The sequence below is a fragment of the Ambystoma mexicanum genome, chromosome 1p, assembly GCF_040938575.1.
Source record: "Ambystoma mexicanum isolate Mex_15411 chromosome 1p, UKY_AmexF1_1, whole genome shotgun sequence".
NCBI classification, from domain to species: Eukaryota; Metazoa; Chordata; class Amphibia; order Caudata; family Ambystomatidae; genus Ambystoma; species Ambystoma mexicanum.
This window is the reverse complement of record NC_090921.1, coordinates 1,291,483,412-1,292,636,844: the sequence shown is the minus strand read 5'-3', so window position 1 is coordinate 1,292,636,844 and position 1,153,433 is coordinate 1,291,483,412. Positions and strand designations below refer to the sequence as shown.

General features: G+C 46.4%; 3 protein-coding genes, 1 long non-coding RNA gene and 1 other non-coding gene across 15 annotated transcripts; 1 reads left to right on the top strand and 4 right to left on the bottom strand.

Annotated features, from left to right (window-relative positions):
- Positions 1–87,475: 87,475 nt before the first annotated feature.
- LOC138453062 (MOB kinase activator 2-like) lies at positions 87,476–182,483 on the top strand. 4 transcript variants are annotated; one of them, XM_069605574.1, is made up of 6 exons: positions 87,476–87,626; positions 142,730–142,926; positions 143,306–143,472; positions 167,269–167,362; positions 172,113–172,237; positions 179,022–182,483. In XM_069605574.1, exons 2-6 carry the CDS (start codon positions 142,883–142,885, stop codon positions 179,297–179,299), a joined length of 708 nt encoding a protein of 235 aa, XP_069461675.1. In that variant the 5' UTR covers positions 87,476–87,626; positions 142,730–142,882; the 3' UTR covers positions 179,300–182,483. The 4 variants fall into 4 exon arrangements, with proteins under 4 accessions (XP_069461675.1, XP_069461656.1, XP_069461666.1 ...); XM_069605555.1 differs by having other exon boundaries at positions 143,303–143,472; XM_069605565.1 differs by lacking the exon at positions 87,476–87,626 and adding an exon at positions 131,773–132,048.
- LOC138453087 (uncharacterized) lies at positions 101,389–106,597 on the bottom strand. The gene is made up of 3 exons (XR_011260363.1): positions 106,447–106,597; positions 102,720–102,870; positions 101,389–101,877 (listed from the first exon to the last, which is right to left on the bottom strand). It is a non-coding gene; the product is annotated as an uncharacterized lncRNA (long non-coding RNA).
- Positions 182,484–214,631: 32,148 nt separating the features above from the next.
- MED25 (mediator complex subunit 25) lies at positions 214,632–827,704 on the bottom strand. 4 transcript variants are annotated; one of them, XM_069605505.1, is made up of 21 exons: positions 827,612–827,704; positions 797,369–797,557; positions 793,709–793,754; positions 793,064–793,188; positions 762,953–763,051; positions 762,409–762,529; positions 731,779–731,935; positions 719,109–719,242; positions 690,970–691,057; positions 689,836–690,077; positions 589,457–589,546; positions 586,337–586,474; positions 585,612–585,697; positions 501,694–501,751; positions 454,237–454,344; positions 321,807–321,995; positions 321,105–321,212; positions 292,560–292,643; positions 292,224–292,460; positions 260,572–260,779; positions 214,632–215,527 (listed from the first exon to the last, which is right to left on the bottom strand). In XM_069605505.1, exons 2-21 carry the CDS (start codon positions 797,506–797,508, stop codon positions 215,418–215,420), a joined length of 2,568 nt encoding a protein of 855 aa, XP_069461606.1. In that variant the 5' UTR covers positions 797,509–797,557; positions 827,612–827,704; the 3' UTR covers positions 214,632–215,417. The 4 variants fall into 4 exon arrangements, with proteins under 4 accessions (XP_069461606.1, XP_069461632.1, XP_069461623.1 ...); XM_069605531.1 differs by having other exon boundaries at positions 585,612–585,694; XM_069605522.1 differs by lacking the exon at positions 827,612–827,704 and adding an exon at positions 827,458–827,550.
- Positions 827,705–945,433: 117,729 nt separating this feature from the next.
- Positions 945,434–1,116,361, bottom strand: LOC138453031 (protein kinase C and casein kinase substrate in neurons protein 3-like). 5 transcript variants are annotated; one of them, XM_069605493.1, is made up of 10 exons: positions 1,116,209–1,116,361; positions 1,028,803–1,028,890; positions 1,019,397–1,019,553; positions 994,894–995,129; positions 976,969–977,124; positions 976,425–976,600; positions 975,151–975,271; positions 973,937–974,034; positions 952,764–952,858; positions 945,434–946,599 (listed from the first exon to the last, which is right to left on the bottom strand). In XM_069605493.1, exons 2-10 carry the CDS (start codon positions 1,028,860–1,028,862, stop codon positions 946,484–946,486), a joined length of 1,215 nt encoding a protein of 404 aa, XP_069461594.1. In that variant the 5' UTR covers positions 1,028,863–1,028,890; positions 1,116,209–1,116,361; the 3' UTR covers positions 945,434–946,483. The 5 variants fall into 5 exon arrangements, 4 of the variants coding, with proteins under 4 accessions (XP_069461594.1, XP_069461559.1, XP_069461580.1 ...); XM_069605458.1 differs by lacking the exon at positions 1,116,209–1,116,361 and adding an exon at positions 1,115,394–1,115,509; XM_069605468.1 differs by lacking the exon at positions 1,116,209–1,116,361 and adding an exon at positions 1,075,011–1,075,031 and having other exon boundaries at positions 946,341–946,599.
- Positions 990,074–990,145, bottom strand: TRNAE-UUC (transfer RNA glutamic acid (anticodon UUC)). Its single transcript has one exon. It is a non-coding gene; the product is annotated as a tRNA-Glu (tRNA).
- Positions 1,116,362–1,153,433: the final 37,072 nt, after the last annotated feature.

Below are 1,153,433 nucleotides of genomic sequence, written 5' to 3'. Positions count from 1 at the left end.
ACAAAAGAACAATGTGAACATCTGATTGGCTGATGCCTACAGTCCCCTTTCCATGCTGGATTTGCTGTAGAACCCCGTATGTGACACGTCCTACCCGCAGACAAGCGTTGTCTACGTGCGGCACGTAACTCTTAGCCAGTCCTTCTACCCTTTCTACATCACTCGCGAATCCATTCCTCCATTGGACACAGCTAAGCAGTCACACAACCATCCACCAATCATATTCAACATCTCTACATCTAACTCCGTCATCAAAATTTTGCACTTCAAATGCACTATTGATCACTCTGAATGCAAGATGCATATCATTGCAAAGCACCTACTTCGAAAACTACTGTGCCAGTGTCGCAGATATCTATGTACAGCTCCATGCATGCGCACATGCATGAGTATAAAGTACAGGTATGCATATTTTAATCAGAGAACATGTGCAACCCTTATGATTTCATTTAAACAAATTAATGCCACTAACTCTGCATAGCCGATACATACCAACACTCCCCCTTTAAGTGCAAGATGTCTGATTTTTCATTGCCAAACCGCACTACTTCTTACTGTCTCCCGCATAACCTATACATACGTTACAACCCTCCCTATTTAGCGCAAAACTTGATTTTCCATTAGTAAATGTCACAATTTGTTACTGTGTACCACCTACATTAATGCTACTTCCAATGCGATCGTAAGAGAAAATTAAATGCTCCCGATTGCTGTGGTGACATGTCCCTCTGAGGGTCTCCCGATTTTTCGGATTCGTACTTATAATATGAAAGTAGTTACATTTTTCCCATCTACTATAATGACCTATCACTTACAAACCTCTCTGCTATGGATAACACAACTTAAAAAAAACAAGACATTTCCATAACCTAAAAATTGTACTCATTTCTGATTCACATGCAACTAACATACTGCAAATAACATACAAAGGCAGTACATAGTGAAGTGAAATGTACACATGCACTGTGTTGAAATGTCAAAGGAGAATACTCCGACGAAAGATGCTAAATTAACGTGTACAGTAACATCACTGCTTTGAACACACAAAGTTACTAACTTCTTCTTTTTACAATCGCAGTGAAGACTACTCTCCTGAAAATCAACAGCATCTACACTGCAAACGACATATCCGAAGAAACCAGGTCATTCTGCAAAAAAAAGTAAGTACAGTACTACCTATATATTCTACCTATTCCTCAAAGAGACTGTGTGGGTTATTTATTTAATTTGCGCACCAAAACAAACATTGATTTCTGAACCATTCTACTCACAAATCCCCATTTATTAAACAAAGAATAACAGGATAATGGCTCACAAATCCCTGTGTTTTTGGAACTCAAATAACATACAGAAGCCTTAGAATGTTAGTACTAGAAAACAAATAGCTGTTTCAATTTTATACCATTACGTTCACTATTAATGCTTCTCCTCACCACTAGCTCACTTTGTACTCTCATCTGAAGCACATTGTAGTAGTATACAAACAGAAAAATAGCCTTCCCAAATCATTGTAAGAGACCAATGCACATTCATAGACCACCACAAAGAGCTTCCCCATCAAACTCATGCACGCATGCACACAACACACATACATTGCACAACAGACCAAACCATGCCTTCTTTTTTTCAACGGACCCCAAAGAATGCCTACCAAAAAGCAAGTCCGTAGAAAGGAACGCAGAAATAGGGCAAATAAAAATAAAAGTGTCCAAACTAAGCATCCATCTGTAGCAGAGTTTGTACAGAACGTTGGAACAAAACAGCTAATACAGTCATTTAGCGAAACAAAGGAAGCTTCAACTACCGAAACTTTACCTCCTCCATCAAAATGTGGCACAAAACACAAAACTCTTTACAAAAAATCGGCTACCAGTACTGCTAAAAAATGCTCCTATTAATCCTGATATAGTAACAAGAACCCATAGTAAAAAATGTATTTTAGCAAAAATGTTTCACCACAGAGTCCTTCAGAATCTAATAAGAAAAGGACCAAAATCATCCTCAACCCTTAAAACCTACCGTAGAAAATTAATCCTGCAAGCTCTCGTGGACAGTGCAATCCTTCTCAAAAGGAAGTTGTTTATATTAGTGTTAAATAGAATGAAACCACTAACAAAACTAAGTATCAAACTACAAAAGAAACTTATCAATAAAATGGAATGTCAACAAAAATAACTTCTTACATATTTGTGTAGGTGAATGGAGTCACACAACAACCACAGAACCATATTTTAATGAAGAAGCATACAAACAAAATCAAACAAACACAATTGGCATCCATAGCATTGGACGAGGGCATGAAAAAATAAATAATACCATCATGGAACAAGAAACACTGCTTAGAAATTATCCCCTGAAAACTCAGAATTACCTCTCGATTTGACTGAACCAGACCGTCAGTATACAAATGGCCGTGCTCGTCAATGGGTGCCATTCCTAACAAACCTTTCAAATCTTTACGTCAGTTCCTCAATCAGTATGTGAAAGGTAAAGACAAAATTAAAATTAAAGTGCTGCAAAATATGGATATCTGTCCAGTGCGCAAATACACAGGACTACAAGGACATTCATTAGTCTGCATTTCAGGACCTATTTTCAAAAGCACCTTCCATGATATCAAAAGTATATCAATACATCATTCAAATGTAAGAAATCTAGTTTATAAAATGTACTATGCTAAAAGTCCAGCTTCAGATTTAGCCAATTTTAAATAACACTCTTCTGCATGGTACACCCAAATACCTAAAAGAAGAAATCGACCGTATCGAGAGAAAATATTTTGGAAGTGAAAGCCACTTACAAAATGCAATCGTTTTTGAACAGACTAGCAACAATTCTGCACATAGCAACCTTCTATTACACACATACAAAAAAGAAATACTAAAATTTAAAAGTGCATCGGCTGAAGTACCAAACCATGTGTGTGTTGCCGCAGAACGTTTTACAAAAGATACACAAACAATATAGATATAGAATACAAAATAGAAGACAATGAAGATTCCAAATGGTTTGAATTAGCTCTCTACCTTTTAGCAGAAAACAAATACCAAATAAGTGAACCCCTAATATGTTGCAGCTACTGCAGTACAAAACTGGACAACAACCAAACTCCTTCACGTGCTATCACAAATAATTTGGAATTGTTCCCACTACCAAAAACCCTGCAACAACTCAATTTGTATGAGAGCATCATAATTCAAACAGTTCACCCATTTCAAGCAATTATACGCCTTCCACCAAAAACAGCAAAATTACCTCCCTCTGAATTGGTGAAAGGCATTTGTGGCAAAGTAGTTTATTTGCCATTAGATCTAACAGAAAATGTACACACTCTACGAGTGCAACGTTCAATAGAGCATTCTTTAATTGTCTTGGTAAATGATGTACCAACAAAAGACAAAAAAATTGGCAACAACTGGTGGAGTTACACAAAGTTAGACAAGCCTTGCAATATCTAAAAGACAATAATGAATACTACAAGGAAATAAATATTGAAGAAAGCTTAAGGGAAACAACTGAAATAATTCTACAGTCATCAGAAACTGGACAGTTTGAACTTCTGGATCCTGCTGCAGTATCCACTCTTTTGGACCATTACACAATTCATCCATTGCATTCCAATGAAAGCATAGATGATGCACTAGAAACCTACCAAATGCAACAAACCAAAGGGTCACCAATGAGCATATGGGAAAAAAGTATAGAAGCACGTGCTTTTCCACTACTATTTCCTACTGGCAAAGGTGGAAGATAAAATGATAGACCCACTCAGATTACAGCATCAGAATACCGCTCATTACAAATGTATTCGCAAGATCCCAGATTTAGACAAAGGGCCTCATTACGACCCTGGCGGTAAGGGGTTTACGCCAGCGTTAGCTGCGCCGACCCCTTACCGCCAATTACGAGGTCCCTTAGCGCCATGGCGCTTTTAACACCTGCTTTTAGCAGGTGTTAAAATCCATGGCGCTAAGGGACCATGGAGTTAATTACGCCACCGTAATTTACGGTGGCGTAATTAACGCCTTCCCCACTCCCATTATGCCCTATGGGGCAAAAATGGGAATGGGGAAGGGTAAATGGGGATTGGGGACTTACCGCCCCGCCGACCTCGGAATGGGGCGGTAAGTCCGCCAACCACCATGGCGTAAACGTAGTTTACGCCATGGTGGTAAAGTCACGGCCCAGGCGGTAACTTACCGCCTGGGTCGTAATGAGGCCCAAAATGTGGAATACATATTCCACCTACTCTTTGAAAGTGAACTAGCAACCCTAGGTTACGGAGTAGCACACATTTTGAAATCTGAAACCCACTTTCAAAATATGTCAGCTACGCAATTAAAACAAAAAGTACAAGAAAAAGATGATGTTTTACAATCAAGTATAACAAATCTGTTTGCAAACATGTGTGATACAAAAGAATACTGGTTCCGACGGCACGGAGACGTATGTTGTGATCAGAAACCTTGGACCACCGACTTGGTTTGTTACACTAAGTTGTGCAGAATATGCATGGGAAGATTTACAAGAGTTCCTACGCATATCAAACAACAACAAAACCAACATAGATATATTAACACCCGGAGAACTTTGCTCTCTAGATCCAGTTAATGTGTCAAGATATGTCCATCATCGTTTCATTGCTATGCTATACTTTATTTGCAATAAAACTGTTCCTCCCCTTAGAGAAGTGCAACACTTCTTTTGGAGAAAAGAATACCAAGCGAGAGGAGCACCACATATTCACATGCTTTTATGGATCAAAGGTGCACCTAAATTTGGTCACGACAGTGATGCCACTGTTTTGCAGTTCATCCAAAAATATGTAACTTGTGAAATCCCTTCACAGCAGACACATAGTGACCTGCATGGGCAGATTTTACAATTTCAAAGACACAAATGTGGCAAATATTGTCGTTGCAAACACAAAAACAAAGGGAAATACTACACTAAGGGCCTCATTACACGGTAGGCGGTAAGGGTTTACCGGTACCGGTATTTTACTGGTACCGGTAATCCCTTACCGCCTTACTACGAGGTCCCTTTGCGGGTTGGGGAATTTAACGCCTGCTTTTTGCAGGCGGTAAAATCCAACCCGCAAAGGGACCAGGGAGCTAATTACGGTACTGCAATTTGTGGTACCATAATTAGCGCCTTCCTCATTCCCGTAGAGCCCTATGGGGCAAAAATGGGAATGGGGAAGGGCAATGGGGGAAGGGGGAATTACTGCCCCACCAACCTTGGAATAGGGCGATAATTCCCCTTTCCACCAAGGCGGTGCCGGTATTTTACCGGCATGGACCAAGGTGCTAATAGCACCTTGGTCCACCGCCATCCGTGTAATGAGGCCCTAAATGTCGCTTTGGTTTCCCTAGACCAGTTACAGAAACAAGTGAAGTGAACAACTTCATCTCTTCAGTGTGACATAGTGTTAAAGGTAAATCACCTAAGAACACGTATTACATAAAAAGAACAGAAGAATCAAAATATATGAATGATTACAATGCAATCATTGCCCTCTTATGGAATGCAAATATAGATGTGCAGTACATTGCAGACAGTTCCACTGCTGTTGCACGATATGTTACAGCCTACTTAACAAAAGCAGAAAAAACAGAGCTTCAAGACCTCTGGGATGATCTAGCATCAGACAAAACACTATCTCAGAAATTGTACAGCCTTGGCATAAAAATGCTCTCTCATAGAGAATGTGGCGCCTATGAAGCGGCAGATCATTTAACCGGTAGTGCTTTGTATGGAAAATTAGACAACATAGTATGGCTAAGTCTTGGTCCTGCCAAATCTAGAAAAAGAGTTCTGAAATCATATGAGGACATAGAAACAATTGCCAGAAATGATCCCAACAGCCAAGACATTTTAAAAAACAATTTACTGGACACATACTATCCGAACAGGAGTAGCACTTTGGAAAGCATGTGTCTATACCACATAGCTCAAAACTTTGCATACAAAAATAATATAAAACCCAATGAAAGCAAATGGAGATATAGAGTGACAGATTGTGAAGGCAGCTTAGTGAAACTTACCAAACAAAGCTTAATTAATCATGTCAAATTGTCATTAAAAACTCCTCAACAGAAAGAACTATATTACATGTCTCTGCTACAACTTTTTAAACCATGGAGAAAAGAGGAAGAGATACTAGATAACTATAACTGCTATGAAGATGCTTTCAAAGTAAATGTAAGCGCTATCACCGATGTACGCAGTACAAAACAATGTTGCACAATGAACAGCAACACGAAGAAGAACTTCAGGCCCAACTAGATAAGGACTCTTCCGACAGTAGTCAACCTTCTGTAACAGGAAGCCAAGAACCACTAGGACAGCCACTAATAGCAAATGAGGCAGAATTAGCTATTACAGAAGTGGAAAACACCATGTCTCACTATCAAGAAGATATAGAAGACTTTACAACAAGCAAAACTTAACAAAGACAGCGCACCATTTTTGAAGATGTAACAAAACAAATTGCACATGGTGTACAACACGAAAATAAAGAATGTACCTGCCAAAGTTACAAACCTATGCTGCTATACGTCAGTGGTGAAGCTGGGTCAGGAAAAACATTCTTAATCAAAATCATCAGCAAGTTCCTTCAACAATTGACAAACAACAAACTGTCAGCTGTTGTAACTGCCCCACAGGTTTAGCTGCCTACAACATAGGCGGTGTCACTTTACACCGATTACTACTCCTTCCAGTAGAACACCAAAACAAATCAGACTATTACAAACTTTCTGCAGAAGCTGCAATGGAACTATGCAGAGTATTAAAACAAATGAAATTGCTACTAATAGATGAAGTGAGCATGGCCTCCAACCTAATGTTGGCTTTGATTCACCTCATATTGCAAGAAGTACTTAAAACAAACTAGGAAGAACTCTTTGCAGGGAAACACATTATCGTTTTTGGAGATCTTCTACAATTGACACCAGTGAAAGGTGAACCTATTTTTAAAACCTTAGGACACAAACTCTGCCGTAAAACTGTTGGCAGCATAGGAAATGTCAACCTTTGGCAACATTTCCAATACAGAGAATTAACAGAAAACATGTGGCAATCTGCAGATCTCACTTATGCCAACATCTTAAAATGTATTAGAGTTGGTGTACTATCTCAAGAAGCACAAGCAATATTGAAAAACCAGCACATTGATGCACTTTATGGTGATAATGCATGTGCTACTGATGTTATGGAACAATTAGCGCACAAAAATATCAACTGTATGGCCTTAATGACAACTCTTCAAATTCAATGAAACAATGTTAAATAAAGAAATGCAACCAATAATGGAAATTTGCGCCACAGACAAACTAGACGTACATGGTATGACACTACCCATGTGTGAGCAAGCCACAACAAGACTAAATAGCTTAGAAAATTCAATCTCCAACACAACTGGGTTGGAAAAAATATTAAAATTATCCTTAAATTGTAGAGTAATGCTTAAACGTAACCTTGACGTGGAACAAGGGCTGGTTAATGGGGCACTGGGTATAGTTGTTGGCTTTCAAACATACCCACGTGACAACAACATTCAGTTTGTCAATATTCGCTTTGACAAACTTTCAGAAGTGAAAAGGATAGGGTGCTAAACTGCTTGATTCCTTCTCTTCAAAGACATGTGTGTACGTAGAGAACAATCTTCTGTAACTCTTGCATATGCAGTCACCATTCATAAATCCCAAGGACTTACCCTAGACAAAGCATTGATAGATATAGGAAACACAGGCCCTCATTACAACCCCGGCGCTAAACCATGGCGCTAATAGCACCATGGTTGGTGCCGGTGTTGTAACGAGTCCGCCATGGTGAAATGGGGAAATACCGCCCCATTCCAAGGTTGGCGGAGCGGTATTTCCCCGTTTCACCATGGCCCTTCCCCATTCCCATTTTCGCCCCATACGGCTCATTGGGACTGGGAAGGCGCTAAGTACGGTACCGCAAATTGCGGTACCGTAATTAGCACTGAGGTCCCTTTGCGGCACCCTACTTTAACGGCTGGTAAAACCAGCCATTAACGTCGGGTCCCGCAAAGGGACCTCGTAATCAGGCGTTAAGGGTTTAACGGCGCCGACACCTTTTACGGCGCCGTTAAACCCTTATCGCCAGGGTCGTAATGACCCCCACAGTCTTTAAAGAAGGCATGAGCTACGTAGCACTATCACACTTACGTACACTTCACGGTCTATTTCTAATTAACTTTGATGCAAGTAAACTGAACGCTGATATTCCTTGCATTGTAGAATACAATAGACTGCGTTCACTGTACACCGCCCATCTGAAACAACATCCTGTTCCAGAAAAAGTAAAACTTGGTAAAAGAAAACTAATTCAAACAGAAATGCAACAGAATCTGACGGCAAATCCTACAAAGAAAGCAAAAGAAGCTAAAACTTCAATTACCACAAGCAAAGAAGAACCTATATGGGAAGGTAAACCAGGTACTTCTTCAAAGAAGGAACAGAAACTCCGAAAAAAGCACTCAGATACAGAACTATCTGGTTCATTAAAATTTTCAAATGAAGCTGGTGTAAGTTGCTATGCAAATGTAGCAATGAATATTCTATTTCAATTGCCACCAATTGTTAACAATATTTACTTACATAGTACAGACCAATTGTGTTTGTAAATGTTAGTCCTTCATAGAAACGCAAAAACAATCCTGACAACACGTACAGTGTTCACGGAATAAGACAAGAATTGGACTACTGTGCTGGAATGGTGAAATTCACTACAAACTCACAAGAAGATCCACAAGAACTTCTAATGCACTTACTACAAGTACTGGAAAACAAAAGCATACCTATAAATGAAATCTTCCAGATTTCATACATGTGGAAACATACATGCACTCTCTGTAACAATGTGATACAGGAACAAATCCCAAATGAACGATTTGTGTATGTATCCATGCCTAATTGTGAATCCATTCCATTTCAGCAACTTGTACAGAATCCAAACCATGGTAGATTATGTACTATGTGCAATTCAGATAATCGCTCCACCTTACTGACTGATACAAACACATAGTAACTACATAATACTTATGCTTCTACTTTATAATGCAGATGGTACCAAGAACAACTGCAAGCTGACTGGATTCACACACGGTCAAGTGTCACTTGGAAAGAAAACCTTTACAACAATAGGTATAATCTATCACACAGGAGTTAGAACCAATGCAGGTCACTACACTGCATACATTAAAAAGAAATGTGGATGGTTGGAATGTAATGATACCACCATTACTCTAAAGCAGAGATGGCCAGCTAATCTTACAAATGCGTATTTAATCTTCTTAAAGCCAAAATGTAATAACTAATGTGTACTTCAACTTTACCAAAAAATCAAGTAAAAGACTATAAACAGTTAGAATACGCCAACAGGTATCTAACTGCCCAAGAGTGTATAACAACGACACAGATAAATGAATACCACAGATCCGTAACAACAAATGCACAGTTAGAATACACCAACAGGTATCTAACTGTTGTTAAAAATCTCCAACAAGACAATAGACATAACATTAATCAGAAAGAACATGGAAACACTCAAAGAAAACAAAGAAATAGTTTTTAGCATAGCAAATAAAGTTTTTTTTTAATCCGACAAGGATCTTTTTTCCCCCAGACCCAAGGATTTGAAAAACAAACACAGAAACTTAGCAAAATGCATAGTACACTGGTTTGTAAACTAAATATGAGGGTTACAAAAAAAAGCTAAACTGTCTATTATACAATGTAATAAGTCTTCAGAAAATGCAAACACTAACATGCTTTTTTCTTTTATCACAGAAAAGAAAAAAGGATATTTCAGCCAAGTACTAAAGTCATGTAAAACATATATGGATTCTGAACAAAGTAAACAGTAATTATAATTACAGTCATGTCATACATATTCAAATGTACACATCTAAACTATGGCAGTAATATGGTGCAGTGGCTATAGGCTGGCCCTAGCATCTTCAATGTATAACCTACCACCTACACCCTACGGCCAAGCAACCAAGACTATAGGTCCTACCCACAACCATCGCAGCATATGAAAACCATGGTGCTTGCAATTTCACTATTTATAAGTTTCCTCTTGGGCGCATGGTCTGCAGCCATGCACCCAAGATGCTAGGTCGTGCACACAACCACCGCACCATAGCACACCCATGTTCACTTATAACCTCACTGCTTATGACTTCAGTCTTGGGTGCATGGCGTTTGGCCATGCACCCAAGACTCTGGGTCCTGGCCAGAACCACCACAGCATATCGCACCCATTGTGGCTTCTAATTTCACTACGTATAAAGTTGGTTTTGGGAGCATGGCCTTCGGCCATGCACCCAAAACGCTGCGCCCTCCCCACAACCACCTGAATGATGTTTGATAGTATGAGTGTACCTATACCTGTAATATGCTGCAGTAGTTATGACCACAGGCTACAGTTTTGAGTGTAAGGCCATGTATTTTTCAATGTATGGGTATGCAGTATATACAATCCATAGTGGCTTATAACTGCAGTGCTTATAACTTTCTTCTTGGGTGCATGGCCTTTGACCCATGAGTGCAGGCCCTCCCCTCAGCCACCTGAGTGATGTTCAATACTACGGGTGTATCTATAGCTGTGATATGCTGCAGTGGTTGTGGTCAGGGCCTAAAGTCTTAGGTGTATGTCCATACATATTTCAATGTATGGGTGTGAAGTGGCTTATAACTCTAGTGCTTATAACTTTGTTCTTGGGTGCATGGCCTTAGGCCATGCAGGCAAGACTCTACACACTCCCCGCAACCATCTGATCGATAATGAATATTACACTTGTATCCATTGCTGTGACATGCTGCGGTGGTTGTGGCCAGGGCCTAGAGTCTTGGAAGTATGGCCTACGGCCTACAGCCTACAGCCATGCACCCAAGACTCTAGGCCTTGGCCACAACCACCGCAGCATATTACACCCATCGTCGCTTATAAATCAGTAGCACACCCATAGAATGAAACATTGTAACTGTAGCATGTACTCAATTTCTACCTTGGACTCCAGGCCCTGCCCACACCTACCAGATACATAATCGATTGTATAGGTGTGATGTATGAATCTGATATGCTGCAGTGGTTGTGGGCAGGGTGTACACATTTCGGTGAATGGCATACAGCCTGCAGCCATGCACCCAAAAGTCTACGTCCTGACCACAACCACCGCACTATATAAAACCCATGTAGGCTTATAAGTTAAGAGGTTATAACTTTGTTCTTGGCTGCATGCCCTACACCACAACCACCTGATTGATGCCATGCACCCAAGTCTCTACACACTCACCACAACCATCTGATCCGTAAGCAATATTACAGGTGTATCCATTGCTGTGAAATGCTGCGGTGGTTGTGATCAGGGTCTAGAGTCTTGGAAGTATGGCCTACGGCCTACGGCCTACGGCCATGCACCCAAGACTCTAGGCTCTGACCACAAACACAGCAGCATATTACACCCATGGTCGCTTATAAATCATTAGCACACCCATAGAATGAAACATTAAAACTGTAGCATGTACTCAATTTGGACCCAGATACATAATCGATTGTAATGGGTGTGATGTATGAATATGATATCCTGCAGTGCTTTTAGGCAGGGACTACACTCTTGGGTGTATGGCCTACAGCCTGCAGCCATGCACCCAAAAGTCTACGTCCTGCCCACAACCACCGCACTATATAAAACCCATGTTGGCTTATAACTTTAGAGCTTATAAGTTTGTTCTTGGGTGCATGGCCTTCGGCCATTCATCCAAGACTGTACACACTCCCCACAACCATCTGATAGATAAGCAATACTACAGGTGTATCCATTGCTGTGACATGCTGTGGTGGTTGTGGCCAGGGCCTAGAGTCTTGGAAGTATAGCCTTCGGCCTACGGCCATGGATCCAAGCCTCTAGGCCCTGGCCACAACCACTGCAGCATGTCACACCCATGGCGGCGTACAAATCAATAGCACACCTATAGAAAAAAATAATTAAATTACAGCATGTACTCAATTTCAATGTTCGCTAACACCACGCGTGTCCTTAGAATAGTTTCAAGTTGCCTGCGCACAGCATGGACTGAAATACTACCCTTATGAGGACCCTCATTTTCTGTACTTACAAACATCCCGAACAAGGCGGGCATAGGGAATACATCATTAACACCTACCGCCTGAACAAATACATTTTTTCACTCATCTCTTACTGTCTGAACCTCCCCAAGCACTCTCACACAGCAAAACAGTTTTCGAAATAGCATTTTGCTGCTGGTCGCTGCTGCGTTGTCGGCGGATCCAAGATGTCGGGAGCATCCAAACAATCTGACGCAGAACACGGCTCACTGCAGCCAATCGGCAAAGACGTTGCATGTCCACGGTCATGACGCCAGCCCCTTAGCCAATCGGTATCTTGTCCGCGGAGCGAACAGGGAAGTGTGACCGTGGAGCGGACATAGGGCCTCATTACGACCCAGGCGGAGGACCATGGTGCTATTAGCACCATGGTCCATGCCGGTGTCCGCCATGGCGGAATGGGGAATTACCACCCCATTCCAAGGTTGGCGGGGCGGTAATTCCCCATACCGCCATGGCCCTTCCCCATTCCCATTTTTGCCCCATAGGGCTCAATGGGAATGGGGAAGGCGCTAATTACGGTACCGCTATTAGCGGTACCGTAATTATCGCCAAGGTCCCTTTGCGGCACCCTACTTTAACGGCTGGTAAAACCAGCCGTTAAGGTCGGGCCCCGCAAAGGGACCTCGTAATTAGGCGCTAATAGGTTAACGGCGCCGCAGCCTTTTACGGCGCCGTTAACCCATTAGCACCTGGGTCGTAATGAGGCCCATAGATATCACACATTTTTTTAGACCTACTTTTTGGTCGTTTTAAAGAAAAGTACTGCACGGATTGTCACCAAATTTACAAAAGCACGCTTTCGGGACCAAGCCCCTGCCGCTAATTTGGTGAAAATCCGTCCAGCAGTTTGGCCTGTAGCCATGCGCAAAGTTTTGCCCCCCATTCAGTCTATGGGAAAAAAAGATGTTTTGGGACCCCCCCTATAACTTTTCCCCCCCTGGACGAATCCTCACCAGACTTTGCAAAACAATTCAGAGTGGCCCATATACTTTTTTTGCTAAGTTTGGTGAGGATTCGTCCAGGGAGAGCGGAGTTACAAGCCGCCCAAAAAGTGCTCTTCCTATGGAGACAGCAACTTAACCATAACTACACAGCCACTATTGTGGCTGTGTAATATTCCAACGCGCATATAATTCGGAACTACAGATGAGGTATGTTTTGACTGTGAAAAGAAATTAATGTGGTTTTTATGCCCGCTGAGGAGGGCTAACAATGGCCAGTAATAGCCCGCCAGCCTGAGCTAAGGCCGGCCCGAGCAAAGCGTGACTCACTAATAGAAAGTCATCACTGGGCCTCATTACGAGTTTGGGGGTAGCCATGCCCTTAATAAGGGCATGGCTACCCCTAAACTCGGGTCCGGGTCTGGGTCCCGCAAAAGTTGACTTACCGGGCCATTCCGACCTTGGAGGGCCCGGTAATTCCCTTTTGTGGGACCCGGAGCCGGTACGTCCCCATTCCCATTTGAGCCCCCATAGGGCTCAATGGGAATGGGGAGGATGGTAGCAGCGGTACCGTTCATAACGGTACCGCTGCTACCATCCTGTGCTGCTCGCAGGTGCCGCTCTGCACGCCTGGTCTGACCAGGCGTGCAGAGCGGCCGCCGCAAGCAGACTCGTACTGTGGCGGCCCGGTATGAACGGTGCCGGTGCCTTACCGGCACTGTTCATCCCATGGCCGCCACAGACGTAATGAGGCCCATTGACTGACACTTTACATTGTGTGAGGTGGCGGGGCCCTTTATCTGGAACACCGGTGTGCTACTGCACAACTTGATCGCCCCTTGAGCCGGCTCTGCCTCTTTGGGACATGCAGACAAAGGAAGAAGTGCAGCCCCTGCAGCCAGGCAGACAAAGATCCTCCTGTCTGGACGCAGCACAGACCCTGCAGCCTCTGCAGCCCGACAGACAAAAGATCCTCCTGCCCGGAAGCAGCGCAGCCCTTGCAGCTCAGCAGACAAAAGACCCTCCTGCCCGGAAGTACTGCAGACTCTGCAGATGGGCAGACAAAAGATCCTCCTGCCTGGAAGCAGCGCAGACCCTGCAGCCGGGCAGACAAAGGATCCTCCGGCCTGGAAGCAGGGCAGCCTCTACAGCCAGGCAGACAAAAGATCCTCCTGTCTGGAAGCAGCGCAGACCCTGCAGCCGGCAGACAAAGGATCCTCCTGCCCACAAGCAGCGCCGTCCCTGCACCCGGGCAGACAAAAGATCCTCCTGCCCGCAAGCAGCACAGCCCCTGCAGCCGGGCAGACAAAAGATCTTCCTGCCCGGAAACATCCCAGCTCCTGCAGCCCGGCAGACAAAGGATCCTCCTGCCTGGAAGCAGCGCAGCCCCTGCAGCCGGGCAGACAAAAGATCCTCCTGCCTGGAAGCAGTGCAGCCCCTGCAGCCGGGCAGACAAAAGATCCTCCTTCCCGGAAGCAGCGCAGCCCCTGCAGCCAGGCAGACTAAAGATCCTCCTGCCCGGAAGCAGCGCAGCCCATGCAGCCGGGCAGACAAAGGATCCTCCTGCCCGGAAGCAGCGCAGTCCCTACAGCCGGGCAGACAAAGGATCCTCCTGCCTGGAAGCAGAGCAGCCCCTGCAGCCATGCAGACAAAAGATCCTCCTGTCTGGAAGCAGCACAGACCCTGCAGCCGGGCAGACAAAGGTTCCTCCTGCCCGCAAGCAGTGCAGTCCCTGCAGCGGCCAGACAAAAGATCCTCCTGTCCGCAAGCAGCGCAGCCCCTGCAGCCGGGCAGACAAAAGATCTTCCTGCCTGGAAGCAGCCCAGCCCCTGCAGCCAGGCAGACAAAGGATCCTCCTGCCCGGAAGCAGCGCAACCCCTGCAGCCGGGCGGACAAAAGATCCTCCTGCCCGGAAGCAGCGCAGACCCTGTAGCCGGGCACACAAAGGATCCTCCTGCCCGCAAGCAGCACAGTCCCTGCAGCCGGGCAGACAAAAAATCCTCCTGCCCACAAGCAGCGCAGCCCCTGCAGCCGGGCAGACAAAAGATCTTCCTGCCCGAAAGCATCCCAGCCCCTGCAGCCGGGCAGACAAAGGATCCTCCTGCCCGGAAGCAGCACAGTCCCTGCAGCCGGGTAGACAAAGGATCCTCCTGCCTGGAAGCAGCACAGTCCCTGCAGCCGGGTAGACAAAGGATCCTCCTGCCCGGAAGCAGCACAGCCCCTACAGGCGGGCAGACAAAAGATCCTCCTGTCTGGAAGCAGCGCAGACCCTGAAGCCAATTAGTTATCCCATTGTGAAGGAAGGGTTTGGGCAGAAGCTCATGAAGCCTGTGCTGTTAGCAGCACTAAAATGCTAAATGTGTGTAGCACGATACCATTTGCAGCTTGAAAATGTTATTGTGCTGCTTTAAACTTGCTGTCAATCGGAGAATGGTGGATTCATTTGCAGTAGCACCGGACTTGACAGGGACAAACACCCTTGTCCCCTTCTGAAATTATGCCAACGCAAGCGGGCTTAATGGGGAAGTTCACTCAGGAATGTTATTGTCCCAATGGATAGCATACATTGAATGATCCTAAAACCTTTTCCAATGCACCTTACCAGAGATTTTGTCACATTTACATATGTGAAACTCACGCTTTGGAAACCGCCAGCATGCGCTAAGTGATTCGTGGCATTCAGGGTGCTGAGAAGAGGAGCTGATTGTATTCAGCTTTGCAGCTTGGATGGGCTCCATCCTGTCACCTGGGAAACTAAGCAGGATCAGCCTTGGTTGGTTTGCAGATGGGCGATGTTGACATGCACTGGCCTTGTGACAAGGGGCATAAGCTTCTAATGATGTCAGCTTGAGGGTCAGGTGTTATGATTTACTGCCACGGGGTCACTTGAACTGTGACAAAATCTAAGGTACAATGCATTGGAATTTTTTTTAGGATCGATCGATATATGCTAAAAAATACATGCCCTATCCAGTGGGACAATACAATTCCTGTGGGAACTTCTGCTTCAAGTATAAGCAAGCATGCAGGCAACAGATTACACTGATGAAGGCCTGAGGGGCACAGACGCAGCTTCTGATTGCTTCCCCCCAACGCCACCTCCTAGCCTATAATCTCCCAGCAACAGGGCCCCCTCATCTCCCTGAGCTGACTCTGCAGGCGTGTCTTCTGGTGCTGACACTGCTTCCTCAGGTGCGGTCATGGAAGATGCTTTTTCCAGTGCTGACTCTTCAGAGGCCCATGCCCTGCTGACATCCCAGACTGTTTTCACATGCTCTTGAGGCCCTGACACTGCAGCTCCTTCTTCCCATGCCCACAGAGCAGAAAATAGTTTTTCCGTTGCAAGAGTTTGAGCCGATAAGGCCAATACAGAAAGCTCTTTTTCAGAGCAGTAAAATAAGAGGCACCTGAAACTAAAGATATATAAAAGTGAAGCCCGAAGTATTCTTCAGTTGCACCAGGCTGCAAAGAGGGACATCTGATTCTCGAGTTAATTTCTCAACTGTTGTTTAATATGCATATAGACTGTGTTGCGCATTTCCTAATGTCTTTCAATAATCAGTAGGATGTCCTTTAGTTAACACGTGTTTCGGCCTATGGGCCTTTCTCAAAACAGGACTATATCCTAGAAGTCATTTGCAATTCTGTCTTGCTATGCGTGAATAGTAGTTGGTTGTTTTTAAGTTGTAGAACATTCCTGGCTTATATAATTGAGACGTGATGGGGAGTGGAATTGATTGCAAGACTAAAGAAACAGGGAACAAACCCAGGAACGTTCTACATCTTAAAAACAACCAACTACTATTCACGCATAGCAAGCCAGAATTGCAAATGACTGTTCTAGGATATAGTCCTGTTTTGAGAAAGGCCCATAAGCCGAAACACGTGTTAACTAAAGGACATCCTACTGATTATTGAAAGACATTAGGATATGTGCAACACAGTGTATATGCACATTAAAAAAACGTTTGAAGAATTAACTCTTGAGAATCTGATGACGCTCTTTGACTTTTATACATGAAGGAAGGGCCAATAGTTCTTTGTATTCACAAGTGCAACAGGCACCACTGACAAACTGAGAGTGTCCAAGTCGCAAGGTGATAGTCTAAATACTCCAATTTTCGAGTTAAAGAGATATAAAGTTCTGCGACAACTGCCCACAATGTGGTTGAGTAGCTTGGTGAGTGATCTGACAGAAAACCTATACCACGAGTCTGTGCAATTAATACTTCAAACCCTCATCAAACAAATGCTCACACGTTAAATTAAGCTAAATAGATTGTGTCAGGGGTCGGTCTCATGGCATGTGGGGACTCATTACGAGTATGGCGGTGAGGGGGAAAAGTGTAGGTAGCGGAATTACCACCAATTTCCCCCCTAAACTCTACTCCGAGCATGACCCTGGAGTGGGGGATTCACCTCCAGCATCATGCTGGAAGCAAATTCTCCCACTTTCCACTGAAATATTTAGCAAAATCGGCGGTATTGCTGTGGCAGTAATTCTGCCGAAATCCCAGACGGATTCATATGGACTCCAAATTAATGGGGACTCACACCGCCACCACTTGTAATCTGGCGGTAAATCTGCCAGACCAAGTGGCGGTAACAGTCATTCTGTTGGGCGGTATTCCAGTGGATTTTCTGCCAGAATACTGCCCAACTTGTAATGAGGCGTTTGGCAGAAATTCTATGATTTTTTGTGTGGAATTACTGCCAACCTCAATTAGCATTGCCGCCACTCAGTCTGATAGATTTACCGTTAGAAGGAAATTGTTTCGGAGAAGCCACTTCCCACATTTGTGAAGATATTTTTGTATGGAAGATAAAGGCTTGTGTTGTCTGCTACTTTTAACGCCGTTGCATGATGCCTGAAAAAGTAAAAAGAGGTCCTTATTGAGCGAATACAAAAGGCCACATTGGCCTACCCCGACCATAACGGCCTGCTGCTCGAGTTAAATTTGGTCCCTTTATGAAGACTGCAGGTACAGTTACTGGCCTCCATGGCCTGGTGAGGCATGTTTAATTGTGACAAGTTTTTGTGCATTCGTTTTGTATAGAGAGAGCACACCTGTTGACCAAAACCAAATAAACTACCAATAAAGATGGCTGCCATGAAAAATGAATTCGGAGCTGCAGGAAGAGCCTTTATCCTATTTTTATGGGGTTCACAGTGTCCAGGTAAAGCCACGGTTGGCAGAGGCGGTGGAAAGAAGTGAGATAGCAGGTACGTTTGAAATTAATTTTTATTTGCAGGGCAAGATGTGAGCGGTTTGGCGCAAGTGATTACGAACAGCAGCAAGGTCAGAACATGGGCATGTACTGCTATATAAAGCGCACTGATTGGTTGGGGTTCCCATAAAAGGTGTTTATGGTAGTTATTCACTGCTCCCTAAGCATGGGAGCTAGCCACAAACCTATCACTGGATAGAGTATGCCAGGTTTACAGATGATGTCCACTGCTATGCATGCATGCAAACTATTATTTGTGGACCTCAGATTACATAGGTCAAGGTGATGTTAATGTGGCAATGCAACTTTTATTGATATTGTCTTCACTTAAAAGAGAAATACTGGAAATGGTCTGCCCAAGCATGGGGGACCCTGCCATAGAAGCACACATCATCTGTACACCCACATTCCTTCTAGGGGCACCTGTCCTCCTTACTACTCCACAGGTTTCAAAGCACTTTCAACTCCTCTAGCAGAGAAAGACAGAGAGACAGAGAGAGGGACCCATCATGTGGCTTTGCTCATAAATCTAGTAAAAAATGCAATGCCACAGAAATCAAACATCAATAAAGGCCAATATGGCCATATCAGAATTTATTGGAGATGGTTTTCTAAGTCCATGGAGCACAAAACAGCATCTTAACTTCAAGGTGTAAACAGTCAATGCCTTGACTTTCTTTTTATTGTGTAAATGTTTGTAAGTAAACCATACATAAATGTTATAGTACACATAGAGAACATACAATACATACCTAGCCATATTAAAATTAAATAAATATGTTCAATTCATTAAAGCAGAACATGTATAGTTTCATATACTTCATGAAAATCCTGTAATATCAACAGAGAAAGAATGGAAGAAATCATCTCAAGAAAGTCACTATAACCTATGAGCCCCTATAGAGGTCCAATCTAAATTCCTAAAAGTGTAACGAGTTTCAAGTAAAAATACATAAAGGTTCTACAATAACTAACCATCTCCAAGGACTCCTACTAAATAATTGACGTATATGAAGTTAAAAATCTCTTGCACACCTCTAATAGCAGCCAGAGAAAGGGGTACACGCTCCCCTGCAATTATCTAATTCCAGAAATATGATTGTACATATAACTTCCTTTCTTGAATTAACCTGGCAAAATGTTGGAGTCTTAGCAGCAGTGTGTTTGGACATTCTGTTAACAAATGTTCTAGTGACTCGATCACACCCACCTCATGACAGAACCTGTAGACCCCTTTATCTCGGTGAACTCCCAATCGAGCCCGCTGAACCTCCAAAGAAGGCCACAGGATAAATCCCAATCTTAAAAACACCTGTCTCCATTTCGGGCAAGGGAATCTCTTAACATAAGGCTTTAAAAGTAGTAAGCCTTCTCTTTTCGTAGTAAATCACGATAGAGTATATATATATATATCTCTAGTATTGTTCCAAATGAATTCCCATTACGCTCGCTTTACTTTATGGGGTGTAACCAGGAGAATTTCCTTAGATATATTCATTCTATCCAGAAGCGAGTCACATTCTTTCACCCAATGTGTTCAGTATAAAGAGTTATTCTTAAGCAACAGATCATTAAGTTTCGAGAACATTTATTATTTGGGGGGAATTCAAAATATTTCTTAATATAGCCACATTTCTCCACTTAATTGAAATAGCCATCGATAGGAGGTCAAATTCATACCTTATAGTACAAACAGGGACACAGTTTGGAAGTCCCAGGACTTTTCGCCATATGAACCGCTCCAGTTTTTGCGATTCAGAGTCTGAGTGATTAAAAGGAATTTGCGTGTCATATAATAAATCCTGAATAACCTTAGCTCGATAATACTGTACCACGGTCTAAGGGAGTATCTACCATATCTCCCATTAACCATTCTAATTCAGGCTACTTTGTGGTATAACTTTGCAGCCTATGGTACAACTGATGGCGAGCTGGTTATGAGAGAGTATTGTCAATTTTTTGTCTGAGATAAATTGGGTGCTGCTAAGAAATTACTAGACGGCTCAGACTGCTGAGTGTAACAGAAATTGGAGGTAAGTTTAAAGTTGATAGTCACAAGATCTTTCGCACCTTTTAGTATGTTTTCACACCAATAGTTAATGAGATGCTTGAGGCTTGATATAATTGTCAAAAAGAAACATTTTAATTGATTTGATATTTCAATATTCCCTCGACACGTGTTTCCCCAAGTGCATTGGTTCTTCAGGAGGGTGTGAACAGTTTGATTTCATTCCATTGTATTCTTTCCATACAATAATCAATTATCTGTTAAAAATGTTAACCAAAAATAAAGTGAATTTCAAATTACACAATGTGCTCATACAAACGTTTTAGGTGAATACATTGATCAGTAAAATTTTGATCAATACACTATTGTTTAAAGATAGAGAGAACTAGGCAGTTAATTTGGTTTGACTAATTGCATTTTCTTATGAATACACACAGGTCGAAAAAACGTTCTAATGGTTGTAACTTCCAAACGCAATTAAACAGAACTTTAAGTTGAAAATTCTCATTGTAGCATTCTCACCTTAATTAGTGCAATAAGAATTATTGTTTGTATTAATTCGCAGGAACCTGAAATTTGGAGAATGGTTTTGTGGATGCCCCTGTTTCTATTCAAAAGTATTCGAGTTTAGGATCAACGTTGCTTCCTTCGTTATACATTGCGTGGTTACGCGCAATGGTCTAGAGAAAGGAACAGGATATTTCGTTAGGGTTTGCAAACTCATCTGAATCCTAGTGATTAGAATTCAAAGACAGCTACACATATCCCACATTTCTTTTTCAGTTTATAAAGATGCTTGGTAGGCTGAGGCAGGCTGAGGCCGATTGTAAATATTGAATTCCAAGTAGGTGGAATTCAATATTTCAATATTTCAATAGGTGAACTGGACTACTGTATCCATTATTTCCCCATTAATTTTCCAGCTAAAATGCGGCTTATTCATTTTACTGGAATACATGATCATTTTTTATTTTTGAGTATTAACAGCCAAATCCAGATTCTGCATGTCGATGTAAAGGGCATCTAAGATTCGCTGTCATCCTATAGGGGTCTGATCTAGAATAACCTGATCATCAGCGTAAGCAAGATACTGCATTCCCAATGTAACTAGATGGGGAGGGAATGCTCTAGCCAGTTTAAGATGGTCATCCAAATCAGCCAAGTACAGATTCAAGAGTGCAGGAACGAGGGCCCAACCCTGACGGCTCTCCCTATAAGTGTTAACAGGGTCTCATATGTGCCCCTCACCACCCAGTCGCACTCTGACGCTCATGGACATATGAATAGCATTTACAATTTCTAAAATATGTTTCGGGATCCTCCAGCTCTTCAATTTTTCCCACAATAGATTCTGATTCACTCGGTCGATCTATAAATGCTCGATAAAGTGGTCGTTTCTCTATCCAGCTGCGGTTCATCGAGAGTGATAAAAGGAATTCATTACGCTGAGTGCCCAGACGCTGATGAAAACCTGCCTGGTGAACGCCCTCCCTGTCTGTCTCCATAGACCAAGCATTCAAAGAACGCAATAAAATTGAGAAGATTTTGCTGCCCACGTCCAATAGCGCAATCAGATGTTAATTCTGAGGAGACAGCCTATTGCCCTTCTTAAAGATAGGAATCAGGAGGATGGAACAGTGTTAGTCTTCATAATGTTTACAAATAATGTATAGAGAATATCTTCCAACATAGCAGAGTTTCCCTTAAAAAACAAGTTTGACAGGCCATCAGGACCAGGAGCTCTGGATGGGTTAGGCTTCTTCATAAATTGCTCTAAATCCTCAATATGGAAGGCCAATTCCCGGGGCACAGAGATCCTAGGCGGATCAATTGATTTAGGGGCATGATTATCACTGCATAGATCTAACAAGAGGTTCATCCATCCAATCTCCGTAATGAGGTTTAGTTGTTTATGAGCCTGAGAACTTGGGTCAGCTTCCAGAAGTTGTTTGTATTGTTAGATAAAAGCACATTTAGCATAGTTGGGCCCTCAGTTTGGTAGCGTATGATTTCTTGACCCTTTAACCAATTTGTTTGCGTTTCTCGATCCTATCCCAATTCCCATCGTAAGAATGGCCAGCCTTTTTTAGATCCCACAGTTGTCATCTGTAGGCCCATTTCTCTTCCGGAAACCTTACCATCCTATATAGGTTCCCCATTGTTCCCTGAAAAGCCCACAGCCCGATTAATCCCATTTTTAGCAAAGATTTTGTCTCTTTAAAAAAGTAGCAAAGGAAAGGACAGACAAAAGTTCAATTTCTCTTCTAAGGAAAGGTGACAACATGAATTTAGGAGATCATTGTTAAAATGTTCGACAACCAAAAGGGTGCATTTTAGACGCCTCCAAAAAGGAATGGTTAGCACCTGCAAGATAGAAGATTTTTTCCTAGACCAGGAGGGATAATTCAAAGCACTTCCTAATATAAAATGGTCACTTTGAGTGGATTCAAACATGTTGAATCCTTTACATTTATTCAACAACGCCTGAGAAGTAAATGTATAATCTAATGTAGAGGTAGAGTTATCCCAACTCCACGTGTACTCCAGTACATTATTCTCTGAGAAATCCATGCTGATACGTGCCTTATCCTATTCCTTCATGAGGTCCCTCCATCTTGTGGCACTGGACAGCACCCTACTATCGCCCCTTCTTTTCAGTGGATTTACTGTTAATAGTGCCAAAATAATTGCAGTTTAGATCGCCGACAATAAGCACATTTGGGGCTTTGTTGCCACTGTACCACTCCACCAGAGGACTCGCTATACAGTCTACTAAGTCACCCTGTAGTTGGGTCGAGAGGTACCAATATATGTTAATAATAAGAAGCACTCTCACAGGGTCTGGGTAAGCATCAGGGGAACCGTTACAATTCCTGGATGAGGTGTAGACCACATCTTCCCCATCATTCTTAAGTCGGTCTTGACTGCAGTGAGGAGGCCACCATACCGGCGCCCCCACAGGTTTGTGCATCTCGTTGATAGAAAATTTGGAAACCATCCAAAAACGGCCTTTCTCTTATCCAGACCTCCTGCAGATTAATAATGTGAAATTTAGTTAATGTAGCCATACCCTTACCATCTTTTTACAGATGGCTGAAGCCTCGAGAGTTCCATGAGGCTATCAGCCAATACCGCTCCAATGATTTGGTTTTAATCCCTCCCCCGGTTCTATCAGCAGCTTGACATTTCAGGATCCAGGACCAGTCCTCCTTCCAGATGACTGACACTCTCTCCGCTTCTGAACATGAGCAATCAATCTCTCACTTACAGTCCCTCCCCCCAGACCTACCCTGGACTTTCCGTTCAACATTAGATGTCATGGCAGGCGTTTGATATTTAAAAATTTCACAGCCCATCATTAACAAAGTTCCAATATCTGCAAGTAGCAGATCATAAACAAGTTTTGTTTATACATGCAACCATACACAATCCACCCTCTTTTGGTCCAGAAACGCCACTGAGGCAAATATAAATTCCTAAGAGCAAGGTTATACAACAGCAGCCCTAAATCATAGTGCCTATTCAATGCAATATTGGCACCTGGATTCATAATGTATTTAAGTCCCAGTATGCCAAATACACCCCCTTGATCTGTTGCAATGATAGGGCTTCTGATACATATTACCCTTCTCCCATGTGGCCATTGTTTGCCCTCTTAGACTAGTACTAGCTAGCTGTTTGTGAGTTAAGGTCACCGTTCTCATAAAGGGGCTCAGGACCTGTAAGAATTGCTGCCAAGTCCAGACCTTCATTCAATAAATCTCTGGTATCCCTTTTATCAGAAATTCATTCTATTTTTTTTTAATACTTTATTTATGATTTACATACAGAAAAGCAATAACAATAATAGGTGCAAATATATACGAATTACAAGAATAAACCATTATAACATAATAACTCCAAAATCTCTAACCACAGAGTGTTCTTCGTTATCTATCGCCTCATAAGTGGAGAAGTTTAATGTCTCTGTAGGTGAGTCGTGTGGCTTAACCTTTATTATAAAGGGCAAAATAGTTCCTTCCACTACTTTGGTAGAAAAGCCTTGTTGCTTTTTGGCAGGTTTTTCCATTTGCCTCTTTTTTCTGCTTGTTTTTTGTGTTGCACATTGACAACTCCTCTGGATTTCCATCTTTAAGCTGAGCTGAGCAAAGTTGTTGTCTCATGGTACTTAGACATTTTCTTGAGCCACCATGTTTCTTATGTCTATAGCACATTTTGCTCTTTGATTATTTTATTTTTGGGTTCAGAGCAATCTCCATTTCCACTGTACTTGCCAAAGTACTTGCCTCAGGAACATTCTTTCATTTTTTTTGTTTTTGGTCTCGGGCTGTCTCCACTTCCAAAGGACATGCCGAACTAGTTATCCCAGGTGCACTCAATTCCTGAGGCACAGGGCGTATGATGATGGGTTGCTCCTGTGTATGTCTTTCTCCCTCTTAGTTAGCTGCCTCTCTCTAGTGAGGGTGAGCTCCACAGACCACCTTGTACCCCACTCTACTCCACCTTATCCATCTTAAAATCTACATGAGGTGATGTGACTAATGACTTGGGTCTAGAGCAACGTCCCTCATCCGGCAAATCGGACCAGTGCCTCCTCTCGTATTGTGCATTTAAATGAATATACTCTGGAAGAAGATGAAGAAATAAAGAAACGAGATGAAATGAGGAGAAAAAAATTAAAGAATGGACTGATTACAAAAGGAGAGCAAAAGGTAATAAAATTAAGGTAGGAGAAAATGTATTAGTACGGCAAAGAGCGTGTTCCAAATTGGACTCAAGATACAAACCAATAATTTGGAAAGTAAAGAGAGTGAAGGGACCCATGATCACTGTTAACTGTTGTATTGTTATTAGCTGAAGGAATGTGGAATGATAACAGGTCACTATTGGAATATGGAATGTAATGAATGAGGATGGAATGTAAAGGGTCAGTTATAAAAAGATGATTAAAGGCACGGTTTGATCATGAATGGTTTCCTTCATTATATGATAATCTAATATAAAACAATGGCGACGAGGATGAACGCGACACTGAAGAACATTTAGCAGAAAATACTTTGAAGCAGGAGTAAAACGAAAACACGTGTGAGCGTAGAAAATTGAAAGGTGAGCCAGAAAGGAGAAACAGGCGAACGCACATAAACAGTGGGCACGAATATCGAGCAGCACGAATATCAAACATTGTTTCTTGGGCAAATGTATTATAGGTGAAAATGTAGCAGAAAAGGCATTGCGCATAGCAGGCAAACTGATGCGTCATTTGAATAACATATAACGACTTACATTAGAGCGAGGCAGAGTGCGAGCCAAGGTGCGGACTGTGAACATGCCTAATGACGTAGGATCAAAATATTAGAAATAGCACCTAAAAACGTAATAAAACGTGCCGCCATTTTAGGTAACACTGCAATGTTAGAGTTACTATAGCAACTCGGCGCCGGCAACAACATGAAAGTAAAAGATTAATGAAGTGAGGAAACGTGAACACAATGATGCGCTGCATAATAAAAAATGCAATTTAATGGAAAACTGATAAAAGATTGATCATAACAGCCAGTAGACACAACACCTACATTTACTGACTCAAAAAGAAAAAAAGAAAAAAAAAGAGATAGTCTATAAACAATATTACGGACAAGGAAGGTAAAACCAATTCTGGTGTTTGATATGAAAACAACTCTGTGCGTCTGGCATACCCACGTGACACTGGCCCAGGAAATTACCGCTACAATATAATAGAGCCCCATAGCAAATAGCCAATAGCCAATAGCAACAAAAGGCAAAGAAGAGACATTTACAAAGAGACGACAATAATAACAAAACAACATTACACAAGGAAACCAAAAAGATGTCTTCTAACAATGCAAGTGGAGACACAAGTACCTCTTCATAGGTCACACCAGGAATACCAGTTATTTCAACAGACCCAACCAATTTTTTGAGGAAGCCAACTCTGTTCAATCTAGAACCGCAGGATAATCAAGGTCAGAGATGGAAGGAGTGGTTAGATGATTTCGAGGAATTTTTGAGAGCGGTAGGAAATCAAAATGCTGTCAATAAATTAGATATTTTTACAAATTTAGTAGGAAGATAAATGAAAAATGTTATTAAAACAATACCTCCAGAAGAAAAGGCGACCTACCAACAGCTGATAACGGCAATAAAGGCAAGAATTATTGTACCACCAAATCGAGACTATGAGCTCTACATCGTTAATCAATGCACTCAAAGCCCAAATTAAACTATTGCACAATTTGCTTTATGGCTGCAACGGAAAGCAATATATTGTGATTTCTTATTTCTTGCATTTCAATGATGATGAGGCAATTAGTCTGAGGATTATTGAAGGGAGTCTGTCATCACAGTTTAGAAAACATTTACTAAATAAGTCTCTTCCACTGAAAGAAGTACTTGAATTGGCACGAATTTATGAAAGGGTGGATACGCAAGCAGCTAACATAGAAAATCCCAAAGGACTGGATACCATTGCTATTATAAAACAAAGACAAAATGCACAATGGCAAAGAAGAAATCCAAGTGAATCTTATTGGAACGGTGGTCGCAAAATTAGTGGAGAAAGGCAGTGTTACAGATGTGGTTTTGAATTTCCACATAGAGGTCAATGTCCAGCGTTAGGTCACATGTGTCTACGTTGTGGGCAAGAAAACCATTTTCAAAATATGTGTAGAGAAGGGTTGCCCTGGACATCTGTACAGAAATCAAATGTACAAATAATTCCAGCTAGAAGATATGAAAGCCAAAGACAATTTAATATGAGAACAAGCACAGAAAGACTGAGTGGAAATATGAGACCAAGTTTAAATCAACCAGGATTCCGACCAGGATTGTAAGAACAATGGACGCTCTGGAAATTGATGAGACTAGACAGACAGGGTCTGAAAAGGCACTTATGCCACTGATGGAAAATGATCAACTGTCTGCAAAAGAAATATACAATGATCCTTATGAGAATCCTCAAATAGATGATGGAAAAGATAGAAACATGAATGCAGACATAAATAATGAATATCTAGACTACGACATGTACAACAAAGAATATGTATGACTAATATGTGATATATCAGATGGAAACAAAGCTATAAAAATAACCATAAGTCTAGGAAATCAAAACATACCATTTTTGGTGGACACTGGTGCCATGGTAAATGTAATAAGCAATAAAATATATGAGAAAATAGCACAGTTATACCCTTTACGACCATCAAAAGCCAACATATTTCAATGGGGAGCCATAAAACCGTTGGTTGTAAAAGGGAAATTCATATGTGATTTAATACACAAGGATGTTCATATACCTGTTGAAATGTTTGTAATAGACAGTCGTGTAGAAGGGAGATGTCTCATAAGTTGCAAAACTGCGACGAGTTTGAAAATCATCAATGTGAACTACAACAAATCTGAGATGATAAAAGGTATACCATCACAAAGACAAGAGATACAAACTATAAGAGAAAGCAACATGAACATAGAGATACTCAATGAAAATGTTTCCAATTTGTTCAAAGGAGTAGGGAAGTTGAAAGGAGATCTGATACATCTTCATATTGACTCACAGATGATTCAGCCGGTTCCCCAACATCCAAGGAGGATAGGGTTCCACCTTCAGGAGAGAGTGTCTAAAGAATTAAAACAATTAATTGACAAAGATATAATTCAAAAAGTGGAAAGTGGACCCACCCCATGGGTGTCGCCATTGGTAGTGGTTCCAAAGGCTGATGGACGCATACGCTTATGTGTAGACATGAGAATCCCGAATGTGGCGATACAAAGAGAAAGGCATCCAGGACCTAGCATTGAAGATATGATCATAAGATTAAATCGAGCAACTAGATTCACAAAGCTTGATCTAAATCAAGGATATCACCAGCTTGAAATTAATTCTAAGTCAAGATATATAACTACATTTACAACTCATGAAGGTCTATATAGATATAAGAGGTTGAGCTTTGGAATATCATCGGCAGCAGAAATATTCCAAGAAGCAATCAGGAAGGTTATCGCACCTGTAAAAAATGCATTTAAATACAGTGATGACATACTAGTATATGGCACATCTCAAAAACAACATGATGATGCATTAGAAAAATGAGGTGTCATATTTGTCTGCTAGTGCTTTACCACCAACAATATCAAGAGTAAAGTTTGCTGAGAAAAGTAAAACTGATCCAACAATTCAAATGGCTATAAGTTTAACTACGTCTGGCCAATGGAAAAGAGTGCTAAAGGAACAAGAAGTTGAAAAAGGAGTGTACATAAAGGAATTAGAGAGACTGGCGAGAATCAGTGGAGAATTGGCATCAACAGATGATGGTATGCTCCTGAGAGAAAATAGGCTAGTGGCACCTAAAAGTATAAGAAAAACGCTGGTGATGCTAGCACATGAAGGTCATAGAGGAATAACAAATGCAAAGAAAATATTAAGGAATCAAGTATGGTTCCCGTGGATGGATGCAATGGTCGAAGACATAGTAAAGAATGGTTTTGCGTGTCAGGTGTCTGCAGCTGATAGCAATGTTGGTCCACTTCAAATTGTTCCATTACCAGATGCACCTTGGAGCAGAGTGTCCATGGATTTCTATGGACCTTTGGAAGAAGGGGGATATTTATTAGTAATACTGGATGAATAGTCCCGATTCCCTCTGGTGAAGCATGTGATGTCAACAGCCTTCCCTCATGTAGTTGGGCTCCTGGATGAGGTGTTCAGCGAATGGGGAATTCCTAAAACAGTTAAAACAGATAATGGTCCTCCGTTTCACGGACATCAGTTTGAGAGATTTGCAGCATATTTAGGATTTAAGCAGCATCAAAAGATTACTCCATTGTGGCCACAGGCCAATAGAATGGTTGAGAAGTTCATGCTTAATTTAAAAAGAACGAGACAAAGAGCTGTGGTGGATAACATGTCAGTGGGCCTCATTACGAGGTTGGAGGCAGCCATGGAGCTATTAGCTCCATGGCTGCCCTCAAAACCCTACCGACTCAGCCCTGGTGAATGGAGCAATAACCGGCCCATTCCAAGGTTGGCGGGACCGGTAATTCCCCATTCACCAGGGCCCTTCCCCATTCCCATTTGAGCCCCCATAGGGCTCAATGGGAATGGGGAAGGCGCTAATAACTGTACCGCAAATTGCGGTACCGTTATTAACTCCAGAGTCCCTTTGCGCGTCCCGTCCTTAACGCTTGTAAAAACCAGGCGTTAAGGGAGGACCTGCAAAGGGAACTCGTAGTAGGACTCAAGCGGTGTCACAAATGCTTAGAAGTTACCGAAATACTCTGCATGAAATGACGGGGTAGTCGCCGTCTGAACTGATGATCCGACATAAGCCTCGAACTCGTATTCTGCATTTAAATGAATATACTCTGGAAGAAGATGAAGAAATAAGGAAACAAGATGAAATGAGGAGAAAAAAAATTAAAGAATGGACTGATTACAAAAGGAGAGCAAACGACAATAAAATTAAGGTAGGAGAAAGTGTATTAGTACTGTAAAGAGCGTGTTTCAAATTGGACTCAAGATACAAACCAATAATTTGGAATGTGAAGAGAGTGAAGAGACCCATGATCACTGCCGTTGATGAGGACAATCATGAAGTTACAAGGAAAGCTTCATTTTATAGAAGGATGTTTCAAGGGAATCTTGATGATGATGCAGAAACTGAAACAGAGTATGGTCCTATTGGGGAAGTAATTGATAATTCAATGTGGGATGACATTTCTGTGAACTCAAGAGCTCTTCAAGCCAGTGAAGAAGTGACTAGACATGTGGGTAGTAATGAAAATGGCAATGGTGGTTTGGGTTCTGTTGCAGATGTGTCACATCCTGATGAGTTAGAGTGTGGTGGAGGATATAATTGTGAAAATATACTGGTGAGAGATCGTCCTCATCGAATGATTCGTAAACCAGATCGGTTAATTGAGGAAATGTAGATGTTAATTCATCGAACTGTAAGTACAAGTTAAACAATATTATATATATTGCTGATGCATAGTTAATGATTTTGAATAGTGCACATTATTGATAAGTTTAATGATAAGTAAGGGGGGATTGTTGTATTGTTATTAGCTGAAGGAATGTGGAATGATAATAGGTCACTATTGGAATATGGAATGTAATGAATGAGGATGGAATGTAAAGGGTCAGTTATAAAAAGATGATTAAAGGCACAGTTTGCTATTGAATGGCTCATTAAATGATAATCTAATATAAAATACTTATCGATCTTAAAATCTACATGAGGTGATGTGACTAATGACTTGGGTCTAGAGCAACGTCCCTCATCCGACAAATCGGACTGGCGCCTCCTCTCACTGTTTTGTGCTGTAATGATGCCTTCCATGAAGCTCATCTTATTATTCATGGTTTTTAATTGTATTTTGAGCTCTCTCATGTCGCAATTTATATGTTCAGAAACCAGCAGAAGTGAGTTCAGAACAAGGTTTAATGCAGATATTGTGGGACCCATTGCTTTATCCTTGGGGGTATGAGGAGTATACTTCCCCTGGGTGTCATCATGAATATTTGTGGTCGCATTGCTCAAGTCCAGATTTGACAGTCTGATGATGTAAACAAATCAGGTTTTTTTCCATCGAATTCGATGGTTGTATGGCAATCGGCGGGAGCGGCAGGATTTTATTTACATTTGAGCCCATAGTAGTGATTCCTTCAGGGAAATTAACATTGGTGAGATCATTCGGGCCAACTCCTGTGAAATTGCCAGAGCCATAAGAGATGTATCTGAAATTAAGTCTTCTAGGTGCGTAGAAGGATGTTCTAGCTCTTGCTCATTTGAGCACCCACTATTAACCCCTCCTCCACATTAAAAGCTTGGGAGGAGTTATGTTTTTCACATATAGATCCTTGTGAAGTATTGGCAATTTTATGAAAAAAGCATGTTATTTTTGGAGTCACATCCCCAAGCAAGAAACAAGTTAAAGATTTACTGCATCTATGCTTCGCTCTTAGTCCTGGTTGGGCCAGTTTTACTTCGGAGAACGTAAGTAGACATTTATAGTCGAAGGACTTACCCAGATCCTCTTTGTCATCTGAATCAACTGCAATAACTGCACTTAAAGTGCACTTCACCAGAGCTTTGCGCCGCACTCTGGTTTAAGAGGGCTTCCTCTTCCTCCTTTCTTCTAGTTGTCAAAAACAAAGGAGGGACAATGAGTAGTTCTCCTAACGATATGCCGGTCTCTCCCACAGCTTCACAAGCAAAGACGTGTTCAAAGGTCAAGCATAGCATAATTTAATAATAATAATTTTTATAATTGGTCATTTATAACATGTTTAGTGCCCAGAGGTTTCTAAGCGTGGGCACAGGGATCGAACCTGTGTTGCTCTGTGTCGTCTTGCTTCCAGGGCAAGCGTGTTGGCCTGAGCTATCCCACCGAAACACCTATCACTGCAATAACTGCACTTATTTATTTTATTTATTTATTGAGCATTCATAAGGCACACTGTGCAACAGAGGCAAAGTGGGGTGGGGAAACAACAGGGACATAAAACAACAGTGCCGGCCCTACTAGGCCTTGTGGCATTCAGATCATGCAAGTGCAGGAATAACTGCTGGGGCTAGAATAGTGGTGGAATGAGGGAGGTTGCAGGGGCGGGGGGAATGGGCCAAGCCCAAAAGCAAGACACGTGGTCAGGGGGGTGGCCCAGACCAGGGGCAAGACAAGTGCTCAGGAGGGGAACAGGGGAGGGCCTCTATTTTAGTGCAAGAGGGGGAGTTGTACTCAGTGGGGGGAGTGCCAATCCATCAGGATGGTCAAGGAAGGAGATGGCAGGGGATAGGCCGAGCCCGTAGGGCAGGCAAGTGCTCGTTAGGGGGGTGCTGGTGTAGACTGTTGAGGGAGGGCCTCGTACACTGTGTAACTCATAAGTGCACCGGGCCATCAATCACAGCGGTTGTAGGGGATTTTAGCAAGGGAGGGGGATGGGGAAAGAGGTAGAGAAGAGCAGAGTCTTGAGAAGCTTCTGTAAATTAAGCAGGTGTGGCTCAAGTCTGAGAGGGACAGGGAGGCCATTCCAGAGGGAAGCACCTGTCGAAGAGAGAGATCTACCTCCCACTCTCTGCTTGGAAAAACATCTGATCTGCAGAGAGTTAGAGCTAGAGGTATTAAAGGAGAAATATTTGGATATAGTAGGGTCCCAGGCCCCAGAGGTCCTTGTGGATGAGGCAGAGGGTCTTGAATTTGATCCTTACAGCCACAGGGAGCCAGTGCAGATATTTAAGGGCCACAGAGATGTGATCCCTGGGCTTGAGGCCAAGGATAAGTCTTGCAGTCCTATTGTGGATATTGTGGATAAGCTGAAAGGAGCGAAGAGTGGAGAGAGATAGATGGAGGAAGAGGCTATTGCAGTAGTCCAGCCTAGAGAGAACCAGAGCTCTGGAGACATTGAGTTTCTGGGGGAAAGCAAGGAAATCAAGAATACCTCTGAGGAGGTGAAGTTGAAAGTAGGCCTTCTTGGCAAGTTCAGTAATGTGAGGGGAGAAGGAGAGAGTGGAGTCAAAGATGGCACCAAGGTTTTTTGCCTCACTAGATAATGAGGGGAGGGGACACAAGAGGGTGGCCAGAGAGAGGGAGGTAAGCAGGGGGCAGTGGACCCAGTTCCAATGAGAAGGATCTTAGTCTTCCTGGCAATCAGACAGAGATCATTAGCAGAGAACAAGGCCTGAGTAGCAGACAGACAGTGCACTTAGAGTACAATTCGTGGGCGCTTTGCGGTCTGGTTTAGGAGGGATTTCTCTTCCCCCTTTCTCGTAGTTGTCAGAAACAAAGGAGGGACAACGAGTAGTTCTACAAACAATATGTCGGGTCTCTCCCACGGCTTCACAAGCAATGAAGGGTTTACATCCCAAGAACAGCAGTCAGATGGAACCTCCACTCACTGCCATAACTGCAATTAGAGTACACTTTGCGGAGGTGCTTTGTGCTGCAGTCTGGATTAAGCGGGCTTCCTCTATCTCCTTTATCGTAGCTGTCAGAAACAAAGGAGGGACAATGCTGGTTCTCCAAATGATATGTTGGTCTCTCCCACAGCTTCACAAGCAACAAAGGGTTCACAGCCCAATCACAGCTATAGCTGGGGATCAATGGTGACATCTGGTGTTGGGACAGTGTCCTGAGGAGCAGCACTCTGCTTTGTGCCATGGTGACCATGTTGGTTTGCACCCTCCATGGGGCCATCACCTTCGCCTTTATCCCCATCTTCATCCTCTATAGTGTCAACTCCATCCCCTGTGAATGAGAAAACAATGTCAATGTGGCAGGTACACTGAAGAATGTATGTACCATACAGATTTACAGCCCACATGCATGCTAGATAGGAAGGGTACTAGCCCATTTATTTGCAGGCCCATTCGTTCGAGGCCCATTTGTTTGAGGGTGGCTAGAGATGCGGGAGGTGCCCCCACTTTTTTGCAGTGAAATGTGTAAAAGAAAAAAGAAAACATTTGAGTAAATGGGCCTCAAACTCATTTTTTCGAGGAAAAAACATAGAACCGAAAAGAACTACACTGTAAATTGTCCACTGGATGGTTTGTTGCTGGAGAAATGTGTGCACACAATAATGGGCATGTTTATAGGTGGGAGATGCCCATGAGAGACTCTATTGTACAGGATGCAAGCACTGTGTTGCATTCTGTGTGGAGGCACACAGAGCATGTATGTATGTTGTGCATATGTTAGACATGGGGCATTTAAAACCATTCCACCAGATGGACATCATCATATGCATTGATTTAGCATTCCTGCAGCTGCCAATACCCCATCACATGCATCCACTCAGTAGACATGTGTAGAGGTGGAGTCAAGTACCTCCATCAAAAGCTACGCCCCCATGTTGCCCATATGTTGGAAACCGGAAATTGCTACACGAGCAGTGCCAGTAAGAATGCCTGTACCACAAAGAACCTTTGAGACAAGGTACCGATGGAGAAAAGCATATATAAATGCATGTAGAAATGGTGCCTGTCTGGCTGAATTGCAAGAAGAAATGTGTATTTGAACAAGAAAGGAGACTGATGACATCATGCAAGTCCCAAGTAAATAGCCCCATTCTAATGTTGGTCTTCATGATGGTTATGAGCCTGGTGCCAAAGGCGACAGGACTAACTCCAAGAGAGTCTTGGATGAGGTTTTAAGGCCTTTGACCTGATATCCATGGGGACGCCACCCAGCCCTGGCTGGATGACTTGCACTCTCGAACCCTCTCCCGGTCCCTTGTCAAGGCCTCTGGTTAAAGATGGGTCTTGATATTGTAAAAGGTGGATTCTCCGTCCTGCTCCTCGTGGCACGGGCGCGTAGATGTGTGGGGCGAGCAGCGACCAAGTTACTTCACTGGTGCAAGCCCCCCTGTGGGAATCCAGGCCTGCTGCGACTCCGTAGGTTTGCTGCTTTACAGTCTTTATATGCAGTTCTTATGTTCCTCTTATTTCGAATCATAATGTCTTGCTTCTTTCCTTTAGGTATGGAAAGGTATTTTGGTGTTGTCATGCAGTTTGAAGATGAGCATGGGCCGGTAGGCGAAAGCGCGGTGTGGCAATGCTGTCCGGTGAGTAATGTGCGATGCGCGGTGCTGTTTCGCCTTTTATATTGCTAACCTGTGTCTTTTCTCTCCTTGCAGGTTGTGATGTTCCTCGCCGAGCGCTGTAATGTTCCAGCAATGATACTGACCAGGAGATGACTACCCAGGTAAGAATTGTGTGGCTTTCTTCATTCGGGAGGAAACGCGAGTCAAGGCTTACTAATGCTGTCTTTCTTTCTCCTCTTTCCAGGTTATGGTATTCCAGGATGCATGCGGTGCCGGATGATGGAATTTGTACCTTCAGGTGAGTGGAACTGAAGTCGGCGATGGATTGAAGACAGGATACTCTTCCAGGTGAGTTTCGTAGTGTTCTTTCTCTCTCTGCAGGTCCTTGGTTTCAGGTAAGCTGGGATCAAAGAACTGGACACGGTGAGCGTTACGCTGCCCACAGCAGAATAATGCAAGGCATGTTCTGCTGTTTGGGTGCGGTTTAAATAGTCTCAGGTAAAGTAGTCCAGGTAAAATAGTCCCAGGTCTGCCACACCCAAAGTAGTCCAGGTAAAGTAGTCCCAGGCCTGCTACACCCAAAAGACTAGACCGCATAGCTCAGTTCCTTGTAACTGAGCTATGTGTGTGCCTCCATGTTGGCCTAACCCCCCCCCCAAGTTAAATAGTCCCAAGTAAATAGCCCCATTCTAATGTTGGTCTTCATGATGGTTATGAGCCTGGTGCCAGGACTGACTCCAAGAGAGTCTTGGATGAGGTTTTAAGGCCTTTGACCTGGCCCTAGCTGGAAGGCTGACTTGCCAGTGAGGGCCAGGGGCAAGGGTCATGACAGCACTCTCCCCTAAGGCCCCTCTCACAGTGGCACTTCTGCCTGGTCCTGGTTTGGCTGGGTAATTCTGATGGAACTTTTTAATTAAGCGAGGTGAGGTACATGGATGTATTCACTAGGTTCCCATGATCTGTCTTGAGGGTCGTATCCCTTCCAATCAACTAAGTAGTATAGTTTGGATCGGGTGTATTTTGAGTCTAGGATATCCTTTACTTCAAACTCTGGTTCTCTGTCAATTAATACTGGTGTTGGTGGTGTTGTAACCCGAGTCCCGGTTTGTACCGGTTTCAGGAGTGATACGTGAAACACAGGATGAATCTGCATAGTGGGTGGTAGAGCTAATTTAACTGCCACTGGATTTATTATGGATTCAATAAAATAAGGTCCCAGATATCGGGAACAAAATGTCCGAGTCCCTTTTATGGGCACATATTTTGATGCTAACCAGACCTTCTCTCCAATTTGATAGTCGGGGGCTTTACTACGATGTTGGTTAGAAAATGTCTTTTGTCTGTTCTTGGCTTGGAGTAAATGTTCTGCTGCTCCTTTGAAGACCTGGGCAATAGTCGTATGTAAGGTTTTAACCGCTGGCATTTCAAAAGCGGTTGGGAGATCCAATTCTAAAGTACGTGGATGTTTACCATATAGAGTGTAGAAAGGGGTTTGTCCAGTGCTGGTGTGTAATGAATTATTATAGGCATATTCAGCTATCCATAACAAGTCCTTCCAATTTCTTTCCACTTGATGTAACATGCAACGTAAGTATTGCTAGAGGGTTTGGTTTGTTCTTTCTGTTTGGCCATCTGTTTGGGGATGGTGACTTGTGGATAGTTGAATGTCAATTTGGGACATTGAACAGCATTTCCTCCAGAAATTGGATACGAACTGACTACCATGATCTGAGATCAAGACCGATGGAAAGCCATGTAGCCGTATGATTTCTTCCAGGAATACTTTTGCTAAATTGGATGCATTTGGAAGACCCTTAAAAGGAATAAAGTGTGCCATTTTATAGAACAAGTCTACAACTACTAAGATGGTGTTGAATCCTTGACTGGGCGGTAGATCTGTAATTAAATCAAGGAGAAGTGTGTGCCATGGTACGGGAGGAATTTCCAATGGTTGGAGAAGACCAGCTGGTTTCTGCTTTTGGGACTTGTTTTGTGCACACACACCGCAAGATTGGACAAATTGTATGATGTCTTTACGCCATGTGGGCCACCAATAGTTTTGTTTTGCTTTAGAGTTTTGGCAATTCCAGGATGACTTTCAAATCAGGGAGTCATGATAACCCAATATAACCTGCTCTTGTAAATCTTTACTTCGCAAGTATAGACGGTTCCTAAAATATGGTAACTGGTCTTTAATGGTGTAATGTTCTCCTTGACTACACCACTTTTGTGAGAAAGTGGGATCCATTATGAGTTGGATCTTGTTTTGGAGTTCACCATGTGTCAATGTGGTCATAAGACCCAGGAGTTTGTCTTCTGGAATGATGGCTACCAGATCTGGAGTTATGTATACCGTTTCTTCAACAACCATGTGGGACAAGGCGTCAGCCTTTCTGTTTCAGACTCCTGGCCGGTAGGTGATCACATAGTCATATTCAGCGAAGAAAAGAGCCCACTGCAGTTGACAGGATGATTGAGTCTTTGCTGTTTTTAGATATGTGCAGGTTTCAATGATCAGTTATGACCGTGACAGTATGTCTAGCACCAAGGAGATAGTGTTGCCATGCCTTGAAAGCTGATTTTATAGCCAAGAGCTCTTTGTCTGTGATAGCATAGTTGAGTTTGGGAGGTGAGAATTTACGTGACCAGAAGGGCACAGGGTGTAACTGGCCAGTTCCTGAGTCCCTTTGTGAGAGAATAGCTCCCATAGCCATGCTAGAGGCATCTGTTTCAACCATATAAGGGAGGTCTGGGTGAGGATACCGTAGAACTGGAGCAGAAGTGAATTTTTTCTTAAGTTCTTGAAAGGCCTTCTCTGTTTCATCGGTCCAATGGAACCTTTTATTGTTTTCCTCAATAGTGATGTAATTGGATGCACTATTTGGGAAAAATCTGGGATGAGTCGGCGGTAAAAGTTTGCAAAGCCCAACATACTCTGTATTCCTTTAAATGAAGTTGGTGATGGTCAGTTAAGAATGGCATCTACCTTGTGCCTATCCATTCTGATACCTTTTGGTGTGAGGATATAACCGAGGAATTCCACTTAGGTGACATGAATAGAGCATTTTCCGAGTTTAGCATACAGTTTATGTTGGCAGAGTTTAGTAAGCACGGAGCGGGCATTCCTGACATGGGGCCTCATTACGAGGTTGGAGGTAGCCATGGAGCTATTAGCTATTAGCTCCATGGCTGCCTCCAAAACCCTTCCGACTCCGCCCTGGTGAATGGAGCAATTACCGGTCCATTTCGAGGTCGAATGGGCCGGTAATTACCCATTTACCAGGGCCATTCCCCATTCCCATTGAGCCCACATAGGGCTCAATGGGAATGGGGAAGGCGCTAATAACGGTACCGCAAATTGCCCATGATCTTCTTTTGTAGCAGAATACATTAAGATGTCATCAATGTAAACCAGGGCGCAAACGTTGATTAACTCCTGCAAAGCATCATTCATAAAGTACTGGAATGCAGCAGGAGTGTTGCAAAGTCCAAAAGGCATTACCTGGTATTCATACAAGCCTTATTTGTAACGAAAGCCAGTTTTCCATTCGTCTCCTTTCTTGACTCGAACAAGATGGTACGCCTCCCTAAGGTCCAGTTTGGTATAGATTTGGGAATCTTTTCTTTGACTTGATCCAAAAATTCGGGAATAAGGGGCAGTGGATAACGTTTTTTTACTGTGATCTGGTTTAATGCGCGATAGTCGATGCAAGTCCTCAAATCTCCTTCCTTCTTTGGTACGAAGAATAAGGGACTGGCTGCCGGTGATTTAGATGAGCGGATAAATCCAATCAATTGCCAGGTACTGATCAAGATAAGATTTCAAATGGAGGTTTAATGGTTCAGTAAGTGCATAGATTCGACCACAAGGAATTTGCGCACCATGTATGAGATCGATCTGACAATTGTAGGGCCTGTGCGGTGGTAGAGTATTGGCTTGTTCTTTCTGGAACACATCTTGAAAATCTTGGTATTCATTTGGTAGAGTACTAGTCACACCTAGTACAATCGCAGCCGTACTGGGAGTAGCAGATGTAAATAAGTCTGTTTTCCCCTTTACTTGGTAATAACAGGTGCAAGAACAATCATCGGAAAAGGCCAACTTCTTGGCACGCCTATCTATTAGAGTGTTGTGAGCTACCAACCATGGCATTCCTAAGATTAGTCAAAACTGAGGAGCTTTGATGAGATCGAATGCAATAGATTCTCGGTGTCCATCCGGGCACAGTAGGGTTAGTGCTGCTGTGCATTGGGTTACTGGTCCGGAAGCTATTTCTGTCCCATCAACAGTAGTTACTTTTTCAGTAGTTGATTTAGAGCATAAGGGAAGCCCCATCTCTGCAGCCAGATCTTGGTCTACATAATTCCCAACTGCTCAGCTGTCTATGTATGCTTCGACAGCATGCATCCAAGACGGTTGTTGGTGATTGATCAAAATTACTCGTAATGCAAAGTGTGAGGTCTGTGGCTCATACTTCTCGCTCGACAAGCGGACATCTACGCTTGCCGGGCTTGGTAGTTTTCTGGCTCCTTGTTATTATCTTCCTTCTCTGTGGTTCCAACAGTTCTCCTTGGTGGTTTCACTGGACATTCTTTGAGGAAGTGGCCTGATTTTCCGCAATATAAGCATAATTGTTGTTGCCTTCTCTTGTCTCTTTCAGTTTTAATTAAAGGGGGGGCCGTACACCTCCGATTTGCATGGGTTCTACCGTGTTTCCCAATGTACGTGGAACATTATCCTTTGACCGGACATACACAGCTCGAGTGTCTAACCTTATCTGGTCCGCTTTTCGGTCTTGTAATCTGTGATCTAATTGTACCACAAGGTTGATTAATTCTCCACAGTCTTTAGGTGGGTTAACCACTTGAGCAAGGACATGCTTTAGTTCCCCTCGTAGACCCTGATGAAATAGTGTGGTCCTTTTTTCTGCAGGGCACCCAGCTTCAACGACTCGCCTGTTAAAGGTTGCTATATATGTAAGCAAGTCTTGACTTCCTTGACGGAGTGACAAATGTTTGTTGTCTAATGCTTGGCCTTAGGTATGACGAGCAAAGAGTTTTTCCATTTCCATCTGGAAACCCCCAAAGTCATGTAACAACAGGTTATCCTGACTTACCAATGGTACCGACCAATCCACAGCACTGCCACTCAGATATGACAAGACAAAAGCAACCTGCGCTTGGTCGTTAGGAAAAGCCCCAGGTCTGCAAAGGAAATGAAGACGACACTGGTTCATGAACGTTGTGTACTTCTTGGGTCCCCTGTAAATCGTTCAGGTGGAGCTAAAGGAACTGCCCCAGGAAGGGTTATTTGTACTGGATTGGTGGAAAATGTTGGTACAGGTGCTGGCGGAATGTTCCCATGCAATGGGGTCTGTCCTGCCTGTGATTGGAGCAATTGTCTACTTATTTCGTCGGTACGATCTTTAGTAACAATCAAATCCCTCCTAAGAGCGTTGGTTTCTTGCCTGGCTGAATGTACTTCAGCGTGTAATTGTCCCAACAACTGAACTAACTGGTCAATCTCACGCTTACTCTCTTCTTTACACCACCACTCAACTAGAACACAGAGATACTATGACACCATTTGGTATAACTGTTCTCATAACAACATCTCCCGCTCACTCCCCATCACTCTAAGTAAACACTGCTGGTTTCACACCCCCCAGCCAGGCGTTCTCCTCAGGCCTAACGCAGCCACACTCGGTCTGGATAAATCCTGCCAGAGCGAACACATACTCCTGATCTCTCAACCACCACACCTACCGCTAAGAAGCAGCTACCACACGAATTCCGCACCAGCTGCACACATACCTGGTGCGCACACGCACCTTTGAATTCTCTCTACTCTCTCTACTGACCCGAACTTCGGTTCCCAAGGGCGTTCAACCTACCAGCGCCTTCAGACCATACCAATGGTATATAAGGCGCTATATAAATGCAAAATAATATAACATAACATAACAAGTCTCCATTACGCCCAGGTGGATAATATTATAGTGGCTTTGCGTTCTGTTACGCTCACCTGGTATCCACGGGGACTCCACCCAGCCCTGGTTGGATGATTTTCACTCTCGAACTCTCTCCCGGTCCCTTGGTAAGGCCTCTGGTTAAAGATGGGTCAGCAATATAGGAGAGCTGGATTCAATACCAGATTGTCTTTATGTTTTCCCACCTCCCTTGGCCTCAACTCCTTCCTCCCCCCTAGGCCTTCTCCTCACCTTAATATTGTAAAAGGGGGATTCTCTGTCCTGCTCCTCGTGGCAGGGGTGCGTAGATGTGGGGGGCGAGCAGCGACCAAGTTACTTCACTGGTGCAAGCCTCCCTGTGACAATCCAGGCCTGCTGCGACTCCGTCGGTTTGCTGCTTTACATTCTTTATATGCAGTTCTTATGTTCCTCTTAGTTCGAATAATAATGTCTTGCTTCTTTCCTATTAGGTATGGAAAGGTATTTTGGTGTTGTCATGCAGTTTGAAGATGAGCATGAGCCGGTAGGCGAAAGCGCGGTGTGCGCAATGCTGTCCGTTGAGTAATGCGCGATGCGCGGTGCTGTTTCTCCTTTTATTTTGCTAACCAGTGTCTTTTCTCTCCTTGCAGGTTGTGATGTTCCTCGCCGAGCGCTGTAATGTTCCAGCAATTATACTGACCAGGAGATGACTATCAAGGTAAGAATTGTGTGGCTTTCTTCATTCGGGAGGAAACGTGAGTCAACGCTTACTAATGCTGTCTTTCTTTCTTTCTCCTCTTTCCAGGTTATGGTATTCCAGGATGCATGCGGTGCCGGATGATGGAGTTTGTACCTTCAGGTGAGTGGAACTGGAGTCAGTGATGGATTGAAGACAGGATACTGTTCAGGTAAGTTTCGTAGTGTTCTTTCTCTCTCTGCAGGTCCTTGGTTTCAGGTAAACTGGCATCAAAGAACTGGACACGTGAGCGTTACGCTGCCCACAGCAGAATAACGCAAAGCATGTTCTGCTGTTTGGGTGAGGTTTAAATAGTCTCAGGTAAAGTAGTCCAGGTAAAATAGTCCCAGGCCTGCCACACCCAAAGTAGTCCAGGTAAAGAAGTCCCAGGCCTGCCACACCCAAAAGACTAGACCGCATAGCTCAGTTCCTTGAAACTGAGCTATGGGTGTGTCTCCATGTTGGCTGAACCCCCCCTCCCCCACAAGTTAAATAGTCCCAAGTAAATTGTCCCATTCTAATGTTGTCCTTCATGTTGGTTATGAGCCTGGTGCCAAAGGCGCCAGAACTGACTCCAAGAGAGTCGTGGATGAGGTTTTAAAGCCTTTGACCTGGCCCTAACTGAAAGGCTGCCTTGCCAGTGAGGGCCAGGGCAAGGGTCATGACAATAATCAGAGAAACTTTCAAAGTAATCAACAACTTTTTCAGAACAAACAAGGTGGCAATCAAGGCATGCAGGATGGGCAAGTTAGAAGATTCCCTCCTATCTGTTGGACATGTGGAATGACAGGACATATAGCGCAAACATGTGGGAGCCAAGGGTATGTACAGAATGGGCAATTCTCAAGAGGGGGGGATAGCTTATCTTCCAGCATATATCCCACAAAGCAGGGACTTGTTCGACCAAGACCAGACAGTGTATCAGACACAAGCACTGCAAACACAACAGGCTTTGCAATCACAGCAAGCACCATTGAGTCCGCAACAAGGACAGTCACAGCACGCACCCATGCAGATACAGCAAAGTGCAAATACAGGGCAGTTACTGACCCCTAGGGTAGGGGGGGTTACCGTCGAGGGTGGGAATCCTTTCACAGGTATGGGAATAAGTATATACCCGCAAAAGGACAGATCACTGGGTGACTTGATGTGTTCAGTACTGTCTGTGACGCCTAATCCTCAAGAGGAACCAAGGGTTGACGTCACGATAGGAGGCAAATCCTTTTCTTTTTTAGAAGACACTGGGGTGACTCGCTCATGTATACGAGAGGGAGGAACATTTTTATTGTCGGGTAATGCCATGAATGCTCAAAGATTCTCAGGAGCTACAAGTAGAGTTCCTTGTACTGAGGAATTGCCAGTTTCTATAGGAGGATGTGCTATGTCTGTTCCATTATTGTATTTGAAACAGATGCCAGTTAATATACTGGGTCGAGATTTAATGACGAAGTTAAATATGACAATTTCTTTCCCTGATGAAGGCATAGTGTGTTCAACACCAGGAATACATTATTTGAATGTAAGTGAATTAATTATGGCATTCAGAGGGCAAATAGCTTTGTGAGGAACGTCGCTAGAGCCCAAGGTTTTTCACTATGGGCTATGCATTTTGTTAACATGGCTACCTGGACTAATGGGTACGATTATGGGAATACCTGATGAATTTTTATTTAGACCACAGATACCTATGGACGAAGAGGGGGGACAGTTATTTCCCTTGGAATTACAGGCAGCCATAGTGCTAAGGATTCGATGATGAGGGCAGGCCATGGAGGACAGTGATTGCTATTGGGGAAGGATATAAATTGACTGATGTCATTGATGAGGATATGGTTAGAGACGACCCGTCAGATGAAGTAGTATTTGAGATGAGCATCACTTATTGGATTAAGACAGAGAAACGAGAAGTCCCCCAGCGAATGGTGATTGTGCGGCAGCGTCCACCATTTTTTGATAAGAACTTGGAGAAAATACCAATCTCCATGTGGACTACGGGCCCCTATGACGTAAGCCTGTTGAAAGGGGTGGGAGAAGTCAAGATTAAGCTGAAGCCAGAAGCCATTTTACCTCCAGCGAGGCAGTATCCAATGTCTCGAGAGGCAGATGATGGGATTTTTAATACTATATCAGCCATGATGGATCAAGGCATCTTAGTGATGTCAGAGTCACCATGCAATACCGCAGTGTACCCTATCAAAAAATCAAAGGGTGGGGTGTGGTGTTTAATTCCGGAAATGAGGCCGATTAACCAGATTGTAGAGGCCGAGTTTCCTCTAGTTCCAAATCCGGCGATGATACTATGTAGTAGCCCTGTTGAATCACGATATTTCACTGTGATTTACTTGAAAAATGTGTTTTTCTCAATCCCATTTCATGAAGATTCCCAAGATCTTAGGTCATTCACTTGCCGTCAGACTAAGCTGAAAAGCACACGTTTGCCTCAAAGATATTGTGAGTCTCCATCGATCTTTAAAAAGGTCCTACAGATGGACCTAAGCAATATTGATTTGCTGAGTGTTGTGTTGCAGTACGTAGATGACATTTTAGTTTGCAGCACAACGAGGATGAGTGCAGATGAGATTCGATTCATTTAATGATTATCCTAGCAGAGAAAGGATATAAAGTGAACAAAGAGAAATTACGGTATTGCCAGGAAGAGATGTTGTACATAGGTCAGGTAATCTCGCAAGAAGGGAAGAAAGTTACACGTGAAAGGGCTGAGGCAATTCAGAAAATGTCAAAACCACATATGATAAAGCAAATGCAACAGTTTTTGGGACTATGTAATTATGTAAGAGCATTGGTATTTGAGACCCTTGTTGCAGGCACTGAAAAAGGCACAGGGGAATAGAGAAAAGATTGAATGGACTAAGGAGATGTAGGAGGGGTTTGATGAGTGGAAATAAACAATTTGCATGGCTCCAGTTTTAGGAATTCCCAATTATTCTGCAGAGATCTTTTTATTTTTGCACACGAATGGAACAGTCATGCAGCAGTACTCACGCAGAGAACTACATTGGGGTACAATCCCTTAGCATATTACAGTGGGATTTTAGACCCAGTAATGAGGGGTCACTTCCCTTGCGAACAATCATTGGCTGCAGCCACGTTCGCTATTGAGGAATCTGCAAGCATAGTAATGGGGTGTTCTATGGTATTGTTTGTTGAGCATGCTTTATTTGCTGTTCTGGAGAACCCTAAGGGTACGCTGACATCTCAAAGAGCCTCTTCTTATGAGGTGATTATATCAAATCCTGCCATTAAAATAGTCAGGTGCAGAATAGTGAACCCTGCCACGTTTGTAGCCGAACCTGTGGCATAGGGTGAGCATGTGCATGATTGCACCAGTCCGCAACTTTCCCTGCCATTTCCAGAGCTGTCTGTATGGACTCCTGCTACTGTCTCCCCTGTCTGACCGGGGATTACTTGTCTGGCACAAAATGACAAGCACCATATTTATCCAATCAGTCTAAGCCACACGTCAAACCACAAGACCTACTTCCAAGCAGAAGCGTTGCTAGGTGGAGTTTGAGAGAGCTATAGCCGAGGGTCTTTGGGTTGTAGCCTCGGATAGGAGCTCATGGGCTACAACCAAAAGGCTAGCTAGCCCCGAGTCCCAGCAGTCCCAACATAGGCATAGCCCCAGATCTTTTACAAGCCTAGAAACACCCCAAGTTAACCGTTTTTGCATCCATTTGACAAAAGGCTTGAATTTGATGGAAAAGTGATGCTTGGGGTGCTCACAGTGCTGATGGGTTGAAAGGGAAGCGATGTACGCTGAATATCACAAAGCCGCTTGTTACATTCTGTGCAGCTGTCCCGGCTCATTACACCTCATGCTCGCCTAGTTGTCATTTTTCCCTTTCTCCCTGCCACCATCCTTACCTTACCTGAGGATGCTGGAAACAGAAACCTCAGGTAGGATCTTGAAGTGGCTGGACGCACACTTTGGGGCACACCTGTAAAAAATAAAGCTCCATTCATACTACACTGGATTCACTCATTATTCATATGACACCCCTCAATATAGTGCCCCCCTACTGCCCAAACGGGGCTCAAGCAGTCGCAACAGCCAGCGAACTCAGACACACATTTCAGGAATTCTGGATCCATCCATAAAAGAGCCAAAAGGACAAAGTACAAATTATTAATATTATTCTTTTTGAATACTGCATGACACATGGCATGTGTCATGCAGCAAGGTACTTTCTGCAGTGAACTATTCAGCACGCCTGTATCATATCTTTGTTATATTTTCACAGTCAGGGAAGGACTGGCACCGTGAAATTCTCTGGCCAAGCCCACAATGAAAAAGTCTCAACTTCCAGAACAACCCAACTCAATGCCAACCTCTCCCCCAGCCACACATATATATATAGTATATATAGTAGACATTATTGACATTACTTTCCGTCTATGCAAAATATCTTTCAGTTATGTTTGTAATTTCTTTTAGACCTGGGCCCTGGGAAATCTTCAACTCATACCAAACACAGTAAAATCATTTTGGTGAAATGGGAAAGCTGGGATTTGAGCCCAGGATTCCATGTGTCCCAGTTTAAAATTTGAAAGTAGGCCATATCTCCTCTCATTTCATCCCATCCTATTTTTCTTTTAGCCCCACATAAAGAGGTGGAAAGGCTAGAGGATCCATTGGTAGAGTCAAATCATAGCTGAACCAGAGGGTCTGGCTTTGGTGTAAGAATGAAACAGGATCCGGCACACCAAAAGACTCAAACCTGGCTTCCTGCCTACCCACAACACAAACCCCATACCTGAAACACTGTCTACCCCACCTCTGTATCCCCCAGTCCCAACATAAGATCCCCACTTTGCATCCTGCCTCCCCACCAGTACACATTATATACATTCTTAATATCATTATTTCTATAGTAACACTATAGATTAAAACCCATCTGAGTGAGACATTCCCTACATATAGTTAAGTAAAGTAAGGCACAGTAATCAAAAGTGGTTTCTCAGGATCACTTAATGTGTGATGTTTGGCAGGCAGGACTTGGGCCTTGGCCTCCTGGTTCCACTTGTTTCAATTCATACAGAAGGGGACACTACATCTTTTCCTAGTTCATCTTTACTATTAAAACCAGAACACCACTTTCTAAAAAAAAGTTGCTATTCAACAGCTAAACGAGTACACTTTTCAATAAAGCTTGCTTTTAAAGCACCAAGTTACATAATGAAGCTACCTGACAAAATATATGAGACGTCTTAATTGAAACATATGTTCATAAAGCAAGTATGCATCACTTTGTTAGAACAAGAAAGGAGTTGAGCCAGTCTGACAATCAGGAGCATCGCCTTGCATGCATGCCATGCAGAGATCTGAGCAACAGTCACTCAGTCTGCTAACCTACCTTTCTAGATTTGTACCTCTGTCTCATTTACCCAATTTTCCTTATACATCACCGTCCCATGTACTTCCTTTGTACCACATCTTCTTCACCCTCCTCTTTCTTGCAATTTACTTTCAGACCTATGTTCCCCTTTTGCACCATCCCTTAACTCTATTTATTTCCCTTACCTGACCCACAACCCCTTCCTTTGCCCCATTGCTCAGTCACTAATTCCTTGTCACTGACCCCCTTCTATTGCTCTGGCTCTCATGTAGATGGTAGATCCCCTATGTTTACCAGTCAGCGTCTGCGAGACATGACAAGAAGTTGTGGTCAGGGTCTTACTGGTAATTGAAGTTATGGGGTCTGCACTTCAACAACGCAGCGTGAAAGACGTAGCGTGGACTTGGCGTTTTTTGTGCTCCCAGATTGCACTTACCATTGGATGCACATTTCAATTAATTGAAGCAGAGGGAACTGTGTTTGGAGTCCACCTGGGATCTGGTAATTGATCATATTTATTTTTGGTTTCAAGGTAGCATAGGAGCTTCCCTTCAAAACAGTTTTAAAAAGTGTTTAGAAAGTGAGTTTATGGCCCTTGGACCGTGCATCTGTTGCTGGATGGGATTACACTGGAATAATTCTGAGTCCAAATAACCGGAAAAACTCAAAAAGATTGCAGGTTGCTGTTTTATTAGCAATAATCTAAAACAGGGAGTTAACAACAAACATCAATGACATACGCTCATTCTCAGCGATTTCCACAAAAAACACAATTATATACTCCTTTATGCGTCAGAATGACATCATGCCATGTAGCAATAGTGAAAAACCTATCAAGGGTTGGGATTGGTTAAGGGACACATCTAGATATATAATCATAAAGGAACTAGGTCTGCTATTGGCTGTCCATTATCAGGTGGACAATGTATGCCTACCTCTTCTCTTCATATGTGTCATTTAAGAAAAATCAGTTACGCAGTGTTTCATTGGTTTCTCAAACTATAAGGTCCTTCGTTATATGGACTTATACAATTGGTTTGGCACGCTTGTGCCATGTCTGGTACATTCAGTTCAATAAGCAGCACGTAAGCCAAAACCCAGGTACAAGTAAATAGGACATGAAGCTGCCCTACCATCCAATTAGCCCACCATCACTCATCACGCATGCCTTCCGCCATGAAATTCTCTTTGTACTTGGCCTTGCAGAGTATTCTTGTCCTGGGAATGCAACAGGAGTGAGGGCACTCACTATCATGTCTGGAACTCCAAGTTCATGTCCTATTTTCAGCCTTGACTCACATGGCAAGAGACCACGATTCTGTTCATTCTGCAAGCTTTTAAATGGTTTAATGAATTAAGACTTGGCCTCCTTTGTGTTCTTTCTTGCACCTTAATGTGAGAGGATTAATCTTCCGCACACATGTTCCTCTTCAGCATAGATAGCTGACCTTGACTTCTCAGTTCTTTACTTCAGGCCAGACAGCCTCCCAACGTATCTCCAACAACCTGCTATTCTACTGCAACACAGCCTTCCTTTTTCTCTTCATGATTCTTTGGCTTACCTATTTCATGATACCAATGTCCAGTTTCTGTACAATGGCGGCTCTGCATGCATTCTATTCACTCCTTATAGCCAGCCTATACAATGACTGGATCTATCTTGCATTTCAGCATATGTACATTGTTTATACTTCTGATTTCTGCAGCACTTTTTACTGTGTAGTGTTCTTCTTTAACACCTTAAAGGTTCACTTGATTCTTTACTTCGTCATTTCTCCTCTAGGATCCATACATTGCATTCATTCAGTATTTCAGGACGTTGTGCACACGTTCTTCTGACATCATCAGTCCATCTTCTTAGCTCTTTCTCATATTCCTTCAGGAATCTCCTCCTGCAGGCTGTCATTAACTTGAGGGTACATTCAATATGGTTGTCTTAATGGATAACATCTTGCAAGTACTCACTGCGGTATTGGTACGATAGCTGGTGTTAGACATGGCACGGTCTCATGTCTCCAATACAGGGGAGGTAGGGGGTAGGATCTCCTGCGGATGTGTACATCTGCTCCTCTACATTCCCCCCACCCTCCCCTCTGGTCGAGTCCTCAACCACCTCCTCAAGTTTTCTTGCTTCTTAGAATCTATTCTTGAAGAAGAATTTCTTTGGTTCCATATCTTCGTCACTCCCCTGAGGAGGCCCTCATTTTTGATGTGTTCATCCACACTCCAGGTCATGTGATTACATTCTCCACTTGGGGTACAGAAGACCCAATGGCCCACATAATTCTTATAATCTCTTGGGTACAGTTACTTCGTTCTTTCAGGTGCCACAATACTTGCTTTTATGTGGTCTCTAATGGCACTTTCAGTCTGCCTGTTGTCTGCTGTTTTATCCTTCACATCAATCATGATCTTCATTCCCACTGCTTTCTTTGCTGTTTTCTGACATTGTCCAATTATTATCCTTATAACACAGAATCATTATCATTACCAATATTGCTCCAAGGAACTTGAACACATTTGCCATCCAGTCAGGAATCCATGCAAACAGAAATGAGAACCAATGGTCATCTCCAATAGCCTCTGCCTCCTCCTCCATTTTCGTGTGCTGTTCTGTCAACATGGTTATGGCATCCGTCAGAGTCGCATTCTCACCATCATGAGATGGTATGAAAGTACAGCAAGAAGGCCCGACCTTGGTGCAAACACCTCCTTCCATTGCTGTAATCATGTCATGGACATACCTGTTCTGGTGGGTCATTAACCTTATGGCCCTCAACTCTTCCTTTATGGCGTTAAATCCTTTTACAGTGGTGTTGATTGTCTGTAACAGCTCCCAACTGTTGATCTGCAGCCATTTGGCATTCACTACTGTTTGGAGTCCAGGCATAAATATAGATGTCATAATCATAGCAGTCTTGCTGAACACCTTGTGTTCATCAGGAATGTCTTCAGAAGCCTTAATTGATTTTGATGAGAAATAATTCTCTCATTTCATCCGCTGGAGTGCAAGTGACCTTCTTTTTCTCAAGTGCTTATCCACTTTTGGAAATCCCTCAATGTTCAGGTCGCTCTGGGGAATCACCAAGTCTGGAACATGGATGAGTACAATGGAACACACCCATCCCCAGTTCCTGGGCACATTCATATATGCTTTGGATCCATAGGCCCAATATCAATCCATTAGGACAGCAATTCCTCTCCTCATACCTGGGATATCAATTATGTTCTTGCACCCTTTAGTCTCAGTCTTTGGTGCATTTGCTTGGATACCACCACCCTGATGCTTATCATGGCATGCACTTAAAACTCAAAGTTAAAATATGGACTGATCTTTGACAAAACTTGGCATAAAGTTTTCATATTACCAATTGGATTTTCATCACTATACTAAACCATTGGACAAAATAAGAAATTTCTTTTGAAAGAAGGAATTAAAAGAATATTGGAATATCTTTTTCTCTCCTAATGAACCATTGCTACAAACAATGGGGAAACACGTGTTGAGAGATTATTGAGAGATTATCATTACCTATACAAGCTAAAATAAGCAACACTTGCTATACTTGCTAGACAAAGATACACTGTGGTTAAATCCAAATTCCTTGTTTGTTTGAATGGGGTGTGATGTAACACCCAACAATTTTCTTCGACTTTGCAACCAACAATTTAAATTGGATCATTCCATTTTTTGAATCTCAAAAAAGTTTGGATGTTTAATTTCCTTAATTGGCTCACCAACCAATCTTTCACAAACTAGGTTGGCACACTTGAGTTTCTTTCTCATCACTACCTATTTACCCTTTAGTCTCTCCAACTTGGGCTTTACCTTTGCTTCGAAAGCACATTGCCGCATTAATCATTGGGATTACAATTACTGGTCCCGATTTATCATCTACCCATGTCAGCAGTTTAGAGTTCTTGGCCCATGACTTTAGGCACTCGTCGTTCGCTTTCTGCACCTTGTGTACTGGTTCCTTCCTTAGTTGATGAGCTGCACAGGATATCATCCCATCTTCCCACCCTTTGGTCGTAATCACTCATCCATAGATTAACAGCTTGAGCGCTCCCAGTATCCAGGCATTCCAGTCTTTTCAATTTTATGAGAGCAATTCATCCTCTTAATTTCTTCAATTATTGCTTTGTCTTATCCCAAGGAAGGATACACAAGCATCTTGTCTGTCCATCCAGGCTCTTTTGACATTTGCGTTGTCTTGATATAATCATCCTGGTATGGGAATGTCTGTCTTGATCGCCATTGCATTGTTGCCCAGCTCCCTTGGAACTGTCCTTTAGTAGTACATGCTGCTAAGTGGCTGAGGCGCTTTGCGTCATGTGCAAACATCTCTTTTGAAATGAATGTTATTACTGTACTCGTGGCATAGCGGATGAGAGAGCAGACATAACAGCTCTCATCAGATGCTCTATTGACAATTTATTTTTCATATGCTGGTACCACATATTATTCCCCAAGTGAACCAAATTATCAAGATACTTATGTACCCACTGGTTATCTTCTTCTGCATCCCTCTTATGGTGTTGGACATGCCCAAATAGGTCAAAGAAATTATCATCATTTGTACTTATACAGGGTGAAAATCATATGCGTTGTGTTTTCAATTGAACCATCAGAATGATAAAGATTTTGGAATGTAAGATACACAAAGAAGAAAAGAAAGCACATGCATATGTGTATCAGGCATAAGAGTCTAGAAAAACATTTTGTGTGCCACGCCATTTCTTGTTGAACTGCTAGTCTTCCTGCAACTGCATTTTCTTCTTCCTGAATCATTTTTGCTACACATACTCAAATGACATTCATAGTTGCACAATTTGCTCGATCATTGCAATCAAAAGCCTTCTTATAACTGGGCTGTTCTTTGGACCGTGTAGAACAGTGAGAATATTAACATCTCTCCTAATGAGGGTAGGGTATGACTGAATTATAAACTCAAAAACTGCAACCACAAACCTACGTGTGTCACTATCGAATGGTGTCATGTGTTATTCTTAAAATATACATTTTCCCAAAAATGTATCGGGTATTGATCTCTCTTCCAGTTTTTAATAAGGAATTGGCACTTGGACATAGTGCCGACATGCTTTTTACTTTTTCAAGAATCTCTAAAACGTATGTTTAAACTTTGGAGTTCTATGCAAGTCCATGCACTTCCTGCTAATATTTTAAGGAGTGTCCAATGAATTGCAGTCCAAAAGAAATGTTCTTTTAATTACACCCTGTTTTATCGTCCTTCTTCTTGGTCATCGATCGAGTCAGCACACGCAGCAATTCTTCTTGTCTTCCTTTCCAGTCAGCGGGCACTAGGGGGAGGGTCTCACCTTTGTAGATCTTTACCTATCCCAAATGTAACCAAGCTCTTCTTCCAGATACCCTAACTGCAGTAGGGGAAACTCCCTCTACTTGAAATGGTCCATTAAATCTTGGCTCATTCCATCTACATGTGACATTTTTAATAAGCACCTGATCTCCAACATACAACTTTGGTGGTGGCAATAATTTGCTTGGATCAGTTACTGGGCCATCCTCTTCCATGTTCCTCAAGCCCTCACTCTGATGCTTGACTTGATCTGAAATTAAAGAAACACTGGTATTCATACATGTCAAAGAATCGTGCATCTCATCACCTCGATTCTGCACTAGACTCTGGGCATCACTTCTAACTCTAGATGTAAGCATCCTCATGCAGCACCATGTTACTAATTTATGGGGCATAAAATGATGGTCTGAAACTGGCTGATTTAGAAGGGCATACAAGGCTAGGTGTAGGCAATATAGCCACACCTTTTTCAAAGGTGATCTGATCTTTGCTATGCTTTCCTTTAAGAGCCCATTGAGCCGCTCACATATCCTGTTTGCTTGTGGGTTATAAGCAGAAGAAAACATATACTTGATGTTCACTGAAAGCCCTCTTTGTTCGAATAGCTCATTGACAAAGTGTGGCCATTATCTGACCTTAATAATTTGCACACACCCCATTTTAGAAATGCTTTGCACACTAAGAACTTTGCTGCGCAGGTAGCATCAGGATGTGTACAAGGACCGGCTTCGATCCATCTAGAAAAGGGCTACACCACCACCAATAGATAGGTTATATGCGCGGGGTAATGCATCTGTTCAAGTGCGCCTTTTAGTAATGCTGCTGGCATTACTGGCTTTCCAGTGCTTTCCTGTCTCCATAATGCTTCTGTGGGGGATAAAGAACACCCCTGACATCTCCAAAGCTCCTGCTCTTACTGTGGGGCTCTACCTTGTATCGCAATTAGTTTCATAATTGACAGCATATTAAATCCCTCTTGTGCTAACATGCTTCTAGTTGATACTTCTTTGACATTTTCAGTTTCAAAACTCGAAATTTCAGAGGAATACGCAACAGTTTTGGTTTCTAGGTCTTGCAGCTTTGTTTCCGTGAGAAATAAAGTCTATTCGTTTAGTATGTGCTGCACATTTTACGACCACTTTGGTCACTTGGAGTTGTAGTGCCTTAATGACCCTGTCCAATAAAGACACATGTTGCACTGCAGTGCCGTCTGCATGGAGATAACCTCTCTTTTTCCAAAGTGACACCCCTGCGTGTATGGTTGTCATATAGACAGAGTCACTGTACACGTCACTTCCTGATCTTTGTGTTTCTCAAGCGCAACAATAAGCGCTACCAATTCTGCTGCATGTACTGAAAAATTGGACCGTTGTCTTGCACTCTCCACCACCATTTAATCTATATCTTACAACTGCGGATCCTGAATGCCTCTCCCCACTAGTTTGATTGATTTTTGACGACGAACCATCAATAAAAAAGAATCTCCCCTCCCACTAAAGCATTTTCTTTCACATGGGGTATATCAACATAAAATTCAACATAATTAGCGCAATTGTGTACATGATCACTTTCTTCTATAGGTTCAGCTACAAACGTGGCTGGATTCACTATTTTACACCTCACAATTTTAATTGCTGGATTAGAAATCATTACTTCATATTCGGATGCTCTTTGTGTCATCAATGTACCTTTGGGTTTCTCTAAAATGGCAAATAAGGCATGTTCCACATATAGCGTCATTGCACAGCCAATGGTAATACTTGTGAACTTCTCCATCGCAAATGCGGCAGCAGCCAAAGATTATTCGAATGGAAAATGTCCTCTCATAACTGGATCTAAAATCCCACTGTAATATGCCAATAGTTTATACCCTAGTGTTGTTCTTTGTGTGAGTACTGCTGTCATAACTGAACCATTGGTATGTGAAAACAATGCAATTCTTCACTATCATTGGGATTTCCCAAAACTGCAGCTGTACAAATGGCTCTTTTTAATTCCTCAAATCCTTCCTCCATTTTCTTCAGTCCATTCTTTCTCTTACCAACTTGTGCTTTCTGTTCTGAAGTGCTTGCAAAAGTGGTTTTGTGTACATGCTGCAGTCAAACACCCAGGCCCTGGAATAATTGCATAAACCCAGAAACTGCTGCATTTGCCTCACTGTATTTGGCTTTGATGTTTTCATGATAGACTCAGCTCTCTCAGGTGTCACTTTCTTTGCTTCATGTGAAATTAACTGGCCTATGTACAACACTTCTTCCTGGCAATACCACACTTTTTCCTTGTCTACTTTGTATCCCTTGTCTGCCAATACAGACATTAACTGAACAGAGTCCTGCCTACATTCATCCTCTGTTTCACTACAGATTAATATGTCATCTATGTACTGAATTACTGCGATTTTGAGTTCAATATTTCCTAAATCCATCTGTAGCAAACAAGTATGATTTAGTCTCTTTTGTCTGAATATAAAGGAAGTAAAATCTTGTGAGTCTTTGTGCAACAGGATTGAAAAAAAACACATTTTTCAAATCGATCACCATGAAATATTTAGCTTCAACAGGGATGCTACACAAAATTGTCGCCGTTTTTGGGACTAGTGGAAACTCTGCTTCTACAATCTGATTAAGAGGGCCCAAGTCCTGGATAAAGCTCCATGACCCCGCTTTAGATTTTTTAATCGGATACACCTCAGCATTGCATGAGGATTCTGATGGCACTAGGATTACGTCTCATCATTGCTGAAATAGTCTCAAATATGTCTTCATCAGCTTCTCAAGACATGGGATACTGTTTTGCTTGAGGTAAAATTTCTCTTGGCTTGCGTTTTATTTTAACTTCAATAGGCCAGAGTCATATGGGCCTGTAGTACAAAGGACACTTGACACCTATGTCTTCCTGAAAGAGCGCTGGTCTTTGCTGTATCAGTGCCATTCGCTGTGGGACTTTCCTTTTCTCAATCTTTATCCAATATCTAATGCTTATAAAAAACACTATATATTGATCTCTGAACATATATTCATCTGTTATGTCAGTCAATCTGTATCCCTCCTCAAGAGCTATCACTGATCTCAATGATCTGCCTTCATCATCTCCTCCTTCAAGCATTGCTATTTCCCCTCAGACTATAGCTGCTTCCAATTCTATGGGAATAGTCTGTCCTTCTTCCTCATCCATAGGTACTTGTGGTCTAAATAAAAATTCACCAGGTATCCTCACAATTTTCCCTACTAATCCAGGTAGCCATGGTAATAAAATGCTCACCCGATACATGAGGACTTCCGGATCTACAGGAACCCCTCATAGACTCCTGTAAGTGCAGTATAAACTCTCCTACATTTAAATAGTGTATTCCTAGAGTGGAGCACACTATTTCTTGATCAGTGAATGAAATCGTCATGTTACGTTTCGTCATCAAATCTCTATCCAAAATGTTAACTGGTGTTTGTCGCGAATATAACAAGGGGAGAGACATGTCACATTCCCCTTTAGAAAGAGGTAATTTATCAGTAAAAGGAACTTAATTCGTAGCTCTATAGAACCCTTGAGCATTCATGGAAACACCTGACATTGAGTAGCTTCCATCCCTTATACAAGAGCGAGTCGCCCCAGTGTCTACACGAAAAGAAAAAGATTTGCCTCTTATCGTCACATCGACCCATGGTTCCTCTTGGGGTCTGGAGTTAGTGATAGTACTGAACACATCAAGTCACCCTGTGAGCTTTCCTATTGAGGGTACAAATGCATCTGTGTCCCTGTGAAAGGGTCCCCTCCTACCACAGTGGCACCCAAATACTAGGTGCTAGTTTTTGCCCTATGTTTGCATTCCATTGTGTCTGCATAGGTGCTTGTTGTGATTGCCCTTGCATCGATGCATTTGCACTTGCCCCTGCTGCTGTGCCTGCTGTGCTTGTGGTGCCTGTGTCTGATAGGATGTGTAATCCTGGGCATAGCCCTCTTGCGTTTGTGTGCTGTATGGCAGTAGATGGCCTGTCCCTCCTCCCCACCTCACTGATGAGGCCCAACAAGTCTGAAACACGTGTCTGGGGTTGCTGTTGGTACTCTTGTTCAAAATAAGTTTGCCTGGCATTTCGGTGCTGGACTTCCTTTGTGGGTGGGACAAAGACTGATATGCAAATTCCTCCTTTGTAAAAAGTACAGTGAGCAAAAAGTGATGGCTGTGGACTCTCAAAGTGGGAAAAAAAACACAGAACGGGTTATCATGCCATGTTGTTTCTAAAGAGGGACACCTGCTACCTTTTTTAAATATTTTTACGAGGAACTTGGGGTTCCTCACTCTAAGTTACCTGGGGGAACCCAGACGTGGACCCCTTGCTCACTGTGCTCAGAGAGACACAGCTCGACCTTACTGATGAGGCCCAACAAGGCTGAAACACATGTCTGCTGTTGGTACTCTTGTTCAAAGGAGGTTTGCCTGGCATTTTGGTGCTGGACTGCCCTTGTGGGTGGGGCAAAGACTAATATGCAAATGTATATTCCTCCTTTGTAAAAAGTACAGTGAGCAAAAATCAATGGCTGCAGACTCTCAAAGAGGGAAAAAAAACAAAGAACACGTTATCATGCCATGTTGTTTCTAGAATTTGGCGGCTGCCACCTTTTTTGTATTTTTTGTGTGGCATGCATGTGTTTATAAGAATTATGCGCACTGATGACAAGGTGGGTTGTTAGGTCTATTCGAGATTGCTCCAAAACTGCGGCACTACATTGCCACAAATGTTATTATAAGTGTACTTATTTCTGAAGGATGTTCGGTTATTATGGTTACTGCTGAAACTTTTTCTTAGAGGGCCCATTTCATACTATTGGTTGGAGTGGTCTCTGCAATTGGATTGACCTGTTGGTTTCATGATGACATTTTTTATCTTTACGGTTTTCCACAGAGGATCATTTTACCACCTAGGTTTATTTTGCATCGAGGTTTACAATATATTTTCAAGTTTTGTTGTGCCGAGTGCAACACCTTTTTGTTCACCATCTGTGATTTTCATGCACAGCTTGAATTTGTCTTGCAGTGGCTGCTTCCTCAAAATATTTGGGTGCAGACGTCACAGTACTCAATCCGGTGAAGTCCTGCAGTTACTTCTTCATCACTAGATGAGAGGTCTCAAAAAGTCATAAATATGCCCTGCGAAGATTGGGCTAGGAATGCATCCTGACATCTTCTCTTTCATAGGAAAAGGAGGACTGAGGCAGAGTTTGGTAATAAGATCCCCTCAGGGAAGCTTTTGCATGCCACAAGCATCGGTTCCACAGGACGGGCGAGTCAGAGCAGTGTCTGGAGTGTTACAAAACCTTGCCTGTGGAAAGAAGCACAGGTCTGCACCGTGATTATCTGTCTGTAGTGGCAGAAGTGTGAAAAGTGCATTTGGCGTAGGCTCCGCATCTTTTCATCATTTTGAGGAAGTAACTTGGGACCAACACTAGAAATGGCCAGAACACAGTTGGCCCTGTTATCCTATTTGGTCCACCTGCTGGCCCTGCTCAGGGTGGAATGCTGAGATGTAATGGAATAGCGGTTAGGGGAGAATTTTGAGGATGTCAGTTGGACTCAAGGGTTACCACCAGAACTAAAGTTTCTCTAGTGTATGGTGAAGACATGTTGTATCTTCCCTAAGCCCCTCCTATCGCAACCATTGACAAAGATGGAATGATCTGAAGAAACCGGTAATAGTTCCCAGTTTGGTGGCAACAGCCATTTGCAATTAATGCTTGGTAGAGCAGGAGCCCCAAAACTTTGAGTGCAGCCTGTTAAATCCTGCCAGATATGGTGGTGTGAATCCCAGGACCGTGTAGTGGATCCCTAGGAGAGGTAGAAAGAATAGTAGAAGGCTTGTGGCCTGTATCTGTGAGGTTGATGACAGACGTTGAGGGTGTACCTGAACTTGAGAACTAAGCAGCAATGTAATGAGCATTGTTGGCAAAGCCCTATGATATCAGTGTACTCACAAGGACAATTGAGAGAGAAAGTATGGAAGAATGCTGTAGATTATAGCTTTAGAGCCGGCTGTATTGTGAAGTGTACAATCCGATAACACATGGTCACACTGGTCAAGCAAATTATCCTCCGGTATGGTGTTAGACCAGCAGTTTGGGTCTGAAAGCTACCGCTGCTGGAACTGCTGAGGTATTGGTCGGCATGTGACTACTGGTTCACTAGATTATCTCAAGATTTGAATATTGAGGACTGTTTAATTAGAAAGAAATTGCAAATTGTTTGAGAAAATTGAGCTAACATCTGTTTCGCAAAAGACTGCTTCGTCAGGAGTTATGAATACAGGTTTGTGTGCCGACCTCGGGCCTCGACACAACTAGCAATAGATTGTCAACCAGAATACATTTCACAGAAAGAGAATTCATTCTTAAATCATTAGCAAATATCACATATCTTAATAATATAAAAGGCCAGATGTATGTTTGTCCGATGCAGTCATGTACAGTAGAGACTGCCCGAACGTACAGAATGCTCCGCTAGAGGGAGTTGTTGCCTTATAGAAAAATATGGGAATCCGTTTGTTGCACCAGTTAAAGTTTGTTTTTAATTATAAACTTTCACAGTTAAACTGAAGAAGAGAAATTCCACCTCTAGCAATCTGAACTAAGTGGTGTACCAATATTGCTATTGAAGATAACCAAAATTGTATTTGGCAAATGGACTACATAACAGTATATCATTCCTCCTGATGAACAGCATAAATCAATGCAGGGAAACACGTGTTGAGGATAGTAAGGATACTATCAATAATTTTGAAGATGTTATCTTGAATATGAATTTGAATATTGACAAGAACTTGTAAACAAACTTTAACTGGCGCAACTAACGGATTCTGATTTTTTTCTAAAATTCTATTTTTTTTTCTACTGGGCTGCCTCAGTAGCAGGGATCCCACACTGTTGCCTTTTATCTTATCAAGATAACAATTTGTTCAATTCATTAATCTACCCCAAAGGATTCGCCCACGGTTGCCTTCAGACTGCTCACATTTCTCTACAGGAGCTGTTTGTCACCTTAGCAGTGGTCCAATACGCATAGCTTCGCCTGTTGTCACCACTAGAGCGAGCTGTTGCCTTAGGATATATAGTGGTCCTACTGTGTTAATAAAAACCTGCACTTTGGCCCATGTACACTAGTCACAAAATACCTCCCTTCTAAAATCACTAATATTATCACCGTGGTTAACAAGCAGATATCACAGTTTTAAATTGAAAAGTCACAACATTAAAATTTGACCTAGTTCACCACTTGAGCAGGGACCTGAAAAAAGCGTCATTGGGAAACATGCGTTGCATCAATTGTCAGTAACAAAAAAAACACATTTTTCCCATCGTCATAATCAACCAAAAACCAGTCTTGACAGCACTTTGTTACCTCATAATGCACAGTATGCAAATAAGATTGACCTACGCCAGAAAGCTCAATCCTGAAAATAAATCTATACAAATATTTCTCAACATACTATGGTCATACAAAAAATCTTTAACCAGGCGTTTGTGTGTGGCTCATCAGATGTTTTTGACTACGGCTCCCATGAGCCCTCATCATTGATTATGCCTACTAAATCTAGTGGGATTTGTAGTCCAAAGCATCTGGAGAAACAAAGTTTGCAACCCCCTGTGATTCAGCTTTGCCTATCCCGTCTATGCCTTGTTTCATAAGTTCAGTCTGAGAAAAGAGCCCAGGCTGCTTCAATCCATGTCCACTTGCTTCACTCGTAATGTGGGTACATGGGCCATAAGCAGAGGTTGACTGGGCTAGAGAGAAGTCTGGACATTTCCTGGTAGGCCTCTGCACCCTGCCTCTTTTGTGTGGTAGTCTATTTTATTTCCTCATTGAGAAAGGGTTGGGTTTGCTGAAAATGTGTTATATGGGGCCACTTTCAACATTATTTCCAGGGCCTCTTTTGGTTCCCAGTCCACCCCTGTCTATAAGGATAGGTTTTACATTTAACAGTATTGCATTTAGAGGTGGTAAGATACGTCTACTCACGGATGTGTATGCAGGAAGTATGATGCTTTATCTGTTTTGGGGGTATGATGCTGCAAGCTATACTGTGTAACCTCCATAGCATCAACCATTTTCTTTCATCTCTCTTTTTTGTTTTGTTTATACAGAGGGATATGATACATAAATTATAATACAGGGTACACCCGCAGGCCCTGTTCAGGGAGGGATGCAGTGATGTAATGTGAAAGAGAATGAGGGAGAATTCCATGGATGTCGGTTGGGGTGGAGGGGAACCAGACAGGCAGAGGGTTCTCTGGAGTGGGGGCGTCTATCAATAAAAGGCGAAACGTGCCTCAGCCTCCTCTTATTTCAGCGGCCGCTGCACGCGTTTAACCGTGGAGCCCTCCAGAGATGAGCCTGATGCCAGCCAGAACTGATTTTAATGTCATGGCCGAAATCCTATTCGTCAAGCACCGTTTCTTGGCAGGGAATCCCTTCTCGCCACAATGGATATGCAGGCGTTCTTTGTTTCCCTGCGGAGGATATCAGATGCCATCCTTTGTCTGGCAAGCGTGGCAGCAAAGCACTCGTCAGGAGGCTATTTATTGGACAGCAGCCAACCATTGACACGCCGCGAGCGTCCCTCGCTACGCAGCCATCTGCACCATGGCAGAGTTAAGAGGATCACCTTTGTAAAAATCATTTCTGGGCTTTTACAGCAAGTAACTCGGCCAGATGATTCCAGTCTCTGGGACATAGTATCTCATTATGGGTTTGCCAGTGTGAGAAAATTGATGGTAATTCTGGTAGCTGCACTTTTCCTGCACCGACAAAACACAAGTTTGCCTGTGGGGTAGCCAAGAGCTGGAGGTAAATCAGGCCCCCGCCAGCAAATCAATGCCACAATTACCAGCACCGGTATCACCGGTGCCAATAATTCCAGCAATCCCGACTCCTTTCTGCCACCTGGAATATCCCGGTAATACCAAGATATCAGGAGGCAGAAACGGTATCCTGACGAAATCACTGGCGGGATACCGGCAAACTTGTAATGAGAGCCTAAAAGAGCTCTATACATTTAAACTTCGAGGCCGAGCACCACAACACAATTTCTGATTTTGAAACTAGTTTTTTTACCCCTCACTTTCTCTCTTTCTCACCCTACCCCATCAAGTCAATCATTTTTTCTTCCTTTTGACATGTACTTCCTTTAATTAATACCTCATTTTTCTTTTCATTCAACAACAGCAGAATGCATTGATTTCCACTGTATTCCATCTTCCTGGGAGGATCCCTGTGCTCGGCACCACACTACCAAGAAAGTAGGGTCAGTTTGGAACTTCTCAGAAAGTCTCTTAGTTACAGTGGAAGTCAATCTAAACTTTCACTGGGTTCTGGATCCCTTCCAAATAGGGCAATGTGAAGTGTTCTGGAGCACAGTAGAAATCCTGAGGCCTACTATGTAGGATTAATCTGGGACAAGTGCCCTGCAATTGTTAAACGCTCTAGTACTCGGTAACGTGTGTTTTGTACAATTTGTGGCAAATGATCGGTAAGCGTACCAGCACTGTTGTTACCGGACCGGCACACTACGAGTTCTGAGGGCAGCTGCTGTCCCGCTCATGCCAGGTCAGACTTGGCGGGTGGGACAGCAGTCGCCCACAGACTTTGACAGAAGCACTGGCACTGTTGCACATGGTGCCGGTGCTTCCATCCTCCCCATTCCCATTTAATCCTATGGGACTGAAATGGGAATGGGGAGTGACATTTTCCAGCGCCTGGCTTCAGGGACGGCCTGATTCCCCAAAGCCAGGCGTGGAAAAAATACACAACTCCAGCGGCAGCCTGCTGTTTTTACCGGCACAGCTACTGCCAGAGTTGTAATGAGGCCCAAACAGTTGATCTGTAGTATGGAACGACTTAGTACGCGCCACGTAGAACTTGAGGGCGCACACCACATCCAGTTTATGCAGTGTCTGCTCCACTGGAGACGGCGGTGTGCCAAAGAATACGGGCAGATCCACTTGCTGATTGAGATGGAAAGAGGACGGTACCTTAGGCATAAAGGTCGGGTTAATATGTAGAATAACCTTGTCCTTGTGAAACGTCAAATAAGGCGGTTTGGAGGAGAATGCCTGGATTCCTCCCACTCGCCTGGCCGATGTTATGGCCCCCAAGAACGCTGTTTTCCATGACCAAAGCTTAATGCATGTTGGTGCATAGGCTCCAAAGGCCGCCTCATGAGCCTTGCGGGCAGCACATTTAGCTCCCACGCTGCAGCTGGGCGACAGACAGGTAGAAAAGACTTAAACAGCCCACGCAAGAACTCTTTCACCAGCCGGTGGGAACACAGGAATGGCACCCCTGCGGAGCGGTTGTACCTGGATATTGCCACCACGTGCATCTTAATCGAAGAATGCATCAATCCAGGCTGAGCCATGGACAACACATAAGGTAACAGATCTTCTGGCCGGCTGCTCCGAGGTCTTAGCTAATGGTCTCTGCTCCACACTTGAAAACGTTTGTATTTGCTCTGACAAGAGGACAAGGAGGTTGGAGTATCAAATCTGTCCCAGCCACGCAGGGACCACTAATATCAGTTTTCACTGATACAATCTGAAGGGGTGCAGGATTCGAGGCATTAGAGGAATTGGGGGAAATATATACAGAAACATCCCCTCCCATGGAAACGCAAAGGCGTCCCCCAAGCTCTCCGTATAGGGGAAGTGGTTGTAAAATGGCTTCCAGCGACTGTTGTGGCAGAAAGGTCGATCTCCAGAGTGCCCCATGTTTGAAACAATAGATGAAGTTGATCTTCCTGCAGCACCCACTCTTGGCAAGAGCGCAACTCCCTGCTGAGGGAGTCCGCCAGAGAGTTCTGAATTCCCAGCAGATGAAGGGGAACAGGAAACATGTTGTGCTGTAGAACCCAATGCCAGAGGGTTTGGGTCTCCCTGGAAAGCTCTGGGCACATTGTTCTTCCTTGCTTGCGGACATAAAACATTGATGCCGTGTTCTTGGTGTAAACCCGAACTACCTTCCCCGCCAGGAGGGGGAGAAAAGACTTCAGGGCCCAGAAGATTGCCCGAAGCGCCAGCAGGTTGATGTATTAGCTCTTTTCCTTCTCGGATCAAAGGCCTCTGGTGTGTTGGTCCTGACAGTGGGTGCTCCATCCCTCCAGTGAAGCATCCATCGTGACGGTGGCTTGATGGTCCGGTAACCTGAAATGGGCGCTTTGCACCTGATGTGCCCTCACCAACCACCAGCGAAGGCTCTGCCTGAAAACCTGTGTCACAACAACGCGGTCGTCCCAGGACCTTGAGGCTTGTATCCAACGGCATCCAGGAATTCCTGCACCGCCCTCATGTGTGGCCGGCAGTGGGTGATTAACGGGATGCACAATGACAACATCACCAGTAGAGATTTGTAATTGCAGACAGGGGCCACCTGGGCACTGCTGAGACAGTGCACCTTTTCCAGAAAAGCCACCACCCTTTCGTCCGAGGGCCTGGCGATGCAGGTTTGGGTGTCGAGTCTTGCCCCGACATAGAGTGCCTGCTGTGATGGAACCAGGTGCAACATTGGCAAGTTTATGGAGAAACCCAGTTGCTCTGGCCACTGGATGGTGGCTGCCGTGTTGATCTCTGCCAGAGGGCAGGAGGGGGCTCTTTCTGATATATGTTTAAAGTTGGGTTTGTTTTAAACATTATTGTTTCCCGTTTTGTAACAATTGTGAGTTTTTGAACAAAAAATGTATATGTTTTGTAATAAATCGTGAAAGGCACATTTGAGTTTACTGTTAGCTTTTATGCCCAATGAAGTTGAAAAATTGAGTAAGATGGCCCAGACAAATGTATAGATTCTGGGCACTTGTATATATGTGATGTTATCCTGAACACACAGAGAACATAGGGACACTATCTGGGAACATTGAGTAGAACATCCAGATAGGAGTGATCCTCTCCCTTTCACTTTTTGTGCCCTTTTTTTGTTCGGATAAAATGGGAGTGTAGGTAATTCATATACCACATTACCCATAGACCATTACCTGTGGGGACAAACTTTGCTGTGTTTTGTTGTAGCTTTTCTCCCAGTCCCGCACAGAGTAGGGAAGCAGCCCTCCAGTATATTTAAGTTGCTCACACAACAGCCTGACCCACTTTAGAAATTTCAGCCAAAAAACATCTGACTGACAATATCACCCAGACAAAATGCCAATATACTTAATCAAAGGCCATTTCAAAATCAACTAGCCATTCCCGGCGTAACATACACCGTTCTAGCATATCACAAAGGTCCATATCAGTCGCTAATTCATAGGGTCACTTCTGTCCCCCTTCTTAATTATTATCAGAATCACCACTGATCACTTCCAGGAAGGGGGCATAGGTCCCTGTGACTTATTGTCAACACTGATCGCTTCCAGGAATGGGACGTAGGTCCCTGTGTCTTATTAATGGTCATTCAAAAGGCTAAACATATAGGTAACTATCTTCTTTTGCATTTGGAAGGCATATTTGTATCAGATGGAATGAGAGGTATGCGCGGTATACAAACAGTATCTAAGTTCCATTGATTACACAGGTCTGTATGATGTGTCTTTGTAGAGGCGTAATTGTCAACGTTGTTCCATTGCAGAGTCCCTGTGATGGCATAAGATTGCGTAGTAGCATCATTACAGCACATACTTTCAGTTTTAGCTCGTGAGAAGCATTCATCCTACAGCGTTTCATTCTTTAGAGACTGAAACGTTGAGCTGGTAATTAACTGTTCGTTGACACTGGAACTGTCGTGCCCCGTATGAAGAGAAGTGGGGGTGGAAAGAAGTAACTTGAATTTATTCTGAATGTTTGCGATAGTGGAAGGTGAAGGTGACCGTGTAGAACTGTGCACATTCTGTTTGTTAAAATGATAGCTGATGTTGAAGTGGAATGGCACACAGAAGTGCACTTTGCCATATGTACAGCAGAGGATAACCTAATACTGATAAATTGCATCAGCTGAGTGCGGAAACATACCTAAGCATTTTATATTTATAGATGGCCACTAATGCTAGCGGTCCGGAGATACGGTCGGCCATATGCACGGCTACGTGGAGTCTGTGGATATTCATATGGGTCGCCCTGTCTGGAAAGAATCATTTTGATATGGATGGATCAATGCTGATATCACTGCATTCAGCCTCACAGCAAGGACATTAACTAGTATTTTAAACTACAAATTAAGGAGTGAACTAGGTCTATATGAGGTGCAATCCTCTAGTGGTTTTCCCTTTTTAGGGATGACTGTGACTGTGTCTCAACATCTAGTCCCCGTGTATTTCTTGTCCAGGTGGCCGGGGCATGGCCATCGCCTTTGGAACCGGTCCCTGTGGGTGGGCCAGGGTGGGAGGATCACTTGGGTGAGGTATCCTCGGGGAGTGAGGGTGGAGCGCCCAATGGTGAGACGCAGAATTCACCCCTTTTCAACACCGCTGCCCCATCCTATTTTTTAGGATACTCTGACTTCTCAACTCCCCCCCCCTCTTTTGCACAAAAACTGGGACGAGGAAAAGAGGGGTTGAGAGGAGGAAGAGTACTGAGAAACCCCACACTAAGACACAGAGGACAGACTCTCCCATTTTGGCAACAAGATGTCCGGTTAACAAGGACAGGCAAGGTCAGGCAGGCCCAACCCTGGCCTAACACCTCAAGCACATTAACCTCTGGCAGGTTTTTAAAAGGGCCTGAAGGGGAGGACAAGGAAGTTGCTCTTGGGAATAGAGGAGGGACACTGTTGCAAGGCTAAGTACGGAAGAGGATCCCTACCCAAATCCCAAGCACTCAAGGGGCAATCCTTGGCACGAGAAGGGGCAGCTCAGCAGGGGATGACAAGTACCAGGCAGCGAAGCACAGAAGGCTAAGGGGCTGTTCGAAAGCAAAGGAAAGCCAGACCGGAGAACCTTGCTTTTGAGATGCTGGAAGGGTTTGTGACATGGAGCCAAGGAGCTGGAGAAAGCATATATTTTTTGTTCCACGAAATGGGCCATTCTTCTCTTGGGTAAACAAGAGTGTTGGAGAGGATCAGAGAAGCTGATGTTGACAGCCTTGCCCCCAAACCAGCTGGAAGAAGTGGAAAGCCTGAATGCTACAAGTGGGTGAGTGAATGAAACAAGAGTCCGGTTGACGAAAGGCATCAAGGGTAAAGAGGCAAGAGCAAGGCCTTATGGGACTTGTAGTCCTGTTGGGAAAAGAGAGATACAGAGTAACTGAGTGGTCCGGCAGAGAATGATTGCCTAGTCAAATGTCTCAGCAAGGTGTCTTGATCTCATGAATGCAGCAAAGTGAGTGAAAAATGTAAGATATGTGAAATGAACTTTGTAACGCTAAATTGAAGTAATCCTGATGGGAAACCAAAAGAATACAAGAGTGAATGGAACTGATAACCGGCATTTTTTTAAAAAGAGACAACACAGAGTGTGGTATGCTGAATGCAAGGTTACCAGTTTATTGCATTATACTAGGGAAATAAATCAAGATTAAAAGCCAAGCTCTCACTCCAGAATTCTCCAACGTTTGAAAAAACAGGAGTTTATATAACATGGATGAGTCATTGTGATGTCACAGTTCTGAAAACTTATCACTCCTAATCATTGGCTCCCTCTACTAAACTACATATGGAACCTATATGTGCGTAACTAGGGATTGGACAATCGTTATCTAAAATCCCACCCATAGACCTTCCTCTAAAAAGTGCTACATCATCACATGTGGAAAATAATTTGTAGGCCCTAAATTACTTCTGCAGTGAAGAAAGACATATGCTAATGGGGTACTATTCATCAACTGGCTGAATGATGACACATTTGTGTAGGTGAGAGAGTGAGAGTGACAAGTGCATTGCCTAATTTTAATTAAATGAAATAGCCCATGTTTTACCTCCCATGCCATGAGTGCTGAGGCTCAAGGCCTTGTTCGCAATCCGTAATCGCATTCCTGCTCTTGACAAATTAATGAATAATTATTTTGTGAGTTATCCTGCTAAGATTTCATCGTGGCATTTTAGTTGTTTTTTCTTTAGCTGCTTCTTGCATTTTCCCTTCACACCTAACCGGGTGCGGAGTACATTAATCTGTCCACTCCTTCTGATTTCCTGGGATGCCCAGTTTTGTCCCACAAACTTGCTGTGTCTTTGAAACTTGATTTATCTGACAGCTGACCGAACACAATAATATCTTATTCCACCATGTACAATTCCTGAAAAGACTTGGCCCTGGTAGCCACCAACTAACCGGCTACAGCATTTTCTCTGATTTGTTCAAGCGTGCTCAACTGAGCTTTTCTTAAAGTAGCAAGCTGAATTCTCTACTGGTGCAATTTTAACATGGCACATTCATGTTTCTACTGCAGGACATATTTGCTCTGTATTTATTTGCTGCCTACCAAGAACCTGGTGCATGCCTGGCACATCTCAGTTCTACATGTAGGTACGCTGCAACCTCATCCCTACCTATAGAAATACTGCCCTACTAATGTTGTGAGTCCCTATCCTGGTACACGTTTTCCTGCCACCTAGTCTATTCTATTGAAAAGGACACACTAATTGTGTAAGCTAATGCCTCCTCCGTCCCTACTTGTGTAGCAAAACTAAATATTCTTTGTGCCAGCTGCATTTCCAGGAGGATTTAAAGTACAGTTTCAAATGTGTTATTTCTGATTTTGTCATTCTGTTTTTCTGGGGAAGCCAGGCGACATCTGTTTTCTAGACAACAATTGCCCCACTACATTCCCCCCTCTGGTCAAGTCATCAGCCACACCTTCATTTTTTCTCTTCATATTATAGCCATCCTTGGGCAGCCACACTTTGGTGACCCCCCCCTCATGTTACCACCTTGTGCTATGTATTCTGCTGAACTGCGTGTCATAAGCCAGCACTCCCCACTGTCTTCACTTTTCATCCACTGCTCATTGATCCAGGTTGTCTAGTTGGTGGCCCCTATGGGTAAACTTCATCCTCAGTTTGAGTGTACTGATGTACAGTGCCAGCCATATTAACCATTACTGTCATTTGGAGTGCCTTCTTGCTAGTCTTTTTACATTTGCTTATTGCTATTCTCAAGATGCAAAAAGCCATTAGGACTAGTACCAAAATTGCCAACAGAAATTTGAATGCATCTGTCAGCCATGTAGGCATCCAGGACAATAGATAACTGAACCACCTATCGTCCTCAATGTCAATTACTTCATTCTCCATTTTATCATACAGCGCCTTCAAGGAGTACATGATGGCCTCTTTCAAGGTCCCATTCTCCTCATCATGTGCGGGTACATATGCCACCCCAGTTGGGTGGAAGCTGCATATACGGTCTCGTACCGCAAGCCCAGTAATGGTTCATGAGTACAGCTGTGCCAACTTTTATACCTGGCAAATCCATAAAGCGTTTTCACCCGTCATTCTCACCAAGCTTTACTGAACCATTATTTCTAAAGCATAATGTTGGTGTTCATAGTTTGGTTATGGGTAGTGGCCCTGCTTCATCTTCTACCCATGTTAATATATTTTGCCGTTTCTTTCCATTCCTCATGGCAGTCTGTCCACATTTATTATCACTTCTATTTGCACAGTCCATACTGCCTCTGCTTTGCATCCCATTATTCCATCAACCCATCCCCCTGAGGAATACACCTTCCCTTTTTATTTGTAATTGTGGTATGTCAGCACAATGAGGTATCAAATTAAATTGGGCATCTGTACCCCTTAATATTAAGTGATCCACTACTTCAACATCTCCTCCTTTTTGACCTGATAGTATGGACTTGAGTACCTTGCTTTTCATTCTTATATTCTCTATCATATGTGCTTCTTTTACATAGCTGTCTAAGTATGGGAATTCTGATCCTGTGACATACTTTAACATGGCCTATTGTCCCTGAAATTGTCCTCTAGTCTGGCATACTGCGAGGTGTACCAAGCAGTGTGCTCTGTACTCAGGTACTTCTTGAAGTATAAATACGAGAGGCTGTCATGGCATAAGGGATAAGTGAGCAAACAAAACAGCTTTCCCTTGATCTCTCTCCCCACCTTCTCCATTGACCTATACCATGAGTTTTGTTCAATATTTATGGAATTATCAAAAACACCTTCTCATGAAATACTCATCTGTAATGCTTCTCCTAGCCCTTACTGTCTCCACAACTGGGTGAGATACCATGTCCTGCTCTAACTGGAAATCTACTTGTTTTCTAACTTCTTTACTAACATTATGCCATAGGGACACATTTATCATATCAGTTAAATGTAATGTGAGATAAAAAAAGAAATAAAACAACAAAAGAGAAAGGGACACAGAAATACTGCAATAGCCGTGGTGTCAATTGTTTGTAGAGGTGTCCTGCAGCGTGTTGATCAGGGTTTTATGAAGAGATCAGGTACATAAGAATATGAAAACATTTGTACAGTTTGCTTAGTACGGGGCAATTGTGAATCAATATTTTTACAAGTGAGTGAGACGAGCTGCATATACCTTTTTTTAAATCATTTTGCATCCAATGACAATAATAAAATATTTGATTGATTATTTTCAAACCACTTCCACTATTATGTTGTTCATTGACAAATATAAAAATATAAAAACAGTGCTGACAAAAACATAAAAATATAAAAAATGTGGAAATAGAAATATCCCAATAAAAATGCGAAAATAAAAAAGTAGGAACAACAGTCCGTTGTAGATGTATGATCTTGTGTAAAATAGTATAAAAAATAGTCCCAATAAAATGTAGAGATAGGAAAGTAGCGAGAATAGTCTATTACAGATGGTTGTTCTTGTGAAAGATAGTCTTCAGCAGCAGAAATACTTCAGCATCCTCAAGTGTGCATTGTCATTTATATCGCATTTACTCTCAAGTTCCATATTTCTTTTATTTTCTTTCTCAGCATGCACTTGAGCTGTTGTCCTGGGTCTGGTTTCATTCTCTTCTCCCTCGGGATCCTGGTAGCTGGGCCAGGAGGCAGCACTCTTTTATCATCTTCATGTTGGTTATGTTGACCCATAGAAAAAAGAAAAAAATGTTGACAACTGCCTTAGTATTTAAGGTTATCGTCTTTTTTCTGTGCCTTTTGTGATACCTCCCCGCCATTCCTTTCCTGTCAAGAACCGAAAGAGAGATTTATTTAGTCATGGACATCAAATAGTCCTGTAACACATTTACTAACAGTAACAGTGCTTTGGGAATTCTGCACGTGCATGGACAAGGTAATGGGCACATGCATCCCACTACCGGTCACCAACTCATAAGAAGAGAGGTGCAATCTTGCTAATCTTGCTACCCCGTGATGCCGGTGTGTAAGATAAAAAAAAGTAAATCTCCATGACCCTGCCTGGTATTTTTTCACTATATATACACAGCAAATGTACCCTCATCTGCTTCTTTGGACATTAGGGGACTGCTTTACTGAGGTGAAATTGCCCCTTTCTTTAACTTTATTTTGACCACTTCAATTCCTTTTAACAACCCCACAGCATATGGACTGGTCATTCATATTGTGTCTGGTTCCTTGCCAAATCCTTTTCCCATAATTGATGGTACCTTTTTGGCTAACATTATTTGTTGTAGCACCCCTGTATACTCTATTTTCAATTTAAGGCTTGTACATATTCTTTTTCTGTCTGGAAGTATATGCCTGGCGTACAGCATATTATGCTTTCCTCTGTTAATGATATTGACATATTGAATTTGAAGATAAGATCTCTTCCCAGTATGTTAACAGGTGTGAACTGGAGGGTTCCAGCCTTTTAAAACGAGGTAGCAATACCCTTGAGATGAATGGGGATGCAGAAGTTACTCAGACATAAATAATTGAAACGACTCAGGTAGTTGGCAAAAGGATAACTGTTTTAATATCAATTTTCTAAAACAGTGAGTACAACGGACATCAACGGACATCTCAGCGCAGGTTCTCTCAATGCATCTTAAAAGAATCATTCTTTTATAGGAAAAATCATCAGAGGTGATGTCAACTTAGGTATTACTAACGTCATCCTACGTGGCAAACTACAAAAACCTAGTGGCAATTGTGATAGGATCTAAGGGAATATCTAAGTATATGTTCCATACTAGTCTGAGGCAGTGAAAGAAAGTGATAGGTTTTTTAACATCAGGTGGGGCAACTAAGCCCTCCCCTTAAACAGGTCACTATGAACATCACCAAATACATGAAGTCCCATTGGCTACACAAACTATAGGGCCATTAATCATGCAGCCCCCATTCATTGGTTGGCACTCTAACCTCCGTCAGTACTTTTTCACCTATGTTAGCAGCACACAGGCCGAGCTTCCAGGTGCTGGTGAGATAGTCTTAACCATAGCTTCCCACCAATTAGCATAATCATATATCATCACCTCAGTGGTCTGCTGTCAGTTAGGGCTTTGAACTTGTCCTCCTTGGGAGTGTTCTTTTGCTCTGGAGGATTCAGGGGAGTGAAGGCATGCTCTGCCTCCATGCGTAGGTGTGGTCGTCATGCTCGTCCAACTTCATCCCTCCATGTGACTGAAGACCTTGAAATCGAGCTTCTGGTGCATTGAAATACTATTTTCTAATAGACCTGTGACGTCTTCTTGTTTTTGTCCATGGCTCCTATAATACTCACTCATATATATATATGTATAGGTTGACGCATGCTGCAATCTATTCACTATAAAGCTAACCTCAAGAATACTTAATCTGCTTGCGTTTCTTTGCATATGTACACATATAAAACAACTTGATATCTTCATCATTTTTGTAGCTTAAGCTTCTTCGTCTTGATCCCAAGATGTCACTTATCTTCGATACTTTCTTGATGCCTTATAGAATATATGCATTCTCTTGTTTCTGCATCTCTTCTATGCTCGTCTGTTCTGCTCTGTGTGACGTCACCATTCTTCTTTGCCATTCATTTGCTCCTTTCCTTCCGGGATTTCATTCAAATGGCCATCGTACTATCTGGTATGCAGGTATGGTTTCTCAATTGGAACCTTGCTTCCAGGATTCTCTTTGTATTATCGGTTTTTTAACTAGTACCACACATGGCTCACACTCTGGTTCCCAACATAAAGGCAATATGGGAAAAGTGGTTGAGGTGGGGTGCTTAGCTCCTTCTCTACACTCCCCCCTCTGGGCGATTCATCGACCACTATCCCATCATCCTTCACATCTAGAAGAAATGCTTCTTTGGGATCCATATCTTTATGACTCCCTTCGGGCATCCAGCTGATTTCACATGCTCATCCTTGTTCCAAGTCATGAGCATGCATTGTCCACTTGGACTGCATACTTCTTACGGTTCTTTGGATAGAGGAACTTTGTTCCCTCAGGTGCATGGATACTGGCATTCACAAAGTCTCTGATTTCTTTGTCTTTCAAATCTCTGGCCTTCCATCCTGATTCAACATCAATCATGATTTTCATCCTTATGGCTTTCTTTGCAGTTTTCTTGCACTGTGACAGTATTACCCTGCAATGCTAACACAATCAGGGCTCCAAGGAACTTAAACATATCTGCCATCCATTGTGGAACCCAAGAAAAGAATGACTCAAACCAGCTGTCATTGGCAATGTCTTCTACTTTCTCTATCATCTGGATGTGTAGCTTTGTTAGCATCTCTATGTCCTCTGTCAAGGTGCAATTCTCATCATCATGACAAGGTATCAACAAACACCTCCATCCATAGCTGTGATCATGTCCAGGACATATCTATTCTGAAGAGTCATCAGTCGTATGGCTCTCATCTCTTCTCTGATAGCATTGAATCCCTTTATGGTAGTGTTGATTGTCTGCAGCAATTGCCATCTGGTAATCTGCAGCCATTTGGTATTTGCTCCAAATTGGATTCTCGGCATGAAGATCATTGTGAATACTGACGAAGTCTGGCTGAACAGTCTGTGCTCACATGGGATGGAGTCAAAAGCTTCTATTGACTTGGCAGAGAAATAGTTCTCCATCTCCATTCGATTAATCAGCTCCACAGATCTCTTCCTCAGGTGAGCATCTGCTTTTGGGAAACTGTCAAGATTCAAATCACTTTTAGGAATCACCAACGCTGGAACATGAACATTCACTAGTGAGCATACTCCATCCCAATCCTTCGGTAACTTCATATATGCTTTGGATTCACAAGCCCAATAGTGGTCCATGATTACTGTTGTCCCAATGTTCATTCCTTGTGCCTTAAAGATTCGACCACAGTTCTGATTCTCTCCATTGTTTCTAAAGCACAGCTTTGCACTCTCCAAGGCACTGTCTGCAAGGGTCCTCCTCTGTCTTTGACCCAGATCAGCAGTTTAGCAAATTTCGACCATAGAGGCTTACACAGCATTTGTGCATTTTCAATAGTTGGCTGGTAGTGACCCATTATTACCCAGTCTCTGCAGAGCACCCTCTTCCCAACCATCTGGTGATAACACTGTTCCCCAAATCTGTATCTGGCCTCTGTTTTTCCATTTACGGAGGTCTTCTGCAGATTTTCCTGGACTCTCCAGTCGGTTATTTACTTCCCATCTGAAACCAGCTCCTTTTACTCCAGGTTTTCGATATTTGATCATGTGATTCTTAGTCTGATCTCTTAGCCTTGTCTTTGTATCTTGGACACAGTCGTCTTCATCTGTATCTGTCCATTCAGTTGCCCATTTGAGATAGGCTGTTCGACCCATGAACTGGCCTCTTGTACGACAGAATACCAGGTGTGATATGCAGTGCGCAGTCAGGACATCTATTGCAATAGCTATTAAGATCTTAGACTTCCTAATGCTATAAGGCAGGAGTGCAAACACAAAGCATCCCTCCTTTGAGGTCCTCCTTCCCACTTCTTTCATATGCTTATACCATGTTATTCCCCAAATGTGCAGTGCGATGCAGATAATCATTCAGCTCATGATCATCCTCCCTAGTACTTCTCTTAGGTCTCGTTCTTTTCTCATTAGCCTCTATAATTATCTCACGAAACATGGCAGCATACCTCTTCCTTACTGGGACAACAATAGGAACATTTGTCAGTGGACTTGGTGTTTTTACATGTGCTACCTGTGTAGGTTCACTCCTAGACAATCTCTTCCTTTGTCTCTCCTGTCGGGACTGTTTCTGGTGCTCAAGAACAATCTCCACAACACTTTTTTCTAAGGAAAGATGTCTGGTGACATTCGTCATAGACCCAGGCAATTTTACACTGTCTACCGGAATAGGGATGATTACATAGGGTCTTGGTTGCTTAGAAGTTGCCACGTCTGTATCCTCCTTTTGTACAGGAAGATGCACAGGAGCCTTTGCTCCATTTGTGTCTATATAGTAAACTGTGTATACTGTAAATGAGAGCAGTATCACTACAAACAAAATGCAAGTGTAAATCACACATAAGTAAAACCATTTACAACAATCGCTTCTTGTACATCGTGGACGTCTCTCAGGATCTGTCATAATGACATTGCCATTGATGCTGCCCATCTTACTCTTTTTTAAGGAAGGAAAAATTAATTTTTAATCGGGCAACATCACGCACTACTTCTGGAAGCTGCTGAGTCGGCTCCACAAGTTCCTCAAAAAGGCTGGGGATGAAGGGGATTCTCCAGCATAGATCTTCACGTCTCCAAGGAAAATCCAAGCGCGTCTGCCATGGACTTTGCCTGCAGATGGTGTTATGTCCTCCATTATGAAGGGGCCGTTAAAATGCAGCTTGTGCCACCTTCTAGTGAAATTGTGGATTAGGATACATCTCCGTGAAAACATTGGGAAGACATCATTTTTTAATTCCGATTGTTGGAGCATCTCCTTCTGTGTTCTGCACTGACCCACACCCCTCTGTCTTGAGCTGATCAGAAATGACCGAGAGACTTGAAGTCATGCAGGTAAGATAATCATGTAGCTCCTTTCCTAACAATTCTGCTGTTGTTTGGGCATCACTTATAGTTCTAGATGGAGGTGTGAGAGGTGTCCTCATTCGCCTCCCTGTCACTATTTTGTGGGGGGTAAGATGGTGGTCTGAACCTGGCTGATTTCTCAACACATACAATGCCAGTGGTAGACAATGCCACCATCCTTTCTTCAGGGTAAGCTTCAATTTGGCTATTCTCTCTTTTAGCAAGCCGTTGAGTCTCTCGCAGATTCCATCCACTTGTGGGTGATACGCCGATGAAAACGTGTGCTTTATAATAAGCAACAAGCTTATTTGTTCAAAGACTTCATTAACAAAATGAGGGCCATTATCTGATCTCAATACTTCACATATTCCTCATCTAGGAAACAGTTCTCCTACTAAACATTTTGCTGCATAGGTGGAGTCTGGGTGTGTACACGGTCCAGCTTCAATCCACCTTGAAAAGGGATATACCACTACAATCATATATCTGTCTGCATTACAAACTTGGAGCATGTCGACATAGTCGATATGTAAATGCTGAAAGGGACCTTTAAGTCTCGGAATAACTCCTCTAATTGTGTACAATTTGAGCCAGCAGTAAACTTTTGACATACAATACAATTTACTGCATAAAATGCAACATGTTCTACCAAATTTGGAACCAACTAATCCTCCGCAATTGTTGCAGCGAGGCTCTCTCTAGTAATGTGCGCAGGGTAGTGTAGCTGGTTCAACGCCACCCTTAATAAGGCTACAGTCATCACTGGTTTGCCAGTGGTGTCTTGTCACCACAGTGCTTCAGAGCGCCCTCACTGTGTCCACAGGTCTTTCTCATCCTGAGGCGCTTCCCCTTGGATCCCTACAAGCTGAGTCCTAGACAAGTCATTATAACAATTAGTTACACTCATCATCACCACCATGTTTTCATTCACATCAGGCGTATCTAATGACATAATAACTTCTGAACATGCAACTCGTTTTGTTTCCTCGTCTGCTTTTGATTTCCACGTGAGATAAAATCTGAGATAAAATCTGCTCTTTTAGCATGTGCTGTGCATTTAACTACTGCGAAGGCTACTGGGAGTTGTAGTGCTTTAATAAGTCTATCCAATAAGGCTGCGTGTTGCACTAGAGTGCCGTCCGCTCAGAGGTAGCCCCTCCTTTTCCAACGTGCTAGCCCTGCGTGTACTGTCGACATCACATAGGCGGAGTCACTTTACACCGTTACTTCCTGGTCTGCGTGTCTCTCGAGTGCGACAATCAGCGCCACTAATTCTGCAGCTTGTGCCAAAAAGTGACACGGTAGTCATGTACTTATCAATAATTCAAACTCTCCATTGGCCGTGTGCTTCACCAGAGCGGCACCTATATATCTGTTTCCATCATTTTGATTGATTCTAGAAGAACCGTCAATAAAGAGAATCTCCCCAGCTGCCAACACATTTTCCTTCATCCTTGGGAGCTCATCATAGAACTCCTCATAGTTCGAGCAATCATGGGCATGCTCATCCTCTGCCAGTGGTTCGGCTACAAACATGGCAGGATTCACTATTCTGCATCTGACTATTTTAATCACCAGATTCAATATCACTACCTAATCGGCAGAAGCCGTTTGAGATGTCAATGTACCTTTAAGTTTATCCAAAATAGCAAACAAAGCATGTTCAACAAATAACATCATGGGACACCCCATTACTATGCTGGCAGCCTTCTCGATGGCGAACGTGGTGGCTGCCAAAGATTGTTCGCAAGGAGAGTGACCCCTCATTACTGTGTCTAAAATCCCACTGTAATATGCAAGGGGTTTGTACCCCAACATTGTTCTCTGCGGGAGTACTGCCGTCATAACAGTGCCATTCGTGTGAAAACATAAAGAATTCCTCAGCATAATTGGGAATCCCTAAAACTGGAGCTGTGCAAATTGCCTTTTTCAACTCATCAAACCATTCCTCCATTTCCTCAGTCCAGACAATTTTTCCTGAGTTGCCTGTGCTTTCTTCAGAGCTTGCAAAAAGGGCCTTATGTATGAACTGTAATCAAAGACCCATGCTCTCACATCATTACACAGTACCAAAAATCTTTACATGTGCTTTATCGTGATCGGCTTTACTGTTTTCAACATAGCCTCAGCCCTTTAAGGAGTAACTTTCTTTCCCTCATGCAAAATTAACTAACCTATGTACAGCGCTTATTGTTGACAGTATTGTAATTTCTCCTTGTCTACTTAATATCCTTTGTCTGCAAAGATAACCATAAGGTGAACTGAATCACATCTGAACTCTTCCTCTGAGGTGCTACAGACCAATATGTCATCCACGTACTGCAACACAACACTTTCTAACTCAATATTGCTTAAGTCCATCTGCAGGACTCTATTAGAAATCGATGGGGACTCACAGTACCCATGGGGCAGGCAAGTGCTTTTTAGACAACTGTGTCTGAACGTAAATGATGTCAGATCTTGCATGTTTTTATGCAATAGGATTGAAAAAAACACATTTTTCAAGTCAATCACAGTGAAATATTGTGCTTCAACAGGTATATTACATAAGATTGTCGCAGGATTAGGAAATAGAGGGAACTCGGCCTCTACAATCTGGTTAATCAGGTGAAGATCTTGAATTAAACGCCATGATCCACCTTTCCCTTTTTAATCCCTTTTTAATCGGATAAATCATGGTATTACACAGTGACTCTGAAGCCACTAAGATTCCCTTGTCCCATCATGGCGGATATCGTCTTAAAAATACCTTCATCTGCCTCTCAAGATATGGGATACTGTCATGCTCGAGGTAAAATTGCTCCTGGCTTCAGTTTAATCTTCACTTCTCCAGCCCCCTTCAATAGGCCTCCATCATAGCGGCCTGTTGTGCATAATGCAGGTGGCACTTTTGCCATGTCTTCATCAAAATAATCAGGGCATTTCTGTGCTAACATCATTTTCTGAGGAACCTCTCGTTTTATTTGCTCGCACCCAGTAAGTAATACTTATCTCGAATATCACGTTGTCATCTGATGGATGATCTCCAAATATATCCTCATCAGTGACGTCAGTTAATCAATAACCTCCCCCAATGGCATTCGTCTATCATCATGGTCATTCCCATCAAGCAAAGCCATTTCTCATCGCACTATGGCTGCTTGTAATTCTAAAGGAAAGGTTTGCCCTTCCTCTTCATCCATAGGTATCTTTGGCCTGAATAAAAACTCATCAGGTATTCTCATAGTTCTGACCACCAAACCTGGTAGCCATGTTAACAGAATGCGTACTCCATAGTGAAAGACTTCTGGTTCTAACGGCACTCCTCGTATTGCCACTTGTCCTGCAAATGCCATAATAAACTCACTCACGTTTAAATAATGCATTCCTGGTGTTGAACACACAATGCCTTCATCAGTGAACGAAATCGTCATGTTCAACTTTGTCATTAAATCTCGACCTAATATATTGTGGATACATTCTCATCCCTTTACCTGTTAAAGGATTCCCTCCATCAACAGTAACACCCTGTATTCTAGGAGTCATTAACTGACCTGTGTTTGTGCTTTGCTGTATCTACATGGGGGACTGATGTGATTGCCCTTGTGGCGGATTCATTGGTGCCTGCTGCATTTGAAAGTCTTGCTGCATTCTCAGCGCTTGTGTTTGCTGCACTGTCTGATTTTGGGCAAACCCATCTCCATTCTGCTGCAAATTTACAGGCAGGTTTATAGTCTCCCCTCTTGAGAATTGCCCATTCTGCACGGATTCTTGGCTTCTACAAGTGCGAGCAAAACGCCTGAGATACCACATGTCCAACATATGGGAGGAGGTGTCCTAATTTGCCCCTCCTGTATGCCTGGACTATCGTTCTGTTTGTTCTAAAACCCACCTTGACTGTTCTGGAAATTAGCCTGATTATTCTGAAAGCCTCTACCTCCAAAGCCTCCCCTTGCCGTGGTGCAAATCCATTATTACTTTGATTGAACTGTCTTTGGTTATTCACCTGCGGCATGTTTGCTGCTTGCTGTGAACCTGACCCGTCTCCACTGGTCAACATTGCCCCTTCAATGGCGTACTTGGATAGTTTTTCCTGCACTAACTTTGCCGCTTCGCCTTTCCTAACATCGTCTTTCTTTCAATTCTTTTCTTGCAACAGCCTATAATAATGTGCAATGGTCAGCTGTATTTCTGTCCATGGCTTTGCTTCTATGACCACCAATGTCTTGAGCTGCTTCTGACTGCTTCTGGCAGCCCTTGGCACAATATATGATAAAATACAGGTCTAGATGTCCGCCAAGATTCCTGTGTCTCCAAGGCCCACTGCTCTTGGAAATTCTGAATGTAAACAAGAGGAACATCCCCTTCCTGTATCTTTCTTGCCATTATAGTTCCCCTATCTGACGTGTCCGGATACAGTACTCTAAGCGCTTTCAAGACCGCCACCCTACAGTTATTGAACGGTGCTCCATCCTGAGCAGTGTTTATCGTGGTAACACTAGAATACCCTGCTCTTGACCAAACGTCATCAGCCCTTTCCCCAAGGATAGCAAACAGGAGACCTTTAATGTCCCCAATAGCTAATGTGTTTCCTCCTGTCATTTTCTCTAACTCATGTATCAATTTCCCAGTGCCGGAAGTTAAACTTGGGAGTTCGTACCTTAAATTATCTTTATCCATCTGTGGCCAAGGTAAATATGTGGACTTGCTTCCCCTTTTCTAACAAAGGAAACTGTGAAATCCCAAACTCGCATTTGTCCCCCATTGTCTGTTTATTCATAACAGGGACAGTGGTTCTGTTCTGCTTTCTTCCTAGCAGCCACCTTAGCCTGCTTACATAGGGTGGCAAGCCCCCCTCTCACCATGGAATCGCCCTCTAGGTGGATCTAGCCGCATCAATGATCTTGACGCTTGAGATTTGGGTAGGTCTAGATCCGACCATCTTAGGTCCTTATCCATTGAAAAAGTTTGGATGCTTGCTTGGGTAGCTTCTCGCAGAGGTGTAATATCCTCAATTTTGACACGTCACACTTGACTGTCAATACTCACCTTTACACTTAGCAGATTTCAAAAGTATGTTTCAGAAAAACAAAACAATATGAGCATGCACCAATCTTTGCAGGCTCCAAACCCTCTATATCACGTTTTCTTTTACTTTAATCTACATTTTCACTAAACACCATCAGTTAAATCCCAACAAATAAAAAATTCATTCTCGACTCTCGTGTTTCCTTTTCACATTTATCAATTCTTTTGTTTTTTCACCATATACAGTCACATAAAACAAACATACAAACGAACGGACATACTCGACCGGACACATATATCTCAGTCTTCTCTTTAAGACTTCTTCTACCCCTAAAAAATATCCCGATTTGGGATGTGAAACATCCTCTTTAAACTGTCTCTAAACAAGTTTATAGCCTACGTCACCCGTAAATAGGGCTCTAAGACGGCTCCTTCTGTTACGTCTTTACCATGCAGGTAACTTGGGCGTACTCTTTATCGTGGCATCTCCTCACGATTCCTCTTAATTGCTTGGCCTCTCCTCAAGTCACTTTACTTAATAACTCAATTGCTTGGCCTCTCCCCAAGTCAATTTACTTAATAACTCAATTGCTTGGCCTCTCCCCAAGTCAATTTACTTAATATTCAACGCTCATTGTTCTCAAGTTACTTTACCCCAACCTCCCACCGTTACTGGTTTCCACACTTCCTTCACCCACTGCCCATTTACACTTTTGCCACCTCACTCAGTTTTACTCACCATTCTCTTTTTCGACTTCCGACTCTCGGGATCGTCTGCCACTTTACCAGCCTCTTCAACCTTCCATTCGTTCAGCTTCCTGGTACAGAAGAAATTATCCAAAATGGCAGTAGAAGGAGCGGTATTGATAAATACAGAAGATAGGAATAATGGACAGGGAGTTATCATGCCACAGCAGGGCATGGGTGGTTGCTTTGCAGGAAGAGGGGAGAGTCGTTTTTACCCCAGCGCAGGAAGAGCATTCATTCACAGAGGGAGAGGATTTTGGTTTGGTGGGAGGACAGCCCTGCTTTGGAGGCCCTAGGGGATCAGGAGCAGTATGTTGGACATGTGGGAAAATAGGACACATTTCATGAGTGTGTAGAAGTAGAGGAGAAATGCAGCAAGGTGCAATGCAGTATGGGCCAAGAGGGGGGATGGCGTATCCAGCACCATATGGTGCACCACAACAAAACTATGAGCACTATGACTACACACAATATTGACCAGATCAGGTACAAGCACAGCAGCTGCAGCAGCCCCAAGGGCTACCGACACAGCCACAGAAAGTGCCACAAGAACCACAGCAGACATTGACACAGAAACCCCAGAGTGCAGTGCAATCACAGCAATCCTCGAAGGATACAACATCTTCAGGAAAGACAGATTGGTATCTAAAGGAGGCAAAGTAGCCTTTATTGCCAAAAACCTCTTACCCATTAGAGAAACACATAACCAAACTATCAGCTCAGGCGAGCTGCTCTCGATCAAAAATGCCTTATCCGCTACAGCCACCCTTACGATCCACCCAATATACAGACCCCCAGGCCCACTGCTCTCCTTTGAGGAAGACATTGCGCAACTCCTCTCCACCAACACAAAGCCCTCCTTCAAAATCATGATCTTGGGGGATATCAACTTAGGCCTAAACAACCCATCTGTTTCCCATGCATACGGCCCTATCCAACACCATTGAATCCCTAGGCCTCTTCCACTGGATCTCAAGCCCCACCCATGATAAAGGCTGCACACTAGATTGGATAGCAGACCTCAACTGCAACACCAACATACTAGTTAATAATCCATGCCTCAGTATTACTGAGACAGCTCACACTGAGGTGTCATCCCAACCAGCAATGGCTTCCCTCTCGAAAAACTCACATAACATATCTCCAGTCAACCTGCTCCCCCTGTTGCTACCTCTAACAGCCCATTCACACGTAAACACTGAACCCCACATGCATGGTCGAGCTGTACAACCAAACCCTGCTCAAAGCCATCAACAAGATAGCACCTTTGAGCAACCGCAAACCCAAACCAAGTGCACCTTAATTATTGATGTACACCCAGTATCAAGACCCTACACACCTCAAAAAGAGCAGCATAGACTGTCTGGATAAAAACACCTTCAGACAAGAACAAACAGCACTTCACAGCCCTTTCCAAAAAGTACAAGCTATTCTGAAAACTAAAGGTGGCACATATTACAGGAAAATTGAAAAAGCATGCTTGGGCACAAGAGAGCTCTTCGCTATCTCGCATGAGCTTGAAACCACAGCCCTCCCACCTGATAACTGCACCAAAGATCTCAGCTGGCGCAAGAACATCCAAAACGCACTTCTGTATAAAGTGTCCCTCCTGCAAACTACAATCACTGCAAAAAACACAAAAACTCTTGCCAACTGACCAGACCCTGGACCACCCCCATCACCATTCCTTGGTTGGAATTCACCCTGGTCACGACCACGGAAACAACCAAAACTATCAAAGTCTTGAAACCTTCCAAATGCAAAGGAGACATATTTCCAGCCACCTTTATAAAGGATTGTGCTGAAGAGCTTGCCCTGTTCATCACAGCGATAATCAATAATTCCTTCTCAACTGGCAACGTCCCAGAGAATCTAAAAGGACCCTGGGTACTCCCCGAGTCAAGAAACCTACACTAAGACACTAACATTCCTACCAACTACCGCCCCATCACAACCGTACCTTTCTCCTCAAAACACTTGACAGAGCAACCAATCTGCAAATCCCAAATTATCTGGAAACCTACAATCTCCTCGGCCTGTGGCAATCAGGTTTCTTCCCTGAACACAGAACGAATACACCCGCTTGGACTTAAAAATCCAAATGGACGAAATCAAAGACAATGGCAACATGGCCATCCTCCTCCTACTTGACCTCTCAGCGGCCTTTGACTTGGTCAATCACAAAATACTCTGCCAACACCGCTCCACAGCTGGCCACTTGTCAGCCAAAGCCACAGCTTGGATAGAGTCCTTCTTAGCTAATCGCGCAATGAGAGTGTTCTCCACTTCAGCGGCAGCCTCCCTACCCCAGTCACCTGTGGAGTGCCACAAGGCTCATGTGTCTCAACAACCCTGTACAATATCTTAACCAAACCACTTTTTGACCTCTGATGACCTGGGTGTCATTTACACTAACTACACGGATGACACCCAAATCCTCCTACCCATCTCCAGCAACTATGACACTGACTCCCATGCACTAAGCAAATTATACCAAACCATTCAGGAATGGATGGCGCAATACGGACTATGTCGAAACGAGGAGAAAACCAAACTACTCCTTATTGGCACACAATTTCAGCTAAACACACTCAATGACTCATACAAATCTGTCCAATGGACGGGAACATCATCACCTTTGCTAAAGAGGTCAAAACTGTGGGAGTATACCTAGAGTTCACGTTATCACTAACTAGACAGGTAAACGCTATCGCATCAGCAGCAGCATACATAGCAAAATTGATCAATGCCCGCAGGCCATTCCTATCCACTAACAGCTGCATCACATTTGCTACAGGCCTCATACTATCCAGGTTTGACTATTGCAACTCCCTCTTTGCAGGCACCAATGCCTGCAATATAAATAAAACTACAGGTCATCCAGAATAATGCTGTAAGAGCAGCATTAAACATTTCTAAAACAGACCACAATTCGACAGCGACAAAACACCTACTGGATCACGTTCCTAGAATGCATCATATTGAAAACGCTCTCATTGACGCACAAATGTATTTCACTGCCCCTACCCACCTCTCCAGAAAAATCTCCAAGGCCCAATACTCCAGACCTACCCGGGCTGCCTACTCGCACTTACTCGACATTCTCAGATAGAGACGAAAGAAGGCAGGAGGCAGCAGCTTCCCTTTGATTGCAGCCAAACACTGGAATGCCCTCCCTTTAGCTCTAAGATCTGGTCCTTCTGGTCCAGAAGACTCATTTTGGTCCTTCCACAAAGTCCTCAAAACCTGGCTCTTTTTCCAAGACCTCAAAAATGCACTGAATCCGTCTAACCCAACAAACTTGTGGCACCACCACCTCCACTCAGATCAGAAACGTAGACCTAGGCACCATGTATGTACCATTCACGCTTGTAACCTGTGTAACCGTTACTTGTAAACTAATGCACCGCCTATGTCTGTAACCTTGTTGTAACCAGGTGTAACCACTGCCTTCATGTAAACCAGCACCCAGATGCCTTCGAGTTCGGTACCCTTTATAAATGTAAAAATAAATAAATAATGAAGTGTCAAAGTAAAATTCTAACCTTTCGTCTAGGTGACCCATTTGAAACCAAGTGTAGAAGATGCCCCTTGAGCGTGAAATTACTTTATGGGAATCGATGCACCGCCATGTGTGTTACCTGCACGTGGCCTCGGGCAGCCACACAAGGGTTAGGCTCATCGTCTGAGTTAGCCACCCTCGTCACCAGTTGTGAGGTCCTCAAGTGACCTGACACCCAGGACCATCATCAGGGCACAGCACTTCTCACAAAGACAATCAACACAGAATTCGAAAGCAACAAGGTAAGAATAAGCCGTACTAACCCAACCGTAAAACCTCAAGCTCTGCGTACACCTCTCAAATGCAAAGTAAACACAGCCACCTCTCTGCACAGCAATCCGCATGCACTTCACCACACTGCAACGACAAAACAACTCACACATAGCCCTGCACAACAGCACATGGGAAGCTACTGAGCCATAAATCGCACACAAGCTTAGCAAACGGTGCAAACTGAACTGAAGCTGTCAACAGGACATCACAACTGTCGCTCTACCTATTCCAGCTATACCCTACTAACCCACCCTCCCCCCCACACTCTTATCTTTCAGATCCACCAGAGCGACCGGGAACCACCTTGGTGGTGATAGTGTGCGGTACAAATGATTTTTAACATTAACATGAACCCCACCTACCCCTTCCTTCCGGTTCCAAGTGCCCCTTCATCTGGGCCTTGGCAGATTTGCTGAAGCATGCAAAGAATCTACATACACCAGAGATGGTCTCCGGGACTCTGAGTTCACGCGCTCCGCCTTTATTTTGCATGTTGTGGCTTCCGCGCAACACCACGTGAGAGGTTGAGGGCCCATGCCCATAAGCCTTGTGGTGGCCATGAAGGAAGGAAATACCCCCTTCCATACCAAAGGTAAAGGGGCTGCCAAAAGGCACTTTGCCACCTAGCCTGACACACGCAAGGAGGTGGCAGGAGCAAAAAAAAGGGGGCAGCAGACTGCCTGGTACCCGGACCGGGAAGCGAGGGCATGACAAGTTAGTAGTTTCCTACCCGGAATTCACATCCCCAGGAACAATGAGAACAAAGGGAGGCCACCAACTGGACAGGTTGGGGCCTCTGGTCACCCCCACATGCTAGCACCTAAGGTGCTTTTCTTCCCCCAGGCTTAGTTTTTATTATAAGAGGGGACAGCAAAAATATAGACGACACATGTTTCTTACTGTCCTCCTGCACGGAGAGGCTGCACACAGAGGCGCGTAAGAAGGACAAAAACACCCACCCTGACCGCCCAGGCAGCTAAGCAGGAAAACCAAAGTCAGAACATTCATGATATGATATGATAGTTAATTTGTATAGCGCCTATACACAGCGTGTTTCAAAGCGCTTCAAGGCAAGGGAGGGAACAAGGGTAAATACAATGACATTCTTACAGGCCATGAACAGTAAGGATGTGAAATTAACTATCGTACTCGGCCTGACGACATTTCATATAGTGCAAGCGCTAAGACATAGATAAGAAAGGGAGGGGGAGAGTGGGGTGAAAATGGAAACAGACATGCGACTACCGTACTAGGCCTGACGACATTTCTAGCAGAGCCGGAGGAAAAACAAAAGGAGAGGGAGAGGGGTGCAGAAAGGGAGTGGAGGAACAAAACAGGCCACTATCGTACTATGCCTGATGACATTCCAGATAGTGCGGGAGGGGGGGTAGACAAACGAGGTTGCTATCATACTAGGTCCAGGGACAATTCTGACAGAGTAAGTGCATAGAAGACAGGAAAAGGGAGAAAGGGAGAGGAGGAGAGAACAGATTAAGCAGTCAAAAAGAGTGTAGAAGCAAGAGGGGGAAGCAAGACGAAACGAAGCAACACAGGTTCCATTCCCGGGTCTGCACTTAGAAACCTTTGTGTATTTAAGCGTGTTATAAATATGCAACTAAGACAAACAACTACGCAACTCAAACAAACAATTCCTGTGACAGCGCCTCGATGCCCGCGGGCTGTGTGAGCGCTTTAAAAATGCAACAAATAAATAAATAAAAATAAACAGACCCCTGCAGAAGTAGGCTGGGGGCGGGAGCAGGGTAGGGTATAAGAATCAAGCAAAACAGGCTACACCTGTGTGCGCGAGGGAGGGGGGGGTGCACACAGAACATCACGGGGGACCAGGCTGGGTGGGGATGGCCTATGCGGACAGAGTGAGTAAACACACATTCATTTGGAAATGACTTACAAGGACCCAGAAAGGTTTTCAAGAAATGGAAAAAGCAGTCGTAAGCAGGAAGAACAGGGGCAAGCGGCACGCAACAGTCTTGAGTTGGCCCTTCGGTGGTGCAGGGCCCCCGCTTAACTGATCCTATGCTGCCAAAAAAGCCTATTCTAATTGTCGTATACCTCTTATGATGATTATTGTGTGTGTGATAATAAAGCTTACGGCCTATCGTTCCCACCTTATCTCGCTTCTGATGTATTATTGCCAGGACGCAATACAAGGTGCAATAAGAAGGGAGTGATTATCGCCAGGTGCTCTGCTAACTCATTTTTCCCGGCACTATGCCACATCCAGGCTTATGCTAACACGGCGCTCTCACAATCACTTCCGGTAAAAATTTAATATTGCGTGTATTCTTTGACAACATGTATTTAACTTGCCCGTCATGGCAATAAAGTAACTAGTGTTGTATTGAGGGGGTTAGCGTACAAAAAAAGACCACAATGTCTGTGCCACCCTCCAGTCCAGCGCAAACGTGGGGATATGTAACGAGAGGGCACGACCCACCCTTCCCCTGGTGAGCAGCGACAACGTAAGAGTACCACGAAGGCCTCGTTTCCTGGTGTGGGTGGAGTGGGGAATTCCCGGAGGCGGCGCAGACCCGACTTGCTCGGCCTTATGGGCACACGTGGAGGAGTACAGGAAACGGCGCAGACCTGACCACCAGTGCCCCCACCTTGAGGGAGGTGTAGGGGCAGTGGGGAGCAGCGTTTGAAGCTGGCAGGAACCGGCTGGGTTTGGCCTTGGGCTGGAATGCAGGTTTCTCCGCCCAGGTCTAGAGCGCACACACACGCACACACACACACAGCGCGTGAAAAGGTAAAGCAAACACAGAGGGAGGGAGAGAGGCACAAAGAGGAGAGCCAGAGCCAGGGGAGGAGCGCAGCGGGAGCCCAAGGCCACGAAGCCCCATTACAGCCCGCAGGCAGAGAGCACTTGGGCGCGGGGGAGCTGTCGGGGAAGTACCCCAAGGTACGTCTTCTGCACAGCCTGTTTTTGGCATCCATCCACCTCTTTACTGCGCTGCCTCTCCGCACGCTTTTCTAGTGTCCGCACTACTTTACCGCCTCTTCGACTTTCCCACTCCAGCCTCCATCCACCCATCGTTTTTGCTCGCCACTTCCTGCTGCTCCATGATGGGGTGCTGTGGCGGGAGAGCTTGGGGTAGGAACTTCTTCCTCAATTGGCAGTGCAGGGAAGCGTGTCGCCAAGTCTCCCACGGTTGCTAGATGTTTATATCACCTTTCGTTTCTGGTTTGATATGCAAGTTGCAACTTGTGTCTTCACCCCAGCCTGCGGGCACTCTTTCGGCGTTGGGTGTTTTTACACCGCTGTGAGGTTTTCTGCCAGTTAAACATTTCTTTCGGGTAATCATTTACTTCCCTGGGCTCCTCTGTTTTCCAGTGTTTTGATTCGATGCGGTCGTTGGGCTGGGATGTAGAGTTTGATTGTTTCCTTGGAGGGTTCGATATTTGGGTATATTTCCTTGAAGTGGCACCGGAGTATGGACACTTTTCCTCACTGCTCTTCCTGTGGCCATTGGGACGTGCAGGTCTTACGTGCAGTGAAAGGGTTAACCGTCCGCGCTCCTTTTATTCCCACTCGCTTAAGCACTCTTCCAGTTACACTGCAAACTATTCAAGCCTCCTTCCCGTCTATGGGTAACCAAATAAGCGTCTTCGTGTTTTCATCCTGCCAGAGACAACACTATTTACTACATATTGCAACATTTTCTGGCTCCTTTTTGTCTAGAAAAAAACAAAGAATATGACCAAATTTCAAACCGTACACCACGGCTGTAACGAGGTTACTCGTAATGAAGGATCATTTTTACTTTTTTTGCTATATTTAGGTGTTGTCCATTTAATGTTCTGCCTGTTAGTGCTGTTACCCCCAACAACAAAACGCCAGTACCTGTCGTCCTGTCTTAACACAACGCAAGAACTATACCTGACTTTTTACGGCCCCACCCGCAACAACACAAGACCATGCCTGGTATTTTGCTCCACCTCCCCACAAATCGAAACCCATACCTAGCGCCCCTCAAACCCCCATACCCATACTTGGCACCATGCCTCCCCACTCATCGAAACTCCATCCTCAAAGTGGCAATCTGTCTCCCCACCACGCACAACACAAGACTCATTGCTGGCATCCTGCCTCCCCACAACGCAAGACCCATGCTTGCGTTGTGCCTCACCACCTGCAAAAGGGTACACCTATACCTAGCAGCTGGCCTCCATTCCCTCTTACGCAGATCTGTCTTCTTTCCTTCCCTCCCTGCCTCAAAACCCATCCCGGGGGTCATGCCTTCTCGCCTACCACAAGATGAAACCCACACCCGATGTCCTGCCGCCCCACCCAGCACAACACAAAAACCCATGCTTGACGTTCCAATTTCAGCAAACATGTGAGATAACATGATTGCCCAGGATCACACACATTTGTTAAGAGCTGAAGCTGGGATTTGAGTGGAGTCTTCAATTTAACACTTAACCATAGAGCCCCTGGAGACCATACAAAGGGCTGCGGTGCCCAGTAGCCCAGTACAAATCCTAATAACACATATCCGCTTAGTTCTATTATCTTATAGTATGTTCCTTTTTTGATATCCCACAAGTAAAGCGCACTCTACTAACCCACTTCATTTCCCATAACTAACATGCGATCTCCCTAAACCCCTGAAGGTTATACAGCAAATACAAGAACCAGGCTCCCAAACAAAGCCACAATGTAACCAAAGGCCACTATACTAGAGAGCAACCCACATGGCCACCAGCTCAAATGTAAAGTAACATTCTTCAAACAGATAAACAACATACATATCCACTTCTGGTTACCCACAAGCCACGTCCAACGGGCTGCATACCCAAATCCCCATAAGCTTACCCGGGTTCCAGGCCACCTGCATTCTTGCCCTGCTCCCTCTGCTTCTACCAAAGCCCCATTTCCTCCTGCAGATACCAAGCGCCAGGATACCATGGAATGGCACCCATCGTGTGAGATACAACCCAGTAATGTAACTTATCGTAGTTAGTGAAAATATGTTCATTTTCTCCTTTTGCTCTGTGCTCTTAAAACCTATAGCCACATCCCCCCTCCAACCTAGAGAATATACCAGGGTTCCCCTATGAAAATATTCTGATTTATCTCTGGGGCCCATATTCACAAAAGTCCACTTGCTGTAAAAAAAAGAAATCCCACCCCCTTCGTGGCTCCCTTTCTCTCCTGGTAACTGGAATCAGAGCTCGCTGCAGTACCCTCAGTTCCTTGGGAGGCTGTGCCCCCCCCCCTGCCTTCCGCAGCCTCTGCACCCACATGATCCAAAACACCATCTGTATGTCAGGGAACAACAAGTCGATGGCGTCCATCTATATTTTTTCAGAAGGCGAGACAACTTCTTCCCTCCATCCCCCACCCCATCCCTGTATTTTTCAGGCCTTGAGTAAAAACAAGTTACACTGCGCTATTTCATCGAATATTTACAATAAGCCCTGTGTTCGCAACAGGGCCCCTACCGGGGAATCGAACCGCGGTCTCTTGTCGGATACTTCACCACTGGGCCATTTGATCAGAAGGCAGCGCACACATGACTGAAGCAGGTACAATGTCTCATACTAGGCCATTACTTTCCAGGGAACTTTTTGGGTACACATTGTTGGGCTTAAAACGTGGGTTTGGGTATACTTGCGCGAAAATATTTTACCGAATTTGATTTGCTTGTTTTTTGGTTGAAAATGTGGGGGAGGGGTGCCCGCAACTCCCCATCGATTTCCTTTCCCCACCCCATATATATATATATTTGACTGAATTTCAACCAACAAAACGATCAAAAAAATGCAGTCAAAAGTCAAATGTTTTCTGAACAAGTATGCTAATACCTAAAATGTGCACTTTTTAAAATAATATTCCAACAACGTTATAAGAAAAAGATTTTTTCTGTGTTGATATTTTGAAAAGAAAACACTCATTCGTTCTGTGCACTACGTCCGAATATGCAAAGCCAACTGAAGGCAATGTAACGTTTTCCTTTGATATGTTAATTTCCAATGACGTCACTTCCCAGTGCATATGCTAATGAGCCCCCACTTTTTTTTTTAAAGACTTGAATTCTGATGTAGATGGTTCACCAGTCCGCATACCCTCACCCACGAGAAACCTGCTGCCACCCCCCCCTCGGACCCCCTCCCCTGGCCATGCTTCACTTCCTGCTTCACTTCAGTTTCGCCAGGTATGCCACCCCTGCACCCAGGTCCGGACTAGCCTACAGGGCAAGAGGGCAATGCCTGAAACGAAAACACAAAATGCTGGTGTGGGTCACTTTTTTGGCCCATATAGGCCAGTTTGATCAGTTCCTTCACCATGCAGCTAGTAGTTTTCACCAGTGTTACTGAATACAAATTCTTTCCAATGTATAATTTGCATCCCATTTGATCAAAACCCTCCCCCTTGGGTACTACTCAGTCTGTCACAAAAGGAATGAATTTCCATTTGCAACTGTGGGCCATTTTCTCACTGGGGCCCGTGGCCATTTCATGCCCCAGTCTGACCCGGCCTGCACCTCTGCCACCCTATTACACCAGCTGGTCTCTAAACCAGTGACTTCGGGATATCCTCTGGGGTCGCCCCTGCGGTGACTGGAACCCCTGGATCTGGGCCCAACTAGGCTGCCCAGGGAATGGGAGTGAAAGTTCAACCATGGGACACGGAGTGCGACCTGGGCTGCCTCGCCCCTGTGCTCGACTCGTTTACATTGTTATCAATTTCAAGTGCAGGAGCACGCAAATATAATAACAATGGATCATGTTGCAGTCCTTAATGGAAAACAAAGGAGGTGATGGCTGGAGGGTTTGGAATTAATCCTAAACTCTGGCATTGCTCTGGGCCACCCTCCAGACCATCTTCTTCAGTCTGCCAAGCCATTATAAAAGGGGAAAGACCATATAAATCATTCTTGATCCAACCCCAAAAAGGGGCAGTCCAGCCCACACTGCTTGGTCACATCCCTTCTGCACAACACCACAAGCATCCCCAGACATGTTTCGGCCTCATTGGGCATCATCAGTGAGCTTTGCAGTCCTCAAAGGGGCATTTTATAGGGCCATGTAGGGGGTGGCAGCACCTGAACCTGACTTGCAGAGCACTCTTTTTTTTTGTATCCCAGGTTGACCTTGAACTTTTCTCCAGAAAGGTTTGCTGGACCAAAAATGCACGTGATCTGGAGATTCTTAGGATCGGTTCGCCCGTCAATACTATTGTCACAGGATTTAAAAGCTTAGCACGAGTGCTGGCCTGGGAGCATGCCACGAAGGGTGCGCCTTCCACGGATTGGCTTAAGCCTCTGTTGATGTGTTCCCAGAGACTCTTTGTTGCAAGTTCACTTCTTCAGTTCTCACATTCTGTGATCTTCAGGGCTTAGACTTTCGTGGAACTCTACTGCCAGGTGAGGGGCTTTCAGTGTAATGCTTGCCCCGTGCCACCATGGTGGTGCCTTTGATCACTGTGTTCTGAACACAGTGCCGTGAGGGAGGGCTCTCAGATAGTACCTCTGCAGAGTCCTCGAGTGCTTTACTTTAATCCTATCCCCCGCACTCTTTAAGGGATTCATAAAAATGGAGCAGAGTCCAGCTTCCAGGCACATGGCATCAAGAGCGAGGCGGATTTCAGGCACTGCCCAGGCTACCAATAGGTCTCACTAGCCATTAGGGCAGCCCCGCCACCCCCTCTCTGAAGACCAATTTTTCACCCAGCAATGGCAGGAAGACAAGTGGTCTCCAAAGATTTGACCGTCTAGGTGCTTACAGGTTGTGTGGCCCAGCACATAATCAAGTGGGGATGTGTGTCCACGTGCTCTGTGCGATTTCTGGCGCATAGTGTGGGCTCCTAGGCTCAATGCTACCCTTCTTTAGCAGAGTGGGCACTAGGCACCCTTGAGTAGTTGCCTGGTTGTACTCCAAATATCAAATCCCTGGTTTTTATTATTAAGTATAATATGTAACCTTTTATACAATAAAATCAACAATTGTATCAAATTGCATTGCAGACATTCTCTAATAATAGTGATCTAATGTACTAATTGCTCACAATTTATCAAAGCTGGCTCATCTCTTTTTCAATACTCTTCCGTAGCAACAGGGATTATAAAACCAGAACCACTCATGAAGTAATTCGAAATATTTTTCGGTGCAGAAAAAGAGAACTGCTTCCTGGTTTAAAATTCCTAGTCTAATCTCTACGATCGACAAGACAGAGCAAAAGTAAATGCCTAACAGTGTGACTTGTATCTCTGTTGCACCCGAGTCTGCAATGCCTACAAACCGTAGGAATATTCATCTGCGAAGCAATGGCTTCATGCATTGGTAATACATTTCGTAGCAAGCACATATTATCCCTACATTTTGCGTGCTTGGGCATTGTGCCACATATCCTGGACTAGTTCCAGCTGCAGGTAAGAATTTCACGTATTGTGCTCTAGACTTGGGGCCCGATTCATGGAATTTTTTGCACGGCTCAAAGTGGCTTTGCACTGCTGAAAAGTGACGTTCCACTACCCCCAGAGACCTTGATTCATGGAACTGTGCAAAGTGTATTTTTGCAGTTCAACATGACTTTGCACTGCAAAAATACACTTTGCACAGTTCCATGAATCAGGGTTTGTGTAGGCAGAGAAAAGTCACTTTTCAGCAGTGCAAAGTCACTTTGAACCGTGCACAAAATTCCATCGATCCGGCCCTTAGCCTTCAAGTGCATCGCACTGTTAATCCTACTTTATATTCAGCCAAAGCGGTGAGGGGGGTTATGGGGAGAATCCTGCCTCCTAGTCCCGTGATGTTCTCTCGGCAGGATCATAGGCCCATATCCCGCCTGGTGGCCGGTGGTACCTCAGGCCTGTTGCGCAGCCAATGCGTCTTGCATATGTGCCTGTAGCTCTCCTGCCCTTTACCTTAGAGGCAATTTGCCCAAACGCACATCCCACACTCCAGACTGGAATACCATGGCACGTGTATACTTGATTAGTATTACGGCTTTAAACGCGTGCCTAAGGAAATCACTGTTAACCCGGGGGCTCCTGGTTGAGTACAAGCCTAAGTTGCTGAGACCATTGATAATGATATTTTATTTGTATCGAGCTGTTTCAGAGCGCCACAAGGCAAGGGAGGGGAACAAGAGAGAACAAAAACAACGGTCATACTAGGCCCAGTGACATTGAGAACGCGCAGGTGCATAGAGAGAGAAAGGGGAAAGGTGCATGGAAGGGCGGAGAGGTGGAAAGTGCAGAGCAAAGGAAAAACAGATACAAAATAATAAATAAATAATGAAAGGCAACAAACAGTGCTAGTGCAAGTGGCAAGTGCTGGGTTTAAGGCAGCAGAGAGGGTATGTCTGATAAGTGCAGGAAAAAGTGCAGGGGGGACTGTATGGTTACAGATACAGATCCAGATCAAGGCAGCAGTGCGGGTGGGTGGCAGGGTGAGCAGGTACCTGGGCCCAGACGACAAAGGGTAGGCCAGGTGCACGGTGCAGAGAGAGAACAGATCAGCTGGGGAGAAGAGGGGCGAAGGCAGAAGCATAGAGGAAGGTCTTGAGGTGCTTTTGGAACCGGAGATGGTTCTCCTCAAGTTTCAGAGTGGCAGGGAGGCTGTTGCAGAGGGAGGCCCCGGCCAAAGGCAGAGATATACCCCAGCTTGTTTCTTTGAAAAACGACTGACCCTGAGGGAGATGGAGGCTGAGGAGCGAAGAGCTCGAGAGGGAAGTTATTTGCTGGGGGATAGCTGAAGGTATTTTGGACACAGGCCCCAGAAAGCCTTGTGGACAATGCAGAGGGTTTTGAATATAATCCTTGCATCCACTGGGAGCCAGTGGAGAGATTTCAGGGCTGGAGAGATACGATCCCAGGGCTTGAGGCCAAGGACAAGTCTCGCAGTCCTGTTCTGGATTAGTTTCAAAGGGCGGAGAGTAGATGCAGGCAGATTTAGAAAGAGGCTGTTACCATGGACCAAGTTTAATGGCGAAGTAGGATCATAAAAACCTATAAGCATCACTGCCTGCCATTGCGCTGTAGGCACACAACCTGTCAAACGCTGGTAGCTCTAAATGGTTTCTAGGGCTTCCCTTTGTCTTGCGTCGCTACTGTGCCCCAATACTCCAACCACAAGACTATTTGACTGTATTGCACTGATGAGATCTAATAAGGATGAACCCGGTATGTAGTTGTAGTTGTCTAAATCTTAGAGCGCTGTTTGTATTTGGATTGAAAAATGCTTTGGTTAAAGTAGCACTGCCCTATTGACAGACATTTGCCTTGAAATGTAAGCTAATTTGTATACCCAGAATGCATTATCCATCTTTCTCTAAACCGAAGGTGCGCGTCGAACGATGTCTACTACGTGATGCTATGCTGTGTGAAACTTTGCTCAAATGGCTTAATCTACTTTAGCTTTTCAGGTGGAAGTTTTTTCATGCCTTTTTAAACTCTCCATAACTTTTCTGGTGTGGCAGAGCAGGATAGTTAACAGAGTGTCTTCAAACCTTATTCCGCTATGCTTCACTTAGAGAAGGGGGTCTTCTGCCATTGGATCGCCAGATAATTTTTGGATTGCCTCTCCCAGTGAGCCTAGCCAGCACAGTACATTGCGAGGGATCATTGGACTTGTAGTCCAAAACATCCGGCGAGCCGCTGGTCGCAGACCTCACCGGATTATTTCCGGTCAAAGTGTAACTGCTCCACGAACTATGGAGACTCCCGGCACCCCTAAAGAGACCAGCTACCAACAGTATACTTTGAAACCTGGCCAGAACTGGGGAAGACGGCTCACTTCATTAAACATAACTTAGGCGACATTTAATTGCTATGTCCTTAGCAAGTGAGGTGTTGCGAGATGAAAATGGAGGGGCCCATGCCTTTAGCCGAAGTCCATCAAACCATTCTGGGCGACATAGCAGTTGGGCTGCTTCGACCACCTCAGAACGTGTGGATGGGCTTATTCTGAGCAACATAAAAGTTCAGCATGTGGTCTGATGCACCTATGCAAGACTATGAACCAGTTTCTTTTATTTTTTTAAAGATAATAATTCTACTGTTTAGTATTCGCTCATTTAATTGTTGCTTAATCGTCACCTATATATATATATAAGACAAAATGAACGTTATAGATGTATAGAGAAGACAGTTGACCTATTGGAAGCAGATATAGATTCTGGATGTCTATTGGCTGCACTGCTGAGTGTCTCACTTAGCAGCCATATTTATTTATTCATTTAATTGTTTTTTTTATAGCGTGCCTAATACCATACCTGAGTTAGGTTTTGAAGCGCAGGTGGTCTTGCTTCCAAGACCAGCACGTTGCCCCTGTGCTATCCTCAGAGTTAGCTGTTGTGTACTATTTGTATAGGCGTATGGGTTTTTAGGGTCCGGCAGCAGAAGTGCTGTTACTTGCACATGTGCTCTGGATGGCCCAATTGCAGTCGGGTATCCCCACGCCCGCCATAGTGATGCTGCAGGTAGCCCGGTAATGACATCGTGCAATTCTCCCAAAGGTGGAGATTGAAGGTTGGGTGGATGGAAGGATGTGGCCGCTCAGAGGATCCTGAGAAAGCAGCGAAAGGCCCTGCCATGAGGGTGTAGCCGTGGCTGATGGAGGCCTCATGCACCGGAAGTGGAGAATTGTAGAGAACGAGCAGCAGGGCTATGTTGTTCCCGGGGGCGAGGAGGCCACCACTGGGCCAGATAGGCGCAATACACAATGTCAAAGGGCAAATGGGATGGAAGAATGTGGGCACCTTGCATTGTAAGATGCCTCCCTGTCACTCACTCTGGAGCCGTATGCTCGTCCTAGACCTCGGGAGTCTTATAGCTGGCAGAAGGGCACACCCGATAGCTCTTCCTCCGTAGTGGCAGAAACGTAGTTATAGCAGAATGTTGTATGTATACCCCCTTCCTATTCTGTGTGTATTCTCCTTTCTCCACCCTGTACTACGCGAGTATCCCCTCCCCATCTAGTGTGAGTGACACCCCTGTCCACCACTACAACGAGGCAGATATGTTGCCAGTACTTGTTATGTTTACCCCTAAGGTTTTCAGTACTCGTCTAGGGCGGTTAGATTGTGCAGTAGTCCTTCTTTCAGTGCCGTCCATGCCCCTGTGCTGCATTTGTGGTGAAGGGGATTGGCCACCACTTGTCTTTTCCTTTTTTTCTAATGTCCTTGCGGGTAGAGTCTGCCTGCCTTTCTGCTTCATTGGTGGGGGCAAGAGTGGCCATCTGCAAATAGCAGCCATTTTATTTTAACTGAAATGAAGGTTAAGCTGAGCTTAGATTGCAACCCTGTTTAACTCCCAATTCCTGTCTGAGGGCCCTAGTTGTTCACGGGCTGATTGACATAAGCAGTTTAGATTTGATTTTTATATTTATATCACGCATAACCAAAGGAACCAAGCAATAAAATTGCATCTGGATGCAAATGATATAGTAGTAGTCGTGGGCGGTTATTCAAAAGGGGAGGTCTTCAGCTTTTTCCTAAATTCGCCCAAAGTTTCAATTGTCTGAAGATCAAGTGTTAGGGAATTCCAAGCACGGGGACCTGCAGAAGCGAAAAGTCTATCGCCCCAGGAAACTGACCTTGAAGGTGGAATTGCCCAAAGGTGTTGTCCTGAAGACCACAGACAATGATCGGGGTGTTGGGGAACAATCTTTGAGGAAAGATGTATAGATGTATAGGAGCAGCTCCTCTGAGACACTTAAGACCAAGCTAAGGACCTTAAACAGAACTCTTTGCTGTACCGATTGCTCCTGAACTGGGAAATGGGCGACCGTCTGGGCAGGGAGTAGACCAGCCTAACGGCTGCATTTTGAGCAACCTGCAGACACTGGGTTTGCTCTTTTGGAATACCCATTAACAGGGCATTGCAATTATTTGATCTGGAATTTACTGATTCGCAGACTATCAACGGGCTGTCTTTATCTGAAACAAGTGGCAACAGAGGTTTCAACAGTTTAAGGTGGTAGTAAACAGATTTTACAATTTCATTTACCTGTAGATTACGGCCTATATTTGTCTGCCAGGTTCAAACAAGGTTCTTTACCTTGGATGCAAAAGATACTGGGACCCGAAAATGTGCAGGGCAAGGGAGTATGCTGTGAAATTGTGGTCAATTTTGTCTTAGATCCAACTAGTATGATCTCTGCTTTGGCTGGGTTAAGTTGACGCTTATTGGCACGCACCCAACTTTTAATTCTCTTAGCCGAACATAGATCTGCATGTGGTTGGCATACGAGTGATGGCGCAAGTCAAATATCAGAAAAATGTCCAACAGGGGACGGATATAAATGTTGAATAACAATGGAGAGAGGTAGGAGCCCTGAGGCCCTCCACATGGTATGCAGTAATAAAATCACGGCAAAAATGTTGCCTTTACAAAAAAAAAAAATCGCAGCAAAAATGCTGTGGTTTGATCCGGTAAAGGTGTACCCCATTATACCATTTAAGAGGTGCAGGGGTGTCCCCCGCTCCCTTTAAATGGTATAATGGGTCTTTGGGTTGCAGGGGTATCCCCTGCATCCTTTGCATAGATTGCGGCGACAAAACCACAGCCTCTTTGCCGTGATTTTTTTGTGTAAACAGCCATTTTTGACGAGATTTTAACACATGGAACCCTCCACATTGGACCCAGTGTGACTTGCTGGGTTCAGTCAGAAAGAATGTGAACCATTTCAATGAATCATTGGATATTTTAGCCCCTGTAGATAGTCTCGAGATAAGAATCCACAAATCCACTGTATCCAAGGCCTTCAAAATATCGTCCCAAACAGACACCAGTGCTGTTACGGTCCCATGTCCTGGCCTGAATCCTGATTGGTACATATCCAATATCCCCTTACCCTCAAAAAACGCTTGCAATTGCACTGCAACCATTTTCCCAAGATTTTGGATGGCCAGGGTAGGCCTGCACTGGGTCGATAATTAGAAAATAGTTTTTGAGCTGGTGTGGGTTTTTTTTTCTTCAGAAGTGGTGTAAGATAGGATTTTTTTAGCTCCTTTAAAGGGCAGGATCACCCCCTGTTCCATCCTGCAGTAATGGGCTATTATGTCCTGGATGTCAGATGGAATCAAGTGCATCTCTGCAGGCAATGAAGATCACCATCATGGACACATGTTCACCCTCCCAACCCACCACTTGCCTTCCAAGGACTTCAATGGACTCACCCGCACAGGACCACTTTTGCCAACAGTCCGTGCATTCAGTAGCTTGTGACTTCAATGGGATGACTTGCTAAACACACGTGGTTGTACCCGCTTTCGAGAGTTGGTAGGTGGAGAGGTCTGAATTAGGCAAGCAAATCGTTTCCCTTGTTTTTTTAGTTTGGGATATTGGGTGGCGCGTGCCACTTTGCCGAAACCATTGCATTAGAGTAGAGATCGGGAGAAATGGCATATGAGACAGAACACACAGCTTGTAGGTGTTGTATGGCTATTTGACTGCCCATGCCAATGCTAATCCCTGTGGCCATTCCTACACAGTTCCTGCCCCTGCCCACTCAAAACACCTCCTCATGGAAACTCTTTGAGCTTTTTTTAATCAATCCTTACCATCAAACGTTGCGCAAGTGCCTGCCAGTGTTTTTTCAAAGCAGTCTTTCAGGAGTTAATTACTTAATTTAAGCTGTAAACACACTCCTGGTTTAAAAAAAAGCCTTCACCAGGTCTGCCTTCAGTCACTCGTATTATAAGCACCGTGCGTGTCCTTCACTGAAGTCCTGTTAAAAAGAAGCATTGACAAGGACAACCGTTTTGGTTTGTGTATAAGTATTAAACATCTGCCAGGCCCTGCTATTAGATGCCCAGGTACTCGCACAGCTGTTCACGTGCTACCAACAATGGCCAGTTAATAGCACTACGCAGTGCCTGGCAAATGCGTTCCCATACCTACAGAAACGCCCAAACAGTTGGCATTGCCAATGCTCGTCTTGCAATGTTTGCTGCTGAGCATACATTGTAGGTTGAAGACAAAACATAGGCTGCTGTTTAGGTTGTAGGCCTACCTGTTTTCTCGTTCTCTCTCCCCCTCTCTCTCTCTCTTTTCCTCTGCTTGTCTTTCTCTCGGTTTCCTTTTCTTCTTCCCCCACGCACCCCTCCCACCGCCCTGTCCTCCCCACCCTCCTGTCCCAGATCCGGCTCCTCTAGTTCTTGTCATAACACGCTTACCTTCCTGGGCCGCTGCACACTTGAAAACTGTGTTTGGTACCTGGCTGGTTTTCGTGATGAGCCCATCCCCCATTCTCCTCAGAAGGCCGAGACCGTGGGCCTCGAGGCTCGACCACAGGCATGCTGGGTGGTGGGCTGAGGGAAGTGGCGCCACACAGGGCAGAAGGAGGGGGACACCACCGCGCGCGGGGTACAGCGTGCAGATGCGAGGGGCGGTCTGGGAATACGTGAGAGGTGGGGGTGCGAGTTGGGGCCGAGCAACTCCCACCTTTAGTTTCAGAGATGCCCGAGTGCACAGGCAGGGCCAACTTAAATGGCACTTTGTAGCTAGCCTGGATGTGTTATTCCTGGCATCAGAGTGTCTTGTTATGCCCGAGAACAGAGCCGCCATTGTAATATGTGTCAGTGTGATCGTACTTCTGAACTCGCACTGCTTTTCAATTTCAGAGTGCTCGTCGGCCACCCTCTGCGACACCCCTTTCTCACTGCACCCCAGGCATAGTACCCTACCAAAAAAATCTGGATTGAAAGTGGATTGCTACTGGATTTTCCCAAACATTTAAATCCTCTTTAAATCCTATTTAACTCCAGAAACTCCCATTGTACTGAGAGGATTGCTTTTGGCTTCTTTTTGGCTTCATGCACCCTGAAATATGTTAATTAGCAATCCTCAGTGGAATGCAATCCCAAAACAATCCAAGCAATCCAATCCACTAAAAATCCAAAAACAATCCAATCCCCAAACAATCCACTAAAAATCCAAAAACAATCCAATCCCCAAACAATCCACTAAAAATCCAAAAACAATCCAATCCCCAAACAATCCACTAAAAATCCAAAAACAATCCAATCCCCAAACAATCCACTAAAAATCCAAAAACAATCCAACCCCCAAACAATCCACTAAAAATCTAAAAATCCAAAAACAATCCAACCCCCAAACAATCCACTAAAAATCCAAAAAGAATCCAATCCCCAAACAATCCAGCAAAAATCCCAAAACAATGCAATCCCCAAACAATCCTATAAAAATCCTAAAGCAGTGCCATCCCTAAATAAATACAAAAGCAACGGATTACATCTGGCTTCCTTTTGGCTAAATGTACCCTCGTAGAGATCCAAAAGCAATGCAATGCAATCCCCAAATAAACCTTTTGAAATCCAAAAGCAATTAATGTAGTCACCAAATAATACTTTACAAATCAAAACAACAAAGCAATCCCAAAAATATTCTTTAACAATATAGGCATTGTTTCGGTTTATGAGCTGGAAATAAATTTAGGAGTTTTAACAAAAATAATGTTTACTATAATCCTGAAAAGAAATGCTTAAAAACACATTTGGTGCACCTTGTTGAATTGGGCTTTAAAAGCGTCACTGTGGCTTAATTGCTGCCCATTTCAGAGAGTTGCATTTTGAATTGCCTTTAGAACAATAGTGATGACTAATTAGGTCACAGTCATTTAGGTAAAATGGCCATGAAAGTCAAGACCATGTAATGGCATATAAACTATATTTAAAAAGAAGCGACACGTTTTTTTTTCCCCGACTATATTTATTAAAAAGAGGCAGAGGTTCAATCGGACACTGTGTACATAGCACAAAAACACAACTGTAGCAATCCCAAACACGGGTGCTTCACAATTTAAAAATAAAGGGTGAGAGGGGACCCAGAACCAGTCAGGTTCGGTCCAGCCCAGGGAGCAAGGGTGATAGGGGACACGGAACCAGTCCAGGGGTGTCACACGAGTATACAGGCCCAGCCTAGGGAGCAAGCGAGTCCGGTGGGGACCAGCCCAGGGAGCAAGGTTGAGAGGGGAAAGAGAACCAGTCCAGGGAGTCACACTAGTATCCAGGACGAGGCAAAAGAGCAAGGGAATGTGGAACTACACTTGTGTAGAAAAGACGAGGTTTGGCTCCTTCTTCATCCGGTAGTTCCCAATTTTGTGTTGGAGGGCTTTTCTGCACTCGGATGCAGAGAGTACTGGAAAGCCCATTTCCCTGGCTTTAACATGGATACATTCTGAAACGCAAAAAAGATTTGTGTAAAAAGTTTGAAAAGAGCAAGCAAAGTACTTTTTGGTTGACACATGGCTGTGAGAAATAAAGCATAGGCAATTTTCACTGTACACCCTCTAATGTGCTTTCGTAATTCGAATTACTACATTTCTCAAAGCTGTAAATCTGGTTGAAACCATGGCAATTCCTTAGAATTTAATATAGATTAGTGTCACTTCCCCAGGAAGTGGCTCTCCGTTTATCTTCTTTCCATAATTGGTATATTGTGAAGAAATTACCAATCTCGTGTTTCCCCCATGGACAGTGCATTGGTAAAGGAGCCATACAAGCAAAACAAATACACAGGGTTTGAAATTGAGCGGAGCTGGGGGCTATTTAGCCCTGTTTGTAGCCTTGAAGAGCCTGGTTAGCTTTACACCATGCTTACCAGGAGCTAAATTTGGCTCCCGGGCCAACTGATGCCGATATTATATACCTATGGGAATTTAACTATGTGCGTGCTTGCTTTTGTAACAATCTAAAAAAATAACATAGGACACCACTATGACATTTGAAGCTTAACGGGTCATAAGTAATGGACAAAGCAATATGTTTGCATGTGGGCATATAATGAGTGATGGACAATAACCGGTTAATACATGAGCCACAGTATTTGAGCTACCTTTTCCCACCCTCTGACACAGTCGTCTAGAAGCCCTATGGCTTCATAGGAATGTTGGGGAGGAGGGTTTGAGATTGGGGTGGAGACACAGAAGCCTACAACCGATAGTATTTGGATAGAGAAAAAGCATTTATTTATTTCATAAGGGCACAAACCAACTTTTGGTTAACTCCAATGGCACTTACCTCTGATGCAGTTGATGGACCAGGGTTGGGATTTGTATCGGGAAAACTTTTTCTGTGGCTCCTGTCCGCCTCCTCTATATCCACTGAACGGCCAGTTCCAAGCAGTGCTCAACTGCTACCTGCTGACAGGAATCCACTGTGTCCCAGTATGCTGAAATAATAGCACAAATATTAATATTACACATTTTAATACAGTACGCATTCTAATGACAATTACCAAGACCCGGAACCAGCGCAGGGAGCCAGATGGGTACCCAGACACAGCCCAGCAAGTAAGGAAGTTTGTTAGGAACCCACCCATGGAAGTGTCTCGGGCAGGTGCCAGTCTTACCTGAACTTCTGAAATGGTGAACACCTAGGCACACAAAGCCAGTAGGCGTTTGGTTATTTGCCGAAATATTGACTGCCCATGGTCATTTTAATCCCTATGGCCATTTACACCCAGATCCTGCCCCTCCCAAAATACCTCCTTATGGGAACTTTGAGCTCACTTTAATCAAGCCTTATCAGACTTTGCGCTTAAAGTGCCTGCGCTTAAAGTGCCTGCCTGTGATTTTCAAAGCAGTATTCTAAGAGTTAATTACTTAATTGGAGTTGTAAACCCACTACTGCTGTGATAAAAAAAATGTCTTAACCAGGTCTGCCTTCAGCCACAAAGCAGTTCAACGAAGCAACTGAACAAGTCTGGAAGTGTTAAGATGAAAAAAGTAGGATATACCCTAAAGTATGGGTGCATAACATAAGGCCCGCGGGCCAGTTGCGGCCAGCCATGCCGTTTTGTCCGGCCCGCCAGCAACAAAGACTTTCCTAATGGAGGGCGGCCGGCAAGCAGCATCGGCCCCCTCCATTAGGAAAGTCTTTGTTGTCTTCCGAGCGTGTGTGTTTGTTGGATCTTTGTGCTGCTTGTATGTTGAGATCCGGGGGTGGGGTGTGTGTCGGGTCTGCCTGAATGTTTGTTTTTGTGTGCAAGTCCAGTGTATGTTGAGATGCGGGGTTGGGGTGTGTGTCGCGTCTGCCTGAACGTGTTTGTGTGCAAGTTCAGTGTATGTTGAGATGCGGGGTTGGGGTGTGTGTCGGGTCTGACTGAATGCGTTTGTGTGCAAGTGCAGTGTGTGTCGAGATGCGGAGGGGGTGTGTGTGTCGGGTCTGACTGAATGTGTTTGTGTGCAAGTTCAGTGTATGTTGAGATGCGGAGGGGGAGTGTGTGTCGCGACTGCCTGAATGTGCTTGCGAGTTTGTATGGTGAGTTGGGGGTCTGTATGCTTGTGAGTTTGTGTGCTGAGTTGGGGGTGGGAGTTCGGGTCTGTATGGGTGCATAGTGTATTGGTGTATGCTTGTGGGTTTGTGTGCTGAGTTGGGGGGTGGGGGGGTTCGAGTCTGTATGGGTGCATAGTGTATTGGTGTATGCTTGTGAGTTTGTGTGCCGAGTTGGGGGGTGGGGAGTTCGGGTCTGTATGGGTGCATAGTGTATTGGTGTATGCTTGTGAGTTTGTGTGCCGAGTTGGGTGTGGGGGGGTTTGGGTCTGTATGAGTATGTATGCATGGTGCATGCTTGGTGGCATGGGGCATAGTGTTTGGTTGAGGGGTGGGTGTCATGCGGCATAGTGTTTGGTTGGGGGTGGGGGGGCCATGGGGCATAGTGTTTGGTTGAGGGGTGGGGGAGCCATGGGGCATAGTGTTTGGTTGAGCGCCATGGGGCATAGTGTTTGGTTGAGGGGTGGGGCCAAGCTTCCCGCCACGCCTGCTGCGCCTACCGCCCCGCCCACATTTACTTTTCAGCCCACTATAGCCATCATGTAAGGTACTTTTGGCCAACTGTCAAAATCAGTTGTGCACCCCTGCCCTAAAGAATAACCATTTTACTCAAATGTATGTTGCTTTATAACTACTTCTGCTGTTCAAATACAACATTGTGCTTTTGTCAGGCTGATCCAACAAACTGAGCCAGGATAATAATAATAATAATTTAGCATTTATATAGTGCTACGAACCCTCAGGTATCCGAGTGCTGCTTATTATTACCCACGGTGTGTGGTGCTCATTTATCGACCTCGGAAGGATAAAAGGCTGAGTTTGGGGCTGCCGGGATTCGAACCTGCGTCAGCAGGCTCTGCACAGATGTCAAAGCGACTGCGGTTTGATCAATCATCTCCACCAGCTTTTCAGAGGTGCTGGGCATTCAGTGGAATGGACCTGGTCGTGAAATGGCACCATCAATGTGCAACCGCATTCATGTGCCATCGTTCAGGCCATTTGCCAAAAAAAATTGCAAAGACGAAAGCAAACCAGCCATTGCTAAGTGCTGAAGACAGACATGTTTACATTCCAGTGGTTGCGAATGTGCATGTTCCATGCCACAGGGGGGGGTCTTGCAACAGCCGATTAAGGAAAGCAGAAGGCAATATTTCTAAGGCATCTGGCAAGGGAGAGGCAGCCATGAATGTAGAGCATCAACAGGGAAGGGAAAGATGATTCAAGGGGAGATGGACCACCACGGCGCCTGCCCATTTTGCCCCATTTATCTATGGGGGCGCACTCCCAACACCCACAATTACTTAATTTTCCCCTACCCCAAACCCCATAACAAAAATGCAGCAAAAAAACCTGGCAAAACGGCCTTTCACCAAATGCAGTGAAACAGCTGTGACCAACTACACCCAGATGATGGCACACGATGTAGAGCTAATGTGTACTGTGTGAAACGCCTCAGGTTATCCTTGTGGCTATCTTTCCAAACCACCCCCCCCCCCCCACTTATTGTCCCATTCAAGTGCAGGCTCCCAAGTTAGACCTGGGGAAAAAGGGGCTACATATGCACGAACTTTCTTAATCTGTATGAATTTCTTAGAGGACAGCCAAATGCGGGTAAATTGAAAGGGATGTGGTCGTTTTGAATACAGTCGTGGCCTCAGTGAGCTTTCAAAATGCACAGTTGGGTCAACATATTCATTAAATTAGCCCCCCCCCCCCCATCGAACCCCACAGATGCTGCTCTAACTGCACAGCTTCCAAAGTAGGATTTACGACTGTAGGCTCCTTTTCTTTGAGGTGCCACCCATGCGTCATGTCCTATACATTGGCCCCTCCCGAAAACTCAGCTGGTTTTGTGATAAAGTGCAGTTGTGCCAGTAAATCAATTGCAGTAGGTCTAGGCGCGCCCACTGCACCCCTTCCCTCCCACACTGCCTATGATACACATACACCCAATCCCAGCTCCGAGTACAATTGCAGCTGCATGGTACGTTGATGTGTTTTGGACTGAAACTCCCAAAAGCCATAGCTGGCATATATGACGCTGGATCATTGAAGTCGTATGAAAACAATGGAGCACAATGTTGCAGACACGTGTGTATATTATATGTTCTCCTGTAAAGCTCTAGCCTGCTTGAATATCACTTGTAAAGCAGGTTAGAGCTGCGCCGTGTGAAAGTAATGAAATGTGCCAACAGCCTGTGCAGATAAACGCACTGTGCCGGCCTTTAGCAGGAGAACATATGATATACACCAAGGGTCTGCAACAGTGCTCCCTGCTTGGAGGCTCACGGAGAAATGGCGTCGCTGGTCCAAGGAGGCGGATGGGGGCGCTGGACGTGGGGAGCGCGCACTACAAAGGCAGAGTCTGCCTCATAAATCAACACAACCTGTGTGGCTCCCGAGAGACACACTCCTCACTATGCAAAAGGCTCACTCTGAAATAAAGCCTAAAACGTGTACATCAGCTCCTTACCCAATGATTCTGGCTTTGTTTATCGATCCCAGCAGCATGATCCACGCTCGAATCTCGTCCGCCATTGCTCAGCTGGTGTCCAGTGTTCCCAGGTGGAAGGAAAAAACGCGCTGCATCGCCGTACGAAAAAAGCCCAAAACAAGCTGACCCACCCAAATTAACCGAAAAAAGCAAGCGCACATGTAAACGCCATGAGTGGGTTTCAAAAGTAAGAAACAGCACAATTCAGAAACATAGAGAAAACACACATATACTAAGTTAAAATAAAAAGTAGTGTTAGTGGCTTGTTTTTACTGAGAAAGAAGTCAGTAAAAAAATCCCCAAAACTCCTGCAGCCCAAGACAAACAAATCGTTGCTTGGAAAAAATCCCCCAAATCCAAAATAAATGGAAAAAAAATCTGAAGCTTGAAAACTTTTAAATAAAGACACAATTCTCTCAGGTGTCACTTTGAACATTTCTCAAAACTGCCATTTTCTAATTTCTGAGCATTTCTCAAAACTCTGCCATTTCTGACTTACAAAAGTGTCTTTATGCTTTCAGTAAATCAGAAAAGTGGTACAGCCATCTGGGAAATGTGCAGCTTACATAGGAAAGACTTGCACAATAGATGTTAACGATACCTCACAGGCACCGTATTTTAACTCCTTTTCGCGCTCTGCAAGGAGAATCCCCAGGCAGTGCCTGTCCTGCACTCCTCAGAGGCACTATGGCCATTGTCAGGCCATATTAGGGACACTGGAAGCTTTGATGTCTGTACCCCCACATTCTTAATGTCACAGAATACGGTGCTTTTAGGAAAAGTGTTGTTCCACCAAGGAACAATACTTTTCCAATTTTACATGGACTTCAGAATTGGGCCCATGTTTCGGTAAAGTGAAAAGCAGTTTACATTTTAAAAATGGAGCACCTGCAGCCCAGCAGGTCTGCCAAGGCAACCTGACCCGAGATGAAAGCTACATGGAGACAGCCCAGTGAGGGAACTGCAAAGCCCTCCACCAATGGTCCCATGCCCTGACCTGCACGATTTCATATGAAGAGAGCCATGTCTACATTGCCGGGATGCTGCCAGGCCTGGACTGGCCTACAGGGCAATGCCTATATATTTTTTTATTTGTATTCCGGGATTTGTAGCGCCATTACAACGGCAAGACTACAAGTCCCAGAATGCAAACATAAAATTAGGACAGTTACACGTTTTCAACGATCTGTGTGTCCCGGATACGCATTTTTATTACACAGTGCTGTGTGTGTGTGTGTGTGTGTATATATATATATATATATTCATTCAATAAAAAACATTGTTAAGGGGACGTTATGGTTAATTTCCTATGGGTTTAGCAACTTAACCATAACTACATGGCCGCTACAGCAGGCCATGATATATATATATATATTGTGGTCGTACGCCATTTCAGGAAATCAGCCCATCAAACAACAGCAAGTTCGTTCACTTATCCAGTATATATATAATTTGATGTACAGGGTACAAATGGGGACAATGGTTATATGTTGCACAAGCGAAAACAGTAAGACTGGCTGTGTATGCATTTCAAATAGTGTTTTAATAGTCATAGTGCTGAACGTATTTAGAAGCTGCCATTTGCTGGACACATGAGTATGGTGTGCACGAACTGAAATAGTAACAAGTATTATTTTTTTTACAATTGTGTTCCTTTCGTATGCAGGCTATATTGAATCTGAACAAATATCAGGAAATATTTTACTTCATGAAACGTTTTGTTTTACATGTTCAATACATCTTGGATGTTTCCCGGTGCAGCACCCAGTACCAGGGGCGCCAACTTGTGGTTATCCCGGGGACAGCCGGCAGCGAAAAAAGCCCAATTTTAAGAATAGTTTGCGATACATAAACATGTTTCATGGTGATGCTCTTGTAGTAATCGGCAAGTCATCCCAGAATTATCCCCAAATCATCAGGGCTTAACATGCTCTTCAAGTAATCAGCAGGTCATCCCAGAATCATCTGGGGCAAACCTGTTGATGCTCTTGACGTAATCGGCAAGTCATCCTAAAATCATCAGGAACAAAGAGTTTTCTAAAATAGGGATGATGTTGGCATCATCAGCAAGTCATCCTAAACCCATCCCCAATTCATCACCCACCATTCTGAGACATTTGCTGATGACTTTAACAGCGTGATGACTTCTGATGATGTGGGAATGACTTCTAATGTAGTTTGATGATCATCGGATGACTCCAGGATGGTCTCTTAAGTCATCCTTTTAGACCTGGGTTTCTCGACCATGCACGTGCTGCCTGCCTGCTCTGAGCCACTGTCCTTTGATCCTACAGGCAGTGACACCCAGTACCCCATCTGACCCTTCTACAGGGTCATTGATTCTGGCAATTTCAGTACTGTGGTCAATGGCCGCAACATTTTGCAATGTGTTTTTACAATACATGCACGGTTTCTTCAAAGATCCAGCTCCGGTCACTGTGGTACTAAACTGTTTAGTGTTCAACCCTCAGGCGCAGCGTTTAGATGGTTTTAATGGCGCGCTGAACAGTTTGAAGTGAATAAGTAACGCATGACACAGGATAAGCTTCGCGTTCAAAGACAGCAGTGAGATTGAACTGCCATTCTCTTTTGCCCAGTAGACAGATGTTTACAGTTGTGCCCTGCCCTGGAAATGGGAGAAGGAGACATACGGGGAACCGGCTGTGCCATAAATCCCCAGTTCATAGTTGTGCTGGGCTAGATGGCGAGTGCGCCTGCTTGTGTTGACGGGTGAACTTTGTTTCTCGATCAGCACACTGCTCCGGGGCTCACCTCCTGAATTCCTCTCTAACCCTCCCTCAGCAGTCCCTCGGGCCACAGAATAAGTCCGTCAGAGCCTCCTTCCTTTCCAGCATGACTTTGAAATAAGATTATTTTTTTCCCGCATCTCCCCTCCATGCCCCTCGATATTCGTGGAGTGCGCAGTGCTCCAGATTGTGTCCAGATACACATCCACATAAATAAAGGTGCCCTAAACGTGTGCACACTTACCTCTGGTATGGTATTTATCTCGTTTTTCGTGCCCACAAGGAGCACGGCCACCATCGTATCTTCTTCTTCCGCCGCCATTGCTGCCCACGCTGCCAGGCCCGAGAAAAAAAAGCCAAATGACCCTGCAAAAGAAGCCCAAAACAAGCCGACTCCCAACTAAATAAGCAGGAAAGAGCACTCATTTAAAACGCTGTGGTAAGGTGTCAAAATTAAGACATTTAACAGAATACCATAACTATACATAGAACAGAGTGTATACCCAGCAAATGTAACCCCACTCTCCTCAGAAACTCTTTTTTAAAACACATTTTGTTATGAACAGCACAGTTAAATTGCATTCTCTTTATTAGTCAAACAATGACTAAATGTAGGTGACCATATTATTACCACAAAATACATTTTGTTGTGTGTCTAATCACATTTGCAAACCCCATGGAGCTTAAATACAAAAGAGGTAGCAGGCACACCTCTCTAGAATAAACATGGCATAATAACCTGTTCAATGGTTTTTACCCACTTGAGAGTCCGCAGCCATCACTTTTTGCTCACTGTACTTTTCACAAAGGAGGAATATCCATTTGCATATCAGTCTTTGTCCCGCCCACAAGGACACTACAGCACCAAAATGCCAGGCAAACCTCCTTTGAACAAGAGTACCAACAGCAACCCCATACACGTGTTTCAGCCTTGTTGGGTCCCATCAGTGAGGTGGAGCTGTGCCTCTCTGAGCACAGTGAGCAAGGGGTCCACGTCTGTGTTCTCCCAGGTAATGGAGGATGACCAACCCCAAGTTCCTTGAAAAAATACAAAAAAGGTAGCAGGCACTCCTCTCTAGAATGAACATGGCATGATAACCTGTTCAGTGGTTTTTACTTGGAGATTGGGCTTATATTACTTCTGGTACTTGTAGCTTTCCAGTGAAAATGGGGAGGAGGATGGGTTGGGGCAACAAAAATTGTTTTTTTTCTTTTTCGTGTTACACATATTTCTATAAGGAAATGTTTGTCAGCGTGGTTTATCATGTGATTTGCATACTTTTTAAGCCATCTCCATCAAAACCCAGACATGTCCACAAGCTGTAGCTGGGAAGATATGTGGTTAAGTACTTTAATTGCAAGACTGGACTCCAATCCTGATTTCACCACTTCCCTAAAGTGTCTTATCATGGGAAAATCATTTTGATCTTGCTGCCCCCAGTCTAGTATACCTTGAAATTCTGAGACGATAATAGTCTCCAGAGGCACAGTAAGTGTGTAATATACATTTAACAGTTGAGACACTGCAAATAGGCCCGTCAGCGATTTTGCAGTTTTACCAGTGCAATTTAGGGGAGAAGACAAGGGAGAACAGACAGAGGATCTTCAGGCACGTTGCATTTGCATCGTGCAAGTGCAATGGGAAAATCGGCAGCTATTAACCCATGGCTGTATTTCTTGCTCTCCATTATGATGTATGCACCCCACAGGTGCCTCAGACTGTTTTGCATTGTAAGCAAAGGGTCCCCCAACCATCATGTTGAATTAGGCCCCCATACCTCTTCGGCCAGGCCTGACTATAAGACTGGCCTACATTGTACATCCAGTTTGGACATGTTTTCTCACTGTGATATGGCATTTTTAAAGCTAAACCCAAAAGGAGTGTTTTCTTAGGTGGGGAGACTAGAGCTAGGAGATCCCAGCGGAGCTCGGGCCAGCACAAGCCTCACCTAGGACTCTGGCCTAACCCCCCATCGTGGCCCAGTGCCTGCCAGAAGCAAGTGCCGGCCACTAGCCCCACCTGGTAATCATATTATTTCTTTTCTGCTTCTTTTCTGCTTGGTTTACTTACATCTGCATAAGAAATGTAAATTATTTAAGAGTACCATACATAGTATTTATTGTTTGGGGTAGAGACAGTAGGCTATTCAGGCATGGTTTGCTGCCAATGATCCAAATGTCACAAGGCATAGCCGGAATGTTGTTATCTTTCTCCCTTGTTCTCTCCTGCCCCCTTTATTTTGTCTTGAGGTGCCTTGAAACACCATTTTATGTGTAGGGGACTTACAAAGTATCCAATAAATAAAAGAAAGAAATAAAATAGTAATTGCGGGTGCATTCTTTTTTTTCAAACGTAACAGAACAGATATACAGCCAGGGGTGGTAAACAGAGGAGCACAGAGGAGGGGTACAGCTGTACCGGGTGGCAGGCAGGAGACAGTCAGCCACCATCCAGCGAGTCAGGTGGCGCGATGGGAGATGGGATGGCCGAGGTGTTAGCATTCCTTCTACCCATTGCTGCAAATTGATACACCCTGAATGATAGCGACTGGGCATTATTTACTGGAGAAATTAGTTAAGTGCAGTTTGACATTATTTTTCCAACATTTAAATGAAGTAAAAATGTGTGCCTATGTTACTGGATTGTTTTTACAGAGATACAAGTTGGAAAAAATCAAAAATAAATCTTCCAATGTAGCCTTGCTTGCAAAAGAATCCAAAATAAATGCAGTAAAAATGTGTAGTGTTGCTGGATTGGTTCTATTGAGAAACAAGATGAAAAAAATACAAAATAAATCCTGTAGAAATGCCTGCCTGCCAATTAGTGTTAGTGGATTGTTTTTACTGAGAAACAAGTCAGTAAAACTCCAAAATAAATCCTTTAGAAATGCCTGCCTGCCAATTAGTGTTAGTGGATTGTTTTTACTGAGAAACAAGTCAGTAAAACTCCAAAATAAATCCTTTAGAAATGCCTGCCTGCCAATTAGTGTTAGTGGATTATTTTTACTGAGAAACAAGTCAGTAAAACTCCAAAATAAATCCTTTAGAAATGCCTGCCTGCCAATTAGTGTTAGTGGATTGTTCTTACTGAGAAACAAGTCAGTAAAACTCCAAAATAAATCCTTTAGAAATGCTTGCCTGCCAATTAGTGTTAGTGGATTGTTTTTACTGAGAAACAAGTCAGTAAAACTCCAAAATAAATCCTCCTACCCAAGGCAAATAAATCCTTGCTTGAAAAAATCCCCAAAAAATCCAAAATAAATCCAAAAAAAATCTGCAGCTTGAAAACAAGCCAGAAGCAATCCCAAAACAATCCAAAAAGTGGATTTCTTTTTTACTAGGGTAGGACACTTAAGTGTCCCAGAACTATCCAGTCTCCCAGCTGCAGGCTGGTTAACACCACAGTATCCTTCCTTCTTCTGACACCTGACTGACTCTGCCCCACGCTTTGCCAGCCTCCGGCAAGCACGCCTGATAGCTCACTGAATCTGGCTTGCCGATTTGCCAGAGAAAGGCACCTGTCGTATGAGTGACTCTATACCAGGCCTGTCTACTCGGAGACACCGACTACTCTCCTGTTTCCACAATAGTGCGTCTCACCCAGGTTGTTGAGGATGCATACACCAAGAGCAGAGTTTGGGCCTCATTATGAGTTTGGCGGTATGGTAAAAAACGGTGCTGATGCATCACCGCTGCATTACCACAGCAGCGAACTAGAGGTAAGCCAGAGTAAACACCTCCAGCAGAACGCATTTTGTTTGGTGGCAGCCGCACACCTTTTTCGTCAGATGAGCCCTCATATATAAACCCCCCATTTTGGCCTCAATACATCATAGTGAAACTGAACCCTTAGAATGAATAGAGGGTCCTTCCCTGTCCTCACAGAGCCTGTTGTAAGCAATACTAATACAATGAGTTACACACTACACAATATAAGGAGTCAGAAATTCGAGACGGACAAAAAGGTGTATTTTTCTCAAAGTTTGCCATTTATTAAAATTAAAAGGGGTGGGATAAATCTTTCCCTATCCTAACGAGTATTATAATGTAATTGTTCTTTTATAACACGCTTAATACCAGCAAGTAGTTTCTAAGGGCGGGATCAGAATTCGAACCTGTGTTGCGCTTGGTTGTCTTGCTTCCAGGACAAATGTCCCTATCTAGCAAACTAAACTAAAGAAAGAAGACCTAGTGCCCAACAACTCACACTAATGCATACATCAAAATCAAACCAGGAATATTTGGCTGTCTTTAGTTCAACAAAACAGAATGAAAGTTCAAACTCCTAGATTCTAGCAAGTACTCTTTGTGACCAGGGTTGAACTCCCTTCCCCTGGATCAATTCAGGAATATCCTTGACAAAGTTCTGGTTCAACAAAGTTTGGTTCAGTTCAACTACAAACATGTCTTTTCCTTCAGCTGCTTCCTTCCACTTAATGATGTAAAGACCTCTCTAACAAACTCTTGTTCAGAAATCAAACACTTGTTATCCTTCATATCCTTCACAGTATCCTTCTTGATGAGTCAAAAAGTCACTTTTACATATACCAAGGCAATTGTTTTCTCTAAGGTTCAAAGCAATCCTTAGCATGTCAGTTATTCTTCAGCTGTAATACTTTTTTCAGGATAGCACAACAACTACTTTTTGATGATGCCACAATTTGTCAAAATGATAACAAAGTTAATAACTTCTTTCACCACTTTTCTTTGCCTCTACCATACTGCTTCAAAACATATTCTTCTCTCCTGGTATACTCGCATGTCTGGACTAACTACTAATGGTCCCTTTCCTGGTTCTAAATCCTGCCAGGAAGAAAAGCTGCTACTACTTCTACAAGTAATTTCAGTGGCAAAATCTGTTCCAGAGTTCACCACATCAGGATCCCTTGTGAGGAGGGCTGAATATTGGTTGCCTCTTTTTATAGTGTCTTGGTTCTTAGCAATGTGAGATACAGGTTCCCCCAAACTGGTATCCCCAAAAAAAAGAAGATTGCGCCCAGGTTGCCTCCTCCTATCTTCTTGTTCACAACCTCTTGGCTGTTGGCAATGCGGGTTACAGGTTTACCCAGATAGGTATCCCTTGAAAGGGGAATTGCGCCCTTGGTGCCTCTGCATTTTGTATGTTCAGTATTAAAATCTATTGGGCACGGCACAGTGTAATGTTTGGAGCGCCCCAGGGCCACCTTTCATGTTAATGTTAAAGTATATTTGTACCGCGCACTATCACCACCTGAGTGGCCCCCAGGCGCTCTGGCGGCTCTGAAAAAGGGAAGGGGGTGAGTTAAGGGGAATAAGCTGGGAAAAGTCCAAGGGAGCAATGATGTGCTGTTGGCAGCCTCAGCCCGGTAACTCCATTGGCTGGGTTTGGGGTGTTTTATGGTCGGTAGTCGTTGTGTGCTATTGTGCGAGTCTGTGTGGTTTGTTTTGTTGTTGCTGTGTAGTGAAGTTTGTGTGGATTGTTGTGTTGTAGGCTTGTGGTTGTGTTTGGTTAGAGTTTGAGAGGTGTATGCAGAGGGGTGAAATAGTTAGTGGATTGGTTAATTGGGCCTGCTGTCTGGAAGCGAGGCTCAAAAACTCTCGTATTCTCTCCAGGTGGGGTGCGTAAGCATCTCTGCATCTCTGTCCAGATCTGGGGCCGTCCACTCACAGTGCCTTTCACACATGGCATCCACTCACATTTATAACCTTGCCCAAGTTTGGCCTTGGTCACCTACGTGACACCTGTCTATATGCGGGGCACGCATGCGTTTGTGCGTCCCTTCAAATCTGGGTCAGAGAGCATACGCAACCCAGTCGGTGTGCGTTATCGGCTAGCCAGGCTACTCCATCCATATCAGGCCAACTCACAGGTATTCTATGGCATCTCTGCTGCTTCTGCGGCTGACCTTTCGCTTTCTGCTGTTTCTGCTACCAGCTCCCATGTAAATTTAGCTGTCTGCAAGCCTCTTCGTTGGAGCTCTGACAGTTCTGTGGGGTCTCCGCTTTCACTTCTTCACAGGAGCGGTTCACGTTGCGTTGGGAGCTTGCCTCCCATGCAGCTGGGCTTTGCTTCCAGCAGCTTCCACAATGCTGCTTCCTGCTGCGCTCTCTCTGCATTGCCACACTCCTTCTTCTGCGTCGGCCTCAGCTGGCGCTCCTTCGGCTTTCACAGCAAACCCTGCATTCTGACCTGCAGCTGCCTCCAGTTCTCCTTCAGCTTCTTCTGTCAGCTGTAGCTTATCCTGGGATTTAAATGTCCCTCTCGGATGTTTCACATCACATTAAAACAACTAAACTGCTCATCATGTTGAATGGCACCTTTGATCCTCAGTAACTCTGAATCCCTCTTCCTCATCCCAGTACCACACGCATTATGGGCCTTGGAGTCCATAGTGGCATTGAGCCTTTTACAGTTATTTGGCTGTGAGTATGTGGTGAGCTGAGGTTGTTGGAGTCAGGGAATGTTATAGAAAAGGTTTGTGATTTAACATTGGTGTGAGGTCCTTTACATCAAACAGAATCGTGACAACGCGGGGATGTCGGATGTCATTCCTGAACTCCCAATGTACTTTTACTGTGAGTAGATGACTTTTCTTAGCATGTTCTTTGGGCATTCTCATGAGAGGGTTTTGTACAATGACAGCATTTCATTAGGTACTTGGGAATCATAAGGCTTTCATCCTCATAAGAGGTTGAATACTGCGTCTCTTCCAACGGAGTCATCACTTCCCCCTGACAGCCTTCTCCTCCCATGTGATCCTCCCTCATTATACCACCACCATGGTGAGGATCAGGTAGCGGCTGCCTTCCCTTGGTCATATGGTAGGAGACTTCAGGATGGGGTTTTGTGATTCGTATTTTGTTTATTTGATAAGCGCACCGGGCCCAAAGGCATCTGGGCGCATAGTGATGACTCAGCAGGATTCATCACAACACATTGCGAGTCTGAGTGATTATTCGATAGGCGTTCGTGTTCTGCCAATAGGTTCCTTTCACTACTCTACAGAGGTATTGCCCCTGAAGAAAATCCCCACACCTGAGAAGAGGAATCGAAACATGTATGGCCATCAATTCAGGGTTTAGGATTATCTGCAGTAAGACGCACAGAAGTGTGTGGGACCCTTGTCTTATCTATGTTCGCCATTTCTGTCAGAACGTGGTGATGAAAACCATGCTGCAAAAAATAAGAATAGGAGCGTAATTGCAACACTGTATTTTTTGCACTAGGGTTTGTGGCACCTGGTATGCACATTGTGAAGGGCCCATTTTATTACACACGTTTTGAATGTATTCATGCAGTTCTATATGTTTTTGGAAATGTATTACTTTCTTACGAGGTGACTATATTGTGTAGTCCACAGTGTTTCAAGGTATTATTAACACTGCTCCTTTGGGGTTGTATACATCACTGACTAGGGTATCTTTTGTTCGAGGTAATGTCTCCAGTTTACCAGCCAAATCGGCGGTATTACCGCCAGTGGTAATACTGCCAAAATCCCCATGGAGTCCTATTGACTCCTCTTTTTGGGGACTAACATCGCCTACCGCTGGACCAAGTGGTGATAACGGTAATACCATTTGTTGGTATTTCGGTGGTATTACTGCAAAGATACCACCAAACTCGTAATAAGGCTGTTTGACGGAAAAGAAGGGGGCACACCGTCTGCTTGGTTGGAAGGCCGTCTCAGCACTTTTCTCTATGCAGTCTCTGCTGGCACTCGTAGGTCGTGCTTTTTGCATTCAGGGATGGCGTCAGGGCCTCTCAACTATTTGGGTTCAAAGGGGGCCCCCGCAAAGCTGCTCCACGTTGGCAGTCTTGGGACACAGAAACATAGCCCTTTAATTTGGGAAATTACAGGCTGCATTTGCTGGTGCTCACTGGCTGTCCCCTCCCTAGCAGTGTGCATCAACGCTATTAGCACCGTCTTGCCCTTTTATTCCGGTTTCTCAGACATCAGACATTTTTAGTGTTTCATCTCTCTGCTTGCTGTTAAACCCGTGATACTCTACAACTATTAAACGCCTTGCTGCATTCTTTTGACTTCATTATAATGTAAGCACCCCGCAGGGGCCTCTTGCAGCTGCAAGGAAAGGTGGATCACCAAACATCGTGTTAAGATGGGCCCCACACCAGCCCAGACATGAGTTCATGCGGGCCTGGCTGCATTTGTGTGTGGCCGTCTTTTCCGCTGCCTGGCTGCCTATGTGTTTCTGCTCTGGACAATAACCTTGAAGCCTGTGTTTCTGCCACTGGTTTGTCTACAGTGGACAATAAGCTTAGATCTCATGTCCCTCCCTTTGTTTGATTCTAACTTTGTGCCTCTGTGGTGTGATCGCATTGGTTTTTGGTCTCTCAGGTTTTAGGCACTGGGGTTGGTCTCCTTTTCTGCGGTTTGAGTCTGTGTCTGTATTGTAATGGTAGGTCTGCCCATCTTTGCCTCTATGTTGTTGTATCCTTGAGTTTGTTGTTTCTAGGTTTTTAGCCATATATGCGTGTCTCTCTGTGGTTTTTGGCCTGTGTGTGTGTTTGTGCGGTTTATGACAGGAGTTGGCTGCCTCTATGGACTATGTCTCTGAGTTTCTCTGAGTCTCTCTTTCTGAGGTTTTCACCTTGGCATCTGTCTGTGGTTTTAGTCTTTGGGGCTGTCTGGGTGCTCTTAGTTCCTCTCTGTTTTAGACTTGCAGCCTGCTCCTCTGGTTCTACCTTTGGAAGCTGCGCGCTGGTACTGGCGTCCGTCTCTGTGGTTTTATGCGTCGGCATCTGTCTGTTCTTTGTCTGCCTGTGGGCTTTGCTGCTTCGGCCCCACTCTCTCGCAGATAATGATGACCTTGAAGCTTGTGTGTCTGCTCTTCCGGTCTCTCCTGGCTGCGCATTGTTGTCTGCGTGTCTCGCCTCCGCGGGGCCGCACCTTTTCTAAAGCTGAACCCTGCGAAGAGTGCCTGGAGCCGCTTCCTGGCTGTCTGCTTATCTCTCATCTGTCCTTCCACCTATGCCTCCTTTCTCTTTCCTGGTGAAATGCTAGACGCAGGGAAGGCTGCATTCCGGCCCTGGATTCTCTGTTTCACCTTTTTATGTTTTTATTTACCTTTCTCTTCTGTATGTGTGTCTTTTGTGCTGATCGAGGTTATGCCGCCTTGGCAGCCATTCGGAGCGGTAAGTATAGGCCCATTTGCCCTTTGTGGTCTCGGGAGGATAGCTCAGTGGCAACATGCTCGCCTTGGAAGCAAGACGGCAGAGAGCAACAAAGGTTTGATCCCCGGGTCCGCGCTTAGAAACCTCTGGATAAGCGCGTTATAAGTCATATATGATATATTCTGTACCCCTTCATCTTGAAGCTGACTTGAGGTCTGATAACCTAGTCTTTGTTTTCTGTTGAGCCTAATCGCACCACAAACGGGGGGTGGGCGGTACACGCCAGTCGGAGTCCACTCGCTGATTTTAGTTGGGGCAAGTGCTTAGTTTGTAAACACTTAATTTGTTAAAAAAAGAAGTGCCAGGGCCCAAATATTTTCTAGCACCCCCGTGACACTGCAGGGGGTTAACCACTGCTGCTCACCACAGTCTCGCCATGTTTAGTGTTACATTACAGCTCGCACCTGCATATTCTGGTTGATGGCTGCAGTGACTATCACCACTTCATAATTAAAGTGAGTCTGAGACAGTAAATGCTGGGGCGCAAAAATAAGTGCCAGGGCTCAGCCCTGGCAAACACCCCCACAGACTAAGCACTAGTTGGGGGGGATTTAGCCCCTGTGAAGCAGGCTGACGGAAGCAGGGATGCATATGCCTTTTCAATGATTGCTTGTTTGGCATGTACAAAACGTGTTTTTGTTGCGTTGAACTGCAGATTTAATTTCGTCACACATAACAGCAAGTTGCATGCCTATATCAAAGGAGGACTCCAAGCAGCTGCTGGCACGTCCTTTGATGGTCTAAGGCTTTAGTAGGAGGATTTAAAAGAGGTCTCAAGTTGTCTCTGGTCAGGAGTAAGTTGATCATCTAGTCCTTGCTATAAAGCTTAGATCACTTTATATTGTGGTACTGGCAGTCCTATGCTTATAAAAAGGGAAAATAACACTGTAATTGCAATGATTACAAATTACACAAATTGACAGCCAAAGGATGTATATTTTTTAGTGTTAGTTATCAGCTTGATGCTAGGTGAGAAAAATGGGGACTAGTTTGACAACATCCGTGGGTGCATTCGAGCTCAGAATGTCCCACCTCCACAGTTACAGAAGACAAAAACGTGTTCTACTGCCAATCAAACGCAAGCGGGCAGGTGCACCACATTTGCTTACGGAGTATGTCGTGTCCTCGCTGTGACTTCATGGCCTCTGACCTCACTTTCTGTGGTGCGGCGCATTCCGTATGCTAATTAGTTCCCACACTTCTTTTTCCAGGACTCGAGGCCTAACCTCTCATGTCCTCCCTGCTGTGGAACAACTTTCTTGATATAACTTCCTTACTTTGCCTCTCCACAAAAGGCCCGAAGCAGAAGCAATCGTCTGGCTTTGAGTGCGCGCGACAAAGAAAAAAAACACAAGTTGTGCTGTGCCACGTGGGGCTTATAAAGCACACCTCGGCCATTTCCGCGACCAAGGACATTGGGCTGGCTGGTTGTAACCCACTCCTCGTGGGGTTTAGAACTCAACCTTCTCAGATCTGTTACCATGGGCATTGCCACGGGTGTGATTTTTCTTGTGTGTGCCGTGAGCCTTACATCTCCAGGTCGCGTCAGGGAACATGAGGTATATTCATTCATGTTGCTTCACTGTGACTCAGTCAGGACCGGGGCGTATTTTTTTTTAAATTTTTTTTTAAGGTAGGCTTTCTCTCGCTTCTTTGTTTGACGGCTGCATGGTTCTCCTCTGGATCTGAGGTTTCTGGAGAGGGGGTGTAAAGGTGTCCGTTTTTTTCTTTGTTTGTGCGTAACACCCTGAACTCGACCCTGTGTTGACTGGAAACCAGCGTGGTGGAAGTGTACGAAAAGACGTAGTGGAACTATGTTCCCTGCTAGCCTGCCCCCGCTTCCCCACAAACCCCATCACCACGCCCCCTCTCACATGCAATCCAAACCCCCAAACAAACACACCTGATGTTTAAGGGAATCTTCAGTGCCAGTGGTGCAACTTCTTCCTACACTCTTATTTTAAAAGTAAACCATTCTGGGATTCTTCCTTTTAAAAAAAAGTATAGCAGCAGCAAACTTTATAAAAACAAAAAGTAGAGGACCTCCTCCCAACTGCTCCGCCCACTTAGACCCCTGCTGGAAACCAGTGGCGGTTTTTCAAGGCTGGTGTGTTGAGATCACGTTTCTTCAAGCCGAGGTATGTCCTGGATTCTGTCCTTTGCTTTTATAAAAATAAATAAATAAATAAAAGTGTTTCTTTGGCACCCGATATAGGCAACATTGCAGTCATCTTATTTCAATATCTTTCACACAGCCTTTCATCGTCTTTACTCCACTCTTTAGCCTTTTGTGTATTTTTAGTGCTGGACAATGCACTGCAGGTTAAGTTACTGGGGTTTATAGCGCACACACAGCGGCCATTTATTTGCATGTCTTAAGGCGCTCTCGTGGATCTGGAAGAGAGAAGGGGTGGCTTAGGTATGCCACCAGTGAGCCCTTCTTAGTGCTTGATGTACATGATCCAATGTATAGGGGCACCCGTAAAGAAAAGGTACAGGGCTTGCAGACAAGTACACCGAATCAGAGATGTTTTAATACGTAATTGTTTCCTGTCAAGCACAAACCACGGTACAAATATGGAACATACAATATGCCATGTTTAGAACACTAGGGCACCTGCTCGCTGTGCAAACCCCTTTATGTTTTGCCAAGAGGTAGTGGTAAAATATGGCATTTATAACGCGCCTGTACACAAGTGTTTCTAGGCGCGACAAGTAGGGGGAAACATAGGGAGGACAAAACAACGATCTTACTAGGCCCTGTGCCATTCAGATTGCGCAAGTGCAGGGAAGTGGAAGGGGAGAAGAGCTGAGGGGGTGAGGGGAGAAGTGCAGGGAACTCAAAAAGTGCAGCCAATGGGTGGCTCATAAGTGCAGAGAGAAGGGACTGTAGGGTTGCAGATACAGACCATACGTGCTGGGGGAGCACGGAGGCAGTGCAAAGTGCATCTGGACATGCAAGAGCCTGGGCCCAAGTTCAGAGGGTAGCCAGGTGACCAGTGCGTGGAGCAGTCGGGACATCAGCAGGGGAGAGGAAGAAAGAAAGCGGAAGCAAATAGGAAGGTCTTGAGTTGCTTCCGGAACTGAGGCGGTTCTGTTCAAGTTTGGGAGAGGCAAGGAGGCTGTTTCAGAGGGAAGCCCTACCCGACGAGAAAGATCTGCACCCGACTCTCTGGTTGGAAAAGCGACTGACCCTCAGAGAGTTGGAAGTGGATGAATGGAGAGCTCGAGTAGGGAGATGTTTAGGAAGAGGGAGTTGGAGGTAGTGCAGTATACAGAGGGTCTTGAACTTGATCCTTGCCGCCACTAGGAGCCAATGAAGAGATTTCAGAGCTGGAGAGATATAATCCCTGGGCTTGAGGCCAAGGACAAATCTCACAATTCTGTTCTGGATAAGTTGTAGATGTCGTAGAGTCAGGAAGATTTAGAAAGAGGCTGTTGCAGTAGTCCAGCCTAGAGAGGACCAGAGCTCAGGAGACAGTGAGCTTCTGGGTGAAAGTGAGGAAAGGAAGAATGCCTCTGAGGACGTGCAGCTGGTAGTTTGACTTCTTAGAGATGTCAGAGATGTGAGTAGAGAAGCAAAGGGTGGAGTTGAAGATGGTCCCGCGGTTCTTAGCCTCACCGGTAGGAGCAGGAAGAGAGCCCATAGAGGGCGGCCAGAGAGAGGAAAGGAGGGAGCAGGTGTGCCGATGAGAAGGATCTCTGTCTTACTGGCATTAAGGCAGTGATCACGGGCGGCGCACCACTCCTGAATTGCGGTCAGAAAATCTGGAATGGAAGAAAGAGATGAGGCGGCTGAGGGGACCCTGAAGGAGAGCTGGGTGTCATCCACATATCACTAGAAGTTGGAGCAGAAGGAAGCAATGAGGTGGGCAAGAGGTGCCAGGTGTTGGTTGAACAGCCAGGGAGAGAGGTGAGGCCAGTTTGTCAGAGGGTGCAGCTGATGCCCTCCACTTTCTCTCAGCCACCCTGCACTTGCGTTTGAGGGTGACGAGGTCAGAGTTGTACCAAGGGTTGGACTTGGATTTGGGCTTCAAGCGGTTCCTCATGACAGGACCAAGTACATCAAGATTGTGAGAGATAGAAAGATGAAGGTTAGATAGGGTTGTGTCAGGGTGTGAGTCAGCCGAAGGTGTAGAAGGAGCAGAGAAGGTAGCGGCGAAAGCCTCCGCTGACACGCCTTTCATGGGTCGGATAACCAAGAAGGTAGGTGGCAGTGCTAGATTCGGCTTGGCCTGAGGAGTAGGGTGAGAGAGGTGAGAGGAAAGGAGAAGGTGATCACTCCAGGTGAGGGAAGTGTGAGAGTTGGAGAGGGGGAGGTCTGAGGAGATCAGAACATCCAGGGTGTGCCCTACAGAGTGAGTCAGGCCAGAGGGAAGAATAGAGAGAGAGTCGCAGAGGTTGCACAATAGTCCTGAAGAAGGACAGGTAGCATCCAGGTGGATGTTAAGGTCTCTGAGGAGGAGAAATTGAGAGGTAGAGGCGAGGAGGAGAGGTCCGCCCACTCCGAGAGAAAGGCGCAACCTGGTCAGGAAGCCTGTAGATAGTTGCCACAGTGAGAGAACGGCCAGGAGAGATAGAGAGCCTGCAGACCAGGCATTCAAAGGAGGGGTAGTCCTGCATAGGAATGATAGAAGCAGGGATCCACTCCAGGAAGATCAAGGCTACACCCCCAATGGTACGGTTGGTTCTGGGTTCGGAGAGGATCTTGTAGCCATCAGGAAGGAGAGTGTCAAAGCTCTTGACAGAGCTGGCTGTAAACCAAGTCTCGATCACACTGAGTAGATCCAAATCAAGTTCTTCCAGCAGACGACAGATGTCAGACGAGTGTTTGCCAGCTGAGCGTGAGTTGAGAGTAGCAATGTGGAGTAGGTTGCCCCCTTTGAAGGACATCCGTGGAGGGGTACAGGTCAGAGGTATGCCCTGCAGTAGTGTTGCAGGTGCCCAAGGATGGGCAGAGCAGGAAGGAGGAGAAGGCAAGGTAGCCAGGGAGGAGGAGGTGAGTGCCAAAGGGGTGGTGGAGGAAGGAGGCAACAGGGTGGCCGGAGAAACACAGAGGCAGCTGTAGGGGTGGCAGAGAATGGAGGGGCAAGAGAGGGGAAAGAAGGAACAGTAGGAGAAGAAAGGAAGTTGATAAGGCACGGGAAGTGTCTATCAAAAAGGTGGAGGTGGGCCTGAGGGCCTTGGACCAAGCCGTGCCATTTAGGTAAACCTTAATGACGATATAGGGGGAGTGGAAAGGGGCCAGGAGGGTCTCCCACCGGGTGCCTCCATTAATGGGCGAAGAAAAAAAAAGGAGAGATAACCAAGACCATATTGGGGGTCCATAGGCCTGGAGAGGGAACGACAAAGAGGATGTCAGTAAGGGTCTGTCTGAAGGAAGCACTGGTATAGGTATCAGCAATGTGGAGGCCTGGGTTAGAGACCACGATGTCCCTTTTTAGCTTCTTCCTGCCAGACTTGGTGAGAGGGATAGGATAGTCGATAGAAAACCAGTTAGAGAAGATGGGTGAGACAGAGAGCACCATAGAGGGTGCAGAGAGGAAGGGGGGGAAGAAGAGAGGGGTAGCCCAGATAAGGAGGGGGTGAGTGGATAGCGCTGCGAAGCAGGCAGGAGGGACACAAGGGGAGGGACACGGAAGGAGGGGGAGCAGAGATAGGACACAAGACGGACTGAAAATCAGATGCAATGCATAGCCAAGTCAATCACCAATGGAACCTAGAAGTAAGGGATGAACACAGCAGGAATGCAGGCAATGCAATACAAGCCAACAACCTTGAAGAACAAAAAGTCAAGAAAAGTACAAAAAAGATCAGGAGGGGAGCTAAGAAGAGGGGAGGAAAAGACAAACATTATTTTTAATTTACATTTTTACACAGCCGTGTGTATTCTCAAACAGAATGAGGAACCCTGTGTTTGCACTTTATTTTGATCAATGTCTCATAAATAAAGGTGTTTGTGACATTTCACATGTAGTTGGCAGCTTACAATTGAGCACATAAACAATATTGCGATATATATCGTACATCACTATTCCACCCAAAAATATTGAGATATGACTTTTGATCCATATCGCCCAGCCCTACGGGTGACTATGATTATGAGGATGATGGGAAACGTCTGTCGATGTACTACTGAACCCACCTGCCACACAGCACTATATTTTGTACTGCATTTATTTGGTTGCTTTGTCAAACACTTTTACCAGAAGTGCTGTGCATAAAGCAATAAGCAGAGGGGCGATCCCCTTTTCAGTGTGCTTCTGCATAGTTTCTATGATTATATCGGTTCAAGCCACTCAGGTGGGGCAGCAGTGATTCGTTGAGACATGAAAGGGGGTGGGGGCCGGCTCTGGTGACTGTGAGACGTACATAGACCTAAAGCATTGCGGTAGAGCAGTCAGTGATTGGGGTGGGTGTAGGGGATGCCTCTGCACTGAAGGACAGGTGAAGCTTGGGCCTGGTCCTAAATACTTTTCTTTGATGTCATGGGGGACAGGTGCAATTACAGCATCCAGTAGAGGAAAGGAATGGGAGCAGTGTGGGTGGAGAAAAGTGACATTTCTGAGAGTACCATTGGAGAGTCCAAGCAGAATAGTAATAGTGGAGGATTTGTATTTAGTTTATTTGTAAAGCGCAACCAGGCCCGAAGGCATACGGGCGCATAATCTTGCATACAACAGTTACAGTACACATTAATGGAAAGGTAATCTAGCTCCACCTGTTTAAAAAATGATACAGAGGTGAGCTGGAGTCGCAATATGACATCATAAATTCAATATAATACAGTATTATACAGTGAGATAGAGTGACAGTGAAGATTAGGCAACAGGCCCAATACTCGGTGCGTCACATATTCTGTGTGAGGAGCCATGATTTAGTTTTATTCTTGAAGGCTTGGAAAGAAGGCTCAGTTCTGATGGGGACAGGAAGGGAGTTCCAGAGCTTCGTGGCCAAGACAGGGAAGCTTGCACCCCCAGCTTTTTGAAGTTCAAACCTGAGCAGGGAGAGGCTATGTATTTGGGCAGTTCTCATGGGTCGTGTGGACGTATGGAGAGTGAGACGGTTGGATAGGTAGGAAGGGGCCTTATTGGCCAGGCATTTGAGTGTCAAGACAAGAGTTTTCAGAGAGATTCTGTGTTTTACTGGGAGCCAAGGCAGATCAGTTCTGACGTTGGAGATATGGTGGTACCTAGGAATGGTGAGTGCTGCTCTGATGGCATTATTCTGGGTGGTTTGCAGTTTGTTGAGGTTAGACTGGCTAGTTCCCAGGTAGAGGGCACTGCAATAGTCAATCTTAGACATGATAAGAGTTCTTGACAATGTAATACAGTTAGGGGAATTCAAAAAAGGCCTACAGGCCATAATGAATTTGCAGGTATAGGCCGATGCCGACCTTACTACATTAGTTTGTATGTTCATTGATAGAGCAGAGTCAAGATAGACACCTAATGTTTTAGTGTCCTTAGAGACCTTAATGACATATTGCCATCAATGGTGAAAGACTTAAACGCCTGGTCTAATTTATTATGACGTTGAGATGAGCCTAGTATTAGGAGCTCAGTCTTGTCACCATTGAGGCAAAGTTCATGTTGTGCCATCCAGGCCTGAATGACCAGGTAGACGTCATTCAAGGATTTGGTGTCAGCTGTCTGATTGCCTGTAATAGGGACGAGTATCTGGGTGTCATCAGCATAATTAGTGTACGAGACACCCAGATAATCAAGAACATCAAAGAGAGGTTTGGTGAACACATTGTAGAGAGTAGGCGACACACAAGAGGCTTGGGGAATGCCGCAGTGAATGGGAGAGGCTGTAGGGGAAAAGACTTGCATGGATCTTTTGCTTAGAAATGAGCTGATCCATCCAGTGGCGGAGTCAGTGAAGTAGGCGGTGGATTTGAGATGCTGGCATAGGATTTGGTGATTGACCAGATCAAATGTGGCAGAGAGATTGAGAAGCAATAGCAGAGCCAATTTCCCATTATCTTTTAATATCTCAATTTGAGTTTTGAGATCAATCAATGATGTTTCGGTCCCATGTCTCGGGCGGAAACCAGATTGTCTCAGACCGAGGAGATTGTTGATTTCTTGGATCTGCAGGTAGGCTGCGCGATCTAATATCTTGAGCAAGAAAGGGACAGTAGTGATAGGTCTAAAGTTAGTTGGTATATTTGGGTCCAGGGATGGTTTTTTAAGCAGAGGGATCACCCATGCGTCCTTGAGATTGTCAGGGACTATACCAGTTTTGAGGGATGCGTTTATGAAGGCCGTGACGAAAGGGGCTAGGCCGTAAGAGGCTTCCTTGATGATAGTGGTAGGGCAAGAATCACCTTGACAATTGGAAGGTTTAAGTTTGTTTATAATTCCTTCTACTTCAACGATAGTAAGAGGGGGAGAAGGAGAAAGGTTTACAATTTGTGTTGCCGGGCGGTTAGCAATCATAGGAGTGGACTGAGGTTTATCAGTCTGTAGAGAGTTTTGTTTGCCTCTAATTTTAGTTTGGAGGGATGCAATTTTGTCCAGGAGTGCTGTCTGTATGTTAGTGCACCAATTGCTGTCTTTAGTGCGGGTGTCTGGGGGCAATGCCGGTGACTCAAGTTCCTTTAGAATTTTGAATAATTCTTTGGTATTAGATTGTGCTAGCATGATGCGATTATTATAAGACTCTTTTTTCGCCTGGAATGTGGCTTCTTTGTAGTCGAGGGAGGCTAGGAAGAGTCCGTCCTTGTGGGCATCGGAAGGATGACTTTTCCATCGAGTTTCCATGCTACGTTTAGATTTATGAAGCACTCTTAACTGTGGTGTGAACCACGAATAGAGGTGCACATGTGGTTTAGGTTTCCTGAGTTTAATGGGGGCGATGGAATTTAAAGCTGCAAGCACCACGTGGTTATAGGTGTCTACTAAGATTGTGGGATCCGAGCAGGAATCTGTGAAGTTATTAAGGGTAGGAAGAATGAGAGGGAGTAACATCTCCTTGGTCATGTCCCTTTTGTTTCTGGTAGGGATGGCAGGAGCAATAGATGGCGCCGGACGATGTACCTCCTCAATGTGGAAAGTAATAATATGGTGATCCGACCATGCACAAGGTGAATTGGATAGTAAAGTGATGTTACAGTTGGCGTCAGTTAACCAGTCAAGAGACCTCCCTTTGGTGTGAGTAGGTTCTTGGATGTGATGGGTGAATCCTAAATCGGTTAAGGTGTTAAAGTCTATAGCAGTAGGGTCATTAGGGTCTTGGTAGCCTAAGTTAAGGTCCCCAAGAAGGATGATTTGCAAATTAGTTTTGGCTTTGTCAAGTACTAAGGAAGTGATATCGTCCACAAATGATGTCACCGGGCCGGTGGTCTGTAGATTAAGTGTACAGTAGCTGTTTGGTTAGCAGATAGTGGTAGTTTGACCGAGAGTAGTTCAGCAGATTCAATGTTTGCACTAGGTAAGGCTCTCGGGCATAGTGAATTTTTATGGATAAAGGCAACTCCACCCCCTCTGTGGGTGCGGTCGCATCTAGTAATGGAGTAATCTAAAGGAATCGCTAGGGAGAGTGCAGGGCCGCAAGCAGCATGAAGCCAGGTTTCAGAAATAGCAATAAAGTCAAGCTCTTGTGTCTTGATAAGGTCAGCAATATCAAGTGCATGCGCTGAGAGAGACCGAGCATTGACCATAGCGCCCTTGATCTGTGTAACTTTGCCTGGTAGGGCTGGGAACATCTGAGTAGACTTATGAGTTGGTGTAGTGGGAATCTGGTAGATAGGGCTAGGCGTCGAACGTTTCGACCATGAGTAAGGATTCTAAGTGTGCCCACTCATGCGCAGGAATCTGGTTCCTAGTCTCTTGTTTCTAATGTGAATTGAGCAAGGTTGGTTAGGTGTAGGTTTCTTAGTGAAGTGATCTAACCATAGAGCAGGGGCATTAAGGTATATGTTGGTGGGACCAGTGTTGAAATGTGGCAGGTTATCGCATAGCACAGGTGGTCCCATAGTATCATTGTGCGGTAACACTATCTGTTTAGGTGGTTGGTTCTGATATCTGCTGAGTAGTGGAGGGCAGTATCACGCGTTTACTGCACCTACAAAAATACTGAATGCAAAAAATGGTGAACTTGTTTTCCAAATTTTGCAGCAATTATATGTGGGGGGTGCGTTAGGGTAATTAGGTAAGAAGAGTATTGGGGTCCCCCCTGCATATAATTGCGCAGAAAAAAAATGCGCATTCGGTATTTTATTTTCTCAAGGATCACACAGCTCAGCGAAAGGCTAGTTCATAGACAGACTTGAAGACAAGGAGTGCTTGAGCACGGAGCGTTTTTGTATGGAGAGCCACGCCAGCATGGTGATGGTATACTTTGGTGCGAAAGGATCTAGGCAGGTTGTAGAGAGGGTGTGTGGCAAAGTTGAGTACGTTGTGAAGGGGGGCAAAAGAGAAGCAGTGGACTTAGAAGAGTCCAGTTTGCTGAGGGCCAGCATTGAGAGATTATTTATGGAAGAGTAGTTGGTGAGGCGCTGGCAGGACTGCCAAATATTTAGAGGGTTGATCCTGGCCGCAGTGAGGAAGTGATTGTATCTGAGCTAGTTCTGGAAGGGCACCCTGAACTTGCGAACCTTGGACGATGGAGAGAGAGGAGTTCTGGCAGAAAATAGATTGAAGGGGGGGATTGGAGAATTGCAGGGCAGGAGAGAAAGGACTACCACCCTGGAAGAGTTTAACGCCCGGCCATCCAGTGATGGGGCAGAAGCAACTGATGATGTGTCCCGAGATGTCATGGGTGAAGGAGGGAGGGGAAGGAGAATTATATCTGTGTCATCGGCAAAGAGCCGAACGATGAGAGGCGCTTGCCCAGAGAAGAGGTGTCCCAGAGTGGGGAGGCATTGAAACCAAAGGAGGAAAGAGTTTCGAGGAAGGAGGGATGTCCACAGCATGCACTGCGAATGCTGGTTTACATTTCGTCGTTTAAATTAATAATTTCAGCAATCCCTACTGTGGTGCATGTTTTGGAAGTGGAAAGGAGACCATGTAATGTGTGCTTGTAAAGGGCTTACCCCCAGCCTGGACCAGGTTCGTAGCAGCAAGGTGTAATGGTAAGTGAGAGGCATGGAGGAATTGGCTATGGGAAGAGTGAGAGGTGCACATTTTTTTTTGGGGGGGGGGGTCTGGATATTGACTGGGAAGGACCATGGGAGCTACCATTTATGTGCATTGCTATCTAAGGGCGATTATTTTTTTTTATTTTTTTTATTGGCGCTCCCAGTTTCGTACCTTCACCTTTGGTAAAAATAATTGTAACTGTCACCCACTATGTACATAAATGGTTGGTATATCAATTAGGTACTTCCACTAATTTTATGTTGTCGGGGCATTAGTCTCAAACGTGGAAGAGGTAATACACCATAAGTCTAAAGGAGACTGGTTACCCCTCCCTTACTCAAAAATCACAACATGTCGGCTTTCATTTGGGCTTCCAGCTCAAGAGAAAATACAAAATATACGTCATACATTCATATTTTATTTACAAAGACATGGCCAATCGGAGATAAAAAAAACATGTACATACATATTAATCCAGTGTGATTATGCAATTCTGTTCCTATGGCAGTTCTACATAAAACATGTGGTGACTTTTGGTTAGTAAATGGGTGATCCTATGTCGTTTTCTCAGACACTTAATAGACAATGAAATGGTTCATTGTTCAGAGCACAAGATAGTAAAACTACACAGTTCCCTTATCTAGCTTGTCGACACTTGTTTCGGCTCTCTGTTCGTGTTGCACTGTACTCTAGTGTACACGATATACTGCTTATAGAGCTATCTTCAGGACATACATTCATTCCAAAAGCTCTGCCTCAACAGTCATTCAGCACATATCTGTTTTAGTAGAAGCCCTCGGGTGCAAGCAATACTATCAGCCATTAGGCGGGATATCCTTGTCCAATGTCTGTGTAAAAGAAGAAAAATAACAAACGTCTCGGAGCAAACATAATTATAATACTGTAGTTCTTAGAGATGGGCGCGCCTGGTCCAGCCTGGGCTCCAGCCCGACCCTCCTTTCGGGCTGGTACCCCTGGATGCGCGTGCCCTGCCATGCCTGCCCAGTGCAAAAAAAGCATTTCATTCCATTTTGCCTGCCCCACGCGGACAAAACGGAAAAAAATACCCATTTATTTGTTTTCAATAATTTGACCACTTTTTTCAATTTGTCCTCCGCTGCGCTGGCAAAATTGAAAGAAATGGCCAAATGTGGAAAAAAATAATTGCGACCCTGATGGTGGCTCGAGTGCCAAGAGGGCACCAGGCCACAGTTGACAATTTCTTTGCATTTGGCCTGCGCTACACGGGCAAAATGAAAAGACAGGCCCATATGGGAAAAATAATAAAAGCGGCCCTGATGTTGCTGCGTTTAATTTTTTTCCTTTTTCTGGGGAGCCAGGGATTTCATGGGCTTGTCCCGTGGTGGGCTCCTAGAGCCAGGCCGGACCCCCAGACTCGGCCCTACCCATGAAATCCCTGCCCCCCCACCCTCTTGTAGTATTTCTAGAATACTGTTCCTGCACTTCTCCCATATTATGGTTCATTTACCCATTATGACCATAGTTATCCAAATGCCTTTATGTCAACATTTTACAGTACAAATGAGATCGCCCTCCCTCGGGGGGCCATGGGCATTAACAAGTTCCAAGGCTTTGGCTTCTGGTCTCTCTTTCATTCGCGTTCTGTCTCTGTATTTTCCCTTCCTTCTTTTACCTCAACTCCTCTTCACATTTATTTAATTTTTCTTCCGCTCTCCCTTCTAGCATTTCAACCCACCCCATCCTTTTTATCATCGTTTTTCTTTCCCTTTCGTTGTATTTTTTTCAGTTGTTTCCCCTTCATCGTGCCTTTTACGCATTGGTCCCATCTTTGTCTAACGCTTCTGGTTTTCACGCCCTGCTTTACCTCACCCACTTCTTCCTCGTACCCCTTTTCGGTTTATTTCCAGTTTTTTCTTCCGCGTCAGCGTCTTCTTCCTCTGCCTCCGGCGCTCTCTCAAGTCCCCCTAATTTCCTTTCTCTTAGGGCTTGCTTTGTTTCCGCCTGTCCCCGATCCTAATTTCGGACGCTTATGATGTTCTCGTGTTCCCACCCCCTTCCCCTTCTTCCGGTCCTATTTTTTTCTTTTCTTCCAGTGCTCCTGTCTATCATGGATTCTCTGCCCCGTTTCGTGACCTTTGTTTTTCTTCCTCCTGTGTTTTACAGCAGGGGGGCGGGCTAGGGCGTGTACAGGAAGGGGCTCGTATCCTGGGGACGGGGAGGGGTGAGGGAAGGGTACAGGACGCCGGGGGCAGGGTCCCCGCAGTAGGGTGCACGCTACAGCCTTGTGTGTGTGAGGGGGCATTACCCCGGGAGATGAGGTGCTTCCTCGGTTGCCATGGAGAGGGCCGCCCCTGGCTCCCTGTGATTGGCGGAGGCCGGCTGTGGGCGGGGTTAAGCCTGTCTGGACTCGACTGTGAGGATTCTCCGGCTCGCGGCTTCTCGCTCTTTTGTCTGCCTCTTCCTCCCCGGTGCTTCGGGAGAGAGGGGACCGTGTGCCGCCTGCTCCCGGGACACTGATCGCTGCTGCGGCCGAACTTCCCGAGCTGCGTGCGTCCTCCTCCCCCCAACTCTGCGACCAGACCCTCGCTTGTGGGTAAGTGCAACTTGGCGCCCTCCTCGAGCCGGAGGTGAGTGCACCCACCCACTGCCCCTTTGTTCCGGTTCTCCACCAAGGCTTTGTCTTTTGGCTTTCCCCGGGGAGAAGAAGCGGGCTGGGATCTTTGGATAGTGGATTTGGTTCGCGCACCTGCTGCTCTCTGCACGCATGTGTATGCGTGGAGGTGGCAGGTGCGGGCCCACGGGGTGGCTGTCCAGCCTTTCAGCTTTACTAAATATGAACCAGGAATGTGATTGTAGCGCTTGGACTCCTATCCATACAAAGTTGATCAATTACGTTGGGTAATCACAAGCCTAGTTATAAAAGCGCCTAGGAGCTGGCGCTGTCCGACGCAGATTGCAGAGAACACGAAGTATTAGTAGAAGTGCCACAACTTATTATGCGAAGCACCTGGTAGATCTCTAACCACTGGGACGCGGGGGGGGGGGGGTGGCTATACTCGTCCCTAGTTAAATCGGCCACCCCTTGTGCTTGGAGCCCTCAATACTTCGCTGCCAGCCCCAGGCGAGATTGGCAATCCATTTTGAGAGCCCCCCTCCCTCGAGCTCATTGGGCATGCAATGGGAGTTAGGGGGTATAACCGGAGCTCACCCACAAAATGTGGCACACGCATATACGCACAGCCCACAGTGATAAACCCATGTACTAAAACAGTACTGTTTTTTGTGTTAAACGGTGTGTTTTTGTAAGTATCCCCGATAAAAATGGAGTAGAGCTGATGTTAAACCCCTTACGATACACCGCGGGCGTTACACGGACGAGGAGTACGACGACCAAGCACGTTCTAGCATCTATACTACAGACTGTAGCATGCACCCGCCGTCCATGTTTCCCCCCACAGGTCGGGGACCGCTCTCCGCCCCTTCCACGTGTTCCCAGGCCAGCGTGCACGGCCTGTTATGTGGGCAACATAAGCTTTGGGGGTTGCGCTGACTCGTTACAACCGCACCACTTGTGAAAAGGTCACACAGAGCTGCGACCCGAATGGCCCTTTCCCTGCACGACCCGAATGCCCCTTTCCCTACACAGTCGGGGCATTACCGTCGTGTTGTGGGTGTTGTAGCATTATTTTGGAAGTACACAGCTACCAGAGCAGCCTCGGTGCTGAAGAATATAAAACAGCCAGATTATGGATGTGGTGGGTGAATAGCGAGGCTTCTAGGCGGTTAGTGGTTACAACATGCGCTTTTATGAGCAGTGGAGTGCCACGCCAAGTGCGCTGATTAGAGGAACCGCCGTTTCGTCCAGCGCTGCTCTTTAGAGGATGGGTCGGTGACAGGTCTCTGGTGAGACAGTGATGCTCCAGATGGGGACTTGTGGCGTGAATCTGCGGGGCTAAAGGGAACTCGAGCGCGGCGACTGCACATGCTGTATTTTTGCGCAGCGTGAATGTCTCGTATGTACCATGCTCGTGCATTTATAGCGTACGCCATGCTGAAAGACCAGCGTTACAGGAAAGTAACTTCATTTGTTTGGTGGTAAATACGCAGATCTCTGCCTGCCAAATCTTTCCAGGAAGCGCGGGCTAGCAGCACGGATCGCCCCGGATCTCTGCACGTGACCGGCCTGGGGAATGAGGATCTGGCATTCCAGCAGGCGGCAGTTTCTGCCCGTATTGACACCCCTCTAACGATGTTTGGTTTGCAGCCTAGTGAACATAAATTTGTTTTTGGGGTACGTAACTGCCTGGCGTCATACCACGTGTGAGTCGTCACAAGCGTGTGGCCTTCTCCTTGACACGTGGCACTCTAAGCAGGTGATTTTAATAATTCTAAGTGGTTGTTTATAAAGCGCTTAATGCCGCGAGGTTTCTAAGCGCGGACTCGGGGCTCGATCCTTTGTGGCATCGTTTACAGGCGAGCGCGTTGCCCCTGAGCTATCCCCCTTAGACTACGTATGTGTGCACTGAACATAAGGCCTTCCGGGTGCACTGAAGGCACAAGATGCGGTGGGTACTATTGCACGGTTACCAAACACGCAGGACGATAGATAGTCGCATACACGGCAACACTGGTTCTGCACAGCCTTCTCTCCAACTGTCCTTCCCGGAACCCGACACTCCACCATGACACCCCAAGCACTCTGAGATCACGGACACTAGGTGTCCTGTTGAAACACACCAAGCTAGAACACCTCTCAATACAGAACCTGGACCCCCAACATGCACTTTTTTATTTTAGGGTACCACCCGGATCTGTGGCTTCCGTTAGAATACAATGTCGTGGTTGTGGGGGGGAGGGGGGGATTTGCAGGCCACCAAGATTGGCTTTTTCTCTCAACCCCAGGCAATGTTTGTCAAAGCAGCCAAAGTAGCGGCTATTCCAGAGGACTTTTTAGGGCGCCCATGTCTAGGCCTAGGTGCCTTTCCGGGGGGAGCCGAGTGAGACCACGTGTCAGCACCCCAGCTGCTGCCAGGCAACCCTGCATGGCTAGAGTGATGAGGGGTGCGACACTTGTCACCGTCCTGACTGCTGATAGGAAGGCCTCGCAGCGTTTTAGGGTGACGTGTAAGGCCATGTGCATTCTGGGGTGCGCTTGAGGCAACGTGCCAGCTAACACGTTGACTGTTGATAGCTGGGCGTCCTTCTAGGACGATGGGCGAGGCCTTGGTGCCGAATGGGTGTGTCGGCAGCAGCGCCCTGGCCGGTGCAGGTTGGGGCATGTGGGGCTGTGGAATGATGGTGCGATTATCCCTGGCAGACAGGGCGGACTCTCATGTTGCACTGCTCTTCCACCCTACCTCTGCCCACACACTTGCTGCAATGTACCCATGGGAGCCAAGTCGCACGTGCATCAGCGCCACCTCGTAACCATCACTGGAAGTTCACAGCCACATGAGCAAAGCATTATGGGTATGCAAATTAGCCCAAATGGAAGCCTTTTCTTCCAGAAAAATGTCTTTATCTTACAGGGCAGTGCTAGTTTATACATGCCTGTATCAAACCAAGACGCACATTGCGCAAGACTGCAGACGATTAGTTACCGCCGCGATTGGCGTCGAGTGGCGCTGCACGTATCCTGCGTACATATATAATTACCCAACTTCCTGGTACTCCACTTCTGAATTGATTTGATCGTGTTGCATACAAGATGAACTCAGATATCAGTTGCTAAAGCGTAGCACTCAAGTCGTTGATCGACACCCCCTCTCCCCCTCAAACCACCTAAGTAAGTTTGGGGCAGAGGTTGGCATGAGTATATTCTAGGCTCACTGCCCGTTCTGAGGCACCAGTCTCTCAGTGGCAATCTCGCCTTTTTACTGCATTAGCCAATCATTGTTGAGGGAACAAGGGTGTTCATTGGCCGGAGGGCAATCAAGAAGGTTGTGGTGCCATCTGGGATGATCCTGGGCGTTGTTCAGAGCAACACCTTTCCCGGCGCAAAGTGGGTGCCCAAGTGCTCTCTGAGGGTGAGCACTGGGAGTGTTGATGGTGGCTGTGTGTGCAAACAGCTTGCGGCAGTGAGGCTGCTTGTATGTTATGTTGCCGAGGTTTGTAAAGCGCTCGCTACTGCTGTTCACCTAGCCTCGTGGCACTGATTATCTTGGGTCATCCCTGAATCCTGGAACTGTGGCGAGGCCTGAAATTGTGCCTGGGGGGTTTTGGGGAGTGGGGCGGTACTAGCAAGGGGTGAAGGCCTAGTCACTAAATGGTGGAGAATCTTCTGCTCTGGGACCTATGATGAGAAGTGTGCCCGTCTGCCCGGTGCTTGTGTTGTACTGGCGGGTATGGACCCGCTACACCCCTTCCCCATGGTTTATAATGCGATGTGCGGATGGGTATTACTAGTTTGCGACAGTGGGCTTTAAGGATAGTCTGAGAAGGGACTTGGTAACACGTGACAGAGATGTGTCTTCTGAATGCAGCTGCTAGCCTTTACCTCTTAGTGCTCAGCCACTAGGCCACACCTCCCTGCGCTTAACCCTGAACTCACATGCCCCTGAAATTAAGCCCTGTGCCCCATCTCCTCCAGTTAAGGCAACGGGCCACATGTCCCTGCTTAACCACTAGTCCACGTGCCCCTGCTTAACCACTAGGCCACATGCCCCTGCTTAACCACTAGGCCACATGCCCCTGCTTAACCACTAGGCCACATGCCCCTGAACGCCACAATCGGACCTCGTCTTGTTTTATGTTTTGGCGGTGGTTTTATATAGCACAGCATTTTCCTTGCTTCTTTTCTCCACTGGAGATCTTTGTGGGTCAGGCACATTATGTGCTGTGTTGGCCAGCCTATTTTACCAGTGAGAGTAGTGTTGGCACAGGATGGTCCAATATTGGAACTCTCGCATCTCACTCCTGGATAGTCGCTTTTCGTACGTGCGATATCTAGGATCAGATCAACGCCACAGGGATTATCGTCCTCTGGGCCTTCAACTGCGCCTGAGCTTCAGTGTGCCTTTGTTTCTTTGTGTGTTCTCCAGCAGTGCTTCAATGGCTCTTGTTTACCTGCCACTCCTACTCGCCCTATCCCTGCACCCACTCAGTCCCTTGCAATCTTATAAAGTGGCCTCTGCAAACAGCTTAGGACCCTCTCTGCCATTCGCTATCTCTCTCTTCCCGCCTTTAGATAGTTGTGTCAGTTAATGGTGGGTGGAGGGGCTGCTTGGACACCCCCCTTGGCGCAGAGCTATGGCTTCTTGGAGACGGGACATGTTACCTGGAATGAAGAGTTCGGCGGGATATGCACCTGCGCGCCCCCTTTCTTTTGTGGTAAGCAGGAGGGTAGACGGAGACTGCTCCCAGAGCTCGTCCTACCTGCCACAGGTGCTGGGCCTCGTGAGCCTCCTGAATCTTCAGACCCCAGGGCCAGAGTTGGCCAGCCCTCGGTCCATGCTGGCGATGGACTTCCAGGCCAATCGGCTCCATAAACCTGCCGAATGCCTTCCAAGAGAAGTCGGCGGCGAGGGTTCCTCCATGTTGGAAGGTTGACTTTGGGTGTGGTGAGTGTGCCTCTATATGTGGTGAGAGAATACTTTAGTGTCCACGCGCATTTAACAGATAATTCACATACATCAGGTTTGGGTGCTGGTCTGAATGCTAGTAACACAACATGGGTGTCTTAATGTTCATTCTGAACTGTAGCGTGGGTGCTGTGCTTGGACTGTGTCTTGGCACCAGTGCAGAATTCCTGGTCACAGTCTCTGAGCCTCCCTTGTCCCCAGGTATTGAAGCTTTGTTGTGGGGGCGAATATTTAAATTACCACATTAGTTACTTGCGTTGGCACTACACAATGAGCTGGGATTCATATCTTTAAAATGCTGCGGTAAGTGGCGAATTTTCATCTTTTTTTGGGGGTACATTTGAATGGCTGGCCCCAGGACATTGTAGGAGCATCTGAAGTCTACTGTTGATATGAAAGTGTAACAGTAACTCAATTTGTTCTGTCTTGGCCATGGCTCTACTCGTGTAGAGTTGCTGAATGGGCCTAAGATTGTCTGGAACCCTGGCACTGGACAATGACTGCGGGAAAAATGCACAGCTGTGGCTCTTTGTCTCACCTGGCTGGCGACCATAAAAAGTTGGGTGTGTTGGTCCTGCTTTGTCAATTTATCCTGGCAAAGGAGCACGTGGTCTAGTCATGAGATTTAGATGGAACTGTGTTTTGACTATGAAAATCTTATATAGATGCAAGAGAATTCCGTTGGAAGAAACCATGTGCAGATTTTGCAAGACAGATCCAGAAAAATTGTTCCATTTAATGCTTGAATGTACCTCTTGTAGCCCCCTGCGTCTTGGCAATTCTAAGCAGTTTTTTTTAACTCTTTGGGTTTTATTGATAAGGACTGTTTTTGGGATCGATGGCTTAGGGGTGCAGTCACATCTGATTTGGTGGCAGTTTTTGGTATTTTGGTCGCCTTCTCTTTGGAATGAGTACAGTTAATTAATTTCTGGGAAATCTCTGTACTTTCATTTGTGGATGTGTGTACGCTTAGTACATGTTTTGATATTTGGATGAATTGCATATCTATTTATGTAATATGGTCATTTATTTGCTAAATGTTCAAGTGAACCAAGGACAATAATTACAACAAATAAGGGAAAAGGAAGAAAAGTTGTTAATTTGAGTAAAGGGCATTTTAACGACTAGACTATTAGAAATAATTTGAGCCTGTGTTTGCCCGAGAACCTTCGGGCCAGGAACTCTCATAGGGAGGAAAGCTGAGGATTAGGCGTCCATGGGGGGGGGCGGATGCTGACCACAGCTGTTTTGGAAATGTCAAATTGGCCATCACGTGATACTGATGGGCTTCTAGTCCATGGCACTGAGGTCTTATGGATGCTTTGGCCTGGGTCGAAATAGCCTGGGATGGTACAAAACCTATACATTTGCACAGTGTGGACTCAGAACGCGCAGCACTGGGTGGAATCTCACGGCCCAAGATCACACCAAGAATGTGTGTGGTCTATGAGGGCCGTGTTTGTCTGTAATGCTCGTTTTTACCAGTTTACTCCATTTTTAAAAAAAAAAAAAAACTTTCTGGGCACCCACTTGCGTTGCGGGCACTGTCAGATATGCCTGTGAGGGTTCGGTGGTTTCCACGGAGGGTCGTTTCAAGCATCCCTGCCGGCGGACTATGGTGTGCATCCTTCCGGGTTTTGTGCCTCGCCTCTGAGTCAGTCCTAGTTTCGAGCTTGTCGGGTTGGTGCAGATGTTGGGACTTGCCCTGTCAGGCGTCTGTCCTTTTGTTGCTCAGCCTGTCTGCTGAGGGTAATTTCACCTGGCTTTCCTGTCGCTTTCAGCCGTATCTGCCTCATAAAATCATAACCGAGGTATCCGCCTGGCCTGTTTTGATGACTCCTGTCAGCTGGTCTGCCTGGAGCGTGAACTTCCGGTTTTTTCGATTCTTTTCCTCTACACAAACCCGACTGTGGGCCCTGCGCTCATGCTGGGCTGATCTGGGATGTGATGACCCGATCCCTTTCCTGTCCCAGTGCTGAACTCCACCAATGCTTTCCCACTCCCTCTCTGGAATCTTCCTATTGACTCCCCTCCCGTTCCCCACAGCTTCAGTACTGATATGATATGGCATTTGTAACGTGCCTACGAGTGTTTCAAGGCCCTTCGAGGCAAGGAAGGGGGAACAGAGGTAGGACAGAGACAACAATCTTACTAGGCCAAGTGACATGAGATCGCGCAAGTGCAGGGGAGGGTGAGAGGGCGCAGTGCTGTACATGGGATCAAAACAATAACAAGAAGTGCGGCCAGCAGGTGGCAGGTGCAAGGGTAAGTGCTGACAGCAGCTGTCCAAAAGTGCAGGTAGGAGGACTGTAAGGTTACTGATACAGACCCAAGTGCAAGCGTTGCCGGGAGGCAGTGCAGGTGTGCAACTGGGCTGGCAGGGACCTGGGCCTGAAATCGGAGGGTAGCCAGGTGACCAGTGCAGTATCAGACAGGAAATCAGCGGGCAGAGGAAGAGAGAAGGCAGAAGCAAAGAGTAAGGTCTTGAGGTGCTTCCCGAAACAGAGGTGGTTCTCTTCAAGTTTCAGAGAGGCTGTTTCAGAGGGAGGCCCCAGCCGAAGGAGATCTACCACCCACTGGTTGCTTGTAGAAGCGACTGACTCAAGAGTCCTCCATTTCAGGCTGTTATTTACCATGTAAACATAACAACTGGGCACCTGTTTATTTGTGCCGTGCACCCCCACAGTACAGCAGTGGCGTCTTTCTGTGTGGATATATTCCAACCAAAATTTAGTGGGAAATAAAAAATACGTTTCTATAATTAGAATCGTGGAATCCTGGAGAGAGAAGAAATTAAAAATGGAATTCAACATTGCTTTTCAAAAGTCAGCAGTGGGAGGAACTGCTTGATGACTTTGAGCCTGTGGAGCATTCGAGCAGAACACCTTTGCTCGGGGCTGGGTTGGCCATTCAGCAGAGCTGGCTGTGCTTTAGCAACAGAGCCTCTTGGGCTGTTCCGCCTCCTGGTTCAGACTTATTGATTTATTTGTATACTTGTAAAGCGCCAAAGCCCGCGGGCATCAAGGCGCTTGACAAAATCATACAGGTGACACAACAAAAAGCATCTGGAACTGAACACAGATATCAGAAGGCCTAACTTAACCAGCAGACAATGGAAAACAAATTGAACATGGCCAGAGTGCTACAAGCAGAACAGATATGCATCAGAGCTAAAGTAGACTTGCTTCCTGTTTCGGACTTGCTTCCTTCCACCTGATGACTGGTCTCTCCCCATCCTCATCCAGGGTAGGGCTGTCTCACCGGAGTCAAAACGACACAATCCCATATTGTCTCAAGTACGTGGGGCACTTTCTGCAGTCCACCCTCCCACAGTCATAATTTTCAACAGAAGGCGGCACACTAGTATTCCACATCGGCCCACCTCGGGTTCACTTGCACGGCAGGTAGCTCGCTGGGTTTGGTGCGTGCTGGAAAGGTCTGTTCACATTGCATGGCAAATGCTCAAGTCCTGGAAGGACTAAGTTGGTGTTGATAAGTGGTGTGCCGTTAAAATGCTGTAACATTAACGTTGGTGCTTTGAAGCGGGGGTAGCAAATACTATTTTAAAAAGTTCATAGACTATCAGTGCCTTGGAACAAAATCTGATTCAGGCCAAAGTGTTTGAGAGAAATCGATCCATCCCCCGGCGGCGGAGCCATTTTACCAATGGGCTTATAAATCTTCTTTTGGAATGGCAGGGCTTCCGAGTGAAGAGGCACTCCCAATGCTGTCCCGGCGGCTGTGGGTTGGCATCCAAGTCCAACCCTGCCTTGGCTTCCTCTCATTGCAGTGAAGTACAAGTGGGTCTCACTTAGGCAGACCGGGGGCTTAGCAGTGCAGTGAGGAAGCTCGGATCACTGGAAACTCAGAGAAATATAGCTTCAATGGTAACCGCGCCAAGGCGCCATCCTGACTGAGACTGGGGCAGCCTCTATATTGACCTTTATCATCACATGTATGTAACTCTTTTGTAACTAAGACTGCCACGATGCCTTCGGGCTGTATGTGCGCTATATAAATGCAAAATAAATAAAAATGATATTGCCTGTCTGTCTTACTGAGTCCCAGCTCTCCATGTTATTGTGTCTCTACCCTGAACAGTCGAGCGGTCCAGTTGTACACTATTACTCCATCCCCTTGGTGTGAAGCTCGCCGCTGCTTCACGACTAGGTTTCTGCTAAATTAAGCAAAAACAAGGGGGGGGGTTCTGGGAGTTTCTCTACTACCAGCCTATATCCCGGGTTAGGGTCTCAGCCAGAGTCTTTAGCTCACATCCTTTCACAGAAGAGAAATTTCCACTACATATCAGTCTTTGTCCTGCCCAAGGGCAGTCCAGCACCGAAATGCCTGGCAATTCTCTTCTGAACAAGAGTACCAACAGCGACCTGACTAAATTAAACCATACGCATACAGCCATGCGTATGACCTCGAATGACCTTGCGGCAAGGGGCAGTAGAGGCTCTGAGAGCTGACCAGCCTGAACCCCACCTCTGCCTCCCCCACAGAGGTGCTGGATTCAGAGAGGACCGGCCCCCTTGTGCTGTTGACACAAGAGAACATGTTCTTTGCCTGTCGTCGCTTAGCAGAAGGCTGCGTTTTGGGCTCCTCCATTTGCTGGGCAGTTTTTGAATTCTTGGTGCGAGTTGTCTGTCGTGCGTACGCACGGCGCACACCGGGCTGCTCAGCAGTAGAGGAGCGCTGTACACAGCAAGGGCGTAAGCATTGGTGAGGTGGGATCCTTGGTGACGAGGGGAGGCGCGCTGGGGTTTGGGGGGGGTTGCTGCTCTGGGGCTCATGGCCCTCGCAGAGGAACTGTTAGATGAATGAGCTCATCGCGCATTTCCGGGACTGTTAGAGCTCTTGACGGGACATGGGATGCCAGCGTTTCCGTTTTAGACAAAAACAAGAGTGCTCATCTAATGGGCCCAAGGGAGCATTGTCCGGGCCCTCCTCTCCCTTCATTTATAGCTCTTGGGGGAGCGGGGGAGTGCTGATTAGGGATTATCAACAAACCTCTTTCTCCCATGCGTGTTCCTACATCTGAAACATGCAAAGAGCCATAACTAATCACTCAGCACAGACTGCGGTGATACCTTTAGAAGGTAGAGCAATTTCTTTTTCTCATGTGTACTTTGCAGTTGGTTTCCATGGAAACAGGCCTATTGAGCAACCTCTTTACCGAACACATTTCTGTCTTATTTCTGAACCAAGATAAGAAATTGCACTTTTTCTGAAAGTGTGCCCCTTCTACGAGTGTACTTTGTATACGAGTGTCCACTAAAGTATAGCGTGTGTGTGTGTGTGTGTTGCACGCATGTATACGTTGTTTATAAAGAAATGTGGCATGTGCGCGCATGCAGTGTAGGCGTACATTGGGCTGCCATCTTAATGCAGGCAGAGGAAGTGTGGATCGTACAGGGAATTGCAACCTGTTCCATTGTTAGTTTGTAAGCACAGAGTTGGGGAGGGGGGGGGGGGCTTCCGCAACCCTCTCCTTGTTACAACGGCACAGGCAGCCACAACCACGATTACTAAGATCATTGTTGTGTGTCCAGCAAAAAAGAATGCCCACCGGCAGGGACCCCCTCTGCAACGCAATCTTTATCTCGTGATCATTCAAGTCTACGCCCGAGTCTGACGCTACCCTCTTCCCCCCCTTCGCCTGTCTCACACGCCTGTCTCTTCCTCCCACAGACCCTCGCGTGACCTCCTGCCATGTTGCTCTGTGTGCCTAGCGGGTTTGCTGTGAGTACCTGATTGGACGTGGTGCCCCGCGAGATAGCTCCGAGAAGGCTCCAACACTCGAACGGCACTCCTTCCACGCTGGCCGGTACCCCGCCTGCTGCGATGGTGTTCCAAGCGGTGGGGAAGCTGCTGGGCTACAAGAAACAGTAAGTGTATTGAGAACATGGCACCGTGTGGTCCCGTCCGCTGTTTTACCTCTCCTTCCCCCTAAACTCAGAGAAATGGATCGAACATATGAGGGCTTTCATCAACCAGAAACATGTCTACTGAGCTCCTGGGCCATCATTGCTCATGGTGCAGGCCTGTGGGCAGGGCAGCGACTTAACTGTATTGCAAGAGTTTGGGGGGCTCGAGCGCATGCGAGGGGGGCCTTGTTGGCACATTGTATGTGGCACATTGTATGTGGACATTGCTTTGCAGAGCTTTTGTATTGCGGGAATACCTTCCATGACCTCCTAGTGGGTGCCTTGTCCCTTCCCCGCTACAGGTTTTTTACCGCTGACGTGTCCTTCTCTCTTCCAGCAGCAGCAGCAGCAGCAAGCCTCTGAAAGGCAAGAGGAAGCCAAACCCAGATGTCGACAGACTCTGCTTAGATCCACGCTACGTGTCTGCGCGAATCGTCGACACCGATATCCTGATGCTCGTGGCGCTGCCCAAGGGTGTGAACATGGATGAATGGCTGGCAACCAATGGTAAGAGCTCGCTTTCCCGCTCAGAGATGTATCGGCCTTCTGCTTCCCAGACTGGAGAGTGTGCCTCTGTTAGCGGTGGTAGTCCCTATGAGCAGCGCTGTCTGCTGTCGTTGGACAGCAGAACGGTCAGTGTTTTACTGTAACCCTCAACGCCTTGGTTTGCTTTTAAATGGCTGTTGGTGCAATGCCGGGCCCCCTCTCCTGTGATCTGTTGGAAAGTTGCAGCTGGACAGGGAGCCTCCCATGTGGAGCAGGCCATGGTGGTGTTTAATTCTTAGACGCGCACTTGCCAGATTTTGGGCATCCTGACTCAAGAGATTGTGGCTTGCCATGGTGTATGCAGCTCAGGATGACTTTTACCCATGCATGAGTCTGTACTGCAGGTCTGCATTGGCTAGGATGGAGGCCCATTGGTGACATTGGTATGTTTCCCTGGTCTAGAGTGCTTTACATGATAATGGTATCGTGCATGCCTCGTGCAGCCCTGTTTCTTGGAGCGGGCGACGGCCCGGGGTGCAGAGCTAAATAGCTGAGGGGATTGGGTGCCGGAAGGTGCTGGTGTGTGCAGGAAGGGGCCCACACACAAAGCTGCCATGAAGGTCGAGGTCCCAGGCGGCCATGGGAGACAGGAGGGTGACTTTGGTGCCTGGTAGGCACTTGCAGTGAGGGCTGGACAAAAGGACTGTGAGCGCCTTTTCGCCAGCACATGGGACACCGCCCCCACATCCCCCATCCACCGCAGCATCAAAGGGATGCTGCCAGGACATGCTAATGGGGGAAGTTATAGGGGTGGTGGGCAGTGGTATCTGCCACTTTAAAGTACCTTAAACGCACCTTTGGCATAGAGAACAGCACATTTACTTGTTTGGCTTGTGGCCTAGTCAACCAGATCCTGACATGTTAAGTTATGACATTTTCAACTGCATGAAACTGCTCGGTGGCTTTTCAGCGCTAGTACTCGGATCAAAGACATGAGACTAAATTTGGGTGGATACATTCTAAGCTGAAAAGAGGTGTGTTTAATAGTATTTTTCAAAAACAAGATGGTGAGTTATTTTCAAATGTAGCGGAAGATTGTTTCACAGTGGTGTGTGTGACTTGTGTGATGAAACCCCTACCGACCTTCCGAGATTTATTACGTCCGAATGAGTATGTATGGTTCATGCTTACAAGCATTTTAATGTTAGGGTGAGTGTAGTGAACCGTGATGTGATCACCAAGCCATGTGTCTGTTATGAATGTAGAGATTCACACATAGACCTTTTTATCACAGACTTGTTTATCAAATATAGAGATCTCTGATCACTGTTATGTTCCTGAAATGCTCTGTAATTTAATGCAAAGCATGCAAGAACCCTCATCTGTGCCGTTTGTCCCCTTTCCCACTCTGAGAGGTATTTTGAAACAGTACAGTAAGTGTGTACCAGACTGTCCGTCTTGGAATGATAACCTTCTATCAGAAATAATTCATATGGTTAGTCTAGTATTGTTGCCCCTTGCGAAATACAAGTGGGGTGGTACGAACAGAATGCCTGAAACACAGGGCAGCGGTCAATGGGCCCTCAGACCCCGGCAGGCTGGTCACACTGCAGTGTGCCAGTACGGATAGTTTGAAACTGCTTTCATGCAAGGCCTTCCTTAAGAGCAGGTGACAGAAGAATCTTACTTGGGCAGCAACAGCTGTGTTTTCACATAAGATTTTTTCTGTGAAGTAGTTGAATTACATTGTAATGAAACCAGCTTCATTTATATAGCAGATGTCACACGACACAAAGGTGTAGTTTAGGAGTGACATGTGCTTGTCTGGTGGGGAGGTGGGGGCACATTCTAGTGATTCGCCCTGGGCACCAAGTTGGCTAGAAACTGCCCTAGCCTTGTGAATAGCCGCTGGTGTTCAGCCCTGTGTATTGTCGCTGGATGCCCAAATCCCTTCTCCTCCCGCCCATTCCTCATTTGTCTCTTGTATATCAAACCTTGTTATGAGGCCTGTGCCGTCCTATGTGCCGACCCACGTTGACCTGGTGCCAAATTATCTCTGTTGCCCAGGTGCGATTCAAGGGCATCGTTAAGATGCGAATGTCTCTACATTGCATAATATCAGCATGTACACAATTTGGAAATCCCTTAAAAAAAAAAAAAGCACTTGCACTTAATCCAGAACCGAGGAAATGTCTTATTCGGTTTCCAGTCATGTGATGTTTGGGGCCAAGAGCACGATGGTGGGTTTGGCCAATGCTTTAAATGTCATGTGTATATTCCGTGCATGAGGGAAGCTTTTTGCTGTAGCTATTTTTGGTGTTAGAGATCTGTGATGGAGACATTTTTGGGGAGAGACTTTGTCTGGATACCCTTTGATATGTGGCACCTCCATCACTAATATTGCATGGTCCAGTAGGTTCCAAAAGTTGCCAAAGCATGTACGTCAACCGAGGTTCCGAGCCCGCCATGACGCTCTTGTCTCTCAGCCCATGCCACGTGCATAGCAGTTATTTCTCTACTCGTGTCTGGTTACATAACCTCCGTGTGGATTTGTCCCTGGAGTGTGATGTCATCAGGCGTCGTTGGGAGCACGCCAGAGGCTGCTGACATCCTGGAGCACCTCTTGTGAATAGTTACCTATAGGCCATTTCCTGGCCAGCACCTGGCCGCATTCCACTCCTCTCACTCCGCCTGCAGAGGTGACCGGGTGCATGAGGCTGGTTCAGGGATGACTACTCCATCTGCGCACCTGTGAAGTCAACCATTCTCCTGGATCAGCGCGTGGAGAGGCCATGCAGTGATTCACATGGGATCTCTGGCGTGAGTCGCGCGCAGGAGCCTCGGCAGTAGTCCGCGCGACGAGGCAGTGCATTGATCACATATTACAGCATTAATCTGATGCCAGCCTCTGGTTTATTCCCCTAAAATCTCCATCCACCCTTGTAAGCCCCATCCAAAGAAAATCCACCTCCCCTAAACTGAGCATAAACCAGGAGACCCGCTCTTGTATCTCATGTCCACCCAGAAAGTCTTGCTATGGTGGCCGGCTACGTTTCTGCGTGGGTGTCTTGTTGAGTAATGCAAATCAAAGTGGTCTTGTATAGCCTTACGTGTGCCATTTTGGTGACCCCTTGGAATAGAGGTGGGGAAAGAGGGTTAGTGCAGGGAGAGGGAAGCCAGTTCAAAGCATCTGGGTGCAGGCAAGAAGTCCCAGAGTGCTGAGCGGCATAGGCTCCGAGTTCATGGGATCAAAGAGGGGAACTGTCCCGAGTGCCCTCTCGGTTCCTTAGCAACGGGGTCAGGAACTTCACTTGTTTTCCGTTTCCAACTGTACATTCTAAATGAGATGGCGCAGCGTCCATGTCGCTCGAGATGAAAACACTGTTGGGTTCTGATTTTAAATTCTTTGAAAGTGGAGTGCGTCCTAAAGCGCACACCCTGAAAGGTAGCGCGACCCGTTTAGTGACCACTGCTAAATTGTGCCATGTTCAGAGCTGCCTGTAAATCCTATGGCTTGTTTTCCCATTCATTCTCAAAGATGCGTTGCATGAGGGGTTTGGGGTACATGATCGCTTGCTTTGCTCAGTCCCTTGCTCGTATGCAAGGCTGGGGAATTTCTGCCCCATGGTCGTAACCGGTGGGCCCAACACGTTAGTGACTGTACCACACGAAACATTGTGTAAGTGGTGGCCATAAAAGGCTGTGGGTTTTTTATTGCACATTACGTAATAATACACCAAACAATCATTCTAATAATACACAATGCATACTTTTGGGCACGAGGTTCCCATTCTTATTTCTAAAAACCCTGGCTGTTGCTCTGCCAGACAGTGTCTTGGCCCTCTCCCTTTCCTGTCCTGTCCTCCTTGGTGCCCCCTCCGCAGCGCTGATGAAAAACAAAATTTGGCACCCAGGCGAAGCAGGCATTGTTAATATGAAAGTGGGGACCCGCGTTTAAAAGCGGTTTCATTTCACTCACCAGTGGATGGCGTCATCGACGGCAGTGAGAGGCAGATCCTCCTCGGATTGGGCAGGCCGTGTCCCTAAGCAGAGTGGAGGGTCCAGGTGCGCTTTTCTTGCACTCAACATTAGGTTGCAGAAGGGAAAACATGGTAGCAACTGGAAACGGGTTAACTGCCAGGTTTAAAGCCCTTCATGGAAATTTGAGCTTTTTCCTAAATTGGCTATCATAAGAAATGTCGCACCTCGCCTACTCGGGCTCTGAACCATTACACCCACACTCCCGCCTTGCCCACGCCCCAACCTGCCAGCAGCATGGCTCGCATTCACCTCTGCGTCCTTGCTGGCTAAATGGAGGTCTGTGCCAGATGGGATGCAAAGCACACGTGTTAATCCCCTCCACCCGCGGTGCTTTTTGCAACTGCAGTAAGCGGCTTTCAAAGGTTTGGACTCCATTCTGCCCCTCCCCTCTCTCCCAACCCACCTCACACCTGCCTGACATTTGTGTTCACACCAGCTGTTGAAATCTAAGGACCACTTGGATGGTGTAGGGCACACATTGCAAGTTCATTTGTTCAGTGAAAACACTGAAGTCAAAGTGACATTATGGCTAAGGGTCACTTCAAAAAAATATTCATACTCGGTGAAAAAAACGTAAGAGGGTGTTCTGGTAGCTATGTAAAACCAGAACACTCTCAAAATGTGAACATTATGGTTTCTAAAGCAACAATAACGGGCAAATCGCCCTGCACTAATCACGTTTTTCTTTTCTTTTTTTTTTAGAGGGTAACTAAAGCATCAAGCCACTTAAACCTAAGTTTGTTTTTCACTGAATCTCAATTCCTTGATTTACAGTGCTCAAATGAAGCTCCACAAACGTTTCCATTGGTTGTGGCCTGTGACCATGCCCAGTGTCTATTGACTCAAGAACTTCCCCACTTTCTCCCCGCCGCCCACTGGGCATGGCCTGCTCCATTGCCCAGTGCGCATTTGCCAGGGCCCGTAGTCCATAGTGGCCAATGGCTTTGACCTGCAGCCCTGGCCACTGGGCCACTTGGCCCAAGTCACTGGCCTTGTCCTAGGCACCAATGGGGAGGGCCTGGCATGCGGCCATGGCCACTGACCTACTTGCTCCCCAAAGTGGCCACTGGCTCTATGTAGCCTGCACTCATATTCGGTGCCACTTTGGGTGGAGCAAGAAAAACGTGGCCATAACTTCTTCAACTAACTTTTTTTTTCACTGGCAAGATTACATATGCCCACAGCGTAGGCACAAAGTTGACATCTTTAGTCCTCGCTGAAGGTCACAGTAAGTGAGTTTGTGTACAAAAATAAATAAATAAATAATAAAATAATAATAAATAAAAGTATATTAAATAACAATAAAACACGAATATATACCATAATCGAGGTATTCTTCCTGAAAATTCCTTTCAATTTCAAACAAGCAATGGCAACAGTTTGGGCTTTTGTTGTAGGTATGGGGTAAGACGCCGTAGTGGTAATAACTGACCACTGATGGTATCAGGTGCAAAATGGTTTGAGTACCTGGGCATCCAATAGCAGTGCCTGGCAAATGCCTAATACTTATACACAAGCCAAAACTGCTATACACAAGCCAAAACTGCTGGCTTTACCAATGCTTGTTTTGAACAGGACTTCAGTGAAGGACACAGAGTGTCTGAAGGCAGACATGGTTAATTTGATTTTGATTTATTTCTTGAGCGCACCAGGCAGATAACTGCATTCGGGCGCAGATGTTAACTAAAAGTTGGACCAATCACTGTGGAGAGTTCGAAGTAGCAACGACCCTAAAGGAATAGGATCATTTAAACAGGAAGGTTTTCAATTCCTTTCTGAATCTTCCCAGCATAGTACAAGATGGAATACTAAGGGGCAGCTGATTCCAGAGCTTAGGCCCAAATACAGAGAACCTTCGGTCTCCTTTTGAGATGCATTTTGTCCTCGGGACACATAGCAGCAATTTATCTTCTGAACAAAGGACTCTGTTTGGATAATAGTGTTGAATTCTGGTGTTCAAATATCGAGGTGCAAGTTTGTGATAGCACTTGTACACCAGACATGCCACCTTAAATTTGATGTGATCTTCCACCATCAGCCAGTGTAGCGTTTTCCTGGCTGTGGAGACATGATCTCTTTTGCCCAATTGAGCTATTAGCCTGACGGCTGCATCCTGGGCCCTCTGCAATCTTAGCATTAGTTTCCTAGGGATCCCTGTCAAAAGACTGTTGCAATAGTCAAGGTGGGAGTTAACCAGGGCGCCCACCACTGCTGGGAGATCGTGAGATGATAGAAAAGGGAGCACATTTCTGAGCATTCGAAGAGAATAATATACTGACTTTACTTTTGCCCCTGTCTGGGCTTCACTAGCCAGGTTTTCCTGCCAAATGCACCCTAGATTTTTCACTTTCCTTGAGAATGGGATATTCACTCCCACGATTTGCGGGTTGTAGTTTGTATCTTCCTCTCTATTTCTTCTCTGATCTAAACAGAATTATTTCTGTTTTGCCTGCATTAAGTTGTAGTTGGTTGCAGGCCATACACTTTTTTACATCTTGCATGCAACGGTCTATCGTCTCAAAAGCCTCCGACAGATTATCCGTCTCCACATAAATCTGTGTGTCGTCCACATATGAGTGAAATCTTAGACCGTATCTCCTCAGGATGTCAAATAGTGGTCGAATGTATAAATTAAAGATCAGCGGGGAAAGTGCTGACCCCTGAGGGACTCCGCACCTCAATTGTATTAATTCTGAGAGAAATGCTCCCAGGGTTACCCGCTGTGTTCGAACCAGTCTACCACTACTTTGTCTGCCCTTCCGATGCTCTTAATCCGTTGAAGGACAGTCTTGTGGTTGGTTGTATCAAATGCTGCAGATAGGTCGAGCATCAACAATATTGAATTGCTTCCCCTATCTGCTGCTTCCAGTAGGTCATCCTGGACTGCTAACAACGCCGACTCCGTCCCATGGTTGGGGCGGAATCCTGATTGGTGTTCGTCCAATATGTCCTTACTGTCCACAAACTGTTGGAATTGGTTACAGACTATTTTCTCCAGGATTTTAGTGGGCCAGCATAGATTTACATCTCGATTACACCGTAGCGCCTTTACTGCTCCAAGTCATTAACTTTCAGAAGAATGCTTTGAAAAGTGGCAGGCACTTTGAACTCAAGTTTAATGGTAGTGCTGGGAAAAGCGAGGTCCAAGAAATCCTTGGAGGATGTGTTTTGGGCATGGAGGGGCAGGAAGTGAGTGGGAATGGTCATAGCTGTACTGTAATTGAATAGTTTTGGCTTATAGTTTGTGCTGCGCCACCTAAATGCTCAAACTATAAACAGCCCACAAAAAAAAGGGTTGAGTTAGGATAGGTGTAATGGAGTGTAACCAAGAGCCCATTGAGGGTAAGTGGGTGCCATTAACATAAGGGGAAATTGGAACCGTCACATTTGGGCTTTAATTTTTTTTATTTTTTTATACAAATTGCATAGATCCGAGTATGAAAACGTGCATATGCTATTAGTGAACTCCTGGTGGGTCCATAGATGTAGATTATGCACTGAAACTGTAGCCAGTATTTCATTTATGGGACCCGGTTAGCTATTAAATAAGGAAACGGTGCACATTTTTGCTGGTGAGACGTTTCCTTATGCAAGATATGTTTAAGCGGCACATGCCCTGGAAAGCAAATCAGTGGTGTGCTTTCCTGCACTATGGCTAACCGTGTCATGATCTAGATTATAATGGACAGCGCTCCATCATTGCCTGAGACCCATCCCTGCATCTAGGCTAGTCCCTTCTCCAAGGCCTATCCCATATCTGAGGCCCATCCCTGCCCACAGACCAGTCTCTGCCCTAGGCCCATCCCTGCCCGGGGACCACCCTCGTTGAGGTGTCCGTCCCTTCTCACCCAAATGGCATTGGTGGCGATGGAGGAAAAAAATGAGGACTTTAATGTAAAATATATATTTAACAGCGAGTACATTCATAATACCCTGTTGTTTCAAGGCAATGCACAATGTTTGTGAAATATTCATTTTTATATTTTGTGGTGTGCATCGTACCTATCCTCTTGACCTTGTGGCCACTTTAGAATAATTGCCCCCTGAGTGAAAGTTGTGAGGTTCGAAGTTATGTTGATTTATACCACACACACGTTACCATTTGCATGGTCTCCAGGCGCTCGCGTGGCTCTCTAAGAAAGTGGGTGGGACTGGTTAGTGAGGGAAGATGGATGGGATAGAGGTTGTTGCTCTTCTGTTGGTGCTTGTAGAACCAGTTTCTCCTGTGCGTGTCAGCTTTGAGTGTGTTTGGCTTGTGCGCACTGGTGTTATTGTGTCCGGAGGGGCAACGTTATGGTGACCAGACGTCCCGGTTTTCCTGGGACAGTTCGGGGAAATCGCCCTCTGTCCCGGGATTTTTTTAATTTTAAAAACCCTGTCTGGGGTGTACAAGGTGTGTGGCTACAGTCTGTTTTTGCCGGGACCCGATCCCGAAATCTGGTCCCAGCGCAACTCTTCTTGTGCGAATGGGGGCGAGAAAAGCATCATGCCCCCATTTCCTCCCCCGTCCCCGGTGCTCTCCTCCAATGAGAGGAGTGTGCCTGTGAGCACACACCCTTCCCGGCCCCAGCAAAAGGCCAGCGACATAGAAGTAGGACTACCGTTTTATTTGTATTTACGGTAGTCTACTTCTATGTCTATGGCCTGTCCGGGTTGTTTTTATTTTTTTATCTGGTCACATAAGGCAACGTCCAGTGTCTGGGTTGCTTGTTTGCAGCAGTTTGTTCTTATGGCGGGTGTGTGAGTTGTGTTTTGTGCGAGGTCGGGCTGTCCCCGTTAGTGTCTTTTGAGGCATGGGTGGGGTATGCTGGAGAGGCAGTGGTTGAAGTGTACGAAAAGAAGTAGTGGAACTATGTTCCCTGCTGGCCTGCACCCACCCCCCACAAACCTAATCACCACGTCCCCTCCCACACACAATACACACCCCCAAACCCTTGCAACTGCTGCTTAAGGAACGTTCAGGGCAGTGCACTGAAAGTGCAAGTTTCAACTTCTTCCTACACTTTTATTTTAAAACAAAACCATTCCGGAACGGTTTCTTTTTAAAATAAAAGTATAGGAGCTGTGAAAGGTAATTTTAAAAAGTAGAAGAGCACCGCTCCCGCTCACTTCGACCACTGTGGAGAGGAGTGAGGAGCCGGGATGGTTAGTCTCAGCAGAACTGTTTGCTGTTGTTGTAATGCTAGTGCTGTGCACTGTGCTTTTGGTGCAGGTTCATGCACTTTTCTGCTACACAGAATCACAAGTGTGCATTATTGTGATAGAATTATGATCATGTCACTCATGAAAATGACTGACGGTGCCACAAATGCAAGGCGTGCAAAGGTGGAAGGCAGTAAGTAGGTGGGATTGGGTGGTAAATGAGGGTTTACAGGGGCTAGGGCGTGGGGTCAGGGCGTGGGGTCAGGGCGCAGGGCCACTCCACCATTTAAGAAAAAGGACAACGTAAAAGCAGTGATTTAGCGCTTGGGGACTGTGCGCACGGATTAACGTTTGGTTGGCACTATACGTGTTGGGTTTAAAAAGGTGCCATCTTGGCAAGGCACTAAGTGCTGCAGCGGGGCGATGCTGTGCACTGTGCATGCGCTGAGTGCTGTAAGCATGTGAAAGTGGTAACATTGTTTGTGTGCCTGTTGTCTTGTGTTCTGCAGTTTTGCGATATGAAGGTGCTCGGTGCCGAGCTGCAGTGCTGAAGTTGTATATTATTTATTTCGCTCTTTTGTGGAGCGCAACAGGTCACCTTGCAGGCACTTCAGAGCACTTGTTAACATCAGAGTTTCAATGTAGTGTCGTTGAGCAGAGGGCTCCCTGATCAGTGGTCTTAAGTGTACGAAAAGAAGTAGCGGAACTATGTTCCCTGCTGGCCTGCCTCCCCATGACCACAAACCCTCCTACGCAAAAACCCAAACCCCCAAACAAACACAACTGCTTTTTAAGGCAACGTTCAGTGCAGTGCACTGAAGTGCAAGTTTCAACTTCTTCCTACACTTTTATTTTAAAATGAAACCATTCTTTAGAACATAATTGTATAGGAACAGTAAAACTTTAAAGAAGTAAATAAATACAGGAGCAGCGCTACTAACTGCTTCCACCCACATCGACCACTGTCCATGAGTTCAGGTCGGATGGATCCGCATGTTGGGGAGGTGCGTAGGTTGGGGGGAGGGGGGTCACATACCGGAATTTCTCTCTTTCCATTTATTTTTTGGTGTCTTTTTTTTTTTTTTGGGAGGATTAATAAAAGAACAGCAGTGCTGGGTTTTTGTGTGCATAGTGTACGAAATACCACTTTTTTTTTTTAATTTTAATAGGAATTTGTATTTTTGTTTGAATTTACACGCCTAAATGTGGAACTATTATTGCAATATAATGATTTAAATGCTAGACCTTCCAGATTTTTTTACATTTAATTTCCAGGTTTTGTGGCTTTTTTAGATTAGTATTTTGAACAGTGCGCGAAAACAAATTGTTAATTACAGGGATACTTGCCTTACTTGCCTTTCAGCTGGTAATTCGGTTGGAGATTTTGCGAACACAAACGTGGGTCTGTTGTGACCACGTGGCAGGCCTTCGGTTGTTAAACCGCGCCAACGCTACAGAGGCGCAGCCATGGAAAATGAGCCGCCGCCCCCCGTTTCTGCATCGTCGGAGCAGCGCGTGCTGGGGCCGAGCCAGGGACCTGCGGCTCGGATTGGCTCCGTGTCATGAGGGGCATATCGTTTCACCGAGCCTGGAAGCTTGGACGGAATGGGATTTTTACATTAACTCTGAGCACGGTCAAAAAAGCAACTCTCTCATGCTGCTCTCCACCACATGCAGAGTGTGTCATAAGTTTGGGCTTTTTCCGTGTGGTTTTGAAAACCGTTTCCTATACTATATCGGGATATTTTTAACTGGCCTGTTTTTCATAAAAACGTAATAAATGCCCTTTGCAATTGAATATATTCCATATGTAGTCCCGTTTAACTACTGAATGCATTTTTGAGTTGTCACATTACATGCCCATTCAGAAGCCAGCCCGGCTATCTATAGGCTGCGGGCAAGAGGAAAACGACTTACTCTGCCTTTTTTTTGGTAGGTCTTGGTTGCGGAAGGAGGCTTTAGCTCTCGACCAGAGATATTTTAGATGTTTAAAAAAAAAACATTGGCAAAGCCAACTGTTTGGGCTTTTGTGCAAGAATTGTCTAAGCATTTCACAGCCACTGGTATAATGCTACTGCCTGGACATAAAGATGACAAAATCTGTCATATGGTGTTAGGCTTTACCATATATGCCCAGGCTATCGGATACCTATACAAGAGCCAAACACATTGGCTTTGCCAATGCTTGTTTTTAACAGTAACTGCTAGCAAGAAAAATATGTTTCAACACGTGTATTGCATACGTATTGCATATTCATCCTATAGTTTAATGCACATTCGGTTGCCATGACCTGACAGAAGGCTGCTGAGAAAGAACAATAGTGTAGTGATGTGCTTCAATTCCCATGTGAATAAGTTTGACAAGTAGCTAGTTCTTAAAGCGCCATCTAATAGCCAAAACTAAAAAAGAGACTAGAACACGGGAAGAGGTAAAAAGCAGCCCCATGATATCATACCAGCAGAAGGCGCACCATTGTTCTCTGGTGATTCAGAGCAGTGCGTCTCCTTCCTTGAAGGAGTCTGGTTGTAGGGTGAGGAGGCACCAATCCATTCACTTCCCCAATGGCCGACGCCCTCCTCCTGCCCTTCCTGTTTGTGTCGGCTCATCTACATCCGAACTATCCCTGAACCCAAAGCCCCACCTGCAGGGCCCCACCAATGGCGTGTTAGTGGACTGGCGGGCGAGGCTGGGTGTTGCACAGCTGATTCATCTGGCATTTGTTCACAGAACTCGAGTCTGAGGCAAGTGCGTTTTTTGGGCGCATAGTGATGCAGGAGGGGATTATCTCAACATGGTCAGTGATCTGGTCTATTTAGCATGCACAACATAAAAGCACTACATCTCCCACAATGCATTATGCCAAGCTACTGGAGCACTATTTATTTCCTACTTTCCTTATACAGTTGTGGCTGGCAAATTGATCAGTAAAGGGCACCTTCCAAGACACTCTTTGCATACCTAGAACTGGAAAATGCACTGTTCAACCTTCTCGCTCTGCTGTCATGTTGGGTTCTGTCTGCGATGCAGCCATCAAGGCCATCTTCCTTCATAGCACGCTGAGCAGCCTTCGAAATGGAATTTGCCTTCTCCGCTAGTTGCATTACAGCCAGAAACTGTCCTCCAAAATTCAAGGTGCTAAATACTGGTGCACCTGCAACTGGGATCTGCGCCTTTCTGGTGCTGGATGCCATGGACTTAGCCACTGACCCTGTGGCACGGGGCCGCCGTTCGCACTCGTTTTCTCACAATAGAGCCAATGATTTCCAATTATTTTATTCGATTTTTCTCTTGTCTCGTTGCTACAAACATGCATCATTTTGGGGGGGATGGGGGTGTGCCCGTTTTCTTCCTTCAATAAAGCTTAATTGCATGGGCATATTTTTAGGGAGGGACAAGGGTGTTTAATGCCCCCCCAACCCCCAACTTTTTCCTTTGCAAACTTTGTTTATTAGAAATGAGCCATAGATACAGATCCAGAACATACATTGTCACCCATCCATTTCCTTATCTCCGCTGTCAGTTCATGCACTGACCGGCTTTGTTGCTTATGTGCTCATAACATTTTACATATTCCCCCCCCCCCCTTTTTAACACTCTAATGCAAGTTTAAGGTAAAACACCTTCCTCTGCTAGTGCCCTTTTCATTGTTCTTATCAAACAGAGCCCCCACTCCTAGGCCAGGTTTATTCCTCACCCCCCCCATCTTTTGTGGCACACCATTTTGTCCCACTCATTTGGCAGGTGCCCCTTTCATTTAGATGTCATGTCCGTCCGCCCCCCCACCCCCCCCCCAACATTCTCAGCAAAGTTACTGCACTGCTAGTATATAACACTGATGCCGTTTGCCTTCTTCACACCTGCACCTGATAACGTCCTTTCCTCTTTGGCGCTTGCACCCGTGCTACCAGCGCTGCACCGATAAGTCATGCGTTTTGCTTCAATACTGTTTCCTGGTCTGCGCTACGCATCTTAATGGGGTTCGGGATTAGAATGGCTGGAAGCTATTTAGCTCCTGCTTGTGTCCTAGAAGGGTCTGGTTTGCTTTGCACCAACAGCTCACAGGAGCAACTAGGGCCATACAAACATGACGTTAACTCACTCATAGGTGATCATTTTACAAAAAGTGGTAATTGCATGCAGGAGGCCGCCCACATCGGGACCTATGGGGTGCCGCCCATCCAGTGTGCCAGATTTGCAAATATGAGTGCAAATGCACACCATATAAGAAGACACACTCGCCTTCAGGCCTTTTATTGTCCTTTTTGTAAGAAATGTACAGTGGAAACCTTGGGTATGCTCCATGCCTTTTCTCTGCATCTAATAATGTGTAGGAAAGTCCCTGAATTTGCACACCTCCCATTTGCACTCCAGAACATAGGAAATGAACTTGCTGTGTGTGTGTGTGGCAGTCTGTATAAGGAAGCATTAGGATACGTCTAGACCTCATTTGACAGCACAGTGGGTGCTATATATTTTTAAAGAATGCCTAGTTTGCATCTCATGCGGAAGTCAAATTTGTTGCACGCACCCTGTTGGGGTAGCCCCTGCTTCCTGGATGATGTCTGATACTCTGGGGATGATTTTCCTTTCTGCGCCTCAAATCTATGAGCTGTGGCTGTGATGAATTGCCGTCTGGCAAGGGTGTGAAAACCCTGGCTTCTTATCATTTTTTTTTTTTAGTTAATAAAATGATGCAGGTAATGGATCAGATTCCCCTTCCATAAACTCCATGCCAAAAGCCTAGTGTATATCATCTGTCCTGCTGCATCAGTATCCTGATTTGCAGCACCTGCTCTACTAATGGCACAGGGCAGGTTCAGAAGTCACATTTGCTCATTTGACAGCTGCAGTGACAGCCAAGTCTCTGCAGCGCAGTGGCTGCATTCAAGATATGCCGCCCTGTACCAAATCCTATGATGATCATAAGTACCCACGTGATGGTGGCAGGCTGAACTCTAAGAATACAGCTAAGATGAGTTAAGGAATCGTGCATGGCACCTCATATGATCGTGGGAGCCACGTCCAGTTTGATATCACGTGTCTGCTCGTCAGCCAAGCTCAGCTGTGGAAGGTGATGTGCATTCGGGCCAGACGGATTGAGCCTGCCAAATGGCAAGGCAGCAGGTAACACCCTCTGCCGGGGAAAGCCACACTGCAGGCAGCTACCCTGGGCCAAGGCATCAAAGGAGCACACCCGCTCGTAGAGAGTAGCCTCACACCAGGCTGTGTTTCTAAAGGCCTTTGATCCTAGTGAAGAGGAAAGGGGACGGGGTAGAGTAATCGGGAGGGATCTGTTCAGTGGAAGTAAACTTCCACCATTTTCTTTCTTTCCTTCCTGTCCCCTCGACTTCCTCCGGGGCAAAGCACTTTGGGTGTGATGTCAGAAGGGCAAAGGCAACTTCTTTCAAGAATAGGTATTGGGGCTAAAGCAAACATCCCTTAGCTGCGCAGCCATCTTTTACCTTTAAAAGAAGGGTTCTCCCACCACTTTGTGGATTCACTCTGGAACAACACCTAAGGATTCACTGGACCTCTTTTGGGAGAGTTGCACATTCCAAACCCCTCAACCACTGAGGTGAGAAGGAGCAATCCAAGGCAGAGGGAAGCTCTGCTCCCTACCCACTCCCAGGGCACATTGGGGGTGACTCTTGCTGTGGATACAGACCTGCTGCTCTGCACCAGAATATTCTGGACCTGCCACTCTGCACCAGAATATCCTGTGGCTCAGAGAGCAGACCCTGAGAGGTCTCATCCTGTCCTAGAGCCCCTGCAGTGGGGCTCACAGCATATGGAGGCCTCCTGGTCTTCTGCAGCAAACTGATCGACCCGTTATCAAACCGCATTCGCTGAAACAAGGGGATCCTGCCGGTGCTGCCTTTGGCATGCCTCCCACTATTCGAACTGCATGGCCTGATTCTCAAACTAGCTCAGTGCTGAATCGTGCCCCTGCTAAACCCATCACCTGCTATGGTTTAATCAGATGCTCATTCCTGGGACCTGACTCGAACCGCTAGAGAGTCACCTGCCGACTTGAATCGGGGGTTACAGCAGGACTTGCTCTGACTCTCCTTTGAACTACCGTTTTGCAGAACCGCACACTGGAGCAACAGGATACATATTCGAATCATCACCATCTGTTGTTTCGAACCACAAGAGTCTCTTGTTAACCCTTCCCGATGGTTACAACGCATTTCGACCTGGCTCCACTTTGAACAGATCCTGGTGAGTGCCCCAACCGGCTTCGCCAAACGCTGCATCCGAATTGCAGAGAGCTATCGCATTTGAACTTGCTCGCTACCCTCTTGCTGCTGGGGCCCACATGATCCACTGTAACCAAACTGAGCCTGATCCGCTTGGATCACTGCTGAAAGGTGCTGAGAACTGCAAAAAGGTACTATTGACTATTAATTGCCCACTTTGTCCAGTTCTGGGCGCTAGAGACTGGTTAGGTCACTAATTCCCTTTTTGCATCCAAGAAACCTATTCTGTTTAAGGAACATTGTGGTTTTTACTTGCATTTGTGCTCCTGCTCGTCCTTGTATTGCTGCAGAGCAGATTCCAATTTGTCCACTGGCCAAATGTTTCTCTCAAGAGAGACATCGGTAGAACAAGTTTGAAGACCACTGCCGTACTAAAGTCTTTATGGGAGTGCTGTAGCTTTAAAGACACAGTCCTGTGCTTACCTCTCTCGTTAAGGCCTCTCACTGCCACTCACTTCACAAAGAGGCTGCATGGCGGGGAGATGCAGCTTGTGCTCTTGTGGTTCTGCTGCATGCGCAGCACAGAATGCACTTTGCCCTGTGGCCTTGCGTCCTCTGCTCAAGCCCTCAAACTGGGGCCCTGGACCTCTGCTCTGCGGCCTGGTTCCCTATGCACTTCATTAGCCCTGCTGGTTTCTTGCCTGCCCCACCCTCCAGCAGCCCCCTGGGTCTCCAACCCCTTTCAACAGAGGCCTCGTAGCCTGCATGACTGATGGCTGGTTTTTCCTTGCTGTGCTGCTCCTTGGCTAGCTGGGCCCCTCCACCTTCAGTCTGCTGGCACCATAGTTATTTTGGTGGGTGTGGTGCAATGGGTTTAGAGTGTGGGGTGTGGCGGCAGGAATGCTCTGTCTGTGCATGCCCGCCTTTGTTTCTGTGTGCCTGCCTTGGTGTTGCTGCTTGCACAGTGCGTGTGTGAGGAACTCTTCTATGACTGTTCTTTGTTTTAAAGAAAGCATCCACTCCAGCTGCCTGTGATGTATTGGGGGGGGGGGTGTGTGTGTGTGTGTGTGTGTGTGTGTCTGTCTGTGTGTCTGTCTGTGTGTGTGTGTGTCTGTGTCTGTGTGTGTGTCTGTGTGTGTGTCTGTGTCTGTGTCTGTCATTGTGAGTGTGTGTGTGTGGCATTGTGATATGAGTGCTGTAGGTGTCAAAGCCTCCACTCTGACAAGACGGAACTCCTCCTGGTAGGTTCTCCCGACACACTAAAAAATCTAGATGCCCAATTCAGTCACTTCACCATTGACTCCATCAAAATTCCTGTCTCAGATTCTGTCAAAACTCAGGGAGTCTACCTGGATTCCAGCCTATCCATGGATAGACAAGTCAACGCAATAGCCTCCGCAGCTGCATATCATGCCAAACTTTGAACGCTGTCAGACCTTTCTCTCCAAAGAGAACTGCACCAACATAGCCAGAGCCATCACCGGCTCTAGGCTAGACTAATGCAACGTACTCTTTCTAGGAACCTCCAACAAAAACTTAGACTACAAGTAATGCAGAACAACTCTCTCCGGGCAGCCCAAGGCGTTGCTAAAAGAGAACACATTTCTGAGGTTAGAAAACTAGCCCACTGGCTCCCAATAAAGGAAAGGATCGTATTCAAAGCCCTGACACTGACCCACAAGTGCATTCACCTCACTGCTCCTGCCTACCTCTCACAAAGGATACACCCCGCCTCCACTACCAGGCCAACCAGATCACCATACACCAACATGCTGTCTGTGCCACTAGTAAAAAGAGTCAGAGCGGGCGGATCCAGTTTCCCTTATCTCGCACCCACTCACTGGAACACCCTACCTCCCACTATCGGAGGTGAGGCCTCCCTCACCACCTTCCGCAAAACTCTGAAAACTATCCTCTTCACATAAGGCCCGACACACCAGCACGAATACCTATCATATTAGTTGTAATATATGACCAAATGCTATATCTGTAACAACAGTATGAAGTTTTGTAGTATTCATAATGTGTTTATCATGCCTGTACCCTCTAACCAAGTTATTGCAAGTAACAGCGCCTCAATGCCCCTGGGCTGCTTGCGCGCTATATAAATATAAATACATTTAAAAAAGCACTAGGCTCCACGAGTCTCAGGAAAAAGGAAGGTTGGAGGAGAAAAGTTTTGATTTTCTTTCCTAAACAGAAAGGTCAGTGATGAGACTAACCTCCTGCGGAAGACTGAACATCTGAAGATGTTCGGGGCTGAACATCTTCAGTGTGCCCCTCAGGCATCACTCTCCTGTCGTTCCATGTTTTCCCTCACATTTAAGGCTTGCCTAGAGCTCTCAATACAGTCCTGTTTTTTTTTTCTATGCACTCGACTTGTCGTTTTGTGTTATTCCTTTTATAAATGCAGGACCACACATTTCAGAACTCGGCAAAAACAAGCATTGGCAAAGAAAACAGTTTGGGCTTTGTACAGGCATGGGATAGGCATTTTGCACAAACTGCCATAATGGTACTACCTAGCCATAAGATGGCAAACCGTGTTTGTACCTCAGTATATCATGGCAGTGCCAGGCAAAAGCCTATCTAATGTCTAATCAAGAGTCAAAACAGTTGGCTTTGCCACTGTTTGTTTTTAGAAGGCTTCGAAAAGGTTATACCTGCATTCTTTGCGCCTTAAGCTGTATGGCATGGGCACAGTACTTCTTAGTTATTTTGCTTCACCTCTAGGAATGTACCTGCTGCCTACCTAAGAACAAAATGACATTTCCTGTTGCTCTTTCATCGTGCCCTAAACACCTGTCCTCCCCAATACCACATTAACACAACCTCCCCTCCCTTCCTTTCAATTTCCCCTCCTCGAAGCGCCTCAAAGTGAGCAGTTGTAGAGTTTGCCGCTATATACATTTCCAGTGAAATAACATATAGAATATAGTGTTTCACACTGTCTAAAAGAGTGTGCATTGGAGTGTTAGTGTCAGAATAATGAAAGACCTGGGCAAGGCTTATGTCACCCATGTACCGCATATCCACCCCTCCTCCGAAGTACGATACCGTGTTGTCCACATTGACAACAGCCACTCCCTATACACACCAAGTGAAAGGGCATCTTCTCAGTCGTCGAGCTTCTCTTTGAACTACATTTGGTGGGTTTTTGTTCTAATGCGCAAGTAGCAAAAGCATACAATGCACCAGGAAAAAAGAGTTGGGCAGGATTCTATATTGCAAGGGGCAGACAAGATATGAGGAATTCGACCATCCGCACAGTGCATGTGGGCTCACCCGGGCTTTTTTGAAATTTTTATATGAAATTGAATGATGGTAGATCAACCTCTGGAAAATGTGTGGTGGTAATCTGCACACCGTTTTCTTTGCTCACAGCACGACATACACATAGACATGTGTGCTGTAGGTGGACAGTCTACAGGCGCAGTCCTCCCTGTCATATTTAGTTGGGATCTCACAGATGGTGCATTTCAGAAGGGGGAGAGCCAAAACCTTCCACCTGCCATGGCCAGCCTAATTAACCATCGATGGCTCCATGGATCCGTCCTGTCCGTTTGTTAACCCCATGCAGATGGTGGCAACAATTAACATACTAATAGAGTACACTTCAAAAAGGCCCACATGGGGCATGGCTGCCGAGGTTTAACAAAGGAGACGGGAAACCCCACCAACCTTTGATATGCACTGTGTCAACCAGAAGCCAGCTCCCCCCTCTTGGTATCAAGGGCAGTGACCTTCATGTCTGGGACGATATGTTTGTAGTAGGCAAGACCCCCTTAAGAAGGTATGAGAATGTGGTGTGCAGGAGACAGAAGGTCTGTTCGTGCCGCAGCTTCGAGGAGGACCTGCTGCTTTAATCGGGAACCACAGAGAACTCCATTAACTAGAGATACCCTTTTATCCACAACAGACAGGAAGAAGGGTGGGACTTAGTATTACGTGTTTTCACCCTGTTACCTTTTGTGTTGCAAAGTACTCTGGTGATGAGGTACAAAAAAGAAGGTGGGTGAGGCGCGCACTCCCGGTCCTGGTCAATTAAACCTGTTGCAAAAAATAGGTAGCTGGGTCACATCCCAAAATGGACAAATATTCACAGGGTTAGATCCCTTCTGCTGAAAATCAGGTACTCGGTATTAACCGGGTTAGATCCCTTGCTGCAAATCAGGTAGTCAGTATTAACAGTGCTTTGGAGGGGTGTCGGTTGCTGGTCACCTGAACAGAAAAAAACGTTTTCACTACAGCTACCAGAATTCTTTGAGTCTAATTAGACACACCAGCTCAACAGCCTCCCTGATGATTATTTGAGATAAGAAAGCGCTAGGAGGAGAACAACTACAGACCACAGAACTGCAGCTGAGGGATTTAACCCTGTTATTACTGAGTACCTGATTTGCAGCAGAAGGGATCTAACCCTGTGAATATTTGTCCATTTTGGGATTTGACCCAGCTACTTATATTTTTTGCAACAGGTTCAATTGACCAGGACCGGGAGTGCGCGCCTCACCCACCTTCTTTTTTGTACTGAATACTCTGGTGATGACCTAATGCATACAGGAGATTGTTGGTGGAGACCCAGGATTGGTTCATTAAGGTAGGCTTAGCCTACAGCAATCACTGTGGCCCATTTGGTTTTAGAGGCGTGCTGAGCCCCTCTTTTGGGCAGATCATATGAAGACTTTGCAAGGAGTAACCAGAAGAACTCATTGGGACCCTAGCTGATGGTACAGCCTGCCTTACAGCTTCTGCCAGTGAAGAAAGGCCAGGATTTCCAAAGAGGGAAGCAAGATCCCTCCCTTAAATATCTTCCAGGGAACAGCGGGATATACTGGATCCTCCAGCATCTCCGGAACCCAGCAAGCACATAGCGTGCCCTGCTAGGCTCTGCAAGCAAGTTTCCTAGGTGAGAAGTGCCAGAAAGTCTCTGAACCAAACCAAGGACGTTGCCTGCAACACCCCCCTCAGCTTTGGGACGCCTGCCTTAAAGGATGACACAGGCTCAGTGAAGAAGCTAGGAGGAGTGCATCAACCAGCATTTCAAAGGACATTTTTGAGCTAGTCGAGCCCCTCGAGCTGAAACCGACTGCACCACTGACTTGTCATTTCACAAAATGGATGCGCCCATGTGCTTGCTTTTGCAAATTTTGAGCTTGAATTGCTCAAAATTTTACATAGGGACTTGGGGGGGGGGGGGGGGGAAATTGGCAATCGTTTATTTTTTTTATATTGCCTATCTTTTATTTAAATAAAAAATTTTACCGGACCATCCCTTTCATATCTTACTGTTGCCATTCAGAATACTCTTTAAAGGGTAAGTAAAAGGCAAACGTTATTAGAACACAAGAGACCACAAATATTCCAAAGCCGTGCAGTTACTTTTAGAGTTCACTAGAAGAGACATTCAATTCAATAGGCTAAGCCAAAGTCAATGGGCAAAAGTCTTGGATAGGATGAAGCACTTCTGGTAAGTAATGGAAATGTCTTTTCACAAGTCCTTGGGAGTCTTTGATGAAAAGAAGAATCAAATATAGGGCCACAAGCTGATTAGAGTTGTGGAAGTTACAAGCACTTCTACATAAGAGGTAAGTTCTCTTAGACTTGTTTTACAGTACCTTAGCAATGAAGTAAAAGATGCAGCTGATGACTTCTGTTCCTGTGCGGCTCTGCAGATCTCACTGTTCCTAGGCCTCAGTCATGTGGACAAGAGGGAGGACGTCGGGGGACTCCTGCACTGTCAAAACTGGCAACCGGCAGGCTGTTTCGCCTATCGGCTCCTTGCGGTACAGCAAATGGCAATAAGCGCGGTTCCTGTTTGTCAAGGTGGACTGTCCTTGCTTCTGCGGTCCCGCACTCCGCTGAGGGGGGTCGGACTTGGTCAGTCCAGCTTCGTGGGAGTCCAGAGGATCTTCCAAAAGCTTTAGGCCAGCTTAAAAGTAATGCACACAATCTGGTGTCCCTCTCCCTGGCTTTACAGTTCCTGCAGCACTGAGGAAATTCAACCAGCTTCGAGATGGGTGTCCGGGTGGCTTACTTTGGAGTTGATTGGTCCCACCAACTCAAAGGGAGAAGTCGTCCTTGCAGGGGCTTCTCTGTCGATGCGACCTTGGCAAGTAGTCACTGCAGCGGGGCTTCACCGGGCAAACCAACAGTCCAGGAGTTGCAGCAGGCGTCCTCTTCAAGCTCTTTTTCGGTTCCTTCGTCCAGTGGTCGACTCCGCCTTCCAAGCCAAAAGACTTGCCTTTTAAACCATTTTCTTCCATTCATTACATCCTAGCTGTCACTCACCCAGCAGGGTGGCTGTCCTTGCCGGACAGTCAGCGAGCCAATCACCACAGAGTGCATTTGGGCCTTCTAGGAGAGTAAGCACAGGGAGTTTCGGGCACCTCCCTCACTTCCTGCCTACCCAAGACACTCTGGAGCCAGAGGCGGGTTTCCTCTCAGAAACCCTTCCAAAGGCGAAATGAACAGAGACCAAACCTGGTTTGGCGCGCAGAGAAACTCTCTAGAAGGACCTTTCTACAAAGACCTGGCAAAAAAAGGAGTCGGGCCCATTTTAGCAAAGATGGCTGCACGCCATTTTTAAAAAGATGGCTCCTGCTGTTACTTTACCGGAGCCGCAAACGGTTGCAATAAATGCAAACCAAGGTAGTTCAAAACGAAACCACTGCCACCAGCCAGTCAATTGAGGAAAGGGTAACATAAAAAATGTTACATGAGCATTTAGACACAGGGGATACTAAGTAACCCCTCCAGCACTCTATTGTAAGATAGGGTGTGCTGGGTCTAGCAAATACAATGCTAAGTAAAGTCAATTTCACTTTACTGCTCTGGGAAACAGTAGCTGGTCCCAGAGAAAGTATTTAAATCTTGGAAAATCTGGAAAACTTCCCTGTGGCACTGCACTGAAGGTGCTTTGTGACACAATTGTAAAAGATGATGTCTCTGGAGTTGGTTAGACTCTATAACCAAAAAGAAACAGTGTATACAATCACATTAAAATACATGAGAGAGTGGGGAAAAAGGGTCTCACTCGCTCTAGGTTAAAAAAAAATCAAGTCCTCAAAATCCAGCAAAGTTGCTGGGGGTCTCTAAGCACATTTTTGAGAATTCTCCCTAACACCAACGAGCACTGAGACGATGATTCCTGGCCACAAGCTGCCGTGTAGGCCAGCCTGCAGCCATCGTCCAGCCTCGCTCTCCGAATTGCCTGCCGCCTGATACCCGCAGCTGTCTCCTGTCTTGAACTCTGTCGCAGAAGCTGCAAAGCAACCTGGAACTGACTCAACCCTGTCGAGCACCTAGAACTTCTACAAGCACATGTTACGTTGTGGTTCTATACCCTTGGTCCTTCTCTGAAGGTCCCTAGTGACATTTTACGACCCATTGCTCCCTTTGTGCTGAAACCAAGTATCCTTAAACTATTGTGATTCATTACTTTTCCGACTACCCTCTTGTCAGTACCCAGAGTGAATCCCTTTTCCTTCTTGAAACTGTCTGTCCCCTGCATTCCTTTACAGGGTGGGTTGTATTTTGTAGTGTTCTAGAAGAACTGTCTATTGAATAATAATAAAGTAGATATTTGTATTCAACCTTGACCGGACAGTCCCTTTTTATCATTGGGTAATAATTGTGTTTTTGCTGTGTTGCAACTAACCAACGATCCACGACTTTGCGGCAATAAGCCTGCCGTTCCGTCCACGTTACCAAAATTGGACAAGGAGGTTTACAATTGACTTGTTTCCAATCTGTTCAGATCCCTTCTGGTGTACTAGCGGTGTGGGGCTGATTGATGGTTTGGGGACCGATATTCATCCCTGGACCACTGGTGCCCTGAAAGTTGATTAGTCACACAAGACCCTGAGCTATGCGCCGTGTTTCAGCTGGAAGCTCTATGGGGGAATCTGGGAGAGTGCAATGTGTGCATCCTGGGCTGGGTTATGTGAGCGTGGGCTGTGGTCTACCTCTGGAGGAGTTATGGTTGGGATTCTAGCATGCGGATATGGGAATGAACTCCATTTGGATAGGTCTAGGGTGAGGTTTGTGCTCTCCGATCTGGGGGTCAGTGGGGTTAAAATCAGGGGAGACACAAGCCAGGTCCACTTCTGCATCAGAGCGCATACAGGAGGTTGCTTTCAATGATGCTTGGATTTAAGGAAGGGGGCGGAAGCACCTCCCACGTCTGAATTGGATAATGTTCACTGCGTGTTTCGATGTGAGTTCGGTGTGTACTGGAAGCTCCTTCCGCGCCTGCATTACATAATGATGGCTTGCACTTGAGGATGTGAAGGATTATGTTGCATTTTAATTAAGTGATGATGAAACGCGTCACTGTTCTGCCTTTTGAGGAAGGCTCCTGTGTGATCGCCATGTGGGTCGCTGCTGCTTGGTATTCAATGACGTGCGCCCTCTCCCTGTTTCTTTTTGCAGCCTCTGCCTTCTATAACCACGTGAGCCTGCTCTACGGCGCCATCTCCGAGTACTGCACAGTGGCCAATTGCCCCACGATGACGGCCTGGTACACGTAAGTCATAGGCTGTGTAGTGTGGGCTTCCCCTTGCTCTGGAATTAATTGCAGACAGTTTTGTTGTGGACAAATTATTGGCCGTAGGCATTTATTTTTCTACAGAAAATACACAACCAAAATTACATACAACATGTGTGCTTTTGGGCACACTGTGTCCAGGATTGGGGGGCCAGGAGTCCGGAAGAGCAGAATATGTAGCGAGTGACTGTGGATCAGATCAGTCTGTGCATGCAGTGGAGAGGGGAAATGGACAGGGGAGAAAAGCGAAGTGAATTCGGCAAATAAAGTGGGGTGGGAGCAACTGCAGTGGTTGTTGGGATGTGGAAGGCAGACACCAGACAGGCGAGAGGGGAGTAGGAGGGGCGTCGTCTTCAGATGGAATTAGAGAGTGCGGGACTTTAAGGACAGGGAAAAAGCAAGGGGTAGGGAATTGTACTAGGGCGTGAGGGGCAACGAGAGTGCGGTTACAAAGGGAGCTTAGGGCGCAGGAACTACAGAAAAGAGAAATGATTGGGGAGAGCATTAAATATTTAAGGGATGAAGCACGAGGGAAAAGAGAACCTAGGGGCAAGAGGCAACATGGGCAGCAGCAATAACGGGGGATTAGGAAACCTAAACAGCAGCTAGGTGAAAGGGGAGCAGGAACTGCTGGTGGGGGGGGGGCGTGGGGGAGGGCAGGGGAGGGCAAAGAGAGCAGGCAGAGGGGACAGGTACTGTATAAGGAAGCGGGGATTGGAGGAGGGCGAGCAGGATCTGCAAACAGGGGGTGGGGCGGGCTGCAGATGGGGCAGGACTGGGCCGAACATGATTTACAAATGTGGTGGGCATCGTGGAGAGTAAATCCCGCAGAGTGGCGAGGTGGGTAATAAAGGAGAACGTGGCATTCTGGGAGGCAAGCAGAGCAGGAAGTGGGATTAGGAGATGGAGGGCATGGACGGCAAAGGGTCGAGGGATTTCGCGTAGAGGCCCGCGAGGTAAAGCAGGAAGTGATGATAATAAAATAAGAGCAGGAACTAGAGTAGAGCAGACCGGGTGGAGAGAGGGGGGAGAAGGAAATGGCAACAGGACAACAGGAGCTGCTGCGGGCCAGACCCAGGGAGCCAGGGCTAGAAACGAGGGAAGAAGAAGAAGAAGAAGAAGAGGTGAGGGAGAAGGGCAGAGAGGCAGGCACCAACTGGCCTACAGGGCAGCGCAGCAATGCCAGAAGGGTTGGCCCTACAGTGCCAGTGTGCGCGGTTTTGGGGGCAAGTGTGTTCCAATTTGATGATTAATGTGCGTTCAAATGCTCCGGTTGGCACACAACTTCTTAAACACGCACCTCGCGGTACCACGTCAACCGTTTCTCATGAACGGTCACAAAATATGATTTGCCAACATGGACAACAGTAGAGGCCTGGGCAGCTACAAAAAAAAAAAAAAAATCATCCCGAGTCTAAGCGGGGAACCGCAGCGAAATCGCCAGAGGGGAGCTGGAAACGCTGCAGGTGTCGAGCCTGGCAGCTGTGAGCCCTTTACCCGCGCTTGGGGGGCTCCAGCCGGCCTTGTTTACAGCATGCACACACGCAGCCTATGTTGATAGAGAGTTGCTATGTAACCCGCGCACACAGAAGCAGCCGAGCGAGGCCTGGGTGTTTATAATTAGCCCAAGAGGCACCTGGCCTAGGCGGCTGAGCTCATAGCCCAGCCATTGCCTCATAAGCGCAGAGCATGCTGGGTCCGCAGCTGAACCACGGCTTCAAAGAGTCTCACGCGATCAACCATAGAGAGGTTCATAGTGATAAATTCGAAAACATTGTCGAAAGTCATAATGTCGAGAAAAAAAAGTCTATAAAAAAATGTATTTTTTTGGTTGCTTTTTGTTCGAAATGGGGGGGTTCCCCCACCCCACCCCCTTTTTTATTTTTATTTTACCCCGTTTTTTTAAAAAAAATTTTTTTACCTCCGGAACCCAAAAAAAACATGCAAATTAAAAAAGAAAGCATTTTTTTTTTTTTGACATTATGTCTTCGACTTATTCACTGCCTACCCCATAGAGAGGATAGTGGAAACCGAGCTCGCCCTAGACGGCCACATCAACAGGGAGGAAGAATGATGCTGGGATGCAAACCCACCCCCCCTACCCCGGGCCCCCTCACTAGCGTAAGAGGGGGGTTCGGCCTATTAAGCCCTTAGGATCTTTCCTTTTCCCTGTTTCAGACAAAAAAGAAACCCAGGACTGGTCGATTTGCAGGGTAAGGGCCACCTTATAGGGAAGGACTGGCCGGGGGCATTCTGAACAGAGCTTATTTCTGTCCTCCTTCGGTAGGGGCCTTCTGACCCAATGCCTAAGGAAGGCAAAGACCGCCCCGGGCGTGTGCCATTCCGCTGACCTGGGGTGCTGAATGAGGGCAGGATCGAAGAAAGGCAGACCAGAGTCATCGAGCAGCGGGACATCTTTACTCTGGGCGGGATCCAAAGGAACCCCTTTATTTTTACGTCGCTTAGGCCGGGAATCGAATCCTCCGAGGTATCATGCGAGGAGGGGGGGGGTATGGACGGGTTCCAACCCCTCCCCCCAAAACTAGCTTGGCCAAGATGGAAGGCTGTGGGAAAGCCCCTTATCCACTAACTTGCGCTTCAACGCCCTCCTCAGTAACCCCCTCCTGGGCAGGGGAACCAGGACCCTGAACCTCTTGCACCTGCAAATGCATGGATTTAGCTATGTCTGTTTATTTATGTTCCATTTGTATAGTGCACTTGCAGCCCAGAGGCATCGAGGCGCTGTTATAAAGTATTTGTAAGAATATTGAATTAGAGTTGACTTATGACACGGTGGTCTCTTAGGTACAGGTACATTGATGGCTTCAAAGGCAGATACAATAGTTACATACATTAATAGAATTTAGTTCACATAGTTTTTAATTAATTCTGCATCGCAGTCCTTATTATTACAGCATAGAATGGCGGACTCGTACAGTTTAGACAGAAAGCTTGGTTTTGATTGCTTTGCGGAAAGCTTGGTGGGATTCTATCTTAGGTGTGCAGGAAGGACATTCCAGTGGAGGGCGGCCATCGTGGCAAAGCTAGCAAGTTGACAAAGTACTTTTTTTTTGTTTGTTTGTTTAAAACATTTTTCACACATTCGGGGCAGCACACTTGCTATCGTGAATTGGACATTTCTTGGCTTTTCAAGGTGTGAAAAACATGCAAGTGTGAACCATTTTTTAAATTGGATATTTTTATACACGACACGAGGTCCCAGCAACCATATGTTGTGTTCTGACATAAACCACATCTAACAAAAACACTGATTCTTATGCCCCCCAGCTACCAATGTGAAAGGTCTAAAAAGAGCAATTTACATTCCAAGTAACTTATGTTATACTGTACATGTATGAATTGCAAGGTCGATATAAACACAATGAAATTGAATTACACAAATTATGTCGCCACTGTGAACACAGTGGCAGCACCTCATCAAAACCATACACAAATATGAAAAATATCTAGAGGAACACACACGTGAGGCTTAATCTGATCTCACACAGGACACTATAATGAATCGCCAGCTCAGCCAGGACTAGCCTTCTGGGCATCCAAGTGCAAATGGGGAAGGAAGGATAGCGAGACAATCTGCGCTTAGAAATCACACGCTGGTATTAATCGCGTTATAAAAGAACATTTATAATTGTACTCACTTGCGGGGACCCTGAGAGGGAGTGAAGACTCTAGGTTTGAATGAGGGTGGAAATCCGCCATTTTATTAATAAGCTTATCAAAGGCAGACGCTAGCATAAAGGCCATTAAGAGCCGAGTCTATTGTAGCCTGAATGACTGGCTACCGACACAGGGGCAGAAAGTGACTCCTCCTATGACATCTGTACAGAGCTTGGTGATGCAGGTTCGAATCCCTGCAGGGCCGAAATCAGCTTTTCATCCTTCTGAGGTCGATAAATGGGCACCAGCTTTTCATCCTTCTGAGGTCGATAAATGAGCACCACACACCGTGGGTAATTTATTTTTATAGTTTTAAAGCGCTCACGCAGCCCGCAGGCATTGAGGCGCTGTTAAAGGAACGTTTTTTTGTTTTTGTTTTTTAGTTGCGTAATTGTTTTTGTCTTAGTTACATATTTATAACACACTTAAACACCCAGAGGTCTCAAAGCGCGGACCCGGGTTCGAACCTGTGTTGCTTCCAAGGTGCGCACGTTGCAGCTGAGCTATCCTCCCGGTAATAATAAGCAGAGCTCAGACACCTGAGGGTTTGTAGCACTATATGAATGCTAAATTATTATTATGTGCGCATATTTTATGCAGACTGTAACCCTGACTCTATTGAGAGTTTGTCTTGTCACAAAGTTCTGGACTGCAACAGCAGCCCTGAAGCACACGCTATTGAAATCGTGAGGAAGGATAGCTCCGGGGCAATGTGTGTGTCTTAGTAGCAAGACCACACAGCACAACACAGGTTCGAATCTTGACCCTGCGCGTAGAAACCACTCACTGGTATTCGCGCGTTATGAAAAAAGAACAATTACAAAAATTCTCACTAGCTTGCAAAGAAATGGTCCCCGAGCACACAGTGGCCTCACTGCACGCATGCCAGAGGCCCCGAAGAACACGTAGACAAATAATTGGGCCCGAGTGCACTATAGTTTCACCGAGCACACCACAGGCCCCCCGGCCCCCCCCCCTGCGCAGACTGAAAACCTTTAACATTTCGCACGGCCCCTCATGACAGACCTGCTTTCCTTCTCTCCTTCTGCAGCCAGTTCCAGTGGACAGACGAGAAGGGCAGGAAGAGGAAGTGCTCCGCCCCACAGTACGCCGACTACGCAGCCACCATTGTGCAGAAACTGCTGACCGATGAGGAGCTTGTGCCAACCAAGCACTGTAAGTGACCCACTCCACAGGGATTTGTGGGTGGGAAGAGTACTGCGAGTGCCTGCCACACTAACGGGGCGAGGGAGACCTAGTGGCAGAGGCTGAGGGGCAGCCCTTCCCTCGTGCTCCTTTCAGATACAAATGCGCCACCCCCCCCCTTCACCCCCCCGCTGCGCAATGAAATGGTATTGACTGGGGCACCACGAATAACCCTTCATTCATCGCCATCTTTCTCCCCTGGCACCAACACTTTCCTCCACCAGCACTGTAAGTGACTAGGATGAAGGGGGGGGGGAGGGTACCCTGGACATGACCAGCACCCCATGGGAGCAGGATTGGGGGAAGCGGTTTAGTTTAGTTTAGTTTATTTATTTGTACCGCGCACCGAACCCTGGGGTAGCTGGGCGCCGGAGACTTAAAAACAGTTACAGCATGGCAAAAATATACAGTACAGATTGTGATAAAACAACAACGGTGTAGTAGACCGGGTTACAGGTGGTCAACAGAGGCAAGCAGAGAGGAAGTGCATTAAGCGGCGTTTTTGTTGGAAAGCCATGTTTTTGTTTTGGCTCTAAAAGTCCAAAATGAGGGTTCTGCTCTAAGGTGTGGTGGCAAAGCGTTCCATAGTTTGGCAGCTAGGACCGGGAAGCTGGCGCCGCCTGCTTTTTTTAGAGAGAATTTGGGAACGGAGAGGCAGTGTGCGTATGGTGTTCTAGTTGGTCTAGTTGAGGTGTGATTGTGGAACTTGTCTGCCAGGTATTTGGGTGCGTCGTTAGAGCGGCATTTATGGACGATGACGAGGGATCTGAGGGAGATTCTGTCTCGTACTGGGAGCCAGTGAGCATCTTGTCTGAAGCTGGAGATGTGGGCGTTTCGTGGGATACTGCGGGCAGCTCTGATGGCATTATTTTGCAGTACCTGTAGTTTGTTCAGGTTGTGTTCTGATGAGCCAAGAAAGAGGGTGTTGCAGTAGTCAATTTTTGAGAGCACTAACGCTCTGGCTAGTGTAATGCAGCTAGAGGGTGATAGGAAAGGTTTGCAGGCGTTGATGAGCTTATTGGTGTAAGCTGTTGAAGAGGCAGTTGCGTTCACCTGTCTTTTGAGTGAGAGAGTGGAGTCTAGATAAACCCCAAGGGTTTTAATTTCTTAGGCTACTGTGATTAGGTTACCGTCAATGTTGATGGACGCGTAACGGGGGTCTAGTTTGTTTAGCCGAGGTTGGGAGCCGACAATGGGGAGCTCAGTTTTCTCATCGTTGAGGCATAGGCCGTGCTCTGCCATCCAGGCTTGGATCTCTAAATAAAGGTTGTTGATTTTGGTGGAGTCCTCGTCGTAGCACCCTGATAGGGTGATGAGAACCTGGGTATCGTCAGCATAGTTTGTGTAAGTGACACCTAGATTATCTAGGCGGTCAAACAATAGCTTTGTGAAGATATTGTATAGAGTCGGCGAGACGCACGAGCCTTGAGGAACGCCGCAGGTGATGGGGACAGGGAGTGCTGATGCCCCTGGGGAGAAGACCCGGGTGGTTCGGTTGGTTAGGAAGGACTGGATCCAGGCAGTCGCCTGGTTAGAGAAGGCCGCTGAGGTCCTCAGATGTTCTGTGAGGATCTGATGGTCGACGAGGTCGAAGGCAGCTGATAGATCTAGCAGTAGGAGAATGGCTAGATTACCCTTGTCCTTTGCCTCGTCCATCTGGATTTTTAGGTCCAGTAGGGCTGACTCTGTTCCATGCCTTGGCCTGAAGCCGGATTGTCTGAGACCCAGGAGATTGTTGTCTTCCAGGTGCTTCTGTATTTGCAGGTAGGCCACTCTGTCTAGGATCTTCAGGATGTAGGGAACGGTGGTGATTGGCCTGTAATTAGTTGGGTTATTGGGGTCTAGATTAGGTTTTTTTAGAAGTGGCATGACCCAGGCCTCCTTGAGGCTACTGGGCACTGAGCTTGATTTGAAGGATGCATTGATGAGGGCTGTTATGAAGGGGGCCAGAGTGTTGGCGCCTTCTTGGATGATGGGGGCTGGGCATGAGTCCCCTTGGCATCTAGAGGGCTTGAGGCCCTTAATGATGCTTTCTACTTCTTTAGTGGAAACTGGTGAGAAGGAGAAGGGGGGGCAGGTAGGTGTTTTGGGGGTGGTGGGCGGAGGGCGGTTTGTTTTTTTGGATAGGCTGAGCTTTTTCTGTTCGATTTTGGATTGTAACATGGTGATTTTGTCTGCAAGGGCTTTTTGAATCCTCTCACACCAGTCTGCATCTTTCACGCAGGTTTCAGCCAGAGTGGGGGGGGATTCGAGTTCCCTAAGGATATTGAAGAGCTCTTTTGTTTTAGATTTGGCGTTCTCAATTCTGTTATCGTATGTCTCTTTTTTGGCCTTAAGGATAGCAGTTTTGTAGGTGGTGGCTGCTATCGAGAGTTGAGTTTTGTTGGAAAGGTTGGGCGTTTTTCTCCAGGTGGCTTCTGCGGCTCGTTTGGAGTTTCGGAGGATTTTTAGCTCTGGTGTGAACCATTTGTTCATATGGGCTGCCGGTTTGGCTTTGGTGAGTTTGAGTGGGGCGATGGTGTCTATTGCTGATTCTAACGTTTTGTTGTAGAGGTCAGCGAGTTTCTCTGCATCTAGGTTGGCGTAGTTTGTAGGGGTACAGATATTGTCTATAAGTGGGCAGAGGTTTTGTAAAGTAATGTTGCGGTTGTTTCTGGTGAGGGTTTGGGGGATGGTAGGGGTTGGAAAGTTTGGTTGTGATTTCCCTTGTATGGAGAAGGAGATGGCGTGGTGGTCAGACCAAGCAGTTTGCTCGTTTTTTGTAATGGTCGTAGAGCAGTTGAGATCCGCTAGCCAGTCCAGGGTCCTGCCTTTGTTGTGGGTAGGGTCTGTGATTCTGAGCTTGAACCCTAGTTGGGAGATGGTGCTTTCCAGGGAGAGCGCATTGGTATCGTTTGGGTCGCCGAGACCGAGGTTGAGGTCGCCAAGAAGGATAATTTGAGATCCTGTTTTGGTGTTGGTGGTCAAGAGGTCAGATATCTCTTCCTCAAATGTGGTGATGGGGCCTGGAGGTCTGTAAAGGAGGTGTAATAGTATGGTTTGTGTGGCAGAGAGTTGGAGCTTAGCTGACAGAAGTTCTGCAGATCGGAAGCTAGGCGGCGGGATTAATCTAAGTCCAAGGGATGTTTTAGCGATGAAGGCTACTCCTCCTCCTTTGCCTGTGTCCCGGTCTTTCCTTAGTATTGAATAACCTTCTGGGATGGCGAGGGATAAGGCTGGGCCTGCTGCTTGGTGCAGCCAAGTTTCCGTGATAGCCAGGAAGTGTAGATTGTTGACAGAGATGAAGTCTGCGATATCTAGCGCATGGGCGACCAGGGAGCGGGCATTGACAAGGGCGCCCTTGATTAGTGGTTGTTCAGATGTACTCAAGGGGGCTGATTGGGTGATGTTCAAAGTTTGAGTGGAGTTTGCTTGAATGTGTGCGGGATGAGAGGAGTGTTTTTTGGCGAGTGTTTTGGGGGTTATGAACCGAGAGCTGAGTCTCAGGTTTCTGTCTTTTAATGTGCATGGGTTCCAAGGAGTGGGTGGATTTGCTGGGCCTTTGCTGGGTCTGTGGTGGGTTCTGGCGCCAGGTCTAGAGTTCCGATCGGAGGGAATGAGGGTAGTGTTACGGGAGTTAGTTGGGTTAGCTAATGTGGAGGTGTTGTAGTCGATGGTATGGCATGATGCTCTCATGTTGATGCTCTCATGTTGATGGGGTTCTGCTTATGGACAGGTGTTGGTGATTGACACCCAAAAACATTATGAATGACTGGTGGCCTATAGTGTGGGGAACAAGAATTCGGAGTAACCCACTGTGTAGTGTAGGCACCTGCTGGGTAGGTGAATGACGAGGGGGCGCTGTGCGCATTAGGCACCCATTGGTTTGGAGGCGATGTGAAGAAGAACACTGCACACTTTCAAGGGGTAATGAGGCAGGCTGTGAATGGCAACTTAACTGTGCATAAAACTGGCCACACAAGTCTTTTGAAGCACATTTCTCCAACCAACACTTGGTTGAGAAGCCTTCCCAGTGTGGACATGTGTAAATAACCCATTTCTCCTGCTGTAAAACATACCCGTGTGTTCCCAGTGGACACACTGGATTCCCCGCAAACAAATGTTTGTGCAATGGGAGAAATTCCCCCTTGATACTTTGTGCTGCAGTGGGGAGAAAGCGCAACACAAATTATGTGCTGTGGAAATAACAGTAGTTTGGGAAATAGTGCCAGGTAATATTATAAAACTGTGTCCACAGTTCCTGTGGGAGAGAATATTCTGGCACAATCCCTGGCCCCAAAACTGAATTGGCAGAAATGCAGTCGTCAGGTGAGCGCAAGTCAGCCTTCAGTGGTGTAACGGAACACATTGAAGTGCAGAGTCCAAGCTTTCCAGTGCAAAAAATGCAAAGGCATAAAATCACCAGCAAAATTCAAACCTTATTGCAATAACAGTGACTTATCAAACGTACAATACACACATCTAGCGTTACATGGAGAGGGATATCCGAAACTCAAGTTAAAAAAAAAACACATACAAACAACCATTTGAAGAACCCTTTTAGTAAAGGTAAGCAGTAAAGGAAATCCTTTACTGTGAACTACGTTTGGCGGCCATGTTAGTCAGGTTGTGGAGAAGCGACTGCATCTATCTGCGAACCTATTGGGACACCCAGGGAGGCTGGAGGGAGAGATTAAACACGCTTTTTACAATGGCATAAGTAGCAGCCAGACAAATGGAAGATGGCGCTGTCTGTCTCCCTCTGTCTGGCTCAAATATGATTGGCCGGGACGACTGTCTCAGTTCCATTAGATCGCTTATCAAGCCTGGCATTCAGCCACTCATGAAAGGATCTAGTCCTTGTGGTCCTGGAGGCCTATTGTTCAGAGCAGCACCACACCTGGGATGGGGAAGCATTTCCCCCAAAGGCTAGAGGTAGAAAAGCTGAAGGCACATCCTTTGCATTTTAGCTCCATAATGTCATTTTGGACCCCAGTTTTGGTGAACTGCCCACTCTTCCTATCCTCAACCGCCATTTTCATGCACTGAACCTTTTTCCAATGGGTAAGGGGACTTTCAACGGTATCGAAAAAATGGGTCTCACATGGTCCCTCCTTCTTTGTCCCCAAAGTCCTCATTTATGGCTAAACTTCTAGGTACAGATAGTTAATCTTGTTCTGCGAAACCATCTTTTTGGGAAGTCCATCTGGTGCACAGCGTTCTTTTGACAATGAAAGCAGCGGAACGTATCCAGGCGTGGCCAATCCTGGTGGTATTGGCGAGCTAAGATACTGTAGCAGTGAAGCCGGAAGTCCGATACCCCACGGCACTGGTCTTGACATAACAGATGACCTTGAAAAACCTCATTAGCAGTTGTTAGTGAGTGGCGATATGTACACGAGCAGAAGATCCCGAGACCACTGTTGGCCCAAATCACCACCAGCAAAGTAAAACGGGAAAAATGTGTCTCAAATTCCACTCGCTAGTGGAGCAGATTTCGACACGAGTTTGCCACTATTGGGCAAAATCGCCATTTGGAGCCTTTTTGCTTTGGTTGCACGCATATTAAAATCTCTCTCCCTCTCCGTTTTGCGGCCACCTAATCGGCTGAAACATTTGGGCACCCAAAGCAAAAACAAGCGGAATTGCAAAACTTCTGGCAGAAAGTCATCAGAAATTCACAATTTCTCCCCACAGGCGAAATGACGAGGTGAGCAGGTACTACACAGAATTGGTTACATGCAGCGAATAATGCCTGTTTCAATCACCCTTACGCGAGACCTTTATCGTGAGAAAACAGGTCGACAAGAGTGCATATACCAACCCCAGTTTGCAACGGTTGCCAAACACGGCTTGCACTAGGTATACCTCAATGTTGCACAAAGACCCAGGCCAAACACAGTGGACCGTTTTTGATTATTCAGACTAGTACACACAGTAGGATCTACATGAAAATCACATTTCTTAAAACAATGTGGCAGAATACAGTCGAATGCTTCGCATTACAAAAATGTTGAGTGCATTTAAATAACAATTCCCCGCAACTCCTGATCCCCTTGCTAAGCAGTATGGGATTCAACATTTTTTACCATGCCGAATGCGCACAAAACGCGTATTCCGCAGTTCTGTTTCGTTCTTTTCAGCCATTACCCCCACAGTACACAGACAGCATTTGCTGGAAGATTTGATAGTTTGTGTGAGCTCGTGAGCAGTACATTGAGGGAGTTAGGAATGTGTTGTTCGCTTGACCGGCAATTATTTTTGCCTTTTTGGTTTTGTTTCATAGCGTGCCTCTCTATCAATGTGGATGTCATTTGTGATGTTCTGTACAATGTCACCAGATCTGCAAGGCTGGGTTCTTATATGGTGGCGTTGCTAATCACAACTAGGGAATTTCAGTGAATTTTAGGTTCTGCATTGCAACCGTAACATATAACTCCAAAGTTAGGCATAACTAACAAACTTGTTTTCATTAACGCATGTATGTGTAGTATAAAACCACTGTACGCTTATGAACTAGCCTTCCTAACCAGAGCAAGCATTTCCACTTTACAAATACCTGATTACTTAAGCGTGGTTTCCAACCTTCCGATCAAGATGTTTTGGACTACAACTCCCATCAGCTCTAGCCAGTATAGTCAATGGCAAGGATCAATGGAGTCGTAGTCCAAAACACCTGAACAGCTACAAGTTGCAGACTCTGATTAGCGTATGCATGTTCACTGTCGTCAACGTTTTCCCCATCATGTGTTCTCACCATATCCTCTTTCCTCAGGTAAAGAGTTTCCGAAAAGTTTTCGCCCGGCCATCCAGAAGATTTTCCGTCTGCTCTTCCACCTCCTGGGGCACATCTACACCTCACACTTCAAGGCCGTGTTGAAGCTGGAGTTGCACCCGCACCTCAACACTCTCTACCTGCACTTTCTGCTCTTTTGTGCCGAGTTCCATCTGCTGGACTCCAAGGAGATGGCGTTGAGCGAGGACCTGACGACGGCCCTCATCCGATCCAGCCCGCAGCCACGAAACTCTGGGGTCCAGCCATGGAAATCGTGAAGCCACGTGGCGTCGGAAGCCGGCACCCAACTTTTGCAAGGCCACCCATTTACTATTATGTTTGTATTGAGGACGATTGCATCATGTCCTGTTTTTCAAACGGGACTGGATCATGCGCCACGTTTCCAGGAAAACTGCTCTGAGGCGAGTCTGTTGGAAATGATCAGGAGAGTTGGTGCGGGGGTTCATTGCACTTTATCTCCAGCGTACCCCTGACAGCAGTGCATACCTAAGAGCATTGGATATAGGTGCATGGCTTTTGTTGAGGATCTGGACTGTTACAAAACATGAAAGTAGGTTGACAGACTCTTGACACGCTGGAACCATGGGATGTCGGACTCGGTGGCGAGGGAGATGTCTGCGAATCTATGGTCATATGAGGTCACAAGCCAAAGGTTTATCTTGCAAGTCCGTGCCACGCTGGATTACGTGGACACCCAACTTATTTGGAAACCAATGGCTCACAAATATATGTGGACACAGTTTCACCTGAAAGTTAATCGCGCCCCATCTTGTAGTCCGTGGCACTCTAGAGTCCATAAGCAATGTTTGTCCTTGGATTTTGTTGTACCCTAGAATTGTTGTTTTGTTTTTGTCAGAGAATCTATCGTGATTTATCTAAGAATCCATGCCATGCTGGAGTTCGTGGCATGGCTACTTTTCAGGTGTTAATCCATGGCACAAGGGAATCGAAGGCCGTCGGGTTACCTGAATCCCGGGCACCGGAGGAATCTGTGGACTCGTTTGCCTGAAATGCTTTTTGACATGCCTGGTGGGCACACGCTGTTTGAACTTGTTGTAACTGACCGAAGAGCGGTTCCATGGCATATCACAGTTGGTGGAATAATTCTAGTTTGAACGCTGCCAGAAGGCCCTACGTCGCCAGGGGTACTGTTCCGGGGATTCTTTGGGTCTCAACTTATTTACCACATTGGGGACTGCACGGGACACTGGCACTGCCACATCAAGGCTGCACAAGCTATAGACACGAAACGGAAAAACGGGGTGTATGTAAATCGTGATGTGCCCCGGCTCAGAGACTGGTCATGTGCACAAGGGATACTTTATACTGCTTGTGGATTTTTTTTTTTCTAGATTTTTATACCTTTTTACTATTGCTTTTTTTTTAAATACTTGGGATGGCGGTGTTTGCATTATTCCCCCCCGAAGTGTGGCTGGAGGGGGGGTTGGCGCTTGTGTCCGCACGGCTATTTTTCGTGCACTGCTGCTGGCTGGCACACACACATTGCAGAATGTCCCTCCGAGCTTCCCATTCCTGCAAGCCAGGAAGCCACGTGGCAGAGGTTTGGCAGCTGGCCTGCCTGCGTCATCCACATGAGCCTCGGAACAGAAACTCACCCCTAAACCAGAGCCACGCGACTGCACATAAGTGACCACCAAGCTTGAGAAGATCGCCGTTATCCTGTATGTGCCCCTGTTGGTTTTTAACACACTGATTTTTGTAAATTTAAGCTGAACACATTTTTTTTCTTGGCAAGGAGAGAACACTTCTGGGCACAGATTCTCACCCTGGGCACTCTTGACGTGCACGCCCTCCTCATCAGTCCAAGTCCTACTCCCTGAGGGCCCCAGGCAAGTGGCGCATTACAAAAATTAAAATAGACTATCAATGATAGTATCCTGCAGATGTGAGTGTGGCGGACAAGATAAGCGTGGCAGGCTGTCCACTTGACCAGGCCCATGCCCGATCAACATAGTGTCCTTTAACCATCTGCTCAAGTGACCCCCCCCCCCTCCCAAATCCACAGTCCACACACCCAGGATCCCTAGCTCCTGTTAGGGGGGGGGGCATCTCTGGCAATCATTGCAATAGGTGTGGGAGATCTTACAGTGGTGAGGCAGGAGCCTGCAACCAGCACAAATGAGAAACCCAGCGAAGCTTGGGTCTGCGGTCTGTGTGATTTTGGGGGGGGGGGGGGGGGGTCTGGGAGGGCGAGAACTGAAAAGGCCAGGCCCAGCAGCCAGCGAAGCAGAGGAATGGTGCTCTGGGGCGGTGTGAAAGAGTAGACACAGTGGGGATGAACTGCTGCCAGTGTTATAAGGGAGAGACCCAGAGGAGACTCTCTTGCCCGAGTATGGCAGAACCAAGGCTTACGGAGACAAGGCAGCCAGTGTGAGGCGAAGGTCCTGCGGTCAGCCAGTGCTCTTGGGAGTGGCCCCGAGAAGGGTAGGCAGCAGGATGACTGGGTTGGGTGCTAAGTTGTCCGGTCACGAATGACCAGAGACATGCCCAATAATATCTAGGCCCTGATGCCCGTGTATCATTGCATCATCATTGCATTGCGAGAGGCCAGACACTAGAGCCACTTCAACATTTGGTCTGGTGGGGGCAGATAGGACCGTAGCACCCGCCCCCCCAGCCCTTCACGTTTCATACCAACACTCATCACATCAAACCACGCAACCCGCATTCAGGGAGTGCTGACCATCTCTTGATGAAAGGGTGGAAGGGGCACCATTCCAACAGGGAATCTATTTCTTAATTTGTAATGCAACGTGCAACACTCGGCGTGATTTTGAAAAGTAGTGGCTGAAAAGCTCCTTTCTTCAGAGCCCAGCTGGACTGGGTCTCCCATACCATGTCCACCATTGGCATAGACTGTGCTAGGGCAAGAAGGCATTTGGGGTTAATGAGGTCCCTCTGCCAGTGATCGCCTATTGCCGGGGGTTATGAGGCTTTGTAGGTTGAGCCGGCTGAGAGGTTCTGTAGGAGAGAGCGCCTGTTGTGGGGGGTAAGGAGACGAAGCTTGTGAGTTGACCTCTCAAACTAATATTGCCCTTCTAGGGTTGAGCAGGCCTTTGGGCATGAGCCTATCGGTTCTTGTGGCATGTTGGCCTTACTGTGCATTTTGGTGAGGAGTCGTCTTGACCTGGCGCTGCTCATTCCTAATGAAGTCTCCGCTCGAGACTGCCGATTCCTGGGTCCAGAATACCTCTCTGCTTGCTACTGTCCTTTCCTGAGAAGGCCGCTTGGCCGAGACTAGCCCCTGCAAAGGGAGAGGATCTCTTAGGCCATGGCTGCCCGCTGAGGGAGCGAGGGAAGCTCCCGGACCGAGACTGCCACACACCAAGGGCTTGGCGAGTCCTTCTGAAATGCTTGTTTTGCGCTTCAAAAATGTATTTGTAACTTATTAATTTTATCAGTAAACAAAAAAACAAGAAATCCTTTTGTTTTGTAATGTGTTTTGTCTGGTGCCCTTTCTTTTCACAAACAGACCTGAAATATACACATTAGTGTGAAATGAGAATTTGAAATGATCTAGAAAATATGGTTGATGGACATAGACCTTCCTCACATACCAGCATCGCCTGAGAGCAGGTGCACATACACTTGTGTTCACCACCAGAACAAACCGCCCTGCAGCAGCAGGTGCATGTACAGAAAACTGCGGTCCACAGGAGCCCCGCCCTATGGTAAGTGCATATTTGCAAATCAGGTAACGCCTCCCAAAAGAAGCCGGAGCACACCACACCTCACCACACCACAGGAGCTCCCAACCTACATCAGGTGCATGAGCAAACCTAATCACTACACAGTAGCCCCCGTGCAAACCTGTCCACCACAAGACTCCTCAACCTTTTGCCAGTGGGAATGCACATGAGTTCACAAGAGAGGCCTCCTATCTGAAAACCGTGCATGTGCACTGAACGGCTCAGTGCGTGAGCCATCACAGTGTGGTAGGTTATGTACACTCCTGCTGTCCACAAGAGCCCCCATTTATCGCATGCGCCTGCATAACTGCTCGCCGCAGGTACAGGTGCACACCTGCTCACCACCGCAGCCCTGATGCGTGCAATACCAAGAAATAAAAGCCAGAGTATTTCTCCTGCACACCGCAAAGGGAACACACGCGCGTGTCACGCTTCCACAGAATTCCCTACCTTCTGTAGGCTGCCTCCACAAACTCAACATTAGGGTGACGTGGAATCATCTGAAACTAAGCTAGAGCAAAACGGATATTGTCTTATGCAGCAAGTAACCCGGAGGGGCATGGTACAGTACCCCCTCAAACCCTTGCTAGGTAGCCTGGCCCACGCCTTGTCCAAGCCAATGCAGCTAAAGCTCAGGGGTAAGTGGGTAGACACACAACCGGACTGGCCATCATACGACTCAAGTAAACCTTGTAATCCAGATCATCTGCTTGTTATTTCCACACTCATCTGTGCTCCTCTCCTATACCGTGCAATCCTCCAATGCTGGCCATACCTCACACCCTTTCAACCTTATCCATCTCCCCAACCTCATCCACCGTTCTTTACTCCACTACTCTCCCCATCCAAGCTCATCCCCTTTGTCACCGATAGGCCAGCTGTACCATAACCTCTTTCTCCCTACCCATGAAACCTCCTTGCGTTCATTCCCCACACGTCCTACCAGGGGGTCTAACCTCTCTCCTTGGCTATTTAACCACTAGCTGGCACCTCTGGCCCACTGCATCTCTACCTTCTGCTCCGCCAGTTTTATGCGGATGACACCGAGCTCTCCTTCAGGCTCCCATCAGCCTCTACTGCTCCTTCTCTCATACCAGACTGTCTGCAATTCAGGAATGGTGTGCCGCCAATGATCTCTGCCTTTACGCCAGTAAGACTGAGCTACTCATCGGGACACCTGCTCCCTCCTTTCCTCTCTCTCCCTCTCTGGCCGCCCACTCTGGGTCCTCTTCCTGCTCCTTCGTGTGAGGCTAAGAACCTTGGTATCATCTTTGACTCACCCGCCTCCATCCACAAGGCTTTCTGGGGCCGGAGACCACACTGCATCCAACTCTCTTCCTAAGCATCATCCTTCTCGAGCCCTCCACTCATCCACCTTCAACTCTCTGAGGGTCAGACGCTTCCAAGCAGAGAGTGGGGATAAATCTCTGTCCTCGGCTGGAGCCTCTGTATGCAACAGCCTCCCTGCCTCAAACTTGAGCAGGACCAGCTACGGTTCCAGAAGCAACTCAAGACCTTCCTTTTCACTTCCTCTCTCCATTGCTGATGTTGCTGTCTGCTGGCCATACTGATTACCTGGCCACCAACTGAACTCATGGGACCAGGCCCTTGCACTGCTTCCGGCCTCACAACCACTTAAGGGACTGTATCTGCAACCCTACAGTCCCCTGATTCTCTGCACTCATAAGCCACCTCCTGGCTGCACTTACTAGATAATGTGCACTCTTCCCTCCCCCCTGGCACTTCTCCCCCTCAACCCTCCCGCCCCCCGCACTTGTGCGGTCTGAATGACACATGGCCTAGTAAGATGTTTGTTTTGTCCTCCCTCTGTCCTACCTCCCTTGTCTTGTCACGCCTAGAAACACTTGTGTACAGGCACGTTATAAATTACTTGCATCATACCACAGCACTGCTGAACCAACCCACTCCTGCCAACCGCACCTCATCTCTTCACATCCACCCAGTCTGCCTCAACCTTTTACATCAATCCACCCTACCTCGCACCCTTCACAACCACCCTACCACATCCCCTTTCACTACCACTGCCGTACCTTGCCATTTACCTAGCCACTCACCCCGAATCATCCAACATCAACCCAATCCCATTTAGCCCCATCTTACCCTCTTTCACCTATCCGTTTTCACACCACCTGTGCCACCTCATCCCCTTTCACACCTTTTTATCTCTGACCTCACCCAGTTCCCAATTTCACCCCCACATCAACCTCTACACATTACCCTTTAACACCATCTGAATCCTTCAACCCATCACATGCAATTTCACCCCTCTAACTCTCTCCCTTTCCCCACCTGACCCCATTTTGCCCTCACACACTCCAAACGCACCCTGGTTCACCCACACCAAGCTCTCAACAGCATCCCTTTAATTTCACCCACACACTACCTCAAACCTTTTCACCTCCACCCACCCTTATGCCCACCCATCCACTGTACTTCACCCCTTTCAATGCCAACTCCACACCCTTTCACAAACTTCATCCTCTTTCCCCAGCCAACCTACCTTTTCCTCCCTCAATGTGGCCCGCCATACAGCACCCTCTTTAACCTCTGTCCCCATTCCTGGCCCAGTCTATCCTCACATTGTCCACCTCTCCCTCACTGCATTCCCTTGCTGTCTGTCCACTCTTGCCCACCCACACCCCACCCCCCCCCACTTGTACCCCATTTTCTCACTTCCACTGCTCAAACTACTTATTCCTCTCCTCTCATCTACTGTCTGGTCACTCTCCCTTGAGCAGTCGACCCCAGATATCCTCTTATAAGGGCAGAGAAGACAAGGGTGACACCTAAAGGCAACCCTGCTCAACTTGCCCCACCCAAGGGGTGCTATGGCCAGGAGCCCTGCCTTTGACAAAGCGAGTGGATCCCCAGACTTTGCACAACCCTCATTCTATGCCCTGAAGAGGGAGATTGGTAACACGTAACCTGGATGATTACCCTTCAGTCTAAACCCCCAGCTGTGGTGATGGTTCACCATAGATACCCACACAGCTAGAGGGCTTGCTTTTTCCAACACTTAGTTCACGCATACAGTAACAGTAAAAACAGGCACCATTTAGAAATACTGTCGGTTTTTATTGCTCGCCTCTCTCTGGCCAGAATTAGTGCATGCGGTATTCCAAGGGAATACCACATGTAGTAGTCGCCATGATATGCACTCAAATAGTGCCATTCTTAAAATCCAATTTGCATCTCCACCCAAGAGGGGAGAGGGTAAACATTATGAAACTGCCCTGACATTTAAAAAAAAAAAAATCGTGGACGTAAGTGTGGGTGTGACACAATCAATTCTGCAAAAAGTGTTTTTTTGCACCAGGATAATCAAAGGAGGCGAATCAGTGTGCAATTAATGATGATTGTCAGAGATATCACATTGGTTACTTAAAAAAATCCACAACCTTACTGCTTGTGCAATAATGAGTCAGATGTGCAGCTTTACGTGTGTTGGGCTGATCACTAGGGAAAAGCTGCAATAATGTAGGCCTTTAAAAGTATCGTTACTGTTTAGATGGCACACTCTGTTCCAGGTTCTCAGCGCAGCTAGGCCACACCTGGTAGGAAGCGTACTAGCATTGTTTCGTTTTGAAATCGTCCGGTTTGTGCCAATGTTCTCTCTAATTAATTATGCTTCTCAAAAGGAGGAAAGAAAGGTTGGCGGGCGAGCGAGCATGCGTGCGCGCAATATGTTCCATCTGCGTAACTGGCTAGCGAGGTAAGCCACTTAAGGAGCATCTGTAGTCCGCTGACCTTTCGCTAGAGAGTATGGAAGGGAATTTCTCTTTCTCCAACCAATGGAATTCTTTAACAATCCCTGCACAAAATGCATCTTGCGCCACTTTTTCCAAATATAGCTAAACAAATAAATGTTTAATAGGTTTTCCTAAGGGAGCTGATGAACGAATCCAAGACTTCAAGATCTGTCACAGTTCCAAAAGTACCCTGGTGCAGAAAATAATATACACGTACACACCAGAAATAAAGCACTGTGTGGGCAGCAAAACAATGGGTTTAGTTGTGATGATTCATTTGTGGAGTGGCAACCACTGCCTAGAGTCAATGAAGAACATGTTTTATGCTACTGGGGAAAAAAAACTCATCTGATTACTCCGAACTTGTGAGAACTTGTGTGGTTGCCATAAAATACAGACATGATAGCAAGAAGTAATAATGGCAACTAAAATGAGTGTGCCAGAGAACATGACAATAAGAGTTTGTGTGCCACTAGAATTAGGTCCTTCGTGGTCCAGTGGGACATGCCTCTCACAATTTAAGTGTCATGAGAATAATTCCTTCAGAATTTCTGCACCACAGAGTATGACTATGAAAATGTTTGTGTCATTGCATAACGGCACCATTATAATGATGGGAGAACAGAGCAATGACAGCACTTACTCAAAACACCGCCCTATAAAAAAAAAAGTAGTGGACCAGCCACTTTCATCACTAAAACTAGGAACATACAAAACAAATTACAAAATAAAGTTTGCATAAAAAATAATAAGAGTTAATTGCATTTGTATTCACCTAAAAAGTACACCAATTGACAATGAATTACATTTACTGAATCGGCCCGATTGGACTCACAAACCACCCCGGGCCCTCTTCCTTCTACCTGTGAGGCTAAGAACCTCGGGGTCAGCTTCGACTACACACTCTCCTTCTCTGCTCACATATCTGACGTCTCTAAGAAGTCAGATTACCAGCTGCACCTCCTCAGAGGTATTCTTCCCTTCCTCACTTTCCCCCAGAGTTCACTGTCTCCAGAGCTCTGGTTCTCTATAGGCTGGACTACTGCAACAGCCTATTTCTAAATCTCCCTGCCTCTACGCTCCGTCCTCTACATCTCATCCAGAACAGGACTGCAAGACTTGTCCTTGGCCTCAAACCCAGGGATCGTATCTCTCCAGGACTGAAATCTCTGCACTGGCTCCCAGTAGCTGCGAGGATTAAGTTCAAAACCCTCTGCATTGTCCACAATTCCTTCTGGGGCATGGGGCCTCAATACCTTCAACTCTCTCTTCCTAATTGTCTTCCTTCTTGAGCTCTTCGCTCATCCACCTCCAACTCCCACAGGGTCAGTCGCTTCTCCAAGCAACGAGTTGGTGGTAGATCTCTTTATTCAGCTGGGACCTCCCTGAAACTTGAGAACGATCCCTGGTTCCGGAAGCTCCTCAAAACCTTCCTCTTTGCTTCTGCTTTCTCTTCTACTCTCCCCTGCCGAACTCCTGGCTGAAACTGCACTGATCACCTGACTACCCTCTGATCTCGGGCCCAAGTCCCCTCCCCCACCAGTTGCACCGCTGCACTGCCTCCCTGGCATCCCCCGCACTTGGGGACTGTTTTCCGTATCCCTGCAACCCCCTACCAGCACTTGACACCTTATGGCTGCACTTACCCATGCTCTTGCCACCAGCTGGCCGCACTTTTACTTATTTCCTTATTCTATTTATTGTTACTGTTGTTCCCATGTACTGCACTGCCCCATTCCCCCCCTTCCCTTGTGCGATCTCAATGTCACCTGGCCTAATAAGATCATTGTCTCTGGCTTCCTTCTGTTCCCCCCTCCCTTGCCTCGTGGCGCCTTGAAACACTTGTGTATAGGCGCGTTATAAATGCCATATCATATCAATGAAAAGTTTAAATTAGTCTGGTAGGTATTCAGGCAGATTCTGCGAAAGTCAGGGATATCGTTAACAAAAATTCTAAAGCTTGGAAGAGGTCATAAAGGAAAGAGCGATCCTCATGGACAGAATCCTGAAATCACTAAAAGTGAAAGATGTCTGTGTCATCAGCAAGAGCAAGGGTAAGCTCAGCCAAGGATCCTCCAAAATTGAAAATCCCACACAACCAACAATGTGCAATACCTCCAGCAAACTGTCAGACCTGTGGACGGTGTAGGAAGCCGCATCATTTGGAGAGTTTATTGCTCCCATTTCCCGCAACAGCACTCAAGACCCAAACCAAAAGGGAGAGGCAAAACTGTACTAGGAGAAACCACTCATGTAAGTCCCAAAGGAGAGGAACGACACAAATAAAGCTGTTTTCTTCATATCCAGTTTTGTAATAGCCAGGCTAATACACAGAAGACCACTTCAATGCCCTATAATCATTCAAGGAGAGACGCACCCGTGTTAAGATACCAGGGCTTCAGTTAATGCCTTGGCTCACTTCGACTTTGATTTGTTACGCAAAGACACTGGCACCAACCAAAGTGAAAATGTATACATTTGGGGCTTAGTGACCTATTCTCCTGGAATTAATATTCACAGGAGAAATCAAATACGGACAACAGAAGATCAATACAAGATTTTACATCAAAAAAATAAATGAAGACACACGGTCAGGGTGTGAGGAGGTGGAGGCTCTTCTGATTGTGAATTTTGCATATGATAGCTAGATACACAAGCCACTAGAGCCTCCCAAAGAGAGCTCTGACTATGCAACATGCCTGCCAACTAGACAGTCAAGTCGGAATAGCAAACACACAGGATGGCCGTGGAGGTTGGGTGCAAAAACGCAAAGACAAAGTGGTAAGAAATCAACAAATACTTGAAAACCATTATAACCATACCTTAAAAATAACAACTTTCCCTATACTCAAATACAGAAACTCGCACAACCACCTCTCTGCACAGCAATCCACACGCACTTCCTCACACTGCAACAACAAACTAACACCACGTAACCTGCCACAACAGCACATGGGATTTCTTGCACCGATCTAAAAGCTCACTTAAGCTCTGCCAGTGGTGCAAACCGAACTGAAGCGGCCAACAGGACATCACAACTCTCACTTTCCTTCTCCCACTACACCTTACGAACCCCCCTTTTTTCATATTTGCCAGAGCGCCTGGGGATCACAGCAGTGATGACGGTGCGCGCTATAAAAACCTTTAACATTAACATATGATGTAGCCAGTCTAGTCCAAATTTATAAACCGATGTTTCAAGGATCTAAATCAAAAAGGGTCACCCATAAGGCTGCACACAGAGGACACAGTACAGCCAGTGGTGCTAAATAAAGCACCAGCTGGTTCCGTTTCACCTCCAAGGCAAGATGGAAGGGGCACTGTTGAATAAAGATATAGAAAAAGTTACTGGTCCCATTCCTGGGTATGCCCTGTTATAATATTTACTTAATTTATTTATATATTGCACATTTGTTAGGCACTTATACAACAAGAAAATAGTGTTTCAAAGCGTCCACAGGGAAACAGGGAGGGAAATAAGGGATTGAAAACAATATATAACTGGAGGATAAAAACAAACCTACTAGGCCTTGTGAGTATTCAGAACGTGCAAGTGCAGAGAGAGAAGAGGGAGGGGAGGGGTTAAGAGCTGGAAGTGTCTGTGGGTGAGCAGACCAAACATAAGCCACTGGGGTCCATGCATATCAGTTTCGACGTGCGCCTATTGAATACATTGATATAAAAGAGAAGGGCATTTAACCCCCACCATCGATGATGTAGTGGCAGCTCTTTAGGGTGCTACTTTCTGCTCGGAGCTGGACCTGAATGCTGTATTACATCAGGTAGTCCTCCACACTGAGTCCCGCTACATAACTTTCTTCACAAAAGGCAAGGTTTTTTACAGCTACAAGCGATTGAGTTTCAGAATATCGTCTGCTGCAGAGGTCTTCCTACACTTAACCTGAAGTGTGTGGGATGGCTTTGCAGAGTTGCTGAATATCATTGAAAATTGTAATTGTTTATTTATAGAACACTTATACACAAGTGAAGTGCTTCAAAGTGGACAGTCCGCATTCTTAGGCCTTGGAGATTCCAAATGATTTACAACAATAGCTAGCATGCTAGTGAAGTGCTTGACACAGAGTGAGGGAGAAAGAGAGGGGGCGGGGGATATGTTGGTGCATGCCTTCAGAGGCTGCACATCTGGATTGCTTTGTGAGTGTTGGCCAGGCTCCAGCAACACAGGTAGAGACTACATCCATGGTCTGCTACCTGCAGCTCTCCAGATGTTTTGGGCTATGACTACCATGACCCTCTCCCCATTGACTAAGATGGTCAGGACTGTTGGGATTTGTAGCCCAAAACAGCTGGAGAGCCAAAAGGCTGCCCACCCTGCTCTACATCACGACGCATGTCAGTTTCTCCGCACAAAGCTGGACATCTCTGGGTACGTTTTCCAAGCAGCATGATATCCCTGTAGGCTAAGCACCATTCCAAGGTGACGAGTTTCCTGGGGATGGTCACCCAATGCGGGCACGTCATCAAAAACCTGGCAACATTATCAGAACCATTAAGAAAACTCATTAAGAGAGACTCGGCGTGGGAATGGACTGTGCTAGAGGAGGACGCATTTCGGAAAATCACAAAGAAGCTGACATTCAATGTCACGATAGTGTTCTTTGACGCAGCCTGCCTGTCTCATCTTTTAAAAAGGAGTGGTCATCTCCATAGTTTACACCAGCGGGGCCTTAAGGGGGGCAGAACCGAGATACTCTCAAACTGGACGGAAGGCCCTTGCCATTCTATAGTGGTGCCGCTATTAACACATTTATTTTCACGGCACGCCCATATCTGTAGCGACAGACCATATACCCTTATTCAATATTGCCAGGAGCTGCCTTACACCCACCAGCCTGAATTGAAACGGGGCTTTTACAGCTGCAAGAATACATTTCTCTCAAATACTGACAAGGACGTGAGCCGCCCCCCCCCCCCCCCCCCCCCAAACACTTTAGGTGAAGGGCAGGGCACAGAGGAGTTGGAGGCAGAAGAACGTGTGTGCCAGCTCGCCTACCTAGAACACCAATTTCTCTGTCCATGACCCATCAAGAACCGGCAGCAGGCGCCCTGCAAGTGAGTGTTTCCAGTTGCTATTCGGAGACGTGCAAACTGGAGTCCGAACAGACACGATGAGCTCCCTGGATGCCGTCCACCAGTCGAGGGACTGTTTCTGAGTGACGTACACATCATACTGCCCTCCCCATCCCCACCCCTGTGCATAAAGTACTGAGTTTAGCACACAGGGTCATCAAAGGTCCGCCATGACGACGAAGACTGGGCCCAAACGGTGTGGTCTCCAAACCTGAAGGACTGGTCCAGAAATGCGTGTGCTGCCAAGCACCCTCACCACCAATGCACACCCACCCCCAATACAATCACCTACCAGAAGTGACCGGCTATGGGCACACCATCTGATCCTGGACTTCGGTACCATAAACGAGGGTCAACATTTCGTCATTGTAATTGCCCGGTGATCTAGGTAGATTTAATCAGATCACCACGCTAGAATAATACAGGGCCTTTATGAGCACCCAATACACACACAGGGTGTGAGCACGCTTGCTTCTAAACTCGTTCCTGCCCTCCTGACTTTAGCAGGCAGAGTCCATCCCTGCAAACACAAACCACCAATCTCACTTAAGCAACCGCCCAGAGCTGGGGAGGCGCCAACAGGACGCAGGGCTCTGCAGCACCGGGATAGATCGGTTTGGTTAAATACGTTGTTACCCGAAGCGCCGGAAAAAATGCAGTGCTTCGGTGACTTAGTTAATCAAACACTGGCAGCTTAGGGCACGGGGCTGTACTGTAACTACACACTCCATGCACAAATAGGTTGTTGTGTCTGCAACAGGCGCAAACAGGGCGCGCCTAAAAGGGACCTATGCTCAAAGTCCTTGAGGAAACGCCAGCACCCACGGCGCGGCGCCTAAACACGCAGTGGGGAGTACTTGGAGTAGGGGAGAAGCATGGCCGGAATACACGGCTTCGCTCCAAGTGTGTGAGTAAATTAACGGGTGTGTCTTCTTAAACGTGCGGTCCAGCACTGCCCCCCAGAGGGAACTATGGATTATTACACTCATTCGGTAAGTGAAAAGGATATAGGGACCGGTTCATGCAATTTTGTGCACGGTTCAAAGTAACTTTGCAGTGCCCACTCAAACCCCGATTCATGAAACTGTGCAAAGTGTATTTTTGCAGTGCAAAGTCAGTACAGAGTCGTTTCTGCAGTACACAATGACTTTGCACTGCAAAAATACACTTTGCACAGTTCCATGAATCGGGGGTTGAGTTGGCACTGCAAAGTCACTTTGAACCGTGCACAAAATTCCATGAATGGGGGCCAATATTCTCCAAGAATGTCTATGGTCACGCAGCGCTGCCACATGCCACCCCAGCAGCCAGTCGCAGGTAGATGCAGTCGATTTGCACATTTGCATCGGAATCACCCACTTTTGCATCTCGGAGATTGCATGAGAATGTTCTTGTATAGCTCACGCTCAAATGGATTTGCCTGTGTGAAGGGATTAAGAGGCGTGTCTGGGGGCAGTTCTGTGAATTGATTGGCTGTGGCGTGCTCGTTCGGGGAAGAACATGAACTTTACAGAATAAAGAGGCGCCAATGCCCCAGCCCCCAGACACACCCTTTCTCCCTTGGGCTTATTCGCTTGCCTGCGGCTGCATGGGTCACCCGTGCCCCGTGCTTTAGGAAATGGAGTTGAGCTCTGGCTTAGTACTGGGCATGGCCTAAAAAAAGATGGGCAGGTGGCCTAACGGCGGGAGGTGGGGGAGGGGGACTGGCAGGCGGCTTAGGAAAGGGCCACCGGCCCCAAACGATTCATCACGAGACCCTGCAGATATACATTTTGGGTCACTCAGAATGGTCACAAGTGGCTTGATTTACACCCATTCTCCATATTGTATGTACATCTCTCTCTGTTTGTTTGTTTATTTCATTTGTTACCCGCCCAGACCCTTGGGTATCACCTGGGTTGTAAATAAATCACTGCCTCAGTATATTGAACTCAATCTGTAAACAACATATAAGAAAAGGGCTGGAGGGGTCGGGGGGGGGGGGCAAAAGCACAGGACATAGGATTTTCTGGGCCTCGAGTGGCAAAATATGTGCAGGCCCCCTAATTTACACGCAGGGACATCCGTGCCATGACAGAAGATGACATCACAGAAGGAGTCTGATACTCAAAGGGATCATTGGCAATGGCATAAAAAGAGTTTGCCGGCAGTACGCCAGGAGACCCAATCTTTGTGGTGTCCACCATATGAATGGTCACTGGTATTATTATATATGGTTTATAGTGACTTTTTCAAATGCCATTTTCTCGACACAATTTTGCCGATTTTTTTTTCAAATGTTTCTTTTTTTAAATTTTATTTTTGAAATGGGGGGTTCCCCCCCAAACCCCCTTTTTAACACTTTTTTTTAACTTACGAAACAAAAAAAAAACAAAATAAAAAAAGAATAAATTTGAAAAAAAAAATTCAGCAAAATGTTTGACAAAATGGTGTTTCGAAAATAAGTTTTCGAAAAAATGACCGGATACCATTATAAATAGTGCAATATCGTGAGTGAGACTTTTTTGAGTAGTGGGCAGTGTCAGCTGAATCCAACTTCTCTATCAAGGGGGTGGAACGAGTCCCACATGCATGGTGTCCCCCTGGTGCTATCCCCCCCAGGGTTTTTGGCGATAAGCTATTGAATTTCCAAGATCGCGAATCAATATTACAGGTGGCACACAAGAAAAGCTCCCAGGAGCTACAGGGCACACAAGTTGCAGTGTTCCTGCATGTTACTATGTGGAAAAGGACGGACAACCTTTTGACGCAATTAAGAAGCGCCTTGCAGCCATGGACATCAAATATTCACTCACTTATTTTGCCAACTTGAAGATCCTCTCGTCTACTCCGCTCATTTCACATGAAGCTCCTGGAAAAGCTCTGGTCACTCCTCTTCTCTGTTCTTTTCTGAAGGAGTTTGGGTGCCATGACCCTTTTCAATCTGGATTTCGGCCCGGTTGTGGTACAGAATCGGTACTGGTGGTGGCTGATGATCTGGCCCAGATTGTGGATCCTGCTGTATCTCTCCGCCGCTTTCGACACTGTGGATCATAACATTCTGTTGAAGAGATTGCCCTCTGCCGGTTTCTCGGGCCAGGTCCTGGATCGGTTTGCTTCATTCCTCACTGGTCGGTCTCTTTCTCTTCCTCCTTTTATCTCTGCTGCTAAGCCTCTCACATGTGGTGCCCCTCAAGGCTCTGCTTTTTCTCCTCTTCTTTTCAATCTGTACATTCAGCCTCTCACTAACCTGATTAACTCTTTTGGTTTTCAGTGTTTTTCTTACGCTGACGAAACTCAGATTCTGCTGTGGCTAGACTGATCTCTTTCAGCCTCTACTGAACGCTGTCGTTCCTGCCTTCTGGTGATCCATCTGTGGATGGGCTTCAACTCAACAGCGATAAAACCTAAGTGCTGATAGTTGATTCCTCCCTGGCGTCTTCCGTTTGGTCCTGTGCTTTTTGGCTAACTGGACTTGGTCCTCTGACCAGGTCTTCTTCTGTTGTTAAGAACTTGGGGGACCAAGCTCTCCAACTCGCTATCTATGCAGAAGCAGATCAGTGCAGTCTGCCAGTCGGTTCATATCAAACTCTGCATACTGTGTAAAGTCCTCCCCTATCTTCCTGTTCATCTTCGCTCACTAGCCATGTCCTCTCTCATGTCCGGCTCTCTAGACTACTGTAATGTGCTGCGTCTTGCCCAGCCGGCTTACCTTCTTCAGCGGCTGCAAGTGCTGCAAAATTCTGCAGGCCGTTTAGCAATGGGGGCTCCTCGGTTCTGCCCGAACACCCCGATTCTTCTAAAACTGCACTGGCTTCCAGTGGCCAAGCATATTCAATTCAAGGCCGTTTGTGTGATCCACCAAGCATTCTACGGTTAACGGCCGGAAGCTTTGCAGGCTAAATTCAGACCTTACGTTCCTGCTCGGTGCCTGCGCTCTGCTTCTTTCCCGAGGATCACAGCCCCCGCCCTTTAAGCATGCTTGCATGGGTGGCCGTTCTTTCTCAGTTGCAGCGTCCTTCCTGTGGAACTCCATCTCTCTGTCCTTGCGTGCCACAGAGGACCATCTCTCTTTATGCCTGGCACTGAAGACCCATCTTTTCATAGTTTATCTTTTTGGCCCTTTTTTGCTTCAAGGTCTTTTCTTTTTCCCGTCTAGTCACCTGACCTTGTAGCACCACGATGCCCTAGTTGGTGTCGGTGCGCTCTATGCATTCTTTTTACATTACATACTCTACGATGGCCGGGCAAATCTCTTTACTGACCCTAAACAGGCGTGGGAGTGGATTCCACTGCACGAGAGACCAAGACCAGATTGCCAGCGATGGAAGAAGTGGACCAATGGCAAAGATTTGTCCCAAAGTCCTTCCAATGGGACACCGTCTGTTTAAGATGTGCTGCCGGACGAGGCTCGGGGGACTTGAGAGACCCACATATTCATGTGATATTTGCTGTGATTGATTGCGTGGGACCGCAGATGTGGACTGAGACGCCCATGGTTTTACTTGCATTTATATTGTCAGAGGGTGTGATCTTGTGGTACTCAAGGGTCTAAATGTATTGGGTAGCGCTGCTGCAAAGTGTAGAACCTATTATTCTTCTACTAGCTCTGGTCTCCATCATAATTGTGCAGTTTGTTTTCACTAATGTTTGGGCTAGAGATACGAAGTCCATGGCTGTTGGTGGGGAGGAATATGTTTTACAGTCGGTTTGTTTTTCGATCAGTAATCCATCTGTTTGGACACCGACTGCATTCATGAATAAGTGTTTCCATACAAGTTTACCACTGCCACCTTATGAGTGCTGCAAATGGATCCCATTGCTCTTGTCCGTCATGGAATGTTAACGTTATGGGCAACGCTCATGGTAGATGCACATAATCACTGAATAGGGAGCGGCCACAGACTAAATATATGACTTCCCGAGAGCTTCCGGCTGAGTGGATAAGTGGCGCATCTTGCGCCCACATGGGCCGAGTTATTTATTTCACTTTGGAGCGCACTCCTCCTTGTCCCGCAGTGATTGTTTTGTTATGCCATACACCAATCTCGTTAGCGCATATGCTATGCAATCCCTCCCTCGAGATATTTCAATTATTCCCCACTGCTCTATTTATACTTCACCCGTGGGCGCCCATTCGTACTGATTCCGTACTATTTAGGGTTTCCTGATATAATGGGAATATTTGCAGATAAAAAAAAAAACAGAATACTTCGAGCTGAACAATATGTCAATGGCAGATCCCTTGATCCTATGGGAGGACTTTAAGGCAGCGATTCTGGGTGAGGCCATCTCGGTCCTTGCAAGAGAAACTTGTGAATATAGAGGCAGACTTGACTGGATTTGAGCATTTTTTAACATTTCTGACCAATCTCCACTGATGCAAAGATGCTGCTGCAATCACTAGCCTCCTACAACAACTGTACAAACAGCACTGCCTGCCAATCATGCCTGGCCTCCTAAACTTGTTTGTAGGAGACCGTGGACAAAGCTGGTAGAATGCTAGTCTTGTGGGGGAGACGTGGGATCCCTCCTAGTCGTGTACACGTGGTGAAGTCAGCAATGGGCGAATCAGTCTCAGACAATAATGTCTGTGAGATCTTCACAGACTACTATAGGTGGCGGTATCCTTGTAATGACCTGTCAATCATTAAATCAAGGGAGAATGACATTCCTTGAAGGATATAAGAATTGGGTTACAACTCTAAGGATATTGATGGGTGACCATGTAGTCTTGGTAATTGCGGTTATGAAAATGCTGGAAGTCCTGTTAAAAAGCTAGAACATATGATGTTTTCCTTTATTCTGCTTAACTGTAAATGTTTGGAGAGGTTGGCTGAGGGATGTTGAAAGGATGGAGTTAATAATTTATGAAGTCTGATGAACAATGCATTTGTTTTTGATTATGAAACCAATAAAACATTTAAAAAGAAAATATATAAAAATAGGGAGCGGTATCAATCACGGACAGGATGGGGCGGTCCATCATATTCTGACCTCCTTTAAGAGACCCCCTTGCCTAATGTTTCACCCCAACAAAGAGTCCCTGAATTCCAACATTACCGAAGAGGAACTCTTGGCCATGGTTGCTTCACTCCAATTGGGTAAATCCCCAGGACCCAATGGATTCCCGGCGAAACTATGGAAAATATTGGACAATAATGTTGCTGGTCCAATGCTTTCCATGTTCCTGGCAAGTAGTGATGGGGGGAGTTGCCCCCGGATCTACGACAGACCAATATAAATTGTGATACCTAACTAAAGTAAAATCACCAGACAACTGTGCCTCCTATAGGCCTATCTTGCTCAATAATGCTGAGGCGAAAATATCAGCAAAAGTTCAATCATTATGTCTATCAACTATATTACCTTCTCTAGCTCACCCTGATTAAAGTGTTTTTTGACAGACAGAGCCACGCACATGAATATACATAGGGTACACATAGTTTTAGATAGAGCAGGCTCCATTATAGGCCCTCTCGTGATAGCGGCAATTGACTTTGAGAAGGGCTTCGACATAGTCTGTTGTGACTTCTTATGAGCCTAATGGGCAACATGGGTTTGGGGAGAATTGTGTACATTGAGCTAAATTGCTCTATAAACACCACACAGGCAACAATCTGGGTTAATGGGGTTACCATTTTCTTTGTAACGAGGGATGAGCTAGGGGTGGCCCCTCTCGCCGTTGCTCTTTATTCTGGCCAGGGAGCCACTGGCAAAATGCGTAATGGACGGTACCTTATTGGAAGGTCCCTTATTGGAAGACTTTGTATGGCCCTCAGGACATGAAGGCTGTCTCCGCCATAAGCGGATGTACTCCTTTATTCCGGGGGAACCCATGCAAATCCATTCCTAGCGTAATTGAGATCTTGCAGATCTATGAGCTTTCGGATGAACTGGAGGAAATTGACTGTTTCCAGTAAAGGACAGACCTGAGGCGATTCCAGTGGACTGCAGACGCCAAGTGGCCACTGTACATTTACATATCGGGGCATCCAAATAGGCTGCAACCTTGATGTTTTTCTCAGTTGCGTAACACAGAAATTCCTCACTGATAAGAAGTTCTGATAGGCTCTTCCCCTCTCTTTGCTTGGGTGTACAGCCCCATTTAAAATAATAACACTGCCTGGATACCATTAGGTCCTTCAGAATACTCCGGTTCACACACGTAAAGAGATTTGTATAAATATTGAGCAAACGCTGAGGAAAATGTTATGGCGAGTCTTGAAACCCAGGATTGCCATAGACACCCTATATATCTCGGTCTGGGAGGGCGTATTTGGCCTCCTTAATTTCAAAAAGTACTACTGGGCTTCCCAATTGGCAGTGGCCAAGGAGTGACTGCATGGCGATGGTTCCCTCCCTCACATCAACCTCGAGTGCTCCTGGTTTGTAGACAAAGACCTACTGCAAATGTTATAATATGGTCAGGACATTAGAAAGTTGTCGCTGGCGTCGCAGCAAATTGTTGGCACACATTGGGAGGTCACTAAACTAATGAGCTTTCGGGGGGATGGTATCCCGGAAGGCCCCTCTCTGACATAATAAAGATCTCCAGAAAGCCAGAAAACCAGGATTTGCCAGATGGATGAGAAACAACAGACTATTGGGTGATGTGATCTCCGAGGGCAGGATGCACTCATTTGCAACACTGCAACACTAACAAAACATTTTGAGCTAGTGGCTGTGTGAGGAATTCGACCATCCGCACAGGGAGTGTGCGCTCGCCTGTTCTTTCTTGATAATTAAAATTAATGATGGGAGATCAACCTCTGAAAAGGTATGAGCCATTCCACACCCATTTTCTCTTCTCACTGCACGAAACGCATAATCATGTGTACTTCGGGAGGACACAGCCTATAGGTGCCGTCCTCCCCCGTCATGTTCAGCTGGAATGTGATGGCCACGGGTACATCAAAACATCTCAAAAAGGGGGAAGGTACACCTTCATCTGGCCATGGGCAGCCTAATTAAAATATCATGGATCTGCCTTCCTATTGTGGTAGTTCGCCTGGTGGCAGAGCATACTAATGAGAGATAATTGAGGCAAGCCTGGAGGAGAGGCTTGGTTGCTGAACAGGAAGGCGGGGCTAACATCCCTTTGGTATGCAATGTGTCAACTTGAAACTAGTTCCTACCCATCTGTATGAAAGGTAGTGAATGGCATGTCTGGGTCCATTAGTTTTTTTTTTTTTTTAAATATATTTTTATTTTATTTTAAATGAAAACAGTACAAAACAAACTTGTGGCATTATGTACAATAGGACAATTGACACTTAAGAAAACACAACACTGCACTCCCCCCTCCCCCCCAAGAGCTTATCGACAGGGTAGTTCTGTATCGACCTGGAGTAGCCGGGTGTCTTCCTCCTCCGAGGCAGTAGGTTCCCCTTGCACCCCAAACAGACCAGTAACTAACAACCTCCAGGCTACTAGGTTGCCCACATCCTCCTCCCCGCATTTACTGCATGCCTCTTGCCAGACCATGGTTTCAGCTTCCGCCCATTTTTGCAGATCCCTCCACCACATCTCTATCCTGGGTTTGTGGCATTGCTTCCAGTTCATAGCTATCCTCCTCTTAGCGAGTATATACGCTAGGTCTCTCAGCTTCCCCAGATGTCTGGTGTTCTTCGGTCTGGGGAACCCCCCTAGGAGGCAAGCCCAGGCCGTGTCAATGCTTATCGGGACCCCTTTGCCTGCTAACTTCTGTGACACTTCTCCCCAGAAGACTTCGATTACTGGGCAGGACCAGAACATATGCGTCATGTCCGCGTCCTCCTCGTTACATTTCGGACATGCTTGTCTGCCTGTGTTCGCAAACTTAGCTATCCTTTTGGGGGTCATGTACGCTCTGTGCGTGATATATAGTTGGATTTGCTGTAATCTAGCATTTCTGGACACTCTTTTATGATATCCCATAGCCCGTTCCCACATCCCATCAGTCATCTGAGCCCCCACCTCCGTTTCCCATTCTAGTCTCAAATCCATCAGGTCCTTTCCCACCCGGGACATCACCACCTCATACAATCTGGAAATCTCGTGTCCGCCCTCTGATATATCATATATCGTGTCAATCAGGGCGTCCGGATCCTCCGCTAACACCGTCTCAGACCAAGATTTTCGGATAATCCGTACCAACCTGAGGTATGTAACGTATTGGCCCCCATGTAACCCAGTCTCCTCTTCTAGATCTGCAAAATCCTTGATGGCCCCATCCTGCCATATATCTCCTAACATGGCCAACCCAACCGATTCCCAGTATATTCTGATCATTTTCCTAAGTTGGCTATCCCCCGCAGTCAAGGCGACCAGTGGCACTTGCGGCGAACACGGGTCCAGGCTTTCCAGTAGCCGACATGCTCTACGCCACATTCTCCACCCAAGTAACAGCATGCCAGGGCGAAGATTTAAGTCCTGTCTAGGGACCCAGATGATCTCCTTCAAATAAAACGGGGTGCAATCTGTCCCAACCAACCTAGACTCGGGAGATTCCTCATCAGAGAGCCACTGTGTAACATATTGCAATTGGCTCGCTACATAATAGGCCTCAAAATGTGGTAATTTGATCCCTCCTTTATCATAAAAGTTTTGCAGCTTCCACAGTGCCACTCGGTTGCGAGTGCCGTGCCATAGGAAGTCCCTGCACACACTGTCGAGTTTGGTAAAGAACTTCCTAGGTATTAAGTATGGTATGTTGTTAAAGAAATGCAACAGTCTAGGCAGGACAACCATTTTAAGCAACGCCCCCCGCCCTATCATCGCCAGCGGCAGCTTCTCCCAAAATCGCATGGACGCACGGATTTTATCTACAGCAACTGCGGTATTGTGCAGATGTTCGTTTACCACAGTATGATATATGTCTATTCCGAGGTATCGGAAGGACTCGGCTGCCCAAGGCACGGGTAATACCGGTAAGCGTTCCGTGGGGACCCTCGAATAATACCCTAGGGGGAACATGCTCGACTTGCCGGGATTAACCGCTATGCCGGACAATTCGGCATACTTCTGCATGACCTCCAAAACATACTGGAGGTTCTCCTCCGGATATTTTAGGTACAGCAGCAAGTCATCGGCATATAGGGATATCAAGTGGCTCTCTCCTCCCACCTCGATGCCCACCAGGTCATATTGCTGTCTAAGATATACCGCTAAGGGTTCCAGGGCCAATATGTATAACATCGGGGACCAAGGACATCCCTGCCTAGTACCCCTACCTAGGCACCACTTATCGGATATCACCGATCCCGTGCGCACCCTAGCCGTTGGCTGGCTATACAGCAGCCTCGCCCATCTGATATAGCCTGGCCCGAACCCGTATTCCCCCAGGACCGCGAACAGCCACGGCCAACTCACCGAATCAAATGCCTTGACTGCGTCTAAGGAGATCACTGCCATTTCCTCATCTCTTCTGTTCCCTTCTTCGATCACCCGGTGGAGCCGCCTATGATTATGGGTTATATTCCTGCCAGGGACATAACCTGTCTGATCCGAGTGTATCAGTCTGCCGATGACCTTGCGTAGCCTGTCCGCCAGGACCGCTGTCAGGATCTTACTGTCTTGGTTCAACATCGACAGCGGTCTGTACGACCCGCAGTGTTGTCTCGGCTTGTTAGGCTTGGGTAGCGGCACGATCAGCGCCTCTCTGAGCGTGTCCGGCAATCGGCCTCCCTCAAATGATTCATTATACATCTCCAGCATAGGGGGGAGTATCTCTGCGCTATATGTTTTGTAGAACTCACTCGGGAGTCCATCAGTGCCCGGGGTCTTGCAAGTAGGCAGCCGTTTCACCACCTCTTCCAGTTCATCTAGCGTAATGGGACCATCTAACTCCTCCCTTTCCTCTGCACTAATTCTAGGCAATTCCATATCTTCCAGTGTGTCCCTGATTTTATCCAGATTGTCTTCCCCTTTGTCCTCATACAGCGCTTTATAATAATCTAAGAAAGCAGCGTTAACCTCTTCCTGAGTGTGAGCCTCCTCCCCATTTTCCCTTTCTATCATCATGATCGGGGCCCTAGGGGATTCCCTCTTATAAAGCCATGCCAGTAGGCGACCAGTTTTGTCACCGCCTGCATGCTGCCTCTCCGCGTATTTCCTGTAGTTGAGGTCACAAAACCGCTCTCAAAGCTCCGAGCATCGTTGCTGTAATTCGAGTACTAGATCTGTGTCCCCCCCCGCTCTGGTACATTCACGCTCCAATTCTTTCTCCACTTTCTCTAGCTCAGCTAGAACCCCCCCTGAAGGCCCTTTGATTTGGAAATAGCGTCGCCCCTCAGTACCACCTTGAAGGCCTCCCAAAGTGTACCAGCCGAATCTACACTGCCCGTGTTCTCCTCAAAGTACCTTATAATCGCCTCTCTAATATCCTCTCTGAAGACCGGGTCTCTGAGCGCCTCCGCCCGAAGGCGCCATGTTGGTATCCGCCCTCTGGGGCGGCCATATTGCCAGGCCATCACCAAGGGCGAATGGTCCGACAGGACCTTCGCTCTGTATTCAATCTGAGTAGTTGCTATCGCCACTTCTGGCGTGGCAAAGAAATAGTCTAGTCTCGTATGCAACTGTTGAGGGGCCGAATAATGAGAGTACTGCAAGGCAGTGGGGTGTTTCAATCTCCAGACATCTTCTAGTCCAAAATCGTCTAATAGTACCCGTAAAGCCCTAGCCGCCGGGGTGGGCCTGTCCACTTTACTGTCGGACCTATCTATCTTGGGGTCAAGAACACAGTTGAAGTCCCCCCCCCAGATAATCGGTTCCTCTGCGCACGGGCCTAGGCGTGTACATAAAGTCCTGAAGTATATAGCAGTATTCTGGTTGGGGGCATATATATTAATAATACTCAGTCCTCTGTTCTCAATCAGTGCCCTTAGTATTACCAGCCTACCCTCCGTATCTACCTCCTCTCGTACAATTCTGAGTGGGACATGCGGGGCCACCCAGATCAGCACACCCCTGGCATAGGCCGAGTACGGGGAGCCCACCACCGTGCCACCCCATTTTTTCTTTACAAGGTCTAGTTTATGTTGGGTCAGGTGCGTTTCTTGTAGCAGGGCAATGTCGATCTTCTGTCGTTTAAGATACAACATGACTTTATTTCTTTTCAGGTAATTATTGAGTCCGCGGACGTTCCAGGTGGCAATCTTAAGGTCACCCATGGCAATTATGTGTCTTCCCACCCCATTTGCAGGAACCTCCAGCAGTTCGCATGACACAGAAGGCGTCCCACTGCAGCCACTCCGCGAATAAGCTCATCCCCCAACTAACTACACACACAACCAAACCCCAACTCCCTTTCCCCTCCCTCACCCGCCCTCCCCCCAACACCACACACCCCAACTGTTGCCCAGCTTCAACAACAGAGCTCAGGCACCCCCACATCTAGTTCCGCAATCACCGATCAGTGCATGGAGCCCAGTAGGGTGAGGTCGCCCTAATGGCCACCTAACCTAAGCTATTGTGGGGAAAGAGTATCGCTCCATGGGGCTCCCGTTCGATAATAATCCCAGTGTTTGTGACAAACAGTACAACCAACTGACCTTCCATACCGAAGGTTCCGAACCGACTATAATCAAGTCTCAAAGTCCATGAGTCGCGCCATCTTGCGACGCCATTTTACGCCTTCCGCAGCTCTTCCGAGTCCTTCTGGGGCCGGTCCGCCGATTCCTGGGGGCACCCCTGTGTGTCGAGCCACTCCATGGCGTTCTCTGGGGTCTCGAAAAATAAAGTTTTATGCGCCTGTATAACCTTCAGTTTTGCAGGGTAAAGCAACATATATTTATAACCTGCCTCCCTCAGCCTCCGTTTCACAGTCCCAAAATTCATGCGGCTCCGCTGCACAGCTAGAGTGTAATCCGGATACGCCGTGATGTTTGCTGCTCCTCTCTTGATCGTGCCTCCTTTTCGAAAATGTTCCAATATTCTTTCCCGATCGCGGTAGTTAAGAATTTTGGCAATGATGGGTCTAGGCGGGTTTCCGGGAGGCGGCCTCCTCGTTAAGGCTCTATGCGCTCTTTCCACTGCGAAGCCTTGGGATAAGGCCCCTCCGGGTATCTCCTGCAGTAACATGGTCTCAACAAAGTCAGTAGGGTCACGGCCCTCCGTCCCCTCCGGTAGGCCCACAATGCGGATATTGTTGCGACGGGCTCGTCCTTCCGCCTCCTCCGCTCTACTTTCCAAGTTGCCCACCCTTTGAATTAGGGCGTGCAGTTTTGCCTTGTGGGTGGCGCAGTCCGCCGTATTCGGGCCAACTTCTTTTTCCAGGGACTCTGTGCGCTCTGCCAGAACCCTAACGCCCTGTCTCAGCAGATTGACGTCCTCCTGGACCTCCCCAACTTTGAGTTCCAATGCCGTTTTTAATTCAGAGACAGCCAGTTCTAATTTCGACTCCCAGGCTGCTCTCAGGTCCGCAATCGCCGCCAGGATTTCTTGATTAGAGCTCGAAGGCGTTGCGCCACCCACGGCCGATACATCTTTATTCTTGGTGGCGTCCGGGCCCGGGGACGTCTTGGTGAAGTCGTCCAGCGTGGGTTGTTTCGCCTTGGGTCGCACTGCCTTACTTGACATGGTTCTGGGGATGTGCAGGTCTTCCGAATGATGAGTGGGCGCACTGCACGCTGGCCTGGTTAGGTCTTCCCGCTACTCTTTTCTATTCCGTCTCGGGCCTATGTCGGCCATTTTGAGTCGCCCTTTGTCCTCAACGTCTCTCGACTTTTCTTCTCCAATCTTCGCCGCCGTAGCTACTATGTCCTCCAAAAGTTCACAGTGCATAGGTAGCACTTTCACACGCTGGCATGCGTATCGTCGGTATTCAATAAGCAGTCACACCGCACTAATTTGCCCGGATCTGTTCAGGATCTCAGGAGCTCCGCTGGAACACGTCCTCCTACATGGCTCTCGTAGCCACGCCCCCCTGTCTGGGTCCATTAGTTACCGCAGGTGTCCCTGCAGAGCGGACCCCTTTCAGAGGGATGAAGGATGTGATTTGGGGGAGACAGGAAGTCTGCTCCCATCACAAACTACAAGGGAGACCTGCGCTTTAATCAAGAGTCATAGAGGGCTTAGTTAACCAGGGAGACATTTTGATCTTCAACAGACAGGAAGATGGGTGGGACTTAGATATATATTGTCACCCCTTACCTTTCCTGTTGCAGAGCACTCTGGTCCTGACCTCATGCGTAACAGAAGATTGTTGGTGGGGACCGTTGATTGGTTCATTTAGGTAGGCTTAGCCTGCACCAATCACAGGGGCCATTTGGCTTTAAAAGAGGGCTGAACGCCTCACTTAGATCATCCGACGACTTCGAAAGGAGTAAGGAGGACTCATTTGGACCTGGGCTGAAGGTACAGTCTACCTTACATTTTCTGCCAGTGAAGGAAGGCCAGGAGTTCCCTCCCCTAAACATCTCCAAGGGAACAGAGGGAGATACCGGACTCTGAGGATCCATCCAGCAGCTCCAGAACCAGTACCCAGAGAGCAAAGTCTGCCCCGCTAGGTTCTGCCAGCATGCTTCCTAGGTGGGAAGTGCCGAAGAGTATCTGAACTAAGGACAAGGCCATTCCCTGCAACACTCTGCTGAGCTTTGGGCCATCCACCTTGAAAGGATGACACAAGCCCTGTGAAGAAGCTAGGATCGGTGCCACACAAGCATCAACCAGTGTCCATCTTTTAAGGGCATTTTCGAGACAGTCGAGTCCTCGAAACCGCAACTGGCTGCACCCCTGATGCTGTCACGCCGAAGTCGTTAGAGCCTTCCAAAATGCCTTGACCAGCACTCCGGATCCACCTTTTGTTATTATATCAGGTTATTAGTAATTTTACCCCTCATTCTTTCAAGAATTAGAAGTGGAAACTTGATGTGGGTCCTATGGAGATGCAGGATGGGTAAGAGGCCCTCATGTCTCCACAGAAAATGGCTAACCCGGCTCGACTAGACTGGCCCAACTGAAAAACATTCGTAGAATATACCATATCTGTGATTTCTTATTCAAATGCAGTTGGCCCACAATTCCCAATTGCTTGCTATATGCATTGTTTCACGTGGCACCTTCTATCATTTAATTGGGCAGTAATGCCCTATGCTGCAAAAATTCTGGTGCTCAATCTCAGGGCACCTGCCAAATATGCTTAATCAAACGGTGGCAATAAACCAAAATTCGCCTTGCTGGTCATCTGGGGGGGGGGGGATGGTTTGTGGGGAGGATACTACCAGGTCTGTATTAGTCAGTCTGTATTTCTGCATTTTGGGTAGGTTTGTTCTGTCGCCTTGCTATATTTAGCAACTTTTTTAGAGGGTTAAATAGGCACTATGAATTAACTGAAGTTTCACATTTCTGAACACTTATTTATGACAAGCTATCGCTCTACCCCAGACCTCATCTGACGATTGTTCCTGCAGGTCAGCTTCGCAGCTACGCCGGGTCTGCGCAAGCATGTCTCCCCACCTGGACTTCAATAACTCGTATATTCTTGACACTGCATGTCCACGCTTCTGAAAGATAATAAAATGTTTCTATAATTCCATCCTCTTGCAATTCCTTATATGTTTCAGGGCATTTCTGCTTTAGCTTAGTGAGGATTGACGTGTATATTATGTGCTGCCATACATGCAAGCTTGTTTCAGAGGTGAGTGCACTGAAGTCCATCGGTCTCCCTTCTCACAATAAATCCCCCAGCATTGCTACCCCTATGGGTTCCCAGTACTTTCTCTCATTTTGTCTGAATTGTGGGTCCTCTGCCTTTAATGATACTACTGGGATCTGAGGGGAGTAGAGTATACAGGTGTCGTCCCCCTTCATGTTCATATCTATCTCTCTCTCTCTCTCTCTCTCTCTCTCTCTTTGACTATCAGACGAACTTATATGAGAGAGAGAGAGTTTGTGACAAAATGAAGCTGGCTCGCCACACAATATGCTTCAAAATTGGGCATTTTTATAAAAAGCATCTAGGTATGTCGTGCGGGACATTAGTGAAGGAGCCTCGGAAGCACCACCATCTTTAACAGCGCAGCCCTGCCCATCAATGAGAGCGGCAATCTGGCCTAGAAGGTCATGGATTTCTAAATTTCATCTACCGCTTTTAAAGTGTTCTGGGTGTGTTCTGTCTTGGGAGTCATGGTAGATTTCTACTCCCAGGTATCTAAATGTGTTCACTCCCCCACTTAATCGACAGCACTGACGGTGTGATCAGGGGTCTCCGTCTATACCCAGTCAAAGGGAACAAGCACGATTTCTGCACGCTAATCATGATGCCTGAAAGGTCAGCATAGCGCTCAAACACATCCAAAATATACTGTAGGTTAGTTTCCGGGGGCTGTAAGTATAAAACCATGTCATCAGCATATAGGGAGATCAAGTGCCTACTGACATGTGCAACTATACCTGCATCTTGATATTCCTGCCGGAGATACACCACCAAGGGTTCTAAGGCCAATATGAATAACATAGGGGACCATGGGCAACCCTGCCGTGTGCCTTTACTTAGTAGCCATTGATCTGACATCTGGGTGCCTGTCTTGACACTCGCTATTGGACTGTTATACAGCAGCCGTACCCATTTATTAAATATAGGCCCCATGCCGAAACTCTTAAGCACCGCAAGCAACCATGGCCATCTGACCAAATGGAATGCCTTGACCGCATCTAGCGAGGCCACAGCATAATGATGCATACTATTAGGGGTATAGTCAATAATTTGATGTAACCTCCTCAGGTTACATGTAATATTCCTGTCCGGGGCGTATGCCGACCTGTCCGGGTGTATCAACTTGGATATTACTGGCTTGTGCCTATTGGCTAATAGGGCCGTAAGTATTTTCCCGTCCTGATTAAGTAATGAGCAAGGTCTAAGGTGCCTGTGTCTAGTGCTTCTTTAAGCATTGCCAAAAGTGGGGGCATAACATCTGCTATGAATTACTTGTAAAATTCACTGGGCAATCCATCCACCCCCAGAGCTTTGCCAGTAGGCAACCCTCTTATAGTGGTTTCTAGTTCATCTATGGTTATGGGAGCCTCCAGCCTACCGGCTGCCTCTGCATCCAGTTTCGGGAGATCTATCTGTGCTAGGGCCTCGTCAATCTCAGACAACTGTGCTACTGATGTCTCCGCATTTAACTCCTTGTAAAAGCTGTGGAAACATTTGTTTAGCCTTCTTGCGTCATACACACCTCCCCATTCCCCCCTACGATCGCCCGCATCATATCCTGCTTGAATTCGCTTTTATATAGCCAAGCCAGCAAGCGTCCTGGCTTATCCCCTTCTGCGTGTTGTCTCTCTACCTATTTCCTGTAGCTCAGCTTGCCCAATCTATCCCAGTGCTACAGGCATTCCTGCTTCAGGCGGATAACTTCTTGGGCTCGTTCCCTGGACGTGTCTCCAGAACAGTCTATGGCTTCTAATTCCGTTTCCACCTTGTGTAAATCTCTTTTTATCGTGGCTTGCATTCCCTTTGCTTTAGCTATTGCTCTCCCCCTAATCACTACTTTGAAGGCTTCCCATAATGTCCCGGCTGATTTTACGCTCCCCGTTTTATTTCACGCCCTCCCTTAGATGTTGCCGGAACCCTGCATCTTTCAGGGATTCACCTCTGAGCTTCCAGGTCGGATACGTACCCTGGGAGGAATGATCTGCCATATGACCAACAGGGGTGCATGGACTGATAATGCTTGTGCTTCCTATTCCGCTGTTTTCAATTGACCTAGGTTTTCTTCCCCTGTGAAGATATAGGGCCTCAAAACGAGTTTGGAGGTAGCCGTGCCGCCAAACTCGTGAAATTACCGGCACGCGGCAATGGGCAATTACCAGGGTATCCGACCCCAGCGGACCCGGTAATTACCCATTGCTGGGTGCCAGTACACATTACTCACCATTCCCACTTGAGCCCCATAGGGCTCAATGGGAATGGGGAGGTCGGACGCACCGGCACCATTCATGAATGGTGCCGGTGCATCTGTCGAGTTGTGCTCGCAGGTGCCGGTCTGCCCGCCAGATCAGACCTGTCGGGGAGAAAGGCACCAGCGAGCACAACTCGTAGTTTGCCAGTCCGGTAACAACGGTGCCGGTAGCTTACCGCCACCGTTGTTACCAGACCGGCAAACTCGTAATAAGGCCCATACTCTAGTCTGGTGTATAGGTCTATGGGGGCTGTGTAGTGTGCACAACCTAACCACGATTGTGGACGCAGGGCTCTCCATATGTCAGACAATGTGAATGCTCAAAGCAGTGTATTCAAGGCTTTGGCTGAAGGGGCCAGATGTGTACATTTATTGTCCAATCTATCCAGTTCCAGGTTTAATATACAATTAAAGTTGCCCCCCATACTAATGTGCCTTCCCTATAGGAGCCAATCTGGGGGTATAGCCTAGGAAAGTAGGCCACTGCATCGTGGTTTGGTGTGTAAGTGTTTATAATACAAAGCTCTCTCTGTTCTACCAATCCCTGCACTACAATCATCCTACCATCTTTATCCTTAAAAGTTTTGAGGACCCTGAATGGCACCGACAGCACCACCCATACCAAAACTACTCTGGCATATGCCGAATCCGCCGTGCCCACGGTTGTGCCAGGGCGGCTAGTTTCTCACCTGTGAGGTGCGTTTCCTGAAGGAGTGCTATGTCAATTTTTTGACAGCGCAAATATTTCATTATTCTATTTCGTTTGATGTAACTATTTAGCTCGCTTACCTTCCAGGCAGCCTTTTTAAGTTCACACATCGCAAATTAGGACATCTACATGACTCATCAGACTGCTGTGCATATCATACAAAACATGTGTGGATCCATAGGCTAGCTCCCTGCTAACTACCCCAACTCCCCTACCACCCCACGCCCAACAACTGCCCAGCTCAATACCTTGTGCTCAGGCATCCCCGCTTCTCACACCTGCCCCAGTTCCTCATCCTGGTGCCGGGAGTGCAGCAGGCGGATATGTAACGACTAGTATCCGAAAACAAAACCAATCTTGGGTAAAGGACGCTTCCTTGCAGCGTGCTCCTAACTATAGAGTCTACACTGCTAGCTCCTGCAGGCCACAGAGGTGTTGGTGCCTATGGCTTGTTCATAGAGGTCGGGTACAGTTGCAGACTGCCAGCTGTGCCCGGCAATATCCTTTCAGATTGCACAAAGTTCCATCAACATGTGTCCATCTTGCTTACTGTTTGGTTATCCGCTTCAGTTGGCAGGTTTTCCGTGTCCATCCACCTATGCACATCCTCAGGGGTGTCAAAGAAGATGGCTTGACCCTTGTTTATAACTTTCAACCTTGCCGAGTATAACAGCATGTGCTTGAGGTGTGCCTCCCGCAGCCTCCTCTTGACCGATGTGAAGTGCAGCCTCTGTTTCTGCACTTGCAATGTGTAGTCTGGATATGCAGTGATGTTGGCTGATGCCCGCTGTATCGTGCCGCCTTTCCGGAAGTGTTCAAGTATCTTATTTATTATTTAATATCCGGACTATTATTATGGGTCGTGGCTGGGCTCCTGGCAGTGGTTTCCACATCAGGGACAGGTGCGCCCTTTCCACTGTAAACCCCTGAGTGAGGGAGCATGGGCCTATTTCTTGTAACAGCATGTTCTCCACGAAATTGGTAGGGTTAGTACCCTCTTCACCCTCAGAGAGTCCTATGATTATGACGTTGTTGCGTCTGGCTCGCCCTTCTGCATCTTCAACTCTCCCTTCAAGGTTCTGCAGTTGTTGCTGCAGTATCGTAACATCTTTTGAGGTATCCTTCAGGCTGACTGTGTTTACAGAAACTTCCTTTTCAAGAGCTCCAGTGCGTTCTGCGAGCGAGCATCTTGCCTCAGGAGGTTCACATCCAGGCTGATGGCATCCATTTTGGATTCTAATGCAATCTCCAAGGCTGCATTGCTGCTAGGACCTGTTGGTCTCCCTTCATTTGGTCCTGCTCTGATTGTGATGATGGGATCACTGGCATGGTGCTTTCAATTGAGTTCGTAGGCTTAGTGAACATGTCTAACATAGGCTGCTTGTACTTGTTTTTGTGCGCCTTGGATGCCATGTCTAGATCTCCCAGTGCTGGTTTGTACACCGTCTGTTAGGTCCACCTTTGCATCGTCCGTATACTGCTAGTCATTAGCCTGTGCTGAATGGGGGCTACTTCCTATTACTGAGGCTTCAGTAATACCGATGTGGCACCCATTATGTGCTCAGCCGGTGTACGGCACCAACAGTCCCAGCCGTGATGGGCAGTGCTAGTGTGCTGCACTGGTAGGGTAGAGCTAGCTTCTGTCACTGCTTCGCCTCCAGTATTCCACCTCAGCTAGCATGTGCTTTGCGTGATGAGGGCTGTTAGCCAGAGCGGGGGTGGGAGGGATCCAGGTTCTAACACGTGCAGCCAAGTCTCCTGTGTGTTCCGGAGCACACTCCCCGCCCAGCTCTATCAGTGCGCCTGATGCTCTTCTTCAAAGTATAATGTCCCTGGGGCTACTACCGTCCCATTCAGACTCACTGCTACTGCTATGTTCTGCAGTGCCACCAGCAGTCCCGTGGTGACGGCAAGCGTTGTTCGCTGCCCCCCCACCGTTCGTTTGGCTCCTCCGCCTCCCTTCGCTCTCCGCAGCTGCTTCTTTCACAGCGGCAGACTCGCCTGCCTCCGCTGCCCAACCCAGCAGGTCTCGTCTTCACCGCGTATCATGTGGGGACCCAACTGTCTCTTGTCCGATGCGCCGGAACCTCTCAATGAGCTCAGAGGTTACTTCCTCGCTTACGCTGCCATTTTGAATACGCCGCTGCCTACTGGGTCGCATTCTTCCACCAACCCATTTGCAGCAATACACCCTCTGGTAGATCTCTGCTTGCACACACGTGTGCCTACACACTTCCCCGTCAACTGGTGCACAGTCAGGCATTAACGCACCCAGGAGCCAGTGTTTCAGGCTAGGATCTTGCCAGATCAGCAATAGCAGTAGGAAACACGTCCTCACTGCATGGCGACTTAGCCAAGCCCCCCTCTTCTGGTAAACTGTTGTGGAGCTTTAAATAGTTTGAAACCATTCTGAATCTGCACCAAAAGCCCACTGCATCCCTTTAGAACCAGTCTATTCACTACCCCTCAGATGAACCCAAACTGGCTTCTGATAGAGGCATAGTCTGGCTTTAGTCTGTAGCCATCTGCTCTGCTGTCTTTTAGTTCAAGGTACAAGGAAATTCCCTTCTTTCCTTTTTTGGAAAATCCTTTCAAAACCCTTGGAAACTGTTAGGCTTTCACGTCTGTTAAGTCTAGGAGAATAAATGAATTGTGTGCAGTCTTGGAGCACATTTCGACGTCATTCCTAGGGTTTCACTTTGTGTAGTCTTGCAGCACTGCATTTGTTTATGTTTGTGGTTTGCAAGATACCTCATTTGTTAAACGATACTTTGTTGTGTGGACGTTGTGTGCCTGCGTAGACCACTTCAGGAGCTGGCACTACCCTCTGTAAGCTACTTCTGTTTCAATAAGCATTGTGACAAATCCCGGTACCTCGGTGCATGCATGCTGCCATGTCTGATTATGTTGAGGGAGACAGTGGTGTTGGTTGTGTGTTTTGAAGTTGTGCTATACATCGAGGGAGACTGAGTGAGCAACACCATTGTTTGCGAGCATCCGCTGCTCAGGTGTTTTTTGGGGGTAGAGTTGCACTGTACTGAGAGGTACTTTACGGCGTCTAGTTTCCTAGATCTGTACTTGCACGTTTGTATATAAAGTGGAGATTCCTCTATTTGCGTGAGTGTTGCCCTGTTGCAGATGTGTGCAGGTAGAGCTGCTGTGGCATGTACTGTTTTTACATGAACGATTATGTGGCGAGTGCTGCAATACTAAACACAGATCCAAAACGAGAAATAAAATGACATTCCCCAACCTTGCTGCAAGACCCCACAACTGTACACTCAGCACTAGAAACTCTGCATGCTTCTTCAAGAATGCACAACAGTGCGATCTGAACAGCAACCTCCTCCAGAGTAAAAGGCTTTTCCTGGATCCCAAAGTTAAAAAAAACAATTTTAAACTGGAAAACTCTTGCTGATCCCATTTTAAAAAATTGATATGGGCCAACGCTACAGCACCAACAATCGTCAGCGTCATGACGATTACAAGAGCAAAATGCTCATCTGCCCGCTATCACCTCCACTGAGCAATATCTGGAGAAGACAAAGAGGCCTCTACCGAAAAAACCCTCATAGAAGGTGAGTCACTGTCCGCGGGTTGCAGGGTGCGACAGGAATACATTTTAGGAAATAGGGGGTTTACTTGTTGAAAAAGAAATAAAGTGGAAAAGCGAGCTGCTAGTTTTCTGGGGTCCTCTTAGTACAATCAGAAAATAGAACAGAGGCAGTGCTCTTGCTCCGCCCCATCATGCACTGCAACTAAGGGTTGACTCAACAGGTCAGTGTGGAACAATATAATGAATAAGTACTCCCTGCACCTGGTATATTTCACTAACCCATGGTATTTGCCTTATGCTCGCTTTTTTTTTTTTTACTTACAGTAAACCATTTGCCGCACATTTTCCTCAAAACGTGCCTTAGGTACTAAATACACCGGACAATACAAAAAGTCAACCAATACTTCTAAATTTAGGCCGCTCGTTTCTTGGTGCCAGTCCAATCCGGGTTGTGCCTGGACAAAATAAATAATTGTCCTTAATCCAGGCGAGATCGAACAGTTTGCCTTTTTCAAAATGGAAAACTTAATATTAGAGAATGCATATTTAAATTGGAAAATATAAGGAGTGTTTTTTAATTGATGGACATTATTTTCTGAAGAATGATCAGGGATTCTGCTGGTCCTTATGGGAATATCCTACAGGTTTTTAGAAATTATGATGAATGAGAATCCCATGACAGAGGAGGGCTGTGCTGACCTCACATTGATAAAGTGGATCCCATGCTTTATAATCGAGATGATGTCCCATATATTGAGGGTTGGGCTGCTGGGAACACTTAGGCCTTTATTCACAGAGCGTTTTCCAATGGGGGTTTGCCATTATAAAACGGTTCTGTGAATCAGGCCCATTGTCACAGAAAAAAAGGGTAGGAATTAAGCACGGAGACAACTGGTATTTGTGTTTATTCTTGCATGTAACAGTAGTATTTCTGGCTGGTTCGACAACAAAGATAAAAGCAATGGGAGAAGAACCACTTTGCAAAACCGCTTCTGTTTTTTCGAGACACTTCAGCTCGCTTAAAAAGAAAAGTCATTCCACAAAGACTAGGTGTGCTTCCTATCCAAATGCTTACGTGAAAGGGCCAACCAGTTAAGACTACACCATTTATAGCTCCCAGACCATGATTACGAGCCAATGGCGACTGGCAACCACATGTGCTTTGAATGCTCCACAACAGCACAGTGGACTAAGAGAAAGAGCAGACTGCCAGCAGAGACCTCCCTTAGCCATTCTAATCACAATAAATAAACTCATTCGATGCTCACTGATAGCATGGAGTAATGACAGGTAAGAAGGGGGCCCTGAAAATGATCATTGCACCCCCAGGTTTACTGTTTGGTACCTGCAGTAAGAAAGAGCGAGAGGATGGTGGGAGAAAGAAAAACACCACCCATCCATCCATCTTTCCTTAGCGGCATCAGGAAGTACAGTGGACAAATGTAAAACATATGGACTGACATGCCACAGACCCACCCGTCCCCCATGAGTAGGTCTATAAATAGTAACAATATCTTCTCCTGCTCCCGACTGGTAGACCAAACAAGAATTATTGATAAAGGTGGGTCTACAAAGAGGAAATGATGTCCCCCCTGTCCATAATCCTCCTGCCTGCTGGAAAGAGAGGAGAGGATCAGCACTGTGCAAGGAACCGCAATTATCAACGAGTTCTTCTTCAGATGAGATCCATCAGTATATCGTCCTCCATGACACTGGCCGCCTGCACTTGCTGCAGTCCTGGCTGCGGGATTGGTCCACGAGGCCCAGAACTCATCATCATCGGACCTACAAGCAAGAGAAGGCATAAAAAAAAAAGAAAAAAGGCCACAGCAATTAGTGGACACGGCAAGTACAGGCTGAAACTACAAAGCATACAGGGAAAACAGACTTTCATGAGGATACTGGCCCTCTAAGTCTTACTTTCGCTCCTTCCCAACTGATTTTGATGCCTCCACTAATAGAAAGCTGGGGAAAAGAAACTCAAAGAACAGGAATGTCACTGAGTTAAGACTATGTCCCTACAAGCCATGCTCCACCACTAGAAATAAATATATATGCACCACAAAATGCAGCCAACAGTTTCCTAACTTCGTTCCCCAGAGGAGTACTTTTGGAGCCTGGTGTATGGATGGGCACAGGGGATGGCAGCAGGGGGGTTGTGAACGAGAGAAAGAAACAGCTGACTATGTTCCTTTCTTTGGTGCCCTGCTCGAAATTCTAACCCGTTACAAACCTCTAAGAAAGACTAGCACCTAAAAGCCTGGAAAGGGGTCACAACATATACCAAACTTGTCGAACCGCAGAGAATCCCCAGCTCAACCCGGCCAAAAGCCAGCTCCCGTGTCAAAGCATTATCTAAAGAGTAACATGCAAGGGCGGCATCCACGTGCCCAACACGGCTGCCCTACACATTTCTGAGCTAAGGACGTGCGTGCCACGAGGCGGCCTTTGCTCTAGTGAAACTTCACAATCTCTGGAGTCGTTAATTCCTTGAAGCCGGAGGTACATGACAAAAATCCAGGAAGGGAGAGCTGCTGTCATCTTTGCAGGAGCAGATCACAAAAAGATCTAATCAAAAAGGTTGAATTCTCGGGAAGTCCAACGTTCAAAACGACAGAAAAATAAATTATGCACAGTTCCTCAAATCAGGAAGCACGAAGTAGGAGTTCAAAAACGATCAAAATAATGTTCATGATTAAGATGTAAGTCAAAGAACCTTAGGAATAAAAGAAGGGGCTGTATGAAGAACCACCTTGTTCATATACAATATAAGTAAGGTTTCTTGGAAGATGGAGCTTGTCGCTTAGTTTCCTTCTGTGGAAGTATTTTAGCTTGAGGAAGATACATGATACTTTGCGTATAAGCTTGTACCGGTTTCAAATGAACTTGCCAAGTACACACAGTCTGATATCTAGTCGTTTTTCAGGTGTATTTCAGGTTTTTTATTTTAATTCCTGTTATACATACATTTGAATAGATTGAATACAACAACTAGATGAACAGTACACTACTAACTTAGCACCCACAAGTCCCCCCACCCACCTTCATTATCTTAATTTAACACATTGATAAAACACGAAACAGATTCAAGTTAACACGCTAGAAACCTTCCCCATATATCCTCAAACATTTTATATTTCTTCTGACCTCTATAAATAACTCTCTCCAATAGTGACAATGTACTCATTTCATGGATCCACACTTCCACAGATCAGCATTTTAGCCATCAAGGCAGCTCTGAATAACTATTTCTTCTGGGAACTTGACAAATCATCCAACAGGGAATCCTACCCCAATATCAGGGTTTTCAAAATCATAGTACAAGGACATTCTTAGAACCTTGTTGAAACTATACACCCATTCAAACCAGAAAGACCTCACCTTAATGCACTCCCACAGCATATGATCCAATGTACCAGACCTATGCGTGCAGCCCTGACATGCATATGAATTATGAGGCCTCTCTTACATAAATGTTCTGGGGTCCAATATACCCTCTGCAATATTTTAAGCTGCCTTGACCTCTCGCCTAAATTTAGAGAGAAGGTGATGATACCACAAATCTTAGCCAAATGTGTGCAAGCCATCTCCTCTCTCAAACCTGAGGACATGTACTCAATAAAGTTTAGTTCCCCCCCTTAGATGACACAATCAGTTTATATAATTTAGAGGCCAGGTAACTGTGTTTATCAGCATTCATAATGGGTTCACCCACATTTTTCTCCTCTACTTCCTTTGGGGTGGCAACGGCTTTATAAAGCATATGGTAATCCCCAATTGGACAGCCAGGTAAATTCCTATCCAATTTGAGCTGGTTGTAAGTAATCCAAGACCTGTTAGCTGTTAGGTCACAAAGCCACTTAATCCCCCCCTATCTTTCTGGCCAAAACAGCATCTTATCCCTAACTTTAATAACCGGGTTAAACTAGATGGATGAATCAGCTGCGTGGTAGGGGTCATATCCTAAAGCAAAGGATATTTTCTTCCAAGCATCTCTCAGATGAGAATGCATTACTTACCGTAAAAGCATTTCTGATGGTTGTATCTGCTTAGATTCACATGCTGTGCATAGGTCCGACATCCAGTGGTCACTGCGGAGTATTGCATTTTGTTTTTCGTAGTCGAAAAGGGGACGTCGACAAGGCGTGTCTGAAACACTATCCCTATAGTGACGTGCGTTGTACCCACAATCCCTCACTCGTCGAGGTCCCTCTGTTTGTATTTTTCTGCCCTGAGGGAGCCTTCTAGACGTGAGTGAGTACAGAAAAGAGAGAGATATATAAAGGAAGTCTATGTTCCTTCCATCCGAGCGGGGAGGAAGGGTGGGCGCATGTGAATCTAAGCAGATACAACCATCAGAAATGCTTTTACGGTAAGTAATGCATTCTCTTCTGATGTTTGTTAATCTGCTTAGAATCACATGCTGTGCATAGACTAGCGAGCAGTACCCGGAGTTGGCGGTGGGTTATGAGAAGGAACAGTAGAGAAAAGGTGTCGTAATACTGCCTGTCCCACCTGGGAGTCAGATCTAGAGTGTGTATCTAGACAGTAGTGTTTTGTAAAGGTGTGCACAGAACTCCAGGTAGCCGCTTTGCAGATGGACTCAAGGGGAACATTTGCAATGAATGCTATGGATGCCCCTGTGCCTCGAGTAGAGTGTGCTCTTGGCCTAAAGGGCAGTTCTCTCTTAGCAAGAGTATAGCAGAGAGTGATGCATTGGACAATCCATCTAGAAATAGTGGATTTTGAAACCGCATCTCCTTCTCTTCCGGCTGCCACCGAGACGAAGAACTGATTAGTCTTCCTCAGGGGTCTGGTTCTTTCCATGTAGAACATGACCGCTCTGCGTACATCTAGTGCGTGCAGAGTCCTTTCTCCCAAATTGGAAGGATTTTGAAAGAACGTTGGTAGTTCTATAGATTGGTTTACGTGGAATTTAGAAATAAATTTCGGGGCAAACCTAGGGTGAGTGCGTAGAACCACCTTATCTTTGTGAACTGTAACGAAGGGGTCTAGAATAGAAAGAGCCTGAAGTTCACTTACTCTCCTGATGGAGGTGATAGCTATTAAAAAAGCAGTCTTAAGCGTGAGGTGTTTAAGAGATGCTTTGTGCATGGGTTCGAAAGGAGAGCCCATGAGTCTGGTAAGTACCACATTAAGGTCCCATCCGGGAGCTGGGTCAGCTATCGGGGGGGTGTATTCTCTTTACTCCCTCCATGAAGGCCTTTATAACAGGGATCCTCCACCACGACACTTTGAGTTGGGAAGTGGTGTATGCAGAAAGTGCCGCTAGGTGTACTTTAATGGAGTTAAACACTAGACCTGAATCCAATAGGTGGGTCAGGTATAGGACTACATGTGTGGGAGAGCAGTCAATAGGGTTGATGCTTTTACTCCTGCACCAGATGACAAATCTTTTCCACTTGCTAGAATAGCAGTGGCGAGTGTTCGGTTTTCTGGCTTCCCTGAGGATGTCCATGCATCTTTGCGGGAGTTGTAGATGTCCGAACTCTATGATCTCAGGAGCCAAGCTGCTAAGTTCATGTTCTGGGGGCATGGATGTAGAGTCCTGCCCTTGTCCTGAGACAGCATGTTGTACGGGCAGGGGAGTTTTACTGGGGGGGATAGAGACATCTCCATCAAGTGAGCGAACCATGGTTGTCGTGCCCACATTGGGGCCACTAGTATCATGGTCACTTGTTCCTGGTGCATCTTTTGCACCACTCTGTTGAGAAGGGGAGTCGGGGGAAAAGCGTAAACAAATTTCCCTGACCATTGCATCGACAGACCGTTCCCCTTGGATTGGTTCTGGGGGTACCTGGAGGCGTAACTTAGGCATTGTGAGTTTTCCAGGGTTGCGAACAGGTCTATTTCTGGGAATCCCCATTGTGTGAAGACGTCGAAGACGATGTCTTCGTGCAGGCGCCATTCGTACTCTTTGGGCAGGGGGAAATCTCTGCTGAGACTGTCTGCCAGCAGATTGAGTTCCCCGGGTACATGTAGTGATAGTAGGAACATGTCCTGTTTGAGAGCCCACTTCCATATATTCTGGGCCAGCTTGGACAGGCCTGGAGAGTGGGTGCCCCCTTGCTTGTTGATGTAGTACATGGCTGTGGTGCTGTCTGTAAGGACCATTACTGTTTTGCCTTGTAGGTGTTTCTGGAAGGCTTTTAGCGCCTTGAACACAGCTAGTAGCTCCAGAAGATTTATGTGTTTGGATGCTACGTTCGGAGTCCACACTCCGTGAGCAGTCTGATGGGATAGGTGCGCCCCCCATCCTGTGAGGGATGCGTCTGTGGTTAGAGTGGCTTCCGCCGCGGGTGTGGCAAAGGGTTTCCCTTTTTCCATGTTTTCCTTTGTCCACCACCGTAGCGAGAGAACCAAGGCTTGCGAGACCACAACTAGATCCTCCCATAGTCCGCTGGCCTGACACCACTGGCTGTTGAGCCACTCTTGCATTGGGCGCATGCGCAGGCGCGCGTGAGGTACCAAATAAATACACGACGCCATCATTCCTAGCAGGCGCATTGCTTTGCGTACCGTCACCTCTCGACCGGTTACATATTGAGGGATTTGAAACAGCATGTTTTGGACCCTCTCTTTGGAGGGGAAGACGAGGCCGTCCTTTGTTTGAATTAGAGCCCCTACGAAATGCTTGATTTGACTGGGGTCTAAACTGGACTTCTTTTCGTTGATGGAGAAGCCCAACTTGAACAAAAGGTCTACCGTCTTTTGGGTATTGGAGAAGCATGTTTTGTAAGAATCCCCTGTTATGAGCCAGTCGTCGAGGTAAGGGTAAACTGGGATGGACAACCTGCGCAGGTGGGCCGCTGCCACTGCCAGCACCTTCGTGAATACCCTTGGTGCTGATGCTATGCCGAAGGGTAGCACTTTGAACTGGTAGTGTTTGCCCTCTATCATGAACCTGAGGTATTTTCTGTGCGCTGGCAACATTAAAATATGAAAGTATGCATCTTTCATGTCCAATGTTGTCATGTAATCTCCCTGAGAAAGCAGTGGGATCACTTCCTGTAAGGTTACCATACGAAACTTTTGGGGTTTGATAAACTTGTTCGCTGGGCGCAGATCTAATACCGGGCGCATGGTTAGATCCTTTTTGGGTACAATGAAGTACACTGAATAAATACCTTCCGTTACCTGAGATAGAGGCACGACCTCTATGGCTCCTTTTTCCAGCAGTTGTTGTACTTCTTGGAGAAGGATGGCAAGATGTTCCGGTGTCATGCACGTCCCCTCGGGGGTCTGTAGGATGGGGTACTGTTGAATTCGATACAGTATCCGTGGGTTACGGTGGAAAGTACCCAACGGTCTGACGTTATCTCCTCCCATGCAGGAAGAAAGGATGTTATCCGGCCCCCGACCGGTGTTGCATGGGAGGGGACGCAAATCTTTGCGTCACTTGGAGATGTTGGGGGCTTGGGAGCCTCTGGGGGTGGATCCCCGACCTCTCCCCTTACCCCGGCGTTGGCCTCTTTGGCTGTACTGCCCACTATTGGTCTGGTAATTGGTGGCAGGGTATTGTTGATGCTGACTTTGTTGTTGTTGTTGGCGTTGGCCACGAAAAAAGCGTTTGTTGCCATAGCCGCGTCTGGTAGTGGGCTTAGAGATTTGGTCAAGAGTCTTGATAGTATCGAACTCTTTTTTCGCCATCTCTAGAGCTTCATCCACCGCTTTTCCGAATAGGTTAGAGTCTTCCACAGGTTTATTTATTAAAGACGCCTGTGTCTCCGGTTTAAACCCTGAGTTGCGCAGCCATACATGGCGTTTTAGGAGTATTCCCTGCACCAGGGAACGTCCCGCTGTTTCTGCCGCGTCCAGAGAGTTTTTTACAATGCTCTGGTTCACCTGGGTTCCTTCGCCAATAGTTGAAAGTAGGCGTGTACGTAAAGGCTCCGGTGCTTCCTCGGCGTCCTTGCGCAGTTTGGCCCACTGCGCGTCTGCATAGCTAGCAAGCAAAGAATTGTTGTTCGCAATTCTTGCTGAGAAGGCAGCCGAGGAAGTTACTCTTTTTGCAAGGGAATAAAGCCTTTTGCCCTCCTTGTCAGGGGGTGCCTCACTGGTGGAAAGTGGTACCCCTGCCCTCTTTCTAGTATTAGATACTACTAGGGAATCCGGAATGGAATGTCCCCTAATGTAGAGCGGGTCTGAGGGAGAAGGAGTGAAAAGTTTTTCAATTCTTGGATTGACCCCTCTGATCAATGCGGGAGTGGCCAGCGAAGGGATGATTCTTCTCTTCACTGAAGCTAGGAGGGGAATGGTCTGGCTGACCGGGGGTTTCTCTTTAATTACTTGTTCCACAAAGTCTAATTCTGGAGAGAGCTCCCCAGTGTCCAGTTCGAAATGTGCTGCTGCTCTGCGCAACAGATCATTGAAAGTGGGCTGATCGTCAATCGGAGACGTGTTCCTAACCGGTGAATTGTCAGGAGGATTTAGGTTTAGGACATCAGTGTCGGAATACACTGATGGGGATTGCCAGGGGTGCGAAGGTCCTTCTTCAGTGTCTTCTCGGAAGCCTTCTTCTATAATGTCTGGCGTGTCTTCCAGACATTCCTCCCGGTTCTGTCCTACTTGATCGTCTATAAAATCATCCTCCTCCTCCAAGTCTTCTTCCTCCCCAGTGAGGTCGTATACGTTATGGAAGTCTGAGGCTGTGTCCACCTGGGGATCGACTAGCCTCGGATTTTTGGCCCTGGGGTCCTCCTGAGGCCCTTCTCTAGTCCTCTTGGGAGTTTGAGAGGTCTGGGTATTCATAAACCTTTCCATCCTCTCCATACAGAGGTGGAGTCTTTCCATGGTTTCATGGGGTACCCCAGAGCGGTCTGGCGGGGGAAAAATAGGGTCCTCTAACTGGAAACGGCTCGACCTCTCCCAAAGCGTCGAGGAAAGTGTCCCGTCGCCCTCCGAAAAACCTTCAGGTGTGCTGGGTGACCCCCCGACAGAAGGGGGTAGTCCCTGCCTTTCTTCGGGCTTTTTCGGCGTGTCTTTCGACTTATGCGTAGCGCTCGACGTGTTCTTCGGCGTACGCTTTTGGGCGTCGGCTACAGCGATCCTCGCCAAGCTTTCGGCGACTCGTTTGTCGGCGGAAGCTTGCGTTTTCGACGCTATGGGTGTCGAACGCTCTACGGCGGTATGCGCCTTCTGTTGATGCGCGCCGGCCGATGGTTTGGGGGCGGCGCCATTATTTGCCGAAAGCCCAGTCGCTGGTCGCGGCTGCGAGAGGGGCTTCGAACCCGAACGGTCCGAGGAGGCCGCCGGTGGAACCTGCGTCTCCTTGGGCGCCGAAGCTCTTTTCGTCTTAGACGAAGAAGAGCCGTGGGTTGTGTGCTTATGTGAGTCTTTGTGTGCGTCAATGTCGCCGGGGTGTTCATCCCCATAAGCAGGGCGTGAGCCGAGCCCGTCGGGGCCGGGGACAGACGACGAAGCACGCAAGCGCTCCTTAGAGGGGGTTTCGACTTCCGTAGCGGAGGTCGTGTTATCGCGTTCCTCGTCACTGTCGGTGGTAGCAGCGGCGGGTGAACCTTCGGCCTTCGACATCGCGTAGGCCGCCCACCTTTTAACCCTACGGTCTTTTAGAGTTTTAGGCTTAAGAAGCCGACAAGCCGCGCAACCTTCCTCCTTGTGATCGAGGGGCAAGCAGCGGTTACACCGTGAATGCTTGTCCTTCCAAGTAAATTTGCCTTTTCAAAGCGGGCAAAACCTAAAGGGTGTCCTCTCCATAGCCGAGGCAATAAATCGCGATAAGCACCCCAAGGGAAAGGAAGGGGAAAGGGAAAGGCATTCTCAGAAAAGACCCAGAGATGTCCCACGACCCCACTCTCCCTACTGTATATGGCCTGCAAGGCCAGGCCACGTGTTCGGCTGCGCCGAAGGATTTCCTCCGCTCGACCCTCCGTCGAAGATCTTGCTCGGCGGAGAACAGCTTACACTGCGTCGAGGGAGGTATTTATTAATATTATGAGAAAAAAACGACCAAAGGTCGAGGAGTTGCAATGTCTCTCGAGGAGCTCCGCGTGAAGGCGACCAGAAGCTGGGAGGAAAAAAACAATCTGAGGGACCTCGACGCGTGAGGGATTGTGGGTACAACGCACGTCACTATAGGGATAGTGTTTCAGACACGCCTTGTCGACGTCCCCTTTTCGACTACGAAAAACAAAATGCAATACTCCGCAGTGACCACTGGATGTCGGACCTATGCACAGCATGTGATTCTAAGCAGATTAACAAACATCAGAAAACCTGTTATTGGAGAGGAATCTGACTTCTGAACAGTCTTCGTGGACAAAATCAACTGGTGGAGGGGGAGGCGGTCAAAGGACCAAGACTCTTCTTAAAAAGGCACCATGTGTCTTGCAACAAAAGCTAGGTGGTAAGCATTCAGTCTCCTTGGTTAGCAGGCAGTTGTATCCGTTTTTCAATATCACCCCATGCCTCTATCTGTAAACAAAGGAATCGTACTGGGATATAGTTGATTTTTGGTGCGCTGTTTCATCTTCAAAGCATTAACCTTCCTTCCACAATAACAAGTTAAGGAGTTTCCCTCATTATAGGTCAGACCTCAGGTTCTCCACAATAGTCTTCATGTTCTAATTAATAATTTCACGTAAGCCACATGCCCAGGCATGGAAACCAGTAAAACCCAAACACCATAAGGTCCATTGTATGCAAAACTTCAAGACCGGCATGGCTTTTGATTGAGACCTATATAATTTGCAGCTGGAGATTTCCTTGAAGCAATCAATTTGTTCCATAAGTGCCAGCAAATAACCCCCCTAATCTCTAAGGACTAACAAATGATCATTGGCATAGAGCCATGTTTTTGACATACTCCATCATATTTGATCCCTTCAATCCTCATATCGTTTCCGATTGCTATGGCAAGTGGTTCCATCGCCAACACGAATAACAACGGGGAGAGGGGACAAACCTTGTCGAGTTTCCCCCTCCCTAGTTTACGGACATCTGAGCAAAGACCATTTGTTGATACAGTGCCGTCGGCTCCATATACAGCAATTGAATCCAACTCAGGTATCCATCCGCAAAATCCATAGCCTTAAGTACCTTGAAAATAAAATCCCAATCAATCTGGTTAAATGCTTTCTCCTGTGTAATGAAAAAACACAGCCCCTTCATGCAGGCCGTTGTCCTCAGTAATCGTCTGAATGAGCCTCTACATATGTATTGTGGCATGCCTGCTCTTCAGAAAGCCTGTCTGATTCGGGATCACTTAGCCTTGGCAGGATATCTTCCATTCGTCATGCCAGAATCATATTACCGGTGTTGATCAGACGAAGAAGCCTGTAAAATATCTGACGCTTTGTTGGGAAGGACCCAGGGCCCTAATTTGTGTTAAAAATAGGACCAGCATGTTTTGGACGGCAAAGTGCATTTAGAAATAAAAACTATAAGTATTAAGTGTGGAAGAAACTACAGGACCCAGATAACTTTAGCGCACATGTGGAACCAAGTGAATGCATGAAGCCATCATCCAGAGCAAGCACGTTACTTTGCATACAGTTATCTGGCGACATTGTAGTGAGGTACCTGCTACAGCATGTTCTGTACTCTCTCGTTTGAGGGAAAGCCAGCTCCTCTATTTTGTTTAGGATAGCCCCTAGAAATTGTTCTATTTGGCTGGGGACTAGACTTGATTTCTTCTCGTTTATGGAGAAACCCAGATTGAAGAGAAGGTTATTGTCTTCTGCGTATTTAATTTGAAGATTTGAGGAGTTTCCCCAGTGATTAGCCTCTCGCCCAGATAAAGGTATACTGGGATGGACTTTCTGCGCAGGGGTGCTGCCACTACTGTGAGCACCATTGTGAATACTCTTGGTGCCGAGGTAATGCCGAATGGGAGTACTTTGAACTGGTAGTGTACTCCTGCCATCCTGAAACGCAGGTACTTTCTGTGAGCAGGGTGCATTGAAATATGAAAGTATGCATCTTTCATATCCAACATTGCCATATAGTCCCCCTCGTCCCAGGGGTGGGATCACCTCCTGGAGCGTGGTCATGTGAAACATTTGTGGCTTGACATATTTGTTTGCAGATCCAGTACTGGGCGCATGGTACGATCTTTCTTTGGCACAAGGAAGTACGTTGAAAAAATACCCTTGTTGACCTCATTTGGCAGGACGATGTCTATGGTGTCCTTGTCAATTAGCGCCGCTATTTCCTCACACTATGGATATTATTACTAAACACGCCCTGTCGAAGTCCGTTTGAGTTTCCAAAACAAATCATGTAATACTCTGAGTATTCCACTAGATGTTGCACTATGCCGAGCATGAGATCTAAGCAGATCAACAAGCTCCATATAATAATATATATATATATATGTATATATATATGTATATATATATATGGGATACATTACTCACTGTAATCGTATTTCTGATGCTTGTATCTGCTTAGATTCACATGCTGTGCATAGGCCAACATCTAGTGGAAGCTGCAGAGTATTACAGTTGTTGTTTTCGAAACTCAAAAAGGGACGTCAACAGGGCGTGCCAGTAATACTATCCCTAGTGTGACATCCACTGTACCCATGATCCCTCATGCGCCGAGGTGCCTCAGATTGTTATTTTTCTGACATGCGGCAGCATGAGGGGCAGTGTAAGCAATTATAAGTTGCTCACCATAGTGACTAACATACTCTTAGTCCATAGTCCCCTTTCCTCCATAATGTATGGGCGTCCCTTCCAAGGGACGGGAGACGGAACCTTTTTCACCAGGAAAAACTTTCTTCCCCTTTAAATTTAGAGGAGCGCGGGGGCACGACCCAGGGAGCATGCGCTGCCCTAACTCCGCCCTCCGGCACCACACCTCAGTCCCCATTGACGCATCGACAATAGATTTAACATTGCCTAATGACACGGGATTATTAGGGGGGGAGGTTGGTGGGACGTATGGAGAAAAGGGTACTATGGACTAAGAGTATGTTAGTCACTACGGTGAGTAACTTATAATTACTCTTACGTCTCGTCCCCTTTCTCCATACTGTATGGCCGATTACAACTGATTGTAGGCCAGGGTGGAGAGGAGACCCTCCTTAAGCAAATAGGTTCCTGAGAACCACCTGTCTGAAAGCCACATGAGATCTAGAGCCGGCATCCAAACAGTAATGCTTACAGAAAGCAGAGGGAGAGGCCCAAGTGACGCCCTGCTTATGACTTGCCAAGGGACATGGCGCTGGAATGCGATGGCCGCTGCCTTGGCCCTGACTGCGTGGGCATGCATGTTGGCCGGGAGCTGCTTGTGCTGGCCCTCATATGCTTCCTTGATGGCAGAGACCATCCAGCGGGATATGGAGGCCTTAGAGGCCTGATAGCCTGGCCTCGAGCCTCTGAAAGTGACAAACAGTGTCCGACTTGCAGAAGCCCTTGGTCCTGTCCAAGTAGAATTTTAGGGCACGCCTGACATCCAGGCAGTGCAGCACTCTCTGTGCTTCATCCTTGGGATCGGGAAAGAACATAGGAAGGACTATTTCTTCGTTCAATTGAAATGCAGATGGAACCTTGGGCAGAAATGCCGGGTGCGTCCACATGACTACCTTGTGAAAGGTGGTATATTGTTCGGAGGCGACCAACGCCTGGATCTCGCTGATTCTGCGAGCCGAGGTAAGAGCGACTAGTAAGGAGGTCTTGATGGTGACCAGCCTAATTTCCACAGATGCCCTTGGTTCGAATTGTTTGTGCACCAGGGCGCCCAAGACTATGTTAAGGTCCCACAAAGGGTGCGGTCTCTTGAAGTGCGGGTAGAGCCTAGCGAGACCAGTCAGATGTTTGACTATAGGGTTGGAGGAGGAAAAGATGCCTTCCTCGAGGTGCGCCGAATAGGAGAGCATGTCGTCCAAATTCCAGGCCAAGGGGTTGATTCCCCTGGAGTCTGCCCAGTGGCAGAATCTGGTCCATTTGCTTCTGTACTGGGCCTTGGTGGCCTTGTTCCTGGCGCCCTGTATGATGTCCAGATTGGCCTGTGAATGGCTAACGTGCCGAAGCGTTACCTGCTCAGGTACCACGCTGCGAGGGCTAGTTTTCCTGGGGCGGGGTGGATGATTCTGCCCACCTGCTGTGCCAGAAGGTGTATCGGGGGCAGCTCTGAGAGGCTAAGTAGTTCCGAAAACCATGGCCTAGCTGGCCACCATGGAGCTATTAGATTGATGCTGAGTCAGTGAGACTCCTTGATCTTGAAAATTACTCTGTGGATCAGGGGAGTAGGCGGAAAGGCGTAGGCTTTCATGCCTGTCCACTGGAGGTGAAATGCCTCGCCCAGAAAGCCGGAGCCCTGACCCAGCCAGGATGCGAACTGGGGGCACTTCTTGTTGTGCCAGGTGGCAAAGAGATCCACTTGGGGATGACCCCACCTGTTGAAGATCTCCTGAATAACAAGGTAGTTTAGCTGCCACTTGTAATTGTCCGCTCCCAGCCTGCTGAGCCTGTCCGCCTCCAGGTTGGATTCCCCGGGAGGTGGACTGCCGAGAGGTAAATGTCATTTTCCAGTACCAATCCCACATGCTGATCGCCAGCCTGCACAGAAGAGGGGATCTGGTGCCTCCCTGCTTGTTGACATGGTACATACTGGTCGAGTTGTCTGTCTGGATGAGGACAAGCTTTCCCTTGAGAAGTGGTAGGAATGCTCTGAACGCTAGCCAGATGGCGTTCAGCTCCCGCAAATTGATGTGGTATTCCTGCTCCTGTCGAGTCCAGGTGCCGTGGACCGAGAGATCGTCCAGGGTGGCTCCCCAGCCCTCGAGCAAGGAGTCTGCGGTGATGGTGGCCTGCGGAGAGGGCAGCCGAAAGGGCTTACCTGTCCGTAGGTTGCAGTCCATGGACCACCAAGTTAGGTCCAGGTGGAGAGACGTTAATCATCTCGGATTTGCACCGCTCCGGATTCCATGAGGCTGCAAAGTGCAGCTGAATCCCTCTCATCCTTAGTCTCGTGTGTGGCACTGCTAACAGGACCGCCGCTAGTAGACCAAGGAGATGTTGGTACAAGCATGCCGAGGTCCCCTCTCTACTGAGGAAATTGGCGGTGGCCCTCTTGATGGCTGAGATTTTGTCTTCCGATGGGGAAATCCCTCTCGGAGTGTTAGGCAGAATCCTGTGCAGTTCCCTTGGGGAACACTGCAAAAAGATTAGGACTACAGGAGTAAGCAGTAAACCCAATTGGTAGCAGTCTGTACCACCCAGATTTACCTGGTAGCTGTGGCTGAGCAGTCAGACTTCTCTCAAGAAGAGTTAGGCAGTATACAGAGGATACACAATAGGGGCAAAAACAAAGTAGAACAAGCAAACACTGACTAGAGCTTTGTATCAAAAGTATATAATTATTTATTTAACACACACTTTACAAAATACACTAGCACTATTAATCAAAGCAAGTTCAAAACACAATCAGAAAAGTATACACACCTCCCTTAAGAATTATTTAGACAAGTCTAAGTTAAAACACCACTTTTTGTCAAAACAGAGGTGAGCGTGTAACTTAGATGGCACTCCAATAATTAAATAACAGGGAGAGAAAAAGGCAGGTCATAAAGATAAAACAGTTCCCAACACTTTTAAGAGACAAACAACAAGTTAGTGAAGGCAGAGTCTACTGTAGAGCCAAAGTTCATAGGCCAGGCCCACTTTAAATGGAGCACAGTGAAATGTGCCCCAGATCACACAGTTGCGAAATGCATTCAAGTCTTTGTAGACATGTTCAAAAGAGGTTGGGGTAGTTGAAAAGATATAGTTAGAAGGTCTGGGGGCCAACCCAGTTGAAAAGCCAAGGATTTAAGGGTCACCTTGAGCAAACCGAAGAAAGGGAGGCCAGGTGGAACACAGTACCTTTAAAGTTGAGGAAGCTCCAGCGGTGGCAGTTGTTCCTGGCAGAGGGTGCAGTTCGTGATTTCGACTAGGGGAAGAAAGGATCTCGTCGAGGAGGAAACCTGGAGTCGCTGCACTGCCCAGTGAAGAAACCAGCCACAGATTTCGTCGGTTAAAAGGTGCGTTCCTGGTATTCGCGGTCACAGTGGTGCAGCTTGGCTATCCGGCCGCCGGGGTGCTTGGCACGGGCGATTCGACCAAGAGACGTCATGGAAGGCGAAATGGCAAACTGGTTGATCCCACCAGCTCAGAGGAAGAAGACTCTTTCAGCAGAAGATCTCTCATCTTCGGGAAAGTGGTGAGGTTGTTGCAGCAGGGCTCCACCGGCGGTGTCGTCGTTGCAGATGGCTCAGCTTCTCCCCTCTTCGGATTTCTTAGGTCCTGTGGCGACTTCTGAAGTTCCAGTCCCAAAAGCCCTGCTTTTATGCAGAAAAACCCCCATTCAACAGCCTAGCTGTCACTCAACATGCTAAGTGGTGAGCCGGGCGGCTCACCACTGGCCCAATCAGAACAGAGTATGACTTGGGTTGCTAAGGCAACGCAGTCCAGGGTGCCAATTCCCCCACCCACACATCCTGTGGAACCCAGACAGAGTGGCACCAGTTGGAGGGCTTCTGTGGAGAAGCCTGCCAAAAAGTAGAATAAAGGGCCCGACCCGTTTGGAGTTACAGAGACGGACACAAACGCCATTTTAGAAAAGAGTTCTGGCAAAAAGACCCAACCGGTGATATAATAGTAAATACATAAATCGGCGGTATCTTTAACATTGCACCAAAAAGTGGTGCGTTTAAAATCAATGGGAAAATCCCATAGGAAATATTCAGGTGGAATATTTTGCGTGGTAACCACTGCCACCAGAAAGGGGGGACTGGACAGTGCCTCCTTGAAAACAGACCCAGGGGCAATCGAATTAACCCCTTCCAGTACTTCCACAATATGATGGTTTGTACTGGTTCTGTTCACAATTTTGGACTAGTAAAGTCAATGGTGACTTTACATGCCCTGGGAGACAGTAGTCAGTCCCAGGGTATGGAGTCTATGTTTGGGGGTCACTATGACGCCCCTGTGTTACTGCACTGAGGGTGCTGTGTAACACATACACAAAAACAGATGATACCCTATGGAGTAAAAAACCCCATAGCCCATAAGCACACAAAAAGTCAAAGACAGGCCTCAAATCATGCCTAAGAGTGGGAGGAAAAGAGTCTCACTCTTAGCAGGAGAAACAAACAAACCCCAGAAATCCAGCAAAGCTGCTGGGGGACTCACTAGGTTTGGGAAATGAGCCTGATAAGAGAATTCTCCCCAACACTCGCCGCCCCTCCCCCGCCCAGACTAAGGGACAGGAGGTTTGAATCCACTCCTGGATGAATCTCATACCTCTAGTCGGTTACAAACATCCTAGAGAGGCCATCAGTATTTTGGTGGTGACACACTGACCTATGCTCAATGGTGAAATCAAACCCCTGGAGTCAGATTGACCATCTCAATAGTTTTGGGTTTTCCCCTTTCATTTGCATCAACCATCTCAAGGGTTGGTGGTCAGTCTGAATAACAAAAGTAGAACCATACAAGTGTGGCCTAAACTTCTTCAGAGCCCACACAATAGCAAAACACCCTCTTTCAATGGTTGCCCACCTTGTCTCAGGTTCCTTCAGTTTTCTACTGATGACGCAAATGAGGTGCTCCCTACCTTTCCCATCCAGTTGACTGAGGACTGTACCTATACCTGCATTAGAAGCATCTGTCTGTACAATGAAAGTTTGGTGGTAGTCAGGAGCTCTTAGCACTGGAGCTTGACAAAGGGCTTTCTCCAGGCTTTCAAAGGCCTGATTGCACTCCTCATTCCATCTGACCGTTTTAGGGAATTTAGGAGACAAGATCACATTCAGTGGAGAAGCTATGGTCCAATAGTTCTATATGAAATTCCTGTAGCACCCAGTGAGGCCTAAGAAGGCTCTCACCTGGGTCTGAGTAGTAGGTGTTGTCCAATTTTGCACAGCTTCAATCTTGCTGGGCAAAGGCCTCATTTCTCCACCTCCTACCTCATGTCCAAGGTAGACCACTTTACTCTGTCCAATCTGGCATTTACTTGCCTTTATGGTCAGATTGGCCTTCTCAAGAGCCTGCAAAACATGTCCTAGGTGGTCCACATGCTCTTCCCAGGAGTGGCTGAACACTGCAATGTCATCCAAGTATGCCATGCAGAAGTCCTCCGTCCCAGTCAGAACCTGATTTACCATCCTTTGGAATGTAGCAGGTGCATTTTTCAGTCCAAAAGGCATAACCTTAAATTGGTATAAGCCAACTGGGGTAGAAAATGCAGTTTTCTCCTTGGCATGGTCTGTCAGGGCTATTTGCCAATAGCCTGACGTCAGGTCAAATGTGCTGAGGTACTTGGATGAACCAAGTCTATCCACCAACTCATCTGTCCTTGGCAAAGGATGGGCATCAGTCTTGGTGACTGCATTAAGAGCTCTATAGTCCACACAGAATCACAACTCTTTGGATCCTGCCTTTGGTACTAACACAACTGGGCTAGGCCATGGGCTAGTAGAGGGTTCTATTACCCCGAGGTCAAGCATCTTTCTGACCTCTTCTTTGATGTGGGTCCTTACATTCTCTGACGTTCTGTACCCTCTGCTTTTTACAGGCAGACAGTCACCATTGAGTATATCATGCAGGCCCCAAGGGGTCAAGCCTGGTGAAAGTGAGAACAGGGAGGCAAACTGATTTAACATAGATTTGCACTCCTCTTGTTGTTCAGGTGTCAAGACTTGAAGAGAGATTAACTCCTTCAATCTTTTCATCCAAGGGTAAGCCTCTGAGGAGATCAGGGAGCGGTTCACTCTCTTCTTCCTCTTCTGCTGAAGCTAGAAGCAAGGTTCCTATTTCAAGTCTAGAGACATACGCTTTTAGTCTGTTGGTGTGGAAGACTCTGGGAGCCTCCTTGGGATTGCCCAAGTCCACCAGATAGTTCACCTCTCTAAGTTTTCCCACAACCTTGAAGGGTCCCATCCATTTGTCTTGCAAGGCCCTCTGCCTTGTTGGTATCATAACGAGAACTAGCTGGTCTTGAGTGAACTCAACCATGTTAGCCTTTTGATCATGCCAATGCTTGACTAAAGCTTGACCAGCCTTCAGGTTATCACTAGCTTGGGCCATCATCTGTGACATTCTCCTCTGGAGTCCCATCACGTAGTCCGTTACTCTGACTGGGCTTGGGGGTAGGAGCACTCTCCAACCCCTCCTTAATCAGGGCCAATGGACCTCTGACTGGATGGCCATAAAGAAGTTCAAAGGGACTATAACCTACTCCCTCCTGAGGGACTTCTCTATAAGCAAAGAGAAGGCATGGCAGTAGAAGATCCCACTTTCTCTTAAGGGGTTCTTCTAAAGCACCTATCATGCTCTTCATGGTCCTATTAAACCTTTCAAACAATCCATTTGTCTGAGGGTGGTAGGCGGTCGAGAACTTGTAGGTAACTCCACAGTTTTTCCACATGGCTTTCATGTAGTGGGACATAAAATGTGACCCCCTGTCAGAGATTACCTCCTTAGGAAACCCAACCCTGGAAAAATTACCAAGGAGGGCCTTAGCCACAGCTTGCGCTGTAACAGTCCTCATAGGAATTGTCTCAGGGTACCTAGTAGCATGGTCTACTACAACAAGGATAAACCTGTTGCCTGAGGAAGTTGGAGGATCAAGGGGACCAACAATGTCGATCCCTACTCTCTCAAATGGGACTCCCACTACTGGGAGAGGCACTAAAGGTGCCACATTCTTGGAACCACTCTTACCAGAAGTTTGGCAGGTGTGGCAGCTCTTGCAGAACCTATCTACCTCAGCCCCCATCTTTGGCCAATAAAAGTAGAGAGAGAGCCTTTCCTTGGTCTTCTTGAAACTCAAGTGACCAGCCAAAGAAATCTCATGGGCTAGTTGCAAGAACTGGAGTCTGTTTTCTTGAGGCACTACAAGTCACTTGTAGTCTCCAGTTGCAGACTCAGTCGGTTCACTACAGAAGAGGCCATCGTCCCAGTGCAACCTATACTTCCCAGGCTCTTTCCCATCAGCCTGAGAAGCTGCCTGGTGGCGAAGACTTTCCAGAGTTGGACATTCTCTTTGTCCCTTACTGAAGTCCGCCCTGTTGGGTCCACCTTCTGCCAGTAAAGACAGCAGCTCAGGATGGTCAACAGGGTCCAGATCTCCAATAAGCTCTTGGCCTTCTACTAGCTCTGTCTCTTCAGAGTCCGGTTCAACCACACAGGGTTGTACCTCCCTCTCAGCCTCAGCTGGAGGTGGAGTTACAGGTGTAACTTTGGACAACCTAGGGGAAGTCCTAGTTGGTAACACTGGAGTGCTTGCTGCTGGTTTCCTTCTAGAAGTCTTGGGATGCCCCTTTGCTTCTGGTTGCTCAGATATAGCAGAAAGTAGCTCCAGTGGGGTAGGAGTGATTTCTTTCCTCATCATCTCCTTGGGAGCACCTCTCATGGGCTTCTCCCTGGCAGGTCTGGTTAGCTCCTGTAACCTTTTACTAGGAGGTCTGGGGGTATGTGACACTACTCCAAGAGTTTTCAGGTCATTTCCCAACAGAACCCTTCCTGGTACCTCACATTGTACACTGACAGGTATGGTATCTTCACAGTCATATCATTGCACTGGATGAGAACTGGTAATTGGTGAAGCATCTGCACAGGCCCTCCAGCTAACTTGGTGAGGCGTTTGGGTGCCTTAGCAACATCCTCTGCCTTGAAAAAAGGTTCATCCACCACAGTTATGCTGGCCCCAGTATCCCTAATGGCAGGAGTCTCCTGACCATTCACCTGGACACTGTCCTTATAATACTCTTTAGTATTATCTGGGATAGAATTCTAGATGTCTAAATTCTGTTGTTCCCACAACCCTAGGGACACTAAAACACTAGCTGATACTCCTATGGGTTCATCAGCCAGTAATAGAAAGTTTCCACTGGCCATCTGTAATTCCTCCTCTGGAGCGAAGGCTAAGGAGAAAGTGTGGACCCCTGAAGGTTTACCCTTACATCTGGGATCCCCTTTCACATGGTCAGTAGATCCACAAACATAGCATTTTCCAAATGCCTTCACAAATGGTGGCTTGTTCTGACCTCCTTGTGGTTTGGGACCAGAAGGTACGCTAGCCTGATTTGGTTTCCCATGTGGCTTACCCTTATGGTTCTGTTTGGGGCCTTCTTTGGAATTGGAATTATTGGAATGCTCTTTGGAGTCCTTTTTAGGCTCTTTCCCCTCATCCTTTTTCTGAGTTACCCCAGAATCCTTGTGAGTGGCCCTGTTGGCAACCCACAAGTCAGCAGCCTTAGCTAGCTTCTTGGAATCTATTTCCTTTGGATCAGCCAAGTGCTGTCTGAGCTCAGGAGAGAAGGCATCATAAATTGACTCCAACATAACAAGATTTTTCATTCCTTCATAAGTGTTCACTCTGTAACCCTTAATCCATCCCTCTAAGTTCTTCAAACTTTCACTCACCCAGATAGCCCAAGGGGTGCCATCATGCCTTTTGAGGGTCCTAAACCTCTTAGGGTACTGGGAAGGGGTCTTCCCAAATCTAGCTTCACTCATTCATAGTCCATCCTATCCACCCCCCCCAACTCCATTACCACATCAGATGCAACAGGGGGGAGCCTAGAGAACAACCAGGGAAGCAACGGATTCCCTGTGATGTCCTGGAGCCCACGATTATACGCAAATATAGCCAACACATCCAACTTAGGTTCATACATACCCACAATCTCTTTAGGCATTCGGGGTCTTTTTGGACTGGAACTCCTAGAGGATCCGGGGAGAGAAGAATTTTCCACAGACAATTTCTTCATCTCTAGCTCATGTTTGAGCTCCATTTCTCTGAGTCTTAGTTCTTGGTGCTTTTGTTCAGATTGGGCACTCATTCTTTTGAACTCTAATTCAAGTCTCATTTTTTCTAGTTCAATGAATGCAGGACTTAATGTGGGACCTGACAAAGGTCCAGTAGACATAGCTTGAGGTGCTAGAGCAGGCAGAGGGCCAGTGGGGGCAGTTACATTGGCCTCACTGTCCTCATCTGACTCTACAACAATATTATCAACACTTTGATCAATATTAACTTCATTACTGTTGTCTACATTTGCTGGGGATGTAGGCTCATCTGAACCACTACCCAGACTTTGTTTTTCTAACAATCTTTCTATCAATTCCATTTTCTTGCCTTTTACAGGAAGATCCTTATGTCTACAAAGGACTCTTAAACAATCAGCAGTTTTTGCAGAAAGGGACTCCTGGCTGTAACTTTCCATGTTAGAAAATAAACTTTTTAGTGCTAAGCTTTGTGGTTAGTTGCACTAAAGTATTAGAACCACTTTACAATGTATCCTCAATACAAATCCCACCGCTGTACACCAGTGTTAGGCAGAATCCTGTGCAGTTCCCTTGGGGGACACTGCAAAAAGATTAAGACTACAGGAGTAAGCAGTAAACCCAATTGGTAGCAGTCTGTACCACCCAGATTTACCTGGTAGCTGTGGCTGAGCAGTCAGACTTCTCTCAAGAAGAGGTAGGCAGTATACAGAGGATACACAATAGGGCCAAAAACACAGTAGAACAAGCAAACGCTGACCAGAGCTTTGTAACAAAAGTATATCATTATTTATTAAACACATGCTTTACAAAATACACTAGCACTATTAATCAAAGCAAGTTCAAAACACAATCAGAAAAGTATACACACCTCCCTTAAGAATTATTTAGACAAGTCTAAGTTAAAACATCATTTTTCGTCAAAACAGAGGTGAGCGCATAACTTAGATGGCACTCCAATAATCAAATAAAAGGAAGAGAAAAAGGCAGGTCATAAAGATTAAACAGTGTTGGGAACCCAACACTTTTAAGAGACAAAAAACAAGTTAGTGAAGGCAGAGTCTACTGTAGAGCCAAAGTTCATAGGCCAGGCCCACTTTAAATGGAGCAAGGTGAAATGTGCCCAAGATCACACAGTTGCGAAATGCATTCAAGTCTTTGTAGAAATGTTCAAAAGAGGTTGGGGTGGTTCAAAAGATATAGTTAGAAGGTCTGGGGCCAACCCAGTTGGAAAGCCAAGGATTTAAGGGTCACCTTGAGCAAACCGAAGAAAGGGAGGCCAGGTGGAACACTACCTTTAAAGTTGAGGAAGCTCCAGCGGTGGCAGTTGTTCCTGGCAGCGGGTGCAGTTTGTGGTTTCGACCAGGGGAAGAGAGGATCTTGCCGAGGAGGAAACTTGGAGTCGTTGCACTTCCCAGGGAAGAAACCAGCCACTGAGTTTGTCGGTTAAAAGGTGCGTTCCTGGTATTCGCGGTCACAGTGGTGCAGCTTGGCTATCCGGCCGCCGGGGTGCTTGGCACAGGTGATTCGACCAAGTGACATCCTGGAAGATGAAATGGCGAACTGGTTGAACCCACCAGCTCAGAGGAAGAAGACTCTTTCAGCAGAAGATCTTCTCTTGTCGTTGGGAAAGTGGTGAGGTTGTTGCAGCAGGGCTCCACCGGCGTGTCATCGTTGCAGATGGCTCAGCTTCTCCCCTCTTCGGATTTCTTAGGTCCTGTGGCGACTTCTGAAGTTCCAGGCCCAAAAGCCCTGCTTTTATGCAGAAAAAACCCCATTCAACAGCCTAGCTGTCACTCAACATGCTAAGTGGTGAGCCGGACGGCTCACCACTGGCCCAATCAGAACAGAGTGTGACTTGGGTTGCTAAGGCAACGCAGTCCAGGGTGCCAATTCCCCCACCCACACATCCTGTGGAACCCAGACAGAGTGGCACCAGTTGGAGGGCTTCTGTGGAGAAGCCTGCCAAAAAGTAGAATAAAGGGCCCGACCCGTTTGTAGTTACAGAGACGGACACAAACGCCATTTTAGAAAAGAGTTCTGGCAAAAAGACCCAACCAGTGATTTAATATTAAATAAATAAACCAGCGGTATCTTTAACATTGCACCAAAAAGTGGTGCGTTTAAAATCAATGGGAAAATGCCATAGGAAATATTCAGGTGGAATATTTTGCGTGGTAACCACTGCCACCAGCCAGAATTTCGACAAGGGGGTTTGGACAGTGCCCCCTTGAAAACAGACCCAGGGGCAATCAAATTAACCCCTTCCAGTACTTCCACAATATGATGGTTTGTACTGGTTCTGTTCACAATTTTGGACTAGTAAAGTCAATTGGTGACTTTACATGCCCTGGGAGACAGTAGCCAGTCCCAGGATATGGAGTCTATGTTTGGGGTCACTATGACACCCCTGTGTTACTGCACTGAGGGTGCTGTGTAACACATACACAAAACAGATGACACCCTATGGAGTAAAAAAAAACATAGCCCATAAGCACACAAAAAGTCAAAGACATACCTCAAATCATGCCTAAGAGTGAGGGGAAGAGAGTCTCACTCTTAGCAGGAGAAAAGAACAAACCCCAAAAATCCAGCAAAGCTGCTGGGGGACTCACTAGGTTTGGGAAATTAGCCTTATAAGAGAATTCTCCCTAACACGGAGCACATGTCCCAAATGAGTCCCAGGAATGTCAGGGTCTGAGTATGGAGCAGCTGTGACTTCTTGGGGTTGAGCGAGAAGCCCAGGTCGCGCAGTGCTTTCGTAAGGGCATGGGAAGAGTGGTGAACCGCTTCAGGAGATGTAGCCCTGTCAAGCCAGTCGTCGAGGTATGGGTAGATGCGGAGGCCCTGCGCTCTGAGGAGGGCCGCTACAGCTTTCATGAGTCTGGTAAATACCCTGGGGGCCGAGTTGAGGCCAAATGGAAGGACATTGTATTGGAAATGGCAGGCCATGATCCTGAACCGTAAGAAAGAATGATGGGGCTGCCAAATCGTGACATGTAGGTAAGCGTCATTCAGGTCCAGGGAGCAGATCCAGTCTCCCTTGTCCAATGTCTCCGCCATAAAAGCTGGCGTAACCATCTTAAATGTTTGCAGGGGTAGGAAGAGGTTGAGGATGGAAAGGTCCAGCACAACTCTGCGGCCCGCCTGGTGGTTCTTCTGAATGGCGAAAATCCTGGCATAGAAGCCAAAGCCTCGCTGGGAGGCTGGGACTTCCTCCGCTGCCTGGCTCTCTACGAGCGACCGGATCTCAGCCAAAAGAGTTGCTGTCCCAACCTGTGGGAGTGAATGGGGAGGAGGGAGGAGAGGCTGGGATAGGAAGGCGGTACGCCGTGGATACTACGAAGAGGATCCAGGGGTCCGCAAAATTCTGGTGCCAGAATTGTGCATGGAGAGCAAGCCTGCCCCCCACCGGAGACACGTGGACACAAAGGGCCGTGTCATGCTTTCTTTCCCTCTGAGGCTGACGCTGAGCAGGGGGCCTGGAAAAAGCCATTACCCCTCCTACCCCCTTTTGTTGTTTGCGCCTGTTCTGAGACGGCGAGCGGTCCGGCTGCCTGGATCTGCGTTCCTGGAAGCCGCGGAAGCCTCCATATGTATGACCCTTTTCGGAGCGCTGCTGAGATTGGGTGCACGATTTGGGCGTTGCCCGGAGCCAGGCTGTTCTCATGTCCGTGACAATGTAGATGGCACGGCCTGAGGTATCGATATGAGCCACTGTGGATTCCATGAGGTCATGCGCCACGAGCTTGGCTTCCGCTAGCCCCGCCTTAAAGCATGATTGGCATTGGGTGGGGAGTTCCGGGAGGAAGTCCGCAATTTCCTGCCATAACCGTTGGTTGGCGACAGCCAGCATGGCGTCTGCGTTAGCCTGACGCAGGTGCAAGTAGGCAGAGTAGATCTTCTTGCCGTACGCCTCCAAGATCTTCTACTCCTTGCCTAGCAGCGCCCCAGTGGAGGAGGCTGAGGACGACTGAGGCTTGGAATATAGTGATGCTGCAGCGATCACTGAGGAGTGTGGCTGAGGATGGGTCGAGAGCAAGAGTGTATCCCCCTTCATCTGCCTGTACATCGCGCCCAGGTGTCGTTTGACCGGCTGGTCTGAGTGGGGCTTGAGCCAACCCTTCTTGGCCAGGGAGACATTGGTTTGTAGTGGAATCCCTGTGTTGGCAGAGGGGCATCTTGTGAGGACTTCAGCCAGAACCCCCTCTGCCGGCTGTTCGACCTCGGGTTGGGGGAAGCCCAGGTTCTCCGCCAGGCCAGCAAGACGTTCATGGAAGGCCCTGGCGGAGGATGGCGTGTCCGGATCCTCCTCCTCATCCGTATCCTGCGGATCTGGAGGATCTTGTGGAGGACGACGCTGGAGGCTGGGGTACAGGGACCAAAGCCAGAGGCTGAGTTGGCGGCGGGGGTTGCAGAGTTCGCTGCACCAGGGCATGAGGGCCCGATGAAGGCATCTGTGGTGCCTCTAGCATGGTGGGGAGGACTTCCCTGACTGCACCTTTGATGATAAGCCCCATCTGAGGAGACCTCATGAGGCAGATAAACTTCTCGAAGAGCACCTCCTCACTGACCAAAGAGGTGGCAGGGGGTACAGACAGGGAAGCAGGGGGCTGCTGGAGCCGCTGTGTACCCTGTCCTTATGGATGCAAAGGAAAGTTGCCCTGCGCAAATGAAGGGTAGACTGTAGGCCATGTACCTGGTTGAGGCCAGTCCCACCATGACACTCGTTCTTCGCTGAATTTGTCGAATGCTGGACGGGTGCCCCTTTCTGGCACGGCGGCCATTTGTCGAGCTGCCTGCAACGTGTTGCTCAACCCGCTCGGCCCAGCCTCGGCCAAGACTCTTGCGTGTGGATCACGAGGCCTACCCTGCTCCTTGGGCCTCGGCCCAGTAGGTGTAAGATCCTCGACCCGGGGGTCGGTAGAGCAGCCCCCTCGGACGTATTGCCGGTAATAGGACGTAGACCCTCAGACGTATTGCTGATGTTAGGGCATAGCCCCTCAGCCATTGTGCCGGTAAAAGGGCGTAGCACCTCGGGTGTAGACCCGGTACAAGAACCTTCCGGTCCCTCGATACTGCGCCCGGGAGGATCCGAGGACCCCTCTACCCGAAGGCCGGTAGCTGTAGCAGCCTTGGGGCACGTGCCGTTAGAAGGACCTGGGCGGTCCCCCCCGCGCGGGAGAGTCCCTGGGAAGGAGTCGCCCTTGCGGGTGCGCTGGACAATATTGGCCCTGCCTTGGACCTAGTTCGATGCTTCACGAAGTTCTTGAGATCCTCTGGAAGAGCGCCCTCCACCTGACTAGTCTGTTCTTCAGCGCTTTCGAGGACAGCAAGTCACACGCTGGACATGACTGCCAACTGTGGTCTGGGCCAAGGCAACGTAGGCAGAGGGCGTGGGGGTCTGAAATTGGGAAGAGCCTGTTCCAGGATGGACAGCTGCTGAAACCTGTAGAAGTCGACATGCGCCGGGGAGGAGTGACATGCCTCAGGACCGAGTACCTGAATGATAGATAAAACAAAAAAGACAAAGGGAAGAAGTATCCGCATGTGGAATTGCATGGCCGAAGCCAAACCCAGGAGCGCTGGTGAATTCGGCCCTTTCCCGTCGATGCGGAAAAGGGGACTGAGGTGTGGCGCCAGAGGGCAGAGTCAGGACTGCGCATGCTAATTGGGCCGAACGCCTCTAAATTTAAAGGGGAAGAAGGCTTTTTCTAGTGAAAAAGGTTCCGTCTCCCGTCCCTTGGAAGGGACGCCCATACAGTATGAGGAAAGGGGACGGGACGTAAGAGTACAGTTGTATCTAAGCAGATACATATCAGAAAAGCTCATACGCATCCATGGCCATCTCTTCGAGGGGAGGAAGGGTGGGTCACATGTGAATCTAAGCAGATACAAGCATCAGAAATACGATTACGGTGAGTATTGTATCCCTTCTGAGGCTTGTGGAATCTACTTAGATCACATGCTGTTCATAGATTAGCGAGCAGTGTATGAAGAAGCGGGTGGGATGTGAGAAGGTTCATGAGCGAACAAATGTCTTAGAACAGCTTGTCTCACTTGTGTATCTGTCTTGGAATGATTGTCAATGCAGTAGTCATGAGTGAAATTATGTATTGAGCTCCATGTAGCAGCTTTGCAAATACTGTCTAAAGGGATATTTGCAATGAAAGCTGGGGGGGGGGGGCTCCTGTGCCTCTTGTGGAGTGAGCCCTGGGCATAAAAGGCAGTGTCTTATTTGATAGGGAATAGCACAGTTGGATACATCTGACTATCCACCTAGTGATGGCATTTTTTAAATGCGGTCGCCTCCTCTGCCTGGCGCTAAGGAGACAAACAGTTGATCTGTTTTTCTAAGCGGTCTGGTCGTATCTACATAGTAGAGGACGGCCCTCCTCACATCCAATGTGTGGAGTTTTACCTCAGCTGAGCTGTTGGGTTCCTGGAAGAAAGCCGGTAGCTCGATTGACTGGTTTACATAAAATTTGGAGATGAATTTAGGGGAGAACCTAGGGCGAGTACGTATCACCAGCTTGACTTTGTGTACAACAAAGAAAGGATCCTGCACTGACAATGCTTGTATTTCACAAACTCTTCTTATGGAAGTGATAGCCACTAAGAAGGCAGTTTTGCAAGTCAGGTGTTTGAGACTGGACTTGTACATTGGCACGAAAGGGGGGCCCATGAGCTTAGCGAGTACAATATTAAGATCCCATCCTGGCGGTGTGTTTGAAATTGGAGGATAGAGTCTTTTTACTCCCTCCATGAATGCTTGATTACAGGTACCTTCCACCATGAGATCTTATTGTGGGAAGTGATGTAAGCTGACAAAGCCGCCAGGTGGACCTTCAAGGAGTTGAACATTAACCCTGCATCCAGCAAGTGGCGCATATTTGTCAGAATGTGGGAAGGAGTACATTCAATGGGGTTCATTTGTTTAGACTGGCACCAAATTATGAATCTTCTCCAATTGTCAAAATAACAGTGTCTAGTTTTAGGTTTTCTTGATTCCTTCAAGATGTCCATACATCTTTGAGGCAGGTTAAGATGACCAAACTCTATGACTTCCGGAGCCATGCTGCCAAGTTCATTAAGTGAGGTAGAGGGTGCACTGTTAGGCCCCCGTGATGGGAGAGCAGGTTGTACGGGCACAGGCTTTGACGGGATCGCACATCGCCAGTTTGCGCAGATGTGGATACCAGGGTTGTCTTGCCCACATAGGAGCAACTAGGATGAGCGTCATCTGTTCCTTGTGGATCTTGTTTACCGCCTTCCTCAGGGGAGGTGTTGGAGGGGGTGGGGGTTAAAGCGTTAAGCAAATTTCCCTGACCAGTTCATCCATAGGGCGTTCCCCTTGGATCCTGGCTGGGGAAACCTGGACGCGAAGTCTGGGCATTGCTTGTTTTCGCTTGTAGGAAACAAGTCTATTGTGGGGGAACTCCATAGAAAGAAGAAGTGTTCTACGACCTCTGTGTGAAGTTGCCCCCCCCCCCCCACCCAAGCCCCTCCAGACTAAGGGACAGGAGGATTTAATCCACTCCTGGATGAATCTCCTATTCCAGTCGGTCATATTTTCTGGAGAGACCATCAGTATTTTGGTTATTACACCCTAACCCAGTGGTATTCAAACTGTGGGTCGCGACCCCCTAGGGGTCCGCGGGTGCATCCCAGGGGGGCCCTGAGAGCTCAGCATGAAAAAAAGATTTTTTTATTTTTTTTTTTTTTTTTTAGATTGGAAGAAATGGGTAGGGGTGGCCCACATGGGCGGGCTGAAGCATGAAACTGTCTCAGGCAACAATGAAAAAGTGGCCCACAGTTGTAAATGGATATTCATTCCTTTAGTCACAGACTGGGCCTCATTACTACTATGGCGGACCATTAACAACGGTGCTGGTAAGCTACCGGCACCGTTGCTACCGTTCCGCCATAGTAAGAGTTGTACTCGTGGGTGCTTGACAGCCCCCGCCAGGTCTGACCTCAGCTCGTCGGATGCACCAGTACCGTTATTAACGGTGCCGGTGCATCCGAGCTCCCCCTTCCCATTTGAGCCATATGGGGATCTACCGGCACCTTCGAAAGGGCAATTATCATGTCCGCCTAACTCGGCATGACCTAGTAATTGCCAATTCGCGGGTGCCAGACCCGGATGCAACTCCAGTGGCAGCCGTGCCGGTTTTACCGGCACAGCTACCGCCAGAGTAGTTATGAAGCCCACTGTTTCAATAGTACCCAAAGGGGTGCTTTGTGTTAAAATGTAAGTAAATTGTGATATATTCAGCAACAATGGTCAAAAGATTCACCAGCCGCCACTGGCCCTCAGACTGTGTTGGGAACGGGATGGGGGAACCGAGGGACTATGGTGGGAGCACAATGGGCGGGAACCATGGGATAGTGATGGGAGCAGAGTGGGGAGAGCCCTGGGTGTGTGATGGGGTGGGGAGAGACCAGCGACTGGGTAGGAGTGGGATGAGGGAGCCCAGCGACTTTGATGGGAGCAGGTGACGGCGCGCAATATATACTGTCCATTTGGCATTTCTGGGGGGTCCCGACCTGCCCAAATTTTGCTCAGGGGGGCCCTGGCCAAAAAAGTTTGAAGACCACTGCCCTAACCTATGTTCTATAGTTAAATCAAACCCTTGGAGGCTGATTGACCATGAACAATTTTGGATTTTCCCCATTCATCTGCATTTACCATCTCAAGGGTTAGTGGTCTGTCTGAATAATAAAAGTAGAACCATACACGTATGGCCTGAACTTCTTCAGAGACCACACAATGGCAAAACATTCACGTTTTATGGTTGCCAACCTTGGTGCATGGTCCTTCAGCTTTCTGCGGTTGAAGCAGATTGGGTGTTCCCAGCCTTTGTCATCCAGTTGTCTCAAAACTGCACCTATCTCTGTATTAGAAGCATCTGTCTGTACAATGAAGAACTGGTTATAATCAGGAACTCTCAGGACTGGTGCTTGACAAAGGGCTTTTTTCAGTCCTTCAAAGGCCTTAGTGCACTCCTCATTTCACCTGACCTTCTTGGGGAATTTGGGTGAGGCCTGGTCCCATAGTTCTCTATGAAGTTCCTGTAATACCCACCGAGACCTAGGAAGGCTCTCACTTGGGTCTGAATAAGGGGTGACCCAGTCTTGTACAGTTTATACTTTGCTAGGCAATGACCTAATTATTCCACCTCCTACCTCATGCCCAAAGTAGACCACTTTATTGTGACCAATTTGACATGTACTAGCCTTTATTGTCGGATGGGCCTGTTCCACAGCTTGCAAAACATATCCTAGGTGGTGAAGATGCTCTTCCCAAGTGGGGCTGAACACTGCAATGTCATCCATGTATGCCATGCAGAAGTCCTCTAACCCATTCAGAACTTGATTCACCACCCTCTGAAATGTAGCAGGTGCATTCTTAAGTTCAAAAGGCATAACCGTAAACTGGTAGAAGTCTCCTGGGGTGGAGAATGCAGTTTTCTCCTTGGCAATGTCAGTCAGCGCTATTTGCCAATAACCTGAGGTCAGGTCAAATGCATTGAGGATCTTGGCTGAACCAAGTTTGTCCACCAGCTCATCCGTCCGGGGTAAAGGATGGGCATCAGTCGTGGTGTCTGCATTAAGAGCTCTATAGTCCACACAGAATCTCAACTCTTTGGTTCCTGATTTTGGTACTAGTACAACTGGACTAGCCCATGTACTGGTAGATGGCTTAATAACCCCATGGTCAAGCATCTTCTTGACCTCTTCTATTATGTGATATCTGACATGATCGGACATTCTGTAACCCCTGCTTTTGACAGGGAGACTAACCAGTGATGATATCATGTTGGCCCCAACGGGTCAAGCCTGGTGTCAGTGAAAGCAGAGAGGCAAACTGATTCAACAGAGCCTTGCACTTCTATTGTTGCAGAGTCAAATCTGAAGAGAGTTTCACTTCTTCAATTTTCTCATCTGAAGGTTGTCCCCTGAGGAGATCAGGGAGAGGCTCACTCTCCTCCTCCGCTTGATCAGAGGTTAGAAGCAAAGCTCCTAGTTCTGGTGTGTACACAAAAGCCTTCAGATGGTTAGTGTGGTAGACACCAGGGGACGCCTTGGGGTTGCCCAAATCCACTAAATAGTTGACCTCTCCAAGCTTGCCTACAATCATGAATGGTCCAATCCACTTGTCCTCTAAGGCCCTCTGCCTTGTAGGTACCATAACCAATACAAGCTGGTCTGGAGTAAACTCCACCATGTTGGCCTTCTGGTCGTGCCAATGCCTGACCAGAGCCTGACCTGCAGGTTTTCTGAAGCTTCTGTCATCAGTGCCATCCTCTTCCCGAGGCCGAGCACATAGTTTGTGACTCTCACTGGCTGTAGGGAAGGAGCACTCTCCAACCCTTCCTTGATCAGGGCCAAAGGGCATGTGACTGGATGACCGTAAAGAAGTTCAAAGGGTCTAAACCCACCCCCTTCCTGAGGCACTTCTCTATAAGCAAAGAGAAGGCATGGCAGTAAAAGGTTCCACTTTCTTCTAAGGGGTTCCCCTAAAGCACCCATCATGCTTTTCATAGTATGGTTAAACCTCTCCACCAACCCATTTGTTTGGGGGTGGTAGGCTGTTGAGAACTTGTACGTCACTCCACAGTTTTTCCACATGGTCTGCATGTAGTGGGACATACAATGTGATCCGCTGTCAGAGAGGACTTCCTTAGGAAAAGCTACCCTGGTAAAAATACCAAGGAGGGCCTTAGCCACGGCCTGAGCAGTAACAGTTCTCATAAGTATGTCCTCAGCATATCTGGTAGCATGGTCTACCGCAACCAATATAAATTGGTTGACTGAGGAAGGTGTAGGGTCTACAGGACCAACAATGTCAATCCCCACCCTCTTAAAAGGGACTCCCACCACAGGGAGGGGCACTGAAGGTACCACATTCTTGGATCGACTCTTACCAGAAGTCTGACGAGTGTGGCAGCGCCTATGTAATTTATCTACATCAGCCCCCATCGTGGGCCAGTAGAAGTACAGAGATAGCCTCTCTTTGGTCCTCTTGCAACTCAAGTGACCAGCCAGAGGGATGTCATGGGCTAACTGTAGGAATGTTTGTCTCATCTCCTGGTGCACTACCAGTCTCCTGTTGCTCCCTTGGGTAGATCCAGTAGGTTCACTGTAGAGGAGGGGATCCTCCCAGTAAAGCCTATGCTTCCCTGGCTCTTGCCCTTCCAGCTGGGAAGCTATATGCTGGCGCAGACATTCTAGAGGACTTTCTAGAGAGGGACACTATCTTTGTCCTCTGCTGGAGTCTGCCCTTCAGGTTCTACCTTCTGCAAGTAAAGTCTGCAGCTCAGGATGGTCTGTAGGATCCAGATATCCAACGCACGGAAGGTTTTATTCCAGCTCTGTGTCGCCAGTAGGTGATTCCACATTGGTTGGTCCTCCCACTCAGCATCAGCTGGGGAAGGGGTAACTGGGGTGACCTGGGACAGTCCTCTCAGGGATGTCCTTGTCTTATGTACAGGTTTAGATTCAAACCTTTCTTTTTACCCAGAGATCTTGGATTTCTCCTTAGTCTCTTTCTTTTCTTGGAAGTTGAAGGGTGTCCTTCCTGTGGACTGGAGGTATTTGACATCTCCTTAACCTCAAACGGAGAGCCTCTCTGGCCGATCTTGTTTGCTCCTGCTTCTTTTTGCTGGGAGGCCTGGGGTACTAGACACTACTCCAAGAGCTTTCAAGTCATTTCCCAACAGCACTCTCCGAGGCACTTCATTCTGTACACCAACAGGGATCCTAAAAGGGATCCCAAAAGTCATGCTATTGCGCTGGATGAGAGCTGACAGAATAGGAACCATTTGAAACCAGAGAGATTGGCGGCCAGGAGCAGGGGTGCCTCGCTGGACGTGAACAGCACACCAGCTAAGATTCCGGCTGGAGCGGGGAGGGCACTCACTGAATCGGACCAGAGAGCCTCTGTGCCGCCCCTGGTGAGGAGTGCGCTGTAACCCGGGGTGCGCGGAGCCATCTCCCCACGGTGCCTCTCGAGCTCCGATCCGTGTCTCCACACAGCGCTTCTCCCCCTCCCGGAGAGCGATCACGTTGGGGGCTGCTGGCCATATCCTGCGGTGGCAGCTCCCCAAGGACAGTGTGTGGTGCCAGTGCCTCGTGTGCCTGGGCGCGGGCAAGCTTCCCCCTGCAAGCCACTTTAATGTGGCAAAGTGAGCCGATCTGCACATGTAACGCTCACCTGATATCCACGGGGACGCCACTCAGCCGGTCCGGACTTCCGACCACTTCGAACCCTTCCCTGGACTTGCTCAACCAAGCACTGGGCCTGAAGCACAGTATTATCAGAGGTCAATTCCCTATTGGTCTTGCTTGTCTGGCCCCCCTTTTCTTCCCTGGGTCCCAACCTTCCCCCAGACCTCTCCTCACCTTGTTTTTTGATGTGGGGTGCCCTCCGTCCTGCCTTCGATGCAGAGGTGTGTTGGGTGATGCGGACTGGGCGGTGCCTAGTTGCTTCACTGGCACGGGCCCGGCGGACAGGGCTTGCTGCGGCTTCAGCCTGACCAGTAATTGGAATGAGTCTTACAAAAGTTCTGATGGCTCTCGTCCCTTTAATACTGTGTCTTTCTTTCCTTAGGTGATGAAGGTCTTGAGGATGGTGATGCGCTGCTGACGTAAGCAGGAATGCGGAGCGTGATGCTTATTGGCTTCCTTAGCACTAACCAATGTTCGTCCTTTCCTTGTCCTTTTAGGTGCCACAGTAACCCAGCATGGAAGTGAGCTGAGGAGATGAGCTGTGGTGAGAAAGCGCGATGTGCGGCGCCTCTTAAATGTTTTGCGCTAACCTGATGTGTCTTTTCCCCTTTTTCAGGTCGGCGGGATGCTCCGGAGCAAAAGTTGTCCGATCGAAGGGAGTTCAGGTAAGGATTAAACTCTATTTGCAAATTCGAGAGAGCTAAATATTGCAGAATGCTTACTAACGTCTTTTCTTCTATTCTTCTCCCCTTTGGTAGGGCGCGGCGTGCCGAGATGGAGATGACTCTGCCGTAGGAATCTGCAAGACTGGGAAGAGCTGGACAGAAGTTGGATGCTCTTTGAGGTGAGTATTGGCAACAAAGTTCTTATTCTTGCAGGTGCGCTGGCGCTGAAGAAAGAAGTGGGCCTCTTCAGGAGATCCGAGCACGGTGAGTCACGCTGCAGGTGCAGAGAAACGCAAAGCATGTTTCTCAGGCCGGGTGTGGTTTAAATAGTCTGTAGGTATCCCAGGTATCCCTGGGCTGAGCCACACCCGAAAGACTAGACCGCTCATCCAGTTCAAGGAACTGAATTACATGGGGGTATCCATTGCCCTATAATACATTGCAAGTCCAATACTAAGTGGATCTCAGGACTTTGTGTGAGCTTGGTGCCAAAGGCACCAAGTCAGAGTCCAAGTAGGTGTCTGGGGAGATGGAGAGGCCCTTAGGGGCCGAATAGGAGGCCGTGACCTGGCTCCAGCCTGATATGCCGGAGGGCTGGGGGCAGGAATCGTGACAGCACAGCAGGCATCCCAGGTAAGGTCCTCAAAGCATACGTGGCAGTCCAACTGTGCAAGCAACTGTAATACCTCGGCAAGCGCAGTTGGGATGGTTAAGCTTGCAAAGCCACATAGTGTACAATTGAACGGGGCTAGACGAAGCGCTGATAACTCCCTCAAGATTAAGGGAGGCTACTGACAAAAAGTCTGGGGCAGGGTTCGGGGTGTTACGGGAGCCACACTCTACGCCACCACGAGCTGCAAAATATTGAACTACTGAACTCTGTCTCTGAACACCACCACCTTTCACCGAGAATCTGCCCGCACTCAGACATTGGTTCCCCCGTACCAGGTGATCCTGGATCCACGCACCTTGAATAAGCTGTGTTCGTTCAGCCACCCATCTGAAGCCATAGAACACGAAGAGGTCTAAAGCTCCACAGAAATCCCAGGAAATTATTGTGATAGTGCCACTAGGTCGGACATTCGCCTGCTGTTGGGAGAGATCTGTTCCATCAAAACCAGCCTAACAGACTGTCACAGACCGATAGGCACGAATGGCCAAGATTGAAGATCGAATGGAAGCTGTGGAGCACAACCAGCAGTCCGCAGATATCACAACAATGACGGATGAGGCCAGATTTCTGGAACGCTTACCTTAGGTCTCAGCGGGAGCATAATGCCTTTTCAGCTGAGGACCGGTTGTCTGGGCAATGATTCTGTGGAAACAACAATTATAACAAAACCACTATTGTAATCCCGATCCACAAACTAAAACTGTGATACAGTGTACCTTGAAATAACCCACCCTTCTCGCCTGTGCTTTTGTTTTGTGGAGCTCTCCATCCTGTATTCTACAGGGACGCGTTGGGTAGGTGACCTTTAATTGGAGGGGGCTGTGGTGTTGAAAAACTCTTAACTGAACAATGTCCAAAACTTCTTCCAACGGTATCTTGGGCAAGTCTTTTGGTGAAAATACTGAAACTATCTCTTGTGTGGACCCCTTTGCATGGGAATCAGGGAAGTCGATTGTATATAGTTGGCCACGGGCCCGGCTGGTGCTGCCCGAAGAGAAGACTCTTAAAATGTGGTCACTGAGTCCCAAGAATGGGGGGTGGGGGGGTTGAAAGCATTAAAGCCTTATGACTCCGTTATATTTTGAAGTCGTTATGGGTGTGTGCCCAATGTATACTATATGCATAAGCTTGCTTTTCTTTTTTCTTGAAAACCAATAAAAATTGAATTTAAAAACAAAATAATAATAATTACATACAGTTCATCTGATACTGAATGGTCCCTACGTTGGAGATCTCTCCTGCTAGAATTTCCTTTAGTTTTTGCAGGTTCATGATTCCCTAACAAGGGCTGATGCTGTGGCATGGCTGCAGCTATACTCGTTTTGAGGAAACATTAATTTACGTCAGTTTGTCAAGAAAAATGAGTAATAGCTGCCTTCAGAAACAAGTGTGGTATGAAATAAGCGAAGAAAAGCCTTGCTGAGACTTCAGGTAAGCACATATGTAACTTCTTTCTACAAGTTCATTCATCCATTAAATACTTTTGTTTTGCAGGTCTTCGGAAAAACTGTTGAAGAAAATACCTTCGGACGATGCAGAGACTGCTGAGGAAAACTTTAAGAAGAATACACTGCGACCACGGACGAAAGCTGCTGAGAGAAGAAATGCTGTGGCTGCGACGGAGCTTCTGACAGAACAGCGGACTGAGGAAAATACTTGGAAAATACTTCCGCTCGTTAAGGCTTTACAATTGTACTGCTATTCTGTTGATTTTGCTGTGGAAATTAATATCTTTGACTCTTTTTCTTCTATTGACAGGTTCTGTCAGAGATCGTTGGAAGCGTTACCCGCTGTCAGCAGAGAAGACGCGAAGCGAGAGCTACGGCGGTGGCGGGGCTTAAGTAGCTCCCTCTGCAACAGGTATAGAATGCACTGTGAATTATCTATGGATTTAGCGCCGGCCATGTTGGGGGTAGGGAAGGCAACGTGAGTGTAATGAGCCTATGGGTACAATGCTAGGAGTGAGGTAAATGTCTCTTGCGCCAAGCTTGAAGCCACTGTTGACCCACTGATGGATATGAAGTTCCTTGCCTCCCTAGTTTTACTGAATGGAATCTGTATTCCTGTGCTGGGATCATGCCAATTTCAGGACCTGGAGTAAAAGGAGCGTGATATGCACCTCAAACTCGATGACCTGGAAAACCGGGAAAGACGGAACAACATCTGCATTATGGGCCTCGAAGAGAAACAGGGAGAGACAACCGCAGGCCTAGAGATTAAAGTAAAAGCGCTGATCTCCTCCCTCTTCGAGGAGTCCTCATCCCCATCCTGGAGTTCAATAAGATCCACAGAGCGGGCGGACCACCGAAAGGCCCACGCACCGTCTTGGTGAATGCCACTATTAGAAACAGAGGTAAGAGATCCTGCAGAGAGCCAGAAACCACGAGCCCATAGACTTCGAAGGATCGAGCGTCAAACTATTTCAGGATCTCTCTGCCACTACACAAAACTTGAGGAGTTGTCGTCCCCCAACAACGTGGCTACAGGAGCGTGGGATCCGGTACTGATGGGGCCACCCCTTTTCGCTGAGCTTTGAATATGATGGAGAAAGTTTCAGATATACAGAGGAGGTAGCCAAAAGCCACAAGCGACCACAGTGAACCCAGAGGGGGAAGCATCTAGAAAAATCATGGGCCGTCGCAAAAAAGCCTCCCAATGTCACCCAGGAGGGGGCGAGCCACCGCAAAGTGGAAATATAAAAGGCTCAACACACCATGAAAAATTACGTGTCCTTACTCCCTGGCATCCTGGAAGGCCCGCAAGCGGGCAAAGTCACCCTGGTGCGCAAGCCTCCCCAAGGAGGGGAAGGGGGGACATCCCACTGGTGATTCGGCCGAGTGAAATGTCGGTCATGAGCCACTAAAGGCTCCATTGGTCCTGTTTCTAATGCAAATGGCGGAAGTTATAGTTATGAGAGTTCTCTGCACATTGTTGTACACCGTAATGTTTCAGTAGTATTACACTGTTGTCAAGTTTGCCTGGAGAGGGGTACATGTAGTGTGGCCCTACTTTTTGGTTTTAGGGCGTCTTCATTTCTGGACAACGCCGACTATGGGTTTTTCTTTCACGGGGAAGGGTGGGGGACAACTCACATCCAGGGGAAGATTTGCCTTTGCACCACTTCTTAGCGACACCACACGCACTTCAAAGCCCAACATGAGACCGGTCACTGGCCACTTGTACACCCATCACACGACCCCGATTGTGATTACCCAGCGAGAGGACACAGCTTCGGCACAACCCAGCATGGCCTCACATGACAAAATAACATTTGGATCCCTTAATTTAAGGGCCTGTTACGCTCACTTGGTCTCTGCAGAGGCATAGGGGCACGGTTGCAGCCCTCCCGAGGGTGAGGTCGCTCAGGTCAGACTTCGCCCTCTGCGCTTATGTGGTGACTGGTGGTAATAGGTGATGCTGCTCGGGACTGCTCCTGCGTGGAGAATAGGGGGCGCGAGTACGCCAGCTTGTGCGCCCGATTCCCTTCCAGACTCTTTCTCCCAAACTGTGGAACCTGTGGGATGCGCAGTCGCTGGAAAGCTCACCTGTTGATTAGTTTTGGCGAGCACTCCATCCTGCTGCTTCTGGCAGGGGCGCTTGTATGATCTGGACCGAGTTCCTTCACTGGTCCCTTGCACGTGGTGGTCCAGTCCTGCTGCGACTAAGCCACTATACTTCAGTTAAGTGTTCCTGTTTGCCTTTGTCTTTCCTCTTCTATTTTTGTTGTATTGTAAAGTTTGTTGTCTTGTATTGCTGTCCGTTCCACTTTTGATGTTTGCTCTTTTGCTTTCTTCCCTTGTAGGTGATGCTGCCGGGCCGGCAGAGGCTGCGGAGCTCAAGGAGGTAGCCGGAGGGAATGAGGAACAAAGCTGCAGTGGTACAGTAGCTGGTAAGTTAACTAGGGGGTGCGCAGGGTTCAAATGCGGCGCGGCCCTAGGACGGATGTTCTAACATCGTCTTTCTTCTTCTTCACAGGGTCCGAGTTCATGGATACGGAGTACAGTGCTGCGGCGTCGGGATCAAGATCACTGGATTTCAGGAGAGGTGTCTGCAGATGAAGCACCAGTTTCCTGTAGGTGAGTGTGCAGGAGAACGCCTGGTTTCAAAGGTAAGTAAACTGGTCCAAGCAGCGGTGAGAGTCACTTTGCACGCGAGTGCACAGTAACGCGAAGCACCGGCCTTAAGGATGGAGCATCTTATATAGCTGAGCTTCTGAAGCCACGCCTACCAGGTTCAGCCTGCCTGCCACACCCTATGAGTCAGCACATGAAGACCACGCCTAGGGAGCCACACCCGATGAGTCAGCACATGATGATGTTCTCTGGAATAAAGGCTTTCAGCTCCTGGAAAGTTCTTGTAAAATAAAAGCACTCCTGCACTGAAATAAAGTAAAAGCACTCCTGCACTGAAATAAAGTGTTCCTGCTCAGATCTCTATATATGAGCCTGGCGCCTTACAGCCAGGGCCCCTGTGTTTATGGGTCCCAAAGGGACATAAGTGAGTCAAGTGACCCATTGCCCCCATCACTAGATGGTGTGGTGTTTGTGTTCTGGAGCCTGTGGCCATGACAGGCCTCAACTCGCCTCACAAACGCTCGATGCTAGCTCGGCTGTTCAAATTGTCGAACCTGGATGTACTGTTCATCCAAGAAACCAAATACACTCAGGGGGAGGCACGCAGGACGATAGGCAAGGACATCAGACACACGATTTGGGCTTTAGGGACAGAGTAGAAAGGAGGGGTCGGTATACTGTATAGGAGGCCCATCAACCTCCGAATACAGCTTGTCTATAAACATGACCTGGGTAGATACGCGGCCCTCAAGGGGACAGTGCGGTCACATACGGTCACCTTGTGTTCGGCCTATGCCCCAAACCAAGACCAATTACAGCTCAGTGAGTCTCTCCTTGATTTTCTCGAAAGCTGGAGAGAAGGCACACTGGTCTGCGGAGGAGACCTTAATATGATAGCGGAACCCGCTCAAGATTGGGAATCTGGAGTCTGCGAGGTCGATTGCCCAACTGCCAAGCCCCATACAAGTGGAAAAATGTCTAAATCTAAGGGAACACCATTTTAGACACTCCTGGAGGGCGACTCACCCTGAATGTCGGGCTTTCACTTTTTATTTCCCCCCCCAATCCCCCCACACCGGACGCATTCTCGAATTGACCATTTGCTAACTGGCGAGGAAAGCGAACACCTGGTGCTAGACGCCTCCATAGAGTTAACAGCATGGTCGGGACTTGGACCTGGGCCCGTACCACAGCACAGAGCGGAGATGGGTGTGCAATGATTATCTCTGCAAAGACCCAGTGTTGAAGGAAACAATCACAAAGGCAATCCGAAACCTATTTCGACTTAAACGACACAGGAGAGATCGCACCTAACATGGTATGGCAAGCGGGGAAGGCCACATTACGAGGGGTACTGATATCAGAGGGGGCGCACAGGAACATCCGGCTGAAAAGGGAGAAAGAGTTGAGAGCCGAGATCGCATATCACAAGCGCATACTTCGCATTTATAAAGTGGGGGCATACTCCATTCTGGATCAGGTCACAATGTTGTGGGAGAAATTGAAGGACATTTGGCAGAGAAGGGCACCAACGCTGTTGAGACTACTGAAACAGAAATTCTATGAAAGAGGCGATAAAGCCCATACTATGCTGGCCAACCGCTTACGGAAAAAGAGGGCACATAGAGCAGTGTACACAATTAAAGACAAGCAGGGACAACCCTTGACTAGCCTCAGGGACATAACTGATCGTTTTTCTAGATTTTACACTAGCCTATATGCAGCAGAAAACCAGAGCACAGAGTTAGAGATCAAGGAGTATCTGCCAAGCTTACCCCTACCCTCTATAGCACACGAACACCATACTGCCCTCAGCGCCCCAATATCAACTGAAGAGGTCAAAGATGCCATCTCCCACCTCAAAGCCAGCCCTGCAACCGGGCAGGACGGGTTCACCCCAGCCTTCTACAACGAAAATTCCTGTACCCTCACCCCTCACCTAGCTAAACTATTCAATTCGATACTGGAGACTGGGCAGGCCCCCGCCCCCGTCATTCGCAGAATCGAGAATAGTTGTGATCCCCGAAGTGGGCAAAGACGTCTCAGAGTGCACATCTTATCACCCGATCTCCCTCATAAATGTGGACACTTAACTCTACGCCAGCATTCTGGCCTTGCGGTTGGCTCAGGTCCTCCCCCAATAGGTCCACACAGATCAAGTGGGCTACATATAAGGTAGGCAAGGGGCAGATCATGTTCGGAAAACCCTAGACCTTATGGCACACCCCAATAAGGAGGAAGACTGTCTCACATTGATATCCATCGCGTCGAGTGGCCCTTCTTGATCGCGGTAATGAAATGGGCAGGCTTGGGGGAGGTCTGGGCCAGGGGTGCCAGTGCACTAAACCGCAATGCTACAGCAAAAGTACTTATTAATGGCATCTCCTCCGACCACTTTGCTCTATCCTGAGGCACTCGGCAGGGATGCCCCCTCTTCTCGTTATTGCCCTGGTAATCGAGCCCTTTGCACAGAAGGTGCGCGCAAACTCCCAAATTCACAGCATGCTAAGGGGAGGGAAAGAATATAAATTGGCGATGTTCGCGGACGACATCCTTACATACCTTACGCACCCGTCGGAATCTGTCACAGCCCTCTTTAAAACCATGCAGGAATATGGCAGATTGTCCGGATTCTGAGCCAATTTAAAGAAAACAATTACGATGCCCCTTCACCCGACCACCCCCTTACCATCTCAGCTAACAACAAAATGGGGATTCCAAATGCAGTCAGAGGCGATTAGATATCTGGGAGTGAACACCAGCCCGTAGCAATCTATTTCAAGCAAACTTCCCGCCCCTGTGGAATACTGTCAAATCCGATTTGACCAGATGGTCTAAGCTATCACTATCATGGGCAGCAAGGTTTACATCCATCAAAATTAACATTCTCCCTAGGTTTCTCTTCCTCTTCCAAACCCTGACAGTCATTTTCCCAGATACATTCTTAGTAGAAGTTAAGCGAACACTATTGACTTTCCTATGGGCAGACTGCAGGCCCAGAGTTCCTTACAAGACCCTAATCCTGCCAAAAGATGAGTGAGGCACAGGGTTCCCCGACTTCTCGGAATACTGTAGAGCTGCACAACTTGGGATCCTCCTTGACCACCTCTGGGAAATCCCTGAAAAACAGTGGGTCCCCTTGGAGAACTCCCTCTTCGCCCTGGTCACCTTAGGTGAACGGCTATGGGTCCCACTGACCTCCATGCCTCGCAGGGTCCGGGAACACCCAGTCTTGTCCGTACTATGGTCTACGTGGCGCCCCTCACAATTCACTAAGGGTATAACGACGTGGCCACCACCCTAAGTTGCATTTGGTCCCCGCCAATATGCAATTTCCTTAGTCAAGTACCCCTCTTCCAACCGCTATACGAGGAGGGCTTAGTACGAGCCGGGCAGATCTGGAAGAAGGGAGTGTACACCTCAGAAGAAGAGCTAGAACACGCGCTGCATGGCATTTTGATTCCACCCCTATTGTATTTGCAACTCAAAAGTACCCTGCACAATCCTCGATGGGGAGACTCCCTGCATCGCCCTCTCACTGCATTTGAGCAAGTTTTAGTGAAGAACAAAGGCACACAGGGACTGATTGCCGCTCTATACAAAGCACTCCTCACTAGGGGCCACCTGACACGGCCCACCTCAAAGGACAAATGGGACACAGATCTGGCACTTCACGATTCCCCGGGGTGTGTGGCAAGCAATCCATAGAGGGGTGTGGGGTTAAACTATCTCTATGCAATACAAAATGCACAATGTAAAATTGTTGTTAAGACGGCATTACAACACTCAACGGCTATCTAAAATGTTCCCAGGGACCTCCAAGTTTTGTTGGAGTGGGTGTGGGGAGGTGAGCAATCACTGGCACCAATGGTGGAACTGTGTACATGTTCAGACCTATTGAAGTGAAGTTCTAGGGTGGATTTGAATGTTGATGGGATCACCAGAACGCTTTCTCCGTTATTAGTTCTGTTTGGCATTGACCCGGAGGAGGAAGACATGTACACATTGTTAACGCACATGCCCCGCAACCTTTTTCTGGCAGCAAGGGTATGTTTGAAGATCAGGTGGAAGTGTGCTACCCTGCCCTCAAAGAGGGAATGGATCACCCAAGCACATACCATATATGAAATGGAAAGCCTCATCGCACCCCCCCAGCACGCCACATAAGATGGTGTGTGCTGGACCTGAAAACAAAAAAGGTAAGTAAAATCAATTTCACTTTACTATTCTTGGAAACTGTAGTTCACACAAGAAAAGGTAGTTAAACCTTTTGAGAAATCTAAAAGGATTTCTCTCCGACACTGCACTTAAAATGCTGTGTGTCACCATACAAAAAGTAGATGCCAATGGAGTTTGTCAGACTCCAAAAACAGTGAAAACACACAATCCAAATCAGGTCAAAACACATGAGAGTGAGAAAAAGGTCTAACTCACTCCAGGGTTAAAATAAAAAGGGCTAAGTCCAGCAAAAGAGCTGGGAGTCTCTATGGTTGAAGGGAATTAGCACAGAAATTAGAATTCTCCCAAAAGGGGGCTGGTCAGTCCACTGGGTGGTCCAGGGATACTTCGGAAGGCTTCCAAGGCGCGGATCTGATAGCAGGGGTCAAGACTGGTAGTTCCCAATGGTCCAAGGGTCGAAGCACCAACAAGGTTCTTCTGAGATGAAACAGAAGAGTAGGGCTTCACCGTACCAAACACTAGCTACAATGCTGGTCAACTGCAGGGGTCGCCCTCTGGTTATCACTGGGCTGCTCATTTTATCCAAGATTCAGGCTGTAGCTAGCCCGAACACGCCCACCAATAGTAAGCATTTGAAATATGCTAACAGCCCAGGGTTGTCCAATCCTGGACAACCACTGGTCATCACATCAGTCCAGCAACAGGCTTTAGAGCAACAGAGCAGTGGACTGCGACTAGACAGTCCCCCAAGCCCCTCTGGCTAACACACAAAAAGCCCACTTGCCGACACAAGCAGCAGCTTTCACTGGGAAAGGAGTTGCCATAGATGGCATTTCCTGACCTGAGAAGGCAGGAAGATGGCTAAAGGACAAGATGGCCAAAAAACAAGCAAAAATCTTGTGGCACATCCATTTTAGGGTGCTAGCCACCTTTAGTAGCCATGTGCGGTGAATGCAAAAGTGCACAAGAAAAGTATCACAAAAAAGGTTACAAAAAAAAAAAAAGAATTCACACAGCTGCCACCAACTTGTCTTAGGCACATCGTCAAAGTAAGCAAAAAGGCATCAGGTAAAACGTTTTAAGGCTACAAAGCATCCTAACTGCAGTTCACTATAAGCTGATGTGTGCAATTGTAAAAGCACAAGAATTCCAAAAGAGAGAGAACGTCTCTCAGTACTGAGTCTTCCAGACTAATCTGTTTACCCCTAAGACTGAGTAAAACAGATAAGGAAAGTAAAGCAGGAGCTTTACTGACCTCCATAAATCCGGGCTGGTTTAAAAATAAGCCAAAAGACTGGCAGTCCCATAGGACTCTGTGGAGGGAAAGAGGAAAGCTTTTCTTTTTGCTGAACACTCTGGTATGTCTCCTGCCCCATCCCACCCGTGAAGGGTCAAGCCTCTCACCCGGTCACACACTACTTAGCTGATATGTGTTTTTGCTAGTACTTGCATGACTTGGTCTTTTTACCCTATGTGACATTTAATAAATCATATTTATTTCTACGTACATTATGAGTGGTATAGATAGTTATGCTAATGTATAGACTAGTTCTCCTTTGGCACCATCCCATCCTCTCCTAAGAGTGAAGTTGATGGATACATCATCCTCCCACTAGAATAACATGGCTCTTCACACCCATCACAAAAGAGCTGTGAAAATAACCCTCCCTAACAGCCTTCCACTTTGATTACTGGTTCATTGGCCTCTGTGCGGACTACTAACAGGCATGCCATTGGTGATTCTTTCTTAAAGTGGATGAGTATGCAAAGGAGGAAATTAGACATCGGTTGGAAATGGGTAGAGAGTGGAGATCAAAGGGAAAATATTTCCCTAACATTGTAACCATTTCTTCATTATATCCATTATTTTCTCAGTTTACCAATAACTTGACCACTGCATTTTGACACAGGTAATGAATCACATTTGGCAATGAGTCGCTTTAGAGCAAGAGGGACATTTGTAGACGCCACAGCATCATTCCCTTTCAACTTTCACTCCTCCACATTTGAGCAATGTGAACATTTAGTACGAAAGGTTTTTCTGAACACATGGCCTCCTTCAAAGGTTGGCAACAATACTGAACCCTAAACTCTGTGCAGGGATGTCAATGTGTGGATATGGACAGGTGTTGCACAGTTTATAATCCACACATACCAAACACTTGTGCTGTCCCTTAGATGAAGCAACACTTACTGTGCAAACATGCATTATAGTTAAAACATTTATTATAACTAACAAAATATGAGTTTTAGCAGAGGCGGAGTTGATCGAGGCGGGACTCCCTTTCTCCTGCGCACCTCCTCTTATCTTGTTGCCGATTCTGACCAGCAGCCTTGATCCTGGTTTGTTGAGGAACCAACTCCGGGGTTCCTATTAAAATGTAAGAGTTGTGGGGATGACAAACTCTGGATCAGTTGGGCGCTGATAGGGTATGGTGGCCCAATGGTCGCTTATTGAGCGATTAGATCAATTATATGGTCCAGTCAGATCATAGTCATTAATTTGTTTATTTTTGGTTAGTTAGCACCAAAGAAAACATCATTGTATGAATGACAAGTTTTTGACATGGTAACTCGCTACACAGCCGACGCACGTTTCAACCGAAGTCTTTTTCAGGGCCAATTGAGTTAAAGGGTGGACATCAATTGCTGTAAACTGGTCCTCCCAGATAAGGGCGCCAGGGGGGCTGGATAGCCGATCGTTGGCCGGGTCCGGCGAGTTTGTTGCGACACAAACTCGCCGGACCCGGCAAACGATCGGCTTTCCAGCCCCCCTGGCGCCCTTATCTGGGAGGACCAGTTTACAGCAATTGATGTCCACCCTTTAACTCAATTGGTCTTGAAAAAGACTTAGGTTGAAACGCGCGTCGGCTGTGTAGCGAGTTACCATGTCAAAAACTTGTCATTCATTTCTACAATGATGTTTTCTTTGGTGCTAACTAACCAAAAATAAATTAATGACTATGACCTGACTGGACCATATAATTGATCTAATCGCTCAATAAGCGACCATTGAGCCACCATACCCTATCAGCGCCCAACTGATCCAGAGTTTGTCATCCCCACAACTCTAACAAAATATGAGGTTACCTACAAGATAGCAGAGGGCAACTTGCTTTCACTAGAGGCCACTGTGTACCCAAGAGCTTTGTTTTTTGCAGATCTTCTCGACTCCATTATCAAGCCTCAGCACAGTAATTGAGCGGTTCCCAATCTCAGGCCTGTTTCCCAGATGAGAGCTGCTTACCTGGCAGTGAGGACCGTGGACCTATTTGAGCACCCCACTGCTGCCCGACTGCCTGGTGCATAAGCGAAGGCCCTGGTATTTGGAGCTGGGGCTGTCCAGGTGGTTGATGAGGCATCTGTTGTCCCATAGATTGGTGTTGTATCATTCCCTGGGCCGCCTGCTGCATATGGTGTAAAGCCTGCTGTGACTGTGGGACTCCAGGCTGAGTCTGCCATTCAAGGGAGAGAGAGAGGGAACACATTACTAGATGCAGGGACAGAAAACAAGTGTTGGGCGAGGGGCATGACAAATAATGGCTAAAAGGAAGCAAATGAGATAGTGAATCGAAATGTTACTCACCGTAGTGAATACTGTACTCCTAGTCATAGCCCTTTTTGCCATACTCATTGCATATTGTACCCAGCAGGGATAGGCCCATAACAGTTTGTCAAGGCAGAAACTTAATTTGGAAAGGCAAATGCGAGGTGCATGCACAGCATTGACCATGCCTGTCTCTACGCCGGTCCAGCTTGGTCAGACAATCTCTTCCCATCCACCCAGTTTGAACCCCAGTAGATAACTAGGTTTTAGCAGGGATGGAGGTACAGCCACATGGATGGAACAGAACTATGGACTAAGGGTACAGCAATGTCTCCTTAGTCCTATCCCTTCTATGTGGAGAAGATCAAGTTACTCTCTTACCTGGTAACTTTCGTTCAATGGGATGGTCCGACGATGTATTCCATATCTATGACAGTAATCACCACAGCTGTGCTGCTTCGGAAAATTTTCGGCGTCTGCGTCCTGCGTCGATGCGCCGTCCTCGAGGACCTCCTCCGACGGCCGACGTCACCCGATGGGATAAGTAGGACGCATGACGCCTGTAGCCTCAGTTGTAGTTTTTTCCCCAGAACGTGTGCCACCAGTCTTCTGCCAATCTGACACACAAAGACTTGCGAAAAAAACGTAAGTTGCAATCGCATAAGAAATTCTGTAGCGGGGAAGGTAGGGTGGGAGCGATATGGAATACGTCGTCGGACCATCCCATCGAAAGAACGTTACCAAGGTAAGAGTAACTTGTTCTTCGAGGGGATTGGGTCCTCTGACATATTCCATATCTATGACAGACTCCCAAAGCAGTACCAATGCAAGTAGGTGGGAAAAGAATTTAGAAAACAGAAATTTAGCATGCCCAATCAAATTGCAGAGTAAAGGACCGCCTTGCCAAAGGCCAGATCCTGCCCCTGGATGGAATCGAGGGAATAGTGACGTACAAAAGTATGTACCGAAGCCCAGGTGGCTGCATCACAGATTTTGCGAATAGGAACACCCCTCTGCAGGGCGCTAGAGGCAGCCATACCCCTGGTAGAATGGGCCCGCAAGCTGACCGGGGGTCCTTACCCGCCAAGCGGTAACACTGAGAGATAGCCAAAATAATCCAGAGAGACAAAGTCTGTTTCGTCACAGCCTGTCCCAAACGCTTTCTAGTGTAACCAATAAAGAGCTGATCGTCCACTCTGACCCGGGACATGCGTGAAATCTAAATGCTCAAGGCTCTCCTAGGATCAAGCCTATGGAGCCTCTCCTCTTCCTTACCAGGATGTGGAGGAGAATAGAACGCCGGAAGAACAACCTTCTGGCTCAAATGAAATTCCAAAACCACCTTCGGAAGAAAGGAAGGACGAACTCTAAGGACAACCCTGTCCTTATGAAACACAGTGAAGGGTGGCTTAACTGAAAGTGCCTGTAACTCACTCACTCTACGAGCGGAAGTAACCGCAACCAAAAACACAGTTTTCAGAGTTAACAGTCTCAAAGGGCAAGAATGCAAGGGCTCAAACGGAGCACCCATAAGAAACTTAAGAACAAGGTTCAAATCCCAACCGGGCACCAGAAAAGGTGACGGAGGGAACACATTAGTGAGCCCTTTCAAAAACTGAGAAATTAAAGGAATCTTAAAATAGGAACATTCTTTAGACGAGCGCTTAAATATGGACAGCGCCGCCAGGTAACCTTTAATGGTCCCCACTTGCAAGCCCCTGTGGGCCAAGGAAAGCAAAAAAGACAGAACCATGGGAATGTCACACTCAAAAGGATCCACATTCTTAACTCTGCACCAGTCGCAGAACTTTCTCCAACGGCAACGGTACAGAGACTTTGTTGCCGGCCGCCTGGCCGAGAGCAACACCTCCATCACATCTTCAGGGAGGTCCCAATCCTTATACCTCAACCTTTCAGAAGCCAAGCGTGAAGATTGAGGGATCTGACCTCTGGATGGAGAACCTGACCCCCTCCCCTCCCGTGAGAGCAGATCGTCTCGGTAGGGAAGACAACGTGGAGGACAGATGGACAAGTCGATAAGGTCCAGGTACCACGTCCTCCGGGCCCACGCCGGAGCAATGAGGATCATCTGGGAACCAAACCTCCGCAGTACTTGCGGGATGATGGGGACTGGAGGAAACGCGTACAGCAGTGGGAATGACCACTCCACCACGAACGCGTCTCCTAAGGCTCCTTTTGGAGGAAATTCCCGCAAGCAGAACCTCTCGCACTTCCGGTTGACACTGGAGGCGAAGAGATCCACTTGAGGGGTCCCCCAAAGGGCGAAGATCTCCAGGAGAATCTCCTGAGCCAGCTCCCACTCGTGAGGGATCGTGCTCTGCCTGCTCAGAGCGTCCGCCGTCTCGTTGTCGTCTCCGGCCAGATGAACAGCCGAGATAGAAACTTCCAGCTGTATGGCCCAGAACTCAAGCTGCATCGCCTCCCTGCACAGAGGAAGTGACCCTGCCCCCCCCCCTTTTTGTTGAGGTAGTGCATGGCCACTGTGTTGTCCGTTAGAATCAGGACACTCTTTCCTCGCACAGTCGGCAGAAAAGCCTTCAGGGCAAGCCTGACGGCCCTCAACTCCAACAGATTGATATGGAGTCTGGACTCCGACGGAGACCAACGACCGCTGACTGTCAACTCGTTGGCATGAGCTCCCCATCCCGTGAGGGATGCGTCCGTCACGATCGTCACTTCCGGCCAGGGCAGCCAAAATGGGGCCCCCTTCATCAGAATGCCTTCGACGGCCCACCACAGAAGGTCCTGGGCGACCGAGGGCGGCACCTGAACAGGGTCCGATAGCCTGCCGGAGGACAGACCACTGAAGTTTGAGTGCCCACTGCAAAGATCTCATCCGCAGACGAGCCTCTGGCACCAGAAGAATGCAGGATGCCATGAGGCCGAGCAGTCTCAAGAACTCGGACGCTGGGAGATTCTGGGCAAGTTGAAACTTGTGCACCATCTGCTGAATGTGAAGAGCCCTCACCTGGGGGAGAAAACACTGCCCCAGGGATGTGTCGAGCACTGCTCCGATGTACTGGAGCCGCTGTGTTGGCGTCAAATGGGACTTCTTTAAATTGAGGGAGAAGCCCAGCTTGTGAAGGGAGTGGCAGGTGACGGACAGATGATCCAGGACTTGCTGGGGAGAGCTCCCCCTGATCAACCAATCGTCCAGGTAGGGGTAGACGTGAATCCTCCCTTTCCTGAGATGCGCTGTCACCACCACCATGAGCTTGGTGAAAACCCTCAGAGCGGAGGTCAATCTGAACGGCAGGACCCAAAACTGAAAGTGCGAGTCGCCAACCGCGAACCTCAGGTACTTCTTGTGCTTGGGATGGATCGGCATATGGAAGTAAGCGTCCTTGAGGTCGGGAGACACCAATCAGTCCTAAAATTGAAGGGCCTGGAGGACTTGAGAGTAACCATCTTGAACTTGTCCTTCCTGAGGAGTTTGTTCAAACCGCACAAGTCCATGATGGGTCTCAATCCCCTGTCTATCTTCGAAATCAAAAAATAAGGGGAATACCACCCCGTGTTCCTCTCCGCTACAGGCACCAGTTCTATGACACCTTTCTCCAGCAGGGCTTGAATTTCCTGCGCAAGGAGCGGATCCGGACTCTTCAAAGAGAGGTTCCCAGGTGGATTGTCGTGAGGCCTCTGCCGAAAGGGAAGACAGTAGCCGTGGGTTATGGTCTCCAGAACCCACACATCTGAAGTAATGGCACTACAAGATGCTGCGCCAGCCTTCCCCCAACCGGCGAACCATGGGACCTGGCCTCATGAACGAGTGGTAGCGGCTGCGGCGTTGCCTGAGGGCAAAGAGGCAACTGCCTGAGCGGCCTTGGCACCCCGAGAACCTTGTTTTCCACCTCTGGTACTCTTACGGTGGCCTCTTTGACTGACAACTCCTTTTGCTTTACTGAAGGACGAGTAATAGCGAAAGGAACCTCCCCTCCATTGTTGTCCCCTGAGACGAAAAGGCGGAGGTTGTCGAACTGCGGCGCCCAACGACTTCGCTGCAGCTTTGGAGGTCTGCAACCTCTCAAAGCTCTCGTCAGCCTTGCTGCCAAAAAGATGTTCCCCGTCAAAGGGCATGTTGAGGAGCCGGGCCTGCACATCTGGAGCAAACCCCGACTTCCTCAACCACGCAAACCTGCGTATCACGGTGCTCGCCGCCATGGACCGGCTGACGCAATCTGCCATGTCCAAACCCAACTGAACGGCCTCACACATAGCATCCTTGCCATCCTGAACCATGGCAAGGAAACCATCCCGTTCATCCCCTTCGGGAATATGTTCAGCCGCCAAGGAAACACAGTTCCACAGAGTGTGCGTGAAACGAGACAAGGCACAAATGGAGTTGGCCGCCTGAAGCACCATACCCCCTGCAGAAAACACTTTCTTCGCCCAGACGTCAAAACCCTTGTCGTCCCTATCAGGAGGGATGGTAGGGTACGACGCCTGCTTTGCCGGGGCCGTAGCCGCCTGCACCACCAAACTCTCTGGAGTAGGGTGCTTGGACAAGTAGCAGGGGTCACTATTGGCTTCTTTGCAGAGCCATATGGAATGGCAGTACCGGGTCAGTTGGTGGACCAATGTCGAGGATATCCGTAAGGTCATCCTGAACAAACTCCTCTGGGGGAGCAGACCATCCTAAGTACTCGGAGACCCGTGACATAAGTCGCCTGTACAAAGAATCAGCATGAGTGCCAGGCTCAGGCCTACAAAACTCCACCTCCGGAGAGGTGTCCAGCCCACTAGCATCATGTAGGGACTGCTTCAAGTCCTCAAACTGGCTATGGCCCGAGAGAATCTCGTCAGGCACCGTGTCAGGCACCATGCCATCATCAGAGCCCTCATCCACCTCTGAAATGAATTCTAGATGGCGATAAGAAGGCACAGAACTGGAACCAAAGCCATGCTTGACCTTGGCCAGAGCCTTCCTAGGTGGTTCCCCCGAGCCACGGGGTACCCCCGTCGACACAGCCCCGAAAGGCGTTGAGGGCATTGAGCGAATCTGCGTCGACGTCGAGAGAATCGGTGTCTATGACAGACGCGGCATCGACAGCATCGACACAGGCCTCGAAGGCGGAGCCCCGAGCGTGTTCCTCGACATCCTGGGTGTCGACGGCATCGACGACTTCCTCAGAGGCGGAGCCTCGAGAGAGTCCGTCGACGTCTTCATCGAAGACTTCACAGGTTCACGCGGTCTCGAGCGCGTCGAGGACCGGGACCTGGACCGGGCATGCCGAGAACGATTCCCCTTGTCCGAGTGGGACCTTTCCGGCGAATTTCGACAACCACACGAGCCCGAAGGCGTGCGAGCGGCATCTCTCGGCTGATCACGACCGACCCCACTCGGAGGCGCGGACGGACCAGTGCCCTGCGATTCGAGAATCGTCAATATTTTCTTCCCGAAGGAAGCCCATTCCTCCGGTGTCGCATGCTTGGTGGGGTAAGCGACCCGCCGACAGGCAGAGTCCTCGGATGAGGACGGGGAAGGCGACCGATGATGGCGCTTCCAGGAGTGCCTCGAAGAGGCAGAGGAGCGGCGAGACCGACTCCGGGACCGAGACCCACTGGACTTCCGACGACGCGGAGAGTCGCCCCTCGAAACGTCCGTCAAAAGCCCCGCAGACCTCGACTTCCGGGGCTTGGACACCTTACCTACCGATAACTTCTTCTTGCGCTCCTGCAAGGCTTTCGACGTGAGCGACTGGCAGTCGACACAGTCATCCGTGTCATGGGCCTCTCCGAGGCACCAGAGGCAGGCGTTGTGCGAGTCCGTGACCGACATCTTGGACAGTCCCTGCACTTCTTAAAGCCTGGACACGGTGTGGATGATGAGGTAGACATCTTCACAAAGAAAACGTACACAAACAGGTTCGAAGAACCGAGATGAACAACAGAAACTCCAAAGAGTCGAGGCTACCGAGATTCAGGAAGCGAACATGTTCGCGGAAAAAACGGAACTGAGGCTACGGGCGTCGTGCGTCCTACTTATCACATCGGGTGACGTCGGCCGTCGGAGGAGGTCCTCGAGGACGGCGCATCGACGTCATCGACGCAGGACGCAGAAAATATTCCGAAGCAGCACAGCTGTGGTGATTACTGTCATAGATATGGAATACGTCGGAGGACCCAATCCCCTCGAATAGAAAATTACTAATGTTCAGAGCAATACTAAACTAGGTAGCTAGATCAATATGGATCATAAGTAAAAAAGATATATAAACAAGCACATTTTGTGTGTTGTATTTTTAATGTATATGTTAAACGTTGAGTGATTGTTAATTATCTGTACTTGTGTTTTTCTATGGATAGTTTAAAAAAAAATATGTAAGCCTTTGTTTAATATAACTGAAATTATGAACTTTTCTTGGTCGCCAAATTAGTGCCATTAACTAGCTTTTGTAACAATTTGGTTAATAAGGAAAAATTACTTAATGACATCTAACAAGGACACACTTTTATAAGTCAGATTTAGTTTCAGAGCCATTGGCTGTAGAGCAGGAAGCCTTCATTTATATGATTGAAGTATGGAAGAATTGACAATCATGTGTGCAGTAATCCCATATAAATCTACATGGGGAAAAAGGAGGACCTAAATTAGGATGAGAAGTTTGACATCCGTTCATCAGTTTAGGACAGACGGGCAAAGGAAGTCCACCCTGGTGGCAGGGCCTGACAACCAGAGAGGACGAACCAAGAGGAGGGACTGGACAGCGCCAAATCCCACATCTGAACTGGAAGTCATTCTTCACCCCATTTGCCTGAAGAGAGAAGCAAAAGTTCCCTTACCCTATGGAGTGCCTGGAAGTTGTTTGCCAGAAAGCCGACTTTCAACCTCCTGAGGTAGCCTCTTTATTTTGCCTCTCAGCCAAGCTTACGCCAAACAGACTTGCCAAACTTTTGTGTGCTCAGCTTTAATAGTCATTATGACTCTCAAGGCTGGGGTACCCCCCAAAGTTGCCCTATAGTGTCCAAGAGAAGGTACCCTTTCTTTGTTGGCTTTGTCCCCTGTGTAATGTAACAGGGCTCCGAATAAGCCATGGGACTTAAGTTTTCAAATATTTTAATAAAAACAATATACAAAAAGAGAAATGTGGGGGTCCCAGTCTAGAGGTGGTCCCTATATCTTTTCCTTCATCCTTGAAGAAGGTGCCCAAACCCATTATTGTAGACATATTTGTCATGGTCAGCAAGGCCTCCCATCACTGATTCTACTTCACTGAGTTTAAATACAGTTATTCTTTCCCTAAAAATACGCATTTTACTAAAAAGAAGAATAACTATCAAGATATAAAACTGCTAAAATGACTGCAGCATTTTATAAATATGACAACTCAAGAAAATGTTTCCATGTTTTTTACGTGTGTGTTTCCGACACCAGTCTACCCCCTCTTCCTGATAAGGCCCAGCAAAAGATAGAGAATGACCACAGAGCCATGTAATTAGAAATAGCATAGTTTTATATCTTCTCAGCCACCCCAATTTCAATAGCCTAATTTTAGATTGATTTCTAAAATCAACGCAGAGGGTGGATTTTGGGAGGTCAACCTATCGTGGTAAAAAAGCAAAGGAAGCAAAGTCTAGCCAAACCCAATCTCGGTAGCAGAGCGGTAAGGCTTAGACTTGGAGAAGACAGAAAAGCACATGATTCAAAACAGCCAAGTAGATGGATACATAAAACACATTAGCAACACGTAGAATTCCCTAGCAGTCAGCAATTCCAGCACTAAGATGGACTGGGGTCTACTGCCATAACCAACAGTTCCACACTATCTATTTTTCAGGAAGGTTTACTATGCGATTAGACGATGCCAGTGGTTGCGATTCATGTGTTCCATAAATTAAGGAAAGTTCATTTAAGTAACTCTCTCAATCCCACTACACTAGGCCCAACGAGGGGATCCTTGACCAGCTCACCAATGATCTAAGTCAGGAATGAGATCGACAAGACTGTATGCCCATGTAACCCTAGGGAGGTTCTGGGGAAAGGAACAGGTGTGTTGACCTACCCTTCTTAATCAAATTTCTCCAGTGACCACTGTGAGGTTTAAGATTTTGTTGGGGACACATTCTTCCGTGCTTGGGCCAGTCGAGGCAGCCCCAGGGGGCACAAATGCAGAGATCCGTTTAAGACTCTGGAGTTAGTTTCGGTTGGTCGCTGTGCTTGAAACTCTGTTCCAGGCACCTTTCAGCTGAACACCCTTGGTACGAAATGAAAAAGACTTCTGTGGAGCACGCCGCCTCAGTGCACCTCCAAGGAGAGAAGATAATAGATTGCAATGGGAATCACCATGATCATGCAACGACAGGCGATATTCTATGGGAGACCAAAGGTGCAGGATCTGCACTGCTTCTGTTGGAATTAGAAGGCTGAACATGCAGGAGCAGGTGACTTGTAGCACAAGGTGAAGATCCTTCAGGTTCAAAGGAAGCACTCGAAACAGTGATACAGGCAGCAAGGTAGCCCAAGAGAGATGGTGAGTCCACTGGTTGTTTGAGGGACACTTTCCAAGGCTCAGAAGGCACATATTCTCAAGCAGGGGTCTTCTTGAGATCAGGCAGAGGAGCGAGGCTTCAGCAGGACATGACTGGAGCGGATGCTGGTCTGCAGCAAAGGTCGTCCTTGGGTCATCAGCAGCTGCACTTCTTCGTAGGGGTATGGGCTCCAACGATGATCTGTGGAATGGCTGCAGGAGTCCTTCTTTTAACCAAGATTTGGACCCAAGTCCACCAGTGGTAAGGATCTGCACCATTCAAACTGACAGTGGCTATCCAATCATGAATAGCCACAGGGCACACAATCTGCTCAGTAACACACATTCAGGCACCTGAATGTAGACTTGCACCAGACAGTCCCAGTCCCTGCATCCAGCAACACACACAGACCAACCCCTTGCCCAGGAAAGGGGAAGCTTTCTCCCCGGAGAGGGCACTCCATATATGGCAGTTCCTGATCAGAGTGGAAGGAAGAAAGCCAAAGAACAATGCGGCCCAAGGACAGGTGAAAGTCTTGTGGCATGGCCATTTTAGAGTGTAGCCACTTGCGGTAATTGCAGAAGTTCAATACATGACAGAAAAATATCTGCTGCTATCAGACCATCCCGGACATAATTCATTTGTAACCAAATTTGAAAAGTTTTATTAATAACCACAGTTCAGTTTAGGGTGATGCGTGCAGTAGTAACAATACAAGAAATCCACTAAGGTAGTCCCTCAGTACTGATAGCTTTACAAAGTTTCCACATTCAAATGAACGCAAAGCAAGGGAAGTAAAGCAAAAGTCAGGGCATTAGTCAAAGCAAAACGAAAGGGTGTCCAGTAAAAGTCTATTGGGGGAAAAGAAAACCTTTCCTAACACTTAGCAGAAGCCTTTGTCAGCAAAGGCCTGGGGTGAACTTGCATATCACAATTTGTGTCTGTTATGTTTGCAGAAGCAGGAAGGTGGCTGGTGGTTTCAAATGGAAACATTGAATATATGTTTAAATTGTCTGTTATCCATTTTCTATTTTCAAATTAGTCGGGTGGAAAATGAGGTACAAGGATAGTTTATTCCTTGAAGAGGGGACGTTGGACAGAAGTCAAGGCTCCAGAGGCCATGCTGAACGCATTAAATAGCGCCTCTCAATTTTGAACCCAGCATTCTGCCAGTGGGCAACAAGAGATGTGCAGCGTTTATGTTTTAAAGTAGATGGGTTATGTTTTAGTGCTCACATTAAGCAACATTAATTCCTCTCAAAAAGTGCTTACATTGAGTAACTTTCAGGTTTGGCCAACAAAGCACAAAGCATGCAAAGTACATAGTTGATATTCTGACACTTATAGGCACATTAAGCACTGCCAACTTATACCATAATGTAAATCATTTACAAGTCAGGCCATGAAACGACATGGCTTTTATTGGATATATTTGGTCAGTGGAAACATGATATGTGCAGAGTTTGAAAGCACATGGGGTAAGTTTTGTCACTCTTTCGCACACTAAGCAACATGACTTTCACAAAAGTGCTTAATGCACTTAATTTGCAGGTTGCCGTTATGTAATTTAACAAAGGTTGGGGAGTTGGAGACATGAAGCTTGCACAGTTTTGGAGGCATCTCGTTTATGTTTTGCCACTTTACAAGCTTCTAGCAACTCCAAGAGCTGGCAAGAAAGTGCTTAGTGTGACTAATCTGCAGGTTGTAGAACCAAATGACAGGGTAATTACAGGAGCTCTTTAGTCATTTTGAAACATGATGCATGAAAAGTGTTCTTGGGCATCGTTTATAATTTGACACATTTAGACACATTACTCATCATTAAGCACTCGCATAAAAGTGTTTAACGTGAAGACTGAAGTATATGGCATTTTAAGCAAGAAAAGTTCAGTTTGTTTTGCCACTTTAGGACACATTAAGCAACATTAAGCCCTGCCAACAAAGTGTGCAATGTGAAACATTTGCAGGTTGGGTCACCAAATGACAAGCAATTAAAAAGGATATATTTTGTCAGTTGGAAACATATGTGCAATGCATCAAGAGTACAGGGTTTATATTTCAGCACTTATAGTCAAATCAAGCAACATTATGCACTTGTGCACATTTCTTTAACATGAATAACTTGCAATCTGGGCCACCAAAGGCTATACAACTACATAGCATATGGTTTTAGATTCAGAAACAATTGAAGAGGAACCTTGACCTTGCGATTGGCCCCAAGACGAGGACTATCTGCCCGAGTGTAGCCTGAGGAACGTTGAGCACTCTGGCCCGAAACCTTCTAGAGTTCGAGGAGGCCAGTTGACCATAGGGCTTGTTTGCTAACTGGCCAAGTGATTTGAGAGTGTCGTATTCCTCTTTGCACTCTTAAGGGCATCCTCAACGGCCTTGCTGAATAATACATTAGGCTCCACCAGCAGGTTTATGAGGGTTGCCTGAGTTTCTAACTTAAACCCCGATTGTCTGAGCCAGGCGTGGCGCTTGAGAAGTGTACCCTCTACTATGATGCGTCCTGCATTATCTGCTGCATCAAGGTTATTTTTTATGATGCAGTTTTATATCTGTTTGCCTTCTATAATAGTCTACCAATTGAGCCTTTAGTGGTTCCGGGACAGCTTCAATTTGGTGTTCTAAGTCATCACATTTGCGGCAGCCGTGGCTAGAAGCATAGTCGTCTTGGCGATTCTGGTCTGGTATGCCGCAGAGAAGGCAACCTTTCTCCCGAAAGCATTTTTATTTGTTTTGCTCCTTGTCTGGCGGGGCCCCTGCCGACGCCAGAGGAGTGCCTGCCCTCTTTCTGGTGGTGGTGACCACTAATGAATCCGGTTTAAGCTGACCCCTAATATACAGGCGATCAGTGGGCGCCAGTCTGAATAGTTTTTCTATTCTAGGGTTTACCACCCGTGTGAGACTAGGCGCCAGTAGGGATGGCTGGATGAGTCTTTGTACCGACTGCAGGAGCAGAATAAACTGGGTGGCAGCCCTTTTGTCCCCCAGAACGTCTTCCACAAAGTCTTTGTTGACATGTGCTTCCTAAGTGTTGATGTTAGTGTTGTGCAGCCTTTAGTAGCAGTTCATTATATTGTGGTTGGTTATCAACGGGAGAATCTGCTACCAGCTGTTCCTGGGTCTGGTGAATGAACAAAAGGGCTCCTGGCTAAGCCCTGATCTACCCACGTGGGTTGATAATCAAATATTAAAGAAATTATCAGGGTGACTGAACTCACATACACACACGATTTTCACTTATAAAGTAAATGACATTGTTACAAATGGATGTATTCAAAAAGTTTTCTTTTTTACCAAATGCTTTAATGCATAAAAGTTGCTTTACAATTGTTTTTAACAGGACACAGATTGATGACCCAACAATATCCGTGAATGAGAATGTTTTTCTAGCCAAATTTCCTGGACCTAAATACAGGGTGACATCCCTTACAACATCTAGGGATTGCGGTGAACAGATTACATGTAGATAAAGTGTATAAAAATACAACGGTGTTACAGTGTTTACAAACACTGGGGGGGGGGGGGGGGCTTGTCGACACAACAGTGTTTCGGCCATTCATTAACTGATCTGTATAGCTGAGAAGTGTTTGGCCTTCATCAGGACGGGAAGAAAGTTGGAATGAAGGGGTCCTGTTTCTCTCGTGTTATAGTATTGCCACAGAGTAATTCAAAAAGTCATGACTCCTGATTATATCTATAAGACTGCTGACAATTTTTAGTATTTCTTGATTACCCAAGTTCCCTGTGTGTGAATCACGCTGGGTACAAGGCTAAATTTCCTCAACGGGCGTTTAGGACCGCATTCATGGTATATGCTGCTCGGTCGGAGCTGGTCCCATTACTTGAACAAATAATATATAGGTTCTTATACGTCTGGAGCAAAGAATCCTGCAGGGGGCCGCGCGAGGGTACAGCGGAGCCGCTGTGTCTCTGACTTTCTGCTTGGAAAGCCAGAGTAATGACGGGTTCGGTTTCGGAGGCCTGTCATGAGGCAAAGGCGTATAAGATGGCCCAGAGGGCAGTGAAGAACCTGAGGCTTTCTCCGCGGACACCACGTGGGCTTCGACGGTACTGTCGAAAGTCAGCCGTGGGTTATGTGTTTAGTGTCTTTATGCTGATATGTGCTCTGGCCATGCTGCAAAAGCATACAATAAGGAAAAAGTCTACAAGCAAACTTTCAGCTATTTAAAGCCATCATCCTGGACAAGAACTCTGCAGTTGCGACCAACTTCGATGGTGGAAAAAACAATCTGAGGTACCTCGATACGTGAAGGACCATGGGTACAGTACACGTCATGCTAGAGATAGTATTACCAACAAGCCCTGTCGACATCCGTTTTCGAGTTCCGAAAACAAATCTTGTAATACTCTGACTTCCGCTAGATGTCGGACTATGCAGAGCATGCGATCTAAGCAGATCCACAAGCTCCAGTAATATCATTACTAGCTTGGGCGATATACATATCAAACCCCTGAAAAGAAAGGTACAGGTAAGTATTTACACTACAATTCCACAGAGAATCAACCCTAGCTTCAGAAGTCCAACCCAATGTTGTCTGGGGCCTTGTGCCCAAAGGTTCAGCAAACTTTCATATAGTTTTTTGAAGCTGGAAAAAATGAAGGTAGGGTCTCTGGGGTCCAGTGAACAGTTCCAAGTGTCAGGGGACAAGTTAATCCAATTAATAAACATGTTCCCAACTTCCAGAGTGCTTGTGTGGACAAGCTATGGCAAAGCCAGCGTATTCGAAAAGTTTTGTAAAAGTTAGCAAACTTTTAAAGGGGAGTTTAGGGGGCAGGTAAGTATCGATACAACTCACCTCCTGTACTCCGATTCTTCTGGAAACTTGGCAGGTCGGTTGAAGAAGGTCTGAGGTCGCTTTTCCAGCCGTCAACCCCAGCCCTTGCTCGCCAGGGGTTGCAGGTTCGAGCAGATCTCTGGTCGGTGTCTGATGCTGGTACAAGGACTCTCAGTGGAAGAATGCAGGTAAGCAATTTGGGAAGAAGGCCACCTATGCAGCCAACACCAAGGGATTCACTTTCTAGACTTTCCCTCCTATCTCAGGTCCCCTTAATGCTAGGATCACAAATCTTTGCAGAGGTAAGCCTTGTAGCGCAAGGCGATGATCCCCCAACTTCCAGGCCACAACTCGGAACAGCAACGTCGGCAGCACGGTAGACTGAACTCCGAGCTGGCCAGCCACAGGGTGGACCCGGGGCACTTCCGAAGGCTCTTCTTTGCAGGAATCCGAGCTGACTTCGAAAATGGACGTTCACTCTACTCCAAGGGTCGCAGCTATTCGCAGGGCTCTCCCAGGACAGCAGCAGAAGTTGGTCGCCAAGCCTTCTTCCGACAAGTGTCTGGTTTCCCTGCGGGTCTTGCAGATGGGCAGCAGTCGTGTCTACTTCGGTTTCTTCTAGGATCTCTCCAGAGTGGGTGCAGGGGTCCTCTTCTTATGCTAAAAGAAGCCAGGTAAGAGCAGCAGCCCCCACTAGCCAATAGTAGATCTAACTAAACACAAACACACACCCAGCAGTGGTCCAATCAGGACGACTGGTGGCAAAACTCCCAGACACACTGGCAGCAGTAGATGGATTGGGACCAGACAGTGCCAGCCCACTTCATGGCAGCAAACACACATAGCCCTCCTGTAGCCCACCAAAAGCCTCTGCTTTCCCGGGCACTGGAAGTCCATATAAGGAAGAAGGCTAAAAGACAAGGTGGACAAAGGACAAGCGAAAAGTCTTGTGGCATGGCCATGTTTGGCCACTAGCTACAGTTAGTAGCCAAACGTGGTAAACACATTAAGGGTACAACGAAAAGTCCCAAAAAGAAGGAAAAGTTAACTGCTGCCACCAGCTTGTCCATTTAGCACACCTAGAGTAACCAAAAATCATCTGAGTGTAAGTCTAGGGTAAAACAAAAAGGGTACCCCATTGTAAGATGCGATGTACAATGAAAACAGTTGCCACACGTGATAACAAGTTACTAAAAGTAGTAACCACGTAACAAGACTAAGGGAAACAATGTTTCCCAGTACTGACAGCATGAAGGACATGTCAGTTACCCCATACCAGGTGAGCAAAAAGCCAGTGTAGTGAATCTTAAGACTTCACTGCACTGTAAAAAGAACAGGTCAAATTTAAAAATAAAAGCAAAAAGTTTGGGGGTCCATAAAAATGGAAGGAAAGGTACAGCAAAGACGAATCTTTCTTAACAAACAGGATTAACCATCTGTATAATGCTTGCTTTGTGACCGCCAGACCCAATTTGTGTCTGGTGTACCCCACAAAGAGTTGGTTATCTTGTCTTATCTTAGCCATTTGAGATGTATAAAAGCTAGTGCTCTTTTAGGGTCTAGCCTATGTAGTCTTTAGTTCTCCTTAACGGGGTGCAGAGGTGGATAAAATGTTGGCAGAAATATTGTTAGGGAGAATTCTCAGAAATGTGCTAATTCCCCTCTACCTTATAGACCCCCATCACTTTTGATGGATTTAGGACTTTTAATTTCTAATCTGGAGAGAGTGGGAACTTCTTCCCACTCACTCATATATGTTTTCTATGATTTAAACAGTTTCCTTTGGTTTTGGAGTCTGACAAACTCCATAGGCATCATCTTTTTACATTGTGGCACACAGCACCTTCAGTGCAGTGACACAGGGAAGTCTTTCAGATTTCCCAAAGGTTTAAATACTGTCTCTTGGATAAACTACTGTTTCAAAGACCAGTGAAGTGAAATTGACTTTACTTACATTTGTAACTTTCTAGACCCAGCACACACTATTTTACAATAGGGTGCGGGATGGGTTATTTAGTATCCCCTTTGTCTAGTTTCTCATGTAACATTTTTATGTTACCCTTTCTACAATTAATGGCTATTGGCAGTGATTTACTTTTTCGTACCACTGTGTGTTTTTACCGCGGACTGCTTTCGCAGCTGCAGTAAGGCACCCATGTGTGCCGATTTTGTCCAAATGGTCCTGTTGATTTTTTTGCCATTTCTTGCCCGAAAGGTCCTTTTTTTTAGATTTACTCTGCGTGCCAAACCAGGTTTGGTCCCTTTGTTTTGTCTTTAGCAGGAGAGCAGCCACCCTGCTGGGTGATTGACAGCAAGGCTGGAATGAATGGGAGAAACCTGCATAAAAGGCGAGGCTTTTTGGCTTGGAAGGCAGAGACGACCACTGGACAAATGAATCCGAAAAACTTGGAAGAGAAGCCTGCTGCAACTCCTGGACTGTTGGTTTGCCCAGTGAAGCCCTGCTGCTGTGCTGAAGCTCCAAATTCGCCTCGACTAGAAAAGCTCTGCAAGGACGACTTCTCCCCTTGGGTTGGTGGGACCAATCAACCCCAAAGAGAACTCGTCTGGACAGCCTCTCGAAGCTGGCTGCACTTCCACTGCTGCTGCTGGAACCGAAGTGCCAGGGAGAGGAACACCAGATTGAGTGCATTGCTTTTAAGTTGGACCCGAGCTCCAGGAAGATCCTCCGGACTCCCAGGAAGCAGGGCTGACCAAGCCTGAGCCACCTCAACACAGTGCTGGGCCCCAGATGCAAGGAAGTCCAGAGTGGTAGCCGAGAACCACAGTGGTGCTGTTTGCTGAGACGCAAAGAGCTGAAATTGCGAGGTACCACTGAATTGAAGTTTGCCCATTGCTGCCGCTGACCTTCCCATTGTAGTGCAGAAGTCCCCAGACGTCCTCCCTCTTGACTGAGGCCGAGGAACAACAGGACCTGCAGAGCTACACAGGAACAGAAGCCAGCTGGAACCATTTCTTCTAAACAAAGGTACTGTAAAACTAAGGGGACTTACCTCTTGCTGAAGTAGCCTTGCTTGTTCTCAGTTGAGACTTGTCTTGGTTGCTGTTGCAGAGTTGCTTGCAGCTTTGCCCCTCACAAGCTTCCCAGCGTGTGGCCCTACATTGATTCAACTTTTTCTACAAAGACTTCTAAAACATTGTGCAATACTTACTTACCTGCAAGAAGTGCCTCAGCTCACCTAGACTTTTGTTCAATTACTTTGGCTGTCTTGGCTCACTGAAAGACTCTTCTTACCTCTGACCTTGTAATTTGCCTTTCCTCCAGGAAAGGGTTAATTTACTTTGCATTGGGGGGTTTAAAAGTACTTACCTGCTTCAGAATATTTTTCTAACCTTTGCTTTGTTCCCAAACCCTTTTCTTTGACACCAAACTCACTATTGCTCCAAATGTACTAGTGCTATATCAATGTCCTTATTTAAGTCACCTGAGGGTGTAGGAAGTGTGTGTGCCAACCCAAAGGGTATCTACTGATTTACTGAAACTGAGAGGGTGTATTTTCATAATTGTTTAATCAAGAAACCACCTTGTGTGTAACAGTTTATTTGAATACTTGTCACTGTAAACCTCTGTGTAAGAACACTACTGCTCTGATTTACCCCTCTTGAGATAAGCCTGGCTGCTCACCCACACTACCAACCTGTGTAGTACAGACTTATACCAAAGGTTGGGTGCCTATTGCCAAGAGGTCAAGGTTGCTGTAGTCTCCCAAAGGGTACTGCACACAATCTTAACTAACACTGGTGGCAGGCGGTGAGGATCTATTGTAGAGTTGTTACATTGAGTGTTTGCTTTACTTTTGTACAACTAAATGCCTTCCCAAGACTAAGCTCCACTAGAACAGCAATTGTAACATGTCAAATATGGATAACTTCAGTCAGGAAGCCCTGATCATTTTAACAGTAGATCAACTGAAAAACATGTGTTAAGTCAGGAATCTCCATGTTAAAGGAATGAAAAATGAATTGATTGCAAGGTTGTTGAATCACCAACGTTTAGGTAGTAGGCCTGTCATACCTACTAACCAGGGGAATGTGGAAAATGATAACTAGGATAATTCAGAGTCTAACTCTAATGTCTTAGAGGAGGGAGAGGAGTCCCAGCAAGGGAGCCCCTCTTTACCTCAGCCTGCCCTTTGCCTCAACCTGTATCCACTGGGACCCCACAAGGTACATCACTGAGTCCAGAATATGTGTCTCTTGAAAGAATGAGACTTGAATTGGAATTTAAAAGGTTACAAGCCCAAGCTGAAGCCAAACATCGGGAAGTCAAGCTCAGGGAGTTGGAAATGCAACATGCTCTTGAAATGAAGAAATTGTCTCTTGAAACTGTTTCCCCCCCAGAGTCCTCTAGGTCTTCCAGTCCCAAGAGAACTCGCCTGCCCAAAGAAGCAGCGAGTATGTATGATGTGAAACCTGATATTTTGGATTGGTTGGGTGCTTTTGAATACAATCATGGGATTCAGGGTCTTATAGGGAACCAGTTGATTCCTTGGCTTTTGTTTAGGTTCCCCCAGGTTGCAACTGATGCTGTAATGGAGGTGGGGGAACTTGGAGTATGAGAATGTGAAGCTGGCTTTGATAGCCAGATTTGGGAAAACTCCTTCCCAGTACATTAAGAGGTTTAGGACCCTCAAAAAGACTGATAGTGCCCATTGGGCTACGTGGATGTGTGAATGTTTGAAAAACGTGTATGGATGGGTTAAGGGTTACACAGTGAACTCCTTTAAAGGAATGAGGAATCTGTATTTTTTTTTAACTATTCTTGATGCCTGCTCTCATCCTGAACAGAGACAGCACTTGGCTGACTCAAAAGAGATTGAGCCCAAGAAGTTAGCAAAGGCTGCTTACGTATGGGTTGCCAACAGGGCAACTCACTAGGATTCTGGGGCCACTCACAAAAAGGATGAGGGGAAGCAGCACAAGAAAGATGACAAAGATAATTCTAAATCCAACCACCCAAAAGAGGGCCACAAACATAAGAAGGGAAAGCCATATGGGAAACCAGGTCAGCCTCTAACCAGAGGGAGGTCAGCAGAAGCCCCCATTTGTCAGAACATTTTGAAAATGTTATGCGTGTGGGTCAACTGACCATGTGAAAGCGGATCCTAGATGCAAGAGTAAACTTTCAGGGGTCCACACTGCCTCCTTAGCCTTCATCCCTGAGGGAGAAGTTCATATGGCAAGTGGAAACTTCCACCTATTGGCTGAAGACCCCATTGGAGTCTCAGACCATGTTTCTTTAGTGTCCCTGGGTCTGTGGGAACAGCAGAATATGGATTAACTCTACTCCAGATAACACAAAAGAAAATTACAAACCCCTGCCATTAGAGACACTGGGGCCAGCATTACCGTGGTGGACGAAACCTTTTTCAAACATGAGGATGTTGCTAAGGCACCCAATGGCCCCACTAAGCTTGCTGGAAACCCTGTCCAGATGGTTCCAATACTACTAGCTCTCATCCAGTGCAACAACATGACTGTAAGAATACCTGTCAGTGTACAAAATGAGGTGCCTGGGAGAGTCCTGTTGGGGAATGACTTAAAAGCTCTTAGAGTTGTATCAAGCACCCCCAGGCCTCCCAGTAAAAGGAAGCAGGAACAGTCTAGACTGGCCAAGGTCTCAGGAAAGAATAAAGGTATCACACCTGTTCATAGGACAAGGACATCCCTGAGAGGAAAGTCCAAGGTCACACCTGTGACCCCCTCCACCAACTGAGGCTGAGTGGGAGGACCAACCAGAGGATAGTGAGCCAGCTACTGGTGAAACCTAGCTGGAAGTAGCCCTCCCTCCTGTTGGGGAACTGGAACCTGAAGACCATCCTGAGGTGCAGAATGTAGCACCTGTAGGGCAGACTTCAGCAGAGGTCAAAGAGTATGCTACTCTTGAAGGACTTCGCCAACAGGCAGCTTCCCAGCTGAAAGGGCAAGAGCCAGGGAAGCATAGGGAGGATGGGCTCCTTTACAGTGAGCCTATAGAGTCTACCTCAGGGGACTACAGAAGACTTGTAGTGCCTCAGGAGGTGAGACCTCATTTTCTACAGTTAGCCCATGAAATTCCTTTAGCTGGTCACTTAAGTTTTAAGAAGACCAAAAGAAGGATTTCTCTATATTTCTACTGGCCCAAGATGGGGTCAGATATAGATAAGTGTGACAGCTTCTACAGAGCCTATCATACATCTGGCAGGAGTGGAACCAAGAACGTGGCACCCTTGTTGACTCTCCCAGTGGTGAGAGTTCCTTTTGAGAGGGTAGGCATTTAACATTGTTGGTCCCCTAGACCCCCCCACATCTTCAGGCAACGGATTAATATTGCTTGTGGTAGACCATGCCACCAGGTATCCTGAAGCCATACCTATGAGGACTGTTACTGCTTGCTGAGGCAGTGGCTAAGGCACTCCTCGGTATTTTTCCCAGGGCTGGTTTTCCTAAGGAGGTTATCTCAGACAGGGGGACCAATTTTACGTCCTACTACATGCAAGCCATGTGGAAAAAAACTGTGGAGTGACCTACACATTCTCAACAGCCTATCATCCCCAGACCAATGGGTTGGTGGAGAGGTTTAATAGAACTGTGGAGAGGTTTAATAGAACTATGAAGAGCATGGTAGGTGCTTTAGAAGAAACCCTTAGAAGAAAGTGGGACCTTCTACTGCCATGCCTTCTCTTTGCTTATAGAGAAGTCCCTCAGGAAGAAGTTGGTTTCAGCCCCTTTGAGCTTCTCTATGGTCATCCGGTTAGAGGTGCAATTTGCCCTAATCAAGTAAGGGTTGTTCAGTGCTCCTTCCCTCAAACCAGTGAGAGTCACTGACTATGTGTTAGGTATCCGATGGAGTACGACACACATGATGACAGAAGCTTCTGATAACTTCAAAGCCGGTCAGGCTCTGGTTAAGCATTGGCATGACCAGAAGGCCAACATGGTTGAGTTTATTCAAAACCAGCTAGTTCTAGTTATGGTTCCTACAAGGCCGAGGGCCTTACAGGACAAATGGATTGGACCCTTCAAGGTTGTGGGCAAACTTCGGGAGGTCAATTATTTGGTGGACTTGAGCAATCCCAAGGAGGCCCCCGGGGTCTTTCACACCAACCGCTTAAAGGCATATGTATCCAGACCAGAACTAGGAGCTTTGCTCTTAGCATCTGATCAAGAGGAGGAGGAGGAGGAGGAGAGTGAACCTCTACCTGACCTTCTCAGGGGACAGCCTTTAAATGGAGTTAATCTCTCTGCTGATCTGAATCTTAACAGAGCTTTGCACGCCTCCTGTTGCAATCAGTTTGCCTCCCTGTTTTCACTAACAAGAGACTTGACCTCTTGGGGCCAGCATGATATCCTAACTGGTGACTGTCTCGCTGTCAAAAGCAGGGGTTACAAAACTTAAGACCATGTAAGAAACCACATAAAGAAAGGGGTCAAGAAGATGCTTGATCTTGGGGTAATAGAGCCATCTACAAGTCCATGGTCTAGTCCTGTTGTACTAGTGCCAAAGGCAGGATCCAAAGAGTTGAGATTCTGTGTGGACGATAGAGCTCTTAATGCAGACACCACGACCGATGCCCATGCTTTACCTATGACAGATAAACTGGTGGACAGACTTGGTTCAGCCAAGTTCCTCAGTACATTTGAGCTAACATCAGGCTACTGTTGATCGTCCACTCTGACCCAGGACATCCTAGAAATATAAAAGCTCAGAGCTCTCCTAGGGTCCAACCTATAGAGTCGCTCCTCTTCCTTACCAGGATGAGGAGGATAGAAAGAAGGCAGAACCACTTTCTGACTCAAATGAAATTCAGACACTACCTTAGGTAGGAAGGAAGGACGTACCCTCAGTACAACCCTGTCCTTGTGGAACACAGTAAAGGGCGACTTAGATGAAAGTGCCTGCAATTCACTCACTCTGCGAGCGGAAGTAACCACAACCAAGAACACTGTCTTAAAGGACAATAATCTCAAAGGACAAGAGTGCAAAGGTTCAAACGGAGCACCCATGAGAAACTTCAAAACCAAATTCAAATCCCAAACCAGCACCTGGAAAAGGGACGGCGGGAACACATTAGAGAGTCCTTTAAGAGGGAAATCAAAGGAATCTTAAAGTAAGAACATTCTTCAGATGAGCGCTTGAAGATAAACAGCGCGGCCAGGTAACCCTTAATGGTACTCACTTGAAGGCCCCTGTGCGCCAAAGAAAGCAACAAAAAGACAAAACCACTGGAATGGAACACTGAAAAGAATCAACATTCTGTCCTCTGCACCAGTCGCAAAATGTACACTAACGGCTACGGTACAGGGATTTTGTTGCCGGCCTCCTGGCCGAAAGCAACACCTCCATCACGTCATCCGGGAGGTCCCAATCCTTATACCTCAACCTTTCAGATACCAAGCATGAAGGTTGAGAGTCCTGACCTCTGGATGGAGAACCTGACCCCCCTTGCACGAGAGCAGATCCTCTCGGTAGGGAAGACGGCGTGGAGGGCAGATGGACATTTCTAGAAAGTCCAGGTACCACACTCTCCTGCCCAATCCAGAGCATTGAGGATCATGTGGGATCCGAACCTCTGTAACCTCCTTAACACTTGAGGAATGACGGGAACTGGAGAAAACGCATACAGCAGTGAGAATGACCAGTCCACTACGAATGCGTCTCCTAAGGCTCCTCTCGGAGGAAATTTCCTTGAGTAGAATCTCTTGCACTTCCAGTTGGCACTGGTGGTGAAGAGATCCACTGGTGGTGTTCCCCAAAGGACGAAGATCTCCAGAAGGACTTCGTGAGCCAACTTCCACTCGTGAGAGATCATGCTCTGCCTGCTCAGAGCGTCCGCCGCAGATTTTCCTCTCCGGCCAGATGAACTGCCGAGAGCGAAATTTCCTGCTGGATTGCCCAGAACCAGAGCTGCATTGCCTCCCTGCACAACAGGAGTGACCCTACCCCCCCTTTTTTGTTGAGGTAATGCATGGACACTGTGTTGTCCATCATGATCAGGACACACTTCCCCCGCACAGACGGCAGAAAAGCCTTCAGGGGCCAGCCTGATGGCCCTCAGCTCCAAATGGATGATGTGGAAGTTGGACTCCGACGGAGACCAACAACCACTGGTGGTCAAGTCTGCAGCATGAGCTCCCCATCCTGTGAAGGAAGCGTCCATCACTACAGTCACCTCCGGCCCTGGTTGCCAAAACTGCTCCCCCTTCATCAGGTTCCCCTCGTTGTCCCACCACAAAAGACCCTGGGAGACCGAGAGTGGAATCTGAACGGGATCCGACATCTTGCCTGAGAACTGCAACCACTGTATCTTGAGAACCCATTGCAGGGATCTCATCCTCAGCGAGTAGAGCACTTCCCCAAGGACGTGTCCAACACAGCCCGATGTACTGGAGCTGTTGGGAAGGTGTGAGATGCAACTTCTTGAAATTGAGGGAGAAGCCCAGCCTGTGGAGGGAGCGTCAGGTGAGACCGAGGTGATCCAATGCTTGCTCGGGAGTGCGTGCACGGATCAGCCAGTTGTCCAGGTAGGGGTGACTGAGATACGCTGCCACCACCACCATTCGCTTGGTGTAGACCCTCGGGCGGAGGTCAATCCAAATGGCAGGACCCGAAACTGAAAGTGCGAGTCGCCAGCCGCTAACCTCAGGTACTTTCTGTGCTTGGGATGAATCGGCACATGAAAATAAGCATCCTGTAGGTCCAGAGACACCAACCAATCCTGAAGTTTAAGGGCCAAGAGGAATTGAGAAAGAGTGTCCATCTTGAACTTGTCCTTCCTGAGAAGTTAGTTCAACCAACGCAAGTCCAGGATGGGTCTCAATCCTCCGTCTTTCTTTGGGATCAGAAAATAAGGGGAATACCATCCCTTGTTCCTCTTCGCTACAGGCACCAGTTCAATAGTGCCTTTCTCTAGCAGGGTCAAGATTTCTTGCACAAGGAGCGGATCTGGAAGCTTCAAAGAGATTTCCTGGTGGACTGTCGTGAGGCCACTTTATGAAGGGACAGCAGTAGCCAAGGGTGATTGTATCCAGAACCCACACATCCGAAGTAATGGCTTGCCATTCTTCGAGATGCTGAGATAGCTTGCCCCCCAACTGGCAAACCATAGGACATGGCCTCATGACTGTTTTGGCAGCAGCAGTGACTGAAGGCAAAGAGGCAGCTGCCTGAGCGGCTTTAGCACCCCTATTTCCCCTGACCACCACAGGTACCTTTACGCTGACCCCTTTGACTGGCGGCTCCTCACGCTCTACCAACGGAGTAGTAGTAACGAAAAGAGCCTCCCCTCCACTGCTGTCCCTAGGGCGAAAAGGCGTAGGTTGACGCACAGCTGCGCTTAAAATTTTGCCGCAGCTTTCGAGGTCTGCAACCTTTCAAGGCTCTCGTCAGCCGTGCTGCCAAACAAATGCGAGCCATCAAAGGGCATGTTCAAAAGACGGGCTTGCACATCCGGAGCAAAACCAGACTTCCGCAACCACGCAAACCTGCGTATAACGGTGCTCGCAGCCATGGACCGGCTAACACTGTCGGCCGTGCCCAAACCCAACTGAAGGGAGAAGGGATTCACACATAGCATCCTTGCCATCTTGCACGAGAGCAAGGAACCAATTCCTTTCTTCCCCCTCAGGAATATGCTCAGCCGCAAGAGAAACACAGTTCCACAGTGTGTGAAAATCTTGCCAAGGCACAGGTGGAGTTGGCTGATTTTAACACCATACTCCCCGCAGAAAACACCTTGCATGCCCAACCGTTGAAGCGCTTGTCGTCCCTATCAGGAGGGATGGTAGGGTATGCCGCCTGCCTCAAGGTGGCCGTAGCCGCCTGAACCACCAAACTCTCGGGAGTGGGGTGAGATGAAAGGTAGCTGGGGTCGCTACCGGAAGGGCAGTATTTTTTAGTTAATGATTTGTTAACTGCCAGAAGAGATTCTGGGGCCTGCCAAGCAGCCGCCACCCTTTTCTTCAAGGTCAAATGAAATGGCAACACTGGGTCAGAGGACGGATCATGATCCAAGATGTCGGTTAAGTCATCCTGAATGAAAACTTCAGGAGGACTGCACCAACCAAGGTATTCAGTTACTCTAGCCATAAGTCCCCTGTATGACGAGTCAGCATGAGCCCCAGGATCAGGCCTGCCAAATTCCACCTCAGGCGAAGTGTCCAGGCCACTAGCGTTATGAAGAGTTTGTCTCAAGTCTTCCAATTGGCTATTGCCTGAAAAGACAGGAGCCACATCAGGCTCAACAGGGTCAAGATCTAAATCTGACCTCTCCTCCTCATAGATGTCATCCAGAAGGAGCTAAAAGTCATGTCTCGGAACAGCCGAGGGTCTGGAGTCCATAACAGGCCTTACAGACTTGGAAGTAGCCTTCCTAGGAGGATCCACAGTAGCAGGGATCTCCGATGGTACATTTTTGCCAAAAAGCCTTGAAGGCGCCGATGGCTTCGACGTCGCCAATGGCTGATACGAAGGCAAAGCTTTGACGTCCATATCCGACGTACACAGCGCCGACAGAGTCGACGCCGACCACGAGCCCTTAGCAGGTTTATGCGGTCTCGCTGGGGACGAGGACCGAGACCTGGAAGCACGTCTCTTGCGACCATCCTGAGCCTTGTCCGAACGGGACCTCGAAGGTTCCCGATGAGGATCGTGCCGAGGACCCAAGCCTGAAGGCGCACGAGCCACGGATCGAGACCGTTAATTGCCGGCTTCAACAGAAGGTGCGGCCGAAACTGTGCCCTGCGATTGAAAAACCGCCAACATCTGCTCCCTGAAGGCAGCCCATTCCTCCGGAGTCGAGGACTTAGTTGGACAAGTCACTCTCCGCGTGGCTCCATTCTCAGAGGACGACGGGTAAGACGACCAGTGACGGCGCTTCCTAGAATGGCGAGACGAGGAGGACGAATGGCGGGAACCACTCCCAGACGGAGATCCCCGGGACTCCTATGGACGCACAGAGTCGCCCCTCGAATTGTCGGTGGACATACCCTTGGACTTAGATTTACGGGACTTACTGGGCTTAGAACCCTGACCTACCTGAAGCTTTCCCTTACGCTCCTGCAAGGCCTTAGCAGTTAGTGACTGGCATTTGGAACAGAGTCGTCGGTGTTGTGACTCTCACCCAAGCACCACAAACAAATGCGATGCAGGTCGGTAATCGACATTTTCGACTTGCTGTCCCGGCAAGTCTTGAAGCCAGATAGCGGAGTCGGAGGGGTTGAAGAAGAGACATATTCACGAGGAATACATGAGGCGTGCTGAGTCTCCGAAGCAAAGACGTTTGTGGAAAAAACAGAACTGAGGCTACATGCGCTGTGCGTCCTATTTATAACATCCGATGACGTTCCCCTCGACAGAGGCCTTTGAGGGACATCAACTTGACACCATCGACGCAGGGTGCCCTCTGCCGAAAAAGTTTCCGAACTACACAGCTGTGGACATTACATGTCAAAGATGTGGAATACGTTGGAGGACACAATCCAATCGAAAATGTTATTGAATATGTTGTAAACTATTGATTTGGGTACCTATAACTACAAGTCATAACTTCTCACTGACAACAGTTGATAGGTTGCAGGGAGCACAAGGTTTTTTTTAAAAAGGACCTTCTCTCTTTTCTTCAGTGTACTTACCTAAAGCTCACATCTTCCTCTTAAGATAAGCCGACTGCTCTGCCACTCTACCAAGGTCCTGAGTTGGTACAGACTGATACTAAGAGTTAGGGATCTACAAACCACTGGGATAGCTTACTAAAGTCTTACTATCAGTAGGACTTTAGGAAAACTCCCAACGCTCCTGAGTGAGTGGGACCTTTTACCACTCGCTCATTCTTTGTGCTCTGACTTGGGAACCCTGTTTTACTGCTACTGTAATTCGTTTTACTTTAATGGAGTCATGCGTTCCTCCATGCATTTCACTACAGGCATCTGTAATGGATTGTTGCAGGACACAGCACCCTATGTGCAGTGTTGTTGGGGAACGCCTTGGGGTACTATGTTTTAGTTTATTATCACTGTTCCCTGAGAACTACTGTTCCCAAGGATAGTAGGATACTTTTATCTTACTGGCATTTCTTTTTGTAGGATCAGCACCCTCCGCCTTATGTGGAGTGCTGAGCGGCTACATTACCTCCTTTACCACTGATCCTGTAACGTTTATAGGTACAGTAACAGACAAACCTAAATGGCTGGTGGCAGTGGATCAATTATTCTACCATTTATGTGATAGTAACTTGCAGGCTGCTTTCACAGCTGCTGTGCCCTTGGGTGACCATTTCCCCAAATTGCCCCAGTCTTCTTTTATCACCATTTTCATTTGTGTGTTCCTTTTTTAGCCTTTTCCTACCAGGTGGGGGTGGGTCCTCTTTCAGTTTTGCCTTTGGCGGTTTCCCTTTGTGAAGCCCGCCAAGGTCCCAGTGTGTCTGCTGAGGCAGAAAGTGAGGGAGAAGCCCGAAACTTCTCTGGTCTTTGTCTGAGGCTATGCCTGGCTGAAACCAGTTTGACCTGGGCGGCTGGCTGTCCTGGAGGACAGCCACCCCCAAGTGAATCACAGGTCCATAGGACTGAATGAATGGGTTTCTGCATAAAAGGCAAGGCGTTTGGGACAGAAAGCTAAGTCGACCACTGGAACAGAAACTCTGAAGAAGCCGACCAGAAACGCCTGTAGCACCTCCATTAACCGCAAAGCACAGCTGAAGTACCCCTGCTGTCCATGACCCCGTTTCTGAATCAACAGGGAAGATCCGACAAGGACGACTTCCTCCTTTGAGCTGGTGGGCATAAACAGCAAAGGACCAGGAAACCGGATTTGCAGCCGTGCATCCAGAAAGCGTTCAGCTGCATCATCTTCTCAACTCTCCAGGTACTGTGGGGGTCGGAGTAAACTTAAATTGAGCCATTTGCGTCACTCCTTTGCTTGTGGAGTACTATTAACCTCAGTGCCCCTACAGTAAGGCTTATCCAAAGGTCCTGTAACTTTTAAAAGAACAACTAACTTGCTACATACCTGTACTAAGAGGATGTACATCAGAATTGTCGCATTCCTACTGACTTGTTAATTGCAGGTTTCCCTAAACTAAATCTTTCATTCATACTTGCTTTGGCAATACCCGTTTTCCTCCAAAACCTGATCTGAAAACTCCTTTCCAGCTAGGGAAAATACTTCATAAACCATACTAAGAATTGCTACATTGTTGCTTGCCTGTTAATGTTGCTTCTTTACATTCGTGACTTACTTATAACACAATAATGCAGAGTTGATACAAATAAGTGCTTTTACTTTACTGAGTGAAGTCACTCGGTGTGTGGATAGAAAGAAACATGATCATTTACTCACCTGCTTTATTTCTCCTTATCCTAACATGTATTAATATTAGTTGATCCAGTATTTCTGTAAGTTAATACTTGCCTAGCCTATATATATATAAAAAAATATATCATTTTGATAACTAAGTGTATAAGTGTTTCTTTGGGTCCATGTAGGTTCTGATTTCTGTGTACCGATTGACAGCTCACATTCCTCCTCCTAAGATAAGCCTGGCTGCTCTGCCATTCTACCAAACCTAGGTCGTACAGGTCTATATTAGAAGCTGGGCCCCTAAAACCAAGGGATGAGTCTTATAGAGTTCAATCCCAACTGGACTTTAGAAAAACGTACCCAACAGTGTGAGAGAGGGGGGCGTGGCTAACCTAGCCATGGGATAAGCTGTGTCTTTGGAAGGCTCCTGCCGATCCTGTAAGACCCTGGTGTACACACATAAAGATGACAGTAAATACGATCAACAGCTAAACATACAACTGCATGAAGGTGAACAGCACGTAAAGTGCAACTTCTGGAACAAAACCGAAGCTGGGAACGAACGCTACACAAGAAAGGAATATAGCGAGAAAGTGTGGCGGCTCCAACAAAATGGCAGCGGCCCACGGACAAAGGGAGATGCAGCGGAGCCGGGGGAACAAATCATTGGAAACAACGCGCGCTTTGAGGTCCTAATGGCGGGAGTGCCTGGAACACAGGGAGGGACAGGCAGTCATACCCTGTTGCTGTAATTAACATTGGAATCGCTGGCTGATACTTGTGCGTGAGGCAATCCAGGTCCCTGCAACAAACCGCACACCGTATGGAAAGTTGACTCTTCCTCGCCAGAGCTGCGGCGGCTGTTGGCCATCTACTGCCATCGGAAGTGTGAGCCCTGGCAACGAAGACAGATGAGCTGTGGCCCAAGCCCGTCCGAGGAGCTATGCGAAGCAGCACGGCATCGCAGGCAGATATAGGCAAATGCAATGGAAACTCGGTCATTGTCTGGTGAGACCGAAAGCACGACCAAGCCCACAGACACACAGGTGAGCGAAAGCGGGACTGTATAAACTCAGCGTACAGTAAATGTAGTGGACGCAACGGCCCTCCCTACACTAATAAGCCGACTACTGCTTGGGGATGTTGCCTGTACTCAACAGATAAAACATAGACACAGAATCAGGGGGCAGGTCGGGTATAATAGAGCTACAAGACTCCATTGAGCGGCAATATTTTTACAAGCGAAAGCGCAAAGTGGGCGTCCTGCGCAGCATGAAACTGGCAGAGCCGAACACGGGAGGCCATCAGTAGTGCATGGGAACCAAGATTAGACACAACACCGGCGGAAGCACAATATTAACACCCCAGCTACGGATAAAATTGGAACGGACGATTGAGTGGGCTGAACACCCCATGGGGGGGAACGGAGAAAGACACATTTTAGTGCGTGCTTGCATTTGAGCCCAGAAAAAAGTTACTGTTGCAGGCGGATTTATCAAATAGCCAGGTGAAAGCAGAGTGTGGCATACAGGCTCAGTGCAATAGCCTGTACATGATCACAGAAGGTGGACCCAGAGCAGAAGTATAGAAGATGCGCAAACACTGGTATCACATGGTATGAAGCCGGTGGCCCGAAGAAGAAACAGACACTGGATCACCAAACCGAGCATCTAGGCCTGGACAAGGGGGAGGGTACCACGAGGTACGCTTGGTCTGCTGCAACTAAACTGTAGGGGAATAACAGCAACAGGGTCCACTGCACTGGGGAGGGTGCTAATGTGGAACTCCAGTGGTGCATTGAGTAAAGAATAAACGCAGAGCACAATCATAGCTGTGGCACATCTGGAACAGTGGTGCCCCCCTAAAAGCGACTTCAGACCGCTAAGATATACTGAAGGGAAGTTTACCGGGCTCTACGGCGAGACATAGAAGTCTGCACGAGCGACCGCAGGCTGAAACAATCATATAGCGACATGCTGAGAGGATTATGGTGTCTAAAATAAGTAAATGAAAGGCAAAGCAGCCACCAATAGCCATTTTTGTCAAATCAACCCAAGCAATAGTTGAGGCAAAGGCTCCGGAGCGAGGCACACAAGGAGAGGTAACGCCAGAGCATAATGACCAACAGATCCTGACTGCTATTGCAGAGCTGATGTCATCGTGGGGATCCAAGATTGACATTGCTATTGCGGAATTGAGGGCGGCGCTGGAAGTCAAGATCGATGCCGTCAGTGTGGACGTTAATCTCCTCAGATAGGATGTTAAGGTGCTATCCGAACGCACAAGAGCGCTGAAAAAAGAGGTAAAGCAAATACGATCACTTGTGCTACTAACGCCAAGGAAGTCAACACGCTCCAGCAGTAAGTGCGTAACCTGGAAAACAGAGGAGGAAGCAGAGGGATACGCACGCAGAAACACCGTTCACATTGTGGGACTGCCGGAGGGAGTAGAAAATCCAGACCCGACAAACTATATAGAAAACATGTTGCTGCAGGAAATAGGCACTGAAGTGCTCACCCATGGGTTCACTGTGAAGAGAGCGCACAGGGCCCAGACTAGGAAGCCACCACTGGGAGCCCCTCCACGGCCAATTATTGCCAAGATACTGAATTACAAAGACAGAGAGAAGGTCCTGGAGCACTTCCTCAAAGGAGGGACCATAAGTAGATCATCGGCGAAAATCACGGCGTACCCGGACTACACCTTCCTGATGCAGAGGCAACGTCTGTCGGTGAAAAGAAGGCTACAGGAGTCTGGATTTAAGTACTTGTTGCTGTATCCCGCAAAGCTGAAAGTACTGCACACGGATAAACCACGTTTCTTCAATATCCCGGAGGAGGTGACTACATGGTTGGACATGATAAACTGCCCAGCGGGTGCTGATGACCAGGCGGATAAAGGACAAGAGGAGTGAGTGGGTGGGTGTTCCTGCGGAGCCGTGACTGCGGACAGAGGGGCTACGGATGGAACGAACATTGATGGGTAACGCCTGAGATAAAGGCTTGTAGCCAGCCGTTCGACATAACTGAAAGTTAACATAACTATGCTGAGAAAAGGGTAAATTTGCACATGTGGGTTAGCATACATAATTTGTGTAACAAAACGTTCGATCGAAAGCAGGCAACACAGGGTTGCTCTGGAGTAGGCAATACTAGGGCATGAACTTTTGGACTAGAATATAAAAAATATTGCAGGAAGTTTAAAGCGACATGCGCACTGAAGAGGTTTAAGATGTAAGAGTGTGTGGTAAACTGTGAGACAAATGCACAGATGCGGAAGGAACACGTTATCACCCCCCAGTAGTTAGTTTAGTTGGGATACTAGTAGAGTGGTATCCCCCTGCAGAGCTCCGAGTATCGGCTGAGCCCGAGAAAAGGGCCTAGATGCGGGGTAGCCTGAGATCCAAGGAAGGAGCTGGGCAACAGTTTGGGATGGGTAGGGAGGGGGGAGGGAGCAGAAGGGGAGTTAGGTTGTTGAAAGGGAGAGGGGGAGGGAAGTTTGGGGAGAAAAAAAGAAAAAAGAAAACAGTGTGAGAGGAGGCGCATGGGGTATGCACCTTGACATTTTCTCTTTTGTTTTTTTTAATGTCCTTTTGTTGTGCAAAATACTCTGATCTTGTCCCCCATAGTGGTCTACGCCTCAGCAGAGTAGTGGAAAAGAGAAGTACTAGTACAGTAGAACCTAAGTGTTCTCTTTTTCACTTACACACAGATACTCCCAAATCAGCCAAGCTATGGGATCTTGGGCTGTTAACTGACACTCACCGGCTGCTGGTTGAGGAGAAGGCTGCGTAGTTGCGGGTTGGCCCCTGGGTTCTGTGCTCTCAGCATGGGCCCTGTCTGAGAAGGCTGGCCAGAGGCCTGCACGGATGATTGAGGAGGTTGTGGGTTGGCCTGTTGCTGCTGCTGCTGCTGCTGTTGCTGCTGCTGCTGTTGCTGCTGCTGCTGTTGCTGCTGCTGCTGCTGCTGCTGGGCTGCTTGTTGCTGGACTCTGAGCTGTAACTGTGAGCAGACAGAAAGTAAAATCGCATGATGTGTAGTGGTGCCCTACTGCTGAATGATACCAGTGTGTAATCTTAGCAGAATAAACAGGCAACTCACCAGGCTCTGTTGCCTCTGCTGTTCATCCATCATTGAAACCTGTCCAACAGAAGACATGCCTAGAGACACTTGCTGGCCAGCCAACTGTGAAAGCAGAAAGTTAGACACAGGTGAGGGCATCCAAAAGGGAAAATGAGTAAGGATGGAAAGACTTCAGGAAGGAAAGGGCAGGCCATTGAGAGTCGAGGGAGAGACCAAATGAAAACAAAAGAAAGAGGGAAAGTAGGGGAGAGTGTGGTATTGCCCATGTAAACCTGAACTCTGTTCCCTCAGGCCCCCCCAAATAAGATCTTTTGTGATAGAGGTTTTCTTTAAGCCCTGTGATGAGGATCTTTAGGAATGACTTCCTGACTTGGGTACCAACTATTCCATCAAGCTCACCTGGCTCTCTAAGTGGTACTTTGTCAGAGCGGACCAGGCCTAAATCATGAGGTGGAGTAGGGTGGCTAACAGTTCCAATACACAAAACTCACAAATGCCAAATGAGACACTGCCCACACTATAGTTTTTGTATTTGATGTTTGATGAATAGCTTGTTAGGCAAGAATTGATGTAGTAAACCTGTGGGAGACTACACCACCCTTGTCCTTTTGGTATTAGGTAACCCACCTATTGGTACAGGCTTGTACCACACAAGTTGGTAATGCGACTGAGCAGCCAGGCTCATCTCAATAGGGGTAAAAGTGAGCTGTAGCAATGAAATCCACAAATACAAGTATCAACGTAACACTTCAAAGGTTTTGTTATAAATAATTACTTAACATTAGTTTTTAAATAAGCATTCTTTAAAAAGGGCATTATGGGTAACAATCAAATATACTTTAAAATACTTTTCCAGAATCAACACAAAGCTAGCAGATACTCTTTAGAGATACTACTTACACACTTCCTACACCCTGAGGTGACTTCACGAACTAGGACAGTAATGACATTTATATATCACTAGCACACATTGTAGATTCTGAGGTTTGTAGTAAGGAAAGGTTATGGTAAGGAAAAAGGATAAACAGGTTCTCAGAGCATGTGAACACTTTAAATCTTCCAATGAAGTAGATATAAAAACTTTAAAGTCTTTGTTAGGGAGAATGTTCATTTTGGTGCTTAATTCCTCCCACCTTAGAGAACCCCAGCTCTTTTACTGGACTTCAGGACTTTCATTTTTAACCCAGGAGCGAGTGAGCCCTTTTCCTCACTCGCTCATGTATTTTGATCTGATTTGGATTATGTGTTTTCTTTGTTTTTGGAGTCTGAAACTCCATAGGCATCTACTTTTTGTATGGTGACACACAGCACCTTCAGTGCAGTGTCCCAGATAAATCCTTTAGATTTCTCATAAAGGTTAAATACAGTTTCTTGGATGAACTACAGTTCCCAAGAATAGCATAGTGAAATTGACTTTACTTACGGTTTTCCTATGTAGGTCCAGCACTCCCCATCTTATGTGGAGTGGATGGGGAGTGCTGGGGGTTACTAAGTAGCCCCTTTTCCAACTTACTCATGTAACCTTTTTTATGTTACCCTCACTAATTTATATGGCTGGTGGCAGTGGTTTTATTTTCCTGCCATTGTGCTTTTCTACCGCAGGCTGAATCCTCAGCTGCAGTGTAGCACCCATGGGTGACCATTGTGTCAAAATGACCTGGTCTTCTTTTTTCACCATTTCTTGCTTGCAAGTCCTTTCTTGGGTTTTACTCTGCGCGCCAAACCAGATTTAAGCACTTTGTTCGTTTTGCCTTTGGCAAACTTCAGTACTGAAACCCCTCTTCTGGCAGTGTGTCTGGCAGGGCAGGAAGTGAGGGAGGTGCCCGAAACTCGCCTGTCCTTAGTCTCCAGGGTAACCTGAATGCACCTAGTCCTGAGTGGCTGGCTGGCTGTCCTTGGAGGACAGCCACCCTGCTGTGTGAGTGACAGCTAGGCTGTGCATGAATGGGAGAAAGCTGCATAAAAGGTGAGGCTTCTTGGACTGAAGACAGAGTCGACCACTGGAAGAAACATCTGACAAAGGAATCGTGAAGAGAAGCTTGCTGCATCCTCTTGGACCATTGAACTGCTCGGTGAAGCCCTGCTGCTGTGCTGAAACTCTAAATCGACAAGAGAAGCTCCGGAAGGGACAACTTCTTCCCTTGGGTTAGTGGGACCAACTAACCTCGAGACAGACTTTGCTGGAGGAGCTTCCCCAACTGGCTGGACTTCTTTGCTGCTGCTGAAACTGAGTGCAAGACTTTTTGCTATCTAAGAAGTGCCTCAGCTCCATAGACTTTGTTCCAAGTTGACTTTGGCTGTCCTGGCTCCCTGCAGATTCTTCTAATCCATTAACTATGCTTCTTGCTGTCCCTCATAGGTGATACATTGGTTTTGAACTAATATTTGCTGGGAAAGCTGCAGGAAGATCCTGAGGGCCCTCCCGAAGCAGGACGACTCAAGGTCGAGTCACCTAACCAGAGTGCTGGACTCTAGGAGTGAAGGAAGCCCAACCGATGTCCAAGATCTGCAGTGGTGCTGTTTACTGCGTGCTGAAACTGAAAAGTGCCGCTGAATTGAAAAGAGTCTGTAGCTGCCGCCAACCTCCGAACTGCTGTACAGGAGTCCTCCAGACGTCCTCCCTCTTGTCTCCACGACTGAGGCCCAGGAAAACAGGATCTGCAAAACTGCAACCAAGACAGAAGCCAGATGGATCCTCTCCTTCTTACCTAAGGTACTGTTCTGACTAAGGGGTAGTTACCTCATCGTCTGTAGCTTGCTCTTCTCAGTTTAGACTTGCAGTAGCTGCTTTTTCTATAGTTGATCTCAGCTCTAACTTTCCCACGTGTAACAGCTTGTGGCCCAACAGTGATTTTCTACAACAACTCTCTAACTTTGTGCAAGACATTTTGCTATCTAAGAAGTGCCTCAGCTCCATAGACTTTGTTCCAAGTTGGCTTTGGCTGTCCTGGCTATTTACTATTCTAATCCATTGACTATGATTCTTACTGTCCCTCCTAGGTGATACATTGGTTTTGAACTAATATTTGCTGGGAAAGGTTTTTTTCTAGACTTCACTGGGAGATTTAAAAGTGCTCACATGCTCTGAGAACTTGTTAACCTTTTTCCTTTCTCTAACCTTTCCTTTTTGCCAACCGAATTTTACAAAGTACAAAAGTGATATATAAATGCCATTACTGTCCTAGTTAGTGAAGTCACCTACGGGTGTAGGAAGTGTGTATGAAGCATCTCTAAAGATTATCTACTTGCTTTGCTTGGATTCTGAGAAAGTATTTGGAAGTGTATTTTAATTGTTGCACATTGCCCTTTTTAAAGAAGGAACAAGTTACTTAACTGTAACTGTTGTTCTCCAGCATGGGTCTGGCATGGATTCACATGCTCATGAATATTCCCCGTCGTCAGGCTGGGAATCCTCGGTAAAGAAAAAATCAGTATCAGTTTCGCTTCTGATCTGTCTTTCTTAGTAGTAACCAAGCACTGATCTCTGGGTCAGACTGCCCTCAGTCAATGACTGCCCTCTCCCTAAACCCCTCCCCTGGCAGCCATCCTCAGATTTGGTAGCACGTAAAGTGGCAGTATGACCAAGTGAAGAGCCGCAGAGGGGAAGGAGGGAGGGTTCGCATGTGAATCCATGCCGGACCCATGCTGGAGAACAACAGTTACAGGTAAGTAACTGGTTCCTTCTCCAGCATGGGGTCTGGCATGGATTTACATGCTCATGAATATAAGAATACATAGCAGTATACACATGCACAACCACTGGAGGTGGCAACAGGCTCAACATTAAGCAATACAACAACTCAACATTAAGCATCTCTTACCTCCTCACCAGGCTCACCTTAAGCGAACAGGTTGCGCAGCACTGCTTGGCCGACCCTGGACTCCTCCCTGGAGTCCCGATCGACGCAGTAGAATCTTGTGAAGGTGTGTGTCAACCTCCACATAGCAGCCCTGCAGATGTCCAGCAGGGGCACACCAGACAGGAACGCCGTGGTAGCAGCGATCGCTCTGGTTGAATGGGCTGTCGGACGGCCGGGCAGCGGTTGGTTTGCCAACCGGTGACAGTGCATGATGCAGCCGGAGAGCCATCTGGAAATGGAAGCCTTCGAGAGAGCCTTCCCTTGATTCACAGGCCCAAAGTTCACAAACAGCTGTGATGTCTTCCGAAAACTCTTTGTGCGGTCCACGTAGAACTTCAGCGCTCTAGCTACGTCCAGCGAGTGCAGAGTCCTCTCGGCCTGCGACGAAGGCGACGGGAAGAAAACTGGCAAAACCAAGGGCTCGTTGAGGTGGAAGTCCGACGGCACCTTGGTCATAAAGGAGGGGTGCGTCCTCGGCACCACCCTCGTGTCGTGAAAAGTCAAGTATGGAGGCATGCAAGATAGGGCCTGGATCTGTCCCACTCGTCGTGCGGAGGCGATGGCCACGAGAAATGCTGTCTTCCATGACAGGAACTTCAATGGCGCCAAATGCATAGGCTCGAATGGGGCCCCTATGAGCCTGGTCAGCACCACGTATAGCTCCCACGCCGGGGCAGGGGCCTTCACCAGCGGGAACGATCGGAATAGTCCCTTCATAAATTCCTTCACCAGGCGATGAGACCACAAGGACGCCCGTCCTGTAGTTCTGGTGTATCGGGAGATGGCAGCCAGATGTATCTTGATGGAGGCGTGAGAAAGTCCAGCTTTGGCCAGCGACAGTAGGTACGGCAATACTTGAGGGGCCGTAATCCGCAGAGGGTTAATCTTCTGTCCACGGCACCAGACAGAGAACCTCTTCCACTTATGTCTATAGCACTTGAGAGTTGAGGACACCCTGGCTTTTGCAAGAACCTCTCTGCAGTCATCCAGGATATCGGATCCTCCAAACTCTAGTGCTGCAGGAGCCAAGCCTGCAAGTTCAGCAACTCCAGGTCGTGATGAAGAATGGTGCCTCCTTCTCTGGAGAGAAGATCCGCGTTCGTCGCCAGCTTGATAGGTGGGGACGTTGACAAGTCCAGAAGGTCCGGGAACCAGATCTGTCTCGGCCACGCCGGTGCGACGAGGATCATCCTGCACCTGGACCTCTTGAGCTGGTTGATAAAACGGAGCAGCAACGGCAACTGAGGGAACGCGAACAGGAACAGGCCGTCCCAAGCGAATGAGAAAGCATTGCCATGCTCCTCGGCTGTGTGAACCTGCTGGCGAACCTCTGGCACTTGGAGTTCGTCGCCGACACAAACAGGTTATTCTGGGGTTTGCCCCATCGTTGAAAGAGCCGATCCACCTGGTCCTGGCGTAGTTCCCAATCGTGGCACGAGCGCAGCTCCCTGCTGAGTGAGTCGGCGATGGTGTTTTTATTCCTGCCAAGTGGAAGGGAACCAGAAACATCCCCTGGGCGACGGCCCAGTGCCACAGATCCTGGGCCTCCTTGGATAGGGCTGGGGATCTGGTGCCTCCCTGCTTCCGGATATAGAACATCGTGGTGGTGTTGTCGGTGAAGATCCTCACCACTTTGTCTTTGAGGGATGGAAGGAACGATTTGAGCGCCTAGAACACGGCTCGTAGCTCCAGGATGTTGATGTGGAGAGACCTCTCCTCTGGGAGCCAGAGGCCTCTTGCGTGGAGATCTCCGGTGTGGGCCCCCCATCCCTCCAGGGAGGCGTCCGTCATCACTGTCTCCTGATACGCCGGCGTCTGAAAGTCTGTGCCTGCCGTGAGGTGCGCACGGGTACCCCACCATAGAATCGCCCGACGGAACTCCTCGTTGAGCGGGATCCTGTCTTTGAAGCTGCCCGCCGCTTGAATCCAGCGGGCGTCGAGGAACTCTTGTAGCAGACGCATCCGAAGTCTGCAAAGGGGCACAAGGTAGATGCATGAGGACATCACCTCGAGGAGAGACTTGATGGACCTCACCCTGGCCACATACGCGGCTAACAGGCGCTGCACCTTGCCCAAAATGGCCTTCGTCCTTTCTTCCGTCGGAGATGCCAATCGCTCCACGGTATCGAGCTTCGCTCCCAGAAACAGTGCTACCTGCGACTGAACCAGGTGGGATTTGGGGTAGTTGATGGCGAATCCCAGTTCCGTGAGCAGGCGGATGGCCCTCGCTGTGTGTTCGACGGCGAGTTCTCTTGACCTTGCACGGATTAGCCAGTCGTCCAGGTAGGGGTAGACGTGGATCCTCTGCAGGCGCAGCCGTGCCGCCACTGGAGCGAGGCACTTGGTGAACACCCTGGGTGCTGACTTTAATTCGAACGGCAGGGCTCTGAATTGTTAGTGACGCCCCTGGACTACGAATCTGAGGATCTCTGTCCTTTTAGAATGGGGATGTGGAAGTAAGCATCCTCCAGGTCCAACGACGATAGGAAGTCGCCCTCCTCCAGCACGTGCTGGAGGGTGACCATCCTTAATTTCTGTGCCTCGATGTACTTGTTTAACCGACGCAGGTCCAGGATGGGGTGCCAACCGCCTGTCTTCTTTCTGACAAGGAAGTACCTTGTGTATTCTCCGGAGCCCCGGAGTCTCTTGGGGATGAGCTCGATGGCACCTTTCTTGAGCATCGCCCTTACCTCCAACAGCAGTTGAGGGACACGATTCTCCTTCCTGGCCATGGAAGGAATGCGAGGACACTTCTTTTGAAATTCTAGCGAGTGTCGGCGGGCCAGGGTGTCCAGCACCCAACGGTCGGTGGAGATGGACTCCCACACGCTGACGAACTTCGTCAGCCGGCCCCCCAACGGGGTGCTTCGGTGGGGGCCCGACGGTACGGCCGGTCCTGCTTGGAAGAGGCCTTGCCGCCTTGGCCTCCTTGACAACGGCGGCAAGACCCTCCTTGCTTGCCGCGGCCTCTGTAGGCCTCCTGGGACGATGAGCGGGCCGCCTGGCGGTACGTAGAAGAGCCACCGCTGGATCCCTTGGAGGCTCCCTGTCTGCCTCCGGAGCTCCGAAAGGGCCGCCGTTGCTGAAGGACTCCTAGGGCTCGGGCTGTCTCTGTGTCGGTCTTGATGGCCTGGAGGGACTCATCCACCGTCTTCCCAAACAGGTTGTTGCCGTCGAACGGCATATCCAACACTCTGGTCTGGACGTCCTGGCGAAAGTCCGTAGCCCTGAGACATCGTCGTCGAAGGCAAACCCCATTGCCCAGCTGGCGAAATCCGATATCGGCAATGTCCGTTGCCACCATAATGGCGTGATCCGACGCCACCTCACCTTCTTGCAGAATCTGTAGGGCCTCTGCCCTCTTGTCGTCCGGTAGGAAGTCTAGCAGGGGAGCTATCCTGAACCAGAGCTCCCTGTCGTAACAGGCCACAATCGCTAAGGCATTGGCCGCCTTAATCGTCGTCGCCGCCGACGAGATGACTCGTCCCATGGAGTCCAACTTCTTGCCCTAGCTGTCCGGCGGGGAAGTGGAAGTTGAAGCTGCCGCACCCGCCGCTTTCTTCTTGGCCGCTGCCAAGACGACCGAATCCGGCGAAGGCTGGGCCCTGAGGCACAAGGGGATGGCGTCGGGGACCGTTAATTCTTCTCGTACCTGTCCCTCTTGGCGGGTGTCGTGGAAGGGTTCTTCAGGATAGCCAGCCCTTCGTCCCAGATGTCGTCGAGCAACGGTACCGCGAGGACCATCTTTCTCTTGGCCTCCCGCCGTTGGTAAAGAAAGCCTTCCTTTTTCTGTTCCTCAGGGCAGAGCTGGAAGAGCTCGGATGCCCTGGCTATCATGGCGTGGAAAGAGCCAATTTCGTCAGGCGGAGAGGCCCGAGGGGGGGGTGATGAAGGAATGTCCGTTGTATCATCGCCACCGTCGGCGTCCATCCCCGTCGCTGTATCCGTTGCCGTATCATCCCGAGGGTCAGGCGAGGGGTATGAGGGGTCCACAGGCCTTGTGGGGACAAAGGGCGGTGCGGACTCTCCTCCGCTTGTTCAGAGGGCTTCCCGACGGTCCAGGTTCTGGATCCTCCATCGGGGTCCGTGGTAACCTCGTCCTTATCTCAGTACATAAGGATTGGATCGCAAACAAAATGGCCGCCGAGCTATCCTGGGGCTCGGCCAATGGCGGCGACGGGTGGGATGGCTGCTCCACTGGGCCCTCGTCGTCGCCATCGTTGCTATCTTCGATCACATCAGCAGGATCCTTCTCCTGGGATCGAACCTTCTCGAACCTCTAGTTGAGGCCTTCGAACCTCTCGTTGAGGCCTTTCACGGTTTCCACCAGATCCTCCTCAGAGGCAGAATCCGAGTCTGTAATTGCCACCGGCCCCCCCCCCTCTTTTTCCACCGGGGTCTTCACGGGGTTCTTAACGATGGGCTGGAAAGAGGATTCCCTCCGCGATGGCAGGGAAACTCTGGACCCCGAGGCCGCCTCCACTGGCGTAGTCTTTGCCGGCTTCGCCAGGGCCGCTGCGACAACCTCGATAGAGGCCTTTGCCGGGTGGATCAAGGCCCTCACCACCTTAGGTGCGTCCTGGGCCTTCGCTTTGGGGGGAGGGTCATCACCTCGCTCCCCCTCGGCTCCCTTCGAGATCGACCGGGGCCTCTCCAGAAGCTTACCCGGGTTCTCGGACTTCCTCTTCCCCAAACCAGAGCGCTGGGTCACGGTTGATCGTGCCGGGGAAGTCGCGCCCTGCTTGGCAGCCGAAGAGCCCGACATTTCGGCGCTCCCAGTGCCCGCTGACTCGCGGTGCTTGGCCTTCTGTTGGGCCCCCGTTGCCGGGGCGCCCTCACAGGACTTAGAAGACCGCTCAGACTTTTTCTTCGCCTTCTCACCTGCTGTGCCCTTCTCCAGCCAGGCGGTGAGGCGGGAACGACGATCTTGCTTGGTCCGTTCCAACAGGTTCTTGCAGAACGCACAGTCCTTTTCCACGTGCGTCTTGTCCTCATGAAGGCAGTAGAGACATCTTGAATGCTCGTCCTCCTTGAGAACATTTTGCAATCTGCATCCCGGGCAGCTCCTGAACAGCTTGGATCCGGGAGTCGAGCTTCCCTTGTCCTGGGCCATGTCCGTTGAGGTAGGCCTCAGATCTTCTGGAACCTCCAAGAAGCGTAACTCGATGAAAACTTCACCCTTGAGGGGCGTAGAAGAAATCAGAAACGGGTCCCCGTTATCGGAAGTGGAAACGGTGGAGCTTGAGGCTCGATTAAACCGAAAAAATTAGAAAATCTCCTGAAAAAGCGCAAAACGCAGTAAATGCTCGAGAGCTAAAGCATGAGGACTCCCAACACTTGAACATGCGGAAAAATCTGAGGATGGCTGCCAGGGGAGGGGCTTAGGGAGAGGGCAGTCATTGGCTGGGGGCAGTATGACCCAGAGATCAGTGATTGGTTACTACTAAGAAAGTCAGATCAGAAATGAAACTGATACTGATTTTTTCTTTACTGAGGATTCCCAGCCTGACGACGGGGTTTATTCATGAGCATGTGAATCCATGCCAGACCCCATGCTGGAGAATGCTTATTTAAAACGGACCGTTAAATAAATAATTATTTTGCCAGAAAATCTTGGGTGTAAGTGTTATTTGGATACTTGCATTTGTGGATTTCGATGCTACAGCTCTACAGCTCACATTTACCCCTCTTGAGATAAGTTTGGCTGCTCAGTCACACTACCAACTTGTGTAGTGCAGACCTATACCAATGGGTGGGTTACCTAATACCAAGAGGACAAGACTTGCGTAGTCGCCCGCAGGGTTACTGCATCAATTCTTGCCTAGCAGTCCTAAAGTCCAGCAAAAGAGCTGGGGGTCTCTAAGGTTGAAGGGAATTAACACAGAAATTAGAATTCTCCCTAACAAGCTTTGATAATAAAACTTTACAAGGAACATAGGATTGAAAGTTGGAATGCGGCTTGAAGCACTAACCAGTTGAGGTAATACATTGTGATAAGTGGTGGTATACACAGGGAAAAAAAACCTAACAAGATGTACACATGGCGAGCTGAGGAAGGGAGTATAATCAGAGACATTATATTGCACAGGTGATGCATTGAAAAGGGGGTGCCCTTTCAAGGACGTATAGGTGTTTTATAGGGCTATTTTGGAAATTGCTGACATGGGAACAAACTTGATGCCTGTCCGCAGAGAGTTGTGTGCTCTAGCACCTTGAAGTGTATTTGTGTTAGATGAAATTACCAATAAAATGTCTCAGACCAAATAACCGGACAGACTCAAAGAAGATGGTAAAATACTGCTTTTATCTCAATGAAGGAAAGCATGGTAAATAGTCATTAATCAAATTGATTCCCAATGTTTTGATTATACTTGGTTTATTTAATGCTAAATGCGTCATCTAGGTCATCCTACGTGGAATATTACAAAAACCTATCGAAGTATCGAAGGGTGGGATTGATTTAGGGGAACTATATAGAATGCATGAGTATTAATCTCCCATTGGCGGTCCCTTGTCTGTAGGACAAGCCCTGAGCTACGTCTACACACATTGCACACTGTTTTCAGCAAAGAATATGGCAGCAGAATAATACTTGTAACATCGTATGTAAAAGTGCATGGCAAGCTTTTCTGATGGGTTGACGACCCAAATCCAACCTTGGACATTCGGCTCGATAGCTGCATGTACATAGAAACGAGACCCAGGTCCTTGGAGAAACATCAGCTCTCTCTGTGTTTTCCCAATTAGTCTACCCCCTCTCATCGGTAGTCCTCATGCCTGTCTCCTCTGTTTGAAGACTGACCTTGCCAGTCTGTACGGTCTCGGAACATTCAAGGGAGTGTAGGCACACCATTATCTGAGTTTCAAGCCTAATGAATAGCCCTTGTTTGCGAGCTCTTACAGATACACAAATGTAACCATTTTGACACTGTATTTAGCACTATGTGATTCAATTATACTGGGTGCAGTTGCTCCTCTTGGCCTTTAGTGACTTTCTCACTTTATCCCATATAAAACTTCATGCACTTTTAATTGTCCAATACTTGACAACTGTAAATGTTCTTATTCTTCCTAATTTTGAGAAATGTCCTTCGCACATGGTCTGCTCTTTGGATACCCTTTGTACTTTGCCTTCATCTCTCGAAATAGCATCCTTGGTCCTAGGCCAATGTACTCCTATTTTTCAAGGGAAAAACAACCTCTTTATTGTCTTTTCACTTCAGGATCCTGGACTGGTATTTTGAGGTAGCTGGGCTGATTGACATGAGCTGTTGTCCATCTTCTAATGGTCGTCCTAAACTTTAAATATATCAGTCACTTCTTTATGTTCATGACTCATGTATTGTTGGGTACATGTTTCTCTTACTGCTTCAGTTACATAGTCATCCTTATGTATTTTCATATCGTTTCGGCATAGGTTCTTACATCTTCTTTACGTCATTCTTTTTCTGTTGTCAGACTTTATTTTAACGCACATCCATTCTGTTCATGGCTGCATTTCAACAGCTCGGCAAAGGGCATCCTTCTTGGTATCTTTCCTCCACTATGTCAGCTTGTGGGTACACTCTAAATGGTTGCCTGAGCGCATATCGTTTCTCATATAATCTACGTGGTACAGAAATATAGCAAGGATTCATATATGGGTTCCCAATTGTGGCTCTTCGTTTGTCATTCCAATGGGATGGTGCCAAGGGGGCGGAGCCCAGGAGAAGAGAGAGGGAGAGGGGAAGAGAGAGAGAGAGAGAGAGAGAGAGAAAGAGAAAAGGTGGAAAGAGAGGGGGAGAGAGGGGAAATGATATGATATATTATATGATAGATTATAGGTTATTTATAACAGGCTTAATACCCAGAGGTTTCTAAGCGCAGACCCGGGGATCGAACCTCTGTTGCTCCGTGTCGTCTTGCTTCCAAGGCGAGCACGTTGCCGCTGAGCTATCCTCCCGTGGCAGGGCAGAGGGAGAAACTGTGTGCAGGGTGGAAATGTGTGGATAGCAGATGGGCAGATGAGTAAAGAAACATGCCACAGATAGATTTGATATACGAGTAGAATATCTTATCTGACCCTGTCAAGAAGGAGTGGGGGTCCCCCTTAACCTGGGGCAGAAGGTCTACCACTGGGTTTCCAAGAGCCAATCCTACTCTAGAGGCAGGGTTTAGCAGTTGGGAAGGCTCCAGTCCCTGTCTCTTCCACATACGTCTATCTGAACATGTCAAGTAAAACTGCCTCTCACTCCATAAACGTTGCGCACAAAGCTTGCCAGTGTTCCTTCTCTTCTTCTCAAGGACTGCATGTACCAGGATTCCTAGGAGGGGAGACCAAAAAGGCAGCTCACGAGAAGCAGGGGCAAGAAGAGCTGCTGAGTAACACGACACATCCCACCAGCAATACAGGTGCTTGAGTTAATCCAGTCACGGCCACTGAAAATTATCATTTGCAGCAGGCTATAATTTACCAAAGCTGGCGCACCTGTGTACGAAAAAGGGGTGGGGCTTAAGGCCCATTATAGGTCTTTTTGTGATTGTAACTTGCCACTAGAAAACAAGGGAGCCAACAGTTGACCAAGGGAATCAGCTGACTGGGAGAGCCAATATGAGGAAAGAAGATGAAGACAAACAAGGGGCAGGGAGAATAGGTCAGTGGGGTTTCTTCAGATGAGGCCGTGGGAGGAGGACCACCAAGAGACCAGCAGGAGCAAAGACTGTGCATCAGAGAATGGAGGAGAATTCTAAAAAGCGTGTGCAAGGTCAGGTATTGGTTGCTGAGAGAAAGTGATACTTGGATGTGGGAGTGCAGGTGAGTGAGGATAAGGTAGAGTGTACGGGTGCATGATTTAGAGTGGTTAAGAAGGATAATGGAAAGGAAAAGTAAGGTGACTTGGGTGTAGTGTGAGGAAAGTGTTGTGGAGTGGTATTAATGAAGGAAGGTTGTAGTAGTGGGAGGAAAGTGTTGTGGAGAGTAGTCATAGTAAAGAGGGAGGAGTGGAGAGTAGGGAAAAGTGAGAAGTGAATATGATTTGTGTTTGGAGGTAAGGAGAAGAGAGTGGGACATCAGAGGGATAGAAGAGGAAGTATGAGGGACAGATGTGAGAGATGGTGGGAGGAGTAGCAGGGAGAAGAGTAGGAAGCAGGGGAAGGCGATGGAGAGACGGTCATGGTTTTGTAGTCAAGGGCGTGAGGAGAAAGAGCAATTGGAGCCTGGATAATAGGAAGGTACTTACCCAGTCGTAACTTGGAACAGAGGAGTTCAATGAGTCATTACGATGTCATGCAATAAATAAGAATTTCAAAAGTATTATATATTCTCAAATATCACATTCAAAATTGTATTCAAAGGTTTGGATTTCTTTGGTGTATGATAGTGTGCAGGGAACACAAGTTTCCTTACACTGGGAACTTTATTTTCCTTCTCAGTCCATAAGACTATCAGTACTGAGTTACTAAGTCTTGTGAATTGCTGTTATTGTTAGAACTGCACATATCTCTGTAAAGTAAAGTGCAGTTGGTGAAGACCCTTGGCGCCAACTTCAAACCAAAGGGAAGGGCCTTGAATTGATAGTGCTGCCCCTGGACCACGAAGGGTAGAAACGTTCGATGCCCCTTGTGGATGGGGATGTGGAAATAAGAATCCTCCAGGTCCAGTGACAAAAGGAAATCCCCTTCCTCTAGTTGTCCCAGCACATGCTGAAGGGTGACCATCCGAAACTTCTGGGACTTGATGTATTTGTTGAGGCGGGGGAGATCCAGGATGGGCCGCCACCCACCGGTCTTCGTCCTGACGAGGAAGTACCACAAGTACACTCCTGAGCCCCGGAGCCTCTTAGGGACGAGATCTATCGTGCCCTTTTTTAGCATCGCTCGTACCTCTAGAAGCAGTTGTAGGATGTGGTTTTCTTGCCTGGCTACTGGTGGAACGTGAGGACACTTCCTTTGGAATTCCAGGGTGTGGGGGCCAGGGCGTCCAGCACCCAACGGTCAGTGGAGATGGACTTCCTCACGCCGACGAAGTTAGTCAGCCGGCCACCTACCAGGGTGCTTGCCTCGGCGTGGATGTGCCACTTTGGGAGCCTTGGCGACGACAACTGTTTCCTCTAGCTTTGCTGCGGCTCCTGTAGGCTTCCTGGGCCGAGGAACGGGGTGGTTGACGGTACGAAGAGAAGTTGCCACCAAATCCTTTGGAGGCACCATGAGTCTTGCCTCCCGAGGACCGAAAGTACAGCCGTCTCTGTTGGAGTGTGCCCAAGGCACGAGCCGTCTCGATATCTGCCTTGATGGCTTGCAGAGATTCGTCCACCGTCTTGCCGAACAAGTTGTCCCTGTCGAAGGGCATGTCCAGTACCCTTGTCTGGATGTCCTGATGGAAATTGGTGGCCTTCAGCCAACCTCGCCGATGAAGGCAAACGCCGTTGCCCATCTAGCAGAAGCCGGTGTCCGTGACGTCCGTGGTCACCGTGATGGCATGGTTCGATGCCACCTCGCCTTCTTGTAGCATTTCAAGGGCCTCTGCCCTCATATCGTCTGGAAGACAGTCCAGGAGAGAGGCGAACTTAAACCAAAGCTCCCTGTCGTAGCGGGCCACGATGGCGAGAGCGTTCACTGCCTTAATGGTCGTTGCCGCCGACGAGATGACCCGTCGTCCCATGGCGTCCAGCTTCTTCCCCTCACTGTCCGGTGGGGAAGTGGAAGTCGATGCCGCCCACCCTGCCGATTTCTTCATGGCCGCCGCCGAGACCACCGAGTCCGGGGACAGCTGAGATCTGAAACACTTCGGTGCAGAGTCTGGCACCCTGTATTTCTTCTTGTACCAGTCTCTCTTTGCCGGGGCCGAGGACGGGTTCTTCAGGAGGGACAGTCCTTTGTCCCAAATGTCGTCCAACAGCGGGATCGAGAGCACAGTCTTCCTCTTGGCCTCTCGGCGCTGATAAAGGAATGCCTCCTTTTTTTCCTTTGGGTTCAGTTGGAATAGCTCCGAGGCCCTAGAGATCATGGCATGGAACAAACCGATCTCGTCGGGTGGAGAAGCGCTGGGTACCGGCGACCGGAGGTCCGTTCCGTTGTTGTCCATACCCGTCGTCGCCGTCTCCGTCTCGTCCCTCAGCGAAGGGTATGGAGGTGAAGGATGGTAGGGTGGACAGCTCATCTTATGCGGCGGGTCCCCTGATGGACCAGGCGCCACGGGATCACCCGTCGGAGGCACGGGCATCCTTGTCCTCATCACTGAGCACAGGGTGTGCAGAGCGTGTAGGATGTCTGCCGACATGTCCGTCGGTGGTGGTGGCTGTTGCGACAGGAGCATTGGCAGTGGCATGGTGTCCTCTGGTTCCTCACTGCCCTGCCGCCCCTCGTCGGTTACCTCGTTGGGGTCCTTCCCGTAGGACCTGGCCTCGACAAACTTCTTGTCAAGCACTGTTTTCAGGCCAGAGAGCTCCTCCTCGGAAGAGATATCAGAGTACGGCTGGACTACCGTGCTCACCCCCCCCCCTCTTCTGGGCCAGAGGCAACAGCCTCGGGGAGATGATCGGCATCGTCTTCACGGGAGTCTTCTAAATGGGCAGGAAAGACTATTCCTCCGAGCAGGCAGGGACACTCTCGTCTTGGGGGTCATCTCCACTGGGACCACATCCGCGGCTTTCGCCAGCGACACCACCACTCCCTCAATAGACACCTTCGCCTGGCGAACCTGGGCCTTCACGACCCTGGGCGCGTCTGAGGCCTTCACCGTGGGGGGAGGGTCAATGCCCCGCCCCCCCTTGGCTTTCTCTGTCGGAGTCGACCGGGCCTTCTCCAGAAGCTTACCCGGGTGGTCTGACTTCCTTTTCTTCGCTGAGCCGGAGCGTTGGCTCGTGGTGGACGGCGTTGGCGATGCTGCGCCCGGCCTGGCTGCCGCGGAGCCCGTACCAACGGCACTCCCAGTGCCCGCGGACTTGCAGTGCTTTGCCTTATGTTGGGCCCCTGTCGTCGTAGCACCCTCAAAGGTCTTAAAAGACCGCTCAGACTTCCTCTTGGGAGAAGAATGCTGCCGGGGCTCACCCGCCGCCAGGGTCTTTGTCTGCAGCCACTCGGCAAGCCGCTTGCGACGGTCCTTCATGGTGCGTGGCACCATGTCCTTGCAGAACGCACAGGCCTACTCCATGTGCGAGCGGTCTGAATGTAGGCAATAAAGGCACAGGGAGTGCCCATCGTTCAGGAACATGTTCCGCAGTCCGCATCCTGGGCAGATCCTGAACAGAGGCGTAGAGTCTCCTTTATCCTCAGCCATGTCCATGCGGTGTAGGCCTCAAGAATCTTCTGGAATCCTCCAAGAAGGGAACTTGACGAAAAATCAACCTTGAGGGGTGTAGAAGGTGCCGAAAAACTGGTCCCCGTTAGTCGGATGATAGATCGATGGAGCTTGAGCAAAACTGTTACAAAAATCGTAAAACGCATTAAAAGCTCGAGAGCTATAGCACGAGGACTTCCAACACTTGAAGGTGCGGTAAAAATTTGAAGATGGCTGCAGAGGAAGTGCTTAGGTAGAGGGCAGTCATTGGCTGGGGCAGTATGACCCAGAGACCAGTGATTGGTTGTTAGGAGAAAGACAGTTCAGAAACTAAACTGAAACTGATTATTTCTTTACCGAGGTTTCATGAGCATGTGAATCCATGCCAGACCCCATGCTGGAGAAAAGGTGGACTCCTGCACCCATTCTTCAGATCATTGTTGGAGCCAAGTGCTCTAGATCAGACCGTTGATGAACCGAGGAAGACCCCATGCAATTGACCAGCACCAACTCACGTGATGTCCTAGTGAAGCCCTGTTCCTCTGCCTAATCTCAAGGACTCTTGTTGGTGCTTTGACCTTTGGACCAGTGTGAACAGCCTATCTTGACCCATGCTCGAGGATCTGTGTCTTGTGAGCCTTTGGAAGTATCCCTGGACCAACCTGTGGACTGACCAGCTCTCTTCTGGGTCAACTCACTGCAGCCATTCAGAGTGAATTCTTTGAACATGGAGGAACTTCAACTTGTATAACAAGATGCCTGCTCCTGCATATTCAGCAATTTTGTATCAACCAAAGCCTGCAGGACCTGCTTCTATGTTCATCCCCGGCAGATCACCTGACCATAGTGACCCCTCTATTGCAATACGTCTTCACATTCTGAGGTCACCTGCCCCTCAGAAGTCTTTTCCTTTTCTTTGTTTGGGTGTTCAGCTGGAAGGTGTCTGGAACCGATTCCTAAGCACCACAACCAACCAAAAGGAAATTGGGTCCAAATGTGATCTCTGCACCTGCAACAGCTGGGCCTTCATCCACCAAACGAAGCACAGAAGACTGCCCCAAACAGCAGTGGTCTCTGAAGTATTCAGAGTCAGCCGGTTAAGTTAGCATACCCGTTTATTTCCCCTTTGTTCTCCAAAGGGTTTTATGAACCTAAAGTTCTGCCCCAAAAATCTCTTAACCGATTTTGGTCAGTGGTGTCTTGAGCAAGGATTCCTTTCTAGGCGCATCCTAGTATCTGGGATTGAGCGAGTTTAATTACCTTTATGATTTTTATATCATCCAATCTCTTAGTAAACCTACCTGAAAAGTATAACTTTGGAATTCGTGACTGTAGGGCAGAAGGCCCCAAACCATCATAGGGCTGGACTCACTGGGCCTCATTAGGAGTTTGGAGGTAACCATGGCGCTATTAGCTGCCTCCAAATCCTTACCGACTCCGCCCTGGTGAATGGAGCCATTACCGTCCCATTCCAAGGTTGGCGGGGGCGGTAATTCCCCATTCACCAGGGCCCTTCCCCATTCCCATTTGAGCTCCCATAGGGTGCAAATTGCGGTACTGTTATTAGCACCAAAGTCCCTTTGCGGGTCCCGTCCTAAACACCTGGTAAAACCAGGCGTTAAGGGAGGACCCGCAAAGGGAACTCGTAATAGGGCGGTAAGGGATTACCGGTACTGGTGCCTTTACCGGTACCGGTAATTCATTACCGCCCACCTCGTAATTAGGCCCACTAAGTGTTAGAACTGTTCTGTGATTATTCCTAGCGTCTACTGATTTCATGCATCCGATTACTCAGTACTATACTGGTTATTGAATCAAATGTTCTCTTTCTTTCCCTAAGAGTGAATGTATAGGGGATACATTACTCACCGTAATCGTATTTCTGATGCTTGTATCTGCTTAGATTCACATGCTGTGCATAGGCTGACATCTACTGGAAGCTGCAGAGTATTACAGTTTGTTTTTCAAAACTCGAAAAGGGGCGAACTAGGGCGTGCCAGTAATACTATCCCTAGTGTGACGTCCACTGTACCCATGATCCCTCACGTGTGTAGGACCCTCAGATTGTATTTTTTCTGACATGAGGTAGCATGAGGAGTAGCGTGAGTACAGAGTATCCAAGCAGATAAGATAGATAAGACTACAAGCATCCATGCGCCTTCTCGGTGGGGAGGAAGGGCGGGTGCATGTGAATCTAGAAATACGATTACGGTGAGTAATGTATCCCTTCTGAGGCTTGTGGAATCTGCTTAGATCACATGCTGTGCATAGATTAGCGAGCAGTGTTAGAAGAAGTAGGTGGGATGTGAGAAGGGTCATGAGCGAACAAATGTCTTAGAACCGCTTGTCCCAATTGCGTATCTGTCTTGGAATGAGTGTCAATGCAGTAGTGCTGACTAAAGGTGTGAATAGAGCTCCATGTAGCTGCTTTGCGAATGGTGTCAAGGGTTACATGTGCAATGAAAGCCAGAGTGGCTCCAGTACCTCTTGTAGAGTGGGCCCTCTGCGTAAAAGGCAGTGCTTTATCTGAAAAGGAATAGCACAGTTGGATACATCCGACTATCCACTTAGAGATGCCATTCTTTGATACGCGATCTCCCTCTCTACCTGGAGCTATGGAGAGGAACAGTTGATCTGTCTTTCTTACCGGCCTGGTCTTGTCTACATAGTAGAGGGCCGCCCTCCTCACATCTAGTTTATGGAGTTTCACCTCAGCAGAGCTTTTGGGTTCTTGGAAGAAGGCCGGTAGCTCAACAGACTGGTTAACATGGAATTTGGAAATGAACTTAGGTGAGAACCTAGGGTGAGTGCGTAAAACCAGTTTATCCTTATGAACAGTAAAGAAAGGATCCTGCACTGACAGAGCTTGAATTTCACTGACCCTTCTTATGGATGTGATGTCTACTAAGAAGGCAGTTTTATAAGTCAAGTGTTTCAGACTAGACTTGTGCATGGGCTCAAAGGAGGGTCCCATGAGCTTAGCAAGTACCACATTAAGGTCCCAACCTGGTGGTGGGTTAGAAATTGGAGGGTGGAGTCTCTTTACCCCTTCCATAAATGCTTTGACAACTGGCATTTTCCACCATATCATCTTGTTCTAGGAAGTGGTGTAGGCTTATAAAGCTGCCATGTGCACTTTAAGTGAGTTAAACACTAACCACGCATCCAATCGGTGGAGCATATGAGTGACGACCTTACAAGGAGTACAGTCAAATGGGTTGATTTGCTTATTCTGGCACCAAATAACGAATCGTTTCCATTTGTCATAGTAACAGTGCCTTGTGTTGGGTTTTCTTGACTCTTTCAAGATATCCATACATCTCTGGGGTAAATTGAGATGTTCGAACTCTAGGACTTCAGGAGCCATGCTGCCAAGTTCATTGAGTTGGGCTGAGGATGCACGGTTAGGCCCTCCTGCTGGGAGAGTAGGTTGTACCGGCACAGGAGTTTCATGGGGTTGCACACCGCCAATTTGCGTAGGTGTGGGTACCACGGTTGTCTCGCCCACATAGGAGCAACTAGGATGAGCGTCATCGGTTCCCTGTGGATCTTGATGACCACCTTCCTCATCAGAGGGGTTGGTGGAAAAGCGTAGGCAAACATTCCTGACCAATTCATCCACAGGGCGTTCCCCTTGGAGCCTGGCTGGGGGAACCTGGCGGCGAAGTTTGGGCATTGCCTGTTTTTCGCTTGTGGCAAATAGGTCTATAGTGGGGAAACCCCACTCAGAGAAGAGGTCTCCTACGCCTTCTTCGTGTAGTGTCCATTTGTGTTCTTCTGGAATGGGATCCCTGCTCAGAGCATCTGCTAGGGAGTTGAGATACCCTAGAACATGTTGGGATGACAGGTAAATCTTCCGTTTGAGTGCCCATCTCCACATTTTCTGGCAAGCTTGGACAGATTTGGCGAACGAGTGCCCCCTTGTTTGTTTAAGTAAAACATTGCCGTTGTGCTGTCTGTTAGGATTTGCACTGACAGGTTGGATAGGAGGGGTCGAATGCCCGAAGTGCTCTGAAGACTGCCAGATGTTCTAGCAGAATGATGTGGTTCTGAGCCACTGTGTGAGGCCAGAGACCCTGCGCTGTGTGGTGAAGGTAGTGAGCTCCCCACCCTGCCAGGGAGGCATTTGTTGTGACGACGGCCTGTATCTCTGGATCATAGAAGGGTTTCCCCTTCATAAGATTCTCTTGTGCACCAGCGAAGACTCAGTGCTAGTGTTGGCGAAACGACCACTAGATCGTCCCACTAACCACTTGCTTCAGACCACTGTTTCACCAACCATTCCTGCATGGGTCGCATGGGCAGGCACGCGTGGGGAACCAAGTAAATGCAAGATGCCATCATGCCTAGCAAACACATCGCTTTGCGCACCCTTATTTGGCGACCGGCTTGATATTGAGGAATTTGTAGCAACAGATTCTGAATTCTTTCCTCTGATGGAAAGGCCAACCCCTCTTGGGTGTTTAGGACAGCTACTGGGAACTGTTTTGAGGTGCTTGGCACCAGGCTTGCTTTTTTCTCGTTGATTGAGAAGCCCAATTGGAAGAGGAGGCCGATTGTTCTTTGAATGTTTAGTCTGCAAATTACGGGGGTTTCCCCTTTGATGAGCCAGTCGTCCAGGTAAGGGTACACTGAGATTGCCTCCCTGCGTAGGTGCGCCACCACCACCGCCAGTACCTTGGTGAATACCCTTGGAGCCGAGGCTATTCCGAAGGGCAGCACCTTGAACTGGTAGTGCTGGTAGTCTATTTTGAAATGCAAGAACCTTCTGTGCGCTGGGAACATTCAAATATGAAAGTAGGCATCTTTCATATCCAATGTTGCCATGTAATCCCCCTTTTTTAGTAGGGGGATTACCTCTTGGAGTGTAGTCATGTGGAACCTTTGTGGCTTGACATACTTGTTTGCAGGGCGCAAATCTAATACTGGGCTCATTTTTAGATTTTTTTTGGCACAAGGAAGTAGGTTGAATAAATAACCCCGATTACCCGGGACAAGTTCTATGGCGTCCTTTGCAAGTAGAATGGTGATCTCCTCGAGAAGGATTTCTGGTGCTCCAACGAGTGTACCTTCTGTCTTGGAGGATGGTGGGGGCACTCTAGTAGTTCTATACAGTATCCTGCGGACAATGTGGACAGCACCCATCTGTCCGAGGTGATCCCTTCCCATGCATGGGTGAAGGTGGAAATGTGCCCTGCAAACAAGTGGGAGGGGACCCGAAGCGGAACGTCACTGTTTACTGGGTGGCGTACCACCTCTGGCTCTGCCTCTACACCTAGCGCGGCCTCTGCGCTGCCCTCTGGGGAATGCTTGTGACACTTGAAACTGATTCTTGCCCCATGAGGTTTCTTGATTTTGATAGTAATTCAAACCCCTCTGGGAGCTTTGGCCCCGAAAGCGACAAATTAGAATTTCCCCTCTGTCCTGAGGGTTTATTAGTAAGTTGTCCGAGAGAGTTTAGTGTCTCGTATTCGTCCTTAGCGGTCTTTAAGGCTTCCTCCACTGCCTTGCCGAATATTACGCCTGGTTCCACCGGCATGTCTATAAGCGTGGCTTGAGTCTCGGGTTTGAACCCTGATTGTCTTAACCAAGCATGACGTTTTAGCACAGTGCCTTCGGCAATTAATCTTACAGCATTATCTGCTGCATCAAAGTTTGTTTTCAGAATGCATCCTGAAACCGACCTTCCATCTGCTGCCAGCTGAGCCAACTGGCTCTTCAGTGGTTCAGGAGCGGAAGATACCAAAGCAGCTACTTGTTCCCACTGGTGGCAATTGTAGCTTGCCAAAAGGGTAGTGGTGTTTGCAATTCGTCGCTGATAGGCGGAAGTGGTAGCAACCTTCCTGCCGATAGTATATAGTCTCTTGCTCTCCTTTTCGGGAGGTGCTTCTGAAGAAGCGAGTGGTGTACCTGCCCTCTTTCAGGTGGTTGTTACTGCCAGGGAGTCGGGTTTTAATTGGCCCCTAATATATAGGGGATCAGAAGGTACGGGACAGAATCATTTTTCAACTCGTGGATTCACCGCACAAGTAAGATTTGGAGTTACCAGCGAGGGGTCAATTCTAGGCTCGACAGACTTTAGTATAGGGATAGCCTGACCAACGGCTCTTTTGTCACCCAGGATCTCTTCCGCAAAATCCCTGTCCTCTTGGACACCTTGAGTGTCAATTTGAAAATGGGCTGCTGCCTTAGCCAGTATCTCGTTGAGGAGTGGTTGATTATCAACCGGTGAGTTTTGCACCAGGCGTTCTTTAGGAATTGGTGTGGGGGGGTCAAGACTGTAGACTTCAGCCTCATCCTCCTCTTCCTCCTGGTCCTCATCATCCCCCGTAATAAGAGACCCCTGTTTGGTCTTCCATCATTTGTGGGTCTCATTCTTTGTATTCTATCTGTACTATGGATTAGGTCTGCTCCATAGCTCTTAAAGACATCTGTGTTTTTACTACTGCAGCAAAAAGTTCCTTATGGGCAGTGTTGCTGGGAACCCTTAGGGTCCTCTTAAGATTCCTTTTTCTATATCCCTGAGTAACTACAGTTCTTTGGGATATAAATATACTTAGTGTCTCTCCCAAAATTATATAGTCCAAGAGATTGGCACACACCACCTTCAGTGGCGCATCAAAAGGGATACCTAGTATCCCCCTTCTCTCTGCTCCCGTGACTTTTTAGTCAGATAGGCAATCCCCTAGTTATGGCTGGTGGCAGTGGACGTGTTGTAGCAACTATTGTGTAGTTTTTATAACGCAGGCTATGTCCATGGTCTTGGTGGTGCCCTATACAGGCACCCAAGTACCAACTTGAGGCCTCCCTTCTTTTTTCGCCATTACTAGTGTGGTTGTTCTTCGTTAGCCCTTCTACCATTCTGGGAGAGGGTGGTCAGTGTGTGGGTTTTGCCTTTGGCGGGAACCCTTGGGTGTCCCCGTCTAGGCTCCAGAATGTCTGGACACGCAGGACGTGGGGGAGGAGTCTTCCACCCCCCTGTCCTTTGTCTGCCAGAGTGCCCTGGACAGCCAAACGCCCCTTTCTGTAAAATGCTGAGAGAGATTGCAGCTGGAACTGTATAAAAGGTGAGGCTTCTGCAGTGTAAAGCAAGTCGACCATAGGAAACAGAAGTAACCCAAGAAGGCGAACAGAGACGCCTGCAGACCATTTGCAAGACTGAAGCAACCACTGCTGTCCTGACCCTGTTTTGTATGTGACACAGGAGCTCCGAAGAGGACTCCTTCCCTTTGGCTGGTGGGAACAACCAGTCCCAAGACGAACTTTGAATTGAGCCATCTCCTGAGGTCTTAGGTGTTTCTAGAGCTGCAGAACCCCTTTACCAGGAGACATGCTGCCCATTTTGTGTGCATCGTCGGAAAGGTTGAATCCGTCCAAATCTTTGCTGAACCCGTAAGGACACTCCAGAGATCCGATCCAACTCGCCCAGACACCATCAGAGTGTGGGACTGCAGGAAGCACAGAAGATTGACCGGGTGAGCCGTGTCCTTTGTTGGTGCTGCAGAAAAGGTGCCAAAACCACTGAGTGAACCAAGAAGTTGCTGAAAGTCGTCCCCCAGGTCCTCCCTCGAGACTGCTGCTGAGAGACCCTGTCCAGTGTCCTGCCTTTAGTCATCAGACCAAAGAATCCGGAGCTGCAACAACGCAGAGCATCCAGCATGAACATTTTGTTCTAACCTAAGGTACTGTCGGGAAAACAGTATTGCTTACCCGATTCGAAGAAGTCGCTCCAGAGCGTTGGAGTGCACCTAGAGGTCCAGGGTCACCCCCTCTTACCTCCGAATGAAGGCTCTGCTTGTGACCCTTCATCAAGTCCTTTTTCAGGTCTCCCTTGTTAGTTAATTTGCTGCTTCTATAATACTAGAGACTGGAAGAAATCCTCAGGAACTCTTCGTATTGTGCTGCTTGTCAAGACTTTGAGCCCTCTGTGAACTGCCTTTAGCTAGGGTTGCATTTTTGGACTTAAAAGACTTGCTGTATGAAGAACCTTGAACCAGGATAATGTTACACTAACTAGCTAACCATTTTCCTCCCTTTAAGTAACTTTACTATATGTGTTTGCAGAGTAAATGTATTACTGTATGAACTGTTAAAACCCGCAGGTGCGCGTAATAACCGATAATACAATAACATTGTCTTTTCCCTTCCCAACGTTGCCACAAATGTAACCACGAAGAAACACAAAAGGTAAAGTGTACTTTGAAGTGTGTTCTCAAGTATTCTGAAAGTGTTCTAGTATAAACGTCTGAAGTATTTAAAGTGATTCTGGTGTATATATAATACATATATAATTTTATATGAAATATACGTGTAAGAGTTTCTTTGATCTACAAGGCCTAATTAAGGTTCAGTGTACTTGCCTACAGCTCACATTTTCCTCTTAAGATAAGCCTGACTGTTGTGCCACTCTATCAAGGTCCTGAGTTAGTACTGACTGATAGTTGGAGATCTACAAACCACTTGGATAGCTCACTAAAATATTACCACCAGTAGGAATTTAGGAAAACTCCCCTAACAAGGAGGATTCCGGATTCCTGCGATGGCCATCCAGAAGCAAAAATCCCAACCTGTGGAGGGGTTCCAAGCCACTGCATTCAGCGAGTAAGGACACACAAGGGCTTAAAATGGTAACACGTGCAGGAAAGGGTGGGACATCCAATAGTTAAGTAAACCTGCTTCTTCTGGAAATTCACTAAGAGTAGCCACTGAGTTTCCCCTTGTTAGGACAGTTGTTCTTAGGTCCAACTAAGGGCTTAGTAAAATCATACAACTGAGACAGTACAAAACTCCACTCTTAGTATAAGGCTGTACCACCTTAGTATTTGTAGCATATACAGAGCAACTAGGCTTATCTTAGGTGGGAGAGAGGGCTGTAGCTTGTCACAAATATAAATAATAAAATGTACTATCACATTATTTATAAACACAGTTATAAAAACCAACTCAATAATTAAGGGATAAAACCCAAAGTATAAGCTTATTAAGAATATCAATCACCAGTTCAAGGTGAGCCAAACCTATAGCACATTAATAATACAATCAGCTATTCCTGGGGAGTAAAACCAGGTTACATATACTTTTTGAATACAGTCAGTAATTTAAGCGTAGTAGACCCCGTCGGTCATGCGGTGACACTCCGTTAAGGAATCACTTAGTAAACAAATCTTGTTACCAGGATACGTTTCTGAAAAGTGGAACACAAACTCATGGAACAGTATAAACCTATAACTACATTTAGGATAACCCTCAGTTATACCAGGTGAGTAAGACCTAATGTTGTAAAAACTATTACAGTTGCATTTCAGATCAGTTGAACACACATTAAGGTAACTCTCCATTATTTTAGGATTGCATCAGGCAGACCAAAGTCAGCTAAACCCACAGTACACTTATTCAGAATGGCACACAGCTAGTCCATGTAGGTAAAACCAAAGGCAGACATATTCTAAACAGGGTATACAGCAAGGTAAGGGAAGCAAGAACCAGTTGGTAAACGTATACACTTATATTTTGAAGAAAATAGTTAGGTGAAGCCAAGAGCATTCATTTTGGAGAAGAGGGAGACCCAATTTACAAGGGAGTAGAATAGTCGTATATACACTTTTAGGAATGGCAAAACACATTCAAAGGATAGTAAGAACTGTTGTAACTGCTCATATTTCAGAGGTACAGTTACCAACCAACTCTTTCACAAGTAACTGTTAAACATTTGTTATAATTTTCAAGACAGAATCCTTTCCTTATCCAGTCTTTCCCTAGTCTATTGCATGGGTTCTCTCAGGTGCAGAAGAGGGACCCTAGTGGTCTAGGTGCCTGCTGTAGGCAGGTTGATATAGAGTTCAATTGCAGGAGTTCCTGATGAAGTCTCTTCAGAACAAGTAAGAAGGTCGCTTTAGGGTTAGAAAGGGCCCAGGGACTTGAGAGAAGACACCCTAGAGGGATTCCAGCAGTGGGCCTGGGCAAACTGGATGAGAGGACTCCCAATCACATGTCTCACCCACAAAGCTTTACAGGAATCACAACGCTTAAGGTAAGTAACACCCCAGCACTAAAGAAGAGTTTGCAGCAGGACATCTTCAGGATCTGCAGCCTAAAACCTAGTTGATGAATTCCTTGTCATGAAGACTGAAGACGGGACACTGGAAGGAAATGTGCAGCAGGGATCAACTGGGAAGACTCCAGGCAAGAGTTTCTTCACGGCTGGATGCGGTTCTGGGCACCCGTTTCAGAAGCCAGGAGAAAAATCAATATCGCTGGTCGGATTTTCGGCGCTAATCTGGTCCATCACTCTGCTGAGGGGACTTCAAGGACTCAAATTGTGTCTCTGGAGAGCCAGGAGGAAGCCACCAAAGTTTCAGACGGATCCGGACTTCGGAAGACCATGAACCACACAATGGCTCGAAGTTGCAGGGTACTGGGGTATTGCAGCCCTGCAAGGTTGCAGCACGACCTGGGATGGCTCGAAATGCAGATCTTCTTGAGTCTAGTGGATCTCACCAGGCTCTGGGTCGTCGTTTTCGGGACCCTCCGGTAGATTGCAAGAAAGGGTCACAGCAGGCTCTGGTTACACAGCAGGCTTTCTGGTCGCTGGAAATAGCTACAGCCGTCTTTTCTTCATCTTCCTCTGAGGTTTTAGCTCCAGTGGTCGACTTGTCAGCAGCTTCCAGGTTCTGAGTATTTGTCAGTAACTACGGCACAACTTCTGGATTCTCTCCCTGCATTTTAGAGCAAGGGTGGTCTGGATGTCCAGTCCGGACAGCCAGCCCCCCCCCCTGAGACTTGGTCCTTTTCAGGCAAGGTGAAAGACAAAGGGCTGCAGAGTTTTGGACGTCCTGCCTTCTCAGACACTCTGGCGCCTGGGTGTGGAATCCAAAGGATTACCGCCAAAGACAAATCTTCCACTGAGGTTGTTCCCACCTAGAATGACAGAGGAAGATCTGAGAAACAGCAAGCAAACAAGAAACGGCGAAGAAAAAGAAGGAGCCCGCCATTTTAGAAAAATGGTGGCCCTCCAGTGCATTACCGAGGCTGAATGAACAGCCTGCGATTAAACATAACTAAAAGTCATAAAGATAAAACCACTGCCACCAGTCATTCATGTGAACACGCAATTGTAACAAAAATGTTACCAGGTAAGTAAGAAAGGGGATACATTGTATCCCCTAAGTACTCCACATAAGGTGGGGTGTGCTGGCTCACTTATACAAAATGTAAAGGGGATGAAAATCCCCCTTTACTACTTTGGAACAGTAGTTCACACAAGTACATGAAAGAAAAATGAACAGGGGAGTCCAAAGGGACGACACTTCTTAAACCCAAAAGTTGTAGGAAACTATAACTTCAACTATACACTATGGAGAGACATAATAAGGTCACCCACAGAAAGAGTAAAAGACTAGGTGAGAGGGGAAAAAGATGCCCCTTAACCTAGCGACAAGGTAAAATAGTTACCAAGTGCAAGCAAAAAGTTCTGGGGTTGACACAGGCCAGGCAGATTTATAATTATTATGAAAATCTTACCCACCACCAAGAATCACTACCCAGAGGGGCTGGCTGAAGCCTGCTCATCATTCACAAGAGCGGGCTAGGGACAAAGGTGTCAGGTGGCCAACCAATCTGGATCGCCCTTAGGACTTGCACACAACCCAGACCACCCCCAGAGGATGTGATAGGAACAGCGCAGGGGCAAATACTAGTTTTTAAAAAAACACTATGGAAGCTACCTAGTAGGCTCATAAAGGGTCCACATGTGCAGAACATCCATTTTAACCCTACTTAGTGGTTCCCTAGAACAAAGCAAGCCCTAAAATACAAAATGGCCGACAGGACTTAAAAAGTACATTGGTACCGCCCCGGCCCCCACAATGACTACCAAAAATGTACATTGGGACACCAATGGGGTAAAATGGTTTGCTCCACTGGCAAAGCAAAAAAACTAAATTGCAGCTACTCCCCAAAACCAATGTAGGGCGATTTATTCACCTTAAGCAAAAATAGGGTGCTTAGGAAGTACCGTTGGGACGAGGAGCCTTTTGGGGGGACACATGGGACTACACAAAAGTGAAAAAATAGTTGCACTGGCAGAGCGGCTTCTACTGAAGTTCATCTGACCACCATAATGAGGTCAGTGATCCAAAAAAATAAATTGGGAATAATACAAAAAATTAGGGGCCCTAAAAAGTGGCCCCAGGAACACCAAAATCAAATTCTGTCTCAACAATGCTTAAGATTACCAATCTATCCAAAATACTTTTGGAACAAGTCACCCAAGAAAACAAAATCTCCAAGATATAAAACAGAAGTGAACCTATCAAAAAAGGGAAAAAATTACCCAAGTCAGACTAGGCCATTCTGAGACTGGTCAGTGAAGATAAAGTTACACAAACACACAAAAGATTGTCAAGGCAACAATCAACTTTACCAAGGCAATACAATACTTTCCCATACCTGTTGCTGGACTCCCTGTGCCATCGGCAGAGCCCCAGGTTGTTTCTGGAGGAACCCCTGTGCACCTTGTGGCACGGAACCTGCAGCCATGGCCTGGGCATTTCCCATCTGCAGAACAGACGAATCGGGTCACTCAAAACATTTCTTAACAGATATCGAGAACAGGTTACAGAGATAGATGGAAAAGTTGATGCTGTGGTGAGCAAGACTGTGTGTGGGGGCAAAGTGGTCAAAAGGGAAATATCCCAGTTTGGACGAGGCAGAGACATATGATAATATATTTAGAGAGTAAGCAACTAGAGGAACTAAGCTCACAATTAGGGAGAGAATATGTATGTAGGGTACATTGTATTGCAGAATGAAGAAATTAATGGAGCCTAGGAAGTCGGGATATAGAATAAAAGTAATAAGAGTGAGGGCCATAATGCCCCCAAACATCTAGAGTTGGAGCAAATCACAATATCGGAAAAGTCAGGGTAAGGGCATGGGGTTAACTTTGGAAACAGGCTAGCTGACAAATGAGGGATTAGAGACCTTGGATAGAGGGATAAATGTGAGAAAGCTCCAGACAAAAAAAAAGAGAAAAGGAGAGAGAAAGTCAGGCCAGAGCGAAGGACCATGGAAGATGGCACTCGTACAACTTTGTGATGAAAAGCAAGAACACTGTACAGGAAGGAGGTTGTTCAGACATGGTTCCCTTACGCTGCGATGCTGGTCGATCTTCTGTTGCTGCACCTGCTTGTGATTGGTGATGACCTGTCGGATGCCATTGACAAATCCACTCTGGTCATAGGGTATGAGTCCCATGAATATCTTCTTCTTGGACGAATAGAGTAGCATGAGGACCCTCACCTCGCAGGGTGCCGTATGAGGGAAGTGCACACAACCCGCCTGAAAGCCAAGTAACACACATGAGAGACGGACAAAAGGACAAAGAACTGAAGCACAGAGCCCCTAATTGGGGTAGACAGTGCACACTCAAACATGTAAGGAGCTGGTTAGTGAGACAAGTGACAAGGCAAAAAGTGAAGGCATTGTTCAAAACACATACGACAAGACAATCGCCCCAGAACACTTACAAACACAGAAAAAGGCTAAAACCCCAGAGTACACAGACAAAGGATAGATAAAAAGTCGTCAGGTACACAAGGGCTGTAGTTAATTGAAAATCAAAGCACCTGTTAAAAAAAGAAGTGATATCAAGACAAACAAGAATTTGAAGTGCAGGCAACAAAGAAAGAAGAGATAGGGCGGAAGGAACCTATTGCATGGGAGGGGGATCTAAAGATCAAAACAGTGACTGATGTAAAGCCCTTGTGATTTTTGCTTTTCCCCAGGCCAGTTACTCGAATGTTCCCAGATGTGTCAATTGTAAACCTCAACACAGACACAAATATGATTATGTGCCCATGGGAGACCTCAAGTCTCTCTGTGCCCGGGCAACTGTGTGTGTTGTGTTCCCTTGGAGACCATATACCTCTCTGGGTGGGATGTTCCAAGGCAGGGGACTGCAACCTTTGCCTCTCCAGAGGTTTTGTACTACAACTCCTTTTAGCCCCTGTTGGTGTGTTCAGTAAAAGTACTCTCACACGACTGGCTTAGAGTACACTACTTGTTTGGTGGCAGAGTACTTAGTTTCTTTTTGGGTACATGTGGCTCTTCAGTAAAATCATATATGGTGTGGTGTTAAGATGGATTTTTGGAGGCCCCCCTATTATGGTGAACAGGGAGACATTCTGGACTAGCCAAACTCAATCAAAGTAAGATAACAGAGCGGGAAGTCTTGGTCTCAGGAGGGCTGTTGGAGTGGTCTAGGGCTTCAATAAGCTGCCACAGTACACCAATAATTCAAGTTAGACAGTTATGTACACATATCTACAATGTTTATTAGGCGTTTATAATACATACTTAGCAAGTAAAACCTCTAGTCAAATATTGTCACACAATTTCTCTAAAGCATATATGTACATTCACCATTAGGAAAAATTAGAAAGCATTTGACTGAATAACCAGTGAAACACTGCTACTCGGATGAATGCAATTCAGTAAAGGCACATAGAATAACCACAGAAGGGCTACCCTGAAACTTAGGGAGTTCAACCCCAAGATGTTTTGGGGCCTTGTGTCTGAAAGTCCCCAGTTCAGGATTTTTAATTTTTTAGGTAGGTTCATTAAGACATTTGGACTATACCAGTGGTTATGATCAAAAAGTTAGGTAAAGTTAAGGTAAGCAATTCCTTGCCAGCCACTAGGACAGATCTAGGAAGGGATCCTTGACCATGCCTCCACCGATCAAAGTCAGGAAAGAGTAGTTTAGGGACAGGACTTTGCCACCCTGTTCTCCCTAGGGCTACGTTGGTGTAAAAGAAACGGTATTAGCATACTTAGTCGAAACATAATTGACCTTTTACTTTTGACTGAATTTTGTTAATTTTATTTGGTCGAAATGCTGTCAAATTTAATGAAATATATATATGGGTTGTGGTAAGGGAATGGGGGGGCTGGTGGGGTTCTCCCCCCAAATTTCCTACCAAATTAAGAGCAAAAGACAGTTGGTCAAATGTGAAAAGGTCAAGTATTTTCGACCAAGTAGACCCAAACCAAAGAAACAGTATGTTAACTTACCCCCTTAACCTGGATTTTTCCAGAGACCAATGGTGGAAATGGAAATAAATTGAAGGGGGATCCCACAAAGGCCAAGGTGGGGGTGGAGTTTGGAGGAGTGGCAGAGTTCAGAGGAGGTGGAATTCCGAGGGGGTGGAGCTGGCAGTTGAACTCTGATCAAAAGATGCTCGAAATAATAGTTTAAAAATGGTGCAATTTCTTTCATAACTTCGAAAAGTACACAACCCATAGTAAGATACGCACACATCATATTTGTTTGTGTACTTTTCAAGCCATCTTCTCAAGACTACAAATGCCAGAATACATTTGGGGATGGCAATGATCACAGAGTCTCCAGCTTTGCGGGCTCGATAATGTTATCTGCTCTGTGTGCAGTGTACTCGCACAGAGCAGATTACATTACCGAGCCAGCCTGTGAAGATGGGGGCTTGGTAATCATTGCGATTTCTGGATTCTGCTCTGTGTGCATAGAGCGCTTTCTGCTCTGTCACAGGGTCCTTCACCCTCTGCAAGCCTCGGGGATGGCCTCAGCAGCAGAGTATCCAGCAGTGCAAGAGTGAGTGAGCGAGCCACGGAAAGAGTCCTGCTACTCCCCCCACAAATGCAGTGCGCGCAATTCCATACGGTCGCATTCATGCCCCCAAACCGGCCATCTCTGCCCCAATGTATTGTTTTGTTAACATTAGTGGCAGATAGCATTTTAACACACAACAAAAAAAATAACGGCAGGAAAATTACGGATGCAGGAAACTCATGTAAAGAGAGCTCTGTTCAGGCGCTCTGGGGAAAATACATGTAAACCTCCTAATTTGTATAGGATTTGCACCAACAGAAGTGACTTCACAGAAAAAGGACATTGCAAGGAGCATCGTCTTTGATACTTGGAAGCACCATGGAAATTACTTTAGAATAAATTGCCATAAGTAAGTCAAGTGGAAAATAACTGTGGTGCAACATATCAAAATTGCAATATTATTATATATGAAGTAACTCTATAGTCATTAGGCTTTTTTTATGATAGCATGATATATTAACATAAGCTATGAAGTGAACCAGAATCACTTACAAGACACAGTGTGATTAAATGAGTTGCCCAAGATCACCCCCTTTGGTTAAATGGTGAAACCGGGATGTGCACAATTTAGGCAACTGAGCACATCTTTCCAGGTTTAGTTGATATACGTTTTTATTAAGGGTTTGCTTTGCATTTCATGTGCTTAAATAATACTTTATCTATAGCAATGCCTTGGAAGCAAAGCACATTACATAATAAACTAGCCTTTCACAGTAAACTTACGATATGCATTGTCATAGAATATGTTGAGCAATAAGAGTATGGCTTTAGTTTTATTTTCTGAATCCTGCATGCAAAGTCACAATAGCATCATGCAGATGAACGTGAGCCTAAGAAATCCCGCTTGGGTTTTAAAGCCATAGTCATTATTTCATAAAGCATGCAACAATATGCACCCTACTAACTTATCACTCCCTCCCATTCCCAATTCTAAAAAGGACAAAAGTCCCTGCTAATAGGTTCCCTCTCCCTCCCATCAGTGCCTAATGGCTCACAATGAAATGCTCTCTTGCATCAGAGCAACGCGAGAGCCCCTCTGCTGCCCGGAGCTCCTTGTTTTGAAAGGAAAGGTCTCCTGCTTCCAGGACAATTATCGTACTGACAGGACAAATAAGCATGCAGAGCAGGAATTGCTAGGCACACGTTCTGCCAGCAGGACTCCTTTCAGGTTCGGGACCCCCATCGAGGTGCCAAACGGGAGAGGTGTCCCAATGATAAATGTCCTGGTCTGGTTCTGAAAAGAGCCACGGGGGGGGCAGCTTGCCCCCCCCCGTTCCACCGCCCGGTATGCCATTGGGCCTCTGATCTAATGCTGCTCTGTGTGAGTGCATTGTGCACAGGCTCTGTGTGCACAGTCCGCTCGGACAGAGCAGATAAGATCTCGTCTGAACGCACTGTGCACGATCACGTCCAAGCACACTGTGCATGGCTGTTTGCAGAGGCAAGCCGGATCCAGAGATCCAACTAGAGATTTGATGCCGTTGGCCAGAGCTGCCAGAGACCACTGCTGAGGTTTTGGAATACGTTGGGGACAGTCTTCCATGCTAGGTCCCGTCGAGGAAGTCCCAGGCCCAGGGGCCGCGGGTGCAGAGGTCACCTTCGGATGCAGGATTTACTTTCGGTCGATCGTGGTGCTTAGGAATCGGTTCCAGACATCTTCCAGCTGAACACGCAAACAAAAAACGATGAAAACTTCATGGCAAATGCTCTAAGGTCACATCTAGGATGCAAAGAAAATGGATTGCAACAGGAGTCACCATGGTCAATTGGCGACACGCAATCTTCCAGGGAAGAATAAAGGAGCAGGTCCTGTACAGCTTCTGTTGATGCATGAAGTCTGAAATTGCTGTAGCATTTACAATTTTAAGGTCCTCCAAGTTACAAGGATGCACTCTAAACAGCGACGGCTACACAGCGGTAGCCCAGGAGAGAGCTAGTCAGTCAACTGGTTTTTCCAGAGACACTTCCTAAGGCTCTGAAAGCACAGATTCTCGAGCAGGACTCAAGACTGGTTCCTCCTACCTGTCCAGGGGTCGAAGCACTGACTAGGGTCTTCTTGATCTCGAGTAGAGGAGCAGGGCTTCACTGAAACTTCACTGGAGTTGGTGCAGGTGAGCTGCAGGGGTCGTCCTCAGTTTTCAACGGCTGCTCTTCTTCGTAGAGAATGTGGCTCCGCAATGATCTGAAGAATGGCTGCAGGAGTCCTTTTACCCAAGATCTGGACTGAAAGCTTGCCCCTGTCCAACAATGGTAATGATCTGCACCCTTCAAACTGGCAGTGGATATCCAATCATGGATAGCCACGGCATCTGGACTGGCCAGCAACCAACATTCAGGCACCAGGATGTGTACTGGGAACAGACAATTCCAGCCCCCACATCCAGGCTCTCACACAAACTGCCCTTTTGCCTGCAAAAGCAGCAGCTTTCCCTGGGAGAGGGCATTCCATATATGGCATTTCCTGTCCCGAGATTGTAGGAAAAAACCCAAAGATCAATAGGGCCAAAAGATTAGCAAAAAACATGTGAAACAGCCATTTTAGGGTGTTGGCCACTGTTATTAGTCCTTTGTGGTAAATGCAAACGTTATTGAGTAAAATGTGTAAAGCCTGGTAGAAACAAAATATATGCTGCCACCAGCTCATCGTAGGCACATTGTAAAAGTAACCAAAAAACCATTATAGAAAAATGTATAAAGATACTTTGTATCTTAACTGCACTTCACTTTAGGGGAATAGTTTTTTCAGAAGAAACAATTGTTTGTTTCTTTCTTTATTTATATTGCGCGCCAGGCTATCAGGGCGCGGTGGTTACAAGAAGGCTCTCAGCTTAAGTTACACATGACAAGTATACAGATCAAGAAGTAAGGCAATGCAGTTACAAAGTATCACGTAAAGAGAATAAAAAAGTACAAGCAGAAACACTATACAGATATCATGAAAACAAACTCTGGAGATTATTTACAGTGCAGTAAATATGACAGGCCTTAGTGGTCATTGATTTTAAGCCAGTTGATACAGTTGTGTCTGAAATTCATGAATGATTGATCCGCTCGAAGGGAAGGAGGCAGGGAGTTCCACAGCTGAGCGGCTTTGACAGGAAAGCTAATGCCCCCGACCTTAGATAACTTAAATCTTGGGATGGTAAGGCAGTTAGTGTTAGCTGATCTAGTGGGTCTAGTAGAAGATTTTCTGTGGAATCTCTCAGTAAGGTAGCTGGGCGCAGCATTGTTCAGACATTTGTATGTAAGCGAAGCAGTTATCAGCTGGATTTTGTCATTGGTAGAAAGCCAGTTGTTTTGTCTCCTGATCTCAGAGATGTGCTCTCTCCTTGCTACGCCAAGGGCCACTCTAAGGGCATTGTTTTGGAATGTTTGAATTTTTCAGATAATGTACTTATTGGATCCAATGTAGAAGGAGTTACAGTAGTCCAATTTGGACAGGATGAGGGCTCTAGCAACTTCTTGGATTGAAATGGTTTGCCAGATCTGATGAGTTTGCATGTATATGCAGTGGCAGATGCCATGGAGTTGACTTGTTTGGTGAATGTGAGAGTGGAATCGAAGTAAAAGCCTAGGGTTTTTACCTCGTTGGCAACTTTGAGTTGTAACAATACAAGAAACTCTGTAAGAGAGTACTGATAGTCTCATGGACTTATTAGTTGCCCCATAAAAATGAGCAAAATGACAAGGTGAGTAGAGCAGAAGGCTTTACTTACCTCCAAAAAGTCAGATTAAAAGACCAAACACAAAGCAAAAAGAAAGGGTGTTCAATGCATGCAGTGGGCTTTCCTCACCTGACCAGATACCTGTTGGATAGGTGGTGGGTTGAAAGTCCTAAACTATAGCTCTGTCATGAGAAGCCTGAGTCTTTTGCTTTCCTTAAGTGGTTCACAGATGCATGTTCCCTCGTGAGACCTAATCCAAAGCCTCACACCAAGGGTGCAACTTTGTGTTGTGTTCCCTTGGGACACAATACACCTCTCTGGGTGGGATGCTCTAAGGCAGGGGACTGCACCCATTGGCACTCCAGAGGTTTTGTACTACAACTCCTTTTAGCCCCAGGTGCAAAGTTCATGATGTGGGATCATGGCAATCAATAGTCCAAAACACCTGGCGAGCAGACCCATGTGCTAAAGGAACCCAGTACTTTCCTGGGCACTAACCTTGCCCAGTTAGCAGAGAGTCCTAAAATGGTGCTGGCATCAATATTAAGTTCCAATTCGCTTATTCTGGCGAACAGTAGCCTGAACCCTGCCACATACACTCTTGGTGCCACACTTGCATTGGAAATTCCTAAAAAGTTCAATAGCTAAACTTGGTTTCCATAGCGAGAAAGGAGGACTGAACCATACATGCCATGGCTACGGGATGCCTGAAGCAAGGACATCCGGGACCAGATTTGGCCAGTGTGTGAATAGGATCTCTGCGGTACAAGGCTGAATCCACAGCGTTTGAGTGTTCAGTTGTTGGGGGTAAAAGCTGTAAATTGTGGCTCATAAATGAGCCCTATGGTCTTTTTGCTTATCCTCAATGGTTCACTCACCCTTTCCTTCAGCGAGTTAATGTCACAGGCCTCACTAAATGAACATTGTGGAAAGTGCCCCTACTTCTCCACAGAGAGACCCTAGGTCTCAGGTGGGGTGTACAAAGTTACCCGAGGTTTTCCTAAGCTACCAAAACAATCTAGTTAGCTGTGTGTGCCTCAAATATGGTGGCAGCAAGGAAGCATGACGAGTCGCCCAAAGCACTTGCTAAATAATTTTTAGTCAAAGAGTATTACAAAGACATATTTTTTCAGCTTTCTCGTTTCTTTTAATGGGACCTCCAGTTTCACTGCTAAATGTTTTGTGAGTTGTGTAACCTCACTCACTCACTTGCTTGCTTAATTTTCTTTTTGGGGCACTAGCCAGTCCTTAAGGCTACCAGTGCAGGGTGACATGTCCTCCCCCCCAATAGTGTCTATGGTATGCACCACAGACTCTTTTATAGAAAATATTGCAAGGACCATGACCTCCACCCCCTTTTATTTTACTGTATGTGCATTTTCCCTATACTCGGTGCATCCCAGACAGGCTGGTGGCAGTGGTAACTAATGTTTACACTTTTTGGGTGCAGGCCTACACACAATGGCCCAAAATAGCTAACCTTGTTGTTTAAGCCATACCTTTGTTGGCAGCCTTCCTCCTGGGTAGGGGTAGGAAATGGCTATACCAAGTAATTCTCTTTGCAGGTTCTGGAATAGGCTGGAAAGTAGGATTTGTGTGTGGAATTGGTTTAAACTATATATGGGGTTGTAGACAGCCCCAATACACATTCAAAACCAGAGTAATGTCGTGACTGCACTGGAGCTGCCGGTCTATGTTTGGATAACTACTCCAAAAGTTGAATGTTGTAAGTCCTTCGATAGGTGGGCTTGGGTCCTTTCAGTCCAGATTTTTGTATCTGGAGCCCTTCAGTAAGTCGACCACTGGAGCCAAAAATATGAATTACAAGAGGCTGCAAGGGGACGGCTAAGAAGCTGCTGCTGGGATAACCACTAGTCATGCAACTACCACAAGGGAAACCTAGTTGTTTCTTCGAACGTTGCCTCCCTCCTTTGAACTAGTGGACCCACCCAGTTCACAGTCTGGCATCAAGGACTGCCATCCTAGAGCTCAAAAGTGTCACAGGGGGCCACATCATCTGGAGTGGGGTACCTGCTTTGCCTGGACCTCATGTTAGCTCTGTGGCTGTGAATATTGTAGTGCACACTCATCATGGTATCTGGACCTCTAAGCCCTGCTGCTCTCTGCCAAGAGAGGAGAACTTCTAGAGCCAGAGGCCTGCGTCCATTTATCTTTGTGCTTGCAGACCCTGTGCTCAGTCACAACAGCTGCCTCTCATGACTGCGGAATCCTGGTTGCTCCAAATGTTATGGAATCCACAAATAGGGTCCTTCATCTTCTGCTAAACCCAGCAATTTTCAGAATGACAAGGTTGCGGAAAGAGACCTGAACCGCTTAGTCAACTTTCAAAAGAAGACCCCTCTGCTTCTACAACCTCGGAAGCCACAATGCAGCAACAACAGTGAGAGCAGTTGTCCGCAAATCCTAGATTCACCTAGGGTTGTTATCCATTGTTTAGATGGATTTGCAGAACCAGCCCTGGGGGAAGGTTCTGAGAGGCCACTCGAAGTTGAGGAACAGGGTAGTTGACACACCTACCAAAAATTCTATCAACGTAATCATGGACTGTGCAGTAAGGAAAGACTTATGGATATAGGGGGGTGGTGTAGTAGTACAGTTAACCAAAAATAAAGCACTCAAATAATTCCAGAAACAAAGGACAACATAAGGCTATTTGGTAGGCCTTTATATCTCTAAGTATGTAAAGGAAAAAGTATCTATCCCCAAGTCACTCTTTAAAAACTCATAATATGACAAACATTACATAGCTGTAATCATGTTTCTGATGCTTGTATCTGCTTAGATTCACATGTTTTGCACAGGCTGACATCTAGTGCTTGATGCAAAGTATTACATGATTTATTCCCGAATTCGAAAAGGGACGTCAACAGGGTGTTTCTGGAATACTATCCTTACTGTGACGTGTACTGTATCGATGATCCTTCACACATTGAGTTCCTCAGATTGTTATTTTCCTGACCCGAGGATGTATGAAGTGTATACTGAAATATGAATGAAGAATTGTGTTGAAATTCTACACATAAAACATGTTGTCTATGGTACCTTCTACTCCGAACGAGGGGAGGTTTGTTAGGCCCATGTGAATCTAAGCAGATAAAAGCATCATAAAAACGATTACAGGTATGCAATATTTGTCTTCTGAGGCTTGCAGATCTGCTTAGAATCACATGCTTTGCATAGACTACCAGTTAGTACCAGATGAAGGCATTGGGTTGATACAAGGAACAGAGGCAAATAAATGTTTCAACACTGCCTGTCCCATGTGCGAGTCATTTCTGGCTTGTGTTACAACACAATGTGTGAAAGTGTGCACTGAACTCCACGTGGCTGCCCTGCAATGTTAGGGAGAATCCACATTTCTGTGCTAAAATTCTTCAACCTTAGAGACCCCCCAGTTCTTTTGCTAGACTTTAGGACTTTTTAATTTTAACCCTGGAGAGAGTGAACCCCTTTTCTCCATATCTCGTGTATTTTGATCTGATTTGGATTATCCGTTTCCTTTGTTTTTGGAGTCGGACACACTCCATATGCATCTATTTTCAGTGCACTGTCACAGAGAAATCCTTTAGATGTCTCTTGAGGTTTAAATATATTTTCTTGGGTGAACTACAGTTCCCAAGAATAGTAAAGTGAAATTGACTTTACTTACCTTTCCTCTTTTTGTAGGTCCAGCACACACCATCTCATGTTGAGGGCTGAAGGGTTACTTGGTAGCCCCTTTTCCTACTTACTCATGTAAAACATGTTATGTTACCCTCACTACTTTAAATGGCTGGTGGCAATGGTTTAATGTTCCTACCAACTTACTTTTCTACCTTCGGCTGAATCCTCAGCTGCAGTATAGCACCCATGGGTGACCATTTTGTCACAATGGCCCCGGTCTTTTTTTGGCAGTTTGTTTGTGAGGTCTTTCTTGGGTTTTACTCTGCACGCCAAACCAGGTTTGAGCCCTTTGTTTGTTTTGCCTTTGGTGGGCTTCAGTACTGAAACCCGCCCTGGCTCTAGTATGTCTGGAAGGGCAGCAAGTTAGGGAGGTGCCCGAAACTCCCTGGTCCTTCATCTCTAGGGAAACCTGAATGCCCCCAGTCCTGATTCGCCGACTGGCTGTCTGTCCTTGCAGGACAGCAACCCTGCTGTTTGAGTGACAGCTAGGCTGTGTATGAATGGGACAAACCTGCTTAAAAGGCGAGGGTTTTGGGATTAGAGGCAGAGTCGACCACTGGGAAGAACTACCCGACGAAGAAACCGTGAACAAAGCTTGCTGCATATTCCAGGACCGTTGAACTGCTTTGTGAAGCCCTGCTGCTGTGATGAAACTCCTTCTTCTACTCGACAAGAGAAGCTCTCAAAGGAACAACTTCCTCCCTTGGGTTAGTGGGACCAACTAACCCTGAGACGAACTCTGAGGGAAGACCTTCCCCAACTGGCTGCACATCTTTGCTGCTGCAGGTACCGCGTGCCAGGGGTAGAGAAATCCATAGTAGAGTGCAACGTCTGTAAGCCGGCCAAAAGTTCCAGGAGTCTTCCCCAGGACCCCACAGAAGTAGGAGGATCCAAGCCCAAGTCACCTCACCAGAGTGCAGGACTCAATTCCACAGACGTCCTCCCTCTTGTCCCCACGACTGAAGCCCAGCAACACTGGATCTGCATTGCTGCAACCAGACAGGAGCCAGCTGGACCCTCTTCTTCTAACCAAAGGTACTGTTCTGACTTGGGGTACTTACCCCAGTGTATGTAGCTTGCTCTTCTGAGTTGAGACTTGCAGTAGCTGCTTTATCTAGAGGTGATCTCAGCTCTAACTTTCACAAGTGTAACAGCTTGTGACCCTACAGTTATTTATCAACAACAAACTCTCTAACTTTGTGCAAGACTTTTACGATCTAAGAAGTGCCTCCGCTCCATAGACTTTGCTCCGATTGACTTTGGCTGTCCTGGCTCCATGCAGACTCTTCTATTCCATTAACTTTGAGTCTTACTGTCCCTCATAGGTGATGCGTTGGTTTTAAACTTATATTGCTGGGAAAAGTTTTTATCTAGACTTCATTGGAAGATTTAAAGTGCTCACATGCTCTGAGAACCTGTTGAACGTTTTTCCTTCCTTTACCCTTTCCTTTCTACAAACCTCAGAATTTACAAAGTGTACTAGTGATTTATAAATCCCATTACTGTCCTAGTTAGTGAAGTCACCTCAAAGTGTAGGAAGTGTGTAAGAAGCATCTCCAAAGAGTATTTACTAACCGTATGTGAGTTCTGAATTCTGAATAAGTATTTTGAAGTGTATTTGATTAATGCATATATTGCCCTTTTTAAAGAAGGCTTATTTAAAAACCAAAACAAATAATTATCTTAACTAGAAACCTTGAGTGTAAGTGTTACATGGGTACTTGTTAGGCAAGATTGTATGCAGTACCCTTAGGGTGCACTACAACAACTCTGACCTCCTGCAATAGTAACCCAACCTTTGGTATAGGTCTGTACTAAAGTTTGGTAGTGTGGACGAGTAGCCACGCTTATCTCAAAAGGGGTCAATGTGAGCTGTAGGGGAGTTACACAGAGGTTCACATTGACAAGTATTCAAGCTAACACTTACACACATGGTTTCTTGGTAAACCAATTATTAATTTATTTACCAGTCAGTTAATGCCTTCTTCAGAAGGGAGCACTGTAAAACACCACACAAATATGCATCAAAATCATACACTCTCTTAAGTTCCGAATCAGTAAATACCCATTTGGGATGGCATACAGTAGAGACCTACACCCACAGGTGACTTCAATTGGTAGGGTGCTGTTGACATTAATGTATTACTCTTGGCATTCAGAATTAGTTAAGAGCAAGTAAAAAGGGAAAGATGATTACAGCAAACAAGGTACCATAAATATTTCTTAAGCAGGCAAATACTTCGAGATCCCCAATAAGAGTCATTCAGTTAAATCAGACTAAGCCAAGGTCAATAGGCAAGAGTCTATATGGGCTGAAGCCTTTCTTTGAAGGTTAGTAGAAAAGTCTTTGCACAATGTTTCAGAAGTCTTTGCAGAAAAAGATGAATCAATGTAGGGCCACAAGCTGTTAGACTTTTGAGTAGAAAAGATGCAAGCAACTCTACAGCAAGAGGTACGTTCTCTTAGACTTTGACCAGTACATTTAAAATGAAGAAAAGATGCAGCAGGTGACCCCTGTTCCTGTGCAGCTCTGCAGATTTCACTGTTCCTGGGCCTCAGTCGTGGGGACAAGAGGGAGGACATCGGGGGACTCCTGCACTGCACTGGGACGGTCAAAACTTGCAACTGGCAAACTTCACTTTCAGTGGCTGTTCAGTGTTTCAGCTCCTTGCATCTACCGCAAATAGCAACACCGCGGTTCCTGGCTGTTTAGATGGACTTTCCATGCTTCTGGGGTCCCGCACTGTGTTGAGGGGGCTCAGGCTCGGTCAGTCCTGCTTTCTGGGAGTCCGGAGGATCTTCCTGGAGCTCTTGGCCAACATAAAAGCAACGCACACAAACTGGTGTTCCTCTACCTGGCTCTACGGTTTCCAGCAGCAACTCTGTGGAAATTCTCCAAGAAGGATGTCCAGGTGGCTTACTTTGGAGTTGATTTGTCCCACCAACTCAAGGGGAGAAGTCGTTCTAGCAGGGGCTTCTCTGTTGATGCTTCGGCACTTCAGCAGGGCTTCACCGGGCAAACCAACGGTCCAGTAGTTGCAGCAGGCGTCCTCTTCAAGTTCCTCTTCGGTTCCTTCATCCAGTGGTCGACTCTGTCTTCCAAGCCAAAAGACTCGCCTTTTATACAGTTCTCTCCCCTTTCATTCCAGCCAAGCTGTCAGTCACCCAGCAGGGTGGCTGTCCTTACCGGATAGTCAGCCAGCCAATCATCACAGAGTTCATTTTGGTCTCCTAGGAGACTAAGCACTCAGAGTTTCGGGCACCTACCTCACTTTCTGCCTACCCCAGACACCATGGAGACAGAGGCGGGCTTCATTCGTGAATCCCACCAAAGACAAAATGAACAAAGTGACCAAACCTGATTTGGCGTGCAGAGTAAATCTAAAGAAGGACCTTTCCACAAAGAAATGGCGAAAAAAGAAGACCTGGGCCATTTTGACAAAAATGGCACCCTTGGGTGCTTTACTGCAGCTGCGAACGCAGCCCGTGGTAAATGCACAACATGGTAGCAAAAACGAAACCATTGCCACCAGCCATTCAGTGAGGAAAGGGTAACATTACATTTTTTACATGGGAAGCTAGACAAAGGGGATACTAAGTAACACCTCAAGCACCCTATGGTAAGATTGTGTGTGCTGGGTCTAGAAAGTTACAAATGTAAGTAAAGTCAATTTCACTTAACTGCTCTGGGAAACAGTAGTTTATCCCAGAGAAGGTATTTATACCTTGGGGAAATCTAAGAGACTTCCCTGTGTCACTGCACTAAAGGTGCTGTGTGACACAATGTAAAAGATGATGCCTATGGAGTTTGTCAGACTCCACAACCAAAACAAACAGAGTTCAGAAATCACATTAAAATACATGAGGGAGTGGGGAAAAAGGGTCTCACTCTCTCCAGGATTAAAAAAATCAAGTCCTCAAAATCCAGCAAAGTAGCTGGGGGTCTCTAACGTAGAGGGAATTGGCACATTTCTGAGAAATTCTCTAACAGTTGTATTGGTGGATTTCATTGCTACATATCTACACCTCACATTTACCCCTCTTGAGAGAAGTGTTTGCTCAGTCACACTACCAACTTGGGTAGTCCGACTTCTAACAATAGGTGAGCTACCTGATACAAAGAGGACAAGGGTTGTGTAGTCTCCCACAGCATTACTACATCAATTCTTGCCTAACATGCAGATAGCCTCCAATGGAACATTTTGGGATAAATGCCAATGTAACCCCTGTACTTCGTGCGGAGTAAACTTTAGGTGTAAATCGGCAGGGTTTTGTTTGACATCGTGTAACACTGCTGTATGAATCTTACAATCCATCTAGCAATGGTAGCCTTTGAGACAGGATTCCTTATTTCTCCCGGCTGCTAGAGACACAAGGAAGTTGTCTGTTTTTCTGAGTAGTTTTGACTTGTTGAGGTAGTACGTGACTGCTCTCCGAGTGTCTAGTTGTTGGGTAAGATTTTCATATCAATGTTACATCTTCCTGACCTGTGTCAACCCCAGAACATTTTGCTGGACTGGTAGATTATATTTCCCTATACACCAGTGAGTGGAAACCTTTTTCCACACTCAGTCTTGTACTCTTTTTATGGTGTCATTTTTAAGACTCTCCATAGTGTCTTTTTAATTTGATCCTCTGACAACTTTTGGCACATACTGCATATTGTTGCTGGGTTGCCCTTGGGGCTCCCCTTCTAACTTTCTATGACCGACCTTGTGAGAACTACAGTTGCCCATGGTAGAAAGGGTATTTGGATCCCTTTTACATTTTATTAGAGGAGATCAGCACCGTCCACCTTATGTAGAGCGCTAGGCAAATACTGGGTATCGCCTTTCTCATTCTAAATTTAACATTTATGTCACAAGGACAAACCTTACCTTTAATGGCTGGTGGCAGTGAACCTTTTTATTAATTCGGTGCCCCTTTACCGCAGGCTGTTTCCACAGCCCCGGTAAAGGCATCCATGGGTGTTCATTTTACTAAAATGACCCCGGTCTTCTTTCCTTCGCCATTTCACCATTCCTTGTCCTTTCTTGTTCCTTCCCCTGACATCCAGGCTGGGAAAATCCTTTGTGTAAACTTCATCTTCAGCGGGAGACCTTGGTCAAACCTGCCCAAGCACCAGAGTGTCTGTGAAGGCAGGAAGCAAGGGAGGAGTCCAAAACTTTGCACCCCTTTATCTTCCAGACTGACGGCGAGAATCCAGTTCAAACTGGGAGGATGGCTGTCCTGAAAGGAATGCCAACCCCAACAAGTTTTAATTTTGCATTGCAGTTTGATTGGCTGGGTCCCTGCATAGAAGTTTGATCCTAGAAGCTGAAGAGGTAGTCTAGCACTGGAACTGAAACCGAAGAGGATGAACAAAATACGGCTGAGTCGATTACCAGCTACCGGAAGCCTGCTGTGTAACCAGAGCCTGCCGTTAACCTTACTTCCAATCAACCTGGGGACTCTGAAAACTATGACCCAGAGCCCGGTGAGACCCAGTAGACTTGAGAGGACCTTCATTTTGAGCCGTCCCCAGTCATGCTGCGACCTTACAGGTCTTCAATACCACAATACCCTGGGACCTCGAGGCATCGTGCGGTGCATGGTATTCCGAATTCCGAATCTTTCTGAAACTGTGTGAACATCCTGCTGGACCTCCAGAGACATGAATGTAGTCTTAAAAATTCCCTCATCAGAGTGCTGGACCTTACAAACAACAAGAATCCGACCAGCGATATTAAGGCTTCTTCCTGGGTCCGGAAAGGGCACCAAAACCACAGAGCCGCATCCAGCCGTGAGGGAACTCTTGCCTGTAGCCCTCTCCTGTGATCCTTGCTGCAAATGAAGTCCTGCCTTCGGTCTTCTTGACAAAGGAAACCATCAACCAAGTTTTTGGCTGCAGATCCTTAAGTCTTCCTGCTGCAACTCTTTTTCTGTGCGGAGGTATTGTGTTGGCTGGGGTATTTTGCCTGCCTGAGTATTTATGATTTCTGTATAGCTTTGGGGTGTTTTCTGTGATTGGGAGGCCACTCATCCAGTTCACCCAGGTCCACTGCAGAACCCTCCTAGGGTGTCTTCTCCGAAGTCCCTGGACCCTCAACTAACTTTAAAGTGAAATACTTGTTTGAGCAGTCTTCCTCTGGAACTCTGACTTTGCCTGTAACTGAACCCCATCTCACCCTGCCTACAGCTGGCACCAAAACCACTACAGTCCCTCTACTGCTTCTGAATGAACTCATGCAATAGAATAAAGGAAAGACTGGATAAGAAAAGGGTTCTACCTTGAAATGAATAACAAGTGTTCCAAAGTTACTTTACCTGTAAAAGAAGTTGGTTGGTAACTGTAACTCTGATAGCGAACAGTTACAAAAGTTCATACTTACCTTGAATGTGTGTTGCACTGGTCTGAAAAGTATATATAAGGTTAATTTACGCACCTGTGAAATGGTTGTGACTGTTCCGCAAAGGTAATGCTGTTGGTTTCACTTTGCTATTCCTGCTAGGATAAAGGTATGAGTGTCCCCAATTCGGTCTTGCTTCCCCAGACTTGCTGTTGGCCTGTCCAGAATAAGTCTTCACACGGTTATACTTACCTTTAAGTTGCTGATAGCCCCTTTAAAAAGTATATAGGTTTTACTTAACTTGTGTTAGCTGTGTGCCATCCTAAAACAAGTAAAAGAGTTATTGCTTACCAGAATCTGTGTTGCACTGATCTGAAAATCAACTATAATATACTGTGTGCCATTCCTGAAAAATGTTCCTTTAGGTGTAGCGGCCCATGGTTTGCCTGCTGCATCCAAATTAGTCTAAAGAGATCTTGCTTATTGTAGACTGTGATCCACTGAGCGGAGAAGCAACTGTAATTGTATATTACACCAAAAAAGGTCTTTGGTGTAATGACCCAGTCTCTGGATTCCTCGGTGTTAGGTAGAGATCTGGGGTAGTACCCTTTGGATGGACTCCAACAACCTCAGCCGCCTGGCAATAGGACCCAACCTTTGGTATAAGTCTGAACTACACAGGTTGGTAGTGTGGCTGAGCAGCCAGGTTTATCTCAAGAGGGGTCAATATGAGCAGTAGTGAAGTTACACGGAGATTCACAGTGACAAGTATTCAAATAAACACTGATGCTCAAGGTTTCTTGATAAAACAATTATTAATTTATTTACCAGTCATTCAAACAAGCCTTCTTCAGAAGGATGCAATATAAAAGCAACACTCAAATACACTTAAAAAATACACACTCTTAGGTTTCTCAGAATCAGTAAAGACCCATTGAGGATGGCACACAGACAATTCCTACACCCTCAGGTGACTTAAATACCTAGGACACTGTGGACATTAATATATTACCGTTGCATTCAGAGTAGGCTTTGAGAGTGTCAAAAGAAAGAGGTATTACAACAAACAAGAGATCACAAATATTCCTTAACGAGGCCAATACTTTTGAACCCCCCCAATGCAGAGTAGTTAACCCCATCCTGGAAGGATAGGTGCAACACAATAACCGAGGAGAGAAGAGGCATTCAGGGAACCAGGCTAAGCCAATGTCAATGGGCAAAAGTCTATGTGGCTGAAGCACTTCTTGCAGGTCAGTAAAAGTCTTTGCACAATGTTTTTAGAAGTCTTTGGTGAAAAAGATAAATCAAATGTAGGGCCACAAGCCGGGAGACTTGTGAAGTAGAAAGCTACAAGCAAATCTACACAGATAGGTAAGTTCTCTCAGACTTTACAGTACCTTTAGGTTGAAGAAAAATGCAGCAGATGACTTCTGTTACTTTGCAGCTCTGCAGATCCTGTTGTTCCTGGGCCTCAGTCGTGGGGACAAGAGGGGGGACTTCTGGGGACTCCTGCACCACAATGGGACGGTCACCGACAGCAACCGGCAAACTTCAAACAAGTGTCACTTCGGTGTTTCAACTTCTCGCGTCTACCGCAAACAGCAACACTGCGGTGCTTGGCTGTCGAAGTGGGATTTCCTTGCTTCTGGGGTCCAGCACTCTGTTGAGGTGGCTGAGGCTCGGTCAGCCCTGATTCCTAGGAGTCTGGAGGATCATCCTGGAGCTTTTGGCCAACTTAAAAGCAACGCGCAAAAACTGGTGTTCCGCTCCCTGGCTATTCGGCTCCTGGGTTCCAGCAGCGACTGCAATGGAAATTCAACCAGCTCCGAGAGGATGTCCAGGTGGCTTACTTTGGAGTTGATTGGTCCCACCAACTCAAGGGGAGAAGTCGTGATTTCAGGGCTTCTCTGTCGATCCAAATATGGAGTTTCAGCACATCAGCAGGGCTTCACCGGGCAAACCAATAGCAGGCGTCCTCTTCAGATTCCTTCATCCAGTGGTCGACTCTGCCTTCCAAGCCAAAAAGCCTCACCTTTTAAGCAGCTTGTTCCCGTTTCATTCCAGCCTAGCTGTCAGTCACCCAGCAGGGTGGGTGGCTGTCCTTGCTGGACAGCCAGCTGGCCAATCAACTAAGTGTGCATTCCTGTCTCCTAGGAGACTAAGCACAGGGAGTTTCGGGCACCTCCCTTACTTCCTGCTCCCACCAGACATACTGGAGCCAGAGGCGAGTTTCACTCGTGAAGCCCGCCAAAGACAAAATGTACAAAGGGACCAAACCTGGTTTGGCGTGCAGAGTAAAACTCAAGAAGGACCTAAACAACAAGAAATGGTGAAAAAAGAAGACTGGGCCATTTTGACAAAAATGGCATCCTAGGGTGCTTTACTTCAGCTGCGAATGCAGCCCACTGTAAAGACACACCACGGTAGTAAAAAATAACCACTGCCCCGAGCCATTAATTGTGTAAAGGATAACATTAAAAATGTTACATGAGAAGCTATACAAAGGAGCTACTAAGTACCCCCTGCAGCACTCTATTGTAAAATAGTGTGTGCTGGGTCTAGAAAGTTACAACGTAGGCAAAGTCAATTTGACTTTACTGCTCTTGGGAACAGTAGTTCATCCAAGAGTACGGTGTCTAAACCTTGGGAAATCTAAAAGACTTTCCTGTGTCACTGCACTAAAGGTGCTGTGTGACACAATGCAAAAAGATGCCTATGGAGTTTGTCAGACTCCAAAAACCAAAAGAAACAGAGTTTAAATAACAAGAGAATACATAAGAGAGTTGGAAAAAGGTCTCACTCTCTCCACTTTGAAAATGAAAAAGTCCTAGAGTCCAGCAAAAGTGCTGGGGTTCTCTAAGGTAGAGAGGAATTACCACATTTCTGAGAATTCTCCCTAAAACTTGGTCTTGTGATGAGAGGATGATCTCTGACGGGGAGGTCTCAGCAGCAGTCTCGAGGCAGAGGACCCTTGGCACGGATCCCTTCAGCTTCTTGGGTCAGTCTGCAGTTTTGGTTCCTTTCTATCAGCACCATAAAGGATAGCATATCAATATTCTTTAAGTCCTGCACACTGGTGCGGGGACTTGGATGAGTCAGATCATTTTCTCTGGAGGTTAACCTGGAGCCCAGCAAAGACTTGAACGGATGTGGCCTCTCAAAGACAATGCACTGCAAATGGGTCAGAGGTTTCCTGGTATTCACGGTCTGCATCTCTGAAGAGGCACAGGAGATGGCTCAGTTTGTTGTTCGTCTCAGGGCTGGTTGGTCCCACCAGCCAAAGGGCAGGTGTCTCTGGTCGTCTTCTTCGGTTACTTCAGTTTTCACTGGTTGACTTGCCCTTCACCTCTGGAACCTCACCTTTTTCAGAACACACTTGTCTGCAATCGCTCTCAGCAGTTTACAGAAAGGGCGAGTGGCTGTCCAATCAGGATAGCCAGTCCCCCATTGGGAACTGGTTCCATTCAGGCAGACAAAGGGCAGGGGTAGTATATAGTATAACATTTTTAGGAGGAATACAAAGTATCCCTCTATCCTTAAGAACTATAGTTACTAGAGGATAAAACATATTCTCAAAGGGTTGCCAGAAACACTGCCCATAAGGAGATGAGTGCTGCAAAAGCTACACAGATGCCTTAAAAGAGATATGGAGGAAAGTAGACTCCAAAGTAAAGGTTAAACACAGAACAGACTTCCAAATGTAGAGGAGCAGTTAAATGCCTCTGCATGAAACCCCGCCCCCGACCACCTATATGTTGGAAGCCTGAGATTGTGCCATGCTTAACACCTGCATGTGTGAAAGGAATGCCAACCCCAACAAGTTTTAATTTTGCATTGCAGTTTGATTGGCTGGGTCCCTGCATAGAAGTTTGATCCTAGAAGCTGAAGAGGTAGTCTAGCACTGGAACTGAAACCGAAGAGGATGAACAAAATACGGCTGAGTCGATTACCAGCTACCGGAAGCCTGCTGTGTAACCAGAGCCTGCCGTTAACCTTACTTCCAATCAACCTGGGGACTCTGAAAACTATGACCCAGAGCCCGGTGAGACCCAGTAGACTTGAGGACCTTCATTTTGAGCCGTCCCCAGTCATGCTGCGACCTTACAGGTCTTCAATACCACAATACCCTGGGACCTCGAGGCATCGTGCGGTGCACGGTATTCCGAATTCCGAATCTTGCTGAAACTGTGTGAACATCCTGCTGGACCTCCAGAGACATGAATGTAGTCTTAAAAATTCCCTCATCAGAGTGCTGGACCTTACAAACAACAAGAATCCGACCAGCGATATTAAGGCTTCTTCCTGGGTCCGGAAAGGGCACCAAAACCACAGAGCCGCATCCAGCCGTGAGGGAACTCTTGCCTGTAGCCCTCTCCTGTGATCCTTGCTGCAAAAGAAGTCCTGCCTTCGGTCTTCTTGACAAAGGAAACCATCAACCAAGTTTTTGGCTGCAGATCCTTAAGTCTTCCTGCTGCAACTCTTTTTCTGTGCTGAGGTATTGTGTTGGCTGGGGTATTTTGCCTGCCTTGAGTATTTATGATTTCTGTATAGCTTTGGGGTGTTTTCTGTGATTGGGAGGCCACTCATCCAGTTCACCCAGGTCCACTGCAGAACCCTCCTAGGGTGTCTTCTCCGAAGTCCCTGGACCCTCAACTAACTTTAAAGTGAAATACTTGTTTGAGCAGTCTTCCTCTGGAACTCTGACTTTGCCTGTAACTGAACCCCATCTCACCCTGCCTACAGCTGGCACCAAAACCACTACAGTCCCTCTACTGCTTCTGAATGAACTCATGCAATAGAATAAGGGAAAGACTGGATAAGAAAAGGGTTCTACCTTGAAATGAATAACAAGTGTTCCAAAGTTACTTTACCTGTAAAAGAAGTTGGTTGGTAACTGTAACTCTGATAGCGAACAGTTGCAAAAGTTCATACTTACCTTGAATGTGTGTTGCACTGGTCTGAAAAGTATATATAAGGTTAATTTACGCACCTGTGAAATGGTTGTGACTGTTCCGTAAAGGTAATGCTGTTGGTTTCACTTTGCTATTCCTGCTAGGATAAAGGTATGAGTGTCCCCAATTCGGTCTTGCTTCCCCAGACTTGCTGTTGGCCTGTCCAGAATAAGTCTTCACACGGTTATACTTACCTTTAAGTTGCTGATAGCCCCTTTAAAAAGTATATAGGTTTTACTTAACTTGTGTTAGCTGTGTGCCATCCTAAAACAAGTAAAAGAGTTATTGCTTACCAGAATCTGTGTTGCACTGATCTGAAAATCAACTATAATATACTGTGTGCCATTCCTGAAAAATGTTCCTTTAGGTGTAGCGGCCCATGGTTTGCCTGCTGCATCCAAATTAGTCTAAAGAGATCTTGCTTATTGTAGACTGTGATCCACTGAGCAGAGAAGCAACTGTAATTGTATATTACACCAAAAAAGGTCTTTGGTGTAATGACCCAGTCTCTGGATTCCTCGGTGTTAGGTAGAGATCTGGGGTAGTACCCTTTGGATGGACTCCAACAACCTCAGCCGCCTGGCAATAGGACCCAACCTTTGGTATAAGTCTGAACTACACAGGTTGGTAGTGTGGCTGAGCAGCCAGGTTTATCTCAAGAGGGGTCAATATGAGCAGTAGTGAAGTTACACGGAGATTCACAGTGACAAGTATTCAAATAAACACTGATGCTCAAGGTTTCTTGATAAAACAATTATTGATTTATTTACCAGTCATTCAAACAAGCCTTCTTCAGAAGGATGCAATATAAAAGCAACACTCAAATACACTTAAAAAATACACACTCTTAGGTTTCTCAGAATCAGTAAAGACCCATTGAGGATGGCACACAGACAATTCCTACATCCTCAGGTGACTTAAATACCTAGGACACTGTGGACATTAATATATTACCGTTGCATTCAGAGTAGGCTTTGAGAGTGTCAAAAGAAAGAGGTATTACAACAACCAAGAGATCACAAATATTCCTTAACGAGGCCAATACTTTTGAACCCCCCCAATGCAGAGTAGTTAACCCCATCCTGGAAGGATAGGTGCAACACAATAACCAAGGAGAGAAGAGGCATTCAGGGAACCAGGCTAAGCCAATGTCAATGGGCAAAAGTCTATGTGGCTGAAGCACTTCTTGCAGGTCAGTAAAAGTCTTTGCACAATGTTTTTAGAAGTCTTTGGTGAAAAAGATAAATCAAATGTAGGGCCACAAGCCGGGAGACTTGTGAAGTAGAAAGCTACAAGCAAATCTACACAGATAGGTAAGTTCTCTCAGACTTTACAGTACCTTTAGGTTGAAGAAAAATGCAGCAGATGACTTCTGTTACTTTGCAGCTCTGCAGATCCTGTTGTTCCTGGGCCTCAGTCGTGGGGACAAGAGGGGGGACTTCTGGGGACTCCTGCACCACAATGGGACGGTCACCGACAGCAACCGGCAAACTTCAAACAAGTGTCACTTCGGTGTTTCAACTTCTCGCGTCTACCGCAAACAGCAACACTGCGGTGCTTGGCTGTCGAAGTGGGATTTCCTTGCTTCTGGGGTCCAGCACTCTGTTGAGGTGGCTGAGGCTCGGTCAGCCCTGATTCCTGGGAGTCTGGAGGATCATCCTGGAGCTTTTGGCCAACTTAAAAGCAACGCGCAAAAACTGGTGTTCCGCTCCCTGGCTATTCGGCTCCTGGGTTCCAGCAACGACTGCAATGGAAATTCAACCAGCTCCGAGAGGATGTCCAGGTGGATTACTTTGGAGTTGATTGGTCCCACCAACTCAAGGGGAGAAGTCGTGATTTCAGGGCTTCTCTGTCGATCCAAATATGGAGTTTCAGCACATCAGCAGGGCTTCACCGGGCAAACCAATAGCAGGCGTCCTCTTCAGATTCCTTCATCCAGTGGTCGACTCTGCCTTCCAAGCCAAAAAGCCTCACCTTTTAAGCAGCTTGTTCCCGTTTCATTCCAGCCTAGCTGTCAGTCACCCAGCAGGGTGGGTGGCTGTCCTTGCTGGACAGCCAGCTGGCCAATCAACTAAGTGTGCATTCCTGTCTCCTAGGAGACTAAGCACAGGGAGTTTCGGGCACCTCCCTTACTTCCTGCTCCCACCAGACATACTGGAGCCAGAGGCGAGTTTCACTCGTGAAGCCCGCCAAAGACAAAATGTACAAAGGGACCAAACCTGGTTTGGCGTGCAGAGTAAAACTCAAGAAGGACCTAAACAACAAGAAATGGTGAAAAAAGAAGACTGGGCCATTTTGACAAAAATGGCATCCTAGGGTGCTTTACTTCAGCTGCGAATGCAGCCCACGGTAAAGACACACCACGGTAGTAAAAAATAACCACTGCCCCGAGCCATTAATTGTGTAAAGGATAACATTAAAAATGTTACATGAGAAGCTATACAAAGGAGCTACTAAGTACCCCCTGCAGCACTCTATTGTAAAATAGTGTGTGCTGGGTCTAGAAAGTTACAACGTAGGCAAAGTCAATTTGACTTTACTGCTCTTGGGAACAGTAGTTCATCCAAGAGTACGGTGTCTAAACCTTGGGAAATCTAAAAGACTTTCCTGTGTCACTGCACTAAAGGTGCTGTGTGACACAATGCAAAAAGATGCCTATGGAGTTTGTCAGACTCCAAAAACCAAAAGAAACAGAGTTTAAATAACAAGAGAATACATAAGAGAGTTGGAAAAAGGTCTCACTCTCTCCACTTTGAAAATGAAAAAGTCCTAGAGTCCAGCAAAAGTGCTGGGGTTCTCTAAGGTAGAGAGGAATTACCACATTTCTGAGAATTCTCCCTAAAACTTGGTCTTGTGATGAGAGGATGATCTCTGACGGGGAGGTCTCAGCAGCAGTCTCGAGGCAGAGGACCCTTGGCACGGATCCCTTCAGCTTCTTGGGTCAGTCTGCAGTTTTGGTTCCTTTCTATCAGCACCATAAAGGATAGCATATCAATATTCTTTAAGTCCTGCACACTGGTGCGGGGACTTGGATGAGTCAGATCATTTCTCTGGAGGTTAACCTGGAGCCCAGCAAAGACTTGAACGGATGTGGCCTCTCAAAGACAATGCACTGCAAATGGGTCAGAGGTTTCCTGGTATTCACGGTCTGCATCTCTGAAGAGGCACAGGAGATGGCTCAGTTTGTTGTTCGTCTCAGGGCTGGTTGGTCCCACCAGCCAAAGGGCAGGTGTCTCTGGTCGTCTTCTTCGGTTACTTCAGTTTTCACTGGTTGACTTGCCCTTCACCTCTGGAACCTCACCTTTTTCAGAACACACTTGTCTGCAATCGCTCTCAGCAGTTTACAGAAAGGGCGAGTGGCTGTCCAATCAGGATAGCCAGTCCCCCATTGGGAACTGGTTCCATTCAGGCAGACAAAGGGCAGGGGTAGTATATAGTATAACATTTTTAGGAGGAATACAAAGTATCCCTCTATCCTTAAGAACTATAGTTACTAGAGGATAAAACATATTCTCAAAGGGTTGCCAGAAACACTGCCCATAAGGAGATGAGTGCTGCAAAAGCTACACAGATGCCTTAAAAGAGATATGGAGGAAAGTAGACTCCAAAGTAAAGGTTAAACACAGAACAGACTTCCAAATGTAGAGGAGCAGTTAAATGCCTCTGCATGAAACCCCGCCCCCGACCACCTATATGTTGGAAGCCTGAGATTGTGCCATGCTTAACACCTGCATGTGTGCCAATTCTGCAGCAAGTGTTTGAGAGAAGATATCCCCTGAGAAAGCCCTATCAAATGAATCGCTGAAGAGACGATAATCTGAGGGAGGAACTCTGTTAGGCAAGAATGTATGCAGTACCCTGTGGGAGACTGCACCAACCTTGTCCAATTGGCAATAGTTAACCCAACCTTTAGTAGAACAAGTTACTTTCTTACCTGGTAACGTTCTTTCGATGGGATGGTCCGACGATGTATTTCATATCTATGACAGGTAATGTCCACAGCTGTGCTGCTTCGGAAAATCTTTGGCGTCTGCGTCGTGCGTCGATGCGCCGTCCCAGAGGATCTCCTCCGACGGCCGACGTCACCCGATGTGATAAGTAGGATGCACGACGCCCATAGCCTCAGTTATAGTTTTTTCCCAGAACGTGTGCCACCAGTTTTCTGCCAGTCAGACACACAAGGCCTTGCGGAACGCAAGCTGCAATTGCAAAAGAAATTCTGCAGCGTGGAAGGCAGGGAGGGAGCGATATGGAATACGTTGTCGGACCATCCCATCGAAAGAACGTTACCAGGTAAGAAAGTAACTTGTTCTTCGAGGGGATTGGGTCCTCCGACGTATTCCATATCTATGACAGACTCCCAAAGCAGTACCAAGCAAGGAGGTGGGAAAGAATTTAGAATACAAATTTAGCATGCCCAATCAAAATGCGGAATAGAGAACTGCCTTGCCAAAGGCCAGATCTTGCCCCCTGATGGAATCGAGGGAATAGTGACGTACAAAAGTATGTACTGAAGCCCAGATGGCTGCATCACAGATGTGACGAATAGGAACTCCCCTTTGCAAGGCAGTAGACGCAGCCACTCCTCTGGTAGAATGGGCCCGCAAGCCAGCCGGAGAGTCCTTACCCGCCAAGCGGTAACACTCGGAGATAGCTAAAATAATCCGAGACAAAGTCTGTTTCGTCACAGCTTGTCCCAAACGCTTTCCAGCGTAACCAATGAAAAGTTGATCGTCCACTCTGACCCGGGACATGCGCGAGATATAAAAGCTCAACGCTCTCTTAGGATCAAGCCTATGGAGCCTCTCCTCTTCCTTACCAGGATGTGGAGGAGGATAGAACGCTGGAAGAACAACCTTCTGGCTCAAATGAAATTCCGAAACCACCTTCGGAAGAAAAGAAGGATGAACTCTAAGGACAACCCTGTCCTTATGAAATACAGTGAAGGGTGGCTTAACTGAAAGTGCCTGTAACTCACTCACTCACTCTGCGAGCGGAAGTAACCGCAACTAAAAACAAAGTTTTCAGAGTTAACAGCCTCAAAGGGCAAGAATGTAAAGGCTCAAACGGAGCACCCATAAGAAACTTAAGAACAAGGTTCAAATCCCAACCTGGCACCAAAAAAGGTGACGGAGGGAACACATTAGTGAGCCCTTTCAAAAACTGCGAAATTAGAGGAATCTTAAAATAGGAACACTCTTCAGACGCTTAAATATGGACAGCGCCGCCAGGTAACCTTTAATGGTCCCCACTTGCAAGCCCCTGTGGGCCAAAGAAAGCAAAAAAGACAAAACCATGGGAATGTCGCATTCAAAAGGATCCACATTCTGAACTCTGCACCAGTCGCAGAACTTTCTCCAACGGCAACGGTACAGAGACTTAGTTGCCGGCCGCCTGGCCGAGAGCAACACCTTCATCACGTCTTCAGGGAGGTCCCAATCCTTATACCTCAACCTTTCAGAAGCCAAGCGTGAAGATTGAGGGATCTGACCTCTGGATGGAGAACCTGACCCCCCCCCCCCCCTCCTGTGAGAGCAGATCGTCTCGGTAGGGAAGACGACGTGGAGGGCAGATGGACAAGTCTAAAAGGTCCGGGTACCACGTCCTCCGGGCCCACGCCGGAGCAATGAGGATCATCCAGGAACCGAACCTCCGTTACCTCCGCAACACTTGCGGGATGACGGGGACTGGAGGAAACGCGTACAGCAGTGGGAATGACCACTCCACCACGAACGCGTCTCCTAAGGCTCCTTTTGGAGGAAATTCCCACGAGCAAAATCTTTCGCACTTCCGGTTGACACTGGACGCAAAGAGATCCACTTGCGGGGTCCACCAAAGGGCGAAGATCTCCAGGAGAATCTCCTGAGCCAGCTCCCACTCGTGAGAGATCGTGCTCTGCTTGCTCAGAGCGTTCGCCGTCTCGTTGTCGTCTCTGGCCAGATGAACTGCCGAGATCGAAACTTCCTGCTGGATGGCCCAGAACTCGAGCTGCATCGCCTCCCTGCACAGCGGAAGTGACCCTGCCCCCCCTTTTTGTTGAGGTAGTGCATGGCGACCGTGTTGTCGGTCAGAATCAGGACACTCTTCCCGCGCACAGTCGGCAGAAAAGCCTTCAGGGCTAGCCTGACGGCCCTCAGCTCCAACAGATTGATATGTAGTCTGGACTCCGACGGAGACCAACGACCGCTGACTGTCAGCTCGTTGGCATGAGCTCCCCATCCCGTGAGGGATGCGTCCGTCACGATCGTCACCTCCGGCCCACCACAGAAGGTCCCGGGCTACCGAGGGCGGCACCTGAACAGGGTCCGACAGCCTGCCGGAGGACTGAGACCACTGGAGCTTGAGTGCCCACTGCAAAGATCTCATCTGCAGACGAGCCTCTGGCACCAGAAGAATGCAGGATGCCATGAGGCCGAGCAGTCTCAAGAACTCGGACGCTGGGAGAGTCTGGGCAAACTGAAACTTGTGCACCATCTGCTGAATGTGAAGAGCCCTCACCTGAGGAGGAAAACACTGCCCCAGGGACGTGTCGAGCACTGCTCCGATGTACTGGAGCTGCTGCGTTGGTGTCAAATGGGACTTCTTTAAATTGAGGGAGAAGCCCAGCCTGTGAAGGGAGTGGCAGGTGACGGACAGATGATCTAGGACTTGCTCGGGAGAGCTCCCCCTGATCAACCAATCGTCCAGGTAGGGGTAGACGTGAATCCCCCCTTTCCTGAGATGCGCTGCCACCACCACCATGAGCTTGGTGAAAACCCTCGGGGCGGAGGTCAATCCGAACGGCAGGACCCGAAACTGAAAGTGCGAGTCGCCAACCGCGAACCTCAGGTACTTCTTGTGCTTGGGATGGATCGGCACATGGAAGTAAGCATCCTTGAGGTCGAGAGACACCAACCAGTCCTGAAGCTGAAGGACCTGGAGGACTTGAGAAAGATTCACCATCTTGAACTTGTCCTTCCTGAGGAGTTTGTTCAAACCGCGCAAGTCCATGATGGGTCTCAATCCCCCGTCTTTCTTTGAAATCAAAAAATAAGGGGAATACCATCCCTTGTTCCTCTCCGAAACAGGCACCAGTTCTATGGCGCCTTTCTCCAGAAGGGCTTGAATTTCCTGCGCAAGGAGCGGATCCGGACTCTTCAAAGAGAGGTTCCCTGGTGGATTGTCCTGAGGCCTCTGCCGAAAAGGAAGACAGTAGCCGTGGGTTATGATCTCCAGAACCCACACATCCGAAGTAATGGCTTGCCACTCTACAAGATGCTGCGCCAGCCTTCCCCCAACCGGCGTACCATGGGACCTGGCCTCATGACTGAGTGGTAGCGGCTGCGACGTTGCCAGAAGGCAAAGAGGCAACTGCCCGAGCGGCCTTGGCACCTCGAGTACCTTTGTTTCCACCTCTGGCACTCTTACGATGGCCTCTTTGACTGCTAGCCCCTCTCGCTTTACTGAAGGACGAGTAATAGCGAAAGGAACCTCCCCTCCATTGCTGTCCCCTAGGATGAAAAGGCAGAGGTTGTCGAACTGCAACGCCCAACGACTTCGCTGCAGCATTGGAGGTCTGCAACCTCTCAAGGCTCTCGTCAGCCTTGCTGCCAAAAAGGTGTTCACCGTCAAAGGGCATGTTGAGGAGCCAGGACTGCACATCAGGAGCGAACCCAGACTTCCTCAACCACGCAAACCTGCGCATTACGGTGCTCGCCGCCATGGACCGGCTGACACAATCCGCCAAGTCCAAACCCGACTGAACGGCCTCACACATGGCATCCTTGCCATCCTGAACCATAGCAAGGAAACCATCCCGTTCGTCCCCTTCGGGAATATGATCAGCCGCTAATGCAACACAGTTCCACAGAGTGTGTGTGAAATGAGACAATGCACATATGGAGTTGGCCGCCTGAAGCTCCATACCCCCAGAAGAGAACACTTTCTTCGCCCAGCCGTCAAAACGTTTGTCGTCCCTATCCGGAGGGATGGTAGGATACAACGCCTGTTTTGCCGGGGCCGTAGCCGCCTGCACCACCAAACTCTCCAGGGTGGGGTGCCTAGACAAGTAGCAGGGGTCGCTACTGCCTGGACGGTATTTTTGCGACAAAGACTTGCCCACTGCCGGGAGACTCTCCGGAGCAGTCCAAGCCGCCGCCACCCTTCTCTGCAAAGCCATATGAAAAGGCAAAACCGGGTCAGTTGGTGGACCGAGATCAAGGATGTCCGTGAGATCATCCTGAACGAACTCCCTTGGGGGAGCCGACCAACCCAAGTACTCGGTAACCCGAGACATAAGGCGCCGATATGACGAATCGGCATGAGTGCCAGGCTCCGGCCAACAAAACTCCACCTCCGGAGAGGTGTCCAATCCACTGGCATCATGCAGTCACTGCCTCAGGTCATCAAACTGACTATGGCCCGAGATAAGTTCATCCAGAACCGGAACCGGACCCAGACCGCCATCAGAGCCTTCATCACCCTCTGAAATGTATTCCAGGAGGGGAGAGGAAGACCTCTGCGGAAACAAAGCAGTGCCGGACCTTAGCCATAGCCTTTTTAGGGGCAAACCCCGTGCCACGGGGACCCTCCGACACCACCTACCCCGAAAGGCGCGGGCGTTGACAGAAAAGGCATCGAGGGCGCCGACCGAGTCGGCGCGGGCGTTGACAGAAAAGGCGTCGACGTTGAGCGAATCGGCGTAGACGTCAGCTGCAACGCCTCCAGCATCGGCGGTGTCGACACAGTCCTCGAAGCCGGAGCTCCGAGCGTGTCTCTCGACAGCCTGGGCGCCGACGGCGTCGATGACCCCCTCGAAGACGGAACCTCGAGAGTAATCGTCGACGACCTCGGCGCCACAGGCGTCGACGTCTTCTTCAAAGACGGCACAGGATCACGCGGTCTCGAGCGCGTCGAGGACCGGGACCTGGAACGGGCATGGCGAGAACGGCTACCCTTGTCCAAGCGGGACCTCTCCCGCGAGCCGTGCCGACCACCCGAGCCCAAAGGCGTACGGGTGGTGTCTCTCGACCGGTGCCGACCGATCCCACTCAGAAGCGCAGCCGGACCGGTGCCCTGCGATTCCAGAATCGCTAGCATCTGCTTCCCGAAGGAAGCCCATTCCTCCGGTGTCGCTTGCATGGAGGGATAAGCGACCCGCCGACGGGCGGAGTCCTCGGAAGAGGACGGGGAAGGCGACCTATGCCGGCTCCTGCAATGCCTAGAAGAGGCGGAGGAGTGACGAGACCGACTCCTGGAAGGAGACCCACCGGACTTCCGACGACGACGCGGAGAGTCACCCCTCGAGTCATCGGTCGAAAGTCCTGCAGACCTCGACTTCTGGGGCTTAGACACCCGACCTACCGACAGTTTCTTCTTGCGTTCTCGCAAGGCCTTCGCAGTGAGCGACTGGCAGTCGACACAGTCGTTCGTATCGTGGGCCTCCCCGAGGCACCAGAGGCAGGCGTTGTGCGAGTCCGTGACCGACAATCTTGGACCCACAGTCCCCGCAGTTCTTGAAGCCCGGACGCGGGGTCGAAGATGAGAAAGACATCGCCACAAACAAACCGAACAGGTTCAACGAACCGAGAAAGGAAACAGTAACTCCAACGAGTCGAGGCATACCGAGATTCACGAAGCGAACACGTACGCGGAAAAAACGGAACTGAGGCTATGGGCGTCGTGCGTCCTACTTATCACATCGGGTGACGTCAGCCGTCGGAAGTCGTCCTCGGGGACGGCGCATCGACGTCAACGACGCAGGACGCAGACGCCAAAGATTTTCCGAAGCAGCACAGCTGTGGACATTACCTGTCATAGATATGGAATACGTTGGAGGACCCAATCCCCTCGAATAAGCATGTACTACACAAGTTGGTAGAGTGACTGAGCAGCCAGGCTTATCTCAAGAGGGGTCAATGTGAGCTGTAGTGATGTAACAGTGTTTCACAATGACAAGCATCCAAATAAAACATATGCTCAAGGTTTCTGGGTTAAACAATTATTTATTTAACAGTCAGTTTAAATAAGCCTTCTTCAGAATGGAGCAAATATGTAACACTTAAAATATACTTCAAAAATACACACTCTCAGTTCAGTAAATCAGTAGATGCCTATTGGGGATTGCACACAGATACTTCCTACACCCTGAGGTGACTTAAATAACTAGAACAATGTGGACATTGATATATCACTGGTACATTTAGAGCAATACTGTGTTTGATGTCAAAAGGAAAAGGATAGAGGGAGAAAACATTGGGCCTCATTACGAGAATCCCACTAAAAACGGGCCCATTACCAGCATGGAGGAAGTAGCAGGTCTGTGCTCCTTTGACGCCGCTAATAGCGGCTGATTTCAAGTGCGCAAGCACGCCCAATCCCCCATGCCTGTAATGGTCATACCGCAAAGCCGCTAAAGGCCCTACAACCCCCCGATAGCGGCATCACGGGACCCGCCGATACCGCTTCCGCCCAGGAGGCACCCCTTAATACCGACCCGGTAATAACACCATGTAAATACCGTGCTCGTAATATCGGACCCGGAAGTAACGTCATCGCGTCGGAACGGGAAATGCGCTGGTGGCCATCTTTAAAAACACAATCCATTGCAATCCTCCCAAACCACCAGTGTTGCATAGGAGAGACCACGGCCATTGAAAAGAACATGTCTAAGGCAACCCGAAAAACCAACCCCCGCCTGCGCAAGAAGCGTTTCTCAGGTGAGGAATTGAACATGTTGGCAGACACCCTTGCTGCCCATGCTGATGAGATCTTCACCCATAACCTCAAAAAGGGAGGTGCAGCAGAGGAAGGAGATATGGGAGGAGGTAGCCCGCAAGGTGTCTGCAGTCAGCACCACCCCACGCACAGTCAAAGACTGCAAGAAAAGGTGGGATGACCTCCGCCTCAGGGTCCGCAACATCCTGGCCAACAATCGTCAGGAGGCCATGGCAACAGGCGGGGGTGCCCACTCCCCGGTCAAACTCATGCACTGGGAGGAGACATGCAGCGCTACCATCCAGATGGAGTCGATAGAGGGCTTCGGGGCGATGGAGACGGGTGCCGTAACATCTGGAGATGGAGGTGAGTGACCCTGCAAACCCCAGTAGGGCAAACCATGACGTAGCACAAGTGATGTGGAATAGAGCCTAGGCAAGGCAATGCATGTCCCAACACACACACAGATTAACATATCCATGTCCAGATGGAGGCCCAAACCCTGCCACACTGAAGTGCATGCTGAGTGCCAATCCCATTACCAACATACAGCCAACACACAGGGACCATTCCCATGTCATACATCACACAAACCCCAATCCAACGGCATGCCACCTGGCATGCAGCATTGCCGAATTGAGACGTCACGGCTAATGCCAAAATGCTCACCTTCAAACTACCCTGTGTGACAGACCTGTAAGATATAAATGCATGAGAAATGAAAAACTCCACAGCACCATCTCATGCATCTTGCATGTAACACCATCACTGATACCCTGCATCTCTTCTTCCCCCCAGGCACTGATGGAGAAGATGGCAGCCACAAGGCCATCCACGTCCCAGGCCAAACCACTTGGCACTGGCAAAACCACCTCCGGGGCAGCACTGCGGCCCACAATACAAGCCAGGGCGAGTGCACAGGCCATGCCGGCACATGAGGTCCCCACAGCAGACTGCAAGCACAGAGCTGCCAACAACAGTGGGAGGGGGGAGGCCAGTGGCACCCATTCTGCTGCAACAAGTTCAGTGGGTGAGGCAGCAGCCACAGCCCCACTGAGTGATGTTGACATAGGAGCAGAGGAGTATGTGGACCAAGAAGGCACAATCCATGTGGCATGTCCACACACCCCAAGACGCCACTCAGGCCTCACTCTCCAGCCCCATGCTGGATTCTGCAGTTCTGCTACACAGCCCCGAACTCAGAACCACCCCAGAGGCCAGCCCTGCAATGCCATGCGCTGCCGCAGCACCGTCAACCTCTGCTGCTTCCACTGACTTGGAGGCACGGCTGTCAAGGGTGGAGTCAAGGCAGGACACCATGATTGACATTGTGCATCAATAAGGTGGGAGATCCGTCAGGCCATTGCAGGGAACACTGCCGCAATCAATGCCTGTGCTGCAATGATCCGTGACAGTTTGGGGGCAGTCACGCAGGTCCTGAAAGGCATACTGCAACACATGCAGCAACAACACGGCCACAATAGGTACTAAACTGGACTACTGTAATGCCCTATTCCTAGGCACCTCTGTTAACAATCTAAAAAAACTCCAAATCCCCCAAAACAATGCGCTCCGGGTACCGCTGACCATTCCCAAAAGGGAACACATCTCTAAAGCAAAGAAAGAGGACCATTGGCTACCGGTAAAGGAACATATACTCTTTAAAGCCATGGCCATCACACACAGATGCCTTACATCAGATGCCCCACCCTAGCTCTTAGATAGAATCACCCTCAACACCTAACAGACCCACTAGAGCCCACCGTGCCAACCAGATCTATGTTCCTACGTTAAAAAGAACTAAAACCGGAGGGTCTAGCTTCCAACCTCGCACCCAAAAATTGGAATGCCCTGCCAACCTTACTAAGGAATGAAAAATACAACACCACCTTCAGTAAAAACCTAAAAATCTTTTTGTACCGCTAATGTTTAAAACCAGCCCGCATAGATATGCTATTGCACTGCAACCATAGCAAAGCATAATATTTGACCGGCTTTATCTCTTACTATTTGTCATTCTCAATGCTGCACTCAAAGTATGTAATCTTTGTTATACTACTGCAACCGACTATGTTAAATAGTACCCATGTCAAGTTCAAGCTCGCTGTAACAGCGCCACGATGCCTCAGGGCCGTTTTGTGCGCTTTATAAATGCAAATAAATAAAAAACAACAACCTGCGCCAGCCATACCAATCCTTACGGCATCCACCCCATCCTACAGACCCGCATCTTCCCGCTCTGTGCGACTGACAAGGCGGAGTGCGAGGCAGTCCGAAATGCTGCCCCCGGACACAAAGAAAGCACGCAAATAGTGTGGGACAACAATGGGAGTGGGGGAGGTGGTGTCGGTGGTGTATAGGGGAATAAGGGGGTGTTCATTGGGGGAATGGGGAGTTCATTGGGGGTGTATGGGGAGTTCATTGGGGGAATGGGGAGTTAATTGGGGAATGGGGAGTTCATTGGGGGTATGGGGAGTTTTGGTGCGTTGGGGAGGGGGAGGGCATGTGGGTGGTGGAGGGGTGAGGCACTTTTCTGTAGTTTTCATTAATACACCCGTTGTGTAAATAATAATTGAATGCCTGGACATTGTTCATTTCGTGTGTATTAATTTTATTCATGACAGTGCACAGTGCCCAACTCCCCACATACCCTGTGTGCATGTCCACATGGACCCAGTGCTCAGTGTAGCACTGACACATATTCATCAACGTCCCTGTGGTTCAGAAGTATTCGTCAATCAGTGATTGGCGTACAGCACGGCCACCTTGTGCATCACGTATTGGCAGGGGTGCTGCTTCTCCTCCATCTTCATCCTCATCATCCTCACCCGGTGCATACATGTCAATGTCAGGTGGCAGTGGTACATTTCTCCGGATGCACATGTTGTGCAGCATGACACAGGCCATGGTGATCTTTGCCACCTTCTCAGGCCTATAAAGGAGTGGTCCACTAGACCTGCTTAGGCAGCGGAACCGCGCCTTCAACAGGCCAAAGGTCTGCTCAATCACGACACGGGTACGGGTATGAATCCGATTGTACTCCTCTTCATGCCTATTCCGCGGTTTCCGCATGGGGGTAAGTAGCCACGGCTTCAAGGGATATCCTCCATCACCTGCATGGGAGTACAAAGAGGTCTGTGGGAGTCATTCTGAGCTGCCACCTTCAGGAGACACTGCCATGGCCGCAGCTATTTTCTGTTGACATGCACATGTCCCTGTACATATGCACAAAGATTATTTGGATGCATTGTGTACTGCAATATGGTCTGCTAGTCTGGATGGCGTTGTACAGATGATGCAAAGTGTTAACTTGCATGCTGATGCGGAACAATGTGTTGCCTCCCATAATTGCAGTGTATGCTACTCTGTGCCTAATCACACTAGCGACATTGGCACATTTGTAATCATGTTTAGTCATGCATCGCTTGACATACCCATGGTGGCCTGGTTGTGCATCTTACATGTTGTCATTGATGTACGGCATTGGTCCAATGTGTGGCAGTGATGTGTCATGTTCGGGTTGGGAGGTTCAGGTCAGAAGTGTTTAGCTCCAAGTGCATTGTCCACTCACCGCCCATTCCCACCCAGGTGGAGTATGCATCCCCCCATATCACAACCCCGATGCACTGCCATGGGGCAGTCAGGCAACTCACCAAGCAGCCAGGCACGTCGTCCAGCATGTCGCTCCATGTGACAGGGTAGCATGGAGTTACGCAGCACCATGGCATCATGTGTCGTTCCGGGATATCAGGCACAACAATGTGTGATGATCTTGCTGGAGTCACATACCATCTGCACATTGATGGAGTGGTATTTATTGCTTGTGATTGTGGTACACCGCCTCTATGGCATGAGGGACTACCAATTCGACATGGGTGCAGTTGAGGGCACTGACGAAATTGGGCATGCCTGGCAGTGCATGGAAGCCTACTTTGGTGTCGGCAATCTCCTGGGCAGTCCGTGGTAGGGATATATGGGTGCTAGCGTGCTTCAGGAGGGCATCCAGCACTTGGGTCAGCATGCGTGAAAAGAGTGGTTGTGATATACCATGCAGCTGGCCCACTGTGTGCTGGTAGGTGCCTGTGGCCAGGAAGTGGAGCACAGACACCACCTTTAGTAGTGGGGGGGGGTGGTGGCAGTGCGTATTTCAATGAGGCTGACGATGTCGTGATGTATCATGTCCACAATGGTGGTGATGGTGTCCCGGTGTAACCGGTACAGGGTGTGGATCTGCTCAGAGGTTAGATTGAATGGACTGGGTCTGATGCGAGGGATTGGTGGCTGCCTACAAGGTACTACTGGATGCACTGGTGTTAATTGCTGGGCCTGTCTCACCCTCCTCCTCCTCCTGCATCTCATGCTGCCTGTTGTTGTGGCTGTAGTTTTTGTTGCTGTAGTTGTAGCAGTACAGGCATGTCCTCCAGCCTCATGATTGCAACAGCTAGCGGTATCATTCTGGTGTGAGAAGGGGTGTGGTGTGTGGGTATACTCCTTTTATACTGGGACAGGCCCCATTAACTCCACCTGTGGTGATTGTGTGCACCTGTGGCAGTTGCCTTCACTGCAGGTTGCTATTTACGGGTGGTCCGCAATGCCTGTATGGCTGCCGTCATGCAGGCCCTATTTACCACCTTCAGGATGCCGGTAAGTGCATGCCCGTGTAACTTGTCATGTCCTCCTATTACCGGCATCCCGGTATTACCTCCGTGAAGGGGCGCATCTACGCGTGCAAGCTGGTATGAAGAGGCACGGTATTGGTGGGTTGTCGGGTCGTAATGGTCGACGTCGGTAATACTATTCCGCCTTTCTATTTTCATTATCTCCATTCTTGTAATGAGGCCCATTAGTTAACAAGTTTCTCAAACTGGTAAGTACTTTTGAATCCCCCAATGCAATCCAGATTAACTCTTTCTCATCTACACAAGTAAAGAACACGTGTCTTTTTGGAGGGACAGATCAAAACACAAAGTCAGAGGTTAGAAGAGTCTATCAGGGAGCCAGGACAGCCAATGTCAATTGAGCAAAGTCTAGGGAAGCTGAAGTTCTTCTTGAAGGTAAGTAAACAGTCTTGCACAATGTTATAGAGAGTTTTTGTTGTAAAAGAAATCACTGTTGGGCCACAAGCTGGGAGGCTTGTGATGTGCAAATCGACAAGCAACTCTGCAAAAGGTAACAAAGGCAAGTCTCAACTGAGAACTAATAAGTTACACAACAAGAGGTAGGGACCCCTTAGTTTACAGTACCTTAGATCTGAAGAAATTGGTTCCAGCTGGCTTCTGGTCCTGTTGTAGTATGGCAGATCCTTGTGTTCCTGGGCCTCAGTTGTAGGGACAACAGGGAGGCCGTCTGGGGACTCCTGCACTACGGTTTGAAGGTCGGCAGCAGCAATGGGCAAACTTCTGATCAGCGGCACTTTGCGGTTTCAGCTTCTCACGAATAGCACCACCGCAGTTCTCAGACAAATGGTAGACTTTCCTTGCTTCTGGGGTCCAGCAGTCTGTTGAGGTGGCTCAGGCTTGGTTGGTCCTGCTTCATGGGAGTCCAGAGGAACTTCCTGGAGCGCGGGTCTGACTTAAAAACGATGCACTCAATTCTGGTGTTCCTCTCCCTGGCAATCGGTTCCTGCAGCATATTTGGAAGTACATCCAGCTTCGAGAGGATTTCAAGGTGAGTTTGTCCAATCCAAGTGGCGAAGTCGTCCTTTGCAGGGCTTCTCTAGTCGAGGCGAATTCGGAGCTTCAGCACTGCAGCAGGACTTCACCGGGCAAACCAACAGTCCAGGAGTTGCAGCAAGCGTCTCTTCCAAGTTCTGTTTCAGATTCCTTCGTCCAGTGGCCGACTCTGCCTTCCAAGCGAAAGACCTTGCCTTTTATGCAGGTTTCTCCCATTCATTCGCAGCCTAGCTGTCAATCACACAAAAGGGTGGCTATCCTCCAAGGACAGCCAGCCGGCCAATCGCCTTTGGGTGAATTCCTGTAACCAAGGAGACTAAGCACAGGGAGTTTTGGGAACCTCCCTTGCTTCCTGCCCTGCCAGACATGCTGGAGCCAGAGGCGGGCTTCACAAATGAATCCCGCCAAAAGACAAAACAAGCAAAGGGACCAAACCTGGTTTGGCGTGCAGAGTAAATTTCAAGAAGGACCTTTCCAACAAGAAATGGTCAAAAAAAGAAGACTGGGCCATTTTGACGATATGGGCACCCATGGGTGTCTTACTGCAGCTGCAATTGCAGCACACAGTAAAAAGTAAGATGGTCGGATTTGGAACAATCAAAGGATAGGACCCCAGATCCCATAGCATATCCAGAGCGTCCCTGAGGATGATTGTATAGTGAGAAGGGAGATTAACCGCCATATCTGAGCAGGTTAAGATCGTTACCGACAAGGAGACATGGATAGGCTAATGATGAGATCCAACTGTGGGGTAGGGTTAACGCTGTTTCCCTTATTGGAAAAAAGGGGGAGCAAGACCACAGTATATCCCTGTCACACACTCACCCTCACCCCTCAGTGTTCCCAGTGTTCCCCCTGCTCGTTTTCACACCTCCACCCCATCCTGTCCTCTTGCCAGGTTCCGGGACTCATTTGTGCTTTCCCCGAGTCCCCAGGTGCCACCGCGCATGGTTCGACATGTTGCCTACTCGCGGAGACGCCCGTTCCATTGGCGTGTCCCCTTGGCGATTGCGAGACCGGCTTCTTCCGCGTCACATGACCAGCATCTCCCGCTCACGTGTTTCTAAGTTACGCTCACGTGATGCGGTTGCGACTCATGTGACCGGAAGATAAAAGGCAGCGCCGGTATTTAAACAGCTGCATCGCAACACTTCGGTGCTTCACAGCTGTTTATTTGGACACCTGTTCGGCGCTACACTTATTCCTTCGGATTACTTGGACAATGACCTCGGATTACTCTACGGACTGCTATCAGATTTCCCCTAGCTTCTGGCTCTTGCTTCATTGGATTCCTTGTTACGATTCACGGACTGTCTTCTGGACATTCTACTTTCTTAATCCTTTGGTACTACGTTCTGCTCAGCTTCCTTGTCCGAATTCTGGCAGCAGGTGGGCCCAGCACATGCAGCTCAGTGACATCTACTGCCCTGCAAATGGAAACAGCCTTGCTGGGTCCCGGAAACTCCTCTATTGGTGCAGCAGATACTCCACGGCCACTTATTGGTAAGACCGTTCCACTTCCTTGTTGTCTGGTTTGTTATTGCTGTCTTAGGCTTGTTACTTAACCAGTGCTTTCTTTACAGTGGTTCGGGGTTCCCAGAGGTCCACGGTTCCGGAAGATCATCTCCCACCTGTGGCCTCAAAGGTTGTACAGAGAGTGATTTAGATTCTCTCTGTGCGGCACTTGTGGACAGAGGACTCTTCTGACTACACAACAGTCAAGACACAACAGACTCTGAAGCCATCCTGTCGTGTAGTCAATGGAGGGAGCCGCGGATGACCCCTTGGCCACTATGGTCCAAGCCATAACCATGTTACGTGCAGATATGGCCGCAGCAAACAATGCCATTCATCAACGTTTAGACAACATCCAAAACACTAAACACCCTCTGCCTCCAGATGCTGAGTTTGGGGCTACTTCACCAGCGTCATCAGCCCCACACCCTGTCCAGCCTCCTGTTCCATCCCCTCCGAATCCCATACCCGGGGTACTCCCCTCTCCTTTTCCATTGGCTGCCCCCGAGAGGTTTTATGGGGATCCTAGTAAGTTTAGAACTTTCTTGAATCAATGCAAACTGCATTTCTTGTGTAGGACCCAAGCCTTTCCAGATTCAACCACTAAAGCAGCATTCACCCTCTCACATCTAGCCGGTACAGCCGATGCCTGGGCTAACCTGCTCCTGGAAAATGATAACCCAGCACTTTATGATTTTGATTTACTGGTCACGGAAATGTCCCGGGTGTTTGACACTCGTCACAAGGTTCAGTCCCAAGATCTGGAACTCCTGGAACTGGGACAAGGGAGAGGGTCCTTAATCGAGTATATAACAAAGTTCAATCAGCTTGCAGCCGAGACCTCATGGCCTGAAAGTAAAAAGGCCGTTGTGTTTTATAGAGGCCTAAACAATGCTATTGAAGCATGAAGGATGCTCTTGCTGTTGTTTCCTCTTTGCCAACCTCTTACCAAGACTTAGTTGACCTAACCCTACAGTTGGATGCCACGCGTTCTGAACGCAGGGCTGAGGCTGGTTTTGCTCATATGTCAAACCCATCCGTCACCCCTGCTGCCTCCAACACAAGTCACAAACCCATGCAGATTATGGGCATAAGGAGCCCGATCACACCCATAGAAAGGGAACGCAGGAGGGTGGACAATGCATGCTGTTATTGCGGTATAACTGGTCATTTCGTGAAGGAGTGTCCCCGCCGGCCAAAGCTCAAGTCTTCCAGTTTTCGCAGTGCTCGACCCTAGAACCGGGGGCTGGGTTGAGCGCACCTTGTTACACCCCGAATCCTATTCCTGCATACGGTCGCATCAGGCCCATACATGTACAGGCTATTCTTCAACCCACGCCTGATGTCTCACACCCGGTTACTATTATCATCAACTCAGGGGCCATGGGTAATTATATTGACATTGCGCTTGCTCAAACCCTGAAACTACCTCTGCTAACTAAAACCAGGCCAGAACCAGTGCAGGCAGTCGATGGTACATCTCTGATTTCTGGGCCCATCAAACAGCAGACAACCCCTATGCTCCTGACCATACAGGCTATACACAAGGAAACTCTGAGCTTTGATCTCATCTCGATGACCCAGTTTGGCTTAATATTGGGGATACCTTGGAAACACTATTGTCTACCAGCAACCACTAGCAACAACACACCCGCTCAGGCTTTGGGGGCCATTGCTCACTTCACCATAGATGATTCTACGATTCCCCCCACAGAACAGAATATAGTAGGTCTGATCTCCACACTTGTTCCCACCCAATACCAGGATTACACAGGGGTGTTTGATCGTGGTTCATCTGAAGTACTTCCTCCACGCCGTTCTTACGACTGCCCAATAGACTTAGTTCCAGGCAGTGCTATTCCCACAGGCCGGATTTATTCTCGCTCGCCTACAGAAGACATAGCCCTGAAGGAGTACATCCAAAAGTTCCTCCGCCTAGGCCATATACGTCCTTCCACTTCTTCAGCAGCTAGCCCCATCTTCTTCGTCCCCAAAAAAAGAGGGCGATTTGCGGCCGTGCGTGGACTATCGTCAGCTAAATGCCATCACCAAAAAATACTGCTACCCCATTCCTCTAATCACACCTCTGCTAGACCACCTCACACACGCAACTGTCTTCACTAAATTGGATCTCTGTGGTGCTTACAATCTAGTCCGTGTGCGCCCTGGAGACGAATGGAAGACTGCCTTTTGCACCCGCTACGGATTGTATGAATATACGGTCATGCCATTCGGTCTATGCAATGCACCGGCCACGTTCTAGAGATTCATGAATGACATTTTTTCCGATATCCTGGAAGCGTTTGTCGTGGTCTATCTAGATGACATTATGATTTTTTCCCAGAATATGAAGGATCACGTACAACATGTTCGGGAAGTGCTTTCTCGTCTACAAAGACACTCCTTGTTTGCCAAACCCGAGAAGTGCCAGTTCCATGCAGATTCTGTAGAGTTCCTCGGTTTTCATATCACGTCTGGGGGGTTGGCCATGAATTCATCCAAGGTGCGGGCGGTGTTGGACTGGCCAGTCCCAAAAACCCTGAAGGCACTTCAGTCTTTTCTTGGCTTCGCTAATTTCTATAGGTGTTTTATCTCTGGGTTCTCGTCTCTAGTGGCGCCCCTCACTTCTTTGACGAGTCCTCACACTCCGTTCCTGTGGACAGAGTCACACCAACAAGCCTCTGAAAACGACCTTCACTACCGCCTCTATCCTACAACACCCGGACCCAGAACTACCGTTCATCGTGGAGGCTGACGCCTCTTCGTTCGCCTTGGGTGCGGTTTTGTCACAGACCTGCTCTGCCACCGGTCGTCTTCACCTCGTGGCCTTTCACTCCCGCAAATTCACTGATGCCGAATCCCACTACACTGTGACCGAAAAAGAATTGCTAGCTGTCATGGATGCTTTCCGTGTTTGGCAACGCCATCTCTTAGGTGCTAAGCACCGGGTCACGGTTTATTCAGATCATCAGAACCTGCAGGATCTAGCATCCTTGAAATGTATCAACAGCAGGCAGGTCAGATGGCATTTATTCTTTGCGGCTTATGGTTTTGTTATCAAGCATCGTTCAGGTTCAACCCACGGCAAGGCAGATGCATTGTCGCGTTCCCCTGGGAGGGTAGCTTTGCCGGTGTTTCCGGATACTCTTCTGGATGTCGGCAAGGTAGTTTGTTTGTGTACACCGACCTTGCCTTTACTCGAAGCTGTTCGGAGCTGGGTCACCCTACACCCAGGCCAGTTGTCCGAATGGGATCTTGTGATTCATGATGGACTATCCTTTGTTTCTGATCGCCTAATCTTGCCCACTGCAGATACCAGCAACATGGCCTTGGAGTGGTCCCACGATGCCCCTGTTCATGGACATCCCGGCCAGAAACGCACAATGGCGTTACTGAAAAGATGGTGCTGGTGGCCATCCATGAAGAGGGACGTGGAATGTTATGTCAACACCTGTGCAGTTTGCGCACAATGTAAACATTGTAGGGGTCGCCCTGTGGGTCTCCTGCTTCCTTTACCTGTCCCTCCCAGGCCCTGGCACACCTTGACCATGGATTTCGTCACCGATTTGCCCCGGGTCCAGGGCTTTGATACCTTGTGGGTGGTCATTGATTCCTTTTCTAAGATGGCTCGTTTCATTCCATGCAAGGGCATTCCCTCTGCTCCTACACTGGCCAGGCTGTTTTTTGAGAATGTTTTCTGTCTCTTCGGGCTTCCTTCGGTTCTCATCTCGGATAGGGGTTCCCAATTTACGTCACGCTTTTGGCGTGCTCTGATCAAACTACTTGGTATGGATGTCCGCTTCTCCTCAGCATATCACCCCGAGATGGACGGCCAGACTGAAAGGCTCAACCAAACCTTGGAGCAGTATCTACGCTGTCTAACCTTGCAGACAAACATCCTGGTTGAGAGTTCTGCATCTCGCGGAGTTTGCATACAACAACGCTGTGCATTCCTCCACGGGTTTCTCCCTCTTCTATGTCCTGTATGGTCAGCACCCTCGTGTTTTACCCTTCACAGACCTACCATCCTCTGTCAACCCAGCTGCCGCTGCTTGAGTTAGGGACCTGTCCTCCATCCACGCGCAGGTCTTGACACATCTCGTCGAGGCTCAGGCGTCCATGAAGGCACTGTCATGACCCATAGAACTTGCCCTTTCTGGACTTCCTGGTCCTTATCGCGACGGGGCTTGTATTCCTTGTTACTCCCAACATGGCCGTGCCAAGTGACTTGTCTCGCACCAGCCTTTACGTCGGACACGGCACGTTCTATAAATTGTCCACGCCCCCGCGGCCCGCGCATCTCAACGCTATCATTAGGTAGTGACTAGACGTGTGTGTGCGGTTCGGCGAATCCACTATTCCTAGTTTCCTGGTCCCTTCTTCCTTCCTTCCACCTTTTCCCCCTAAATCTGCTCCCGGAATCCTCAACCCTAGCGACCGCTACTCTCTTCCTGGACATCCTGGAACTGTGACCTTCCTGGAACTCTGAACACGCTCTGGAGCCGGACGAGACTCAAGCGAGCATATACAAGACCCGATCCGTCCACAAGAGGAATCCTCCGGCGGAACAGAACAAGACGCGATCCCAGGTGAGACGGGGAGATGTACGACAGTTTGAGATGCCAAACGACCGACACTGATACTGCTATGGAAAAAGCAGTCCAGGACCTCATGCGTGGCATGCAAGAACTAACAACTGAAGTACAGAACTTAAAAGTGGAGAATGCTGCGTTAAAGCAACTTGTTTTGTCTCGCGACTCCGCTAACAAGGAGAGTGTGTTACTGGGTGGAGTGGTAGACAAATATGATGGCTCAGTAAAGTCCTTACGTGGATTCCTGCTTGGTGCATTTTACTTTTAAGCCCTACTATTTTTCAACTTCCAGGACGAAGGTGGGCTTCATAATCTCGCACCTCACAGGGAACACGTTGACCTGGGCCACTCCCTTAGTCAACTCTGGAGATGCCCTCCTGGATGATTATGATGGATTTATTCAGGCACTCAAAACTATGTTCGACCGCCCAGAACAGGTTTATAGTGCTCAGGAACGGTTACTTGATTTCCAACAGGGATCCCAGGATATGCTAACGTATGTTACTAGATTCAAACAACTGGCCAAGAAAGCAGATTGGTCCTCAGAAGCAAGTTTCACTCTATTTTGCAGGGGTCTAAATGAGGATATAAAGGATGAATTAGCCAGAGTGGCTCGTCCTAGCTCATTCCAGGCTCTTATGGATCTAGCCATGCAAATATACTTCCGAATCCAGGAAAGAAAGGCTGAAAGAAGAAAGACCAAGATACCCTTTCAAAAGAACTCCCTTGAGACTTCTGTAAAGACCGATCCTGCCCCAACCCCTGACATAGATCCGGAACCCATGCAAATAGGAGCCTTCTGTGGACCTATTTCCCCACAAGAAAGGATGAGAAGGATCCACACAGGCCTGTGCATATATTGTGCCTCGGATAAACACCTTGTTAGAGAATGACCTCTAGCCCCGCCACGGCGTTCAGGAAATGCCAGCTCCCGATCCTAGATGGAGCGAGGTGTCGGGAGAGAGATGTTTGCTCCACATCAATTCCATCCTTGAACTCTCCTGGACAAAACAATTTGGTGATACTACAGGCCTTCCTGTCGCCCTCCAAGAATAAGACCTATTCCATTCTGGCCTTGGTGGACTGCAGAGCTATGGGAATTTTCATTGATCAAGACTGGGTTGTTAGTCATCATATTCCGTGCGAGACACGAAGCACCATGCAGCCGGTGGAAGCAATCGGCGGAAGACCCCTCTCTTCAGGACCCATAAGCCTGCAGACAAAAGAGATCCAACTTTCCATAAACCATCACCAAGAGCGGATTACATTCGACATCAGTAAGTCAGCCCATTACCCCATGGTATTGGGTATGCCCTGGTTACAAAAGCACAATCTGTATATCAATTGGACAGCAGGATCATTATTCCTGGGCTCAGAGTTTTGTATGTCCCACTGTCTATCCCTGGATCCCTCCTTGACACCTCCTAAATAACCACTAAGAGACCAGAAAACACCACTCATGGTTTCCAATATCATACAAGTCCCAGAGGCCTATCAGGGATATGCTGATGTATTTTCATCTGTCATAGTCCAGGCCTTAGCCCCTCACAGACCTGAAGACTGTGCCATAGATGCAGATCCTTCAGCAGTGATTCCCTTCGGCAGAATGTTCATTCTTTCAGAACCTGAGAAAAAGGCCCTCCGAGAATACCTGGACACCAATCTTGAAAACGGCACCATAAGACCCTCAAAATCTCCAGCGGGTGCTTCGTTGTTCTTTGTTCCCAAGAAGGACACCAAGAAACTCAGACCTTGCCTTGACTATCGTGGCTTAAATCAATGCACCCGCAAAGATCGGTACCCACTGCCCCTGATCTCGGATATCCTGTAAGCTGTGAGAGGCGCCGTAATATTCTCGAAGTTGGATCTCCGGGGTGCCTACCATTTAATCCGTGTCTGGGAAGGAGAAAAATGGAAAACAGCCTTTAGAACACCTTTTGGTCACTATGACTATCTAGTCATGCCCTTGAGACTAGCTAACGCCCCCGCAGTTTTCAACGTTTTATGGATAGGGTGTTTTCTGACATGTTATTCCTCTTCGTCAATGTCTATCTGGATGACATATTGATCTTTTCCAAGGATCCTCTAAAGCATGAAGAACATGTAAAGGCAGTATTACAACGACTCCGTGAACACAAGCTTTTAGCCAAACCCGAAAAATGCTCATTTCACGTTACTTCTGTTCACTACCTAGGATTCATCCTTAGCCCAGAAGGAATTGGTATGGACCCTTCAAAAGGTAAAAGCCATACTGGCTTGGCCCGCTCCCACATCTGTGAAACAAGTTCAATCCTTCCTGGGGCTTGCCAACTTCTACCGGAAGTTCATTTCTACTTTTTCCGAGATCGTTCAGCCGATCGTTGCTCTCTTGAAGAAAGACACCCCCTTTATCTGGTCTACACCGCAAGATAAAGCATTCCAACGATTGAAGACAGAGTTCACGCAAGCCCCCACCCTGGCTCAACCAGACATAAATCGCCCATTCCTAGTGGAAACGGATGCCTCTAACTACGCCATAGGACCGGTCTTGAAACAGGTACTTGAGGATAAACTGGAACACCCCATTGCTTACCTCTCACGAACCCTGACTCCCAGTGAGACACACTATTCCGTCCTGGAAAAGGAAATGTTAGCCATCCGCCAAGCCTTCACTGAATGGCGACATCTACTTCTGGGTGCTAGATATCCAGTTCAGGTCCGCACGGACCATCGGAATCTTCACATTCTACAGTCGGAGTGCAGGAACAGTCATCAGGCACGTTGGGCCTACTTCTTTGCCCAGTACCAATTCCAAATCACTCATGTTCCCGGATCACAAAACATGATTGCTGACGCCTTATCTCGATGTCCTGACTATGTAACCACTGAACACAAGGCCTATCCTAAGATGTTTCCCCACACGATCTTTGTAGCTCAAGCAGTCAACCTCCTGGAAGAAATCCGAGAGCAAACCCAGTCCTCTGACCTCTGGAAGGATATTTCAAGGAAGAATCCATGGAACCTAAGATTTAAGGAAGGATATTTATTCAAGGACAATGCACTGGTCATTCCTACACAGAAATTACAACAAAGAATGATAAATCTCTGCCATGATACCCTTCACTCCGGACATCGTGGCATAACTAACACCCTCCGTTTTATACAAAGACAGTTTTGGTGGCTTGGAATGAAGACCGACGTACAACAGTACATCAAAGCTTGTGCTGTCTGCAGTCAAAACAAACATGATAACAAGAGACCGGCGGGTCTTCTACTGCAACCATTGCTGCCAACAAGACCATGGGAATTCATTGCTACAGACTTCATTGTGGAATTACCACCTTCCCGAGGATACACGACCATCATGGTAACCATAGACTTGTTCACTCATACGGCTCATTTTACGCCTCTGTATAAACTACCATCCTCCTCAGAACTTGCTGGAATCTTCCTGGAGCACATTTTCCGTCTTCATGGACTTCCTTCCAAGATCATATCGGACCGAGGACCTCAATACGTCTCACAATTCTGGAAACATCTGTGTCGTATTCTAGGGATCCAACGCGCTCTCTCATCAGGTTATCACCCACAAACCAACGGAGCCACGGAACGTGTAAATCAGACTCTAGAGCAATATCTTCATTGTTTTGCCACCAAGGTTCAGGATCACTGGTCTCTCCTTATGACCTTGGCCAAGTTTGCCTACAACAATTCCGATCACTCAGCAGTCAAGGTCAGCCCTTTCTATTGCAGTCAAGGTTTTCAACCGTCCGTTTTACCCTCTGTTCTTCCACATCCCACACGAGTACCTACTCTCGACTCATAGATCGAGACTCTCATCAACATACACAAGGAAGCCATGGAACAATTGGAAGAGGCCCAGACACGCACTAAGCGTTATGCAGACTCCAAAAGAAGACCAGCGCCTTCTTATTCTGTTGGTGATCAAGTCTGGTTGTCCTCGAAACTATTACCACGACATCTACGGCCAAACAAATTAGCCCCCCGCTACTATGGACCATTTTCCATAAAGGAAATCATCAATCCTGTCTCATTCCAGCTCAAGCTACCAGACTCCTGGAAGAGAATGCACCCAGTCTTTCACACTTCTCTATTGAAACCCTACATCCGATCCACCCGGAAAACCTGCAGACCCAGTCCTGTGATTTTGGACAATCAACTGGAATATGAAGTGTCCAGAATATGCGATTCCAGGTATAAACGGGGTCGACTTCAATACCTGGTTGAATGGAAAGGATATCCTCCTAGCGAGAGAACCTGGGAACCAGTTTCTAACCTAAAAACCCCTCAATTGTTTAGAAGATTCCATCTCATACACCTGGGCAAACCTGGTGGAACAGGTTTTCGGAGGAGGCATGCTGTCATGACCCATAGAACTTGCCCTTTCTGGACTTCCTGGTCCTTATCGCAATGGGGCTTGTATTCCTTGTTACTCCCAACATGGCTGTGCCAAGTGACTTGCCTCGCACCAGCCTTTACGTCGGACATGGCACGTTCTATAAATTGGCCACGCCCCCGCGCGTCTCAACGCTATCATTAGGTAGTGACTAGACGTGTGTGTGCTGTTCGGCGAATCCACTATTCCTAGTTTCCTGGTCCCTTCTTCCTTCCTTCCACCTTTTCCTTCTAAATCTGCTCCCGGAATCCTCAACCCTAGCGACCGCTACTTTCTTCCTCGACATCCTGGAACGGAGACCTTCCTGGAACTCTGAACGCGCTCTGGAGCCGGACGAGACTCGAGCGAGCCTATACAAGACTCGATCCGTCCACAAGAGGAATCCTCCCGCGGAACAGAGCAAGAAGCGATCCCAGGTGAGACGGCGGAGATTTACGACAGGCACAGGCGGATAGGAAACGGGTGATGGCCCCGTTGTATTCCATGGGGTCCCGTGTCTGGTTGTCTACTTGTCACGGCTGGTGGGTTGCCGCAAGCTTTTGCCTCGTTTTGTAGGACCCTATGTAGTCACCCGAGTTATCAACCCTGTGACCTATCGTCTTGCACTGCCGGGATCCTGGTGGCTTCACCCAGTTTTCCATGTCTCCCTACTCAAGCCCTGTCCCGCTCCTATGCGGCTTCTTGTCCCTGTGGCTCCGGTGTCTCTGTCCGCCCCGGATGTGTTCGAGATCTCTGCTATCCTGGGCTCCCGTGTCTGTAGGGGTTGTCTTCAGTACCTTGTGGACTGGTCGTGGTATGGCCCGGCGGAAAGGTCTTGGGTCCCTGCTGTTGATGTCAATGCCCCCCGCCTGGTGGCACGTTTCCATAGGGACACTCCTTCGTGCCCACGGGGTCATGGGCCTTTGGGTGGGGGATCTGTCACACACTCACCCCTCAGTGTTCCTAGTGTTCCCCCTGCCCGTTCTCGCACCTCCACCCCGTCCCGTCCTCTTACCCGGTTCCGGGACTCACTTGTGCTTTCCCCGAGTCCCCAGGTGCCACCGCGCATGGTTCGACATGCTGCCTGCTCGCGGAGACGCCCGTTCCATTGGCGTGTCCCTTGGCGATTGCGAGACCGGATTCTTCCGCATCACATGACCAGCATCTCCCGCTCACGCGTTTCTAAGTTACGCTCACGTGATGCGGTTGCGACTCATGTGACCGGAAGGTAAAAGGCAGCGCTGGTATTTAAACAGCCACATCGCAACACTTCGGTGCTTTACAGCTGTTTATTTGGACACCTGTTCGGCGCTACACTTATTCCTTCGGATTACTTGGACACTGACCTCGGATTACTCTACGGACTGCTATCGGATTTCCCCTGGCTTCTGGCTCTTGCTTCATTGGATTCCTTGTTCATTTCACAGACTGCCTTCTGGACATTCTACTTCCTTAATCCTTTGGTACTACCTTCTGCTCAGCTTCCTTGTCCGAATTCTGGCAGCAGGTGGGCCCGGCAAACGCAGCTCAGTGACATCAACTGCCCTGCAAACGGAAACAGCCTTGCTGGGTCCCGGAACCTCCTCTATAGGTGCTGCAGATACTCCACGGCCACTTATTGGTAAGACCGTTGAACTTCCTTTTTGTCTGGTTTGTTATTGCTGTCTTAGGCTTGTTACTTAACCGGTGCTTTCTTTACAGTGGTTCGGGGTTCCCATAGGTCCACGGTTCCGGAAGTTCATCTGCCACCTGTGGCCTCAAAGGTTGTACAGAGAGTGATTTAGATTCTCTCTGTGCGGCACTTGTGGACAGAGGACTCTTCTGACTACACGACAGTCAAGACACAACAATCCCATTGCCGCAGATGGACAAGGATCATTTAATGTGCAAGTGCCAGTGTTTGACTTCAGGCGCTCGGAAATGGATATATGAATTAGAGAAAATGACACTAGGAAATACATTGGCCATAGGAGACATAAAAGGTCTCCTGGCAGCTATTCTTGGGGAACGAGCTTAGGACAGATGGAGGTGAGAGGGATATTCAAGAGCTACAGCGCATGACGGAGCACCATTTAATAATTGTAGAGAAGATGTATGGAGGGCTCTCTGGGTACAGTACCCCAATACATCAGATATTGGTGCAATTATGACACGTAAGATGAAGGAATATGAAGACCCTATTACTTACATTCAGGAGAAATGGCAACTGGAAACTTGCCAGCCGGGGGAAAAAACAGTGGTATTATTTTACCACATTTTATGCCAGGGGTTGCCTGAGACATTGCAGAGGCAGATGAAGAAACAAGTAGGGATGGAAGCAAAGCCTTGGGCTGAGATACAGCTGATGGTGGTCGGTCAAAATATCGAAAAAATAATCTCGAATGACAAAAAGGTCGAAAAACAAATCTCAAAAAAAAAGTTGAATTTATCTTTTGTTAATTATATATTTATTTTGGGGTTCGGGATTAAAAAAAATGGTAAAAAAAATAAAAATTAAAAAAAAAGGGGTTGAGGGGGAACCCCCGCATTTCGAATAAAAAACGTCATAAAAAAAAAAATTGACTTTTTTTCAGCCTTTTTTTTTTCCGAGATTTGTAAATTCGGTATTATGACCATAAACCACAGCTGATAGTGCACGATTGTCGGTTATTACAAGAGAAAAATAGGAAGAAAGATGAGACTAGGAAAATTGAGGAGGCCAAGTTAGTTCAGAAAAAATGGTCTAAATTTACCCTAGAAGGTACGATATTGACGAGCGGAGGAAGATTTGGAATGAAGGAAGCAGTGGGTACATCGCAGGCAAGTAACTTGCGCCTGATGGATCATGGTGGATATGGGTTTGTGCCACGAGGGAGCGGTATGGGCTACAGAGGAAGAGGCGGTGGATTTCAAAATAACCATTGTGGGTTTCAGAACACAGAGAATGAGAATCAGAGTACCCAGGGAGGACATAACCAAGGGGGACTTGTCAGACAAGCACCCCCAGTAAGTTTGTGGGATGACAGGGGACATTGCACGCGTATGTGGAAGCCAAGGGAATGTGCAAAATGGTCAATTTTCAAGAGGGGGGGGACAGCTTATCCTCCACCATATGCCACACAAACTAGGAAAGGGTTTGCCCTAGATTACACATTGTATCAGACGCAAGCGCCGCAAGTACAGCAGGTACAGCAACAAGAGCAAGTGCAAATCAATCCACCACAAGGGCAGTCGCAACAAGCCCCTATGCAGACACAGCAGTATGCAAACACAGGACAGCTGCTGACACCCAGAATAGGAGGTAATCCGTTCACAGGGACGGGGATGAGCCTATACCCACAATAGGACAGCTCACAGGGTGACTTAAGGTGTTCAGTACTATCTGGGACACCAGACCCCCAAGAGGAACCAAGGGTTTATGTGACGATAGGGGGCAAATCATTTTCTTTTTTAGTAGACACTGGGGCTACTCGTTCACGTATACGAGAGGGAAAATATCCAATGTCGGGAATTGCAATGACTGCTCAAGGGTTCTCTGGAGCTACAAGTCGAGTTCCTTTTACTAATGAATTACCAGTCTCTATAGGAGAGTGTGACCTGTCTGTTCCAATTCATGACAGACACTGGTTAACATTTTTGGAAGAGATTTGATGACGAAACTTAACATGACTATTTCATTCACTGATCAAGGGATAGTGTGTTCCACTCCAGGAATGCACTATTTAAACTTGGGCAACTGTATACTGGCATGCACAGGGCAAGTGGCTCTGCAAGGCGTTCCAGTAGATCCAGAGATTTTTCTATATGGAGTTAGCATCTTACTGACATGGCTACCTGGCTTAGTGGGGAAAATTGTGACGATACCTGATAAGTTTTTGTTCAGACCACTAATACCAATGGACAAAGAGGGGGGGACACACTTTCCCTATAGAATTAGAAGCAGCCATAGTACGAAGGGAAATGGCAATGCGCGAAGGAGTGGCAATGCTCGAAGGAGTAGATGATGAGGATGCACCATGGAGAACAAGAATAGCTCTCGAGGAAGGATACAGATTGACTGACATTACTGATGACGATATGTAGAGAAGACCAAACAGACGATGAAGTGGTGTTCTTTATGAGCATCACATAATGGATATGGATAGAAAAGAGGGAAGTCCCAAAGCGAATGGCGATAAAGCAGCAGCATCAATTTTTTCAGGAAGACTTGGAGAAGGTGCCAAGCGTCCTTTGGACCCCAGGCCCTTATAATGTAGGTTTATCAAAGAGAATAGGGGAAGTTAAAATAAAACTGAAGCCAGGAGCGATTTTACCTTGAGTAAGGAAGTACCCCATGACTCGAGAAGCTGATGAAGAAAGCAGACAAGTGAAAGCAGTCTGCACTCAGCGGCCCGTGTGTTCCATGAGTTGGGGAGGGGCTGGCTGTGCGTAAGACTTTGCCTCCCTGGCTCCAGGTTTCAGGCTATGAGTGGTAAAACATTGGAGACATTATAATCGTCTAGAATTTATTTTGTCCATCTCTCCCTCTTTTTGTTGCTACACCGTACTTCCAAAGACCGCTAAAAGATTTTGCTCATTGTGTAACCCGCATTTATATGGGCAGACACTGCAGGAAGGTTTCCTTTGATCTGTCATACATTTTCCACTGCGCTGACTGTATTTAGCCTGTGTTCCCCTGGCAATCCCACCATTGAGTAACTTTGAAGGCATATTGCATGGGCAGAGATTGCAGGAATGTTTCCTTTGATCTGCTATATAACTGCAACTGCACTGGTCGGATTTGGCTGGGTGTTTTCTATGACTCTTGTTTAAGTCCCATTGATTAAATTGCCTGAGGCGCACTGGATTACATTGCCTGGGGGATGCGAGTGTTCTCTCCCCCGGCAGCCAGGTGATAGGGTGACAGGGAAACAGAAGATTGCCCTTTGTAATCGGAACTGCTGTCACTTGTACTGGAGGCTATCGAAGGAGCCCTGGCTTGTTATCTGCGGACTACCAGCAGATTACAAGCACATTGGAACTTGCTCTTTCTCCCCCTTTCTTGGTTGTTGGAATTTGTAATGCTTTCTGTCTTGTGGTATCTGGGGGAAGACTTTCACTGTGCCTTTTACTCCGCTCAATCTGCAATCCTGCGAGGAACGGGACAAGTGGCTGCTGCCATGGGGAATGGCAATTTTGATTAAATCCTCCCTTAATTGTAATATAATGGAGAGGCAGTTGAAGAACCCTACCCCGCAATGCAGAGGCGTTGCTAGGGGGGGGCTAAGGGGGCTATAGCCCCTGGTCTTTTGGTTATAGCCCCGGATAGAATCTCAGGAGCTACAGCCAAAAGGCTAGCTAGCCCCCAGTCCTGACAGTTCTGACATTAGCATAGCCCCGGGTCTTTTCCAGACCTAGCAACACCCCTGCCGCAATGTGTGGCAACCTCATCCGAGTCTGGCCAGGATTTGCTTCTGGTTAACCTTTATAACAGCCCACATGTTCCTTAGGACTGTTTGGGGGCATTGAAGGAATTTCTCGAGTCAGATTATCTGTCCAAACTGAGTGAACAAACGATTGTGGCAATGGGAGGGGATTTTAATGCCAAGTTAGGAATGGGGATCCCAAGTGATATGGTAGACCCTGGTGAAGATTTTGCACATGGTATCCCTAGCCCTTAACTGTCCGATGAGAGAATGTGCTCTAGGGCTTTACAGTTGAATACATGGTTGTTAGACTGGGGATACCGTTCATTGAACGGATGTGTACCCTCGGATGTTCTGGGTAAGACCACATGTGTTGGCTCCCAGGGTAAATCTATAATTGATTACGTTTGTATTTGTGTCCAACATTGGCCATTAATTGTGGATTTCAATGTCATTGATGAGATTAATAGTGACCACTTCCCTCTGAGGTTGGTCTTGACTTTGGGTTCTCCTGTGATGCCGGTAATTATGTACCCACATTTGGATCTCTGTGACATCAACCCATTGTGCAAACGTAGGATAAAATGGGCTAAGTGTGAACTCAACCCAGTATAAGGCGATCCAGCCAAACCTGGACCACATTGCATGTATTTTGTCTGATGATGAATAAATGCAAAGTTATTAATGCATCACAAATATGGGATTCCTTAACAGAATTATTCCAACATGATTTCAAAAACAGAAAAAGTGTTGTGTACAGCTGGTTTGATGAATCGTGTAGGACAGCACAGAACAATCTGACGGGATAAGGCTAGCAACCAGAGGAGAGGTCATCGGCGCAAGAGCACGGTATATAAGTGCCCTCGTGTTAAGAAAGAACTCCCTAGAAAATCTTGTGTGGGAAGAACTTCTTTTGGCAGTCTTGAATAAGGATTCAAAAAATGTGGGGGAATTTGTCACATGTGGCCCAGCGTATAAGAGGGGTAAGCCCCATAGAGAAAATCATGCAAGTGCAAGGGCTTGGTCAGACCACTTTAAGCTATTGTTTAAATGCCAAGCAGTTAGATACCAGGACGGGGAGCAGTCCTCTACATTATGACTGACTGTGAAAGAGGTGCAAATTGTGGTTAGTCGACAAAGGGATAATCGGGCACCTGGCCCAGATGCAATCCCCGCTGATCTATTTAAGGAGGAAATAGAACGATGGGCTGCAGCCCTATTGACCAGATGTTTTAACTTCTATTTAAAATTGGGTGAATACCCACAGTCCTGGAAAAATGCTATAATCTACCCTATTCTCAAAAAGGGAGACCCAGAAAGCCCCATTTCATATAGGCCTATTTTATTGTTGGACACATTTTTTAAGATTTTTGGATGGGTAGTATTGCAGCATTTGGAACAGTGGATCTCTAATGATAGTCTTTCAGACATCCAATATGGTTTTCGGCCAGGTCTGGGGACGCAAGATCAGGCTCTAAAGCTGTATGTGGTTGGAGCATCCTCTATCTAGGTATGGGACGAACCAATCTATCTGGCATTCATGGACCTGAGCACAGCGTTTGATAGAGTTCATAGAGTAAGACTATGGCAAGTGCCTGGGTCCATGGGGTGTCCGGCTGAATTGGTAAAGGTGTTACAGGTCATTCATGAGGATACCAGAGCCTGTGTGAGGTTTGGAGAACACGGGCAATGTAAAGGTTTCTTTGAGGTGGCTTCCGGAGTACAACAAGGGTGCATTCTGGCACTGGTGCTATTTGCTCTTTATATTAATGGTTTATATAAGGCACTAGTTAAGACGATGGCTGATTCCCCCAAGTTGGGTGAAACGCCCCTCCCTGTACTGGCCTATGCTGACGATACGGTCCTGATCGCACATACCCCACTTGCCTTGCAACTTTTAATAGACACCTACACTGCTTTTATGTCTGACTTAAAATTATCTGTAAATACAAAAAAGTCATCAGTGATGGTATGTTCTAAAAGGGGTGGAAGGAGGATAAAAATGAGAAGAATTCTGAGCAATGGTGAAATCCTCCCACGTGTTGAACATTTTGATTATTTGGGCATCACCTTTAACGAAAATCGGTGGGGGGGTCTTGCACATAGAGAAACTGTCTCAGAATGAGGCAGGCCCTGGGGGGAATGTCTTGCTTCATGAATGTGTGACAGGGACAGCCGATTAAGCTTATTTTGGAAGTGTACAGAGCACAGACCAAGGCAGCAACGAATTACGGGGCTGCCTTGAGGGTCATTTAAAAAAAAAATCACTGCTATTGAAGTAACAGAGAATATTTTTTTCAAGAAACGTTTATGTCTCCCTAGTAGAGCACCAAATTTTGCTGTACATGGAACTAGGTACACCGCACATATGTGATTAGTGGCACAAGGCTCAGCTTTCGTATTTGTGGGGTGCATTTAAAGGCCCTAAACAGAAATCCTCTTCATTTGAAAAACTGCATTGAAACTCTACACCAAAAACGTCTGTGCTTTGCTTTCCTAGTCACGAGTGGCAAGCAGTTGAACACTGCAACCCAAAAATGACTCAGTGTTGCTTTTCTTTCACTTGAATCACTTGAAGTTATGCACTGCATCAAAAACGGAATTATTGTACTTTTCATTCACATGATGGGCAAGAATTTCAATTCAATGACCAGACACGGCTTTTGCTTTCCATTTCACTTGAACATCTGGCCTTTAAAACATTGTAAATGAAAAATGGCTTGGCCTTTTCTTTTATTCAGTGTCAAATCAAAGATCCCCGTGCAGGGTGCCTACCCCTCCGTGTCAATGGACCAACAGCAAATGCAAACTCACTCAAAAAGGACAAATTAAAGAATCCTTTGACATAGACAAGACAGGAGTTCAAACATCTGATGCAGAAACGGCATGCACACGTGTAAAAAAAGAAAAAATACTTTAAAAAGCCACCGTGAAAGGATAGCTTTGCTCGCACACAAATATCAATGAAATATGTTGTTGGGGGGCGTTGATTAAGCAATGTACATTATGTTTCCAACCCCAAGACTTCAGTCACCTTTGAAGAAGGCGCATAATACTGGAAAAAAACAGTTTGGGCTAAGGCAGGAAACGTCACAACTGAAAGCCCTGTTTCCCCCTGGAAGTCGCACCTACTAGTGAATCATCCCACAATGACATGTGATGTGACTAAGGGCGTCATAATTCCCTGCTCTGCCAGACTTCAAGGCAGGGACGACAAACAAAGCAAGTGTGTCTAAAACTTGACTGGGAGGTGTGAGCTCCTTCCTGCACCCACTACCAAAAATGAACTGACAGCTCCAAAAATGAACTGACAGCTGCAAAGGAGGTCTTGAAAATCTTTGGTCACCGGCTGTGGTGGATAAAGCGCCCCTCCTACAGAGGGGGACAGATCCTCCCAATTGGCATTAAAGGATTTACTTGATTTTTAGGCATTTTTGCAACAATTAGAATGAGAAATAATTTATTTGTATGCCATTTTACCATGTTATTTTCAGGCGGTTTTAAAGAGGCAAGGTGCATTTTCCTAGGACTTTGGGGACTGAAATGGCCAACTAAGACTTGTTTCTGGCTGCTTGGAACATGCAACAATTATGAGATTTGATGGACAGATGGAAGATGAAAATAGGAACATGCTTGATCCTTTGCAGAATCATAACTGTTATATATTTTATAAAAAAGACAAAAAAGGTGCCAAAGGGCCATGCTGCCTAGTACAGAGTTGGAGATCGGCTTACCTAATTCCCTATGAAAAAATTGAAACCGCCTATCTATTTCATATGGCCAGGGTTAGTAGAATTTTGAAGTTATGAGACATACTGTTTTTTTGCCCAAAGGTGGCCAGGAGAACAAAGAATAGTAATACATGCAAATAGACAGATGGTACGCTCTTCCCTTGAACCAATCACGCCAGGGGGTGGAGAGAGGAATGGTAAACTGTCCTATTCGAGCTGTAGAGACAATTATAGAGTACTCCCCCCTAGATTGTAAAGTTGGTGATGTCATGTGGGCTATATAAGGGCGACAGTACTAAGTCAGAGGACACACAAGAATCCGGGGAGACAGGAGAGGGAGGACTGAGAGGAGGCAGCTGAACCATACCAAGGCAGAGTGCAGTGACCAGGCCCCTTGCCTGGCTGTCCAGATTCCAAACCAAGGCAGAGTGCAGTGACTAGACCCCTTATCTAGCTGTCCAGAGTGTCCTGAGGTCCCACTGGCTTTCCAGAATCCCAAACCAAGGCGTACTTTGTAAGTAACAAATAACCCCAGCCCTCAATTGCATAAGCCCATTCTTTTTGTAGCAACACCCCACTGAAAACCCCAAATTGCTAGTGTAATTCAGAAACCTTCCCATAGAAGAATCTGTGTTTAGCCTGTGTATGTTAGCATCTTACCTTTGGTAAACCTCTAAGTGTATGTAAATCCTTAGCATATTTTTTAGTAAATCAATTAATTCCCCATTGAAATTCAAGGTACAAGTTGGTTGAAATTCGAAATTAACCACCTTGTCCCTGGTGTCTTTAATTACTATAATTAACGTGTTGCCTAAAAAGAATGTCTCCTTGTAACTAAAAACCGAGTCTGTCCGTGTATTGTGTGCATCACCCCCACAAATTCTTATTTGCACCTGTCCTATAAAAACCCCAAACCGTAGTTCCATTGAGAGCAATCCCTTTTGCCTACAAGTCTGTTATGTGTCCCTGCCCTTGTCATTGAAAACCGAATTTCCTAGCACAAGCAAAACCCCTTCCCTGCCTGTCATTGTAAAGCCCAGTGTAAAACGAATTTCATTTGCCACCGTATTTCTCCCTTCTGCATTTGCTTGTCATTTAAAATCGATTTTCATATTCTGAGCGACACCCCTTCCCTGCACTGACTGGAATTGTAAATCCTGTGTAAAATGAATTTTTTGCCCTTGTACATTTCCCTTTTGCTTTGCTTTCTCCCAAAACCGATTTTCCTATGTTATTTCTATTGTTGCCCTGGTGTGCTGAATAGTAGTCTCTAAACTTTCCTTATATCCTCAAGTGTAAGCTACACAAATTTCCTTTCATTCTGTCCCCTAGCCGTTGTGAGTAATCAAAATCCAATTCTGCCGTTTTGCTCCAAAAATGGGTTTTCACTTTCTTTGCTGGTCTCCCATCTTGGGGTGGTGGGCTTTACTCAAAATCCGATTTTCTCTCTCTATCCCTACTCCTTGCCACTGCCTTCCATTCAAAGGAATCAAGTTAGCTAATGTTTGGGGGTGAGTGTTGCAGGGGGAGTACTAAACCGTTGGTGTTCTCCTTCTAAAACTGCTCTTTTTCTGTGTTGCCATTAAAGACTGAGAATTGTAACAGGATATCTTAACCCAATTGTTTTGTAGAGATTAGTGCAATTGTGCACCACAACATTAGTGGCTGTAAAATTGTTTGATTGTCTGTTTTCATAATGAATAAATATCTTATTGATAACCGGCCTGATTCCTGGTCCATTGTGCTTGAAGAGGACACCTGCTGCAACTCCTGGACCATTGGTTTGCCCGGTGAAGCCCTGCTGCAGTGACTACTTGCCACCACCCGCCGGAGCAGGAGCTTTTAGGCTGCTTGTGCTGCAGGAGCAGCACCAACTACTTGAAGCTAGTGAAGCTGTGGTAAGCTTCACTATTGCCAGCTGCCTTGAAGGCAGTATCTCTCCCAGTAGCCCGCCGCTACCATCACTGCATGTGATGATGTCCATATAGATTTGTGCACCTGAAGTGCACCAAATCCCCATATTCGGGATTTCCTTGTTTGCTCGCCTCATCCGACCCGCGAGATGTGGGATGCAACATCTCCAAAGATGGCCGCCGCCGTGATGTGTTGCTTCGCCTGACTCTGTCCGCTGACACCAGGCACACAGTCCCCCCGATTGGCCCAGCCGCCGACAGACGGAAGCCGGCCGGCGGAGTAAGGCCCAGGAAGAAGGCTGACTGAGCTGACCAAGCGCAGTCGGCGCTCGGTGCCCATTCCTTTTTCACATTCACAAAGACGCTGCATACATAGTCTGCCGCAATATTCCTAAGGTGAGAAGGAAAGTAGGTGCTGCATTGAAACTGTCCCCATTCACGGACCTTGTGATTGCCCAGATATCGCAGCTAAACTGTATTTTGCAAATCCAAAATGGCGGCTCAATGTGCAATGAAGCACTGCCTAACATGTTGACCAGGCGCCTGTCGGCAACATAGCCTCTTTGACACTGCAACCAATTAAACTTACTGCTAATTCTCTACACAGCTTATATTATATGCTCTCCTTTATACCCTGTTCATTACCTTCTGCAAAACCGAATCTGGGTGACTGTATGTCCATTCTGAATTATCTCCCTTCTGGTTCTAACTACAAATATTTGCTTCAGTATGTGTGACACTTGCTTAGCCCCACAGCACAGCGCATGGTTACTACGCACCCACCTCTATCAGATCTGTTAAACTCATGTTGTTACACACAATAATGGCCTGCAGCCTGATGTTACAAACCACTAACGCCTGCACATGCACCTTAGCCCCAGTGTGAATTCTGTATCTAGGTGAGCCCTGTCTGCACATGCATTTTAACTCTAGTGTGAATTCTGTATCTAGGTGAGCCCTGCATGCACATGCATTTTAACCCTAGTGTGCATTCTGTGCCTAGGTGAGCCCTGTCTGTACATGTCTACTGAGTGAGGAACTTCTTGAGTGGGGATCTCATAAGGTGTACTCTCGCGACCCGTATGTTAGTGCTATTAAGGTTGGCAATGGTTTTCTTATTTTATTATTTTATTCTTGTGTCGCAAGGATGTAGGTCAACACGGAGACATAGAGTCCCTCAGCTCCGTTTGTAAAGTAAGCAGTAGTTTGTTTGTGCCTACACCTCTTTGCGCCAAATTTCTGTTGTAAATGAATAAAAGTACGTAGTCAAGTTTCTTCAAGTATATTTTCTTAATTTATTTGATATATGTTCTGCCCATATGGATGACACGTGTTTCAGCGTTTCATTGGCGCCTTTTTCAAATCGGGGCTGAATGCAAGCGTAACATGTAATAAAACAAAACACAAAATATAACATGAAATAGCATTTTAGCTTATTTTGTAACACATTTAGTAGTTAGAATAGTGACTTAGGCTGTGTAGTATATCCTTTTAGCATTCTCAAATTGCATGAACACCTAAAAGTGCAGCACCTCGTAGTTACCTCAAATGGTTAAAAATAAATCCATTACAGTGACTATGTTAGCTAACAATTTTTGGCTGTCAGAAAAGCATGTAAATTTGTTTTCTTACCCTTATTGAATGTAGTGCGAATCTCCCTTTCCTTATTTCCGGGAATTAGTTTTTAGTTGAAGTGTATCACGGTAGTTCCAGGGTTAAATCCCACCTAGAACAAGTTTGGTTGTTCTATTATGCTAACATTAGCCTTTTAACCTTCTATCTGGCATATATTTAGACACATTTTAAACTCTAGTAAGCATGACTAGTAACATCTTTCTCATTGCATTTATGTAAAAAGTGCTATTCATATTTGCAATCCTCCAATCGCATTACATATCCTTGGTCTCATGCATTCTGTTACTCAAGCGGTCACTAGGAATTACTTTTTCAGTTACAATGACTGGTAACCGATTTGCTCCCCATTTGTGTTTACCAAAACACCCTTTCGCGTGAGTTTGAAATCCCAACCAAAATATATTTTGTTTATGCTACTCGGCATCAAGCGTGCTGAATTCTACATTGAGCATGCTTGTAGCGGTGGTCTTTCCATCCCTTAAAAGCGCTTACCTACAAAATTCTCTTGCTCATGCCTCAAACATCGGGGGTCCTATTTTGGTACTGGCAAATCCTTGTTCATAAAGAGTTACAAATTGCTAGTCCCTCTTTCCTTTTGTTCATTTACAAAATTCGGCGCTCATACTTTGGGCTGAGTTTTAGTACATAAGTCCTTTTTTCCTTTTTGATGTTTAAAATGATCTGTTGCATTTGTGTTTAGTGTAACATTGATTTGAATTTAAACTTCCGTATTTATCTTGCGCGGCTGATCTGTTACTTATTATTATGTCCAAATTTACAAAAATTAAAGTTAAAGGAGTAACTAATTTTTCATTGTTCTATGTGGGATTTAATTTGCAAAGGTAGCGGGCGCCCCTCTCTCGACAGAACAAGGCCTGATAACCTGTTCAGTGGTTATTAACCACTTGAGAGTTCGCAGCCACTGCTTTTACTCACTGTGCCTTTCACAGATGGGAAATATCCATTTGCATATCAGTCTTTGTCCTGCCCAGGGGCAGTCCAGCACCGAAATGCAATGGCAATTCCAACCTGAACGAGAGTACCACCAGCAACCCCATACACGTGTTTCACCCTTGTTGGGGATCATCAGTGAGGTGAAGCTGATGCCTCTCTAAGCACAGTGAGAGGGAGACCACGTCTGGTTGCCCCCAGGAGACCTAGGGTTACCAATCCCAGGTTCCTTGAAATTTAGTTTGCAAAGGTAGCGGGCGCCCCTCTCTCGACAGAACAAGGCCTGATAACCTGTTCAGTGGTTATTAACCACTTGAGAGTTCGCAGCCACTGCTTTTACTCACTGTGCCTTTCACAGATGGGAAATATCCATTTGCATATCAGTCTTTGTCCTGCCCAGGGGCAGTCCAGCACCGAAATGCAATGGCAATTCCAACCTGAACGAGAGTACCACCAGCAACCCCATACACGTGTTTCTCCCTTGTTGGGGATCATCAGTGAGGTGAAGCTGATGCCTCTCTAAGCACAGTGAGAGGGAGACCACGTCTGGTTGCCCCCAGGAGACCTAGGGTTACCAATCCCAGGTTCCTTGAAATTTAGTTTGCAAAGGTAGCGGGCGCCCCTCTCTCGACAGAACAAGGCCTGATAACCTGTTCAGTGGTTATTAACCACTTGAGAGTTCGCAGCCACTGCTTTTACTCGCTGTGCCTTTCACAGATGGGAAATATCCATTTGCATATCAGTCTTTGTCCTGCCCAGGGGCAGTCCAGCACCGAAATGCAATGGCAATTCCAACCTGAACGAGAGTACCACCAGCAACCCCATACACGTGTTTCACCCTTGTTGGGGATCATCAGTGAGGTGAAGCTGATGCCTCTCTAAGCACAGTGAGAGGGAGACCACGTCTGGTTGCCCCCAGGAGACCTAGGGTTACCAATCCCAGGTTCCTTGAAATTTAGTTTGCAAAGGTAGCAGGCTGATGATCCCCAACAAGGGTGAAACACGTGTATGGGGTTGCTGGTGGTACTCTCGTTCAGATTGGAATTGCCATTGTATTTCGGTGCTGGACTGCCCCTGGGCAGGACAAAGACTGATATGCAAATGGATATTTCCCATCTGTGAAAGGCACAGTGAGTAAAAGCAGTGGCTGCGAACTCTCAAGTGGTTAATAACCACTGAACAGGTTATCATGTCTGTTCTTGCGAGAGAGGGGCGCCCGCTACCTTTGTAAAACTATTTGTTAAGGAACCTGGGATTGGTAACCCTAGGTCTCCTGGGGGCAACCAGACGTGGTCTCCCTCTCACTGTGCTTAGAGAGGCATCAGCTTCACCTCACTGATGATCCCCAACAAGGGTGAAACACGTGTATGGGGTTGCTGGTGGTACTCTCGTTCAGATTGGAATTGCCATTGTATTTCGGTGCTGGACTGCCCCTGGGCAGAACAAAGACTGATATGCAAATGGATATTTCCCATCTGTGAAAGGCACAGTGAGTAAAAGCAGTGGCTGCGAACTCTCAAGTGGTTAATAACCACTGAACAGGTTATCATGTCTGTTCTTGCGAGAGAGGGGCGCCCGCTACCTTTGTAAAACTATTTGTTAAGGAACCTGGGATTGGTAACCCTAGGTCTCCTGGGGGCAACCAGACGTGGTCTCCCTCTCACTGTGCTTAAAGAGGCATCAGCTTCACCTCACTGATGATCCCCAACAAGGGTGAAACACGTGTATGGGGTTGCTGGTGGTACTCTCGTTCAGATTGGAATTGCCATTGTATTTCGGTGCTGGACTGCCCCTGGGCAGGACAAAGACTGATATGCAAATGGATATTTCCCATCTGTGAAAGGCACAGTGAGTAAAAGCAGTGGCTGCGAACTCTCAAGTGGTTAATAACCACTGAACAGGTTATCATGTCTGTTCTTGCGAGAGAGGGGCGCCCGCTACCTTTGTAAAACTATTTGTTAAGGAACCTGGGATTGGTAACCCTAGGTCTCCTGGGGGCAACCAGACGTGGTCTCCCTCTCACTGTGCTTAGAGAGGCATCAGCTTCACCTCACTGATGATCCCCAACAAGGGTGAAACACGTGTATGGGGTTGCTGGTGGTACTCTCGTTCAGATTGGAATTGCCATTGTATTTCGGTGCTGGACTGCCCCTGGGCAGGACAAAGACTGATATGCAAATGGATATTTCCCATCTGTGAAAGGCACAGTGAGTAAAAGCAGTGGCTGCGAACTCTCAAGTGGTTAATAACCACTGAACAGGTTATCATGTCTGTTCTTGCGAGAGAGGGGCGCCCGCTACCTTTGTAAAACTATGTGGGATTTAACCCTGGAACTACCATGATACACTTCAACTAAAAACTAATTCCCGGAAATAAGGAAAGGGAGATTCGCACTACATTCAATAAGGGTAAGAAAACAAATTTACATGCTTTTCTGACAGCCAAAAATTGTTAGGTCCATGCCATCCCATACTTACTTCTTTTTCGGATTGCACAAATTTCATTTTAAAAAACTAACATAGTCACTGTAATGGATTTATTTTTAACCATTTGAGGTAACTAAGAGGTGCTGCACTTTTAGGTGTTCATGCAATTTGAGAATGCTAAAAGGATATACTACACAGCCTAAGTCACTATTCTAACTACTAAATGTGTTACAAAATAAGCTAAAATGCTATTTCATATGTTATATTTTGTGTTTTGTTTTATTACATGTTACGCTTGCATTCAGCCCGTATTTGAAAAAGGCGCCAATGAAACGCCGAAACACGTGTCATCCATATGGGCAGAACATATATCAATTAAATTAAGAAAATATACTTGAAGAAACTTGACTACATACTTTTATTCATTTACAACAGAAATTTGGCGCAAAGAGGTGTAGGCACAAACAAACTACTGCTGTCTGTACATGCATTTTAACCCTAGCGTGAATTCTGTATCCAGGTGAGCCCTGTCTGCACATGCATTTTAGCCCTAGCGTGAATTCTGTATCTAGGTGAGCCCTGTCTGCACATGCATTTTAGCCCTAGCGTGAATTCTGTATCCAGGTTAGCCCTGCCGGCATATGCATTTTAACTCTAGCGTGAATTCTATAAGAGGTGAACTGTGATTACATTTGCGTTTTGCATCCTTGATTTTAACTAGCGTGCCTCCCCTGTTTATTAACTGCCTTGCCTGCTCCTCTTAGTCACCATCATACTGCCCAACATGTTGCCTCAACTTCCAACTACCACGTGCACGACCTTACCTAACTCCATCTCATCCAACGGCATACCGCCAATGATAAGTGAGGCACCCTTTGTGCCACTAGTTAGCATCCCCTGCCCCACCATAGACAGGAATACTAGACTCAGAGCTAGATTAGCTAAAATCCACGAGCCACTCGCCCGTTCCTTGCCCACCACAACAAGACCTAGCACCACTCCCACCAACCCCACCAACTTCAAACTTGAATCATCTCTGAACCACCTTACAAAATACCCTCCTCACCCCACTAACCAGAGAAATACTAAACCCATACAGAAGTTGTCAGCCTCTACTTCCACTACACCCTTAGCGAGCCCCCAAATCAAGGGAGCGTTAATCAACGCCAGATCCCTAGTAGCTCACGCAACTGAAATTGCAAACCTAATTATTAATGAAGACCTAGACCTCCTTGCCATTACAGAGACCTGGCTCCATCCGGCAGCAGGCCCCATGCTTATGTTAGCAGTCTCTGATAATTACACTATCTTGAGACAAGACCGACCTAATTCCAGAGGAGGCGGTGTTGCCATCATACATAAATGTAGCCTTACTATTAGAGTAGCTACCACCATCAGCGTCCCCTCTTGCGAACTACTCTCAGCCAAAGTTCCCATTACCAACACCCAAACCCTTAACATCCATGTGATCTATCGCTCTCCAGGCCCATTAGGTACATTCGATGAGGATCTTAACACTATCCTATCGACTAACCTAAAAAACTCTACACAGGTGCTCACCTTGTGAGACTTCAATTTGGGTTTCAACGACCCCGACGACCAAGCCGCCATCACCACGCTGAACACCCTGACTGAATTTGGATTTACTCAAAGAAGCCTACAACCCACCCATGACAAGGGGCGAATACTTGACTTGGTGGCTGACTATAATTGCCTAGCTAACATCACTGACATCTCTCCACTAGCCTGGACCGACCACCACCTGGTATCATTCCTGCTGTCCACCACCAGACCCCCCTCCTATGCAGTCTAGTAGGGCCCCACCCACTCTCACGAGAATCAAAAAGAGCATCACGGCGGAGAGACTCATCCCCAACCTTCTCCCCACACTTAACTCACTCCCTGACAACCTGAATCCTGAGAGCCTAGTCGAGGAATATAAAAAAATTATGTCCACCTCCCTGGACTTAATCGCCCCTCTCAAACTTAGGTCAAGCAAGCCCAAAACACACTTGAACAACTGGTACACACCATTCCTCAAAAGCTTAAGACAGAAAAAAAGAAATTGTGAAACTATTTGGAAAAGAGACCCATCAGTAGCCAACAAAATCAAATTCACCAAACTAGCGGCCATGTATAAAAAAGAAATCATTTTAGCCAAACGCACATCCTTTGACTCCCGCATCTCCCAAGCCAGTTCAAACATGAAGGAACTATTTTCTATTCTGAAAGAAGTGGAAACCCCTATAGCACCACCAGACAACTGCATCAAGGATAAGAACTGGTACACCGACATCCAAAATGCCTTAGCTAACAAAATCGCCACGTCACAAAATAAAATATCCTGCAAAAAAGCATCTTTGAATATCCCTGCCCTGTCCAAGCTACCAGAGAAGCAGACTACAAGTGAACATACCCGATTCAATTTCACAAAAGTGACCATCCTCGAAGTCGAGAAAATCATCTTGTCACTGAAGCCTTCTAACTGCCAGGGAGACCTATGCCCAGCTCAGCTTGACGCTGCCCGTGACCTCTCCCCATTTATCACAAAGTTAATCAATGCCTCCTTCGCCACTGGGTCCATCCCAACTAATCTAAAACAATCCTGGGTTCTACCTTTACTAAAAAAAAACTACTCTTGAACCAGCTACCCCCACTAATTACAGACCCATAACAACGGTACCTTTCCTCCTGAAAATCCTGGTCAAGGTAGCCTATGTTCAAATACAGAAGCACTTGGACGAACACCACCTGTTAGGAGCCAGACAATCGGGCTTCCGACCCCAACATGGGACTTAGACAGCCATCATCGACCTTAAAACACAGATCGATCTGCTCAGAGACAATGGCCAAGCAGCGTTACTCTTCCTCCTTGACCTCTCTGCAGCTTTCGACCTGGTCGACCACTCGGTCCTTTGCACCCACCTACACACGGCTACCCATTTCTCCCCCGAGGCCATTACATGGATTAGATCCTTCCTCGATGGCAGAACCATGAGGGTTTGTTCGCCAATACATGCTGCAGACCCTATACCCATCACCTGTGGCGTACCTCAGGGCTCCTGTGTCTCCCCTACACTGTATAACATATTCACCAAGCCCCTTTTCGATGATCTGGATCATCTTGGTATCACCTACGCTAACTATGCAGATGATACTCAGATCCTCCTCACGCTTTCTGGAGATTATGGAAAGGATTTGGCCTTGGTGAAAAGGGTTTGCATCATCATCCAGGCATGGATGGCCATCCATGGTCTACGCCTGAATGATGATAAAACTGAACTCATCACCTTGGGTACCACTGCCAGCCTAAAGAAATTAAGCCCAGCTTACTCCTCCTTCATGATTGATGGCAACATCATCAGAGTGGGACATGAAGTCAAAACACTGGGCTTCTACTTGGATTCCAACTTCTCCTTTAATAGACAAGTGAACTCACTAGCCTCCTCCACGTCTTACACGTGCAAATTGATCCGCACAGCCAAACCCTTTCTATCGGTCACCAGCTGCCTAACCTTGGCCAGAGCCCTCATACTATCCCGCTTAGACTACTGTAACACGCTTTATCTTGGATCCTCCAAAGCCATTACTAGCAAGCTTCAAACCCTCCAGAATAATGCACTTAGAGCGGCTTTGCGCATCTCCAGAAGAGACCAAATAACATTATACAGCCAGCAGAACAATTGGACCCCCATTAAAGACAAAATCTCCCTTAAAATTGCCTCACTCACCCACAAGTCCCTTAATAACGCAGCCCCCATCTACTTGACGGACAGATTTCACAGACTGACATCCTCGAGACCGACAAGGTTAGCATATAGAGACTGCCTCTCCGTCCCTAACTACAAACGCTCTACCATAGGAGGCAACAGCTTTCCAGTGAAAGCGGCGAAACTGTGGAACTCCCTACCACCCACTCTTAGAATGGACTTACCCTACCAAAACTTCCGCTCCAAGTTGATGTCTTGGCTGAAGACACCCGCCATTTAATCATACTGAACCAGGACGCCTCTCCCTCCTTTCATCTGATTATGCAATTGTTAACTGTATATATGTATATACTGTGTGCTCTCCTACATTATTACTGCGTATATGCCATGTATATATTTTACTGTCTGTAACTAAGCTTCGCAAATTCTTGTATCTGCTGTGCCCTGTTACCCTTGGGTATTCCGGCGCATTACAAATAATAAACCAAACCAAACCAAACCAAGTTTGCATCGACAGAGAAGCCCCTGCAAGGACGGCTTCTCCTTTGAGTTGGTGGGACCAATCAACTGCAAAGTAAGCCACCTGGACACCCATCTCGGAGCTGGTTGAATTTCCTCAGAGTTGCTGCAGGAAACTGTATAGCCAGGGAGAAGGACACCAGATTGTGTGCGTTACTTTTAAGCTGGCCTAAAGGTTTTGGAAGATCCTCTGGACTCCCACGAAGCAGGACCGACCAAGCCTGAGCCCCCTCAGCAGAGTGCGGGACCCCAGAAGTCCACCATGACAGCCAGGAACCGCGCTTATTGCTATTTGCTGTACCTCAAGGAGCTGAAACACGAAACAGCCACTGAAAGTAAAGTTTGCCGGTTGCCAGGAACAGTGAGATCTGCAGAGCTGCACAGGAACAGAAGTCACTAGCTGCATCTTTTCTTCTTTACCAAGGTACTGTAAAACAAGTCTAAGAGAACCTACCTCTTACTGTAGAAGTACTTGTAACTTACACAACTCACAAGTATAATCAGCTTGTGGCCCTAACATTTGATTCTTCTTTTCATCAAAGACTCCTAAGAACTTGTGCAAAGACTTTTCCATTACTTACCAGAAGTGCATTATCCTATCCAAGACTTTTGCCCATTGATTTTGGCTTAGCCTATTGAATTGAATGACTCTTCTGGTGAACTCTAAAATTATTTGCACTGCTTCAGAATATTTGTGATCTCTTGTGTTCTACTAACCTTTGCCTTTTACCAACTTTTAAAGAGTATACTGAATGCCAACACTAAGGTATTAATGTCCCCAGCACCCTGGTTACTGAAGTCACCTGTGGGTCTAGGTTGTCTGTGGTCCATCCCAAAAGGGCCATGTCTGATTCTTAAACTCAAAGTGTACCGTATTGAAGTATATGTGTGTGTTACTATTCTATTGCTCCCTTCTAAAGAAGCCTTTATATCTGACTGATAAATTATTGTTTATGCAAGAAACCTTGAGTGTAAGAGTTTACTTGAATACCTGTAAGTGTGAATCTTTGTGTAACTCCACTACAGCTCACATTTCCCCTCTTGAGATAAGCCTGGCTGCTCAACACGCTACCAAAACTGTGTACTGGGAGTTCTCCCTGTACTACTATACTGGTTTATCAAACTTCACTCAAATACTTCGTAGAAGATAAAGATTACAGCCCAAGGGGGCACCACCATGCCCATAAAGACGTATTTAGGGATAAAACAGGGATGCAATCTTGCCGCAACATTTTTTAATCTATACGTGCCTGATCTTGGAGCGCTAAAAATCTATTTTCAGTAATATTTGGCACTATGCGCCTCCAATGGCTTGCATTTGCCGATGATGTAATTATTTTGGACTCTACGCCGGCTGGTCTTCAAGTAAAATTACAGTTGTTTGAGGAATTTGCAAATGCACATAATTTATCTCCAAATCCTGCAAAAACGGCCATTATGAGATTTGGGTGCTTTGAAAAGAATAGTCGCTACCAGTGGTATCCTAGAAAGAACATTCTTCAGCCAGTAGGTGAAAGTGGGCACTAGCCATTTGCACATCTCCCTCAGGGATGAAGGCTAAGGAGGCAGTGCTGACCTCTAAAGGTTTACCCTTGCATCTGGGATCTTCTTTCACATGGACTACAGACCCACCTACTGCTCAACACGCTACCAAAACTGTGTAGTACAAGCTTATACAAAAGGTTGGGTTGCCTATACCTGTAGTCACAGTTGTCTGTGGTGTTCCCAGAGGATACTGCATTCAAACTTTGCCTAACAACCACAATTTGAAAACCCAAATCCCCTGATAAAAAGTGATGAACAACCAGCTCAAAGCTTGCCCAATATTCAGAAAAAGGGTCAACAGCCGTTCCTCTCCATTCAGGTAAATGAGGGGGGAGCCTGTTCTCGCCAGAGTATGCCTGAATAATGGAAAAAGCTTAATCAGTGAAGCGTTATTCAGGAAACTCCCAAAAGATCAGACCATTCCCACATTTAAATTGTTTGATAAGTGGTAAAGGGGCCTGGAAACTCCCAATTCCAAATATCTCCTTCCTAGCATGTGTATACTCACAATTTCCATTGGTGATAAAAGTAGAGAGCATAATTGGTGGGTTGTGCGAGATGTGCTCTCTGCCTTCTACTTAGGCAGTGACATTCCAAATCGGTTCGCAATACATTTTTGACCTAATTTATTACAAAGCCTGGTCCCGACTGGGGGTTAACCCCATGGGCTTTGACAATCCTGAAAAGGCATTTTGGTCAGCCCAATTGCACTGTATGCAGTTCAAATTCAAATTGGAGAGGAGGTCACCACCCCAAGATAGACCTGACAATTCCCAATCTCCCTAAAAATGAAGAGAGAACAGAAACTCCAAAACCCGAATGCATATGTACATTTAAATCATCATCTCCAACAGCAAGGGTTGGGTTTGAACCCAACAGCACTAGTTGACTTAGAACACAACACCATTCCAATATTGGTGGATAACAGCGACCCCAGGAGTATCACTCTGGGCGCAGACACCTTTATTGGAATTACAGTTGATGACCAACATTTCTCCATTGACTTAGGGAATGAAATCATGGGACAGATCCCCAATGACTGCTACGACTGACAATGACTTACTGCCAGAAAAGACCTTCGCCCAGCAAGGGGGAAATTTCTTGGTGTACTCTTCCTGCACTTACGGGGGAGCAGAGAGGGAAAGATGACCTGTGACATCAGGAAGGATGAGTTGATATTCCAGGTCCACAGTGACTGCCTCTCCTACCTGAAATCTAAACCATAACCAGAGATCTCTCAACGCAGCTGGAGGAAACCGAGGAGATTGCAAAACCCGAGGGCTTTCCAGGCTTCAGGCAGATGGTTGAGGAATGGTCAACCCCGCTGATGCCTGGGAGACCGAGGAGCAAAAGCAAAAGCAGGTTTTTTTACATTTTCAAGAAATCTTTGCTGTGGACTGTTACGACTGTGGTCGCGCCGAGATACATTCTGCATCCATACCCACAGACCCTGGGATGACTCCCGTATTCGTGAAGCAATATCGGTTGCCTCACAGAAATCATAAAGATCCTAGAGTTCTGTGGGATAATTTGTCCAGTCCACAGTACCTTTAGCAATCCGGTAATGGGGATACTAAAACCTAATGGCCAATGGAGACTATGCGCAGAACTTAGGGAGCTGAACAAACGGGTCCACATGTCCCGATGGCCTCTTCCCTACATTGACCAGGGACTGGCCCTAATCCATGGGTCAAAGGTGTACACCGCCATTGACCTGACCAATGGAAACTGGACAGTACCCGTAAGTAGAGAAGACCAGTACAAGCTGGCCTTGACCTTCAGGGGGCAGCCGTACACATGGAACCGAACTCCCTTTGGATATATAAACTCCGGCAATTAATTAACATCTTTCTGCACAAGGCCATGCCCGACTTCGGTGAAAGGGGTAACCTGGCCGATGTGGATGACGTCCTAATTAAAAGCTCAAATGTGGAGGAACACATAGCGGAGATCCGCTATGTTCTGACCCAGTTGAAGAAAGCCAGAGCGAAACTGTCCTTCCAGAAGGCACAGTGGTGTAGGAATCGTGTGAACTTCATAGGGCATGAAATCAACCCTGAGGGTCTATGTCCCCAGGCGATAAAAGTGTACGCACTACTAAAATTGAAAGAAGCCACAACTCTGCGTGAACTAAGGAGCTTTCTTGGACTGACTAATTACAGTAGAAAGTTCAGAGGACTACGCAAAGTTCACAAGACCCCTGGTCCATTCATTAAAGGCTGGGGTCAAGTGGGAGTGTGGTCCAAAACAAGCAGAGGCAGTGAAACAACGGAAGAGAAGCCTCGCACAAGCGCCTTGTCTAGCTTATCCCGTCAAAAACAAGGAATTCTTCTTGAAGACATGGTTCTCGAATACGTGCTTAACAGCAGTATTATACCAGAAGCATGAGAAGGTCAATAAAGTCATCTCCTATGCGAGTAAGACTTTATCCTCTGTGGAGGAAAAATTCAACGATTGTGAGAAGACACTCCTGGCAACGGTCTGAGTATTGAAATCCAGGCAGGGAATTGCAGCAATTCCAGAATGACTTCCTGGATTCTGTCCATGCAAGGCTTTCCTGTGGAGTACAGATACGGCCAAAACAAGAAGAGTCCCCTTGCGCAAGGTTTGGCTGACTTGCATGATTATGCTCCAGAGAGCTGTCTCGAAGACGAAAGTCTCAAAAACACAAGACAACATGTAGGCGTACCTGAATTCCCTGCAAAACGTCTATGAAGAAGCTACGTGTCAGGGGATGCCCACCGTTTGTGGACGGGTGCTCCTACCAGGTTGATGACAACGTAGAAAAGGAACTTGTGGCCAGCGTTGGGAATGCCTGGGTGAATGATTCTCCGGAGACCTCAGCCGGGTACAAGATCGGTCCCTGAAGTAGTCGGGTGGCAGAGTTGATGACGGTTCATCAGGCCATTCTCACTGCCGTGCAACACCATCTCCAACTGGTCATAATCACTGATTCGATCATGTCCGGAACAGGTTCGTGGAGCACCTGATTAACTGGAAAACCAGAGGCATGCTGTGTGCAAACAAACCACTCAAGCATGGCAAACTAATAAAATCCATTGATGATCTGGTCACCTCTAATGAGACAACCTTCTACTGGAAAAAGATCAAGGACCATGCCAGAATAGAGGGACCAGGCAAAACTGGAAATGACCTGGGTGACCAAAACCGGAGCCATCCATGGAGATCTCCTTGAGGTCGAGTCCCTGTTGGGGGAAATTCAGGTCGCTGCTGTCACCAGGTCCCAAACACTTGCCCAAAATGAACTCACAACTGCCCAGTGGAGTAAGGAAACCCCAGATGCTGATCTGAATACAGCACAAAAAGGGGATCCGATTATTGGAATATTTTATCAACACATTGAAGACCCCGTGAATTTCCTCTGACCGAAACAGATTACATCGGGAAAGAAGATCTCCGGGTGTTGATGAAGTTTCCCAAAATGTTCAGAATCCAAGACTGTTTGTAAGGAGATCCATCTCTGGATGTGACCAGTGGGAGGTACCTACCTCATTCCGAAGCCTGATGCTAAGTCACGCCCATGATGCGCCCACAGCCAATCATCGGGGGTTTCATACTATTTTGGCAATCTTGCGAGAAGTCGCATACTGGCCACACATGGCTCAGGACCTCAACCAATATTTGAAGGGGTGTCTTGTGTGTGTACAATTTCAGCTAATTTCACTCACACACCAAGCTCACCTCCAGAAAAGGGGGGTGACACTGCCTTGGTCAGATTTACATGTAGATTTCATCGTGCCCGTGATTCGCTCTTCCATGTGAAACAAGTACATGTTAAAAGTAGCATGCTTGTTTACCAAATGGGTGGAATGTCTCCCGGCCCCAAAATGTAAGGCAGAAACAGTAGCTGCCCTGATGATCAACCACATCTTCTCGCGTTTAGGTCTATCCCAAAGAATTGAGTCGGACCGAGGAAGTCACTTCACCAGGGAGGCGATGACAAAGATGTGGGAGATACGAAGGGCGAAGAGAAAACTCCATATGGCCTACCACCCAGCCGCTATTGGGGAAGTTAAGAGGTACAATAAAAGAATTGTGAGCTTTCTTAAGAAGTTTGTGGCGGACTCTGGGCCTAGTTGGGACATCAGACTACCGCTTGTCCTGATGGCTATCAGGTCTACACCATCTGCTGCAACCAAAAGGTCTCCATTTGAGCTAATGACTGGAGGAAAAATGGTGCTACCGTAGCATCTGCTCTACAAAACACAAGAGCAGACACTAATTAACGCGCCCACAACCCATGAATATATTGAGAATCTGAGAAAACACCTTCAACATGCTTTTGAGTATGCTCAGCAGAATCTGGAATAATCGGCAGAGGGGATGAAAACCAACTACGATTTAAAGACTACTAAAAAGGAATATCAAGTAGGAGACAGGGTCTACTTGCACAATTTTCAGAGGCACCAGACCAAGGAGCGGAAATTCCTCCCCTCCTGCTGTGGCCTCTTTGAAATTGTAGACAAAATCTCACCTGTCGCCTATAAGATCTGCATCCCCAAAGGAAAACAGACAGAAGGAAAATGGGTCCACATCAATCAGTTGAAAAGCGGTCATCCCAGACATGCTTTGCGATTGATTGAGGAGCCAGATAAAAATCGAGCAGAGCAGAGCAGAGAAAGGAGGAAAAATCATATATATATATATATATATATATATATTTTTTTTTTTTTACACTGCCCGAGAAAGCGGCTGTGTAGTTATGGTTAAGTTGTTAAAACTCATAGGAAGAGCACTTTTTTGTAAAAAAAAGTATATGGGTGGCTCTGAATTTTTTCACCAAGTTGGGCGAGGTTTCGAGCGGGGGTGGGGAGAGAGTTATAGGGGGTCTCAACATTGTTTCCCCCCCCCCCATCTACAGGTCGAACGGCTGAACGGATTTTCACCAGATTTGCGCCAGGAGCGGGTTCTTGGGACAGAACACCGGTGGAAATCGGACCAGTAAAATTGTTACAAAACACTGAAATGTACATCCCAAAAAATGTGTGATATCTGTGTCCGCTCTGCGGACCCATTTCCCTGTTCACTCCGCAGACAGAAGTGTCATTGGATGGCGGTACGGCGTGGTGTTGGAGAAGTTTGGACGCGACCGGTGGTTTGGCTGGAAGGAAGCGTGCTGTGCGTCAATATTTTTTGGGAAAGCCGCCATGGTGTATTGGGGAACAATGCGGCAGTGGCAGGGTCGGCAGGGGATGCAAAATGTACCGTACGCATTGTGTCGTTGGCCATAAAGGAAGGAATGGCTGGGGGAGTGAGAAGTGGCTCATGTGACATACGTAGGCTAGTATTTTCTGTAGTGATTAGAGGTAGCTGTAGTAACGGTCCCTTTGTTTCTGCCGCAACCTGTTTGCAGGCAACTGTTTTAGTGGCGAGTGGTGGCAGCTCATTTGCAGATGAGGAGTGAATTGCACATGAGATAGGTTTTGTGGGAGCATGGGTGGCAATGAACTGCGGATGGAAAGCGGTAGTTGGGCACATGGAGGCATGCATGGGTGAATGAAGGTGCGGTGGGTCTGTGGAAGGATTATACTATTGGGTCCATGGGCGAAGGCCGTAGCCCGTAGGGCATGCACTGAGGAGCGTAGGGCTGTTTCATACACACCACAGGAAGGCACGTTTCAGTCTGCATCCGGTACAGGGAGGTGCTTGCAAAGTGCGGTGTGTGCCGATTGGTTGCAGTAGCGTTAGTGCTGCAAACTAATTGTGGGTAGGGTGGCAGTGATACAGTACTTTGTGAATGGCTGTGGGTAGAGGTGGTGGAGGATGTAGTATATTTGTGCATTCTGGTAAGTGAGACCCATGTTCATGATTGTGTGTTTTATGGTGTGGGGGCGTTGGGTTGAAGTGCTGCTACCTACGTGTGGTACGTTTGTGCAAAATGGTAGCTGCCCACGTGGCCATCATGTTAACTGTTGGCATTTGCTATTGCGTAGCGACATGGTGGTGTACAGGTTGGGTAGGAGTGTTGGTGGCAGTGGTGTCTATGTGCATTGTCGCAGAAGCTGACATGGAGACATGCATGTTGGCATTACGTTGCCATGAGTGTGTTCAATGCCTAGACCATTGGATGCATGGCCAAAGGTCATAGACCGTAGGCCATGCATTCAAGAGCCTAGGCCCCGAGGACATGCACGCCAGTAATGCATTTTTCAATGTGCTTGAGTAAGAGGGTGGTGGCATGTAAGGAATGGGTGTGGAGCCCATTTCAGCCATTATAGGCCCCTGTTGCAAGTAGATTGTGGGTAGGGTGGGAGTGGTGCAATACTTTGTGAATGGTAGTGGGTACGCCCATAGTGTGTGATTGAAAGTGCACAAAGATGAAGGAGAGTGTGTCTTGTTTGTACATTATGGTAACTGTTACAATTTGTTACTGCATACCTCCATGGCAGTGCTCTGTGGTTGGAGTTTCTGCAGAGAAAAGTCACGCTGTGTAGGCACTGGGTGCATTGCTTGTGCAAGTGGTGCATATGTGCATAGTGGTAGTTGGCGATATGCTGATATGTCTTGCTAAATTGGGGGGGGGGGGGAATGTCTGCAAGGAGCAGCCCCACTGGAGCAATCCAGGTTTGGAAGTGTATGCGGCACAGGGTGGTGTTCTTTGGGAAATGCGTTAGGAGCATATTGGCGACGTGCTACAGCAGGACAAGTGACTTGCAAAGCGTGAATTGTGCATACCATGGTTGTGGTAATAGTTGGAACAAGCCACAGCATTTGGTGTGCGCCAGGAGATGGTGCAGTGAGAAGTTGAGTAGTCTGGCCACAGGGTGCAGTGCATACGTAATGTGACTATGGAAGTGGATATGGTTGAAGGGCAGCTTATCTGTGGCGGTTTACTCTGCTGTTTGCAAATTTATCGAAGTAGGCCCAATGTTGTGAAGGTGGTGTACATAGGCTGGCAGTGACACAATTGTGTCTTTTCGGTAGTGCGTGGGGGGGTGATGCAGGCTGCACTATGGTTGTGGCTTCTGCTAAGTGTAACACGTTTGTGAATGAGTGTTTTATGGTTTGAGGGAGATGGGTAGAACTGGCACTGCGTATGTAACGTTTGTGCATAATGTTGGGTGCACACATGGTTGCTTGCTTGGATGTACAGTGTTGCGGTGGGTGTGGAAAGGGTTGCAATGTCTGCATACCTAAAGATGTGCTGGGGGCATATTAGGATGTTTGTGGATGCTGCAATACTGCCTTCTTTAGCAGACATTTCTGGTGGAGGGGATTTGCAAACAAACGGAACGTGTACTAAGAGTGTTAAATGGTAAAAAAAGAAGTGGTGTACAGAAATGACAGTATGCAATGCAGAGGTTTTGTATGCGATTGGTGCATGCGTGTTTTGAAATGTGGAAGCACCCAGTTTGGTGAGTGCTGCAAAAAGTGACCGTGCAAAGGGAAGAAGTATTGGCACAGCTTTATTGGGGTGTGGCCCTCACTGTAGATGGGGAAAGCGCATGTGCACATCTTCCCATTATGAGCAGGGTGGAAATGAAATTGTGGGAAACTAGATAATTAGGAGTTCAGGGCGTGGTTCATAGGAAGGGGCATTACCATTTCATCACACTACTGTGTCGTAAGGGTGGTCGACATGGAGAGACGCACTGTGCTTATCTTCGGTGATATCTTTGTGCGCCATCTGCACAGGTGTTGAGTGCAAAGAGGCGTTGCTGGTAATTTCGGGTTGGAAGGAGTGGACGCTTTCTGGGTCTGTCAGGGTGACTGCAGTTTCGGCAGGATGGTTCGCCTTTACAGATATGTGGCGTCCGTCACGAACGTGGACTGTGTTGTGGTGCACTATGGAAGTGTACATTTGGGTTACATGTGTGGATGATTAATAAGTCTACTGATGAGGTTGCTGACCGCAGTGATGCATATTTTCCCTACTGCCAAGGTGGTTTTCGCGTGCATCACACCAAGAGCAGTGTGGGTCTATGCCGGTGTAATTTGTCCCCAGCCAGCGGTCGGAAGGTGTGTTATAAACAGATTTATGCGTCGGTTTATGCAGACTGCTGGCATGTTCTCCACCCACTTTGAGATCATGAGGTCGCAAAATATGCAGTGGTTCTGTAGAAATGGCATTTATTTGAGCGCCAATGACAATGGCATTGTCTTTCACACTGTGCAAGAAGCATTGACCAGAATGTTGTAAAAATGTAAGGACAGGCAAACAAACGCATACTAAGAAAATACAGAAAAAATGTGCTTGCACGCACGTAACAAAAAAAAAGAAATGAAATAAAAAGGAAAAAATAAACTTTCACACATATACACTGGAGGACAATCCCCTGCCTAGTTTCATATTGTTTACCACCCATCACACCCCACCCACCTTCACTATCACGAAAAGGTAGTGGATTACACGGTACTTTGAGGATGGCACGTGCCACATCCTGGGTGGCCATGTGGATGTATTCGGATGGTGAAATCGTGCATACTTTCATTGAACTTTGCAGTGGATGTGCTTTGGAATTGCACGACATTTGTACTGTGAATGTGCAACGGTATATTTCAAGTGTTGCACAGCAGTGACAGTGTTCGATGATGGCGCCTTTAATCCGATTGGTGGATGAGTGTGTGTCTGTTTACCAGTAACCTAATGAGGTACAGCTGCAGAGAAGATGGTGCAAAGGGAAGGAGGACTATACCAGTTTTACAGGGCTGCGGCCCACGCGCTACTTTGAGAGGTGCATGTGGCACAATCTTCCCTTTACACCACCTTGCGCAATTGCCATGGCAGTGTGGGGATTAGCCAATGCAGTACAGTGGGTGTGGTTAACAAGAGGGGGAGGTGAAACAGTTGCACATTATACTCTGCGTACTGAGGGTGACTGACATGGCGAAATGTATTGTGTTGCCTGTAGGTGCTCCCTTTGTAATAGATGTGCACAACAGTGCTCTGCAAAGAAACTGGCTGCAATTTTGGTTTGAAAGGAGTGGACGCATTGTGGAACGCTGTGTATGAGTGCCATTTTGTCGATATGCATGCACTTTGCAAAGACCTAGCCGCATTTCCAGTAGTAGATGTTATCGTAATTTCTTACGGCGGCATGCATATGGGCCTCTGTCATCTACAATACCGCGAAGAGCATAGCCTACTGCTCATGGATGTTGTGCCGAGCCAGACGAAGGAAGGTGTCACATCAACAGAAGCATGTACACTTTTTTGTCCGCTCGTGGAATGTTCTTCTGCATTAGTGACCTTATTACTTGTGGACACGCAGAGTGTTTCTAAGAAAATGGCATTTTGCTGTCCTCCATTGGCAAAGCAGTTTCGTTTGCTCGTCTACAGGATGCGTTGAAGAGTTTACTGAACTAATGTGCGTAGAAGAAAACTCAAAAGCTACTGAAAACAGACAAAAAAAGGTGTTTTTGTAGAAAAATCTAAAAAAAAAAAAAGAAAAAAAAGACTTCAGAGTCGTCCCTTACTACAAACTCCCCTTGCCCTGGATGGAAGTTATTCCCCCATGGCCGCACGCAGCACAAATGTTCCATGAAGGGATTTTGCCGGAGGCGGCCACGAAAATGGAACCATGGGGATTGTCTAATGAGTTGCTTAGGAAGTGTGGCAATACAAGAGGGGCTCCTGCTGCACTGAGGACCGGCCCTTGACGTATTTGGGGACTACGTGCCACATTCGACGCTCGTCACCATGTTGCCCCATCATGTGCTGCTAAGGGTGTGCGTCAGAGGAACGCGTGCCAATAAGAAGGACTCCTCCGGCTTTACTGGGCCGTAGTCCTGGCAGTACTTGGAGAAAGGCACGTGCCACATTCTGCGTTTGTGAGCATGCTGGCCAATAGAAATGGGACTATGCCCTTTGGAGAATGAGGTGGTCAGGTTGTGCGTTACAGAAAAGAGCACCAATAGGGAGAAGAAGTCGTCCTGCTTCACCGGGGCGCCCCCCTCGCGGTGTTTGGGGAAAGGCATGTGCCACATTTTGCCCTTCTCACCATGTTGGCCAATGGAAATGGGACTATGGCCTTTGGCCAATCAGGTGCTCTGGGTGTGCGTCACAGGAAAGGGAGGCATTCACTTTTCCAGAACTTTGTGTACTGCGGCTGGCAAACATGTCAAGGTGCACAATTTTCGTCGTGGGTGATTACTTTGTGGAAGATCTGTGCGTGTATGCCCTCCAAGAAGAATTGTCTAGAAATTTAGGTTTGGAGGGAGTGGACGTTTTGTGGAGTGGTATGTAATTGTGCTGTGTAGGCAGACTGCTTCTAGAATGTCGATGCATGGCCCCTTCAGCAACTGTACATGTGATTGTGCACTTTGGAGGCGTCTTTTTGGGTTCCATGCCTTGTTCTCGTGTGTTCAGTCAACTGAAGATTTTGATGAAAGCAGTGCAGTGCATTTTTCCTACTGCCAAGGTGCTTTTCTTATGTATACTGCCGAGAATCGCTTGGCATTATTCCAATGGTTCCTGTCCTTAGCCAGAGGTCGGAAGGAGTCTCATCAACAGAAGCATGTGTGACTTCTTGAGTGCTGCTGGGATGTTCTCCTATGAGAATGAAAACATTATTTCCCGATGGATATAAACACCTTTTCAATGGAAATGGCATTTCTTTGTCAGCCAGTGGCAATGAAATGTTCGTGCACAATCTACAGACTGCACCGAAAACCTTACTGTAAGATTGTGAGCTGCAGTTCAAAACACACATTCACGTATGAAAACCGCAAAGAAAGTGTTTCTAGGGAAGCACCTTTACCAAAAAATTAAAAAATAAATAACAAAGGTTCTTTTAAGAGCCACCACACCCAACGACGTGCGCTCCCCTGGTACAAAGTTATTCCCCCACTCCCGTGCATGTTCAGCACGAAAAGTCAGCAAATATCGCAATAGTTGCAGGGTGGCACGTGGTACATACACCCCTTTTGGAGATGACGTCCATAGAAATGGGCCTGCAGAGGCTACAGGATTGGGCAATGAAGTTTGTGGGTGTGGTGTGTACGGCCCGACAGAGCTACACTGTTCACTTGTTCACAGAAATGCAGAGGGTGCCGTGTTGGGGGTGTGTTTTACGATGCAGTGTGTGGATTTCAGGGTATGCCGACATACATTCAGTGAAGGTGAATGCAAAACACTGCACTCGCTACTCATTTACCAATCTATGATGTACATGTGTACTGCTATGGACCAGGTACAATGAAGTGCCTGATTTTGGTTTGTGTGTGTGATAGGCAAACATGCAGACATTATTCTTGTTCATTGTGCAGGGAGCATTGCACAGCATGTTACAGGAGTTCCAGTACCGTTTGCGATGAAGGAGGCACTTGCCCAGTTAATGCGTCTATTTCCGATCTCTTGCATAACTTTCTATCGCAGTATGCAGCTACCAATGTGGCAGCGCCATATTCTATTTGGTTCATCAATGGAAACAGCGCGGTACATTGCAAAGAAGTGTATTTGTCCATTTCTTTGTCATGTGCCAATGGCATGCTTCGCCCATGCCATTATGACGTTTCACAGCACGAATACCTTTCCCTACCTACAACGCTCAACTTACTGTGCCAGCTATATCGATTTCTGCACACCAAATCTAAATTGGCTTGGTGCCTTTCTTGCAAGTAGTGATATTTCTTGCAGTAAGTTTTACGCTGTGACTGTCTTGAAAACGCTCTGCAACACGTAAAGAAACCTCTTTGTACAGCGCACTCCTTTCTAACCGACTGCACTACTGTTCTCCACAATGCCACGCCCTCCCGCCCTGCATGTGTGCTTTGGCAATTCCGTTGTTCATCTGTCAAAGGTGCTTTCTTTGTTTACATTTTTTCGTTCCCCAGTGCATCTTTATTTATTATCTTTTTCTCACACAGGCCACAGAAGGAAAGCCAGGAAAGGTCCGGTACAGAAGGGGGGGGGGAGGGGAGTACCTGCCTAGATACTATAAGGAGCGTGCCAGGAGATGGAATTATTGGGTGGCCATCACCTATATAGGGGGCACTCATTGTAATGCTCCTGTAACGACAGTTGCAATGTACTTCCAAGTACCTTCCCTGTGCACAGTAGCGCATTGTACTACATGTACAATACAATGCCCTTTGCCGGGTAAGGGTCTGTAGCGCAGCATATGCTTTGGAAAGGTTGTTTTACAGCTCTGCTGCCCTACAGGAGTGCCCCTCTTGTTGCCTGCAGCAGATGTGGCAAATGCTGTACATAAAAGTACCCAACGTCATTCTGTGAAAGGCGGTAGCCGGCCCACTGCTTCTTTGTCCTTCAATTTGAGTTGTCGTCACATGCAGTACAAACACTTTATGCTACGCCATTACTGTTAGCAGTACCATTCGCGGATAAACATACATTGTGGAATACAAGAATGTTTACAACAACGCCAACCACAGCTTCTTTACCTATGCCACAAAGCCATTTATTCTGTGCAACCCATGCACATACAGCGCTTTTCCAACCACCAGTAAACTTGTTTGCGCTCTGCATATTCTGCTGTTCCCTTATTTGCCTTTACATGCACTAGTATCGTGGACAAGCTGGTTCTTGACTAGTCCGACGCAGAGGCTTGCGCAAAAAGACTGACTACACACCAGTGTGCCCTTCCCACTACTGGCCACGCCCCTGCCCGCCTCCTTATTAACAACGACCATTGCGCACCCGCGCTGCGCACCTGAGCGAGTACCTCGAGTACTGTTTGCTGTCTGGACCTGCTGCCCGGTTCATCCCTGCTTTGTGTTGAAAAGTTTGCAGAAAATCGCCTGGCGGACGTCTCTTGCGGCAACACCTCGCCTGCCTGACCTTACACTCAGGAAATCAACAAAGGTGACTGTTGTGACACCTGTACTGGGGTGGGCGGTGCTTTGTGTTTACCCTTGTGGTGCCTCCTGCACATAGTGCTTTGAATGGGTGTATAGCAAAAGGACGCAACAAAAGGACGTTTGGTGCCTCCTGCACGTAGCGTGGAGTGGGCGTACTAGGATAATTACTCTGTGCCCAACTGTCCCTCTTACCCCTTCTTTTGTGGTTATTACTTTACAGGACTACACTCCAGTGTGCCCTTCCCACTACTGGCCGCGCCCCTCCCCGCCTCCTTATTAACAACGACCATTGTGCATCCGCGCTGCGCACCTGAGCGAGTACCTAGAGTACTGTTTGCTGTTCGCTGTGCGAGGTGCACGGGGCGCGAGTCAGACTTTAACCTTCTGTTGCCACCTAAGGTTCTTTGGCTTTTCTGAAATCGGAATCGGTTCATTCCAACCATATTATATCTGGACACCTAGTCCCCTTGGCGGGAAAGGGTACATTAGCATTCAATATTTACACAAGTAGTGTGATTCTTGCATTCACTAAAGTCAGTTCAGTGACAGCTACTACGCACATAAATTTAGTTTGTTGCTTTTCGCTTTGCGACCATTATCTGTCCAACTATAGATATGGCCTATCGGCTCATGACAAACATGCCACCACACATTTCAAATGTATATGACATACCTACAAGTCATGTGACACAAGCCACTCAAGACGAGGTCGGGATTCAACCACAAGATTTATATTCTGCCTACTCCTGTATTCCAACTGGCACTGCGTTACCCACAAAATCAAAGTTCACTTTTGATAACAACATAGATGAATCCATAGTCTCTATTTCTTCATTGTCAACTTCCCACTTAGGGAATATAAAAAAACTGGAGCATTCTGATATACGGGAAATATCTACTTCATTGAAAACTCCAAGCGTGCGAGCTAACCCGCAACCTCTTTCTGACATCACAATGTTAGCCTCCACAAGCAATTGTCCGCATCTCTCCTCTTCCCGCATTTTAATCTCTCCGATTACCTTTCCTTCGTTAGTGCAGGACCAAACGGGCCTATCCATTCATGCCAGTCAAAGTGAGTCCCCTATTCCATGGAGTACTACCGTTTATCCGATTGTTGACCCTTTAGGCAGCAAAAGTACTATGACCGACGAATCTTTGTCCAAATTCAAACATTCTATGCTACATTCATTTGCTTTACCCACACCAAGAACATCTAGAAAAGCTTCTACAGACCTATTTTTACAAGAAACTACCACGACTCAACCAGCTTTGATAACCATCAATACAACCATCAGGAGACTGTGCAAACTGTTTGAATCGCTGACACAAAAGTGTCACATCAATCCAGGCAATTCGATGACTTAATGAAATGGTTGTTAGTCCATTATAATTCCTCTCTCTCCAAAAATGTTTCTTTGCCCACTGGGTCTAGGACGCCAAACGAGCCAATTGAGGGGGAGCAGGCATGGAATTCAGCAACGCCCAAGTTCCCAATTCATAGTGTGGCTGATGCATCCACTTCGAAGGCTTGTGCATTACCCCTGATCACTGGCATCATTCGACCAATTGATCAATTACTTCACACGGAACCTTCGCTGGAAGGACTCGCATCTATCGGTCAATCATCTCAAACACCTGAGCCTGAAGTGCCATCCCCATCACCAGAGCTGTCTTGTGCATGAAAAAGTGGACAAGGACTCAGCCATCTAGATGCTCTGAAAGTTCGTAATCCAAAAGTTGCATCACAAAAACCATTGGCTTTAAAGAAAACAAAGAATATGGCAAGCCTTAAACAAACTAAAAAGACTTTGAATTATTTCTTTAAAGCCTTGGGCAAATCTACTGTTTTAAAAGAGAAAGCAACTATTCCTCCAGGACAAGTTAAGGTCCCTCCACCCTTATACGTTCCATCATTAGTCTCGGCTGGAGTGCCCCCGAGTAGTCATACATCAGCAGAGGCCGGTTTAGATTCTTTACCACCTTCCTTTACATCACTTCCTTTGCCCTCTGCAGTTTTGGTTGACATGACAAGAGCTACTTCGACACAAGACTCAACTCATTCGGCCCACTCAAAGCTACTTGGTGGGCCCCCTTTTATGCCCTCGAGGACAGCCAAACAGGATAATGATACACAAACTTGTGCTCCTTTATCTCCATTGACGCAGCTTGTGGTATCTATAGATCACAATATAGAGGCAGACAAACTAGCTGCCTTAAAAGCACAAAATGCTGCACACATGAGGTTCTTCTCGAAAGATTACACATTGGTATTAATGGGCTCTGGGCTGCCGAATACCAATGCCAATCGAGTAACAGTGGGTGCCCATCCAGACAAATTTCCATCGCCAGTTGCAGTGGTCCCTGCCAAAAAATCCAGTCTACAAAGCCAGCAGATCCGGGCAGACCCCACTGATGCTCCTGCGACCATGGCTCAGCTTGAGACTGTCAGACAAAAAAATTGATGAATATTTGGCTGCCAGCTTAGCAAAAGCACAACATTCCCTAGCCTCAGCTGCAGTTGTCTCTGATGACCAATTCGTTCCGAAACCTACTGATGCTTGACAAGTGGAGCAGGAAGCAGATTACCACACTCAAGCCAGTACTAATAACGACACTCCTTTTTTGCAATGGGCTCCACAGAAAGCTAATACTCAGGCTGTTTCACAGCATCTAAATCCACAACGTGGGCAATTTTTCACTCTCATTTTAAAATGTAGAGATGGAAAGTTCCCCAGTTATGATTTGAATCGGCAAAATGTTTTAAACATATTCAGAGACATTGCTGATTTAAGAAATCTGACATCCAATGACAGAGCAAATTGAATTAATCTTTGAACTGTCATGCTCAATTGTCAGATTGTGGATCCCTTCTGGCCTAGTTCGAGATTCTATCTGGCAATGCAGAATGCAATTGTTCAGTATGGGTTTTCTCATAGCAGAGGAACCTGAGAAAGCGCCGCCAAAAATTCAACATCTAATTCGCAAATCTAACATCTATTTCGGTGGGCAGAGGCAGACCGATGAGGCACAAAGTGAAGCAGTCAATCATCAGTAACCATCAACAGTCAGTGCCAAAGACTCAATTTGCTTTTTAAGCTGGAACACAAGGGGGCATACTCATCTGCACACCTCCATTGCCAAATTTGCCAACTTCCATCACCTGATAGCCTTACAGGAAACTTGGCTCATTACGTGTCCGGTCTGGGATGGTTAGGAGATGGCGCTTCTTCCAGCCATTCCGAGCAGTGGTCGACCTTCCTCGGGCCTTTTAGTGGGTGTCCATAGAGCCAGTGGCTTTACTATTACTCCCTGGGCCTCAGTAGGTGCCCAGATCCAGTTAGTTCTTATCTTGGGACATTCACAAGAACTGGCACCGGTAAACATCTATCGCAACATTTCCATTATGAGTGACGATGTATTCTATGATGGTCTGAATGAGATCTTAGACCTCATAACTTCCAGACATTCCATTACCCACACCATTGTTGCGGGAGATCTTAACTTGGACTGTTGAGATATAGCTGATCCCTCTCGGTCGGCCCAAAAATGGACAAACATTTTGTTTGACCGCAATCTACACAGTCTAAATGGTTCCGTTACGGGTGAGGTTCAATCAAATTATACTTGGCACCGTGGGTCCAGCACCAGCACTCTGGATTACATCTATATGAGTCCAAAACTGTTCCAAAATGTTCATCATCTTGCTATCAGTGCTCATCCTAATAGTGATCACTGTCTGCTGGTTGCACAGATAACATGGAATTTTGAGCATGTCCCTAATAGTCGAGTCTCACATGAGGTGGCAACAGTAAACACTGCAAGAAATCGTCTCAGATGGAATGTTAGCAAGATTCAGTCTCTAGCAAACATCTTAGAGGACAATGAGTGGCATTATAATGGTGTACAATATCCGGATCTCTTAAAACCTTTCAGGCACAATTTGACTATTTTGCGGCACAATTTTGGCTGCCACCCACACATCTTTGATCCTGAAATCAAGAACATGAAAACTGAATATAGAAAACTCAGGAAACAAATACTCTCCCAGAATGACCCATCATGTCGGCAACTCCTAAAAACTGCCAAATGCCGTTATAAAAACTGGCTCAGAAGCAGGAAATCGTCACAGTTCCAACGTGACAGCATCTCTATGCAAGCTGCCATGACAAATAAAAATTCGGCACTTATGTGGCAGTTACTAAACAATCAAAAGTCAAATCTACAGGGTGATGCACAAAGCAATGGCGTCTCTGAGGCTGATTGGATCAAACACTTTTCCGCCTTATATGCTGACCCAGCATTTGATGATCTAAGATACATCCCAACTACTAATTCTCCTTGGCAATTACAATTCTCTAAAACATCAATTCGCTCCATTATCATGCAAATTAGCTTATCAAAAGCGCAGGGTCCCGATGGGCTTTCCAATTTCATGTTTAAGGCCCATCCGAATGATTGGGCACACATCCTTTATCTTATCTTCAATGGATATTATACTTACTCGCACAATCCCCAGTTCCTGGAAAACATCCATCATAATCCCGATCTTCAAGAAGGGCAATCGCTGCCTCCCAGCCAACTATCGGCCGATTGCCCTTCTTGACGGTCCGGGAAAAGTATTAGCCAAAATGATCCTCGCTGAATTCAGTGACTGGACTCTGCTTTCACACTTGCGTGACCCGCATCAAACGGGTTTTGTCGCAGGTATGGGTACATCAATCAATTTATTCACGTTGAACTCAATTAAGTTACAATGCCACCTGCAAAAACAAGTATTTTATGACTTCATTGATCTCAATGCTGCATTCGATTCAGTAAGCCGCGTGCTTCTTATGGCGAAACTGCGGAGAGACCACTGTCCTGCAACCCTACTGGATGTGATATATGCCCTACATTCTCAAACATCGATTAAGGTTCACCTAACCTCAGATGGCATGTTGTCAAAGCAGATTCACACATCACGAGGTCTCAAACAGGGCTGTCTGTTGGCATCTGCCATCTTTAATTACTTCATACAAGATGTGAGACATGATCTGTCTACTGTGATTTCAGACTCCCCGAAATTGAATGGCCATACAATTCAAACTCTCTTATATGCCGATGATTTGGTACTCATATCTAAAACACCTCTGGAGTTACGATTGTTGAACGCCTTCTACACTTACACTCAGACTAACTAATTGAAAATAAACATATCCAAAACACAAATCGTAGTCTTTTCACCAAAAAGGCGATGCCCGCTCTCTTATGTGTGGTCCCTTAATCAAACCCCTATAATTAGAGCCCTTTTTACAATTATCTCGGCATTGTCTTTGAGAATTTAATTCATCCAACAGGCCATTCAATGAGGCTGGAATCAAGGTTAAAATCATTCATATCACAAGACACTATTCTAATGTATAAATATGGTACATTTTCGATCTTGCCAGCATGGCATTTTTGGACCGCGAAAACTGTTCCAGCTGTACTATATGGGCTGGAAACCTTTCAAGAAATACCCTCCTCACAATTGGCAAAATGGGAAGCAAAATATTGGCACCGAATACTACATCTCCCGAATTCCATCCCAGTTGCCTGGATAAGATACGAACTTGGTTTAGTCTCAGTACAGGCAATATTCAATTGGCGCAAATGTTCCTTTTTTAGAAAATGTTTGCTGTCAACAACATCTCAAGTTCTATTAAAACATGTTTAATCATACATTTTCTCATCAAAACAGTTGTTCATCAAATCTTGGTTGACGAGTGTCTATCGTGTGCTGATCCTGGCGGATATATCATTAGATCTACTACTGCAAAATCCAGACAAAGCAAAACTGAAAATATATCACACAGACTGGATTTTTAATAGAACTGTATGTCTGGTATATCAAGATGCTGATGAATTTCGATTTCCACATAAAAAATGCGAACATTATCAGCCTACTTAATTCGCTGTCCATCTCCCAAATATATCGGAACGAGATTTTAAGATTACGTTTCAATCTGTGGGTCACCAGAGTGTTACAAGTCAAAAGGAGACTGCTGAGTAGTTCGATGAATTATTGCCGCTTTTGCGATTCGAGGGACACTCGGGAGACCTTGATGCACCTCATCACGGAATGTACAGTTCTCCGTTATATGCGAGAAATTCATTTTGCGCGACATTGTAATTATTTACGTCTCGCCACTTATGACTTGACTTGGTCCCTAATTCTAGGCTCTGGTTATTTACCATTACAGATTGCTACTGTAAACTTTCTTTCAAGCCTAAATTTAGATATTCATTAATGGCTGTCACCATTCCTGAACTTTTTTTCTAATCGACAACCTCTGAGGTTTTCCTATGGTTCATTTTGTCACTGCTTGTTGTAAAATGGGGTCTAAAGACAAAGACTAGGATTAACAATCTTGTATGTTCCTTATTTTGGTATTTATCTTTATTATTTTATTACTTGTGTAAAATTTTATAAAGTTTTGTATGTATATGTATTTTATACCTGTATTTGAAAGGTTGATTTATTTTAACTAAATCAAATAAAAAAATGTAAAAAAAACTAGTATGTGCATGCGGAAGGTGCACTAGGTTTGCAATTTTGCAGCCTTATTACAGACTGTCCCACTTGCAGTTACATCTTTTCTTCAACTGTCTAAGCGGCAGGTGACCCGTTTCTACTTTCCATCTCCCTGCTCAGTGCACACACAATGTACCAGTTTCACGGGTCATGGAAAGGGAAGCAGCCTATAATCTAAGTAAAGGCACAGTTAACACGCCCACGTCACAGTGCAGGTTGTGGTTCTTTATTTAGCAATGGCCCTTATACAGTTAGGAGTACTTTAGCCACCCATTACTAAGTTTGCAGAGCCTCCCACGAAGTGGACAGCAATACTTTAAATGCAGAAGCCTACTGCATGAATACATAAGGCTGACAACAGGGGCGGCGTTATCAGCATACACTGCATGACTTATGCATGGGTCTAGGTGTGGAACGTAAACAGGTGTGCTTCCACAACTACTTAAAAGTGCAATTTCAAGATGCGGACACTAATGGAGTCCTACGGCTACTTGCCGTGTAATTGCACATACGCCAACCAGTTGAAGTCTATATATGTTACTAAAAGCCTTTTCTCTTTACTGACCAAACTACCGTAAAGCAACGTTATGCTTAAAGTGCCCCGCTAAAAACCTATGAAATTCACTAACACAAAACCTTGTTAAAGGGACGTTATGGTTAAGTTGCACTAGCAAAAACCTATGAAATGCAATGGAAAAACGTTGTTACAGGGACGTTATGGTTACAGATAAAACCAGAAAAAAAAACAAAATGCGACAGTTATGGTAAGCGAAGCAACCATAACTTGTGTCACCCTAACACCCATGACATCAAAGATGCCATCACAAATCTCCTTCATGACATCACTGATGAAATCACATGCACATTTACTTTTAATAGGAAGCCTCCACAAGGGATTGTAATTGTAATGGTGGCACAAAACTAACAAGGATTATTAGAAGAACTATCATGAGATAAGTAGGTAATGGAGGAATGCATTGCTATACACACCATTGTATTACACACTTCTTCACTGTACATGAAGGAACTCATGTGTAAACGTCGCCATTGTCTGCACCATGCCTCATGGAAGTGTAACCTTCAAAATCTTAACATGTTACATAGTGAAATCATGAATGCATTCATTTTACAGTGTTGGTTACTGTGAAACATGTAAGAAGTAACTACCATTGCCTTTATAACTACATAATTGCACTACTGCACAGAAACCATAAAGACACCACAATGCATACAAACATTACCATATACAAGGGAATTAAAGTAAGCTAAAAAAGGAGCAGTATTACCAGAAACTGTTCATAACATAACTCATTATCTTCATGCACAGAAACCAGTGCTGTGTTTTACGCTTCCCTCTTCCCTTACATGTATATGTATCACATGATGTCAGTGAACCGTAAGGAAAGTAGTGTAAGAACATATGAGAAGGGTGCCGTACACAAATATAGAACCTTTTGAATCGTTTGTTCCCGACTGTTAGTGAAGAAAAGCACGTGGCCTACTTATGGTAGTGAACAAAACAGAGGGAGCCACACATGTGATGTCATCAGTGATGTCATGAATGAGATTTGTGATGGCATCTTTGAATTTCGGGGGGTTTCAGTTTCACCTATAACCATAACGTCCCTGTAACAAATTCTTTGTAAATCTTCCAGGAAAAATGTTTTTAAAAAGTACTGAAACTTGTTTTTTTTATCTTATATTAGAGAACTAACATCCTGAAATTCCAGCTTCGAGTGGCCACTCCCTGAGGAAGGAAAATTACACAGAAGGAAACCCCACTCTGCCTACTCTTCCCCAACAAAAGGTCACGGAAGAGCAAGGGGGTGGTCTGTGGGGTGCATTGCATTTAAAGGCCCTAAACAGAAATCATCTTTATTTGAAAAATCGCATAGAAACTCTGCACCAAAAACAGCTGTGCTTTGCTTTCCCCGTCACATGAGTGGCAAGCAGTTGAACACAGCAACCCAAAAACGACCCAGCATTGCTGTTTCACTTGAATGACATGATGTTATGCACTGCATCAAAAACAGCATTATTGTACTTTTTATTCACATGAGGGGCAAGAATTTCAATCCTACAACCAGACACGGCTTTTGCTTTCCATTTCACTTGAACATGCGCCCTTTAAAACATTGAAAATGAAAAACGGCTCGGCTTTTTCTTTTATTCAGCGTCAAATACAGGAACCCTGTGCAGGGGGCCAACCCCTCCATGCCAATGGACCAACAGCAAATGCAAACTCACTCAAAAAGGAGAAATTAAAGAATCCTGTGACATAGACAAGACAGGAGTTCAAACATCAGACGCAGAAACGGCTTGAACATGTGTTAAAAGCCACCATGAAAGGATAGCTTTGCTCGCACAGAAATGTCAGTGAAATATGCTCTGGGAGGGTTGATTAAGCAATGTATGGGATACATTACTCACCATAATCATATTTCTGATGCTTGTATCTGCTTAGATTCACATGCTGTGCATAGGCCGACATCTAGTGCAAGCTGCAGCATATTACAGTTTGTTTTCGAAACTCGAAAAGGGATGTCGAACAAGGCGTGCCAGTAATACTATCCCTAGTGTGACGTCCCTTGTACCCATGATCTCGCACACATGTAGGACCCTCAGATTGTATTTTTTTTACATGAGGTAGCATGAGGAGTAGCGCGAGTACAGAGTATCCAAGCAGAGAAGATAGATAAGACTACAAGCATCCATGCGCCTTCTCTCAGAGGGGAGGAAGGGCGGGCGCATGTGTATCTAAGCAGATACAACAATCAGAAATACGATTACGGTGAGTAATGTATCCCTTCTGAGGCTTGTGGAATATGCTTAGATCACATGCTGTGCATAAGAAGGAGGCGGGATGTGAGAAGGGTCATGAGCGAACAAATGTCTGAGAACTGCTTGTCCCACTTGTGTATCTGTCTTGGAATGAGTGTCAATGCAGTAGTGCTGAGTAAAGGCGTGAATAGAGCTCCATGTAGCTGCTTTGCAAATACTGTCTAATGGGACATTTGCAATGAAAGCCAGAGTGGCTCCAGTACCTCTTTTAGAGTGGGCCCTTGGCGTAAAAGGCAGTGTTTTGTTTGAAAGGGATTAGCACAGTTGATACATCTGACTATCCACTTAGAGATGGCATTTTTAGAGACGCGATCTCCTTCTCTGCCTGGCGTTATGGAGACGAACAGTTGATCTGTTTTCCCTAGCGGTCTGGTCTTGTCTACGTAGTAGAGGACCGCTCTCCACACATCTAGTGTGTGGAGTTTCACCCCAGCAGAGCTTTTGGTGTCTTGGAAGAAAGCCGGTAGCTCAAAAGACTGGTTAACATGCAATTTGGAAATTAACTTAGGTGAGAACCTAGGGTGAGTGCGTAACACTAGTTTGTCCTTATGTATAGTAAAGAAAGGATCTTGCACTGACTGTTACGCTCACCTGGTATCCACAGGGACGCCACCCAGCCCTGGTTGGATGATTTGCACTCTCAAACCCTCTCCCGTCCCTTGGTAAGGCCTCTGGTTAAAGATGGGCCTGCAATATAGGAGAGCTGGATTCAATACCAGATTGTCTTTATGTTTTCCCACCTCCCTTGGCCTCAACTCCTTCCTCCCCCCTGGGCCTTCTCCTCACCTTAATATTGTAAAAGGTGGTTTCTCCGTCCTGCTCCTCGTGGCAGGGGCACGTAGATGTGGGGGCGAGCAGCGACCAAGTTATTTCAATGGTGCAAGCCCCCTTTTGGGAATCCAGATCTGCTGCGACTCCGTAGGTTTGCTGCTTTACAGACTTTACATGCAGTTCTTAAGTTCCTCTTAGTTCGAATAATAATGTCTTGCTTGTTTCGTTTTAGGTATGGAAAGGTATTTTGGTGTTGTCATGCAATTTGAAGAGGAGCATGGGCCGGTAGGCGAAAGCGCGGTGTGCACGCTGCTGCCCGGGAGTAATGCGCGATGCGCAGCGCTGTTTCGCCTTTTATATTGCTAACCTGTATCTTTTCTCTCCTTGCAGGTTGCGATGTTCCTCTTCGAGCGCCGTAATGATCCAGCAATGATACTGACCAGGAGATGACTAGCTGTCTTTCTTTCTCCTCTTTCCAGGTTATGGTATTCCAGGATGCATGCGATGCCGGATGATGGAGTTCGTACCTTCAGGTGAGTGGAACGGAAGTCAGCGATAAATTGAAGACAGGATACTGTTCCAAGTAAGTTTTGTAGTGTTCTTTCTCTCTCTCTGCAGGTCCTTGGTTTCAGGTAAGCTGGCATCAAAGAACTGGACACGGTGAGCATTACGCTGCCCACAGCAGAATAACGCAAAGCATGTTCTGCTGTTTGGGTGCGGTTTAAATAGTCTCAGGTAAAGCAGTCCAGGTAAAATAGTCCCAGGCCTGCCACACCCAAAAGACTAGACTGCATAGCTCATTTCCTTGTAACTGAGCAATGTGTGTACCTCCATGTTGGCTGAACCCCACCCCCCGTGAGTTAAATAGTCCCATTCTAATGTTGGTCTTCATGATGGTTAGGAGCCTGGCGCCAAAAGGTGCCAGAACTGACTCCAAGAGAGTCTTGGATGAGGTTTTAAGGCCTTTGACCTGGCCTTAACTGGAAGGCTGACTTGCCAGTGAGGTCCAGGGGCAAAAGTCATGACACTGACAGAGCTTGAATTTCACTGACCCTTCTTATGGAGGTGATGGCTACTAAGAAGGCAGTTTTATAAGGCAGGTGTTTGAGACTAGATTTGTGCATGGGCTCAAAGGGAGGTCGCATGAGCTTAGCAAGTACCGCATTAAGGTCCCAACCTGGTGGTGGGTTAGAAATTGGAGGGTGGAGTCTCTTTACACCTTCCATAAATGCATTGACAACTGGCACCTTCCACCATGGCACCCTGTTATGGGAAGTGGTGTAGGCTGATAAAGCTGCCAGTGAGTTAAACACTAACCCTGCATCCAGTAGGTGGAGCATATTTGTGACCACATTAGAAGGAGTACAATCAACGGGGCTGATTTGATTATTCTGGCACCAAATTATGAATCATTTCCATTTATTATAGTAACAGTGCCACGTGTTCGTTTTTTTTGACTCTTTCAAGATATCCATACAACTCTGAGGTAAACTCTATGACTTCTGGAGCCATACTGCCAAGATCATCGTGTTGGGCTAGGGATGCACTGTTAACCCCTCGTGCTGGGAGAGTAGGTTGTACCGGCATGGGAGTTTGATGGGGTCGCACACTGCCAATTTGCATAGGTGTGGATACCATGGTTGTCTCGCCCACATAGGAGCAACCAGGATGAGCGTCACCGGTTCCCTGTAGATCTTGTTCACCACTTTCCTCATCAGTGGGGTTGGTGGAAAAGTGTAGGCAAATATCCCTGACCAATTCATCCATAGGGCGTTCCCCCTTGGAGCCTGGCTGGGGGAACCTGGATGCGAAGTCTGGGCATTGCCTGTTTTCTCTTGTGGCAAACAGGTCTATAGTGGGGAAACCCCACTGAGAGAAGAGGTCTCCTACTACCTCTTCGTGTAGTCGCCACTCGTGTTCCTCTGGGAGAGGATCTCTGCTCAGAGCATCTGTTATCTAGTTGAGTTCCCCAAGAACATGTTGGGATGACAGGTAAATCTTCCGTTTGAGTGCCCATTTCCAAATTTTCTGGGCAAGCTTGGACAGATTGGGAGAACGAGTGCCCCCTTGTTTGTTTAAGTAAAACATTGCAGTCGTGCTGTCTGTTAGGATCTGCACTGACTGGTTGCATAGGAGGGGTTTGAATGTCCGAAGCACTCTGTAAACTGCAAGAAGGTCTAGCACATTGATGTGGTTCTGAGCCACTGTGTGAGACCAGAGACCCTGAGCTGTGTGGTGAAAGTAGTGAGCTCCCCAACCTGCAAGGGAGGCGTCTGTTGTGACGGCATGTATCTCTGGATCGTAGAAGGGTTTCCCCTTCGTAAGATTCTCTTTTGTCCACCAGCGAAGACTATGTACTAGTGTTGGCGAAACGACCACTAGATCATCCCACTGACCACTTGCTTGAGACCACTGTTTCGCCAACCATTCCTGCATGGGTCGCATGGGCAGGCGCGTGATGGGAACCAGGTAAATGCAAGATGCCATCATGCCTAGCAAACGCATAGCTTTGCGTACCATTATTTGTCGACCGACCTGATATTGAGGAATTTGCAGCAACAATTTTCGAATTCTTTCCACTGATGGAAAGGCCAACCCTCTTGGGTATTTAGGACAGCTCCCAAGAACTGTTTTGAGGTGCTTGGCACCAGGCTTGACTTTTTCTCGTTGATAGAGAAGCCCAATTGGAAGAGGAGGTTGAATGTTCTTTGGCTGTTTAGTCTGCAAATTAGGGGGGACTCCCCTGTAATGAGCCAGTCGTCCAGATAAGGGTACAATGGGATTGCCTCCCTGCGTAGGTGCGCCGCCACCACCGCCAGTACCTTGGTGAATACCTTTGGAGCCAAGGCTATTCCGAAGGGCAGCACCTTGAATTGGTAGCACTGGTTCTGTATCTTGAAACGCAAGAATCTTCTGTGCGCTGGGAACATTAAAATATGAAAATAGGCATCTTTCATATCCAATGTTGCCATGTAATCCCCTTTTTTAGTAGAGGGATTACTTCTTGTAGTGTAGTCATGCAGAATTTTTGTGGCTTGACATACTTGTTTGCAGGGTGCAAATCTAACACTGGGCGCATTGTCAGATCTTTTTTTGGCACAAAGAAGTAGGTTGAATAAATACCCCGGTTTACCTGGTTCACCGGGACGACTTCTATGACGTCCTTTGCTAGCAGAACGGCGATCTCCTCATGGAGGATCTTCTGATGTTCCAGCGAGTGTACTTTGTCGTGCAGGATGGTCGTGGGGGCGCCTTAGCAACTCTATGCAGTATCCTCCGGACACTGGACAGCACCCATCTGTCCGAAGTGATCCCCTCCCATGCGTGGGTGAAGGTGAAAATGCGCCCCCCCTACTGGGGATGCATGGGAGGGGACCTGAAGCGGAACGTCACTGCTCGTTGGATGGCGTACCACCTCTGGCAGGGCTGCCTCTACCCCTAGCGCGACCCCTGCATTGCCCTCTGGGGTAGCCCTGTGAGGATTGGAACTGATTGTTACCCCATGAGGTTCCCTGATTCTGGTAATAGTTTGAACCCCTTTGGGAACTTTGGCCCCGAAAACGGCGAAAATTGTTGTTATCCCTCTGTCCAGAGGGTTTATTGGTCAGTTGGCCAAAAGATTTTAGGGTCTCGCACTCATCCTTTGCCATCTATAAAGCTTCCTCTACTGCCTTGCAGAATAGTACATTGGGCTCCACAGGCATATCTATCAGGGTTGCTTGGGTCTCAGGTTTGAACCCTGACTGCCTTAGCCCAGCGTGACGTTTTAAGACAGTGCCTTCCGCGATCAACCTCCCAGCATTATCTGCTGCATCAAAGGTTGTTTTTAGCATGCAGTCTGATACAGACCTACCATCTGCTGCCAATCAAGCCAACTGGCTTTTTAAGGGTTCGGGTGCGCAGGATATCAAAGCGGATACCTCCTCCGACTGATGGCAATTGTAGCTTGCCAAAAGGGTTCTAAGCAGATTAACAAACATCAGAAATTCGTTTACTTTCCTTATCAGCAGGTTCTTCCAAAGAAGCAAGCGGTGTACCTGCCCTATTTCTGGTGGTTGTTACGACCAGGGAATCTGGCTTTAATTGGCCCCTAATGTACAGTGGATCGGAGGGTGCGGCACAGAACAATTTCTCGACTCGTAGATTAACCACTCGAGTGAGATTTGGGGTTTGCAGCGAGGGATCAATTCTATGCTGGATGGATTTTAACAGAGGGATAGCTTGAGTAATGGCTTTCCCGTCTCCTAGGACTTCTTCAGTGAGATCCATGTCTTCTTGGACACCCTGTGTGTCAATATGAAAATGGGCAGCTGCCTTAGCCAGTACCTCATTGAGGAGGGGTTGGTTATCTACGGGCGAGTCATGTACCGGGGGTCTTTAGAAATAGGGGAGTCAATGTTGTAGGCTTCAGCCTCATTCTCCTCCTCCTCCTCCTCCTCCTCCTCCTCCTCCTCCTTGTCCTCGTCATCCCCATAATAAGAGACATCCGCCAGTCATCCACCAATTGAGGTTCTGTTTCCTCACAATAAGAATCAGGGTGGTAAGGTTCAACCACAAAGGGGTCTGTGACCAAACCCTGAAATGGGGCGTCAGAGCGGAGTTTCTTAGCAGGGGGCTGAGAGTACTCAGGTGTTGCCTTGGCCCCCGAAGGAGTAGTGGTAGGAGGACTATTGGTGTAACTATGAAAGTAATTAGGGTCCTTTTCATAAAAGTCAGCCATGAATGAGGTCCTTTTCATGACCCTATCAATGTCTGCTGAGCACCATTGTTTACAGCTAGGAATAACAACAGGTACTGATTCCTCATCATTGCCCATATCCTCAGTAGTGGGAGGAATGAGTTGACCTTTAGTGGTAGGATCTGAGACCTTGGACTTCCCTGATGATTTAGGGGCTTTATGCTTCTCTTTATGAACATGGTGTTCAGAAGATGTCAGCCAGTCCTTCGGGGTTGGGGGCCTGCACGCGGGTGTTCGAAGTCACCCCTCTGCCCTCGCAGTCCGATTCGGCAGCGTTGCTGCCATCGCTGAATGTCCCCTCCACTTCCATGGCCTCTAGTTGCCTGGCGTAGTGGGCCTAGCGTTAAGTTGAGCGGTCCGTAAGTGTTTTTCGGCTTAAAGAGCTTGAAAGCTCGACAGGTAGCCGCCTTTGGATGGTCTTGTGGGAGACACATATTGCACGTATTGGGCTTAGCCACCCAGGTAAACTTCCTGTTACACTTAGGGCAGAATTTGAATGGAGTACTCTCCATACGTTACAAAATGGTAGCAGGCGGGTATATGTACGAAATGGTGGGAAAGAAGCCTGTATGACCACCCCCCACTCTCCCTACTGTACAGGGCCGAAGCCAGAAGCCTTCCAAGGCCCGAAGTCCGTTGTGGCAGTCCTCGATGGCCAACTTCCTTGATCTTCACCTGCGTCGATCTTCGGCGTACGGTAGAAGTGAAAGAGGAAGTATTAACAGTAATTGTTAACTCTACGTGGCTAAGCACCGAAGGAACTCCGCAACATGCGTCCGACTAGTATGGCGGAAAAAAACAATCTGAGGGTCCTACACGCCTGAGGGATAATGGGTACAGGGGACGTCACACTAGGTATAGTATTACTGGAACGCCCTGTTCGACGTCCCTTTTCGAGTTTCGAAAATACAAACTAATACTCTGCAGCTTCCACAAGATGTCGGCCTATGCACAGCATGTGATCTAAGCAGATTCCACAAGCCTCAGAAGTTATGTTTCCACCCACAAGACTTCAGTCACCTTTGAAGAAGGCACATAATACCGGAAAAAACAGTTTGGGCTAAGGCAGGAAACGTCACAATTGAAAGCCCTGTTTCCCTCTGGAAGTCGCACCTACCAGTGAATCATCCCGCAATGACATGTGATGTGACTAAGGGTGTCATAATTCCCTGCTCTGCCAGACTTCAAGGAAGGGGGCAGGGAGGACAAAGAAAGCAAGTGTGGCTAAAACCTGATTCGGAGGTGTGAGCTCCTTCCTGCACCCACTACCAAAATTGAACTGACAATTTCAAAGGAGGTCATGAAAATCTTTGGTCACCAGCTGTGGGGGATAAAGCACCCTTCCTACAGAGGGGGACAGATTCTCCCAATTGGCATTAAAGGATTGACTTAATTTTTAGGCATTTTTGCAACAATTAGAATGAGAAATAATTTCGTTGTATGCTATTTTGCTATGTTATTTTCAGGCGGTTTTAAAGAGACAAGGTGCATTTTCCTAGGACTTTGGGGACTGAAATGGTCAGCTAAGACTAGTTTCTGGCTGCTCGGAACATGCAACAATTATGAGATTTGATGGAAAGATGGAGGATGAAAATAGGACCATGCTTGATCATTTGCAGAATCATAACAGTTATATATTTAATGAAAAAGACAAGAAGGTGCCAAAGGGCCAAACTACCTCGTACGGAGTTGGAGATTGACTTACCCAATTCCCTATGAGCAACTGAAACCACCTATCTATTTCATATGGCCGGGGCTAGTCGAATTTTGAAGTTATGGGATATAACTGTTTTTTTGTCCAAAAGTGGCCAGGAGAACGATGAATAGTAATACATGCAAATAGACAGATGGTGCTCTCTTCCCTTGAACCAATCACGCCAGCGGGTGGAGCGAGGAATTATAAACTGTCCTATCCAAGCGGTAGAGATAATTATAGATTACTCCCCGCAGATTGTAAAGTTGGTGATGTCATGTGGGCTATATAAGGGCGACAGTACTAAGTCAGAGGACACACAAGAATCCGGGGAGACAGGAGAGGGAGGACTGAGAGGAGGCAGCTGAACCATACCAAGGCAGAGTGCAGTGACCAGAACCCTTGCCTGGTTGTTCAGATTCCAAGCCAAGGCCGAGTGCAGTGACCAGACCCCTTACCTAGCTGTCAAGAGTGTCCTGAGATCCTGCTGGCTTTCCAGAATCCCAAACCAAGGCGTACTTTGTAAGTAACAAATAACCCCAGCCCTCAATTGCTAAGCCCATTTTTTTGTAGCAAAACCTCATTGAAGAACCCAAATTGCTAGTGTAATTCAGTCACCTTCCCATAGAAGAATCTGTGTTTAGACTGTGCATGTTAGTGTCTATGTAAATCCTTAGCATATTTTTCAGTAAATCAATGAATTAACCATTGAAATTCACGGTACAAGTTGGTTGAAATTCAAAATTAACCACCTCGTCCCTGTTGTCTTTCTTTAATTACTATAGTCATTTAAGAGTTGCCTAAAAATAATTAGTCTCCTTGTAACTAAAAACCGAGTTTGTCCGTGTAGTGTGTGCTTAACCCCACAAATTCTTATTTGCATCTGTCCTATAAAATCCCCAAACCGTAGTCCCATTGAGAGCAATCCCTTTTGCCTACAAGTCTGTTATGTGTCCCTGTCCTCATCATTGAAAACCGATTTTCCTAGTACAAGCAAAACCACTTCCCTAAGCTGCCTGTCATTGTAAACCCCAGTGTAAAACGAATTGCATTTGCCACTGTATTTCTCCCTTCTGCATTTGTCATTTAAAACCGATTTTCATATTTTGAGCTACACCCCTTCCCTGCGCTGCCTGTCGTAAATCCTGTGTAAAATGAATTTTCATTTTCCCTCGTATGTTTCCCTTGTGGATTGCTTTCTCCCCAAACTGATTTTCCTACGGTATTTCTATTGTTGCCCTCGTGTGCTGAATAGTAGTCACTAAACTTTCCCCATCTACTCAAGTGTAAGCAACACAAATTTCCTTTCAGTCTGTCCCCTAGCCGTTGTGAGTAATTATCAAAATCCAATTCCGCCGTTTTGCTCCAAAAACGGGTTTTCACTTTCTATACTTGTCTCCCATCTTGGGGTGGTGGGCTTTACTACAAATCCAATTTTCTCTCTCTAACCCTACTCCTTGCCACTGCCTTCCATTCAAAGTAATCAAGTTAGCTAGTATTTGGGGGTGAGTGTTGCAGGGGGAGTGCTAAACTGTTGGTGTTATCTCTTTCTAAAATAGCTTTTTTTCTGTGTTGCCATTAAAGATTGTGAGAATTGTAACAGGATATCTTAACCTAATTGCTTTGTAGAGATTAGTACAGTTGTATACCACAACATCAGTGGCTGTAAAATTGTTTGATTTTCCGTTTTCATTGAATAATAAATTAATAATTATCTTATTGATACACACCGGCCTGATTCCTGGTCCATTATGACACGGGGTGTTTGTGGAGGTTGGGTGCAAGAAGGGTTGGAGGCCTACTCAAAAGAATCTGTGGTTTATTAAAAATAAAAAGCACTTTTTTGTACGCCACATTCATGGAGTCAGGGAAGGAGTCCATGGCTGGAGTGTGCCGTATAATAAAACCACAACACATTGGCTGGCAATTTGGTCAAATCCAAGAACTAAGTTGACGCACACAATCATCAAGGCCCTGATGCAGAGCTCATTCTGGCACAACATTCCTTGGCTACAATTTCTCTCAGTGCTTGTTACAGTTGAACACTCAAAGGTTGCAGTGTCCCAGTCTGCTCTCTTAACACTGGCTGCAGCTAACAAATATAAGCAGATGTTTGGTTCTTTAGTTATAGGCAACAGGGAAACATCTGGGCTCAGGATTTAATCTAATAGGAAACACTTGTTAATTTCAGACCCAGCTGGTGTCCAGTAATATCTTTTGCACAGTAATAAAGCGACAATTCGCTGGGCTCTGACTAAGGCCCGATTTAACCTTTTATGGCTTAAAGCAGTCACCAATAACTGGGAACCTCATGACCAGTCCACAGTTTGCCCAGTGTGAAGTGCTGCAAAAGAAGATCTGTTGCACTTTGTATTACTCTGTCCCCTTTATCATGTTAGAAAGAAAACTATCATTCCGTTGCTTAAAGCTACAAATTTTACTCAAGCCCGACCTGCATTGATTTATCTCCTATGTGCAGAAACAATACCAGTTGCATGGGGTTGCTTGGAATTTTTGAGAAAATCTTGGCATAATGGGAACATTTTTTAAACTTCTAGCACATATTTCAATTTTATATTGTGCGTTGACTATTCTTTTGATGTGTTGATGTACTTATATGTGGTTTATGAATTTTTTATCCGAATAAACTTTGATGATGATGATATTTCAGACCACTTCAGCATTAATGAAGCAAGGGATTCTGGTGCCATCGGAATCGTTGTGTAACGCTATCCTGTATCAGATCAAAAAATCTAAAGGAGGGTTGTGGAGATTTATACAAGATATGATACTATTGTAGATGCAGAGTTTCCTTTAGTTCCTAATCCAGCGACGATACTATGCAGCATTCTGGTGGAAGCTCAATATTTCATGATGATAGATTTGAAAAATGTGTTTTCTCAAGCCCGTTGCACAGGGACTCACAAAATGTGACTTCCATTACGTGCCGCCAAACTAGACTGAAACATACTTCTTTGCCCCAGGGATACTGTGAGTCCCCATCGATCTTTAACAGAGTCCTACAGATGGATTTAGGCAATATTGATCTTAAGAGTGCGGTGATACGACAAGTCAATGACATTTTAATTTGTAGCACCACGGAAGATGAGTGCAGACAAGATTCTATTCAGTTGATGACTATTCGAGCACACAAGGGATATAACGTAGACAAGTAGAAGTTACAATTCTGCCAGGAAGAGGTATTATACATAGGACAGCTGATTTCACATGAAGCAAAGAAGGTGACCCCTGAAAGAACTGAGGCGATTATGAAAACCTCAAAGCCAAATACAGTGAAACAGATGCAACAATATTTTCTATGCAACTATGTTAGAGCCTGGGTGTTTGATTACAGTGCATACACAAGACCTCTTTTGCAGGCTTTAAAGAAAGCACAAGTGGACAAAGTAAAAACAGAATCGACTGAAGAATTGGAGGAAGGGTTTGCCGAGCTGAAAAAGGCGATTTGTACAGCCCCCGTTTTACGAATTCACAATTCTGCTGAGGAATTGTATTTGTTTTGGATCTATGTGATCAGAGCGCGGCTGATTTTCCTGCGGCCGGAAAGTTTGCATGAGAAATGTGCGAACCACACAAGGTTTGCACATTTCCCATGCAAACACATGTTAAAAACCCCTACATACTCACACCCCCACCCACAACATAAACAAACCCTACTTACCTTTTTCTTCACGCTGAGTCCCTGTGGTGCCAGTTCCCTTTCACTTCCGTGATCGGGAACCGGCGCCGTAGGGTCTTTTTTTTCCAGGAGCTGCAGGGGTTTCCCTGCAACCCCCACTCACTATACTCTAAAGTATAGTGAGCGGGTGTTGCATGGGACACCCCTGCAGTCTTTTTTTTATATACTTGCCTACAATGCTACCAGCAAAGGTTCAAACTTTTGGTGTTTGAACCTTTGGTGGTAGCATTTCTGGCATTTTTTGTACATGCAAATCTTTAGATTCAGTAAAAACGTACACACCCTTTGTTTTTGCACACAAATGGGACAGTCATGACAGCAGTGCGTACACAAATAACTCCATTGGGCCCTCCAGCCTCACCTGACATAAGCCCCGCCCACCTGGTGCCCTCCTGGTTGCTGCTCTTTTTCCCTACTTAAGAGGAGTTAAGAGCTGACCAACCATATCCACTCTTCAGGAAAAACTTAATAAAGCATATCACTGCCACCAATCCTTAGTTACCCTTCACCCTTCCCTGAGGACACTATCCTGCAATCAAGAAACAGTATACCTTGCTATACTCTCTCTTTATGTAAATACTGCTGCCCATGCATGTGTACTCATATAAGTTTTATATCCTAGTGCACGCACCTCTGATCCAGCCCTATTGTTCATATTGTATATATCCTGTAATCATACTATACTGCCACAGCCCTATTGTTCATATTGTATTTTTCCCGCATTCATGCAAACTAGCCACAGTCCTATTGTTCATATTGTATATATCCTGTCTGTAACCTGTGTAATCATGTAAGCCTTGCATTTCCTTGTCATTGCGCCCTTTTACTTACGAGTCTGGTGCGCTTAACAAATGAATAAACAAACAAACAAACAAACAAGCCCTCCAGCCTCTTTTCCTTTGCAGATGGGGAGCAGGTGCAAGTGGATCTAGGTCACCTGGCCTAAGCATCACCCACCTTCTTAGTCCTGCCTCTTCCTTCCTGCTCTTAACTCTTAGATGAAGGGCGTCTCTCGCCCAGACGTCTGAAGTGAAGGGCAGACAAAGAAAAGGGCAATTCCTGTAAGGACGTGTTCAGACCAGGTGGACCCAGGGCCCAACCCCCTGCTCAGACAGCAGGTAAGCCTGCACCAGCATGTGTTTACTCGCTCTGTCTCCACAGGCCATCCCCATCGCCTCTGTTCCCCCTGTGATATTCCTTTGTGCCCCCCTCTCGCACACAGGTGTTGCCTGTTTTGCTTGATTCTTCTACCCTGCTCCTCCTCACCCCCTCCAGCCTACTTCTGCAGGAGTCTGTCCTGATACATTCTGGTTTTACCATCACCGTCTTGTGGCCAATGCTGGATTTGACTTTTATGGACTTCATTGATTCACGGTGCATCACGCTTTCCCAACTCTCATGCTGGACTTCCTTTGCATCTTGAACTCATGTTGGCCCTCAATCATGCTGTTCCCATCGTCTTCTTGTCTCCTGGCTTGCAGCATTATGTGTTACTACTGACTTCTGCAATTGTATTCACCCCCCTCTTGCTTCTCCACTCTTTTTGACTGCTTACTCTCTGTTCTCTCCTCCTCTCCCTTTCCCTATCTCGTCCCCTCCTCCCCTTACTTTCTTCTATGCACTTACTCTATCAGAATTGTCCCTGGACCTAATATGATAGCAACCTCGTCTGTCTCCTCCCCCCTCCCCTTACTTGTTTTTTTCCTCCCTGAAACACATTGTGTATAGGCGCTATATGAATAAACTATCATATCATACAAGCCTTTAGCATATTACAGTGGGATTTAAGACCCAGTTATCAGAGGAAACTTCCCTTGTGACAGTCATTGGCAGCCGCCGCGTTTGCAGTTGAGAAGTCTTCAAGTATTGTCATGGGCTGCTCTATGACCCTCTTTGTGGAGCATGCTATGTTTGCCATTTTAGAGAAACCCAAAGGCACATTGACATCCCAAAGAACTTCAGTTTATGAGGTAATGATTTCTAATCTGACGATTAAGATTGTGAGATGTAAAATGGTGAATTCTGCCACGTTTATAGCTGAGCCAATAGAAGAAGGTGATTATGTGCATGCCTGTGCAAATTATGTTGAATTTTATTATGATATACCCTGAGTGAAGGAAAATGCTTTAGCAGGAGGGGAAATTCTATTTGACGGTTTTTCGAAAATTGATCAGACAAGTGGGGAAAAGGCATTCAGGCGCAGCAGCAGTGAGACAGATTAAATGGAGAATTTGAAGTTGTAGCAAGTGCAAGGCTACCGTTTCACTTTTCAGCTCAAGTAGCAGAATCGGTAGCGCTCATTGTCACGCTCGAGAAACACGAAGGGAGGAAGTGACGGTGTAGTGACTCCGCCTACATGACGTCAACCGTACACGCAGGATTAGCACGTTGGAAAAAGAGGGGCAGTGCAGCACACATCCTTTTTGGACAGGCTTATTAAGGCACTACAACTCCCAGTGGCGATGGCGGTCGTTAAATGTGCAGCGCACACCAAGCAAACAGATTTTATCTCTTGCGGGAACGAAGTCGCAGAAGCCAAAAGGGTTGCATATTCCCCAGATATTTCGAGTTTTGATACTGAGAGAATTAAAGAAAAAGTAGTTTGAACCATGTTAGTGCAAGAAATAAGTTACTCAGCGTAGTGACTAACATACTCTTAGTCCTTAGTCCCCTTTCCTCCATACTGCATGGGCGTCCCTTCCAAGGGATGGGAGACGGAACTTTTTTGACCAGAAAAAACTTTCTTCCCCTTTAAATTTAAAGGCGCGCATGGGCTGCCCTGAATTCTCCCTCCGGCGCCACACCTCAGTCCCCATAGACGCATCGACAATAGATGCATTGCCTAATGACACCAGTATTATTAGGGGGGAGGATGGTGGGACGTATGGAGGAAAGGGGACTAAGGACTAGTCACTAAGGTGAGTAACTAATAATTACTCTGGCGTCCCGTCCCCTTTCCACCATACTGCATGAGCGGTTACAACTGAATGTAGCCCCAGGGTGGAGAGGAGAACCTCCCTAAGCAAATTGGTTCCTGAGAACCGCCTGTCCGAAAGCCGCATCAGATCTAGAGCAGTCATCTAAACAGTAATGCTTGCAGAAAGCCGAGGGAGTGGCCCATGTGGCCGCCCTGCTTATGATTGCCAAAAGACATGGCGCTGGAATGCGATGGCCGTTGCCTTGGCCGTGACTGCGTGGGCGTGCATGTTTGCCAGAAGAGGCTTGTGCTGCCCTTCGTATGCTTCTTTGATGACTGAGACCATCCAGCGGGATATGTAGGCCTTGGAGGCCTGGTAGCCTGGCCTTGCAACTTCAAAAGTGACAAATAGGGTGTCTGACTTGCGGAAGCCCTTGGTCCTGTCAAGGTAGAATTTCAGGGAACGCCGGTTCTCTAGTCAGTGCAGAACTCTCTGTCTCTCGTCCTTAGGATCGACAAGAAACGTAAGAAGCACTATTTCCCCGTTTAAATGGAAATCAGACGGCACCGTAGGCAGAAATAATGGGTGTGTCCGCAGGACTACTTTGTCCCTGTGAAAGGTAGTATATGGTTCTGAGGCAACCAGCCCCTGAATTTTGCTGAGTCTGCGAGCTGAGGTGAGGCCGACTAGTAAGGCCGTCTTAATGGTGACCAGCCTGATGTCCGCGGATGCCATTGGCCTAAATGGTTTGTGCGCTAGGGCGACCAAGACAATGTTCAGGTCCCACACCGGGTGTGGCCTCTTGATGGGCAGGTAGTGCCTTGCGAGCCCCGTCAAATGTTTCTTGACAATTGGATTGGAGGAGAAGAGCCCCTCCTCCGAGTTCCGGTAAGCCCAATGGCTGCGAGATAAGTGCGGCAGGTGTCCACCTGCAAGCCTGAGTGGGCGAGGTGCGCCGAGAAGGAGAGCACGTCGTTCAATGTACATGCCAGGGGGTCGATTTCCTTGGAGTCTGCCCAGTGGCAGAACCTGGTCCATTTACTTTTATACTGGGCCCTGGTAGCCTTGCTCCTTGTGCCCTGTATGATCTCCAGATTAGCCTGGTAGAGGCTGATTTGCCTTAGCGTGATCTGCTCAGGAACCACGCTGTGAGGGCCAGCTTCTGTGTTGCAGGATGTATGACCCTGCCCCCCTACTGTACCAGAAGATGTGCTGTGCCCGTCGGGAGGTGAATCGGTGGCATCTCCGAGAGGCTTAGCAGCTCAGAGAACCATGGCCTGGCTGGCCACCATGGAACTATTAGAATTATGTTGAGCTGGCGAGACTCTGATCTTGGAAATCACTCTGTGAATCAACAGAGTGGGCGGGAAGGTGTACGCTGTCATGCCGTTTCACTGACTCCGAAATGCGTTGCCCAGGGAACCGGGACCCCGTCCCCTGACAGGAGGCGAACTGAGGGCACTTCCTGTTATGCCATTTGGCAAAGACGTCCACCTGGGGTGATCTCCTGAAGAGCGAGCACAGATCTGGTAGCACAGATCTAATAGGTAAGCACCTAGAATTTTTTTGGTTATTAGCTCAATTTATTTCTATCTTGTGACACATGAGTGCACCTCTACAACCAGTCCATGCTGGCACTTCCTGTTTTGCCATTTAGCAAAGAGGTCCACCTGGGGTAATCTCCTGAAGAGCGAGGTCGTTTAGCTGCCACTCGTAATTGTCCGCTCCCAACTTGCTGAGCCTGTCCACCTCCAGGTTGGCTTTCCCCGGAAGGTGGACTGCCCTGAGGTAAATGTTGTCCAGGGCCCATTCCCACATGCCGATTGCCAGTCTGCACAGCAGGGGGAGGAGGGGTTGGGTGCCTCCCTGCTTGTTGACATAGTACATACTGGTAGAGTTGTCTGTCTGGATGAGGACAACCTAGCTCTTGATCAGTGGAAGGAACACCCTGAGTGTTAGCCAGATGGCGTTCAGTTCTAACCAGTTCATTGTAACTCCTGCTCCTGCCGGGTCCAGGTGCTGTGGACCGAGTGATTGTCCAGGGTGGCTCCCCATCCCTCGAGAGAGAGGAGTCCGTGGTGAAGGTAACCTGCGGACTGGGAAGCCGGAAGGGCTTGCCCATCCATAGGTTGCAGTCCATGGACCACCATGTGAGGTCGAGTGGCGAGATGGAGGAACGTTGATCATCTCGGATTGAGAGCCCAGCTCCTGGTTCCATGGTGCTGTGAAATGCAGCTGTATTCTCCTCATCCTGAGTCTCGTGTGGGGATGGCTAATAGGACTGTGTCAGAATGCACCAAAGTATCAACCGAAAAGGATACAATATTCAAAAGGATACAGGAGGTAGGGTCTTCCGGATCCCTGTTCACCCGACTTGATAGTCGTGAAGTCAACAAAGACCTTCCAAATGATACAACCCTCTGGCTGATAAAACAGGCAGAGCGATGGATCACTGGAAAGGGCGTGGGTAAGGTATAGTAATCCAGCCTAGGACAAATTAAAGTATCATGAATAACTGCTCCAACCTGAGTATGATGAGTTAGATAATGACAGGAATGATCACACTGACCTGTATCTCTGGGTAGAACAATCCAGAAGTCTCTTGATGGATTTGAAATGAAGAACAAAACGACAGGGAAGGGAAAATTAGTAAGGGAGACTTATCCCGGACGGAACGAGGCTCACGCTAGATACGGGTTGAATTCACCACAGGATAGCGTCCAAAGTTCAGTTCAAAGTCACTTCCAATAATCCTTGAAAGGCTTCCTTCCCACTTAGGGATCAATCCTTCTATTAGTTCCACAGATGCAGGAGTTAGAAGAAAATAGTGTTTGAAGACAACGTGAGCGTGTGGATTTACACGCGGGCAGGAATCGCGCAGCCTGGGCCAGCCGCGTGTGAAGACAACGTGCGCGTGTGGATTTACACGCGGGCAGGGTTCGCGCAGCCTTGGCCAGCCGCACTTGAAGACGAAGAGCGCGTGTGGATTTTACACGCGGGCAGGATTCACGCAGCCTGGGCCAGCCGCACTTGAAGACGAAGAGCGCGTGTGGATGTTACACGCGGGCAGGATTTACGCAGCCTTGGCCAGCCGCGTATGAAGACAAAGAGCGCGTGTGGACTTTACACGCGGGCAGGATTCACGCAGCCTGGGCCGGCCGCACTTGAAGACGAAGAGCGCGTGTGGATGTTACACGCGGGCAGGATTTACGCAGCCTTGGCCAGCCGCGTATGAAGACAAAGAGCGCGTGTGGACTTTACACGCGGGCAGGATTCATGCAGCCTGGGCCGGCCGCACTTGAAGACGAAGAGCGCGTGTGGATGTTACACGCGGGCAGGATTTACGCAGCCTTGGCCAGCCGCGTATGAAGACAAAGAGCGCGTGTGGATTTTACACGCGGGCAGGATTTACGCAGCCTGGGCCGGCCGCACTTGCAGACGAAGAGCGCGTGTGGAATAGCACGCGAAGGGATAGCTCCAGGAATCAGCGTGTGGCGGAACACACGCTATCGAAGGCCCAAAAGTAGCTGTAGGAATATACCAGGATGTAGATCAGAGGTTCAGCTACACGACGCCAATAGAGACGATCAGAAGCAGCGAGTGAAGTTTCTACGCTGCTTAAATACGTGATACCGTAGTTCACGTGACGAAGCAAAGTCACGTGAAGTTAGCGACGTGAAAAGTGTAAACGTCGTTTTCCCGGTAACGTATCGAATAGCCTCCATTTGGAGTAGAACGGTCTAGCTGTTCTACGAGCGTAGCGTCCAGCATGCATGACAGACTGCTGCCAAGAGACCCAGGAGGTGCTGGTACCACCACGCCAAGGTCACTTCTCCACTGAGGAAGTGAGTAGTGGCCCTCTTGATGGCTGTGATCTTGTCCTTTAACAGAAGCACCTTCTCTGAGCATGTGTCCCAGATGAGTCCCAAGAAGGTCAGAGTCTGCGTGGGCTGCAGCTGCGACTTAAGATTGAGCCAAAAGTCCAGTTCGTGCAGTGTGTTCATGAGCATCGGAAGTATGGTGCACTGCTTCCAGAGATGTAGCCCTGCCGAGCCAGTCGTCGAGGTATGGGTAGATGTGGAGGCCCTGGTTACTGAGGAGGGCAGCCACAGTATTCATGAGTATGGTAAAGACCCTGCGGGCCGAGTTGAGGCCAGAAGGAAGGACCTTGTATTGGAAATGGTAGCCCATGATCCTGAACCGGAGGAAAGAATGATGGGGCTGCCAAATCTGGACGTGCAAGTACGCGTCCTTCAGATCCAGGGAACATATCCAGTCTCCCTTGCACAATGTCTCTGCAATAAAAGCTGGCATAACCATATTGAATTTTTGTAGAGGTAAGGAGAGGTTGAGGGTGGAAAGGTCCAGCAAACTCCTCATCCTATCATTGCCTGTATTTTTACCTTATCGATTCTTGCCACTCTATGCCTGCTAGGCCTATCGCTTGTAATGTATCTGCCACCTATGTCCTATCTAATGTAATCTCGCATCATATGTATGTAACCACCATTCTCGTAAACTAGGTGGCAGTTACTTGCTTTACTTGCCCTGTATGTACGCACCATAACTATCTCTGTAACTAAGCTCTAAGTATACCTGCAATGTTAATTATCTCTGTAACCAAGCTCTAAGTATTCAGTACAAAAAAGAAGGTGGGTGAGGCGCGCACTCCCGGTCCTGGTCAATTGAACCTGTTGCAAAAAATATAATAAGTAGCTGGGTCAAATCCCAAAATGGACAAATATTCACAGGGTTAGATCCCTTCTGCTGCAAATCAGGTACTCAGTAATAACAGGGTTAGATCCCTTGCTGCAAATCAGGTGCTCAGTAATAACAGGGTTAAATCCCTCAGCTGCAGTTCTGTGGTCTGTAGTTGTTCTCCTCCTAGCGCTTTCTTATCTCAAATAATCATCAGGGAGGCTGTTGAGCAGGTGTGTCTAATTAGACTCAAAGGATTCTGGTAGCTGTAGTGAAAACGTTTTTTTCTGTTCAGGTGACCAGCAACCGACACCCCTCCAAAGCACAAGTCCTTCCCAAATTTGGGGGAGGGGAGAGGCAGCGCCACGGGGTGACTGTGCCCCACTTTGGAGAATCATAAAGATGGTTCTCTCCACTCCCCCAAATTTGGGAAGGACTTGTGCTTTGGAGGGGTGTCGGTTGCTGGTCACCTGAACAGAAAAAAACGTTTTCACTACAGCTACCAGAATCCTTTGAGTCTAATTAGACACACCTGCTCAACAGCCTCCCTGATGATTATTTGAGATAAGAAAGCGCTAGGAGGAGAACAACTACAGACCACAGAAATGCAGCCGAGGGATCTAACCCTGTTATTACTGAGTACCTGATTTGCAGCAAGGGATCTAACCCTGTTATTACTAAGTACCTGATTTGCAGCAGAAGGGATCTAACCCTGTGAATTTTTGTCAATTTTGGGATTTAACCCAGCTACTTATTTTTTACAACGGGTTTAATTGACCAGGACCGGGAATGCGCGCCTCACCCACCTTCTTTTTTGTACTGAATGCTATGGGAGTCCCGGGCTCCAGAGGCAGCGCCACGGGGTGACTGTGCCCCACTTTGGAGAATCATAAAGATGGTTCTCTCCCCTCCCCCAAATTTGGGAAGGACTTGTGCTTTGGAGGGGTGTCGGTTGCTGGTCACCTGAACAGAAAAAAACGTTTTCACTACAGCTACCAGAATCCTTTGAGTCTAATTAGACACACCTGCTCAACAGCCTCCCTGATGATTATTTGAGATAAGAAAGCGCTAGGAGGAGAACAACTACAGACCACAGAAATGCAGCAGAGGGATCTAACCCTGTTATTACTGAGTACCTGATTTGCAGCAAGGGATCTAACCCTGTTATTACTAAGTACCTGATTTGCAGCAGAAGGGAACTAACCCTGTGAATTTTTGTCCATTTTGGGATTTAACCCAGCTACTTATTTTTTACAACAGGTTTAATTGACCAGGACCGGGAGTGCGCGCCTCACCCACCTTCTTTTTTGTACTGCAAGCTCTAAGTATACCTGTAATGTTTGCGCCCAGCTACCTAAGGGTTTGGTTGCGCTTTATCAAACAAACAAACAAACAGCTCTCAAACAGCCTGGTTCTTTTTCTGAATGGCGAAAATCCTGGAGTAAAGGCCCAAGCCTCGCTGGGAGGCTGGGTCTTCCTCCGCGGCCTGGCCCTCTACGAGCAACCGGATCTCTGCCAGAAGAGTTGCTGTCCCAACTTGATGGAGTGGAGGGGAGGAGGGAGGAGAGGCTGGGATGGGTAGGCGGTACCCAGTGGATATTACAGAGAGGATGCACCGATGTGGAGACGGCGAGCGGTCCTGCTGCCTGGACCTCCGTTCTTGGAAGCCACGGATCCCTTCGTATGTACGCCCCTTGTCGGAGCGCTGCTGTGACTGGGTGTACAATTTGAGCTATCAGGATGGTAAAAGACTTTGCCGTTTGTGAGCTGTTTTTCTTTTTGTCCAGCTCCTCATCCGTGGTGGAGTGGAAGAGGTCACCTCTGTCGAACGGCAGGTCTAGTATGCGTTCAAGGCCATCCAGGTTAAATTTAGTTGCACAGAACCAGGTTGTTCTTCTCATGTCCATGGCGATGCAGATGGCCCGGCCAGAGGTGTCAATGTGGGCCACGGTGGACTCCAAGATGTCTTGCGCCACTGGCTTGGCCTCAGCCAGTCCCACCTTGAAACGTTATTGGCTCTGCGTTGGAAGTTTTGGGAGGAAATCCGCATTTTCCTGCCATAACCTCTGGTTAGCGGCCACCAGCATGTCGTCGGCCCGACAAAGATGCAAGAACGAGTTGGAATACAGTTTCTTCCGGTACGCCTCCAAGATCATCTTCTCCTCCTTGCCAAGCAGCGCCGCAGAGGAGGATGCTGAAGACGACTGAGGCTTGGAGTATAGAGATGCTGCGGCGATCACCGAGGAGTGTGGCTGAGGGTGGGCCGACAGCAAGAGTGACCGGCTGGACAATGGGGCTTGAGCCAACCCTTCTTGGCCAGGACAACTACCTTGGTCTGCAGTGGAATTTCCGTTTTAGCAGAGGGGCGTTGCGTGAGGACTTTTGCAAGGACCCCCCTCTGCTGGTTGCTCGACCTCGGGTTGAGGGAGGCCCAGGTACTCAGCCAGCCCTGCCAGGAGTTCATGGAAGGCCTTGGCTGACGAGGGCATGTCGGGGTCCTCCTCATCGTCTGTGTCCACCTGGGGGTCAGGAGGATCCTGCACAGGAGGAGTAGTGGCGGGAGCCGGAGGGTGGGGTACCAAGACCGGAGCCGGAGGCTGGTACAGAACCGCCTGAGGAATCGATTGGGGGCAGGAGGGCAATGGCTGCGCCGGGAGTTGATTGGTCCTACCAACTCAAAAGGGAGAAGTCGTCCTTTGCAGGGCTTCTCCGTCGATGCGAACTTGGACGTTCAGCGCAGCAGCAGGGCTTTCCGGGCAAACCAACGGTCCAGGAGTTGCAGGAGCCGTCCTCTTCAAGCTCTTCTCCGGTTCCTTTGTCCAGTGGTTGACTCTGCCTTCCAAGCCAAGAGACTCGCCTTTTATTCAGTTCTCTCCCATTCATTCCAGCCTAGCTCATTTGGGTCTCCTAGGCGACTAAGCACAGGGAGTTTCGGGCACCTCCCTCACTTCCTGCCTACCCCAGACACTCTGGAGCCAGAGGCGGGTTTCACTCCTGAAGCCCAAAGGCGAATGAACAAAAGAGACCAAATCTGGTTTGGCGCGCAGAGAAAAACTTGAGAAGGGCCTTTCCACAAAGAAATGGTGAAAAAAGAAGCCTGGGACCCGTTTTAACAAAGGAGGCTCAGACACCATCTTGAAAAACATGGTTCACGCGATTTAACGTTACCGGAGCTGCGAACAGTTCACGGTCGGGGTAAATCATGGTAGTTCATTGTAAAACCACTACCACCAGCCATTCTGAGATGAAAGGGTAACATTTGACTGTTACATGAGTTACTAGACATAGGGGATACTAAGTAACCCCTCCAGCATTCTATTGTAAGATAGGGTGTGCTGGGTCTAGAAATGTACAGGACTAAGTGAAGTCAATTTCACGCCACTGTTCTGGGAAACAGTAGTTGATCCTAGAGAAGGCATATAAACCTTGGGAAATCTGAAAGACTTCCCTGTGGTACTGCACTGAAGGTGCTTGTGTGACGATGCTCACACTCTTTCCAGGTAAAAAAAATCAAGTCCTCAAAATCCAGCAAAGGTGCTGGGGGTCTCTAAGGTGAAGGGAATAAGCACATTTCTGAGAATTCTCCCTAACACACACTACACACTATACAAAAAGTAGATGCAGATGGAATTTGTCAGACTACAAAAACAAAGGAAACACATAATCCAAATAAGATCAAAATACATGAGAGAGTGAGAAAAAGGGCTCACTCTTCAGGATACCAATTAAAACGTCCCAAAGTCCAGCAAAAGAGCTGGGGGTCTCTAGTGTGGGAGGAATCAAGCACTAAAATGAAAATTCTCCACAACACTCATCCCCCCACACTAAGGGACAGGAGGATCTAATCCTCATAAGGATGGATCTCCTGTTGCATGTTGGTTAAATTGTTTGCGGAGTCCACCAGCAATCTTTTGTAACCCTTGCTCTGGCACCTTTTAACATTGGTTTCCAATTGCAAACTATACGACTTACAAATACTGTTGGGTACATCTCTTGTTTAATGTATAGTGGATGTTGGGGAGAATTCTCAGAAATGTGCTAATTCCTCTCTACCTTGGAGACCCCCAGCTCTTTTGTTGGACTCTAGGATTTTTTTCATTTTTACCTGGAGACAGTGAGACCCTTTTTCCCACTCTCTCATGGATTTACATATCATTTTAACTCTGTGGTTCTGTTGGTTATGGAGTCTGACAAACTCCATATGCATCATCTTTTACATTGTGTCATACAGCACCTTCAGTGCAGTGGCACAGGGAAGTCCTTCAGATTTCCCAAGGTTTAAATACCTTCTCTGGGATAAACTACTGTTTCCCAGAGCAGTAAAGTGAAATTGACTTTACTTAGCATTGTAACTTGCTAGACCTAGCACACGCCATCTTACAATAGAGTGCTAGAGGGGTTACTTTGTATCCCCTGCATCTAGATGCTCATGTAACATTTTTACCTTACCCTTTCCTCACAGAATGGCTGATGGCAGCGGTTTCGTTTTGAACTACCATGGTTTGCATTTACTGCGGCTGTTCGCAGCTCTGTTAAAGCTAACCGCGGGAGCCATCTTTCAAAATGGCGCACAGCCATCTTTGACAAAATGGTCCCCGGTCTTCTTTTTTCGCCATGTCTTTGTGGAAAGATCCTTCTAGGCATTTTCTCCGCGCGCCAAACCAGGTTTGGTCTCTTTGTTCATTTCGCCTTTGGCTGGGTTTCTTGAGTGAAACCCGCCTCTAGCTCCAGAGTGTCTGGGGTAGGCAGGAAGTGAGGGAGGTGCCCGAAACTCTCTGTGCTAGTGTCCTAGGAAACCCAAATGCACTCTGTGGTGATTGGCTGGCTGACTGTCAGGCAAGGACAGCCACCCTGCTGGGTGAGTGACAGCTATGCTAGAATGAATGGGAGAGAACTGAATCAAAGACAAGACTTTTGGCTTGGAAGGCAGAGTCGACCACTGGACGAAAGAACCGAAGAAGAGCTTGAAGAGGACACCTGCTGCAACTCCTGGACCGTTGGTTTACCCTGTGAAGCCCTGCTGCAGTGCCGAAACGCCAAGTTCGCATCAAGAGAGAAGCCCCTGCAAGGACGACTTCTCCCTTTGAGTTGGTGGGGCCAATCAACTCCAAAGTAAGCCACCTGGACACCCATCTTGGAGCTGGTTGAATTTCCTCAGAGTTGCTGCAGGAAACTGTATAGCCAGGGAGAGGGACACCAGATTGTGTGCGTTAATATTTAGCTAGCCTAAAGATTTTGGAAGATCCTCCAGACTCCCACGAAGTAGGACTGACCAAGCCTGAGCCCCCTCAGCAGAGTGCGGGCCCCCAGAAGCAAAGACAGTCCACCTTGACAGCCAGGAACCGCATTGTTGCTATTTGTGCTAGCTAAAATGCAAAACAGCAACTGAAAGTGAAGTTTGACGGTTGTGGGTTTTGACAGTCCCAGTGCATTGCAGGAGTCCCCCGACGTCCTCCCTCTTGTCCCCACGACTGAGGCCAAGAAACAGTGACATCTGCAGAGCTGCACAGGAACAGAAGTCATCAGCTGCATCTTTTCTTCTTTACCAAGGTACTGTAAAACAAGTCTAAGAGAACTTACCTTTTAGTGTAGAAGTGCTTGTAACTTCCACAACTCAGAAGTCTAATCAGCTTGTGGCCCTACATGCGATTCTTCTTTTCATCAAAGACTCCTAAGAACTTGTGCAAAGACTTTTCTATTTACTTACCAGAAGTGCTTCATCCTATCCAAGACTTTTGAATTGAACGACTCTTCTAAGAATATCTAAAAGTAGTTACCTGCTTAGGAATATTGGTGGTCTCTTGTTGTTCTAATAACCTTTGCCTTTTACCAACTTTTAAGAGTATTCTGAATGCCAAAAGTAGGATATTAATGTCCCCATTACCCTTGTTGCTGAAGTCACCTGTGGGTGCAGGTTGTGTCTGTGGGCCATCCCAAAAGGGTATTGTCTGATTCAGAATCTCAAAGTGTACAGTATTGAAGTATATTTGTGTGTTACTATTCTATTGCTCCCTTCTAAAGGCTTTATAACTGACCAATAAATAAATTAATAATTGTTAATGCAAGAATACTTGATTGTAAGAGTTTACTTGACTACCTATAACTGTGAATCTTTGTGTAACTCCACTACAGCTCACATTTCCCCTCTTGAGATAAGCCTGGCTGCTCAACACGCTACCAAAACTGTGTACTGGGAGTTCCCCCTGTACTACTATACTGGTTCATCAAACTTCACACAAATACTTCGTACAAGATAAAGATTACAGCCGAAGGGGGCACCACCAAGCCCATAAAGACGTATTTAGGGATAAAACAGGGATGCAATCTTGCCGCAACATTTTTTAATCATATTCATGCCTGATCTTGGAGCGCTAAAAATATATTTTCAGTTAAATTTGGCACTATGCGCCTCCAATGGCTTGCATTTGCCGATGATGTAATTATTTTTGACCCTACGCCGGCTGGTCTTCAAGTAAAATTACAGTTGTTTGTGGAATTTGCAAATGCACATAATTTATCTACAAATCCTGCAAAAACGGCCATTATGAGATTTGGGTGCTTTGAAAAGAATAGTCGCTACCAGTGGTAGCTTAGAAAGAACATTCTTCAGCCAGTAGGTGAAAGTGGGCACTAGCCATTTGCACATCTCCCTCAGGGATGAAGGCTAAGGAGGCAGTGCTGACCTCTAAAGGTTTACCCTTGCATCTGGGATCTTCTTTCACACGGACTACAGACCCACAGACAAAGCATTTCCCAAATTCTCTCTGGAATGGGGGTTTCTGCTGACCTCCCCCTGGTTGGGCACAAGAGGGTTCATTAGATCCTACCAGGTTTCCCATTGGATGTACACTTATGTTATTTGTGGACCTCTTCTGGGTGGTGTGAATTAGAAATATCTTTATTCTCACCTTTGTGCTGATTTCCCTGCTCCTTTTTGTGAGTGGACCCAGAATCCTTATGAGTGGCTCTGTTGGCTACCCACGTGTCAACAGTTTGTGCTAGCTTTCAGCAATCAATTTCTTTTGAGTCAGCCAAGTGCTGACTCCGCTCAGGAGAGGGTGTATCAAAAATAGATTCTAGCAAAACAAGATATCTCCTTCCTTCAAAGGTGTGTACTCTGTACCCTGTACCCCTTAACGCAACCATCTACGTTTTTCAAACATTCACATACTCAGGTAGGCCAAGGGGTACCATCAGTCTTTTTGAGGGTCCTAAGGTACTGGCAATGAGTTTTCCCAAATCTGGCTATTAATGCCAGCTTTACTGATTCATAATCCTTTCTCTCAATGGCACCCAACTCCATCACAGCCATTCAGGAGGCGCCTAGACATGAGCCATGGAATTAAATCATTCTCACCGATTCCTTGAAGACCACAGGTGTATTCAAACGTACCCAGCCAATCCAACATCAAGTTTAGGCTCATACATACTCACTGCTTCTTTGGGCAGGCAAGGCTTCTTGGGTCTAGCAGACCTAGAGGACCCTGAAAGGGAAGCAAACTCAAGGGACATTCCTCTCATATCTATTTCATATGGCATCTCTCTTTCTCTTAGTTTCACCTCTTGATGTTTGGCTTCAGCTTGGGCATTTCGTTTCTTGAACTCGAACTCTAGTCTTAGTCTTTCAAGAGAAACATTCTGGGCTTAAAAGTGGACCTTGTGGGTTTCAATGGAAAATGGCTGAGGCATAAGGGTAGGCTGTGGCAGAGAGGGTCTCTCTTCCTGAGACTCTTCTACCTCCTCGTACTCCTCTTGCCGATTGGAGCTGGACTCTAAACTGGCATCCTCATCATTATCGTCCACATTACTTGGGTGAGTAGGTGTTACAGGCCTACTACACATACTGTAATCATTCATATTCTTTTCCTTTCAGAGTCAGAACCCTGGTTTTGCACATATCTTTCAATTGATCTACTGTCAGAACAATGAGGGCTGCCGCAATAAAGTAATCCATATTCGGCATGTTACAATTGCTTGACTTTTTGATGAAGCTTAGCCTTGTGGCTGGTTTAGATGGGCACAAGTACAGCAAATTATCAATGTAACCACTCTACGTCTATCCCACCGCTGCCACCAGTGTTGGGCAAGAATTGATGTAGTAACCCTGCAGGAGACCACACCAGCCTTGTCCTCTTGGTATTTGGTATCCACCTATTGGTATAGGTCTGTACTACACAAGTTGGTAGAGTGACTGAGCAGCCAGACTTATCTGAAGAGGTGTAAATGTGAGCTGTAGACCTGTAGCACTGAAATCCACAAATACAAGTATCCAAGTAACACTTGCAAGGTTTTCTAGTACAATAATTATTTATTTAACGGTCAGTTTTAAATAAGCATTCTTTAAAAAGAGCAATGTACAACAATAAAAATACACTTCAAAATACTTTTCCAGAATCAATGAAAAGCAAGTAGATACTCTTTAGAGATGCTTCATACACACTTCCTGCACCCTGATGTGACTTCACTAACCAGGACAGTAACATCATTTTTATATCACTTGTACACTTTGGTAGATTCGGAAGTTGTTAGAAAGGACGGGTTAAAGGAAGAAAACAGGTTAAACAGCTTCTCAGCATGTGAGCACTTTAAATCTTCCAATGAAGTCTAGATAAAAACCTTTCCCAGCAATATTAGATTAAAACTAATGCATCACATATGAGGGACAGTAAGAATCAAAGTCAATGGAATATAAGAGTCTGCAGGGAGCCAGGACAGCCAAAGTCCATTGGAGCAAAGTCTGTGGAGCCGAGGCACTTCTTAGATAGTAAAAGTCTTGCACAAAGTTAGAGAGTTTGTTGTTAGAAAAATCACTTTCGGGTCACAAGCTGTTACACTTGTGAAAGGTAGAGCCGAGAAACTCTAGAAAAGCAGCTACTGCAAGTCTAAACTGAGCAGAGCAAGCTACAGACTATGAGGTAAGTAGCCCAAAGTCAGGACAGTACATTTGGTTAGAAGAAGAGGGTCCAGCTGGCTCCTGAATGGTTGCAGCAATGCAGATCCTGTGTTCCTTGGCCTCAGTCTCGGGGACAAGAAGGATGACGTCTGGGGACCGCTGCAGCAGCTACGGCTCTTTTCGGATCAGCAGCTCGGTAAACAGTACCACTGCGGATCTTGGACTACGGCAGGGCTTCCTTCACTCCTTGTGTCTGGCACTCTGGTGAGGGGACTCTAGCTTTGGTCTTCCTGCTTCTGGAGGGTCCCGATGAGCTTCCTGGAGCTTTTGGCTGGCTTACAGACTATTAGGGAAAATTCTCAGAAATGTGCTAATTCCCTTCTACCTTAGAGACCCCCAGCACTTTTGCTGGACTTTAGGACATTTAATTTTTATCCTGGAGAGAATGAGACCTTGTTCCCACTCTCATGTATTTTTCTGCGATTTGGACAGTTTCTTTTGGTTTTGGAGTCTGACAAACTCCATAGGCATCATCTTTTTACATTGTGACACACAGCACCTTCAGTGCAGTGACACAGGGACGTCTTTTAGATTTCCCAAATGTTTGAATACCTTCTCTTGGATAACTACTGTTTCCAAGAACAGTTAAGTGAAATTGACTTTACTTACATTTGTAACTTTCTAGACCCAGCACACACTATCTTACAATAGGGTGCTGGAGGGGTTACTTATTATCTACTTTGTCTAGCTTCTCATGTAAAGTTTTTATGATACCCTTAATACAATTAATGGCTGGTGGCAGTGGTTTACTTTTTACTACCATTGAGCGTTTTCTCCGCGGGTTGCGTTCGCAGGTGCGGTAAGGCACCCATGGGTGCCCATTTTGTCAAAATGGCCCGGTCTTCTTTTTTCACCATTTATTGTTGTAAAGGTCCTTCTTGAGATTTACTCTGCACGCCAAATCAGGTTTGGTCCCTTTGTTCATTTTGTCTTTCGCGGGATTCACTCCCTGTGCTTAATCACCTTGGTTACAGGAATGCACCCAAAGGTGATTGGCCGGCAAGGACAGCCACCCTGCTGTGTGATTGACCCCTAGGCTGGAATGAATAGGAGAAACCTGCATAAAAAGCGACGTCTTTTGGCTTGGAAGGCAGAGTCGACCACTGGATGAAGGAATCCAAATAAGAACTTGGAAGAGACATCTGCAGCAACTCCTGGATCGTTGGTTTGCCCGGTGAAGCCCTGCTGCTGTGCTGAAGCTCCGAATTCGCCTCGACTATAGAAGCCCTGCAAGCACGACTTCTCCCCTTGGGTTGGTAGGACCAATCAACCCCAAAGTGAACTCGTCTGGATATCCTCTTGGAGCTGGCTGTACTTCCACTGCTGATGGAACCAAAGTGCCAGGGAGAGGAACACCAGATTGTGTGCATCGCTTTTAAGTCTGACCCCAGCTTCAGGAAGATCCTCCGGACTCTCAGGAAGCAGGACTGACCAAGCATGAGCCACCTGAACAAAGTGCTGGACCTCAGATGTGAGGAAAGTCTATAGTGGTATCTGAGAACCGCAGTAGTGCTATTTGGGAGGAGGTGAAACCGCAAAGTGCTGCTGATCTGAAGTTTGCCCATTGCTGCCGCCGTCATTCAATTCGTGGTGCAGGAGTACCCAGATGTCCTCCCTCTTGTCCCCACGACTGAGCCCCAGGAACACAGGATCTGAAAGCCTACAACTGGAACAGAAGCCAGCTGGAACCAATTTCCTCAGACCTAAGGTACTGTAAACTCAGGGGTTGCTTACTTCTTGTTGTGTAGCCTTGCTAGCTCTCAGTTGAGACTTGCCTTGGTTGCTTTTGCAGAGTTGCCTGCAGCTTTGCCCCTCACAGGCCTTCCAGCTTGTGGCCGTACAGTGATTTCATTTTCTACAAAGACTGCTAAAACATTGTGCAAGACGTTTTACTTACCTTCAAGAAGTGATTCAGCTCCCTAGACTTTGCTCAACTAACATTGGCTGTCCGGGCTCCCTGAAAGACTCTTCTTACCTATGACTTTGTGCTTTAACTATCCCTCATAAAAGTCTATACTTGTGTAGCTGGGAAAGGGTTAGTTTACTTTGCATTGGGGGTTCAAAAGTACTTACCTGCTTAAGAATATTTGTTAACCATTGTTTTATTCCCTCACCTTTTTATTTTGGCTCTAAACTCAGTATTGCTCTAAATATTCCATTGATATATCAATGTCCACAGTGCCGTAGTTATTTAAGTAACCTGAGGGTGTAGGAAGTGTGTGTGCCATCCTCAATGGGTATCTACTGATTTACTGAAACTGATAAGAGTGTTTTATTGAAGTATATTTTTGTGTTACACCTTTGCTCCCTTCTGGAGAAGGCTTATTCAAACTGACTGTTAAATGAACTCTGTGTTACCACCCTACAGCTCACATTGACCCCTCCCGTGATAAGCCTTGGCTGCTCAGCCATACTACCAACCTGTGTAGTACAGATTTATACCAAAGGTTGGGTTACTATTGCCAGGAAGACAAGGTTGGTGTAGTGTCCCAAAGGGTACTGCATAAAATCTTGCCTAACACAGGCGTTGCACTTTACTATGGATTTCTCGACCCCTGGCACTTGTTTCCTGTAGCAGCATAGCAGTACAGCCAGTCGGGTAAGGTCTTCCAGCAAAGTTAGTCTCAGAGTTAGTTGGTCCCACTAACCCAAGGGAAGAAGTTGTCCTTTCCGTAGCTTCTCCTGTTGAGTAGAAAAAGGAGTTTCAGCACACCAGCAGGGCTTCACCGGGCAGTTCATCGGTCCAGGAGGATGCAGCAAGCTTCGTTCACGGTTACTTCGTCGGGTTGTTCTTCCCAGTGGTCGACTGGGTATTCAGTCCCAAAACCCTCACTTATTAAGCAGGTTTCTCCCATTCATGCACAGACTAGTGGTCACTCACACAACAGGGTGGCTGTCCTGCAAGGACAGCCAGCCAGCCAATCAGGACTGGGTGTATTCATGTTGCCCTAGAGACGAAGGACAGGGGGGTTTCGGGCACTTCCCTCACTTCCTGCCCTCGCAGACAGACCCACTGGAGCCAGAGGTGGGTTTTAGTACTGAAGCCCGCCAAAGGCAAACGAACAAAGGGGTAAAACCTGGCTCGGCGTGCAGAGTAAAACCCAAGAAAGAATTCACAAACAGAAAATGGCAAAAACAGAAGACTGGGGCCCTTTTGACACAATGGTTTCCCATGGGTGCTATACTGCAGCTGAGGATTCAGCATGCGGTAGAAAAGCATAATGGTAGGAACATTAAACCACTCCCATCAGCCATTTAAAGTAGTGAGGGTAATATAACAAATGTAACATTAGTAAGCAGGAAAAGGTGCTACTAGGTACCTGTTAGGCAGAGTTTGTATGCAGTACCCTTTGGGACCACTACACACAACTAGGACTACAGGTGTAAGCAAAACCAACATTTGGTAGAAGTCTGTACTACATTGTTTTTGCTAGCGCAGCTGAGCAGCCAGGCTGATCTCAAGGGGGAATGTGAGCTGTAAGGATGTTACACAGAGGTCTACAATCACAAATATTCAAATAAACTCTTACACTCAAGGTTTCTTGGTTAAACACGTATTAATGTATTTAACAGTCAGTTATAAAACATTCACTAGAAGGAGGCAATCTATATCACACAACAATATACTTCAGTACTTTACACGGTATGGGTCTGAGGCATTTAAACTACTTTGAAGTAGGAGCAAAAAGGCATAGGGTAATAAAACGAATATTTACAGTTACTTTAGACAGTACAAATAGTTTGTGTTCATCAGAGGAGCCACTTCAATGCAATAGGTAAGGCCAAAGTCAATGGGTTAAAGTCTTGTATAGGATAAAGCAGTTCTGATAGTTAAACGGAAAAGTATTTTCCAAAGTTCTCAGAAGTAGTTCATAAAAGAAAGATTCATATGTTGGGAAACAAGCTGACTAGGCCTGCAAGTTGCAAAAGTTCCAAGCTCTTTCATAGTGAGAGGCAAGTTCTCTCCGTCGGGTTTTCACAGTATCTTACAATGAAGAAAAAGATGCAGCTGAAGACTTCTGTTCCTGGCAGTTCCTGCAGATCTTGCTGTTCCTGAGCCACAGTCGTGGGGACAAGAGGGAGGACGTCGGGGGACTCCTACACTGCACTGCACTGGGACTGGTCAAAACTGGCACTTGGCAAATCTTCAATTCCGGTAGCTGTAAGTAAAGCAAACAAACTGGTGTCCGTCTTCCTGGTTATTCGGTTTCCTGCAGCACTCTGAGGAAAATACAACCAGCTCTGAGAATGGTATCCAAGTGGCTTATGAGTTGATTGGTCCCACCAACTCAAAGGGAGAAGTAGTCCTTGCAGGGCTTCTCTGTCGAGATGAACTTTTCGGACCTGTAGCAGGGCTTCACCGGGCAAGCCAAAGGTCCAGGTGTTGCAGCAGCCGTCCTCTTCAAGCTGGTCTTCGGTTCTTTCGTTTCAGCGGTTGAGTTTCCTATACCTGTGGTCAGAGTTGTTTGTAGTGTTCCCATAGGGTACTGCATACAAACCTTGCCTAACACATACTCACTGCTTCTTTAGTCATGCAAGGTCTCTTTGGACTGGAAGACCTAGAAGACTCTGGGATATAAACCTTTTCAAGAGACAATTTCTTCATTTCAAGAGCATGTAGCATTTCCATTTCCAGAGTTGCAGCAGGCATCCTCTTCAAGTTCTTCTACGGGTCCTTCGTCCAGTGGTCAACTCTGCCTTCCAAGCCAAAAGCAGCAGGGTGGCTGTCTTTGCCGGACAGTCAGCCAGCCAATCACGGCAGAGTGCATTTCAGTCTCCTAGGAGACTAAGCACAGGGAGTTTCGGGCACCTCCCTCACTTCCTGCCCACCGCAGACACTTGGGCTTCAGTCCTGAAGCCCGCCAAATGCGAGGAAACAAAGGGACCCAACCTGGTTTGGCGCACAGGGCAAAAAACTCTTGAAGGACTTTTCCACAAAGAAATGGCAAAAAAAGAAGACCGGGTCTTGTTTAAACAAAGGGGGATCAGACGCCATCTTGAAAAACATGGTTCCTGCTATTTAATTCTAGCGGTGTTCGCGGTCGGGAAAAATCATGGTAGTTTTTTTTAAACCACTGGCACCAGCCATTTCGAGAGGAAAGGGTAGGATTTGACTGCTACAAGAGTTTCTAGACCAAGGGGATACTAGGTAGACCCTAATGCACTCTATAGTAAGATAGGGTGTGCTGGGTCTAGGAATTTGAAAAGACTAGTAAAGTCAATTGCACTTTACTTTCTCTGGGAAACAGTAGTTTATCCCAGAGTAGGTATTAAAACCTTGGGAAAGCCTGAAAGGCTTCCCTGTGCCACTGCACTGAGGGTGCTGTGTGAGACACATGAAAAGATGATGCCTATGACGTTCTCTAAAACTCCATAATCAAAAACACAAGAGTAAAACACACATCAAAATACATGAGAGAGTGAGAAAAAGGGTTCACTCTCTCCAAGATAAAAATGAATAAGTCCTAAAGTCCAGCAAAATAGCTGGGGGTCTCTAAGGTTGGAGGAATTAAGCACTAAAATGAACATTCTCCAGAACAAAGGCCAGGTCAGAACGAGAGCAGAGACGGAAAGGTACCAGTCTCATCTGGTGGCACGACCAAGCAGAACCTGTGGTGATCCGGGAGGCAAGTAAAATATGACGAGAACAGATGTTATGAGAGAGCCCGGATCCCTGAGCTCTGTGCATGTTGGACCGTAGCTACAGAGTTACGTAGCTACAAGGAAAGCAGATGAGGATTTGGGAACCTGAGCAGCCAGACGAAAGACATACAAGGTACGAAGATTACGAATAATAGCTGGGAAACAAATCTCGGTTATGAGAGCCTGAGAAAGCCAAATGTGCAGTATCACATAAAAGGGGCAGGGAGAGTAACACGAACATTGTGAAATCTCACTGGAAAAGCCATTTACGTTACAGGAGCCTGAGAAACCCAAGAGTAAAAAAATCCCATGAAAGAGAAAATGCACCTAACACATAAAAGGAGGAAAGAGGGAGATGTGAATAATTGAATTAAAAAGGAAGAGAGCCAGAAAGATTGTAAAACTTTGAACCACCAGGGCGGACTACCACCCTATGTAAAATAACTTGTGTGAAAGAAGAGAAGCTGTCTGAGGACTACAGCACTTTGGGGAGTCCCAGCGCCTCAAAGGAGGAAAGGGCAGCCACGTTTTATTTGTGGTTGTTCAAGCAATTCTGGAGAAATGGAATACCATTGTTTGCATTAACTAACAGTTTTCTTTATTAAAAGGAGAGACTGCAAAACTTCATTGGGTATCAAGGCTGGAACAAATATCCTGCTGGGGAAAAGGAACTTTAGAAGACTGGAAACAAGCCCAATATTAACTGGCCGAGGCAGAAGCCTTGCTGAGACTATTGCACCAAGCCCCCCCCTTTCCTTCTTTTAGTTAGGTTTTTTGTATAGTGGTAGGGAGCGAAGAGTTAATTTCGACTTTAGCATCCACCCTTAGTTTTTGGTTCGTTAGGTAGGGAACCTCCCTCATAGAAATAGGCTGTTAGTTGTTTGATTCCATTTCTTTTAATAAAACCATTGAAACATACCTCACAACCATGCAAGTACTTCTGGTTCAACACATACCCCAGGTACCACCCATGTCATCAATGGTACCACTATAACCCAATGCCTCCCAATATATTTGCTGGCAACAATTCCCTTTTCAGTTGCAGGACTCCACTCCCAGAGTGCAACTGGGAGCAACTAAGAAAAACCCATACAGAGAACTGAATCAAGCAGACGGGAAAGGGACTAGGAATTTCCAGGCCAAACGGAATTTTGACACCAAACACCAGACCTGCCAACCCCCGGCAGAAAACGGTGTCTCCTGTCCCCCTGCAGTCTCTCCACACTATTAAACTCTTCCCCAAACCAAAAAGACAACAAAACTCAGCATCTGAGAAAAGCCAAATAGATAAGGAAAAGCCTGAGCTCGTAGCTACTACACAACCATCAGAGACTGTTACCAAAACCATGCTAGAAGAGGCTTAGAGTGTATGTACAGCTGTCATGAGGGCCGGCTCGTGGAAGCTCTGGTTGCGGTGGAGGAGCCACCATTAATGTGCCATAGTGTTCTTCTGGTGACTGTCAAGTCATTCTGGGCGATTCCCTACTTCTGCTTCCTAGCCCCACCCCCCTGTGCGTTGCAACTCTAGGAGTTACTTGAACTTTGTTCCTGCTCGCTCTGCTTTTGCTGTTGGACTTTCCAGCCCTTTCTGTTTCTCTCTCTGTGTGTTGCCCTTTCATCTTATTCTTATTTTCTTGTCTGTTCATGCTGTTCGCAAGTCTGTCTCGTGCTCCTCTGCCTCTTGTGCTCTCCCACTTTCTCTCTCGCTCCCTTTCTTTCGTTCTTCCTTAACTTTCCTTTTTTTGCTTTCTGCCTTCAGTGTTTCCCTTCCGCCCTCCATTGGGCTTCCATCCGTTTCTGCCTTGACTCGGTTACGTTGCGGAAACGGGTTGCTGTCCCGGTTGGCTGCCTGACACTTTGGTTCGTGGAGGCTCATTTTCTGTGATATTTGGCCACGTAGCAGCGTTGGTGAGTTCCTTCTTCCCTCTCACCTGACCGTACTGGTACGCAACTTTTCTACTGAGCTTTCCTTTCCTCTGTACTTAATTTGCATTTTGTTTCACTTCTTTGGTGCTCCGTCTTTGTGGTATTTTCTCCGTGGTTACTCATTCTTCGTTTCTCCCTCCTCTCCACTACTTTTCGGCGTTCTATCCTTCCCCTGTGTACCTCCAAGCAGTATCTTCTTCCTGCTCTGACAAAGTTCTACGTGCAGCCCGCCTCTTTTGGACTCTTCCTTTGGTACATTGTATGAACAGCAGTGAGAGGATGAGAGTGTGTGAAGACAAAAAGGGAAGGGAGAAAGGGGAAAAGGAGCCAGGTAAGGGCAAGGGATAGGAGTGAAATAGAAGGATGGAGAGAAGAAGATAGGAAGGGAGAGGAGACGGTGAGAGAAAGGAAGAAAGCAGTGAGTAGAGGAGTGAAAGGGATCGCCTGAGTAAGACTGAACCAGAGCCCCTGGGATTTGCACTTTTCTATCAAGAAACATTGACAGACACTTAGGCCCACGGGAGAACAGAAAGCCACCACCCTCCAGCTGAGTTCATTACATTTAACAGCTGCCTATCATGACATTGAACAATCTAAACGTTTTAACAGTGAATAGTCTGCACAGTTTCCATTGTTCAACATTAAAAACTCTTAGAGAGACTGCAAATTCTTAAGGCAATCTGTAACAGGTATGCCAATCTCACATTTAAGAAGTGGTGACCATTATGTACATGTTTCAACAAGTTCCTGGTGCAATACAGAGCAGGACCAGTGCTTCCAAATTATGTTTCCGTCTAAGTAGGGAACATTATCAGGAGGAAGCTATGCAGTGAACATGAGTCTTATTAAACATTTCAGCTTTTAAATTCCCAGATCACACTGTCTAGGGCAAGGACCAGTCTACACAAGTCCAACACACTACTAAGGGTGCAGAGCTGTGCTAGGAGTAAGCCGAGGTGAACCCAACAGCCATTGAAGACTGGCTCATGGCTTTCTGAACAAAGGAATGACCAAAAACAAAACATTTCATTGTGCTGCTTGTGTGGTTAATCATGCTTCAACAGAATAAAAACAAAACTGCCACCACCATAAGCCAGAAAAATCACATTATTGTGATATAATCACCCTTGGGTCAAAGTGTCTGCTGAGGAAGCACCCCTGTCTACAGAGGCCTTTGGGCTACAATTGATCATGTACTAAGAAAAGGATGCTACCATACAATCTTATACTGAGAAACGATCTGCACCATTCAAACTGGGAGTGGCTATCCAATCATGGATCGTCACTGGCCACACATTCTTCCCATCAACAGACACACTGACACGGATGTGGACTGGGACCAGACAATCTTAGTCCCCACATCCTGCCACATAAACAGACCACCCCTTTGTCCGAGAAAGCAGACACTTTGCAAAGGGCAGTCCATATATGCCAATTCAGGGCCCGCGAGGGCAGGAAGAAGGCCAAAGGACAACATGGCATAAGAAAAGGCGGAAATCTCTTGGCACAGCAATTTTGTACAGTACTCTTTATGGCAATATGCGGTAAAGTGTAAAACTGCACAAGTTAAAAAGTCAAAAACACGATCCGCCGCCACCAGCACATCTTCGATACACTGCATTTGTAACCACAAAGTTACAACAGAAAGAGTTAAGGACACAAACTATACTAACCGTAGTTCACTGTAAGGTGATGTGTCCAGTTTTAACAATACAAGAAATTCACTAAGTGAAACAATGTCCCATTACGGATAGTCTTCCGAACTGATCAATTTCCCCATAGGAATGAGAAAAAAAGCAAAGGAAGTAACAGCAGGTGGTTTTACCTAGCGCCAAAAATTCTTGACACCTGTCAAAACAAAGGAAAAAGAAGGGATGTCTATGGGTGGAAAGCAGCAAAAAGAAAATCTTTCCCAACAGGAAGCTTCCGAAATGGGTGTTGTGCAAACCAGGAAGGGTCTGCAGGTGATGGTGGAAGAAAACAAAGGACTCCAGCTCAAATAAAGCACCTCTTCCTGTTGGGAAAGCAGCAGCAGAACCCCAGCTTTTGTGTCCCTCAACAAAGTAATCAAGCAAGTTGCACAACACTGGAGGCTGCACAAAATGCCAGCACAGAGGAGCCCCCACTGTGGATGATGCAGGCCTGCTACAGACCCACTGCTTCCACAAGCTTGGAGAGAAAGCCGGCAAAAGAGGTGCAGGAGTGTATACTGGTTATGCCCACCAGGTGAAGGTAAGGAGGCACCGGCCTGGCCTCTCCAGGTCGAAAGAGCAGTGCTTTGCCAAAAAGGAGTTGGCTTTGGCAGCGCTTATCACAGCAGCAGCTTCCTGGTGTACTTCTGTGGCCTGTCAGGATAAGGATTCCAAGTTCTAGTGGTCAACCTCCTGAACGGCTCCAGATCCTCCTGATATACAGAAACCTGAGTTGGGGTTGACCCGGGCCCAACTATCAGAGGGCCTGCAACATTCAAACTGAGTGGGCTATCCAATCATGGGCAGAACCCGAAAGAGCATTATCATATATAGGCATTTTTACCCGTGACCAGGTGGAAGCCAGGAGGAAGACTGGCAATGAAGGTCATGCGCCAAAAACACTGGGTTTAGTAAAGATCAGATTAGCCAAAGTTGCAACCAACATTGACAAAATAGATACCTTTCAGTAAGAAACTGAACAAGCACAGGATAGCACCACTAGCCTGTCTGGGCTATACAGGTTAAGAGAACAATAAAAACAAAATCGCGATGATGAAGGACGGCAGCAGACTCAAAGTGGATGTTGCAGTGAGCAGGTTGGGATGGGGACAGTGGTCTTACTGAGGGAAGCTGATGGGTGGTGACGACCAAAGAAGTGCAAGTACAATGTTTGTGGGTATAAGCAAGAAATTGTTGCTGAATGTGATAATGTATTAGTCCCACTGTGTGGTTTTAGTTTGCATTTATTTTTACATGTTTGATGATGGTTTGATTCATATGGCATTTATAACACGCTTATACACAAGTGTTTCAAGGCGTGACGAGGCAAGGGATAGGAACAGAGGGAAGACAGACAACAATCTTACTAGGCCAGGAGACATTGAGATCGTACAAGTGCAAGGGAGGGGTGAAGGGGAAAAGTGTGAGGGGCAAGGAGGAGGGGAAGTGCAGTACATAGGATTACAGTAAAGAAATAGAAACAATAAATAGGAACAATAAATAAAATGCAGCCAGCTGGTGGCAGGGGCAAGGGTAAGTGCAGGCATCAGGTGTCAAGTGCAGGTAGGGGGCTGTAGGGATACAGAAACAGCCCCAAAGTGCAAGGGTTTCCAGGGGGGCAGTGCCAGTGTGCATATGGCGGGGAGGGAACCTGGGCCTGAGATCAGAGGGTAGCCAGGTGACCAGTGTGGTTTAAACCAGGAGTTCAGCAGGGGAGAGGAGGATAGAAAGAAGAGGCAAAGAGGAAGGTCTTGAGCTGCTTCCGGAACAGGAGATGGTTCTCCTCAATTTTCAGAGAGGCAGGGATGTTGTTCCAGAGGGAGGCCCCAGCCGAAGAAAGATCAAACACCAACTTGTTGCTTGGAGAAGCGACTGACCTTGAGGGAGTTGGATGAGGATGAGCGAAGAGCTCGAAAAGGAAGATATTTAGGAAGAGAGAGATGAAGGTATTGAGGCCCCAGGCCCCAGAAAGCCTTGTGGACGATGCAGAGGGTTTTGACTTAATCCTCGATGCCACTGGGAGCCAGTGCAGAGATTTCAGTCCTGGAGAGATGCAATTTTATGATGTAAAATATTCAATAAAAACCACAATTCTCAAAAACAAATTGGGAACAAGGTTCCCCAAAACGAATGTCGTTAAGGTAAGTGATCGTGCTAAACGGACATCATTAGGAGACAGTGGAAAAAAATAATAAGTTACACAAGCGAACGAGGTCGTAAGGGTCTCACTAAAGCAATAGAACCCAAGAACCTAAGAAGTCACACTACCACCTGCACCTCCTCAGAGGTATTCTTCCCTTCCTCTCCTTCCCCCAGAAGCTCACTGTCTCCCGAGCCTTGGTTCTCTCGAAGCTGGACTACTGTAACAGCCTCTATCTTAATCTGCCTGCCTCCACTCTCCGCCCCTGCAACTCATCCAGAACAGAACTGCGAGACTTGTCCTTGGCCTCAAGCCCTGGCACCGTATCTCTCCAGGACTGAAATCTCTACACTTGCTCCCAGTGGCTGCGAGGATTAAGTTCAAAACCCTCTGCATTGTCCACAAGGCCTTCTGGGGCCTGGGGCCTAAATACCTTCAACTCTCTCTTTCTAAATATCTTCCCTCCCGAGCCCTTCGCTCATCCATCTCCAACTCCCTCAGGGTCAGCCGCTTCTCGAAGCAACGAGCTGGGGGTAGATCTCTCGCCGTGGCAGGGGCCTCCCTCTGGAACAGCCTTCCTGCCTCCCTGAAACTTGAGGAGAACCATCTCCGGTTCAGGAAGCACCTCAAAACCTTCCTCTTTGCTTCTGCTTTCTCTCTCCCTCTCCCCTGCTAAATTCTCGACTGAATCTGCACCTAATCTGCAACTGGGCCACTCTCACCGACCTCGGTCCTGGGCCCAGCCACTCTCCTCTTGCACTGCCTCCCTGGCAACCCCTGCACTGAGGGACTGTTTCTGTATCCCTACAGCCCCCCCCTTTCCCAGCACTTGTCTGCACTTACCTTGCACTTGCCACCAGCTGGCCCTATTTATTTACTTTATTCTACTTACTTGTACTGCACTTCCCCCCTCCCCTTGCACTTTTCCCTTCCCCCCCCTGCACTTGCGCGGTCTGAATGACACCTGGCCTAGTAGGATTGGTGTCTGTCTTCCCCTTGTTCCCCCCTCCCTGCATCGTCGCGCCTTGTGTATAGGCGCGTTACAAATGCCATATTATATCATATCAATGCATTACAAGTCGGGTACTACCCCTGCAGCGAGAGTTACAAGACCGAAACGAAGCTTTAACGTAGCCCAGGGGGCATTAACCAAACAGTAATGCCCCTCTCCAATGGTTCCATTGCTATTAGTACCCCGGCACGTTGTTCCAGGGTACTAATAGTATTTTTACTCGACCCGTTTCTCAACTCGAGCAACAACACAAAAAGCCAAAAATGGCCACCATGGATCAGGGCGAAGGGAAGGAACTTCGAGGAGGGCAGCACTCCGAACCATAGCAGGTAAATCTTTCTTGTGCGTGTAACAAGTGGCGAGAGCCAATCAGATCGACTGTTACAATCTGTTTGTCCCTCGCCAAGTATTCACTAAAATTAGGTAAGGATCACAAAGCAGTCAGCAGATAAGCTGATGGGAAAATCTGCAAAAAGAAAACTAATCCTAACACTATTAAAGAACTATAGCGGAGGGACTGCACCCAGAGAGCAAAAAGAGGAGAGAAAAAAGGGAACATATCAATGAGAAGGAAAGGACTTACAAATCCATTGCCCATGATCCTGTACAGGCCCTTCAGGGACTCCAAATCTTTATTGGTGAATTGGAACTGGACCATACGTGAATTCCGAAAGAGCGGTCCCAGAGTGGTCTGAAATGAAAAATGAAGGTGTTAACAGGTTGTTTTTAACTACAGAAGGGGAGGCAGTTAACCTACACTACATTGCACTAATATGGTAAAATACCTCAAGCTAGTCCACATATATTTTTACCAACTCTAAGTGATCCCTTAAGTAAACGCTGCGAAAAGCAATCCATGGTATACACATAACGAGGAAAAGACATCCAATTATCATTCATTCTCAAGGAAAGAAAATATCGATACATCTTTCTTCCGATCCCGGATATGGTCACCAAAACTCCACTCACTGGCAGAGAAAAAACAGAAGATCGATCCAACTACTCCCTAAGACGCACCTACAAATATGCAGGCATCGAATCCTAGGGTGGAAAGGGCACAGGGCTGCTTCTTCACATGGGCCTCTTAGCGTACTATAGGAAGAACGCAGGGAGACCATCTTAAGCAACCATGACCAACATCAACTACCTCTCTTGGGGAATGGATACCCACTGAATAACTCACCAAATGAGTCCCTAATTCTGATACCTGCATAGTTAAACACCAACAAAGCAATCAGGAATGTGCACTTCGGATTTTCAATGTCAACAACCCCCTTTACCCAACTCAAACGCCACCTATGGATCTGTACTAGGAAGCCTGACACATGACAAAATGACGCTTAATCAAAATGGTGTTTTTAGAGATCCTAGCCTAGCCCTACCACTCTAACGCTTCCTACCAAAAACGAAGGAGTGCCAGCTAAACATTTTGCTCAGCATACATTGGAGAAGCTAAGCATTGACTCTAGAGTAGTCCTTCAATACGCAATGCTTCTAGAAAGCATGTGGTGTCCCATGTAGCAAATATGCAGAACGCATCAAAAGGAATGTGCCATTGGAAAGAAACTTCATTTGCCTCCACCCAGACAACATGAAAAGAAGCCAATGTAGGATGCAGCCTTCCAGTGTAGATCTTGATGGCCGCCTTGGTTACCTAGGGTAGCCCCAACCCAGTAGCAATCAGCCCATTTGACCTTTTGACAGGTCGTCTGGTGAAGGATTTAGAAAACTCACCTGTAATGTTAGCACTTAGATGTGAAGAGCACTGGTGGTAAAACGCAGAGTGCGCGCACACACACAGACACACATGCGCAAACAAAGTGAAGTGTCCAAACAGTCCATGTAAATAAGTGAATCGAGAGATTTCACAATCAAACATAGGTACTTTAAATATAGAAATGAATTGTAAATAAAAAAATAATTCCGTGAACTGTTGCTAAAATCCCCAAACCAAACTAAAGATTTGAAGTCAAGATTGCAGACAAGTACGCCTTAAAGGCCATTTTAGAAAGTTTAGAAAAGTTTGCCTGTGGAAATTAAGTAAACAAAGTTAAAAGGCAGCTACCAGTTTTAGGAAAAATCTAGGTAAGACTTACCAGATTTGCAGGGTCACAGTAAAAATGCCAATCGCCAGATTGGTGATGATGAAGGACCCCACCACAGATTACAGTGTTGGAGCCAAGTAATTGATGAAGTGGATGTAGTGGTAAGGGGGCTCGGGAGAGAAGTCTAAAGGCACAGCCACCTTAGTCAAGGAAGATGCAAACCAGGTGCAAGAAGGAAGTAAGAGGATGCCCATGTGTTAGGTAAGAATTGGTGTAGTCACACTGTGTGAGACTACACAACACTTAACTGCTTGATATTAGGTAACCCACCTTTTGGTATAGGTCTGTACTACCCAAGCTGGTAGTGTGAATGAGAAGCCAGGCCTATCTCAAGAGAGGTAAATGTGAGTTGTAGAGCTGTAGCAATGAAATTCGTATTTACAAGTAAAAAAGCAACACTTACACTCAAGGTTTCTGTTATAAATAGTTATTTATGTATTTCACATCAATTTTTAAATAAGCATTCTTTAAAAGGGCAATTTAAGTAGCAATCAAATATACTTTAAAATACTTTTCAGGATCAGCACAAGTTACTGTATACTCTTTGGATATGCTTTTTCACACAATTCCTACACCCGAAGGTGACTCCACTCACAAGGGCAGTAATGGGATTTATATATCACTAGTTGTACATTGCAGATTTTGAGTTTGCACAAAGGAAAGGTTATAGGAAGGAAAAAGGTTAAACAGGTTCTCATGACATGCAAGTATACTTAAACCTTCAAATGAAGTCTAGACAAGTTTTTCCCAGCAATAATTGTCTAAACCCAGTTACCACCTATGAGGGACAGAAATATCAGAGTCAATGGACTAGAAGAGACTGCAGGGAGCCAGGACAGCCAAAGTCACCTGGAGCACAGTCTATGGAGCTGAGGCATTTCTTAGATAATAAAAGTCTTGCACAAAGTTAGAGAGTTTGTAGAAATCACTTGTAGGGTCACAAGCTGCGAACCCTGTTTAAAGCAGAGTTAGAACCAACTCTAAAAAGTAAATCAACGCAAGTCTCAACTGAGAAGAACACAGCTAACGAGACAATGAGGCAAGTACCCCAAGTCTCAACAGTACCTCTGGTTTGAAGAGTAGTCCAGCTGGATTCTGTCCTGTTGCAGAGGTGCAGACCCTGGGTTCCTGAGCCTCAGTCGTGGAGACAAGAGGGAGGACGTCTGGAGGGCTCCTGCGGCAGCAATTTGGAGGTCGTCGGCAGCTACAAGCTCTTTTCGGTTCAGCAGCACCACCGCAGATCTAGGATACCGGTTGGGCTTCTTTCACTCCTTGGGTCCTGCACTCTGGTGAGGACACTAGAGCTCGGGTTGTCCTGCTTCTGGAGGGTCGTTAGGAGACTCCTGGAACTTCTGGACGGATTGCAGATGTTGCACTCTAATTCAAATTTTTCGACCCGAAAGGCAAAACGAACAAAGGGCTCAAACCTGGCTTGGCGCGCAGAGTAAAACCCAAGAAAGACCTCACAAACAGAAAATGGCAAAAAAAAGAAGACCGGGCCATTTTGACGAAATGGTCACCCATGGGTGCTATACTGCAGCAGAGGATTCAGCCTGCGGTAGAAAAGCACAATGGTAGGAACATTAAACCACTGCCACCAGCCATTTAAAGTAGTGAGGGTAGCATATAAAATGGTCCATGAGAGTAGAATCAGAGGCTACTAAGTAACCCCCCTTCACTCCACATAAGATGGTGTGTGCTGGCCCTACTGAGAGAAAAGGTAAGTAAAGTTAATTTCACTTTACTATTCTTGGGAACAAAAGTTCACAAAAGAAAATGTATCTATACCTTCAGAGAAATCTAAAAGGAGTTCCCTGTGACACTGCACTGAAGGTGCTGCACTGTACAATGCCAATGCCAATGGAATTTGAGTCACTCAAATAACAGAGGAAGCATAATCTAAATCAGGTCAAAACACATGAGCGAATGAGAAAAAGGTCTCACTCATTCCAGGTTAAAAATGTAAAAGTCCTAAAGTCCAGCAAATGAGCTGGGGGTCTCGAAGGTTGAAGGGAATCACCACAGAAATGAGAATTCTCCCTAACACAATGATGTGGACCAGACTGCTGGAAGAGGTCAAGGAAATCTGGGTCATGGATGCAGACATGTCTGTGTTCGGGTGTTGGGTTTTAGTTTCTGTCATGTACCGGTACCTGAAGCAGGGTGACTGGAGATAACTGGGAGAAAAAGAAAAGAAAAACAAAGTCCATGTAACTGGAGCCCCCACATCCTTAATTGGACGACCCACAAGTGCTGGTCACGACAGCAACAGTGAGGAAGCACAATAGGACTCTTTGAAAGAGGTCAGTGGATGCTCCTGTTGACACAAAGGGCTGCACACAGGGGGGTCCCTCAAGGAAGAGCTGCCAGTGAAGCCCGACCAGTGCAATGCATCCACTAGAAAGTGTGTTAATTTGTGAAAAGTAGGAAACACTGCTCAGTTTCCACATGTGGGTTCTTGTGGAGAACTCAGGTTTAGGAGCTTTATGGGAGCACACGTGGTTACGAGCCAGAGGTGCAAAAAAGGAACAGTCACCCTGTTACTCTTGTTCAAAAGGGAATTGCCATAGCATTTCGGTGCTGGACTGCCCATGTGGGCGGGACAAAGACTGATATGCAAATGGATATTTCCCATCTGTGAAAGGTACAGTGAGCAGAAAGATGGCTGCGAACTCTCAACAGGTTATCATGCCATGTTCTTTCTGGAGAGGGGCGCCTGCTACCTTTTTTGAAAAATATTTACGAGCCAGAGGATTCAGCTGTTGTCAGAGCAGAGAGAGAGAGAGAAGCATAATTTGTCAGTCATGCTAAGGACTGGCACTGCCACAAGCCGAAGGAGATTATCAGCACTTCAATGTCTGGTAAGAAGCAATATATTAAAATTAAATTTTGTACCGGTGGGAAAGCAGGAACATATGGCCTCTTCAGTTTACAAACTTCATGACAGCTATCAGAAGAGTAATGCCATGTTGCTGGAAGCCTGGACAGATGCCATGGATTCTGAAATGACCAAGGCAAGATGGGCCTCTATTTGTGGGAACATTCCCAGATTGTCCTTTAGCATGGGTGAGACAGGTCAAATTGCTGAACCAGGTTTATTAGACCCCGGATAGGACGAAGGAATGTGGTTTCATTGACTCAGATGAATGGGGTTGCAAACATGTGTCCGTCTCCTTAGAGCATATGTTCTGGGACTGTCGGAAAGTGCGGAACCTGTAGTATGACATTGCAGGTTTGTTGAATAGAGTTTTGAGTGTGGCTCTAGAATATGACAGCCACGTTAATTTTGGGCGAAGGGACTTTGCTGGAGAGTCTTTCATATTCACAAAAGAGTCTGATTTTTAGGGCGTCACTGTGTGCTAAGAAGATCATTCTGCGAGAGTAGAGATTTCCCACCTATCGGGATAAATTGGCTTGATTACAGAAGAAGTATGCTTTATCTATCATGGAGAGGGTTGTGCAGAGAAAGAAAAGGAAAAGGAAAAGCAATGTTTTTTTTTACAGGGGCCTAGATTTCATCTGGAATTGGGGCAATGAAAAACAAATTAGAAAATCGACTTTGGCAATTTTTAGATATTAACATTTGAAATATTGCTATATATGAAAAAAGTGCAGAATGAATGTGCATATTTCTTTCAAACTGTACAGAGTTTTACAGTTTGTGTATTACACAATTACCGTCTCCTAAAAACTCACAAAGGCAAGTCTCAGTTGAGTTTGATGTTAGTTTTAAGGTGATGGAATAAATGTATACGTTCCATAAAAAAATATACACTTTTCATATGAAAATGTACACTTTGGGAAGCATACAATGCATGAGGAAAACGGTGGTACATTTTATATTAAAACCCTACATGTACATTTGTGATAGTAACATTGTGCATATGAACACTAATAATTTGTGATAGTAACATAGGTGCTCCTATGGCATGCGCACCTTACACACTGCCTTACTATACAACATGTGCTCTCACATACACCTACGAGACACGCTTGTTAGGCAAGATTCGTAGCAGTACCCTTTGGATGCACTACAACAACCTTGACCTCCTGTCAATAGGAACCCAACCTTTGGTATATGTCTGTACTACACTGGTTGGTAGTGTGGTTGAGCAGCCAGGCTCATCTCAAGAGGGGTCAATGTGAGCAGTAGGGTGGTTACACAAACATTCACAGTGACAAGTATCCAAATAAACTCTTATACTCAAGGCTTCTTGATTAAACAATGATTTATTTATTTAACAGTCAGTTTGAATAAGCATGCTTTAGAAGGGGCAATAATATTAACACCCAAATACACTCCAAAATACACACTCTTAGTTTCTCTAAATCAGCAAAAACCCATTGGGGATGGCACACAGACACTTCTGACACCCTCAGGTGACTTTAATAGCTAGGACACTGTGGGCATTAATACATTACTGTTGCATTTAGAGCAATACTGAGATGAGTGTCAAAGAAAAGGTTGTTAGAATAAAACAAGAGATCACACAAATATTCTGAAGCAGGCAAGTACTTTTGAAACCCCCCACTGCAAAGTAAGTTAACCCTTTCCTGGAAGGAAGGCAAAGCACACAATCAGAGAGGAGAAGAGTCATTAAGGGAGCCAGGCCAATGTCAATTGGGTAAAAGTCTAGGTGAGCTGAAGCACTTCTTGCAGGTAAGTACATGTCTTGCACAATGTTTTAGAAGTCTTTGTAGAAAATAAGAATCAATGTAGGGCCACAAGCTGTTAGACTTGTGAGTAGTAGAAGATGCAAGCAACTCTACAGAGCAACCAAGACAAGTCTCAAATGAGAATAAGCAAGGCTACACAACAAGAGATAAGTTTGTTTAGACAGTACAGTACCATTGGTTAGAAGAAAAAGGTGGCAGATTAATTCTGTTCCTGGGCCTCAGTCGTGAGGACAAGAGACTTCTGGGGACTCCTGCACAGCAACGGGATGGTCAAAGACAGCTACCGGCAACCTTCAAACAAGTGGCACTTTGGTGTTACAGCTACTCGCGTCTACCGCAAATAGCACCACTGCGGTTTCTGGCTGTCGACATGGGCTTTCCTTGCATCTGGGGTCCAGCACTCTGTTGAGGTGGCTCAGGCTCGGTCGGCCCTGCTTCCTGGGAGCCTGGAGGATCTTCCTGGAGCTCTTTGGCCAGCTTAAAAGTGATGCACTCCGAATCTGGAGTTCCTCTCCCTTGCACTTAGGTTCCTGCAGCAGCAAGGAAATACAGCCTGCTCCGAGAGGATGTCCAGATGAGTTCACTTTGGAGTTGATTGGTCCCACCAACTCAAGGGGAGAAGTCGTCCTTGTAGGGCTTCTCTAGTCAAGGTGAATTTGGAGTTTCAGCACAGCAGCAGGGCTTCACCGGGCAAACCAACGGTCCAGGAGTTGCAGCAGGCGTCTCTTCCAAGTTCTTCTTCGGATTCCTTCGTCCAGTGGTCGACTCTACCTTCCAAGCCAAAAAGCCTAGCCTTTTATGCAGGTTTCTCCCATTTATTCCAGCCTAGCTGCCAGTCAAAGAGCAGGGTGGCTGTCCTTGCTGGACAGCTAGCCGGCCAATCACCTTTGGGTGCATTCCTATAACCAAGGTGATTAAGCACAGGGAGTTTCGGGCACCTCCCTCACTTCCTGTCCCTGCCAGACACCCTGGAGCCAGAGGCGGGCTTCACTCATGAATCCGCCTAAGACAAAATGAACAAAGGTATCAAACTTGGTTTGGCGCGCAGAGTAAATCTCAAGAAGGACCTTTCCACAGAGAAATAGTGAAAAAAGACAACCAGGGCCATTTTGACAAAAATTGCACCCAAGGGTGCTTTACCGCAGCTGCAAATGCAGCCCGCGGTAAAGACACACCACAGTAGTCAAAGGTAAACCACTGCCACCAGCCATTAATCGCAGAAAGGTAACATTAAAAATGTTACATGAGAAGCTAGACAAAGGGGATACTAAGTAAACCCTCCAGCACCCTATTGTAAGATAGTGTGTGCTGGGTCTAGAAAGTTACAAAGGTAAGTAAAGTCAATTTCACTTTACTGCTCTTAGAAACAGTAGTTTATCCAAGAGAAGGTATTTAAACCTTTGGGAAATCTGAAAGACTACCCTGGGCCACTGCACTGAAGGTGCTGTGTGTCACAATTTAAAAATATGCCTTAGCTGTTTGTCAGACTCCAAAACCAAAAGAAACACAAGCGTTCAAATCACAAAAAAACACGAGAGAGTGGGAAAAACGTGTCTCACTCTCTCCAGGTAAAAATGAAAAAGTTCTAGAGTCCAGCAAAAGTTCTGGGGGTCTCTAGGGTAGAGAAGAATTAACACATTTCTGAGAATTATCCCTAACAGAACAGAACTGCAGGTAGCCGCTTTGCAAATAGAATCAAGAGGAACTATAAAAGCTATAGTGCCTCAAACAGAATGTGCTCTAGGTGAAAAGGGTAAATCTTTCCTAGCAAGAGAGTGACATAGCTGGATGCAATTTACAATCCATCTAGAAATTGCTGACTTAGAGACAGGATCCCCTTCTCTACCAGCGGCAACAGAGACAAAGTATTGGTCTGTCTTCCTTAGTGGTTTAGTCTTATCAAGGTAATACACCACTGCTTGTTAGGCAAGGTTTTTGCGCAGTACCCTTTGGGACCACTACACACAACTAGGACTACAGGTGTAAGCAAAACCAACCTTTGGTATAAGTCTGTACTACACAGTTTTGTGGTAGCACTGCTGAGCAGTTAGGCTTCTCTCAATCTCTCAAGAGGGAATGTGAGCTGTAAGGGTACACAGAGTCTATAATTACAAGTATTCAAATAGACTCTTATACTCAAGGTTTCTTGGTAAAATTAATTTATTTCACAGTCATTAATAAAACATTCACTAGAAGGAGGCATTCTATATCACACAAAAATATACTTCAGTACTTCACAAGATCCAGTTCTGAGGCATTTAAACTACTTTGAAGGAGGAACAAAAAGGCATTCAGAGCATTTGAAGTAGGAGCAAAAAGGCATAAGTTAATAAAACAAATATTATAGTTACTCTAAAACAGTGCAAATAGTTTGAGCTTACCAGAGGAGTCGATTCAATGCAATAGGTTAGGCCAAAGTCAATGGGCTAAAGTCTTGTATAAGATAAAGCAGTTCTGGAAGTTAAACGGAAACGTCTTTGCCAACGTTCTCAGAAGTAGTTTGTAAAAGAAAGATTCATATGTCATGTCACAAGCTGACTAGGCCTGCAAGTTGTCAAAGTTTCACACACTTTCGCATTGAGAGGTAAGTTCTCTCAGTAGGGTTTTCACAGTACCTTACAATGAAGAAAAAGATGCAGCTGAAGACGTCTGCTCCTGGCAGTTCCTGCAGATCTCGCTGTTCCTGAGCCTCAGTCGTGGGGACAAGCGGGAGGACTTTGGGGGACTCCTGCACTGCACTGGGACTGGTCAAAAAGCTGGCAAAGGAAAATCTTCAATTCCGGTAGCTGTAGTCAAGCACACAAACTGGTGTCCTTCTCCATGGCTATTCGGTTTCCTGCAGCACTCAGAGGAAAATACAACCAGCTCTGGTATCCAGGTGGCTTACGAGTTGATTGGTCCGACCAACTCAAAAGGGAGAAGTCATCCTTGAAGGGCTTCTCTGTCGAGATGAACTTGGCAATTCGGCCCTGCACAGGGCTTCACCAGGCAAACCAACGGTCCAGGAGTTTCAGCAGCCGTCCTCTTCCAGCTTGTCTTCGATTCTTTGGTTCCAGTGGTCGACTCTGCCTTCCAAGCCAAGAGACTCACCTTTTAAACAGTTTTCTCCCATCCATTCCAGCCTAGCTGCCACTCACCCAGCAGGGTGGCTGTCCTTGCCGGACAGTCAGCCAGCCAATCACGCCAGAGTGCATTTGGGTCTCCTAGGAGACTAAGCACAGGGAGTTTCAGGCACCTCCCTCACTTCCTGCCCACCCCAGACACTCGGGCGCCAGAGGCGGTCTTCAGTCCTGAAGCCCGCCAAAGGCGTAGGAACAAAGGGACCAAACCTGGTTTGACACACAGAGACAAACTCTAGAAGGACCTTTAAAAAGAAAAATGGCGAAAAAACAAGACTGGGACCCGTTTAAACAAAGGAGGCTCAGACGCCGTCTTGAAAAACATGGTTCCCGTAATTTAACGCTACCGGTGTGCGCGGTCGGGAAAAATTATGGTAGTTTGTTGTAAAACCACTGCCACCAGCCATTTCAAGAGGAAAGGATAGCTTTTGACTGCTACATAAGTTCCTAGACATAGGGGATACTAGGTAACCCCTCCAGCACTCTATTGGAAGATAGTGTGTGCTGGTTCTAGGAATTTGGAAAGACTAGTAAAGTCAATTTCACTTTACTTTCTCTGGGAAACAGTAGTTTATCCCAGAGAAGGTATTAAAACCATGGGACAAGCCCAAAAGGCTTCCCTTGTGTCACTGCACTGAGGGTGCTGTGTGACACATGAAAATATGATGCCTATGGAGTTGTCTAAAACTCCATAATCAAAGAACACAAGAGTAAAACACACATCAAAATACATGAGTGTGTGGGGGGAAAAAAGGCTCACACTCTCTCCAGGTAAAAAAATCAAGTCATCAAAATCCAGCAAAGTTGCAGGGAGTCTCTAAGGTGAAGGGAATTAGCACATTTATGAGAATTCTGCCTAACACTGCTCTCCTAACATCTAGTGTATGTAGGCTTCTATCAGCTAAATTAGTGGGATTTTGAAAGAAAGTTGGAAGTTCGATGGATTGGTTCATGTGGAACTTAGAAATGAATTTAGGCGCAAAGCATGGGCGTGAGCGCACCATCACTTTGTTTTTGTGAATTGTAACAACTGGATCTTGAACTGAGACAGCTTGCAGTTCACCAACTCTCGTAATATCTATCATCTGTAACAGCCACCAGAAAAGCAGTCTTATAGGTGAGAGCCTTACGCCTAAATCTATGCATTGGCTCAAAAGGTGGTACCATTATTCTTATAAAAAACATTCAAGTCCTGTCCGGGAGTTGGGTTAGAAATAGGAGGGTGACATCTTTTGACCCATTCCATTAATGCCTTAACTGGAATTTTCAGCCAGGAAACCTTAGTCTGAGATGTAGTGTACTTAGTGAGGGCAGCAAGGTGGACCTTTAGTGAATGGAAAACAAGTCCTGAATCTAAGAGGTGTGTTGGATAAAGGACTATATGTTTAGGTGAACAGTCAAGAGGGTTGACATTTTTAGTATTGCACCAAATTACAACTGTTTCCATTTATTGGAGTAGCAATGTCTGGTGTTCAGTTTATATTTGTATTTGTATTTCTTTATTTGTATAGCGTGCCATGCCCAAGGGCATCTGGGCGCTTGTTTTAAGGTTACAGAGACCTATGATACAATTTTCAGTACAATGAGGGACCGGTATAAAACACAGTAATAATAGGTACAAAAGTATATAGTGCAGGGAAAAAATAATAGATGTGCAGAGATGATTCATGGCTGTACAACATAAGTTCAAAATATATACAGAATGCAGATTGTCATCAATGAAGTGGCATGAACAAGGGCGATCTCAAGCAGTCAGAAGATTGACAGATGCCGCTAGCCACAGTTTGGTTTTGAGTTTAAAGGAGTGGAATGAGGGTTCCGATCTAAGCAGATTGGGCAGTGTATTCCATAGTTTGGAGGCTAGTGTAGGGAAGCTAGACCGACCCGCTTTCTCCAGTTTGAATCTGGGCAAAACAAGGCAGTTGGCCTGAGCAGATCTAAGAGGTCAGAGTAAAGTGTGACGTGTGAAGCAACAGGCAAGGTAGATGGACGGCTGGTTGTTTAGGCATTTATGGGTGAGGGCCAGTGTTTTCAAGGAAATTCTTTGACCTACTGAAAGCCAGCGTAAATTGCTTCTGTAAGAATGTCCATACATCTTTGAGGTAGTTGGAGGTGTCCAAACTCTGACTTCGGGAGCCAAGCTGTTAAGTTGAGCATTTGAGGGCACGGGTGTAGTGTTTTCCTTTGGTCTAGTGACAGCATGTTGTATGGCAAGGCAGTTTCCTGGGTGGGGAGACTGGCATTCTCATGAGATGAGGCAGCCATGGCTGTCGAGCCCACAATGGTGCAACCAGATCAGTGTGACTCGTTCCTGGGGCATTTCATGAATCATCCTATTGAGTTGGGGAATTGGAGGAAAAGCGTAGGCAAATCTCCCCAAGTAAATGTCTGGGTGACCCCATTGTGCAAAGACGTTGTGTAGAACGATTTCTTGCAAGTGCCACTCGTGCTCTATGGGCAGGCGCAAGTCTCTGCTGAGTATGTCTACCAGAAGACTGTTTCTCCCTGGAACATGTTGTGTTTGAGTGCCCATTTCCTAATGCGACAGTTTGGACGGCCCTGGAGAGGGAGTGCCCCCCCTGTTGGTTCAGGTAATTCATGGCAGTAGTGCTGTCTGTAAGGACCAGAACGGTCTTCCCCTGTAGTTGTGTATGAAAGGCTTTCAGGGCTTTGAGCACAATGAGTAGTTCCAACAGACTGATATGATTGGCTGCCACTGATTGAGACCACATGCCGTTCGCTGTCTGTTCTAGGAGGTGTGCTCCCCATCCGGACAGGGATGTGTCCGTTGTGAAAGTGGCTTTTACTGCGGAGGTGGTGAAGGATTTCCCCCTTCAGAAAGTTCTCCTTCGACCACCACTGCAGAGACTTAACGAGGGCTGTCAAGACAACCACTAGATTGTCCCACTGACCGCTTGCATGACACCATTGTCTCAAGAGCCAATCCTGCACAGGACGCATGCACAGACAGGCAGGTGGGACTAGGAAGATGCTGGATGCCATCATCCCCACCAGCCGCATGGCTATCCGTACGGTTACCTGACGGCTGGCTACATACTGAGGGATCTGGAACAACATGTTTTAACCCTCTCAATGGAGGGGAAGACGAGTCAGACTTCTGTTCAAATTAGTGCTCCTAGAAACTGTTTGACTTGACTGAGGACCAGATTTGACTTGACTTGACTTGACTTGACTTTCTCATTGAGAACCCCAGGTTGAAATGAACATTCAGTCTTTTGGGTGTTCTCTAGACACGCCTGCTGCGAGTATCCAGTTATGAGCCAGTTGTCAAGAAACGGGTACAGTGGAATAGAGTGCCTGTGCAGGTGAGTTGCCACAACTGCTAGTACCTGAGACTGAGGCGATGCCGAAGGGGAGTACTTTGAACCGATAGTGAGTGTTCTCTATCTTGAACCTGAGGTACTTTCTGTGCGCTGGCAGCATTGAAATATGAAAGTATGCATCTTTCATATCCAAGGTGGTCATGTAATCCCCCTGATGTAGCAGTGGGATTACCGCCTATAGAGTTGTCATCCTGAACTTTTGAGGTTTCACATACTTGTTCACAGGATGCAGATCTAAAACGGGGCGCATGGTTAGATCCTTTTTGGAGACAAGGAAGTATATTGAAGAAATATCCTAGTTTGGGAGGACCTCGATCGCTCCCCTCTGCAGTAGGGTCTGGACCGCTTCTATTCTTGTTCAGGGGTTTGAAGGCTGCCTCAAGCACCCTGGCCGGAACACCAGGGGGAACCTCTCGTTCCATCTGCACCTTGAGTTGAGCGGGAAAAGGTCTGCCCACGAAAGGACCAGCCGGTGTTAAAGACTCCAACTTGAACAAATGGTTTGGCCGAGATCTGATTTAGTGACTTCAAAGTTTCGTGTTTCGAGGGCTTCATCTACTGTTTTGCCGAAGAGGGCATAGTCTTCTACGGGTTTATTAATAAGTGATGCCTGGGTCTCAGGCTTGAAAACAGAATTCCTCAGCCACGCATGGAGCTTCAACAGGGTGCTTTCTGCTAGTACCCTTGCTGCAGTCTCTGCTGAGTCAAGGATATTTAATGTGTTTTGCATCACCTGACGCCCCTCGTTCATCACCGACAGAAGCTGTGATCCAGTAGGCTCTAGAATGTTTTGCAGACCTTCGTGCACTTGTCCCCATCGCATGTCGTTCTAGCTAGCCAGGACTGTAGTGTTTGCTATACGGGTGCTGTAAGCAGCTGAGGAAGTGATATGCTTTCCAAGGGCATAATGTTTCTTGCAGTCCTTGTCAGGAGGTGACTCGGACGAAGACAGTGGAACCCCCGCACGTTTCCTAGTTGTGGTCACGACCAGGGAGTCTGGGATGGCATGTCCTCTGATGTATAGAAGATCAGAAGACGCAGGGCGAAACATTTTCGACCCTCGGGTTGACGGCCCTAGTGAGGGAGGGCGTGAGTAAAGAGGGGGCGAGGCGCTTTTGACAGAGTTCAAAAGCGGAATGGCCTGGCTGACGGGGACCTTCTCCTTGAGGATATCCTCAACAAAATCTGAGTCAGGCACTTTCTTGTGTCACAGTTTTAAAGTGGGCCACAGGCTTGCAGAGGACAGTGTTAAACATCTGATCCTCAATTGGTGAAGCCTCTCGGGGTTGAGAGATGGGAGGACCGTCCAGGAATAGATTGACCAGTTGAGCCTCATTGGCAGGGGCAGTGGGTCAAATCCCCTGATCATCAGCGAGGTTCCAAGCATCTGGATCCTGAGAAACCGGGTCTTGAGAGATACCATTAGGATTTGGGACATATAGGCATCATTGTTTGGGTCCTATTGATCATCCTGGAAGATATCAGTAGAATCAGGTAAACGCTGCCTAGGCGCAGAGGAAAAGCACGCCCCAGGAGAGTGGGGCCTTGGGTACTTAGAGGGCCTTGGGCAGTCATCCATAAGCTGTGGCCTTTTAAGTAGGGCATCAAATTTGCGAGAAAAATTGATTAACTCAACATTTTATCCATGAAAGCCTCAAATCTCTACCCTGTCCATGCAGAGGAGGAGGGAAGAGGTGAATCAGATGGAACAGGGTCCTATTGTAGGGCCTGTGACAGAGGTGGAGAGGATGAAGAATACCCTACAGGCAAAGAAGAGGCCTTCTTTGGGCCCGAGCCATGAGAAGGGGCCCGGGAAAGCTTCTCCCGGAGTTTGGGAAGCGTTTTAAAAAGAGAAGTGCGTTTCAGCACATCTTTGAACACCCCCGCAACTTGTGCTTAAGTTTTAGTTATGACGCACTGTGATGCCGAAGCCTTGGGAACCTGTGCTGGCTGGGATGGCAGGGCCGTAGCGTGCCCTGAACCAAGAGGTTCAGTAGGCCCCACCAAAACATTCAACGGTCCTACGGGTGCCTATGGCTTTCTCGACGAATCCATCGAGGGAGGCCAAGGGACAGGGACACACGCGCCTTATGAGTAGCGCGTGTGTCCCTGTCGTCGGGGTGTGATTTCTCCATCGCACAGCCGACTGCATGCTTAGTGGGGTCGGGGACAGACCCTCGGGAGTCGGCAGGCTCCATAGTTAAGTCTACGAACTCCGAAACCGAGCCGCTGCTGCTTATGGACTCCTCGTCTAAGGCGATGGGGTGAGAGTGACTCTCGGCCTACAGAGCGTAGGCCGCCCACCGCTTGGTGCGCCTGTCCTTAAGGCTTTTGGCCCAAAAGAGTTTACAGGTCTTGCAATGCTGCTCGTCGTGGTCACGAGGGAGACACTGGTTACTCTGCCTTCGAGTGTCCTTCCAGGGAAAATTTGCCGTTGCACAATGGGCAACATTTAAAAGGCGTTCGCTCCATAACGGAGGGAAAAAGCAGAAGACGACGACAGATCAAAAGAAAAAGGCATTCTCAGAGAGAAGTGTCAGTAGAAAAACATACCCCCACCCTCCCTACTGTAAGGTCTGGCCGGAGGGCCGAGGCCGAGAAAACAGCTGTTGAGACCCCAAGAGGTACAGAACCGGCAAAACAGGATGAGCCGTCAAGTGTTTCATCGAACAGTCATTAAGGATGTCTGCCGATGGGTGCGCCGCCAAATACACAGGAACAGCAATATAATCTCGATACACAAGCTCCTTGTTAGGGGAGTTTTCCTAAAGTCCACTTGAGGTAAAACTTCATAAAACTATCCCTTGGCATAGGTCTCTCCAACTCTTAGTACAAGTCTGTACTACCCAAGGAACCTTGATAGAGTGGCAGAGCAGTCTGGCTCATCATAGGAGGAAGATTTGAGCTGTAGGTAAGTACATTGAACCCAGTAAATACCATAGTCCAAAGAAGCCCTTATATTATAATAAAACATTTTAAGTGTATCTTTATTATATTTACAAAAGCAAGGTAGTAAAATACTTAGCTCGATTAACCGACACACTTGGGAATACTTAAACGTTTCAAAGGCCACTGCTTCAGTGGTAGTTGCTCACGGTACAATTGACACTAATGACTGTTCTACCGTATTATCGGAACGACCGCGTACTCGCGTTAGGACAAAGATATGCAGTAATTGTATTTAGTTAGCAAAACCACATAAGATAATGTCTTATAAGAAGCAAAAAGGTTTGTTAATCACACAGATGTAGAGATAATGTTATAGAGACACCTTTTGGGCACACTACAGCTTTTAAAGTCCAATCCCTAACCATACGAGAAAGTCAGCTCAGAGTGGATTCAAAGTCTTAAGAAGCAGCAGAACAGCAGATGTTCCTCAGGATACTTTTAATCTCTAGGAAAAGAAACTTGGTAATTCAACACAACGATGGAGACCCTGCAAAACGACTCACAAAAGGGACACAAGCCGACAGCTTGCGTCAGAGGTAGAGTGGACACACTGGACACCTCTTCACACACTCCATTCACTTTGAAGCAACGTCTTGGTTAAAAGTAAGTTATACATTTTTATCCCACAGTACCTTAGGTTAAAAGAAATGCTCGTGGCTTGCTTCTCCTCTATGTAGCAACAACGGACCCGGTCACCTGCTTCCTCTGTCTGCTGATGAAAGGAAGGACTCTGAATGGGAGGTCTCAGCAGCAGTCTCGAGAGAGAGGATCCTAGGCACAGATTTCCTCAGTCTGCTTGGTCGGTCTGCGGTTTTGATGCCTTTTTCTCAACACCAGCAAAGTAATCGCCCAGTCAATCTTCAATTCTGGAGTTCTGCACTCTGATGAGGAGGCTTGCATTAGTCGGATTGGGTCTCTGGAGGTTCACCTGGAGCTCAGCAAAGACTTGGACGGATTTGGCCTTGAAAAGACGATGCACTTCAAATGGGTCAGAGGTCTCCTGGTTTTCGCGGTCTGCAGCTCTGGAGAGGCACAGCTCCTCAGGCGATGGCTCAATTTGTAGTTCGTCTCAGGGCGGGTTGGTCCCATCAACCAAAGGGCAGGAGTCATCCTCTTCGGAGCTCCTCTGTCAAGTAGAAAACAGGGTCAGGACAGCAGTGGACGCTTCACTGTGATAACAAGGTTCTGCATGCGTTCCATGTCGACGTCCCTTCTCGATCTCAGAAAGAAATGCGATACTCTGTGTTAGAGAGAATTCTCATTTCTGTGCTAATTCTGTTCACCTTTAGAGACCCCAGCTCTTTTGCTTGACTTCAGGACTTTTTCATTTGAACCCTCGAGCGAGTGAGACTTTTCTCGCTCCCTCGTGTGTTTGGACCTGATTTGGATTATGTGTTTCCTTTGTTTCTAAAGTCTGACTTCTAGGCATCTACTTTTTTATGGTGACACATAGCACCTTCAGTGCAGTGTCACAGAGAAATGTTTCAGATTTCTCTTAAGGTTTACATACCTTTTCTTGTGATAACTACTTTTCCCTAGAATAGTAAAGCGAAATTGATTTACTTACCTTTTCTCTTTGTAGGTCTAGAACACACCATCTTATGTGGAGTGCTGGGGGATACTTAGTAGCCCCTCATCCTACCTACTCATGTAATATTTTTTATGTTACCCTCACTACTTTAAATAGCTGGTGGCAGTGGTTTAAATTTTCCTACCATTGTGCTTTTCTACCACAGGCTGACTCCTCAGCTGCAGTATAGAACCCACCGGTGACCATTTTGTCAAAATGGCCCGGTCTTCTTTTTCCATCATTTTATGTTTGCGAGATCTTTCTTGGGTTTTACTCTGCGCGCCAAGCCAGTTTTGAGCCTTTGTTTGTTTTGCCTTTGGCGGGCTTCAGTATTGAAACCCGCCTCTGGCTCCAGTGTGTCTGGAAGGGCAGGAAGTGAGGGAGGTGCCCGAAACTCCCCTGTCCTTCGTATCTAGGGAAGCCTGAATGCACCCAGTCCTGATTGGCTGGCTGGCTGGCTGTCCTTGCAGGATAGCCACCCTGCTCTTTTAGTGACAGCCAGGCTGTGTACGAATGGGAGAAACCTGGTTAAAAGGCAAGGGTTTTGGGACTTGAAGCAGAGTCGACCTCTGGGAAGAACAACCCGACAAAGAAACTGTGAACAAAGCTTGCTGCATCCTCCTTGACCGTTGCACTGCCTGGTGAAGCTCTGCTGCAGTGCTGAAGCTCCAATTTTCATATCGACTAGAGACGCCCGGAACTAACAACTTGTTCCCTTGGGTCGGTGGGACCAACTGACGCCAAGACGAACTTGACTGGAACCCCTCTCCCTGCTGACTGTACTTCTTCTCTGCTGCTGGAACAGTGTGCCAGGGGACAGGAACAAGTGCATCGATTTTAAGCCGGACCCGAGCTCCAGGAAGATCCCAAGAACCCTCCCGAAGCAGGGTGACCCAAGCCTGAGCCACCGCAACAGAGTGCTGGACCCCAGAAGCCAGCGGAGCCCATAAGGTGTCCAAGAACGGTGGTGGTGCGATTGACCGGTAGCTGAAACCGCAAAGTGCAGCTGATCTGGAGTGAGTCCATTGCCGCCGCCGCCGACGACGACCTTCAAACTGCAGTGCACGAGTCCTACAGAAGTCCTCCCTCTTGCCCCCATGACTGAGGCACAGAAACACAGGAAATGCAGGAATACCTCAACTTTTCCACAACCTCAGTGTTGCATTAAGTGTTAAAAAGTGATATATTAATGTCCACAGTGTCCTAGCTATTGAAGTCACCTCGGGCTGTACGAAGTGGTCGTGTGATATCCCAAAAGGGTATCTACTTACTTAACTGAAACTGAAGGAGTGTATTTTTTAAGTGTATTTTTTGTTGCATATTCCCCTTTCTAAAGAACGCTTATTTTAAAACGGACTGTTAAATTAATAAATAATTATTTCAATAAGAAGCCTTGAGTACAAGTGTTATTTGACTACTTGTATTTGTGAACCACTATGTTACATCTCTACAGCTCACATTGACCCCTATTGAGCTAAGTCTGGCTGCTCAGTCACTCTACCAACTTGTGTAGTACACACCTATACCAAATATTGGGTTACCTACTGCCAAGAGGACAAGGCTGGTGTAGACTCCCACAGGGTTACTACATACAATCTTGCCTAACATACAACCAGAGCTCGAGTCACCTCACCAGAGTGCAGGACTCAAGGAGTGAAGGAAGCCCAACCAGTGTCCAAGATCTGCAGTGGTGCTATTTACCGTGCGCTGAAACAACGATGTGCTGCTGATCTGATTGAGTCTGTAGCTGCCGCTGACCTTTGATCAGCTGCCGCAGGAGTCCCCAGACATCCTCCCTCTTGTCCCCATGACCGAGGCCCAGGAACACAGGATCTGCATCGCTGTAACCAGACAGAAGCCAGCTGGATCCTCTTCTTCTAACCAAAGGTACTGTTCTGACTTTGGGTACTTACCTCTGTGTCTGTAGCTTGCTCTTCTCAGTTGAGACTTGCAGTAGCTGATTTTCTAAATTGATCTCAGCTCTAACTTTCACAAGTGTAACAGCTTGTGACTCTACAGTGATTTTTCTGTAACAAACTGTGCAAGACGTTTACTATCCAAGAAGTGCCTCAGCTCCATAGACTTTGCTCCTATTGACTTTGGCTGTCCTGGCTCCCTGCAGACTCTTCTATTCTATTGACTTTGATTCTTACTGTCCCTCATAAGTGATGCATTGGTTTTAAACTAATATTGCTCGGAAAGGTTTTTATCTAGACTACATTGGAAGATTTAAAGTGCTCACATGCTCTGAGAACCTGTTTAACCTTTTTCCTTCCTTTAACCTTTTCTTTCCACCAACCTGTTATGCTCACCTGGTATCCACAGGGACGCCACCCAGCCGGGTTACTCGCTGGTATGCTTCTCAGCTTTGCCCTGATGCGGTCTGCGGGGAAGGTTCTGCCTGAAAATACAGGAGGACTGTGTTCAAGACTGACCGACTGGGTAAGTATCCTCCCTCCACCCCTGTATGATTTCAGTCCCTCTGGAGCCCTCTCCTCACCTTGTGGTAGAATTAGGCGTGCTCTCCGTCCTGCCTTCTTTGCAGGGGCGCGTTGTCTTTCTTGGGTGAGTGCGGTCCAGTTACTTCACTGACGCCGGCCCATTTGATATTGTTCAGGTAGGTCTTATTGCTGTTCTTTAGTTTTACTGCTATCCTGCATGCCTTTCTTTGTTTAAAATGTTTCTTTTTTCTCCCTTAGGTATGCGGAGCATCAGCGCGGCGAACTGGCTTGGTTGAGCCCCGCTGGTAAATGATGGCGCATTAAGAGCTCTATGATGCGATAAGTAAGCGCTATGCGCAGCGCTGCGAAGTCTTGCCTTTGCTAACCTGTGTTTTCCTTCCTTGTACGTCGCAGTGTTCTTCAGCATGAGTGGAATGTCCGGAGTGGTGCCAGCCGAGAGGCGACCAGCCTGGTAAGCCTTTTGAGCAGTTCGTAATTTGTAAATGTCTCTACTGCTTTCTTTAATGTTGCCTCCATCTTCCTCTTTCAGGTCGTTCTGTCCGGGAGGCATGCAGATTCGAGGAAGCTGTTCTCAGTACCTGCGAGTGTTTAAAGATGAAGACTGCAGGTAAGATGCTGCTGTTAATGATGTTCCTTTTGTCTCCTTGCAGGCCCTGCTTCTCCGAGGTTCGAGGGAATAGCTGGACATGGTGAGCGTCATGTTGCAAGCTGCAAAGTAACGCAAAGCGTGTTGTCTTGCTCGGGTGTGGTTTAAATAGCCCCAACAAAATAGTCCAGGTAAAGTAGTCCCTAGGCTACCACACCCAAAACACTAGACCACATAGCTTGGTTCTTAGGAACCAAGCTATGTGGATGCCTCCATGTTGGCTGACAATACAATAAACTAGTTCCCAAGCACATTGTTTTTCATGGTGTATGAGCCTGGCGCCATAGGCGCCAGGACTGGCCCCATGAGGGCTTTTGAAGAGGATGCCAGGTTCTAGAGGCCCGAGTCCTGACTCCACCTGGCCAATGGGTTTGCCAGAGAGGGTTTTGGGCAAGGGTCGTGACAGCACCCCCCCCCCCCCCCAAGGCCCCTCCCATGGTGTTCCTTCTGTCTGGCCCAGGTTTGTTTGGGAAGTTCCGATGGAATTTCCTGATTAGACGTGGTGTGTGGATATTCTCACTGGGCTCCCAGGATCCATCTTGTGGTCCAAATCTTTTCCAATCGACGAGATAATATAGCTTGGTCCTAGAGTATTTAGAGCCCAAGATATCTTTGACTTTGAATTCTGGTTCTCCGTCAACAAGTATGGGCCTAGGAGGTGTCCCAATCCGTGTGTCGGGTTGTATTGGTTTCAAGATGGACACATGGAATACTGGGTGGATGTGTAGATTAGGTGGTAAATCCAGTTTCACGGCTGCTGGGTTGATGATTGCCTTAATGGTATAAGGTCCTAAGAATCTGAGATGAAAGGTCCGGGTTCCCTTGTTGGGTACGAATTTAGCGGCTAACCAAACTTTGTCTCCTACTTGATAATCAGGGGCCTTTTTCCGGTGTTGGTCGCGAATCTCTTGTTTTTCTTTGGCATGAATAAGGTGTTCCTTTGCCCTGTTGAAAGCCTGAGTAATGGTTGTGTGTAGAGTCTTTACCGCTGGCATTTCCAAGCTGGCTGGAAGGTCTAGTTCAGAGGTAAGTGGATGTCTGCCATAAAGAGTATAGAAGGGCGTTTGTCCCATGCTTGAATGCAAAGAATTGTTATATGCATATTCGGCTATCCATAGTAGGTCTTTCCAATTCCTTTGTTCGCGGTGCAGCATGCACCATAAATATTGCTAGAGTGTCTGATTGGTTCTCTCGGTTTGGCCGTCCATTTGGGGATGGTGACTGGTAGATAGCCAAACGTCGATCTGCGCCATTGCACAACATTTTTTCCAGATGTTTGAAACAAACTGGCTGCCTCGATCAGACCAGAACCGAAGGGAAGCCATGTAGCTTAACCACACCCTCCAGGAACACTTTTGCTAATGAGGCTGCGTCTGGGAGGCCTTTGAGAGGAATAAAATGGGCCATCTTCGAGAATAAGTCCACAACTACAAGGATGGTGTTGAACCCTTGGCTTGGAGGTAGATCAGTGATGAAGTCAAGGGAAAGAGTGTGCCATGGAACTGGAGGATTGTCCAATGGTTGTAGGAGACCAGGCGTTTGTTGTTTGTGATTTATTTTGTGCGCATACACCGCAGGACTGAATATACTGAATGATGTCCTTACGCCAGGTAGGCCACCAAAAGTTCTCTTTCACCTTAGCTAGGGTTTTGGCGATCCCAGGTTGCCCTTCGATCAATGAATCATGATAGTTTGAAATAATATGCTGTTGTTATTCCTTCTTGGGTACATATAGGCGATCTCTAAAAAAGGGTAGATGGTCCTTGATGGTATATTGTTCTCCTTGAGTTTGCCTTGCGAGGTAGGCATCAGGATTCATTGTCCGTTGGATTTCTTTTCGTAGTTCTGCTTGTGTTAAGGCTGTCGTGATACCCAAGAGTTTGTCTTCAGGTATAATAGGTACTGGGTCTGGAGTTGTATATACTATTTCATCTATGCCCATGCGAGATAAGCCATCCGCCTTTCCGTTTCTGACTTTTGGTCAAAATGTGATTACATAATCATATTCGACGAAGAAAAGGGCCCACCGTAATTGGCGCAACTGGGCCTTGGCTGTTGTGAGATATTGCAGGTTTTGGTGGTCTGTGATGACTGTAATGGTGTGTCTGGCCCCCAGAAGGTAATGCTTCCAGGCTTTAAAGGCGGATTTGATAGCCAGGAGTTCCTTGTCCGTGATGGCATAATTAATCTCTGAGAGGTGAGAACTTTTTCAACCAGAAGGCGACAGGATGTAGCTGGCCAGTTTCCGGGTCTCTCTGTGAAAGGACAGCCCCCATTGCGAGACTGGACGCATCAGTTTCAATGACATAAGGGAGGTCTGGACGAGGATGTCGCAGGATTGGAGCGGAGGTAAAGCTTTGTTTAAGTTCCTGAAAGGCTTCTTCTGCTTCTTCGGTCCAAGCAAACATTTTATTGTTTTTTCGTAATAGTACTGTGATTGGGTGCACAACCTGAGAGAAGTCTGGAATGAACCAGCAGTAGAAGTTTGCAAAGCCCAGCATGCTTTGCACCCCTTTCAGAGATGCCGGTGAAGGCCATTTCAGAATGGCATCTACCTTATGCACGTCCATTCTGATGCCTCCTGGAGTAAGGATAAAACCAAGAACTTCTACTTAAAGCATTTTTCAAGCTTTGCAAACAAGCGATGTTGACGGAGCTTGGTGAGGACTGAACAAACATACCTGACATGATCTTGTTCCGAGGATGAGTATACTAAGATGTCGTCTATGTACACTAAGGCGCACACATCAATTAACTCCCTTAAGATGTCATTCATGAAATACTGGAATGCCGCAGGAGCGTTGCATAACCCGAAGTGCATGACTTGAAATTCAAACAAGCCGTACTTAGTACGGAAGGCGGTTTTCCATTCATCTCCTTTTCTGACTCGGACCAGGTGGTACGCTCCTCGAAGGTCCAATTTGGTATAAATCTGGGCATCTTTAACTTGGTCTAGCATCTCAGGGATAAGTGGCAAGGGGTAGCGGTTCTTCACAGTGATCTGGTTCAATGCGCGGTAGTCAATAAAGGTTCTCAAGTCTCCTTCCTTTTTCGGTACGAAGAACAAAGGACTGGCTGCGGGGGACTTCGAAGGACGGATAAATCCGTTAGCAAGGTACTGGTCTAAATAGGATTTCAAATGAAGGTTTTCTGGTTCTGTGAGAGTGTAGATCCTGCCGCAAGGGATTTGTGAACCAGGAACAAGGTCGATCTGACAGTCATGGGGCCCGTGCGGCACCAATGTATTGGCTTGGTCCTTTCAGAAAACATCCTGGAAATCATGTTATTCACTTGGCAAGGTATTAGTTGCTCCCAGGGTTGATACCGTTGCTCCGGGAGTCATGGGGATACAGACGTCGGGTTTCTCCTCTTGGTAATAGCAGGCAGGGGAGCAGTCACCGGGGAAGGTTAATTTTCGTGCCCGCCAGTCTATCGAAGGGTTGTGAGCAACCAACCTTGGCATCCCTAGTATTAGCCTGAACTGAGGTGCCTTGATGAGATCGAATGAAATAGACTCCCGATGTCTGTCCTGGCACAGCAAGGTTACCCTGGCTGTGCACTGGGTTACTGGTCCGGAAGCAATTTCTGTCCCATCCACGGTGGTTACCTTGTCCATAGTTGGCTTAGAACACAAAGGAAGCCCCATCTCCGCTGCCAGTTCTTGATCAATATAATTTCCAATTGCTCTGCTATCGATGTATGCTTCAACGGCATGCATTCTTGACGACTGTTGGTGGCTAATTAAGATCACTGGTATTGCAAAGTGTGAGGTCAGCAACTCTTTCTTCTCACTCGACAAACGGACCTCTACATTTGTCGAGCTTGGTAGTTTTCCGATTCCTTAGCTTCATCCTTCTCTGTGGCCCCGACTGTTCTTCTTGGGGGTTTTACTAGACAGTCCTTCAGGAAATGTCCTGGTTTCCCACAATACAAACAAAGCTGTTGTCTTCTTTTGTCCCGCTCTTGTTTTGTTAATGGAGGCCGTATCCCTCCAATCTGCATGGGTTCTACAGCATTTTCAGTTACATGGGGTGTGTTTTCCCTTGGTCAAACATACACGGTCCGAGGGTCCGTCTTAGACTGGTCTGCCTTTCGGTCCTGCAACCGGTGGTCTAGCTGCACGACCAGATTTATTAATTCTGCACAGTCTCTGGGTGGATTAACCACCTGGGCTAAGACGTCCTTTAATTCGCCTCGTAAGCCTCGATGGAATAACGTGGTTCTTTTGTTTTCTGGCCACCTAGCTTCGGCAACCAGTCTGTTGAAGGTGGCAATGTACGTTAACAAGGCCTGATTCCCCTGTCGGAGGGACAAGAGTTCATTGTCTACTCCTTGTTCCTGGGTATGGCGAGCAAAACGTTTTTCCATTTCTCTCTGGAACCCCCCCAAAGTCATGTAATAGAGGATCGTCATGGGTTACCAACGGCACCAACCAATCTGCTGCACTACCACTCAGGTATGATAAGACAAAAGCTACCCGAGCTTGGTCTTTTGGAAATGCTCCAGGCCTACAAAGAAAATGAAGGCGGCACTGATTGATGAATGCCGCATGCTTCCATGGGTCGCCCGAGAACCTTTCTGGTGGTGCCTGGGGCACTGTTCCAGGTAACGTGATCTGTACCGGAGTGGGTGGTATGGTGGGGTTTTGCATCGTTGGATTGCTTCCAGGTAGAGGCGTCTGTCCTGCCTGTGATTGCCAGTATTGCCTGCTAATCTCTTCAGTGCATTCTTTGGTCACTATTAGGTCCCTCTGGAGGGCATTAGTCTCTTATCGGGCAGAACGAACCTCAGCATGAAGCTCTCCTAGTAATTGGGCCAATTGGTCCATTTCTGATGTCTCCATGGCACCCAGGTGGATTTGTTGTGGTAGGCTTCGCATTCTGTTACTGTTAGGGAGAATTCTCTTATAAGGCTAATTTCATAAACCTAGTGAGTCCCCCAGCAGCTTTGCTGGATTTTTGGGGTTTGTTTTTTTCTCCTGCTAAGAGTGAGACTCTTTTCCTCCCACTCTTAGGCATGATTTGAGGTAGGTCTCTGACTTTGTGTGCTTATGGGCTATGGGGTCTTTTACTCCATAGGGTATCATCTGTTTTTTGTGTATGTGTTACACAGCACCCTCAGTGCAGTAACACAGGGGTGTCATAGTGACCCCCAAGCATAGACTCCATACCCTGGGACTGACTACTGTCTCCCAGGGCATGTAAAGTCACCATTGACTTTACTAGTCCAAAATTGTGAACAGAACCAGTACAAACCATCATATTGTGGAAGTACTGGAAGGGGTTAATTAGATTGCCCCTGGGTCTGTTTTCAAGGGGGCACTGTCCAGTCCCCCCTTGTCGAGTTTCTGGCTGACGGCAGTGGTTACCACGCTAAATATTCCACCAGAATATTTCCCATGGGATTTTCCCAAGGATTTTAAACGCACCACTTTTTGGTGCAATGTTAAAGATACCGCCGGTTTATTTATTTAATATTAAATCACCGGTTGGGTATTTTTGCCAGAACTCTTTTCTAAAATGGCGTTCGTGTCCGTCTCTGTAGCTCCAACCAAGGTCGGGCCCTTTGCTCCACTTTTTTGGAGGGCTTCTCCACAGAAGCCCTCCAAATGGTGCCACAGGATTCTCTATTCTGATTGGCCGTGTGGTGAGCCGCCCGGCTCACCACTTAGCATGTGAGAGTGACAGCTAGGCTGTTGAATGGGTTTTTTTCTGCATAAAAGCAGGGCCTTTGGGACTGGAACTTCAGAAGTCGCCACAGGACCTAAAAATCCAAAGAGGGAAGAAGCTGAGCCATCTGCAACGAAGACACCACCGGTGGAGCCCTGCTGCAACAACCTCACCACTTTCCCAACGACAAGAGAAGATTTTCTGCTGGACGAGTCTTCTTCCTTTGAGCTGGTGGGACAACCAGTTTGCCCCTTTCACCTTCCAAAGACGTCTCTTGGTCGAATCGCCCGTGCCAAGCACCCCGGCGGCCGTATAGCCAAGCTTCACCACTTTGACTGCGAATAAAAGGAATGCACCTTTTAACCGAAAAACTCTGTGGCTGGTTTCATCCCTGGGCAGTGCAACGACTCCAAGTTTCCTCCTCGACGAGATCCTCTCTTCCCCTGGTCGAAACAATGAACTGCAACCACTGCCAGGAACAACTGCAACCGCTGGAGCTTCCTCTCTCTTCAAGGTACTGTGTTCTGCCTTGCCTCCCTTTCCACAGATTGCCCAAGGTGACCTTTAAATCCTTGGCTTTCCAACTGGGTTGGCCCCAGACCTTCTAACTTTACTTCTTGAATCACCCCAACATCTTTTGAACATTCTGCAAAGACTTTTAGTGCATTTTAAACTGTGTAATCTTGGGCACATTTCGCTTTGCTCCATTTAAAGTGGGCCTGGCCTATGAACTTTGGCTCTACAGTGTATACTGCCTTTACTCCCTTGCTTTGAACTTCTAAAAGTGTTGGGAACTGTTTTATTTTCATGCCCTGCCTTTTTCTCTCCCTTTAACTTAACTATTGGAGGGCCATCTAGGTTACGCGCTCACATCTGTTTTAACAAATAGTGGTGTTTTAACTCGGTCTTGTCTAATAGTTATCAAGGGAGGTGTCTATACTTTACCTGACTGTGTTTTAACTTGCTTTTGATTTAGAGTGCTAGTGTATTTCCTAAAGTGTATTTTAAATAATTAATTATATACTTTTGATACAAGGCTCTGCTTAGTGTTTGTTTGCTCTACTGTGTTTGTAGCCCTATTGTGTATACTCTATATACTGCCATACTCTTCTTGAGAGAAGTCTGACTGCTCAGCCGGTAAATCTGGGTGGTACAGACTGCTACCAATTGGGTTTACTGCTTACTCCTATAGTCTTGATCTTCTTGCAGTGGTCCCCAATGGAACTGCACAGGATTCTGCCTAACAGTTACGCGCACCTGGTATCCACAGGGACGCCACCCAGCCGGGTTACTCGCTGGTATGCTTCTCAGCTTTGCCCTGATGTGGTCTGCGGGGAAGGTTCTGCCTGAAAATACAGGAGGACTGTGTTCAAGACTGACCGACTGGGGTAAGTATCCTCCCACCACCCCCATATGATTTCAGTTCCTCTGGCACCCTCTCCTCACCTTGTGGTAGAATTAGGCGTGCTCTCCGTCCTGCCTTCTTTGCAGGGGCGCGTTGTCTTTCTTGGGCGAGTGCGGTCTAGTTACTTCACGGACACCGGCCCGTTTGATATTGTTCAGGTAGGTCTTATTGCTGTTCTTTAGTTTTGTTGCTATCCTGCATGCCTTTCCTTGTTTAAAATGTCTCTTTTTTCTCCCTTAGGTATGCAGAGCATCAGCGCGGCGAACTGGCTTGGTTGAGCCCCGCTGGTAAATGATGGCGCATTAAGAGCGCTATGATCCGGTAAGTAAGCGCTATGCGCAGCGCTGCGAAGTCTTGCCTTTGCTAACCTGTGTTTTCCTTCCTTGTAGGTCGCAGTGTTCTTCAGCTGAGAGGCGACCAGCCAGGTAAGCCTTTTGAGCAGTTCGTAATTTGTAAATGTCTCTACTGCTTTCTTTAATGTTGCCTCTATCTTCCTCTTTCAGGACGTTCTGTCCGGGAGGCGTGCAGATTCGAGGAAGCTGTTCTCAGTAGCTGCGAGTGTTTAAAGATGAAGACTGCAGGTAAGATGCTGCTGCTAATGACGTTCCTTTTGTCTCTTTGCAGGTTCTGCTTCTCCGAAGGTTCGAGGGAATAGCTGGACACAGTGAGCGTCATGTTGCAAGCTGCAAAGTAACGCGAAGCGTGTTGTCTTGCTCGGGTGTGGTTTAAATAGCCCCAACAAAATAGTCCAGATAAAGTAGTCCCTAGGCTACCACACCCAAAACACTAGACCACATAGCTTGGTTCTTAGGAACCAAGCTATGTGGATGCCTCCATGTTGGCTGACAATACAATAAAGTAGTTCCCAAGCACATTGTTTTTCATGGTGTATGAGCCTGGCGTCATAGGCGCCAGGACTGGCCCCATGAGGGCTTTTGAAGAGGATGCCAGGCTCTAGAGGCCCGAGTCCTGACTTCACCTGGCCAATGGGTTTGCCAGAGGGGGTTTTGGGCGAGGGTCGTGACACAACCTCAGAATCTACCAAGTGTACAAATGATCTATAAATGCCATTACTGTCCTAGTTGGTGAAGTCACCTCAGCGTGTAGGAAGGGTGTATGAAGCATCTCAAAAGAGTATGAGCATCTCGAAGAGTATCTACTAGCTTTGCATTGATTCTGGAAAAGTATTTTGAAGTGTATTTTTATTGTTGTACATTGCCCTTTTTAAAGAATGCTTATTTAAAACTGACCGTTAAATAATTATTTTACTAGAAAACCTTGAGTCTAAGTGTTACTTGGATACTTGTATTTGTGGATTTCATTGCTACAGCTTTACAGTTCACATTTACCCCTCTTGAGATAAGTCTGGCTGCTCCGTCACACTACCAACATGTGTGGTACAGACCTATACCAATAGGTGGGTTACCGATTACCAAGAGGACAAGGCTGGTGTAGTCTCCTATAGGGTTACTACATCAATTATTGCCTAACGGCCTTCCAGGTATCTCAGGCTTCCAACATATAGGAGGTCGGGTTGCGGAGTTTCCTGCAGAGGCTTTTAACTTTTTAACTTCTCTACATTCCCCCCCCCCCCACCATCCCCTTCTGGTCGAGTCATGGGCCACCTCTTCAATTGTCTCCACATCATGATATTTTCTCTTGTAATGCTTCTTTGGAGTCAAGATCTTCATCACCACCCTCAGGGTGCCGGCTGATTTAACATGTTCATCCACATGCCAGGTCATGTAGTTGCACTGTCCATTCGGATTACAGTAGACCCATCGTCCCACAAACTACTTGTGATTTTTTGGATACAGGAACTTCGTTCCTCCAGTTGCTACGATGCTAGCCTCTATGTATTTCTTGACCTCGTATTGCTTGACTTCGTATTTCTTGACCTCTTCATCAGTCAATTCCTTGGGTCCAAACCCTGATTCATGATTTTCATTCCTACTGGCTTATTTGCTGTTTTCTTATATTGTGCAATTATTATCTTGATCACAGAGATTACAAACATCACCATAACCAATATTGCTCCAAGAAACTTGAAGATGTTTGCCATGTGAAAAAGCAAAGATGCAAGCAACTCTGCAAAGGTCAGAAAATGCAAGTCTCCAGTGAGAGCAAGCAAACAACACAACAAGGAGGTAAGTACCGCTGGTTACACAGTACCTTGAGTCTGAAGAAAAGGGTCCAGCTGGCTTCTGTTCCTGTTGTAGTCCTGCAGATCCTGTTGTTCCTGGGCCTCAGTCATGGGGTTGAAGAGAGAGGACGTCTGGGGACTTCTGCACTACAGTTTGAAGGTCGGCGACAGCAATGGACTTACTCCAGATCAGCGGCACTTCGCAGTTTCAGCTACCAGCAAATAGCACCACCACGGTTCTTGAACACCTTGTGGGCTCCCCTCGCATCTGGGGTCCAGCACTCTGTTGAGGTGGCTCAGGCTTGGATTGTCCTGCTTCGAGGGAGTCCAGAGGATCTTCCTGGAGCTCGGGTCCAGCTTAAAAACGATGCACCCTATTCTAGTGTTCCTTTCCAGCAGCAGCAAAGAAGTACAGCCAGCAAGGAGAGGTGTTCCAGTGAAGTTAGTCTTGGGGTCAGTTGGTCCCACCAACCCAAGGGAAGAAGTTGTCCGTTCCGGGCTTCTCTACTCGATTGCAAAATTGGAGCTTCAGCACTGCAGCAGGGCTTCACTGCACAAACCAACGGTCCAGGAGGGTGCAGCAAGTTTCTCTTCCAGTTTCTTCTTCGGTTCTTCGTCCAGCGGTCGACTCTGCCTTCCTTGCAAAAGACCTCACCTTCTATGCAAATTTCTCCCATTAATTCATTCACAGCCTAGCTAACACTCACACAGCAGGGTGGCTGTTCTCAAAGGACATACAGCCGGCCAATCACCTTTGGGTGCATTCCTGTGTTAGGGAGAATTCTCAGAAATGTGCTAACTCCCTCCACCTTAGAGATCCCCAGCAACTTTGCTGGATTTTGACGATTTGATGTTTTTAACCTAGAGAGAGTGAGACCCTTTTTCCCACTCTCTCATGTATTTTGTTGTGATTTCTGAGCTTTGTCTTTCTTTTTACGTAGCCTGACAAACTCCATAGGCATCATCTTTTACATTGGGTCACACAGCACCTTCAGTGCAGTGGTCCAGGAAAGTCTTTCAGATTTCCCCAAGGTTTAAATACCCTCTCTTGGATAAACTACTGCTTCCAACAGCAGTAAAGTGAAATTGACTTTACTTACATTTGTAACTTTCTAGACCCAGCACACACCATCTCACAATAGGGTGCTGGAGGGGTTACCTAGAATCCCCTTTGTCTAGCTTCTCATGTAACTTTTTTTATGCTACCCTTTCCTCACTGAATGGCTGGTGGCAGTGGTTTCGTTTTAACTACCGTGGTGTGAATTTACTGCGAGCTGCGTTCACAGCTGCAGTAAAGCACCCAAGGATGCCCTTTTTGTCAAACTGGCCCCGGTCGTCTTTTTTCGCCATTTCTTTTTGGAAAGGTCCTTCTTGAGATTTACTCTGCGTGCCAAACCAGGATTGGTCCAATTGTTCGCTTTGCCTTTGGTGGGATTCACGAGTGAAGCCCGCCTCTGGCTCCAGGGTGTCTGGGGTAGGCAGGAAGTGAGGGAGGTGCCCGAAACTCCCTGTGCTTAGTCTCCTAGGAGACCCAAATGCACAGTGTGGTGATTGGCCGGCTGACTATCCGGCAAGGACAGCCACCCTGGTGGGTGACTGACAGCTAGGCTGGAATGAATGGGAGAGAACTGAATAAAAGGCAAGTCTTTTGGCTTGGAAGGCAGAGTCGACCACTGGATGAAGGAACCGAAGAAGAACTTGAGGAGGATGCCTGCACATTTCTGAGAATTCTTCCTAACAGCTATCTAACCCAGAGTCTGTGGTTCTAACTGTCCCTTATAAGTCATACATCAGTTACTTGTAAAGCGGGAAAGATCTAACATGGACTGCTTGTGAGATTGAACAAGTATATGAGTTTTACTTAGCTTGAGTTAGCTTTGTGCCATCCAAAAATAAATTACAAGAGTTACTGCTTATCTCAATCTGTGTTTCATTGATCTCAAAAGCACCTGTAATTGAATATTACATCCTTAGGTTTTACTCACCTAGTATAACTGTGTTATCATGAAATGAGTTTTTGGTTTTTACTGTATCTGGAACAAGTGTGCCACTATTCACAAAAAGTATATTGTCCAGTTGACTGATTATGTGATTTGTACTGAGAGTCATTGTACAACTGGTAAGGTCTACTGACCTTGCATTAATGAATGTAATTGTGAAAGTAACCATCGGTTTTTACTCCCCAAGAATAGGTGTGACCTATACTGAATGTGCATGAAAAGGTTTCGACTTCCCTAAAACTACTGTTAAGTGTTCCAAATAAGGTCTATGCTTTGGTCTGTACACCTTCAAGCATAGTGTTGTGTTTTGAATTGTGATTACATATACTGTGTGATAGTACTTACTTACCCCTAGATTTATCTGGGCCTACTTGTATTTAAATAAATCATTTATTTTTACATACATAGTGTTTTAGTGTTTCAGTGTTTCTTTGGACCATTTGTATTAAAATTTCATTTGTACTGATTCTACAGTCCTCTCTCCCTCCTAAGATAAGCATGGCTGATCTGTCTACGCTACCATGTACTCAGGTGGTACAGCCTTATACTTGTACTGCCTCAGTTGAATGTGTTTGATGAAGTTGGTAGCAATTCAGAAAAAGTGTCCTAACACTTATATTGACAGATTTCATTTGTACAGCTCTGCAGCTCTCATTTACCCCTCTTGAGATAGGCCTAGCTGCTCAGTCACGCTACCAACTTGTGTAGTACAGACCTATACCAAAAGGTGGGTTGCTCAATACCAATTAGATAAGGCTTGTGTCGGTACACAGAGTGTGACTGCACCAATTCCTACCCAACATCAGGCAAGGGAGAAGCAGGGCAAGGTCTTTACACCTATTAAACCCTATGCAGATGGGGGTGAAACGGGTTTGTTAACTCGCCCTTTTTGCCCAGATTTGACCAGAGGCCCCTTCAGAGACTCCTACAGTTGTAGGGCCCCTTTGCTTCATGTCTCGGTTTTGTTGGAGGGGGTCTAGCGGTCGCTGGGGCAGAGGTCACCTTTGGCACCAGCCCAGGTTTTAGGTCTGGTGAGTAGGTGGTTCTACGCTCTGGAGAGATATTTCCCGGCACTGAACAGCTGGTCAACCCTGTCACAATACAAAAAAACAAAAACATGACCAACATGATGTCAGCGTTCGAGGACACTATGCAGGAGAATCAGTGATGGACACCGATCAAGTGATTTTGGGGCATTGATCAGTCCCTTTAGCCATCAGTGTCGGGGGACTGTCCTGTACTGCGAAATTCCCTGTTTGCCTTGCATTGCACACTTCACCTTACAGTGAAGTACATTGGGGACACTTTGTATCCCTTTGTCTTTGTAACTTTATAGTTACTTTCATGATGTGTCTAGGACAGGCTGGTGGTTGCAGATTGTATTCTTCCATGTTTTTTTTTACTTTCTCTAGTGCACTTTTGCATTGTACCGCCCATCTCTTTGGCCATCGTATACTTTGGCCTTCTTGTTCCCCTCCCAAGGTTGATTTTCCAAAAATGGGAAGTCCTTTCCCCAGCAATAAAGAGCAAAGGGGCTATGTCTGTGGCGAGATGTGGGGGCTGGTACTGTCTTGTTGCATTCCACATCCATACCAAAGTGTCAGTTGATGGGCAGATGCATTGGCCAGAGGCCGCCCAGGATTGGACAGCCCCTGCCAGCTTAAATTGTACAGATCCTTTCCATTGCTGGGCTTTGTGGCAAGTCCAGTGCAAATCCTGGGAAAAAAAGGAACGCCTGCAGACATTTTTGAGATTATTGCTGGAGCAAAGACCCCCTACGAAGAGGTGCATCCTGCTGAAGACCAGGAACATGTAGTTTGAAGTCACTAGCACTTTCTTCAACCATCCCAAGCAAAGCCCCAATCCTTGAATGCCTTCATCTGTGCTTTGACCCATGGACCATGGAACAACCAGACGAGATACCCTGCCTTAAGACTCTGCCTCCTGAAGTGTCCCAGAACCAAGCTGGAGGGTGACGGCTTCCGAATTGGCTGCCTCGCGGCATTGTTTGCTGTCCCACTTGAGCCTTGAGACTCTGCAGATCCTCAGTTTATGACCAAGAAGCATTTCTCCAGCACATAGTGGCGCCTTGTAGGACCAGTTTCTTTGGTTTCCGTGACAAGGGTCCACTTCTGACATTTGCTCAGCATAGTGATTGCTGATCATCCTGAGAGTTGTCAGATGTAGGTCGCTATAGTGGTGGCCCTTTCTTCAGTCCAGTAGGTGTCCAGTGTCTAGAACCAATCCACCGCAGCACGGAACCACAAACTATCCAACTAGCCAGACCAAAAACCAGATGCCGAAAGTGACCTCTGCACCAGATACACCTGGACTTCCTTCAATGGAACCAAGGTACATGAAAAGGGGGTTCCATCATTTCAGGAACTTCAACAGTGCTCCCTGAGTGAATTGGCGTACGATGGACGAGTACGCATACCTTCTCTCCCCCCCAGCCCACAGGTTTTAACAGGCCTACAGTCCTTACCGTTCCTCTCCTTGCCTGAACATGAATTGTGTTCTCGTGGGCTTACTCTAAGCTGGTAGGAATGGGAGAGGGCCTGCTAAGAACCTGTCTTCAATTGTTATCTAACTTTGAGACACTTACAAAACTCCTAGTGGCTTTGCCAACACTTGTTCAGGCACTTAAAAAGACCCCAATCCTTCTGAAGAGAACTACATTGTGGCATATTTCCTTGAAACCCACTCAATCCTTGGATCTAGACAATCGGGGTTTCGCAAAGGACATGGCACGGAAACAGCGCTGGTAGACCTTAAAAACCAGATCACCCAAATCATGGATAAAGGCAAGCCATCCCTCCTGCTACTCTTAGACCTCTCAGCTGCTTTCGATCTTGTAGATCACAAGACACTCACATCACACCTTACCCACTCAGCCAACTTCTCTAAAGAAGCTGTGCTTTGGGTTACCTCCTTCTTAGAGGGCAGGGCAATGAAAGTATTCTCAGACACAGCCCATCTGCCCCCACCACCATCCACTGTGGAGTCCCGCGAGGCTCGTCCACTGCACCCTCTCAATACAACTTGTTCACAAAGCATCTCTTCAACAAGCTTGACGCCCTAGGTATCACATATACCAACTACGCTGATGACACTCAAGTACTCTTACCACTCACTGGCTCATACACTAGAGATGCCCAAGCACTTAATTCAATATACACCACCATCCAGGCTTGGATGGCAGCCAATGGCCTTTGCCTCAATGGAGAAAAGACTGAAATCATCATTCTAGGCTTAAGAACAACTGCAGCCAAACTAGACAATTTGTACTCCAACTTCACCATTGATAACACCATCATCCCCATTTCCACCTCGGTAAAGACCCTAGGGGTCTACCTATATTCCAGGCTATCCATGTCCAGGCAGGTTAGGGCTATCACCTCCCCATCAGCACACACTACTAAACTCAAACGCAGTAAAACCATACTTATCCAAGCCCAACTGTCTCTCAATTGCCAGAGCTATTATTGGTGCCAAACTGGACTACTGCAATACCCTCCTAGCAGGTACCTCAAAAAATAATGTAAACAGATTTCAAATCACGCAAAATAATGCGCTTAGAGCAGCACTAAGCCTTCCCAAAAGGGAACACATCTCCCAGGCTAGACAGGCAGCCCATTGGCTCCCTGTTAAAGAACGAATCAGTTTCAAAATCCTCACCCACAAATGCCTCTCCTTCTCAGCACCGTCATATCTTGTTGCACAAACCCTATCCAAGCCTGCTCACTCCACACTACACCAACCTTTTACACACTCCCCACATCAACAGGTCCAAAGCAGGAAGAATAGGTTTCCCTTACATAGCCACTAAGCTCTGGAACACCCTACCCACAGACATCAGAACAGAAAACTCTTGTCACCTTCCACAAAAAACTAAAGACCTTCCGCTTCCTCTTCATCTGACCCTCTGTATGCTTTGCTACATGCTTGTATATATGATTGCAATTGTTCATCACTTCTGTAACTAAGTAAACTGTCTGTAACCAGCGCCACAATGCCTCTGGGCTGCTGCGTGCTAGATAGATAGATAGATAGATAGATAGATAGATAGATAGATAGATAGATAGATAGATAGATAGATAGATAGATAGATAGAGTAGTAGGCCCCATCACTTGTAGCTAGAGAAGAACATTTTACGGTGTATTGCCACCTTATTTTATAAGGCTTTGAATGGTGTTTCCAACTTTATTTGCAACACATGAATTAATATTTTCTTACGCGCTTAATACCGGAGAGCAGTTTCTAGGCACAGGACTGAGATGATTTGAACCGGTATTGCCCTTTGTTGTCTTGCTTCCAAGACAAATGCGTTGGCCCTTAGCTACCCTCCCAGCCCAACACATTAGTTCTCGAAGTGGTGGTTACTTACGAGGTTCTCTATTTATTCACTTGCTTTACTAGTCTACAGTATTCTAAAGTGATTTAACTGTAATCTAAAAGTAAAGTCTTAGTGCTCTTAGCAAAGCACACCACAATGAATGTGTATATAGTATTAGTGAATGTTGAAGTGCACTACTTAAATTAGGTTTTCCATTGCTAAGATTTTGTCTAAGGCCTAAATACATAACTGTATTTTTATACATTCTGCCTAACTTGTAATTTTAAGATTGCCCTGTGTGTGCTTAACTGAATCCTTCACCACTTTCACACTTACTAAGTCCAAGCCTTGATATTCAGTCACACTACCCAGATAGAGTTTGGCTGGACATTGGTGTCTTTCTCGGTTCATCAGAACAGGGCGACCAATGTTGGAAGGAGAGAGTCTTCCCACCCCACTAGGGGATACAGAAAGAGAAATAAACGCTTAAAAAGTCAGTCCAGGGAGCAGGGGTGTGCACATAAAGGGATGTGCATACTTGCATTCATGCATGCATTGCAAGCTGTATGGTAGATGCAGGTGTGAAAACCATCTTGGCAAGCGGCAGCCATCTTAGAAGTTAGGCCCAAGCAGAGCAAACAGTATTTTGTATGTTACTATTAGGCCCTTGCATGAGCGCGAACACCAACCCCCACCCAGGTCAGTTCTGAGAGATCCACAACCTCCTCCATTGTTCAGAAAGTTACAGGCCCTCGCGCCCTGGGAAGAATGCACCCTGCAGGATCATGAGAAGGGAACAGAGCGCTTCCTGGCAGTACCATCCCTTGGAGCAGATAGCAAGGCCCTCCCGCCCCAATGATTCCTACACGAGAAATACAGCTTTGCCATGCTTTCGTCCCATGACACCAACATGCCACAGCACCATCCAAAACCAGACCACCGGCCATAAAACCTTGACACCCCCTACCCCCGATCGATCACTTAGATCAGAAGGCAAGGCTATCGCGCCTTCAGGAATGGGTCACGTGATTGGTGCAGTGAGGTGCAGGGTGGCATCAGAATTGTAGCCCAAAACTAAGGTGGAGGACCTTGTAAATTGCTGATCTGTCTGGGAGCGAGTGAAGTGTGTATGAGTTAGTGTGACCTCGGCTCTCCCCCTAGCCCATCCCTGTATCTGCGAAGTGCATGGTTACAAATATAATGATAACATTGTGCGTCAGAGTAGCTAATTGTTAGGTCAGCTCACCACGGATGACGAGCCCATGCAGCACCCACGTGAACAAAGATGGGCAGACGAAGACGGACCAATGGTCTGGCATCCCATATGGAGCAGGCCCTACATCTATAGGCCTCTGCCAATCCATATTGTAGAATTGTACTATATATATGATTATGTTATTAGTGATTCTGGTTGTGCTTAAAATGTACTGCACATGCCGATGAACCTCCGAACGTTCCGCAGCAGCAGAGTTCTTTGCCGATGCATTCCTATTTTTGTAGAAATAAATACTTCTTGTCTTTGCAAGAGTGTCTTGGGCTTTTTTCTGTAGCGGGCTATACTTTTTCTGGTGTGAGCATGCAGGGGCTTGCCTTCACCTCTCAGAATCTGAATCAGAACATCTTAGCAACAGTCACTGTTATCCCCAAGAGGAACAAGTTACTTACCTGTAACTCCTGTTCTCCAGCATGGGTATCTTACATGGATTCACACGCTCATGAATATTCCCCGTCGTCAGGCTGGGAATCCTCTGTAATATTAAAAGCAGTTTCATTTTAAAGTCAAAAACTGCTTACCGCTCTGTCTCTCTATTGTCGTCGTTTTGGGTCATACTGCCCAAGCCAATGGCATTCGTCCTCCTAGGCTGCACCCCTAGAGGTCCTCCTTGAATTTAGAGGCGCACGTAAAGTGGCAGTAGGAACCAAGAAGAGCCATAGAGAGGTAGGATCACATGTGAATCCATGTAAGATAACCATGTAAGATACCCATGTAAGATATCCATGCTGCAGAACAGGAGTTACAGGTAAGCAACGTGTTCCTTCTCCAGCATGGGATCTTACATGGATTCACATATTCATGAATACAATTATACAGCAGTACCTACACAACCACAGGAGGTGGTACATGCTCAACAGAAGCAATACAATAACTTGCCTCTGGAACACACTCGCCTCAACTGAACAGGTTGGGAAGTACTGCCTGGCTGACACAGGACTCAGCCCTGGAATCCTTCTTGATGCAGTAGAACCTCGTGAAGGTACGAGTCAACCTCCATGTTGCAGCCCTGCAAATATCCAGTAGGGAAACACCAGACAGGAAGCCGAAGTAGCAGCCATGGCTCTGGTGGAATGGGCTTCCTTCCTGGAAACAGCCTGTTTGCAAGCCAGAGGCAATACGTGATACAGCCAGAGAGCCACCTGGAAATGAAAGCCTTCGAAAGGGGCTTTCCCCTGCCCCTAAAGTGTAAATGTCACAAACAACTGAAGTTGTGTGAAATAGAACTTCAGAGCACGCGCCACGTTCAGGAGAGGCAGGAGTGGGGAAGAAGACAGGTAGAACTATGAAAGCCATCCAGAGCCTTTGGCATGAAGGATGGATGAGTATGTAGCACTACCTTGGACTTCTGGAAGGACAAATCAGGTGGTTTGCAAAAGAGGGCCTGCAACTCTCCGACATGCAGGCCGAAGTGACAGCCACCAGAACAGCAGTCTTCCAAGACACAAACTTCATAGAAGCACTGTGAAGAGTTTCAAAAGGAGACCTCGTCAATCTTGACAGAACAGCTTTGAGCTCCCATGCGGGGGCTGGAGCCTTCACTGGAGGGAATGCTCTGAGCAATCCTTTTAGGAATTCTTTAACTAGTCTGTGAGACCAGAAGGAAGGCCTGCTAGGCATCCAACTGTATTGGGAGATAGCTGACAGCTGTATCTTAATGGAAGTTTGAGCAAAGTCTGCCTTTGCTAGGGAGAGCAGGTAAGGTAGGATTTGAGGAGCTGTTCTGCGAAGGGGAGAAAGCCAGAGTAGAAGGAGCCCTAGCTTTAGCGAGAATTGCCTTACATTCTGCGGGCAATGAGTAACGGCGAAACTCTAGGTTTGCAGGAGCCAATCTGCCAGTTTCAAGGACACTGGGTCGTGGTGGAGGACTGACCTTCCCTCTCTGGAGAGTAGGTCTGGAAGAGGAGGCAGCTTGATGAAAGGGGCCATAGACAGGTGTAGAAGGCGTGAGTACCAGATCTGCCTGGGCCACACCAGAACAATGAATATCATCTTGCACTGGGTCTGGTTTGAGTGCCCTGATCACACTCAGAAGCAGGGGAATTTGAGGGAGCGCATAGAGAAATCTGTCCTCTAGACTCCTTGGTTGCAGGTACCTGCTGGTAAACGTGGGGCACTTTGTGTTTGCTCCCATGGCAAATAGGTCGATTTGAGGGTGACTCCACCTGGAGAAGAGCAGAACTTGAGCCTGATGAAGCTGCCACTCGTGGCAGGATCGTAGTTCCTTGCTGAGTGAACCTGCGATCGCATGAAACATCTTCCTAGCCATCGTCTTTTTCCATATCATTTGCGCTTTTTTGGATAAAATAGGAAAACGGTTTCCCCCCCAGTTTCCTGATGTAGAACATGGTGGTCGTGTTGCCTGTGAAGATGCGGACCGCCTTGGCTTGGAGTTGGGGCTTCAGGTGCCCAGAACACTGCTCTCAGCTCCAGGATGTTGATGTTCAACTCCTTCTCCTGTGGTAGCCATAAGCCCCTGTATGTGCCCCCGAACCTTCTAGGGAGGAGTCAGTGGTCACTGTGGCGTGATGAGCTGGAAAGCAAAAAAGAAGCGCCTTCCGTGAGATTCTGGCTAATGGACCACCACTGCAGGGTCTTCCTTAACAATGGAATAAGGATGATCATGTTGTTCCAGGAGCCCATATCTCTTGCCACCTGGCATCCAGGAACTGTTTGTTGTAGAGGTCTCATGTGCAGCCTGCAACGAGGGACTAGAGGGATGCATGAAGACATCATCCCTAACAGAGACTTGATGGAACGAACAGTTGCCACTCGAAGAGTTGAAAGCTGTTGCACCTTGCTCAGGATAGCCTCAACCCTCTCCTCAGAGGGTTAAGCCAGACATGCCAGTGTGTTGAGACGTAAGCCTAGAAAGAGAACTTTGTGCGATGGCACCACTCATGATTTTGGAAAGTTTATTGAGCATCCCAGCAAAGTTAGGCACCTGATGATCTATTTGTTGTGCTGTAAGGCCAGCTAGCAAGTGCGGGCACAGATCAGCCAGTCATCTAGGAAGGGGTAGACGACCCTCCACCCTGACTTGAGGTCGTAGGAAAGAGCTTGAAATAGTAATGTCTGTGGCTTATGACAAACTGGAGGAAGCGCTGGTGCCTGCAATGAATGGGAATGTGAAAGTAGGTATCCTCTATCTAGGGAGGCCAGGGAGTCTCCATGCTCCAGTTGCTCGAGCATGTGTTGCAACGTGACCATCCAGAATTACTTGAGAAATGTGTTGAGTTGTCGAAGGTCTAGGATGAGCCTCCAACTCCCCCTCCCCTCCTCACTCCCTGCCCCCTGACTTATTTCTCACCAAGAAGTATCTGGAGTACACTTCATAGCCATGGAGATGTTTTGGCACCGCCTTGATTGCCACTTTTTGCAATAGAGCCTGAGCAGAGGCAGGTGGTGTTCCTTTCTCATGACAGGAGGAATGGAGGGGCACTTGTCCAGGAATTAGAGAGTGTGACACTGCTGAACAATGCTGAGCACCCACTTGTCTGAGATGTTGCCCCCCTGGTGAGGCCCGTTTGGTCATCTGCATTCTGCAGGATGTTCCATGCCAACGTTGGGTTCCCCCCGCAGTAGGACTGTGAACAACCTCTGTACGCCTCTTGCGTGCTTAAGCGTGAAGGTTGGTGGTATGGTGGCCTGTAGTCTTTGGCAGACCTGGAGAAATGGCCTTTAAATGAACAAAAGGATTGCCTCCATTGCTGAAGAGTACCCAGCAAGCCCGCTGTATCAGTGTCTGCCTTTATGGACTGTAGGGTCTCATTTACATCCCTGTCAAAAGGCATATCAATAATGTTTGATTGGACCTCAGGGCGAAAGTTAGTGGCTTTCCACCAGCCTTGCCTGCGGAGTACTGCCCAGTTGCCCATTTGTCGGAAACCAGAATCTGCAATGTCCAGAGCGACAGTAATTGCGTGATCCGGGGCCACTTTGCCTTCATGAAATAGAGCCAACAATTTGCTCTGCTTGTCCTCGGTGAGAAAGTCTAAGGTAGGCCCTAGATTTTACCAAAGCTCCCCATCATATCTGGAGAGCATAGCTAAAGTGTTAGCTGCTTTAATGGTGGTGGCAATGATGCATTTCTCAAACGTGCCCAACTTTTACCCTCCTGGTCTAGAGGGACCATGCATGGAGAGGAGTGGTTAGTGGACCTTTTCCTCGCAGCAGCAGAAACCACAGGGGCAGGCGAAGGCTGGGAAAGGAGACAATTTGATGCAGAATCCAGGATTCTGTATTTTATCTCTAGGCAATCCTCCTTTGGAGGAGCCGAGAAAGGCGTACTCATGACTAATAAGCCATCCTCCCATATGTCAGCGAGCAGAGGGATGTAAACAACTGATTTCGGAGAGGATCCTCTCCTTTGTAAAAGGAAACTCTCCTTCTCTTCAGGGACCAAATAGAACATTTTGCTGCAAGTTTCAACATTGCATGAAACAAGACAATCTCATCTGGTAGAGAGTTTTTAAAGCGCACGTCCACATCAGGGGGCTTGCCATCAGCTGGAATCAGTCGTTAATCTCATCTGTACCCTGGGTACCTTGTGAGGTGGCAGTGTCCGGATTAGTGTCCGTGACTGTGAGGTTAGCTAGAGGGAGGGGAAAACAGCCAAGGTGGAGGTATAGGCGGAGGAGACAGCACTAAATGAGTCATCAGTCCTGATGGCAATGTTGGACTCATAGAGGGAGCTGGTCGTGAGGGCAAAGGTGGAGCCCTAGAGGGAGCAGCCCAGGAAGCTGATTGGGGCAGATGCTGTTGCAGCTCGGATTCCAAGGTGTGTAGGGTAGACAGGATGTCCAACGACAACTCTCTAGGTGCTGTGGGCAATGGCCCAGCTGGTAGAGCTGGTTGAGGAGCAGCGGGCAAGGGTACAGCTGGTAGGGTGGGCCATGGCTGCGGAGAACGATGAGGCCAAGGAAGAATGTGGTCAGGAGAATCCTCAACCTCTTCCAGATCAGAGGAGAAAGACTCTGGAGGCTTGTCATCTGAAAGAGTGCCTGTATGCAAAAGCTGAGCAGGTGGTAATGCTCGAGTGAACCCACTGAGCGTGAAGAGCAGTTTTGCTTTGATTGGACTTGGGAGACAGGAAATCTCCCTGTGCACACTCGTACCCCTGGGGAAGGAGGTGATGACGGAGGCCTCTGGTTTCATCGGCTGATCCAATGATGGGTCGGCTGAGGACAGCCGTGGAGGCAGAGCAACTTTGTAGATGGTTACTGTAGTCGTTGAGATAGTCGACGCTACCGTTGACTGAACAGTTGGGGCAATCAACAAGCTGGTAGACGAAGATTTCGATCCATGAGCCGGTGACTATGTGCTGGTTGGTAATTCTGATGGAGACTTGAGCTTTGATGACAGAATGCGAAGATGGACGTGACCCTTGGGATGACTGTCGATGGACGGTGCTCAGCGCTTCTCTGGTGCGCAACTCGTCAGCAGAGAGGTCGATGTGCGCTGTTTTTCTGATGAGGCAGCCGGAGTTGTGGCGGTAAACCCTGCCATCATAGACTGAAACTGACTTGAAGGCGATAAAGTTGGAGAGTACGACTTCTTGTCCTTTTTAGGTCTCTTCCCCTGGGAAGTGTCCTCAACTGATCTCTACCTCTTAGCAGTGGGAGTATGCTCAACTTATCTGCTGACCCGGGCAGAGGCATGACTATGCACTGAGGCTGTGTTAAAGGCCTTGGCACCTTCCTCCAGCCAAGTCACCAACCTTCTGTGACGTTCCCACTGAGTTTGAGTTTTGGAGAAGAAGGGCTGGCAGAAGGAACAGTTGTCCCCATCGTGGTCCTGGTGCAGGCAGTAGAGGCATTAGTCATGTCAATCATCAACAAAGATGTTCTTCGGGTTGCACATGGAGCAGGCCTTGAAGAGATTTTTCTTGTTGGAGTCCGATATGCCACGTGGTGAAGGCCCAAATCCAAGATGAAGGCCTGACTTGAAGAAAAAAGATCCGACTACGGAATGGATCTTTACCGGCAATGGGTCCCCGCCGCCGGAGGAACACCGTAACGGGTGATAAAAACGATGGAAACATTCTCACAAAAATAGGCATTTGAGGAGCGAAATGTGAGCACTCCCAATACGAAAACGTGCAGTAAAAATATGAGGAGGAACTCTAGGGGTGGAGCCTAGGAGGACAAATGCCATTATCTTGGGCAGTATGACCCAAAACGACAGCAATAGATTGATTGAAAAACTGCTTGTCGCTCAATCAATCAGCTACTTCTATAGCGCACTTTCACCAAAGGCATCACGGCGCTTAAACAGAGATACCAGACAGAGAGACTGAGGGAACAACTCACCTGAAGAGAAGGGGTTTGAGCCTTTGCTTAAAAGGTAGAAAGTCCACAGCGGTTCTTAATTGGTAGGGCAGAGAATTCCAAAGCTTGGGTCCGGCCACAGAGAAGGCCCGGCCACCCAGCCGCTTCCCGTATTTGGGTACACACAGGAGTGCTGCATTGGAAGATCTCAAGGACTGGGCTGGAGTATAGTTATAGAGTTTCTCCTGAATTACTATACATCCTTTGCCATTCAACACCCAATGAATCATACACAAAGCTTTGACTTTGACCCTAGCTTCAATAGGCAGCCAATGGAGAGACTGCCGAGCCCTAGTTACTCCTGCTCCAAACGGAATATGTTTCAGCAGACTCACTGCTGCATTTTGCAGCACTTGCAGGCGCTGGATGAGGAAAGACGATTGTTCTAAATAGATAGCATTGCATTAGTCAATGCTTCCATTTACACACGCTGCCACTATCTGGGCATGACATTTACTGGGAGCAAAAGGGAGGACTTTCTTAAACTGTTTAAGTTTAAGAAACCCTAATCCATATACCATGTTGACCTGGGCCTCCATAGACAGTGATTCAGGTATTGTAATACCCATATTTCGAACCACTCTAGCTGGTTTTGGCAGGAGACCAACTGATAATGGCCAGAAGTCATCGGTCCATCCCCTAGCCGCCTCCGGCGAGCCAGTTATCATGGCCTGCGTTTTCCCACCATTCAAATTGAGCCAGTTTGCCTCCATCCAGCCTCGGACAGACAATTCTTTAGTCTTTTGCTCACATCAGCCGTTTCAGATCCAATCTAAACAAATCTGGGTGTCATCTGCATAGGAAAAAACCCTAAAGCCGAACGAGTGAATAAGTGCCATCAAAGGGCAAATATATAAATTAAAAAGTAGGGGATGGGGGGACAAGGCTGAGCCCTGTGGGACACGACAGGTGACCGCAGACTGCAGCCAAAGGCAAGAGATAAGGATAGAGAGAAACAGTTTGGGACCGTGAGACCAGGAAGGCACAAAACCAATCCAGTACTGACCCCAAGAACCCTACCTCCTTTAGCCTAGATATCAGAATCCCATGGTCAATCTTGTCAAAGGTGGCCGACAGATCCAGCAAAATAAGGCCTGCCATTCCCCCCCTCGTTTCTGATCATGGTGAGAGCATCAAGTACTGATACTAGGACCGACCCAGTGTCCATCAAAGGGCGAAGGCCCATTTGGCAGCTGTCTAGGATGTTCTGTCCTTCAAGAAACACCCTCAGTTGTGGAATAACCACTGCTTGTAATACCTTCATAGGGAAGGGTAGAAACAAAATGGGAGGATAATTTGCCAAAACCGAGGTGTCTAAAGATGGCTTTTTCAATAAAGGTATTACCAAGGACTCTTTTCATTTATTGGGAATTTGACCCCAGATCAAAGACAAATTCACTGCTGCAGCCAGAGTCTCAGTCTCATAGTCTCACTGCTGCCCCAGAGTCTCATACAAATCCTCAGGTGCCATTTTTAGCAGATGCAGGGGGGTGTCATCAAGAGGGGACGCAGATTTTAGCCCTGCTACTGTTTTACTAATTTCCTCCTTATTCGCAAAGGCCGAAAAACAAGCGGACGTTTCTACTTCTGTGTGGGGATCAATATCCTTTCAGGGGTCAAAAGATTGCTATATTCGCCTTTATCCGTGTTCTCTCTCCTGATCCTTTCAATTTTACTAAAAGAATCCTGAAGATATGTCTGCTTTGATGCCACAAGTGTCGACTGTTGCCCCCTGATCTGGTCAATCTTCCCAGCTGTCCATCTGTAGTGTTCTGGGGGGTGGGAGGCGTTCTCATGACATTGTGGGAAATACTTTGGCCATTGTCCTGTGGTGCCTCGCCCATCTTGCTTCAGAATATCTGGAGCAGTCTTGTTCTATCGCAGAGCCGCCATCTTGCCAGACCTAATCCTGAGACGAAAACTGCATCTTAACTCGAGGCTCATTGGCCCCCGAAAGCTGAAAAACGACAAAAGCAAGTGGGCCCATGTGTGGTCCCTCAAAATCGGAGTGACAGGAGCTTCGATATCTGTTTCCACCCACACTCCGGACATTGTGATTATATGGGTGTACAGTCCCCTCCTTAACTCTCCATTGCCTGGTCATGGTCAGTGGAGGTCTGGCCAAGGATCGCCCGCCAATCCCCAAGTAGTGTATGATTGGGAGAGTACCCCTAAATTGCTTTATTAACCTTTATATTGTATTAGGTGCTTTGCTACTGGAACTTCTACTCACCTACTAGCTTTGCCAATACTTGCTCTATGACATTCAAGAATCACTCCCTTCCCCTGGCTTGTGGTTCCAGTCAACTTTAACCAGGAGAATGCCTCTCTTGTTCTGGTATTGGTTCACAGTTCAATACAGTTCACACCAGAGCCAGGGGGAAGGGTTCCCTTCCCCTGGAGTCTCGTGTTGAAAAGGACTTTGTTTCTTCAACTTTCAGGACCAGGAGAATGATTCCCTTCTCCTGGTATTGGCAAAGTCCCAAATTCTTCCCGGGGCATAAGTGGGCTTTTCCTTGCCACTGCGATGCGGATGCTTCCCTCGGATACTCAATATGCTTATGTCAGGGTCCCAGACCCTTCTCTGGTGGTCAGTGGGCTTGTTGCTGCCACTGCGATGAGGACATTCTCCTTGGAATCTCGTTACACTCGTGTTGGGGTCCCGGACCCTTCTCTGGTGGCCATTGGTCTTATTGCTGCCACTGCAACAAAGTTCTCCTTGGATGCACAATGTGTCCTTGCCAAAGGGCCAATGGAGACCCCCTTAACAGCCTGAGTCATTCACCCCTATAGCCCCTTCTGGGTCTCTCGTACCTCCCGTTACTTTCTTTGGGACTTCAGTACACAGCCAGGGCTTCCTGGGACTGTGGTGCATCTCTCCGGCTCTCAGGCTGCTCTCCTCCGCTTCTGCAGCACCACAGCTGCTCTGTGCTTCACTGGTCTGCTCGGCTCTCTCCTGCATCTTGTTCGGGTCCGGTCAGCTGGACTCAGAGAGAACTCCCTCAGGAGTTCAATGGCGTTCTCTGCTCTTCGGCATCCCAAGTCAGCTGACAGCACTTGAAACTCACGCTCAGGATGGTTTCCACACCTGCTGCCTCTCCCGGCTAGGCTTCACCGTCTTCAGTGCTTCCCTTCTTATACATTATTGCCAGTACTGCCGTGGCAGATTATCAAAATCCTTTGTTGTTCTTGATGGATTGATCCTTCATATATCCTCGGGGCTATCTGGTACCAGTACTAGCCCAGTTAGTGTCTTCTGCGCTCTTCTTCATCTCAGTACTTTGTCTTGTCCGTTTCTCCTACACTACAGAAATAATTGGTTCTACTCTCAAGGAAAAGGCATGGAAGGGGATGTGGGTTAGGGAAGGTTGGCGTGTGACGTTGGCCAATGGGCAATACCTAGGTGATAGTCTTTATCCCCAGAGGTCCTCCCACATCATAACACCACTACAGAGACTATTGGGTAGCAGCCACACCTCCCTAGCCTCATGGGAAAGGGGTCCCCTTGGGGGAGAAGTGACTGTACTGTGCGAATGGTCGCATGGCCTAAATCGGTCAGTACCTCCACTATTATTGCCTCCATTTTAAGCACTTAAGCCAACTGATCAACATCTGCTGCTTGAAGGGGTATGTGCTCATTGAAACAAACATTCCCAGACTCCAAGACCCAATTAGGTAGTGGAAAACGATTGCCACCCATTTTCTCTCCAATTCAGTTTCCACAATCTCCTGTAACTTACTCTTTTCCATGTCTGGACTGAACAAGATGTCACAGTGCTCACATGCATGTTCAAGCACCCCTCCCCAAGTATGGCCTAGAAGAACTACACAACACTGAAGAAAATGTCAAACCCTCCACTTAAAATAGAAACCACCCTGAAGAGGCAGGTCTGCAATCACTTGCCCCAAACCTGGTCCTTAGTCAACAGACCAATTCATTCTGAAATGCAACTAACTGCACATGTAAAAGATTAAAGGGGTGGTGAGGGAGTGGAAAGACAGTCCTACTTACCAGTAGCTGCTGGGGGATGAGTTGCATGATCAGCTTCGGAGGCCACTGGTCTGTTTTCCTGAACACAAAACTCGGATTAGAAAAAGCAAAACAAATGGCCAACAGCAATACATGTGGACACGACCACACTGACTGCACAGCATTCCACAAACTAAGCTCCTACGAGCTGTAGGCAGAATGTGAAGTGTAGTGCCAAACCAAAGTCTTTCAGAAAATAGAATAACGCCAAATGAAAAACTTGTAGCATACCACCAGGTGATGTGCTCTGCAATACATATTCAGGCAAACCTCCCAACCCTGGTCACATGCACAATACACTGAATGCATACATCAAACATATTCCCCCTATATCCATGCAAGCAAACCTTTCACATAAGTCTTGAATGTAGGTTTGCTATTTAAAAGCACATTTTTTTAGCATATTAATAAAATCAGACAATGCAGTTTTTGTCAAACCGCTTTTGATCCATGTACAACTACTAACCCTAGATGGGGCAAAATCACCCAGCCAAAAAGAAAGCTCCCAGGAAGGGGCAGCAGGGGGACACAAATTTACAATAAGTCCACATACTTATCGATAGAAAATGCACTACACTGATACTCTGAAAAAATATACCTTTATTTGATTACACATATAAAACTATTGGTTACAAAAAGTATTTGCACAGACGACCCACAGTATATTATAATCTCTTTGGGGACTCTCCTCACTCCTATACGTAAATGTTGGTTCACTATCTAAATATAGACACACAACATATAGTGATATTGTTCAACAAGACACAAACAATTGCTATTTTATATTGTAGGTCTGCTACCTAGTGGCAAGCACACAACACAAAGACAAGGGACAGGAATAAAACTGAACTAGTCATTTTAACACAGGGAAACAGTCATACAGGCTCCTACGGCCAATATCAACAATCCACAGTAATTCTGGTCCTCTACATCATAGTATTTGTGAAATTCAAAAGCGTAGACCACAATTAAATACCTTGCTAGGGGAGGGGGGGCGCTGTTGCGCGGCCAAGCAAGAGAGCCGCTGCCTGAAAGGCTCTGGCCAAGGCACCGAAATCCTGATAAAAATCCACCTCTACACGGACCTGCTCTCCCTCTGGGGATCGTCGACTTCAATCCGAGACTCCGGAGCACCCTTTGAGCCAAAAACCTTACTGCCCGCCACGGCCTCACCGCATTTACCAGTGTCGGAACTGGGAAGGGGCAGCCTTCCCGCACCCAACAACGACCCGCGTTTTGCCTCCTCTCTAGTAAGCAACCTGCGTCTGGACCGGCCGAGAGTTAACCTTCCGTCAGCAAAACGAGCAACCGAGTGGTTTCCAGATCCTCACCCAACTACCGCGATCATACAGGTGGCTGGAACCCGGCGTGGACGACACAGGTCAGTGCGAGGTCCCCAGGTATCGCTGCTGTGCGGAACCAACTGAGGCAGTAGCCGCTGCCACCACTAATACTACAAACCGGCCTGAGACACCCTGTGGGAGACCACCCGAATCCTGGAACCTTGCGTTCCGACCCGCCCAGGTAATCCAGGGTCGGAGACTCAGCACTGTGCCTCTACCACTTCTGGGACTGGGGCACGGCCCAGGCCTGAGCATCGACGGGGCACACCACCTTCGCGCCAAGCACCACCTACAGAGAACGCCGCTCCCGTGCCAGGAAGCGGCCGGGGGTGGCCCAAAAACCCCTTGACTGCCCAGGGCACTAAGTGGTTCTGCCACGCTCTCCGTCCCCGAATGGGCTGATGCGGCTACAATCCCAGCCTCCCGGTCTCTGGTGCTCCACGCCCGCACCGGGACTACCGCGAGCCGCAGAGGAGCAACCTCGCTGGCTTCGGGAGGCAATCAGCCAAACAGCGGCTGTAACCTACTGGCCCCCTCCCCCTCTCGGGGCTGGCCACTAGGACCGGTGCTGACCGGGCCTCTACCTGCAGAGACGCGCTCCAAACCACAGCTGGAGGCGGCTCAAGGGCGCGTTGACACCGCAGCTGCACATTGGACAAACTACACGTCGCCTGAAGACAGACCAGACCCAGCACTGCAGCTCTGATACCGTAGGGTGAATAGTGGTGGCCCTGTAGTTGGTCCCGTTTGTTGTGCACAAGATCTTGCCTTTGCTCCTCGGCCTCAAGACCCACTCATCTACCGATTTCCATTCAAGGGCATCTTGTACTGTTTTTTGCTGTTTAAGAGGCTGTCATTCATTATAGAAAAGGCTCGTTCTCACGGACAAGTCTCACTCAAGAATCCATTAGCCTCATGTATTGTTAAGATGGAATCGTGACACAATTTATGACACATCCTCGAGAAGGTCTCATCCAACACAACTGAACCAGCAGCCCGAAGGGCAGGAGTGACATCTTTCATTAGTTTCCCGTTGTCAGCAGGCTGAAATAATGGTGTGATATTACCAAATTGGTTACACCCCAATTTCTTTATCGAGGGACCCCTTAGCTACCCGGCCCCTCCACATCAACGTGCTATTGAACCTGGCTCGCACTTACATAGGAGGGTAGCCCCTGCCTCTCGGACAGCCACACGCACAGTGCACCAGGACTCCAGCGACATTGTACCAGCTGACCGCCGCACCCATGAGAAGCATATGCGTGAGAGCGCACACCGGATTGTAGGAAGCTCCCTCCTGCTGGGTGACCTGCCCCCTACTCACGTCGCGCCTTGATATCGTGCTCTGTGCATAGCTGGGTGGGGCAGGCCCCACAGCCTGGGCCGTCCTCTGAGTCTTACCGCCTACGCCTTGCGGGACGGGTTACTATACTAGGGACACATCGCCCTGAAGGCTGTACGGGACCGGACTCCCCCTCCCCCCTGGCCCACACCCCCACAACCCAACCCACCACCCTCGTCCCCCCTGGTGGGCCTCGCTGATTCTGCCTCAACCTTGGCACTTCAAGGGGCACACTCGCCATGGCCCACACCAGATACCCTGGGCAACGTTGATCTTGTGCAGTCGCAACTCTTTCGTCAGTCCCAGAACCTCACGCTGCCACAGGTATTGCCCCGCAACCATGCCCAATCAGACAATACAGCTGAGAGAGCCGACACTGCGAGATTTGCTGGTACGGGTCCCTAAACGGTGTGCTCACTACCTGCCTGCCACTAAATATTCTGCCCAACCCCCGGCACAAGGGAATCCACTCCCCCCCGCCTTAATAACCTGAGCGTTGGGACGCAGCGGTGGAAGAGTGGGGCGCCACAATAGAGGAGTACCACAGCATACACCGTGAACAGGCCCCAAGCCCTCCAACGCTTACTATTAAAGGCCTAATCCCACGCAATGGGGCAACCCCCAGCAGATGGCCACCCGACCCAACGACAAGTCACTGGCGCGAACGGGAGAACAGCGCTAGGAGGCTGAAACGCACAGGTCTAACCCACGAAACAACACAGGCGGTCTATCCTGGTCACAGATCTGGGGGTCCTTCACGAGGACACCCTTAAATTGTTGCACATCACCCCAGCGGTGTCAGACCTTTTCCCAGATCCAATTGATGCTGGTACCGAGATGCACTGCTCTGTGGACAGTATCACCATTGTAAACCCCAAGAAACAGGCAAAAATTTACCAATTTGTCTGCGCTGACCAGCCTCAATTACTGCCATCTCCATCATGCCAACCACCATCTCAGATTGACGTTGCAGCCCTGAACCAAACACTGCTAGCCCTAAAAAGCAGTACCGATAACCTAGGTGCTAAAACTGACGCCCTGACATTTAAAGTGGACATTTCAGCTATACAGATCGATAAACTGTGCAGATGCATGACAAACTGAGCACCGAATAGGAGGAAAGTGAGGACAAGGTATCCACCCTACAACAGGAAATGCCAGACCTTCAGCAAGCGGTAAAGAAAGTAGAGGCCAAAAATGACGACCTGGAAGGTCTCGCCAGATGCAACAATATACGCATACTCAGGAGTCCTGGAGTCCACCGCTATCGACAACATGGAAAAGTTCACGGACATGCTTATAACCCAGATCCTGGACAACACCCCACTAACACTGAATGTTCATGGTGGAGCGGGCCCACCGCTCGTTAGCAGCAAAGCCTCCCACAGGCGCTCCTGAACACCCGATCACAGCCAAGATCTTCAGCTATCGAGACCGGAACGTTATCCTTTTAATTCGACCATTTCCGGAACTTCAACCCAGCTGTCCAAGACCAACGAAAGATGTTTCAATCTGTTAAAAACATTCTTCAGAAGAAAGGCATCAAATACACAATGCTGTACCCAGCCAAACTATGCGTACAACACAACGAGTCCACCGTCTTCTTTATCCTCCCCGGAAGCAGCGGAGCGCTTTGCAACGAACCTCCCGGAGGTTTCCCCAGACGCTTGCTTCAATACCCCTCAAGATCTACTACATTGAGGCGATCTCAACAGTGCTATCCAAACTATGGTACGAAGGAGACCCCCGGCACCCCGAGAGCGGGTGCCAGAGGCAACACTTCCTAGACGCGGCCTGTTGGAGCGCATTGGCCACCCTTAGCGCACCTGCAGCCACTGCAGGGCTGTTCAACTAAGTTAATGGGACAAGTTGGGAATGGGGAAGAGGAAAGCCGGTAGGTTGTGGTTTCTGGAGTGGGGAGGTGGGTGGCCAAGTTGTTGGCTAGTTTGTTCAATGGTTAATGGTTATTTGGTTAATTAATAGATTCCTGATGACTCACGCTACTCACGATGGGCCAATACACATTGCCAGACAGAAAGCCACGATACACACCCACACTGTTCAATTCACATTTCTCATCACTAAGTCTCCTCGAGTGCTATGGCTACGCACACAGTAGGAGGAAAGGCGGGGCAGACTATGTTGATACTGTCATGGAATATAAGGGGGTTCACTAACCCGAATAAAGCACAACTGATTGCTAAGTACAGTAGAAATCACAGGATAAACATTATCTTGGCAAGAGATGCACCTAGCCAGAGGGGTCCCCCCTCCCTAGACTCACGGGATGGGGCATCCACAGATATGAATCAGCCGATACATAACACTCTAGGGTTGTAGCCACCTACGTCCACGGAACCTTACAATACAGGCTGCATGAGCAGATTAGAGACGAGGAGGGTAGGTACATAATAGTGGCTGGGGAACTACACAGCACCAGACTCCTACTCATAAACATATATGCACCCAACACGGACACCCCGGAGTTCTTCCACCAATGTGCAAACCACATGCACAAGTTCCCCGACTACAGGATTAAATGGGCTGGCGATATTAACTTGGCTCTTAGACTAGATTTGGATAGATTGGCAACACTCCAAACAACCCTCCCAATGGCAGTTAAGGCATGGTCCACCATTTCCCAGTAACACGACCTACATGACGTGTGGCGCTCCCAGCACCCAGACACTAGAGAGTACATGTTCTTCTCCGGAGTGCACGGTAGCTCCTCCAGGATAGACTACATAATGGTCACCCCCTCTGGAAAACAACAGAGGCATCTATCCTCCGGACACCATCCAACCACTCACCCCTCCTTGTTCGCATCGCAACCCTCACAAAACTCCCAAGTCACCTTTGGTGGAGATTCAGAGCCTCGGCTCTAGAAGACATAGCTTTTCGAACCGAGATAGCACAGGTTATTCAGACCTTCTTCCAAGCCAATGTAGAGTCGGATCCTGATCCAGGTATAATTTGGGAAGCCTTTAAGGTCTACCTGAGGGGGTGTTGCAAAGAGGGCAGGAAGCTTAAAGCCCTCCGTAGATCCATGCACGTACTGGAAGATGTGATTAGGGAGGGGGAGAACAAGCAGGGCACAGTAGACACCCCCGAGCTCCGGCGCAAGCTGCAAACCCGCAGGGAGGAACAACTACAACTGGCCATCAGTGAGGAGAGATACTTAGGAGACGCAATCTTGGCGACAAGATACAGGGAGGGGGGACCGTCCGAGAAAAACCCTGGCCTGGGCTATTTAGAAGGAACAATCCACAAGCACACTCGAGATAGAAAGCCCCGAAGGGAACCCAGTTTAAGATCAGCAAGGGATCAACAATGAATTTTGAGAATACTACAACCAGCTGTACACATCACGTCCTAACCCCGGACATGATGAATTGACACAGTACCTGGATGAGGCAGCAATGGGCTGGCTAGACCAAGATCAAGGCGGCTCACTTAACCCCATCACTGAAGAGGAAATCCGCAAGACTATAAAATGGTTTATAATGATAGCCTCAAATGAAAAAGCATCGAATCCAAAAGCCTTGAAAAAAATGCATCAAAAAATGAATCATTTTTTTAAATGGGGGGGGTCCCCCAACCTGTTTTGATACCCCTTAAAACCCATTATAATAATTAAAAAAAACTTTACCTACAAATGTTTTTTTTTTTTTCGAGGCTTTTGCATTCGATGCATTGTATTCGATAGAATCACTGGATACCCTATAAAATCACTCCCCAATGGAAAAGCTTGCGGGCCGGATGGGATAACAGACACATTTTACAAAGCTTATGAAGATATGGTGTTAACCCACCTTCTGGGTATGTATGAAAGTGCATTCTCCTGCGGTTCCCTACCAGAGTCCACTAGATCGGCCTTGGTGACTGTGCTATTAAAGCCCGGGAAAGACCCCTGACAACTGTCATCGTACCTGCCACTGTCACTAATCAACACTAACAAAATTCTTGCTAAAAGACTTACTAACCGCATTCTCCCATACATGCCAGCGCTGGTCCTCCCGGACCAAGCTAGATTCATCCCAGGCCGCTCTATCCAACATAACCTAAGGTGCCTATTCACTCTTATGCACAGTGTAAACCCGGAGGTACCAATGGCGATAGCTGCTCTCGACGCTGAAAAAGCCTTCGACTCTGTTGAGTGGCCTTTACTCTTCACAGTGCTCCGGCAATCTGGATTTAAACTAACATACATTAGGTGGGTCAAAATATTATACACGGCCCCCAGAGCAGCAATATACACAGACAGCACGACCTCCGAGCACATCTCTCCCACACGTGGCAGGGCTGCCCCTTCTCCCCAGTCCTATTTGCCCTCGCAATAGAACCTTTAGCATGCCACATTCGGGAACTGCACTTGCACAGGGGTATCCGGCTACACACACACCTGTCCATTATATCCCTGTACGCGGACAATATCCTTTCATATGTAAAACACCCCTCGCAGAACCTGATCCCATTAACACAGGAAGTGGTTAGATTTGAAGAGCTGTCTGGGCTCAGAATAAACTGGAACACGTCAGAGGTCCTTCCCTTGACCTCTACCGTACAACAAACCGATGTGGGCAAGGGATTCCGCTGGTGCCACCAGGGGATAAATTACTTAGGAATCATGATCTCCACTTCACTAGACGGCCTATACAGGGACAACTACTTAAAAACACTGGATGTATTAGAGCAGAAGGTAGAAACGTGGAGGCTACTCCTCATATCCCATTCTCCCTAAACTTCTTTATATCTCCAATAATGTGCCCTTGTGGCCTCCCGTGCGCTATTGGACCCACATCAGGAGACTGATATCAAGACTGGTATGGGCCGGGAAACAACCTAGGATAGCCTACGAAACCCTTGCGTGCCCGCATGAACAAGGCGGCCTGGTATACCCCAGATATGTATTTATATTACCTGGTAGCCCAGGCACAATATATAGCCGGGTCAATCCCCCTAACCCCGATTCACCTCACTCCCAATTAGAAGCGGCGATCACCACACCAGACACACTGATGGGCATGCTATGGGGCAATAGGGAACCCACCCAGAGAAGGGAGGTCTGACCTTTGGCAGTAACCTGCAAAGCCTGGAATAGGATAGGACAACTACTTGATTCCACCTTCCACTACCTACCTGGACTGCCAATCTACAATATAGTAAGGATCCCACTCACACACAAAAGGTCCTTTAGAGAACACTTCCACACACTAGGAGTGGAGACCGTAGGAGACGTTGTACATAACGGCCGATTCGTACTCTGGGAGGAACTCAAAGCAAGGGGAGAACATACTGCTGTGACCCTGCTATACTACTCCAGACTAAGGGATATACTCAAGAACAAATGGCTAGTATCTAGCATTTATAAATTAATCAGAAGTGGGAAAAGTGTGATGAATTGAAGGTATAAAGACACACGGAAGACAGCTCTCTGGGAGCCACAGAGCAAGGAACAATGGAAGTCTGTCTGCATGCAAACCCATTATAGATCCCTAAACGTCCGATACAGGTTAATTCAGTATACATTTATCCATCAGGTTTATTACTCCCCCATCACCCTGAGCAGGCTCTTCCTGGAGAGACCAGCTGTCTGTAAAAGATGTGGGGCACAATCGGCAGACTTCTACCACGTGGCATGGTGCTGCCCCCCGCATCAGACCATTCTGGACAAACATAGAAGAAGCGATGTCTGACATGTTCCCCACATCGAGGGGATATTCCCCGAAACTCTGGCTGCTGGCCCCGATTGAAGGAGGACCCGGCACTGAAAATAAACTCTTGGGCATGGCCTCAGTGATGGCTAGGTACCTGGTTGCTAGAACGTGGGGGAGATCCAGCGCCCCCGCATTCCTGAAGTGGCTGGAATGTATGAACCTACCTGAACAGAGGGAAACCAGGTACACCTCCACACTCCCTGCCTCCAGCCATCCCTTTGATTACTGGTCCCCAGTTAGGCAATATCTAGCAGACCTGGTAAAACAGACCCACGCCTCTACCCCTGAACACCGTTAGGATAACAAACCCGTAGCCACTTTGGTGCCACTGGACAGGGTTGACGGTAAAACGTGATGAACTTTAAAAAGCACCGTGATGTGATGTTGGCATCCCAAATCATAAATGCTTATGTACTGCTGTAACTTTGTGAGTCCGAGGGTAGTGTGGGATGTGAGGGCCTACGTATAGGCGTAATTGCTGTTTATTTGGTAAATGGAAATAAATAAAGAAAGTTTGAAAAAAAAAATACTTTGCTAGGAGGTGGAAAAGTATTCGGAACCACTGACACCTGCCTCCAAAACATCCAAATGCATTTAGACAGACACCGTTACCAGTGCAATTCACTCCAAAGAAAATGTTTAAAAGTTGAAGAAAAAAAAATCACTAATCCCTTGCTGCATAGCAGAAAAAAATCATCCTGGGACGGAAAAAGTCATATTAGGAGAATTTCAATGTGCGTAGAATGTTCGGCATCGTTAAACTGAACAAGGTTAGTTGGCCATCTGCGTGTATGGGGCAAAGGAAGTAAGTCTCAGCTCTACCCCACAGGTGCGGATTTATTGGAAAACAACCCCAAAAAAAAAACAGAGGAGACCCGAGGTCAGTTCAAGGAGCAGAATCCCTAGAAAAGGATACAGCAAAGCAGAAAGACCCCCAATGTTAACCAATGAGAAATGTATTAAAGACTCAGTTAGGGAGTTTTTTGCATAACCATCTAACCCAATGATAGAACAGTGTGTCACGCAAAAGGAAAGACCAAACTCTCTTATGGTAGGCTTAACCTCAGGTAGGATGAAGGCTGGTAAGTAAGGAAGAATTACTCCCAACAGTCACCACAAAATAATATACCACACTCGTATACTAACAAATATACACTTTTATTACAAGGTCGCACACAGAATATCTACGATAGGTAATATTAGGCAAGATTGTATGCAATACCCTTCAGGTGCACTTCAACAACCCTGACCTTATGGCAATAGTAACCCAACCTTTGCTATACGTCTGTACTAGACAGGATGAAAGTGTGGACGAGTAGCCAGGCTTATATCAAGAGGGGTCATTGTGAGTTGTAGGGGAGTTACACAAGAGATTCACAGTGACAAGTATTCAAGCAAACACTTACACACAGGGTTTCATGGTAAAATAATTATTAATTTATTTACCAGTCAGTTAATATAAGATTTCTTCAGAATGGAGCACTGTAAAACACCACACAAATATACTTCAAAATTATAAACTCTCTTAAGTTCAGAATCAGTAAATACCCATTTGGGATGGCATACAGCAGAGACCTACACCCACAGGTGACTTCAATTGCTAGGGTGCCGTTGACATTAATGTATTACTGTTGCCATTCAGAATTAGTTAAGAGCAAGTAAAAAGGGAAAGATTATTAGAGCAAACAAGGTACCACACATATTTCTTAAGTAGGCAAATACTTTCAGATCCCCCAAAACGAGTTATTCAGTTAAAACAGGCTAAGCCAAAGTCAATAGGCAAGAGCCTATATGGGCTGAAGCCCTTCTTTGAAGGTAAGTAGAAGTCTTTGCACACTGTTTCAGACGTCTATGAAGAAAAAGATGAATCAAAGTAGGGCCACAAGCTGTTAGGCTTGTGAGTAGAAAAAGATGCAAGCAACTCTACAGCAAGAGGTAAATTCTCTTAGACCTTGTACAGTACATTTAAAATGAAGAAAAGATACAGCAGATGACTCCTGTTCCTGTGCAGCTTTGCAGATCTCAGTGTTCCTGGGCCTCAGTCGTGGGGACAAGAGGGACGACGCTGGGGGACTCCTGCACTGCACTGTAACGGTCAAAACTTGCAACCGGCAAACTTCACTTTCAGTGGCTGTTCAGTGTTCAGCTCATCACGTCTACAGCAAATAGCAACACTGTGGTTCCTGGCTGTCGAGATGGACTTTCCTTGCTTCTGGGGTCCCGCACTGTTGAGGGGGGCTCAGGCTTGGTCACTCCTCCTTCCTGTGAGTCAGGAGGATCTTCCTGGAGCTCTTGGCCAACTTAAAAGCAACACACACAAACTGGTGTTCCTCTCCCTGGCTCTACGTTTTCAGGCAGCAACTCTGTACAAATTCAACCAGCTCCGAGAAGGATGTCCAGGTGGCTTACTTTGTTGTTGATTGGTCCCACCAACTCAAGGGGAGAAGTCGTCCTTGCTGGGGCTTCTGTCGATGCAAACTTGGCATTTCAGCACTGCAGCAGGGCTTCAACTGGGCAAACAAACGAACCAGGAGTTGCAGCAGGCGTCCTCTTGAAGTTCTTCTTCCGTTCCTTCGTCCAGTGATCTACTCTGCCTTCCAAGCCAAAAAGACTCACCTTTTATACAGTTCTCTCACTTTCATTCCAGCCCAGCTGTCAGTCACCCAGCAGGGTGGCTGTCCTTGCCGGACAGTAAGCCAGCCAATCATCACAGAGTGCATTTAGGTCTCCTAGGAGACTAAGCACGGGGAGTTTCGGGCACCTCCCTCACTTCCTGCCTACCCCAGACACCCTCGAGCCAGAGATGGGCTTCACTTGTGAATCCAGCCAAATATAAAACTAACAAAGTGACCAAACCTGGTTTGGCGCGCAGAGTAAATCTCAAGAAGGACCTTTCCACAAAGAAATGGCGAAAAAAGACGACCAGGGCCATTTTGACAAAAATTGCACCCTTCGGTGCTTTACTGCAGCTGCGAATGCACCCCGCGTAAATGCACACCATGGTAGTAAAAACAAAACCACTGCCACCAGCCATTCAGTGAGGAAAGGGTAACATAAAATGTTATATGAGAAGCTAGACAAGGGGATACTAAGTAACCCCTCAAGCACCCCATTGTACGATAGTGTGTGCTGGGTCTAGAAAGTTACAAATGAAAGTAAAGTCAATTTCACTTTACTGCTCTGGGAAACAGTAGCTTGTCCCAGAGAAGGTATTTAAACCTCAGGGAAATCTAAGAGACTTCCCTGTGTCTCTGCACTAAAGGTGGTGTGTGACAATGTAAAAGATGATGCCTATGGAGTTTGTCAGAATCCACAACCAAAAGAAAGATAGAGTTCAGAAATCACTTTAAAATACATGAGAGACTGGGGTAAAAGGGTCTAACTCTATCCAGGTTAAAAAAAATCAAGTCCTCAAAATCCAGCAAAGTTGCTGGGGGTCTTGAAAGTAGAGGGAATTAGCACATTTCTGAGAATTCTCCATAAAGGGTAAAATAGGTCCCGTGTGAAACATAAAACATGCCAGAGTACAGTGAAGATATACAAACATGAAATAGCCGTTTTCTGGACAGTTTACCACTGCATTCTGCTGTTTCCCGCCGGGATATTCCGATTGGCTGTGGGTCTCTGCTGTTGTCCAGAAGGATGTTGAGGTCTCAACAACAAGACAAATCTTGTGCTTAGGACATCCGAGGGTGCCTTCAGCAGTTCCCCATCCTGGGATAATTTCTGCATTCATCCTTTGTCCACTGAGCCACACGGAGCAATCTTTACGGGTTCCCTGGACTTTCCAGAGTAGTCATTGACAAAATCTTCAATGCAGGCTTGAAGGTCCATGCTGCAGCAAGGTCTTTTTATTCATTTTCTGGGTCGGTTCTGGCTCAAGCTTCAAGCCCACGAGCATCGGATACTGTCAATGCAATTGGAAAAGAAGCCCTGTACTTACTTGGTCATTTTGCTGTGCGAGAGGTATTTTAGCCAAATCTGTTGATGTTAGTACATACTCGTCCGTCTTGGGGTGGGGATTATTTGTGATACTCACCCTCAGAGGTCCCTGTGGCTCGAGGTTGAGATTCGTTGGAGGAGAGTCTCTACCACATTTGCCATTGACTTCTATTGAGGGTTTTCCTGCTCTGCTGCATCTTCCTCTGGGGTTTCTGGTTTTTCCATCGACCTCTGGATCTTTGCTTTGGTGTCTTTTCTGGCCTACCCTGCGGTTGCCAAGGAATCTGCACATGTGGGGGTAGAACTGACTTACCTCCCTTAAAGCGGATGGCACACTAAACTGTAATCCTACTGATTTCCTGTGGAACTTTCAACTTGTCCTGGAACTCACAGCAAAGTTCAGTCTCCTGTTGCCTGTGCTCACTATTATTTTTCAAATGAACTAATTTTGATACGAGTGTCCGCTGAAATAGCGGTCAATCAAGTCGATCTCTCCAAGTGATGTAGGATATTTTTATTCAATGAGATTCATACAGCTGCCTACATGCTTTTTGATCAATAAAGGTCCTTCTCAGGGCAGTTACCTTGGTAATAAGTGATGTTATACGGCGTAACATAGCACCTAAAGTAAATTAACCAACATTAACATTCAACATGATATCCATATCTATTGGACAGATTGTAACAATGTTTATACACAATATAGAAAATCGGTACAATCCACCAAAACAAGAAAAGGGTTACTGAAGCGCAAATATTTCCATAATTAGAAAACAGACAAAAAACCATTAATCAAGCATGATTTCATATCAACAAAACCAAATAGGGAAAACAATCAAGCCAAATAGGTCACTGATACCAAGAGTTGAAAAGAGAAAGAAAGAAAAAAGGAGAGACAAGGAACACAAGAGAAAAAAAGAGGACAAAATAAATACACATTTTTAAAGAAAAATTATTTAAAGTGTTAACATCTTCTGAGGCCACAACTATTAAGTCAATTGAAGGTGCATCTGCATTCAACCACTGGCCAAAAATTGTGCACACCCATATTACAATGATCCGACGAAAAAAAATAAACAGTCCAGAGTGAAAACTCACCAAAAGGAGAAAAGTATCAAGACAAATATCCAAGCAAGAAATTCAATCAGAGTATTCCACACGCATCAGATCTTAACAGAAAAATGCCAGAAAAAAATTGTGAACCTCACTACAAATTACCATGTTGAAAACCAAACATTCCCCATTACCATGCTACTCCATATTCTATATAAAATGCACATTGTGTGACACCACAGAACATGCACAACACATTTTACCGATATATGTATTCAAGATGACCCCACTGTACGGGTATACATGTAATCCTGCTTGGTAAAACATTATTTGAACCAATATAACACTGGATGAATAACATCATTAAGCTTCGGCTTGTAGCGGTCTAAACTTAATAATAGAATGTGTTGATGAAGACAAAGCGAGGACAATTATTCCAAAATAAGTTATTAAGTCATCACAGACATTACTGATCAAAAGCAGTGAGCCGTGCGTAAGAGGACAAGATAAAATGATAGCCTGACAAACCTTGTAACATTTTACATCACGTCTACACAACTATATGATATGGCTCTGGAGTCTGTCCAAGAATATGACTGTGATCATACTTCAACATCCCATTAATCAATTCCAATTTAGGAAAGGCTTGTCTGTGAAATACACAAATTTTCCTATGAGATTAGCATATCATATGAAGACAACCCCATTTAGAAGACTTGGTTGAAATAACCTTGCCCTATAGTTAGACTCTCATCTTTGATATTTAAGACCCGCACCCCAATGGGCTAGATCTGCCTAACATGGTATATATGCTCAAGAATAATGACGTCATATCCGTTACAACGTCCAAAGGTAAATAAAGCACGCAAGCAAGCAAGTCAATGCCATAAATGTCAAACACAAACGTTGAATCACAAAAAAGAAACAAAAAGGAAACTGCATAAAATGGCAAAGTGAACTCTGGCTTGAATGTGGACAATACAAATCTTGGGGTACTATTTCAGAAGTGCAATACCATCAATTCTAGCTAGGATATACATTACAGTTCTGTTGCAGAAAATACAAACACATTCACAACAATTTTGCTATGAGACAAATGAAATAATCGGCACAATTGTAGATCAGTAATGTGGAAATGGAGCATGAGAAAAGAATACTGATTTCATGAGAAAATGCACATCTCATGATCTGTGTTCAAACCTGAATGCACAGACCTGTATTTAAAAATAATGCGGGTTTCAGTCTGTCTTAATTGATGTTCTCAGTCGCCACCCCTCAGGTTGCCCTTTACTATCTTCATTAAAAACCTATATCCTCCTTTGCATCTACTAGATGGTTTTCCTACCAATTCAGCGCCAATGCTAATCAGGAATCCTGACTGCTGATTGAATTTAAATGTTCCCTAATCCGTGTTACAATTCGCAGATGATGCTACCCATGTATACTAGGTTGCAAACACACTGTATCAAGTACACTACATATCTGGAACGGCAGTTAATGAATTCCTTGTTCTCAAATGTTTCACCAGTGTATATTTCAAATGTCTTACAAGTGTGCGCGTTGGCACATACTCCAAGAACCACATTTGTAAAAAAAACGGTCAGGTTAGTATGAAGTCAAGTTTTGGGCGTTTGCACAGCACTGAACATTCAGGGTGTGATGAATCCAGTGGAGTCATCACTGGTTTCCCGGTGGCGACCTCCTCCCAAAGGGCCAGAAGACGGCAGCCGCTACCTGATCCTGACCCTGTGGGCAGCTGTATAAGGGAGAATCACATAGAAGGAGACAACCACCGGGGGAGTTGTCATGGCTTAATCGGGTAAAACATGGTATCTGCCATTTTCTCTTGTCTTGAAAATAACCTTCCCATATCCGAAACCCTCATGGCCTATTGTCATGCATCCACTCCCTTTCCTATGAAGAGCAGGGAAACACTTTTCATCCAAATCCATGGATCAATCGCCCAACTTTGTCTGTCTGGTCAATCAACCAGAACTCACTTGCCATTAAAACCCTTAAAAAATACCTATTCTAATTCTTTGGGTCAATTATCAACAATGGACTTCTGTTAGCAGAATTCCCGACATACTGGTACGAGGAAGAGGGCTCGGCCAATGTGGTGCAAAAGAGACTACCAGCTCAGCGAGTGCTCTAGTGTTTTCTGGCACATACCTGTGCCTGGGAAATGTAAGCAGTCCAAACAGAGAACCAGAGACAGCTGCTGTGGCGACTGGCAAGAGAGTTGCACCTCTCTATGAGGAACGGAGAACAGACAGGCTGGGACTGGCATTGTGTAGCCAGGCACTCACCGACGGAAGAAAAAAGCTGCTGCACGAGGACACGCTACAGGAACACCCAGGAGCCAGAGAGGGACTCCTGGGCATTCACAGGTGAAAAGAAGCAGCGCTTCACTTACCAGAACCAAGAGGAAAGCAGGCATGTCAAGTGGAAGACTTGGGGCGGGAAAAGGCGAACAAAGCAAAGACGACCGCAAGAAGGAAGCAGACAGGAATTCTATATCAGCTGAGAGTGTCCAGGAACGCGAAGAAAAACCAGTGAGTCCATCCAGAAGCAATGGGGACACTAGGCCGTATCAGCGAGCACGCCGAGTGCATCCAATTGTGAATAACTTAACAAGGAAAAAGGAAAATAATGCACATATTGGAAAAGGGGGAATCAAGTTGCAAAAAAGCCCTTTGCCAATGTGTAAATGCGCGCAGTACCAATATATGAAAAACAGAGGGAGGATAATATATCAAGAGAATGCATTATCCAACACAATATATAGGCAACTTTGGGAGCGAGCGAAGACCCTGAATGAACAGAAGTCCTGGCAGGAGAGTACACCAAGCGGTCACAAGTATGTCAATAAAAGCAGCCCTGGCAGGAGAGTATACAAGGCAGTCACAAGTCTGAACACCAGAAGCCCTGGCAGGAAAGTATAGCAGGAAATTTTAGTGGTGAATCTGAAGTCCTAGCAGGAGACTATACCAGGCAATTTGTATTAAACAAGAGAAGGAGCAACATAACCTGGTAGAAGGATATACCAGGTGCCCTGAAAGAAACCAAGATTACCAAGCCAAACAGTCTTTATGTAAGTGTTGTAGTTGGCCAAGAGAGGCCTAACGAACTGTTGTGTATAAAACCTCTAGGAGAAATGTAAAATCCAGGGGAAGGAAACTACCCTCTGGAACAAGGGCCTTTGTTCTCAAGAGGCCCAAGGAACTGTTGCGTATGAAACTTCAAGAAGAAAAGGAAGTGAATTACCCTGTGACGCAAGGAACTTTATCCTTGAAGAACTTTTTGTTGAAGCTATTTATTCTTCCTTTATGAACACTTTCAAAACCACCCATGATTAAAGACATTTTCCTTTTCACCTTAGAGTTAATTTATAGTGTGAGTGTGTGAATAGAACAAGCAAAAAGCGTGTGCTGCAAACTCTCCCCTCAGAACAGGTTATCATGCCACGTTCCTTCTGGAGAGGAGCGCCTGCTACCTTTTTTTGAAATATTTGTAAGGAACTTGGGGTTGGTCACCCCGAGTTACCTGGGGGCAACCAGACGTGGACTCCCTGCTCACTGTGCTCAGAGAGGCACAGCTTCACCTCACTGATGAGGTCCAACAAGGCTGAAACACGTGTATGGGGTTGCTGTTGGTACTCTTGTTCAGAGAGGAATTGCCATAGCATTTCGGTGCTGGACTGCCCATGTGGGCGGGACAAAGACTGATATGCAAATGGATATTTCCCATCTGTGAAAGGTACAGTAGCAAAAAGCGTGTGCCGCAAACTCTCACCTCAGAACAGGTTATCATGACATGTTCCTTCTGGAGAGGAGCGCCTGCTACCTTTTTTTGAAATGGAACACAGGACACAGACAAATCCTTAGCTTTTGGTTTAGGTAGGGAAATTCCTATTAGGACAGGGTCAGAGAGGCATTTTCCCAACCCTGTTTATTTCAATAAATGTCTTTAACCACAATCACGGCTGACTTGTGTCCAAATTCCTGGTATTAACGAACTGGGTGTCCCCTTGATAGAGTCCATGAGGTCAGGATCAAGCAACAGTAATGACCAATGTTTCTTAAAACTCCTGAAGAGTGATTGACTTTGACTATCAAATGATCATCTTTACATGTTCTGGATAGTTGGAGTGTCTTTTTTTTCTTTGGGTTTCAATAAACTCTTGCGATCAAAGTTCAGACTTTTAGCTTTGGCCTTCAGTATGGTATTCTTATTATAACCTCGTTCCAAGAATCATTTTGTAAACAATTCTTACTCTTCCATAAATGCTTCCATAGTGCTGCTGTCCCTATGGGCACAAATTAATTCACCCGTGGGGATGTGTCTAATTATACTGCTTCCTGTAATTATTTGAATCAATTTTTATTATCTTTAATGTATAGATGTACATCCAAGAAGTTAATCTCAGTCGGATGTGTCGTGCCCATTAACGAAATGTCAACAATATTTTCATTTTCACTATCTCTTCTCCATGATCCACACTGCAGCTAAATGCAAGCCTCTCTTGGGACCACGAGGCTACATCCACGATCTTTATTGCAACAGACCCTCAGGTAAGCCCAGCAGGGCTCTATCAGAATTCATCAGCGCTCCTTGCGCACCAACGTTTTTTTACTGCTGCTTCTCCACAATGGCACTGTGGGTGCTCTCATAAAAGTGCCTTTGGCTTTTTGCCGCTTTTGCTATATTCCCGTTTCTTTTTCACCCGAGCAGCCCAGTAGGGCTGTGTTGCTCGTGAGGGCTGAAACCTGCTCAAATACGGCAATCACCATACTTTACGACAGACTGCCGCCCCAGCATGACTTGTTTTTTCTCCGATTGGACATCCAGAGCAGCCTTAAGCCCAATCAGGAAGCAGACAGACTGAGCCGGCCCCATCACACAGGCCCACCACTAAGGCCCCTGTCTGGACCTATCCAGAGCTGGAGGGAGCCCCTTTCCATGCTGCTACTACATCATCCTGTCTCCAGGCATGGCACAGAAAACTGCCAGCGACCCCATACATGCTCCGAACATAAATTCCTGCTTTTGCAAAGCACCGGTAAGCAACCCATTTCTCTTTGATCTGGCCTACATACTCCCTTGGCCCCTCTACCAATGTCTGCTTAGTTGTTTCATTCCCCCTTTTCCCCAGTAGCCTAACTGTAAATCTTAATTCCTTTGCCAATTGATTTATGTCTCCTGTTGGACCTCTAACTGGATGCTTTACTGTTCTTGATGCCTTGATGCTAGGCTGCCTGGTGAATTGCTGGTGCATTGTGCAGCCTCCCCTTTCTGCCCACCACCTCAATGGCACTCTCCATCTTCCCCCTTTATTCTGTTACTCTATCAACTAGCCCTCCTGTTTCGAAGTTTAGAAGAAAAAAGTTTTAAAAAGATCTCCTGTCCTCTAACCCTGCCCTACCTATCGCTGACAACTACATTAGTGCTACTTCCAAACATACTCACTGATATTCTCTTCTCTGTCCCTTCTCCAGACCTATGGACACCTCATCTGATCTCTACCCGCTCCCCTTTTTCCTCTTCACCCATTAATGGTGGCATTAGATGGGAAGTACTCTTGGCGCACTTCTCATCCTCTAGGTGCATCATTAATATCTATCATAATGGCACTGTTATGGTCCAGGGTCCTCAACCCTACCCTTTTCTCTTTGACCGGTGCCTCCTGGCCCTCATCAACTTCCTACCTTCTCCCGCTACTACTCCTGCCTCTTTATGCACCTCCATCACCAACTCTGACGGGTGTACCACCCCCTGTACGCCTCCTCAGAAAACCTTCAAAGGTTGTGACCGGCTTCACTTAGCCACTCTGAATGCTCAAACATTCCTCAGATATCTGCCTCCTTCTTGATGACTTTCATCTCGACATCTTCGCTCTCACCGAGATCTGGTTCAATGCCAGCTCAGTCACTGCTTTTGACTCCCTTCTACCCGACGGCTTCAAGATCCTTTCTAAGTCCCAGCCCAACCAACTTGGTGGTGGATTAGCCCTGACCTTCCTTGAGTTGGTCCCTATCTCTCTCATACCCACCCAACCCTACTCCTCCTTTGAAAGTCTTGTCTGCAAGCTTACAGTCTCTCTGACTCTTGCTCACCCTTGCCACCATCTACAGAAACCTCGCCCTATGTCCGTCTTCCTCTCGGAACGGACTGACTTCACTTCTTCTCTTATGACCTCTACCTCTAAACTCCTCCTCCTTGTAGATTTCAACATCCACCTCGACTCCACTAGTCCTGCCTCTTCACTCTTCTGTGATCTCTGTACCTCTCTCTCCCTCACAATTCTCCCCTCCAGCCCTAGCCACGCTGCCGGATTCAATCTCCCACTCTCCAACCCTCTCACTACCCCTCTCTCCTGGTCTGATCACTCTCTGCTCTCTTCTCATCTGGGACCTCTCTGCCCCCTGACCGAGCTTCCACCAGCAGTGCCAGCCTCCTTCACAGCTATCCGTCAGATGAAATGAGTGTCAGCTGCTGCGTTTGCCTCCACTTTCATCCCTCCTCCTTCCCCTCTTCTTGATTCTCCCACTGACTCGGTCCTTGCTAATCTCCATATTGCAATCAGTAACACTCTCAACATTCTTGCCGCCGTCATGAGGATCCACCTGAAACCTGTACTCCAAGCTTAACAGCTGGTATGACTCTGCTCTAGCCGCTCCGAAAGGCAAATGCAGAGTGCTGAATGGAAGTGGCAGACCTCGGGCTCATCGCCTGACAAACTGGCCTGTTGCCTATTCCAAAGGCAATACCATCTCTATCCGCTGCAAGAAGAGGGCTCACATCCAGGCCTGTATCTCTGCAGCCTCCAACAACACAGCGGAACTCTTCAAAATCTGCAAGGAACTAGCTAATCCATCTGCAGTCTCCACATCTTCCTTCTCAAGCCCTCTGTACTGCACTGGCCACCCATTTCTCCTCAGGACATTCTGACCTCTCTCTCTTCCTCCCCTCCCTCCATTCCTCCCCATTTCCCCTGCCACCCTTCTTCCACCCCCACCCACTCTCCTCCTTACCACCTTTCGCAACTAATGAGATCTCTAGAGAAGTCTGCTCTAGGAAGGTCTCATCCAAACAGGTGTCCCCTTGTTCTTCCAGAACCATTAAGCACAACATCTCCTCCCTCACACCGGCTCTTGCTGAATTCTGTAACCACTCCTTAGCATCTGGCTCTTTCCCTTCTCTCAAGCACCCCTCCTAAAAAGGCCTTCTGCCGACCCCTTGTGTCCAGCCAACTACTGCCCTATCTCTACATCCTTCGACAGTAAACTACTGGAGAAGTTGGTCATCCCCCAACTGACCCAACACAGTGAGCTCGCTGGTTGTTTACATGACCATAAATCTGGATTCAGAGCATCCAGAGGCACAGAAACTGCTCTCCTGAACACCCATGAAGAACTGCTTGCAAATCTTGACTCCAACTCTCCTGCTGTTCTCATTCTCCTTGACCTCTCTTCCGCCTTTGACACGATCAACCATTCTATCCTCATAAAGCGGCTCCAAGATACACTTGGTATCTCACACCGGGCACTGGATTGGTTGACCACCTTCCTTACCGACTGCCCCTCCCAGGTGCTCCGGGGCTCCTTCTCCTCCTCTACCACACTCTCTACTCGTGGTGTTCCCCAGGACTTTATTCTCTCGCCTTGGCTTTTCAACATATACCTAAGAGCTCTTGCTCACCTGATCTCTGCCTTCTCTGCTCATTTCAAGTGTTACACTGATGAGACAACTCTTCTTCAAGCTCCCCTTTTCCTCATCTATCATTCCCGACTGCCTGTCTGCTGTTCAGTCTTGGTGCACCTCCAATGACCTCTGTCTTAATGCCAATAAGACCGAAATCCTGCCTATTGGGACACCTCCTCCCTGTATCCCTCCTGCACTCTGGCCGTCATCTATCGGCTCACTTCCCTCTCCTTCCACTGAGGCCAGAAATCTTGGGGACATCTTTGACTTCTCGCTCTACTTTACTCTTCACATCTTGGACCTTGCCAAGAAGAACCACTTTCAACTTCACCTCCTTAGAGGCATTCTCCCTTTCCATACCCTTCCCCAGAAGCTCAATGTCTCTAGAGCCCTGGTCCTCTCCAGGCTAGATTGCTGTAACAGCCTCGTCCTCAGCCTGCCTCCATCTTCACTCGTCATCTTAAACTAATCAAAAATAGGGCTGCGAGACTTATCCGTGACCTAAAGCCTTGAGGCAATATCTCTCCAGCCCTAAAATCTCTCCACTGGCTCCCGGTAGTTGCAAGGATCAAATTCAAGACCCTCTGCTTCATCCACAAGGCCATCTGGGGCCTGGTACCATGCTACCCGAGATGCTCTCTTACTAAATACTCCCCTTCCAGATCCCGTTGATCTTCAGGCTCCAGCTCTCTGCTGATCAAAAACTTCTCCAAGCAGAGCGCTGGGAACAGTATCCCTCTCTCTGCGGCTTGAACCGGTCCACCTCAAGATCTGCAAAAAACTCAAGACCTTCCTTCTCCTCTTCATTCCCCCTCCACTGCTAGCCATCCCCCTCTGTCGCTCAGATTGGCTGCCTGGTCCCTCAAGAGTCCAATAGGGTCCTGGCCTACTGTCCAATCGCTCCCTGCAATGCCCACTGGACCCACAACCACCTGTCGGGTGGTTTCCCCTCTGCCTGCACTTACCTGTTGAGCAGTAGACCTCCCACTTTCCCCATGGGCTGTCATTGCCCATGCACTTACCTGGTGCCTCCCCAACGGGCACCTCTGGCACTTCCTCCAATAGGGGACCCAAATAGCACTTGCGCTCACTCCACCCCCTTTTTCTTTTCACTGCACTTGCACGCTCCGAATATCAAGGCTTAGTAGGACTGCTGTTTCTTTTTATTTATTCATTGTTATCCCCATTCTTTATTTTTCTCCCTTTTCCACAATGCTAAGTCATGTGCGATTGAAGTATATAATGATTTAACATCAAGGATTACAAAACGTATTTCACTATTATAACTCAGATTCTCCAAAAGTTGTAGAAGGTGCATTGTGTGTCTAAAAAATGTACTCTGCCGGTACTTAACTGCCCCAGGACATTTTACCTATACCCACAAGGAGTGCAGCGATTTCTGTACCAAGAACTAGCATTTTAGCACTTGCCACACATTTTTAATGCATTTTTAAAGTCATGCTCAGCATTTCAATGTGAATGTAATATAACACTACAACTCATTTCTTTTTGGTAACTGTGCAAATATTCCCCTGCAATCCTTCCCGTTTCTGCCAGGTCCCGCCCCTTAACATGAATTGCTAATGTAAGTGTTGCAAAAATGTATTCTTAAATCTTGGGAGCCTTTGGCTGTAGTGTGGAAAGGTTTCCTAACATCCACGTCTAGAATTGATCATCATGTATACATTTGGATTATTTGGAATTCTATGCCCTAGAGAGTAAAGATTAACGAAGAGTGTGTGCATAGTTTTTTAAAAAAAATTTTTTTTAATTGATTTCTCAAACAAACAATACAAACCAAACTTGCAGTGCATACAATAACATATCCATTATGCGTTAATCAGTCGCGCTCACTGCTCCCCTTCCCCTCCCCCCGTTACAAGCCCACTTTAATTAGTATCTTGTTCTGCATCCTGTGATGGGGGGGGGGGGTCGCTATGGGTGAGGTCTCTTGAGTCAGACACCGACCCAAATAACTCCGCTATCAACAGTTTCCAGGCCATAAAAGTTTCTGTTTCCTCCTCCCCCCAGCTCTACTGGCCTCTTGCCATACCATAGTTTCTGCCTCCGCCCATTTCTGCAAATCCTTCCACCATATCTCCAGTCAAGGTTTGTGGCATGTCTTCCACCCCATAGCAATTCTTCTCTTCGCAAGCGCATATACCAGATCTTTTAGTTTGCTCACATGCTTGCATTTCCTTGGCCTAGGGAACCCCCCCTAGCAGACAGGCCCATACATTATCCACCACAATCTTAATGCCTTTTCCCGCTAATTTATGTGCAATCTCACTCCAGTAGCGCCCAATGACCGGGCAGGACCAGAACATATGCACCATGCCCGCATTCTCTTCATCGCATCTAGGGCATGCCTGCCGTCCTGCATTTTTAAATTTGGCTATCCTCTGGGGTGTCAGGTACGCCCTGTGCGTAATATACAATTGCATCTCCTGGAGTCTTGCATTTCTTGACACCTTTTTATGATAACCTTGGACTCGTTCCCACATTCCGTCATCCATTGGAGCCCCCACTTCGTTCTCCCAGTCTAGTCTTAGTTGTACCACCTCCTTACCCACTTTAGACATCATTGTCTCGTATATCCGAGATATCTCGTGCCCTCCCTCTGCAATGTCATATATCACGTCTATAGTAGTGTCTGGTTCTTCCTCAAGAACCAATTCTGACCATGTTCTCTTTATCTTCCGCACCAATCTATAGTACGTGATATACTGGCCAGTATGTAGCCCAGTCTCCGCCCCCAACTCCTCGAAGTCTGTTATGGTGCCCTCTCGCCAGATGTCTCCCATTGTAACTACGCCAGCCAATTCCCAATGATTCCTAATTATCATCCTCAATTGCTCTTCCCCGCCCGCCAGTGCCACTAGCGGTATCTGGGATGAGCACGGGGATGGATTTTCCATCAGTTGGCATGCCCTACGCCGCATCTTCCATCCCAGTGACAACATCTTGGGGCGTCCTTCTAGTACAGCTTGGGGTAGCCATATTATCTCCTTCAGGTAGAATGGGACACAGTCTTGTCTAAACAGTCTAGTCTCCCTGGTCACATCCTCTGACAGCCATTTAGCCACATACTGTAGCTGACTGGCAACATAGTAAACTTCATAATTAGGCAATTTTATACCCCCTTTCTCGTAGGTGTTCTGTAGCTTCCAGAGGGCCACTCTGTTCCGCATCCTGTGCCATAAAAAGTCCCTGCATATACCAGCCAGTTTACAAAAAAATGTTTGGGTATCAGAAACGGGATGTTCCCGAAATAGTGTAAGAGCCGAGGCAGGACCACCATCTTCAACATTGCACCCCGACCCATCATTGCCAAGGGCAGTTTAACTCAAAACCGCATGCAACTTTCTATTTTAGTAATCGCCACTTCTGTGTTGTGCATATGCTCCTCCTCAACCGTGTGATATATATCTATTCCCAGGTAGCGGAATGTACTGGTAGCCCATGGCACTTGTAGCCTTGGCCATCGTTCTAGGGGAATTCCTTTATATCCACCCAATGGGAACATGCTGGATTTATGAGGATTCACCACAATTCCCGACATCTCTGCATATCTACCCATCACCTCCAAGACATATTGGAGGTTTCCATCTGGATATCGCAAATATAGTAATATATCATCTGCATATAATGATATCAGATGTCGTGTTCCACCCACTGGGATACCTATCGTGTCATATTGCTGCCTTAAGTAAATCGCTAGGGGTTCCAAAGCTAATATGTAGAGCATAGGGGACCATGGACAGTTCCCCTATGCAGCTTCCATCTTTCCGATACCACAGGCCCCGTTTTGACTCTAGCCAGTGGTTCACTGTACAACAACTTAGCCCAATGTAGATATCCCAGACCTATCCCATAGCCAGCCAGGGACGCCACCAGCTATGGCCATCTGACCGAGTCGAAGGCCTTTATTGCGTCCAACGACAACTGCAAGTTCATCCTCACTTTCGTTTCCGTATTCAATGACTCTGTGGAGCCTTCTAAGATTATTAGAGATGTTCCCATTAGGGACATAGCCTGTCTGGTCCCGGTGTATCAATTTACTTATAACTCTCCTCAATCTAATGGCCAGGACAGCAGTAAAGATTTTGCTGTCTTGATTTAACATCAACAGGGGTCTGTAATAGCTGCAGCTATGTTCCGGCTTGTTCGGTTTGGAAGAGGTATTATTATCGCTTCTCTGAGCGACTCCGGTAGTCTGCCTAGCTCATACGCCTCATTAAACATATTTAAGAAAGGGGGGAGCACCTCATCTTTGTATATTTTATAAAACTCACTTGGGAGTCCGTCAGCCCCCAGGGTTTTACTAGTTAGCAGCTGTCTCACCACTTCCTCCAACTCCTCCAAAGTGATCGATGCATCCATCCCCTCCCTCTCCTCTGCACTAATCTGCGGCAATCCTACGTCTTCTAACGTTTCTGCTATTGTCGCGCGATTATCCTCCTTGGCATCCCCATTTAGCAAGCCATAGTAGTTTGCAAACTCCTGATTAATTCCCTCTTGGGTATCTACGACCCTTCCGTCTTCATTCACTATCGATCTAATCGGGGGTCTAGGAGTCTCATTTTTATACAGCCATGCCAGAATCCGCCCTGGTTTGTCTCCACCGGCATGCTGCCTCTCTAAATATTTTCTATAGTTGAGGTTGCAGAATCTTTACCAGTGTGCTGCACACTTTTGCTGTAATCTTACTATCAGATCACTGTCTTGGTTGGTTTCATTTTCCTTTCTGAGTGCTTTTTTCAGCTCTCTTTCAACTTCCTGTAGGTCTGCCAAGATCCCTCCCTGCAATCCTTTGGATTTCGCTATGGCCGCCCCTCTTATCACAACTTTAAAGGCCTCCCACAATGTGCCCGCTGAGTCTACACTGCCCGTGTTCGTCTCAAAGTAGTCAGCTATCTCATCTCTTATGCCTTCCCTGAAAAGGGGGTCTTTGGGCGCCTCTGCCCTGAGGCGCCACGTCGGGATTTTCGCTCTCGAAGGACAATATTTCCATCCCTATATCAAAGGCGAGTGATCCGAGAGGACTCTCGCTTTATATTCAATTTGCGTGATCTCTGGCAATATTTCTGGGGGGACGAAGACATAGTCCAACCTGGTACACAGTTGCTGCGGGGCGGAATAGTGCGAGTACTGCCTATCATGAGGATGGCACGTCCTCCATGCATCTTCCAACCCAAAATCATTCAGCAGCGTCTGCAACGCCCTGGCCGCAGGGGTGGGTTTATCTAGTTTCCCATCCAACCTATCCAATCTAGGGTTTAAAATGCAGTTAAAGTCCCCCACCAAATCATCACACTCCCCACACACATGCTAAGGGTGTGACACAGCGTTCTAAAGTAAGGTGCAGTGTTTTGGTTCGGGGCATATGTATTTATAATACTTATTTCTCTGTTCTCCACCAATCCCCTCATCATGACCATCCTCCCATCCGTCTCTGCCAACGTGTGTAACAGCTGGAATGGGACGTGCGGCGCTACCCAGATAATTACCCCCCTGGCATAGGCCGAATATGGCGAACCCACCATCGTACCCCTCCACCTCTTCCTGACCATCTCCAACTTGTCTCACGTCAGGTGCGTTTCTTGCAACAGTGCAATATCTATCCTTTGTCTCCGTAGGTATAGCATAACCTTATTTCTTTTCAAGTAACGGTTGAGCCCCCTAACATTCCAGGTGACTATTTTAAGGTCCCCCATGATGCGTCTGTGTCCCTCTCCCCCCACACCCATGCAGTCCAGCTTCAGTAACTTACTTATTCTATGTAGGCTCGTATCCCAATTCAAACACCCTCTAACTACAAACACAACAACCCCCCCACCTCCCTCCCACCCGCATCCCCATGTTCCCCCAACAACACCCTCCCCAACTGTTGCCCAGCTCCATCCCAGGATCTCAGGCACCCCCGCATCTAGCGCTTTCTGCCAAAAGCCTGTACTCGCGGCTACGCAGGGTGAAGCAGCCCTAGTGGCTGCCTCACTACTAATTCTCGGGGGTAGGTAGCTGCCATCCTGTCGCTCCTGCTTGTTTTGAGTTTCTACGCCTAGTGCTCCCATAACCATCTGCGCTTTTATACACTATATTCCAGTCCACCAGGATCATAAAGCCCGAGGGCTACACATTGTCAGGTGTCCCAAGGCATTTTACTAAAATTCCCCACCCGCTCATTTTCGCAATGTACATGATATGGTATCTTCACTTATCGCGATCCTGTTCTTCATCTCTCGCCGGACAGCCCTGCGAGTCCAACCACGACGCTGCTTCCTCTGGAGTATCAAAGAACAGTGCCCTGCCTTTGTGCAGGACTTTTAACTTCGCAGGGTACAATAACATGTACCTGATATCCGCTGTACGCAGTCTCCTCTTAACCGCCACATAACTATATCGCTGTCTTTGCGCCAACATAGTACAGTCAGGGTATGCTCTTTCTATCGTTCCGCCCTTACGGAAAAACTCCAGAATCTTCTCCCTGTCTTTAGAATTCAAAATTTTCGCAATTATCGACCTCGGCGGAGCTCCAGGTCGTGGTTTCCTCACCAGGGCTCGATGTGCCCGCTCAACCGTAAACCCCTGTGAGAGTTTATCCGCTCCTACTTCTTGCAGGATCATGTTCTCCACGTAATCTGTGGGGTCCTGGCCCTCTTCTGCTTCTGGCAGGCCGACCACCCAGATGTTATTCCGTCTCGCCCTTCCTTCTGCCTCCTCCACTCAATTTTCAAGGTTGGCAACCTGTTGCTTGAGCACATGGACCTCCTTCGCATTGTTCGTGCTTATATCTGTGTTTGTCTTTACAGCGCTCTCCAGGCCACTAGTTCTTTTCGCCAACGCTCTGACATCATGACACAGCAGAGTAACTTCAATTCCCACGGCATCTATTTTGTTCTCCAGGGCCGTCCGCAGATCCGCCAACGCTGTACCTCACTTAGCACTTAGATCCGTTATGGCCGCTAGGACCTGTTGGTTTTCTACCTCAGAGACATCGTCTCCAGATGCCTCCCCTGTCCTTTGTGATGGGGTCGAGGGGGTCCGTTGCGCCTTTGCAAAGGCGTCCATAGTGGGTTGCTTGCTCCTGGCTTTCAACCCCTTCACTGACATCCTGCCGTCTACTTCGTGTCCTATATCAGCTCTCTCGTGTTATTGTGGTTTCCCAGGTCAGTTCAGTACCTGGATGTCCTCAGTGAGCTGCACTGCTAGGCGGCACACAAGGTTAAGCTTGGAGTGGGCTGTGTCCTCCCACGTCTCTCCTTTAGGCAGTGTTTCAGTAGCGTGTGTTCCAGAGCCAGTGCTCACACTCCACCTCTCTATGCCCCTTGGCAATGTTTCAGCTTGGGATCTATGTCCTCTCTGCAAGTCCCGGCCACTTTCACGGCTTACAGTTTACATCAATTCCTCAAAGGGGGCAGGCCTTCAGCACGCCTTGTGCACCTATTTATCACTATATGTCCCGTGGCACCACGCCTCAGCAGTGATGCCACTAAAGAGCCCAGTGGTCTACAGTTGCTGGGCACCTCGGCAATGGAAGGGGGTCAGTTTTTGGGGGCCTTTATTGTGATGAGGCAGGCATTTCAATTCGCCTCATTCGATCGTTCGTCCCGTACCGTACCGGGCGTCCCTGTGTCTCAGCAGTATGTCAGTTCAGACTGTGCACCACACCTTGCTTGCAGTGCCCTTGGGCAATACAAGGGGACCCGAGCAGCCATCTTGCCTCATTTTCGTGCGTCCCGTGTTTTAAAAATGATAAAAGCAACCTCCGTCACCGGCACTCAGGGCTGCGCCGCCTTCCGCCATATGTTAATCGCGGGCAGTGCTTCCTTCGTTAATTTAACCGCCGTCCGGTCTTTGCATTTCAGATCGCAGCGTTCGTCTTTCAAAGCTGCTTTCGTGAGCGGCTGGGAGCAGCGCCAGCATACAGCGTTTGTCTGTTGATACAGTTTCAATTTCCAGTTGCTCTATCCATTCACGTCCGGGAGCGTTGCCACGTTGTTGCAATGAATGGAGCAGGGTTTCAAGGCGTTTCTACTGGCAGACAGCGTCCTTGCAATACGTGCGATTCAGCAGCCTATGATTCTCTTCGGGGCTGCAATTACGCACCCTTTGTTGTCCGCCATCTTGGAACCCATTTGTCCACACGGCCGCCGTTCCAAAAGTCATTTATCTCTTGATTCATAAACGCGAGGTGCTCGCTTCTCAGGGTTCTTGCAGACCATATGTTCAGACACCTAATCCTTCAATTGTAAGTCGCGTGCAGCATTTTTCAAGCGTAATTTCTTGGATGTATGTCGGATCAGGAGGAGCTCAACACGAAGGCACGTCCTAGTCCATGGCTAGTTAGCCACGCCCACCCCACCGCCTCCCCCCCCCCCCCGAGTGTGTGCATAGTTCATAGCAATTTCATGACTATTTTTTCCAGCTAGTTAAAAATATTTAGGTCCCTTTCCTACCAAACCATTACTTCTGTGTCTTTGACTCTGACCCGTTTTAGGCACTATAATATATAAAGAGAGGTGGGTTCTATACAGGACACTGTACAAAATTGTGCAGGCACATAGGGGACTTTACCCACTTGTTAGGTTGTGTTGTACCCTTGTTATCCACAACTCTGTTAATTTATGTTGGGCTTCTACCTGTGGCAGTGGACTGTCCGGAAATATTTTCGTTTTTGCGGATTTCCTCCCATCGACTTCCAGGGGACAACCTTTCTTTTTGCTTTGCTTGGACTCCTGGCCCGACTTTGTGGATGCAAGTAAAGCCTTACGATTTACTTCCCTTGCTCTTTTGCTCATTCTTAGGGGGAAACTGATTAGTCCAAAAGACTATCAGCACTGAGGGACTGTCTCTTACTGAATTTCTTGTATGGTTACAATCAAACACATCACTCTAAAGTGCAGTGCCGTTAGCAGGTTTTGTATCCTTACAACTTTTTTGTAAGGGATTATCAAATACTTTCAATGTGCCTATGATGAGCAGGTGGCAGCAGTTATTTTTCTCCAGTTTTTGTAATGTTTTACTCGTGCACTTTTGCATGTACAGCAAAGAGCTACTAAAGGTAGCGGTTGGGGAGAATATTAATTCAGTGGTAATTCCATTCAACCATATAGACCCCCAGCTCTTTTGCTGGACATGGGTCTTTTTAATTTTAACCCTGGAGTGAGTGAGACCTTTTTCTCACTCTCCTATTTGTTTTACCTAATTTGGAAATTTGTGTTTTCACTGTTTTTGGAGTCTGACAAACTCCATAGACATCTGTTTTTTGTATGGTGACACACAGCATCTTCAGTGCAGTGTCACAGAGAAATCCTTTTAGATATCTCATAAGGTTGGGTGAATTACAGTTCCCAAGAATAGTAAAGTGAAATTGGCTTTACCTATCTTTTCTATCACCTAGTAGCCCCTTGTCCTACTTTCTCATGTAACATTTTTGTATGTTACCCTCACTACTTTAAATAGCTGGTGGCAGTGGTTTACTATCATTGTGTTTTTTTACCTCAGGCTGAACCCTCAGCTGCAATACAGCACCCATGGGTAACCACTGTGTCAAAATGGCCCTCAACGTCTTTTTTTGTTGCAATTTTCTGTTTGTGAGATCTTTCTTGGGTTTTACTCTGTGTGTCGAGACAGATTTGAGCCCTTTGTTTGTCTTGCCTTTGGCCGGCTTCAGCCATGAAGCCAACCTCTGGCTCCAGTGTGTCTGGGAGGACAGGATGTGATGGAGGGTCCCACAACTCCCCTGTCATTTGTCTCTAGGAATGCCTGAATGCAATTAGTCCCGATTGGCTGGCTGTCCTTGAAGGACAGCCACTCTGTTGTGCGATTGACAGCCTTGACTGTGTGTGAATGTGAGAAAACTGCTAAAAAGGTGAGGGTTTTGGGGCTACAGGCAGAGTTGACCCCTGGGAGAAACACCCAACAAAGAAACTGAACAAAGTTTGCTGCAACTTTCTGGACATTTGAATTGCCTGGTGAAGCCCTGCTGCTGTGCTGAACTCCTTTTTCACCTTGATAGAGAAGCTCCGGACGGAACTACTTCTCCCATTGGGTTAGTGGGACCAACTAACCCCGAGACGAACTCCACTGAACCACTATTCCAGACTTCCATTGCTTCGGAAGCCCAATGCCAGGGGTGGAGTGTCTGTAGTAGAGTGCAAGTCTGGAGGGGAACTAATCCGGCCTGAAGCTCAAGGAGACTCCTAAGGCCCATCCCGAAGCAGGACCCCCAGATCCAGAGTCTCCTCACCAGAGTGCAGGACCGAGGGAGCGAAGAGAGTCCAGAAAAAATACCAGAGAGGTGGGCACCACAAGGTTTACTCACGTCTATTCAATGTGTACATCTCTCAGATAGTTTCCAATAATTTTGACCTGGAGCTGCCAGTTTAAACTGGTCCTATAGCACAAGGACCTCCATAAACCACAAACAAAAGAAAACACGGCAACTTTGCCTCATTATAACTGGCGCTTCTCAGTTGGCCCCTAGAGAGTTCTGCAAGTTCCCTAAGTATTTATATCCAATGTTTTAATAAAATCAAAGCATCAGTTAGATCTGTGCAGTTTTGGCCAGGAATAATTCACATCCCTGTTTTTCTAATTAGATTTATTCTGAATGTGATCTGTTGGGCGATCATATTTTGCCATCAATATACATTTAGCCAATGCATTTCAGTGAAAACCTTCATCAGGGCTGTATATAGGCTCTTGATTACATCATCAAGCTATGCATAGTCATACATTTGTCAATACAAGTTCATTAAATGGTTTGTATACAAAACAAACAAATTCACACATACCATTTTGTTTGTCCCACGAGTATTCAATTGGTACGCCAGAAAAAATAAATGAAAAACAGAAATCATCATTTAGTATCAGCGTTACAAAACTCTATGTACACAGTTTAAGGACAGAAGAGTGTCCTACCTGATCACTCTCAATGCGCTCTCTCTGTCAAATCTGGTAAGCCTCAAAGGCTTTTATTTTGCAACCCTCACGGCTCCAGCCACGTGTGTTGCAGATGCGTGGTGAAACGCATATGTCAATCGTGTCTCTGTGAAAGAAACAGGCTATTAGACAGCCGTTCTAACATGTCTTTAGTGATTGTATGAATCAAAGCGGCGAATATTCTCTGACGTTTACCTTCACTTCCTGCGTTGTTCTGCCTTCTGCAGAGAGACATGCACGCGCATGGCTCTTAGTTCTATTTAAACGTTGCCTTGGAGATGGAGTCGAGGCGCCGAGGTCCGACAGGTATGCCGGAGCACGTACGCTTCGCGCCCCACGCCCGGGTGATTACCCTGGGGTGGGGATGTCTCCATGACAACTCCTGAAACGCTATGTGTTGCCAAGCTGTCAGCGCCGTTCTCGTGTGATTGGCATTAGTTTCGGACTGTTACTGTGAATGCGTGTGCATTGTAGCGTGATTGCATGTTATAAGTGTAATAGGTGTTGTATAATTTGTGCTGTTCTAAATTTCTCATTATTGCGGATAACTAGGTATCGCTACCTCTACTGGCTGATGCTTACAGGTTATGTACAAAGCTAACTATCATTAGCTTACTATGTGTTGTATTTTTGTTCTTCATTTGCGGGTTTCAAACGATAGGTCTTAATTAAAACAGGCACAAGTGTAAATGTACAAAAATAGAACTGTAGCGTTTACAATAAAACGTCACGTAGGATTTTTCGTCTGAAAGTACAAGCAGAAAACCTTCACCCAAACAATGTTTTAGACAATCTAGCACATGGTGTTAGTTAAATTAGAAATAAATGTCATTCCAAGTGTCAAATTACGTCCGTTTCATCTGTTGATGTCTGGGCTCCAGACCTGGTTGGCCATTACGATGGCTGCTGTGGGAGTTCATACGCAATCATGAATGTTTGATTACAAAAAACACATGAAGTTAATCTCCTCGTTCATTCCTTTAGGAATCAGGGAACTCAAACAATCTATCCAGAAAGTTTCTCGTTGATCCATTGTTTTCTGAAAGTTTTCATGTGGATCTCTCTTTTCCACTATTTCTAGGATAGCGAATCGAATCCGTGCCAAGTTATATTTTTTGTCATGCCAATGTCTTGCCAGAGCCGAAGTTTTGTTGTTGTTACGTATACAGGATCTGTGTTCGTTCCATCTTGTCTTAGCCGTTCTTACAGTTTGTCCGACATAATGCAAGTGTTACGCTCACCTGACTCCCACGGAGGCGCAGGCCTGGTTTGGAGTGCTGTTGCCTCTTCTTATGGTGAAGCGCAGGACTCGGAAGATGGACAGGACCGGACCCTCAAATCTGGCTTGTCTTACTCGCAGAAATATCCTTCTGTGTGTGAAAAGGGAGTATTAACCATCTGCGGGATAATCTGTAAGCCTCCCACTCCCTTCTCACCCTCCACGAAACCCTTCTGCGATTCCCCGTGAAGTCTCACCTTAGGGTCTAAAAGGACAAGCTCTCCATCCTGCTTCTGATGCAGGGGCGCGTTGTAATCCAGTTACTTCACTGGATCATGGATTGTAGAGAGTTCAAGTTTGCTTGACCTTCCCGGTAAAGTACTGTGAGAATTCTGTTTATAAGTATGAGCCCGAAATAATAATTGTCTGTTGTCTCTATTTCAGGTGCAGAACAAAGATTCCGAGATGAGCAATGGAACCGACGAAGGAAACTCAGGTGAGTTGTTTGATGAGAGGTTCCTTTAGTGTCCTTGCATTAATGCACTAATGCTTGTGTCTTTTTTCCCATAGGGGCTTGGGTTCGGAAATGCCGGAGATATGGCACCGACCGAAGTGAAAGGTGCAGTTCCAGTAGATATCAGGTAAGTCTTTAATGAGCGTTCAGGTAATGTCTTAGCATTCGCTCACTAACGCTGATGTCTCTTTTTCCCCTTAGGGGCCGGGGTCCGGAAATGCCAGGATGCGGCACCGACCCGAAATGAAGTGGGAATGACCCAACAGGTAAGTCTTATGATGGCAAATTAAGGTTTTCTTATTCTCTTCCTAGCTCACCTTTGTTCTGGTCTTTTTCTCCCTAGGCGCTGAAATGTGGTTGTGGATCCAGATGGTCGCTGATGAACATGGAGGCGCCTAGTAAAGGTGAGTGGAATGCGGCGCTGCAGCGATCGATGCGATGTGCTTTTAAAATGAATGTCTTCCTTTTCAGGATCGTCGGCGAAATGTCTCCGGAATGCGGATTTAGCAGGTAAGGACTCTTTCTCCTATTCTCTTCTCTTCTCCCTTTGCAGGTGTTCCAGGATGCTGGCGGGCGTGGCAGAAGTCAGGATGCAGGAGCAGACACGGTGAGCGTCCAGCTGCTAGATGCAGAACAACGCGAAGCGTGAGTTGCTGCTTGGGCGTGGCTTAAATAGCCTTCAAAGTAGTTCCAGGTATGTATCCTTCCTCTCAGGTATGTATTCTTCCTCCGGCCACACCCGTGTGGTTAAGTAGTCCCCAAAGAGAAAGTAGTCCCATTCAGGCCTCTAGATGGCCCGGATGTTGCAGCATGGTCTGCATCAGGTAAGTTTACACCAAGCACCTTTAAACACAAAGTCATCTTTTATGAGCCTGGCACCTATGGCGCCAGGACTGTTGTCCAATATGAGCCTGGCGCCAAAGGCGCCAGGACTGAGTCCAAAGGGCCCCTACTAGGGGCTGCTGAGACTTCCCTCGGGGAAATGACGTCTGCCTCTGGGGTAGCTGGGCCTGGTCTGGCTCCTTGGAGGTAGGCATCATGACAGCAAGCCACAGGGACATTTTATGGTATATATCACGTTTTGGGAGTCACATGTTCCAAAGCTTTTTAGTTTTATATTTTCTCCTGTATATGGATGTTTCAAAGCATCACCTTTCATGATGTAGCCGCAATTGCTACAATTTAGGCAAGGAAAAGTACCTATTCTCTTGGTGGCTTTCTTCTTTTGTGCTGGTCTGGTCTTTACAAGTTTATCTTTCAATTTATGACTCCGTTGATAAGCGAATGTTGGGACCTCTTTGAATAAATGTTCTACAAGTTGGTCGCAGGTGACTGTGTTCCAGTGTGTTTTAATTATAGTTTTAATGTGGTTACTCTGTCTTGAGTACTTGGATACGAATACTAGGGGGGGTTCATCTTCCTTCTTGGTTTTAGTTCTCAATAGATCTTCCCTTTTCTGAGTTGCTATGCGTATTTCTGCTGCTGTCACTTCTTCTTTCATGTTTCCACGGTCCAGAAATTTCTTACACATTTCTTTGACTTCTTTTTCGTACTCTACAGGGTCACTCACTAGTCTTTTACATGAAGCATTTGGCTGTATGGTACATTTTTGATGAGGCTTGGTTGGTGAAAGCTTAGTCGTTGGAGTAGATTATTCCTATCTGTAGGCTTTCAAAAGATGGTGGTCTGGTATCCTGTGTCGGTTATTCTGATTTGTACATCCAGAAAGTGTATACTTTCACGAGAGTATTCATGTGTAAACGGTATTCTCGTGTCCTTACTGTTTAGGTAATCAAAGAATTCAAGTACTTCTTGTTCACTGCCTTTCCATACCCCAAAGATATCATCGATGTATCTTATCCAGATACCCAGATGTTGTTGCCACCGTTGGTTAAGTAAAACATTTTCGGTTTCAAATTTGTGCATGAATGTGTTTGCATACGAAGGGGCCATGGTGGCCCCCACAGCTGTGCCAGCCACCTGTAGGTAGTAATTATCTTTGTATCTAAAGTATGAATTGTTGCTGATGAATTCCAGCAGTGCCATTATGAATTCTTTTTGAGCTCTTATCTCCTCTGCCTTCAGAAGTATCCATTCCACTGCTTCGTTACCCAGATCGTGTGGGATTGACGTATACAAACTCTTAACGTCAATTGTAAAGCAAATGTTTTGGGAGTCAAATGGTATTGAATTCAGGTGTTGCAAAAAGTGTGTAGCGTCTCAGATGTATGTACTTGTTTTTTTTAATCAAAGGTTGTAGGAAGTAGTCCGCATATTTACCAAGAGGTTCTAGGATGCTGTTTATCCCTGCAACAATTGGTCTGCCTGGCGGTTTGACCGAGTCTTTGTGTACCTTTGGGAGAGTATAAAAGTGTGGTACCCGTGGGTAAGAATTTGTCAAGAATTTTTTCGTGTGATGGTTTATCCACTCAAGTTCCTCTGCTTTATCTAGAAGGATCCCCAGATTTTCTTTAATTTCTGCTGTTGGGTCATTTTCTAATGGTGCATAAGTATTGATGTCTCTCAGTTGTCTTACACATTCTTCATCATAGTCCACCGTGTTCAACAAAACTAGACCACCACCTTTATCTGCAGCTCTTATTATGATGTTTGGATCACCATATAAATCTTGGATTAATTTTAACTTGTGTGGTTTCATATTGCGTCTAGTTTTAGATTTAAAATGCATTTTTTCAAAGTCTCTCGTTACCTGTTTTTGAAAAATGTCTACTGATGGGACACTAATAGGAGGGATATAGGTGCTCTTGCTCCTGATTTCCTTCAATAATAATTCTTTTTTGTTCCCCGTTTCCTCATTTTCTAGTTCGCTAAAAAACACTTTTAGCTTCATTTTTCTGATTAGTTTGTATAGTTCAATTTTGGACTCAAATAAGGTGCTGTCATACGTAGGCACAAAGCTTAAGCCTTTTTGTAGTGTCTGCAGTTCTTGAGTCGTCAATATCCTTGCTGATAGATTCATCACAATGTTTTCTTTTGTTGTAACCTTGTGTTCGGTTTCCCTCTGTCTTTTTCTTCCCCCTTCTTGTTCGCCTCTGCCTTTCTCTAAAAAAGCTGTTCTTCCTCTTGACGAAGCTTCTGAGGGCCTTGTATATTCTGAAGCTGTTGGTAGATTCTCTTCTTCTACGTTAGTAGACTCTCTTTCAGTGTCTGTTTCTGAGCTGGACGCCTCACTGGTATTTGTAGGTTTTGGTTTTCTTATTGGAGGGCCATATTTATCCATCCAAGTATAAACTTCATCCTTCAAATAGTGGCAGCTCCAGGTCAAAATTATTGGAAACTAACTGAGAGATGTACACATTGAATAGAAGTGAGTAAACATTGTGGTGCCATACTCTCCGGTATTTTTTCTAGTTTTTTCCTCAGCACAATTGAGGTGGAGGCACACCGATCTTGAACTTCAAGTACAACAAGACAGAAGAAAGAATGTCATTTAGAGAAGTTGAGGCTTTAACAAGCAAAAGAGCAGATACGTTGGGCTTCACAACAGAAGAAGCAGAATGAATTCTAGGGCTAATCAAAGACAGCGGATTTGGGGCAAGCAGTACGAAAACACAAGATCCTAAACAACAGATTAAACAATTGGAATATCTTATACGCAAAGAAATAAATCGCAAATTGCATGCCATCACGTTAGGGAGATACCATAAAAGCCAAAGGATTCCGAGAGGGTTAAGAATACAATTATGACCAACATTGTGTAAAGAGAGTAAGAACTTTGTCAAGAAATGGGAGGCTATATTAAATAAGTGTTCCCTGGACCTCATACTACTCACCATATAAGAGTTAGCCAACAATTTGGCCGACCTTAATAACGAAATTCAAGAAATAGAAAAAGAACTTGTGGCAACACTAAACAGAGAAGAAGTTGACATAATGCTGGAAGAGATTAACAGTAAGCTAGCAGACTACAAGGCAGAGCTTGAAACCAAAAATATCTGAAAATTCAAAAGGGATACATATGACTATTTGAAGGATGAAGTTTATACTTGGATGGATAAATATGGCCCTCCAATAAGAAAACCAAAACCTACAAATACCAGTGAGACGTCTAGCTCAGGAACAGACACTGAAAGAGAGTCTACTAACGTAGAGGAAGAGAATCTACCAACAGCTTCAGGATATACAAGGCCCTCAGAAGCTTCGACAAGAGGAAGAACAGATTTTTTAGAGAAAGGCAGAGGTGAACAAGAAGGGGGAAGAGAAAGACAAAGAGGGAAACCAAACACAAGGTTACAACAAAAGAAAACATTGTGATGAATCTATCAGCAAGGATATTGACGACTCAAGAACTGCAGACACTACAAAAAGGCTTAAGCTTTGTGCCTACGTATGACAGCACCTTATTTGAGACCAAAATTGAACTATACAAACTAATCAGAAAAATGAAGCTAAAAAGTGTTTTTTAGTGAACTAGAAAATGAGAAAACAGGGAACAAAAAAGAAAAATTATTGAAGGAATTCAGGAGCAAGAGCACCTTTATCCCTCCTATTAGTGTCCCATCAGTAGACATTTTTCAAAAACAGGTAACGAGAGACTTTGAAAAAATGCATTTTAAATCTAAAACTGGACGCAATATGAAACCATACGAGTTAAAATTAATCCAAGATTTATATGGTGATCCAAACATCACAATAAGAGCTGCAGATAAAGGTGGTGGTCTAGTTTTGTTGAACACGGTGGACTATGATGAAGAATGCGAAAGACAACTGAGAGACATCAATACTTATGCACCATTAGAAAATGACCCAACAGCAGAAATTAAAGAAAATCTGGGGATCCTTCTAGATAAAGCAGAGGAACTTGAGTGGACAAACCATCACACGAAAACATTCATGACAAATTCTTACCCATGGGTACCACACTTTTATACTCTCCCAAAGGTACACAAAGACTCAGTCAAACCGCCAGGCAGACCAATTGTTGCAGGGATAAACAGCATCCTAGAACCTCTTGGTAAATATGTGGACTACTTCCTACAACCTTTGATTAAAAAAACAAGTACATACATCCAAGACTCTACACACTTTTTGCAACACCTGAATTCAATACCATTTGACTCCCAAAGCATTTGCTTTACAATTGACGTTAAGAGTTTGTATACGTCAATCCCACACGATCTGGGTAAGGAAGTAGTGGAATGGACACTTCTGAAGGCAGAGGAGATAAGAGCTAAAAAAGAATTCAGAATGGCACTGCTGGAATTCATCAGCAACAATTCATACTTTAGATACAAAGATAATTACTACCTACAGGTGGCTGGCACAGCTATGGGGGCCACCATGGCCTCTTCGTATGCAAACTCATTCATGCACAAATTTGAAATCGAAAATGTTTTACTTAACCAACAGTGGCAACAACATCTGGGTATCTGGATAAGATACATCGATATCATCTTTGGGTTATGGAAAGGCAGTGAACAAGAACTATTTGAATTCTTTGATTACCTAAACAGTAAGGACACGAGAATACAGTTTAAACATGAATACTCTCGTGAAAGTATACACTTTCTGGATGTACAAATCAGAATAACCGAGACAGGATCCCAGACCACCATCTTTCGAAAGCCTACAGATAGGAATAATCTACTCCACGACTAAGCTTTCAGCAACCAAGCCTCATCAAAAATGTACCATACAGCCAGATGCTTCGTGTAAAAAGACTATTGAGTGACCCTGTAGAGTACGAAAAAGAAGTCAAAGAAATGAGTAAGAAATTTCTGGACCGTGGATACATGAAAGAAGAAGTGACAGCAGCAGAAATACGCATAGCAACTCAGAAAAGGGAAGATCTATTGAGAACTAAAACCAAGAAGGAAGATGAACCCCCCCCCCAGTATTCGTATCCAAGTACTCAAGACAGAGTAACCGCATTAAAACGATCATTAAAAAACACTGGAACACAGTCACCTGCGACCAACGTGTAGAACATTTATTCAAAGAGGTCCCAACATTTGCTTATCAACGGAGTCATAATTTGAAAGATAAACTTGTAAAGACCAAACCAGCACAAAAGAAGAAAGCCACCAAGAGAATAGGTACTTTTCCTTGCCTAAATTGTAGCAATTGCAGCTACATCATGAAAGGTGATTCTTTGAAACATCCGTATACAGGAGAAAATATAAAACTAAAAAGCTTTGGAACATATGACTCCCAAAACGTGATATATACCATAAAATGTCCCTGTGGCTTGCATTATGTCGGACAAACTGTAAGAACCGCTAAGACAAGATGGAACGAACACAGATCCTGTATACGTAACAACAAAACTTCGGCTGTGGCAAGACATTGGCATGACAAAAAACATAACTTGGCACAGATTCGATTTGCTATCCTAGAAATAGTGGAAAAGAGAGATCCACATGAAAACTTTCAGAAAACAATGGATCAACGAGAAACTTTCTGGATAGATCGTTTGAGTTCCCTGATTCCTAAAGGAATGAACGAGAAGATTAACTTCATGTGTTTTTTGTAATCAAACATTCATGATTGCGTATGAACTCCCACAGCAGCCATCGTAATGGCCAACCAGGCCTGGAGCCCAGACATCAACAGATGAAACGGACGTAATTTGACACTTGGAATGACATTTATTTCTAATTTAACTAACACCATGTGCCAGATTGTCTAAAACATTGTTTGGGTGAAGGTTTTCTGCTTGTCCTTTCAGACGAAAAATCCTACGTGACGTTTTATTGTAAACGCTACAGTTCTATTTTTGTACATTTACACTTGTGCCTGTTTTAATTAAGACTTATCATTTGAAACCCGCAAATGAAGAACAAAAATACAACACATAGTAAGCTAATGATAGTTAGCTTTGTACATAACCTGTAAGCATTAGCCAGTAGAGGTAGCGATACCTAGTTATCCGCAATAATGAGAAATTTAGAACAGCACAAATTATACAACACCTATTACACTTATAACATGTAATCACGCTTCAATGCACACGCATTCACAGTAACAGTTCGAAACTAATGCCAATCACACGATAACGGTGCTGACAGCTTGGCAACACATAGCGTTTCAGGAGTTGTCACGGAGACATCCCCGCCCCAGGGTAATCACCCGGGGGTGAAGCGCGAGGCGTACGTGCTCCGGCATATCTGTCGGACCTCAGCGCCTCGACTCCGTCTCCAAGGCAACGTTTAAATAGAACAAAGAGACATGCGCATGCATGTGTCTCTGCAGAAGGCAGAACAATGCAGGAACTGAAGGTAAACGTCGGAGAACATTCGCCGCTTTGATTCATACAATCACTAAAGACATGCTAGAACGGCTGTCTAATAGCCTCTTTCTTTCACAGAGACACAATTGACATATGCGTTTCACCACGCTTCTGCAACACACGTGGCTGGAGCCGTGAGGGTTGCAAAATAAAAGCCTTTGGGGCTTACCAGATTTGACAGAGAGAGCGCATTGAAAGTGATCAGGTAGGACACTCTTCTGTCCTTAAACTGTGTGCATAGAGTTTTGTAACGCTGATACTAAATGATAATTTCTGTTTTTCATTTATTTTTTCTGGCGTACCAATTAAATACTCGTGGGACAAACAAAATGGTATGTGTGAATTTGTTTATGTATTGTATGCAAACCATTTAATGAACTTGTATTGACAAATGTATGTCTATGCGTAGCTTGATGATGTAATCAAGAGCCTATATACAGCCCTGATGAAGGTTTTCACCAAAATGCATTGGCTAAATGTATATTGATGGCAAAATATGATCGCCCAACAGATCACATTCAGAATAAATCTAATTAGAAAAACATGGATGTGAATAAAACATTCCTGGCCAAAACTGCACAGATCTAACTGATGCTTTGATTTTATTAGAACATTGGATATAAATACTTTGGGAACTTGCAACCCTCTCTAGGGGCCAACTGAGAAGCGCCAGTTATAATAAGGCAAAGTTGCCTTGTTTTCTTTTGTTTGTAACGAAGAGAGTCCAACCACTGTCCGAGATCGGCATCAGTGCTGTTGCTAAGCACTGAAACCGCGAAGTGCCGCTGAAACTAAAAGAGCCTGTAGCTGCCGACGATCTCCAGAGTACCGCCGCAGGAGCCCTCCAGACGTCCTCCCTCTTGTCCCCACGACTGAGGCTCAGGAGCCAGGGTTTGCACCGTTGTAGCAAGGCAGAATCCAGCTGGACCACTCTTCTTCAAATCAGAGGTACTGTTTAGGCTTGGGGTACTTACCTTATTGCTTTTAGCCACGCTCTTCTCACTTGGGAATTGCATTGGCTTACAGTTGATTTCAACTCTCTTCTCACAGGCTTAACAGCTTGTGACCCTACAAGTGATTATTCTAAAAACTCTCTAACTTTGTGTGCAAGACTTGGATCCAAGAAGTGCATTAAATCCCTAGACTGTGTCCCAAATGACTTTGGCTGTCCTGGCTCCCTGAAGGCACTATTCTAGTCCATTGACTGACAGTGTTTGTCCCTCATAGGTGGTAGCTTGTTGTACACTGTCACTGCTGGGAAAGGCTGATCTAGACTTCATTGGAGGATTTCGCTGTACTCACATGTACTGAGAAACAGTCTAACGGTTTATAGTCATAAAACCGAAAAAAAAATCCCGAAATAAAAAATCTCGAGTTCAAAATCTCGAAAAAAAAAATCTCGAATTTTTTTTTTAATACGTTTTTATCTCGAAATGGGGGGGTTCCCCCCCCAACCCCCTTTTTTTCTATTTTTTTTTATTTTAACCCTTTTTTTTACTTACCTGACCCCAAAAACACATATAACTAAATAAATAAATAATTCGAGATTTTTGTTTTTCGAGATTTTGGATTCGATATTTTTGCAGTTCGAGATTTTTTTTTCGGTCTTTTGACTGACCACCCAATATGGGATGGGAAGCCCTCTGAGCCAGGGCTGGGAGCCATAGTCCCAGTCTGTTTTTGTGCAATACTGAATTGCATCGCCCAATGCCTGTGAACCAAAATGGAGTGTTGTCTTCTAATTTCAGAAATATCAGCAGCCAAACTAGCACAAAAATGAGGAGCAGCAGAGCCCCATGTAGAGTCCTGTAATGAGAAAAAACCCCATGTGAGAAACGGGGTCCCTGCAGCCACTAGTTTATGGGCGTGCGCCCTGGCACTCCAGGTGGAACAGAGACCGGAACAGGAGCTCTTAGGCAGCAGAGTGGTCAGCCGTGCAGGGCGGGCCCATCCCTGGGGTGCCTAAAGGAGAGTACCTAATGGGGCCTTGAAACCATCAGAGACTTAATATAGGAGTGAAAAAACCCTAGTAGAACTACACTTCCCTCAAAGGGAGGCACCTATGGGACCCCCAACGCAAATAAACAACACAGGTCGGCATTGCTGCCTCATAACGGTCCCGCATAGACAAAATGGGTGGTGCTCGAGAGGGGGACCATTTAGAACATTTAGAATGAGCTTAAAACAGCCAAGACCCGGAGGAGTCACAATGGCGGATGAGACGAATGTGCCTGTGAGAGGCTCCTGGGGCAGACAACTCCATTCACATGGGAGCTGAGGGAGGCGATCCCTAAGATGCAGCTTTCCCGCTGGAGAAGAGTGCAGACACGTCAGCGTCTCAGTAGAGTGGCGCTGTGAACCGACGGGCGGCCAGGGATCTCCAGAGCCCCCTCGCTGCACAGCCATGGCCGCAGCCGTCATCTTAGATCCGAGACAGACCACATCTAAGGCGGATAGAAGGGACTGCGGGAGGTTGCACTGGGGAACTGGTGGCAGCAGTAAGTTCACAGCTGGGTCCGAAGACGGGGGTGCCCACGTAGATGCAGGTCAGTGGAGGTCTGTAACCGCTTGAGGGGAGACATGCAGGAACGTGGCCGGTGAGATGCCAGCAGAGGCAGATGAGCAAAGCAAATTGAACGGAAAGCTCCATCTGGAGAAAGGCAGGATCGGGGCAGGGTTCAGGATGAAGGTAAGGCTGTCATGAGTTCTGGAGACTTGAGAGCGTACTAAATGCAAGTGAGGGGAGAGGAAGAATGGACGACACACGGGTGGCCCGGGGAGGTCATGGAAGGGACTATGGTCAGAAGAGCAATAAAAAGGCTAAACTAGCAGGCAGAGCTCCAGGGTGAAGGCATGGAGTGGTGTGTGTGATCCATCAGCTGCTGTCCTGTGATCAATACAAAAGGCCACTAAAATGCTATGCTTTCTGTGCTTTGCACAGCTCGAGCAGTTTGTGTTCTCCCCTCGCCGATCCAGTGACAGAAGCGGACCAGCAGAGAAGTTCAGTGAAAGACCTCGAAAATAAATGCGAGGACCTTGAAAATAGTTCTAGATGAGATAATGTCTGCTTGATGTTACTGAAAGGGGACAGAAGGTACCAACTTTCTGATGTGCAAGACAGGCGAAGCGGGGCCCCGTACAGATATACTCCTATCACGTTCATTAACCAAACAAATCCGCTGTTAGCCATGCCTCTGTGTCCCTGTATATTGCCCTCCTCTACAGTGGCGACGAGGATGGGATATATTTAAGCCCTGAGCCTCGCAGCAGTCTGGCGAGCGCAGTGACCTTACCTAGACAGCTGAGACTACAGTAAGCATACCGCAGCGCTCCATACCGCAGCAGCTTGCAAGCTGTGAGTAACGCCCCCTCATCTCTCCTTCCCAAGCTTGCCGGCCCCACAGCTTCCCAACGATGACTGGCTCACTCAATTCTCATAACGCCTCACTGCGAGGTCAGCTCTACAGCACAGTCTCTCCTACCGTAATGCATGGTATAGAAGCCACAGCCACACATACGCAGTCGGTACTCAAATCCATCAGATCATTCCTCCCGTACAACATGGTATAAAGAGCAATCATTTTCAAAAGCACTCTTTCAAATAATAAGGTGATATTTAAACGTGTGCGGCCAGTATACTTGGCACATTAGCCACTTAATTCAGCACTACAAAGAAAAAGGGTAAACTTAACCTCAACAACGGCAACATTTATGTGACTCAAACTATCCTGAACCACACGTATAAACAGACCCTGCATTCCAGACAACCTAATGCAACAAGAACACAGCTGACAACCGCCGGCATAACCTCTACTATATCTTCCGCCCGACAATGGCATTCAGCAGTGTGCCCCCATCAGCTTTCTTTTTACCTGAAACAGGAGAACCTGCCATACCCTGGAAAAGATTGATAAAGTCATTTGAGCACTATGCCAGTGTAATTTGGGGCACAAACTACAGCATTTAGAAGAGGAAGTATCTCCTGTTGCATTGCCTAGGCCCTGCCGGTCAAGAAATATTCGAGGATTTACTACAACTCCCAGAGAATGAGGATGAAGATCTTAATGAGTATGAGAGAGCTGTTAAAAAAAACTCAGTAAACATTACAAAAAGAAACGCAGTACGATACTGGAATGCTATAGATTTGGAAAGTGTACAAGAAGAGGGAGAAAGTGTGGAGCAATACATCACAAGCCTAAGAAAATTGGCCAGGACATGCAATTTCAACAATCAACTAGATGCACGTTTGAGGAATCAACAGTGCTAAAGTTAGAGAAGAATTGTGGTAAAAAACGACCCCCATTGGATACAGTTCCGAGAGTTGCTAAAGAAGTAGAGCACACAGAGAAATGTGTCAAAGTATTGGAAGACAGAATGAAGGACACGAACATAAAAGACAGAAGTCACGCCACAATCTATAAATGTGCCCAAAACGAATGACGATATATCTGCCGTCAATGATAACCCTTTTCTCTAGATTTAAGTACGTACTTTGGCCTCTTAGGCACCAAATACTTGACCTCCAATCTACAGGCCACTATATATACTTACCTTCTTTTCTTTACCTGTCCTTTTTTAATACTCAGCCGAAAGCCGCCACCTGGACATTACCTGTAGCCATTCCCTTTTGGAGATAACCATCCGATGGTATATGCTAAATAGCGTTTTGATTCTCGAGCAACATGTAAGTTGCCATTCACCTATCCTCATCTTCCTTTTTTTTCGGTACTTAGATTATTTTTGGTAACACTCTTTCTTATAAACTATAGAGAGACTCAAAGAAAGAAATTTGAACACTCTATCCTGAAGCACTTCTTTAAAAACATATCCTTGCACAACGTTCTACCCTGTAGGGTAAGCAGTTTTTTCATATGTTTGACTAACAACTAATATGCCAATTGGATTATGTACTGGAATATTACCTACCTCTCCTAGAGATACAGGATCTGTTTAAAAAGTAAAATAGGAGTTACCTTTTGCTCTTTTGTCCAAAAAATGACTACCACAATGTCTAGTCCAGGTATTTGCTTGTAAACTGATATCTGTATCCTAACATTACTTTTCAAATTGTTATCACTTGCTGAAATGATGGCTGTATTGTCATTTTTTTCGAGTTTAAAACGCCTATAGGCTATATGAAATTATATAATTGGTTAAAATATGATTTATGTTTCCTTTGCTTTTTTAGAAAAATTTAAAAATTGTGTCATTGCCCCTGAAGAAGAGTTGATAACTCGAAACGCATTGGGCACCATCAGGCACTATGTACAATAAAGCAACCAATATTTTTCTACAATCTTCGTTTCTTCAAAAAATGTATTTGTTCAATGAATATGGTTTATGTATCACTCATGTAAAAAACGAGTATCTAAAATTCCTTTTAGTTATTGATCTGTATTTACAGATATTCGACAGTGGGGGACGGGAGTTCCCAAACCTTTTTGGGAACAACCACACTTTTCCATATATGTACCCAACCTAGATGCCAAGGTTGAGCCTTTCTCCCCCCCGCACCTCAAATTTATTTCCAAAACTTTTACTTTCATTGTTTACCTAACTGTAAAACATCTTACAAAGGTGTGCCTCCAGGTTCTATATACCTTTCTTATTGTCAATGATAACCCTTTCAGAAGGAAAGCAATAGACAAAATGCAGAAACCCACATGGAGAGATGACAGTAGAGGCAGAATGACTTTTCGCACAAGGAGAAGAAACAGTCCAAGGAGGAGCAACCCTAGGAGATGCTTCAGTGTGATAGCGCGAACCACTGGGCAGACAACCCAGAATGTTCAACCTTAAAAATGATCTGCCGCATATCCAAAGGAAAGGGTCATCTCTTAAGATGTTACAATACCAAGAAGCCGTCCACAAATTGGATCTGTAGGGACCACAGTGAGGAAGAAGGCGAAGCATGTATATCCATGGTAGTGGACGAAGATGAGGAAGAAATAGACAGCCCCACAGCTTGAGTATTTGTAGATGACACTTTGATATCCATGATGATTGATTCAGGTGCTAAATATACGCTACTATCCCAAACTGAATGGAAAAAAACTGAAACGTGCATTTTTGAATGAAGTTGATATCAATCCCAGGGCACATGAAGGGTGAATACTGAATTAATTGGTTGGTCTTGGGGCACTCAGATTCAAAGATAGAGAGGCCAGAGGAAAAGTATACATGTGACAAGGAAGGGCAACACCCCTTTATTGAGCTGAACACATCAAAGGAAGCTCAAAGTGAAATTAGATCTCAATGTTGAGGAAACAGTACTCACCGTGGGAAGAATCAACGATGAAGATAAAATGGTGAATGAGATATTTTTAGATGAAATAGGCTGTCTACGCGGCTTTGTACACAAAATAAAAATGAAAAATGATTACAAACCTGTAGCGCAGAAAATGCACAGTATCCCCATGCCAATGAGAAAAGAGGTCAAATTAGAATTGAAGAAACTGGAGAGTCAAGGTATCAGAGAGCATAGACGCGGATGAATGGGTTTCACCCCTAGTAGTATTACGGAAGAAAACTGGGAAACTCAGAATTTGTGTAGACATGAGAGAACTCAATAAGTATATATTTCCAGAAAGACACTCGCTTCCCAAAATACAGGAAATTATATCGACCATTGAACCAGCAAAATATTTTTCAACTCTGGACCTCCCATCCGCGTATCAAGTTAAATTACATGATGAATCTGAGTGTTTGACAGTGTTCGTCACACCAGTAGAACAAGTTACTTACCAACTGTAACGTTCTTTCGACTGGATGTTCCTCCCACGTATTCCTCATCTTATGATAATTCGTTATCTCCAGCTTCGCTGCTTCGGAAAAAAAAATTCTCGGCAGAGGGCGCTGTGCTCGAGGTCGTGGCGTCGATTGTCCCTCGACGGTCTCCGTACCGTGTCAACGTCACTGATGGTATAAGTAGCTCGAGCCGTACCCGTTGCTCCAGTTCTGTTTTTTCGATGAAAACATATAGGAAGAACACCCAGGCGTGCCCCATGACTGATGCACACTTCGTGAGAGGAAAGTGTAAGAAAACGTAAACTGTACTGCGGGGTAGGATGGGAGGGTCGATGAGGAATACGTGGGAGGAACATCCAGTCGAAAGAACGTTACAGTTGGTAAGTAACTTGTTCTTCGAATGGATTGTGTCCTCCCACGTATTCCTCATCTTATGATAGACTCCCATAGCAGTAGTAATTTTGGAGGTGGGAGTATTAGTTTTCAGTTTTCATGGACAGAATGCAGAACTGCCTTGGCAAATAAACCCTCATTTGAGGAGGCAGTCTCCAAACAGCAATGTTTTACAAAAGTGTGTATTGTTTTCCAAGTAGCAGCTGAACAAATATCTGCTGCCGGGACTCCCCTCTTTAGAGCCGTAGAAGTAGGGAAAAATAAAGGGGTAGACCTGCGCTTTAACCCTGATCCTTCAGGTATAGTACAGAAATATCCAAGATTGGATCAGTGAGAAGAGATGACACTCTTTAGTACATATTCACATTTTATTAGTCAAATTTAGCATATGAAAAAACCATTTTCCACAGTATAATAAAATTCATAAAAACTTTTTCATATCAACATTCATAGCCACATATAAAGCTCATTCTTACATTCACACACAATATATCAACACCCATGAGGTTTCATCTTTCATTGGGTTTTCAGTATACAACTTCATTGCCTAAGTGCCTTAATAGACCCAGTCCCTAAAATTAGGTGTCATGGTGTATCTAACGCCAGTTCTTTGGGTCAGGTATTTGTCACACAGAAACGTCGACACGTGTTTCGGTCGGAGACCTTCCTCAGGACGTGAGGCAAAGCAAAGTTCTTCGCCCCGATTCTTAATACAGGTGGGCCCGTGACCAATCTAAAAACAACCATAAAAACAGAGTGTCATCCCATTTTATTTTGTAAGGTGACTATTAGTGTCACAATGTGTTACAGATATCTTGACACATTCGAACCCTACTCACCCCCAAGTTCCAAGTCGAGGGAAGATGAACGGGATATCGGAAATTAATCCTCCACTAGCCTCAGCAACTACTGAACCTGTGGAACCAATACAAACATATACTTTAAAACTATCCAAATGGGGGTATCTAATTTCATCACCAGATTGTGTCAATCATCGGAGTCCACTAAAAGCCACACTTACTTGTGCCCGTGGTACAGCTTGAGTCCAAAAGTCGTGGTGTTTCTACCGCGGCCTTCGGCATAATTTGTGCAATTTTTATGCCGAAGGCCGCGGTAGAAACACCACGACTTTTGGTCTCAAGCTGTACCACGGGCACAAGTAAGTGTGGCTTTTAGTGGACTCCGATGATTGACACAATCCGGTGATGAAATTAGATACCCCCATTTGGATAGTTTTAAAGTATATGTTTGTATTGGTTCCACAGGTTCAGTAGTTGCACTGAGGCTAGTGGAGGATTAATTTCCGATATCCCGTTCATCTTCCCTCGACTTGGAACTTGGGGGTGAGTAGGGTTTGAATGTGTCAAGATATCTGTAACACATTGTGACACTAATAGTCACCTTACAAAATAAAATGGGATGGCACTCTGTTTTTATGGTTGTTTTTAGATTGGTCACGGGCCCACCTGTATTCAGAATCGGGGCGAAGAACTTTGCTTTGCCTCACTTCCTGAGGAAGGTCTCCGACCGAAACACGTGTCGACGTTTCTGTGTGACAAATACCTGACCCAAAGAACTGGCATTAGATACACCATGACACCTAATTTTAGGGACTGGGTCTATTAAGGCACTTAGGCAATGAAGTTGTATACTGAAAACCCAATGAAAGATGAAACATCATGGGTGTTGATATATTGTGTGTGAATGTAAGAATGAGCTTTGTATGTGGCTATGAATGTTGATATGAAAAAGTTTTTATGAATTTTTTTATACAGTGGAAAATGTTTTTTTCATATGCTAAATTTGACTTATAAAATGTGAATATGTACTAAAGAGTGTCATCTCTTCTCACTGATCCAATCTTGGATATTTCTGAGCCGTAGAAGTAGCCATACCCCTTGTAGAATGGGCACGAAGCCCATCTGGTGGGTCTTTTCCTGCTAACCTGTAGCATTCAGTTATGGCTAAGATGATCCAGCGGGATATGGTCTATTTTGTTACAGATAGTCCTAGTTTATGACCAGTATAACCCACAAATAGTTGGTCATCTTGCCTCAATTTAGCCATTCTTGAGATATAGAAAGTAAGAGCCCTCTTGGGATCTAGTCTGTGCAATCTCTCCTCTTCCTTTCCCAAATGAGGAGGAGGATAAAAAGTTGGTAATATTATCTTTTGTGACAAATGGAAGTCTGAAACTACCTTTGGTAAAAATGAAGGTTTAACTTTAAGGACTCCTTATAAAAAGTAATAAATGGCGGTTTGCACGAGAGAGCCTGTAGTTCGCTAACCCTGCGGGCTGATGACAAGGCCACAAGAAGTACAGTTTTTAATGTTAAGAGCCTCAATGGGCAGGAGTGCATACGCTCAAAAGGTATACAAGTCAAGAATTTTAGTACTAGATTTAAGTCCCAAAATGGGACATGAAAAGGTACTGGGGTATACATTAGTAAGCACAGCGCCCTCTGCCGAGAAAAAATGTTTCTGAAGCAGCGAAGCTGGAGATAACGAATTATCATAAGATGAGGAATACGTGGGAGGACACAATCCATTCGAAACTGGTTCAGTGCATATGGATACAATTTGGCTTAGTATCAGCCGCTTCAGTATTTCAAAAAGTCATGCACAAGCTATTGATTGGAGACAAAGGGATCTTTTGCTTCCAAGATGACATCTTAGTCTATGCAGATAGTTTGAAGCTTCACAACGAAAGATTGGACAGTGTCTTCAAAAATGTACATACTGCAGGCATGACTGAGAAAAATGCAAAATTAATAGACAAGAAATTGAATACCTAGGACACATTATTTCATCTGAGGGAATACACCCCAAAAGACACTTGCAAAGGCAGGTGAAAACATGCCCAGACCAATTTATCGTGAAGAGGTTCGAACATTTCTAGGGATGGCAGAGTACTACTCAATTTATTCGTGATTTTGCAAAACACATTGCATCCATGCGTGAACTTACCAAAGGGAAGAGCATGTTTCTTTGGAGTAGAGCATGTGAAGCACAGTTTGAATCCAATCAAAAGGGCCCTGGCAAAAGCCCCTGCACTGCAAAATTTCAGGAGCAACAGGAAGACTATTATATCAAATGATGCCAGCAATGTTGGTCTACCGCATTGTTAACACAAGAAGAAGATGGGAAGGAATTTCTTATAGCATTTGCCTCCAGGTTACTGAAGGGAGCAGAGAAGTCATATCCCACTATCGAAAAAGAAGCATTGACTATCAAGTGAACTGCAGACAAATGTAAGAATTTCCTCTGGGGCATGAATTTCGAGTTCCACACCGACCACAAGACTTTGGTGGAAATAATCATGTCAAAGGGCCTGGATAAAGTGTCAGGCCATATCAGAAGATGGGTGTCTCAACTGCAAGAATACAATTGCACAGTGAAGTATCTACCAGGAGTAAAGAATTTTGCGGCAGACTGTCTAGGCTGACAACCGTAGTACAGTTAAATGATGAAGAGAAGGACCCAGAAGTAGTTTTGGCAATAACCTCTGCACCAGTGCCGCGAGAGGAATGGGAAGAAGCCATGAACCTGAATATCAGCCTAATCAGACTCAAACGAGAATTAGAGGAAAACAATCCTCGAAGGAAGAATAGTTTTGAAGAATTGGGTCTTTTACCATTCTGGAATGTAATAAATGATCTGTGTGTCCAAGGAGAGATAATGCGTGGTGACAAAATTATTCCACGAAGTAAAGTTTGTGAACTATTCATAAGCCTTGCCCATTAAGTTCAGTAAGGAATCATTAAAACCAAACAGAGGATAAGAAGTGACTACTGGTGGCCAGTCTGCAACCTGCAGATCAAAAGGACTGTCGGGCATTGTATCCTTTGCAATAAGAGTGACAAAGTGTGTGTGAGTTCTATATATCCCATGGTTATCACAGATATTCCAGAACTCCCATGGGACAAACTGTGAATGGATGTGTTGGGTCATTTGTGGAGCAATGGAGTGCAATCGTTTTGCCTAGTAGTCACTGATTTACTAACTAGGTGGGTTGAAATTTTGATCACACCCAACATTTCGACTAAGTCGGTTATCAACTTTTCAGAAGAAATTAGTGAGCAGGAAGGTTTCCTCAGAGTCATTGTGACTGACAACGGGTCACAGTTTAGATCAAAGGAAATGGAGTACTAATGTCAAAGGAACTCCATTGAACACAGAAAAATTGCCATATACCATCCCCAAACCAATGGAGTTGTAGAACGCTTTAACAAGGTGCTTAGCCATCAGCTGGGCTTGGGCTAATGGCAGAGACTGGGAGAAAGCAGGGAGATGTGTTGTTACTCACAGATTAACCCTCATTATACAACAGGAGTGTCTCCTTTTGAACTTCGTAGAGGCAGGAAAGCCAATACTAAACTTGTACCAGCCTGGCTGGGCAGAGACACTGCGATAGGAAAAAAGTTGTAGTGTTAGTAATATCAGGTGCAGCCAGTTGAGAAACAAAGAATCACATGATCGTGCTGGTACTGGGAGAAGCAGTATTCTTCCTACTAAAGGAGATAAAGTAAGAATTAAACTTCCTCATGCGCTCAGAGATGGGCTTGTAAGTGGTCTAAGCCTAATGTGGTAACAGAAGTGTTTAAACATGCTGTCAGAGTGTATGATGGGAGAGTATGGAACATGGAGAGAGTGTCTTTAGTGAAGGGAATGGACAGAAGAGAGAGAATGTCGATGAGGGAGAGAATGTTGCTGAAAGGGTTCAGGTAGATAAAGAAGCAGCAGAGGAAGTGAAAGCAAAAGTATTATAACAAGGCAGAAGTGAATTTTCCTTACCTGATCATACAGCTGCAGATTCTCGCCAGTCCAGGTCGGGGAGAATCTACCGGAGACCCCGAGATCTGACAGGTTATGTGTAGGAGAAGAACACTGCACATTCTTCATTCACTCACGAAGAGAAGGGGATGTGTAGTATGGCACCTTCTGCGACATGTGCCATGTCACCAGCTGACCGGAGCCCATGCCGGGATCGCTTGAGGCAGAGAAGGAGCGCGTGGGGGAACTAGCGCTTGCCGACAGAGAAAAGAATGGCAAAGCCTGGCAGGGCTCCATACAGATATACTCCTGTCACGTTCATTACCCAAATAAATACACCATTTTACTAGCCATGCTTCCGTGTCTCTATATATTTCCCTCCTCTACAAAACCCTAAGGAAAACGAAGTCGGTAAGGGGAGAGATAAATATACTGGCGACTAATAAGGTGGAAAGGACTCTCCTGAACCTAAAACATACTATTTATGAAAAAGCCCATAAGGCAGATAGACTTATGGCTCATGCATTGAAGGTTAAATAGACAAAATTACGAATAAGATCTCCGATAAAGAAGGAGGGAGTACAGCCGAGAGCACACAGAAATATGAGAGGCATTCCGAAAGAATTACGAAAATGTGTTTAAGGGCGACGATCAAGGAGATCGTACATAAGAGAAGCTACGATAACGCTATTGGCGGAGCAAAGGGATCCACTAGACCTATCCATAACGAAAAAAGAAGTTATAGTAACTATTAAAAGGGTGTGCAGTGATTTAAAAGAAAATAAATAACGAATGCAGAGAATGAAAAAATATATATGGGGATGGGTTTAAAAGGTGTGGGGGTTGGTGGGCAGACTGCCCCCCCAATTAAATAATAATTCTACATTTTTTTTGTTCCTTAACATTTAATTCGTTATTTTTTCATTCATACATATCACAAGTAACCCTATAAAAGCACTGGAAGTCAACAAGACTCCAGGGCCTGGTGGGTTCACGGGACATTTCTATGAAGAATTACTGGGCGTGCGGGAGCCATCGAATCCCCTAGTAGACTTATTTAACTCCTCCTTGGGCTCGGGTAGGATTATGGAAACCATGAGCCAGACTAATATACAGATTATCCTGAAGCCAGGGTGTGATGCTGGAAATGCTTTTAGTGGGACATATCCTCCCCGTCCTTATCCTACTACTTCCCTGGTGTGTGTTTTCTGTATGTTTTCTGTACAGGAGTCCAGTCTGGTCTCCGGGCAGTGCAGCTCTGCATCTTTATCTTTGATGAACAGGACCCATGGGATAGCGCTATGGCACCCATGGGCAGGGGGTCCCTCTTGGTACTCCTAGTGTGTGTTTTTGAACACCTATGTGCTGCCCTACAGAGCAGGGTATGGGTTGGCGACAGACACATGCTGATGTTGCAGCCACTGTTAGTTGGACTGCAGAAAAACTGTCCTACGGGATTAGTAGAATCATTCAACTGAGGCAGTACAGGACTCCCCTCTTAAGGCTGAATTCAGGGTAGCATAGACAGAGCAGCCAGGCGTATTTTAGGAGGGAGAGAGGGCTGTAGAATCAGTACAATGAAATTGTAACATAAATGGTTCAAAGGAACACTGAAACACTATGTGTTGTAAAAAATAAATAGTTTTGTTAAATACAAGTAGGCCCAAATAAATCTTGGGCGAAATAAGTACTACCACATAGGGAAGTCAAACCAATGTATACACATTGAGTATAGGGCACACCTATTCTTGTGGGGTAAGACAGTAAGTTACTTTCAGATTACTTTACAGTAATACAATAGTAGTAGACCCCATCAGTTGTACTGTGACGCTCAGCAAGAAATCACATAGTAATATCAACTGAACAATATACTTTCCTGATCTTGTGAAACACAGATTCTAGGAACAGTATAAACCTATAACTCTGATTCAGGATAAGTTATTCTAGGGGAGTTGGACTTTGGGGTGTAATTTTCAATTACAGTTGCTTTTCAGTTCACAGACTAAGAGGGAAGCAATAACCCTTAACATATTTTAGGATAATATGTTATACTCAAGTTAAGTTGAACCTATATACATTTGTAAGGAGTTACCAGCAAACTGAAAGTTAAATATGACTTAGGCAGAATTATTCTGGACAGGCTAAGAGCAAGTCAGGGGAAGGAAGACCCAGTTGGGGACACTCATACAATTATCCTAACAGGAATAATAAAGTGAAACCAGCAGTATTACTTTTGGGGAAGAGGCACAACCATTTCACAGGTAAGTAACTTATCCATATATATACTTTTCAGAATAGTGCTACACACATTCAAGGTAAGTAAGAACTTTTGTAACTGTGCATTCTCAGAGTTACAGTTACCAACCATTTTTCTTTACAAGTAAGTCATTTTTGCACACTTGTTATTCTTTTCACGGCAGAGCCATTTTCTTATCCAGTCATTCCCTTATTCTATAGCATGAGTTCACTCAGAGGCAGTAGAGGGACCCCTAACGGTCTAGGTGCCAGATGAAGGTAAAGTCAGAGTTCCATCGGTAGACTGTTCAAGTAAGTATTTCACTTTAAAGTTAGTTGAGGGTCCAAGTACTTCAGAGAAGACACCCTAGGAGGATTTGCAGGGGCCTGGGTGAACTGAATGAGTGGCCTCTCAATCACAGACAATACGCCAAAGCTAGATAGAACGCACAAAGGCTTAAGGTAGGAAAAATACCCCAGCCAACCCAGTACCTCAGCACAGAGAAGAGTTGCAGCAGGAAGACTTCAGGATCTGCAGCCAAAAACCCGGTCGATGGATTCCTTTGTCAAGAAGACGGAAGACAGGACTTTGGAAGGACTTTTGCAGCTGGGATCACAGAAGCAATTTTAATTAAACAATTGTTTGTATTTTTTTGTTTTTGTCTTGCTGCTCTCTCTCTGCCTGCTTTTCCTTCTCTGGCTGAAGCAATTTCCACAGAAACACAGCTTGACCTATAGAAGTGTGAATCTCTTTTTAATGGAAAGAAGTTGCATATGGAACACCTGGATAACACGCACTACATATCAAGCTGAATTATGGTAACATGAATTGGTTTTTTGTATTAAGAAATATATGTCCTGATGAGGTGCACCAAACAGAAACAGTTCTTTGTCTATTGTGGTGCCCGAAACTCGAATAGACAACACCATTGCGCCCCCTGTTTTTCAGTCGGGCCGTCTTGAGTTTTCAAAATATATGGCTATTGACATAGGTTCATAAACAGGTTTTTTTGAACACTTGCCTTGTTTAACTTTGTGAAAGAAGCACTCAATGTTTAACATGCCCTTGTAAATATAACAAAATCTTAGCCCCAATAGATGGGTGTTCTATTCTTAGAACAGAGTTTTTAGCATTGTGGTTTTTGCATAGTACAAATGGCGGATGGTATGAATGATGATGATAGTGGATGTGAGCAAAAATGGATGAGATGTGATCACTGGTTTTGATATATGTCTTTTCTAGATGTGAGATGTGTATTATCGAAATTGGCTTTTAAATATATGAAATGTCAATGTGTTATATGTGGTTTTCGCTTACAAATGAATGTGTTTTATTGAAATTTGAATAATAAATGTAATAAATGAACTTTGAACATACACACCGTGAATCGTCTACAGTACATGCCCTTTGAATGGGGCTCCCCTTTTGGATAGGATGTTTGGTAGCGCTTTTCCAGGGGAAAAACACTTTATGAATGAATGGAGGGGTTGCACTTATCCATTGATAATTGCAGTTTTGTGTGGGATCACGGAAGAAGGCAAGAGTTCCTCATCGCTGGATGCAAATGTGGATTTGTCGCCTTTTCAGGAGCACAGAAGAAGACAGAATATCGCGGGTCAGATTCTCGTCGTTTGCAAGGTCCAGCACTCTGGTGAGGGGACATTTTGGACTGGAATCATGCCTCTGGAGATCCAGCAGGATGCCCTCGAAGTTTAAGCGAGATTCAGAATTCGGAAGACAGTGCACCGCACAATGGCTCAAGGTCCCAGGGTATTGGGGTATTGAAGCCCAGCAAGGTCGCAGCACGGTGTGGGGTGGCTTAAAATGCAGGTCTTCTAGTGGGTCTCACCAGGCTCCGGTTCGGGGTCTTCGTTTCTGGTGTCCCCAGGTCAATTGGAAGGAAGAGCTACAGCAGGCTCCATTTACACAGCACGCTCTCCGGTTGCTGGAAATCGCTTCAGCCGTGGATTCTTCATCTTCCTCTTTGGTTTTGGTTCCAGTGGCCGACTACCTCTTCAGCTTCCAGGATCAGACTTTTATGCAGGAACCCAGACAATCAAACTGCTTTGTAACATTCAAACTTGGGGGGTTGGCAATACCTTCAGCCTCCCAGTCTGAACTGGAATCTCACACTCAGACTGGAAGACAAAGGGCTGCAGAGTTTCTGACTCTTCCCTCGCTTCCTGCCTTCACAGACACTCTGGAGCCTGGACAGGGATCCCGCCGAAGATAAAAATCATACAAAGGAATTTCCCACCCTGGATGTCAGGAGAAGGAATGGAAAAAGGACAAGTAACACTAAATTGGCAAAAAAACAAGACTGGGTCCATTTTGGTAAAATGAGCACCCATGGGTGCCTCCAACGGGGCTGTGCAAACAGCCCGATGTATAGGTGCACCAAATTAATAAAAAGGTTTGCTGCCAACAGCCATTAAAGGTACGTTTGTTCTTGTAACATAACTGTTACAGCTTTAGGGTGAAAGGATACACTGCATCTCCCCAGCACTCCACATAAAGTGGAGTGTGCTGGTTTCACCAAATAACATGTAAAAGGTATCCAAAGATACTTTCTACCCATGGGAACTGTAGTTCTAACGAGGTTAGCCAGAGAAAGTTAAAAGGGGAGCCCCTAGGGTAACCCAGCAACAATAGGCACTTATTGCCAAAAAGTTTTCAAAGAGGATATTTTTTTCTTATATTTACTTGTTTATTGATTTTAAATATAATACAACACAAAATATACAGCAAATCAATGAGCATAAAACAAAAAAAGCCAGGATCATCACATTTACGAATACACATTCCCTATAGGAAAAGTATGGATTAGATCCAAACCAGGAACACCTTTAAAAAGGCACTATGGCGTGTCTAAAAAAATGACACCCATAAAAAGAGTAAAAGACTATGTGGGAAAAGATTCGCACTCACTGGAGGTATAGGGAAAAATTATCTACTAGTCCAGCAAAATATTCTGGGATTGGCACAGGTCAGGAAGATTAATCATTTATATTAAAATCTTACTTAACACTGCATTATTACTGAATCTAAGAATAACTGATACCACATAGTACTGTAAATATTGCATTGAGAGGAACAAGTTACTTACCTGTAACTGTTGTTCTCTAGCATGAATCTGGCATGGATTCATATGCTCATGAATATTCCCTGTCAGGCTGGGAATCATCGGTAAAGAAAAAATAAAATCAGGTTCAGTTTCACTTCTGAACTGTCTTTCTGCTAACAACCAATCACTGGTCTCTGGGTCATATTGCCCCCAGCCAATGACTGCCCTCAACCTAAGCCTCTCCTCCTCTGGCAGCCATCTTCAAATTTGGTAGCATGTAAAGTGCCAGTAGGACCAAGAGAAGAGCCGCAGAGGGGTAGGCTGGAGGGTTTGCATGTGAATCCATGCCAGACCCATGCTGGAGAACAACAGTTACAGGTAAGTAACTTGTTCCTTCTCCAGCATGGGGTCTGGCATGGATTCACATGGTCATGAATAAAGAATACATAGCAGTACACACATGCACAACCACAGGAGGGGGGCAAGGCTCAACATTAAGCATCTCTAACCTCTTCACCAGGCTCACCTTTAAGCGAACAGGTTGCACAGCACTGCTTGGCCGACTCTGGACTCCTCCCTGGAATCCTTGTCAACGCAGTAGAACTTCGTGATGGTGTGCATCAACCTCCACGTAGCAGCCCTGCAGATGTCCAGCAGTGGCACACCAGACAGGAACGACGTAGTTGCAGCGATCGCTCTGGTCGAAGGGGCTCTCGGACAGCCAGGCAACGGTCGGTTTGCCAACCGGTGACAATGGGTGATGCAGCCGGAGAGCCACCTGGATATGGAAGCCTTGGAGAGGGCCTTCCCATGGTTCACAGGGCCAAAGTTCACAAAAAGTTACAACGCCTTCCGAAAACTTTGTGCGGTCCACATAGAACTTCAGCGCACTAGCAACATCTAGCGAGTGCAAAGTCCTCTCAGCCGGTGACAAAGGCATCGGGAAGAATACAGGTAACACCAAGGGGTTGTTTAGATGAAAGTCTGATGGCACCTTGGGCATGAAGGAGGGGTGCGTCCGTAGCACCACCCTCGTCTCGTGGAATGTCAAATAAGGTGGTTTACAAGAGATGGCCTGGATCTCTCCTACTCGTCGTGCGGATGTGATGGCCACAAGAAAAGTTGTCAACAAAAATTTCAGTGGCGCCAAATGCAGAGGCTCGAACGTAGGACCCATGAGCCTAGTCAGCACCACATTGAGCTCCCACGCCGGGGTCGGAGCCCTCACCGGCGGGAACGAGTGAAATAGTCCTTTGACGAACTCCTTGACCAATTGTAACGCTCACCTGATTCCCACGGAGGCGCTGATCCCGACTGGGCTGCTATCGTTTCTTCAATTGAGAAGCGTAGAGCTCGGACGACTCTCAGGACTGGGCTTCCTCTTATCGAATGTCTGACTTGCAGGGTAAGTTTTCTGCAGGTGGAACAAAAAGGGTTAATCACCGTTTGATGGGATTCCTTCTCCCACCAATCGCCAGTTTCTCCCACAGCCTAGCTTTCTACTTGTCTCGGCGAGCTCTCACATTAGGCGTATAAATGCTGAGCTCTCCATCCTGCGTCTGGTGCAGGGGTGCGTGGATTCCAGTTACGTCACTGGATGAGTTCAGTGTTGAGGCTCTAGTCTTTTGCGGCCTTAGTTGTGGCACTGGTGCTGGGATGCCGAAGAGCGATGCCGCCGTTACTGCACGAGCGGATGCCTGTAAATATACTGTAGTCTTTAGGCTTTAAAAGATGGGCACCTCAATAATGTCCCTTTTCCTTTGTTTCAGGCCTCGGGATGCTGTGGGCGTAGTTTTCCGTTGCCGCTGCACGTGCCGATGCACGTAAGTATAATGTTCGTTGGCCGCTTTTAATGGCACCTCTAATGTCCTTTTTCTAGTTTTCAGGTGCCGGGATGCTGCGGGCTTTATATCCGTTGCCACTGCACGTGCCGATGCACGTAAGTATAATGATCGTTGGCCGCTTTTATTGGCACCTCTAATAATGTCCTTTTTCTAGTTTTCAGGTGCCGGGATGCTGCGGTTGATGCGGCCGCTTCTGCGCGTGCAAAAACTGGTAAGTTAAGATGAATGCGACTGCCTTCACCCGAACCCCTTTTTAATTATGTCCTTTGCCTTTCAGGTGCAGAGAAGCTGCCGAAGAGAAGGCCGCGGTTAGCTCCGTTGCAATCACGGATGGATCAGGTAAGCGGGCGTGGCTGCGAGCGAGTTGCACTTTTCTAATCTTATGTTTATTCTTTGCAGGTTTTGCCGGTGACTGGATTCCGGGATCTGGTAAGTATTGTTCTGTGTCTTTCTTCATCCACAGGTTGCTGAGGGGAAGCTGAAGATGACTCTGGACCTGGAATGCAGGAGCCGACTCGGTGAGCGTCCTGCTGCTGCTGCAGAATAACGCGAAGCACGCGTTTTCCATCGGGCGTGGTTTAAATAGCAGAGAAGTGCTTCCAGTGTGTGTTCTTCCACCGGTTCCACCCAGGTAAGAAAAGAGTTCCTGAATGGAGGGAATAGTTCCTCCCAGCCCTGATGGCTGGGGACTTCAACCAGACTGGATTGTTCTGGGTAAATATGCAGCATGGTCTGCCTCAGGTAAGTCCACCCAAGCATTATTACACTGTTTATCAATATGAGCTCGGCGCCTATGGCGCCGGGACTGAAACCCTTCATGAGCCTGGCGCCAGGACACGGTCCAAAGGGCCCCTGTAGGGGTCTGCTGGGTCCGGAGTAGTGGAAGACGGGTCTGCTTCCGAGGGCGCTGGGCCAGTCCTGGCCCCTCGGGAGTAGCGCCCATGACACCAATCGATGCAACCATAAGGATGATCGTCCATGAGATCTGGTGTATCGGGAAATTGCCGCCAGATGAATCTTGATGGAAGCATGAGTCAACCCTGCCCTGGCCAGCGACAGCAAATACAGCAGCACCTACGGGGCCGTAATCTGCATAGGGTTAATCTTCTGTGCATGGCACCAGATGGTGAACCTCTTCCACATATGTCCGTAGCACTTCATTTTAGATGAAGCCCTGGCCTTGGCAAGCACCTCCTTGCAGTCCGCGGGGATATTGTATCCCCCAAACTTCAGCCAGGCCTGCAAGTTCAGCGACCCTGGGTCGTGGTGCAGAATCACGCCTCCTCTGGCGAGAAGATCTGCGGCCACCGGAAGCTTGACTAGAGGGGACACTGACAAGTCCAGAAGGTCTGGGTACCATATCTGTCTCGGCCACGCCGGTGCGACGAGGATCATCCTGCACCGGGACCGTCTGAGTTGATTGACTAGTCGAAGAAGCAACAGATGGAACGCATACAGAAACGGGTCGTCCCAGGAGAATGAGAATGCGTCCCCCATGCTCCCCGGCTGGGGAAACCTGCTGGCGAACGTCCGGCACTTGGTGTTCATCACCGTCGCAAAGAGATCGATCTGGTGAATGCCTCATCGTCAGAACAGAAGATCCACTTGGTCCTGCCGAAGCTCCCACTCGTGGCAAAAGCGCAGCTCCCTGCTGAGGGAGTCAGCAACGGTGTTCTTCACTCCTGACAGATGAAACGGGGCGTGGAACATCCCCTGGGCAACGGCCCAGTGCCATAGGTCCTACGCCTATGGGGATCTGTGCCCCCCCTGCTTCCAGATGTAGAACATCGTGGTGGTGGTGTCCGTGAAGACCCGTACCACGTTGTCCTTGAGGGACGGCAGAAAGGACTTGAGGGCCCAAAACACTGCCTGCAGCTCCAGTACGTTGATATGCAATGACTTCTCCTCCGGCAGCCACAGGCCTCTTTTGTGTGGAGACTTCCGGTATGCGTGCCCCATCCTTTCAGGGAGGCATCTGTCGTGACCGTCTCCTGATGAGGTGGGGTCTGGAAGTCTTCGCCTGCCGACAGATGCGCGCGGACTCTCCACCACCGTATCGCTCAACGGAAACTCGCGTCGAGCATGATCTCGTCTTCGAAGCTTCCCTATACCATAATACAACGGGCGTCGAACTCTTGCAGTGGGCGCATTCGCTGCCCAGCCGAATTATGTATATGCATGACAACATCATGCCGAGAAGGGACCTGATGGACCAAACCATTGCAATCTTCAGGGTCAACAGCCATTGCACCTTGCCCATGATGGCCGCAATCCTCTCCTCTGACAGACGCCAGGCACGACACCGTGTTGAGCCGAGACCCCAGAAACAGTGCGTCTTGCAATGGCACCAAGCAGGACTTTGCATAATTCACAGAGAACCCCAGCTCCGTCAGCAGCTGGATGGTCTTCGCCGTGTGTGCAATGGCAATCTCCCTCGATTTCGCTTGGATGAGCCAGTCGTCCAGGTAGGGGTAAACTTGGATTCCCTCGTAGACGCAGCCGTGCCGCCACTGGTGCCAGGCACTTGGTGAAAACATTTGGCGCCAACTTCAATCCAAAGAGAAGGGCCTTGAACTGATAATGTTGCCCTTGAACCATGAAGCGTAGAAACCTGCGGTGTACCTTGTGAATGGGGATGTGAAAGTAGGCATCCTTCAAGTCCAGTGACAATATAAAATCCCCTTCTTCCAGCTGTCCTAGCACGTGCTGAACGGTGACCCTCCAAAACTTCTGGAATTTGATGTACTTGTTAAGACGGCGGAGTTCTAGGATGGGCCTTCAACAGCCTGTCTTTTCTTGACAAGGAAGTACCGACAGTACACTCCGGAGTCCCGGAGCCTTTTTTGAACGAGCTCTATCGCGCCCTTCTTCAGCACGGCCCGCACCTCCAACAGAAACTGGGGGGCGTGGTTTTCCTGCCTGGCAGCCACTGGTGGTATGCGAGAACACTTTCATTGTAATTCCAGGGTGTGTCCGTGGGCCAGAGCGTCCATCACCCAACGGTCGGTGGAGATGGACTTCCACACGCTGACGAAGTTCGCCAGCCGGCCTCCCACCGGTTCAATCTTGCTTCGCCTTGGAGGCACTGCCTTGCGGTCCTGGTCGACGACGGCGACCTCCTCCAGACTTGCTGCGGGCCCTGTAGGCCCCCTGGGCCGAAGAGCAGGACGGTTGACGGTAGGACGAAGAGCTTTCACCGAAGCCTTTGGAGGAACCTTGGGGTTTACCCCTGGAAGTCCGAAAGGACAGCCACTGCTGCTGAAGCATGCCCAAGGCATGAGCCGTCTCGGTGTCCGCCTTGATGGTTTGAAGGGACTCGTCCACAGTCTTGCCTTGTCCCCGTCGAAGGGCATCTCCAATACCCTTGACTGCAAACCCTGGCGAAAGTTAGTGGGCCTTAACCAACCTCGCCGAAGGTAAACGATGTTGCCCATTTGGCGGAATCCCGTGTCGGCAATGTCTGTGGCCACTGTGATGGCATGTCCGATGCCACCTCGCCCTCTTGCAGGATCTCCAACGCTTCCGCTCTCTGGTCATCGGGAAGGAAGTCCAGAAGGGGAGCGAGAGCTCCCAGTCGCAGCGCGCCACGATGGCGAGGGCGCTGGCCGCCTCGATAGTCGTCGCGCCGATGTGATGACTCGTCGTCCCAGTGTCCAACTTCTTGCCCTCGCTGTCTGGGGGTGTGCGGGGGGAGGGGGGTCGTTGACGCAAAAGAGCCAGAAGATTTCTTCCTCGCCGCCGCCGAGACTACCAAATACGGGGAAGGCTGGGACCTCAAACACTTGGGTGCAGAGTCCGGCACCCTGTACTTCTTTTCATACTGGTCCCTCTTCACTGGGGCCGAGGACAGGTTCTTCATAAGGGACAGTCTCTTGTCCCAAATGTTGTCCAGAGGGATCGACAGCACGGCCTTCCTCTTCGCCTCGCAGTGTTGGTACAGGAAACCTTCTTTCTTCTTTTCCTCGGGGGTCAGTTGAAACAGGTACGAGGCCCTAGAGATCATGACATTGAACAAGCCCATCTCATCAGGTTTTGAGGCTCTTGGCGGCGGAGACAGGAGGTCTCCTAACCCGCCGCGTCCGTGCCCACCGTGTACGAGTCCGTATCCTCCCTTGGTGAAGAGGAGGGGGGCGAAGGGTGACAAGGCCGTGGAGAATGATCTCATCTTCTTGGCAGGGGGCACGCCTGATGGCCCTGGTGCCGCGGAATCTTCCGGTGCAGCAGGATCTTCCATCAGCGGCAGGGGAATCCTCGTCAGATTCTCCGAGCACAAGGTGAGAATGTCCGCTGAAATGTCCGGCGGGGGTTGAGGTGGTTGCTGAGATGGCGGAAGTGGGAGCAACAGAGGCAGCGGTGTAGGGTTCTCGAAATCCTCTATGCCCTGCTCCTCCTCGTCTGTCTTGTCGCCACTCTCGACATCTGCCTCGTCAGGGTCCTTCCCGTAGTACTTGGCCTCGACAAACTTCTTTTCCAAAATGTTCTGGAGATTAGAAAGGTCCTCCTCAGAGGAGAGGTCTGTGGCCTGCAGGACTACTGTGTCCCCCCTTCTCTGCGACCAGGGGTGATGTTTCGGGGAGATGATCGGCATCGCCTTCTCCTATGTCTTCTCTATGGGCTGAAAAGAAGATTCCCTCCTGGTAGGCAGGGAAACTCTCGCCTTGGGGGCTGGACCCTGCGAACCCGCGTCCGCGGCCTTCACTAAGGACGCCACCACTCCTTCAATGGAAGGCTTTGCCGGGTGAATCTGGGCCTGCACAACCTTGGTCGAGCTAGAGGCCTTTATCTTGGGGGGAGGTTCAGCGCCCCGCTCCCCCTTGGCCTTCTCCGGCTGGCCCGTCGGGGCTTCTCCAGAAGCTTACCCGGGTGGTCCGACATCCTCTTCTTCACCGAATCTGAGCATTGCCTCGTGGTTGAAGGTGCTGGGGACACTGAGATCGCCCTGGCCGCCAGGGAGCCCGTCGCAACGGCGCTACCGGTGCCCGTGGACTCCGGTTGCTTAGCCTTTTGTTGGGCCCCCGTCACCAGAGCGCCCTCAACGATCTTAGAAGACAGGTCAGATTTCTTCTTGTGGCCAGGGGAGGCATGCTGCAGGGGCCTTGGCCTGGAGCCACTCGGTGAGACGCCTGCGCTGATCTTTCACGGTGCGGGGGACCATCTCCTTGCAAAACGCAGTCTTCCTCCACGTGCGTTTGGTCCGAATGTAGGCAATAGAGGCACAGGGAATGCCCATCGTCCAAGTAGATGTTCCGTAGGCCACATCCTGGGCAAACCCTGAACAGAGGCGTTGAGTCTTCCTTCTCCTCTGCCATGTCCACGCAGAGTAGGCCTCAAAGAATCTTCTGGAATTTTAACTTGACAAAGTACAGCCCTTGAGGGGTGCTGGAAAATCCGAAAACCGGTCCTCGTTAATCAGATAAAGGGTCGATGGAGCTTGAGGCTCGATTAACCGAAAAAAAGGGTAAAGCTCTGGAAAAAAGCACAAAACGCAGTAAAAAGCCAGAGAGCTAATCATGAGGACTCCCACCACTCAAACGTGCAGTATAAATCTGAAGATGGCTGCCAGAGGAGGGGCTTAGGTAGAGAGCAGTCATTGGCTGGGGGCAGTATGACCCAGAGACCAGTGATTGGTTGTTAGGAGAAAGACAGTCCAGAAGTGAAACGGAAACTGATTTTTTCTATACCGATGATCCCAGCCTGACAACAGGGAATATTCATGAGCATGTGAATACATGCCAGACCCCATGTTGGAGAACTAGAGTTTCCCAGAGTATAAAGTGAGCCTTATTGATATGCATATGTATATATTCACCTAAACCCAATCTTTATTTAATAAAATGCATGTGTTGGCACATAGGTGTGTAGACATTCCTTTGAGGGGGCTTGGGAATTCATTGTACCCAAGAACCAGCTGGCTTCACCTCCCTGCGAGTTTCAGACTTGGCTGCTCGTCGACTGATACACGTTGAGCGCGTTGTCAGGGGTGCCTCTGTGCCTTTACCCCAACCATAGTGGGCAGTATCACAGATTAAAAAACCTCCACCCTTTTATTTTTTAAGCACTTTATTTATCATTTGAAAAGTAATAAAATGCAGACATATTCATAACATCTATGGATTACACTACAACTACTCAATTCTTACTATATCTACTGATCAAATTACTACACCAACCATATTAACATTTTACAATCTTATCAACCTTGACTAATCCATTGTTTCACTATGACAATTCTACAGATAACAAAAGTAGACAACACGTACACAACGAACATGAAAAAACAACAAGACGTAGTTCCTTATTATTCCCCATCCATTCATGTCGTACCAACCCCCCTCCACTCTTTACACAGGGAAAGACCCAGAAGTGTGCAGATCCTATAGCCCCATAGATCTTGTAAACTTAGGTGAGAAAATGTATGCAAAGGTCTTAGCATTAAGAATGGAACACCTGTTGACATTGCTCATCCACTCTGATCAAACTGGATTTGTGAAGGAGAGGCAAGCTTTTGATATTGCAAGGAAAGTTCTACAGTTAATAGACAAAGCGAAGAGATTAATAAGAGACCCGACATTGCTGTTGGCACTGAATTCTAAGAAAGCTAATCGACAGGGTCGACTGCAGCTTTTTGAGACCGGTACTAGAGGGGCTGGATTTGGGGAGAATTAACCGTTTATGCAGAACCCGAGGCAGTGGCTGGAGTAAATGACGTAATATCATAGGCATTAATCCGGTTGGGGAGGGAAACAAGACAAGGCTGCCCGCTCTCCGCGCTACTAATCGCTTTTGGGGAGCAGGTGCAAGTGGATCTATGTCACATGGCCTAAGCCCCACCCACCTGGTGCCTTCCTGGTTGCCGCTCTTTCCCCCCACTTAGCAAGCTCCGCCCACCTGGTGCCTTCCTGGTTGCCGCTCTTTTTCCCTACTTAAGGAGCCCTCCAGCCTCTTTTCCTTTGCAGATGGGTAGCAGGTGCAAGTGGCTCTAGGTCACATGGCCTAAGCCCTGCCCACCCAGGGCCTTCCTGGTTGCCGCTCTTTTACCCACTTAGCAAGCCCCGCCCACCTGGTGTATTCCTGGTTGCCGCTCTTTTTCCCTACTTAAGGAGCTCTCCAGCCTCTTTTCCTTTGCAGGTGCAAGTGGATCTAGGTCACATGGCCTAAGCCCCGCCCACATGGTACCTTCCTGGTTGCTGCTCTTTGCCCCCACTTAGCAAGCCCCGCCCACATGGTACCTTCCTGGTTGCTGCTCTTTGCCCCCACTTAGCAAGCCCCGCCCACCTGGTGCCTTCCTGGTTGCCGCTCTTTTCACTACTTAGCAAGCCCTGCCAACCTGGTGCCTTCCAGGTTGCCGCTCTTTTTCCCTACTTAAGGAGCACTCTAGCCACTTTTCCTTTGCAGATGGGGAGCAAGTGCAAGTGGACCTAGGTCAAATAGCCTAAGCCCCGCCCACCTTCTTAGCCCTGCCTCTTCCTTCCTGCTCTTAACTCTTAGATCAAGGGCGTCTCAAGCGAAGGGCAGACAATGAAAAGGGCAATTCCTGTTTGGACCTGTTCAGCCTAGGAGGGCCCAGGGCCCGACCCCCTGCTCAGACAGCAGGTTAGCATGCACCAACTTGTGTCTATTCCCTCTGTCCCCACAGGCCGTCCACACCCCCTCTGGTCCTCCCGTGATGTTCCCTTGGGCCCCCCCTTCTCTCACACGGGTGTTGCCTGTTCGCTTGATTATTCTACCCTGCTCCCATACATTCTGGTTTCACCATCACGGTCTTGTGGCCAATGCTGGATTTGACTTTTATGGACTTCATTGATTCACGGTGTGTCACCCTTTCTTATGGTGGCCTGCCTTGAATCATGCTGTTCCCAACTTCATCTTCTATCCTGCCTTGCAACATTATGTGTTACTACTGACTTCTGCAATTGTATTTGCTCTCCCATCTTGCTTCCCCACTCTTTTTGACCGCTTACTCTGTTCTCTTCTCCCTTTTCCCATCTCCGCCCCTCCTCCCCTTACTTTTTTCTATGCACTTACTCTATCAGAATTGTCCCTGAACCTAGTATGATAGCAGCCTCGTCTGTCTCCCCCCTCCCCTTACCTGTTCACTCCCCCTCTCCACCCTCCAGCACTATCTGAAATGTTGTCAGGCCTAGTATGATAGTCGCTTGCTTTGTTCCTCCCCTCCCTTTCTGCACCCCTCTCTCTCACCTTTTGTTTTTCTCTGGCTCTACCAGAAATGTTGTCAGGCCTAATACGGTAGTCGCCTGTCTGTTTCCATTTCCTTCCCGCTCTTCCCCTCCCTTCCTTATCTGTGTCTTAGCTGTTGCACTATCTGAAATGTCTTCAGGCCGAGTACGATAGTCAAATTCACATCCTTACTGTTATTGGCCTGCAAGAATGTCAATGTATTTTCCCTTGTTCCCTTCCTTGTCTTGACACGCTTTGAAACACATAGTGTATAGGCGCCATATAAATAAACTATCATATCATATATCAAACTATCATAACATTTTGGTAGGAGAATACGGGCGAATCCAGAGGTTCAGGCGATTAAGTTCGGACAGAGGGAATAAAAAATAACATCAGCAACACGTCTGCAAATAAAGCTTACTAACCCGGACTCCACCATACTCTGTGCAAAGGGAGTTAGGTGTATAGGAGAGCCTCAGGTTTTAAAGTTAACTTGAAAAAATCAGAATCACGGAATTCAATGACTTCCTCAGAACAGAAGGCATTATTGCAAAAAGCATATCCATTTAAATGGCTGTATGACATTTTAAATACATGGGGGTTAACCTAGCTACGGATAATGTGAAGCTATACTGCTTAAATTATCAAGGCCTGTTTGCCCAAATTAGAGAGGACTCCAAGTGGAAAAAACGACTGTATCCTGGATAGGGAGAATCAATTGTTAAATGTACATACTTCCTCACTTCTCTACTTATTTCGGCATTGACCGTACAGGTTCCCAGATTATAGCTAGCCTCACTACAGAGGGACGTGAAGAAGTTCATTTGGCAGGGTGGGCGAAGAACATACAATGACCACACCTTGAGACATGGGAGGTCTTCAGTGCTCTAACATCCGAGTATATTATGAAGCAGCACAACTGAGGATCTTGCATGAATGGTGTCAGGTTGTCTCTGATAAGCAGTGGTGGACGATGGACCTCGCGGTAGGAGGCATCACACTATGGAGAGAATTATGGCTGCCTACGGTGACAGGCCAAGATCACTATACAATAATCTGGTGACTAGAAAAATGCTTACCACATGGGACAGAGTGTGTAGAACATACTGCTTGACCTCTTTTGCCTCTCTGTTAACTCCTATAAACGACTTGAGCTCCTCCCTGGAAATCACCCCAGGATATTTTAATAGGTGGAGAGAGCACAGGGGTTGGTGTATTGCGTATATGTTTAAGAACAAGGAGATAAAGTCCTTTGAAGAATGTAAGAATGACTTCCACCTAAGTGAAAGGGAACGCTTCCAATATTATCAGATCAGACATTGGGTGATGCAGAGTCCATTTAAAGAGGCGGCTACAAGAACCCTAACCCTGCTTAAAAAGTATTTAGCAACTACAGGACCAAGTAGGTGTCTAATAACTAATAGAAAATCGAATTCTACGGAACCCTGAGAAACAGGAGGAGTGGCCTTACATGATGGTGTGGGAAACGGAATTACGGAGAGAACTTTGAGGAAGATTGTAAGGCAGTGTGGCAATGTAACCAGAGAGCTTCGCCTTCATTACAACTAAAGGTTGTGGGATATAAATGAATGTTTAGATGGTACTCCAGTGCGCTTGAATAGGGCCAACCCCGAGGTATCAGAAGAGTGTTGGCAGGGATGCGGGTGAAAGGATCACTCATGCATATATGGTGTGAATGTAGGGTGATGGTATCGAGTTAAATCCTGAAGGTCATTGAGCAGGATTTCCCTTTTGACCCAGGAATGGTCCTGCTGGCGACACCGGGGAATACATTTGGCCACAATAAGGGAGGTAATTGCCACAAAAATGCTCCTATCAGCCAAGCTAGTGACAACAGCACAATGGAGGAAGGAGAGTCCCGATATCCAATTGGGCAGGACGAGGCTATGGAATATTTTGGTGACTGAGAATTTGTCTGCCAAGTTCTTGGAAAATGGGAACTTATTTGTGAAGAAATGGGGGAGGCTAATTATTTTTCTATCCGCAGGTTACAGGTCTTTCACATGTCCACAGTGATTATTGTAGAAATTGTGGAGAGCAGAGCAAGGTATAAAGCAAGGGTAGAAGATTCCCATACAGAGAACAGATCAGTAATGTGTCTCCGCAGAAGAAGCTTGCCTCATATAAAACAGGTGTAACACAGCCTTCAGGAGTGCACACTCCACTCCCAATATAGAAAAGGTAAACCATGGATCTAAGTAGATCATGCTGATATTCATGGAAATCCTTCTCTTACACAATAATGTGTAGAACACACCATATAGAATCATCTGGATGATAAATGCACACAGCACAGTAACAGTAACTCTGAAAAATACTTTTGTGCAACAACTGGTTTGCTTTCACAGAAAAAAAGCATAATTGTTACAAAAGATACATTCTCAATTGTAACACCGTTTTCCATTTTAATAATTATATGATCCTAAAATGCTAGGAAACTAAACATGCACAATGCTTCCGTTTTATCCATGAGCATCTAGACACAAAACACAGCAGAAGCTGAACAGTAAGAAAACATTCCTTCTATTATTGTGTGTTTCTTTCTGAAAGGCTTCAGAGAAAAATAGTGTTTTGGAGGCTTTCCTCCATGGCCTGCAGTTAAATCCATGTAGATAAAAATAATAAGTGGTCTGGTTTCTGTCAAGTAACCTGACCTTTGCACTGCCCTCTGCTCTAAACTGGTGTGTAAATGAAACGCAGGAAAAGAATAAAGCTGCCGTATTTGCAAGATTTCAACGCGTAAAAAGTCACGATATGACTCATCTGGAGGCCTGCATAGAGCCCATTTGAAAACAACAAAAATCTTGAACGATGTCAGAGTGTTGGTGGATTCTGTGAGCCACCAGACACCAAGAAAGTCAACTGCTGCCGCCAGATTACAGTGTTTCACTGCTGTACGCGCCCATGGAGATCTGGGGGTCTCATGTGGTTGTGAGACCGGAAGTGATCATTTGAGGTGTCTGTCGGCCAGTTACAGGGCATCTGGAAACATCTCACTGGAGGAAATGACTGCCGCCTAGCAGGACCCTATCCAGATCACTTTAACTACCGGTTAGTATGGATTTTCAGAATCTACCATGGGGGTGGATTCCGAAGAGGTCAACCTATTTTGGTGAAAAAGAAAGACACCAACTTCTAGTCAAGGTGAAGTAGCAGAGCAGAAAGGTATACACTTACGAGTGTGTAAGAGTGGTCCAGGGCAAGACACACGCAGAGCACTCATAATTCAAATTAGGCAGAATCAAAACCTCAGTTAAGTATCGTCACTCAACTATCATATACATACATGATATCACTATAGGGGATTCTGCTAACAGAGCCCGAACACTAGCAATGCAAATGGCCACACTTCATGTACGGTAAAGCAAACGTGAAAAATAGAGCAAATAGCAATTTAAAACCAGTTGGAGATAGGCAAGTAAATTGATAGAAATTAAGTAGAACACCAACAGATGAACCCAAGACAGAGGGGTTCATTACAACTCTGCCAGTGCAGAATTAACGTGCTTGTAATTCCATTTACCGGCATGTTTCCAGACCAGCAGAGTAGTACAAATATGCCGGTGGGGTAGCCTGATTTGCTAAATCAGGCACCCCACCGGTAAAAACAGCTGGAATTACTGGCAATCCCTCGATAGAGTCCTATTGGCTCCATTGAATGGGGATTACCGTACTATTGCTGGCACCTGTAATATGCCGGTAATTCCGGCTTATCAGGAGCCGTAACGATCTGTCAGTTTGCCAGTATCCGGCAGGAATTATCGGAGGGATCCGGGCAAACTTGTAATGATGCCCAGTGTCCCTAGTTCTTAAGTCCAACCCTACTAAGAGATGAGGCATAGAGCCCAAAAGCCACCAGTTCCACATTATGCCCTTTACAGGAGGGTTTACTATTGTGAGTAAATGTTCCAGAAGCAGAAAAAAAGGCAAGTAAAGGTGTTACAAGTTTCTCCCCCAATCGCACCACAGTTAAGGAAGCCTGGAAGGGGTAGGGGTATTCTTGACCGGTCCCCCCCCACCTAGCTTAGTCAGGCTGGGGAGAGATATGGGTAGGGCTTTTTACCCATACAGCCCAATTATGGGGTGAGGGTGTAGGAATAGCTAGGCAAACTCGACCCCCTTACTCCCATTTCTTCAGCAACCACTTTAGGGGAGACCCAATCACACACATCATCGCCACCTTGCCTGGGAAAGCAGGAGCTATGCCCAGGAAAGAGCATTACATACATGGCAATTCAGGACCCGAGCTAGCAGGAAGGTGGTCAAGGCACAAAATGGCAAAAGGACAGGCCAAAATCTCGTGCCATGGGCATTTTAGAGTATATGGCACTCTAAATGGCAAATATGCAGTAAAATGCAGAAGTGTACGAGTAAGTAGTAAAACATAAGGTAGAAAATTATCCGCTACCACCAGATAGACACATGGGGCTTGTAACCACAAAGTTACAGAAGAAGTTATAAGGATACAAAGTAGCCTAACCATACTTTAAGGTGATGTGTACAACTGAAAAAATACAAGAATTCCACTAAGGGAGACAGGGTTTCCTATACTGATAGTCTTAAGGCCTGATCAGTTGCCCCATAAAAGTGAGCAAACAACAAGTAAAGCTTGCTTCTGAAAATCCATAGCCTGCGGCCCCACGAGGTAACCAGGAGGACATGCCCTGGTTGAAGTGTAGATTGGGAGCATATAGTCCATGACCCAGTTATAGCTAGTTTAACACACTCAAAACACTGACCAGGAAAACTTTGTAAGACTACCATGAAAGTGCATGCCATTATATGGCAATGTATGACCTGAAGAGGACTGAAGATGAGCAAAAAAGAAGTGAGCGTGTACCATGAGGAACAGCCATTCCTGGTACTTCGTACTCAAAACGGCATTATCGGTGTAAAAAATAAAAAAAAAAGGGTGCAGGGCTGTGCACTGGGAAAACAGTGAAAAATGGTTCACTGCCACCAGGCTTTTCAGTACAGATCACAAAAGTAACTAGCATTCTACACATAGTAGGGCTCCTTCAGAGTTTGGCGATTCAGTAAAAAAGTGGCGGTAATTCCATTAACGCCACATTTATTGCACCGCCAAGCTCAGAGTTTATCCATGAAGTGGAGGATTTACCTATAGCAGAATGCTGGAGGTAAATCCTCCACTTAATTCTGCTGAAAAATCTGTGAAATCGTCAGAATTATCGCCTGCGGTAACTCCCCTGAAATCCCTATGTAGTCCTAAGGACTCATAAAAATGGGGACCAAGTGCCAGTAACAGTAATTCCATTTGGCAGTAATTCCGCTGACCTGCGCCAAACTCTGAATGAACCCCAGTGTCTCTTTAGTATTCTAGGTGAAAAATAAAAGGAGGCTCATTCAAGGCAGATATTCTGGGAGGATCCATTTAAAAGCAATTGAGCAGTTGCAAAAAGAAAATCTTTCCCAACAAGTAGCGTACATTAGCACAGGTCATCGCAGAAGCAGGAGAGAAAACCTGTAAAACCTCAAGAGGTAAAGGAAGGAGAGGAAAGGCAAGGTCAGAGAGGCTCTCTTAGGAGCAAGACATTTGCAAATCCTTTAGGAGGTTGCCTAGGAAAGCGTTATTGAGAACTGAGATATCAGCTTGGGCATTGTTAGGGAGAATTCTCATAAATGTGCTAATTCCCTTCACCTTAGAGACCCCCAGCAACTTTGCTGGATTTTGAGGACTTGATTTATTTTACCTGGAAAGAGTATGAGCCTTTTTTCCCCCACACTCTCATATATTTTGATGTGTGTTTTACTCTTGTGTGCTTTGATTATGGAGTTTTAGACAACTCCATAGGCATCATCTTTTCATGTGTGTCACACAGCACCCTCAGTGAAGTGACACAGGTAATCCTTTTTTGGCTGTCCCAAGGTTTAAACACCTTCTCTTGGATAAACTACTGTTTCCCAGAGAATGTAAAGTTAAAATAGGCTTAACTAGTCTTTTTAAATTCCTAGACCCAGCACACCCAATCTTCCAATAGAGTGCTGGAGGGGGTACCTAGTATCCCCTATGTCTAGAAACTCATGTAACAGTCAAATGCTACCCTTTCCTATCGAAATGGATAGTGGCAGTCGTTTTACAACTAACTACCATGATTTTCCCCGACCGCGAACACTGGTAGCTAAAAATCGCCAAGCCATGTTTTTCAAGATGTCGTCTGAGCCCCCTTTGTTTAAAACGGTCCCGGTCCTTCTAGAGTTTGTCTCTGCGCACCAAACTAGGTTTGGTCCCTTTGTTTCTGCGCCTTTGCCGGGCTTCAGGACTGAAGACCGCCTCTGGCGCCCAAGTGTCTGGGGTGGGCACGAAGTGAGGGAGTTGCCCGAAACTCCCTGTGCTTAGTCTCCTACGAGACCCAAATGCACTCTGGCCTGCTTGGCTGGCTGACTGTCCGGCAAGGACAGCCACGTTGCTGGGTGAGTGGCAGCTAGGCTGGAATGAATGCGGGAAAACTGTTTAAAAGGCAAGTCTCTTGGCTTGAAAGGCAGAGTCGACCACTGGAACGAAAGACCCGAAGACGAGCTGAAAGAGGACGGCTGCTGCAACTCCTGGACCGTTGGTTTGCCCGGTGAAGCCTGCTGCAGGTCCGAATCGCCAAGTTCATCTCAACAGAGAAGCCCTTCAAGGACGACTTCTCCCTTTGAGTTGGTGAGACCAATACACTCGTAAGCCACCTGGACACCATTCTCGGAGCTGGTTGCATTTTCCTCAGAGTGCTGCAGGAAACCGAATAGCCAGGGAGAAGGACACCAGTTTGTGTGCTTGAATACAGCTACCGGAATTGAAGATTTACCAGTTTGCCAGCTTTGTGACCAGTCCCCGTGCAGTGCAGGAGTCCCCCGACGTTCTCCCTCTTGTCCCCCCCATGACTGAGGCTCAGGAACTGCCAGGAACAGAAGTGTTCAGCTGCATCTTTTTCTTCAATACAAGGTACTGTGAAAATCCGACCACTTACCTCTCACTGCGAAAGTGCGTACAACTTTGGCAACTTGCAGGCCTAGTCAGCTTGTGACCCGGCATACAAACCTTTTGCCTATGAACTACTTCTGAGAACCGTGGCAAAGACTTCCGTTTAAACTACCAGAACCGTTTTTCATATAAAAGACTCTAGCCCATTGACTTTGGCCTACCTATTGCATTGAATCATCTCCTCTGGTGAACTCAAACTATTTGCACTGTTTAAGAGTAACTCTATTATTCGTTTTATGAATGTATGCCTTTTGCTCCTACTTCAAATGCTCTGAATGCCATTTTGCTCCTACTTCAAAGTAGTGTAATGTCTCAAAACCTGATAGTGTAAAGTACTGTAGTATATTTCCGTGTGATATTGATTGCCTCCTTTTAGTGAGTGTTTTCTAACTGACTGTGTAATAAATTAATAAGTGTTTTACCAAGAAACCTTGAGCATAAGTGTGGTTTATAGTGACTATTTCGAATTACATAATTTCGAATGCCAAAATGTTGAATTTTTTTTTTACATTTTTTGTTTGAAATGTGGGGTTTCTCCCCTGACCCCCATTTTTTTTACCATTTTTTTTTACTCGCGGAACCTAACACAAACATGTAAATTAAAAAAGTATAAATTTTAATTTATTTATTTATTTATTTTTGTTTATTTTTTTTAGGTGAAATGTTTGACATGTTTGTCTTTCGAAATTATTTTTTCGACATATTAACTGGATACCCATAAGTGTCTATCTGAATACTTGTAATTATAGACCTCTGTGTAACACCCTTACAAGCTCACATTCCCTCTTGAGATAAGCCTGGCTGCTCAGCCTGCTACCAAAAACTGTGTGGTACAGACTTCTACCAAAGGTTGGTTTTGCTTACACCTGTAGTCCTACTGTGTGTAGTGGTCCCAGAGGATACTGCATACAAACTTTGCCTAACAGGCATTAGAAAAAGAGTGAAGGAAAGTGTGAAAAAAGGAAGGTCATCCATCCTGTTTCGGAAGCTCTCAGGCCGCGCCATTACTTCCTGACTCCCAACAATTGCTCACGGCTGCATTTGGACCTAAAAGCCCCCGGCGAAGACCTGGCGATACCAAGGCGAGACTCAGATATCCAGGAGTAGAAGATCAAGCAGTCAAAGACCTGACAGATACTCAAACTACAGCACTGAATTACTGTGAACCAATTGCCCTTCAATGGAAAAAGAATCCGGATTATGATTGGACTAACCAAGGGCATTTTAAATCAAAGGAGAAGTCACTTGGTTCTGACTAATAACCACAGCTGTAAATTGGTTTCTATTTTGATCCTACTCAGCTTTGTGACATATCCCATATGGCCAGCAGGGCAGTGGCACTCAAAAATGACCCCACAGCGTCCCTAGACGAGTTTTCTCATACATACAGTTGTCACAATTCCAGGCTGATGGCAGCTATTTTCTTTATACAAGGCTGCGCTGGTCCATTTTTACCATATTGGTAGGCAGGAAGCAAAAAAGTAACTTGCTGTTTTTCAAGTCCTGTAGCTTACCAACTGGCTATGTTTCCCAGTCTTTCTAAATCGAACTGTCATGCCCCTGCTGCACACAAGTGCGTGCAGGGGCTGGCAGGCATGTCGGGACCAGGAAGAGGAGAAGGAACAAGTTACTTACCTGTAACTGTTGTTCTCCAGCATGGGTCTGGCATGGATTCACATGCTCATGAATATTCCCCGTCGTCAGGCTGGGAATCCTCGGTAAAGAAAAAATCAGTATCAGTTTTGTTTCCGATTTGTCTTTCTTAGTAGTAACCAATCACTGATCTCTGGGTCATACTGCCCCCAACCAATGACTGCCCTCTCCCTAAGCCCCGCCTCTGGCAGCCATCCTCAGATTTGGTAGAACGCCAAGTGGCAGTATGACCAAGTGAAGAGCCGCAGAGGGGTAGGGGGGAGGGTTCGCATGTGAATCCATGCCAGACCCATGCTGGAGAACAACAGTTACAGGTAAGTAACTTGTTCCTTCTCCAGCATGGGGTCTGGCACGGATTCACATGCTCATGAATAAAATAATACATAGGAGTATACACATGCACAACCACGGGAGGTGGCAACAGGCTCAACATTAAGCAATACAACAACTCAACATTAAGCATCTCTTACCTCCTCACCAGGCTCACCTTAAGCGAACAGGTTGAGCAGCACTGCTTGGCCGACCCTGGACTCCCCCCTGGATTCCCGATTGACGCAGTAGAATCTTGTGAAGGTGTGCGTCGACCTCCACGTAGCAGCCCTGCAGATGTCCAGCAGGGGTACACTAGACAGGAACGCCGTGGTAGCAGCGATCGCTCTGGTCGAATGGGCTCTCGGACAGCCGGGCAGCGGTCGGTTTGCCAACCGGTGGCAATGCATGATGCAGCCGGAGAGCCGTCTGGAAATGGAAGTCTTCGAGAGAGCCTTCCCTTGATTCACAGACCCAAAGTTCACGAACAGTTGTGACGTTTTCCGAAAACTCTTCGTGCGGTCCACGTAGAACTTCAGCGCTCTAGTTACATCCAACGAGTGCAAAGTCCTCTCGGCCGGCGTCGATGGCGACGGAAAGAAAACTGGTAACACCAAGGGCTCGCTGAGGTGGAAGTCCGACGGCACCTTGGGCATGAAGGGGGGGTGCGTCCTCAGCACTACCCTCGTGTCATGAAAAGTCAAGTATGGAGGCTTGCAAAATGGGGCCTGAATCTCTCCCACTCATCGTGCAGAGGTGATGGCCACGAGGAACGCTGTCTTCCATGACAGAAACTTCACAAAGGTTCCGAATGCATAGGCTCGAATGGGGCTCCCATGAGCCTGGTCAGCACCACATTAAGCTCCCACGCCGGGGCAGGGGCCTTCACCAGCGGGAATGATCGGAATAGTCCCTTCATGAATTCCTTTACCAGGCGATAAGACCACAAGGACGCCCGTCCCGTAGTTCTGGTGTATCGGGAGATGGCAGCCAGATGTATTTTTATGGAGGCGTGAGCCAGTCCAGCTTTGGTCAGCGACAGTAGGTACGGCAGCACTTGAGGGGCCGTAATCCGCAAAGGGTTAATCTTCTGTGCACAGCACCAGACAGAGAACCTCTTCCACTTATGACCGTAACACTTGAGAGTCGAGGACGCCCTGGCCTTTGCAAGAACCTCTCTGCAATCAGCCGGGATATCGTACCCTCCAAACTCTAGTGCTGCAGGAGCCCGGCCTGCAAGTTCTGCGACTGTGGGTCGTGATGGAGAATGGCGCCTCCTTGTCTGGAGAGAAGATCCGCGTCCTCCGGCAGCAATGTCGACAAGTCCAGGAGGTCCGGGAACCAGATCTGCCTCGGCCACGCCGGTGCGACGAGGATCATTCTGCACCTGGACTTCTTGAGCTGGTTGATAAGGCTGAGCAGCAACGGCAACTGAGGGAACGCGTATAGAAACAGGCCGTCCCAAGGGAACGAGAAAGCATCGCCCATGCCCCTCGACTGTGGGAACCTGCTGGCGAACCTCTGGCACTTGGAGTTCGTCGCTGTCGCGAACAGGTTGATCTGGGACTTGCCCCATCGTTGGAAGAGTCGATCCACTTGGTCCTGGCCCAGTTCCCACTCGTGGCATGAGCGCAGCTCCCTGCTGAGTGAGTCAGCGACAGTGTTTTTTATTCCTGCCAGGTGGAAGGGAACCAGAAACATCCCTTGGGCGACGGCCCAATGCCACAGATCCTGGGCCTCCTTGGATAGGACTGGGGATCTGGTGCCTCCTTACTTCCGTATATAGAACATCGTGGTGGTATTGTCGGTAAAGATCTTCACCACTTCGCCCTTGAGGGACGGAAGGAACAACTTGAGAGCCCAGAACACTGCTCGGAGCTCCAGAATGTTGATGTGGAGAGACCTCTCCTCCGGGAGCCAAAGGCCTCTTGCATGGAGGTCTCCGGTGTGGGTCCCCCAACCCTCCAGAGAGGCGTCCGATGTCACCGTCTCCTGAAACGCCGGGATTTGAAATTCCGTGCCTGTTGTCAGGTGAGCACGGATGCCCCACCAAAAGATCGCCCGACAGAACTCCTCGTCGAGAGGGATCCTGTCCTCGAAACAGCCCCTCGCTTTGAGCCAGCGGGCGTCGAGAAACTCCTGTAGCGGACGCAACCGAAGTCTGCAAAGGGGTACAAGGTAGATGCATGAGGACATCATCCCGAGGAGGGACTTGATGGGCCTCACCCTGGCCACGTCCGTGGCTAGCAGGCGCCGCACCTTGCCCAGGATGGTCTTGGTCCTCTCCTCTGAAGGGGAGGCCAATTGCCCCACTGTATTGAGCTTCGCTCCCAGGAACAGTGCTATCTGCGATGGAATCAGGTGGGATTTGGGGTAGTTGATGGCGAACCCCAGCTCCGTTAGCAACCGGACGGTCCTCGCCGTGTGTTCGACGGCGAGTTCCCTTGTCCTTGCCCAGATTAGCCAGTCGTCCAGGTAGGGGTAAACGTGAATCCCCAGCCGCGCCGCCACTGGTGCCAGGCACTTGGTGAAAACCCTGGGTGCCGACTTTAATCCGAACGGTAGGGCCCGGAATTGGTAGTGGCGTCCCTGAACCACGAACCTGAGTAACTTCCTGTGCCTTTTTAGGATAGGGATGGGGAAGTAAGCATCCTCCAGGTCTAAAGACGATAGGAAGTCGCCTTCGTCCAGCTGTCCCAGCACTTGCTGGAGGGTGACCATCCTGAATTTCTGCGCCTTGATGTACCTGTTTAAGCGACACAGGTCCAGAATGGGGCGCCAACCGCCTGTCTTCTTCTTGACGAGGAAGTACCTTGAGTACACTCGGGAGCCCCGGAGCCCTCCGGGGACGAGCTCGATGGCACCTTTGAGCATCGCCTTTACCTCTGACAGTAGCTGAGGGACGTGATTCTCCTTCCTGGCCACGGGAGGAATGCGAGGGCACTTCTTTTGGAATTCCAGCGAGTGCCCGTTAGCCAGGGTGTCCAACACCCAACGGTCGGTGGAGATGGGCTCCCACACGCTGACGAACTTTGTCAGCCGGCCTCCCACCGGGGTGCTTTGGTGGGGGCCCGACAACCCGGACGGGTCAGTCTTGCTTGGAGGCGGCCTTGCCGCCTCGGCCCCCTTGGCGACGGCGGCAGGGATCCCCTTGCTTGCCGCGACCTCTGCAGGCCTCCTGAGAAGAGGAGCGGGCCGCCTGGCGGTAAGTGGAGGAACCACCGCTGGATCCTTTGGAGGCACCCTGTCTGCCTCCAGAGCTCCGAAAGGGTCGCTGCTGTTGAAGTACCCCCAGGGCCCGGGCTGTCTCCGAGTCGGTCTTGATGGCCTGTAGTGACTCATCCACCGCCTTACCAAAAAGGTTGTTGCCGTCGAACGGCATGTCCAACACCCTGGTCTGGACATCCTGGCCAAAGTCCGTCACCTTGAGCCATCCTCGTCGTCGGAGGCAAACTCCGTTGCCCAGTTGGCGAAATCTGGTATCGGCAATGTCCGTTGCCACCGTTATGCCATGATCCAACGCCACCTCGCCTTCCTGCAGAATTTCTTGGGCCTCTGCCCTCTTGTCATCAGGCAGGAAGTCTAGCAGGGGAGCTATCTTGAACCAGAGCTCCCTGTCGTAGCGGGCCACGATCGCTAAGGCATTGGCCGCCTTAATCGATGTCGCCGCCGACGAGATGACTCGTCATCCCATAGAGTCCAACTTCTTGCCCTCGCTGTCCAGCGGGGAGGTCGAAGTTGAAGCCGCCGCACCCGCTGCCTTCTTCTTAGCCGCAGCCGAGACGACAGAGTCCAGCGTGGGCTGGGCCCTGAGGCACAAGGGGGCGGCATCAGGGACTCAGTACTTCTTCTCGTACCTGTCCCTCTTGGCTGGTGTCGTGGAAGGATTCTTAAGGACAGCAAGTCCCTCCTCCCAAATGTCGTCGAGTAATGGCACTGCGAGGACTGTCTTCCTCTTGGCCTCTCGTCGTTGGTACAGAAACCCCTCCTTTTTCTGATCTTCAGGGCAGAGCTGGAAGAGCTCGGATGCCCTGGTTATCATGGCATGGAAAGAGCCAATTTCGTCGACTGGAGACGCCCGCGGGGGGGGTGACGACGGGATGTCTGCTGTGTCATCGCCGCCGTCATCGTCCGTCCCCGTCGCTGTATCCGTCGCTGTATCCTCTCTAGTGTCTGGCGAGGGGGATGAAGGGTCCACCGGTCTCGCAGGCACGAAGGGCGGAGCAGGGTGGACTCTGCTCCCAACGGGCCTGATTCTGGATTCTGGATCCTCCGTCGGAGTCCGTGGTAATCTCATCCTTATCTGGGTGCATAAGGATTGAATTGCCAACAAAATGGCCGCCAAGCTATCTTGGGGCTCGGGCAATGGTTGCGACGGACGCGGTGGCCGTTCCACTGGGCCCTGTTCGTCATCGCTATCTTCGATCACGTCAGCAGGGACCGCCCTCTGGGATCGAACCTTCTCGAACCTCTCGTTGGGGCCTATGAACCTCTCGTTGAGGCCTATGGACCTCTCGTTGAGGCCCTTCTCGGTTTCCATCAGTTCCTCCTCAGAGGCTGATTCCGAGTCTGTAATGTCCACCGCCCCCCCCCCCCCTCTTTTTCACCCGGGGGCTTCACAGGGTCTTAGCGATGGGCTGGAAAGAGGAATCCCTCCGCGGTGGCAGGGATACTCTGGGCCCGGCGGGCGTTTCCACAGGCGTAGTCTCAGCCGGCTTCACCAGGGTCGCAGCGACCACTTCGGTAGAGGCCTTTGCTGGGTGGATCAAAGCCCTCACCACCTTAGGTGCGTCCTGGGCCTTCGCCTTGGGGGCAGGGTCAGCGCATCGCTCCCCCTTCGAGATCGACCGGGTCCGCTCCAGCAGCCTACCCGGGTTCTCAGACTTCCTCTTCCCCGAACCAGAGCGCTGGCTCGTGGTCGAACGTGTCAGGGAAGTAGCGCCCTGCTTGGCAACCGAAGAGCCCGACCTTTCGGCGCTCCCGGTGACCGCGGACTCGCGGTGCTTGGCCTTCTGTTGGGCCCCCGTCACCAGGGCGCCCTCACAGGACTTAGAAGCCTGCTCAGACTTCTTCTTCGCCTTCTCACCTGCTGTGACCTTCTCCAGCCAGGCGGCGAGGTGGGAACGACGATCTTGTTTGGTCCGTTCCGAAAGGTTCTTGCAGAACGCACAGTCTTTCTCCACGTGCGTCTTGTCCTCATGGAGGCAGTAGAGACATCGCGAATGCTCGTCCTCCTTGAAAACGTTATGTAATCCGCATCCAGGGCAGCACCTGAACAGCTTGGATCCGGGCGTCAAGCTTCCCTTGTCCTGGGCCATGTCCGTTGAGGTAGGCCGCAGATCTTCCGGAATCCTCCAAGAAGTATAAACTCGATGAAAACTTCACCCTTGAGGGGCGAAGAGAATTCCGAAACGGGTCCCCGTTATCGGAAGTAGAAACGGTGGAGCTTGAGGCTTGATTAAACCGAAAAAATGAGAAACTCTCCTGAAAAAACGTGAAAACAGTAAAAAAACTCGAGAGCTAAACACGAGGACTCCCAACACTTGAGCGTGCGGTAAAAATCTGAGGATGGCTGCCTGAGGCGGGGCTTAGGGAGAGGGCAGTCATTGGTTGGGGGCAGTATGACCCAGAGATCAGTGATTGGTTACTACTAAGAAAGACCGATCAGAAACGAAACTGATACTGATTTTTTCTTTACCGAGGATTCCCAGCCTGACGACGGGGAATATTCATGAGCATGTGAATCCATGCCAGACCCCATGCTGGAGAGCAGGTAAGCGTTTATGTGTGTGTTTGAGTGTGTGCTTATGTGTGCATTGCATGTTAGTGTGTTTAAGGGATGGAGGTATGCTTGGGTGGGGAGGGATGCGGGGGGCAGCTGAGGGTGGTTCAGAGGGTGAACCCCCCTCCCACCCTATTATACAGACAACCCGCAAGCGATGGTGGATAGGGGGGGGGGTTTATTTTCGCTTTTGTACGGGCTGACTAAAATTGGCCGGAAAAGAAATAGTCTTTCTATTAGGCGACCTACAAAAAGCGAAAATATGAGAACTGTGCAGACTACCACTCCTTCGGAAGGCAAAGTTCAGCCTTTGTCAAGAGGAATCCCACTTCCGATTCTACATTCTCTTGATCCAATGCGAACAGGTCGATCCTGCACCTCTGCAGCCTGAAAGGCACCCGTATAAGCTCCTGGACCTTAAACTGAAGTGGGAACCCCAATGCTGTAACTTGGAGCAGCATTGCTGCTAGTGTTCACAAGTACTTGCTCCATCAAGGATCCTGGGTTTACCTAGACTAGTGTCACTTTGTGACACATGTGCAGAAAGCGTTCATGGCTAAGCAGTAAAGTAAAACATGTTGCACATTGTAATAACTAACTGTTCTTCACACAAAAGTAATCATTTCTACGCTTCTAGTCCTGCACCAACCCAGAGCATCCTTGCCCACCTCTATTCCACAAAGGATAATGGTAATCTATACCTGTCTAACATGTTACATGGATTTAACTATCTACAGTGACGTTGTCTGCATATCGCGCATACACACACACACACACACACACACACACACACACACAACTACACACTCCAAATAAGTTACAATGTACTTTACTGCAGCACCCTTCATTCCCAGGGAAGCATGTTCTAGGCATTTCACTTACAGGTTTTCTCCCTGGTTGACGTACACCTGACAAGGCAGAGAGCGTGTGAGCTTGGCATTGGTATCCACGGACGCTGGTTTGGGCTTCTGTGGAAAAACAAGAAACAGAACAATCGGAGCACAGGCAGAGTTGGCCTCACATTGTGGGTTAACACTCCCCACGGGCCTCTACTTTCAGATCAGCTATTTAATACAGATCAATGTAAAGTGACCAATTATTTGTACCCTTAACTGATCCAGAGGTCAGCTTCCTCCACCTCCCCAAAACCGGGCATCAAATTGATGATCCATGCAAGGTCCAACCTCTACCCTCTGCAGTTACAGGACAAGTACAAAATAAGTTACCTAAGGCATCCGAGATAGACAAATCCCTTATTTAACTGTGAAAGATACTGGAACCAATCTGCAGGATTTCTAGTTAGCTGCCTGAAAAACAGCGGTCATGTAAACATGCAAACCAGCAACATCTGCAGTACAATGCGACAGTTGGACAGACCGCTATGCTGCCGAGGAGAGTGTGTCCATTAACAAAGTTGCTGGGCTGAAGTGGGTCAGGATAACTTTTTGGGCACAAAATCTATCCTGATTCTGGGAGGCAGTCAAACAGCACAATGGGGGCATTTTCATTTCCTGCTACTCTTGAGGCAATGGGCCCATGCCCGATTCCAGTGGGGTGTGGGTGATTGTAAGGGAAGAAACATCACAGATAACCAAGGGACTACTCACCTCCTGCCACTCAAGGACTCCGCTCCAGGCGAGCAACTTATTTGCCACAGATTGCTGTGCAGCCTGTATCTGGCCGGGGTTCATCTGCGAGGGTGCTGGCTGAGACACATTTACTCCTCCAGGGGCAACAACGCCAGGCTGCAATGGATCAGGAGAAGGAAGGCAAGAGGAATTGAGTGGGAAACAAAAAGGGGGACCAAGAAACAACTAATAAGTAAACAGCATTACCCACTGCACAGAAACTCTGGGCACTACCAACAAGTTCAAAATGTATTAATTTCCATTCTTAAATGTATGCACTATAATATCATAAGGCCATGCCTCTCACTTCCAGAGCCTCCACCCCAGTAACTCAGGATTATCTCCTACCCGGATTTGCACCACCAGCCTCTCCTACCCAGTCTCCTGTTGGCCACTGAAAGATGGATTTCCAGTATCGACCCATAGGAAGGATTCTGGGAGGACACCCTATCATAGTGAACAGGGTCCAAGACACTAAGATCTAGCCAAACTATCAAGGTAACAAGCTGAGCACTAAGGCAGAGACCTCAGGAAGAGTAGGGCTGGTGAGGTGCTACAATAAGCCCCCCACAAAGCACTCAAATAAAACCAGTTAAACAGTAGAGTACAAACATACACTACTTTATTTGGACAGCATACACTATATTCAATAAAACCAATAGGTTAGGATTACTGTTAAAATGGATTTCCCTTAGACACAATATAATCGCCAATTACGCCCGAGGAGGTCCTTGTGGCATTCAGGGGCATCCCTATGGCTAAATCACTGGGTTTGGGCGGTCTGGCAGCTGGATTCTATGAGGCATATGGTCTGAGGATTTCCCACCTCATGGTTAAGGTCTGGGAAGAGGCAGAGGCAGTCGTACTGGGTGTTCGACCCAAACTATGAACCAAGCGCTCATCACTCGTCTGGTAAAGTCCCTGGCAGTGCGACTCATACAGGCCCTTTTCGCTCCTTAACCTGGACACCCAAATATTTGCAAAGGTCCTAGCCTCTAGAACATTGACACATGTAGCGCCATTCATAATCCTGGTCTATTCAGGGTTTCTCTTGGAGAGATTGACATTGCTTAATCTGCATAGACGATTTACTATAATAGCCCAACTGGACCCAAAGGTCTGCACGGCTGCTTTTCTAGACACCGAGAATGCAAACGACTCCCTTTCTTGGCAGTAATTGTGCACTGTGCTGGAGGCTATAGGGATCTCAGGATACTTTGAGATTTGTCAAGCTCCTATACTCCAGCTAGTCAACCAGAATTCTAGCCATGGGTACGTCCAGTGAATCTTTTTGCTCAGGTCATGGGACGACAGGGCTGCCTTCTGTCACAGCTCCTCTTTGCTATCGCCATGGTAGCCAGATTCATGCCTTGGTTCCGTTGGAGGAAGCCCAGGGTTCACAGGTGCAGCTGTCACTTCAGGCGCTGGGGTTTTGTGCCTGGCTACTTCATGGTTCTGTACTCTTGATGGACCGGACCAGGATTCTTGACAGATGGACACCACTACAGTGACAACTTCAGAGAACTCCCAGGACGCAATGCAGGTACAAACTGTGATGGCCAATTGAAGAAAATGGCAGAAGGTGACCCTCATGGAAGAAACAAAAACTATTCCTGCAAGGTGCCGCATCATGGTGGAGAGCAGCAACTTCAGGGAAATACTTCTTGTTCCATTAGCTGAGGATAAGCAGAGTCCCAGGGATCAACTCGGGACGGCGATCTTTGCAATGAAGTAACCAGGTTAGCACAAAGGATGGTTCAGTTACTGTTCCGAGCGCTTCCAGCTGCTGGATTGTCGAGCAGAGGTTGGGACTGGTTGTTCCCACGGGTACAGGGGTTGAAGTACTGATGAAGGTTTTCGGGAGATCTGCAGAGAGACTGTGCTTCGCCGGGCAAGTGAAGAAAGGGCTGCTGGCATTCTTCCAATAATGAGATCCAGTTCTTCAATGGGCTGCTCTCCTTTGTAGTGGTCTTGACTCAAACGATGATCTGAAGAACGGCTGCAGGAGTCCCCCTTTTATCCAGGATCCGGACTGAAGTTGCCCTCAGCCCACCAACGGCAAGGAACCATTCACACCGACAGGGCTGTCCACTCCTGGTTCCATGCAGCAACAACAGTGAAAAGGAACTAGTAGACCGCCACCAGGAATCTCTGCCTCGTACAAACTTTGTTCAATGAACATAATCCCCCTACAGCATTTAAGGGAAAAATAAAGTCAACAGGCAAGAGACCTCTCCATGCAAAAATCCAAGGCAAAATAAGAAAAACATGTACACATTCAGTGAAATTTGAGGAGAGTCCTAATGGTATATATGATCCCTTCAAAAAGTGATAAAGGGCACAGGAAGGGAAGGTGAAAAGTTGAGGCGCAGGACGTGCAAGAGGAAAGGCATGCACTTTTTTGGTATAATGTAAAATGATACAAGTCCATTTACCTACACTGAAGACCATCACCGGTGTATGAAAGAAAGGGGCTGTAAAGGTACGAGTATGAAGCATCTAAGTGTACTGGAATACTGAGAAAATAATTCCTTCCATCTGCTACAGGTACAAGCTCTGAATTTTCTGCTGCCAGCTCGAGGGTGGAAGGAACCAGTCCATTCCTCTGTCCTTCTGCCCCCCAAAAGAAGCGCCATAGCGGTTAGACGACTGATCCTTACATGGGTGCTGGAGTCGAGTGTTTTCAAAGAGGAATTCACCAGGACAGAGGACGGGTATTTTTCTCAGTCTTACAATGCATCCAATGGTTATGTTAGCCACATTAATTCAGCAAAACAGAGACATTAACAATGGACAGATTATGCGATAAGGAAACACACTCACATAGGCAGTGTGCCACTGCAGTGGCTCAATGGTAGTGCTGCAATAGTTTGGCAGTAGTTCCAAAGAAAAGGTGCCATGTGGGTCATGCCAGTGTAGACCGAGAAAGGTTACTATGGAATAGGACCCTCACTCAATAACAGTATAAGGACATGCATGTTAGAGTAAAGAACCACTAAAGTGATCACCATTGGGGGCACAGAGCAATCTCCTGGGGAACAAATACCTCAGCAATCACTTGGTACAGAGGATTAGAGGCCCTAGAGACACAAAACTTACCGCAAATCGGTCCTGAAGGAGGTTTGCCGACGGCTCAAGGCCACACACTACTCCTTGGGTATTTATGGCTGGAGGAGCAGGGATGTGGGGCTGGAGAGGCATCATTCAGAAAACACAGTAGTAGATTGGGAAGAGTGGGAGAAAAACAGACAACAAAAGATGAAAATACAAAAAATAGACCACAGCAATAATACACCAAAATTCTCAAAAGAAGGCAAAGAGTCATTCAATCCCCTGTGCAACAATACAATGGGAGCTTCAAATGCCTGGAAACAAACGTTTCCAATAATTAGGCTTCCAGTGTGCTACTGTAAACTATATCACTCTTTATAACAGTAAACAAATAAAAGGGCCACCTTCAAAAGTGTCCTGGTGTGCTGTGGTCAAAGTGAACAGTCACCTACTTCAACCAGAAAATTTGCCATGAAATCCTATATAAAGTGGACAATTCTCTAGTGATTGTCCAGACTCGACAGGCACTGCTATTTTGAACTGACCTCTACACACTACTACACGAGATGCACCAACAATGCACCAGAAACATTTCTTAAGATGGGGTTATGCAGAGAACTGCAAAGATACATAACTTTTGCAATGAGTCAGAAAGGAAAAGCTACTTCACTTTTTTGATATTTCTCCATTATGTGCATCTTGATTTTTATAAGTAACTGCTACGATGATTCCAGCACGATCCAAGGACTCTAAATAGGTTGTCATTTTAAATCACTTCAGTGTCCCTTTGCTTAGTAAAGCTAATGCATGTGTGTTAGGGAGAATTCTCAGAAATGTGTAAATTCCCTCTACCTTAGAGACCCCAGCAACTTTGCTGGATTTTGAGGACTAGATTTTTTTTAACCTGGAGAGAGCGAGACCCTTTTTCCCCACTCTGTATTTTAATGTGATTTTGAACACTGTGTTTCTTTTGGATGTAGAGTCTGACAAACTCCATAGGCATCATCTTTTACATTGTGTCACACAGCGCCTTCAGTGCATTGGCTCAGGGAAGTCTTTCAGATTTCCCAAAGGTTTAACTACCTTCTCTGGGATAAACTACTGTTTCCCAGAGCAGTAACGTGAAATTGACTTTACTTACCATTGTAACTTTCTAGACCCAGCACAAACTATTTTCCAATAGAGTGCTGGAGGGGTTACCTAGTATCCCCTTTGTCTATCTTCTCATGTAACAGTTACCTTTTTCTCACTGAATGGCTGGTGGCAGTGGTTTTGTTTTAACTACCATGGTGTGCATTTACCACCAGCTGCGTTCGCGGCTACAGTAAAGCACCCACAGGCGCCATCTTTGTCCAAATAGCCCCCGGTCATCTTTTTTCACCATTTCTTTGTGGAAAGGTCCCTCTTGAGATTTACTCTGCGTGCCAAACCAGGTTTGGCCTCTTTGTTAATTTTGCCTTTGGCAGGATTCACGAGTGAAGCCTGCCTCTGGCTCCAGAGTGTCTGGGGTAGGCAGGAAGTGAGGGAGGTGCCCGAAACTCCCTCTGCTTAGTCTCATAGGAGACCCAAATGCACTCTGTGGCGATTGGCCGGCTGACTGCCCGGCAAGGACAGCCACCCTGCTGGGCGACTGACAGCTAGGCTAGAATGAATTGGAAAGAACTGAATAAAAAGGCGAGTCTTTTGGCTTGGAAGGCAGAGTCGACCACTGAACGAAGGAATCGAAGAAGAACTTGAAGAGGACTCCTGCTGCAACTCCTGGACCATTGGTTTGCACGGTAAAGCCCTGCTGCTGTGCTGAAATCCCAAGTTCGCATTGACAGAGAAGCCCCTGCAAGGACAACCTCTCCCCTTGAGTTGGTGGGACCAATCAACTCCAAAGTAAGCCACCTGGACATCCATCTTGGAGCTGGTTGAATTGCCACAGAGTTGCTGCTGGAAACCGTACAGCCAGGGAGAGGAACACCAGTTTGTGCGAGTTGCTTTTAAGTTGGCCAAGAGCTCCAGGAAGATCCTCCGGACTCCCAGGAAGCAGGACTGACCGATCCTGAGCACCCTCAACAGAGTGCGGGACCCCAGAAGCAAGGAAAGTCCATCTCGACAGCCAAGAACATTGGTGTTGCCATTTGCGGTAGACGCAGAGGAGCTGAAACACTAAACAGCCACTGAAAGTGAAGTTTGCCGGTTGCGAGTTTTGACCGTCCCAGTGCACTGCAGGAGTCCCCCAACGTCCTCCCTCTTGTCCCCATGACTGAGGCCCAGGAACATTGAGATCTGCAGAGCTGTGCTGGAACAGAAATCATCAGCTGCATCATTTTTAAGGTACTGTCAAAAGTCTGAGAGAACTTACCTCTTAGTGTAGAGTACTTGGAACTTCTACAACTCACAAGTCTAATCAGCTTGTGGCCCTACATTTGATTCTTCTTTTTATCAAAGACTCCTAAGAACTTGTGCAAAGACTTTTCCATTTACTTATCAGAAGTGCTTCATCCTATACAAGACTTTTGCCCTTTGACTTTGGCTTAGCCTATTGAATTGTATGACTCTTCTTGGAGGATCCAAAAGTATTTGCCTGCTTAAGAATATTTGTGGTCTCTTGTTGTTCTAATAACCTTTGCCTTTTACCAACTTCTAATAGTATTCTAAATGCAAACAGTAAGATATTAATGTCCCCAGCACCCTAGCTATTGAAGTCACCTGTGGGTGTAGGTTGTGTCTGTGGGCCATCCCAAAAGGATCTTTGCTGATTTAGAAACTAAGAGTGTACAGTATTGAAGTGTATTTGTGTGTTACTATTATACTGCTCCCTTCTGAAGAAGGCTTATTCTAACTGACTGATAAATTATTAATTGTTTATGCATGAAACCTTGAGTGTAAGAGTTTATTTGAATACTTGTAACTGTGAATCTCTGTGTAACTCCACTACAGCTCACATTTACCCCTCTTGAGATAAGCCTGGCTGCTCAACACTCTACCAAAACTGTGTAGTACAAGCTTATACCAAAGGTTGGGTTTCCTATACCTGTAGTCATAGTTGTGTGTAGTGGTCCCAGAGGGTACTGCATACAAACGTTGCCTAACAGTGACCTCAGGAGAACTCCAGGACATAAAGGAGGGTTTCAGCAGGAGTCCCCACGATCAGGCATTGACAGGCTCTCACAGAAAGAACAAAGGAGCAACCAACTCTATGGAACTCGCTTCCCCCTCATATTCGACACACCAAGACTATATGACGTTCAGCAAAGCTCTAAAAACCTGGCTCTTTCCGTAATACCAACCACAACCTTCTGAAGCAAATAACCTCTAGCAACCCGATGACTAATGCTCAATGAGATCCCGAACAATGTCATCACTGAATACGCTTTAATTCACTATTAAGCAACTGCATACCCTGAAATGCAGAATATCGATCTCCTTAGATCATAACTCCACGCAAACAATCTCTTCCCATATCACATCTGTTGGATCTCCTTGCTGACCTACAGATGAGATACACCGACCTAATAGTTTTGGGTGACCTTATTCTAAAATTTATTTTATCTAGGCCCCCTGCTCTTAATTTATTTTTTGATAGTATGCTGGATCTGGACTTACATCAAATTGTGCACTCTCCCACACACAAGTTGGGGGGAACACTGGACTTGGTCTTTGTAGTTAATATTGTGTTATCATTACAGTCAGTGGAGCCCATGTTATGGACATACCATTTTCTTATCTCATGTGCACTTAATGGATTGTCACCTTGTACCAAGATATCTGTTCCTAAAATTTGGAGCCGGTCTTGGCGCTCTATTGATCCTCAGGATCTCGTCTCCCTTGTTGCAGCCAAATGCAACATGGATTCCCACATCTCTCCATCTACTCTGGCCTTATCCGTGCAGGAGACGGCGGATAAGGTTGCCTCCTTTAGACACATACAGCCCAGCAGACTGCCATCGGAGCCGTGGGTCTCCGACTCTGTTAAGGCAGAGAGGCTTAAACTTCAACAGACAGAACGTTCCTGGCGCAAAGCCTACGATCCTCATCTTAAGGCTGTATTTAAACGGCAATTAGCAGCCTACTCTGGTGCTGTTAAGACAGCTAAAGCTTTATATATGTCTGAAAAAACGGAAACTGCCTTGTGTACACCTAAGGCCTTGTTCACTTTTGTCAAGGCTCTCTCCTCTTCTGACAGGTTTACTGCTAGCGTCAGACCCACTCAAAAACTGTGTGATGACCAATCGCATTCCTTTATTACCAAAATCAGTGACATTCCCCATAACATTGCAAAGACTACCCTCACGGCTGAGAGTAAAAACACTGAACTCAAATCTGAGATAATCTCCATCTGAACTGCCTAAATGGTCTGTCTTTCCATTATTTTCAGAATAAGCAGTCCCTGCTACCATTTGCAAGATCAAATCTTCCTCCCTTTCTGATGCTATCACGATAGCGATCATGAAAATCATTTCCCCTGATCTTTTAAGGAAAATTACTGCTGCGATAAACAACTCCTGCCAGTCTGGGATCATTCCCCCAGAACTGAAATCCGCTAAAGTGATCCATCTTTTAAAGAAGCCCACTTTTTTTGAAAGGATAGGTAAGCCCTGAGGACAGAAGGGCTGCGGCAACGCGGTTTGGCTGTGGCGGCATCTCTCTGTTCCATTCAAGTTTCCTGAGTCAATCGTCTTTAAAGACAACATTATTTATTTATTTATTTATTTATTTATTTTCCTTTTTTCCTCAAAGCCGTGGTGGAAGAAAAGCAGGCAGGTGAAAATGACGCCTGCCGCTTTAACTGGCTTCGCACCACTGACCTCTGACCTGGGTGTGTACAAATGCACTCCCCCAACGCCCTTGTGGCGTAAGCTCTGAGGACAGAGGGGCTGGGGCAACGCTGTTTGGCGGCTTTGGTACATGGAGAGTGGAGCACCATCCCTGGCTCGACGAGGGACCTATGGCAGCAACGGCAAAACGACACTACCTGGAGGGAGAAGGTGAGGGCATACACACAAGAAGCAAACGTGGCCGTCTCACGGGGTGTGCAGGAGGAAACACTCCAGAGAGGGGACACGTAACAATTCAACCAATAAATGCTACAAAATTGAACCCCGTCCCTAACCTGAAGAACTTGCTACAGAGCCAACTCCAATCCCGCCCGCGACCTCACCAGATACCTAAAAAGGGAAGGGAGGAAAAAGTAATTCTATTAAAAGCCCACCCCCCCACTACCAAAGATCTAACTTTAGGGGGAGGGAGTAAAAATATCATATGCAATACGGCGGTAGACCCCCATGAACAGGCGGAGAAACAACACAAGTCCCCGTCCCGATTACCCCAAATTGCAACACCAACGATAGTGGGCAGTTTATATTACCTACCGGAGATGACGGAGTTGGCGAGGGGGAGGCTGCGGCAATGGGACAGTCAGCGCAGCCCGCGCATTCGAGAGTTGGGTGCCCATCCTCAACTGTCCAGGCTGCCGTACATAGGCACCCGCTGGTGGAGGATCTAGTTTCCCCCCGCCAGGGACACCGCAGACACTCTGGCCCGTGACTGCAGAGGGGGTGCCTACGAGTCAAGATGAGGACTGTCCACGGGAGGGTGCACATCTCCCTCCCCCGCAGCCGGAGTCCCCTGGGATGGGAAAGGAGCCCCCCCCAGACACGGAACGCCCACGTACCTCGAGCAAGAAGTGAGGCAGAGGCAGGGCGAGGAGGTGGTAGGGCCCTCCCACTGGATTGACATTCCGGCCTCACCAGCAAGTGAGAGGGGAACAGTTCCCCAGCCAGTTTTTCCCATAACAAATCTGTTGGGAAAGGAGGATCAAAGACCACCCAAGTACTACCCCACAAGTAAAATAGTGGCCACCACATCCAAAACATCGGCCAGGAAAGCATCTCGCTCCAAAGCCCCATACAAAAGAAAATGTAAAAACCAAAATAAATTAAGCATCTCCAATCCCGCCAAGTCCATGAATACCCTAAAGGAGTACTTTGGCAGGAAAGGACGCCAAGATGGCTCTATACACCATGACATCTTGCACGCGGAATTGCTGGCGATTGTAGAAGATACAGCCTTACACCTCTCTGAGATAATTATTCCCCCAATTCCGGTGGCCAGAAAGGAATCTACTATCCAACGAAAAAATCTTGAGGCGGCACGCAACAAAAAGATAGCAGAAATTGCCCCAGACAAGGGCCGATTAGAAGCACTCACTACGGGGGAAGGTAAAGCTAAGTCTACCCAGTCCAGCGCAGTTGAGCCAAGCGTACACCCGGACCCTTTAACAAAATCCCCAGCGCCCCTTCCAAACACGGAGAAAGCGAGGATCCATCAACCTGAGGAAGTGCTACTAGCACATAGAACACCTGCACTCGACCAAATTGATCCTGCCAAGGGAAAAGAAAAAACACAAGAGGAACGGGTATTTCAACCCAATAACATAAAAGATCTGGGGGAACTCGACAAAGGTAAAGAGACTCCGAAGAGAGACAAAGGGAAAAGTAGTAGCATAACTCCTACCGAGCAACCTCTGGAGAACCAACCAATTGCCAGCCCTTTGCACTCTACTATAGAGAAGAAGAAATACGTTGACAAAACAAGAAACACCAAAGATCTAAGGGCAAGGTCACCAATACCTAATAGACGGACGAGCGAGGCCGCCAGCAAACAAATGCAAGACTCTCCTCAAAAGAAGTTGGACGCGATGACCATTCTATCAACAGTCACAATAGCACTGTCACTTTTTGGAAAGTTATATGAATCTCTGAACGATGGATTAAAATATCAAAATACAGTGATCACCATGATGTACTCAAAAATACTTTTCTTGGAAGGCTTTGTGACTACTAAGGAGAAGCACTCTAAACGTGGGCGCGCAAGAAAGGTTAAGCCAGGGGAATAATAGCAAAGACATCCCTGGGAGAGAAGAGGCTCATGCAACAAGATCCTACCAAACTCAAACTGAGATGGTTGCGGGAGTCACCCCCCCCTAGTACATCAAACGAAGCAAATGATAATCTAGCCCGCATTCCTACAGCACCGGCAAGATCTCAAAAAGTTGACCCGCATTCCATTATTACCCCTGCTTCTCTATCACCACAGGAGGGCGAAAACAACACAGATCAGTGGCAAAAACGAAGAAAATCAGAGTCAAAATTGAATGAAAACGAGAGTTCAAAGACGAAACCTGCTTCGGCAATCTTTACGTTTGACCACATTTTTCCAACATTTGATATCTTTTCGCAGAAAGCACCGTCCCAAACGGAGCCTACGAAAAAACTGGTACCAAGGCAAAGTTGCTTATCAAGGGAACTGAAGGGCAACTCAGGGCTTGTGAAAGGACCCCGTGCAGTCAAAGCAACAGTTGCTAAAAAACTAACGGCCTCAAACTCCTTTAGATCTATTCAGGTAGAACCCATCCTATTACCAGCCCAGAGCGAGTTAGCAGAAGAGAATCAGCAAGACAATGAACAATCATACGACTCTATAGACCTGATGAATCTAAGTCTATACACTGTCGAGGATTCTGATTCGGAAATCCCAGTAGCCCCACAACAAAAAAAGACCAAAAGAGATGTCATAAATCCTGAACAGATGCAAACGACAAACAAGAGAGTGCTCTTCGAAGAATCTAGCCCAACACCACAAGAATCCAGATCACGTACCAAAAAAATAATTGAAAAAACTGCTGAAAGAACCCTGGAGTCTTCGTACCCTCATGAGCGGAAGCGAAGACATTCAGTGATAGGCCAGGACAGTACTACACTCCAACCCAATAATCAAGGTAATAACAGAAAAGATGGGGTTTGAAAGGAACGTTCAGAAAAATAATCGCAGCCCCCAAACAACATCCTTCGGGGGAGACGAGTTTGCGCCGCCCCCAACTCCAACCAAAAAGACACTATAGGTCAAGGGCTCACGGCGCTAGAGAGATCATAGATTTACCTAATTGGCAAGAAAATGTTCAGGAAAGTAAGCCCACTCTTAGTGTGCAACCTATCCCGATGAGAACATTCAAGCTCCAAAGATACCACGAAGAACGAGATAATTGGACGCTAAACTACAAAGCGCTATCAAGCATCTTTGAGCAAATAAGTCCCTGAAAGCGGTTTCGCTAAGCATTATCGATATCTTGGAACCTAACCCCAATGGAAGGAAGGATAGCTCCTACCTACATGTCAATTCAAACGAGGCTCAAAAATTACTTTGGAGTGCCACGGACGAACTAAAACATTTGGGGTTAGAGCTTACTCTAGCAATGAACGCGGCTCTGAACCAAGTAGACAAAACGATGGAGGAGAAAGCGATAAAAAATCCTAGAGAACTGATTAATGGAAGACCTACAAGATCTACACGAAACCATAACTCGTCTAGTAGAAGATTCTCCTACATTAGACTACAACAGGCCGCCCCAGAGAGAGTAATTAGCTAAGAGGGGAAAAAACAACGAGAGACTTGCAGAGGAGTTACGATCTAACACAACTGCGAAAACAGATAAACGACAATTCACCTAATCCACCAGAAAGACATCAGGGGAAAGAGGAACAACGACAATGCATTCACAAAGAATGCCCCCCAAAGGAAAATAATTTCTCCACGTACCGATACCAAACAAGAGCGGAGCTTTGGAGAGAAAGCTCCCCTTAACTCTGACGAAAACAGAGATTGGTTTACAAAGCAAGTAAACCGGCTAAGAACAAAGTAGCCACCATATAAGGCCATCTGTGACCCATCTCGGCCTTACCAAGGATGAAACGATATATCTACACTATCTTTAGCATCTTGGAACACGAGGGGCTTTGCCCATTTGACTGTGAGATCAGACGTGCAACTGTCTGAGTTTGACATACTGTGCCTCCAGGAGACATGGCTTATTAACAAACCCTGCATAGATGGCTTTGAGCTAGCACACTCCCCGGCACAAAAAGGCCAAAAAGGAAGACCACGATCGGGCCTAATAACAGCGGTCAAGTCAGGAAGTTTCCTGTCTTTGGCCAAGGTCTTGAAGAAATCGGAATTCATCTTAGCATCTATAATTTCGTGGGCAACCTCGATCAAAAGCCCAAACAAAACACAGATGCTGGAGAAGATCCTGGTCCTTAATATCTACTGGAACCCTCTGAGAATCCCGAACGAACAACTTATGATGGAAGTGGAATGGACAATTGACTCAGCTTTAATAGAAGACGAGGTGAAACATATAATGATTGCCGGAGATCTGAACATCGACTTACTTAGCAACAAGAAAAATCCATATGGAAGAGCTGCTCTGTGGTCCAGTCTCATGAAATCTAGAGACCTGCACAACCTGCACCTGATAAATAGCACCGAAGAAACCTTTACTCCAACATGGGAGAGAGAGGGTAAAAAGGCGGTTATTGACTATATCCACGTGTCCAGAAGTCTTCTAAAATACTTTGCAGCCTTTGAGGTAAGAAGAACTGAAAACAGCGACCATAACTTGCTACTTCACCTGTGGCAGACAAGCCCAAAAGAAGAACGAAGAACGACGTTGCCTCTGGAAGCGGACACGCAGGGTATTTATATTCGTTTATCAGACAACGCACTGACGAAACACTATTCCGAGCACTCCAACTACAGCAACCACTCAGTGGAAAACATAACGGATTACTATCCAGCCCTCACAGTCCATAGAAAGCCGGTAAAAAAAGACTTCAAACAGCCAGCAACGATAACCCACGCTTTGAACCAACAACTGGTGGAAAAGAGGAAGTTGGTCAGAAAATTAAAACGAAGAGCAAATAAATCAGGCTCAGAACTCGACACAAAAGAATCAGATAAAGCTACTAAAAACTACCAACAGTGGATTAGAGCTAATAGACATCAGAGAAACCAAGAGGACGCAGAACTGATGCTGCGCACAATCTGCAGCAAAAAAACAAGGGACTTTTGGTCTCTGATTAACGGAAGTACAAAGGGAGAAAACCAGCCGTTAACCAACGCAGTGGGTGAATTGAGCTGGGTGAAACATTTTGAACAACTTTACAAAGCGCCCCTGAAACTCCCAACACGCCCAGCTACTGATGACAAAGTAAAATGGAAAGTTCCAACAGACCAAGAGTCAATTTTCAATAAAATCAAAAAACTATATGGCTCACGTGCGGCAGGACCAGATGGTATCACCAACTTCGATCTTAAACAAAAGGCTGAAAGCTGGTCCAAGTTCATGGGAGAAGTTTTCAAGAACAGCCTCAACCATTCCTCCATCTTGGAAAAAGGCGATCGTGGTGCCCATCTTCAAGAAAGGTGCAAGAGACAACCCGAGCAACTACCGACCTATATTATTACTAGACTCGATAGGCAAACTTTTTGGGGCATTTATCCTGGAAAGCTTCAAAAGTTGGGTAGCCCTCGGCAACATGACGGACCCGCTACAAACAGGCTTTGTGAAAAATTCAGGAACGACTGACAACATCTTAGCCCTAAGTATCTTGAAAGCCAAAGTAATGGAAGGACACCCCAAAATTTGCATGGCCTTTATCGACCTAACAAAGGCATTCGACTGCGTCGACAGAACCTTGCTCTCGGAAAAACTCGAAAATAGCAATTGTCCATCTGAAATTTTAAACCCCATCAAGGAACTGTACTCCGACACGTCGATGTGCGTACGCCTAAACCAACAAGGCCAGCTGTCATCCTGGATAAAAATCGAACAAGGAGTAAAGCACGGCTGCCCACTAGCACCAGCCCTTTACAACGCATACACCTCGGATTACAAAGATCAAGAGGCAATGGCACGATCCTCCCCCCCAAGAATAGGTGAAGAGCAAATATCGAGACTGCTGTACGCAGATGACATCATTCTGTTGGACCAAACGTCTATAGGCCTCCAAAGACAATTGAAGAACTTGGACTCTTATCTGCAGGCAAACCAGCTTCAAATGAATCAAGAAAAAACTAAAATCATGATTCTGGGAAAAGTCGTGAGCAAAAAGGTGAAATTCACATGGAAGGTCCGGGAAGAAATACTGGAAACGGTCGAGGACTTTAAATACCTTGGCATAATACTCAATAAAAGCATCAAAGAAAATCTGATGTGCAAGACCATTCTGAAAACTATGTCTGCTAATAACACAGACAAAAATGCTCTCCAGAAAGTACGGCCGTTTCTCATTTGCCCCAGTATTGACATTCTATAGGATGAAAGTCATCCCCACCTTAACATACAGGGTGGAAGCTATGCCTTACATTACATCAAATTTTTGGCAGAAAGTAGAAGGTCGTTATTGGCGCAAAGTACTCAACTTACCACAATCAACGCCTGTGGGAGTAATCAGGAATTAACTTACTCTACAGTCATTACATTCCATCATCGCACGGAATGAATTGATGCTATACCGCAAAATGCTCTATCCTAACTCCTCGGTGATACTTAAAGCAGTTGAACAACCAATGAGAGCAGGGACGTGCAAGATGCTCCAACAATGGGAAGAGAAAACCATCTCCCGTCTTGACTGGGCAGGCTGCTCTCGAGAGGACCTCATTCACACTCCGGGAAAAGTAAAAAAAAAAGAAAGAGTGATGGAGAGAGACTGGATACAAAACATAGACAAAGTCCAGCTAGTAAAATCAATGAAAAACAGCCCAAACAACCCAGTAAAAATTAACGAAAGGAGATCTTACCTATTGAAGTGCCCCTCCCAGAAGCTCTGTGAAAATTTTATGCGGATCCGCCTTAACATCGCATACACAAACGAGATACTAGAGAGGCGAAAACAAGCCAACACCAGCCTCTGCCGATTCTGCTCCCAACCAGATTCAATTGAAACCTTGATGCACCTACTCCTAACATGTAGAGGTGTAGACGAAACTCGCTCGTCATTTGGGGCATTTATTTGGCAAATTTGACTTTGTGGACGATGAGGGGAAATGGAACAATTTGATGAGTGGAGAAAATACTAAATGGACAATCGCAGTTGTGGGGTTTTTCGAAAGTCTTGGCCTTTTGAATCGTCAGGACCAGGACAAAGCAAACAATACAACTAGAGGAGACGACGCTGCAAAGAAATAAAACTGCATCTCCACTCCATTCAACATCCCCTTGCCAAACAGCAGAGTCTGGCAAGATCCGTACTTTTTATTTTATTTTAGGACATTCAGGAACAACCTTGTTAAAATTGTTTCTTTTTTAAACAATTAAATGAAGTGAAAAATAAATAAATAAATAAAAATAAATAAATAAAAAACGCCCACTTTGGACCCTACGGTCATCGCCAATTTTCGTCCTATTTCACACCTTACTTTTCTTGCGAAACTATTGGAATCTTTGGTTTCTACCTTACTCTCTTCTTACCTTGAATCTTCTCTTCTTCTTGACCCTGCTCAGGCCGGTTTTAGACTGGGCAGAGGCACAGAGAGTGTTCTGATCTCTGTCCAGGACGACATGGCCAGGCTAGTGGACACGGGGCCCTGATTCTACTAGATCTGTCAGCGGCCGTCGACACTGTCCACCACCCCATCCTGCTGTCCCGCTTTGCCAAGATGGGTATATCTGGTCAAGGACTGGCATGGTTCACCTCGTTCCTGGCAGATCGATCTTGGACTCTCTCCATGCCCCCCTTTCTATCCACTCCATGCTTCTTAGCTGTAGAGTGCCGCAGGGTTCCTCCTTATCCCCGATTCTTTTTAACATCTACATTTGGGCATTAGTGGGTCTCATCCGGTCCCTTCGTGTCAGGTGCTATTTGTATGCGGACGACACTCAGATTCTGATTCATTTAGATCTAGATCAGGCTGAGATGGCGTCATGCCTACGTGAGTGCCTGATGGCCGTGGGCAAATGGATGAACCACAATTGGCTCAAACTGAACAGTGTTAAGACTGAGGTTCTGGTGTTGGGGTACCCACCTGATCCGTCACTTTGGGCGTCTTCTTTTTGGCCAGCATTCTTGGGCAACCTTCCCATTCCCACAGGGAAGGTAAAGAATTTAGGTGTCACACTGACAGTGTCTCTCTCTATGGAGAGTCAGGTTGCTACTGTATGTCAAACTAGCCATCTGCAGCTGAAAGTTCTAAAAATAAGTGCTGCCTTTAATTTCTAAACATCTTCATCCCCCGGTTATGGCTGCCCTTATTCTATCACGGCTGGATTATTGTAATTCTCTATACTTAGCCTAGCTGAGAGGCCTTATCCAGAGACTACAGCGGCTACAAAATCTGCTAGCTAGAGTAGCCCTGGCTCTCCTTATGGGGCACATATCTCCCCTGTGTTGCGCTCCCTCCGCTGGCTGCCAGTATGTCAGCATATTAGATTTAAAGCTCTGTGCATCGTGCTATCCACAACGTGGGACCAGAGTTTCTGATAACCAAGTTTGTCCGCTATATCCCCAATCGTCAGCTTCGCTCTGCCACGGCCAATTTGCTCGTGGCTACTTCATTTAAAAGTGCAAGGATAGGGGGTCGCTCTTTCTCTGTGGCTGCTGCCATTGCATGGAACGAACTGCCGCCTCCCATATAGATATTAGCTGGCCACCTGGCTTTTAGGAAAGCTATAAAGACCTTTCTCTTCTAGTTCTGCAGACACTGGCTTTCTCCTCTATATATACAGTTTGTATTCCCTCAGTGCCAAGATGCCCTTGGGCGACCGTTTGCGCTTAAGAAATTGAAAATAACATAACAATGCTTACTCTCTACTCTACACGATCACACAATTAGAGTGCAGCTACATCCCTCAATCAATTCGGCCTAGCTGCTCACATACGAACATTACCCCATGAACACCTCATCATTCTAATAAAACGCAGCTATGTCCCATGACAAACAGGCCTAGCTGCACACATAAGCGTCCTACAGGCCTAAGATAGCCAGAACCCAGTCTTGGTGTCCACCCGCCAGACTGCACACATTCAACTGATATTAATACCACCACACCCAATGGTAGGATGAAGCTACCACCAGGCAATTACATCAGCTGCACACATAACGGGTGCACCCAAGCACACTATGTCACCCTACTCTCTGAACTGACCTGTACTACGGTCCCCAAGGGCGTTCAACCTACCAGCTCTTTGAGGTCATACCAATGATATATAGAGCTCTATATAAATGCCAAATAACATAACTTAAGGGGGCAGACGACCAATGATTTTGGTTGGTAGCTACAACTGACACTTAGCCGAAGCGACCCTATTAGGTAGAATTTCCTTTTTAGATGCAATTCTCCCCAATTGTGAGTCTTCCAGCACTTTTTGCTGGACTCTTGGATTTGCATCAGTTCTCCTGAGTGAGTGGGAACCTTTCTCCAACTCTTTTGTTTGTATCTTTCGGGAGATATGCTTTCCTCTAACTTTTTAGGGATCTGCAATTTTTTATTGCAGCACAAAGCCGTTTCTGTGCTGTGTTGCTGGAAGATCTGCAAGTTTCCTACCCGATTTTGTGGCATCAGCACACCCTACCTTTTGTGGAGTGCAGAGGGGACACATTGTATCCCCTTTTCCACTTCTCCTGTAACTTTCTAGTTACAGTGACAAGTTCATGTGGCTGGTGGCAGTTTTCTACTGATTTCTGTAATTCTTGCATGCAGGCTGCTATCACTGCTGCGGTAAAGGGACAGCCATTGACCTAAATAGTGGCTATTTTCTTTTCGCCAACTCTAGAGGACTTGTCCTTTCCTGAGCCTTCTTCTGCCTACTTGGCAGGGGAGGTCCTGCTTGGGCTTCCGTCTTTGGCGGGCTTCCTTGCGAAAGCCATTCAAGGCTCTCTGCATGCCTGAAAGGACTGAAAGTGGGGGGGAGGAGATCGACACTCCCCTGGTCTTTGTCCTACAGTCTGTCTACCTGGCTCCAGTTCGAACTGGGAGGCTGGGTGTATTGTTGGACGAGCCAGCCCACATATTTGCATGAAGGCTTGATTGGTGAATCTGGATGGTTTTCCTGCATAAAAGGCGAGGGTCCTGGAGCAGAAGGCAGAGTTGATCAGTTAAAGCAAGAAACCGAAGGAAACCTGCAGCCATTTCCAGCAACCACCAGAGCCGACTAAGCGACTGTTGCATCTCCAGTCCTTTCTGATGACAGTGAAGATCCGGACCGACAACTTCCTCCCATGGACTGGTGGGCCTAACGGGTCTTGAGACTACCTGCATTTTGAGCAGTCCCTCGAAGAGCTGTGACCGTCCTGGGCGGTAATTCCCTGGACCAAGCTGGGAATCGTTTCCCGAAGCACGGTTTCGGCTGGAACTTCGTGGGCATCTTCTGGGCCTACACAGCGACTCTTTGCTGCTCATAGAAGTCTTCTCAACCATAGAAGAGATAAGAAATTGAGATAAGTCTGCTGTGTGAACTGTTGCAGTGCAGAAGTGTAGCCGGCGTCAAGTTCCAATGAGCCAGTATCACGAAGATAGTCTGCTGGGCGTCCCATCCGCAGAAGCTTACCGTCTACTCCTGCCAAAAGTTCCTTCTTCAGCCTCTAGGCCAAGAATTCGAACAGGAGCTGTCGTCGCCTTACCCTGGGGACCTGCGGGTGACATTGTTCTTCATCAGAAAAGGAACTGTCCCGCTCCTAGGTGCTTAGCACCTTGCTTGCTTTGTTGAATCGGACTCCCCTCGAACTTCCAGAGACACTTTGGGGTGGACAACCCAATAGTGTTCTCCCAGGCCTAATGACATTGGCCCTTTGGGCTAAAATCTTCCAGGGAGTCAGGCTGACCTCTCCAAACCTTCTTTTAACTAAGCATTTTACCTACTTGCAACTGTGAAGAATCCTGCTAAATCTAACTACGCTGACAGTGTCTGTCTTACTTTGTTCTTCTGCCCATGGGCCCTGGTCAGCCAGTGCCCCAACTGACTGAGACTCATACCCAGATCGGGCTGTACTTTCTAAAGTGTAAGCTGCCTAAATATTTAATTTTTTCAGTAAAAAAAAAAACTTTGTTAAAAGGGACATTATGGTTAAGTTGCGCTACTAAAAACCTATGAAATTCAGTGGAAAAAAAACGTTGTTAAAAAGGGACGTTATGGTTCCAAGTAAAACCAAAAACCCCCAGAAATTCACCAGTTATGGTAAGCTAAGCAACCATAACTCGCGCCAGCACCGTGCAATGCTAAGACTAACACCCAGGACATCAAAGATGACATCACTAATGTCATTGATGACATCACTTGTCTGGCTCCCTCTTTTTTCCTTTACCGACATATCTAGGCCAGTAACAGTCAGGATCTAAAAATTCAAAAGGTAATATATTTATAGAATTATAGTTCAAATATCTTCTTACAGTAATTCACTCGGGGTCTACTCACAGCATATGAAACATATACATAGGGGAACACACAGACTTGAAAGATAGCAATGCTTTCTGTGTATAAAGATAATCAATAAGGATATCAACACTTTATTATTGTTCAGCTGTTTTTTTATTACTGTACTTTCTCTGGATATGCTCATATTTGTACTCACACTACTTTCCTTAGGGTCCAGTCAAATCATGTGACAGTTATACATAGGGAAGTAGTAGCTTTGAAGCAGAGCAATCATTTCTGTGCATGAAGATTATCAGTTAGGTTATGAAGATTGTCTGGTAATATTGCTTTTTTTTTGTTTACTTCCCTTTTCCTGTATATGCTCATATTTGTATATGTTGTTGTCTGTTTGTGATTTGTTTGCAATAATGCAATTAGGTTGTAAGTGGGCTTTATTGGGTACTTATTAAATGTTTACAGTATGCAAAACTAATAAGAAAGCATTTATATTTTTTGTATTTAAAATGGCAAGATTATTAATATTGCACCTCCATCCTATCTGATGCACACAATGCCTATGTTTCGACATGGTTACCTTAGTCTACTGGAAAAAACTTCATAATAGAATGCGGTTTGTATCAATGCATTGCTTAATGCACTACGTACCTCATGATATTTATTTCAATGATCCCTGACACTTTATCAACATTACAATAAGAATCCCTTGTACAGACTTTTCATGAAAAGTAAATGCACATGTGATGTCATCAGTGATGTCATCAATGACATTTGTGATGTCATCTTTGATGTCCTGTGTGTTAGTTTTAGCAGTGCACGGTGGTGGCGCAAGTAATGGTTGCTTAGTTTACAATAACTGGCGAATTTCAGGGGTTTTTCGGTTTTACTTGGAACCATAACATCCCTTTAACAAAGTTTTTTCACTGAATTTCATAGGTTTTTAGTAGCTCAACCTAACCATAACACCCTTTTAACAAAGTGTTTTCACTGAATATAGATATACATAGCATGAATTTGATAGGCGTTTACTAGGATTCCCTTAGTTTTTATACATGTAACATAGAACATACTGAACCCCGTGCGAGTGATTTTGATGTCCGCGGACGGACGCAGGCAACATCAACACTATCCAAAAACTGAGGGGGCAATTTACATTTTTGTATCATTCAATAAAAACACTGAACATGTTCAAAAAACACATTACATTTAATAATAAATAAGAAGTGGAAACTGTATATGTAAGACATCAACCGTCCAATTAAATAGCATATGCAACATAATGGAATATACCAAAACAAAATAAATATGCCGCCAACAGAATTACCTCACAGAAGCTGCACAGCAAAAAGCAACAGCACACCTACACAGCATTAACAGCAAATCTTAGCAACAAACTAGTAAGTACACCACATTTATTTTATGTATTTATAAACTTTCTGTATTAGGTGCACTAAAAGTAATTTCTTTCGTTTTGTACACAGAAATGTCTAGTACCTTGGAATGGCTGGAAGAAAATGTTCCTCAGGATGAAATGAGTGAAAACAGTGATACTAATGGTAGACACTACACTTCTCTAAATAAACCAATTAGCAACCACTACTTTATGTGTACTTAACATATCTTTTTTTTTTATTAACAGACCATACAGACATCAAACATAATACAGAAACAGACTGCTTAGAAAATCATCTGCAGCGTATGGAGCAAACAATTGATCTATTAATGTCAAATTTCATTCTTTTAAAAAACTTTGTAGAGGACCATATAAAAGAAAAAATAAATATCACTGTGCCACATGTACCTGTACCCCTTCTCCATGTCCCAGCCAACCATCCCCAAAAACTACCCAGCAAGAAAAACATGATGAGACTTCAATCCCTTCCTCCCCCACCATCCATCATGTACAAACCCCCAATTCCCCTGGATTTGTATCAGTTTCTGCTTCCCTCTCTCTTTCATACATTTTATATTTTTATACAATAATAAAATATTATGTGTGTTTATTCCTCCGTCTTATTTTTTAAAAAAAAGCAGTTAGGGTGTCTGTGGACAGCGCGGGTGCCTGGGATGTCCGCAATTAACCAAAATGGGGGTTCCTAAGGACACTATACCTGTTTGCACTGTCCGTAGTCAAAATGGGGGTGTCCGCAGAATACCAAAGCTGTCTGCATGTTCGTAATTATGCAAATTAAGGTGTTCTAAGAACATTCCCCCTGTTCGCATTGTCCGCATCCAGAATGAATATGTCCGTAGAACATATAGCATGTCTGCTTGTCCGCAAAGTTGTGACGCACTTTTATTTTGTTCAGGCACCTGAACACTGTCTGTAGAACACCTGCATGCATGCGTACAACCAACCCTGCGCATTTGGTGTATTACGGACAGCCATCCCATTTGTGACCGTGTCCGCAACGTCATCAAGTGACCGCATCCACGATGAGCGTGGGGCCTTGTTTGCGAACACTGTCCGGGTCCCCGAACATATAAAAAATGTTTTTTTGAGCAATCCAAGGTATTTTCCAGTAAAAGGTTACCCTAGCACTTGTCCCAGACAATTTCCCTGGCGATCTACATACATTTTTGAACTTTGAGCCCTTTTTTGGTGTTCGAATTGTTCGCGGACAGCGCGGGTGTCCATGAAGCATGCACCAGCACCCCTATAAAAGGCCACACCCTAGAAACGCTCCTCATTGTGTTTCTGGCTACCTGAGAGAGCATTGCTCCTGACCTGCATTGCTGCTGACTTGTGCCTGCTGTCCTCCAGATAGCAACCATGGCTTCAGCACCACCCCACCCCCTCCACCACCACCACCACATCCCCAAGGGCCTGCAGAGGGTAACAGGTGTGAGGATGCAGAGGAGAGTGATTAAGCGGATGAAGAGGATGAGGTGCTGGAAGTCCCTAATAATAACACTCGTCGTGAGTCTTGGGTGTGGAGGTTATTTACCACTCTTGATGGAGTACCAAAAGAAAGTGCAAACAAGGTGACCTGCACTCAGTGTATGATGGTGCTGCATCGTGGGAAACTTGGTTTCTATAACTATGGTACTACATCAATGAAGTGACACCTAAGGTCGTTCCACGGCGGGGCTATTCGTAAGGTTGTACCTTGCGATAAACGTAGTTGGTTGTGTTCCCCTGCAGCATCCTCTGTTTCCGCTCCTGCGACTACAAGGCACACTCCTGTGGGGCAGCACATCCCTCCAGCTGCCTCACAAGCCATACATGATGCTGTTGACCCTTACCTTTCGAGGTTCACAGTATTGTGTATGTACTACGACGCATTACTCTACAGGGGGGAGAACCTTTGGAGTGCTTTCGATACTGCGGTCAAGGAGCATGAGAAGGACTGCTACCTACCTGAATAAGGCCTACCCTACATCTTCCTCTCTCCACCTGCCCTTTCTTATCCCCGTGGTTGGTGTCCCTTCCTTACCCTCCTTTCCCTTCCTTTCCTTTCCTTTCCTTTCCTTGTGTGTCGTTTTTAAAAAAAAAAAATATATAAAACATCAAAAACCAAAAAAAGAAAAAAAAGGCTCTTTTCAGAGCCGCCTTTCACAGTTCAAAAATAGAAGTGTCAATGAAATGCTGCAGGGCCCTGTGTGTTTTCTTTAGAAGTTTGCGAACAGTCCGCAGACTTTTATCATTTTTGGGGTGCTGCCCTATTAGAACCATTGCACTTTTATCCGGGAGGAAGTGGTAGCTCTGAAAAGAGCATTTTTGTGGTGTTTTTTTGTGATTCAGAAACTTCAAATAGTCAACACCTACTGCAAAATTGATTGCTGTAATTCCAAAAAGGGTTGCAATGCAATGTGTATATTTTGCAGAAAATCTGATTGCCAGCAAAAGTAAGATGTACTCCATCTCCGCGAAAAATGTGTGTACTACGAAACAATGTTTCATTGTGAAAAGAGGACATACCAACAACTCTCAAAAACACACAGACAGCCTTCTTAACATTGTGCCTTGCTTTCTCCATTTGTGGACCACATGAAGAAGAACGCAGCCAGATTTGTCTCTGCGCAATACGGGGGGAATCCAAGATGTACAGCCACTCCACAGCGATCTGTATGCACCTCCAACCAATGTATCCACGAATCTTCCAAAATCCAGAAAATCTGTTTTCTGAAACACACAGCCATAGCAATCTGCTCTCCTCTCAGAAAAAAGACTTTCTGACAAAGTCTCTGCTCACACATCACACCCAGTAAACCCTATTCACCAATCCCTTGCTATGCTAAGTCTCATTTGCATGCCTCTCAACTTCAAAATCCCTGTATGTAATACGCACTGTCCGCAGACAAATTGAAAAATCTGAGAGTGAGGAATAAAAATTTAAATAGTATGCCCCATTTCAGAGCCAACCTCAAAGGGGAAAATAGCCTTTTAAAAAAAGAAATGTTTTGCAGATGCTTCAGAAACACCTTTCATTTTGTACATTTTTTTGGTTTATTTTCCTTATTTTCCTCCAAATATCTTCACATTAGCTTCACCAAAGCAATCCTTATGTTCCAAGACAGCATCGCATTTCCCATAAAAGATAAAGACATGCCACCTGCTTTAAAGTAAACAACATTACCAGAATCAATGTTGTCATTGTTGCAAAAGAACATGCCAGCTCTAATCATAAAAGCAAACATGCCTCGGTTGATTAAACACCTAGCAACATTTTGCTGAGGACAAAAAACAAAACTATTGTCCCATATTGCACTGGGTACCAAACTAGAAAAAATAACCTTGGCATTTAATTACTGCCTGAACCACGTTTTCCAGATCTTCCAACAAAGTAGGGGCACTGACATAGCCCAAATGCAAAGCACCAGAGTGCAGGACAACCACATTTGGACTGTTAACCCTAGCCATATCTTGGCAAACTTCTAGCATTGCCTGCAAATTGAAACCAGGCACAGTGCTCCACACCACCTCCACTACTTTAACATCAAAATTGTTTCCCCACATTCCTATATTTTGCATACTGCTCCAAACCATTCACAAACATATCTCAGCACCAACACCCTGACTTCTCCACCTTTGCCATCTTCATACACACAGCCTCTCTCAATACAAAGCAGAACCTCAACACCTGATTGGCTAATCTCTGCAGTCCCCTTTCCATGCAGGATTTGCTGAGAAACGCTGGATGTGGCACGTAGTGTCCACGGAGCGCGCAACACTGGTGCAGCCATTCTCCCCTTTCCACTTCGCTCTCTGCACCATTCCCTCATTGGCTACTGTTAAGCAGTCACACAACCATCCACCAATCACAGCCAAGAACTCTACATCTAACTCCAGCATCATTAGATGTTCCTTTGATTGATCACCGAGTACAATTGGGCTGTGACTGCAAAGCACCTACAGCACCTACTACAAAACTCTCCAACATTTCTACTTGCAGATTCATGCACATCCACATGCATGAACACTAACTACAGGTATGAATATTTTCTGCACAGTACATGTACAGCTCTTACTGTCATTTCTCCCATCTGCTATGATCAAATGTCACTTGCAAACCTATCTACTTTCCAAATTTCTATTTACCCACATTACTAACTGTAATGTGCAACCTATTATTTTCTTCATTCATTACATCATTTGTGTAACCACTGGCACCTTTTTATCCACATTTCAAACATAATAGCATGCAATGCATTATAGTGCATAGGATGTATATACAATTTCCTTTCTATACATTCTGCATATTTAACATACATTCAACCATTAGTACTTGCTTTAGAAATTATTATAATAGTAATCAGACACAACACACACAGCTATCTAACAAAACGTCATTTAATTTTAAAAGATGGGACAAATAACAGTATAATTATAGGAGAAGGCTTTCTAGTGTGTTGTAAAATGACACAGCCAAAATGAGTACATGCATCTTTATTCCTGTACACAGATAGCCAATATCATTTTAAAGGCTTCCAGCTGAAACACCACCAGTGCCTCTAAAACTGTTCTTCCAATCTAGACAGTTCTCTCATTTCAGCTGGTTGCCCAATCCGTTCTAGAATTTACAACAGCATTCAACTATGCACAGGTGCAGTCATGTCTATCACATCATGTACAACTATGTACAGTGTTGCAAAGCAAGACATACAACATCTCCACCCTTCCCTTCAATCTGCAACGCAAGTACCAGATCCTTCCTTGCAACCCTTACTTTAGTTCACACTCTCACATCTCCAAGTACTACAGGATCTCCCAGTAGTTTGGTAATCACCTTCTGCATAATTAGCTGCTGAACCCATCAAACCCTTCTGCTTTATTTCCCCACACCTTCACAAATGGATACATTACATGCTGTAAAAATATCCAAAAAAATGAATATTTCTTCTATCTCTTAACATTCAATAACACCGCCTTAAGAAAGCCAAGTGTGCTCTGTACGATTACTGTTGTAGTCATTTCTAAAGCACGTTCAACTAACAGATTCCAAGTAAAATATACAGAATGCACATGGGCAAAGGAAAGTGCTTGTACATGCTATGCACAAAAATCAGAAAGCACTACTACTGCAAAAACAAAGAAATCCATGTCTACATTAACATTGCTATTAACACACATATTTACTAACCTTTCTTTCATAATTGCAGTGAAGACCACTCTCCTGAAAAGCAGCAGCGTCTGAAGTACGAACGAGAACTCAGAAGACACCTACTCTTTCCATCCAAAAAAGTAAATGCAATACTGCCATAATGTTCTGTTACTCAAACACTGTAGAATTCTAGTAATGTAGAACAAACAATTGTATTAACCCTGCAGCATTAGATTCAGTATTAGTGCTTCCCCTCACCAGCTGCATACTTTGTATTGTCATCTGAATGCCAGTATAGTAACCCACAAATACAAGAATAGCCTTCCCAACCTGCTGTAGCAACCCATTGCACAATCACACACCTCTACATACATCCTTACCATCATACTCAGACACTTGTGCACAAAGCACACATAAACTGCACAAGATCCCAACCCACACTTTCTTTTTTTCTCCAACAAACCCCAAAGAATGCTTACCAAAAATCAGCTCCATAGAAAGCAACGCAAAAGTAAACAAAATCAAAATAAAACTCTCCAAAATAAGCATCCACCTATAGCAGAATTTGAACAAAAAGTACAAACAAAACAGCTAATACAGTCATTAAACGAATCAAAACAAGCTTCCAGTACAGAAACGTTGCCTCCTCTTTCAAAATGTAAAACAAAACAGAAAGTGATTAACAAGACTGCAGCTACCACTAGTGCTAACACTGCACCTATAAATCTTGATTTAGTCACAAGTAAGCATACCAAAAAAAATATTTTACAAAAAATGTTCTGCCAGAGTCCTTCAGAACCTTATAAAAACAGGAGAGAAATCACGCACAACCCTTAAAACCTACTGTAGAAAATGAATCCTACAAGCTCTCAGACAGTGCAATCCTTCTCAAAAGGAAATTATTTATTTTAGTTTTAAACAGAATAAAACCACTAACAAAACTAAGTACTAAACTACAAAAAAGACTTCTCAATAAACAGAATATCAACAAAGATAGCTTCACAAACATCTGTGGAGGTGAATGGTGTCACACCACGAGCACAGAACCATATTTCAATGAAGAAGCATACAAACAAAAAGCAAATAAACCCAATTGCCATACATAGCAGTGGACGAGGGTATGAAAAACGTAATGGTACCATTATGGAACAAGAAATGCTGCTCACAAAAATATCCCCACAATATCAACTGTCCATTCCACTGAACCAATACGTCCAGTCTATAAATGGCCGTGCACATCAATGTTTAACATTGCCAAAAAATCTTTCAAATCTTTACGCCAGTTACTCAATCAGTATGTGAAAGGCAAAGACAAATTCAAAATGAAACTACTACAATATATGGACTGCAAGGACATTCATTAGCCTGCATTTCTGGACCTATTTGCAAAGCACCTTCCATCATATCAAAATGATATCAACACATCATTCAACTAAAAGAAATCTGGCCCATAAACTGTACTATGCCCAAAGTCCTGCTTTAGCACTAGCCAATTTAAATAACAATCTACTACATGGTACAGCCATAAAACTACTCAAAGAAATAGAGCATATCCAGAGAAAATATTTTGGAAGTGAAAGCCACTTACAAAATGCAATAGCTTTACAGCAGACTAGCAACAACTGTACAGATTGCAACCTTCTATTACACACATACAAAAAGAAATACTAAAGTTTAAAAGTACATCTGCTGAAGTACCAAAGCGTGTGTGTGTGTGCGTGTGCGTGTGCGTGCGTGCGTGTGTGTGTGTGTCCCCCCCAGGACTTTTTATAGAAATAGCACAAAAACTGTAGACATAACATACAAAATAGAAGACAATGAAGATTTCAAATGGTTCCAATTAGCTCTCTATCGAATAGCAAAAAATAGATACCAAATTAGTGACACTTTAATACTTTTCAGTTGCTGCTCTGCAAAACTTGACAACAACCAAACACCTTCACGTGCTATAACAAATAACCTGGAATTATTCCCACTACCAAAACCTGTGCAACAACTCAACTTATATAAGAGCAACATAATTCAAACAGTTCACCAATTTCAAGCAATAATACGCCTTCAACCAAAAACAGCAAAATGACCTCCCACTGAATTAGTGAAAGGTATTTGCCATTAGATCTCAAAGAAAATGTACACACTCTGGGAGTGCAAGGTCCAATAGATCAATCTTTAATTATCTAAGTAAATGGTCTACCTACAAAAGACAAAAAGATTTAGCAACAACTCGTGGACTTACATAAAGTTAGACAAGCCCTACAATATCTAACAGACAGCATTGAAAACTACAAAGAAATTAATATTGAAGAAAATCTGAAGGAAACCACTGAAATAATTCAAAAGTCATCAGAAACTGGTCAATTTCAACTTCTAGATCCTGCTACAGAATCCAATATTCAGACCATTATACAATTCATCCATTACACTCTAAAGACACCACAGATGATGCGCTGGAAACGTACCAAATGCGAAAAGCCAAAAGGAGCTCCAATCAGCATATGGGAAAAAAGTATAGAAGCATGCGCCTTTCATCTACTCTTTCCTACAGGAAAAGGAGGAAGGTACGATTATAGACCCACACAAATAACAGCATCAGAATACTGCTCTTTACGAATGTATTCTGAAGACCCCAGATTCAGACAAAACATGGAATACATATTCCACCTTCCCTTTGACAGTGAACTAGCAACTCTATGCTACGGAGTTGCACACACATTGAAATCAGTTACCCATTTTCAAAATATGTCAGCTATGCTATTACTACAAAAAGTGCAAGAAAAAGATGAGGTTTTACAGACAAGCATTACAAATCTTTTAGCAAACATGCGTGGTACAAAAGAATACTGGTTCCAACGTCACGTAGATGTAAACTTTATGATAACAACCTCGGCCCACTCACTTGGTTTGCGACATTAAGTTGTGCAGAATATGCATGGGAAGATTTACACGATTTCCTACACATAGCAAACAAAAACAAAATAGATATAAAAACACCAGAACTCTACTCTCTAGATCCGTGAAACGTATCAAGATATTTCCATCATCGCTTCATTGCTATGCTACACTTCATTTGTAATAAAACAGTGCCTCCCACTGGAGAAGTGCAACACTGCTTTAGGAGAAAAGAATACCAAGCCAGAGAAGCACCACACATCCACATGCTTTTGTGAATTAAAGATGCGCCTAAATTTGGTCAGGACAGTGATGCCACTGTTTTGCAGTTGATCCAAAAATATGTCACTTGTGAAATCCCTTCACATACAACACATAGTGACCTTCATGCACACATTTTACAATTTCAAAGACACAAATGTGGGAAATATTGTCGTCACAAATATAAAAACAAAGGGAAATGCTACACCAAATGCCGCTTTGCTTTCCCTAGATCAGTTTCAACAACAGGTCAAGTAAACAACTTCATATCTTCAGTTAGACATAGTGTCAAAGGTAAATCACCTAAGAACACATATTACATAAAAAGAACAGAAGAATCAAAATACATCAATGATTACAATGCAATCATTGTCCTCCTATGTAATGCAAACATAGATGTGCAGTACATTGCAGACAATTCCACTGTAGTTGCACGATATGTCACACCTACTTAACCAATGCAGAGAAAACAGAGCTTCTGGACTTCTGGGATGACATATCATATGACAAAACACTATCACAGAAATGGTATATCTTAGGCATAAAAAATGCTCTCTCATACAGAATGTGGCTGCAGACCGTTTAACTGGTACTGCCTTGTATAGAAAATCTGAAAATATAGTATGGCTAAGTCTTGGTCCTGCTAAATCTAGATAAAGAGTTCTCAAATCATATGAGGACATAGAAACAATAGCCAAAAATGATCCCAACAGCCAAGACATTTTGAAAAACAATGTACTAGACACATGCTACCCAAAAAGCAGTACCACTTTGGAAACTATGTGTCTATACCACGCAGCCCAAAACTTCACATTCAAAAATAATATTAAACCAGATGAAAATAAACCTTTCTTTTCAACTGGTTTAATATTATTTTTACAGATACAGAGTGGCACATTGTGAAGGCAGCTTAGTGAAACTTACCAAACGAAGCTTAATTAATCATATCAAATTGTCATTAAGAACTCATCAACATAAAGAAATGTATTACATGTCCCTGCTACAACTTTTTGAACCATGGAGAAAAGAAGAAGATATACTAGATACCTATGACTCCTATAAAGACGCTTTCAAAGCAAATGAAAGCACTATAACAGACGTAAACTTTACACAGTACAAAACAATGTTGCTGTCATGATGCCTACCTCCAAGGAGCCAGGTCCGACCCAGCAACCCCAGAGGCAGGCATCATTTTCCCCAGGGGAGTGCCAGCGGGCCCAAGCTGGGGCCCTTTGGACTTAGTCCTGGCGCCTTTGGCGCCAGGCTCATGTTGGACCCCTGTCCTGGCACCTTAGGCGCCAGGCTCATAAAGCTAGACAAGTGTTCAAGTGTTTTAATGTGCACTTACCTGATGCAGACCATGCTGCTACATCCAGGCCCTCTTGAGGCCTGAATGGAACTACTTTACCTGTGGGACTACTTTCCACCCGGGTGTGGTCGGGGAAGGATACATACCTGATCGGTGGAAGGATACACACTTGGAACTTCTTCCAAAGCTATTTAAACCACACCCGATCAGCAACTCACGCTTCGCGTTGTTCTGCTCCTCGCAGCTGGACGCTCACCGTGTCAGCTCCTGCATCTGGACCTCAGCCACGCCTGTCAGTATCCTGGGTCACCTGCAAAGGGAGACAAAAGATCTTACCTGCTAAATCAGCACCACAGAGACATCACACCGACGATCCTGAAAAGGAAGACATCATTTTTAAAAGCATTTCGCTACGATCGCTGCAGCGCTGCATTTCACTCACCTATCCTGGACGCCTCCATCTTCAGCAGCGATCATCCGGATCCACAGCCACTTCCCAGAGCCTAGAGAGAAAAAGACAAGAACAAGGTGAGAGAAGGAAAGGAATAGGAAAAGCTCAGTTTCCTTCTAAGACTTACCTGTTGGGTCATTCCCATTTCATTTCGGGTCTTGCCACTTCCAGGCATTTTCCGGACCCCGGCCCCTATGGGGAAAAAAGACAAAGACATTGAATGAGCGAATGCAAAGACATTACCCGAGCGCTCATCCAGAACTTACCTGTCATTTACTGGAACTGCACGTTTCACTTCGGGTCGGCGCCATATCTCCGGCATTCCGAACCCCGGCCCCTAAGGGGAAAAAGACATAAGCATTAACGCTTGCTGCAACAAGACAATGAACATTATTATCAAGCTTGGACTTTTGAACTTGCAGCAGAACTTTTACAGTGCCTTACCTGAATAGTCAAGCTTACCTGAACTTCCATCAATCCTCAATCCAGTGAAGTAACTGGGTTTCAACGCGCCCCTGCATCAGAAGCAGGATGGAGAGCTCATCCTTCCTGACCCTAAGGTGAGACTTCACAGGGAATCGTGGAAGGGTATCGTGGAGGGTTGGAAGAGAGTGGGAGGCTTGAGCATAACTCAGTCAGTAGGTAATACTCCCTTTTCACGCACAGGGGAATATTCCTGCGAGCCAGAGAAGCCAGAGTAGAGGGGCCCTTCCTGTCCATCTTCAGAGTCCTGCGCTTCACCATTGAAGAAGCACCAGCACTCGAAGCCAGACCTGCGCCTCTGTGGGAATCAGGTGAGCGTTACAGTTGCACAATGAACAGCAACACAAAGATCTCCAGGCCCAACTAGATCTAGACACTCCTGACAGTAGTCAACCTTCTGTAACAGGAAGCCAAGGACCACTTGGACAGCCACTAATAGCAAATGAGGCAGAATTAGCCATGACAGAAATAGCTGTCTATGAGCAATCTACAGAAGACTTTGCTGTACTGCAATCACAACTAAACAATGAACAGTGTAGCATTTTCCAAGAAGTAACAAAACAAATTGAACATGGTGTGCAACATGAAAGTAAAAACTGTACCTGCCAAGACTACAAACCTATACTGCTATATGCGAGTGGTCAAGATGGATCAGGCAAAACATTCTTAATTAAAATCATCAGCAAGTTCCTCCAACAATTGACAAACTGTCAGCTGTTGTAACTGCCCCCACAGGTTTAGCTGCCTACAAACTAGGCAGTGTCACTTTACACCGATTACTACGCCTTCCAGTAGAACACCAAAACAAATTACTATTACAATCTTTCTACAGAAGCTGCAATGGAACTACGCAGAGTATTAAAACACATGAAAATACTAATAGATGAGGTGAGCATGATTCACCTCAGATTACAAGAGGTCCTCAAAACAGAATACGAAGAGCTCTTTGGAGGAAAACACATGATTGAAGAAGATCGCCAAAAAACAAATACCAGTGAAAGGTGAACCTATTTTTAAAACCTTAGGGCACAAACTGTGCCATAAAACTCTTGGCAGCATAGGAAATGGCAACCTTTGGCAACATTTCCAATACAGAGAATTAACTGAAAACAGGTGTCAGTCTGCAGACCTCAGATACGCCAACATTTTAAAAAGTATTCTCTCAAGAAGCACAATCTATATTAAAAACCAGGCACATCCATGCACTCTATGACCATACCTCATGTGCTACTGATGTCATGGAACAATTAGCACTCAAAAATGTCAATTGTGTGTCCTTGATGCCAACTCTTGCAAGTTGTTAAACATTTAATGAAACTATGTTAAAAAAAGAAATGCAACTAATAGTTCAAATTTGCTCCACAGACAAACTGAACGTACATGGTATGACACTACCCATGTGTCAACAAGCCACAACAAGGCTAAACACCTTGGAAAACTATTTTTAACACAGCTGGTTTGGAGAAAATATTAAAATTAACTTTAAACTGTAGAGTAATGCTTAAAACGTAACCTTGACGTGGACCAAGGACTAGTTAATGGAGCACTTGGTACAGTTGTTGGCTTTCAAACATACCCACGTGACAACAACATTGAATTTGTCAATATTCTCTATCAGATTTTAAAAGGATAGGACGCACAAAATCCTGCTTCCTTCTTTTCAAAGACATGTATGTACGCAGAGAACAATTTTCTCCAACTCTTGCATACGCTGTCACCATTCACAAATCATAAGGTCTTACCCTAGATAAAGCATTGATAGATATTGGTAGCCCAGTCTTTAAAGAAGGCATGAGCTATGTAGCACTATTACACTTACGTACACTTGACAGACTATTTCTAATCAACTTTGATGCAAGTAAAGTAAATGCTGATATTTCTTGCATTCTAGAATACAACAAACAAGTTACTCTCTTACCTAGTAACGTTCTTTTGATGGGATGGTCCGACGACGTATTCCATATCTATGACAGTAATCACCACAGCAGTGCTGCTTCGGAAAATCTTTCGGCGTCTGCGTCCTGCGTCGATGACGTCGATATGCTGTCCTCGAGGGCCTCCGTCGAGCCGATGTCACCAAATGTTATAAGTAGTACCCACGACGCCCGTAGCCTAGGTTGTAGTTTTTCCCCCCAGTACGTGTGGCACCAATCTACTGCCAGTATGACCACAGAAAGCCTTGCGGAAATGTAAGCTGCAATCGCATAAGCAATTCTGTAGCGGGGCAGGTAGGGAGGGAGCGATATGGAATAAGTCGTCGGACCATCCCATCGAAAGAACGTTACCAGGTAAGAACTCTTACCTGGTAACGTCCTTTCGAGGGGATTGGGTCCTCAGACGTATTCCATATCTATGACTGACTCCAAAAGCAGTACCAACATATGGAGGGAAAAAGAATTTAGAATATAGAAATTTAAAATGCCCAATCAAATTGCAGAGTAAAGGATCATCTTGTGTTACGCTCACCTGGCTCCCACAGGGGCGTCGATCTGAACTGGACAGCTGAGGTCTCCACCAAGGTGACGCGTAGTGCAGAGATGACAGACTGGACTGGCCCACCTAGCTTCGTTTGCTTGGCCCATAGGAATATTCTTCTGCAAATGGAGAAAGGGAATCAACCACCCGTGGAGTTCAGAGCTAACTCGCCCACTCCCGCTGTTCTCCCCACTGATCACCTTTGATGCCCCCTATTATAGTCTCGCCTGATGGTTTGGAAAGATGAGTTCTCCATCCTGCATTGAGCGCAGGGGCGCGTAGATAGCCAGTTGCTTCACTGGCTCGAAGGAATTGGTGAGTTCCAGAACAATATTGTCTCAAGAGATTCCCGGCAAGACGCCGTAAGTATGTAGTTCGTAAGAGTTCAAATGTCTGACTTTCACTCTTGTCCGATTCCTTGCAGGTTGCAGCTTGACCCTAGCGAAGAGTTCCTCGTGGCAACCGGTAATATTCAGGTAAGGATTTGTATTATCCAACACAGTTCGATAAAATAATGCCAATATGTAACCTGTTGCTTTCTCCCTTATTCAGGCGCTGAGAGAAAGTATGAAGACTCGGGGAATAATGCCTCGGCGGTAAAATCAGGTAAGTCTATTGTTGTGAGGAAGTTTCCCCTTGTTTGTCCCTTTGTTTCACCTTGCTGTCCTTTTGTTTCCCCTTAGGGACCGGGGTTTGGCAAGGATGCAGTGGAAGCTGCGCCGACCCGTGAAGTGGAATAGTACCCTCGGTGGTAAAATCAGGTAAGTCTATGGGGGTAACTAATATTGCCTCTGTGTATTCCCTTGGCTCACCTTGCTGTCCTTGGCTTCCCCTTAGATGCCGGAGTGCAGCGGGAACATGCAGAAGGATGCAGTAGAATGTGAAGATGCTGCAAAGGCCGGTGAGTTCAGTGCGGCGCTGCAGCAGGCGAGGCGACGTGCATAAAATTACTTCTTTCTCCCAGCTCGAAGGCGCGATGGATCGGGAATTCAGGTAAGGATCAAAGGTATTGCTCTTGTTCTAACCTTTTCTCCTTCTTTCTCCCTTTTTCTAGGAGCTCCAGACTCGAGGCGGGTGTGGCAGAAGACTGGATGCAGACTTGCAGGCACGGTGAGCATTACGCTGCTGGATGCAGAATAACACGAAGCGTGTGCTGCTCTTTCGGCGTGGTTTAAATAGCCTCCAAAGTAGTCCCAGGTAAGTATTCCTCCCCAGCCCCACCCGAGTAAAAAAAATAGTCCCTGGGTAAAGTAGTCCCTTCCAAGCCTCTTTTGGCTTGGAGCTCTTGCAGCATGGTCTGCATCAGGTAAGTTTTAATCTATGAGCCTGGCGCCTATGGCGCCAGGACTGACTCTCCATATGAGCCTCGCGCCATAGACGCCAGGACTGCACCCAAATAGCCCCTAGCAGGGGTTTTTGGGCTTGCTTGGAATAACTTGATGCCTGGTTCCGGGGTTGCTGGACTTGGTCTGGGTCCCCAGGGGTAGGCATCATGACACCTTGCCAAAGGCCAGATCCTGCCCATGGATAGAATCTAGGGAGTAGTGTCTTACAAACGTATGGACTAAAGCCCAAGTGGCTGCTTCACAGATGTTACGAATAGGAACACCCCTCTGCAGGGCAGTAGAGGCAGCCATACCCCTAGTAGAATGGGCCTGTAAGCCTTCCGGAGGGTCCTTACCCATCAAGCGGTAACATTCAGAAATTGCCAGGATAATCCATCTAGACAAAGTCTGCTTAGTAACAGCTTGTCCCAAACGCCTCCCAGCGTAACCAATAAAGAGCTGAGCGTCCACTCTGACCGGGGACATGCGTGAAATGTAGAAACTTAAAGCTCTCCTAGGATCTAACCTATGGAGCCTCTCCTCGTCCTTACCAGGATGCGGAGGAGGATAAAATGCCGGAAGAATGACCTTCTGGCTTAAATGAAATTCCGATACAACTTTCGGAAGAAGAAGGACGGGCTCTAAGGACAATCCTGTCCTTATGAAACACAGTGAAGGGTGGCTTAACTGAAAGTGCCTGCAACTCACTCACTCTGCGAGCGAAAGTGACCGCAACTAAAAATACAGTTTTAAGGGTTACCAGTCTCAAAAGACAAGAATGTAAAGGCTCAAATGGAGCACCCATTAGGAACTTTAGAACAAGGTTCAAATCCCAACCGGGCACCTGGAAAGGTGACGGTGGGAACACATTAGTTAGCCCTTTCAGAAACTGAGAAATTAAAGGAATTTTAAAATAAGAACACTCCTCAGACGAGTGCTTAAGTATGGACAGCGCCGCCAGGTAACCTTTAATGGTACCCATTTGCAGGCCCTTGTGGGCTAACGAAAGCAAAAAGGACAGAACCACAGGAATGTCACATAAAAAAGGATCCACATTCTTAACGCTGCACCAGTCGCAGAACTTTCTACAACGGCAACGGTACAGGGACTTTGTTGCCGGCTGTCTGGCCTAAAGCAACACCTCCATCACGTCTTCAGGTGGTCCCAATCCTTATACCTCAACCTTTCAGAAGCCAAGCATGAAGGTTGAGGGATCGGACCTCTGGATGGAGAACCTGACCCCCTCCCGTGAGAGCAGATCATCTCAGTAGGGAAGACGACGTGGAAGGCAGATGGAGAAGTCGAGAAGGTCCGGGTACCACGTCCTCCAGGCCCACGCCGGAGCAATGAGGATCATCCATGAACCGAACCTCTGCAGCACTTGCGGCATTACGGGGTCTGGAAGAAACACGTACAGCAGTGGGAAGGCGTCCCCTAAGGCTCCTCTTGGAGGTAATTCCCGCGAGCAGAACCTTTCGCACTTCCGGGTGACACTGGAGGCGAAAAGGTCCACTTGTGGGGTCCCCCAAAGGGCAAAGATCGCCAGGAGAATCTCCTGAGCCAGCTCCCACTCATGAGAAATCGCACTCTGCCTGCTCAGAGCGTCCGCCGTCTCGTTTTAGTCTCCGGCCAGATGAACTGCTGAGATCGAAATTTCCTGCTGGATGGCCCAGAACCAGAGCTGCATCGCCTGCCTGCACAGAGGAAGTGACCCTGCACCCCCCCTTTTTGTTAAGGTAGTGCATGGCCACTGTATTGTCCATCAGAATCAGGACAATCTTCCCTCGCACAGTCGGCAGAAAATCCTTCAGGGCTAGCCTGACGGCCCTCAGCTCCAACAGATTCATATGGAGTCTGGACTCCGACGGAGACCAACGACCGCTGACTGTCAACTCGTTGGCATGAGCTCCCCATCCCGTGGGGGATGCGTCCGTCACCATCGTCACCTCCGGCCAGGCTACCAAAATGGAGCCCCCATCATCAGATTGCCTTCGACGGCCCACCACAGAAGGTCCTGGGTGACCAAGGGCGGCACCTGAACGGGGTCCGACATCCTGCCGGAGGACTGTGACCACTGCATCTTGAGAGCCCATTGCAGATATCTCATCCGCAACCTGGCCTCTGGCACCAAAAGACTGCAGGACGCCATGAGGCCGAGCAACCTCAAGAACTCGAATGCCGGGAAACTCTGGGCATGTTGAAATATCTGCTGAATGTGATGAGCCCTCACCAGGGGAGGAAAACACTGCTCCAGGGACGTGTTGAGCACTGCTCCGATGTACTGGAGCCGCTGAGTTGGCGTCAAGCGGGACTTTAAGTTGAGGGAGAAGCCCAGCTTGTGAAGGGAGTGGCAGGTGACGGACAGATGATGCAGGACTTGCTCGGGATTGCGCGCCCTGATTAACCAATCGTCCAGGTAGGGGTAGACGTGAATCCCCCCTTTCCTGAGATACGCTGCCACCACCACCATGAGCTTGGTGAAGACCCTCGGGCGGAGGTCAATCCGAATAGCAGGACCTGAAACAAAGTGCGAGTCGCCAACCGGGAACCTCAGGTACTTCTTGTGCTTGGGATGGATCGGCACATGAAAGTAAGCATCCTTGAGGTTGATAGACACCAACCAGTCCTGAAGTTGAGGGGCCTGGAGGACTTGAGAAAGAGTAACCATCTTGAACTTGTCCTTCCTGAGGAGCTTGTTCAAACCGCGCAAGTCCATGATGGGTCTCAATCCCCCGTCTTTCTTTGAAATCAAAAAATAAGGGGAATACCATCCCTTGTTCCTCTCCGCTACAGGCACCAGTTCTATGGCGCCTTTCTCCAGCAGGGATTGCATTTCCTGCGCAAGGAGCAGATCCAGACTCTTCAAAGAGAGATTCCCTGGTGGACTGTCGTGAGGCCTCTGCTGGAAAGGAAGACAGTAGCCGTGGGCTATGATCTCCAGAACCCACACATCTGAAGTAATGGCACGCCACTCTACAAGATGCTGTGCCAGCCTTCCCCCAACCGGCGAACCATGGGACATGGCCTCATGACTGAGCGGAAGTGGCTGCGGCAGTGCCTGAAGGCAAAGCGGCAACTGCCCGAGTGGCCTTGGCACCTCGAGTACCTTGTTTTCCACCTCTGGCACTCCTACGGTGGCCGGAGTGGGGTGCGTGGTCAATAGCAGGGGTCGCTACTGGCTGGACGGTATTTTCGCGGCAAAGTCTTGCTCACTGCCGGGAGACTCTCCCGAGCAGTCCAAGCCGCTGTCGCCCTTCTTTGCAAGGCCATATGGAACGGCAGTACCAGGTCAGTCGGTGGACCTTGCACGAGCATATCCGTCAGGTCATCCTGCAGAAAATCCACTGGTGGCGCAGACAACCCCAAGTATTCCGTTACACTCGACATAAGGCGCCGGTACGAGGACTCGGCATGGGTGCCAGGCTCAGGCCTACAGAACTCCACCTCTGGACAGGTGTCCAGACCACTGGCGTCGTGCAAATACTGACGCAGGTCTTCAATCTGGGTATGACCAGACAAAATCTCGTCAGGTACCGCCTCAGCAACCATACTTTCCTCAGACCCTTTATCCACCTCAGAAATATAATCCAGAGGCTGGAATGAGGGCACAGAAAAAGGGACAAAGACATTCTTAGTCTTGGCCAGAGCCTTTCTAGGGGGTTCCACCGTGCCACGGGGTACCTCTGACAAAACAGCCTAGAAAGGCGTCAAGGGCGTTGATGGAATCGGCGTCGAGCGTGGCGCCGACGGCTTCGACACAGTCCTTGAGGGCAGAGCCCCGAGCGTGTCCTTCGACAGCCTGGGCGCCGAAGGCGTCGACGGATTCCTCGGAGGCGGAGCCTCGAGAGAGTCCCTCGACGACCTTGGCGCCGAAGGCGTCGATGTCTTCTTCGGAGACCTCACCGGCTCTGACGGTCTCGAGGGCATCGAGGAACGGGACCTGGAGCGGGCATGTCTAGAGCGACCATCCTTGTCCGACCGGGACCTTGAAGGCGTCCGGTGATGGCGACGACCACTCGAGCCCGAAGGCGTGCGAGTGGTGTCTCTAGCATGGTCACGGCCGGCGTCTTTCGATGGAGCCCTGCGACTGAAAAATCGCCATCATCTCCTGCCGAAATGAATCCCATTCAGCAGGAGTGGAATGCTTGTTGGGACAAGCAACCCGTCGATGGGCGGCGTTCTCGGACAAGGACGGGGAAGGCGACCGGTGACGGTGCTTCCGTGAGTGCCTCGAAGAGGCAGAGGAATGGCGGGACCTACTCCGGGATCAAGACCCCCCCCCCAGACCAACAACGACGATGCGGAGAGTCACCCCTCAAATCGTCGGTCGAAAGCCCAGTGGATCTCGACTTCCGAGGCTTGGCCTCCTTACCAACAGAAAGCTTCTTCTTACGCTCCCGCAAGGCCTTAGACGTAAGCAACTGGCAGTCTACACAATCATCCGTGTCGTGGTCCCACCGAGGCACCAGAGGCAGGCGTTGTGCGAGTCCATCAACGACATCTTGGACCCGCAGTCCCGACACTTCATAAAACCTGGCCGCGGGGTAGAAGAAGACAAAGACATCATGGATCTTCACAAACTAACAGGTTTGAGGAACCGAAAGAAGAGAACTCAGAAAGACCGAGGCACGCCGAGATCTCCGAAACAAACACGTTCACGCAAAACCGGATCTGAGGCTATGACGGAGGCCTTCGAGGACAGCGTATCGACGTCATCGACGCAGAAAGATTTTCCAAAGCAGCACAGCTGTGGTGATTACTGTCATAGATATGGAATACCTTGGAGGACCCAATCCCCTCGAATGCGTTCACTTTACACCCCATCTAAAAATCTAAAAACCTATCCTGTTATGCAAGAAGTAAAATGTTGTAAAATAAAACTACTTCAGACTCGAACTATGCAGGATCTCACAGCAATTCCTCCAAAGAAAGCAAAAAAAAAGGAAATACTTCATCAAGCACCACAACCAAAGAAGAATCTACTGCTCAAAGTAACTCAACTACCTCTTCAAAGAAGCAACGCACATTCCGAACAAATGACCTGGACACAGAACTGTCAGGCCCATTCAAATTTTCAAATACAACTGGTGTAAATTACTACGCAAATGTAGCAATCAATATTCTATTCCAATTGCCACCACTTATTGACATTTACTTACACGGAACAGACCAATTGTGTTTGCAAATGTTAGTCCTTCATAGAAATGCAACCAAAAATCCTGACAACACACAGCGTTTCTGGAATAAGGCAGGAATTGGACTACTGTGCTGGAATGGTCAAATGCACTATAAACTCACAAGAATTTCTAATGTACTTACTACAAGTACTGGAAAACAAAAACATACCTATAAATGAAATCTTCCAGATTTCATACATGTGGAAACACACATGCACTCTTTGCAGGCATGTAGTACAAGAAGTAGTTCCTAATGAACACTTTGGGCCTCATTACGAGTCTGGCGATAACCGCGGTGGTAAAACCGCCTGGTTACCGCCAGACTCGTATTACCATTCCGCCTCCGTGACTCCCGGAATTACCAGGGCATTACAGCCCCGGTGTCCCGGGAGTCACGGAGGCGGAATGGTGTTAATCCCCATTCCCATGGAGTCCCGTAGGACTCCATGGGAATGGGGAAGTGGAAACAACGGCACCATCTCGTGATGGTGCTGGTGTTTCCACGTCCGCCTGCAGGCGGGAGGTGTTCAACCGCCAGGTCAGACCTGGCGGGAAGATCACCTTCCGCCTGCAGGGGTCGGGATCGGGCGGTCTGGAATTAACAGTGGCGGCAGGTTTACCGCCACTGTTAATTCCGGACCGCCCGACCGTAATGAGGCCCTTTGTGTATGTATCCATACCCAACTGTGAATCCATTACATTTCAGCAACTTGTGCAAATTGCAAACCATGGCAGATTATGTACTACCTGCAAATCCGATAAGCGTTGCACCTTACAAATACAGACACACAGTTAATACGTAATAGTAATGCTTTTACGTTATAATGCAGATGGTACCAACTGCAAGCTGACTGGATTCACACATGGTCAAGTATCACTTGGTAAGAAAACCTTCACAACAATAGGTATAATCTACCACGCAGGAGCCACAACCAATGCAGGTCACTATACTGCATATATAAAAAAATAATTGTGGATGGTTCGAATGTAATGATACTACCATTACTCTAAAACAGAGATTAACAGCAAATCTTGTAAACGCTTACTTAATATTCTTAAAACCAAAATTTCATAACTAATCTGTGTATGAACATAAACAAAACTTGAACTTCAAAACTATGACCAGTTAGAATACGCCAATAGGTATCTAACTGCCACAAGATTCTGCAACAAGCAAACAAATACCACTAAAATCAAAGAAGAAATATACAGTTAGAATACGCCAACAGGTATCCAACGGCCCCAAAAATCTGCAAAAAGCCAACAGATAGACGAATACCACTAAAATATAAAATAAATAAACAAATTGAATGCACCAACTGCTATCTCATTGCAACAATACTACCACCACTTCCAAATAAAAAACCACACACCTATTCAATTCTTCCTATTGAAATCAATGAAAGAAATATATTGTACCACAACGTAGAAAGGTTTTGTAATCCTGCATGGATTTTTTTCCCCACAGACACAATGATTTAATCAACAAACACAGGAAGTGAACAAACTGCACAGTACACTGGTTTCAACTGTAGTACTTCTGAAGTACTAACTATGAGGGTCGACAAAATGCAGAAATGTCTACTATGCAATGCAATACTCATTATAAACTACCTACACTAACATGTGATTTTTTTCTTTTATCACAGTGATTTAAAAAGAATGTCTGCTTCAACTACCCATGTCATGTGTCATGTAGAAACTGCATACAAACACAAAAAGTCAAACAGTAAGTATAAAATGATTGGACTCACAAACACCACAGCATAACACAGCCATTCAAGCAAACACCTGACCATAGACCACAATCCAAAATGTTTGCTTCCATGGGTATTTTATGCTGCAGCGCTTGTTGCCAAACACCACAATCTTGACTGCATGGCCTGGCCAAAACTCTACATACAGCCTCAACAAAGGAAACAGTAAGTATATAATAGTTAGACTCGCAAACACTGCAACATAACACAGCCATGCAAACAAACACCTTACCAATTAATACAACCCAAAATGCCTAGAGTCTTCAATACCAACATTCTGAACACAATCCAACAAACAAAACTAACACACATCATCTCACTATGCTATAAACACTATTACACTACTGCCAATCAGTACACACATTTTTGAAAACATACCCCATAAGCCGCCCACATACCACAATCAAAATCTTGAGTAGCATGGGTGTGTTATGCTGCAGTGCTTGTGGCCAGGGCATAGAGTATTGGGTGCATGGCTGAAGGATAACACACCCATAGAAGCAAACACCTACCAAATGACCACATCCCAAAAATATAATACATCCACATCAAAACCTATCCACTTCAATTAACATTCTAAAAAAATAATTACAACCAACGCACAAACTCTTCAATACATACCATCTTCACCCAATGCTCTACTAACAACCCAAAACCAACACCATACTAAAGTAAAATAGGCAGTAGTGCGCCTAGTGTTTAGTATGTCTGCAGACACCGCAAACATATCACAGCCTTCTCCCACCTACACAAATACAGCATTTGACACATCTCTTACTCCCCCACCCTCTCCAAGCACTCCTACAGACCAAGACACTCCCCAATATTGATTTATGCTCACTTCCATGGAGCTACCCAGTCACCCTCACCGTCCAAAACAGCAGCGTTGCTGCCATCAGTGAAAGCGCCTTCTACCTACATGGCCTCAAGTTGCCTGGCATAGTGGGCCCAGAGTTTTGTGGAGCGGTCCTTTAAAGTCTTGGACTTCAAGAGCCTACACGCTCGACAAGACGTTTCGACGTGGTCTCTTGGGAGACACAAATTACAGACTAAATGCTTATCGACCCACAGGAATTTACGATTGCACTTGGGGCATAATTGAAATGGGGTCTTGTCCATAACTACAAACTATGTCAGATGATCGAAAGTAGTGTAAGAAGAGGTGCATATACATCCTAAAATGACCTCCCACCCCTCTCTCCCTACTCTCTGGGCCGAGGCTTGGGGCGGCCTTCCAAGGCCGAACAGTCGTTTGCAGTAGTCTTTCGACAGGCAGTCTCTTTGTCTTCACCAGCGTCATGTTTCGACGGTCGGTGAAGTAAAGGATAGAAAGAATTAACTATCAGTTATTGAAATAAGTCAATGGCTTATGCCGAAAAAAGGAACTCTGCTATATGCGTCCGTCTAGAATGGCGGAAGAAAATAATATGAGGGGCCTCGATGCGTGAGGGATCATGGGTACAGTGGACATCACACTAGGGATAGTAGTACTTGCCCACCCTGTCAACGTCCCTTTTCGAGTTTCGAAAACACCTTTAATACTCTGCAGCTTCCACTAGAAGTCAGCCTATGCACAGCATGTGATCTAAGCAGATTCCACAAGCCTCAAATATATTATAAATATATATATTTACCTACATCCCCATATATGATATATTACTCACCGTAATCGTATTTCTGATGCTTATATCTGCTTAGATTCACATGCTATGCATAGGCCGACATCTAGTGGAAGCTGCAAAGTATTACAGTCATTTTTGAAACTCAAAAAGGAATGTCGCCCCCGTGAGGGGACTGCTCTGGAGCGGGCCCAGCTTACACAGTCTCCGCTGTCGCTTTCGCCACGGAAGGTGGAACCATCTTTGCCCTGCGGCGACGCAGCACCGGCTCCTCCCGGCCCACCCGCTCAAGTTGTCCCTGCAGCTTACCATAAGTAGACTCTCCTCCTATGCCACGAACAGAGCGGGCAGCGGGCCCTCTCTCGGGTCCCACCATGGCTGGTAGGTTGTGTGTAGAGTGGGCCCTGTAATCTATTAAGTGCCTTTCGCAGTCCACATTCCCCAACGGCGCACTGCCCCCGATCCTTTCCCCGCGAGGGGCACAGTCACCAGCTGGGTCTGACAATACGGCACCGGGACCCCAGAGAGGTGGAGCGAGTCACAGCGCCTTGGGCCCCAAAAAAAGGGCGCTAGAAGAACTTACTCAGGCTACAAAGGCTGAGGGTTGGGCCCCTGTCTGCCAGGGCGTGTGACCTCCTCAGCTCCCACGCAAACTCCGAAGTTTACCGGATCCAGGAACAGAACTCCAACATTCTGCCTGGAGTGGGCCGCGTGCATGAGGATTGCCTAAGGTGGTCGTACGCAGACCACAGACAGAGGTCTCTCTCCCAGGGGAACCCCCCCCCCCCCAGAGCCTTTCAATGTCCTACAATACAGGAAACTCCTCAATCAAATAAAATAGAAACAAGAAGAACCAAAGGGCATTCAATCACATGAAAGAGGCTATTTGAGGAAAAAGCTCATATACACAAGCACATACTTCTCAATTGACCATTCCGGCGGGGCAATCTTTCCACACATAGCTAAGATTCACACTCCTCATCGTTGAGGTCCCACCGTCCATGGACCTTAAGGGCAAACTGGCAAAATATAAGTTTACACCAACCCACGGACCCCTGAAGTCCCACTGAGTTCAAGATGTCGACTGCAGGGTCTGATGCTGCTGCAACCAAGGCGGATGTCGCGGACCTGCTCACAGAGATGAGAAGCATGAGAGCAGATATAGGCAGCAAAATTGACAACATTACACAAAGAATGGACAAAATGGAGGACAGGCTGGGACAAGTTGAGCATAACCAAACCTCCCTGAACACGTTGGAGGCCCAAATGGACCACCGCATTGCAGAAATAGAGCACAGGGAGGAGGAAATACGCCTAAAGGTTGATCTCAAAAATAGGGAACGCCTTAACAACATACGTGTGTTCGGAGTTCCCGAAAAAGAAGGCGAAACCGACTCAGACCTAAAGCAAACCCTGCACATCATTTTGAAGCTCCTCTTTAAGGATGAATCAGTGGACGAACCCAAAATTGACCGCATCCACAGAGCTGGAGGCAGACCAGGAGGCCCGAGATCGGTCCTAGCTCGATTTCACAATTATGCGGACAGAGCACAGATCTTAGAAAAGGCCAGACACGCTTCACAACTTTCACTGGACGATGCAAATATTTCACTCTATCAAGACTTATCACTCACATTGGCAATGAGGAAGAAGTGCTCTCCAATTACAAAGATGCTGAAGGACAAAGGTGTTGGATACCGGTGGGGCTATCCGTTCTCACTCACCTTTGAGTGGGAAGGCTCGACAATGAAACTTGTTTCGGAAAAGGACATTGCAGACTGTAAAGCTGACCTGTTGGGCCCCCAGGGGGAGGGATCCTCCCTTGGTGAGTCAAGGAGAGAGGAGAGTGAATGGCGCACTAAGGGCCCGCGACGCAGATGGATTCAGGGATCCAGGAAATTCAGGAGAATGAACAATTCACAGGATATGGAGCATTAACTTGGATTCCACACTGTCACACCAGACCGCACGAGGCAAAGGAGCGGTGGGGTGAGTGGTACGGCTGAAGCTGAGCACTCGGGCGCCGCCCGAGGGAGAGTGGAGTGATTTGGGTGTGTCTGATGGGGGAACTTATGCTCAGCAAATGCCAACAATGTACTCGACCCCAAGGTCAGACTTCAGATCTAATTGATTAATTTCTGTCGCAGAAACAGTGAATTGGGGCCTGCATGTTTGGGGTGCTCAGATAGAAATATGAGGTAATACAGACACTGGAACGATGCCTAAGAAGGGGTCAGAATTCATACTTGTAAGTCGTTTTTGCTGGATTATGAGCACACGGTTGGGGGCTCACTGTTAGTGGAGAGAGGGGAGGGTGCGGTGGGAAAAAGACATATAATGCATCAAAAGACAGACCTGGGGGGCGGAAGAATACAAAACGGAACATGAAGGGACAGAACATGAACTGGACGGGTCAACCCTTGACCTCTTCAGGACTAATTGAGACCCAATTCAAAGAAGATGAACCACACACTGCACTATCAAACATGACGCGGACCAAGAAGCAGACGACTTGGCCATTTACATACTCACACAAAGCTCGAGATCTCACCTATATCCTCTAACGACACATTACGCATATGCACACTTAATGTGAAGGGTTTGAACTCCCCCACAAAATGATCCATGGTGGCCAGAGAATTCAAGAGATCAAACATAGATATTCTATTTCTCCAAGAAACACGATACCGAAAGGGTGAAGAGAAAGTGATCCCATCTCACGAGGTAGGCTCTTCCTTCTGGAGCTCTAGTATCTTAAAAAGGGGGGGAGTGGGGATCCTAACTCGCAAAGGCCTCCGGATGACAACTCTTGAGACATGGTCGGACAAGGAAGGAAGGGCTCTCATAGTTGTGGGAAACATTCGAGGCACAATTGTCACCCTTGCCATACTTCATGCGCCTAACCAAGGGCAGAATAGGTTCCTCCACAAAATCACTGAGAAGGTTTTTGCATGGCTAAGGGACACATAGCTCTTGGTGGAGACTTTAATACGTGGATGGATAGTTCTGTGGATAGACAAACAAGAGCCGATTGAACATGACCCACCCACCTCCCGAGATGAATCTGAAATCAAACTAACCCTTGACCTATATGGCCTCACTGACAGTTGGTGCCATTTGCATCTGGCGGACAGAGGCTTCACTTTCCACTCCCTCCCCCATGACACACGTATTGATTAAATCTTCCTCTCTGATGGCGTCCTGCGCATACTTCGCGTGGCGAATATGCACCCCGCCGCATGGTCGGATCACGATATGGTTATGGTGGACATATGCTGGAACGACCTGGCCCCCCGGAACACCAAATGGAGATGTAACAACTCTTTATGGGCTGACTCGGTTTTCAAAGAAACACTTGAAACCAAGATCAAGCAATTCTTTGCTACCAATGACACAGGAGAGATTGGGAAAACATCCGTATGGGAGGCAGCCAAGGCCACCTGGAGGGGAGTGCTCATTAGGGAAGGGGCCCAAAAAAAAAGAGAACGTGCCCTGATAGAAAAGAATATTAGGAAGAAGCTCTCTACAGCCCGAAAATTGGCACAATCCTCCCCATGTGAGAGACCCAAGTATATTGCCAAAGCCAGACAGCTCAGAGAGGAGCTGAAAATACTTATCGTGGGCAAAACAGCTCAAACCCTACAATACCTCAAACAAAAACACTATGAAAAGGGTGACAAAGCAGACGCCCTTAGTACGATAGTAACATCTCCCGATGGTATACAAGAAGCATTTACCTTCTTTTATGAAGATTTATATACATGTGACCCCCCCCTTAGGAAGTATTGACACACACCTTAAAGAGGTGCGGATGCCCACACTCACATCCACGGAGGCCGAATCCTTAGATACACCAGTCACAGAAGAAGTTACAGAAGCCATAAAACGCCTAAAAACGGGAAAGGCCCCGGGAGATGATGGTTTCACTCCCGGTTTTTATAAGAAATTCTCCACATTCATCGCCCCCTTCCTTGCATCCCTCTTCAACCACATCTTTGACACATGCCAAGCCCCCCCCCGTCCTTCTCTCAGGCCCTTCTCGCTGTCATTCCGAAGGAAGGTAGAGACCCCAGATACTGTAGCTCTTATCGCCCTATCTCTCTTCTTAACATTGATGCTAAAGTATATGCCAGAGTCATTGCAGCCCGGATTGAAACGCACTTACCACGTCTAATACACTCTGATCAAGTTGGCTTCGTTATTGGGAGACAGGGCGCGGATATCATGAGGAAAACACTTCATTTAATCCATGAAGCACAGGGAATGGGAGGGGATCCATCCCTTCTGTCACTAGATGCCGAGAAGGCCTTTGATAGGGTGTCATGGGACTTCCTAGAAAGGGTATTAGATTGGAATGGGTTGGGGCCGAATCTCTGCCGCGCCATTAAAGCACTGTACACCTCTCCCACAACATCAGTGACAGTGAACGGAGGCTATTCACGATGGTTTCCCTTGGAAAGGGGAACAAGGCAGAGCTGCCCACAGTCAGCGATATTATTTGTGCTGTCCCTTGAGCCGTTAGCGCAAAAATTAAGACAAGATGGTAGAGTTAAGGGAATCACAGTGGGAGAACTTGAATATAAACTAGGCCTCTACGCTGACGATATCTTATTACATCTAACTGATCCCCTAAATTCTCTCCCGGCTGCGATCATCATAATTGTAGAATGTGGAAAACTGGCCTGAAAATCAACACCGGGAAGTCGATCCTCCTCCCAATTGATAAAAGTAGAGATTCAGCGGCGGAATGCTTCGCTCCCCTAGGAGTAAAGGTCAGCCTCTCCACACTCTGATACCTGGGCATTAATGTTACTCGTGACCTGGAATCACTATACGAAGCTAACTTCCCTCCATTATCACATGCCCTTCAAAAAGATATCCAAAGGTGGTCCAAGCTTACCATCTCTTGGCTGGGCCGGTTAAATGCAATATAAATGGTGATTCTCCCTAAAATACTCTACCTGTTCCAAATGCTTCCCATCAGAATGCCCCAAGAATATTTCATGGATACCAGAAAGTCTCTTTTAACCTTCCTGTGGCAAAGTCAAAAGCCTAAAGTCCCCAGATCTTTGCTCCAGCTCCGAAAGGACAATGCAGGGGTAGGCCTCCCAGACATAGAAACATATTATAGAGCAGCCCAACTCGCGTGTCCTCGTTCCGCACGTCAGGCAGCAGTCAGAGCCACCATGGATGGCCCTGGACAACTATCATCTCCGTCTTTTTATCTTCGGTGAATGGCTATGGGTTCCGGGGCCCCAACTACGTAATAGCGTCAAAACTCACCCCATTATTGGTACAATATGGGCAATGTGGAAGCCAGGCAAGAAAATGGTTGGAGTTACGACCTGGCCCTCTCCACTGGGACACCTTTGGTCACCAGGGATCCGAGGTGCAATCCCGGACCCAGGGAGCTTTGAGACCTGGTACGAAGCGGGATTAGAAAGGGCGGGTCAACTCTGGAGAAATGGCTCCTTTAGCATCAGGAGCTTCAGGAGGCACTCGGTATAGGCCCGCTTTCGGTCTTCCTATACCTAAAACTCAAGGGGGTGATGACAATGGCGATATGGAAAGACAAGTTACAAAGGGACCTCACCCCGTTTGAAAGAATTCTTAACACATGCACGAGCTCTAAAGGTTTAATAAATTCAATGTACTTGGCATTGATTGAGGTCGATATTACACCATCCCTCACACTCAAGGACAGATGGGAAGCGGATATGGGTAGACAGATCTCACAAAAACTATGGCTACAAATATGTAGACTAACGGCAAAAGCATCTACATCTTGCCAATACAAACTACACGCCGTCAAGTTGATGTATAGATGGCAGTATGACCCAATCCGGCTTGCCAAAATGTACCAAGGGGTAAGCCTATACTGCTGGAGGGGTTGCGGGAAGCGGGCCGACTATTGGCATATGTGGTGGAGATGTGCAGTGGTCCAAGCCTACTGGTCAGAGGTTCTCAGTTGGATCAGGGAATTAGATGATGATGAAAGGGAGAAACAACCACTGTTGATTCTGTTTGGCCTGGTTGAGATGGACGACACGACCATGAAAGCACCCAAAATGATACAAGGTCTATTGATGGCCGCAAGAGCCTGTCTCACCATGGTATGGAAGAGAGCCACGCTCCTAGCAAAACTGAATGATTGGGTGTTGCCCTGAACATATATAGAATGGACAGCCTGACTGCAGCCCCACAGGGAGATCGCACCACAGTTGAGAACGCATGGTCTGAATTTCGTGCTAAATATGTTACATGAAAAGAATGTGTGCAAAGCGTTACTACATTCTGAGACAATCTACTCAACGGTCGACGTTGTCTGCTATGCCAAATTCATAGGTTATATTGTGCTTGTGCGCCCCATGTCATAGATATAAGAATGGTTCAGGTGTAACAATTGGTCTCTTCTAGCTCTCCAGACGGCACTATGTGAAAAGGGGGCAGGGGGCCGGGGAGAAGGTAATTGGTTTTGATGATGCAATTGGAAACGTATGTGATCTCCAAAGACTTTATATGCTTTACACATGATTGTTCTTTTTGTGAACATTCTTATCTGACTTGTTGGTGGAAAATGCCTGTAAATGATTGTCAAACTTCTACCTTTGCAAAACTAATAAAACTGAAATAAAAAAAATTAAAAAAAGGATTGTCCACAAGGCGTGCCAGTAATAATATCCCTAGTGTGAAGTCTACTGTACCCATGGTGCTACACGCATCTAGGTCCCTCAGATTGTTTTGTTTCTGACATGAGGTTGCAGTGTAGCGCGAGTACAGGTGTAGTAAAGCATATTATGTATCACAAAGCCCAGAAAAACATCTATGCTGCTCCTACTCCAAGGGGAGGAAGGGTGGGAGCATGTGAAATAAGCAGATAGAAGCATCAAAAACACGATTACGCTGAGTAATGTATCCCTTCTGAGGCTTGTGGAATGCGCTTAGATCACGTGCTATGCATAGATCCGTGAGCAGTGTTTGGAGAACGTGGTGCTTGTCCTACCTGGGAATCTGCTTTAGAGTGAGTGTCAATGCAGTAGTGCTGAGTAAAAGTGTGGATAGAGCTCCATGCAGCTGCTTTGCAAATGGCATCCAGCGGGACGTTTGCAATAAAGGCCAAAGTAGCTCCTGGTGGAGTGGGATCTTGGTGTGAAAGGCAGTGTTTTCTTTGATAGAGAGTAGCAGAGCTGTATGCATCCGAATATCCATCTGGAGATGGCGTTTTTTTGGAAATGCGGTCTCCTTCCCTGCCTGGAGCTATTGAGACAAACAGTTGGTCTGTTTACCTTAGCAGTCTGGTCTTGTTTACATAGTAAAGGACCGCCCTCCTTAGATCTCGTTTATGGAGGTTTTTTCTCAGCTGAGCTTGATGGATTTTGGAAGAAAGCTGATAGTTTAATTGACTTGGAACTTTGAAATGAACTGAGGTAAAAACATAGGGTTCGTTCTTAATACCAATTTGTCTTTGTGGATAATAAAGAAAGGGTTTTGCACTGACAAAGCTTGCAGTTCACCGACTCTTCTTATGGAGGGGATTGCCACCAGAAAGGCTGTTTTATATGTGAGGTGTTTAAGGCTTGACTTATGCATAGGCTGAAAGGGGGGTCCCATGAGCTTTGCAAGTACTACATTTAGGTCCCACCCTGGCGGCTGATTTGAATTGAGAGGGAGGAGTCTCTTTACTCCCTCCATGAACGAATTAATGACTGGGATTTTGCACCAGAACACCTTACTTTGAGAAGTGGTGTACACGGATAGAGCCGCTATGTGAACTTTGAGTTAAATACTAGCCCTGAGTCTAGTAAGTGAAGCATGTAATGAAGAATGTTTGATGGGGTACATTCTATTGGGTTTATTTGTCTTGACTGGCACCATAATACAAATCTCGTCCACTTGTTAAAGTAACAGTGTCTAGGGTTTGGTTTACATGCCTCCTTGATTTCCATACACCTTTAAGGAGGATTTAAGTGGCCAAACTCTAGGACTTCAGGAGACAAGCTGCCAAGTTCATAGACGGAGGATGAGGGTATAATGTTGTCCCCCTTACCCCTGAGCTATGTAAGCATGAAGGGGCACGGGAGTTTGATTGGGTAGCATATCGCCCGTTTAAGCGGATGTGGATACCAGGGTTGACTCGTCCACATAGGAGCAACTAGTATTAATGTCACTTGTTCTTTGTGCATCTTGTTCACCACTTTACCCAGAGGAGTTGGGGGGGGGAAATAGTAGGCACATTTCCCTGACCAGTTGCTAGGGAGAATTCTAATTTCTGTGTTAATTCCCTTCTACCTTAGAGACCCCCAGCTCTTTTGCTGGACTTTAGGACTTTTCTTTTTATCCTGCAGAGAGTGAGACCTTTTCCCCCACACTCTTGTGTGTTATTATCGGATTTGGACTCTATGTTTCTTTTGGTTTTGGAATCTGACAAACTCCATAGGCATCATCTTTTTATATTGTGACACCAAGCACCCTCAGTGAAGCGTCACAGAGAAGTCCTTTGGATTTCTCTTAAGGTTCAAAAACCTTTTCTTGGATAAACTACTGTTTCCAAGAGTATTGAAGTGAAATCGAATTTACTTACCTTTTTCTCTTTGTAGACCCAGCATACACTATCTTACATGGAGTGCCGGGTGGGTTACTTAGTATCCCTTCTCATGTATCATTTTTATTTATTTTTTTATTTTTATTTTTACATTTGTAGAGCGCACTGCAGCCCGTAGACATCGAGGCGCTATTACATGAAGGCGTAAGCAGCAAGATTATGTAAACATAGGAAACATAAGGTACTTAGTTACAGAGAGAGGAGCGAAGCATAGTTACAAATGACGTTCGTATGCCTGTAGATATAAAGGCAGGTAGGTTTAGACAAACAGCCTAGTTTTTAAGGCTTTGCGGAAGGCTAGGTGAGAGTCAATCCCCCTGAGGAGCGAAGGTAGGGCGTTCCAATGTGAGGCTGCTAGGGCTGAGAAGCTCGAACCGCCCGCACGTACTCTACAAGTCTTGGGGGTAGAAATCAGGTTGGTGTAGGCAGATCTGGTGGGCCTGGCCGAGGTGGGTCGTGAAATTCTCTGGGCAAGGTAGGGGGGAGCAAGGTCATGGAGGCATTTATGGGTGAGGGAGAGGATTTTAAAGATGATCCTCTGCCTAATGGGCAGCCAGTGGACCTGCCTCCTAAGGTCTGAAATGTGGTCTTTCCTGGAAAAACCTGTAGCGGCCCTGAGGGCGTTGTTCTGGGTAAGCTGGAGTTTAGCGATGTTTTTTCCGGAGGTCCCACCAAGGAGTGCGTTGCAGTAGTCCAACCTGGATCCTATGATGGCCCTATCAATAGTGAGGCCATTTTGTGAGGATAGGAAGAGTTTTGCTGCGTAGATGAGTTTGGAGTAGTATGCTGATGAGGAGGCTATGGCATTAACATGCCTGTCCATGGTGAGATTAGAGTCGAGCTAGACTCCTAGAGTCTTGACTGATTGGGATACCGCAATCAGTATGTTGTCGATGGTAAAAGAGGTGTATTGTTTGTCAAGGTTGCCTAGAATGGTTGGTGACCCAATAAGTAAAAGCTCGGTCTTCTCGCTATTGAGACAAAGCCAATTGTCAGCCATCCAGGCTTGGATGGTGGCGTAGATGGAGTTGAGGGTGTTCTTGTCCAGCTCATAGTCATCTGTAAGCGGGATGAGTACTTGGGTGTCATCCGCATAATTCGTGTATGAGATGCCCATAGCATCGAGGAGATTGAAGAGAGGACGTGTGAACAGGTTGTAGAGAGTGGGTGCTATGCAGGAGCCCTGGGGCACCCCACATTTGATGTGACTAGGAGATGCGCATGCTGAGTCTGAGAAGACTTTCATGGCCCTTTCCTGTAGGAATGAGGTGATCCATGCGCATGCTTTTGGGGAGAAGTTGGCTGCTATAGAGAGATGGTGGCAGAGTGTGTTGTGATCAACGAGGTCGAAAGCTGCTGATAGATCGAGGAGGAGCAGGAGCGCTGGTTTGCCTGCGTCACAAATGTCATCCATTTGATTTTTCAGGTCAAGTAGGGCTGTTTCCGTCCCATGACGAGTTTTACCCTTACTACAATTAATGGCTGGTGGCAATGGTTTAATTTTCCTATCATTGTGCGTTTTTACCGCAGGCTGCATTCACAGCAGCACTATTGCACCCATGGAGCCCATTTTGTCAAAATGGCCCCGGTCTTTTTTCGCCATTTCTTGCTTGTAAAGTCCTTCTTTAGATTTACTCTGAGCGCCAAACCAGGTTTGGTCCCTTCGTTCATTTTGTCTTTGGCGGGATTCACTGGTGAAGCCCGCCTCTGGCTCCAGCGTGTCTGGCAGGAAGCAAGGAAGGTTCCCGAAACTCCCTGTGCTTAGTCTAGTTTGTTACAGGATAGCACCAAAAGGTGATTGGCCAGCTAGCTGTCCTTAGAGGACAGTCACTCTGCTGTGGGAGTGACAGCTAGGATGGGAGAGAATTGCATAAAAGGCAAGCTCTTTTGCAAGGAAGGTGGAGTCGACCACTGGACGTAGGAACCGAAGAAGAAACTGGAACAGACGCTTGCCACATTCTCTTTGGACCGTTGGTTTTCCCGTGAAGCCATACTGCAGTGCTGAAGCTCCAAATTTCTAATTGACTAGCGAAGCCCAGAAAGGAAGACTTCTCTGCTTGGGTTGGTGGGACCAACTGACCCCAAGACGAACTTCACTGGAAGCCCTCTCCCTGCTAGCTGTACTATTTCGCTGCTGAGGGAACCGAGTGCCAGGGGACAGGAACACCAGAATAGAGTGCATCGTTTTTAAGCTGGACCCGAGCTCCAGTAAGATCCTCCAGAGTCCCTTGAAGCAGGACTAAACAAGCCTGAGCCACAACAGAGTGCTGGACCCCAGAAACAAGGAAAGTCCACAAGGTGTCCAAGAACCACTGTGGTGCTATTTACGAGTAGCTGAAACTGTGAAGTGCCGCTGATCTGAAGTGTGCCCGTTGCTGCTGCCGCCAACCTTCAAACCATAGTGCAGGAGTCCCCAGATGTCCTCCCTCTTGTCCCCACAACCGAGGCGCAGGAACAACAGGATCTGCAGGACTACAACAGGAACAGAAGCCAGATGCAACCTTTTCTTCAGACTCAAGGTACTGTGTAATTAGGGGTACTTACCTCTTCTGTGTAGCTTGCTTGCTCTCACTGGAGACTTGCATTGTCTCGGGAGGATAGCTCAGGGGCAACATGCTCGCCTTGGAAGCAAGATAACAGGGAGAAACACAGGTTCGATCCCCGTGCCCGCGCTTAGAAAACTCTGGGTATTAAGCGCGTTATAAATAACCTGTTATATCATTATCATATCATTTGCTGCCCTTAGCAGAGTTGCTTGCAGCTTTGCTCTTCACAAGCCTCCCAGCTTGTGGCCCAACCGTAATTTCTTTTACAACAAAACTCTCTTTAACGTTGTGCAAGACTTTTGCCCCATCTTCAAGAAGTGCCCCAGCTCCCCTAGACTTTCCTCAATTGGCATAGGCTGTCTTGGCTCCCTGAAGACTCCTCTTACACTCTGACTTTGTGTTGATCTGTCCCTCCAAAAAGTCATACATACTTTACTTATATTGCTGGGAAAGGGTTAACCTACATTTCATTGGGGTATTATAAAGTGCTTACCCGTTTGGAGAAGCTTGTTCACCATTGTTTCCTTTCCTAGCCTTTTCCTTTTTCCACAAATACAGTATTGCATTTAAGTGTAAAAAGTGATCTATTAATGTCCACATTGTCCTAGCAATAGAAGTCACTTGGGGGTGTAGGAAGTGTGTTACATCCCAAAAGTACTTACTTACTTGAGCTGAAGGAGTGTATTTCTGAAGTGTATTTTACTGTTGCCAATTGCCCGTTAGGGAGAATGCTCAAAAATGTGCTAATTCCCTCCAACTTAGAGACCCCCAGCAACCTTGCTTGATTTTGAGGATTTTATTTTTTTTTACCTGGAGAGAGTGAGACCCTTTTTCCCACTGTCTCATGTATTTTATGTGATGTTATACACTGTTTCTCTTTGGTTATGGAGTCTAACCAACTCCATAGGCATCATCTTTTACAATTGTGTCACAAAGCACCTTCAGTGCAGTGACACAGGAAAGTTTTTCAGATTTCCCAAGGTTTAAATACCTTCTCTGGGATCAACTACTGTTTCCCAGAACAGTGGAGTGAAATTGACTTCACTTAGCCCTGTAAAATTCTACACCCATCACACCCTATCTTACAATAGTTTGATGGAGGGGTTACTTAGTATCCCCTAGGTCTAGTTACTCATGTAACCGTCAAATGTTACCCTTTCCTCTCAGAATGACTGGTGGCAGTGGTTTTACAATGAACTACAATGATTTACCCTGACCGCAAACTGTTCGCAGCTCCGATAACGTTAAATCGCGGGAGCCATGTTTTTCAAGATGGCACCTGAGCCTCCTTTGTTAAAACGGATCCTGGTCTTTTTCCGCCATTTCTTTGTGGAAAGGTCCTTCGAGTTTTTCTCTGCGCGCCAAACCAGGTTTGGTCTCTTTGTTCATTCGCCTTTGGCAGGCTTCAGGAGTGAAACCCGCCTCTTGCTCCAGAGTGTCTGGGGTAGGCAGGAAGTGAGTGAGGTGCCCGAAACTCCCTGTGCTTAGTCTCCTAAGAGACCCAAATGCACTCTGTGGTGATTGGCTGGCTGACTGTCCGAGAAGGACAGCCACCCTGCTGGGTGAGTAGCAGCTAGGCTGGAATGAATGGGAGAGAACTGAATAAAAGGCGAGTCTCTTGGCTTGGAAGGCAGAGTCGACCACTGGACGAAGGAACCAAAGAAGAGCTTGAAGAGAACGGCTGCTGCAACTCCTGGACCGTTTGTTTGCCCAGTGAAGCCATGCTGCAGGTCCGAATCGCCAAGTTCGCATCGACAGAGAAGCCCTGCGAAGGAAGACTTCTCCCCTTGAGTTGGTGGGACCAATCAACTCCCAAGTAAGCCACCTGGGCACCCATCTCGGAGCCGATTGCATTTCCTCAGAATGCTGCAGGAAACCTTAGATCCAGGGAGAGGGACACCAATGTGTGCGTTGGTTGCAAGCTGGCCGAAAGCTTTGGGAAGTTCCTCTGGACTCCCACAAAGCAGGACTGACCAAGCCTAACCCTCCCCTCAGTTGAGTGCGGGACCTCAGATGTGAGGAAAGTCCACCTTGTTAGCCAGGTACCAGGCTTATTGCTATTTGCTGTACCGCAAGGAGCTGAAACACGAAACAGCCACTGAAAGTAAAGTTTGCTGGTTGCCAGCTTTGACGGTACCAGTGCAGTGCAGGAGTCCCCCGACGTCCTCCCTCTTGTCCCCACGACTGAGGCCCAGGAACAGCGAGATCTACAGAGCGGTACAGGAACAGAAGTCTTCAGCTGCATCTTCTTCTTCTTTACTAAGGTACTGTAAAACTAGCCAAAGAGAACTTACATCTTACTGTGAAGTGTTTGTAACTTCTACAACTCACAAGTCTAATCAGCTTGTGGCCCTACATTTGATTCTTCTTGTTCTCAAAGACTACTAAGAACTTGTGCAAAGACTTTTCCATTTACTTGCCTGAAGTGCTGCATTCTATAAAAAAACTTTGGCCTATTGACTTTGTCTTAGCTTATTGAATTGAATGACTCTTCTCAGGGCCATCTTAAAGTAATTGCCCTGCTTATGACTATTTGTATTTCTTGTGTTCCAATAACGTTTGCCTTTTACTTACTTTTTAAAGAGTATTCTGTATGCCAACAGTAAGGTATGAATACGCCCAGCACTCTTGTTACTGAAGTCACCTGTGGGTGAAGATTGTGTATGTGGGCCATCCCAAAAGGGCCTTGTCTGATCCAGAAACTCTGAGTGTACACTAGTGAAGTATATTTGTGTGTTACTATTCTATTGCTCCCTTTATAACTGACTGATAAATTATTAATTGTTTATGCAAGAAACCTAGAGTGTAAGTTTATTTGAATAGCTGTAACTGTGAATCTTTGTGTAACTCCACTACTGCTCACATTTCCCCTCTTGAGATAAGCCTGGCTGCTCAACACGCTACCACAACTGTGCAGTACAAGCTTATACTAAAAGGTTGGGTTGCCTATACCTGTAGTCATAGTTGTTTGTTGTGTTCCCAGAGGGTACTGCATTCAAACTTTGCCTAACAGCCCCTTCTAAAGAAGGCTTATTTTAAAAACTGGTAAAAAAATAAATAATTATTTTATCCCGAAACCTTGAGTAGAAATGTTATTTGAATACCTGTTACTGTGAAACTCTATTTTACATCTCTACAGCTCACATTGACCGCTCTTGAGATAAGCCTGGCTGCTCAGTCACTATACCAACTTGTGTAGTACAGGCCTATACCAAAGGTTGGGTTACCTATTGCCAAGAGGACAGGGCTGGTGTAGTCCCCCACAGGGTTACCACACACAATCTTGCCTAACACCAGTTCATCCACAGGGCATTCCCCTTGGAGTCATGTTGGGGAAACCTGGATGCGAATTGTGGGCATTGTTTGTTTTGTTGCAAACAAGTCTAGAGGGGGTTAGCCCCATTGTGTGAAGATCCATTCTATGATATCTTTGTCGAGTTGCAACTCGTGCTCTTCTGGTAGAGGATCTCTGTTTAGGGAGTCTGATAGAGATTTGAGTTCCCCGGGAACATGTCGCGATGTTAGGAACATACCCCACTTGGGTGCCCACTTCCAGATTTTCTGTGCTAGTCTGGAAAGACTTGGAGAGTGTGTGCATCCCTGGTTGTTTATGTAAAACATGGCAGTGGTGCTGTCTGAGTATTTGTACTGTCTGATGTGACAGGTGTGCTTGGAAGACTTGTAGAGCCTTGAGCACTGCTAGAAGTTCCAGAAGGTTGATGTGATTCTGGTCTGTGATTTGAGTCCACAGACCATGCGCTGTGTGATGAAGGTAGTGGGCTCTCCACCCAGTGAGTGATGGGTCTGTTGCGACGACTGCTTGCACTGAAGGGTTGTGAAAGGGTTTCCCCTTTAACAGGTTCTCCTTTGTCCACCAGCGCAGAGCTTGTACTAGGGTTGGCGAAACTACCACTAGATTGTCCCACTGACCACTTGCCCGAGACCACTATTTCGCCAACCACTTTTGCATCGGGCGCATGCGCACTCGTGCGTGTGGGACCAGGTAAATGCATGATTCCACCATCCTGAGCAAGTGCACTGCTTTGCGTACAGTTATCCGGCGACCGGCTAGATACTGAGGTATTTGTAGCAGTATGTTTTGTATCCCTTCGTTTGAGGGAAAGACTAGACCCTCTTCTGTTTTTATGAAAGTTCCTAGGAACGGTTTGGTCTTGTTTGGTACAAGGCTTGACTTTTACTCATTGATTGAGAAACCCAAATGAAAAAGTAGATTGATTATTCTTTGGGTATTTGCTTGCAAACTTGGGGGTGCTCCCCTCTGATCAGCCAGTCGTCCAGGTAAGGGTACACTGGGATCGACTCCCTGCGTAGGTGCGCTGCCACTACTGCCAGTACCTTGGTGAATACCCTTGAAGCGGAGGCTATGCCGAAGGGTAGCACCTTGAATTGGTAGTGCTGGTTCGCTATTTTGAAATAAAAGAATCTTCTCTAGGAACATTGAAATATTAAAGTATTCATGTTTCATATCCAAGGTTGCCATGTAGTCCCGAGGCTTTAGCAGTGGGATAACTTCCTGTAGCGTTCCCATGCAGAATTTCTGTGGCTTGACATAGGTGTTTGCAGGGCGCAGGTCTAAGACAGGGCGCATCGTAAGGTCGTTTTTGTGCACAAGGAAGCACATTGAATAAATACTCTTGTTTACTTGGTTCACCGGGACAATTTCTACAGTGTCCTTTGAGAGCAGCGCCTTCACCTCTTCCAACAGGATACGCTGTTCTTCCTGGGAGGCGTTCCTTGGTCTTGATGGGTGATTGGTTGGTTGTTGTATCAGTTCTATGCAATAACCGCTCACCACGGTTAAAAGTACCCACTTGTCCGAGACGATTCCCTCTCATACGTGGATAAAGTATGAAATGCGGCCTCCTACTGGAGTGCATTTGTATTTTATTTATTTATAAAGCGCACCTGGTCCACGGGCATCCGGGCGCATCACTACATTTACATAGCAAAAGACATAATATGAATGATAATATACAGAGATGAGAACAGAAACATTTACATCGCAAAAAACATTTGATTGAAAATATACAGAAATGAGAGCAGATACGTTACAGTCATAAAAACAAAGAATACAAAATGGCAATGAAATGCATGCTAGATTGTCAAGTAGAAGTATGTACAATTAAGTGTAGAACCATAGGATTTGCAGAATATGTGGACATCCTTGACAGGTTAATCAGAGAGAACAAGGGTCGTGACTAAAGGGAGTTACTGCAGGACAGTGTCTTGGGCAATCAGCCACACTTTGGCTTTGTTCTTAAAGGCATGCAAGGAGGGTTCAGCTCTCATAGGGTTAGGAAGTGAGTTCCATAATTTTGAAGCAAGGACTGGGAAGCTGGTCCCGCCTCCTCTTTGTAGCTTGAAACGGGGTATGGAGAGAGAACTGGCTTGGGAGGATCTGAGCGGTCTGTTGGGCGTGTGCAGGGCAAATCTGCAAGCCAGGTAGTTGGGTGCTTGATTGGCAAGGCATTTATGCGTCAGGGCAAGTGTTTTAAGAGAAACTCTTTGTGATAATGATAGCCAGTGAAGGCTCTGTCAAGTGTCAGAGATGTGATTGATTCTCGGGATGTCGAGTGCAGCTCTAATGGCGTTGTTTTGGATAATCTGTAGTTTAATATTACATTGGTTAATGCCTAAATAGAGGGTGTTGCAATAATCAATTTTGGACATGACCAAGGTCCTGGCTAGTGTAGTGCAATTGGCTGGTGTGAGGAAGGGTCGGCAGACTGCCTCAACCTAGACCTGTAAGCATATCACAGAGGATACTGCGTTGGTGTGTCTGGCAAATGATAGTGTGGAGTCCAGATATATCCCAAGTGTTTTGGTGTTGTTTGTGACCTTAATAATATTGCCATCAATGACAAATGCATTGAAAGAGGGGTCTAATTTGTTAAGTCTCTGATGGGAACCCAGGAGAAGAAGCTCCGTCTTATCATTGAGAGAGTTCGTGTTGAGCCATCCAAGCTTGGATGACTTGGTAGGTGGTGTTTACAGCTAATGAGTCAGCTGTGTGGTCGCTGGTGATGGGAATAAGTATCTGGGTGTCATCAGCGTAGTTTGTGTAGGTGACACCCAGATAGTCCATAATGTTGAATAGTGCTTTTGTAAACACATTGTAGAGTGGGGGAAACGCACGATCCTTGTGGTACTCCACAAGGGACTGGTGTGGGTTCGGCAGCAGCAGAGGGGTAGAAGACCCTCATGGATCTATTGTTCAGGAATCACCTGATCCAGGCAGTGGCTTTGTCTGAGAAGTGAGCAGCTGATTTGAGGTGTCGACAAAGGATTTGATGGTTCACCAAGTCGAGTGCTGCAGATAAATCAAGAAGGAATAGGAGAGCCAGCTTGCCATTGTCTTTTAGGTCTTCAATCTGGGTTTTGAGATCAATAAGGGCGGTTTCCGTACCGTGACGGAAGCCAGATTTTCTGAGACCTAAACGTTTGTTATTTTCCAGATAGTATTGGATCTGTAGATAGGCTGCCCGATCCAAAATCTTGAAAAGGAATGGCCCAGTGGTGATAGGAGTGGGATAACCCAAGTGTCCTTCAAGTTGTCTGGGACAGTACCTGTGCTAAAGGAGGAATTGATAAAGACAGTAATGGAAAGGGCCAAGTTATGTGCCGCGTCTTTGATAATGGGTGCTGGACATATATTGCCCTGGCAATTGGAAGGTTTGAGATTGTTAATGATATGTTCCACTTGAGTCGTGGAGAGGGGTGAAAAATGGAAAGGTGTATGCGTGAGAGTGTTAGGATAAGAATCATCATGCTGGGGCTTATAGTGCGAGTCAATCTGGTGGGAGATTTTTTTGTTATTAATTTTGGTTTGGAGTGTAGCTATTTTACCGAGTAGTGCCTTCTGAATGCTGGTGCAACAGACGCTATCTTTAATGCACGTGTCGGGTGAAGTGACCAGGGACTCTAATTCTTTTAGTATCTTAAACATTTCTTTAGTGTCGGATTTGGCTTGTAGGATTCGCTTGTTACAAGTGTCTTTTTAGGCCTGGAAGATGGCCTCTTTATAGTTCATATTGTCTAGAGCGAGACTAGCTTTGTTCAACGCAGAGGGATTGCTTTTCCAACAAGCTTCAAAAGTTCTGTTTCTCTTTGCGGAGAGCTCTCAACTGTGGAGTAAACCAAGAATTGAGGTGAGCATGCGGTTTAGGTTTCCTAGATTTAATAGGGGCAATGAAGTCGAGATCTTTCAGCATGGTCTGATTGAAAGTGTCCATCAGGACAGTGGGATCAGTGCAGGAGGCAGCGTGTTCATTGAGAGTAGGGAGAAGTGGGAGCAACTTTTCACAAGTTATGTTTCTCTTATTTCTGATGCACAATGCGGGCACAATGTCCTGCAAGATTCTGATATTTTTTGCTGGTATACTAAAAGGTAATTATATGATGATCAGTCCAGACACACGGTCGGTTGGTTAGACTCAATATTGGTTTCGCAATTTAAGTCTGCTAACCCATCAAGAGTTCTACCCTTAATGTGTGTTGGTTCGTTAATGCGTTGTGTGAAGCCTAAGTTCGATAGTAAATTAGAAATTTTGCATGCAGTGGCATCGTTAGGGTCTTGGGAGGGAGGGAACCTGTAGCGGGTGGTCATTGCTTGGGGGGTGTTCAACTACCCCTACTTCAAGACCACCTTTGGCCTCTTTGAAACCCCTGTTGAGAGGACTGTCCCTGTGACAAACCCCAGGACGAGCTTTGACCTTGATTGTAACCTGATGCTAGTTGAGAGTTTTGCCCTCTAAAACGGCGAAAATTATAACCCCCCCCCTTTGTCCAGAGAGTTTTTGGTGAGCTGCCCTAATGATTTAAGGGTGTCAATTCATCTTTTGCGCTCTTTAGAGAGTCTTCCAATGCTTTACTAAACAAAACGTTGGCTTCGATGGGCATATTAAGGAGGGTTGCCTGGGTTTCTAGCTTGAAGCCTGACTGGCGTAGCCACGCGTGTCGTTTGATCAGTGTGCCCTCTGCTATTATTCTTCTTGCATTGTCAGTTGTTCTTGGGCATGCAGTTTGGTATCTGCTTACCCTCTGCAACGGAGAGCGCAGGCTGTGTTTTAAGGGGCTCTGGAACCGATGCTGTTTGTTCTGCAATGTTATCCCACTTGTGACAATTGTAACTAGCTAATAGAGTTGTGTTATTAGCAATTCTAGTCTGGAAGGCTGCAGAAGAGGCTACCTTTCTTCCAAAAGTGTACATCTTTTTACTCTCCTCATCAGGAGGGGCTTCTGAAAAGGCCAGAGAGGTTCCTGCTCTCTAGTAGTTACCACTAAAGAGTCTGGTTTTAACTGTCCCCTGATACATAGAGGGTATGAGGGGGCTGGCCTGAATACTTTCTCAATGTGCGGGTTGACTGCCCGTGTTAAATTATGAGTAAGCAGAGAGGGTTGGATGCATCTATGTACTGATCGTAGTAGGGGGATACATTGGGTTGCTGACTTCTTATCCCCTAGTATGTCTTCAATAAAGTTCTTATCGACCTGGGTCTCTTGTGTGTCGATTGTGAAATGCTCTGCCACCTTTAGGAGCAGGTCATTATACTGTATTTGGTTATCCAGTGCCGGGTCTGAATGATCTGGTGACTGGATGACGAAGACATCCTCATAGTATTGGTTGACATCACACATGTCACCTTGGTCGCCTGTGTAAGTTCCAGGGTCCTGGGGGTCTTGCATGGTGTAACAATAAGCATGCTGACCTAACTCCTACTATGCGGTGGAGGCTTGTGTGAAGTCTGCACAGGCTCTTTTGGCGGAAGACTGGGTAACTGCTGCCCCGCTCCGAGTAGTTACACGCCCGTTGTGTGGTGCACCCTGAAGGTTTTTGCAAGACAAGGGGTGGTCATCAAAGAAATTAGCTAGAGAGGACATACACTGCATGACTATCAATTTGATGTGCTGTCCTTTGTGATGAACTTGGGATTACCGGGGGAACAGATGCTGGTGGGCTATGGGGTTTTGGTTCTGGTGCATGGGCTTTTTTATGGTGCATAGCCCCGAAATAGTGCCCTCTCCCTGGTCATAGTCCCTGAAATCATGCCCTCTCCCTGGGTCTTAGAAGACTTATGTTTTTCAACATCCGGCTTTTTAATTGTGTGTCTGAGATGTGTTCTTTAATCAGCTTGCTCATTTTCGAGCTTGGTGTAGTCTTCAAAGAGGCCTTCGACGAGTCTTACGACGGTCAGTGGTCGGTATGCGAGGGGGCCGTCGAAGGGTCTTTCGATGTCCGGTCATCGGCGTGTGAGGATTTCGTGGCTTTAGACACGGTGTCAGAAACAGACTTGCTTGTCTGTTTCGGGGGCCTATCATGTGGCGACCGCGTTGGCCCAGAGAACCAGGACATTTCAGACCTCCCCCCGACGCCGTGTGTGGCTTTACGTCGGAGTCGTGGTCGACTTTCAGCAGTGGGAGGTGTGCTTTGTGTGGTGCGACTTGGTCGTGCTAGTGCCACAAGGTGTCATCCCCGTAGCAGAACTGCCGGTCTGCTTGTTGGGGTCTTGCATGCTGATATCCGATGGATCCCGATCACCCTTGATGTTGCCGTTGCTGGCGGCTCCCTCGACGTCGATGGCAGCCTCGGCCTGCATGACGTGGTGGGCCCAGCGTTTTGTTTTGCGGTCCTTGAGTGTTTTGGGCCTGAACAGTTTGCATGACTTGCACTGTTCTTCGGCATGATCCCTGTGGAGACAGATTGCACACCTGGTGCAAGTCTTTCCAGGGGAATTTCCTATTACAGGAGGGGCAAAACCATTATGTATGGGGACGGCAGCCTGGAGAAATAAGTGGGCAGAGAGGGGAATATGCATTCTCTTAATAAGATTAAAGAATGAACCACCCCCCACTCTTCCTATCGTGAGGCCCAAGGCCCATTGAGGCCTTCCGAGGCCGTGGCAAAGGTTCGTTGAGACAAGTTGTTGTAGTAGCCGATGATGGTAATGCGTCCTCGTAGCCGTCGCCGAAGATCTTGTGGTAGACGGATACCAAAAGGACAGAAAGAAAATACTATGTTTAACTTTTCTAAGCAATGGTGATAGCCAGGAAGGAACTCCGAAATATGTGACCAACTATGATGGCAGAAAAAAACAATCTGAGAGACCTGGTTGCGTGAAGCACTATGGGTACAGTAGACGTCACACTAGGGATAGTATTACTGGCACGCCCTTTCGACGTCCCTTTTCAAGTTTCGAAAACAACAACTAATATGCTGCAGCTTCTACTAGATGTCAGCCTATGCATAGCATGTGATCTAAGAAGATTCCACAAGCCACAAATATATATAGGTTTACTTAGTTGTAACGTTAGCATTGTGTTAGGGACCTTAGTGTTTATAATAACTAACTAGATTTTTATAAAGCTACAGCACGTAAGTGTGTTCTCGGCTATAGGTATGCCCTGAGGTCTTTGTATTTACCTACAGCCCTTCTCCATCCTAGACTAAGCCTGGCGACTCGACCATAGCTACCATACCTTTTGGGTAGATCAGGCCAAACCTAAGAATTGGAGACCTGTATACCTAAGAGCTAGTCTTCTACAGTCCTACCATAGGTGGACTTTAGTAAAACTCCCTAACACACCCTTGCATGAAGCGATATGGATAGACCAGGAACCTACACTGGCTTAAAACAGATGGGACCAGTACAGAGGCTGCCACTGTGGGTTCACAAATAGCCTACATTGTCAGAACAGCCATTTTTGGCCTACCTTGTGGCCACCCTAAACAAAAGGAAGCCCTAAACAAAGTAAGCCCTGAAAACACATTTTCTTTTAATAATGCTCTCAATCATTGGTACCCCAATTACTACAGAAACAGTACAAAGGGCTACCATACATTAACATTGATTGCACCCCTGGTGAAGCCAAAACTAAAGTCTAGCTGCAACTAACCTATTCCCTAGAACCTGTGGACAGTGCTTTGAATCGCCCTAAGGCAAAAATGGGGAGCCCGAGAGGCACCCCTCGGACTGGGCGCCTTTAAGGGCAACCCATTGCCATATACCTTAAGTAGGGTATAAAGAGTCGTTATGTCAGGGGGACTTCAGGACAAGTCCCACATGCCACAAAAATAAAGTCAATGATCCAAAAACACAAGGGGGGAAAATAAACAAAGCCGAGGAGTCAGGAAGGAATCTGCAAGATCCAGCAGGTGCTTTTCCAGGTACAAAGGGTGCTGAGGTTCGCAAACGAGCCAAACCAGAAGAAATAAATTCTGATTTAGTTTCCTCACTTGAAGTCTGAAGGTGACATGCTGCGGGACAATGCAGAATCCAGGTACAGATTTATGACAAATGCCACAGCAGAGCCTCCTTGAGCTTGCTTGTGTGAGTCTTCTTCCAGCACTTGACAAAGAAACCCTATCGCAAGGCACTTTTGAGAGCTAGTTGCACAACCAGCTTTCAATCAGATACGCTTGCACCAGTCAAACATTTGGCGACCATCCAACTAAGATTGTTGCTATATTTATAACCTCCAAAGTTTCATCAGGGCAAACACAAAAGGATGCAAATTCCTCCTTGATTCCAATATATACTATTCATATGCAGACCATATCCGGTAATGGAGTCTCAGGAAGGGCATGACCATATATGGCACAAAATTTCAAATCATGGTCCCCTTAAAATGGCGACTTGACTATGACCCCATAAAAGGTCAACCAACGGTAGCATCGAGCAGCCTTAAAAAACAAAAACAAAAAACAAAACAAAAAATAGACAAAAGACTACAGACAGTCATCATTAAAGCTGGTCAAGCAGAGCAACCTGCTCTGGCAAAAGCCCCCATGACACATTTGTGACACACTATCTGGTGGCCTTAGGGAATTCTCAGGGAGCACCTTAAATGGAATTAGGTCACCCATGACGCCATGGAGGAGGATGTACTTGGGGTGGAAGGACATCCGTGAAATATTGAGTGCACTGAATGTTTCACTGACGCAGATTAGAAATGTGGACACCATAACAGCATAGATTAGGAATTCTGACACCATAACAGCGATCAGTGCACTGTTCCTTGACACTGAGCACAGATCACAGGTGACACATTTCCATTAGAAACTGTAATGGTTTTCCTCAACTAAACTTGCTTTCTTTGAACAAAATAATACACATGTGAGCCTATATAACTAGAATGGGGCAGCAAAGACTAGATTTGGCAGACTGTCTGGATACAAGGCTAAATCCAGGTGTTGTGCATTTTACACAGTAAAGATGAACATGGCGACAGCCAATGAATAGGGAACAGAAATATATGACGATGAACAACTGTGATTGGAACCAGAGAGCACAGTCAACTTAAAATATTTATAGAAGATGGGAGAAGCAGGACCTACACCTTGCCAATCGCTGAGTCCAGAAGCACTGAGTAACAACGTAACAACCTGAAAGCAAAGGCGGATGTGGAGGCAGCTCTGCTGTCACATCTGCCTAAGATCAAGCCCATCTGTTTAAATCTGCTGGGTTCTGAGTGTCATTTAATGTGATTTATTAGGGTATTACTACAGTGCAGGGGCAAAATAAAAACTGGGGAAGGCATAGAAGGCAACTGAAAAGGGGCAGGATATCCCTGTGGTCACTACAGTTTAGACAAAATGCAAAGTCCACAATATCTTTCGACATTTGGGTGGTACTGGAGTATCCCTTTCTGGAAGCAGATACAGTGGGCAAGAGAAATTCTCATCACAAACTTCACAGTAACTCAATGTCTGGGACTCTTTTCTTCTCCCAGAGACTTCTGTTTTAAAAAATTGGTCTAATGTGGATATCGGCAATCTGTTTCTTCCTCCTTTTGGCCTTGTTCTTGGTTGTCTGCTTGGTGGTCTGCTTTTTGATTGTCGTCATGGATTCCTGCAGTCTGCTCCCTGGTGTAGTCCTGCTTCACAGAGTCCTTGGATTAAGGGCCTTGGGTACTGGGTAGATGTGGGCAAGCCATTGCAGTATGAAGCCTGGCTCGAGCCAAACGCTCGGCTCTGGCTCAGTTGTAGTACCTACTTGAAAAGAGAGCCAAACCAGAGCCAAGCGACCGCGCCCCTCGCCTTTTTCAATGAATCCAAAACAGACGAGAGGTATATGCAAGACAAAACTCCCGAAACTGAGACTGCCAGGAGGCACTTGCAGGGAGTGAAATTAAGATTCGATGACCATGTGCTAAAGGCAGCTCCTGGACATCCAACATTAACCACAAGCTAATATTGGGTACATAAGAGTTCCTTAAATAGAACTTCTTTAAGATGAAGTTATTAGTTTGTCAATTATTTATTACTCAATTATGTAGGACTCTTTATGCTTTAAATGTCGTTTAGATGTGTCCTCATGTTTATTTTTAGATTGTCACAAACATACAGTTTTAAATTCCCATAGGTGTGTTTATTCAGCATCAGTTGGCCTGGAGAAGCAAATGTAGCTCCTGGTAGGTGTTTGTATCGAGCTAACCAGGCTCTTCGGAGCTACAAGCAGGAGCTAAATACCACCCAGATCCCCCCAATGTTGAACTCTGCACTTGCATTGCCTGAAAGAGGCTGTGGCTAGTCTCCAGGGCCTTGCATGTGCCACAGCCAACTTTTAGTCCATGCAAAGTGATGGTAATGCACAGAGACTGGGAGGTGAAGAGAGTTTGCACCAATGGTGCTCCCGGCCGGCTATTGTTCCGTCTTGCAAGGCCTGCAGTCATCTCAGCAAACAGCAGTGCTCCTGCTGCCGTGCATGATCGCAGGACATGTTTATTTAGGCAAGTGTATTGACTGGGAGGGATGCCCAATAAATTTGGGGGTGGCACTGCTATGAATGTTTGCTTATGTAGAAGGCAATGGGGGGGAGACACTTTACTAACACCTCTGGTAGGGTGTAGTAGTGTAGGTGAGTGCCGTCTTCCCACACAAGCACAGAAAATTCTGTTGAGGCTCACAGGCAGCCTGTGTGTTTTCATGAGAATTATAAAAACAGCCAGCTCTAACAGCCGAATTGCCTAACTCGGGTGGTTCAAAATGGCAGGTGCTAATTAGCCACTGCATACATATAGATGTGTTACATCAAATGGAGGGTAGTAATAGACAGCCTAGGCAATACAACAGTGCCAGTCTGGACTGGTTTAAATGAACAACATCATTTTTATGGCTTTCTGGAAGGCTAAATGAGAATCAATACTTCTGCTGTGGGGTGGCAGAGAGTTCCAATGGGTCGCGGCCATGACAGGGAAGCTAGATCCTCCTGCACGAATCCTCAGGGTCTTAGGAGTGGAGATTCAGTTTGTTTCATAAAGTGAAATGACAATCTTAAAAAATAAATACAGGAAAACAGATTTGTTTTCAACTTTGATAACAGAATGGTCTTTCAACCTACCTGCCGCTGGTGGGTATTTATTAGTAAACTGGACTCCGGAGGGGGCAGCATTGGCACGAAGAAAATGCAGCACGCAAAGTAGTCGGTCAGTAACCTCTAGTCCTCGAGAATTGCACCAAATTCGTGGCACTGTGCTCGCACTTGATGACAGCCTTTTAGTGGTACTTCTCGGCAGTGCTGCTGTGCATTCAATGTTTTGCGAATGTAGGGCTGCCGCTTTAACACAGTTGTTTGGTTTTGATTTGAATTTCCCATAATGCAAAAACGCTTTAAATAGGGAACACCTAAGAAAACAGTTCCGGACCAGGTCTTGGTTGATGTTGTGTGGTCCGCACCTGCAGATCACCAGCTGCAGGACCATGGAATAAAGACAGCAGTTGTCTTTACGAGTTACCGAGTCTGCCCTCCCTTTACGAGTTGCTGAGTCTGCCCCGTGCGAGGTAGGACCTCCCCTTTTATAAGAACAGTGACATGGCCGTCACGTCGCGGTGACAGCACATGCCATTACATCTTATCCAACATCATAAACAAATTCAACAATTAACAAAAGACGATGCAAAATCAAAATTACAAACAATACTTGCAGGAAGAGGATCCTCACTACACAAAGAGAAACTAAGACACAGTGCCTCATTATGGCTCCGGCGTTAACCCTGCCAATGCTACCGGCGGGTTGCCGCCAGACCCGTAAATAATTACCAGCGCCTGACTTCCCGGTGTCACTGGGCTATTCCAAGTCCGGTGGCCGGGAAGTCAGGCGCCAGTCATTTTGTTAGTCCCTGTTAAGGAGAATCCTCAGAAATGTGCAAATTCCGCTCTACCTTAGAGACCCCCCCCATCAACTTTGATGGATTTTGTGGACTTTGACTTTTTACCTGGAGAGAATGAGACCCTTTTTTCCCCCACTCTCTCACATGTGATTTGAACTCTGTTTTTTTGGTTTTGGAGTCTGACAAACTCCATAGGCATCATTTTACATTGTGACACAGCACCTTCAGTGCAGTGGCACAGGGAAGTCTTTCAGATTTCCCAAAGGTTTAAATACTATCTCTTGATGAAACTACTGTTTCCAAGAGCAGTGAAGTGAAATTGAATTTACTATCCTTTTGTAACTTTCTAGACCCAGCACACACTATCTTACAATAGGGTGCTGGAGGGGTTACCCTTTCTACGATTAATGGCTGGTGGCAGTGGTTTACTTTTTACTACCATTATGTGTTTTACCACGGGATGCTATTACCGTCTTGGCAAAGCTTGCATGGGTGCCCATTTTGTCAAAGTGGCCTGGTATTTTTTTTTTTTGCCATTTCTTTGTGGAAAGGTCCTTCTTGAGATTTATTCTGTGTACCAAACCAGGTTTGGTCCCTTTGTTCGCTTTGTCTTTGGCGGGATTCACGAGTGAAGCCTGTCTCTGGCTCTAGGGTGTCGGGCGGGGGCAGGAAGTGAGGGAGGTGCCCGAAACTCCCTGTGCTTCATCTCTTAGGTTACAGGAATGCACCCTACAGTGATTGGCCAGCTGGCTGTCTGGAAAGGACAGCCACCCTGCTGGGTGTCTGACAGTTAGGCTGGAATGAATGAGAGAAACCTGCATAAAAGGCGAGGCTTTTTTGGCTTGCAAGTCAGAGTCGACCAATTGACGATGGAATCCGAAAAAGAACTTGGAAGAGATGCCTGCTGCAACTCCTGGACCGTTGGTTTGCCCGGTGAAGCCCTGCTGCTGTGCTGAAGCTCCGAAATTCACCTCAACTAGAGAAGCCCTGCAAGGACGACTTCTCCCCTGGAGTTGGTGGGATCAATCAACTCCAAAGTAAGCCCGTCTGGTCATCCTCTCTGAGCTGGCTGTACTTCCTCTGCTAATGGAACCGAAGTGCCAAGGAGAGGAACATCAGATGGTGTGCTTTGCTTTTAAGTTGGCCAAGAGCTTCAAGAAGATCCTCCGGACTGCCAGGAAGCAGGACTGACCGAGCCTGAGCCACCTCAGAGTGCTGGACCACATGTGCCAGGAAAGCCGACCTCAACAGCCAAGAACCGCGGTGGTGCTAATTATTGAGACGCGTGGAGCTGAAACCGCGAATTGCCACTAAATTGAAGTTTGTCCTTTGCTGCTGCTGACTGTCCCATTTCGGCGCAGGAGTCCTCTAGACGTCCTCCCTCTTGTCCCCATGACTGAGGCTCAGGAACGACAGTATCTGCAGAGCTGCCCAGGAACAGAAGCCAGCTGGAACCATTTCTTCTAACCAAAAGTACTGCAAAACTAAGGGGCCTTACCTCTTGTTGCTGTATCCTTACTTGTTCTCAGTTCAGACTTGTCTCGGTAGCTTCTGTAGAGTTGCTTACAGCTTCTTTACCCCACAAGCCTAACAGCTTATGGCCCTACATTGATTCTAACTTTTTCTACAAAGACTTCTAAAACATTGTGCAATACTTTTACTTACCTGCAAGAAGAGCTTCAGCTCACCTAGACTTTTGCCCAATTGTCTTTGGCTGGCTTGGCTCCCTGAATTACTCTTCTTCCCTCCGATTGTGTGTTTAGCCTTCCTTCCAGGAAAGGGTTAACTTACTTTTAATGGGGATTTACAAAAGTACTTACCTGCTTCAGAATAATTGTGTGATCTCTTGTCTTATTCTAAAACCTCTTTACTTTGACACCAACCTCAGTATTGCCCTAAATGCACCAGTGATATATTAATGTTCACAGTGTCCTAGCAATTTAAGTCACCTAAAGGTGTAGGAAGTGTGTGTGCCCTCCCAAATGGGTACTTGCTGATTTAGAGAAACTAAGAGTGTGTATTTTGGAGTGTATTTGTGCGTTACTATTATATTGCCCCTTCTGAAGAAGGTTTATTCAAAACGGGATTAAATAAATTAATAATTGTTTAATCAAGAAACCTTGAGTGTAACTGTTTATTTGGATCATTGTCACTGTGAATCTCTGTGTAACTTCCCTACTGCTCACACTGACCCCTCTTGAGATAAGCCTGACTGTTCAACCACACTACCAACCTGTGTAGCACAGACTTATACCAAAGGTTGGGTTCCTATTGCCAGGAGGTCAAGGTTGTTGTAGTGCTGTACTGTACCAAATCTTACCTAACAGTCCCCATACACATGGGGAATCGGGACACGGAAGCACCGGTACTGTTAAAAACGGTTCCAGGGGGTGGCCACCAGGCTCCCGTCCCGAGGTCCCGAAAAGTGGAATGAGCCCCCACTTTTGGACCCCCTCTGGGGTTAAAACTCGAGACGAAGGTTTATGAAGGTAACGACCATACATGGGAGAAAACCCGGGTGAAAACGACCCAGGCTTCCAGTAAATATCTCCAAGAACCCGTGGCGGCGAAAACGAAACTGGATTTGGCCTTGGTGCGGCCCGGAACTTCCACCCGGCCCGGAACGACTGCTGCGCAGACACCAAGAGGAGTAGGTATCGGAGGCTGAGCCCCCACATCTACACGACGCCACTCCTGGATGCGAGGACCAGGCGGAACAATCGATGGCCCACAATAGCAAAGAAAGGGTCTGAGACAAACCAGGCGGTGCAAAGCCGGACGCTCTGTGGGGACAACGGAGGCACGGGCCCTGTGCTCACTCTTTCGCCGCAACGTATTACCGCGGAGGGATTAGTTCGCCTCCCTCTGCAAGGAGCGTGAACCAAGAGAAGTAAGTGATTCCCGTTGCCCCCCCCCCCCTCGCATGGCCATAGGACACAGAGCCCCCATACCCGAATCTGCGACACAGTTGATAGCGGCCTTGCCTGCGCCCTACGCCCTGGGGGACCCGCAAAACCGAACATAGGCAACGCGTTACCTTCCAGACGCGGGTTGTCCGCGGGGCTTCTTGATAGTTAGCCCAATCGACACTATTGTGCCCTCCACGGGTACCTGATGAGCCCGACTCTCCCTAAAAGCAACAGCGAAGGGCTGGGGACAGCATGGGTGTTCTTCGCGTCTGATCTGCCACAGATAAGGTCCTTGCTCAGACTGTAACAAAAAACGCATCTCCCCCAGAGAGGGAAAGGCCCCCGGAGACACTCAAAACGGTCCGTCTCTGCCAGAAACTGAAGTTAAAATAAGAAGGAAAAAATTGGACTAGGGGCGTGTGCCTCCTCTGTGGTACCGGGTACTCGAGCACCTGCACTCACGATACATTGAAACTGCAAACATCAGGCGCATGAACGCCCGCCAGAAACTTGCCATATACGCATACGGATCAGCACCCCGAATTGACGCCGGCCCCAGAATGGCCACATCAACTGCTGGCGCAGAGACCGCCGCAACAAAAGGAGATATTGCAGATTTACTGGCTGAAATAAGGAATATGGGAGCCAGCATAGGAGGAGAAATCAATAAACTCACACAGCGCCTTGACAACATAGAGGACAGGGTTGAAGGTGTTGAGAACAATCAGGCCTCAATTGATGTCTTGGAAACGCAGCTCACCCACAGAATAACTGAGTTAGAAAGAAGATAGCAAGAATTCAAACTTAAGATGGACGATTTGGAGAATCGCGAAAGACGAAACAATCTACGCTTTTTTGGGATTCCTGAGAAGGAAGGGGAAACAGAGGAGGACCTAAAAACGACCCTTCATGACATCATCAAGCTCCTTGTTGTGGATGACAACATTGATGAACCCAAAACGGAACGCATTCACAGAGCAGGAGGCCCACCTGGAGGCCCGAGATCGGTGCTGGCAAGATTTCACCGGTATCAAGACAGGATGAGAGTGTTGGAAAAGACGAGGAGTGGAGACACCATCACCATGAGTGGAGCCCAAATATTGATATATCAGGACCTCTCCGCCCTGACATCAGCCCTGAGGAATATGTGCAAACCACTCCAGGCGTGGCTTAAATCTCGGGACACGCGCTACAGGTGGGGATATCCCTTTTCTCTCTCCTTCGAACATGAAGGCACCAAGGTCAGGTTGAGCTCCGCACAGCAGATCAAGGATTGCATCGCTGATTTACTAGGCCCACAGGATTGCGAGGAATCCCGTGACCGTCCTCCTAGGGATGGGACGGAAATTGCAGACACAGGGCCCGAAGAGGAGGAAGGTGAAAGGTTCGAGGAAATATCGCAGAGGAAACGGCTCTCCGGAGGGGGCAGTTGAGCCTCGATAAGTATGGTACTCTTTGCTTGAATTGACATTTGATAAAGGGACAACATGGTTGATTCTTGGCGAAATGCGATTGAAACCTCCACTCATCTTGCAGAATTGGGCTCACTCTAGGGGGGAGGTTCCTGGGGGCTCATTAGTTATGTTGATGTTTATTCTACGAGGGGACCGTGGGGTAACGGTCTAGGGCTAGTGAATCTAACTTAGCCCGATCGGGCGCCACCGAACTCAGGTAGAGGGAAGGGGGGGTGGAGGGGCTTAGGCACGTGTTGAATCAAGTGTAAATTTAAGAACTATGAACAGTGCGACGGTCACGTGGTTGTTCCGATACCAAGGAATTGAGTTACAACGGTCAGAGAATATGTATGGTCTAAGATTCCGTTGTTACAATGACCGCTGAATCATATTGCAGGGGTGCCATTAGGGTGGGAACTTTGAATGTCAAAGGTCTCAATTCACCAACGAAAAGATCAATTGTCTTTAGTGAATTTTGCAGATCAAAAATTGATATCCTTCTATTGCAGGAAACTAAATATATGAAAGGAGAGGAGAGGGTGGTCATGGGGAGGCATTCTGGGATGGAGTTCTGGGGTTCGGGACCGTTGAGGAGGGGAGGAGTGGGAATTCTCATTAGGAAGGGGTTAGACTTGAAGATCACAAAGGTTTGGTCCGGTGTTGAGGGCCGTGCTCTGCTGGTTTCGGGGACCATTGGGAATGTGTCCACCACGATTGCCACAATTTACTCCCCCAATGTAAGGCAAGTTAGATTTCTCTCCAAAACAATTCCTAAGATTATGCTAGAGTCAACAGGTCATGTCATCCTTGGGGGAGATTTTAATACATGGACTGATCCCACGTTGGATTGGAAACCTGGTAATCCGGAAACGCGCGATAAACTCGGAGGAGATCACGCTCAATTCAGGTCAATGATCGAACTGTATGGACTGACTGATGTGTGGAGACAAATGCACCCTACAGAGAGAGCTTAAACCTTTTTTTCAGCCCCACACAATACACTCACCCGCTTTGACCACCTCTACTTCTCAAGAGATCTATGTGGTACGACCTCACACACGGAAATCACTCCAATCACATGGTATGATCATGACATGGTGATCGCTGACATGGTATGGGAGTCCTTGCCAGTCAGAGGTGGGAAATGGAGATGCAATGAAACCCTATGGAAAGACCCTGTCTTTAAATCGGAAATGGAAACTGAAATCGCCGAATACTTTTGATTGAATGACACTGGGGAGGTCTCTAAACACAGGGTCTGGGATGCGGGCAAGTCGACTTGGAGGGGAATCCTTATGAAGGAGGGAGCCAACAAGAAAAGAGAGAGGGCTCTGATCGAAAATAGACTATGCAGGGAAATCACTCAACTAGAAAATGAGGCGAGGGATTGGGATGTGCTAAACCGTGAAAAAGCCAGCCAAGCACGGAAAAAAAGGGAGGAACTCCGCCTCCTGGAACATGACCAAATAACACGCAAACTCCTCTTCCTCAAACAAAGGTTTTATGAGAAAGGAGACAAGGCGGACGCGTTGCTGGCGGCCAGGCTGCGAGCACAACAAGCAGAACGCAGAGTGCAGGAAATAGTTGACGGAGGACCCAGCACAGCGATAAGTAGGACCACCATTCCCGAAGCCTTTGCAGACTTTTATGAAGCCCTGTACACCCCAGAGACAGAACCGGACCCGTCCGGCATTCGCTCCTACTTGTCAGACATTGATACGCCCAAACTGTCATGCAATGAGTGAGGCCCTAGACGCCCCCGTGACTGAGGAGGAGATTCAGGAGGCCATGAAACGACTAACACTAACTAAATCCCAGGGCGAAGATGGGTACACTGCAGGTTTTTACAAGACATTTGCCACACAGTTTACGCCCTTCCTAGTCAAATTATTTAATGAAATCCTAGAGACCGGAAAACCTCCAGACTCATTTGTTAAAGCACTCATAACCGTCATCCCGAAAGAAGGGAGAGATCCCAAAAAATGTGGATCATATCGCCCCATTTCCCTGATCAACATAGACGCGAAGATATACACATGGGTCCTGGCCGCTAGAATTGAGTCATTCATGCCCCGCCTCATCCAGCCCGACCAGGTTGGCTTTATATTGGGTCGCCAGGGTGCAGACACCATGCGTAAGACCCTGCACTTGATACATGCCTCCCACAACTGACACTGATCCCTCATTTTCCATCGACGCAGAAAAAGCGTTCAATAGGGTTAACTGGGACTTCCTAATGGGAGTCCTTTGCAAGATTGGAATGGGCCCTAGACTTAGGAAGGGAATCCAGGCAGTCTACACGAGGCCCACAGCTTCGGCATTCGTAAATTGGACATATTCTAGGTGGTTTCGGTTGAAGCGAGGAACCCGATAGGGATGCTCATTATCGGCCATCTTGTTTGCCTTATCGCTTGAACCACTGGCACATAAAATACAATCAGACACCAGCATAGAAGGGATGCACCTGGGTCACACAGAGCACAAGCTGGCATTATATGCTGACGACATACTCCTTCATGTGGTCAACCCCGCTAGACCCATTCTGCGAGCTTTATCCCTCCTTGAAGAATATGGCCAGTTATCAGGGTTTAGGGTCAATCAGTCCAAATCCGTATTGTTCCCCCTCCAGGGGACACCAGAGGCAAATGAAACGAAATATTCCTCCCTTGGACTGATGCTAGAACATGACGCTATGCAATATTTGGGGATTCAAATCAAGAAACAAATAGGCACTCAATATGAGGCAAATTTCCCAAAACTCCTTGCCAGATTCCATGCGGACCTAGCCAGGTGGGACAAATTAACCATCTCGTGGCTTGGCAGACTTAACGCTATAAAAATGTCTCCCGAGGTTCCTCTATCCTTTTCAGATGCTCCCCATTAAAATTCCAGAGCGATATTTCACCGAGGTTCGAAAAGCGACCCTTAGGTTTCTGTGGCGGGGGGAAAAAGCCAGAATCGCCTATCACACGTTAACGTTGCACAAAGACAAAGGAGGGGTAGGCCTTCCAGATCTCAAGAAGTACTATATTGCGGCTCAACTGCGAGTGCTCATCCCTCATTTACGCAAACATAAAGAACCACAGTGGATGGAGATGGACAACCACTATTTAGACCCAGCGACACTCTCGGAGTGGCTATGGACCCCACGAAAAAGTGTGTTGAGGAAAACGAAGGAGCATCCACTCTTTCCCACCATATGGGAAATATGGAGGGAGAGTCCGGAGATGAGAGGAATCACAACATGGCCGTCCCCCTCGAGTCACCTATGGTCCCCGGCCATTAATAATCACATCCCCGGGCATTAATAATCACATCCCCAATGTTGAAAGATTCCAGGCGTGGTATGAAGCGGGGCTAGAGAAGGTAGGCCAGCTTCTCCGATGTGACTCCATCACTCTCCCCGAACTAACAGAGGCCCTAAATATAGGCGTGCTGTCCACTTTCCATTACCTACAGATCAAAGGGGTCCTAACGAATGCGGCATGGAAGACAAAACTAACTAGAGAACTTACGCCCTTCGAAAAGCTCTTGGACTCCAAGACTGACAGGAAAGGCCTGATTTCCACCATGTATACATTACTCGTAGAGGCGGGTGGAGGGAACACACATAATCTCAGAACGCGTTGGGAGAAAGACATGAGGTTGGAAATCGATGATGACATGTGGGACAATATGTGCCGCATGGCAACGCACACATCCATATCGTGCCAATACAAACTCCATTCTATCAAACTCTTGCATCGCTGGCAGTATTACCCTTATAAACTATCCAAAATGTATCAGTCATCCTCCCCCCTCTGTCGGCGCGAATGTGGACAAGTTGCAGACTATTGTCACATGTGGTGGGGATGTCCTAAGATTAAGATCTATTGGGATGAGGTCTTGGGGTGGATTAGACACCTGGATGGGATTCAAAGGATGTCAGACCCTCATCTTGTCCTATTTGGTCGAGAGAAAATAGAGGAGTGGAAGAGAGTACAAGGCTTAGCCCCCCATCTCTTGCTTGCAGCTCGGGCCTTATTAGCCACCAAGTGGAAATCAGCTATGACCCCAACCGAGAATGAATGGATTAACACTGTAATGAACATATGCACCATGGAAAAAATCACTGCCTCACTCCACGGCAGGGCAACACAGTGCGAGGTCCTATGGTCAGACTTCCTATGCAAACACACATCAAAAGACACCCACCCTGATTCCACCAGGGGGCGCAGAGATGGTCTGACGCATCTCGGCTCGTCTCCCCGCCAGGGCGCTGTTTGATGGTCCCGAGCCCCCCCCGAAACCCACGGAGCGAGGAGCCGACACCACCCCCACCCACACGGGTGCCGCGGGCGCCCCCGGCTCGAGTTTGGGTTCCCGAGGTGGAACTGTATCGGAGAACGAAGCCTCCGAGTTTTGAGGGACGGAGGCCCCTCCCCCTCGCGGCGCCGCGGCACCGCAGGGATCTACTCTGCTCCCGGGCCTGAACGAGGCCTGCGCGGAGGTCGGCGGCCCGGGCTGGCGGGCCCCCCCCCAGCCGTGTGCAGTCCAACAGGGGTCGGATGTGCCTGGTGGCACCCGCGGCGGGCCCGGGAGCGTGAAGCGGCCCCGCGAGGGTGCGGCGGAGTTGTGGGCCTGGATGAGGCCTATGGGACCAGGCGAGGAGCGGCGCACAGCGGCCCCCGAGTGAGTGGGTGGAACTTGAGGAGCCCGTGTAGGGCGTACTCTAGCCTCGGGTGAGGGCTCGCATTGGCCCATGCTGGCAACCCACAGCCTTCCACGTTTTTTCCACGAGTGGCGACCCCGCACCCAGGAGGTGAGGCAGTGCTGGCCCGATCTGGGCAGCCCCCCTGGGGACCGACGACACCGCAGGAAGTGACAGGACCGAGGCTGGGGAGACACAGCGACACACATATAAGCCTCGGAGGGGCCCCCGAGCGCCGCATTTCCTAGGCGGACCGTCCTACCGCGCGGGGCCTTATTGGGAGAGCTGGGCCCCGGCAGGCCGCACCCCGGGTCTGGCCACCGGTGCGCTGAAGGCCCTCGCAGCTCAAACAGGAGCACGGTCGCGCGAGCTGGGGAGGAGAGAGGCAAGGAGGGAACCCTGCGGAGGACAAAACAAAACCAACGGGAGCGAACGGGCCCGGGACTGGGACCCCAGGTGCTGGGGCTGCGCATCCAGCCCCCCGGCAGCGCCGTCGCTGGGCCGAACAAGGATGCCTGGGGAGAGTCGATGAACTGGAGAGAATCCCTACAGAAGTTTCGCCGGTCGTCCCCTGATCCCCCGAGGTCACCTGGAATGGCGACCCAGACGCAACAGGAGCCGGCCGATGCCAGCACGGTCACCAGAGGCATGGCAGCCCTACTGGAAGAAATCAGAGGCTTTAGGGCGGATATTGCTCTGAGACTGGACACCTTAGACAAAAAGGTGGACAATATTGACGACAGAGTCCAGGCACTAGAGAACACCACAGCCTCGAGTGACATCTTTGAAACACAATTCGATATGCGCCTGTCGGAGCTCGAGAGGAGAGAGGAGAGATGCTCTTTAAAAATGGATGATCTGGAAAATAGGGAACGACGCTCTAACTTTCGTTTCCTAGGCTTCCAGGAACACGAGGGAGAAACTCAAGCAGACGTCATCAAGGCGGTCATTGCGGTAATAGGGGTACTCTTCGATGGAGCCAACACCAGCGAACCCACCATTGACAGGGCCCACAGAGCAGGTGCACCCTCCAGAGGCCCCAGATCCGTCTTAGTTCGCTTTCATTACTTCTCAGAAGGGGGTCCGCTACAGGTGGGGATATCCCTTCTCCCTCTCCTTTGAGTTCGAGGGCTACAAGTATGCCCTGATTACTGAAGATGATATCCAGAGAGTGTCAGGTGAACTTTTGGACAATCCCAACATGGAACTGGGGGAGCAGGAGCGCGAGCGAGCACCGACAGGCCCTAAAGGGAACAAAGCTCCCAAGGAGAGGCGCAGGGTGCGAGGTCAGAGGAAATTTAGGAGAATGACCCCAGCTTCGCCGGGCCCTCCAAACAGTTGAAGCGAACATCTGGTGCCTGACGTCTAAGCCGGCATCTGCCTATGTGAATGGAGGGTGATGTAGCTATTTGTACTTAACGTTGAACATGGGGGTGGGGGGGGGGGGCTCGGAGTGTTGATTATGGCGAGTTATTGAGCCTGTGGAGGGGAAACAATGGTGGCCTGGACTGGCGATCGGATGAAGCCACGGAACGACCAGGCGATTAGGGGGGAGGGAGGAGGGAGGAAGTTATGTTGTTGGGGTTACAGTTACAATGTGCCAGGTGTTTCGGGTATTCTCACACCCCTGGGGCTGCCTTATATCATCAGTGGGTTGTGGAAGTATTGTGGGAGTAAACACGCTTGCTTTTCGAGGAATGGAGCTATGAGCTTTTATCTGTACTGTAATGGATGATCCGCTCCAATTCTTGACAGTGTGGTCATTGAATGCTCGCGGACTTAATTCGCCTACGAAGAGGTCCCTACTTGTGAGGGAATTTGCGAGGCTGCGACTTCACTTTCTTTTTGTGCAGGAGACTCACTGGGTTCGGGGAAAAGAGCCTAAGCTCAGGGCCAGACCCATAGCTTAGATGTACTCGGCTTCTGTTCAGTCTAAGAAGCGGGGAGTAGCTTTGCTGATTTCTCCTGGGGCCCATTTTGCGTTCAAAGCCTTAAAAGCAGACCCGGAAGGCCGGTATCTCATGGTGAAGGGGGAGGTGAGGGGTCGTTTGTTCACATTGGTTTGCATATATGCTCCGAATGAAGCGCAGGATACCTTCTGGGAGGGGATGAGAGGGGTAATGTCATTTTCTGAAGGTACCCTTCTGGTTGGGGGAGATTTTAACATGGTGCTTTGCCCCGAGAGAGATAGGAAATCTGATAAGCCTTGCCCCAATGTCCGTCACCATAAGAAGCTGGCGTTGGCCTTCCAGGAAGTGAATGGGGAATTAGGTTTGGCTGACACGTGCACCCCCGTGCAGGGCCGGAACCCAGACTACACCTATTATTCAAAGACCCATTCAGCCTTCTCCCGTATCGACTACATCCTGGTTGACGCCTCGCTGCTGGGAGAGGTCACCGACTCAGGAGTGGAGATTGTCCCCTGGTCGGACCACGATATGGTAAAGATTAAGATTGGCCTTCCTCCTGTCCCGGTGGCCGGATCCCGATGGAGGTGTAATGACCTGCTTTTGCAGGACAGGGAGATTCGCCAATCCCTCCTGGCAGCAATTGAGGAATACTTTACTCTCAATGACAATGGCGAGGTTGGAACTATGGGAGTGTGGGAGGCATTTAAGGCAACTATTAGAGGCACCCTCATTGGTATTGGCTCCAAGAGAAAGAAGGAGAGGGAACATGAGGAGAAAGGGTTAAAGGACAAAATAGCAGCCCTCCAGCCGGGGGGGAAGTTAAGGTCACAGATGTTCCCCGGACATTGGGAGGAACTACAGGGGTTGCGAACCAGACTGGCAGACCTCCAGGTGGGTCAGACTGAAAGGAAGCTCGCTTTCTTGAAGCAGAGGTACATGGAAGGGGGGGAAAAGGCGGATAAAATTTTGGCTTGGAGACTCCGAGACATGAGGAATAGCAGGAGAGTGAACTCAATCCACACCTCGGAGGGGGACTCGACCGCGAGGGACACCGGGATAGCTGAACAATTCAGACTATATTATGAAAAGCTGTATCGCTCGGAATATACAGGGGATGGGAATGACGTTGACAGCTTCCTGGACTCCCTCCCGGTTCCGGGCCTACTACCGGACAAAGCGGATTCTCTCGAGAGTCCCATCTCCCCGGAAGAGGTAATAGATACTATATCCTCTTTGAAGAGCGGCACAGCCCCGGGAGACAATGGTTTCACAGTCAAATTTTACAAGACGTATAGGTCCTTGCTAGCCCCATTCATGGCTAAAATGTTCAATGCGGCTCTTGTCCAAGGTTCCCTCCCTCCCACGATGATGTCAGCCTTGATTGTTGTCCTGCCTAAAGAGGGCAAGGATCCCTCATATTGCCAATCATATCGCCCCATATCCCTCCCTAATACCGATGTGAAAATATTAGCCAAGCTCCTAGCGAATAGACTGGCCAAACTGCTCCCCACCATAGCGCATGGTGATCAAGTGGGTTTCATCCCGGGCCGCCAGGGACCAGACAATATAAGGAAAACCCTCGACCTCATGCATGAGACAACTAGGCAGGGAGTGGAAGGGTACCTCCTCTCACTAGACTCAGAAAAGGCCTTCGACTGTGTCGAATGGCCGTACATGGGCAGGGTCCTCCGGAAGATGGGGCTGGGTGACAATTTCTGTAGGTGGGTCGCAGCACTCTACAATGGCCCTTCGGCGAGAGTCCTGGTCAATGGGGGCACCTCAGAGCCGTTTTCCCTCTCCAGGGGCACTCGGCAGGGATGTCCCCTGTCGCCCTTATTGTATGCCTTGGCAATGGAACCTCTAGCCATAGCGGTTAGAAATGACCCGGAAATCACGGGCATACGGTGTGGCGAGTGCGAGTTTAAGCTTTCCCTCTTTGCAGACGACATTTTGAGCTACCTAACCAACATTCAAGACTCCTTACCCCGGCTGTTTGATCTTATACACCTCTTCGGCTCTTTTTCTGGACTGAAGATAAATGCGTCCAAATCAAGTATCATGCCCATGGGCTTGGGGGATGAGGACATTGGAAACAACACCGATATTCTTGGGGTTAGAATTGAACGGGTATCCACTAGGTACCTCGGCACCACCATCCCCAGGGATCTATCCCAACTATACCAGAGCAACTTCCCGGAGATCCTCGCTCAAGTCAGTCATGACCTTAGGCGTTGGGCACCCCTCACGCTTTCCTGGCTTGGGCGCATGGTCACAGTGAAGATGAATATCTTGCCCCGCCTCCTCTATCTATTCGCAGCGCTTCCCATTGTGTTACCCGAGTCCTTTTTCGAGGTGCTCCAATCTAGAGTTCTCACGTTCATTTGGAATGGTAAGAGACCAAGGGTCAAGACCTCCACCCTGACCCTCCCGAAGTCTGATGGCGGTTTCGGCCTCCCCGACTTCCGGCTTTACTACAAAGCTGCTCAGCTCAGGGTGATGTTGGAACATATGCGGGACGACATGGGCACTTATTGGACTTATATTGAAGACGTTCACACCCACCCGAAAAAAGTTAGAGACCTCTTATGGGCCTCTCCAAGGGCTCTCCCCTCTCAAATCAGAACACACCCCACCCTAGCGGCCCTGTGGGCACTATGGAAGCCCAACAAAGCTAATAAACTATTGTCATCATGGCCCTCACCGCTGTCCTCGCTCTGGGGCCCCCCATGGATCTGGGCTCTAGGGGTTTCCAGGACACTCAGGCCTGGTCTGATATGGGGTTAGAAAGGGTCTCCCAACTCTTGCGGGAAGAGGGCTTCATAGAGTATGGTAACTTGACCGAGGCTTTGGCAGATAACCCCCCCACGGTCTTTGAATACCTGCGGATGAAAGGAATTTTGACCCACCCTAGGTGGGCCGGCCAGCTTGGACGCCCCCTCACTCCATTTGAAACCATATTGGCTAAAAGTACGACTCGGAAGGGCTCGATATCCAAATTTTACGGGGTTTTGGTAACTGCTGATCTAGAGGGTAGACAGCCCTTCAAAAGCATATAGGAAGCAAGGCTGGGCATGCCACTGGATGACCATACTTGGAGGGCTGTATTTAAAGGTATTTTCTCGGGTTCCCTGTACACCGCTGCCATGGAACACAGTTTCAAGATCCTTCATTCATGGCATCGCCCCCCGGCCTTGTTGTCCAAGATGTTTCGGGATGTGTCCCCCTTTTGCCCAAGAGGCTGCCACCAACGGGGTACCTGGTTTCACATGTGGTGGGGTTGTCCGGCCATACAGGTTTATTGGTCGGAGCTGCTCAGCTGGATTAGGGATATTGAGGGGTTTAGCCCATCTCTTCATCCCCTGGAGGTTCTGTTGGGCACTCCCACGCCAGAGACTGAAGCTAATGTGTATCCCAAGGTCATCGGTGCCATGCTGCGAGCCGGGAGATTGGCGCTGGCCCAAAAGTGGAAGAGCGCCCTGGCTCCCTCCAAAGAGGAATGGCTCTGCAAACTTAAGATGATCTTTGTATATGAAAAAATTACGGCAATTGCAAATGATACCATGACTGATTTTGTTCAAGAATGGACTGCAGTTCTCCTGCACGAAGATTGTGTTTCCATGAGGCTGTAAAACGAATACTGAGCTAGGTTGTGATGACATACCCTCCTACACCTCCCATGTACCCAATATGAATCCTGATCGATGGTCCGCTTTTCGAGCCCCGCTGTCTCAAGTAATATGTTTTGCAACCATATGATAAGCAAGTGTTCTCCCCTAAGGTTTGAGAGTTTGCAACACCCCTAGACTTGGCATGTTATTTGTTCGGGGGGGTGGAGTGGGAGGGGGGCAAGGGGAAAGGGAGTTATTGTAAAAAAAAAAAAAAGTGAAAATAATACTGACAACTTGGTTTACATTGATGTTTTTTTTTGCCGGTTGGGTCAGCATTCTTGCTCAACCTCATTTGCGTATTGTCAATAAAAACAATTTGAAAAAAAAAAAAAAGACACCCACCCTAATGGAGGTAGGGCCCATTGTCCGTAGAGCTCGATTGGGTCCCTCTCCTCTTGGTACTGTTCCCCTCCTGCCTTCCGCTTTGATTCCATTCCCATACTGTCCACCAGATACCATCAAAATCAAGACAAGACGCCCTCCCAATGGAGAGCCCCTGAACACACTACATCGAAAGAGTTTCAATCTGTGACAAAGGCCACAAGATCACACAAGCACGACTCCTTGGTAACACGACTTCTTAGTCCATGGGGGGAAGGTGGAAGGTGTAGGAGAATGAAGAAAATGAGAAAATCTAGGTAGAACATTCTCACTGTTATTCAGTTTGGTCTATGGTTACGAAGTTGTGCATTGTATATTGGTTTTATTTCCACCTGTGAAACGTCTATCAATCCATATGTACATTTTTCTTTTGTTTCTTTTCTCATTGAGAGAACTGTTATGTGTAAAAACCTAATAAAAACCAAATAAAAAAAATAAAAATTGGTGCCAGTGCTCCAGTGAGAACTCTGCGAGTGCGTGCAGTCCCATCCGGCAGGTCTGACCATTGTGGGTGGGGTGGCACCCGCCAGCAGAGCTGTAGTGTGCCGGTCTGGAAACAGCGGTGCCGGTAGGCTTACCGGCACCGTTGTTTCCGGACCAGCACAATTGTAATGAGGACCATGGGCCATAGTCCTTCAGTCAGTCTCTCAGGAGGGTGCCAGCCGGCACGCTGGGGGTACCTGGCAGGAGCCCCTGGCAAGGATGGATCATCCATCACCCTCTCGGTCAACACACTCGAGGCGACACCTGCTCCCTATGCCTTGCAGGGTGAGACCACTGTTGTGCCGCCAGTCGTGCCCTGCCAGGGTACCTTGAAGGTGCCGGAACCAGCTGCTGTTTCTAGTGAGCAACTACAGCCCCTGGACCGCAGTGACCCCGATCTGCCCCCGGTCCATGGGACTGGATCGTGAGGCAGGAAGAGCTTGTGGGTGGGGTGCATGGCTCTTGCCACCACCTGATCAGTGACCGCCAAAGGCTGCTCCACGAGCCCCCTCCAGGCAGATTCCCCGATATTGGAGCGTTCCTACTTCTCTTGTACCCAGACGGGATACACCACTGCCAGAGGTTGGGAGTAGTGCTCCGGGATGGTAGACCTCCCCTTCCTGCCAACAATGCTTCCTCTGGTACTAACCCAGTGGTGGAGCGGGGAGTAGTGCGGTGCCATGGGGAAGTCCTTGAGGGCCGGCTCCAGTGGCTGCCCCCTCACTTACACCAGTCTGGGAGGGGAGGACCCTTGGGTATCCCCGCCCAGGCTCCAGAGTGTCTCGGAAGGCAGGAAGTGGGGGAGGAGTCCTCCACTCCCCCTTTCCTTTGTCTACCAGAATGCCTGAATATGACCAGCTCTCACAGGGGGTCTGGCTGTCCCGATTGGACAGCCAAACGCCCCTTTCTGTAAAATGCTCGGAGAGATTGAAGAGGAGTGTGTGCTGGAACTGTGTAAATGGTGAGGCTTCTGGAATGAAAAGCAAGTCGACCACTGGAAGCTGAAGTGGCCAAAGAAGAAGATGACCAGAGACGCCTGCAGAACCTTTGCAACACCGTAAAGCAACCACTGCTGTCACAACCCCGTTTTCTGTGTGCGACAGGTGCTCCGAAAGGACGACTCCTTCCCTTTGGCTGTTGGGAACAACCAGTCCAAAGACGAAGTTTGAATTGAGCCATATCAAGAGGTGCTAGGAGTTTCCAGAGCTGCGGAACTCCGATACCAGGAGACCTGCTGCCCATTTCGAGTGCATTGTCGTGCAAAGATCGATTCCGTCCACATCTTTGTTAAACCCGTAAGGACACTTCAGAGATCCGATCCAACTCGCATAGACCCCCGATCAGAGTGTGGGACTGCAGGAAGCGAAGAAGATTGACCGGACAATCTGTATCCTTTGTTGATGCTGCAGAAAAGGCGCTAAACCCACGGAGTGAACCAAGAAGTTGCTGAAAGGCGTGCCCCAGGTCCTCCCTTGAGACTGCTGCTGAGAGATCCCATCCATTGTCCTGCCTTCAGTCATCAGACCAAGGAATCCAGAGGCCAGGTCCAGAGCTGCAACATCACAGAGCATCCAGCACAAACATTTTCTCCTAACCCAAGGTAGTGTGGGGGAAAAAAGTATTGCATACCCGATTCCAAGAAGTCGCTCCAGAGTGTTGGAGTGCACCTAGGTATCTAGGGTCACCCCCTCTTACCTCCAACTCAAGCCGCTGCTTGCATTCCTTCATCAAGTCCTTTTACAAGTCTCCCTTGTCAGTTGTTAACTTGCTGCTTCTACAACAGTAGTAACTGGAAGAAATCCTCTGGAACTCTTTGTATTCTGCTGCCTGTCAAGAGTATGGGCCTCATTACGACCCTGGCGTTAACCATGGTGCTATTAGCGCCATGGTTGACGCCGGTATTTGACCAACTCCGCCATGGTGAATGGCGGAATTACCGCCCCATTCCAAGGTTGGCGGGGCGGTAATTCCCCATTCACCATTGGCCCTTCTCCATTCCGATTTTTGCCCCCATAGGGCTCAATGGGACTGGCGAAGGCAGTAATTACGGTACCGCAAATTGCGGTACCGTAATTACCTCGAAAGTCCCTTTGCAGGTTCCTTCCTTAATGGCTGGTAAAACCAGCCGTTAAGGTCGGGACCCGCAAAGGGACCTCGTAATTAGGCAGTAAGGGTTTAACGGCGCCGACACCTTTTACGGCGCCGTTAACCCCTTACCACCTGGGTCGTAATGAGGCCCTATGCCCTTTCCGAACTGCCTTTAGCAAGGGTTGCGTTTTTGGATTTAAGACTTGCTGTGCAAAGAAACCCTCTCTAGAACCTTGAACCAGGCTAATGTTGCCCTAAGTAACCATGGTCTTCCCTTTAAGTGACTTTACTATATGTGTTTGCAGAGTAAATGTATTACCGTATGAACTGTTAAAAACCGCAGGTGCACACAATGACCTATAATATGATAACACTGTCTTTCCCCTTCCTAACGTTGCTACAAATGTAACCGTGAACAAACACAAAATTGAAAGTGTCCTTTGAAGTGTATTCTCAAGTATTCCAAAGTATTCTTGTGTAAACGTCTAAAGTATTTAAAGTGATTCTGGTGTTTGTGTGTATATGTATAATTTTATAAAAATTATAAGTGTAAAATTTCTTTGGTGTGCATGTCTAACTAAGGTTCAGTATACTTGCCTACAGCTCACATCTTCCTCTTAAGATACACCTGACTGCTCTGCCACTCTGCCAAGGTCCTGAGTTAGTACAGACTGTTAGTTGGAGATCTACAAACCACTGGGATAACTTACTAAAGTCTTACTACCAGTAGGACTTTAGGAAAACTCCCCTACCAGGACCGCAAGAGCTCTCTCTATCTGGGAGTATCGACGTTAAGAGGAAGTCAGTACCTTGCTCGCATACGTGACAGGTTTGCGCTTGTGATGATCCATGACTTGCAGCAGGACCGCCCCCAGTCTGACGGCACTCAGTGTCTACAACGATTTCAGTTTCCCTGGCCTAGTCAAAATATGTCATAGTGGTGTCAGCGACTAGTGCCTCTTTGGTGGCCTTGAACGGCTACTGATTGCCGTGCCCCCGCGACACCAATCCTGGTGCTTCTTGGTTAACAGATGTAGGGGGTCCGTGATTGTGGCCAAATTGGGGACGAACCTCCCTCAGAAGTTCACCATGCTGACGAAGATTCTGTGAGATGCTGGGGCTACCGCATTCTTGATGTCGGCCACTTTCCTGAGGTCCGGTGACAGGCCTCCTACCCCTGTGAAAGACAAACCCAAAGAAATCAACCTCAGATTCCATGAATCAGAATTTCCCCTGGCTCAGGGTCATCCCCTGTTGAACGAGTCTTTCCAGTACAGCCGGGAGCCTGGACATGTGCTCACCAAGTGACTGAGCAGATTAGCACATCATCACTCAAGATGAGCACCCCGGCGAGCCCCACCAGCACATCTGTGATGGCGTGCTGGAACACTTCAGCAGCAGATGACATGCTGTAGCTTAGGCGCTTGTACCGGAAGAGCCAGACATGAGACGAGAAGGTAGTTATTGGTCGGGACACGACGTGCAAGGGGATTTGATGGTATCCTGCCTTGAGATCAAGAGCAGAGAACAACTTGGCCGCAGATCCACCAGAATATCATCCAGTGTGGGTCTGGGGTGCCTTCCCCGTGGATGGCTCTGTTGGGCAGCTTCATGTCCACATAAAAGACACTTCCTCCGGGCACTTGGGCTTGGTAGCTACCACTATGGGCGAAACCCACAGTGTGGGCCCCTTCGCCCGCTCGATGATCCCTGCACTTGAACTTGAAGATCTCCTCCACTTTCTTCCGCAAGTAAAGCAGTATATGCCTGTGTCGCAGGGCCACCGGCTAGATAGACTGGTCCATGTGCAACCAGACCTCCTGCCCCTTCAGGCAGTCAACAACCTTAAACAGAAATGGCCGACACAAAGAACGCCTCCTCGATGTCGAAGGCACCCTCCAGCCTCGGCAGCACTGATCGAACTGATAGTTGATCCTCGTCCATGTCTCGGGAGGATAGCTCAGCAGCGACGTGCTTGCCTTGGAAGCAAGACCACACAGAGCAACACAGGTTCGATCCCCGGGTCTGCGCTTGAAGCCTCAGGGTATTAAGCGCGTGATAAATAACCTATCATATATCATATCACGGCTGCTACCTGCCAATGTCTGGGCCTCAGCAGCATCAGAGGACGACGGGACTGAGCCGCCGGCCAGGGAGCTCTGCAGATCCGGGCATAGTGACTGGGTTCAACACACCTGCCCCATGTAGCTCCAGCAGCAGGGCAGGCTTGATCGTGCGGCAGCATACCTCCACAGGTGTCACATGGCTTTAGATGATCCTCTACTATTTTCTGTTGGCCTGGCCTGCTTGTTAAACCGCCCTCTGGCCCTCAACGACCCTATTGCCAAGACTGCCTGCATCTTCTCTGGTCTTCTTCCTTTGGACGCCTCTTCCATCTGGTCTGCTCTGGACACCAACAGTTTGTGCGTGCGACCGAGCTCCAGAATCCGCCTCGAAGGAACATTCGGTTCCTTCAGGATCGGCTGCCGTAGTGCAACCGAGGAGCAATGCTGTATGATTTGCACCCTTATTTGATCAGTCTCGTCATATAGGCAGCACGACATGGCTAGGCATCGCAGGCACACATGGCAAGCATCCAACGACTGAGCTGGTTCGTGATGAGCCTGACGCAGGCAAACAAATCGCTCATAGTCACGGTTATCAAGTGGCCTGAAGTACTCCTGAAGTGGCCCCTTCGCAGCATCACACGTTGTCATTGGGCTGCAGAGTCTTGAATATTTGATGTACTTTACTGCGTGTGTAAAAGAGCAGCATGGCCTTCACGACTTTGTCATCAGTCTCTTTGGGGTGTCGAAGAACATCTCCAGTCTTTCGACCCACATGTCCCATCGGGGTCTCAAGATTGCTGGCACTCCTGTGACATCAAATCCAGGGACTGGGCATTCCATAACCCCTCTGGTGGTGCCCTGTGGGGTGCTTCTACTGCCCTGCCGCACCCCCATCCACACAGGACGCAAACAGTGGCGTTCTAGTGAGCATGGATGTCAGGGTCCTTCTCCAGGTCGGCATCCAGCATCCTTGTGGTGCATCCAACGCCCTGTAGGGCCACCCGGCACAGTGATGCAGCACACTATCCCTGAGGCAACCCCACCCTCTGGCCGCACAAGCAGCCCCAGTTTAGAGTGAGACCGCTAGCCAGATTGCCTGGGTGGGCCCAGGAGAGTAGCCAGTCTCTCACCCACTAAGTACGCAGAGCAACCAGAGGCATGCCTGGCAGCACGAGCACCCCTCACCGGGACCGCTTGCCAGGAGCAAAGAGCACTGGGAGTGCCTCGTGGGACTGGGAGCTGTGCCCGCCCAACCTGCAGCCTGGACCGGTTGATGGGCCTCTGCCATGTTGCGTCATGTGCTTAAACAGTGGCTCCAGCGGATCACAGGAGCAGTGGGAAGGCCTCTCCTTCCCTGCACCATGAGACACCGGGAAAGTGGGTCGCCACCCGCCCCAACGCGCAGCTTCCCGCTGGCAGATTGAGATGTGGGACGTTCCCCGCCGACCTAGACGTCAGTTGTACTATCCACACTGGTGGATCACCGACTGCGGTACCATGCAATAAAGACACCAGTCACATTTACGGGTTATGGAGAGTCTGCCATGTGCGAGGGCGGTGACGCGGCCGTTCATCCTTTCAAATTCAATACAAACTGTGCCATTGATTTTAGTATTAATTACGTATATTATTGAAGCAGCCACTAAGTGCATTTTTAGTGCAAGTGGAAATTACATAACTTATGTGATAGTGCAGTACATAGTGCACATGTTTGGTGCGGTACACATCACCAGCTACACATTACTTTTTGTAGTGTTCCCAGGCACCCATTTTTTTGAGCTGCGCCCTTTGCCACGGGTCTTTTGAATCATTTATTTGCAGTTGGACATGCATTGTTGGACAATGGTAGCTGGCTTCTGCTCTCGGCCTTCTTCTCTTATTTGCTCAACTGCAAAAAGCAATATCTGTACCTTGCTTCGTATTTATATTGAATTATATTTTGAAATGTGGGGTTTACCATAACAGGCCACAGAACATTCATTGCATGACAGTACTTTACCATGGTCGGTCTAGTCATAAATCTGTCGCACTGGGATGCCAGGGCCCACATGCTGGGTAGATCCTCTGAGTTCTATATACAAACATGTTATTATTTATGTTACAATAGAAGAACGGGAGTGGTGCAAGAGACTGCAAGCTAATGCATTTGGCAAATTCCTTTATTTGGATTACTTTTCAGGAACCTGTTGAGTGATGAGAAAAGTAGCATGATCCAGACTCCTTCCGTGGTGCTTGTAAGGACTGAATATGGTTTATTTCTGAATGTCTGCCTTAATCAATATCAGTTTATGCAGCAGGACTACCCACTGTGTGTTAATGCTCTGTTGTATTCAGTTTTCTGATAAAAAGATGATATTTATGCATCTAAACAATTTCACACGCTTCTAGCCTTAGAACCGTCCCATCACTATTGTAAAGACATACAAAAAGTGTTTACATTGTTATGGCGGAACATGTTGTACGGGACATATCCTCCATTATAATGAAAACCACTAGCAAGTGTTCATAGTGTTGCGCAGGCAAAAACGTGTATGTCCACGCATGCAGTTTATTTCATTGCCAAATTTGTTCCCCGGGCCTGGCTTTGCTGAGCACGTTTTATTAATTGAACTTTTAAATAACATGATTTTCAGATTTTTTAAAAATCTTGAGCCTTTTTATGGCAAGGCTTCGTTATGTTTAATGTTTTTTTATGACTGTATGGTATATTTATAATGAATTTCTGCTTTTTAGATATATTTATGTAAATGTATGAGCTTAATTGGATTTTTTTGATGTTGAACAAAGGCTGTTGAGGATGACGACAAAGAAGTAATATCCTCTTCTGCACTGGTAGTCACATGGGCTACACAGTGGACCAACAAGTACATGGGAAAGGGTCTCTTGGGGGCCCCTGGCAGAATTATGTGAGGGGTGGTACCATAAGACAATATTAGGAGAGGTCTCGCTGAGCATTGTAACCCCAAAATGTAAAGCCCAAGGTCCCAGAACAAAAAGCAATGCATTAAGGGAGTGAGGTTGAGAAGCCATCTTCAAAGTCAATCAAAAATCCAGAAATGTCAGTAATAGTGTAAGGGGATCCTAAAAAGTAAGGGGAAGAAAAATCTTCCTAACATTCACAAAGATCCCATGTGTGCACGCCACTTTTATGCATGCCATTTAGTTTCCCTGAACAAAGGAAGCCCCTAAAACAAAATAATCGCCAAGAGTAGGACTTAAAAAAATCAACCTTGGCACCATGGAAGGATGTGCTGGCCATTCAGGAAGCTGGAACGCAGGCTGTATTCTCTGGTACCAGCCTGCGTGCTGCTAGCCAGCGCCCCTTATCCTTCCTCTACTGTTGTTTCCGAAGTCCACTTTCTTGATGATGTTACGGCCATCAACTTAGAAAACTGACATTAGAAACTATGCTGCAGCGCCGTGCCGCAAGGGAAGTTTCTTTTTTTTTTTAAATGAATGAAACCACCATTTGCACCCGCGTAAGAAATTAAATGGGTGCTAATGGCGATATAACCTGTGGTGGCGGGGCATTTGCGCAGGCCCTTAACTTGGCCAGTGAGCAGTTATCAACAGGGTTGGCCTGCCGCCACGGGTTATATTAGTACCCCAATGGCTCACAACGAAACACTGGGCTACTGCTAGGAAATATTTGTTTGCCTCTTTCCTCCCATTGCCTTCTATGGGACACCCTTTCTTTTTGCTTTGTTTTGACTTCCTTCTATTTTTGCTCATTCTAATGGGAAAACAGATTAGTCCAAAAGACTATAAGTACTGACAGACTATGGCCTTCATTACAGTTTTGCCGTTATCCCGCCGGTAATTCCAGCTGGATACTGGCAAAACTGCCCATTTCTGACACCCGGTATTGCAGTATTATGGGCAGCGGAGATGCCGTAAGGAACAAGTTACTGTTGTTCTCCAGCATGGGTCTGGCATGGATTCACATGCTCATGAATATTCCCCGTCGTCAGGCTGGCAACCCTCGGTAAAGAAAAAATCTATTTCAGTTTCACTTCTGAACTGTCTTTCTCCTAACAACCAATCACTGGTCTCTGGGTCATACTGCCCCCAGCCAATGACTGCTCTCTAATTAAGCCCCTCCTCTGGCAGCCATCTTCAGATTTGGTAGCACATAAAGTGGCAATAGGACTAAGAGAAGAGCTGCAGTGGAGTAGGCGGGAGGGTTTGCATGTGAATCCATGCCAGACCCATGCTGGCGAACAATAGTTCCAGTTAAGTAACTTGTTCCTTCTCCAGCATGGGGTCAGGCATGGATTCACATGCTCATAGCAGTACACACATGCGCAACCACAGGAGGTGGCAAGGCTCAACATTAAGCATCTCTTACCTCCTCACTGTTGGGGAGAATTCTCAAAAATGTGCTAATTCCCTTCGCCTTAGGGGTTTCTAACTTTGCTGGATTTTGAGGACTTGATGTTTTTAACCTGGAGAGAGTGTGAGCCTTTTTCCCACTCTCTTGTGTATTTTGATGTGTGTTTTACTCTTGTGTTGTCTTTGGTTATGGAGTTTAAACAACTCCATAGGCATCATCTTTTCATTTGTGTCCCACAGCACCCTGTGGCACAGGGATTCCTTTCAGGCTTTGCCCAGGTTTAAATACCTTCTCTGGGATAAACTACTGTTTCCCAGAGTAAGTAAAGTGAAATTGACTTTGCTAGTCTTTTAAATTCCTAGACCCAGCACACCCCATTTCACAATAGAGTGCCCTGTGTCTAGATACTCATGTAGCAGTCAAATGCTACCCTTTCCTCTCAGAATGGCTGGTGGCAGTGGTTTTTACAACAAACTACCATGATTTTCCTGACCGCAAACTATTCGTAGCTCCGCTAACGATAAAACGCTGGAGCCATGTTTTTCAAGATGGCATCTGAGCCCCCTCTGTAAAAACAGGTCTCAGTCTTCTTTTTTCGCCATTTCTTTTTCGAAAGGTCCTTCTAGAGTTTGTCTCCGCGCGCCAAACCTAGTTTGGTCCCTTTGTTCCATCGCCTTGGGCGGGCTTCAGGACTAAAGACCGCCTCTGGTGCCGAGAGTCTGGGGTGGGCAGGAAGTGAGGGAGGAGCCCGAAACTCCCTGTGCTTAGTCTCCCAAGAGACCCAAATGCACTCTGTGGCGATTGGCTGGCTGACTGTCCGGCAACGACAGCCACCCTGCTGGGTGAGTGGCAGCTAGGCTGGAAAGAATGGGAGAAAACTGAATAAAAGGGGAGTCTTTTGGCTTGGAAGGCAGAGTCGACCACTGGAACGAAAGAACCGAAGATGAGCTGGAAGACGATGGCTGCTGCAACTCCTGGACCATTGGTTTGCCCAGTGAAGCCCTGCTGCATGTCCGAATCACCAAGTTCATCTCAACAGAGAAGCCCCGCAAGGACAACTTCTCCCTTTGAGTTGGTGGGACCAATCAACTCGACAGTAAGCTACCAGTAAGCCACCTGCATACCAATCTCAGAGCTGGTTGTATTTTCCTCAGAGTTCTGCAGGAAACCGAATAACCAGGGAGAGGGACACCAGTTTGTGTGCTTTACTTACAGCTACCGGAATCGAAGTTTGCCAGTTGCCACTTTTTGACCAGTCCCAGTGAGGTGCAGGAGTCCCCAGACATCCTCCCTCTTGTCCCCACGACTGAGGCATAGCAACAGCGAGATCTGCAAGAACTGCCAGGAACAGAAGTCATCAACTGCATCTTTTTCTTCATTGTAAGGTGAAATCACCTCTCGCAGTAAAAGTGCTTGAAACTCGCAACTCGCAGGACTAATCAGCTTGTGACCCAACATAGGATTCTTTTTTTTTTAACAAACTACTTCTAAGAACTTGTGCAGACTTTTCCGTTGAACTACCAGAACCGATTTGTCCTATCCAAGACTTTTACCCCTTGGCTTCGGCCTAGCCTACTAAATTGAATGAACTCAGAATATCTGCACTGTCTAAGAACAGTTGTAACCTTTCATGTTCTAATAACCTTTGCCTTTTACTCATCTTGAAAAGTATTCTGAAATAGTATTGAAGTATATGTGGCTGTTGTATAATTGCCTCCTCCTGATGCAGCCAGAGAGCCACCTGCAAATGGAAGCCTTGGAGAGGGCCTTCCCATGGTTCACAGGGCCGAAGTTCACAAAAAGTTGCGACGTCTTCCGAAAACTCTTTGTGCGGTCCAAATAGAACTTCAGCGCTCTAGCCACATCCTGCAAGTGCAAAGTCCCCTCAGCCGGTGACAAATGCGTCAGGAAGAATACAGACAACACCAGGAGCTCGTTTAGATGATAGTCCAACGGCACCTTGGGCATGAAGGAGGGGTGTGCCCGTAGCACCACCCAAGGTCTCATGGAATGTTAAATAAGGTGGTTTACAAGAGTGGGCCTGGATCTCTCCCACTCGTCGTGCGTAGGTGATGGCCACAAGAAATGCCGTTTTCCATGACAAAATCTTCAGTGGCGCCGAATGCATAGCCTCGAACAGGGGACCCATGAGCCTAGTACGCTAAATAGTCCTTTGACGAACTCCTTGACCAAACGATGCGTCCATAAGGATGATCGTTCAGGAGATCTGGTGTAGCGGGAAATGGCCGCCAGATGAACATTGATGGAAGCATGAGCCAGTCTTGCCTTGGCCAACGACAACAAATACGGAAGCACATGCGGAGCAATGACTCGTAGAGGGTCAATCTTCTGAGTACGGCACCGAACACCAAACCTCTTCCCCTTGTGCCCATAACATATGAGAGTAGATGAAGCTACTTGGCAAGCACCTCCTTACAATCCGCTGGGAGATCGTAGCCTCCAAACCCTAGTGCTGCAAGAGCCAGGCCTTCAGGTTCAGCGATCCTGGGTCGTGGTGCAGAATCGCGCCTCCTTCCCTGGCGAGAAGATCTGCGTCCACCGGAAGCTTGACTGGAGGGGACGCTGACATGTCCAGAAGGTCCGGGTACCATATCTGTCTCGGCCACGCCAGTGCAACGAGGATCATCCTGCACCTGGACCATCTGAGTTGATTGACTAGTCGAAAAATCAACAGCAACGGAGGGAACGCATACAGAAACAGGCCGTCCCAGGGGAAAGAGAATGCATCCCCCATCCCCTAGCTGGGGAAACCTGCTGGCAAACCACTGGCACTTGGTGTTCATTGCCGTCGCAAACAGATCGATCTGGGGATTGCCCCATCTGTGGAACAGGTGATCCACTTAGTCCTGCCGAAGTTCCCACTCGTGGCAAGAGCGCAGCTCCCTGCTGAGAGAGTTAGCAATGGTGTTCTCCACTCCTGCTAGATGAAACGGGAGGAACATCCCCTGGGCTATGGGCCAGTGCCAAAGGGCCTGTGCCTCTTTGGAGAGCGCCGGAATCTGGTTCCCTCCTGCATCCGGATGTAGTACATTGTGGTGGTATTGTCCATGAAGACGCGTACCACTTTGCCCTTGAGGGACGGAAGAAAGTACTTGAGGGGCCAAAACACTGCCCGCAGCTCCAACATGTTGATGTGCAGCGACTTCTCCTTCGGTAGCCACAGGCCTCTTGCATGAAGACTAGACAAGATCACTCTTCGCCCCATGGCATCCAACTTCTTCCCCTCACCGTCTGGGGGGGGGGGGGCATGAGCCCGAAGACTTCTTCTTGGCCGCTGCCGAAACCGGAGTCTGGATACGGCTGGGACCGTAAACAATTGGGCGCAGAGTCCGGCACTCTGTACTTCTTCTCGTAGTGATCCCTCTTCGCCAGAGCCGATGAAGGGTTCTTCATGAGGGACAAACCCTCGTCCCAAAATGTCATGCGACGGGGACCGGGGCCGTTTGTGGCTTAGGCCGATACGCTCCGTCGTCACCGCACTGTTGCTCCTCGTTGGTCTTATCGTCACCTTCATAGTCGCCCTTGTCAGGTTCCCCCCTTAGGGCCTGCTCTCAAAGCATCTCCCCTCCTAGAGGACCAGGAGGCTGGTGAACTCTTCCTCTGAGGAAATGTCTGTGCCCTGGAGAACTACTGTGTCTCTCCCCCCGCTTCTCTGCGACCAAGGAAGACAGTTTTCGGTGAAATGATGGGCATCACCTTCTCCTGAGACTTTTCGATGGGCTGGAATGAGGACTCCCTCCTGGCAGGCAAATCCACCTTGGCGGCCTTCGCGAGGGACACCGCAACTACGTCGATGGAGGTATGGGCCTACGTCCGATGCACCTAGACCTTCGTGGTCCTGGCCAAGTCCACGGCCTATACCTTAGGGGGAGGGTCGGAGCCCAGGTCCCCTTGGCCATATCCGTCGGGTCATGCTGGGTCTTCTCCAAAAGCTTACCCGGATGGTCCGACTTTCTCTTCTTTGAAGAGCTTGAGCGTTGGCTCGTGGTCAAAGGTGCTGGAGATGCTGAACTCGCCCTGGCTGCCAAGGAGCCAGTCGCAACGGCGCTCCCGTAGGCAGTGGACTTGTGGTGCTTTGCCTTTTGTTGGGTCCCCCGGGAGGGACAGCCTCAAAGGTCTTAGAAGACTGCTCAGCTTTCTTCTTCTGGGCAGGGGAGGCATGCTGTCGGGACTCACGCGGAGCAGGGGCCTTGGTCTGCAGCCACTCGTTGAGGCGATTGCGTCGGTCGGCCCACGTGCACGACACCATCTCCCGACAAGCCACGCAATCGTCCTCCACATGCGAATGGTGCGAATGTAGGCATAGAGGCACAGGGAATGTCCATCGGCCGAAAAGACGTTCCGTAGTTTGCAGCCGGGGCATGGAAAGTTCCCTTTCCATGGAGTCCGATAGGACTGGATTGCTGGAATTACTGGCACTGGTAGTACAGGTGCCGGGGATTCCGGCATTTATTTGCCGATAGAAGTAAGGCCTGCCGGTATATCCCAACTTGCGTTTTCCTTGTCTGGAAAAAAGCACCAGGGAACTCATAATGAACCCCTATGTCTTAGTGAATTTCTTGTATTGTTCCAATTGCACACATCACCCTACAGTGAAGTGTGATTAGGGTACCTTCTATTCTTAAAACATTTTCTGTACTGGCTTTTTTTGTTACCTTTACAATGTGTCTAGTATGTGCTGGTGGCAGCAAATATGTTTCCACTTTATTTTGTACCTTTTACTTGTGCTAGTTTGCATTTACCATAAGGGCAACTAAAAGTGGCTAGCGCCCTAAAATGGCTGTGCCCCAAGGTTTTTGCTCGTCCCTTGGCCATATTCTTCTTTGGCCTTCTTCCAGTCCTCTCACATCCGAAAATACCATATATGGAACGCCCTTTACCAGAGAAAGCTGCTGCTTTTGCGGGCCAAGAGGCAGTTTGTGCGTGAGCCCGGATGTCAGGGCTGGGACTGTCTGTTCACAGTACACTTCCTGGCACCCGATTGTCTGCTGCTGGCCAGATTTAGCCAGTGGCTATCCAGAATTGGATAGCCACTACCAGTTTGAATGGTGCAAATCCTTACCATTGGTGGAGCTGGACAAGCTTCCAGTCCCAATCTTGGATAAAAGGATGACTTCTACCAAGAATAGCAGCCAGTTGTCGACTCCTACAGCTGACCAACAACAACGCCAGCGAAGTCCCATTGAAGCCCGGTTCGACTGTCTGATCTCAAGAAGGCCCTCGTTGGTGCTTCGGCCTCGGGATCGGTGGGAGCAACCAATCTAGACCCCTGCTCGAGGACCCATACATTCTGAGCCTTCGGAAGTGTCCTTGGACCAACCAGTAAACTGAACAGCTCTCTACTGAGATATCTTACAGCAGCCAATGACATTCAGAGTGTACCCTTGAAACTAGGATGATCTTCAACTTGCTGTATTTTCAGTATTCTTGCATCCCTGGAAGACCGCCTGTCGCCGCCTGATCATGGTAACTGCCGTTGCAATCTGACTTCTTCACATCCTAGAGGTGTCCTGAGGTCACCTAGACCACAGAAGTCTTCATCTTTTCTTTGATGGGGTTTTCAGCTGGATGGGGTCTGGAACAGATTCCTAAGCACGACCACCGACTGACCGAAACTAAATCCTGGGTCCGAAAGGGACCTCTCTACACAAGCCCCAAGTCTCCCTTGACCGGATCAAGCACAGAAGACCGTCTCCAACAGCTTCTGGAACCTCAGCAGTGTGTCGGGGACAGGCGGGATAAGTTAAACATTTTTTGCATTTTATTTATTTATAACGCACACCACCAGGACCGGAGGCATCAGGGCGCAAAATTTGATATTATTTACATACATAGTTGCATACATGTATTTGCAACAGTAGTTAAAATGATGATATAATCGCAGAAATATGTATCAACAAGCAAAGATTGTTAGGATCAAAGCAAACAGAGAATGAGACGGTAGTGATAGTATTAACACAAGTTCGGCAAGTAAAAATGCCATAAATTACAAGGAGTCGGAGGCCAAAACAGCGACTGCGGAACTGTGGCGCATAAAGCAATGAAGGAATGCCTCAGTTCTGATCAAAGAGCCAAGTTTTTGTTTTCAACTTGAAGGTGTTAAATGAGTCCTCAGATCTGATGGTGGGAGGGAGCGTGTTCCACAACTTAGAGGCTAGGACAGGGAAACTTGTGCCCCCAGCTTTTTGAAGTTTGAACCTTGATATCGCTAGGCTGTGGGCTTGGGCAGTTCTTTGAGGTCCGGTGGAGGTGTGGAGGGAGAGCGGGTTGGAGAGGTACAGGGGGGCCTTGTTTGCCAGGCATTTGTGGGTGAGGGCAAGTGTTTTCAGTAAGATTCTGCTTGACAGGTAGCCAGTGTAGGTTAGTTCTGGATTCAGAAATGGGATGGTTTCTGGGAATGTTTAGTGCTGCCCTGATGGCATTGTTCTGGGTGATTTGTAGTTTATTTAAGTTCCCTTGGCTAGTAGAGAGCTCTACAATACATTTTTGACATGATGAGAGTTCTGGCTAGGGTGACGCTTTTCTGTGTAGTCAGAAAAGGTTTGCATGCTGCAATAAGTTTACAGTTGTAAGAAGAGGCTGATCTAACTGCATTTGGTTGTCGTGACAGGGACAAAGTGGCCTCAAGATAGAACACTTAATGTTTTTGTGTCATTAGAGACCTTAATGATGTTTCCATCTATGATGAATGACTGATAGGAAGGATCTAGTTTGTTGAGACGTTGCGAGGAGCCCAAGATGAGGAGCTCCATCTGTCGCCAAGGCATACTTCGTGTTGGGCTATCCACGCCGAGATGACCAGATATACGTCGTTCAAGGTCTTGGTGTCAGCTATATAGTCGCCAGTGATGGGAATGAGTAATGGGTGTCGTCAGCATAGTTAGTGTAGGAGAAACCCAGATAGTCAAGTACATCAAAGAGCGGTTTAGTGAAAACGTTGTAGAGTGTAGGTGACACGCATGATCCTTGAGGGACGCCGCAGTGAATCGGAGCGGGGTCAGCGGCTGCAGAGGGTGAGAAGAGCCTTATGGATTTGTTACTCAAAAAGATTTGATTCACGCTGTGGCAAAGTCAGAAGTGGGCAGCAGAATGAAGGTGCTGGCATAGGATTTGGTGATTGACCAGATCAAAGGCAGCGGAAAGGTCTAGGAGTAGTAGCAAGACTAGTTTCCCATTGTCTTTTAAGACATCAATTTGGGTTTTCAAATCTATCAGAGCCGTTTCGGTCCCATGTCTGGGACGGAATCCAGATTGTCGTAGACCCAGGAGATTATTGGATTCCAAGTAGTCTTGGATCTGCAGGTATGCCGCACGGTCTAAAATTTTAAGCAAGAACGGGACAGTAGTTATGGGTCTGAAGTTGGTGGGTATGCTTGGGTCTAATGATTGTTTTTTAAGCAGTTGGATCACCCAAGCATCCTTGCGGTTGTCAGGGACAATACCTGTTTTAAAAGAGGAGTTAATGAAGGCCGTGATGAATGGGCCAGGTTGTGGGCAGAATCCTTAATGATAGGAGCAGGGCAAGGATCGCCTTGACAGTTAGACGGTTTGATTCTCTTGATGATGTCTTCCACCTCAGAAATAGTGAGAGGGGAGAAGGCAAAAGGTTTAATATTAGGAGAAGCTAGATGGGCAACCTTTAAAGGGGAGGGTGGACGGTTATGCAGCTTCAGGCTGTCTTGTTCGTCTTTGATTTTGGATTGTAAAGTGGAGATTTTATTCAGTAGAGTGGACTGAATGTTGGCACACCATTTACTGTCTTTAGTACAGGTGTCATGGGGGGGAGGTGGATGGATCTTGAGAAGTTCTTTCAGTATGAAAACATACCGGTTTCTGTCCCTCATGTTCTCCATAAGGTTACATGAGCATAAAGTCCAGTACCTAAACTACTCCTCCATGATTTTGGTTGGAAGAGGTCTGGTCAATGATCCCTTCCCAGGCCTAAACTGGTGACTAGGATCATGTTACTTTACTTACACAAACTTTACTTCCCTTTCTGACTTTAGAATCAAAACCAGTGGCATCGCTTAATAAAACTACATGGAAAGTACAACTTTGTAAGGGATGACTTCAGGGCACAATACGTGTTAGGGGAGCTAATGTGTGGTTATTCTAAAGTGTATTTACTGAATTTCATGCATCCGAATACTTATCTGTGTTTCACTGGTTTCACTGGTCATTGAATCAAGTGCTTTCTAACTTTGAACAGTGAATGTGTATATATGTTTTATAGTAAGTGTGTGACAATATTTGCCTAGAGGTTTTTAAATATATAATATAGTTTTGTACTTGCCTGTCTAACTTGGATTATTGATGTTCCATGTGAACTCATTGTAGCCCTAGACTACTCTTGCAACCTGCATGAGACGAAGCCTTGCCACTCTGCTACCTTACCTTGATTGAGTTTGGTCAGTCTTCAGTGTCTACCTGTTCACCATAATAGGTTGGCCCCCAAAATCCACCAAAGGGTCGATTTTGGAAACACATCTTAACTGCTACCAATGCAGTGAAATGGCTTGCATCCCTGGTGAAGGCAAAATCTGCCACCAATCTAGCCCCAAAACCAAGGTAGGGGGATATAATCCCCCGATGGCCTGGGGGGTGCTTACGAGGCATTTCTGGGCCTCGGAGCCTTAAGGGTGACCCCTTAAAGAGTGAGAAAGGGATGTAGAGACAAAACCGACTTAAGCAGAAGTCCCTCTGACTAACAAAATAAATTGGAAAATGCAAAAAAGTAGGGGAGTTCCATAAAATGGAATTGCAGAACCCCCAGAAATGAAATTCTGCCCTAACGCTGTGAAATTACCAGGAACGCTGAAAGTATTGCTGGGTCACCAAGGAATCGAAGTCTTACCTGATGTGCAAAGACTGAGTACTGACAGCACCTTCACAATTCCAGAACCGTAACAAACAGCACAGGTACACCTTGCCATACCTTCAGTAGGTTGTCATTTCCTCCAAAGTAGCTCCATATCCTCTGAGTCTTTAGTCATCCTGTTTGCCTGCAGAACCTCACTGCCACCGGATCTGTGGCTTCTCAAGCAGAGTATAGGGCTACCACTTTTGACATACCATGGAATGCTTGTGGGAAAGAAACCCTTTTGCTTAGTTGTAGTTCACCCCCCTCCCACCCACCTCTGCCCACCGAACATAGGGAGGAGAGAAACCCTCATAACAATAAGGAGAGGTAAAAGAAAAAAATGTTATAGGCACTAGTGGTAGAGGCCATTGTGAATTGCACCAGGCTCTCCTTTTAAAAATGTGATGCACCAAGTAATGTTGAAGTATAAAGTCAGACCATAAGAGTAAGGTTTTCAGACTAAAGCCCATGTGAAGCACAAGTGGAACAAGTATCTGATATTCATAGGTCATGAAAACATCTTCACTTTTAATAGAAGTATTTACTTTATTTTGATAAAGCACATTACAGTGTACAATTTGTGTTGCATTAAAATACTGTTCTTTACTCTAAGGTATCGCACAATTTGGATGTTATGAATGGAAAAACAATATTGGGTGTGCAATGTACAATCGGACTGGGAAAACTGGAATACGAGTCAGAGTAAACAAAGACAAACACATAGTTTTGAAAGCATGGCCTTGGATTCAACAGCCCATGACCCGCACACACCTCAACCCCCACTACCCGCCCTTACCATAGTCTGAGGACCAGGTGGAGGAGTCTGCTGAAGCTGTGGCTGCTGGACCAGACTGGGACCTGTGGTGACCGAGGACACCAGGCCGGGCTGTGATGGAGAGATCATTATGGGCACAGAGGAGGTTGGTGGCTTTGGAGCCATTGAGGGTACAACTCCCGGAGCGATCCCCTGTGGCACTGGAGCATGACTGAAGGGTGGCACCACACCTGTAGGGTTCTGCAGCGTATTCAGGCTGGGGACTGTCAAAAAGATGTTCAGAGGAAGCGTCCGTAATGGAGGAAACATCCACAGAAAGAGAAAAGCAAAGGCAACAGTACAAAATATCAGGGAACACTGATAGATCGGGGGGGGAGGGGGATCAGCAAGCAAACATGGCAACACTCCACATTAGGAAGGAGAATGCTGCATGTGGGGCTAATAGCTGTCTCCAGAACTAGGACACCTAAAACAGGACTGGGTTCCAATACCAATGAGTCCTAGGACAGTTTATTAGTCTCAAAGGACATAAACAATCTCCTTGAAACAATCAGTGGTGTTGTGACCACCGTGCAGCAGGGTTAGTTTTTTACAAACACAGCCAGCATTGGAAACAAGTACATGGGCTGCATAAAATAAAACAAAACATACCTGACCTACCAACAAAGTATGAAATGCACTTCTTTAGTAGGCTGAAGCAGCAAGAAACCATTAGTAAACCAGAATTCAGCTCACACCGTGGCAGTGAGTCAAATACACGGTTTTGACTGGCAAAGAAAACTGCTGGAAATCTGAATTTATCTGTGGGAGACTGAAGTGGCTGGATATGGCAATGCAACGCAAAGTGAAACATTGCTGGGCCGCCATATCATGCCTGCCATGCTCACAACCTACCTTGAGAACAGGCCAGCACTAGACCTTCAATGTTATGGGTGAAGGTTGCCTGCCTCCCATTAACTGTTGAATCTGCCCAAGCAATTTCAATTCCCAAAATCATGCAGATCCCTCTGAACATCAGCGCTTCAAGACAAAGTATGGAACAAAAAAAAGACTAGAATGTTCTTGAAACTGTGCCACTGGTAAGGGATGGAGTCTGAATGACTGTATGCATGTGTTGCAACATGCAGTGTGACTGTTACCACATTTGGTACTTACAACAGTTAGCCATGCTGTTCTTCTGGTTCTTTGCAGTCTCCACAGCCGACATTGCAGCAGCCTTCGCAGCAGTCAACGCTGGGGGGACCTAAAATATAGCAACAGGCAGATAAGAAAAGAGGGGAAATAAAAATAAAAGGCGAACATGAGGGGGAGTTCATTGGAAAACCTGGAAAAACGGAGTGGCAGACAGTCTAGGTAAAACGAGGGGTAGAAATGGTGATGTGCACAAGGGACAGATTGAAGTTACCCACAGAGAAACAAATATCACAAGATGCTGAATCAGAGGAAATAGGATACATGATATGAGTCAATTATAACACACCTGTACACAAGTGTTTCAAGGCACGACAAGACAAGGAAGGGAGGACAGAAGGAGGACAAAACAACGAGCTTACTAGGCCTTGTGTCATTCAGATCATGCAAGTTGGGGCGCAGGGGGGAAAGGGGGGGGGGGGAGTACAGGGCAGGGGAGTAGTGAGGGGGACAGTGCAAAGTAACTAGTAAGTGCAGCCGGGAGGTTGCTCTTAAGTGCAGAGAGTCAGGGCACTGTAGGGTTGCAGATACAGTCCCTTAAGTGGTTGGGAGGCCCGGAGGCAGTCCAAGTTCAGTGGGTGGCCAGGTAACCAGTATGCGCAGCAGACAGGGACATCAGCGAGGGAGAAAGAAAGCAGAAGCAAAAAGGAAGGTCTGGAGTTGCTTCCGGAACCTTAGGTGGTCCTGCTCAAGTTTTAGAAAGGCAGGGAGGCTGTTCCAGAGCGAGGCCCCAGACGAGTACAGAGATCTACCGCCCCCCTGTCTCTGCCTGGAGAAGCATCTGACCCATTGAGAGTTGGAGGTGGATGAGCGGAGGGTTCGAGAAGGGAGATGCTTAGGTAGAGGTCTCGCAGCCCTGTTCTGGATAAGCTGTAGAGGGCGAAGAGTAGAGGCAGGCAGATTTAGAAAGAGGCTGTTGCAGAAGTTCAGCCTAGAGAGGACCAGGGCGCTCTGGAGACAGTCAGCTTCTGGGGGAAAGTGAGAAAAGGAAGAATACCTCTAAGGAGGTGCAGCTGATGGTGTGACTTATTAGAGACGTCAGAGATGTGAGGAGAGAAGGAGAGGGTGGAGTCGAAGAGGACCCCAAGGTTCTTGGCCTCGCTGAAAGGAGCAGCTAATGGGCCCAGGGTGGGCAGCCAGAGTGGGAGAGGGAAGACGGGAGCAGGAGTCCCAATGAGGAGGATCTCAGTCTTACTGGCATTAAGGCAGAGATCCGTGCTTCTGGGTGGTCTGAAGCCATACAGGTGGTCATGGAGACAACCAACCGATTCAGTATGTAGATTAAGCTGGGAGGTGGCCAGCTTTTCCAGGAGTTTCCCCAGGAAAGGAGTGATGAAGATCGGGCGATAGTTTTCCGGATAGGAAGGATCGGCAGAAGGCTTCTTAAGGGGGTGCACAAGGGAGTGCTTAAGGGGGAGGGGAAGGTTCCAGTGGCAAAAGAGTGATTGCAGAAATCGGCCACGGCTGGAGCAAGGGTGCCGATTTAGTCCTTGATGGTTCTGGAGGAGCAGGGGAGCACCCGCTTTGACGAGACTTTCATAGAGATCGGAAAGTAAGAGGGGCAGCCCAAGCAATGGGGGTGGGTGAGTCACACACTAGGGGCAAATACAGGGAGGGTCAACACAAGGAGGCAAGAAGTACAACACAGAACAAGAAGACTAGGGCCTTGCAAAGTCCTAGTGTGAGTGGAGAGAACAGTGCACGCAGAAAAAATACACTACAATGGAACTCAAGGCGTGACAATGCAAGTACAGTACAGAATACACAGCTGGAGGTGAAAAAGGGGGCCCTAGAGGGGAAGAAGAGAACTGCAAGCACGTAAACAATACAATAGCAACACAACAAAGCAAAACACTGGTAGTCCATGGAAAATGGAAGTAAGAGGAATGCAGACAATGCAGTAGTGAAATGCAAAACAGTGGATTGAACAGTACAGTGGTCACAGAATGTAAAGGCATAGGATGTAAGGCAGAGGCAGGGAGTAATGCACTGGACGCGGCTCAGGGGAGCCTGAAGAGGAGGAGGGAAAGGGTATGGGCAGCGTGGGGAACAACACTGAGAAGGATGCGCTAGGCCGGGGGGTGACTGGGTCCAAGTTGCGAGGGAACGCGCGTGGCAAAGAAGGCGGTGGGAGCTGGGCTTAGGCTGCGAAAAGGAGGGAAAAAATATGGGGCAAGGCAAGCATAGGAGAACCGATCCAACATGGTTGTGATCTGAAAATGATCTACTCTAGGGTAGGGTAGGGTAGGTGACGTCACTACAGAATCTTAGTTTGCAGCCGTACTGCATATACATCTTGTCTTTCCCGAGTGATCCCTTTACATTTTGCAGACTTTTTAGCATTATGTCTCTTTCTAGCTGGGAAACGTCTTCCACTACCTCAATAGAGGCTGCAACTCCATTTTTATTTGTGCTGCCTTGGTAGACCTTTAGGCCTCTGTAGCAGGGGCGCTCCAAAAGCATTGCATAGAAAACTCACTAAGACACTTGCTCGTTTTTATGTGCTAGTGGCGGTTCCTTTTTTGGAGAGGTGAAAATGAAGTAGTCTCCTGGTCTTAAAGGTAAGTAATGAAGATGCAGGAACCACTCCAGACCAGGTTAGTAGAAAAGGAATGCTTCTTTATTGAGTCTTAGTTACAGAGGTAGGAGAGAGGTAACAAGTATCCTTCTAGTTTATCTGTCGGTCCCAACAGTCACTCCAGGAACCCCCAGCACACTCCATTCCACTTGCATCATTACATTCCAATACATTCCATGGAGCCTCACTGCACAAACATATATACACAGATACTACACATCCTCCTTCCTAAACAAACAGTATGGAACCCCACCATAGGCCATAACTATGCCTACATGATTCTGGACAAATACAACGGTCTGAAAATGTTGCTAAAACACCTTCTGTCCTGACTGCCACCCAAGATCTCAGGCCTGCCACGCTCGAGCACAACCACTCACATGACATCACAAACATTACCAAACAAACTTAGCCTTCCAAGAAAATTAGCACTGTTCGGGAGAATTCTAATTTCTGTGCAAATTCGCTTCATCCTTACAGACCCCCAGCTCTTTTGTTGGACTTTTTCATTTCAACCCTGGAGTGAGTGAGACCTTTTTCTCACTCTCTCGTGTGTTTTGACCTAATTTGGATCATGGGTTTCCTCTGGTTATGGGGTCTGACAAACTCCATAGGCATCTACTTTGTGATGATCACACAGAGCACCTTCAGTGCAGTGTCACAGAGAAATACTTTAGATTTCTCAGAAGGTTTAAATAACATTTCTTGTGAGAACTACTGTTCCCTATAATAGTGAAGTGAAATTGACTTTACTTGCCTTTTCTCTATGTAGGTACACCAGTTTATGTGGTCTGCTGGGGGTTACCTCGTAGCCCCTTATCCAACATTCTCATGTAACATTTTTTATATTACCCTCACTACTTTAAATAGCTGGTGGCAGTGGTTTAATTTTCCTACCATTGTGCTTTCCTACCGCAGGCGGAATCCTCAGCTGAAGTATAGCACCCATGGGTGACCATTTTGTCAAAATAGCCCTGTTCTTTTTTCACCCTTTTCTGTTTGTGAGGTCTTTCTTGGGTTTTACCCTGCACGTTGAGCCATGTTTGAGCCCTTTATTCGTTTTGCCTTTGGCGGGCTTCAGACCTGAAGCCCGCCTCTGGCTCCAGTGTGTCTGGCAGGATGTGAGGGAGGTTCCCGAAACACCCCTGTCCTTTCTCTAGCTGCATGAATGCAACCAGTCCTGATTGGCTGGCTGTCTGTCCCAGAAAAACCTTGCTGTGTAACAGCCTAGGCTGTGCATGAATGGGAGACACCTGCTTGAAAGGCAAGGGTTTTGGGACTAGAGGCATAGTCAACCATTGGGAGAGGCACCCGGCGAAGAAACTGAACGGAGCTTGCTGCATCCTCCTGGACCTTTGAATTGCCCGGTGATGCCGTGCTGCTGTGCTGAAACTCCTTTTTCTAATCAACAAGAGAAGCTCCGGAAGGGACGACTTCTTCCCTTTGGTTAGTGGGACCAACTAACCCTGAGACGAACTCCACTGGACCATCTTCCCTGACTGGCTGTACTTTGCTGCTGCAGGAACAGAGTGCCAGGGGTCAAGAAATCCATAGTCGAGCGCAACGTCTGAAATACGGCCAGAAGCTCGAGGAGTCTTAGGACCCTCCAGAAGCAGGACAACCCGAGCTTGAGTCCCCTCACCAGAGTGCAGGACCCAAGGAGTGAAGGAAGCCCAACCAGTATCCAAGATCCGCGGTGGTGCTGTTTACCGCGCGCTGAAACCACAAAATGCTGCTGAACCGAAAAGAGCCTGTATCTGCCGACAACCTCAAAATTGCTGCCGCAGGAGCCCTCCAGACGTCCTCCCTCATGTCCACACGACTGAGGCTCAGGAACCTAGGGTCTGCATCGCTGCAACAGGACAGAATCCAGCTGGACTACTCTTCTTCAAACCAGAGCTACTGTTTAGACTTGGGGTACTTACCTCAATGTCTTTTTGGCTGTGATCTTGTCAGTTGAGATTTGCATTGGCTGCTTTTGAGAGATGATTCCAGCTCTCCTTTCAAAGGCTTTACAACATGTGACCCTACAAGTGATTTCTACAAACTCTCTAAGTTTGTGCAAGACTTTTCTATCTAAGAAGTGTCTAAGCTCCATAGACTGTGCTCCAATGGACTTTGGCTTTCCTGGCTCCCTGGATTCTCTTCTAGCCCATTGACCTTGATATTTCTGTGCCTCATAGGTGGTAACTTGTTTAAGACTGTTATTGCTGGGAAAGGCTTGTCTAGAACTCACTGGAAGATTTAATTGTCCTCACCTATACTGAGAACCTGTTTAACCTTTTCCCTTCCTTTAACCGTTCCTTTCTGCAACCTCAGAAACTGCAAAGTATAACTGGTGATATATAAATGGCATTACTGTCCTTGTGAATGAAGTCACATCCGGGTGTAGGAATTGTGTAAAGAGCATATCCAAACAGTATCCACTAACTTGTGCTGATTCTGAAAAATATTTTACAAGTATATTTGATTGCTACATACATTGCCCTTTTTAAAGAATGCTTATTAAAGAAATTATGTTAAATAAATAACTATTTATAACAGAAACCTTGAGTATAAGTGTTACTTGGCTACTTGTAAATACGAATTTCATTGCTACAGCTCCTGTTTACCCCTCTTGAGATAGGCCTGGCTGCTCAGTCACACTACCAACTTGTGTAGTACAGACCCATACCAAAGGGTGGGTTACCTAATACCTAGCAAGTGTTGTGTAGTCTCACTACACCAATTCTTACCCAACAAGCACCTTCTATCAGGATCTGCCACATTCTGACCTCAAGTCTCTCACACTCGAGCACAATGCTCGCTCTTATCCCAAAAAGCAAAGAAAACACCAACTCTCTCTGTATTCTGTCCCTACTCATAACCTCACTGTTGGGGAGAATTCTCAGAAATGTGCTTATTCCTCTCTACCTTAGAGACCTCCACCTATTTTTGCTGGACTCTGGGACATTTGATATTTAACCTGGAGAGAGTGAGACCTTTTCCCACTCTCTCGTGTACTTTTCTGTGATTTGTACTCTGTGTTTCGTTTGGTTGTGGAGTCTGACAAACTCCATAGGCATCATCTTTTTACATTGTGGCACACAGCACCTTCAGTGCAGTGACACAGGGAAGTAAGGTTTAAATACCTTCTCTTGGATAAACTACCGTTTCCAAGAGCAGTAAAATGAAATTGACTTTACTTACATTTTGTAACTTTCTAGAACCAGCACACACACCATCTTACAATAGGGCGCTGGAGGGGTTACTAAGTATCCCCTTTGTCTAGTTCTCATGTAAAATCTGTTAACCTTCCTAGAAATTAATGCCTGGTGGCAGTGGTTTACTTTTAACTACCGTTGTGCAGCCTTTGTAAAGCACCCATGGGTGCCCATTTTATCAAAATGGCCCGGTCTTCTTTTTTCGCCATTTCTTGCTGGGAAGGTCCTTCTTGAGATTTACTCTGCGCGCCAAAACCAGGTTTGGTCCCTTTGTTCGCTTGTCTTTGGCAGGATTCACGAATGAAACCCGCCTCTGGCTCCAGGGTGTCTGGCGGGGGCAGGAAGGGAGGGAGGTGCCCGCAACTCCAGTTGCTTCATCTCCTAGGTTACAGGAATGCACCCTAAGGTGATTGGCCAGCTGGTTGTCCAGCAAGGACAGCCACCCTGCTGGGTGACTGACAGCTAGGCTGGAATGAATGGGAGAAACCTGCATAAAAGGCAAAGTTTTTTACTTGAAAGGCAGAGTCGACCACTGGATGAAGGAATCCAAAGAAGAACTTGGAAGAGACGCCTGCTGCAATTCCTGGACCATTGGTTTGCCCGGTGAAGCCCTGCTGCTGTGCTGAAGCTCCAAATTCGCCTCGACTAGAGAAGCCCTGGAAGGACGACTTCTCCCCTTGAGTTGGTGGGACCAATCAACTCCAATGTAAGCCCGTCTGGACATCCTCTCAGAGCTGGCTGTACTTCCACTGCTGCTGCTGCTGGACCCGAAGTGCCAGGGAGAAGAATACCAGATGTTTCCATGTGTTAATATCCCCGCAAAAATATTGCGAGATAAAAATAGTGCCATATTTTTCTGCGATATTGATCCATGGACACTGCGGGGGACACCCCTGCAACCCTTGCATTATTTTAAAATGTGCTGGGGACACCCCTTCCCCCGCAACCCTCGCTCCCCCCACTCCCACAAATTATCCCCACCAAAAATATCATCTATGGCGAGATAAACGGCCATATGTAGGGCGATATTTTTGGTGGGGATATTTTGTAGGGATACCCACCAGATGGTGCGCGTTGCTTTTAAATTGGCAAAGAGCTTCAGGAAGATCTTCCGCACTGCCAGAAAGCAGGACTGACCTAGCCTGAGCCACCTCAACAGAGTGCTGGACCACAGATGCCAGGAAAGCCCACCTCAACAGCCAAGAACCGTGGTGGTGCTATTTGCTGAGACCCAAGGAGCTGAAACCGCAAAGTGCCGCTGAATTGAAGTTTGCCCTATGCTGCTGCTGACCACCCGATTGTAGTGCAGGAGTTCTCTAGACGGCTTCCCTCTTGTCCCCATGACTGAGGACCAGGAACAACAGGATCTGCAAAGCTGCACAGGAACAGAAGCCAGCTGGAACCATTTCTTCTAACCAAAGGTACTGTAAAACTAAGGGGCCTTACCTCTTGTTGTTGTAGCCTTACTTGTTCTCAGTTGAGACTTGTCTTGGTTGCTTCTGTAGAGTTGCTTACAGCTTCTTTACCTCACAAGCCTAACAGCTTGTGGCCCTACATTGATTCTAACTTTTTCTACGAAGACTTCTAAAACATTGTACAAGCCTTTAACCTACCTGCAAGAAGTGATTCAGCTCATCTAGACTTTTACCCAATTGACTTTGGCTGGCTGGGCGCCCTGAATGACTTCTTCCCTCCGACTGTGTGTTTTGCCTTCCCTCGAGGAAAGGGTTAACTTACTTTGCATTGGGTATTCAAAAGTACTTACCTGCTTCAGAATATTTGTGTGATCTCTTATTTTATTCTAATAACCTCTTTACTTTGGCACCCCTCTCAATCTTACTCAATATGTACCAGTGACATATTAATGTCCACAGTGTCCTAGCTATTTAAGTCCCCTGAGGGTGTAGGAAGTGGGTACTTCTCATCTCAAATGGGTACTTGTTGATTTAGAGAAACTAAGAGTGTGTATTTTGAAGTGTATTTATGTTTTACTATTATATTGCCCCTTCTGAAGAAGGCTTAGTTAAACTGACTGTTAAATAAATTAATCATTGTTTAATCAAGACACCTTGAGTTTAAGTGTTTATTTGGATATTTGTTACTGTGAATCTCTGTGCAACTCCCCTACTGCTCACAATGACCCATCTTGAGATAAGCCTGGCTGCTCAAGCACACTACCAACCTGTGTAGTACTGACGTATACCAAAGGTTGGGTTCCTATTGCCAGGAGACAAGGTTGTTGTAGTGCACCCAAAGGGTACTACCTCAAATCTTGCCAACACTCACCTAAACACAAAGAAAACCATATACATATAAAGACAAACTAATCACCACCTCCCCTAAAGAGAACACATAAAAGTGGAAAAGGAAAGAAAAGATACCAACCTGACAAAGATCACACAAAACAAAAACTGCAACAGATAGAAAGTAACAGATGAACACAAGAACAAAGGGTTGGCCACTCCTCAAGCCCCCATGTAAACGGTCACCTTTTAGATTTAAAGTGTCTTTACTTCTAGTCTTATTCTTGTGTCACCACTTTGTGTATATAAAATTTAACTCAATAAAAACTGCCATTTATACCATGAGAATCTCTATGCCATGCTCTCAGACACAAGATAACTAGCACTGTCCCACCTACTCAGAATTGCTGAAAGGGACACAACCATGCTGCAGTTTCCTAATTCCAGACTTCCATTAATCGCAATGAAAACCACTGTGAAACATACACTACCCTATTCGTAACTACTCGACAGGTACACAATGTGCTACTCAATTCCAATAACCAGACTTCCTATAACTATTCTCAAAATCCAGACTTCCGTAAAATGCTGGACATGTACGTACACCTAACGTGCTACCTTGTTTCCACAACCAGACTTCCTAATAATAACTGCAACAATACACAACTTTAAAGCTGGAACTATCTGACTGACTACGCCATATTCCTAATATCCAGGTTTCCCTGCGCTACTCTTTCCAGACTTCCCCTTAACACTGGAACAATTAAAGTACCTTAAACTTCAATAACTCTTAGGTTGGGCAAACCCACAGATTAAACTACTTTAACCATTTGTAGACCTAAATATCACATACGTTTATCTCTTAACCTTTTTCCTGCATAATTAACTGCAAACATACTGTGGAATTCTCAGACATGCATTCAATATATTAGATAACAGCGGTGATCAGGCACTGAAATCCCATGAAACACTAAAAAAGCATCCTATACACTTGAAACTTCACACTAAATTGCGCATGCCATACCAATGCGCATGCCCTGTTGCCATTCAACATTAATTCATTCCTAATTATAATATCTAGCTCGCATATATGCTAAAACATGCCACCCACAGTTCTATAAACACTCAATATAATTATGAAAGATAAGACATAATAAAATGTAGCAACTCTAAATACATTACTAATTCGCTTTAAAAAAAAACATAATTGTAAACTCCTTGGGAATGTTGTGGTAATTAATCTTAAATCGTCCAGAAGTCTAGCAATTGACATCCTATCCTTTAGAATGCATCATCATCAACCTTCATGCCACAGAACTGGTAGTTAAACCTCACATTAGTATTTTTTTTTAAAATAAACTTTTTCAATGACCCTATAAACATTCTTATACCGTCATACATTATGCTAATGCAAACCAATGATCACCTATGTTGCGCAATTCACAAAAATCCTACTTGCATGAACATGCTTTAACCTGCTGTGCTTTGACTTAATGTATTTGAATGCTTAATATAACAGTGACTTTTGACCCATATCTTTCACTAGACGTATGAAATGGTTAGTTTATCCCATTTTGTTATAACTTAAAATAACACGCAATCGTGCGCTCATTAGCCCGTGTAATAGAAACGTATGCAGGCGCTGTGATTTTTTACACAGTTCTTTGATGCAGCCAGATTAGTAATTAAATTCAAAATACATCCTGCACTGAAATTTCTGTGCTTCCTATAATGTACAATTTATGTTCATGAAAGTACTTCAAATCAAACGCATGGCTCACTCTGTGGCTGCTGTGTTAAGCAACTATATATGGGCTACAATACTCACCGTAATCGTATTTCTGGTGCTTTTATATGCTTAGATTCACATGCTCTGCATTGTCCGACATCTAGTGGTAGTCCCAGAGTATTACAAGATTTGTTTTTGCAACCTGAAAACTGATGTTGCCGGGGCGTGTTAGTAATACTATCCGTAGTGTAATGTGTACTCTACCCATGGTCCTTCACACACCGAGGTCCCTGAGATTGTTTCTGACATGAGGGTGCATGAAGTGTAGTGCGAGTACAGATGTGATCAAACAGAAACGGTGGTAACCCAGAAAACATAGATGCGTCTTGTACTCCAGAAGGGGGGGGGCGCATGTGAATCCAAGCAGATACAAGCAACAGAAACAAGATTACAGTGAGTAATGTATCCCTTCTGGAGCTTGTGGACCCGATTTCATCACATGCTCTCCATAGATTAGCGAGCAGTATCTGGAGAAGGAAGTGAGAAGGTACAGCGGCAAAGAGGTTTTGGGACCACTTGTGCCACCTCCCAATCTGTTTTAGAGTGTGAATCAATGCAGTAATGCTGTGTGAACGTATGGAGGGAACTCCATGTAGCAGCCTTGCAAATGGCGTCTATATGGAAGTTTGCAATGAAAGCTAAGGTAGCTCCTGTACCTCTGGTAGAGTGAGCCCTGGGGGTAAAAGGCAAGCCTTTCTTAGATAGGGAATAGTAGAGCTGTATGCACTTGAATATCCATCTAGAGATGGCGTTCTTTGATATGTGATCACCTTCTCTTCCAGGTGCTATAGAAACAAAGAGTTGGTCTGCTTTCCTTAGAGATTTAGTTTTGTTCACATAGTACAAGACTGCCCTCCGTGCATCAAGTGTATGGAGGCTTATTTCTGCTGAGTTAGATGAATTTTGAAAGAAGGTAGGATGCTCTATGGATTGATTAGCATGGAACTTTGAAATGAAGTTCGGTGAGTACCTAGGGTGCATTCTGTGGACAACTTTGTCCTTGTGTATTATGAAGAAAGGGTAGTGTACGGACAAAGCCGGTAGCTCACTGAGTCATTTTATAGAGGCGATAGCTACTAGGAATGCAGTCTTGTCAGTCAGGTGTTTTAGGCTGGCCTTGTGCATAGGCTCAAAGGATGGACCCATGAGCTTGGAGAGCAGAACATTGCGATCCCAACCCTAGGGAGGGCTGCAAATTGGGGGGTATAGTCTCTTCACCCCTTCCAGGAATGCCTTAATGACAGGAACTTTCCACCTGGACACCATGTGCTGCAAGCCGGCAGGGCCGCCAGATACACTTTGATGGAGTTGAATACTAGGCCAGAGTCCAGTAGGTAAAGCATGTAACGTAGAATGTTACCTGGGGAACATTCTGTTGGGTTTAGTGGTTGTGACTGTTGGGGTGAATTCTCAGAAATGTGCTAATTCCCTCTACCTTAGAGACCCCCAGCAACTTTGTAGGATTTTGAGGACTTGATTGTTTTAACCTGGAGACAGTGAGACCCTTTTTCCCCCCACTCTCTCATGTATTTTAGTGTGCTTTCAGAGCTGTTTCTCTTTGGATATGGAGCCTGACAAACTCCATAGGCATCATCTTTTACATAGTGTCACAAAGCACCTTCAGTGCAGTGGCACACGGAAGTCTTTCAGATTTCCCAAAGGTTTAAATACCTTCTCTGGGATAAACTACTGTTTCCAAGAGCAGTAAAGTGAAATAGATTTTACTTACATTTGTAACTTTCTAGACCCAGCACACACTATCTTACAATAGGGTGCTGGAGGGATTACCTACTATCCCCTTTGTCTAGCTTCTCATGTAACAATTTTATGTTACCCTTTACTCACTGAGTGGCTGGTGGCAGTGGTTTCGTTTTAACTATCGTGGTGTGCATTTACCGCGGGCTGCTTTCGCAGCTGCACTAAAGCACTCAAGGGTGCCATTTTTGTAAAAATGATCCCAGTCTTCTTTTTTCGCCATTTCATTGTGGAAAGGTTCTTCTTGAGATTTTCTCTGCGCGCCAAACCAGGTTTGGTCCTATCGTTTGCTTTGCCTTTGGCGGGATTCACAAGTGAAGACTGCCTCTGGCTCCATGGTGTCTGGGGTGGGCAGGAAGTGAGGGAGATGCCCGAAACTCTCTGTGCTTAGTCTCCTAGGAGACCTAAATGCACTCTGTGGTGATTGGCTGGCTGACTGTTTGGCAAGGACAGCCACTATACTGGGTGACTGAAAGCTAGGCTGGAATGAATGGGAGAGAACTGAATAAAAGGCAAGGCCTCTGGCTTGGAAGGCAGAGTCGACCACTGGACGAAGGAATCTGAAGAACTTGAACAGGACGCCTGCTGCAACTCCTGGACCGTTGGTTTGCCCGGTGAAGCCCTGCTGCTGTGTTGAAACTCCAAATTCATATCAACAGAGAAGCCCCTGCAAGGACGACTTCTCCCATTGTGTTGGAGGGACCAATCAACTCCAAAGTAAGCCACCTGGACATCCATCTCAGAGCTAGTTGAATTTCCACAGAGTTGCTGCTGGAAACGGTATAGCCATGGAGAGGAACATAGGTTGTGTGCATTGCTTTTAAACTGGCCTAGAGCTTCAGGAAGATCCTCCGGACTCCCAGGAAGCAAGACTGATCGAGCCTGAGCCCCCTCAACAGAATGCGGGACCCCAGAGGCAAGGAAAGTCCATCTTGACAGCCAGGAACCGCAGTGTTGCCATTTGCGATAGACGCGAGGAGCTGAAACACTGAACAGCCACTGAAAGCGAAGTTTGCCAGTTGCGAGTTTTGACCGTCCCTGTGCATCACAGGAGTCCCCCTGACATCCTCCCTCCTGTCCCCACGACTGAGGCCCAGGAACAGTGAGACCTGCAGGGCTGCACAGGAACAGAGGTCATCTGCTCCATCTTTTCTTCATTTTTAAGGTACTGTAAAAAGTCTGAGAGAAATTACATCTTGCTGTAGAATTGATTGCATCTTCTACTAGTCCCAGGTCTAATCAGCTTTTGGCCCTACATTTGATTCTTCTTTTCATCAAAGACTCCTAAGAACTTGTGCAAAGACTTTTCCATTTACTTACCAGAAGTGCTTCATCCTATACAAGACTTTTGCCCATTGACTTTGGCTTAGCCGATTGAACTGAATGACTCTTCTAGCGGAATCCAAAAGTATTTGCCTGCTTAAGAATATTTGTAGTCTCTTGTTGTTCTAATAACCTTTGCCCTTTACCAACGTCTAAGAGTATTCTAAATGCCAACAGTAAGATATTAATGTCCCCAGCACCCTAGCTATTGAAGTCACCTGAGGGTGTAGGTTGTGTCTGTGGGCCATCCCAAAAGGGTCTTTACCTCTTCAGAAACTAAGTGTGTACAGTATTGGAGTGTATTTGTGTGCTATTATATTGCTCCCTTCTGAAGAAGGCATATTCTAACTGTTTGATAAATAATTGTTTATTCAAGAAACCTTGTGTGTAAGAGTTTATTTGAACACTTGTCACTGTGAATCTCTGTAACTCCCCTACAGCTCACATGGACCCCTCTTGAGATAAGCCTAGCTGCTCAACGCTACCAAAACTGTGTAGTACAAGCTTATACCAAAGGTTGGGTTTCCTATTACCTTTAGTCAGGGTTGTTGTAGTGTTCCCAAAGGGTACTGCATACAATCTTGCCTAACACACTGTGAGCCCGATTAGCTGCCCATAACCTGTTCTGTAGGCAACACACAGATGCCCAAAAACAGAAGAGGGGGTACCTTGGCAGTGTGCTGCTTGACACCCGCAGCTGCAAAAGTTCCAAACTGCCTAACAATATTTCAGGGGACATCCTTGCAATCACCACAGACCACTTTTTCCCACCGAAGAAAGTCCAGAATCACTGAGTACAGAGAAAGGTCTGTCGGTGGGTTTCCTGCCACCAGAATCCAATGAAGACATCCCGAGGGTCCAGACTTGGTGAAGGTCCGTGGTCCACTCCAGTGGTCGAGCCCAGGTCGCCAGAAGCTGTCCAGAGGTCTGTGCTGCGGCTGCATCAACGAAGAACCGGATGTCGGAAAACCGCGATATTCCATAACCCAACGCCAGAAGTGACCTCTGCACCCGTCACCACTACAAGTCATCGAAGGTCCCCAGGGGTCTTCATCTGCCAAACCTCTTAAGGCACCCAGAGCAAATTTCATCTTCCCAGGACTTCCACAGCCAGAGTAACACCCATCCAAAGAATAGCACTGCGAAGAGCGAAACTGCTGCCTTTCAGAAAGTCCTTGGCTCTTCTTTTTCACTTAGCCTCGGCATTCCTCAACAACTTCTTGCAAAGGGGGGTCCATCCTTCAGGGGTCCCATCGAGTGAAGCCAAGAAATCCTGCCACTTCGCCTGCAAAAACAACGAAGGTACTGGGACGAGGAAGAGTGCCTTCCAGCCTCAGGAGTCGTCTAGAGGTCCCAGAGTCATCGTGGATCCTGTTCTCCTGTCGCCTCTCAGGTACTTTGGGGTGGTAGAACCGTTAAGAAGAAAGCAGAGGGTTAATGAACATTATTGGACTGGGCTGTAAAAAAACAAGATAAGTTACTCCCTAACTTTTCCATTGCAGGTTGCCCAGGAGGGGGGTAATCCTCACTCAGAATTGTGTATCTAGTCTCAAGAAAGCATTATGTCACAGTTGTTTTGTGTGGTACCACATAGTGTATATATTTGCCATTCTTTGAATAGTATTGCCAAAGTACAAAGTGTATTATTTATATTCATTTGTTGGTAGAAACCTTAATTTATAAACATAAGCTGTGCTATCTCCTAACAGTGTGTGGACATTCCTTTGTGGGGGCTTGGGGATTCACTGTACTTAAGAACCTGCCTACATAACCTCCTGGGTGCTTAGGCCTTGGTTGCTCTTCCAAGCTATCACATAGAGAAGCTTGCCTGGGGTGCTCTGTGCCTTTGTCCCAACCATATAGTGAACAGAAATACAGATAACTCTCCCCTCCCTCCCCCGACCTCCCAAGTCTTTCCAATCCCTAAGGCTTGCATCGACAATCCACATTATTTTAGAATCTGTATATCAAAATATTTAAAATAATGCAAATGCACATGAAATTCATCATAACCATAGTGGTATGAAAACCGTTTCAAACCATAGTCAAAGGGTAATGAATGGCAGGGGACTTGAGAAGTCTCTCTAGACACCAAAAAGAAAACCATTATCCAAAGAAATAAACAGTAAAAAAGCAAAAGGTTGAGAGGACCTAAAAAGTGGCAGCAGAATCTCCAAAAAAACAATTTTTCTTTGTGGGAAACAACCATCTGAGGCTTCGTATGCAGCTTTTGGATTAGGACACTGAACCACGACCTTTATAAACCTGATGTCTCAACTACCCAGTGCACCGTCAAACCGTGGGTAGTTTGTTTATCCTCAGCAGCCTTTCCACATCCCTGGGGCTAATGGGCCACAAATCTATCACCGGTGGGTGTCTTCAATAGCTGGTTCGGGGGTTGTGGGTCAGGGGGAGGTGGTGGTCATCTCTGCAATCTTCCTCTTCCAGTTAACTTGTGGTTGAACCAGAGTCTGGAACTCATATGCTAGGGTCCTCCATCCTCTGCAGACTGAGAGGACTCTTCTAAAGCACCCTTTGAATTCTGGTAAATATTTATTTTCCCTTTAAGGGAGAGTGGACCGTTATCCAGTTCATTTATATGGATAAACCTTTCTAACTTCTTAAACTCCTTACGAGTACCTAAAGGCTTTACTTAACTATTACGCTGTGATCAATATGGCTTCATACTGAGGTTTAGATGGCATTCAGACACTATTCTAGTTACCTATTCATTTTATATGCATTTTAGTACAACAATCACATTTTAATCACTTTGTAAGCACTTTCAAGACATCTAAAACAATAGTTACCTGTCTATTATATGTACACAGATTTTAAAAGGTGCTTTGGGCTCTTAGAGACCCTTTAGTTTTTACTTGTAATACAATACCTTCACCCATTTCTAAAGTATGTTTTAGTAAATGTGTATATTTCTAAATGTTTTCCATTATCTCAGGTACACATGTTCAATGCATACTGTGGCAACCTTGGTTTATTGTGGGGGTGGAAAATCTACTTTATGGCCATCACACTCCCCTTAAGGGTGAAATATGGATGTTCTATCATGTTTACAAAAGTGAAAGTCAATACTAAATTGGTAGCCTTTGCCCAACACTATTGACTATTGGTTGTTTTTGATAAAGCCCTCAATAGAGGAGACTTGAAAAATGTTCGGCTGTTTCAGTTTTCAGCAGTATACTTTGTTAACATTCCTTTAATGAAGGAGAAAATGTTAGAAGGCATTGAATGGTGAAATACCGAAATCACCAAAAAAGGCCTTGGAATCGGGGGGGCGGGGCCCAAGGCAGTTAAAAGGTTAATGTAGTTATGAGTGTGCGTTACTTTTAAGAGTAACGCCTTGATTACACGATCTAGTCGCCATTGGAAGAGTACGGTTAAATCTAAGGGAAACTGGGTTTAGGGAGATTTTCAAAAAGTCGTCTAACAGGCATACTTCCTAACCGATCCTCTTTCATATTAATCCCAAGAATACCTATAACCCTCATGTGCTTTTGTTCCCATAGACCTCAGTTTCCAATATTACCTTTACTGCAGCAGATTATTTCCGTCTATCCATAAAAGAAAGGAAGCACACAATGCGGATATACGAAGGGAAGATTTACTCAGAGAAAGACATACCAAACCAACCTCCATTGTTTCAATTATTGTGTCCTGTGGGGACCGGGAGTATTGTGCCCCGACAACAGCAGCCGAAACGGCATGCAGGAAATGCGGCGGCCGCTGCATTTTGAAAAGCGCTGCACAGGAAAATGCCACGCCTGCAGCAAGGACAGCACACGCCACACCAGCAACAAGGAAGGCACAGGCTGTTTTGGGAAAACTCAGGGGACAGTGAGCCTCCCTGGGAGGATAAGGCAAATGCAAGCGCTACGCTCCAACCCATCGTGGGGGACATCACTATGAGAGCGGAGAGTGGAGCACGACTATATAATAGGGAAAAACTTCATGAGTTTTGAAAGGATAACTTGCAGTGTCCAATGGCCACCAGAGAGGTGGGGAACAGAATTTAGCACCGCTGTTGTCGGGTGCCATGCAAGGACAACAGGGCACTTAATCCTAATGGAGATATCAAATATCCTGAAATCAAACAGGCTGTACTGGACCGGTTGGGACTGGACGAGGAGTCCGACCAGATGTAGTTTAGAGTGACATTATTAAAGCCAGGAGAAACCCCACGTCAGAAATACTATAGAGTCAAAGACCTGGCAGAGAAATGGCTACAACCATCTACTGCCACTGTACACGAAGTACTTGAAGAGGTTGTATTGGATCAATTCCTGGAGGCAATACCCACCCCGGCACAAAGGTGGTTTAGACAGCACCAGCAACCCACCTTGGCAGAAGCTATCAACATTGCTTCAGCATATCAAAAGTTAGGATATACAACAATAACCCTAGGGGCCCTTAGCAGGAGTGGCCCAGTAATGGGTGAAACCACCTGACCTATCTGTCCCGTTTTTGGAAAATGGAAAACGCCGGAGTAAAGGGCAGCCAAAAGTGATGAAAAGGCTGCAAGGAGTGAACCCAGGAACATTACGCCACCCCTAGTGTGGCGACAATCTCTTTGTTTCAATTGTGGAAAGTGAGGGCATATCGCAAGGGTGTGCCCAAAGCAAAAGGGAACCAAACCTATGGCAATCGGTTACATGCAGCAGTGTGATGCAAGACCAGCGGGATATCATATGCCACTGACATGAGGGTGGTATAGGGGAGGCATGGTATCACAAGTGTTAGGGAGAATTCTCATAAATGTGCCAATTCCCACTACCTTAGAGCCCTCCAGCTCTTTTGCTAAATTTTGGGACTTTGAACTTTTTAATTATAATTGTTTCTGTATTTGTTTCTTTGGTTATGGAGTCTAAACAGCTCCACAGGCATCTTTTCATTTGTGTCACACAGCACCCTCAGTGCAGTGACACAGGGAAGCCTTTTTAGGCTGCCTCAAGGGTTATACGCCTTTTCTGGGATAAACTACTGTTTCCCAGAGAATGTAAAGTTAAATTGGCTTTAGTAGTCTTTTTAAATTCCTAGACCCAGCACACACTATCTTCCAATAGAGAGCTGGAGGGGTTACCTAGTATCCCCTATGTCTAGAAACTCATGTAACAGTCAAATGCTACCCTTGCCTATCGAAATGGCTGGTGGCAATGGTTTTACAATGAACAACCATGATTTTTCCCGACCGCGAACACCGGTAGCTAAAAATCGCGAGAGCCATGTTTTTCAAGATGGCGGCTGAGCCCCCTTTGTTTAAACAGGTACCGGTCTTCTTTTTCCGCCATTTATTTTTAGAAAGGTCCTTCTAGAGTTTGTCTCTGCGTGCCAAACTAGGATTAGTCCCTTGGTTTCTACACCTTTGTCGGGCTTCAGGACTGAAGACTGCCTCTGGCGCCCGAGTGTCTGGGGTGGGCAGGAAGTGAGAAGGTGCCCGAAACACCCTTTGCTTAGTCTCCTAGGAAACGCAAATGCACTCTGGCATGATTGGCCGGCAAGGAGAGCCACCCTGCTGGGTGAGTGGCAGCTAGGCTGGAATGAATGGGAGGAAACTGGATAAAAGGAGAGTCTCTTGGCTTGGAAGGCAGAGTCGATCACTGGAACGAAAGAACCGAAGACAAGCTGGAAGAGGACGGCTGCTGCAACTCCTGGACCGTTGGTTTGCCAGTGAAGCCCTGCTGCAGGTCCAAATCGCCAAGTTTACCTCGACAGAGAAGCCCTTCAAGAATGATTTCTACCTTTGGGACCAATCAACTCGTAAGCCACCTGGACACCATTCTCTGAGCTGGTTGTATTTTCCTCAGAGTGCTGTAGGTAACTGAACAGACAGGCAGAAGGACACCAGCGTGTGTCCTTGACTACAGCTACCGGAATAGAAGTTTTGCCTTTGCCAGCTTTTTGACCAGTCCCAGTGCAGGAGTCCCCAGACTTCCTCCCTCTTGTCCCCATGACTGAGGCTCAGGAACAGCGAGATCTGCAGGAACAGAACAATTCAGCTGCATCTTTTTCTTCATTGTAAGGTACTGTGAAAACACGACCGAGAGAACTTACCTCTCAGTGCGAAAGTGCTTGAAACTTTGGCAACTTGCAGGCCTAGTATGCTTGTGACCCAACATATAAATCTTTCTTTTACGAACTACTTCTGAGAACCTTGGCAAAGACTTTTCCGTTTCCAGAACAGCTTTATCCTATACAAGACTTTGCGCCCATTGACGTTAGCCTAACCTATTGCATTGAATCAACTCCTCTGGCGAACTCAAACTATTTGCACTGTTTAAGAGTAACTGTAATATCTGTTTTATTAACTTGTGCCTTTTTGCTCCTACTTCAAATGCTCTGAATGCCATTTTGCTCCTCCTTCAATGTAGTTTAAATGCCTCAGAACCTGAGATTGTGAAGTACTGAAGTATATTCCTGTGTGATATAGGTTGCCTCCTTCTAGTATGTTTTACAACGGACTGTGAAATAAATTAATAAGTGTTTTACCAAGAAACCTTGGGTATAAGTTTATTTGAATACTTGTAATTATAGACCTCTGTGTAACATCCTTACAGCTCACATTCCCTCTTGAGATAAGCCTGACTGCTCAGCAGCGCTACCACAAAACCGATTACCTTGACTGTGATTCTTCTTTTTACAAACTACTTCTGAGAACTTGTGCAGAGACTTAACCGTTTACTTACCAGACCACTTTATCCTATCCAAGACTTTAGCCCATTGCCTTTGGCCTAGCCTATTGTACTGAATCGACTCTTCTGGTGAACTCAAAATATCTACACGGTCTAAGAATCATTGTAAACTTTCATGTTCTAATAAGCTTTGCCTTTTACTACTCTTGAAAAGTATTCTGAAATAGTATTGAAGTATATTTGTGTGTTAGAAAATTGCCTCCTTCTTATAAATGTTTTATAACTGACAGATAAGTAAATTATTAAGTATTTATCAAAGAAACCTTGAGTGTAAGAGTTGATTTGAACTCCTTAATTGTAGACCTCTGTGTAACATCATTACTGCTCACATTGCCCTCCTGAGATAAGCCTGGCGGCTCAGCCCCGCTACCAAAACTATATAGTACAGACTTATACCAAAGGTTGGTTAGCTTACACCTGTAGTCATAGTTGTGCATAGTGTTCCCAAAGGGTACTGCATACAAACTTTGCCCAACAGCCTTCTACGTTAAAGTCTCTCTTTCCAGCCTTTCAAACAGTGTTCAACAAAAGTTCACGTTGGTCCCCATCTGTCAGGCTCAGATGATTCATAACAAAAGTTCAATACTTGCAGGGTGCTCCCTTCCCCAAACTTATTACACTTTGGGTCTCCCTCAGTCGGGCACAGACCGTTTTCAGATGTCGAAGTCTTTCGAATGTGTGTTACTTTCTCTACATACCTCCGCAGGACCACTTCGGCAAAGTTCAACTTTCAGCTTTTTACTCTCCCCTTCTCTCTGGGTTAATTTTGACCACTTCACTTTTACAGTTCATTCACTTTATCGCTACAAACAATTCACCTTTCACTGAGACTCGAGTGGGCTACTTCCTTTCGCTGGACCACTCCATTACTCAGCATCACTGGTTTCACAGATGTCCTTACTTCAAAGTACATTCGTAGGTCTGCCTTTCCTCACGTCTCATGCACACACGTGCAACGTTCACCTGCAATATATTGTTGCAACTTCAATCCCTCCTTAACACACACTGGTCTCTCAGGTCGCTTGCCAACTCACCCGCTGTGTGCGTTTCTTTCATCTGTTCACAGTTTTGCAATTCACAAGTCAAGGTTAGTACCACAGGCGTGGCCTCACCCCCCCAAACTCTGGCATTCATCCGAGAGGGTCGCTGGCGTCCAGGAAATACAATGCTGCTGCTGCTTTGGGATTTGGCCTTCTCCACGTGTCTTTCACTGCCTTATGGAGACAACCTCCTGTACGGAACTGCTGGGGTTCTCGACCCGCTGCTCTTGTCCCTTGGTTCGTCGCACTGCTCCAGAAGGTTCGCCTTTGCCCCGGAAGTTCTGCTCTTACTTGTGTTCCACCTTGCTCAGAGTGTGTCCCTATGTTCTTCCTTTTGAACGCCTATGTTCCGTGTGAGGAGAGCTAATTGGTATCAGGTGTATACACTTAAAGGCACGTGCCTGACTTTGCCTGACACGATTAGAGGAACATGTCCAGTGCTATGTATAAGTGTTAGTCTTGTTACTCTCAGTCGCCCTCTTCCTCGGCCCAGTGTTTGTTTAGAAAAGGGGTTAGGGGGAAGAGTTGGGACATCAGAGAATCCGAAAATATAGGATGGGTTTGGTGTACCACAAAGGGGGGGAATACCGTGTCTCACCATCGGCTGCCTCCCCCCAGTCCCCGTCCTGAAATTGGAATGGACATTGCTGGTCCATTGGAACCTCCTTGAAGGGGACATAAATATCTCCTTGTGATAATGGACTAGGCTACGAGGTAGCCGGAAGCAGTCCCCATTAAGGGTATACCCGCCAGACAAGTATGTGACCAGCTAATCCCTTATTTTGCAAGAGTAGGGCTACCCGAAGAAATAATCACGAACCAGGGAACCAATTTTATGGCTACGTTATGTCCCAGGTATGTCAGAGACCAACCGAGAACATCTGTATAAAACCCAAAGATAGATGGCCTGGTGGAACGATATAATAAAACCATCAAACAAATAAGAATTGGGACAGAGCAGTACTCTTGGTTTTGATGGTTTTACAGGACACTCCCAATCTTATACGTGGTTCTCTCTGTTAGAGCTTTTATTCGTCAGACAGCCTTCGAAACTGCTGGACATAGTGAAGGAGGAATAGGAGCAGAGCGACGATGTGCCACTTACTGAGTACGTCGAGGATCTGAAGAACCATCTGAAGGAACTCTGAAATATGGCACACGAAAACCTGGGCAGGGCCCAAAATGATTACAATATGAAGAGTAGAACGAGAACGTTTAAGCCGGGAGACAAGGTATTGGTCATATCGGCCACCAGTGATAACAAGCTATTTGCCTGATGTAGAGGACCATACAAAGTGTTGGAGGTACTATGACCGGTTAATACCAGGATAAGCCAACCAGACAGAAAACCACCTGTTAGGTAGAATTGCAGGCAGTACCCTCTGGGACCACTACACACAATTAAGACTACAGGTGATACCCAAACCAACCTTTGGTATAGGTCTGTACCACACAGTTTTTGGTAGCAAGCTGAGGAGCCAGGCTCATCTCAAGAGTGAATTTGAGCAATGCAAGTAGTTACACAAAGGACTTTGAATCACAGTGGTTCAAGTAAACACTTATACACAAGGTTTCTTGGTAAAAACACTTATTAATTTATTACACAATCATTTAGAAAATATTTCACTAGGATAGGCAACTTAATATTGTAAACCAATACACTACAAAACAAAATTGTAAGGTTTTGAGACAGTTTAAGCTTCCCTGAAATATGAGCCAAATAGCAGTTCAGTACTTCGAAGCTCCTTCAAGGACCAATCAACTCGTAAGACACCTGTATACCATTCTCAAGGCTGGTTAGGATTAACCAGGGAGTGGGACACCAGTTTGTGTTCTTGAATCTACAGCTACTGGAACTTAAGTGACTCCATTTTGTTTGCTTTCTTCGACTATACTGTGCAGTGCAGGAGTCCCCCCCCCCGCCGACGTCCTCCCTGACTGTCGCCACGACTGAGGCTCAGGAACAGCGAGATCTGCAGGACCTGCCAGGAACTCAGACTTCAGCAGCATTTGTTTCTTCATACAAAGGCACTGTGCCAACCTGATTGAGAGAACGCCAACTTGTGGTGAAAGCTCGAGAAACTTTCCCAACTTGCAGGCCTAATCAGCTTGTGACCAGACATATGATTCTTTTTCGACTAAACTACTTCCAAGAACTTTCGCAAAGACTTTACCGTTTGATACCAGAACTGCTCTTTCCTATCCAGAACACTAGCCCATTGACTTTGGCCTGGCCTATTGACTTGAATTGAATTGAACTCCTCTGGTGAATTGAAACTATTTGCACTGTTTAAAAAGTATATATGATCTATTTTACTTACCTTGTGCCTTTTGCTCCTTTCTAAGTATTGATATGCTATTCGGCTCTTATTTCAGGGGAGCTCAAACTGTCTCAAAACCTTAGAATTTTGTATTGAAGTGTATTGGTTTATAATATTAAGTTGCCTTATCCTAGTGAAATGTTTTCTAAATGATTGTGTAATAAATTAATAAGTGTTTTTACCAAGAAACCTCGAGTATAAGTGTTTACTTGAACCACTGTGATTGAAAGTTCTTTGTGTAACTACTTGTACTGCTCACATTCGCTCTTGAGATATGCCTGGCTACTCAGCTCGCTACCAAAAACTGTGTGGTAAAGACGTATACCAAAGGTTGGTTTGGCTAACACTTGTAGTCCTAATTGTGTGTAGTGGTCCCAGAGGGTAATTCTACCTAACACCACCGGAAAGAGTATCATGTGAACTTGTTGAAAGGACGGTGGAATCTCCCAATTCCGTAGGATTTTTGACTACAGACCGATCAGATGGAGCCGAACAATTCTTAGTCAAGAGACACTCTCAGCACAAGGATGTCCAATTGGGGACGACTAACAGAATAACAAAAAGAAGTACGACACACTATACAAGACCATGCTGAGACGATCTCCAATTCACCTGGCAGGATTCAGTTAGCCAAACATGGTATCAATACCAAGCCCGGGCAAATAGTTAGCATGAGACCCTATAGGATACCAGTGGCCAAACGACAAGTAGCAAAGGAAGAAATCGCAGGACTGTTGCGGATGAACATCATAGAGCCCTCCGTCAGTATCTGGTGTTCTCCCATTGTTCTGGTGCACAAATCAGACAGATGCACCACATTCTGTATGGACCTCCGACAGCTTAATAGTATCTCCAGTTATGAGGCCTACCCTATGCATAGAATTGACAAACTGCTCAAGAACCTTGGAGATGTGTGTGTCCTCAGTACGATTGGCCTTACTAACGGGTACTGGCAAATCCCATTGAAGACCCAGGACAAGGGAAAAAATGGCATACGCTGGTCCCTAAGGCCAGTATCAGTTCAAAGTTCTGCCGTTTGGTTTACATGGAGCACTGGCAATTTTCCAGTGGCTGATGGACGTCGTATTAAAACCTCATGAAAACTACAATACAGCCTACCTGGACGATATAGCAGTGTTCAGTAGATCTTGGAACGGCCATCTGGTACACTTGAAAGTCGTAACTGCCCTAGCGAAAGCAGGGTTGCACATTAATCCCAAGAAACCCGTTCTAGGAACCACCAAAACTAAATACTTTGAGTACTTGGTGAGTAAGAGAGTGATCGGACACAAACCTGCAAGGTGGAATCTATTCAGAAGGTACCACTACCTTAAAATAAGAAGGAGATAAGGGCATTCCTGGGTTTGTAGGCTACTACTAGCGGTTCATGTTAGGGAGAATTCTCAGAAATGTTAAGAGAATTCTCAAAAACTACTGTTTCCAAGAGCAGTAAAGTGAAATTGACTTTACTTACATTTGTAACTTTCTAGACACAGCACACACTATCTTACAATAGGGTGCTGGAGGGGTTACCTAGTATCCCCTGTGTCTAGTTTCTCATGTAACATGTTTATGTTACCCTTTTCTCATTGAATGGCTGGTGGCAGTGGCTTCATTTGAACTACCATTGTGTGCATTTACCACCGGCCGCATTCGCAGCTGCAGTAAAGCACCCAAGGGTGCCATTTTTGTCAAAATGGCCCTCGTCTTCTTTTTTTGCCATTTCTTTGTGGAAAGGTCCTTCTTGAGATTTAATCTGCACGCCAAACAAGTTTGGTCCCATTGTTCGCTTTGCCTTTGGCGGGATTCACGAGTGAAGCCAGCCTCTGGCTCCAGGGTGTCTGGGGTAGGCAGGAACTGAGGGAGGTGCCTGAAACTCCTTGTGCTTAGTCTCCTAGGAGACCCAAATGCACTCTGTGGTGATTGGCTGGCTGTCAGGCAAGGACAGCCACCATACTGGGTGATTGACAGCTAGGCTGAAATTAATAGGAGAGAACTGAATAAAAGGTGAGTCTTTTGGCCGTTGGTTTGCCCGTTGAAGCCCTGCTGCAGTGCCGAAATGCCAAGTTCGCATCGACAAAGAAGCCCCTGCAAGGACGACTTCTCCCCTTGAGTTGGTGGGACCAATCAACCCCAAAGTAAGCCACCTGGACATCCATTTTGGAGCTGGTTGAATTTCCACAGAGTTGCTGCTGGAATCCATGTAGCCAGGGAGAGGAACACTACATTGTGTGCGTTGCTTTTAAGCTGGCCAATAGCTCCATGAAGATCCTCCGGACTCCCAGGAAGCAGGACTGACAGACCCCGAGCCCCCTCAGTGTGTGGGACCCCAGAAGCAAGGAAAGTCCATCTCGACAGCCAGGAACCGCAGTGTTGCTATTTGCAGTAGACGTGAGGAGCTGAAACACTGAAACAGCCACTGAAAGTGAAGTTTGCCTGTTGCTAGTTTTAACCGCCCCAGTACAGTGCAGGAGTCCCCCAACGTCCTTCCTCTTGTCCCCCACAACTGAGCCTCAGGAACAGTGGGATCTGCAGAGCTGCACAGGAACAGGAGTCATCTGCTGCATCTTTTCTTCATTTTAAAAGTACTGTAAAAAGTCTGAAAGAACTTACCTCTTACTGTAGAGTTGCTCGCATCTTCTACTACTCACAGGTCTAATCAGCTTGTGGCCCTACATTTGATTCTTATTTTCTTCTAAAAACTTCTAAAACACTGTGCAGAGACTTTCTACTTGCCTACAAAGAAGTGCTTCAGCTTACATAGACTTTTGCCTATTGACTTTGGCTTAGCCTCGTCAACTGAAGGACTCTTACTGGGGGATCTGAAAGTATTTGCATGCTTAAGAATATTTCTGGTCTCTTGGTTGTTCTAAATAATCTTTTCCTTTGACTAATTACTATATGATCCTAAATGCAACAGTGATATATTAATGTTCCCAGCACCCTAGCAATTGAACTCACCTGAGGGTGTAGGTAGTGCCTGTGGGCCATCCCAAAAGGGTATCTACTGATTTAGAGATATTTAGAGTGTGTATTTCATGAAGTGTATTTGAGTGTTACTATTATAATAATTTAGCACTTATACAGCGATACGAACCCTCAGGCATCCGAGCGCTGCTTATTATTACCCACGGTGTGTGGGGCCCATTTATCGACCTCGGAAGGATGAAAGGCTGAGTTTGGCACTGCCGGGAATCTAACTTGCATCAGCAGGCTCTGCACAGATGTCAAAGCGAGCAATCTACTCGCTGTGCTATCGGACCGGCTATTGTAGAAGAAGGCATATTCTAACTGACTGAAATTAATACATTGTTTATTCAAGAAACCTTGAGTGTAAGTTTATTTGAATACTTGTAACTGTAAATCTCTGTGTAACCCCACTACAGCTCACTTTGACCCCTCTTGAGATCAGCCTGGCTGCTCAACAAGCTACCAAAACTGTGTAGTACAAGCTTACACCAAAGGTTGGGTTTCCTATACCTGTAGTCAGAGTTGTTTGTAGTGTTCCCAGAAGGTATGACATACAAACTTTGCCTAACAGTTTATAACACAATTCGCATCAGTTGGTACACCTTTAACGAATGCTCTAAGAGGAAAAAGCTCTGGTGACCTGTCCAAAGACCCAGAAGCCCAATCTGCATTTAATTGGTTGAAGATGGCCATCTCCACGAATCCTGTGTTGCGATGTCTGGATTTCTAACAGGACTTCTTCTTGCAGGCGGATGCATCTGGTGGAGGTCTAGGGGCTGTATTATCTCGAGAAGAGGATGGCGGTCTTTACCTTATTTGCTTTGTCAGCAGGAGACTGCTTCCTCATGAAGAGCCGTACTCAACTGTCGAAAAGGAGTGTTTGGCGATCAAGTGGGCAGTTGAAGTTCTAAGAGATTACGTTTTGGAGAGAAGGTTTACCCTTTTTACAGACCATGCTCTCCTACAGTGGCTATTCTGACACAAGGATTCCAATCACAGAGTGCTACAGTGGTTTCTGCAGCCCTTTGATTAGGTTACTATTCATCAACCCGCTCCGTTCCAAGTTTACCAGACTTCCTGTCTCGCTTCAGGTCCATGCCCGATCAGCCTAGAGCTGGTATGAGACCAGGGCTATCGCACCCAGGCAACATCAGCCGAAACAGCATCCAGCGGAAAGCAGGGGGCTGCAACAGGGAATGCGGCGGCCGCCACACTGGGAAAAAGCACACCAGCAGCAGAGAGCACAGCGTCTGCCGTGTTTCAGAAAGCACTGCACAGGATAATGCCACGCCAGCAGCAAGGACAGTACAAGCCCTGCCAGCTACAAGGAAGGCACACGCTGTTTTGGGATAACTCCCAGGGGACAGTGAGCCACCGTCAACACCAGCGCTTTGCTCCAACCCACTGTGGGGTACATGACTATAAGAGCATAGAGGGGAGCAGGACTATATAACAGTGAAAAACTTTACCTAGGTAGCCAGAACGCCATGACTGGGTGGTCCAGCCACGAGTGGGGAGATTAGCAGCTATCTCAGGGGGTGGGGCTTAACCTGAAGAGAAGGGATTGGTGGATTTGGGAAAGGAGGACATGGATTGGCTGCAACGACCAGGGGGAACTATAAAAGGGGAGGACATCCCTGCTACAATGTTGCACTTCTTGCTGTCAGGACGACCTGCTGCCAGGAGAAGACCCAGAGGAGCAACAGGAGAATGGAGAAGAACCCTTATAGAGACTAAGGGCTGTGAAGTAACCTAGCACTAGTGTTTTTCTCTTAACTTTCAGATCTTTGAATAAACGTGGAAATTCAATCTACCATCCGTATCTGCCTCCTATGTCAATCCTACATGCCCAATTTTTTGCACACACTTACAGCACCTATCTAGAATACACTTAGAAAACATTTTACCCTTCATAGGCACCCATTTTACTAAAAGAGGTTAATAAATACTTGTAACCCCTTTAGCAAGCATTTCACCTACACACTATTAAAAGAAAAAAAGAAAAAAAAAGGTGGACTTCAGATAGGGAAGGTCGGACACCCTCAGTTAATCTGTCAATTTGGTCTGAAGCACGTCCTTCTCTCCCTCTGCCCCCCCCCCACTTCCCCAAAAGAGCTAGCAAGTAGTGGTAAGCACCTGCGCACGGTAGAGTGAAGTAGGGCAGATTCTGTACATACCGAGTACGGCTGTGGAACTGGATTCAGCTGCTGTGTTGGGGCTGGCGGGAGCTGCGTTGGTGCAGTCTGGATTTGTGGCTGAGGATTGACTTGCTTTGGTGCAATTGCCCCAGGGGCAACTGAGACTCCTCCCACTGCATGAAAATGAAAGAAAAAATGTCACAGGAGAAGAAAACTGATAAATACATTTTAATTGGCCTAAATACAAACACCAACCCTCATCTCTAACTGGCCAAATGAGATGATTCTCCATACGCAAGCAGCACGAAGCATTGTACACAGAGCGCCTATAACAGGAGCTTGTGGGAGGTTTTCTTTAGAATACAGTCTGATCTCTCGAGACTTTGGTTTTGCCATTTGATGCACCAACGCCTCTGTTATGGAGAATTCTCAGAAATTTGCTACTTCCTGTCTACCTTAGAGACCACCAGCTCTTTTGCTGGACTCTAGGTCTTTTTCATTTTTACCTGGAGAGAGGGAGACCATTTTTTCCCCACTCTCTCATGTATTTTAATGTGATTTTTGAACCCTGCGTTTCTTTTTGGTCATGGAGTCTGACAAACTCAATAGGCATCATCTTTACATTGTGTCACACAGCACCTTTAGTGCAGTGACACAGAAGTCTTTCATATTTCACAAAGGTTTAAATACCTCATCTTGGATAAACTACTGTTTCCAAGAGCAGTAAAGTGAAATTGACTTCACTTACATTTGTAATTTTCTAGACCCAGTACACACTATCTTACAATAGGGTGCTGGAGGGGTTACTTAGTATCCACTTTGTCTAGTTTATCATGTAACAATTTTATGTTACCCTTTCCTAGATGAATGGCTGGTGGCAGTGGTTTACTTTTGACTACCGTGGTGTGTCCTTACCGTGGGATGCGTTCGCAGCTGCAGTAAAGCACCCAAGGGTGCCCTTTTTGTCAAAATGGCCCTGGTCTTTTTTCGCCATGTCTTAATGGAAAGGTCTTCGTGAGATTTACTCTGCGTGCCAAACCAGGTTTGGTCCCTTTGTTTCGTCTTTGGCAGGATTCACGAGTGAAGCCCGCATCTGGCTCCAGAGTGTCTGGCAGGGGCAGGAAGCGAGGGAGAAGCCGGAAATTCCCTGTGCTTAGTCTCCTAGGAGACCGGAATGCACTCTTTGGTGATTGGCCAGCTAGATGTCAGGCAAGGACAGCCACCCTGCTGGGTGACTGACAGCCAGGCTGGAATCAATGGGAGCAACCTGCATAAAAGGCGAGGCTTTGTGGCTCAGAAGGCAGAGTCGACCACTGGACGAAGAAATACGAAGAAGAACTAGAGGAAAACTCCTGCTGCAACTCTTGGACCGTTGGTTTGCCCAGTGAAGCCCTGCTGCTGTGCTGAAACGCCACATTCATTTCAACTAGATAAGCCCTGCAAGGACGACTTCTCCCCTTGGGTTGGTGGGAACAATCAACTCCAAAGTAAGCCACCTGGACATCATCTCGGGGGTGGTTCAATTTCCACTGCAGTTGCTGCTGGAACCAAATAGCTAGGGAGAGGAACACCAGTTTGCATGCATTGCTTTTAAGTTCGCCAAGAGCTCCAGGAAGATCCTATGGACTCCCAGGAAGCAGGACTGACCGAGCCAGAGCCACCTCAACAGAGTGCTGGACCCCAGATGCAAGGAAAGTCCATCTCAACAGCCAAGAATCGCGGTGGTGCTATTTGTGGTATGATATGATATGATATGGCATTTGTAATGCGCCTATACACAAGTGTTTCAAGGCGCGACGAGGCAGGGAGGGTGAACAAGGGGAAGACAGACAACGATCCTACTAGGCCAGGTGTCATTTAGATTGCACAAGTGCAGGTGTAGGGGGGAGGGGAAAAGGGGAAGGGGAGGCGGAGGGGGGGGTGCAATACAGGGTAAGTAGAATAAAAAATAAATAATAGGGCCAGCTGGTGGTAAGTGCAGACAAGTGCTGGGGAGGGGGGGCTGTAGGGATACAGAGACAGTCCCGCAGTGCAGGGGTTGCCAGGGAGGCAGTGCAAGCGGTGAGTGGCTGGGCCAAGGACTGAGGTCGGAGAGAGTGGCCCAGTTGCAGATTCAGTGCAGTTACAGTGAAGAATTTAGCAGGGGAGAGGGAGAGACAGCAGAAGCAAAGAGGAAGATTTTGAGGTGCTTCCGGAACCGGAGATGGTTCTCCTCAAGTTTCAGGGAGGCAGGAAGGCTGTTCCAGAGGGAGGCCCCTGCCGCGGAGAGAGATCTACCCCCAGCTCGTTGCTTCGAGAAGCGGCTGACCCTGAGGGAGTTGGAGACGGATGAGCGAAGTGCTTGGGAAGGAAGATATTTAGGAAGAGAGAGTTGAAGGTGTTTAGGCCCAAGGCCCCAGAAGGCCTTGTGGGCAATGCAGAGGGTTTTGAACTTAATCCGCGCAGCCACTGGGAGCCAGTGTAGAGATTTCAGATTGAGGCCAAGGACAAGTCTCGCAATCCTGTTCTGGATGAGTTGCAGAGGGCGGAGAGTGGAGGCAGGCAGATTAAGATAGAGGATGTTACAGTAGTCCAGCTTCGAGAGAACCAGGGCTCTGGAGACAGTGAGCTTCTGGGGGACGGAGAGGAAGGGAAGAATACCTCTGAGGAGGTGCAGCTGGTAGTGTGACTTCTTAGAGACGTCAGATATATGAGGAGAGAAGGAGAGTGTGGAGTCGAAGATGACCCCGAGGTTTTTTGCCTTGCAGGTGGGAGCAGGAAGAGGGCCAAGAGAGGCTGGCCAGAGAGCTGCAGGGAAGGAGGGAGTGGGTGTGCCGATGAGTAGAATCTCAGTCTTACTGGCATTAAGGCAGAGGTCATTGGCGGCACACCATTCCTGGATAGCAGACAGAAAGTCAGAGATGAGGGAAGGAGAGGAGGAGGCCAAGGGTAGCCTGAAAATGAGCTGGGTATCGTCCGCATAGCACTGAAAGCTGGGGCAGAGAGCGGCGATGCGGTGGGCAAGGAGTGCCAGATACTGGTTGAAAAGCCAGGGAGAGAGAATTGATCCCTGGGGGACACCACAGGTAGAGAAAAAGATGTCAGAGAGGAAGGACCCCAGTTGGACCTGGGAGGGACGATTGGAAAGGAAAGAGGTCAGCCACGCCAGAGCCTGACCAGTGATACCCAGGTTTTCACGGAGACGGTTGAGCAGGATGGCATGGTTGACAGTGTCAAAGGCAGAAGAGAGATCGAGCAGAATGAGAACACACAGAGTGTTGGAGTCGAGGTTCGAGAGCAGGTCCTCACGGATGTTCAGGAGAGCAGTTTCCGTGCTTCTGGCAGCTCTGAAGCCAGATTGATGGTCATGAAGACTACCAACAGATTCAGCATGGAGGTTAAGCTGGGAGATGGCCAGTTTCTCCAGGAGCTTGCGTAGGAAGGGAGTGATGGAGATTGGGAGATAGTTAGTTGGGGAGGAGGGGTCGCAAGAGGGTTTCTTAAGAAGAGGGTGCACAAGGGAGTGCTTAAGGGGGGAAGGGAAGACTCCAGAGGCGAAGGAGTGGTTGCAAAAGTCAGCCAGGGCAGGAGCCAGGGAGTCGATGTGGTCCTTGATAGTTTTGGAGGAACAGGGGTGAACCTGTTTAGACGAGACTTTCATAGATCGGACTTGTCTGGAAACCTCGTCAGCAGACAAAAGGGGAAAGGCAGAGAAGGAGGGAGGAGGGGTGGCTGCAGAAGGGCCGGAGGAAGAGCCGGGAAGAGAGGGAGGGAGGTGATAGGAGGAGAGTGAGGACAGGATGTCCTGAGTTTTAGAAATGAAGTGAGAGGCCAGTGCAGTGCAGAGGGCCTGGGAGGGGACAGGAGAGGTAAAGACTGCAGCAGGGTTGGCAAGCTCCTTGCAGATTTTGAAGAGTTCGGCTGAATTGTTAGATGCCGCAGAGATGCGGGATTGGATGAGGGCTCTATTCTTGGTGAGAACGGAGACGGTATTGCCTTTGGAGCAGGCGGCAGGCCAGTTTGTCAGAAGATGAACATGAAGCACGCCATTTCCTCTCTGCCACCCTGCACTTGCGTTTTAGGGTGACGAGATCCGAGTCATACCAGGAGTTACATTTGGCTTTGGGCTTCAGGCGGATTCTCATGACAGGGGCAAGGATATCAAGAGTATCGGATATAGCAGAGTGGAGCGTGGAGAGAGCTGTGTCAGGGTGGGAGTCAGCCGAAGGGGGAGGTCGGGGCGAGAAGGTGGCAGCGAAAGTCTCAACTGACACGCGCTTCATGGGTCAGATGACCGAGAAGGTGGGTGTCAGTGATGAGGGTGGCTTTGCCTGTGGGGTAGGGAGGGTGAGGTGGGAGGATGGGAGAAAGTGATCACTCCAGGAGAAAGGAGTGGAGAGAGGGACAGAGAGGGGAAGGTCGGAAGAGATCAGAGCATCAAGAGTGTGCCCTGCAGAATGAGTAGGCCCAGACGGGAGAATAGAGAGTGAGAGAGTCGCAGAGGTCACGAAAGGGTCCAGAGGAGGCACAGGAGGCATCCAGGTGGATGTTGAAGTCACCAAGAAAAAGGAGTTTAGTGGTTGAGGACAGGAGTGAGGAGGAGAGGTCAGCCCACTCGGAGAGGAAGGAGGAAATTTGACCAGGTGGCCGATAGATAGTAGCCACGGTAAGGGAATGGCTAGGAGATATAGAGTGTCGGCAGACAAGACATTCAAAAGAGGAGTAGGTCTGCGTAGGAGTGACAGTGGCAGGAATCCACTCAGGGAAGATAAGGGCCACACCCCCCCCCGAACGTTTTGGGCCTGGGCACGGAGAGGATCTTGTAACCGTCAGGTAGGAGTGTGTCAAAGCTGGTGACAGAGCTGGCCGTGAACCATGTCTCAGTGAGACCGAGGACGTCAAGGTCCAGTTCCTCAAGAAGGCGACAGATATCAGAGGAATGTTTGGTGGCAGAGCGAGAGTTAAGAGTGGCAATGTGGAGAAGGTTGCCATCCTTGAAGGACTTCCGGGGAGGGGTACAGATCAGAGGTACGCCCTACAGAGGTGAAGAAGAAGGAGGTGAAGAAGGAGCAAGAGAGGGGGGAGGGAGGGTAAAGGCAAGGTAGCCAAGGACAGAGGAGGGGGGACAGCAGGAGAGGAAAGGAAGTTGATGAGGCGTGGGAAGCGTCTATCAAAGAGGTGAAGGTTGGCCTGAGGGCCTTGGACCAAGACGGTCCCATTAGCGTAGACATTAATGATGGCCTTAAAGGAGTGGAAGGGGGCCAAGAGGACATCCCAATGGGTGCCACCATTAATGGGAGAAGAGGAGAAAGGAGAGAGCACAGAGACCATATGAAGGGTCCATAGGTCAGGCGAAGGCCCGAAAAAGAGGATGTCAGTGAGAGTTTCCTTGGAGCAGGCACTAGTGTAGGTGTCAGCAATAGGGAGGCCTGGGTTGGAGACCAGAATGTCCTTTTTAAACTTTTTCCTACCAGATTTAGTGAGGAGAGCAGGATAGTCAATAGAGAAGCAGTTAGAGAAGATAGGCGAGATAGAGAGCACCATGGAATAGGAGGGAGTGGGGGGGGGGGAGACAGACGAGACGAGAGCATGCGGACAGGAAGTGAGCGGCAAGCCCAAGTTTACCACATTTCAGAGGAACAACAGTAAATGCGTATTAGGTACCCAGTGGAGAGGCCACCTAAGTTTGAGAATCCTGCGAGGGGAGAAAAACCCTAGTTTACCACATTTCAGAGAACAACAGTAAATGCGTATTAGGTACCAAGTGGAGAGGCCACCTAAGTTTGAGAATCCTGCGAGGGGAGAAAACCCTAGTTTACCACATTTCAAAGAACAACAGTAAATGCGTATTAGGTACCCAGTGGAGAGGCCACCTAAGTTTGAGAATCCTGTGAGGGGAGAAAAACCCTAATTTTTACCACAATTAGCAGGGCACAGTGAAGTGAAGGCACCATGCAGGTGGAGCTAACTAGGTAGACCGGCGCCAAGCGTCCCCTGCGGACACCTGCAGACACAGTGGGAGCCGCAGCCGTAGGAGCTGCCCTTTGCCTGAGGGGCCCTTAGCCGTGGGGGCTGCCGGGCAGGGGGCTGCCCAGGAGGGTCGGTATATAGGGGGTGCGGGCGGGCAGGGAGGCGGGCTGGAGGAGGGCAACAGGAAGAGACTGCAAGGGGAGGGGGGAGGGAGAAACACAACCACGCGCTCGGAGTGCTAAACAAAAAACAAAAAGACACAAATCCTCACTTGAGGCCCAGATGGACCGGCAGGATTTCTATCCTGCAACTGGGCTGCCCGGCGAGCTGCTCTCAACCCCAAGGATCCGCGCAAAGAGTAGACGCGAGGAGCTGAAACACTGAAGTTCCACTTGTTTGAAGATTGCCGGTTGGTGTCGCTGACCACCCCGTTGCAGTGCAGGAGTCCACAGAAGGCCTACCTCTTGTCACCACGACAGAGGCCCAGGAACAACAGTATCTGCAGAGCTGCACAGGAACAGAAGTCATCTGCCACCTTTTTCTTCTAACCAAAGGTACTATACAGAATTTACCTCTTGTTGCCTAACTGCACTTGTTCTCAGTTGAGACTTGTCGTGATTGCTTCTGTAGAGTTGCTAACAGCTTCTTTAATTCACAAGCCTAACCCAATTGTGGCCCTACTTTGATTTCTTCTTTTCTTCAAAGGCTTTTAAAAAAAACATTCTGCAAGACTTTTACCTACATCTGAGAAGTGCTTCAGCTCACTAGACTTTTGCACAATTGACTTTGGCATAGCCTGGCTCCCTGAATGACTCTTCTTCCCTCAGACATTGTGCTTGGTCTTCCTTCCAGGAAGGAGTTAACCAACTTTGCATTGGGTTTTTTTCAAAAGTACTTACCTGCTTTCTGAATATTTGTGAGATCTCTTGTTTTGGTACTAATAACCTTTCTCTGAGATATTCTTAAGTCAGATTCTAAATGCAAAAAGTAATATATCAGTGTCCACAGTTTTCTAGTTACTAAAGTCACCTGAGGGTGTAGGAAGCGTCTATGTGCCATCCCAAAAGGGTACTTACTGATTTAGAAGTATTGGGAGAGTATTTTGGAGTGTATTTGTGTGTTACTATTAGATTTCCCCTCCTGAAGAAGGCTTACGCAAACTGACTGATACATAAATTAATAACTGTTTATTCAGGAACCCTTGAGTATAAGCGTTTATTTGGATGCTTGTCTCTGTGAATCTATGTGTCACTCCCCTACAGCTCACATTGATCCCTCTTGAGATAAGCCTGGCTGCTCTATCACGCTACCAACCTGTGTAGTACAGACTTATACCAAAGGTTTGGTTCCTATTGCCAGGGGCTCAGGGTTGTTGTAGTGTCCCAAAGGTTACTGCATACAATCTTGCCTAAGAGCCTCCCTGGAAGAGGCTTCTACATGTTCCAGCCTGTGATTAATGATGGTGGAAACAATGACAGATATACAATGAATTACATCACCAATTGTTTTATGTAGCCCTTGCCTTCTGCCAAGGATGTAGTTCGTAGTGCCAACCTCAAACTGAAATAAACGTCTTAAACGGGTATTAACTCGGTTTGTCTATATTTCAGTTTCAGTATAGTGCACTGTTGACATTAAGAGGCATTGTCTGCCAGCACGAACGGCCCTGAAACTTGTTTCACCTAATCAGGTTACAGCCATTAAAATAACTCTTAGAATTTGCATGCTATGATGGAATCTGTGACGGAAACAAATGAAGTAACCATGAACGAATTTGAAAATGAAGTTGATCCAAAAACGTAATCTCGCTACGAATTGGGGACTGACTTGCTCCTATGAGCTATAAACTATCGTTTTCACAAATCCACTCCAGAAGGCCTCAGGGCGATTTCATGTCACCAAGCAGGCAAAACATGGGAAGGTAGTCACAAGTTTCCCTTTGGTTAAACGCCAGTGGCAGAATATCATGGCCAGATCCAGCTCACCTTTGCACTTCTAATTTGGGACTCTTGGTCGAGTAGTGCTTAACAGCCTAGGTTTCCACATCAGCAACCTTGCTTCGAATCTGCCCGCCACCTTGGCCCCTACCTGTTTTCTTGCTCTCATACAGATGAATGCTTTGCTAGTGCCGTCTTTTCTCATTTTGTGCCTGCTGACTTTGCCAACACATACCTCTATCTAATAGAGTTTCATGTCACCCAGATATGTTGTGTCCAGTTTAGCAAGTCGATTATTAAATTCTTTTAGTGACATCCTCTGTGCCTCTTTTCATCAAGTATTGTGTACATCAAAGTCTGCAATGCCCTTTATGGTATGGTGTGTTTTCACCACCATGCAAGATTTTCCAGTACTTGCTTTTCTTAGTACATGTCGTAGTTTTGCTAGTTTCTAAGCAGCCGTGACACTTGCCCGGAACAGTAGCCTACATACTGGTTACTCTGCCTGGGACTGAAAGTCATAAATACTTCCCTTCAGTGATTATCTTTCTGATGAACACACTTTTCCTCCCACTTATTCGTCAAAGTTAGGAAACATTTTCTTTTGCACCTTTCCCTCCATAGACTCCTACTGGAACCCCATTCAGTTTGCTTATTTTCAAACCCATTCTGACTTCAGTAAAGCCTTCTGCTTTACTTCCCTTGCCCGTTTGGCTCATTCTTTTGGGAAAACTGGCTAGGCCCTAAGACTTTTAGTACCAACAGCCTGTCTCTCTTTATGGAGTCTCCTTTGTTGCTGGTCATATTGTTCTTTGGCCTTCTTCCTGCCTTCTCAATCAAGAAATGCTGTATATAGAAAACCCTTTCCCTGGGAAAGCTGCTGGCATCAGAGGCAAGGGAGCGTGGTGTGAGTGAGCAAGAGGAGGGGGCTGGGACTGTCTGGTCCCACTCCACATCCACTGGCACTCGAAAGTCTATTGCTGGACAGATGTGGTGACCAGTGGTTGTCCATGGACAACCGTGGGCTGTTTAAATGCTGCAGATCCTTACCATTGGTCAGCTGCCGGGGTCATCGGCGGGCTGCTCTTCGTAGAAGTCTTGGTTCCAAAGATGATCTGCCTAACAGTTGCAGGAGTCCTTTTACCCAGGATTCTGGCTGTGAGCAAGCCTAAGCCCGCCAATGGTAAGGATCGTGCACACAGAAAGCCAGAGCTTTCCCCAGGAAAGGAATTTCCATTTAAGGCATTTCCTGACCTGGGAAGGCAGGAAGAAGGCCAAACAACAATCTGGCCAAAGAACAAGCGAAAAACCTTGCGGGTGGCCATCTTAGGGTGCTAGCGACCTTTAGTAGCCATTTGGGGCAAATGCAAAAGTGCATGAGTGAAACCTTAACAAAAAAAATGGAAAGAATATCACAGCGGCCACTATCTTAGGCACATATGAAAAGTAACCAAAAAAACATGATATAAAAAGATATAAAGCTACAACGTATCTGTTAGGGAGAATTCTCAGAAATGTGCCAATTCCTCTCTACCTTAGAGACCCCCAGCTCTTTTGCTGGACTCTTAGGACTTTTTCATTTTTACCTGGAGATGGCAGTGGTTTACTTTGTACTATCGTGGTGTGTCTTTACCGCGGGCTGCGTTCGCTGCTGCAGTAAAGCATCCTTCGGTGACATTTTTGTCAAAATGGCCCCGTTCTTCTTTTTTCGCCATTTCTCTGTGGAAAGGTGCTTCTTGAGATTGACTCTGCACACCAAACCAGGTTTGGTCCTTTGTTCATTTGGTCTTTGGCGGGATTCACACGTGAAGCCCGCCTCTGTCTCCATGGTGTCTGGTGGAGGCAGGAAGTGAGGGAGGGTCCCGAAACTCCCTGTGCTTAATCTCCTAGGAGACAGGAACGCACTCTTAGGTGATTGGCCGGATGGCTGTCGGCAAGGACAGCCACCCTCCTGGGTGACTGACAGCTAGGCTGGAATGAATGGAAGAAACCTGCATAAAAAGGATGCCTGCTGCAACTCCTGGACCGTTGGTTTGCCCGGTGAAGCCCTGCTGCGGTGCTGAAACTCCACTTTCTTTTCGACTAGGGAAGCCCTGCAAGGACGACTTCTCCCCTTGAGTTGGTGGGACCAATCAACTCCAAGGTAAGCCACCTGGACATCCTCTTCAAGCTAGTTGCACTTGCCCTGCAGTTGCTGCTGGAACCGAAGAGCCAGGGAGAGGAAAACCAGTTTGTGTGTTGCTTTTAAGCTAGATAAGAGCTCCAGGAAGATCCGCTGGACTCCCAAGAAGCAGGACTGACCGAGTCTGGGCCACCTCAACAGAGTGCTGGACCACAGATGCAAGGAAAGCCCATCTCGACAGCCAGGATAACGCAGTGGTGCTATTTGCGGTAGACACGAGGAGCTGAAACACTGAATTGCCACTTGTTTGAAGATTGCCGGTTGCTGCCTGTGACCGTCCCATTGCAGTGCCGGAGTCCCCAGAAGTCCTCCCTCTTGTCCCCACGACTGAGGCCCAGGAACATCCGGATATGCAGAGCTGCAAAGGAACAGAAGTCATCTGCTGCATTTTTCTTCCAACTAAAGGTACTCTACAGTCTAAGAGAACTTGCCTCTTATTGTAGAGTTGCTTGCATCTTCTACTACACCCAGGTCTAAACAGCTCGTGGCCCTACAATGATGATTCTTTTTTTTCAAAGACCTTCAAAACATTGTGCAAAGACTTTTCTTACTTAACTGAAAGAAGTGCTTCAGCTTAAATAGACTTCTGCCCATTGACTTTGGCTTAGCCGGCTTCACTGAATGACTCTTCTTTCCTCTGACATTGTGTTGCACCTATCCTTCTAGGAAGGGTTAAGTTATTAACTTACTCTGCATTGGGGTGGGGGGGGGCAGCAGGTTTGGGGGGTCCAAAAGTATTTTCCAGTTTAAGAATATTTGTGATCTCTTGTTTGTTCTAATAACCTCTTCTTTGACACCCATCTCAGTACTATTCTAAATTCCAACAGTAATATATCAATGTCCACAGTGTCCTAGCAATTTAAGTCACCTGATGGTGTAGGAAGTGTCTTTGTGTCATCCCCAGTGGGGGTTTGCTGATTTAGAAACTAAGAGGGTGTATTTTGAAGGTATTTGTGTCTTCCTTTTATATTGCTCCCTTCTAAAGAAGGCTTATTCAATTGACTGGTAAATAAATGAATAATTGTTTTATGAAGAAACCTTGATTGTAAGTGTTTATTGAGATACTTGTCACTGTGAATCTTTTTGTAAACTCCCTACAGCTCACACTGGCCCCTCAAGATGAGCCTGGCTGCTCAGCCACACTACCAACTTGTGTAGTTCAGTTTTATACCAAAGGTTGCGTCTTATTGCCAGGAGGCTAAGGTTGTTGTAGTGCACTCTAAGGGTACTACACCAAATCTTTACCTAACAGTATCCTAACTGAACTTCACTGTAAGGTGATGTGTGAAATTACAACAATACAAGAATTCATAGTGACCTCATTAGAAGTTTGCCTAAGCGGGAAGGTTGTCGTAAAATTGCAGGTAAGTGACTGTCAATGTTCCTGGACCAGTAAACTACAAGTTTGCCAGTTGGGTGTTGGAGGGGGTTCACTGATATATCTCCAGCCAAGAGCTGGGGGTAAATCAGGCCCCCACTGGCATAAAAACAGCCGGTATTTCTGGCACCGGTTTTAGCGGTGCCGGAAATACAAGCAATCCACCCTTTCCGCCACCTGTAATATCTCAGAAATTCTGAAATATCATGCAGCAGAAACGATAGGGTCAGTTTACCGGTATCCCACCAGAATTACTGGTGGGATACCGGCAAACTTGTAATGACCCCCCCATAGTCTCGCAATACCGACATCATAGGGATTTATAATTTTCCCCATAAGAATGAGCAAAACAGGCAAGGGAAGTAAAGGAGAAGGCAGAAAGTCAGGACAGGGTTCAAAAAGCAAAATTAATGGGGGAAATCTATACAGGGAAAGTTACAAAAAGAAAATATTTCCTTTCACTAGTCTTCACCAGTGCCACCGCTGAGGAACGAGCGGCTAGCGCTGTTCTGAAATCTGACCTTTCTAACTTTGAAAGATTTTGAAGCCACGGTCTGGGTATCATTAGAGATTGCCTGATCAGAATAGTGCCCTAGGCAATGGAGCCCTATAATTAACGTGGAGGATATATTAGCATCAGCCAATCAGAATTTTGGCCATTGCTCCCATTACTTCCTATTGGAGCGCTGGAAGGGAATACAGGACCTGGGGAGTACCTAGCACAGCTACACAAACTTGGTATCCAGATGATCCTTTTATCTTTTGTCATTCCCCTAACTGGCAGAACAATAAAAGACTAACCAAAAGAGGAGTTATCTGTAAACAGCACAACATTAATTACTTTTACAGTAAATCCAGTCTAATTTTCTTAACATCTGTTGTGTGTCCAATTCTTTATAGGCTGTCACATGTCTTAGTCGTATCCAACACTACCCTGCTGTATTTGATGGCTAAGCCATTGCTACCATTGTGAGCCACAGAAATCATGCAGAAACCCGGGTGGCCTTGTTGTGGGTCAGCTTTCCTCATCTCCCGAATAAAAGGGGAAGAAAACCATCCAAATAACCACTACACAAAGAGCAAGGCAACTATTTGCCTCCTCTAGCTTTTAAACCTGGATGCCCATTTCAAAACCTCTTGCTTAGATGAACTGGTCAAACAGAGGAAGCTGGCTGAAGACGGGTGATAACAGGTCCTATGCAGGCTTGGAGGATGCGATCTCAGTTTGTGCCATATGTAAATGTGAGATTGATCTCTCCTTACCTGGGAGAACCATTCCTCTGATCAGGATCATGTGCCGAGGATCCTGGCTGTAGTCCTTGGGCTGGGCTTCCAGCATACCTCCATGGGCTGCTTTTTCATACAGCATGCGCAGTGCAGGCAGCTTGCGGGGAGAAATGATGGAGAAGTGGATGCCTCTCTATAATAAGGGTATGGATGGAGAAAAAGATGTACAAAAAGTGAAAACATCTTCCTCACAATGAAATGAACATTTTTCACCACAGAAACAAACACTGCATCATCAGGGAGCCATGGCAGTGCTTTATGCTAGGATCGACTGCAGGGGCTTGGATGGGAAGAGTGGACATGAATTTCTTTCAATTGTCACGAGTAGCAGCAGTTGGAAAGTGATAGACTTCTCTAAACACAGGTGAGCTGCTAGGTACCAGTTTCTGTGGGAGGACCTTCAGTTTGTATAAAGAATATCCGGAGGCGTGCGCTGAAGCACAGATCACCGCTGTGATCCAAGCTAGCTATAACTGAAAAGGGTCCTCATGCCATCTCTAAGATGTTATTGTGATTTGTACTGCTTTTTGTGGCCCCTAGACGCTCTGGTGGATCTGTAAAGGAAAGGGCGTACGAGGGGGTGGGGGGCAGTGGTGAGTGCAAGATAACTTTGTTGTGATGTTGGTAACTTCAGTTCAGAAAATAATTTCACTGTGCATTGGTTTTGCTGTTAGTTGGTAATGGCTTGGTGGCATTTGTGTGTGCAAGTGTGTATGGGGTGATTTGCGTGCCTGTGGTTTAGTTTTCTGTAGTGCGGTGGGTAGAGTTGGACGTTGAAGAGCATATGCAGCTTGTGATGGTTTTAAGTTTCTGCTGTGGTGGACAAACGTGCATGTTTTGTTTGATGGTTGAGGAGAGTGTGTAGGATACTAGAACGTTTTCAGTAGGGTTAATGATGGTAAATGCCTGTCCGCTTCTCTGCAAGGGCTGTGTTGGTACGGATGGGTTAAAACCTTGCATGGTGGTTTGCATTAATATGCTTTATTTCATTGTGGTATCTCTGTTTTGGTGTATTAGGCTTTCGTTTTGCTTTTTTTTTGGGGTATGTCTCAAGTTGTGGTTGGCAGTTGCTCTTCAATGGTATTTCCCGTTTAGCTTGGGGATTTAAAGGGCCATGTTTGTAATCATTTTCTGACTACTGTGTTCTTCTGTTTGTATTTCCATGGGGAGCGAGTTCCACAGTTTTGCTGAGATGCAGGAGAATGCTGATTCACCAAATTTCAACTATGAACAATGCTTTGGTTTGAGGCGAATGTCATTGCTGAATCAATATTCAGTGTGATTTGTAGATGGAGTTTTTTCCGGTATGACCTCCGCTCCCTGGCCATGGATTGCTATGTGGGTTATGCAGAGTGTTTTGAAAAACATTCTTTTTTTGACTGGTAGCCAGTGTTCCCAGTGCTGGTATGATGGGTTCCCTCTTATTGAGACTGAGGAGTAGTCATGCTGCTGCGTTCTGGATGCGCTGTAGTTGTTTGGTGAGGTAGTCTGGCATTCCAAGATGGTGTAGTCTACTCTTGGCATAACAAGAGAGATAAAGTGTGTTGTGTGGGAAGGAAAGGTATCTGCTTGAATGTGCATAGGTGGAAGAAGCACTTCTTTACTACTGCATCGTTGACTTGTGGTTCGAGTGTTAAGTCAGTTTCCATTAATATTCAGAGGTTTTTAATTACTTTTGAAGGTTCCGGTCAGTTTCTAACTTCAGTAGACAGTGGAATGTGGAATTGGTTCGACAGGCGTGATCATGATTTCAGTTTTGTTCAGGTTGAGTTTAAGGCTGTTGGTGCTCATCCATTTGCTTATTTTTCTGTGAGGTAGTTAAGGGTTTGGTCTGGTTCTTCAGTAGAATTGATTTTTATAGATGATTTGTGTGTCATCTGCATAGTTGTAGCATGCTTAGTTCATGTCTTTTGATGAGATTGATCAGTGGGGTCATGTGGATGTTGAAGAGAAATGGCGAGAGTAATGAGTCTTGTGTAACTCCTTAAGAGAGTGTGGTGCTGATTTGAAGAGGGTTAACCATGCTGTTTCCATTCCATCATAGTAGAGCGCCAGGCGACCACTCCGGTGGTGACAATGCACGGTATAAATATCCATTAACATTAACATAGTAAAGCCGTGTTGCCAATTCCTATGTCTCCTAGTCTCTTGATGAGGGTTTTGTGGTGAACTGTGTCGAAGGCTGCTAAGTCTACAAGTATTAGTGCTGGGGTGATGTTGGAGTCAGCGTTCCTTTTCAGGTCAACCCAGATTGATAGTTTAGGGAGAATTCTCAGAAATGTGCCAATTCTCTTCTACCATAGAGACTCCAAGCTCTTTTTGCTGGACTTTAGGACTTTTAATCTCTAACCTGGAGAGATCGAGACCTTTTTCCCCACTCTCTTGTGTATTTTTCTGTGATTTGGACTGTTTCTTCTGACTTTGGATTCTGGCAAACTCCATAGGCATCATCTTTACATTGTGACACACACCACCTTCAGTGCAGTGACACAGGGACATGTCTTAGATTTCCCAAAGGTTTAAATCCCTTCTCTTGGTGAAACTACTGTTTCCAAGAGCAGTAAAGTGAAATTGACTTTACTTACAGTTTGTAACTTTCTAGACCCAGCACACACTATCCTACAGTAGGGTGCTGGAGGGGTTACTTAGTATCCACTTTGTCTAGTTTGTCAAGTAACATTTTAATGTTACCCTTTCTACAATTAATGGCTGGGGGCAGTTGTTTACTTTTAACTACCATTGTGTCTTTATCACGGGCTGCGTTCGCAGCTGCAGTAAAGCACCCATGGGTGCCCATTTTGTCAAAATGGCCCTGGTCGTCTTTTTTTGCCATTTCTTGTAGTACAGGTCCTTCTTGAGAATTACTTTAAGCGCCAAACCAGGTTTGGTCCCTTTGTTCACTTTGTCTTTGACAGGATTCACTGGTGAAGCCCTCCTCTAGCTCCAGTATGTCTGGCAGGGGCAGGAAGTGAGGGAGGTGCCCGAAACTCCCTGTGCTCCATCCCCTTGGTTACAGGAATACACCCAAAGGTGATTGGCCGGCTGGCTGTCCTTGGAGAACAGCTACCCTGTTGTGTGATTGACAGGTAGGCTGCAAATGAATGGGAGAAACCTGCATAAAAGGTGAGGCTTTTTGCTTGGAAGGCATAGTCGATCACTGGACGAAGGAATCCAAAGAAGAACTTGCAAGAGCTGCCTGCTGCAACTCCTGGACTGTTGGTTTGCCCGGTGAAGCCCTGCTGCAGAGCTGAAGCTCTGAATTCGCCTCGACTAGAGAAGCCCTGCAAGGACGTCTTCTTCCCTTGGGTTGGTGGGACCAATCAACCCCAAGACAAGATCATCTGGACATCCTCTCGGAGCTGGCTGTACTTCCATTGCTGCTGCAGGAATCGATTGCCAGGGGGAGGAACACCAGAATCGAACGAGTGTCTTTAAGTTGGACCCGAGCTCCAGGAAGATCCTCCAGACTCCCAGGAAGCAAGACTGACCAAGGCTGAGCCACCTTAACAGAGTGCTGGACCCGAGATGCGAGGAAAGTCCAGAGCGGTATCCGAGAACCGCAGTGGTGCTATTTGCGAGAGGCTTGAGAAGCTGAAATCGTGAATTGCCGCTGATCTGAAGTTTGCCCATTGCTGCCACCGACCTTCCATTCGTAGTGCAGGAGTCCCCAGACCTCTTCCCTCTTGTCCCCACGACTGAGGCCCGGGAACACCGGATCTGCAGACTTACAAACAAACAGAAGCGAGCTGGAACCAATTTCTTCTAACCAAAGATACTGTAAAACTAAGAGGACTTACCTCTTGTCATGTAGCCCAACTAGCTCTCAGTTGAGACTTGTTGTGGTTGCTCTTGCAGAGTTGCTTGCAGCTTTGCCCCTCACAAGCCTCCCAGCTTGTGGCCTTACAGTAATTCTATTTTCTTAAAAGACTTCTAAAAACATTGTACAAGACTTTTACGTACCTACAAGAAGTGCTTCAGTTCACGTTGACTTTTTGCTCAATTAACATTGGCAGTCCTGGCTCCCTGAAAGACTCTTCTTACCTCTGACTTTGTGCTTGACTATCCGTCAGCAAAAGTCACACATTAGATAACTTGTGGGGCTCCGAAAGAGTTAATTTACTTTGCATTGGAGGGTTCCAAAGTACTTACCTGCTTCAGAATATTTGTTAACCTTTGTTTTATTCCCAAACCTTTATCTTTGACACCAAACTCAGTATTGCTCTAAATATGCCAGTGAAATATTAATGTCCACAGTTTCCTAATTATTTAAGTCACCCCAGGTTGTAGGGAGTGTCTGTGTGCCATCCCAAATGGCTATCTACTGATTTAGTGAAACTGAGAGGGTGTGTTTTGAAGTGTATTTTGGTGTTACCTATATATTGCTCCCTTCTGAGGAAGGCTTATTCAGCTGACTGCTAAATTAATAAATAATTGTTTAATCAAGAAACCTTGAGAGTAAGTGTTTATTTGGAGACTTGTCACTATGAATCTCTAAAAGCCCTACTGCTCACATTGACCCATCTTGAGATAAGCCTGGCTGCTCAGCCACACTACCAACCTGTGTAGTACAGACTTATACCAAGGGTTGGGTTACCTATTGCCAGGAGGACAAGGTTGGTGTAGTCTCCCAAAAGGTACTACATACAATTGTGCTTAACATATTAACGGTTTCCGTTCCTTTCATGGGTCCAAAACCGACTTGTGCATGGTCTAGTACTGATTGTTTTATACACGTTACAGGAATTGTTTATATACGTAGCTTTCGAGAGGTTTCGCAGGGTCTGGGATGCTTGATATCGGTTGGTTAGGTTTTCTGTGTTTCGCAGAGGGGTCTTTAAGGAGTGGCTTCACATATGCCAATTTGAAGCTTCATGGTACATTTCCGGTTGCCAGTAGTTAATGTTAAAGAGGTTGGAAGTATACTGCTGTTTTTTTGTTTTTGGAAGAGGCTAATCTTGTAAATTTCTGGTGGGCAAGGGTCCGGTGGTGAGCCTGCTCGGTTGCTTTGATTCACTAAACTGGCAAATATTTCTTTCTAAATCAGTGAGAAGTAGTTTAATCATGTGGTTGGCTCCACATTTGGCACTGATTAGGTGTGTTGGTGTTCTTATTGGGCATGCTCTTGATGACTTGCTGGATGCTTTAGATCTTGTTTTTTATATGGTTTGCAAGGTCATCACACTGTTTTTGTGAGGGCGTGGATGTGTTGTTGCATGCAGTCAGGTTTCTTAGCTCATTGATGATGCTGAACAACTCTTTCTGGGTGTAGCTTGAATTTCTGATATGTTTGGTATAGTATTGTTTTTGTGCTTTGAGGATTTCATCTTTGTACAGTCCTATCAGTCATTGTATAGTTTTTCCTCCATTCTTGTTCCAATTCCCTGTAAGTTTTCTTCAGTACTAGGAGGGGAGGTGTGAGCCATCTCACCATTACTTTTTTTAGCGAGGGAATGAGCGGTTTTTCCATTGCGTTATCATTGTAATCTATTTTTGGATTGTCTCAGTTCTTTATTTAATGTCGGATGAATCCAAGATGGTAGGCCATGGTTTCGTGGATTCCAGTCTGGTGTTTAGGTCCATGATATTTATAGATTTACAGTTTTTCTGAATTGGAGGAGTTTTTGGGAGGTTTGCTTGTATTCACATTGACAAATGGATCCCGAAGGGCATCATAAGGTTGTTGCTCCGGGGTCCTTCTGCTTTCTGGTGTTTGCAATCCCCGCCTTATGTGTTTGTGGTGTAGGTAATTTGATTTGGTATTGGTTTGTGTTTCTTTTCAATTCTGCATTGGGTTTTGCTTTGTAGGTGGTGTGGTAGACTTTTGTTACTTCCTTTTCATCGTTGAGTAGATCTAGCGGATTGAGGTAGGTTTGATGTCTTATTTGGAGGTCTCTCTGATCAGGTTGATGATTCTTTAAGTCTTGCCATGTTTTTGTGAAGAACGGTGTGTTGAATTCATGTGGTTCAATTGTACTACTTCTGTGCAATTCAGATCTATCCACTCTATTCATCATCCCGCCTTGTGTTTGCGTATGGTTGGTTGTGCAAGCGGTTGGCAGGTTGATGGGTAGCGCAACAAATAAAGCAATGTTGTTCTTGTTCCAGCAAAGCAGCGCTCATCCAGAGGGAAGTTCTGTGTATTGTTTCTTGGTGTTTATTGGTTCTTTAGCTGGGTGAGTTGGGACGGTAGGTTTCTTCCGTCTGATTTGTTCTTGTACGGTTTCTTCCAGTGCATCCGTCTTTCCTGGTATGAGGCATTGTTTTGCGGGATTTTTGTTGTTTGGATGCATGCTTATTGGTTGGGCATGGATTTCTGGTTTGATTTCAGGGTTTGTTTTTCCAATTAGGCTAATGGTTCAGGTCTTTCCTGGTGGGATATGTTCTCCACAGGTTACTCGTTTCAGCCGTTTTTGTTTGGGCTAGTCCAAGAAAGAGGGAGTAGTGTGATGTGGTGGGGTGGGACAATATCCCTGGGGCAGACTATCCCAGGGAGGGCAGAGTCTCCCATGGGGGCAGAAGGTCACTGGTGCAGAGCTTTACTATGGCAGAAGCGAAGTGTTTGGAATTCAGGGGAGCTGAGAGCTATTTAGCTCCTGCTTGTAGCTTAGAAGAGCCTGGTTAGCTTGACACCAATAGCTACCAGGAGCTACTGATAGCGAACCAGCACACCTATGTGAATTTAACTCTGCGCATTTGGGACAACCTATAAATAAACACTAAGCCACATCTATAGAACTTCTGAAGCATACTGGATCATTAGTAATGGACAGAAAGATACGTTTGTATCCTATGTAGAAGTTAGATTTGCGGAACTAGATCCTTGGTCCCCAGTGGTAGCTCCTGGTCACTAGTTAATACTCGGTGCCCAGGAGTTGCTTTTAGCTCCTGCTCATCTAATCTTAATTTCAACCACTGAAGTCTCACTGTGATAAAGCTTGTAATGGCAAGGTCTCAAATGAAGATTATGAGAGTGGCAAGTCCTCACAGTGGTGGGGCCTCAGACACAAAACCCTGTAATGGTGAACATCACAGTGGCAAATGTCTCACTGTTGCGGTAGGTTCATGGTGGCAGAGATTCACTTGTCAGGGCCTCATGAATGCACCTAGGTTGACAGTGGTGAAAGCCTCTCTGTGGTGGTTGTCTCGCAGTCGCAACGCCTCGTGATGTGGGAGCTTCAAAATTCACAGTGGCTAAGTTCAAAGCGGCAAAAACACACAGCAGTAAGAATTAGAGGGGGCAAAATGTACAGCAGTAAAGTTCAGAGTGGCAAAGTTCACAGTGGCAAGATGCAAAGATGGAAAAATTCAAGGTAGCAGGAATCAGTGGCCAATTCCAAAGCAGCCAATTCCAAGGCGGCTGTTGGGTGATTTTTCTGAAAATCCACTTTCAGGTAATTCTTTATAAAGCTATCCGAATGGTTTTTAGATCCCAGACTCTTAATATCAGTCTGTACTACTCATGGAACCTTAGTAGAGTGGCAGAGCAGTCGGCTTATCATAAGAGGAAGATGTGTGCTGTAGGCACGTACACTGAACATAGTTAGAAATACAATTCAAAGAAACACACAAATGTATATTAAAATATAGATTATATTTACACAATATATGCTTTGAAATACTTAGTACGTTGAACCAAAACACCTAGAAATACTTGTAGATACTTTTCAAAGGCCACTGCTTAGTTTGTAGTTGCTCATGGTTACAATTGTTACAATGTTTGAAACAAATCAGTTCTACCATATTTTCGGTATTACCGCGCACTTGCAAAGACAGAAGAAATATGGTAATCACATTTAGTAAGCAAAACCACATAAGATATAGTCTTTTAGGAAGGAAAATAATTACTGAGTCAAATACTAACACAGCGTGCGATTCTATAGGAAGTTTCTTCACACAGCAAGTCAATTTGCAACCCTAGATAAAAGGCAGGCTCAAAGACCTGTGAAGCAGCAGAACAGTCAAAAGTTCCTGTGGATAGTCTGTAGTCTCTAGGTCTCTAGGCTAAGATGCAGGAAGATTAACACACCACAGACCATGTTAAAGGACTCGCTAAAGGGGCAGAAGCAGCAGCTTGGGTCAGAGGTAAGAGGGGGCACCCTGGACATATATGTGCACTCCCAACGCTACGGAGCGACTTTTCGGATTAAAGTAAGCAATACCTTCTTCCCCACAGTAACTTAGGTTTGAAGAAATGTTCGTGGCTGGATTCTCCTCAATGTGGCGGTGCTGGACCCGACCTCCGGATTCCTCAGTCTGGTGACGAAAGGCAGGACAAAGAACGGCATCTCTCAGCAGCAGTTTCGAGGGAGGGCCTCTGGCACGGATTTCTTCAGCTCTTCTGGTCAGTCTGCGGTTTTGGCGTCTTTCCTGCAGACCAACAAAGGACACAATTTGCCCGGTTGATGGTCTTTGATTCCTGGAGACCAGCACTCTTGTGAGGGGACCTGGATGAGTTGGATTGCATCTTTGGAGGTTCACCTGGAGCTCAGCAAAGACTTGGACGGATTTGGCCTTTCAAAGACGATGCACTTCAATTGGGTCACAGGTCTCCTGGTATTCGCAGTCTGCAGCTCTGGAGAGGCACAGCACCTCGGGAGATGGCACAGATTGGAGTTGGTCTAGGGACTGATTGTTCCTCCCAGTCAAAGGGAAGGAGTCTTCTTACGGAGTTCCTCTGGCACACAGAAAACGTGGTCAGGACAGGAGTGGTTGCTTCACATTGTTGCAAAGGGTCTGCAGGCGTCTCTGGTCGTCTTCTTCGGTTACTTCAGTTTCTAGTGGTCGACTTCAGCACACACTCCTCTGCAATCTCTCTCAGCAGTTTACAAAAAGGGGCAGGTGGCTGTCGAATCAGGACAGCCAGACCCCCAGTGGGAGCTGGTTCCATTCAGGCACTCAGGCAGACAAAGAGCAGGGGAGTGACTAACTGCCCCCCCCACTTCCTGCCTGCCCAGACAAATGCAAACCTAGGTGTGGACACCCAAGGGTTCCTGCCAATGGCAAAACACAGACCTCCCCCTCCCAGAATGATAGATGGGCTAACAAAGAATCACGCTAGAGAAGGCGAAAAAAGAAAGGAGTCACCAAGCTAGGACTTAGGTGACCCTATTGTGCACAACCAAGACTGAACACAATCTGCGGTAAAAAATAACAATAGTTGGTAGAACACATCCACTGCCACCACCCATGACTAGGAGATTGTCTATGTGACTAAGAAGACACAGAAGCAGAAGCAGAGAGAAGGGGGATACCAAGTACCCCCTTGACACTCCACATACGGTGGTGTGTGCCAATCTATCAGACTATAACATTTTAGGAGAGATGCCAAGTATCCCTCTTTCCTTAAGAACTGTCGTTACTCTAAGATATAGAAAAGAATCTCAAAAGAGAACCCAAAGGGTACCCAGCAGCCCTGTCCTGCAAAAGTAAAATATAGATGCCTTTAAAAGAGATGAGGGGAAATGTAGACTCCATAGGAGAGTAAAAAACAGAACAGATTTCCAAAAGACAGATCCCATAAGAATGAATGAGTGGAAAAAACTCCACTCATTCAGGATTTAAAGAAAAAGGTCCAGAAGTCCAGCAAAAAGTGGGGATGAAGCATACAAATGATGCATCTCCCCAACAAGGACAAGGGGTACAAATGCCCTGCGTTCGCTTACCCCCACTGACTCAGATGTTCCCAGATGACTTTGTAGATCGCAATCGTCTGGGGTAGAGTCTTCTGTTGCAGGTGCTGATGAGTGATGTCCAGAAGTTGTGCGTTCAAGGATTCTTCCGGCTTGGTGCAACTGCAAGATGCAACCTTTGGCAATGAAGAAATGCAAAAAACACTGGCAGACCTCCTCAGGGCACTTCAAGGGATGGCGGAAGGAGAGTTCCAGCAGCAATCACAGTTTGCAGGTGACGACAGGCATCCTTCCAGTAGCGGTCAAAGAAGCAGTTCCAGGGCAGGTTCCCGTGATGCAGGGAGAAGGCGACTTGTGATACAAGCTGGTGACTACCAAAGTTCCGGACTGGAACGTGGAACGGTGAAACTTCAGGCGCGGTTGCCCCCGAGAGAGCTGTGCAGTCTACTGGGTGGTCCAAGGACACTTCTAAAGGCTCAGAAGGGCAGGACCCTCAAGAAAGCGTCGACACTGGTTGGTCCCAGGGTTGAAGCACCACTCAGGGTCTTCAGAAATCCGGTAGTAAAACAGGGATACACCGGGCCAGACACAGGAAGGGATGATGAGCCATTTCGGGAGCCATTTTAGGATCTTCAGATGGCTGTTCGAGGGATTCTTGGCTCTAACGCTGATCCGAGGAGATGACTGCAGAGGTGCTCTTGATAGACAAATTGCAAGCTGGAAGCATGTCCAAGCCCACCAATGGTAAGGATCTGCACCATTCAAACAGCCAGTAGTTATCCAATCAGGGGCAACTACTGGTTTCACATGTACCGCACATCTAGATGTTCTGGCACCAAGGATGTGGAATGGAACTAGATAGTCCCCACCCCCCTTTCTGTGCCACAAATAACACAAAGGCACTATTAGCCTGCGAAAGCAGCAGCTTTCCTGGGCATGTGCATGGCCTTAGAAGGACTTTCCTGGCCTGGCAGGGTAGGAAGAAGGACAAACAACAACATGGCCAAAGAAGCAAGTGGAAATCTAGCGGAACAGCCATTTTAGAGCAATATTCATGTTTAGTAGCCTTCGCGGTAAACGTGAATGTGCACACTAAAAATAATGCAAAAATGGGGAAAATGTATCTGCAGCCACCAGCTTGTCTTTAGTCACATAAAAGGTAACCAAGATACGAAAGTATCCCCATTGCACTACACTGTAATATGCTGTGTGCAATGTAAAAAAGTACACGATTTCAAACAGGGAAACCTATTTTCCCAGTACTGATAGTCTGAAAGACTGATCAGTTTCCCCATAACAATGAGCAAAAGGCAAGGAAAGTGAAGCTAAAGGCTCTACTTCACTTCAAAAAGTAAGAACAGGGTTAAATGCGGAGCAAAAATATTGGGGTCCATAGGAACTATGGAGGCAAAGTTACATAAAGAGAAATGTTTCCCTACACTGACCCATGCTTTCTGTGACTTGGCTTTTTAATACCACATGCGCCTATCCATCCTCCCTTCAAGGGAGCTTCAAATAGTGAAAAACACCCATTTTATTATCACTATCAACCAAATATTTTTTAATTGATTACTTCCACCTGAACACAAACGAATCATCAGAAAAACAATCTGAGGAAGTCAGTGCATGGAACATCAGGGGTACCTGTACACACAGGGTAGGAATAGTGTAACAGGAATGCTCCGGCCAACGCTTTTTACTTTGCAAATTAACAACATATACTCCAGACAAATCACTGGATGGAAGAATATGCACAGTGTAAAGCACGATTTTCTTTTAGCAACTTTCCCTCCATTGACATCAAGGAGCACTGCTTCCCCTTTCCCTGCCCCTCCACCCCCACCCGCACAACATTTTGCTAAGATTTGGACACTGTCCTCGCTTTTGGAAGCAAGTAGAGCCTTTTTGCTTAACTTCCCTCACTCAGCTTATCCCATTTGGGGGCACTGATCAGCCCCGTATGACTGCAAGTGCAGGAGGACTATCCCCTTTGCGATATTCCTTTGTTTTTTCAATGCAGCACACATCACCTAAGAGAAGTGCTACAAGGGGTACTTTGTGTACCCGGTTCCTTTTTTTCTTGTCTGTAATTTCTGTTTCTTTTACAAGGTGTCTAAGACAGGCTTGCGTCAGGGGATATTTTTCTACCATTTTTTGTTTTCGCTGAGTGCACTTCTGCGTTTTACAGCATAATGCCATTTTGAGTACCGTACACTCAAAATGACAGTGCCACACATTTTTGCTCCCAGTCCTTTGCCCATCTTCTTGCTTTCTCAGTTAAAAAAATGCCATGTACGAAAAGCTCTTTCCCCAGGCAGAATCGGAGCTTCCTGGGAAAAGCGGCTGAATGAGTATCTGCATAGATGTGGGGGCAGGGACTCTATGGTTCCAATCCACACATTCCAGTGAGGGATAGAGTAGCCACAGCTACACCAACCCCACGCCCCACACAGAGATTGAGGCGATTTGAGAGAGCTGGGAAACAGCGAGGGAGACACAGGACGATCCATCCCTCTGAACATTGCCAGCCGACAGGGGGTCCCTCCACCCTGCCTCCAAACACACTAGGGCCAGCAGCCGGATCGAACTGCTGCAATAACCCCCCGGGAGGCGCGCTACCCTCAGAGCCAACGGCCAACCGCAGGTGGGGGACAGGAAGGGCCTCCCCCTAACCCCCTGGAAGACCACCTGTGTAGTGCAGCCCAGTGAAGCCGATTACCCGTCACTGAACCCACAGAGGGCTTGGTACCCCGACAGGGCCTGCAAAGGGGTCAGCCTGCTCCCTCTCAGTTTTCTGCGGTCTGGTGACGCCACCCAAAGATACTCCCCAGCAAACCCGGGACCTCATTTTCTCCTGCACAGGCCAACAAGACAATCATAAACTGCTCCAGGATTGGCCTGTGCTTCGCCATTATTCAGTCTCCGGTGGGAAATTTCTCCCCAGGTGAGGCACATACAACTTGGACCTGGGCAGCTGGTTAAGTGGTTAGTGAGAAACAGCCGGAGGACTCCACAGAGAACAAGTTCACTTCATCTCGGCCAATGGGAAGGCAGCAGGTAGATTGCGTACCCTACCTCATGCAAAATCTCGCTTCTGTGCATGTCCCCCTCTTACTCCGCTGATGGCCTTACATCATTGCCTGGCCGCCCTCCAGCTCTGCAACCAGAGAGACGGTCCCTCCACTCCCCAGGCCAGGTTCCTCTGACTAGCGCAGGAACTCTGGACTGTGTGGGGAGCCTGTTGGTCTCGCCGTACAACACCCCACTGAAGAAGGCAGTTGACCTCCTTAATGAGGCCCAAGACCCCCTTCTCGTCCAGAGCGAACCGTAATGGAATCCGTAAAGTGAAACGGTACCACTATTGGTGCAACTTCACGGTCAAAGTGAGGCTATTACACAGGGTTCTCCTAACCCACTCTGGAACCCTAGCCTACTGGAACCATCCATGAGCTGGGCAGCCTCCATACAAGAATTCAGACCCCTGCCCTAGTCGCCAACAACCATGCTGAGCACATTAGCGGCCGACTCAGAGGATTCCCAGTCAGTGAGTAAGAGTATAGCCACACTCTTGGATAAAATCAGGAGCTTCAGGGCCGACATAGGCAAGAGGCTAGATGGTCTGGATAAAAAAGTAGACAGTATGGATGACTGCACACAAGACATTTAGGCCAACCGTACCTACGTGGACCACCTTGAAACTCAAATCGATATGAGGCTCTCGGAACTGGAGCAGAGAGAGGAAATGTGTGCCTTAAAGATGGACGATTTTGAAAATCGAGTATGACGCAATAATCTTAGGTTTTTTGGCTTCCCGGAGCGAGAGGGAGAGTCCCAGAGCGACATCGTCAATGCCATTGATGCGATAGTCGGGAAACTCTTCAACAAAGAAAACACCAACAAACCTACTATTGACAGAGCCCATTGAGCGGGAGCAAGCTCTAGGGGACAAAAGGTCCATTTTGGCAAGGTTCCACTACTTCACTGAGAAGTCAAAGATCTTAGAGTTGGCAAGGAATCAATCATCTGGCTCTGCCCTCTCACTTGCCCTCCCCCCTGGCTACACCATCTTTAGACAAGATTGCCCTATGCGCAAAGGCGGTGTAGTCGCCTTGATTGCCAAAGACTCAACCCCCATCAGAAAGGTAGAGAAAACCACTGAAAACTACAGTGACCACTTATTCCTCAAGCTCAACCCATCCCCTAACTGCACCACCTCGATACACATAGTTTACCGCCCTCCAGGACCCGTATCTGACTTCCAAGCCTCCCTGACCCACCTTCTTGCAGAAAACCTAAAAACATTCACCCAGACTAACCTCCTAGGCGACCTCAAACTTGGCCTGAATTCGCTTGTTCCCGGATTTCAGCCAGCAGGTGCAGGACCTGAGAAAGCCTTTTCAAAATGTAAAGAACATCCTGAGGAAAAAAGATATACGGTACTAAATGATGTTCCCGGCAAACCTCAGGGTGGTGCACGACGGCAAGGCAGTGTTCTTCACATCGCCCAAGGCAGCAGAGCGGTTCGCTATGGGCATTCCGGATCCCGGGGCCTCCCCTCAGGGATCCCCTTGATCCAAGGCTACCAAATACAGGGTCCTAACATAACCAAACTACAGGCATCATACCCCAGCAGGACCTGGGCATAATACGGCAACCACCGGAGACATCCATGGAAAGGAATGTAATAGCAAGAAAGGACTATGGTAACAAGCCTCTTGACAACAGGAGGCGCAGCAACCACCAGCACCCGCATGCCCACTGGCAAAGTGACTTGTTCAGTGTGATGTTACTTTTTTTAGGGTGGGTGCTGGATGTTACGGCTGGTAGATTGGAGTTTCTGGTGGGGGTGGGACGCTCACTATTCTACACAAGTGCATTATGGGGATAGGGGGGGTAGGGACCCATCTTCCAAGACCTCAGGGTACACTTCACGATCAGAACCAATCAACCACTCAGTACTTAATCAGTTATTCAAAGCACTGACACTCTGTGTCTCCAACATAAACCTCAGTCCAGATATAACATGACAAACTCACAGGAGGGAGGGAAACCCTCCAGTACAGATAACCTTGTTATTATGGAACATACAGGGGGTACACCAATGGAAAACACACGCCTAATTACGAACTATGCAAGTAATGTCCTCTGCCTCCTGGAGACCCACTTGGGGAAAGAACATAAACTTCCTAACCTGGTGGGTTGGGGCATTCACAGATACGGCTCATCATACACTACTCACTCTCGGGGGGGTGGCAGTATACATACACAGATCATTGGGGTTCAAACTCCACAATCTGATAATCGACACAGAGGGCTGCTTCACGTTGGTTGTCGGGGAGATAGCAGGATGGGCCGTCCTTTTCATTAACATATATGGTACCAATTACGACAGTCCAGACTTTTTCCAAAAATGTGCCGACCACCTAAGCACATTTCTGGGTTACGAGGTGGTGTGGGTTGGGGATTTTAACATCGCTCTCTCACTGGTCCAAAATAGGTCCTTCTAAGCCCAGACAACCCTTCCACAGGCGGCCCAAAAATGGAAGTCTATTGCGACAGACTATGCCCTTATCGACATAAGGAGTCTCCTCCACCCCAATTGCTGGGAATTCACCTTCTACTCAAGGATTCATGGGAGTTCCTCTAAAATAGATCACATCGAGATGTCCCCGGAGCTGGCCTGTGTAACCCATAGAGCACAAATCCTACCTCGAACTCTGTCTGATCACTCCCCAGTCCTGGCGCAATTTACAGGCCCGACCACCCCACCTAACCAACTCCAGTGGAGATTCAGAAGACTCCTAGAAGACATCGCATTTCGCGAAGACATCTGCCAGAATATTATGGAGTTCTGCCAAATAAACGCAGACTACATCCCTGACCCCAGGGTGGTTTGGGAAACCTTCAAAGTATATATTCGAGGTTGGTGCATCTCAAAAGAAGCAGAGGGCGGGGGGGGAGGGTGTCCTGAAGAGTATACGTAGGTCCATTCAGACTGCAGAAAAGGAAATTAAAAGATTGGAGACCCGGCCCTGCAGGACTCTCTGGAACTTCAGACCCAGCTTGGGGTAAAGCCAGAAGACATTTGCATACTGATGGCCAGTGAGGAACCCTTCCTGGGCGATCCGATAGTTGCCGCTAGGTATGGGGAGGGTGACCACCCTAGCAGGACCCTAGCCTGGGCAATCAGGCAAGAACGGCACAATGACCTTATAGTTGAAATAGGGATGGCCAACGGGGAACTCACCAGGAATAATGGGAGGATAAACAAGACATTCCGGGAATTTTATGGGAGACTATATACCACTCAGTGCACAGCCGGACAAGATAGTAAAATACAGTACTTAAATAAAATAGCCTTGGGATGGCTCGACCCAGTGCACAGTTAAACGATCCCCCCTGAGACGAAGAATTTCTTAAAGTAATCTGCCCCCTCTCCAACGGCAAAGCCCCCAAACGGATGGTATTACAGCCAAACTATATAAGGCCTTTCCCAATCTGCTCATTCCCCATCTGCGCAATATCCCGGAATCCACCAGAACGGCCCTAGTGACTGTACTACTCAAGCCCAATAAAAACCTCAGCAAGTGCTCATCCTATAGACCCATCTCCGTGGTAAATACTGATAATAAGATTCTAGCAAAGCTTTTAGCAGACAGACTCTTCAGATTTTTGCCCAGCCTGGACCTACCGGATCAGGCAGGGTTCATTCCAGGCCGCTCCACACAAAACAATTTACGAAGACTGTTTGCTCTGATGCACAATATGAACCCCCGAAGTCCCCATAGCAGTTGCGGCCCTGGATGCCGAAAAGGCATTCAACACTGTCAAATGGCCATTCCTGTTTGAAGTTCTCTGCCGGGCAGGTCTGGGCACCACCTTTCTATAATGAGTATGCTTACTATTTACTGCCCCAAGAGCCCGAGTGTACACCAACCACATACAATCAGAGGTGATTCTCCAGACCCGTGGTACAAGATAGGGCTACCCCTTTTCCCCCATATTGTTTGCCCTAGCAATCGAACTATGTGAATTTCACACCCACAGAGGGGCAAGAATCCGTTCTCATACCTCCATCGTCTCTTTATATGTGGACAACATGTTAATATATGTTAAACACCTGCACCCAATTTGAACCCCGTGGTAGACGAGATCACTGAATTCAGGACACTATCGGGCATGTGGATCAATTGGTCCAAGTCAGAAGCCCTCCCTCTTACCAAGTGTGTGAGCCCTGAGGACATCAGCAACACCTTTGCGTGGTGTCCACAGGGAATCTGCTATCTGGGCATCCGAGTTTCCACGTCCCCCACTAAATTATATGAAGAGAACTACGTGGCGGCGCTGGAGAGTTTGGAACATAAAGTGGACACTTGGGTACGTCTTCCCATCTCCCAGGCAGCCAGGAAGTCACTTTCCGAAATGGTAGTCCTACCTAAATTACTATATATCTTCAACAACGTGCCAATATGGCCTCCCGCAAGCTTCTGGGCTAGGCTAAGGAGCATGATGAACAGGTTGATCTGGGGTCGGGGGCCAGCCCAGGGTCTCGCTCGACAAAATGTGTTGCCCTTGTTCACAGACCTCCTTTTGTACTACCAGGTCGCACAAGGCCAATACGCTGTCTGGTGGTGGTCTCCTATTGGAAGACTTACCACATATGCTCTTAGAGAAAGCAACCGCACGACTGAATGATCTGAAGGGAGTACTATGGAGCAAACAAGAACACTTTTCTAGGACAGAAGTGCAACCTTTAGAGGTCACCCCTTAAGGCATGGGACCGCCTGGCAAATGGGCCGGATTGGCAATATGGTACTCCCTCTCCATGGCCATATATCATGTTTGTGGTGTCCCACTTACACATAAGGTTATTTTCCAACAACACTTCAAACACCTACATATCACTACGCTGGGAGATGTAGCACCCGAAGGCAGATTTCTCTCATGGAACGAATTTAAGGGTAGGGGAGAATGGACCCCATCACGCTATTAATGCATTACCGACTGTGCGAGTTGCTTTGAGCCAGCTGGCCGGAATTTCCAAATGCCCCCCTCACCTCTCCTACAATGACATACATCTCCACTCCACTGACCACCACAAAACTGGTATATACCTTATATGGCAATGCCCGATCACTCAGACCCACCCCCCCATGCAAACCTCTACAGGAATAAATGGGAAGCAGCCCGGGTAACACAGTAACGGATGACCAGTAGGACACAATATGCACACAAACTAAAACCATATCTATAAATAGCAGGTTTCGCCTAATACATTTTACATTTCTGCATCAAATGTACGATTCTCCTGCCCGCTTGAATAAGCTATACCAAGCTAGACCCTCAAACTGTAAAAGATCCGGACAGTCTCCAGCAGACTTCTACCATGTGGCCTGGCTGTGCCCCAGGTGCAGACACTATGGTCCAAAATAGCAGAGGCGGCATTGGCGAGGCTAGGCACCCCGATGTTGCATTCTCCAGAGGCCTGGATGCGCGCATGGTCGAGTCGGGCACTCGGAATGAGAAGCACCTAATGGGAATGGTCTCCATTGTGGCAAGATTGCTCATGGCTAGAGCATGAAGGGCGACCAGAGCCCCCAGTTTTCAAGATTGGCTCAACTTCATGTCAAGGTACGAGACGAGAGAGACACAATATAACCAAACGCTCCCCCCTAGCAGCAAACCCAAGGACTACTGAGCTCCATTCCGTACATACTTAACTGAGAGAGCAGAGACCCCGGCAGACCCCAACCCACAAGAATAGCTTCTGCAATAGGCTACAGCTACTTTTCCCGATATGTAATCTGGCCTTGTCAACCACAGAGGGGCCCACTCGACTAGATTACAAAGAGACGAGGAATAACCTATTACATCAACCCGCTGACTGAATGGCTAGATCAATGTATCAAAGTTCATACTGGTGGACGAAAGATAGTGCATGCTACACTTGGTCTCCTGATGTACCTGAATACATTTGTAATTTGTTTTTGTAAGGATTGGAAGAAGGAGGGGGATTGGGGGGAGCGCCAGTTGTTTGTTACTTCTTACCAGTTCTGTATGTATAACAAAATGCTAATAAAAACAGTTTTAAAAATAAAAAAATAAAAAAACACCTTGGCTTGAATGACCAGAAAGATCAGGTAGCCAAGAATCTGAACAAAGCACTCAAAACGCTACGGTTCGAACAAGCCAGCTCCGACCCCACGCATATCAAAGGACGCACCCTTGACTGGATAGCCCATCACAATTGCCAAATCAACATGCAAGCTAACATACCCTTGGCCTGCCACCACGCCATCCCCTTTGATATCACCACAACTAAAACAACCCACCAACCTACTATCCCCCCCCTCCTACTCACACATGAAGGGATTTCCCCATATTCTCCACTCAAAGTCCATCCAACCATCGAACTGTAGAGGTGACAATTGCCCAGCTAAACTCATTAAAGAATGTGCACCCACCATTGCCCACTTCCTCAACGCCTCATTCTCAAAAGGCACAGTTCCAACATGTCTCAAAGATGCACGGGTCTGCCCCCTTCTTAAGAAACCATCACTTGATCCCTCCGCCGCAGGCAATTCAAGGCCCATCACAAGTCCCCCTTTCTCCTTAAGATCATAGACAAAGCAGCCCACCTGCAAGTCCAGCTGTTCCTTGAAACCAAAAACTCTTGGCCTCCGACAGTCGGGTGTTAGGGAGAATTCTCAGAAATGTGCTAATTCCTCTCCACCTTAGAGACCCCCAGCTCTTTTGCCGGACTCTAGGACTGTTTCATTTTTACTTGGGAGAGAGACCCTTTTCCCCATTCTCATGTATTTAAATGTGATTTTAACACTGTGTTTCTTTTGGTTTTTGTCTTTCAGATTTCCCCAAAGGTGTAAATACTTTCCTCTTGGATAACTACTGTTTCCAAGAGCAGTTAAGTGAAAATGACTTATACTTACAATTACACATTTCTAGACCCAGCACACACTATTTTACCATAGGGTATAGGGGTTACCTAGCATCCCCTTTGTCTAGCTTCTCATTTAACAATCTAATGTTACAGTTTCCTCTATTAATGGTTGGTGGCAGTGGTTTCCTTTTTACTACTTTGGTGTGTCTTTAACGCGGGTTGTGTTTGCAGCTGAAGTAAAGCACTGGCATTGGCATTGGGTGCCATTTTTGTCAAAATGGCCTCGGTCTTCTTTTTCCCCACAAAGGTCCTTCTTGAGATTTACTCTGCGCGTCAAACCAAGTTTGGTTCCTTTGTTAATTTTGTCTTTGGTAGGATTCACGAGTGAAGTCCGCCTCTGGCTCCAGAGAGTCTGGTGGGGGCAGGAAGTGAGGGAGGTGCCAGAGACTCCCTGTGCTTAGTGTCGTGGGAGACAGGAATGCGCTCCTAGGTGATTGGTGGCTGGCTGTCGGCAAGGACAGCTACCCTGCTGGGTATTTGACAGCCAGGCTGGAATGAAGGGGAGAAACCGGCATAAAAGACGAGGCTTTTGGCTTGGAAGGCAGAGTCGACCACTGGACGAAGGAATCCGAAGAAGAACTTGAAGAGGACTCCTGCTGCAACTCCTGGACTGTTGGTTTACCTGGTGAAGCCCTGCTGCTGTGCCAAAACTCCAAATTCGTATCGACAGAGAAGCCCCTGCCAGGACAACTTCTCCCTTTGAATTGGTGGGACCAATCAACTCCAAAGTAAGCCACCTGGACAGCCTCTCAGAGCTGATTGAATTTCCACAGAGCTGCTGCTGGAACCGAAATACCACGGAGAGGGACACCATCTTGTGAGCATTGCTTTTAAGTTGGCCAAGACATCCTTGGACTCTCAGGAAGCAAGACTGACCGAGCCTGAGCCACCTCAACAAAGTGCTGGACCCCAGAAGCAAGGAAAGTCCATCTCGACAGCCAGGAACCGTAGTGGTGCCATTTGCGGTAGACGCGAGGAGCTGAAACACCGAATTGCCACTTGCTTGAAGATTGCCAGTTGCTGTCGGTGACCGTCCCATTGCAGTGTAGGAGTCCCCAGAAGTGCTCCCGCTTATCCCCACGACTGAGGCCCAGGAACACCAGGATCTGCAGAGCTGCACAGGAACAGAAGTCATCTGATTGCATTTTCTTCTAACTAAAGGTACTGTAAAGTGTCAAGGAGCTGAAGAGTTGAATCCTGCAGGAGTGAAGCTGGCCCACCTAGCCCCCAAAGCCTGCCTGCTCAACAATCCTATAACGTAAAACTATTGGCCAGGCAAACCCAAGGGGAAAGGGGAATAGATAAACAAACAAACACAGGAACTCTTGCTTCTGGCACTTCTGTTTGTCTTCACAGGAATGTCTCTGGTATTAAGCAATAGAGAACCTAAAAATAAAAGGCAATCTCTTTAAATATTATGCTAATCTCAATTTCTATTCTAAACATTTTATAACTCTGTTCTCATACCTGAAGCCTATGCCTATATAGCTAATAGGCTATTTTCTTCTGTCTTTTTCTCATAAACAGGAGACTTCTGCAATTGTCTTTTCTTGACCAAACTTTAAACGTATATTTTCAAGGAAGAACTTCTTATTAACTTTGTTTCTTCACTGAAGTCTTATTCCTTGCTTACTATAGTGTTCTGGAAATAATTCCCACAATTATTACTAGCTTATCTTTTTCGGTTAACAATTTCCTCATATAGAAAATGTTTAATATTAAATACCTGGTGTGGGTTTTGCAGAAGATTAATTTCACCATGAAGTCTACAGGAATTTAATTAGTGGCAAATTCTTTCTTTCATAGAAATTCTGTAAAGTTCTCAATTCACATGTGAAAAGCGTAACGAAGAGTCACAAGGTTCAGCAATCCAAATGATAGCCGCAACGCAAGCACGAAGAAAATCCCAAAATGGCCACGACGTGCTATGCACTTCCAAAATGGCCGCGAAACACAACGCACTTCCAAAATGGCCGTGACGCTCGACGCACTTCCAAAATGGCCGCGACGCTCAAACGACGCAATAGGGTCCTTTTCAAGAGCGCGGTTAAAAAACAAACAATACGCGCGCAATAATTACAGTCTCGCGCTCGTAAAAAATTGGTTAGTATTGTTACTATATATATATATATATATATATATATATATATATATATGTTAACTAAAAAACAAGCGAAAACGAAAACGCTCACATTAATTGAACAATCCACATTTTCACGAGAGAAAGAGTTTAGCTAGAATTTAAAAAATAAAAATATATATACAATGAACTGCACCAAATGTCCAAATGCAGTTCTCATGACAAAATTAAGAGTTCTTTGAATTTTTAAGAAACAACACTGAAAACTTAGCTTCGTCTTCATTTGAAAAATCTGCCACTCAGCCAACCAAAGCTTCTTGGAATCTTCTTTCTTCTGTAGATCTTCCCTCACAATAACTGGAACTACTACTTAAATCCTGATATATATATATATATATATATATATAAATATTTATACTAAAAGATAGTACTCTACTATAGTTTAGTGGGAACTATAACTTTAATCACTGGAGAGAACAAAAACATGACCTATCCTGGTGAAAACTTTAATGAAAGGCAGTTGATAGTTATTGGAAACATTCTAAATGACATCACAAAAACCGCAGCTAGTGCTTATTTTTTAAAAAAAATAAGTAGCACTTACCGAGATTCAGCTGCAGCTTTCCTGCTCTGGTCTCCGGTCCCCGTCCTCTGCCTACAGCACTAATGAAGGGAAAGCCACCCAGCGGTAGCCTTTGTTTACTACAGCTGGCTGGCTTTTCCTTCATTAGTGCCACAAAAGCAAAAGCCAGAACAAGAGGGCCTCCATTTCACAAAATGGATGCGCCCATGTGCTTGCTTTTGAGAATTTTGAGCTTGAATAGCTCCAAATTTTACATAGGAAGTTTTAAAACGGAGAATGCTAGTATTTATTTTTATGTTGCCTATCTATTTTTTAAATAAAACATTTTACTAGACCATCCCTTTAAGCCAGATAACAAGAGAGTGGACCAGCTTGAAGAACCCCAGTTCTAGATTCAAGACCCAGACAGTCAGAGAAGGATGGACGTAAAACCCAATACATGGGACCCTTAAAGACTATTTAAAGGAATAGATCAGGGATACAGCACCTGGGGACAAGTACTTATGGTGCCAGTCACTGAGAATTTGGCACAGAAGTGGTGAGAGAACCCAGTAAGAAATGGGTTTCCTTCACAGGACTGGGACAATGGTCCGGTACCCAGGAACGTGAACCCCAGACCAGCAGTAACCCAGACTGATGAAAGGAAGAATAAGCCTTGCTCCAAAGAGGACGCACCACCAACCAGAAGCAGAGGTGGTGACAGAGGGGCACCATGAAGTCAGCAGAACTTGAAAAACTGCACTGGGCAGCTCAACAGGTCAGGTAGTCAGCAAAGAACAGTCCCATGATGGGAGCAAACGATGGAGGTGACACAGGATGGCCCAAGCCAGTGCTGAAGAATAGTGGTGACCCACCACTCCTCTAGGCCAGCGATGCTCCGTACTTTGAGGGGACCAGTCCAGGATGATTTCGGAATGCGGCGCCACAGCAACAACCCAGAAATAGTCTCAGCATGGGACAGCCAGTCAAGCCATTAAGTAGGATAAAGGGATGAGGAAAGTTCCGGGAAGGGATTCCAGCAGCCCAATAAGAAATTGTGGGCAAAAACCAGGAGCCAGGGCCAGGCCCTCAATTGCAGTTACCCATCATCACAGCAGTCTTCCAGCAACTTAGGCAGGTCAAGATTGCAGAGGTTTGAACGTAGATAAAATGCAATCACTTGGGAGTTGGCCAAGCCAGCCCTTCAGTCACACACAAGGTAGCGAGCCGATCACGATGGGCCTAAAAACCGCCAATCACTCAAGTCCACAAACACAGGATATACATTGGGCCTGTCTGGAGCAGAAAAGCAGGCCAAGCCAGTTAATACTACAGCTAAAGGGAGCGGGCCAGGGCGTAGTAAGCTCAAACAGCCATTTTAGGTCTGCCTCACAGTCCACACAGACAAATAGTTAAAAACAAAAATCGCAGGCATAAAAGCTTAAAAATGCATTAATATGTCAATGGCTACCATACTGGACCATTGGGCGGGTTAGGCCGAAATGTCGAAATAAAATTTACTGACCTTACAAAAAGACCTAAAGCACAAACCACCAAAAGTTCAATTTTACAAAAAAAAAAAGCTGGGGGCTGCGGGGCTGTCCACCGCAACTCCCCGCTCACTATAGTATATAGCATAGTGAGCAGGGGTATTGCGGGGGACACCCCCCCCCTCAGCAGACCCGACAAAAGAAAAAAAAACAAAGGAAAAAAATGGGGGCTGCGGGGCTGTCCCCCACAAATCCCTGCTCACTACACTGTACAGTATAGTGAGAAGGGGTCGCGGGGGACACCCCCGCAGCACACCTGCGAAGAAAGAAAAAATAAAATAAAATAAAAATATAGACCCTGCGGCGTCGGTTCCCGATAACAGAAGTGAAAGGGAACAGGTGCCGCAGGGACATAGCACATCTTAAAAGGTAAGCAGGGTGTGGGTATGTTGGGGGTGTAGGTGGAGGGGTGTTGTGGGTGTGGCTGGGGGTGTAAGTTTTTAGGGTTTTGAAATGGTTGTTCGTATGGGAAATGTACAAACATTATAGTGCGTACATTTCCCATGCAAACATTTCCGTTGCGGGTTATTCCGCCTCGGACATTTCACGTAGATCCATTGGGCTACGAATGCAGTAAAAACTAAATTACAGTGGCCAGCTGCCACCAGCCTACTCCCTTACAGAGCCCTATGGGCTACTATAGGACAGCATTTGAAAAACAGTTGCAGTGACAGTTGGGGCCTCAACGGAAGTCCCACTGTTCCCAAATATGCAGTCAAACAGCTGGGAAAACCAGCAGAGAGAAAAATAAAGAGTTTAGGGGATCCTTTAAAAGGGACAAGAGAAACTCAGAAATGGAATTCCGGTCACAATGTAACAATAGCCTAAAGCAGGGAGGGGAGATGTTAGCCTATATAACATAGGCCTTTAAGGCTTTGAGGCTATTATGCAACACCACTCTGTGCTTAAGCTTAATGAGTATAAACCCTATCCTAGGACAATTTAATCAATAGGATAGCCAGGGGCAGCAGGCTCATCTTGAAAACAAGACTACACGAGCTGCATGGGATCAATACTGGTCCTAAATTTGGGGACAACTTCTCTCACCGCTGGTTCTGAAATGTAGGTCCCATGCAATTCTCACTAGGAACATCTCAAAAAAATACTTCTAATGCTCAGTTTCTCAATAGGAACACTCAAAATGTTTATATTGAATGCCTTTTTTGGAACCTCTTTGAATAATGGTAATTATTAATCCAATTTAAATAACACGTGTGCTTCTTTAAAAAGATAATTCAAAAAGAATTTAAATTCTATGTTTTGGCTTGGCTTGCTTTCTCATACCCATGTCCTCAAACGCTGGCTTGGGTGTTTCAGCTTCCTTCAGATCTGCCAAGGTTGCTTAGATCACCTAGGCATCTTCCCTCTGCTCTGCATGCCTTGCTCGCTGACTGTGGGGTGGCACCTTGTTCTCCTTTTTAGGGTCTTCTGTGGAAGCTCTCTAATCTGATCTTGTGCCCCCCTCATAGATTTTGAACGTCATTAAATGTAATCTCCCAGGCCAACTGCTGAGGCTTAAATTCAGTCATGGACGTAGTTGACATTTCTTTGTTTATCTATTTGGTCATTTTTGTTTATAAACAATGTCCCTACATAATTGGTTCTTATATTGGCTCATCAGACTTCCAGGGTCCGGTCTATTGGTTATATTTGTTTGCTAAACCTTACCTACATTAACTGGGTCTTTACTGCCTCAGACACTTGACATTAGTCCAGTGTCTGGCCTCTATTATCCTAACTGACAAAAGTATGTATTTAATGTATTTATTGTTTGCTTGTTGGGCGCTTATACAGCAAGTACACACTGTTTCAAAGCGCCCACAGGGCAAACTGAGGGAACAAGGGAGTGCAACACAATAAATACACAAAAAACAGTGGAGGGGAAAGAAAAAAGGACGAACCTATATGCCTTTTGAGTATTCAGAACGTGCAAGTGCAGCAAGGAAGAGGGCAGAGGGGGTAGGTGCTGGAGTGTCTGTGCTCGTGGGTGAGCAACAGATGAAGTGCAAGGTATGGTAGTGCTACACGGCTTTGTACCGCGTTGGGTAAGGGCAAGCCGCCTTGGCGGAGGGTGTGCCAAGGCAAGTGCTGAGGGTAGACAGAAGCCGGGGCGATTGGGTGTGAGTGGTCAGGGGTCCCGAGGATGCATAATGGCCCAGGACATCAATCACAGCAACTGTGAAGTTAGCAGAGGAGAGAAGCTGGGAAGAAGGAGGTAAAGAAGAAAAAAAGATTCCGCTATACAAGTTATCTTCTTGTACGAATTGTAACCATGTCTCGTTCTTTCTAGTTCCTCATATGTTCCCATCTTACTGGGCTGAATTGGTCCATGAGATTAAAGAAGGGACTTTTCATAATCTGAGTTTTTCCAGACTGTACGTCAGCAAGATTGCAAAATGTCCTTTTGGGCTTTTTATTGCTAAATACAAAAAATATGGCTTTATTTTCCTAGAAGGCCTTCTTCCATAAATCAGACCTTAATGTATGTATCGAATATTCTCAATAAGAAAGGTCTTTCTTAGTGTTTTAAAAAGGTGTATATGCGTGTGCATATAACGCATTGCTTAAGAGGCCTTTTGTTGGCTCTTCAGTAATGAAACATGTATCTGTAGTGAATGCATAGCTACTTGTAGTCTTGTGTTCATGATTCAATAAGAACATGTATCTGTAGCGAATGCATGGCTCACTTGAAGCCTTGTGTTGGGCACCTGAGTAATGACATATGCATGGGTGAATGTATAGGCTTGGTATATTACTATAAGTCTGGTAAAATTGCTCAACGGGTTGAGCGCTCGTTGCTGCGATCTGAGCGTGATCTGCAGGTCGCAGGTTCAAATCCCGGCATGGCCAACTCAGGCTTTCATCCTTCCGAGGTCGATAAACGAGTACCAATTTCGGGTTGGGTGATATTGTATGTAAATATGTGCTCTGCAAAGCGCTTTGGATTAAGGCGCTATATAAATAACACATCATTATCATTATAAACTCTATTTTTCTAAACCGGCTCTTGCCAATCTATAGGTTGTATGCATACCAGCTGTTACATGTATTCTGTAAACAATTCTAATCACCTATATGTTCATTTACACCTCTGCATATGGTCCAAATGCAGTATGATGAAGTTTCAAAATGTATGTATAACCCAGAAATAGCCGAATACATTACAGTACTCCTGCTCTGGTAACCTTATGGGCTACCAATACATGGCATTTAAAATGAATTGCAGTATTTAGTGAGGTTTAACAAAAGCCTATTTGAAGACAAAACTAGGCTAGGAATCAAAGGTCCAGCAAAAAGACTAGGGGGCTATCAAAGTTAATCAAACCAATGCCAAAAGGGTTTTCTAACCTCGCTGATGCCCAAATAAATGATGGACATCAGAACAGGAACGGGACAGAATGATGTGGTGGTGGGTGTAGGATGAAAGAGCAGATACAGAGATAGTAAAGAGGGAGGCACATTAAGGAAAACACATGGATTGCAGCTAAGCACTTCTTTAAATAAGCTGTTGCTGGATTTGCTACTTTAATGGTCTGCGCCTGACTACCTCTGTTTGCCGGTTTCAATTTATGAATTTGCTTTTGGCTCTTGAGTGTTTCTCTAGTTTTTTTGTTTATGTCTGTTTGTTCTTGTCTCTTTTTTATGTGTGCCTTAAAGCCTATGGGCCCTTCGCGCTTACAAATGAATACATAAATAAAATGTTGTGTTACACCAGTCAGAATGGAGGAGATCGAGTGTTTGGGAATCCTGCTTCACAGTCCATCTTTATTGCAAACAGACAATTTGGATTACTGTACAAGATTAAGAGAATGGAAAAAAAAGGTTTTTTATGCTTATTCACACCCAGGATTGAAAGGTCATGACAGAACTCATTTTATAAACTATTGGCTACTAAGGTCTCTGCCCCACTCCCCCGCCCCACGCAATATAAAAATGGAATAGCACCAAATAATTTCGGATTAAAAAAAGCCCAAACAGAACCTTTCCTTCAAAGTGGGGCAGCGGTAAATCACCTTCAACTCGTGATGCACCAGAGGAGAAAAGGCAGAATTGTGCAGAGCATTAGGTGGCTGGTTTTAGCAATCTTTAGTGATATTTCACCGAGCCACTGCATCAGGAAGCCTTTAGCAAAAAGGCCAAAAAGCTGATTTTCTACAACGTAGCACTAGGATACCGCCACGATGGTTGGAAGGTCTTGGCTTGTGAGGTCTCCGGAGTTGTATAGGTTGCTGTAGTAAAATGGTGTGAAGGAACTACGGAATTTCCGATTGATCATGGGTGTTTGTGTGCCTTGGTGTCAGTGCAAGTTGGAGCATTCAATTGGCTCAAATCTGTCAAGATCTGGGTCCCGGCAACAGTGGAGGTCCATGGATATCTGTATGCCTGTGAATAAGTTGATGATATATGGACGGCAACAGCAGCACCCTTTAAAATAGCACTTGTGGGGAAGGTAGCTAGAGTTCTGAAATTCCTTTTCTGTGCAAAGCCAAATCAATGCAAGCAAGCCTGATCGCATAGCAGGAGCACATGGCCAGCAGCTATACTGTCATGAGGTCCCAACACCAGAACAAACACTATTAAATCCCAAGAGGCCCTGGGAGTTTCCAGTGAGATTCAGTCTGCTTCTACACGTGATCATTCCACATGTTTAAGCCTGCATACTAAAATAAGGCAGATAATTGTCACTTTTTATATATGCAAACACACTTATCTGCCGGTCTCCCTCCCCCTTCCACACCCGCCAAAAAACATTCCCCCCCCCTCCTTCCACGGACAGACATACAAAACACACCACTTACCTGGGATGCCCGCGCCTGTCAGCCCCTGTGCACGTCCAGGGGCGTGAAAGGTGGCTTTAGAAAGACCACTGAGCAGTCTTTCTAAAGTGATTTTCTTTATTTTCGATTAAGTGAAAAAAATTGTTTTACTTAGTACCATACATTCCTGCATTGCTGTTAGGTTTGCACTACCTTCACCACCTGTTCATCATCACACTAGAGTCCATTTAGGGAAATTGACCCATCAAATTCTGAAATTGGAAGGCTTTGGCACAGCGATTCCTCCACAAGGGAATAGCTTGTTTGCAATGAATGTCACCAGTGAATGTTCACAACAAGAAGTTATTCCCGTTTCCAGTGTCTCTGAATTTTCATGCACAGAACTGTATTGTTCCTCGAAATGCCCTATTACCCGTTTTCCCTGGCCCCATGGGATTTGCATGGACAGAATTCAAAACTTCTTCAGGGTTTCCATGCTCTGTCAAAATCGTAGATCCACAGCTCTAGTTTTCTTGATCAAAACAGCTCACCTCAAAACCAAAGGAATGGATCATAAGCGAATGAGAGAGTGGGAAGCATTAAATCAATATTAACATTCTCCCTTTATTGACCAGATGTTCACTCAAATGTAGCAGCAAACCATTTGCACTGCTGTAATCATAACTCAGTTTAGTGAGTATTTGGGATTTATACAGCTAGTTCTGCAAACCTGAAATCATGAATGGGGACAGAATGAAAGGCAAACAAAAACAACAGGAGGGAGCATGTGCGCAGAGGGGCGGGTCTGGTGACTAGATATGCCTTGAACTGTTGATAAAACTTCAATAAGGGAGAGTGCTCTGTAGCTGGCCTCATTTAACTGCAAGGAATGTCACCTGAAGTATAAATTGAGGTACGGCAGGATAGCAATGCATCCAGCAAAGTGTATCGAGATAGGCATGGGATTGAGCCCAAGGGCGTCTTGTGGGTAATGCAGATAACAGACATGAACGAAAACAGATGTATGGTGGCTTTCAAGAACTGAATTGATATAGGGTGTGCTCCTTTACCCTTCTGGTAACACAAAGACCTTAGGTCTACCTAAACAGAGTCTGCTAATGAGAACATTATGGGATCTGGTCACGATTCCTCAATCTTTTATTCTCAACGCTGTGGCAATAAAAACATTACTTTTTGCGAACTAAAATGATCTGTAGGCACAATTCCAAATCTACTGCAGAAGGCACTCAGAGGACCTTCATCATTTGTAGTCTGCCCGGACATTAGAATGCAGGGATCGAAATTGCTGGAGGTTGGTAGCTATTTAGCTCCAGGATAGGTCCTAGAAGAGCCTGGTTAGCTTGTCACCAACAGCTACAAGGAGACACTTTTGCCCCCCCCCCCACCCACACGCAGGTGCCACACACATGTATTGATCTCAGTACTCATTATGTGTCTTGGAATATTATTATACCTCTAGAAGGAATGTAACACAAATGGTCATGTGTACTGTACACAAAGTTTGAGTTGCCTCTTATTTTAGTTAGATGTGTTGTATACTCTATTATCACCTCATTATGCAGCAGAGAGAAAGCGTGAGCAAGGTTGCATCACAGAAAAAGAGGTGACAGCAGAGATAGTAACAGATGTAGTGGCAGAGTTAAAATGTGGCGGCAAAGATGAATACATGAGAGGAAGCAGAAAGATGGAAGAACGCACGGAAAACAAATGTAAAAGACGTAAAAGGGAAAGCAATTAATGGGAACGTGAAAATGGAAGACATGTAAAGCAGCATGGCAAGAGACAGCAGATTTAATAGAAACAGCAAAAGAGGAGAAGACACAAAAAAGCAGTACAAGGCAAAGGTTCAAGGCATGTGCATGCAACAGCTTGGATGCAACATGTTCCGACATCCTTCAGGTACTCCATTCATGAGACTGGGCTTTAATAGCCCCTGAATCACCATGAGCAACGGCTGGACAGAGGAACATCCTGACACCCAGGAACTACTTCCAGCTTCTACTCGAATTCCAGTTTCGACCCCTGGAATGTATGACCAACTTTTCTTACCTCCCCTATCTTCTGCACCAGGTTCTCCGTTGTGTACCCAGAGTAGGTTGTGCTCTCCACAGCTGGCAGTAGGTACGGAGGGGAGTTGCATATCAGGATGCAAACCTTGTGCGTCTGCCCTCTGAAAAGCAAATAGAGTTATCGAAGAAGCATGCAAAGTATAAGTGACATGAGCAGAACAATATAGGAAGTGGTGATGGCGCAGGACCAAATATGACTCCCCCCCCCCAGACAGAGCAAAGGTCAGAAAGTGATCGGACATGAAGAGAGGAAACTATGGACACAAGCTGCAGAGACTGCCTACTCCAGAACCATGAGTGTGCTAGCAAGCCGTTACAGGTGAGAGTGAAAACCAAAGAAGGGTCAGAGAACAATCAGTTTAGGGCCAAACAGTAAAGCATTTTGGATGAACAAAAAGGATTTTGAGGGGATTGAATGTTTCTTCACCATTACCCTCTGCTTCGAAAATATACCCCTTTCTTCCCCTTCCCACTCCACATCGTCCTCCCCCCCCCCCCCGCCACCACCACCAATGTAGACTCACATCTGTTCCCTCATCTTCTTGAAGTCATCAAATAGCTGCAAGGCTGTGCTGAGACCCTCTGCAATCAGACTGCAACTTTCCCCTCCTCCACCCATGAACCTGAACGAGAAAGAAGGGCAATAATGTAACCGATATACTGCAACGATCAGGTAGAGACAAACAAACATCATTAGGAACAGCAATAGCAAAGCCAAGATGTACTGCAAACATGGGTATCATTTCATTATTGCCAGAGGAAGCAGCTGCTTCCCTTGGTTGACTCTTTGGTATCCCAGGCTCGGTTCTTGCGAATCATAGGTCAGACAGAGGTCGCAAGAGCAGGGTCATGGGGAGAAAGGAAAATAGGTCTCTAATAGTGAAAATCTCAGGACCACAACGTAGCAGCAATAGTTAAGGGATGTTTGTGGTCGGTATTGTTAAGAAAGGTGCATGCTCAGAGTTAGAAGAGGCAAAAAGGGAACTAAGTGGCAAATGTGAAAAATGTTGATGTATTTGCGCTTTGTAATATTTTGTGTTTTCATTCATATATTTGTCTGAAGCATTGCTGGACACAGTGCCAACTACTGGAGGAAGTACGAGTTAATTCAGGTCTATTAAAGGGCTAGAAGATCACCTTTATTACTCACTTTTTCGAAAAGCTTACCGATTGTGTCCTTTGTCGTAGCGCTCTCTTCCATTTATGCAGTGGCAATTTACTTTTTAATGAAGAATTTGAACAATAATCTGCAAAGATGTTCAGATGCCAACCTTTCAAAAGACCAGTATTTATTCGAAACATAACTAACTCGTATTGGGGAGAGTATTGCTTAATTAGACATAGCACTATGATCTGACTGAGTGCATGGATTTCTGTGGCATTGGTAAATATTTGCTGCTGTGTACACATCTTTCGGGACATCCTGATCTTATTCTTTTTCATTGCATTCTGGAAATTTTAGTCCTGGATATAGAATGTGAAAAGCAACATTAAACGTGGCAAAATGCATACATAAACAGAATGAACATCTCCCAAATGACATGAGGCATTTTTTAAAGTATGATACTGCTAAAAATGCCCCCATTTTGGAGCCAGCATGAAAACAACTATGTTCACTCCATAATGTATTGTTAATACCTTTAGCTCGATATAAAGGGAATGCAGAGCAACACCAGAAAATGTAAACAGAAAGGGCAACTTCCAAAGTATTTTACTGCTTAACGTGAATACATATCTATAAGCTTGCTTGTCGTACTTCGAGTTTAACAAGTGTATTGGAATTTCTTTGTTTTCAACAATTTTGTAAGAGATGAAAAAAGTCAATCTTTGCAAGTTGGTTTTGGGGAGGAGAATGGGTGGTAATGGGGCAGGGAATTAAAGGGGGGCAGTATAATGGGGACACTGAACATGTGAGGTTGTATCTTTTATGACTTTAGTAATATGAAAAAATAAATGGCATCAGTTGCCATTACTGAGACATTTGAGACTAAACTTAGCATACAACAACGGCCGTGAGGAGAATGCGCATAGTCAAGTCCCCCATTCGAAAAAAGAAGTGGAAAAAGACAACTAGCCCCCCCCCAATAAATAAATAAATAAATAAATAAATAAAGGTAGAGGGCACATGTCATACAGGGACACGGACATCAGAAGCCAGAAGACAGCAAAGGCTAGGTGATGCGGCCAAGCCAGAAAGTGAGAAAAGAAAAGAGAGTACAAGGTTGGGAAGGATTGCGAGTTGACTGGGAGGGTGGTGAGTGAAAGGGGAGACATTCTAGGCAGTGTCACCCAGTTTAGAACAAGCAGTGAGAGCGGCACACTTGCAGAAACTCATCCCTTGAGATCACGGTAGCAGGACTGGAAACAAGTGTGATGCATGATAGCAGCATTTGGGACATTTTGGGGAAGTTACTGTGCAAGTACATCTGTGCAACTCTGTCATTGTGCAGAAGTCACATAGGACTACATGCAACCGTATCACCTAGACATATGACGCACTAACATATATGGTGACCATACCTGGTATGTCAGAAAATGTAATTCACGCTATTAAGTGTCCCTGAAGGAAGTATTACATAGGAGAGAAAACATGCAAAGTGCGGGTAAGGATTAATGAACATAAATCTTGTATCCGGAACGCAAATCAGGCGTCAGCAGTAGCAAGACACTTTAAGGACAACGCACATTCTATTACACAATTAAGATTCATGGCACTGAAGTACTGTTCACGAAAGGACCAGGTAAGGACATGAGAAAATGGAGGGCACAGCAAGAGGCATTCTGGATCGACAAATTGGATTCATTAGCTCCAAGTGGAATTAATGAGAAGCTTGATTTGAGTTGTTTCTTGTAACACTAACTTGTTTTGAAAGCAGTAATTAGACATTATTTCCAACATTGTAGCTACATGTGACCATCTTGATATATGTGAACATACAGAATAAGATTCATATTGTTTATGCTCAATGTTATGTGATATGGCTAATGCCAAATGGTAATTTTGATTCACACACCTAATTACTCAACCGTAATCGGAGGTGCATTTCAACGCGATCATATTTTTTCCTACTTTGGTTTATTCCAGGTCCATGCTAAAGTACTAGCGATATTCCTAGAAACCCTCCAGTATACTGTTACGCTCACCTGGTATCCACAGGGACGCCACCCAGCCAGGTTACTCGCTGGTATGCTTCTCAGCTTTGCTCTGATGTGGTCTGCGGGGAAGGTTCTGCCTGAAAATACAGGAGGACTGTGTTCAAGACTGACCGACTGGGGTAAATATCCTCCCTCCAACCCTGTATGATTTCAGTCCCTCTGGCGCCCCCTCCTCACCTGGTGGTAGAATTAGGTGTGCTCTCCGTCCTGCCTTCTTTGCAGGGGCGCGTTGCCTTTCATGGGCGAGTGCGGTCCAGTTACTTCACTGACGCCGGCCCGTTTGATATTGTTCAGGTAGGTCTTATTGCTGTTCTTTAGTTTTGTTGCTATCCTGCATGCCTTTCTTTGTTTAAAACGTCTTGTTTTTCTCCCTTAGGTATGCAGAGCTTCAGCACGGGCGAACTGGCTTGGTTGAGCCCCGCTGGTAAATGATGGCGCATTAAGAGCGCTATGATGCGGTAAGTAAGCGCTTTGCGCAGCGCTGCAAAGTCTTGCCTTTGATAACCTGTGTTTTCCTTCCTTGTAGGTCGTGGTGTTCTTCAGCGCGAGTGGAATGTCCAGAGTGGTGCCAGCCGAGAGGCGACCAGCCAGGTAAGCCTTTTGAGCAGTTCGTAATTTGTAAATGTCTCTACTGCTTTCTTTAATGTTGCCTCTATCCTCCTATTTCAGGTCGTTCTGTCCGGGAGGCGTGCAGATTCGAGGAAGCTACTCTCAGTAGCTGCGAGTGTTTAAAGATGAAGACTGCAGGTAAGATGCTGCTGCTAATGATGTTCCTTTTGTCTCCTTCCAGGTTCTGCTTCTCCGAGGTTCGAGGGAATAGCTGGACATGGTGAGCGTCATGTTGCAAGCTGCAAAGTAACGCTAAGCGTGTTGTCTTGCTCGGGTGTACTTTAAATAGCCCCAGCAAAATAGTCCAGGTAAAGTAGTCCCTAGGCTACCACACCCAAAACACTAGACCGCATAGCTTGGTTCTTGAGAACCAAGCTATATGGATGCCTCCATGTTGGCTGACAATACAATAAAGTAGTTCCCAAGCACATTGTTTTTCATGGTGTATGAGCCTGGCGCCATAGGTGCCAGCACTGGCCCCTTGATAGCTTTTGAAGAGGATGCCAGGCTCTAGAGGACCGAGTCCTGACTCCACCTGGCCAATGGGTTTGCCAGAGGGGGTTTTGGGCGAGGGTTGTGACATTTACTACTAGTTTCACAGGTGATATATCGCCATATATCAGGTAACTCACTGAAGAGCATTATAGGTATAGATCCAGTCTGCAAGCTTTAAGCTTTTAACATCACAGGTCTACGGATATAGTTAAACACCATCTTAAGATGGCCGCTGTGGAAACTAGCGATTCCCGGTTACCATGACCACAGAATCAACAACATAACCATACGGAACTCGAGCGCGCGCTCACGCGGCATCTCAACACACGGCAGCATTGCAGCAACAAGGTAAGGTAAGGCAAAGACTCCCGTGCGATCAGGCTAACATCCACACGAAGTGTGCTTACTTATAGAATCATTCTGCATCTTTATAGAGCGGCAAAAGTAACTTTCTCATGTGTCCATCGACACCGAGAGCAACACAAGAATTCTAACGTACGATCACTCCAGTAACCCAAAATTGCAGGTTAGTTCTGTGCAGATTAAGAAGCACATTTTACGTGGAATCCTTTCACATATATCAGGTGTTAACTCGACTTTACCATTTCTTTTCCCGTTTCTCCACTATTTTAGCGCGACATTGACCTCCTGCTTGATAACATTTCAATACGTATGTATTTTCACATTGATACACCATTGAATGTGATTTATTCATAATGATTTTACAAATGAAATTTTCTTGCGTATTGGGAAATCATTGAACAATATCTGGATTCTTGATTTTGAATTGCTTTACTGACTATTGCATGCAGTAAAAATAACTATCTAAATATTTGCAAATGACTGCTATGAAATGTGAATGACAATGTCCTGTTGCATACATTATCTTGAAATTTGGTGATAATGATGATTCCTTGTGACCTTCACTGTAATCTGAACTAACGGCCCTGGCAAAGAATAAATATATCTGAAATGTATTGGGCGTGAATACCCAGTTAGAGACGTCTGAGCAAACAGTGATTCATAACTGACAAGTGGAGATAAAAAGTACACAAGCAGATTCATACCACACAATAGTGGTCTCGGGAGTGCAACCCACACCGCTGGCTTCACAGCCAAGGTCCTTGTACTATTACAATTTTCAGTGCCATTTCACGGAGGCACTTTACCAGTGAATTTGCACCCCAAATGTTATAAACCAGCAGTCCAAAAAATCTTTACAAACCGAAAGAAAGTAGGTTGTGCACACTCACATCATCATGAGGACTATACCTGGTATGTCAGGCATAAACTGGAATTACAATTCGTTATTAAGGTATTGGAGGGAGCACTTACCATATGATAGCACCTAGAAAAGCGAGGCTAATGCATACATATTACAACTGACGAGCGTATATGACGTACAATCTGCCAATATATGAAAGCACTGGGTCATTTGAGGATGCATTTAATGTGTGATCACAGCCCCTGAACATAGAAGAATGTAACATACTTAAGATGATTATACCAAACGTAGGTTGCGTTATATAGCATTGGTTGGAATACATTTGATATCAGAGGTTGAACCTTGCCTGGTTAGGTGGTACCATGCGCTTGGTATCTGTGCCGGGTATGTGAGTAATTAACAGACTTAAAAGGTCATCCATGGATATTTGAGGCTGCACTTGGCATATGACTGAATCCCCAGGACACATGAGGATGACCCCTGCAGTGCATACTATAGCAATACCTGGCATGTGGCACTATAACTGGCATGTGATGTCAGGACCAGCATAAAAGTTACTAAAGTACGGCAGCACCTAAGAAAGTGAGGCTCCGTTTACCATACAATAAGTATACCTAGTGTGCCAAGCTATAACTGACACCTAGCCGCAAAAACCTGGAACAACATCCCAAAAGAAATAAGAAACACCGAAGATTACCTAAAATTTAGGAAATCACTAAAAACATGGCTCTTCAACACCTCAGACTCAAACTGAAAACAAAAAAAGAGAAAAAGGATGACTAAACTGAAAAGGACACAGACAGCCCAAGAAATGACAAGGAAGCTCCCACGGCACATGGACGGGTGACTCAGGATAGACTGGAACAGAGGCGACACGCACAGAGACAGAGTCAACTACCCCAGCCAATCCCACCTAACATCTCCACACGCCCCTTAGTTACCACCAGATACCACAGTGTTGTGGAATTGTTGAGGTATTGGCAATCCACCACACTACCTGACTTCTGGACATCGACAGGTGCACTGGCCACAGGAGTATGAAGGGAGGGCAGGGGGGGCTATCAGAGATCCCGATAGAGGTGGGGGCCAGAGGAATAAGGAACCTTGGAATGTCAGATGGACCCAGATCAGGACAGAGCCGAATCAGGGGAGACTACGCAAGCCAAGTGCCTCAATTCAGGATAAAAATGCAAACTAACCAACTCCACTAACAATTTCCCCTCTGCATTCACCTCTCAAACTCCAAACCAAACACAACCAAACCTACAGCACAACAAACCACACAAACTTCACTACACTGCAACAACAAAACAAAAAGGCACATAGACTTGCACAACAGTACATGACGACAACCGGCCGCAAACACCCCAGGCCCAGCCAACGGAACCACAGGGGCTGAGGCCATCAACAGCACATCACTGCTCTCTTGCTCTTTTCCTGCTTCCTCCCACTAACTCAACCTCCCCTCCTCTTTCAGAGCCGCCAGAGCGCCAGGGGACCACTCCGGTGGTGATGGTGTGCGGTACAAATGTCCTTTAACATTAACATTAGGAGCAAGATCACAGTCAGGCACATATTGCAATTAGACATCATGGAGAAAATCACAGTAATGGTCAAAATGACAATGGAATGACAGAGCACAAAATCACCATGGGAGACAAGGGATCAACATCACAATGGACAACAAATTGTGAGGTTCCAAACAATGGGGCAAAGTAAAGTTAATGAAAATGAATCTAGGTCACCATGGAGCAGATACAGTAGAGTGACTTAATTTGGTTTGCACACAAAACTAAGGGAGCCAATTCATTCACTGTGCAAACAGTTAATGGGTAACAATTGATGAGAGGCTAGCAAGCAAATACAGTTAGGCATCAATTAAACTAGGGCAGGGGTCTGCAGCATGGGTACACCAGATGATTTGTACTATGACTCCCATAACCATTGCTTATGATGTCCTCCATTAATGAGAGTTGCAATACAAAACATAAGGGGAGATAACGGTTGCAGACACCTGATCTAGGGCAAACAGTCCATACCGTGGGCGGCAATTAGTCTACGGCAACTCATTCATACTGTGGGTACACAGTGTAGGGCAGGGATCTGCAATCTTGGCTCTCCCGATGCTTTAGACTACAAGCATACTTAATGGTGAGGGTATACCGTAGTTGTAGCCCAAAACATCCAGAATACTGCAGATTCCAGATCTCTGGTGTATGATTCGCGTAGTAGCGACCAGCAATCTAAGATGGTAACAAGCAAATACTGTTGGGCAACTGTAGGGTAGAAATCCAGTTTGGAGGTTCTGTGGTACCATTTTATGGGACCCTAAAGTGTGCCCCCCCTACCCCGGTTTAATTTTGTAGGGTCTTTGGCTTCTTTTGATCAAAGGAGCTTCTAGTGAAGTCCCTTTACCACTGCAACCCTTTTTGACATGCAATCCTATGGTAGCCCAAATGGCTCCTAGGACTTGGGTGTTTTTAAGTGTCTTGATTTGGCCATACAGTGATTATTTCATGCAACACTTATTGTGGTGAACACTGGGGGCAGCTGTAATTTAGTTTTGGCTGCATATATGGCACAGTCAATGTCCCTGCAATGGCAGTCCAATGTTCACTTATGGTAGCCATTGGGGTACTTATGTATTTTTCTGTAGGTCCTACTCTCTGCCATTTTGTTTTGGGCAATTCCTTTTGAGGAAAACACGATGCAAGCCTAAAAAGGCTGTTGTGCAAATATGGGTTCACTTGGACCTCACCCTGTACTCAATGGATGGCTTCCAAAAACCTTTGCATGTCTACCTTTTGACAGGACAGCCAACCAAAACACAATCGGCGGGACATGGTCATCCCCCAATAACACCACTGTCAGACTGGAGCCTACATTAGCTTGCAAGAAGAAAAATAGGAAACAGTCCTTTTCATGCTATGCTTAGGCCCTCTGGAACTGCATCCCTGTTGGCAATCTGGACAGAGTCTCCTTCAGTGTAGGAAAGAAATGAAGGCCTGGCTCTTCCATCAATAGCATGCTGTAATTTAGAATCCGGCTATATTGTGCACTTCCTGATTTGTAGTTGGACTGTGACAATAATGGTTTACTTGATGTCTTGTTAAATCCTTGCCGCCAGTGTTTTGCTCCATGACCTGTATAGCCCCCGGTTGCTAAAAAATAAGAAGTGTGATTGGAGGACTGGTTGGGCCAATCCTTCAATCAGTCTATATAGGGGAGGTTGTCTGCTAAGATATTTTCGGTTTGCCAACCTACATGGTCAGCTCTGCTGCTGACCAGATTTGGCCATACTGGCTGGGCCCGTGTCCTGTACCTTCGCTCCATTTTCCTTTTTTGGCTGATGGAAAAACTGCCTGTGCTTTCCCCTCACACTGCTTGTCCTCCTCACTGGATGGGATGGATGTCCTGTGCAGGGACTGTTTGTGGGTTGTTTTTTGCAGTATTTTAGCTTTATCCTACAGGTTATAGTACAATAAAGTAGCAAGCCCCCCTTACCCAGAAAGGGGGCAGGACACCAAAACTGCACCTCACCTCTTTGTCATGGTCTTCTTTAGTCGCCTCCAGTGCTGCCCCATCGTGGGATCATTTTTTAATGCCTGGCTCTGAAGTCTTTGACTGACCAAGTAGGTTACTGTCATGCTACTTGTTAGGTTGTTTTGCAAAAGACCATCAAAGGTAGGACTTTAGAAGACTCACACTTCGGACACAGGGTTCCAACTCTTAGTATATGCCTGAACCACAAAGGTATGTTGGTGACAATGGCTGAGCAGCCAGGCTTTTCTTAGGAGGGGGAAATGGCTGTAGGAGATGCACAGAGCCCAAAGAAACACTGACACACTAAAGTTATGTACAAATAATGGTCTATTTTATATATACACTATGGTACGGCAATTCTCCCAAATAAAGGAGAATTCTATAAAACGCACAATAAGCAACTTCGAATAACCAATGCAATATTCACAGTAAGTAGTCACTTTTGCAATACTTGTAGAATGAAGTATGCAATTCAAAACTGTAGGCATTTGTTTCAGGTATGAACGGATGAAACAAAACCAACATAACGCAGGTATAATTTCACACAGAGACCTAACACTTTAGAAGTCCATCCTATCTAGTTATGAGTGTCTGAGTCAGAATGGAGGTCAAAACAGGCAAGGAACAAGCTGTAGAAAGTCAAACGTTCCAGAGGAAGTCTTCAGTAGCAAGTAACACCCTTTGTTGTGAAAAGGGTCAGGGACTTTGGAGAAGGCCCCCCCCTGAAGGCACACAGGCGTTAGGCCTGGGTGAACGTGTATGGGAGAACTCCAAAACACACAAACCAGCATTCCAGCAACACATAAGCAGCAAAGCAGCTCATAAGTTCAACCAAGAGTCTCACAGTACCTTAGCAGTGAAGAGGATGCAGCACAACGCCTCCATGATACAGCAGCAGACCTGATCACCAGATTCTTGGTCAGGCAGACACACACTGGAATGGATCTTGCAGCAACAGACAAGTGACGAGGCTCTCTGCAAAGGATTCTTTGTGGCTCCGATTTTGGCACCATTTTCAAAGCAGCAGTCAAGAACGGTTACTGCCCAGTTCATTTGTCTTGCTTATCTTGCTTTCTCAGTCCATCGCTCGTGAGGGGACTTAAGGAGTGGAATTACTGTGGAGGTCCGGAAAGAGTACACCAAAGTTTCGGGAAGATTTAATCTTTGGAAGGCGATGCACTGCACAATGGCCACAAGTCCCAGGGTATTGGCGGTGTGCAGCCCGTGAAGGTCACAGCTCGTAGTGGGATGGCATAAATGCAGGTCGTCTCAAGACTGATTGGTCCCACCAGCCTAAGGGTGGGGAGTCTTCTTCAGATTTCTCCCAACATTTGGAAGAATGGGGTTAGGGAAAGTTCCACAGCAGCGGTTACACAGAAGTTCTCGGGTCGCCTGGAAGGGGCTGCCGGCATCTCTCTTCTACCTCGTTGTTTCTTCTGTTCCAGTGGTCAGATGTTCATCAGCCTCAGGATCCATGTCGCTTATGCAGGAACCGAGCCAATCAGCGCCCATCCACCATTAAAATTGTGGGTGGTGACTGCTGCTTCAGGATAGCCAGTTTCCCAGTTGAAACTGGTTCCAGGCAGACAGCAAAAGACAAAGAACAGCAATTTTCGGAGTCCTCCCCCGTTTACTGTCTTCACAGATAGGGACGCCTTAGTGGGCTTCACAAAGGAATCCCGTCAAAGACAAAAGACAAGGGGGCGCTGTTGGCCGCGCTTGAAGATGGCCGCGTGAACGAGCGGCTCTGCAGCCCGTCGTTCCACCACCACGGATTACGTAGCCTTGCAGGCACTTTTGTACACGTCCATGGCTGCCGAGGCTTGCGGAGGACATCGGCTTGGAGCGGACCAACTTTGGGGAACATTGCTGCTGTGTTACCCTGCCCAGCGGACTCTTCCTACCTGCGGCATGTGAAGGCTGCTGCCCTTCCCGCCCGACTGGCCTCAGGAGGTGCGACACAACCGCTTTCAACTGGATACACATATTGGGCAGTCCTGCTAGCCTTGGCTCCTTCCGGTGGCCCGCCCGAGGCTACGACGGTTCCGCTCTGTCAATACCGCCACCCGGTTCTGTCCTCCCTCGGCGGGGGGACTGCGTGGAGAGGCCCTGTTGATCTCCGACATCAGCAGTCCCGCCTTCCCACGCTCCGCGCCGTGGTCGCTGCGTGTTCACCCTAACCAGTGGACCCCCTCCTGGGCAGCCCTAGCTCGCAGGGGCCATGTGCACTGTGGTTAGCGGGCCGTCATGCTCGAGGCTGGAGCCTGTTGGTCCTCAACGTCCGTACGCCTTCGGGTGAGTTGTCAGGGGCGCAGGGGGACCCTGCTGTATGCCACTGTTGCAGGGAGCTCCCTGAGCCAATGTGAGTGGCTCCAACTCCCCACTGAGCCCCCACTACAGCGGGGAGTGGCCTCAGCTTTTCGACATCTGGGCAGCCTTCTATCCCGCTCCCAAGCACCACACTACTTGCTGGTGATTATCCCTCACATGACTGCTCTCCATACTCTCTGCCCTGTTGCCCTGATGGGCCATGCATTCCATACCTGATGGACCCCACCCCCCACCGCTGAATCTCTGAACAGTGGCTCGGCCAGCCTTCTATTGATGGTGCGTGACTGTGACCTGACCACCAGCTAACTACCTCCCTCCAGGTTGACACTATCCTAGTAGCTGCACGGTTGACCTCTTCCCACTGTTGTGCAGCACCATAACTGTAGCTCCAGGGTGTTGCAGGGCTATATGATCTTGGACCACACCTGTCACCAACAGCTTGATTCACCCTGCCACCTGAGCGTTCTTGTCATCCTTGGACCCCTAAACTTGTAAAACATAGATCAGCTGCGGAGCTACTTCAGGAGTCCAAGTTGGTGTGTTGTGTGCCTCCTTGCTCCGCCTGCCCTGACTGGTGCTCATTTCGCCCCCCCTCAATCCTCCTAACTGGTCCTCTGCTACATCGCCTGTTCCAATATCACTTGCAGAGGCCTCCTTGGTACTGGGCTCCTGGTAGGTGCTATGCCTGACTTTGCCTCCACTCATACTGTACAGAACCCTTACTACCCTTCTACTGCGTTGACCTGCTGTTATCCGAGGTCACTGCTGTACAGTAACCTGTTTCCAGCTCTGCGTTGCTTTGGCTGTCTGTCCGGGGCTACGTATGAGGTGTGCTCAACATCTACACTCTCAGCCCGCTGTTCCCTACCCTTTCCTCTATTAGAGCCATCTCCGGTGTACTTTACTTTGCTCTCTCATAACTCTCTGCTAGAGGCTCTACAATGACTAAGGGAGGAGGCAACAAACAAAGCTCCATGAACATGTTTGCTAAAGTCCCTGCCCAGGGACCCAGGGGACCCCGGTGAGTCAGCATCTACCCCTACCCCTGTGGGCGATCGAGAGCCCTTGAAGATGCAGAAGATGATGGACTTCATGCCGAAGGGGCTCACAACCGTCAACACCAAATTGAACGATATGAGTGCCACGATCAGCACTATAAAAGGCCCGTATGGAGAAAACCAACACCTGTATCACTGAGGTTGAGCCCATGGTTGGGGTGACAGAGGATGCTATCACCTCGCTGTGGTCCGACCTACCGGTGCTCACTAAACAGGTTCGGGAGATTGAGAAGAAGAATGATGACTTGGAGTCCAGGTATAGGCGCAAAGCAATTGGCCCCATAGAAGATTTTGTGGAACGTGCCCTTCTATCTCCTCAATTTGCAGTGGAGCGAGCCCATCGCACCCCGATGATGAAGCCTAAGCATAGGGCCCCGCCCTATTATTGCCAGGGTCTTTAATTACTGTGACAGGGATATGTTGTTGTGGGCTGCCAGAGCCAAGGGCGAGTTAGTGCTTGGTTCGAATAAATTCCACTTATATCCCGACTTCTCCGTAGCAGTTCAACAAGAAAGCAAATCCTCCCTGGCGGTGAAGAGGCGGCATCGGGACCTTGCGGTCCACTACTCTGTTTTTTCCTGCCAAACTCTCTTTAGAGCACTCAGATAAGGCCTTCTTCACGATCCCAGAGGAGGCGATGAAATTCATTGACAAGCACTTTCCTGGGTGACACTGCTTGCACTCAAGTCATTCTCCTTGCTGTCCCGTTATCTGGTTCTCGATGCTCTGTGCATTACGATGTTCTCTATTGGCCTTGGTGGCTCATCTATATACTTAATGTTGCATAGTCTTCTTCCTATGAGCCTATTCATTTGTGAGATTGATCACTGTGGTGGTGTATGACAGGCTGCTAGGCGGTATCACGCCCGTCCCATGCTAAGTTACAATTTATTGGGGTTTGCTGTTCAGGGGTTTTCACCCTCCTGGTTGGGCAGGGGTTGGGGGGGTTAGTGTTGGGATTGTTGGTTTTAGAAAATGGTTGACATGGGTTACATGGCTCTCAGACAGAGGCAACATTGTTCAATGTTCTTATGTGAGAAAATGTGGCAGCTCTTTCGCAGGCTGCACTCATTTAGTTATCTCTGAGTTTGATGGCGGTTGACAGTTTGAGATGTATGAGCTGGAATGTTAGAGGGCTGAACGGCTACCCTAAAATGCAAAGATTCCAGTTATACGTAGAGCAACACAAAGCCCAGGTCCTTTTCTTACAGGAAACACACTCAGGTTGCGGTACGTAAGAGGTTTGGGTGGGGCCCGCAATGCTATTATACTCAATAGTCCACCCAGAGTAGAGTGGTGATGACACTGATCCACACGTCGATACCATACAGTCCTAAGAATAACCACATAGATCCCCTGGGACGGTATGCACTTCTACAGAGAGTGCTGGCCGGTTTGGGGGTGCTTCACCTTAACATATACAGGCCCAACATAGATGACCCTGACTTTTACAAACTGGTAATGGATATACTGGGACAATACCGTCTGATCCCTATCCTTTGGGGAGGCAGTTTTAACACAGTACTAGACTTGCAAGTGGACAGGTCTGGGAGCAGGGCTCGCCTCCTTTCTAGGGCTGCCCGTGCCGTCCTTGATGGACAGCCTGAACTTGGTTGGGTAGATTCCTGGAGACTTCTCAACCCCCAGTCCCGAGGTTACACCTTTTATTCTTCTGTCCATGATTCGCATTCCAGAATCGACATTTGGTTAATGTCAGGGATGCTAATCAATCGCATGACTAGTGCAGATATACTTCCTAGGACTTATTCCAACCACTCGCCGATCACCTTGACTCTAACCTGGCACGAGCGATCGACCCACAGGGGCCCCTGGAGGCTTAAACCCCAAGCAATGTCAGATCCAATATTCAGGTCCGAACTAGGAGAGGCTGTCAAAGACTACTTCGCTATCAACACTGGTACTGTGGGCTCCCTGGCTGTTCTCTGGGCTGCGTTCAAGGCATGCATTCAGAGTATAGCCCTGGCAAAAGAATCTGGCATCCTTGGGGCGATATGTAGGGATCTCCGGAGACGAGAATACACTCTTAGGCTATTGGAAGGGGCATATGCCCTAGTTCCCACGGCCGTGACAACGGGGTCAATCAGGGAGGCTCTCGAGGGGCTCAGATTGGTTGCTGATAGGAAGCTCAAGTTCCTGCATGGCCCGGTTACCGCCAGGCAGTATGGGGAAGGCGAACGCCAGGAAGGCTTTTGGCCAGGTTGGTATGTCAGGAGTCCGGAGGGCGACATATTCCCTTTATTGAGGATCCCGACGGATTGATGGTCCATTCAGAGAGCAACGTCAATGAGGTGTTCAGTACATTTCACTGTATACTAATTGTGATGAGGCCTCACTGGCCACAATTAATATATTCTTAGATGACATACCTCTGTCCATGCTGTCTGATGAAACTCGTGATGCTCTCGATCGCCCTATGGAGTGCAAGGATATTGCTTGTGCCATTGGCGTGCTACCCTCCAATAAGGCTCCTGGCCCAGATGGACTTACTATCGACTTCTACAAGTGTTACAAATCCCTACTCACCCCCCGCCTGGTGGCCCTGTGGGACGAATCGTGTAATAGCAGGGTTCTTCCCCCGACCCTTAGAGAGGCTGTGTTAATGGTCCTTCATAAGCCTGGTAAGCCTGCCGCACAGTGTGGTTCCTATCGCCCTCGGTCCCTGATTAATTGCGACATTAAGATCTTTGCTAAGGTGCTCGCCCTGCACCTCGCCCCATATATGGTACATTTAATCCACTCCGACTCATGTGGATTTGTCTGTGGCTGCCCTACTGCCCTCAACCTTCGACGATTGTTCAATGTCCTGTCTCAGATTTCCCCGGATGCTCAGGCCGTTGCTGTGGTGCTCGATGTTCAGAAGGCATGCGATTCAGTCCCCTGGTGCTTCCTCTAGGCGGTCCTGGAGAGGGGCAACTTTGGTCCTCGCTTTGTTTCCTGGATAAAGCGGTTATACTCCCACCCCGTGGCCAGCGTGTGTACGAATGGCCGCCTCTCCCGGTCGTTCGACATTTGCAGAGTGACCAGGCAGCGGTGCCCCTTCTCCCCACTTATTTTTGCCATAGTTATGGAACCTCTGGCAGAGTTGCTAAGGCACAAGAATACACATAGGGTGGTGCGCCTGTCTGGATCCCCTGAGATTATTTCTCTTTATGTGGATGACGCATTGCTCTTGGTCTGGGATCCCGATCGGAACCTTGAACCGGTCCCGATGGATGTCTCCCAGTTTGGCTTCTTATCCGTTCTCCACCGTACCAAATCGAAGCTCTTCCCCTTGACTGACTCGACAACAGCCCCGTCGGACTCTATGGGACTCACTTGGGGCCCCTCAAATAAAATCTCAGAGTCACGATTACAAGACGCCAGGACACACTACATGACCAGAACTTTGGGACCCATTTACACTGGCTTAGGTCCAAACTGCGTTCTTGAGCTACTCTACCTATCACCATTTTGGGCATGGTTGCCCTTAAGATGATTGTGCTGCCCCAATTATTATACTGCTTTCTGAACGCCCCCCTCTGGCCGGGGTGGCGCTATTTGCTGAGCTTAAAACCATTATTAATAATAGGTTCTTATGGCACTCTGGCGCGGTGAGATTAAAGTGGTGGTCTACTATTCGATCTCCTCGTCAGGGTGGCCTTGCAGTACCAGACTTCGAGATCTACTGGCTTGCAGCACAAGCTCACTACGTGGCCTACTGGGTTGCAGACGGTCCACACATCCCCTAACCCCCTCCATGTGTAGATTGAGCGCCTCGCCTCCAAGCCTAGAGCACGCCGCTCGTTGATCCTTCTGCCCCTGTGGAGAGACCCGGAACTGCCCAGCCCAGCTGCCATTACGGCTTTAGCCTGGGACAAAATACGAAGTCCACAGGGACTTCCCATTGTGGAACTACATCCCTTGCTTCCTCAAGATTAGTAAGGCTGCAGTGGTTAAATGGGTGGCTATCGGCTACTCTTCCCTTGGAGGCATGTACACACAGGCGACATTTGTGAGCAGGCCTGAGGTCCGCGGGCCTCTGAAGAGGCTGTCCTCCGGATGGCTGCAGTATGCTGGACTGCGACGTGCTGTTAGAGATGCATGGCCTGGGTTTCCTGTGCAGCCCCCAGATTAACCATTATTTACACTGGTGACTAGATCCACTGTAATTGCTGGAGCATTTTCTGCGATGTACAAGCAGCTCCAAGAGTGAATTAATAAGCCCCTTGCAGGGCTACCTGAGACTTGGGGTAGGGACCTAGGCACCCATATATCTGATGAAAGGTGGGAGGTCATGTGTAGATGATCCTGGGAGGTGTCCCTGAATGCCAGATATCCCCTAATCCAATTTAAGCTACTACATAGGGTTCATTACACCCCTGCCAGATTCCATACCATGACCCGGGATCATTCCCCCTGCCCCAGGTGCCATGCTGAGGATGCATGCTACTTTCACATGGTCTGGTCTTTCTCTAAAATATCTGAATATTGGGCTGGTGTCTGTATGGCTGTTTCTGTGATGCTTGACAGATTTAACGCTCCGGACCCTGAAAACTTCTTGCTGCATGGCTTCCCTATACTCCGGGGGAGGGGGTCTCCGGTTGGCTAGTATCTGTATGCTTCTAGCTGCACGCCACATTTTTCTCCTTTGGCTCTGCCCGGCTGGCCCTACCCTGGAGCAGTGGCTTCGGGGTGTCACCTGTTCATCTGACACTGAGGAGAGTTGATTTCCTTGCAGCCCTCTGGCTGCATGCCCCGAGATATATGGCCACCCTTCCGGGCATATCTGCAGTCATTAACAGACATTGGAGATGATGATCCCACATTCCCTGTACCTTCGGGCCCCGAGAACTCCTCAATGATTACAGAGGCCTCCCGGAACCGTCCGATCAGTGTCCGCTCTTAACTCCTACTGACTTGAGATGTTATGTTTCTAATATCACTACTGTATTCGCTGATTCAATGAGCTTCTTGCTCTGTTACAATGTCCCTGTGACCTTGTCAAGCAATAATAAAAGGTTAAAAAAAATAATAAAAAAAAGACAAAAAACAAACCAGGACCTCCCCCACCGTGCACGGCAGAAGGACTAGGAAGGGTCAAGCCATCTTGAATTGGTGATAAAAGAACACTGACACCAGTTTGGGTCAATGGTGACAGTCTGTGCACTAGAGTGGCTGCGAGTACAGCCTGGGAGTAAACATTTCACAAAAGTAGGTAGGATAAAACCACTGCCACCAGCCATTCAGATTAGCGTATCAATGTAACCAAAGGGGTTACAGGAGCAGTGAAAAAGGGGATACAGTGTAACCCCTCAGCATTCCACACAAGGTGGGGTCTGCTGATCTCACAATAGAAAAGATGATAATTAATATCCCCCTGCCCTTTGGAACATGTGTTCCCACAAAGGAAATAACAGAAATTAAAAAGGGAAGCCCAAGGGGCTCCCAACAACAATGCACAGAGAGCGCGGCGTGCTGCAAAAGTCAATGACAGTTGCCACATAATTTGGAAGAAAGCATTACTCCAAGAAAAAAGGTATAAAAAGAAATACAAAAAGGATCCAAAAAAATAGGGTAAAAGGATGAGCGAGTGTGGAAAAGGGTTCCACTCACTCGGATGAGCAGACCAAAAACCCAGTAGTCCAGCAAAAAGTGCTGAGGGACTCACATGTGAAGTAGATTTCACATAAAAATAAAAATCTACCCAACATTTCTGAAGGAATACTGTTGTAACATGCCTGGATGTGATGTTTGTTCCCTTAAAGATGTATGGAATGAGACTGGAGTGAAGGTCTCCATAGGGGGGAATTTTGGGGGAAAGTTTGGAATTGAAAATGTTGTGTACTCCCTAGACATTAAAATACTGAATAGGCGCTGCCAACTGTCATGTTTACACACTGTTTCTTGCCCGTGCAAGGTGAGGCTTTAGGTTTTAGTGTGCATGTCCTTGTGATGAAGGCTCTTAGCCTAGTGTGTTATGTTCACCTTCACATCTCTCGCTTCTGGCGGGTTTCTTTTTGGCAAATGTTCGTGCGTTTCAGGCTCCTGCTTTCTAAGGAAAAGCGGCTTTAGCAGATTGTTAGGCAGAATCCTGTGCAGTGCCCTTAGGGACCATTACACACAATTAAGACTACAAGTGGTAATACAAGCTCACCTTTGGTACAAGACTGTACTACACTGTTAAAGTGGAAGCAGTAGCGAAGCAGCCAGGCTTATCTCAAGAGTATATGAGCAGTAGCAGAGATTACACAAAGTGACCACAATTACTGTGACTCTAGCAAACACTGACTCAAGGTTTCAGGTAAAAAATATAAGTACATTTATTTTTAAACCATCTGTTTGCAAAACACTTCACTTCTATTAGATTTAAAGAAAAAACACACATAAAATACACTACACACAACCAATTCTCTTTGTGCAGAACAACTCAAGGTAAGTACCTGATGATTTGACGGACCGGTGTTGTGAAACAAAAGACGTTACCGGGAATACATATGTGAACACTTTTTGACAGTAATGACAGTTCGGTCTTACTAAAGATACACGTATCTGCGGAAAGAAATGTTACCGGGGTAAAAACACACTTAGCACCCGAGTTAACAAAAGAGAGTTAGGGGCAAAAAACATAGGCAATACTTTTGTCAAGGCAGACAGAATCAGAGAAAACTTGCTGATCGGAAAATAAAAGTCAATAGGCCTGCGCCAGTGTCAAGTAGAACCGGTTCCTGTTCAAGATTCAACGTTGCCAGGAGTACTTGGATATTGTCAACAGAGGGAGCAAAAGTTATAAGAGGGAAGGAAGACAAGGGCAAGTGTTGGATGAGGAGACAAGGGTTCACCCTAGTTCCTCGAAGCTGGACTCAGTACCTTATTCTTTGGAGAAGCTGGTGCCACGGAAGTTGTTCCTGGTAGTTTCCCGCAGACTCTCAGTTCCTGGGGCTTCTGTCGTGGGGACAAGGAGGATGCCTGGAGTGAGCTGCACTACCCAGGGATGAGGCCAGCAGCAGCGACAGTGAATAAAAAGGTGCGCTCCTTTAAAACAGGAGAGGCTCTTCAGATGGCTATCCGGACCACTACAGCAGGGTGCACCGATTTCGACCACGAAGGAGGATCCTCTGGCTGTGTAAGATGAGCTGGTTGACCCCACCAGTCTCAAGGGAAGAAGACTCCGGACTGGATCTTCTCTGGTCGTTGAAGGATAGATAGCTCAGGACTGCAGCAGGGCTTCACTGGGACTCGGTAGTTGCAGCAGCCCTCTTCTTCTCAGCTTCTCTTCGGTTCCTTGTAGTTCCAGTGGCGACTCCGACTTCCAGCCCAAGAGTCCTGCCTTTTATTGCGAAAATCCCCCATTCACACAGCCTGGCTGTCAATCACGCAGCGGGAGGGGGGGGTTGACCGGCCCGGACAACCACCTCAGCCAATCATTGGAAAGTTCGACTTGGGTTTCCTAGGATACCCTGTGCAGGGGGTGACTACACCCCTCCCTCACACACAGCCCACCTAGACACCCAGGCGCCAAGAGGAGGTCTTCTTTGCAGCCCGTCAAAAGACGGTGAACAAAGAAGGCAAACCTGGTTTGCCATGCAAAGTAAAACACAAGAAGGACTTTAACAAAAAGAAATGGCGAATAAACCCGACCGGAGCCAAAAGAAAGAGTATTCGGTCAAGCGGGTTTATGTTCAAGGCTAATATAATAGCCAGGAACAATACCACGTTTATATAGTATAATCGCGGTAGAAATGTTAGGGTAGATACCACTGCCACCAGCCAAGTCTAAATGTTAAAAAAGCAAAACAAAGCTCAGAGAGTCGCAGACAAAAAGGGATAGGAATTAACCCTTTCCAGTACTCCATGTAAGATGGGGTGTAATGGGTATGTAGTTTTAAAGGACTACATAAAGTAAATGACAACTTTACCTGTTTCTTGGGGACAGTAGTCAGCCCCAGAAAAATTGAGTCAGTGGGAAGTCTCAAAGACAACCCTGTGTCAATGTACCATGTAGGTCTGTCCTCCCTGATAACACTGTATTAACATGTAAGAACGTAGCTGGCACCAAAGACTTTATTCCCCGCTTGTAACATTGTTTCTGTAGGATCGCTTGCCCTGCCTGGACCACCCTATCCATTGAAATGCATGTGTTCCTTTGGGTATAAGAGAACGGAGCACAGAGGGAGGGGGTCTCAATTGCATCAAGGTTTTTTACTGTCATTGGTTTGTGCTGTCCTGCTGCCTGCTTTACGAATAAATTGTTCACCAATCCACCGGACTAGTCAATGGTTATTCTTCTACGATGCGATTGACTTTAAATAGCTGTGGCTTCTGGGTCTCCCAACAAGAAAGTAAACTATTTGAGAGGGTCTTGTAGCAAGTCAGAATCAGCAGACGGACAAGGTGGTATTTTGGGTAAAGTAGTTCTTTATTTGATCATGGTTTCTCAGCCCTACTCTTAAAGAAAAGAAAGGGGTCTAAAAGTGTGCTCGTAAACTAAAAAAGAACCCAACTTTGACAAAAGGTAAACTAAAGGGCCTTTTGCCCAAACAATAGAATGGTGGCTGGTTAATGACCCCACCCTAACATCTAATCAGAAAGGGGTTTCTTGGCCCGTTGCACAGTTCAAGCTAAGGAACCAAATGTCTCTTCCACCTTACCCTCCTAGGGTTGCAGATCAGTCTTTGGTTAGTCTCTCTTTTTCCCAGGATTGCCAGACACTTTGTCTCAGTCTAGGGCCGTCATCCACCATTAGGATCCCCCCCACCCGATTCATATATTCACATGAGGCAAGTCTCTTCTTGTGCTTTCCGACCGGGGAATTCCGTGGTGTCTTTCCCCACTCAGCTACCTCCTGGATTTTACCAGAACCTGAGGTCTTCGGACACGCCACCTTGCGGTTTGTTGGTTTGTTTTCCCTCAGCCCGCTTTGGGGTCAGATTTTGGTTACCCTGGCTCTCACCCGACCCCGGGGTCTGGTGGCTCTCACCCAGCCCGGGGGTCCAGTTTGGCCTTTCCACCCTCCTCCCAGCTCCCTGGAGCGGCTGCATACCTTACCTTCAGTCTCATGTGCAGTGATCTTCCAAGAAGACATTCACGTAGGCGGACGCAGTTTATTACTTCCGGCTTCCAACAGATGTTCCACGCTGGATTGAGCCTTCCCACTGTCTTTGTGCGGGACTTCGGCGTCAGTTTCACATGCACCACTTCTACGCTGCTCCTGTGTTCTCCAATGCGAGAGACTCATTGGTCTGGGTTCTCTCATCCTGACCGTGGCAAAATTGCTGAGTGCTCTGTGGGCTTCTTCCTGCCACACCTCACAGGAAGAGGCCTCTACTCCAGTGCAGCTCCACTGGCTTCTCTCCTCTCTAGGTTCAATGCGGATTGGGTTGTATCCTCCAAGCAACGAGTGAGTGGGCTTATCTCCCATTCTCCAGTGCTTGAAAAGGGTCGGAAACCATGCTGCCCATTGATGTAGGGGTTGGCAAGTCATTTTACAAGTTTTCTCCCATATAACCAACAAAACTATTAGATTCCCGAGAGAAGGGAGGTTAACATAGCCTTAAGGATTGCCGGTCCTCTAAGGTTGGGGGTGGGTCAACCATAGTGAGATCCTGCTTGCCCTGTCCACAGGATTACACTTAGCAGGTTCACCTCCCGAGTCCCAAAGGGGGTGGCTCCCTTTTGGAGAGGGGATTAATTCCTCACAGTCTCCTCTGATGTCATTTGCACTTTTCTCCACATGAGGGTTAGAACTCAGGCTTACCCAACATTCTCCTATTCACACCTATTTGCCAATTTAGTATGTCCTGTTCCTTCCTAGGGGTAAACTTTTCTACAACTTTTAAACTCAACTGAAGCACCTTCGGGTCTTTGGTTGAGCTCTACAAATCCCATACAACGCAATACAATACAGGTGACTTACTTTGGAAGGTTCTTTAGGCATGGACCACTGATTTACTATGCATTTCTGAAAAGGAGTGCATCACACTCCTTCCTAATGAAATTTACTATGTTATTATATATCATTACTGGTGACGTTTGTATTTAATTTCTAGGAGTGTAACGAGACGGTAATAGGCTTGGTATTGCAAGACTAATTTCATACTAACCTTTGGTGGCCGTCACTCCCTCGAGGATGGTGCTACATGTTGTATATGGTGCAGGTTTGTATTATTATTTTGACTATGTAATACATGTGTGGAGAATTACTACGACTATTCACATGTAGGCATTTTAGTCCTGAATATGGCTCTGTAAATGTGTTTTACTGCTGTAGAGGGTGTAATTTTCTCCCCACCTTTTACCCTAATATATAGTGTGCTTACAAGCAGGTAGCAGGCATTTATTTAACTTAGGAGCGGGGAGGGTCTCGTATGGCCCTTTCCTGTTTTTATCCATGCACCGTGTTAACATGCGTTATGTTTAGCTTGTGTACTTATTAGATCTTATAGTTACTACTTGTGTCATTTCATAGTAAAGTGTACATTTTCAGTATACAAGTGCATCGTATTCTGTGGGGCATAACTATTACACTTCACTACAGCCTACAAACTCAAATGCTAAGCCACAGCAACCACTTTGGAGAATTTTGTCCACCTTTCAGTTGGAAACGTATTTTGTCGTTGGGAAAGATGGCTTGACATCCCTCACCAGAGTGACACACCACACCCACACGCACACACGAGAAAATAGAATTTCAAATTAAAGTTAAGGTTATTATCTAACTAAAAAGGAAAGTCTAAAAGCATTAGAAATATCAACACCAAGGTTAACCCCATTATTCCACATAAAAATAACATTACCATTAAACCCAAACATAAAACCAACATTTTTGAAGCCTTAACACAACCTCCATTTTGATTTGGTCATGGTGTGGGCCTGTGTTAATGAGTTAATAATGTTTTGGTTGTATATTGCCATTTATATACTGGTTTGTACTTGGGTGGTGAATGTTACTTGAACTTTGTTATGAAAAGTGCCATGAAGAGGATAATGTGACTTGTGATGTTGATAATTGTTTGTTTGTGTTGAAAAAATATGCCATTAGTTGCCACTGTAGGTGCACGCTTTTACAATATAATGAAAGGGTGTGAGTTTCAAGGTAATTTGAAACAAGCTGTATATTATGTACACTTAGGTTAGGTTACATGGTAATGTGATTCAGTTTTTTTAAATGCACTGCATGATTCATATGTGTGTTCTAAAGAAATATTTCTGGGATGTCACTTTTCTAGTTGTTACTAGTGAGGGCAAGTTAGATTCTAATAATGTTGTTAATGTAGTTTTCATTCTAGTTTTACAGTTAATGTTACTATGCATTTGATAATATGTTTAACCTTAACATTGCTACATGTAACATTTGTATACGTTGCTTTTTAATTAATTAGTAACAACGCAAAGTCTCAATTTTATTTCTATTTGAAATCCTTCTGACTCACTTTTTCATAATTGGAATTTCTCATACTATTTGCTTTGGCAATGCTTGCTCATTCGTAAATTTTAACATGTGTAATTGCTCATAGAACTTGAAGCAATAACCATTTGACAATTAGCAACTGCAAAAGTATTGGCTTTGCCAATGCTTGTCTTTATACATTTTAACACTAGCAAACAGTCCTAGTAATTGAATCTACATGCCATTTCTTTGTGAACTAACAACTGCAAATGCCAAAAATATTGGCTTTGCCAATGCTTGTTATTTCTTAGAAGTCATTTTTCACAACAATTGTATGTGTAATTGTAGTTCATGGTAAATGATAAAATTGAACACAAAGTGAACATGGCTTGTATGTACACTGATGCACCATTCACAAAAGGAAAGTAAAACTTTAAAAATGGGTTTGAAAAGGTTTTCATTCATAGGTTGGTATGTTCGTAAATCCTATTCCAGACATTTTTATGGCTGGCCTAACTGAGAGCCCTATCTATTCATCTGTCTGTGTCTATTTATCTACACCCTCTGTCTATGGGTGGGTGTCTATATATCCATGAGTTTCTACTGATCAGTCATTGGGTGTGCATCTGTAAGTCAGTCTTTTTTCTATCGGACATTTGTTCGTATTTTAATTTATACGTTCCAAATACACATACAGTACGAGACAGCTACAAGAATTTGTGGTGAGACTGAACGTGCTGCTATTTTTAGATCTTAAAGTGTTAAATTCTTGTAACATAATTATTACATTTTTACTTGAGTAATGGTCGTAACAATTGTAGTTTATAATAAAATGTACATTGTAAAGTGAACCTGTTGGGTATCCTTCATATATTTATACAAATGTAATGTAAAATGTATATTTGAAGGGGAAAGGTTTTCTGAATGTTTGTATAGCAAGTATTACATACATTTCTACACGTCTGTCATGCGTAGTTGTCTGTCTTTGGGTGTTAAACTATGTGCCTGTCTGGGGAGGACCATCTTTGGGTATCGTTCAGCCTGCATCGGTGTGTGTTTGTCTTTGAGTGACTCAGGGTATAGGTCTGCCTATCAGTTTCCCTGCCTATCTCTCTATCTCTCCATCCATCTATTCATCTGTTTTTGTATAGGTGTCTGCCTTTGAGTATCGTGTCTGCATCGATTTGTTTGTCCCCGGGGGTACTAGAGAGAAGACACTTGGGTACAGCGCTTTTGCTCAACGGCCATTTTAGCACAGTCTCGTTTCCCCAAAACAAAGGAACAATCCGAAATCCAAAGAGCAGGACATGGAAAAAAATACATGAATATCCCGTTGGCTAACAAAAGGCTACCTTGGGTTACTAATGCAGTAAATCGGGCTACACCCCTGGTGAAGCTAAAAATTGCAGAAGTAACTAGTCTCCTCTCTTGATAACCCACGTAGGAGGATATCATCACACTAGGACCAAATGCTTAAAAACACCCATTCTCTAATAACCATATGGGCTACTACAGGACCATATACTCAAAAAGGGTTGCAATGGCAAGGGTACGTCAGTACAAGTCCCTTATACTCAGAATTTGTCGGATAACCTAAACACCAAAGAGTAAAAAAGCAAAATGTTTAGGAGTCACATAAAATGGAATAGCAGAATCTCCAAAAGGGGAATTGTGTCCTAGAGCAAAATAAAAATGAATCTGCTATAAGAGAATAAAAAAAATCCTCAGCCTCCTTAGAATGTGTGCAGTTTGTGTTATGTTGGGCAGAGAATGCTATCGAGTTATCACATATTTTGATAGCTTGACTTATTTCGGCGTATAAGTGATGTGCAGAGATCCCTTTGTTGGTTCAGCTTCGGTTATGATGAAGCCATTCCTCTTTTCTTATATTTTTTTCTTTTTTTTTTTTTAGACACCAACACACTCTAGTCGAACCACATAAAAAGTCTTAAGTCTTCTTCTTGAGACTATACTCCAATTTGCTGAGCAATATGCAGCTGGAAGTCAAGTATTATACATTAATGAAGCCAAATCAATTTGATGCAATTTCACTTGTACCCTTTAGATTTTTAACATCTGTGCTGTAAAATGTATTTGAAGTGTTTCTGTAATGAATTAAGATGTATTATGTTTCTTCTCACTTCTTTTCTCTTGTTTACCTGAAATTGGTTTACATTGTTCTGTTTGTAACAATACAATATTATTTGTATTGGTTTGCTTAGATTTGGAAATTATTTTGTATAGCTATTTATGCGCTTCATTAAATAAACAAATAGTATTTCAATATGAGCATCTCTTATTTTAGTACATTTTAAAGCCTTTATGACAGTCCAATGTTATTTAAAATGACAAGCATAACATTCATAGTGGCCATATTTTAATTATAACATGTATATTTCAGGTGGTAAGCTATTAGCCAGATATAAAAAGTGACTTATCTCTCAATTCTACTGCATCACACAGCACACCGGGTCTTCCTCACCAAGTGTCAATGATCACTAGCGAGTGGCTAGTGGGGAGTGCAAGTTCTGAGGCCTGAATATACAAAATTGAGTCTTCATAGTGCTAAAAAAAAGTCTGACGGCAACATTTCCTGCGTAAAGGTTTGTGTATCCCTGGTTCCCACTCAATGTTGGTAACACCCTCACTGTGTATAAACCCAGAGGGGTGACATGCAATAGGCCCAAATAAACGCAGATAAGGGCCTGTGTCACCAATGCTGGTGATTACAACCATTTGTAAAGTGGCAAATGAGGAGAGTAAAACATGGTTTCAAAAGGTGTTTTTTTTTTTACATTTGTTTTTCCCCCAGGCACAAAACATTATACACCTGGTAATGAATATCAGTTAGAACACTATGAATGCATAACATTGAAAGCTTCATTCTACATTACACATAGTGAATTACAGTTCAACTTTACAATAAAACGTGTGTTTTACATGATCATGATGTTGTGTCTGACAAACATATGAAGCACACTGATGACATTTTATGCAATTTTCTGTCACTTTATTTATTAAATCCAGTCCTTGTTTAGCCTAGTGGCCTCTAATATTATGCAGGGGATACATCTATCTAGCTTTTCAATAACAAAAATGGATAAGCGGATTAAACAAGTGCAGGAGGTGAAGTCCAGGAAGGAGGCAGAGCCAAGGAGATGGATGATACAAAAATAAATTCAAAAAGTAAATAAAAATAATCAAAAAATATTACTTAATTTAAATAAAAATCAGGAGGATGGATGTGTAGTAGAGGCTGGAAGGGTGGTATTTACATCAATGGAAAAGAGGAAAGAGGAAGGATGAAGTAGTGAAGGGGGATGGGGGGGTGGAGATTTTCCCCAAGAAGTTAGGATGGCAAGAAGCAGGACAGAGAACCAAGGTTATAGAGAGGAAGAAAGACCATAGCGGGTAGGTTTAGGGAAGAGGCTCTGACCCAGATGACAAGGTGCGAAGGGTGGTTAGAGCACACAATGTGGGCAAGAGGAGGATAAGACCAATTAGGATGCGAGTGTCGGGTCTACAATCCACCCCTTCCCATATGCACTCTGCCAACCTGAGACCTCGCTCCAGCAGAAGACCAGGGTAATAATACCCAATGAAGACGAGCTACTTAGTCCTATGCCGAGATCCAGGCCTGGAATTGACAGCACACAGACTTTGTGTATTCGGAATGAAAAACCGAGTAAGGGATTTGGAATCTTCCAAACAAAGCCTGCTCACCGAGTGTTAAGCAAAGTTTGTATGCGGTACCCTCTGGGAACACTACAAACAACTCTGACTACAGGTATAGGCAACCCAACCTTTGGTGTAAGCTTGTACTACGCAGTTTTGGTAGCGTGCTGTGCAGCCATGCTTAGCTCAAGAGGGGAAACATGAGCTGTATTGGAGTTACACAAAGATTCACAGTTACAGGTATTCAAATAAACTCTTACACTCAAGGTTTCTTGTATAAACAATTATTAATTTATCAGTCAGTTATAAAACCTTCTTCAGAAGGGAGCAAAATAATAGTAACACACAAATACACTTCAATACTGAGTTTCTGAATCTGTAAAGACCCTTTTGGGATGGCCCGCAAACACAACCTACACCCTCAGGTGACTTCAATAACAAGGGTGCTGGGGACATTCATATCTTACTGATGGCATTTAGAATACTCTTAAAAGTTGGTAAAAGGCAAAGGTTATTAGAACAGAAGAGATCACAAATATTCTTAAGCAGGGCAAATACTTTCACATACTCTTAAGAGTCATACGATTCAATAGGCTAAGCCAAAGTCAATAGGCAAAAGTCTTCTATAGGATGAAGCACTTCTGGTAAGTAAATGGAAAAGTCTTTGCACATGTTCTTATGAGTCTTTGATGAAAAGAAGAATCAAATGTAGGGCCACAAGCTGATTAGACTTGTCAGTTGTGGAAGTTACAAGCACTTCTACAGCAAGAGGTAAGTTCTCTTAGACTTGTTTTAGAGTACCTTAGCAATGAAGTAAAAGATGCAGCTGATGACTTCTGCTCCTGTGCAGCTGTGCAGATCTCACTGTTCATTGGCCTCAGTCGTGGGGACAAGAGGGAGGACGTCAGGGGCCTCCAGCTATGCACATGGATGGTCAAAACTTGCAACCGGCAAACTTCACTTTCAGTGGCTGTTTAGCGTTTCAGCTCCTTGCGTCTACCGCAAATAGCACCACTGCGGTTCCTGGCTGCTGAGGTAGACTTTCCTTGCTTCTGGGGTCCCAAACTCTGTTGAGGGGGCTCAGGCTTGGTCAGTCCTACTTCCTGGGAGTCCGAAAGATGTTCCAAAAACTCAACGCACACAATCTGGTGTTCCTGTCCCTGGCTATACGGTTTCCAGTAGCAACTCTGTGGAAATTCAACCAGCTCCAAGATGGATGTCCAGACGGGCTTACTTTGGAGTTGATTGGTCCCAGCAATTCAAAGGGAGAAGTCGTTCTTGCAGGGGCTTCTCTGTCGATACGAATTTGGAGTTTCAGCACAGCAGCAGGGCTTCACCGGGCAAACCAACGGTCCAGGAGTTGCAGCAGGCGTCCTCTTCAAGTTCTTCTTCGGTTGCTTTGTCCAGTGGTCGACTCTGTCTTCCAAGCCAAAAGACTCACATTTTATTCAGTTCTCTCCCATTCATTCCAACCTAGCTGTCACTCACCAAGCAGGGTGGCTGTCCTTGCCGGACAGTCAGCCAATCACCACAGAGTGCATTTGGGTCTCATAGGAGACTAAGCACAGGGAGTTTGGTGCGCAGAGAAAATCTCTAGAAGGACCTTTCCACAAAGAAATGGTGAAAAAAGAAGACAGAGGGCCATTTTGTCAAAGATGTCTACTGCGCCATTTTGTAAAAAGATGGCTACTGCGCCATTTTGAAAAAGATGGCTCCCGCTGTTGCTTTACTGGAGCTGCGAACACAGCCCACGTAACTGCAAACCATGGTAGTTCAAATGAAACCACTGCCACCAGCCATTCAGTGGGGAAAGGGTAACACAAAAAATGTTACATGAGGATCTAGACACAGGGGAATACTAAGTAACCCCTCCAGCAATCTATTGTAAGAGAGTGTGAGCTCGGTCTAAGTAAAGTCAATTTCACTTTACTGCTATGGGAAACAGTAGTTTATCCCAGAGAAAGTAATTTAAACCATGGGGAAATCTGAAAGACTTCCCTGTGCCACTGCACTGAAGGTGCTGTGTGACACAATGTAAAAGATGATGCCTATGGAGTGTGTCAGACTCCATAACCGAAAGAAACACAGAGGTAAAATTCACATTAAAATACATGGGAGAGTGGGAAAAGGGTCTCTCCGGGTTAAAAAAAATCAAGTCCTCAAAATCCAGCAAAATTGCTTGGGGTCTCTAAGTTGTAGGGAATTGGCACATTTCTGAGAATTCTCCCTAACATAGAGACCTTCAATGTTGCAGAAACGAATGGAAATTCCGGGAGCCAAGGTGTTGCACCTTTGGAGGGTGCCTGCAGTTATTTCGGAGACCTTACTGTTCTTTATTTTGGTATTTGACGCCCAGGAACACAGGAAACCTGTTTTTGCATTGTAGAATAAACTGCATAAAAGATCATAACTTCTGTCCAATCTTTTGATCTCGGTGGTCATCCCGACAATTTATAATAAGTATAATCCTGATGGAAATGCGGTCTCAAGATTTAATACAAGATAGGCCAAAGCCTGTTCAAAGTGCATCATAACGCACTAACAATATAGGACATGTAGGAATGACTGCCTTTCAGTACTCTTAAATGTCATAACAATTGGACTGTAATAATTTGGCTCTTCACTTTATAGAGCAGAATTCTACTAAATTTATTTTGTGCACTACAATCAGAATAAACTCCAATACAAAATAAAAGTACAACCGGCACACTGCTTGATCATTTCCTAGCAAACCATTTGAGTCCTATCTAAATGCATTTCTTACCAATCTTCACGAGCAAGTCGCGATTGATAGGTCGAGTTGCAATACTTTGTCACCAATGGCCATCTATCAGATCGCAAACATTCCAGTCCCTAGCAGTTAGCAGCCAAGGTAGCCCCAAGGTTACATACACCTTTACAGCTCCAGATTGGACAGAAGGAGTTATCCTTGGTACCACAAAGACCTTCAGATCAAGCCCTGGGCAGCAGATATGCACACTCCCAATCTCAGATCAGAGTATGTAACATAGGAATGATTGAACCCTTTCCAGTGGCAGTAGAGGTAAATACCCTCAGCAATGTGGTTATGCATTGGTGATGGTGCCGAAAGAAAAAATGGACCAGAGCACTGAAGATGAAACACCAGTGAATACATTATGTCGTATTTCATACTTACTGGATGCTGTCCAGCCACATGACAAACTCATAGGCACTGCTAGTTGGGGCATGACATTGCACATATGATTCTGGAGCACAGTCCACGGTGTTAAAGACCACAAGGCTGTACTGGGTCCCACCATACTGAAAGAGAAACAAAAGTAGTAAGGGTCACTGGAGCAGGAACAATGTGAGCGCCATATGAGCAAAGATTTGTGGAGCGTGGCGCACAGCAGAAGGGGTGCAAAACAAGCATAGGAGTCCAGGAACCACAAGATAGGATTGCCAGCCATTGACTCAAATTTACCTTTAGTAACCATGACTGGTCTTACATCTTTCTACACCAACAGTCATCTTTCATCTCGCTTTACTAAATATGGTCATAAAATACTGACACAGTGTCTAATGTCTTACATCACCATCAGTGTCCTATAGGTGCCTTCAGAAGTCCATTTTGCAAACTATCATCATGGAACAGATTTCAGGTAAATTAAAGTTTGCTACATGTTCATCGAGAGCCAACCAGAGTTGGCCTCACAATTTCCTTTCCATTCCTATGCCATGTAATGCCTGGTCAGTGTCCTCATCGGCCTGTGAATCCCAGCATATGACCTCAAGAACAGCCCTCCCACTGTAGTTACAAGAAGTAAAGATATTGACTCACATCCCCGCCAAAGTCGGTCTCCGCTGGGGGACCCCCGTTAAAGTACCTGGAGAGGGAGAGAGAGAGAGAGAGAGACAAGGATGAGATTGCATATCCTCACAGTTCCCTACAATCTTAAAATGCAGTCACACATCCCACCATTGGTTGAGATGCCACTAACACACCCCTTCGGACAGAATAAAACACCTCACACAATCTTTGAAAATGGTCTCTCATATATATCTCACTCACTCTCACTCACTCACTCTCCAAGAAAGCTAATCCAGTATGGGCAGGCAGTGATTAATGAACTCTATGTGCAACAGCTGTCTCTTCTACGCTATGTGGCATTCCACAGGGTAGGAGTAGGGCTCTCTCCATTAACATATGGAGGGAGCAGGGGACAGTGCAGGTAAAGGTTGGCATCCTTTATTATCCTAAAGAAAAAAGTAGGGAAGATTCTAAATAGGTTTCCTCCTCTACCTTATTTAATATTGAAGTAGTCTCTGCCAACTGACTAGGTATAAAAGGATGTCTGATCCAAGTGATGTCCTGCAGGTTTGAACTAAGTAGCCCATCTTTTCAAAGGTGGTTTGCGTTGGGGGAGGAAGGATAGCTCAGGTGCAACGCGTTTGTCTTGGAAGCAAGAAACGCAGCGCAACACAGGTTTGAATCCCGATGCCACGATTAGAGAGCACTCGTCGGTATTTAGCGGGTTATAAAAGAACTATTATAATTACAGGTGAAGTCAGACAAGGTTATTTCCTCCATAGAAAAGACACACATCCTTTTGGTTTTGCAGGAAGGAATAAAACGAAATCTCTCAAAGGAACTTCTAACGCTACAGATGAAGTACAAAGCATTCATCATCATTATGGGTGGCACAAAAACAATTGATGAGCAGAATGTTACATCACTTAGACCTAATGCTGCACATGCACACTGAGCACATTGAGAATAGAATGCAGAGAACCAAACTGATAGCAGGAAACCGGTCTTTAACCAAAGAAAGAGCTTGAGTAGCTTGTTATCAACAGAGCAAATAAAAGAGGGTGGTCTACAGAAAACCAAAATAATTCTCACGCAGAGACACTCCACACATACTGCCTCATTACATGTTTGGCAGCAATTTGGTGACAAATCTGCCGAATTATCACCAAACTCATTTACTGTTACCGTCACTCGCTCCCGCAGTCTTACCATGGGATTACAAGTGGTGGAAGGGCATTGTAAATCTTTGTTTTTGGAGTCCACGGGACTCAGTGGGAATTCTTGGCAGAATGACTGCAAGCGGTAGTTCTACTGTGTTATATCCAGCGATTTTCTGGGAGGAAAAGTTGAGGATTTAACTCCAGAGTTTTGCTGGCCATAAATCTTCCACTTTTCCTCCAAACTCAAAATCAGAGGTGTGGTAAAAATAATAGTAGTTCCATTACTGCCAAGTAAGTGGCAGTAACAGAACTACTACCACTTTTTACAGCACTGCCAAACTCGTAATGAGGTCCACAGTTTTAACATTTAGCGGAAGGCAAGCAGAAATATAAAGAAGTCAACAAGTAATTCAATGAGAATAGGAGCACTCAAGACTCACGCATTACCCATACACCGTACTGAACTAAGTGCCACACTGAAACAGCTCTACTTTTCAGATTCGGTTCTGGAGACAAAGTGAGGTTTTGTGCTCCTCTGCTTAGACCGATTGTTTGTGCTGTGCACAAAGTGAGCATTGACTTTCTCTGCTCACACAAACAGCCAGCGTTTAAAGAGGAACATAAAACTAAACACTGTGGATTGCCCAGGCAATCAGTACAAGGGCAGAAACATAAAACTATCATCCATGGGAGAACTATACTGTAAATAATTAATGCAAGCAAAGGAGCACATCACTACTTCACAAATTGAACAGCCCTGCCTTTTTGATTTGGATATGTGCACAGAGTATGTGATTAGTTGAATAAGAGTCAACTGTCGTGACTGTGACTGAAGCATGCGTTTCAGCCAAAACATGGTTGTAATGTACTACTAAGAGGCTTTTTGCTCACAGGAACTGTGACCAGAAGGAAAGTCTGTTGGTTCAGATATGGTAGTTCTGTCTGTCAGAAGGCAGAGATTTGGTGGGTCTACAAAGTGAAAGTCAGTTTAGCAAGATTACAGGCGGCGAGCCTTTCTCCAGGAACCACAAGAGTACTGTTTTTGCCAGATCCTCTGAATGCCAGTGGTTTACTCCCCTCTATAAAGGGAGATGTTTTGCTGGTGTGTTTGAGGTGAATCCCTGTTTGCGAAGTGGGAGATCTGACAGAGTTGCAGACCTTAATATGCTCAAGATGAGGGGGACCAGAGTGATGGCATGCCTCAGAGCCAAGATGGGCTTTAAACGAGACTACATTGCACCACTGGGTAAGCAATTATGGATTAGGGGATGGGCAACATTTGTCCATAGTCCAGACTATAGCAGGAAGTTCGGGTTATGAGCTCTACTCAGACCAAAGTTATATATTCAGAAACTGCAATGTATGACAGCAGTGCTCAATTCTGAATCCGCCGCAGAGAGTGACAGCAAAAATAAACTGGCAATGAGCCTCTGGAGGCAAGCTCAGGGTGAATGTACCTGTAGATAAAGGAAAGACTTCAGATGAAGATGACCCCATATTCCACACAGGGTCACGGTTCCGCTAAGGCTCAAAATAACCATTTAGATTTAGCAAAAAATCTCATTGCACCACCTTATAAGTATCTTCAGGACTAAGGAACATGGCAACAGTCATGTAAAAACTAGGATGTATCCCTTGATGGTCGGTGCATATGGAGGTGAGGTGTTGTCCAGTATTTCAGAAGTAGGCTGTCTAGAAAAGGCTACATTAAGCATCAACTGGGGCGGGGGGGGGGGCGAGGGGAGTACTGACTTGGAGACAAAGTATGTGTAAGGAGTAATCATGTGTTTAAGGTAATCCGTTTTATGAACTCCTCAGACCGGGGAAGGTGACAAATAAGTCAAGTAATGTTTATATCACAAAGGGAGGGGGGGGGCAGAATGTACTCTACTTGCGTTTATTCGTGAGACAGTTCAGTTTCCTATGCTCGGCCAGATGGGTGAGACGGAGGAAATGTGTATCTAGGCAGAAGTGGAGACATTGCACAATGCTGTTTTGAGCCATGCATAGGTTCTCAGTTGGCAAGAGTGCGGAAGTGAGCAGTCCATGCTTAAGGATTCAGGCTGCCAAAACAGAGGCAGAGGAGTCTTATAACACTTACCTGGTACCAAAGCGGTGCAACTAAATCAGAGTTCGTCCAACTCTTAAGCAGATTTCTCCTATTTGAGTTCACAGCTATGGGTTCAAGTAGGTGTTGGGACAATTGTTCTGGCTGATGAGGATTGGACACGCCACACCCTACCAAACGGAGATGGATAAGGAACTCTTAAATGAGGAGGTGGTGGGAGGTGTGTGCGCGCGTCTCTCTCTCTCTCTCATTCGATATTAAGTATAGGGCCACAGAACTCATTCATCAAGGCATGTCCTCCAGTTTGATGATAATCAGCTTTTATAGCCTACAGTGTGTCATCGTAAAAAAACAAGAAGCTCTTTCTAAGTGGCCTAATTGTTACATGCACTTATTGCCGGTCAGAGGTGAAAGACCAGTACCTGTTAAAGAGAATACACAAAAGAAGCCCCAAATACTTACTCTATGGCAGGTAGAAGGTAATTTTTTCTCAGAGACTCAAAATAAGGGCCCAAATTGGCGGTGCCCTCGATCACGAAGACGACATCTGACACAATGCCACTGCTACCTGCAGACGGAGCATCCAGCCCAGGGACCACCATGTTTTACGTGGAGCCCAGGCGCAGGAGGAAGGCGCTCTTCCCATGCAGACTAGAGAGAAAGGAAAAAGACACCCATGAGAACACATTCCACAACTCTCTCAATCTCAGACACCTTCAGGTAGATAGTAGCCAGGCGTCGTTACCCCGGGCCAGATGTGTGTAATCTTACATTACCCTGTCAGCAAAAAAGTGAAAGTATCAAGAGACAACCATCAGGACCAAGCAGATTAAAGTATTGCATCCAGTCTGTCAGTAAAAATGAGGACTCCGAGCCGAACAATTACATTTTGGAATCCCGGAAGCCAGACTTGCATCCAAACTCACAAGACAACGGATTAAGATTGGATGGTTCCAAATGGCATTTTCAAATTAGTAAAATAATGTTTACAGAAGTCCATAGGATTGGATTCCGATACCAAGCACCCTTTCCACAGGACAAAGTAACAAAAAGGCATGGGAGTTTTACACTTGCCAAAGAAAAAAAATGCAAAAAAGATGCTAAGGAAATACTTATGCATGAAAATCTCCCCAATGCATATTTTATCACATTTGCAGCGCGTAACGACATTCTGTTCCGCAATAGTCTCAAAAAAATGCCACTTGGTGGCAGGTGTAACACAGTGGACAGACCATGTAAATAAAATAGATAACATCAGTCAGGTAAACTTTGTTTTCCCCTTCAAAGTAGGACTTTATCGTTGAACAATCAATCAATCTATACGGTTATAAAAAAAAGGTCATAAAATAAAAGCAAGCACAAATAGTACATGGTGGAAAAGATGCATTCCAAGGGGGGAAAAAAACAAGCGAGCACTGAGATAGAACGTTCATGTACAATTGCCACCCAACATACTCACTTTTCTAAAATCCATATTAAGGAACGCTGGTAATTGTTACAGTGCAATGTAGATAATACTAGTGAAGTGGTGTTGGGGAGGGACAGGGTTCGAAACTGAGGTGAGCTGGGAGCTATTTAGCTCCTGCTTGCAGCCTATAAGAGCCCGGTTAGCTTGATGCCAACAGCTACCAGGGGCTACTTTTGGCTCCAAAGGCCCAATTATGCCAAACAAACACACCTATGTGAATTTACGTGTGCTTGGGACCATCTATAAATATATGCTAGGACACATCTATATGACATTTGAAGCATAAGGGGTCATAAATAATGGACAAAATGATATGTTTACATCTTATGTGGAAGTTAAATTCATGGAACGCTATGAACTAGCTCCGCAATGGTTAGTCGTTGACAGCCCTGTTCATTGGTTACATTCTTGGGCCTGTACAATATTTTGTGCAAAAAGAATTTCCAGCCTCCGAAATAAAAAAAAGCAGCAAATAGAATCAAGGGTAGCAGTCTCTTCTTGGTTGCATAGTCGGTAGATCAGCCTCTGCCATATTCTTCCAACTAACAGATGAGCTTGACTTTCACCAAGCATCGACAAGACTTTGCTCTTCTAGGGATGCAGTTTACCTCCCATGGGTGGACTGCAGGTAACGATATGTTTGTTTATTATTTGTAATGCGCGAGCATACCTTAGGGTATCAGGGCGCAGCAGATACATGAATATGCGAAGCTTGGTTAGAACAACAATATATACGCACAGTAATAGTAAAAAGCAAGATAATATACAAATATACAAATGAGCGCAGGTAGGAACAGTATGAACAGAGAACAGGAATATGAGGACTTAGCATCTAGGTATGTAGGAAGGCCAGCGTTTTCAACCATGAAACAGCCTTAGTTCAGAGGTTTTGATACGGCAGGTCTATTCTGAGGGTTGGTGGCAGGGAATTCCACATTTAGGTGCTTTCACTGGGAAGCTAATGCCCCCCTAAGGTGGAGCGTTTAAAGTTGGGGACAGCCAGACGATCTTCATATACTGTTCTTGTGGGTCTCAGGGAGGTCTGTTTGTGAAATCTGTCAATCAAGTAAATTGGTGCTGCGTTATTGAGAGATTTGTGACTAAGTGCCACGATTTTTAGGATAATTTTGTCTTTGATAGAGAGCCAATTATTCTGTTGGCTATGTGCAGTAATATGAACTCTCCTGGAGATGCCCAGTGCCGCTCTAAGAGCGTTATTCTGAAGAGTTTGTAATTTGCTAGTGGTGGCTTTAGAAGAACCAAGATAGAGGGTGTTGCAATAGTCCAGGCGGGACAGTATAGGGCTCTAGCGGGGTCACACAGCTAGTGTCCGACAGAAAGGATTTGGCTGCACGGATCAGTTTGCATGTATAAGCTGTGTGGAAGCTAGATAGTTCACCTGTCTGTTGAAAGAGAGGTTAGAATCCAGGTAGAAACGTAACGTTTTGACCTCTTGTTCTACTTTGATGCTATTGCCAACGATAGTAAAGGAAGAATAGACAGGGCTTAGTTTCTTTAAACTGGCGGTAGTACCCAGGATGATAAGTTTGGTTTTATCATCATTCAGGCATAGTCCGTGTGTGGCCATCCATGCCTGGATGATGATACACTCTATTCACCAAGGCCAAATCCTTACCATAATCTCCAGAAAGCGGAAGGAGGATCTAGGTATCATCTGCGTAGTTAGTGTAGGTGATACTGAGATGATCCAAATCATCGAAAAGGGGCTTGGTAAATAGATTGTACGTGTGGGGGAGACACAAGAGCCCTGTGGCACACCACAGGTAATAGGTATAGGGTCTGCTGCTGCTGTAGGTGAAAAGACTCTCATAGTTCTGCCGTTAAGGAATGATGTAATCCATGTGATGGCCTCAACGGAGAAATGAGCTGATGTGTTGAGGTGGGTGCACAGGACGGATTGGTCGACCAGGTCAAATGCTGCAGAAATGTCTAAGAGGAGGAGTAGGGCGGCTTGGCCATTATCTCCAAGATTATCGATCTGTGGTTTAAGGTCAATAAGAGCAGTCTCTGTCCGTGTTGAGGACGGAAGCCTGATTGTCTATAGTTTGTAGGAGTGGCTGGGTCAAGAGTGGGTTTTTTTAGCAGTGGAAGTAGCCAAGATTGTTTTAAATTAGTAGGGATAGAACCGGTGGAGAAGGAGGCGTTGATTAACTTTGTGATGAAGGGGGAGAGGTCACGGGCAGCATCCTTAATAAGCTGTGCAGGGCACAGATCTCCCTGACAGTTGGAGGGTTTCAGAGATAGGATGCTTTTTTCTACTTCAAATGTGTTGACTTTGGAGAAATTGAAACGGGTGGATTCCCTTAAAGTGGGCTTGTCAGGCAGTTTGGAAGGGGTGGGTCATTCAAGAAGGCTTTTTTTACAGGAGATTTTGTTTTGTAGGGTAGCAATCTTGTTAGCTGGGGCATTTTGGATTTCTGAGCACCAGTTTTTATCTTTAGAGGGGTTTCTACTTCTTTCAGGATGGAGAATAGTTCCTTCTTATTTGATTTGGCTTGAGATATGCGGGAGTCGAAGGAGGTTCGTTTTGCTAGGCAAATTTCTTTATTATAGAGGGCAGCGAGTTTAGTAAGTTTAAGTTTATTGGCTGCTGAGGGGAGTTTTTTTCCAGGTGGCCTCACACTTTCTTTTTTTTTTGCCTTAAGTTTTGTAAGGAATTGTGTGTACCATTTGTTCAAGTGCGCTTTGGGCTTACTTGGTCTGAGTTTGAGAGGGGCGATTAGGTCCAATGAGGTGGTCATGATTTTGTTGTATTCCTCAACCAGTGTCTCAGGATCCAAGTTTTCAGGGAGAGTGTTGAGAGTGGGGAGTAGGTTCGGGATAAGACTCTCCACAGTGATACTCTTTTTGTTTCTCGTGTGTGTAGGTGGAGCCCTACTAATCGGCACGGGTGGGAGGTTGTGTAGCCTAGTAGACTTATGTACGACCTCCCCAAGTTAACCTTACAAAAAGCCCTTTAATCCTAGCTTTAGAAATCTCTCAATTTGCCATTTACATCTTTCATAATGCCTCAAATAGTTACAGGTCTTTCATCCCATCCATGTTAACCGGAAATAGCCCTGAAAATGACAGACGTTTTAAGGCGGACAACTATGCTTTGTAATGTGCATCAACTAGCTTTAAATGCCTGTCCAGCCAATGCACCGTCCCCCTCCAATAATAATTGATGAAGAATGTATGAGTTTTTCAACAAAGTAAGTCAGTCTGGAGGCCTCCAGCTCCAATCTAATTGCACTGATTTGTTTATTTGGAAATACGTATAGTGCCTTTTAACGTTTTTAGGAAGTAGATGTCCGTCCTTTTCCCAAACCGGTGCTCGGAAGAGATTTAGACGAAATCACCTGAATCAACTGCATTGCGGACATGTGCGAGAAGGCACCCTCTGCTTTTTCCTACGGAAACCTCCTCACTAGCCCACCAAGGGTTCTTGTTCTAGCTACTTGGAAGACTATGGGCCTCAATACAATTACAACGGTGTGGGAAGGAAAAAATGGCGATTATGCAGCAGTAACTTGGTTACCACTGCATTACCACACCTCCGTACTACAACTTGGTGGTGAAGCGGGAGAAACCTCAGGCAAAATGCAGAAGGTAATTCTGCTCCCTTACTGCCAAAAATCTGCAAAATCACCAAATGTATCGCCAGCAGTAACTCTGCTGAAATCAGTGCATAAATGAATTCGTAAAAGTAGTGGCATACTCGAGAGAAGGTTCCTACTGTGGGATATGACCCAATTCTAATCAATTGAATTTTTGCGTTTTTGTTTGCATTGCTGTTTTTATGGAATACATTGTATTTCCAAAATAAACATAATTGATTGGGATTCCTACTTTATGTAGTCAAGCGCAGATGGGCAATCAATGACAACAGCATAAAGCTTCTTGTCTGGCCATGATACACAATTCCCACGCAGATATCGGTTGCAGACCACTTTACTTTGTGGAGACCCCTGCAAGAAAAGCCATTTTATGCCACCGAGGTCTGCGGGTGCCCCATCAGTAACATTGCAAAAAGCTTTGCCAATGCAGTCTTTTTCCCATAATGCCGGTCTCTTTTTAACCAGATCCTTGGAATTTTGTTACATTCTGTACAGCGATTGTTTCGAGGACTTCTTTTCAGTACACTTTCTTGTATTTTCTTCTTTGAGATTTTTTTGCAATCACACTGAATGTTTTTATATTGGGAAGAATTCTCTTATGGTACCCTTCAGCAATGCAATATTCAAATGTCTACAGCTTTCCTCACTATAAAATGCACTCATCATTCATGCTGCATAATTACCCAGAATTGAGGGTTCTTGCATTAGTGCAATCCTTGTCAATTGCCTTAAACTCCCGTCTGGCTTTAATATTACCTGTACACTTCTCCCAGTTAAGAAAAGGGTTTATTCCCATACCTCAATTATTCATTTGGTTGCAGATTCAATGCTAGTGACTGCAACACATAGTCAGAATTAATGACTATCTTGGATTTGTAAGTTATGTCCAAATCCAAAATGGTACAGACTGGTGTATAGCCATTGATCATTCACTAGACATGGTTATTTTTGCCCCAAAAACCATGGCCCTGCCAGAACACAGATTCCTGCACTTACTTCTAATGCATCAAGGCACTAGCCTTCCGGTATGTCAAGGGATACCTGGCATCAGGATCTCTTCAACTGCAACTTTACCTAATCTGACATTTATTTCCCATGCAAGGATCACTACATCCCTTGTGAATTACCCTTGGAACAATTCAAGCACCCATGCCATCTAGGCTGTACACTTCATAATTGCTGGCGGCAAGTAGCAATAATTAATTAGGCCTTCCCTCCACTTCACAGACAGTCTGCAAATGAGCTTGGAAACAGGGTTGTAAAACATGGTTTCTACCCTAATAAATTGAGAGCAACAGTATCCCTTTGGTGGGTTGTGATGCAATGTATGCGTACCGATATACTAGAATGAAAAAAAAAGAAAAAAAAAAAAAGGTACAGGAATTTGTATGCCAAATTTCCTAGAACCATATTGCTTCTCTGTTTTATAAGACAACAGAAATCATTGCCTCAAGGTACTTCAATAGGTCAGCAATGTTTCAGGAAAACAGATGCAAAACTCGCTTATGTATCAATCTCTTGGAGTAGAAACATCCATGTTGCTCATACTTCTTTCCTTGCTAGTTGAAAAACCTCTTCAAACATGCCACGAGATCAGCCATATTCCTAGCCACTTAGCGGGATTGATCTATTTCGTTGGAACAGCATGTTAATTTGGTAGTCCATAAAAAAAATGTGCTCAGGGCTTTTTGCATTTTTTCTCTTCAACCACACTCACAGCTCTACTCATGTTCTTTGCTTCTCATTCCTCTTCAATTTCAATTTTATCTAGCTAGAGCTGGCATTGCAGCTTTTCCTACGTATTCCTGGTCTCGATTGCGGTGCAATCACCAGCTATAAAGTACAAAGGTGCCCTGACTGACTTAATCAAGCAGGCGGCTTATCTCGACAGTGGGTTGTGCAGGTCAAGGGACAGCAAGGGGATTTGTGCCAATCGCAGTAGTATAACCAGATCCAGCAAGGTCGGTGATTAAGGCTGCTGCATTGATAAAGTATGGATGTGAGAAGATCCTCATTGGCGTCACGCTATTGCAGCATAAAGATGGCTGAGGGTTATGAAAATTACCTAGACTATAAGATCACTGTACTCTAAACTGCAGATGGGAATATTACCGATTGCTGGCCTCTGTCACAGCTGGAACGACACTTTGTCTGCTTCGTGGCCAATGTGTGGAAATGTGAATGCAAACATGGTCCACTTTTTATTGATATGCCCAGCAACACTCCCAGTGAGGATACGATATTCAAAAGTTATTTTTGTCATGAGGCTGTCTGACAACCAAGGAGGCCACGTTAACTTGTCTTGATTGTAGTGATGTGCTTGCAGTTCATGCTAGCTGCAAGTACCTGGTGTGGGCATGAAAAGTGAGATTGAAGAAGCTACTGATCTTCTGACAACTATGCAGGGGCATTGTAGTTTTAGGATGAGGTTTACACATTTTCGGAAAGCTGTAATTCACAATTTTATGTACAACTTTTAATGTATTGCTTTTATGAATTGATGTTTGAGAGTTTTTTCATTTATGAATTATGTAAAATTGAAATTCTACTGTTGATTTTCGACTTTATTGTTGAAATAATGTGTTATGATGATGATGATTGGATCTTTTCCTTATGGGATCATGCAGTGCTTTCTCCCAGGATATCCATCATTCAACTTGCTGCATCAATTCCTGTTATTGGCTTTGGAAAATCTTGTATCAGGTTACTAGTGGATGAAGGATGTAAGTGGTGTACTTGCCTCTCTGTCAAACCCTTTGGCGGCCCATACGCACAATTTAAGCGAGTCATTCAATCAGTCTGTTATGCTGTAGATTGTGAACAAACTAGGTTTAACCTGGCCACTTCCCATGGTGGTGAATATTTATTACAGCTCACTAAACTAGTTTATACACCAATATATTTAAGGGATTACCCACACAACAGGACCGACCTTGCTGATCTACGATGAAATGTAATCTAACAAATATGCTTGAAGTTAGGAGTAGAATGTTGGATTTAGATAAGGATAATCGATATTGCAGTCTCAGAGTAACTAGATCCTTGGAAACAAAACATCTCATGATTTACTGTGAAAGTACCAACAAGATAGGAACCAGGGTTTACAGATGTTTAGGGTCCACAACTTTTATTAGTGGTGATTATGAATGTATTTGGGAACGATTTAATTAGGGCAATGATGCATTTGGTTTTAGGAGGGTAGCTCAGAGGCAACGCACTTGCCCTAGAAGCTCGACGATGCGTAGCAACACAGGTTCGATCTCCGGGCCCATGCTTAGAAACCTCTGGGTATTAAGCGTGTTATAAATAACCAATTATAATTGACTAGCATTTGACAAAGATGTGGCTTACTAGTGATGAGATATTAGAAATAAGTCATGTTTTAAAAGTTACTGAGTCTTAAAAAAGGTAGACCGTGAATGTATACTATTTTTATTTTTTGATTTGTTGCAGTTATTGTGTTTGTTGCATCAAAGGGTGTATGGGCGATTGAACACTAAAATAAAATAAAAATATTGGTATTTGCTATGCCACCCCCAATCCCCTTCCTTCAGATTATTGACACCAATTTGCTGGAAGGTCATTTTGAAGGACAGAGGACAAGAAGGAAAAGAAACAATTACCAATTTACTGGATTTACTCCCAATTTCTCAGTATCTGGCTTTTGTGGTTTGCAGAAAAGGGGCTGGATCTTAATCTTATTTGTTATAGCTGTACTACTCTGTGCCAGTTGTCTTCCTGCTCAATGTATATCCCTATTTCCTGTCTTCAATTGTATCGGGTGACAGCTGTTGTAAGTGGCCTTCTCTCTGACCCCACTTAGTATATTTACGTGGGTGTCTAAGAGCTCCCTATTATCTGAAATTTCAAGGCCTAAGAATTACTCTGTATTCCCCTGTTCCTGTCCAGCCTTTAAGCGCTTTGAAGCACTTCACCTGTGTACAAGCACTATATAAAATAAACAATTACAATTACATGAACCATACAAGATCAGTTCTCTGTTAAGCATACCAAGGCAGCATCCTTGTTAATCAGTTATGGATTTAGAATCTCTACCTCACTCAGGGTGCACGCACCAACATTTTGTTCGCCCAGTGGCTGGCCCATGAATCTGTGTTGACACCACGGGAAAAGCAAAACAAATGCAGAACTAGATTGTTTGTAATAAGGATGAGAGCCCAAGATTGACGCATTAACCTAAAAGCCAAAGCTTTCACAAGTTCCTCTGAAAGACTGCCTATAGTTGTGAGAGTGTTTGTACTGTGTTTCAAGGGTCCTTAGAAGATCAGAAATCTAATATAGTGCATTTAATAAGGACTGGTTTTTACAATACAGACTCGCAACAGGTATAGAATGCATATGCTCTGTTGTGCCATTCTGCCCAGCTGAGGCAGCAACCTACATGGTTCAGTGCTTTAAAGCATGGGAATAATAATGGGCGTCATGGAAGATGAATTGGCCACATGCTGTTCACCCCTCAAAGGAGAAGCTCTTCCTCTTGCCCTGTGTTGCCACATCTGGCATTTTATTTTAATGCAATATTTACATTTCCTGTTACCGTTGTCAGATTCCCCCGACTTCTAATCTCAGTATTAGAGCACTAATAAACTATGCAATAAAACAGAACATGGGAAACACCCATTGCGATACACAGCAGAATAAAGGACTAGACAGTCTAGAACGGCTAACCTCTGTACCCGGCCCAATCTTGGATTAGCACAGTCAGCGAGGCACAAGTGGGTTTGAGGAAGAGTTCCTTCTTCTTACCTAAAAGATTACAAGCAGATCGCTTGCTCTCCTTAAGGCGGAGTCGCCCCATTTGCAACTTGGGAGGATAGTATGCTACTCTTAACACCCCTAGGGGACAGGGTAAGCACTATACATCTGAAAGAGACCCTCTCCACTTAAAGGACAGGAAAACCTCACAGAGGGGAACACATGCCCCCCCCCAATGCCTTTATGGGATACGTGGGAGCTAGGGTGTATGATAATGGGTAATGGCCGGCTCTGCTTCCGACCCCAAACCGCCCCAAGTTCTCATGGATGAGAGCACAGAGGTGGACCGACCAGCCCCCTGGGGACACTGCATCCCGGCGGGATGTCTGCACTACGGCAGTGCAGCAAGGCACAGCGTACCACTAACCGGAAAGAAGCCTCTCTAGTCGCGCAGATGAGAATTAAGTACCTCAGAGCACTGATGCGAAGTCCCACAGAGAAGCCGTCGACGGGTTCAAACATTGAGCAAGCGGGATAGAGTCGACGAAAGCTGCTGAGTCCAGCTGACAACCCCCAGAGTGATGCGCGAGGAGCAAGAATCCCACACGGAAAGGACCCCACGTAGAGGGAGCAAGAAAAACTAAAATCTCCCTGAAAGGAGAAGGTCTGAGAAACCAATATTGGGAAGAAAGACAAAGACCTGATTGGAGTCCCGGGCCAGCCCTCCAGCAGGATACCAACTGTACCACTGGAACTGTACACATAGCCAAGGGCCTATGTTAATGAGACTAAGGGTTGGGGGGGGGGGTTAGATGCCAGCAGGCATCCCTTTCATGGGGCAGTTCTCAAAGCATGTTTTGTTTGCTATTTCCTTGTAAGAGGTACTGGAACTAGGTTAGATTAGGATTCTGGACAGACTACTATTTCTGTTTAGACCTCCCGACAAGCACCCCTTTAATTGTTCTGTTTCAGAGTAGAGCTGGAATTGAAGGTTTAGGGAGAGCTAAGGCCTTCTTTTTTCTTTAATACAAGTCCTATTAATCATGCCTCTCTGACCATCTCCCAATTCTGAGCTACCACACACACACCACTGTCTGGCTGACACACTGGTGGGGTCACAATTTGCATTTCAACAGACAAGGCTCAGTGCTTTTGAGCCCACTACAGTTGTAAAAAGTGCCACATAAAAGAACATTAACTCAACTTCACCTTTCAACATTCACCTTCTCCCTCTTCCTTTCCTTCCCCACTTCCTCCTCCCTTCTGCGTTCTCGTAGGCAAATTGCTCTAAATGCTATTTTACTGGTTTGATTCATATATATTGTTATTGTTTCTACTGGTCCATGTTCTATGTATTCTTGTTGTTAACTGTAAAGCGCTTTGGATTAAAGCGCTCTATAAAAACAATAAATACAAATAAATACAAACTTCCACTCAATTTAATGGAAACAGACAAAGCAGCAGATAATCTGCCTTTATGTCTAAAACATCAATTGCATCAATGCAAAAATGTTTTCTCAAAGTTAACCGTATACCACCCTACTTGCTTTAACCCTTCCCTGGGAGGGGAGGGGGTGAGTGGTAGAGAAAATAGGCAGGGCAGATGTACTTCAATAAATACAATTTTAAAAGAGTTGTGGTCAGGGTGCTTTGCCAGCCAGTGGTAGATGTTGATGCAGTTTGTTGTTGCTCTGGGATGCTAGGGCGTCAGCGTGTATTGTGGCTATCATGTCCCAGTTTCCTTCTGTGGGGCTAGAGTCTTCCTTGAAAATAGCCGGTTTACAATAAATGGCTACTTTCTTTTATTTTTTTTTTTTTAAGCCTAAATGAGAATAAATGTGCTGTGACAGTGCCCAAAAGAACAAACAAAAATACAGTTAAACACCTTGAGTGTTGAAGACAACAGGATGAGTTGAAAGATTGTCTTTTTGGTTTAGGTGTTTGATTAAACATAAAAAGGGGACAACTGTTCTAAAACATTAGGTTGGATTACTCAGGGTTGCTAAAACACAGTAGAACTACTTGCCTAGATTTCCCCATCTTCAGGATATTCCACCCAAGAACACATCAGTCAAGTAGTCAAGATGGAACACTAAAAGCAAAGGCTAGAAGCAGACTTGAATTGGGAACCTCTGCTCTGTTCTGGAACCCTGTTCCAATAGAATATTTGAGATATTTTGTCTGTATGCCTTGTCTCTCAAATCTCAGTCTCAGAGCAATAGTGCCCAGCTCGCTTCTTGGTACTTCTACCAAAAAGCACTTTTCACCCGCTCTCTTAGAATATTACCTTGACACACTGTTCCAGCAATTAGCCATTCCCCTTGGCTTTAGGATTTTACTTTGACACACTACTACTTCCAAATATGCATTCCCTTGAGCTGGGGTCATTGTCAAGCTACAATGTTGTAAACCGCCATTCTTTGGTCACCCTCCAGAGCTAAGGCTTTAGCCCCCAAAAAGCTCCTTACTCTTCTTCCTGGTCTCTGGCTCCTGCCAAGCTCTGTGATTATGGTCCTCGGCAGACCTGCAGCTTCCTTACTCTCTCTAGGTCTGGACTCTGCCAGTGTCTAAGATATAGGCCCCATCATGCCTGTAGCTCTCTCACTGGGACTGGGACTCTCCCCACTGGCGGCTTCCCAGAGTCTGGGCTCTGCAAGGGCTACACAGATGTTCTCACCTACAGGGGTGGTGATGCCCAGTCTATGCAACCTCTCCAGGCTCCTGTTCTAGCAGTTAGGCAAACAGAGTAATTCAAAAAGCAGGAGTATTTTATAAAAATAATGTGATTAAAAAAAGAATTTTGTTTACAAAAGAAGAAACAATGTGGCATCAATAATCAACAAAGAATTAAAGGATGGTGGAGTCTGATAAAATCGACACGTTTCAGGATGTTTTACTCTTCTTCTGGCCAAAAACGGACTCTATAAGTAAAGAGAAAATAATAGTTTACAATCATGTGATTCAATAATTGAATTTTTACAAACATAGAAAAACCTCTTCTGCATGCTGAGCATATAAAACACACTATTACATTTTTTTGGCTTACTTTTCTTACATTGTCTGTTACCAAAGTGTATACATTCCTTATTAGAGAAAGGATTTCATGAAATTCCACTACTCAAATGCTCCATGTCCATAGTAATTGTTGAACATTAATGCGTACTCTCATAGGTGGTACCCATCTAAATAAATTGACTGCGATTCGTCCAGTGTATTTTCGCCTAGCAGTAATAAGTAATTCAGAGTCTAATAAAGAATCTAATGAAGAATTGTAGTGATATGAATAATTACCATCAAGGATGTCTAATCGTGTATATGATTTAGGTGAAAGGTATCAAAGATGCAACGAGAAAACCGTAGAGCATGAAGAAGCAGTCCATGGTTTCAGTAACGGTAATCCGTAGACACCCCAGAGGTAAAAAACACCCCTAGAGAAAATAGAGCATTAAAAAGTTAAATTTATCTACAGCGGAATACAGCTGTAATGGTGTATTCGCTATTCCAATATGATGTACCTGTGGTACGTGCATTCAGCGGTAATTGATGAGGATGGCAATCGCAGAGTCCTCTTCTATAGATGGAAGGTGCAGTATGACTCTACAGTCTAAGGATAGTCGTAGGTAAAAAAATATCAGTACGCTCTATTTCTGTCTAGACGAAGATCTAAACAGGAGAAAAAAAAGGGGGGATATAGGAAATAAAAAGGGCTATAATCTATCTGTGTGACTGTTCCCAGATCATAGTAAAGGAGTTACCTGTTTATCAATGTGGCATTTAGAAGTTAAGACAGCCAATGCCGCGTTGACTCAGTAAGCTAAACAGATTGTAATTGTAAATTTGACGCAGAGAACCGTGCCTAAAGGAAAAATAATAAGAGCGACTAAGGATGACATACTTTGTAGTAAGCCCCTAAAGAATGCTAGAGAGAATACAGGCCCGCGCGTACCTGTAATCCTGTGTAGTGCTGTTAGCGGGGTCTCTCTGATGGATGGCGTCTTCCACTGTTATCATGGAAACATAGCGCGCCATCTTGAAAGGTTGTTAAATAGTGCGTGTTGCTAGCGCTAGAAAGAGGACTACGCACGTAAATGTTGTGCATTCACCATATTGCAGGTGTATAGTGGTAAAATCAAGTATGGATGTTATGGGGCGCGTTATTATGTTTCAGTCTAAAAAAGGCATAAATGTTGATGACATGTAATTAGGTAATCTACGGTACGTAACCGATGGTATTATTAAAGGAAAGTGAACCAGAGGGAACCTTATGTCCCTCTGATGCATTAATAGGTGGGCCAAGTCACCTCTACCGGACGTAGTGTATCTCCTCGTGGAGGCAAATTACAAAATGGAAACAACAAACATATTCCGAGAGAGAATCTGAATTCAAACGTGAGTACAGAGTGCCTAGAGGCAGGCGTTCATATAATGTTTAACAAAAGATAGCAATGGACACTTGGACGAAAATCAGTCATCTCAGGTGGAGAGCACTCTGATTGCCAATTATAATGATCTTAACAGACATGACTAAATAGTGGTTCACTGTATGTATCTACAGTCCTATGATTGTTCAGTAGACAATCTACAGTAACTGTAGAAGGGTGGTTTACATTCCTTCGATGATCCAAACGTTTTTATCTTTGATGTCTTTAAATATCCTATGCGATCAACTTTACTGACCTTTAAATTCAGTGCACAATTGAAGAGTGAAAAAGTTACATTTTTATGAGCAACCTATCCTCAGTGTACATACATAGTGAGTAACATTACCAGAAGCAACAGAAAAAAACTTTATAAAAGTATCCATCAATTAACATTCATTTATCTGTGCATCCGATATCAATCAGGCATTAGAGGGGTACAAAAAACAATTCAATGAGAAATCCTCATTTAAGCCCCATGGATGTATGGAGCTCATGGCATCAACTCAGTATGCTTCTCTTTGTAGTAACAAAGATTGAAAGTCACCTCCTCTTGTGGGGCACTTGACTACTTCAAGTATCTGGAACTTTAGTTGTGCAATCGAGGTTTTTTGGGAGTTAAAGTGGTGAGCCACTGGTGAATGCTGGTTATTGCACCTGATATTGGATTTATGTTCAGTCAACCTCAATTTAATTTGTTGTTTAGTCTGGCCAACATATACCTTGCCACATGGGCATTTCAACAAATATACTACTCCGAATGACATACAGGTAGAGTAATCTCTGAGTTTGATCCCTTGGCAGTCTATATTGACACGTTACTACAGCCACTCATACAGGCATCTTCTACTTACTTGAAGGACACTACGGATTTCCTCAATGGTTTAAAAGACTTTATAGTACTCAGCTCAGACTGCATACTATTCAGTCTTGACGTCTGCAGCCTATACACATCAATCCCTAATAATGAGGGTATAGATTTGTCTTGATATTGGGCAAAATCTTCCTCGGGGCCAGCCCTTTGAGAGCAAAAATACCCAATTCAGCCCAAAATACAGGTTCTATTGTGCTGAGCAGTGATCTCATGCTAGTGACAAATGACACCCTCAAAGCTTTAGCATATTTATTCTAAGCAGTGAATTTCATATACATTTGGGATTCAAGTTACAGAATATTACAAAGCATAACACTTAGAGCAATGCAAAATATAGTGAAACATGGAACTTAGATAAACATAGAGAAACATAGAGAAATATAGAGAAACATAGAGAAACATAGAGAAACACAGTCTTACGTCCCTTAATCAGCCCTGGGAGACCTGGGTTTCTCATAAGCTAGCTGTAAAACAAGCCACGCTCATAGAAAAACAAGGCTGGAGGACACCGTGAGAGCCAATTCCGGGCACCTGTTTCTGCACGAATCAAGTCCACAGGCGATCTCCCCCTGATCCATGTGTGCATGGATATTTTATAACTTCTTGCTGTCAGTCACCATGACGCACAGTTCCAGAACTTTCCCTGTGCAACTGGCTCATGGAAAAAACCCAGCTCTCTCTGAGATGCTCCCTGCTCGCTCCTACCCCCTCCCTTGTTCCCATCTGCGCTGGCTGAGGAATGTCTTATCAGTACCTTCCCAGAGAAAAGGAAGATTAGCTTGGGGCCAGGGCTAACGTTAGTGAGGCTGAATATTCTAAGGGAAGCAGGGATGTATTAACCCCATCTGCAAGCTCTAAAAGGCATGCACTCATAGCTTAGTGTTTATAGCGCTTAAGACTGGCTATCTAAGCGCTATATAGGTGCCATGATGTTCCAAACACTCCAAAAACCTATTAGCTACATGGCTAGGGGCCCTCCCTGCCTGTCTATCAACAATGTTTAATTTGACCTATCTCATACTAGGCCTGCATATTCCTTGTAGCTCACTACTGCATAATGGAAGTGCTACAACAGACTACTGTCAGCATTTTTAGCACATACTTTGAATACACTATTGGCTTTCAGCGGCCAATGCTGTCATCTAAAGCCCTGATTGGCAAGGTTGCAATTTCGTGTATCACTACATTCCACCCCTATTCAACGTTTGTGCGACAAATGCTGACTAATACCTATTAACATAGTATTTAGTGCAGTGATAAAGACCTAGGGGCTTTGCAAGAGGTTTAAGCAAACTATCTTCTAGCGGTTAGTTAGCGTGGCATGCAAGGTAAAACACTACCTAAACAAAAATGTACACAAAGTGAACAGTGACATATACCCTTGCCAAAACCTGGCCTACACAAAAATACCTACACAAAGTGAACATGGACATTTACTCTAGCCAAAACCTGGCCTACACAAAAATACCTAAATCAATTTTGTATAACTGATTGTCAGTTAAAAAGCAGCATGCAGTTAAAATGTCAAGGCAATCCAGTGTAGTCTAATCTACAATGCACTATTGCATTTATGTATGGTTACCAATTCTAAAACCTGGCAGCCTTTCACCCTAAGGGCCTACCCTCCCCCTGATCCCAGGGCATTCAAGCGTGACTATGGGCTGTGTGACTAGACACTTCCCCCAGGTAGGTGGAACCCAACCAGAAACCATCTAATTTCTTGAACAAGGTGAACCCATGGGCACCAGGTTGTCTAAATAAAAACAATTCTACTAATTTACATCAAAGCATGGCATGTGTTATTCATGCAATCAAAAGCAAGCAATTCAATCCATATGTATGCTGGTAACTGTAGCTCTGCGTGCCAGTGTGTGGAGGATGGTCGCCCCCACCCAGTAAAAAGCCAACACCTGCTGATTTAACAATGTTTGCCATACAATGCATTGTGTGTATTTAGCAGTCTTGTTGACCTGCCCTATGGCAGACAAAAATGTCTACATGTCTAAAATTCTGTCATCTTCAATTGGCTGTCAATACTTGTAGCAGTGCTGGGCATATCAATGGGCCCCACTAGGCCAGAAGTTCTATAGCAGAGCTGGCATCAGAACCCATAGTGGCTAGCTTATTGTGCACAGTTTCTATGTCACAAGCATATAAAGCACCTGCAATTAATGAATCTAGCTCCCTAGCTACGCGCACTCTAGTGATGGGCCATAGAAATGGACTCCATTTGTAGCAGCTTGGTAGTACTAAGGAAACATTGCCTCATGATAAATCTATGTCTAAGTGTAGCACTGTAATAATGAAGGTGTGCATTACCAGTCTACAATTTACATGTTGTCTTACTACTGGAAAATCTAACAGGTTCACAGTGTCTACCTTCTGTGACTTGGAGAATACCCTTCTTCAAGTGGGATATCTACCATATACAATATTAACTTTAGCCACAAACACCATACTACTATCCGGCAGTGGCTGTTTCATCACACCATGGAAAAAATTCATTTAGTCAAGTTATAGTTCATAAGATCTTGGCGAGAACACTCGCTGCAGTTCTTGGTCAGAAAAACATCACATTAGACAAATTAAACAAATGGTATCCATTCAGTGACAAAAGATGCCTGACAATGTGCCAGGCCAGTACTCTAGCAATTCCATGTGGATACTCATTTGCAGCGCTTTTCCAAAGAATTATTCCAAATGTTTACAATCAAAAGGTGACTCTTTGCATTAGTGTGCTGGAGACAGCTGTCCCCACAAAAACATGAAACTGGTTGGTTTAACAAAAAACCGTGTCACACTCTGTGTCATAAAATATAACATCAAGTCAGTCATGGTTTCATTTACCTGCCTTAAGCTGGCTGTAAAAGTATCCAGTGTTTCAAAGATTACCATTTCAAATTATAGCTCATACACTTGGCAGCATTACTTCAATTAAGAATCTTAACCTACGCACAGGTGACTTTGATGTGCGCACTCATCTTATCTCAAAATTAATTACGCTCCTGCTTGCATAATTCTGCTGCCCCAACAGTTCATAAATCATTCTCCTGCCTACGTGCAATGTAGAATATTTTTTTTTTTTCAAAAAACAAAACATCTCTGGTTAAAGCCATTCAGTTGGAAGAGTAAAACCATTTGGTTTTTTCAGATTCATCTCAACAGTGCATTTAAAAACCATTTTTCAATGTGTTAGCATTCAATTGCTGTGTCACACAGCTGTATGTGGTGCCTGATGTTACAGTCCACAATTCATTGTCCATAGTCCTTTAAACAAGAAAGGGCAAAACATGTCATTTAAATGTGTAGCATCAAATACTTGATAATTAGCCAAGTCTGCACCGTGCCAGTTCAGTTCGCAGTGGCTCGCTTTCTCTGAGAATGCGTCTGACCCTTCTTTGATCAGTGTCACCCACAAACTGCACATTATCTTCCTATATTATGAAATGTCTTGTCGTGCTTTGCCTAGGCAAAATACAAACAGAAATGTTAGGATGTCATCAAAACTTCAATATCAGCGTTATCCACCCCTTCCCATAATACCACCCCCATCTTCAAAAAGTCTCATCAGGTAACTACACACTTTGTCATTGCTACTGCAATTATTTATCACCTTTCTGCATGTTTCTGGGGGCTTATTTACACTCAACCATACGGGGTGTAACTGCCTAATCACAAACTCATTTGTGCAATGCAATCATAGCTGGTCAATGGTACCTCAGACTGATCTGTGCTTTTACAAAGCCATATAGTAAGTACCCAGGTCGCACAATGCTTTTCTTTTTCACCAAAGCGATCACCAATGCCAGGCGCCAACTTGCTTCCAGTGTCCCATGATCTTGGTTTAGGTTGCCCTGCTGGCATCACTCCATTTTTCAAAGGTAAAGTCTTTCAGTATTTATCTTTCTTTTCTTAGCAGTGTCTTTTCAAGCCTCTGGTTTTTTCACTTGTCATTTTTTTTTTTTTTCAAAGGGCGTTTGCTGTTTTTGAACCACTCCTTTGAGTGCGATAGTCTGAGTCAGTTTCTTTTGTTGCTTCAACAAATCATTCATTCTTGCACTAAGCCGTGTGGCTTCTGGATCATGGCTAATGTGCAGTGTTCATGTTTTACTTCAAAGCCCCGCTCTGCATGTTGTCTCTTGCAAAACGGCTAAGCACTTTTGTCAGTTTTGCTTCCATCTGGAATGCCATAATGTCTTTGTCAGTTACTCCATCCCTGGCAATGTAGCTTGCAGTTTGCCAGATGTGTATTTTCTCTTCTCAAAGCGCCTAGAGGTTTCTTCTCCAGTGCACAGCGCTTTACTTCAGTTCACATCACATGGAGCATTGGAATGCAGCTTGCACAGCAATAGCGCTTTACTTCACTTCACATCACATGGGAATGCGGTTTGCACAGTAATGTCTGTTGGAATGGGCAGCTGTCTTTTCTTGGCCCATTTACAGATGCATAGGTAAATGTTCAGATGTGATGTGCCCGTCTGCCATCCTGCATGAAGCCTTTGCTCCGTACCACAGTTTACTAGGCAAATTCTTTACTTTTTGAACAGCTCTCTGTTTTTGCTCCCCCTTCCTCAGGAATGCAGGCATGTTTATCTTTCGTGTGCACCTGGCAGCGCCATTAGCACGCAGCTTATCTCTTTTGCCTATAACTCTTATACTGTGGCGGCTTCACTCGTTTTAGACAGTTCATCCAAATTAACTCTTTCTTGTACTGTTTCTGCTTTTGTTTGCCTTCACGCACCTCGCCCAAGACAGCTTCAAGGCACAAGCTCTGCACACACAGCAAGACTCTTGTTTTCAAAAGCGGCACTTTTCTTGTCATTTTTCTACTCCATGTAATTTTGCAAAATGTCAAAGCGTCTTTTTTTTTCTTGTAATGTGCGATCTTTCAAGAGAACTCACAACCCATTAAATCTTTGTGCTATCTTATCACACACAGATGTTTCATTCTGTTGTACCATTGCCAAACTATAACCACTCAGTTCAGTGCATTTAAAAAAAAAAATAAAAATGCCATATTTAGTGCAGCTCCCTGCACGTTTTTTTTTCTGCAAGAACAACCCACACTCTATTGCTTGTGGGCTGTTTAATGTGTCAACAACATTTTTCCCCATGTATCACAGTCAACAGGTCACTATTTCCAAAGCATACATCACTTTTATAAGGCAACAGCACAAATCCATGGCATAGCATGGGATCAAAAAATACTCCAGGGGCAATTTAGAAAAATATAAATTGTTTTTCCCCCCAACCATTGCAAACTGATTCTGCAATTTCAAATCAGTACACAAAAATCGAAAATCCAAATAACATTCACTCACTTTCCTTTTAAGTGAGTCTCTCACCCAATAAAGCATGGCACAGCCTAAAATGCAATATAACCATTTTAGTGTGTTTCCTTTAAACAGAATTTGCCACCATTAGCACATGGAATTTTACAGTTGCCAAAAGAAAGAAAAAACTCTTTAGGCTCTCAGCACAGATGTTACTCATTCTCCTAAGCATGGCTCATTCCCCTTCCTCATTATTCAGGAATGCCAACCCTTCAAAAGCATATATCAAAAAAGACGAACCTTCGCCTCCGAACATTACAGCCCCCACTCGCTAGCACACTGGGGCTGAGTCAATGGTTAAATCACTATTCACAATTTGCATGTCAAATTCTTGCAATTATTTTTCCTGCCCTCATGACAGAATAGAGATGAGAACTCCGTCTCATTATGCATTCCAAATTACAACTTTAAACTGGGAAACCACATGATAAAATTCTTTTTCTAATTGAGCATACATCTTTCTTAACCATTCATCGGAGTGCTTTAAACAAAGCCATTTCCCGCTCGTTTATTGCCTTGTACTCCCTGGCACCAATCCCATGAAGGGAGTCTTAACCACACAAGCTATCGGCCACGGCAAGCCGACACAACATTGCTGCCTTTTGAAGTCTCAGAGCTGCAGTGAGACCATCAAGGAAATGCGACAGCCTGCTCCCCACTCTACACTGTGTTCTCTCACACCATTTGTCATGTCAGCATGGCACTGCTCTTCACAATCCCACAAAGCTGCCACCAAATGTCTTGATATTGGGCAAAATCTTCCTCGGGGCCAGCCCTTTGAGAGCAAAAATACCCAATTCAGCCCAAAATACAGGTTCTATTGTGCTGAGCAGTGATCTCATGCTAGTGACAAATGACACCCTCAAAGCTTTAGCATATTTATTCTAAGCAGTGAATTTCATATACATTTGGGATTCAAGTTACAGAATATTACAAAGCATAACACTTAGAGCAATGCAAAATATAGTGAAACATGGAACTTAGATAAACATAGAGAAACATAGAGAAATATAGAGAAACATAGAGAAACATAGAGAAACACAGTCTTACGTCCCTTAATCAGCCCTGGGAGACCTGGGTTTCTCATAAGCTAGCTGTAAAACAAGCCACGCTCATAGAAAAACAAGGCTGGAGGACACCGTGAGAGCCAATTCCGGGCACCTGTTTCTGCACGAATCAAGTCCACAGGCGATCTCCCCCTGATCCATGTGTGCATGGATATTTTATAACTTCTTGCTGTCAGTCACCATGACGCACAGTTCCAGAACTTTCCCTGTGCAACTGGCTCATGGAAAAAACCCAGCTCTCTCTGAGATGCTCCCTGCTCGCTCCTACCCCCTCCCTTGTTCCCATCTGCGCTGGCTGAGGAATGTCTTATCAGTACCTTCCCAGAGAAAAGGAAGATTAGCTTGGGGCCAGGGCTAACGTTAGTGAGGCTGAATATTCTAAGGGAAGCAGGGATGTATTAACCCCATCTGCAAGCTCTAAAAGGCATGCACTCATAGCTTAGTGTTTATAGCGCTTAAGACTGGCTATCTAAGCGCTATATAGGTGCCATGATGTTCCAAACACTCCAAAAACCTATTAGCTACATGGCTAGGGGCCCTCCCTGCCTGTCTATCAACAATGTTTAATTTGACCTATCTCATACTAGGCCTGCATATTCCTTGTAGCTCACTACTGCATAATGGAAGTGCTACAACAGACTACTGTCAGCATTTTTAGCACATACTTTGAATACACTATTGGCTTTCAGCGGCCAATGCTGTCATCTAAAGCCCTGATTGGCAAGGTTGCAATTTCGTGTATCACTACAAGATTCTGTTGAATGGCTGCTCCTTAACAGCCCAGGGTTGAAAGGCAACCCGCAATTCATCTTGGAATAACTTAACCTGATTCTTTACAACAGTTTCTTTAGGTGCCAGGGGAAATATTTTTCGCAAACATCCCGTACCGGGATGTGCTCATCGATGGCACCAGTGTACGCTAATACCTTTATGTTTCATTTTGAAAGCCAACATGTACTTGAACACCCTATCTGGTCCTCATATATTCTCACATGGAAGAGGTTTATCAACAATATTTTCTGTATCTGGTGTGGCACACAAGACGATCTTAACTTGTTCTTTGAATATCTCAATCTTGTACACCCAAGAATCAAGTTTACCATAGAAATTGGTAAACCCTCTCTACACTTTCTAGATGTCAACCTAAGAATTACCAATAACAAAAATTGCCACATCCATTTTCCATAAACCAACTGATGCCAATAACTTATTGCATTATTCAAGTTTCCATCCTAGGGCAATGCTTAGCCAAATTTTATCACTTAAAAGAATAATTTCTGACCCAGAAGACCTTGACAATTAATGTATTAACCTTATTAACAAATTTCAGACTAGAGGTTATCCTCCAGAAGTTCTAGAAGGAGCGAAACACAGAGCCTCTGAGGTAACACGTACTGATTTACTAAAACCCAAGCCGAAAGTGGAAGACACTCCACTTTTCTTCATATCCAAATTTTCAAGACAAAGTTTTCAAATCTCGAAAAGCATCAAAAAGCATTGGAATATTCTCCATAATGACCAAACCTTCCTGAAATTGTTCCCCACTCCACCAATGATGTGTTTCAAAAGGGGAAAAAATATTAGGGACAAACTGGTTAAAGCTGAAAAAATTCCTAAAGATAGACAGCTATTTCTATCTACCAAGAAAATGGGTACATTTCCATGTTTGGGATGCACGCACTGCAATAATGTTATAAAAGGTCATGTAGTTACGCACCCTAGAAACGGCAAAAATAAAAAATCAGACTCAGAGATTACTCTACCTGTATGTCATCTGTCATCGGGAGTAGTATATTTGTTGAAATGCCCATGTGGCAAGGTATATGTTGGCCAGACTAAACGACAAATGAAATTGTGGTTGACTGAACATAAATCCAATATAAGGTGCAATAACCAGCATTCACCAGTGGCCCGCCACTTTAACTCCCAAAAACATTCGATTGCACAACTAAAGTTCCAGATACTTGAAGTAGTCAAGCGCCCCACAAGAGGAAGTGACTTTCAATCTTTGTTACTACAAAGAGAAGCATACTGAATTGATGCCATGGGCTCCCTACATCCATGGGGCTTAAATGAGGATTACTCATTGAATTGTTTTTTTGTAACCCTCTAATGTCTGATTGATATCTGATGCACAGATAAATTAATGTTAATTCATGGATACTTTTATAAAGTTTTTTCTGTTGCTTCTTGGAATGTCACTCACTATGTATGTACACAGAGTAAGCTGCTCTTAAAAATGTAACTTTTTTTTCACTCTTCGATTGTGCACTGAACGTAAAGGTCAGTAAAGTTGATCGCATAGGATATATAAAGACATCAAAGTTAAAAACGTTTGGATCATCAAAGGAATGTAAACCACCCTTCTACAGTTACTGTAGATTGTCTACTGAACAATCATAGGACTGTAGATACATACAGTGAACCACTATTTAGTCATGTCTGTTAAGATCATTATAATTGGCAATCAGAGTGCTCTCCACCTGAGATGACTGCTTTTCGTCCAAGTATCCATTGCTATCTTTTGTTAAACATTATATGAGTGCCTGCCTCTAGGCACTCTGTACTCACGTTTGAATTCAGATCTCTCTCGGAATATGTTTGTTTTTTCCATTTTGTAATTTGTCTCCACGAGGAGATGCACTATGTCCCGTAGAGGTGACTTGGCCCACCTATTAATGCATCAGAGGGACGTAAGGTTCCCTCTGGTTCACTTTCCTTTAATAATACCATCGGTTACGTACCGTAGATTACCTAATTACATGTCATCAACCTTTATGCCTTATTTAGACTGAAACATAATAACGCGTCCCATAACATCCATACTTGATTTTACCACTATACACCTGCTATATGGTGAATGCACAACTTTTACATGCGTAGTCCTCTTTCTAGCGCTAGCAACACGCACTATTTAACAACCTTTAAAGATGGCGCGCTATGTTTCCATGGTAGCAGTGGAAGACGCCATCCATCAGAGGGACCCAGCTAACAGCAGTACACAGGATTACAGGTACGCGCGGGCCTGTATTCTCTCTAGCATTCTTTAGAGGCTTACTACAAAGTATGTCATCCTTAGTCGCTCTTATTATTTTTCCTTTAGGCACGTTTCTCCGCATCAAATTTACAATCTGTTTAGCTTACTGAGTCAACGCGGCATTGGCTGTCTTAACTTCTAAATGCCACATTGATAAACAGGTAACTCCTTTACTATGATCTGGGAACAGTCACACAGATAGATTATAGCCCTTTTATTTATTTCCTATATTCTTCCCCCCCTTTTTTTCTCCTGTTTAGAACTTCGTCTAGACAGAAATAGAGCGTACTGATATTGTTACATATGACTATCCTTAGACTGCAGAGTCAGACGGCACCTTCCATCTACAGAAGAGGACTCGGCGATTGCCATCCTCATCAATTACCACTGAATGCACGTACTGCAGGTACATCATATTGGAATAGCGAATACACCATTAGAGCTGTATTCCGCTGTAGATAAATTTAACTTTTTAATGCTCTATTTTCTCTAGGGGTGTTTTTTTACCTCTGTCTGGGGTGTCTACGGATTACCATTACTGAAACCATTGGACGGCTTCTTGATGCTCTACGGTTTTCTCGTTGCATCTTTGATACCTTCACCTAAATCATATACACGATTAGACATCCTTGATCGTAATTATTCATATCACTACAATTCTTATTCTTTATTAGACTCTGAATTACTTATTACTGCTAGGCGAAAATACACTGGACGAATCACAGTCAACTTATTTAGATGGGGACCACCTATGAGAGTATGCATTAATGTTCAACAATTACTATGGACATGGAGCATTTGAGTAGTGGAATTTCATGAACTCCTTTCTCTAATAAGGAATGTATACACTTGGTAATAGACAATGTAAGAAAAGTAAGCCAAAAAAAGTAATAGTGTGTTTTATATGTTCAGCATGCAGAAGAGTTTTTTCTATGTTTGTAAAAATTCAATTATTGAATCACATGATTGTGCACTATTGTTTTCTCTTTACTTAAAGAGTCTGTTTTTGGCCAGAAGAAGAGGAAAACATCCTCGAAACGCGTTGTCGATTTTATCGGACTCCATCATCCTTTAATTCTTTGATGTTGATTATTGATGCCACATTGTTTCTTCTTTTGTAAACCAAATTCTTTTTTGAATCACATTATTTTTATAAAATACTCCTGCTTTTTGAATTACTCTGTTTGCTTAACTATTGTTATCAATATAGATCTACTTTGTTTTGTGTCTAACGAACAGTATTGGGTTTTCCCCAAACAATCACAAGTGTGCAGGGGACGAGAGGATTCCAAGGCTGAATCTTCTTTCCCTTCGTTACCTTTGATACCAAAGACAGAAGACCAGGAGAGTGAAGAAGGCTCAGCTAGGACAGGAGCCTGGAGAGGTTGCAGAGACTGGGCATCATCACCCCTTTAGGTGAGAACATCTTTGTAGCCCTTGCAGAGCCCAGAACCTGGGAGGCCGCCAGTGGGGAGAGTTCTAGTCCCAGTGAGAGAGCTACAGGCATGATGGGGCCTATATCTTAGACACTGGCAGAGTCCAGACCTAGAGAGAGTAAGGAAGCTGCAGGTCTGCCGAGGACTGTTGAAGTGCCCATGTGGAAAAGTATATGTAGGGCAGACAAAAAGACCCATCAAGTCGAGATTGACTGAACACAAGTCAAACATAAGATAAAATAACCAACCCTCACCAGTGGCTCGCCACTTTAACTCTCAGAAACATTCAATTGCACAATTAAAATTCCAGGTACTTGAAGTTGTCAAATGACCCACAAGAGGAGGTGATTACCAATCACTCCTATTACAGAGAGGCATACTGGATTGACAAAATGGGTTCTCTGCAGTCTTGGGGCCTAAATGAGGATTTCACCTTGAACTGCTTTTTGTGATCTTGATTTATTCAATAGGGAACGTTTTATTTTATTTCATTTTAAAGAATAACGCAAATCTGATGGTTGTACCACAATGTTTGTGTCTGGTTGTAACGTTAGGTAGAGCCTAATTTGTACCTATAGAATGAAGCCTATTGCATAATTTGCACATTGATATGCTGCCTTGTCAATTGGAAGAAATAATTGTATACTTGTTGCATGTTCAATCAAATTTACATATATGATAAGAACCGCTGCGCTATGTTATTTAGGAGATGTGTATGGTTTATGGTTGCTTTCACCACACGCTGTCTAACAAGAATTACTTCATTTTACTAATTATGGACCGTGAGGTCTCATGTTGCCACTTTATGGTCGACTATTAGCCTCGGTACTCTTCACCCTGACGGCTTGACAACATAGACATTTTCCTGTTCTTACCCACTTGTTGACTTGATAGGCTTGAGTCTAGTAGTCATCATTGATGACTATTTCTAGTACCCCCATTAACATTATTCTCTATAGCCATTTACTTTTATTTTTCCTTTCTCTAATCGTTAGTGGATTGAGGTGAACACCACTTCACACATGCTCTACGTGGTTTTCTTTAGACACTCATATGCTGTGCTCCTCACGTTTCCATCTAGATTGCCCCTGGTCTGAGTTTACGCTTTATCTTGATTCCCTTTTCATTTCATTGCTTCTTCTCTACCTTCCGCCTCTTCTGGCTCCCATTACATAGCATATCTATATTTGAGTTCACCACTCCAAGATGGATGATTTTTCCAGCACCCGTTGTTAAGTCCTTCTTTCGTTTCGTACCTAGGACTCATCCCTAATTAGATTCCACTGGGCGCGTGGCGTTTCCATAGATCCAGTGGAAGACGCTTTACCGCGGAACAGACCCTGTGAAGAGCTGTCCCCCTGCGCTTCAGGTAGGCACGAGCGAGTTTACATTACCCCTCTTTAGGGACTTGGTAGAAAGTTGCCATCTCTAAACTGTGCTCTCTTCATTTTGTTTCACAGTTGATATAGTACATAGACCGTCATTCTTGCATTTGCATGTCTGATTGTGCGAGTATTACAAACTCTGACTTTAACTGGCGTCTTCAGTCTTATCGTGAGTGTAACCTTACTAAGGTAAACTTCCTCAGCTATTCAACACTCTTTCATTTCATAATGCCCTTATTACTATTAGATTGTCGCTTACAGTTGAATCTGAATTTTTTTTCTCCATTAGTTTTCATGCGCATGCTGAAATTACCAATTGCCTCCGCATACCATAGGCTAAAGTCTGAGACAAGAGGTTTTCATCCATTACTTGGATTTTTTTCACCCTACTACCTACTATTATACATACTTACGTTAGGTATGTTACTCTGAATGTATTTCTACTACCTTCAATTATCTGCGCATATACAGCTAAGTGCCGTCATTTTTCTGTTTCCTTTGATCTTATAGAAACTTTAATCGCATACGCCCAGCATTGAGGGATGCACCCCATGGGTTCAGTGACACGCTTGCTATTTCTTTTCAATTTTCCGGCACCATGTGATTGGGATTTGTACACTTAAGGGTAACTATCTATATCCGCATTATTTCCTACTTACGTACCAGAGTTATAGAATCTGTGAACTGGTAGGAATTTTTCACTTCTAACGCCTGTACACAACTTGTGTCTTCTACTTGCCAATTTTAGAAATTGATTCTGTAAACTTACCAGCAACACTGGTGATTAAGGTGTCAAGCCCGCAGGATGGGGACTACTACATGACTTTGCATATCTGTTAACATAGCTACTTTGGTTAATCAAAGGGTGTATAATTGATGACACTACATATGAAAACATGTTGGAACCTTTTCACCTATATCGAAGGGGATGAGGATGCCCTTAGGCATAACATGGGGGACTGATATTAAAGTAGAATATAGAGAATATGGTATATATAGATTGTAATTTGTGTCTACAAAAAAAGTGTCTGAACCAATGTTTTCTCTTCATATTAAGAGTCCAGCTCTGGCCATATGAAGAAGAGGAGATCATCCTCGAAATGCGTTGCTAATGGATTTGGACTTCACTTTTTCTTCAATTTTGGTGTCATCTATTGATACTGCCTTGTTTCTTCGTTTTGTAAATAACCTTGTGAGAAAAAATTCTTTTTGAAACCACATTGTTCTGATATAACTATTCTTTGTCTCACATTACTGTGTTTGCTTACATTTGTCAAACAGAATCTGTACAATTTTTACAGCTTTGTTTAAAGAACAGTATTGGTCTTGTGCAAACATATGAAAGTGTGCAGGGGACAGGAGGATTCCCAGGTTGAATCCTCTTCCTATTCAATGTTGATTATTGATGCCACATTGTTTCTTCTTTTGTAAACAAAATTATTTTTTAAATGACATTTTTATAAAATACTCCTGCTTTTTGAATTACTCTGTTTGCCTAACTTTTGTTATCAATATATATCTACTTTGTTTTGTGTCTAAAGAACAGTATTGGGTTTTCCCCAAATAATCGAAAGTGTGCAGGGGACGGGAGGATTCCAAGGCTGAATCTTCTTTCCCTTTGTTATTTAATGTAGGGGTTTTGTGCCAAACCCCAGTTCCTCCCCCGCATCTAAAGACTTAATAATATTTTCTAAAATATAAATTTACTAAATGCAAACTAGGTGTGCACCTCTGCCCAATCCTTGTTATTTGGTATCAAAGGTCACACGTGAAAACATGCTTCCATTAAGCTAGACTAGGCAACATAGCCTCTTTTATATTGCCTGGGCAGGTGTCTCCACCCACATTGGCTAGTGTTCAGGCGGTTACCTTCCGTGATTGGGGTATTCAGAACACTAGTGGGACGGCTTGAAAAAAGCTTGTGGACATTTTTAGTTTTGGCTTTAAGGTGGCAATTAGCCGTAGACCTGGGCGGGCCAGGAAATTCAGGGGTAGGGTTGAGCCAGGGTCAAGCTTGGGGTTTCGGCTTAGCTCTTAGGGTTTAATAGGAGCCAAGTAGAGCTGCTCCAATTAGCTGATGCAATGGAGTACAAATAGGAAGATGAGATTTGAGTAGGGATGAACAGCTAGTTTGATTTTTTACCCACCCATTGACTGCAGATGCTATGTTAATCCATATAGCCAGTCTCACCAACTACCTACCTGCCTGTCTCCACCCAAAACACATTATCCTTGGATCCCTTTGAACTAGTTCTATCAAGCAGCAACATTAAACTATGTGCTGTATAGGCCTTCACAGTGTTGTCTCAGGCACCTTTGAGAATTAATAGCTTAACTGCAGCTATAAATGCACCACTGGTGTAATGACAATGCCTTAACCAAGTGTGCCTTGAGCGACTTGATTTAAAAGTGGTGTGCTCACACCTATTCCTTCAGTCAATAGTTTTAGCTAATGAATAGATATTAGAATAAAGATACAACTCCTGTGACGTCTCCTATTCCTTAACATAAAAAGGTTTACAATGTACGTGTGCTTGGGCATATGGAGAACAAGACGCATGATTGCCTGAAACAATGCGATTTGCGGTGCGAAAACGACAAAGCAGTACACAGATGTCCTGTTCTCTCTGCGCGGCAAGAAATAATCTGGGAACCCTGGCTTTCAGGTTCGCCTGATATTGTATTGTGGTACTTAGAGGCCTGGATTTAATACAGAAGACAGTTACAAGACTGTCAAAGAAAGTAACCACAAAAAGGAAACACTGGTACCTATTCTTGGGAACATACTTTTCAAAAGAAAGAAAACATCTTGGACACAAAGTAGTGACAATCTGAATGTTGAAGCATTAGGGCAGTTTAATAGTTTCACGGGGCACTTGGTTACGGATATAAAGGAAAAGGGAGGGAAAGAAAGTTGGAAACAAGGAGAGCGTTTTCACAATACTTGGGTACCACTTTTGACATATTGCAATCAGCAGGTGTCAGTCACTGCGTGCCTCGGCTGTCACATCACCTCCAGTATGTCATATCCTGCGCATCACCTCCAGTGCATCATGCATATCCTGTAGCGATAACATGTATTCTCTCAATCCATAACCACAGCCCTTTATAAAATGAGGTCGCCCTAACCCGAATTACACATGCTCGGTAACAAGGGATCACCAAAGATGCCCATGCATGCTTCCTAACCCCTCTACCTCTCCAGTGATGCTCGCCTCCCTGGGAATCTTGATCACTCTTGCAATTATAGGAACAGCACCCTCCCTAATCGGAAATATTGCCCTCTGTCGGTAGCTCCTGTCAGTTTCCAAACCATAATTTACGCCCCTATCCCCCAGCAGCGCCGCTCACCCTGCTGCTGCTCCGCCTCCAATCTGGTCCGCCAGACTAGTTCCCATTAGAGGAACGAACCTAGCAACGCGTGGTCATCACGTGACTAGTACGTTACGTTCCTGGCAATACACACCTTACGGTAAAGACTAGTTCCCATCCGAGAAACGGACCCCAGCAACGGCCCGCCCACTCTTTTTCACGTGACTTCCTGCGTCATCATTGTGATTTTTCCGGAGCAAGTTGTAGTGATCTTTGAGAAGACTGCCTGCTGGTGGGTGAAAGTGGGCGTTTTCTTCGGGATATAGTTCGTCTTGTCCCTCGAAACTTTTCTGAGTCGGAATCCGGGAAGATACTGGCTGCCAGGCTGCAAGAGCAGCAGCAATCCGCATACTCTTGGCTGTCTGAGAAATACAATTTGCATTTTCTTCGGGAAACCGTGAACGTTCCTAGAAGAGCCTAGTGTAGTAAAATGCAGTAATAGAAAACAGGAGACTTGCTGGTGCTCTGGAAGGGCTTTATTTATGAATTGCCAGCCAGTCCCAAATACACACAAACTGCGGGTCTCTAAGGATTAAGGCCAACGGGCCTGAAGTGGCTGGGGTTTGCTGTGTGCAGCTCACGTCCCCAACGGAGCTGCAGGCCCCGTTCTCAGAGGAGCCGGCAAGGCGCTTCTCTCCGCGTCCTCGGCCCGGCTCGTAATGCGCGCGGAGGCGGGACTTCCGGTTGCGCGAGATCTCGCGAGAGCGGGGCTCTCGCGACTTCTCTACACACCTCCCTTTTCCCGACTGATAATAGAGTCACTGTACAACATAGTCATTGTATCTCACCGGTCTTCTGTGCTCTCTTCTGGGCCGCTCCCTGGTTCCAGCGCACTCTTCTTGCTGCTCTGGTTCCAGGTCCGCATCGAGTTCTTCCGGTTCGACCTCAGGTTCCAACCTTTCTTCGTCGTCTCCTTCGTGTTCACGTTCCTCGCTTCTCCCATAGTTCTTCTCAGTCTCTACTAGTGATCTCTCCGGAGACCTCTTTCTTGCCTCCTCTGGTACAGTGCTACTCTATCAACGTTCCATGTGCGCCCGTCTTCCGTGCGAATGTAGTTTGTTCCTTTGTGAATTACTTGGCAGGGTCGACTGTATCGGGACCCTGTGATTTGATCTTTCTTCGGTAGTCTGATCTTGACCAGGTCTCCCTTTCTTATGTCTGGCACTTGTTTGGCCCTCCTTCTCTCATCACTCCATGACTTCATACGTGCCTTACTGTTTTGGATTCGCCACACTACTTCTGACATGTCCACAGCCTCATCTTCTCGTACTTTCGATAGCCATGGTGGAATCAGCGTGGACGCCGCACTCCTCCCTCTCAACATTTTGAACGGGGAAACCTGCGTGATGCCATTTGGAGTGAGTCTGTGGGCCGCTATGGCCTCTTTGGTGGTTTTGAGCGGGTCCATTCCTGAAGCTGTTGCCAATTGGATGGCACCCTTTATGAACCTGTTTGCCCTTTCTACAAGCCCATTGGCCTGAGGGTGATACAGGGCAGCTTTCTTTTGAATGATATGATTTCTTTTTAGAAACTCTTCCATGTCTTTAGAGACCAATTGCACCCCATTGTCCGTAACCACCTCCTTGGGGAGGCCTTCCCTTTGGAAAATTTCTGTGAGTACTTCTATGACCGTCTTGGTGGTTATATTAGGGACAAACTCTGCCTCCACCCATTTCGATAAGTAGTCCACCAGCACTATGCCATACCTGTGTTCCGGCGACATAGCCTCCAGGGGTCCTATGAAGTCGATGCCTATTTTGGACCATGCTGCTTCGGGTATTTCTGTGGGTATCAGGGGTGCCTGGCGGACCTTAAGTCTTTTGTCGCTGTTTAAGCATTCATGACACCGTTCTATCATGGTGCGAATTTCTTGGTCCATGGACGGCCACCAGTAGGCCTCTCTCACTCTGCGGCGAGTCATCGTGTTTCCGAGGTGTCCCGCGTGAGCCCGGCAGAGAATGGTTTTCCTCATACCTATTGGGGGAATGATTTGATCATTTTTCATGACGATCCCTTCGATTTCGGACAGCTCATCCGACACTTTCCAATATGGCCTCATGCCTTCGGGCAGCACTTTTTCACTGGGCCAACCTTCCTTGATGCATTCTCGAATCCTGGTCATGGTGGGGTCTTTCCCATCCTCTTCCTCCCAGTGCCTTTCACTGAGTTCCAGGTAGTCGGGTGCTCTTAAGTCCATGACGGATGCCACGATGCATTCCCCATGTAGGAATGTGGTTGCTTTATCCTTATCTTCCGGCAGCCGCGACATGCAGTCGGCCTGTGTATTTTTCCAACCTGAAATGTGCTGGACTTCAAAAGTGTACTCTTGCAGTTTGGCTGCAATGCGTGCTAATCTGGGTGTGGATGTTTTGGTCCCTCCAGGGCTGAGCATGTGGATGAGCGGTTTATGGTCCGTCAGCAGCTTGAACTTTGTGCCCCACACGTATGTTCTGAAATGTTCCACTGCCCATGCACACGCCAGCATTTCCTTTTCAATGGTGGAGTAATTCTGTTCCGCTTCCGATAACGCCTTCGACGCAAAGGCTACCACATGTTCCGTGTCACCTTTCTTTTGAGTTAATACTGCTCCCAGTCCATACGCACTGGCGTCTGTGGTGATGACGGTCTCCCACGTTGGATTAAATGGTTGCAGACATGGGGCATCCATGATGTGCTGTTTTATGCTTCCCATCGCAATCTTTTGCGGTTCTTGCCACGTAAACTCCGACCCTTTTTTGAGTAAGTCGCGGAGGGGTGCTGTGGTTTCTGAGAACTTTGGTATGAATTTGGCATAGTACTCAGCGAGTCCAAGAAATGACCTCACTTCTTCTTTGCAGGTGGGTTCTGGAGCTCTACTGATGGCCTGCATGAGGTTCCTTTTTGGACTGATGCCTTTTTCCGAGATCAGGTACCCTAAGTATTCGACCTCTTTCACCTTGAACATGCATTTTTCGTGGCGTAAGCGGATGCCTGCTTCTTGTAGCTTGTTGAGGACTTTTCTCAACGTGGAGTCGTGGGTCTGCTCATCCCCTGCATACACCAGGATGTCGTCCTGGAAATACACTACGTTTTTAACATTGCGTAGCAGGACATCCATCATCCTTTGGAAAGCCGATGCTGCTGATGACAACCCAAACGGCATTTTGGTGAATTGGTATGTCCCAAACGGAGTGATGAATGCCGTGAGGGGTTTTGACTCTTCATGGAGCTGTATTTGGTGGTATGCATTTCTCATGTCGAGTTTTGAAAATATCTTGGCCTCTTTCATTAGTAGAATGAGTTCGTTGATGCTTGGAAGAGGGTAATTGTCCGTGATGACTTCCAAGTTTAAGCTGCGCAGGTCTATGCAGATCCTCAATTCCTGGGATTGGGGCTTCTTTATGAGAACCACCGGGCTCAACCACTCGGATGCTTCGATTTCTTCTATGACCCCCTCCCTCTTCATCTTGTCTAACTGTCCTCTGAGGGTATCTCTGGCTGTGGCAGGTACCGGCCTCACCCGATGCTTGACTGGGACAGCATTTCTTTTGAGCACAATTTTGTGGAGAAAACCCTTAATGTGCCCCGGCTCCTCTGAGAATAGTGTAGGATAATCGTTTTTGAGCACAGGTCCGTCCTTTGCACTGACTGACAGTACCTGATCCTCTGTGCTGGGATCCAGTCTAATTTTCAGTTTGTCTTGGTCGTCCCAACCTAACACTGCTGGACCTTCATGGCTGAAGTAAACTCTAGTGATTGCCACTCTCCCTTTGAATTCAACTTTGCCCTTTATGTACCCCAAGAGTTCAACCGACGCTCCCCCGAAAACTGTGGGCTTGTGCCGCGTAGTCAGCACTTGTACTATTTCTTTTCCCACCATTTCTTTGTAAGTCTTCAGGGGAATGATGGTTAGATCCGAACCTGAGTCTGCCATGACCCTAGTTTCATTGCCGTCTATTTTAATCGTGCAATGGGGCTTCTCTCTCCTGGCTCTTGTGCTGTTCACCATTAAAACTGTGGGCCTACCTTCATCTTCTGAGGATGATTCTCTCTCCATGATGCGCTCTGCGTTGAGACTGGTGACTTTCCTGTTTCTCCATCGACACACGATTGAGAAGTGGCCAATGCGTTTACATACGGAGCACTCCTTATCTCTGGCTGGGCACTCTCTGTCAAACGCTAAGTGCTTCGTACTGGTGCACCTGTGGCACTTGAGGGGTTCTTTCCTGTTTCCTTTCACATCCCTCATGTCCGATGATGGCTTTTCTTTTTTTGAATGGAAGCCCACTGCCTGTATTTCAGCGGAGCTCTGGGCTCCTGTGAGCTCCTTCCGTCTTCCCGCCGTTTCTTCGACTGCTCTGGCAATTTCGATTGCTTTCTCCAGCTGCAGTTCCTTTTCGATGATAAATTTATCTTGGACTTTCCTGCTATTCGTGTGAACGGTCAACATGTCACAAATGAGGTTTTCCGCATTGTTGCCAAAGTTACATAATGCCGCCAGTTCCCTCAGCTTAGTGACGTAATCATCCACTGGTTCCGACATTTCCTGCTTCCGACCGTAGAACCGTATTCTGTGCAGCACTGTGTTTTCTTTGCTGGCAAACCTCTTAACGATTCTCCTCACCGCCTCCTTGAACACGTCGTCGTTGTCGCCATCAACCGGGATCGGGGTCAGACTTTCGAAAATTCTTTGTCCCTCTACCCCCAGGGCATTGAGTAACATGGCCCTGCGCCTTGCCGCCGAGAACCCTGCTCCACCCAGTGCTTCCACGTAGGTCATGAATAGGGGCTGCCATTGTGGCCACGGAATGGCAGGCCTACCTGGAGTTTGGAGGAAGGGTGGCGGTGGCGTTGCTCCTTGCATGCTTCTTCGTGGGTTGTGGTGATCCTCGTCGCCAATTTATGTAGTAAAATGCAGTAATAGAAAACAGGAGACTTGCTGGTGCTCTGGAAGGGCTTTATTTATGAATTGCCAGCCAGTCCCAAATACACACAAACTGCGGGTCTCTAAGGATTAAGGCCAACGGGCCTGAAGTGGCTGGGGTTTGCTGTGTGCAGCTCACGTCCCCAACGGAGCTGCAGGCCCCGTTCTCAGAGGAGCCGGCAAGGCGCTTCTCTCCGCGTCCTCGGCCCGGCTCGTAATGCGCGCGGAGCGCGCGGGGGCGGGACTTCCGGTTGCGCGAGATCTCGCGAGAGCGGGGCTCTCGCGACTTCTCTACACCTAGGTTGAGAAGGGGAGCGGGAAATTACATTTACTTTAAAAATAATGTTCAGCTAGTTCTGGAGCGAGGGATAGGGCCACATTGGTGTGGGTCTGGAGGGATAGGGCCACAGTGGTGTGGGTCTGGAGGGAGGAATAGGGACACTGGTGTGGGTCTGGATGTCAGATTTAGCCGTGATAGGTGGGTTGTCAGTTATATCAATGTCCACCTCCCCTATTTCTTCTGATGATGCTTCTCGGCGGGTAAGTTTCTTCCTTTTTGAGAAGAGATACGGTAGTCCGCGGTAAGAAGCCACCCTGATTTCCTGCTAGACAGGGAAGCAGTGGCCCCCCCTCCCGCAGAGACCAATTTGAGAGGAAATAAGCAGCAGTAGACTGCCGGGTTGTCTTGAACTCTCCAGGACTAAAAGGATGGAATTCCGGAGCACTACCATAGCGGTGCCCTGAAGGGTGTTGCTGCAGTGCCTTGATAACGCTGGGTTGGATGACTGATGATCTGAAACAGGCGCACAGGAAGTATGCTCTGCGAGGAGTAGGAGCAAAGGACCAGACTCAGGCAAGTCGTATGTTCAGAACGTAGAGAGGAGAACGTATCCAAACACAGGAGCGAAGGAACCACGGGAGCCGCGATGTGGAGGAGGCAAGCCGAGGAGCTCAAAAATCAGCAGCCCAGAAAGAGAAAGAGCAAAAGCAAGGAGCAGCAAAGTAGAGTGGAGACTAGCGAGAGGAGGGAAAGCTCAGAAGAAGGCAGGGCAAAGAAAAACGGGTAAAGAAAGAATCGGTAAACCCAGAAGGAAAAAGAAGGCAAGGAAAGTTAGGCAAGGGGGGACACGAAGTGATACACAGGAGCAAAGCAACAGAGCGAAAAGACTGTTGCAACGTGCCGAACCCAGAGAGGGGCGGGGCTTACCTACGGAAACAGAGCGACTGAACAAAAAAGACTAGAGTGGAAAACCAGGAAGTAGGAAAGCAACCCGGGAACAACCTAATGGCGCCGCCAAGCGTTCCAAAGCCTCCAGCGGCAACCGGGAGCCGTCAGCGTGACAGTATACCCCCTTCCTAGGGACGCCCCCCCCCCCGGCTTGCCCGGGAATAGACGGTGAAACCTCCGAACCAATGCAGGGGCATGCACATGAGAAACCGGCTCCCAGGAATCTTCTGAATTGGGATAGCCTTTCCAATGGATGAGGTATTCCAATCAGCCCCGCCGATAGTGGGAGTCCAAAACAGAGCCCACCTCATACTCCTCCGGAGTGAGATCAGTAGACACTGGGTCCCGGGGCAAAGGGCGATTATAGTGATCCACCTTGTATTGTCTTAAGAGAGACGAATGGAACACAGGGTGAAGGTGGTGCATGTGTTTTGGTAGCAGAAGGCGAAAGGCCACAGGATTGATCCTGCGAAGTATGGGAAAGGGGCCCAGAAACCAGGGTGACAATTTAGAGGGATGTATCCAGCGAGGTAGGTACTTCGTGGACAACCATACCTTTTGTACCTCTTTGCCAAGTGGGAGAAGGTAAGTGCATGGGATTGCTCTGGGAACAGTAGCGCTGCCTGCTTGCCAGTAGGCTCTCGACGGTAGTCTTATGAGCTTCTGCTATACTGGTGAGTAAAGAATCCACAGAAGAAGTGACAGACGGGGGGGGGGGAGACAGAGGGGTAAAGCTGGGATGGGACCCATAGGAACAATAAAAAGGACTGAGGCCGGTGGCACTGTGTATGGAGTTGTAGGCAAATTCTGCGGTGGGAAGCAGGCTAACCCAATTGTCCTGTTGACTGTTAGTGAAGCATCAAAGATATTGTTCTAGGGTGGCATTGGTCCTTTCTGTCTGCCCATTAGTCTGTGGATGGAAACCTGATGACAAGGCACAATCAATGCCCAACCTTTCACAAAGTTCTCTCCAGAAGTGAGAAGTATATTGAGGGCATCTGTCAGAGATAATCTTATCCGGAGTGCCATGTCTGCTGCGGTAAGTAATCCGGCTAAGGGTGTGAAGTGGGCCATCTTGGTAAAACAGTCTACCGTAACCATTATACAAGAACACCCTTCTGAAGGTGGCAGATCCAATATGAAATTGGTCGAGATCAGGCTCCAAGGTCTTTCAGGCACCTCTTCCTGCTGCAGGAAACTGATAGATTTTTGAGTGGAATACTTTGACCGATGCATACAGGACAGGAATGGACATAAGAGGTGACCTCCTTGGCCATGTTGGTCCACCAAAATCTATGTCGTAGCAGTTCTTTACCCCTCTGTGTCCTGCTACCGGGTCATCATGGCACCATCTTAATGCTGTTAGGCGGTTCTGCTTATTGGGCAAGAACAAGCGTTGTTGCTTGAAGCACAGACCATCCTGGATAAGAATGTTCTCAGAGAGTGGAGTAGCAGGAGGAATCCCAGCAGACTGTGTGGCTTTGCGTACATCCTCCAAGAAAGAATCTACTGAACAGATGATCTTGACGTCGGGGAGCATGAGACTGGGGGGTTCTTTCGGAGTAATGCCTGGATACAGTCTTCTTGAAAGGGCATCTGCTAGAACGTTCTTAGAACCTGGCAAGTAGGTCAAAAAGAAGTCAAATTGAGTAAAGAAGTGGGCCCATCGGGCCTGGCATGAATTAACGCATTCCATGTTCCGTAAGACCTTGTGATTTTTTATGGTCTGTTCTTATTTTGAGAGCGTGGTTAGCCTCTTGTAGGAGATGACGCCATTCCTCGTAGGTGGATTTCATGGCCAATAGTTCTTTTTCGATGACAGAATAATGGGTCTGGCTGTCATTTAAGGTCTTAGACAGGTAGGCCACGGGATATTCCAGACCTGCATGTTCTTGCAGGAGAGCAGCAGCTAGGGCTGCTGATGAGGCATCAGTCTCTACTATGAGCCTTAACCTCTGGTCAGGTTGGCAAAAGATGGGAGCAGAGCAGAAATCCTCTTTCAACAGCTGAAAGGCCTGATTAGCCTCAGGGGTCCATGTAAATGGCATTGAAGACTTCTTGAGTAACTTTGTGATGGGAAGTACTTTGTCGGAAAAGCCTTGAATAAATTTGTGATCAAAATTTTCAAGCCCTAGGAACCTCTGAACCTCCTTGACGGAACTGGGAGTGGGCCAAAGCAGTATAGCTTCTATCTTTACGGGATCCATCCAAATGCCCTCCGAAGAAAGTATGAAACCAAGGTAAGTAACCTCAGAAACTCAAAAGACACACTTCTCTGCATAAGCCTTTAGGTGGTTGTCTTGTAACCTCTGGAGGACTTGGTGAAGATGAGTAGTGTGGAACTGGGCGTTCTTTGAAAATACCAGAATGTCATCAAGGTAGACAATGACACATTGGAATAGAAGGTCAGAGAAGGTGCGGTCCATAAAGCGCAGAAAAATGGATGGCACGTTGACCAGGCCGAACGGCATGACACAATACTCGTAATGCCCAAATGGTGTGTGGAATGCGGTCTTCCCCTCATCTCCTGAGCGAATCCGTAGAAGGTGGTAGGCTCTTCTGAGATCGATCTTGGAAAACACCTTCACTCCTTGAACTGCCTCCAGAATGTCCCTGATAAGTGGCATAGGATACCGATCCCTTATCGTAACTTGGTTGAGGCCCCTGTAGTCAATGCATGATCGCAGTTCATTTGATCCTTTCTTAGGAACAAAGAACAGTGAGGCTCCAGCAGGAGAGTGAGAGTGCTGAATAAGTCTGTAGTGTAAGTTTAAGCCGAGATCCTCCTTAAGGGCCTCCTTCTCTTTCAGAGAAAGAGAAAACATGTGCCCAAAAGGGACCACTGCATTGGGCAGTAGGGTGATGTGGCAGTCCTCTGGTCGGTGGGGAGGTAACTCTTGAGGACCATCGTTCTGAAACACCTCCTGATACTGAAGGTACTCCTTGGGAATGCTGTTCACCTTTAAGACATCCATTCTAAGAGACGGATCAGGAAGAGTACGGACCGTAGCAGACAGGGTTTGTGAAGAGCAGGACTGTCGACAATACTCAGATGTGAAGGACAGTTGATTCTTCGTCCAATCTATAGTAGGTTATGTTTCCGTAGCCAAGAAACCCCCAGGATAACGGGGAAGTGTGCGGCTCTGATCAAGTCAAATTGGATGGTCTTGGTGTGATGGAGCACCTTCATTACCATAGGGGAAGTGGTGTGTGTGATGAGACCGGAACTTAAAGGTTTGCCATCTACACCCTCCACCTTTTGGTCCTCCTCTTTCTCCAAACGGCCGATGCCGGTCTTGTCAGCCCAGACAACATCCATAAAGCATCCTGCCGCCCTGCAATCTAGCACAGCTAGGACTTCAAAGGTTTGTTGGGAGAGACACAATTAAACTCCGACAACCATGAGACGGTTGTCCTCGGTGGAGTTAGCTGGAGTTACAGATAACGACACAAAGGGACCACGAAATCCCCCCTCGGTAACTTGTCCCTACTAGTTCCGAGGTGTGGCGTTTCCCGATCGTCGGGGTGGCACATCAGGGCAGTCACTCAAAATGTGTGAGTTAGATCCACAGTACATACACAGGTTGTTGTCCCTGCATCGTTTTCGTTCTTCAGCCGTGAGCGGTCCTCAAGTGGTCCCAATCTGCATGGGTTCTTCTTTATTCAAACAGGTAAGAGTGGGGGAGGACGGGCTAGGCTCAGCCAGGACCGGGAACCCACGATGCTTCCGACGCTCTGAACGCCTCTCTGATAGGCGGAAATCCAGCTGAATAACAGTAGCCCAAAGATCTGTAAGTGTGGCAGGCCGGGTAACCCTTGCTAATTCATCCTTAAGGTCTTCTCTCAGGCCCCTACGAAAGATGGTGTATTGGGCATTCTCCTGCCAGCCTGCATCAGCAGCCACCCGCTTAAAGCGGGAGATATATGACAATAGATCTGAGTTTCCCTGGCGAATATCCAGCATTTGTTCACTGGCTACCAAGGCAGTCTCTTGCCTTTCGAAAGCCAGTTTGAACTGAGCTGTGAACCCGGAATAATCTTGTAGTAAAGGAGTAGCACTGGTCACCAGTGGGCTAGCCCAAGATAGGGCGATCCCCGTTAAATTGGATATCAGAAATCCTATGCGGGCTTGATCTGAGGCGTAGGTCTGAGGTCTGAAAGTGTAGTACATGATACAAGCTTCCATAAACTCCTTGAATTTGTTAGGCGAACCATCATATTTGCCACAGGATAAGGGCATAGGAGGAAGGTTGCTTCGGGGCTGCTCAAAACCGGTTGACCCTCTGCCTAAGAGCAGTATTTTCAGTTTTGACAGCCTGTAATTCCTGCGTCAAATTATGCACAGGTGAAAGAAGCTCCTGCACCTGTTCAGGGGTAGCCATTGATCTATCCTCGTGGTGTTGCAAACTGTCAGATTTAGCCGTGATAGGTGGATTGTCAGTTATATCAATGTCCACCTCCCCTTCCTCCTCACCTGTTTCTTCTGATGATGCTTCTCGCCGGGTAAGCTTCTTCTTTGGTTTCTTCCTTTTTGAGAAGAGATACGGTCGTCCGCGGTAAGAAGCCACCATGATTCCCTGCTAGACAGGGAAGCAGTGGGCTCCCTTCCCGCAGAGACCAATTGGAGAGGAAAAAAGCAGCAGCTTAAAAAAAACTCTGTGTTGGTAACGACGGTAGACTGCCAGGTTGTCTTGAACTGTCCAGGACTAGAAAGATGGAATTCCGTAGCGGAGCCCTGAAGGGTGTTGCTGCGGTGCCTTGATAACCCAGGGCTGGATGACTGATGATCTGAAGCAGGCGCACAGGAAGGATGCTCTGCGAGGATTAGGAGCAAAGGACTAGACTCTGGCAAGTCGTACAATCAGAACATAGAGAGGAGAACGTATCCAAACATAGGAGCGAAGGAACCACAGGAGCAGCGATGTGGAGGAGGCAAGCCGAGGAGCTAAAAAATCAGCAGCCCAGAAAGGGAAAGGGCGAAAGCAAGGATCAGCAAAGTAGAGCGGAGACTAGCGAGAGGGATAGGGAAGCACAGAAGAAGGCAGGGCAAAGAAAAACAGGTAAAGAAAGAATCGGTAAACCTGGAAGGAAAAGGAAGGCAAGGAAAGTTGGGCAAGGTGGGACGCGAAGCGATACACAGGAGCAAAGCATCAGAGCGAAAAGACAAAGTTGCAACGCGCCAAACCCAGAGAGGGGTGGGGCTTAAATATGGAAACAGAGCGACCGAACAGAAAAGACTAGAGCGGTAAACCAGGAAGTAGGAAAGAAACCCTGGAACAACCTAATGGCGCTGCCAACGCCAAGCGTTCCAAAGCCTCCAGCGGCAGCCAGGAGCCGGCGGCGTGCCACTGGAGTGAGGGATAGGGACACTGGTGTGGGTCTGGAGGCAAGGATAGGGACACAGTGGTGTGGGGCGTGTGGGTTTGAAGGGAGGGTTGGGATACAGTGGTGTGGGTCTGGAAGGAGGGTTGGGATACAGTGGTGTGGGTCTGGAGGAAGGGAAAGGGACACAGTGGTGTGGGTCTGGAGAGAGGGAAAGGGACACAGTGGTGTGGTCTGGAGGGAGGCTTAGTGTACAGTGGTGTGGGTCTGGAGGGAGGCTTGGGGTACAGTGGTAGAGGGATAGGGACACTGGTGTGGATATATTTAGCCCACTCAGATTGAAACAGCTATTTCCCACCTGAGAAATGGCCCTAACATCCAATGGTCTGTTTCTCGGATGGGAACTAGTATCAACCTATACATAACTGTACTATACCTAGTCATTATGCGTTTCATGAAAACGATGCATGTGCTACCTCTGTCACTACCATATCGGTAAGGCTGGAGCTGAAATTACTATGGTGTTGATGTGGGCTTGTTGCTCACAGATTGAGAGTGATGCAACCAGTTTGATGCGTATTGTACGAATGGTTTTGCAGTAAGCAAGGTTGGATTTCAATATCTGCCTTTTGGGCCTGTGTAGAGGGATATCTATGGACTATCAACACATTAATGAAAGTAGGTTTTGAATATTGTATCTCTACTGGTCAGCAGGGGTTTAGGGATGAGCAATGTCTAAAGTACTTGCTCATCCCCACACCACTACTAAACCCATATACATACATCTCATCCTTTTTAGTCCCCTGGGCGGGTAAAAACAGACAATTTAATTTTGGGTGGGTGAGAGCCCATTGAAGAGAATGGACATGTTAGGACCTTGGTGGCTGAGAGAACCGGTTCCGTGGCAGGTAATACCCGCCAATAGCGTGTGTGCATCGTTCTCAAAATGTTTTCCTGCTAAGGCAGTTGAAAACACCTGATTTTGTTTTTGCCAGGTGAGAGCCCATTTGAAGTGTATGGGCATGCAGAGGGCTTGGCTTGCGAGTCAGCTGATTACAAGGCTGGTGACAGCCGCCAAAAGCATGTTAGATGAAACGTATGGTGTTTTGAGAGGTGTGTTTTGTTATTTGCCATTTATAAATGAGATGATATATTTTATTTATATCGCGCTCGTACACAAGTATTTCAGTGCGCGACCAAGCAAAGGGAGGGGAACAAGGGAGAACAAAAAAAAAATGTAAAATGAAAACAAAGATCTTACTAGGCCCAGTGACAATAAGAATGTGCAAGTGCATGGAGAAGGGGAAAAGGGGAAAAGTGTGTGGAAGGGGGAGAAGTGGAAAGTGCAAAACGGAGGAGCGAAAAGAATAAATAATAAGTGAAATAAATAAATACAGGCAAGGAAAAGGTGGTAGTGCAGTACGCAAGTGGCAAGTGCATGATTGGTCAGATAGGGTATATCTGATAAGTGCAGAAAAAAGTGGAGGACTGTATGGGTACACATACAGATCCCAGTGCAATGGGTGGCCCGCACTTAGTGCAGTAGGGAGTCGGGATGAGGAGGTACCTGGGCCAGAAGGACAGAGGGTGGCCAGGTGCATGGTGACAAGAGAGAAAAACAGGTCAGCAGGGGAGAAGAGGGCAAAGGAAGAGGCGAAGTGGAAGGTCTTGAGGTGCTTCTGGAACCAGAGATGGTTCTCCTCAAGTTTCAAGGTGGCAGGGAGGCTGTTCCAAAGGGAAGCCCCAGCCGAAGACAGAGGTCTACCCCCAGCTTGTTTAGTTGAAAAACGACTGACAGTGAGGGTATTTGAAGTAGAGGAGCGAAGGGCTCGGGAGGGGAGTTATTTATGGAGGGATAGTTGAAGGTATTTTGGACTAAGGCCCCAGAAAGCCTTGTGGACAGTGCACAGGGTTTTAAATGTAATCCTTGCATCCACTGGGAGCTAATGAAGCAATTTTAGAGCTGAAGAGATGCGATCCCATGGCTTGATGCCAAGGACAAGTCTCGCCTCGCAGTCCTGTTCTGGATTAGTTGTAGAGGGCAGAGAGTGGAGGCAGGTAGATTTAGAAAGAGGCTGTTACAGTAGTCCAACCTGGAGAGAACCAGAGCTTGGGAGACAGTGAGCTTCTGAGGGAAGGAGAAGAAAGGGAGAGTGCCTCTGAGGAGGTGAAGTTTGACTTTTTAGAGACGTCAAAAATGTGGGCGGAGAAGGAAAGTGTGGGGTCAAAGATGATTCTGAGGTTCTTAGCCTCGCAAGTAGGGATAGGAGGAGGGCCATGGGAGCCCGGCCAGAGAGTGAGGGGAAAGGATGGTGAAGGTAAACCAATGAGGAGGATCTCAGTCTTATTGGTATTTAGACAAAGATTGTTGGCAGTACACCAATTTCGAATGGCGATTAGGCAATCAAAGATGAGGGAAGGAGAGGAGTTGGCTGAGGGCATCCTCAAAATGAGTTGTGTCATCAACATAGCACTGGAAGTTTGAGCAGAAAATGGAGATGCAGTAGGCGAGAGTTGCCATTGGTTAAAAAGCCAGGGCGAGAGGTTAGACCCCTGGGGAACACCACAGATAGAGAGGGAGATTGATGAAAGGAAGAACCCAAGTGGAACCTGGGAGGGTCGATCAGGGAGAAGAGGTCAGCCAGGCCATAGCATGATTAGTGATACCCAGGTTGTCAAGAAGACGGTTGAGCAGGGTGGTATGGTTGACTGTGTCAAAGGCAGAGTTGAGATCAAGTAGGATGAGGACAGAGGGAATGTTAGAGTCAAGGTTGGAGAGCAGATCTTCACGTTCTATATATCATTGGTATGACCACAAAGGGCTGGTAGGTTGAACGCTCTTGCGGACTGTAGTCCAGGTCAGTTGAGAGAGTAAGGTGTCAGAGGGTGCTTGGGTGCACCAGTTATGTGTGTCTAGTATTAGGTGTGGTGGTATTGATATCAGTTGAATGTGTGCAGTCAGGAGGATGGACACCAAGACTGGGATCTGGCTGCATTAGGCCTGTATAGGATGCTTATGTGTGCAGCTAGGCCAGTTGTCATGGGATGTAGCTGTGTTTTATTAGAATGATGAGGTGTTTGTGGAGTAACGTTCATATGTGAGCAGCTAGGCCGAAATTGATCGCGGGGTGTAGCTGCACTCTAATTCTGTGTTTGTGTAGAGTAGAGATTAAGCATAGTGATATGGGAGGTGAGTGTTTGAGTGGAGTTATGTTCGAAGGAGTTCGCTATTCTGGATTTCAAGCTCGTGTTTGCATAATAGTGACTTAATAAGTGTATTCAGTGGCGTCATTGCTCGGGATCTCATTTGAGCATTTGTCATCGGGTTACAAGCACTAAGTCGCCTCAGATGGTCATAGTCGGCATTACGGAAAGAGACGCTTTTTTAGGGCTTTGTGCAAGGTCATCTGGTCTTGGGTGTGTCGAATATGTGGGGGGAGTGAGTTCCACAGAGTTGGGGCCAAGGTTGAGAAGGTGGATATTCTGATCCTGACAGAATTAGAGGTTGGAATCACTAGAAAGAGGGCAGTGCTTGATCTTAGGGTGCAAGATGGGAGGTAGGGTTTTATCTTTTCTTGTAGGTACATTCAGCCGGTCTTGTGCACTGCCAGCATTTTGGTTCACCTGGGAGGGATATTCTGTCTCAGAAAGCGGGAGAATAAAATGACCCACTTCAGTTCCATGTGGAGTTACATTATTTTAGGAGGGAGAAAATAAAAAATGGCAACATTTTTGATAGAAAAATGGGGAGTCTTCCACCTACATTAGGTAGGTTGGCATGTATGTAACCTCAAGTACCTCAAGTGTTTGTAGCCATGATGTGTGAGAAGGCTACCTAGTCCAGGTTTTGCTAGGAATTCTGTGACTTGTAGTTTTCCTGAATTTCAAATCAGAAAGAAAAGTCCCAGAATCCAAAGGGAAAAACGGGACTAGCTGGCCGCCTCAAAACTTGCCACGCTTGGGAGCTCTGACTAACACAGCAGAGATCCCAATCATAAAGGTGAAACAGGAATGACTGGTAAACATCCTTCTCTTCATTTGGAATATGCTCTTCAGGAGGGGTGTGAGCTGGTTCAGATACAATACAAACAGCAATAGTACAGTGGTACCAAAATAAAAGAATGTCCAACCAAGATTGGAAACTTTAATAGAAACTAACAATGTACACAAATAATTTACTACAATAAAGACTCACCCCTGTAGAGGAAACTCAGAGCATGCAGATGTTGGAATAAGGGGTACCCTGGGTGAAGACAGGGGTGCATGTGATTGATTAAACAGGCAAATGTCAACATTTATGAAGGGGTCTTTAAAAGGTGGGGAAGAGGGCTTAAAAGGTACGGCGGACCAGGGGAACAGGGCCTCTACAAATGCATTATGTTCTTGTATTTGGCACTCAACAGCATTGAGCCAAGCTTATCAGCTTCAAACCAGGTGTCTGGGTCCTTTTTGGCACCAAGCCAGAGTTAAGTTTGGAAGCAGCGGGAATGGGTTTCAACGTTGCAGTGTTTTTCAACAGCAGCAATGGCTTGGGGGTTGGATATGCTGGCAATGGCAGGCGATGTTGGGCCTGCTGCACTCGAAGACTCGGTGGCCTCGGGTGCAAAGAAGTGGCGACTGGCCTTCGTCAGTGAGTGAGCTTAACTGGCTGAACACAGTCGGGGTACTGCAGCAGCGACCGTTTGGAACTCAAAGAAACTATTGACCAGGTGGTCATTTTTTTAATTGTTTCAGCCTATAAAAATAGGCTTTTCATGAACATTACTTAAATAAGGAAAACAAAAAGAAAGAAGATCAAAACTTAGGTAAAAAGAAATAACTAAAACAATAATTCAACATGAATTCCCAGAATAAGACATCCATTTTAAAATAAACACTTGCCGTAACTAGTTACATCAGTTCCTCCAGTCTTTTTGTAACAATGCAGAGAAAAGCATGCAGAGCTACAACCAATTTCACACTGTTTCCCCCCACACCAATTGGATCCAGAATAGCTCTGCAGATTCTATGGAGCCCTAGTAGCATTGCCCGGCATCGTTAAAGGCTTGACAGCACAGAACAATGTGTTTCAATGTTTCCTGCTTACTTTGGTCCATACAGAACCTACAATATACATTTTCAACGGAGTTGGCCCATTTGTTGCTCCGCTCGAGAGTGGACATTTGATTTAAATGGAAGTGCAAGTAGACCCTCCAAATTTTGGGACAAGTGAATAAAGCAAACTCGGTGTAGAGAGAGAAAGTTGCTAGTAAATCGCAAGTTTTGCACCAGTGTACCAAAACAACTTCTTTTTAACTAGGATTGGTGTAGTTACCAGCTCCTCCGTTGATGGCCCTATCTGCAGAAGTATTTTGCACATCACTGCATTGAACTCTTCAATAGATGTCTCTTGAGTCCAAGCTAGATAATCCCCCAATTTTTGATATAGGGAATTTTTAAGAGGGTTCAAAAACTTGGCATATTCGGCAAACTTCTTTCATAGGGCCCTTCCAGCTAGTGAGACCAGGCAAAATTTGTGCCTGATAACTGCATTTGGCACTGAGTTTGCCAGGCCCAAAGTTTGCTTCCAAAGCTGTCGCTGCACAGAATTCAAACAAGGACCCAGGTCAAAGGGTTTTAACGCCAACCCATACAAGATGGTTGGCTCTACCTTCTGCAAATAGAAACTCACAGGAGGAAGCAAAGAGTAACGGCATAGCTGGTGATGTACTCTTTTCATTTGTGCTAACGGGAGTAACTGTGCCCTTTATACAGATTTTCCAAGCTTTCTTCGAGTAGGTATTTGTAAGGGTGAAGCCTAAGTACCTCATCCTCTGCACCCTCTCAAGAGGCCGGACACCCACCCTCTATTAAAAAAAAAACACTGAATGCGGTTTAGTCATAGAAACTATAACCTTCGACTTGTTTACATTAATCTTCAGGTTATTATCAACAGCGTATTGATGGAACAGAATCAGCTTCCGGTGCAGGCCCAGCTGTGTTTTATCGAAGAAGATGATATCATCCGCACTGGCAACGTGACTCCTGAAACTCAGAGTTCGTTAAGGTCTGCCATGCAGAGGTTGAAAAGAGTGGGGGCCACAACACATCCATGTCTAAACCCCACAAACGTGGGAATAGGGCCTGACATGACCCCCTCCCTAGTCAATCTCACACTCACAACAGAATCGTTATGTAACAGCGCCAGAAGTTGTTTTGATTTTAGTGGGATATTCCAGTCCAAGAGTTTATTCCATGACATGTTCCAACTAACGTTGTCAAATGCACTCATGTCTATGGAAGCCATGTAGGCTGGGCCCACCACCCCTTTTTTAACAGTAGTCAGCAGATGTGACAGCACTGTTGCCTTAAGAGTAGTTCCCATCCCAGACCAAAACCCGACCTGGTAAATCGAGGGTAAGTTAAAGGGCTCTAGCTGATGATTTAGATCTCTAAGCAGTAAGGCAGAGAAGATTGTGCTGGATGAGTCCAAAAGGGCAAGAGGCCTGTAGTTTCTGTGGTCAGCCACATCCCCATGTTTGTATATAGGTATTACGGATGACTTGCCACGTAGGGGGAACTCTGTGGGCAAGATGCATACTTTTGAAGAGAGTCATCAAGGGCCCCACCCAGAGGAGAGGATCCTTCTTTATGAGAAAGGGCAGAAAACTATCAGGGTCTGGCGCTCTAGAAGCCTTAGCCTGGCCTATAGCCCACAAGATGTCCTGTTCCTCCCAGTGGAAGGTGCCCTGCTCATGGCAGGATGGGAGTCGGCAAGCCACCTCATTTGCAGTTAAAACACATTTTTCTCTATAATACTCAATCCATGTATGTTCTGGAATGGAAGCAACCCTTTCCTGATCTAAAGCAGACACCTGAGCCTTAATTATAGACCAAAAACTGGCACAGTTATTATTCACCATCACCCCTAGAGTCTCCAGATTCCTTTGAATGTGTGCCTCTACTCTGGGTAATTTCAAAATTCTCATCGATATAGTATCTTCTTTTTTTCCAGGAAATGCTGTAAAGCTGGCAAGGAAAGAGTCCTTAGTTCCCTGAGCTCATACCTTTTGGCTTTCCTTTCCTCCATTATGTTCCTGTCATATCGATGCAAATGCTTTTGTGCCCCGTGATACCTTCACCTTTTGGCCAAAAGTGCCCCACATTTAGTGAGAGTTCCCCTAAACAACTCTACTGAAAATTTGCTAGAGCTATTACCCTCAGTTTCCACCAGCCGGGACAACGCCTGAAGACATTTTGTGCATGTAGATTTATCCCAGTTTATCGTCAAACTTCTAGCTGACTCCGTAATGTTGGGGAAACCATGCACCTCTGCAAAGACCAATTAAGAGTCAAGAACAAAGGGCAGTGATCACTTCCCCGGTCGTGGCCACGGACCTGAGGTCCACACTTCGAACTCAGAGCAGAGGAAATGTAAAAATGATCAATCCAAGATCGCTTCTTACCCCTGGTACATGTGTGGAACTCCTGCCCCTGTTCCCCTCTCCCGGGCAAGCATATCTCCAGACCCCAGTTATGCAAGTAGTTGTCCCATACGACTGAAGGATCATCCTTGGGAAAATAGATATGGAGTACCTCATCAAGGCCCCTGTTGTCAGTAGCATCGGCACATTGTGCGTTAAACCCCCCCCTATAATGATAAATCGTGGCATGTTAGAAGACGGCCACCCCTCCAGCACATCATCCAGAACCCTATGAAAGGCTTTGACGCTATAGTTCACCAGGTTCCAAAAAGTGTCAACAAACAAAACCTCTTCCTCTTTACCCACAAATGTCCCATTGATGGCCGACACATAATTGCAATCAGTATTCACCGCTATTTGAAAACTTCAGGTCTATGGCTATCGCCAAGCCCCCCCCCCATCGGACAACCCCTAGGCCCCTGAGTGGCCAGTTTACAATATGTATGGAAGCCTTCCAACTGAAAAGCACTGGAGGCCATCGAACAGTAATGCTCCGGTCTTGGCGACCCCAAATTACAAGAAACCCTTTAATTTGTTTTTGCACTCAAACAGGCAGGTGATGACAGTGGTCCTGGCCCAGCAAACTTCGCTAGGCCAAAAACCTTTTGCATACTATAGCAGACTTTTAGACCCAGTGATGCAGGGACAGTTATCTTGTGAGCAGGCTTCAGCGGCATCAACTTTTGCAATTCAAATGTCTTCCACCATTACCGTGGGTTGCCCGGTGCCATTGTACAGGGAGCATGCAGTATTTGTGATCTTGGAGAAATCAAAGTCGACTTTGATGACCCAAAGAGTTTTGGGGCATGAGGTTATTTTATCAAATGTAGCTATACATCCCGTACGGTGTCACCTAGTCAGTCCCTCAGCATTTGTAGCCGAGTCACTGAAACCTGATGACATTGTCCACGATTGTGCAACATATGAGGAAGAAGAGGGCAAGTGTTAAGGAGGATGCTTTGGAGGGAGGTGACATACTTTTTGTTGATGGGTCCTCGATAATCACTCAGGACACCTGTGAGCGGCATATGGGTGCAGCCATTGTGGGTTTTGTGGATGGTGAAAACCAGGTCAGACTGAAGAAACAGTTGCCTTTCCATTACTCCATGCAAGCAGCTAAAAATAGTGGCACTTACAGAGGCACTAGAAATGAGTAAGGGGAAGACGGTCACTATTTATTCTGACTCTGAATATGTAACCTCCACTGTGCATTCAGGTTTATCAAGGTGGCAATCTAGAGGGTTTAGAAGATATGGCGGACACCTGTCCCGTATGCTGTGCTGCTATCCAGACTAATCGAAGCGTTGACCCTGTCCACAGTGGTAGCAATTGTAAAGTGCGCTGCTCACACTAATCTTGCTAACTCAGTAGCACTGGGAAATGATGCTGCAGAGAGGGCCGTGAAGGAAGCTGCATATTTCCCATTTACAGATTGCCAGAACATGGAAACTGTGTGCAGGTACAGTTGCTAGCTCCATACACTGCAGTCCTGTCGCTTCAAATCATGGAAATGCAAGGAAAAGCACCTAAAGAGCAACAGGAGCTTTGGGCAAAGAGAGGGTGTGCCCTCTCGCTCACGGATTTGCTGTGGAAGCAGGCGCTTGCTGGGAAGGTAGTAAAGCCTGTAGATTTGTTTCCTTTGGCTCTAGATCATCTACATTACCCATCACATACTTCTTGACACCAAATTGCAGCAGAGCTCCAGGAGGAATGGTTTATACAAAACCTCCAGGAATAGGGAAGTAGATTTTTAGGAAACTATAGTTTGTAGAGAATGCAATACTGGAAACACCATGAGGTCAGAAAGGGGAGTTTTACCTAGTACCACTGGGCCATTTCGGGAACTCCATATTGATCTTGTCGATATGCTTGTGAGATGTAGCAATTACTGGTACCTTATAGTTGTAGTTTGACCATTCTCTCGGTTGCTTGAGGTTGGCCCCTGCGCACACCCTGATGCTAAGCCTGCAGCAAAGTTTCTGGTGACACAGGTATTTCCGCAGTGGGGAATTTGTGAGGTCTTGACGTCCAACAATGGAACACACTATTTTAATACCTTGTTCTCAGAAATCACTTCGCTCTTGGGAATCAAGCACATGTTGTATTCAGTATACCACGCACAGGCCAACGGGTTTGTGGAACAGTTAAATGGGGTTCTTAAGGTCCGTTTTGCAAAAATGTGTAGTGATTTAAGTAAACTGTGCTTATACTGTCTGCCTTTGGTTTTATTTTATTTGAGGAACCAGCCAGGAAAAGAGTGCCACCTTAGCCTGCACGAGATCTATGGGGAAAATATTACACACACCGGTCTCCCCTGCGCACATAGCATAAGACAGCAGCGGTCCTGGGTGAGGAGTTCAGGGGGTACCTTATCTTCACAGGTTTTGTCTTCTAACCAACAGCCTACAGGAGGAAGTAGCAAAGAATCTGACGATCTGCACAAGCAACTATTGTTACCTGCGGACTGGATCTTTATCCATACCTATGTGCGATGCTGGCATGAGCTGCGTTTCCGTGGGCCACACTATGCCATTTTTGCAACTCTGACAGCTGTGAAGGTGGAGGGCTGCAGGAGCTGGGTCCATACCAGTGACGTACGAAGCGATACCAGCGCCCCTCCACCGGCGCAGGAGTGGGTTCAAAGGTAAATATGTCCTCACAGCTCATTCCAGTGGAAAAGGGGGTGCTAAAGAAAATTAGGAATTTAAATTGTTTCAAGAAGAAGAAGAAAACTTTGGATATATAATGTATATTAGAGTGATTTTTATGTCTTTTTTTTGTTTCTTTTGTCATGTTCAAAGATGGCAAACATTATGAATATGAATGGTTTAAATGGATCTAGAATCATAGAATTTGACTATATATTATTGAGATCACAAAGAAATGTTGATGCTGATTTCCTGGACAGTGAGGACAATGTACATTTAGACTCCATATTAGATGTGCACGGTTTTGCGGCAGATAATGCATGGTATAGCCATATGAGGAGAGTTGGGAGAGAGAGATATGTAGGATTTTTCTACATATGCCCTCTCATCCCCCATGTTTCTGGTGTCCCTAGGATGTTTATCCTGGATGAAATAGAGCTACCAGAGGCACTGAGTCTGGTGCCTAACTTTGTGCAGGGTCAGAGGGCAGTTCCAAGGGCAATCGGTCGCAGCGTGTATTTTACCTGCTGACGAAGAATGTTCAGCCTCATATCATGAGGAGCAGAAGAATGAATGTTCAGTGTACGGAACGAGTCCAATTGAGTTTTAAAGGGGCTATTATCACCAACGATCAATGGGAGCAAGGGGTGAGGAGTTGCAGAGCTGGACGGATGAGGGGAATTCCAGAAGAAGGGGTGGCATAAGTAAACCAAGAATGTGGAAATGTGTGACAAAAATATTTTAAACATCTGACATGGCTCAAGGTGCAAGAAAAACCTGTTAAGATACAGAAATGTACCCATTTTCTTTTGTATTTTAAGGGCGATCACACAGTGCCTGTTGGCACAAATGGGAACTGCAGCCACATGCTTCGCATCACCCATCTGGCTGGAGGTACAGCTGCGCTCCTCAATGGTTTTTGGACTTGTGAACTGTTTGCCTACAGGCAGCTACCTCCAGCTTGGCGAGGAGTGATCCGTTTCACCATGTTATATGTGCCTGTCCTTTTTATTCCTGAGGAACATTTAATTCTTGCCTACCCAAGTCTCAAAAACCCATTCATGGCCCCTGTGCCCTTTGCATCCCTTGTCTCATCAAATATGGACACATCAACACATCAATGACTCTCTGATCATGGAAAGGAGGAACTATTGCAACGGACCATGCGGTTCAACTATCTTTTGGCGGCATCTTCAAAAGCGTTGATGGACAACAAAGTGCAGTATCGGTTGTTTAGTCATATGGAATGAAATGTAAAGTGGCTCAAGGTGACCTGGTATGAACTCCTGCTTCTTGTGATTTTTTTCAAATCAAATTTCAGTGCCATCAAGGAAGAACCGCACGCCTTGAGGTTCACAGCTTTGCAAAACAGGTATAGCCTGACCTCCTATCAGCTATTGAGGAAGGGGTCTGTCAGAAGATAGAGAGCATCTGCTGCACGCCTGCGCCTCCCAATGATTCAGAGAATGGAACCATGACACAAACAATCGCTGCCTTGCACAAGCTCAGAGTGATCATGGAGAATGAGGCAGGAATAACAAATGACCCTTGGTTGAACTCTTTTCTCGGGTGCTATCTTGGATGAGCCTAGCTGTAAAAATTCTAATGCCAATTTTTGTCTTTTTTATTAATTTCTTTTGTTTCTATCAAATGCTCTTGTGATTTTGTTCTGCTCAGGTACAGAAGGTAGCTGCCATGATGACTGTGACACTGTACAAAGCTAGAGCCACTACCATTTCATATCACATAGGTACTCACACTGAAGCCGTCTTGTGTTGTTGACCAAGTTGGGATGATTGTGTGGAGCAGCGTGTAGATTGTGGATATGGTGGGGGGATGAGTTGGGGTGGTTCAGCAGAGGAGTATGCCCAAATTGGGACCAATGTGAGAGATGATTGTAGGGCTTTTCCCTGAGAAGATGATTTTAAAGGACAAGCATTTGGTTTATTAGTTTAAGTATTAACTAAAGGGGGGAATGTTGGTGTGGTCAGGAAAGTTCCCAAAGAGGAAGAGGGGTTCACATTGTGTGCACCATATTTGTGACTGGGGGAGCGGGAAAGCTGGCACGATGTTGCAATTGTATATATATCCAGCATAGTTAAGGAAAATGTGATATGTTTTATTTTAAGTGGTAATTTGTGTTCAAGTTGATGCATTTAAGTTTTGCACTCGTGCAGCAAGAATAAATGTCAAAATCAACAATGAAAAATAAATAGAATCTGGGTATGGTGTGTCACAAAGTGCCTGGAAGCTGGGCAACAAGACCCTCCCTGCTGATTATACAATAAACTTGCTTCACGTATAAACGTGCACTTGGGCCTGCTTTGGGTTAAGGTGACTAGAGGCCCACCCCCACAAGTCTCAGAAAGCTTTGACCACTGTTTTCTGATTCTGCCTTCTCTAGTCTTGCAAGTGTCATAATTGGGTGTAAACCTGATCATTGTAATTGTCTACATATAGGTTGCAGCAAATATCTCTTTCAACGTTTGCAGAATTTACAAAACATGAATGCTCGCATTATTGCAAATATTGTTAAGTGCAATCACATACAAAGGCTCCAGTCGCATGAAATAATGAAACTTCCAACAATTTTCCAAAAGACTCTTTGTGGTCCCACTCCCACATATGAGTAGACGGTTTGCTTGGTATTGCTCCATTAGACTTCAGATCATTGCTACATCTATCCTTGTCGGTCCGTAGTGTCTTTGGTAAATCCTGTATGGACCTTGGTATCAAGGTCTGGAATAGCCTTCCATTGGATAGTAGGCACATTTGAAACAACTAGCAGTTTAGGAAAACACTGAAAACCCTACTGTTTGATTCTTGCTGGTAGTATGGCTGAACCTTTCTTTGCATCCTGCATTAATCCTTGATTGATTTCCCTTGACCGCTGAGCAACCATTTTTGGTAGCAATGGCTACCTTTACTGAAATTGATGTTAAGCAAAGAACACAGTGAAAAACATGTGGCATGTCCATTTTTAATATATTGTACATAAAATGGCATTATGCGGTAAAATTCATAAGTGCACACAGTACAACATAAACACATTAGAAAAGTGTCTCCTGCCATAAGCTCATCTTGGACACATCATAAAAGTAACATAACCTGTATTACAAGACAAATAAAATGGGTTACAAAGTACTTCTGCACCACCTCACTGTAAAATGATGTGTGCTGCTTAAAACCAACAAGGAATCTCAAAAAGGGGTGGGCATGGTCCCCCTGCACTCGTAGTCTTACTGTAAAATGGTATTGAATTATAGATGTAAATATCACTAACCTGGGCAGACCGCGGTCTGCAACGGAGACAACTGGCAGAAATTGGAAAATCCCCTGTGGGAGTCTTGCTCCCTCTCTCCCTGAAAAGAATACCAGTGAGGAAGGCAAGACCCCCAGGGAAACCCTCCTGGGGAAAAAACCCTGAGTGACTGCTACTCTTCGGACTGGATGGTATAAGCCTGGACGGGTCCTTCTAGGCGAGCTGGAATGCGAAGAGGATCGAAGACCTTTCCAAGGGAACAAGACAGAACAGGTAAGTGCCAGCAAGAAAGACTGAGGAAAGAAGAGCACTGAGTATTGGAGATGTGACGTACAAGGAATTCTGAATGGGGTCCTTAACGGGGTGCGGATATTCTCGGAGATGTCCGGGAGTCCAAGGAGTCTGTTCAGTTTTGTTAGAGCTGTAATGCTAAAGCGAACAGAAATGAAGAGGAAAGTGTGAGGTACGGCGGGAGAGGGCAGGCTGGAGGGGAAGTAGAGTTTAGTTGCACTCACTGACAAGGGCGGAACTCCTGACACGAAACTAATGGTGAATGCGGAATACGGCCAGAGTATATGACTGTAGGTATGAGATGCAGCGAGAGGGCAGAAGTTAGATATAAGAAGGTAATGAGAGTCTGGAGTTGCAGAAGGTGGAAATACTAGAGGCGAACTTACGGAGCGTCGGTAAAGGCAGTAGCGACGCGTATGCTAGCAACACTTCCTTCCTTATCAGGAGTCACATGAACAGGTACGGGTACGTCTGATGTACGTGAAACAACTAGACCGTTGTCTTCCACATGAAGAACCGTCGCTTTGGGAGCCTGCATGATTACATTTTGAGCCGTTCTTCCTATTCTCCTGCTCTGCCACCATGACCAACGTTGGTAATGTGTAACAGTATAACCCTTCCTCAGGGAAGGTGAACCCGGCTTTCCGGGATGAAAGTGATAGAACTTTCTCACCAATTGGGGGGCATGAACCCACGAAGCAGCTTCCCACGTCCTTTCTGAAGGTTAGTATCCTTTCCAGTCAATTAGAAACTGAAGGCGACCTCGTCTGTATCTTGAGTCACAGATGTTGGCAACCTCATATTCCGGACCTGTCTCAGTGTTCACTGGTGGAGGGTGAGTCTTAGGTGTCCGAGCAAAACGGTCCGGAATAGATAACTTGATCTGGGAAACATGAAAAACTGGGTGAATTTGAGACCAGGGACGAGGCAGCTTTAACCGAACCGTTGATGATCCTACTATGGAGAAGATCTTGAAGGGACCAAAAAACCGAGGAGACAGTTTGGAAGGAACCAAATGTTTGGGGTGAAAACGGCAAGCTAGCCAAACCATTTCTTCCTTCTGAAGTGAAGGTATTTTTCTGCGATGACGATCCGCATATTGTTTGGCTCGATCCTGGACTGCTTTCAAAGATTGACGGGCCAGTCACAAACAATGCGGTCAACTCCCGGACAATGCAATGAAGGAAGAGAGATGGAGGGTAAAAAGGATGGATGATACTCATAGGAGCAGTAGAAAGGGGTAGAGTTGAAGGAGGAATGATACGCAATGTTGTATGCGAATTCCGCCAATGGAAGTAATCCCAACCAGTCATCTTGGGCTGCTGACACAAAGCACCGAAGATACTCTTCCAACGTTTGATTTAAACGTTGTGTCTGACCATTGGTCTGTGGGTGATATCCGGAACTGAGGGATCTCTTTATTCCCAATTCACAACACAAATATCTCCAGAATTTAGAGGTATATTGGGGACGTCGATCAGAAACAATTGTGTCCGGAAGACCACGTCAGGAGAAGATTTCTGCTAAAACACCTTTGCCATTTGTTCTGCACCGGGAATCTTGGTAAGAGGAGTAAAGTGAGCCAATTTAGTAAGATAGTCAATAGTTACCATAATAGTGGTATGTTGAGACTAGATTGGTAGATCAACAATAAAATCAGTAGAAATATACTTCCATGGTTGATCCGGGATAGGCATACGGGATAATAAGCCGGAGGGTGGAACTCGAGGAATCTTGGACTGTTGACACACTACACAGGCGGAAACATAATCGCGGACCTCAGTTCTTACTGTAGGCCACCAGAAATGTCGAGAGATCAATTCCAAGGTGTTTCGAAACCCTCGATGTCCGGCAGCTCTGGAGTCGTGGCACATTTGGAGCACCTCTTTTTGTAAAGAGACGGAGGGAACAAGGACTTGAGCCTTGTGAAAGTCACAGCCTTGAGTCAACTTAAGCGGGTGATGGCCCGCTAGTTCTTCACAAGTCTGTCTATTCTGTGACGTTGCATGTTTCAGATCTTGAAGAAAGTCAGTTATCATGGCTACAAATTTGGCTTTAGCAAATAGGGGTTCTGTGGTGAATTGGTAAGGGGAGAAATCTTTGCGTGAAAGGGCATCTGCACTAAGGTTTTGATTCCCCGGGAGGTAGGTAAACTCTTCTAAATGGCAAAAAAAAATGTGCCCATTGCGCTTGTCTGCTGTTAGTCGTATAGGCTTGCTGCAGAACCTTGAGATTCTGGTGATCCGTGCGTACCTCGACCGGGTATCTTGTTCCCAATAACAAATGTCTCCACTCTTCAAATGCTCTTTTAATAGCTAGTAACTCCTTTTCAAGGACAGAATAATTATTTTCCGAATGGCTAAATGTCTTGGCTAGATAAGCTACTGGTTTCTCATCTCCTTGGTCGTTCTTTTGGAGTAAAACCGCCCCCGGCGCTTGGTGGGAAGTGTCCGTCTCCACCGCAAAAGGTCGGTTTTGATCTGGGGTTGCCAATATCTCTGCTGAAGTAAAAAGGTGTTTTAGCCTTTCAAAGGCTTTCTGTGCCTCTTCATCCCAATCGAAGGAGACCCCCTTTTTAGCAGCCGAGTGATAGGTTGAACTGTTTCAGAAAAACTGGGGATGAATTTGCGATAGAAATTCGTGAAACCCAGAAATCTCTGGATTTCTTTTATGGACGTTGGTGGAGGCCAATTCAACACTGATGATACCTTTCTAGGATCCATAGAAATCCCTTGAGGAGACAGGACAAATCCTAAATATGTTACTTGTCTTTGATGAAATTCACATGTTTCCGCCTTGCAATATAGTTGGTTTTCTTGAAGGCCAGCCAACACCAAATTGACATGACGGATATTTTCTTCTTTGTCCTTGGAAAAAATCAAAATATTATCGAGATTTTATTATGAGAAAGTGAAGAAGAATATCTGAAAATAGATGGTCCATGAATCTTTGAAAGATTGCCGGTGCGTTGACCAGGCCGAAGGGCTTAACATGATACTGGTAGTGTCCAAAAGGAGCACGGAAAGCCGTTTTCCATTCATCTCTGTGAGTAATTCTGATGAGATTATAGACTCCTCTGAGGTCCAGCTTAGTATAGAATGAGGCCCCTTGAACTGCCTCCAAGATGTCTGGAATCAGCGGCATGGGATACTTGTCTGGAATAGTGATCCTGTTCAGACCGCGGTAATCTATACACGACCGTAATTCTTCTGAATCTTTTTTTGGGATGAAGAATAATGAAGCTCCGGCAGGAGAATTGGATATGGAAATTAGCCCGTTTTGGATGTTTTGTTGAAGGTACGCCTTCAAAGCGGCCTTTTCTTTGTGGGATAGTACATACATGCGACCGAATGGAATTGGTTGATCGGGCAGTAGATCAATATGGCAGTCGTCTCTGCAATGTGGTGGAAGAGTCGGAAATCTGGGAGTAGAGAAAACTGATAGGGATTGTTGATGGCAATCAGGAATCCTTCTGATGTGACTTATAGACGGAATTTTCTGACATCTTTCTATCTCCGACAGGATATGTACTCCTACTGAAGTGTGGGACAAACAATGAGAGACACAGTACTCGGAACCTAAAAAGAGAGTACCGGCTGACCAGTTGATGAAGGGATTATGTAATCGTAACCACGGGAGACCCAAGATAACCGGAAAATGGGCCATTCTGACGAGATCGAATTCCATGGTTTCTTGGTGAGCAATCACCGAACAGTTTAAAGGTATCGTTTGTTCCCAGATGGGACCGGAACTCAAAGGAGTCCCATCAACTCCTTGAATCGGAGTGGCTAGTGGTTTGGTTATTCTAGTACTCTAGGAACCCCTTTCTTGGTTGACCATTCATCATCCAAAAAATTCCCAGCCGCTCCGCAATCAATAAGTGCAGGGACATTCTTTAGGATGGTATTCAGGAGGGTTATTGTTAAAGATATCACTACCATAGGTTGATCAACAACCTCATTGTCTGAGAGAGATTCATTTCTAGTAGGGGAACCCTGTCTAAAGACTCCTACCGTGGTTCCCCCTACGGTAGGGGTTTGGCGTTTCCCGGAACGTGGGATTGGTTTCTACGAGGTGGTACTAGGGGGCAGTCTCTTAGAATGTGTACTGAGGAACCACAAAACATACACAGTCCTAAGGTCTTTCTCCTCTCCCTTTCTGTGTTGGATAAAGGACCCTTTATAGTCCCAATTTGCATGGGCTCTTCAGTACAGACTGGCTTTGTGTTTCCGGGCAGAAACTCCGAATGGGTTTTGAGGGCTTTTACCCTTCTTCCTCTCATAATGGCGTTCTTGTAACCGGTAGTCTATCTGCATGGTAATAGAAATCATCTCGGCCAAATTTGCTGGTCTAGGAATCTTCGAGACCTCGTCCTTGAGCTCTGCTGACAGCCCTCGCCGAAATAAAGTGATAAGACCATCATCTGGCCATCCGGTCTCAGAGGACAATTGTTTAAAGAGCGTGATATATGAAATGAGGTCTTTTGATCCCTGTTTCAAATCGAGTAACCTTTCTTGTATGGAGCCCGAAATTTCTTTTCGACCAAACATGGTCTGCAAGCTATTAGTAAAGGCAGGGTAGGAATCAAGGAAGACATTTCCCGAGGTAACTAAAGGGGTAGCCCATGCTAATGCTGGACCCGATAAATGGGAAATCACAAATCCCACCTTATCTTTCTCATTGGGAAAGAATCTGGGTGTACATGTGAACTGAATAGTACAGCTGTCAAGAAACTCTTTCAACTTGAGCAGGTTTCCGTCAAACTTTTCAGTGTGAAATGTTGACGGTGGAGTTTCAGAAAAGGCATGACCTATCTGCTGTTTTAATTGTGAATTATCCTGTTTTAGGGTCTGCATTTCTAACGACATGGACTGCATTGCAGCCATGAGTTGTTGCATCTGTTGCTCCATAGCTGATCCCGTCCGCCCTGGCAAGCCAATACCTTATGGTGTCGCTATCTGTCAAATGGTATTGATTTATAGATGTAAATATCACTAACCTGGGCAGACCGCAGTCCTCAACGGAGACAACTGACAGAAATTGGAAAATCCCCCGTGGAAGTCTTGCTGCCTCTCTCCCTGTAAAGAATACCAGTGAGGAGGAAGGCGAGACCCCCAGGGAAACCCTCCGGGGGAAAAAAACCCTGAGTGACTGCTACTCTTCGGACTGGACGGTAGAAGCCTGGACGGGTCCCTCTAGGCGAGCTGGAACGCGAAGAGGATCAAAGACCTTTCCAAGGGAACAAGACAGAACAGGTAAGTGCCAGCAAGAAAGACTGCGAGGTAAGAAGAGCACTGAGTATAGGAGATGTGACGTACAAGGAATTCTGAATGGGGTCCTTAACGGGGTGCGGATATTCTCGGAGATGTCCGGGAGTCCAAGGAGTCTGTTCAGTTTTGTTAGAGCTTGTCAGAATTCTTCCTCACAAACTTGACCCTGTAGTGTAGAGGAAGAATTCTTTCTATCAATATATCTCTCTGAATGTACAAAGGAACATACAGAGAGATTGATTAATCGAAAGACTGGAATCCTTGGAGACCTCGTGGCTGTGAAGAAAGCTACAGTAATTAATAACCTGAATTATTATAACAAAATTCGAGCAAGATAACTATAACACTAACCTGTGAGGCTAGTGGCAAAACCCAGAACTTTTAGGACAAGGAATCTAGTCAGTAGTCGTGGAAATTCCTGTAACAGAAACCACTACGTGAGAACAGAATGGACTGAGAGATCTATGATACAAAATAATAGCCTATGCTAGATAAACAGTACAAGGAGGCAACAATATCCCTTGAATTAGCCAAACGTGAGAGATAAGTTCCTATCTAACCCATATAGTTTGTAGTGACCCACTTCCCTGAACCAAAAATGTAAACAAATGAAGCACAAGTTACCGTACTGCAATAGTTCCACTAGATCTCTCCCACGGTGCAGCTGAGGCTGAGTCCGGGTCTTGGTCTTCAACGAACGCTGTCCGAATCCTACGGGGTGGCCAAGATAGAAAACACAACACTCCCACGTAGCAGCGGAGGCTGACAGGATCCCGCAGTGCAGCTGAGGCTGAGAACTCCTATTCCCACGATGCAGCGGAGGCTGGCAGGATCCCGCGGTGCAGCGGAGGCTGATAATATCCCGCGGTGCAGCTGAGGCTGAAAACTCCTATCCCGCAAGGAAGCGAGGGCTGAGAAAGTTATCGGTACAAGATACGTGGAAGTAACAAAAAATGAGTACACAAGATAGGAACTCAAACGAGAAAAACCTGAAATCCGTATGGGCGTCAAAATACAAGGGTCAAGAAAAGCAAGCCAAATACCAGTCCGAATCAAAAACACAAGCGGGCGGCGACAGAACCAAGGAGCAGGCAAGGAGAGAGTCCAGGGACGAGTGCCGTATGTCGGAAAACCAGAAGTTGGAGGTACCAAGACAGACTAGGGAAATCCAAATGCAGGTCCGTAAAAGTTAGCAGAAATCACAAAAAACACACAGATCGAAAGCAGAATACCAAAAAGGCTCAATCAGAAGCACTGATTTTAGGACAGGGCGGAGCTTAAGAAGAGCAAGTCATGTGACTAGCGTTTGCTTCCTGAGCACCTACTCCCTCCCCTTGACAACGGCTTCCACCGTTGCCAAGGTAACTTCCAAGCCCTTCTGTATGAATCGGGTCGGAAACGCAGGAGTCTTTTGCCGTGTTTCCGTACTACATTAGGTTTAGCGAGACTCTTGGCGAATCATGGAATTCTTGAAACCTGTCTCGGGTCCCTTGGCAGGACAGAGCTGTAATGCTAAAGCGAACAGAAATGAAGAGGAAAGTGTGAGGTACGGCGGGAGAGAGAGGGCTGGAGGGGAAGTAGAGTTTAGTTGCACTCACTGACAAGGGCGGAACTCCCGACACAAAACTAATGATGAATGCGGAATACGGCCAGAGTATATGCCTGTGGGTATGAGATGCAGAGAGAGGGCAGAAGTTAGATATAAGAAGGCAATGAGAGTCTGGAGTTACAGAAGGTGGAAATCCTAGAGTCGAACTTACGGAGCGTCGGTAAAGGCAGTAGCGACGCGTATGCTAGCAACACTTCCTTCCTTATCAGGAGTCACGTGAACAGGTACGGGTACGTCAGATGTACATGAAACAACTAGACCGTTGTCTTCCACATGAAGAACCGTCGCTTTGGGAGCCTGCATGATTACATTATGAGCCGTTCTTCCTATTCTCGTGCTCTGCCACCATGACCAATGTTGGTAATGTGTAACACTTATAGTCTGACCATTGCCCCCGAGAGGGATGAGTTGAGCAAGGGAAGTAAAGCTAAAAGTTTTTACTTAACTCCAAAAGTCAGGACAGGAATCAAATGATAGAAAAATGTTGGGGGATCTATTGATGTCATTGGAAGGGAAGCTGCAAAAAGGAAATCAAAGAGTCATCGCTATGGGAAAGAACTAAAGCAATTACAGACTGAAACGTATGTGGTTGTTCCAAATATAGAAACATTTATTTTTTAATGGATAAATAAATCACTTTCTAGTTAACCTGAAGCTCTAAATAAATGGCCTGGTCCACCAGCATCCACACCTTATTTACAGAGAGGCATGGGCCTTCTCTCCTATCACCTGTCTCTCTCTGCCCCTCAGACTAAGTCGTCCCCAGCACTGCCGCACACCTACTCTGTAATCATTCCCATGAAGCGTATGTGAGTTGAGGCTTTCACCCTTCTCTCCTCCTCCCACACCTTTGGCTGACTCACATTCTGACACAGCACTTTCCAACCTTCATCTCTCTATTTCTAACACTCTTGATATCCTTGCTTATGTCACGAGGATCTATTTGAAGCCTGCATCCAAGTGCAACACTTGGTACGATTCTGACCTTTCCACCCTTAAGCACAATTGTAGGGTGGCCGAGATGAAGTGGGGGGCATCCAGCACATACTCTTACAAACTGGCCTGCTGCCTGCTCCAAAGGCAATACAGAATATCTGTCCTCTCTAAGAAGAGATCCTACATCCAAGCCTGCGTCTTGGCAGCCCCTAACAACTTGGACAAACTTTTCAAAATCTGCAAGGAGCTGGCCAATCCTGCTGCAGTCTCTACCTCTCCTGTTCCCTCCCAGGCCCTTTGAACAGGCTTGGCATCTCATTTCACCACTAAAACCCAGGACATCCTATCCACTCTCTCTTCCTCTACTTCCTCAGCCACTCCCTCTACCTTTCCTGGCCCCTCCCCGGCCAGTTCTTCTCTTCTTTTTATCTATTTATTGTTTACGTGTTAGGCGCTTATACAGGAAGCAAATACTGTTTCAAAACACCCACAGGGCAACAGGAAGGGGACAGAGGATGATAGAAAATGTAATGACAACAATAATGAATAATTAATTAAATAAACCAAAGAAGATAGTGAGAAGGGGAAGATGAACCTAATGATCTATGTGATCACTGCGACCACAGATAATTCTGACGGCCGAAAATGCACTTTTATTTTAATTTTTTTATTTAACCCAATAGTCAAGCCTGGAGAGAACAAAAGCCCAGGTAACATTGAGTCTCTGGGGGAAGGTGAGGAAAGGTAGAATTCCTTTCAGAAGAAAGAGCTGAAATTGGGACTTCTTGACAATGTCCTGAGTATGAGGGAGGAAGGAGAGAGAGGAGTGGAAGATTACTTTGAAATTCCTGCCTTCCGAGGAGGGAGAAGGGGGAGGACCCATGGTGGAATGCCAGAGAAATGGGAAAACGTAGGGTGCGGGGATCCCAATAGGGAGGATCTCAGTTTTGCTGGCGTTGAGGCAGAGGCCATTAGAAGTATACCAGGCCTGTATGGCAGAGAGGCAGTCAGGAATGAAGGAGGGTGGAAGGGTGTCTGTAGGAAGTTTGAAGAAGAGTTTTGTGTCATCCGCATAGCACTGAAAGTTAGGGGAGAAGGAGGAAATGAGGCATGCAAGCAGAGTAAGGTAGATGTTAAAGAGCCAAGGTGAAAGAATGGAGCCCTGGGGGATGCCACAGGTGGAGGAGGAAGCAGGGGAGGAGAAGGAACCCAGTATGACTTTGGAAGAGCGATTGGTTAGGAAGGAGGTAAGCCAGTCCAGTGCCGCTTCGAGATACCAAGGGTGTCATGGAGTCTTTTCATGAGGATGGAGTTCACTCCTTCCCATGTTCACTCCTGATGCAGGTGCTCCCCTGCTCCTTCAGAACCATCAAGCACCACATTGACACCCTTGCTCCAACCTTGGCCAGTTTCTGCAATCACTCTTTTGCCACTGGAACCTTCCCCGCCCCCTTGACACTCCCTTGTGCACCCCCTTCTTAGGAAGTCTTCTGCCAATTCTTCCTCTTTATCACCCGATCTCGATCGCTCCTTTCCTGGGAAAACTCCTGGAAAAACTGGCCACCTCCCAGCTTAATCTACATTACATACTGAATCTGCTGGTTGTCTCCATGACCACCAGTCTGGCTTCAGAGAAGCCAGAAGCATGGTAACTGCTCTCCAGCCTTGACTCTAACCTACCTTCTGTTGTGGTGTTTCCCATGGGTCTAACCTCTCTCCCTGGCTATTTAACCACTACCTGGTACCTCTGGCCCACCCGTCTCTACCTTCTGCTCTAACTTTCATTGTTATGCAGATGACGCCCAGCTCTCCTTCAGGCTCCCCTCAGCATCTACTGCTCCTTCTCTCATATAAGCATAGAGCAGGTACTAGACCCCCTCCCCCCTCAAACTGAATACAGATGACATGTCAGACTGATTATTGGTTCCAGTATCGCAAAAATCACAATTGTAGCGCTTTTTGAAACAATTTAGGGCAACATATTTTTTTAGGGTCATGCCCCACGCAGTTTAGAGTATCTCAGGTATTACACGTACATCATAAATATCGACAATTTAGTCTGGGAACTGTATAGGAAAACAGTTATGCATAAAAGTAGAAATAATAGCTCATCATTTGATAGCTACACAGAATATTCAGGCCAAGGCTCAGGTATTTTCTAAAATGGATGCTGATGAGACAAAATGGTGGTAAAACCCTTATTCATGCAAGATATTTAAGTAATTATTTGGCAGCGGTTCATCAGCAGTTCACTGGCAGTTCATTTTAGATAAACATGTCTGGTGTGTATATTTAGAAATGATTGGCAGGAAAAGCACTGTATAGCCTGTCAAAAAGACTCTGAGGATCTGATAAGGGCTTCTCCTTTCCAGACATGAAAGGATTTATGAGTTTTTGGTTGAGTCTCACGCAAGCTATCAGATTGAGTGTTAGTCAAATCATGAATTCCAAATTATGTCATGTGGGCTTGGTGAGTGGCAGTTAAATCAGCCAATCCCAGTCAAGTAGAGGTTTGCTTTTAGTTGTATGAGCCAATCAATGTGTATTGCACAATTGCAAGAAATGTTACATCAGTTTTCAAAAAGTATAAAAGGAGCTGGTTTTGGGAGCTTGTTGATGTGGTTTCCTGGAGTCCTCTGATGCATTAAAGATGATTTTGAACACAGCCCGGGTGTCCTTCTACCTCCTTGGTTGGTCTCCAGTACCTCAGTCCACTGATGTCAAAGGTTATGGAGGATGCAGGGCCCTCCTATTTACTTGGAGACCAGCAATGGGAGCCTGAAATAGCTTTCCAAGAGCCAAGAATCCAGAAGCACATGCTGGCATGACTGGAAGATGGGCCCTGGTAAGAGTGGCAGGGTAAGTAAATGAATCTGCAGTGTGCCCCATCTTGCCAGGAGGGGTCTGCTATGACTGACAGCATGGCGCTTTGACACCTGTGGATTGGGGTAAGTATTATGGGGGACTGGGGTAAAGAGGGAGACAATAAAGACATGTATTATTAAGGGGTCTTTAAAAAGTAACCCAAAAGTAATGTAGAATTAATCTGGGAATAATGTAAAAGTAATCCAAAAGTAATTTAAAGGTAATCAGTGGTTTAAAAAGTAATGTGGTAGTTTAGAAGAGTGACAGGGGTTGGGTGTTTAGCATATGATGAAGAGCATCAACTAAGGTATATGGACGAGGAGCATTCCATAAGAAAGCCCAGAGTCCTACATTTAAGCAATGTATAGAAGGGGTCTCAAAACCCACATGGGTAAACCTAGGCTGCATATAGATAGATCTATAAGAGGGGATGACTCACACCCCCATGGGGATATTTTAAAGGCCAGTAATAGCAGTGTGGAACACTGGGGATATACATGTTGAGGCTGGCTTGTCTGTGCTGTGTGTTATAGGTTTGCTGTGAAATCAAGTTGTCGAGGAGCGACAATGAACTGTATAAAATAAGAGGAAGTCAAGAAAATACATTATTTATTTAAGAAAGGTGGTATGCACCCATCTAAAAATAGGCAGGGACTTGTGGAAAAAAAGATGGAGGTTTCGAGTAAGCCATTAATAAGGGCACTCGTGTTTTATTTTTGAAATGCTATGAAGAAAGAATCAAGCAAAAAATGAGTTTGCAGCCAAAAAGTGTGGTTGTTTCACACCCCTGCAGCGAGCGGGCGTTGGTAGATACAGGGTTAATTTTATATTCCTACATAGTTTACAACTTTAAGATAATAAATGACTTCCAACAATAGAAATCTGCAATTGTGGTTCATGTAAACAGAGGAAAGATAAGACACGACAAATATATGAGAGAGGTCAATCATGCTTTAAACAGGGAACTACGTAGCTTACAAAGAGAAGGGATTTAAAAGATCTTAAATGAAATGAAGAAAAATCTGCCATTAGATCCTGGTTTCCAAGGCCACATCCAAGAAGATAAAATGATTTATACATTTTTTAAGTGAAATTACATAAACCTATGACCACTTTTAGATGCACCATGCAAATTTGTGTGTTTGAGACCGCTGTTGGGAGCGGCTACGATTGTCACCGGGGTCGGTGATGTCTTCGTCCGAAAGTGTAGCTTCTGAAATCTCCCCCTCCCCCGACTCCTCACCTTCTTCTTCCTTCCAAGAACCCTTCTTTTCTTTTCTTCGAGTAGACACCTTTTTTTTATGAAGATAGGGACGACCCCGGAAGGAAGCCACCGTGCTCCCCAAAGAAGGGAGACCAGGGGGCCCACCCCCGGGATCGACCAAGAGGGGAAAAAGCCTTAGGCACAAAAAACCCCTGTAGAATCGTTGGGTGTCTTGTAAACATGGAACCAGGGGTACTCTAGGTAAGATCTGGTAGAAGTGACTGAAGACAACACGTGGAGTGAAGATTCAGAAACACAGGCAGTCCATTAAGAGGTCCGAGGAACTGGTACACAGGCCAAGTAAGGAAGTACTGATGCAGCAAGCAAAGGCAGTCCAGGGGAACAGGCCGGAGTCTGGTACACGGGAGGTCACAGAAGCAATACTGAAGGTAGGTGAAGGAAGAGCGGGAAGAATAACAGACAGGAAAAGGAAAAATGCGGTAAGTGAAGATGGGAAGGTGGGAGGGGAAGCAAGATGGAAGGAGGGCAAAGGAGAATAATTGCGAACCAGGAGAGAAAGGGAAAGGCAGACAGATCCAGCGGAATGAAGGACAGACAGGTTCAGACAGGGTACGAGGACCCGACCCGCAGCAAGCGAGAGAGCAGCACGAAAGCCACAGGCAGCAAGCAACTCAGCCTACGGACGAAACCGGAAGCGTTGCAACGCGTCCGTGACCCGGAAGTGGCTGGTTAAAACACCGGGCCGCGGAGCGTCTAGCCAATCAGAATCAGAAAAAAGGAAACCAGGAAACAGGGGGCGTGGCTGAAGCGAACGAAGCTAGGTTCCGCGTCGCCAGCGGCTCCATAGACGCCAAGAACTCGGCGGTATGACAGTATGCCCCCTCCTATACGCTCCTCCTCTGGGTTTCCCTGGATGAAAAAAGTGGTATTTGCGAAGTAAGACAGGAGCATTAATGTGTGTGATGGGTTCCCAAGAGTTTTCCGAAGAAGGGTAGCCTTTCCACTTAACCAAATATTCCAGCCTGCCCTTATGATACCTGGAGTCACAGAGTTGGGCGACCTCATATTCAGCTCGAGTGGAACCCTGGGGAATAGGAGTCTGTCTAACCTGTCGTGCCCATGTATCAGCATGAAATGACTTAAGTTGGGAAGCATGGAAAACAGGGTGTACCCTTTTTAGGTTATTTGGTAGTCTTAGGCGAAAAGCCACAGGATTGATTTTCTGTATGATCTCATATGGCCCTAGATATTTTGGAGATAACTTGGAGGGATGTACCCAACGAGGTAAATATCTAGTGGAGAGCATAACATGGGTACCCACATCCCATCCTGGTACAGGTCTACGATGTTTATTGGCTTGAATGCAATATCGGGCTTGGGCTGACTTAAGGCCTTCTTCTACCTTTTTGTGTGTCTCTCTAAGGAGGGAGAGTGAAGAATCTACTGAAGGTACGTTAGTAGAAAGGCCTGAGACAGGAAGAATGGAGCGAGGGTGAAAACCATAAGTACCAAAAAAAGGGCTGAACCCCAGAGCTGCATGTGTGGAGTTATTATAAGAGAATTCAGCTAGAGGGAGTAGTGTGCACCAGTTGTCTTGTTGGCTGTTGATAAAGCATCTTAAGTACTGCTCCAGGGTTCCGTTCAAACGTTCAGTTTGCCCATTGGATTGTGGATGAAATCCAGAGGTGAGAGCTCTTTCAATACCTAGTCTGCTACACAGGGCCTTCCAGAACTGGGAAGTGTACTGACTACCCCGGTCTGAAATAATCTTGTTAGGTAGACCGTGTAACCGGAATATGTCTTGGAGAAACACTTCCGCCATCTTGGCTGCCGTAGGGATGCCAGGTAATGGGGAGAAGTGAGCCAATTTGGTAAATGAATCCACTACTACCATGACACAGGTGCATCCTTCAGACGGAGGTAAATCCACTATGAAATCAGTTGAAATTGTGCTCCAGGGACCCTTTGGTACAGCATTAGGTTCCAGTAGACCAATTGGTCTTCTTCGGGATGATTTACTCCTCAGACAGACGATGCATGACTGAACGTACTGCTCTACATCCTTTTTCATTGTAGGCCAATAGAAATGTCTTTGAAGATAGTCGTGAGTACCAGCCACACCCCTGTGTCCTCCTAGTTTAGAGTCATGACACCAGACAAGTGCGGTTTTACGAAAAGCCGGAGTGGGTAGATAAAGTTTTCCTCCTACAAGGTAAAGACCGTTCCTGATTTCATAGGCTAGATCTTTAGAGTGTTTTTCAATTTCAAAACGACCTCCAGAATCCTCCTGTACCTGCTGAAGGAATTTAGAAATTATTCCGATGGTCCTGGACTGGGGAAACATCCGTTCAAGATTCGTCTCTGACTCTGACAGGTAATCACTCCGGCGGGAAAGAGAGTCGGCTACAATGTTATTTTTTCCCGGGATGTAAGTTATGCTGAATTCGAATTGTGCGAAGAAATGAGCCCATCGGGCCTGTCGAGTATTGTAACACTCGAACTGTTTGAGAACCTGTAAGTTCTTATGATCAGTCCTTATGGTGAACGGGAACCTTCCTCCTTGAAGTAGATGACGCCATTCTACACAGGCCGCTTTCATGGCTAGAAGTTCTCGCTCAATAACCGAGTAGTTCTTTTGGCTGGAGGTTAGGGTCTTCGAGAAATAAGCCACCGGATGTTCTGTACCCTGGATTTCTTGAAGAAGTACAGCCCCTATTGCGGCTGAAGAAGCGTCCGTCTCTAGAATGAAGGGTAGATGTTGGTTTGGTTGTTGTAAAATGGGTGCTGAACAGAAGGCTTCTTTAAGAGTACCAAAGCTGTCTTCTGCCTCCGTTGTCCATTTAAATGGAGTTGCAGATTTCTTTAAGAGCGAGGTGATAGGTAATATCTTTTGAGAGAAATTTGGGATGAATCTTCGGTAGAAGTTTGCTAACCCCAGGAATCTTTGTATCTCTTTGACTGAGGTGGGTGAGGGCCATTCAAGGATGGAAGACACCTTATTAGGATCCATGGAGATTCCGTGGTCTGACAGAATGTATCCTAAATAAGGAATGGAGGAGGCTGAAAACACACATTTGGTGAGTTTAACCGACAACTGGTTTCTCTGTAGTCTTCTGAATACTTCCCTAACATGTTCCACATGGTCTTCAGGAGTACGAGAGTATATCAGTATGTCATCTAAATAAACCAATGTGGTTTGGCACAGGAGATCTGAGAATAGTCTGTCCATAAATCGTTGGAATACCGACGGGGCATTTACCAATCCGAACGGCATTACCTGGTATTCAAAAAGTCCGAAAGGAGTCCGGAATGCTGTCTTCCATTCATCTCCTTTCTGCACCCGGAGTAAGTGATACGCATTCCTCAGGTCGAGTTTGGTAAAGATGGTAGCACCCTGTACAGCTTGTAGGATATCGGTTATCAATGGCATAGGATACCGGTCCTTTATGGTAACCTTGTTTAGGCCGCGATAGTCTATACACGGCCTCAACTCCTTAGAATCCTTTTTTGAGATGAAGAACAGTGATGCCCCTGCAGGGGACTTGGAAGGCCTAATTAGCCAGTTCTCCATGTTGCTGTCCAGGTACTTTCGGAGGTATTATTTTTCTTCTAATGATAGTGGAAACATCCTACCGAAGGGTACCAATGCACCTGGGGTGAGATCGATGCAACAGTCTTCAGGCCGGTGAGGAGGGAGCTCTACGGGTATCTTTTCAGTTGCCACTTCATTGAACTCCTTCAGGTAGTGGGGAAGACAGTGCACCGTTTTGACTTCGCAGCTATTAGTGGTCTTGACGGTCTCGAATCTTGGTTCTGGCAAACATTCCGATTTACATAGTGAGGACTGAAAGCTAAGTAGGTTTCTAGACCAATCAATACAGGGGTTGTGTCTGCGTAACCAACAGATACCCAGGATAAGAGGGAAGTGAGCAGCTCTGATGATATCGAATGTGATACTTTCGGTGTGTTGTTGGATGGATAAAGTAAGTGCTTTAGTGGTATGAGTGATCAAACCCGAGCTCAAAGGTTCGCCATCAACTCCTTCCACCTTTTGATCTTCATTCTTGGCTATCCTCTTGACTCCATGTCGTTCTGCCCAATGGGTATCCATGAAGTTTCCTGCTGCTCCACAGTCGAGTAGTGCTAAAGCGGTTACTTCTTTGGGGCCTACTCTGAGAGAAACTGTGAGCACCATCAACCGGGAGTCTTCAGATGTTTCTGTAGAGGATACAGAAAGTGGTGCGTAGGGACTAAAAGCAGCCCCTCGGTAATGCGTCCCAATGTTTACCGAGGGTGAGCGTTTCCCGATCTTCTGGGTGGTACTTCCGGACAATCTTTTAATAAATGTAATGAAGATCCACAGTACATACACAAGGAACCCTCCCTGCGCCGTTTCCTTTCTTCCGGTGTCAGTGGGGCTCTGGTGGTCCCAATCTGCATGGGTTCTTCTTTAGTTGTCCGTTGGAAGGGTACAGATGCTGGTGAAGGAGTCTCCACGGGAGGGGGTACGCTTAGCCTGATCTTCCTCTTCTCTTGACGTCTTTCCGTCATCCTGAAGTCAATTCGGAGGGTAGCTGTCAGAAGTTCGGCGAAAGACACCGGTCTCTCTATTCGGGCAAGTTCGTCCTTCAATTCCTCCCTTAAACCTCGCCGAAATATGGCATACTGAGCCTGTTCCTGCCAACCTGCCTCTGCAGCCACCTGTTTGAAAGTGGTGATGTATGTCAGTAAATCAGCATTCCCTTGACGGATGTCAAGGAGGTCCTCCGAGGCCAAGTATGTACTCTCTGTTCGCAAAAAGGTTTGTTGAATCAGGGCCTTAAAGGCATCGTAGTCCTGTAAAACCGGGTCTGACTGGTTTACTAGAGGGGTAGCCCAAGCCAGGGCATTTCCGATCATGTGGGTGATCATAAACCCCACCTTGGCGTGATCTGAGGCGAAGGTCAGAGGGCGAAAGGTAAAATGAAGATTGCATGCGTCCAGAAATTCTTTAACCTTCTTTGGGGATCCATCGAACTTCCCTGATACTAAGGGAAGTGGAGGTAAATCGGCTAAAGGTCTTTCTCTGTCCGTCATACGCTGTTGAAGGGTGGCGTTAGCAGTCTTAAGGTTCTGCATCTCTAGACTTAGACTTTGTACAGCGGCTACGAGTTCTTGTACCTGCTGTGGGGTGGCCATCTCTTTTGGGCGTTGCAAACTGTCACCGGGGTCGGTGATGTCTTCGTCCGAAAGTGTAGCTTCTGAAATCTCCCCCTTCCCCGACTCCTCACCTTCTTCTTCCTTCCAAGAACCCTTCTTTTCTTTTCTTCCAGTAGACACCTTTTTTTTATGAAGATAGGGACGACCCCGGAAGGAAGCCACCGTGCTCCCCAAAGAAGGGAGACCAGGGGGCCCACCCCCCGGGATCGACCAAGAGGGGAAAAAGCCTTAGGCACAAAAAACCCCTGTAGAATCGTTGGGTGTCTTGTAAACGTGGAACCAGGGGTACTCTAGGTAAGATCTGGTAGAAGTGACTGAAGACAACACGTGGAGTGAAGATTCAGAAACACAGGCAGTCCATTAAGAGGTCCGAGGAACTGGTACACAGGCCAAGTAAGGAAGTACTGATGCAGCAAGCAAAGGCAGTCCAGGGGAACAGGCCGGAGTCTGGTACACGGGAGGTCACAGAAGCAATACTGAAGGTAGGTGAAGGAAGAGCGGGAAGAATAACAGACAGGAAAAGGAAAAATGCGGTAAGTGAAGATGGGAAGGTGGGAGGGGAAGCAAGATGGAAGGAGGGCAAAGGAGAATAATTGCGAACCAGGAGAGAAAGGGAAAGGCAGACAGATCCAGCGGAATGAAGGACAGACAGGTTCAGACAGGGTACGAGGACCCGACCCGCAGCAAGCGAGAGAGCAGCACGAAAGCCACAGGCAGCAAGCAACTCAGCCTACGGACGAAACCGGAAGCGTTGCAACGCGTCCGTGACCCGGAAGTGGCTGGTTAAAACACCGGGCCGCGGAGCGTCTAGCCAATCAGAATCAGAAAAAAGGAAACCAGGAAACAGGGGGCGTGGCCGAAGCGAACGAAGCTAGGTTCCGCGTCGCCAGCGGCTCCATAGACGCCAAGAACTCGGCGGTATGACAACGATGCCTGATCAAGGACTGAGAGATAACAGGTTGGCAAAGTTTGGAGGGTGATTTATGATCGCAGAAAAAAGTAGGGCTGTTGCACCAAAGGACACAGGGATAGTTCTTGAGTTAATGTAACTGAGACAGCTTGCGCAGGAGAAACAGCAATATGCGGTTAAATGTTTTTGGCAAGGCTATGGGTGGATTAGGAAACCATTTGTATGTATATGCACATTGAAAAACAGGGAAAAATGACATTAGAAAAATCATGGAAAATGATTAAAATTTGTAGAATTTACACTAATAAATGTCTAAGCATGCAAGGAAAGTGTTTAGAGACGTATTTTGTACAATTTTGAAAAATCTTTTTTTTCTGGTCCTAGGCTGGAAGTGGCCTGGGGTTCACTCGGACGCATATGAAAATATGGGGTAGAACCCGAACTCGATAAATTAAATTGTGATTTTTTTTGGGGGTTTTACAGAAGTAGGAACACTTAATTATGGATTGATTTGGCTGATACCCGCTGAGTAAATAGATAGATAAGCAAGTTTCGAAAAGCAGCATTTTTTATGGCATTAAGTGTATGATTGTTGAAAACAGATGTTGAGAGATATATTACTTTACAGTCATATGTTGTGAAGCAATTTGACCTCTGGGTGGTGAGTCAAAATGTGTATTTTGAAGAATTGTTGTTTTGGGCAGAAGAGCTATATATGTTTGAACCTTGTGTTGAATATATTGTTTAGAATGAAGGGCTTCTCTCAGCTATTGTATGTGTGTGGGCTCGGTAGCCCCATTGAGTTGCTGTTTAGGGTTGCATAAGCCAAATTCCCATTTCCAGGGGGTTGTTTGGTCATTCAATGGGGTGTTGTTGGGTGCTTTATTGTTAGACACCACAGAGTGCCCCTGATGTATTGATTTTATGTGTGGCAATAGCCATCCCTTATTGAGGCGGGATGGGGCATTTTAGAAAGAGCATGGATGACCACATTAGCGAGAATATTGATAGTTAAGGGACAGAGAAGCAGCATGGGATATGTATTGCGATACAATGTAGAGGCATGGGATGTTATGCATGAAAGTTTAAAGCATATGCACCAAATATTTAGAGCGCACTGCAGGAGTGCCAAGAAGGGTGTCATGTGTCTTTCGCTCCTTCCTTCATGGTGCTTGTGGGGTAGATGGTGACTTTCTCGCCATTAAGATGTGCCATTCTGTTTTTCTTCCACTTCCGTGCTTCTCGGTCTAGTCTTTTTCCCTCTGTTGTTTTGCTTCCGCTCTTAACCACGCCTCTCATCCTGTTTGGCACGTTCCAACACATCGCTTTTTGCTCCGGGTGCCTGCGCTCTTCCCTGTTGGTGTGGTAACTGACTCGGCCCTCCTTTGGGTCCCGTCCCGATCTTTCTGACTTCATTTTTTTTTCTTTCCGTGTTCATTCCTGCTGTGCTCTTCCTGGTTGCTCTTCCTGGTTTCTGCTTACCGCCGCCCGTTTCCTCCATTACCGGTATCAATATTCTTTCTTTCCTCCTCTGCCTTTGCCTAACTTTCTTTCCTCTGTTATTTCCGTGCTGGTTTGGTGCATTTCTTACATTTTCTACCTGTTTCCTCTGCTATCCCTCGGGATCCTTCCACTTGTGTTTTCTTAAGTGTTACCCTTTCTGATCCTTCCTGTCGCTTCCTTTCTCTGCCGGTATTGCTGCCTTCTGTTTCAGCTTACCTGTGTTTTCTCTGGACTCTTCCTCTGTGGCTCTGCCCTGGATTTCATCCTTCCACGGAATTTAACTCCATACCTGCAAGAGAACTACATATATAAGAGACTATACCATCAGACTCTGTCCATATTATCCACTGTGCTCTACAAGGGGCTCTGTGTGCCATCTCCTTCAATAGACATCTGGACTGGAGCCTTCTTTGCCCATCTTAACTGCTGACAAGAGAGGTTTGTTTGAGCATCCGCTTTTTTCCTCTCACTGGCTTTCTCGTGAGGGGGTCCCCTGTATCCCTGTCCACCTAGGGTGTCAGGGTGGCTTCCATCGGAGGACGGCAAAACAAAAAACGTGATTGGCTGGAAGGTTTAGGATAAATCTTAACCTCTGGCATTGCTCTGGGCAACCCTCCAGACCATCGTTCTTCACCTGCCAAGCCATTACAAAAGGGGAAAGACCATATGCGAATCAGGCTTGGTCCCATCCCCAAAGGGGTAGTCCAGCAAGAACTGCTAGGTCACATCCCTTCTGCACGAGACCACAAGCTTCCCCAGACATGTTTCAACCTTGTTGGGCATCATCAGTGAGGTGTAGCTTGGGTCTCTAGGCCCAGCAGGCACGGGACCCACGTCTGGACATACCCGTCCCACTCGGGGTGACAACAGCAAAACAAAAGAAGTGATGGCTGGAAGGTTTAGAATAAATCTTAACCTCTGGCATTGCTCTGGGCAACCCTCCAGACCATCGTTCTTTGCCTGCCAAGCCATTACAAAAGGGGAAAGACCATATGCAAATCAGGCTTGGTACCACCCCCAAAGGGGTAGTCCATCCCGAACTGCTATGTCACATCCCTTCTGCACGAGACCACAAGCATCCCCAGACATGTTCCAACCTTGTTGGGCATCATCAGTGAGGAGTAGCTTGGGTCTGTAGGCCCAGCAGGCAAGGGACCCACGTCTGGGCATACCCTTCCCACTCGAGGTGACAATAGCAAAACAAAAGAGGTGATGGCTGGAAGGTTTAGAATAACCAAGCTGCACCTCACTGAGGAGGCCCAACAAGGCCGAAACATGTCTGGGGTTGCTTGCGTTTCTGTGGAGAGGGGACCTGGCCGAGCAGTTCGGGCTGGGCTGCTACCATTGGTGGCAGTACCAGACTGATTTGCATATGGCTGGACCCCCTTTGCAATGGCGCAGATGGGCTAAAAAATGGTGGTGTGGAAGGTTGACCAGAGCAACGCCAGTGGTACAGATTCATTCAAAACCTTCCACCCATCACTTTTGTTTTCACTGTTTGTCTCATTATGTGAGAGGGGGTATGCCCAGACGTGGGTCCCTTGCTCGCTGCGCCATAGGGAACCAAGCTGCACCTCACTGAGGAGGCCCAACAAGGCCGAAACATTTCTGGGGTTGCTTGCGTTTCCGTGCAGAGGGGACCTGGCCTTGCAGTTTGGGCTAGGCTGCTACCATTGGTGGCAGTACCAGACTGATTTGTATATGGCTGGACCCCATTTACAATGGTGCAGACGGGATAAAAAACAGTGGTGTGGAAGGTTGCCCAGAGCAACGCCAGTGGTACAGATTCATTCAAAACCTTCCACCCATCAATTTTGTGTTCACGTTCCATCGGAGGACGGCCATACCTCTTCTCACGAAAAAAGCCACAAAAGAAGAAGGGACAAAGGAAAAAGTCGTCATCTGAATATTCAGGTGAGGAGGAGTCGGATTTGGGTGAGAGTGAGACGTCTGGAGTTGACAAAGGGGGACAACGTTTCACTCGCCATACATTATGTCTATGCAATATGGGGGCATTTGGAGAAGAAAAAGAAAATAATTGTGTCAAGGATCACACAGTGTCGCTGAGAGTAAAATTGTATTTATGAGTGCAAATTACAGTAAAAAGTAGGTGTATAGTGAATATGTATGGGGAATGGCAAGGGTAAATGAGACAAAAACACTCAATGAGATCAAATGATAACGTCCGAATGACTACAAGCACCATCACACAATCAGTCCAGATCAATCAGATCCAAACACCGCCAACAAACAAACCTCAGCATAAATAAGGCATTTGGTTGTGGTTACCGAAAGCACTCTCCTCAGACCTTAACAAATATCAACTCGAGATCGAAGACCACAATCATCCTACGGAACGCCGAGAAGATGAACGCTACCATAATCTAAAACTGTGCTCATGGAACACAAGAGGTTTTCTGCCACTAACGGTGGCAGGTGACTTAAACCTGGGGGAATACAACATTATTTGTCTGCAGGAGACATGGCTGTCCCAGACTCCATCCCTAGAGGGATATGAAATCACCATTGCACCCCCTTCCAAAAGGCAATTTGGTCACCCTTCCTCAGGAATCATAACAGCATGTCGAAATGGTTGCGGTTTGTCTATGGATAAAATCCTGATTGCCAACTCATCTGTACTAGCAGTTACTCCAACATTTGACCACAAGAATTATGTGAGTGAAACAAATGACCCAAACACAGTGGTTATTGTAAACACCTATTGGATCCCGGCAGCCATCCAACCTGCGAAGTACATCGCAATGTTACAGCAAGTGACTGACGAGACAATGGCAATGCTCATGGCGCCCTACCTTCTCATCTGTGGCGACTTAAACGCCATTTGTTGAACAGGCAACTCAACACACGCCAAATTAAAAACATCACTGGCTTAATGCGGTGGGAAAGCCTGGTCAGACGTGACACAGTCAAGAGAACTATTCAACACAGACACAGTGTTCATGCAACAAAACAGACCACCGACATGGGAACGTGCCGACTCTCGAGCCACAATTGATTACATATTCGTATCTAAACCATTGCTGCAACTGACAACTTCCTTCGAGTAACTGCGAACCATTGCAAGTGACCACAATCTGCTGGAAATGTCTTGGAATATTCCGTGTAGGAAAAATGAAAGGATGAACATGCAAATTGAGACCAACAGTCAAGGTTCTTAAATTAAATGAACAGCTAATGCCATTTAAGAACTGACTAAAAAATACAAGTCTCTCGGTCAGACAGAGCAAGTCAAACAAGTTGACTACCAACCACTTGTCTTGTTTTACAAACACCAGTCTGCAAACAAGAAGCTTTCTTATACACTGAGAAAACACTCTTACGACAGAGAGCTTGTAGAAAAAAGACGTGAATACAGAACAACCAAAAGAATGGCAGGCAAACTGCCCACGACACAGGCAAAAATTAAAATCAATGAAGCCTCAAGAAACTATAAGGCATGGGTTAGATTTCATTGAGCGAAGCTCTACCAACAGGACGCGGAAGCCATTGCCAAAGCAATTAGCACCCACAACCCGAGAGAATTGTGGTATCTGCTGAAATCTATTGACACGCCAATGACAGCCTCAATTCCAAATAACATTGGGCAACATACTTGGGAAGCACACTTCAAAACAGTGTTTCAATCTCCTTGTAACGAACAGAAAGAAGAATCATACCGTGATAACATCGACTGGATTAACCTTGAAAACAGGGAAGACATTGAAGACGTAATCAAAAAACTCAAAAACTCCAGGGCCTCGGGCCCGATGGAATTACAAACTTTGACTTAAAAACCCATCCTACAGAATGGTCAGCGCTAATTAGTATAATCTTCCAAAGATGTGCAGAGACAAAGTCGATCCCACCATCCGGGACCTCTGCGATAGTAATACCGATTTACAAAAAGGGAAATAAGAGCGACCCACAAAACCTTCCCCCAATAGCGCTACTTGATGCAATCGGAAAAGTGTTTGGGTCTCTTCTAATGAAAACATTCAAACTTGGGCATCATCTGCTAAATGCAAACATCACCTACAAGCGGGTTTAAAAAAAAAATGCGGGGACCGAGTTAACGTTCTCTTACTTAGTGTCTTGAAGAGCAAAGCACTACAATATGGCCCGTGTCTCTTTTTCATATTTATCGACTTCACACAGGCGTTTGATCGGGTAGATAGACATCGCCTGTGGAAGAAACTCTTGGATTGCAATTGCCCAAAAGATATCCAATACAAGCCCTACACTCCCAAACTACTATGAAAGTGCAATTAAATCAACAGGGGGATTTATCTTCGGATATTGCGATAACAAGAGGTGTAAAGCAAGGGTGCCCCATAGCCCCTTAGTGTTGTCACTCTTTCTGGCATATATAGGTGATTTTCAAAACACGGGAGAAGCAGTTCGAGCATTCCCATTGAAAATTGGAGGAGATAAGGTTTTGCGGCTTCTGTATGCAGATGATCTCATACTACTCGACCAGACGCCCATTGGCTTACAGCATCAATTGAATAACCTTCTCCAATATACGAGGGAGAACCATCTAGAGATCAATAAAGGAAAAACGCAAGTAATGATCTTGCAAAAAGCCTTTAGAAAAACAGAAAAAAACAAATGGTACATGACAGAGCACAAATAGAGACAGTCCAGAGCTTCAAATACCTAGGAGTTACTCTGGATATCTCCAAACGCAAAAATTCAATGCAACTAACTCTACAAGAAAAAATCAAAAAGCTGGGGGTTCAGGCAAAAGTTATCGGCAAAAAATGTGGCCGATACTCCTTGATTCCGATAATCAACTTCTATAAAATGAAGGTGATTCCCTCAGTTACATATGGGGTCGAGGCAATGCCGACAATTTCAAGCAAAATTTGGCCTGAAGTAGATGCCACCTTCTGGAGATCTTTGTTAGGTCTCCCCAAATCAACTTCAGGAGTAGTCATTAGACGAGAATTCAACCTTCTTTCACTCCAATGCACGGTAAGCTGCAACTCTCTGATGCTATACCGGAAATGCAGAATGTCAGACAGCAATCACATATACAAAATGATCAATCAAGAAATGCAAGTTGACAGTTGTGAGCTAATGACAAAATGGAAAAACGAAAATGTATCGATAATGGACTCAATTGTCAGTCGAGAAGATGAGCTTATTCAAAATCCTGGGAAGGTGTTAAGGAAAATAAAAGCTCTAGAGTGGTCCAAAACTGTAGAAATGGCTGCAAAAAACAAACTGACTTCACACCTACCGCACAATATAAAAAAATTAAATGAACTACAAAACTTTATAACAATATTTCCAAATAGAGCTGCCCATGATCTAATCTTAAGAGCCAGGCTCAACATGCTTCAAACAAATGAAATTCTTTACATCAGAGGTGTATCCCCAGACATCTAATTGCCAATGCTGCCAAGAAATGCAGGACCATAATAAAGAAACCTTACGTCATCTGCTGCTAACATGCTCAGGAACTCACCAGATCAGTCTTCGCTATTTAAATAACGTGCTTGAGAATGACTTACTACTGAATGAAGAGACATGGTGGCACAGATTGATCCGTGGTGATAGAACTAGTTGGCTGGCAAATTGCAAAGGCCAAAATTCTTGAACACATTGTGAGCAATATGTTCCCTCGGAAATAGCACTCGTACACACTGCAGACCCTTCACATAGAAAAATTAGAGACAATTGCTGAGAACAACTCAATTCATTTTTTGTAAAAATCTCATTTATGATTAAACAAAATTAAAAAAAACAAAAAACAACTTTTGGGGAAAACATGGGAAACGCATATAAAAATGAAGAAATTGCATTTATACTGAGGAAGCAATGGGCAATGAGGGGAAGTGCTCACAAAAGTGCACTGAGGCCAAAGGCACACACACATGCACACACACATGCACACACACATGCACACACACATGCATACACACATGCATACACATATGCATACACACACATGCACACACACACTCACACACACTTGCACACACACACACTTGCATGCACACACATGCACACACACACACACGCATGCAAGCACACGCACAGATGCATGCACACATACATGTATGCATACACGCATGCGCACACACACTCACACACATGCATGCACACACGTACACATATGATTTTATGGAAACAAAGGCGATCAGTGAACTATAGGCAATGCATTTACGAACACACATGGGTAGTCAGAAGAAGGAATTCAATATTGCAATAAGGACACACACACGCAGGATGGTTTGTTTTACATTTAAAGTGCTAGATGGGAACATTATGGTTTATTTGAAATGGAATATAAGAGTAGCTGGTCTTTTTTGAAGAAGTGTGAATACAAGGATGAAGATTTGCTTGTTTATATTCAGGAGCATTGAACTCTTGAAGAGCGAAAGAAGGGGTGAAAACAGTGGCAGTATTTCACCACAGTTTATGCCAGAGACTGTTTAAGCAAGTACAGAGATGCTTGGGAAGCAAGTGGGAGTGGAAGCAAGGTCCTGGGCAAAGATACAGCTGACTATCGCGCATTATTGCAGGCTGCTGAAAGGAGCGAATAACAAGAAAAACAATGCTAGGAAAACTCGAGAAAGCCAAGTTAGTTCAAAAAGGAATTGTCAAAATATACCATAAAAAGGGCAATATTGATGAGTGGAGGAGGATTGGGAAAGCCGCAAGCATTGGGTGCATCGCAGGTGAATAATTAGCACCAGATGTGCCAGGAAAGGAACAGATGCATGCCACAAGATAAAGGAATGACCTACAGAGGAAGAGGTGGTTTTTCAAAAATAACCAAGGCAGGTTTCAGAATATGCAGAACGATAACCAAAATGTGCAAGGAGGATTTAATCAAGAGGGGGACTAGTCAGAAGAGCTCCTCCTGTATATTAAATATATAGGTTGACAGAGCACATTGTGCACATATGCAGAAGCCAAGGATATGTACAAGATGGATCATTCTCAAGAGGGGGGACAACTTATCCTCCAGTATATAGCTCACAAGCTAGGGCAGGGTTTGCCCAGGATCAGACATTGTATCAGACGCAAGTACTGAGAGTGCAACAGGTACAGCAGCTAGAGCAAGTGTAAATTGGATTCACTGCAGGGGCAATTGCAGCAAGCCTTCATGCAGATTCAGTGATGTGCGAACACAGGATAGGTATTGATACCCAGGATAGGAGGTGCCATTATGGTAGGAGGAAACCCTTTCACAGGAACGCAGGTAAGCATGCACCCACAATAGGATAGCTCACAGTACGACTTGACGTGTTCAGAATTTTTAAGTGATGCTAGGCCTCAAAAGGTGCCATGGGTTAATGTGGCGGTAGGAGGCAAAATCTTTTGCTCTATTGATAGATGCTGGAACTGCACGTCTTTGAACAAAGGAGGAAAGGTGTCAAATGGTGGGAATTATCAGAAGATTGAGGGTTCTTTGAAGTTATACATTGAGTTTCTTTTGTTGATGAATCATTAGTCTTTTTAGGAGAGTGTCTTGGGACGGATCTTCATTTTATTTGTGGTGTCAGACACTAGTTAAATATTTTTAGGAAGGGATTGGATGACAAAACTTAACATTATGATTTTATTTATTTTGATCAATAATAGTGTGTTCCACTTTTGGGAGACACCATTTGAATGCGGGTGAATTCATATTGGCATGCACAGGGCAAGTGGCTCTACGAGGTGTTTTAGTAGAGCCAGAGGTCTTTTGTATTCTGAGATTAACATTCTGTTAAACATGACTATTTGGCCTAATGAAGAAAAAGGTCAGAATATTTGGTGAATTCTTCTTCAGACCACGGATACCTATGGATAAAGAGGGGGGCGGCAGATAATCCCTTGAGAATTAGAAGCAGTCATGAGTGCAAAAAGAAAATGGCAAATGTTCAAGGGAATAGACAATACGAGTGGGCCATAGAGGACACTGATAGTTCACAAGGAAGGGCCTAGGTTGATTGACAACACTGATAATGACATATTTAAACAGGACCCAAATGGATGATGAAGTGGTGTTTTTAGGAGCATCACACACTGAAAGAGGAATGGGAAATCTCATAAACACATGGCAAATGATGCAGCAGCGCTCAGCATAAATTGAGGAAAGCTTGGAAAAGAGAGTGCCTAGTGTCCTGTGGACCTTAGGCCCTTATGACATGGGTCTGTTAAAACAAATAAGACAACAAAATAAAAATAAATACACTGGTAAGGGATTAAAATATGAAACATATGAAGGTTTGTGTTGTAACTAGACTAATTAATATAGGTTAATCATACATATATAGGGATAAAAGCACAGAAATAAGAAGCTCAAATAAAAACATTTACATCAATTTAGTTAAATAAATAAACGAATGAATGAATGATTGGATAAAACAAAAAAAGAGCACGATTGAGGGTGCTGGCTATAATTGAATAATGTAGTGTATTTTAATAAAAGAGACAATGTCATTAATGAAGGGCCAAAGGGGTATGGTTGGTCAAGATAATTTTAATTGTATAAGAGCATTGATTATAGAACAAGCCCAAAAAACATATGGGAGTAAGTAACAAAACATTATTTTTAATGTATATGATGATGGTGAATTATGATTTACAGATGCAACCTATTGTGTTACGCTCACCTGGACCCCACAGGGGTGTCGATCGGACCGGACAGCTGCGGTCTCCTTCAACGTTGTTAAAACTATTCCCCTGGTGGATAAGATATGTCTCAATCACCCCCTCAATATGCACACAGGTATAAAGAGCGAAATCCTACCTGTTCTTCAACTCTCGCTTTCAAGTGATATGAGTAATCCACCCTGTGCTCTCTCACAGCGTCGGTAAAATTCGACACTGTGTGAAAATGCCGGGGAAACCCTCTAGGGAAACCCCGAAATGGAGGTGATGAAGAATCGGAAGCGTGCTGTCTTCTGTGCACTTCTAATGAGATGTGATGTTCTCTGTTAAGTTGTCCGTGGGGTGTCAGAAGTCTGCAGTTAGAACAAGAAATAACAGTTAGTAATGGGGACAGAAATCACAAGAAAGGTTAAATGCGAAAATAAGAGGTAGGTTCTACCCAGGAAGGCTAGTAGGAGGCCGAACAGGTTTGCTCAATGTCCAACGTGAGAGACGTGAAGGAAAGAGGAATCCGCGTCCAAGAAGAAGGGTTGCCTGGGTGTTGTAGTTCGATATTGACTCGACGTGGCGAGTGCTGAGAGACAGGGAAAGCAGATTGAATGAGTGCAAGGATTGGCAGATAGTTGGAAGGGAACAAGGGTTGTACCGTGTTTACCTAGTAGAGCGGAATCAGGTGAATGGGCTGGATAATGTAGATCCTGGGAGAGAGGGGAGAGATTCACGATCGCGCGGGATGTAACCCTGAGGGGTAGAGAGAAAAAGGAAGTAAGTAGGTGTGTCTGTGAGGATAGTGAGTTCGTAAGGATTGAAGGTCCCTAGGAGCGATACTCACGGAGCGCAGTCTCTGATAGCAGAAGCAACGCAAAGCCCTTCTGTGTCGGGCGCCAGAAGTACTTTCGGTTCGAGGATGGGCGGAGTCGGTTCTCCCGTCTCCCGATCCTCTGGACCAACGCTCTGAGAAACAACAGCCATCTTGGGAGTAACTACTTGGAGATTAGCAACGTGACGCCATCGGCGCCACAGAGAAAAGCGCTGGAAAATCCCCTGCCGACGGGAAATCATAACAAACGTGATGCGTAGTACAGAGATGACTGTCTGGACTGGCCCGCCTAGTCTTGTCTGCTGGACCCGAAGAAGTATTTTCCTGCAAGTGGAGACAGGGATTAACCACCTGTGGGTTTTAGTGATGGCCTCCCAACTGTTCTCGCTCTCCCCCACTAATCACCTCTGATATCCCCTTAGTAACCTCACCTTATGTTCGTAAAAGATGAGCTCTCCATCCTGCGTGTCTTGCAGGGGCGCGTAGATACCAGTTACTTCACTGGTTTGAAGGCGTTGGGAGAGTTCCGGTAAGTATTGACTCTGAAGTCCCTGGCGGGATTGGTAAGTATCAAGTTCAAAGAGTTCAATGTGCCCGATGTTCACTCTTGTCCCCTTCCTTCCTTAAGTTGCAACTGAGTTCGTGAGAAGACGGTCTCGTAGCTGCTGCTGGCGTTCAGGTAAGAGTCTGTGTTACCCAAAGCTGTCCGGTAACTATTGCATGCGTTAACGTGTTGTTTTTCTCTCTCTTTGCAGATGCGGCATATGAAAATGTGGAGAGTTATGGAATAATACCGCCGGTGGTAAGTCTATGGTGGTAAGAGGTTGTATTTGTTGATTCCCTAGGCTCACCTTGTTTTTTCTTGTGTCCCCTAGGTGCCAGATTACGGCGAAGAAATGATGGAGACAGTGCCGGATCGAAAGATGCTGTGAGAACTGGTGAGTATGGCGCCGTGCTGGAGCTGGCGAAGCGACGCGTGCAGGACTGATGTACTTTCCAGGTCCGGAGTTGAAATGGTTCCGGAATTAGGTGAGGAATTTGAAATAAGTTTGTTTTCTAACCTTGTCCTTTTCTTCCTCTTTATTCTAGGAGTTCCAGATTTGAGGCGGGCATAGCAGAAGACTGGAGGCTGGCTGCAGGCACGCAGGCATGGCAGAAGACTGTATGCTGGCTGCAGGCACGGTGAGCGTCACGCTGCTGGATGCAGAATAACGCGAAGCATGTGCTGCTGTTCGGGTGTGGTTTAAATAGCCTCCAGAGTAGTTCCAGGTAAGAAGTTCCCTAGAGCCACGCCCGAGTAAAAAATAGTCCCTGTAACAAAATAGTCCCATCCAGGCCTCATGTAGGCTTGGACTCTTTTGCAGCATGGTCTGCATCAGGTAAGTAACGTCTATGAGCCTGGCGCCTATGGCGCCAGGACTGATTTCTATGGTGAGCCTGGCGCCTAAGGCGCCAGGACTGAACCCAGACAGCCCCTAGCCGGGGCTGCTGAGGTTTAAACAAATGTCTGGATGCCTGTTCCCAGAGCTGAGGGCCTTGGTCCTGATGCCCTGGGGTAGGCATCATGACAATTGTCCTTTCTTGAACACAGGAGGAGTGTCTATATGGCTTTAGCAGAGTATAACAATATAATGAGAAGAAACAAATTTTGACAGAGGTAAGTACTAGTGAAACAATTTAGAGTCAGATGAGGTAAGTATCGGTTCACACCGCAAGTGTGAACACATTCTTGATCATTATTAGGAGTAAGAGGACCCAGGTAAGTACACAAACAAGGCAGTAAGGGATACAGTCTTTCAAATAAATAGCATTTTCCCAAGATAGGTGCAAACAGGTGTGAGTATAGAATAGCATGTATGTTAATATTAATGTGAAAGGTATTTATATAGCACACCGTCACCAACATAGTTCTTCTCCAGGCGCTCAGGCGGATCTGTAAACAAAGAGGTAGGGTTGGGTTAGTGGGTGAAGAGGGTGCAGGAAAGTGAGAATGTGGTGTCCTGTTGGCAGCACCAGTTTGGTTTTCACTGTGCGCTGAGCTTGGGTATGAATATAGGATCCAGGCCAGTCCTCGTGTGCTGTTGTTGCGGATTATGTGTTGATTGTTTGTTGTTGTGGTGTGGTGAAGTGCGTGTGGTTTGCTGCGAGAGAAGTGGTTGTGTGGGTTTTTGTGTGAGTTAAGTATGCAGAAATGTGAGGTTTTGGTTAGTGGGTTATACGTCTCTTAATCTTAATGTATATGTAAGTATGGCCATCTCTAACGACAAGGACACAGAAGACTTCAGATAAAAGGTGGAGTAACCTTTTTGAAATTCTGGTAAATGGCCAGATGCAAAAAGGGTACACTTTGCAAAAGTATAGAAATGTTTAGGATAGGCAAAACCATGTATTTTGTTATATGTCAAACTCGTATGCACTTAGTAGAATCTGTGCCGGGTTCCAAAAAAACAAAAAAAAACAGGGGAAGGCTAGATTAGTGTAGGTGGAGCGGCAGGCGGCAAGCAGCCAGCCACGAAATGTGTGAATTATGTCTCAACAGAACTAAGGCACTGTAAGGGAAAGAAGAAGACCACGGTCCTACGTGAGCAGAAGGTCACAGAAAGACACAGAAGAGAACGTTCAGCAAAGCAGGAAAAAAGGAAGACAGGCCTTAGTGCAACGCTAATTAATAAACTATTTCAATGTGCACCAACGATCCAGAAAAAGCAAGCCTATAGTTAAATGGGCTGAGAGTGTCAAGAAATGATCTTAGTAAAACATTTTTTATTGAAAAAAGAGCAAAAATGTACCCTGAGGAAATAATGAATTGCTTTATTAGCTAAAATATGGCTGTAACTCTGTTTCGGTTTTCTACAGAGAGCAAGAAACCACACCAGCGTTGTCTTCTTCAGCTATGGATGTACCTAGAAGACAGAAGAGGAACATGTGAAGAAGATGTCCTTTTTGAAGATTTGTTATGTTGTCTGTTTGTTGTTTATTATTATTTGTTTTAAAAAGGGAGACCAAAAATAACTCTTTGGTCTGAGAATGTTGACTCTAGGGAGAAAAGAAATGTGTCTTTTAACCCCTTGACTGCCAACCTCCTCCCACCCCCCAATGCCAAGTCTTTCTTTGGTGATTTCTGTATGTCGCCATTCAATCCCTTGTAAAGTTTTTGTTACATTAGATATCTTGGCCAAATTTGGCACCTTTTCTTCCCACATGTCCCAGTTTGCTGTATGGGGGTAAGAGAAAATAACCAAAAAGGGAGAACATTTTAGTTTTTTTCTGAAAATGCCAATAAAATGATGTTCAAAGAAGCCTGTGGTTTTTTTCCTTGCAAGAGCTAGAAACAAATGGTTTGCTGTCCTGAATTTGCCATTTTCCAGGCTTTCAAGAACAGGTTCAGTGGAAACCAAAAAAACATATTTGTGTATGGTTACCATCCATTTTGTGAGCGGTAGGTGATTTTGCCCTTTTTGCCAATAGGACATGTGTGGATGGAATGGAAGAGGAGGGTAGGAAAGCTGAATGGGAAGACAGAAAGGCATACATTCCCAAAAAGTAGACTACATTCCAAGTTTAGGAAAGGGTGATTTGCGAAGGTCAGGCAACACTATGTAGGGAAAATGTCCATAGTTTGGGAAAAAAATGAAAAAAATTACAGAAACAAAGGTATGTGGTTGGCCCAGTAAGGCAATAGCTTCTATGAATTTTGAGAAAAGCAATGCTCTGCTACATTCCCCCGACGCTTTCAGTTAGGAAAACACACATTTTTCGTAATGTTTCACACAACAAGCAATACCACAAGCCAAAAACTGAGCCATGGTACACAGAATTCTTATACTTACGGCCTAAACAGACGTATTTAGCATGTGTAAATAAGGAAAACAAATGTGGTGAGGAACGGCAAGCATACATTTTCTGAAAGAGCACAGACAGACCTTTTGTAGGGTAGATGACCTGTGCAAGTTACAAAAGTGTATAGTGCCTAAGCAGCAACAAAATGTAGTTCACATTTGGGAAATGAAAGAGTTGTGTGACAAAGTGCTGCAGCAGATGTTTGAAAACGTTATGAAAACCAAGCAAGCACAGCAAATGTACTACCTTCCCGCATTCCCACAAATGTCCCGACAACAACAGTACCTCACATGTGTGGGTGCACCCACCTGGACGCAAAGGGAAAAGGCTAAACCACTGGTAACCCCAAGTCTTTCGGCAGAGCCGATTTTGCAGGAATTTTCTCTTGTGGACAACCTACAGATTTGAGCCTAATGTGAATGTGTCGCAGCCACCAAGGAAAACAGGAAACCCCATGCATTTCTGAAAATAAGGCATGCATGGGAATCCATATAGGTCTGAATTGCGCAAATCGCCCCAGATTATATTACCCACAATCCCCGGCAAAGTCTGAAATTTGGCGGAAAAAAACACAATTTTCAGACATTTCCCCCTGCCAACCTAACAAAACACAACGCCAACAACACATGTCCTACCTCCCCACATTCCCACAGGTGTCCCGACCAAAATGGTTCCTCATGTGTGGGTGAACCTTCATGGGCTCAAAGGCAAAAGGCTAAACCACTCGTAACCTCAACTCTTTCGGCAGAGCCGATTTTTCGGGAATTTGCTCTTGTGGACAACCTACAGATTTGAGCCTGGGGTGTCGCAGCCACCAAGGAAAGCGGGGAACCCCATGCATTTCTGAAAAGAAGACATCCATGGGAATCAACAGAGGCCTGACTTGCATGAATCGCCCCAGAATTGATTACCCACAATCCCTGGCAAAGTCCAAAATCTGGTGACAAAAACCCAATTTTTAGACATTTCCCACAGCCAACCCACCGAAAAACACCAGAAACAACACATGTCCTACCTTCCCACGTTCCCACAGGTCTCTTGACAAAAACGGTTCCTCACATGTGTGGGTGCACCTACCTGGGCGCAAAGGCAAAAGGCTAAACCACTGATAATCTCAACTCTTTTGCCAGAGCAGATTTTGCTGTTGTGGATAACCTTCAGATCTGGGCCTCGGGTGTCGCAGCCACCAAGGAAAACAGGGAACCCCATGCATTTCCAAAAAGAAGACACCTGTGGGAATCCACCGAGGTCTGACTTGCGCAAATCGCCCCAGAATTTATTACCCACAATCCTGGGCAATTCTGAAATTTCATGAAAAAAACACAATTTTCAGATGTTTTCCCCTGCCAACCCACCGAAACACACCACCAACAACACATGTCCTACCTTCCCGCATTCTCACAGGTGTCCCGACCAAAATGGTTCCTCACATGTGTGGGTGAACCTTCATGGGCTCAAAGGGAAAAGGCTAAACCACTCGTAACCTCAACTCTTTCGGCAGAGCCGATTTTTCGGGAATTTGCTCTTGTGGACAACCTACAGATTTGAGCCTGGGGTGTCGCAGCCACCAAGGAAAGCGGGGAACCCCATGCATTTCTGAAAAGAAGACATCCATGGGAATCAACAGAGGCCTGACTTGCATGAATCGCCCCAGAATTGATTACCCACAATCCCTGGCAAAGTCCAAAATCTGGTGACAAAAACCCAATTTGTAGACATTTCCCACAGCCAACCCACCGAAAACACCAGAAACAACACATGTCCTACCTTCCCACGTTCCCACAGGTCTCTTGATAAAAACGGTTCCTCACATGTGTGGGTGCACCTACCTGGGCGCAAAGGCAAAAGGCTAAACCACTGCTAATCTCAACTCTTTTGCCAGAGCAGATTTTGCTGTTGTGGATAACCTTCAGATCTGGGCCTGGGGTGTCGCAGCCACCAAGGAAAACAGGGAACCGCATGCATTTCCAAAAAGAAGACACCTGTGGGAATCCACAGAGGTCTGACTTGCGCAAATCGCCCCAGAATTTATTACCCACAATCCTGGGCAATTCTGAAATTTCATGAAAAAAACACAATTTTCAGATATTTTCCCCTGCCAACCCACCGAAACACACCACCAACAACACATGTCCTACCTTCCCGCATTCTCACAGGTGTCCCGACAAAAAACGGTACCTCACATGTGTGGGTGCACCTACCTGGGCGCAAAGGCAAAAGGCTAAACCACTGGTAACCTCTTTCGCCAGAGCAGATTTTGCTCTTGTGGAGAACCTACAGATTTGGGCCTAGGATATCAAAGCCACTGAGGAAAATGGGGTACCCCATGCATTTCCAAAAATAAGACATCCGTGGGAATGCACAGAGGTCTGAATTGCGCAAATCGCCGCAGAATGTATTACCCACAATCCCCAGCAAATTCTGCAATTTGGCGAAAACCCCCACAATTTTGAGACATTTCCCCCTGCCAACCCACCAAAACACACGGCCAACAACACATGTCCTACCTTCCCGCATTTCCACAGGTGCCCTGATGAAAACGGTACCTCACATTTATGGGTGCACCTACCTGGGCGCAAAGGGAAAAGCCTAAACCACTGGTATGAGTCTTTCAGCAGGGCAGATTTTGTGGTATTTTGCTTGTTGGCAACCTACAGATTTGGGCCTAAGGTGTCCCAGCCACCAAGGAAAACAGGGAACCCCATGCATTTCCGAAAAGAAGAAACAGAGGTCTGACTTGAGCAAATTGCCTTAGAATTAATGACCCCATGCCCCGGCAAAGTCCCAAATTTTGGAAAAAAAAATACATTTTAAGACATTTCCCACCTGGAAACACATACCTTCCCACATTCCCACAGGTGTCCGAATTAAAACAGTACCTCACATGTGTGGGTGCACCTACCTGGGTGGAAAAGAAAAAGGGAAAGAAAAAGGGTCGACCGTCCACAAGTCCAACGGCAGTCCCAGCGAGCCCTGGCAGGGCCCCCATCTGTTTACCTGAGGGAAATTCTGTAATGCTGCCTAGCCAGAGCTCCTGGCCTTGGGTGGCTGTCTCTAATGTGGTTTGACCATCCCGAAGCCCAGCAGCGGTTCCAGGGAGCTGCATCAGGGTCCCTAACTTTTCCTGGAGGAAGAAGCTGTAACGCAGCCCAGCCAGAGCTCCAGGCTGGGATGCGCTGCCAATACCTCCCCAAAGGGAAAAGCTGTTACGCAGCCCAGCCAGAACCCCAGGACGGTTGGAGGTGATGTCCCCAGCCTTGTGCATCCATCTCGCATGTGGGTCTACCGTCTCCAATCACAACGGTAGTTCCATGGATCCCCCGCAGGGTCCCCATCTTTTCCCAGAGGGAGAAGCTGTACTGCAGGCCTGCCAGATCTCCAGGATAGTTGTGGGAGGGGTTATGCCCCCGGTGTTAGGCGGGTGTCTCCCATGTGGGTTGACCATCCCCAAATGCAGCAACAGTTCCAGGGAGCCCCAGCAGGGTCCCTGTCCTTTCCCATAGGGAAAAGCTGTAACGCAGGCCAGCCAGAACTCCAGGATGGTCGGAGGTGATACCTCTGGCCTTGGGCACCTTTTCTCCCATGCGGGCCGACCGTCCCCAAGTCCAGCGGCAGTTCCGGGGAGCCCCAGCAGGATCCCCATTCCTCCCCGCAGATAACATCTGTAATGCAGCACAGACAGAGGTGCAGCCTGGGCTTGCGGACGGTCAACCCACATGGGAGACAGCTGCTCCCAGGGAAACACCAATGTTATGCTGACATGGGGGCAATTTGTGGCCTGACCCTGTAGTTGTGTCCCAGCCCACCCACACCACCAACAATCCAGCCCCAGCCCGACACACCCCACTGACAATGGGCCCCAACCGTAGATTAATACAAAACAGTACTCACATAACGTTGCAGCTGCTCGCGTAGAAAAAGCTGTAAATGAAACAAGAAACATTTGTTACCTATGGTCACCCCAGCAAAAAGAAATCATAACTACTACTCTCCGATCACTGCCCCCTTTCAAGCCATCCCTGGCGGTCTACTGACCCTTACCCCACAGTAAAAACACATTTGCCCCTTCCGAGGTGCAGATTGCAAGATTGCACGATTGCACTAGCAATCTGCCCCCAGGGAGGGCTACATGAGAGCCCCCATCCATTTGGGGTGGAGGGAGCCCCCCCCCTTTTCATTGCATGGCTGGTGGTTTAGGGTGCCCCCCACAGCCTACCAACAACTTTATACTTTTTTAAATATTTTTTTTTGTTTTGCCCCTTCCCTAGGGGCAGATGGCCACCACCAGACCCAAGGATGGGCAAAACATACTGCCCCATGCTTGGGGGGGCCTGTGCCAAGATTTCTGGTGGCTCTCTCCGCCCCACCCCAAATGGATAGGGGACATCTCATGTACCCCTTTCTAGGGGCAGAAATCTGCCCCCAGGGAGAGCTACATGAGGTGCCTCCCTATCCATATGGGGTGGGGGGAGGGACACCCCCTTTTCATTCCATATATTCACTGGTGGTTTAGTGTCCCCCGCCCAAAACACTCTTATTTTTTTTTTTGTTTTCTTTTGTTTTGCCCCTTTCCTAGGGGCAGATGGGCACATTATTGTGCCCATCTGCCCCAGGGGGGCAAACCATACTGCCTCATGCTTGGAGGGGGGCTGTACCACGATTTCTGGTGGCCCTCCCCCACCCCAAATGGATGGGGCGGCATCTCATGTACCCTTTACTAGGGGCAGAGATCTGCCCCCAGGAAGGGCTACATGAGGTGCCCCCACCCACTTAGGGTGGGGGGAGGGCCACCCCACTTTCCTTATATAAAATACCTGGTGGTCTAGTGGCTCCCCCACCCCCACCCCAAACTGAATTTAATTTTGTTTTTTTTGTTCGTTTTTCTTTTGTCCCTTACCTTGGGGCAGCTGGGCACGTCACTGTGCCCATCCTCCCCCAGGGGGTACAAAATGTGCTGCCCCATGCTTTGGGGGCCAGGGGGAGAGGGCCGCTTACAGCCCCCTCCGCCTCCCACTTCACAAACAGATCCCTGGTGGTCTAGTGGCATTGCTGGGCGCGGATCTGGCTATCTGTGCCCAATCTGCACCCAGCAATGCTTCCGATAAGGTGACGTTGGAAATGGCAGAGTCTCCCCTTTCCAACGACACCTCCCTCGATATGAACGGCACAATAATGCCGCAGATCGAGGGAGAGAAAGGTGGAGACTCACCTCCTCTTTTCACCGTGGAAGCCGAAAATGGCTGCTGCTGTAAAAATTACTTTCAGTTTCATGTCAGCACGCATTACGCGTATGTACAAACTGGAGGGGAGTTAATTGTACTCCTTCTCTCTATATGGCAGAGTAGAGGCACAGAGCACCCCAGTCATGATTCTCTATGTAGTGAAACATGGGCGAGCAATCAAGGCTTAAGCTCTCAGCAGGGGATGCGGGCTGGTTCTTAAGTACAGTGTAGTCCCCAAGCACCCACAAAGGAATCTCCACACACTATGTCAGTGATAACACAGTCTTTATATAAATATGGTTCAAGTTATATACACAATCACAATAACACACTTTGTACTCTGGCAATACTATAATGGCAAATATATACAGGTCTATGTGGTACTACTCTTAACTATCGATTCCATTGAAATGTGTCCACGGTTAGCAGCCCAAATGACATACGAATCAGATTGCAAGATTAATCAACGATAGACCACAGAAAGGAAGCAAAGTAAATCAAGCACTGGCAGAACAGCCTCCCGTCTACCTAGAGACAGTTCTGTGTGAGGATCCCCCATCCTGAGCAACCTGTAAATAAAGCGTATTGACAAGCCCAGTCCAGATATGCTTAACATAGACTTGATTCCGTCTAAAGGTTCTACGACCCCGATGTACCTGGTTTCGTAGAGTTCTTCGACGAGTCGTCGATGGGTCCTTCCTGAGTGAACTCCCTCTAAGGCAGGAGCCACGGGTCTTTGAGACTCCAAGTGAAGAAAAGGTGAATGCTGTTGTCTGGGAAGCAGCTTCGATCCTCACAGTGCTCGTTGATGAAAGCTTGTGAATGTCCTGTGAAGATGAGGCATGCGGTATACCTTGACAATGAAAGGTTGTTGGGTCTTCAGCGTCTGACATCGGCGATCAGGACGTGACCACGGCTGGCTCTCGGCTCTTCGTGGGCGTCTTCGAGATCTTTGGGTGGCGGGAAACCCACTGGCGTATTCTTCTCGGTCATCGACGACCTTGACTTTCTCCAGCCTAACAAAGCGGTCGACGATGCTGAGCAAGGGAGTCCTTGAATCAAATGTCTTAGGCAAAAGTGGAGTGTAGCAGCTCTGGTCGTTGAGCAGCATGACGTCAAGTTGTCTCCGTGTCTCGGCAAAACACTTCGACAGGCTTCCAGTGGTTGTAGCAAACCTGCGAACCCTGTCAACGACGATGGACTTGGATGTCCGGGTGCTTCACTTCGGATTCCGTGGCAGTCCCCTTCTCCCGTCGGCAGCCTTTGTAGGGTCTGAATTCCAGGGAGCTTTGGCAAAGATCAGCTGGTGCACATTGGTCCCTCGTAGCTCAGGAAGAGGTCTCCTAGCCAGGTCCTCTCTTGGATCAGGTTCTTGAAGGCACAGCAGATTTCAGATTATGTTGAAGGGAACATCGGTTCACCTTCTTCTTCCGGCTCGGCTTCGAGAGTAAGCATCAAGTATCGACTTCAGCTTCTGAACAATTTCCATCAGTGAGGGGTCCCCAGATATAGTGTTTGGTCTCTCATTCACTCTGCTGGGTAACACTCAGGCAACCAATCATTCGGAAGGGCATTCATGCAGTCAGGCAGCCAATCAAGCACACAGTGCATTCAGGCCATTCTTCTCCATCCAGACACTCACAACACGGAATATAGATTCGGACAAGCATGCTGCCATTCAGCACTCCACACTGCATTCATACCAGTTTCGGGCAGGGCTGTCTCAGTATTTGTGTCGCACACCAGATACTAGACACTAATAACTTGAAATGCTTATTCGTCACACACTCCATTCACCCAGGGCCCACCCCACGGGTGTTCCCACAAAAAACAGTCATTGGGAAGGCTCCAGCCAGTCTGGCCTGGACCTCCACACAATACGATACATGGAACTTCTACCCAACAGCCAGTCAGGGGAAGGGACAGAGTCAGGGCTTCCCGGGACTTTGGGACAACAAGGTAACAGGAGATAGAAAGCAAGACCATCTTGTCTCCTATCAGGAATCAACTGATTCCAATGGCAAGGCATGGGTATCCCAAAATGGAGGATACTCAGAGCACCTGTCAAGTTCTGCATGGAGCTGCCACCAGCCCATACCCTGCTCTGTGGGCCACACACAGGTGCCCAAAAACATACACTTGGGGTACAGGGTTAGTACCCCCACCCATGGGTGCCATAAGGGTATCCTAAGAGTAAGTTCACCACGACCAAAAAGAGGAAGAGCTGCACCGCCAGGAGTCCTACATGAACCCCTGTGCAGAAAACAAGACAGAACATACCTGATAAACGGTCTAAAGGGCAAGGATACAGAAGCCCTGTCCCTCTGATGCATTTTCAGCATCACAGTTGCCCCCCAGTCTGAGGTTAGGGTGGTCTATTCTCCCACAAGATTGACACCCTCATCCAGACGGTCAACATACCTTCTGGAAAGGCCATCTGAATGATCATGACTCTTCCCTGGCCTATGCTCAATGGTGAAGTCTAGCCCTTGCATGCTAATGGACCACCTGAGCAGTTTCAGGACCTGGTCAATCCTGCCACAATCTCCACTTCTCCCATCCCTTCCCAGGCCCTCTGCACGACACTGGCTTCTCATTTCATCTATAAAACCAGGACATCCTGTCCTCTCTCTCCTCCTCTCCTCTTCCTCCCTCTACTCCCTGCTCCTTCTCTGGCCCTTCTTCGGCCACCTCTCCTCTCACCTTCGCTGCCTTTCCCCTGTTCTCCCCAGACGAGGTTTCTAGACAAGTCTGATCTATGAAAGTCTCATCAAAACAGGTTCATCCCTGTTCCTCCAAAACCATTAAGGACCACATTGACTCACTGGCTCCTGCTCTGGCCGACTTCTGCAACCCCTCCTTTGCCACTGGAGTCTTCCCCTCCTCCCTGAAGCACTCCCTCGTGCACACTCTTCTTAAGAAACCCTCTGCCGACCCGTCCTCCCCGGCCAACTATCACCCAATCTCCATCGCTCCTTTCCTGGGCAAACTCTTGGAAAAGCTGGCCATCTCCCAGCTCAATCTTCACACTGAATCTGTTGGTTGTCTCCATGATCATCAGTCTGGCTTCAGAGCTGCCAGAAGCACGGAAACTGCTCTCCTAAACATCTGTGAAGACCTGCTCTCCAACCTTGATTCCAACACCCCCGTGCCCCCATCCTACTTGATCCCTCGTCTGCCTTTGACACGGTCAACCATGCCATCCTGCTCAACCGTCTCCGTGATAACCTAGGTATCACTGGTCAGGCCCTGGTGTGGTGACTTCTTTCCTCTCTGATCGACCCTCCCTGGTTAAACTTGGGTCCTTCCTCTCCTCTATCTCTATCTCTACCTGTGGTGTTCCCCAGGGGTCTAACCTCTCTCACTGGCTGTTCAACCAATACCTGGCACTTCTTGCCCAACGCATTACCACACTCTTCCCCAACTTCCAGTGCTATGTGGATGACACCCAGCTCATATTCAGGCTACCATCAGCGACCTCTTCTCCCTCTCTCATCTCTGACTGTCTGTCCGCCATCCAGGAGTGGTGGGCTGCTAATGATCTCTGCCTTAATGCCAGTAAGACCAAGATTCTCCTCATCAGCTTTCCCCCTCCCTCCTTTCCTGTTACTCTCTGGCCTGGCCTCTCTTGGCCCTCTTCCTGTTCCCTCCTGTGAGGCTAAAAACATCGGGGTCATCTTCATCTCACCATTCTCCTTCTCTCCTCACATCTCCGATGTCTCTAAGAAGTCACTCTACCAGCTGCACCTCTCAGAGGTATTCCTCCTTTCCTCCCCCCAGAAGCTCACTGTCTCAAGAGATCTGGTTCTCTCTAGGCTGGACTACTGCAACAGCCTCTTTCTAAATCTGCCTGCTTCTACTCTCCACCCTCTGCAACTCATTCAGGACAGGACTGCGAGACTTGTCCTTGGCCTCAAGCCCAGGGATTGTATCTCTCCAGGACTGAAATATCTGCACTGGCTCCCAGTGGCTGCAATGATTAAGTTCAAAATCCTCTGCACAAGGCCTTCTGGGATCTGGGGCCTCAATACCTTCAACTCTCTCTTCTTAAATATCTTCCTTCTCAAGCTCTTTGCTCGTCCTCCTCCAACTCCCTCAGGATTAGTCGCTTCTCCAAGCAACGAGTTGGTGGTAGATCTCTGTCTTCGGCTGGGGCCTGCCTTTGGAACAGCCTCCCTGCCTCCCTGAAACTTGAGGAGAATCATCTCCGGTTCTGGAGGCACCTCAAAACCTTTCTCTTTGCTTCTGCTTTTTCTCCTCCTCTCCCCTGCTGACTTCCAGACTGAATCTGATACTGCACTGGCTACCTGGCCACCTTCTCATCTCGGGCACAGGTCGTCTCCCCTGCCAGTTGCACATCTGCATTGCCTTCCTGGCAACCCCCGTACTGGGGCACTGTTTCTGTATCCCTACAGTCCCACTACCAGCACTTGATACCTGATGTCTGCACTTACCCTTGCACTTGCCACCTGCTGGCTGTACTTTTACATATTGTTATTTATTCCTTTATACCATGTACTGCACTGTCCCCCCCTGACACTTTCCCACTTCCCTTTCCCATGCACCTGCGCAATCTGAATGACACCTGGCCTAGTAGGATCATTGTCTGTCTTCCCTCTGTTTCCCCTCGCTTGTATCGTCGCGTCTTGAAACACTTGTGCATAGGCACGTTATAAATGCCATATCATATCATATCACCCTTAATCTGCATAAGCCATTTTATGGGCTTATGGTCTGTTTTTGACCTTGAAGGTTGAACCTGCAAGGTAGGGCCTACAACACCTAAGGCTCCAAACGATACTGAAACATTCCTTTTCAACAGTAGCCCACCTAAGTTCTCTACCCTTGAGTTGTCTACTGATGAATATGATAGGATGTTCCCTTCCTTTGTTATCTAACTGGGACAAGACAGCTCCAATTCCGGTGTCGCAGGCATCAGTCTGAACGATAAAGGGTTTGCTGCAATCGGGCGCACACAACACTGGTGCCCTACACAGACTTTCCTTCAAGTCAGTAAAGGCCTTCTGACAGTCTTCCGTCCAGTTAACCTTCCTCAGTTGTTTGAGCGAAGTCAGAGCTGTCAGACGGTCAGCTATGGTTTCATAGTCCGCCACGAAGTTGTGATAATACCCAGTGAGGCCCAAAAAGGCTCTCACATGGGTTTGAGTAGTGGGAGTCTCCCAGTTATGTACATCCTGTACTTTACTGGGGAGAGGTTGGATTTGACCCCCTCCTACCTCATGACCAACATACGTGACTTTCCCCTGAGCTATCTGGCCCTTGGTGGCCTTGATAGTGAGGTTAGCCCTTTTCAAGGCCTGCAACACCTTATCCAAGTGAGTCAAATGCTCTTCCCAGGTGGAACTGTAGACAGCAATGCCATCTAGGTAGGCCACACAAAAGGCCTCCAGCCCACTGAGCGCATGATTGACTAATCTTTGGAAGGTGGCAGGTGCATTCTTCAACCCAAAAGGCCTGACTCTAAACTGGTAGAGCCCCTCAGGTGTTGAGAATGCAGTCTTTTCCTTGGCATGGCCCGTCAGAGCTATTTGCCAATAGCCTGAGGTAAGGTCAAAGGTGCTCACAAATTTGGCAGCACCTATGGTGTCCACAAGCTCATCGGCCCTGGGCAATGGGTGCACATCAGTTTTGGTGACGGAATTGACCCCTCTGTAGTCCAAACAGAACCGCCAATCCTTGGTAGCTGCCTAGGAGCTTGCCTTGGGGACAAGGACCACTGGACCAGGGACTGGTTGAGGGTTCAATAACACCCAGATCCAACATCTTGGTGACCTCAACCTGGATGTGGTTCTTCACAGTGTCTGAAATCCTGTAGCATCTGCTTTTGACAGGTACACTGTCACCAGTGTCAATTTTGTGCCTGCACCACAGGGTGAGGCCTGGTGTCAGCAAGAACAGAGGGGCGTACTGCCGGAGCAATGCCCTGCAGGCCCTCTGCTGCTCTGGTGTCAGATTCAGAGAGAGATGCACTCCCTCCATGGAGCCATCCTGGGGGTTGCTATGCAGAAAATCAGGAAGGGGCTCACTCTGATCCTCTTCTTGTTCTGAACCTAGCAAGAGGCATGAGATGTCTGCTCGCCTATGGATAGGCTTGAGCCTCTTGACGTGGAATACCTGAGAGGCTAACCCAGGGACTCCCATGTCAATCAGATAATTGACTTTGCCCATCTTGGAGATGATCCTGAAGGGTCCAGTCCACTTATCTGCCAAAGCTCTAGGCTTGGTAGGCTCCATCATAAGGATCACGTGACCTGGAGTCCAATCCACTTGTGATGCTTTAAGGTCATGCCAGTATTTGTTCAATTCCTGGCTGGCCTTAGCATTCGCTGTCGCTTGGCCCATCATCTGTGTCATCCTCCGCCTGAGGCCTAACACATAGTCCCCCACTTGCTTGGCAGGACCTGGAGGGGTAGCTTTCAAACCTTCTCTGATCAAGGCAAGGGGCCCCTTCACGGGATGTCCAAAGAGTCACTCAAAGGGGCTGAACCCAACACCCTCTTGAGGTACCTCTCTCTGTAAGCAAACAGCAGACATGGCAGGAGGAAATCCTATTTCCTCCTTCGGGGCTCTTCCAAAGCACTGAGCATGCCCTTGAGAGTTTTGTTAAATCTCTCAACCAGACCATTGGGTGGTAAGAGGAAGAGAACTTGTAGGTTACTCCGCACTCTTTCCACATTGTTTTAATGTAACTTGACATGAAGTTGGATCCTCTATCAGTGACAACCTGGTAAAAATGCCCAGCAGAGCACTGGCAATCACGCTGGTAGTAAGAGTCCAAAGGGGTATAGCCTTAGGGTACCCGGTGGCATGATCTACTAAGACCAGGATGAACTGATGTCCACCTGAAGCTGGAGGGTCAAGGGGATCGACAATGTTGATGCCCACCCTCTCAAATGGTGTCCCAACCACTGGCAACGGCTTCAGTGGTGCAATGACACTGCCTCCAGTCTTGCCAGACTACTCCAATCCAGGGCAAGTAGAAATGGGCAGAGAGCCTTTGCTTTGTCTTCTTGGCCCCAAGATGACCAGCTAAGGGCACCTCCTGTGCCCACTGCTGTAGGAAGGGCCTGTAAACCTGGGGTACCACCAACCTCTTGAGGGCACCAGGTTCAGGCTGAGTGGGCTCACTGCAAAGGAGCTCACCCTCCCAGTAAATCCAGAAAGACCTAGGCACTTACCTTGTGCCTGTGCCTGGACCTATTTCCTCAGACCCTCGAGAGAGTGGCACTCTCTCTGACCTCAGGAGGTATTGAAGGTCGGGGTGATCTTCTGGGTTGAGCATCTCTCCCGCAGGAGAGTCTTCTTGCTCTTCTCCCTCAGGAGTTGAGTCTCGGTTTACCACTGGACCCAGCCCGTCCGGAGCATGAATCCCAGTGGGTACTGCTGAAGCAGCGGGAAGAGAAGGGGCCCCCTTCGCAGAGGTGGCCTTCTTATCCTTCCGTCTTCTTGCCTTGGGTTTCCCCGTCGGCTTGGGTACCGGACTTTCAGCCGGACCCAGTGCGACCTGTGATCGGGTGACTGCCACAGCAGTCATGTGTAGACCTTCCGCGATCATTCCCAATTCCACCAAATCATTGCCTAACAAACTGTTAGCAGATACGTTGTCCTGAACCAGGACAGGAAGCTTCGCTGTCTTGTCTCCATTCGTAATGTTGACTAAGGCTGCAGGCGATAATTTGGGAGGCCCACCAGCTAACCTGGTAGTTCTCAGAGGAGCACCTACATAGTCCTCTGGTTTGAGCAGGGTCCTGTCCACCACTGTCATGCTTGCCCCAGTGTCTCTCAAACCAGTAGAAGTCTGGCCATTCAAGAGGACACTTCTCAAAAACCTACAGGTGTTCATTGGGATTGTTGCCAGTACTTCTGCATACTGGTCCCAAGCCCCAAGGGACACTAGGGAAATCTCTACAGGAGCACCAAATGTGATTCCTGTAAAGGAGGAGAGGACAGTGGCCTTCACCTCAGGCATGGGGTAAGGGTAAGTCGGCTGACAGCCTGGACTCCAAGTGTCTTACCTCTACACTTGGGGTCACCCTTCTTGTGGTCCAGAGCCCCACAGTCCCAACAAGTGCCAGGAATGCGAGGTACGGTACTGGAGCCACTAGGTGCCTGCTTTGCAGCAGGAGGACCACTACTCTTACTCCCACCCACATAGGTTTTATCCCCACTAGATGTTTGGGTCTTAGGAGAGGAAGTTTTAGGTTTACTCGACAGTGAATGCTTTTGGGATGCCTCAGCCTTCTTAGAGGTGCCCTTTTCTTTGTCCTTGTCCTTCCCACTGGGTTCCTTAGGGGAGACTCAGTGGGAGACACACTTGTTAGTCAGCCTGGCCAGCTTAAAGGGATCTAAAATGTTCTGGTCAGCAACATACTGATGCAGCTCTGGTGAACAGGCTTCAGAAAAATGCTCAAAAAACGAAAGGTGGGACAATTCAACAAATGTTTTCACTTCGTAAATCCACCCCATCATGTTCATATGTACAGCACTCACCCAGTCAATCCAAGACACATTCCCTCTTTTCTTAAATTCCCTGAACTTTTTAAGGTATTGGGTCAGTGTCTTGCCAAACCTGGCAATCAAAGCAGACTTCATGCACTCATATTGACCCCTTTCTTCCACACTCAGTTTCAGCATACGGTCATAACCAGTCTGAGGCACTCTGCTTAACAAACACTTAGCCCAATCTCTTTTATCAACATCATGGATTCCACAAGCCATTTCAAACGCTTCAATCCATTTGAGGATATCAGAACCCTCCACATACACACCAACGAAATCTTTCATAAACTTGGTGGCAGGGGACCTGACACTCTCGAATGGTTTCACTGAAGTCTCCACTCTAGCTTTCACTAGCTGGATTCGCTGACATTCAGTGTCCTTGGCTTTTAGTTCAAGATCCCTATCCTTGAGTTCCAGATCTATAGCCTTGAGTTCTAGATCTCTTAGCTTTGAGTATCACTTGCTGTACCAACTTCTCTTTCATAAGTTCAGCTTCTGTTTCCAGCCTTTTATATTCAAAGGCCAATTTCATCCTCAATAATTCAAGTTCTAAGGGATTCCCTGAAGAAACATTGCTGGGGTTCAGAATAGAGGTTGCAGGAGTGGTGGCACTCCCAGAAACAGATTCAGTAACAACCACAGGGGCCTCAATGGTTGCATCCCCCCTTCATCAAGAGATTCACAATCGGTCTGGTAGTCCACCAGGGCAGCTAGCAGCTCAGTCCTAGACTTATCCCCAAAGTCTAACTCCCTGGCTTCACAAGCACTCTGGAGAGCCTCTAAGCTCATCCTAGTCAGTTTACCATTTCAATAGATTACATTGCTTGTATTGTAGTTAACTAGTACATAACTAAACCTTAATTTCACAAAGTGTAGATATTTTGTAAGTGGCAAAATTACACGCTGATTCTTAAAACCATTAGCATCCCACCCCTGCCACCAGTGTAAAGACTGGAGAGGGGTTTTCTGTAATCCTTCTCTATATATGGCATAGTAGAGGCACAGAGCACCTCAGCCGAGATTCTCTATGTGGTAAAACGTGGGTGAGCAATCGCGGTTTAAGCTCTCAGCAGGGGATGCGGGCTGGTTCTTAAGTACAGTGTAGTCCCCAAGCACTCACAAAGGAATGTCCACACACTATGTCAGTGACAACACAGTCTTTATATAAATAAGGTTCAAGTTATGTACACAATCACAATAACACACTTTGTACTCTGGCAATACTATAATGGCAAATATATACATGTCTACGTGGTACCAGTCTTAACTATCGATTCCTTTGAAATGCGTCCACGGCTAGCAGCCCAAATGACATACAAATCAGATTTCAAGATGAATCAATGATAGACCACAGAAAGGAAGCAAGTTAAATCAAGCAATGGCAGAACAGCCTACCTAGAAACAGTGTGAGGATCCCCCAACTGGGCAACCTGTAAATAAAGCGTATTGACAAACCCAGTCCAGAGATGCTTTTTTTTTTAAAAAAAAACATTATTTTAACTCGTGGCAACATTGTACAGCGTGCATTCTCAGAATGTTACAGTTATCTCGGATCATAGGCATTGCATACCAAACATCTAACATAAATACAAAGACACCGTTATATATTTCAGGCAAGTGACAATCCCAGGTCTTGGTGCTCTCATCAAAAGTTTATGTTGTAGTATGAACACGTGGTGCCGCTGGGTCTGCCTTTTCCATGAACGCCTGGAAGGGGGCCTAAATGTCCTTTGGCCTGGAGATCGGTACTATGGTTTGTGCATATTCTACCTCATTCTCATTGGTCCAAGTCATTTCAGTGAGCCATTGGTGTAGCGCGGGCGCTTCTTTTGCATTCCATTTTAGTAATATACATTTTTTAGCAATTATGCATCCGACGTTAAACAGTCTACGCGTTTTTATATTCACCTTGCTGATATCTCCCAGTAAGTACTTTAACGGATGAAGAGCGGGATCTAGGTCCAGCATTCCGCATAATGTCTTTGCTATGAGTTTCCAGAAGTCGGCTATCGGAGGGCAGTGCCAAAACATGTTGATTGTATCCGTCTCTGTTGTTCTGCATTTTGGGCAGGTTTGCGCCTCTTGCGGGTAAATCTTGTCATATGACGGGGAGTATAGTGTAATTTGTTGAGTATTTTGTATTGAATTAGCCTTAACCAAGCGTTCAACAACTTCCTTAGTCATAGTACACATTTTTCGCCATTTCACTTGTCTATGACCGATTCAGTGTCTTTTTTCCACCCATTGTTCTCATAGCTTGGGGTTGGCCGGAGCTGAGTCTTGTATTTTTGAGTACAGTCTCGCCAGCAGTCCTCTCCTTCCAACGTTTTGTATTATCAGATCTAGGCATTCGTTGGGTTCTGGCTCGTTTGGGTAGGATGGCCATTGTCGCTGTATCGCCTCTCTCATTCGATAATATTGTAATGTTTTTATCAGATTGTTTCCTAATTTCTCTTTAAATTCGCTTATGGAGACAAATTTGCCTTCTGTAAACAGGTCGCCAATTTTCATTGTTCTACCCGGATCCCATGCCATCAGGACGTCTGCATCCATAGTCGGGGGTAGGTCCATGTTACGCCACAACGGAATGTTACGGTTTTATGGGTTCTCTGAATGATTGTTTGTTTCGAGTGGGGAAGCGTGAGTCGAGGGATTGTGCGGTGTGTGGGGTGCCTCAGACTGTGGGACATTTCCTGCTTAGGTGTGAGAGACATGTTGAGGAGAGAGAATTGATGAGGGTTCGATTGACTGCGCTGGGTGTGGCTGAGCTGAGTGGGAAGGCTATGCTCAGAGGTGTCGGGCAGAGAGGCAGGAGGAGGAACAGTGTGATGTTGGATTTTGTGAGGCAGACGGGGCGGTGGGAGGAGTTGTGAGTTTATGTGAGCTAAGTATCGATTGGTGGGTCTGGTGCACATCATCCTTTAGGATGAGGAAGCGCCTGCGTGGGTCCGCCCATGCGTCCGATAATTAAGAAGAAGAAGATGTGTAGTCTCAACCTTATGCGTCTCCAGGCATCTAGTGTTGTGCTCATTGGGTCGAATATGGGAGCAAATTAGCATGGATAGTATGTCAATAGGTGTCATGTCTCACAGAAGGAGATGGTCGTTGTGGCACCGATGGTCCCAGGCACGGATTGAAGCCATTGTTTCTCCCAAGATGGCGGCGCCGGCAGATCGTGGCATTCCAGCCTTACAGCGGATGCCTGTAATCATGACTCCGCCCCCTCAGCAAGGTTACGGTTATCTGATGACAGGCACAACGCTTGAGTGCGTTGCTACTCCTATCAGCCAGTGCTCTGTAAGTTCGCCTCTAGGCTTTACTACTTGCTACATTCTTATTGTGCTACTCTAACACTCCTCTGTCTTTGTGCGTTAGAAGTTTTCGCAGCGTTCCCCTTGGATAGGGGCTCTGCCTCATCACACCCGTTCTTTTCGAGACAGCGGTCGACTCCGACCTGATCCTTTTCCTGCCATCCGGGATCGCTTACCTCCAATCCGCTCTGAAAACTTGGTGCCCGCGTATTCAGTCCAGTTTCTTCGGATGTTCCCTGGCGTGTTTACCCGGAACCATATCCGACTTCTCTCACGATTGAAACCTGCTTATCAGGTATTTTTTTCTAATGTTCCGTTCCATTCCTACGCCTTAGCTAGCACTGTTTATTCTTACCACGTCTTTTCTTTTCTTTTCCGACTCAGTCGATTCCGGAACTCCCATCACAAGGGTCACATGACATTTCTTTTTTCGATTGAATTCTGTCTCTCAGGTATTGAAGATTCCTATTCTCAATAGATTGAACATACTACAACATTTCAGTATCCCAATACTTCAAACCTTCTTTCTTCTATATTTCTGCCATTTAGAAGGAATTTGTATTCCCGTAATTCTGAACACTTCATTGCACATTTCCTTTTCCACAGGGTAATTATTTCCTTTTCACTGGCCAGATTATTTCACCTCTATTTTTACTTCTGAATCTACTGTTCTATAATCTTTTCTTTTCTTACATCCTTGTTGTATTTGCATTCAGTCACCTGGAACTGCAACGGAAACCCGCCCCGTCCGGTGCAACATAGAAGACGAACATCTACTGAGGCGGTCAGGGTTTTTTACCCCAGAGGGTTTCCCTGGAGAGCTCATTCCCTCCTGATTTACTTATCTAGGGAGAGGAAGAGGTTCCCCAGGGGGTCACTCATATTCAGCACATTACATCTACTGCAACAGGTCAGTGGGTGCATGTTTAGAGGGAGATAATTTTTTCTGGAGATTTCTAAATTACTCAATAAACATCACAGCAGGTGATCCAGATTGTTTCTCTATCTCAACATGTGAGTGCCGTAAATCCTCTTTATACCATAGGCTTGCGTAGTGGCCTGGGCGGCCAGGTAATATAGCTCAAAATCAGGGGATGCAAAGCCCCCAAAGTGGTACGGGTCAGTGAGTGACTCCCATTTTGCCCTGGCGTTTTTGCCACTCCACACAAACCCTATTGCCAAACTGTGAAGTGTGTTGAAGAATTTCCGGCAAGGCCAGATTGGAATTGTGGTGAAGAAGTATAACAGTTTGGCTGCTACGATCATTTTCAGAACAGCGACTCGACCCATCATGGAAATCGGAAGCTTTCCCCATAGCATCAGTTTATGCTCCAACTTTTTAAGCTAAATTCATACAAGTCCTTACTTGTGTGAGTTACCTGCACCCCTAGATATTTCACTGTGTTCCAGCCCATTTCATGTTGTGTAGATGGACCGGTTTGGTGGTTTTGGCAGTGAGGGGGAACAGTTCGGATTTCGTATTGTTTATTTTGTACCCGTAATGCAGGGTGAATAGTTTGACCTCCTCTAGGATAGGTGGTATATTTTCCTCTGGATGTTTTAGGTATATGAGGGTATCGTCAGCATATAGGGATATCATTTGCGGGGGTGCCTGTATCTGAATGCCCTTGTGCCTGTGGTGCTGTCGAATCCTACTTGCAAAGGGTTCGATTGTTAAAGCAAATAAAATTGGGGCAAATGGGCATCCCTGCCTAGTGGCTCTAGCCAGGTTCTTTTTTAACTTTTGAGTGGTTTTGGTTGGTGCAGACCCTGGCCCCTGTATCTGTATAGAGCAGTTTCACAAACCCGCAAATTTCCTCCCCCAGTCCCATGCGTCTCGGGACTCCAGTTGAATGCTTTTTCTGCATCCAATATCATCACAGCTACGGGGAGATCAGGGTTGTTTTGGGTCATGGTGCCTAGCAAGCGCCTCAGGTTCAGGGCAGTGGATCTCCCCAGTATAAATCCTGACTGGTCCAGGTGCATCAGGTCTGGCATATGCGGTAATAGTCTGTTGACCAGGGCTTTGCCAAAGATTTTTGCACCGGAATTGATTAAGGATAGCGGACGGTATGATGCCATCTCGTCTGTGGGCTTCCCGGGTCCCCAGTACTGTTATCACTGCTTCTGTTAGGGAGGGGGGCAGTTTGCCAGTTTCGCATGCTTCTTCCCATACCTTTAGTAGTTTGGGGGCGAGAATGTCTTTATAAGTCTTGTAGAGCTCAACGATTATCCCGTCGGGGCCAGGGGCTTTGCCCGATGCCAGCAAAGTAATGGCCTCGGTGATTTCATCTATCGTTATTGGGCCGTTAAGCTTGGTCTGGGACATGTCATCCAGAATAGGGAGTCTAGTGTGTGCCAAATAGTCGTTCACTTCTTCTATCGTGACTTTTTCGTTGTTGGAGTATGGTGTTCGGTAGTACTCTTCAAACAGTTTGTTGAGTTCCTCATTTCGGATGGTTGTGCGGCCATCAGGTTTTGTTAGACCACCAATGTGTGGTGCGTCGCGTTCCCCTTTGATCAGACCAGCCAACAGCCTTCCAGGGCGGTCTGCTTCGCCATAACGCTGTGCCTCGACTTTCTTGTAGATGAATCGGGTTTCCCGCTCTGCTAGCTCACAGAACTTTTGCCTGTTGCCCTTTATGATCCCTAGCAATGCCTTGTTTTGTGTGTTGCTGTGTTCATTTTCCAGTTTTCTCAAATCCATTTCTATTTCCCGTAGGTCCGCTCTTATAGACTTTAGAGTTCCTGTTGTTGTGGCGATCATTGTACCGCATATTCACACCTTAAACATTTCCCAGACTGTGCTAAACATTGGTACTGAGTGCTGGTTTTCAGAAAAAAATGTGTTGATATCTGTCCTTAGAGCCTATGCAAACAAGCTATCCAACAGTGCAGATGGGGGCATACTTCATGAGGGTCTGGGTGTATCTGCATTGCCTCAGTTTATTTCCACAACTATCGGGTAGTGGTCCGACCATGTGCGTGGTAATATTGTGGTTTGACATTTCCCCGTGGTCCATGATTCCGAAATTAGCCAGAAATCAATCCGGGAGTGGGCGTCATGTACGGATGAATAGTACGTATATTCCTTTAGCAACGGGTGTGCTACCCCCCAGATGTCCATTAAGCTGTATTGTTTCATTATCTGACTAATTGCGCTCGCGGCTTTGGCCCTGTTTCTTTGTTTCACACTTGATCTGTCTATGGCGGGGTCCAATACTGTATTGAAATCTCCGCCCCAGATAATAGGGGCGTCTGGGACATGTCCTAGCAGTGTTGCCATCTTAATGTAAAATACCGGGTCATCTGAATTGGGTCTTTCGGAGTTCACCAAGGTGACCGGTTTGTTGTTGATTGTGCCTGACACTATCCCATATCTTCAGTCTGGGTCTATGTTGGTAGTGCCATTCGGAAGTCGGTGTTCTTATGTATAAGAGTTATTATGCCCCTTGCTTGAGATGAGTAATTGGTATTAAATCTATTCTTTCCCCATTTGTATACCGTTTGCTTAGGTATAGATTCTAGGGCATGAGTCTCCTGAAGCATGACAATGTTGGGGGGTGTGACGATTGAGGTAGGCCCAGATCTTTCTCGCCTTAATAGGGTTGTTCAGGCCTCGAATGTTCCAGGAAATTAGTTTCAACTGGAATGCCATGTTCTGTTATTAGATATGTGGTTTCCGCTCCCCATTGCTATTACTACATGACAGGGTCTATGTATGGTGCTCACTGCATTGCCGTTGCCACAACCTTTTTGAACTTTCCTTATCTTGGCTGCCATGTTAACTATAGTCAAATCAACTTGAACATTAAAGAGTCTCATTCCCGCTTGTTTCCCTCGTTACTTCCCCCCTCATGCACCATTTTTCCCAACTTGATGCTGTAACCCTTGTAAACTGTTGGGCGCACCCTTGGGTGTCATGTTGTCAGTGCCACCTTCTGTATAGCTCAACGTTCCTCAGTTGATTAATTTGTGCTCGCTACCTGTTATGCGTGGTGTTGGGCTTATCCGGGCTGAGTGCGATGACATTCATTTCTTTCAATCATTTTCTTCCAATTGTTCCTCTTCCATATTGCGTGGTATTTCGGACTCTGGATGCTGAGGTGGCCGGGGCGCAGGTATATGTGACTCCACATAGTCTGTCGCCTGTACCGGGTCTCAGAAGAAATGTGCCTTTCCATTGTGCTGTATCCGAAGCTTGGCCGGGAACATTAGTGAGTAAGGGATTTGTCTAGCCCGGAGATCTTCTTTGCGTTTGCATGCTGTCTGCAAAGTCTGGATAGATGTGTATCCTGCTGGAGTCATATTGCAGGGTGCCTTTCTCCCTGGCTAGCCGGAGCATCATATCTCTGTCCCGGTAGTTTAACAGCCTGCAATGATTGTTCTCGGTGGAGCACCAGGGCGTGGGGGGGAGGAGCAAGAGTCTGATGCATCCTCTCAACCAAGAATTGGGGCGAAAACCCTGCAGAGTCAAAGAGAGTTTTGAGAAGATTTTCCATGAATGGTTCCATGGGGCCCTTCGTTGCTGCCTCCGGGACCCAGACCACCCTGATATTATTTTGCCGGGACCTTGATTCTAAATCTTCACATTTATTAATCACCTTCTTTTGCTCCGCCTGCATTGTGTTCAGAGTATGGTCGTGGTGTGTTATACTGTCCTCGTTTGTGCTAATGCGCCCTTCTGTTTCTGTGATGCGGCCGCTTTCCTTTTCTGCTTTCAGTGATCCAATTGAGCCCACGATATCGTCTAGCTTCATATTTATTGCTAGGAACCCATTTTGCATAGTTTGTAGCAGGAAATCGTCCCTGGAGTTTTCCTTCGGTGGTTGCAGCAGTGAGTTGCTAAGGATGGGGGGCTCGCCCGGGCCCAGTCTCGGGGCTGTAAAGGAGTCCATTGGGCCCTTCTTCCTCTGGGCACCCTTGGTCATAGTGGTGGTCAGAGGGTGTCCGGGGCTGTAGCTGTGGTGTGTAGAGCGCCTCTCAGTGCAGGTGCTGTGGGTCATTTGGCCGCTATCCGTAGGATGGTTATTGCAGCTCCTTTTGCTGTGGCAGTTGAGTCGAGTAACACTCAGATTCGCAGTGCAAGGATCACCATGCGGCCAGGTGCGCTTTGCACAAGGATTTACCCTTTGGAATACAGGATTACATATTTAATGTGTGCGCTGTGGGGGACTTTATCTGTGTCAATGTGGTGGGTGGTGTCTTGATATGGGCCAAATCGTCCTCGGGACCAGCCCTCGGGAGCAAAAATTACCCAATTCAGCCCAAAATACAGGTTCTATTGTGCTGAGCAGTGATCTCATGCTAGTGACAAATGACACCTTCAATAAGTTTTAGTATTTATTCTAAACAGTGAATTTCATATACATTTGGTATTCAAGTTAGAGAAGATTACAAAGCACAAAACTTAGAGAAATGCAAAATATAGAGAAACATAGAACTTAGATAAACATAGAGAAACATAGAGAAACACAGTCTTACGCCCCTTCAATCAGCACTGGGAGACCCTGGCCCTCATAAGCTAGCTGTAACAAGCCCCGCTCAGAGGATAGCGCTGCAGGGTGCCGTCAGAGCTCCAATTCCGGGCACTTGATCTTGCGCGAACCAAGTCCACAGGACGATCTCCCACCCGAGTCATGTGAGCATGCATATTTTATAATCTCGTGCTGCCCGTCCACGACGCACAGTTCCAGAACTTTCCCTGTGCAAAATATAGGCTGGCTCATGGAAAAAACCCAACTCTGTTAATTTCCACTGCTCCTTCTTCTGAGCCCCTCCCTGGCTCCCATCTGCACGAAAGCTCAGGAATGTCTTATCAGTGCCTTCCCAGAGAAAAGGAGATTAGCTTGGGGCCATGCAGGGCTACCGTTAGTGAGGCAGAATATTCTAAGGGAAGCAGGGATGTATTAACCCCATCTGCAAGCTCTAAAAGGCATGCACTCATAGCTTAGTGTTCATAGCGCTTAAGACTGGCTATCTAAGCGCTATATAGGTGCCATAATGTTCCAAACACTCCAAAAATGTCCATTAGCTTACAGAGCTGGGACCTTCGCCCTGCCTGTCTATCAACAATGCATAATGTGACCTATCACTCATACTAGGCCTGCATATTCCTTGTAGCTCACTACTGCATAATGGAAGTGCTACAACAGACTACTGTCAGCATTTTTTGCACATACTTTGAATACACTATTGGCTTTCAGCAGCTAATGCTGTCATCTAAAGCCCTATTTGGCAAAGTTGCAATTTTGTGTATCACTACATTCCATCCCTATTCAACGTGTGTGCGACAATGCTGACTAATACACATCAATATAGTATTTAGTGCAGTGATAAAGACCTTGGGGCTTTGCAAGAGGTTTAAGCAAACTATCTTCTAGCGGTTAGTTAGCGTGGCATGCAAGGTAAAACACTACCTAAACAAAAATGTACACAAAGTGAACAGTGACATATACCCTTGCCAAAACCTGGCCTACACAAAAATACCTACACAAAGTGAACATGGACATTTACTCTAGCCAAAACCTGGCCTACACAACATTACCTAAATAATTATTGTATAACTGATTGTCAGTTAAAACGCAGCATGCAGTTAGAATGTCAAGGCAATCCGGTGTAGTGTAATCTACAATGCACTATTGCATTTATGTATGGTTACCAATACTAAAACCTGGCATCCTTTCACTCTAAGGGCCTACCCTCCCCCCTGATCCCAGGGCATTCAAACGTGACTATGGGCTGTGTGATTAGACACTTCCCCCATGTATGTGGAACCCAACCAGAAACCATCTAATTTCGTGAACAAGGTGAACCCATGGGCACCAGGTTATCTAAATAAAAACAATTCTACTAATTTACATCAAGCATGGCATGTGTTATTCATGCAATCAAAAGCAAGCAATTTAATCCATATGTATGCTGGTAACTGTAGCTCTGCGTGCCAGTGTGTGGAGGATGGTCACCCCCACTCAGTAAAAAGCCAACACCTGCTGATTAAACAATGTTTGGCATACAATGCATCATGTGTATTTAGCAGTCTTGTTGACCTGCTCTATGGCAGAAAAAATGTCTTCATACCTAAAATTCTGCCATCTTCAGTGGTTGCCAATACTTGTAGCAGTGTTGGGCGTATCAATGAACCCCACTAGGCTAGAAGTTCTATAGCAGAGCTGGCATCAGAACCCATAGTGGCTATCTTATTGTGCACAGTTTCTATGTCACAAGCATATAAAGCTCCTGCAATTAATGAATCTAGCTCCCTAGCTACGCGCACTCTAGTGATGGGCCATAGAAATGGACTCCATTTGTAGCAGCTTGGTAGTACTAAGGAAACATTGCCTCATGATAAATCTATGTCTAAGTGTATCACTCTAATAATAGAGGTGTGCATTACCAGCCTACAATTTAAATGTTGCCTTACTACTGGAAAATCTAACATGTTCACAGTGTCTACCTATTGTGACTTGGAGAATACCCTTCTTCAAGTGGGATATCTACCATATACAATAGTAGTTTTAGCCACAAACACCATACTACCATCCGGCAGTGGCTGTTTCATCACACCATTGTGTAAAATGCATTTAGTCAAGTTATAGTCCATAAAATCTTGGCGAGAACACTCGCTGCAGTTCTTGGTCAGAAAAACATCACATTAAACAAATTAAACAAATCGTTGTATCCATTCAGTGACAAAAGATGCCCGACAATGTGCCAGGCCAGTACGCTAGCAATTCCATGTGGATACTCATTTGTAGCGCTTTTCCAAAGAATTATTCCAAATGTCTACAATCAAAAAGGTGACTCTTTGCATTAGTGTGCTGGAGACAGCTGTCCCCACAAAAACATGAAACTGGTTGGTTTAACAAAAACCGTGTCACACTCTGTGTCATAAAATCAAATAACTAGTCAGTCATGGTTTCATTTACCCGCCTTAAAGCTGGCTGTAAAAGTATCCAGTGTTTCAAAGGTTACCATCTCAAATTAGAGCTCACACACTTGGCAGCATTACTTCAATTAAGGATCTTAACCTACGCACAGGTGACTTTGATGTGCGCACTCATTTTATCTCAAAATAAATTACGCTCCTGCTTGCATAATCCTGCTGCCCCAACAATTCATAAATCATTTTCCTGCCTACGTGCAACGTAGAAGTTTTTTTTTTTTTTTCAAAAAGCAAAACATCTCTGGTTAAAGCAATTCAGTTGGAAGAGCAAAACCATTTCGGTTTTTCAGATTCATCTCAAAAAGTGCATTTAAAAACCATTTTTCAATGTGTTAGCATTCAAGTGCTGTGTCACACAGCTGTTTGTGGTGCATGATCTTACAGTCCACAACTCATTGTCCATAGTCCTTTAAACAAGAAAGGCAAGACATGTCAATTAAGTTATTTCCAGCAACTGAATCGTTTGAATGTGCAGCATCAAATATTTGATAACTAGCCAAGTCTGCACCGTGCCAGTTCAGCAAAAGTTATTACTCTGTTGGACACCTTTCGCAGGTTGCAGAACAAATGTCCTCATACGTCATGCATGTTAGCAGCATTGAGTGCGGTGCAGGACGTTTCGCAGTAATTCGCTTTCTCTGAGAATGCGTCTGCTTGACTGATCAGTGTCACCCGCAAATTGAACACATCTACTTCTGTTATTGTCTTGCTTTTTTGCCTAGGCAAAATACAAACAGAAATGTTAGGATGCCATCAAAAGTACAATGTCGTTATTCTTCACATTAGGATGTCATCAAAACTTCAATATCAGCGTTATCCACCCCTTCCCTGAACACCACCCCCATCTTCAGAAGTCTCACCAGGTAACTACACACTTTATCATTGCTACTGCAATTATTTATCACCCTTCTGCATGTTTCTGGGGGCTTATTTACACTCAATCATACGGGGTGTAACTGCCTAATCACAAACTCATTTGTGCAATGCGATCATAGTTGGTCAATGGTACCTCAGACTGATCTGTGCTTTTACAAAAGCCATATAATAAGTACCCAGGTCGCACAATGCTTTTCTTTTTCACCAAAGCGATCACGAATGCCAGGCGCCAACTTGCTTCCAGTGTCTCATGATCTTGAGTTAGGTTGCCCTGCTGGCATCACTCCATTTTTCAAAGGTAAAGTCCTTCAGTCCAATACCGCCTGCAGTTGTACAAGCAGCTTTGTTTATTTTTCTCCATACAGCTAGTGTCTTTCAAGCCTCTGGTTTTTTCACTTATCATTTTCTCAAAGGGTGTTTGCTGATTTCTTGGCAAACCCCTTTGAGCGCGATAGTCTAAGTCAGTTTCTTTTGTTGCTTCAACAAATCATTCATTCTTGCACTAAGCCGTGAGGCTTCTGGATCATGGCTAATGTGCAGTGTTCATGTTGTACTCCAAAGCCCCGCTCTGCATGTTGTCTCTTGCAAAACGGCTAAGCGCTTTTGTCAGATTTGCTTCCATCTGGAATGCCATAATGTCTTTGTCAGTTACTCCAGCCCTGGCAATGTAGCTTGCATTTTTAAACAGCTGTGTATTTTCATTTCTCAAAGCGCCTAGAGGTTTCTTCTCCAGTGCACAGCGCTTTACTTCAGTTCACATCACATGGAGCACTGGAATGCAGCTTGCACAGCAATGTCGCTTCACTTCACATCACATCACATGGCGCATGGGAATGCAGTTTGCACGGAGTCTCTTGAAATGGGCAGCTGTCTTTTCTTAGCCCATTCACAGATGCACAGGTTCCCCAAATGTTCAGATGTGATGTGCCCATCTGCCATCCTGCATGCAGCCTTTGTTTTCCTTCCAGTGTTGATACTGGGCAAATTCTTTACTTCTGATCAGCATTTCTGTCTTTGCACCCCCTCTCCTCAGTTTTTTGCTGACACTGACGTGTCTCTCACAGGGGATGGAATGCAGGAATGTCATTGGTTATCTTTCGCGCAGCAAGCTTATCTCTTTGCTTATAACTCTTACACTGTGGCGGCTTCAATGGAAAGGCACTCGTTGCAGACAGTTCATCCAGATTAACTCTTTCTTGCACTGTTCCAGCAACTCAGAAAAGCTCTCATATCTGAAGCACCATTTCATTAAACAGGAGTGCAGTATTCTGCTTTTTGTCTGCCTTCCTCCAACAGTTTTTTTTTTCTTCGCGCACCTCGCCCAAGACAGTGCAAGTTCAAGGCACAAGCTCTGCACACACAGCAAGACTCTTATTTTCAAAAGAGGCACTTTCTCTTCTCATCAGATTCTACTCCATGTAATTTTGCAAAATGTCAAAGCGTCTTTTAGCCTGTTTTGAACAGATTAATGTCCCATTTAAAAGCATACATTTTTTTTTCTCTTCTTTTTCCTCGTAACCTTGTAGTTTGGCTTCACAAGCTCACTTCAATGCAATGTGCGATCTTTCAAAAGAACCCGCAACCCACTAAATCTTTGTGCTATCTTATCACACACAGATTTTTCATTCTGTTGTACCATTGCCAGAATATAACCACTTATTTCAGTGCATTTAAAAAAATGCCATGTTTAGTGCAACTCCCTACATGTTTTCTTTTCTGCACGAGCAACCCACACTCTATATTGCTTGTGGGCTGTTAAATGTGTCAACAACATTTTTCACCATGTATCACAGTCAACAGGTCACTATTTCCAAAAACATACATCACTTATAAGGCAACAGTACAAATCCATGGCATAGCGTGGGAACACTCAAAAATACTCCAGGGGCAATTTAGAGGCAATTTAGAAAAATATAAATTGTCTTTTCCCCCCAAACCATTGCAAACTGATTCTGCAATTTCAAATCAATACACAAAAATCGAAAATCCAAATAACATCACTCACTTTCTTTTTTAAGTGAGTTTCTCACCCATTATAAGCATGGCACAGCTTAAAATGCAATATAACCATTTTAGTGTGTTTCCTTTAAACAGAATTCGCCACCAGCACATGGAATTTACAGTTGCCAAAAGAAAAACAAACCCTTTAGGCTCTCAGCACAGATGTTACTCTTTCTCCTAAGCACGGCTCATTCCCCACGTTATCTTCAGGAATGTGAACACTTCAAAAGCATACATTAAAAAGCGAACCTTCGCCTCCGAAAATTACAGCCCCCCACTCGCTAGCACACTGGGGCTGAGTCAATGGTTAGATTACTATTCACAATTTGCATGTCAAATCCTCGCAACTATTTTTCCCTGCCCTCATGACAGAATAGAGATGAGAACTCCGTCTCACTTTGCATTTCAAATTACAACTTTAAACTGGGGAAACCGCATGATAAAATTCTTTCCTAATTGAACATACATCTTTCTTGACCATTCATCGGAGCGCTTTAAACAAAGCCATTTCCCGCTTGTTTATCGCCTTGTACTCCCTGGCTCCATTCCCAAGCAATAAGTCAGTCACGACTGATTTACTGAAGGGAGTCTTAACCACACAAGCTATCGGCCACGGCAAGCCGACACAACGCTGCTGTCTTTTGAAGTCTCAGAGCTGCAGTGAGACCCCCAAGGAAATGCGATAGCCTGCTCCTCACTCTGCACTGTGTTCTCTCACACAATTTGTCATTTCACAGCAAGGCACTGCTCTTCACAAATCCCACCGCTGCCACCAAATGTCTTGATATGGGCCAAATCGTCCTCGGGACCAGCCCTCGGGAGCAAAAATTACCCAATTCAGCCCAAAATACAGGTTCTATTGTGCTGAGCAGTGATCTCATGCTAGTGACAAATGACACCTTCAATAAGTTTTAGTATTTATTCTAAACAGTGAATTTCATATACATTTGGTATTCAAGTTGGAGAAGATTACAAAGCACAAAACTTAGAGAAATGCAAAATATAGAGAAACATAGAACTTAGATAAACATAGAGAAACATAGAGAAACACAGTCTTACGCCCCTTCAATCAGCACTGGGAGACCCTGGCCCTCATAAGCTAGCTGTAACAAGCCCCGCTCAGAGGACAGCGCTGCAGGGTGCCGTCAGAGCTCAAATTCCGGGCACTTGATCTTGCTCGAACCAAGTCCACAGGACGATCTCCCACCCGAGTCATGTGAGCATGCATATTTTATAATCTCGTGCTGCCCATCCATGACGCACAGTTCCAGAACTTTCCCTGTGCAAAATATAGGCTGGCTCATGGAAAAAACCCAACTCTGTTCATTTCCACTGCTCCTTCTTCTGAGCCCCTCCCTGGCTCCCATCTGCGCGAAAGCTCAGGAATGTCTTATCAGTGCCTTCCCAGAGAAAAGGAGATTAGCTTGGGGCCATGCAGGGCTACCGTTAGTGAGGCAGAATATTGTAAGGGAAGCAGGGATGTATTAACCCCATCTGCAAGCTCTAAAAGGCATGCACTCATAGCTTAGTGTTCATAGCGCTTAAGACTGGCTATCTAAGCGCTATATAGGTGCCATAATGTTCCAAACACTCCAAAAATGTCCATTAGCTTACAGAGCTGGGGCCTTCACCCTGCCTGTCTATCAACAATGCATAATGTGACCTATCACTCATACTAGGCCTGCATATTCCTTGTAGCTCACTACTGCATAATGGAAGTGCTACAACAGACTACTGTCAGCATTTTTTGCACATACTTTGAATACACTATTGGCTTTCAGCGGCTAATGCTGTCATCTAAAGCCCTGATTGGCAAAGTTGCAATTTTGTGTATCACTACAGGTGGTAAAATATTTTGATTATGGTCCCTTTGCAGTAGCACAGTTCCGTTAGGTTTAAAGTCCCAGTGTTGCATGTGCTGGTCGTAGTACATAGGAGCCGAGGGGTCCAGTACTGTGCTGTTTGTGTCCCCTGGTTATCCATTGTATTGATTCCAAGATCAGAGGTTAGGGGATAGCGTCAGAACAAAATAATGGCCGCCGAGGGCCAGTCAGATCGTAAGCACTGGGGTCTGTTGAGGAGCCGGGGAGCCACCCTCTTAAGGCAGTGTCGGCAGGCCCGTAGGGCGAGGACAGTTTATATTGTCCTACCTGGCGGTGTTGCAAAGGAACTCTGATCCACCCGCAAAACGGGCGGTCCACCATTCACCCTCCTTACTCGCTGTGCTCCATTCCAGGGCCCAGCATCTGCGCGGATTCAGCAGACTCATTTGCCTGTGTGTGGTGCAGATTATATCCGCCTTCGCTGTGATACTGGCCATCTTCCTGTCGGGCTCCCCTTGGTCCACTCACCGCTGCAGTGTTGTAGCGTCGTTGCGGGCTGTCAGCCCCGTCTCTCGGTCTTCTTGCCCTTAGGGTTTGGGGATGACAGTCCTCCCCGGCTGTGGCAGGGAGCAGGGGTGTCCCAGCAGTTCAGGCTCGGCTGTGTCTGCCGGCTCCGCGCCTTCAGGTGGCCCGGGGGTAATATGCACAACAACCACGGTCGGGCACCGACTCCAGCTATGGAATGTATATTCGCCCCGGCTGCCAGCAGAAGTAGGATGAGGCGAATTGTTCATGCCTTCGGTGTGGTGGTCGCCTCAAGGCAGGGTTGTGGGTTCCTCTCGGCTGCTGCAGCTAGCGTCTATTCCGCTGGAGTGGATAGGGGTACCTCCCCCGCTCTGCATGTCTCTCATCAGCACCAAAACCGCTCTCCCTCGCAGTTCTGATATCTCAAGCTGCAGTGGCGGATACTGGTCGATATTTGCCCCAAATATGCTCAGTCACCTCTCCTGTCCAGATATGTGCTCAGGTAGGCTTTAGGTGGCGCGATGGCAGATATTTTAACAGGATTTTCTCTTAGTGAACAGAGCTATCAGATTAAGCGCCCATCTTGAGGCTGTGCAACAGCGCCCCCCAGTGCAGATATGTCTCAATTCCGTCTAAAGGTTCTAAGACCCCTGTGTACCTGGTTTCGTAGAGTTCATTGACAAGGAGCCACGGGTCGTCGAGACTCCAAGTGAAGAAAAGGTGAATGCTGTTGTCAGGGAAGCAGCTTCGATCCTCGCCATGCTCGTTGATGAAAGCTTGTGAACGTCCTGTGAAGATGAGGTATGCGGTATACCTCGACAACGATAGTTCACTGCCACAAAGAGTCAATGAAGAACTTTGGCCCATCAAGGGCATTGGGTCATCGGCGTCTGGCATTGGTGATCTGGACATGACCACGGCTGGTTCTCGGCTCTTTGTCAGCGTCTTCGAGGTCTTCGGGTGGTGGGAAACCCACCGGCGGATTCTCCTCGGTCGTCGGTGACCTTGACTTTCTCCAGCCAGACAAAGCTGTCGACGATGCTGAGCAAGGGAGTCCTTGAATCAAATGTCTTAGGCAAAAGTGGAGCATTGCAGCTCCGGTCGTTGAGCAGCACAACGTCAAGTTGCCCCACGTCAGGGCAACACACTTCGACGGGCTTCCAGCGGTTATAGCAAACCTGCGAACCCTGGTCAACGATGATGGACTTGGAAGTATAAGTGCTTCACTTCGGATTCCACAGCAGCCCTTTTCTCTGATTGGCAGCCTTTCGAGGGTCTGACTTCCAGGTTTTGGCAAAGATCAGCCAGTGCACGATGTTCCCTCATAGCTCGGGAAGAGGTCTTCTAGCAAGGTCCTATCTTGGATCAGGTTCTTGAAGGCACAGCAGCTTTCAGATTACGTTGAAGGTAACAGCGGTTCACTTTATTCTTCTGGCTCGGCTTAGAGATTAAGCATTAAGTATCGACTTCAGCTTCTGAACAATTACCATCAGGGAGAGGTCCGCAGATATACTGTTTGGTCTCTCAATCACTCTGATGGGTCACACTCAGGCAACCAATCATTCAGAAGGGCATTCATGCAGTCAAGCAGCCAATCAGGCTCACAGTGCATTCAGGCCATTCTTCTCCATCCAGACACTCACGACACAGAATGTGGATTTGGACAAACACTCTGCCATTCAGCACTCCACACTACATTCATACCAGTTTCGGGCAGGGCTGTCTCAGTCTTTGCGTCACACACCAGATACCAGACACCCCTAACTTGAAATGCGTATTCGTCGCAAACTCCATTCCCCCAGGTCCCACCCCATGGGCGTACCCACAACATACAGTCATTGAGAAGGCTGCAGCCAGTCTGGCCTGGACTTCCCCACAATACCATATATGGAACTTCCACCCAACAGTGAGTCTGGGGAAGGGACAGAGTCAGGGCTACCCGGGGTTTTGGGACAACACGGTAACAGGAGATAGAAAGCAAGTGGTCACAGGGGCCATCTTGTCTCCTATCAGGAATCAACTGATTCCAATGGCAAGTCCTGGGTATCCCAAAATGGAGGATACTCAGAGCACCTGTCAAGTTCAGCATGCAGCTGCCACCAGCCCATACCCTGCTCTGTGGGCCACACACAGGTGCCCAAAAACATACACTAGGGGTAGAGGATTGAACTCCCACCCATGGGTGCCATAAGGGTAGCCCAAGGGTCTGTTCTTTGTGAACAAAAAGAGGAAGAGCTGCACCGCTGCACCGCCTGGAGTCCCACATGAACGCCTGTGCGGAAAACAAGACAGAACATACATGATAAACGGTGTAAAAGACCAGGATACTGAGGCCCTGTCCCTCCGATGCATTTCCAGCATCACAGCGTGGTGATGTGAAACTGAAGGAAATCCAACCCTTGGGCCGTGAGGAGGAACCTCCTCCTCACGTAGCCCATGGGTTGGATTTCACTTTTGTGCACAAAGTGCAGTGCCAAAAACGATGGCTATCTCGTCCTTGACACTGCTAATGTAATGCTAACGACAAGATAGCTTGTCCTTGGCACTTAAGGGGTTAAAAAGATATGCAGTTTTGTCAAATAAAAGCCCATAAAAAAGAAGGGCAAAGCCAGACACAGGTGGATGTATAAATATTGTCTAAATCCAGATCATAAGTTAAGTCCCGATATCCGCCAGCATGAATTTAAATATAAGTTAAAAATGTGCAAAAAGAAAGAAAGGAGCAGCCATTTTGTTGTATTAAAAATGAAGAAAAATGTAGTAGAGATTCTTTAGGAGGCAGGAATGTTTGAAAGAAATACACAAGCAGCGTTTAAGGGTTGGGTTTGAACAGGAAGTACTGACGATAGAGACATACTTGTTTTTCAAAGGAAACTCATTCAGTTTTATATTACAGGTGGACGGGAGAGAACTATACACCAGGAGATTGATGGCACTCGATCCTACGAGCAGAGAGAAAAAATAGAGAGAAACAGCCAGATACCCAGTCATAATCGTTTCAATATTCTGTGTTTGAGAATTGCCTTTACGAAGACTCCCCCATCCTTGTGTACCCCAGAAGAAGTAATCAAATGCACCGCCCCGCTTTTGACTGCTCTTTGACAATGCAAATAGAAAGTTTGTGTGTTGTGTGATGAAGGAAACACTAAATGCAAAAGGATTGGCCTAAGAATTAAAGGGCCCATGAACTTGCTGCAAAGCAGCCGAAAGGACACACATACAAGATGACCAGATCAGGAAAAAGATCTGTGGACGTGGAAGAAGCTGAAGCAAGACCAATCAGGTGGAAGATGTACTGAGGAAAATAAAACAAACATTGAAATATAAATAAAGAGAGGGCATGGGAGCAAGGAAATATCATGGGGTGGGAGTAAGTAAAAAGTGCACACCAAAAGGTGCACATGGACAGACTAAGGGAGGTTGGGCTGGTGGGTTCCCTCAAGGAATGATTTGTCTCGATTCTCGTAGTGACCAAAAATCATCTGATGTGTATAAATAGTTTATATTTCACTAGCTAGTAAAGGTGGGATGTAGATAGAAGCATATTCAACTTCTTTACGGATATATGTATATAAGTCATGAAGAAAAAACATTGCAATTAACCTTTTGGTAAAGGTAGATAGATACCCATATATAGATACATATATATATATCTTAGGTTAGAAATGTTGTTGAGCTTGTAGAAATGTTTTTATGATACCTCCCTTATTGAGATAGATCACTGCACTGAGGGGGTGACTGAGACAGGGATGCGCACTGAATATGGGGGAGGGTGGACATTGGGTGTAGATGCCCTGTATTGAATAGGTGTGTAAATACAGGCCAGAGGGGAGAGTGTAGAGAAGGTCCTAGACCCTCCCACACCCCAAACTGAATACAGATGACATATCAGGCTTATTATTGGTTCCAATATTGCATAAATCGGAATTGTAGCGCTTTTTGAAGACAAAAAGCACATTTTAGGGTGACATACCTTTTTTATGGTCAGAATGCCACACGCAATTGAGGGTATCTCAGGTATTACACATACATCATGAATATCGAACATTTTGTCTGGGAACTGGATAGGAAAAAAGTTATGCATAAAAGTTGAAATAATAGCTCATTGTTTGATAGCTACACAGAATATTCAGGCCAAGTCTCAGGTATTTTCTAAAATGGATGCTGATGAGACAAAATTGTGGTAAAACCCTTAGTCATCCAAGATAATTAGGTAATTCTTTGGCAGCAGTTCATCAGCAGTTCACTGGCAGTTCATTGTAGATAAACATGTCTGGTGTGTATATTTAGAATTTCTTGGCAGGAAAAGCACGGTATAGCCTGCCAAAAAGACTCTGAGGATCTGATAAGGGCTGCTCCTTTCCAGACATCAAAGGATTTATAATGGTTTTCGGTTGAGTCTTACGCAAGCTATCAGATTGAGTGTCAGTTAAATCATCCATGCCAAATTATATCATGTGGGCTTGGTGAGTGGCAGTTAAAACAGTCAATCCCAGTCAAGCAGGGGCTTCCTTTTAGTTGCAGGAACCAATCATTGTGTGATGAGCAATTGCAAGAAATGTTACATCTGTTTTTAAGTATAAAATGAGCTTATTTTTGGAGCTCATTGCTGTTGTTGTCTGTCCGCTATTCAGCAATGGTGTGCCTCCAACGATCTCTGCCTTAATGCCAGTAAGACTGAGATTGTCCGCATTGGGACTCCTGCTCCTGTGTTCCCTCTCTCACTCTGGCTGGCCACCTTGGGCCCTCTACTTGCTCCTTCCAGGGAGGCTAAGAACCTAGTGGTAATCTTCAACTTCACCCTCTCCTTCTGTCCTCACATCTCCGATGTCTCTAAGAAGTCACACCATCAGTGGCACCTCCTCAGAGGTATTCTTCCTTTTCTCACTTTCCCTCAGAAGCTCACTGTCTCCAGAGCCCTGGTCCTCTCTAGGCTGGACTCCTGCAACATCCTCTGCTAAGGCCATATAGACACTCCTCCCATGTCCAAGAAAGGACAATAGGTTTCATCTGTAAATCATATATCACGATCAACATATACATTAAAAATTATGTTTTGTTACTTACTCCCATATGTTCTTTGGTCTTGTTCTATAAAAAAATTCTCTTATACAATCAAATTGATCTTGACCAACCATACCCCTTTGGCCCTTCATTAATCATTGTCTCTTTTATTAAAATACACTACACTATTCAAAGTACAAGGTACAAGCCACCATTTCATTTCAAGAGTGAGCCATGCCTCAGTTGGCAAAGAAGGCCCATTTTTGCTTTCATACACTTAGGTGGTAACACCTATTAATTAAAGGAAAGAACAAGTTGTCCCGGGGTGGGATGAATCTTGCAAGTTAACCCAGAGAGCAGCAGACTTCAAATCTAGAAGCGGTTTGTGTGTTACTTAACTGTTTGTTATGTTAAGCCATGACATGCTTTTGCTCTGTGGTTCTGCCGTTATATCTTTGCTATACTCTGAATTGCTTTGAAATAAAATGCTCTCTTAGGTTTGGCATTCTAACATGTGTTACATAATGCTACACCATGTCATGTTTAAGATTCAGGAACATGTTCTGCAAGGCGTGTCTGTTAAGATGTATATATGGACCTTATTATGAATTTGGTGGTATTTCTGCCAAACTCGATTACCGTTACTGCCACTTGGTCCCGCTGATATACCATGGAATTACAAGTGGTGGTTTGGTGGTGCAAATCCCACTTATTGGAGTCCATAGGACTCCATGAGGATTTTGGTGGCATTACCATGAGCGATAATTCCGCCATGTTAATTACACTGATTTTTTGATGAAAATTGGAGGATTTACCTCCAGCTTTTTGCTTGAGGTAAATTCTCACTTTTCAACCAAACTCGGAATTCGACAGTGCAGTAGAAATGGTGGTAATACTGTTAACCCCGAAAAAAGTGTTGGTAACGCATTTAACACCACTTTTTTTTATCACACCACTGATCTCGTAATGAGGCCCATATGTGTTTTGTTCTCAAATCTATATGTATTGTAACCTGAAATCAAGCCTCGGATGTGCACCCTCATTGTGACCCTCTTTTGCCCTCTATAGCACACCCTGGTTTGCCCTCATGTTTTTCCTTTTTTCAGTTTCGTTTCCATAGTGTGATCTTGTAACTGAATTTTTATTTCATGTTTTTTAGGGGGTTTTCCTAATGTTTCATTCTATTTTTTATGTATTTATTCTTTGATTGTTTTTGTATTTTTTGGGGTATGATGCCAGTTTTGTTATAGTAACTGGTTAGGTCCTGTTATATCAGGTCATATAAAATGTCGGTATGCTGTTTCACATTATTGTCTAATGTCAAGTGCTTTGAAGAAGCTGTGAGGTGGCAGGCAACGCTCTCCAAAACACCCACATAAATAAATAATATACAGGAGCAACACTTTGTTAATGAAAAGTGCTGTAACACCGAAAAAGACCTGCAAATGTAAGCTGCCAAGCAGACTGTACACACCTATGTGGACCCAAGATACGAATGCTACCCTCTATTAACTGGACAAGGTAATTGCAGCTCAGGTCAGGAAGGATAGACAATTCTGAATTATGCAGATTAACTCCCAATAGAACCCAGCCTCAGCACAAGAAAAGAGTCCTCTCGCACATACCACTATAGCCATCCCCATAAAGTTCCTAGCAGGCCTCAATAATTTCCAGGAATCCAGATCCAGGGTTTGCACCCATAGGAGCCGCAATTCAAAACCCTCCCTCATCTAAAAGTGCACATTGTTCATCGCAGCTTCCCAGTCTATATAACCTGACGGTTCCTGGCCCAGAGCAGTAAGTAGAAGAGATGTGTTCTCCTGTTCTCTTGTACATGGTTAGCATGCCCAGGCTCACAAAGACGTCCTCATGTCCTTAAACATTTTACACAAAACAACAAGCCTATGCGCTCTGAGACTACTGCAGTGGCGATTTGGCACACTGTAAAAACTTTGTAACATAAAGTAAAACAGTTAAATGTTTTCCAAAATGATTTTGCTGATTTTTCTGGGTGTCACAAAAAATGGTAAATTCGCACTTCTGGCATACAAGCAATTCTGACTTTACAGGTGTCCAAGCTGCCCAGATTGCCATTTCTCTTGCCTTTGAGGCCGTTTTGGAGCATATACACTTCTTTTACAAGCCAATTCTTTCCACTTTGGCCGGCGGAGGTGCAATTAAGTTATGATCATTGGGTGCACTAGCGTTCACCTTGTTGGCTTGCAGCCTGAATGACTCCTTCCCTGCTCCTCGATCCTGTGAGGTACCCCTAATTTTGTATAAAGCAATGTACAAAAAAGAAAGCGTGTCATAGCCTAATGGTAACTGTCAAAGCATAGTAACATAAGGTAACATACCCAAAGGGTGTCAAACTGCTACTGAATGTAGAAGGACAGACATCTGGCAATTCTCTCTGTAACGACCCTGTTTGTCACACACCCACTTCTACCTTTTACACAGTCTTATGACCACAGCCCACAGTATATTATCGTACTATAGATGGCTCTGTATTACTGTACTTTGAAAGCCTACTCCCAGTAAGGCACAGCCCTTTCTGACAGTGAAGTCAAATAACCTCTAGCATGACATGCTATGGAACAGTATCTTAGAACTTTCTTAGGCTTTTTCGATTTCCCTGTACTAGATTGAACGCTTCATTCCCTTTGCCAATAACATTCATTTTTATACACAGTCCATTCTTTACTAGTCCACCCTCGTGATCTTAATAGGTGTTTTGGAAGAGGCTTGCAGCATCCCAAATAGAAATCTGCTTTTGCCTGTGGGTGTCACGGCTCGCTCCCTTCGCTCCCGTTCCCGCCACTTGGGGGCATGTTTTGGGGTTTATTCCCTACTGGACATTTCCTCCGAACCTTATGCTACAGTGTCCTGATGAATTGGGAGCGCTAAAACCTTATTTCCCAAATTACTTCCCTTCCGGATCCATTCCAGGTTTTTGGCAGCCAGCATGCTACTTTAATCAAATGACTATGCTTCCCAGAATGCCTGGCTCACTGCTTCACCTCCTCCCTTGCAGGACAAGGCTGGGTGGAGGATAGGCAACACCTGTGGCTGCAGGTGCAGCAGGCGGCACGCCTGAGGGGTGTGCTCGTTAAGCAGCTTTAAAAGCCTCAGTTTTCTTCAGTCCAGCGCTGGTCATTGTTGCTGTGTTCCTGTTGTGACTGGTCCCTTGTTCCTAGCTTTTGTGCCTAGTACCTAGTTCCTGTTCCTTGTTCCTAGCTTTTGTGCCTAGTGCCCAGTTCCTGTTTCTTGTTCCTCTGCCCTGGATTTCGGATTCTTGTGCTTAATTGATTTCTGCTCACTGGATTTCCCTTTCTGTCTTCCTCTGTCTGCAGGCAGCCTATCTCTGTGCTTTACCCTTTGATGCTGCCCAATTCGCCTGTGTTTTCTGTTTCTTTGTTGCTGTCCTTTTCTACTGAAAAACCTGATGCTTTAGTCTTTCCCTTTATAGATTTAGCTTCCTGCCTCAAGGTTTCCTTTTGTGATATCATTTTCCCTGCTCCTGATCCTTACTTTCTATTGGGATCCATTCCATGTTTTCCATCTCACTTCTGCATTCATTTCCCATGGATTATTAGGTGTGGGTGTTATTGTAACTAGTCCCAGTGTAAATGCCCTTTTATTTCCTCACTATTTTATATCACTATTTCTACTCGCCCCTTGACTAGGGTCTTATGTATTTAGTTTCCTCCACCCATTGCTGTTATAGCCTTCAGGGTTCCTGTTTGATCAACTGGGTTCGTGAGTTTACTGACATTCAAGTGGTCTTTCCGGTCCTCGTGAGTACAGTTTCTAAGTTCCTTATTCTGTATCATCCAGAGTGTCAGCTCACAGATCCTGTCCTTGCTTGCCCTCTACGTGGGTTTAGCGCTGTCAGTATCTGTAATAGCATAGTGGGTAAGGAGTTTGCCGACTTTCCTTTCAGTCATAAGGAGGTTCTAAGTGCTTACCCCACATTCCTTTTCATATATAGGTATTATTGTTTCTCCTGGGTTTTAGTATACACAAGTCATGGGTTTTGTATGCACATATTTAGATTCAAAGTTGTACACTGTGAGATTCCGTGCACATTGCCTTCTTCCTTTCTTAACAGAATGACCAGCCGTTATTCCCGTTTGAATATGGCCAGTTTAAGAAAGAAAGGAAGCAAGGTCACTAACAAGTTAGTACAGAAAGTTTCCCCTAAGTCTACCTGTGACAATCAAATCATTGATCCTGACTTAAAAGAACTCCTTGATACAAATGGGTATTTACATGCTGAGTATTTTACCCACAGGATGGCCCATCGTACATTGCCTGATCCTAGTTCTGTCTTTAATTTTGATGCAGATTCTATGTCCGCACAAGCCTTAGCAGCGGAAAACAACACACTGTTAGATTTATTACACACGAGAACGTCTGTTGTTGAACCCCATGATTCCGGTTGTGCTCTACCTCAGATTGAACAGTTTCATGATTCAAACATAAAGAATTGAGGGGTTCATTGCATATCTTCTGTTTTCAGCCCTCAGTCAACTGCTTACTCCTCTGCACAAGTACTTACTGTAGTCCCTAATGTCAAGAGGTCTGATGTCAGTAGTCTGCTTAAGGGTAACACAGACCAAGTCGGTAAGAGTGAGTATAGATCACAAAACCTGCAAGCAGCAAATGACAATGTACAATCAGTGCACACCCGGATGGTTAGGGCAGGATCGAGCCCTGATGCCACCATGCCTTCCCCTGTGCCTACTGATGGGGATGTACAGTTAAGGCGGGGCATGCTAAAAGCTGAACTTGAGGAGTTAAAACAAGAATACATTACTTTACTAGAGGAGAATAAGACTTTACGGTCTTTTCTGAATACACCTCAAACTTTATCCGTTGATGAAGTGAATACTGTTCAATCCCTGAGTGCGGAGGTTTTTGTAGGTCATGTTACTTGTCAATATGAAGATTCTATTGGGAGTGAAAGTTCTCTTTCTAGCACAACACTTATTCAGGGCACAGGTTCTGACAATTGTTCTACCGTTTGTCAGGAATTGCCGTTAACTGAAGATTTACAAGCCACTCCTTTACCTAAGATTTCCTGTTTAGCAGTCAGTCATAATTCTGAGCTTGAACACATACATGCTTCTGATTCCCAAACACAATCCACAATGGTGGCATACACAGAATCAGTCACTACTGTAGGCTTAGTTTCAGCCCTTGATCTAGCTGCTGAGACTGAAGTAGACATTCAAGCTGATGTGGAAAACGATGCTACCTCTGTGTTCCCTCCTTCTGCCAATTTTTGTCTCAATGAACAGTCAAAGACAGTACAAAATTCATGTTTTGATGGACTCATTACACAGTATACTGAACCAAAGACCCGGCAGGCAATTCCTGAACTGTTGATTGTTAATATGCCACTTTCAGAAGATAAGTCAGAGGAATGGACATTTGACGAAATCCTGATTAACAGAGACTTTACTATGGTGATTCCTCTGGTTGATTTTGACTTTTACAAAGGAAGAGACTCTGTGTCATCCACTAAGGAGAGGGACGGCATGGTTACAGCTCAGTCTTTGGTTACTGGTGCCAAGGAGTCAACCGCCCTAAAGGTGCATTCCATTCCTGAGCCACAAATGTGTCTGTCGACTTCTGGGACTTCTGTTTGTCCTCCTACAACCATTGACTCTTCGATTATCCAGTCCACGGCTCTGCAGTCATCATTGTCTAACGTGTCTTCAATCAATGAACAATTGCTATGTCTACCAATCACTCAAGAGCCTTCACCATGTACGTGGTCAGAGTCAAAGACCTTGACAAGTTTGTCATCAGCTAACGAGACGGCTCCAGCTTGCATGCCCTCAGCCTCTGAATTTCCTCTGGCATGCCTGTTTTCGGCTACAGTGACTCATCCAGCGGATTATCCTTCAGCCATGGAGCCTCCGGTAGCACATCCTGAGTGCCTGTCTTCGGTCCCAGAGCCTACTGCTAGTTTGGCTTCAGTTCATGAAAGACCTGTATCCTGCTCAGCCTCGCTGCCAATATCAGAGGTGCACCTGTCTGCTCTGTTTGATCGTGTTGCAGATTCATCTACTTCAGAGGTACCTCCTAAATCACAACCATTTATTACGGATGAACATCCAATCTGCCCTTCTTATGCTTCAGGAGGATCACCAGAAGGCTTGCCTCTTACACAAGTTAATTCTCCCAACTGCTTGACTGTAGAATCAGCACCTCCCGCATATGCTGCATCTGAGTCTGAGACTTCTGCCAGAAACATCAAGCTGGATCACGACTCGGGAGGGCCTTACATGCAAGGCCGTTGGACTTGCCTGGAGTGTTACAAGAGGGAGACGGATACCATCCACCATGGCCCAGACATCGAACAAGTAGCCAACCAGGATAACGGGCTGGACGGTTCACATTTGGGGGCCGGTTTGGATCAGCCGCTTGACAGCCTTTTTGTTGCCGGATCCCACATGAGCCTGAAGGAAGGGACGGGCACGGCCCCCCAACTGCTGCACCATTCGGGTGCTAGTAGCCAAAGGAAGGATATGACTGCTGCAGTTCAAAATGTGCCCGTTATTGCTCCTGCTGCGAGTGTGCCTGATGTACCAAGTACTGCGTCTATCACTCCTATCGGTATGCCAAACGTTCCTGCGGTTGTATTCCATGTGCAACAAGGCGGCTACATGACTGACACCAAGAGTGCCAACCTCGTACAACCCATTGGACTTCCAGGCCCCCAAGGCGTGGGACAGATGCAGTCGAACCTTGGTCACCCTCAACCACAGGCCTTTAATCAAATGGATGATGAGAGAAGATCCGAACCTCTACCTCGGCCGCCACCTTCTTTGTCTGAACATGAACATTTCCTGAAACCTGCTGATTTCTCACCTCCTGTGTGTCCGCTCTCAGCAGGGGGGCTACCAGAGCATCAATCATTGTCCAAAGTATGTTGCACCAGCCTGCCTCCCTCCTCAATGATGTATGAGTGTTCGCTCCCAGAGACTGAGCTTCCTGGACCTTCCAACTCTGCTTCAGGTCCTGCAAGTCCTTCATGCCTTTCTTCGACCCATGAGTCTCTTCCTCACTGAAAACCTGCCTATGGCTCTTATAGACTGCGGCCTGATTCTATTCATTCCAGTCCTTCTGCTTCTGCCCGTGGGTCATCATTTCCGTCAGTGCCACTTCTGAAGACAAAGCGCTCCTGTCATGGAAAGAAGATGTTTTGTGCGAGTAACGGCCGCCTGGAGTCGGCCGTGGGAGGGGGTATAGTGTCACGGCTCGCTCCCTTCGCTCCCGTTCCCGCCACTTGGGGGCATGTTTTGGGGTTTATTCCCTACTGGACATTTCCTCCGAACCTTATGCTACAGTGTCCTGATGAATTGGGAGCGCTAAAACCTTATTTCCCAAATTACTTCCCTTCCGGATCCATTCCAGGTTTTTGGCAGCCAGCATGCTACTTTAATCAAATGACTATGCTTCCCAGAATGCCTGGCTCACTGCTTCACCTCCTCCCTTGCAGGACAAGGCTGGGTGGAGGATAGGCAACACCTGTGGCTGCAGGTGCAGCAGGCGGCACGCCTGAGGGGTGTGCTCGTTAAGCAGCTTTAAAAGCCTCAGTTTTCTTCAGTCCAGCGCTGGTCATTGTTGCTGTGTTCCTGTTGTGACTGGTCCCTTGTTCCTAGCTTTTGTGCCTAGTACCTAGTTCCTGTTCCTTGTTCCTAGCTTTTGTGCCTAGTGCCCAGTTCCTGTTTCTTGTTCCTCTGCCCTGGATTTCAGATTCTTGTGCTTAATTGATTTCTGCTCTCTGGATTTCCCTTTCTGTCTTCCTCTGTCTGCAGGCAGCCTGTCTCTGTGCTTTACCCTTTGATGCTGCCCAATTCGCCTGTGTTTTCTGTTTCTTTGTTGCTGTCCTTTGCTACTGAAAAACCTGATGCTTTAGTCTTTCCCTTTATAGATTTAGCTTCCTGCCTCAAGGTTTCCTTTTGTGATATCATTTTCCCTGCTCCTGATCCTTACTTTCTATTGGGATCCATTCCATGTTTTCCATCTCACTTCTGCATTCATTTCCCATGGATTATTAGGTGTGGGTGTTATTGTAACTAGTCCCAGTGTAAATGCCCTTTTGTTTCCTCACTATTTTATATCACTATTTCTACTCGCCCCTTGAATAGGGTCTTATGTATTTAGTTTCCTCCACCCATTGCTGTTATAGCCTTCAGGGTTCCTGTTTGATCAACTGGGTTCGTGAGTTTACTGACATTCAAGTGGTCTTTCCGGTCCTCGTGAGTACAGTTTCTAAGTTCCTTATTCTGTATCATCCAGAGTGTCAGCTCACAGATCCTGTCCTTGCTTGCCCTCTACGTGGGTTTAGCGCTGTCAGTATCTGTAATAGCATAGTGGGTAAGGAGTTTGCCGACTTTCCTTTCAGTCATAAGGAGGTTCTAAGTGCTTACCCCACATTCCTTTTCATATATAGGTATTATTGTTTCTCCTGGGTTTTAGTATACACAAGTCATGGGTTTTGTATGCACATATTTAGATTCAAAGTTGTACACTGTGAGATTCCGTGCACATTGCCTTCTTCCTTTCTTAACAGTGGGGGACATACTTGGGTCCTTACTGATTCTTTCTTGAACTGTACCTCTCTCGTTGAGTGTTTAAAGAAGGGCACCTGGTTAATGCCTTGCTCTACCCAGGTAGGTAAACGTTTATTGGACAAAGTTGAGCAAGGTCATGAGAAAGCCCAAGGAAGAAAGACACTAGATCCTGACAGTCAATAAAACACCAATTTGGTTAAGATCACTGCTACTTTGAGTCTTATTTAATATATAAGAAGCAAGTGTTATATACACAATAGATATATACACCATAGACCTCTCTCGTCGATGTCAATGGAAAGTGCACTGGCGACGATCCTCTGAAAATTACCTATAGTTCAGGTGCCATAGCATCCCTAATTGACTATTGTTGGTGGACTGTTACTCCTTTCAGAGGGTAGCAGACTTCGAGGTTCATGAACGTCCTGAAAGTGACCACAACCCATTCATTCTTCTTTGGAATATGGCCCGAAAAAAACTAATATCCTATCTCTTTTGAAAGTTGTGAAGAATTATTTGCAGTACTGTCTGTGAACAAGCCGTCTAAGGACAAACTAATAAGTGTGTTAGAGGTTTTGAAGATCGAAAGGCTGAACTTTTTTGGACAGGCCCTCTCAGAGGACCCATGTGTTATTATAATGGCATTCGAGGGACTAATTGCCTCTGCTGTGGAACTGTGCGTGCGTTCTTGCACTCACTTTCCTGGTCGTCGCCCACAAGTGCAGAAGGATGTCTCCTGGTTCGACAGTGAATGCCACAGAGCAAAGGTTTATGCGTGGTCTGCTACTAAGAATACATCTAATACAGCAGGGTTTTTGTATATCCTTAAGCATGACTGTAAAAAAACTCCTGAACGCAAAGAAAAATGTTCTAGTTGATCATAACGAATGAAATAATAACGAAAACCTTTTAAAATAATTTTAAATAACGAAAAACGATCAAATTTGTTCTCTTTTAAAATGTGTGGGGGTCCCCCCAAACCCTCTGTTTCCCTAGCGTTATTGCCACCCCACCCGTTTTAATCCCATATCCCACCCCCATATATACTTTTAACAAAAAATGTGCAATTTCTTCCTTATTTATTATTTGTTATAAAGGTTATTCGCTATTTTCATTTCGTTATAATGACTGTGTAACAGAAAAACACCCCTATCGAGTGAGAGCAGCTGGAATACTCAATAAGGGATAAAAACATCAAGGGATTTTGCAATCTAGTGGGCAGTGGTTTTCTTGATGGCTCACGGGACGTTGTTGGCCCAATATTGCCTTCTGAATGGGTGTTGCACTACAGAGCTATTCTATATGATTCGGACAGACTTTCTACTCAGTCTTTTTGGATATCTTAGTGCACCAACTCTGGGTTCGCTTTTCAATCCAGGAGATCCTCTGTGCCATTAAATCCTCTAGGTTGGGTAAGGCCCTGGGACCAGATGGTGTTAGGCCAGAAATGTTCAAGTGGTTCCCAGGAAGGTGGGCCCCAGTTATGTTGAAGTTGCTTAATGGTATTGCCTCTTCTTTGACACTCCCATCCTCTTGGGATTTGAGCTACATTAAAGCAATCTTTTAGAAGGGCTGTCGTGCAGATCCCCATTGTTACCGTCTGATTTCGTTATTGGACAATGCTTCTAAAATCTTCGCAAGTTCTCTGGCGGCTAGGCTTCAGTTACAGGCGAGGGGAAATAATATATTACCACCGTTCCAAGCAGGCTTTAGAAAGGCTTTACGACAGTTGACCATGTATCTGTCCTCACAACTATTATTGATAAATACGTGTGGATAAGAGGGAGTACACTACATGCTGGCTTTTCAGATTTAGCAAAGACCTTCGACTCCCTGGAACACTCTCTCTTGTGGAGCAAGCTCCATAAACTAGGTAGGCTGATTTTTCTTCTGCAGATAATTATCGGTCTTTATTCTAATACAAGGGCTTCAGTTATGGGCCACTGTAGTCGAGAGGCATCCAGGGTGTTTGCCACTAACATAGGCGTTCACCAGGGCTGTCCTTTGGCGTTGTTGCTTTTTTATACTTTTTCATTCAGATTTTATGCCAGGCTGGTTACAGATAGGGCTTATTCAACCAACAATTGAACTGTGTAAAGTACCCCGCCCCTCGACAATGCCATTTTACTAGCCTTGACACCAAAGGGTCTTGAGCAAAGTCTGAGATACGCAGCTGGTTATTTCAAAGCCAACGGCCTAAACTTTAATTTAAGCAAAAGAAAAATAGTGGTCTTCGTTACCAGTAAAAAGAAATCTACCTGGCCTATAAACAATGTTCGTGTTAATGTAGCTGATTCATATTGCTACTAAGGGCTGCTATTCTTAAGTACATGCACATGATCTGCACACCTGGAATCACTTAAATATCGGTTACACTCAGGCCTGGGCGGCTTGATGCGATTTTACTATAAGCATGGCGGTTTTCACCTTGATAAATATATTCAGGTTCTTGAAGTAAAGATACATTCTTCTGTTTTTTATAGTAGCGAGATCTGGGGGAGTGTGAACAGCTTGTTCCTGGATCGTATTCTACATATTTACATGAGGAAGCAATTGGGCCAGAGGCCGAGTGCCCCAGGTCTTGGCCTAACCCTAAAAGTGTGGGCATCAAGTCTAGGGATATTGACTACTGGATAACGGCCAACAGCCTCATCCTCAATCCTGGTAAAACTGAAATCTTAGTCTGCGGGAAAACATCACTCCTCCCCCAGCCTATTTCATGGCCGCAATCTTTAGGCCCCACTCTGTAAACCTCCACCTTGGTAAAAAAACCTCAGAGGCATACTGGACATAGATCTATCCCTCTCCCAACTAGTCAACTCCATTTCTAGAACCTGTTTCTTGCACCTATGCATCCAGAGGCATATCTTCCCTTATCTCTCCTATTCCACAGTTTCTCTGCCACCATTTCCATCATCTTCTCCCGTTTAGACTATACAAACTGTCTTTACCTAGGCGCACCAGCATTCCAGCTAATGAAACTGCACAGAATCCAAAACACTGCAGCCCACCTGCTCATTAATCTACCTCCCAGAGAACACATCAGCCCTACAGTAAAAGTCATCCATGGACTTCAAATTGGCCGACGCACTACCTTGAAGCTATTTGAATCACCCACCGGGCCATCCAACACAGGGCCAGAATTCCCTTAATACAAAGTCACCCACTACCACCCCTTAAGGACTCCTAGATCTGGCACAGCATCATTCCCAGTAGTTCCACAGTACAACTCCTCCGTCCAAGCGCTGATCATCTGGAACTCCCTACTCCTGCACATTTGCAATATTGGCAATCACCTGGCATTCAGAAAGGCCCTCAAAACCTAGTCTTTCCCTCCCTCCTCTTGAAACCCTCCACCACTCTACATTCTTGACTGGTGCACAGAAACGCTGACCCAAACACAACAACACTCCTATCCGCCATAACCCCACGGATGCTGGCAGCGTTTGCAGCGGCACACCATGAGAAATGTATTCCTTACCCAAACACAACAACACCCCTACCCACCAATACCCCATGGATGCCGGCAGAGTTCGCAGAAGCACACCGGAACAACTATCGTCCTCCCCTCACCCCCAGCCTGCCATGCCTTCGGGCCCTTTCCATCTGCCCAGTCTTTCTATCCAGGGAGACCACGAATAATGAGACCAGCCAATCGCACTGGACAAAGAAAAGAACACTGCAGTCATACTCCAGACAGGCCTACAGTACATATACCTTACACCACGTCTGTGGACACAAGCCACAAGCACAGCCACCCATTCATGCACCCTAGAATACAGCTATGGCTATGCTATTCCAGTCTAGCAGCACACACAGCCGTCCACACTGAAACCCCTGACGAACATCAACACCTCTGCCATTAGTATACAGTGACAACCAACAAAATAAAATTCGGTTTAGCAAGACACACATTTAATTTCCAGCACTAGAACAAAACCAATAAACTACAACAACCTACAACCAACAGCACCCACCCCCGCGCCTGACCTCTGTGCTGCTTACTATAGCCTAGCCAGCACACCTAAGTCCTAACCTGGCAAAACCGCACAGACAAGCATCTTTAATTGAAACTCTTAGAACCTCCTACACATGGACTGCTGTCACCAAGGGCCTTCCTACCACAAAGCACATTGAGGCCATAAAAATGAACAAAGGGCACTATATAAATAACAAATGCAATACAATACAATATGGGCCGATTTGGAATACTTCAGGAAATTGCATTCTAGTCCCTCGGAAAATCTAAATATTAGGAATGTAATGGAAAATATTAGCTAGAAATTCTTCTTGTGGCATTTATCCATGGTACAACAAATGCTCCACGTTTCGCAGAAAGTGGGCCTTAGATATTAAGCATCTCTGGGGGGTTTTGATCACTAGGTGACATCTAAAAATTCAAGCAAGAAAGCCAGAACGCAATCAAGTCATGAATAGTAAGATAGACCTATGCTCACTGAGACATTTAAGGATGGCACTTTGTACTCACAAAGAAAATGGGCCTTATTAAAAGCCTGCCGGTCTGGAAACAACGGTGGTTGTACAACCGCTGCCACCGTTGTCTCCAGACCAGCAGACTACGTGTTCTGCAGACGGGTGGCGTAACTCCCGCCAGGTCTGACCTGGCAGGAGTAACGCCACTCGCCTGCAGACGGAAATGGAAAGACTGGCACCGTTATTCACGGTGCCAGTGTTTCCATTGTCCCCATTCTCATGGAGTCCTATTGGACTCCATGGGAATGTGGATTAACGGAATTACGCCTCCGGAATTACCGGGTCACCGGGGTTGTAATGCCCCGGTGATTCCGGCAATCACTGAGACGGTAATTGATTCCGGGTCCGGCGGCGGCCTGCCGGTTTTTCTGGCCCCGCTACCGTCAGACTCGTAATGAGGCCCAATGTCTCAATGAGCTCTATTCGGTCACCTATTCAAAGACGTATTGTAGCTATGATAAGATCATATGTCTTGCCATTAAAGGGTTGGATGTCATGGCAATTTAAGACTAGGGCCCTCATTACAAGGTGGGCGCAAAGGGATACCGGGCACTGGTAATGACACCGGTGCTGGTAATCCCTTTGCGCCCTATTCCAAGGTCCCTTTGCGGGTTTTACCAGGCGTTAAGGACGGGACCCGCAAAGGGATACCGGGTCAATAATGGTACCGCAATTTGCGGTACCGTTATTGATGCCTTCCCCCTTCCCATTGAGCCCTACAGCAGCGTCAGTCATAGGACCTTAAATAGAGCCCCCAGAGGACGAGGAGAGCATAGGGTCTGCCTCATCCTGCCTGCAATGCCACCTGGGAGCCCTCAAAGCCACCTCAGAGTCTTTTCCTGCCACCCGGACCTAGGACCTAGCTGCCGACTCTACCTGCTTCGCGCTGTCCCCGGACGGAGGAAGGAAGCAACACTTTAATCTGTTTCAGATCTTCGACGGGAGGAAGCGATTTGCAGCGGAGGTAAGGCGGGTCGGGTGGTCAATGGCACGGTAGGGTCTGTGTTGCGGTGGTTGGGATCAGGGCTGGGGGGCGCAGAACCGGGGCCGGGTACTGTTAATGTGCAGTATGTGTTTCATTTGGGTAATGCATGCACAATCTTTAAGCGGTAGAGAAGTATTCTGTCTAGGGCAGGGCGTACGTTTGTCACAGTAACAGCTGCAACGGTGTATATATTTCATGCTCTGTTTTCGATACATATGTTGACTTAGGTGCACAATACAGTGTTTTGAAGAAACAGTGCGTTAGTGTGGCTTTGGCAGGCAGAGACTTAGGGCCTGATTCATGGATGTGTTTTATAATGGTGCAATCCCATAAGAAAACGTTCTGTGAATTAGGCCCTTGGTGTTTACGTTGGCCTTCTTGGTTTTTCTGGGTGAAGGGTCGCATTTGTCAGTTCAGAGATCTAAGTGGAAGAATAGCAGTGCAGTGCAGCCTCACTCAGGGGGAAAAAAATACCTTGTGTCTAGAGGGCAGAGGGGCTGGGTGCACTCTATAGGAACTGAAGAAGGGCTGAGAAAGTTAACATATAGGGGTTATTGTGGCGACGAGGCCCGGGGCTGTAGAGACAAGCATTTACTGGCCGTGTTTTTTTTTCTTGTCAGAACATTTGTGCCTAGCTGGAATAGGAAAGGGATCCTGCAACAATAGCGGCCATCATTGCCTTATTACAGGGAAAAGGGCTCGGATCAGCTGGGTGCACTCCAGAGAGCAGGGGAGCAAGGCAGGCTGAGAGGTCTCAGGCAGGTGAAGGGTGGGTTGATGCAATGGAGCCCCTGCATTGAGGCCAAGAAGGAAGAATGTGCCACCCAGGGTGGCTTTTCCCCTGGCAAAAAAGAGATGGGGGGACATAGGGCGGCCACACCATCCACGATATCAGTACTGGTGGTACCACCCATACAATCCCAGACTGATAATGGTGGCCAGGGGATACAGGTTTGCAGCACCCTGCAGGTAGGGGCAGATAATGTCATGGGGTCATCAGGGAACGCTGGGTGCCAGGTGGGGGTGGCGCAGGCAGTCTCTAATATAAGCATGGGTCTAACAGCAACATCGGTGCCTAAGGGGGTCTCTGGCAGGGGGTTAGTCAAGGGGGGAAATACCACAACCAGAGAAGTGATGGGCAATGTGGGCATGGGTCACACAGGACGCTCTTCGGGTCAGGGGGGGCCTTCCGCAATTAACTGGGGAGTGGGGCATGGAGGGCCACCACAGTGAGGTTGGGGGTCTCCAGCTGATAATGCCCCAGGTCAGCAGGTACAGCAGCAAAAGGGAGCGAGTGCCCAGTGCGGACAAATCACGGGGGGAATGCCAGTTGCCGTTGGGGGCACCAGGAGGGGCCAGCACCCATATGGGACCACCAATGAATACCCAGGGGGAGAGTATAGGTGAGCACTCAAAGGCATCCGAGAGTGGGGGGTATAATACAGGTGTGGGGAGTGCACAAAAAACAATGTCAGCTGGTACAGGGACAACGTTGTCTGGGACGAGGAGGCAGGGCGAGCCTCTGTACCATTTGTGCCAACAGCTCTGGGTATGTTCGCCTGGCATGTACCCTTGGAAACAAAAGAAAAGATATGAAAAAGAAAAGTATCTTCACATATTCTCTCTCTTGGATTACAGAAGGGTGGAGGAATGCAAAGATGGAATGAATTAGGGGAAAGACAAGAAATTCTTTGTAGAAAGATCATTGGCCAATTGCGTGAAAGGCTTTTTCGATATTTGCGGCCATACTGATTGAAAAGGGCCCAGAGCTGAGTCCGAAATTTTGGTCCTATAATCACCTGGTTCTAACCATGTACCACAATTGCATATTTGGCGCTTGGTTAATGTATGATGAGAGATTTAGGAGTGCAAAAGCTGACAATGCTGCACTGGACTTGGAGTCTAGGGCAATGGACTTGTGGGTTAGCACGCCCATCCAACGGGAAGGGTTTCAGACCCGGATGCCCAGCGCAGTCCTTGCGGAACAGCGGGGGAGGCAGGGGTACTGGAGACAAGAAGGGGGCATGTTGAGACCGGTCTGCAAATTTAAGCATGTTTGTTCCTTTTGCAGGATGTGAGGGCACGGGGAAGTCAAATGCATCAAATGCGGCAGAAGTAGGGGCGCAGCATGCAAGGTGCCACCGTCGGGATTTCCCTCACCCGTACGCGTGGAGGTGCTGAGGGCATGGGCAAACAGATATCACCGGATGACAGATGCATGCTTTCTGGTTAATGGTTTTGCACAGGGTTTTCGTATACCAGTCAAGGGATTACGCACCTCCCCAGTGCCAGGGAACCAGAGATCAGCTCAGGCACAACCCAGGATACTTTGGGATAAAGTGGCAAAAGAAGTCAAGCTAGGGACGGTGGTGGGGCCATCTCCAGTTCTACCGTTTGGGGGGCTTGGTCTGTTCACCGCTAAGGATTGCCCCAAAAAAGGAACTAGGGAAATATAGGTTGATTCATAACTTATCTTTTCCAGTAGGGGCCTCTGTGAATGACGCCATTAATAGCGACCTGTGCGCAGTAAACTATGCATCTTTTGATTCTGCAGTGACATGATTCAACCAATTGGGAAAAGGGGCATTGCTGGCGAAGGCGGACATTGAGGCCACCTTTCGTTTGTTGCCAGTGCACTCCAAGGATTAACACCTCTTGGGGTTGCAAGTAGAGGGCGAGCTTTTCTACGATAGGTGCTCACCGATGGGATAGTCTATTTCATGTAGTTTCGTTGAAAAATGTTGCACATTTCTCGAGTGGATGGTCTGGAAGGAATGTGTTGGGGCACAGGTCTTGCATTACCTGGATGACTTCCTATTCATGGGTAGGAGGGGCACATAGGAGTGTGCCAGTGTTTTGGTAACATTCCAGGAGGTGGCTAAAAAGATAGGGGTGCCTTTGGCTGCTGGCAAAATAAAGGGCCCACCACTCGCCTTTGTTTTCTGGGCATTGAAATTGACAGGGAACCAGGGGAATGTAGGTTGCCTCTTGAAAAAGTGCGGGACTTCAGAGGAGCAGTTTCTGCATGTTTGAAGGCCAAGAAAGTGACTTTAGGCCAGCTGCAGAACTAGATAGGACAGTTGAATTTTGCCCTCAGGACCATCCCCATGGGTAGGCCTTTCTCCCACTCCATTGCGGGGGGCGTGTCCGGGTTGACAAAACGACATCACAGCGCCAGGTTGTCAAAAGAGATAAAACAGGACTTAAGGCTTTTGGACAGTTTTTTGCGTGATTTCAATGGGGTGCGGGTCTGGCCAGAAAGGTCAGAGAACAATGACCAGTTGGGGTTGTTCACAGATGCCACTGGAAGCGTGGGATTTGGGGCTATCTTGGGAACACAATGGTGTTGATGTCGCAGGATTGCTATGCGATGTTATGCAGGATTGCTATGCTATGCAGGATTGCTGTTATACTATGATTTGCAGGAACACTATGTTATGGCATGCAATGCAATGCTATTAGGCTCTCCCATACAGTTAGGCCTCAGGCCCTTCATGTCACCTCCCTGGGCCTCCCTGGACCTGCTCTACACGACACGCCGGACAGGCCCAAGCCCCTCCTAGTGCAGAGGACACATCAGACCTTCCCTTCCGCTTATTCTCTACAAGTTTAGCACTAGCCCCATATATGGGAAATATCAGAAGGGGTTTCTGCGAATGCCGCTTATTCATAATACAACACGATGTCCCCGCAGGACTGCGTCACAAGGTCACATGGAAGATGTCGACAGTTCTTGCCAATAGTCTGTAATGTCGTGCCAAGTAACACCCCCATTGTGATAGTACAGAAACATATTAGTGTTTCCCTGTGATATGCTATATAAACCTGCAGTAGGTTGGGGGCGCTGGAGAGAGCTCCTTGTGCCAGCTGCCTGAACACTTGACTGCTGCATGCTGTTTTTCCCTGCTGATAACTCTGTATGCTGTGTATTTGCGATAGAAATACATGATGCTTGATTTACCACTCAGCTGTCTGACCTCCTTACTTGCTGCAAACTGAGGCTGGCTTTTTCTTGGCCGCCAAAATGTGGACAGCGGTGGCCGGACAGCTGCAGACGGTGGGTTTGTGCAGGAATATCACATTTTTGGAGCTCTTCCCCATTGTAGTGGCACTGTCTATTTGGCCAGAGGAGCTGGCGGGCAGGGACGTGGTATTCTGGTCTGACAGTATGTCTGTGGTGTGCTCAATCAATAGCCAGAAGGCTACATGTCCGATGGTGTTGAGATTGCTAAAGAGATTGGTGTTGCTGTGTCTAAAAGCCAATATTCATTTTAAGGCCAAGCATGTTCCAGGTGTCCTCAATAATGCGGCCGATGCTTTCTCCCATTTCAAAATGCAGGAGTTCCAGTGATGTTTGCGGGGGCAGACCGGTGATGAGGTCTTTCCCAGAGACACTTTGGGAGCTTGGTTCCTAGAGCCAGCAACCTTGGTCAATGTATCCCTATCAGGGAGGACAAAAAGAGGATATGAGAGGGCATTCTGAGAGTTCAGGGAATTCTGCTTTGGGCAAGGACTGGGAGATATCTTCAACAGGGATGCTGCTAGAAGTTCCCTGGGTCACCTGCACTCTGGTGGGGTGTCTATGGGGGTGGCCAAGGCTAAGATGGCAGCCATAGGTTTTGTTACAGGCCTACATGGAAGGTCCCCGCCATCCGACAATTTTGACATAAAAAAGGCGTTTTATGGTTGGAAGAGTGCGGTGGCATCAGGTAGGGAAAATAGGAGAACTCTGCATCTGGATAAACTAGCAGGATTGGTGCCGGTTTTGGGAAAGATTTGCAAAGATGACTGGGAGATGGCACTGTTCAGGGCATTGTTTGTGACAGCATTTTCTGGGGCCATTAGGATCTGTGAAGTGGTGGGACTGATTCTTTTTATTCCGGTCTGTCTAGGGATGATTTGTCCTTCGAGAATGGGGTCTTGGAACACATTTGGGTACGAAAATCAAAACAGACCGGGGGGAAAAGGGGGCAGGGTAGCGCCGACAACGCACCCTAGGTCTGTGTCATATCTGGGCGTACGATCACTCCCAGACCATATGTTTATAGCCCTTTAAGAATGCTGCAGCCGGGTGCCTGGAAGTTGGCATGGCAACGCTGGCGTATAGTCCTTTCTTCCTCCATGTACCGCCGACGCTGAGCAGCACGTAGCGTTGTCACATGATCTGTACTTAAGCACCTCCCACTGGTTGCTGGTGCTTCTGATTCGAAATTGGTGGCGCTACGAAGAATTGCTCTTCTGTTTTTGTTTCTTCCTGTTTCCTTGCCCTTGATACTTTCTTTGCCCTTGGACCCTCCGTGCCCCTTATCCCTCTTCCTCGACCCTCACCTTGTCTCTTGGATATTCTTGTGCATTAGACCTGGACTGTTACCTGGATTATGTTTTTGGATTGCCCTTTGCTACGTTTCTGCCTGACTCGTGTTTTGACCATGGACTACTAACGGACCTGCTCTATCCTCGCCCATGGTATTGTGCTGCTGTTCACGTGTACTGCTGCTCCTGAACTGTGTTTTCTTCCTTTACTGCTGCAAACGTGGAAAGCTAAGAACTATTGGGATACCTTGGATTGTGGGATTTTAGAACTTTGACTCTTTCCATTCAGTAAACAGACTAGAGACTGCCACAGTGTACTTAGGCGTCCTCGTGCCGTCGGGATAGGGTGTGTTTACCTTCAGTGGAATTCCGGACCTCCATCTTCTTGCTTCTCTGCCTGGAATCCCCAAGTGACTTTAAGAAGATCAGTCATACGGTAAGCCCGTAAGGGGTTTCTATTAGTGGGTTGTGAACTTTTGAAAGGGGAGGGGACCGATATTGAATATTTAGAATCAGTATAACAAGGATCACGTTTTACACGCAAAGTCTGACTGCTATTGACAACTGCATAGTCCTGTGTGTTTTTGGTTTATTACCTGAAAGAGTGCTTGCCTTGCCAATACACATTGTGATTAACCTCGCACTTCGCTTGTAGGTTCACTGTGTGTCTTGTACTCCACATCTCTTCTCACCTCGGCGACACCTGCTTCCGGGACTTTGCTTCTGCGGCATCTGTCTACTATTGCGACACCTGGGTCTCATCTGGTATCCTTTCTTTCCTCTGATTTACTGCTCTTGTTGTCCGATTACAGGACCAGAGGAGTACATCAGGAGGAAGAACTCGTCCACTACACTACGTGGGCAACTCGGATCTGACAGTCCGATATTTGCCCGATAAGCAGGCTACGGGTCTACCTGGGGTTCAGGGGCGGTCTGGCAAACACTCTGTTTATGCACATAGACGGGGCCTGCATCTCCAGTTATCAGTTTAGGAAAATCTTCGGGACATCCTTGAAGGAGGCAGGCCTGGAGGGGATGGGGTTTGCTCCATATTCCTTCAAAATACGAGCAGCAACTACTGCTGGCATGGCATGGTTTTAGGGAAGGGCAAATCAAGGCATTAGGGAGATGGAGATCTCGCGCTTATAAAGGGTACATCGGACCATACCTCTTATGTTAAAAGGGTAGAGTAGTGTACAGTTGATGTTATGTCTCCTCGCCACTAGCGGGTGGGGAGGAGACATGGCCTCACCACCATGCAACACCCCGGCGGGGCGGGGAGCCATGGGTTCTCCTGGACCACTTGGCAGTAGAAAAATGTTGGTTATGGATATGATGTATTATATGCAATATCACATTTTTTAAGTGCATTTGTGGTTTGCTGTGAGATTAAAATGTGGCCGGTTTGGCATCCACAAGATGATACGTGTCAGGTGTGTTCACTCTTCGCCTAGGCATGCCCACTTGCTCAGCCCACGAAGGCGGAACCCCGCCATTATGGGGTTGCCGGGTTGGGTGGGAAGGGGGAGCAAGCAGGCGAATGCCAGTTTTAGCCGGCTCCTCTGCTGGGGGCCGGCAGGGTAGGTTTTTGCAGGCTCTGGCAGTGGTGGGGCAGGCACAGCGGCGCCAGTTATGGGGGCTTAAACAGAGCCCCCAGAGGATGAGGAGAGTGTAGTCTCTGCCTTGTCCTGCCTGACTGTCGTTGCCGTGCCTGCACCGCCACCTGTGAGCTCTCAAAGCCACCTCAGAGTCTTTTCCCCTCCAACCCACCCTGCTTTCGGAGAAGGGGGGGGGAATTACGCAAGTGGGGGAGGACCATGGGGACACTGAGATCCCTTTCCGGGGGACTACGGAGCCGGAACTGGCCACCGCGACCAGAGGCTTTCGGCAGGGCAGGGGGGCGGCGGGACCTCAGTTTGGCATCCAAAAGATGACACGTGTCAGGTGTGTTCACTCTTTGCCTAGGCATGCCCACTTGCTCAGCCCAAAGGTATCAATTGTAATATCACGTGTTTTAATGTGTCTAATTTGTGTATGTTTGTATGGAGTTTATTTTGTAAGTGGTGCAAGCCGAAATAAAGTATTTATTACTAGTTCACTCTTAGCTCAGGCTTAGCAGTCACAGAATTAATACTCTAAACTAGTCATTGGGTAAAATGTATAGAGATTAGAGAGCCCCAGGAAAATAAGACAGGAAATTCCAGTATTTCCGAGCACACTCCAGACCCCCTCATGCATCCAATGTTACATTGTGTGCTAACTTAAAATTATCCAAATCTGTTTTAGGAATACAATACAACTATCCCAACACTTTAGGACATAGCTGCCTCTCTTTCCTTTAGCAGAACTAAGGTCAGCCTAACAGGACTGACACACACCCATAGTATCTTCGATGACTGAATTCCTCCTAAGCTTCTTGTGTTCTTAGCATCTCTTTCCCATTTTCCCATCCTATCTTCTCCTGGCTCATTTACTTTCCCCCTCCAGGTCTGCATACCCCTGATGGGGGTACAGTACAACACTCTACAGACAGAACTTGGTGCTTTGAATCTACCACAGTGGTGATTTGGGGGTTCCATGTGTTAAAATCGCAGCAAAAAGGCTGTGGTTTTGCCGCTGCAATCCATGTAAAGGATGCAGGGGACAACCCCGCAACCCCCGCTGCCCTTAAATGGTATAACGGGGTACACCTTTACCAGCTCAAACCACAGCATTTTGGCCGCAATTTTTTCCACTGGCGACATGTTTGCCACGATTTAATTACTGCATACCGATTTGGGCCAGTAGAAAGCAGAGTTGCTTAACGTAGCATTATCCGCTCTAACACTGGGCCACGGATCCCCAGACTTTGCAGCCTAGTGAATATTATACAGCGACTTACGGTGTCAAGTGCTGCAGATAAATCTAACAGCATCAAGACACTTACACCGGCTTCATCTCTGCACATTCCCAGATCATCTATGCTGGTTACCATGACAGCATTGGTGCCCCTACCAGGACGAAAGCCTACCCGAAAATCATGCAGTAAGTGATTTTCTTTAAAGAAAAGTTGCAGCAGGCTCATTATGGCTTTCGCCATAAGCTTAGCTCACTGGAGCAGGTGTGAAATAGGATTTTAGTTATTATGATCTTCCGAATCCAAGGAAGTTGTCTTCAAGAGAGGCGCGAGGATTGCCTTTTCTTTTTTTTAGTTCAGTGGGGAAATTACATTGGGGCTCATGTTCCTAAGTGGGTGACGTAAAATTCATGAGTAAAATCAATGGAGCTCATTATTATTGGAGCGTGACGTTAATGCAAGGCGCAAGAGACTTGCTTAAGGCTTTTACGTCACACCTCATTTTAAATCATTTGTATGGTGGAGAGGAACACAACTTGCGTTTCGGGCGCCTCTCTTCCTCTCCACCCCTTCAAAGTGCAAATGATGACGATTACGGTGAGGGCACATGATGGCACCTAAGTGCAACCCTCAGGGGTCCAATCCACGTAATTGACGGAACTTCCAAAAGGAGCGCTCTCGTTAAATGTGGCGCTGAGAAAATCAGTAATCACCTGTGAGAAGTGGGGCTGCTGCAGCGGTGCTTCAAGGAGTTGAGCTGGTAGTCCTTGGGAGCACAAATTCTCACTAGCTGCTATTATTGTAAAGACCTTTACAATACCTGCCTGAAGCAGATTTGAGTTCTCAACTATGATTTTCAGTAATATTGCATTAGCGTTCTTATGGCTTTCCTCATAAATATTGAGAATTTTAGTTTTGAAGAGGCCAGACTAATACCCAATGCTGGCTCAAATGATTTTAAACAGATATGCAAATACTTTGGACTGTTTCAATCCTCGTTTTCTACACAAGGTGACGTGTCTGTAGATCTTGTAATTCCTTAGCAGGATAGTTTCTGTGCAATTTACGTTCTAAGTGGCATGTTCTCAGTTTTGCAGAAGCTACTTTTTCCATGAATCAGTGATCATATTTAGCAATTGTTTTATTTGTGTGTTCTTACCAGGGCTGGAGTAAGTCCACAGTTTCTTCCAAAAGGTTGGCAGAGGTGTATAAAATGTTTTGATAGCTGTTTGCAATTTCTGAAATATTAAAACTGCATGCCCTCAGAAGATAGGACATGGACATGTCTGGATCAAAACAGCGGACGTTTCTTTTCCGTTCTGTTTTATTACATGCAAGTGGGCTTCAGACTAGATATTAGAAGAAGAGGACAAAAATAAGGTGACAACATGGCCGCCTACATGGCAAAGGCCGACGACCAGTTGTAGGATAGTGCAAAAAAGTGGGCACCCCAGCCACAGGAGCAAACATCTTACAGGGCAATGGGCAGCACGTGGTCTTCCCAGGCTTTGACTCACAGCTGAGTTCCTGCTACCTTCCAATGCTTGGCCTTCTAGTCATGTTTGCACACACACAAACCTCTTAGCTGTCCGCAAGCACGTGTAAACCTGTGAGAAGGGGTGGGGGAGGGAGGGTGGATTCCTTTGTTCCTTCCTTTAAATGACCTCTTTCTCTTTGTGTAGTGTGTGGAAGATTTTGTTTTTTCTGGTGTTTACTTTTTTATCAAATGTAGATGATTGTATCGTTCTACTCCATTTGATGTCTGGTGGCTTGTTGGAGCTGCAAAAACCACAAATCCACCTTGGTCAGGCGCCTAATCCTAAGTGAACTATTCACCTTGCCCTGCTGGAGTTTGCTAGCAGGGGCTTCTGGGCGCCTTCTGCTTTCAGCATGGGTATCCAGTGATTATACCGAAAGAAACACTGAATGAAATGATACTGAAAAAATAACGACAAATAAATATATGGGGGTAAAGGGGTATAAAGTGTGGGGGGTGGTTCGGGGTGGGGTTAAACGCATGGAGAAATGGGAGATTTAGCGGGGCAGGCCACCCCCCAACAAAAAAAAAATAGATATTTTTTCCCCGGTATTATTTCATTCACTATTTTTGAATTCGTTGTAATCACATAGACTCACTCTCAGCATGTAGCACCTGGTGTGATCCTGAAATAATGCAGACCGTTTTTAGGTTTCGGCACATTCTAGTGTTATTTTCCCGCTATCTGCTCCCTCATTTCATAATGAAAGAGCAGTAATGTGGGGTTTCCGGTGTCTGAAAGAGGACCATAGATATGAAGTTCAACTTCCTGCTCATTGTTCAAATGGCCTTTTCATTTGATCTTGCACTTGTATAGGGCCCTCCCGATGAATTGCCCTCTTGCCCCCACCCTCTATTAGGTGCATTCTTCCACTGTGGTGGCGGGGGCAGAAATAACATACAGAGACCTTCCCTCAGGCACAAAGATTTTTAATATTAAAAGTTGTGTCTGCTCTGAAAATGATGACACGTTGGCACCCCACCAAAGCGAGACATGTGGGGTTTTAGGGGAGATCTGATGACACCACCCACCCAAGGGCGACAGAAGAAAGTGACTATTTTCTCCCCCTCAGGCCAATAAGAGGAAACAGTGGGTGTGCTAAGGGATCTTACAGCATGACACAAAGGGGTCCACGATGGAACACATCCTCTGGGTTGTGCGTATAATTGGGTCGGTTAAGCTTGCTTTGTCATGAAGAAGCACCTGCAGCTCGAGGGGTCACATCACAATGGGGCTGTAGATTTCTCTGCACCCTCTGTGCCCCTCCCCTCCCCAACTCCTGTTGCTGGTGAAAGGATTCTTGCTGCAATAGGTCAAGTGTCATTTTGTTCCTCCTTTCTCTGATAATGGGGTCAAGTTAGCAGCTTTAAAGGGAACTTTTGGGCTGTTGATTGAACCAGCACGGGCTATGTGATTGCCGCTTTGTGCTGAAAAACAAAATCGATGCTATTGCTGAACTCCATGGCCATCCTTTTATCGATCCTTAAAATCATGACAGGCTAAATCGACCCCGCCAGGATTTGAACCTGTGAACTGCAAGTTACACTCAGATCTCTGCAGAGGGAGCAGAATTTTGACACATCACTCTCTGGTTGGTTAAATGGGAATACAAACTGTGTGTATTAGTGCATTTCAACGAACGGGCTGGTGGCTGCAGTGAGACTGGGTCGTACGTAAATAACGAGGTTTGTTCAGCATTTGGCAGGCCAATATGAGTAACTACAGTCATTCCCAATGTAACGCTAAATGACCGGCTCAAGATCACACAGCGGTAGGCGACAGAGATAGGAATCCACATGGTCATGACATTCTTGAGTCCATCCATAGCACACTTGGCATTACAGAGTAGATTGTATGTTCATTTTAACCAAGTTCTGTGAGCCACACGCAGGTCCAGCTACAAATTCATGTCTTTTGTCCTTATTTGGTGGGTTTGAGACCCACGCCATGCTGCCCCGTCATTTTACTCTGACAGCACTTCCACGTAGTTGGCTGGATAGAGCCCCACTTGTCCCCGGGCAGTGATACCCTTACACCAGCCCTGCTCATCTTCATCCTCAATCTTGGTCAGCTCCTCCCCTAAAAAAGAAAGACATGAGAATAATGAATTGATGAATTGTAAGCCAGCAGACTAAGTGCTGGCATCAGTGCTGAGTAGTGGACGAACAGCGCAGTAGCGGGCATGCAACATTCAGGGATGAGCAGTGTGTGAGGTGAGCAGAAGAATAATTTACTTATCTACAACCATGGTTTGGGAGGCTGATATCTCTAATAGATATGCATGCCTTGCATCCTCTCACCAACTGGATCTAGTCTCTAAAATCCCTTTGAAAAATAAGATGTGGGTGGCTGTGAGAGAAGTGTATATGTAAGGGTCAGATATGATACCCAAAATATCTTCTCTGCCCCCCTTTATTTGCAAATCAATAACTGAAACAAAGTGTTGCATTTAAGCAAGTTATTATTTTTTCAATCTATTATCGATTTGCATAGTTCCCTTTGATCATCCAGCCATACAATCCAGAGAAAAAAGGGTCATGGGTTAAGGGTCTCAACCTGAATTGATCACTCAAAATCACCTGTTGCACTGGGGCAATTTGACAGCATCAAGATCCAACCAGAAGTGCTTTACTAGGGTGGTTCGATAAGGGGGCCAAGAGAGGGCTTTTATTAGTCAATGGTGCATTGTTCTTTGAGTAAGGCCAATCCACCTTTAAGCAAAGGGACGAGGGTGGAAGGCACCTGATAAACATAGTGAAACAACATAAGAACAAGAAAAATGCATTTGATAAGGAATGATAGGGTTACATTGGTAACAACAGGACGGGAGGTGAAGTTGTTTTCCCAGAATGATTATCAGACATGACATGCCTAAACAATCAAACTGACCAGTATCAGGGAAGCAGCAACGACGTAAGCCATCATGTTCTTGAATGTGGACCCTCAAAATCTAGGCTGATAGGATTGAAGGTATAATTTATAATTGCTCTTTTATAACGCGCTTAATACCAACGAGTGGTTTCTAAGCACGGAATCGGGATTTGAACCTGTGTTGTGCTGCATTGTTTTGCTTCCAAGACAAACTAATTACCTCTGAGCTATCCTTCCTTCCCAATAGGGAAGTAGACGTAAATTACTTTTTTTGTGATGCAATAAGAGTCAATGTTTGAGCAAGAAGGCAGATAGAATGATCCTTCCTTAGATTTTCAAGTCTGAGACCAAAATGGAAGACAAATTAGCAACTAGATTTGTAAAAATCCTAATCTGGCCATAGGCTCTCTGGAGACAGGTCAAGGATGAACTAGCATGTTCAATAATACGTCAGAGATTCCATCTCTAAAGTCATGTTTTTTATTCTGTCCTAGCTCTGGAAAGCTTTGATTTCCTAACACAAATTTTGTGGACATTTTGGGGGCTTTTTCTGCCTGCTGCTCTACATTTTAGCCCAGAAGCCAAAGGCAACAGCATTTAGGCAGACAAGTGGCATCAAATGGGTTTCTTTAGAAATACAGCTATATAAAAGTTATTGTAGGTCGAGTAAATCATTTTAATTGGTTAAGCATTAAATTAGGGACCTGGACAAATCATAGAAATCGAATCATTTGACCACAGGAATAAAACTAGCGAGAGCAGCACCGCATAAAATGTGCTTGGAGATGGCACACCATCGAATACACTTTTCCTAAATCGGTGATGACAAATTAGGGCGTAATCCTGCTGAGAAGAGAATCTGCATTTTGTACTGCTCATTAGAAGGATATCTATCATTTGATTAAACTGAAACCCATACCACTGAAGTGTCTTTTCTATTTATTGCCCTTACATTCCCAAAAAAGTATTTCACAAGATTGTATTCATGTAGTATTGGGGTTTATTGAGTGAAGAAAAACATCCAGGCTTGGTGTGGGGCATCCCCAGGGCACAGCGATGGTCGGACTACCGCGACCAAATGCAGGCTATGCTCGCCTGCATTCCATGTGACTCAGCCGGCAAAACTAAAGGGTTATGAGGGTAAGAACCACACTGTGGTGAATATGAAAAATGAAATACTCACAACTTATTCCACTGTGTTATAACTGCGGCAAAAGGCAACCCGTAAAATGGTAGACACCACAGTGCTATATGAGTGCTTGGCAGAAGGCGAATGCTAAGATATCAGAATGCACTTGAGCAGTTAGTTCACCAAACTGGCAAAACTCAGAAATACCAACATGGGGGTCAGTGGCACAGAGGGTTATTAATGTATTGTCAAATCTTTAAACTGGGATCAGCGGTGTCTTACACAACTGTCAAGAAGCAACGAAAATAGTTGACACTAGGGAAAGAGGATCTTTGGAGATAACTGCAACCATGATACTCTCTTGATAAATAAAGACAGAGGCGCAGGGGGGCACATGGAACAGCCCACTGAAAGGATCATTGAGCCACCCGGCCGCATGAAGAGCCTGTGGCATTTGGTTGTGGAATGTTTGCAAGAGTAGCATGTGGAGGAGGTATAGGATGGAACAGGAGATTGAAAATGGACTTGGAATTGGAAATGGAAAATCCAGAATGGGCGCAGATACTTATGGACCAGAGGACAGCCGCTCTAGCCAGAGACTCTATCACATCCGAACGCGCACCACAGATTGAACTGTGGCGAGCCACTCCTGAATAGGAGGCGTAAGTGGCGTGCCTGGTTGCTTGCTCCGTGTGGTATTTCTGTATGATGTGGTGGAGGACACACTTTAGCAGTAGTGAAGAAGGGGTGCTGGTGGTTTGGATGCTGCACAGAGAAAGCAGTGGGCCTTTTAAAGAGCAGCTGTTTTAGGGTTCATTGTATGCCAGTGTAGGTTGGGCATAACAGAGGCCTATATAGATTTTTTGAGGGGCTGGCACAATCGCCTTTTACATTAAAGTACTATGCATGCCAGAAGGGCCCCGGAAGCCTTTAATGGAATATGGAGCAATACCATACAGGTGTAGTCTCAAGGGCGCTGCCGCTACTGGACCCACTATAAAGTACAAGAAGTCCACAGAGGAAAGACCTTACTTGCAGTATCACTGACAAAGCATGGCATGCTTCGATCCGAGGCATAGCAACGCTTCAGGGGGGGGTCACATTGAACTCAATGGTTAATTCCATGGTTGTGTTGACATGCCACCAAGTTCAGAGTGTCCTGTTCTAGGGGAACCCGTTCTGTTTTTTTATTCTGGCAATAGATGCACGGTTGCCCTCAGAGGTGCTAAATGGCATGAGGTCTTACAGCCAACGATGGGCCTCATTCCGAGTACGGCGCTAGCCAATGGCGCTATTAACGCCTTGGTTGACGCCGTACCCGGACCGGCAGCGCCTTGGTGGATGGCGGAATTACCGCCCCATTCCAAGGTTGGCGGGGCGGTAATTCCCCATTCACCAAGGCTCTTCCCCATTCCCAAATGAGCCCCCATAGGGCTCAATGGGAATGGGGAAGATGCAAATAACGGTGACCGTTCATTACGGTCACCGTTATTGGCTTGGAGGCCCCTTTGCGCCCTCGACTTTAACACCTGCTCAAAGCAGGCGTTAAGGGCGAGGGCGCAAAGGGAACTCGGAGTATGGCGGTAAGGGATCACCGCCACCGGTCTCGTTACCGGTGGCCGCTATCCCTTACCGCCATACTCGGAATGAGGCCCGATGTCTGTCATGCCCATTTAATGTAGGTGAGGTTACAGTTGTGTTTTCTCTATTCATCATAATAATGATTAGTGCACACACAAAGCACCCTTTAGAAACTGAATTGCCATTAGGCATTTATAACAGTGGATAGTACTCAACTCAGTGGTACTCATGTTTCTAACCTCGGGGATAGTAGGGTCTGACTAGACAAGCTGGGATTCCAACCTTTGACCTTCAGTTACACACCCAAGTGTCGGAGTCTAGTAAGCTATCTTACAATGTGACTGTCTCTGCAGGTGTGCAGAGGATAACTTCAGGCTCTTTGGAATACAATCTGCAGAGGTTAGTACCTTGGGCTACTAATGGCGTCCATCTTTGACTAACTTGAGTAATCTCCTGGAATGGCGCTGCGTAGGAATGTCAGAAAAGCAGATACATCAGATTTAATGCAAGCGTTAATCCTCTCTCTTACAGTGTAGGAAAATCAGAATTTGGTACTTGTGTGTATCCAAGATAGGGAGTAATGAGTCGTCCTCTTTTGGGATCAGAAACCCTCAGTACACCGGTCAATGATGAAGCAGCCTTGAAAAGCCTTTTCTTGACCTATCCTGCAAGTGAGGTGAAAACATCCTCCCTGAGGAGGTGAGTGGACCATGGATCGTGCCGCCCCTGTTTTCCCCTCCCTGGTGTAGCTGTGTACTGTGTGTGGGGACTGAGCCAATCCTCATGCGAAACCCCTCTATTTAGCACAGCCGAATGTTCCCAACAGGAGGAGTACATGTATTCAATTCACATATTGAAATTCATTATGGATACAAATCCGACCTTGAATCATGAGACACTTTATATGGTGCATGAATGCTCCCAGGAGGGTGAACTGCAGGTTGTCCATCTGCAAGGGAGTGACCATGTGCGTGCCCTCTTATTCTGGATGAGCGGGGCATGCATACTTGGGCTGAATGCTTTTCTAATGGCTTTATCTCGCATGGGGTCAGGGGGGCGGTGATGCATTTGCTTATTTACGCCTCTACCCCTCCTATTCATGCTGGTGACAACAAGACATCTCTGAGTAGTGCAGTGGCACTGCCGAAAGAGCAATTGGGTCCAGTGCATCCATTAGAAGGCTCTTTCATTGAGCACCTGTGGAAAGGGTGTTCCTATATTTTCCTTTCAAGGATCAATGCCCTCTAGGGAAGCACGTCATCAGGAGGCAATTACTTTCCGGGGATACCCTTCAAAGAGAGATGTTGCCCTATAACACTCCCAAGCACTCTGGGACATTGGTTGATGGTCTGATCCTGAAGTAGGTATTGGGCATCCTCTTTGTGGTCCTATAACTCCTCAGAGGTGAACCTAAGGGTCCCTGGGGTCTAGGTAATGAGGTCTGCCTTGGTATAGGCAGTGCTGTTGCTGGCACCTTTGACTCTGACTGTACTGAAGGCAACATCATTCTGGGTTCTAGCAACAGACCCATGGGCATCATTCACTCTTGATGTCAATTGGAGTGTTTGCCCTCTGACCTTGAAGTCCAGCTGGGAGTGGAAAAGGTAGGTTTCCAGGCCATTCATTGTACTGGTGTCTGCAGATTTCTAGGTACATGATCTTTAAGCACAGCATGGGGGGGCTTAATCAATACCTGTTGAGCACTGCGGGGAGATGCCGATTACCACCAATTGCAAAGTCTTGCATTCTTTGCAGGCTGCATTTCTGGGGTCTATTCTCTGGAGTTAAATAACATTGATGAGATGATAATGGTACTGGAGAGAATTTGAAAACTAGGTTTGGGCTCTTGACTTCAGAGTCTTTCACTGTCAAAGCTGCCACTGTTTGCTCCTTCTGGGCCTGTACCATCTTTTCAATCGCCCAGGTCCTCCTCAGGATTCCTAGAAGAAGCATTGCAAGCTGCTTCTGCCCCTTGAACGTAAGGCCAATGGTGCAGACACACGCTGGTCCTCTGCGACGGCCCTCATTGACCGTAATGAGGAACAATGCTGAAAGCAGGGTGTTCTCCATGTTCCCCACCTGTTGGGCACCTACAAGCGATTAACAAGGCTAACTTGTGACCTGTCTCCTGCAGCAATGCTGGCAGCCATCTTGCTGTGGAGGGCATGCTTGTTTGCAGATGGTAACATTCATTGTGATGAAGTGATTAGGCTGTTGTCAAAGCCTCCTGCTCTGGTCAGGCCCACAGATTGTTTCCCAAAAGTAAATAGTAAACATGCCCATCTATAACATGCGTATTAGCATTCATGCATTATTGGGCAGCAAGCAAACTGATCAGAAAAAGGCATGGAACATGTCATATTGAGCATGGCTTGAGGGGAGCTGTGCACAAACAGGCGTATGCAGCATTCAGTGGTGAGTAACACGTGGGTTGTACTGGAGCAGTTGAAGCAGGCGCTACTTAAAGAGGTTTGCAGATGTTAGCTGTGGAACCTTGCCCGGCTTCTTTAGTACTGAGCAGCAGGCACACTGTAAATATTCAGCCAGGCGGTGGGCTGGCGGCATATTCAAACATTTAGCTGTGGGGAAGCTGGAATGGTAAAGTGAAGGTGTTTTGGGGGGGCGTGTTCAGAATCGAGACACGTGGCTCTAAGTGTTTTACCTGCTTTAAAACTGAGCTCGTCGGCCTCCTGCCCCAGATAATCGTACACCGCTCGCACGCGCACTCCGGGCACATTGATGGGTGCCCTATTCATGCTGTAAATCAAAAGATAGGAGTAGGGTTAGTCATTAGTCCCTTCAAGGTGAGAGTGAGGGCTGCGCCCCAACCCTGCTCCCCGGGCTGCGGTCAAATAGTTAGTACACACAATGGACGTCAAGTCCTGCTTAAGACCTATTCACAGAATCTGGGAGACTTTGAGTGGTGACCAGGGAAAGGTATGAGCAAATATACCTCATTAAAACTTTCACAAATTTGTGTTTCAAAAAACGAAGACTGAAATAGTCCTTTCTTGTCCTAAAATTCAAGACTGCAATAGATCCATATCAGAATCTTGTAGTAGTTCAACCAAAACGCAGCGCGCACGAATGCCCGGCCAGCCTACGAATCCCACCATCTTCATTTAAATGCACTGACTGACCTGACCTAAAAACACACTCTTAAAATGATTTTCCCTTGACTGTGATCAAATCCCTTTCATTCCAACCTCGCTGGATGTACACATATTGTGTCTATTTGTCCTTGGCTCAATAGGGTCTCTGGTTATTCTTAATGTATCCCATATAGAGGTATCAGGTAATATTATCGCCAGCAAAAATATTGCCGAACATATGGTCGTCGGGAACGCAGGGTCCATGTGTTATTTTCGCCGCAAAAATATCGCCATATTTTTGCATCGCGATATTTTTGCGGTGAAAATATCACATGGAACCCATATAGAGACCTATAGAAACGAATCAAATACCATTTAAGCCCCATGTAGTCTATACCTTACCCCCCCTTATACCCTCCAGCCCCATTTGAGCTGCCCATTGTAACCTCTGTCTTCAAGCAGAATAATGAAACTTTTGAGTCCCTGCCCCAACCCTGGGGGCCCATTTGGGGGTGGAGTGTACAGGGCTTACTGACCTCCACTCTCCAAATGATTATGTTTATGTAAACCATGGCAAAATGAGACCACTTTTCAGAACACACACACACACATATATGAACGGGCTACATTTTTGGCACGTCTTTGACTCATTGCCATTTCAATCATATATGTAGGCGCCAACATCATAGCTGTTGGCCTCTGGTGTAGCCATAGGCACTTTGTTCTCCCTGTGCAGATTTCAATGTGGAAGGTCCTAAGATGCATCCCACTGACTGCCATTATGTTCTGTGGATTGTAGGAATGTGTGTTTTCTTTTCGTTATGAGTTGCACCTGCATGTGTTCTCAAGCGGCTGCATGCATGCTGTCACATTGGGGGATCATTTCAGGTTGTTCATTGCTGTACACAGGAGTTGTCCAACTGGAATTAAGCAGACTGGGACTGCAAACATTCGAATTTACTGCTGTGAGCTAAATTTGAGATTTTTTTTATTTTTTTTATTTTCATTTAGTTTATACAAACTTTTGAAAAACTTTATCTTTAGTGTAAGATCAACATTCCATCATAGTCCTTAACTATTTTTCAATGAACTATTTTTCAATGAAACACCTTGTTGGACTTCTTCTCTTGACTTTTTCTATCCCTAATTCGTCTACCTTTGCTTCAACGTATATTCTGTCTTTTTCCAGTCTTTTCGGATTGATTGGTATCTTTACCACAACCTATACGTGCTGTGGTATTAGGCTACCACCGGATTCATTTTTAGGCGCTTCTGCAGAAGCTCTAAGAATCGCATTACTGCGATCAACAGTGGCTTGCTTTCGGTCAAGTGTAGTTGTCTCCACCAATCTTCTTCAGATAGCGTCTGGTACTTTATCCTCATCTTTCCCATGCAGCTGACACGCTGGTCGTTTAGTTCAGTACAGCTTATAATGAGGTGTTTTAAATTTTCATCTTTCTCCCCACAAAATCGACATAGAGTATTTTCCCTTGATATCACACGCCTAATTCTCAGGATTTCTTTTGTTTCTAGGATGTTTAAACGAAACATCAAATAATACTTTCTTAGATGTTTGCACGGAGCTAGTGCCAGATATTTCTGAAGCGTATTTCCTTTTGGTTGATTTATCATGGCCTTTTGGCGATCTCTTCTTTTCCCGATTGTAATCCAATCGAGATCCAGTAATTTTCTTTTTACAAAATCTGGGTTATTCCATAACGTTGACTCGTCCGTCCCTAACTGTTTGAGGATTTCTCCACATTGCTGTTTCCAGTCTCTTAGGGCCGACTTTTTTTCGCCTATTTTGTTTCCCTGTAGGATTTTGAACGGTGGTAGGTTTGCTTCGTCATGCATTTTTCTAAAAAAGCAATAGTTTATTCCATGTAATCTTCGCGTTCAGTGTGGACATTCCTACTTCATATAGAACACACGCAGTTGGTGTGCTTTGTGGTATTTGAAGAACTTTTTTCCAGAAGAAGCCTTCACACCTAGACCATATCTTGTGGTCACAGCCAAACATGTTCTCTGCCCCATAAATCAGGATCGTTGTGATTTTATTTTGGTAGAATTTTCTCACTGGCTCACACGTGAATTTCCCGAATTTCTTCTGCATTACGATCCCTTGTGAGGTTAATTGTTTGCAGCTATTTAGAATTTTTTTTACCATTGGTTCGTCATTTATGCTTAAGTTGATTATTGTGCCCAAATATTTTGTAAAGTGCACTTTCTCTAGCTTCTTTGCTCCCACGAACCAACTCGATCTATACTTATCAGATTTTCTTCCTCTTTTGTTCTCTAGGACTAGGATTTCTAACTTGGCTGCGTTTATCTCTAGCCCGAGTTTTTCTGAATAGATCTTCAATGCAGACAATTTCCTCTGTAGGCCGACTGGTGTTCGGTCCAAAATTACCATATCATCTGCGTATAAGATGTGATGTAATTGGCATCCATTGATGGTTGGTGGAAATGAAATCACGTTTGACAGTGCTTTCCCTACTTCCGAGTTGTAGAAGTTAAACAGGATGGCCTTAATGGGCAGCCCTGTTTCACTCCTCTTTCTGTAGGAATTGGCTTTGACAGATTTCCTTCTTTGTCTAGCCTTATTTGAATGTACGTGTCAGAGTAAAGTTCTTTGATGGCTGCTATCAGACTCTCATCGCAGCCTCTCTTCTTTAAATTACACCACAGATTTCTCTGTTCACTCCATCAAACGCGTTTGCCATATCAATAAATGCCAAATAGATTTTCTGTCCCGATCCAATGGCATCTATTTTTAGTAGGTTTAATATTAACAGGCTTGTGCTGTAGCCCACTCCCTTTACAAACCCAGACTGTCTGTCATCATAGATTTTTCCGTGATTTATCCACAGTGTGAGTTGTTTGAGGAGCTGAGTTGCAAACACTTTGCCTATAACGTCGAGGAGGGCGATGGGGCGATAATTTGCTGGCTCCGACCGTAAGCCTTTCTTGAATATCGGAACAATGATTCCTAATTTCCAGGTCGCAGGGATCCTTCCTTCTTTTATTATTGCTTTGAACAGGATCTCACAGAATTCCGACCATTCCTCGATGTTTTCTTTTAGGTCAGCGTTCGAGAGGCCATCCGGTCCAGCGGCTCTAGATGTACTGCTATTTGCAATTGAGATTCGGATGTCCTCTCTGTCCATTTGTAAGTCCCATGGAATTTTTGCGTGGATCTTCGCTGTGCTTGGACCTTCCCTTCTTTTAAACAGATTTTTGTAGTGGCACTCCCAGTCTGTTTCCGTTACCATATTTGTTATAATCGCTTTTTCTGAGTTAGATGATTCATTTATTAAGGTCCAAAAACCCCTGGAATTTCTCTGGTTCAACGCTTTCAATATTATCTCTGCGTCGTCTTTCTCCATCTTAGCTCTATGTAACTTGTGCCAGTTGTTGTACTGGTTTCTCACTTTTTTGGATTGGGTTTGATTTTCTACTCCTTTGGTGGCATTAATCGATCTTAGTGCTTTCCTCAATTCCCTCTTTTTTTTAGCCACTTCCGGGTCATACTTATGTTTATAGAAATTTTGGTTCCTTAGAGCCTTCGTTTTTTTGGATTTATAAATTTCTAGTAAGTGCTGGTATTCAGTTGCCTCAGTCAGGCCTTGCTCCTGGGATTTTTGCATTTGTTCAGATATCTCCTTAATATTCGATTTGTTTATCCTTAGTCTGTTGCCTCCAGGTTCCACTGAGATGTCGCATCTCCATTGTTCCTTTTTTTCTGCTTTTCTCCATTTCCATTCCATTGATGATATATTATGTATGATCACTTTGGATGTTTTTAGTGACTGTGAAGGAAACTATTTCATGTAGTATATTCTCCGAGACAAAGATATAATCTAAAATAGATTGCTGAGTACCTCTTTCCCAGGTCGGGTTTGCTGGAATGTCCCCTCTTGTTGCTCCATTAAGCATTGATAAATTTCTACTTGTCATCTCTTCTAGCCAACAGTCATTTTTAAATCTCATCCCGTCGATCTTCGTTGTTTTTTGTTGGTTTAGATCAATAAATTTCCTGTTGAAATCTCCACATAGGATAATTATTGCCTTTGGATCTTCTATTTTAATTGTGTCTATGGCTTCAATGATATCATCTTCCAGCTTTTGGTTAAACTTTAATGTTGTATTCCAATATATATTTAGTATATATAATTGGTTCGTCAGCTTCCCTGTGAGTTCTGATTGTTCTACACACACCTCCTGAAGGAAAGGTGACAAGTTACGGGCGGATTTTATTCTTAGTCCACATGTTCTTTTGATTAAAGTCAATTGTCCTGCCATAGGCCGTCCTTTTTTTTGTTTTATAGCTGGATTTATTGCTACTTCGTAGCCATCCACACATGGTAGTTTGGATACCCATGTCTCTTGCAAACATATCAAATCTGCCTTTTGTATTGTTTCCGGTTGCGATCCTAGGAGATGTGAAAATCCTCTGGTGTTCCACGAGGCTAGCGTCAGTGTCCCTATCTTGTCATAGCATTAGCTCTTCATTGTTGGGTTCAATGATTTTGCCAACCAAGAGCACTTTTTTCCTTCATCTTCATCAGCGTTTACTTCCGGAGATTTATAGTTAACTGTACCTAACTTTCCGCGATTGTCCACTGTTATTTTGATTTTCTTCGTCTTTATGTCATCGGGAAGACCAGCTGCTTCAGTCTCTATTTCTGTGTCTTTGAGCTTGACATTAGACGCATATTCCCTTATTGTGCTTTTTTTCTGTTGTTTTGAATGTCACTAGCTCTTTCACGTTTGTTCTTTGTACTTTGAATTCTTTTGTTTTTGCGTCATCATTTCCCTTTAAGGTGTTGTCTACTTCATATGCTTGGTATCCCGCTTCCAGGAGTTGTCTCTCGCTCATCATGATCAATTCTGCATCTTTTTTGTCGTTGATGTGTAAAAGTACAAACTTCTGGTTCATCTCAGCCATGATTTCCACCCGATCAATCCGAGCGCTCTTTATTACCCTTAGCACAGGAATTTTTTGGAATATTTGTAAAATGGTGTGCCGATTTAGTGGGGTCCCACCTTTTCCTCCGTCTATTTTCTCAACCAGTAATTGATACTGGTGGTTTTTCTGCATTGTTTTGTTTCCGACAATCAAGTTAGGGTTTCTTGACTTAGCAGACTCATCGACATTCCCTCTAGGTGCTTCGACTTCTCTTGTGGATTTCTCCTTCAGAAGCTCAGTGCTAATCATATTGTTTTTCCGCTCATCTAATATAGGGTTTTTTGTAACTTCCATAATCTTAGGTGTGTTTCCCTGTTTTAGCATACTCTTCAGTCTTTTCTCTTCTAAAGTGAGGAAGATTTGTGGCTCTTCCATCTTTTTTCTACTTTGCTTTGCTGTAAATTGAGGTTTTTTAGGTGTTTCTGGCCACGAAATCACTCTTTTGTTTGCCGATCTATCATCTTTCTCTTTCTCGTACCCTTCAATGGACGATTTCTGCGGGCTTGTCTCTGACTCACGATTATCTCGTCCAGTATTACTTCGATTTTCGATTGTTTTTACTACCTCATTGTTATCTATGTTTTCTTCAGCTTCAGACACACTGTAAGTTGACATGTTCAACAATTCCTCCTCATCACCTTCTAGGTCTTCCATGTCCAGCTCAATTGTTCTTCCAGTTAGGGTCATATTGTCTTCAGTCAGATTTACTGGCTGTGTTTTTTCATCCTCGATTTGGATCTCATCATCTATTTTTTTTTTCTTTTCTCCCTTCAATGTCGCTAGTTCAGGGTTATTTACAGTTATGTTCAATGCTTTAATGTTTCTGAAGAAATTGGCTGAGCTGCGAGTTTTCCTGTTCTTTTTTGCTTGTTGATTCTTAGATTTTTTGTTACAATTATTTGAGTTTGACTTGATTGTTTTTGAGCTCTTCTCGTTACTCGCTCCTGAACTGATTTTCGGGTTTTCAAATATATCATACCACTCCCTCTCATTCTTTTTTCCGTGTTCAGTTATAGGCATACTTCCCAGATTCTTTGTGTTTGTATCAATGGATTTTGACGTGTTGGGTGGATTGGATGGTAGAAGAGCTTGCTCTTTATCTATTTCTTTTTCGATTTGCTGTTTACCTTCCTCAACCGCTTTTTCTATAGGTTTCGTGGAATCGATCGAAGAGTAAGACCTTGTTTTCTGTGCAATCTCCGCACTCCTCAACTTAGTCCTTCCACAATCATTGACATCATGGCAAATTATGAGTTCCTTATCGTAGCAGCAATTCTGTTTAGTTACCCTTCTCTCTATTTCTTTCTTTTTTTTTTCAGACGCATGCTCAGTTACACCGAATTTCTCAGGTAACTCTAATGTTTCTAAGTTGATCACTGAAATCTGGCTCGTTTGTACTGTTTTTGAAGCCTGTGTTGTATTTTAGTCTCTCCTTCTTTCTCGTTCATTTTGAAGTAGCGTAAGAGCTTGCCTTGTCACTTCTGCTAGGAGTTTCTTATCTTCCGAATTATTTCTTAGGGATTCTTTTAAAGCCACTAATGAAATATCATTCCCTCGTTTGGCTACCACAATCTCAGAGGTCATTTCTTTAAGGTCTGTCTCTAGTTTGATCATTTTGGAGTTTAGTAGAGCAATCAAAGTTGTTTGGTCTCTGTAATTCTCATTTAAGTTTTCGTATAACTTCATCAGAGGCGCGACAGCTATTGTTGCGGCAGACATCAGAATTGGACTTAGCTTCGATATTATTTTTTCATCACAGGTTGATGTTTCGTCTGTATTGCTTATTCCCGCCTGGGGTATCTCCGTGGATCTCCGCCAGTTTTCATTTCTCAAAGTTGTTGTACCATCCTCATCTTCCGAGTCCACAGATGTATTTCTTCCCTTGTTTTCCTCTTCTCTATGACTTTTGAGTCTTTTCCTCACACTACAGTCATCATTTTCGGAACTTTCTCTTCTTCGACATCTCTTTTGAGACACTGTAATCTCCTCATTTCTAGATTTGAATGCTGGCGAGTTTGTTTCTAAAGTCATTACTTCGTGTATACTCCTATGCTTAGGATAGTATGACTCTGCAGATGGTGGTTTTTCCATGTTGGCGTTTATTTGAGATGACCTTCTAGTTTGCAGCAGTTTTGCATTCATTTTTGCTAGATCTTTTATTACTTGATCCACAATCCCTACTGAGTTTCTTCTTTCTCCTAAATTTGGATTATTTGTGGTAGAGTTGTTGGCAGTGTAGAGCTTTCAATCCATTCATTTGATGGTAACCACCGCTCTTTAGTGCCCTCCGATTTCTCTAGCGCTGTGAGGTGTTCTTTTGCGTTTAATTTGGTGTGGAGACCCCTTGGGTCTTGTAGTGCTTTGATCAATTGCTCATCTCCTTTGCTCATGGTTGCTGTTGTTTCTATTTTGTCTGACTCTGGTTTGTGCATCTCAGCTACCTTTGTCCAAGCCAGTAGTTTTAGCGATGAGCTCGATTTTAAGTGCTCTACCCTGGGTGCCGCTCTTTGTATCGTCATTATAATTATGTTATTTTCCTGTGTGTTATGGGCTGGGTCTCGTGTTGGATCCTCAGGGTTATGCTCAAAGTAAGGGGTAATAGGAGATGGTTGGTCGCTCAGAACTTGGTGTATCATAGCAGTGCAGACTTCGACATTCTTTGTTCCTGATTGAGTTTCCTCAGATTTGCTGTTTCTTCCCTGTGCCTCAACCACCTGCGTCTCTTTTTCCATTTCCGTGGTTACTTTGGGTTTTTCCCCCTGCAGTGTAGGAGAACCAGTGTTTTTTGTCCCTTGCCTCTCTCTGTAATTCTCTGATTGCACTTTTTTTTCATTTTCAGGCTCGTCTTTAGTTTCCCTCTCGGTAGTCTCATCTCCATCTAGGTCTTCGATACTTTCGGAGTCACTTCCTAGATCGAAAGTATCCATCAAGTCATTCGTTCCTTCCCTTCTCAGCCACGCCATATCCATATGTTCGTGAGTACCGGTAGACCTGGATGCCTCGGAGCTAGAGTACTGCTGCTGTCTAGTATTGTCATTGAAGGTTGCAATCCTGGGGCCGTTGACTTGGGGAGTGACGATCTTGCTAACTATTGTCGCAGCTACATGGGCGTTAGAAGAGGCAGAGGACTGATTAGGAGCTCTCTCTGTGTCAGTGGGGTTTCCTATGGTCATGGACATGGTGTTCAGCCCTCGCTTAGTTTGAGCTCGTGTGTTAGCTTTATTCGTCATCCCCCTCATTGCTGCTGACATTATCGAGTTGTTTAGTTCTTACAACGGCCAATAAGCACCAGCTTGGACTTACAGTACTTAATTTTACTTTCTTTTTTTTATTTATTTAATGTACCGCGCTACACAAATTTTCATCTAGGATTTTTTGGCAATGTTAGTTGAACTTACTTTTTGCTCTAGGTCGGGATCAAAGAGGAAATACCTCCGCAGTCTCCCTTCCCTGGTCTCTAGTCGCGCTGGCAGCGCCAAACAGCCGCACAACAGCCAGCGCCCTCTACCCCTACCGGGCTCAACGCCGCGAGGGTGAAAGCGGATGCTTTTTCCGTGTGTTTTGGGTCACGTGACTCCTCACGTGAGCAGCAACAAGGCTCCGCCCCCTCCTGGGAACGAAGCGACACGCTGCCAAAGAAACAGCTGATGGGTTCTGTTATCCCGTGTGCCCTCGATTTCCTGGGTCCTGGGTTCAAGGTCCTCAGCACTGGCAGCACAAACAACGATTTGAGATTTTGTAAACATAACTATCCTGGGATTTTGCAAACTATGAGGTTATTGAGAGTGTGTGAAACTGGGAGTACACTAGGACAGTGCAGACTGGAAGTATGCTGGTATTTATCAAACTGGCACTGTCCCTAAATTGTGTAATTGTTGACTGGGGCTGTACCAGAAGTGTGTATACTGGGACGATAGCATAATACTTATAGTAACCATTTACATAGAGCACACCACAAGCTGAGGTGTCTCTTGGGGCTGATACTAGGTGTTATGCTCACGAACATCTATGGTACTCATGTGATGAACCTTAGAAGGTGGAGCTGAGTCACCCCGGCAGGATTTGAACCTGTGAGGGCAGGCTACACACAGATGTCAAATGCGGGAGCTGTACTCGCTGACCTATTTTAGCAGAACACCGGACACAGTGGCACAATGCTGATATTTGGAAGATGCTGGCAAAGTGGGAATATACTCAAGATTTTTAACTGTGGGTGCATTTGGATTGCACAAACTTTTCTCTGTGATTGGATCGACAAACTGGTTGCATAAAGGGATTATCTCAACTGAACATATACTCTGATTTTGCAAACTGGGATAATGCAGGAATGGTGTAACAGCATACTGGGATATTCAGCAATTCTGGAAACTGGATTTTACAAATTTCGAATATACTGGAATTGTGCTAAATGGGAATGTACTAGGATTGCCCAAACAGTAGAATACTCGGGGTGACATACTAGACATGTATAGGTGCTGTTGAAACTGAACATATGCTGAGATTGTATAACTAAGAGTATGCAAACTGAGTATGTCAAACTGTGACATAAAGACATTCCGCTAACTGGAAATATGCCATTTGGTTAAGTTGGATGTTTCCTGAAATTCCACATTGGGAAGGTGGCAATGCGCGACTGGCAGTTGACTAGTTTTGTTAAACTGGAATTGCACATGGTGAGGACAAGGTGGACATTTACTGGGATGGCGGCTGAAACGGTGAACTAGGCTTATGCGGAAACTGTGCGAATTCGAAATATCTAACTGTGACGATACTGCAATTGTTAGCCTGGGATCGTACTGGGACTGTGCAGACTGTGCAGACTGTTAATATGTTTGATTTTGCAGACTGGAAGTATATTGGAAATGTGTAACAATATCGTGGGATTCTGCAGGTCTAACTGTACTTAGATTATCCAAACGAGAGTATATTTATGTTGCTAAATATATGCTACACTGGGGTCTTCAAACTGGGGAAATACTTGACTTTAATATTCTGGGAGTACACTGGCAATGTGCAAACTGGGAATTTCCTGTGATCGTGCTTTGATTGTTAAACTATGGGTATACTAGGATTGTGTAATGTGGAAATGCAGTGCGATTTTCCAAACTGGAAGTCTACTCAAATTCTGAAATCCAGAAATACACTCAGGGTGTCAAACTGAGAGCACATGGGGAAGGTGAACCAGTGAATATATTAAGGGGTGTACAAACTGGCCTTTTACTAAGGTCAGCCACACCAGAGTGCCCTGGGTTGTAAAACTGAGGACATACAAGGATTTGAAAAACGTGGATTATATGCAAAGTAGGCTAATGTACACTGCCAAAGGAATGCCCATTGATCATTAAGGTTCGGTCTAGCTGAGAACAGGAGTGCATCCTACCAACCTACTTCCTTTCATAGCATCAGCCAATGGGAAAACTCCCTGCCTCACATCCATGCCTAATTAAATGAAGCTAAAAAAGGGGAGGATGTAATCCTGGTGAATTTCACAACATACCCGCCTGATTGAGATGCTGTGCATTTATGTTCTGCTCTTGGGGACCTAGTCTGCTCAATCGCTTGCCAACCCGGTTTGCAAGATTGATCATTAGACCACATTTGATATCATTTTTAAATGAAACTTGTGTATGGCACTGTATTAAGTGCCTTTTTAGAATCCACCTTTTTGCTTATCACGTTGTGCACTTTTGAGATGCTCTCAATTTAGAGCTCACCATGTTAGTTTGACAAGCAAGAGCTATTTAATTTAATTTAATTTAATTTAATTCTTTAATGTGATACAGAATGAAAATAAATTCAACCTTTACACATACAATTTTTTACATATTTCAAATTACATAACATTATACTCAATTCAAGAATATACATAAGCCTACAAATAAAATCATGAATGAATATCAGCATTAAAAACTACAACTGAAAAGAACCATTGCATAGACTACGTAACTAGCTAATTTCCCTCTCCACTGAGGAACTCTATATGTTCTCATGTGCTCCTCAATCTTGGGATAATTCCACCCCACCCTTCAGACCAAATTCCACTTGTTGCCAGATGTTGTAGAGTGCAATAAATAAGTGCATGTTGCTGGTATTGGTGCAATAGATCCAAAAGACATATCACGTATTGTTGCACAATCATGTACAAAGTCGCACAAATGGCGAAAAATTGTGTCTCTCAATGTCTGGCATTCAGTGAGAAGGTGTCTAGCTGTCCCAAGACAATCTGGGGATTTACAGAGACGACATATGCGCTTGTCCACAGGGATTTTCTCCCAAGCCCCTCTACTATACAAGGTGGGTAATTGCTCTAATCTAAACAGGATGATGAAGCGTCTAAGTCTTCTGGAGGGGCAGAGAGATAAGTAAGCTTGAGGCTTCATGAAGTTATACAATCGATATTTAACAAAGTGATATGTCTCGAGATTACTTATGTGGGCGAAATTCTCTAGCCAGTCCCATATGTCTACTTTTTTACCTAATGCATGTAAGGTTTCCTTTGTGACCATAGTCCCTCTATGTATCCATCCAATGTCAATGAAAAATTTAGCCATGTCTTTATAGAGGGGTGAGGTAGAATATTTTTTGGTCACCTCCTGGTGGATCACGGATAGTAGGGGGTTGGTAGAGTCACTTATCATCTTAAGGTGAAAGCCAACTCTTTTCCTCAGTACCATAGCTTTAAAGGAGGGAAGACCCAGTTCTAGTCTAATCAGTGCCACCGGTACCCCCGGGGATAACCCCAAGATCCGTCTCCAGAACTTGCCCTCCAGCACTTGTAACCACCCTAGATCCATAGTATGCAGTGATTCGAGACCATATACAATCATGGGTGCAAACACTTGGATATAAAGATGACGCGTACCCCACAAGGTGAAACCGCCCTGCTCATTTGTAAATGAGGAAATAAGTGAGGTGACTTGCATTGCTCTTGTGATTCGCCCCTGTCTACAGAGTGAGTAATCGCCTAGGGGCTCAATGTCAACTCCCAAATAGCGGTAGGATGGAGCGTAGGGTATGGAATTTCCATGTACTATCAGATTCACACGTGTTGCTCTTTTTCTCGTGAATCTTAATACTTTTGTCTTGTCCAGGTTGATCGTTAGGCCATTTATTCTGGCATAGTCCCATAGAGAAGTAGCAGAACGCCTTAAACCACCTATGGTATTATCAAAGACAACCAAATCATCCGCATATGCCAATACTGTGCATGATACTTCCCCAACTTTAGGAGGGAAATTGTCAACCTCGGCCAGGGCTGCAGGGATGTCGTACACGTAAAGATTGTAAATGAGGGGTGCTGTGACCCATCCCTGCTTTACCCCACTATCTTGAGTCACATTGCTAGTTAAATTTCCTTCCTGGTTCAATCTGAGGCACTCTGTAGTATTGTGATGGAGTAGTTTTAAATAATATAACAAGCCTGTCGGGCATCCCAATTTCTCTAGCTTGGTCCATAGTCTCCCTCGGGGGATGGAGTCAAATGCGGCCTTGAAGTCGATATATAAAGCGTACAACGGGGGCTGCCCCTTGCTAAGTGCCCGTGTACAAAGTATATCCATAACCAGAAGGTTATGTGAGGTGGAAAAATCCCGCCTAAACCCGCATTGAAATCTGCTGAGTATTTTGGAATTGTCTACCCATTTCTGCAGCTCACTGAGTATAAGTGAGGCAAACAGCTTACCAGAGATATCTAACATGGATAAAAGCCTGTAATTATTAGGATCCAAGCGGCTACCTTTTTTAAATACAGGAATAAGAATGGCAGTTTGCCATGAGCGGGGAATTACCCCCTGCTCTAATATTTTATTGAAAAGTAAGGAAAACAAGTCGGGTCAGAATAGAGGATAGCTCTTAATCACTATATTGGCTAACCCATTAGGTCCAGGGGATCTGGAGGACTTGAGGGCAACTATTTTGTTCAATATTGCCTCTGCTGAGAAATCAAAAGGCAACTGAGAGGGAGCCTTCACCCGAAAACTATTCAAGGTGTCTATACCTCCTGAGTTCCGGTCTAATAGGAACTTTTCCCATGCCTCCTTACTTATTGGATTAATTAAGGGGCCTTTAACCTTCTCTCTGTTCTCATTAAGGAGAGACCAAATGCTGCTAGAGTTTCTAGTGCAGATCGTTTGTACTAGCTTCTGATACCTGGCATTTTTTTCAGTGCTCTTAATGTTCTTAATATCTGCTCTGTATCAATTTTTGATTTTCCTTAGTTTCTCACGGTATAAGGCTCCAGGTAAATTCATCGGTTTCAGACCTCGAATAGCCGCCCTTAGACCTCTCTTAGCATCCCTAATTTCCCTGTTAAACGGGGGTATGCACCCCCCCTATCTTTAACATATGTCCCTTGTTGGCCATAGCATGCTGGCCTGGGAATCTAGATATCCAATCCTCAATCTCATTTATCGACATGTGTTCGAACTCATGGAAATCTAGGGCTACAGTAGATTTAAGTGCTTCCATGGCGGAGCTTATATTTCTCTCAGACCATACAATTCTGGATCCCGCACAGTTGGTTTGATACTACCTATATTAGGAGGTACAGATGTAGGAATAGAGATGCATAGAGTGCACTGTAGCAACGCGTGGTCGCTCCATTCGTTGTGCTTCGCGGCCATATCAACTACTCTTGTCTGCAGCTCGGGGCACATAAATATATAGTCTAATGTGCTAGTAGAATCGCCATTAGACCAGGTATGTTTCCCCGGCCGATCTCCCCTGGTACGGCCATTGATCATAGCCATGTCCCAAGCTCCAAACAATTGTAGCCAGCCTAGCCCTTCAGCTTCCCTCTTTCCGTGGGTCATTACACACCTAGTTCTAAGGTCAGGATTAGAGGATATGAGTGTTTCATCTGTCATATGGCAATTAAAATCGCCCATGACCACCACAACCACATTTCCAACTCTCAGCCACCAGGAAGACAACAGGTCCTGAATCGCCTCCTGTAACGAATCACGAGTCAGTTCTCCTGGGGGGTTATAAAGATTAATTACTAGGTACCTTCCCAGACCTCTTTCATCATGAAGTTCGACTTCTACTGCCAGGAGCTGCTCCTCAGCTTTACACTGTATCTTATGAGACATAATCGAATTCATTACCCCAGTTAGTAACCCCCCATAGGGACGACCCTTACTGCAACGTTTAGCCACCGCTTGATGTATAACAAAACCGTCTAGTAATAGTGGGTCAAGAGACCATGTCTCTTGAAGACAGATACAGCTGTATTGTGACAGTAGGTCTACAGAACCATCAGATCTCAGAAGGTGGGAAAAGTCTCTGCAGTTCCAGGAAAGTAATGATAAGCATCAATGGTTCTTTAGCATTTGCGGGATGGATTCTAGCAGTGATTTCAGGGCTTGCTTTATTTCAGCCAGAGCAGGGTTATCCCCCCCCAGTTTTAACACAGTATCCACCGGAACTGAAGGCATAATGTCTTCTGGTTTAGGCAATGGGCCCTTCTCCATAGGGTCAACATCAATCTAAATGTCCACTGCCATCTGATCCTCTTTATAATTCCTGATTAAATGCGCCGTAGTCGGGAAGATACAATGTATGGCTGAGACATTGGGATTAGGGCACCCAAGTGGTTCAATGAAAAGAAAGTCCTCAGATTTTAAAACACGCAATTGAGGTATGTGATATCGTCTTGCATGCAGCTCTGAGCGTGCTAACCAGGGATTTTTGCCGCTGAGCATAACTCCATCCTTAATCATAAATCACCCCACAAGTCACCTGAGTGCGTGCAGAAAAGTCTTGCTCTAGTCTTTCTTTGCAATCATACTTTAGTATCAGCCCAACCAAGGCCTACTGGATGAACCATTGTTCTCACTTGCAAAGCGGGGTCCCAGCAAAATAGCTCTTTCCAGATAAAGCTTTGGGTGGCTGAGCACCGTCCCCCATGACATTTTCTCAGGTGCTCCATTATGAACCAGTTAAACATATACCAACAGTCATGCAAACATTTTAATTTTGTATACCTTTTTATCAATTATAAAAAGTACAAATATTGATAAATGTTTTATTTTGATAATCCGTTTTTTCAAAAAGGATTTTTTTAAATCCTTCATGTATATCTTGGCAATATTTCTCAGGTTAATGCTAAGGAAGCTCTGGGCAGTCTCCCTACGCATGTTGGTTCTCTGAGGAACAATCTTTAGGAGCCTATACCGCTCATCATTGTTTCAGACTAAGCTTCAGTCCTGTGTTGCGTGGGCTCTGACTAAGTGTGGAAGTCTAACTTAGTCAAATTCTTCAGCTTGTGCTAACTGGCGAGAAGGGCTGAAGGCAAACACGTTATCTATATGGCTCCCTCTGGGAATTGTGTAGAGGTTCCCTGACCTAACAAGTCCCATAGTGTCGACGTCAGACGCTCTGGTACAGCCCCACCCCCAGGTGCTCTTGTTCTCTACTGTCCCTTGATTTTACTAGTCCCTCTGTTCTACTCTCCCTCTCGCGTCCTGTCTCACATACTCCAGTCGCCTTCTCACTCTCTTTCCTGTCCCTCCAATGTGTACACTCTCTCTCCACTCTTCTTTCCTCACCCCTCTCCTTTCTCCTCTCGCCCCTCGTCACTCTTCTTTCTCTTCTCTCTCTACTCTAGCCTCTTTTTCTCTCTCTACTCCTTTCCCCTTGCCCCTCCTCGCCCCTCTCCTCACTTCTCTTCTACACTCAGTGCCCTGTCTACACCTCTATCCCCTAACCTTAACAAACTCTCTGCCTATCTCTTGAAAACTAACATGACCCCCATACTGCTTCACTCCACCCTCACCACTACTCCCATTACCGCCTTGCACTCTCTCAATACCCTCCCAACATACACACTCTCTATACTCAAAACCTCTCTAATTCCCCATACACTTTCTTTCCCCCTTCCCCCCTATCTCCACTCTCCTTTAACACTCACCTTTTACACCCCATCACACTACACTACATACAACAGCTCCCACTCTCTTTCTCACACAATTAATACCACACCTGCACTCTGTTCCAACTCGGCCACTAACTCTTCCACACTCTGCTCCTCTGTCGGTCCTCTGCCTGATTTCTCAGACCACCTCCACACCTCCAGCCCTCAATCCTGAAACCCTTACTCTGCCTCTCATTCCGTTCCTTTTTATACTGTGGTAATGCTGGTTCAGAATCCCCCCTCCCCGCCTTCAATTGGTTCCAGTGCTCACGTGACTGTAATAACCAATCTGTGTCTGCCTTTTTAACAGGGGCTTGGTTACACAGCTAAGAGGCTTTAAACATCCCTTTATCCCCACCCACTTTTCAGTCTCTGTTAGCAGAGTAGCAAAGGCTTGGCTGCCTCTTGTCCCTGTAGCTTCCTTTATGCACCAGTGAGTTATCTTTTCAATTTGACTGGGAGACAGTACTTTTCACCATTCCAGTGGCTTCTTTCATGTGCCAGGGAGTTTGATTCCTAATTCGACCTGCAGAGAATGCCCATGTATGTTTCTACTGCTTGCCTGCAGTCCAGTTCGGGTTTTGGTACCCCAGTATTCCCATGGGGCCTGTTTGAATTTAGGAGGTCAGATGTTGAATGCCTCATCTCTGTTGGGCAGGAGAAGCCCCAATCCATTCCATTTCGCTCTTGGTTCCACCTCCAAGGTTCTGGTCCAGGTTTTCTTAGTGGTGAGTAGAAACCACCCCTAGAGGCTAACCCCAGCCAAGTACTATCAGAGAAGACCAGAGTCCCGGGTCCAACCTTCTATACACTGACACATCAGGCATACACACCAACTAAAAAATCCCCATGGGAAAATAATTACGAGGTTCATAGCGCCTACAACTACTAGGCCCCTGGAAATGTGAAGATCATAGTTGAGACTGACATAAGGGAATACCTGCCGGTGAACAGTGTTGGGTACTTCACTGCAGCCCAAAGCAACCAAAAGATAACATCCAGGTAGTTAGTTACTGTGGTGAACCCAGCCAAGTACTACATTAACAACCAGGCCCTGCTGAATAACCTCTCCCCTCCCCCATCGAGCACCAGAGGGGGAGATAGTTGGCTGATTTTGGTAGGCTACTCGATGGATCGTCGCGCAAGATCCAGGGAGGGGAAGCGCCTCCAGAAAACGGATGGTACCCATCAGGGGAATCCAGTCCCGCTTCTGAGTTTGCAACATCTTCCTAGCAAGAGGACCTAGAGGATTCTACAGAAGATGTTGCTCAGTGCATGACACCAGAGAGAGCCGGCAAAGGGGCAGTGACTACGAGCTGGTGCATTGGCTTGGCTCAGGCTGTAAACCAATCTAACCCCCAGGGAGCATTATAACAATGGAGAGAACTTGAGAATGAGCTAGAGAATGATGAAGAGGTGGGCTCTCCCCTCATCCCACCCAATACATTGGTAGAGCTCTGTTTGGAATGGATCACCTTGCTTCCCCAGGAAAGTAGGTATCTGGGTCTGGACCAAGAAGAGATGAGAGACCTGGGGCTGCACCCACTGAATCCTGGGGCCAAGGTCCTGATGTTGACTTTAAGGGATCAAATCGAGAAGACCAACTCCAAGGAGAACCTACAGGAAAGACCCAACAGGAAACCAAGCGTTTGCAATTACAAGATCCATCCAAGACCAGAAGGGACACATTACCCTCAGAGAAAGAAAACTCCAGGGGACATACAGAGAGGGAGACTGAACCACTCTCCTTGCAGCAGGTGGACCCTCCCTGGATAAAATATTGCGACTCAAGGCGGTCATCTTACAGCAATGGCCTAACGAACAGGACTTGGATCCCTCAGCGAAAAATCAAGGCAAGGCAGAGGAAATTCAGTGCCTGGTCTTTGGGAGGAGGGGGCCCATTGAAGATCTGTCCCCTCTCTCCCCAGGTACCAGGAGCTGGTCTTTGCCCTGGTAGTAAAGCCAACATCACAGGGAAGGGGCAAGAGAAGAATTTCATCTTGCAAAGCCAACATCACAGGAAAGGGCCAAGAGAACCATTTCCAAGGGACACTCCCACTATCGACATCTATATGCCCAGGGTGAGCTGCTGTGATAGTCCAGATGTAGGGATTGATGGTCAGACTCGGGCAGTACCTAACACACCATTTGCCTGGAATGTCTACCCTCTCAGCCCATCAGCAAGGAATCAAATGGCCACCGGTTGTATACTCGTGGACTGAGTATCTCACGGCATGAGGAGGGTCCCAATCCAAGGAGGAGAGATGACCTTGAATGCCAGTATCCTCATAATCCTCAACCTCCCAGACAATTTAGTAGCGGGCAGTACATTCCCTGGATTAAAGGGCTGGATGGAATCCTTGTGCCACTAGAAACTAGATCATAGGGCACAAACCATGCCCCCTTGGGTGAACCAAGCGCCCAGATGCTATTCCTATGGGACCAGGGGGCATATTTCAAATCATTGTCCCAGAAGACCTTAGTGGCAGGTTCCAGAGGGTAGTCGGGAGTAGAAAGGTCAGGGAGGAGAGGAGATCCCAAACAACATCTGGGTGGAGGTATGTGAAAATGTCAGGTTGGTGACCCTGTCAGCGGAGGACAAGGATCCATCCCAACCTGTGGCAGCCTGCTCTGCCCTAGGACTGGGTGAGAGAGTCTGGAGACCCCAGTCCCTGAAAATCCCTGAAAACCCCTTAAGTACTGGGAGTGTTTATGTGGGTAACACCCGCTATCACATGATGTCTTCAAGTATGATTTCTGAACAAAATTCATAGACAAATTGGAAATTAAAATGGAATGTAATTTCTCCTGCCCAACAAGAAGCGGCACCCAAAATCCAACCTCGCAAACCCAGGCAGACCACAGGCAAATGGTGGGGAACCAAAACCCGCACCGAGGGAGAAAGGACTGCAGGGGAGCAGCAGAAACATGGACATTCTGTGAAGGTCGAATTGTGAGCAGGACTCAAAAGCAAATGAAGGAAGCCACAAGGACAGCGAACAGTCTGAGCCTCTGGCTTCTATCCTGCTAAAAGAGACTGAAAAGGTGGTGGGCTAAAGTTTATTTTAAAGCTTCTCAGCTGTGTAACCCAGCCCCTGGAAAAAGGCAGACACAGATTAGTGGGTATAGTCAGGTGAGCAGTGAACGCAATGGAAGGGGGGATCTGAACCAGCAGGACCATAGCAACAAAAGAGAACATAATGAGAGGGAGAGGTAGTGTTGCAGGGGTGAGGTCAGGAGGTATGGAGGTGGACCAGGAGAGACCAGGCAGAGGACGGATGGACGAGCACAATGTGGAAGAGTTGGTAGCAGAGTGCAGGTGAGGTATTACTTGTGAGAGAGTGTTGTACCTGTTGTATGTAGTGTGGTGTGAGAGGGGTGGGAGAAAAGGGTGAGTGTGAAAGGAGAGTGAAAATAGAGAAAGGAAGAGGGAGAAAGGGCACTGAGTGTAGGAGAGAGGTGAGGAGGAGGCTTTGAGAGGAGGGGTAAGGAGAATAGAGTAGATAGTAGATTAGAGGGGTGAAGAAAGTAGAGTAGAGAAGAAGGTAGAATAGGAGAAGGTTGCAGAGATGATGGTAGGAGGGTGTACAGAGAGGAAAGGACAGGGGTGAAAAAAGAAAAGTGGAGAGAATGTGAACATAGGAGGGACAGGAGAGAGAGAGTGAGAAGATGACTAGAGGGAGTGAGACAGGATGGAAGAGGAAGAGCGAGAGCAGAACAGAGGGAATAGTAGGATCAAGGGAAAGAAGAGAATGAGAGTGGCTGAGGGAGGGAGTGGAGATGGGTGTTTTAAGTCAGTACACTTGAACTCTCAGTGTCTATTAAGAAAACGGGGTACGTGTCAGTCCAGGGCACCTCTAGAAAATGTCCAGCGGGAGCCAGATAGAGTCAGTTTATGCTGTTAGGCCTTCCTGACAGTTTAAACTAGATGATAGGTCTTAACTATGCCTAGTTGCAAAGCTGGGTCTAGGGAAACCAAGGTTGGGGAAGTAGGAGCCAATGGGAGGTTAAGATAGGTAAACCCCTAGAGCCACTTCGAACATTTAGAATTAAACACTCTGGAACCTTCTTTCATTGGCTGGGAGTCATAAAGGCCATCTGTGATATAGTGTTTAGGCCTCGTTCTAATTCAAGCAAGTGATACTTTGTGAAACCACTATCAAGGGGATTTCGCATTCACATGTTCTATTGTCTTGTGGCACAGAGCGTTTCAGCATGGGTGCATGAACCCACCATGGCCTGCACGGTTCCCAGGACACCACTGTGCTGCAAGGCACAGGCATACTGATTTTCAAGTGATTGAATGATTTCCATGGCTTGTGCCTAGGTTTCATGCACCTGCAAAAAAAAGACAAGCATAAATAGCTGATATCCTTGAGGGAAGGGAGGCCATCATTTCTGCAATGGTAGCCGTCATGGCTGCTGGCCACCATGCACATGTGCCAAGTCTCGCAGAAGTTATGCCCACCGAGGCCCTAGCTCCCCTTGGGGCCTCACAGTCTCCAATCACCACCAGAACCATGATTAGGGGGATGCTGTGTCCAAACAGTACTCCCCTCAAATCTGGCATTAGGGCCATGCAAATTCCTTAACTTGTCTATGCATATTTGAAAGGGCAGCTGATTCTCAGTTGCAGGGATCATGTGTGTACCTTCTCCGGAACTTGCATCACGGAGCGGGTGGTAGCACCCATTCCCCAAGGTCACCCCAGTCCCATCGCCCAGTCTCGGACATGGGCCTTTGACACAGAAGGCCAGGATGGAAGATTTTGTTACAGCTGCTTGTGGGAATTTCAGAGACCCAGGTCACCAGGTAGTGATGCCCCTTTCCCACTCACCCTTCCTGCAGCTCGGTGCTCTCACCTGCCTTCAGTCGGGGTGATGCTGCGCAGTCTCACCTTGTCCGGCTCTTTTGCTTTCTTCTTTTTTACGATTGGTCGCTCTTTATCAGGGTTCCACTCCTAGGAGATGACAATAAAAAAGATGTTTTACTTGCAATGCACTTCATTATTATGTGGGGCACCCAAGAAGTTTACATTAAAATCAATGTATGTCTTTTTACTGCTCTCCACTTTGAATGCATTCTCATTATGGCTCCCTCCGAAGAGAAGACATTTGAGAAATGTTCAGCATCTAAAGTACTTCAGCAGGACAGGCAGGCAATTGGCTACCGTTTCCATCGATATTCTGTGGTTAAAACACCCTTAACTATATTGTTTAACATTTGGTCGACTCATTTGATCGATATATATACACATACTCATAAAAGTTTTAACTTGTTTATATTCTGTGTACATTAATGTTAACGTTTTTTATCTTAGTGTTTTTTTGCTTTGTTTTCTGATGTTATTTAATCTTTTCTCTTGTTTTCATTGTATTTTGTTGATGTATTTGAAATTTTGTTTTTTGTGTAATTGTTTTCTCCTTCTTTTGTGTAAAAAGTGTAAAAACGCCTTTAATTGTTTAAAAAATATTTTATGATGTTGAATATATGGCTAATACACTATAAATAAAAAAAATTAAAAGTTGGCAATGGGACATTACTTCTCAAGAACAGAAGGCTGACACCTCTTCCTCGCATAATCAAGAAAGATAATCTACCCTCGAGGGTGCGGGTAACACCCTTGGACATAACAGGATCTTAACTATCGATGAGGGAAGCCCTCACCTGTTGCAAGTGCAACAATGGACACATTTGTCTGTTGGGAGTGTGAGTATGGTGTAGTATCTTACTCCCTAGCAAGATATGCCTGGATCAGAGATGACATGGAGCAGGAACCAGTCTGACCCAGGTAAATACAAACAGAAGATGCTTTATTGTTCTTTGTTACATAGATGCAGATCATGAAAGGTAGGAGAGAAGGTCACAAGCATCTGTCCTGGTTCCCTGCCATAGTCCAAGTCCCAACGTCACTCTCAGGAACCCCCAAGCCTCCAACACTTTAAGCTCCACCTCACCATTCTATGAGGCCCTTTAGTCACACTAATCATCCAAGATACAACATATGGTCACACCTCTGCCTGCCGGGAGTGCTGTGCGGGATACAGGCCAATTCTCTGCACAAGGAAATTCTCACCTCAAACTGTGGCCAGCTCATCATCATGCCGGGGCCATGCCTGTTCCGCCACCACTTGAGATCATCCTGGTCCCTGACAGATAATATGGCCTGGTGCAGGTCCTGATAGACGGCCTGAATGCTGCAGAGAGAAAGTAGTGATGCTGAATGGAAGGCAATCATTGCACCCCTAAAAAGCATCTGGTGCAAACTGGAACCCCCACGCCCTACTCATCACAGTTCCAGCACTTCACCAAGCAAGTGTTTCCGCCTCTGTCTCAGGAATTTCCCATGAGGAATATTTCCTCCACTTATCCTCCTTGCGCCCTCTAATATTTTCTCCTCAATATCCACTTCAGAGATACCGGCTGTTTGACTGGGAATATCATTTCCAGACCGACCAACCCTTTCTTGCCATCAACCTTTCTCTCCAGTGACTCCGTAATTCCCAGTTACCCAATAAATTCTCTTCCCGCAAATAATCTCCTCATTGCCCCCGCCCCCACCTTAGGTGCGACTACCACATCTCTGTAGTTGAATCCGAGGTTACTGGGGCTGTATTGTGGGGCTTTGTCTATATTGAATGTAATGCACAGTTAGGCACTGTAGACTAGCATAAACAATGTCAAGGTCACAGTTAAAAAAGAAAGTGACATTGTATGGCCCACTCACAGTGAGAGCTCAGTAAAAAATATAATTCTGGTGGCTGCCTCATCGCACATTAGGACGGAGAAGGCAGGTCATTGCGTACATTGACCATGTACAGTTCCTCTACCATCTGGATTGAAGAGATTGAAATACCAGAAAAGAAATGTGTTTAAAAGAGGAAGAAATAACCGGTCTTTGACGTTTGAAAATCCTCCTTTTGAAATATGAAGGAATTAATAAGCTCATAGAGTGAGCAATTTGTGAGCATCAGACATAATTTGGTGGTTCCCACATGATTTTTTCGGTTCAGTTCCTCTAGCATCCCACACATTACCTGCGGTTTGCTTGCCTTCCCGCCCCCATACAGCCTCACTGGTTTAAGTGCTTAGCCCGAGTTACCTCTCACCTTGGCAAATCACTGATGGGCTCTCCAAGGAACACTGGGTTGTTTTGTCTTCTGCCACCACTGTGGCAAGTCTTCCATGACTCCCCATGCCAATCTAAATCCTCTCAGCCTCCCGCCATGGAACACCTCTCATAGCTTCCCCCATTTCCTTGAGGCCCGTCACTCCCATAACCACTATCGTGCCCTTTTCTTTGTCAGTGCATGTCCATTGAGTCGCCTCTTTCCTTCTGGTGTGGCTCACCTCTCATGATTGGTTACATCCAGGTGATGATGGATGGACAGCAGCGTATCCTTGAGGAAGTTGATACGTTTCTGTTCGTGTTGCTGGCTCAGATCAAACACAGTCTCCATCTCCTCCATGTACTTGGGGTTGTAGCGGTTCAGGTCCTGCAGGGCCTTCTCGTACCGCTGCTTCACCTGGTAGGGCAAGAAATCCGGAACCAAAGAGAAATTGGGTGATTGAGATGATAGCAGGATCTGTGCAGGTAACTGACAGTGATTGACACCCTCATGCATCACAGGTGGGGGACAACACGGCAAGTCCACTTTATCTACAGCAATAAGATTTTTCTCTCTGGAAATTGGGTTGTCACATTGCCTTTGCATTTGAAAATTCTGTGGGCGCAGTTCTTGATTTTCTACTACTGACACTGCCCTACGCCAAATGACTTTTCCAGAGCATTGGTCGGGCCATATCCCGATGTATCGACAGACTTGCCTCCCCGTGAGGAAGGGGAGCAGGCAATCATATGGACAAGCAGTGGAATGTGAGCGATGCACCTCACCTTCTCCGTCTCCTGGTCACACTTCTCCCGCTCTTCTTGCAGCTTCCTTTGCTTGTCCACCGACACCTCAGGATTCCCCTTGCCGTGGCTCTCTCTCACTGTCGCCACTTGCTGCTTTTTGCATGCCTTGTGGTACGCATTCTTGGATTTCTCCACCTACGGCGTAAACATAGAAGTGAAATGATTAGCATTGAGGGTGGAGTCTGAGGGGCCTCAGCTCAACTCATTTAAATCGCCCCGGTGTCCAGTCAACTCGTCGAAAAAAAACTGGTCGACTGCAATTTGGTCGACGCAATTTGGTCGAAAACCATTTCGTCGAAAAAATTTTTTTATTTATATATTTATTTTTTGGGTTTTCGTTTTGTTAAAAAATGGGTTTTTAGAGAAAAAAAGGGGGTTGGGGGGGACCCCCCCCAAAAAAAAAAAAAAAGGGTTAAAATAGAAAAAAAAAAAAAATTCGACGAAATGGTTTTCGACCAATTTGATTCGACCATTTGTCTGGTCGACCAATTTTTTTCGACGAATTGACTGGCAACCAATCGCCCCCTCCCTTCATAGTCACATGTAAACAAGCCATCAGTGAGGGACTTCGTGCCCCTCCTTGTCTCTCCTAGGTTCTTCCACAGTGACCATGTTATGATGTCAAAGTGTGGGCCCATCTAGACCCTACCAGTAAACACAGAGGGTAATCAAGATGCATACCTTGACCAGGAACCGAAACCAAAATGGGACAAACAAAATAAGGTGTACAACTTCCTTCAAAGCTAATCCTTGCACTCCCAAATAGTGTTTTGTGTGGGAAGAACTTTACTGATGCCAAGGAACAGTATAACCTCATCCCTGTGTTGATGTGCCAACTAATTAACCGCTGGAAAGAAAAGGGACACTGGTAATGTTCCAATCCCAGTGTCTGTGTGTCTGTATATATATATATATAAATATATATATATATATATTTACAGAATTATGTTTCACTCAAATGTCAATCAGTTTCTGCAGATCCTCGCTTCCCAAATCTACATATATCTGTGTGCTTCCAAATAGAGTATGCGCCTTTCAGAACACAGAAAACTAATAACAGCAACTCAATGAAAAAATGGTTTCACAATAAAAAAGGAAAAACATGTATTAAAATTTAAGATAAGCGGATCGCAAAATACATTTACTCAGGCAGCAGCCCATGTCTCTCCTATGGTAAAAATGTTACCCCAGTTCCATACATGTAATAATACATTCATCCGGTGGCTTTTAATGTTCAAATACTAAAATCGACTGGTTTCAGTTGTTAGGTTGTTTCTGGCTTTCATCATGACGATCCCCACCAATCACTGTACACCAAAACATTTGAGTGGCCGAGTCGGCGTAGTGCTAGTAGTTACCAGCACTTTTACAGGAATACATCAAATATACAGTGTGTGAATTACAGCCTGACCACCCAAGGCACAGTCACTAAAAGGCATGTTCATGTCCACTAGTTCCTCTGACCTGCTCTGCAGGAAGTAATGACTAACCTACACTTCAGTCGCACTCTTGAGGACTCAGTAAATGGTAGGGCGTGTATAACCTTTATAATTCTTGAACATACCTCTTACTCCTGAGGTTCTGCCGGGAAGTCTGGGACATGAGCGCAATCTGGCCCAGAATAAATCACCAGACTCCTGCAGCCGTTAGACATATCTCATTCTCAACAAATGTTGTCTCAGGCCATGGCACTAGAGGAGGGCACCTCACACAGTTTGTCGTGCCTGCCTCCATGATGGGGTAGGCAAAGATGTGCTGCATGTCAATGGAAGACAGTACCTCACATTGTGAGTTTTTTATGCTTTCCTAATGGTATTGTTCACAAGGTATATTCATATGGATCGACCCCCATAATTGCGACGGCCGAAAATGCTGACTTTTTAAATGAATTTTTTTTATTTAACCCCCTTTACACCGCATACATCTGCGGGGGGAGACCCCCGCAATCCACCGTATTACTATAATATCACATACCCCCCACATATATATGTGGTGTAAAGGGGGGTGTTAAAAAAAAGTCCGAAATTTCGGCCACCGCAATTATGAAGGTGACATTTTGGGCCATTTCCTATTCATATTATGTAATAAAGTGCATATTGTTGAACTTGTACAGTAGGATGTTACTGGGAACCAGCCCACTCCAAGTTGTTGGAGGGTGCAGACTTGCTAAGGTTCCCTTACTAGTACAGGAATGATTCTCCGCCATTGCATTTGTATTTTGTATTTGTTTTATTTATAACGCGCAAACCATCTCGCCCGGAGGCATCAGGGCGCAATTTGTACAAAGTTACAAGAATGCATATATACAGACATAAAAATTACAGTAATTAACATTAACAGAAATATTAACAGAGTTCCTATCTACAAATATTACAGTGGTTTCAGTGCTGCTAAGGCTTAGCAGTGGATATACCCATAGGGTGTACAGCCAAAATAGTAACGGAGGTCGGCAGGTCAGAGCAAGAAAGACAAGGGTACTTAGCATGTTTTAAGTTGGTCGAAAAGCCAAGATTTGGTTTTGACCTTGAATGTGTTGAAAAATTCTTCAGCTATGATTGTAGCGGGGAGGGAGTTCCATAGCTTAGACGCTAGGACAGGGAAGCTCGAGCCCCCCGCTTTTTGCAGTTTAAACCTAGGGATCGATAGACAGTGGGACTGGGCAGTTCTTAGTGGTCAGGAGGTCGACTGGCGTGACAGCCGACTGCCGAGGTAGATAGGGGGCTTGTTAGTCAAGCATTTGTGCGTGAGGACGAGAGTTTTTAGTGAAATTCTCTGCTTGAAAAGTAGCCACTTTAGGTTGGTTCTAGATTCTGAAATGTGGTGGTTGCGGGGAATGTTTAGGGCAGCACGAATGGCATTGTTCTGGGTTGTTTGGAGTTTATTCAGGTTCGCTTGGCTGGTGCCTAAGTAGAGAGCACTACAATAATCAATTTTAGCCATAATGAAGGTTCTAGCTAGTGTGACACTGTTAGGGGTGGTAAGAAACAAACGGTCTGCAAGCTGCAATAAGTTTGCAGGTATATGCCGAGGCAGATCTGACTGCATTTATTTGTCGAGATAATGATAGGGTGGCGTCAAGGTAGAAACCTAACGATTTAGTATCTTTCAAGACTCGTATGGTGTTACCGTCAATGATGAATGATTGATAGGACGGCTCCAGTTTGCTCAGTTGTGCGGTGCCCAAGATCAAGAGCTCCGTCTTGTCATTGTTTAGGCATAACTGGTGTTGGGCCATCGTGGCTTGGATGACCAGGTAGACGTCATTAAGGGCCTTGGTGTCAGCTATATAATCACCTTTGATGGGAATGAGTATCTGGGTGTCATCCGCATAGTTAGTGTAGGAAACACCCAGATAGTCAAGCACATCAAAGAGAGGTTTCGTGAAGATGTTATAGAGTGTAGGTGACACGCAAGATCCCTGAGGTACGCCACAGTGAATTGGGGAAGGGTCCGCGGCTGCGGAAGGGGCAAAGACCCTCATGGATCTATTGCTCAAAAAGGATTTGATCCAGGCTGCTGCAGAGGACGAGAAGTTAGCAGCAGAGTGGAGGTGCTTGCATAGGATCTGGTGGTTGACCAAATCAAATGCGGCTGAGAGGTCGAGAAGTGGTAGCATTGCTAGTTTGCCCTGATCCTTCAATACCTCAATTTGGGTTTTTAGGTCTATTAAAGCAGTTTCCGTCCCGTGTCAGGGGCGAAATCCGAATTGACGTAGACCTAGCAAGTTGTTAGATTCCAAGTAGTCTTGGATCTGAAGGTATGCTGCGTGGTCTAGAAACTTAAGCAAAAACAGGAGCGTGGTGATAGGTCGGAAGTTGGTAGGTATTCTTGGGTCTAGGGGTGGTTTTTTGAGCAAAGGGATCACCCAAGCGTCCTTAAGGTTGTCTGGGACAATACCTGTACTAAAGGAGGAGTTGATAAAGGCCGCAATGAATGGGGCCAGAACATGTGCAGAGCCCTTAATGATAGGAGCTGGGCAGGGGTCACCTTGGCAGTTGGACGGTTTAATTCTCAGGATGATATTTTCTACCTCGGTAACGGTGAGTGGTGAGAAGGCAAATGGTTTGGTGTTAGCAGTGTCTGGATGGGGGGCGCTAGCCGGGGAGTGTGAACGGTTGACGAGCTTCAGGCTGTCCTGCTTGTCTTTAATTTTAGATTGTAGTGTAGAGATTTTATTTAGTAAGGCTGCTTGAATGTTAGCACACCATTTACTATCTTTCGTGCAGGTGTCTGTGGGGGGAGACTGCGGTTTCTAGCTCTTTTAGGATTCTGAAGAGCTCCTTTGTATTCGAATCAGCTTGCAGAATGCGATTGTTAAGAGATTCTTTTTTTGCCGTGATGATAGCATCTTTGTAGGTAAGTGAGGCAAGAAGGAAACCATCTTTATGCTCATCAGAGGGGTGGCTTTTCCATCGATTTTCAGCACAGCGTTTAGCTTTGCGGAGCAATCTTAACTGTGGGGTGAACCATGAGTTGAGATGTGCTTGTGGTTTAGCCTTCCTGAGTTTGAAAGGGGCTATAGAGTCTATGGCCGTAAGCATAGTTTGGTTATATGTGTCTGCTAAGGAAGTGGGATCAGAGCAGGTGTTGGTGGCCGCATTAAGGGAAGGGAGTAACAAAGGGAGGAGTTTCTCCTTAGTTATGTCCTTTTTACTTCTAGTAGGGAGTGCTGGGTGGTACGGTCACATCGCGTGATGCCGTAGTCAGGTGGTAAGGCCAGGGATAGTGAGGGGCCAGATGCAGCATGTAGCCATGTTTCGGATATGGCGATGAAGTCGAGGTCATAGGTGGTGATAAGGTCAGCAATGTCTAATGCGTGTGCTGCGAGAGATCTAGCGTTGATAAGGGCGCCCTTGAACACAGGTAGTTTAACCTCTGTGGTGGTGGAGTTGCGTGTGGTCATGGATAAGGGAGAATCAGGTGGTAAGTGTGGAGTTTGCTTGGTGGTGTTGTTGCGGGAGTGTCGAAGGCGGAATCTAGTGCCTAATCTCTTGTTTCTAAGAAAGAGGGGGCATGCTTGGTTGGGGGTGGGTCTCCTGGCGAAGTGTTCCAGTCACAGCGCTGGATCATTAAGGTATTGGTTGATAAGGTTGCTAGAGTAATGTAATCCTGTGTTGGTTGCTGCAGGGCTCATTCTAGGAGTCACAGTCACAGACGGCTGTGCCTGGTGATGTGGGGCCAGACTATTGGGTGGCTGGATGGGTTTGGGCCCAAGGGGGACGGTTGTTGCAGTGGGTGACAGAGTGGCTTGGGCAGCCCGCAGGGCTAGAGTGTAGGATAGTAGAAGGAGCACACTGGCGTGCATGATGGTAGTGCTAGTTATCTGAATAGGATGCCTACGAAATTGTTCACACTGGTCAGGATAGGGTCGCATTAGATGGGACTATAGTATCAAAGGCCAGAGCGGCACAGTGGATCCAAGTGCCTCGAGTAGACTAGGTGTCTGCAAACATAGGGGTGACCTGAGAGTACAGTTGAGCAAGAGCATAGGCAAGAGATACCTAAATTCGATTTTAGCAGTGAGAGCCAAAAATACACTTATTATTATTATTATTATTATTATTATTATTATTATTATTATTATTATTATTATTATTATTATTATTATTATTTAATTCAAATGCAAAAAGGCACCAAATCAAATGCATAGACAAGAGATACCTAAATTCGATTTTGGCAGTGAGAGCCAAAAAGACACTAAATTCAAATGCATAAACAAATGTACTGTTACTTGGTCAGGTCCCACAGATATCCTATAGATGCAATGGGTCAAGGGTTTCATGTGCTATGACAGGCATGGTTCTAAATCTGAATACCTGTGCCCAAAGTTAATCACAAGGGGATTATTACTCGTTTCCCTCTCCTACTATATCAGTTTTGGATTTGGGGATAGGGGCATATCCATGGAAATATATCTGGGTTTCAGAGTCATGAATATATCCCAGCCCTTCATTATTGCCATGTTGACCCCTGTTACCCCATGACGGCCAGCCGATTGACACAATACCCGTGTGTTCCAATACTCTGAAGGGACCATTGTTCTTTAAAGAAAAGCATCTTCTCTACGTCACACTCAATGAAATGCCTAGTTTTTCAGTGAATAAAAATTTTAGGTCATCCACACCATGGCCAGTGTGGCTCCCAAATGAGTGTTCTATAAGCAGGCTCTGTGCTCAGCGATCCTTTTTTAGTGACCTGGTGGACGTTTCTGTGTAAGGCAGAGCCTGGGTAATGACTCAGTAAGGTCCAAACCATGGAGGGGACTCTGTGGACCAGGAATGCCAGCCTACCAAGTCCTTTGGTGAGAGAGGTATGCTGTTAGAGGCAGTAAAGGGTGGAATTTGCAAAGTCTCCCTCCAAGACATGCCCCTTTTCTGATCCTCAGATGACAAAGCCGTTGAAGTCCCAGGAATATGGTAAGGTACATCTTCATTTTTTTTCCCAATGAGCTATTTCTCAGCTAAACATGAGCTCAATGGCAGCGGATCCTGGTACTTGTAAGAAACCTACAAGCACATTTTTCTTGGCTGCCATCAAAAACTGAATAGACATTATCAGCATTTACAGTCATTTTGCCACTAAGAATGCTCTGTCAGACTTGGCCTGTTATCGCTTGGGTCTAGATGACCATTTATCAGGAATAGACATGTTAGTTTACCTGGAATAAAGCAAGACTTTCTTCAAAATGAGTCATTACCAAGAGAGGACAGCCCTTCTAGCCTGTAAAGGGAGGCTTTCAGTGCATTGGAACTATGGGTTTTAGGTCCTGAAGAAGGCGTTGGACTTATTGATCGCCGAAACATTGTGCTATGGTTACATCGAGCTGCCCTTACTAATGAGTCTGATGCGTTGTTGGTGACTCTGGACCTTATCAACAAGGCTAATATATAGCACTCATCATTTTGAATGCAATGATTTCTCAATCAAATAATTTACTATATACAATAAATTATCAAATGTGAATTTCTTGTTTTAATATTGTATTATATGTGTCTGCATTACCTTGCACTTCACACTTGTCTTTTAATGTAGATTCTTTTTGTTTGCCTTACAAATGATAGGAGATCAATTTTGATTTGTCAACAAATGTTACGAATTGTGATATTGTTTTTATTTGAGAGGTATGCTCTTTTGATTGAGGAATTGTTCCTCACGTCTTGTATAACTAAGACATAGGACTGTTTGTGCCAGTAATTTAAGGTTTCCTGATGGATTACAGAAATAACAAATGCCTAAGGCGTCTGTAAATATTTTGCGACAGGAACACTCGCTTTGTAGTTTTATGTTATTTCCCCAGTTCCTGGCTGTGTAGGGGACTCCTTCCCTTCTGTATGAAACAGGTCATAGGTCAGCGGGATACCAAAGTTAGCTAGGAGGTCCAAGCCAATTGTCAACCTTCACCTAGTACTCCAGTATGCTAGTTAGGTGCCACCTGGAGACTCACTAACAAAAATCATGGAGTACTGCTAACACTATCCCTGGGTTAAAGTGCCGACTATCTAACGAAATAAAAGAGACATTGGTAGCATTCCAATGCAAGTGTTTGGGCACATACGTACTCTCTTATAGCTTATAGCTTATATAGGTTCTGTGTCTCTACATCAACATGAGTTTTTTTAAATCATTTTTTTAAATGAAATTATTTTGTTTCTATATTTTGGGGGGTCCCTCCAAACTCCCCTTCCCCTTTCATATAAACCCTACCCCGTCCCCACCCCTTGTGACCCCTTACCCCAGCCCCATATATTTCGATGAGTTTTTTCAAAATAATTGTTTGGGATAAATCAACGTGATACCCTTAGATTACTGCAGAGCACCATTCCTTTCTGCAGCGTCCCGAACGCCAGAAAGGACCTTTACAGCAACTCATTAACCAAGACCAACAAATGCGTCCAAGAAACACAGTAAAGAGCTATCCATTGCTGTGGAGTCCAGTATGCCAGAAGGGACCCCCGAGGAAAGATGCAGAGTGTACTGAAGAGCTGCGAACACGGCAGGGCTGCTCTGTGGCATAGCCTTCCTTACCAAGGGATCCTGTTTGCCAGATGGGATCCCTGCCTACACTCACCGATGTGGAAAAGAGATCCAGAGATGCAGGAGCATTCAAAGCCACTGAGAAAATGTGTAGCCTTGAGAATGTGATTGAGGTATAGAAGCGTGCTGGGTGCTATATCACCGAGACGTGAGTAGAATCAAGATTCAGGGAGAGATCGGTATCCCAAATAGACCGAATACCTCTTATGCAGTATAGATTACTGCATCCTGCTGGCTTTTCCCTAGAGCATTCTGAGATTGCATACCCTTTTTGTAGTAGATAACCCCCCAATTCCCATGATGGGGTTATATCACAATTCCCATCCTGATAAGAATATGCTTTGAAGCCATATTTTCGTGTCACGTGTTCTGTTGCCCTGTCACAGTTCCCGTAAGGTACTAAAGTTTTGGATCCTGTTTTAAATTGTCAGAAACTGAAGATGCCACAGTGAGCACGACCCATTACATTGTCAGTGCCCTACCACCTAGCTTGGTGATCCGTGCCGGCTGAGAGTGTTCTCGTCTTCACCAATTGATCAATTATTTTCCTGGTCCATTCTAAAGCAAACCTTGCTTTGGGTAAAACATTTGCTCCCACGTTAGTATTGTTAAGTCTCCCCTCCCTTCCAGTACCCTGAAATCAGGGCATAGGAAAACGAGTGGGAGACCTTACTGGTGTCCTCACTTTCTCTCCCTTAGTGAAAAGCTCAAAGAGAAGTACAAGTGCAATCAAGAATTGGCACATTCTGGTGCCCACCATTGCCTCTTGGCTATTTTTCAAAACATTCAGAGAAAAGGGATGGCAGTGCCTGCCACCGCAAAAATGTACTGCATGGGTTCCAGGGTCCTGTGTTCTCGGGATGCCTCAGGCTGCCGGGCATCGGAATGGGTGGGTGCCAAAAAACGAGGGAAATTCCTTTTCATTTTTGCCCCCACATCTGCTTCAATCGCAATGAATGTCAGTGCTCCGGATCCACAGTATTTCTCTTGGTGGTTACTGAGGGGGGAATGGCATGTTTGGTTGTGAGTCCTGATTTGGAGATGAAGTGAGTAAGGTGGTTCCCTCTCAGTTTCACGGTAGGCACACCTCATTGTCACAGAACTCCAGAGATTGAGTGAGTCACTACAGAACCCACCGATCATGGGTGCAAGTGCTCCTCAATTGAATCTACAGCCAACTTAAAATTCACATCAGTTATGGCCGTTATCAATACTTGAACGGATCAAAATTGGTTGAGTTTGAATGCGTCTAAAATGGAAATAATACACTCAGGCACCCCTCCTTGCATACCAAAGTCAGAGTGTTCATTTATCCATATTGTCAAATGCCAAACGTAAAAACACTAGGTGTGTTCTTTGACCCCCAACATTTCTATTATATTAATGTTATCATATCTCCTTTTCCTCCTACGTGCGATTGTTTAGGAAAATTCAACCATTTTAACCAGAGTAGCATCTTGGACTTGGACATTATTGGCTCCAAACAATATGATTGCATCTCACTTTATTCTGTGTTGCACTTAACTCCAAATTCCACGGTTCCAAATTTGATAGAATGAAGAATCTCGCATAGTTACCAAATCCCCTTCATTTGATCAGACCACAAATAGTCTACATAATTTGCCCTGGCTACCAGTACAATGGAGAATTGTTTTGAAAACTGCTGCAGTTACTCATAAATCTGTGATCGGGAAAATACCTAAATTCCTAAACAACTCAGTGGCCCTGTATCATCCAAGTACCAATCTTAGGTCGGCATTTCTAAACTTTTGGTAGTCCCCCAATCTAATCTTAAAAGTGTGGGTGGCAAATCATCTGTAGTCCCATAGTTTAGAACAGTCCTCCATTACCTTTTAGACAACAATCTAATTATGATCTATTTAAGAAGCGACTAAATACCTAATTATTTCGAAAACGCGCCCTCTTCTAGCTTCATAGCACAGTCTAATGACTAAGTTCCTAGCATTCTCTTTTGTCTAGCGCTTAATGCCCACTGCCCTTTAGAGCGTTATGAATAAAAAATGAACGTAGCATAACAATTGTTGTTTTTTATCTTTCGCAGGGGCTTGGATTCTCCATGCCGCAAACGTGCACGAGTATCTGTGCAAGCACAAATCGCTCTTGCTTGTTCGATTCTTAGAATGCAGCAGTCGGTGTGTTACATGTGGAGCCTCCAAAGAAATGTCTGCGTCCAGGCTGCAGGAAAACTCAGTTATGTGCCTTTGGAGGGCCCAGTCCACTGTCCATTCGGAATATCTACCAAAGAGAACAGAGCTTTTGTGTTGCATTTTTACAATATTTTTGTTTCCCACTTGGTTGTACTTACTCCCAATTCACCACTGTTAGCCCGATATGCCTCCAACTCTCTTCATGGAAGAAGAAGGGGTCTCAAGGAGGATAGTTTAGATATTTATATCTTAGTGGGCAAGAAGTTAACTGGGGAGAGGGAGTCTTACAATTTGTGTTTATTTTTCTTAAAAGTATGTTTGTCGCATGTCTCCTCACTTGATATAAATGTTAACGAGGAAAAAGGATGAGGTGATGAAAAAAATATTCTTTTACTTAGCTCTAACATTGTTGAAGGATTTTTTTATTAATTCCCCTTTATGTTTTTGGAATGTACTCATGAATATTTACGGTGGAGGCACTATCTGTTCCTTTATCAAAATTCACCCTTAGGAGTGTGATAATATTTGGAAGGGGAGGGGCTTTCTGGAGTTGTAGTGAATCGAAGGTAGAGGGAGTGTCAAAATCTGAGACGTTCACGCAAGTGGCAGGAGCACCATTTGTGATGGGATGAAGATCCTTAACTGACTTTTCATCAAGGTCCATGTGGACGCAGTTATTTCCTTTTCATCACCTGATGAGAAGCTGAACTTGAACATATTGCTGAGTGAACATTTATTTCATATATAGCAAATGATCTGGGCGAACCCGGTGAAACAAAAAGACCCAACAATTTTAGGATGATTAAAACATAAACAACACATTTATAGTCGGCCTGTGATTCACTTCTCGAGCCCCTTATTTTCGTTACATACAGATTTTTTATTAAAACCTTTTGTAACACAGGTGGCGTCATACATAAAGAACACCACTCGGGCTTTGAACATACTTGAAACCGTTGTAGTAGGTGAATCGTGCATTTTCGTGAAAATGGATGTAGAAGCCCTCTACACCTTGATTCCTCAAACAGAATGCCTTGATGTTCTGTGCTTTTTCCTGGACAAAAGAGAGGACACTGGAACTGTACCCACCAAATTCATCTTAGAATGCATCAGGCTAGCCATGACGGAGCATTTCTTTCTATTCAAGAATAAATTATTCAAACAATTCAAAGGTATGAGCACCGGCGCCACTTTTGCATCTGGCGTGGCCAACTTATTCATGGCTGATTACGAGGTGAAAAATATTTACGCAAATACTAATCCGTACAAGCCTTTCATCCAGACCTGGCTGCGTTATATTGACGATGTACTCGCCATCTGGACAGGCACAGAGGACCAACTTAAGACATTTCTTGAGTGGCTCAACTAATGCGATGGTCACATTGAATTCACTATGGTGTGGGACCACCATGCCATAGATTTTCTAGATCTACACATATATAAATCAGGTGTGGGTCTAAAGACTGAACTGTTCTGCAAAAAAACAGATTGGAAATACCCTTTTGCATTACAACAGCTGTCATCCGGTGGGTCTTAAGCACAATCTTCCATAAAGCCAATTTTTGAGAATCCTAAGAAACTGCACAGATCAGGACACGTTATAAAAACATTCAGAAGGATTGCAATGATGACTTCTTCAGAGACGATACCCGAAAAAAGCAGTAAAACACACGCAAAACGGGTAGCCAATACCCCAAGGGAAGTCTGCCTCACGCCAAAGAGACTGGTGTGTGCGACCTCTTTCAGCCCTATCAGCAACATTATGAAGTGTACCATTAACAAACACTGGGATCTTATAAAGAATACCGGTCCAAGAAACCATTTTTTGCCTTAAAAAAACAGAAACCTGAGAGAGCATCTTGTCCACACATATCAGGATCCCGGGATATAACCATCATTGGAGAGAATGTGGAGATTACCACCAGTGAGAGTACACCACAAATGTGGGATGTGTGTAGCAAGCCAATACACTGAGACCAAACATTCATTCCACTATGAAAATGTACACTGGGATCTTAATACACACACCAATTGCAACAGTAGAATAGTGATATACATCATTCAGTGCCCATGCGATCTAGTGTACGTTAGCAATACTAAAAGACCTGTCAAACAGAGGATCTCGGAGAATCGCTTCTGCATCAGACACCTAGTGGCAGACAAACCACTCATGGACCATTTCAGACAACTCAAACACACAGATCAAGATCTGAAGTGATTTGTCCTCCAAACCGTCAGCCTCAGCAGGAGAGGAGGATACAGTGACGAACTGTTACGTGAATTAGAACAGAGATGGATTTACTGTTTGGACAGTGTCCGTCAAGGTCTTAATGTGGCCATTAAATGGAACGGACTATTGAATTGTTAACCCCATAGATTCTTCAACAGCACAGGTTTTCACACACATGTAGACAAGATGTAGGGGTAAATATATATGCTAAGTGGCCTCCTGCATACAAGCAATCAAATACAATCTTGTGAGAGTCAACGTATCGAGACCTCCTTATTTGGCTCCTTTTTCTTTTCTGTATACACTACGTGGCCAAATGTAAGTCATACATATGTACAGACAGAAAATTAATGTAAGATGAACTCTGCTCATGAATAGATAGACCATGAATGTGAGATGTTTTCATGTTAATGTGACCGAGAATCAATACAGTATTGTGAGATGCATTCATGCAAATGTGACCTACCCACATGCACCACACGGGTACCGCATCTAGAGCTGGACGTGGGCACCAGCCACTGACAGTCAGATCGGCATAGATAGGGGCACACACCAGTCAGAAGTATGCAGGAGAGCACTCACTTATTGATATTGATATTTTATTTCTATTGCACTCATACACAAGTGTTTCAGGGCGTGAAAAAGGCTAGTCTTCCCATACCGGGAGTCAAACCCGGGCCACCTGGGTGAAAACCAGGAATCCTAACCACTACACCATATGGGAGGCTGTAACCTTATTAAACTTATTAAACTTATAGGAACAGGACCCAGGTGTAGGATGCAGTGTGTCTAACAGCAGAATATCACTGCCCGTCATGCCCCCTTGTCTGATTTTCTCTGATTATTTCAGATTTTTTCAGATAGTTTCTGTGCATTCATATGGTTTATGGTTATAAGACCGAAAAAATAAATCTCGAAAAAATAAATCTCGAAAAAAAAGGCCGAAAAAAAAGTCGCATTTTTTTTTAATGACGTTTTTTATTCGAAATGGGGGGGGGTTCCCCCCCCAACCCCTCTTTTTGAATTTTTTTTTTTTACCATTTTTTTTAAAATCCCGGACACCAAAATTAAAAAAAGAGAAGATTTTGACCGACCACCCATTCATATACTTAGAAAACTCTGCATAAATCGTGGTGGCATTTTACCCAGGAAGACCCGGCAACTAGTGTTGGCAGGGCCCATTTGATTATTGAATGGACCATTCTGAGATGGGCACTCGCTCTGAAAATTCACCTCGCAGAGCCGTGGCAACATGTTGCCATGATGACTAGTCCGGCAAGCTTCTTGCTATTACGGCCTTCCTCTCGGCCCGGCTTCCATGACAACGCCGGCACATCACTCACACCAAGAATCGCTGAGTTCACAGTCACTGAAATTCATACATTGACTAAGGTAAAGACCACGGATGGGTCCACAATTGAGGGATACATTATCCTTTATTATAACGGCACGATTCACTCCTCGAAGCTAGAGCCTTTCAGGATCGCACAAGCGCATAGCTGTAACTCCCAGTACCATGTGTTTATCCCAGAACTTTAATGGACTCGATAGACTGCCACTATCACCAGCCCTCACGGCGTACGTGGGGAATACAGACAGAAATAGTCACGCATGCACTTTTGATTGGATCTCAATGGGTACCCTGCAATGGGATGCACCTAAGTCAGCCATCTTGCTGCTTATTTTATTAGGTGTGGTTATTGACGAGGGGACTGGGACCGCAACAGGACCAGACTCAACGTGTCGCCTGATAAATACAGACTTCAGGTAAGACTCCTCACAAACGCGGTAGGCTTTCTTCTCTCTTTCCCCCAGGATGTCATTGAGCGGGATGTTATTACTGAAGGTGGAGGCGGGCCCTGTAATCACAGCCTGTCTCTATTTTTGTGTTTTTTCATAGGAGATTAGTACTCCACTCCCGAATCCACTTAGTTCGGACCAGGACTGCCACAATTTGAAGCGCTGATCGAATATTGATTTTTTTTACGTGCTAGAAAGGTTGAAGCATGATAAGTTCCCCTAGGGGACACAGTTCTAGCTACTTTTTGAGCTGATTATAATTAAATCCCGGAAACAGACCCGTACTTAGCACATTTCATTTATCTTTGTAGAATACCATCACAGGAAAGCTCGTCTGACCCATGATCCCAATTCCCTGTCCTCATGAAGGCCGTCTTATTCACAGCCATCAGAGTAGGCTGAAAGGCCGAAACACAGGTGTGTCGACTTTTTATACTGCGCAGTGTTTATCAGATACACTGGGCACTACGTTTATGTTGTCTAAACCAACATTAATACAATTCCCCATAAAACAACAAGGGGATGTACTGATGAGATGCTTTCTACTCTGAATGTATACTAAGTGGTATTACGATATATGTTTTTACTGTATGTTTTCTGTTTGGAATGTTTTGGGTTCACTTACCTGTGATAACCACCAACATGAATTAATTGTAACATGTGTTGTTTATGTTTTAATCATCATTAAATTGCTAGGTCGTTTTGTTTCATCGGTTTCACCCTGATCATTTGCTATATATAAAGTTTGTATTACATGGAGAGATCAGGGAATAGCCAGACACCCCATTTTTTGCCATATCAGTGAAAACTTAAGCCAAGCCTGACTCTTGCCCATCATATAGCCTAGAGCTCCCTGCCTTCCTCTGCAGTGTCCTCAGGAGCACATGATGCTCTGAAGGTGGCGTGGTGAGCTGGCATACAGCAAAAGGAAGATGGGCTCCTGCAAGGTTGGCAGGTGGATTTGGGGACCTGGGCTCTGCTCTGCCACAGGTGAGACCTAGATACAAAGGAGAACCGTATTTGTTCTGTGTATGCCATATACAGTCTTCTGTGACCATTGTAATCATTGTGGGGACACATTAGGCTATACTATGAGATGTTAGGCTATGCCATGCTGTGCCAGGTTACGCTTAGACAGGGTGTACAATTTGCAGTGAATTGGCCAGGGCATCCCTTTGGACTGCCCACTGACACGTAACAGGGATTCAATATATAGTGGCACTCAGCCTGCCACGAGGCCATATACAAGGCTGTCGGGCTTGCACCATACACATGCAATTGACATAGGCAGTCACATGCCATTTCACAACCACACACATCTCAACAACAGCATTGCCATGCTGCTTGGTACTACCCTACTATACTCCACCCATTTGTGATGCTGTTCTACATGCACACACCCAGAACTGTTCCATGTTGCAGACTGAGGAAGCCGGTATGAAAAAGACATGTAATATAACTTAGCATAGAGGAGTTGGAAGATGTTCTTGCATTAGCTGTTTCTGAAAGCATGTCATGGCTTCTGGAGAGTCATGCTGGCTTCCCCCGCCTTGCCATCCTTTGCCAGGCAGTGCATACTGGCCACGTGGGTCCAGGGATTCCTCCCAGCAGGCCGCTGGCACCCAGGGCTGGCTTTAGGAAGATCCAAGAGGCCTGAGGCTAGTGAGAAGAAGTCCCTCATAAAAACCAATCCCTCAACTCCCCTTTGAATATGCCTCCCTTCTGAGGTCCGTGACAGAGGCGGGCGAAGAGGGCAATATTTGGCTTCACCTTATGCAATATTGGCCTGTGTAATTGTGTACTAGTGAAGCAAGATAACACATATATGTAATTCGGCATAGCAATCTTAATTTCCACCCCCAGCACTGTTTAGAACTTAGTTTGCTGGGTTCTCTTCCAAGTTATACATCCTAAATGAATGCAATTTTGGGAACCAAAAGATTTGCACCGTTCAACAATTTGTATGGAAATCCCCTCCAGGTGTGATCCTGCATGTGTTTATTGATGCCACATATCTTGCCAAAATCCCTAAACTGAATGCTGAAGAAAAAATGTGTGTATGAGTGTTGTGTGTCATCACCCCTCCTGGGAGCATGGTAGCTCCCAGGATGGGTGCAATGGTCACATGGTGCTCACCATGTGACCAACCTAAGAAAGAGGACGGCCCGTTTCCGGCTCGTCAGTATAAGAGAGAGCTGCCTCCGGTGTTGTTATTTCTGGCACCATGCTGGTGCTGCACCGCGTGCAGCAGGCCCAATGGCGGGGCCCTGCGCTGGGACAGTGCCCCTGCTGGGCAACACCGTCCCCCATTACGGTATGGGCCGTGTGACAATGGCTGCCTGTGCAACCCCGGCCTGGGTGCCCCCAGAGCCGGGCTGCGGTGAGCTGGGTGCCCCCAGCCCACGTGTCCCCGGTGATCCGGAGCGAGCAGGGTGACCTCTGCCTGGTGTCCGCTGCATGGTTGCAGCCTCATGGTGCATGTCGGATGCCCTGACATCTGCTGTGGCCCGTCCCGGTGACTCGGTAGCGGGCCCCACCACAATGAATTTACTTCTGTCTCAAAGCAAATAACTTTCTGAATAACATTTGGGTGTAATAGCTTCTGGAACATTCTCTATTCCTTCTCATGCTCCACTTTTCATCCTTGAGCTTCTCAGCCTTTTCTTCTTCCTTCTACATGCCCGAGCCGCATCCGAGACACCCCTTCTCTCTTCTTTCCTTCCGCAATCACAAGCATGCTACTTCACCTCTCCTCCTGGAGACGCATATGCTTCTCTAGTTTCTTGCACACACTCTACCTTCTGCTCTCCATTCCTGCACTTACTCCTTCGCGTTGTACTGCCATTTCTGAGCCCTCGCCTTTTTTCCTCTCACCTCAGCTCTATTCTTCTCTAACAGAGCACCCACTCTTCTGCTCACGCCTTCTCTTTGCTTCTGTACTCCTGTGATCTTTTATTATATTTATTACTCTTCATCAATTGCATTTCTTCCTTCCTCCCCAATAATGAGCTCCCTCCTGTCACCTCTTTTTGCTCCCTCTCCTCAGAGCAAAAGATCTGAGAGGCACCTGAGGGGTTGTGGCTGGGCGTTGCCACTTCTTAGGGGTGCACTCGTACTATGCCCCTGGCTTCTGAACAACATCATATACCCAGTACTTTTACAAAGGACAACACATCACTTTTGGAAGTAAACAGGCCGCATTTTATTACAGAATATTTCAAAGCACTTATGAAGGGGACCCACTAGTTCTTTTACATCTTGCATCGGCGGGAACGCAAGAGGGGGATTCCTGGGCCGGGCACACTTATAAATATGCTGCCTCGACTGGATGCAGGTAAGTGTTACCCCGCGTTACAGTGCCCTGCCCCCCTCGAATTCCCCCGGAAGTCCACCTGAGAGACTGAGGCCTCCGCGCGAATAGCGCCGCTCCTGCAGGGCCACGGTGGCGCCTCCAGTCTCCAGGATGCTTACCAGATGATATGACCTCAACTAAAACTGCTACATACAAAATGGACGATGGCGGCATTGGCTATCCCAAATATAAAGAAGCGAAAACCAGTTTTGTACAATGATTTGAGGTCTGAAAATCTCTCGGTTTTCCCCAAAGGCCAGTGTAAACAGTCCACTGTCTCCTCCCACAAGCTCCTGGTGCTGCCTGGCCCACTCACTTACCTTTTTAAACTTCTTCGCCCAGGGCTTCTGAGCCTTGTAGAACCCATTCTCGATCTCGTAAGACTCCTTGAAGCCCCCAAAAAGCTTTCGGTGGTACGTGTCCTTCTGCCAGTTTCTGACACGGTCCCCATCGTCGGTCACCAGCGTCTTCTGAATGCCCACGTGCAGGTCGCTCAGGCGTTCCGCGGCTGTCATGAAGGCCTGCCACGCGGTCAGCAAGGATCCGTACATTGGACCTAGGGCAGGAATAAGTGTATTAAACGTCACCTCCTAGTCACTTTCATTTTTCAACACTCCACTGGGGCAACAAGTCCCCCATTTCTCAGCCTTTCCAGTATACAGGATGCTTTCAGTCAAGCGCACCACCAACACCAAATCCACACCTCAAATCCTCCAAATCACCTAGAAGCTCTTGGAGGCCATGTTAATGACACGCGCACTTGAGCAGCGGCTCGCTGACAATTAAGTGGTAGCAGGATGTCCCTTAGGTGTGGGCATGGTGAACGACCTAGCATTGGGCAAGCACACCAAAGTAGGGGAGAAAGGAGATGAAGGGGAGTGCATGGCAGAAGCTGAGGAAGACAAACACAGGAAAAGTGAAATACAATATGATATATAGCATTTATAATGCGCCTGTACACAAGTGTTTCAAGGAGCGACGAGGAAAGGGAGGGGGAACAGAGGGAAGCCAGAGACAACGCTCCTACTAGGCCAGGTGACATTGAGATCGCGCAAGTGCAGGCAGAGGGGGCAGTACATGGGACAACAGTAAAAATAAATAGGATAAGTAAAAGCAATAGGTAAAGGTGCAGCCAGCTCGTGGCAAGTGCAGGGGTAATGCAGACTTCAGGTGTCAAGTGCTGTTAGGGGACTGTAGGGATACAGAAAAACAGTCCCCAAGTGCGGGAGTTGACAGGGAGGCAGTGCAGGATCAGTTTCAGTCAGGAGTTCAGCAGGGGAGAAGAGGAGAGAAAGCAGAAGCAAAGAGGAAGGTTTTGAGGTGCTTCTGGAACCGGAGATGGTTCTCCTCAAGTTTCAGGGAGGCTGGGAGGCTGTTCCAGAGGGAGGCCCCAGCCGAAGAAATAGATCTACCACCAACTTGCTGCTTGGAGAAGCGATTGACCCTGAGGGAGTTCGAGGCGGATGAGTGAAGAGCTCAAGAAGGGAGATATTTAGGAAGAAAGATTTGAAAGTATTGAGGCCAGATAAGGCCTTGTGGACAATTCAGAGGGGTTTGAACTTAATCCTCGCAGCCACTGGGAGCCAGTGCAGAGATTTCAGTCCTGGAGAGATACGATCCCTGGTCTTGAGACCAAGGACAAGTCCTGCAGTCCTGTTCTGGATGAGTTCCAGAGGGCAGAGAGTAGAAACAGGCACATTTAGAAAGAGGCTGTTGTAGTAGTCCAGCCTAGAGAGAAACAGAGTCAGGAAACAGTGAGCGTCTGGGTGAAGGAGAGGAAAGAAAGAATACCCCTCAGGAGGTGCAGTTGGTAGTGTGACTTCTTAAATACATCAGAGATGTGAGGTGAGAAGGATAGTGTGGAGTCAAAGATGACCCAGATGTTTTTAGCCTCACAGGTGGGAGCAGGGAGAGGGCCAAGAGAGGCTGGCCAGAGAGTGACAGGAAAGGAGGGAGCAGGTGTGCCAATGAGGGGAATCTCAATCCTACTGGCACTAAGGTAGAGATTACTGGCCGTCAGACAATCAGAGATGAGAGAAGGAGAAGAAGTGGTGGAAGGGAGCCTGAAAATGAGTTGAGTGTCATCCGCATAGCACTGAAAGTTGGGGTAGAGAGCGACAATGCGGTGGGCAAGAAGTGCCAGGTATTGGTTGAACAGCCAGGTAGAAAGGTTAGACCCCTGGGGAAAACCACAGGCAGAGACAGAGATAGAGGAGAGGAAGGCATTTTTTTACTGCTATCAATGTTCTTATGTGGCCATACTGGCTTGTATTGCTGCAGCCAGTTTGGACATATTTTCTTACTGCAGCATGTCATGTTTTTGCCAGTACTATGTATGAAGCCAATATACGTGTTCTTACATGGCCATACTGGCCTACATTGGTGCAGCCAGTCTGGATATATTTTCCTACTGTGGCATGGTATTTTGTATTGCAATTAAGGGTAACGTCAACATGATGCGTGTTCTTACATAGACATACTAGCCTATATTGGTGCTGCCATTATGGGCATGGAAATGTTTACTGGAAAAGCCAACAGGAATATGCTCTTAAATGGTAATATTGGCATATATTGGTGCACCAAGCATGGACATGTATGGGCATAGCCAGTATAAACATATTTTTGGTGGTGGCCGGAGACAATTCCTGTATCACTACTAGGAAGAAACATTTGTCTAAATGTCCTTCAAAATGAAATAATGGGAATTTATGTGATTGTAAGAAGAGTTGCGAATGGGCATGTGTTTTTTAATCCAATGTTTTATATGTTTGTCTTATTTTTTAGAATCTATTAAGATATTGATCACAGGATGGTGTATAAGGAGACAGAAGAACAAATAAGAAAATACGAAGATATATAAATATAATAACTTCTTCACAAAGTATAAGTTCTTTTTCATTTTCAAGTCCTGAGAAAGACGAACATCAGTTCTCGGTAGAACTAGATGAAATTTTCGTTGAAACTAAGCAAAAACGGATATTCAGAAAGTAATAATTAGAGGAGTATCGGTGATCCACATACTTCTCTAGAATACCTCCAGTTGATCTAAACTTGAAATGACTCACAGTAGTGATATAAGATTGTTAAACATTGATAATACTATGTTTTTGTAGAGGAGAGTTGGTGCAGGAAAAGGATGAGTGATTGTTTTTTTCCACAAGTGAATTTTGCACACACATACCCTGCGTATTTTGCACTAGCTATGTTTCCATGGATATGCGAGAAATCTGTGTTTTTAGAAAAGCAATCTGTTTATATAAAAAAATGAGTGACACTTACTGAATATAATTAATTTATAATGTATTTGTTCAAATAAAAATATGTCATTTTTATGACAATTTAAAACGACCATCGCTCTCTTTATTACCGTGTGCCCTGAATATGATATAATTGAAGGAAAGTATAGTTGCATGAGACATCCCCTGTTGTAGTTTTATACATGTTTTTTATACTGGCATATCCCGTGGGAAAAGGCATCATTAAATGTTTTGGAAAATATTCCTCTGCACTGTTGGTGACTTCCATCTATTTGATTTTTTTCATGTGTTACCCTACAAAACTGATTTCAAACGTAGTGGTTTTTCAAATCATTTTTCACAGAAAGCGCATTGTAAAATATTCCTTTTTTAGCTATTATTTTAACAAATCACTAGCAGAGGAACCCCCTTCCTGCCCGAAGCTCTCTTGGTTTGTCTGGGCTCCCTTGCTATGCCCAGCTGCCCCCACATATTTGTGGGAAATTCTTTTTCCCTCCCCCCACACATACACTTAAATAAATTCCCCTTTGGCCACTGGGTATGATATATACTGGGCTGTCCCAGGCCTACTTCACCTAATGCGTATGTTACTTGTAGGTCAGCATTTATAATGGGATAAATAAACGTCACTATTCTGAAAAAGAGCAAAATGGCATGAGCTAAAAAAAAGACAGGTAGGAACTCTCATGTCTTCCATTGGAGTATACAGTCGTTCTTAATCCTCATATTTCTCTCAGAAATAGTGTAAATGAAGAAATGAAGTTAGATAATAAAAGTGCCTGTTAGTTTATCAACATTACTGACCTTCCACGTGTTCTTACTCAGAAGTTACTTTTCATGTAGACTATTATTATGTAGCTCAAAGATCCATCTTTTACAAGTTGCCCCCACTGCTTGTGGGAAATCTCATCAAACCTACACCCTTAAAGTTCCTGGCTACGATATGCCCCTCTGAGTGAAACCGAGTAGACTGGGATCTGACCTTCTTTGTTTGATCCTGGACAGTGGGAATTGGTTCTGGTAGAAATATGTTTGTGGCAAGTTCAGCTTTTTGTGGGAGTATAGTGGAAGAATGGGTTCACATTATAAACATTATAAACAAGCCCACAGTTTGTATTCTCTCTGCATGTCTCTCATCGATGCTGTGGTTAGTTGCCATAATTGTTTAATTGAACTTCGAACAAAATGAAATACCATCTTCTTCCTACCAAGGTTTGTACCTGTGACTTAGAGATAACACACACAAACAAACATACACACACACACGCATGCACACATGCTTCGCTGCAGCAGGAGCTCAACACACTGAGCTATGTTGCCATCATAGCCTGGCATGTTAAGGTATATGGTGTTCCATGTGTCTGAACAAACCAAACTAATCATTCAGTAAATGATATGCAGGTGTATGTAGATGTATGGGTTATTTCACAGTCTGTCAACTTCTCAAATCATTTCTCAGGGTAATTCAGTGTAGGCTGCTGATTTATATACATACGTAGTTGTTTTGTAGGATATATTGTTTTACCCAACTGCATTTTTGGATTTCCTTGTAATCATTTTGCAAATGCACGTTCTCTGCTGTATCCTTTTGCACTTTCAGAGGGAAATCATACTTCTCTATTGTCTGGTTGATTTACAATGTGGTTGTTGCTTTGCAAATCGACTCTGTTGAAAACGAGGTATAAGTGTGCCTTTCAAAATACAGTTATTCAAAAATCACTGACTGTCAATGTGAAACTAAAGTTGGGATGTGAAGAGATATAGAGCCTTAGAACAAGAGTTTTGGTCTATTTGACCTAAAACATTTGACCTAATCACATTTGATTGAATTTGTTTGACCTTTTTTTCAGTCTAAAATGCGGGTGGAGACCCTCCGCAACCCACCCGCACGTCCCCTCAACCTAATCTATATCCTTACCCATCCCATATATATATTTAATTAAATTTGACCAAAAAAAGTCTGAAATAATTCGATCAAATGTTTTAGGTCAAATGTTTTTATGTCAATTATGCTAATACAAGAACAAGTAGGGAGTTAGTTCCCATGGAAATACTGCTATACTTGTTTATCATCACTGTCACTCACATCAGTGGTAAATTCACCCTGTTGCGAGGGGTTGAAATGTGGGATTAGCCCCCATTCAAGTGTTTGATATGTGGGATTAACCCCCATTCCCCGAGGACTCTAATTGGGGACTTGAATGAATTACCTGCTAATTCCTTCAGGCTTTGGAAGTTAAGTGGAGAAAATACCTCCAGATGAGTGATGGAGGTTTTCCATCTACCACTAAACGTATAATATGGCAGTGTGGGAGAAGTAATGGTAATTCTGTTACTGCCACTTTTTTTTACCGTATCGCCATACTCGTAATGGCCCTGATAATCAACTACCTAAAATATAAATTATTGAACCGAGAAAGCTGGCCTAAAATTCCAGCTTCTGCACTTGACCAAAGTAAGTGATCCTGGCCAGATCACTTTACATCACCGTGCCTTGGTTTCCTTAGCAGGCACAATTGTTGCCTTGCAGTGATTGTTTTCGGTGTGCACTACACAGAGACTCACTCATGCATGGCTCAACATGCTGCAGTGTTGCAGTATATAGAAGAATACTGAACATTTATATAGTGCAATCCACTGGCTGAAATGTCTCTTATGTCAATCATGGCTACATCCATTTTAGCTTTGGTTCTCTCCTCGTCGATTAAGTGAAAACATGATGCCACAATGCTCGGAATGTGATTGTGGCATGGTTGGGGTTGTGATTGGTGAGCGCAAATGAGAATTTTGGTTAGGATGCATGAAAGGATGTGATTAGTACTGAGAGATTCTGCAGATAAAAAGCATTATAAAACAAGACCTGTAGACGCAGCAGTCAGAGTAATATATAGCCATGTTTCTATTAGAAGTAGTGCCGGTTACCAATTCGCCACACTCCCGTTTTTAGTTGGGTGCACCGCATAGCTTGTACGGAAAATCTCAGTACCATACTCTCGTAATAGTATCGAATAAACTACTCCCCTGGGCACAAAGAAAAAGAAGTATGAAATGCCAGAAAATCTTCGCGCTCAATGAGTGTCAAGGAGGGCACACACATGGAAGGGGGTGGGGGGAGGGTAGTAGAGAGGCTTGAGCGATGAGGGGCCAATGCGAAAATGGCAACACTCGACACAGACATGGGAACGGCCACTCTCTCAAGCTTCCCTTATCTGTGCAAATGTTGTTCAGTCCTGGTTTTCTCGTTGAATTCTGGGACTTATAGTCCCGAATTTAAAAGAGGAAAAGCAAAAAGAATAGTATTAGGTCTGGATGACATAGTCACGTAAAGGAGAAACAAACTGCGCAGGTAAGCAAGTCATCTCTGACAGGCTAGAGGAGAAAGGCCAAGAGGGAAGAGGAATACATTGGGACGTGGAGAAGAAAACAAGGCGCTGAGATGATAGCAGTGCAAAAGGAGAATGCCAACACAGTGCAGAGGCGTTGCTGGGGTGCGGGTGCGGGGTGGAAGGGAAGGGTCAGGGGGCTGTAGCCCCAGGTCTTTTGGTTGTAGCACTGAATACAGCTCAGGGGATACAACCGAGAAAGGCTAGCCAACCCCGACTCTCGAGGATCCCGACATTAGAGTAGACCCAGATCTTTTCCAGACCGAGCAACACCCCTGGCCAGTGCCTTAAGTGGCACTGCAAAATGAGCCGGGACTCATCAAGGGGCGTGACCTAATGGCAGGGGGTCACCTGCTGGCTTATTAGACCACGCCCCTTGACAGCCCTGGCTCAATGGGCTACAGGCACCCCCGTCAGGCAGCTTTTTGTAGATATCAGCACCCTCTCTCCAACGTTTCTTTCCATTGGAAGGGAGGTGACGTTGTGAACATGTACACTTGGAGAGTGAGGACGTCATTGCGGCACAGGAAGCGAATGCATCGCAAAGGCAAGCAAATACGCACAAGGGAGATAGGGCACGAAGGGAAGCATGCGGCAGACGCCCTGGGTGAAAGGCACCTGCAAAGTGATAATGAAAGAGTAAAGCTAAGGGGTGTGGGATGCCTTTTGTTTTCTGCCAAGGTCATGTTCTTCCCATAACAAACACACTCCAGCCATTCAGTTCATAGAACTGCCCTGTACACGCTTCTTAACCCCTGCATCCAGCCAAATCATTTTTAGTGTGAGCTACACCAGAAAACTCATATTGAAACTTTGAGATGCAAAATTGTGCCAACCTACAGAAAATGTGTAAATCCGCTGCTTCTGTCTGCGCGCCATTTCGGGAATGAAATGTGGTGGGTGGGGTTGATGTTAACAATATTCTTGGTGAACCATTTTCACTTCACAAATGTGTGCAATAATATATAGATACCACTGGGAGGCAGTGCTGGCCAACAAAAATAAGGATGCTCTTGCACACTTTAACGGATATATCTTCTCTGTGTTTAACATAATACACAAGACAATTGGACACAAAATTGCTCATACAAACTAGTTTGCAAACGGGTACACTGCCCTACGACTTTGCTCACAGTGATACCGCGTTGAGTCTTGCAATTGGTCAGTGTCCAACAGAGCCCGTGCATGTTTTACTAGTCCTTACGCCAAACTCATAACCCCTGCAGCCCTTTCTTTGCCTTTTTACTGCCAATTATTCTTTGTGCATGTACCCCAATGCATTTCTCCTTATCCCCCATAAATTGGCATGACACAGTATTTCAATTGGCAAACTTGGGCGCAGTTTTATTTCCATGACAACAGAATTATTTGTACACATTTGTGAACTTCGGTCTGTACGTGTGGCGCTTGCTTGCCGGATTTCCTTTGCTTCCCCCTATACTTGGTATAGTAGGTCCCCAACTCCCCCGACCCATTGTACCTGTTCCTATCCTGCCCGTGCAGGTGTCCGTGGGTGGGGAGAGCGCCGTTTGTTTTGGGGGAAGCTGAGCCTTATTTGTCCCTACCAGACGCCCCCGCCGTTTAGGCCCCCAAGAGGCGCTGGTCCGGAAGAGCGAAGACCCATTCCGTTTCCTTCTGGCTCGTCCGGAGTCTATCCTTTGTGCTTGGTTGCCCAAACACTGCCATGCCAACTGGTGGGTTCCCGCTCACCGTGGCTCCCCCTTTCCTCAATCCTTCTCACAACTCCAGCAATTTGGTACAAATGTTCCAGAAAAAGAGCTCCATTCCCTTTGTGGACAGGTGCACCCCATCCGCTAAGAAGTACTCGGGTGCCTTCCCGTCAATCAGGCCATGTCTGACCTGATGAAAACCTCTGCCCCTGCAGAACTTGGCCATGGCCCCGTTCAGCTTCCTCCTTGATTTCTCTACTGCCGAATGGCTTTCTGCCCCTCTCCATTGCGCCCGGGGAATCACCTCAGACCAGATGATCTCCGTTTCACCCAATTGTGCCGATATTTCCTGTAGCGAGTTTGTCATGTTTTTCAGCAAGACCCCTCTCCCCAATCTGGTCAGGTCGTTCCCTCCCAAGTGTATCACCAATACCTCCGGCTTCCGCTGCCTACCCAGCAGCTTTCGCAAATGCCCCTTCAGCTGCACCCATTTCATCCCTGGCACCCCGTGCCACTCGATCCTGAACTCTCCAGCCGTCAAAATCTCTTGCTGTTGAGTCCAGCCCGCCTTTGCCCTTGAGATGAATGAGTGCCCCACTACCCACACTGTGCGTAGTTTCCTTTGGTGTACCGCTGGAAAATTAAAATGGAGGGAACAGCAAGGTTAACTCTTACATTTTCTCTGGTCTGACATAGCATTTATAACATCCTGAGGACCATCTCCCCAGCCTTTTGATGTCCTCCGCCCCCAACCCCCCGACTGCCGCGGAGGTGGCGGCCCCTATCCGAAATTAATGTGTCCCAAACCGCCCCCCTGTCAGCCCGTCCTTTCCAAACCTTGCGCCATCACTTTCCTGAACTGAAAACGACTTAATGCGGACCCATCCCTGTGCATGAGCCACGGCGCCTCCACCTCTGATGGCCGCCGTTGCTGCACAAAGTTTGCTGCCGCCGCCACCGGGCAAACCCTGCTTGTCTGAATGGACTGTAAAGTCAAAGCCGCCCCTTTTCCCTTCTGATCCGTCTTGGACCTCCTCACCCAAATGACGACTTGGGCGCTTCCCACTTGGACGTCCCTGATGCGCAAGAACCCTTTCCCCTTGCCGTCATTGTTCTCAGGCACCAGTTCGCTGACTCTGAGAGCCCCAAAAAATGCCACCGTGAAGGCGCCCGTGAAGAGCAACCTCTCTGCCTCTTCACTACATACTGATTTTAGACATTTAATTAATCCGTGCAATTTCACGATATCAATTGGCCGCCTCTCGTCTGGTTTTGCACTGCTTGTCTCGCCCAGCCTCTCATGGCTAGCATGACGTAGTGCTCCTTCGTGGGGTCCTTCTCTCCTTTTACTTTTGCGAAATGTGCTATGGCTGCCAAGTGGTAGCCTACCCACGCTCAGGTCTTCCCTGTCTTCCAGCACCAGCCTATGAATGCCCGCACCGGGTTCACCCCTTGGTTACCGGCAAGCACCTCTTCCTGGAATTGCAAAAAACGATCCCAACAAGCCCTGTACCTTTTGGCTGTACCTGGCGCTAGTGCCGTTTCTACCAACGAGGTCAGATCACCCCAATCATCCCCCACCATTGATCCTCGAATGGGGTAATCTCTTTCCTTGCTTCGGGGCAGCTTTCTCGGAACCGGTCCCACTGTAAACGAGACAGACAATCAGCGGCCATGTTCTTTACCCCTGGAATGTGCCGCCCCCTGACCTCGATGTTCAGTATTAACAGACTTCTGGTGAGTTCCCTGAGGAGCCTCAACACCCTCAGATTGCTGGATGACCATGTGTTAATAATCTGCACCACCGCCAAATTATCTGACCATAGTGCGACCTTCGAATTCTGCAGCTGCACCCCCCACAACTTAAATGCAACCACTATGGGGAATAGCTCCAGCAGAGTAATGTCCTTAGTGACCCCTTCCTTATGCCATTCCCTTGGCCATGCCATGCCACACCATCTGTCCCCCAGGATCGCTCCAAAACCCAGGGATCCCGATGCGTCGGTAAACAGCTTGAGCCTCTGGCTGCTTGCCCAGTCAGCCCTCCAGATTGCCACCCCGTTGGATTCTGTCAGGAAGCTCTCCCACATCCTGAGATCCTCCTTCACCTCTGAGCCCAATCGTACGTGCTGGCAAAAGCCCTACCTGCCGGTATCACTCTACCTGCGAAATTGAGATTCCCTGCCAATGTCCCTGCCAACTCCCGCAAGGTGGCCTTGTTTTTCCCCAACAGCTCCTGAATCAGGCCCCTCAATTTTTGTACCTTGTCCTGCGGGAGCCTACATTCCCCCTTAACCGAATCAATCTCAATTCCCAGAAATGTCAATGTTGTAGCTGGACCCATGGTCTTCCCTGGTTCCAAGGGGACCCCTAGCTGCTTCATCAGCTCTTGAAATTCCTCCATCAGGGCCCTGCACTCCTCCGTCCCCTTTCTCCCAATGAAGAGAAAATCATCTAAATAGTGCAATACTCCCCATCCCTTTTTTCCCAGCTTTACTGTAAATTCCAGGAAGGAGCTGAATGCCTCAAAGTATGAACAAGAGATAGCGCAACCCATGGGTAGGCATCTGTCGTAGTAGTACTTGTCCCCCACCTTGAAACCCAGCAAGTGGTGACTGTCCTTGTGGATTGGTAATAGTTGGAAGGCCGATTCTATGTCTGCCTTTCCCAACAACGCCCCTTTCCCTGCTGCTTTCACCATTTGTATCGCGTCCTCCAGAGATGCGTACTGCACCCTGCACTGCTCCTCAGGGATGCCGTCATTCACCGACTAACCCTCGGGGAAGGACAGGTGGTGTATCATGCGGAATTGGCCCTCTTCCTTCTTTGGCACCAACCCCAGTGGGGATACCACCACCAGATTGCTCATAGGCGGCGCCGTGAATGGGCCGGCCACTCTCCCCAGCCCCACCTCTTTCTCCACCTTCCTTTCCACCACCTTGGGTTTCTCCAATGCAGACCGTAACTTGGCCGCCTCCCTCCCCCTTGGGTACCTGCCCCCGGGATCCGAAAGCCCCACCTGAACCCTTGCCATAACAACTTTGCATCGGCCTTGTTATGGTACAAATTTAAAAAGGGCGTCATGGCAAGGAGGCTAACTGGTGTGGGCAGTGCCCCTTGAATCACATATTTGACATTCATAAGTTTCCCAACATTGCCTTGTTTTGTCGGCGCATCAATCAACATTTGCTTTTTCTTTTGGTTTACCACTTTCCCTGGGCTTAGCCTCTCCTGGAGTGGCTCTGCGAGGTCCCGTGCTGCCACCCCTCTGGTGCTTGTATCTGCATGTCTTCCCGTAGGAGCAGTACCCCTCCGCAAACCTCCTGCAGGATTCTTGCTCCCCCTGGTGGGCTGCTGCCCGGTACACCCAGGAGGAGGGCCCGCGAAAGGACCCTCTCCCCCGCTGTGAGTACCCGCCCCTGCCCCCCCCCCGGGACCTCTCCCCTTGTGGATTGTCCTCGGGTTCCCTGCAGGGGACCACTTTGTCCATATACCCCCCGACATCCATCTCGTCCCATGACATTGCTGGCCATACTTGCATCTTTAATCTAAAGCCTCGGTCATAATCCAACCATCCCTCGCCGCCATATTTCTGATACAAATCATGCACATATTGTTCATATGCTATCATTGCCAGTGCATCCTGCGGGTACTTCTCCAACATCACTGACATGTACATCCTATAGGCTTTTAACCAGTTGTTAATGGAGTGCTCCACCTTGGTGCACTCTCTGTCCCTCTTCTCCTTTTCTTTCTCGGACAGATCCTTCAGCCCTCCCCCTGTGGGCACAATCCCCAACAAATCAAAGATGTCAATAAATTCCTTCCTCCACAACCTCTCCTTGATTCCCCCCGGAATGTGCCACACCAAGGAGTTTACTGTAGCCCGTATCGGTGCGAACCCTGGCATTGGTCTCCCATACTGGGTTGCCTGACTCCACACTCCCCCTGTCTCACCGCTGCTCGGGCCCCCCGCCGGTAGCTGAGCCGTGCTCTGCTCCCCCGGCAAGACCGCCCCTGGCCCTGCCTCTCCTTCCTTCTGGGCCGCCTGCGCCGCCGCTGGTACCCCTGTAGCAGGCTGCTGGGCCATCCCTGCACTCACTGGAGCCCTTGGCCCCTGACTCCACCATTCCTGTCCCCACGGAAGCCCCGCCATCTGTGCCTGTTGACTGCCCCCAGTAGGTGGGCCCACACTAGGCAGCCCGACCGATAAGAAACCCCCGGGTGGAATCCCGCTTCTCTGTGGTAGCTGACTTACTCCCCCTGCCTGGGACCAGCCCTGACTGCTGCCTCCGCACAATGGCCCCCCTAGCCTCTGCGGCGCCCCCGGTTGCATGGCTATACTCCCATTAACCATCATTCCTTCCAACATACTAGCATTGGCAACAACATTTGGCATTTGCCCATTTTTCCCCCATGCTTGCATGAATTCCAACACCATACCTTTTACCATCTCCGGGGATGTGGTTCCTCCACCAGCGACTTCCACCGTTCTGGTCACAGGAGTGCTGGGTGGGTGCACTCGGTTCCCTGGAGCCTCAGCAGGTGTAGGAGCCGTTAAGGCCACATCCTCCTGCGCCCTCCCCTTTTGTCGCGGTCTCTTGGTGCTGTTGGCCTGCTCCTTGCTCGCCTTAGCCTTGGCTGTCATTGTCCTTTTCCTCTTGCTCACTTGGATCTCCTCCTCTTCATCCTCCTCCATGCTGTGAATCTCCGCTTCGACTACCGTGGCCTCACTGCCGCTGTCTTGAAACATCAGAGGGGAGCTCTCTACCCTCTGGCTGGGTCCTACCTGGCTAGGTTGGGCCACCCTCCTTGTCATCCAGTCCGGGCCATGGGTTGCTGCTGCCACCCTGGCCATTTCCATAAATGCCGCCAGATCCATTGCCTGCTGCCCACCTGCTGTGGCAATCACCTGCTTCCTGACCCTCCTGGGCAGCCTGTTGCTGTTGCCTGTGCTTCCTTTGTTCCCCCTGCTGTCTTGGTGCCTCTTCTCCTGCCCCCTCTCTTTGGCGAGTGCTTACACGGCCCCCACCACCTGCCCGCCGCCACTCACGCGGAGGCTGCTGCTTCGCGGCTTGCCGCGTGTGTTCCTGTGAGGAGGGGAGCCTTTGCGCTGCCGTGCCACTGCAGTGTGTGGCAGGCCCTACGTTCGAGAACCTCCGTCCGTAGGGGGGGGGAGCTCGCTCAGGTCAGCTAGGGCCTCGATGCCGGGTTACTGCCCCGGATGTCCTTGCTGTGCCTCCTTGCCCCCTGGGCTCCTGCCCCGCCTTGGCGCTCGTTCGCGCTGGAGCCCCTCACCTGGTCCGCCCCTCCAGCCGTTCGTCGCGCCGAGCGGTCTCCTCTCCTGCTCGCTGCCGGTCCTGTGCTGCTCTGCTCCTGGTCCCGGGCTCTTTTCCGCTGAGCGCGCTCTCTTCACCAATGTGACTCCATGGCCCCGATCAGCTGGGCTTTCTTCCGTCTGCTGGGCGGTCCTCTGGCGTCCGCAGCTCTGCTCCTGGTCCTGGGCTCCAGCCCCGCCTTTCCGCTGTGCGCGGTCTCCGCCGGCAGCGACTTCACGGCCCCGATCAGCTGGGCTATCTTCCGTCTGCTGAGCGGTCCTTTGGCCTCCACAACCCGATCGATCAGCGAACCTGCTGCTGGTCTTCCAAACGACATAAAACGAAATCCCTTCCACTGGCGAGGTGACCGGTTCCAAGTGCAGGAGCGAGATGCCTTGCACCCAGGCCCTACCTGCTTATAACTTGCAGGCCCTGCCCCTTTTCCTTTGTTCAGCCCTTCGCAGGCTTTTTGGGCCATTTGGCATTTGGCGCCGTTCCGCCCCTTGACCTCCTCCTGTCCCCAGGGGGAGGGTCCCAGGTTACTGGCGGCATGACCCCGCAGGGGTTAACCTGCTGCCTCCTCCATTATGGGCTGGTTTTTTCCGTCGTCAGCGCCAATTTACTCGCACACTCGGAGTAGAAGGGGAGTCTGGCAAGCATGGCAGCTAGATCGGCTGTGCTTGTGTCTGCTGGGCAGGCCTGGTTGAGACCCTGTGAGGGAAAAGATGTGCAAGACCACCTAATTAGCATATGTATGGACATCACTGGAATCAGTGGTGGAAATGGAAAAAATGTGCTGCGGGATTCCATAACACAAGGGCTTGGGAGGAGTTGGGGGCGGTGCCCTTGGGGGCGTGGTCTAGAGGGGCCCGGGCTCGTGGTGGACTTCCAGCAATGCTGAAATACTTAAAAAAATAAATAAGATTAAAAAGCGTCCACGACGGCAGCATTGCCTTTTACCGCGGCTTTGGCCCCGGTGTGTAATGCACAATGCTCCTACATGTACAACTGAAAGGAATCAGTAGTACATGTAGCAGGCATTGTGCATTACACACCAGTGCCAGAGCTGCGGTAAAAGGCAATGCTGCCGTCGCGGTTGCATTTATTTTCTTCTTTTTTTTTGTTTTGTTCATGGGCTTGGGCAGCTGACTCTGGACGGATCCCGAGATCCGGCTCCATATTTGGTGCCGGATCTCAGATCCGCCGAGAGCTGGCCCAATGACCAGCACTGACTGGAATTGAAAGCACAGAAAATGATGCTGCAAGGACTCGCAGTGGCGTCGCTAAAGGGGTTGGTGGTCTGGGTTGGCCAGTGCCCCCCTCTGAAATCCTGTGCCTCCCCTACCTAAGGCTAACAGTTACCATGTTCTCTGTTCGTGGTGTTATTTGTGACACTCTCTGAGGCAAATGTCTGCCTATCACACGGCCATACTCCTTTTGTCTCAAAGCTAGTACTGATGGAGCAGCTTGCAGTCCCTCCCATCAGAATGTAGTTCACGAAACTGCTAATGATGGGCCATTAGTCACTGAATGGTTTCATCCCTGCATTCTTTCAGGGACATCATTTCACCAAAATGCCAGGGGTAGCAGAAGTGACATCACACAACCCTTGACCCCTGATGACATCACAGGAAGTGATGTCATTTAACCCCACCCCAAAGTTATATCGCGGGAAGCAATGGAACACGACCTTTCACCCGTTGACAAAACAGGAAGTGGCATCACATAGCATTGTAACTACGAAAAATATGGTAACGATATCACTATAAAGTGATGTACATGTCATACAAGAATGGATCGCCATATGTATCGTTAAGATCAGTGCGTATAAGCCAATATTACCAAATTACTGTGAATGCAAGCAGACATCCATGACCAAATGATAATGATGTGTTATTATATAGCACTAACGCTTAAGCGCTTTATATAGAAAAAATATACAACCAATATCAGCCAATCTGTGTTGGTACTCATTTATCGACCTCAGAAGGATGAAAGGCTGAGTTGAGGCCTTTAAGAACAGACTAAATCAGTGACTCACCCCCTGAAGTGTGCCTGAAATAAACCTTTAATGAGTCTAGCAATTATTGTATAGAATTCCAGAAAGACACATTATTTGGCATTCCTATTCTTTCTTATTTAGGGTCAGTGCTGAAAATGTTAGACTTGTGACACTCCTGTTCTTATTTTTCTTCTTTTTTTAAGGGGCCTGAACAAGAAAGCCAGCCACTCCAGAAGTAAAGAGACACATGGTGCTGGCCACAGCCAAGGAGCTTGCAGTACAAAATGCAAAAAAAAAAAAAAAAAAAAGGTCGCAAGGGAGACCACAGAGGTCGCAGTTGTGACCTCTGGCGACCCCTAAATGACATCCCTGCATTCTATGGGAGGGGAAGTGCAGTGGGGTGTGGGTAGTTGGTGTGCACAAAAGCCTATCTGCAGGAGTGCTTGTGACGTCACACATTACCTTTCAAAGGCCCCCATACTTTTGTCTGTGCCCCTCCTACTTTTGTCTTTGGCCCCCTCTGTGCCCTTCCTAAATTTGATTCCTGGCGACGCCACTGGCAAGGAGTGACATTAGTCAAGCACAGTGAGATAACTTTTTTTTACCTAGGAACATAAATTTTACATGATGATGCCGGGATTTGGGCCCAGTCTGCCTTTTGGGCAGTTGATCACATATCTTCTCAGGTCTAGTAGGTAGAAACGTGTATTAATGTTTGTTTTTTAAGAATACTCTCTTTTCATAAAGATGACTCGAAAAGTGTCCAAATTACATAGTAAACCAACCCAACAAAATATGTATAAATCCTCATAAAAAATGTTCAGCATAGAGAGCATGAATGTTGCTACACCTTCTCCATCTTGATGGGAAGCCTACAGGTACTAGAATGCAAAGTAATACAATCCTAAAATCTCTGAGTTATGCAAATGTACTTTTAAAGGCTTAAAGTAACACATCAAAAGGAGCAGTGCGATGTGATCACCTTCTTGTGGTCACCGTTTGACACAGGCATGGAGCTGGCTGCTATATATCTAATGCGAAGCAATGTTGTTGCTCCTGTCAAACAAGCCGGTAACACGAAAATGATCGGTTCTTCTCTGGTAACTTAGTTTCATTGTTTGGGGAAAAGGCACATAATTGGGCTGATAACTGAAGGAGCAAATATGCCTATCAGACAGAGTTCGTACCTCGCAAACATTAACACATGCAAGTGGACGTGGCAACGGTCACCTCAGAGATACACTACTAGTAAGTAGTTTACCATTCAAGCATACTGTTGATAACAAAGGCGCTGGTTGGAAAAAAAGTAGTTTTGAGGGCCCTGTTGGAGGCCCTGCAGAATTTGCTTGGGATTGTGTCTGGTTACCTGTCATGGCATTAAAGTGCTAAAGGTTAGCAAATAGGGCCCAATGAGTGGGTTCCTTGCAGAGACGTATATTATCAATGCTTTACTAGCTAGGGAGGACTGGACAAAAAAAAATCCTCGGCTATCCTTTCTTAGCATACAATTATAACGGTTTATAGTCAAAAAGTCGAAAGTCAAAATCTCGAAAGTCAAAATCTCGAAAAAAAATCTCGAAAAAAAAAGTCGCATTTTTTTAATGCCATTTTTTATTCAAAATGGGGGATTCCCCCTCCAACCCCCCCTTTTTTTAACCCATTTTCTTTTAATCCCGGAACCCAAAATAAATATATAATTAAAAAAAGAGTAATTACACTTTTTTTCGAGATTTTTTTTTCCACATTTTTGGCATTCGAATTTTTTTTCTTCTAGATTTTGACTGACCACCAATTATAACAGCTGAATGCACCAGCCCTTTTTCCGCCTTGCATTTTATTCCCTTTTGCACAAAAAAATCATTACAAGAGCTCCGTTGGCCTCACACTCAAAGAACAGCGCAAGTCCACAGAAATGCAAATAGATCGCTCACAGCCATCAGCAGTGTGGATTCTATCCAGCCATATCTTGCATATGAGCCACAGAAAATCTAACAGTTGGCTGATCACCCGAGCTCGCTTCAATTGCTTAATGCTAAGAGCAAACACTGCCAGCTGGAAGGGCGCCCCAGATGCATTGAGCTGCCCTTTGTGGTCGATGCATCTGAAGACGTTTTGCATCTGGTGATGTTTTGCCCTGCTTATGCCCACATTAGGCAAGCCGCAATTCTTCCTGTGCTTTGGCAGATGCATTTTAGACAATGTCATATGAGGCTTGGGCTCGGTTGACCTTTTCAAAGAAGGCTTTGAATGTGAGAAAACTTGCGGTTAATAAGCAATCAGGATTTGATGCATCTTCCTAAAGCCAATGAATGAATTAATTCTATATTTAATTGATTTTTATGAAATAGGACAACATTTTAAGTTGCAAATCGTACTCTGTATTTATTGCATTACTGTGTGTATTCTGTGCCTGTTTAATGGATTTTTGTATTCGGGAAAACATAGTTGATGAAAAACGTATGGGCACCCATGCCTTGTGTCTGGCATACATATGAACAATTGATAAGACATACTGCCCACAAGCAACTACACAGTGCGCGGCTGCTCACTGCCACTCATCACACAATGCCACTGTGGCTCTACACTCCTTTTGAACAGAGTAACAGCCCCTTTATATTTTTCTTTTTGCCCATTTAATAATATGTGTTATTACCCAACTGTATGGAACCACTTTTATGGGCCTTAGAAGGATGAAAGGATGAGTTGAGCCTGCAGAGATTTTAACCTGTTAGCTGCAAGTTACACAATGCTCTCAGTAGAAGAATCATGAATCAGTAGTTTTGACCATGGATGCTTTGCTCTGTGACCTGTACAGTGGTCAGTTACTCTCGAACTAGGTTTACGTAATATAAATATCATATCATACTATATAATAAAAGGTCAGATGTATGTTTGTCCGAAGCCGTCCTGCCCACTTTACCTGTTATCACCACTAGAGAGAGCTGTCGCCTTACGTATACAACAATAAGACTTCAAGTTAATCTTCCAGGCAAACAAACTGTGCATTTCTTGATATGAACACTACAGGGAGCTGTTACTTTACACATACAATAATAAGACTTCAAATTCATCTTCCAGGTGAACAAAACGTGTATTTCAACAATGATAACATACAATTAGCTGCAGAAAAGGCCCAAGACCGGGAAACCACTTTAACAGCATAATTCAAGTTGCATACACTAATAAGCTATATACATTTTTTAAAAAAAGTTATACATAGAAATTCATTTGATTAAGCACTATTTCTCTAACAAAATAAATTACTTTTCTCATGTACTTATGTAAGATGTAATTATTAATTGTACTGTTTCTTGGTATGTATTATTATATCAACAATATTCATGTACGTTTTAAACTTTATTTGAGTGCAATTTACTTTATTGTATGCTCTCATGTCTACTTCGAATCATGCTGCTTGTGAATCGTATTACTCTGACATCCCTAAACATTAGATATTTGAGTCAAAAACCCATAAGTGGAATCCAAGACAATGAGGAGCAGATACAACAATTGGCCGTATGCACTTTGTTGAACTTTCAATGGATTCTGTGAGATTTTGTTTGAGGTTACTACTCCTCCACGTAAAAGGAGCAAGATCCATTGCACGTTTAATTTTTTCTATTACCATAAATTACGTTAAAATACACCACATTATGTATTTACACTGTGAAGATGTCTTCCATTACGCAGATTAGCCTGTGTACACAGGCCTTTCCACTGGTATAATAATAAAAAGGAAGAAGGCCAGCAACCAAAATCCAGCTGAAAATGTGTGCCTCTTCTAGCCCCATCCGCGGCCCTATGCTTAACTTCAACCACACCCTTTGAGATGTTTGGAACTATGGCCACAGTTCCCTTTCTTGGTATCAACATTGTAACTGCCGGCACCAACAAGGCCATTTTACAAAACCATGTAAATGGCACAAATTGACCTGCTACATTTGCACTTATGTTCGAACCCGTCCCCTCTTTGCAATTACTGTTATTTGCACTATTACGTGCAAAAAGAAGGAGCCAAAAGCAGGCAGAATTGCCTTGATTCCTTCTTTTCACACTTAGTAGTGCAAATTGTGTAAAAGCCACCTGTCATTGAAGCATGACAGGCAGCATTTGCAATGGATTCTTACAGAATCTGCCTGCTTTTAGCTTTTAGCAGGTATACAAAGCAGGAAGGTTCCAGAAGCATTCAATGCATTACCCCCAGCATCAATATCAGATGCTGGAGGTAATGCATGCAGATTTCTATGGTGTTGCGTATGAGGTGGCGGAAGTGGTCATTCTGCGCCGTGCCCATGCTCCACCTTCTTAAAAATCAATGAAAATATGGAGTAGAGTAAAAAGTATGCGTAAAATGTTTTACACATGCCTTTTAGCATACTTTTTACTCTACTCCATAAAGAAAATGACCTCCCCGCCCGCCCCATGTCATCATAATATGGCTTTAAGTATGCTGGGGCTAGCCTGGACTCGCCCTTGGCAGTCTCCAAATATTGCCCTCGAGCTGGAGGTCTGCCGGGCGCCCCCAAACTGACTGCCAACCTAATTTCCTTTGCATACTAATGTAAATGAAAAAGGGAGTGACATACCGCTCTTCCCCAGTAGCGTCATTATCAGCCATGTTTAGAATCGCATCACCATTTCAGTCATTTGGAATCGGTATGCCCTCTTTTGCAGCAGCCCTTTTGGTGCTGGCTATTTTACTGCAGCAGGTTTGACGCTGGTCCCCTTTTAGCACGCCCTGTTGCCCGCGGCCAGCAGGGTGCAGGGACACAGCGCTGTCTAAACCGTCATACTAAACACTAATAAATGCAGTGCTTTGCATGATGGTATGCTCAAGGAATGCATAGCTCACTGCACTGAAGTTACATTCACAAATAGGTTGCTTTGTCCTGCATGTCCTGACACAGCAGGAAAGAGGACCTGCACTGAACGCGCTGCAGTGAAATGGCTGACGGCGAAAGGGCTGCGCCAAAATGTCCTGCTTCGAGTTTCAGACATTGAGTTAGGTCATTTGTTTTCTAACACGGAAGGGAAAGTGTAATATTGAGAATACATTGTGTAATTTTTGCAAAGCTTATATATTTTACTGTAATTTGTCATTAAAATGCTTTAATACAATGAATGCATCAGAATACTAGATTTCCTTCAAAACAGAGGTTGCATTGGAACGTGCTCTGATTATTTTGATGTGATTTCCATTTTCTATCTGAATATCTTCATTTTAGTGGAGTTTTTGACTCACGTTCATAATATTTAAGACACCTTCTGAAATAGATTTGACTCCCATTCATTCCAGCTGCAAAAATGCAACAATTTTGCATGCTGAGCCTGCGCGCTGCCCCCCAAATATTGCTTCACGCTGTGTTAGAATCCTCCCTCTATTTTTAATGTCACTTCAAGCACTGCATCACGAGCATCACAAGCACTCTTTTCTCCCCGGTTGTCGGAAGGCCATAGCCGAGTGTGATGGGTTGTGAGCCTCCTCACCAGGGGTGTTGCTAGGTCTGGAAAAGACGCGGGCTACGCTAATGTCGGGACTGGCGGGACTCGGGGCTAGCTAGCCCTTTGGTTGTAGACTCTGAGCTTCTATCTGGGGCTACAACCAAAAGAACCGGGGCTATTGCTCTCCTAACCCCGCCCCGGAGCAACGCCTCTGCTCATCACACTTCTTGCATTAGGTTCTGTCGGGCGTAAGAATATGCATTGTCTTTTCAACCTGAGCTGCACGAGCAGTATTTCTCCAGCCGCATCTTTCTCTCTTTGCTATTTGGGGTGATTTAACACTTTGACAGCGTGCTAGCCTTGTCAAGGTGTGAGTACACTGTGATCATTTCTCAAACTTGATGTACACTGTGCAAAATAAGAATATACTAAAATCGCGCAGCCTAGGCATGTCAAATTAGGAATATGCTTGGTGTGCCAAATTGGGCACACGCTACTGGGAATTTTTAACTGGGAATACTGGGATTTTGGCAATGTTGAGCATGGTTGAATTATCAACCTGTGCGTACAATTGGATTGGCGGACTGGAAATGTAGTGGCATTTCTCAAAGTGGGGATATATTAGGATTGTGTTAGGTAAATTGGAAGTATACTGCAAGTAAGAAACAGTGAACTTGGAGTATACAGCATGTGTACACACCGGTATCATTCTGGAATTGTTTAACAGCAATCTGGCAGTGTACTGGAATAGTTTAATGGTAAATTGAGTCTTTTGGAATTGTGTAGCAATGGCATTGGAGTATTCTGAGAATGTGAAAACTGGGAGTATCCTGAAATTGTGTATACTGGCATAATGTGCAAAATAGGAAACTACTAGGAATGTAAAATTGAGAATTTGCTGGCATTGTGCATATCGGTAGTATATTGGGGGTATCGAACTAGGAGTATAGTGGGATTGTTCAAAATGGGTTGAGAATATATTGGGAGTGTGTAAAGCGACATTGGGAAAACTGGAATTAGACTGGGATTTTCAAACTGAGAGTGCACTGTGCACGGGCAAAACAGGGAACATACTGAAATTTGGAAAACGTTGAATGTCTAACTGGGGGTATACTGGGATTTTACAAACCCTGTGCATGTCTGGAAAACATTCTTATAGTACACTGGGATTGTGATCACTGGGCATATATAATGCGATATTACAAACCTTGTGTATTCTGGGAAAATCAATCTGATTGTACACAATGGACATACACTGGGATGTTATCACCTGATTGTGCCCTGGTATTGTACACAATGGACATATACTTTTTTTTTAAACTATAAGTATGCTTTTCTGTTTTTTCAACACATGACCCTTTATAGTTTTCCTTTTTTATAATTTGCCTTTCCCGTTTGTCCTTTAATAGGTTTGTCGTGTTGGTGCCCCTACTCACTTCCATTCCTCTTATACCTGTGTTCTTTTTCTTCCAATCATTTTTTGAAAGCCAATATTTGAAAAGAAAGTGTTTTTCAGGTGCCATTGTATTTATGTATTTATTTATTTCTCTATCTTGTGTATAGGCGCGGTATAAATGCCATATCATATCATATCATATATCATACTATTGGTCATGTATAAGCTGGGATAGTGTTTTGAAGCGCCACAAGGCAAAAGGGAAGGGAACAAGGGAGCAAAACCTAATGTTCTCATTATCATTCTGACCGAGTGTTATGAGGACATCATAGACAGGCTTGCAGGATTGGTCCAGGATGACAAAGGGGGGTGGGACTATTTTAGTTCATGGTAACTACCAGAACGCCCAGGTATTCTGGGAAATGTAGTTTATTCGAGTTTCTGGTTTTGCAGGGAAAGTTCTAGTCAAGGCAGTGGAGCATACCCTTGCCCCGGTTTCCTGACATAGAATGTTGGGGGAATGCTGAGACCCAAACTTGCAAGGAAATCACCAGGAGGCACACAGTGGGAATTAGATCATCCAATGAAAGGAATTGCGACTGCGCATTCTGAATATAGTTTTTCCAAAGTCAGAGATGGAGAAAAAAAACGACAAGGAAGAAAATGTCTCATTCTGTTTACGTACACAAAATGGGAAAGGATTCGGGACAGGAGAGCATTCTGGAATATCATTTACCGGTCTATATAAAATGCCAAGTCCCACGCTGGCACCCTCCCATTGCTAAGCGCTCCACTGCTCTCGAGGGCGGGCCGCAATAGAAGAGACATCACATGTGAAAAACTCTCGAGATTCATAAGAGACTGGCCAAAGGACCGGGCAGCGCCCTCTGGGGTGCCCCATAGTGGCAGAGTAGGCAGATCCTGGCACACTTTGCCCAGGGACATTGCTTGAGTCCCCAACACTCGCAATAACTCTGGAGCTGAAGAAAACATACCATGCTCTGATTGGCTGCAAGTTTCAGTCGAATGTAAGCCAATCCAGGATTGGGGCGCCAGTTTAAAAAAAAACTCCTTTCTTGTATGTTTTCCAGCGCGGATTGTTTGGTGGTTTCTCAGTGAAACTTCTGAAGCGGGAAGACTTTTATTTTGTGGGCATTACAACTTCTAAGCCTGGTGCCTGGCTGGTTGGCGGTTGATCTGGGCACTCCAATGATGTTCTTACAAGAACTAGGACTTTGGAAGAGACTGACTGATTTAAAGTTTCCCTTAAAAATGTGGCCCTGCTCCTAATCATGTCTTTTCTTTTCGTTCCAGGCGCATTCCCTGTTAGATGGAATTCCCGACAGTAGACACTCCCTCCCCTGTTGTTCCCTGTTATTTGAATTGCACAATGCTCAAATGTTAATCTTCAATTGGTCCTACTGCGCCAAATCACCGCGGTAGTAGTGTCTGAACGCATTTTTGCTTGAACTCCTTAGTGCAAATCTAAAATTGACCTTGGTGCGAGATTTGGGGTCACCATTCGAGTCCAGTGTCCTTGGCAGAACCTCTGAGTTGCGTCAACGACCTCTTGATTCTGAAGCTGCATCGGGAATTGCATGGTTGATTTATTTTTATTTTTGTAACTTGGTTTATCCCCTAATTTTTTTTCCACAACGTCCGACCCTGATATTACTGTTGGTTTTGAACACACTCATGGTACAGCAAGTTCGTCTCAATACCTAAGTGCACATTTTTTCAGTCAACTTAATAATATTATGCAAACATACAAAAAAGGTAGCAGGCGTCCCTCTCTGGAAAGAACACGTCATGATAACCCGTTCAGTGGTTTTTTACCCACTTTGAGAGTCCGCAGCCATTGCTTTTTGCTCACTGTACTTTTCACAAAGGAGGAATATTCATTTGCATATCAGTCTTTGTCCCACCCGCAAGGGCAATCCAGCACCGAAATGCCAGGCAAACCTCCTTTGAACAAGAGTACCAACAGCAACCCCAGACAGGTGTTTAAGCCTTGTTGGGCCTCATCAGTGAGGTGGAGATGTGTATATATTAATGGTCTTTACTGTGGACTAACTTGGACTAACTTTGCTGAAAATGTTGGGGCGGGGGGAACATGACATCTAAATGAAAGGGGCCTCTGCCAAATGAGTGGGACAAAATGGTGTTGGGGGGACAAACACTGTTGAACCCCCCCTAAAATTACGCCCATGGCTCTTTAAACACATTATTGGCAGTGCATCTGACATGTGACCAACACAGCACCAGCCCCACTCTCCCTTCAGAGGCATCAGCCTGTTGGGATAGTTCCCCATTCCCCCCCTGCACCCCAGCAAGCAGCTTGGTTGAGGTACTCACTGCTGTCCACCAGGGGTTTCCACTTGCGGGCCCACTCTTCCATCTGCTGGGCATACTGCTTCTCGATCCTGGCCCGGTCCTGGAAGCAGGCCACAATGTCATCACACACTCGATAGCCCTCGTCCAGCCGCTTCACCGAGCAGCCATACTGATTGGGCTGGAGGAGAGAGATGCAGCCAGTCATGAGTAAGAATATGGACCACCGCCCTTCATTTAGGCTGATTTTACAAATATGTTTTTAATAACAGTAAAATTAAACAAGAAAGTACAGAGCATACCGCTGCACATCTTTCAAAAGTTAAGAAGAAATAAAATAATGTTTTTCACAAAATAATCTCATAACTACTACTGTCTTCATCAAATGGCAATACCCGTTCTATCTAAGATGCCTAGTTTGCTTGACAGATCTACAAGAAACAACCAATGTGTAAAACTAAAACCATTTTTAACTCAAACCCCTCCCCCAACCCCCACCCTTCCAAGCAGCATGCAAAGGTTTTTCCATAGAACACTCCAACCTATTTAGACTCAGTGCGATATGCGGTCTGTGGTATTGGACCCCACTTCTATTTAATTGTCAATTCAATTCATGCTGCCACCACGCCGTGTGGCCCTCAACTCCATCCACCATCAAGTGACATACATTTTGCCAAGAAAGGATGCCACTCCAGCCGGATATTCCTTCCTGTTTCATTAATCATATTTGTCAATGATTCCACCAAGAGTATATCCCTAGCAGTGTTGACCCACTCCTGTTTCGTGGGAGGGGCTTTACGTTTCCACCCTCTAGTTAAATTCCCTGTAACAGCCAACAAAACATTGGCCCTCACTATAAGGTGCCGGTAAACCATTTCCGACCTATTACGAGGTCCCCTCGCGGGACCCGCAATGGGCGCCTGGAAAAACCAGGTGTCCTTACCGGGTCCCGCGAGGGGACCAGGAAGCTAACAACGGGCCCGTCATTAACGGGCCCGTTGTTAGCTCCATCCCCATTCCCATTGAGCTCAATGGGGGCTCGAATGGGAATGGGGATGGACCGGGTTCCTCGGACCGGGAATTACCGGGTCCGCCAAGGTTGCGATGGCCTGGTAATTCCTCACTCGAGGAACCTGGGCCCGGATTGCTGTATGGAGGCAACCATGCCGCTAAAAGCGGCATGGTTACCGCCAACCTTCTAATGAGGCCCATTGTGTCTTAAGATCCTGCCCAGTATGGCACTCATCTTCATTGTTTATGCCAAAAAGTATCAGAAGCAGGTCAACTTTTCTGTCAACACCATATAGGTCGTGCAACCATTACAACACTGCATTCCAATACACCTGTATATGGCGACATGGCCACCACATATACCAATGTGTGCCTTCTTCCCTACACACTCTTCAACAGTGTAGATCATTCCCTCAATACATTTTGACCAGTCAGACTGGGGGAGACTTCCATCTGAGAAGCAATTTTAGGGCAAATAGTTTGTATTGTGTTGCTATCAAGGTCTGAGCTGTCCCCCTGCATAGCAGGGACCAAAGATGATCGTCCAATTAAAATGCTTTATCATGTCCCCATTGATCTCGGACACAAAGGTCTGCTGGAGCTCCACCAGCAAAAGTGTCTTTTAAAACTGGGAAATATACCCTTTATTGTTGTCTTGCTTAAACATTAATCCTTCAAACTGAATATGCTCCCTGCTTAAATTGGCCCCCCACCTTCTGTCCAGGAGCACTACCTTTAACTGCAGATATAAAAATACAGATAGGGGAACAATTGTCAAAGATTCCTCCAACTGAGTGATTGTTGAAAATCAGCCCTCGTGCCACATCTGGCCCACCCTTTCCAGACCCCTTCATACCAAGTCTGAAATCTATTGTGCTCTGTCAAAAGGACTCTTTTAGGGGGAGCCCATATGCTACCAAACTGAGATGGCCAAGTGGACAACCATCTAGTATCCTTTCCCTCATTCCATAGGTCCCAGAGAACCCGAGCATTGGATGGTGTAACATTCTCATGGAAATCTTGTTTCTCTGGACCTGCAAGCAACCACTGAAGGACACCGGAGGCAGCACCAGATTTTCTTCTTCCGTTGTGTTTGGGTTGAGATGATCAGCCATCTCAATTGGGAGTAGGGCTGTACCGAAATTCGGCTTCGAGTAACCATTTGGCTGAATTCTGGCTGAAACCAGCTATTTGGCATTCGGCCGAATGGTTACTTGAATCGGACTCGAAGCCGAAGTTCTCATCCCATGCAGCCCCCCATGCATTAGTCACTTCTCAGCAGCTGGCGCCAAGCCCCCTCATCATCATGCATACATTATCCAGCAGTAAGGGATACTTTGCAAACTAAGATAGCATGAACCCCCCACGGTTCGCCTCCAACATTAGAAAACATTTCCTGTCATCTTCCCCCAACCCGCAGCCAATCACTGTCAGCACCCCCTCCCGAGTGGCCTTCCTCGGCGGCATAGAGCCTTTTGTTATGGGTGGAAGGCTAAAAGGCTAAACCCCACACAAACACCTCTGCATCTCAATAGCCCCTCTTCGGAGTCAAAAGCTGAACGATTCCCTGAGCCAGGTTTCCACTGATTTACTTCCCCGCCCCCCACCTTCCAGGACAATGAACATAAACGGCAAAGCCACCATTTCTGCTACAAACATTTCTGCTTCCCTGCACCCCCTTTACACACACACACACACACACTGTGCCACCCCCTGTTCTTAAGCAAGGGGCACCTACACATGTCTCTTTCAAACCCTGCGCTCATGCAAAAAAGTTTTTTTTAAAAGCGTGGTACTAGGAGAGCACAAGAAAGATTATAGCAGTACCCCCTGGCCAAGCATCGTAATCTGACAGCCGTAGATGTTAGAGTTATGAGTGAAGCAGCATCTGACCATTGACAATCAAAGTAAAAACAGTTGAGCTTGCATGATCCATTGTCATTACGTGTTATTTTTCTCAGTGTCGATATACATCCTGGGCCACATAGTTCGATATACCCACCATTTCTCATTCAATAATTCCTACCCTCTAAAAGGGAAAACTACAACACCTGTCAGCCGCGCAGCGCAGTTCAAAGTGTGCAGGCGGGGCCGGGGGAGTGGACTGTGGCTGGCACTGCAAGCACAAACCAGCTGGCACTGACAGCCCTGCCTGCTGCTTATGCCCACTCCTTTGCCGTTTTGTGACAGTGACCGCAATACATTCCTCATCCAGCATAGTGGCAGATTTCGAGGTTAGTCATTCATTTCATGAGGAACCCAAGACCCGCTAGGAGCTGAAAAGCTAGCCAAAATAGAAATTTCCACATTATTGTTACCTTTTCATCTAAGGAACAGAGGTTGCACTGCTCTAGCAAAGTTGGCCTTACCTACTGCACACAGAGGCTCAGGGGCTAGCCCAGGAAACTCGCAGGTTGCGCTTCAGAAGACTTGCTGTGGACACCGAATGCAGAAACAGCCAAAGCCTCACACACTGTTTAGCAACTGCCCAAATTGCTACATTTGGGCAGTTGCTAAACAGTATGTGAGGCTTACACCAGTTTGTGGTTTTTGATTGTATTAAGCGCTTGTGTAAGTGTAACAAACATTTCCATTATCCAGTTCATTAGATTGGTCAGGTTTTGGTGCAGAGCTTTGCATTCTGGGACTTGTAGTCATGCACACATAACTAGCTATTTGACTACCAATGTATGCTTCACAGTGATTGGAAAAGTAGGGAGGACAGGAGATAGCAAATTCTCACAGCAGTCCTTAAGTTTGTGGTTTCAAACATGAAGAGCTAACTGTTTGTAACATTGAAGCTTCACCAGAATAGTCTTAATAGCATGCGTAAAGAATTGAGATGCTCCCACACAAGTAGGTTTGCCCTTCCCCCACAGTCTCTGAAGTTAACGCCTCTCCCAACATTTGAAGGGTTAGTTCCGATCCAACCGATGGGGCAAATCTGCTTTTTTAAATTTCTTTTGATCATTTAACAAGCTTTTAATAAACTTAATGAGATCTATATGCCCATTTAATAAACATGAATACTCATGCAATAGAATGTCTCCTGATTTTATTTAATAAAATGTTCTTTATCATGTTCTAGAACATATTTGCTTAAAAAAACAACTATTTGGCTCACTATTCGGTTACGGCCGAAAATCTGGACCAACTATTCGGTATTCGGCCGATTAGTAATTTCACTATTCGGTTCACCCCTAATTGGGAGGCCCTAAATATGTTTTGAAATCCGGGATCTCCTCCCCCCTCTTTCTTTAGAGAAAATCAATACCCCATGCGCGATTCTAGATTTGGGATTTGGCCCCCTGCCACTAGAATTTGGAGGTGAATTTTTTCAATTGTATAAAGACATTTCTCTGTACTTGTATGGGGAGCATTTGAAACATGTACAAAAAAGGCAGAAGGATATTCATTTGAACAATATTTAAAGAAGCCATCCATGATGGGGTTAGCTTATCCCATATATCCATTTCGTTGACAATATCCGCCCACAACATTAGATAGTTCTTCCAGAAAATGTTCTCATTAGATCTGGCTAAAACTATCGCCACATTTTTGATATTTTCTTCCAGATACCTTAATGATGAGTGTAACAGGAAGGCTTTCATTTTGACCCACATCCCCCCATCTGGGAAATTACTGATTTATTGTAGTTTACCTTGAAACCAGAATAATCCCCATAGGCCTAAATCTTAAATATGATTGACCCCAGGGTGTTCCTTGGGTCCTTCACGACCATCAAGACATCATCCGCAAACAATGTGAGCTTGTGCTCTAGACCTTCGATTGACAGGCCCTTAGCTTCCACATTACTCTTAAACCGGGCAGCCAGAATTTACATAACCAGCAGTACAACAGGAGAGACAACGGACAGCCCTGACATGTGCCTCGGCACCAAGGGATAGTCCTCGAGTGCTGTCCATTCACCCACACTCTAGCCGATGGTTCAGAATGTAATTTTCCCAACCAAGTCTGCCATCCTTTTCCGAAACCACATTTTTGAAGTACCCCTCTGAGAAACCTCCAATCATCCCTATCAAATAATTTTTCTGCGTCAAAGGTCAAAACAATAACATCTTCTCTGTTTTATTCTGTAAGGGTGAACAGATTTAGGATTTTTCTCAAGTTGTCTACCCCCTAGCAACCTCTAACAAACCCAGCCTGATCCGAATGCACTAGACTTGGGATGACCTCTTCCAGTTGTGTTGCCAATAGCATCTGGTGCAGTCTTTCCCTTCCTTGGGCAGTGCCACAATTAAAGCCTTAAGGAATGACGGGGGATTGCTTCTTCTGGTAGAAGCTCATTATATAGCCGAGTCAGAAAAGGAGCAAGTAGTGCTACATATGTTTTATAAAAAGCTGGGGGTTAATCCGTCTTCCCCAGGGGATTTTCCAGGTGTCAACCCTTGGATAGCTACAATTATTTCCTCGCAATGTATCGCCTTGTTGAGGGCCTCTTCCTCCACCAGTGACAGAATTGAGAGGTCAATATCCTCAAGGTAACCCCTTGAGATCTCTTGCTGCGGTATTCTCCACTTGCTCATTTTGGGATTGGTATTAATCTGAAAAGCGGTCTGCCACATCATGGGCTGTGGTCCAGACCTGGCCCTCCCCATCTAAAATCCTTTGAACCCATCTATCTGAGTTCTTATTTTTGCAGCCAAGTAAGAACCCACTTTGTCCCCCATTTCATAGTAGGATTGTTTCACCCTATTAAGGGCTTGATATGCCCTACCCACATCTATTTCTCTCAAGCTCTGTTTTTTCGATTTTATTTTCATTAATCAACTCCACCTGATGTCCCTTCCCCGGGACCCCCAATCCTTTTTTTAGTACCTGAAGGTCCTTAGTTAGTTTGGTGCCTACTACCGAACTCTCCCTTTTCTTTCTTCCACCTTCAGCCATAATAAGACCCATGTGGTTTCCCAGCCTCTCAGGCTGTCTGCAAGTCCACCTCTCCCTTGTCTATGGTGGGCACGCTTCATTTCCTGCCTCGGACATTTTTTAAAAGGCGATCTTTCGACAGGATGTCATTACATGTCCATCTACACTGCGTAGGTTCTTCCTTGTCTGATCTCAGGTCCATTTGGACCATATCATTGTCTGACCATCCACCTGTGGCAATATTGGCTGTGTTTAAGAGTTGTCCCTTACCACCCTCCAGCAACAAATAGTACATTCTGGAGACTGACCCATGAAGGTGCGAAAAGAACATATATCCCTTACCGGTTGGATGCAATTTCCGCCAAACATTGCACCACCCAAGGGCACTGAATCAGCTCCCGCCCCCACTATCTGACATCCTTTGTCCCGACAAGCAGTCCAAATCTGAATTCATGACCATATTGATGTCTCCTCTCAAAACCTTTGCGCCTATCGCCCATTCGTCTACCTGTTCAAGGATATCCTTTAGAAACTCAAGTTGCTTTTTTAGCATATTTCACCATCAACAAAACCATTTCTCCAAATAGTCTGCCTCTCACTCCGAGCCATCTACCTTTTTGGCCTTTTTGATTATGATTTCCTCTAATTGTATATCAGGTACCAGCATAAAAATCTCTTTTTATTAGGACCGGAGGACCAAAACATGTTCCCTCTACCATACATTTTGTATTCTTCATCTCTCCTATAATGAGTTTCCTGGACAAACAAAATCGAGAGGTCATTTTTCCACATTTCATCTCCCAGCATAGACCATTTGGTCGGGGAGTTGAGCCAATTTACATTGAGGGTGGCTATGTGTAATCTACACATTATCATGGGATTAATACTTGTCAACATCACATAACAACATTGTGTCTGCTACCACCCGAGTGGTTCCATAAAATATCCTCATCCTCTGAACCCTCCTTTGCAACCAACAAACTATCAAACCTAACAATATGTAACGCCAAAACTCGAATCCATTGCCCAGACCTAAATGCGTCATGAGATGCCTGGACAATTCCAGGCTGCCGTGGGTACACCTACCTCACACTCAACCCACACAAACAACACAACACATAGCCTCATCCACCATTTCCATCAATTCCGAGGAGCCTCTTCAAGCTTCCACCTTTCCCGGCCCCTCCAGTCCAATACCAATATTTGATTGACATCTTGGACCCATCCTATATTGTCACTTTTTACCAGACATTTTCTTCCTCACCTCTTCTCTGCAATTTCGATATCACCTGGGGAAGGTCATTGGCGCCCATTGATTTGTAATCCACTCCATTATATTCAAAGAAAGGGAAAAGGGAAAGCCCCGCCTACATCTGACTCCCTTGTCAATGGACCAGGATGTTAGAGACTTACAGAGCCTTCTTTTTGCCATTGTAAAACTATCCACATCCTGGGAAAATTGTAATTCCTGATCCCTCAGAGAGATTTTGTTTCATTCTTGACCTGCTGAGAATGTCCATCTTATCACTGTAGTAGTGACATCTAGATAACACTGATTTTGAGCCATTAGGAGGGCCCCCACAGGTCTGATCTGAGGGCTTGTATTTCCCCACTTAATGCTGCGAATGCCTTCCTTCATGGGGGTCTCCATCTCCCTTGAGTCCCATGGGTGAGTCGCTCTCTTGTAACCCGTCCGCCATATTTGATTGACCCTCAAGAGGCAGGGGAACAGCTGTGGTCTTCATGGCTTTCCCTAAAAAGTGCTGCGGCTCTGCAGACCCCACCCTGAGAATTCAAAGGGGAGGGAGGGTTGGTCCCCACAACCTCCTCGTCACCAGGGCTAAGCACTGCAACAGGGATCAGTTTGTGCGCATTGGTTTTCCATTTCAATCTGTCTCCTATGCCCCACCAAGGTGTCGGCCCTCCTGCTCCAACCTGGCACAGCCTACTCTCTATGTTCGCCTCACAGCCTTCCAATCTACTGCAGTTGCAGCAGACTCCAGGCTCCGTTCGCTTCCTCCTACCGATCCTCCACCCTGTTACTGTGGCGGCGCATGTAGTGGGATCCCTACACTCTGTGCTGCATTTCTCTACACCAAATACAGGGCACGGCCTCACTTGGCTGTCCTTCAGCTCGGCAAATATGCACCCACCCTTCAACGACTGCCCAGGCTCTGCATGGTGTTGCAGCTCAGCCTGTTTGTGTAACCAACGGAAGGTGACCCACCTCCATCCCAGCCATCGCCTACTCAAGCTTCATGGACAACTGTTGCCCTAAATCCTTCACGCTGGGATCATCCCAGGGTCCTCTGGCTTCAGAGTTGGGGACCACCCCCACCTGCCAAACACCTTATAGCTCCATGGCTCACTCCTGTGGGGTTGGGAGCTCCTTTAGATTTCTTGCCTTCGTGGGAGGGTTCAGGGGCTCTGTTCTCAGGCATCCATATTGCTGGCTCCCAATGGCTGTCTCCAGTTGCAGATTTAATGAGAAGGAAAGTGATGGGGAGAAAGAAGGATACATTAAAAGAAAGGATGAAAATAACTTAAATAATGAAAGAAGGAAAAAGAAATGAAAAGAAAGAAAAATGAAAAGAGAAGGAAAAGGAACCATAGAAAAAGGAAAGACAGATTAATAGAGGATCGATATATCATAGCAAAATAGCACTGTACATGTGCTACTTTGAACGGATCCATTTCTGAATGTTCTCATTGCAGTCCAGAGTTGAAAAATGGTTCCTATAGTGAAGACCATTATTGATACATTGTGACAGCAGCTTTTGCCTATCATTGTTGTAGAAATTGTCCTGCAGTGATCAGTTGAGCCTATTATTGATACCTGGTCAGAGGGGCCATGCCTCCCCATTTGAGGAAGTGGGAAAGATGGCAGCAGCCAGGACCTAACTGGAGAGATCATTTTCGGGGCCACATACATTTTATTGTTTTGATAGATCTGTTAGTGTTCTCCCAGGTATCACTGGGGATTCCTTGCATGTTTCAAAATAAGATAAATCATGGCAGTGCCCCTTTAAAGGTTCATCTTCTTTGTCTCTGTATTTATCATCGATCACTGAGTCTGGCACCCCTGGAGGAACCGCTCAGGGGTTTCTTGGTGTTTTTCTCCATTTTGTGCATTCCTTGAGGAACCCAGAACCCGCTGGAGGGAGTTCCTAATTTTCACCTCTGCTGTGCATGCTCCAGTAGCCAGTCCCCCCTCCTCAGAGTTTATTAGAGGGGTCTCTCCTGAAATGCATTGGCTTCTCTTCTACAGAAATCCAGGGAGGCTGGACCCCCATGGAAGGACCTTCTTTGGGATCTAGTGTTCTCCATATGCTGCACAGCTCCAGAAGCCCCTCCCCCCCTTAACACCCACTCAGGTTCCTTCTCTTTTCCATTTTTATGCAGCTCCAAGACCGGACTTCCCTCGAGTTTATGAGGTTCTTCCAACATTCTCAGTCACCCTAGGATTCAAATGCATCATTGCAAGCCCTCATTCTCCATCTTGGGATGACCCAGCCCTTCTGCATTCTCTTACCATCCAGAAGCTGTTGGTGGTGACCTCGTCCCCCGCCACCTCGCTGTAGATGTCAGACATGGTTCCTTGTCCTCTGGGTCCTTGAGACCTGAAAGCAGGACAGAGCCGTGAGAACCAAAGCATGTCACACAGGTCATTACGTCATGCAAGCTAGATCAACTATAAGGAAAAACTCATGAGAAGACCTTTCACGACCAATGCTGATAACTTCCCTCAGTCCAGCAGTAATAACCTTTCACATCCACATGGTGATAAGCTTCCAGAGCCCGGGTTAAAAACCCTTGTCAGAGTGGGCTCTTAGCCTGCAATAGCTGGAAGACAATAGCCTTCCACAGCCACAAGATACAGATTCCTAGAGTGTCAACAATGCCTTATTTCTAAAAAAAATTAAAAAAACATAAGTGCCAGGGCCCAAAGAATTTCTTTGGAGGCATTCTGCGCCTCACAGGGAGTGGACTCCCTATCTCGGTCTAGGGGACAATATTCTACATATATTTGCCTAGCAATCACGTAGCAAACGTATACTACGCCATGAATGATGGATTAGCACCTGAGAAGAAATGCTCGGTTGACTCAACGGATCAGGAACAGAGTTTCTGAACGAAATGCTGGTATTTGCTTGGAAACTACATTCTTGGCTGGGTGGGTGTGCCGAATCAGCATCCGGGGCACCAGTGGTTCAGGGATGAATATTGCTTTCTAAACCATCAATCTACCCCACACCTCTATTACACCAGAAGGGATCCAAACAGAATGGAATACAAGTGAATTATAAGACCTCCTTGTCCAATTTTGGTAACGTGGATGGCAAATCGTTGGTTAGTTGCAACACAGCAAAAATACAATTATTAACCAATGATAAAAGGGACTGTCCAGTCAAGGTTGTATAACAATATCTACTTTATTATTAATACAACAGACAGTTCCAGCACACTACAATTACAACCCACACTGTAAAGGAACACAGAGGACAGACAGTTCACAAAGGAAAGGGATGCACTCTGGATACTGACAGGAGAGTAGATGGTAAAGCAATTAGTCTTACTGTTCAAGGTTATTTGGTTTCGACACCAAAGGGTCAAAGGGTCGTAACTGTCTCTAGGGGCCTTCAGAGAAGGACCAGGTGGGCAGAACCACAATGTACCTAGTGCTGAAGAGATTCTTGCTGCTCGACAGCATCCAGGCGGTTCCAGGGCACTTTGCAGCCTGTGAGACACAGTTAGTGGCAGGAGACAGCTGTGGGTACCAGGTGGCAGGCAGTTCGGCAAGCGAGGCTGGATGGACGTTTGCAGGCTGTCCGGCGTGGCAGCTCGAGCCAAGAATCGTCTCTGTGCTGGTTGGCAGATCTGGAATGCTGGTTGAAGCGTTCGGGTGGCACTGGTGACTGCGGCATGACAACAGTCAACAGTGCAGACAGATGCGGTTTGAGGACTCGACTGTCTCAAAAGTGTCCTTAAAAAGATGTACACCGGATGATGCTTGTGTGGCAATCCTCTAGATTCTTTGTAGGGCTTGTGCCCTTTCAAGGGGATGGCCCAAAGCTCAAGAGGGTGTTAGCAGGCAACAGCCTTGTCCTCTGTCCAGAGACTCTCTGGCACGTCCCACCTAGGAAACTTGCTATCAGAACCTAGCATGGCATGCTTTGGGCTGGCTGGATATCGGTTCTTGAGCTGCTGGATGGGGCCTCTTAGTCTGGTGTCTCCCTCTGTTCCCTGGGAGATGTTTAGGGGAGGGATCTTGCTTCCCTCTAGGAACTCCTGGCCTTTCTTCTCTGGCAGAGGATGCAAGGTAGACTGTACCTTCAACTCGGGTCCAAATGAATCCTTCTTCTTACTCCTTGCAAAGTCTTCAGATGATCTGCTAAGTGAGGGGTTCAGTCTTCTTTTAAAGCCAAATGGGCTCCGGTGATTGCTGTAGGCTAAGCCTACTTTAATGAACCAATCCTGGGTCCCCACCAACAATCTTCTGTTATGCATGAGGTCAAGACCAGAGTGCTCTGCAACAGGACAGACACGGGGGTGACAACATATACCCAAGCTCCACCCATCTTCCTGTCTGTTGTAGATCCACATGTCTCTCTGGTTAACTGAGCCCTCTGTGACTTGATTAACGCACAGGTTTTAACTTGAAGTATTTTCTGGGAGCAGACTTCCTGTCTCCCCCAAACCACATACTTCTCCCCTCGGAAAGTGATCAGTTCTGCAGTGGTTTGCCTAAAGTAAACAGTGGACCCAGACATGCATTTCACTGCCTTTCATACAGAGGGATGGGAACTAGCTTCAAGTTGACACATTGCACAACAAAGGGGTGTTAGTCCCGGTTTCCTGTTGTCTCTCAGGCAATCAAGCCCACTCGGTAGGCTTGCCTCAATTATTTCTCATTAGTATGCACTGTCACCAGCCGGAGAACAAAGGGATGCAGATCCATTGAGTCTTTGATATTTTAATTAGGCTGCTCATGGCTGGAGGAAGGTGTGCCTTCCCCCTTCTTGGAATGCTTTGATGTACCCAGGGCTGTCACATTCCATGTGAGTATGACAGGACAAGAGGACTCCTGTAGCCTGTGTCTTCCCAGAGTACAGGTGACTATGTGTTTGGTGCGGGAAGCAGATGAAATGGGTGCAGAATGACTTCACTCATTTCTCAGAGGTTGGACTCCCATCATTCATTTTCATTTATCAAAAAAGTCCAGGCAAGCACACCCTCCCTGTGCGGATGGTCGAATTCCTCACAAACACCTTGGAAGTTGTCCCAAGGTTATCAAAAATGGAATTCAGAAACAAACGGCATCAGCACCATTGCCTTGACAACAGCTTTAAATGAGATCTATCCCAACTCTGTAAGTATTACGATCTGAAATGTATTGCATAAAATGGCATTTGTAATAAAAGTCAATGGCCACATATTGAACATGGATACATTGTAGTTTCATTTTTCCATTTCCTTGGACCCGCATGGTTCAGATCATCTGCAGTATGTGGGCTGAATGTTGATTTAAAGCAGGGGTAAAAGCATTAGACTTTTGTTCTTTGAGAGCTGATGGGCTGAATATATTCTTATCCTGCAGCAGACAGTTCACCTCTGCCCTGTGATATCATGAGGCCATGCTGGCATTTTCCATTTTGTCCTTGTAATCTTGAGTTGACCACAATGCCGATCTAATAGAGTATTTTTTAAAAACATTTTCACCCACCCAGGACAGCCATGTGTGACGCTGGCCTGTCGTGAATACTTAGCATGCAGGAATCTCAAAGATATCTCATTTCCAGGTAAGGAGCCCAACAGATCTGCCATGGGGAAGTCATTTGCAAATTCTGCCCAGAGATCTAACATAAATGCATGTTTTTCTTGTGCTCAGAAGAGATTCGCATGTTGCATTTACAACAAAATAGCCTTTTCACTTTGTTACATGTATTTTTCAGGTGAAACAATAGCTTACATCTCGCCCATCATTGTTCACTTCATCATCCTGATATGTTCATTCTTGACAACATTTTTCCCCATTGCGAAATGCACACATGATGTTAGTTTCTGTGTTGAAAAGTGGGCCTTGGTCACCTGAAATTAAATATACTGGCTTGGCTTCGAATTTATCAAACGAGGCCCACTTTGTGGTCTTAATTTCTCATGGTGCACATCATATTGATTTGTGGCAGTTTCAATTAAAAATTCTGCTTTTGTCTATGATCCAACAATGTGCCCTTTCCATCTTCACATATTCCTTGTGTCAACTGCAGGAATACCAGTATTTGGATTTTCTAGACACACTTAAAAGTATTGCATTTTTAAGGCAGGCTTTTCATTCACCAGTGTGCCTTGCCATATGAACAAGAGGTCTAACCTGACCCTTCCTTTTGTGTGCTAGGGCTGTCATTGAACCCCACAAGCTTGAGGCATGTGGAAGACACTGGGTAGACCACTCTAAAAATTGACTAGGGATTCTGGCCCTGCCCCAATTATCTGACAAATGCTGTTTACTGCCCCAAGAGCATTGGCGTAACAGGCAAAAGTCCCTGATGGCCACTGAGCAGAGCAAATAAACAGGTCAGATTGAGTTTTGAGGCAGCTCTTACTCTGCAAACCACAATACTAATGAAGCAGTCCTTTCTCTCAACCAAAGGCTATTGCCTGCCGTAACCCTCAGCACATCGTAATTAATTCAGTCTCCAGACTACCCTGTTCCCTCATTTGCAAATTTCCAGGTCCTTGTTGCACTAGGGGTACAGTGTGTCTATTTGAGGAACAGAGAGAGAGAGAGAGAGAGAGAGAAAGAGAGAGAGAGAGAGAGAGAGAGAGAGAGAGAGAGAGAGAGAGAGAGAGAGAGAGAAAGGAATAAGGGGGATAGAGGGAGAGAGGGAAGAGTGAGAGATGAACAGTGGCAAAACGAGGAAGTGAAATGGAACCTCTCTGCAAGAGGGAATAAGTATGAGTGCTGGGGTGGACCTTTACAACTTTTCATTGACTAACATCTCTGCTAGATAACTGCATTGTATCTAGGGCTATGAAAAGTTGTGGGACATCGACTTTGTACACTTCATGAGATTTACTGAAAAACTTTCCAAACTTCCCAAAGTTGCAAAGTTTTTTGCAGGCACCATTAAATACCCACACATTGAGGTGTGTGGGTGTTTGTGTATTCATATTCTCTATCAGCAAAATAAATGCATCTCCAAGGTGCTGTGTTTCTTCCCCTACACAAACAGCTGTAATGTGAAGATGAGTATTATACCTGCCGAAACAAGGACGTGGATGTAGAGAAACGTTTCTGCTTAACACTATTTGCTGAAATTATTTCTGGCAAACCAATGACTTCCAGCTCAGGAGGATGATAGAGACGAGCATTCCATGTACAGTAGGTAGCAAGTGGGATAGACAATATACCACTGGCACTTCCTAATCGTCTCTCGTGTCTTTCCTGGGAGTGAAGATTGACTTCATCCTTGTGACTGAAAAAATCGAAATCCTTTGCTGTTCGGCGTGATCCTCACATTGTCTTTATACTCAGGTAATTACTGATGACATTTCTTAGAACTTATTTATTTTTTGGTTACTCATTTCCATTTTTTAGGATTGTTGAGAAGGAGGGATGATGGGAGTGGAGAAGACCACCACAAAAGTGTTTACGTAATAGGATCTTGCCTTTGTAATGTGTGATTTGTTTGCATGTTTGGTTGTGTGCAATATGTACTTCAGCCAGTAATAACGTTTACAAATGTGGTTATTTATGAATGTTTTCATTTTCCACTGAATGCACTTTATGAAATAATAACTTTGCAAATAGAGTGCTGCTTCTCAGGTCTCACTCAGCACAGCTGTATTTTTATGAACCAGTTTATGCACACACACATGCGCGATGATTTTTTTGGCCACAATGACAGTTGGCGTGAAATGTCATCCACAAACCGAATGGTGTAGTCCAATATCTTTGCTTTCGGCGAAACTGGAAATAAAGAAGTTAGAACTTTGACAAATCAGGCCAATGAAAAAAAAGCTTGCACACCCCTTATTGTATCCTGGCAGCTGGTAGGCTGTGATTAAGGTAACCAAGATATTTTCTTAAGAATGGGAAGAAAACTCAAATGTGCCAACCTAAATAATCAAAGACCCATCTTGTTGGTTTGTTGGTGAGTCAATGAATAACTTATTTCACTGAGACTTTCTTGAGGTTTATAGATCCAAAAAGGTTTTTTATTATTAATTTATATCAAGGTGTTACGTCACACCATTGATGATAAGCATTTTGCTTCACTCAAAATTAATTAATGTCCATTTTCACATTAGCGCATATAGCCTCAAATGCAATATCTCTCTTTCTTTCTTTTCTTCAGAATCTTTTTTCCTCTCCTGATGAACCATTGCCACTAGCTATGGGGAAACACGTGTTCAGAGAAACCATTGCAATTGTTATTTTGAAGATCATATTGACAACTACTGTTTGAGAGAAACCATTGCAATAAATGCGCTAATGTGAAAATGTACATTATTTAATTTTGAGTGAAGCAAAAGGTTTATCATCAATGGTGTGACGTAACACCTTGATATAAACTAATAATAAAAAACCTTTTTGGGTCTATAAACCTCAAGAAAGTCTCAGTGAAATAAGTTATTCATTGACTTAGGTTGGCGCATTGAGTTTTCTTACTATTCTTATATAATTTGACTATTGGTGTGTGTGCCAGCCACACATTTTAGGGAAGAATCTGTGCTTGACAACCACTATCTCTGTCACCTTAACCTTTAAAATATAAAAGGGGAAGCGCCAAGGGAGTGCTTTGTAGGCTGCAAAGTTCATTTTCTACTAAGATATTTTCTTAATTTAGCATTTACCTTTTATATTTTTCGAATGTCTCTGACGTCTCTATCACTGTTTTGAGACTTTTGGGGACCAAGAGGACAACGGCACCCCTCTCCCCCACTCCCACTGTTGCACATATGGACTTTGTAATCCACTGGTAAAATAGTGTCAACACAGTTGCAGAATTATTGGTAAACCATGTGTCCATGATACTCAGAATGTTGAATCTATTTCCACTAAATAAAATCATGGAAATATTAGTAGCATGTTGCATGGCTGATAGGCAATTTTGTATCCCGTAATTAGGCTTAGACGAAGTTGGCCGTAATACATTTTGGATGGCAGCATCTTAGTGTGTAGCGTTTAGTGACTATGATGCTCATACTTCCAAGAGGATGGGTAGCACCAGTCCATACAATAGGGAAACAAATGAGGCATTGGCTGGTTCCCTTCATATACCATATATACTGTGGGCATCTGTTGGTCATGGGATGCTGAGTTGAGTCCATACTGTACATTGGTTGCTCCTTGCCGCCGCTGTAATCCCCATAGCAGTAGGGTCCAGGCTAGGACTTACCTATAGAGCAATAGGCCCATGGTCGAACTAAAAACACAAAATGCTAGCATGGGCCCGTATTTTTGGTCAAAGTGGGCTTTTTTTTGGCCAATGTGGGCCACTTTGATGAGTTACTTCCCAGTGTGGCTAATAGTTTTGACCAGTGTTGCTGAATAAATACTCTTTAAAATGCACAATTTGCATCATATTTTATCAACCAACTACCCCTTCGGTACTATTCAAAGAGTTTCACAAAAGGAATGAATAGCCATTTACAACTGTGGGCCACGTTTTCATTGGGGTCAGAGGCAATTTTATTGCCTTGTCCGACCCGGGTAGGGTAATAAGCTGCCATTCTCTTGGCAGTGCTATTTTCATGGTTAGTTAACAGGTTCACTCCTCTAATGTTGACTCCCGGTATTACGGGACAGCACTGAACTGTGTCAATGAATTGCGGTAGCATTCGATCGAGGTTGATCAAATTGTCATGGTTAGTCAGAAGCATAATTGGCGCTATTGTCATTAGTTATAGCCCGAGGTTAGGCAGTTTCAATTCCTACACCTCCACTGATGGTAGACGCAGAATTTATTTAAAAAAGAAATGGACTTCCAGGCTGGTAGCCTACTGGTGAATATCAGGATATCTGTTCAGTATTCTTTGCATCCTATTAAGTGGTCAGCAAAAGGATGTTTAGTTTTATCCCTGAGGTATCATTTTTTGAATGGTCAATTACCATTCTTAGCAGTGACATTTGCACGGAAGGGAGGTCCCTCGCGGTTCCTCAGTGACTCCAGGTTAAGTACAAGAGTAAAACTCCCCCAAATTTGCCTTTGGTTTCAACAGGTCACAATAATTGCAAATACTCTAAATGCTTAGAACAAAGTCTATCACCCCACACTTCCAACCCAGACCCCAGATTTGGAGGATCAGAACACATCGCGTGGGCGTGGTTGACAGTCCACAGAAAGGGCCTCTAGCCTAAGGTACAGCTAGTAAGTCGGAACAGTCAGCGGGTAACAGACTTAAATCAGTGCCTGCAAATGTGCAACACCTCGGCAGCACACCCTCCAGAAAGCATTTCCCGCCCTTCAAACACCACTATTGTCTCTTTTGTCTCCAGTGGAGTTGCCCTCACCAAGAAAATTTTGATTCATCCATGTTGGCGAGTCCGCCAGCTGAAAAGCTGATTTTAACCATACAGCATTATGACTGACTGCTCAGATGGACTCATTTCCGCCTCATAACAAGCCTAATGCCCTCCACAGACTTCCATGAGTGCACCCTTCTAGCAAAATATTCAACAATCTTCAAAAATACTCAATGATCCAAACAGTGTATGCGGGGCCACGAACGACCAAAAACAGTAAATGCAGGGCCATTAATGATCAGAAAAGTGTATGTAGGGCACCTATAAATCAGAACACTGTGTGCACTAAATCCAGTATAAGGCCCATTAACTACCAACACAGTGCAAACAGGGTAGCTAAGAAATGGAGCAGTTTATGCGGGGTACTAATGACCAAAGTCAGTGCAAGCAGAGCCACTTATGCCCACAATATGTATAAAAGGTCAGTAACGACCAATAAAAGGACCACTAATGACTAAACCATAATATACCAGGCCATTAATGACCACAGCAGTGAATGCAGGACCAGTCACAAAGCTACAGTGGCGATTTTGAAGAGGGAGCATTTTAGTCTCTATTTTTCAAAGTTGGGGATAATATGATTTTAGGGTTTACAAAAATAATTTTCCTTCCCAATGGGGTTATTTATTTAGGTGAGTAAATGTAAATTCTAGCAATAAAACCGATACATTTTTGCAATCCATAATCTATTGCATCTAGTAATCATACAACTAAAACGATTAATGTTTGACCTTAAAGTTCCTCTTCAGACCAGGTAAAAAGAATATGAGCGCTACTTCTTGCGGCACTGCTCCTGCTACCACTAGTCTGAACACATCTGTGCCGCTGTGCGAGTGGAAGCAGGGGCAGGCTCACATATGCCAATTATTTCATATTTCTTGTTGGGAGTATTTGGGTAATATGATCCCCAACGGTTTCCTCCCCTGGTTGCTTCTAGATCCCTACCTGACAAATGCTCCCCTCCTCCCCTTGTTCACTCCTCACTCTATTCTTTCTCTGCTACCCTCAGCATGTTCTTCCCCCTATGATTGTAACGTGCTCCGTTGCTTCCTGAAGCTAGGTCCGCGCTCAATAAATACCCTAGGAATAATAATGGAGTGAAATTAAAATCACATATTGCAAAACAGTATGATAATTATAATAATAACGTGGTTCAAATACATGGCAATACGTTGGACAGTTACATCCTTCTCCCTCCCTAGCCTCAACACTGCTGCATCACCAGTCATAATGGTGCATCCTTTCCCTCCTGGCACTCCAGGATCTGGGACAGGGCGTGTTAAAGACTGTGGCCTGACACTCATTCAGTGTTGTAATCACAGGTCTAATTGCAAGGGTAGATCCAGCTACGTGGTTCATAGTCCTTCTGAGGGTTATGCCTGTGCACACCCAAGACCATGCCTTTCCTGTGCTGCACACGCTGTTTCCTCATATTATATATTATATTATGTTTTGTTACTAATGTGCGATGACATGTCTGTTTCGCCACCCATTATGGAGGAGACTTAAACTGTCAAAGGGAAACATTGGTCAGTTTCTGTTCCCCAGTGGACATGCCCAATGGATCAGGCAAGGCTGCAGCATGTTTGCTTCCCCAGCCTTGCATGGCCCATTGGGGATGCAGGCCTGGGGAACTGCAACTCAGAATTCTGCAAAGTGGGCATTCCAGCATCTGCCTGCACATTCAGATGGCTTGCCGGACTGACTTCCTGGTTCATGTTCATAGTGCGTGGGAGCTGGAGGCCTTTCGGGTGGTGCTAGAGGCGAGGAGCAGCATCCTGCCCGGGGATGAAGGTAAGATTACACTTAATGTATGTTGTGTGTATGCATGAGTGTATGAATGAGTGAGTGTATGGTGTATGGTTGCACGTGTCAATGAGCGAGTGAATGCTATGCATGAATGAGCAAGAGAATGTTGGGTGAATGTGTGGGGTGTGCTTGTATTTGTGAAAATGTGCCAGACTGGAGCACTGATGTGGGTGGATTGGTTGGAAGTTGGGGGGTGGCAGGGCATGGCCTTAATGGCCATCTATTATAAAGTAAGCATGATAAATGTTATTATGTGGCTATACTGGCATTTTGGTGCAGCCAGTCTAGCTATTTTGTATTGTTATATGGGAATTTGTACTATATAGGCTTGACTGGAATTTTACTTTATTTTGGCATGCAATTTTTTACTGGGCTTCTATGCTACAGCAAGCATGCTAAGTGTTATTGTGTGGCTAGAATGAGATTTTGATGCACCCAGTCTGGCTATTTCGTACTTTGGCATGGCATTTTTTACTGGGCATCTATGATAAAGCAGGCATAATAACTGTTATTAGGTGGCTATAGTGGCATTTTGGTGCAGCCAGTCTAGCTATGTCTTACTGTGGCATAGCAATGTTTGCTGGGCATCTATGATAAAGCAAGCATGATATGTGTTATTAGTTAGCTAGACTGGTGTATCGTGGTCATTAGCATATTTTGCTCTGTCTACATTTTCTTACTGTGGTATGGAATTTTTTGCTGGGAATCAAGGGTAAAGCAAACTTGATATGGTATTATATGTCTAGACTGGCCTACATTGGTGCAGCCAGTTTGGGCATATTTTCATATTGTGGCATTACATTTTTACGGTCATATATTGGCAGAAGAAGCATTGACATGTTTTCTTCTAGTTTCATTATTGGCATTATGCACAAAGCAAACATGAGTATATTCTTATATGGGAATACTGGAATATATTGGTGCAGCCAGCATGGCAATGGTATGGTCACAGCCAGTGGGAACATGTTTTTATGCTAGCATATATTGTGGGTAAAGGCATCATGAGAATGCATTAGGAAATGCTCCTGTGCACTGTTCGTGACTTGTATCTATTGGATTTTGTGATGAGTTACACTACAAAACCTATTGCAAACTGTCAGGCTTTTTACCCATTTTTTCACAGAAAGTGTGCTGTAAAATACACCACTTTAATCAATTTTTCTAAAATTGCCTCGGTGTGAGTACACCCCGCACCACCAGGTCCTCACTTGGTTGGTTCGGGCTCCCTCGCTAGGCTCAATCACTCTGGCATATTTGTGCAAAATATTTATGCCCCTCCAAATAAAAAAATCACCATCCGCCACTGGCTTGTGCCATTTTCATAGCTCCTTGGCTGACCCCTTACTTTGCCCAAGTCAGCCGTTAATGATAGTCTGCCATTGTTCTATGGCAGTCAGTTGTCCAAGCACCTGGCTATATGTAGCCACAAAAGCCTTGCAATAAACACATGGAGCGGCCAATGATTGCCCTCATCTCCTTTGTCGTCGCCACAGATATCAGTTATACCCTCCTGTGGCACTTGAGGCTCCACTGGATCTGGCTGGGTGTTCTTCCCATTGTGTGGGGGGTGCATGATTCCTCTACCAGCATGATCTGGGGTCATGTTGTTATATATCTCCTATACAGGCAATGATACAATATTTTGGTCGCCAGGAAGTTGTTCTTGTTCAACCATGGGAAAACATGCTGAAGAGAAGTCATCTTGAATTTGACGCATTTGATGAATTTGTTTAGGGGCCTTAGGTCTGATATTGGGTGTCAATGCCCATTCTTCTTTTTGATCACATCACATTGCACCGCATCCCTTTATGCCTCATCACATCACACCATGACCTACCACATGCCATGAGCCATCATATCACACCATGCCACATTACATCACTCCACATCATGGAACATCACTTCAGCCCCTCTGCCCCCATGCAACAAACCCCTCTGCATGACATCACCACCTGCCCCATTGCATCACATTGCACTGACCATATTGACATCACATGAACCAAACATATCTAATAGGCCAAACTAGGAGACAATAACACCACATGTGCCTCAATCTTCTTGATAAGACCTCATTTGGTCTTGCACCTAGCAATGGTGTAGAGAGGATGTCACTACAGGGTAACTCCATTACACAATAAATACAAGTACTCATTTTATCGACAGTGGAAGGAAAGGAGGCAGAAGTTAACTTTCCAGAAGTCGCACATATGCACCCAGGCTCCAAACAGATCTCTGGAGAGCTCCATAGACTTGAACCAGACCCGTTCGGAGGAACCCGCTTAATGCAGACAAATCTCTGCCCATCCTTTTCATCAACTTCCAGGGACGTCAATTCACCAAAATGCCAGGGGTTGCATTAGTGACATCACATACCTGATGACTTCACAGGAGATTACATCACTTGCTCTTTGGTCTCAAAATCACAGGAAGTGATGTCATGTGACCTTTGTCAACAGCGTCACAGGAATTTGCATCACAGATACAAAACCCCACAATAAGGATAAATTAATAAAACAAGAAATAGTTGCGACAGAAGACAATAGCTCCTTTAAGATACTGTTAGATGGTGTTGATGTTATGATAGTATTGAATACTAATATGTTAATGAATTTCATAGTTAAGGAATGATACTGAAATCTGTATGTATTGAACATTTATATTGTTGTAAAATCCAATAAATATATATAAAAAAAGAGAAAAAGAAGAAATAGTTACTAAAGCAGACAATAGCTCCTTTAATTACCAACCCTACAATGGCACTTGAGTGAGGGAGCTACCATCCCTTGTACAGGCACGGGAAACTCATCAGGAACAAGGTCCGCCTCAAATCCACACAAACACTCTAACACAACAATATGCTAACTCTTCCCTCTGCACCAACAAATGACAGAATGCAGCTATACCCCTGGATTAACTCGGCCTAGCTACACACATACTTTTACACACTCATCACCTCAACAGTCTTTAGAGTGCAGCTATACCCCACGAAAATCAGCATAGCACACATAATCCATTTCACAATCTCTGCCGCCACCTGAATGCTGCTTACCAGGTTCCACTGGCTTGGCTGCACACATTCTACTGATCCCACACAACCACTGCACCATGCCTAGCACTAGAAAGCAGCCACACACCACCTAATCCACTCTGGCTACACACATACCGAGAGCACCCAAGCACTTTACTGCACTACACGCTCCACTGACCTAGACTACGGTGCCCTGAGGGAATTCAACCCACAACTCTTTGATATGATATGATATGGCATTTATAACGTGCCTATACACAAGTGTTTCAAGGAGCGATGAGGCAAGGGAGGGGAAACAGAGGGAAGACAGAGGCAGCGATCCTACTAGGCCAGGTGACATTGAGATTGTGCAAGTGCAGGGGAGTGGGGAAGGGTAAAAGTGCAGGGGGAAGAGGGTGGCAGTGCAATACATAGGATAACAGTAAAATAAATGAGACAATAAATAATTAATAATAAATAAAAGTGCGGCCAGCTGGTGGCAAGTGCAAGGGTAAGTGCAGACATCAGGTGTCAAGTGCTAGTAGGGGCTTTAGGAATACAGAAATAGTCTCCGCTGCAAGGGATGCCAGGGGGCACTGCAGGTGTGCAGCTGGCGGGGAGGGGACCGGAGCCCGAGATCAGAGGGTAGCCAGGTAAACCAATGCAGTTTCAGATTCAGCCAAGAGATCAGCAGGGGAGAGTAGGAGAGAACGCAGAAGCAAAAAGGAAGTTATTGAGGTGCTTCCGGAACCAGAGATGGTTCTGCTCAAGTTTCAGAGAGGCAGGGAGGCTATTCCAGAGGGAGGCCCCAGCCGAAGAAAGAGATGTATCACCAACTCGCTGCTTGGAGAAGCGACTGACCCTGAGGGAGTTGGAGGCGGATGAGCGAAGAGCCAGAGAAGGAAGATATTTACGAAGAGAGAGTTGAAGGTATTGAGGCCCCAGAAGGCCTTGTGGACAATGCAGAGGGGTTTGAACTTAATCCTCGCCACCACTGGGAGCCAGTGCCGAGATTTCAATCTGGAGAGATACGATCTTGCAGTCCTATGTTAGATGAGTTGCAGAGGGCGGAGAGTAAAGGCAGGCAGATTTAGAAAGAGGCTGCTGCAGTAGTCCAGCCTAGAGAGAACCGGAGCTCTGGGGAGAGTGAGCTTCTGGGGGAAGGAGAGGAAAGGAAGAATACCTCTGAGGAGGTGCAGCTGGTAGTGTGACTTCTTAGAGACATCAGAGATGTGAGTAGAGAAGTAGAGTGTGGAGTCTAAGATGACCCTGAGGGTTTTAGCCTCACAGGTGGGAGCAGGAAGAGGGCCAAGAAAGGCTGGCCAGAGAGTGGCAGGATAGGAGGCAGCAGGTGTGCCAATGAGGAGAATCTCTGTCTTACTGGCATTAAGGCAGAGATCATTGGTGGCGCACCACTCCTAGATGGCGGACAGGCAGAGATGAGAGCGGGAGCACAGGTGGCAGAAGGGAGCCTGAAAATGAGTTGAGTGTCATCCACATAGCACTGAAAGTTGGGGCAGAGAGCGGCAATGCGGTGGGCAAGAAGAGCCGGGTACTGGTTGAACAGCCAGGGAGAGAGGTTAGACCCCTGGGGAACACCACAGGTAGAGATAGAGATAGATGGGAGGAAGGTCCCAAGTTGGACCTGGGAGGGTCGGTCAGAGAGGAAAAGGGGGTATACAAATGCCCAGTAACATAACAGGTATTCTGGTTGGTGATGGACTTGTTACAGGTGTTGCATCTGCTGGCACCTGGGTGTCATCAGGTGCATGGTTTGGTTCCTCTGCTGATCCCTCGTCTGCTGAGTCCTCCTTATCTTAAACTGCTTCTGCTCTCTGGCCACTGTCCCTTTTTTGAGAGGAGGAGGAGGAGGTATGCATATAGAAAAGCACTACAATGAGATGAAGAGCCCGGCATGGGCAGGCCGCAAAGCGGATTTTCCATCTTGCATTGCTTTCCTCCTGCGTCTGGGAAGAACTCATGGTTTTACACCTGTATGAGATTTTCATGCAGGCGGAAAGCCAATGAATTCCAATGAAATTCGCATTGCATTAACAAAGCGTAATTTGCAGGCAGAGTTTTATTTCTCTCAAAGCGGAGAGTAAAAGTGAAGAGTAAACACTGGTTTCACCTTGATTTACTCTCCACGTTAACGGTCCACTTTGTGAGTGTTGAAAATGACATGCAGTGGACCAGCTACACGCATGTGAAATTGTTGGCTGTCCATGCTATTAGTATACAGTATAAAATGACCCCCTGAGGCTTACTCAAGGTTGTGCCATGGGTGTAAATGGACACGACATTACACAGTGCTGTTGTGGAACGATGGTGCACACGCCCGGGGTGTGGAACGGCTGGGGTGTATCACAACAATGGCGGTTTCGCTGCTTGCATTTGGCTGACGGTCTGGCACCCTTGTATTATTGACAGCAGGTTGCCTCAGTGTAGGCGAACATGTTGTAGTTTGAATCCGTATCAGGTGACCCAGAAGGCATGCAGCACCAGCCAAAAGCACAGACATAAAAGCCCAGGAGTCCCCATCGTGCAGAATGCCTTTCCCCGTGAGCCATGCCAGAGAACTGTTCTCTGGGTATCACAGGGCTGCTAGCTGGGCCTGGGAATTGTAATGGACACATTATCTGGCACGGTAATGGTGCTGCTCACGGAATCCCTTGTCACATGATGCATGAGTGCTGTTCACACGAGTTATGCAAGGCAATGCTTGTGTTATGGCAACGGTTTTGTTTCTAGAGGCCCGATATGGTATGCTATGCACCGACTGTTTATATCGGGCACACGCGACTTCGTCTTCTGGTGGGCACACAAATGTATTTTAGGCATCTGTGAAATGTTGCAGGCCTTTAGTCCTTGAGAGTTTTTCACGAGCTCTTGTTCAGAGTCACCTTTAAACCAATGGGTTTCAAAGCAATGCATTTTGGAAATGTGATTTAAAATGCACGTTTAGATTAATTTCCTTTTCCAAAAAACTTCTTGGCAGGGTCACCCCCTTTGCTCCTGAAAAAATCCTCTCCCGCCCAGTAATAGGGTTGCCTGAACTGCTGCTCTCGCTCACTCACTGGGTGACTCTCTCCAAGCTCTGGGACTTGTTTGTTTGAAATGATGGCTACGTGGTGGGACTTCAGGGGTGGGGGAGCGGGTTGGGGCGCCAGGGCCCAGAGAGGCTGCTGGCATAAGGACCCTGCCACGTGGAGAGGCTCCCGGGCGTCTCCCTGGGCTGCTGCCACTGTCGGGAACATGTGTTCGACGTTAGCTGGAAGGGATTCTGGTACCGCATGCTATGGGCACTGTACATAAACAGAGCATTCTGTGAGGCAGCTCCGGTCCAAGAGAAACAGCACGACACGCGCAGTTACTATGAGGAGAGAGGAGCTGTCGCGTCCGCCTGTGCTCTATCCTCAGAGAATTGCGCAAACGGTGGGAAAACTAGAAACGGTGGCATTTTCATTTTTCCCAACATAGGTGAGAATTCAAAGCGTTTATGGCGGCCACATCACACTTCAGACGGTTCTTAGTCATTGCATCGAATTCCTACCAACGATTCCATCGAACGGAAAAAATAGCATCAAGTGCATTTTTTTTAATGGGGGGGAACCCCCAACCCCTTTTTTAACTTTTAAAACTCATTATAATTAAACTAAACCCTTTACCTTTAAAAAAAAATGCATTTGATGCTTTTTTTATATGCATTTTTTCCATGGTAAGGCATTCGATGCAATGACCGGATACCCTTCAGACAAACGGAAATCTGTGTCTCTGAAAGGCATGTAGGACTGGATGTTAGTTCAAACTGCACCATGGCATTCATTCATACAAGGACGACAGGACACGTCTTACGCAGTTCATTTAATAATAACTGGTTAACTCAACACCTCTTCCTCCCTGAGGCTCCTCCTCTTTCTCCTGCCTTGCGCAGTCCTTAACCCTTGAGTGTTCTCATAACACCTCCCCCTCACATATCTCCTTACGTCTACGTTACACCTCCTCGATGAGTCGGTACAGCCTTCTGATGATTTGTTTTGGCTGTCCCTCTGGGACCTTCTCGCCTCCGCTTTCTGCTGATGGCAGGCCACGGCTCTCAACCTCTCTTCCTTCATCGTCCACTGTCCTCGCCTCTTGTCCGGTATATGCGTCTGGCCTGAAATGCTTGAAAAAGGATGCATTCCTTGTGACTGCCCTCTGCGGGTTTGTAGCCATCACCATCGTCCCTTTCACGGCAGTTACCCAAAAGGGTATGCTGTCATAGTTTGCGTCTGTCTTCCTCTCTGTCCGTTGCTTCACGAGTACTTCTTCTCCTTCCTCGATCTCTTTCGCCCTCGCTCCTCGAGTTTGGTCTGTTCTTTCTTTCGTGGCTTCTTTCGCCTTTGCATCTCTGTCTCTAACATCGTCCTCTAGAAGGTCCCGTTCCTCTTGGTGCCTTGGGGGCCCTTGGGTCTCTTGGGGTAGGCGTGTTTTGGCCTGCTATGCTCTCATGAGGTCTCCTGGTGGCACTCCTTTCACTGAATGTGGTACGTGCCTGTAGTGTGACAGTATGCAGCATAGGGCTTGCTGGATTGACATACCTTCGATGGTGGCCTTTTCAATGGTCCTCTTCATTGAAGACATGAACCTTTCAGCCATCCCATTTGCTTGTGGCCACAGCAGTGTTATCCTCCTGCGTGTGAACCCCATGAGTTTTGCGAACCTGTAAAAGTACTTGCCATTGAATGGTGGTCCATTGTCTGTTTTAACTGTATCAGGGACGCCCCACTCGCTGAACACTTCATCTATGACCCCAGCAATCTGGGCAAAGGACGTGGACAAGGTGTGCTTGACAATGGGGAACCTCGAGAACTTGTCCACTATTACTAATAGGTCGTTTCCAGTCTCGAGTGGCTCGTAGAAGTCCATCGCGACTTCTTGCCACACCCCCTCAGGTATCTGTGCCGGTTGATTGGGAAGTGGGGTGTCGCTTCTCATTGCACACCGACATGTTAGGCAACTCCTTACTACCTCCTCCACCATTTTGTCCATTAGTGGAAACCATGGCAACTGTCAGAGCAGGCTCTTGAATGCTTCTACCCCCCCTGTGACCCTCGTGTGCTAGTTTCACCACACCCCTCCGGAGGGACGATGGGATGACAATGCGGCAGCATCGTAGCAGTATCCCCTGTTCCGACACAACTAGTTCTGAACTAACTTCACCATGTGTTCCAACTCCGGTATGTTCACCCCTTCCTGGTGACACGACAGCCTTTTGTCGTCCCTCCATTTGTTTGAGGCAGTGAGTTCCATGGCCCATCTGGTGGACGGGTCTGCCTGTGTCGCCCTTGCCAGGTCCATGGTGGTGATTGCGGGGGGCAGGGCTTGCTCCATCACATAACACAGATACTCTGCATCCCCTTCCCTTCGCTGCGATGTGTCAGTCGTCGGGTGTCTTGACATGTAGTCAGCCGGGTTGCTGTCTCCCCAGCTCTGTGCACGATGGTGCAATCGTATTCTTCAGAGGCAGATGCCCCATCTCTCAATTCTGGGCAGCATTTTGGTCCTTGGATTCCTGAACAGTGATAACAGGGCCTGGTGATCTGTCACAAGGGTGAATCTCTTCCTGTTCACGAAGTGGTTGGTAGGCCCACACTGCGACCAGGCTCTCTTTCTCCACCTGGGAGTATGCGCTCTCCGTTGGGGATAGGGATCTGCTTGCGTATGCCACAACACAGCTAGCCAGGGCCTCCAGTCTTTCCCATTGTGTCAGAATGGCCCCTAGGCCCACCATGCTGGCATCAACCAGGGGGTTGAAGTACGACAGGTGCGTGGCGCTTGCAAGTTCCGACTTAATCATGTCAAATGCTGATTGGCAGTCACAGGACCACCAGAAATATTTGTCCTTCCTCAACAGCCGTCTCAGCGGTTCTGTGGTGACGGCGTATCTCTGTACGTATTTTCCACAGTATCCAGCCTTTCCCAGAAAGGATCTGATCCCTCCCACGTAGGTGGGTGCACGCAGAGCGTTGATGGCACATACTCTGTCTGGGGCAGGTTGCATCCCTTGCCCAGAGAGAATGTGTCCATAAAATCTCAACTTGTCCTTGCTGATAATGCCTTTTTCACGGTTCAGGGTGAGACCTACTTCCTTCAGGATGGTGCACACGTCCATGAGTGCCTGGTTGTGTGCCACTTGGGTGGTGCCGTACACCACGATGTCATCTGAGTAGTTGCAGGCTCCTTTGACTGGGAGGAGTAGGTGTCTAATGGTCTCCTTTCCTCTATCTCACTCTCTACCTGTGGTGTTCCCCAGGGGTCTTACTTCTCACCCTGGCTGTTCAAACAATACCTGGCACCTCTTGCCCACTGCATTGCCGCTCTCGGCTCAAACTTTCAGTGCTATGCAGATGACACTCAGCTCGTTTTAAGGCCCCCCTCTGCCACCTCTTCTCCTTCTCTCATCTCTGACTGTCTGTCCGCCATACAGGAGTGGTGTTCTTCGAACGATCTCTGCCTTAATGCCAGTAAAACGGAGATGCTCCTCATTGGCACACCTGCACCCTCATTTCCTGTCTCCCTCTGGCCGGCCTCCCTTGGCTCTTTTCCTGCTTCCACCTGTGAGGCTAAGAATCTCGGGGTCATCTGCGACTTCACACTCTCCTTTTTTCCTCACATCTCTGACGTCTCTAAGAAGTCAAACTACCAACTGCACCTCCTCAGAGGTATTCTTCCTTTCCTCTCCTTCCCCCAGAAGCTCACTCTCTCTAGAGCTCCGGTTCTCCCTAGGCTGGACTACTGCAACACCTCTTTCTAAATCTACTCTCTGCCCTCTGCAACTCATCCAGAACAGGACTTGTCCTTGGCCTCAAGCTCAGGGATCGTATCTCTCCAGCACTGAAATATCTGCATTGGCTCCCAATGGCTGCAAGGATTTAGTTCAAGACTCTCTGCATTGTCCACAAGGCCTTCTGGGGCCTGGGTCCTCAATACCTCCAACTCTCTCTTCGTAAATACCTTCCTACTCGAGCTCTTGGCTCCTCCACCTCCAACTCCCTCAGGGTCAGTCGCTTCTCCAAACAGCGAGTTGGTGGTAGATCTCTTTCTTTGGCTGGGGCCTCCCTCTGGAACAGCCCCCCTGCCTCTCTGAAACTTGAGCACAGCCATCCAGAAGCACCTTAAGACCTTCTCTCCCCAGCTAATTTCCTGTCTGATACTGCACTGGTCACCTGGCTACCCTCCGATTTCAGACCCAAGTCCCTGCATGCCCATTTGCACACCCGCACTTCCCCCTTGCACTTGGGTCTGTATCTGTAACCCTACAGTCCCCATACCTGCACTTTTGGACACCTGCTGTCAGCACTCACTTAACCTTGCACCTGCCACCTGCTGGCCTCCCTTCTTGTTATTGTTTTGATCCCATGTACAGCACTGCCCCCTCCCTTTTCCCTTGGCACTTTTCTCCTCCCCCTCCCTTGTACTTGCACTTGCACAATCTCAATGTCACTTGGCCTAGTAAGATTGTTGTCTCTGTGCTCCCCTCCTTGTCTCGTTGCGCCTTGAAACACTTGTGTATAGGTGTGTTACAAATGCCATATCATATATGCTGCAAGATCTCTGCAGCCGCTGAAATACAGAAATACAACCCCTTGTATCGAAAAAGGCCATTGTGCGTGGCAAATGTTGTTATCTCTCTGGAGTCAGAATGTAGTTCCAGTTGGCGGTACCCCTTGTTGAGGTCTAGCTTTGAAAATGTGGTGGCACAGTTCAGGTTCACAATCATGTCCTCTATTTATTTTCAGGCCTGGGTGATGCTCTCGTTCAATAGAGCAGTGTTTGCTGCCCTCATGTCGACGCAGAGTCGAAGTCGGTTTCCATCCTCAGGCACCACGACTAGGGGTGAGATCAATGGCATGGGCCTCTTTGTGTGTTCTATGATGTAATTGTCCAACAGCTGTTGCAGCTCCCTTGATACGGCTTCCTGCAGGTCGAACCCGACCCGTCTTGGATGTTGTAAGACTGGCTTCATTCGCTCGTAGATGTTTAGGTGTATGACTGTGTCTCTCAGTTTTCCTAACCCCTGGAAGAGCTCAGGAAATGCTTCTTTGACCATCTCCTTGTTGACCTGTGAGGGCTTTAGGTGGCAGATGGCTTTGATGCCATATTGCTGCATACTACTACGTCGTTGTCCTGGAATTTGATATCTATCAGGCTGAGCCCTTTCACTGTGCGGTAGATGAGTAGGCATTTTCCCTGCACCAGGCTCTTTAGTACCCGGATGACAGTGCCTATTCTCGTTCCTCTGAACGAGAATGCCTTCTGAACTTGCCCCAACGATGGGAGTGGGACACTGGCTTCCCAATGAAATATTCTCGCCTTTGACAGAGTTAGCTCATGAGGTGTTCCTGACAAAAAGAATTCCTGCTCTCCCATAATATTGACGGTGGCTCCTTTGGGTGCTTTGCTGCAGTCTTGTTCCCCTTGTAGGAGATTAACAATCTCATTGCGAAATTCCAGGTCTTGTCTGTATGAGAATTCATCCCAGTTGGCGTATGGGTCCCCTGGGTAGCCATTCCAGTCGGTGTAGTGCTCAGCCTGTGACAGCTAATCATGTGCGGGTATGTCCCTATAGTTAATGCCTTGTTCCATCGCTGTAACTATCCTCCTCGGCTATTGTGGGTACAACTGCGGTTGCCTCCACTGCCCCATCGGCGGGCCCGGTCTGAAAGGTTGTCTCCAGTTTCTTGATGTTGTTTGGGCCTGATGGGTTGGTGGAAATGGTCTACCTTCCTGACAGACGGCCTGGTAATGTACTTCCCTGCCACAACTGGTGCATCGCTGGTTCATTGCCAGGCAGAGTACTGCATGAGGAAATATCTGGCCACATCGATAGCACAGCCTTTGCTGACCTGGTTTTGGTCTCATCTGCGGGTATCCTTCCCTCTGTGGTCCTCTTGAAAAGGCTTGGTGGTCTGGGGTGGCCCTCATTGCTTCTTTGGTGTTGGTGATGTTCGCCACTGTTTCGTCTCTCTCTGGTTTCTTCTTCAGTGTCTCTATGGTGGATGCTTGGATCTCCACCCTCTCATGTACTCACGCCATCTCTATTACTTCATCGATCGTCAGGGGTTTCTTTAGGAGCTGTTTTCGCAGCACTGACGATGTGCATCCTTAAATGACCCGGAGCCGGATAGCCTCGTCATCTGAGAATGCTGAGAATTGGCAGTGTACCAGCTTTTGGCAGAGTTGTGTGATGAACTCTTCTACCGTCTCATGGGACGTCTGTTGGCACTGGTTAAATACATATTGTTCGTAGTCCATGTTGGGCCCTGTTGAGCTGTTGGGACACATTTCTTGTTCAAGGCTGCTACTAGGTCGTCGTAGGTGTTTCTCTCTTCAGTTGGGATGGTCTTGATGATGCCATTGACTTCTGTTCTTGCCTGATTGATGAAGATGTCCTTCAATGCCGGCGACTTCTCTCCTGCTGCTGTGATGAATCCGACAAAGTCTTCGACCCAGCTAGTCCATCTGGGGCCCTTATCAGGCTGCAGCTGGAGGCTGAATGGGTTGTTGGACGGCTGCGCCACTTGGTCAGCCATGACGTTCGGTTTGCAGGGCTTCTGGTGTCGCTAGATTGTTCCGGGCCATACCTTGTTGTAGGCACCCTAGGTTATATACCCTTCTTGCGTGGTGTGGGGCTCTGATGCTAACTGTGGTGCACCAGTGTGCACGTGTCTTGCGATGGGCATGTACGCCTTTGGGCTATCCGGCATGTAGTGGTGTGGCATCTTCTTTAGTATGACCACTTATGCGCTGCTTTGTTTTTTTTTTCTTGTGCTTGTCCAGGTGGCCCTCTTGGTGGATGGTGTGGGCAGTTGGGCAGGACAGTAGTTGGGTAGGCGTGCGTGAAGGGTCTCTCCTTTCCCAGCCTGCACAGTGTCCCTCAGATTGTTACTGATATGGGTGGGCAGGGCCTATGTGGGCCTCTCGCTAGACCTTCCAGGGCTCTCGTGCGCTCCCTCTGGGGATGCACAGTATGCAGGCAAGCCTCCCGAGTCCTGTGGTTGGGCTCCCGGACGTTCTCCTCACCTGGTGCAAAGAGGAGTCGGCACAGACTTCTGCACTGTTATGGGTGGGTCCTGCAAGGTTCTTTCTCACGGCAAGGTAGGACGGGCGCTGGAGCCCAACAAGGATGCCTGGATGACGGTGGGCAGGCTCAGATATGGGCCACAGAAAAGGACGGCTGCAATGCACACTGGTTGGCGCTTCCGTAACAAGTGTTTATCCTCGTTGCCAGTTGTTAGTTTAAACTGCACCACAGTAAAAAAGTGGGGCGCATCTGGTGTTGATGGGGAGAAGGTTCCAAAGTCTGGGGGTGTAGACAGAGAAGGCCTGTCTTTTGGTTATTTCCTTCCTACACTGCCAGAGTTCAAGGCCACACATGTCATTGCCTCTTGCTTCTGATTTATTGAGTGAGTGATGTTTGTGTGTGGTTGTGTATGCGTGTGGGTGATATGTGGGTGCGCGCTATGTGTCCATGTGTTAGGGGCCAGGGGCTGAATCATGGAGGTTATTAATAGTGGCAATGCTGGCATAGTCTTTGTGCATCGTCATCCAATGAGCTCTTTTGAGAATTTGGGAATAGATTGTAGTTGTAGCTTCCTCAACGTGATTTACAGTGAACATACAAGCCTAGACTGTGCTTGCAGCTTCATAAAAGTTATTTACCATGACCACAATGGCATAGATAGCGGGCCACAAAATCAAAGTCCTTGACACTAGTAATGCTGTCATTTATGATGGACTTAGATTCATGACCCGGTTTACACCGGCAATGCTGGGCTATATTGTGGGCAGAGCTGCAGAAAAATGACTTACTTTGGCCGCTTTGGAATCATTACTTAGCAACTGTCTACTCTTCCCCTCTCCTTAAATTATGGAACTGATTCTCGTGCAAATTCTTGTATTCACTCGATATTCCTTTACCAGTTCCTTCTGTGATTATGAATTTTTATTTTTTTATTTAATGCATAAGGTTGTACAAGCAACCTTTAGCAAACTACATATAATTACACAAAAACAATGTTATATGTATATACATATTGCATAAGCCTACAGAAGTGTATCCATCCAAACACGATTAAAAGAAAACATATAAAATGAGTTGCACAATCCGTCGTTAAAAGAGAATGAATCGCTATTTACTAGTGCAACTTGGTGCAATGCTTCTGTCCAAACGTGGAAAACCACTGCAGTTATAACAATACTCTCAGCTCCATATATTAGGCTCCAAAACTGCTGTTCCTGTATAGGGCAGAGGTTATGTACAAAACAGCTATAGCTTTTAATGCAACAGGCATTCAAAATATGACATTGAATGAGAAGAGGGCGAGAAGTCTCAAGCTTCGAATTGCATATACCAACAGTTTCTTTCTTGCCGTGCCAATTTAATCCAACGACCCCTGGGTTTGCGGGTAGGAAGTATATTAACAGGCAGGTAGGAAGTAAATCTGCAAATATTAAAAGACGTTAGCTTAGTTACATACGTAGGAAGATGGTCACGGTGAAATCCTTGCGCACTAAAACACTGTCATTTACCTTTTTACTTAAAAGGGAAATATTAGCAATAAAATAATAATTATTTTTCTTTTTAAAAATAATGTGCCCATTAGGAGCCGTGATTAAGAATCTAATGAATTATTAATTTAAAAAACTACACATGTTGATGCTTGCCCGAATCCCTGAAAGTACTATCAGTTCTGAATACAATGCGGAACTCCATTACATTTTCAACAAAGCCTCCACATTCCATAGTTTGTGTTTTTTATGCACGGGCATTTTCTTCTTTCCCTGAAAATAATACTGCTGTAAAGTGCAGCAAGAGCTTCTGCAAGTCCATTATTTCACGTGTACAACAATAAAGCCGACTTAGTGGCGTAAGACAAAATGTTACTGCTGCAGCACAAATGCATGCTCAACACCAACACCTCAAGGCCAGTAAAACATGCAATGCTACAGTCATTGCCCATTTCTGGTCTCATAGCACAGCGAGTAGAGCGCTCGCTTTGACATCTGCGCAGCGCCTGCTAACGCAGGTTTGAATCCTGGCAGGGCCAATCTCAGCCTTTCATCCTTCCGAGGTCAATAATTGAGCACCACACACCGTGGGTAATAATAAGCAGCGCTCACATACCTGAGGTTTCATAGCGCTGTATAAATGCTAAATTGTTATTTCCTTGTTTAGTTGCTGAAATGCCTCCACCCACAACCCACCACGAAAAAGCACTCATTATGTTGACTTTGCCCTTAACACCAGTAAAGCATGCAATGCCATAGTGAGAAAACACATATTTGTTGACTGCACAAGTTCTCACACCCCCCTCAAGTAAGAACACATATTATGTGGGCCTTGCAGGCCCACCAGCTACTTACCCAATGGCGGAGGCTGATTTATTTTATTGGAGGGGCGTAAAGATTTCCCACAAATATGCCAGAGAGACGGGGCGTAGCAAAAGAGCCTGATCCAACCATATGGGTGTGGGGTCGCCCACCACACTCCGAGAATTTTTTTTTTAATAATATGTTAAAATGGTGCATTATGCAGCACACTGTCTGTGAACAATTGGGTAAAAAGCCAGGCAGTTTGTAATTGGTTTTTTAAGGTAACTCCAATCCAAATACCCAATAGATGCAATTCATCAACAGTGCACAGGAGCATTTCCCAACTCATTTTCATGATGCTTTTGTCCACAATATATGCCAGTTTAAAAGCATTTTCAAGGTGGCTGTGCCCATACATGTCCATAATGACTATACCAATATATCCCATAGAAGAACATACTCATGCTCGCTTTGCACATAATACCAATAATGATACTATAAGGAATCATATCCAGGCTGTCTCTGCCAATAAATGGCAGTATCCCCACTTAAGAACATACCATTAAAAAGGTCATTCAACAATAAGAAAACATGTCCCAACTGGCTGCCCCAAAACGGCAATCTAGCTGCCTAAAACACTTACCATGATTGCTTTATCAAAGATGCCCAATACAAAATGTCATGCCACAGTAAGAAATGGCTGGACTGGTTGCACCAAAATGCCAGTCTAGCTACATAAAAACACCTATCATGCTTGCTTCACCAAAGTTGCCCAATACAGAATATCATGCCACAGTAAGAAATGGCTAGAATGACTGCACCAAAATGCCAATATAGCCATGTAATAACACATATCATGCTTGATTTGTCAAAGAAGCCCAAAATACAATGTCATGCGACAGTAAGAAATGACAAGATTGGCTGCATCACAATTCTAGTCTAGTCACATAGTGACATTTATCATGCTTGCTTTATCATATATGTTCAGTAATAAAATGCCATGCCTCTTCCCTAGGTCTCCCAGCACCACAAACGCACACAAAATCTCATTCTTTATGAATGTGATTATGTGTGCTTGTGAGACGCTGAGGGCCCCTTGGACAGATTATGTGCCTGAGGCGCTGGGTGGGGGGAGAGCAGTAAAAAATGCCATGTCTGGCGCTTGGGCCACCCATCACCTTGAAAGCGCACATAATCACAATGTGATTATGTGCCCATGCAAGGTGCTGGGGGGCCCAGCGCAGGCATGGTATTTTTTACTGGGCATCTATCGTAAATGCCCAGTAAATAATGTCATACCTGCCCCTGTCTTCCCTAGTGCCTCACATGCTCAGATAATCAAGTATGTGTGTCTTCAAGGTGCTGGGGGGCCTAGAGCAGGCATGGTTGTTTTTACTGGGCATCTATCATAGATGCCCAGTAAACATGTCAGGCCTGCTACTGTGCCTCCAGTGCCTCGCAGGCACAGATAATCAAGTATGTGTTTGTGCAAGGCACAGGGGCGGTCAGGGGGCAGGCATGAAATATCTTACTTGCCATCTATGATAGTTGCCCAGTAGAAACTGCCATGCCTGCCCCTAGTGCCCCACACACAATCAATTATGTATGTGTGTGAGGTGCTGGGGGGCCCGGATGGAAGGCATGGCATTTTTGACTGGCTATATCCAGTAAAAGAACACCATGTACCCTGCCCCCTCCCCCCCGCAGCGCCTTGCACAGCAAGCTGTTTTTAGCCTGTGGGGGTTGGGGTGGTTGCAGTTGTGGCACAACCCACACCCCCTCCCCGCCCATCAAAATCAGCTACTGGGCCGCCAGGCATAAACACATGAGCACACACATTCAAGTAACATTCACTCATTAATTTCCTCACACCATACAGTAGCTCATTCACACAGGCACCTGGGTGCAGACATCCATACATCATACACTCACTCTTAATCACACACACGCTACATACCACATATCACACCCTTGCATGCAGTCACGCATACATATAAACATACATGCTGTGTTTTATTTGCAAAAACAGCTATTAAAAATACAAACAAAATGAAATGAAATGGATTGCACTAGCATTGTAAACTGGTCCCTTTTAACGTGTTAATACGTTCGGTTAAAATGATTACTTACAATGTATATTTTAGTCATAATAAGAACCTTGCATTTCTCTTACTGAGGAAAGCACATTATTTTCTAATAGAAGTTTATTATAAAATGGCAGTTAGGTACATGTGTACTCTTTCGAAATACCCAGGTGAGAAAGGGAAATGGGACAAAAAGAACCAGTGAGGGTTCCAGCCTGCTTTTGGGAACAAAAGATTGACCTGAGATATTTATTTTTGACAAATATGTCTATGATAACATGATCGTTTGATTGAGTTCCTAAGTATACAATGACGTTGTGCTAATTTCATTTTTCCCAGCTCTCGCACGAACATTAAAATATTTATAACAGTAAATCATTTATACTTATTCAGACAGCCTAGGGATTCGAAAGTAAGGCTAACATAACTGCAAAGTCCGCCACTGTGCTGGGGTCCAAAGGCTGCTGCGAGATAGCTTTTTTCTCTCCCACACAGCACTTTAGCCATGTCTCAGGTTAAGAATGGCTTTGCGCATGCCCAGTTCCCATATGCGCAGACAGCTTCCTATATACATAGATGGATATGATGGATGGTTACATTATTTGTAAGAGTTATACACACGATTCTGAAGTGATAGTCCCCTAGATTTGAGTGCATCTCACAGAGGCACATGACAGCAGGTGAGGCCACCTGGGTACTTCCAAGCACGGTATTCCGAAAGTAGCTGAAAGTGATTACAGAGGGTCCATCGTGTCATGTCATGAATTGTGACAACAAGCAGGGGTGTTCCTCGGCCTGGAAAAGATCCAGGGCTACGCTAATGTCGGGACTGTCAGGACCCGGGCTCGCTAGCCTTTTGGCTGTAGCCCCTGAGCTTCTATCTGGAGCTACAACCAAAAGATCTGAGGCAATAGCCCCCTGAGCCCTCCCCCAGCAACGCCTCTGACAACAACCCTGTATTATTGGCACACTGGTTCCTTTCAAAACTGGACACATCACTGAATGGCCCTGAGTTGCCTAGACTGCATTCGAGGTGTAGGAATGGAACCTGTCCTAAACAGGGGGCCGAGGGGGAGGGGCGTGGCGCTTGATCCTGTGACGACATGTAATGTGCCCAGGACTGTGACGCTGTGTACTGTGTTGTGCTCGTGGAATGGTGGGCACACTGGTTGAGTTAATGCAAGCAGGAGGGTACATTCTTGCTAGGTACTGTCTTCCTGCTCTGTATACCTGGTAGTACTCACTGGCATATAGTCTTTTGGTGACTGCTGTAGATACCTGAATAATTACCAGCAGAGAGGATAGCTCGGGGGCAACGTGCTTGCCTTGGAAGCAAGAACACACGGAGCAACACAGGTTCGATCCTCGGTCCGTGCTTAGAAGCCTCTGGGTATTAAGCCACTGGGAGGTCGGACAAGGCAGAAAGTCGGTTACGGTTGGAAGAAATTATGGATTTCCCCTTATGAAGGATTGGAGTCCCTCACCGCGAGTGGTCATTAGAAAGTCCCCATTTAGACTGTACAACAGTAGGGTAGAGGGAAAGGGAAACGCCAGTTTTTCTGGGCTTGCTCCAGGCCCGGCTCTAGCAGGGGGGGTCAGGGAGGCCGGGCCCCCCCAAGGCTGCCCTTTGGCCCCCCTAGAAAGTAATCCATGCCAGTGGGAACTGAGGGAATATGGCTGTGGGGGTGGATTTCACTCTACACATGCAGCAGCAACCTCAGAGGTATCATTCTGAGAGGCTCAACTGCAGGAGGTTGGCCACGATTTGTTTTCATGCCCTAGACCATGATGTATACCCCCCAGCCATGAAATGACCAGGGAGATGGAGGGCCATTCACATCTATAAAGTGGGGTTGCATACTTATTCAAGCTGGCTGCCTACAACTATTTTCCTAAAATCACAGTTTTGCTTTCTGTAATTTAAAGCATATGTATCTTTTGTGGGAATACAGTGGTTTTTCGCATCATGCTTAGTAAAATGGTTAACTATATCAAACAATGAATGACAGATGTTGCTTGAACACAGATTTCTGAAGAAGGTGCATCATCCGACTGGGGGACCTTACAAATTACATTCACATTATTTATTCTGCTGCATTAACTACTTGAGTATGAGTATAAAGATAAGGTTGCTAGTAACACAAATGTAATTCTGGAGTGTAGTAAAATAAAAGGTGATAGATGCAAGGCTTTGAATTAAACATCACCACTACAGTTGCTCTGCGCATCATTCCATTACAGAAGGGGACAAGCCATTAGCAAATGACTCTTGGTGCTGCACCAAAAGGTGCAGACCAATCTCACTTGCTGGCCATGACCTCTCTGGACTGGAACACAGAACGACATGCATTTTTAGACCTTGTGGTGTAGCAGTTTGGGGAGGGCTTCTCGCATTGGGGAATGGGCCAAGTCTGATTTGCAAACAATGGTAAAGAAGGCTGGCCAGTGCAATGCCAGTGGTTATAATTGATTCAGACGTTTTCCTATTAGGTTCAAGACAGAACTCATGCAGTGGAACACAGATAGATGGAGATAAAATATAAGGGGAAACACACATCCTATGGGTGTATTTGGTCATTTATCCACCGGATGACTAGCCATGGCTATGTCAGAGCCTATGGCATTACCAGCCAATACCTGCCTCTCGCCACCAAAACGTAACCTTTCTGGAACTCTTTGAGCAAGCTCTATCACAAAGTAACACCAAATGTGTTGCTATATAGGGCCTGCCAGTGTTATATCTAAGCATTTTTTTATTGTTTAATTACTTAATTGCCACTGTAAATGAGCTCCTGGTATGATAAAAAAAAAACTCTTAATGTGTGTCTTCAGCCAGTTGATTTTATAAGCAATTTCTTTGTCAATGCCTCTGCCCGAAGTACTGTCTTAAACAAGCAATCGCAAAGCCAACAGGCTTTGCTTCTGTATAGGTATTAGACATTTGCCAAGCAATGCCATCATATGCCCAGGTACCTGCACCATTTTCCAGCTGTTCCCATTTTATGGCCAGTCGGTACCCTGATGGCAGTGCCTGTCAATTGCCTATCCATGCCTAATCAAAAGCCCAAGCTGTTTGCTTTGTAAATGCATGTTGCCTTGAGTTTGTCTCCAGAAGTGAACATGTATATGCCCAGATGTGAGTCCCTTGCTAGCTACGCCTAGGTAATCAAGCTGCACCTCACTGAGTTGGTCCAACAAGGCCCTACCTGAAAAAGATAAGGCTAGGATGGCATGTATGGACCACTTTCAGATCTTCCCATGCGTACTTAACAGTGGGGCTCCGACCTAAATAGAATGCATCTTTGTCTGTGTAGAAGCTAGTCTGGCAGAACGTCTCATGATTCAAACTAATTACCGACTTGATAAGCTCATACTGTTTGAGTAACTTAATAGAGATTGCATTACAACAGAGTACATCATGTGCATTGTGGGTGTTGTTTGCAAAGTAGAATGTAAATTGTGGGTGCTGGGTGTTTAGGCAGTGCCAGAATCCCTTAAAGAGCTCCTTTAAAATAACACGAGAGAAGAGCAATTCCTATAATGCTGCATGCAAAGTATAAAAGGGGTACATCTTAAAAACTAACAAGCAGTACTTAAATATTTCATAAAGAGTGCAATCGGGGTGGATTTAACATTTATACCTTGGACAAATGCCAATGGCCCCCTGCTCTCCCCAAATAAAAACTGCCAGGGCTGAACAGGCTCTCCCACTGAGGTCATATCTTTTTAACGTGTCTCAGGAGCAATTTATTTACAACAGGAAGGGATTAACAGAAAGTAATTAGAAATGAGAAAAGGTAACAGGTAGTGACCATTACTGTGGCACTTTTTTCTTTAAATTATATAGGGTTTTAACAAGCTATTTAAGCGTGATGTTTGAGGGATTAGGATACAGAACAAGCATTGTGAAACAATGAACCTGTCATGCATTTGATTTAACTTTGTGTCTGTATGAGATTTTTTTGTACATTCTCATTGTCTATGCTGGAGCCTATATGCTTCCATTCAGGATGGGGAAAACAAAGCTACAATCACAGGGGGTCATTTTCCAAGCAAAGCAGACTGCAAGAAGTGGTGATAAATGCATTTCTCACCATTTTTTTATGACCGGCAGGACTTTGTATGATTTTGTATGTGAGGTTGGAGACCAGAGGTCCCCCTGCCCAATCAGATTGGCTGACATTTACACCTGGTGAAAGCAGGCAGATTCCAAAGAAAGCCATTGTGGTTGACTCCCACAATCATTAATTGTGGAAGTGATTTATACTTTCCCGGACACGTGATTGAAATGTAAAGAGCAAAGGCGATTTTTGCCTGTGTTTTTACCTTTCCAGTACTTGGTTGAAACAATTACAATTAATGGATTGCCCCTTTTGCAAAAAGTACAAACAGGAGTGGTCCATTCCTGTGCAATTTAGGATTCAAAACAAAATGCCCCTTTTACTCTTTTCATCCACACATTTCTACAATGATGAATACATTGTCAGGTTCATTTATCATTTGACTTGAGCATTTTTATAGTAATCTGTATACAATTAAGTATTATTGTAGGTATTCAAAACCAAACTTCAACACATATTTGTACCAAGTTGAGCTTGGAAGATGCATGGTCAAGTATCTAAATTTTAGGCTATTCTCAAATTCTGGCTTTACCACTCAACCAAAGTGTGTGATCCTGTACAAATTATTAAATTTCACTTTGTCATACGTGCTAAAATTAGGTGCCCCTAGAAGTGATCCATTTTGCATTATAAGCTATTCAAAACGCCCCACTCATGGTTTAATAGATGGGCTGCCCATGCATTGGAACCTTCCAAGAACACACACACATCTTTCTTTGAAAATATCAGGCTGCATTTACTGAACAAAATTGTGTTATTCAATAGCAAATCAAAGTAAACCCATCAAACAAAAAGTCATCATGGACAATTGCATATTATAACCAGTATGTAGCAATCAATAATGTACAAGGGCAAGGCACTCTCCTCCCTGCCACGCCCCACCAGGAGTGATACCAGGAGGCCGGTAACCCCTCAACTTGCACAGTTTGCCTCCTCATGCAGCTCTTCCAGCACTAGCATTCTCGCCTACATGCTAGCACTCCCTCAACTCAATTAAAATGTGCTGCAAAAATGCAACGTAACTTTCTAAGAAACGAAATGTTCTATTCCTTACTTCAGTATTTCTGGAGCGGGGGTCTATCTTTCACATACAACGAGGGACCACAAGCACCTCCTCTGGGGCGCCTTGGGAGTAGCCACAGTGTTCAGGAAGGCATTGTTGGGCGAACACCATCATCTGAGATGGTGCAAAGACTGGGGGCCTCACTGCTCAGCCCTCTCAGAGGAGGTGGAGGATGTATCACCCTCGATGTTCCCCAGCCAGGCTAAGAAAGACATCCTGGAGGCTGGACGGAGTAAGTGGGAGTGGAGGTAAATGGGAATGGTGATTAGGGGAGCTGAAGTAAGGTGGCTGGGGGTGAAAGGTGGAGGAGGATAGGACATAATAGCAGGGGAAGAGCAGATGGGAAGGGAAGCTAGGTAGATTGATTTTGCAACACTATTTTCCTTGCTTCTCCTTTTGCTCTGTACTGTTTTGTATAGAGTGGTGCAAATGTATTTTTCCAGATCTGGGAAGACATGTTTCCTGGATCACGGATCTGAGAAATCTGGATTGACGCCAGTACATTCTCGAGGGTGCTCCTAGACCCAAACCCAATGGAATTCGGGCCCCCTTTATCACAAACCTGGCCCACCCAGATGAATATTCCTGGAGACGGGCCTGGCTTGCTCGAAGGCACAATCCATGCTACTGGTGTGATTTGCCACTGAGTGCTAAACATTCACAGCCTGCACTGGGAATGAGTTAACTGCCCCCTCATGAAGTGCTATTGCCATATGGATGTAGAACAGTGGCTGCGCGTGGGCCGATACCTGTCTAGATTGGATAGTTTGAGAAGAGGAGTAATCTTTTATTTATTTATTTTATTTTTGCATTTTTAAAGTGCTCACACAGCTCGGGGGCATTGAGGCGCTCTTACAGGAATATGTCTCTTAATTGCGTCATCTCACAGCTAGTCTGGCGAGGCTGGTGTGCATGGAGTGTGGTGGTGCATGTCGGGAGTGGGCACGGCTGTCTACGGCCTGATCATGCAAATCATGGAGGCTACACCATTTTGAGGCGCTTCCTGGGGATATGTGGTTGTATAAGAGATGTTGTTGTGGCGGACATATTTCTCTCCTAGGCCAGTCTTTCCCTTTTAACCTTCAGATATTTGTGTTGAATATATTTTTTTTTAAATTCGAAAAATAAACAAGCTAGGTGATCATATCAAACACCATGGGAGAAATCATATCTGGTGGCATGGTAGATGTAAAGATGCATTTCCCATAGCACTTGTGTATGAGCGCGATAGAAACAAAATATATCATATCATAGCAATTAGGGCCCGATTCATGGACTTTTTTGCACAGTTCAAAGTGACTTTGCACTGCTGCAAATTGACTTTCCACTGCTGACCCAAACCCTGATTCCTGGAGCTGTGCAGAGTGTATTTTTGCAGTGCAAAGTCATTGTGTACTGCAAAAATGACTATGCATTGACTTTGCACTGCAAGAATGCACTTTGCACAGTTCCAATAGCGGACAAAGATGGAGGCGAGCACAGGGAACCAAGAAAACACAAGAGGCCATGTGCCCCTGAACTACCAGTATCTCCCGAGCTCAAGCCCAGGGGCGGCGAAGGACCCAGCCAAGCAGAGACTGGAGCCGGTGAGCCCTGGCCCTGGGCAGAAGAACCTTCCCACTCCGGGTGCAGAAAAATGCCCCTATGAACACCAAGTCCTAGGAAGGGTCCAACTGGGACTTCCCCCAATTGATCAGGGCCCCCCACTGCAGGAGCGACTGACGGACAAGGAGAAGGTGATTTTGGAAAGTGCAGCGGAGATCCGCCTTGACCAACCAGTCGTCCCAGTATGGGATCATCTGGATCCCCTGTAGATGTAAATGAGCCACCAACGGAGCCACCAACGGAGCCACCACCTTCGCAAAGACACATGGCGCTGACTTCAACTCAAAAGGAAGGACCAGAACTGATAATGGCCCCCAACAGAGAATCTGAGGAACTGCTAATGAGCCCGGTGAAGGGGCACATGATAATAAGCATCCCGTAGATCCAGGGAGGCCATCCAGCCCCCCCCCCCCCACCTGACTGGAGTAATAATCTTCTGCAAAGTTTCCATCCGAAACCGAACACTCCGGACAAAGGCATTCAGCAGCTTCAAATCCAGGACGAGACGAAACTTTCCCTGAGGCTTCGGGACGAAGAAAATCTGAGAATAGAACCTCAGGCCCCACTGGGTCCATGAATCGGGCCCTATGTGTCATCAGTGCGGTATAGCTTGGCTCTCTATATGCAGCAACCTTGCGACCCACATCTGGGCCTATCTGGGCCTATCTGCCCCACTCGGGTTGACTTTTGCAAAACTGAAGATTGATGAACGGAAGGTTACGAATGAATCATAACCAATGACATTGCTGTGCGCAATCCAACATCATTTTGCAGGCTGCCATGGTCTGTTACCACAATATATCCACTGTCCCCGGCCACAGCACCATGCCCAGGCGCTAACACCCACTCACAGACAGAGGCAGACAAAGGGCAGCATTCTGTCTCCCTGGCTCACCTACTGCGTAGTGCAGGGTGAAAGGCTCGCCATCACCATTTCAATACGATTAAGAAATGAACAGCTCAAGCACCAAAACAAGGGAAACGAAAGAAATGGGGAACGCTTATTGAATAGGAACCGCAAAAGATTTAGGGTGCACATTTGGGTGTGGCTGTTTAAAATCGCTCTATAATGTTAGTGGTTGGAGGGCACTGCAGTACAGTCGCTTTCAATAGGCCATTGGCCATATCTCACCCAATCCTTACCTTGTGTACTGGCCCTTACACACTTCTCTAAGGATCCCTGTCTCTAGCACTCCTATCACCCATGCTCCCATCACTCCCATTCTTTTTGTTGGTCAGTAGAAAGCTCCTCAACACACTTTGCAAAATGCTGTCTATCACTCCTTTTCACTCACACTCTTCCTGATGCACTAATCTCCAGTCCCCCCTCCTCCTCCAGCTCACCTTCTTTCCTCTCCTCACCCCCCCTATCACACTTCCACACTCTCACTCATAATTGAGGCTCTCGGTTGTATGGTATTTATTTTTCTAGCTTGCCTGTCTTTATTTGCCCATATTTATTATGCAAAAATAAAAGTGACAACTAGCATCTTGCCACACATATGAAAATGAAAAGCATCCAGTGCTTAGATGTCTGTAACGGGAGGCTCGCAGTCCTAGGCGCTGCACATCAAGCCACGGTCCATGTTCACCCTAAACACAAATGGCTGCTACTGCTGCTGAGCAGAGAAACATCTCTGCAGCCATGTGTACTTCTTCAAAGGAAAATAAATGGAAAATAAATACATTATTTAATCCCCTCCGTCGTGTTGCTTTCCACAGCAACTGACAAGGCAAGACATATTGGACAATCTGAGGAGCTAAGAAAGAGATCTTAATTTCCGCCCGTTTCCTTTTTTCCAACTAAATACTGAAAGGAAGCGGTGATTGCTGTCTGTATTTATCTGTAAAAATCAATAAAAACGGAAAAAAGCCTTAACTCACAATTGCCACACTTGTCACCTGCCACTTCCCCCTCTCGCAGCTTTTCCCTTCCTCACAGTAATGTGTATGACGCACTGCCCCTTTCTTGCACCCTCCTCTAACAGTCCTATCACGCTCCTTTCACGCTCCCATTCTTGCACGCCCGCATCACTGGCTCTGATTTGCAGAGGTGCAATAGACATCTATTGCTTCCCGCATATAACACTCCCCTGCGGCTCATCCCTTCTACCCGGCCCCTCACACGCCCCAGCACTGCTCAAGACTCCTCTGCTTCACTCCAAGCCCACGCACACGCACACTCCTCTCACATGCACTTCTTTCTTACGCACCCTCCCACACACGCATCTCGCTCACACTCTCCTGTTCCAGTCTATCACTCTCACACAACCCTTCCAAAGGCTTTTTAGCCTTCTACCCTTTGATGTGTAATTCCCTTAGCGGCTGAAGGAGAGGAAAAGGCGCTATCTGTGAAGTGTGAAGGAGAGGAAAAGGCGCTATCTGTGAAATGTCAGGGAACGACAAATGTGACCTGGGCCTTGTCTGCCAGAACTCTCAATTTATATAAACATCACCATAAAAAAGGGACTCCACCCACCAAGAATAAGGGGCTAGCAGGCGCTCCAGGAACGTGTTAGCAAAACATATGGCCATGCCCCTAAACATGCATATACCAGGTTTCATTTTATTTGAATGTTTGTTTTAAATGTATGTTCTGCACAACTGTGTAACGTGGATCCAATAATTAATAGCTGCCCTTAGAATGCACTGAAGGCACTAAAGCAGGTCACCCAGACTCACTGCCCAGTAGGGTGCTGTGTTATCAACTAGCACTCGAAAGGATACAAAAAGCATTCTCTGCACCCCAGACCACTCTACAGCACTAACGGGCAAAACAGAGTCACTGACAGAAATGTGTGGTTCTTCATAACCCTTGCATTTGTCTATTCGTACCCATAGCCAATAAACCATATTTTGCTCACTCTTCTGTTTCCCTTTATGTTTCCCCTTTAGAAAAATTAGATGGAATGAGACAGTTGTTCTTCAAAATGGCAAACTTGGCCGCAGATTTATTTTCACAACAAAAGAATCACTGCACACATTAGTGAAAGTCAGTCTGTAAGTGGGGCGCTTGCTCCGAGTCCAATACACCCGCTTCCCCCTATTCCTTTGCACCAAGTCCATCGTAGGTCCAACTCTCCCAACCCTTTGTGCGTGAGCCCCGCCTACCCTTGCAGGTGACTGTGGGTGGGGAGAGCGCCGTTTCTTTTGGGGGAAGCTGAGCCCTTGTTGTTACCACCAGACGCCCCTGCCGTTAGGCTCCCAAGAGGCGCTGGTCCGAGAAGAGCGAAGACCCTTCCGGCTTCCTCATGGCTCATTCGGAGTCTGTCTCTTGTGCTTGGTCGCCCAAACACCGCCATACCCCCACCTGGCCGTCCTGCAACGGCAACGACCAGGCCTTGTTCTCCTTGTGCTCCTTCGTGTGGTGGGTGGAAAATGAAAACCTTCTCTTCTCAGCGGCGGGCGTCCTACTGCAGGGGCTGGATGCTACCTGGTGTACCTGGTGCTACCTGTTCCCTTCGCGGGCTTTGGTCATTGTGGGGCTTGTTCTTTGTCTGCGCCCTCCCCCTTACCCAGGGGGGAGGGGAGGCAGAGGAGGACACTGCACGGGTTACCGGGCCGCCTCCTCCATCATTTGGTTTCTTTTCAGTCGTCAGCTTAATTTCTTACACATAGCCTGCCAACAGTGGCAGCTCACGCACACTGTGTCGCACAGCTTTGGTGGTGCCACGTTGATGCGACACACAACAACATTCGGGCCACCTGTGAAGGACTTGATAGTATCAATGCTGCACTCCTATGCGGCAGCGTAGGGGAGGGGGGAACCTTTGTCAAACGTTAAAAGGGAGCGGGAATTTGTTGGACCCCCCAAGATCACTGATTTTCCTGAGACTAGTCAATAAATGCACGTGTCAAGGAATTTCACAAAGCTGCTACACTCTCATCTTGAAATACAGAACATTAGAAATGAGAGGGGTGTGGGTAGGACTTCTCAAACACCGAGAACAAGCATTAAACTCTCTGCGGCCCGCTGGGCACTTGTAGGCTTCTAAAACTCTGCCAACAAAGCTCCCTACACGTTCAGTGCTCACTCGTCACTGGCACCAAATCCCCACCAGGGATTAAACCTGAGATCAGTCCCATGTCCCCATTGAGTGGCATACTTCAGAAGCTCTAAGACATACAATCCAGAAAAGTTGCTATAGTATTTTGAGGGCTTTCTCCCCACATGGGGGTTGGGCGTGAGCCCCAAAGCTTCCACAAAGGAAAGGTCAATCGTGTTGGGGGCCTACCGAGGTCTCCCCTTACCAGAAGCCTACCACTCTTCACAGACTCCAATCCTCTTCTCTCTCACAGGGACCCAGCTGTCCCCAGTGTTATGCAATCCATGGACACCACACTACCTCACACATTGAGAACTGTGTCGCAGCAGTCCAGGCCGGCTGGCTAGTGGAACCGAGGTCCAGGAGGTTAGGAGAATTAATCCGTTCCAACAAATGAACAGATACTATGCAACACACATCGTGGTTGGCCTCAAAATGGCCGCAGAGATAGCTCGTGAGCCAGCATTCCTGATCCCCTCTTGTGGTTTCTAAAGAGCCCTCTGGGTAGCATCAGGCCAGTTTTGGCCGTGCTCCAGCAGCCGGTGCCCTGGAGCAGTGTTTATCTCCAGGCCGCGCTCCCTGGGGTGGAGGCAAAGGCGATGCATATAAACACGAGCGATGCATGGAGGAGTGCGACAGAAGACAGACCCATGGGCGTAATTTTAGGGGGGGACGGGGATGTTTGTCCCCCCAACTTTCATGGCACACTATTTTGTCCCCGTTCATTTGAATGGGGCACATTTTCTTCAGAGGTCATGTCCCCCCCAACATTTTCAGCAAAGTTTCTCCACTGGACATACGGAGGGAACCTGTTCTTCCGGTGCGACAGATTTGTCCTAGTCTGTCCTGTGCCTCTCCCAGGTTTATGTCTATTGCTCTAATATATAAAGTGTGTGACAAGGCTCCTGCCCTTACCAAGGAAGGAAGGGTGTTGTGCTCCAGAGCTGTGCGTACGTGTTGGGCAGTGGAAGAAGTGTACCAAAAAAAGTAGTGAAGCTGTGCCCCGGGCGGGGAGCAACGTGCAACTCATTTTTCAAGGGTTGCAGTCGTGCTCTTTGACAGCCAATTGGTTTAAACTTATTTCAGTTTAGCTGTAAATGCGAGTGGGTGGTAAAGTGGAGAAATGTGATTTAACTTTACAAAGAACAGTTCCGGAATGGTGAAAATGGTAGCAAAAAGTAGTGGAACTGTTAACAGTAAAAAATAAAAGAAGTGCAACTCCGCTCCTGATTCCTTTCAGTAGTAGATGTAGCGAGCATTGTGCATTACACACCAGTGCCAAAGCCGCGGTAAAAGGCAATGCTGCCGTCGCGGGTGCTTTTTTCCTATTTTTAAAAAAAAGTATTTCAGCATTGCTGGATGCCCACTACGAGCCCTTCCCCCTCTAGGCCACGCCCCTCGGGCACCGCCCACCCCCCCAAATACCTCCCCACCCCGGCTCTGATGTTGTGGGAACCCCCACCACATTTTTTCCATTTCCACCACTGGGAGTGTCCATTCTTCCCGTCTATACTCTCTTGGACACTTGCTTTGCCCCTTTAGTCTTTCACTGATTCCCGCTCAGACTCTTGGCCTTGTCTCTGTCCCTTGTCCCCTTAGTACACAGCTATCTCCATTCCTCAGATTTTCGCCAATAACCTTTTTTCACCCCTTTGGCAACAACTATCACCACTTGGAAGATCTCTCGCGCCCTCTCCTTCTTCGTCCCGTTGTGTACAAATGCATCTTCTTACTAACTCTTCCTCTCTGTCAACTGCTGCACCTCTTTGGGCACACCCTTACACACTCTTAACGCCACTCCACATGCTTCACCTCTTTGGGTACACCCTTACACACTCTTAACGCCACTTCAGGCATCACCTGCTTCACCGGTTTGGGCACACCCTTACACACTCTTAACGCCACTTCAGGCATCATCTGCTTCACCGGTTTGGGCACACCCTTACACACTCTTAACGCCACTCCAGGCGTCACCTGCTTCACCTCTTTGGGCACACCCTGACACACTCTTAACGCCACTCCAGGTGTCACCTGCTTCACCTCTTTGGGCACACCCTCACACACTCTTAACACCACTCCAGGTGTCACATGCTTCACCTCTTTGGGCACACCCTTACACACTCTTAACGCCACTCCAGGAATCACCTGCTTCACCTATTTGGGCACACCCTTACACACTCTTAACGCCACTCCAGGTGTCACCTGCTTCGCCTCTTTGGGCACACCCTTACACACTCTTAACGCCACTCCAGGAATCACCTGCTTCACCTATTTGGGCAGACCTATACCCACTTTTCTGTTCCCTACTCCTCGCTCCTTGGTGAAGGGAATAAGGATGTGTCCCTTCAAGCAGCTGGTGTAGGGATGGACTGAGAATGGCTTCCATTTCTAACATAGGCCTTTGGGCTGGCTCTTATTGGGCCGTCCTCTGTCTGGTTGTCATGCCTTAGGCCTGCCCCCTGGAGGGACTCCCTGTGCCTATATGTTCCTTACTGCTCCATAGTGGAAATGTGCATGATGGATGGATTAGTGACTGAGTTTCCCTTTCGAATTCAGGTCCTTGCTTTCTCTCTGTGTGAGGTATTCCTGTACCCGAGCGAGGGGAGCTGAGCCTGATGGCACTGCTGGACCGCTATCCCTCTGTTCCCTTAAAGGCTCAGTGACTGCAGGAACTCCAGCTTCAGGGGAAGCACAATCCCTGAGCTTTGGGATCCCACATTCTCTTAGTTTCCCAAGTGTAGGGTCTGTGCCCTTAAAGGGACCTTGTCCCTAGTGAATGCCATGGGATTGGCCCCTCCCCTAAGGTGGAGACCAAGTGAGGGTGACCTGGGGAACCCCCATACCGTCTCTGTGCCCATCACTGAGGTCCTGTGTTGACTTGGGTATGTTCTTACCTTAAGTCTGTTAGGATTTCTGTGTAGCTGTGGTGTGTTTTCTGTGATGGGGAGGCCTCTCATCCATTGCACCCAGTCCCACTGCTAGAATCCTGCTAGGGTGACTTCTGTGAAGCCCCTGGACCCTCTTCTAACCCTAGAAATAACATACTCACCTATTTGCCCAGTCTTCCTAAGGAACGCTGACTTTTGCTACTTAAGAACCTAATCTGACACTGTCTTTGGTCACTAGATCCTAGTGACCCCCCTTCAGCCACTGACAACACTCGTGCTCCAAGAATAAGAGAAATACTTTTAAGGGATTGTGCCTTTTGCCTAGAAAAGAAAATAAGTGTTTAAAAGTTACTTACTTGAAAAGAAAGCTGGTTGGTAATTGTAACTCTAAGAGTGAACAGTTACAAATGTGCTTACTTACCTTGGATGTGTGACGCACTATTCTTAAAAGTATGGTTAACATCTTTCTTTCCTTAGAAATCGTTTTCCCATTATACTAGAAAGTAGATGTGTAGGTATATTACTCACCTGTGATTAGGTTGTGCCTCTTCCTAAAAGTAATGTGTTGGTATCACCAGATTACTCCTGTTAGGATAACTGTATGAGTGTCCCCCAACTGGGTCTTGCTTCCCCTGACTTTCTGCTAACCTGTCCAGAATAAGTCTGTATTAGGTGGTTGCTTGCCTAGAATAAACTTGAATCATTCAGTTAAGTGTAACATTGGGTTTTGCTTTCCCTGTGCTGTTGTAGACAGACTCACAGAGAGTCTTTGGTTCTAACAACTTTGCCTCATAAGTCATACATAAGGTACTTGTATAGCTGGGAAAGCTCTAACCTGGATTTCATTGTGAGGTTAAAAAGGTATATAGGTTTTACTTACCTTGAATTAGCTATGTTCTATCCCAAAAATAAGTTACAAGAGTTACTGCTTATCTCAATCTGCGTTTCACTGATCTCAAAAGCACCAATATTACATCCTTAGCTTTTACTCACCTAGTATAACTTTGTGTTATCACAAAAGTAGTTATAGTTTTTATTTTTTACTGTACCTGGAATAAGTGTTCCACTATTCACAAAAAGTATATTGTCCAGTTTACTTATTATGTGATTTATACCGAGAGTCACTGTACAACTAGTAGGGTCTACTGCCCTTGCATTACTGAATGTAATAGTGAAAGTTAACCATTGGTTTTCACTCCCCAAGTATAGGTGTGACCTATACTGAATGTGTATGAAAAGGTTTGACTTCCCTAGAACTACTGTTAGGTGTTCCACATAAGGTTTATACGTTGGTCTGTTTATCTTCAAGTATAGTGTTGTGTTTTTATAATTGTGATTACATAGAATGTTTGATAGTACTTATTTACCCCTACATTTATCTGGGCCTACCTATATTTAAATAAATCATTTTTTTTGTTTACAATTCATAGTGTTTCAGTGTTTCTTTGGACCATTTGTAATACAATTTCATTTGTACTGATTCTACAGCCCTCTCTCCCTTCTAAGATAAGCCTGGCTGCTCTGTCTACGCTACCATGAACTCAGCTGGTACAGCCTTATACTAAGAGTGGAGTCTTGTACTGCCTCAGTTGAATGGTTTTACTAAGCCCTTAGTTGGACTTCAGAAAAACTGTCCTAACAAGCACATATTGATTCCTAAGCATAAAAACATTGCCCTCCTTATGCTGCTCTTCTTGTGAAGAACTGGAATCACTCTCTGAGGGTGATCGGGCAACTAAGTACCTGATGTTATGTGTTGGACACCTGCGCTCTGATGTTTGTGTCTTGTGTGCTATCTTCTGTTCTCTAAAGTGCAGCGTTTGTGTCTTCTCTCCTCAGTCGAGTATCTGGGTGTGTCACTCCTGTGATGTATTGGTGGAGGCAGAGCAGAGCCACGGACATGTGCATTGAGTATTTTGCATTGCGACAAACCACCTTGAAGTGATTTTCTCCTCCACAAGCTGTTCAGGAGTGACCTATTGCCCGGCAAGCACCCTTCGGCAGGAATTAATATTTGCACCGGAAACAAAATGTGTCCATGCATTTCATCTGTGATACCTCAGAGGTCGTGGAGGACATTTTGTTTATGACAGCCTGCTCCTTCGGACTGGGTTGCATTTTCAAATTGTTCATAGTTTCCACTTGTAATTCAATTGCTAACTCGATTTGAGCCATTGGCAGAATTTCTTCTAGTGTGTAGGGCCTTTGAAGAAGTTTCTTCCGAAACACAGATGACCCACATCCCAGTGTTATTTGCAACCTCAAAGCCTCGTCCTTCGAATATTGAGGACATTTGCAACATTTTAGCCAGGTTCTAAGAGTCATCATGAAATGATCCATCGTTTCTCCCTTTTCCTGGACAGTGGAATGAAAAATAGGCCTCTCATAGTCCACATTGGTCTGTTGTGCAAAGTATGTAGATAGTGCTGCCTTTAAATCATCAAATGTTTACCTGGTGTCATGTGAGACATCATACAGCATGTCTCAAACTGACGACCAAACTGCTAACATGAGAAGGCTCTTCTTCCTATGGTCATCTAGTGGACCAAGGGCATCGATGTACACATTAAAGTCTCTTATCCATCTCACCTGTCTAGGATACAAATTGTTGGTATCTGATAAGTCAAACACAGTCGGTAGTTGGAGCGACAACCAGGACCATCTTAAGCACTTTTGGGGCCCTGGGCACAGACCCCTTTGGGGGCCCCCTCGGGTGAACCCAAGAAATTAAGGGGTGCAGAGTACCTGGTCTCGCCCGCAACATCGCATTCACAACACATAGGTTGCTATGCTGCCGCGCAGCGATCAAAATAGGCAACGGTACCCTTTCAGTCCTCTTACCCTCTTCATACTTGCTGTAATCAGAATGATAAACAAGTAGCATATCAAGGCAATGATTAGCAGTCCATCAGGAGGTTACTTATGGTCTATCATAAGTACAGGACACTTCATCAATAGCTGCCACAAGGAAGGTATACCTGCCATAGTATAGATGCAAACAGATCCTATGAAAAGGCGCGCATAATCCAGTATAGACAGACGACTCAGATTAGCTGTCTCACAGAATGCAAAAGTGCTCAGGCGTGGCTACAGGAGACACATTGGATGCAAGGAGTAAGCTACAAATGTCATGATGCCTGCCCCCGGAAGACCAGACCAGGCCCAGCAGCCCCGGAAGCAGGCATCATGCCACTTGGAGCATGCCCAAAAGCCCCAGTTAGGGGCTGTTTGGGTACAGTCCTGGCACCTATGGCGCCAGGCTCATAAAGATAAAGTCAGTCCTGGCGCCATGGGCGCCAGGCTCATTATTGATAACTTACCTGAAGCAGACCATGCTGCATACTCACCTGAGGCAGACCATTCTGCTTGAAGACTCAAGCCAAATGATGCTTAGGAGGGACTATTTTACTGAAGGCACTATTTTGTTACTTGGGTGGGGCTGTGGAAGAATACTTACCTGGATCTTCTTCCAAGGCTATTTAAACCACGCCCGGACAGCCACACGTGCTTCGCCTTATTCTGCTTGCTGCAGCGTAACGCTCACCGTGTTTTCAGCAGCTCCAGTCTTCAGCCACGCCCGCTTCAGTCCTGGGACTCCTGAAACAAGAAGACAAAAAGGATAAAGGTTAGAACAGGAGTTTTAACTTTAATCCTTACCTGGATCCTGATCCATTTCGCCACGGAACTGAAAGACAGAGGTCTTTGAAGCATTGCTTCGCATTCCTACGGCGCCGCGCTGAACTCACCTGCTTGGCGGTACTTCAGCATTCCATCACGCTCTTTCCATCTCATGGCCGCCCTCCGACCCCTAAGGAGACAAAGACAGCAAGGTGAGCAAGTGGACTCTCTAAGGCCATACAAGCTACCCCCAAGGACATACCTGATTTACCCCGGGAGGTACTCACCTCATTTCGGGTCGGCGCAGTGAACTCTGCTTCATCGCCGTACCCCGGCCCCTAAGGGGAGAAAGCAAGGACAATACCAGTTACCCCCCACAAAACTTACCTGATTTACCACGGGGGTCTCACCTCATCTCGGGTCGGCACAGTCAACTCTGCTTCATCGCCGTACCCCGGCCCCTAAGGGGAAAAACACAATAGACTTACCTGAATCTTACTGAGTGCCATTTGGAAATCTTCGAGTGGATTAATCGGCAACTTGCAAGGAATCGGACAGAGTGAAGATCAGACATTTGAACTCTTATGAACAATTGGACTTTAGAGTCAATACTGGAACTCACCAATTCCTCTACGCCAGTGAAGTAACTGGTCATCAACGCGCCCCTGCGGTCGACGCAGGATGGAGAGCTCATCCTTCCAAACCATCAGGTGAGACTAAGGAGGGGACATCAAGAGTGATCAGTGGGAAGACAACGGGAGTGGGGAAGGTGGGTTGACACTCAATTCCACGGGTGGTTAATTCCTCTTCTCCTTTGCAGAAGAATATTCTTGCGAGCCAGACAAACTAGGCTGAGCGGGCCAGTCCAGTCAGTCATCTCGGCGCTACACGTCACACTGGTGGAAGTAACAGCGGCCAGTTCCGGTCGACGCCCCTGTGGGAACCAGGTGAGCGTAACAACAAATGCCATATAGTAGATAGTGGATGGAGATTAGAAGCTACCAGAGAGGTGTCCTTATCCAGACAGACTGAGATTATAAGAGGGACATGGTTTTCAAGCAGAATTACCATTGTAGAGCAAAGAAAAAAGTGGATTTGGTGTGCAGTATATCAATGCCTACTATTTTTATAGAAGAAGCAGCATTATAGCCAGTGAAAAGAAATAACTCTAAATGCATACAATTTTGAAAGCTTTAGAGACTGCCAATTTGGAGGTACAAGATTGAATGGGATGCCTAGGATCACACATTGGTTAAGATATGAAGCTGGAATTTTTACCCACTCTGCAATTTCTGCACTTCACAACTTTCTTTTTTAGCACTTACAATGAACTAAAATAATTGCATTGTATAGAACTTACTTGGAAAGTAGACAAACTGTATAACCCAACACGTCAACTTTGTAAAACAAAATGATATAGAAGCGTATTATGCAAAATGGTAATGATTGTTGCTTCATTGTCTCCATTGTCAGTAATTGACATGATCTTAAAATACTTTTTCTGGTTTTGTCTTTTCTATTTTAAAGCTTTAAATTCACCCAAAACACAGGCTTGTGAAATTGTTTTTCATAAATGAGCAGACACACCTTTGAGTTGTACAAAAAAGCCAACCGTTTTTATGTCCAAGAAGCAGACTTTAAAATATGCTTGCCAGAAGCCTTCACCATCTGGTCCTCTCTCTTCTGTCTTGAAGCCCTACCACACAAGAGGTCTACATAAAAGAATGATGATCAGGGAATGGGCTGAACAACGCCACCAGCATTTGAAAAGACATTCCCTTTCACAGAAGACAGCACAGTGATATAAATGATTTGTCCAGGATCACTGTACTGTCTGCTGGCATAGCCAGGATACAAGCATGAAGAAATTGGTTCCTCATTTTTGAACATGGATAGCTTATCACCTCTCGAAACTAACACTTTATGTTCATTATTTGGGGTGGCTGCCTAGGTTTTACAAAACCCCATGTGAACGAACCAATTTCTAGACCTTCACCATATTGATGCTTTGTTTGATTTTACAGCAACCACTGTGTGTTGCAGGTACATTGCTAATAATAGCACCTGTTGTGCTAAAAAACAAACTACATATACACAGATGTTTTCAGATTCAAATATAGGAAATGCTGAGTTGACCTTGTTGGGATTTGTTACTGTAATCTTGTATATGAACACAGACCTCTGCAATGGGTGCTTAACACACTGAGCTATATTCTGAACTATTGGAGCACTCACATTTATTAATACGCATTTGAACTTTGGCTATTGCACATGACCAATATAATCAAGAGAAAGGTGAGAATGGTACACGAAAGGTGTCTCAGCGAACACACAAACTATGAATATCACAGTGAACACAAGTAGTTACATGATTAATGGATCAAAGCAGAATTTTCTTTTCAACAACAGTCAGGCAATAGGATTGGAGGAGTCTCAGCAGCAAGCCTTTAAATATCCTGAAATGTGCTATTTAAGTCGGATAGACTTTGTGAACTGATTTATTTAGAGTTGGCAGCCTTGTGGGGCCCCCTGCACGGTGGGGGCCCGGGGCAAGTGCCCCTTTTGCCCTCACATAAAGACGTCTCTGGCGACAACGAGTCACCACCTGACTGAGGAAACATTCTGAGTCATGATGTAAAAACTGTGGATGGAATATCCTTCTCAGGGTTTATGGTCTTTCCATCTAATGCCATTGCATCTAATGCCATTCCATCGATTTTTTTCCATCTAAAAACTTTGCCCCTGTTTTTTGCCCTTCATAATGCACCTAAAGAACAATGAACCCTTTACCACCCAAAAATATGCATTTGATGCAAAGTTTTTAGATGGAAAAAATTCGATAGAATGGTATTAGATGGAAAGACCAGATACCCTTCTCAGACATGGCACATCGTGGCAAATGCTTGTTGCATGGACACTCTCACACTAGTAACACAATATCACCTCTTCTCACATCTCAACTCCAAAGTAATGGCTCCCTTACTTTCTTCACACAAAATCCGCCAGCACTGAAACACAATTACAAGGAGGCTGATGCCTCCAGAATCGCAGCAGTGTTTCAAAAGACCGCTAACGGCATGGCACTGCACTCAGTTTGTATGATTCACTGTTGCCGACCAGTCAGGGGTGGACTGGGAACTAAAAGAGGCCCTGGAAATAATTACTGGGGACCAAAAGAGGCCCTGGAAATAATGTATGAAGTGGCCCCATAGGACACATTTTCATCAAGCCCAATGCTTTTCCTATGAGACAATTTGGAACTACCACACAAAAGAGGCCCAGAGTGCAGAGGCCCACAGGGAAATCTCCAGAGTTCCCCATAGGCCAGTCCACCCCTGCGACCAGTTGGGTTTGATTACAACCCCCAGGCGCTGGGCGGCACATTGGGGAACTGAATCTCTCTCTCTGCGGCTCACAGAGGCACACCGCTCTGTGCAAATGTTGTAATGATTTCACCTCTTACAAGTAGTTCTCTGCGTCATGGGCAGGGTGCTGTGTCTTTTCGGGCAAATAAACCACTCACCCGATCCGCCTTACGCAGGCCTTTTCACTTCTTCGTCGCCAATAGTGTGTTTCACACACCTGTGGCGCTCACTCACACAGACCAAATAAGACGCAGACAACAGGTCATTTTCCAACCCCTACTTTATTTTTCTTCTTCAACCTACTGCCATACCCCCACCCCGTAACCGCTTTCTCCTCTTCCATCCCAACAGAGGCCTCACTAGGGGTATTCTGGAGGGAGGCTATAGCCCCGGATCTTTTGGTTGTAGTCCCGGATAGAAGCTCAGTGGTTACAAACAAAAAGCTAGCTAGCCCCGAGTCCTGACAGTCGCAACATTCGCGTAGCCCCGGATCGTTTCCAGACCTAGCAACAGCCCTGCATCCCAATCACAGTCCCTCCTACAACATAACGAGGAGGACTGCTTAACTAAGTGAACTCTACATTCCAGGGGTTACTCAGATTTCTAACACTCCTTTACTCGTTTGGTGTACTCTGTGACCACAATACTCTTTGGCTTGACTGACACTTACGTGGTGGTAAAATGACTTCTCTTTTCCTAGCACCTATTCCTGTTTTAATTCAGTATGATACACAAGGCTGCTTTGGAACTTACAGCATGGCATCTTGCACTAAGCTTCTGTAATTGTCACAGTGTGTGCAGTCAGTGATGCTTTCGGCGACTGCTGCTCGCCGCCCGTATTCTGGTAATGTGACCTCGGTGTATCCCTGCACTTAAGCACGTCAAACCGCCTCTGCCTTGAGAGCCCGCATTCCACGCGCTGCGCTGCACGTGGACCGAACGCTGCGCCCACGGTCAGAATGCTGTGGGATAGCCGCAGATTCCACAGGGCCCACGCAAACCGAACGGCCACCGTTCATCCCACTGAGCAGCCAAGATCAAGCAGGACTGCGGATTGGCTGGATTGTCCTGCACGCTGGGCAGAGTGGCTAGCAGGTTCCTGCCATCTGATTGGCAGAAAAAAAGCGAAACTCCACCCACCTGTGCTGCTAGATATAACGTCTAGCAGCTCTGATTGCACAGACGGTTTTACTTGCCTGATTAGAAGGAACATTCTGGCCCCTCTCATTGGCTGAGAAGCCAGATGTTTCCTCCAACTGCAGGAAGAGGGTGACATCGTTGCCATTTTCACGGCCAGGAGGGAAATCAGGGTAGGCTGGCCGACACTCCATTTCACAGTTGTGCACTGGGTGCAACAGGTCTACTTGCGATTCTAGTTATCCTGCTCCGTTTTTACCACCCTACTCAGTTTTGTGTGATTGCCAAAGATAGAAATATTTGTTTTTTTCTTTTTTTTAAATCCCCAAATCATGTATGAATAGATTTAAAAGCATTGGATGTAATGTTGACCCAGTAACATTCCTAAACCCCGCACCATTCAGAAGGCTGGCATTTACAAACATTGCACTAAACATTCATGTTAGTTTTGCTTCCAGTACCACCTTCAGCGCCACTAGAAGACTCGGATGGCAAGGCATTGCAGTGTTATGTAGACATGGTGGCAATGTTTGGACTAAGCACACACATTATGAAACTCTCTGATTGTATGTGCTGTGGTTGTTTCCCGAAAGCCTCCTCTCCTCCCACCCCCAGGACCTTGAGCACACAGCAATATGGTAGTTTAACAACTCGCCTCTCTGCTAAAACCATAGATATATATATATTTGGTTATGGGTCATCTCTTCATCATAGACACACTGAAGAAATAAGATGTAATGTCACACTTGCCAGCTGTGTGTGGGGGGGGGCAGGGTGCGTGGGTCAAGGTCACTGCAGACGCTTCCTTAGTTTTCAGTTATGTAATTAGCCCACTTAAAATGCAACAGCAGCATTTCCCCAATTTCTGAGTGCTCCCAATTTTCAAAGATCAGAGAACGTGGGGCAAGAATGTAAAATATTTTGCCCAGGATTAGGCACAGGGCGGTAAAGTGTGTGAGTCAGAATTCTAACCCGTACTATCCAAGACCAAAGTCTCCACCTTAGTCACGTGAACAATTCTCCAGCTTGGAGGTAGAGGCTTGCTAACCTGCTAACAGAGCACAGCACCTTTTCCAGCAGACTGGCCTCTCTCAAAGTCTGATAAAGTGGGGGCAGAGTCAATCACACACACCTGACCGACCTTTGCGTGGCGGTGCCCCAGGCGTCAGGCTTTCCTTTTGGGTCAGCCGGCCTCTGCCAAAAAGAGCCGATGCAGTGAGTAATGACCAGTGCAGCCCTCGGATGGATATGTGCTGATGGAGGTTTAGTGCCAACATGGACCGCTCGACTGTTTCACCCGATGACACCATGCGAAGCCTGGCCTACATTCATGCAATGATATTCCCCAAGCGAGTGCACGTATGTGCCCTGGTTCACATATGATGCAGCTCTGCTTGCAGTCGTTGTGTTTTTTAGTGTGGGCTAATATGTGGCGCTACACGCTGGAACTATTGCATTAGAGTACAGATTGGGAGAAATGGCATATGAGGAGGGATACAAAGATTGTAGGTGTTGTTTGGTTATTTGCCCACCCATTGACTGCTCATGGCCATGCTAATCCCTATGACCACGCCCACCCACTTCCTGCCCCTTGCGCCTAGAAACACTTGTGTAGAGGCGCGTTATAAATGTCACATCATATCACATCATAACACCTCCTCACGGGAATTCCTTGAGCTCGCTTTAATCAAGTTTTACCATTAAACTTGAGTCCCTTCCAGTTTATTTTCAAAGAAGCTTTCGGAGAGTTAATCGCTTAATTTGAGCTGTAAACCCAACACTGGTTTAACAAAAATGTCCTAACCAGGTCTGCCTTCAGCCACTCAATTTATAAGCACGTGCATGTCCTTCACCGAGGTCCTGTTAAAAACAAGCATTGGCAAAGCCAACAGTTTTGGTTTCTGTATAAGTGGTAGACATTTCCTAGGCACTGCTATTAGATGCCCAGTTACTCGCATCATTTTACACCTACCACATTCAATGGGCAGTTAATACCACTACGGCTGTACCTGGCAAGTGCCTTTCCCATACCCACACAAAAACCCAACCAGTTGGCATTCCCAATGCGTGTTTTATTTGTAATGTTTGTGTATTGCCATTTAGCCAATTCCTAAGCAGTGGCGGGGCAAGGTGGGGTAGAGGTGAGCACCCTTTGGTCCCTCCACCAAGCCCCTGAGCACCCCCCGGTGCCACCCATGTGGCCACCTGTTTGATTTAGTAAATCACATGGTCACCTCCGCTCTGGACCTTGGGGCCATGCAGGTGGAGGGGGCCGGAGCTGCACTGGCGGGGCTTGCTCCTGCACAATAGTTTTGTGGCAACCAGGCTCTGGTCCTCCACGTGTTCTAGGATGCCGCCTCATCACCAACTTCCAATTACATGTGCCGTAGCCATCCTGAAGCCCCGGACTAAGAGTGGAGTGAAACCAAGAGATCACTGGGTGGATTTAAGGCAAAACCTTTACAAAAACAGTTGGTGTGCATGCGTGTGTGTTTTCAATGGTATGCTGTATGTGTGTCTGGGCACGCGCGAGTGTGTGTTTGTGAGAGAGAAAGCGAATATGAATGACTGACCACGTGTCTTTCTTCCCTTACCTGCTCATTCCCACTGTCACTCTGGCCGGCCTTCCTTGGTCCTGGGCCCTCACCCACCAGTGAGGCAAAAAACCTGGGGGTCATCTTCGACTCTACTCTCTCCTTCTCTTCCTACATCTTGGACATGTCCAAAAAGTATCACTATACGGTGCACCTCCTCAGAGGTATTGTACCTTTTCTCACCTTCCCGCAGAAGCTCAATGTCTCCAGTGTTCCTGGTTCTCTCCAGACTGGACTTCTGCAACGGTCTCTTTCTCATTCTTCCTACTTCTACTCTTCGACCTCTGCAACTTATCCAGAACAGAACCGCAAGACTTACCCCTGGCCTCAAGCCCAGGGACCGCATCTCTCCGGGGCTGAAATCACTCCTCTGGCTCCCCATGGCTGCATGGATCAAGTTCAAGTCCCTCTGTATAGTCCACAAGGCTTCCTGGGGCCGTGGTCCTTACTATCTAAAATGCTCTCTTCCCAAATACTCTCCTTTTAGAGCCCTCTGCTCAGCCTCCTCCAACTCTCTGCAGGTGAGCCATTTCTCCAAACAGAGATTTGGTAGTAGATCCTGTCCCTCTAGAACAGCCTACCTACCTCTCTCCGTCTTCAGCCGGACCTCCTTATGTTTCCGGAAACTCCTCAAGACCTACCGCTTCTCTTCCTCCTTCTCACTTCCTCTCCCGTGCTAACACCCTTCACCTCGCTTCTTTCCCTCCTTTTCTCTTCCCTTACCTGCTCAGTTAGCTGACTGACCGCCTGGGGCACCTGCAGAGTCACACAGGTCCCAGGCTTCCCTGCCAGTCCTGCACTTGCCTCCAGGCCTCCACACTTTGCCTGGCGCTACTGCAATATGCTCCTTGAGAGGGGCACTCACTCTGTACTTAACCCAGGCCCCCGCTGGACTGTAGCGCACTTGTCACCCTTCCCCTCCCTCGCACTTCCTGTGTGCGCACTTGCACGACCTTGACCATGAATGTCTAGGCCTGCAAGTCTGTCTGTCCGGTCCTCCCTCTGTCTCCCCTCCCTAGCTGGTCGTGCTTGAAATAATCTAACAAAGGCGCATTGGATGACCAACTACCAAGCAACCTGAAATGTCTCCAGGCCAGTACTGTAGTTTATTGATCTGTATGCTCCTCTCCCTCCCTCCCCCCCAACGCCCTCACTCTTTGTCAAGCACTTCTCTAGTATACATGCCTCTGGCCTAAGTGTTGTTAAATCACTCGGAATCTTCAAGGCCTAAGAATGATGACTGTATTCCCTTGTTCTCTTGCCGCCATGAAGCGCTTTGAAGCACTTCACTTGTGTATAAGCGCTTCACAAATAAAACAATTACAATTACAAGTGAGGGAGCCTGTGTAAGTGAATGGGTGAGTGTGTGTGTCTGAGGTCAAGGTGTGCATGTGTGCGTAAGTGTGTTAGATTTGCAGGGGTGGCAGGTCCCACACTGGCAGACTAGATAATAAGAACAATGCTACATCTATACCCTTGCCAGCTCTCACTACAAAGTAGTAGTTCGCCCTGTGATGACAACCCAGGGAAATAATGTGAGTAACTGCAATCAGACGCGCATGTTGCCCCCCCTTAATGGCAGCAATACCTACCATATATTGGGTACTTGAAAATACCAGGGCAAATCACGGCAAATACTGCTAATACCTGGGCATAGAAGTCACAACCTGGTAAATGGTTTGAACAAACTGGGCACTAGATTCCGTAATGTTGGCACAGAGGAACTTTTTCCCCCGATAGAAAAGTTACAAATATAGGAAATGCGAGTTTCAACAAGCTCCTGGCGATTCACATACATGTTTGATCCCACGTCACCATAGTACCCCTTTGCCTGCTACTAAATGGAAACGGTGTGTCGTTAGTGCACCTTGGAACCCCAGTGGAGCGACGGACGTCACAGCCACCTTATCCTCGCATCCGAATCCCGAGGCTGTCCGGGTGCGTACATATATGATGGCTCCTTACAAACACTTGAAGGTTAAGGGCAGTTCTGGTAAAAAAAAATGACGTGAGAAGCAAACCCAAGGTGCATTATGTTTTTTTATTTTTTTATTAATGCATTTAGTTCCACCCTTTTATCATGGGCATATTTGTCCATTTTAAAAAGTGTGTTAGATGTATACGCGGCAAAACCTTGACCAAAATCAGCCTATTCAAATCCAAAATCGAAATCCAATCAAAATAGGTCAATGCATGGTACAACCCTTCTGTTCTTTTGAATGAAATGCAGGATTCGTGTGCATTCACGTATTGCATCATTCTAATAGCAAGACTTGAAAATCAAACAATGTATTTTCTATATGATATTGTCTCTTCAGAGTGCTAGAAAACAATCCAATTCTAATTGCCTGTAACTGGAGATGTGATTCTAAATATGGTTGATAGGGACCTCTGCAGGTGAAGAGAAAGTATTGTCACGTTTCATTGACTTTACAGAGTGGGTAAATCAGGTCTGGGAAGTCAGTATGGGGCCCGCTGGCGGAGCCCTGGCCTACTTAAAGAATGGGGTGCTAAAGCCACCCCAGCCGTTGCTGACTGCAGTATGCACAGAGATAAACCACAGACATCCTGAAAGAGGGGGTGGCATGTTTTGTTTTATGGTTAATAGTAGAATTGGGGCAGCAGCGAGCGAGGCATCCCCTGAGGTGGGGGTTGGCCTGCTATTTGGAGACATGCATTGTCATTACATGTGTCCCGCAGGAATGTCGCAATCCTATTGAGAGCACATTCTCCATACGGGGGAGTGATGCAGGATGCACATCACCTCTGTGGGGGTTTTACAGTTCAGACAGCTGTTCCTGTTATTTTCTATTTGTATTGCTGTTTGTGCATACTGTGTATGTATGAATGAGACTTATACAGTGTGAACCCAGCTGGCATGTAACAGAGTGGTGTACATAGGGCACACATGGGGGATACAAGTCATTTAGGAGTTCAGCAGCCAAACCAACCAGTCAGTGGTCAGCGTACACATGTAAACATTGCCTTCGTGATCACAGTTCAAACAGATCTTTGGTGTTCATCGGAGTATGATTCTTTCCAAGAAGGACATTTTGAGAGACAAAATGGCGTTTATTCTTGGGAAAAGAGGCTAATAAAAGAGAAACATTATTTAATTGCGATGGCTCTTTTTAAAAGGAAACATTCTGGGCCCGTCTTCTTAAAATACTTTTTGATAAAGTGCTTTTAGAGGGGACGATCCCCAGTACATGGCCAAAAGCAATATTGATCCCTGTGTTTAAAAGTGGAATTAATCCGAGCCGGGCAATTACCGACTGCTTTCCATGCTGGATTGTACTGGGAAACTTTTTGCGTCACTCTTACTCCAATGTTTGCAGGCTTGGGTTGATAAAGAGGGAATACTGGACAGATTCCAGAGTGGGTTCATGCATGATTACTCAACTGCCCATAACCTATCAGTATTGGACCAATTGAGCACCAGAGCACTCCATCCTAATCATCCACCACTGTATGCTTTATTAATAGATTTTAAAGCTGATTTTGATACGGTGTGTAGGGACCGTCTCTGGCACAAACGCCATCTGATGGGCTGTACTACCTTAAACTTTTGCACACGAACAATACGATGTGCCTTAAACTGGACGCACAGGGAACAATGACTGAATCCGTTCAGTCAAAACTGTGGGGTAAAACAGGGGTGTGTAACAGCCTCACTGTTATACAATCTTTTTGTCTCTGCTCTCCCAGCGACATTTGTAACTGTTCAGAATTGTCCCCCTAAAATTGGCACCACTCACTGTACAGTGTTGGCTTATCCCAACGATTGAGTCGTTTTAGACCACACATTTGGTGGGATACAGCGGTCGGCGGCAGCACTATGGACTTATGCTGATGCCGATGGCCTGACTATCAATCGGGACAAAACCCTATTGATTCTATTTTCTGGCAAAAAGATTGCCAGATTACGTTTATATGTCCAGGCCATCAAAGTGATTTACACCCCTTCATACAAATATCTTGGTGTTGAATTTGATACTGATGGAGGTTACAATACTTGCATTCAGATGCGTACGAGGAAGACGGTGCAACTGACTGCTTTAATATGCCAATTTACGAAAAAAAGAAGTGGGTACTCTTTATGGGGAGCCCAACAACTTTACATTCAAAGTCTGATCTCTACTGTGATTTATGGGCTGGAAGCCCAAACCATGATAGATTTAAAATGGCTGCAGTTAATCGAGGAAAGGTTCTGGAGGAAGCTTCTGGGGCTTCCGATCTGTGTACCCATGGCAATAATCAGATTGGAGATGGGTATTCTCTCTTTAAGATCGTTGGTGTTAAAGAAAAGAGCACAACTATATGTTAAGAGGCTCAATGTTCCAACCGATCCACTCCTGATTAGCATGGGTGATGAGGAAGTAAAAATCAAGCAAATTCAAGCATGGATGCTCTCTTTCGTGATATAGGGTGGGTACCCAAGTGGGGAGATGATTACCTTGGTATGAAGTCCTCCTTGGGGAGATGCATGGACCTCTGGGACTGGCACGAAAACTTCGTTCATTTGGGCCTATTACACAATTTATCTCAACCGTACTGTACACATTTAAGAGACCCCAAGGCTATCTGAATCTTTTCCCTTCCCCTAGCCTCAGAAGATTTATTCTTCTGTTAAGAATCAACCATCTGCCAGTCTTATCTGTAGTTGGCGGGGTATTCCGAAAACTGAACATTTCTGTCGGATATGCCTTAACAGGGAACAGAGTGAAACTGCAAAACACGTTTTAACAGAATGCCCCTCTATGCAAGTAACCTATATTAATCATCTTTGCAGATTTGCCCATCAGCTGCAGACAATTAGAGATCCTACATTTTGGAATCAATGCATTAATACTAGCAACCAAAGTTTGCATGTGTCCCTGTTTAGGATATGGAATATATTGGGAAAGTGCTGGAATATAATGGTCCAAACTGGCTAAGTGAACACGTGAGTAAGATCTATGTGATCTCTGGAACACGTGTCTAAGTGGGAGATTTGCAAGGGTCCTTACTGGGTTTTTACCTCTGGGACTATTCATGTACCTACTTTTCACATGAACTGTTGCCCGCTGAACCAGTGCTAAAACTATTGGGAGCATGTTTAAGAGTACATCTGTGGAATCCATTGTTAGTATTTGGTACTTATGGACTATGCATTTGTATTTGGAGTTTGCACTCTGATTCAATTGAATGTAAATTGAATGTAAATTGAATAGAATCAATTGGAATTGTAATGTTCTTTGTTCTTTCGGGTATATATATTTATTTCCCCTTTTTATGTTTTCCGTGTTTGTTTCAAATTTTAACCTATTTACATATTAAGCACATATTATGTTTTTTCTTTTGGTATATTATCTTATTTTATCATGGGTAAAGTTTTTTCCAAAACTATATCACATTAAATCAAATAAATAAATAAAAGGAAGCATTGTTCATTTTTAATAAAGAACAACGAGTATATATTCTAGCCATAAATAGAACAATTAACTTGTTCAACTGAGCAAAGCATATTATCAAAACCTAGAATAGCGACACACATACCTCTCTGATACACAGTGTGAGGGTGCAGTAGTGAGAGATCGAGCACAGGTGGCATTTCTGTTGCTACAGACTTGTATCAAAAGGAAAAGAGGGTTGGGGGAAAGGCCTCACTAGCCAGAAGGGTAAGAGGGTTTCCTCCTGCCTCAACACAAATCCTTAATGGGTCTGCCAGGATGTCAAAATAAAAACAAGTCCACCGTGGTGTCCAAACCCTGACTCTGCCCTCACACTAATCAACTCACTAAAAAGGTGCAGAGGGGTTGTCTTCTTAGCAGATCCTTCACAGTTATTTTCAAAGTTTCAAACACAAAGCTCCAAATGGGCAAAAACAAACAGCATTCCATAGGGGTCAAGAGAATGTTTCCCTTCTCTTGACTTCTCACTGTGTTCACAAGTTCCAAAGGGAAATGCCTGCTTTCCCTTGGTTCCCTTTTCACTTCCTTAAGGTGATAAGAGAATATCTCCCCTCTCTCAACTTTGCAACAATGTTCACAATCCAGAGGTTGTCTCCCCTTCCCAGGTTTCTCTTCCTCTTACACAGCCAACCAGGTTTACTCTTTTCCCTGGTACTCTGACTAAGAATAGGAGTAGCAACTGTTCTTCTTATATGGGTGTGAGTCCCAGACGCACCTGGTTTGAACAGTTCGCCTGCTAGGTAGACTTGGAGTACTCTCCTGCCAAGTATTACCTATTGCAGAGCCACCCTGGTTCACCGTTCCCACAGGTACTGTGACTATGAAGATGAGCAACTGATGTATTTCTGTAATGGGTCCGAGTCCCAGACTCGTCTGTCTTTGGTATTTCTCTTTGTGGGTAGGCTTGGATTACTCTCCTGCCAAGCATTACCATATATAATCAAAGGTAAAAGCTTATTCAATATGACGTTCAGGGTCCCAGAACCTAGGTTCATGGTATTCCTCCCCCTTCTTTACTTGCCACCAACTCTTCTTATTATCATGGTCCCAGACCCTGGGTTCGGGCTATTTCGCTCCCTTTTCTGCTTGTCACATATTTCTCTGTTTTTCAGGGTCGTAGACCCTAGGTTCAGGATGTTTCTTTCTCTTTACTGCTCGCCACCATTTTCACTGGCTCCCAGTGTTTCCCTGCCCCTTCGCATACCTGTTTGCTTGGTTCGTGAGGGCGTCCGCCTTCTCCCAACTTCCTCTTTTAGCTGTAGGACCCATGATGCTTAGGATGGCTATGTTTGGTCTCCGGCGACTCCGCAGCACCAACCATCCTTCAGGAATCCGTTGCACTTCCAAAGCTTCGAGAGCACCAATCACCTGCTTCTTCCTGGGTGTCCTGACTTTCTTCCCATGTCTGACTGACACAGTACCCTTCCTTGCAGCTCCTCCAGGGAGGACTGGTTCTTGTTGGAAGTCCTTCTTTCCTTTTTATTCAATCGCCGCGTTTGGCTAGATTGCATAGGTTGGTTTGCTCACTGGGACTCCACAGGGTGCTCCTCTGCACTCCGTGCATCTTCTTCACCTCACTACTTTTCTTCTGGATGTCCTGACTGCTCTTCTTCATCTCAATATGATTAAAGGCAGGGCAAACCTCTACTTTGCTGGCGCACATAGAAGTATGGAGGATTCTAGGACTCTGGAGAGGGTAAGAGGCCGAGGGAGCTGGAACAGTGGTAGAAATATACTGCTTCGCTCCTAGGGTGTCATCGCTCATCCCATGAGGATGTTCCCTGCGCATGTGATACTCCCGCGGTGCACCTCCCCCAGAGGGATTATTGGACTGCGGCCACACCACCCTGGCCACATGAGAAGAGTTCTGCCCCATGGGTGAAGGGACGACATCCAAGGGTTCCTCACAAAGGTTATCATTCCAAGATGGACAGTCCAGTACACTCCTATTTTACTTTTTTTAAAAATACTTATATGCAAGACAAATACCACAAATGAGGTTTAGCATACAATCAAATGACATTTTGGTAACATAAACATGACAACAGATCTTTATATTGTATTTTAGTCCCTTCCATCCTAGGCAAGGAAAAAAAGCACCCCTTTTGTAAGGGTAGTTCTTTCATAAATGAGGCCTCATGTCTTTTAAAAGTTCCTTAGCTACATGTCATTTTTAGAGAGAGTGAGACAAAGAGAGTGCAGAAAGAGAGAGTGAGCGGGAGAGAAGACTAGATCAGTGTATCATAATCAGGGGACAGCTAGTTATGATTATTAACACAAAGTTCAGGCACTGCAGCCCAGGGTCTGGATGCACGGTTGTGCGCTGTATTTTGAAACTCATTATTACTACTAAGCGCATTTGATGAGGATTTTGGGGCCTTGTATAGTCCTGTCCTGCTGCATCAGAGCTCAGCTGAGTGAGGCCTCTGCTAAGTGGTTTGCAATCTGAGTGGAGACTCACAGCACTGCACAGTGACCGATGCATATTCCAAGCACAACATATGAACATGGGTAGGAGGCGAACATAAAGCATTCCCCGCCCCTTTTCTTTGAAATGTAGCAGTCAATTATTGTGCACTTGCAGTATAATTACGATGATGCACTTGCATAAGCCGCACTGCTCATTGTTTTTTCCTTCGATAGTGTTGCAATTGTAATGTGTGATAAAGCATAAACAGTTTAAAAAGCATGCTCCAAGCAAAGCTGTTCTTTTCATGCCAATTCGTCCCGTCCTGCAATGCTCCTAGACGGGGCCGGCCCTAGGATTTGTGGGGCCAAGTGCGGCAAATTAAGTGTGGGCCCCAAAGAACACAAAATCCAAACATGAGACGTGCGCTTTAATGGCACTTTTATGTGTTCTTGTGGGTAAGCGTCTGCATTGGAAACATGACAACCTGGTGTGAAATCCTAGTAGCTCAACACTTGAGCAAGTACACTTTTTTTTAATGCTGACCTCAAAAACACAGAAGCAGGGTTGGTCTACCTGTTGAAAAACGTGGACGGACGCTGTCCACCCACATGTATCGACTTGTGCCCTGAAAATCAGTACAGGGCCAGAACCAGAGAAAATATCTCCTCCAGTCTTCAGGATGACAACCTCTCTTGTCACATATGTGAAAAACCTGAAGGTGTCTCACCCGCTAGTCCCCGGGGATCTGTCATCCAGGGGCCAGAACACGGCCATCACTTTTGGATTCAGTACCGGGGGGTGAACCAGTGCAGGAGGATCACCTGGATGAGGGGTCTTCGGGGAGTGGAAGTGGGACACCGGACGGCGAGATGCAGTATACCCTTCCCTGTAACATCTTTTCCTTAGGATACTTAGGAACTCAACCCTCTCCCCTCCCTTTTCCAACACAAACACTTTCTCATGGACAGCTCACAGTGAGAGAAAAATGGACAAACAGTATATCTGACATGTCCCAAACAATGGTCAGGCAGGGTCAGGCAATTACTGATCATTGCACACACCTGACTTCCATCACACTTCCCCACATGGATAAAAGGTGGAGCACAAAAGCACACTCTGAGCAAGGCAAAGCACACAAGGAAGCAGCAGTTCCAAGATGGCAGTTAAATACAAGGAGAAAGACAGCAAGACTGAAGAGGGTTGCAAGGAGGGCAGTGCCCTTGAACTTTTCAGAGGAAGACCATTACTTTCACAAGCCTTCGAGATCAAGCAACAAAAGACCCGGAATCAAAGCTGAAGAAACCTGCACTTTGTGTCGGAGGTACCCAGGGCTCTCCCGCGTCAATAGCCAAGGCGGGCAGGATCTTTTGCCGCTATTTTACTGTCCTTGGCTCCTACAAAAAAGCAGCACCAGTAAAGTTAGCTCAGCCAGTGTGTTGGGGAGACTGATACCAGACCGGTTTGTCTTGAAGCTAAGGTTGCAAGCAGCAACATTGTATAGAGAAAGAGAACATTGAAGAGAACAGTGTGTGAAGCGTACGTGACAAGCGACATGAATATAATTAAACAGCAGATGAGTGACTGGACTTTTGTAGCCAAAACGTATTCCGTAAGCAGAGTGGTTCAGTGCCACGGGGGTGCTCATTCGAAAGTCTCTGTTAGGTATCCTTCTGAAAGGTGGCAATTGTAAAAAGGAATTGTGAAATTGAAGTGGTCCTGAAACGGGTCAAGCCAAACCCTGTGTGCATTCGAAAGTAGTTGATGCTAATTGGGCTGAAACCCAGATAAGGGAGACTAATTGTATTAAGAAGGGGATCTGAGCCCGGCTGAGGGGGATCGGGGGTGAACCGTGAGTCACCCGAGAAAGAATATCTTATGAACATTGTGAAAGAGGATCTGAGCCCGGAAGAGGGGGATCCAAAGTGACAATCGTATAAAATGGATCTGAGCCCAGGTGCAGGGGATCCGGGGTGAATGGTGAATCACCTGAATTGAGTACTTGTAAGAGAAAAATAACTTATCGTTTGTTTTGTCGCATCAGGCCCTCTGCATGAAGAGACTTTGATAGGCAAAGAGACTTGGGCACAGAAGGCCCTGATGCTACTGATTGAACTTTATCATTGTGCTAAAGAAGCTAGAGATTGTGGTACGCTCGAGTGAACCGCCTTGTCCCGTGCTGAAAACGTGGGGAAGGGAGGCCAACGGCCTTAACATCCTGACATATTATTTTTGTGAACACTTCTTTCTTTTTCATAAACATTACCACCACACTATTTGTATTTAAAGGTAAGGATTGGTAATAGGTTTTTTAGTATAGGCCATTTTATTTTGACAAGACACCACTAGGACTGCGTTATTATTATTTGATGGTCGTAACTTGCTCCCATCTTTAGATTTAGGATTAGATAAGCGTTTATCGTACCCTTGTTGAAGTTCAATAAACACCCTGGAACTGTGGTCACTTGTGTCTGTCTTACTGTTGATACCATTCCTTCCTTACACATCCTTGGTACATATTTATGGTTCACTTGCATGCTTCATATATAATGTGAGGAAAATGTTACATTCTACTTCAACGCTTTTTGGCTTGGTAAATATAAACATGTGGAAATAAGGCAAATAGCTAAAAAATGTTTTGTGCAATATTTTTTATTGTGCTGGAGGAAGGCACTGATTTTAGGCAGCATGTACTTTGCATGTGCTTTGAAAATAAAAATGCCCCTTTGCAGTTCTTAGCACATCAATGGTCTCTTAAATAGGCCTTCAATAGTAAATTGCACCCACTTTAAGAAAGAAAGTGATCAGCAGTGCTTATGAGGCCCCCAGCGCCTATTGGGCCAATGGGGGGGGGGGGGCGTTTGTCTCTCCAGAGTAGCAGCAGGAAGTTGACTAGCTGGCTCACCAGAAGAAAACAAAGGGAGCCGCTGCCAAAGCTTGAGGGAGAACAGCCGTTTTTGAAAAAGCTCTTCCGGCAAGCTTCCCTGCCAACGCGCATGCTGCAGCGTGTGCCGCCCGTGAGCTCAGAGTGCACTGCAGCAAGTTTAGGTACTCTGAGCACACGGCCCATGCTGCGGCCTGCAAGAGGAGGGTGTCAAGCCCACCCTCAACTTGGGGCCCTAGCAGGCGTGGGACCAAGTGCAGCAGTACATGTTGCACACACCTAGTGCCGGCCCAGCTCCTGGACAACCCGCCACTGCTACAGGGACACACTAGTGGTGGACCAGGCGTGTGCTATATGTGATGCTGGCGGGCCTGGCACACTGCATATTAGTGTGAGCCCGCCCGGCGAACAAACCAAACAGATACAGTCGTAAGGGCTAACTGGCAGAGTCCCGTTTCATGGGCTTCTCCCTAATGTATTCCCCCCACCGCATGATGATGTGACCCGTCATCACTCCCTTAGGCCCTTTACTCTGTACAACACTATATAACTCTCAGTCAACATGAAGGATGCGCCATCGGCACCCACCTTCTTTCCCAAGATCCACGTTTTGTCTCATCCTCCCACACAATTTGGCGGGAAATGAATACCCGAGAAACCCGCAACCTGCTCACATTCACATGTGCATTGAAGGGACCTTCGCCGTCTGCCTCCAGGTGTCAGAATTTCTGGTCTGTGATTGCTAGCTTCTGCCTGACTCGATTAATTTCTGTCACTCCCATAGCTGGTGCTGGGCCTCTGCCGAACCTGGGAATGTGCGCGTGGTTTGGATTGGCTGGAACACAATGCAGCTGCGCTCGTGCTGTATGGAGGACGGTGAGCCCGCCCCGGCACTGTTACACCCTGTCTATCCTGGGGGTAGAGGGGTTCTTTATCCTTTGATTCCAAAAGTATAATTGCAGGTGCTACTAAGGTTTTGCCTCCCTTTAGCAAGGTTCCAATTAAAGCTGATGGTTTGTGTAAATCAGGCAGCATGACAGTGTGGCAGGCTCGGTGCCCTCTTGTCTAATGTCTTCAGACACGAGTTGCAGTGAACAAAGCCAATGTCATGTCATTTCCAATATTGTAAATTTAGATTCTAATCAGGTGGTTTTGATCATTTCTGCTAAGGACCAGTCATGTGATTCTGAGCCACACTCTTTGATCCTAGATACTCAGGATAGTTCCTTGCGCCATGCTATTCTGGACAGTACTCTGCCGCCTGATCTTTCTGATCAGCAGCTTTGCTGTTTCTTTTATTAGATACATGTTCATTAGTTAATCACTGTATGGAGGTTGGTGACTTTATTCAAGGTAATGACATAGATATTGCTGTTTTGACATAAACCTGGCTCACTTACACTTCTGACCCTGACCTGGCTTTAACAGTGCCAGATGGGCACCATGTCATAAACAGGGATAGAATTACTAGTGCTTGAGGAGGGGTTGCTATTAGTTACCGCAAGTCCCTGCATATTCATCAGATTGATATGGAAGCCCATGAAGGCACTGATGTATTACTTGCTAACAGCGCTTAGTTCGTAAGAAAATAAGTGCCAGGGCCCAAATATTTTCTTGCGCGTCACTGACACATCGGGGCGGGCAGCTCCCAGCCCACTGACACCACCCGCGCCTGCTCCATACAGTACCAACATACTTGCTGCTAAACCTGCAAATAGCACCGGTTCATTGAGGGTGATGGATGCATGTGTGATTTACAGATACCAATCAGCAAAACACATTGTGTCGAGAAATAATATAAGTATTTAAATGTTTCTTCAAAACACATTATTGGTATTATTTTGCTCTGATCCCATCAGTGGCAAGTGGAACATTTTAACAATCTATCAACAGAAAATTAGAACTAACATGCTTTCCTTCTATGGTAAATTAATGAACAAATGCAGGCAAAATCATTACTGAACTGATGAGCGTGCCTGGCAAACACTGCAGCGAGATCATCTTCCTTGGTTTGGCACGCATGCTAGGCAGTCCTCTTTGATATTAGCCTTTTCACTGACCTTGCCCCTGTGGTGAGGCTGCTGGCTGGTGACTGTGCTGTTGTCAATCCACTTTGCTGGTTATTTTTGTAGAAAATGTGTAGCAATGCCAAGCAGGTTGATTGGCGCAGTGTGCGGCATGGCCAGCATCAGGGCCCAACATAGTCACCTTCACACTCATTGTTATTCATGAAAATGGATATATAGTCCTGCCCTGCCACCCTGGGGATCAGGTTTGTGAATAACAACGAGTAAGCACCGGATAAGGAGGCCCAGGTCAATGCACACTGTTGTTTTTATATTACTATGACTGTCAAAACACCACAACATAATGAAGCTAGGATTAGAAATATGTGTCAGGGCTCAGAAATAAGTGCCGGGGCTGAGCCCTGGCAAGACCCCCCTCTCCCCCACACAAAGTAAGCACTGGTCAAGTTACTGGTCAATCCCAGTATGTCCCATAGTCTTATTTTATTATATAATCCGCCTCATATTACTGTTGCATCTGAAGAACATTTGTTATCCTTACTACATTCTTTTGTTAAATCTAACGATTCTCAGGGTTGTAGGGCCTCATCCATGAATCAGGTTCTCACGGATCTTGGAATCGCCCAGGTGATTTTAAAGCCTACCCATAAAGGCGGACATATTTTGGATTGGCTGTGCACCCATGGCATTTTAGTCGAATCTTCAGAGATTTTAGCTCGCCCATGGTCTGACCATTTCATCACTCTGTTTAAGCTTGGTACGCTCAGCTCAATATCACGAGATAATCCGCAATCTGAGATGGTGGTCAAGCATGGTTTACATAAAATGACGCCACTCTCCCTTAAACCCTTTTTGGAGTCCCCAAACTCCACTCGTGCCTCTAAATCCTCACAGAGGACCTGGAAATATGTTAGAAGTATGAACTAACATCTCTTCTTGACCCTATCGCTCCCGTGAGGATTTGTATATCATTTACTTCGGTGGAAATGTCATCACAAACCTGGTACACTCAGGAACTGCGTAGCCTGCGAGCAATAAAAAACAAAGCTTATTGATGCAGGCAAAAGTTATCATCTGCCCTTGATATAGAGTCTTACTCCTTAGTTACGAGGCAGTATAGGGATGCTGTCATGCAAGCCAAGAAGGAGCATGTGAATAGTCATACTAGTCAGGTTGCGTCAAATTCTACAGAATTATTCTCGATTTGGAGAGAGCTTGAGAAACCTAATCTTAGGGCTCCAGAATCTTTAATCGAGGATCAGGATTGGTGCATCAATATCCATCAGGCTCTTTTCGAGAACATCTCCTCACATAAGGCAGCTATGTCCCTGAAGCAGACATGTTTGCCATTACCCTCAGTCTCTTTGTCATCTACTAGCGTGTCTCCATTAACCTTTCATTTTAGGGAGGTGAGTGACTGTGGCTGCCGTAGAAACAGTGTTACAGTTGCTTAATCCTACAAATTGTCATTTGGATCCATGTACTTCCAGGATTATAAATACACGCGTGACTGTTCTTGCACCTATGATAGCTGAATATATGAATGACTCTTTTTTTATCGGCCTCTGTGCCTACTTGCACTAAGCAAGCTTCGATCACGCCCCTGATCAAAAAAACATGCTGGACCCAAACATTGCCACAAATTATATACCTATTACAAGTGCCCCAATTTTTACTAAAAATACACATCTACAGGGTGTCCAGTCACAGTTTCGAAAAAAAAAGGATCGAAGGCCCTTTTTTCGAAACCAAAAGGACCGAAAAAATGTATTTGAATGCTTTTCTATTTATTTATATATTTTTTAGTTTAGTATGCATAAAAAAAGTTTTAAAAAAAGAAAACAGGGAGTAGGGGGGATCCCCCCCCATAAAAAAAACTAAAAAAAAAGCATTTAAAACTTTTTTTTCCGCCACTTTTGGTGTCGAAAAAAAGGCATTGGATACTTTGTATTTCTATCAAGTCACCTACAAACCATCTACAGATAGAAGCGCACTTGAAAGTGCATGATCCGCTAGAACCTAGACAATCAACATTCAGAGCCTGTCACTGTATTGAATCTGCACTTCTGGATTTAAAGCGAGTATGTCCCAAATGATGTACAGATGTATCTTCTTATCCTCTTGGACTTATCGGATGCATTTGATCTTGGGGATTTGAATTTTTTATATAACAGATTTCGGTCCATTGCTTTATCATCAGAAAATGCATCTGATTGGGTTTTATCATTTTTATCGGGCAGATCAGCAAGAGTTTTTCGCAAAACATGTATGGCGCCCCCTGTTGAGCTCCTCTGTGGTGTCTCTCAAGTATCTTGTCTGTCGTCCACAATTTTTATTCTTTATATGAAACCTTTATTTGATATTTAGATGACAAGGATATTTTATATACAAATTATGCTGATGACCACACATTTTGATTTAGCGTAGAGGCGATTCCTCCAGAGACCCTGTGTGAGTAAACCACATTTTCAAGTTGATACAAAGCAGAATGGCTGACAGGCCTGTAGCCATACAAGATGGTAAGACTGCGCTCCTTCTAGTGTGCTCCAAGCAAAGACGTTCCAGGCTTTCTGATCTGTATACGAATGTTTATGGTTCTATGTGATTTTAACGAATGAAATTACAGAGAATTAATTTACAACAAAACTTTAATAACGAAGAAAATACTGTTTTTTATTTTATTATTGGTATAAAGATTCTGGGGCCTCCAAGCCCCCCATTTCCCCATGCTTTTAAAACCACCCAACCCCCTCCACACCAGTTTTAACCCTTTATCCCACTCCCATATATATTTATTTCCAAAAAATTCTATTTTTTTGTTGGAAATGTTTTCATTGTAAATTCATTCTCTGTTTTGTATGCGTTATAAGTACTGGATAACAATGTTTCTATTGCTGGTTGTCGTATTCCAGTTCTTACTAAGGTTAAAACCCTTGGTGTTTTTGGGATTCTACCTTGTCAATGCAGGATCAAGTTAACGCTGTCATTCCATCATCAGCTTATTACTCTAAGGGGAACTCTGCTACTCTTGCCCGATCCGTTATTGGCGCTAACATTGATTACTGCGGCAGCCTTCTTGGAGCACCCATTACACCTGCTCGAAGGGCATTGCACTGGTTACCTGGGAAAGAACGCCTGCACTTTAGAATCCTCTCCATTACATGTATGTTTTGGCAGAACCCAGCCTATCTTAAAAGGAGGATTCAGGTGAAGCAATCCACGTGATTGCTGAGATCTAATCAGGATGATCTGCTGATGGCTCCCCAGGTGAATCTTGATGGCAGCCCAGGTGACTCTTGAGAAGGCAGGGAAATGCTCCTGGGCTTTTTTGCCCCATCTTGTGGAGCACCTTGCCTTGCACGCTAAAATCGGGCCCTTCATTTTCTCTTGAAGTGTTAAGCTTGCTCTTGGCTGGTCTTTTATCCAGCTGATGTCATGGCCTTGCTTAATGTATCTGTTTTCTATTGATTTGAGTGATTTCCAGTTTTTGTGGGGTGGCATTTATGCTCTTGCCTTTACTATCGTGTTTATTGTTTTGTAGCCTGCTTTTATGTGTGTTGTGTTGTTATTTGTGCGCCCGTTTGCCTGTGGGCGAAAGGCACGCTACGCATTTTTAGACATAAACACCCTCCCTCCGGCCAACGTGTAGCGCTTAGAAACGTCACCGTGCTCTTGATAGGGGTACAGCCTTGACCCCACGGGAACACGTTTGAGCAGCGCTTCGCTCGCCATGCCAAGGGTGGCGTGAAATGGCACACTCGTGCTGGAAATGACATCATTTTAGGGCTTCCGAATTCCCCCACGCGATCCGTTCGCCTGTGCTGTGTTCACCCACAATACATACAAGAGTGCACTGGCCACTGCTGGCTACTGAGACGTTCCTGCGCACTCCAGCACTGCGTCCTCTGACATCACTGCCTCTGCCTAATCACATCACTGCATGGCCACTTCCCACCTGCCTCTGGTGACTTCACTGTCCACCACTGCCAGTCTCTTCTGACATCACTACATGCCCACTTCCCACCTGTCTCTGGTGACTTCACTGCCCACCACTGCCAGTCTTTTCTGACATCACTACACGCCCACTTCCCACCTGCCTCTGGTGACTTCACTGCCCACCACTGCCAGTCTCTTCTGACATCACTATATGCCCACTTCCCACCTGCCTCTGGTGACTTCACTGCCCACCACTGCCAGTCTTTTCTGACATCACTACATACCCACTTCTCAGCTGCCTCTGGTGACTTCACTGCCCACCACTGCCAGTCTCTTCTGACATCACTACATGTCCACTTCCCACCTGCCTCTGATGACTTCACTGCCTGTCGCTTCTGACATCATTGCTTACCATTTCCCAGCTGCCTGTTGTCGCACCACTGCCCATCACTGCCGTCTCTAACAGCACTGCATACCCACTTCCCAGTTGCCCATTGTGACATCACTGCCCAGAAGTTCCCGGCTCTTCTGACATCACTGCATGCCCACTGCCCATTGCCTCTTGTGATACCACTGCCCACCACTTCCTGTCCCTTGTGACATCGCTACATTCCCACTTCCCACCTGCCTCTGATGACTTCACTGCCTGTTGCTTCTGACATCATTGCTTACCACTTCCCAGCTGCCTCTTGTCACACCACTGCCCATCACCGCCCTCTCTAACAGCACTGCATACCCACATTCCAGTTGCCCATTGTGACATCACTGTCCAGAACTTCCTGACTCTTATGACCTCACTGCATGCCCACTTCCTAACTGCCTAGTGTGACATCACTGTCCAGAACTTCCTGACTCTTCCGACATCACTGCATGCCCACTGCCCACCACTTCCTGTCCCTTGTGACATCGCTACATTCCCACTTCCCACATGCCTCTGATGACTTCACTGCCTGTCGCTTCTGACATCATTGCTTACCACTTCCCAGCTGCCTCTTGTCACACCACTGCCCATCACCGCCCTCTCTAACAGCACTGCATACCCACATTCCAGTTGCCCATTGTGACATCACTGTCCAGAACTTCCTGACTCTTATGACCTCACTGCATGCCCACTTCCTAACTGCCTAGTGTGACATCACTGTCCAGAACTTCCTGACTCTTCCGACATCACTGCATGCCCACTGCCCACCACTTCCTGTCCCTTGTGACATCGCTACATTCCCACTTCCCACCTGCCTCTGATGACTTCACTGCCTGTCGCTTCTGACATCATTGCTTACCACTTCCCAGCTGCCTCTTGTCACACCACTGCCCATCACCGCCGTCTCTAACAGCACTGCATACCCACATTCCCGTTGCCCATTGTGACATCACTGTCCAGAACTTCCTGACTATTATGACCTCACTGCATGCCCACTTCCTAACTGCCTAGTGTGACATCACTGTCCAGAACTTCCTGACTCTTCCGACATCACTGCATGCCCACTGCCCACCACTTCCTGTCCCTTGTGACATCACTACATTCCCACTTCCCACATGCCTCTGATGACTTCACTGCCTGTCGCTTCTGACATCATTGCTTACCACTTCCCAGCTGCCTCTTGTCACACCACTGCCCATCACCGCCGTCTCTAACAGCACTGCCCACCACTTCCTGTCCCTTGTGACATCACTACATTCCCACTTCCCACCTGCCTCTGATGACTTCACTGCCTGTCGCTTCTGACATCATTGCTTACCACTTCCCAGCTGCCTCTTGTCACACCACTGCCCATCACCGCCGTCTCTAACAGCACTGCCCACCACTTCCTGTCCCTTGTGACATCACTACATTCCCACTTCCCACATGCCTCTGATGACTTCACTGCCTGTCGCTTCTGACATCATTGCTTACCACTTCCCAGCTGCCTCTTGTCACACCACTGCCCATCACCTCCGTCTCTAACAGCACTGCCCACCACTTCCTGTCCCTTGTGACATCACTACATTCCCACTTCCCACCTGCCTCTGATGACTTCACTGCCTGTCGCTTGTGACATCATTGCTTACCACTTCCCAGCTGCCTCTTGTCACACCACTGCCCATCACCGCCGTCTCTAACAGCACTGCATACCCACATTCCCGTTGCCCATTGTGACATCACTGTCCAGAACTTCCTGACTCTTATGACCTCACTGCATGCCCACTTCCTAACTGCCTAGTGTGACATCACTGTCCAGAACTTCCTGACTCTTCCGACATCACTGCATGCCCACTGCCCACCACTTCCTGTCCCTTGTGACATCGCTACATTCCCACTTCCCACCTGCCTCTGATGACTTCACTGTCTGTCGCTTCTGACATCATTGCTTACCACTTCCCAGCTGCCTCTTGTCACACCACTGCCCAACACCGCCGTCTCTAACAGCACTGCCCACCACTTCCTGTCCCTTGTGACATCACTACATTCCCACTTCCCACCTGCCTCTGATGACTTCACTGCCTGTCGCTTCTGACATCATTGCTTACCACTTCCCCACTGCCTCTTGTCACACCACTGCCCATCACCGCCGTCTCTAACAGCACTGCATACCCACATTCCAGTTGCCCATTGTGACATCACTGTCCAGAACTTCCTGACTCTTATGACCTCACTGCATGCCCACTTCCTAACTGCCTAGTGTGACATCACTGTCCAGAACTTCCTGACTCTTCCGACATCACTGCATGCCCACTGCCCACCACTTCCTGTCCCTTGTGACATCGCTACATTCCCACTTCCCACCTGCCTCTGATGACTTCACTGCCTGTCGCTTCTGACATCATTGCTTACCACTTCCCAGCTGCCTTTTGTCACACCACTGCCCATCACCGCCGTCTCTAACAGCACTGCATACCCACATTCCAGTTGCCCATTGTGACATCACTGTCCAGAACTTCCTGACTCTTATGACCTCACTGCATGCCCACTTCCTAACTGCCTAGTGTGACATCACTGTCCAGAACTTCCTGACTCTTCCGACATCACTGCATGCCCACTGCCCACCACTTCCTGTCCCTTGTGACATCGCTACATTCCCACTTCCCACATGCCTCTGATGACTTCACTGCCTGTCGCTTCTGACATCATTGCTTACCACTTCCCAGCTGCCTCTTGTCACACCACTGCCCATCACCGCCGTCTCTAACAGCACTGCATACCCACATTCCAGTTGCCCATTGTGACATCACTGTCCAGAACTTCCTGACTCTTATGACCTCACTGCATGCCCACTTCCTAAGTGCCTAGTGTGACATCACTGTCCAGAACTTCCTGACTCTTCCGACATCACTGCATGCCCACTGCCCACCACTTCCTGTCCCTTGTGACATCGCTACATTCCCACTTCCCACATGCCTCTGATGACTTCACTGCCTGTCGCTTCTGACATCATTGCTTACCACTTCCCAGCTGCCTCTTGTCACACCACTGCCCATCACCGCCGTCTCTAACAGCACTGCATACCCACATTCCAGTTGCCCATTGTGACATCACTGTCCAGAACTTCCTGACTCTTATGACCTCACTGCATGCCCACTTCCTAAGTGCCTAGTGTGACATCACTGTCCAGAACTTCCTGACTCTTCCGACATCACTGCATGCCCACTGCCCACCACTTCCTGTCCCTTGTGACATCGCTACCTTCCCACTTCCCACCTGCCTCTGATGACTTCACTGCCTGTCGCTTCTGACATCATTGCTTACCACTTCCCAGCTGCCTCTTGTCACACCACTGCCCATCACTGCCATCTCTAACAGCACTGCATACCCACATTCCAGTTGCCCATTGTGACATCACTGTCCAGAACTTCCTGACTCTTATGACCTCACTGCATGCCCACTTCCTAAGTGCCTAGTGTGACATCACTGTCCAGAACTTCCTGACTCTTCCGACATCACTGCATGCCCACTGCCCACCACTTCCTGTCCCTTGTGACATCGCTACATTCCCACTTCCCACCTGCCTCTGATGACTTCACTGCCTGTCGCTTCTGACATCATTGCTTACCACTTCCCAGCTGCCTCTTGTCACACCACTGCCCATCACCGCCGTCTCTAACAGCACTGCCCACCACTTCCTGTCCCTTGTGACATCGCTACATTCCCACTTCCCACCTGCCTCTGATGACTTCACTGCCTGTCGCTTCTGACATCATTGCTTACCACTTCCCAGCTGCCTCTTGTCACACCACTGCCCATCACCGCCCTCTCTAACAGCACTGCATACCCACATTCCAGTTGCCCATTGTGACATCACTGTCCAGAACTTCCTGACTCTTATGACCTCACTGCATGCCCACTTCCTAACTGCCTAGTGTGACATCACTGTCCAGAACTTCCTGACTCTTCCGACATCACTGCATGCCCACTGCCCACCACTTCCTGTCCCTTGTGACATCGCTACATTCCCACTTCCCACCTGCCTCTGATGACTTCACTGCCTGTCGCTTCTGACATCATTGCTTACCACTTCCCAGCTGCCTCTTGTCACACCACTGCCCATCACCGCCGTCTCTAACAGCACTGCATACCCACATTCCAGTTGCCCATTGTGACATCACTGTCCAGAACTTCCTGACTCTTATGACCTCACTGCATGCCCACTTCCTAACTGCCTAGTGTGACATCACTGTCCAGAACTTCCTGACTCTTCCGACATCACTGCATGCCCACTGCCCACCACTTCCTGTCCCTTGTGACATCGCTACATTCCCACTTCCCACCTGCCTCTGATGACTTCACTGCCTGTCGCTTCTGACATCTTTGCTTACCACTTCCCAGCTGCCTCTTGTCACACCACTGCCCATCACCGCCGTCTCTAACAGCACTGCATACCCACATTCCAGTTGCCCATTGTGACATCACTGTCCAGAACTTCCTGACTCTTATGACCTCACTGCATGCCCACTTCCTAACTGCCTAGTGTGACATCACTGTCCAGAACTTCCTGACTCTTCCGACATCACTGCATGCCCACTGCCCACCACTTCCTGTCCCTTGTGACATCGCTACATTCCCACTTCCCACATGCCTCTGATGACTTCACTGCCTGTCGCTTCTGACATCATTGCTTACCACTTCCCAGCTGCCTCTTGTCACACCACTGCCCATCACCGCCGTCTCTAACAGCACTGCATACCCACATTCCAGTTGCCCATTGTGACATCACTGTCCAGAACTTCCTGACTCTTATGACCTCACTGCATGCCCACTTCCTAACTGCCTAGTGTGACATCACTGTCCAGAACTTCCTGACTCTTCCGACATCACTGCATGCCCACTGCCCACCACTTCCTGTCCCTTGTGACATCGCTACATTCCCACTTCCCACATGCCTCTGATGACTTCACTGCCTGTCGCTTCTGACATCATTGCTTACCACTTCCCAGCTGCCTCTTGTCACACCACTGCCCATCACCACCGTCTCTAACAGCACTGCATACCCACATTCCAGTTGCCCATTGTGACATCACTGTCCAGAACTTCCTGACTCTTATGACCTCACTGCATGCCCACTTCCTAACTGCCTAGTGTGACATCACTGTCCAGAACTTCCTGACTCTTCCGACATCACTGCATGCCCACTGCCCACCACTTCCTGTCCCTTGTGACATCGCTACATTCCCACTTCCCACATGCCTCTGATGACTTCACTGCCTGTCGCTTCTGACATCATTGCTTACCACTTCCCAGCTGCCTCTTGTCACACCACTGCCCATCACCGCCGTCTCTAACAGCACTGCATACCCACATTCCAGTTGCCCATTGTGACATCACTGTCCAGAACTTCCTGACTCTTATGACCTCACTGCATGCCCACTTCCTAACTGCCTAGTGTGACATCACTGTCCAGAACTTACTGACTCTTCCGACATCACTGCATGCCACTGCCCACCACTTCCTGTCCCTTGTGACATCGCTACATTCCCACTTCCCACCTGCCTCTGATGACTTCACTGCCTGTCGCTTCTGACATCATTGCTTACCACTTCCCAGCTGCCTCTTGTCACACCACTGCCCATCACTGCCGTCTCTAACAGCACTGCATACCCACTTCCCAGTTGCCCATTGTGACATCACTGCCCAGAAGTTCCCGGCTCTTCTGACATCACTGCATGCCCACTGCCCATTGCCTCTTGTGATACCACTGCCCACCACTTCCTGTCCCTTGTGACATCGCTACCTTCCCACTTCTCACCTGCCTCTGATGACTTCACTGCCTGTCGCTTCTGACATCATTGCTTACCACTTCCCAGCTGCCTCTTGTCACACCACTGCCCATCACCGCCGTCTCTAACAGCACTGCATACCCACATTCCAGTTGCCCATTGTGACATCACTGTCCAGAACTTCTTGACTCTTATGACCTCACTGCATGCCCACTTCCTAACTGCCTAGTGTGACATCACTGTCCAGAACTTCCTGACTCTTCCGACATCACTGCATGCCCACTGCCCACCACTTCCTGTCCCTTGTGACATCGCTACATTCCCACTTCCCACATGCCTCTGATGACTTCACTGCCTGTCGCTTCTGACATCATTGCTTACCACTTCCCAGCTGCCTCTTGTCACACCACTGCCCATCACCGCCGTCTCTAACAGCACTGCATACCCACATTCCAGTTGCCCATTGTGACATCACTGTCCAGAACTTCCTGACTCTTATGACCTCACTGCATGCCCACTTCCTAACTGCCTAGTGTGACATCACTGTCCAGAACTTCCTGACTCTTCCGACATCACTGCATGCCACTGCCCACCACTTCCTGTCCCTTGTGACATCGCTACATTCCCACTTCCCACCTGCCTCTGATGACTTCACTGCCTGTCGCTTCTGACATCATTGCTTACCACTTCCCAGCTGCCTCTTGTCACACCACTGCCCATCACTGCCGTCTCTAACAGCACTGCATACCCACTTCCCAGTTGCCCATTGTGACATCACTGCCCAGAAGTTCCCGGCTCTTCTGACATCACTGCATGCCCACTGCCCATTGCCTCTTGTGATACCACTGCCCACCACTTCCTGTCCCTTGTGACATCGCTACCTTCCCACTTCCCACCTGCCTCTGATGACTTCACTGCCTGTCGCTTCTGACATCATTGCTTACCACTTCCCAGCTGCCTCTTGTCACACCACTGCCCATCACCGCCGTCTCTAACAGTACTGCATACCCACATTCCAGTTGCCCATTGTGACATCACTGTCCAGAACTTCCTGACTCTTATGACCTCACTGCATGCCCACTTCCTAACTGCCTAGTGTGACATCACTGTCCAGAACTTCCTGACTCTTCCGACATCACTGCATGCCCACTGCCCACCACTTCCTGTCCCTTGTGACATCGCTACATTCCCACTTCCCACATGCCTCTGATGACTTCACTGCCTGTCGCTTCTGACATCATTGCTTACCACTTCCCAGCTGCCTCTTGTCACACCACTGCCCATCACCGCCGTCTCTAACAGCACTGCATACCCACATTCCAGTTGCCCATTGTGACATCACTGTCCAGAACTTCCTGACTCTTATGACCTCACTGCATGCCCACTTCCTAACTGCCTAGTGTGACATCACTGTCCAGAACTTCCTGACTCTTCCGACATCACTGCATGCCCACTGCCCACCACTTCCTGTCCCTTGTGACATCGCTACATTCCCACTTCCCACATGCCTCTGATGACTTCACTGCCTGTCGCTTCTGACATCATTGCTTACCACTTCCCCGCTGCCTCTTGTCACACCACTGCCCATCACCGCCGTCTCTAACAGCACTGCATACCCACATTCCAGTTGCCCATTGTGACATCACTGTCCAGAACTTCCTGACTCTTATGACCTCACTGCATGCCCACTTCCTAACTGCCTAGTGTGACATCACTGTCCAGAACTTCCTGACTCTTCCGACATCACTGCATGCCCACTGCCCACCACTTCCTGTCCCTTGTGACATCGCTACATTCCCACTTCCCACCTGCCTCTGATGACTTCACTGCCTGTCGCTTCTGACATCATTGCTTACCACTTCCCAGCTGCCTCTTGTCACACCACTGCCCATCACCGCCGTCTCTAACAGCACTGCATACCCACATTCCAGTTGCCCATTGTGACATCACTGTCCAGAACTTCCTGACTCTTATGACCTCACTGCATGCCCACTTCCTAACTGCCTAGTGTGACATCACTGTCCAGAACTTCCTGACTCTTCCGACATCACTGCATGCCCACTGCCCACCACTTCCTGTCCCTTGTGACATCGCTACATTCCCACTTCCCACCTGCCTCTGATGACTTCACTGCCTGTCGCTTCTGACATCATTGCTTACCACTTCCCAGCTGCCTCTTGTCACACCACTGCCCATCACCGCCGTCTCTAACAGCACTGCATACCCACATTCCAGTTGCCCATTGTGACATCACTGTCCAGAACTTCCTGACTCTTATGACCTCACTGCATGCCCACTTCCTAACTGCCTAGTGTGACATCACTGTCCAGAACTTCCTGACTCTTCCGACATCACTGAATGCCCACTGCCCACCACTTCCTGTCCCTTGTGACATCGCTACATTCCCACTTCCCACCTGCCTCTGATGACTTCACTGCCTGTCGCTTCTGACATCATTGCTTACCACTTCCCAGCTGCCTCTTGTCACACCACTGCCCATCACTGTACTTCTCTTATTTTTTTTTTAATGTATTTATTTTATTGATTTGGTTGGTTGGCAACCTTTCAATAAACATATCTTAGGTTAAAAACCTGCAAGTTAGGAGGAATACAAGAAACAGCTAATAACAAGAAAAACAATCAAGCCATCAAATTAATAATTGCAATTGTAAAGTTTCATAAGCTACAAGCTGTGTGGCTCTTTCTACATTACACATCATGAGTGTCATTTTTGTGCTTCTTTGCTCGGCTATTCCGTGGGTTAAAATATACTATGATATGAAGTGCAAATTGCTAGTTCTATTATAAAATCACATTTGTGTTGCTAAATTGATGATACTTATTGATAAGCATCAATTTCTGACTATTTCAACATTAATAAAAATGTCATAGTTGCAATAGAAACACACGATTGCTGTTAAAAATCACATACCATAACAGGTCTTGGGTTACATTTCTAATACCTTGAAAAAGATGCTGGAAAAAGTTTTTCCTTTGTATTTGCAAACACGGACATTGCGTGAGTAAATGTTTTGCCGTTTCCGTTTCTAGTTGGTTATCGCAAAAGCGACAGAAGTTCGCAGCCTTTGTGATAATTCTCCGTTTTGCCAGAACGTCTCTTGTTAACCATAAGTCGAGTCGAAATGGAAGGAATAAGTTCCTGTATAACGGACTTGGACACTTAACGAGGTACGGCTCTGGAGTAGTGAAGCTTTTGATTCGGAAACTCCCATTCTTGAACTCTTGGTATGTCATGCAATGTTGGCATGTCAAACTCCAATCGTGGCGCTGTAATTGCTGTTTTGCATGTAGCGTGTTCGTTCTTAGCAGGAGTATTGAAATATCTGCAGCTTCCAATATAGTCAATACTTGATGTTTCCACATTGATATAGAAAGGTGTTTAGTGGTATTCATATAAGAAGCTAGTATATATATATAGGAGTGAATCTGGTTCTGTCGCTAGGAGACATCTCCTATATACATTATACATTTTCCACAAATAATGAGCTCCAAGCGAGACAATTCCCAACAAATTTCTCACAATACACATCGATTGGTTTACTGGCAGACAGTACTTTCCTCCAGAAGCATCCCTCAAGTCTCAGCCAGAAGGACGCATTCTTCCAAGCCTTGGTTTCTAACCCGTAGGTGACTATTGGGACAACCTTTTGATAATAGAATGTTAGAAGAGGTTCCATAGAGAATGTACCTTATTTTTTATTTATAATACTGGCCTGCGCAGCTGCAGTTTGTATTTTTTGTGTTAGCTCTTGACAGTATGGTTGATCAATGCGATGGTTGTTAGTATTTATGCCTAAATATCGATATTCATTTACCACTTCCAATGGTGATTCGTACGGTTGTCATTTGAAGGAACATCTTATCAACTGGGAGTTACTTGCACATGCCATTATCTTGGTTTTATCCAAGTTTATTAGTAGTTGGTTTGCTATCGCATACTGTCCAAGAGCCGATAGAAGATTTTGGAGGCCTGTCAGAGTTTTTGAAAAGAGGACGAGATTGTCCGCATAAAGAAGCCACAGTACAGTATTGTTGCCAAGTTTCGGTGAGTCAGAGATAACCTGCCTCAACTTTTTGCGAATATCCGCTATAAAGAAATTAAACAAGGAAGCGGCCAATATGCAGCCCTGCCGTAATCCTCTATATGTAGGTATCGCTTCTGACAATTTGCCATCAAGGGATAGCCGAATCTGGACTGTAGTATCTGAGTATAGCTGTACAAGAAAGGCTTGGCAAGGGATATCCAAATCTGAACTGTAGTATCTGAGTATAGCTGTACAAGAAAGACTTGGCAAGGGATAGCCTTATCTGGAGATTTTGTAAAACTAAAGCAGAATCCTGTTATCTTTGCCCCAATGGTCCATTTCTTGCTATTTTCACTGCCACCAGCAGGCCTGCCATGGGTCTACCTTTCAACATACGTTTCACCAAGCAGTTCTGTTAACCAAATTTCCTGCAGTAGGACTATATCATATTCCGTAAGGGGAAATTTTGGTGTTTCTTAAGAGATGTTTGGATCCCCTTGTATTCCAGCTGGCTAAATTACAGATTCTTTGCAAGGATTTGTCGGGTTGTTAATTTGAAATCTGATTCCATATCTCATAATTCGCTCTTTGCCCCTGGGTAGGGATCACCTGTTGTTGAGTTAATGGGTCGTTTCTTGAGTAGAGTAGGTAATTCTCTAGGGGTGGTTTTGCATAGACTGTACATCTATAAAGTCACTCCCCATGGCACTATTGTAGGAGGCATGTTTTTGAGGCTGGCAGTCTTCAGTTAGGATAAATCCCAGTTCCAATAATTCTGCGCTGGCTTTCCATAAGGTATTTAATAAGATATCAATTGTATCCACCGCTTCACTGTTGTTAGATTGTTCTCATTTGGGAATTCTACGTGTTCTACATTGGTGGAAACAAAATCTTCTAGGGCCTGAACATTACTGAAGATATTTAATACACTTGTCCTATTTTGGTCATGAGTGGGATGTGCTCCACCTCTACAAGAAAGGATCAGCTGGTAAAAAGCTTTTTTTTGTACTGCAAGTAGAGATGAATTCAGGTTGCTTACCATTCTTTGCCGTTGCATATGGTTTTTGTTATGCCTAGTTGAATGGTCTCCAGGGCTAATCATCGAGACTTGTGGCTCGTGATTTCCCCTCGAGATTGATCTTTAGCTGGTTAGCTCCAATAGCCTTATTGTCACAAATTGTTAACCTACTCCCTTGTTCCTGGCTGGTGTTAAAGGTTCTAGGAACAGATTTAGGCAAAGCAGAATATGCTAGAATCGATTTAGTGGGTTTGTTTCTACATTGCTCTAAAGTGCAAAAGTCTTCATTTCGCTGGTATGTTAGGTTATTAGCAGCAGTGTTGTTTGTGTTCGAGGAGTCAAAAGCCAATATATTTTGTTGGAGGGTGTTATATTACACTTGGCCTACTCTTCTGCCATCAATTTACTCTCTTGAATCAGTTCTTCTAGAGACTAGTAATGAATTACACTTGGTTGCTTTGAGCCCATAGTGGGCTGGACATCTTTCTTTTGTTGGTCTCTTTTGGCCCGGGCTGTGGTCAGATTCTTTTTGTTATTGCATTTTTGCAATAGTCTGCTGTTTGTTTGGCATAGATAATGCTTGTTTGAATTTACGGGCACCCGTTTGAGCAGGTTAAGACTGGTTTTTCATATTTGTTGATTTTTTTTTGTTGGTTTAATTGCCTAACAGTTGCTTTTTTTCTGGTAAAATTTGTGAAGGCTGGCTTCGGCGGCTGTGGGAGGAATTCCACATTTTGCCTATTATTGGCAGAAACATCATTTATTGTAAAAATGGAGTCATTTATTTCAGTAGATGAGATAACGGGGTATTTTGCCTTCTGTATAGATCGTTCGACCGGCACACTCCTCGTGGTTGGACTAGGAGTATTCTCCGGTCTCTCCTTGTCACTCGCTACTGGTATGGGCCTCGTTACGAGTCCGGCGGTAGCCGTGCCGGAAAAACCAGCAGGCTGCTGCCGGACCCGAAATACCATTCTGCCTCCGTGATTGCAACCCCAGTGACCCGGTAATTCCGGAGGCGGGATTCCGTAAATCCCCATTCCCATGGAGTCCCACAGGACTCTATGGGGATGGGGACAATGGAAACACCGGTTCCGTCTATGACGGAGCCGGTGTTTCCATTTCCGCCTGCAGGCGGGTGGCATTACTACAGCCAGGTCAGACCTGGCGGAAGGGACACCTCCCGCCTGCAGAACTCGGAATCAGCCAGTCTGGAAACAACGATGGCAGCGGATTTACCGCCACCGTTATTTCCGGACCGGCAGCCTCTAAATGAGGCCCAGAGTATTAAGACTTTTGTCTATTAGAGATGAGAGAAGAAAGGTTTGTTTACTAAGTTTCTTGTCTAGTGTTTCATATAATTTTGCCAAAGAAGTTAGTAAGGCTGTGTTCATCGCAGTTAATGGTATATCAACAGATGAAGTATTATCTGGTTTGTTATGAATGGGGCGACGTAGTGTCGGGTTAGTAAATGAAATGGACAGCTCAGATGAGCTCAGAGTTGAGTTGCGTGGTGAGTTAGGGAACATAATCGGGGATTGGGATAAGTTAGAGGTGACTGGACAGGACAAGCGGGCGGGAGAGGTCTCGCTGGTGGGAATTTCCGACATCTGAACTTCAACATTCTTTTTTGATTTGGTCGTTTGTACCTCTATTGACATAATGCTACATGCAGTATCCGTGGCAACCGGCTCTTCGTCTTTATCCGCCACCCTGCACCGATGGGGGCTAGTATTCGGGGTTGCACAACTGTTTCTCTTGTGGGCTGCAACATGTTGCATACTTGATCGAGCTCCTTTGCATGGGTTTCTTTGGAAATTGTTACACGTTGTGGGCAAGGTTGTTTTATCGGCTGTTTACAGCAGTCGGCTGACAGCTTAAACCCTGCTGTTTCGAGGGAATCTGGGATCTCATCAATATCAATGAGTTGTTTATCCTGCAGCTGCTCTGGGCCAGATCTTAATAAATTTGCCTCCAGAGCTGTAGAGGTTGAGAGATCTCCTAGAGGAGGCAAGATTTGTGCAAGGCCGCTTCCCAATCGTTTTACCGCCGGGTTCAGCGATCGGTTAGAATTACAGAAAGTTCTGATATCAGAAGTGATAGATAATGAGCGACGCCGCAACAAACTTGCAGGTTGTTTTTACACAATGCTTGGAGGAGTATTTTTAACTGATTTTGATGTTGTCTTCGCATTGCTAATAAGCTTCTCTATTTCACTAGGCGGCGGTATCGCTGTTTTCAGGGAGTAGTTTCCTGAATGCATGAAATGGCTGTATTCGTCAATTTAACGGAAGATCAGCTAGATATTTGGCACACACTCACCCTTCACCCACCTCCTGTCTATCTGCGTACTCAAACGAAGCCCTCCCACAAAGCACACGCGCAAATGTGCGTGGGCTGCTATACCTGTAGATGGTTATGGGTAGTGGGCAGAGTCAAAACGCACAAAGCGTGTCGCAGCACCAAAATACTAGTTTTCCTCGTTTTTAAAGGCAAAAAGCTAGCGCAGATACAATTGGTCTCCAGCAAGGGTCCAGTGCGTATATACACTCAAACAAAGCACTCCCACAAAGCGTGCCCGTCTCTTTTAACATCACTGCATGCCCACTTCCCAGTTGCCCATTGTGACATCACTGTCCAGAACTTCCTGACTCTTCTGACATCACTGGATGCCCACTGCCCATTGTCTCTAGTCACACCACTGCCCGCCACTTCCTGTCCCTTATGACATCACTGCAGGCCCACTTCCCATTGCCTCATGTGATACCACTGCCCTCCAATGCCTGTCTCTTATTACATTACTGCATGTCAACTTCACAGCTTCCTCTTGTGACATCCCTGCTCACCACTGCCAGTCTCTTCTGACATCACTACATGCCCAAATCCCACCTGCCTCTGGTGACTTCACTGCTCACCACTGCCAGTCTCTTCTGACATCACTACATGCCCAAATCCCACCTGCCTCTGGTGACTTCACTGCTCACCACTGCCAGTCTCTTCTGACATCACTACATACCCAAATCCCACCTGCCTCTGGTGACTTCACTGCTCACCACTGCCAGTCTCTTATGACATCACTGCATGCCCACTTCCCAGTTGCCCATTGTGACATCACTGTCCAGAACTTCCTGACTCTTCTGACATCACTGGATGCCCACTGCCCATTGTCTCTAGTCACACCACTGCCCGCCACTTCCTGTCCCTTATGACATCACTGCAGGCCCACTTCCCATTGCCTCATGTGATACCACTGCCCTCCAATGCCTGTCTCTTATTACATTACTGCATGTCAACTTCACAGCTTCCTCTTGTGACATCCCTGCTCACCACTGCCAGTCTCTTCTGACATCACTACATGCCCAATTCCCACCTGCCGCTGGTGACTTCACTGCTCACCACTGCCAGTCTCTTATGACATCACTGCATGCCTACTTCCCAACTGCCTATTGTGATATCACTGCATTCCCACTTCCGATTGCCTCTTGTTACATGACTGCCCACCACTGCCAGTCTCTTTTGACATTCCTACATGTCCACTTCACAGCTTCCTCTTGTGACAACACTGCTCACCACTGTCTGTGTTGTATGACATCACTGCATGCCGACTTCCCAGGTTCCTCTTGTGACATCACTACACACCACTTCCTGACTTATGGGATGCCTACATGTCCAGCTTCCTCTAGTGACATCACTGCTCAACACTGCCTATCTCTTATGCCATCCCTTCATGGCCACTTCCTTCCTGCCTCCGGTGACTTCACTGCCCACCACTGCCTGTCTCTTATGACATTACTGCATGTCAACTTCACAGCTTCCTCTTCCGACATCACTGCTTACCACTGCCAGACTCTTCTGATATCACTCCATGCCCATTTCCTATCTGCCTGTTGTGGCATCACTGCTCAGAACTTCCTGACTCTTCTGACATCACTGCATGCCCACTTCCCATTGCCTCTTGTGACACCACTGCCTGTCCCCTATGACAGCAATGCATGCCCACTTGCCAGCTGCCTCTTGTGACATCACTGCTCACCACTGCCTATGTCTAATGACATCACTGCGTGCCCACCTTCCATCTGCCTCTTGTGACATCACGGCCCACCACTCCCTGTCGCTTCTTACATCACTGCATACCACCTCCCAGCGGCTTCTTGTCACACCACGGCCCACCACTCCCTGTCGCTTATTACATCACTGCATACCACCTCACAGCGGCTTCTTGTCACACCACGGCCCACCACTCCCTGTCGCTTCTTACATCACTGCATACCACCTCCCTGCGGCTTCTTGTCACACCACGGCCCACCACTCCCTGTCGCTTCTTACATCACTGCATACCACCTCCCTGCGGCTTCTTGTCACACCACGGCCCACCACTCCCTGTCGCTTCTTACATCACTGCATACCACCTCCCTGCGGCTTCTTGTCACACCACGGCCCACCACTCCCTGTCGCTTCTTACATCAATGCATACCACCTCCCTGCGGCTTCTTGTCACACCACGGCCCACCACTCCCTGTCGCTTCTTACATCACTGCATACCACCTCCCAGCGGCTTCTTGTCACACCACGGCCCACCACTCCCTGTCGCTTCTTACATCACTGCATACCACCTCCCATCTGCCTCTTGTGACACCACGGCCCACCACTCCCTGTCGCTTCTTACATCACTGCATACCACCTCCCAGCGGCTTCTTGTCACACCACGGCCCACCACTCCCTGTCGCTTCTTACATCACTGCATACCACCTCCCAGCGGCTTCTTGTCAGACCACGGCCCACCACTCCCTGTCGCTTCTTACATCACTGCATACCACCTCCCTGCGGCTTCTTGTCACACCACGGCCCACCACTCCCTGTCGCTTCTTACATCACTGCATACCACCTCCCAGCGGCTTCTTGTCACACCACGACCCACCACTCCCTGTCGCTTCTTACATCACTGCATACCACCTCCCTGCAGCTTCTTGTCACACCACGGCCCACCACTCCCTGTCGCTTCTTACATCACTGCATACCACCTCCCAGCGGCCTCTTGTCACACCACGACCCACCACTCCCTGTCGCTTCTTACATCACTGCATACCACCTTCCATCTGCCTCTTGTGACATCACGGCCCACCACTCCCTGTCGCTTCTTACATCACTGCATACCACCTCCCAGCGGCTTCTTGTCACACCACGGCCCACCACTCCCTGTCGCTTCTTACATCACTGCATACCACCTCCCAGCGGCTTCTTGTCACACCACGGCCCACCACTCCCTGTCGCTTCTTACATCACTGCATACCACCTCCCTGCGGCTTGTTGTCACACCACGGCCCACCACTCCCTGTCGCTTCTTACATCACTGCATACCACCTCCCAGCGGCTTCTTGTCACACCACGACCCACCACTCCCTGTCGCTTCTTACATCACTGCATACCACCTCCCTGCGGCTTCTTGTCACACCACGGCCCACCACTCCCTGTCGCTTCTTACATCACTGCATACCACCTCCCTGTGGCTTCTTGTCACACCACGGCCCACCACTCCCTGCCGCTTCTTACATCACTGCATACCACCTCCCTGCCGCTTCTTACATCACTGCATACCACCTCCCTGCGGCTTCTTGTCACACCACGGCCCACCACTCCCTGTCGCTTCTTACATCACTGCATACCACCTCCCAGCGGCTTCTTGTCACACCACGGCCCACCACTCCGTGTCGCTTCTTACATCACTGCATACGACCTCCCAGCGGCTTCTTGTCACACCACGGCCCACCACTCCCTGTCGCTTCTTACATCACTGCATACCACCTCCCTGCGGCTTCTTGTCACACCACGGCCCACCACTCCCTGTCGCTTCTTACATCACTGCATACCACCTCCCAGCGGCTTCTTGTCACACCACGGCCCACCACTCCCTGTCGCTTCTTACATCACTGCATACCACCTCCCAGCGGCTTCTTGTCACACCACGGCCCACCACTCCCTGTCGCTTCTTACATCACTGCATACCATTCTTCTGCTGCCTCTGGTGACATCACTGCCCACTACTGCATGTCTCTTATAAACATCACTGCATGCCCACTTCCCAGGTGTGCCTGTCGTGACATCACTTCCCACGACTCCATGTCTCTTATAAACATCACTGCATGCCCACTTCCCAGGTGTGCCTCTTGTGACATCACTGCCCACCATTGTCTGACTCTTCTGACATCACTGCATGCGCACTTCCCACCGTCCTCTGGTGGCTTCACTGCCCACGACTGCCTGTCTCTTATAAACATCACTGCTATAAACATCACTGCATGCCCACTTCCCAGGTGTGCCTCTTGTGGCATCACTGTCCAGAACTTCCTGACTCTTCTGACATCACTGCAGGCCCACTTCCCATTGCCTCTTGTGACAACACTGCCCGCCACTGCCTGTCCCTTATGACATCACTGCATGCCCACTTGCCAGCTACCTCTTGTGACATCACTGCTCACCACTCCCTGTTGTTTCTGACATCAGTACAGGCCCACTTTCCTGCTGCCTCATGTGACATAACTGCTCACCCTGCCAGTCTCTTCTGAGATCATCACTGCATACCCTCTCTTCTGACATCATCACTGCATACCCCCTCGCCTGCTGCCTTTTGTGGCATCACTTCCTTCCTACCACTGCCATTCTCTTATGACATCACTGCATTCCCACTTCCCAGCTGCCCCGTGGGGCATCGCTGCCCACTGTTTGGACCTAATTCACATCGCGTTTTCCAATGGGATTGCGCCATTTTACAACGCTTCTGTGAATCAGGCCCCTTGTCTCTTATGACATCACGGTCCACTACTGCCTCTTCAGGCAACAATGCCACGCGTCTTTCGGGCGCGCTGCCGTCCTACACACGTGTACTCGTGGTCTCCGCCTCTCTCTCGCGCGCGCTTTCCCGCAAGTGCGTCTTAAACTTGCCTCAGACTTGCTCTTCCTTGCTCTTGTCCACTCCGTCACTGCCCTTCTCCTCTGTCAACCCCCGCCACTTGTCTCACGTCGTCTCGTCTCTGTCTTCCACCTCGCTTTCCTCCGCCCCTCCTGTTGCAGATATCCTGAGCTGTGCTGAAGTGTCCCGCTATCCCTCCCGCCCCCACCCTCCTCTTCATGCTTTGGTTTTTCTGGGACTCCAGCCTGGAAATACATGCAGCAAGTGAGGGAGCCAAGGGGGCGGCCCAAACACACACTGTGCACCCCGACTACCCTGCTGGACACGTACCGCCAGCCACGTCCTGCAACCCCCCCACCCCCACCCAGCACACACATACACGTCCCATGAAATGGAGAAGGGGTGGATGCCTGCACTGGGTGGGGGCGCTCTCCCAAGTCACAGAGATCTTTCAAAGAACTCTGAAGTTTTCTGAACAGTAAGTGGTGTTTAGGTGGGCTGTAAGCCCAAACTCCCGTTGTCATGCAAGCCCTCTAGCCCCCCCCCCACCTCCCACCCACTGGCTCCTATCCACCATACACTACCCCACGCCCCCACCCAAAGATCTGTCCGGACTGACCGGTGACATTCAAGTTCACCTGCCTGCCATGCCAAGTGCCACCCACACGGCAGCCACTGCACCGTGAACACTCGGTGGCACAGGCAACACCAGGAGTGGGTTCTCCGGCGCGACCGCACCGCCCAGCGAGCATAATGCTGGCACTAGAAACTCACTCACAAACCAAGAAACAAAAGGCGCTCGGATAACGGGAGCGTTCATGAAAATGAAAGTGTGGGCAGCACTCACCCTCCGAAGCTCGGCGTCCCCTCTCCAGGCTCTGAGTGCGGGCGGGGGGCGAACTCCCTGCCAGCTGACCGAGGGAGGGGAGGGGCCAGGGCACTGGCTCTCTGAGGGAATCCACACTCCCTGCATGACCCCTGGCGCTCCTGCGGTGGTCTTTCACTCTGCTCCGACCGGGAATATACACGCCTCTCGGATCACAGTGTCACCGATCCCCGCAGGGACGGACACTCCCTGCATGAGTGGGCGCTCTCTGTCGGGTGTACCACTGGCTTTCTGCAGCAACTTGCACTCCCTGCCAGACTGGGCTCCCTTCGCTCCTGGTCTGTTCATGGGAGGTGCACAACCAGCGTGGCGGGGAGGGGGGATTACAGGTCATTTGGTCGAAAAAAAAGGTCGACAGGACAAATGGTCGACGCAATTTGGTCGAAAGACAAATGGTCGAATTTTTTTGTTTTTTGTATTTTCACTTTTTTTTTTTGGTGGGGGTTCCTCGGGGGTCCCTCCCCAACCCCCTTTTTTTGCTAAAAACACCTTTTTTTTCCTAAACGAAAACCTGAAAAATATATAGAAAAATAAAATTAAAATTCGACCATTTGTCTTTCGACCAAATTGCGTTGACCAAATGACTGGACAGCACAGCGGGGCACTCCCTGCATGAATGCCCACCGTGGGAAAGGCAACGGTTTCCTGCAGCAACGTGGACTCTGTGCAGAAATATGCACCCCTGCCAGGCTGCACTTCCTTCATGACCCGTTTGGCTCCTGCGTGGTCTGTTGCTACTCCCTGCACGAGAAATGCACTCCCTGCAGAAGCGGGCACTCCCTGCAGAACTCAGCATCGCTCCCTGTAGGACTGTGGCGCTGGGCCTACCCCAGCCCAGGACAGGCTATGCAGAGTGGGCTGGCATTACAGAGCCTAATAGGGAGGCGGTCCTAAAGCCTCAGATCCAGGAGTGGTGTTGGGAAGGATGGACGGTCGTCCCAGACTCCGAAGCGCTTTCGGATGCGGCAGAGGCCTTGAAGTGTGCAATAGCGCTCAGGGAGGTTGCAGTGGGGTACGGGGGTGTCAGCCAGGGCTAGCGTGTTGGGATGGCAGTGCATGCTTTGGCTCTAGAGTACATGGGGAAATCAAACGCCATCTTAGATAGTAGCAGCCATATTGAAATTAAGGCCTAGTTTTGTGCTGCAGCCAGGGCCGCAGGCCCGAGCCACACACAGGGAAATAAGTGTACGCATGCAGGAATAGGTTGTATCTTGGGCAGCAATGAAAAAGGACAGAGCTGCGGAGATTCATAGACCCTTCATTGTCTCATGTTGCCAGCATTTGTATCCCAGAAACAATGCGCCCGCCAAGGTCACACAGTAAAAAAAATATATATATTTTATTTGTAAGGCACTTTATACAACAGACTTGTGCTTCAAAGCGCCACAAGCCCAAATGGGAAGGGAACAGGGTAAATAAAAACAATGGCAAACAGTAATGTACAGTCGTGGTCCTACCATGCCTTGCGGCATTCGGCCGCGCAAGTGCATTGAGGAGAAGTGCAGGGGAAGGGGTTGGAACGGGGAACAGAAGAGTGGACAAGTGCTGGAGGAGGGCCCATGAGGTAAGTGCTAAGGGGAGCCGAGGAAGGGAACCTCAGGCTAAGTGCTGGTAAAGTTGACTCTCAAGGTGGGATGTGGCCTCACCAAAAGGGGACCGTAGGAAAGTGCAGCGGGGAGGCGGTGCTGGTAATGACTGGGAAGAAGGGCCTTGGATCCTGTAAGATTCATGAGGATCAGGCCACCAGTCACAGCGGCATTGGGGTGATTTGCAAGGAAGGGAAAGTGGGAAAGAGAGAGTTTCTGGAACTTAAGGAGGTCCGGCTGAAGTCTGAGAGGGGCAGGGAGGCTGTTCCAAAGGAGAGAAAGCTGCCCCCCACTGTCTGCTTGGAGAAGCGTTTGACAGTCAGAGAGTTGGAATTAGAGGAGCGTAGGGATCCAGCAGGACAATATTTAGGGAGGGAAACCGTGGTTGCAGGCCCCAGAAGGCCTTGTAGATGATGCAGAGGGTCTTGAATTGGTTGAAAGCTCTCTGCGAAAATCGATATCACGAGAAGGAGGGCATGAGTTTCCAACCTTCCCTGTCGCAGCTCTAAGCAATAGCGGCCAGATGCCTCCTGTTCTAGGACCCTAGCATTCCAAGGTACCAGTTAGCCCTAGACCACCGGCCATAAAATGATTCGACCCCCAATCCATCAGAAAAGACCAGAAAGCAGGGATCGGTTGCGTTCATCATAGGTCACGTGATTTGTGCTGCGAGGGGCTGGGAGGGGCAAAACAGCAAATCTAAAACAAGGGTGGGGAGCTTTGGATTAGCGTTGATGTGCCTGGAATCGAGCTGTAGTCTGTTAGATACAATGACCTCAAAGTATCCTCTTAGCCCATGTCTGCAGTACCAGGTGAACATTAGGTTAGAGACAGAGCTTGTATTGCTTTTCTTTGCATAATGACCAATACATTGTAGCTTCATGCCTGATGACACACGCGGACGAACCCACGTGGAAGAAGATGGACAGAAGGGACTGGGACCAATGGCCTGGCATCCCTCATGGAGCAGGCGGCCTATGTATAGGATCTCACCAACCAGCCGTTTGGATTTGTACATTATGTAATACATCGCTGATGACACTGTGTGCCTTCATAAAGTGTTGCTCATACTGATTTTGCCAGAACGTTCTGTGGCAGCAGAGCTCTTTGCTGGTGCATCTTTAGTTTTGTGGAAATACAACTTTGTTCTCCTTGCAAGAGGTGGTGCTGGTCCTTTTTTCCCTTTTGGGTTGCATTGTTTCTGGTGTGAGCGTTGAGGGGTTTCCCTACAGTGGTCAAGGTTTGTTGGCAGAGCCGGTGGGCATTTCAGTCACTCTTTTCAGAAACTCCCCTACCCCCCATGCTGGAATTGATGGCACCCCCAGAAGTCTATGAAGGGGGTTGAGCACAAATAAAAATAGGGTTGGTGATGGCTGAGGCACAACACACGAAGCCCAATAGGCCAAAGAGGTCTGAGTTTACGTATATTTTGCCAAGCGGTTTATATTTATTAAAAAGGTGGAATTATGTAAGGTCAGAGTAGGTTTCACACACAAACAAGGACAGTTACACATCACTATTTTCTTTAGTGTATTAACCAATTAATGTGTCCACTGAACGCTGTCCCTAACCAGAAGCACATCCTATCCCTGTGGGGTGTGCTGTCCCCAGGCAAGAGGTGGTGCACCGCCTATCTAATAGATTAGAATAGAGGGAAACTGTCCCTATCACTACAATGAATTATTAGAAATCCACTAAAAATAGCTGGGATCCTGTCCCATAACTCTCTGCACAACCGGACAGATCACGTGGGAGTATTTTATGATCGGCACAATACCGTTATTTATTCACCCCACGTGAAGTGTGTACCTTCTGTGCTAGGGGCATTAATTCTCTAAAAAAGGGAGGGTTATCATGCCGACTATGCACGCGTAAAGAACGGAAAGGATGGCAACATTAAGCTCGTAAGAAAGAGAGGTATGAACCAAACCTGGTTTTAAAGTTCAGCACATATTCGGTACAAGGTGCCAACAAATAAAGACTTTGAAACCCCTACCGAAGAACCATTGTAAACAATGGGGAAACACGTGTTGTGGGAACAAAAACACAAGCATAATTGATTATTTAATGGATCATAAATAAATGCAAAATTGATCATAATTTGTGACAGAGGAAACATAATACAACAAAATGGATTGTTCAAAGAATGAATGTATGACAAGGACCTGTGAATTGTAACAAAATCAACATTGAAAGTTGTGCATAAAATAATAAAAAAAGATTGGAGTGCACAATTTAGGATACCTGTAAAAGTGTCTTTATTCAGTATCAAGCTATTGGGCAGCCTCAATGCAAACAAGTATCCAATTTGTGCAGCCCCACAACAGTATGCATCAAAATCACTAAGGTAACTCGCCATCAGTTGTCTGAAGGCTAGATCAACAGTATCATACTTCCACCACCTCCCTTCTGATCTGATATGCTTTCCTCCAAATCTCACTCCTCCAAACACTATCCAACCTTTTACTCTCCTTGCGTCTGCTGTCTCTCACTTCCTTCTCCTCTCCCTGTCTCCTACTCTCTTCCTGCCTCCCACTCTCATCTGTTTGTGACCACTCCAAAGTCTCCTCCAAGTCCTCGTCCAACTGCCACGCCCTCCTTTTTGTTCTGTTGGTTATCCTGTACCTTCTCTTTGACCTCCCATGTACACCTCTTACTCTCAATGAACTCTGCTGTTTTTCTAGAGCACTCCCCTTCCTGCCTAGAAGCCCCATTTGCTTCACCGAGCCAGTTGCTCCCCTTGGTGACTATGTCAGAGCCGACCCCTTGAGGGCCAGGACTACCCCTGGAAGTCTTCAAAAAGCCTTCTAGCCCCACACCCCGTTTTACATTTCCATTTTCCTACAGCCAGCCATGTGCTCAGAGGGGTCGTTTGCTCTGTGATTCTCTCCTGTTCCCTTTGAGTAACTGTTCAAAAAGGGTTTGGGGAGTGTTCCTAGTTCTGCCCTATACCTATGGAGTCCCTTGTCAGCTCTGGTTTCACTGATGCTGCCCCTTTGTCCGCTGTAGCCCGTCTGTGGGGTGGGTGTTTGGTACCCCATTCCTCCTTTTAAGGGGGAATCCTAGTCGATTCCTATTAAGGTAAATTATCAGTTCCTCCTTTTTCAGTCTGGGTGTTGTCTGTTCAGCCATGGTGCATTGTGGAACATGTAGTTCCAGTTGTTGTGCTGGATGCTGTGCTGCTTCCATGGATCCACAACCCATACCATATTTCTGTGGAGTCTAGTGCATGCTGCCAAATGTAGTTTTCTGGAAGGCATCTGAAAAAATATAAAGAGAGATTTGGACATGACAGAGTTTATAGGCGTTGGAAAAGAGGCCCCAATGTACATGCACAGCTCCATGCATACCGGGGAGCCGTGGACAGAGGTTCCTCTCATCTCTCCCACGCCACCTCTCCGGTAGGTCTGACTCTGGCGTTGCACTGGTAGGCCGCCTATCCCAGGTTCAGAGGCACCTCCCGCCCCCTTGAAAGGATCTTACCCATGACCCCTGAATAATACTTTAGGAGTTTTGGAGAAATCACCAAAAGGGGCAATCAAGCTTTTGAGGCGTTTACACTCCTCTCCTGTAAGTTGCTGAGTGGCGGGGTGAGTGGCTGGTAACCGAGTTTGACACTTTTGAGGGGTTGTTTCATTGTGTTGCACGAAAGCATGCCGTAAAGAATCGTGAGGCAGCATTTCCCCAGCATCTAGTAGACAAGAATATCGCAGACACTAGGGAACTTACAAAGACTGCCAACAGGTATACAAGTACTCAAATACAGAAAAAGGCTCAGGTGAGCAGACCCAAAACAGAAGCAAAGGCTTGTGATTAAAGTAAACCAAAGGAGGCTAAGGGAAAAGGTTCCCACTCTTCTGGCAAGAAAGGCCCCTGAATATCTGATGGAGGATCCCAGCAACATGGCTGGTCAGTGCCCACAGAAAAGAAGGCTACCAGCTCGCTCAAAACTGAAAGGATGTTTGCCAGGTGGGGTCATGACCCACAAGAAGGGAGATCCAGCCTGATAGGGTAGACCCAAACCGACCCATTCCTGGGTCTCATAGACAAGGCCATACTCGGTGTGGGCATCCTAGCAGATGAATTCCCATAAAGCCAGGGAGTGACCCGAAAGTTCTCTTTCGACTCTGATTGGGAAAGGTGCCTGATTCCCATCGGAGGAGAAGACCCAATTCTTGAAAATATTCATATCTTTTTGGAGCAGGTCTTCATAAATGAGAACAAAGCTCCTGTGCTGTGTGACAGAGCAGTTATTAGCAAAACTGTAAGGTTGTTGAATAGAAAAATACAATATTAAGGCTTTTACACCATGTAAAGAGAAATACACCGACACAGGCTTGTAAAGATTCCCAGAATCTTTATTACAAAACTGAACAGTTACAATACCAAGTACACAAATAGCTATTTGGCCGTCAATGCATCACAGAGACCACCAGCAGGGTTCAATGTGAGCAGTAAGCAGGATTTGCTAGCTGGACATCAGCGTATTTATACATTTTCGTTATAACGATGCCCAGGCTCTTTCAAGTTAATCATGTACTGGGCTAGGGTCATGCCAGGTTTGTTCCTAATTGACATATCTCGTGCATGCGGTATACTTTTTTTTAATACATTTCCTAACAAACATTATTATTCTCTAAGTTTTACTTTATACTTTTTACACATTGCTTTAATACAGGTAAAACAAATGTCTTGCATGTCATATTTGGATAGCGTTATTGTTCTTGTATACTTGTAGGTTAACATCGCCAATTCAAGTAATCCCCTGATCCCGAGGTCAACAAAGGACAAGGTCTACATGACCCTAACATGTAGCCTGAAGGCAGGTTGGACATTAACTCTCCTTCGGAGGTTGAAGAGGTTAAAGCAAGAACAAGAGAACACAAGGTGGCCATGTTAGGCCACAGGGTGACTTTGTACAATTAACTAAAATGGCAGCTCTAACCTAAAATGGAGGCTTGATTCACTTAAGGTCACGACCTTGTAATACGGATTTCCTCGCAAAGCGACTGGGCATAGGCCAACATATACAATGAGGACGAAACAATATTATATCAGTTCTAACAAACCCTCCTTTTGGCCTATGCCAAGCGCTAAACTACCTTCAATCATTTTGCGATAAACTCCACATTTCAACGTCTATACACCCCGAATCATTGTCAGACATATCTATTGCGATTAGATCAGACACTAGAGTTTCTTTCAACACATACTCTTTGGAAACCTTATCTGGGGTGTATATTCTATGCCCTAATACACTTGTTGCTTGCGCGCAACACCCCCCTAATACTGAACATATACCAGGGAGACACTGTTTACAACAACAAAGGAATAGAAAACTTCCCAAGATAATCAGCGGGGCTGAAAACAACTTCCATCCCCACGACCGTAGGAGGTCCTAAAACCATGCACTAAGTTCCCAGTTTCCCTCAGGAACATGCACTTCTGAACTAAGAACATGTAGATTTTGGATAGCCCTAAAGATTGTTGGAGAGGAGTCTGGTATGTAAACACAGCAAGCGGACCCCACTAATTTTCATATTCCTCCACGCTCAGCCAGAATGACATCTAATGCCATCCGGTTCTGAAGAGCCACTAATCTTATCGCTTTCTGTTCTAACGTCATATTATAGAGTATGTCAGTGGACCGGTTGATGGTTCTCTCCAATACTCTCGCTAGTCCCCTGATATCTTCTGAATTCGTAATTTGCCCAAATAATGGCACAAAGGATTTCATGATGTCTCCTAGAGTTTGCGCTGGAGTATCCCCTTTCACACCTCGTCGTGGACGAGTTTTCAAAATTTCTGCAGTACTGGCAATAAATACCCCAGGTAATAGAATCCCTAACTAGCAGGTTCCTTGCCAATCCCTGGGCAACCATGGAAATGCCACATTACCGCAAACAAAATAGACAGGTTCGCCTACGTACAGCAGTCTGTTCTCACTAGTCAAATTCGCAACGTTGGCGCATTTTCTAAAATTACCCATTGACCGTGTTCCATTCCTCTGTATGCAGAAGGATACTGAGTCGGGGCTATGATTAACAGAATAAGATGGAGGCGTGGCATCCTTATTGCCTATAGGAGCCATTTTGAAAGAGATTAAAGACTGAAAAGGACGAGACAATCTATCAGAGGGCCTAACAGAAGCAACGTTTGGTTTACTCCTATTTGCAAAAAGCGAGCATCCCAGGGGCATTAAAACACGTTTTTCAAAACTATTCAGATTTGTACCATCAAATTTCCCTGAGATGCTGTCATTCCATCGGCCAAAGAATAGTGCTTTAAGGGAAGCATAACAAGCAGTTGCCAAAGGTAAAGGATGAATATACCAACCTAGCCCCTTATCCCCATGTTGCGGTAGATGTGAACAGATCCAGCAATTGGTTCTATTTTAAATTGCATGAGTGGCATTCATGATTAACAAAAGGGTATTATTCTGATAGTTCCGTCTATGCGAAGAATCTCTAGACGATAAGGTATGCAATTGCACGGAAGGAGTGAGGATAACAGATACATTTTCAATAGGTAAAAAGTCCTCTAGCGGATATGCTTCCTCCAGATACCATAACCCAAAACCAACAGTTACTAAAAATCCAATTATTATTACAAAAAGGCAACAATACAATTTGGGGGTCCCATTACATGCTTGATCATTGTCCCTGCTAGTCACATATTCATCTAAAAGTTTAGTACGAGCGGTAGTGGATGCAGGCATTGTAGTCTTCAATCGAAAAAACACCAATTGTTCGTTTGCTGGCGACTCCAGTCGCGCGTCTTCATAATGTCTTTCCCACATCCCTTAGCCAACAGAATCCTTCCGTACAGTCGGACCAAAAGGCAAGCCCTCAATTGATTTCCGCAATCGCACAGTCAAACCGTGCTGTACGTCTATTTCCTTGGACGTAAATTATATTTCACAATTTCTGGTGCTGAAGGATCAGAAAACAAAGTGTCCTCACTACCTACTGGAGGTGGCGAGTAAACGGAAATGGGATCAGAAAAGGATTGATCCGGAAGTTTCACTGTTGGAGAGTGCAGAGACAAGATGGCCATTTTGTCTGGCCTTGCAAATTCTGGAACGGTCTCCGATACTCTCTTGTCGGTTGTTGCTGTTTCAGGCACGTTGGTTACAGCAGTGGGAAGGGATTCTGTATCTTCAGTCTATCTATCGTTTGGTGTGCATCGCATGGATCCAGTTCTTACGACCCGCTACCCACACAGCAGTCTGGGTGACTAGCAGGACTTGGTAGGGACCCCTCCACCCAGGTGCAAGGCAAGACGACCTCTCAAAAACTTTCGTGAGGATCCAGTCCCCCGGTCCTAGACTGTGACCAGGACCCTTGTATCGTACAGTTAATGCCTCTCGCACCTGGTGATAAATTGAAAACAGATTTTTAGTCAACTGGTTAAAGTAATCTGAAAGAAGCACATTCTCTATATCCCGCAACAAGCTACTTTTTGGCATACCCCAAATATTAGCAGGTCTCCTCATTACCACCTCAAAAAGAGAGAGCCCAGTCTTAGTTTGAGGGGTTGTTCTCATCGACAGCAACACGAACGGTAAGGCGTCTGGCCATTTTAACTTGTTGTCAGCACACGTCTTAGCGAGCTTGTTCTTTATAATGCCGTTATGCCTTTCCACTAATCCGGCACTTTGGGCATGTCTGGCCGAATGGAAACATTTATCAATCTGTAATTCTTTGCATATTTGTAGGATTACAGCAGCAATAAAGTGTGGCCCATTATCCGACCAGATGACTCTCGGCAGCCCGAACTTAGGAAAAAACTCTTTCAACAGAGTTTTTGCCGTGGTTATGGTCGTTGCATCTCTAACAGGGTAGGCCTCAACCCACTTACTAAAAGCACAAATAACAACCAACACATATTTAAGATTATTGCAATGTTCCATTTCAATAAAATCAAAATGAATAACCTCAAACAGAACAGAAAGTGGAGCGAAACTTCCTCTAGGAGTCAAGGTACCTTTTCCTACATTATGCTGCAAGCAGACCATGCACCCTTGGAAAAAGCGCTCCGCAGTTTTGAAAATCTTATCATTGGCCCACACACTGTGTAGCATTTTAGTCAATTTACACGCACAAACATGTGTCGGACCATGAGCCATAATAACCATCATTGTAATGTAGGCGTCAGGGAGTAACCATTTTCCTTCAACATTGTCCACCCAACACCCATCATCATCCAACCTTCCTGCACCCTCGACCCATCTCTTAGTTTCCTCTATAGTAGCATCTGCTTGAATGTCTTTTACAGAATCGATACTTTCACCAAAAGTGCAAATATTTACAGTTTCTCTTACAGAATACATTTCTGAACTAAAATCAGTGGCAGTTTGCTTAGCTATCTGATCAGCGAAAGCATTCCCTTTTCCTATATCATCTGTAACTTTTTGATGTGCTGCACATTTTATGATAGCTAGCTGAACAGGGACTGCAAGTGCTGAAAGTAATCGCACTATTAAAGTGCCAATGCTGAATTTTCGTGCCATGCGAGGTCAAGAAACCTTGTTCTTTCCAAAGTCTACCGAAGTTGTGAACCACCCCAAAAGCATACTGACTATCAGTATATATATTTACTGTAAGCCCTTCAGAAAGTTCACAAGCTCGAGTTAGCGCTATAATTTCTGCGGCCTGCACGGAATTATGCATAATTCTTTTGGTTTCCACAATCGTGCTTAAAGTAGTAACGGCATAAGCAGCCGTGGATGTACCATTCGGAAGTTTAAAACAAGAGCCATCACAAAATAGCTCTCCTTGTGGGCTATTCAAAGGCGTATCTTTCAGATCGATTCTACCTTTAGTCTCTTGTTCTGTCGCATAAAGGCAATCGTGTGACATTTCGTCACCATCAACAGTATCTTGCGGGACAGGTAAAAGTTCAGCCAGATTCAATGCACAACACCTCTGAATTTGGATGTGGGGGGCAAACGAGATCAGTTCATATCTTGTCAATCGTGCGGAAGTGAGATGTTGCGTTTGAGTTCTATTCAATAAAATATCTACAGAGTGAGGTACCATTAGGGTTAACGCATGACCCAGGACCATTCCCTCACTCTGTTTTACAGATGCAGCAGCAGCAACAGCTCTCAAACATCTCGGCAAAGCGCATGCAACAGGATCAAGGGCGGATGAGAAATAGCCGCACGGCCTATTCTTCCCTCCATGTTCCTGCTTTAACACAGCCAAAGCACATCCATCACGTTTATGCACATACAACACAAAGGCCTTGTCATAATTCGGAGTTCCTAAAACCGGCGCTGAACACAGCGCGGATTTGAGCAAATCAAATGATGTATGGTGTTCCAAAGTCCATGGCAATGGCAAATAAATGCCCTTCTTTGTCAAAGCCAGCATTGGTTTAATCGTTGACGAAAAGTTAGGGATCCACAATCTACAGTAAGAAGCCATACCTATCAGGGCTCTAACTTCCTTCTGCGTATTCGGGACAGACATGCCAGAAATAGTCTTTATTCGTTCAGGCGTCAACCGTCTTCCCTCCTTTGACAGGAGATAGCCTAAATAGGTGACCTCCTGACAACAATATTGGAATTTTTTGAGTGAAGCTTTGTGGCCATGTTTCGCTAGATGACAAAGCAACAAGACAATGCCTTCTTTACAGGCACTCTCAGAATCAGCAGCCAAGAGGAGATCATCTACATACTGTAGTAACGTGCAAGTAGTAGGCAACTCGAGAGTATCGAGCTGCTCTTTTAATGCCCTACTATAAATACTTGGACTCTCAGTGTACCCTTGTGGTGCACGAGTGAATGTGAACGAGCATCCACCTAGGGTAATTGCGAACAAATACCTACTATCTTTGTGTATGGGAATACTGAAAAACGCGTTTTTAAGGTCAACAACGCTAAAATGAGTGGCAGAAGCCGGAATCATGGTTAGTATCGTTGTAAGATCAGGTACAATAGGAAATTGAGGAGCCACAATTTTGTTAATAGCGCGTAAATCAATTATAAACCGAAAGGGAATCTCATTATCACCTTTTTTTGTATACTGGCAAAATGGGGCTGTTATATAGGCTACCCGTAATTTCGTCAATTACTCCACGATGTACAAAATCAGAGACTATACATTTCAAAGCCTGCTCGCCTTCAACTGAGATCTTATATTGCGGGATGTGAGGCAATTTTACTCCATGTTTCAGAATAATTTTAACAGGCTCAATTTGAAGAATGCCCACATCATTATCATCAATTGCCCATAAGCATTCCGGAACATTACTGAATTCTGGCGGTAAAGGTCGAGTCAAAAACTGAGAGGCGAGTGATTGCTGAGGTGAAATTGTTAACCGAACTCCGCCCGGAGAACAATGTATTACTGCATGCAATTCCTTCAACAAATTTAACCCCAGCAAGTTGTCCCCACAGTTTGTGGTAAGTAGAAATGGACACTGCTCCATGAAGGGACCCAGTGTTATCTGTACCGGCAAAGAAACCGGACAAACTACAGGTGTGCCTGAAAACCCTACGGAAACGTTGGACTGCCCTGACAGGGGAATATTTGGAACCCGTGAATGGTCAATGGAACATTTCTGTGTTCCCGTATCTACTATAAATAGATGCTTCCTATTTCCCACCGCCATCTCAACGTAGGGGCCTTTCTGTTGAACGGGAAAAGGCGTTGGTTCCAAATCCTGCTTCGGGCAATCCTAGCAAAACAGAATGTTATCAAAAGGAAGCTCTTCAGAAAGGTATGCGGCAGAAGGGTGATCAAAAATGTTTCTATTATCCACATTCGAAACTTGCTTATCTTGTGAAGGAGGTTGCTGTGATTCTGGTGCAAACTGACCTCTGCCAGGGCCCACTGCACCTGGGCGACCTCTGGATCGTCTACCCATGTTCCCAAATGACCTTTGTTGCAAGGTCGGACATTGTGCGCGCCAGTGGCCTTCCTGTCGTTAATAGGCACACTGGTTAATGGTTACCGGAGCCAGGGGCGTACTTCCCTGTGGAATGTACTGACCTCTAAATTGATTACCCCCTCTAGGGCTTCTAACAATCTGTTGTAATAGGACTTTTGTTTTCAGGTCACCCTTTTTTTTCTCAAGTTTTTCCTTTTCATTATTCACACGATTTTCATAGTTCTGAACCATATGCAGTACTTCTGATTGAGACTTCGCCTGCCAAGCGCTTTCAGAAGACATAATCTGTAACTGGATGTCAGGCAGCAATCCACGTACAAATTTGTCGACAAACAGCCTTTTCCCTGTCTCTGTGCCTAAATCTTGTCCACTGAAATCTGAAAATACCTGTTCAAACCGATTGAAAAAATCGGTAGCACCCTCAGACTTTCCTTGGACACAGGCCGTAAGCTTGTCCCAAATGATTCTTTTTTCAGGAACTATAGTTTTCAATTTTACAATAATCATATCATGCAAGGTTAATATCACTTGAGGCGGTCGCTCGCCAGCTGGTCTTTTTCTATCTAGCCTAACCATGTTATCCCATGTATCTCCTAACCCAGGTACATCATCTACAGTCCTAATCTGTTCCCACAAATCAACTGGCAGGAGTACGGGAAATAATAAATCAATATCACTTAAGGTGAATACTGATGACTGTAAGAACAACTCTATTTCTTTATAGAACCCGGTCGGATTCTTTCTTACATCGGGAATAGATTGCTTTATGGTGTTTACTTCCTGTCTTGAAAACGGGACGTGAACGAACTGCGATAAGTAATGTGCAGGGATGTCCACCGCGAGTATTCCTCGCGCAGCATCGGCCGCAATCTCAACTTTCGGGACAAATGTCGGAGGGACCTCTCTCATAGGCAACTGAGGAGTAGGCAGCTCCGAGCGCTTACTAAGCAACTGAGCCAAATCAAAGCTAAGGAGTCGAAGAAGTATCAATCGAAAAAGCTCTCTTATAAACACTCAACAATTCTGCAGGACAACAAATCTTCTTTTTACGCACTCATTCTGCAGGTATTCTACCATAACCTGTATCACTTTCTTTTGCATTTCTAACGTATACTGACTATATGTGTCATATACTTCATCTGGAGTTATCGACATATCCGAAATCCATCTTATCGCATCCTTTGTACAAATTCGTGCTTCCTCACCTTTTAATTCACAGCGAGGAGAAAACCGTTTCAGTTAGAACATAATACCTAAACTATCACCTTCTGCTTCCACATTCTGTAACTCTTCCAACTCCTTCCTATACACAAAAATCCTCTCAACATGCTCATATACCTTCTCCGCAGTATCTCTGGACAACGCTATGGCGTTCAAATCCCGTAACCCTTGTGGGAAATCTACATCGTTTAATCTATTCCACATTATACTCAAATGAGTCCCTAATCCTTCAATAAAAACAGTTTTCTCAGGAATACCTTTTAAATTTTCGAGTGTGGAAAAAACATCAGCTTGTTCACCCTTCTCCATACAATGTTTAGCCCAAGCGATCAATTCATTCTTTTTTTCTGGGGACACAGTATTACAAGTCACAACCCTTGGTCTCGTTCCGTGGTCTACTACAAGCGATGCAGAATCACTTGGAAGAGGAAGAGTAGGCACATTCTGAATATTAACAGGTGGAGGCAAGGGGGCAGGCAAAGGAGCGACGGCTGGAAGAACAGGTAGTACAGCAGGGAGGACCGGAGGAACTATAGGAGGGGGAATAACAACGGGAAGGGGCAAAGCGCCAGGAGGAGGGACGTACGGAGGTGGCGCGGAGGCACCGGGCCTTCGTACATGCAAAAGTTTATTAATCAATTCATCTGACGTATGAAAATCTTTTGAAGGGTACATTTTCTGAATGCCTAATTGAAACGCCCTGTCCGTGTTCCTAACTGACTCCAATTGTTTATTTTGATCATATAACCGTGCCTTTCGACACTTGTCATATGTCTACGCATATGTTTCTCTTCTGTTTTCCAACTATGCAATGCGTCAAATGCTGCAGATCTAGCCTTTTTCTTTACTAATACAGACTAGATATTCTATACGGGGGATTTCAAAGCTACCATTGGTTGGCCACCGAAGATTAGAATTATGTCTGGTCTGTCTGTGCCAAATGTCATTAAATGCTATACTACCAAAGCCTTTCTTACAGTACATAGTATATGCCGGCGACACCCCTCCTGTGGTGCGGGAGGCTGTCTTCCAAAGATTGTCTGTCACTGCGGAATAATGCCCTAAAGCAGGCAGACAATTTCCCAGGCATATCAAAGTTCTGGTGTTACCTGGTCAAGTAATTGTGCTCGCGAGTACAATGCGCCAAATTCAAATTGTCAGGGTTAAATTAAGAATCGGGTCACGATTCACCTGACCAAAGGACTGGGAAGCCCGATCGGGTTACTAAGGACAATGCTAAGGACCCACGTGTCTGGAGATTTTCGCCAAATTTACCCACCTCGATATATGGACCCTCGTCAAGAAGTCGTCTCGGGCTACAGCTCACTGTTCAGGGATCGGATCGTGCAGTACTGTCGAGGAATTCACTTCTCGTCCAGAGGGGCCGCTTCTGTTGGCACCGTCCGATCCCGGTCTGGTAGCCGAGCCAACCTTCAACGAGACAAAGTCGATCTTGAGGGTCCCTATTCGGGCGCCATCTGTTGAATAGAAAAATACAATATTAAGGCTTTTACACCATGTAAAGAGAAATACACTGACACAGGCTTGTAAAGATTCCCAGAATCTTTCTTACACAACTGAACAGTTACAATACAAAGTACACAAATAGCTATTTGGCCGTCAATACATCACAGAGACCACCAGCAGGGTTTAATGTGAGCAGTGAGCAGGATTTACTAGCTGGACCTCAGCGTATTTATACATTTTCGTTATAACGATGTCCAGCCTCTTTCAAGTCAATCATGTACTGGGCAAGGGTCACGACAGGTTCGTTCCTAATTTACATATCTCGTGCATTCGGTATACTTTTTGTTAATACATTTACTAACAAACATTATTATTCTCTAAGTTTTACTTTATACTTTTTACACATTGCTTTAATACAGGTCAAACAAATGTCTTGCATGTCGTATTTGGATAGCGTTATTGTTCTTATATACTTGTCGGTTAACATCGCCAATTCAAGTAATCCCCTGATCCCGAGGTCAACAAAGGACAAGGTCTACATGACCCTAACATGTAGCCTGGAGGCAGGTTGGACATTAACTCTCCTTCGGAGGTTGAAGAGGCTAAAGCAAGAACAAGAGAACACAAGGCGGCCATTTTAGGCCACAGGGTGACTTTGTACAATTAACTAAAATGGCGGCTTGATTCACTTAAGGTCATGACCTTGTAATACGGATTTCCTCACAAAGTGACTGGGCATAGGCCAACATATACTATGAGGACAAAACAATATTATATCAGTTCTAACAAGGTGACAGTGGATTTAAGATGGGCAGTATGCCACAAGCCCAGATTGCAAAGTCAGAGGATGTGTTGGCCCCAGCCAATGCCCACTGGCAATGGTAGAGTTTAGCTGGAGGGGTTAAACCTCCAAGCATTGTGTAGCAGTAAAAGACTCCATTCCAGTAGAGTACCTGTTAGCGAATGACCTTCCTGACCTGGAAAGAATGTCAGCGGTCACTAGATCTAAAGCTAAGGAAGCTGCCGGAGAAGACACGATTGATGCCATGGCCCAGAGGTTCTTCATACTGGATAGTACGAGAGAACGGAGATCCTTGTAGCCCCAAGTCCAGATCCTAAGCCCATTAAGGCACCTACTCCTGCAGGAGAGGGCTGAGTAGCCCCTGATGGGCCTAATGCAGTAGCACACGATTCAGTCATTGCAGTGTTGCCTACTTGCATAGAACAGGGACATGAGATAGATTGCTTTACAATTCAGGTGCCTGCCAGAGGTGGATGAGTTGTCATCAGTGGGCAGAGAATGAGACTCAAGGCAAGACCCCTAGGTTGTCTAAGTTTTATTTTGAGAATGGTCTCCTGGGCAGTGAGCTTTAGATTTCTGAGGCAGAGGGAAGCCGGAAATTGGTTGTTCCCCAATATCACAGAATGTTCCTACGGGATGCGACTCGCAACATTCCTCTATCAGGTCACGTAGGAGTGACCAAGACAGCCTACAGGTTGTCTGCAGGGTCGGATTGGGACAAGAAATGGGCCCGGGCACCTAAATAAAAGTGGTCCACCACTCGCCGCGAAAAAGGGGTCCTCAAACCATCATCCGTGAATCGCATCAATTCACGACTTTACAGAAAATGCTACTTATACACAAGCCAAAGCCGTTGGCTTTGGCAATGCTTGTTTTTAACAGTACTTCAGTGAAGTGCACACATAGTGCTTATAAATTGAGTGGCTGAAGGCAGACCTGGTCAAGACATTTCGTATTACACCAGTAGCAACTCCAAATAAGTCATTAACTCTCAGAATACTGCTTTAAAAAGAACTGGCAGGCACTTTGAGCATAAACCTTGATGGTACGGCTTGATAAAGCTAGCTCAATGAGATCCCAGGAGGATGTGGTTTGGACAGGGGGGAGGTCAGGAAGTGGGTGGGTTTGGTTGTAAGGATTAGCATGGCCATGGGCAGTCTTGGTGGCTAAATACCCAAACAACACCTAAAAGGTTTGTGTCCCTCCTTACATGCCATTTCCCCCCAAAGTGGGGGCCAACGTCTGCCCCTGGGTCTCCTTGTTTGGCAAATAAGAAGCTTAAACAGATATAATGGAATGCTATTGGCATACCAGTGGATAGCCCTGGCTCAAGAATTTCCACCAATCGCTTTTGTTTCACTATGGTTTCAAGGGACAGCTTTCCTTGTTTCCATTCTGAGGGTGCAAAGGGAACATTCAAATATTTAAATCCTTTTTGTCCCTAGGGAAAGAAAGAAGGACATATTCCCATGCCACTGAATCATTTAAATTCTCACTGCAAGACTGGGGCGGAATACTCTCCATTTTAATAAAGCATTTAACAGACATAAGACCTTTGTAGACCACTGGTCGAAAACCAATGTCCTGGCCTTTGCAAAATGGCAGATTTGCTCCATCACGTATTGTCTTTTTTTCTAATTCAGCCAGATGGTGGTTTAGCTATATAACCAACTTAGAGCTTCACTGCATCCCCGTGTCCCCAGCGACCATCCGATCCCATTGAACACTTTATTCACTCGGGTCAACATTTAACAACAACAACGAAAATCAGGCCAAATGCTTCTGTGCAGCCTGAAGCGCTGGGAGGCTGCTGACATGGGAGCAAAAAGCAGTTACCCAGGCCTACCTAAAATGTGTTCCCTGATTGGTGTCTTTCTCTTCTTACACACTTGCTTGCCAATCAACACCAATTGGCGCACTTGTGTGAACGCTCTAAACTATGTAAACACACATCGCTTGGGTGTCTGTAAGTGTACAAGTAAGCGCGCCTAGCGCAGACCATGGGCCTCATTACGAGTTGGGCGGTAGGGGATACCGGGCACCGGTAAGGAGACCGGTGCTGGTAATCTCCTACCGCCCGATTCTGAGGTCCCCTAATGGGAACCGCTAGGGACGTGTGGTTGGACCACACGTCCCTTACGGGTCCCGTTAGGGGACCAGGCCGCAAATTACGGTCCTGCCATTAGCAGGCCCGTGAATAGTGCCTTCCCCATTCCCATTGAGCCCTAAGGGAGCTCAAATGGGAATGGGGAATGGTTGGTGCAATGGGGACTTACCGGTCCTGCCAGGTCGGACTAGACCGGTAAGTCCCCTTTGCACCACACCGGACTCGGTCACGGTATGGGATGCAGCCATGGAGCTAATTGCTCCATGGCTACCACCATACTTGTAATGAGGGCCCATGTCTTCTTGTCTGTGAATGCAAACCCGTAAGGCTGTGTCGATTTTCACAGAGATTTCATGATGCTGGCCCAGCCTAGACTGCAATTGCAAACTAAGTGCACCAGTCAACATTTTCCTCTAATTCATGCCGGCCCTGTATGATTAATTTACACAGTACACCCCTGTATCCCGACATTGACCACCAACCATCTTGAACGTACTCAAGTAAAGTAGGCGGCCGTGGCACACTGGCACCATCATGCAACGCGCACGCTGTATGCCAGCCTGCGGCCTACCAACACCGCTTCTGACAGCCTGAGCCAACCGAGCGAGCGCAGCTCTGTGGGCAGTGAGCACAGAGGACCTTGCTGGCTGGGGGCTGGGCTCTCCCTCAGTGCTGGGGCTGCTCTCTGCAGGCAGCAGTCGACGCTATAGCCCTCGGTCTGGTCCCAATGCTGCCTGCCGGCCGCTTCCCGCTGCTGCATTAATTTACACACACACCGCTCTGTGCTCCCGCCTGTGAATGGAGGCGCACTCTGCTGCTGGCGGCTACCCCCTGTGTCTTGCTCTCTTGCAAGCAACAGAACAAGACAGGATGAGGGCGGTACGAGACTACCGTCCGAGACCACCACAGAGGGCCTCATTCAACACCGGCGCTAAACCATGGTGCTATTAGCACTATGGTTGGTGCCGGTGTTGTAACGGGTCCGCCATGGTTCAATGTGGAATTACCACCCCATTCCAAGGTTGGCGGGGCGGTAATTCCCCATTGAACCATGGCCTTTCCCCATTCCCATTTTCGCCCCATAGGGCTCTATGGGAATGGGGAAGGCGCTAAGTACGGTACCGCAAATTGCGGTACCGTACTTAGCACCAAGGCCCCTTTGCAGGTCCCTACTTTAACGGCTGGTGTAGACCAGCCGTTAAGGTCGGGTCCCACAAAGGGGCCTCGTAGTAAGGTGCTAAGTGTTTAACGGCGCTGCAGCCTTTTACAGCGCCTTTTAACACTTTGCGCAAGGCTCATAATGATGGCTCACTCCAGTCACTCCGGTCACTCCTCTCCTGACTCATCTCGAGGCCACACACAGGCTCTTTCTTATGAGGCAGGCGGCACACACACACACACCCGTGGGTGGCCTGGCCAGGCTGGCAGACAGAGGCTGGCTGACAGCAGGCGTTGGCAGCACTGTGCAGGTAGGCAATGGCCAGTGCTTAACTTACTAACTAAACCACCACAACACGCATCCTTACCTGGCTACTGGGTGATGCGTCGCCGTCCACTCCCATGGCCTTGAATTTTCTTCTAAATTCTTGGTGACTGACTGGGCTGCTCACTAACTACCCGGTTCCGTGCTGCTGCCTCCCTCCCTCTCTCCTCCTCCTGGGCCTGGCTGACTGGCTCCTGCTGCAAAGCAAGTCACACTGAGCAGAGCTTTGCGGCTGTGCCTCCATCTGGTGCCTCATTGTGTCTGCCTCCCGCCACGCCCTGGCGGCCGCCAGACCCAGTCACCCAGCCAGCAGCACTGCAGAAACTTTTCTCAGTTTTTGCTTCCTTTTGAATGTAAATTCAAGAGGAATGAAACCAAATGCCAAATGGCCTGCTCTCTGCCTGGGTGACCATGGCCGCCAAGGTGGCAGGGCAGGGCACAGAGAGAGAGAGGAGACTCACCACTGAGCAGATTGCTGGGCACAGTGGGGGCGTGGCGGGTGTGTCGCCTCTGGCCTGGTGCTGTAACTAACAAACAAAATAACAGGCTCCCCGGCCCCAGACCCCCCCCCCCCCCGCAACTCCCCCAGCCCAAATTGTAAGAACATAAATATTAAGTAAAATGCACCCACGGGACATGCGGTGGCAGCCCTGCGGCCACTGTCAAGTCGGGCAGGCAGCTGAGCCAGTGGTTGGATTAATTAAGTGATGATATACTGAGGCTTGTCGTGAGCATTTTTTCAGCCACCAGACCAAAAGCGAGCCACATCGTAAGATCTTAATCGAAATGCACAGATGCAGCCGGTCAGTGGAAAGTGAGCAATGCAGAACCCCCCCCCCCCCCCGCCCCAAGATGACAAGTGCACAAAACCTGCACCTCTAGATGGGCCCCACTTAAACTGAGCTAGAAAACCTGGCTGGGGATGCCTAACGAGAATGGAGAAAACAAAATGACCAGACCCTGTCAGAGAACAAAAAGTGCCCAGGGCTTACCCTACCTTTTAAACCCTTTCAGAACCAAGTCCGACACCCTGAGGGAAAATGCAGCCAGAGATTGGGCCCGCAGAGCGTGTGATGGGCAAATCCAATGGGAGCCAGCAGCAGGCATAGAATAGGGTATGATGGGATATAAAGACCCAACTGGGCCATGTCACTTCAAAAGCTTTTCAGGTGAGGGCAGGAGTCGAGTTGATGGACCGAGAGATTAGGCGACAGAAGGGAGGCGGTGCAGATGAGCAGTGGAGAGACTGCGGTAGTGGGCTTGGTGGGAGTGCAGGCAAGGTGTTGTGTGTGTGTGAGAGAGAGACTGGTACCAATTGAGATAGTATAGTGTGGGGTGTTATGTGGATGCGAGAGGGAGAGAGAGGGTTTAGTGTGAGAGAGGGAGAGCGAGAGCGATAGAGAGGAGCTCATTTTGAGCTTACGGTAACATGAATGAAAGGCGTGTAAGCCTTGCGTAAGGCTTCTACTCTTCCAATCACACCACGGCTCATTTTCATCAATTTGTATGGTGGAGAGGAGGGGCAGAACACAACTTGCATTTCCGCTGTATCCCTTCCTCTCCGCCATACAAATCCTCCAGCATTTGCACTGCATTGCATTTTTATGGTGGTGCAAATGCTGGCGATCCCTATGGAATGCGCTGGCCTTTTGCAGTAGAAAAAGCAGGCATAGTACAAAGAGATTCATTGCAAATGCTGCCTACCATGCGTAAATGGTAGGCAGCGTTTACTCAATTTGCATAGAGGAGTGCAAAAGGGGAGGACAAAAGGTGCCTTACAAGCATTTACGCCACCTTTTGCCCTTCCTTTTTGCATACTGCCGTGCAATTGATTGAAAATTCAGCAGTGTGGACCCGCCTACGTGCAATTCTACACATAATGGGTCCCCTTTGCTGATTTATGTGGGAGACCAAAATGAGCCCCCTAGTGTGCATAGAGGGTTAGAGAAAGTGTAGGTGTGTATGGAGAGAGGAGTGTCAATGAGAGAGAGACTGAAGGGTAGGGTGAGTGGGGGAGATAATGGAAGGGAGGAGATTTGGAAAATATCTGGAAGATGGTGGATGAAGGAGAGAGGCCGATAAGAGCAGGGAGCCTGGTAAGATCAGGACACAGGGAGAGGAGAGTGAGAGAGAGAGAGGAGAGCAGAAAGTGGAGTAAGAATAGGACATAGGGAGAGAGCGAGGAAGAGGAATGGGGGTGTAGTGAGGACAGGGGGCGGAGAGATAGGGAGGAAAGAAAGAAAAGGAAGAATTGAAGGAAAGAAGAGGAAGATCAGTAACTCACATGAGGAGGAGTATGGATATAGATGGAAAGGGACAGGGAATAAAGGGAGAAAGTGTGAGAGAGCCTGAGGTGAGAGCCTGGAAATCGTACCAAACTTCGAGGGGATGTTTTAAGAACAGGAATCCATAGGAAGCCTCAAAAGGAGACCGTTAGAAAAGGCCACATCCTTTTTGGCCTTCCCGTAGAGGTAGTTAGCGAAGGCAGTAGGAGTTTCCAAGCATTAGAATTTAAACCTCTTGGGAAACAAGAGGGGAAGTAGTGATGCCTGGGCTAGGGTGGAGGGAGCCGTGGGAAGGACGAGGGACGTCATAGGGAGCCCATTAGTTTGGCCATCCTGAAGGTTTCCGAAACACCTGCTGTATATTGTAAGTAAAACCCTTGAGACATATTTTGGGTTGGGTGGATTCGTGCAGCTATCTGTGATAAGAGTTACTTATAAGTTCACTACAGCTTTCCATCTCCAAACCAATGGTCTTGTTGAGAGATTTAACAGGATCCTGATGTGCACGATAGGTGGTTTTGAAGAAAAACTGAGGAGAAAGTGGGATATTTTCCTGCCATGTCTGCTGTTCGCCTACATAGAGATGCCGCAGAACTAAGTAGGGTTTAGTGCCTTAGAGCTTTCGTTGGCCAAGCACTTAGGAGTCCCCAAAGTCTGGTGTGTGAGGGATGGGAGGGTAATCCTCGAAGTTCTTCCCATGTCATCAGTGATTATGTACTTGGTTTAATTTCCAGAATGGCCCAGTACATGTAACACTATAGAAATGATGTGAAGGCTAGCCAGGAGTTGATGAAACACTGGTATGACAAGGAAGCCACTGTGACAGAGTACACTCCAGGACAGATAGTCAGGACTATGGAGAATGTCAAACCCAGCGCACTGGAAGATTAGTGGACTGGACACTATCTGGTTCTGGAAAAGATATGAGGTTAACTACCACATTGATGCAAAAGCTCATAGGCAGCCACATAGGGGCCTTTCGTGTGAACAAGCTGAAGCCTCATGAAAGCAGGGATGGCTTAGTGTTAGTTCTGGTGATTGATGGTGCATTTTAAGAGGAGACTGATTCCCTCCAAGACTTGCTGTACTCAGAGGCCAAAGATGGGTCTATCGAGGGTGTGAACATTTTCTCTGACCTGACACGACAGCAATTGCAAGACTGTCAGTGGCTGATGTGCCAGGTAGTGAGTCAGTATTCACTGACTGCAGGTCACAAAGACTGGTGTTTCCATGACATAGACACAATAGACAGAAAGCTGGTGAAAAGCAGAATTCACCAGATGCCTGACAAAGTGTGAGACACCATTACGAAGGAAGTTTCCAAGATGTTGGCCTTACGAGTTTTTGAGCCGTCCTATAAACCATAGGCTAGAGCTGTGATGCACCTTCCTAAAAAGTCTCATAGCTAGCTGACTATTGTCCCCATAAGTCAGCTTGAATGACTGCACCAAATGTCAGACTATCACATCAATGGGGAGGAGGGTGCACATTGTGTGTACCAGGCCACTGTTACAATGGGTGACCATTTGGCCGCTAGAGTGATTGAGCCCCTGGACACCATAGGTGGTAGTCTAATCATGGGCTGGTTTGGTCTTTGGGACGCCTCAACAATGGACTCCTGAGTGGAATCAACTGTGTCCGACAGCAGGGACACTGCCAAAATGGAATCTGTGATGGACAAAATGGCACCTGCTTTTCACTCATGATATTCCAACATCTTGTTAGTTGATGACTGTGGTGCAGTACAGGACTTAATGGGTTTTTGAGGCTTTACCCCATCCTTCACTGGAGGCTCGGCCGAGCCTTTGGACCAAAGCTTGATAAGAGAGGTGTGCAAGCTCCAGTAATATGCCAAAGGCCCTCAATGCGAGCTGCCTCAGTGAAAGTTCACGAGGGAAGCTCTGATGAGCCCTTAGCTCATGTGCTGATTAGAGACCCTGAGGGGCCCTCAGCGGTGACACCAGTGCAATATCTCTTGGTATCTTTGGCACGAGCACAGGTAGGAGCCTTAGAGGCCTCTGGGGTGCCCCTGGTCAAAATGGAAGGCCTTGAACAGACCCTCCTGATCATGGAAACTGGTGCTTTGCTGAGTGACCATCCTTGTTCATGTGGAAAAAGGGACTGGTGGCTGTTGACAGTAGGCAGAGTCTGTGTATGCCATCGCCTCGCACCGCATGTACACAGGCTCAACCCCAAATTTAAATTTGGAGCTTTTTTTTGCTTTGCAAATGTGTCAGTCCCATTTCCGTGGGGCGGACACCCATGAAGTATGGCAGAAAGGAGGTGGACATAGGAGTACCCATCTTTACAACACTTACCCATCCTGATGCTTACCTGTCCTCTTCTATGGGTGTGCTTTCCCATTTTTGTATTGATAAACTGCAGACCATGTGAGAGAAACATGGCATTACTGGATTACTGTAACGGAATAATTAGCTCCATAAAGCTCCCGCAGTTTGGCACTAATCCCTGGGCTCATGCATTTCGACATTGCTAGGCTCATACATACAGGCACTGCAGGCACTGCAGGGACTGCAGGTACAATAGGAATATTGGCTGCAGGTGCAGCATGTGAAGTAGCTCCCAAGTGGCAAAGCACAGTACATAACTGTATAGTCTGTGAGGGGTCAGAAATGAAAGCCGGACACCAAGTTGTCAAAGTTGTCATGTTTCTGGTTAAAGACTTTCATTGAAATGAAATTGGGCTGGGAAAATGCCTCCCTGACCCTATTCTAAAGAGGAGTTCCCCTACCTCAAAATCAAAAATGAAGGATCTGTCCGTGTCAGCATATCAGAAAATAAAAGGCCGTCCTTGTGTCCAAAACATCCTATCTTGACCCTCACACTACTAAACAAAATAAGAAAGAGAGAAAGGAAAATGTTCTCCAAGGTGAAAAGACCTTGGATCCAGAGGGTGGTTCCCTTTCCCTGAATCCTTAAATGGGACGGCAATGACTCTTTACTAACAGTTCCTTTGTGTTGTTTCTTGATTCACAATATTGTGTTAAGCAACAAGTTCTGAAACAGGGCCTCATTATGAGGCTGCCGCTGGTATTTTTTTTTTCCGGCGCCCAGGAATGGGCAATTACTGGGTCATTACGGCCTTGCCGGACCAGATAATTGCCCATTCCTGGGCGCTGGAAAATATTCTTCCCCATTACCATTTGAGCCCCATAGGACTTAATGGGAATGGGGAAGCCAGATGCACCGGCACCGTTATCGATGGTGCTGGTGCATCCGACATTCTCTGCTCGCTGGTGCCGGAATGGCCGCCAGGTCAGACCGATCTCGTAGTTTGCTGGTCCGGGAACTACGGTACCGGCATGCTTATCGGTACCGTTGACCCCGGACCGGCAAACTTATAATGAGGCCCACAGTCTTTCTTTAACACAAGTTTCTTCTTTGTCTATCAAATACTGTCCTTCTTTAACATTTCGTGCAGCTTTGCAGATCACCTGGTATACTCCCCTGCCAGGACACTTAATGCAATTCCAACTGCCTGGTGTATTCTCCTGCCAGGACTTCTCATGTGTTTCCAACTGCCTGGTATACTCCCCTGCCAGGACTTCTCTTGTGTAGTTTCAACTGCCTGGTATCCTTCTCTTTTCAGGACTTCTTATGTGTTTTGCAGTTCCTCTGTACGACCAAAACTGCATATGCCATTCTTGGCTCGGTTTATCAGTCTGCTTCAATGTTCATTCAAAGTTGGCCTCACACTTGCATCTCATGCACTCGTATCTTATTGGGGTTGCTTTTGTACTTCGCCTTTTCTGATTTCAAACAATCTTATGGTTTCTATATTATCAATCTCATAATATTCAAACTGTCATTGGTGTGGTTGCTGGAACGCCCCACGGTCCCTGCTTGTGTTGGGCTGATGCACCAGTTCTGAGCAGCTTCTCTGGTCTTGTTCACGCTTTTGTGGTGTGACTCTGCTGCTTGCTTTCCACTCTGGGTTGTGCAGATGTCCTTCCGGCTTCCTTCACGACTCTGCTGTCACAAGACTGCTGCCAAGCACCCAGGAAGTCTCTTAAGGCTCCAAGCATCTCCACAGCAGGCCCTGCTCATGCACCGCGTCTCTCCTTCTGTCTCAGGGAACTCCACTGCTCCGCCACACTGGTTTGTGTCTCCAGCATGCACCAGCCTATGCAGAGGAAACAACCTTTTCTCCTACACTGTCATACACCGTAGTGCGGTTGCCACCTTTAAATGTCCTGTGCACATGTGGTTTCATAGAACAACTAGTCTGCACATTGAGATTCAGGCTCCTGCTACCTTGTACCAACTCCTTCTTCCTCCTCATCTCAGTACTGAGGTGGTTATGGGAGTTGAATCCATTGTTGTCATTGGACAAACAGTATTTGGATAGTCTCTCTCAATGGTTTTACATGAAAGAACAGTCTCACATAAAGGTGTGCAAGAAGCAAAAAGGGTTTTGTTGGAGCTTTGATTCTTCAGGTAGTAGGTGGGGATTTGACATAAAGAATATTGGGAAGAGGTTTCTTTACTTTCTCTACAAGGGGGAACAGACACATGGCAATAGGCCATTAAGGTCTGGGGCATTAGAGGGCCTTGCTCATGGGAAATTAGGGGATACCGCATCTCGTCCAGCTTCATGAGCCTTGTAACCCAGTAAACCAAATGAGCCGACACGTGTTTTGAGAATTGCTTCTCTTCCTCAGGGCTCTCAGTGCCATCAGAATGTAATGGTTCATAAACAATCATGACATAAATCACTACATAAGTTCTATTTTGGGATGTTAGTATTGTGATCAATTTATACACAATTATTCTTATATTGGCACCAACCAATCATGTAATGGGGGATGCCAGGTATCGGCATCAACAACAATGCGCGTTCCTGATATCAAAAGCTGCTTTTTCGAACTGGATAGCAGGAACTGCTGCAGTCGTGAGTGTGGTGGACCCTTGGCATAAATAAATGTCTGGACAATAGTCCTTGCAATATCAATGTTCGCTCGTGCGACTGTGATAATGGTCTTGTGTCCGAGGCCTATAACCTTTTTCCGTATCATAAATTGAGGAATCTCTGCTCGCCTGCCTGATAACAGGGAGCCGGTGAAAGGACAGTCCGGATGCTCTCTGTCCTGCCATCAGTAGACAATCCTGCCTATGAGACCAGTTTGCTGATTTTAATTCTGTAGTTCTGTGATAAATAAAATGTGAAAAAAATACAAGACCAAATTCAAAAAGGGGTTGGCATACATGGTATTTGAATCCAGCTCGTCTCATGACTGCTCCTCACTCGGAGGGACACGTCATACCCACTTGCCAATCTAATGCAGTGTGGGCAGAAGTGCACATGTACTTTAACACATCCCCCTACATCACCATGCACTGAGCAGGGACAACACCTAGCGCATGAACAGCAAGGTTTCTGTCTAGCGCCACACCATGGAGAGAGTGGGGAGGTGCAGTTACTTTCTGCTTAGGAAAAAAGAAATGTATCGAGCAGAGGTCACTCAACAGGACAGCGGGTCTTGCATAGGGCAAGGGGTGCATCATATGTTACTCAACATTACAGCTCCCGTGGCATGTACAGTACCGTGGGCAGGTTTTTGTGGTCCGAGCTGAGCCTGGGCACCCTGTGTGGGGACTCTGGGTTGACCGGTATAGGTAGCTGTCAGCTGTCATTTCCCTACCAGGGAAACCAAACTGTTTATTACAAATCTATTATACTATAAAGTACTAACGTGACTTCCAGCCCCGGGGGAGAGCCATGAGATACTTTACAAACTCACCTTAAGTTTCCGAAATCTGGCCACCTACCTCGAACATTGGTGAACTCTGCTCCCAGGACTGGGCTGGAACTCATGAATCTCAGTATTTGAATGTTGGTTTTGCCTTGTAACATTATAAGGCTTACATGGTTTAACGTGTTTTCTCTCACTTCAAGTTATGTGTACAATCTTGTCATTTTAATTCCGTGAATTCTAAAGTGTGATCTGTGTCCCATTTAGGACAGCAACATGTGATTGCATGTGCATTTCATTTGTACTTACCTTTTAGCAGCACGACTTAATGTCCATGGGTAAGCAAAGAAATACATGCATTAACTACGTGGGCATTCTATTGCTAGTCAAGCTTTTGTGCTTGTAATTTGTACTTTATACCCAACCCTCATCTTTAAGTCTCAGCCTAACCTCTCCTCCTTGCTACCAAGAGAGAGCTAACTTTAGATGTTGGTGTCAACCTTTTGCGGGTCCACTAAGGTGGGCTTCAAGCAGGGGTGGACAGGCCTATAGGGAACTCTGGAGAGTTCCCGGGAGGCCTCTACACCCTGGGCCTCTTGTGTGTGGTAACCTATTTTATTTCCAGATTTTCTGGTAGGTAAAGATTTGGGCTTGCTGAAAATGATATGGGACCACTTTCAAAATTATTTCCAGGGCCTCTTTTGGTTCCCAGTCCACCCCTGGCTTCAAGGAACCCTACACCAATAGTGGTTATGAAAAACCTCCTAACACACAAAAGCACTTTTCCCCCTTTTCTGCGACTTACCTTTGCATGCAGTGATGGCGTCCTCGCTTCCTCTGGTCTAGGACTAGTCTGTGTAAGCCAGAAATTAAGGCAGTCAGGTGATGGAGTAGTACAGCATGTGGGGCGCAGGTGGAGGGGGTCGTGGCGGGGGGAGTTGATAGGGGGGTGGTAGGAGTTACTGAGGAACACGGCCAATAGGAGGGGGAGGGGTAAGTATGGCAGGGGATGAGGAAAGTAATTCGACAAAGCTCAGTGCCTTGGTCTGCAACAGGTGCCTGTCTGTTTCCTCCTCAGTCAGCTCAGAAGCAGCTGTGCGCCAATGAGTGCCCTCCTAGTCCAGCTTCAAGCTTTCCTTGCAGCGGGAAAGTAACAGATATCTGCATTCTGACCTGCACCAGGCACTGCAGTCCGCGCGCCATCGATTGCATTTGCTTGCAGTTTTCCATTGTTTTGCAACTAGTTTCACTTCTGGTTTCACTCTCCACGCAGCGCAAGGTAAAAGTGACGCAATTGTAAAATGCATCTGTATCAGTGGGGTAAGTTGCGCTGAGGGGGTCTGGTGTATAAACATTCTCTGCACCATGGTTAATCCGGCCTCGGGCAGAGGCTTGAGTCAGGGACTGGTGAGGCACTTGCTTTGCTCCATGCGGCTACTGCCCTGACATAAACAGGTTGCGCACAGGATGCGGCAGACAAGGAACGGGGAACAGGAGCAAGGGCCCCCTCTGCAGTCAATAGACCATGCACATGTGCAAATCCTGCTCTGCAGTTTCCTTTTGTTTACTCCTGCATAGGTGCCCCAGGATATTCTGAAGAAAGCAATGTGGGCAAAACTGGCCTAGGGCAGGGCCTCCCGGGCGACTGCCCGGTCGACCACTCGGGGCGTCATTAGCCCCCCACCACATCAGCTTGGGGGAGTCTTTCAAGGTCTCCCCCGAGCTGGCGTGGTGGGAGAAGGCGCGGCAGGTGCCCTATTGAAATTAAATGCGCCCCGCTCTCAGGAGCAGAGCGCATTTAATAACAGTAGGGCACTGAAGCTTGCGCATCTGTGCCTATTGAAAGATTTGGTGCCCCCGCCCGCCTGAGCAGGGGCTCGCCGGTGGGAGAGGGACCTACATTTTTGTTTAGACGCCGAGGCCACTGCTGCCGGTGAGGCCGGCTCTGATGGTGAGCAACTGCGTGCCCCACATCTTAAAGGGAACAGACACAGCACGCTTTTACATCCTTACTCCGGTTTGACACGTATTTGAATAACCCCTCACTGGTTTTGTCACGTAGGACCTTGGGATCACAGACAAGGCAACAACAGAATGTGGTTATGACTTCTTCTGTTGTAGTGATGGAGCAAAATAAAAGTAAAAGAAAAAGAAGACACCCAGTAAATAGTAGATCTGATGACTTCCCTCAGGGTTTAGGACCTTCAGACCCTCCACTTCTGGATTCGTTTGTGTCCTTAGGTCCGGGGTTATGTGCTTCCTGCACCCTGTTTTCAAAGTTGTGTCCTCAGGCTCAAAAGGGTACCCTAATTTTTCAAAGTTTAACTCGTTGGGCTTCAAGAAATTACCATACCCTGTTTCTTAAAAGTTGTGTCCTCTGGATTAAAGGGGGTCCTGCGCCCTGCTTCTTTATGCCCCAGACAACCTCCACATATGCTTGGCCGACTGTAAACGTTGCTCTGTCTTCCCCAGCAGTTACAGTTTCTCTCCAACTCTCAGGCAGGTCAGGCAAAGTGGCCTTCCCCACTCCAACCTGCTATGATCAACCTCACTCTCCGAGTCCTGATCTTCCCCTCTTCACCACCTCTTTACTGCAGTAGTCCTCCTTCTTCGCCTTGGCATCACGCCACGCCCTCGTTACTCAGCCACCTGGGTTCGGCCTTCAGATGGAGGCTTCACTCCTACCCTCTCATTCCTTCCTGTGCTGGCTAGCTACTACCTTGTTAGTGTTCAGATTTCCTCTGACCACTCCCCTACTGATGTTCTTCCACAAACTCTTGATGTTCACCAATGGCTTTCTCCTGATGTCCATCACCCACCTTGTGCTCTTCTCCAACCACCTCCTCCTGAAGTTCCCCAACCCTCTCCAGCTCTTCACTAACCACCTTCTCCAGATGCTCCTCAATCACCTCATGTTCTTCACCAACCGCATCCTTCTAATGTTTACCAACCACCTCCTACTTTTCAACAAGCACCTCCTCCTGAGGTTTACCAACCATCTCCAGCTCTTCACTAACCACCTTCTCCTGATGCTCCTCAATCACCTCATGTTCTTCACCAACCGCATCCTTCTAATGTTTACCAACCACCTCCTACTTTTCAACAAGCACCTCCTCCTGAGGTTTACCAACCATCTCCAGCTCTTCACTAACCACCTTCTCCTGATGCTCCTCAATCACCTCATGTTCTTCACCAACCGCATCCTTCTAATGTTTACCAACCACCCCAACAAGCACCTCCTCCTGAGGTTTACCAACCATCTCCAGCTCTTCACTAACCACCTTCTCCTGATGCTCCTCAATCACCTCATGTTCTTCACCAACCGCATCCTTCTAATGTTTACCAACCACCCCCTACTTTTCAACAAGCACCTCCTCCTGAGGTTTACCAACCATCTCCAGCTCTTCACTAACCGCCTTCTCCTGATGCTCCTCAATCACCTCATGTTCTTCACCAACCGCATCCTTCTAATGTTTATCAACCACCTCCTACTTTTCAACAACCACCTCCTCCTGAGGTTTACCAACCATCTCCAGCTCTTCACTAACCACCTTCTCCTGATGCTCCTCAATCACCTCATGTTCTTCACCAACCGCATCCTTCTAATGTTTACCAACCACCTCCTACTTTTCAACAAGCACCTCCTCCTGAGGTTTACCAACGGCCACCTTATCTTCACCAACCACCTTATCCGGATCTTGACCAACCACATCCTCCTCTTCAGTAGCCACCTGCCTCTCCCCCTCTTGTCTCCAACCACCTCCACTCCTCTTCTTGTGTCTCCAAACTCCCACCACCCCCTTCATGAATTGCTAAGTTGCTGACTGTGGGTTGGGTATTTTAGTGCTGTAACCCCTGCCCTTGGGTTGGCCTTTCTGCGAGGATCTGCACGTGTGAAGGTGAATGGAACAGGGCACATGAATGGTTGTCTGTCCCTGGCCCAGCTGTGCTTAGTATGAGCTTTTGAGGCCAGACCCAGCCTTTGAATGTTACCTCCTTTCCACGCATCTTCGCTGTCTGCTTGAGGCCTGCCTCGAGTCCATGCTTGCAGTCCACAGGACTGTTTGCAGAAGGGGAGTGTAGGAAGAGCAACGTTAAGCTCTGCATGGTTTTCTGGCATGCGTGCTGTTGGTTTGCTCTGCTAAGAACCGAATGCATCATTGCAGTGCTCAGCAGGTTTGCGGTCCTGGCATTACTGCAGAGTGCAACCTTTCCCTGAGCGGGGCTCTCAGTGCGAGAGGGACACGCATTTTCCATGCCCCTCTGCTGTTCAAGTGAGCCCTTGTTGTCAGTGCCTGAGAAAAAGGATTCATACTCCACCTGTTTTCCTGAACTATCACATTTCGATTCCGCGAGTGCTGCCGTTCTCTGCACGTCTGGAAGCATTACATGGGAAGGCAGGGGAAACGATGTGTGATCGTCTTCATTTGTTTTAAGCGGTCTTCTTGAACCTGTGGGCTTTCTTACAGTGACATCACCTCCAGGTGGTTTCCATGAATGCTCTAGTGATGTCCGAGGAATCCCGGTTAACATTAAACAAACATCAGTTTGGAGTGTAGACTCTATCCAAGTCCGGGTGGGAGTAGACTAATCATATTATAGAGATGGAGCTGGGTGTGACAGGTTATCCGTTTGGGAGTAAGTAGCAACTAGCAACAATCCTTCACAGAAAAAAAAACAATTTTATTAACTCAAACAAACATTAAAATGAGTATTAAATGAATGTACATATAACTTGCACCTGTGTGCTAATAAGAACGTAAAAGAAAATCTATAGGAATGCAACAAAGTCAACCAATGGCTCTTGTATAAGAACAAAGTGAATAGTGCAAAACAAAAATGTCAAAGCATATAATAGTCAACTTAATTGACATATACTGTTAATTTGAGCCTCTGTTTGAATTCAGAGATTTAAGGTCTCAACATGTTTCTGTTTGTAAAAGAGTTAAGTTTTGAACACGAGTCGAAATCAGATTCCTATTCAGCAAGTCTGACTGGGATAGAAGTTAAAACAAGCATAACCTGTCGGGTTAAAAGAGAAATAGAAAGCTATATAAGCTTGAATTCTCTATAGTAGTTCTATAATTGAACTCTGAACCTAAAACCATAGGTCAAGTTACCTTAGAAGGTTTTTGTGGGGGCGAATAACTTGGTTACTCAGTTATTGGAGGGCTTGTCAGTAGTCCCAAATTGCCAACTGCAAGAAAAGCGTACAAAATGGCCTTTCAATCACATGTGTAGTGCATCCACACTCTATCAATAAGAAGTAGGAAATTCTGGGAAGTAAATAAACAAATAAGCAAATATATACATATAGGAGGACCAACCTATGTATATAAGTACAGTTGTACTGGAGGGCAATCAATTTGCATAAGAATATGTTCTTATGTGGAGATAGATTAGTAGAGTGCCTCCGGCGTGTGCAAGGAGAAATGCCCAAAATCCCCAATTCCGATCGTCCAGTAATATCAGGAGCTGGGTACAGGATGACTACCCCCCCAATCTGAATATAGTGGAGATAGAACCCCTCCCCCTTAAACCGAGCATAGAACACTTGGTGGGGTGATCTATGCCTTCAAATGTGCAGAAAACTAGAATTATGGTGCTTCGCACAAAAGCGATTTAAAAACTAATTTATGGTTATAACTTCAGAATGTTTTAAATAATGGAAGGCTTGTTAAGTAGTACATTATATTGTACTAAACAACCAGGTTTGAAATGGACCAGTTGTCAGGATATGACCAGAAATAGGGTAATCCACCATTTTGTGATAGATCGACAGAGTCAGGCGATTCCTAAAATGGTGCATTGCTGTGAGTCATGATGAAACCAGTGGGGATCTTTTTTTATAAGAGTTCAGGAAAAGGACAAAGGAGGCTCTGTGGCAGCCTTGCAGAAATTTGCCATTAATGAAATAGGTCTCTTTACCTTGCGACTCAGAGCAGGGAAGACAGAATAAGATAAGAAGTGTCTCAACGTCTATGTGGGGATGTGGTCGAACTGAGGTCTGCCTCTGCGAGTATTGCAGAGTCAAAGCTGAAAAGAGTAGCAGTAAGGTACTCAGATATGGATACTGGTACACTGCTTGCAATGACGCAGCGATCAATGGCCCCTTGTTTGTCACCTCCATAGGCTCTTCGATCCATCCTGTACCCAGTTCCTGATATTACTGGACGATCGGAATTGGGTATTTTGAGCATTTCTCCTTACACACGCCAGAGGCACTCTACTAATTTATCTCCACATAAGACCATATTCTATTGCAAATAGATTTTCCACCAGTACAACTGTACTTATATACATAAGTGGGTCCTCCTGTATGTATATATTTGTTTAATTATTTACTTACCTGAATGTCCTACTTCTTATTGACAGAGTGCGGATGCACTACACATGCGACTGAAAGGCCATTTTGTATGCTTTTCTTGCATTTGGCAATTTGGGACTACTGACAAGCCCTCCAATAACTGAGTAACAAAGTTATTTGCCCCCACAAGAACCTTCTAAGGTAACTTAACCCATGGTTTTAGGTTAAATTATGAAACTACTATAGAGAATTCAAGCTTATATAGCTGTCTCTTCCTCTTTTAACCCGACAGGTTATGCTTGTTTTAACTTCTATCCAAGTCAGACTTGCTGAATAGGAATCTGGTTTGGACTTACTCTCCTGAAAAATGTTCATAACTTAACTCTTTTATGAACAGAAACATGTTGAGACCTTAAACTTCTGAATTAAAACAGAGGCTCATATTAACAGTACACGTCAATTAAGTGACTATTGTATGCTTTGACATTTTTCATTTGGACTATTCACTTTGTTCTTATACACGAGCCATTTGTTGACTTTGTTGCATTCCTATATATTTTCTTTTACATTGTTATTAGCACACAGGTGCAAGTTATATGTAAATTGATGTAATACTCTTTTTATTGTTTGTTTGAATTCATCAAGAATGTTTTTCTGTGAAGGATTATTGCTAGTTTCTACTTCAGAAAGTATAACCTGTCACACCCAGCTCCATCTATATTATATGACTATTCCAGTAATGCTCACCTGCCAAATGAGGGCTAAGTGTGGGACCAGGAGATCCTCTCAATACCACCCAGTGGTGATTCAGAGGTGCCGACCACCCTTTATATGTGGGAGACTGGTTTCTGGGGATTGGGGTGGTCTTGCTACACCACAGGGTGAATGAGGAGGGAACCTGCTGGCTTTCTATCCTTACAGAGGCACAGTATCCTGGCCTCAAGAACATTCCTGTATAGTCTTGCACCTGGAAACTGCATTCCACAGAATGCAACACGAGGGAGCAAACTGGCCCAAGGAACGGAATATAGAAACAAGCAGTGGGACACTCGCTGACCATGTACCGCAGTGTCCAAAACGAAGGAGACACTACACCCGCAGCAGAGATATCGCTAACCTTGGTAGGCATGCTGGTATGCATGCAACGATGTGGCCGTGGAGCCTCTGAGAAGCAGCAACCGATTTCCAAAATAGCGCTGCACACCGCAGACACCTTAGAAATCTTGCAGATCGACAGGTGAGCTAATGGAGACAATTAGGTAATTAGCCAATTAGCCTCTACCAATATAAGAGTAATAATAGCTTAGTACGAATATGAAAGAGTTTCACTAAGGCCAACAAATCACAGGGTAGAACGCATAGTGGCCTGAGAGGAATCCGTTGAGGAATCTGTTGGTACCTGCTGATGCTCCCTTTATAGAAGCGAGGCTGCTCGGGAGAGGAAGACTGGAAGGACCGCTGCCTGGAAGAAATAAGTGGAAGCCTGGGGATGCTGGAAGGAGAGGTGGAGAGCTGCTAAGCCTTGAGAGCTATGGAGGAGGAAAGCTGACCAGGGGGGACAAACCAGATCCTCTCAAGTCCTTGGGGCAATTGTAAAGCCAGAGCCAGAGGTTTTCCACCCATGAACTCTAGGGAAGGACTAAGGCAGCAGAGCAAAATCATTTTGGCTGCCTGAAATGGATCCTGAATGGGGGCTGGGGAATGCCCATGAACCCAAAAATCGACCTGAGAGAAGGAGTTGCCTTCTGTGACAGTGATAGAAATGGCCTGTTGCACTTTCGATTCTTTTGTTCCATTCTATTAAAACTAAGGACGGATCTCATAATTCTGGTATTAAGAGCATCTTAGTATAGACATGTGCAATTAGAACTCAGGTTTTTATTGTCATCCCGGATCTGCTGACAGCCCACAATGTATACCTTGGCATCAGAGCCTGCATGTTATTTTATAAAACACATTTGGCAAAGCCAAGACTTGCGCAACTGTTGCTCATGAGCATATCCGTGTGTACTCTGGCTCAGAGATGATCTAAACTCAACAAGGATGTGTGCAGAATTCAGGCAGGGACATGTGTGATCTTGCAGTTGCATGCCCGAGCTTGCCGTTGCATGCTCTAGCTTGCCGTTGTATGCCCAAGCTTGCCGTTGCATGCCCGAGCTTGCCGTTGCATTCCCGTGCTTGCCATTGCATGCCTGAGCTTGCCATTGGATGCCAGAGCTTGCCGTTGCATGCCCGAGATTGCCGTTTACATGCCCGAGCTTGCCATTGCATGCTTGACTTTAGCTTGCCTTTGCATGCCGGAGCTTGTCTTTGCATGCCCGAGCTTGCCATTCTATTTCCATACTCAGTCTATCCCTATGCTGACAAGGTCTGGGAATGCCCCATCTATGACACACTCCAATCCTATGACGGGGCATGCTTGATATTGATGTGGACACTCGGGGGGGGGGGGGGTATTCTAGCTTTTGACAGGCAGGCTATTCTAGCTTTTGACAGGCAGGCTGTTGGCACATAGTCCCACTCGGACCCTCCAATCCAGTGGATTCAGAGGAGTCCATTCTGAAGGCCTCCCGTCATGCATTCCTGGCGGGAGGCATGCACACTGTTTGGATTACGAAGTGCACACAAAAGTGTTAACCTGGATCTGCCAGGTTTAACACTTTTTATTGCACCAACGGGACCTAAGTGCACAAAAGTGCACACACTGGTGGTCTCTTCTGTACAGTTTGCACTTTTGGCGAAATGTCTCCCTGAATTACTTTCCATTATGTCAGTATTTGGCTGTGCTCGGAAAGTCTTGCTTGGGTCGCGCTAGAGACATGGGTTGAGGGTGAGGTGCTTGACCTGGGACTACTGGCTTCTCAGGGCCCACTCTAGCAACTGCATCTGCTGACTTGCGCCCCGGACTATCAAAATACAGGATGGCATGAGCCTGGGCATCCCACCAGCGTGCGCCCTGCACTGGTTTAGGAGAGACTGTTGTCTGGATACTTGTCCCTCTCAATGGGGGACGGTGATCGAAGTGAGCGGGAACGGTCGGAACGGTGTTCCACTACTTTTATTTTTTTCTGTTTACCATTCCTCTACTTTTTACGACCATGTTCACCATTCGATACAGAGGATTTGTCCATTCATGTCCCTGTGCAAGTGTAAAGTTGTAATAGGAGCCTTAGTTACTTGTCACTTGGACTATTGCAATGACCCGGCCGCAACACTTGTCATGTGATATTATATGATATGGCATTTATAACGCGCCTGTACACAAGTGTTTCTGGGCGCGACAAGACAAGGAGGGGGAAAAAGAGGGAGGACAAA

Excerpts from the sequence above, each read along its gene's own strand:
- LOC138453031 (XM_069605493.1), bottom strand. The coding sequence starts at position 1,028,862 with ATGTCTGACATCTACAGCGAGGTGGCGGGGGACGAGGTCACCACCAAC. Across the intron at positions 995,130-1,019,396 it reads GAAACCCCTGGTGGACAGCA|GTCCAATGTACGGATCCTTG; the intron begins GTGAGTACCTCA and ends TTCCTGCCCTAG. Across the intron at positions 946,600-952,763 it reads CGAGCTCAGTTTTAAAGCAG|GGGAGGAGCTGACCAAGATT; the intron begins GTAAAACACTTA and ends TTTCTTTTTTAG.
- MED25 (XM_069605505.1), bottom strand. The coding sequence starts at position 797,508 with ATGGTGGTCCCTGGGCTGGATGCTCCGTCTGCAGGTAGCAGTGGCATT. Across the intron at positions 589,547-689,835 it reads CACCTGGTCCTCAGACTATG|CCCCACATCCCTGCTCCTCC; the intron begins GTAAGGGCGGGT and ends ATGCCTCTCCAG. Across the intron at positions 585,698-586,336 it reads GAGTCCTTGAGTGGCAGGAG|AAGCCCAAACCAGCGTCCGT; the intron begins GTGAGTAGTCCC and ends GTTTTTCCACAG.
- LOC138453062 (XM_069605555.1), top strand. The coding sequence starts at position 142,883 with ATGGTGTTCCAAGCGGTGGGGAAGCTGCTGGGCTACAAGAAACA. Across the intron at positions 167,363-172,112 it reads ACGATGACGGCCTGGTACAC|CCAGTTCCAGTGGACAGACG; the intron begins GTAAGTCATAGG and ends CTCCTTCTGCAG. Across the intron at positions 172,238-179,021 it reads GCTTGTGCCAACCAAGCACT|GTAAAGAGTTTCCGAAAAGT; the intron begins GTAAGTGACCCA and ends CTCTTTCCTCAG.